Source organism: Ranitomeya imitator, chromosome 5 (genome assembly GCF_032444005.1).
Source record: "Ranitomeya imitator isolate aRanImi1 chromosome 5, aRanImi1.pri, whole genome shotgun sequence".
NCBI classification, from domain to species: domain Eukaryota; kingdom Metazoa; phylum Chordata; class Amphibia; order Anura; family Dendrobatidae; genus Ranitomeya; species Ranitomeya imitator.
Window position 1 is genome coordinate 2,605,699 of NC_091286.1, and position 1,153,433 is coordinate 3,759,131.

Genomic DNA, 1,153,433 nt, shown 5'->3' on the forward strand with positions numbered 1-1,153,433 from the left:
TCCCTCCCTCCTTCCTTCCCTTCCTTCCTCCCTCCATTCCTTCTTCCCTTCCTTCCTTGCCTCATTTCCTCCCTTCCTCTCTCCCTTCCTCCATTCCTCCCTTCCTTCCTCCCTCTCTCCCGTCCATCCCTCCCTTCCTCCATCCCCTCATTCCTCCCTCCCTCCCTTCTTTCCTCCATCCCTTCTTTCCTTCCTTCCTCCCTCTCTCCCTCCCTCCCTTCCTTCTTCCCTTCCTTCTTCCCTCCCTTCCTCCCCTCCTTCCTTCCCTCCCGTCACATTGAGGACATGTGGAGTTCCCGGTAGTGCGGGGTGACGGGACACATCCTCACTGGTGCTTCGCCCTCCACCCCGTGAGCATCACTTGGGATTGGCTGTGTGGGAGGTGTGACACTAGTGGGAAGTTGTGCAGCTGTATGTTTGGGCACAGCCAGTGATCTGGGTGGGGGTGTCAGACATGTCGGGGCAGGGATTGGTCGGACACTGTGTGTTTTCAGTGTGTAATCACTCTGTGCTGACAGTGCAGAACGTGGAGAGTCACTTCCAGGCACATGCTGTATAACGGTGACTGGCATTGATCCCTCAGGTATAACGTGTCGCTAACATCGCAGGTGAAGCAATGGTGGACAGTGTGTATCGCACCCGGTCACTGGGGGTGGCAGCTGAAGGCCTTCCCGACCAGTATGCTGATGGGCGAGCAGCTCGTGTCTGGCATTACTACATTGGAGACAAGAGAGGCCGTACAGATGAATATCGGACCTGGATCCTGAGCCTGCTGCACCAGCATGGCTGCCAGACGGTGCTGGACGTCGCCTGCGGCACTGGGTGAGCACACTGAGACATGGTGACAGGCAAACCTGAAGTGACAGGACGCTCGTAATACATGAAACAGAATATATCAATGAGCCGATGTCCTGACACAAATCTCCAGAGCTACTTACATTACATACATGTCACATACGGTAGTGCACGACATGGCATAACAATCTCCTGGCGTAACAATCTCCTGTCATACAACGCTCTGTCATCCTCTATTATCAGTAACACACTGCTCCATCATCCTGTATTATCAGTAATACACCGCACCGACATCCTGTATTATCAGTAATACACCGCTTCTTCATCCTGTATTATTAGTAATACACTGCTCCTTCATCCTGTATTATCAGTAATACACCGCTCCTTCATCCTGTATTATCAGTAATACACCGCTCCTTCATCCTGTATTATCAGTAATACACTGCTCCTTCATCCTGTATTATCAGTAATACACCGCTCCTTCATCCTGTATTATCAGTAGTACAACACTTCTTCATCTTGTATTATCAGTAATACACCGCTCCTTCATCCTGTATTATCAGTAATACACCGCTCCTTCATCCTGTATTATCAGTAATACACCGCTCCTTCATCCTGTATTATCAGTAATACACTGCTCCTTCATCCTGTACTAACAGTAATACACCGCTCCTTCATCCTGTATTATCAGTAATACACCGCTCCTTCATCCTGTATTATCAGTAATACACCGCTCCTTCATCCTGTATTATCAGTAATACACCGCTCCTTCATCCTGTATTATCAGTAATACACCGCTCCTTCATCCTGTATTATCAGTAATACACCGCTCCGTCATCCTGTATTATCAGTAATACACCGCTCCGTCATCCTGTATTATCAGTAATACACCGCTCCTTCATCCTGTATTATCAGTGATACACCGCTCCTTCATCCTGTATTATCAGTAATACACCGCTCCGTCATCCTGTATTATCAGTAATACACCGCTCCTTCATCCTGTATTATCAGTGATACACCGCTCCTTCATCCTGTATTATCAGTGATACACCGCTCCTTCATCCTGTATTATCAGTGATACACCGCTCCGTCATCCTGTATTATCAGTGATACACCGCTCCTTCATCCTGTATTATCAGTAATACACCGCTCCGTCATCCTGTATTATCAGTAATACACCGCTCCTTCATCCTGTATTATCAGTAATACACCGCTCCTTCATCCTGTATTATCAGTAATACACCGCTCCTTCATCCTGTATTATCAGTAGTACACCGCTCCTTCATCCTGTATTACCAGTAGTATAACACTCCTTCATCCTGTATTATCAGTAATACACCGCTTCTTCATCCTGTATTATCAGTAAAGTCTTCCTCACAGGTCCATTTTTTATGTCGGTGCGCGGTCCATTTTTTAAGGACAGCAAATGCGGACATGCACACACCCATTATGTTCAATCGTGGTGCTAACATGTCAGGGTTTCCAGACAGAATACAATGTAGGAGAACGTGGTCAAATTCTGCGCTGCTGAATCTTGCAGTCCAAAGGTATTATTAAAAAGTGGTCTTTATTCGACACGTTTCTGAGTTTCAAACAATTCCTTCATCAGGTGGTATTTCCTGATGGAGTTCTTTGAAACTCAGAAACCCGTTGAATAAAGACCACTTTTTAATACCTTTGGACTGCAAGATTCAGCAGCGCAGAATTTGACCACGTTCTCCTACGTTGTGTTCTCAATGGCCGGTCCCTCGTGGATCCGTGGATCTGCAGCAGCGAAACTCTCCAATGCTCGTCTGCGAGGTTAAGTGAAAAATGACATTCTTCGGCTTTGACAGGAGTAAGTGAGGGAGCGGGGAGTGAAGAGACTGGACTACGGCCGTTTCGTGCACTAGTGCTTCCATGGACCCGTGGAAGCGCTAGTGCGTGAAACGGCCGTCGTGCAGTCTCTTCACTCCCCGCTCCCTCACTTACTCCTGTCAAAGCCGAAGAATGTCATTTTTCACTTAAGTGTTAAATAAAGGACACGTTTCTAGCTGAAGAAATCGGGTGAGTGCCACATTTCTTTTCTTCGTTTTGTGTGCTATATGGATTGTGGATTTCCTGTGTGTAGCACCACCCTTTTCAGCAGTGAGCCCAGAGTGTCAGATCCGTAGTAGATCAAATTGCTATAGATGGGGGAATTTACCAGCATTCAGTGCTGGTAATACCCGCTGTTCTTTGGAAAGTGGGCTTCGCATGGAATAGCCTTCATTTCTAAGAACAAGAATAGACTGTCGAGTTTCACATTAAAGTTATTTTTTTTCTGGTTATTTTGAGAGTTTAATGTTTAACTTGCTCAAAGGAAGGTCAGGTTTATAGGTTCTCTAATCAGCCAAACTGTTTTCAGCTGTGCTAACATACTTGCACAATGGTATTCTAACCATCCATTAGCCTTCTTACACAGTTAGCAAACACAAAGTGCCATAAGAACACTGGAGTGATGGTTGTTGGAAATGGGCCTCTATACACCTATGAAGATATTGCATTACAAACCAGACGTCTGCAGCTAGAATAGTCATTTACCAAATTAAAAAATGTATTTCTGAATCATTTAATGTTAACTTCACTGGAAAAAAACTGTGCTTTTCTTTCAAAAATAAGGACATTTCTAAGTGACCCTAAACTTTCGAATTTTAGTGTAAACATACAGAAAACCTTAAAATTACCAATTTTATTAGATGTTTTAAAAAAAATCACAAACAACAACTATCAAACATGATTAAAAAATACTAAACCTTAATGAAACACCCTAAAGTGGCTCCTCACCTCTTACTCTGCCTAACAGTGGAGGTTGGCACCCTAGATTATACGAGATGGCGCCCCCGCTCCACGGCGGCTGTCCCTCTATCACCCTAGCAGTTCCTCCCCATATAGGAGATGCAGCCTAATAGCTATAAAGCTCCGTATAACAAAACACACCGCTAATTAGGCCAAAGACCTTGGAGATGAACACATCCAACACAATGCAACGGACCAGTTCATGATAATATAGGATAGCAGCAAGCGGGTCTACTTATCCCCTGCCGGACGCCTTGACGCATTTCCCCATGCGTGGTTCATCAGGAGACCTGGATTATGGACCATATGTGGTCATGGCTGAGATCCATGATGCTGTGATATTTGTTTCCCTTGATTAAGTGAAATATCCCACCACGTAATTGTGACTTCCGGAAGTACATCTATTCATTTTACCCATGGACGCCACTATGTGTCTAGCGGTGTATGAATCAGGTCGCAGGCGGTGGCCGAAAAGTGAACAACATCACTAACTTCTTACGCAACATGTGCTGGCCTCACTGCTTACATCACTTCCGCTGTTGCGCCTCAGCCTCTACTCTCCGGTACTTTTGGTACTTGGAGAGATCGTTATCGCAGTCCACACATGCTTCTTTCTTCCCATATAACCTTATTTATTTATAAATTAAAATTCCTTGAGATTATTGGTTCTTAGCTAAAGATTGGGGCTGATAAACACATCATGAACAAATAATAATCCACCTATATTAAAACAACTAACAACGAAGAAAGGATAACAGAGGTCTGTAAGCTTAATAGTGAGGAGTAAATATGTATAGAACTCCTCCTAGGGTGATAGAGGGGCAGCCGCCGTGGAGCGGGGGCGCCATCTCTTATAATCTAGGGTGCCATCCTCCACTGTTGGGCACAGTAATAGGTGAGGAGCCACTTTAGGGTATTTCATTAGGGTTTAGTATTTTTTGATCATGTTTGATATTTATTTGTTATTTTTAATTTTTTTTAATTTTAAGGTTTTCTGTACGTTTACGATATCAATAAGGACAGCCACACACCTGAGGTCCGGAAGTCAGCCATTGCCAGCTTGAAAAGGGGTAAGCTGACACCCAATGCTCCTGCCATCCGGTCCTCAGAAGGTCTTGCCCCATCTTCCAGCACCCGGCCTGCATCTGACTTCCTCTGGTGCTATACTTGCAACCAAACTGGTGACATCAGCTTCACCTGCCCAGAGAGGAAGGAGAAGAACCCCAAATCTGAGGCCCAGGGTCCTACTGCGGCAGTCCTTTTTGTGGTTGGGGCGGTTGTCAGTGCCCGTGAAAATGGTTACTGTGGGCGACACCATCAGTGTGGGGCTCAAGGACACTGATGCAGAATGAACTCTTATCCACCCTGAATTTGTGTTCCCCGAAGAACTTTTCCCTGGGAAAACCCTGACTGTCAGTGAGTTTGGGGGTGCTCACTGACCTTTACCGATGGCCTGGGTTTTCCTAGACTAAGGTGCCGGGCGGGGGAAGGGGGGGCTGGGTTGAGAAAGCAGGGATGTCCGAGAATCTTCCCACAAATGTTTTATTGAGAACTGATCTGTGACTGTTGGTTGCTCAATACATTCCTGGCAACCCTTCCAGATCTGATACTCCATGTGTTTCAAATGTTGATAATGTGGATGTCAATGTCATGCATGATGATAATGTGTCTCGTGATACAGGAGAACTCAGCTGTCAGGAACCTGAGGTATTTGATCACGCACACTGAGCTCTGCTATGTCCCTTAAAGCTGAGCAGACACACACTGCGGGCCATTCCAAACCCCCCTCTTCACGCTCTGCTTGTGTGTATGTGAATCCTAAGCATTATGTTCGCATTATGTTCTCATACACTTTATGCAGTATTAGCCCTCTGTGTCTGTACTGCTACATACTTAGGCTGATAACTGGTTCATGCAGCTTTACATGAACACCTGAGCCTTACACTATGGCCGGTCCGAATAACTAAAGCAATTGTTACCATCCACCTCTCGTGTCTCCCCTTTTCCTCATAGTTTGTAGCTTGCGAGCAGTAGGGCCCTCATTCCTCTTGGTTTCTATTCTGAACTGTGATTATTGTTATGCTGTAATGTCTATTGTCTGTACAAGTCCCCTCTATAATTTGTAAAGCGCTGCGGAATATGTTGGCGCTATATAAATAAAAATTATTATTATTATATTATAAGCCCCTCCCTGAAGAATTTTTATGGTTCCATGTGGCAGGCAGAGCAGTCTCCCTAAAACTACTCATACCCCCTCCCACATAGTACTAGTTGAAATTGGTGTAGCCACCATGAGATCCTTTGTTCTATTAATGTGATATATAGTGGCACCAATCCGGGCTAGGGATATAAGAATTGTATATTCCGGATGTCCATCGATGGATCTGTCACTCAGCGAAAGCGCTAGCAGCTAAACACAACAAGGGAAAAGCATGGATTTCTCCTTATGCGGTTCATGTAAGTGCACCGTGGGTACACTTAAAAGAATCGCCCCGACGTGGTGCACCTCATGTTGTTCATATACGAGATTCATACAGCGAGATATGCGTAAAAATAGTTTTCATATTCTAAGTAAAGGGGAGGTTTCAGCCCCTAAGTGATGTCACCACAGGGGGAGTGCCTGGGTTTTGGGCTAGGAATACCTTAGTGAGACAGCATTCTTTCAGTGTCTTTATCCAGGGCTAGCTGAGATACAGATGTGTGGCATGCATCTTGATGTATCCCCTCCTACACAACACATGGACTGGCATAAGATAAGATGACATAACGCTATGTAAGTGTTTTCCGCTTTTAATCCTTTTTTATTTGTAATTGTATTGTACATATGATTTGTCTCCTTTATAATATCTTTTTATACTTTGTAAACACTGCCTACCATTTTTGGAGTAAAATATACAATTTACTAGCTTGTCTCTCCTTGTTCTAAACGAACTGTTGCGTCCTCTGAAGTAAATTACGCTACTGATTTGGGATGGCTCCAGGCCCGTTAATCCTTTGAAAAACGGAAGTGGTGGCAGCGACTTTGTCCTGGGCATTTGGGAGGTTTTGTAGCAACGGCGGCTTTGATAATTATTGTTCCCGCCTGCGTGGTAGTAGTTGCATCACCCTCACTGCAGCGTGCCCAATAACCAGTACATAGCAAGCGGCCTTTATGGTGACTAATTATCCTAGGTGCAGTACCCTGACTGACCTGAGGGTAAGGGGGGTGCCAGAGAGCTGCAAGTTCCAAACCAGAACTGGGAAGTGGGATATAGATAAATCCCCTTCAGAAGGAACCATTGGCCACCATGATAGATTGGTGGGATTCGTGACATATTGTTGGCAGCACGATGTGATCCATGACATCAGCCATGTGATGATGCGGGGTGTTGCTGTTGATGATCTCCTTTAAAGGAGCAAGCAACAGTGCTAATCCTAACCCTACAGGAACAGGCATGGGTATCATTAAGCAGGAGGTCCCATGCACTGGATCAGTGACAAGACAGACTGTGACAAGGCCGCTGGAGGTTACCCCATAGTTAACACTGCTCCTGAGGTATAAGGGGAGGCAGGGAAGTTTTTTCCCAAGCCTGTCAGGGTGGTGGGAAAGTGTGTCCCAGAATTTGTCAGGATGGTGAGAAAGTAGTATCCCTGGTCTGTCAGGGTGGTGGGAAAATGTGTCCCACAGCCTGTCAGGATGGTGAGAAAGGGCTTTCTCTGATCAAAGCACTGATAGCAGACCAGTTCGGAGACTGTTCAGTGATGAATATTGGGGTTTGCAATGATTCAATATTTATGGGAGATATTATCAGCGTTGTAGCGAAGGGACAAACAGAATAAATAATAATAATAATAACAGAAGGCATTCACTCACATCAGCGTAGGCTGCCGGGACTCCTCCAACCTAATGACAATGGATGATGCTATCCAGGTCATGACAACAGTATGTGCTGCCTGGGACCTCCAGAGGCAATGATATCTGTAAGTTTGGGGTCTCCTAAAATTGTAACAGACCCAGCACATCCCACAATCTGCTCCTCAATGGGAGGTGTGTGGACGTACCCCGAGCTGTGTTTGGGTCAGTCCTGGAGGGAACAGCTGGCTGCGGGTTCTCGTTTTCCTGAGGGTTCCTCTGCTGAGCGCTCAGTCACTTCTGTGTCATCAGGTTTAGATGTTATGTAATTGTATATATCGGATTGTTTGCTCCATTATGTATCATCTTTGTATATAATTTTATGAGCACTGCCTATCTTTCCAGATTAATGACATTTAATAGCTCTGTTCCTCTCGCTCTATAAACTGCACCCCTGAAGCAATACAGCGCCTGTAATGAGTGTCCAACCGGCCTGTATTAATAATGAGTGCTGGCGCTGGCAGTTACTGGACCAGGGTGTGTATATATATATATATATATATATCTATCTATCTTATATATAATTGCCTAGAATACTACTTCCTGCAATTTGTGCCAACTTCCGTGGCTTTGTCCGGAGCTAATGTCCGGAGCTAATGTCCGGAGCTAAGTGACGTCAACAGTGTCCAGTGTCTGATTGGTTGCCGCCTGCTGCGAGCGACCAATCAGAAACGTGCCGTACTGTGACACACTCCGCCCGCCATTTTGGTGTGATTTTTGAATTTTTACCTCACAGCAAGTTTCTACTGCATGGAGGCGGGCCCAGTGACGTTGCTCTTCAAGCTCCTGCCGAATTTCAAGTATATATGGATTCTAGATTCCCGATTCTTTAGAATCGGGCTGCCATCTAGTCTATTTATATATATATATATGTATATGTAATTGCCCTGACGATTGGAGGCAGCAGAGTTGTGCTCCTCTTACAAACTGGTAACAGAGGTGGGATCTGCATTATTTCCCGGCTGTTATCATTGGCAGGAGACATGACTGTAATATTTCACGCCTCGGGGGGCGAAGATCTCATAGAAGTTGGGAATCTCATCACTTTCTAAGACTAAGTCACATCCTATGGTTTTCTGTTAGGAGTCCCCAGAGGGGAGGTGAAAATGCTAAATGATGACTCCTGTAAGTCCTGGGAGAAGCAGTTGACTGTCGTTCTGCCCGTTACATTGTGGGAGCCGTGGGCGAGGTGCTCCTCTCTTGTGCCCCGCCGGCTCGGGAGAGAAGGTGGGCCTTCTTGCTGGGTGCGTGGACTTGTGCGGTGAGAAGTAACCGATGTTGCCAGGACCCGGTGATTTACAGTCCAATGAGGAAGACCACCAGTCAAAAGTAAACTGAATTAGAATCTTCTTTTGGTTTATTAAGAAAGGAATGGCATAAACCAGTGCAGAGTTCAACAAACTAAACATGGCCGCTCTGGCATAAAGGGAACACAAAAGATAACATATTGAGTGGGGATACTCTGCCAACTTTGCACATTGTCCCTCCTGCAGAGAATGGGGGCCTGTAATTGTTACTGTAGGTGCACTTCCCCTGTGAGAAGATCACATCGTATCATTGTTACATCAGTAATTTGCGTTTTATTGCATGAAATAAGGATGTGCTCGCCGACCGACCAGCAGGAATTCTGGCCCTTACAGACCTGTGCCTATGGTCGGCCCACAATCCGTGATGTGCACATACTGATATCTAACTGTACTTTAACCTGAGACATTTAGCAGACGATTGAGGAGTTCTTGGAGCCACGTCACGGCATTCTCCGATGGGACAGTCCTACTCTACGGTTTTTATATTCGCTGCGCCATTACGGCCTCCTAAATGTATTAAATGTACCTGAAGCGTTTCTGGATCACTCCCATGGCGCCAGAGGGGCGAGCGCAGATGAAGGCCGACCAGCAGGAATTCTGGCTCTTACAGACCTCGCTCATTACCAGAATTAATGGCGCCTGTAGAGAAGACTCCTGTCCACACGCTCAGTCACACTCCAACTAGTCTAGACAGGAATATATAGCCAACACCTCTGCTTCTATTAAAACACATTCTACTCCTCACGATAATCATATATATATTGTAAGATGGCCGCCGGACTAGGCCTTGAGGGGAGATTTGAGTCATCGCGGCTATTAGCTACGGTGATGCGAGCTCGGAGGTATGCTCCAGCACATATAGTGCTGAGAGAGTTATTTGGCCATTCCAGGGCCAGGTTTTATGAGCCATCATAAGAGATGGGTGGGAATGACCGCTCACATCTCTGACCCCAGGGGCGTGGATTGGCAGATAAAATGGAGGCCGAGTCTCTCAGTCAGTGTCTGTGGCTGGAGGTGTGCAGACTAAAGACCCTGACCTGAGCGGGCGGACCCGCAGGACTATATGGACTACTCGGCTCCTGTTTGTTTTACACTTTGTGCCAGAAAAGGACGATCATCTCTTTTTCTATCCAGAGCAGTTTCTGCAGTTTTAATAAACTTACTTGGACTCTTCATGAATCCCGCGTCCTGTGCCGACCTCAGCTGCAGCCGAGTACAGATCCCTACAGTGTATATGTTACCATAGAGTGCCGTGAGTGCAGATCCCTACAGTGTATATGTTACCATAGAGTGCCGTGAGTACAGATCCCTACAGTATATATGTTACCAAAGAGTGCCGTGAGTACAGATCCCTACAGTGTATATGTTACCATAGAGTGCCGTGAGTGCAGATCCCTACAGTATATATGTTACCATAGAGTGCCGTGAGTACAGATCCCTACAGTGTATATGTTACCATAGAGTGCCGTGAGTACAGATCCCTACAGTATATATGTTACCATAGAGTGCCGTGAGTACAGATCCCTACAGTATATATGTTACCATAGAGTGCCGTGAGTACAGATCCCTACAGTGTATATGTTACCATAGAGTGCCGTGAGTGCAGATCCCTACAGTATATGTTACCATAGAGTGCCGTGAGTACAGATCCCTACAGTGTATATGTTACCATAGAGTGCCGTGAGTGCAGATCCCTACAGTATATGTTACCATAGAGTGCCGTGAGTACAGATCCCTACAGTGTATATGTTACCATAGAGTGCCGTGAGTGCAGATCCCTACAGTATATGTTACCATAGAGTGCCGTGAGTACAGATCCCTACAGTATATGTTACCATAGAGTGCCGTGAGTACTGATCCCTACAGTATATATGTTACCATAGAGTGCCGTGAGTGCAGATCCCTACAGTGTCTATGTTACCATAGAGTGCCGTGAGTGCAGATCCCTACAGTATATATGTTACCATAGAGTGCCGTGAGTGCAGATCCCTACAGTGTCTGTTACCATAGAGTGCCGTGAGTGCAGATCCCTACAGTGTCTATGTTACCATAGAGTGCCGTGAGTACAGATCCCTACAGTGTATATGTTACCATAGAGTGCCGTGAGTGCAGATCCCTACAGTGTCTATGTTACCATAGAGTGCCGTGAGTGCAGATCCCTACAGTGTCTATGTTACCATAGAGTGCCGTGAGTGCAGATCCCTACAGTGTCTGTTACCATAGAGTGCCGTGAGTGCAGATCCCTACAGTGTCTGTTACCATAGAGTGCCGTGAGTGCAGATCCCTACAGTGTCTGTTACCATAGCGTGCCGTGAGTACAGATCCCTACAATGTCTGTTACCATAGAGTGCCGTGAGTACAGATCCCTACAGTGTCTATGTTACCATAGAGTGCCGTGAGTGCAGATCCCTACAGTGTATATGTTTCCATAGAGTGCCGTGAGTGCAGATCCCTACAGTATATATGTTACCATAGAGTGCCGTGAGTACAGATCCCTACAGTGTCTATGTTACCATAGAGTGTCGTGAGTACAGATCCTTAGTGTCTATGTTACCATAGAGTGCCGTGAGTGCAGATCCCTACAGTGTATATGTTACCATAGAGTGCCGTGAGTACAGATCCCTACAGTGTCTGTTACCATAGTGTCGTGAGTACAGATCCTTAGTGTCTATGTTACCATAGAGTGCCGTGAGTGCAGATCCCTACAGTGTATATGTTACCATAGAGTGTCGTGAGTACAGATCCTTAGTGTCTGTTACCATAGAGTGCCGTGAGTGCAGATCCCTACAGTGTCTATGTTACCATAGAGTGTCGTGAGTACAGATCCTTAGTGTCTATGTTACCATAGAGTGCCGTGAGTGCAGATCCCTACAGTGTATATGTTACCATAGAGTGCCGTGAGTACAGATCCCTACAGTGTATATGTTACCATAGAGTGCCGTGAGTACAGATCCCTACAGTGTCTATGTTACCATAGAGTGCCGTGAGTGCAGATCCCTACAGTGTATATGTTACCATAGAGTGTCGTGAGTGCAGATCCCTACAGTATATGTTACCATAGAGTGCCGTGAGTACAGATCCCTACAGTGTCTGTTACCATAGAGTGCCGTGAGTACAGATCCCTACAGTGTCTGTTACCATAGAGTGCCGTGAGTACAGATCCCTACAGTGTCTGTTACCATAGAGTGCCGTGAGTACAGATCCCTACAGTGTCTGTTACCATAGAGTGCCGTGAGTGCAGATCCCTACAGTGTCTATGTTACCATAGAGTGCCGTGAGTGCAGATCCCTACAGTGTCTATGTTACCATAGAGTGCCGTGAGTACAGATCCCTACAGTGTCTGTTACCATAGAGTGCCGTGAGTACAGATCCCTACAGTGTCTATGTTACCATAGAGTGCCGTGAGTGCAGATCCCTACAGTGTATATGTTACCATAGAGTGCCCGGTAACTAGGTGGTCTCTAGCGCTCCAGGACTGTAGGAAAGTGGGAAACTGCGTGGTAACGCGGGTGCCCTGTCTAGACTTCTATATTACAGGGTGGGCCATTTATATGGGTACACCTAAATAAAATGGGAATGGTGGGTGATATTAACTTCCTGTTTGTGGCACATTAGTATAAGGGAGGGGAAACCTTTTCAGGATGGGTGGTGACCGTGGCGGCCATTTTGAAGTTGGCCATTTTGGATCCAACTTTATTTTTTCCAATGGGAAGAGGGTCATGTGACATCAAACTTATTGAGAATTTCACCAGAAACACAATGGTGTGCTTGGTTTTAACGAAACTTTATTCTTTCATGAGTTATTTACAAGTTTATGACCACTGATAAAATGTGTTCAAAGTGCTGCCCATTGTGTGGGATTGTCAACGCAACCCTCTTCTCCCACTCATGACACACTGATACCAACACCGCAGAAGAAATGCTAGCACAGGCTTCCAGTATCCGCTGTTTCAGATGCTGCACATCTCGTATCTTCACAGCATAGACAATTGCCTTCAGATGACCCCAACGATAAGTCTAATGGGGTCAGATCGGGAGACCTAGGTGGCCGTTCAACTGGCCCACGACGATCAATCCACTTTCCAGGAAACTGTTCATGCACTGAAGATGGCACGTTCGCGGAGTTTTTCCAGCAAGATGGTGCCCATTATGGGTGTCAGGTCCGAGCATTCCTACATGAACAGTTTCCTGGAAAGTGGATTGGTCGTCGTGGGCCTCTTTTAGTGCTGCCTCCCCCATTGGTGAGTATGACACTATCGGCAGTGACTTTGGCCTTTTGCAGCAGATCCGGCAGTTTTTCCACATCTGCCGCGTAACGGATCACTTACGGCAGCACTGCGTTCGGCCTCATTCATTCCCTATGGGACTGCGGACATGTGCAGCACTTGCGGTTTTGCTGCGATCCGGCAAATGTGGTACTTGCAGCAATGGAAATAACACTGCTAGCAGTGTCTCACCGCAAGAGCAAAACCGCAAGTGCCGCACATGTCCGCAAGTAGCCATCACTACCTGTCCCTGCACCTTGCTAGCTCACCCCTCACTGACCTAAAACTGCACTATAAAGCTTTAGAAAAACAATTTATTAACTGCCATATTCCTCTGATAATGAGGCTCCAGGCTGCGGTGTAGACTGGGACGGGCAGTCTCCGGGTCTCCATCCTCTCACACCCTCAGTCCCGGCCTCACTGCCTGTGCACAGACCTCCCTCCACCAGACCCGGTAATCACCGCTCACAGTGGCATACCGGCAGAGGGGTATCTAGGGTTCTGGCACCAGGGGTAAGAATTCACCAAGGACATATGCGATTTGCACACTAAGGGTACCGTCACACAGTGGCATTTTGATCGCTACGACGGCACGATTTGTGACGTTCCAGCGATATATCCGTGACGTTCCAGCGATCTCGCTGTGTCTGACACGCTCCTGCGATCAGGGACCCCGCTGAGAATCGTACGTCGTAGCAGTTAGTTTGAAACTTTCTTTCGTCGTCTAGTGTCCCGCTGTGGCGGCATGATCGCATGGTGTAACAAAGGTGTGCACGACATTGTATACGATGTGCGCATAGTAACCAACGGCTTCTACATCGCACATACGTCATGAAATTATCGCTCCAGCGTCGTACATTGCAAAGTGTGACAGCAGTCTACGACGCTGGAGCGATATTGTTACGATGCTGGAGCGTCACGGATCGTGCCGTCGTAGCGATCAAAATGCCACTGTGTGACGGTACCCTTAAATAGTCATGTACCCACAAGCTCCTCTCCCTAATGCTCTCAATGATGAGTGAAAAACAAAAGCAGAAGAGAAGCTCGATGTCACAGGACCATAAGTGTGAAAATCGCATATGAGTGAAGTGTCCATGTGACGACTACTGGAACCTGCAGAGCTGAATCCTGACATCGCAGCTTCTGAATTCTCACAACGCATGCACTGCACACTTTTAGGATTCTCCCCTGCCGGTGGACGGACATGTCAGCACAAGTATGTGATTTGTATACGTCTGACCACATTCCGACTAGACGTGCCCGGCCTCACTCAGTTCATTTTCATTGACGGAGGCCACACATGTCTACATGTCAGCACGTGATCGCTGTAGCGTTTCACCCACAACGTGTCTTGGGGGACACTCGCTTGGCAGCAGAATAATCATAGACAGGCGCGTTTTTTTCACATAAATAGTCCATGTGGTTTATTATACTCTCAGCATAAACCACTGTAGGCCATGTTACATATCACAGACCTCACATAGTCCTTTACTTCATCATATACGGCTTTACAAATCATTCATTATTCCAGCCTGTATCTCTCCAGTCGCCGGGTGACTGCACAGTTCAGCAGCTGTCCTATGTTTGCACACAGTTCTTTTCCCCATACCAGGGGTTACCTCTCAGGAGCTCCTGCTCCACAGGTTGACTCCATGTCAGTCCTGGCTTCGCCAGCACAGAAGCCGTCCCAGGCTCTGTAGGTATACGGTCTCTAGGTGCTTCCAGGACGACTCCACTCCCAGGAGCCTCCAACACTAACCATCCAGGACCTACAGCACACGGGCTACTCAGTGCCAAAGACCAACCATGTGCTATTCAGGAATTCCCAGGATTTCCAACACAGGCTTCCAGGACCTTGCACTTGGACCACTCAGATCCAAACACAGCAACCGTGTGATCCACACCCTGGTCACATTACATACCTGTAACCACTCCCCTGGGTGGGTGTGTGTGGCTAGTTTGACCTGCCCATCTCTCATAACTAGCCCTGCCAGTCTCCCATTAGAACTAAACATTTACATGTGGGACTACAGGTCCCAGACCACAACACAACTTTAGACTGACAGAGCAGAGTGTCCTCCTCTTCGACACACGTACCGGCCATCTACAATTCTGCTGGACTTTGTCTCATCCCAATTATGCCTCCAAGTGCATCTTGAAGTGCACACGCAGCGCCCCCTGGCTGTAACATTGGTCACTGCACCACACCGCATTAATGTAAATCCCCAGCACGAGAGAATCCTGACAGCGTGCAGTGCACACTGTGAGTACTCAGAAGTCTGCAGTCACAAAGAATATAAGAATATATTGTCTCATATATTTACCCCCGCACTTTCTATACTGCCTGCTCACCTGACTCCCCATACTGTATCTGCACACATCCCATCACCCTCACTCCCCGTACTCTGTCCACATACATTTTTCACATCGCTACTCATACTGTGTCCGCATACATTCCCCCGTTCGCTCCCCATACTGTCTACACCCATCCCCATACTGTTTCCTCATACATGCCCTCATTCCCCCATACTGTTTCCTCACACATGCCCCCCATTCCCTTGTACTGTTTCCTCCTATATGCCCCCAATCTCCCACTTTGCTCATTTTGTGTCCTCAAATCTCCCCACACATTAAATCTCCCCATCCCCACTAAAAATTTCCACACACACAATGAATAACCCCATCCTCACTCAAATTATCCCCACACATAATAAATCCCCCCATCCCCACTCAAATTGTCCCCTTCCCGTGCACTTAATCTTTGGTGTCTTCAGCTCTACTGGAGCACTTACCACCAGTGTTCGCCTCTGCAGCCCGGGTAAGTGACGTTAGCAGCATGATCACATGATCTGATCACGCTGCTCTCGTTGCTCTGACCCAGCAGTCAGAGCCTCAATTGTACTCACGTCTGTAAGATGCGAGTACAATTGATCCCTCCGCAGGTTGACCCTAGGTCACGACCCTGTGATGTCACAGAACTCCAGCAGCCCCCAGGAGAATGGTAGGGACTAGGTCCTGCTCGTGAGCACCTGTGGCCCTGGCCCCCCGAGGGCTTCTCCACCGCGGGCCGCTGTCTGATATTTCACTGCAGCCACAGCAGAGCCTGGAGGAGGAGGATGGGAGCCGGCTGGTGAACTCTCTGCCCTCAGCCATGGCCAGACGGGGCTCCCTCTTCATTCAGGTAGTGGAAGAACTTACCGGCCAAGGACATGTAAGTAGAGGCACGGAGCAGCTGTCGGCTGGGGAACATGGGCAGCGAAGGAGCGGGCTGTGTCCGGGGTCAGGCTGCAAAGTTCAGTAACAATTGAGGTGGGTGGGAGGGCTGACCGCGCCGGACTTAAAAAAAACAAAAAACCCTTGCTCAGGTGCCGCCCCCCACATCCTGGCACCCTAGGCACGTGCCCTCAAGTGCCTAGTGGCAAATACGGTCCTGGGTGGAGGACTGTGGCTGTAACCATTTCTGCACCAGGTGGAGTAAGTCGAACATCTAGGAATGAGGTGGCTTATGACCGCAATACGCCCAATGAGCGAGCGAATAGCTCAGTTTTCAGTTTCCCATATTCCCTGGCATCTTGGAAGGCCAGGTCATAATTAGCCTTCAGTCTCTCTCGCTCCGCCATAAATGCCTCCACATCATCACCCGGGGTCATTTTCTGCATCGCTCCTCTTACCTGGACCTCTGGGCTGGGTTTCCGGCCTTCCCCGAACCACTGCGGCCAGTAACTCGATCTGCAGTAGCTGGATGTGTAACTTACTCATCTCCTGATGGGCTAGCTGCTGTTGCTGCTGTTGTTACTGCTGCGCGCTCACCAGATGCTTGAGGAGGGCCTCCATTTTGCCTGACGCTGTCCGATGGCTGTGGCCTCCTTTACTCAGGACATGCGGTTTTGACCACGACTGCTACTGGCGTTCCTGGAAAGATGCCCGCATTAGAAACATCACTTGTGGCATCTCACTTACGTGGCGGCACAGAGAGGTAGGAAACATGGAACCACCGTCTCTAAAAGTTCAGGCTGCATAAACCAACCCACGGGAACAAAAACTCCGGCTTTCTAGCCACAACAGGAACAAAACAATGAAAGGAAAACAACAAAGCTGCAGCACAGTCCGTAATGAGCCACAAAGCCTCTGGAGCCTCCTCTCTGCCGGCTAATGCAGACTGGCTGCAGAGCTTGGTGAGGAACGTTCACACCTGCATGTGGCTGCTCTGGGTGTGGCCTGTCTGGGTGTGGCTGGTTTGGGTGTGGCTGCTCTGGGTGTGGCTGCTCTGGGTGTGGCTGCTCTGGGTGTGGCTGCTCTGGGCGTGGCTGCTCTGGGCGTGACTGCTCTGGGCGTGACTGCTCTGCGTGTGGCTGCTCTGGGCGTGGCTGGTCTGGGCGTGACTGCTCTGGGTGTAGCTGCTCTGGGTGTGGCTGGTCTGGGTGTGGCTGCTCTGCGTGTGGCTGCTCTAGGTGTGGCTGCTCTGGGTGTGGCTGCTCTGGGTGTGGCTGCTCTGGGTGTGGCTGCTCTGCATGTGGCTGCTCGGGGTGTGGCTGCTCTGCATGTGGCTGCTCGGGGTGTGGCTGCTCTGCGTGTGGATGCTCTGCATGTGGCTCCGCGGGGTGTGGCTGCTCTGCATGTGGCTGCACGGGTGTGGCTGCTCTGCATGTGGCTCCTCGGGGTGTGGCTGCTCTGCATGTGGCTGCTCTGGGTGTGGCTGCTCTACATGTGGCTGGTCTGGGTGTGGCTGGTCTGGATGTGGCTGCTCTGGGTGTGGCTGCTCTGGGTGTGGCTGCTCTGCATGTGGCTTCTCTGCATGTGGCTCCTCTGGGTATGGCGGCTCTGCATGTGGCTGCTCTGGGTGTGGCTGCTCTGCATGTGGCTGCTCGGGGTGTGGCTGCTCTGAATGTGGATCCTCAGGGTGTGGCTGGTCTGGGTGTGGATGCTCTGCATGTGGCTCCTCGGGGTGTGGCTGCTCTGCATGTGGCTGCTTGGGGTGTGGCTGCTCTGGGTGTGGCTGCTCTGCATGTGGCTCCTCGGGGTGTGGCTGCTCTGCATGTGGCTGCTCGGGGTGTGGCTCCTCTGCATGTGACTGTTCTGCGTGTGGCTGCTCTGCGTGTGGCTGCTCTGGGTGTGGCTGCTCTGGGTGTGGCTGCTCTGGGTGTGGCTGCTCTGCGTGTGGCTGCTGTGCGTGTGGATGCTCTGCGTGTGGCTGCTCGGGGTGTGGCTGCTCTGGGTGTGGATGCTTTGCATGTGGCTGCTCTGGGTGCTGCTGCTCTGCGTGTGGATGCTCTGCATGTGGCTCCTCGGGGTGTGGCTTCTTTGCATGTGGCTGCTCTGGGTGTGGCTGCTCTGGGTGTGGCTGCTCTGCGTGTGGCTGCTCTGGGTGTGGCTGCTCTGCATGTGGCTCCTCGGGGTATGGCTGCTCTGCGTGTGGCTGCTCTGCATGTGGCTCCTCGGGGTGTGGCTGCTCTGCATGTGGCTGCTCGGGGTGTGGCTCCTCTGCATGTGGCTGCTCGGGGTGTGGCTCCTCTGCGTGTGGCTGCTCTGGGTGTGGCTGCTCTGGGTGTGGCTGCTCTGCGTGTGGCTGCTCTGGGTGTGGCTGCTCTGCGTGTGGCTGCTCTGCGTGTGGCTGCTCTGCGTGTGGCTGCTTTGCGTGTGGCTGCTCTGGGTGTGGCTGCTGTGCGTGTGGCTGCTGTGCGTGTGGCTGCTCTGCGTGTGGCTGCTCTGGGTGTGGCTGCTCGGGGTGTGGCTGCTCTGCGTGTGGCTGCTCTGCGTGTGGCTGCTGTGCGTGTGGCTGCTCTGCGTGTGGCTGCTCGGGGTGTGGATGTTCTGCGTGTGGCTGCTCTGTGTGTGGCTGCTCGGTGTGGCTGCTCTGGGTGTGGCTGCTCTGCGTGTGGCTGCTCTGGGGGTGGGTGCTCTGGGTTTGACTGCTCTGCGTGTGGCTGCTCTGCATCTGGCTGATCGGGGTGTGGCTGGTCTGGGTGTGGCTGCTCTGCGTGTGGCTGCTCTGCGTGTGGCTGCTCTGGGTGTGGCTGCTCTGCGTGTGGCTGCTCTGGATGCGGCTGCTCTGCGTGTGGATGTTCTGCATGTGGCTGCTCTGGGTGTGGCTGCTCTGGGTGTGGCTGCTCTGGGTGCGGCTGCTCTGCGTGTGGATGTTCTGCATGTGGCTGCTCTGGGTGTGGCTGCTCTGGGTGCGGCTGCTCTGCGTGTGGCTGCTCTGGGTGTGGCTGCTCTGGGTGCGGCTGCTCTGCGTGTGGATGTTCTGCATGTGGCTCCTCGGGGTGTGGCTGCTCGGGGTGTGGCTGCTCGGGGTGTGGCTGCTCTGGGTGTGGCTGCTCTGCATGTGGCTGCTCTGGGTGTGGCTGCTCTGCATGTGGCTGCTCTGGGTGCGGCTGCTCTGCGTGTGGCTGCTCTGCATGTGGCTGCTCTGGGTGCGGCTGCTCTGCGTGTGGATGTTCTGCATGTGGCTCCTCGGGGTGTGGCTGCTCGGGGTGTGGCTGCTCTGCGTGTGGCTGCTCTGGGTGTGGCTGCTCGGGGTGTGGCTGCTCTGCGTGTGGCTGCTCTGCGTGTGGCTGCTCTGGGTGTGGCTGCTCTGGGTGTGGTTGCGTGGTTCCGCCCTTAAGCCCCGCCTCCTTCCGCATGGGTCCTGCGTCGTCCTGCATACCTATCTTTAACATTGGGTACGCAGGGACATGCGGATCTGTGCAGATGCGGCATTTTGACGTGCCCACTGACTGCACAGGACTGCACAGGAACGCAACATTTTACGTTCCTATGTGGTTGGCGGGCACGTCAAAATGCCACATCCGCACACATCCGCATACAACACATGTCCCTGCGTACCCAATGTTAATGATAGGTATGCAGGACCCATGCGGAAGGAGGCGGGGCTTAAGGGCGGAACCACGCAGCCACATGCAAAGCAGCCACATGCAGAGCAGCCACACGCAGATGTGAACCCGGCCTTACATCACATGATCAGGACCTTGTTAGCAGGATGCAGAGCAAGGGTTAACAAATGTAACCGTGTAATGTAACAAGGGATTAACTCCTCGCAGGGAGACAAATGGTTAAGGGGGAATGTGCAGAATAAGCGCAGAATGAGAACAGTCTTTTTAGAAGGAACTTCTGGTGTCCTTTGTGCTCCTTCATGGCAGATGATCCCGCAGGGAGGTCCTTTACACGAGGCTCCGTCTTCTGGCGCCAGTGGTCGGTGTCCGGTACCTTCCGCTGAGCCCGTACTCCATGAATTACAGGGCCACAGGGTCTCTCCAGTCCATGGTGGATCTGCCGGAGTTTACCGGCCAGGAGGAGCGCAGGTATAAGTCCGGCACCTTCTCTGGGCCCCCGCTGTCCTCACAGTCCTGGAGCGCATGACACCCTGCTTCTTAACCATCCCGCCGGTAGCAGCGCCAGTGCTCAGGAGACGGAGCCCAAACTGACTGCTTCCACGCGCGCTGCTGCTTTGCCACGACCCATGCTTCCGGGTGATGAGATTTGTCCGGTCTCTTATTCTTTCCCCCGGACAACAGAGGAGACAGCGCCGACAGTTCCGGACCTGGCACAGGAGACGCACCCTGCAGCCCGGTCTTCCTCCTTACAATCTCACGCAGGTCTGCCCGGAGATAAAGTGGACCTTCTCCCACCCGCTCTATGAGGGTCCACATAAAACCAGCCCTTTTATGCAACTTAACCCTCTCAACACGTAGTGTGCTGGAGAAAAATGCTCTGGTTTCATATCACTGACGCCGTTAAGCGCAGTGACACATATCTCCCCTCTATCACCCTGCCAGTGACTCCGTCTCAGTATATAGTATATAAAGCCTATAAGCAAAAAGGTAAGTGCAGATTTAATGTTCAATATGAAAACTACACCCCCTGGGGCGTTTCCTATTACTTGTGTGGGAGGGTTGCTGTTGGCATGTAATATAGCTCCCTGAAGAAGCCAAGGGCGAAACGCGTGCTGGAGCCGCTTCCCCTCATCTCTATCCTGTTGTATATGTTTCAGAAAGCTAGCGTGGGGGAGGAATGACTGATGGACTTTTCCCTTACATTTTGCATTTCTATCATGTTTTGTTACTCTATTCTCATTTATGGTGGCTGCTGAACTTCTCAGGAAGTAAATTCTACATTTTTGCTGTTTTCATTATTATTGAAGTGTTTTGCTTATATTTACAGCTTATTATCGAAGGTTGAATCACCTCTTTACTATTGTAGAATGTCTTTATAGAGTCCATTAGGGTTTATATCTACTTGTTTGTACGCTGCTTCCTCTTCTTATTGACCTACTGAGTGACTGCGGAGACTTTGCTATCTAACGCCTTTTTTGATTCCCCAGGTTTTTGCTTAATAATTGGGGCAGAAATGCATGGTTTGTCTCCTGCTTGGATGTGGCACTTAGGTATCGCCTTTCCCCCTTTTTTATTCTTTTTATTTTTTATTTGAATTGGTTTGATGTTTCTATAAACTGTGTAATAAAGGTTGTCATTCTTTTACTTGATACGCTCTAGGGTCCTATTCCTTTTTTGGGGCTATATTTTGTTATGGATGAGCGTCATGGATAGACTGTTTTTTCTTCTGATTACTGGCAAGTAATATATGTGATAGCTTTCTATGTAGCTTGCAAGTTACAGGGTTAAGAGCTATATTTCCAAAGAGTAGGATGTCTAGGTAAGGTATAGTGGTGTTGTCAAAATGAAAGGTAATTGATAAGTTTGACGTAACATGTTTTTGAATTTTGTTGCTGACACCGGAGTCAGCAAAATGTAACCCCTACGTCTGCCCTCTTGGTTCAGTGGCTTCCATCTTGATCAAGTCCTTGCTGCTCCATGTGCCCTCCAGCCTGTTGTACCAAGACCCTGAGACAATGTGTCCACGCTTACCTTTGGCTTCATGAATCCACTTCACCAGCTGACTTTAACACATGGTCTTTTACGGTTTTTAGAGTGGACTCTGAGATGTTGGTGGAAGAAGGATTCTCCGTGGTTAGCGTTGATGCCAGTGATAAAATGTTGAAGTATGCCTTGAAGACTCGATGGAACAGAAGAAAGGAGCCTGCATTTGACAAGTGGGGTGAGGTGCTATTAGGGTTCTCAGTCGCTGTCATAATGATCAGTCGCTGTGTATGAGGGGATGACTGGTGTGGCTGTTACTGCTCATGGAGGGCAAGGTCCCCCAGTAGGAAGAACCCAGAGTGTATGCAAGAGTATGCATGGATAAGTAATAGTAAAATGCTCGGATGCAGTTCCTAATGCTTGAATGCTCATTTTGAGTAACGTGTATAATGGGAAATCTGAAATCTGAGCATTTTTCTGGCAGACCCTACAAATAGGTCTGGGGGCAGTGGAAATATTAAAATGGATGGGAAAAGTGATGAATGGAAGGAGAACCGCGTGGGGATGGCCTCTGGGAGCATCTTAGACTCCCAGATCGTTGCTGAGATGAATGGTGTGACACTTTTATTCCACTTTTAGGACTGTCAGTAAAACATTCCAAATCCACGTGAAATTGCATTTTGCAGGAAAAAAAATGTTAAGAAACATTTATTCCTCTATAATGACTTGTATATAATACAAAATTTAAAAATAATTTAAAAATATGTATAATTTCAGTAAACTAAAATAGATTTTTTTATTAAAATAAAATTGGAAATTTCAGTGTAATTTATGAAGGAATCAAAAACTTACAAAAATTAGGGACTCAGATACACATTGTATTAGATATAAAGGAGATTTTCATATACATTCTGATTAAATTGTCATGTGTACTCCTAGACTCCTAAAGGCTATGCAGTAAGTGTAAATGCTGCCAAAACTTACAAGCAGGGTCATCCATACACCCTTGAAGGCAACAAATGTAGTGCCTCATTCAAATATTGTGAGCAAAGTATGGTTGTAATACTCCTACACTCATAAAGGCTTTTCACAAAGTGCAAAGCAAGGAAAAAATTCTAAGTATGGTCATCCATAGACCCTAGAAGGCAACAACTGGCAGGTTTAATTCAAATATATAACATTGAAAACACTTTATGTGCTGCTATCTTCTGCTGGTGTGTAAAAGTCGAGTCTAAGCCGGGCTTTGTTCTTTGTTATCAGAGTGAGCCTGTGAGCATTTTATGTTGACAGGCAAAAGTGTCTCTCTGTTATGACCACCCTGTGGTGCTAAAAACTCACTCAGACAAGACACAAGCGGCACTGCAGCACAACACCTCCAAGGCATAGAGGGACAGCTCATGCCAGGTGTCCAACTTTGAGACCCAATAGCTGAAGGTTGCAGAGGAATTTTTTTTCTTTTTTTTTTCTCTTTTTAGGAATTGGGGAGTACGTACAATTATTAGGTTCTGTAGAAGGACGTAGATCTGGGTATTTATTATGATGGAATATAGGCTGAACTGGATGGACAAATGTCTTTTTTCGGCCTTACTAACTATGTTACTATGTTACTATGTAGGTTTGGTCAGCCAGGTATTGCTTGACCATCTTTAAAAATGTTTCCTTCCTTGTCAAATATACCTTGTCATCGGGCTCTGGTCGCTGGGCTGGTGTCATGAAATTGGTTCATGCCTTTGACAGTGTACCCCTGCCTTTGCTGTGTGTCTCCCTGGCCTCTCTTCCTTGGTTGAGCAAGGAAGCTTGCCCTGCCACTAGCGGTTTTCAACATAATTGTTATGCTCACAGGGCGTGATCATGTATAGTGGACTCACTAGACCACTGATGGTGCAGTGGTAGCTGTATACCCAATACTCAAGCAACAGGAGAATGAGCTTAAAAAAAACAAAGGTGGCCTAAATACCACAAAACCTGGACCAGAGGGAAGAACAGTACAGACCGTATAGAAGAGAATATGGAATACTGGCTCTGTCGATGGAGAGAATCCCGGGAGCTCTGTGTAATCCCGGAAAGGCTGATCCAGCCGGCAGTGATATGTGGATGGTTCCGTGAGGAGAGGCTTGGTCAGCCTGGAGTGGAAACCAGAGTGTCCAAAAGGATCCATGATAGGGAACTACCAGCAGAGGATTCTGAGAAGACAGAGGTATTAGTATAATGCAAAGCAACAGTCTATAGATCGCAGAGCACAGCAGAGTGTGGCCTGAGCAGGAGGCAACGATCTTACAGAATGAACACGTTGCCCAAGCACCTCCCTTAAGGGGAGGATGCCTTTTATGCACAGAGCATCACAGCACAGACACAGCCCTTCTGGAGGACGTCTGGATAAACCCTCGAGCCAAATTCTCCTTGATGTTATCGGACATGAGTTGAGTGTCAGTGGGAGAAAGAGGGTAGATCCTACCTCGAGGCGGAGTAGATCCAGGGATTAGATTGATGGGACAATCGTAAGGCCTGTGAAGGGGAAGAGTTTTGGCTTCCTTCTTGTCAAATACGTCTGCGAAGGACCAGTAGGCAGAAGCTTACCCGGGTAAAGCTGCAAGAGACCTAGGGTAGAACCAGGCCCTACTGGTTTGAGGCAGTGATAGTGACAGGACTGAACCTATCGAAGAACCTCTCTAGACAACCAATCCAGGACAGGTTCATGGAGGCACAGCCACGGAAGACCTAGTAGAAATGGTGGAGAAAGATTCGGTGTCACATAGAAGGTAAATTTTCTCCCTGTGGAGTGCGCCGATTTGAAGCTCCACCTCTTCGGTGATACCAAGAATGGGATCTTTAATGTGTTTCCCGTCTATGGAGATGATGCGCCGGGACCGCTGCAGAGGAAGTATTGGTATCCCAAACCGCCAGGCCACAGCTTCCTTGATGAAATTTCCACCAGACCCCGAGTCCAGATAGGCCATCTCGGAGAACCACACCTTTCCAAAAATCACCTTTACGGATGTAGGGAGGCCTATCTTACCTGTCCTAGGCGGAAGAGTTTTTCCGGCCTCTCAGTTCCACTGCATTGACCGGGAGCAGAGCGTCCACCATAAAGATGCGGATTCCTAGCGGGCCTCTCCTCCTGATTCCTTTTCACCTTTACGCTGTCAAGCTCCATGTGTTTATCCTCAGAGACCAGAGCAGGACAAGGCAGAAACCGAGGTTTTGGTGAAGAAGATGCTGGACGAGGAAATCGCTTCTTTAGAATCCTCTCTCTGGAGCGCTCCTGGAGATTGAGGTCAATCCGAATGGCGAGGGATATAAGTTCATCCAGGGTTTCGGGTATGTCCCTGACTGCCAATTCGTCTTTGATTCTTCCAGATAATCCTCGCTGGAAGGCTCCAACCAGAGGCTCATTGGTCCACTGGAGCTCTGAAGCCAGGGTGCGGAAACAGATGTCATACTGACTGACAGTGAGAGAGCGATGTTGCAAATTGAAGAGAGACTCCATGGCAGATGTGGCACGACCAGGCTCATCAAATATCTTGTGGAACGTGTCCATGAATTCCTGGAGTTTAGACACGATGGGATCATTCCCCTCCATTAAGGGGTTGAACCTGGCTAAAGCCTCTCCCTCCAGGTGAGAGGCAAGGAAAGCCCCCTTTCCATGTCAGTCGGATTATGCTGAGGCAATAAACGAAAATGCAGCAAGCATTGGTTAAGAAATCCTCTGCACAACTTGGGGTCATCATCATAACGAGGAGGCTTGCAGAGACGAGGACAGGGTCCCGTAGTGGGCACAACTGTCAGATGCTGTACCGGAGGCAGAAGGACTGGAGGGGCAGCAACCATCTGTACCTTAGTTAACCGGTCATCCACAGAGGTCATGTAGTCCAACAAGTGGGTTTGTATCTCACGTTGGCGATTGAGTTCCTGATGGAGCTCTGCTAGCTGGGTCATGTTGGTGGGCTCGGCAGCCTGTAAAGTAGACAGGCGAGTATCCAAGGTTTCCATGAAGGTCACTAGCTGATTCTGGCCCAGATGAAATGCAACCAGCTCTCTCTGAGCTCAGAATGAGGTATCAGTGGAGTCCATGGCCTGGGCAACCTGTTACGCCCACAGAGCATGATGATGTATAGTGGACTCACTAGCCCACTGATGGTGCAGTGGCAGCTGTATACCCGATATTCAAGAGACAGGAGAATGAGCTTCAAAAAACCAAAGATATTTATTAAAGGAAGCTTAACAAAAGATAAAAGGTGCCTGAGGGGAGGACCCTCTGGACCATGACACTGAACCATGTAGTGGAGCACTGGGCAAGGTATACCCCTATACAGGGATTCACGCGTCGCAATACTAGGTGGCCTAAATGCCGCAAAACCCAGACCAGAAGGATGACCCGTCCAGATCATACAGAAGAGACCATGGAATAGTGGCTTTGTAGGTGGAGAGAATCCCAGAAGCTCCGTGTAATCTCGGAAAGGCTGATCCAGCCGGCAGAGGTATCTGGATGGTTCCGTGAGGAGAGGCTTGGTCAGCCTGGAGTGGAAACCGGAGTGTGCAGAAGGATCCAGGATATGGAACTGCCAGCAGAGGATTCTGAGGGGACAGAGTTATTAGCATAATGCAAAGCAACAGTCTTCAGATCGCAGAGCACAGCAGAGTGTGGCCTGAGCAGGAGGCAACAATCCTACAGAATGAACACGTTGCCCATGCACCTCCCTTAAGGGGAGGATGCCTTTTATGTATGGAGCATCACTGCACTGACAGCCCTAATAGAGAACAGGTGCCCTGCTGCTTTAAGTATGTGCAGGGAGCGGGGCGTGCCTCCTAAGAGCATTTTGAGGAGACCTGCCAAGGGGATGCAGGTTCCTAGCAGAGAAAGGAGCCGCCGATCGTCTGGAGCCATGGACAGAGTAAGCAGTACCAGTGGAGCTGCGTGATAGGCGCCATTCTCCCTGCACACCAGAGACCGGGACCTTGGCTGAGGGCATGACAATAATTTCCACAATGGCCTTCTGGTATAGCACCATTTTGGTTTAGGAGTCCTTTCCGCCTCAGGAAGAAGAGATGCAAAGTTCTCCTTGTAGTGTGAGTCTAGCAGGGTGAACAACCAGTACTCTGTTTTTTGTCCAAGATTAATGAAACTGGAAGGTCACAGGAAAGGCAGCGGTACATAAAGTCGGCCATATGCCAATTCTCAACCTCAGCTCATCCAAGTAGGATAGACGGTGTGAAGCTTGTGTTTGTAGTAGCCTCTTTTTCTCTCAGTCAGCTCCTGTTACTCCTCCTCTTCTTCAGTGTCCACCTCCACATTGTTACCTAATCTACTCTGAGCAGTTCAGATGAGGCTGAGCAGTATCTCCCGCTCATGTCTTCCTCCATGTCCACCTGGTCCGCATGCAAAGCTTCATGTTTAATTGTCAGCAGCAACTGTTTAAAGGGAACCTGTCACCTGAATTTGGCAGGCTCTGTTTATGGTCCGATGGGCGGTGTTTTCTGTTCTTTCTTGCACCCCTTCCTTTCCCGCTGGTCGCAATATTGTCTTGAATTTGATTAGGTTTCCTCCGTAGTACACACGTGCGCAATGCAATCTCGCCTTGCGCATGCGCAGTATGCTTTGCCCAAATGCGGGCAAAGCCAAAAAGCATTAGTGCGCATGCGCCGGCGCACTATGCCCCGGAACACAGCAAAATACTTCCGGAACATAGTGCACCGGCGCATGTGCACTAATGCTTTTCGGCTTTGCCCACAGTTGGGCTGTATAACAAATCCTGGTGGATAGCCATGCGGGGGAAAGCTGCCTTGGCACCCGGTTGCTGAGCCACTCCATAAGGTTTCTATCACCCTTTCTCATGCCCAGGCCAGAGTGGGATCCTGGAGCTGAGCTATCCCGAACGTACCATGCAACATTTTCAGCTCGGGGACCTGCCAATACCTCTAGGGGAAACCTATCTGGGTTACACTCTGTCCCTAGGTTGGTGACCCCCCTATGGCAGGTAGCCCTGACTCGAGAGCTTCATGTTCCGCACCTGGAATAACCTTTACCCTAGGAGGGTTAACCCTGGCCTCCCACAGGGACCAGAGTAGGGGCATGTCTCTTCCCAACACAGTCCCGTATGGAATAGTCTTCAGCACTTCTACCACATTTTATTTCTCCACACTGTGTGGAAAAAGTCATCTCTGTGATCGGGTACTCTGAGTTCCCCATGTATACACACCACTCCCACTTTCTGTCCCCAGCAACACGTCACCCATAAAAGTGCAAATTCTGCCTGCTGCACTCTGATGCAAATCCTACCTGCTGCACTCTGATACAAGTTGCCTGCTGCTCCATTCAGTCTGTCCTCTGGGTTCAGCTACTGCGCGTCGGTTGGTCTGTCCTGGAGTGGCATCTGGCGTTCATCGGAAGCCAAGTCTAACCTCACCATCAGAGGCTCTAGTGAAAAGTCAGGTGCTCATGGTGGCAAGACTGGACTTCGGGACCAGTTTAGGGGAAATGGGACTTTTGTCACCCTCACTTCGGAGTACCCCCTCAGTACGGGCTCGGTTCTGATTAGCCCCAACAGATGTCATGGACTTTTATCAGGCTCCTGAGCTGTCGATGCCCAACGTGACAGCTGAAGTGGAGCAGTGTCCCATATAAAGCCACTGAGGACTGTATACCGCTCAATCAGTCCAACCACCTGGTACAGAGTGCCCGGGTCCCCTTGCCCCACCCAACGCTGTGTAATAGAGTGCAGGGTAGAGTATGTCACCACGGAACAGACAGACCAACTGTTGAGGGGGATTTATTAACAGGAGTAAGATTCTCCTCGCAGGGAGTAAACAGGGGGTTAATAGAGATAAAGAAAACTGTAAACAGTTAAGTGGAATGTTCTTGTAACTTATCAGTCCAAGGAGGTCCTGACTGGAGGGTCCTATTCCAACGTGGGTACCGTCACCAGCAGCGCTTGAGATCCTGAAGCCTCTCCTCTGTCTCCTGGGAACTGGAGACTCCGGGGTTAAGTCTTTGCAGTCTTTTCTCCCAGTGCAGCTGGAAGCAGGAAGTAACAGCCACTCTGCTGCAAGTCTCTGTATATTCGCCTGGCAGCCTCTCTCTGCAGCAGCAATGCTACACACACTGAGCAGTTAACTTATCACACTCAGGGGTCCTGGCTTGTCAGTGTGGTCACCGGGGCTGCGCGCTCAGGTCACTGTAAGGGGATACGTCGTCTCGGATTATGGAGGCTTCCAAGTCCACACTCTCACATCCAACCTTCACTACGGCTGGTATCTCAGTCTCAGTGCCCCCATGGGGAGCACTCTCTCTTGGGGAGCGTGGTGCTGCAGCCTGCTTTCTCTCTGGCATGCTGTCCCCTCTGTCTCGCGCGCTCTGCTCTCCCACTCTTTTCTGACCACACCCCTCTCTCTTCCTCTCTGCCCCCAGCAGTCACATGATCATAGTAACATAGTAACATAGTTAGTAAGGCTGAAAAAAGCCATTTGTCCATCCAGTTCAGCCTATATAACATCATAATAAATCCCCAGATCTCCGTCCTTCTTCAGAACCTAATAATTGTATGATACAATATTGTTCTGCTCCAGGAAGACATCCAGGCCTCTCTTGAACCCCTCGACTGAGTTCGCCATCACCCCCTCCTCAGGCAAGCAATTCCAGATTCTCACTGCCCTAACAGTAAAGAATCCTCTTCTATGTTGGTGGAAAAACCTTCTCTCCTCCAGACGCAAAGAATGCCCCCTTGTGCCCGTCACCTTCCTTGGTATAAACAGATCCTCAGCGAGATATTTGTATTGTCCCCTTATATACTTATACATGGTTATTAGATCGCCCCTCAGTCGTCTTTTTTCTAGACTAAATAATCCTAATTTCGCTAATCTATCTGGGTATTGTATTTCTCCCATCCCCTTTATTAATTTTGTTGCCCTCCTTTGTACTCTCTCTAGTTCCATTATATCCTTCCTGAGCACCGGTGCCCAAAACTGGACACAGTACTCCATGTGCGGTCTAACTAGGGATTTGTACAGAGGCAGTATAATGCTCTCATCATGTGTATCCAGACCTCTTTTAATGCACCCCATGATCCTGTTTGCCTTGGCAGCTGCTGCCTGGCACTGGCTGCTCCAGGTAAGTTTATCATTAACTAGGATCCCCAAGTCCTTCTCCCTGTCAGATTTACCCAGTGGTTTCCCATTCAGTGTGTAATGGTGATATTGATTCCTTCTTCCCATGTGTATAACCTTACATTTATCATTGTTAAACCTCATCTGCCACTTCTCGGCCCAAGTTTCCAACTTATCCAGATCCATCTGTAGCAGAATACTATCTTCTCTTGTCCAGGGCAGAAAGTCTTCCCCCCAACAACCCAGCTGTCTGACTAAGTGGTTCCAAGTAAGGAGCAGGGAAAGCAACCTCCTTTCAGCTGTATGGCTGCTGGCAGAGCCCTCACCACCTGGTCGACCACCACCATCTCTACCATTTGGAAGGTTGTTAAGGTCTCAGGCTGAAGCCATTTTTTACCAGCTGCAGCAAGTCATATGCCTGAGACCTGGCAGGGAAAATTCCACAAAAGACCACTGGTACACCTGCTGAGCTTGCACATATGCATTAACCCCAAGTTGGGCAAGGATCTCACCTCTCGGCTTCTCATAGTCCAGTGCATCATCCCGACTGAGGCCCGGGTAGGCCTTCTGGGCACCTTCCGTCAGGAAGAGGTCACCACTTCAGCCCACTGGAACATCGGCAAGCTCTGCTGTTGCGCTCAAACACAGTGAGGAAAGCCTCCAAATCGTCCTCAGGAATCATTTTCCTCAGCGCTGACCAGACTTTTTACCGGGCCTCTGAATGGATCGGCGTCGCTTGTGATGGCTGCAATCTGCTGTAGAATCAGCTCATTAGTTTTCTGCCGCTGCTGATTGTGCTACTGCAATTGGTGCTGCTCCTAATGCCATCGCTGCAGCTCCTGCTGCCATTGCTCTTGTTGTTGCTGCTAAATCTGCAGCCGCAGCTGCTGCGTGAGGGCCAACTGCTTGAATGTTTCCTCCATCTTGTCAGCAGGATTGAGCTATAGCGCTGCAGAGTTAATTACTGACATGCAGAGGCCTTTGGGTATTTCTCAGTTCACACTGACCGCACTCTCCAACCATACTGTATGTAGTGTAGCGGGGTTGGTGCAGTGTGACCACAGCAATGTTCAAAACATAATGTCTTTAATATCCAACGTACTCACAAACGGAAAAGAAATAGTATCCTCCGGATCACAGTCGGGAATCAAGAAAGTCTGTATCTGAGGTCGGCTGCCTTGGGTGACTGCACCACCATGTGACGCTGAGGGGTGCCATGCCTTTTGGCTTCTCTTGGCTCCGTGTTACTTCACACAGGCTGAGCTCTGCAGAGCCACCTGCTCTGCAGTTTGCAAACCAAGAATGACACACTCAACCCTTGGCTGCAAGGTTTTTAAGTGGAATCTGTGGCCACGGGCTAGAAAGACCCAGCCTGGAGGGAGCGAACTGCCCCACTACCATCCTGTAGTATGTACCTTGAACGGAAGCTCTGGCATATCTGTGTCGAGGCTCGGACTGGCCCATAGGGTAACAGGGTAATCCTCCGGTGGGCCCCTGTGCAGATCTGGGCCCCCAACCCCACTGAATGAGCAGTACTTTGCATGATTCAGTTGATCCTGTATAGAAAAAAGCATCATCATTCATTAATCAAACTACCCAGTTTATTATTATATAGAGGTATAGGTAAATTTGTGAACGAGGAAAGTGTAATATTTGTATACAAGTGGGCCTCCAAAGTCAGTGTTACTGGTGGGCCCTTGGCACCCCAGTCCGACTCTGTCTGTGTCAGTCTCCAGAAACCGCTGAACCAAGTTGAGCACGTGGGCCAAGCATGGCATGTGTATGAGCTTTCCAAGCTTCACAGTCGCCACCAGGTTACGCTTATCATAACACATGGCCATGCCTGTTTGGAGATTCAGCGACGAGAGTCACACATCTGTCTGGTCTGCTATTCCTTTCCATAACTCTGTTGCGATGTATGGTTTGTCTCCTAGACAAACTAACTTCAGCAGAGCCTCTTGCTGCTTCTCTGAGGCAGTGCTGCAGAGCTTCCAGCTTCCGGATGATGTGGACAACGTGCCCTGAGATAGCAAATTGGAGATGGAGGATAAGGAGTCGCATGAGGGGGTGCAGGAAACTCTGATTGAAGTAGGACCAGCAATCCTTGGTGTCGTGAGCACATGTGCCATACCAGGTTGTAACTCAGCCCCACACTCCACAATGTTCACCCAGTGTGCCATCAGGGAAATGCAGTGTCACTTGCTACAACCGCTTGTCCATGTGTGGGTCATTAAGTGGACAATGCCAGTAATTGCATTGATATGGGTCGGGGATGTTCCTGGACACATGCTGGTACAAGGCAGGCACACAACACCAAGAGAAAAAGTGGCGGCTGGGGACAAAGTAACAAGGGTCGGCTGCCACCATGAGTCGGTGGAAATTCTCTGTGTCTACAAGCCAAAATGGCAACATTTCCATAGCAAGCAGCCTGAAACTCTGCCTTTTTAGCATTTGGGCCTGTGTGTGGGTGGCTAGGAACTTTCTTTTTCATGGGGTAGGGATTGCTGATTATTGTTCTGGGAATAGGATTTTGAAGTGCCAAATTATGGTGCCTCAGAAAATTGCAGGACAAGAGGCATCTGCGTCACTGTCACGAACAGGGGATTGTTAAGCACCTATAGCACAGGGGAAGAGGCAGTGGTGTCACCCACTGGCACCAGTCGTGGACCCAGGCTTTCGGACCACCAAATCTGGTGCCTAGATGACATGTGACTGATCATGTTGGTGATGTTTAGGTTCTTAATGGTCAGGCCCCCGCTGATCTTGGCATGGCACAGGTTACAAATGGCCATTTTATTTGTCTCAGAATGCTAATTAAAAAGTCCTAAACTGGGGAACATCTAACTCTTTGACAGAGAAATTCCCGAGTTTTGTTGCTTTGTGGAAGTTTCCAGCTTTCTCCCTCTAGTCGCCCCACTGTCTCTTCCTGTCTGTTTCGGTGCTGATGATCTCTCCTCCTCAGCGCTGCTGGCCTTGCTCTGCATGCTAGTTTCTTAGGTTGGGTCAGTAACTTTGTCTTCCACCACCCTATCTTCAAACCCCAACCCCCCCCCCCCCCCCTTCACCCCACTCTTGTACTCCAGACTTTGTGACTTAACAACAAAAAGACTTTGTGGCAATTGTGTCTCAACATTATTCTCCTTAGTCAAAATTTTCCATTCCTCACACTCATCTTCTTGTGGTTGTGGCTACTCTAAGCTTGGTGCATCACTAAACAGCATGTCATCCTGTCCCTCTTTGAGCATGCAGGTTGAGAGGCCACAATCAAGAAATGTTGTTGTAAAGAGCCCCTCAAAGTGTCCTAGCGTGGTAACACTAATCTCCTGTCAGGGTGACGGTTAAGTGATCCAGACTGTAGGCTGGTGAGACTGGACGATGGAAGACTGGGTGGTGCTTCCAAGCCTGCTGGAAGCATTATCTGCTATCCAACCGACCACCTGTTGACACTTCTCTAGCTTCAGAAGTGGTGTATTATGCCTCTCTGCAAAGTGGAACAGGAACCTATGTGTCATGGATGGGCATATTTCTTGTGCTCTAGCAAAGGGCGTAGTCGCACCTGCCCCACATCCTCGGAATCTTGGTGCACCATCATCAGTGCTTCCACTTCCTCGTCCCTTACTGTACGTACACCTTAGACATTTTGTAATTGCTAGGTCTCTTGAAACCAATAACATTGGTCACCTGCAGTAGTCAAAGCATTTTTTTGGGGAGTTTAATACCATCATAATGTAACAGAACCAAAAGTGTATGGACGACAATCAAATTCAATACAGAAAATGTTTTAATGCTTTTGTAGTGTTATATGCCATAGAAATGTACCATAAATGTAATGTAATACTGTATGGGTGAGAAATTTTACCAAGAAAAAATTTTGAACACTTTTTTGGAGTGCTGTATATCACAGAAATGTACCTCAGACCACGTAATACTTTATGGCTGTACAATTTTTTTACTCTTTTTTTCAGTCTTACAGAAATGTTCCCCAGACCACAGAATTGTGCATGGGTGAGAAATGTAATCCAGCAAACTTTTTAGACTCTTTTTTAGAGTGTGAGATATCACAGAAATTTCCCCCAGACCACGTAATACTGTATGGCTGAGAATTGTAACCCTGTAAACCTTTGTAACGCTTTTTTGGAGTGTTAGATCACAAAAATGGACTCCGCACCACAGAATAGGGTATGGGTGAGAAATGTAACCCTGCCAAATGTTTTAACGCTTTTTTAGAGTTTTATATATCAAAATTTTTTACACCAAAACATAAAATAGTATATGGGTAAATAATTTAACTCAGAAAAATGTTCACGTAATACTGGATGGATCAAAATATATTCAATTTTTTCACCTGCTCCCCCCAAAATTTGCATCTATATATTTGGCAATGGACTGCAGAGCCCTAATTCCTGTCTACAGAGTGTACTCAGCCACTTTGCCTGCTCCTGCGACTCTCTCCCTGGGCTATATGCAGATTATATGTGATACAGACGATTAGCCCTTAGCAGTGTGGTCAGTATGACGGCTCAGCTTCAGCTCCAGTATCATCACTACAGACCTCTGGTCCATTATACTGTGCACACACAGACCTGGACAAGCACTCTCTCCCTCCAATATGGACTGTCATAGAGCTGTGCATCAGGGTGCCGAGTGGGGCGCCGCCTGTCCTTTTATATCCCCTGATGATGTCACATAGCCAGCCAATCACAGTAACGCCACAACCAAGATGGCTACGGCACTACAGTGATGCGCAGGCAATCATCGGGGATTTGAGTTTCACATCGAGCACTACCCAATGCTCGCCGAGTAACGAGCACATCCGAGCACCCAGAGACTCCAGTGATGTCTGAGTATTTGTATGTGTGCATTGATAATGGAGGGGATTGTAATTTGTATGGATGACTGATTGATAATGAAGTTATGGTTGATGTTATAGAGCAGAGGTCCCCAACTCCAGTCCTCAAGGCCCACCAACAGGTCATGTTTTCAGGATTTCCTTTGCATTGCACAGGTGATGCAATTATTACCTGGGCAAGACTAAGGAAATCCTGAAAACATGACATGTTGGTGGGCCTTGAGGACTGGAGTTGGGGACCTCTGTTATAGAGGATTGATAATGCAGCACATTGTTATGTGATTGATGAAGTGATATGAATGGATGATTGCTTTTATTTGTATGCATGGATCAATAACGGGGATTTTTACATGGATGGATGGACTGGTGATACAGGGGAATGTTAGATGTGTGGATGATTGATGAATGATGATGTGACTCTACAGCTGATTGCAGGGGATGATATTGGAGGAGTGAAATCTGATGCCGATATTCTGCATATTGCAGTCATTGAGGAAGGTAACTGGCTGTCTCTGGATCAGGACATCCCTCGGCCTGGAATGGGATTTGACGCTGCCATTTGCCTGGGGAATTCATTTGCACATCTTCCAGATTTTAAAGGTAACTTGCCTCGCTAGCCTTACACACACAATGTATAGAGAGGGTGAAGGTTGTCTGGGCCCTACAACGTGACAGGTGAGACTGTGGAGACATCGCGGGGATTATGCCTGACTGCCGTAGAGCGCTTATAAATGCTGCTGCCCGTGCAGGTCTTCATGCATCGCCTGCACCATTTATGACCTCACTCTGCCTCTTGTATTGAGACAAACCAGACAAACAGGAAAGGGGCCCGCGGTAACAATGAATTATCAAAGAGCACAAGGATTCAGGAGCAGTGGTGCCGCCCTGGCCGGCCGGTAGCGGTACTGGGTCACGGCGGTTTCAAGTGCTGGTTGAGTCCGACTGGAGGCGCGCGCCAGTCTGTCAATTAGAGGGTTAATAATATTATTAAAAAAGATTCGCGACCCCAGTTCGGATGTTCGGTCTGATATTGTACCTCTGGTAAATGATTACTTGGGCCCCCAGGGGTCACAGGTAAATAGTTGCTGGATCCATGATCCCTTCCAGCAAGCAAGCAGCTCGAATCCTGTTGAAAACACTCTCTCTTGTGGCCGTGTCCCTGATTCTAAGCGCTGCTCGAGACCCTGACGTCTCTGTGCTCTAGCGACTGATACCCTGCCTTGTGCAGCTTGACCTCTGCCTGCGGACCTCCATGTTCCTACATCTTCACTGCTCAGCACATTGAAGCACCTCACCTCCCCTGAGGGATCGCGCACACTTCCTGCACCTCCCCTCCCCTGAGGGATCGTGCACACTTCCTGCACCTCACCTCCCCTGAGGGATCGTGCACACTTATTGCACCTCACCTCCCCTGAGGGATCGTGCACACTTCCTGCACCTCACCTCCACTGAGGGATCGTGCACACTTCCTGCACCTCACCTCCCCTGAGGAATCGTGCACACTTCCTGCACCTCCCCTCCCCTGAGGGATCGTGCACACTTCCTGCACCTCACCTCCCCTGAGGGATCGTGCACACTTCTTGCACCTCACCTCCCCTGAGGGATCGTGCACACTTCCTGCACCTCCCCTCCCCTGAGGAATCGTGCACACTTCTTGCACCTCACCTCCCCTGAGGAATCGTGCACACTTCCTGCACCTCCCCTCCCCTGAGGGATCGTGCACACTTCTTGCACCTCACCTCCCCTGAGGAATCGTGCACACTTCTTGCACCTCCCCTCCCCTGAGGAATCGTGCACACTTCCTGCACCTCCCCTCCCCTGAGGGATCGTGCACACTTCTTGCACCTCACCTCCCCTGAGGAATCGTGCACACTTCCTGCACCTCCCCTCCCCTGAGGGATCGTGCACACTTCTTGCACCTCACCTCCCCTGAGGAATCGTGCACACTTCTTGCACCTCCCCTCCCCTGAGGGATTGTGCACACTTCCTGCACCTCCCCTCCCCTGAGGGATCGTGCACACTTCCTGCACCTCCCCTCCCCTGAGGGATCGTGCACACTTCCTGCACCTCCCCTCCCCTGAGGGATCGTGCACACTTCCTGCACCTCACCTCCCCTGAGGGATCGTGCACACTTCCTGGTTCCATCAAAAGTGCACAATCTTCCAGAAAAGGATCGGGTAAAATGTGTGGATGCAGAGAAGCCAGCCCTCACCATAGCTGGCTACACATATATAGGTATATCACACACGCAGGCATTTTGTGGTGCTACAGACATGGGCACCACACAGCCACCAGGTAACAGCCAAGCAAGCTCAAAACTCACAGAAAATAGATCAACCAAAACATTCTTTATCAGACGGTCATACCTGGATGTAGTGTCATAATCGGGGTGACCTTCTCAGAACAAGGGTGTCCTTATATAAATATCATGGCCAGATTGTGCTTACACGGCGTGTCTCCACTGGCAACAGATATAGTGCAAAGCTAAAATAAAGACTTATTATTATTATACATTTTTATAGCGCCATTTATTCCATGGCGCTTTACATGTGAATACGGGGCAAATATAGACAAATACAATAAACAAGAATAAAGTAAGGCCGAGACAAATCCCAAGCACTGCACAAGTGATGCTCCACGAAACAAATGCTGCACCACATTGCAAATCCTGATCACCCGACATACCTTGCTCCACTGTACTAATCTGAAACACTACATTCATTGATTGCACAAATCCATGGCAGTGCAATAGTACTCCTCCACTTGGCAAATCGCAAGCAGGGCAAGGGCAGAGACAGACTGCCGTATTCCTCCTGCGAGAATCGCATCGTAAACCTCGTACTGGCTGACGGCTCTCCTGACCTGAGCTCGACAGCTGCATAGTAATCCATCACGCCGTCATGATCAGGGCAGGAGAGGTGCCCTCCAGTCTGTGCAGTGCGATGTAATTCTCGCACGAGAAATACGGCAGTCTGTCTCTGCCCTAATACTGCTTCTCTAAATAACTTCTACATGACTGCGCACATCCCTAACACTGCACAAGTAATGATCCACCTCACAAATCCCGAGCACTGCACAAGTAATGATCCACCTCACAAATCCTGAGCACTGCACAAGTGCTACTCTACTGTGCTAACACTGAGCACTGGGCAAATCCCAACATTGCAAATATTGCTCCACTGAACAAATATTGCTCCACTGAACAAATCCTGAGCACTACACATTTCGGAACACTGTGTGTTGGGTAAAGCAAATAGTGCAAAGAAATGAGACATCTTGCGGAATATGTCTACCACCACCAAAATGACAGAATTACCTATAGACATGGGTTGATCAGTAATGAAATCTACAAATAAATGAGTCCAAGGTCTACTGGGATTCGCCATTGGTTGGAGAGACCCAGACACACGAGTATGAGGGTTTTTTCAACGTGTGCAAACACTGCAGGCAGCTACATACTCCTGAATATGGATCGCCCCATGGGGTCGTGAGATTCTCGGTACCGGGACCTTCGGTCCACAGGGGGATGTCACGGTGGCTGACCCGGTCTGTGGCCCTGGGACGTTTGTATTAAAAGGAAAGGTCTTTAAAGGGATAAAGTTTGTGTTCATGACCACCTGTGGTATTCGGTCAGAGTGACCGACGCTGCTTTAGGGGTCCGCTGGGGTGATGTTATGGCAGCTAGATGGTATATCTTCCCACAGGTGAAGTATATCCCCAGGGCTTTCCGGTGTGTGGATGGTGGATGGTGAGAGACGCAGAGAAGAACGAGGACACAAGGTTGCAGTCTCTTTCCCTTTTTACTGAAGACTTCAGCATCCACAGTCCAGGGTACCAGATCACAGGGCAGGCAGGGTCCGGCCGGTTTGGAGGCAATTCTAGAGTTCCCTTGTCCAGGTGGAAATCAATAGCCTTCCCTTGCGCTGCAGTGGTGTAGTCCTTTACTGCCTATGGCTTCACATAAGGGTCTCACAGATGTGGTGTCTCTCTCTCTGTCCCCCATATAGGACAAAACCCATATGACTAGTGACTTGAGGCGGTTTATAGGGACTGTAGCATGCCTCGGCCTCTGAGGGGTGCTACCGTGCCTCCTGGGTGTAGGTGTGGACAGGTAACCTGCAATTAGCTGTCCTGCTGGTCTCTGAAGTAAAGCATAAAGGTCCTTACTCCCTCGGTGTTCCGGCTACCGGGCTTCTGCACCTTAGAAGGAGGCAGCCTGTGTAGGGCTGGTCCCCTTCTGGTATCCTCTCCTTTGCTCTGACTTCCTTCATGCTCGCTGCAATACAATTCCGTCTTTCAATGTCTCTTTCTGGGAGCTGCAGCTCTGAGGGCATGCACAGCTCCTTTGACCCTCTGTCCTCCTCTGACTCTGGTCTGGAACTCAACTGAGCTCAGCCAGCAACTAACTAACTTTCCCTACAGACTACCAGTTATATATATGGGGAGTGACCTAATAAATAGGAGCAAAAGCTCCCCCTGGTGGTCTAGAGTGTGAAATGTGTTGCATGTTTGTGATACCTGGATGCAGTTATCCTTCTTTGCCTCCAAATGTAGCATCACTCTCCCCGAGAGAAAAGCAATACCACTCTTGGCACTCTCTTGGAATGCAAATGGCACCCCCACTCCACGTCAATTGGCCTGAAGTGTATTTACAATTTATGACTCTTCCATAGCCCACTTAATTGTCAAGAATTCCTGAGAGATATAGGAAAAAGATATCTAATTGATATCATTTTAATTTCTGATGGAATGCCCTGTCAGATACATTTTGGTCCAAAATACTTGCTCCCAAACTCAGCCCCCACCCTTGGGATTCCCCAAGACCAATGTTTTCCTTTAATTAGCCCAAGCAAACAGGCCTTTGGAGCTCTCTCCAGGGGGGCCTGAAAGGCATAGACCCTGTGTCTCCCTGCACCAAGTTCCACAATTATCACGGGGTGTGAACTCTTGTGCAGCTAGGAGCCAATTCAGTGTCCTGGTCATTGCAGTAATGTTATTCTTCCACCAGGGGGAATGATGTTACGTCTGAAGGCAACGAAGGAGATCTTCTGTCCAGGTATCACAACCACAAAACACACTTCACACTCCAGGCCGCCAGAGGGAGCCACGCTTCTATCTACTAGGGCACTCCTCACACTTGGGTAAAACTGGTGGGTTGGTTAGGAAGTTAGTGAGTCAGCCCCGACCAAGTTTGGCAGAGGCTGGTTGGAGTGGGTTCCAGCGAGCTCCAGACTGCGGCCGGCGGAAGGCGAGGGTACACGGAGCTGAAAGAGACATTGAAAGGAATTGTTTTGCAGTTAGTGAGAAACAAAGTCATAGCAAAAGGAGAGGAATATCGGAGGGAGACCAGCTAGAAGCAGGCTGCCTCCTTCTGAAGCGCAGTACCGGTAGCCAGAACACCGAGGGAGTAAGGATCTCTATGCTTTACTTCAGAGACTGCCAGGACAGTTGATTCCACGTTGGCTGCCCGACCATATACTCAGGAGGCATGGTGGAAACTTGTGGGGGCCGGGGCATCTCTAGGGTCCCTATAAAAAGCCTCAGGCCACCAGTCATACTGGTTTGTCCTATCCATCAGAGGGACAGAGAGGAAGAGATTTAACACCTACAATAGTTGTGAGGACCTCACCGAGTTGCTCAGCAGGGAGGAACTACAACACTCAGGCGCTAGAGGAAGGCTATTGAATTCCACCTGGATAAGGGGACTCTGGATTTGCCTTCAGACCGGCCGGACTCTGCCTACCCTGTGGTCCCTACTCTGGACTGTGGATGCTGAAGCCTTCAGTAACGGTAAAGAGACTGCAATCTTGTGTCCTCGTTTTTCACTGCGCCTTACATCATCCACCATCCACCATCTACACTCTGGGAAGCCCTGGGGACATACTTCACCAGTGGGAAGGTATACCATCTAGCTGCCATAACATCACCCCAGTGGACCCCTAAGCAGCGTCGGTCACGCTGACCGAATACCACAGGTGGCGTCACAAACATTATCCCTTAAAAGACCTTTCCCCATCTTATCAACGGACGCCCCCTAGGGCCACGGACCGGGTCAGCCACTGTGACATCCCCGACGAGAACCGAAGGGCCCGGTACCGAGTAACCCCTAGCCCTACACGGGGGGGCTCTCCATGTTTTTCTCCTCCTATATTTGGAGTTGTTGGGTTGTGTCTTTCTCCTCCTATATTTGGAGGTGTTGGGTTGTGTTTTTCTCCTCCTATATTTGGAGGTGTTGGGGGGGGTGTCTTCCCGCTCCTATATTTAGAGGTGTTGGGGTGTGTTTTCTTTCTCTTATATTTGGAGGTGTTGGGGTGTGTCATACTGCCCTACTGTTTGGAGGTGTTGGGTTGTGTCTTTCTCCTCCTATATTTGGAGGTGCTGGGTTGTGTCTTTCTCCTCCTATATTTGGAGGTGCTGGGTTGTGTCTTTCTCCTCCTATATTTGGAGGTGCTGGGTTGTGTCTTTCTCCTCCTATATTTGGAGGTGTTGGGTTGTGTCTTTCTCCTCCTATATTTGGAGGTGCTGGGTTGTGTCTTTCTCCTCCTATATTTGGAGGTGCTGGGTTGTGTTTTCCTCCTCCTATATTTGGAGGTGTTGGGTTGTGTCTTTCTCCTCCTATATTTGGAGGTGTTGGGTTGTGTCTTTCTCCTCCTATATTTGGAGGTGTTGGGTTGTGTCTTTCTCCTCCTATATTTGGAGGTGCTGGGTTGTGTCTTTCTCCTCCTATATTTGGAGGTGCTGGGTTGTGTCTTTCTCCTCCTATATTTGGAGGTGTTGGGTTGTGTCTTTCTCCACCTATATTTGGAGGTGCTGGGTTGTGTCTTTCTCCTATATTTGGAGGTGCTGGGTTGTGTCTTTCTCCTCCTATATTTGGAGGTGTTGGGTTGTGTCTTTCTCCTCCTATATTTGGAGGTGCTGGGTTGTGTCTTTCTCCTCCTATATTTGGAGGTGCTGGGTTGTGTCTTTCTCCTCCTATATTTGGAGGTGTTGGGTTGTGTCTTTCTCCTCCTATATTTGGAGGTGCTGGGTTGTGTCTTTCTCCTCCTATATTTGGAGGTGCTGGGTTGTGTCTTTCTCCTCCTATATTTGGAGGTGTTGGGTTGTGTCTTTCTCCTCCTATATTTGGAGGTGCTGGGTTGTGTCTTTCTCCTCCTATATTTGGAGGTGCTGGGTTGTGTTTTCCTCCTCCTATATTTGGAGGTGTTGGGTTGTGTCATTCTCCTCCTATATTTGGAGGTGTTGGGTTGTGTCTTTCTCCTCCTATATTTGGAGGTGTTGGGTTGTGTCTTTCTCCTCCTATATTTGGAGGTGCTGGGTTGTGTCTTTCTCCTCCTATATTTGGAGGTGTTGGGTTGTGTCTTTCTCCTCCTATATTTGGAGGTGTTGGGTTGTGTCTTTCTCCTCCTATATTTGGAGGTGTTGGGTTGTGTTTTTCTCCTCCTATATTTGGAGGTGCTGGGTTGTGTCTTTCTCCTCCTATATTTGGAGGTGTTGGGTTGTGTCTTTCTCCTCCTATATTTGGAGGTGTTGGGTTGTGTCTTTCTCCTCCTATATTTGGAGGTGTTGGGTTGTGTCTTTCTCCTCCTATATTTGGAGGTGTTGGGTTGTGTCTTTCTCCTCCTATATTTGGAGGTGTTGGGTTGTGTCTTTCTCCTCCTATATTTGGAGGTGTGTTTTCTTTCTCTTATATTTGGAGGTGTTGGGGGGTGTCATACTGCTCTTCGGTTTGGTGCTATTGTGGGTGTTTTCTTTCTCTTATATTTGGAGGTGCTGGGTTGTGTCTTTCTCCTCCTACAGGTCCTTCTCAAAAAATTAGCATATAGTGTTAAATTTCATTATTTCCCATAATGTAATGATTACAATTAAACTTTCATATATTATAGATTCATTATCCACCAACTGAAATTTGTCAGGTCTTTTATTGTTTTAATACTGATGATTTTGGCATACAACTCCTGATAACCCAAAAACCTGTCTCAATAAATTAGCATATCAAGAAAAGGTTCTCTAAACGACCTATTACCCTAATCTTCTGAATCAACTAATTAACTCTAAACACATGCAAAAGATACCTGAGGCTTTTATAAACTCCCTGCCTGGTTCATTACTCAAAACCCCCATCATGGGTAAGACTAGCGACCTGACAGATGTCAAGAAGGCCATCATTGACACCCTCAAGCAAGAGGGTAAGACCCAGAAAGAAATTTCTCAACAAATAGGCTGTTCCCAGAGTGCTGTATCAAGGCACCTCAATGGTAAGTCTGTTGGAAGGAAACAATGTGGCAGAAAACGCTGTACAACGAGAAGAGGAGACCGGACCCTGAGGAAGATTGTGGAGAAGGACCGATTCCAGACCTTGGGGAACCTGAGGAAGCAGTGGACTGAGTCTGGTGTGGAAACATCCAGAGCCACCGTGCACAGGCGTGTGCAGGAAATGGGCTACAGGTGCCGCATTCCCCAGGTAAAGCCACTTTTGAACCATAAACAGCGGCAGAGGCGCCTGACCTGGGCTACAGAGAAGCAGCACTGGACTGTTGCTAAGTGGTCCCAAGTACTTTTTTCTGATGAAAGCAAATTTTGCATGTCATTCGGAAATCAAGGTGCCAGAGTCTGGAGGAAGACTGGGGAGAAGGAAATGCCAAAATGCCTGAAGTCCAGTGTCAAGTACCCACAGTCAGTGATGGTGTGGGGTGCCATGTCAGCTGCTGGTGTTGGTCCACTGTGTTTCATCAAGGGCAGGGTCAATGCAGCTAGCTATCAGGAGATTTTGGAGCACTTCATGCTTCCATCGGCTGAAATGCTTTATGGAGATGAAGATTTCATTTTTCAGCACGACCTGGCACCTGCTCACAGTGCCAAAACCACTGGTAAATGGTTTACTGACCATGGTATTACTGTGCTCAATTGGCCTGCCAACTCTCCTGACCTGAACCCCATAGAGAATCTGTGGGATATTGTGAAGAGAAAGTTGAGAGACGCAAGACCCAACACTCTGGATGAGCTTAAGGCCGCTATTGAAGCATCCTGGGCCTCCATAACATCTCAGCAGTGTCACAGGCTGATTGCCTCCATGCCACGCCGCATTGAAGCAGTCATTTCTGCCAAAGGATTCCCGACCAAGTATTGAGTGCATAACTGAACATTATTATTTGTTGGTTTTTTTGTTTGTTATTAAAAAACACTTTTATTTGATTGGATGGGTGAAATATGCTAATTTATTGAGACAGGTTTTTTGGGTTATCAGGAGTTGTATGCCAAAATCATCAGTATTGAAACAATAAAAGACCTGACAAATTTCAGTTGGTGGATAATGAATCTATAATATATGAAAGTTTAATTGTAATCATTACATTATGGTAAATAATGAAATTTAACACTATATGCTAATTTTTTGAGAAGGACCTGTATATTTGGAGGTGTTGGGTTGTGTCTTTCTCCTATATTTGGAGGTGCTGGGTTGTGTCTTTCTCCTCCTATATTTGGAGGTGCTGGGTTGTGTCTTTCTCCTCCTATATTTGGAGGTGTTGGGTTGTGTCTTTCTCCTCCTATATTTGGAGGTGCTGGGTTGTGTCTTTCTCCTCCTATATTTGGAGGTGCTGGGTTGTGTCTTTCTCCTCCTATATTTGGAGGTGTTGGGTTGTGTCTTTCTCCTCCTATATTTGGAGGTGCTGGGTTGTGTCTTTCTCCTCCTATATTTGGAGGTGCTGGGTTGTGTCTTTCTCCTCCTATATTTGGAGGTGCTGGGTTGTGTCTTTCTCCTCCTATATTTGGAGGTGCTGGGTTGTGTCTTTCTCCTCCTATATTTGGAGGTGCTGGGTTGTGTCTTTCTCCTCCTATATTTGGAGGTGTTGGGTTGTGTCTTTCTCCTCCTATATTTGGAGGTGCTGGGTTGTGTCTTTCTCCTCCTATATTTGGAGGTGTTGGGTTGTGTCTTTCTCCTCCTATATTTGGAGGTGCTGGGTTGTGTCTTTCTCCTCCTATATTTGGAGATGTTGGGTTGTGTCTTTCTCCTATATTTGGAGGTGTGTTTTCTTTCTCTTATATTTGGAGATATTGGGTTGTGTCTTTCTCCTATATTTGGAGGTGTGTTTTCTTTCTCTTATATTTGGAGGTGTTGGGGGGTGTCTTCCCGCTCCTATATTTGGAGGTGCTGGGTTGTGTCTTCTTCCTCTTATATTTGGAGGTGTTGGGTTGTGTCTTTCTCCTCCTATATTTGGAGGTGTTGGGTTGTGTCTTTCTCCTCCTATATTTGGAGGTGTTGGGTTGTGTCTTTCTCCTCCTATATTTGGAGGTGTTGGGTTGTGTCTTTCTCCTCCTATATTTGGAGGTGTGTTTTCTTTCTCTTATATTTGGAGATGTTGGGTTGTGTCTTTCTCCTCCTATATTTGGAGGTGGTGGGGTGTGTCTTTCTCCTATATTTGGAGGTGTGTTTTCTTTCTCTTATATTTGGAGGTGTTGGGGGGTGTCTTCCCGCTCCTATATTTGGAGGTGCTGGGTTGTGTTTTCTTTCTCTTATATTTGGAGGTGCTGGGTTGTGTCTTTCTCCTCCTATATTTGGAGGTGTTGGGTTGTGTTTTTCTCCTCCTATATTTGGAGGTGTTGGGTTGTGTCTTTCTCCTCCTATATTTGGAGGTGTTGGGTTGTGTCTTTCTCCTCCTATATTTGGAGGTGTTGGGTTGTGTCTTTCTCCTCCTATATTTGGAGGTGTTGGGTTGTGTCTTTCTCCTCCTATATTTGGAGGTGTGTTTTCTTTCTCTTATATTTGGAGGTGTGTTTTCTTTCTCTTATATTTGGAGGTGTGTTTTCTTTCTCTTATATTTGGAGGTGTGTTTTCTTTCTCTTATATTTGGAGGTGTTCGGGTGTGTCATACTGCTCTTCTGTTTGGTGCTATTGTGGGTGTCTTCTTCCTCTTATATTTGGAGGTGGTGGGGTGTGTCCTCCTTCTCTTATATTTGGAAGTAGTCTGGGGTGTGTGCATTCCACATGGAAGCTGTGATTGTGTTATCCTGATAAATTTGGTGGTGGTGGTTCCTTTTTCAACTTATATTTAGAGGTGGTGCAGTATTTTCTTGTCATAAATTTGGATGTGGTGTGTGTGTCTGTCTTGCCTTATATTTGGAGGTGGTTGAGGAGGTGTTTTTCATACCTGTTCGGAGGTGGTAGTTGAGGTCTTTACTTTCTTATATTTGGAGGTGCTGAGGTTGCGTTGACTTCCTGCCTTTATATTTGGTACTGGGTGGTGTTTACTTTCTCTTAAATGTGGAGGTGCTGTGGTGTCTTATATTTGGAGGTGGTGTGGGTGCATCTTGTGTCCAGGTGTTTAGCACCCTTATCATACTACTTTATTACCACTTTCATATGCCTTGGTTGTTGAAAAAGAATCTCCAAGTACATCCTGACTCATTGGTTTGGATTTCCTGCCCTCCCTCCAAGCATTTTACGCCACAGATGGGATGGAACTCACTATGGCATGACATCACCCTTTGCTGCGGTTTCATCTTCCATTTATTTGCAATGATTCCTCCACCAGCCATTGTTTATTGTGTATGGTTCATGTCAGATCTCCTAATGATACTAGTAGTAGAAGAGCTCCTAGTACTTTGGCATTAAATTGCTAAGCTCTGCAGCCTGGAGCTTAGCTAACATTTCTATCATCAATGACTGCATCTGGGATAAGTTGATCGTAGAACATGAACCCCTTAATTGCAAACCTTTTCACTGAGCCATAAAGTCACACAATAAAGATATGATGGCCATAAGTATGAGCTTGTCATGGCACAATTGCTATCTAATAACACAGAATCACATCTGGAATATGAAATCACTGTAGGCAAAGCCCAAAAAATCCACTCAGTCCATGTACCTGTAATGTCCTCTTTCAGGGATCCTTCCAACGTCTCTGTGATCCGCTTACAAGCAGCATCTGCCCTCGATAATCCCTTCACAACAATGTCTGCTTTCAGGGATCACGTCACTGCCTCTCACTGCCACACATGACAAGTTCCAGTGAACCTTAAGCATTTCATTGAAATATAAATTATATAAAAAACCAGCGGTCAGAAACCCTGAACTGAGATTTTGCATTGACCACACTGTCGTTTCTCTCCCTTTAGGAGATCAGAGTGACCAGCGATTGGCTCTACGGAACATTGCAGCGATGGTCAAACCAGGAGGTATCCTGATCATCGATCACAGAAATTATGACTACATCCTGAACACTGGCTGTGCCCCTCAAGGAAAGAACATCTACTACAAGGTGAGGTCATTACTGGGCAACGTTTCTCTGGAGCATTTACAGATGATGATGTCTCCATCTATCTCCACAGAGTGACCTGACCCAGGACATCAGCACCTCCGTCCTGTGGGTGAATAATAAACCCCACATGGTGACCTTGGATTATACTGTCCAAGTACCTGCGTCCGGGGAGTCACAGCCAGAAATTAGGTAAAGGTCACGGCCTTCTTTTATTAGTGCGTGACGTGAAATAACCCCATCTATTGGGAAACCTAAAAACTCACCGTCCCAGTAAATCTCTGCAGCCGCATAGCCTCTCCCAGCCCCTGCCCATCACCACCGCTCCAAGCCCCTGCCCATCACCGCCTCTCCCAGCCCCTGCCCATCACCACCGCTCCAAGCCCCTGCCCATCACCGCCTCTCCCAGCCCCTGCCCATCACCACCTCTCTAAGCCCCTGCCCATCACCACCATGTGATCTGGCAGAATGCTCTGCTTGGTCATAGAGGATGGCGCAGCTTTAAACCCTTCACCCCGAAGCTTCTTTTCACCTTCCTACACTTTCACTTATGATTCTTGCACTATTGCTATAGCTGAAGAACAGTTTGGGATTAGTTTTACTCTCCTTAGCAATGTGCTTCTCTGTTTCCTTTTTGACAGCTTTAACCCCTTAACGACCGCTGATACGCCTTTTAACGGCGGTAGTTAAGGGTACTTAAACCACAGCGCCGGGGGTTGCCGAGGCCCCAGAGAACATGAGTCGGGTCAGTTTTTACCGACCCCCAGGTTGTGATTGTCAGTAATTAACCGTTTACCGGCGAACGCAAAAAAAAACCCCAAAACACGATTTTCCATTTAATTTCTCTGACCTCTGATGTGATCGCACATCAGAGGACAGAGAAATGGGGTCCCGATCGCCCCCTGATACTTACCCGTGTCCCCCGCTGGTTTCCCATGGGCGCCGTTTACCGGCGACCGCAAAAAAAAATGCGATGTGTCTGTCATTCTCTGTCCTCTGATGTGATCGCACATCAGAGGACAGAGAAATGGATTCGGGGACCCTGTCATACTGACCGATGTCCCGGGGTCCTACTGCGTCCCCTCCTGGCCTCCGAATTCTTCCTCCGATAAGAAAATGGCGGGCGCATGCACAGTACGCCTGCCGTGATCTGCCGGCTGGCAGAGGAAGATTCTTCCTCTTGTTTCATTTTGGTCACTGTGATAGATCCTATTACAGTGATAAAAAAAAAAAAAAGTAAATAACCCCCCACCCCCCCTTTATCACCCTCTTAGTTAGGAAAAAATAATAAAATTAAAAAATCCAAAAATTCCATTTTCCAATTAGGGTTACAGTTGGGCTAAACTGAGTTGGGGCTAAAGTTAGGGTAAGGGTTGGGATTAGAGTTTGGATTAGGGTTAGGGTTGGCATTAGGGTTAAGGTTAGGATTGGGATTAGGGGTGTATTGGGATCAGGGTTGGGATTAGGGTTAGGTTTGAGGTTAGGGTTGAGATTAGGATTAGGGGTGTGTTTGGTTTAGGGTTTTTATTAGGGCTATGGTTAGGGTTGTGATTAGGATTATGGATTGGGTTGGGATTAGGGTTAGGGGTGTGTTGGGGTAAGGGTTGGAGTTAGAATTGGGGGGTTTCCACTGTTTAGGTACATCAGGGGGCCTCCAAATGCGACAGCCAATTTTGCGCTCAAAAAGTCAAATGGTTCTCCCTTCTGAGCTCTGCCGTGCGCCCAAACAGCGGTTTACCCCCACATATGGGGCCTCGGCCTACTTAGGAATAATTGGACAACAACTTTTGGGGTCCAGTTTCTCCTGTTACTCTTGCAAAAAAAAAATTGGGGGCTAAAAAAATAATTTTTGTGGAAAAAATTATTTTTTATTTTCACGGCTCTGCATCAAACTTCTGTGAAACACTTGGGTGTTCAAAATGCTCACCACATATCTAGATAAGTTCCTTGGGGGGTCTAGTTTCAAAATGGGGTCACTTGTGGGGGGTTTCTACTGTTCAGGTACATCAGGGGTTCTGAAAATGCAGTGTCGGGGTCGTCACGACAATACCCTTCATCCACCAGTCATTCCAAATCAGATTAGGAGCATGTTGGTACCGGATAAGAATGAGTCAGACACAATGCTGGTTCAAACTCATAGCATGCTCGTGTGTCCACACGTAGTGGGAACGTCACAGCAACTGAACTTTATTTCCTAAAACACAATATTACATGATCCATTGGGGGAAGGTGTGCAGAGGGCGGGGATAGGCGGGGGTTAAGCAATGTATCTAGTATTCAGTCCCTCTGGTTGGCCTGACGTCATCTGATGAATCTTTCTTTGTCCACATCTTGTTAAGTTTCGAATTCCAGAAAAATGTTACTTGTCCTTCTGGAATGTGCAACTTGTTCCTTCAGCCTGAAAGTGGGGCAAAGGTGAATACTGGCAGCCATCTTAAATACAGTTAAATTTGCATTTGGCAAGCAAAGGGAAAAACTTATTGTTTCACAGCATAAGAGTATATAAAAGTACAAAAGTGTATAAAGATAAATATATTTTTACCTTGACAATCCCCCCTAAACACTAAGTTTTTCCCTAAAAAGAAAGATCCTTCGAGACTGTCCATGTGATGGGGAAAGGGGAGGTGGATTTCTTCATCCAGACACCTCAGAAGCTCTCCCCTTGTGAGAGGCCTCCAGGCAGCTGAACCCTTCACTAGCTTCACATGGAGTTCTCCCGCTGTCCCTAAACTAAATCTCTTAGCATCATCTGAGAGTAAAGGGGTTTTGTCTATCTTCTTGAGGGGGACATACTTGGGGATCTCCCCTGGATCAGTGCCATCGTACTCTAGTGGGTCTACTTCTTGGTTGAGGAAGGTGCCAGTCGGAGTTGCCTCAGTGATAACCTTTTTATACAGGGGAATAACACAACAGAGGATTATCGATCCAACTACAAGAAAAGCAATCAGTATTAGACAAGCTTGTTGAAGGAATCCTTTGAGCCCACCCAACCAACCGGAAAAGAAAGATGTGTCTACTCCAGCATTAGATTTTAATTCTGCTGCTAACCCATTTATCTTTTTAAGGGCTATCATGGTCTTTCCATTTACCCCAGAGTTCTGAGGGATATAGGTACAACACTCCTCTCCCACCATCCCACAGACTCCTCCTTTCTCAGCCAAGATCATATCAAGGGCTAGTCGGTTTTGGAGGGTCATTCTAGTGTTAGGGCCTAACTCCTCAACTATACCTTGGAAAGCATCACAGGTGAAATTGACAAACCTTTGTTCACTGTAATATATGTAATTGATCCAATCAACATTTTTATTAATCTGCACTTGTGGATTAAAGAAACAAAGCCAGCATAGATCTGGTTCTGGGCTTTAAATTGGTCAGGCACCCCCCTTGGCACTCCAATGCCATCGACATATACCAATGGATCTTCTTCATAACTCATATGGAGCTGATCAAGACTTCTCCTCATTCTGGTATATTCATCAGGTGTCTCTGGATCCCAAGGTAGAATCTTGAACTGCACAGCTGGTTTAACAAGGGTACATTGACCTGTCCAGGCATTAGGCAACCTAGGACGGAGCTTACCATCTCCACATAACCAATAAATGTCGTACATGTACTGTGTATGTTTAGTTAGGAAATCAGTATCCAGGGAACTGTTCTCTTTGCAGAACCCTGTCTCGAAGACCCCTACTGGTGTACCTGTAGTGTCATGGGAATTATAGCAGGTATAATTATCAGCTAATACGGTTATCCCCCCTGGGACCTTTAGTTTGGGTGCTTCATGAATTAGTGGGACATAATCTGAGCAATCAGTGGGCTTTAGACCCTTCAACAGATTCATAACACAGGCAGTGGTATTGTTATCAGGAAAAAACAATGCATATGTGTATAGATGTGTATTCGCTGCAGCACAAGCAATACATCCTACAGAGATATTCTGGACTCTTACATTGTATCTTACCCATTCTAACCATAAATTTGTCCTTGGGGCTGTTTGTGTTTCTATGGAGAAGACTTCTTGCCAACTGAGACCTGGAATGGGGATTACTTCGTTAACTATATTTTGCAAACGTTCACCTGGGCCTGTTTTAGCTGTACTGGTAACGGAGGCCTTGGTTGGTCTGAAGCTAATATCCTGGAGCTGTATATGGCCTAAATTCCCATAGTATCCGATACTATTAAACACATTATGAAAATATCTTCCCAGTACAATTGTTATCTCTGGTAACACATGTATAATACTGGATAATTCCCTCTACCACCCGCTGAGTCTCGGGGCACTTGACTACATCGCAGAAATCAAATCTCCAGATATTTACCAGGGCCGTTAGGTTTACCCAGGGAATAGTGGCACCGGAATTCTTATTTACAATAGGGGCCGGAAAGGTAGGGTCGAGGATGGCCCCCGGCCTCAGGACCAAAAACAACAGCAACATTTTCCTTCGATCACCACTGTGACTAAGCGCTGGTTCGGTCTCTTTTGCAGTGTGAAGCGTAGATCCAGGTGCTCTTTCCTTCAAGTTTTACTGACATAGCTTTTCATGACCATAAAACCACCAGGCTTCAAATTGTGACCAATATTGGTTTCTGCTGAATCTGGAAGGAAAGAAAAAAACTAAAACATAGGTGTTAGCAACATTTTTACTAAGCTGAATAACATATTGAACAGCACGGTCAGTTTCTTCTGACAACTAATGAGACTGGAAATTTGCAACTGAGAACCTAGCACCAAACAATATCTCATATGGGGACAGGCCATGTTTTGCCTTAGGGGTAGTACGAATGTGTAAGAGCCCTGGCCATGGAGCCGTAGTCTCCTGCATCATTTTTGGTCAATTGTCCCTTCAGTGTACCGTTCAGCCTCTTAACTTTCCCACTGGATTGTGGAGAGTATGGAGGGCAACAGTGGATCCAAGCATTGTCAGAACCTCCTGATACACATGAGAAGGAAAGGCCGGGTCTTGGTTACTTTCAGCAACTTCTGGAACACCATATCTGCATATAACTTCCATCACCAGTTTCGTTGCTGTGGTCTTTGCAGTCACGTTGGTAACAGGGAATACTTCTGGCCAACTGGAGAACATGTCGACAACCACCAGACAATATTCATACCTTCCAGACTTAGGCAACGTGATGAGGTCCTGTCGTCCACCTGGAGCTTTTGGAAAGGATAGTCGGGCTTAGCAAGATGCTTCGGGGGTACACGTTGAAGTTGACCGGGTTTGCAGGTCTGACAGATACCTCGATGTGTGGGCCCATGCGCCCACGTGACAATAGCAGGGTACATCCGCTTAGAGAGACACACAAGTTGGCCCTTTTTCCAGCGACCATTGTCCATACGTGCTCCATCAGCTTTCCACTGCTTCACTTCTTTCTTTGGAGACATTCTCTGCATCGTCATTAAGCGGTCTCGCGGGGTCCGACAGAAAACCTCAGTCTGGCATAGATCATCAGGTTCCTGTAGAGTCAGTGTTTCTTGTAACTGTTTACGCTGAGAGCGTGTGGTCACCATAGCTGGTATGGGCGGTTCAACTGGTAGGAAAGCAGCAGCTTTTTGCTTGCATATCTGCAGAGGCGTTACCACCAGTCTGTGGACTGTTTCATAGTACCGTGCTCCTTAACTTTGATAATGGCCACCTGAGTAGGTAATTCGATTGAGTCCATAAGGGTTTAACAGCTTCAGCATTCTTCACTGGGTCCCGGCGGTAGTAACAAATCCTCGATTGGTCCATAGAGCTCCGAAATCATGAGCAATACCAAATGCATACTGTGAGTCCGTGTATATTAGCCCGCCTGTCTTTGGCCAGAGTACATGTAGTAGACAGAGCCTGACGTTCTGCTTCTTGTGCTGACAGGGTGGGAGGGAGTGAGTGCAGCTCCGTGCACTACAGTGTCTTCCGTAGTAACAGCGTATCCAGTGTGGAGTCTGCCAAAATCATCACCATATCTTGAACAGTCTTTCAGGGCCTGGTAGAGAAATTGCATTATGCGGGATGCGTCCGGTATCCACTGACAACAATAAGTACATAGTCCAAGGAAACGCTGGAGCTCAGTCTCATCTTTTGTAGCTGACGGCTATTTTTCTTTCTTCTGTGAGGTGTCTGGCACCCTGAAGGAGACAGTGACCCAAAAATATCACTTGACCAAGGCAGAACCGAAGTTTCAAGGCCGAAACCCGACAGTTCAGATCTGCCAGATACTTGCGAAAACTAACAGTGGCAACAATGGCTTCCTGCTCTGTCTGTGCACACAACAAAAAACAAAAAAAAAAAAAAAAATTACCCACATACTGAAGCAACATGACATAAGGATAATCTAACTGCCAGGGTTAGAGACACTATCCCCCCTATTTTTTTTTTTTTTTTATAACACATCTCATTATACTCATCTGCATAGGGGTTATATAACGTAAGGACCATCTGACCATCATCTTGGCTCACCAACTCTCTAGGTCTGCTCAGGTGCACTTATACGTCCATCATATTGTCTTTGTCTGTATAATGGGAAAGGTTTGTTCTCAGGGTCAGCCAATTATTTTAGCGTAGCTAGCTAGTCAGAGGGCTTCCAGGGATAATACTCCTGTATCTGTCTTACACTACCTGATGTGGTTGGTTCTCTGGTAGTGGGGGTGACTAGATGACCGGTTGGGGGTGACATGACATGCTGGTCTACAGCTCCTTCCCAAAAGGATAACTGTCAGCCTACTCCCAAAGTTAATGTCCCCACTACCCACTATCCTGTGTCAGCTTCTTATATCACTACATCACTACATGTGATCTTATCTGGACAGGAATCAGTGTAATTCACTTAGGTCGAGTTGCAGCACAGTTTATACAAGTATTTCTCCAGTCTGGGTTTGTCTGACCGCGATATTTACAAATCCATCTGTCCTGTCTTGGTCTGAGAATTAACATGGCGAGAGAGATTTCCAGACACAGGGTTAAAATGAATATTGGAGCGTAAGACTGGATTTGTGTAAGGGAGGGGGAGCTGGAGCTGAAGTCTTCTGCTTCTTGGACCACTGATAAGGAAGCGAGCTGCGAGTTGTGTCCTTGAAGCTGCGAGGGGAGGGGGACTAGAGAGCGAGTGAGGATCGCTGCAGCTGCTGATACAGACTGGGTTAAGTTCTTCTGGAAACTTTGGCCCCCCTTTCTCTGGCCGGCAGCACAAAGAGGAGAAGTAAAAAAAAACAATTCGCGCAGGGGTTCACCCCTCCCATTGGGTGTCTCGGAAAACCACACAGAGTGACGAAATACAGCAGTTCTCAGACTCAATTAATTTCTACAAAACCTTCACACAATTCCTATGCCAGAACACCTCAGAAAAACTAATAATTGAGGTATTTTATAGCCAAACACGGGCTCTGCATCCTCTCATCCTCCCTCTCCATCAACCTATTTGCTCGTTCTTTCAACCTCGCGCAACTCGCAGATGAGCTTGCACTTGTTCTAACAGTCCTTCATCTTTCAACATTCTTGACTGCCTTCTTGCCCTCCCGTGACTCTACTATTGTCTTGACTTCCACAGCATCCTCATCTAACTTGTTGGGCACGGACTTCTTCTGCCATAAGAGACGCAACATGACTCACAGAATACTACGCCCTTCTGCAGTAGGCCGCTGACAGCAGTAACAACACTGGTTTCCCAACAAAAAAACACGGAGCCTCGCGTTCGACGTGCTGTCCCTAACCCCATGAACACCAGTGATTAACAGTCTACCCTGTCACGATATTCTAAACGTTGGGAGGCGGTCTCCTAGTGAGAGCCCTCCACAGAAAAACAGGTGGTCCCCTCTCGGGACGTCTTAATTACCTATCTGGACAATATCACAGAGGCTGCGTCTCCTATCCCTTTCTCAGCCGCCCCCAATCCACAAACTTCCTCAATCTTTCACTCTATCACTACTAGGCAACAGTCATGGGTAGGGTGGTTGAATGGAGTACAATGACCGGTGGAGGAGGCGTGGTGTACACGAGGACGCGCAGAGTGCGACGTCTCTCAGTTGCTGGTTCGAAGCGTGGCACGAGATCGCGCTCGGTCTCACCACTCGACCGGTCACACCCCAGACCCAAGGAGACCACAGACTAACCAATAACGGCTGAAACACTAGCAAGTGTGACACATACATAGTATGTGATCTCCACTTACCGTGTTTGGAGGGTGATCAGTCCTCGAGGTCAGCCACTACGGGTGTCGTCCACGGACGTCCAGGTATGGGTCCAGGGGGTCTCGGATCGCGGGCCACGCCCCACGTTGGTTGCGCCAAATTGTCGGGGTCGTCACGACAATACCCTTCATCCACCAGTCATTCCAAATCAGATTAGGAGCATGTTGGTACCGGATAAGAATGAGTCAGACACAATGCTGGTTCAAACTCATTGCACGCTCGTGTGTAACGTCACAGCAACAACTGAACTTTATTTCCTAAAACACAATATTACATGATCCATTGGGGGAAGGTGTGCAGAGGGCGGGGATAGGCGGGGGTTAAGCAATGTATCTAGTATTCAGTCCCTCTGGTTGGCCTGACGTCATCTGATGAATCTTTCTTTGTCCACATCTTGTTAAGTTTCGAATTCCAGAAAAATGTTACTTGTCCTTCTGGAATGTGCAACTTGTTCCTTCAGCCTGAAAGTGGGGCAAAAGTGAATACTGGCAGCCATCTTAAATACAGTTAAATTTGCATTTGGCAAGCAAAGGGAAAAACTTATTGTTTCACAGCATAAGAGTATATAAAAGTACAAAAGTGTATAAAGATAAATATATTTTTACCTTGACAGCAGCATGACGCCTGCAGACCATCCCATCAAAGTCTGCATTCCAAAATGTCACTACTTCCCTTCCGAGCCCCGATGTGTGCCCAAACAGTGGTCCCCCAACATATGGGGTATCAGCGTACTCAGGAGAAATTGGACCCCAAAAGTTGTTGTCCAATTTGTCCTGTTACCCTTGGGAAAATAAAAAATTGGGGGCTAAAAACATTATTTTTGTGGTGTTGTGTATACATGGGGAATTAAAAGACTATCCTACCGCACTACTGGTGATCAACACGCCAGTGGGGAGGCGGTGCTATGAGGTAGGGGTTGTGATTAATTTATATTATGAATTGATACTTGGAAGAGACTTTCCTTTATTTTCTGTACTTTGGTCAATAGTTGTCCCACCCAGTGAACAACTGTCGACACCGGTGGCAGCCAGGTTACATTCTTTGAGCAGGGGGTTGGACCAGATGGCCCAGGAGGTCGCTTCCAACTCTATCATTCTATGATTCTTTGATTCTCCAGGAGTGGGGCATGATCCTGGTGGCCCAGAGGACATGCTGGTGGTAGGGGTATCCTCTCCTTTGGTGGAGGGGGAAATTTCTCCCCTAGAATAGTCTGGAGATGTGGAAGACTTGCCGCCGGGACCTAAACTGTCAGACTTAAATGTATCGGGTGACAATTGTGGTACAGCACAATTCCGAGACCCTACTTTGGCTCAAGCCAGGGGAAATGTACTGTTTATTAATGAGAACCCCAACAGCCTGGGGCAGCCACAGTGTTGTCACGCTTTGAGCTGAACCGAGACCTGTTGTATCAAGTCGAGAAAATAAGTGGGGAAATGGTAGAGCAATTACTGGTACCTCAGGCATATTGTAGGCTGGTAATGGACCTAGCACATGCGCATATACTCTGTGGGCATTTGGGCCAAAAGAAAACCCTAGACCGAATTTTGACGCAGTTTTACTGGCTAGGTGTCCATGAAGAAGTTAAACGGTATTGCAATTCCTGTCCAGTGTGCCAGGTAACCAGTCCCCAGCCACACTTTCGGATATAGAGGTAACTTTTGAAAAAGTGGCCATGGTTCTGGTCAGTCCTGTCAATAAGTCAGCAAGGGGACACCAACAGATCCTGGTAGTTCTAGATTATGCCACCCTATATCTTGAGGCCGTTCCACGGTATTTTTCAACTTTTGACCTCACCAAAGGATACCAGTAGGTGCCCATAACAGAGTCGGCTAAGGAAAAAATGGCCTTTGTGATGCCTGAAGGGCTGTTCCAGTATAAAGTATTACCCTTTGGTTTGCATGGTGCTCCGGTGACATTCCAGCAGTTAATGGATATTCTCCGTTCCCATAGCCATTATGCCTCAGCCTATCTGGATGATATTGTTGTGTACAGTGCAGACTGGGAAAGTCACATACCAAAGGTACAGGCGGTGATAGATTCTCTCCGACAAGCAGGGCTAACTGCCAGCCCAAAAAAAGTTCCATACGGTTGGAAGAAGCTCGGTACTTGGGTTATGTCATTGGGAGAGGAGTCCTCAAACACAAAGTAAACAAAGTGGAGGCAATTCAGAACTGGCCCCATGCTGAGTGACATTTGAATAAAATGACGGTGATCCCAGTCACTGGGGAGTTGTTTTCACCCTCTGCTTGTCTGTAGCTTTGTTGTCCCCAATGTCTGCCCCTTGACCTTGTTGTAATGGACTGCCGTCTTAGAAATGTTAAGGATGGAGGCAACATGATGCTCACGGTGTCCTGCTAGTAAAGCCAGAATTGAGCCTTTCTTTTCCTCACTCAAGACTTTTCTTTAACTCCTTTGGCATGGTTAAAAGTAATTTTTTCATTCCTATTACTTTTGGGATATTACTAGCACTTGTTTTGCCATCCAGCTTGTCCTATTGCAGGAGGATTGTGAACACAAAAGCAGGGTTTTTTTATACTTTCCTTCGTTAAATAAGATTTGGTTCAGGTGATCACCTAATCAGAAGCACATTACTTCTGGTTGGAATTGAACTGACACTGGAATGAAATGGCTGTCAGAGATGTAGAGATGCTGATTTTTATACAACTGTGCAGTGGTCTCTTAATTTTTGCCAGAGCTGTATGCAAACTGGTCCATGATTCCAAGTATGCGGTAAAAAGGTCTGGCACCATAGTAAGAGAAACCTGTCCATATCATGATGCTTCACCACCATGCTTCACGGTCTTCAGCGCATACTGTGGCTTGAATGCAGAGTTTGGGGGTCATCTGATGAACGGTCTGTGGCCCTTGGACGAAAAAAGAACAAATTTAAGTTACAGTTCACAAAATGTTTCTCCATTTCTCTTTAGGCCAGTTGATGTGCTCTTTGGCATCTGTATCCGCTTAGGAGCCGATCATTGGTAACTTGAGACTGATCATTCTGGAGCCGATCATTTTCTGAGCTTTTACCATTCTGGCCATTCTTCCATCCATTATAATGGTCGTCTTCAGTTTTCTTCCTCGTCTCTCTGGTCTGGCTTTCCATTATCAAGCATTGGAGATCATTTTAGCTGAGCGGACGATCATTGTCTGCACTTCTTTATACGTTTTACCGTCTCCAATGAACTTATTAATCACAGTCCGCTGTTCTGAACAATGCCTCGAACAACCCATATTTCTCAGACTTTCCAGGAGAAATGCATGAGCAACATGTCCTGGCTTCACCCTTAATTAAGGGCTACCTGATTCACCCATTTGTCTTCACAGAATGATTGACCTTACTAATTGGACTCCACACTACTATTATTGTGATCACCGCCTTACAATTATTTATTCTAATACACACACTCAGAAACCTGCAGATCATGAATGCGGAGTCTGGGGGTATTCTAAGAATCTACTGCACCAACTGGTAAATTGTGTGACATTCGGTGATATAAATTGTAGCAAAACAGGGATTAATCGGGTTAGTCATATTGTACTGCTATTATTTTGCACTCTACTGTACATGCGCATACAGTTAGGTACAGAGATATTTGGACGGTGACACGAGTTTTGGCATTTTAGCAGAACATATCCCCCATACAGTCCTATCACCAATCTGAGTGTAAAGTGCCAACTCTCAGCTTTAATCTGAGGGATTCACAACCTAATTGGAGGAAGGGTTTAGGAATTATAGTTCTGTAATATGAAGCTGCCTCTTATTAAAGGGACAAAAAGCAAGTGGCCAATTATCTCAAAAGCTCATTGATGGGTGGCATTCGCATTTGGAAGCTGTTCCTGTGAACCCACAACATGCAGACAAAGAAGCTCTCAATGGTAGAGAAAAAGACCATCTTTAGGCTGAAAAAGAGAAGTAATTATTCAGAGAGAGATCGGAAATGTTAGTTGAGGCCAGATCACCAGTTTGTACATTCTGTAAAAAAAAAAAAAAAGTGCACTGGTGAGCTGGGAACTCAGAAGACCTGGATGTTCCCAGAAGACACCAGTGACGGATGATCGTAGAATCCTTCCCATGGTGAAGAAAAACCTCTTCACACCAACCCCCTAAATGAAGAGCACTCCATAGAGTCGGTGTTTTAGTACCTAAGTCCACCATAAACAGGCTTCATGAGATCAAATACAAATAGAGGGGTCACCAAAAGGTGCAAGCCACTAATCAGCTGAAAAATAGAAAGTCCAGATTACACTTTACCAAAAGACCTCTGAAGAAGCTGCGCAGTTCTGGAAAAACAAAACTGAGCTGAACCTGTACTAGAATGATGGGAAGAACGTCTGGAGAAGGCTTGGAGCGGCTCCTGATACTCCACACATCCTCTGTAACACATGGTTGAGGTGGTGTGATGGGGTAGGCATGCATGGCTGCCAATGCTCCGAGTCCCTACTGGTCATTGATGATGTGACTGAAGACAGAAGAAGCTGGATGCATCCCACTGTACAGCTCAATACTTTCTGCTCAGATTCACCCAAATGCAGCAAGGTTGATTGGACGACGCTTCACAGGACAGACTAACAATGACCTAAAACATCCTGTGAAAGCAAAGAAGTGGAATATTCTGCAATGGCAGAGTCCTCACCAGATCTCAGCCCATCGAGCCGCATTGCACAGGTTGAAGACAAAGCTGAAGGCAGAAAGAGCCACAAACAAGTGAGAACTGAAGTCACTGCAGTAAAGGCAGCAAAGCATCATACTGGAGGACACCAGCGATGGTAACTTCCATGGCCTCCAGACTTCAGGCCATCATTGCTTCAATGGATTCACTACAAAGGCGTAAACATGGACATTGTATTTCTGGGAAAGTGGATTTGTCCAATTACTTTTGTGCCCCTGAAATGAGGAGGCTTTGTAGAAAAATGGCTGTAATCCAGTAGTGGCAGACCACGTAACCACAATGGAGCCTGTGGGTTGGGAGGACCCTGTGCCAGCGCCGCCCCTCCATTGCATGGTACTTTACCATTCTATGATTCTATAAAATAGTTTAGAGTTGGAAGGGACCTCCAGAGTCTCATGTCCAACCACCTGCTCAATGCAGGAGTCACTAAATCTCAGACACACCATGTGTAAGAAGAGAGCATGGCACTCACCGTCCCACAAACATCGTCCTTTATTTTGGATACATATACAGTTAAGTCCATATATATTTGGACAGACAACATTTTTCTAATTTTGGTTATAGATATTACCACAATTAATTTTACACAAAACAATTCAGATGCAGTTGAAGTTCAGACTTTCAGCTTTCATTTGAGGGTATCCACATTAAAATTGGATGAAGGGTTTGGGAGTTTCAGCTCCTTAACATGTGCCACCCTGTTTTTAAAGGGACCAAACGTAATTGGACAATTGACTCCAAGGCTATTTCATGGACAGGTGTGGGAAATCCCTTCGTTATGTCATTCTCAATTAAGCAGATAAAAGTCCTGGAGGTGATTTGAGGTGTGGTGCTGCCTTTGGAAGGTTTTGCTGTGAAGAAAACATGCGGTAAAGGAGCTCTCCATGCAGGTGAAACAAGCCATCCTTAAGCTGCGAAAACAGAGAAAACTCATCCGAGAAATTGCTACAATATTAGGAATGGCAACATCTACAGTTTGGTCCATCCTGAGACAGAAAGAAAGCACTGGTGAACTCATCAATGCAAAAAGACCTGGGCGCCCACGGAAGACAACAGTGGTGGATGATCGCAGAATAATCTCCATGGTGAAGAGAAACCCCTTCACAACAGCCGACCAAGTGACCAACACTCTCCAGGAGGTCGGCGCATCAATATCCAAATCTACCATAAAGAGAAGACTGCATGAAAGTAAATACAGAGGGTTCACTGCACGGTGCAGCCACTCATAAGCATCAAGAAGAAAAAGGCTAAAAAACATCTAAAAAAGCCGCACAGTTCTGGAAGAACATTCTATAGACAGATGAAACCAACATCAACCTCTACCAGAATGATGGAAAGAGAAAAGTATGGGGAAGGCGTGGTACAGCTCATGGTCCAAAGCATACCACATCATCTGTAACACCCGGCGGAGGCAGTGTGATGGCGCAGGCATGCATAAACCCGGCGGAGGCAGTGTGATGGCGCGGGCATGCATGGCTGCCGGTGGCACTGGTCACTAGTGTTTATGGATGATGGGACACAGGACAGAAGAATGAATTCGGAGGTCTTCAGAGCCGCCATACTGTGTGCTCAGATCCAGCCACATGCAGCAAAGCTGATTGGTCTTCGTTTCATACTACAGATGGACAATGACCCAAAACATAAAGCCAAAGCAACCCAGGAGTTTATTAAAGGGGCAGCACGGTGGCTCAGTGGTTAGCACTGTATGGTGGCGCAGTGGTTAGCACTGCTGCCTTGCAGCGCTGGAGTCCTGGGTTCAAACCCCACCAAGGACAACATCTGCAAAGAGTTTGTATTTTCTCTCCGTGTTTGCGTGGGTTTCCTCCGGGTACTCCGGTTTCCTCCCACACTCCAAAGACACATACAGATAGGGAATTTAGATTGTGAGCTCCTTCAGGGACAGCAATGATAATGTGTGCAAAACTGTAAAGCGCTGCGGAATATGTTAGCGCTATATAAAAATAAAGATTATTATTCCTGAATGGCCAAGTCAGTCACCTGATCTCAACCCAACTGAGCAGCATTTCACTTGTTAAAGACTAAACTTCAGACAGAAAGGCCAACAAACAAACAGCAACTGAAAACCACCACAGTGAAGGCCGAGCATCAAAAAGGAGGAAACACAGCGTCTGGTGATGTCCATGAGTTCAAGACTTCAGGCAGTTATTGCCAACAAAGGGTTTTCAACCAAGTACTAGAAATGAACATTTTATTTACAATTATTGAATCTGTCCAATTATTTTTGGTCCCTTTATAAACAGGGTGGCACATGTTAAGGAGCTGAAACTCCTAAACCCTTCATCCAATTTTAATGTGGATACCCTCAAATGAAAGCTGAAAGTCTGAACTTCAACTGCATCTGAATTGTTTTGTTTAAAATTCATTGTGGTAATGTCTATAACCAAAATTAGAAAAATGTTGTCTCTGTCCAAATATATATGGACTTAACTGTAAAACACAGCCAGGGAGGCTTTCACGTGGAAATGCACCGGACGATGTCCGATTCGCGCTGGCTTGTGCTTCTACGGGACCTGGACAATGTTTGTGGGACGGTGACTGCCATGCTCTCTTCTTACACATGGTGAATTTGGACATATGCTTGTTTCTCGGCTGATCAGCACCCATGTCCTTGAAGTTGGGCAGCGGTGCCGTTCATCTTCCCCCTTTTTTACACATATCAAATCTTCTCAGACAGATGTCTGTCCAGCCTCTATTTGAAGACTTCCATTGAAGGAGAACTCACCACCTCTCGTGGCCACCTGGTCCTGGCTGCCGATACAGTTGAAAACAATGATGGGAGAGGGAGTGTTCACTGATGCACCCAACTCTGACATCTCAGTTCAGATGGCACGATAACATCACTAGAGCGCCCTGTGTGCTGAGACAGGAGCAGCGAAGGAACGGGGAGTTGTATTTGTTTATTTTATTAGGTGTGGTGCCCATATTAATGTATGGAAGATGCATGCTGAAAAACACAGCTCCATTAAGTAACGAATTAAATATTTCTGTGCTTAAACATAAAACCATTAAGGATATGTTTACATGTTGCATTTTTGCTATGATACTGGGAATAGGGGCAATACTATGATATAGGGGCAGTATTATGATACGGGGGATAGGAGTGGTACTAGGATACAGGGGGGATAGGAGCGGCACTAGGATACAGGGTGGATAGGAGCGGTACTGGGATCCAGGGGGGATAGGAGCGGTACTAGGATTCCTTGGGGGATGGGAGCGGTACTAGGATACAGGGGGGATGGGAGCGGTACTAGGATACAGGGGGGATAGGAGCGGCACTAGGATACAGGGGGGATGGGAGCGGCACTAGGATTCCTTGGGGGATGGGAGCGGTACTAGGATACAGGGGGGATAGGAGCGGTACTAGGATACAGGGGGGATAGGAGCGGTACTAGGATATGATACAGGGGGATTCTGCTCTTGGGTTCCCTCCAGTGGTTGTAGCTGGGAATGCAGTAGTCTCTGAGTCACAGTCCTGGCCATGTGTATCTGCAAATTGCTGTTCTGACTGGGATATTTAAGTGTGCAGGATTCATTAGCCCTTGCCAGTTGTCAATGTTTCTCTGGAAGTGTTGGATCTCAGCCTGGCCTCTCCTGCTTATCTGCCAGTTCAGCAAAGATAAGTGTTTGTTTCTTTTCCTGTGGCACACATGCAGTGTGCTTATTTTAGGGTACTATTCGTTTGTTTTTTCTTTTGTCCAGATTAGACTGTGTTTGTGTTTTCTCGGTCTGATTGGTTTCACTGGAGTTGCAGATATACGCTCCTACATCTTTAGTTAGATGTAGGAGGTTTTTTGTATATTCCGCTGTGGTTTTTTGAAGGGTTTTAATACTGACCGCACAGAACTCTGTCCTATCCTGTCCTATCTAGCTAGAGTGGCCTCCTGTGCTAAATCCTGTTTTTTCTGCCTATGTATGTTTTTTCCTCTCCGACTCACCGCCAATATTTGTCGGGGCTGTCTATCCTTTGGGGATTTTCTCTGAGGCAAGACAGTATTCCGATTTCCATCTTTAGGGATATTTAGACCTCCGGCTGTGACGAGGTGTCTAGGTGTGTTAGGTACACTCCACGGATACTTCTAGTTGCGGTGTTCAGTTTAGGTTTGCGGTCAGTATAGTGGCCACTTTCTCCAGTGAAAGTTCTCATGCAGCTCCAAGGTCACCAGATCATAACAGTACAACTGGCCTATAATGAGTTAAATGCATCTCAGAAGAAGGGAAGAAAGGTCTTGAGCTATTTTTTTTTTCTGCAGTCTACTTTGTCTACTCCTCCCTCTTAATCCCTGGGTGACTGAAGAGCCTTGTGCTAGCATGAATGTTCAGGAATTAGCTTCTCGTGTAGACCAGCTTGCTGCTAGAGTACAGGGTATTTCTGATTACATTGTTCAGACTCCTATTTTAGAACCGAAGATTCCTACTCCTGATTTGTTTTTTGGTGACAGGTCCAAATTTTTGAGTTTTAAAAACAACTGTAAACTGTTTTTTTGCTTTGAGACCTCGATCCTCTGGTGATTCCATTCAACGGGTTAAAATCATCATCTCCCTGCTGCGTGGTGATCCACAGAATTGGGCATTTTCCCTGGAATCTGGGGATCCTGCTTTGCTTAATGTAGACTCCTTCTTTCAGGCGTTAGGATTACTGTATGATGAACCTAATTCGGTGGATCAAGCTGAGAAGACCTTGTTGGCCCTGTCTCAGGGGCAAGAGGCGGCTGAATTGTATTGTCAGAAATCCAGAAAATGGTCTGTGTTGACTAAATGGAATAATGATGCCTTGGCAGCAATTTTCAGAAAGGGTTTTTCTGAATCCGTTAAAGATGTTATGGTGGGGTTTCCCACACCCTCCAATCTGAGTGATTCTATGTCTCTGGCCATTCAGATTGACCGGCCCTTGCGGGAGCGCAGAACAGTGCTCGCTATGGCGTTATCCTCAGAGCAAATTCCTGAGCCTATGCAGTGTGATAGGATTCTGTCTAAAACAGAACGACAAGGTTTCAGACGTCTCAATAGGTTGTGTTATTATTGTGGCGATGCTTCTCATGTAATTTCTGTCTGCCCTAAGCGGACAAAGAGGATCGCCAGTTCAATTACCATCAGTACTGTACAACCTACATTTCTGTTATCTGTGTCCTTGATCTGCTCATTGTCATCATTTTCTGTCTTGGGTTCCCTCCAGTGGTTGTAGCTGGGAATGCAGTAGTCTCTGAGTCACAGTCCTGGCCAGGTGTATCTGCTAATTGCTGTTCTGACTGGGATATTTAAGTGTGCAGGATTCATTAGCCCTTGCCAGTTGTCAATGTTTCTCTGGAAGTGTTGGATCTCAGCCTGGCCTCTCCTGCTTATCTGCCAGTTCAGCAAAGATAAGTGTTTGTTTCTTTTCCTGTGGCACACATGCAGTGTGCTTATTTTCAGTACTATTCTTTGTTTTTTCTTTTGTCCAGATTAGACTGTGTTTGTGTTTTCTCAGTCTGATTGGTTTCACTGGAGTTGCAGATATACGCTCCTACATCTTTAGTTAGATGTAGGAGGTTTTTTGTATATTCCGCTGTGTTTTTTTGAAGGGTTTTAATACTGACCGCACAGAACTCGGTCCTATCCTGTCCTATCTAGTTAGAGTGGCCTCCTGTGCTAAATCCTGTTTTTTCTGCCTGTGTATGTTTTTTCCTCTCCGACTCACCGCCAATATTTGTGGGGGGCTGTCTATCCTTTGGGGATTTTCTCTGAGGCAAGACAGTATTCCGATTTCCATCTTTAGGGATATTTAGTCCTCCAGCTGTGACGAGGTGTCTAGGTGTGTTAGGTACACTCTACGGCTACTTCTAGTTGCGGTGTTCAGTTTATGTTTGCGGTCAGTATAGTGGCCACTTTCTCCAGTGAAAGTTCTCATGCAGCTCCAAGGTCACCGGATCATAACAGGGATGGGAGCGAGGAGCGGCACTAGGATACAGGGGTGATAGGAGCGATACTAGGATACAGGGGGATAGGAGCGGCACTACGATACAGGGGGATAGGAGCGGCACTAGGATACAGGGGGATAGGAGCGGCACTAGGATACAGGGGGATAGGAGCGGTACTAGGACATGGGGAGATGGGAGCTGTACTAGGATATTGGGGGGACAGGAGCGGTACTAGGATATGGGGGATAGGAGCGGCGCTAGGTGTTATGATCTGGTGGCCTAGGAGCAGCATGAGATGGACTCTGGAGAAAGTGGTCCCTGTACTGACCGCAAACCCTGAACCTAGCAGCGCAACTAGAAGTAGCCGTGGGGGGTACCTAACACTCCCTAGACCCCTCGGCACAGCCTAAGATCTAACTACCCCTAAAGACAGAAACAGGAAACCTATCTTGCCTCAGAGAAAATCCCCAAAGGATAGACAGCCCCCCCACAAATATTGACTGTGAGAGGAGAGGGAAATAACATACGCAGATATTAAATCAGATTTTAGCATAGGAGGCCATACTAGCTAAAAAGAAAGAATAGAACAGAGTACTATGCGGTCAGTACAAAAACGCTAGAAAATATCCACAGCAGAAAATACGGATCACTACATCTGACTAAAGACATGGGGGGTATATCTGCATCTCCAGAGAAATATCTAGGCTGCAAAAAATCCTTCACAGACTAAGCTGGACAAAACAAAAACATGAAAATGCAGAACTATAAAGTCCACGGCAGGTGGACAGCAAAAACCAAGCAGGACTTATCTTTGTAGAAAAGCACAGCAAACTGGAGAGACCAGCAGGGAAGTGAATCCTTCCAGAACAATGGACAACTGGCACTGACTAAAGGATCCTGCAAAGCTATATACCCCAGTCAGTTTTGCAATTAGTAGATACACCTGTCCACTCCTGCAGTCCAGGCACAACTGCATTACCCTGTACAACCACCGGAGGGAACCCAAAAGCTGAATTCACAACAGCTAGGATACATAGATGATAGGAGCGGTGCTGCAATACAGGGAGATAGGAGTGATACTACGATAGGAGCAGCACAGATAGACAGGATAAGGGGGTGATGCAGCAGACATACAGGGGATGGGCGAGCAGAGCAGATATTTTTAATGCAGCATAATATAGAGGAATGTGTGACTCTTATATTAGCAGAATGGATGGAGTGGGCTCAGTGAGGGAGATTTGTGCTCTACTGCTGAGGAGAACAAGAAGACCCAGCATGGCATCTCTAAGCCTGAACCAGCAGTGAATTATCAGTGTGCTGACCAATGAAGGTGGAGTTGGCGGGGCAAGGACCGCCCATGAGGAAGCTGCATGACCAGGAAGTGCAGCATGTAAACACATAGATTTGTATTTGACCCAGCTGTGTCTATTTTCATAGAATCCTAGAATGGTAGAGTTGGAAGGGTCCTCCGGGGTCCTCGTGTCTAACCCCATGTTCAATGCAGGAGTTACTAATCCATCCCAGAGAGGTGTCTGTCCAGCCTCTGGGAAGACTTCCATGGAAGGAGAACTCACCACATCTTGTGGCCGCCTGTTCCACGCAATGATCTCCCTCACTGTCAAAAAGTTTTTTCTAATATCTAATCTGTGTCTCCTCCCATTCAGTTTCTTCCATTGTTTCTCGTGTTTCCAGGTGTAAATGAGAATAATGATGATCCCTCTACACTGTGACAGACCCTCAGATTTTTCTGATGTTTGGGTTGCTTGTATGCAGACATAGTTTGTGTCCACACCCTGCTGGCAGTGTACGAGCATCTGCAATCACTGGGCGTGCAGTGATGGGGTGAAGGTTGAGCTGGGTTACCAAGGCACACAATCTGTCAGATTCCTTCACCTGCGGCGGCCACCACAATAAGGCGTCTGTTCACTAACGACTTCCCTCTTTTTTCTCCACAGCAAGTTCCGCCTGTCCTACTACCCCCATCGTCTGGAGTCTTTCACCGCTCTGCTGCATGAGGCCTTTGGAGGTCACTGTGAACACATGGTGTACGGCGATTTTATGCCATATACTGCTGGCCAAGACACAGAGCCCTGTTACTTCATCCACGTCACCAAGAAAGCCACATGAGCAGAAGACACCCAAAGGGGGGAGGAGCCTCATCTATGCTGGATGCCCGAGAGGGGGAGGGGCTCCAAGTACACTTGGAGCCTCAGAGGGGGTGGGGCTTCACCTACACTGGACGCACCAGAGGGGGGTGCTTTACCTATACTGGATGCCCCAGAGGGGGAGGGGTCTCACACTTGAGGCCCCACAGGGGGAGGGGTTTTACCAACATTAAAAGCTCCAGAGAGGAGGGGCTTCACCTACACTGAACGCCATCATTTTGTGGTTTACTGCTGCTTGTGCTGTAATTGGAGATGCTTCTGTATGAATAAATCAGCTGCTATCATCTTCATTCTGTGCAGTGGTCTCCTGCAGTCGACGATGTATGCCAATGGCTGCCATGGGTCATCTCACAGCACATCTATGAACATCACATTATTTATAACATGCAGGAGAAGGAAATGTCTACACCTGAAGAGACGTATTAGCAATTGTCCTACAGGCTGTACTACATAATGCACAAATACGCTGGAAACCGCTGGACCGGAATATTTAGCGTGACTGGACTTTTTTTTTTATATTTAACCATATTTTTACATGGTGATGGGGACACAGTATCTATCAACACTGATAGTGCATCATTAATGTCACGCAGCACCGACTGTGCTGTGACCTGCTGGGGGCTGACACTGACTGTACAGAGTGCTTTTGGGAGCTGACACTGTGCTGTGCGCTGCTGGGGGCTGACAGTGACTATGCTGTGTGCTGCTGGGGTGTCACAAACCAAGACGGTTAAGAACAGTGCATGACAACATACACCAAACAACGGGATGGACTGGGGAGAAGGCCCACACCGTAGGGAACAAGAGATGGGGCACCTCCTGAACTCCAACCTGCGCCTGTCTCTAAACTCCCCTAATGCCCTAAGCGGGTCCTTCCCCCTTCCATATCGTATCTAAACCCGGTTTGTCTCCTCACTATTCCCTGGCTAGTGCACTGGCCGGCAAGGATGCTAGCCTCACTACTGCAGATGGTCAACAACACAGGGAGAGGGATAACAACAAGACAGACAGAAAAGGGGAATTTAACAACTGTCTATCACTGACAGATGATCCGTCATGTGACTTTTTAAAGGATGGTGGAAGTGGTCACTACTCACATCAGCTGACTAGCAACAAAGCAGCTGCTATCAAGGAAACTGACATGTAACCCTTGCTGGCCTGAAAGGAAAAAAGCTACATTTAAATTATAGCGAAGCCAGTGCTAACATGAACCCTTGCTATATACAGAGGGAACCATCACCCTCCTCCTGAGAGGACTCCGAGACTAAGGGTTTACTTGTGGCGAGGGAGGAGTCTTGTCCCTACTCCCTGATAGCACCTTAGCTGCCCCCAGTGGAGAAGGGGTAGGTTTGAGAAGGACGGCAGAGAGTGTAGGTCCCAGGCAGCAGTCCTTACAAGACTGGTCCCAACTCACCACTTCCCCGGACCGCCAATCAATGACTGGATTGTGTCTCTTCAGCCAAGGAAGGCCTAAGAAGATGGGGGTTGGCATACCCTCCAAGATGTAGCACGACAGGGACTCCTCATGAAGTCTCTATACGCAGGTTAATATTATCTATGACTTGGGTCACACTCCCCTAGCTGAGAGTCAATCGCCCGAACAGTAATGGGTCTCACCAGCGTCCTACCGATCAGACCATGGGTCTGAACAATGTGAGAATCTACTAGATTGACTCCAGCTCCACTATCCACAAGCAGCAGTATAGTTTCAGTTACCCCGCCATGCACTTCAGCTGAAATGGTACACAGACATAAAGGTGGAGGAAATGTACACACCCTTGTCGTCTCCCTCCACACGACCAGGAGAATGTGGCTTTTGTGACGGAGTACATACTTTGGAGTGAGCTGGGCAGACATTGACGTAATGATCAGTCAGACCACAGTAGAAACACGTCCCCACTAGTGATGAGTGAGTGTACTCGTGTTACAGAACCCCCAGCACCAAGAATATGTTATGCAGTATATATTATGTATAATAGGTTCCATGTGAAATGCATCAGTCCACAGGCTGCGCCCCTGGTCAACAAGATATTCTCCTTCTGACCTCCCCCACCTTGTAATTCCCACAGTAAATATCAGCAGGCTCCGGCCCCCTGCGGCTATTGTAATGTATGTCTGGCCTGCTTTTTCTATTGGCCTGCCCTGTGTATCTGTGTTATATATTCTGTGTGCTGTGAATAAAGTGTGTTCTTTTAGACTGGAAATACGTGGAGTAGCAGTCAGCTTTTATATGCTCTCACGTAATCAAGGAATTCCAGCCAGCGTCCTTCATTCAGAATCCAGCAAAAGCAGAGTGGACCTCCTGAAACACGGGGGGTGCTGAAAGAGGTACTACAGCACAGTAGACCCCGTTACAACTCGTTGCTTGAATTTTCCCCAGCACGCTCGGGTGTCCTCCGAGTATTTGTGACTGCTCGAAGATTAAGTTTTCATCCCAGCAGCTGAATGATTTACAGTTACTAGCCAGGCTGAGTACATGTGGGGGTTGCCTGGTTGCTAGGGAATCCCCACATGTAATCAAGCAGGCTAGTAGCTGTAAAATATTCAGCTGCCGCGATTAAAAATTAATCTCCGAGCAGTCATAAATACTCGGAGGTCACCCGACTGTGCTCGGGAAAATCCGAGCAATGAGTACACTTGCTCATCACTAGTCCCCATCCCACGGTGAACCACAGGCATCTTAGTTTGAGAGGTGGCTCCTCCCACCTGGATAGGTTCATCCGTCTGCACCAGTGTGTCCTCCTCCCTAGAAAAAACACCACGGGGTAGATTCGGTGTATGTCTCTCCCTGAGACATCTATCCACCCGGAGAGCAAGGGCCATGGCAGCCTTCAATGTCCCAGGAGTATCATACTGTACCAGAATATCCTGAAGCCAAGCTGACAGACCCTGACAGAAATGGATCTTAAGAGCAGGGTCATTACACTGCGTGTCAATGGCCCATCTCTGAAATTCCGAGCAGTACTCCTCAGCTGGCTAGCCCACTGCTTGATTTTATGGAGTCTAGACTCAACCAGGGAGATGCCATCAGGATCCCCATACACGTCAATGCCGCAAAAAAACTCGTCCACCAACCGCAAAGATGGTGAATCAATCGGCAGGGAGAAGACCCAGGATTGGGGATCACCGTTGAAATGGGAGACTATAATCCCCACATGCCATTTCTCACTCCCTGAAGAACGAGAGGGAAGCTGGAAATACAATTTATAGGCATAGACCCTGTGTCCCAGCAATTATCACAGGGGTGTGAACTCTTGTGCAGTTACTAGCCAACTGACTTCCTTTGTTTGATTCAGGCTGCCCTGCAGACATTGTGGCATCACAGATCCCAGCACAAGGCTCTTAGATATTGAATCTGGAAAATGACCTATAATAAAATAATGCAGTATCTCTGAGCATAGCAGAGGACAATCGGAATTTGCATTCCTTTCCCCACAAGCCCATATCGTGCAGCCACCACCAGAACTCTATGTTATTGAGTTATAAAGCATAGCTACCAGGAATTAAATACGTTAGCCGTATTTGGTCTCCTTGCACAGATAAAATCCAGCAGTACCCAGTGGCGCCACCGCTGTTCCATTTAGAGCTTGGGGTGGATAGTTATGGACATCCTCAGGTCCGGCTGGAAAACCATCAGATATGGGAGGAGGGAGGCTGCCCAGCCCAGGGGTTGGCGCAGCGTGTGGGAGGGAGCAGCCTAGCGGATAATAGGCAGCTACTCATTGTGGACTCAGTTTTTCTACTGGCAGGAGGCACGTTAGCCGACGTGGCCACGGAATCATGTAATAAAGAATTGGACCTGTGATCCATCAGCGCCTCCCTGTGGTCACACGGTAATTATCATTTATCTGTACCCTATCCTTGTACCACACTCCTGACTGTATATATATTTTTATGTATTATCCCTGTATCTTTCTAGTGCACCTTTCCGTGATTAATTATAAAATTAATCTTGGGCTGCTCTTTTATGTCAATTCACAAATCCCCACGTCTGTGCGCTCAACTGGTTATTATACACTGCCCGGGTTGGTTTCTGACCCGATATAAGCCTGCTGTTGGACGGGGCTTATATCTAACGAGGAACTGGTGGCAGCATACCGTACTGTGTTAGTGAGGAACTCAGACAGTGACGGCTGGGAGGTCTACATATATATCCCCAACCTGGACTGGTAATGTATATCCCTCCTCACTGGGAGCTCCTCAATAACTCGTACATATAAGGGAAGCCTCTCCGGCAACTATTTGCCCTCAAAGCAGTTCCCTGACTGACCTTGGGTAAGTGGTGGCCCCTAGAGAGCCTATCCCTGCTGGGTCATTCTCTCCCCTCCCCAGAAGTGAGTAAAGTCAACACACCCCTTTCCCTGTATGATCTGTCACAGATTGGTGGCAGTGCGGTGGGATCGAGATAATAGTGTGTGTGGGATCTCTATTCCCAGACACTAAGGACTGACAGCAGTCGCTTTTGCTGCAGGGGTCTTAGACTTGAACACACAAAAGAGCACAGGGGTCTTAGACTGTCTAGTGCTGAGCTGATCTTGAGTGCAAGTACTGTAGGTGTAGATCGGGAGGTGGCAGAACGCCAGGCAGAGCGAAGGTGGCAGAACGCCATGCGACTGCAGAGCGAGAGGCAGCTGAACGCCGTGCAGCTGCAGAGCGACAGGCAGCACAAGCAGAGCGGGAGAACGAGGTGGTGGAACTCTGTGAAGATGCAGAGCGACAGCATCTGCTGGAGTTAGCTCAGCAAGGTTTCCTACTGCCCAACCCAGCACCTTTGGAGCCCCAGACTGCCAAGTTCTGAGCCGATGACTTTTCCTTGTGGGAGTAGGATGGAGACCTGACCTCCTTTCTGCAGGCCTTTAAGTGGACCTGCCGACAGCACCATCTGGCCTCGGATCAGTGGGCCAAGTACCTGACCCCCCCTGTTTGAGTGGTAAGTCCCTGGACATCCTGGGGGACTTACCTACAGGGGTGGAGCAGGACTATGAGAGCATCAGGCCAGCATGTCAACCTCACTCCGGAATCTTACCGCAGGAAGTTCCAGAACCTGGAATAAGGCCCCAAGGACACTTGGCCTGACCACACGCGGGGCCTTCTGGGAGCTGCAGAGCACTGGACCAAGGGTCTGGAACTCCCCACCGGCCAGGAGATACAGGAGGAATTTGTCACAGAGCTATTCTTGTTGAACTGCCCAGAGGACCTCCAGCAATACTTCCGTGACCAGAAGCCAAAGAGGGTCGCTGCTACAGCCGCCCTGACAGACTATGCCAACAACCGGACCCCTGAAGCCAAGTGGGCCGCCTACAGTACCTGGAGAGAGGGTAAGACTCAACCTGCCCCTGTTATCCCAGCCCCTAGGGCTGAGAACATCAGGCGGCTTATTTAAAAGGGAGAAGTATGGAGATGCTCCCTTCATCTAGCGGTCCCCCGGCATGATGGAGGACAGCAGGAGCAGCAGCAGCCACCACCCCAGAAGCAGCAACCTAAGAGGCATGATTCTACGGGCAAACAGAGCGGATGTTCCAGCAGCCATTCCACTCAGCACAGCAGGAGATCGGGCGCAGTGGACAAGTTTCCGTTGTCAAAAAGCCCTTAATGGACCATGTTCCTCCTCAGAACCGGTACCCACGGCTGTGTCCGATTAGTGAATAATCTTTGTGAAGGTTCACCTTGTAATTGGGGTCCCCCTTTTCTTCTCTCTCGTTATTCAGGGAAGGAAAAGAGTGGGAAAAATCAAACACAGAACCCCATGTGTAACAGAGTCGGAGGTTGAAAGTACCTTTAGATCCCTCACGCAAGGGGATAAGGTTAGAGAACAGAAGGCTACCAAGCACCCCCAGTCTGAGTCCTCTAGCTCCGAGGGAAAAGACTCGGATATATCAGACTTTTCCTCATCCTCTGACGATGAAGGGGGGGGCGGCACTGTTTTCCTCTAGAGGAGGAAATCTGGTTAAGGCTGTAAGATCCACTATGGGGTAAGAGACCCTCGGCCCGAAAAAATGGTGCAGGATATTATGTTTTGGGAATTGGCCCAGAAAAAGCAGAGATCATTGCCCTTGAATGAAAAATACACAGGCCCTGATCAAAAAAGAATGGGAGAAACCCGATAGAAAAAATTCTTCAGTTCCATCCCTTAAAAGGAAATACCCCTTCAAGGATTCAGCGTCAGCATCCTGGGATAAAAGCCCCAAAATTAGATGTTGCATTACATATTCCTTCCTTAAAGGTGCATGAGAAACATAGTGGAGTAATCTAGGCCCGCCATAGCAGCTACCTACATGTCTAGATCCCTTATGATCTGGGTGGATCAGCTAGAGAAACAGCTTCGGGAAGAAGTGCCCAGGAATGAAGCACTAGAGTCCATCCCTTTAAAGGGAACCCGTCATCCCCAAAATCGAAGATGAGCTAAGCCCTCTGACATCAGGGGCTTACCTCCAGCATTCTGTAATGCTGGGGATAAGCCCCCGAAGTATCCTGAAACATGAGAAAAAGATGTTAGATTATACTCACCTAGGGGGGCGGTCCGGTCCAATGGGCGTCGCGGTTCGGGGCCTCCCATCTTCTTACGATGACGTCCTCTTCTTGTATTCATGCTACAGCTCCGGCGTACTTTGCTCTGCCCTCAACAGGGCAGACAAAGTACTGCAGTGCGCAGGCGCCGGGAAAGGTCAGAGAGGCCTGGCGCCCTCTCAACAGGGCAAAGTACGCCTGCACCGGAGCCGCAGCATGAAGACAAGTAGAGGACCTCATCCTATGAAGATAGGAGGCCCCGAAGCGGACTGCGACATCTATCCGACCGGACTGCACCGGGACCGCCCCTTTGTGAGTATAATCTAACCTCTTTTATTCATCTTTCAGGATACATCGGGGGCTTATCTACAGCATTACAGAGAGATGATGTCCTCTTGTATTCACGCTGCAGCTTCGGCGCACTTTGTCTGCCCTGTTGAGGGCAGAGCAAAGTACTGCAGTGCGCAGGCCCCGGGCCTCTCTGACCTTTCCCGGCGCCTGCGCACTGCAGTACTTTGCTCTCCCTCAACAGGGCAGACAAAGTTCGCCTGCGCCGGAGCTGCAGCGTGAATACAAGAAGAGGACATCATTGTAAGATGGGAGGCCCCCGACCGGACCGCGATGCCCATCGGACCAGAACCAGACTGGGACCGCCCCTGGGTGAATATAATGTAACCTCTTTTTCTCATCTTTCAGGATACATCGGGGGCTTATCTACAGCATTACAGAATGCTGGAGATAAGCCCCTGATGCTGGTGGGCTTAGCTCACCTTCGAAGAGGGGACGGGAGGAAAAACATTAGACTCGAACAAAGAAGACCCAGGAAAACATACTCAGAAGGGAGGTAAGAACATTTGTTCCAATCTCCTCGCTGTGGATTGTTTTAGAAACCAAAATCCTCTAAACTGCATGCTCGCAAACGCCAGAAGCCTGACAAACAAGATGGAAGAACTAGAAGCAGAAATATCTACAGGTAACTTTGACATAGTGGGAATAACAGAGACATGGTTAGATGAAAGCTATGACTGGGCAGTTAACTTACAGGGTTACAGTCTGTTTAGAAAGGATCGTAAAAATCGGAGAGGAGGAGGGGTTTGTCTATGTAAAGTCTTGTCTAAAGTCCACTTTAAGGGAGGATATTAGCGAAGGAAATGAGGATGTCGAGTCCATATGGGTCGAAATTCATGGAGGGAAAAATGGTAACAAAATTCTCATTGGGGTCTGTTACAAACCCCCAAATATAACAGAAACCATGGAAAGTCTACTTCTAAAGCAGATAAATGAAGCTGCAACCCATAATGAGGTCCTGGTTATGGGGGACTTTAACTATCCGGATATTAACTGGGAAACAGAAACCTGTGAAACCCATAAAGGCAACAGGTTTCTGCTAATAACTAAGAAAAATTATCTTTCACAATTGGTGCAGAATCCGACCAGAGGAGCAGCACTTTTAGACCTAATACTATCTAATAGACCTGACAGAATAACAAATCTGCAGGTGGTCGGGCATCTAGGAAATAGCGACCACAATATTGTACAGTTTCACCTGTCTTTCACTAGGGGGACTTGTCAGGGAGTCACAAAAACATTGAACTTTAGGAAGGCAAAGATTGACCAGCTTAGAGATGCCCTTAATCTGGTAGACTGGGACAATATCCTCAGAAATAAGAATACAGATAATAAATGGGAAATGTTTAAGAACATCCTAAATAGGCAGTGTAAGCGGTTTATACCTTGTGGGAATAAAAGGACTAGAAATAGGAAAAACCCAATGTGGCTAAACAAAGAAGAAAGACAGGCAATTAACAGTAAAAAGAAAGCATTTGCACTACTAAAGCAGGATGGCACCATTGAAGCTCTAAAAAACTATAGGGAGAAAAATACTTTATCTAAAAAACTAATTAAAGCTGCCAAAAAGGAAACAGAGAAGCACATTGCTAAGGAGAGTAAAACTAATCCCAAACTGTTCTTCAACTATATCAATGGTAAAAGAATAAAAACTGAAAATGTAGGCCCCTTAAAAAATAGTGAGGAAAGAATGGTTGTAGATGACGAGGAAAAAGCTAACATATTAAACACCTTCTTCTCCACGGTATTCACGGTGGAAAATGAAATGCTAGGTGAAATCCCAAGAAACAATGAAAACCCTATATTAAGGGTCACCAATCTAACCCAAGAAGAGGTGCGAAACCGGCTAAATAAGATTAAAATAGATAAATCTCCGGGTCCGGATGGCATACACCCACGAGTACTAAGAGAACTAAGTAATGTAATAGATAAACCATTATTTCTTATTTTTAGGGACTCTATAGCGACAGGGTCTGTTCCGCAGGACTGGCGCATAGCAAATGTGGTGCCAATATTCAAAAAGGGCTCTAAAAGTGAACCTGGAAATTATAGGCCAGTAAGTCTAACCTCTATTGTTGGTAAAATATTTGAAGGGTTTCTGAGGGATGTTATTCTGGATTATCTCAATGAGAATAACTGTTTAACTCCATATCAGCATGGGTTTATGAGAAATCGCTCCTGTCACCAATCTAATCAGTTTTTATGAAGAGGTAAGCTATAGACTGGACCACGGTGAGTCATTGGACGTGGTATATCTCGATTTTTCCAAAGCGTTTGATACCGTGCCGCACAAGAGGTTGGTACACAAAATGAGAATGCTTGGTCTGGGGGAAAATGTGTGTAAATGGGTTAGTAACTGGCTTAGTGATAGAAAGCAGAGGGTGGTTATAAATGGTATAGTCTCTAACTGGGTCGCTGTGACCAGTGGGGTACCGCAGGGATCAGTATTGGGACCTGTTCTCTTCAACATATTCATTAATGATCTGGTAGAAGGTTTACACAGTAAAATATCGATATTTGCAGATGATACAAAACTATGTAAAGCAGTTAATACAAGAGAAGATAGTATTCTGCTACAGATGGATCTGGATAAGTTGGAAACTTGGGCTGAAAGGTGGCAGATGAGGTTTAACAATGATAAATGTAAGGTTATACACATGGGAAGAAGGAATCAATATCACCATTACACACTGAACGGGAAACCACTGGGTAAATCTGACAGGGAGAAGGACTTGGGGATCCTAGTTAATGATAAACTTACCTGGAGCAGCCAGTGCCAGGCAGCAGCTGCCAAGGCAAACAGGATCATTGGGTGCATTAAAAGAGGTCTGGATACACATGATGAGAGCATTATACTGCCTCTGTACAAATCCCTAGTTAGACCGCACATGGAGTACTGTGTCCAGTTTTGGGCACCGGTGCTCAGGAAGGATATAATGGAACTAGAGAGAGTACAAAGGAGGGCAACAAAATTAATAAAGGGGATGGGAGATCTACAATACCCAGATAGATTAGCGAAATTAGGATTATTTATTCTAGAAAAAAGACGACCGAGGGGCGAACTAATAACCATGTGTAAGTATATAAGGGGACAATACAAATATCTCGCTGACGATCTGTTTATACCAAGGAAGGTGACGGGCACAAGGGGGCATTCTTTGCGTCTGGAGGAGAGAAGGTTTTTCCACCAACATAGAAGAGGATTCTTTACTGTTAGGGCAGTGAGAATCTGGAATTGCTTGCCTGAGGAGGTGGTGATGGCGAACTCAGTCGAGGGGTTCAAGAGAGGCCTGGATGTCTTCCTGGAGCAGAACAATATTGTATCATACAATTATTAGGTTCTGTAGAAGGACGTAGATCTGGGGATTTATTATGATGGAATATAGGCTGAACTGGATGGACAAATGGCTTTTTTCGGCCTTACTAACTATGTTACTATGATTTTTGGGTTGATAGGTTCCCTTTAAGCTGATATTTCATATAACATAGTGAGTGTTTATCTTTGACTAGTGATGTTTGCTGATATGCTAATTATGCATTGCATTATGGAGCAAGTTTGTTGACTTCCAAAGCAGCAAGGGAAAAACTATGCCAATAGAGTAAATAATCAAGTAATACTACTTGATCTCATCACCATTGTTTCCCTTATCTTGATGCTGAACTGAAGAACACTTGTTAAATCTAAAAATAGGTTACATGCCTCAGTATAAAGAGACTCAGAGAGACACAGAGACAGCTAGAGATTCTGCATAGACATATACATCCAAAGGACCCGAGACAGGACAGCAGCCTGTCTCATGGCACAATCACGAGGGACATGGATCTATCATTCTACAGGAATCCTAGGTGTTTTCAGCTCCGGGTGGAAGAATACAGATCTGCTTCATTGACCATGGATACGTTTGGATAAAGCCAGGATTAGGACTCGGTCGCCTGGCTCCATAGAGATGTTCGGGTAAGCAAGGTTGTGACTCATGTAATCTGGCGTTGTACCTTGTATACTCAATGGACTGTCATCTTCCCATGCATATTGTTAATTCCTCTCTGTGTACCACAGGTGGAGTAGCAACCCTGGGAGCTCTGATGTAACATCTGCCATTATCCCGAAGGGTCAGCGGAAGGGTGAGGCTCTAATGTGCACCATCTTGGGTACTGTAGCGGGACTGTTCTATGTGTTATCTACCTGCTTTGTGGTTCAATAAATATTACCACACTGTTTTACCCTCCCCCGAGTAGCATTATGCCCACATTAAACGGAGAGCGGGCATTCGGCGGGATGATCACTGGTCCATGCGGTTCCAGCTAGTGGACCTGGGAGCCCGCCGACCCCCATATCTCCACAGTCTAATTTCCAGAAATGTTCAAAGATTCTGGCTAGTGGTTCTGCAATTTCCTCTGCTACCTCTTTCAGTACCCAAAGATGTAATTCATCTGGACCAGATTTAAAATCATGGAAATTAGATAAGTGTTCCCTCACCATCTCCAAACAGAAAAGTATCCTATTTTGACCACATGTTTAGCCAGACCCAAATCAACACCCATTTACCATTTCTTTCTCCCCAGACAGAAGTTGTCAGAGGTACAAGCAGAGAGAAATATTCAGCAGACACCCGAGACAGTCAGGACTAGAGATGAGAGGATTGATTCATGGGTCTCTGGGGCAGGGTGTCACGCAAGGTTAGGGAAAGACTAAGTGCAATACAACAGGAAGAGGGTGGGGAAGCCCAAACACTAGGGAAGGGAGAAGTGGACCCTGAGGCAGATCTGACAACTCCCTAACATTCCTAAATAGACTCTGCAACTATCGTCGAACAGGAGTCTAAACCTTGACTGCCTCTAGCAATAGACCCTAGATGGGTGGGGGAATGGGGTGAGCACTAGTCAGCCCCCACTATAATTAAAGACCACACGGGTAAACAAACGAGGGTATACACTTAGCTTAACCCCTGGAGCTTTTTTCGATTTTGCGATTTCGTTTTTCGCTCCCCTCCTTCCCAGAGCCATAACTTTATTTTTCCATTAATATGGTCATGTGAGGGCTTATTTTTTGCGGGGAGAGTTGAACTTTTGAACGACAATATTGGTTTTACCATGGCGTGTACTACAAAACTTGTGTTTTTTTTTTCTCCAAATGCCCCATAGGTCCATTCCGCATAAGAAAGACCAGCCAGCTAATGGAGGCACCCACCCTGTTGTACACCTCTGTGTTGAAGGGACAATGAACCAGGAAGTGGTCCATGCTTTCCAGCATGGTACCACAATGCTTCCGAGGAGAGTTCCTGTCCTCAGAGCTCCTACACTTCAGATTGTCCCTCACGCAGTTTCCCATGGAAGCAGCGCCAAGGCAAGTCCCAAAAATTTGAGGGATAGAATTCAAAAGATGCAAACCCACCCCAATGTCCCGACTTGGGCAATCCCTGAGCGCCAGAGGCCTCTGGAAATGGGTCAACAGAACCCTATTGTCAAGGAGTTTCTTTGGCAGAGTCCCGATCTCCCACATTCCCATACCCCACTGATGAATTACCTTCAGAACCAAGGTAATGTAAACCGGAAGATGTCCATGCGGTGTGCGAAGATCCTTCACTTGCCCTCCTGTCTCCCATTCCTGGACTAAAGGCTAAAACCATTCCCTACAGAAGAATACCCACGGAGGAGCCCTCTCTTTCCAGAGGCTTGCAATATTGAACTTAATGAAAGTATTCACAAGGAATACCACAGGGTTGACCATACCCAACCCTCCTAGTCTCCTCGTACGGTAAGTAACCTCCCTCTTGACCAGGTTCAGTCTATTCCCCCATAACAGTTGGAAGAACAAACTGTAGCCTCGAGTCCAGAGAGGCTCCTGCAAGATGCCCACACTGCCCAGATAAATCAGTAAAGGGAGCAGGTAAGTTTTGATCAGGGTTACCCTTTCCCTTAGGATCAAAGACCAACCCTTCCATTGGTTCACCTGAGTGGCAATCTCTAGCCTGTTGTCCCAATTTTGTTTGGGATAATCCCCCTGGCCAAATTAGATGCCAAGGACATTTGCAGAGACTTTGGGTCATGGAAGGGTGTCCGGGAGATCAAAACAAGGATCTCCTCGTCCCAGCCAGAGACTCTCACACTTATCCCGATTGATCTTGGACCCGGATGCCTGAATAGCGATCTACCTCTGACATCAGTCACCCTGCCTCCTCGTGAGAGGAAACAAAAACAGTAACATCATCGGCATACACCACCACCCTCAGAGTGGCTTCTGGTCCTGCCCGATCCATCCCGATCCCGGCCAACGGTCCACACTCCACCCTCCTAAGAAGTGGGTCAATCGCAAACATGTACAGCAGCGGGCTCAAGAACAACCATGGCGAACACCAGACCCAACCTCAAAAGAGCTGCCAATCCAACCATTCACAAGCGGGAAACTCTCTGCCCCACTGTACAAGGTCTTAAGCCGGACCAGAGTTACTCGTGATTAACCCGATCAAACGCTTTTGCCTGGTCCAGTGATAGCATGTACCCCTTTCAGTGATCAGCTCTATCCTGCTCCACCACCTCTCGGAAACAGAGCACAGCACTAAATGTGCTGCGGCTTAGAACAGAGCAATGCTGGGCCTCCGAAAGGAGTCGGGGTGCAATTTTCACCAGTCGATTAAATAGCACCTTTGCCAGAACCTTCCTGTCTGAATTGAGAAGCACTATGGAAAGCCAGTTCTCAATGCAAGATGGGTCCTACTCCTTACCCTGACAAGATAATCAGGCAGACCTCTTCAATGACTTCGGCAGAGTGCCCGAGCAAAGACACTCATTGAATACCTCAGGCAAGAGGGGAACCAAAGCGTCCTTAAAGGTCTTATAGAATTCAGATGTTAAGCCATCTGGACTAGGCGATTTTTGGGGGGCAAGCCCTTCAATCGCCAACTTAACCTTATCTTCCCTGATCATTTCTGTCAAAACGTCAAGAGAGGGGTCTACCCCTGGTTCGGGGACGGCTTCAGCCAGGAAGGCTGACATTTCATCCCAATGAAGATCCCACATCCCCAAGAGGTGCGAGTAGAAGGATCTGACAACCTCCAGGATCCATGATCTGGATTGCTTCAGGGACCCCGTAGTGTCGACCAGTCCTGTAACTATTTTACTATTCACTGACATCTTGCAGTTTCTGTAAGGGTCGGGCGAGCGGTACTTCCCGTAATCCCTCTCAAAAACCAAAGATGCATGTTTATCGTACTGACACCTCATAAGCAAAGATTTCAATCTGGAGATCTCCTGGCGGCTACCTCCAGTTGAGACAAGATGCTCGAGTTTCCTCCTCAGACCCTGATACAGGTGTTACCTGCTCAGACTCCTGAGGCTCGAGAGCTGGCGGAAGAATCTCGCCACCCTTTCCTTAAACATCTCCCACCACTCTGACTTACTACTACAAAGATCCATTAATGGTACCTGGCCCTGAAGAAATTTCTCAAAGGACTGTCTTATCTCCGCTTCTTCCAAGAGAGACGAATTGAGCCTCCAAAAGCCTCTTCCCATCTGGAGGGTATCAGTAAGATACAGAGAAAGCAAAATTAAAACAGTGGTCGGAGAACTCCACCTCAACAGACACTGCTGAAGAGACAGCTTCCTCCTTTAAATAAAACCTATCTATCCTGGACCTAATAATAATAATCTTTATTTATATAGCGCCAACATATTCCGCAGCGCTTTAGAGTTTAAGTTTCAAACACAAAAGTCATAAGTAACAACGTTAACAATACAATAATTAAAGCAAAATAAGACGACCCTGCTCGTGAGAGCTTACAATCTACAATGAGGAGGGGGAGATGCAAAGTACAGGTGTGTATTTACAATGATGTATTTACAATGATGGTCCAGCCATCTTCAGGGGTTGGGGATAGATGGAGATAGTGAATGACCTACAGTTAGCTCTGTGATAGATGAACCCCTCGTGGCCTGGTGTGTGCCGAATGTGGACATCCACCAGGCGAGCCTCACTAGCTATACTATTAAGGGCGACGTTATCTTAAGTCAGCTTGTCTCTGGAACCTCCTCTATCTCGGGGCCTCGTGGCAGCATTGAAGTCCCCTCCAAAGACAACCTGCCGACTTGTAAAAAAGTAAGGCTTAATCCTCATAAAGGGACACTTCCGGTCCCACTTAGATTGGGGACCATAGATGTCCTCATGAAGGGACAAGAGCTCCAGTTCATTAACATCTAAAATCAGGCACTTCACCTTCATCTTCCTCCTCAGAGGAAGAGATGTTTTCAAGGGCTTGGAACCTGTTAGAAAGACCAACCATAGGGGAGTCAGTTTTTCCTTACTGAGGTACCTTGGTCAGAGCAGATGTTTTATCACCCTTCGTTTTGCTGCCGAGCTTACGCTTGTCCTCTAGCCACTGCCTATTATCCTCATCCATACTTTCATAATGGGAGGATTCGGAGGCAGTGTTTTCCTCCATGCATCCTCCTCACTCTTCATCCAACTCATCATCCCTCGTGGCCTCAAGAGCAAGACTGGCATCCATGACAGGGGCCGCCACAGTAGCCCGGGGCTCTCCCAGTTCCCTATCCTGTCTGCACTTGTCTAGATGCCTCAGCTGGCCAGGTGTCTTTATTGCTTTTCCTCCTTGGCCCCTCACCCCTGCTAGTCCCTTCCACAGCAGAATCAGCCTTACTGCTTTCTCCCACCAGGGTCACGACGGCATTAGCGAAGACAACGGGTGAATGGGTGACCTAAGTCACCACACAGGTGGCAGCAAATATCCACACAGGATGCAGCAAATATGGTCGATATCCCCACACAATGCACATTTCTGCACAGTGCAGTTTGCGCTGAAGTATGTGGGGTAGCTGCACCGGTGACAGAGCATCAGTTGCCCCTGGTTGAAGACCTGGATACAATCCCTACCCAGGAAGGCAGATGGAATGTGGGCAGCCGTACCACCTGAACGCTTGTTTTACCATAAGCGTCCAGGCCCCTGACCAGATACCAAATTCGTGATGGTTTTTCTTTGGCCTCTCCATATCGGCCAAGCCAGGTCATGATGTCATAACAAGAAAGCGACTCGTTACAAGTAATCACGGTCACTTTCTTGACTTGGTTTTGGCGAGACACTGCCTAAATGGCAAAGTCTTGCCAGCCGGGCTCATTTTTGCCAACTCCTAATTCGACCAGAAGAGCTCAAGCCTCTCTGGCCAAACAAAGCGGATATCAAACTCAGGCGTAGAATAGGGATGGATCAAGGTGTAGATGGGATGGATCAAGGTGAATCCCATTCTCAGCAGGAGCTCCACAACCTTTGACCTTGGAGGACATGCATCACTGCCCCTCCACTGAAGACAAACCACATTCCTACGCACACTACCCGGCCCGGCTGTTGGGAGAGGCCACACTGCATACCCCCTCTTTGCTCTCGGCCTCTCTATCCAGAAGGATAGATCAACCTCTCGACCCTCTACCAATAGTGATCTCTCCCCATTTAGAGACTCCAGGAGATGCCGTTGCAACATGCCGTCCCCAGAGCCCGGAGACGAGGACGCCCTATTTCCCCTGGAGGTGACAGCGGCATAACTCCTGACAGGTGCTGCCATCAACGGGGGAAGGGAGGGGGCCAACCGGACTAATGACCACATCCACACCAACAGTATCACTATTACCCACCTCCATAACCCTTCACCCTCCACCAAACCAGCAGTCACACCACTAGACAAAGAATTTTCCTCATCCATTCCCACCACCACATTCACTCCTGCTGGACCAGTGACTACAGGGGATGACATTTTGACCTCAGCAACATCAGGAATAAGGGGCAGAATCTCCATGGAACTGGAGGAGACCTCACCCCTGGTCTTTCTTGTGCCCTCTGCATCATCAGCTGGCAATTTCCACTGTATCACAGTTGATGCCAGATGCCGCTGATCTTTTATATCACCATCCTGTTGACCAGCGGAGCCAACACAGAATAGGACTGGTGGGTGGACTGGAACTCTCAGCCCCGACAACCCCCTCACACTGCCACCTCTTCTCAACTAATTGATCAGCGGCAACAGCATTCAAGGGCGCCAAGGCTACCGGAGCTACCCCTGACACCGGGCCGCTCGGCCCTCCCAATGAGGAGCACACCACAGTATCGTGGCCTGACTGCCCGCCGTCAGCCCACCCTCACTGTCCAGCCTCTCGACTGATGCACCTGCTGCTACGTCCCCGCTACTACAGAGACGGAGCTCTGTGCCTCACTACCGTGCTCTGTAAACTCCCCACGCCTTTGCACCGCATCCACAGCAGAACCAGAGTTGGGCAACAAGGCTTATACAGTGAGCTGACCCTGCAGCCGACTCAGGGGGTACAGGGAGGGGGGCATATACATAGCTTACCGCTTCCTGCAGCTTTGGCTTCGTGGTTTTCTTTGCCTTTTTCTTCTGGCCCCCAGGTGCCTCCTCTGGTAAATCATCACCAAGATGGAAGTTCTGAAGGCACACTAGGGACTCCAGGAGCTTTATCTCCGCCATTAGCGTCCCTCCCTGGCCGCTCTGGTCACTGTCCTTCCCAGAAACCCACTCCCTCCCTGGGTAAGAGAGACAGCAGGTCCCCGGGCGGAGAGCTGGTGGCTCTTTGGAGCTCAGGAGCAGACAGCAGGATCGGTGGTGACCACACCCACAATGAGCAACAGCTGAACAGAGCTGCACTCACTATTCTGCTGGTGCAGTCACTGTGTACACACATTACATTACTGATCCTGAGTTACATCCTGTATTATACCCCAGAGCTGCACTCACTATTCTGCTGGTGCAGTCACTGTGTACATACATTACATTACTGATCCAGAGTTACATCCTGTATTATACCCCAGAGCTGCACTCACTATTCTGCTGGTGCAGTCACTGTGTACATACATTACATTACTGATCCTGAGTTACCTCCTGTATTATACTCCAGAGCTGCACTCACTATTCTGCTGGTGCAGTCACTGTGTACATACATTACTGATCCTGAGTTACCTCCTGTATTATACTTCAGAGCTGCACTCACTATTCTGCTGGTGCAGTCTCTGTGTACATACATTACATTACTGATCCTGAGTTACATCCTGTATTATACCCCAGAGCTGCACTCACTATTCTGCTGGTGCAGTCACTGTGTACATACATTACATTACTGATCCAGAGTTACATCCTGTATTATACCCCAGAGCTGCACTCACTATTCTGGTGGTGCAGTCACTGTGTACATACATTACATTACTGATCCTGAGTTACCTCCTGTATTATACTCCAGAGCTGCACTCACTATTCTGCTGGTGCAGTCACTGTGTACATACATTACATTACTGATCCTGAGTTACATCCTGTATTATACTCCAGAGCTGCACTCACTATTCTGGTGGTGCAGTCACTGTGTACATACATTACATTACTGATCCTGAGTTACCTCCTGTATTATACTCCAGAGCTGCACTCACTATTCTGCTGGTGCAGTCACTGTGTACATACATTACTGATCCTGAGTTACCTCCTGTATTATACTTCAGAGCTGCATTCACTATTCTGCTGGTGCAGTCTCTGTGTACATACATTACATTACTGATCCTGAGTTACATCCTGTATTATACCCCAGAGCTGCACTCACTATTCTGCTGGTGCAGTCACTGTGTACATACATTACATTACTGATCCTGAGTTACATCCTGTATTATACCCCAGAGCTGCACTCACTATTCTGCTGCTGCAGTCACTGTGTACATACATTGCTGATCCTGAGTTACATCCTGTATTATACTCCAGAGCTGCACTCACTATTCTGCTGGTGCAGTCACTGTGTACATACATTACTGATCCTGAGTTACATCCTGTATTATACCCCAGAGCTGCACTCACTATTCTGCTGGTGCAGTCACTGTGTACATACATTACATTACTGATCCTGAGTTACATCCTGTATTATACCCCAGAGCTGCACTCACTATTCTGCTGGTGCAGTCACTGTGTACATACATTACATTACTGATCCTGAGTTACATCCTGTATTATACCCCAGAGCTGCACTCACTATTCTGCTGCTGCAGTCACTGTGTACATACATTGCTGATCCTGAGTTACATCCTGTATTATACTCCAGAGCTGCACTCACTATTCTGCTGGTGCAGTCACTGTGTACATACATTACTGATCCTGACAGGTTGGATGTGAATAGAGTACAAGACAATGTTACATCAGAATAGTGAGTGCAGCTCTGGAGATGACTGGTGTACAAGACAAGACGTAACGAATATGCACATTTCTTTTCTTCTGTGGTTCCAACTTTATTTTTCGAGGGGACACAGCAGACAAGGGGCCAGAGTTTATACACATTACACCCCAGCAGACAAGGAGAAGTGCCGATGGATCCGCTCGTATCGCTGCAGCTCTTTCTGTGACACAGACGGCTGGAGACGCTCCGCTGCTGGCATCAAATGCTCCAAACGAAGGACAAGCTCCGCTGCATCACCACCTGCGGAAAAGATGGATCACAAGTGAAGAGCAGAACAGCTGAAGCCCAGTACGGTCGTATGTGTGTGTATGTATATATATATATATATATATATATATATATATATATATATATATATATATATATATATATATATATATATATATATATATATATATATATATATATATATACATATACACTATGCACAGCAGCGCACCATTATATATACACTATACAGCAGCGCACCACTATATATACACTATATACAGCAGCACACCATTATATATACACTATATACAGCAGCGCACCATTATATATACACTATACAGCAGCGCACCATTATATATACACTATATACAGCAGCGCACCATTATATATACTATATACAGCAGCGCATCATTATATATACTATATACAGCAGCGCACCATTATATATACACTATACAGCAGCGCACCATTATATATACTATATACAGCAGCGCACCATTATATATACACTATATACAGCAGCGCACCATTATATATACTATATACAGCAGCGCACCATTATATATACACTATATACAGCAGCGCACCATTATATATACACTATATACAGCAGCGCACCACTATATATACACTATATACAGCAGCGCACCACTATATATACACTATATACAGCAGCGCACCATTATATATACACTATATACAGCAGCGCACCATTATATACACTATATACAGCAGCGCACCATTATATATACACTATATACAGCAGCTCACCATTATATACACTATATACAGCAGCGCACCATTATATATACTATATACAGCAGCGCACCATTATATATACTATATACAGCAGCGCACCATTATATATACACTATATACAGCAGCGCACCATTATATATACTATATACAGCAGCGCACCATTATATATACTATATACAGCAGCGCACCATTATATATACACTATATACAGCAGCGCACCATTATATATACTATATACAGCAGCGCACCATTATATATACACTATATACAGCAGCGCACCATTATATATACACTATATACAGCAGCGCACCACTATATATACACTATATACAGCAGCGCACCACTATATATACACTATATACAGCAGCGCACCATTATATATACACTATATACAGCAGCGCACCATTATATACACTATATACAGCAGCGCACCATTATATATACACTATATACAGCAGCTCACCATTATATACACTATATACAGCAGCGCACCATTATATATACTATATACAGCAGCGCACCATTATATATACTATATACAGCAGCGCACCATTATATATACACTATATACAGCAGTGCACCATTATATATACTATATACAGCAGCGCACCATTATATATACTATATACAGCAGCGCACCATTATATATACTATAGACATTCACAGACTCTCTCCTACCCCTGTCCTCCATATCTTCACTCCACGACACGACACGGACAGCGCCACCGCGTTCTATAACTCCACCCTCACATCAGCCATAGACTCAGTCGCCCCCCGTCATGCATTGCAAAGTGCGACAAAATAATAGGCAACCCTGGAATAATAATCTCACCAAAAAACTCCGACAAGCATCCAAGGTCGCAGAGCGGCGCTGGGAAAAAAAAAAACACGCCTGCCAGACGACTTCACTGCTTTCAAAAAAGCTACACTTGCCTTCGAACTAGCCCTCACCTCCGCTAAACAGACCTACTTCACTAACCTTGTATCTTCATTATCCTACAACCCAAAACAACTATTCAGCACATTTACCTCCCTCCTCCGCCCACCACTGCCACCTCCAATTACCCTTCATCTCTGTTGATGACTTTGCCACCTACTTCAAAAACAAGATCGATCAAGCAAGGCAAACCCTTACTGTTCCACCACCCCAACCACTCCATATACCAGACCTCTGCCCTTCCCAAATAACCTCCCTCTCCAGCATCACTGAAGGAGAGCTTACTCACCTCCTTTCCAAATCGCACCTCACCACCTGTGCCCTTGACCCCATCCCCTCCCACCTGCTCCCCAACCTCACTAACACGCTCATTCCAGCCCTAACCCATCTCTTCAACCTATCTCTATCTTCTGGTACCTTCCCCTCGGCCTTCAAACATGCCACCATCACACCCATCCTCAAAAAAATTAACCTTGACCCAACTGCTATGCCCAGCTATCGCCCCATATCACTGCTCCTCTTTGCTTCCAAACTCCTTGGGCAGCATGTCCATGCTCAACTTTCCTCCCACCTCTCATCTAACTCTCTCCTTGACAACCTCCAATGTGGCTTCCGCCCCCACCACTCCACCAAAACTGCCCTGACAAAAATTTACTAATGACTTACTCACAGCCAAAGCTATCAGACAGTTCTCCATCCTCCTCCTTCTTGACCTGTCCTCTGCTTTCGAAAGTCGACCACTGCCCACTGCTACAGATTCTTTCTTCCCTTTGCATCATAGACCTCGCCCTGTCCTGGATTGCCTCCTACCTTTCCGACCGCACATTTATTGTTTCCCACACCACCTCCTCATCCCGCCCTCTCTCTGTTGGAGTCCCCCAAGGCTCTGTCCTAGGGCCCCTACTTTTTTCCATCTATACTCTTGGCCTAGGACAACTCAAAGTCCCATGGCTTCCAGTACCACCTGTATGCGGACGACACTCAGATCTATCTCTCTGGCCCAGATGTCACCTCTCTGCTCTCCAGAATCCTGCAGATTGTGAATGTTGAGTCTTGTGATTCTCTTATCTACTGCACCGACTGGTGAATTGTGTGACACGGGGTGATAGGAATTACACCAAAAACACAAATTTATCTGGTTAGTCATATTGGACGGCCAGTATTTTGAACACTACTGTACACCTCCAATTCTAACGTGCGGAATATATATATATATATATATATATATATATATATATATACATACACACACATATATACATACATACACACTGTATATACATACATATACAGTACATATACACACACGTATGGTCATTTTAACTCCACAATAACCACAGAACTACTGGCTGCCACCACCAGTCCTTTATACGGGCTGATTGGATGCCTGGTCTCTGGTAGCGTATGGCTTTGGGGTGCGGTTTACAGAACAAATTAACAGAACTATTGCGTTTTACATTTGATTCAAAAGGACAGAGTGTTTACAAAAAAATAAAAATACAATTTTCCAATGGAGACACAAAAATACAGCATATACAGTTACATAAAATGAAGAGGATAAACAGAAGATTACTAAACCTGTCGTTACAGCAATGGCTTCAGATTTATGGAGGGAGGCACTCCAAGTAATTGGACAGCACCCACAGTGGACAGCTTCCGAGTAGTGACGACGTCCAAAAGTTGGCATTTGCCTTTTATTAGCTTTTAAGCTACAGCCACATCCCCCTTGATGACTCCTTACAGGGTTGGACATGGGAAAATTATGAGATTCCTTACACTGTCGATATCTATGCTCCTGGGAGTCGCAGGTCCTCAATATCGACATCATACTTTTTAATCATGGTTTTATCTTTACATAGAGACCAGGTATAAACAGGTGTAGTCTCGTCTAGAAGGCCCTTATTCAATTGAAGGGATTCTGGTAATCATTCCACGACATGGAACCATGCTATGCATTCGCCACTTCATCCAGTGTCCAAAAATATGAATTTCCTATCTATTGGATCAAGGCACTTCATGCAAACATCTTTTCTTCATTTCCAGTAAGCAGACAAAGAGATACAAGATCTTTACGTTTTTCAAAGTCTTACCTCGATCGTATATCTGCTCCACATTCCTGATGCAGGGTCTCATATCGGTTAGCCATTAGAAGCTTCCTTAGGCTACGTTCACATTTGCGTTGTGTGATGTTGTGTCGGAGACGCAACGCACAACGCAAACAAAAACGCAACAAAACACACACTAAAACGCAGCGTTTTGCGACGCATGCGTCCTTTTTTGCCGAATTTTGGACGCAAAAAAAATGCAACTTGCTGCGTCCTCTGCGCCCTACGCTTGCGGCAAAAAAAAAAAAAAACACATGCGTCGCAAAACGCAGCACAACGCATGTCCATGCGCCCCCCATGTTAAATATAGGGGCGCATGACGCATGCGTCGCCGCGGTTGCGCCCGACGCAACGCAAATGTGAACGTAGCCTTAGTTACCTAATTCTAAAGGAGGGGGTCAGCTGTATAGAGTGAAATTTTAAGACAGCCTCATCTTTTATCATGGATTTTAATTTTGTCTATGACAACCATCACACTGAGGCTGATGAGGAGATGGAGGAGTCTCCAGAGCGGCTACTTGTTACCATCATACTGAGCCGGATGAGAAGACGGAGGAGTCTCCAGAGCGGCTGCTTGTTACCATCATGGCTTATGAGGAGATGGAGGAGTCTCCAGAGCGGCTGCTTGTTACCATCATACTGAGGCTGATGAGGAGATGGAGGAGTCTCCAGAGCGGCTACTTGTTACCATCATACTGAGCCGGATGAGAAGACGGAGGAGTCTCCAGAGCGGCTGCTTGTTACCATCATGGCTTATGAGGAGATGGAGGAGTCTCCAGAGCGGCTACTTGTTACCATCATGGCTTATGAGGAGATGGAGGAGTCTCCAGAGCGGCTACTTGTTACCATCACACTGAGGCTGATGAGGAGATGGAGGAGTCTCCAGAGCGGCTACTTGTTACCATCACACTGAGGCTGATGAGGAGATGGAGGAGTCTCCAGAGCGGCTACTTGTTACCATCACACTGAGGCTGATGAGAAGATGGAGGAGTCTCCAGAGCGGCTACTTGTTACCATCACACTGAGGCTGATGAGGAGATGGAGGAGTCTCCAGAGCGGCTACTTGTTACCATCATACTGAGGCTGATGAGGAGATGGAGGAGTCTCCAGAGCGGCTACTTGTTACCATCATACTGAGGCTGATGAGGAGATGGAGGAGTCTCCAGAGCGGCTACTTGTTACCATCACACTGAGGCTGATGAGGAGATGGAGGAGTCTCCAGAGCGGCTACTTGTTACCATCATACTGAGGCTGATGAGGAGACGGAGGAGTCTCCAGAGCGGCTACTTGTTACCATCACACTGAGGCTGATGAGGAGATGGAGGAGTCTCCAGAGCGGCTACTTGTTACCATCACACTGAGGCTGATGAGGAGATGGAGGAGTCTCCAGAGCGGCTGCTTGTTACCATCACACTGAGGCTGATGAGGAGATGGAGGAGTCTCCAGAGCGGCTACTTGTTACCATCACACTGAGGCTGATGAGGAGATGGAGGAGTCTCCAGAGCGGCTACTTGTTACCATCATACTGAGGCTGATGAGGAGACGGAGGAGTCTCCAGAGCGGCTACTTGTTACCATCACACTGAGGCTGATGAGGAGATGGAGGAGTCTCCAGAGCGGCTACTTGTTACCATCACACTGAGGCTGATGAGGAGATGGAGGAGTCTCCAGAGCGGCTGCTTGTTACCATCACACTGAGGCTGATGAGGAGATGGAGGAGTCTCCAGAGCGGCTGCTTGTTACCATCACACTGAGGCTGATGAGAAGATGGAGGAGTCTTCAGAGCGGCTGCTTGTTACCATCACACTGAGGCTGATGAGGAGATGGAGGAGTCTCCAGAGAAGCTACTTGTTATCATCACACTGAGGCTGATGAGGAGATGGAGGAGTCTCCAGAGCGGCTGCTTGTTACCATCACACTGAGGCTGATGAGCAGACGGAGGAGTCTCCAGAGCGGCTACTTGTTACCATCACACTGAGGCTGATGAGAAGATGGAGGAGTCTCCAGAGCGGCTACTTGTTACCATCATACTGAGGCTGATGAGGAGATGGAGGAGTCTCCAGAGCGGCTACTTGTTACCATCACACTGAGGCTGATGAGGAGATGGAGGAGTCTCCAGAGCGGCTACTTGTTACCATCACACTGAGGCTGATGAGGAGATGGAGGAGTCTTCAGAGCGGCTGCTTGTTACCATCACACTGAGGCTGATGAGGAGATGGAGGAGTCTCCAGAGCGGCTGCTTGTTACCATCACACTGAGGCTGATGAGAAGATGGAGGAGTCTTCAGAGCGGCTGCTTGTTACCATCACACTGAGGCTGATGAGGAGATGGAGGAGTCTCCAGAGAAGCTACTTGTTATCATCACACTGAGGCTGATGAGGAGATGGAGGAGTCTCCAGAGCGGCTGCTTGTTACCATCACACTGAGGCTGATGAGCAGACGGAGGAGTCTCCAGAGCGGCTACTTGTTACCATCACACTGAGGCTGATGAGAAGATGGAGGAGTCTCCAGAGCGGCTACTTGTTACCATCATACTGAGGCTGATGAGGAGATGGAGGAGTCTCCAGAGCGGCTGCTTGTTACCATCATACTGAGGCTGATGAGAAGACGGAGGAGTCTTCAGAGCGGCTACTTGTTACCATCATACTGAGCCTGATGAGGAGATGGAGGAGTCTCCAGAGCGGCTACTTGCTATCATCACACTGAGGCTGATGAGAAGATGGAGGAGTCTTCAGAGCGGCTACTTGTTACCATCACACTGAGGCTGATGAGAAGATGGAGGAGTCTCCAGAGCGGCTACTTGTTACCATCACACTGAGGCTGATGAGGAGATGGAGGAGTCTCCAGAGCGGCTACTTGTTACCATCATACTGAGCCGGATGAGGAGATGGAGGAGTCTCCAGAGCGGGTAATTGTTACCATCACACTGAGGCTGATGAGAAGATGGAGGAGTCTTCAGAGCGGCTGCTTGTTACCATCACACTGAGGCTGATGAGGAGATGGAGGAGTCTTCAGAGCGGCTGCTTGTTACCATCACACTGAGGCTGATGAGAAGATGGAGGAGTCTTCAGAGCGGCTGCTTGTTACCATCATACTGAGGCTGATGAAGAGACGGAGGAGTCTTCAGAGCGGCTGCTTGTTAGAAATCACACTGAGGCTGATGAGAAGATGGAGGAGTCTTCAGAGCGGGTAATTGTTACCATCACACTGAGGCTGATGAGAAGATGGAGGAGTCTCCAGAGCGGCTGCTTGTTACCATCACACTGAGGCTGATGAGAAGATGGAGGAGTCTCCAGAGCGGCTACTTGTTACCATCACACTGAGGCTGATGAGAAGATGGAGGAGTCTCCAGAGCGGCTGCTTGTTGCCATCATACTGAGGCTGATGAAGAGATGGCGGAGTCTCTGGAGCGGCTACTGGCCACCATCTGTGATGAACCCACACCTCGCCTGACGTCACTATTACGTTGGAAGGATCATGTGGTACAGTCGTCGCACTTGCACAAACCTGACATTCAGCACCTCCTGGGGACACGCAAGGGCGGCTTGGTACAGTTTTACACAGACACCTTCTTGTCTACATGGACCCAGGGAGGCACAGGGAGTGAGAGGATATGGCCCACGCAGTGGTTGACGTGGCATCAAACTCGCACTTAACCCTGACAGACTGAGCCCCTTCCGCTAGCACCAGTGAAACAGCACCTGGTTAGCTCGGCAGGACTGCCTCCAGTTCATTATTAGTAAGCCCAGTCCATTAACAGGATTATATTGGACCAGAGACCAGCCCCGGTAGCATAAAAATTTCAGTTGAGAACACAAATGTGTGGATTCATGGATCGAGAGCAGGCCAAGGTTAAATTATACATTTGTCCAAAAGAAAGAAATAGTCCGCACTCACCGTACCAATCTTGATTCTTTATACAAAGCGGATTAAAACATGTCGGCAGGGAGAAGAGGCGGAGACAGAGATAGGATTACGGCTGCTTCACGCTGCAAGCGCTTCCATGGGTTCAAGGTAAGGGAGATATGACGGGGATCCTGCCTAATTAGCCAATCAACCCACCGGACTGGTTCTAAGGTAACCACCTGGTACCACCACCTATACCACGCTCCTCACCTGTGTGAATGTGCAGGCACCACTAAATAATGCAAACGTACCCAAATGTAAAAACCATGTGCATTTAAAACCCTAAATCAAAGTGTGGATTAAACGAAGAATTTAGATCCGGACTTACGGAAACGCAATGGTCTAACTTTAATAAAAAAACTAGACAGAAATATAGTGTTAATTAAAACTGAAATTAAACAGAGGAAACGGGATAAATGTATGCATGACAAAGAGGATCAAGAGGATTTACCATCCTATAATAATAATAATAATAATAAAAAGGAGAAATGTGAACAGGAACAAGAAAGGAATGTAGAGGAATTACTGGACGACCGACTCAGATTCCAGCGCTAATGAGGACATTTAAAAGGTCCCTCTAATCCGGCACCGGCCCCTCTAATCCGGCACTGGCCCCTTTAAAAGCAGAACCAGAAGGGGCGGCAGGAGGCATCGGCCTATTCCAAGACAGCAAACGGAAGCAGGTGTCTTGGAGACACTGAATGAGGATGTAACCGCAAATAAGACGGTCATTAATCTCACAGAGCATCACCTTGACAGGTCCACTGTCTCGGTTTTATCCAAAGGACTGGGTTCTTGTATTCCTGATGATTTTGATTTAATGGATTTAACTGGTAGATATGATCAAAGCCATCAGAAAGATTCATCTACACCAGGGGGGGAATCTTTTTTTCTGCCTAGGGCCATTTGGATATTTCTACCATCCTTCGGGGGCCGTACGAACTTCGCCCACAAAGTCCATCCTGACCCTGGCACTGGTGTCAGGACGTAATCTTGCATTGCATGCCCTTCAGTGTCCAGTAGTGAACACTGTGTGTGCTAACAGGGCTAGAAGAAATTAATGAGCTGGTGGCAATCAAAATACAGCTCCCTGCCCAAGAATGCGGTCCCTGAGAATCTGCTCGGGGGCCTGATAAAAAACCACCGAGGGCCATAAATGGCCCTGGGGCCTGAGGTTCCCCACTCCCGATCTACACCAAGCTTTCTCTAACACTAATGGCAATACGACTCCTTTTGGAGCAGGAGAAGAGCTTTGGTTTCAGGGTGGGAACATCACACTATCCTGCCCTGACCTCAATAATCCAGGATGCTGCCCTCTTACTAAGCATTAGTGAGGAGAAGGCTTACGTGACACCTAAGTCCAGCATACCATGGGATCCATTTAGGGGTGCTAAGTCTACCCACACACCACCCATCTTCCTAGGGAATGTAATGGATATCTTCCATGAACAAGCACTGATGGACATCGAATCCGTGATCTGTCCCAAAATCTTAATACCTGGGAAGGGGAGGCTACTAAACAACTGAGAAGTTGGGATGATATGGTCCTAAGGGATGCGGACAAGGAGGGCAATATTGTCCTGTTGACCAAGGAATTTTACCTCCAGGAGGCTCACAGGCAATTGATAGACACAAACATATTCTCGGGTGCCACAAGACCCCGCTAACAAATCCAAAGGAGCACTACCGTACAATCCTTCCTAAAGCTGCAGATAGACCGGGATGTTCTGTCCAAAAAACAGGCAGAAAAACTCTTCCCAGACATCCCTTCAAAGGCCCACTGGTACTTTATACCGAAAGTACACAAATCACTAATTGCCCCCAGGACGCCCGATAGTCAATGGGATAGGATCTCTCAGGTAACCATTGTCACGGTATATTGACTGGACACTTCGCCCACTGTTGAAGAACATATCCTACTACATAAAGGACAACTTCATACATGTTCTCCAGGGATCTACCTGGCAGGAAGGCTTCTCTTTGGTGTCTATCAACGTGGAGAGCCTTTACACTGGGACACAACGGGAACAGGGTATTGAGGCCGCAGCAGGGAGGTTGTCGAATACGGGTAAAATTCCGGGATAAATGGTATACACAGAACAACGGCACAGCCATCGGCATGCCCATGGCATGTACACTTGCCAACCTATTTCTAGCAGTTTTCGAAGATAAATATGTCTACTCAATAGAAAATCCCTTCTTGAGGTATATCAGGTTGTATATGAGATATGTGGACAAGTTGTTCATAGTCTGAGATGGGAATCAGGAAAATTTCAAAGATTTTGTGTCATATTTAAACTCGATCAATAAGATAAATATGAGGTTCACATCAGTATTTGGGGGCTCAAGCTTGATGTTTCTAGATGTCCAGATACAGATCCACGGGGGCTCCCTGATAACAGAGGTACTGTCGTGATCACACCAGGGGGTCGGTCAGCGGCCGGCACAACAAACACTCAACGGGATGGAAATGGGGAGAGGAAGACCCTACCAATAGGGAAAGAGGGATGGACACCTCCTGCTCCAACCTGAGCCTGTCCCTGCACTCCCCTAATGCCCTAAACAGGTCCTTTCCCCCGCCGCCGTCACGAACCTCAGCCCTCACTGTCACCTCACTCTGCTCTGGCAAGTGCACTGGTCGGCAAGGCCGCTAGCCTCACCACCACAGATGGTACAAACACAGGGGACAGTGAAAAACACGAGACGGACAAGGAATAAACACAATACTTAGCAGATGACACAAACAGGACCCCGAACTCCAGAAGCAGCTGACACCAGAAAGCTGCAACTGCAAGGTTGGTCTCCATAGAGAAACTATGACCGTCAGCTGATGCATCAGGTGACCATTTAAAGGATGGTAGGAGTGGTCACCACCACATCAGCTGACCAACTCTGCCATTGCAGCAGGCTGCCAGAAGGAGAAACTGACATTAACCCCTGCTGGTCCTGAAAGGAAAAAAACAACATTTAAAAACATAGCAGAAGCAGAGCTGCCACGAATCCAAAGCTGGATCCTGACAGGTACACAGGAAACCCTGCTTGTCCAACTCCCTTTTGCGTTAGAGCAGTGCACAGCCGCAGCCCACTAAGAGCCGTGCCGTACAGTCCGGTCCCCAGATTGAGGAGAATCAGTAGCAATGAAGGTTTTCTAGAACAGGCCACCGGCATCAAAGAATAGATGTGTAGAGGTTACCCAGAACCTATAGAGGCTCTCAGCAAGGCTCGTGCGTTCTCGCATAACGAGCTGCTATAAAAAACCCGAAATACAGGAAAAAAGAAGGAGATGAGAGATTTATCTTTAGGTTTGGGCCCATGGACCATCAGATTAGAACAGCCACCAATAAAAACTGGCAGATATAGCAGCCCGGAACCTCGGATCTCCCGGAGAAGGAGCATTAACCTTAAAGAAGCGTCGCTCCAAGATCGCCTCAAGCCAGGATCTAAAGATTGGTTCTCTAACATCAAACCGATGGTGACCCGTGAGTGCGGGCGCCGGACCTTCTGCTCTAGCACCGCACTCCTCATCACACAGAAGGTTCCGGAGCAATAGTTATGCCGCTTACATCATTCTCTGTAGGTCTCTGTTATATTGTGTTATATTGGTCAGACCGCTTTTTATGCGCTTTCGGGAATATTTCAATTCAATCGCATCGGGAAAGGGCTCTATTAGGTTAATACACCATATCCGAGAAGTGCATGCTGGGAACCCTAGAATAATCTGTTTTGCATGCCTTGAAAGGGTTAACTTAACCACTCAGGGAGGAGATCACTATAAACGCTTACTACAAAGAGAAGCTTGTTGGATCCTGCGATCGCGGGCACTGGGCCGACTGGTTGTAATGATAATATTCTTCCTTGGGGTATGTACAATGGTTGCGGGCACGTCTGAATTATTGTGTGGTGTCTGCACATTCAGACAGGTGAAGAGCATGGTATAGGTGGTGGCACCAGGTGATTATCGTAGAACCAGACAGGTGAGGTGGTATAGGTGGTGGCACCAGGTGATTATCGTAGAACCAGACAGGTGAGGTGGTATAGGTGGTGGTACCAGGTGGTATCTTAGAACCAGTCAGGTGAGGTGGTATAGATGGTGGCACCAGGTGATTATCGTAGAACCAGACAGGTGAGGTGGTATAGGTGGTGGTACCAGGTGGTATCTTAGAACCAGTCAGGTGAGGTGGTATAGGTGGTCGTACCAGGTGGTATCTTAGAACCAGTCAGGTGAGGAGCGTGGTATAGGTGGTGGCACCAGGTGGTATCTTAGAACCAGTCAGGTGAGGTGGTATAGGTGGTGGCACCAGGTGATTATCGTAGAACCAGACAGGTGAGGTGGTATAGGTGGTGGCACCAGGTGGTATCTTAGAACCAGTCAGGTGAGGTGGTATAGGTGGTGGTACCAGGTGGTATCTTAGAACCAGTCAGGTGAGGTGGTATAGGTGGTGGCACCAGGTGGTATCTTAGAACCAGTCAGGTGAGGAGCGTGGTATAGGTGGTGGCACCAGGTGGTATCTTAGAACCAGTCAGGTGAGGAGCGTGGTATAGGTCGTGGCACCAGGTGGTTATCTTAGAACCAGTCAGGTGAGGTGGTATAGGTGGTGGTACCAGGTGGTATCTTAGAACCAGTCAGGTGAGGTGGTATAGGCGGTGGTACCAGGTGGTATCTTAGAACCAGTCAGGTGAGGGGGTATAGGTGGTGGTACCAGGTGGTATCTTAGAACCAGTCAGGTGAGGTGGTATAGGTGGTGGTATCAGGTGGTATATTAGAACCAGTCAGGTGAGGTGGTATAGGTGGTGGCACCAGGTGGTATCTTAGAACCAGTCAGGTGAGGTGGTATAGGTGGTGGTACCAGGTGGTATCTTAGAACCAGTCAGGTGAGGTGGTATAGGTGGTGGCACCAGGTGGTATATTAGAACCAGTCAGGTGAGGTGGTATAGGTGGTGGCACCAGGTGGTATCTTAGAACCAGTCAGGTGAGGGGGTATAGGTGGTGGCACCAGGTGGTATCTTAGAACCAGTCAGGTGAGGGGGTATAGGTGGTGGCACCAGGTGGTATCTTAGAACCAGTCAGGTGAGGGGGTATAGGTGGTGGCACCAGGTGGTATCTTAGAACCAGTCAGGTGAGGTGGTGGTACCAGGTGGTATCTTAGAACCAGTCAGGTGAGGTGGTATAGGTGGTGGTACCAGGTGGTATCTTAGAACCAGTCAGGTGAGGTGGTGGTACCAGGTGGTATCTTAGAACCAGTCAGGTGAGGCGGTGTAGGTGGTGGTACCAGGTGGCATCTTAGAACCAGTCAGGTGAGGTGGTATAGGTGGTGGTACCAGGTGGTATCTTAGAACCAGACAGGTGAGGTGGTATAGGTGGTGGTACCAGGTGGTATCTTAGAACCAGTCAGGTGAGGTGGTATAGGTGGTGGCACCAGGTGGTATCTTAGAACCAGTCAGGTGAGGTGGTATAGGTGGTGGCACCAGGTGGTATCTTAGAACCAGTCAGGTGAGGTGGTATAGGTGGTGGCACCAGGTGGTATCTTAGAACCAGTCAGGTGAGGTGGTATAGGTGGTGGCACCAGGTGGTATCTTAGAACCAGTCAGGTGAGGTGGTATAGGTGGTGGCACCAGGTGATTATCGTAGAACCAGTCAGGTGAGGTGGTATAGGTGGTGGCACCAGGTGGTATCTTAGAACCAGACAGGTGAGGTGGTATAGGTGGTGGCACCAGGTGGTTATCTTAGAACCAGTCAGGTGAGGTGGTATAGGTGGTGGCACCAGGTGGTTATCTTAGAACCAGTCAGGTGAGGTGGTATAGGCGGTGGTACCAGGTGGTATCTTAGAACCAGTCAGGTGAGGTGGTACAGGTGGTGGCACCAGGTGGTATCTTAGAACCAGACAGGTGAGGTGGTATAGGCGGTGGTACCAGGTGGTTATCTTAGAACCAGACAGGTGAGGTGGTATAGGCGGTGGTACCAGGTGGTATCTTAGAACCAGTCAGGTGAGGTGGTATAGGTGGTGGCACCAGGTGGTTATCTTAGAACCAGTCAGGTGAGGTGGTATAGGCGGTGGTACCAGGTGGTATCTTAGAACCAGTCAGGTGAGGTGGTATAGGCGGTGGTACCAGGTGGTATCTTAGAACCAGTCAGGTGAGGCGGTGTAGGTGGTGGTACCAGGTGGTATCTTAGAACCAGTCAGGTGAGGTGGTATAGGTAGTGGTACCAGGTGGTATCTTAGAACCAGTCAGGTGAGGTGGTGGTACCAGGTGGTATCTTAGAACCAGTCAGGTGAGGTGGTGGTACCAGGTGGTATCTTAGAACCAGTCAGGTGAGGTGGTGGTACCAGGTGGTATCTTAGAACCAGTCAGGTGAGGTGGTATAGGTGGTGGTACCAGGTGGTATCTTAGAACCAGTCAGGTGAGGTGGTGGTACCAGGTGGTATCTTAGAACCAGTCAGGTGAGGTGGTGGTACCAGGTGGTATCTTAGAACCAGTCAGGTGAGGTGGTGGTACCAGGTGGTATCTTAGAACCAGTCAGGTGAGGTGGTATAGGTGGTGGCACCAGGTGGTATCTTAGAACCAGACAGGTGAGGTGGTATAGGTGGTGGCACCAGGTGGTATCTTAGAACCAGTCAGGTGAGGTGGTATAGGTGGTGGTACCAGGTGGTATCTTAGAACCAGTCAGGTGAGGTGGTGGTACCAGGTGGTATCTTAGAACCAGTCAGGTGAGGCGGTGTAGGTGGTGGTACCAGGTGGCATCTTAGAACCAGTCAGGTGAGGTGGTATAGGTGGTGGTACCAGGTGTTATCTTAGAACCAGTCAGGTGAGGTGGTATAGGTGGTGGTACCAGGTGGTATCTTAGAACCAGTCAGGTGAGGTGGTATAGGTGGTGGTACCAGGTGTTATCTTAGAACCAGTCAGGTGAGGTGGTATAGGTGGTGGTACCAGGTGGTATCTTAGAACCAGACAGGTGAGGTGGTATAGGTGGTGGTACCAGGTGGTATCTTAGAACCAGTCAGGTGAGGTGGTATAGGTGGTGGCACCAGGTGGTATCTTAGAACCAGTCAGGTGAGGTGGTATAGGTGGTGGTACCAGGTGGTATCTTAGAACCAGACAGGTGAGGTGGTATAGGTGGTGGTACCAGGTGGTATCTTAGAACCAGTCAGGTGAGGTGGTATAGGTGGTGGTACCAGGTGGTATCTTAGAACCAGTCAGGTGAGGTGGTGTAGGTGGTGGCACCAGGTGGTATCTTAGAACCAGTCAGGTGAGGTGGTATAGGTGGTGGTACCAGGTGGTATCTTAGAACCAGACAGGTGAGGTGGTATAGGTGGTGGTACCAGGTGGTATCTTAGAACCAGTCAGGTGAGGTGGTGGTACCAGGTGGTATCTTAGAACCAGTCAGGTGAGGTGGTGTAGGTGGTGGCACCAGGTGGTATCTTAGAACCAGACAGGTGAGGTGGTATAGGTGGTGGTACCAGATGGTATATTAGAACCAGACAGGTGAGGTGGTATAGGTGGTGGTACCAGGTGGTATCTTAGAACCAGTCAGGTGAGGTGGTATAGGTGGTGGTACCAGGTGGTATCTTAGAACCAGACAGGTGAGGTGGTATAGGCGGTGGTACCAGGTGGTATCTTAGAACCAGACAGGTGAGGTGGTATAGGTGGTGGCACCAGGTGGTTATCGTAGAACCAGTCAGGTGAGGTGGTATAGGTGGTGGTATCTTAGAACCAGACAGGTGAGGTGGTATAGGTGGTGGTACCAGGTGGTATCTTAGAACCAGTCAGGTGAGGCGGTATAGGCGGTGGTACCAGGTGGTATCTTAGAACCAGACAGGTGAGGTGGTATAGGTGGTGGTACCAGGTGGTATCTTAGAACCAGTCACGTGAGGTGGTATAGGTGGTGGCACCAGGTGGTTATCGTAGAACCAGTCAGGTGAGGTGGTATAGGTGGTGGTATCTTAGAACCAGACAGGTGAGGTGGTATAGGTGGTGGTACCAGGTGGTATCTTAGAACCAGACAGGTGAGGTGGTATAGGTGGTGGTACCAGGTGGTATCTTAGAACCAGACAGGTGAGGTGGTATAGGTGGTGGTACCAGGTGGTATCTTAGAACCAGACAGGTGAGGTGGTATAGGTGGTGGTACCAGGTGGTATCTTAGAACCAGACAGGTGAGGTGGTATAGGCGGTGGTACCAGGTGGTTATCTTAGAACCAGTCAGGTGAGGTGGTGTAGGTGGTGGTACCAGGTGGTATCTTAGAACCAGTCAGGTGAGGTGGTATAGGTGGTGGCACCAGGTGGTATCTTAGAACCAGTCAGGTGAGGTGGTATAGGTGGTGGCACCAGGTGGTATCTTAGAACCAGTCAGGTGAGGTGGTATAGGTGGTGGTACCAGGTGGTATCTTAGAACCAGTCAGGTGAGGTGGTGGTACCAGGTGGTATCTTAGAACCAGTCAGGTGAGGTGGTATAGGTGGTGGTACCAGGTGGTATCTTAGAACCAGTCAGGTGAGGTGGTGGTACCAGGTGGTATCTTAGAACCAGTCAGGTGAGGTGGTATAGGCGGTGGTACCAGGTGGTATCTTAGAACCAGTCAGGTGAGGTGGTATAGGTGGTGGTACCAGGTGGTATCTTAGAACCAGTCAGGTGAGGTGGTGGTACCAGGTGGTATCTTAGAACCAGTCAGGTGAGGTGGTATAGGTGGTGGTACCAGGTGGTATCTTAGAACCAGTCAGGTGAGGTGGTGGTACCAGGTGGTATCTTAGAACCAGTCAGGTGAGGTGGTATAGGCGGTGGTACCAGGTGGTATCTTAGAACCAGTCAGGTGAGGTGGTATAGGTGGTGGCACCAGGTGGTATCTTAGAACCAGACAGGTGAGGTGGTATAGGTGGTGGCACCAGGTGGTATCGTAGAACCAGACAGGTGAGGTGGTGTAGGTGGTGGCACCAGGTGGTATCTTAGAACCAGTCAGGTGAGGTGGTATAGGTGGTGGTACCAGGTGGTATCTTAGAACCAGTCAGGTGAGGTGGTATAGGTGGTGGCACCAGGTGGTATCTTAGAACCAGTCAGGTGAGGTGGTGTAGGTGGTGGCACCAGGTGGTATCTTAGAACCAGTCAGGTGAGGTGGTATAGGTGGTGGTACCAGGTGGTATCTTAGAACCAGACAGGTGAGGTGGTATAGGTGGTGGCACCAGGTGGTATCTTAGAACCAGTCAGGTGAGGTGGTATAGGTGGTGGTACCAGGTGGTATCTTAGAACCAGTCAGGTGAGGTGGTGTAGGTGGTGGCACCAGGTGGTATCTTAGAACCAGTCAGGTGAGGTGGTATAGGTGGTGGCACCAGGTGGTATCTTAGAACCAGTCAGGTGAGGTGGTGTAGGTGGTGGCACCAGGTGGTATCTTAGAACCAGTCAGGTGAGGTGGTATAGGCGGTGGTACCAGGTGGTATCTTAGAACCAGACAGGTGAGGTGGTATAGGTGGTGGCACCAGGTGGTATCGTAGAACCAGACAGGTGAGGTGGTGTAGGTGGTGGCACCAGGTGGTATCTTAGAACCAGTCAGGTGAGGTGGTATAGGTGGTGGTACCAGGTGGTATCTTAGAACCAGTCAGGTGAGGTGGTATAGGTGGTGGCACCAGGTGGTATCTTAGAACCAGTCAGGTGAGGTGGTGTAGGTGGTGGCACCAGGTGGTATCTTAGAACCAGTCAGGTGAGGTGGTATAGGTGGTGGTACCAGGTGGTATCTTAGAACCAGACAGGTGAGGTGGTATAGGTGGTGGCACCAGGTGGTATCTTAGAACCAGTCAGGTGAGGTGGTATAGGTGGTGGTACCAGGTGGTATCTTAGAACCAGTCAGGTGAGGTGGTGTAGGTGGTGGCACCAGGTGGTATCTTAGAACCAGTCAGGTGAGGTGGTATAGGTGGTGGCACCAGGTGGTATCTTAGAACCAGTCAGGTGAGGTGGTGTAGGTGGTGGCACCAGGTGGTATCTTAGAACCAGTCAGGTGAGGTGGTATAGGTGGTGGCACCAGGTGGTTATCTTAGAACCAGACAGGTGAGGTGGTATAGGTGGTGGCACCAGGTGGTATCTTAGAACCAGACAGGTGAGGTGGTATAGGTGGTGGTACCAGGTGGTATCTTAGAACCAGACAGGTGAGGTGGTATAGGTGGTGGTACCAGGTGGTATCTTAGAACCAGACAGGTGAGGTGGTATAGGTGGTGGTACCAGGTGGTATCTTAGAACCAGACAGGTGAGGTGGTATAGGTGGTGGTACCAGGTGGTATCTTAGAACCAGTCAGGTGAGGTGGTATAGGTGGTGGCACCAGGTGGTATCTTAGAACCAGTCAGGTGAGGTGGTATAGGTGGTGGTACCAGGTGGTATCTTAGAACCAGTCAGGTGAGGTGGTGGTACCAGGTGGTATCTTAGAACCAGTCAGGTGAGGCGGTGTAGGTGGTGGTACCAGGTGGCATCTTAGAACCAGTCAGGTGAGGTGGTATAGGTGGTGGTACCAGGTGGTATCTTAGAACCAGTCAGGTGAGGTGGTATAGGTGGTGGCACCAGGTGGTATCTTAGAACCAGTCAGGTGAGGTGGTATAGGTGGTGGCACCAGGTGGTATCTTAGAACCAGTCAGGTGAGGTGGTATAGGTGGTGGCACCAGGTGGTATCTTAGAACCAGTCAGGTGAGGTGGTATAGGTGGTGGCACCAGGTGATTATCGTAGAACCAGTCAGGTGAGGTGGTATAGGTGGTGGTACCAGGTGGCATCTTAGAACCAGTCAGGTGAGGTGGTATAGGTGGTGGTACCAGGTGGTATCTTAGAACCAGTCAGGTGAGGTGGTATAGGTGGTGGTACCAGGTGGTATCTTAGAACCAGTCAGGTGAGGTGGTGGTACCAGGTGGTATCTTAGAACCACACAGGTGAGGAGCGTGGTATAGGTGGTGGTACCAGGTGGTATCTTAGAACCAGACAGGTGAGGTGGTATAGGCGGTGGTACCAGGTGGTATCTTAGAACCAGTCAGGTGAGGTGGTATAGGTGGTGGTACCAGGTGGTATCTTAGAACCAGTCAGGTGAGGTGGTGGTACCAGGTGGTATCTTAGAACCAGTCAGGTGAGGTGGTATAGGTGGTGGCACCAGGTGGTATCTTAGAACCAGTCAGGTGAGGTGGTATAGGCGGTGGTACCAGGTGGTATCTTAGAACCAGACAGGTGAGGTGGTATAGGTGGTGGTACCAGGTGGTATCTTAGAACCAGTCAGGTGAGGTGGTGGTACCAGGTGGTATCTTAGAACCAGTCAGGTGAGGTGGTGGTACCAGGTGGTATCTTAGAACCAGTCAGGTGAGGTGGTGGCACCAGGTGGTACCTTAGAACCAGTCAGGTGAGGTGGTATAGGTGGTGGTACCAGGTGGTATCTTAGAACCAGACAGGTGAGGTGGTATAGGTGGTGGCACCAGGTGGTATCTTAGAACCAGTCAGGTGAGGTGGTGGCACCAGGTGGTATCTTAGAACCAGTCAGGTGAGGTGGTATAGGTGGTGGTACCAGGTGGTATCTTAGAACCAGTCAGGTGAGGTGGTGGTACCAGGTGGTATCTTAGAACCAGTCAGGTGAGGTGGTATAGGCGGTGGTACCAGGTGGTTATCGTAGAACCAGTCAGGTGAGGTGGTATAGGTGGTGGCACCAGGTGGTTATCTTAGAACCAGTCAGGTGAGGTGGTATAGGCGGTGGTACCAGGTGGTATCTTAGAACCAGTCAGGTGAGGTGGTATAGGTGGTGGCACCAGGTGATTATCGTAGAACCAGTCAGGTGAGGTGGTATAGGTGGTGGCACCAGGTGGTATCTTAGAACCAGTCAGGTGAGGTGGTATAGGTGGTGGCACCAGGTGGTATCTTAGAACCAGTCAGGTGAGGTGGTATAGGTGGTGGCACCAGGTGGTATCTTAGAACCAGTCAGGTGATGGGGTATAGGTGGTGGTACCAGGTGGTATCTTAGAACCAGACAGGTGAGGTGGTATAGGTGGTGGCACCAGGTGGTTATCTTAGAACCAGACAGGTGAGGTGGTATAGGTGGTGGCACCAGGTGGTTATCTTAGAACCAGTCAGGTGAGGTGGTATAGGTGGTGGTACCAGGTGGTATCTTAGAACCAGTCAGGTGAGGTGGTATAGGTGGTGGCACCAGGTGGTATCTTAGAACCAGACAGGTGAGGTGGTATAGGTGGTGGCACCAGGTGGTTATCTTAGAACCAGTCAGGTGAGGTGGTATAGGTGGTGGTACCAGGTGGTTATCGTAGAACCAGACAGGTGAGGTGGTATAGGCGGTGGCACCAGGTGGTATCTTAGAACCAGTCAGGTGAGGTGGTATAGGTGGTGGTACCAGGTGGTATCTTAGAACCAGACAGGTGAGGTGGTATAGGTGGTAGCACCAGGTGGTATCATAGAACCAGTCAGGTGAGGTGGTGGTACCAGGTGGTATCTTAGAACCAGTCAGGTGAGGTGGTATAGGTGGTGGTACCAGGTGGTATCTTAGAACCAGTCAGGTGAGGCGGTGGTACCAGGTGGTATCTTAGAACCAGTCAGGTGAGGTGGTATAGGTGGTGGCACCAGGTGGTATCTTAGAACCAGTCAGGTGAGGTGGTATAGGTGGTGGCACCATGTGGTATCTTAGAACCAGTCAGGTGAGGTGGTATAGGTGGTGGCACCAGGTGGTATCTTAGAACCAGACAGGTGAGGTGGTATAGGTGGTGGTACCAGGTGGTATCTTAGAACCAGTCAGGTGAGGTGGTATAGGTGGTGGCACCAGGTGGTATCTTAGAACCAGTCAGGTGAGGTGGTATAGGTGGTGGCACCAGGTGGTATCTTAGAACCAGACAGGTGAGGTGGTATAGGTGGTGGCACCAGGTGGTATCTTAGAACCAGACAGGTGAGGTGGTATAGGTGGTGGTACCAGGTGGTTATCTTAGAACCAGTCAGGTGAGGTGGTATAGGTGGTGGCACCAGGTGGTATCTTAGAACCAGTCAGGTGAGGGGGTATAGGTGGTGGTACCAGGTGGTTATCTTAGAACCAGTCAGGTGAGGTGGTATAGGTGGTGGTACCAGGTGGTATCTTAGAACCAGACAGGTGAGGTGGTATAGGTGGTGGCACCAGGTGGTATCTTAGAACCAGTCAGGTGAGGTGGTATAGGTGGTGGTACCAGGTGGTATCTTAGAACCAGTCAGGTGAGGCGGTGGTACCAGGTGGTATCTTAGAACCAGTCAGGTGAGGTGGTATAGGTGGTGGCACCAGGTGGTATCTTAGAACCAGTCAGGTGAGGTGGTATAGGTGGTGGTACCAGGTGGTTATCGTAGAACCAGACAGGTGAGGTGGTATAGGTGGTGGCACCAGGTGGTATCTTAGAACCAGTCAGGTGAGGTGGTATAGGTGGTGGTACCAGGTGGTTATCGTAGAACCAGTCAGGTGAGGTGGTATAGGTGGTGGTACCAGGTGGTATCTTAGAACCAGACAGGTGAGGTGGTATAGGTGGTGGTACCAGGTGGTATCTTAGAACCAGTCAGGTGAGGCGGTGGTACCAGGTGGTATCTTAGAACCAGTCAGGTGAGGTGGTATAGGTGGTGGCACCAGGTGGTATCTTAGAACCAGTCAGGTAAGGTGGTATAGGTGGTGGTACCAGGTGGTTATCGTAGAACCAGACAGGTGAGGCGGTGGTACCAGGTGGTATCTTAGAACCAGTCAGGTGAGGTGGTATAGGTGGTGGCACCAGGTGGTATCTTAGAACCAGTCAGGTGAGGTGGTATAGGTGGTGGCACCAGGTGGTATCTTAGAACCAGTCAGGTGAGGTGGTATAGGTGGTGGTACCAGGTGGTATCTTAGAACCAGTCAGGTGAGGTGGTGGTACCAGGTGGTATCTTAGAACCAGTCAGGTGAGGTGGTATAGGTGGTGGTACCAGGTGGTATCTTAGAACCAGTCAGGTGAGGTGGTATAGGTGGTGGTACCAGGTGGTATCTTAGAACCAGACAGGTGAGGTGGTATAGGTGGTGGTACCAGGTGGTATCTTAGAACCAGTCAGGTGAGGTGGTATAGGTGGTGGCACCAGGTGGTATCGTAGAACCAGACAGGTGAGGTGGTATAGGTGGTGGCACCAGGTGGTATCTTAGAACCAGACAGGTGATGGGGTATAGGTGGTGGCACCAGGTGGTATCTTAGAACCAGACAGGTGAGGTGGTATAGGTGGTGGCACCAGGTGGTATCTTAGAATTAGTCAGGTGAGGTGGTATAGGTGGTGGTACCAGGTGGTTATCATAGAACCAGACAGGTGAGGTGGTATAGGTGGTGGCACCAGGTGGTATCTTAGAACCAGACAGGTGAGGTGGTATAGGTGGTGGTACCAGGTGGTATCTTAGAACCAGTCAGGTGAGGTGGTATAGGTGGTGGTACCAGGTGGTATCTTAGAACCAGACAGGAGAGGTGGTATAGGTGGTGGTACCAGGTGGTATCTTAGAACCAGTCAGGTGAGGTGGTATAGGTGGTGGTACCAGATGGTATATTAGAACCAGACAGGTGAGGTGGTATAGGTGGTGGTACCAGGTGGTATCTTAGAACCAGACAGGTGAGGTGGTATAGGCGGTGGTACCAGGTGGTATCTTAGAACCAGACAGGTGAGGTGGTATAGGTGGTGGCACCAGGTGGTTATCTTAGAACCAGACAGGAGAGGTGGTATAGGTGGTGGTACCAGGTGGTATCTTAGAACCAGTCAGGTGAGGTGGTATAGGTGGTGGCACCAGGTGGTATCTTAGAACCAGTCAGGTGAGGTGGTATAGGTGGTGGTACCAGATGGTATATTAGAACCAGACAGGTGAGGTGGTATAGGTGGTGGTACCAGGTGGTATCTTAGAACCAGACAGGTGAGGTGGTATAGGCGGTGGTACCAGGTGGTATCTTAGAACCAGACAGGTGAGGTGGTATAGGTGGTGGCACCAGGTGGTTATCTTAGAACCAGTCAGGTGAGGTGGTATAGGTGGTGGTACCAGGTGGTATCTTAGAACCAGTCAGGTGAGGTGGTATAGGTGGTGGTACCAGGTGGTATCTTAGAACCAGTCAGGTGAGGTGGTATAGGTGGTGGCACCAGGTGGTATCTTAGAACCAGTCAGGTGAGGTGGTATAGGTGGTGGCACCAGGTGGTATCTTAGAACCAGTCAGGTGAGGTGGTATAGGTGGTGGTACCAGGTGGTTATCGTAGAACCAGTCAGGTGAGGGGGTATAGGTGGTGGCACCAGGTGGTATCTTAGAACCAGACAGGTGAGGTGGTATAGGTGGTGGTACCAGGTGGTTATCGTAGAACCAGACAGGTGAGGTGGTATAGGCGGTGGCACCAGGTGGTATCTTAGAACCAGTCAGGTGAGGTGGTATAGGTGGTGGCACCAGGTGGTATCTTAGAACCAGACAGGTGAGGTGGTATAGGTGGTGGTACCAGGTGGTATCTTAGAACCAGTCAGGTGAGGTGGTATAGGTGGTGGCACCAGGTGGTATCTTAGAACCAGTCAGGTGAGGTGGTATAGGTGGTGGTACCAGGTGGTATCTTAGAACCAGACAGGTGAGGTGGTATAGGTGGTGGTACCAGGTGGTATCTTAGAACCAGTCAGGTGAGGTGGTATAGGTGGTGGCACCAGGTGGTATCTTAGAACCAGTAAGGTGAGGTGGTATAGGTGGTGGTACCAGGTGGTATCTTAGAACCAGACAGGTGAGGTGGTATAGGTGGTGGTACCAGGTGGTATCTTAGAACCAGTCAGGTGAGGTGGTATAGGTGGTGGTACCAGGTGGTATCTTAGAACCAGTCAGGTGAGGTGGTATAGGTGGTGGTACCAGGTGGTATCTTAGAACCAGTCAGGTGAGGTGGTATAGGCGGTGGCACCAGGTGGTATCTTAGAACCAGTCAGGTGAGGTGGTATAGGTGGTGGTACCAGGTGGTATCTTAGAACCAGTCAGGTGAGGCGGTGGTACCAGGTGGTATCTTAGAACCAGTCAGGTGAGGTGGTATAGGTGGTGGCACCAGGTGGTATCTTAGAACCAGACAGGTGAGGTGGTATAGGTGGTGGCACCAGGTGGTATCTTAGAACCAGTCAGGTGAGGTGGTATAGGTGGTGGCATCAGGTGGTATCTTAGAACCAGACAGGTGAGGTGGTATAGGTGGTGGTACCAGGTGGTTATCGTAGAACCAGACAGGTGAGGTGGTATAGGTGGTGGTACCAGGTGGTATCTTAGAACCAGTCAGGTGAGGTGGTATAGGTGGTGGCATCAGGTGGTATCTTAGAACCAGACAGTTGAGGTGGTATAGGTGGTGGTACCAGGTGGTATCTTAGAACCAGACAGGTGAGGTGGTATAGGTGGTGGTACCAGGTGGTATCTTAGAACCAGTCAGGTGAGGTGGTATAGGTGGTGGCACCAGGTGGTATCTTAGAACCAGACAGGTGAGGTGGTATAGGTGGTGGTACCTTAGAACCAGTCAGGTGAGGTGGTGGTACCAGGTGGTATCTTAGAACCAGACAGTTGAGGTGGTATAGGTGGTGGTACCAGGTGGTATCTTAGAACCAGACAGGTGAGGTGGTATAGGTGGTGGTACCAGGTGGTATCTTAGAACCAGTCAGGTGAGGTGGTATAGGTGGTGGCACCAGGTGGTATCTTAGAACCAGACAGGTGAGGTGGTATAGGTGGTGGTACCTTAGAACCAGTCAGGTGAGGTGGTATAGGTGGTGGCACCAGGTGGTATCTTAGAACCAGTCAGGTGAGGTGGTATAGGTGGTGGTACCAGGTGGTTATCGTAGAACCAGACAGGTGAGGTGGTATAGGTGGTGGCACCAGGTGGTATCTTAGAACCAGACAGGTGAGGTGGTATAGGTGGTGGCACCAGGTGGTATCTTAGAACCAGACAGGTGAGGTGGTATAGGTGGTGGTACCAGGTGGTATCTTAGAACCAGTCAGGTGAGGTGGTATAGGTGGTGGCACCAGGTGGTATCTTAGAACCAGTCAGGTGAGGTGGTATAGGTGGTGGTACCAGGTGGTATCTTAGAACCAGTCAGGTGAGGGGGTATAGGTGGTGGCACCAGGTGGTATCTTAGAACCAGTCAGGTGAGGTGGTATAGGTGGTGGTACCAGGTGGTATCTTAGAACCAGTCAGGTGAGGGGGTATAGGTGGTGGCACCAGGTGGTATCTTAGAACCAGTCAGGTGAGGTGGTATAGGTGGTGGCACCAGGTGGTATCTTAGAACCAGTCAGGTGAGGTGGTATAGGTGGTGGTACCAGGTGGTTATCGTAGAACCAGACAGGTGAGGTGGTATAGGTGGTGGTACCAGGTGGTATCTTAGAACCAGACAGGTGAGGTGGTATAGGTGGTGGCACCAGGTGGTATCTTAGAACCAGTCAGGTGAGGGGGTATAGGTGGTGGCACCAGGTGGTATCTTAGAACCAGACAGGTGAGGTGGTATAGGTGGTGGCACCAGGTGGTATCTTAGAACCAGACAGGTGAGGTGGTATAGGTGGTGGTACCAGATGGTATATTAGAACCAGACAGGTGAGGTGGTATAGGTGGTGGCACCAGGTGATATCTTAGAACCAGTCAGGTGAGGCGGTGGTACCAGGTGGTATCTTAGAACCAGTCAGGTGAGGTGGTATAGGTGGTGGCACCAGGTGGTATCGTAGAACCAGACAGGTGAGGTGGTATAGGTGGTGGCACCAGGTGGTATCTTAGAACCAGTCAGGTGAGGTGGTATAGGTGGTGGCACCAGGTGGTATCTTAGAACCAGTCAGGTGAGGTGGTATAGGCGGTGGTACCAGGTGGTATCTTAGAACCAGACAGGTGAGGTGGTATAGGTGGTGGTACCAGGTGGTATCTTAGAACCAGTCAGGTGAGGTGGTATAGGTGGTGGCACCAGGTGGTTATCGTAGAACCAGTCAGGTGAGGTGGTATAGGTGGTGGTTATCTTAGAACCAGACAGGTGAGGTGGTATAGGTGGTGGTACCAGGTGGTTATCTTAGAACCAGACAGGTGAGGTGGTATAGGTGGTGGCACCAGGTGGTATCTTAGAACCAGTCAGGTGAGGTGGTATAGGTGGTGGCACCAGGTGGTTATCTTAGAACCAGACAGGTGAGGTGGTATAGGTGGGGGTACCAGGTGGTTATCTTAGAACCAGACAGGTGAGGTGGTATAGGTGGTGGCACCAGGTGGTATCTTAGAACCAGTCAGGTGAGGTGGTATAGGTGGTGGCACCAGGTGGTATCTTAGAACCAGTCAGGTGAGGTGGTGTAGGTGGTGGCACCAGGTGGTATCTTAGAACCAGTCAGGTGAGGTGGTATAGGTGGTGGTACCAGGTGGTATCTTAGAACCAGTCAGGTGAGGTGGTATAGGTGGTGGCACCAGGTGGTTATCTTAGAACCAGTCAGGTGAGGTGGTATAGGCGGTGGTACCAGGTGGTATCTTAGAACCAGACAGGTGAGGTGGTATAGGTGGTGGTACCAGGTGGTATCTTAGAACCAGTCAGGTGAGGTGGTATAGGTGGTGGCACCAGGTGGTTATCGTAGAACCAGTCAGGTGAGGTGGTATAGGTGGTGGCACCAGGTGGTATCTTAGAACCAGACAGGTGAGGTGGTATAGGTGGTGGTACCAGGTGGTATCTTAGAACCAGAAAGGTGAGGTGGTATAGGTGGTGGTACCAGGTGGTATCTTAGAACCAGACAGGTGAGGTGGTATAGGTGGTGGTACCAGGTGGTATCTTAGAACCAGACAGGTGAGGTGGTATAGGTGGTGGTACCAGGTGGTATCTTAGAACCAGACAGGTGAGGTGGTATAGGCGGTGGTACCAGGTGGTTATCTTAGAACCAGTCAGGTGAGGTGGTGTAGGTGGTGGTACCAGGTGGTATCTTAGAACCAGTCAGGTGAGGTGGTATAGGTGGTGGCACCAGGTGGTATCTTAGAACCAGTCAGGTGAGGTGGTATAGGTGGTGGCACCAGGTGGTATCTTAGAACCAGTCAGGTGAGGTGGTATAGGTGGTGGTACCAGGTGGTATCTTAGAACCAGTCAGGTGAGGTGGTGGTACCAGGTGGTATCTTAGAACCAGTCAGGTGAGGCGGTGTAGGTGGTGGTACCAGGTGGCATCTTAGAACCAGTCAGGTGAGGTGGTATAGGTGGTGGTACCAGGTGGTATCTTAGAACCAGACAGGTGAGGTGGTATAGGTGGTGGTACCAGGTGGTATCTTAGAACCAGTCAGGTGAGGTGGTATAGGTGGTGGCACCAGGTGGTATCTTAGAACCAGTCAGGTGAGATGGTATAGGTGGTGGCACCAGGTGGTATCTTAGAACCAGTCAGGTGAGGTGGTATAGGTGGTGGCACCAGGTGGTATCTTAGAACCAGTCAGGTGAGGTGGTATAGGTGGTGGCACCAGGTGGTATCTTAGAACCAGTCAGGTGAGGTGGTATAGGTGGTGGCACCAGGTGATTATCGTAGAACCAGTCAGGTGAGGTGGTATAGGTGGTGGTACCAGGTGGTATCTTAGAACCAGTCAGGTGAGGTGGTATAGGTGGTGGTACCAGGTGGTATCTTAGAACCAGTCAGGTGAGGTGGTGGTACCAGGTGGTATCTTAGAACCACACAGGTGAGGAGCGTGGTATAGGTGGTGGTACCAGGTGGTATCTTAGAACCAGACAGGTGAGGTGGTATAGGTGGTGGTACCAGGTGGTATCTTAGAACAAGTCAGGTGAGGTGGTATAGGTGGTGGTACCAGGTGGTATCTTAGAACCAGTCAGGTGAGGTGGTGGTACCAGGTGGTATCTTAGAACCAGTCAGGTGAGGTGGTATAGGTGGTGGCACCAGGTGGTATCTTAGAACCAGTCAGGTGAGGTGGTATAGGCGGTGGTACCAGGTGGTATCTTAGAACCAGACAGGTGAGGTGGTATAGGCGGTGGTACCAGGTGGTTATCGTAGAACCAGTCAGGTGAGGTGGTATAGGTGGTGGCACCAGGTGGTTATCGTAGAACCAGTCAGGTGAGGTGGTATAGGTGGTGGCACCAGGTGGTTATCTTAGAACCAGTCAGGTGAGGTGGTATAGGCGGTGGTACCAGGTGGTATCTTAGAACCAGTCAGGTGAGGTGGTATAGGTGGTGGCACCAGGTGATTATCGTAGAACCAGTCAGGTGAGGTGGTATAGGTGGTGGCACCAGGTGGTATCTTAGAACCAGTCAGGTGAGGTGGTATAGGTGGTGGCACCAGGTGGTATCTTAGAACCAGTCAGGTGAGGTGGTATAGGTGGTGGCACCAGGTGGTATCTTAGAACCAGTCAGGTGATGGGGTATAGGTGGTGGTACCAGGTGGTATCTTAGAACCAGACAGGTGAGGTGGTATAGGTGGTGGTACCAGGTGGTATCTTAGAACCAGACAGGTGAGGTGGTATAGGTGGTGGCACCAGGTGGTTATCTTAGAACCAGTCAGGTGAGGTGGTATAGGTGGTGGTACCAGGTGGTATCTTAGAACCAGTCAGGTGAGGTGGTATAGGTGGTGGCACCAGGTGGTATCTTAGAACCAGACAGGTGAGGTGGTATAGGTGGTGGCACCAGGTGGTATCTTAGAACCAGTCAGGTGAGGTGGTATAGGTGGTGGTACCAGGTGGTTATCGTAGAACCAGACAGGTGAGGTGGTATAGGTGGTGGTACCAGGTGGTATCTTAGAACCAGTCAGGTGAGGTGGTATAGGTGGTGGTACCAGGTGGTTATCGTAGAACCAGACAGGTGAGGTGGTATAGGCGGTGGCACCAGGTGGTATCTTAGAACCAGTCAGGTGAGGTGGTGGTACCAGGTGGTATCTTAGAACCAGTCAGGTGAGGTGGTATAGGTGGTGGCACCAGGTGGTATCTTAGAACCAGTCAGGTGAGGTGGTATAGGTGGTGGCACCAGGTGGTATCTTAGAACCAGACAGGTGAGGTGGTATAGGTGGTAGCACCAGGTGGTATCATAGAACCAGTCAGGTGAGGTGGTGGTACCAGGTGGTATCTTAGAACCAGTCAGGTGAGGTGGTATAGGTGGTGGCACCAGGTGGTATCTTAGAACCAGTCAGGTGAGGTGGTATAGGTGGTGGCACCAGGTGGTATCTTAGAACCAGACAGGTGAGGTGGTATAGGTGGTGGTACCAGGTGGTTATCTTAGAACCAGTCAGGTGAGGTGGTATAGGTGGTGGTACCAGGTGGTATCTTAGAACCAGACAGGTGAGGTGGTATAGGTGGTGGCACCAGGTGGTATCTTAGAACCAGTCAGGTGAGGTGGTATAGGTGGTGGCACCAGGTGGTATCTTAGAACCAGTCAGGTGAGGTGGTATAGGTGGTGGTACCAGGTGGTTATCGTAGAACCAGTCAGGTGAGGTGGTATAGGTGGTGGTACCAGGTGGTTATCGTAGAACCAGACAGGTGAGGTGGTATAGGTGGTGGCACCAGGTGGTATCTTAGAACCAGACAGGTGAGGTGGTATAGGTGGTGGTACCAGGTGGTTATCGTAGAACCAGTCAGGTGAGGTGGTATAGGTGGTGGTACCAGGTGGTATCTTAGAACCAGACAGGTGAGGTGGTATAGGTGGTGGTACCAGGTGGTATCTTAGAACCAGTCAGGTGAGGCGCTGGTACCAGGTGGTATCTTAGAACCAGTCAGGTGAGGTGGTATAGGTGGTGGCACCAGGTGGTATCTTAGAACCAGTCAGGTAAGGTGGTATAGGTGGTGGTACCAGGTGGTTATCGTAGAACCAGACAGGTGAGGCGGTGGTACCAGGTGGTATCTTAGAACCAGTCAGGTGAGGTGGTATAGGTGGTGGCACCAGGTGGTATCTTAGAACCAGTCAGGTGAGGTGGTATAGGTGGTGGCACCAGGTGGTATCTTAGAACCAGTCAGGTGAGGTGGTATAGGTGGTGGCACCAGGTGGTATCTTAGAACCAGTCAGGTGAGGTGGTATAGGTGGTGGTACCAGGTGGTATCTTAGAACCAGTCAGGTGAGGTGGTGGTACCAGGTGGTATCTTAGAACCAGTCAGGTGAGGTGGTATAGGTGGTGGCACCAGGTGGTATCTTAGAACCAGTCAGGTGAGGTGGTATAGGTGGTGGTACCAGGTGGTATCTTAGAACCAGACAGGTGAGGTGGTATAGGTGGTGGTACCAGGTGGTTATCGTAGAACCAGACAGGTGAGGTGGTATAGGTGGTGGCACCAGGTGGTATCTTAGAACCAGACAGGTGATGGGGTATAGGTGGTGGCACCAGGTGGTATCTTAGAACCAGACAGGTGAGGTGGTATAGGTGGTGGCACCAGGTGGTATCTTAGAATTAGTCAGGTGAGGTGGTATAGGTGGTGGTACCAGGTGGTTATCATAGAACCAGACAGGTGAGGTGGTATAGGTGGTGGTACCAGGTGGTATCTTAGAACCAGACAGGAGAGGTGGTATAGGTGGTGGTACCAGGTGGTATCTTAGAACCAGTCAGGTGAGGTGGTATAGGTGGTGGTACCAGATGGTATATTAGAACCAGACAGGTGAGGTGGTATAGGTGGTGGTACCAGGTGGTATCTTAGAACCAGTCAGGTGAGGTGGTGGCACCAGGTGGTATCTTAGAACCAGTCAGGTGAGGTGGTATAGGTGGTGGCACCAGGTGGTATCTTAGAACCAGACAGGTGAGGTGGTATAGGCGGTGGTACCAGGTGGTATCTTAGAACCAGACAGGTGAGGTGGTATAGGTGGTGGCACCAGGTGGTTATCTTAGAACCAGTCAGGTGAGGTGGTATAGGTGGTGGTACCAGGTGGTATCTTAGAACCAGTCAGGTGAGGTGGTATAGGTGGTGGTACCAGGTGGTATCTTAGAACCAGTCAGGTGAGGTGGTGGCACCAGGTGGTATCTTAGAACCAGTCAGGTGAGGTGGTATAGGTGGTGGCACCAGGTGGTATCTTAGAACCAGACAGGTGAGGTGGTATAGGCGGTGGCACCAGGTGGTTATCTTAGAACCAGACAGGTGAGGTGGTATAGGTGGTGGTACCAGGTGGTATCTTAGAACCAGTCAGGTGAGGTGGTATAGGTGGTGGTACCAGGTGGTATCTTAGAACCAGACAGGTGAGGTGGTATAGGTGGTGGCACCAGGTGGTATCTTAGAACCAGACAGGTGAGGTGGTATAGGCGGTGGTACCAGGTGGTATCTTAGAACCAGTCAGGTGAGGCGGTGGTACCAGGTGGTTATCGTAGAACCAGACAAGTGAGGTGGTATAGGTGGTGGCACCAGGTGGTATCTTAGAACCAGACAGGTGAGGTGGTATAGGTGGTGGCACCAGGTGGTATCTTAGAACCAGACAGGTGAGGTGGTATAGGCGGTGGTACCAGGTGGTATCTTAGAACCAGTCAGGTGAGGCGGTGGTACCAGGTGGTTATCGTAGAACCAGACAGGTGAGGTGGTATAGGTGGTGGCACCAGGTGGTATCTTAGAACCAGTCAGGTGAGGTGGTATAGGTGGTGGCACCAGGTGGTATCTTAGAACCAGACAGGTGAGGTGGTATAGGTGGTGGTACCAGGTGGTATCTTAGAACCAGTCAGGTGAGGTGGTATAGGTGGTGGCACCAGGTGGTATCTTAGAACCAGACAGGTGAGGTGGTATAGGTGGTGGTACCAGGTGGTATCTTAGAACCAGTCAGGTGAGGTGGTATAGGTGGTGGCACCAGGTGGTATCTTAGAACCAGTCAGGTGAGGTGGTATAGGTGGTGGTACCAGGTGGTATCTTAGAACCAGTCAGGTGAGGTGGTATAGGTGGTGGCACCAGGTGGTATCTTAGAACCAGTCAGGTGAGGTGGTATAGGTGGTGGTACCAGGTGGTATCTTAGAACCAGACAGGTGAGGTGGTATAGGTGGTGGTACCAGGTGGTATCTTAGAACCAGTCAGGTGAGGTGGTATAGGTGGTGGCACCAGGTGGTATCTTAGAACCAGTCAGGTGAGGTGGTATAGGTGGTGGTACCAGGTGGTATCTTAGAACCAGACAGGTGAGGTGGTATAGGTGGTGGTACCAGGTGGTATCTTAGAACCAGTCAGGTGAGGTGGTATAGGTGGTGGCACCAGGTGGTATCTTAGAACCAGTCAGGTGAGGTGGTATAGGTGGTGGTACCAGGTGGTATCTTAGAACCAGACAGGTGAGGTGGTATAGGTGGTGGTACCAGGTGGTATCTTAGAACCAGTCAGGTGAGGTGGTATAGGTGGTGGTACCAGGTGGTATCTTAGAACCAGTCAGGTGAGGTGGTATAGGTGGTGGTACCAGGTGGTATCTTAGAACCAGACAGGTGAGGTGGTATAGGTGGTGGTACCAGGTGGTATCTTAGAACCAGACAGGTGAGGTGGTGGTACCAGGTGGTATCTTAGAACCAGTCAGGTGAGGTGGTATAGGCGGTGGCACCAGGTGGTATCTTAGAACCAGTCAGGTGAGGTGGTATAGGTGGTGGTACCAGGTGGTATCTTAGAACCAGTCAGGTGAGGCGGTGGTACCAGGTGGTATCTTAGAACCAGTCAGGTGAGGTGGTATAGGTGGTGGCACCAGGTGGTATCTTAGAACCAGACAGGTGAGGTGGTATAGGTGGTGGCACCAGGTGGTATCTTAGAACCAGTCAGGTGAGGTGGTATAGGTGGTGGCATCAGGTGGTATCTTAGAACCAGACAGGTGAGGTGGTATAGGTGGTGGTACCAGGTGGTTATTTTAGAACCAGTCAGGTGAGGTGGTATAGGTGGTGGCACCAGGTGGTATCTTAGAACCAGACAGGTGAGGTGGTATAGGTGGTGGCACCAGGTGGTATCTTAGAACCAGACAGGTGAGGTGGTATAGGTGGTGGTACCAGGTGGTATCTTAGAACCAGACAGGTGAGGTGGTATAGGTGGTGGCACCAGGTGGTATCTTAGAACCAGTCAGGTGAGGGGGTATAGGTGGTGGCACCAGGTGGTATCGTAGAACCAGACAGGTGAGGCGGTGGTACCAGTTGGTATCTTAGAACCAGTCAGGTGAGGGGGTATAGGTGGTGGCACCAGGTGGTATCGTAGAACCAGACAGGTGAGGTGGTGGCACCAGGTGATATCTTAGAACCAGTCAGGTGAGGCGGTGGTACCAGGTGGTATCTTAGAACCAGTCAGGTGAGGTGGTATAGGTGGTGGCACCAGGTGGTATCGTAGAACCAGACAGGTGAGGTGGTATAGGTGGTGGCACCAGGTGGTATCTTAGAACCAGTCAGGTGAGGTGGTATAGGTGGTGGCACCAGGTGGTATCTTAGAACCAGTCAGGTGAGGTGGTATAGGCGGTGGTACCAGGTGGTATCTTAGAACCAGACAGGTGAGGTGGTATAGGTGGTGGTACCAGGTGGTATCTTAGAACCAGTCAGGTGAGGTGGTATAGGTGGTGGCACCAGGTGGTATCTTAGAACCAGTCAGGTGAGGTGGTATAGGTGGTGGTATCTTAGAACCAGACAGGTGAGGAGCGTGGTATAGGTGGTGGTACCAGGTGGTATCTTAGAACCAGTCAGGTGAGGTGGTATAGGTGGTGGTACCAGGTGGTATCTTAGAACCAGACAGGTGAGGTGGTATAGGCGGTGGTACCAGGTGGTATCTTAGAACCAGTCAGGTGAGGTGGTATAGGTGGTGGTACCAGGTGGTATCTTAGAACCAGTCAGGTGAGGTGGTATAGGTGGTGGTACCAGGTGGTTATCTTAGAACCAGACAGGTGAGGTGGTATAGGTGGTGGTACCAGGTGGTATCTTAGAACCAGACAGGTGAGGTGGTATAGGTGGTGGCACCAGGTGGTATCGTAGAACCAGACAGGTGAGGTGGTATAGGTGGTGGCACCAGGTGGTATCTTAGAACCAGTCAGGTGAGGTGGTATAGGTGGTGGCACCAGGTGGTTATCTTAGAACCAGACAGGTGAGGTGGTATAGGTGGTGGTACCAGGTGGTTATCTTAGAACCAGACAGGTGAGGTGGTATAGGTGGTGGCACCAGGTGGTATCTTAGAACCAGTCAGGTGAGGTGGTATAGGTGGTGGCACCAGGTGGTATCTTAGAACCAGTCAGGTGAGGTGGTATAGGTGGTGGCACCAGGTGGTATCTTAGAACCAGTCAGGTGAGGTGGTATAGGTGGTGGCACCAGGTGGTATCTTAGAACCAGTCAGGTGAGGTGGTATAGGTGGTGGCACCAGGTGGTATCTTAGAACCAGTCAGGTGAGGTGGTATAGGTGGTGGTACCAGGTGGTATCTTAGAACCAGTCAGGTGAGGTGGTATAGGTGGTGGCACCAGGTGGTATCTTAGAACCAGTCAGGTGAGGTGGTATAGGTGGTGGCACCAGGTGGTATCGTAGAACCAGACAGGTGAGGTGGTATAGGTGGTGGTACCAGGTGGTTATCGTAGAACCAGTCAGGTGAGGTGGTATAGGTGGTGGTACCAGGTGGTTATCTTAGAACCAGACAGGTGAGGTGGTATAGGTGGTGGTACCAGGTGGTATCGTAGAACCAGTCATGTGAGGTGGTATAGGTGGTGGCACCAGGTGGTATCGTAGAACCAGACAGGTGAGGTGGTATAGGTGGTGGTACCAGGTGGTTATCTTAGAACCAGACAGGTGAGGTGGTATAGGTGGTGGCACCAGGTGGTATCTTAGAACCAGTCAGGTGAGGTGGTATAGGTGGTGGTACCAGGTGGTATCTTAGAACCAGACAGGTGAGGTGGTATAGGTGGTGGCACCAGGTGGTATCTTAGAACCAGTCAGGTGAGGTGGTATAGGCGGTGGTACCAGGTGGTATCGTAGAACCAGACAGGTGAGGTGGTATAGGTGGTGGTACCAGGTGGTATCGTAGAACCAGACAGGTGAGGTGGTATAGGTGGTGGCACCAGGTGGTTATCGTAGAACCAGTCAGGTGAGGTGGTATAGGTGGTGGCACCAGGTGGTATCTTAGAACCAGTCAGGTGAGGTGGTATAGGTGGTGGTACCAGGTGGTATCTTAGAACCAGTCAGGTGAGGTGGTATAGGTGGTGGTACCAGGTGGTATCTTAGAACCAGTCAGGTGAGGTGGTATAGGTGGTGGCACCAGGTGGTATCTTAGAACCAGACAGGTGAGGTGGTATAGGTGGTGGCACCAGGTGGTATCGTAGAACCAGTCAGGTGAGGTGGTATAGGTGGTGGCACCAGGTGGTATCGTAGAACCAGTCAGGTGAGGTGGTATAGGTGGTGGTACCAGGTGGTATCTTAGAACCAGACAGGTGAGGTGGTATAGGTGGTGGTACCAGGTGGTATCGTAGAACCAGACAGGTGAGGTGGTATAGGTGGTGGCACCAGGTGGTTATCTTAGAACCAGTCAGGTGAGGTGGTATAGGTGGTGGCACCAGGTGGTATCGTAGAACCAGTCAGGTGAGGTGGTATAGGTGGTGGTACCAGGTGGTATCTTAGAACCAGACAGGTGAGGTGGTATAGGTGGTGGTACCAGGTGGTATCGTAGAACCAGACAGGTGAGGTGGTATAGGTGGTGGCACCAGGTGGTTATCTTAGAACCAGTCAGGTGAGGTGGTATAGGTGGTGGCACCAGGTGGTATCTTAGAACCAGACAGGTGAGGTGGTATAGGTGGTGGCACCAGGTGGTTATCGTAGAACCAGACAGGTGAGTTCATTGGCTAATTAGGCAGGATCCCCGTCATATCTCCCTTACCTTGAACCCATGGAAGCGTTGCAGCGTGAAGCAGCCGTAATCCTATCTCTGTCTCCGCCTCTTCTCACTGCCGCCATGTTTTAATCCGCTTTGAATAAAGAAGCAAGCGCGGTACGGCGAGTGCGGACTTTACAATCGGGCAAGCACCCAGACCACCGCTGCTGCACCGGACTCCTGAGGAGCTGTCAGCAAGGCACATGGAGACCGGCGTCTCGGCCCTGCTGCCGGGGTTCTCATCCATTGTAAATGATTTATTTATTGGCCTTAACGGCACCATAGACAATACACTATGTACACAATGGTTATACATATATGCAAATTGTGTTAGTACAAGGCATGCAGAAGATACCAGAGGGGCCACCACATGGGAGGCTGGTGGTCCCTCTGTTCCTTGACTTCTACCCACATGATATGTCATTGTGACCTCCGCAATGCTTTACTCGAGCATTCAGCCCTTGCGGTCACTCCCCTCCTGCCCCCTGGGACGGATCTACATCCCCTCCCCTGAAAACTCCAAAACCTAAAGATACGTCCTAACTAGTGATGAGCGAGTCTGCTCGTTGCTTGGGTTTTCCGAGCACCCTCAGGTGCTCCCCGAGTATTTTGGGTGTGTTCGGAGATTATTTTTGTGTCTCTGCAGCTGAATGATTTCCGGCTGCTAGACAGCCTGAATACATGTGGGGATTCCCTAACAAACCGGCAACCCCCACATGTATTCAGGCTGTCTAGCAGCCACAAATCATGCAGCTGTGGCGACTCAAAAATCTCCGAGCACGCCCAAAATACTCGGGGAGCACCCGAGCGTGCTCGGAAAACCAGAGGAACGAGAACTCACTCATCACTAATCATAACGCTTAATGGACTGTCCTAGGGAGGCAGTTTTGGTGCTATTGGAACCAGCCGGGCCCCTGCTATGCGTTGAGACCAAACAAGGTTTTGACAACTGGCTCCTACTACCCACTCTGTCTCCCCACCCTGAGGTCCTAAGAAGGATCGAAACCACGGAAGGCATTCGGCCCATTCAACAGATCTTGAAAAAGTAACCCGTGTGGGGCTAGGACATACAATAAGTCAATATTCTCCTTGTGTCTGAATAAAGCAGTTATACCACATGGGCTCCACAAGAGGTCTTCATGTAGGAGCTATGAAAGTAGTTAGTGAGGATGGACCACCTGATGAGTAAGGTGTCATGTTACAGCCACACCTGCTTTCAGGAGGATTGTAAGCTGACATTAAATCCCCGTTGCCCTTCACACCATCATACGGAGCCTGATGAGCAGATGGAGGAGTCTCCAGAGCGGCTACTTGTTACTATTTTCAGCCATTAAAGGAATAAACCACCGAGAACTCTCAAATTGTAATATTTCTCCGTCTATTGGTTAACATGGTATGAAGATATAATTTTTGCTTGTAAGTGGACACCTGCTGATATCTCCCCAGCCTCAGCACCTGCGCTCACCTTCCTGTAGGTGTCGGACCTGGTCTTTGATGGCGCTCATCATGGCGTCGGCACACAGCGCATAAAGGTCGGCCCCGGTCAGTGCAGCAGGACAGGATTGTAAGACATGAGCGAGGTCCACTGCAGGGTCCAGAGAGAACCTGCCAGAAATTAGGTCATGAGACAAGACCCCCAAATGAGGCATAACCACTGAAAGAGGACCCTAAACCTCCTTCGCAAACAGTGAAAAGACTATTTTATCATCAGGTGGTGTAAGAAGCTCCATGATGGGAGTATTACTCACCGGCGTGTTATGGCTTCCAGGACTCTCAGCTGGGAGTTACGGTTGTCATTTAACCCAACATAGACCAATTTATCAAATCTGGGAGGAAAGTAAGAGATTAGTTCAGGACACCCCTAGATTATACAATAGTACATACCGGTACCGACTGCAGTCTCGGGACACCCCTAGATTATACAATAGTACATACCGGTACCGACTGCAGTCTCGGGACACCCCTAGATTATACAATAGTACATACCGGTACCGACTGCAGTCTCGGGACACCCCTAGATTATACAATAGTACATACCGGTACCGACTGCAGTCTCGGGACACCCCTAGATTATACAATAGTACATACCGGTACCGACTGCAGTCTCGGGACACCCCTAGATTATACAATAGTACATACCGGTACCGACTGCAGTCTCGGGACACCCCTAGATTATACAATAGTACATACCGGTACCGACTGCAGTCTCGGGACACCCCTAGATTATACAGTAGTACATACCGGTACCGACTGCAGTCTCGGGACACCCCTAGATTATACAGTAGTACATACCGGTACCGACTGCAGTCTCGGGACACCCCTAGATTATACAATAGTACATACCGGTACCGACTGCAGTCTCGGGACACCCCTAGATTATACAATAGTACATACCGGTACCGACTGCAGTCTCGGGACACCCCTAGATTATACAATAGTACATACCGGTACCGACTGCAGTCTCGGGACACCCCTAGATTATACAGTAGTACATACCGGTACCGACTGCAGTCTCGGGACACCCCTAGATTATACAGTAGTACATACCGGTACCGACTGCAGTCTCGGGACACCCCTAGATTATACAGTAGTACATACCGGTACCGACTGCAGTCTCGGGACACCCCTAGATTATACAATAGTACAGACCGGTACCGACTGCAGTCTCGGGACACCCCTAGATTATACAATAGTACATACCGGTACCGACTGCAGTCTCGGGACACCCCTAGATTATACAATAGTATACTCTCGCCAGAGGACCCCGAATCAGTACCCCAGTAGAGCCCTCCTCCTTTCCTTTACTGAGATTACCATGAAAAGCACAGATAAGCACAATAATGGCAGTTGCAGAGAACAGAGAAGATTATTAGGTCCTGTAGGAGTCGCGTCTGGGACGTCGGCAGCGCGTCTGGGACGTCGGCAGCATCCTCCGTGCTGCTCGGTGAGGAGGACTCCCTGCAGGATGACACACATTAGGGAGTTACCTTCCAGGGCGAAGCAGAGCCGGGTCCAGCAGATCCGGACGATTCGTGGCTCCGATCACAAACACGTCCCTGGAGGAGTGCAGCCCATCCATCTCTGCCAGCAGCTGGGAGACCACCCTGAAGACAGACAGCGGAGCGGGGTCATTCACATTACACAGCAGAGTGTACGCAACCCTCCCCGCAGTATCACACATTGGGAACGGCACACAACGTTTGGTACATTTACATTATCTGGACACCCCATTCCCTAAACTAATGGGCCCATGTGCAGGCATCACCACCTGACGCACCCGGACAAGTGCCGGGGTCTGGAGTGGGGGAAATCGGATCTCTATGGAGCCCTTGAGTTGAGGGAGCCCGGTGCCAGCGCCCACGAGAGGATCCCTCTGCTTCCTCAGGGCCCTGGCACTTGCAATATTCACCTCTCCCTGTACCTCCGTGTCACAGTTCACGGGGAGGATACACTTATCTTCCCCACCACTCACACCAATTTTTCATGAACTGGGGTTGTTTGGTTGCCCCTGGTTCCTTTCTGAAGGGGATTTCTCTATATCCCAGTTCCGGTTTGGAACTTGCAGCTCTCTGGCGCCCCCTTACCCTCAGGTCAGACAGGGTACTGCACCTAGGATAATTAGTCGCCAGAAAGGCTGCTTTACTTTGTACTGGCTAATGAGCATGCTGCAGCGAGGGGGATATAACTACTCCCACTCAGGCGGGAACAATAATTATCAACGCTGCCGTCGCTAACAAACGCACAAAACAAATCCGCTGCCAACAGCTCCGATTACTTAATTAATACCGGGTCCGGAGCCGACCACAAATTAGTAGTGCAATTCACTTCAGAGAACGTGACAGTACGTTATAGAGCAAGGAGAAACAAAGCTAGTAATTTTATATATTTTACTCCAAAAAAGTAGGCAGTGTTTACAGAAATATAGAAAGATATTATAAAAAAGAAAAGTAGCGTATGTACAGTACAATTACAAATAAAATGGAGTAAGTTGAAAAAAAAAACAATTACATTTCATTCATATCATTTCATCTCATGGCTGACCGTATGCAGTGGAGGAGGGGATCACATCTAGGTGCATTTAACACATGTCTGGCAGCTAGATCCAGGACAAAGACACTGAAGACTGTTGTCTCACTCACTTATCTCCCAGCCTAAAACCAAGGCACTCACCCTGTGGTGACCTCACTCAGAGGCTGAATCCTCTTTTCTTAGAGTTATGACAAACCATTTCTCTACATAACTCGCTGTATGAACCTCGTATGAGAACGACACAATGATCAGGATGTTCACCACGTCACAGGGGTTCTTTTTAGTATAAACACGGCATAGATACATGACCTGCTTATGGAGAAATCCGTTCCTTGCAACTCGTTGGGTTTAGCTCCTAGCGATTTCAATGAGTTAGGCTAGGTTCAGATTGCGTTAGGGCAATCCGTTTAGCGCTAGCGGATTGCGCTAATGCAATGTCTCTTTTGGGGTCGCGTTTAACGTCCCCGCTCTCGCAGATCCCCAATCTGCGAGAGCGGGGAACGGACCTCGGGCGCGCCGCGGACGCTGCAAGCAGCGTCCAAGGCGCGTCAAAAAATACCGACACATCGCTAGCGCATGCCGAAAATGGCACGCACTAGCGATGCGCGTTCCCATTGCTGCCAATGGACTCGCTAACGGACGCGTTGCACGGCGTTAATTTCGCCATGCAACGCTGTTCATTAGCGCGGTCCCATTAACGCAGTGTCAGGTCGGTGCCGTTATACTGATTACACTGATGCCTGTGATCAGGATTGTGCTCAGTGACTACAGACAGTATCAGGTCGGTGCCGTTATACTGATTACACTGATACCTGTGATCAGGATTGTGCTCAGTGACTACAGACAGTATCAGGTCGGTGCCGTTATACTGATTACACTGATACCTGTGATCAGGATTGTGCTCAGTGACTATAGACAGTGTCAGGTCGGTGCCGTTATACTGATTACACTGATACCTGTGATCAGGATTGTGCTCAGTGACTACAGACAGTATCAGGTCGGTGCCGTTATACTGATTACACTGATACCTGTGATCAGGATTGTGCTCAGTGACTACAGACAGTGTCAGGTCGGTGCCCTTATACTGATTACACTGATACCTGTGATCAGGATTGTGCTCAGTGACTACAGGCGGGAGGACTGAGGTGGGACAGTCTGTCCATAAGACAACAATCAGTCGTACACTGCACAAATCTGGCCTTTATGGAAGAGTGGCAAGAAGAAAACCATTTCTCAAAGATATCCATCAAAAGTGTTGTTTAAAGTTTGCAACAAGCCTCCTGGGAGACACCAAACATGTGGAAGAAGGTGCTCTGGTCAGATGAAGCCAAAATCGAACTTTTAGGCAAACGATATGTTTGGCGTAAAGGCAACACAGCTCATCACCCTGAACACACCATCCCCACAGTCAAACATGGTGGTGGCAGCATCATGGTTTGGGCCTGCTTTTCTTCAGCAGGGACAGGGAAGATGGTTAAAATTGATGGGAAGATGGATGGAGCCAAATACAGGACCATTCCTGAAGAAAACCTGTTGGAGTCTGCAAAAGACCTGAGACTGGGACGGAGATTTGTCTTCCAACAAGACAATGATCCCAAACATAAAGCAAAATCTACAATGGAATGGTTCACAAATAAACGTATCCAGGTGATAGAATGGCCGAGTCACAGTCCAGACCTCAATCCAATGGAGAATCTGTGGAAAGAGCTGAAAACTGCTGTTCACAAACGATCTCCATCAAACCTCACTGAGCTCCAGCTGTTTGCCGGGAAGAACGGGCGAGAATTTCAGTCTCTCCATGTACAAAACTGATAGAGACAGAACCCAAGAGACTTGTAATCGCAGCAAAAGGGGCGCAACAAAGTATCAAGTTACAGGGGCCGAATAATATTGCACGCCCCACTGTTCAGTTTTGAATTTCCACAAAAATTTAAAATAACCAATAAATTTCATTCAACTTCACAATTGTGTTCCACTTGTTGTTGATTCTTCACCAAAAATTTACATTTGGTATCTTTATGTTTAAAGCCTGATATGTGGGAAAAGGTGGAAAAGTTCAAGGGGGTTGAATACTTTCGCAAGGCACTGTATCCTCCCTTCACAGCTGATAACAGAGTTGGGTGCAGGATTGAGGGCAGATACATTACCCTCTGCTGTGGACCCCAACACTTCTCTTCTAGTCTGATTTTTTCCTCTTTACGTTTACTGATTAAAGTTATCTTTTATTTTGACAGATGAAGCTTTTCTGAGCGCATTCTGACCAAACGTGGATCTTTTTCTCTAACGTGTCTTTATTGTAGGGGCTCGCCCAACCGCCAAATTCATCTTTTATAAACTATTTGTGCTGGACGGCAATAAAAAATGCCCCCAAGTTTTCTGTTTCCATCTTCACATCCTCCAGGTTTTGGCTCAGGGTCTCCACGTCAGTGGTTTACATGCTTCCTAGTAAGGCCGCTTCCTCATGGGCGGTCCTAGCCCCGCTGCTTCCTCATGGGCGGTCCTAGCCCCACCGCTTCCTCATGGGCGGTCCTAGCCCCGCCCACTCCACCTTCATTGGTCAGCACACTGATAATTCACTGCTGCTTCAGGCTTAGAGATGCCATGCTGGGTCTTGTATGTAATGTAATGTAATAGATAAACCATTATTTCTTATTTTTAGTGACTCTATAGCGACAGGGTCTGTTCCGCAGGACTGGCGCATAGCAAATGTGGTGCCAATATTCAAAAAGGGCTCTAAAAGTGAACCTGGAAATTATAGGCCAGTAAGTCTAACCTCTATTATTGGTAAAATATTTGAAGGGTTTCTGAGGGATGTTATTCTGGATTATCTCAATGAGAATAACTGTTTAACTCCATATCAGCATGGGTTTATGAGAAATCGCTCCTGTCAAACCAATCTAATCAGTTTTTATGAAGAGGTAAGCTATAGGCTGGACCACGGTGAGTCATTGGACGTGGTATATCTCGATTTTTCCAAAGCGTTTGATACCGTGCCGCACAAGAGGTTGGTACACAAAATGAGAATGCTTGGTCTGGGGGAAAATGTGTGTAAATGGGTTAGTAACTGGCTTAGTGATAGAAAGCAGAGGGTGGTTATAAATGGTATAGTCTCTAACTGGGTCGCTGTGACCAGTGGGGACCGCAGGGGTCGGTATTGGGACCTGTTCTCTTCAACATATTCATTAATGATCTGGTAGAAGGTTTACACAGTAAAATATCGATATTTGCAGATGATACAAAACTATGTAAAGCAGTTAATACAAGAGAAAATAGTATTCTGCTACAGATGGATCTGGATAAGTTGGAAACTTGGGCTGAAAGGTGGCAGATGAGGTTTAACAATGATAAATGTAAGGTTATACACATGGGAAGAAGGAATCAATTTCACCATTACACACTGAACGGGAAACCACTGGGTAAATCTGACAGGGAGAAGGACTTGGGGATCCTAGTTAATGATAAACTTACCTGGAGCAGCCAGTGCCAGGCAGCAGCTGCCAAGGCAAACAGGATCATGGGGTGCATTAAAAGAGGTCTGGATACACATGATGAGAGCATTATACTGCCTCTGTACAAATCCCTAGTTAGACCGCACATGGAGTACTGTGTCCAGTTTTGGGCACCGGTGCTCAGGAAGGATATAATGGAACTAGAGAGAGTACAAAGGAGGGCAACAAAATTAATAAAGGGGATGGGAGAACTACAATACCCAGACAGATTAGCGAAATTAGGATTATTTAGTCTAGAAAAAAGACGACTGAGGGGCGATCTAATAACCATGTATAAGTATATAAGGGGACAATACAAATATCTCGCTGAGGATCTGTTTATACCAAGGAAGGTGACGAGCACAAGGGGGCATTCTTTGCGTCTGGAGGAGAGAAGGTTTTTCCACCAACATAGAAGAGGATTCTTTACTGTTAGGGCAGTGAGAATCTGGAATTGCTTGCCTGAGGAGGTGGTGATGGCGAACTCAGTCGAGGGGTTCAAGAGAGGCCTGGATGTCTTCCTGGAGCAGAACAATATTGTATCATACAATTATTGGGTTCTGTAGAAGGACGTAGATCTGGGGATTTATTATGATGGAATATAGGCTGAACTGGATGGACAAATGGCTTTTTTCGGCCTTACTAACTATGTTACTATGTTCTTGTTCTCCTCAGCAGTAGAGCACAAATCTCCCTCACTGAGCCCACTCCATCTATTCTGCTAATATAAGAGTCACACGTTCCTCTATATTATGCTGCATTAAAAATATCTGCTCTGCTCGCCCATCCCCTGTATGTCTGCTGCATCACCCCCTTTATCCTGTCTATCTGTGCTGCTCCTATTGTAGCATCACTCCTATCATCCGTGTATCACAGAATTGCTCCTATTCTCCTGTATCCTAGTACTTCCCGTATCCTAGTACCGCCCCCGTCCCCCCGTATCTTAGTACCGCCCCCGTCTCCCCCGTATCCTAATACCGCCCCCATCTCCCCCGTATCCTAGTACCGCCCCCGTCCCCCCGTATCCTAGTACCGCCCCCGTCTCCCCCGTATCCTAATACCGCCCCCGTCTCCCCCGTATCCTAATACTGCCCCCGTCCCCCCCCGTATCCTAGTACCGCCCCCGTCCCCCGCGTATCGTAGTACCGCCCCCGTCCCCCGTATCCTAGTACCGCCCCCCGTATCCTAGTACCGCCCCCGTCCCCCCGTATCTTAGTACCGCCCCCGTCCCCCCGTATCCTAGTACCGCCCCCGTCCCCCCGTATCCTAGTACCGCCCCCCCGTATCCTAGTACCGCTCCCATCCCCCCGTATCCTAGTACCGCCCCCGTCCCCCCGTATCCTAGTACCGCTCCCATCCCCCCATATCCTAGTACCGCTCCCATCCCCCCGTATCCTAGTACCGCTCCCATCCCCCCGTATCCTAGTACCGCTCCCATCCCCCCGTATCCTAGTACCGCCCCCGTCCCCCCCGTATCCTAGTACAGCCCCCGTCCCCCCGTATCCTAGTACCGCTCCTATCCCCCCATATCCTAGTACCGCACCCGCCCCCCCGTATCCTAGTACCGCCCCCGTCCCCCCGTATCCTAGTACCGCCCCCCCATATCCTAGTACCGCTCCCATCCCCCCGTATCCTAGTACCGCTCCTATCCCCCCATATCCTAGTACCGCACCCGCCCCCCCGTATCCTAGTACAGCCCCCGTCCCCCCGTATCCTAGTACCGCTCCTATCCCCCCATATCCTAGTACCGCACCCGCCCCCCCGTATCCTAGTACCGCCCCCCCATATCCTAGTACCGCTCCCATCCCCCCGTATCCTAGTACCGCTCCTATCCCCCCATATTCTAGTACCGCACCCGTCCCCCCGTATCCTAGTACCGCCCCCCCCGTATCCTAGTACCGCCCCCGTCCCCCCGTATCCTAGTACCGCTCCCATCCCCCCATATCCTAGTACCGCTCCCATCCCCCCGTATCCTAGTACCGCTCCCATCCCCCCGTATCCTAGTACCGCTCCCATCCCCCCGTATCCTAGTACCGCCCCCGTCCCCCCCGTATCCTAGTACAGCCCCCGTCCCCCCGTATCCTAGTACCGCTCCTATCCCCCCATATCCTAGTACCGCACCCGCCCCCCCGTATCCTAGTACCGCCCCCGTCCCCCCGTATCCTAGTACCGCCCCCCCCATATCCTAGTACCGCTCCCATCCCCCCGTATCCTAGTACCGCTCCTATCCCCCCATATCCTAGTACCGCACCCGCCCCCCCGTATCCTAGTACAGCCCCCGTCCCCCCGTATCCTAGTACCGCTCCTATCCCCCCATATCCTAGTACCGCACCCGCCCCCCCGTATCCTAGTACCGCCCCCCCATATCCTAGTACCGCTCCCATCCCCCCGTATCCTAGTACCGCTCCTATCCCCCCATATTCTAGTACCGCACCCGTCCCCCCGTATCCTAGTACCGCCCCCCCGTATCCTAGTACCGCCCCCGTCCCCCCGTATCCTAGTACCGCTCCCATCCCCCCATATCCTAGTACCGCTCCCATCCCCCCGTATCCTAGTACCGCTCCCATCCCCCCGTATCCTAGTACCGCTCCCATCCCCCCGTATCCTAGTACCGCCCCCGTCCCCCCCGTATCCTAGTACAGCCCCCGTCCCCCCGTATCCTAGTACCGCTCCTATCCCCCCATATCCTAGTACCGCACCCGCCCCCCCGTATCCTAGTACCGCCCCCGTCCCCCCGTATCCTAGTACCGCCCCCCCATATCCTAGTACCGCTCCCATCCCCCCGTATCCTAGTACCGCTCCTATCCCCCCATATCCTAGTACCGCACCCGCCCCCCCGTATCCTAGTACAGCCCCCGTCCCCCCGTATCCTAGTACCGCTCCTATCCCCCCATATCCTAGTACCGCACCCGCCCCCCCGTATCCTAGTACCGCCCCCCCATATCCTAGTACCGCTCCCATCCCCCCGTATCCTAGTACCGCTCCTATCCCCCCATATTCTAGTACCGCACCCGTCCCCCCGTATCCTAGTACCGCCCCCCCCGTATCCTAGTACCGCCCCCGTCCCCCCGTATCCTAGTACCGCTCCCATCCCCCCATATCCTAGTACCGCTCCCATCCCCCCGTATCCTAGTACCGCTCCCATCCCCCCGTATCCTAGTACCGCTCCCATCCCCCCGTATCCTAGTACCGCTCCCATCCCCCCGTATCCTAGTACCGCCCCCCCCGTATCCTAGTACCGCCCCCGTCCCCCCGTATCCTAGTACCGCTCCCATCCCCCCGTATCCTAGTACCGCTCCCATCCCCCCGTATCCTAGTACCGCCCCCGTCCCCCCCGTATCCTAGTACAGCCCCCGTCCCCCCGTATCCTAGTACCGCTCCTATCCCCCCATATCCTAGTACCGCACCCGCCCCCCCGTATCCTAGTACCGCCCCCCCGTATCCTAGTACCGCCCCCGTCCCCCCGTATCCTAGTACCGCTCCCGTCCCCCCATATCCCAGTACCGCTCCTATTCACCAGTATCCTAATACTACGAGCACTCCGGAAATGTCCCCAGCCTGTAGGTGGGAGGCGTTCGGTATGTATGGCACCCTCCCCTGTAGAGAGGTGCCTGAGCAACTTCAGGACTTGTGTGTCCCTAAGCTCCCGGCCCGTTGTCAGGTCCCTGCTCCTGAGCCGTCCTGTCTGAACCAGCATCCATACCGCCAGTGATCCTGCTCTGTCTGACAGTCCATACCCGTGTCCCTGAGCCTTGAGGTCAGCTGCTGCTGTACCAGGGACTGCCCTGGAGTGGTACCTAGCGGCACAAGCCTGACCTCACCATCAGAGGCTGTAGTGAAGGTGGTCGCATAGTCACACCCCTCCAGAGTAAGGGGTCCTTGGGGCAGAGGGTCCACACTGTGCGGATACATCTGTAGTACATGTATATTGTGATTAATCCGCCACAGATGTGGAGAGGACAGGAGCGCAGGTCACTGCGGATTCACTGCACAGCCAAGGTCCAAAGTGTTCCTCCTAGAATATAACTGCAATTCCTCATGTTTTGTTAGGAGCTAAAGGGTAACGTGTCTCCTTGAGGAGAGTGGAACACCGGGCCTGGCATGTCAGCGTGAGGAGACTTATAAGCCATGCATGCGCCTCTGGAAGATCTGCAAACTGCCTCTTCAGACAAGAGGACTAGACCTCTAGTGCCACCTACTGGAAGCAGCGAGCCTAAATACGCGCCACAAGGAAAACATCATCCTTTAGGCGAAGTTCACACTTTGCGGATTCCACTGCGGATTTTTCCGCAGCGGAATTCCAAAATCCGCAGTGCAAACCCGTTGCGGTTTTTACTGCGGATTTATCGCGGTTTTTACTGCGGATTCTTATGCGAATTTTCATCTGCAGTTTCCTATTGGAGCAGGTGAAAATCCGCAGAAAAGAAGTGACATGCTGCGGAATGTAATCCGCAGCGTTTCCGCGCGTTTTTTTCTGCAGCATGTGCACAGCGTTTTTTGTTTCCCATAGGTTTACATTGTACTGTAAACTCATGGGAAACTGCTGCGGATCTGCAGCGGTCAAATCCGCAAAGTGTGAACATAGCCTTAGGTCCCAGTCTTAAGCCTCTCATCTGGCCGAATCAGATGTCATCCTTTGCCTTACGACGGGCCGCACCCCGAACTCTGCCTGCAAGCTGCGACTCGGATCTGGCTTTCATCCCAAGTCATATGGCAAGGCTCCTTATGTTAACGTTTAGGATTGTTACTTGCAATAGGCGGCACTAGAGGTCAAGTCTTCTTCTCTGAAGAGGCATCTACACATGGTTTGCGCCACACAGGTTTATTTCCTTTATGTGCATTGGAAGAACACAAAAAAAAAAAAATATATAAAAAGGCAAAGTGGACATAATTTCACAAGACCCCAAAAGGGGTAGGGCAAAATTGTTGGCCCCCTTCCAAAATTGTGGGTACATAACTTTGAAACATGTGATGGTCGTTCACACTCACCTGTGGCAAGTAACAGGTGTGGGCAATATAAACCAGATAGAAGTGGAGAAGTTGACGCAATCTTTGCACTGTGTGTCTGGGTTTGTCACACTAAGCAAGGAGAGCAGAGGAGAAGAGAACTGTCCGAGGACTTGAGAACCAATATAGTTGAGAAATATCAGCAATCTCCTGGTTACAAGGCCATCTCCAGAGATTCTGATGTCCACAGTGCTCAACATAGTCAAGATTTGAGAGTCCTCAGTGGTTGATACCTTTTAATGGCTAACTGAAAAGATGGTAACAGATCTGTTCCCATCTTTTCAGTTAGCCATTAAAAGGTATCAACCACTGAGGACTCAATTCTAAATATTTTTCTATCTACTGGCGAACACGGTACCAAGATATATTTATTTCCTATATCAACATAGTCAAGACATTTACAGCCCAAAGCATTGTCGCTAATTTCCCTGGATGTGGTCGGCAGACAGCTGATGAAAAGTTATAACCTGGAATAGTCCCGTGGCGACAACAGCCGATTACACAGGAGGCAGCAGTGAGTCCGGAGCTAAATCCCACTGATCACCTGTGAAGAGATCTTACAATCCCTGAGATCCAAGCTCCCGGCTGAGAGGTGGAGGAAGAGTCCAAGATCCCGACAGTGGAGGAAGAGTCCAAGATCCCAGCTGAAAGGAGGAAGAAGAGTCCAAGATCCCGGCTGAGAGGTGGAAGAAGAGTCCAAGATCCCGGCTGAGAGGTGGAAGAAGAGTCCAAGAACCCGGCTGAGAGGTGGAAGAAGAAGAGTCCAAGCTCCCAGCTGAGAGGTGGAAGAAGAAGAGTCCAAGATCCCGGCTGAGAGGAGGAAGAAGAAGAGTCCAATCTCCCGGCTGAGAGGTGGAAGGAGAGTCCAAGATCCCGACTGACAGGAGGAGGAAGAAGAGTCCAAGATCCCAGCTGAGAGGAGGAAGGAGAGTCCAAGATCCCGGCTGAGAGGAGGAAGAAGAGTCCAAGATCCCGGCTGAGAGGAGGAAGAGTCCAAGATCCCGGCTGAGAGGAGGAAGAAGAGTCCAAGATCCCGGCTGAGAGGAGAAAGAGTCCAAGATCCCGGCTGAGAGGAGGAAGAAGAGTCCAAGATCCCGGCTGAGAGGAGAAAGAGTCCAAGATCCCGGCTGAGAGGAGGAAGAAGAAGAGTCCAATCTCCCGGCTGAGAGGTGGAAGGAGAGTCCAAGATCCCGACTGACAGGAGGAGGAAGAAGAGTCCAAGATCCCAGCTGAGAGGAGGAAGGAGAGTCCAAGATCCCGGCTGAGAGGAGGAAGAAGAGTCCAAGATCCCGGCTGAGAGGAGGAAGAGTCCAAGATCCCGGCTGAGAGGAGGAAGAAGAGTCCAAGATCCCGGCTGAGAGGAGGAAGAGTCCAAGATCCCGGCTGAGAGGAGGAAGAAGAGTCCAAGATCCCGGCTGAGAGGAGAAAGAGTCCAAGATCCCGGCTGAGAGGAGGAAGAAGAGTCCAAGATCCCGGCTGAGAGGAGGAAGAAGAGTCCAAGATCCCGGCTGAGAGGAGGAAGAAGAGTCCAAGATCCCGGCTGAGAGGAGGAAGAAGAGTCCAAGATCCTGGCTGAGAGGTGGAAGAAGAGCCCAAGATCCCGGCTGAGAGGTGGAAGAAGAGTCCAAGATCCCAGCTGAGAGGAGGAAGAAGAGTCCAAGATCCCGGCTGAGAGGAGGAAGAAGAGCCCAAGATCCCAGCTGAGAGGAGGAAGAAGAGTCCAAGATCCCGACAGAGGTGGAGGAAGAGTCCAAGCTCCCGGCTGAGAGGTTGAAGAAGAGTCCAAGACCCGGCTGAGAGGTGGAAGAAGAGTCCAAGCTCCCGGCTGAGAGGAGGAAGAAGAAGAGTCCAAGATCCCGGCTGAGAGGTGGAAGGAGAGTCCAAGATCCCGACTGACAGGAGGAGGAAGAAGAGTCCAAGATCCCAGCTGAGAGGAGGAAGGAGAGTCCAAGATCCCAGCTGAGAGGAGGAAGAAGAGTCCAAGATCCCAGCTGAGAGGAGGAAGAAGAGTCCAAGATCCCGGCTGAGAGGTGGAAGAAGAGTCCAAGATCCCGGCTGAGAGGTGGAAGAAGAGTCCAAGCTCCCGGCTGAGAGGTGGAAGAAGAGTCCAAGCTCCCGGCTGAGAGGTGGAAGAAGAGTCCAAGATCCCGGCTGAGAGGTGGAAGAAGAGTCCAAGATCCCGGCTGAGAGGTGGAAGAAGAGTCCAAGATCCCGGCTGAGAGGTGGAAGAAGAGTCCAAGATCCCGGCTGAGAGGTGGAAGAAGAGTCCAAGATCCCGGCTGAGAGGTGGAAGAAGAGTCCAAGATCCCGGCTGAGAGGTGGAAGAAGAAGAGTCCAAGATCCCCGGCTGAGAGGAGGAAGAAGAAGAAGAAGAAGAAGAAGAAGAGTCCAAGATCCCGGCTGAGAGGAGGAGGAAGAAGAGTCCAAGATCCCGGCTGAGAGGAGGAGGAAGAAGAGTCCAAGATCCCGGCTGAGAGGAGGAGGAAGAAGAGTCCAAGATCCCGGCTGAGAGGTGGAAGGAGAGTCCAAGAACCCGGCTGAGAGGAGGAAGAAGAGTCCAAGATCCCGGCTGAAAGGTGGAAGGAGAGTCCAAGAACCCGGCTGAGAGGAGGAAGAAGAAGAGTCCAAGAACCCGGCTGAGAGGAGGAAGAAGAGTCCAAGATCCCGGCTGAAAGGTGGAAGGAGAGTCCAAGAACCCGGCTGAGAGGAGGAAGAAGAAGAGTCCAAGAACCCGGCTGAGAGGAGGAAGAAGAGTCCAAGATCTCAGCTGAGAGGAGGAAGAAGAGTCCAAGATCTCAGCTGAGAGGAGGAAGAAGCTTGTGATGGTTATGGGAAGCGACTGCTTGCAGGCATTTATTCCAAAGAGCGTGACCAATTATTATGTGGAGGGCGCCAACAATTGCGTCCGGCCCATTTTGGGGATTGTGTGTGACATTATGTCCACTTTGCCTTTTTTCCTTTTTTGTGCTGTTCCAATGCACAGAAACGAAATAAACCTGAGTGTAAGAAAACATGTGGAATTGTAATTATGTTCTGGGAGAAATCCTTCATTTTCTGGCCATGATTGTATTATACCCGGCATCTGCGGGGTGTGGACTCACCAGCCCACCCTGACAGTCAGCCTGCACAGGTCTGGAGAGGGTCCGGCAGCGGCCCACCGCGCTCATGCCTCGCCTCGTGCGGCCACCAGGACCCTGCACACCCCACCGACCGGATATCAGCCATGAATGTGAAGAACACCAGCACCACGCACAAAGCCGCACAACCCCGACCGGATGGGCAGGCGCCAGCAAAAAGCAAATTACAGCAGAAATATAAAAACGAATCATCAGTGCAGAAATGTATCATTGTGTCACATGGGGACGATTAATACCAGGCAGCAGAGGACGTCTTACCGGTCCATCACTCCGCCAGAGTCTCCGCTCCTTCCACGATTCGGGGCCAAAGAGTCCAACTCATCAAAGAATATAATGCAGGGAGAAGCCGCCTGAGCCCGGGAGAAGACTGCAGAGAGAGGACAATGAGAAAGGACACGGGAGAGGGGGGGCCGGAGAGAGGGGGGGGAGAGGGGGAGGGGGCCCGGGAGAAGACTGCAGAGAGAGGACAATGAGAAAGGACACGGGAGAGGGGGGGCCGGAGAGAGGGGGGGGGAGAGGGGGAGGGGGGGCGGGAGAGGAGGGGGCCCGGGAGAGGACTGCAGAGAGAGGACAATGAGAAAGGACACGGGAGAGGGGGGGCCGGAGAGAGGGGGGGGGAGAGGGGGAGGGGGGGCGGGAGAGGAGGGGGCCCGGGAGAGGACTGCAGAGAGAGGACAATGAGAAAGGACACGGGAGAGGGGGGGCCGGAGAGAGGGGGGGGGGAGAGGGGGAGGGGGGGCGGGAGAGGAGGGGGCCCGGGAGAGGACTGCAGAGAGAGGACAATGAGAAAGGACACGGGAGAGGGGGGGCCGGAGAGAGGGGGGGGGAGCCCGGGAGAGGACTGCAGAGAGAGGACAATGAGAAAGGACACGGGAGAGGGGGGGCCGGGGAGAGGGGGGGCGGGAGAGGAGGGGGCCCGGGAGAAGACTGCAGAGAGAGGACAATGAGAAAGGACACGGGAGAGGGGGGGCCGGAGAGAGGGGAAGGGAGAGGGGGAGGGGGGGCGGGAGAGAGGGGGGGGGAGAGGGGGAGGGGGGGCGGGAGAGGAGGGGGCCCGGGAGAAGACTGCAGAGAGAGGACAATGAGAAAGGACACGGGAGAGGGGGGGCCGGGGAGAGGGGGGGCCGGAGAGAGGGGGGGCGGGAGAGGAGGGGGCCCGGGAGAGGACTGCAGAGAGAGGACAATGAGAAAGGACACGGGAGAGGGGGGGCCGGAGAGAGGGGAGCTGCAGTTGTAGGAACTTTAAGACTCACTATCTCTGACGTTCTCTTCACTTTGTCCTACGTACATGTTAATTAATTCCGGTCCCTTGACACTGCAAAGAAAAATCAGCGATAACACAGACAGACTTGGTGGGTGAGTGTGTGTGGCGGGTGCGGGTGCGTGTGTGGGGGTGTGTGGCCAGTGCGTATGTGTATGGTGTGTGTGTGGCGGGTGCGTGTGTGTGTGTGTGTGTGTGTGGCGGGTGCGTGTGTGGGGGTGTGTGCATGGTGTGTGGCGGGTGCGTGTGTGGGGGTGTGTGCATGGTGTGTGGCCGGTGTGTATGTGTATGGTGTGTGCATGGTGTGTGGCCGGTGTGTATGTGTATGGTGTGTGTGTGTGTGTCGGGTGCGTATGTGTGTATGGTGTGTGTGTGTGTGTGTGTGTGTGTATGTGGCGGGTGCGTGTGTGTGTGTGCATGGTGTGTGGCTGGTGTGTATGTGTATGGTGTGTGTGTGGCGGGTGCGTGTGCGCGTGTGTGTGTAAGCGGCGGGTGCGTGTGTGTGGGGGGTGTGCATGGTGTGTGGCCGGTGTGTGTGTGTATGGTGTGTGGGGGTGTGTGTATGGTGTGTGTGGGGGTGTGCATGGTGTGTGGCCGATGTGTGTGTGTGTATGGTGTGTGTGTGTGGTGGGTGCGTGTGTGGGGGGTGTGCATGGTGTGTGGCCGGTGTGTGTGTGTGTGTATGGTGTGTGTGTGGCGGGTGCGTGTGTGTGTGGCGGGTGCGTGTGTGTGTGTGTGTAGCGGGTGCGTGTGGCGGGTGCGTGTGTGTGTGTGGGGGGGAATGCATGGTGTGTGTGGCGGGTGCGTATGGTGTATGTGTGGCCGGTGTGTGTGCATATGGTAAGTGTGTGTATGGTGTGTATGTGGCGGGTGCGTATGGTGTGTGTGTGTGTGGTGGGTGCGTATGGTGTGTGTGTGTGTGGCGGGTGCGTATAGTGTGTGTGTGTGTATGGTGTGTGTGTGGCGGGTGCGTATGGTGTGTGTGTGTGTATGGTGTGTGTGTGGCGGGTGCGTATAGTGTGTGTGTGTGTATGGTGTGTGTGTGGCGGGTGCGTATGGTGTGTGTGTGTGTGTGTGTGTGTGTGTGTGTGTGTGGCGGGTGTTATACCACAGGAACCTCACGCCCAGCCAGAGACCAGAGCATTACCGATTAGGATGAGCCCGACTCGGCGGCAGCCCCTCGCCCCCCACAGGGGATCACTCCCTACCTGAGGAACGTCATGGCACATTCTGTTGCCACCGCTTTGGCCAGTAAGGTTTTTCCGGTTCCTGGAGGGCCATAAAGCAGAATTCCCGACCTCCTGAGCCCCAGGGACAGCATCTCGGGGTGCTCCAGGGGAAGCTGAACGGTGTCCAAGAGCTGACGCTTCGCATCTTCCAATCCCCCCACATCAGCCCAGTGCACACGGGGAACCTGAGGAGCCAGAGGGGACACGGTTATACGTGAACCGTGGAGACCAGGAACACTGTGTGGGGTCACTGGAAAGGAGGCAAACATTAGGGAGCGCACAACCGCCATCACTTCCCCCTGTACAGTGATACAGAAAGAATCCGAGCAGGAAACCTCGTCACACCAAGGAGCAGCGGCGCCTGCTGGGTCCGGTCAGTCCGACATCTCGTCAGCAGCAAATCGTGCGCTCTGCTGCCAAACATGAGACGGGATGGAGCCTGCAGCTACACCGTGACCCCCCGATATCACACCGTCAGAGGTGGTCTGTACATGGCGGAGCCAGGACAAAGCCATCCAATGGCCACCAGACGGGAGGCGGTGATGTGCTCCATGTATTAGTAAGAGTAGGGATCAGGGGAGCGATGTACTCCATTAGTAAGAATAGGGATCAGGGGTGTAATGTAGTCCATGTATTAGTAGGGATCAGGGGTGTAATATAGTCCATGTATTAGTAGGGATCAGGGGTGTAATGTAGTCCATGTATTAGTAGGGATCAGGGGTGTAATATAGTCCATGTATTAGTAAGAGTAGGAATCAGGGGAGCGATGTAGTCCATGTATTAGTAAGAGTAGGGATCGGGGGTGCAATGTAGTCCATGTATTAGTAGGGATCGGGAGTGTAATGTAGTCCATGTATTAGTAGGGATCGGGGGTGCAATGTAGTCCATGTATTAGTAGGGATCGGGGGTGTAATGTAGTCCATGTATTAGTAGGGATCAGGGGAACAATGTAGTCCATGTATTAGTAAGAGTAGGGATTGGGGGTGCAATGTAGTCCATGTATTAGTAGGGATCGGGGGTGCAATGTAGTCCATGTATTAGTAAGAGTAGGGATCAGGGGTGTAATGTAGTCCATGTATTAGTAGGGATCGGGGGTGCAATGTAGTCCATGTATTGGTAGGGATCGGGGGTGCGATGTAGTCCATGTATTAGTAGGGATCAGGGGTGTAATGTAGTTCATGTATTAGTAAGAGTAGGGATCGGGGGTGCGATGTAGTCCATGTATTAGTAGGGATCAGGGGTGTAATGTAGTCCATGTATTAGTAAGAGTAGGGATCGGGGGTGTGATGTAGTCCATGTATTAGTAGGGATCGGGGGTGTAATGTAGTCCATGTATTAGTAGGGATCGGGGGTGCGATGTAGTCCATGTATTAGTAAGAGTAGGGATCGGGGGTGTGATGTAGTCCATGTATTAGTAGGGATCGGGGGTGTAATGTAGTCCATGTATTAGTAGGGATCGGGGGTGCGATGTAGTCCATGTATTAGTAAGAGTAGGGATCGGGGGTGTAATGTAGTCCATGTATTAGTAAGAGTAGGGATCGGGGGTGTAATGTAGTCCATGTATTAGTAGGGAATCGGGGGAGCGATGTAGTCCATGTATTAGTAGGGATCGGGGGTGCGATGTAGTCCATGTATTAGTAAGAGTAGGGATCGGGGGTGTAATGTAGTCCATGTATTAGTAAGAGTAGGGATCGGGGGTGTAATGTAGTCCATGTATTAGTAGGGATCGGGGGTGTAATGTAGTCCATGTATTAGTAGGGATCGGGGGTGCGATGTAGTCCATGTATTAGTAAGAGTAGGGATCGGGGGTGTAATGTAGTCCATGTATTAGTAAGAGTAGGGATCAGGGGTGTAATGTAGTCCATGTATTAGTAGGGATCGGGGGTGTAATGTAGTCCATGTATTAGTAAGAGTAGGGATCAGGGGTGTAATGTACTCCATGTATTAGTAAGAGTAGGGATCGGGGGTGTAATGTAGTCCATGTATTAGTAGGGATCAGGGGTGTAATGTAGTCCATGTATTAGTAGGGATCGGGGGTGCGATGTAGTCCATGTATTAGTAAGAGTAGGGATCAGGGGTGTAATGTACTCCATGTATTAGTAAGAGTAGGGATCGGGGGTGTAATGTAGTCCATGTATTAGTAGGGATCAGGGGTGTAATGTAGTCCATGTATTAGTAGGGATCGGGGGTGCAATGTAGTCCATGTATTAGTAGGGATTGGGGGTGCAATGTAGTCCATGTATTAGTAAGAGTAGGGATCAGGGGTGTAATGTAGTCCATGTATTAGTAGGGATCGGGGGTGCAATGTAGTCCATGTATTGGTAGGGATCGGGGGTGCGATGTAGTCCATGTATTAGTAGGGATCGGGGGTGTAATGTAGTCCATGTATTAGTAAGAGTAGGGATCGGGGGTGCGATGTAGTCCATGTATTAGTAGGGATCGGGGGTGTAATGTAGTCCATGTATTAGTAAGAGTAGGGATCGGGGGTGCGATGTAGTCCATGTATTAGTAGGGATCGGGGGTGTAATGTAGTCCATGTATTAGTAAGAGTAGGGATCGGGGGTGTAATGTAGTACATGTATTAGTAAGAGTAGGGATCGGGGGTGTAATGTAGTACATGTATTAGTAAGAGTAGGGATCAGGGGTGTAATGTAGTCCATGTATTAGTAAGAGTAGGGATCGGGGGTGTAATGTAGTCCATGTATTAGTAGGGATCAGGGGTGTAATGTAGTCCATGTATTAGTAGGGATCGGGGGTGCGATGTAGTCCATGTATTAGTAAGAGTAGGGATCGGGGGTGTAATGTAGTCCATGTATTAGTAGGGTATCGGGGGAGCGATGTAGTCCATGTATTAGTAAGAGTAGGGATCGGGGGTGTAATGTAGTCCATGTATTAGTAAGAGTAGGGATCGGGGATGCAATGTAGTCCATGTATTAGTAGGGATCGGGGGTGCAATGTAGTCCATGTATTAGTAGGGATCGGGGGTGTAATGTAGTCCATGTATTAGTAGGGATCGGGGGTGTAATGTAGTCCATGTATTAGTAGGGATCGGGGGTGCAATGTAGTCCATGTATTAGTAGGGATCGGGGGTGTAATGTAGTCCATGTATTAGTAGGGATCAGGGGAACAATGTAGTCCATGTATTAGTAAGAGTAGGGATCGGGGGTGCAATGTAGTCCATGTATTAGTAAGAGTAGGGATCGGGGGTGCGATGTAGTCCATGTATTAGTAGGGATCGGGGGTGCAATGTAGTCCATGTATTAGTAGGGATCGGGGGTGTAATGTAGTCCATGTATTAGTAGGGATCGGGGGTGTAATGTAGTCCATGTATTAGTAGGGATCGGGGGTGCAATGTAGTCCATGTATTAGTAGGGATCGGGGGTGTAATGTAGTCCATGTATTAGTAGGGATCGGGGGTGCAATGTAGTCCATGTATTAGTAAGAGTAGGGATCAGGGGTGTAATGTAGTCCATGTATTAGTAGGGATCGGGGGTGCAATGTAGTCCATGTATTGGTAGGGATCGGGGGTGCGATGTAGTCCATGTATTAGTAGGGATCAGGGGTGTAATGTAGTCCATGTATTAGTAAGAGTAGGGATCGGGGGTGTGATGTAGTCCATGTATTAGTAGGGATCGGGGGTGTAATGTAGTCCATGTATTAGTAGGGATCGGGGGTGCGATGTAGTCCATGTATTAGTAAGAGTAGGGATCGGGGGTGTGATGTAGTCCATGTATTAGTAGGGATCGGGGGTGTAATGTAGTCCATGTATTAGTAAGAGTAGGGATCGGGGGTGTAATGTAGTCCATGTATTAGTAAGAGTAGGGATCGGGGGTGTAATGTAGTCCATGTATTAGTAGGGATCGGGGGTGCGATGTAGTCCATGTATTAGTAAGAGTAGGGATCGGGGGTGTAATGTAGTCCATGTATTAGTAAGAGTAGGGATCGGGGGTGTAATGTAGTCCATGTATTAGTAGGGAATCGGGGGAGCGATGTAGTCCATGTATTAGTAGGGATCGGGGGTGCGATGTAGTCCATGTATTAGTAAGAGTAGGGATCGGGGGTGCGATGTAGTCCATGTATTAGTAAGAGTAGGGATCGGGGGTGTAATGTAGTCCATGTATTAGTAGGGATCGGGGGTGCAATGTAGTCCATGTATTAGTAGGGATCGGGGGTGTAATGTAGTCCATGTATTAGTAGGGATCAGGGGAACAATGTAGTCCATGTATTAGTAAGAGTAGGGATCGGGGGTGCAATGTAGTCCATGTATTAGTAGGGATCGGGGGTGCAATGTAGTCCATGTAAGAGTAGGGATCGGGGGTGCAATGTAGTCCATGTATTAGTAGGGATCGGGGGTGCAATGTAGTCCATGTATTAGTAGGGATCGGGGGTGTAATGTAGTCCATGTATTAGTAGGGATCAGGGGAACAATGTAGTCCATGTATTAGTAAGAGTAGGGATCGGGGGTGCAATGTAGTCCATGTATTAGTAGGGATCGGGGGTGCAATGTAGTCCATGTAAGAGTAGGGATCGGGGGTGCAATGTAGTCCATGTATTAGTAGGGATCGGGGGTGCAATGTAGTCCATGTATTAGTAGGGATCGGGGGTGTAATATAGTCCATGTATTAGTAGGGATCGGGGGTGTAATGTAGTCCATGTATTAGTAAGAGTAGGGATCGGGGGTGCAATGTAGTCCATGTATTAGTAGGGATCGGGGGTGTAATGTAGTCCATGTATTAGTAGGGATCAGGGGAACAATGTAGTCCATGTATTAGTAAGAGTAGGGATCGGGGGTGCAATGTAGTCCATGTATTAGTAGGGATCGGGGGTGCAATGTAGTCCATGTATTAGTAAGAGTAGGGATCAGGGGTGTAATGTAGTCCATGTATTAGTAGGGATCGGGGGTGCAATGTAGTCCATGTATTGGTAGGGATCGGGGGTGCGTTGTAGTCCATGTATTAGTAGGGATCAGGGGTGTAATGTAGTCCATGTATTAGTAAGAGTAGGGATCGGGGGTGTGATGTAGTCCATGTATTAGTAGGGATCGGGGGTGTAATGTAGTCCATGTATTAGTAGGGATCGGGGGTGCGATGTAGTCCATGTATTAGTAAGAGTAGGGATCGGGGGTGTGATGTAGTCCATGTATTAGTAGGGATCGGGGGTGTAATGTAGTCCATGTATTAGTAAGAGTAGGGATCGGGGGTGTAATGTAGTCCATGTATTAGTAAGAGTAGGGATCGGGGGTGTAATGTAGTCCATGTATTAGTAGGGATCGGGGGTGCGATGTAGTCCATGTATTAGTAAGAGTAGGGATCGGGGGTGTAATGTAGTCCATGTATTAGTAAGAGTAGGGATCGGGGGTGTAATGTAGTCCATGTATTAGTAGGGAATCGGGGGAGCGATGTAGTCCATGTATTAGTAGGGATCGGGGGTGCGATGTAGTCCATGTATTAGTAAGAGTAGGGATCGGGGGTGCGATGTAGTCCATGTATTAGTAAGAGTAGGGATCGGGGGTGTAATGTAGTCCATGTATTAGTAAGAGTAGGGATCGGGGGTGTAATGTAGTCCATGTATTAGTAAGAGTAGGGATCAGGGGTGTAATGTAGTCCATGTATTAGTAAGAGTAGGGATCAGGGGTGTAATGTAGTCCATGTATTAGTAGGGATCGGGGGTGTAATGTAGTCCATGTATTAGTAGGGATCCGGGGTGCGATGTAGTCCATGTATTAGTAAGAGTAGGGATCGGGGGTGTAATGTAGTCCATGTATTAGTAGGGATCAGGGGTGTAATGTAGTCCATGTATTAGTAAGAGTAGGGATCGGGGGTGTGATGTAGTCCATGTATTAGTAGGGATCGGGGGTGTAATGTAGTCCATGTATTAGTAGGGATCGGGGGTGCGATGTAGTCCATGTATTAGTAAGAGTAGGGATCGGGGGTGTGATGTAGTCCATGTATTAGTAGGGATCGGGGGTGTAATGTAGTCCGTGTATTAGTAGGGAATCGGGGGAGCGATGTAGTCCATGTATTAGTAGGGATCGGGGGTGCGATGTAGTCCATGTATTAGTAAGAGTAGGGATCGGGGGTGTGATGTAGTCCATGTATTAGTAGGGATCGGGGGTGTAATGTAGTCCGTGTATTAGTAGGGATCGGGGGTGCGATGTAGTCCATGTATTAGTAAGAGTAGGGATCGGGGGTGTAATGTAGTCCATGTATTAGTAGGGAATCGGGGGAGCGATGTAGTCCATGTATTAGTAGGGATCGGGGGTGCGATGTAGTCCATGTATTAGTAAGAGTAGGGATCGGGGGTGTAATGTAGTCCATGTATTAGTAAGAGTAGGGATCAGGGGTGTAATGTAGTCCATGTATTAGTAGGGATCGGGGGTGTAATGTAGTCCATGTATTAGTAGGGATCGGGGTGTAATATAGTCCATGTATTAGTAGGGATCGGGGGTGCGATGTAGTCCATGTATTAGTAAGAGTAGGGATCGGGGGTGCAATGTAGTCCATGTATTAGTAAGAGTAGGGATCGGGGGTGTAATGTAGTCCATGTATTAGTAAGAGTAGGGATCGGGGGTGTAATATAGTCCATGTATTAGCAGGGATCGGGGGTGCAATGTAGTCCATGTATTAGTAGGGATTGGGGGTGCAATGTAGTCCATGTATTAGTAAGAGTAGGGATCAGGGGTGTAATGTAGTCCATGTATTGGTAGGGATCGGGGGTGCGATGTAGTCCATGTATTAGTAGGGATCGGGGGTGTAATGTAGTCCATGTATTAGTAGGGATCGGGGTGTAATATAGTCCATGTATTAGTAGGGATCGGGGGTGTAATGTAGTCCATGTATTAGTAAGAGTAGGGATCGGGGGTGTAATGTAGTCCATGTATTAGTAAGAGTAGGGATCGGGGGTGTAATGTAGTCCATGTATTAGTAAGAGTAGAGATCGGGGGTGTAATATAGTCCATGTATTAGTAAGAGTAGGGATCAGGGGTGTAATGTAGTCCATGTATTAGTAGGGAATCGGGGGAGCGATGTAGTCCATGTATTAGTAAGAGTAGGGATCGGGGGTGCAATGTAGTCCATGTATTAGTAGGGATCGGGGGTGCGATGTAGTCCATGTATTAGTAAGAGTAGGGATCGGGGGTGTAATGTAGTCCATGTATTAGTAAGAGTAGAGATCAGGGGTGTAATGTAGTCCATGTATTAGTAGGGATCGGGGGTGCGATGTAGTCCATGTATTAGTAAGAGTAGGGATCGGGGGTGTAATGTAGTCCATGTATTAGTAGGGTATCGGGGGAGCGATGTAGTCCATGTATTAGTAAGAGTAGGGATCGGGGGTGTAATGTAGTCCATGTATTAGTAAGAGTAGGGATCGGGGGTGTAATGTAGTCCATGTATTAGTAGGGATCGGGGGTGCAATGTAGTCCATGTATTAGTAAGAGTAGGGATCGGGGGTGTAATGTAGTCCATGTATTAGTAGGGATCGAGGGTGTAATGTAGTCCATGTATTAGTAAGAGTAGGGATCGGGGTGTAATGTAGTCCATGTATTAGTAAGAGTAGGGATCGGGGGTGTAATGTAGTCCATGTATTAGTAAGAGTAGGGATCGGGGGTGTAATGTAGTCCATGTATTAGTAGGGATCGGGGGTGCGATGTAGTCCATGTATTAGTAAGAGTAGGGATCGGGGGTGTAATGTAGTCCATGTATTAGTAGGGATCGGGGGTGCGATGTAGTCCATGTATTAGTAAGAGTAGGGATCGGGGGTGTAATACAGTCCATGTATTAGTAAGAGTAGGGATCGGGGGTGTAATGTAGTCCATGTATTAGTAAGAGTAGGGATCGGGGGTGTAATGTAGTCCATGTATTAGTAGGGATCTGGGGTGCGATGTAGTCCATGTATTAGTAAGAGTAGGGATCGGGGGTGTAATGTAGTCCATGTATTAGTAGGGATCGGGGGTGCGATGTAGTCCATGTATTAGTAAGAGTAGGGATCGGGGGTGTAATGTAGTCCATGTATTAGTAGGGATCGGGGGTGCGATGTAGTCCATGTATTAGTAAGAGTAGGGATCGGGGGTGTAATGTAGTCCATGTATTAGTAAGAGTAGGGATCGGGGGTGTAATGTAGTCCATGTATTAGTAGGGATCTGGGGTGCGATGTAGTCCATGTATTAGTAAGAGTAGGGATCGGGGGTGTAATGTAGTCCATGTATTAGTAAGAGTAGGGATCGGGGGTGTAATGTAGTCCATGTATTAGTAAGAGTAGGGATCGGGGGTGTAATGTAGTCCATGTATTAGTAGGGATCGGGGGTGCGATGTAGTCCATGTATTAGTAAGAGTAGGGATCGGGGGTGTAATACAGTCCATGTATTAGTAAGAGTAGGGATCGGGGGTGTAATGTAGTCCATGTATTAGTAGGGATCGAGGGTGTAATGTAGTCCATGTATTAGTAAGAGTAGGGATCAGGGGTGCAATGTAGTCCATGTATTAGTAAGAGTAGGGATCGGGGGTGTAATGTAGTCCATGTATTAGTAGGGATCGGGGGTGTAATGTAGTCCATGTATTAGTAGGGATCGGGGGTGTAATGTAGTCCATGTATTAGTAGGGATCGGGGGTGTAATACAGTCCATGTATTAGTAGGGATCAGGGGAACAATGTAGTCCATGTATTAGTAAGAGTAGGGATCGGGGGTGCAATGTAGTCCATGTATTAGTAGGGATCGGGGGTGCAATGTAGTCCATGTAAGAGTAGGGATCGGGGGTGCAATGTAGTCCATGTATTAGTAGGGATCGGGGGTGCAATGTAGTCCATGTATTAGTAGGGATCGGGGGTGTAATGTAGTCCATGTATTAGTAGGGATCGGGGGTGTAATATAGTCCATGTATTAGTAGGGATCGGGGGTGTAATGTAGTCCATGTATTAGTAAGAGTAGGGATCGGGGGTGCAATGTAGTCCATGTATTAGTAGGGATCGGGGGTGTAATGTAGTCCATGTATTAGTAGGGATCAGGGGAACAATGTAGTCCATGTATTAGTAAGAGTAGGGATCGGGGGTGCAATGTAGTCCATGTATTAGTAGGGATCGGGGGTGCAATGTAGTCCATGTATTAGTAAGAGTAGGGATCAGGGGTGTAATGTAGTCCATGTATTAGTAGGGATCGGGGGTGCAATGTAGTCCATGTATTGGTAGGGATCGGGGGTGCGTTGTAGTCCATGTATTAGTAGGGATCAGGGGTGTAATGTAGTCCATGTATTAGTAAGAGTAGGGATCGGGGGTGTGATGTAGTCCATGTATTAGTAGGGATCGGGGGTGTAATGTAGTCCATGTATTAGTAGGGATCGGGGGTGCGATGTAGTCCATGTATTAGTAAGAGTAGGGATCGGGGGTGTGATGTAGTCCATGTATTAGTAGGGATCGGGGGTGTAATGTAGTCCATGTATTAGTAAGAGTAGGGATCGGGGGTGTAATGTAGTCCATGTATTAGTAAGAGTAGGGATCGGGGGTGTAATGTAGTCCATGTATTAGTAGGGATCGGGGGTGCGATGTAGTCCATGTATTAGTAAGAGTAGGGATCGGGGGTGTAATGTAGTCCATGTATTAGTAAGAGTAGGGATCGGGGGTGTAATGTAGTCCATGTATTAGTAGGGAATCGGGGGAGCGATGTAGTCCATGTATTAGTAGGGATCGGGGGTGCGATGTAGTCCATGTATTAGTAAGAGTAGGGATCGGGGGTGCGATGTAGTCCATGTATTAGTAAGAGTAGGGATCGGGGGTGTAATGTAGTCCATGTATTAGTAAGAGTAGGGATCGGGGGTGTAATGTAGTCCATGTATTAGTAAGAGTAGGGATCAGGGGTGTAATGTAGTCCATGTATTAGTAAGAGTAGGGATCAGGGGTGTAATGTAGTCCATGTATTAGTAGGGATCGGGGGTGTAATGTAGTCCATGTATTAGTAGGGATCCGGGGTGCGATGTAGTCCATGTATTAGTAAGAGTAGGGATCGGGGGTGTAATGTAGTCCATGTATTAGTAGGGATCAGGGGTGTAATGTAGTCCATGTATTAGTAAGAGTAGGGATCGGGGGTGTAATGTAGTCCATGTATTAGTAGGGATCGGGGGTGTAATGTAGTCCATGTATTAGTAGGGATCGGGGGTGCGATGTAGTCCATGTATTAGTAAGAGTAGGGATCGGGGGTGTGATGTAGTCCATGTATTAGTAGGGATCGGGGGTGTAATGTAGTCCGTGTATTAGTAGGGATCGGGGGTGCGATGTAGTCCATGTATTAGTAAGAGTAGGGATCGGGGGTGTAATGTAGTCCATGTATTAGTAGGGAATCGGGGGAGCGATGTAGTCCATGTATTAGTAGGGATCGGGGGTGCGATGTAGTCCATGTATTAGTAAGAGTAGGGATCGGGGGTGTAATGTAGTCCATGTATTAGTAAGAGTAGGGATCAGGGGTGTAATGTAGTCCATGTATTAGTAGGGATCGGGGGTGTAATGTAGTCCATGTATTAGTAGGGATCGGGGTGTAATATAGTCCATGTATTAGTAGGGATCGGGGGTGCGATGTAGTCCATGTATTAGTAAGAGTAGGGATCGGGGGTGTAATGTAGTCCATGTATTAGTAAGAGTAGAGATCAGGGGTGTAATGTAGTCCATGTATTAGTAGGGATCGGGGGTGCGATGTAGTCCATGTATTAGTAAGAGTAGGGATCGGGGGTGTAATGTAGTCCATGTATTAGTAGGGTATCGGGGGAGCGATGTAGTCCATGTATTAGTAAGAGTAGGGATCGGGGGTGTAATGTAGTCCATGTATTAGTAAGAGTAGGGATCGGGGGTGTAATGTAGTCCATGTATTAGTAGGGATCGGGGGTGCGATGTAGTCCATGTATTAGTAAGAGTAGGGATCGGGGGTGTAATGTAGTCCATGTATTAGTAGGGATCGGGGGTGCAATGTAGTCCATGTATTAGTAAGAGTAGGGATCGGGGGTGTAATGTAGTCCATGTATTAGTAGGGATCGAGGGTGTAATGTAGTCCATGTATTAGTAAGAGTAGGGATCGGGGGTGTAATATAGTCCATGTATTAGTAAGAGTAGGGATCGGGGGTGTAATGTAGTCCATGTATTAGTAGGGATCGGGGGTGCGATGTAGTCCATGTATTAGTAAGAGTAGGGATCGGGGGTGTAATGTAGTCCATGTATTAGTAGGGATCGAGGGTGTAATGTAGTCCATGTATTAGTAAGAGTAGGGATCGGGGTGTAATGTAGTCCATGTATTAGTAAGAGTAGGGATCGGGGGTGTAATGTAGTCCATGTATTAGTAAGAGTAGGGATCGGGGGTGTAATGTAGTCCATGTATTAGTAGGGATCGGGGGTGCGATGTAGTCCATGTATTAGTAAGAGTAGGGATCGGGGGTGTAATGTAGTCCATGTATTAGTAGGGATCGGGGGTGCGATGTAGTCCATGTATTAGTAAGAGTAGGGATCGGGGGTGTAATACAGTCCATGTATTAGTAAGAGTAGGGATCGGGGGTGTAATGTAGTCCATGTATTAGTAAGAGTAGGGATCGGGGGTGTAATGTAGTCCATGTATTAGTAGGGATCGGGGGTGCGATGTAGTCCATGTATTAGTAAGAGTAGGGATCGGGGGTGTAATGTAGTCCATGTATTAGTAAGAGTAGGGATCGGGGGTGTAATGTAGTCCATGTATTAGTAGGGATCGGGGGTGCGATGTAGTCCATGTATTAGTAAGAGTAGGGATCGGGGGTGTAATGTAGTCCATGTATTAGTAGGGATCGGGGGTGCGATGTAGTCCATGTATTAGTAAGAGTAGGGATCGGGGGTGTAATGTAGTCCATGTATTAGTAAGAGTAGGGATCGGGGGTGTAATGTAGTCCATGTATTAGTAAGAGTAGGGATCGGGGGTGTAATGTAGTCCATGTATTAGTAGGGATCGGGGGTGCGATGTAGTCCATGTATTAGTAAGAGTAGGGATCGGGGGTGTAATACAGTCCATGTATTAGTAAGAGTAGGGATCGGGGGTGTAATGTAGTCCATGTATTAGTAGGGATCGAGGGTGTAATGTAGTCCATGTATTAGTAAGAGTAGGGATCGGGGGTGTAATGTAGTCCATGTATTAGTAGGGATCGGGGGTGTAATGTAGTCCATGTATTAGTAGGGATCGGGGGTGTAATGTAGTCCATGTATTAGTAGGGATCGGGGGTGTAATGTAGTCCATGTATTAGTAAGAGTAGGGATCGGGGGTGTAATGTAGTCCATGTATTAGTAGGGATCGAGGGTGTAATGTAGTCCATGTATTAGTAAGAGTAGGGATCAGGGGTGCAATGTAGTCCATGTATTAGTAAGAGTAGGGATCGGGGGTGTAATGTAGTCCATGTATTAGTAGGGATCGGGGGTGCGATGTAGTCCATGTATTAGTAAGAGTAGGGATCGGGGGTGTAATACAGTCCATGTATTAGTAAGAGTAGGGATCGGGGGTGTAATGTAGTCCATGTATTAGTAGGGATCGAGGGTGTAATGTAGTCCATGTATTAGTAAGAGTAGGGATCGGGGGTGTAATGTAGTCCATGTATTAGTAGGGATCGGGGGTGTAATGTAGTCCATGTATTAGTAGGGATCGGGGGTGTAATGTAGTCCATGTATTAGTAGGGATCGGGGGTGTAATGTAGTCCATGTATTAGTAGGGATCGGGGGTGTAATACAGTCCATGTATTAGTAGGGATCAGGGGTGTAATGTAGTCCATGTATTAGTAAGAGTAGGGATCGGGGGTGTAATGTAGTCCATGTATTAGTAGGGATCGGGGGTGTAATACAGTCCATGTATTAGTAGGGATCGGGGGTGTAATACAGTCCATGTATTAGTAGGGATCAGGGGTGTAATGTAGTCCATGTATTAGTAGGGATCAGGGGTGCGATGTAGTCCATGTATTAGTAAGAGTAGGGATCGGGGGTGTAATGTAGTCCATGTATTAGTAGGGATCAGGGGTGTAATACAGTCCATGTATTAGTAGGGATCGGGGGTGTAATACAGTCCATGTATTAGTAGGGATCAGGGGTGTAATGTAGTCCATGTATTAGTAAGAGTAGGGATCGGGGGTGTAATGTAGTCCATGTATTAGTAGGGATCAGGGGTGTAATACAGTCCATGTATTAGTAAGAGTAGGGATCGGGGGTGTAATGTAGTCCATGTATTAGTAGGGATCAGGGGTGTAATACAGTCCATGTATTAGTAGGGATCGGGGGTGTAATACAGTCCATGTATTAGTAGGGATCAGGGGTGTAATACAGTCCATGTATTAGTAGGGATCAGGGGTGTAATGTAGTCCATGTATTAGTAAGAGTAGGGATCGGGGGTGTAATGTAGTCCATGTATTAGTAGGGATCGGGGGTGTAATACAGTCCATGTATTAGTAGGGATCGGGGGTGTAATACAGTCCATGTATTAGTAGGGATCAGGGGTGTAATGTAGTCCATGTATTAGTAAGAGTAGGGATCAGGGGTGCGATGTAGTCCATGTATTAGTAAGAGTAGGGATCGGGGGTGTAATGTAGTCCATGTATTAGTAGGGATCAGGGGTGTAATACAGTCCATGTATTAGTAAGAGTAGGGATCGGGGGTGTAATGTAGTCCATGTATTAGTAGGGATCAGGGGTGCGATGTAGTCCATGTATTAGTAAGAGTAGGGATCGGGGGTGTAATACAGTCCATGTATTAGTAGGGATCGGGGGTGTAATACAGTCCATGTATTAGTAAGAGTAGGGATCAGGGGTGTAATGTAGTCCATGTATTAGTAAGAGTAGGGATCGGGGGTGTAATACAGTCCATGTATTAGTAGGGATCGGGGGTGTAATACAGTCCATGTATTAGTAGGGATCAGGGGTGTAATGTAGTCCATGTATTAGTAAGAGTAGGGATCGGGGGTGTAATACAGTCCATGTATTAGTAGGGATCAGGGGTGTAATGTAGTCCATGTATTAGTAAGAGTAGGGATCGGGGGTGTAATGTAGTCCATGTATTAGTAAGAGTAGGGATCGGGGGTGTAATACAGTCCATGTATTAGTAGGGATCGGGGGTGTAATACAGTCCATGTATTAGTAGGGATCAGGGGTGTAATGTAGTCCATGTATTAGTAAGAGTAGGGATCGGGGGTGTAATACAGTCCATGTATTAGTAGGGATCAGGGGTGTAATGTAGTCCATGTATTAGTAAGAGTAGGGATCGGGGGTGTAATACAGTCCATGTATTAGTAGGGATCGGGGGTGTAATACAGTCCATGTATTAGTAGGGATCAGGGGTGTAATGTAGTCCATGTATTAGTAAGAGTAGGGATCGGGGGTGTAATACAGTCCATGTATTAGTAGGGATCAGGGGTGTAATGTAGTCCATGTATTAGTAAGAGTAGGGATCGGGGGTGTAATGTAGTCCATGTATTAGTAAGAGTAGGGATCGGGGGTGTAATACAGTCCATGTATTAGTAGGGATCGGGGGTGTAATACAGTCCATGTATTAGTAGGGATCAGGGGTGTAATGTAGTCCATGTATTAGTAAGAGTAGGGATCGGGGGTGTAATACAGTCCATGTATTAGTAGGGATCGGGGGTGTAATGTAGTCCATGTATTAGTAGGGATCGGGGGTGTAATACAGTCCATGTATTAGTAGGGATCGGGGGTGTAATGTAGTCCATGTATTAGTAGGGATCGGGGGTGTAATACAGTCCATGTATTAGTAGGGATCGGGGGTGTAATACAGTCCATGTATTAGTAGGGATCGGGGGTGTAATGTAGTCCATGTATTAGTAGGGATCGGGGGTGTAATACAGTCCATGTATTAGTAGGGATCAGGGGTGTAATGTAGTCCATGTATTAGTAAGAGTAGGGATCGGGGTGTGAAGAGGGTAGACGTGCGAGGGTAGACTGAGCATTTTGACAGCGCTCTGAGAAGTGAGAATCGGCCAATCACCAGGGAAAGGCCCGATTAGGAGGCGGTAACCGCCAGAGTCTTGGCCCCGCCCGGCTGCAGGAAGCCTCTGACAGTGACAGCGGCAGTGTCGGTGTGCTTTTTAGGTACTGCCCCTTTAAAATGCATTTTGGGGGAAACAGACTCAGTTTAAGAGGCTAAAACTAGACTCCCCAGATTCAGGGAAACTTTCCCATCAACCCCTGCAGGTCATCACCAGGCACCATGGGCAGGGCCTGCAGGGAGGGACTCACCTTAGGGGCCCCAATGGCTTTAGAATGAGCCTCCTGCAACTCGGCCAGAGCACGATCCAAGTCCTGAGAGTTCACTGGGAAACCAGCAGCCAACAGGCCGTCCTCCTCCTCCTCCAACAGAACACTGCAGAGGTAACAGGGGACAGAAAGGGTGGAGTCAGCAGAGAAGGGGAGGAGCCAGAGAAACCAGCAGCCAACAGGCCGTCCTCCTCCTCCTCCAACAGAACACTGCAGAGGTAACAGGGGACAGAAAGGGTGGAGTCAGCAGAGAAGGGGAGGAGCCAGAGAAACCAGCAGCCAACAGGCCATCCTCCTCCTCCTCCGACAGAACACTGCAGAGGTAACAGGGGACAGAAAGGGTGGAGTCAGCAGAGAAGGGGAGGAGCCAGAGAAACCAGCAGCCAACAGGCCGTCCTCCTCCTCCTCCAACAGAACACTGCAGAGGTAACAGGGGACAGAAAGGGTGGAGTCAGCAGAGAAGGGGAGGAGCCAGAGAAACCAGCAGCCAACAGGCCGTCCTCCTCCTCCTCCAACAGAACACTGCAGAGGTAACAGGGGACAGAAAGGGTGGAGTCAGCAGAGAAGGGGAGGAGCCAGAGAAACCAGCAGCCAACAGGCCGTCCTCCTCCTCCTCCAACAGAACACTGCAGAGGTAACAGGGGACAGAAAGGGTGGAGTCAGCAGAGAAGGGGAGGAGCCAGAGAAACCAGCAGCCAACAGGCCGTCCTCCTCCTCCTCCAACAGAACACTGCAGAGGTAACAGGGGACAGAAAGGGTGGAGTCAGCAGAGAAGGGGAGGAGCCAGAGAAACCAGCAGCCAACAGGCCATCCTCCTCCTCCTCCGACAGAACACTGCAGAGGTAACAGGGGACAGAAAGGGTGGAGTCAGCAGAGAAGGGGAGGAGCCAGAGAAACCAGCAGCCAACAGGCCGTCCTCCTCCTCCTCCAACAGAACACTGCAGAGGTAACAGGGGACAGAAAGGGTGGAGTCAGCAGAGAAGGGGAGGAGCCAGAGAAACCAGCAGCCAACAGGCCGTCCTCCTCCTCCTCCAACAGAACACTGCAGAGGTAACAGGGGACAGAAAGGGTGGAGTCAGCAGAGAAGGGGAGGAGCCAGAGAAACCAGCAGCCAACAGGCCGTCCTCCTCCTCCTCCAACAGAACACTGCAGAGGTAACAGGGGACAGAAAGGGTGGAGTCAGCAGAGAAGGGGAGGAGCCAGAGAAACCAGCAGCCAACAGGCCGTCCTCCTCCTCCTCCAACAGAACACTGCAGAGGTAACAGGGGACAGAAAGGGTGGAGTCAGCAGAGAAGGGGAGGAGCCAGAGAAACCAGCAGCCAACAGGCCGTCCTCCTCCTCCTCCAACAGAACACTGCAGAGGTAACAGGGGACAGAAAGGGTGGAGTCAGCAGAGAAGGGGAGGAGCCAGAGAAACCAGCAGCCAACAGGCCATCCTCCTCCTCCTCCAACAGAACACTGCAGAGGTAACAGGGGACAGAAAGGGTGGAGTCAGCAGAGAAGGGGAGGAGCCAGAGAAACCAGCAGCCAACAGGCCGTCCTCCTCCTCCTCCGACAGAACACTGCAGAGGTAACAGGGGACAGAAAGGGTGGAGTCAGCAGAGAAGGGGAGGAGCCAGAGAAACCAGCAGCCAACAGGCCGTCCTCCTCCTCCTCCAACAGAACACTGCAGAGGTAACAGGGGACAGAAAGGGTGGAGTCAGCAGAGAAGGGGAGGAGCCAGAGAAACCAGCAGCCAACAGGCCGTCCTCCTCCTCCTCCGACAGAACACTGCAGAGGTAACAGGGGACAGAAAGGGTGGAGTCAGCAGAGAAGGGGAGGAGCCAGAGAAACCAGCAGCCAACAGGCCGTCCTCCTCCTCCTCCAACAGAACACTGCAGAGGTAACAGGGGACAGAAAGGGTGGAGTCAGCAGAGAAGGGGAGGAGCCAGAGAAACCAGCAGCCAACAGGCCGTCCTCCTCCTCCTCCGACAGAACACTGCAGAGGTAACAGGGGACAGAAAGGGTGGAGTCAGCAGAGAAGGGGAGGAGCCAGAGAAACCAGCAGCCAACAGGCCGTCCTCCTCCTCCTCCGACAGAACACTGCAGAGGTAACAGGGGACAGAAAGGGTGGAGTCAGCAGAGAAGGGGAGGAGCCAGAGAAACCAGCAGCCAACAGGCCATCCTCCTCCTCCTCCGACAGAACACTGCAGAGGTAACAGGGGACAGAAAGGGTGGAGTCAGCAGAGAAGGGGAGGAGCCAGAGAAACCAGCAGCCAACAGGCCGTCCTCCTCCTCCTCCGACAGAACACTGCAGAGGTAACAGGGGACAGAAAGGGTGGAGTCAGCAGAGAAGGGGAGGAGCCAGAGAAACCAGCAGCCAACAGGCCGTCCTCCTCCTCCTCCAACAGAACACTGCAGAGGTAACAGGGGACAGAAAGGGTGGAGTCAGCAGAGAAGGGGAGGAGCCAGAGAAACCAGCAGCCAACAGGCCGTCCTCCTCCTCCTCCAACAGAACACTGCAGAGGTAACAGGGGACAGAAAGGGTGGAGTCAGCAGAGAAGGGGAGGAGCCAGAGAAACCAGCAGCCAACAGGCCGTCCTCCTCCTCCTCCAACAGAACACTGCAGAGGTAACAGGGGACAGAAAGGGTGGAGTCAGCAGAGAAGGGGAGGAGCCAGAGAAACCAGCAGCCAACAGGCCGTCCTCCTCCTCCTCCTCCTCCGACAGAACACTGCAGAGGTAACAGGGGACAGAAAGGGTGGAGTCAGCAGAGAAGGGGAGGAGCCAGAGAAACCAGCAGCCAACAGGCCGTCCTCCTCCTCCTCCAACAGAACACTGCAGAGGTAACAGGGGACAGAAAGGGTGGAGTCAGCAGAGAAGGGGAGGAGCCAGAGAAACCAGCAGCCAACAGGCCGTCCTCCTCCTCCTCCGACAGAACACTGCAGAGGTAACAGGGGACAGAAAGGGTGGAGTCAGCAGAGAAGGGGAGGAGCCAGAGAAACCAGCAGCCAACAGGCCATCCTCCTCCTCCTCCGACAGAACACTGCAGAGGTAACGGGACAGAAAGGGTGGAGTCAGCAGAGAAGGGGAGGAGCCAGAGAAACCAGCAGCCAACAGGCCGTCCTCCTCCTCCTCCAACAGAACACTGCAGAGGTAACAGGGGACAGAAAGGGTGGAGTCAGCAGAGAAGGGGAGGAGCCAGAGAAACCAGCAGCCAACAGGCCATCCTCCTCCTCCTCCAACAGAACACTGCAGAGGTAACAGGGGACAGAAAGGGTGGAGTCAGCAGAGAAGGGGAGGAGCCAGAGAAACCAGCAGCCAACAGGCCGTCCTCCTCCTCCTCCTCCGACAGAACACTGCAGAGGTAACAGGGGACAGAAAGGGTGGAGTCAGCAGAGAAGGGGAGGAGCCAGAGAAACCAGCAGCCAACAGGCCGTCCTCCTCCTCCTCCGACAGAACACTGCAGAGGTAACAGGGGACAGAAAGGGTGGAGTCAGAGGAGAATAGGAGGGGCCAGAGAAACCAGCAGCCAACAGGCTGTCCTCCTCCTCCGACAGAACACTGCAGAGGTAACAGGGGACAGAAAGGGTGGAGTCAGCAGAGAAGGGGAGGAGCCAGAGAAACCAGCAGCCAACAGGCCGTCCTCCTCCTCCTCCAACAGAACACTGCAGAGGTAACAGGGGACAGAAAGGGTGGAGTCAGCAGAGAAGGGGAGGAGCCAGAGAAACCAGCAGCCAACAGGCCGTCCTCCTCCTCCTCCGACAGAACACTGCAGAGGTAACAGGGGACAGAAAGGGTGGAGTCAGCAGAGAAGGGGAGGAGCCAGAGAAACCAGCAGCCAACAGGCTGTCCTCCTCCTCCTCCGACAGCACCCTGCAGAGGTAACAGGGGACAGAAAGGGTGGAGTCAGAGGAGAATAGGAGGAGCCAGAGAAACCAGCAGCCAACAGGCTGTCCTCCTCCTCCTCCAACAGAACACTGCAGAGGTAACAGGGGACAGAAAGGGTGGAGTCAGCAGAGAAGGGGAGGGGCCAGAGAAACCAGCAGCCAACAGGCCGTCCTCCTCCTCCTCCAACAGAACACTGCAGAGGTAACAGGGGACAGAAAGGGTGGAGTCAGCAGAGAAGGGGAGGAGCCAGAGAAACCAGCAGCCAACAGGCCGTCCTCCTCCTCCTCCTCCGACAGAACACTGCAGAGGTAACAGGGGACAGAAAGGGTGGAGTCAGCAGAGAAGGGGAGGAGCCAGAGAAACCAGCAGCCAACAGGCCGTCCTCCTCCTCCTCCAACAGAACACTGCAGAGGTAACAGGGGACAGAAAGGGTGGAGTCAGCAGAGAAGGGGAGGAGCCAGAGAAACCAGCAGCCAACAGGCCGTCCTCCTCCTCCTCCGACAGAACACTGCAGAGGTAACAGGGGACAGAAAGGGTGGAGTCAGCAGAGAAGGGGAGGAGCCAGAGAAACCAGCAGCCAACAGGCCGTCCTCCTCCTCCTCCGACAGAACACTGCAGAGGTAACAGGGGACAGAAAGGGTGGAGTCAGCAGAGAAGGGGAGGAGCCAGAGAAACCAGCAGCCAACAGGCTGTCCTCCTCCTCCTCCGACAGCACCCTGCAGAGGTAACAGGGGACAGAAAGGGTGGAGTCAGAGGAGAATAGGAGGAGCCAGAGAAACCAGCAGCCAACAGGCTGTCCTCCTCCTCCTCCAACAGAACACTGCAGAGGTAACAGGGGACAGAAAGGGTGGAGTCAGAGGAGAAGGGGAGGGGCCAGAGAAACCAGCAGCCAACAGGCCGTCCTCCTCCTCCTCCGACAGAACACTGCAGAGGTAACAGGGGACAGAAAGGGTGGAGTCAGAGGAGAATAGGAGGAGCCAGAGAAACCAGCAGCCAACAGGCCGTCCTCCTCCTCCTCCAACAGAACACTGCAGAGGTAACAGGGGACAGAAAGGGTGGAGTCAGCAGAGAAGGGGAGGAGCCAGAGAAACCAGCAGCCAACAGGCCGTCCTCCTCCTCCTCCTCCAACAGAACACTGCAGAGGTAACAGGGGACAGAAAGGGTGGAGTCAGCAGAGAAGGGGAGGAGCCAGAGAAACCAGCAGCCAACAGGCCGTCCTCCTCCTCCTCCAACAGAACACTGCAGAGGTAACAGGGGACAGAAAGGGTGGAGTCAGCAGAGAAGGGGAGGAGCCAGAGAAACCAGCAGCCAACAGGCCGTCCTCCTCCTCCTCCAACAGAACACTGCAGAGGTAACAGGGGACAGAAAGGGTGGAGTCAGCAGAGAAGGGGAGGAGCCAGAGAAACCAGCAGCCAACAGGCCGTCCTCCTCCTCCTCCTCCTCCGACAGAACACTGCAGAGGTAACAGGGGACAGAAACGGTGGAGTCAGCAGAGAAGGGGAGGAGCCAGAGAAACCAGCAGCCAACAGGCCGTCCTCCTCCTCCTCCAACAGAACACTGCAGAGGTAACAGGGGACAGAAAGGGTGGAGTCAGCAGAGAAGGGGAGGAGCCAGAGAAACCAGCAGCCAACAGGCCGTCCTCCTCCTCCTCCGACAGAACACTGCAGAGGTAACAGGGGACAGAAAGGGTGGAGTCAGCAGAGAAGGGGAGGAGCCAGAGAAACCAGCAGCCAACAGGCCATCCTCCTCCTCCTCCGACAGAACACTGCAGAAATAACGGGACAGAAAGGGTGGAGTCAGCAGAGAAGGGGAGGAGCCAGAGAAACCAGCAGCCAACAGGCCGTCCTCCTCCTCCTCCAACAGAACACTGCAGAGGTAACAGGGGACAGAAAGGGTGGAGTCAGCAGAGAAGGGGAGGAGCCAGAGAAACCAGCAGCCAACAGGCCGTCCTCCTCCTCCTCCGACAGAACACTGCAGAGGTAACAGGGGACAGAAAGGGTGGAGTCAGCAGAGAAGGGGAGGAGCCAGAGAAACCAGCAGCCAACAGGCCATCCTCCTCCTCCTCCAACAGAACACTGCAGAGGTAACAGGGGACAGAAAGAGTGGAGTCAGCAGAGAAGGGGAGGAGCCAGAGAAACCAGCAGCCAACAGGCCGTCCTCCTCCTCCTCCTCCGACAGAACACTGCAGAGGTAACAGGGGACAGAAAGGGTGGAGTCAGCAGAGAAGGGGAGGAGCCAGAGAAACCAGCAGCCAACAGGCCGTCCTCCTCCTCCTCCGACAGAACACTGCAGAGGTAACAGGGGACAGAAAGGGTGGAGTCAGAGGAGAATAGGAGGGGCCAGAGAAACCAGCAGCCAACAGGCTGTCCTCCTCCTCCGACAGAACACTGCAGAGGTAACAGGGGACAGAAAGGGTGGAGTCAGCAGAGAAGGGGAGGAGCCAGAGAAACCAGCAGCCAACAGGCCGTCCTCCTCCTCCTCCAACAGAACACTGCAGAGGTAACAGGGGACAGAAAGGGTGGAGTCAGCAGAGAAGGGGAGGAGCCAGAGAAACCAGCAGCCAACAGGCCGTCCTCCTCCTCCTCCGACAGAACACTGCAGAGGTAACAGGGGACAGAAAGGGTGGAGTCAGCAGAGAAGGGGAGGAGCCAGAGAAACCAGCAGCCAACAGGCCGTCCTCCTCCTCCTCCGACAGAACACTACAGAGGTAACAGGGGACAGAAAGGGTGGAGTCAGCAGAGAAGGGGAGGAGCCAGAGAAACCAGCAGCCAACAGGCTGTCCTCCTCCTCCTCCGACAGCACCCTGCAGAGGTAACAGGGGACAGAAAGGGTGGAGTCAGAGGAGAATAGGAGGAGCCAGAGAAACCAGCAGCCAACAGGCCGTCCTCCTCCTCCTCCGACAGAACACTGCAGAGGTAACAGGGGACAGAAAGGGTGGAGTCAGAGGAGAATAGGAGGAGCCAGAGAAACCAGCAGCCAACAGGCCGTCCTCCTCCTCCTCCGACAGAACACTGCAGAGGTAACAGGGGACAGAAAGGGTGGAGTCAGAGGAGAATAGGAGGAGCCAGAGAAACCAGCAGCCAACAGGCCGTCCTCCTCCTCCTCCTCCGACAGAACACTGCAGAGGTAACAGGGGACAGAAAGGGTGGAGTCAGAGGAGAATAGGAGGAGCCAGAGAAACCAGCAGCCAACAGGCCGTCCTCCTCCTCCTCCAACAGAACACTGCAGAGGTAACAGGGGACAGAAAGGGTGGAGTCAGAGGAGAATAGGAGGAGCCAGAGAAACCAGCAGCCAACAGGCCGTCCTCCTCCTCCTCCGACAGAACACTGCAGAGGTAACAGGGGACAGAAAGGGTGGAGTCAGCAGAGAAGGGGAGGAGCCAGAGAAACCAGCAGCCAACAGGCCGTCCTCCTCCTCCTCCAACAGAACACTGCAGAGGTAACAGGGGACAGAAAGGGTGGAGTCAGCAGAGAAGGGGAGGAGCCAGAGAAACCAGCAGCCAACAGGCCGTCCTCCTCCTCCTCCAACAGAACACTGCAGAGGTAACAGGGGACAGAAAGGGTGGAGTCAGCAGAGAAGGGGAGGAGCCAGAGAAACCAGCAGCCAACAGGCCATCCTCCTCCTCCTCCTCCGACAGAACACTGCAGAGGTAACAGGGGACAGAAAGGGTGGAGTCAGCAGAGAAGGGGAGGAGCCAGAGAAACCAGCAGCCAACAGGCCGTCCTCCTCCTCCTCCGACAGAACACTGCAGAGGTAACAGGGGACAGAAAGGGTGGAGTCAGCAGAGAAGGGGAGGAGCCAGAGAAACCAGCAGCCAACAGGCCGTCCTCCTCCTCCTCCTCCGACAGAACACTGCAGAGGTAACAGGGGACAGAAAGGGTGGAGTCAGCAGAGAAGGGGAGGAGCCAGAGAAACCAGCAGCCAACAGGCCGTCCTCCTCCTCCTCCAACAGAACACTGCAGAGGTAACAGGGGACAGAAAGGGTGGAGTCAGCAGAGAAGGGGAGGAGCCAGAGAAACCAGCAGCCAACAGGCCATCCACCTCCTCCTCCTCCGACAGAACACTGCAGAGGTAACAGGGGACAGAAAGGGTGGAGTCAGCAGAGAAGGGGAGGAGCCAGAGAAACCAGCAGCCAACAGGCCGTCCTCCTCCTCCTCCGACAGAACACTGCAGAGGTAACAGGGGACAGAAAGGGTGGAGTCAGCAGAGAAGGGGAGGAGCCAGAGAAACCAGCAGCCAACAGGCCGTCCTCCTCCTCCTCCAACAGAACACTGCAGAGGTAACAGGGGACAGAAAGGGTGGAGTCAGCAGAGAAGGGGAGGAGCCAGAGAAACCAGCAGCCAACAGGCCATCCTCCTCCTCCTCCTCCGACAGAACACTGCAGAGGTAACAGGGGACAGAAAGGGTGGAGTCAGCAGAGAAGGGGAGGAGCCAGAGAAACCAGCAGCCAACAGGCCGTCCTCCTCCTCCTCCGACAGAACACTGCAGAGGTAACAGGGGACAGAAAGGGTGGAGTCAGCAGAGAAGGGGAGGAGCCAGAGAAACCAGCAGCCAACAGGCCGTCCTCCTCCTCCTCCTCCGACAGAACACTGCAGAGGTAACAGGGGACAGAAAGGGTGGAGTCAGCAGAGAAGGGGAGGAGCCAGAGAAACCAGCAGCCAACAGGCCGTCCTCCTCCTCCTCCGACAGAACACTGCAGAGGTAACAGGGGACAGAAAGGGTGGAGTCAGCAGAGAAGGGGAGGAGCCAGAGAAACCAGCAGCCAACAGGCCGTCCTCCTCCTCCTCCTCCTCCGACAGAACACTGCAGAGGTAACAGGGGACAGAAAGGGTGGAGTCAGCAGAGAAGGGGAGGAGCCAGAGAAACCAGCAGCCAACAGGCTGTCCTCCTCCTCCTCCGACAGAACACTGCAGAGGTAACAGGGGACAGAAAGGGTGGAGTCAGCAGAGAAGGGGAGGAGCCAGAGAAACCAGCAGCCAACAGGCCGTCCTCCTCCTCCTCCGACAGAACACTGCAGAGGTAACAGGGGACAGAAAGGGTGGAGTCAGCAGAGAAGGGGAGGAGCCAGAGAAACCAGCAGCCAACAGGCCGTCCTCCTCCTCCTCCGACAGAACACTGCAGAGGTAACAGGGGACAGAAAGGGTGGAGTCAGCAGAGAAGGGGAGGAGCCAGAGAAACCAGCAGCCAACAGGCCGTCCTCCTCCTCCTCCGACAGAACACTGCAGAGGTAACAGGGGACAGAAAGGGTGGAGTCAGAGGAGAATAGGAGGAGCCAGAGAAACCAGCAGCCAACAGGCCGTCCTCCTCCTCCTCCGACAGAACACTGCAGAGGTAACAGGGGACAGAAAGGGTGGAGTCAGCAGAGAAGGGGAGGAGCCAGAGAAACCAGCAGCCAACAGGCCGTCCTCCTCCGACAGAACACTGCAGAGGTAACAGGGGACAGAAAGGGTGGAGTCAGCAGAGAAGGGGAGGAGCCAGAGAAACCAGCAGCCAACAGGCCGTCCTCCTCCTCCTCCTCCGACAGAACACTGCAGAGGTAACAGGGGACAGAAAGGGTGGAGTCAGCAGAGAAGGGGAGGAGCCAGAGAAACCAGCAGCCAACAGGCCGTCCTCCTCCTCCTCCGACAGAACACTGCAGAGGTAACAGGGGACAGAAAGGGTGGAGTCAGCAGAGAAGGGGAGGAGCCAGAGAAACCAGCAGCCAACAGGCCGTCCTCCTCCTCCTCCGACAGAACACTGCAGAGGTAACAGGGGACAGAAAGGGTGGAGTCAGCAGAGAAGGGGAGGAGCCAGAGAAACCAGCAGCCAACAGGCCGTCCTCCTCCTCCTCCGACAGAACACTGCAGAGGTAACAGGGGACAGAAAGGGTGGAGTCAGAGGAGAATAGGAGGAGCCAGAGAAACCAGCAGCCAACAGGCCATCCTCCTCCTCCTCCGACAGAACACTGCAGAGGTAACAGGGGACAGAAAGGGTGGAGTCAGCAGAGAATAGGAGGAGCCAGAGAAACCAGCAGCCAACAGGCTGTCCTCCTCCTCCTCCAACAGAACACTGCAGAGGTAACAGGGGACAGAAAGGGTGGAGTCAGCAGAGAAGGGGAGGAGCCAGAGAAACCAGCAGCCAACAGGCCGTCCTCCTCCTCCTCCAACAGAACACTGCAGAGGTAACAGGGGACAGAAAGGGTGGAGTCAGAGGAGAATAGGAGGAGCCAGAGAAACCAGCAGCCAACAGGCCGTCCTCCTCCTCCTCCTCCGACAGAACACTGCAGAGGTAACAGGGGACAGAAAGGGTGGAGTCAGCAGAGAAGGGGAGGAGCCAGAGAAACCAGCAGCCAACAGGCCGTCCTCCTCCTCCTCCAACAGAACACTGCAGAGGTAACAGGGGACAGAAAGGGTGGAGTCAGCAGAGAAGGGGAGGAGCCAGAGAAACCAGCAGCCAACAGGCCGTCCTCCTCCTCCTCCGACAGCACCCTGCAGCGGTAGCAGAGTGAGGGCAAACAGAAGCAAGGGACAGAAAGGGTGGAGTCAGCAGAGAAGGGGAGGAGCCAGAGAAACCAGCAGCCAATAGGCCGTCATACCACAAAAAGCTACAGCTAGAGGGAGGGCACAGAGCAGGGGGAGAGGGCGGAGATGGGAGTGGGCAGAGCCAAGAAGGGGAGGAGCCAGAGAAAACATTATGCAGTGAGGATGGGAAGGAGGAGCCAGAAGAGGTCCTATAGGAGAAGGTGCCTGATGGGACCAGAACAGAAGTAAAAACAAGAGATGATGAAATCCAGAACAAGGGGAAAGGAGAAGGGACGAACCAGGAACTGCGGATTCTGGTGCAGGAGATGCGTCCAGCTCTTGCCAGCAAAGCACAGAGATCCCCAACCACAAAGCCCTGCGGAGGAGAGAAGGAGAGTCACAGAGAGCCGACCACTACCCGGATCTGCCGGCAGCTGGGATTGTGGGCTGTGGTCACACTACAGCATCAGGTTATCGGTGCCTGCCTCCGCCACCCCAGGCGCCCGCCTCCACCGCTCCAGGCGCCCGCCTTCCCCGCTCCAGGCGCCCGCCTCCCCCGCTCCAGGCGCCCGCCTCCCCCGCTCCAGGCGCCCGCCTCCCCCCGCTCCAGGCGCCCGCCTCCCCCGCTCCAGGCGCCCGCCTCCCCCGCTCCAGGCGCCCGCCTTCCCCGCTCCAGGCGCCCGCCTCCCCCCGCTCCAGGCGCCCGCCTCCCCCCGCTCCAGGCGCCCGCCTCCCCCGCTCCAGGCGCCCGCCTCCACAGCTCCAGGCGCCCGCCTCCACAGCTCCAGGCGCCCGCCTCCCCCCGCTCCAGGCGCCCGCCTCCCCCGCTCCAGGCGCCCGCCTCCCCCGCTCCAGGCGCCCGCCTCCCCCCCGCTCCAGGCGCCCGCCTCCCCCCGCTCCAGGCGCCCACCTCCGCCGCCCCAGGCGCCCGCCTCCCCCCGCTCCAGGCGCCCGCCTCCCCCCGCTCCAGGCGCCCGCCTCCCCCGCTCCAGGCGCCCGCCTCCCCCCGCTCCAGGCGCCCGCCTCCCCCGCTCCAGGCGCCCGCCTCCCCCCGCTCCAGGCGCCCGCCTCCCCCGCTCCAGGCGCCCGCCTCCCCCCGCTCCAGGCGCCCGCCTCCCCCGCTCCAGGCGCCCGCCTCCCCCCGCTCCAGGCGCCCGCCTCCGCCGCCCCAGGCGCCTGTTTGGGGTCACAGTCAGCACAAAACTCACCGCAGTGCTGCTCGCCAGGCGAGCAAGGTCCACATCTCTGCTAAGCGGCAGCGGGGCAGTCAGCACAGTGAGGAGGGACAGGCGCTGCTCTTCTGTGGGGATATTCAGGCAAACCTCATGAAGAAAGCAAGACTGAAGATCCAGAGGAACCTCCTGTGCCCGGGAGGTAGTGGCGACCACCAGGAAGGGCAGCTCTCTGTGGAGACACAGCCGTATGAGGGGTGCTATGAAGATGCAACTCATGATCTGGAATCAGACGTACAGTTTTGAGTGACTTGTCCCATGAAGAAGGCTGCACAGAGCAGAGATGACTCGTGTGTCTTCTCCAGATCCATCTCGGTCCTTCCCCAGCAGATCCAGGTGGCAGAGTAGGAGGACGCAGGCTCCACAATCTTGGGCGCGAGAGAAGACGGAGTGCAGGCGTGCGATGCTGCTGGCGCTGCTGTCCCGGCATAGCTTTGCACACTCAACCTAGAAAGCACATGGAGAGTCTTGTGGACAGGATCGGAGGACGTTTTGGAGAACCTCCGACAGACACCCACCTGGTACAGGTGTAAATTCAGGCGACTACAGGCGGCTCGCAGCACTGTGGTCTTACCACTTCCTTTAGGACCAGTGAGTAGAACACGACCTCCTTCCGCAAGAACATCACTACTGTGAGGGGACGATACTCTGGTAACAGGTTGTAGGGTGGAGGAAAGCGTCACAGCGTACGAGAACTTACGTCCTCTGCAGATGAGGCAGGAGAATCCGACATACGTCATCCACCGTGTGCGAGAGGCCAGCCGGGAACATACTGCTCCAGAACACATGACCGTCACGGGATGGAAAGGAGGGGACAAAGCTACAGACACTGCCCACCTGTGATAGGACACTAAAGGTCAGTGTGAGGAGACACCCGGCATCCGATAGTGGACATCAGTCAGCCAGCTGAGCCGACAGCGTCATACATAGCACCCGCACGTTCTCTGTTTGTTTGTACCTGATAGAGTGTGCTATGAATGCTGTCTGCTACGTAGCCATCACTGCCATGCTCTCCATCAATTTTCTGCACCTTAAAGTAGAGATCAGGAAACCTGGAGGTTGAAACGGCAAATCCGTGCTGTGATGACGAAATTTCCAAAAGAAAATACTAAAAAAGCACCTGAAGTTTTCATACACCTGACAAGCACTCGAGTATCCGGACCCAGGCTTACGTACACCTGACAAACAAGCACTCGAGTACCCAGACCCAGGCTTACACACACCTGACAAACAAGCACTTGGGGACCCAGACCCAGGATTACGTACACCTGACAAACAAGCACTCCAGTACCCGGACCCAGGCTTACGTACACCTGACAAACAAGCACTCGAGAATCCGGACCCAGGCTTTCGTACATCTGACAAAGCAGCACTCGAGAACCTGGACCCAGGCTTACATACATCTGACAAACAAGCACTCGAGAACCTGGACCCAGGCTTACATACATCTGACAAACAAGCACTCGAGAACCCGGACCCAGGCTTACATACATCTGACAAACAAGCACTCGAGAACCCGGACCCAGGCTTACATACACCTGACAAGCACTCGGGGACCCAGGATTACGTACACCTGACAAACAAGCACTCGAGTACCCAGACCCAGGCTTACATACACCTAACAAACAAGAATTTGGGGACCCAGACCCAGGATTACATACACCTGACCAACAAGCACTCCAGTACCCGGACCCAGGCTTACGTACACCTGACAAACAAGCACTTGAGGACCCAGACCCAGGCTTACGTGCACCTGACAAACAAGCACTCGAGTACCCGGACCCAGGCTTAGATACACCTGACAAGCACTCGGGGACCCAGGATTACGTACACCTGACAAACAAGCACTCGAGTACCCAGACCCAGGCTTACATACACCTAACAAACAAGCATTTGGGGACCCAGACCCAGGATTACATACACCTGACAAACAAGCACTCCAGTACCCAGACCCAGGCTTACGTACACCTGACAAACAAGCACTCGAGGACCCAGACCCAGGATTACGTACACCTGACAAACAAGCACTCGAGGACCCAGACCCAGGATTACGTACACCTGACAAACAAGCACTCGAGGACCCAGACCCAGGATTACGTACACCTGACAAACAAGCACTCGAGGACCCAGACCCAGGATTACGTACACCTGACAAACAAGCACTCGAGGACCCAGACCCAGGATTACGTACACCTGACAAACAAGCACTCGAGTACCTGGACCCAGGATTACGTACCAGGGCTGTGGAGTCGGTAGGCTAAATCTCCAACTCCAGCTCCGACTGACACCTCAATTTCCATGACTCCAACTCCCTCCTACATGGCTCATGTTTAGGTTTATGTGACAAATTTACTTTGGTAAAATGGTAACATCAGGCTTTTAATCATTATGATACAATGATCAAACCATGTAGATAGAACACACAATATATTTATTGGAATACAACTTTATAACAAAAGACTTTCATATTTACAATTTATTATACACTCTGCAGTAAGTGGGAAAAAAAAACAGGGTTCAACAAAAACGTACTGAATAGCATTTGTGCATTCTATGAGTTTGTTCTGAGAAATAGTATCGCCTCCATCAGATCCTCCTCCATAGATGACCTCACATCGGACCTAATTATTTTAAGGCTGGACAACGACCTCTCTGCACTAACTTGGGTTGGTGGTAAAGCAGAAACCACATGGGCGACATCTCTAACAATTTCAGGGTGTAAAGGAATTGCCTCGTGCAGTCAGTTTTGATGAACGATTGAACTCTTCTACTTTGAGAGCAAGTGAAAAATGTTGCTGAAATATGGTCTCTGTTTTCTATGGGAGTGGAATCTTTTACCTGCAGTAACGCTTTGCCTGCTCCATGTCGTCCAAATACTTGTCGAAATCAAACTCCTCATCTGATGAGGATGAAGGAACGGCAGCAGCAGCGCTGGCAGGACCCGAGTCCTCTTGCTCTTGGTCGTCCTGTAGCCCACTCATCCTAACTGCTACCTCAATCACAGCTTCTTTTCCTTTAGTAAGCTGTTGATCATCCTGCAATATACAATGACTCGGGTCCACATAAACAGCCGCCAGAAGAATTTTATTTTCTAATAGCAGTGTCTCCGTTTCATTGAAGCAGCAATGCCATCTGCCATTAAACCTCTTATTTGGGACAGGTAAAACAACAAGCTCTTCCACTAAAAATGCCAGGAGGTAAATCCTCAGCTTGTAACTTTTTAGTCACTGTAAATGGGTGATGAAGCAATTCCTTCACTTCAGCCACCTGTGTCCATTCTCCTTCATGTAGTGTTACCTGAGGCCATATCTACAAGGAAGGGTTTCAGCTCAAGCAATCGCTCAATCATTAAATAGGTGCTGCCCCACCGAGTGGCTTGATCCACAATTGCCCCTTTTCCAGCTCGTCTCTTCAAGATGGAATCAATTTTAGGAGTTCTGGCAGCAATAGCCAATTTCCTCACTTTGCTAATCAGAGTTCCAGCATCTCCTTCTTGCAGTCTCTCTCTTATTGTTAGCTGCAGCGTGTGCACAACACAGCGCATGTGATGAATAGGAAAGAGGTGTGAAGCAGCTTCAACAAGATCATCTAATTGTAAAGAATCATTTTGTTGTTCCTCTGTAATAATATCTGTTTATTCCTCCGTTATGGGAACAGGACTGTGGACTTCAATCTCCAACATACTGAATGTGAAATGTTCTTCTATAACCCCTGGCAAAAATGATGTAACCACCGGCCTTGGAGGATGTTCATTCAGTTGTTTAATTTTGTAGAAAAAAAAGCAGATCACAGACGGCACAAAAGTAAAGTCATTTCAAATGGCAATTTTCTGGCTTTAAGAAACACTAAAAGAAATCAAGAACAAACAATGTGGTAGTCAGTAATGGTTACTTTTTTTAACCAAGCATAGGGGAAAAATTATGGAATCACTCAATTATTAGGGAAAAAGTTATGGAATCACCCTGTAAATTTTCATAGACAAAAATAACACCTGCACCAAATTAGATCTGCTCGTTAGTCTGCATCTAAAATACGTAAGCTACTTACCGGTAGCGGTGTTTTTTCAGGAGCCAATGACAGCACCACGAGAGAGGGGGATCCGCCCTTCAGGGACAGGAAACCTACAGACATAAAAGGGTGGTACCTCTCTCTCGCATCAGTTGGTTCCAGAGCATGAGAGGACCCCCTTGGTTAGTAACACAGATACAGCATAAACTATGGTACATTTCACCATGTGAGTAAAAGTAACATTTAAAGGAAAAACGAAAGTGTTGAGCCATCTGAGAAAGAATAGGGTAGGGAATATAAGGGTGCTGTCATTGGCTCCTGAAAAAACACCGCTACCGGTAAGTAGCCTACGTATTTATTCAGTCACCATGACAACACCACGAGAGACTTACAGAGAAGTAAGGAAGATTTAGGGAGGGATAACCGCCTGAAGCACCCTTCTCCCAAACGTGAGGTCGGAGGAGCCACCCAGATCCAATCTATAGTGATTAAGAAAGGTAGATGGAGAAGACCATGTGGCCGCCTTACAAATGTCTTCAATCGACACCTCTGCTCTCTCCGCCCAGGACGTTGCCACGGCTCGAGTGGCGTGAGCTTTTATACCTTCTGGGATCGCCCTGCCACTTGCTGTATAAGCCAGAGAGATCGCCTCCCTGATCCATCTGGCCAGTGTGTTTTTAGATACCCTAAGACCCTTTCTAACTCCTTGGTAAGATATAAATAAGGAGTTATCTTTTTTCCAGGAATTTGTAACAAATATATTTAAGAAGACATCTTCTTACGTCTAAGGAATGAAGTTTATGTTCCCCATCATTAGTGGGATTAGAACAAAATGAAGGTAGGACCACCTCCTGTAATCTGTGAAATTTTGAAGCAACTTTTGGAAGATAAAGGGGGATCAGGGCTCATAATAACTATCCTCCCTAAACTGCATGTATGGAGGTTGTCTAGATAACGCTTGTAGATCACTAACCCTTCTTGCGGACGTGAGTGCTACTAAAGAGGGCTGTTTTTACCGACAGGATTTTTATTGGGCTAGTATCAATAGGTTCAAATGGGGCTTGTGTTAAAGCTGAGAGTACGAGATTTAGGTCCCATGGAACTATCTTTTGTTTAATGACTGGTCTGGATCTAGTAACTGCCTTGAAGAACCTGGATATCCAGTGATTGCTGGCCAAGTTAGAACTGTACAGCGCCCCCAGAGCCGACACCTGAACTCTGAGGGTGCTTGTGGCCAAGCCCATTTCTAGACCCTTTTGTAAGAATTCTAGAATTTGATTAATACAGGGTTTCTGGTCAATTTGTGCTCCCGAAATTGAAAGGAATTTCTTCCAAATCCTGACAAATGTTGGTCGTAGAGGTTTTCCTACTTTTTAGAAGTATATTTACAAGATCTCGAGAAAACCCCTTCCCCCTTAGTAATGACCTCTCAAATTCCATGCTGCTAGGTGTAAATTGGCTACTCATGGATGGAGAATTGGGCCCTGGGAGAGGAGATCTGGTAATTCTGGGAGGATCCATGGCTGGGAAATGGACATCTTCCTCAGCCAAGGAAACTACGACCTCCTGGGCCAGAACGGGGCTATCAGGATTACCCGGGCCCTGTCTTCCCATATTTTCCTCAGAACTATTGGAATTAAGTTTAGAGGGGGAAAGGCATAAGAGAAACTGAAGTGCCATGAGATTAGAAGAGCGTCCACCGCATACGGGTTGTCTCTTGGATTTAAGGAACAGAATTGGTGTAGCTTTTTGTTTCCTCGGTTGGCAAAGATCTATTTCTGGACATCCCATATTTGCACGATCTGATTGAAGATGGTCGGATTTAGTGACCAATCCCCTGTCTGAGTTTGTTGCAGCTTAGATCGTCAGCCATGGTATTGAGCTGTCCCTTTATGTGAAGAGCCGTAAGATAAAGTAGGTGATTCTCTGCCATCTGAAAAATACGATCCGCGACCTCCATTAATGAACCGGACCGCGTACCTCCTTGATGGTTAATATAGGCTGCGGTTACCTGGTTGTCTAAGAAAAGCCTGACGTGTCGACCCTGTAGGGGTATAAGGAAACTAAAGCGCGTTATACCGCTAACAATTCTTTTAGATTGGAAGATGAGTTTTGCTCAGATTGGGACCATAGTCCCTGGACCTAATTATTCTCCAAGTGTGCTCCCCATCCCTTGGGGCTAGCATCTGTAGTTATTATCCTAGTTACATGATTTGCCCAGGGAACCCCCTTACATAAATTTGGTATGTGTGTCCACCAACTTAACGAATGAATAGATTCAATGGACAGTGAAAATTTGCTGTCAAGATGAGCTCCTAGTCGACGAGAATTATGTAGGACATCCCAGTGTAGCGTTCTGGTGTGATACTGAGCCCAGAGAACTGCCGGAATACATGATGCAAGTGAACCCAAAAGTGACATTGCTCCTCTTACGAAGACTAATGGATTGCTAATCATCCTGGTGGCCAGCCGTTGGATACTGTCCACTTTTGAATCTGGCAGGCGACATTCCTGCTGACTAGAGTCTATGATAAGACCCAGAAATTCCTGTGTTTTTAATGGCTGCAAATGAGATTTTTTGAGATGAATGATCCACCCTAATCTGTGCAACGCCGCTATCACCATCCCTAATTGGTCTTTGCAATGTGACTGAATGTCCCACAAATAAATCAATCATCTAGGTAGGGAATTATTAATATGTTCTGTTCATGAAGGTGCGCCATAACCTCTACCATGATCTTAGTAAATACACGGGGTGCAACTGCGACTCCAAAGGGAAGTGCCCGATATTGAAAGTGTTCTACTGTGCCAGCAAGTGAAACCGCCACCCTAAGAAATCGATGATGATCTACGTGTATTGGGACGTAATAATAGGCATCTTTTAGATCTAAGACAACCATGAAGCAATTGTTAAAGAGAAGCTTTATTGCCGTCTTTACAGACTCCATTTTAAAGGACGGAACCAGCAAAAATGTATTCAGGCCTTTTAAGTTGATGATGATACGAAAGGATCCATCAGCTTTTTTGACCAGAAACAAAGGGGAATAGAACCCCTTACCTCTTTCCTCCGCGGGCACTCTAATCAGAACCCTTTTTTGCTGAAGTTCCTGAACTTCCGACTCCAGTGCCAACTGCTCTGTAGAGGAAGAACGGATGGGCGTCAATTTAAATTAGTCCTGAGGAACTTGATGGAACTCGAACCTCAGACCCGCTTCAATAATATTGAGAATCCATGGGCTATTGGTGATTTGTATCCAGGCTGGATGGTAGGCTAAAAGCCTAAAGTCCCGAGAGGAGTTAAACATATATCCTCTACATCTTCTCCTGTTGCGGTCATATCTGGTTGATCTTCTGTGGTTGAACCATCCTCTGCTGTAATCCAGTCTATATAAGGGTCTTCCTAAGAAAGGAAATTGCTTTTTATTATCTCCCGCCTTTTCCAATAGTTCATCCAGAACCGGTCCAAACAAATGAGCACCTTCACAGGGAATGCTACACAGCTTTGATCTGGCCTATAAATCTCCTGGCCAACATTTTATCCACAGCGCTCTCCGGGCCGCGTTAGATAGGGCTGAAGATCTGGCGGCCAGTTTAACAGAATCCGCCGACGCGTCTGAAAAGAAAGCTGCTGCATCCTGAATTATAGGCATGGAAGGTAAGATCTCATTTCTGGGAACCTTATTTTTGAGTTGATCCTCTAGGTGGCCCAACCACACCATTAGCGACCGAGCTGTGCAAGTGGCTGCAATTGCTGGCCTCAGGGATCATGCTGATGTTTCCCAAGCACCTTTCACCCCTTTACCCCCAAGGGTGGTTTGCACGTTAATGACCGGGCCAATTTTTACAATTCTGACCACTGCCCCTTTATGAGGTTATAACTCTGGAGCTTCCATGGATCCCAGTGATTCTGACATTGTTTTCTTGTGACATATTGTACTTCATGATAGTGGTAAAATTTCTTTGATATCACTTGCGTTTATTTGTGCAAAAAATGGAAATTTGGCGAAAATTTTGAAAATTTCGCAATTTTCCAACTTTGAATTTTTATGCAATTAAATCACAGAGTTATGTCACACAAAATACTTAAGTAACATTTCCCACATGTCTACTTTACATCAGCACAATTTTTGAACCCCAATTTTTTTTGTTTGTTAGGGAGTTATAAGGGTTAAAAGTTGACCAGCAATTTCTCATTTTTACAACACCATTTTATTTTAGGGACCACATCTCATTTAAAGTCATTTTGAGGGGTCTATATGATAGAAAATGCCCAAGTGTGACACCATTCTAAAAACTACACCCCTCAAGGTTCTCAAAACCACATTCAAGAAGTTTATTAACCCTTCAGGTGCTTCACAGGAATTTTTGGAATGTTTAAAAAAAAAAATGAACATTTAACTTTTTTTCATAAAAAATTTACTTTAGCTCCAATTTGTTTTATTTTCCCAAGGGTAACAGGAGAAAATTGACCCAAAAGTTGTTGTACAATTTGTCCTGAGTAAGCCGATACCCCATATGTGGGGGTAAACCACTGTTTAGGTGCATGGCAGAGCTCGGAAGGGAAGGAGTGCCGTTTGACTTTTCAATACAAAATTGACTGGAATTGAGATGGGACGCCATGTTGTGTTTGGAGAGCCCCTGATGTGCCTAAACATTGAAACCCCCCACAAGTGACACCATTTTGGAAAGTAGACCCCCTAAGGAACTTATCAAGAGGTGTGGTGAACACTTTCACCCCCCAAGTGCTTCACAGAAGTTCAGAAGTGCTGGTAGAAGGTTTACACAGTAAAATATCGATATTTGCAGATGATACAAAACTATGTAAAGCAGTTAATACAAGAGAAGATAGTATTCTGCTACAGATGGATCTGGATAAGTTGGAAACTTGGGCTGAAAGGTGGCAGATGAGGTTTAACAATGATAAATGTAAGGTTATACACATGGGAAGAAGGAATCAATGTCACCATTACACACTGAACGGGAAACCACTGGGTAAATCTGACAGGGAGAAGGACTTGGGGATCCTAGTTAATGATAAACTTACCTGGAGCAGCCAGTGCCAGGCAGCAGCTGCCAAGGCAAACAGGATCATGGGGTGCATTAAAAGAGGTCTGGATACACAGGATGAGAGCATTATACTGCCTCTGTACAAATCCCTAGTTAGACCGCACATGGAGTACTGTGTCCAGTTTTGGGCACCGGTGCTCAGGAAGGATATAATGGAACTAGAGAGAGTACAAAGGAGGGCAACAAAATTAATAAAGGGGATGGGAGAACTACAATACCCAGATAGATTAGCGAAATTAGGATTATTTAGTCTAGAAAAAAGACGACTGAGGGGCGATCTAATAACCATGTATAAGTATATAAGGGGACAATACAAATATCTCGCTGAGGATCTGTTTATACCAAGGAAGGTGACGGGCACAAGGGGGCATTCTTTGCGTCTGGAGGAGAGAAGGTTTTTCCACCAACATAGAAGAGGATTCTTTACTGTTAGGGCAGTGAGAATCTGGAATTGCTTGCCTGAGGAGGTGGTGATGGCGAACTCAGTCGAGGGGTTCAAGAGAGGCCTGGATGTCTTCCTGGAGCAGAACAATATTGTATCATACAATTATTAGGTTCTGTAGAAGGACGTAGATCTGGGGATTTATTATGATGGAATATAGGCTGAACTGGATGGACAAATGTCTTTTTTCGGCCTTACTAACTATGTTACTATGTTACTATAATGCAGAACCGTAAAAATAAAAAATCATATTTTTTTTCACAAAAATCATCTTTTTGCTCCCAATTTTTTATTTTCCCGTTTGGGCGCATGGGAGAGCTCGGAAGGGAAGGAGCACTGTTTTACTTTTTCAACGCAGAATTGGCTGGAATGGAGATCGGACGACATGTCGTGTGTGGAGAGCTCCTGATGTGCCTAAACAGTGGAAACCCCCCAATTATAACTGAAACCCTAATCCAAACACACCCCTAACCCTAATCCCAACCGTAAATGTAATCCAAACCCTAACCCTAACTTTAGCCCCAACCCTAACTGTAGCCTTAACCCTAGCCCTAACCCTAGCCCTAACGGGAAAATGGAAATAAATACATTTTTTAATTTTTCCCTAACTAAGGGGGTGATGAAGGGGGGTTTGATTTACTTTTATAGCGGGTTTTTTAGCGGATTTTTATGATTGGCAGCCGTCACACACTGAAAGACCCTTTTTATTGCAAAAAATAGTTTTTGCGTTACCACATTTTGAGAGCTATAATTTTTCCATATTTTGGTCCACAAAGTCATGTGAGGTCTTGTTTTTTGCGGGACGAGTTGACGTTTTTATTGGTAACATTTTCGGGCACGTGACATTTTTTGATCGCTTTTTATTCCGATTTTTGTGAGGCAGAATGACCGAAAACCAGCTATTCATGAATTTCTTTTGGGGGGGGCGTTTATACCATTCCGCGTTTGGTAAAATTGATAAAGCAGTTTTATTCTTCGGGTCAGTACGATTATAGCGACACCTCATTTATATCATTTTTTTATGTTTTGGCGCTTTTATACGATGAAAACTATTTTATAGAAAAAATAATTATTTTTGCATCGCTTTATTCTGAGGACTATAATTTTTTTATTTTTTTGCTGATGTTGCTGTATGGCGGCTCGTTTTTTGCGGGACAAGATGACGTTTTTAGCGGTACCATTGTTATTTATATCCGTCTTTTTGATCGCGTGTTATTCCACTTTTTGTTCGGCGGTATGATAAAGCGTTTTTTGCCTCTTTTTTTTTCTTACGGTGTTTACTGAAGGGGTTAACTAGTGGGCCAGTTTTATAGGTCGGGTCGTTACGGACGCGGCGATACTAAATGTGTACTTTTATTTTTTTATTATTTAAAAAGGGTCCTTTAGATTTCCTAAATCCTCAAATGGAAGAGGTTTTTTGCACGCCTTGGCCACTGCTGCATCCAGTTTCGGGGCCTGGTCCCAGGAGGATGATGCTTCTTCCTTGAATGGGTACCTCCTTTTGAACACTGGTGGAAGTGAACCCTTCCTTTCGGGTTCCTTCCATTCCCTTGTAATCAATGTTTTTATCTTATCCCCTACTGGAAAAGACCTTCGGGATTTCCGATCTATACCTTTGAACATTATGTCCTGAATGGAGCATTCTGACTGGGTCTCCTCAATCCCCATTGTGTTGTCGACAGCTTTAACCAGGTGGTCAACCCTATGGAGTGACAGACAGGCCTGACTGGATTCTATGTCCCCTGACGAGGAGGAGGATGATGGGAGGGAATCTGAGCTCCGTTCACCCGAGTCTGAATCTATATCTGAGACTGGGGATGTAACTTGTGGCATCCGTTTTCTGAGACCTGGATTTTACAGAACCTCTGACTTCTTGTCTAACCATCTCTCTTAGTGTAGAAGTAAGGTCAGGGGCCTCCTCCTCAATTAAGTGTTGTATGCAGGATCTACATAATCTCCTTTTATGCCCATCTGTGAGCGGTTCCCCACACTCGGCACTCTATGTTTGACCTTGGTAAAACATTTCCTCCCCTAGTAAGGAGAGAGGGAATATAAGGAGGGATAACAATCCACGTAGATCACTTACCCAGCCCTGCAGCGAGTGGTACCGTAGATGGGGGGGTCCTTCCTAGCCGGTGATTCTTTACGGCTTGAGGACTTGTTCGGCTTTGACTTTTGAGTCTCTTTAGCTCCACCAGCGCGACTACTAGAACGCCGCTGGGAAATCACCAGAGACTCTTCCGAATTTTGAAGCTGCTGCTTGTCCAGCTGCAGAACTCCCTCTGGCGATTCCATCCTAAGAATGGGTCAGGAGCACCTTGCAGCCCTCAAACACTACTTTTAATATGCCCCCAAGGTACCGCCCCCGGATGGGTGTCAGCAGGATCTCCAGGTGGTCTGCCCGGTACCATGAACTGATAGGGTGTGTTATTTCCTTTCAGGGCTGCGCCCTCGTTGCCGAACAGAGGGATCCCCGCCTCTTCCTGGGACCAAGCCCGGCTCGGACGCCGGAGCGCCGATATCGGCCGGAATGGTGCTACTGCGCATGCCCCGCCGCCTAGTCGCATCATCCGGACACGCTCCTTCCGGTCGCAACCGCGGCCCTGCGAGCCGACACGCGACCGAGGACGCCAGCACCGCCCGGACCGACGCACACGCCTTCAGCAGGCTGCGGGCAGACCCCAGAGGTCTCAGCAGGCGCGACCAGCGAGGTAAGACCCCCATGGACCACATCGGAAGCCAGCTCTTTTTACCCAAGGCTGCTTCCTCCTGCTGTCACCGACACCAGTCAGTTCCCCTGCCGTGTGGTGCTTCCAGCATCCCGATCAGGCCGAGGTAGGGGACCCCCGCTACCTGCATCAGTCTGTCAGGAGTGGGATATAATAATCTTTATTTTTTTATTTAATAATAATAATAATAATCTTTATTTTTATATAGTGCTAACATATTCCGCAGCGCTTTACAGTTTTGCACACATTATCATCACTGTCCCCGATGGGGCTCACAATCTAGAATCCCTATCAGTATGTCTTTGGAATGTGGGAGGAAACCGGAGTGCCCAGAGGAAACCCACGCAAACACGGAGAGAACATACAAACTCTTTGCAGATGTTGTCCTGGGTGGGATTAGAACCCAGGACCCCAGCGCTGCAAGGCTTCTGTGCTAACCACTGCGCCACCATGCTGCCCCGGATATCTTCTTATTCTTAGACCTTCTTCTCAAGGCCTGCCTGAAGAGGTTCCCCTGTCAGGGACAGGAAACCAACTGATGCGGGAGAGAGGTACTGCCCTTTTATGTCTGTAGGTTTCCTGTCCCTGAAGGGCGGATGCCCTCTTTCGTGGTGCTGTCATGGCGACTGAATAATAGGAGAGATCACACCTTGGAGAGCTGTTGCACCAAGTGGACTGACATGAATCATGGCTCCAACACGAGAGATGTCAATTGAAACAAAGAAGAGGATTATCAAACTTTTAAAAGAGGGTAAATCATCACAAAATGTTGCAAAAGATGTTGGTTGTTCACAGTCAGCTGTGTCTAAAATCTGGACCAAATACAAACAACATGGGAAGGTTGTTAAAGGCAAACATACTGGTGGACCAAGGAAGACATCAAAGCGTCAAGACCGGAAACTTAAAGCAATATGTCTCCAAAACAGGAAATGCAGAACAAAACAAATGAGGAACGAATGGGAGGAAACTGGAGTCAACGTCTGTGACCGAACTGTAAGAAACCGCCTAAAGGAAATGGGATTTACATACAGAAAAGCTAGACGAAAGCATCATTAACACCTAAACAGAAAAAACAAGGTTACAATGGGCTAAGGAAAAACAATCGTGGACTGTGGATGACTGGATGAAAGTCATATTCAGTGATGAATCGCGAATCTGCATTGGGCAAGGTGATGATGCTGGAACTTCTGTTTGGTGCGGTTCCAATGAGATTTGTAAAGATGACTGCCTGAAGAGAACACGCAAGTTTCCACAGTCATTGATGATATGGGGCTGCATGTCAGGTAAAGGCACTGGGGAGACGGCTGTCATTACATACATTATATATATGCCAGGCCTCGACCAATCAGCGACGGGCACAGCATGGCGACGATGATGTCATAAAGGTTGCCTCGACCAATCAGCGACGGGCACAGTGCCGCGAATTCGCCTCGACCAATCAGCGACGGGCACAGTATCGACGTAGATGTCATCATGGTTGCCATGGCAACAATGATGTCATAAATGTTGCCTCGACCAATCAGCGACGGGCACAGTCTGCCGCGAATTCTGGAATCATCATTGTCCATATACTACGGGGACATGCATATTCTAGAATACCCGATGCGTTAGAATCGGCCACAATCTAGTCTTCAATAAATGCACAAGTTTATGTTGATATTTTGGACACTTTTCTTATCCCATCAATTGAAAGGATGTTTGGGGATGATGAAATAATTTCTCAAGATGATAATGCATCCTGCCATAGAGCAAAAACTGTGCAAACATCCCTGGAAAAAAGACACATAAGGTCAATGTCATGGCTGCAAATAGTCCGGATCTCAATCCAATTGAAAATCTTTGGTGGAAGTTGGAGAAAATGGTCGATGACAAGAATCCAACCTGCAAAGCTGATCTGGGGAGAGCAATCAGAGAAAGATGGAGCAGATTGATGAAGAGTCCTGTGTGACCCTCAATAAGTCCAGGCCTCAGAGACTGCAAGCTGTTAGAAAAGCCAGAGGTGGTGCAACAAAATACTAGTGATGTGTTGGAGGGTTTGTTTTTTTTTTTTCATGATTCCATAATTTTTTCCTCAGAATTGAGTGACTATAATTTTCCCTTATGCTTGGTTAAAGTATCCATTACTGACTACCACATTTTTTGTTCTTGATTTCTTTTAGTGCTTCTTAAAGCCAGATAGTTGTCATTTGAAATGACTTTAGTTTTGTGCCATGTCTGTGATCGGCTTTTTTTCTACAAAATTAAACAACCGAATGAACATCCTCCAAGGCCGGTGATTCTTTAATTGTTGCCAGGGGTTGTAGCTGCTGTTCACCTTCATTATTCTCATTCATCAGTTTAATTGTACTTATCATGTTTGCAGCATTATCAGTTACAATAGCAAGAACCTGTTTTGTTTAGTCCATAATGTTGCAGAACTTTTTCCACTAAGGTCTGGAGAAACTGGCTGCTGTGATGAGCTTTAGTATCTGTTACTGCCAGCGTCTTCGTAACAATTTTTTTTGTTGTCACAAACATATCGAACGTTGATAGCAAAATAGTTCACCTGTGACGTGTGCAGACATCCATTTTAATACAAAGCGTCTCTTGAGAGTCTTTTTAAGATCTTCCTTTTGGTTAAGGGCTTCTTCAATCACTAATTTTCTAATACTTTCTCTGTCAATAGAAACACCAAGTTTGTGGGCCATTTCTCCATTAAGAGCTGTAAAAGCTTGTTGTGCAAATAATGATAATGGTACACAGTCCTTGACACCAAGCTCGATGAGCTGTCTTTCAAACACATCTGCTGTCATTGTTACAGTAACTTTGTCACTTACAAAATATCTTGTAACTGATGTTTGAGACGCTCTTTCCTCCTTTTCCTGGCAGGAAGTTCTGGTCTCTGGTTTCTTGGTGCTGCTGTGATCTTTTTCAATCACAGCTTTGTAAATTTATGGGTGGCAGCATTGTAAATGTCTTCTTAGATTGGAAGCTCTTGAAGGAGCATTTTTATCACATTTGTTTTCATCTGGGTCACATACACTGACACACAAAATGTTTATCTTGACTCATATTGTGAAATGCTAAAATACAGAGGACTTCATAAGATGCTTCTTAGACATTTTGTCATTATGTAAATTCGCTCTCAAAATAATTTTGTCCTGTAAAAAAAATAAATAAAGTATATTGTAATTCTTGCAATAGGGAATCATGCACTATATAATTTGGGATATAAATAAAACAATCTTTGCATAAATCAATAGGACAGATGAGAAGTATAAAGTTTGTAAAATATGTTCGATAGTTTTACGCTGAACTTTCAATGTCAGGCTTGTCTCAGGGTACAGCTCCCTAAATGCTTCACATCATATTTCTTCACAGTCTATGAAGAGGGGAGGAGGGAGGGAGCATGTTCGTGCTGAATCATATTGCAGAAAACACAAATATATATGTTCTCATCAATCCTGTTACTGTATTTCTGAATTTGAGAATTTAGAAAACAGTTTTCCCCTTATATTCTATGTATAGTGTATATAAATCATCAGGACAGCTAATTTTTCCAAATATGAGCTAAGAGGAGAAAATCTAAAACATCGAGAATACACAGACAACATATATTGATTTATGCACAGTTTATTGAAAGTTTAGATATGCTTTAGTAAGTACTTACTTTACTCCTGCTTTCCTGTTCACTCCAGAAGTTCTGAGATGAATGCAGGCATTTCTTCCCTGTGTGTTCATTTTTTCACCTTATCTGTATAGGAGGTTCACTACTTATCGTGAACATAAACTGCAGCACAAATTCATCTCAGCTAAAAGTCTACACCTTAGATCAGGAATATGACAGACATTTATAGGTCATTTTGTAACTTTACCAAATTCTTATGAAAAAAATATTCCCCACAAACTGCATTGAACTACTGTACCCAATTTTTTATATATTTTAGGAGTCAGAGTCGATTCATTTTATACTGATTCCACCATAATGGGTTCAGACTCCGAATCCACGACTCCGACTCCACAGCCCTGTTACGTACACCTGACAAACAAGCACTCGAGTACCCGGACCCAGGCTTACATATGAGCATTAAGTTACCTGTACCCAGGTTTACATACACCTGACAAACAAGCACTCGAGTACCCGGACCCAGGCTTACATATGAGCATTAAGTTACCTGTACCCAGGTTTACATACACCTGACAAACAAGCACTCGAGTACCCGGACCCAGGCTTACATATGAGCATTAAGTTACCTGTACCCAGGTTTACATACACCTGACAAACAAGCACTCGAGTACCCGGACCCAGGCTTACATATGAGCATTAAGTTACCTGTACCCAGGTTTACATACACCTGACAAATGAGCATTCGGGTACCCGGACCCAGGCTTACATACAGCTGACAGTCGAGAACCAAGAGAGACACACCGTTATGGATCAAACATGTTCATACACCTACAAACCTTACTGGCATCTGTGACTTGTTGAACTCAAAATCAGAATGTGAGAAACACGAGACACAAAGGACATCACCGACCTGAACGGCCCTAAAGAAAGGAAGAAATTAGACTTGCAACACAACTGGGAGGGTTGTAAACGAAAAATAAGAAATAATGCTTGCCGTAATACAATATGATGAATATTTCCGTATAGAAGGACAGTGTTCTAGCCTGTAGTCAGAGGCAGGCTTCTAGCCTGGGAAAACAGGCAGGTTTCTTGCCAGGGTCAGGTTCTAGCCTATAAAGTCAGGGTTGTAGCCTGGAGCCAGGGGCAGGCTCCTAGCCCAGAACCAGGTTTCTGCGCTGGAAATAAGGGCAGGGGTCTAATCAGGGGCAAACTTCTAGCCTGGAGCCAAGGGGCAGATTTTAGCCTGACAAAAGGAACTGTTTCTAGCCTAGAGCAAGGATTCTGGCCTGGAGCCAGAAGACAGGCTTGTAACCTTAAAAATGTGGGCAGGCTTCTAACTCAAAATTTGCTTGTGCATATGTATTCACCCCTTTTGCCATGAATGCCCTTAAATTTATTGAGTAAGCAATTCCCTCCATAAGTCCCATGATTAGTGAGAGGACGTCCACCTATCTGCATTCTAAGTGTCATGTCCGTCAGCATATACACACACACAATCTTTTCTAAAAGGCCACAGAGGCTGCAACACCATTAACAAGGGGCACCACTAACCAAATAATAATAATAATAATAATAATAATTTTTATTTATATAGCGCCAACATATTCCGCAGCGCTTTACAAATTATAGAGGGGACTTGTACATACAATAGACATTACAGCATAACAGAAATACAGTTCAAAACAGATACCAAGAGGAGTGAGGGCCCTGCTCGTAAGCTTACAAACTATGAGGAAAAGGGGAGACACGAGAGGTGGATGGTAACAATTGCTATAGTTATTCGGACCAGCCATAGTGTAAGGCTTGGGTGTTCATGTAAAGCTGCATGAACCAGTTAATTAATTTTTTTTTTTTTTTTTAATATAGGCCACACAGGGATCGTTAGGTTAATGCATTGAGGCGGTAGGCCAGTCTGAACAAATGAGTTTTTAGGGCACGCTTAAAACTGTGGGGATTGGGGATTAATCGTATTATCCTAGGTAGTGCATTCCAAAGAATCGGCGCAGCACGTGTAAAGTCTTGGAGACGGGAGTGGGAGGTTCTGATTATTGAGGATGCTAACCTGAGGTCATCAGCGGAGCGGAGGGCACGGGTAGGGTGGTAGACTGAGACCAGAGAGGAGATGTAGGGTGGTGCTGAGCCATGGAGTGCTTTGTGGATGAGGGTAGTAGTTTTGTACTGGATTCTTGAGTGGATGGGTAACCAGTGTAATGACTGGCACAAGGTAGAGGCATCGGTGTAACGGTTGGTGAGGAATATGATCCTGGCAGCAGCATTCAGGACAGATTGGAGCGGGGAGAGTTTGGTAAGAGGGAGGCCGATTAGTAGAGAGTTACAATAGTCCAGACGAGAATGAATAAGTGAAACAGTAAGAGTTTTTGCAGAGTCGAAAGTAAGAAAAGGGCGAATTCTAGAAATGTTTTTGAGATGCAGGTAAGAAGAGCGAGCCAGTGATCGGATGTGGGGGGTGAATGAAAGGTCAGAATCAAGGATGACCCCAAGGCAGCGGGCATGTTGCTTTGGAGTAATGGTGGAACCGCAAACGGAGATGGCAATGTCAGGCAAAGGTAGGTTAGTAGAGGGAGAAAACACGAGGAGTTCAGTTTTTGACAGGTTTAGTTTCAGATAGAGGGAGGACATGATGCTAGAGACAGCGGTAAGACAATCACTGGTGTTTTCTAATAAGGCAGGCGTGAGATCAGGAGAAGAAGTGTATAGTTGGGTGTCGTCAGCATAGAGATGGTACTGGAAGCCAAATCTACTGATTGTTTGTCCAATAGGGGCAGTATACAAAGAGAAGAGGAGGGGGCCTAGGACTGATCCTTGAGGAACCCCAACAGTAAGGGGAAGGTGAGAGGAGGAGGAACCAGCGAAACATACAGTGAAGGATCGGTCAGAGAGATAGGAGGAGAACCAGGAGAGAACGGTGTCCTTGAGGCCGATGGAGCGGAGCATAGTGAGGAGGAGCTGATGATCCACAGTATCAAATGCTGCAGAGAGATCCAAGAGAATTAGCATGGAGTAGTGACCATTAGATTTAGCTGTTAGTAGGTCATTAGAGACTTTAGTGAGGGCAGTTTCAGTAGAGTGTAAAGAGCGGAAACCAGATTGAAGAGGGTCGAGAAGAGAGTTATCTGAGAGATAGCGGGTAAGACGGGAGTGGACCAGGCGTTCGAGGAGTTTAGAGATGAAGGGAAGATTAGAGACAGGTCTATAATTAGCGGCACAGTTTTGGTCGAGGGATGGTTTTTTAAGTAATGGATGTATGATGGCATGCTTAAATGAGGAGGGAAAAATACCGGAAGTGAGGGAAAGGTTGAATATTTTTGTTAGGTGAGAGGTGACAGCCGGAGAAAGGGACTGGAGGAAATGTGACGGAATGGGGTCACTGGTGCAAGTGGTCGGGCGAGAAGATGCAAGGAGCCAAATAACATGAAGACCAATGAGATCTCCAAACACCACCATGAAGAGCAAGGAGATCTCCAAACACCACCATGAAGAGCAAGGAGATCTCCAGACATCACCGTGAAGAGCAAGGAGATCTCCAGACACCACCGTGAAGAGCAAGGAGATCTCCAGACATCACCGTGAAGAGCAAGGAGATCTCCAACCACCACCATGAAGAGCAAGGAGATCTCCAACCACCACCATGAAGAGCAAGGAGATCTCCAGACATCACCGTGAAGAGCAAGGGGATCTCCAAACACCACCGTGAAGAGCAAGGAGATCTCCAGACATCACCGTGAAGAGCAAGGAGATCTCCAGACATCACCGTGAAGAGCAAGGAGATCTGCAGACATCACCATGAAGAGCAAGGAGATCTCCAAACACCACCGTGAAGAGCAAGGAGATCTCCAGACATCACCGTGAAGAGCAAGGAGATCTCCAGACATCACCGTGAAGAGCAAGGAGATCTCCAGACATCACCATGAAGAGCAAGGAGATCTCCAACCACCACCATGAAGAGCAAGGAGATCTCCAGACATCACCGTGAAGAGCAAGGAGATCTCCAACCACCACCATGAAGAGCAAGGAGATCTCCAACCACCACCATGAAGAGCAAGGAGATCTCCAGACATCACCGTGAAGAGCAAGGAGATCTCCAAACACCACCGTGAAGAGCAAGGAGATCTCCAGACATCACCGTGAAGAGCAAGGAGATCTCCAGACATCACCATGAAGAGCAAGGAGATCTCCAACCACCACCGTGAAGAGCAAGGAGATCTCCAACCACCACCATGAAGAGCAAGGAGATCTCCAAACACCACCGTGAAGAGCAAGGAGATCTCCAGACATCACCGTGAAGAGCAAGGAGATCTCCAGACATCACCATGAAGAGCAAGGAGATCTCCAACCACCACCGTGAAGAGCAAGGAGATCTCCAACCACCACCGTGAAGACCAAGGAGATCTACAACAAGTCAGGGACAAAGTTGTTCAGAAGAACATGTCAGGGTTGGGTTAAAAAAAAAAAAATAATAATAATAATCCCCATCTCTGATGATCCCCCGGAGCACCATCAAATTCATTATCATCAAATGGAAAGAACATGGTACCACAACAAGCCTACCAAGAGAGGACACCCAACCAAAACGCTCAGCCCGGGCAAGGAGGGCAATAATCAGAGAGGCAGTAAAGGTAACCCTGAAGGAGCTGCAGAGTCCCCAAGCAGACTGTAGTATCTGTCCATACGACCACAATAAGCCATACAATCCATAGAGGTGGCTTTTATGGAAGAGTGGCCGGAAAAAAAAAAAAAGTCTTTACTTACACACATTTCTGAAGCCAAACCAACAGCTCATCACCCCAAGAACACCATCACCACAGTGAAACATGTTGGTGTCAGCATCATGCTGTGGGGATGTTTTCGTCAGTAGGGACAGGAAAAATGGTCCAAGTTGAGGGGAAGATGGATGGTGCCAAAAACAAGGATATTGAGCTGAACCTGTTTCAGACTGTCAGTGATTTGAGACTTGAACGCAGGTTCTCCTGCCAACAATGGCCCAAAGCCTACTGCTAAAGCAACACTCGAGTGGTGGAAGGGGAAACGTGTAAATGTTCTTGAGCGGCCGAGTCACAGCCCAGACCTTAATCCAATGAAGAATCTGTGGTCAGACTTGAAGATCGCTGTTCACCAGAGGAACCATCTAACTTGAAGGAACTGGAGCCGTTTTGCCTTGAGGAGTAGGCAAAAATCCCAGTGTCCATTTGTGGACAGCTCATAGAGACTTATGCAAAGTGACTTTCAGCTATAATAGCCCAAAAGGAGGCTCCACAAAGTACTGACTTTAGGGGGTGAATAGTTATGCACACTGAAGCTTTCAGTTATTTTGTCCTATTTGATGTTTGCTTAATAAAGAGAAAACCGAATGTTCACAGCTCTTGGCATGTTCTTTAAAATGAAAAAAACAAAACAAAAAGGAAATTACAGGTTGTGAGGTACTAACATGAAAAATGCCAAGGGGGTGGGGTTAAATACTTTTGCAAGCCACTGTACATGTGTGTGAGCTCAGAGGAAAGACTTTACATTGTGGGTATATGACCATTGAAGGAACTGACCTGGGTGTTTGGAAGTGCCGGCACAAGGCTTCCTGAAAAACGGCTTCACTATTGTAAGCTGGAGACTTCACCACACTGACATGAAGCAACGTGGCAACTGGAGGCTCCACGAGAGCAGATCGTCCTTCCCGCGTGGGCTCGGTGTGTAACCGCTGCAATGTCGGGAAGAACAAGATGAGTAACGGTGCGTGGTCCGATGGTCACAGCAGATGATACAGTCAGGAGGCCTCGCGACCTACACAGACCGGAACCATCTAATAATGTCATCACATCCCCTTACTATATACCGTGCCGCCAAGTCTGCTGGGAGAGGACACACCCCATTGTCTGTGTGTCCACCTCACACCCCTGGGTCATGGGGGGCCGGAAGTTTCACACCTCTTTTCACTTGGGCTGTGACTATTTATTTTATTCACTTATATAGCGCCATTAATTCCACAGCTTTACATCGGCACTGTCCCCATTGGGGCCCTCAGTCTAGATCCCCTATCTGTAGGTCTTTGGAGTAACATAGTAACATACATAGTAACATAGTTAGTAAGGCCGAAAAAAGCTATTTGTCCATCCAGTTCAGCCTATATTCCATCATAATAAATCCCCAGATCTACGTCCTTCTACAGAACCTAATTGTATGATACAATATTGTTCTGCTCCAGGAAGACATCCAGGCCTCTCTTGAACCCCTCGACTGAGTTCGCCATCACCACCTCCTCAGGCAAGCAATTCCAGATTCTCACTGCCCTAACAGTAAAGAATCCTCTTCTATGTTGGTGGAAAAACCTTCTCTCCTCCAGACGCAAAGAATGCCCCCTTGTGCCCGTCACCTTCCTTGGTATAAACAGATCCTCAGCGAGATATTTGTATTGTCCCCTTATATACTTATACATGGTTATTAGATCGCCCCTCAGTCGTCTTTTTTCTAGACTAAATAATCCTAATTTCGCTAATCTGGGTATTGTAGTTCTCCCATCTCCTTTATTAATTTTGTTGCCCTCCTTTGTACTCTCTCTAGTTCCATTATATCCTTCCTGAGCACCGGTGCCCAAAACTGGACACAGTACTCCATGTGCGGTCTAACTAGGGATTTGTACAGAGGCAGTATAATGCTCTCATCATGTGTATCCAGACCTCTTTTAATGCACCCCATGATCCTGTTTGCCTTGGCAGCTGCTGCCTGGCACTGGCTGCTCCAGGTAAGTTTATCATTAACTAGGATCCCCAAGTCCTTCTCCCTGTCAGATTTACCCAGTGGTTTCCCGTTCAGTGTGTAATGGTGATATTGATTCCCTCTTCCCATGTGTATAACCTTACATTTATCATTGTTAAACCTCATCTGCCACCTTTCAGCCCAAGTTTCCAACTTATCCAGATCCATCTGTAGCAGAATACTATCTTCTCTTGTATTAACTGCTTTACATAGTTTTGTATCATCTGCAAATATCGATATTTTACTGTGTAAACCTTCTACCAGATCATTAATGAATATGTTGAAGAGAACAGGTCCCAATACTGACCCCTGCGGTACCCCACTGGTCACAGCGACCCAGTTAGAGACTATACCATTTATAACCACCCTCTGCTTTCTATCACTAAGCCAGTTACTAACCCATTTACACACATTTTCCCCCAGACCAAGCATTCTCATTTTGTGTACCAACGTCTTGTGCGGCACGGTATCAAACGCTTTGGAAAAATCGAGATATACCACGTCCAATGACTCACCGTGGTCCAGTCTATAGCTTACCTCTTCATAAATACTGATTAGATTGGTTTGACAGGAGCGATTTCTCATAAACCCATGCTGATATGGAGTTAAACAGTTATTCTCATTGAGATAATCCAGAATAACATCCCTCAGAAACCCTTCAAATATTCTACCAACAATAGAGGTTAGACTTACTGGCCTATAATTTCCAGGGTCACTGTGTGGGAGGAAACCAGAGGAAACCCAAGCAAACTCCTCGCAGACGTTGTTCTTGGTGGGATTAGAACCCAGGACCCCAGTGCTGCAAGACTTCAGTGATAACCACTGAGCCACTTATTGTTTGGAGTTCAAAAGGTAACAAGCGTTCATTCACTGACCAATGTGGTGCTGAACCGGGAGCGGACGCACTGTACCATCCGGGAGCGGGGAAGGGACCTCCAGCGACTGAGGCTGCAGCATAAGGCGAGAAGCCTACTCTCAGCTCATGCTTCACTCTCACTGGGACACTTCTGTCCTCCTCCATTTCGGATGATTCATTTTGGTCCAAGAACTGAAGAGCTGCCTATTCCTTTCTAACGGCGTGTATGTGATGGAACTGATGTTGTGTGAAATATGGCGGATTACTGGCGTTACTGCTGGTTATGGAGAGGAATTAACAGAAGGGGCGTCCGGTAGCCCATTTACTGGAGTGAGTGTTATATAGGGGTGCTGAAGTAGCACGGGGCCCAGAGTTACACACGAGGAAACAAGCTGAGGGAACGTGGGGGGCAAGTATGGAAGCAGAGGGACACAGAAACCACAAAGACAGACAGCAAAGAGCGGTCAGAAAATGTGAAGGCAAGAAGGCCGTAACACTGTGAAAGGAGGCTGAAAAAGGCACGGCGGGCGCAACACTGTGAAAGGAGGCTGAAAAAAGCAAGAAGGCCGTAACACTGTGAAAGGAGGCTGAAAAAGGCACGGCGGCCGTAACACTGTGAAAGGAGGCTGAAAAAGGCACGGCGGGCGCAACACTGTGAAAGGAGGCTGAAAAAAGCAAGAAGGCCGTAACACTGTGAAAGGAGGCTGAAAAAGGCACGGCGGCCGTAACACTGTGAAAGGAGGCTGAAAATAGCAAGGCGGGCGTAACACTGTGAAAGGAGGCTGAAAAAGGCAAGGCGGCCGTAACACTGTGAAAGGAGGCTGAAAAAGGCACGGCGGGCGTAACACTGTGAAAGGAGGCTGAAAAAGGCACGGCGGGCGCAACACTGTGAAAGGAGGCTGAAAAAAGCAAGAAGGCCGTAACACTGTGAAAGGAGGCTGAAAAAGGCACGGCGGGCGTAACACTGTGAAAGGAGGCTGAAAAAGGCACGGCGGCCGTAACACTGTGAAAGGAGGCTGAAAAAAGCAAGGCGGGCGTAACACTGAAAGGAGGCTGAAAAAGGCAAGGCGGCCGTAACACTGTGAAAGGAAGCTGAAAAAGGCAAGAAGGCCATAACACTGTGAAAGGAGGCTGAAAAAGGCACGGCGGCCGTAACACTGTGAAAGGAGGCTGAAAAAGGCACGGCGGGCGCAACACTGTGAAAGGAGGCTGAAAAAAGCAAGAAGGCCGTAACACTGTGAAAGGAGGCTGAAAAAGGCAAGGCGGGCGTAACACTGTGAAAGGAGGCTGAAAAAGGCACGGCGGCCGTAACACTGTGAAAGGAGGCTGAAAAAAGCAAGGCGGGCGTAACACTGAAAGGAGGCTGAAAAAGGCACGGCGGCCGTAACACTGTGAAAGGAGGCTGAAAAAAGCAAGGCGGGCGTAACACTGAAAGGAGGCTGAAAAAGGCACGGCGGCCGTAACACTGTGAAAGGAGGCTGAAAAAAGCAAGAAGGCCGTAACACTGTGAAAGGAGGCTGAAAAAGGCACGGCGGCCGTAACACTGTGAAAGGAGGCTGAAAATAGCAAGGCGGGCGTAACACTGTGAAAGGAGGCTGAAAAAGGCAAAGCGGCCGTAACACTGTGAAAGGAGGCTGAAAAAAGCAAGGCGGGCGTAACACTGTGAAAGGAGGCTGAAAAAGGCAAAGCGGCCGTAACACTGTGAAAGGAGGCTGAAAAAAGCAAGGCGGGCGCAACACTGTGAAAGGAGGCTGAAAAAAGCAAGGCGGGCGTAACACTGTGAAAGGAGGCTGAAAAAGGCAAAGCGGCCGTAACACTGTGAAAGGAGGCTGAAAAAAGCAAGGCGGGCGCAACACTGTGAAAGGAGGCTGAAAAAGGCAAGGCGGCCGTAACACTGTGAAAGGAGGCTGAAAATAGCAAGGCGGGCGCAACACTGAAAGGAGGCTGAAAAAGGCAAAGCGGCCGTAACACTGTGAAAGGAGGCTGAAAAAGGCAAGGCGGGCGTAACACTGTGAAAGGAGGCTGAAAATAGCAAGGCGGGCGTAACACTGTGAAAGGAGGCTGAAAAAGGCAAGGCGGCCGTAACACTGAAAGGAGGCTGAAAAAAACAAGGCGGCCATAACACTGAAAGGAGGCTGAAAAAGGCAAGGCGGCCATAACACTGAAAGGAGGCTGAAAAAAGCAAGGCGGGCGTAACACTGTGAAAGGAGGCTGAAAAAGGCAAGGCGGCCATAACACTGAAAGGAGGCTGAAAAGGGCAAGGCGACCGTAACACTGAAAGGAGGCTGAAAAAGGCAAGAAGGCCATAACCCTGTGAAAGGAGGCTGAAAAAAGCAAGAAGGCCGTAACACTGTGAAAGGAGGCTGAAAAAGGCAAGGCGGCCGTAACACTGTGAAAGGAGGCTGAAAAAAGCAAGGCAGCCGTAACACTGTGAAAGAAGGCTGAAAAAAGCAAGGCGGGCGTAACACTGTGAAAGGAGGCTGAAAAAGGCAAGAAGGCCGTAACACTGTGAAAGGAGGCTGAAAAAAGCAAGGCAGCCGTAACACTGTGAAAAGAGGCTGAAAAAAGCAAGGCAGCCGTAACACTGTGAAAAGAGGCTGAAAAAAGCAAGGCGGGCGTAACACTGTGAAAGGAGGTTGAAAAAGGCAAGGCGGCCGTAACACTGTGAAAGGAAGCTGAAAAAGGCAAGGCGGCCATAACACTGTGAAAGGAGGCTGAAAAAGGCAAGGCGGCCGTAACACTGTGAAAGGAAGCTGAAAAAGGCAAGGCGGCCATAACACTGTGAAAGGAGGCTGAAAAAGGCAAGGCGGCCATAACACTGAAAGGAGGCTGAAAAAAGAAAGGCGGGCGTAACACTGTGAAAGGAGGCTGAAAAAGGCAAGAAGGCCGTAACACTGTGAAAGGAGGCTGAAAAAGGCAAGAAGGCCGTAACACTGTGAAAGGAGGCTGAAAAAAGCAAGGCGGCCATAACACTGAAAGGAGGCTGAAAAAAGAAAGGCGGGCGTAACACTGTGAAAGGAGGCTGAAAAAGGCAAGAAGGCCGTAACACTGTGAAAGGAGGCTGAAAAAGGCAAGAAGGCCGTAACACTGTGAAAGGAGGCTGAAAAAAGCAAGGCGGCCATAACACTGAAAGGAGGCTGAAAAAAGAAAGGCGGGCGTAACACTGTGAAAGGAGGCTGAAAAAGGCACGGCGGCCATAACACTGAAAGGAGGCTGAAAAAAGCAAGGCGGGCGTAACACTGTGAAAGGAGGCTGAAAAAGGCAAGGCGGCCATAACACTGTGAAAGGAGGCTGAAAAAAGCAAGGCGGCCATAACACTGTGAAAGGAGGCTGAAAAAGGCAAGGCGGCCGTAACACTGTGAAAGGAGGCTGAAAGGCAAGAAGGCCGCCTGAAGGGTCTGGTTGTGTCTAAAGAGAATCACACCAAGTACCACCACTCGGCGCTTTACGATGGGACCCATCATCCAACTGCACCTTCGCACATGCTCGTTTCCACTCCGTCTCCACCCGCTCGCCTTTGTGTGACAGCTTTGGCTTCATACGGCCACAGAACGGAGGAGATCGATGGAAACCAAGCAGGTGGGAAGGTGCGGCTGGATGAATGGCCGCCATGATGCTCCGAGCGTCTGGACTTTGTGTGATGGCCCCTCCATTGACGGCTGGTTAGAAGACAATGGCCAATGTTCTCTACGAGATAGGAATAACTTCACCAGACGACAAGCAGTTACAGAACGTTTTCTTCCAGGTGAAGAAATGATGGTTAATGTGCCCCGATGAGGAATCCGTCCCGCAGAACAGCAACAGACCAAATGTAATCTCATCAAATAGAAAATCAAGCTGTAAAGATTCCAGAGGAATCATCATCATCATCATCGATAAAGAGCCTGAAAGAAAAATGTAACTGTTGGGGGACATTCAAGTGTTTCGGAAACTTACTACAATCTGCCTGACCACATCACATCCTAAGACTCCAGGATCTTCTCCGTCATTCAGACCACAGTCTCGGGCAGAGGATCTGTTTTGGAAGACGTGTGATTGGCTGAACGGCGGCGGCAGCTCTACACGGACGGTGCGTTGTCACGATCATGGATGACATCACGTCCTGAGGACTTCACCTGGATCACAACATGCAGCAATCCCTCGTATTCCGGCCATAGTGGAAGATCAGGAACCGCTCGTCTCCACAACTCATGTTTCCCGGAAAGCCAAGGTTGTTCTACTCTGGCAAATTCTCACATCTCTGGCCAACATCTTTGTAAATTGATGGCAAGACCAATAATGATTCCAATCCATTCGTGCCGGATGGGTTTTATGGGCGCCGTGGCGTCCATGACAGAACTTGTCCAATATGTTAAAGGGAAGCTGTAATGTAAAATAACGCTATTTACCTGCAGATGGAGGGTTAATCTACAGCAGCGGTCCCCAACCTGTAGCTCGGGAGCCACATGTGGCTCGCAGTGCCATGAATTGTGGCTCGCGGCTCTCTGCCAGCTCGGTGCATTAGCTGCAGGTCTAGCAAACAGATATGAGGAGAAAATCTAAAAATGATTAATTTTGTGTGTAGCCCTGAACCGAAGAGCTAATCTGATGCACATATATTGGTTTTAGGGGTTTTAGAGATAATTTAAGTATGGGACGTTGGAGACAGGATGACAGCACCTGTCGGATAAGGTGCCTGAAGCTAAATGTGACAGTCTGGATAGGAGAAGACTGAATGGGAGTATTGTGGGGACCGCTGGATCTTGTTATACTGCTTTGGGGTGATTTCTGTGGAAAAGCTTTGGTTATCATTATACCCGTAATGGGGGCTCTGGTTGCCTGTGAGGGGGAGGGAGCAATATGTGGCTCTCTAGGTCAGAAAGGTTGGGGACCACTGATCTACAGGATAATCAAGCTGTCACTCCATGTGGCGCCCGCACCATTAACTATTCCTCCAGGTCACGTTCATGTCAGTTACGGGAGCAGAACCAATGTGGTCAGTCATCGCTCAGTGTATAGAGCGCGGCAGCCGTAACCGCACCTGGCACTGACTGACAGCATGAATGATAAGCTCTGCACCTGAGCCTGCTGTCAGTCAGTGGCGGCACAGTCTCAGTATCTGCTCAGTGTATAAAGCATGACAGCCGTAACCGCACCCGGCACTGACTGACAGCACTAATGATAAGCTCTGCACCTGAGCCTGCTGTCAGTCAGTGGCGGCACAGTCTCAGTATCTGCTCAGTGTATAAAGCATGACAGCCGTAACCGCACCCGGCACTGACTGACAGCACTAATGATAAGCTCTGCACCTGAGCCTGCTGTCAGTCAGTGGCGGCACAGTCTCAGTATCTGCTCAGTGTATAAAGCATGACAGCCGTAACCGCACCCGGCACTGACTGACAGCACTAATGATAAGCTCTGCACCTGAGCCTGCTGTCAGTCAGTGGCGGAACAGTCTCAGTATCCGCTCAGTGTATAGAGCGCAGCAGCCGTAACCGCACCTGGCACTGACTGACAGCACTAATGATAAGCTCTGCACCTGAGCCTGCTGTCAGTCAGTGGCGGCACAGTCTCAGTATCTGCTCAGTGTATAAAGCATGACAGCCGTAACCGCACCCGGCACTGACTGACAGCACTAATGATAAGCTCTGCACCTGAGCCTGCTGTCAGTCAGTGGCGGAACAGTCTCAGTATCAGCTCAGTGTATAGAGCGCAGCAGCCGTAACCGCACCCGGCACTGACTGACAGCACTAATGATAAGCTCTGCACCTGAGCCTGCTGTCAGTCAGTGGCGGAACAGTCTCAGTATCCGCTCAGTGTATAGAGCGCAGCAGCCGTAACCGCACCTGGCACTGACTGACAGCACTAATGATAAGCTCTGCACCTGAGCCTGCTGTCAGTCAGTGGCGGCACAGTCTCAGTATCTGCTCAGTGTATAAAGCATGACAGCCGTAACCGCACCCGGCACTGACTGACAGCACTAATGATAAGCTCTGCACCTGAGCCTGCTGTCAGTCAGTGGCGGAACAGTCTCAGTATCAGCTCAGTGTATAGAGCACAGCAGCCGTAACCGCACCCGGCACTGACTGACAGCACTAATGATAAGCTCTGCACCTGAGCCTGCTGTCAGTCAGTGGCGGCACAGTCTCAGTATCCGCTCAGTGTATAGAGCGCAGCAGCCGTAACCGCACCCGGCACTGACTGACAGCACTAATGATAAGCTCTGCACCTGAGCCTGCTGTCAGTCAGTGGCGGAACAGTCTCAGTATCAGCTCAGTGTATAGAGCGCAGCAGCCGTAACCGCACCTGGCACTGACTGACAGCACTAATGATAAGCTCTGCACCTGAGCCTGCTGTCAGTCAGTGGCGGAACAGTCTCAGTATCAGCTCAGTGTATAGAGCGCAGCAGCCGTAACCGCACCCGGCACTGACTGACAGCACTAATGATAAGCTCTGCACCTGAGCCTGCTGTCAGTCAGTGGCGGAACAGTCTCAGTATCAGCTCAGTGTATAGAGCGCAGCAGCCGTAACCGCACCCGGCACTGACTGACAGCACTAATGATAAGCTCTGCACCTGAGCCTGCTGTCAGTCAGTGGCGGAACAGTCTCAGTATCAGCTCAGTGTATAGAGCGCAGCAGCCGTAACCGCACCTGGCACTGACTGACAGCACTAATGATAAGCTCTGCACCTGAGCCTGCTGTCAGTCAGTGGCGGAACAGTCTCAGTATCAGCTCAGTGTATAGAGCGCAGCAGCCGTAACCGCACCTGGCACTGACTGACAGCACTAATGATAAGCTCTACCGCTGAGCCTGCTGTCAGTCAGTGGCGGAACAGGCGCCAAGGAAGGCAAGCGAGGCGCCAAGGAAGGCAAGCGAGGCGCCAAGGAAGGCAAGCGCGGCGCCAAGGAAGGCAAGCGCGGCGCCAAGGAAGGCAAGCGCGGCGCCAAGGAAGGCAAGCGCGGCGCCAAGGAAGGCAAGCGCGGCGCCAAGGAAGGCAAAATGAGGCGCCAAGGAAGGCAAAACGAGGCGCCAAGGAAGGCAAAACGAGGCGCCAAGGAAGGCAAAACGAGGCGCCAAGGAAGGCAAAACGAGGCGCCAAGGAAGGCAAAACGAGGCGCCAAGGAAGGCAAAACGAGGCGCCAAGGAAGGCAAGCGCGGCGCGTAGCTCCAGACAGCGAGGCGGTGGGAATGTTCTCAGTGAGCCGAGTCCGTCTGGTGTGAACCGTGTCATACACCCAGCGGTTACACCGAGAATTCATCATCATTATCTTCTCTCTCGTCGTTAACCCCTTCTCCCCCAGGGTGGTTTGCACGTTAATGACCGGGCCAATGTTTACACTTCTGACCACTGCCCCTTTATGAGGTTGTAATCTGGAACTTCCATGGATCCCGATGATTTGCAGGATGTTTTTTCGCGACATGTTGGACTTTATGGTAGTGGTGACATTTATTCAGTATAACTTGCATTTGTGAAAAAAAACAGAATTTTATCAAAAATGTCCCAATTTTCCAACTTTGAATTTTCCTGCCCATAAATCACAGATCAGTCACATAAGACACAATATCATTTCCCACATCAGCACAATCTTGGAAACTATTTTTTTCTTAGAAAGTTATAAGGGTTAAAAGACCCCAACATGTGTTGTGTAATGTCCCCTGAGTACGCCGAATGGGGGGGATGGGTTGGGGGGGGTGGAGTGTCGCACCTATTATGTGGGGGGGGGGGGGGGGAACAGTCATGGGGGGTGGAGGGAGGGAAACGTTGCACCTGTCATATGGGGGGAGGGGAACGTCGCACCTGTCATGTGGGGGGGGGGGATGAATGCTGCATCTGTCATGTGGGGGGGCGTTGCACCTGTAATGTGGAGGGGGGGGGGGGGGGAACGTCGCACCTGTCATGTGAAGTGAAGGGGGGGGGGGGGGGAACGTCGCACCTGTCATGTGGAGGAGGGGGAACGTCGCACCAGTCATGTGGAGGGAGGGGGGGAGGGGGAGCGTCGCACCAGTCATGTGGAGGGAGGGGGGGGGGAACGTCGCACATTTCATGTGGAAGGCGGGGGGAACGTCGCACATTTCATGTGGAAGGGGGGGGGGGGGGGAACGTCGCACCAGTCATGAGGGGGGATGAATGCTGCATCTGTCATGTGGAGGTGGAGGTGGGGGGGGAAGAACGTGCTTGGCGAGGTGCCTGTTCCTGCAGACAATGGCCGTGTGTGACCGCAGTGTCTGCCATCTCAGGTCCCCCGTGCCCCCGGTGTGCAGGCGGTGGCCATTCTCACCTGTATCAGGACCTCGGAGACTGCGCCGTTTCCTCTGCTCAGGTTGAAGGCGAGGGTGGCGGAGATGACGGCGTTGCCCGCAGCCTCGGCTCCCGGTGCCAGGCAGGGGCTGCTCAGCAGGTGCTTGTACTTATGTGGATGCCCCAGGCAGAGCTCCGCGGCCACGACCATCGCCAGGTGGCGCCTCCCCACGCCCTGCGCTGACACCCACACCCACTCCCGGTGGTACAAACCCAGGACGCGCAGCTGCCTCTTGCTCACCCACAAGGCGGAGCCCCGATCCACAGGACCCCCAACCTCCTGCAGCCTCCCCGCCCGAACCAGCGACTCCGCATCAATGGGGGCCACACGGAGCCTCACAGGAAGCGGGGCCCGAGCAAAACTGGAGACCAGAGGAGAAAGATCAGAGGGGCCCCCCGAGGCGTCCAGGAAACTGCCCGAAGCACCCCCGGAAGAGGGAACCGCCATGGGCCGCAGACAGGGCCACCGCCCCACCTCCTCTACCAGGGGCCCCCGCCCAACCGCCTCTACCAGGGGCCCCCGCCCAACCGCCTCTACCAGGGGCCCCCGCCCAACCTCCTCTACCAGGGGCCCCCGCCCAACCTCCTCTACCAGGGGCCCCCGCCCAACCGCCTCTACCAGGGGCCCCCGCCCAACCGCCTCTACCAGGGGCCCCCGCCCAACCTCCTCTACCAGGGGCCCCCGCCCAACCGCCTCTACCAGGGGCCCCCGCCCAACCGCCTCTACCAGGGGCCCCCGCCCAACCTCCTCTACCAGGGGCCCCCGCCCAACCTCCTCTACCAGGGGCCCCCGCCCAACCTCCTCTACCAGGGGCCCCCGCCCAACCTCCTCTACCAGGGGCCCCCGCCCAACCTCCTCTACCAGGGGCCCCCGCCCAACCTCCTCTACCAGGGGCCCCCGCCCAACCTCCTCTACCAGGGGCCCCCGCCCAACCGCCTCTACCAGGGGCCCCCGCCCAACCTCCTCTACCAGGGGCCCCCGCCCCACCTCCTCTACCAGGGGCCCCCGCCCAACCTCCTCTACCAGGGGCCCCCGCCCAACCTCCTCTACCAGGGGCCCCCGCCCAACCTCCTCTACCAGGGGCCCCCGCCCAACCGCCTCTACCAGGGGCCCCCGCCCAACCGCCTCTACCAGGGGCCCCCGCCCAACCTCCTCTACCAGGGGCCCCCGCCCAACCTCCTCTACCAGGGGCCCCCGCCCAACCTCCTCTACCAGGGGCCCCCGCCCCACCTCCTCTACCAGGGGCCCCCGCCCAACCTCCTCTACCAGGGGCCCCCGCCCAACCTCCTCTACCAGGGGCCATTGCCTAACCTCCAGGTGCGGTAGTAGGGGCCCCTGCTCCTCTTCCCTCTGGTTCAATGGAGGGCCCCTTCCTGCCCCAGCCTCCATCACTGGGGGGCCCCTTCCTGCCCCAGCCTCCATCACTGGGGGGCCCCTTCCTGCCCCAGCCTCCATCACTGGGGGGCCCCTTCCTGCCCCAGCCTCCATCACTGGGGGGCCCCTTCCTGCCCCAGCCTCCATCACTGGGGGGCCCCTTCCTGCCCCAGCCTCCATCACTGGGGGGCCCCTTCCTGCCCCAGGCTCCATCACTGGGGGGCCCCTTCCTGCCCCAGCCTCCATCACTGGGGGGCCCCTTCCTGCCCCAGGCTCCATCACTGGGGGGCCCCTTCCTGCCCCAGCCTCCAGCACTGGGGGGCCCCTTTCTGCCCCAGGCTCCATCACTGGGGGGCCCCTTCCTGCCTCCATCACTGGGGGGCCCCTTCCTGCCTCCAGTACTGGGGGGCCGTCCCTCGGTACCGCGATGCGGCTGATGCGGGTGTCTGGCCCCAGGATGCCCTGCAGGGTTGGCCGGGTGTCCAGCACCAGCGCTCCGCTGTCCGGCAGCGCCTCTCCCCGGCGGACAAGCAGTGGCCCCCTGGGTGTCGGCGTCCTGCGGCTCTGCACCCCCAAAAGAACCCAATCTAAGGTAGGGGGCGAGCTGAGAAGGAGGCGCCGCGGGGTCAGGGGGCCCCTGGTCCGGAAAAACAGCAGAGAGCCCCCCGGACACCGGGAATCCGCCATACCGGACACTTCCGGGATCAAAGTGCAACCGGCGCAGGCTTATGACGTCACTTCCGCCTCCGGATACGATTACGTGCGTCCTCAATAATGACCGACGAAAGTGACGGCCCAGTGGGCGGGGCTCCGCGGTGATTACGTCACTGTTTTAGGCGTTCCTCGGATCTGCGGGAGTGACCCCGGGAGCGCGCACACCCCTGACCCCGGGAGCGCGCACACCCCTGACCCCGGGAGCGCGCACACCCCTGACCCCGGGAGCGCGCACACCCCTGACCCCGGGGCTCCTCTCATGTAGAGCTTCTGTGTTATTCCAGTATATGGCGGTGGAGGGGCGTGGCTCATGGGCGGAGCAAATCGTTGAATGACGTCCCCCTCTAATTTCACACGCTTGAACGAAAGCTCGACTGTTACCATGGCAACACGTACGCCGGCTGGAACGTCATTCCGCAGCTTAGTGACGTCACACGTTCTACGCCGCTGATAATCCGCTGAAAGGACGAGAGAAGAGGAGAAATGCCGTACAAAGCGAAGAAAGAGAAGGTGAGAGACAGCCGGGGAGAAAAGAGACAGCCGGGGAGAGGGAGAGACAGCCGGGGAGAGGAGAGACAGCCGGGGAGAGGAGAGACAGCCGGGGAGAGAAAGAGACAGCCGGGGAGAGGAAGAGACAGCCGGGGAGAGAAGAGACAGCCGGGGAGAGGAAGAGACAGCCGGGGAGAGGGAGAGACAGCCGGGGAGAGAAGAGACAGCCGGGGAGAGAAAGAGACAGCCGGGGAGAGAAGAGACAGCCGGGGAGAGAAGAGACAGCCGGGGAGAGGGAGAGACAGCCGGGGAGAGGAGAGACAGCCGGGGAGAGGAGAGACAGCCGGGGAGAGGAGAGACAGCCGGGGAGAGGAAGAGACAGCCGGGGAGAAAAGAGACAGCCGGGGAGAGGAAGAGACAGCCGGGGAGAGGGAGAGACAGCCGGGGAGAGGAAGAGACAGCCGGGGAGAGAAAGAGACAGCCGGGGAGAGGAAGAGACAGCCGGGGAGAGGGAGAGACAGCCGGGGAGAGGGAGAGACAGCCGGGGAGAGGAGAGACAGCCGGGGAGAAAAGAGACAGCCGGGGAGAGGGAGAGACAGCCGGGGAGAGGAGAGACAGCCGGGGAGAGGAGAGACAGCCGGGGAGAGGAAGAGACAGCCGGGGAGAAAAGAGACAGCCGGGGAGAGGAAGAGACAGCCGGGGAGAGGGAGAGACAGCCGGGGAGAGGGAGAGACAGCCGGGGAGAGAAAGAGACAGCCGGGGAGAGGAAGAGACAGCCGGGGAGAGGGAGAGACAGCCGGGGAGAGGAAGAGACAGCCGGGGAGAGAAAGAGACAGCCGGGGAGAGGAAGAGACAGCCGGGGAGAGGGAGAGACAGCCGGGGAGAGGGAGAGACAGCCGGGGAGAGGGAGAGACAGCCGGGGAGAGGAAGAGACAGCCGGGGAGAAAAGAGACAGCCGGGGAGAGGGAGAGACAGCCGGGGAGAGGAAGAGACAGCCGGGGAGAGAAGAGACAGCCGGGGAGAGGAAGAGACAGCCGGGGAGAGAAGAGACAGCCGGGGAGAGAAGAGACAGCCGGGGAGAAAAGAGACAGCCGGGGAGAGGAGAGACAGCCGGGGAGAGGAGAGACAGCCGGGGAGAGGAGAGACAGCCGGGGAGAGGGAGAGACAGCCGGGGAGAGGGAGAGACAGCCGGGGAGAGGAGAGACAGCCGGGGAGAGAAGAGACAGCCGGGGAGAGAAAGAGACAGCCGGGGAGAGAAGAGACAGCCGGGGAGAGGGAGAGACAGCCGGGGAGAGGGAGAGACAGCCGGGGAGAGGGAGAGACAGCCGGGGAGAGGGAGAGACAGCCGGGGAGAGGGAGAGACAGCCGGGGAGAGAAAGAGACAGCCGGGGAGAGAAGAGACAGCCGGGGAGAGAAGAGACAGCCGGGGAGAGAAGAGACAGCCGGGGAGAAAAGAGACAGCCGGGGAGAGGAGAGACAGCCGGGGAGAGGGAGAGACAGCCGGGGAGAGGGAGAGACAGCCGGGGAGAGGGAGAGACAGCCGGGGAGAGGAGAGACAGCCGGGGAGAGGAGAGACAGCCGGGGAGAGGGAGAGACAGCCGGGGAGAGGGAGAGACAGCCGGGGAGAGGGAGAGACAGCCGGGGAGAGGAGAGACAGCCGGGGAGAGGGAGAGACAGCCGGGGAGAGAAGAGACAGCCGGGGAGAGAAGAGACAGCCGGGGAGAGAAGAGACAGCCGGGGAGAGGAGAGACAGCCGGGGAGAGAAGAGACAGCCGGGGAGAGGAAGAGACAGCCGGGGAGAGAAGAGACAGCCGGGGAGAGAAAGAGACAGCCGGGGAGAGAAAGAGACAGCCGGGGAGAGAAAGAGACAGCCGGGGAGAGAAGAGACAGCCGGGGAGAGAAGAGACAGCCGGGGAGAGAAGAGACAGCCGGGGAGAGAAGAGACAGCCGGGGAGAGGGAGAGACAGCCGGGGAGAGGAAGAGACAGCCGGGGAGAGGAAGAGACAGCCGGGGAGAAAAGAGACAGCCGGGGAGAGGGAGAGACAGCCGGGGAGAGGGAGAGACAGCCGGGGAGAGGAAGAGACAGCCGGGGAGAGGAAGAGACAGCCGGGGAGAGGGAGAGACAGCCGGGGAGAGGGAGAGACAGCCGGGGAGAGGGAGAGACAGCCGGGGAGAGGAAGAGACAGCCGGGGAGAGGGAGAGACAGCCGGGGAGAAAAGAGACAGCCGGGGAGAGGAAGAGACAGCCGGGGAGAGAAAGAGACAGCCGGGGAGAGGAAGAGACAGCCGGGGAGAAAAGAGACAGCCGGGGAGAGGGAGAGACAGCCGGGGAGAGGAAGAGACAGCCGGGGAGAGGAAGAGACAGCCGGGGAGAGGGAGAGACAGCCGGGGAGAGGGAGAGACAGCCGGGGAGAGGGAGAGACAGCCGGGGAGAGGGAGAGACAGCCGGGGAGAGGGAGAGACAGCCGGGGAGAGGGAGAGACAGCCGGGGAGAGAAGAGACAGCCGGGGAGAGGAAGAGACAGCCGGGGAGAGGAAGAGACAGCCGGGGAGAGGAAGAGACAGCCGGGGAGAAAAGAGACAGCCGGGGAGAGAAGAGACAGCCAGGGAGAGACAGCCGGGGAGAAAAGAGACAGCCGGGGAGAGGAAGAGACAGCTGGGGAGAAAAGAGACAGCCAGGGAGAGACAGCCGGGGAGAAAAGAGACAGCCGGGGAGAGAAGAGACAGCCGGGGAGAGAAGAGACAGCCGGGGAGAGGGAGAGACAGCCGGGGAGAAAAGAGACAGCCGGGGAGAGGAGAGACAGCCGGGGAGAAAAGAGACAGCCGGGGAGAGGAAGAGACAGCCGGGGAGAGGAAGAGACAGCCGGGGAGAGGAAGAGACAGCCGGGGAGAAAAGAGACAGCCGGGGAGAGGGAGAGACAGCCGGGGAGAGGAGAGACAGCCGGGGAGAGGGAGAGGAGAGAGACAGCCGGGGAGAGGAGAGACAGCCGGGGAGAGGGAGAGGAGAGAGACAGCCGGGGAGAGGAGAGACAGCCGGGGAGAGGAGAGACAGCCGGGGAGAGGAAGAGACAGCCGGGGAGAGAAGAGACAGCCGGGGAGAGAAGAGACAGCCGGGGAGAGGGAGAGACAACCGGGGAGAGGAAGAGACAGCCGGGGAGAGGAAGAGACAGCCGGGGAGAGGAAGAGACAGCCGGGGAGAGGAGAGACAGCCGGGGAGAGGAAGAGACAGCCGGGGAGAGAAGAGACAGCCGGGGAGAGGAAGAGACAGCCGGGGAGAGAAGAGACAGCCGGGGAGAGGAAGAGACAGCCGGGGAGAAAAGAGACAGCCGGGGAGAGGAGAGACAGCCGGGGAGAGGAGAGACAGCCGGGGAGAGGGAGAGGAGAGAGACAGCCGGGGAGAGGAGAGACAGCCGGGGAGAGGAAGAGACAGCCGGGGAGAAAAGAGACAGCCGGGGAGAAAAGAGACAGCCGGGGAGAGGAAGAGACAGCCGGGGAGAGGAGAGACAGCCGGGGAGAGGGAGAGGAGAGAGACAGCCGGGAAGAGGAGAGACAGCTGGGGAGAGGAGAGACAGCCGGGGAGAGGAAGAGACAGCCGGGGAGAGGAAGAGACAGCCGGGGAGAGGGAGAGACAGCCGGGGAGAGGGAGAGACAGCCGGGGAGAGGGAGAGACAGCCGGGGAGAGGAAGAGACAGCCGGGGAGAGAAGAGACAGCCGGGGAGAGAAGAGACAGCCGGGGAGAAAAGAGACAGCCGGGGAGAGAAGAGACAGCCGGGGAGAGGGAGAGACAGCCGGGGAGAGGGAGAGACAGCCGGGGAGAGGGAGAGACAGCCGGGGAGAGGGAGAGACAGCCGGGGAGAGGGAGAGACAGCCGGGGAGAGAAAGAGACAGCCGGGGAGAGAAGAGACAGCCGGGGAGAGAAGAGACAGCCGGGGAGAGAAGAGACAGCCGGGGAGAAAAGAGACAGCCGGGGAGAGGAGAGACAGCCGGGGAGAGGGAGAGACAGCCGGGGAGAGGGAGAGACAGCCGGGGAGAGGAGAGACAGCCGGGGAGAGGAGAGACAGCCGGGGAGAAAAGAGACAGCCGGGGAGAGGGAGAGACAGCCGGGGAGAGGGAGAGACAGCCGGGGAGAGGGAGAGACAGCCGGGGAGAGGAGAGACAGCCGGGGAGAGGGAGAGACAGCCGGGGAGAGAAGAGACAGCCGGGGAGAGAAGAGACAGCCGGGGAGAGAAGAGACAGCCGGGGAGAGGAGAGACAGCCGGGGAGAGGAGAGACAGCCGGGGAGAGGAGAGACAGCCGGGGAGAAAAGAGACAGCCGGGGAGAGAAAGAGACAGCCGGGGAGAGAAGAGACAGCCGGGGAGAGAAGAGACAGCCGGGGAGAGAAGAGACAGCCGGGGAGAGGAAGAGACAGCCGGGGAGAGAAGAGACAGCCGGGGAGAGAAAGAGACAGCCGGGGAGAGAAAGAGACAGCCGGGGAGAGAAAGAGACAGCCGGGGAGAGAAGAGACAGCCGGGGAGAGAAGAGACAGCCGGGGAGAGAAGAGACAGCCGGGGAGAGAAGAGACAGCCGGGGAGAGGGAGAGACAGCCGGGGAGAGGAAGAGACAGCCGGGGAGAGGAAGAGACAGCCGGGGAGAAAAGAGACAGCCGGGGAGAGGGAGAGACAGCCGGGGAGAGGGAGAGACAGCCGGGGAGAGGAAGAGACAGCCGGGGAGAGGAAGAGACAGCCGGGGAGAGGGAGAGACAGCCGGGGAGAGGGAGAGACAGCCGGGGAGAGGGAGAGACAGCCGGGGAGAGGAAGAGACAGCCGGGGAGAGGGAGAGACAGCCGGGGAGAAAAGAGACAGCCGGGGAGAGGAAGAGACAGCCGGGGAGAGAAAGAGACAGCCGGGGAGAGGAAGAGACAGCCGGGGAGAAAAGAGACAGCCGGGGAGAGGGAGAGACAGCCGGGGAGAGGAAGAGACAGCCGGGGAGAGGAAGAGACAGCCGGGGAGAGGGAGAGACAGCCGGGGAGAGGGAGAGACAGCCGGGGAGAGGGAGAGACAGCCGGGGAGAGGGAGAGACAGCCGGGGAGAGGGAGAGACAGCCGGGGAGAGGGAGAGACAGCCGGGGAGAGGGAGAGACAGCCGGGGAGAGAAGAGACAGCCGGGGAGAGGAAGAGACAGCCGGGGAGAGAAGAGACAGCCGGGGAGAGAAGAGACAGCCGGGGAGAGAAGAGACAGCCGGGGAGAGAAAGAGACAGCCGGGGAGAGAAAGAGACAGCCGGGGAGAGAAGAGACAGCCGGGGAGAGAAGAGACAGCCGGGGAGAGGAAGAGACAGCCGGGGAGAGAAGAGACAGCCGGGGAGAGGGAGAGACAGCCGGGGAGAGGAAGAGACAGCCGGGGAGAGGAAGAGACAGCCGGGGAGAAAAGAGACAGCCGGGGAGAGGAAGAGACAGCCGGGGAGAAAAGAGACAGCCGGGGAGAAAAGAGACAGCCGGGGAGAGGGAGAGACAGCCGGGGAGAAAAGAGACAGCCGGGGAGAGGAGAGACAGCCAGGGAGAGACAGCCGGGGAGAAAAGAGACAGCCGGGGAGAGAAGAGACAGCCAGGGAGAGACAGCCGGGGAGAAAAGAGACAGCCGGGGAGAGGAAGAGACAGCCGGGGAGAAAAGAGACAGCCGGGGAGAGAAGAGACAGCCGGGGAGAGAAGAGACAGCCGGGGAGAGGGAGAGACAGCCGGGGAGAGGAAGAGACAGCCGGGGAGAGGAAGAGACAGCCGGGGAGAGGAAGAGACAGCCGGGGAGAGGAAGAGACAGCCGGGGAGAGGAAGAGACAGCCGGGGAGAGGAAGAGACAGCCGGGGAGAGGAAGAGACAGCCGGGGAGAGGAAGAGACAGCCGGGGAGAAAAGAGACAGCCGGGGAGAGAAGAGACAGCCAGGGAGAGACAGCCGGGGAGAAAAGAGACAGCCGGGGAGAGGAAGAGACAGCCGGGGAGAAAAGAGACAGCCAGGGAGAGACAGCCGGGGAGAAAAGAGACAGCCGGGGAGAGAAGAGACAGCCGGGGAGAGAAGAGACAGCCGGGGAGAGGGAGAGACAGCCGGGGAGAAAAGAGACAGCCGGGGAGAGGAGAGACAGCCGGGGAGAAAAGAGACAGCCGGGGAGAGGAAGAGACAGCCGGGGAGAGGAAGAGACAGCCGGGGAGAGGAAGAGACAGCCGGGGAGAAAAGAGACAGCCGGGGAGAGGGAGAGACAGCCGGGGAGAGGAGAGACAGCCGGGGAGAGGGAGAGGAGAGAGACAGCCGGGGAGAGGAGAGACAGCCGGGGAGAGGGAGAGGAGAGAGACAGCCGGGGAGAGGAGAGACAGCCGGGGAGAGGAGAGACAGCCGGGGAGAGGAAGAGACAGCCGGGGAGAGAAGAGACAGCCGGGGAGAGAAGAGACAGCCGGGGAGAGGGAGAGACAACCGGGGAGAGGAAGAGACAGCCGGGGAGAGGAAGAGACAGCCGGGGAGAGGAAGAGACAGCCGGGGAGAGGAGAGACAGCCGGGGAGAGGAAGAGACAGCCGGGGAGAGAAGAGACAGCCGGGGAGAGGAAGAGACAGCCGGGGAGAGAAGAGACAGCCGGGGAGAGGAAGAGACAGCCGGGGAGAAAAGAGACAGCCGGGGAGAGGAGAGACAGCCGGGGAGAGGAGAGACAGCCGGGGAGAGGGAGAGGAGAGAGACAGCCGGGGAGAGGAGAGACAGCCGGGGAGAGGAAGAGACAGCCGGGGAGAAAAGAGACAGCCGGGGAGAAAAGAGACAGCCGGGGAGAGGAAGAGACAGCCGGGGAGAGGAGAGACAGCCGGGGAGAGGGAGAGGAGAGAGACAGCCGGGAAGAGGAGAGACAGCTGGGGAGAGGAGAGACAGCCGGGGAGAGGAAGAGACAGCCGGGGAGAGGAAGAGACAGCCGGGGAGAGGGAGAGACAGCCGGGGAGAGGGAGAGACAGCCGGGGAGAGGGAGAGACAGCCGGGGAGAGGAAGAGACAGCCGGGGAGAGGAGAGACAGCCGGGGAGAGGAGAGACAGCCGGGGAGAGGAGAGACAGCCGGGGAGAGGGAGAGGAGAGACAGCCGGGGAGAGGAGAGACAGCCGGGGAGAGGAGAGACAGCCGGGGAGAGGAGAGACAGCCGGGGAGAGGAGAGACAGCCGGGGAGAGAAGAGACAGCCGGGGAGAGGAAGAGACAGCCGGGGAGAGAAGAGACAGCCGGGGAGAGGGAGAGACAACCGGGGAGAGGAAGAAACAGCCGGGGAGAGGGAGAGACAGCCGGGGAGAGGGAGAGACAGCCGGGGAGAGGGAGAGACAGCCGGGGAGAGGAGAGAGACAGCCGGGGAGAGGGAGAGACAGCCGGGGAGAGGAGAGAGACAGCCAAGGAGAGGAGAGAGACAGCCAAGGAGAGGAGAGACAGCCGGGGAGAGGAGAGACAGCCGGGGAGAGGAGAGGGAGAGACAGCCGAGGAGAGGGAGAGACAGACAGCCGAGGAGAGGGAGAGACAGAGGGGTTAGCTGCGGCTGCGCGTGAGGGGTTAGCTGCGGCTGCGCGGGAGAGGGTAGATGCGGCTGCGCGGGAGAGGGTAGATGCGGCTGCGCGGGAGGGGGTAGCTGTGGCTGCGCGGGAGAGTGTAGCTGTGGCTGCGCGGGAGAGTGTAGCTGTGGCTGCGCGGGAGAGTGTAGCTGTGGCTGCGCGGGAGAGTGTAGCTGTGGCTGCGCGGGAGAGTGTAGCTGTGGCTGCGCGGGAGGGGGTAGATGCGGCTGCGCGGGAGAGTGTAGATGCGGCCGCCCGATAGAGGTGCTTTGGACGGAGGCCATTGTGTGATGTGTCCCCTTCTGACTAGGAGCCGGTGAAGGCGCCTGTGGTTCGAGGTGCAGTGAAGAACGGTAAAGATGGAGGAGGAGCTGCTGAGGAGGTGAGTGCTGAGCAGCTTCATCACTTGTTAATTAGATAAGTAATTTCTCGCTGGTGTCGGGGCTGGTCAGGGGGTTGGCGCTGTCTCAGGTTTTGGAGTCAGGGGGCAGCCGCTCTGGCTGGTTGTCTGCGCTGCACCTCAGTGATGTGGAGCATTGGACATTACTTTGTGATGTCATCGTGTGTATAGACTGTGATTGGTTGGGGTCATTATTGGAGACTTCCTCGTGTTGGGCGGGGATCTGGTGTGGAGGTCTTCTGTGGGGGACACTCGCTGTATCATGGAGATCCACCCAGTGATGGAGATGAGCGGAGGAGCCTGCCGTCAGTCACTGTCCACTCTTGGTGCCTCCTGTGCTCCAGAACCTCTAGATTCATTGTGCAGGGTCCGTGCCCCCCGGGATCAGTGATGGTCACTTTTCTCCCTGAGCTTAATTCTTTGGCTCTTATCCCTCTGAAATTCGAGGTGCTGTGTCGGGATCTCGTAGAGGCGACCAGAGAAGGACACTTTACATTAAGGATTAGTTGTGAGAATCTTCTTACAAACGTCTCAGATTCTAATCTCGCCGTCTATATAGAAATAGTTATTTCTGGGTTTATTGTAGAAGTGGATGCGAGGTGATGGCTCCGCTCCCCTCCTCCCTGCGCAGTGACCTCTGTACAGAGCGTACCCATAGAAGTCATAGGTGATGGCTCCGCTCTCCTACTCCCTGCACAGTGACCTCTGTACAGAGCGTACCCATAGAAGCCATAGGTGATGGCTCTGCTCCCCTCCTCCCTGCGCAGTGACCTCTGTACAGAGCGTACCCATAGAAGTCATAGGTGATGGCTCCGCTCCCCTCCTCCCTGCGCAGTGACCTCTGTACAGAGCGTACCCATAGAAGTCATAGGTGATGGCTTCGTTCCCCTTCTCCCTGCGCAGTGACCTCTGTACAGAGCGTACCCATAGAAGTCATAGGTGATGGCTCCGCTCCCCTCCTCCCTGCGCAGTGACCTCTGTACAGAGCGTACCCATAGAAGTCATAGGTGATGGCTCCGTTCCCCTTCTCCCTGCATAGTGACCTCTGTACAGAGCGTACCCATAGAAGTCATAGGTGATGGCTCTGCTCCCCTCCTCCCTGCGCAGTGACCTCTGTACAGAGCGTACCCATAGAAGTCATAGGTGATGGCTCCGCTCCCCTCCTCCCTGCGCAGTGACCTCTGTACAGAGCGTACCCATAGAAGTCATAGGTGATGGCTCCGTTCCCCTTCTCCCTGCATAGTGACCTCTGTACAGAGCGTACCCATAGAAGTCATAGGTGATGGCTCTGCTCCCCTCCTCCCTGCGCAGTGACCTCTGTACAGAGCGTACCCATAGAAGTCATAGGTGATGGCTCCGCTCCCCTCCTCCCTGCACAGTGACCTCTGTACAGAGCGTACCCATAGAAGTCATAGGTGATGGCTCCGTTCCCCTTCTCCCTGCGCAGTGACCTCTGTACAGAACATACCTGTGAAATATGTATTATTTATTATTATAGCGCCATTTATTCCATGGCGCTTTACATGTGAGGAGGGGTATACATAATAAAAACAAGTACAATAATCTTAAACAATACAAGTCACAACTGGTACAGGAGGAGAGAGGACCCTGCCCGCGAGGGCTCACAATCTACAAGGGATGGGTGAGGATACAGGAGGAGAGAGGACCCTGCCCGCGAGGGCTCACAATCTACAAGGGATGGGTGAGGATACAGGAGGAGAGAGGACCCTGCCCACGAGGGCTCACAATCTACAAGGGATGGGTGAGGATACAGGAGGAGAGAGGACCCTGCCCGCGAGGGCTCACAATCTACAAGGGATGGGTGAGGATACAGGAGGAGAGAGGACCCTGCCTGCGGGGGCTCACAATCTACAAGGGATGGGTGAGGATACAGGAGAAGAGAGCACCCTGCCCGCGAGGGCTCACAATCTACAAGGGATGGGTGAGGATACAGGAGGAGAGAGGACCCTGCCTGCGAGGGCTCACAATCTACAAGGGATGGGTGAGCATACAGGAGAAGAGAGGACCCTGCCCGCGAGGGCTCACAATCTACAAGGGATGGGTGAGGATACAGGAGGAGAGAGGACCCTGCCCGCGAGGGCTCACAATCTACAAGGGATGGGTGAGAATACAGGAGGAGAAAGGACCCTGCCCGCGAGGGCTCACAATCTACAAGGGATGGGTGAGGATACAGGAGGAGACAGGACCCTGCCCGCGAGGGCTCACAATCTACAAGGGATGGGTGAGGATACAGGAGGAGAGAGGACCCTGCACACGAGGGCTCACAATCTACATGGGATGGGTGAGGATACAGGAGGAGAGAGGACCCTGCCCGCGAGGGCTCACAATCTACAAGGGATGGGTGAGGATACAGGAGGAGAGAGGACCCTGCACACGAGGGCTCACAATCTACAAGGGATGGGTGAGGATACAGGAGGAGACAGGACCCTGCCCGCGAGGGCTCACAATCTACAAGGGATGGGTGAGGATACAGGAGGAGAGAGGACCCTGCCTGCGAGGGCTCACAATCTACAAGGGATGGGTGAGGATACAGGAGGAGAGAGGACCCTGCACACGAGGGCTCACAATCTACAAGGGATGGGTGAGGATACAGGAGGAGAGAGGACCCTGCACACGAGGGCTCACAATCTACAAGGGATGGGTGAGGATAAAGGAGGAGAGAGGACCCTGCCCGCGAGGGCTCACAATCTACAAGGGATGGGTGAGGATACAGGAGGAGAGAGGACCCTGCCCGCGAGGGCTCACAATCTACAAGGGATGGGTGAGGATACAGGAGGAGAGAGGACCCTGCACACGAGGGCTCACAATCTACAAGGGATGGGTGAGGATACAGGAGGAGAGAGGACCCTGCCCGCGAGGGCTCACAATCTACAAGGGATGGGTGAGGATACAGGAGGAGACAGGACCCTGCCCGCGAGGGCTCACAATCTACAAGGGATGGGTGAGAATACAGGAGGAGAAAGGACCCTGCCCGCGAGGGCTCACAATCTACAAGGGATGGGTGAGAATACAGGAGGAGAGAGGACCCTGCCCGCGAGGGCTCACAATCTACAAGGGATGGGTGAGGATACAGTAGGAGAGAGGACCCTGCCCGCGAGGGCTCACAATCTACAAGGGATGGGTGAGAATACAGTAGGAGAGAGGACCCTGCCCGCGAGGGCTCACAATCTACAAGGGATGGGTGAGGATACAGGAGGAGAGAGGACCCTGCCTGCGAGGGCTCACAATCTACAAGGGATGGGTGAGGATACAGGAGGAGAGAGGACCCTGCACACGAGGGCTCACAATCTACAAGGGATGGGTGAGGATACAGGAGGAGACAGGACCCTGCCCGCGAGGGCTCACAATCTACAAGGGATGGGTGAGAATACAGGAGGAGAGAGGACCCTGCCCGCGAGGGCTCACAATCTACAAGGGATGGGTGAGGATACAGGAGAGAGGACCCTTCCCGCAAGGGCTCACAATCTACAAGGGATGGGTGAGGATACAGGAGGAGAGAGGACCCTGCCCGCGAGGGCTCACAATCTACAAGGGATGGGTGAGGATACAGGAGAGAGGACCCTGCCCGCGAGGGCTCACAATCTACAAGGGATGGGTGAGGATACAGTAGGAGAGAGGACCCTGCCCGCGAGGGATCACAATCTACAAGGGATGGGTGAGGATACAGGAGGAGGAGAGGACCATGCCCGCGAGGACTCACAATCTACAAGGGATGGGTGAGGATACAGTAGGCGAGGGTAGAGCTGGCCGTGCAGTGGTTTGGTCAATCGGTGGTTACTGCAGGTTGTAGGCTTGTCGGAAGAGGTGTGTCTTCAGGTTCTTTTTGAAGGTTTCGATGGTAGGCGAGAGTCTGATGTGTTGTGGTAGAAAGTTCCAGAGTATGGGGGATACGCGAGAGAAATCTTGTATGCGATTGTGAGAAGAGGAGATAAGGTGGGAGTAGAGAAGGAGATCTTGTGAGGATCGGATGTTTCGTGCAGGAAAGTATCGGGAGACGAGGTCACAGATGTATGGAGGAGACAGGTTGTGGATGACTTTGTACGTCATGGTTAGGGTTTTGTACTGGAGTCTCTGGGTAATGGGGAGCCAATGAAGTAATTGACAGAGGGGAGAAGCCGGGGAATAGCGGGGGGACAGGTGGATTAGTCGGGCAGCAGCGTTTAGAATAGATTGGAGGGGTGCGAGAGTGTTGGAGGGGAGGCCACAGAGCAGGAGGTTACAGTAGTCGAGGCGGGAGATGATGAGGGCATGGACTAGGGTTTTTGCAGATTCATGGTTGAGGAATGAACGGATTCGTGAAATAATTGAGTTGAAGTCGGCAGGAAGTGGAAAGGGCTTGGATATGTGGTTTGAAGGAGAGATCAGCGTCAAGGATTACCCCGAGGCAGCGAGCTTGTGGGACCGGGCAGCCATTTACTGTAATGGATAGGTACGTTGGGGGAGTCACGTGAGATGGGGGGAAAGATGATGAATTCTGTTTTGTCTATGTTAAGTTTCAGAAATCTAGCGGAGAAGAAGGATGAAATAGCGGACAGACATTGAGGGATTCTGGTTAGTAGGGAGGTGATATCTGGTCCAGAGATGTAGATCTGTGTGTCATCAGCATAGAGGTGATACTGAAAACCGTGAGATTCTATGAGCTGTCCCAGGCCAAAGGTGTAAATGGAGAAGAGCAGGGGCCCTAGGACTGAACCTTGTGGGACTCTGACAGATAGGGGGCGAGGTGAGGAGGTGGTGTGTGAGTGGGAGACGCTGAATGTCTATGTATAAATATATATGTGTGCAGTGAACTACGTATAGGTTTATTGTGTGACTTAATATGTATTTTCCTGAGACAGCAGACTTCTGTCTCCAATCTCATCAGGGGGTCGTGCTGGGAACCAAGAAGAAACGGAACATTTTACACCTCCTAGCTCTTTGAAGAGAGATGTCACTTACAGCCTGACACTATCTATCTGTGGGAAGCTTTACACAAAGAATCTCAGAGAAAATAATATATTCATTGGGGGTGCGGCCGTGGTCCAATCAAAAACAAGCAATTAGAATATACTTGAGGTGCTGGTCTATAAATATGACCTCCAGGGTAACTCTATAAATTTGACTTGTATACATTCAAAATTGTTCACATGTGACGGCAGCCTGGGAAGATGATGTGTACCACCAACTCCATATTCACCCCCCTTTCCCCCCCCCACCCAAGGGAGCAGACGCAGACTACAAAGTTAGATGATTTCTGTAAGTTTTCTCCTGTTTATTTTATACTGTTTTGCATACCTGCATGTCTTTTTATCATATTTTTGTATCTTTTTCTTTACTGTAAGCACTGTACTTTTTGTATTAAAGCATAAAACTTTAACAGTTGAATCTTGTATGTTCTAAGGCAGGGGTGTCAAACTGCATTCCAAACAGGTCATGTTTTCAGGATTTCCTTGTATTGCGCAGGTGATAATTTAATCACCTGCACAGAATGATTCCAGCACCTTGTGTAATGCAAAGGAAATCTTGAAAACACTCATGGTCTGAGGCCCTCGAGGAATGCAGTTTGACACCCCTGTTCTAAGGAATCCATAGCCTAAGGTGTGTGAGCCTTATGAGTGGTGACAGTATTAGTAGTATTTCCGGGACTCATCGCCCGTGTGTTCGGTGGGTGTGTGGCCTGGGTCGGTGTGTTGTTTATGCTCCCATTACAGTATAGGACAGAGGTTGAATGCTGGACTGAGAATGGGGAGATAGATTAACCCTTGCAGGCACAACCACAAGTCACGTGTGAGAGCGGGCACATGACAAATTAGTGACAGCACGGAGAGGGAACCGTGACCATACCCATAGAAGTCCTAGGTGATGGCTCAGCTCCCCTCCTCCCTCCCTGCAGTGACCACTGTACAGAACATACCCATAGACCCCATTGGTGATGGCTCAGCTCCCCTCCTCCTCCCTGCGCAGTGACTTATATGCAGAACATATCCATAGAAGTCATAGGTGATTGCTCAGCTCCCCTCCTCCCTCCCTGCAGTGACCGCTGTACAGAACATATTCATAGACCCCCATAGGTAACATAGTAACATAGTAACATAGTTAGTAAGGCCGAAAAAAGCCATTTGTCCATCCAGTTCAGCCTATATTCCATCATAATAAATACCCAGATCTACGTCCTTCTACAGAACCTAATAATTGTATGATACAATATTGTTCTGCTCCAGGAAGACATCCAGGCCTCTCTTGAACCCCTCAACTGAGTTCGCCATCACCACCTCTTCAGGCAAGCAATTCCAGATTCTCACTGCCCTAACAGTAAAGAATCCTCTTCTATGTTGGTGGAAAAACCTTCTCTCCTCCAGACGCAAAGAATGCCCCCTTGTGCCCGTCACCTTCCTTGGTATAAACAGATCCTCAGCGAGATATTTGTATTGTCCCCTTATATACTTATACATGGTTATTAGATCGCCCCTCAGTCGTCTTTTTTCTAGACTAAATAAACCTAATTTCGCTAATCTATCTGGGTATTGTAGTTCTCCCATCCCCTTTATTAATTTTGTTGCCCTCCTTTGTACTCTCTCTAGTTCCATTATATCCTTCCTGAGCACCGGTGCCCAAAACTGGACACAGTACTCCATGTGCGGTCTAACTAGGGATTTGTACAGAGGCAGTATAATGCTCTCATCATGTGTATCCAGACCTCTTTTAATGCACCCCATGATCCTGTTTGCCTTGGCAGCTGCTGCCTGGCACTGGCTGCTCCAGGTAAGTTTATCATTAACTAGGATCCCCAAGTCCTTCTCCCTGTCAGATTTACCCAGTGGTTTCCCGTTCAGTGTGTAATGGTGATATTGATTCCTTCTTCCCATGTGTATAACCTTACATTTATCATTGTTAAACCTCATCTGCCACCTTTCAGCCCAAGTTTCCAACTTATCCAGATCCATCTGTAGCAGAATACTATCTTCTCTTGTATTAACTGCTTTACATAGTTTTGTATCATCTGCAAATATCGATATTTTACTGTGTAAACCTTCTACCAGATCATTAATGAATATGTTGAAGAGAACAGGTCCCAATACTGACCCCTGCAGTACCCCACTGGTCACAGCGACCCAGTTAGAGACTATACCATTTATAACCACCCTCTGCTTTCTATCACTAAGCCAGTTACTAACCCATTTACACACATTTTCCCCCAGACCAAGCATTCTCATTTTGTGTACCAACCTCTTGTGCGGCACGGTATCAAACGCTTTGGAAAAATCGAGATATACCACGTCCAATGACTCACCGTGGTCCAGTCTATAGCTTACCTCTTCATAAAAACTGATTAGATTGGTTTGACAGGAGCGATTTCTCATAAACCCATGCTGATATGGAGTTAAACAGTTATTCTCATTGAGATAATCCAGAATAACATCCCTCAGAAACCCTTCAGATATTTTACCAACAATAGAGGTTAGACTTACTGGCCTATAATTTCCAGGTTCACTTTTAGAGCCCTTTTTGAATATTGGCACCACATTTGCTATGCGCCAGTCCTGCGGAACAGACCCTGTCGCTATAGAGTCCCTAAAAATAAGAAATAATGGTTTATCTATTACATTACTTAGTTCTCTTAGTACTCGTGGGTGTATGCCATCCGGACCCGGAGATTTATCTATTTTAATCTTATTTAGCCGGTTTCGCACCTCTTCTTGGGTTAGATTGGTGACCCTTAATATAGGGTTTTCATTGTTTCTTGGGATTTCACCTAGCATTTCATTTTCCACCGTGAATACCGTGGAGAAGAAGGTGTTTAATATGTTAGCTTTTTCCTCGTCATCTACAACCATTCTTTCCTCACTATTTTTTAAGGGGCCTACATTTTCAGTTTTTATTCTTTTACTATTGATATAGTTGAAGAACAGTTTGGGATTAGTTTTACTCTCCTTAGCAATGTGCTTCTCTGTTTCCTTTTTGGCAGCTTTAATTAGTTTTTTAGATAAAGTATTTTTCTCCCTATAGTTTTTTAGAGCTTCAATGGTGCCATCCTGCTTTAGTAGTGCAAATGCTTTCTTTTTACTGTTAATTGCCTGTCTTACTTCTTTGTTTAGCCACATTGGGTTTTTCCTATTTCTAGTCCTTTTATTCCCACAAGGTATAAACCGCTTACACTGCCTATTTAGGATGTTCTTAAACATTTCCCATTTATTATCTGTATTCTCATTTCTGAGGATATTGTCCCAGTCTACCAGATTAAGGGCATCTCTAAGCTGGTCAAACTTTGCCATCCTAAAGTTCAGTGTTTTTGTGACTCCCTGACAAGTCCCCCTAGTGAAAGACAGGTGAAACTGTACAATATTGTGGTCGCTATTTCCTAAATGTCCAACCACCTGCAGATTTGTTATTCTGTCAGGTCTATTAGATAGTATTAGGTCTAAAAGTGCTGCTCCTCTGGTTGGATTCTGCACCAATTGTGAAAGATAATTTTTCTTGGTTATTAGCAGAAACCTGTTGCCTTTATGGGTTTCACAGGTTTCTGTTTCCCAGTTAATATCCGGGTAGTTAAAGTCCCCCATAACCAGGACCTCATTATGGGTTGCAGCTTCATCTATCTGCTTTAGAAGTAGACTTTCCATGCTTTCTGTTATATTTGGGGGTTTGTAACAGACCCCAATGAGAATTTTGTTACCATTTTTCCCTCCATGAATTTCGACCCATATGGACTCGACATCCTCATTCCCTTCGCTAATATCCTCCCTTAAAGTGGACTTTAGACAAGACTTTACATAGAGACAAACCCCTCCTCCTCTCCGATTTTTACGATCCTTTCTAAACAGACTGTAACCCTGTAAGTTAACTGCCCAGTCATAGCTTTCATCTAACCATGTCTCGGTTATTCCCACTATGTCAAAGTTACCTGTAGATATTTCTGCTTCTAGTTCTTCCATCTTGTTTGTCAGGCTTCTGGCGTTTGCGAGCATGCAGTTTAGAGGATTTTGTTTTGTTCCAATCTCCTCGCTGTGGATTGTTCTAGAAATGTTCTTACCTCCCTTCTGAGTATGTTTTCCTGGATCTTCTTTGTTCAAGTCTAATGTTTTTCTTCCCGTTCCCTCTTCTTCTAGTTTAACGCCCTCCTGATGAGTGTAGCGAGTCTTCTGGCGAATGTGTGTTTCCCAGGTTTGTTGAGGTGTAGTCCGTCTCTGGCGAGGAGTCCATCATACCAGTAATTCACACCGTGGTCCAGGAATCCAAATCCTTGTTGTCTGCACCATCGTCTTAGCCAGTTGTTTGCATCAAGGATCCTGTTCCATCTCCTGGTGCCATGCCCGTCTACTGGAAGGATAGAAGAAAAAACTACCTGTGCATCCAGTTCCTTTACTTTCTTCCCCAACTCTTCAAAGTCCTTGCAGATTGTCGGTAGGTCCTTCCTTGCCGTGTCATTGGTGCCAACATGTATCAGAAGAAATGGGTGGACGTCCTTGGAGCTGAAGAGCTTTGGTATCCTATCGGTCACATCCTTGATCATCGCACCTGGAAGGCAGCATACTTCTCTTGCAGTTATGTCCGGTCTGCAGATGGCTGCTTCTGTGCCTCTCAGTAGTGAGTCTCCCACCACCACCACTCTTCGTTGCTTCTTGGCTGTACTTTTTGCTGTCACTTGTTGCTGTGTGCCCTTTTCTTTTTAGCTTGCTGGTATTGCTTCATCCTTAGGTGTGCCATCTTCATCCTCTACAAAGATTTGATATCGGTTCTTCAGTTGTGTGGTTGGTGATTTCTCCATGGTCTTCTTGCTTCTTTTGGTCACATGCTTCCACTCATCTGCTTTTGGAGGTTCTCTGACACTTTTTTCACCTTCTGTGACCAGTAGAGATGCTTCTGTTCTGTCTAGAAAGTCTTCATTCTCTTTGATGAGTTTCAAAGTTGCTATTCTTTCTTCCAGACCCCGCACCTTTTCTTCTAAAAGGGCCACTAGTCTACACTTCTGACAGGTGAAATTGGATTCTTCTTCTGGTCGATCTGTCAACATGTAGCACATGCTGCAGCTCACCATGTAGGTTGTCACATCTGCCATGTTGCTCCTAGATCCTGCTGACTTGCTGTGTGTTTTCCTTCTTGTGTAATCTACTCAGCCAAGCTCTCTTGCAATAATGTCCTACAGGCAAAAATTCTTACGGCGCGCGGTTTGGTGATGCTTTCGAAGCAGCTGGTCCCGGCTGTACCCAACGATCTTCTAGCTTAGGGAGACTTCGCTTCTCCCAGAAGGCACCTGGAATATGCAAATTAGCCTCCTGAAGCTTGAATCCCTGGTTTGGTGATGCTGCGCAGTGACCGCTGTACAGAACATATTCATAGAAATCACAGGTGATGGCTCAGCTGGGGCCTGCAGAGCACGGCAGCAACCGTCCAACATAATTTGGTTGCATAAATCTGCACACCCTCACACTAAGGCCGGTGTCACACTCAGCGTATGAAAATACGGTCCGTTTTTTATGGCCGTAATACGCAGTAATTGTCCCAAAACACTGTCCCGTATTCAATGCGAGGATGCGATTTTTATGCACAAGTTTATCCGTATGGCATCCGTACGGCGACTTTTTTTTCTCGCAGGCTTGCAAAATGGACATATCATGGATCCATCGGCTCAAATATTATTAAAAACATATATACAGTCTGTGTGTGTGTGTGTATATATATATATATATATATATATATATATATATATATATATATATATATATATATATATATATATATATATATATATATTAATCAGTGAGACCTTTTCAGGTCACCACAGATTCGTCCTTCTGGAGACGTTGTTCTTTTAATTATATGGAGGTCGCTCAGGGTTGTTGCGCTGAAAGTGGGGGAAATTCCTCCTCATCTTCAGCTTTTTTAGCTGAAGTTGAGTTTCTGGACGGAAGTTTCTGATGTAAAATTGTCTATTTGTTCTGTCCATAATTTCCTCACCCTTGTCTAAAGCCCCAGTTCCAGCTTCGGAAAGCCATCCCTAGAGCACAATGTTGCCTCCACCATGCCTCACTGTGGGGATGAGGGTCTTCTGGTGATGTGCACTGTAATGAAAACCACTCACGTGAGGAGCCGGGTATACGGATATTCTTACGCCGCCACCAATCTGTGATGGAGCTTACACAGTCGCAGCTCTCTGGCGCTTCCTTACCCTCAGGTCAGTCAGGGAACCTCACCTAGGATAAGTAGTCACCGGAGAGGCTGCCCAGTCACGTACTGGTTATCGGGCACACACTGCAGTGAGGGTGGTATATGTAACGGGGTCTACCAAGCTGGGGTACCTCTTTCAGTACCACCCTGTGTTTCAGGAGGTCCACTCTTCTTTGGCTGGAGTCTGAATGAAGGACGCTGGCTGGAATCGCATGGTTACATAGGGAGCATATAAAAGATCACTGCTTCTCCACGTATTTCCAGTCTGACAACACTTTACTCACAGCACACAGAATATATCACACAGATACACAGGGCAGGCCAATAGAAAAGCGGCAGGCCAGACATTCATTACAATAGTCGCAGGTGGCCGGAGCCTGCTGATATTTACTGTGGGAATTACAAAGGTGGGGGGCGGACAAAAGGGGAATATCGTGTCCCCTCTGCTCAGAGATGCAGCCTGTGGACTGATGCATTTCACATGGAACCTATTATACATAATATATACTGCATAACATATTCTTGGTGCTGGGGTTCTGTAACACGGCTCCCCTTTTCAGCGAAGCGATCGGCATACACAGTCTGATCCTTAACGGATCGGTTTGGGAATGACTGAAGTTTATGGGGTTGGTACAAGTTCCGTTTGTCGACTTAGTCCATCGGCATTACCATTTTGTTTGCCGGGTCTGTAGTGGATGGTGAAGTCCAGAGGTTGTAGGGCTAAACTCCACCGCAGTAATCTGGCGTTGTCTCCGGAGACCCGATTAAGCCAGACTAGGGGATTATGGTCCGTTAGGAGGGAAAACTGTCGTCCATACAAATATGGTTGTAACTTTTTGAGTGCCCATACTACCGCCAGGCACTCCTTCTCGATGGCCGCATAGCTCAATTCATGGGGCAGTAGTTTCCGACTCAGGTGAGCTACCGGGTGTTCTTGGCCGTCCGGCCCGACTTGGCTCAGTACTGCCCCCAATCCAAACATAGAAGCGTCTGTGTGAACCAGGAAACGTTTAGTTGGATCTGGTGCGGCCAATACAGGGGTATTGGTGAGGGCGTCCTTTAGCTGGCGGAAGGCTTCATCACACTCTGGGGTCCAGGTTACCTGGCGGGGTTGGTTCTTATGGGTCAGATCAGTGAGGGGCTTGGCTACGCTGCTGTAATTGGGAACGAATTTCCTGTAATACCCCGCTGTCCCTAGAAACGCCATGACCTGGGTTTTAGTGCGTGGGGTGGGCCATTTGGCTATGGCCTCAATCTTGGCTGGTTCTGGTCTCTGTTTCCCACTTCCCACCCAATGCCCTAAATACTGAACCTCTGCTTTGCCCACGTGACACTTGTTTGGGTTCAGGGTGATTCCAGCCTTGTGGATCCTGTCTAATACTGTCTCTAGGTGATATAGATGCTCTTCCCATGTCGCACTGTCGATGGCGATGTCATCCAGGTAGGCACACGCATAGTCCTGGAGACCATCCAGAAGCGTCAGCCAGCCTCTGGAAGGTCGCCGGGGCAGTCTTCATCCCGAATGGCATAACTCGAAACTGGAATAAGCCAAACGGGGTGACAAATGCCGACTTGGGAATAGCATCAGGACTAAGGGGAATCTGCCAGTAGCCTTTGCATAGATCGATGGTGGTCAAATACTTTGCCCCCGCCAGCCGGTCTAACAAGTCATCCACATGCGGCATGGGATACGCATCCGTCACTGTTTTCTCATTGAGCTTACGATAGTCTGCACAAAACCGTGTAGTCCCATCCTTCTTGGGCACTAACACTACGGGGGATGCCCAGGGACTATCTGACTCTTCAATGACCCCTAAACGCAACATCTCTTGTATCTCTTGTCGCATCCCTTCTCGTACAGACTCAGGGACGCGGAAGGGGGGTTGTCGCAGGGGGGTCTGATCCTGGGTCTCAACCTTGTGTTGTGCCAGGTGAGTGTACCCGGGTTTCCCCGAAAACATCCTCTGTCGCTGCCTCAACAACTCCTCCACCTGCTGTCTCTCCCTGGGACCTAAGTCTTCGCCCCAGAGTACCTGGTCCCATGTTTTAGACTGAGTCCTCTCCCCTAAGACATCAGGCAAGGGAAGTCCGGCTAAATCCTCTGCTTCAGGTGCACAGATGGCCACTACCTCTTCAGGGCGCTCCCGGTAGGGCTTCAGCATATTCACGTGGAACATGCGGATAACCCTGGGGTCGTCACAATCGGCAACATTATTGGTGGTGTCGACTATTTTCCCCACTACCTGGTAGGGCCCCTGCCAAGCAGCTTGGAACTTGTTCTGCCTAGTGGGCTGTAATACCAGGACCTTCTGCCCTATTTCCAAGGTGCGCTCTCTGGCCCTCCGATCGTACCATACGCGCTGGCGCCGCTGGGCCACCTGCATGTTCCCACGTACAGCCTGGGTCAGCTCCTGTAGGCGGTCCGGGAATTCCAGCACATAGGGTACAATAGGTACTCCTTCTATGATGCCCTCCCCTTCCCAGTGTTCTAGCACTAAGTCTAGGGGTCCCCTTACCCGTCTCCCGTATACCAGCTCGAACGGGGAGAACCCCATGGATTCTTGGGGCACCTCTCGATAGGCAAACAGAAGGTGAGGCAAGAATTTCTCCCGGTCCCTGTAGGTCCTGGTAAAAGTCCCAATGAGTTGTTTTACCCGTTAAAGCGTTCACACAACCCATTGGTTTGCGGGTGGTGCGGGGCGCTTCTAATGGACTTTACGCCGCACAGCTTCCACAGTTGGTTGGTCATCTCTGCTGATTGACGCCGAAGTGCCCGGCCAAGGGTATGTCATGAGAGATTCGCAGTAACTCCTGCCTATACTTCTTGGGAACTACCAGCTGTCATTTTATAGTGGGGCTCGTCCCTGTGTGGTGCTGCTCTGTGATCCGGTAGAGGAGTCCCTGCTTCCATATAAACTGTTCCCCTTCCAGTATCCCTCTCCCCTCCTGTGCCTTCCCACGATATCCCTCCAATGAAGGATCCTCAAGTATCTCCCTCTTAAATTCATCTGGGGTGGCCCAAGAAATGTGTCTGGCTATGGGAATACGTGTAGGGCTGGGATGTCTTACCTGGGCCTCCTCTGAGTGTGATTCCGCCTCCGCAGCTCGAGCTCGTCTCCGGGTGGTCACAGGATATGTCTCAGCCAGAGGGGCAACCGAGAGGGCAGACAACATGGGCCCCAAGTCATTTCCCAGCAAAACGTCTGCAGGCAAATCCTCCATCAAGCCGACCTCAACAAGGCCATTCCCGACTCCCCAGTTCAGGTGAATCCTGGCAGTGGGCAGTCGATGTATGGCTCCCCCTGCTACACGGACTGCCACTGTCCGGTCCGTCTTCTCTTGGTCCTGGACGAGATGAGGCTTCACAAGGGTTAAAGTTGCTCTGGAATCTCTTAGTCCCTGCATGCATTTCCCATTAACCCACACGACCTGTCGATGCTGTTGTTGATTATCTGCCCGGGCTGCCTGCACGGGGTCTACTTCATGCAGCACTTCCTCCATGTCTTCCACCCCTTGGTTAGTTGTAGCCCACAATGTCGGGTCATCTTCGCCTTGGTAGCAGTGTACAGCAGCCCGGCTGAAGGTAGCTGTTCCCGCCTTTGGCCACTGGGTATGCTGAGTCCGGTTGGGACATTGTCGTTGCAGGTGGCCCAGCTGACGGCAGGTGTGGCATCGCGCCCCAGGGGAACTGTGGTAGGCCGGGTTTCTAACTGGTCCCCCTACAATCTTCAGTGGTTTGGGTCCCTCCAGGTCCATGGGCGGACCCCTAGTGACCATCTTTGATCCGGACAACTGAGGCCTCCTGGCATCATGATGTTCATCGGCCAGACGAGCGGCTTCCTCAAGAGTCGTTGGCCGCCTGTCCCGAAGCCATTCCTGTGTCTCGGGGGTTAGTCCATTAAAGAATCGTTCTAACAAGAAGAGCTGGAGGACGTCCTCCTTAGTGGTTGCTTGGCTCCCTTGTACCCACTGTAGCAGTGACCGCTGTAATTTACAGGCCCATTCAGCGTGGGTATCGGTTACTCGTTTTATAAGTCCGCGGAACTTTTGGCGGTATGCCTCTTGTGTCAGTGCATACTGGGCCAAGATCACTTCTTTGATCCGCTCATAGTCCATACAGTCCTCATCGGGTACCGTGCGATAGGCGTCCGCTGCCTGGCCTGTCAGCTTGCTGGCCAGAATCTGAACCCGTTCCTCCGGCTTCACGTGATGAAGGGCACACTGCCGCTCAAAGTCCTGCAGAAAGCCAGCAATGTCTTCCTCTGCCTCCCCCAACTGTCGGAAGACATTATACTGGATCCTTTTGTGGCTTACTGTTGAAGGTACCTGGTCGAATGCCAGAGCTCCCCTTGCTCGCTGACTCTCCTCTCTCCGCTCGGCCATCTCCATCTTGGCCAGCTCCACTTTGGTCCGCACTGCCATCTCCATCTTGGCTAGCTCTATCCTGGTCCGCTCGGCCATCTTTTCCTTCAGATCAGTACGCACATCAGCCATCGCTTCTCGTATGATCCCTACTGCAGGGTTTGGGCCATAGAACGCCAGTTTGTTCTTTACCTCCCTCTGGAATTCAGTCTCCTCCACGTTCACATTGGGGGGCGCTGCACTGTCGTGTTCCATGATGGCTGCTATGAAATCCGCTTTTGTTTTGTTGCTGGCGATCAACCCTCGGGCTTACACCAGATCTTTTAATGTATGTATATGTGTATATATATACAGTGGGGCAAAAAAGTATTTAGTCAGTCAGCAATAGTGCAAGTTCCACCACTTAAAAAGATGAGAGGCGTCTGTAATTTACATCATAGGTAGACCTCAACTATGGGAGACAAACTGAGAAAAAAAATCCAGAAAATCACATTGTCTGTTTTTTTAACATTTTATTTGCATATTATGGTGGAAAATAAGTATTTGGTCAGAAATAAACAATCAAGATTTCTGGCTCTCACAGACCTGTAACTTCTTCTTTAAGAGTCTCCTCTTTCCTCCACTCATTACCTGTAGTAATGGCGCCTGTTTAAACTTGTTATCAGTATAAAGACACCTGTGCACACCCTCAAACAGTCTGACTCCAAACTCCACTATGGTGAAGACCAAAGAGCTGTCAAAGGACACCAGAAACAAAATTGTAGCCCTGCACCAGGCTGGGAAGACTGAATCTGCAATAGCCAACCAGCTTGGAGTGAAGAAATCAACAGTGGGAGCAATAATTAGAAAATGGATGACATACAAGACCACTGATAATCTCCCTCGATCTGGGGCTTCACGCAAAATCCCACCCCGTGGGGTCAGAATGATCACAAGAACGGTGAGCAAAAATCCCAGAACCACGCGGGGGGACCTAGTGAATGAACTGCAGAGAGCTGGGACCAATGTAACAAGGCCTACCATAAGTAACACACTACGCCACCATGGACTCAGATCCTGCAGTGCCAGACGTGTCCCACTGCTTAAGCCAGTACATGTCCGGGCCCGTCTGAAGTTTGCTAGAGAGCATTTGGATGATCCAGAGGAGTTTTGGGAGAATGTCCTATGGTCTGATGAAACCAAACTGGAACTGTTTGGTAGAAACACAACTTGTCGTGTTTGGAGGAAAAAGAATACTGAGTTGCATCCATCAAACACCATACCTACTGTAAAGCATGGTGGTGGAAACATCATGCTTTGGGGCTGTTTCTCTGCAAAGGGGCCAGGACGACTGATCCGGGTACATGAAAGAATGAATGGGGCCATGTATCGTGAGATTTTGAGTGCAAACCTCCTTCCATCAGCAAGGGCATTGAAGATGAAACGTGGCTGGGTCTTTCAACATGACAATGATCCAAAGCACACCGCCAGGGCAACGAAGGAGTGGCTTCGTAAGAAGAATTTCAAGGTCCTGGAGTGGCCTAGCCAGTCTCCAGATCTCAACCCTATAGAAAACCTTTGGAGGGAGTTGAAAGTCCGTGTTGCCAAGCGAAAAGCCAAAAACATCACTGCTCTAGAGGAGATCTGCATGGAGGAATGGGCCAACATACCAACAACAGTGTGTGGCAACCTTGTGAAGACTTACAGAAAACGTTTGACCTCTGTCATTGCCAACAAAGGATATATTACAAAGTATTGAGATGAAATTTTGTTTCTGACCAAATACTTATTTTCCACCATAATATGCAAATAAAATGTTAAAAAAACAGACAATGTGATTTTCTGGATTTTTTTTTCTCAGTTTGTCTCCCATAGTTGAGGTCTACCTATGATGTAAATTACAGACGCCTCTCATCTTTTTAAGTGGTGGAACTTGCACTATTGCTGACTGACTAAATACTTTTTTGCCCCACTGTACATATATATATATATATACAGTGGGGCAAAAAAGTATTTAGTCAGTTCATGAGCTGAAGAGCAACTAAACTTCTATGATATTTCATACCATATCGTGACAATAACTGGTTTGCATATTTGTATGTCTCTTTATTACCATATTTTTATATCTTTCTTTGTTATAAGCACTGTACCTTTTATATTAAAGCATAACATGTAATAAGTTGAACCTTGTATGTTCTAAAGAATCCATAGCCTTAAACTGTGTGAGCCCTATGAGTGGTAGACAGTAGTAGTAATATTTCCAGGACTCATCGCCCGTGTGTTTGAGTGGTGGCAGCGTGTATGAGCGGGTGTGTGGCCTGGGTCGGTGTGTGATTTATACTCCCATTACAGCGTAGGACAGAGGTTGAATCATGGACTGAGAGAGGGGGGAGATAGATTAACCTTTGCAGGCGCAACCCCAAGTCACGTGCTGAGAAGCGGGTACGTGACACCCAGTCATAGCCCTGTATACTATGACCCGCTGATGACAGCACCGTCATTCCTGACTACTCTGGTCTGCGCACTGGGTCGAGGTGCTGCTTCCTGTATAGTGCGGGAGGCCGGACAGATTGCCTTAGTAGCTTGTTTGAGTTGACATGTGGTTTGGGCAGTGTGTGATAACGGCAGGATTTTCTCCTGGAGATGGTTCTGGACACATCACAGGCACATGACCAGTAAACGGTGTGTGGCGGTGGTTTGTAGAGGATGCCGGTGCTGCAACAGCTCTTCACTGGATTGTATAGTGGGGAGCAGGTGGGTGGTTGCTGGGTAGATCCTGATGGCTCTTGGTAGTAACGTGATGCATTCATCATGTAGGCTCAGCAAGGGGTGAACAAGCGCCCCAGCCCAAGCGCTCCACCTCCCACTCAGCTGAACAAGATCCAGTATAGCGGTGGAGGGCAAGTGGTGAAGCGGGAGCGAAGGCAAAGTTCATCCAGATTCAGTCTGAGCAAGAACCGAGAACTCCACAAACTTCCCCCACTGAAAGGTAAGACGCCAAGCAATGACCTCACTGTGCTATGGGCAGACCGTGTGTGAGACGCCAAGCAATGACCTCACTGTGCTATGGGCAGACTGTGTGTGAGACGCCAAGCAATAACCTCACTGCTATGGGCAGACTGTGTGTGAGACGCCAAGCAATGACCTCACTGTGCTATGGGCAGACCGTGTGTGAGATGCCAAGCAATGACCTCACTGTGCTATGGGCAGACTGTGTGTGAGACGCCAAGCAATAACCTCACTGCTATGGGCAGACTGTGTGTGAGACGCCAAGCGGTGACCTCACTGTGCTATGGGCAGACTGTGTGTGAGATGCCATGCAATGACCTCACTGTGCTATGTGCAGACTGTGTGTGAGACGCCAAGCAATAACCTCACTGCTATGGGCAGACTGTGTGTGAGACGCCAAGCAATGACCTCACTGTGCTATGGGCAGACCGTGTGTGAGACGCCAAGCAATGACCTCACTGTGCTATGGGCAGACTGTGTGTGAGACGCCAAGCAATAACCTCACTGCTATGGGCAGACTGTGTGTGAGACGCCAAGCAATGACCTCACTGTGCTATGGGCAGACCGTGTGTGAGACGCCAAGCAATGACCTCACTGTGCTATGGGCAGACTGTGTGTGAGACGCCAAGCAATAACCTCACTGCTATGGGCAGACTGTGTGTGAGACGCCAAGCAATAACCTCACTGCTATGGGCAGACCGTGTGTGAGACGCCAAGCAATGACCTCACTGTGCTATGGGCAGACTGCGTGTGAGACGCCAAGCAATAACCTCACTGTGCTATGTGCAGACTGTGTGTGAGACGCCAAGCAATAACCTCACTGTGCTATGTGCAGACTGTGTGTGAGACGCCAAGCAATGACCTCACTGTGCTATGGGCAGACTGTGTGTGAGACGCCAAGCGGTGACCTCACTGTGCTATGGGCAGACTGTGTGTGAGACGCCAAGCGGTGACCTCACTGTGCTATGGGCAGACTGTGTGTGAGACGCCAAGCGGTGACCTCACTGTGCTATGGGCAGACTGTGTGTGAGACACCAAGCGGTGACCTCACTGTGCTATGGGCAGACTGTGTGTGAGACGCCAAGCGGTGACCTCACTGTGCTATGGGCAGACTGTGTGTGAGACGCCAAGCGGTGACCTCACTGTGCTATGGGCAGACTGTGTGTGAGACGCCAAGCGGTGACCTCACTGTGCTATGGGCAGACTGTGTGTGAGACACCAAGCGGTGACCTCACTGTGCTATGGGCAGACCGTGTGTGACGCCAAGCAATGACCTCACTGTGCTATGGGCAGACTGTGTGTGAGACGCCAAGCGGTGACCTCACTGTGCTATGGGCAGACTGTGTGTGAGACGCCAAGCGGTGACCTCACTGTGCTATGGGCAGACTGTGTGTGAGACGCCAAGCAATGACCTCACTGTGCTATGGGCAGACCGTGTGTGAGATGCCATGCAATAACCTCACTGTGCTATGGGCAGACTGTGTGTGAGACGCCAAGCAATAACCTCACTGTGCTATGGGCAGACTGTGTGTGAGACGCCAAGCGGTGACCTCACTGTGCTATGGGCAGACTGTGTGTGAGACACCAAGCGGTGACCTCACTGTGCTATGGGCAGACTGTGTGTGAGACGCAAAGCGGTGACCTCACTGTGCTATGGGCAGACCGTGTGTGAGACACCAAGCAATGACCTCACTGTGCTATGGGCAGACTGTGTGTGAGACGCCAAGCGGTGACCTCACTGTGCTATGGGCAGACTGTGTGTGAGACGCCAAGCAATGACCTCACTGTGCTATGGGGAGACTGTGTGTGAGACACCAAGCGGTGACCTCACTGTGCTATGGGCAGACTGTGTGTGAGACGCCAAGCGGTGACCTCACTGTGCTATGGGCAGACCGTGTGTGAGACGCCAAGCAATAACCTCACTGTGCTATGGGCAGACTGTGTGTGAGACACCAAGCAATGACCTCACTGTGCTATGGGCAGACTGTGTGTGAGACGCCAAGCAATGACCTCACTGTGCTATGGGCAGACTGTGTGTGAGACGCCAAGCAATGACCTCACTGTGCTATGGGCAGACTGTGTGTGAGACACCAAGCGGTGACCTCACTGTGCTATGGGCAGACTGTGTGTGAGACGCCAAGCGGTGACCTCACTGTGCTATGGGCAGACTGTGTGTGAGACACCAAGCAATGACCTCACTGTGCTATGGGCAGACTGTGTGTGAGACACCAAGCGGTGACCTCACTGTGCTATGGGCAGACTGTGTGTGAGACGCCAAGCGGTGACCTCACTGTGCTATGGGCAGACTGTGTGTGAGACGCCAAGCAATGACCTCACTGTGCTATGGGCAGACTGTGTGTGAGACGCCAAGCGGTGACCTCACTGTGCTATGGGCAGACTGTGTGTGAGACACCAAGCGGTGACCTCACTGTGCTATGGGCAGACTGTGTGTGAGACACCAAGCAATGACCTCACTGTGCTATGGGCAGACTGTGTGTGAGACACCAAGCGGTGACCTCACTGTGCTATGGGCAGACTGTGTGTGAGACGCCAAGCGGTGACCTCACTGTGCTATGGGCAGACTGTGTGTGAGACGCCAAGCGGTGACCTCACTGTGCTATGGGGAGACTGTGTGTGAGACGCCAAGCGGTGACCTCACTGTGCTATGGGCAGACTGTGTGTGAGACGCCAAGCGGTGACCTCACTGTGCTATGGGCAGACTGTGTGTGAGACGCCAAGCAATGACCTCACTGTGCTATGGGCAGACTGTGTGTGAGACGCCAAGCGGTGACCTCACTGTGCTATGGGCAGACTGTGTGTGAGACGCCAAGCGGTGACCTCACTGTGCTATGGGGAGACTGTGTGTGAGACGCCAAGCGGTGACCTCACTGTGCTATGGGCAGACCGTGTGTGAGACACCAAGCAATGACATCTCCTCGTAGATGGTAAGCTCTTGTGAGCAGGGACCGCCTTCCACCATCTTTTTATTAGTGCTTTTGCATCCTTTATTCTTCGCATTTGTGTCGGTGCGGCCTCTGCCCGTCGCCCTTGTGTCGGTGCGGCCTCTGCCCATTGTTCTTGTGTCGGTGCGGCCTCTGCCCATCGCCCTTGTGTCGGGGCGGCCTCTGCCCGTCGCCCTTGTGTCGGTGCGGCCTCTGCCCGTCGCCCTTGTCGTTGCGGCCTCTGCCCATCGTTCTTGTGTCGGTGCGGCCTCTGCCCGTCGCCCTTGTGTCGGGACGGCCTCTGCCCGTCGCCCTTGTGTCGGTGTGGCCTCTGCCCGTCGCCCTTGTCGGTGCGGCCTCTGCCCGTCGCCCTTGTCGGTGCGGCCTCTGCCCGTCGCCCTTGTGTCGGGACGGCCTCTGCCCGTCGCCCTTGTGTCGGTGTGGCCTCTGCCCGTCGCCCTTGTGTTGGTGCGGCCTCTGCCCTTCGCCCTTGTCGGGGCGGCCTCTGCCCGTCGCCCTTGTGTCGGGACGGCCTCTGCCCGTCGCCCTTGTGTCGGGACGGCCTCTGCCCGTCGCCCTTGTGTCGGTGTGGCCTCTGCCCGTCGCCCTTGTGTCGGTGTGGCCTCTGCCCGTCGCCCTTGTGTCGGTGCGGCCTCTGCCCGTCGCCCTTGTGTCGGCGCGGCCTCTGGCTGTCAGTCTCGCGTGTCTGTCAGTAGTCTCCAAATCCCTCCTTTTCTTGCAGAGTGCCCTCTGAGTGAAGAGCGCGAGACCCTCCTCGTCCAGAAGATCCGTCAGTGCTGCGTCCTCTTTGATTTTGTGTCTGATCCTCTCAGTGACCTGAAATACAAGGAGGTTAAGCGAGCGGCCCTCAGCGAGATGGTGGAGTACATCACCCACAGTCGCGATGTTCTCACGGACTGCATCTACCCCGAGGCTGTGCACATGGTGAGGGTCCTCCCCGCCAGTCGGCAGCGTAGAGCATGTCAGGAGTGTGGCAGCCAGTGCTCCATGTATCTGTTCTGTATCTCATATGGTGCGTTTTTCAGTTCTCGGTGAATTTGTTCCGGCCGCTTCCACCGTCATCTAACCCCAGCGGAGCAGAATTTGACCCTGAGGAAGATGAGCCGACTCTGGAGGCCGCCTGGCCGCATCTGCAGGTGATGTCGGGGGGTGAGGAGCACGTGTGGGCCACTGGTTGTGGGGTATCGCTCTCCATTGTTGGGTAGGGGTCACCTCTGACCTCGGTTTACGATGTGTCTCACGGCTTCTTTTTCTTCTTCCTTAGCTCGTCTATGAGTTTTTCCTCAGATTTCTCGAGTCTCCGGACTTTCAGCCCAATGTGGCAAAGAAGTACATTGACCAGAAATTTGTGCTATCGGTAAGAAGAGTGTTTTGTGTCCTTGTGTGCGGTGGAGTCCTGTGTGGCTGTGACGTGTGTGCGGTGGGGACCTCCGTGCCTGGTGTGGCTGTGACGTGTGTGCGGTGGAGACCTCTGTGCCTGGTGTGGTTGTGACGTGTGTGCGGTGGGGACCTCCGTGCCTGGTGTGGCTGTGACTGGTGTGCGGTGGGGACCTCTGTGCCTGGTGTGGCTGTGATGTGTGTGCGGTGGAGACCTCTGTGCCTGGTGTGGCTGTGACGTGTGTGCGGTGGAGACCTCCGTGCCTGGTGTGGTTGTGACGTGTGTGCGGTGGAGACCTCCGTGCCTGGTGTGGTTGTGACGTGTGTGCGGTGGAGACCTCCGTGCCTGGTGTGGTTGTGACGTGTGTGCGGTGGGGACCTCCGTGCCTGGTGTGGTTGTGACGTGTGTGCGGTGGGGACCTCTGTGCCTGGTGTGGCTGTGACGTGTGTGCGGTGGGGACCTCTGTGCCTGGTGTGGCTGTGACGTGTGTGCGGTGGGGACCTCTGTGCCTGGTGTGGCTGTGACGTGTGTGCGGTGGGGACCTCCGTGCCTGGTGTGGTTGTGACGTGTGTGCGGTGGGGACCTCCATGGCTGTGACTGGTGTGGCTGTGACGTGTGTGCGGTGGGGACCTCTGTGCCTGGTGTGGCTGTGACGTGTGTGCGGTGGGGACCTCTGTGCCTGGTGTGGCTGTGACGTGTGTGCGGTGGGGACCTCCATGGCTGTGACTGGTGTGGTTGTGACGTGTGTGCGGTGGGGACCTCTGTGCCTGGTGTGGCTGTGACGTGTGTGCGGTGGGGACCTCTGTGCCTGGTGTGGCTGTGACGTGTGTGCGGTGGGGACCTCCATGGCTGTGACGTGTGTGCGGTGGGGACCTCTGTGCCTGGAGTGGCTGTGACGTGTGTGCGGTGAGGACCTCTGTGCCTGGTGTGGCTGTGACGTGTGTGCGGTGGGGACCTCTGTGCCTGGTGTGGCTGTGACGTGTGTGCGGTGGGGACCTCCGTGCCTGGTGTGGCTGTGACGTGTGTGCGGTGGGGACCTCCGTGCCTGGTGTGGTTGTGACGTGTGTGCGGTGGGGACCTCCATGGCTGTGACTGGTGTGGCTGTGACGTGTGTGCGGTGGGGACCTCTGTGCCTGGTGTGGCTGTGACGTGTGTGCGGTGGGGACCTCCATGGCTGTGACTGGTGTGGTTGTGACGTGTGTGCGGTGGGGACCGCTGTGCCTGGTGTGGCTGTGACGTGTGTGCGGTGGGGACCTCTGTGCCTGGTGTGGCTGTGACGTGTGTGCGGTGGGGACCTCTGTGCCTGGTGTGGCTGTGACGTGTGTGCGGTGGGGACCTCTGTGCCTGGTGTGGCTGTGACGTGTGTGCGGTGGGGACCTCCATGGCTGTGACGTGTGTGCGGTGGGGACCTCTGTGCCTGGAGTGGCTGTGACGTGTGTGCGGTGGGGACCTCTGTGCCTGGTGTGGTTGTGACGTGTGTGCGGTGGGGACCTCCGTGCCTGGTGTGGCTGTGACGTGTGTGCGGTGGGGACCTCTGTGCCTGGTGTGGCTGTGACGTGTGTGCGGTGGGTACCTCTGTGCCTGGTGTGGTTGTGACGTGTGCGGTGGGGACCTCCGTGCCTGGTGTGGCTGTGACGTGTGTGCGGTGGGGACCTCTGTGCCTGGTGTGGTTGTGACGTGTGTGCGGTGGGTACCTCTGTGCCTGGTGTGGTTGTGACTGGTGTGCGGTGGGGACCTCCGTGCCTGGTGTGGCTGTGACTGGTGTGCGGTGGGGACCTCTGTGCCTGGTGTGGTTGTGACGTGTGTGCGGTGGGTACCTCTGTGCCTGGTGTGGTTGTGACTGGTGTGCGGTGGGGACCTCCGTGCCTGGTGTGGCTGTGACTGGTGTGCGGTGGGGACCTCTGTGCCTGGTGTGGCTGTGACGTGTGTGCGGTGGGGACCTCTGTGCCTGGTGTGGCTGTGACGTGTGTGCGGTGGGGACCTCTGTGCCTGGTGTGGTTGTGACGTGTGTGCGGTGGGGACCTCTGTGCCTGGTGTGGCTGTGACGTGTGTGCGGTGGGGACCTCCATGGCTGTGACGTGTGTGCGATGGGGACCTCTGTGCCTGGTGTGGTTGTGACGTGTGTGCGGTGGGGACCTCTGTGCCTGGTGTGGCTGTGACGTGTGTGCGGTAAGGACTTCTGTGCCTGGTGTGGCTGTGACGTGTGTGCGGTGGGGACCTCTGTACCTGGTGTGGTTGTGACGTGTGTGCGGTGGAGACCTCTGTGCCTGGTGTGGTTGTGACGTGTGTGCGGTGGGGACCTCTGTGCCTGGTGTGGCTGTGACTGGTGTGCGGTGGGGACCTCTGTGCCTGGTGTGGTTGTGACATGTGTGCGGTAAGGACCTCTGTGCCTGGTGTGGTTGTGACGTGTGTGCGGTGGAGACCTCCGTGCCTGGTGTGGTTGTGACGTGTGCGGTGGAGACCTCCGTGCCTGGTGTGGCTGTGACGTGTGTGCGGTGGGGACCTCTGTGCCTGGTGTGGCTGTGACGTGTGTGCGGTGGGGACCTCTGTGCCTGGTGTGGCTGTGACGTGTGTGCGGTGGGGACCTCTGTGCCTGGTGTGGTTGTGACGTGTGTGCGGTGGGGACCTCCGTGCCTGGTGTGGCTGTGACGTGTGTGCGGTGGGGACCTCTGTGCCTGGTGTGGCTGTGACGTGTGTGCGGTGGGGACCTCTGTGCCTGGTGTGGTTGTGATGTGTGTGCGGTGGGGACCTCCGTGCCTGGTGTGGCTGTGACGTGTGTGCGGTGGGGATCTCTGTGCCTGGTGTGGCTGTGACGTGTGTGCGGTGGGGACCTCTGTGCCTGGTGTGGCTGTGACGTGTGTGCGGTGGGGACCTCTGTGCCTGGTGTGGCTGTGACGTGTGTGCGGTGGGGACCTCTGTGCCTGGTGTGGTTGTGACGTGTGTGCCGTGGGGACCTCCGTGCCTGGTGTGGCTGTGACGTGTGTGCGGTGGGGACCTCTGTGCCTGGTGTGGCTGTGACGTGTGTGCGGTGGGGACCTCTGTGCCTGGTGTGGCTGTGACTGGTGTGCGGTGGGGACCTCTGTGCCAGTTGTGGTTGTGACGTGTGTGCGGTGGGGACCTCTGTGCCTGGTGTGGCTGTGACTGGTGTGCGGTGGGGACCTCTGTGCCTGGTGTGGCTGTGACGTGTGTGCGGTGGGGACCTCTGTGCCTGGTGTGGCTGTGACGTGTGTGCGGTGGGGACCTCTGTGCCTGGTGTGGTTGTGACGTGTGTGCGGTGGGGACCTCTGTGCCTGGTGTGGCTGTGACGTGTGTGCGGTGGGGACCTCTGTGCCTGGTGTGGCTGTGACGTGTGTGCCGTGGGGACCTCTGTGCCTGGTGTGGCTGTGACGTGTGTGCGGTGGGGACCTCTGTGCCTGGTGTGGTTGTGACGTGTGTGCGGTGGGGACCTCTGTGCCTGGTGTGGCTGTGACGTGTGTGCGGTGGGGACCTCTGTGCCTGGTGTGGCTGTGACGTGTGTGCGGTGGGGACCTCTGTGCCTGGTGTGGCTGTGACGTGTGTGCGGTGGGGACCTCCATGGCTGTGACGTGTGTGCGGTGGGGACCTCTGTGCCTGGTGTGGTTGTGACTGGTGTGCGGTGGGGACCTCTGTGCCTGGTGTGGCTGTGACGTGTGTGCGGTGGAGACCTCCGTGCCTGGTGTGGCTGTGACGTGTGTGCGGTGGGGACCTCTGTGCCTGGTGTGGCTGTGACTGGTGTGCGGTGGGGACCTCTGTGCCTGGTGTGGCTGTGACTGGTGTGCGGTGGGGACCTCTGTGCCTGGTGTGGCTGTGACGTGTGTGCGGTGGGGACCTCTGTGCCTGGTGTGGTTGTGACGTGTGTGCGGTGGGGACCTCCGTGCCTGGTGTGGCTGTGACGTGTGTGCGGTGGGGACCTCTGTGCCTGGTGTGGCTGTGACGTGTGTGCGGTGGGGACCTCTGTGCCTGGTGTGGCTGTGACGTGTGTGCGGTGGGGACCTCTGTGCCTGGTGTGGCTGTGACTGGTGTGCGGTGGGGACCTCTGTGCCTGGTGTGGCTGTGACGTGTGTGCGGTGGGGACCTCTGTGCCTGGTGTGGCTGTGACGTGTGTGCGGTGGGGACCTCTGTGCCTGGTGTGGTTGTGACTGGTGTGCGGTGGGGACCTCTGTGCCTGGTGTGGCTGTGACGTGTGTGCGGTGGGGACCTCTGTGCCTGGTGTGGCTGTGACGTGTGTGCGGTGGGGACCTCTGTGCCTGGTGTGGCTGTGACGTGTGTGCGGTGAGGACCTCTGTGCCTGGTGTGGCTGTGACGTGTGTGCGGTGGGGACCTCTGTGCCTGGTGTGGCTGTGACGTGTGTGCGGTGAGGACCTCTGTGCCTGGTGTGGCTGTGACTGGTGTGCGGTGGGGACCTCTGTGCCTGGTGTGGCTGTGACGTGTGTGCGGTGGGGACCTCTGTGCCTGGTGTGGTTGTGACGTGTGTGCGGTGGGGACCTCTGTGCCTGGTGTGGTTGTGACTGGTGTGCGGTGGGGACCTCTGTGCCTGGTGTGGTTGTGACTGGTGTGCGGTGGGGACCTCTGTGCCTGGTGTGGCTGTGACGTGTGTGCGGTGGGGACCTCTGTGCCTGGTGTGGCTGTGACTGGTGTGCCGTGAGGACCTCCGTGCCTGGTGTGGCTGTGACGTGTGTGCGGCGGGGACCTCCGTGCCAGTTGTGGTTGTGACGTGTGTGCGGTGGGGACCTCTGTGCCTGGTGTGGCTGTGACTGGTGTGCGGTGGGGACCTCTGTGCCTGGTGTGGTTGTGACGTGTGTGCGGTGGGGACCTCTGTGCCTGGTGTGGCTGTGACGTGTGTGCGGTGGGGACCTCTGTGCCTGGTGTGGCTGTGACGTGTGTGCCGTGGGGACCTCTGTGCCTGGTGTGGTTGTGACGTGTGTGCGGTGGGGACCTCTGTGCCTGGTGTGGTTGTGACGTGTGTGCGGTGGGGACCTCTGTGCCTGGTGTGGCTGTGACTGGTGTGCGGTGGGGACCTCTGTGCCTGGTGTGGTTGTGACGTGTGTGCGGTGGGGACCTCTGTGCCTGGTGTGGCTGTGACGTGTGTGCGGTGGGGACCTCTGTGCCTGGTGTGGCTGTGACGTGTGTGCCGTGGGGACCTCTGTGCCTGGTGTGGCTGTGACGTGTGTGCGGTGGGGACCTCTGTGCCTGGTGTGGTTGTGACGTGTGTGCGGTGGGGACCTCTGTGCCTGGTGTGGCTGTGACGTGTGTGCGGTGGGGACCTCTGTGCCTGGTGTGGCTGTGACTGGTGTGCGGTGGGGACCTCTGTGCCAGTTGTGGTTGTGACGTGTGTGCGGTGGGGACCTCTGTGCCTGGTGTGGCTGTGACGTGTGTGCGGTGGGGACCTCTGTGCCTGGTGTGGTTGTGACGTGTGTGCGGTGGGGACCTCTGTGCCTGGTGTGGCTGTGACGTGTGTGCGGTGGGGACCTCTGTGCCTGGTGTGGCTGTGACGTGTGTGCCGTGGGGACCTCTGTGCCTGGTGTGGTTGTGACGTGTGTGCGGTGGGGACCTCTGTGCCTGGTGTGGTTGTGACGTGTGTGCGGTGGGGACCTCTGTGCCTGGTGTGGCTGTGACGTGTGTGCGGTGGGGACCTCTGTGCCTGGTGTGGCTGTGACGTGTGTGCGGTGGGGACCTCTGTGCCTGGTGTGGTTGTGACGTGTGTGCGGTGGGGACCTCTGTGCCTGGTGTGGCTGTGACTGGTGTGCGGTGGGGACCTCCGTGCCTGGTGTGGCTGTGACGTGTGTGCGGTGGGGACCTCCGTGCCTGGTGTGGTTGTGACTGGTGTGCGGTGGGGACCTCCGTGCCTGGTGTGGCTGTGACTGGTGTGCGGTGGGGACCTCCGTGCCTGGTGTGGTTGTGACTGGTGTGCGGTGGGGACCTCCGTGCCTGGTGTGGCTGTGACTGGTGTGCGGTGGGGACCTCCGTGCCTGGTGTGGTTGTGACGTGTGTGCGGTGGGGACCTCCGTGCCTGGTGTGGCTGTGACGTGTGTGCGGTGGGGACCTCCGTGCCTGGTGTGGCTGTGACGTGTGTGCGGTGGGGACCTCTGTGCCTGGTGTGGTTGTGACTGGTGTGCGGTGGGGACCTCTGTGCCTGGTGTGGCTGTGACTGGTGTGCGGTGGGGACCTCTGTGCCTGGTGTGGCTGTGACGTGTGTGCGGTGGGGACCTCTGTGCCTGGTGTGGCTGTGACTGGTGTGCGGTGGGGACCTCCGTGCCTGGTGTGGCTGTGACGTGTGTGCGGTGGGGACCTCCGTGCCTGGTGTGGTTGTGACTGGTGTGCGGTGGGGACCTCCGTGCCTGGTGTGGCTGTGACTGGTGTGCGGTGGGGACCTCCGTGCCTGGTGTGGTTGTGACTGGTGTGCGGTGGGGACCTCCGTGCCTGGTGTGGCTGTGACTGGTGTGCGGTGGGGACCTCTGTGCCTGGTGTGGTTGTGACGTGTGTGCGGTGGGGACCTCCGTGCCTGGTGTGGCTGTGACGTGTGTGCGGTGGGGACCTCTGTGCCTGGTGTGGTTGTGACGTGTGTGCGGTGGGGACCTCTGTGCCTGGTGTGGTTGTGACTGGTGTGCGGTGGGGACCTCTGTGCCTGGTGTGGCTGTGACTGGTGTGCGGTGGGGACCTCCGTGCCTGGTGTGGTTGTGACGTGTGTGCGGTGGGGACCTCCGTGCCTGGTGTGGTTGTGACTGGTGTGCGGTGGGGACCTCCGTGCCTGGTGTGGCTGTGACGTGTGTGCGGTGGGGACCTCTGTGCCTGGTGTGGCTGTGACGTGTGTGCGGTGAGGACCTCCGTGCCTGGTGTGGCTGTGACTGGTGTGCGGTGGGTACCTCTGTGCCTGGTGTGGCTTTGACTGGTGTGCGGTGGGGACCTCTGTGCCTGGTGTGGCTGTGACTGGTGTGCGGTGGGGACCTCTGTGCCTGGTGTGGTTGTGACTGGTGTGCGGTGGGTACCTCTGTGCCTGGTGTGGCTGTGACTGGTGTGCGGTGGGGACCTCTGTGCCTGGTGTGGCTGTGACGTGTGTGCGGTGGAGACCTCTGTGACTGGTGTGGCTGTGACGTGTGTGCGGTGGGGACCTCTGTGCCTGGTGTGGCTGTGACTGGTGTGCGGTGGGGACCTCTGTGCCTGGTGTGGCTGTGACGTGTGTGCGGTGGGGACCTCTGTGCCTGGTGTGGCTGTGACGTGTGTGCGGTGGGGACCTCTGTGCCTGGTGTGGTTGTGACGTGTGTGCGGTGGGGACCTCCGTGCCTGGTGTGGTTGTGACTGGTGTGCGGTGGGGACCTCTGTGCCTGGTGTGGCTGTGACTGGTGTGCGGTGGGGACCTCTGTGCCTGGTGTGGCTGTGACGTGTGTGCGGTGGGGACCTCCGTGCCTGGTGTGGCTGTGACTGGTGTGCGGTGGGGACCTCCGTGCCTGGTGTGGCTGTGACTGGTGTGCGGTGGGGACCTCCGTGCCTGGTGTGGCTGTGACGTGTGTGCGGTGGGGACCTCTGTGCCTGGTGTGGTTGTGACGTGTGTGCGGTGGGGACCTCCGTGCCTGGTGTGGTTGTGACTGGTGTGCGGTGGGGACCTCTGTGCCTGGTGTGGCTGTGACGTGTGTGCGGTGGGGACCTCTGTGCCTGGTGTGGTTGTGACGTGTATGCGGTGGGGACCTCTGTGCCTGGTGTGGTTGTGACTGGTGTGCGGTGGGGACCTCTGTGCCTGGTGTGGCTGTGACTGGTGTGCGGTGGGGACCTCTGTGCCTGGTGTGGCTGTGACTGGTGTGCGGTGGGGACCTCTGTGCCTGGTGTGGTTGTGACTGGTGTGCGGTGGGGACCTCTGTGCCTGGTGTGGCTGTGACTGGTGTGCGGTGGGGACCTCTGTGCCTGGTGTGGTTGTGACGTGTGTGCGGTGGGGACCTCCGTGCCTGGTGTGGTTGTGACTGGTGTGCGGTGGGGACCTCCGTGCCTGGTGTGGTTGTGACTGGTGTGCGGTGGGGACCTCCGTGCCTGGTGTGGCTGTGACGTGTGTGCGGTGGGGACCTCCGTGCCTGGTGTGGCTGTGACGTGTGTGCGGTGAGGACCTCCGTGCCTGGTGTGGCTGTGACGTGTGTGCGGTGAGGACCTCCGTGCCTGGTGTGGCTGTGACGTGTGTGCGGTGGGGACCTCTGTGCCTGGTGTGGCTGTGACGTGTGTGCGGTGGGGACCTCTGTGCCTGGTGTGGTTGTGACGTGTGTGCGGTGGAGACCTCCGTGCCTGGTGTGGTTGTGACGTGTGTGCGGTGGGGACCTCCGTGCCTGGTGTGGTTGTGACTGGTGTGCGGTGGGGATCTCCGTGCCTGGTGTGGCTGTGATGTGTGTGCGGTGGGGACCTCTGTGCCTGGTGTGGCTGTGACGTGTGTGCGGTGGGGACCTCTGTGCCTGGTGTGGCTGTGACTGGTGTGCGGTGGGGACCTCTGTGCCTGGTGTGGCTGTGACGTGTGTGCGGTAAGGACCTCTGTGCCTGGTGTGGTTGTGACGTGTGTGCGGTGGGGACCTCTGTGCCTGGTGTGGTTGTGACGTGTGTGCGGTGGGGACCTCTGTGCCTGGTGTGGTTGTGACGTGTGTGCGGTGGGGACCTCTGTGCCTGGTGTGGCTGTGACTGGTGTGCGGTGAGGACCTCTGTGCCTGGTGTGGCTGTGACGTGTGTGCGGTGGGGACCTCTGTGCCTGGTGTGGCTGTGACGTGTGTGCGGTGGGGATCTCTGTGCCTGGTGTGGCTGTGACGTGTGTGCGGTGGGGACCTCTGTGCCTGGTGTGGTTGTGACGTGTGTGCGGTGGGGACCTCCGTGCCTGGTGTGGCTGTGACGTGTGTGCGGTGGGGACCTCTGTGCCTGGTGTGGTTGTGACGTGTGTGCGGTGGGGACCTCTGTGCCTGGTGTGGCTGTGACGTGTGTGCGGTGGGGACCTCTGTGCCTGGTGTGGTTGTGACGTGTGTGCGGTGGGGACCTCTGTGCCTGGTGTGGCTGTGACGTGTGTGCGGTAAGGACCTCTGTGCCTGGTGTGGCTGTGACTTGTGTGCGGTGGGGACCTCTGTGCCTGGTGTGGCTGTGACGTGTGTGCGGTGGGGACCTCTGTGCCTGTTGTGGCTGTGACGTGTGTGCGGTGGGGACCTCCATGGCTGTGACGTGTGTGCGGTGGGCACCTCTGTGCCTGGTGTGGCTGTGACGTGTGTGCGGTGGGGACCTCCATGGCTGTGACGTGTGTGCGGTGGGGACCTCTGTGCCTGGTGTGGCTGTGACGTGTGTGCGGTGGGGACCTCCATGGCTGTGACGTGTGTGCGGTGGGGACCTCCATGGCTGTGACGTGTGTGCGGTGGGGACCTCTGTGCCTGGTGTGGCTGTGACGTTTGTGCGGTGGGGACCTCTGTGCCTGGTGTGGCTGTGACATGTGTGCGGTGGGGACCTCTGTGCCTGGTGTGGCTGTGACATGTGTGCGGTGGGGACCTCTGTGCCTGGTGTGGCTGTGACGTGTGTGCGGTAAGGACCTCTGTGCCTGGTGTGGCTGTGACTGGTGTGCGGTGGGGACCTCTGTGCCTGGTGTGGCTGTGACGTGTGTGCGGTGGGGACCTCTGTGCCTGGTGTGGCTGTGACATGTGTGCGGTGGGTACCTCTGTGCCTGGTGTGGCTGTGACTGGTGTGCGGTGGGGACCTCTGTGCCTGGTGTGGCTGTGACGTGTGTGCGGTGGAGATCTCCGTGCCTGGTGTGGATGTGACGTGTGTGCGGTGGGGACCTCTGTGCCTGGTGTGGCTGTGACGTGTGTGCGGTGGGGACCTCTGTGCCTGGTGTGGTTGTGACGTGTGTGCGGTAAGGACCTCTGTGCCTGGTGTGGCTGTGACGTGTGTGCGGTGGGGACCTCCATGGCTATGACGTGTGTGCGGTGGGGACCTCCATGGCTGTGACGTGTGTGCGATGGGGACCTCTGTGCCTGGTGTGGTTGTGACGTGTGTGCGGTGGGGACCTCTGTGCCTGGTGTGGTTGTGACGTGTGTGCGGTGGGGACCTCTGTGCCTGGTGTGGCTGTGACGTGTGTGCGGTGGGGACCTCTGTGCCTGGTGTGGTTGTGACATGTGTGCGGTAAGGACCTCTGTGCCTGGTGTTGTTGTGACGTGTGTGCGGTGGAGACCTCTGTGCCTGGTGTGGTTGTGACGTGTGTGCGGTGGGGACCTCTGTGCCTGGTGTGGCTGTGACGTGTGTGCAGTGGGGACCTCTGTGCCTGGTGTGGTTGTGACGTGTGTGCGGTGGGGACCTCTGTGCCTGGTGTGGCTGTGACGTGTGTGCGGTGGGGACCTCTGTGCCTGGTGTGGCTGTGACGTGTGTGCGGTGGGGACCTCTGTGCCTGGTGTGGTTGTGACGTGTGTGCGGTGGGGACCTCTGTGCCTGGTGTGGCTGTGACTGGTGTGCGGTGGGGACCTCTGTGCCTGGTGTGGCTGTGACGTGTGTGCGGTGGGGACCTCTGTGCCTGGTGTGGCTGTGACGTGTGTGCGGTGGGGACCTCTGTGCCTGGTGTGGTTGTGACGTGTGTGCGGTGGGGACCTCTGTGCCTGGTGTGGCTGTGACTGGTGTGCGGTGGGGACCTCTGTGCCTGGTGTGGCTGTGACGTGTGTGCGGTGGGGACCTCTGTGCCTGGTGTGGCTGTGACGTGTGTGCGGTGGGGACCTCTGTGCCTGGTGTGGCTGTGACGTGTGTGCGGTGGGGACCTCTGTGCCTGGTGTGGCTGTGACGTGTGTGCGGTGGGGACCTCTGTGCCTGGTGTGGCTGTGACGTGTGTGCGGTGGGGACCTCTGTGCCTGGTGTGGCTGTGACTGGTGTGCGGTGGGGACCTCTGTGCCTGGTGTGGCTGTGACTGGTGTGCGGTGAGGACCTCTGTGCCTGGTGTGGCTGTGACGTGTGTGCGGTGGGGACCTCCGTGCCTGGTGTGGCTGTGACGTGTGTGCGGTGGGGACCTCCGTGCCTGGTGTGGCTGTGACGTGTGTGCGGTGGGGACCTCTGTGCCTGGTGTGGCTGTGACGTGTGTGCGGTGGGGACCTCCGTGCCTGGTGTGGTTGTGACGTGTGTGCGGTGGGGACCTCCGTGCCTGGTGTGGCTGTGACGTGTGTGCGGTGGGGACCTCCGTGCCTGGTGTGGCTGTGACGTGTGTGCGGTGGGGACCTCCGTGCCTGGTGTGGCTGTGACGTGTGTGCGGTGGGGACCTCCGTGCCTGGTGTGGCTGTGACGTGTGTGCGGTGGGGACCTCCGTGCCTGGTGTGGCTGTGACGTGTGTGCGGTGGGGACCTCTGTGCCTGGTGTGGCTGTGACGTGTGTGCGGTGAGGACCTCTGTGCCTGGTGTGGCTGTGACGTGTGTGCGGTGGGGACCTCTGTGCCTGGTGTGGCTGTGACTGGTGTGCGGTGGGGACCTCTGTGCCTGGTGTGGCTGTGACGTGTGTGCGGTGGGGACCTCTGTGCCTGGTGTGGCTGTGACTGGTGTGCGGTGGGGACCTCTGTGCCTGGTGTGGCTGTGACGTGTGTGCGGTGGGGACCTCTGTGCCTGGTGTGGTTGTGACGTGTGTGCGGTGGGGACCTCTGTGCCTGGTGTGGCTGTGACTGGTGTGCGGTGGGTACCTCTGTGCCTGGTGTGGCTGTGACGTGTGTGCGGTGGGGACCTCTGTGCCTGGTGTGGCTGTGACGTGTGTGCGGTGGGGACCTCTGTGCCTGGTGTGGCTGTGACGTGTGTGCGGTGGGGACCTCTGTGCCTGGTGTGGCTGTGACGTGTGTGCGGTGGGGACCTCTGTGCCTGGTGTGGCTGTGACTGGTGTGCGGTGGGGACCTCTGTGCCTGGTGTGGCTGTGACGTGTGTGCGGTGGGGACCTCTGTGCCTGGTGTGGCTGTGACGTGTGTGCGGTGGGGACCTCCGTGCCTGGTGTGGCTGTGACGTGTGTGCGGTGGGGACCTCCGTGCCTGGTGTGGCTGTGACGTGTGTGCGGTGGGGACCTCTGTGCCTGGTGTGGCTGTGACTGGTGTGCGGTGGAGACCTCTGTGACAGGTGTGGCTGTGACGTGTGTGCGGTGGGGACCTCTGTGCCTGGTGTGGCTGTGACGTGTGTGCGGTGGGGACCTCTGTGCCTGGTGTGGCTGTGACGTGTGTGCGGTGGGGACCTCTGTGCCTTGTGTGGCTGTGACGTGTGTGCGGTGGGGACCTCTGTGCCTGGTGTGGCTGTGACGTGTGTGCGGTGGGGACCTCTGTGCCTGGTGTGGCTGTGACGTGTGTGCGGTGGGGACCTCTGTGCCTGGTGTGGCTGTGACGTGTGTGCGGTGGGGATCTCTGTGGCTGTGACGTGTGTGCGGTGGGGACCTCTGTGCCTTGTGTGGCTGTGACGTGTGTGCGGTGGGGACCTCTGTGCCTGGTGTGGCTGTGACGTGTGTGCGGTGGGGACCTCTGTGCCTGGTGTGGCTGTGACGTGTGTGCGGTGGGGACCTCTGTGCCTGGTGTGGCTGTGACGTGTGTGCGGTGGGGATCTCTGTGGCTGTGACGTGTGTGCGGTGGGGACCTCCGTGGCTGTGACGTGTGTGCGGTGGGGACCTCCGTGCCTGGTGTGGCTGTGACGTGTGTGCGGTGGAGACCTCTGTGCCTGGTGTGGTTGTGACGTGTGTGCGGTGGGGACCTCTGTGCCTGGTGTGGCTGTGACGTGTGTGCGGTGGAGACCTCTGTGCCTGGTGTGGTTGTGACGTGTGTGCGGTGGGGACCTCTGTGCCTGGTGTGGCTGTGACGTGTGTGCGGTGGGGACCGCTGTGCCTGGTGTGGCTGTGACGTGTGTGCGGTGGGGACCTCTGTGCCTGGTGTGGCTGTGACGTGTGTGCGGTGGGGACCTCTGTGCCTGGTGTGGTTGTGACGTGTGTGCGGTGGGGACCTCTGTGCCTGGTGTGGCTGTGACGTGTGTGCGGTGGGGACCTCTGTGCCTGGTGTGGCTGTGAGGTGTGTGCGGTGGGGACCTCCGTGCCTGGTGTGGTTTTGACGTGTGTGCCGTGGGGACCTCTGTGCCTGGTGTGGCTGTGACTGGTGTGCGGTGGGGATCTCTGTGCCTGGTGTGGCTGTGACGTGTGTGCGGTGGGGACCTCTGTGCCTGGTGTGGTTGTGACGTGTGTGCGGTGGGGACCTCTGTGCCTGGTGTGGCTGTGACGTGTGTGCGGTGGGGACCTCCGTGCCTGGTGTGGTTTTGACGTGTGTGCCGTGGGGACCTCCGTGCCTGGTGTGGCTGTGACGTGTGTGCGGTGGAGACCTCTGTGCCTGGTGTGGCTGTGACGTGTGTGCGGTGGGGACCTCCATGGCTGTGACTGGTGTGGCTGTGACGTGTGTGCGGTGGGGACCTCTGTGCCTGGTGTGGCTGTGACGTGTGTGCGGTGGGGACCTCTGTGCCTGGTGTGGTTGTGACGTGTGTGCGGTGGGGACCTCTGTGCCTGGTGTGGTTGTGACGTGTGTGCGGTGGGGACCTCTGTGCCTGGTGTGGTTGTGACGTGTGTGCGGTGGGGACCTCTGTGCCTGGTGTGGTTGTGACGTGTGTGCGGTGGGGACCTCTGTGCCTGGTGTGGCTGTGACGTGTGTGCGGTGGGGATCTCCATGGCTGTGACGTGTGTGCGGTGGGGACCTCTGTGCCTGGTGTGGCTGTGACGTGTGTGCGGTGGGGACCTCTGTGCCTGGTGTGGCTGTGACGTGTGTGCGGTGGGGACCTCCGTGCCTGGTGTGGCTGTGACGTGTGTGCGGTGGGGACCTCTGTGCCTGGTGTGGCTGTGACGTGTGTGCGGTGGGGACCTCTGTGCCTGGTGTGGCTGTGACGTGTGTGCGGTGGGGACCTCTGTGCCTGGTGTGGCTGTGACATGTGTGCGGTGGGGACCTCTGTGCCTAGTGTGGCTGTGACGTGTGTGCGGTGGGGACCTCTGTGCCTGGTGTGGCTGTGACGTGTGTGCGGTGGGGACCTCTGTGCCTGGTGTGGCTGTGACGTGTGTGCGGTGGGGACCTCTGTGCCTGGTGTGGCTGTGACGTGTGTGCGGTGGGGACCTCCATGGCTGTGACGTGTGTGCGGTGGGGACCTCCGTGCCTGGTGTGGCTGTGACGTGTGTGCGGTGGGGACCTCTGTGCCTGGTGTGGCTGTGACTGGTGTGCGGTGGGGACCTCTGTGCCTGGTGTGGCTGTGACGTGTGTGCGGTGGGGACCTCTGTGACTGGTGTGGCTGTGACGTGTGTGCGGTGGGGACCTCTGTGCCTGGTGTGGCTGTGACGTGTGTGCGGTGGGGACCTCCATGGCTGTGACGTGTGTGCGGTGGGGACCTCTGTGCCTGGTGTGGCTGTGACGTGTGTGCGGTGGGGACCTCTGTGCCTGGTGTGGCTGTGACGTGTGTGCGGTAAGGACCTCTGTGCCTGGTGTGGCTGTGACGTGTGTGCGGTGGGGACCTCTGTGCCTGGTGTGGTTGTGACGTGTGTGCGGTGGGGACCTCTGTGCCTGGTGTGGCTGTGACGTGTGTGCGGTGGGGACCTCTGTGCCTGGTGTGGCTGTGACGTGTCTGCGGTGGGGACCTCCGTGCCTGGTGTGGCTGTGACGTGTGTGCGGTGGGGACCTCTGTGCCTGGTGTGGCTGTGACGTGTGTGCGGTGGGGACCTCTGTGCCTGGTGTGGCTGTGACGTGTGTGCGGTGGGGACCTCCGTGCCTGGTGTGGTTGTGACTGGTGTGCGGTGGGGACCTCTGTGCCTGGTGTGGCTGTGACGTGTGTGCGGTGGGGACCTCTGTGCCTGGTGTGGCTGTGACGTGTCTGCGGTGGGGACCTCCGTGCCTGGTGTGGCTGTGACGTGTGTGCGGTGGGGACCTCTGTGCCTGGTGTGGCTGTGACGTGTGTGCGGTGGGGACCTCTGTGCCTGGTGTGGCTGTGACGTGTGTGCGGTGGGGACCTCTGTGCCTGGTGTGGCTGTGACGTGTGTGCGGTGGGGACCTCTGTGCCTGGTGTGGTTGTGACTGGTGTGCGGTGGGGACCTCCGTGCCTGGTGTGGCTGTGACGTGTGTGCGGTGGGGACCTCTGTGCCTGGTGTGGCTGTGACGTGTGTGCGGTGGGGACCTCTGTGCCTGGTGTGGCTGTGACGTGTGTGCGGTGGGGACCTCTGTGCCTGGTGTGGTTGTGACGTGTGTGCGGTGGGGACCTCTGTGCCTGGTGTGGTTGTGACTGGTGTGCGGTGGGGACCTCTGTGCCTGGTGTGGCTGTGACGTGTGTGCGGTGGGGACCTCTGTGCCTGGTGTGGCTGTGACTGGTGTGCGGTGGGGACCTCTGTGCCTGGTGTGGTTGTGACTGGTGTGCGGTGGGGACCTCTGTGCCTGGTGTGGCTGTGACGTGTGTGCGGTGGGGACCTCTGTGCCTGGTGTGGTTGTGACTGGTGTGCGGTGGGGACCTCTGTGCCTGGTGTGGCTGTGACGTGTGTGCGGTGGGGACCTCTGTGCCTGGTGTGGTTGTGACTGGTGTGCGGTGGGGACCTCTGTGCCTGGTGTGGCTGTGACGTGTGTGCCGTGGGGACCTCTGTGCCTGGTGTGGCTGTGACGTGTGTGCGGTGGGGACCTCTGTGCCTGGTGTGGCTGTGACTGGTGTGCGGTGGGGACCTCTGTGCCTGGTGTGGCTGTGACGTGTGTGCGGTGGGGACCTCCGTGCCTGGTGTGGTTGTGACTGGTGTGCGGTGGGGACCTCTGTGCCTGGTGTGGTTGTGACGTGTGTGCGGTGGGGACCTCTGTGCCTGGTGTGGTTGTGACTGGTGTGCGGTGGGGACCTCTGTGCCTGGTGTGGCTGTGACGTGTGTGCGGTGGGGACCTCTGTGCCTGGTGTGGTTGTGACTGGTGTGCGGTGGGGACCTCTGTGCCTGGTGTGGCTGTGACGTGTGTGCGGTGGGGACCTCTGTGCCTGGTGTGGTTGTGACTGGTGTGCGGTGGGGACCTCTGTGCCTGGTGTGGTTGTGACGTGTGTGCGGTGGGGACCTCTGTGCCTGGTGTGGCTGTGACGTGTGTGTGGTGGGGACCTCTGTGCCTGGTGTGGCTGTGACGTCTGTGCGGTGGGGACCGCTGTGCCTGGTGTGGCTGTGACGTGTGTGCGGTGGGGACCGCTGTGCCTGGTGTGGCTGTGACGTGTGTGCGGTGGGGACCTCTGTGCCTGGGGTGGCTGTGACGTGTATGCGGTGGGGACCTCTGTGCCTGGTGTGGTTGTGACGTGTGTGCGGTGGGTACCTCTGTGCCTGGTGTGGCTGTGACGTGTGTGCTGTGGGGACCTCTGTGCCTGGTGTGGCTGTGACGTGTGTGCGGTGGGGACCTCTGTGCCTGGTGTGGCTGTGACGTGTGTGCGGTGGGGACCTCCATGGCTGTGACGTGTGTGCGGTGGGGACCTCCGTGCCTGGTGTGGCTGTGACGTGTGTGCGGTGAAGACCTCTGTGCCTGGTGTGGTTGTGACGTGTGTGCGGTGGGGACCTCCATGGCTGTGACGTGTGTGCGGTGGGGACCTCCGTGCCTGGTGTGGCTGTGACGTGTGTGCAGTGGGGACCTCTGTGCCTGGTGTGGCTGTGACGTGTGTGCGGTGGGGACCTCTGTGCCTGGTGTGGCTGTGACGTGTGTGCGGTGGGGACCTCCATGGCTGTGACGTGTGTGCGGTGGGGACCTCTGTGCCTGGTGTGGTTGTGACTGGTGTGCGGTGGGGACCTCTGTGCCTGGTGTGGTTGTGACTGGTGTGCGGTGGGGACCTCTGTGCCTGGTGTGGCTGTGACGTGTGTGCGGTGGGGACCTCCGTGCCTGGTGTGGCTGTGACGTGTGTGCGGTGGGGACCTCTGTGCCTGGTGTGGCTGTGACTGGTGTGCGGTGGGGACCTCTGTGCCTGGTGTGGCTGTGACGTGTGTGCGGTGGGGACCTCTGTGCCTGGTGTGGCTGTGACTGGTGTGCGGTGGGGACCTCTGTGCCTGGTGTGGTTGTGACGTGTGTGCGGTGGGGACCTCCGTGCCTGGTGTGGTTGTGACTGGTGTGCGGTGAGGACCTCCGTGCCTGGTGTGGCTGTGACGTGTGTGCGGTGGGGACCTCTGTGCCTGGTGTGGTTGTGACGTGTGTGCGGTGGGGACCTCCGTGCCTGGTGTGGCTGTGACTGGTGTGCGGTGAGGACCTCCGTGCCTGGTGTGGCTGTGACGTGTGTGCGGTGGGGACCTCCGTGCCTGGTGTGGCTGTGACGTGTGTGCGGTGGGGACCTCCGTGCCTGGTGTGGCTGTGACGTGTGTGCGGTGGGGACCTCCATGGCTGTGACGTGTGTGCGGTGGGGACCTCTGTGCCTGGTGTGGCTGTGACGTGTGTGCGGTGGGGACCTCCATGGCTGTGACGTGTGTGCGGTGGGGACCTCTGTGCCTGGTGTGGTTGTGACGTGTGTGCGGTGGGGACCTCTGTGCCTGGTGTGGCTGTGACGTGTGTGCGGTGGGGACCTCCGTGCCTGGTGTGGCTGTGACGTGTGTGCGGTGGGGACCTCTGTGCCTGGTGTGGCTGTGACGTGTATGCGGTGGGGACCTCCATGGCTGTGACGTGTGTGCGGTGGGGACCTCTGTGCCTGGTGTGGTTGTGACTGGTGTGCGGTGGGGACCTCTGTGCCTGGTGTGGTTGTGACGTGTGTGCGGTGGGGACCTCTGTGCCTGGTGTGGCTGTGAAGTGTGTGCGGTGGGGACCTCTGTGCCTGGTGTGGCTGTGACGTGTGTGCGGTGGGGACCGCTGTGCCTGGTGTGGCTGTGACGTGTGTGCGGTGGGGACCTCTGTGCCTGGTGTGGTTGTGACGTGTGTGCGGTGGGGACCTCTGTGACTGGTGTGGCTGTGACGTGTGTGCTGTGGGGACCTCTGTGCCTGGTGTGGCTGTGACGTGTGTGCGGTGGGGACCTCCGTGACTGGTGTGGCTGTGACGTGTGTGCTGTGGGGACCTCTGTGCCTGGTGTGGTTGTGACTGGTGTGCGGTGGGGACCTCTGTGCCTGGTGTGGCTGTGACTGGTGTGCGGTGGGGACCTCTGTGCCTGGTGTGGCTGTGACGTGTGTGCGGTGGGGACCTCTGTGCCTGGTGTGGCTGTGACGTGTGTGCGGTGGGGACCGCTGTGCCTGGTGTGGCTGTGACGTGTGTGCGGTGGGGACCTCTGTGCCTGGTGTGGCTGTGACGTGTGTGCGGTGGGGACCGCTGTGCCTGGTGTGGCTGTGACGTGTGTGCGGTGGGGACCTCTGTGCCTGGTGTGGCTGTGACGTGTGTGCTGTGGGGACCTCTGTGCCTGGTGTGGCTGTGACTGGTGTGCGGTGGGGACCTCTGTGCCTGGTGTGGCTGTGACGTGTGTGCGGTGGGGACCTCTGTGCCTGGTGTGGCTGTGACGTGTGTGCGGTGGGGACCTCTGTGCCTGGTGTGGCTGTGACGTGTGTGCGGTGGAGACCTCTGTGCCTGGTGTGGCTGTGACGTGTGTGCGGTGGGGACCTCCATGGCTGTGACGTGTGTGCGGTGGGGACCTCCGTGCCTGGTGTGGCTGTGACGTGTGTGCGGTGGAGACCTCTGTGCCTGGTGTGGTTGTGACGTGTGTGCGGTGGGGACCTCCATGGCTGTGACGTGTGTGCGGTGGGGACCTCCGTGCCTGGTGTGGCTGTGACGTGTGTGCGGTGGGGACCTCTGTGCCTGGTGTGGCTGTGACGTGTGTGCGGTGGGGACCTCCATGGCTGTGACGTGTGTGCGGTGGGGATCTCCGTGCCTGGTGTGGCTGTGACGTGTGTGCGGTGGAGACCTCCGTGCCTGGTGTGGCTGTGACGTGTGCGGTGGAGACCTCTGTGCCTGGTGTGGCTGTGACTGGTGTGCGGTGGGGACCTCTGTGTCTGGTGTGGCTGTGACTGATGTGCGGTGGGGACCTCTGTGCCTGGTGTGGCTGTGACGTGTGCGGTGGGGACCTCCGTGCCTGGTGTGGCTGTGACGTGTGTGCGGTGGGGACCTCTGTGTCTGGTGTGGCTGTGACTGGTGTGCGGTGGGGACCTCTGTGCCTGGTGTGGCTGTGACGTGTGCGGTGGGGACCTCCGTGCCTGGTGTGGCTGTGACGTGTGTGCGGTGGGGACCTCTGTGCCTGGTGTGGCTGTGACGTGTGTGCGGTGGGGACCTCCATGGCTGTGACGTGTGTGCGGTGGGGACCTCCATGGCTGTGACGTGTGTGCGGTGGAGACCTCTGTGCCTGGTGTGGCTGTGACGTGTGTGCGGTGGGGACCTCTGTGCCTGGTGTGGCTGTGACGTGTGTGCGGTGGGTACCTCTGTGCCTGGTGTGGTTGTGACGTGTGTGCGGTGGGGACCTCTGTGCCTGGTGTGGCTGTGACGTGTGTGCGGTGGGGACCTCTGTGCCTGGTGTGGTTGTGACGTGTGTGCGGTGGGGACCTCTGTGCCTGGTGTGGCTGTGACTGGTGTGCGGTGGGGACCTCTGTGCCTGGTGTGGCTGTGACTGGTGTGCGGTGGGGACCTCTGTGCCTGGTGTGGCTGTGACGTGTGTGCGGTGGGGACCTCTGTGCCTGGTGTGGCTGTGACTGGTGTGCGGTGGGGACCTCTGTGCCTGGTGTGGTTGTGACGTGTGTGCGGTGGGGACCTCTGTGCCTGGTGTGGTTGTGACGTGTGTGCGGTGGGGACCTCTGTGCCTGGTGTGGCTGTGACGTGTGTGCGGTGGGGACCTCTGTGCCTGGTGTGGCTGTGACGTGTGTGCGGTGGGGACCTCTGTGCCTGGTGTGGCTGTGACGTGTGTGCGGTGGGGACCTCCATGGCTGTGACGTGTGTGCGGTGGGGACCTCTGTGCCTGGTGTGGTTGTGACTGGTGTGCGGTGGGGACCTCTGTGCCTGGTGTGGTTGTGACTGGTGTGCGGTGGGGACCTCTGTGCCTGGTGTGGCTGTGACGTGTGTGCGGTGGGGACCTCTGTGCCTGGTGTGGCTGTGACGTGTGTGCGGTGGGGACCGCTGTGCCTGGTGTGGCTGTGACGTGTGTGCGGTGGGGACCGCTGTGCCTGGTGTGGCTGTGACGTGTGTGCGGTGGGTACCTCTGTGCCTGGTGTGGTTGTGACGTGTGTGCGGTGGGGACCTCTGTGCCTGGTGTGGCTGTGACGTGTGTGCGGTGGGGACCTCTGTGCCTGGTGTGGTTGTGACGTGTGTGCGGTGGGTACCTCTGTGCCTGGGGTGGCTGTGACGTGTGTGCGGTGGGGACCTCTGTGCCTGGTGTGGTTGTGACGTGTGTGCGGTGGGTACCTCTGTGCCTGGTGTGGCTGTGACTGGTGTGCGGTGGGGACCTCTGTGCCTGGTGTGGCTGTGACTGGTGTGCGGTGGGGACCTCTGTGCCTGGTGTGGCTGTGACTGGTGTGCGGTGCGGACCTCTGTGCCTGGTGTGGCTGTGACGTGTGTGCGGTGGGGACCTCTGTGCCTGGTGTGGCTGTGACGTGTGTGCTGTGGGGACCTCTGTGCCTGGTGTGGCTGTGACTGGTGTGCGGTGGGGACCTCCGTGCCTGGTGTGGCTGTGACTGGTGTGCGGTGGGGACCTCTGTGCCTGGTGTGGCTGTGACGTGTGTGCGGTGGGGACCTCCGTGCCTGGTGTGGTTGTGACTGGTGTGCGGTGGGGACCTCCGTGCCTGGTGTGGCTGTGACTGGTGTGCGGTGGGGACCTCCGTGCCTGGTGTGGTTGTGACGTGTGTGCGGTGGGGACCTCCGTGCCTGGTGTGGTTGTGACTGGTGTGCGGTGGGGACCTCTGTGCCTGGTGTGGCTGTGACGTGTGTGCGGTGGGGACCTCTGTGCCTGGTGTGGCTGTGACGTGTCTGCGGTGGGGACCTCCGTGCCTGGTGTGGCTGTGACGTGTGTGCGGTGGGGACCTCTGTGCCTGGTGTGGCTGTGACGTGTGTGCGGTGGGGACCTCCATGGCTGTGACGTGTGTGCGGTGGAGACCTCTGTGCCTGGTGTGGCTGTGACGTGTGTGCGGTGGGGACCTCTGTGCCTGGTGTGGCTGTGACGTGTGTGCGGTGGGGACCTCCATGGCTGTGACGTGTGTGCGGTGGGGACCTCCATGGCTGTGACGTGTGTGCGGTGGGGACCTCTGTGCCTGGTGTGGCTGTGACGTGTGTGCGGTGGGGACCTCTGTGCCTGGTGTGGCTGTGACGTGTGTGCGGTGGGGACCTCTGTGCCTGGTGTGGTTGTGACTGGTGTGCGGTGGGGACCTCCATGGCTGTGACGTGTGTGCGGTGGGGACCTCTGTGCCTGGTGTGGCTGTGACGTGTGTGCGGTAAGGACCTCTGTGCCTGGTGTGGCTGTGACGTGTGTGCGGTGGGGACCTCTGTGCCTGGTGTGGTTGTGACGTGTGTGCGGTGGAGACCTCTGTGCCTGGTGTGGTTGTGACTGGTGTGCGGTGGGGACCTCTGTGCCTGGTGTGGTTGTGACTGGTGTGCGGTGGGGACCTCCATGGCTGTGACGTGTGTGCGGTGGGGACCTCTGTGCCTGGTGTGGCTGTGACGTGTGTGCGGTGGGGACCTCTGTGCCTGGTGTGGTTGTGACTGGTGTGCGGTGGGGACCTCTGTGCCTGGTGTGGCTGTGACGTGTGTGCGGTGGGGACCTCTGTGCCTGGTGTGGCTGTGACTGGTGTGCGGTGGGGACCTCTGTGCCTGGTGTGGCTGTGACGTGTGTGCGGTGGGGACCTCTGTGCCTGGTGTGGCTGTAACGTGTGTGCGGTGGGGACCTCTGTGCCTGGTGTGGCTGTGACGTGTGTGCGGTGGGGACCTCTGTGCCTGGTGTGGCTGTGACGTGTGTGCGGTGGGGACCTCTGTGCCTGGTGTGGCTGTGACGTGTGTGCCGTGGGTACCTCTGTGCCTGGTGTGGCTGTGACGTGTGTGCGGTGGGGACCTCTGTGCCTGGTGTGGCTGTGACGTGTGTGCGGTAAGGACCTCTGTGCCTGGTGTGGCTGTGACGTGTGTGCGGTGGGGACCTCCGTGCCTGGTGTGGCTGTGACGTGTGTGCGGTGGAGACCTCTGTGCCTGGTGTGGTTGTGACGTGTGTGCGGTGGGGACCTCTGTGCCTGGTGTGGCTGTGACGTGTGTGCGGTGGGGACCTCCGTGCCTGGTGTGGCTGTGACGTGTGTGCGGTGGGGACCTCTGTGCCTGGTGTGGCTGTGACGTGTGTGCGGTGGGGACCTCCATGGCTGTGACGTGTGTGCGGTGGGGACCTCTGTGCCTGGTGTGGTTGTGACTGGTGTGCGGTGGGGACCTCTGTGCCTGGTGTGGTTGTGACGTGTGTGTGGTGGGGACCTCTGTGCCTGGTGTTGCTGTGACGTCTGTGCGGTGGGGACCGCTGTGCCTGGTGTGGCTGTGACGTGTGTGCGGTGGGGACCGCTGTGCCTGGTGTGGCTGTGACGTGTGTGCGGTGGGGACCTCTGTGCCTGGGGTGGCTGTGACGTGTGTGCGGTGGGGACCTCTGTGCCTGGTGTGGTTGTGACGTGTGTGCGGTGGGTACCTCTGTGCCTGGTGTGGCTGTGACGTGTGTGCTGTGGGGACCTCTGTGCCTGGTGTGGCTGTGACGTGTGTGCGGTGGGGACCTCCATGGCTGTGACGTGTGTGCGGTGGGGACCTCCGTGCCTGGTGTGGCTGTGACGTGTGTGCGGTGAAGACCTCTGTGCCTGATGTGGTTGTGACGTGTGTGCGGTGGGGACCTCCATGGCTGTGACGTGTGTGCGGTGGGGACCTCCGTGCCTGGTGTGGCTGTGACGTGTGTGCAGTGGGGACCTCTGTGCCTGGTGTGGCTGTGACGTGTGTGCGGTGGGGACCTCTGTGCCTGGTGTGGCTGTGACGTGTGTGCGGTGGGGACCTCCTTGGCTGTGACGTGTGTGCGGTGGGGACCTCTGTGCCTGGTGTGGTTGTGACTGGTGTGCGGTGGGGACCTCTGTGCCTGGTGTGGTTGTGACTGGTGTGCGGTGGGGACCTCTGTGCCTGGTGTGGCTGTGACGTGTGTGCGGTGGGGACCTCCGTGCCTGGTGTGGCTGTGACGTGTGTGCGGTGGGGACCTCTGTGCCTGGTGTGGCTGTGACTGGTGTGCGGTGGGGACCTCTGTGCCTGGTGTGGCTGTGACGTGTGTGCCGTGGGTACCTCTGTGCCTGGTGTGGCTGTGACGTGTGTGCGGTGGGGACCTCTGTGCCTGGTGTGGCTGTGACGTGTGTGCGGTAAGGACCTCTGTGCCTGGTGTGGCTGTGACGTGTGTGCGGTGGGGACCTCTGTGCCTGGTGTGGTTGTGACGTGTGTGCGGTGGGGACCTCCGTGCCTGGTGTGGCTGTGACGTGTGTGCGGTGGAGACCTCTGTGCCTGGTGTGGTTGTGACGTGTGTGCGGTGGGGACCTCTGTGCCTGGTGTGGCTGTGACGTGTGTGCGGTGGGGACCTCCGTGCCTGGTGTGGCTGTGACGTGTGTGCGGTGGGGACCTCTGTGCCTGGTGTGGCTGTGACGTGTGTGCGGTGGGGACCTCCATGGCTGTGACGTGTGTGCGGTGGGGACCTCTGTGCCTGGTGTGGTTGTGACTGGTGTGCGGTGGGGACCTCTGTGCCTGGTGTGGTTGTGACGTGTGTGTGGTGGGGACCTCTGTGCCTGGTGTTGCTGTGACGTCTGTGCGGTGGGGACCGCTGTGCCTGGTGTGGCTGTGACGTGTGTGCGGTGGGGACCGCTGTGCCTGGTGTGGCTGTGACGTGTGTGCGGTGGGGACCTCTGTGCCTGGGGTGGCTGTGACGTGTGTGCGGTGGGGACCTCTGTGCCTGGTGTGGTTGTGACGTGTGTGCGGTGGGTACCTCTGTGCCTGGTGTGGCTGTGACGTGTGTGCTGTGGGGACCTCTGTGCCTGGTGTGGCTGTGACGTGTGTGCGGTGGGGACCTCCATGGCTGTGACGTGTGTGCGGTGGGGACCTCCGTGCCTGGTGTGGCTGTGACGTGTGTGCGGTGAAGACCTCTGTGCCTGGTGTGGTTGTGACGTGTGTGCGGTGGGGACCTCCATGGCTGTGACGTGTGTGCGGTGGGGACCTCCGTGCCTGGTGTGGCTGTGACGTGTGTGCAGTGGGGACCTCTGTGCCTGGTGTGGCTGTGACGTGTGTGCGGTGGGGACCTCTGTGCCTGGTGTGGCTGTGACGTGTGTGCGGTGGGGACCTCCATGGCTGTGACGTGTGTGCGGTGGGGACCTCTGTGCCTGGTGTGGTTGTGACTGGTGTGCGGTGGGGACCTCTGTGCCTGGTGTGGTTGTGACTGGTGTGCGGTGGGGACCTCTGTGCCTGGTGTGGCTGTGACGTGTGTGCGGTGGGGACCTCTGTGCCTGGTGTGGCTGTGACTGGTGTGCGGTGGGGACCTCTGTGCCTGGTGTGGCTGTGACGTGTGTGCGGTGGGGACCTCTGTGCCTGGTGTGGCTGTGACGTGTGTGCGGTGGGGACCTCTGTGCCTGGTGTGGCTGTGACTGGTGTGCGGTGGGGACCTCTGTGCCTGGTGTGGTTGTGACGTGTGTGCGGTGGGGACCTCCGTGCCTGGTGTGGTTGTGACTGGTGTGCGGTGAGGACCTCCGTGCCTGGTGTGGTTGTGACGTGTGTGCGGTGGGGACCTCTGTGCCTGGTGTGGCTGTGACTGGTGTGCGGTGGGGACCTCTGTGCCTGGTGTGGTTGTGACGTGTGTGCGGTGGGGACCTCCGTGCCTGGTGTGGCTGTGACTGGTGTGCGGTGAGGACCTCCGTGCCTGGTCTGGCTGTGACGTGTGTGCGGTGGGGACCTCCGTGCCTGGTGTGGCTGTGACGTGTGTGCGGTGGGGACCTCCGTGCCTGGTGTGGCTGTGACGTGTGTGCGGTGGGGACCTCCATGGCTGTGACGTGTGTGCGGTGGGGACCTCTGTGCCTGGTGTGGCTGTGACGTGTGTGCGGTGGAGACCTCTGTGCCTGGTGTGGTTGTGACGTGTGTGCGGTGGGGACCTCTGTGCCTGGTGTGGCTGTGACGTGTGTGCGGTGGGGACCTCCGTGCCTGGTGTGGCTGTGACGTGTGTGCGGTGGGGACCTCTGTGCCTGGTGTGGCTGTGACGTGTATGCGGTGGGGACCTCCATGGCTGTGACGTGTGTGCGGTGGGGACCTCTGTGCCTGGTGTGGCTGTGACGTGTGTGCGGTGGGGACCTCTGTGCCTGGTGTGGTTGTGACGTGTGTGCGGTGGGGACCTCTGTGACTGGTGTGGCTGTGACGTGTGTGCTGTGGGGACCTCTGTGCCTGGTGTGGCTGTGACGTGTGTGCGGTGGGGACCTCCGTGACTGGTGTGGCTGTGACGTGTGTGCTGTGGGGACCTCTGTGCCTGGTGTGGTTGTGACTGGTGTGCGGTGGGGACCTCTGTGCCTGGTGTGGCTGTGACTGGTGTGCGGTGGGGACCTCTGTGCCTGGTGTGGCTGTGACGTGTGTGCGGTGGGGACCTCTGTGCCTGGTGTGGCTGTGACGTGTGTGCGGTGGGGACCGCTGTGCCTGGTGTGGCTGTGACGTGTGTGCGGTGGGGACCTCTGTGCCTGGTGTGGCTGTGACGTGTGTGCGGTGGGGACCTCTGTGCCTGGTGTGGCTGTGACGTGTGTGCGGTGCGGACCGCTGTGCCTGGTGTGGCTGTGACGTGTGTGCGGTGGGGACCTCTGTGCCTGGTGTGGCTGTGACGTGTGTGCTGTGGGGACCTCTGTGCCTGGTGTGGCTGTGACGTGTGTGCGGTAAGGACCTCTGTGCCTGGTGTGGCTGTGACGTGTGTGCGGTGGGGACCTCTGTGCCTGGTGTGGTTGTGACGTGTGTGCGGTGGGGACCTCCGTGCCTGGTGTGGCTGTGACGTGTGTGCGGTGGAGACCTCTGTGCCTGGTGTGGTTGTGACGTGTGTGCGGTGGGGACCTCTGTGCCTGGTGTGGCTGTGACGTGTGTGCGGTGGGGACCTCCGTGCCTGGTGTGGCTGTGACGTGTGTGCGGTGGGGACCTCTGTGCCTGGTGTGGCTGTGACGTGTGTGCGGTGGGGACCTCCATGGCTGTGACGTGTGTGCGGTGGGGACCTCTGTGCCTGGTGTGGTTGTGACTGGTGTGCGGTGGGGACCTCTGTGCCTGGTGTGGTTGTGACGTGTGTGTGGTGGGGACCTCTGTGCCTGGTGTTGCTGTGACGTCTGTGCGGTGGGGACCGCTGTGCCTGGTGTGGCTGTGACGTGTGTGCGGTGGGGACCGCTGTGCCTGGTGTGGCTGTGACGTGTGTGCGGTGGGGACCTCTGTGCCTGGGGTGGCTGTGACGTGTGTGCGGTGGGGACCTCTGTGCCTGGTGTGGTTGTGACGTGTGTGCGGTGGGTACCTCTGTGCCTGGTGTGGCTGTGACGTGTGTGCTGTGGGGACCTCTGTGCCTGGTGTGGCTGTGACGTGTGTGCGGTGGGGACCTCCATGGCTGTGACGTGTGTGCGGTGGGGACCTCCGTGCCTGGTGTGGCTGTGACGTGTGTGCGGTGAAGACCTCTGTGCCTGGTGTGGTTGTGACGTGTGTGCGGTGGGGACCTCCATGGCTGTGACGTGTGTGCGGTGGGGACCTCCGTGCCTGGTGTGGCTGTGACGTGTGTGCAGTGGGGACCTCTGTGCCTGGTGTGGCTGTGACGTGTGTGCGGTGGGGACCTCTGTGCCTGGTGTGGCTGTGACGTGTGTGCGGTGGGGACCTCCATGGCTGTGACGTGTGTGCGGTGGGGACCTCTGTGCCTGGTGTGGTTGTGACTGGTGTGCGGTGGGGACCTCTGTGCCTGGTGTGGTTGTGACTGGTGTGCGGTGGGGACCTCTGTGCCTGGTGTGGCTGTGACGTGTGTGCGGTGGGGACCTCCGTGCCTGGTGTGGCTGTGACGTGTGTGCGGTGGGGACCTCTGTGCCTGGTGTGGCTGTGACTGGTGTGCGGTGGGGACCTCTGTGCCTGGTGTGGCTGTGACGTGTGTGCGGTGGGGACCTCTGTGCCTGGTGTGGCTGTGACTGGTGTGCGGTGGGGACCTCTGTGCCTGGTGTGGTTGTGACGTGTGTGCGGTGGGGACCTCCGTGCCTGGTGTGGTTGTGACTGGTGTGCGGTGAGGACCTCCGTGCCTGGTGTGGTTGTGACGTGTGTGCGGTGGGGACCTCTGTGCCTGGTGTGGCTGTGACTGGTGTGCGGTGGGGACCTCTGTGCCTGGTGTGGTTGTGACGTGTGTGCGGTGGGGACCTCCGTGCCTGGTGTGGCTGTGACTGGTGTGCGGTGAGGACCTCCGTGCCTGGTCTGGCTGTGACGTGTGTGCGGTGGGGACCTCCGTGCCTGGTGTGGCTGTGACGTGTGTGCGGTGGGGACCTCCGTGCCTGGTGTGGCTGTGACGTGTGTGCGGTGGGGACCTCCATGGCTGTGACGTGTGTGCGGTGGGGACCTCTGTGCCTGGTGTGGCTGTGACGTGTGTGCGGTGGAGACCTCTGTGCCTGGTGTGGTTGTGACGTGTGTGCGGTGGGGACCTCTGTGCCTGGTGTGGCTGTGACGTGTGTGCGGTGGGGACCTCCGTGCCTGGTGTGGCTGTGACGTGTGTGCGGTGGGGACCTCTGTGCCTGGTGTGGCTGTGACGTGTATGCGGTGGGGACCTCCATGGCTGTGACGTGTGTGCGGTGGGGACCTCTGTGCCTGGTGTGGCTGTGACGTGTGTGCGGTGGGGACCTCTGTGCCTGGTGTGGTTGTGACGTGTGTGCGGTGGGGACCTCTGTGACTGGTGTGGCTGTGACGTGTGTGCTGTGGGGACCTCTGTGCCCGGTGTGGCTGTGACGTGTGTGCGGTGGGGACCTCCGTGACTGGTGTGGCTGTGACGTGTGTGCTGTGGGGACCTCTGTGCCTGGTGTGGTTGTGACTGGTGTGCGGTGGGGACCTCTGTGCCTGGTGTGGCTGTGACTGGTGTGCGGTGGGGACCTCTGTGCCTGGTGTGGCTGTGACGTGTGTGCGGTGGGGACCTCTGTGCCTGGTGTGGCTGTGACGTGTGTGCGGTGGGGACCGCTGTGCCTGGTGTGGCTGTGACGTGTGTGCGGTGGGGACCTCTGTGCCTGGTGTGGCTGTGACGTGTGTGCGGTGGGGACCTCTGTGCCTGGTGTGGCTGTGACGTGTGTGCGGTGCGGACCGCTGTGCCTGGTGTGGCTGTGACGGGTGTGCGGTGGGGACCTCTGTGCCTGGTGTGGCTGTGACGTGTGTGCTGTGGGGACCTCTGTGCCTGGTGTGGCTGTGACGTGTGTGCGGTGGGGACCTCTGTGCCTGGTGTGGCTGTGACGTGTGTGCGGTGGAGACCTCTGTGCCTGGTGTGGTTGTGACGTGTGTGCGGTGGGGACCTCCATGGCTGTGACGTGTGTGCGGTGGGGACCTCCGTGCCTGGTGTGGCTGTGACGTGTGTGCGGTGGAGACCTCTGTGCCTGGTGTGGTTGTGACGTGTGTGCGGTGGGGACCTCCATGGCTGTGACGTGTGTGCGGTGGGGACCTCCGTGCCTGGTGTGGCTGTGACGTGTGTGCGGTGGGGACCTCTGTGCCTGGTGTGGCTGTGACGTGTGTGCGGTGGGGACCTCCATGGCTGTGACTTGTGTGCGGTGGGGATCTCCGTGCCTGGTGTGGCTGTGACGTGTGTGCGGTGGAGACCTCCGTGCCTGGTGTGGCTGTGACGTGTGCGGTGGAGACCTCTGTGCCTGGTGTGGCTGTGACTGGTGTGCGGTGGGGACCTCTGTGTCTGGTGTGGCTGTGACTGGTGTGCGGTGGGGACCTCTGTGTCTGGTGTGGCTGTGACTGGTGTGCGGTGGGGACCTCTGTGCCTGGTGTGGCTGTGACGTGTGCGGTGGGGACCTCCGTGCCTGGTGTGGCTGTGACGTGTGTGCGGTGGGGACCTCTGTGCCTGGTGTGGCTGTGACGTGTGTGCGGTGGGGACCTCCATGGCTGTGACGTGTGTGCGGTGGGGACCTCCGTGCCTGGTGTGGCTGTGACGTGTGTGCGGTGGGGACCTCTGTGCCTGGTGTGGTTGTGACGTGTGTGCGGTGGGGACCTCTGTGCCTGGTGTGGCTGTGACTGGTGTGCGGTGGGGACCTCTGTGCCTGGTGTGGCTGTGACTGGTGTGCGGTGGGGACCTCTGTGCCTGGTGTGGCTGTGACGTGTGTGCGGTGGGGACCTCTGTGCCTGGTGTGGCTGTGACTGGTGTGCGGTGGGGACCTCTGTGCCTGGTGTGGTTGTGACGTGTGTGCGGTGGGGACCTCTGTGCCTGGTGTGGTTGTGACGTGTGTGCGGTGGGGACCTCTGTGCCTGGTGTGGTTGTGACGTGTGTGCGGTGGGGACCTCTGTGCCTGGTGTGGCTGTGACGTGTGTGCGGTGGGGACCTCTGTGCCTGGTGTGGCTGTGACGTGTGTGCGGTGGGGACCTCTGTGCCTGGTGTGGCTGTGACGTGTGTGCGGTGGGGACCTCCATGGCTGTGACGTGTGTGCGGTGGGGACCTCTGTGCCTGGTGTGGCTGTGACGTGTGTGCGGTGGGGACCTCTGTGCCTGGTGTGGTTGTGACTGGTGTGCGGTGGGGACCTCTGTGCCTGGTGTGGTTGTGACTGGTGTGCGGTGGGGACCTCTGTGCCTGGTGTGGCTGTGACGTGTGTGCGGTGGGGACCTCTGTGCCTGGTGTGGCTGTGACGTGTGTGCGGTGGGGACCTCTGTGCCTGGTGTGGCTGTGACGTGTGTGCGGTGGGGACCGCTGTGCCTGGTGTGGCTGTGACGTGTGTGCGGTGGGGACCGCTGTGCCTGGTGTGGCTGTGACGTGTGTGCGGTGGGTACCTCTGTGCCTGGTGTGGTTGTGACGTGTGTGCGGTGGGGACCTCTGTGCCTGGTGTGGCTGTGACGTGTGTGCGGTGGGGACCTCTGTGCCTGGTGTGGTTGTGACGTGTGTGCGGTGGGTACCTCTGTGCCTGGGGTGGCTGTGACGTGTGTGCGGTGGGGACCTCTGTGCCTGGTGTGGTTGTGACGTGTGTGCGGTGGGTACCTCTGTGCCTGGTGTGGCTGTGACTGGTGTGCGGTGGGGACCTCTGTGCCTGGTGTGGCTGTGACTGGTGTGCGGTGGGTACCTCTGTGCCTGGGGTGGCTGTGACGTGTGTGCGGTGGGGACCTCTGTGCCTGGTGTGGTTGTGACGTGTGTGCGGTGGGTACCTCTGTGCCTGGTGTGGCTGTGACTGGTGTGCGGTGGGGACCTCTGTGCCTGGTGTGGCTGTGACTGGTGTGCGGTGGGGACCTCTGTGCCTGGTGTGGCTGTGACTGGTGTGCGGTGGGGACCTCTGTGCCTGGTGTGGCTGTGACTGGTGTGCGGTGCGGACCTCTGTGCCTGGTGTGGCTGTGACGTGTGTGCGGTGGGGACCTCTGTGCCTGGTGTGGCTGCGACGTGTGTGCTGTGGGGACCTCTGTGCCTGGTGTGGCTGTGACTGGTGTGCGGTGGGGACCTCCGTGCCTGGTGTGGCTGTGACTGGTGTGCGGTGGGGACCTCTGTGCCTGGTGTGGCTGTGACGTGTGTGCGGTGGGGACCTCCGTGCCTGGTGTGGCTGTGACTGGTGTGCGGTGGGGACCTCCGTGCCTGGTGTGGTTGTGACGTGTGTGCGGTGGGGACCTCCGTGCCTGGTGTGGTTGTGACTGGTGTGCGGTGGGGACCTCTGTGCCTGGTGTGGCTGTGACGTGTGTGCGGTGGGGACCTCTGTGCCTGGTGTGGCTGTGACGTGTCTGCGGTGGGGACCTCCGTGCCTGGTGTGGCTGTGACGTGTGTGCGGTGGGGACCTCTGTGCCTGGTGTGGCTGTGACGTGTGTGCGGTGGGGACCTCCATGGCTGTGACGTGTGTGCGGTGGAGACCTCTGTGCCTGGTGTGGCTGTGACGTGTGTGCGGTGGGGACCTCTGTGCCTGGTGTGGCTGTGACGTGTGTGCGGTGGGGACCTCCATGGCTGTGACGTGTGTGCGGTGGGGACCTCCGTGCCTGGTGTGGCTGTGACGTGTGTGCGGTGGGGATCTCTGTGCCTGGTGTGGCTGTGACGTGTGTGCGGTGGGGACCTCCGTGCCTGGTGTGGATGTGACGTGTGTGCGGTGGGGACCTCCATGGCTGTGACGTGTGTGCGGTGGGTACCTCTGTGCCTGGTGTGGCTGTGACGTGTGTGCGGTGGGGACCTCTGTGCCTGGTGTGGCTGTGACGTGTGTGCGGTGGGGACCTCTGTGCCTGGTGTGGCTGTGACGTGTGTGCGGTGGGGACCTCCATGGCTGTGACGTGTGTGCGGTGGGGACCTCCATGGCTGTGACGTGTGTGCGATGGGGACCTCTGTGCCTGGTGTGGTTGTGACGTGTGTGCGGTGGGGACCTCTGTGCCTGGTGTGGCTGTGACGTGTGTGCGGTAAGGACCTCTGTGCCTGGTGTGGCTGTGACGTGTGTGCGGTAAGGACCTCTGTGCCTGGTGTGGCTGTGACGTGTGTGCGGTGGGGACCGCTGTGCCTGGTGTGGCTGTGACGTGTGTGCGGTGGGGACCTCTGTGCCTGGGGTGGCTGTGACGTGTGTGCGGTGGGGACCTCTGTGCCTGGTGTGGTTGTGACGTGTGTGCGGTGGGTACCTCTGTGCCTGGTGTGGCTGTGACGTGTGTGCTGTGGGGACCTCTGTGCCTGGTGTGGCTGTGACGTGTGTGCGGTGGGGACCTCCATGGCTGTGACGTGTGTGCGGTGGGGACCTCCGTGCCTGGTGTGGCTGTGACGTGTGTGCGGTGAAGACCTCTGTGCCTGGTGTGGTTGTGACGTGTGTGCGGTGGGGACCTCCATGGCTGTGACGTGTGTGCGGTGGGGACCTCCGTGCCTGGTGTGGCTGTGACGTGTGTGCAGTGGGGACCTCTGTGCCTGGTGTGGCTGTGACGTGTGTGCGGTGGGGACCTCTGTGCCTGGTGTGGCTGTGACGTGTGTGCGGTGGGGACCTCCATGGCTGTGACGTGTGTGCGGTGGGGACCTCTGTGCCTGGTGTGGTTGTGACTGGTGTGCGGTGGGGACCTCTGTGCCTGGTGTGGTTGTGACTGGTGTGCGGTGGGGACCTCTGTGCCTGGTGTGGCTGTGACGTGTGTGCGGTGGGGACCTCTGTGCCTGGTGTGGCTGTGACTGGTGTGCGGTGGGGACCTCTGTGCCTGGTGTGGCTGTGACGTGTGTGCGGTGGGGACCTCTGTGCCTGGTGTGGCTGTGACTGGTGTGCGGTGGGGACCTCTGTGCCTGGTGTGGTTGTGACGTGTGTGCGGTGGGGACCTCCGTGCCTGGTGTGGTTGTGACTGGTGTGCGGTGAGGACCTCCGTGCCTGGTGTGGTTGTGACGTGTGTGCGGTGGGGACCTCTGTGCCTGGTGTGGCTGTGACTGGTGTGCGGTGGGGACCTCTGTGCCTGGTGTGGTTGTGACGTGTGTGCGGTGGGGACCTCCGTGCCTGGTGTGGCTGTGACTGGTGTGCGGTGAGGACCTCCGTGCCTGGTCTGGCTGTGACGTGTGTGCGGTGGGGACCTCCGTGCCTGGTGTGGCTGTGACGTGTGTGCGGTGGGGACCTCCGTGCCTGGTGTGGCTGTGACGTGTGTGCGGTGGGGACCTCCATGGCTGTGACGTGTGTGCGGTGGGGACCTCTGTGCCTGGTGTGGCTGTGACGTGTGTGCGGTGGAGACCTCTGTGCCTGGTGTGGTTGTGACGTGTGTGCGGTGGGGACCTCTGTGCCTGGTGTGGCTGTGACGTGTGTGCGGTGGGGACCTCCGTGCCTGGTGTGGCTGTGACGTGTGTGCGGTGGGGACCTCTGTGCCTGGTGTGGCTGTGACGTGTATGCGGTGGGGACCTCCATGGCTGTGACGTGTGTGCGGTGGGGACCTCTGTGCCTGGTGTGGCTGTGACGTGTGTGCGGTGGGGACCTCTGTGCCTGGTGTGGTTGTGACGTGTGTGCGGTGGGGACCTCTGTGACTGGTGTGGCTGTGACGTGTGTGCTGTGGGGACCTCTGTGCCTGGTGTGGCTGTGACGTGTGTGCGGTGGGGACCTCCGTGACTGGTGTGGCTGTGACGTGTGTGCTGTGGGGACCTCTGTGCCTGGTGTGGTTGTGACTGGTGTGCGGTGGGGACCTCTGTGCCTGGTGTGGCTGTGACTGGTGTGCGGTGGGGACCTCTGTGCCTGGTGTGGCTGTGACGTGTGTGCGGTGGGGACCTCTGTGCCTGGTGTGGCTGTGACGTGTGTGCGGTGGGGACCGCTGTGCCTGGTGTGGCTGTGACGTGTGTGCGGTGGGGACCTCTGTGCCTGGTGTGGCTGTGACGTGTGTGCGGTGGGGACCTCTGTGCCTGGTGTGGCTGTGACGTGTGTGCGGTGCGGACCGCTGTGCCTGGTGTGGCTGTGACGTGTGTGCGGTGGGGACCTCTGTGCCTGGTGTGGCTGTGACGTGTGTGCTGTGGGGACCTCTGTGCCTGGTGTGGCTGTGACGTGTGTGCGGTAAGGACCTCTGTGCCTGGTGTGGCTGTGACGTGTGTGCGGTGGGGACCTCTGTGCCTGGTGTGGTTGTGACGTGTGTGCGGTGGGGACCTCCGTGCCTGGTGTGGCTGTGACGTGTGTGCGGTGGAGACCTCTGTGCCTGGTGTGGTTGTGACGTGTGTGCGGTGGGGACCTCTGTGCCTGGTGTGGCTGTGACGTGTGTGCGGTGGGGACCTCCGTGCCTGGTGTGGCTGTGACGTGTGTGCGGTGGGGACCTCTGTGCCTGGTGTGGCTGTGACGTGTGTGCGGTGGGGACCTCCATGGCTGTGACGTGTGTGCGGTGGGGACCTCTGTGCCTGGTGTGGTTGTGACTGGTGTGCGGTGGGGACCTCTGTGCCTGGTGTGGTTGTGACGTGTGTGTGGTGGGGACCTCTGTGCCTGGTGTTGCTGTGACGTCTGTGCGGTGGGGACCGCTGTGCCTGGTGTGGCTGTGACGTGTGTGCGGTGGGGACCGCTGTGCCTGGTGTGGCTGTGACGTGTGTGCGGTGGGGACCTCTGTGCCTGGGGTGGCTGTGACGTGTGTGCGGTGGGGACCTCTGTGCCTGGTGTGGTTGTGACGTGTGTGCGGTGGGTACCTCTGTGCCTGGTGTGGCTGTGACGTGTGTGCTGTGGGGACCTCTGTGCCTGGTGTGGCTGTGACGTGTGTGCGGTGGGGACCTCCATGGCTGTGACGTGTGTGCGGTGGGGACCTCCGTGCCTGGTGTGGCTGTGACGTGTGTGCGGTGAAGACCTCTGTGCCTGGTGTGGTTGTGACGTGTGTGCGGTGGGGACCTCCATGGCTGTGACGTGTGTGCGGTGGGGACCTCCGTGCCTGGTGTGGCTGTGACGTGTGTGCAGTGGGGACCTCTGTGCCTGGTGTGGCTGTGACGTGTGTGCGGTGGGGACCTCTGTGCCTGGTGTGGCTGTGACGTGTGTGCGGTGGGGACCTCCATGGCTGTGACGTGTGTGCGGTGGGGACCTCTGTGCCTGGTGTGGTTGTGACTGGTGTGCGGTGGGGACCTCTGTGCCTGGTGTGGTTGTGACTGGTGTGCGGTGGGGACCTCTGTGCCTGGTGTGGCTGTGACGTGTGTGCGGTGGGGACCTCCGTGCCTGGTGTGGCTGTGACGTGTGTGCGGTGGGGACCTCTGTGCCTGGTGTGGCTGTGACTGGTGTGCGGTGGGGACCTCTGTGCCTGGTGTGGCTGTGACGTGTGTGCGGTGGGGACCTCTGTGCCTGGTGTGGCTGTGACTGGTGTGCGGTGGGGACCTCTGTGCCTGGTGTGGTTGTGACGTGTGTGCGGTGGGGACCTCCGTGCCTGGTGTGGTTGTGACTGGTGTGCGGTGAGGACCTCCGTGCCTGGTGTGGTTGTGACGTGTGTGCGGTGGGGACCTCTGTGCCTGGTGTGGCTGTGACTGGTGTGCGGTGGGGACCTCTGTGCCTGGTGTGGTTGTGACGTGTGTGCGGTGGGGACCTCCGTGCCTGGTGTGGCTGTGACTGGTGTGCGGTGAGGACCTCCGTGCCTGGTCTGGCTGTGACGTGTGTGCGGTGGGGACCTCCGTGCCTGGTGTGGCTGTGACGTGTGTGCGGTGGGGACCTCCGTGCCTGGTGTGGCTGTGACGTGTGTGCGGTGGGGACCTCCATGGCTGTGACGTGTGTGCGGTGGGGACCTCTGTGCCTGGTGTGGCTGTGACGTGTGTGCGGTGGAGACCTCTGTGCCTGGTGTGGTTGTGACGTGTGTGCGGTGGGGACCTCTGTGCCTGGTGTGGCTGTGACGTGTGTGCGGTGGGGACCTCCGTGCCTGGTGTGGCTGTGACGTGTGTGCGGTGGGGACCTCTGTGCCTGGTGTGGCTGTGACGTGTATGCGGTGGGGACCTCCATGGCTGTGACGTGTGTGCGGTGGGGACCTCTGTGCCTGGTGTGGCTGTGACGTGTGTGCGGTGGGGACCTCTGTGCCTGGTGTGGTTGTGACGTGTGTGCGGTGGGGACCTCTGTGACTGGTGTGGCTGTGACGTGTGTGCTGTGGGGACCTCTGTGCCTGGTGTGGCTGTGACGTGTGTGCGGTGGGGACCTCCGTGACTGGTGTGGCTGTGACGTGTGTGCTGTGGGGACCTCTGTGCCTGGTGTGGTTGTGACTGGTGTGCGGTGGGGACCTCTGTGCCTGGTGTGGCTGTGACTGGTGTGCGGTGGGGACCTCTGTGCCTGGTGTGGCTGTGACGTGTGTGCGGTGGGGACCTCTGTGCCTGGTGTGGCTGTGACGTGTGTGCGGTGGGGACCGCTGTGCCTGGTGTGGCTGTGACGTGTGTGCGGTGGGGACCTCTGTGCCTGGTGTGGCTGTGACGTGTGTGCGGTGGGGACCTCTGTGCCTGGTGTGGCTGTGACGTGTGTGCGGTGCGGACCGCTGTGCCTGGTGTGGCTGTGACGGGTGTGCGGTGGGGACCTCTGTGCCTGGTGTGGCTGTGACGTGTGTGCTGTGGGGACCTCTGTGCCTGGTGTGGCTGTGACGTGTGTGCGGTGGGGACCTCTGTGCCTGGTGTGGCTGTGACGTGTGTGCGGTGGAGACCTCTGTGCCTGGTGTGGTTGTGACGTGTGTGCGGTGGGGACCTCCATGGCTGTGACGTGTGTGCGGTGGGGACCTCCGTGCCTGGTGTGGCTGTGACGTGTGTGCGGTGGAGACCTCTGTGCCTGGTGTGGTTGTGACGTGTGTGCGGTGGGGACCTCCATGGCTGTGACGTGTGTGCGGTGGGGACCTCCGTGCCTGGTGTGGCTGTGACGTGTGTGCGGTGGGGACCTCTGTGCCTGGTGTGGCTGTGACGTGTGTGCGGTGGGGACCTCCATGGCTGTGACTTGTGTGCGGTGGGGATCTCCGTGCCTGGTGTGGCTGTGACGTGTGTGCGGTGGAGACCTCCGTGCCTGGTGTGGCTGTGACGTGTGCGGTGGAGACCTCTGTGCCTGGTGTGGCTGTGACTGGTGTGCGGTGGGGACCTCTGTGTCTGGTGTGGCTGTGACTGGTGTGCGGTGGGGACCTCTGTGTCTGGTGTGGCTGTGACTGGTGTGCGGTGGGGACCTCTGTGCCTGGTGTGGCTGTGACGTGTGCGGTGGGGACCTCCGTGCCTGGTGTGGCTGTGACGTGTGTGCGGTGGGGACCTCTGTGCCTGGTGTGGCTGTGACGTGTGTGCGGTGGGGACCTCCATGGCTGTGACGTGTGTGCGGTGGGGACCTCCATGGCTGTGACGTGTGTGCGGTGGGGACCTCTGTGCCTGGTGTGGCTGTGACGTGTGTGCGGTGGGGACCTCTGTGCCTGGTGTGGTTGTGACGTGTGTGCGGTGGGGACCTCTGTGCCTGGTGTGGCTGTGACTGGTGTGCGGTGGGGACCTCTGTGCCTGGTGTGGCTGTGACTGGTGTGCGGTGGGGACCTCTGTGCCTGGTGTGGCTGTGACGTGTGTGCGGTGGGGACCTCTGTGCCTGGTGTGGCTGTGACTGGTGTGCGGTGGGGACCTCTGTGCCTGGTGTGGTTGTGACGTGTGTGCGGTGGGGACCTCTGTGCCTGGTGTGGTTGTGACGTGTGTGCGGTGGGGACCTCTGTGCCTGGTGTGGTTGTGACGTGTGTGCGGTGGGGACCTCTGTGCCTGGTGTGGCTGTGACGTGTGTGCGGTGGGGACCTCTGTGCCTGGTGTGGCTGTGACGTGTGTGCGGTGGGGACCTCTGTGCCTGGTGTGGCTGTGACGTGTGTGCGGTGGGGACCTCCATGGCTGTGACGTGTGTGCGGTGGGGACCTCTGTGCCTGGTGTGGCTGTGACGTGTGTGCGGTGGGGACCTCTGTGCCTGGTGTGGTTGTGACTGGTGTGCGGTGGGGACCTCTGTGCCTGGTGTGGTTGTGACTGGTGTGCGGTGGGGACCTCTGTGCCTGGTGTGGCTGTGACGTGTGTGCGGTGGGGACCTCTGTGCCTGGTGTGGCTGTGACGTGTGTGCGGTGGGGACCTCTGTGCCTGGTGTGGCTGTGACGTGTGTGCGGTGGGGACCGCTGTGCCTGGTGTGGCTGTGACGTGTGTGCGGTGGGGACCGCTGTGCCTGGTGTGGCTGTGACGTGTGTGCGGTGGGTACCTCTGTGCCTGGTGTGGTTGTGACGTGTGTGCGGTGGGGACCTCTGTGCCTGGTGTGGCTGTGACGTGTGTGCGGTGGGGACCTCTGTGCCTGGTGTGGTTGTGACGTGTGTGCGGTGGGTACCTCTGTGCCTGGGGTGGCTGTGACGTGTGTGCGGTGGGGACCTCTGTGCCTGGTGTGGTTGTGACGTGTGTGCGGTGGGTACCTCTGTGCCTGGTGTGGCTGTGACTGGTGTGCGGTGGGGACCTCTGTGCCTGGTGTGGCTGTGACTGGTGTGCGGTGGGTACCTCTGTGCCTGGGGTGGCTGTGACGTGTGTGCGGTGGGGACCTCTGTGCCTGGTGTGGTTGTGACGTGTGTGCGGTGGGTACCTCTGTGCCTGGTGTGGCTGTGACTGGTGTGCGGTGGGGACCTCTGTGCCTGGTGTGGCTGTGACTGGTGTGCGGTGGGGACCTCTGTGCCTGGTGTGGCTGTGACTGGTGTGCGGTGGGGACCTCTGTGCCTGGTGTGGCTGTGACTGGTGTGCGGTGCGGACCTCTGTGCCTGGTGTGGCTGTGACGTGTGTGCGGTGGGGACCTCTGTGCCTGGTGTGGCTGCGACGTGTGTGCTGTGGGGACCTCTGTGCCTGGTGTGGCTGTGACTGGTGTGCGGTGGGGACCTCCGTGCCTGGTGTGGCTGTGACTGGTGTGCGGTGGGGACCTCTGTGCCTGGTGTGGCTGTGACGTGTGTGCGGTGGGGACCTCCGTGCCTGGTGTGGCTGTGACTGGTGTGCGGTGGGGACCTCCGTGCCTGGTGTGGTTGTGACGTGTGTGCGGTGGGGACCTCCGTGCCTGGTGTGGTTGTGACTGGTGTGCGGTGGGGACCTCTGTGCCTGGTGTGGCTGTGACGTGTGTGCGGTGGGGACCTCTGTGCCTGGTGTGGCTGTGACGTGTCTGCGGTGGGGACCTCCGTGCCTGGTGTGGCTGTGACGTGTGTGCGGTGGGGACCTCTGTGCCTGGTGTGGCTGTGACGTGTGTGCGGTGGGGACCTCCATGGCTGTGACGTGTGTGCGGTGGAGACCTCTGTGCCTGGTGTGGCTGTGACGTGTGTGCGGTGGGGACCTCTGTGCCTGGTGTGGCTGTGACGTGTGTGCGGTGGGGACCTCCATGGCTGTGACGTGTGTGCGGTGGGGACCTCCGTGCCTGGTGTGGCTGTGACGTGTGTGCGGTGGGGATCTCTGTGCCTGGTGTGGCTGTGACGTGTGTGCGGTGGGGACCTCCGTGCCTGGTGTGGATGTGACGTGTGTGCGGTGGGGACCTCCATGGCTGTGACGTGTGTGCGGTGGGTACCTCTGTGCCTGGTGTGGCTGTGACGTGTGTGCGGTGGGGACCTCTGTGCCTGGTGTGGCTGTGACGTGTGTGCGGTGGGGACCTCTGTGCCTGGTGTGGCTGTGACGTGTGTGCGGTGGGGACCTCCATGGCTGTGACGTGTGTGCGGTGGGGACCTCCATGGCTGTGACGTGTGTGCGATGGGGACCTCTGTGCCTGGTGTGGTTGTGACGTGTGTGCGGTGGGGACCTCTGTGCCTGGTGTGGCTGTGACGTGTGTGCGGTAAGGACCTCTGTGCCTGGTGTGGCTGTGACGTGTGTGCGGTAAGGACCTCTGTGCCTGGTGTGGCTGTGACGTGTGTGCGGTGGGGACCTCTGTGCCTGGTGTGGCTGTGACTGGTGTGCGGTGGGGACCTCTGTGCCTGGTGTGGTTGTGACGTGTGTGCGGTGGAGACCTCTGTGCCTGGTGTGGTTGTGACGTGTGTGCGGTGGGGACCTCTGTGCCTGGTGTGGCTGTGACGTGTGTGCGGTGGGGACCTCTGTGCCTGGTGTGGTTGTGACGTGTGTGCGGTGGGGACCTCTGTGCCTGGTGTGGTTGTGACGTGTGTGCGGTGGAGACCTGTGCCTGGTGTGGTTGTGACGTGTGTGCGGTGGAGACCTGTGTGCCTGGTGTGGTTGTGACTGGTGTGCGGTGGGGACCTCTGTGCCTGGTGTGGTTGTGACGTGTGTGCGGTGGAGACCTGTGCCTGGTGTGGTTGTGACGTGTGTGCGGTGGGGACCTCTGTGCCTGGTGTGGTTGTGACGTGTGTGCGGTGGAGACCTGTGCCTGGTGTGGTTGTGACGTGTGTGCGGTGGGGACCTCTGTGCCTGGTGTGGTTGTGACGTGTGTGCGGTGGAGACCTGTGCCTGGTGTGGTTGTGACTGGTGTGCGGTGGGGACCTCTGTGCCTGGTGTGGCTGTGACTGGTGTGCGGTGGGGACCTCTGTGCCTGGTGTGGCTGTGACGTGTGTGCGGTAAGGACCTCTGTGCCTGGTGTGGCTGTGACGTGTGTGCGGTAAGGACCTCTGTGCCTGGTGTGGCTGTGACGTGTGTGCGGTGGGGACCTCTGTGCCTGGTGTGGTTGTGACGTGTGTGCGGTGGAGACCTCTGTGCCTGGTGTGGTTGTGACGTGTGTGCGGTGGGGACCTCTGTGCCTGGTGTGGCTGTGACGTGTGTGCGGTGGGGACCTCTGTGCCTGGTGTGGTTGTGACGTGTGTGCGGTGGAGACCTGTGCCTGGTGTGGTTGTGACGTGTGTGCGGTGGGGACCTCTGTGCCTGGTGTGGTTGTGACGTGTGTGCGGTGGAGACCTCCGTGCCTGGTGTGGCTGTGACGTGTGCGGTGGAGACCTCCGTGCCTGGTGTGGCTGTGACGTGTGTGCGGTGGAGACCTCCGTGCCTGGTGTGGCTGTGACGTGTGCGGTGGAGACCTCCGTGCCTGGTGTGGCTGTGACGTGTGTGCGGTGGGGACCTCCGTGCCTGGTGTGGCTGTGACGTGTGCGGTGGAGACCTCCGTGCCTGGTGTGGCTGTGACGTGTGTGCGGTGGGGACCTCTGTGCCTGGTGTGGCTGTGACGTGTGCGGTGGGGACCTCTGTGCCTGGTGTGGCTGTGACGTGTGTGCGGTGGAGACCTCCGTGCCTGGTGTGGCTGTGACGTGTGCGGTGGAGACCTCCGTGCCTGGTGTGGCTGTGACGTGTGTGCGGTGGGGACCTCTGTGCCTGGTGTGGCTGTGACGTGTGTGCGGTGGGGACCTCTGTGCCTGGTGTGATTGTGACGTGTGTGCGGTGGGGACCTCCGTGCCTGGTGTGGCTGTGACGTGTGTGCGGTGGGGACCTCTGTGCCTGGTGTGGCTGTGACGTGTGTGCGGTGGGGACCTCTGTGCCTGGTGTGGCTGTGACGTGTGTGCGGTAAGGACCTCTGTGCCTGGTGTGGCTGTGACGTGTGTGCGGTGGGGACCTCTGTGCCTGGTGTGGTTGTGACGTGTGTGCGGTGGGGATCTCTGTGCCTGGTGTGGCTGTGACATGTGTGCGGTGGGGACCTCTGTGCCTGGTGTGGTTGTGACGTGTGTGCGGTGGGGACCTCCGTGCCTGGTGTGGCTGTGACGTGTGTGCGGTGGGGACCTCTGTGCCTGGTGTGGTTGTGACGTGTGTGCGGTAAGGACCTCTGTGCCTGGTGTGGCTGTGACGTGTGTGCCGTGGGGACCTCTGTGCCTGGTGTGGCTGTGACGTGTGTGCGGTGGGGATCTCTGTGCCTGGTGTGGCTGTGACGTGTGTGCGGTGGGGACCTCTGTGCCTGGTGTGGCTGTGACGTGTGTGCGGTGGGGACCTCTGTGCCTGGTGTGGTTGTGACGTGTGTGCGGTGGGGACCTCTGTGCCTGGTGTGGCTGTGACTTGTGTGCGGTGGGGACCTCCGTGCCTGGTGTGGCTGTGACGTGTGTGCGGTGGGGACCTCTGTGCCTGTTGTGGCTGTGACGTGTGTGCGGTGGGGACCTCCATGGCTGTGACGTGTGTGCGGTGGGCACCTCTGTGCCTGGAGTGGCTGTGACGTGTGTGCGGTGGGGACCTCTGTGCCTGGTGTGGCTGTGACGTGTGTGCGGTGGGGACCTCCATGGCTGTGACGTGTGTGCGGTGGGGACCTCCATGGCTGTGACGTGTGTGCGGTGGGGACCTCTGTGCCTGGTGTGGCTGTGACGTGTGTGCGGTAAGGACCTCTGTGTCTGGTGTGGCTGTGACGTGTGTGCGGTGGGGACCTCCGTGCCTGGTGTGGCTGTGACGTGTGTGCGGTGGGGACCTCTGTGCCTGGTGTGGCTGTGACGTGTGTGCGGTGGGTACCTCTGTGCCTGGTGTGGTTGTGACGTGTGTGCGGTGGGGACCTCTGTGCCTGGTGTGGCTGTGACGTGTGTGCGGTGGAGATCTCCGTGCCTGGTGTGGATGTGACGTGTGTGCGGTGGGGACCTCTGTGCCTGGTGTGGCTGTGACGTGTGTGCGGTGGGGACCTCTGTGCCTGGTGTGGTTGTGACGTGTGTGCGGTGGGGACCTCTGTGCCTGGTGTGGTTGTGACGTGTGTGCGGTGGGGACCTCCGTGCCTGGTGTGGCTGTGACGTGTGTGCGATGGGGACCTCTGTGCCTGGTGTGGTTGTGACGTGTGTGCGGTGGGGACCTCTGTGCCTGGTGTGGTTGTGACGTGTGTGCGGTGGGGACCTCTGTGCCTGGTGTGGCTGTGACGTGTGTGCGGTGGGGACCTCTGTGCCTAGTGTGGTTGTGACGTGTGCGGTAAGGACCTCTGTGCCTGGTGTGGTTGTGACGTGTGTGCGGTGGGGACCTCTGTGCCTGGTGTGGCTGTGACGTGTGTGCGGTAAGGACCTCTGTGCCTGGTGTGGCTGTGACGTGTGTGCGGTAAGGACCTCTGTGCCTGGTGTGGCTGTGACGTGTGTGCGGTGGGGACCTCTGTGCCTGGTGTGGTTGTGACGTGTGTGCGGTGGGGACCTCTGTGCCTGGTGTGGCTGTGACGTGTGTGCGGTGGGGACCTCTGTGCCTGGTGTGGTTGTGACGTGTGTGCGGTAAGGACCTCTGTGCCTGGTGTGGTTGTGACGTGTGTGCGGTGGAGACCTCTGTGCCTGGTGTGGTTGTGACGTGTGTGCGGTGGGGACCTCCGTGCCTGGTGTGGCTGTGACGTGTGTGCGGTGGGGACCTCTGTGCCTGGTGTGGTTGTGACGTGTGTGCGGTGGAGATCTCCGTGCCTGGTGTGGCTGTGACGTGTGCGGTGGAGACCTCCGTGCCTGGTGTGGCTGTGACGTGTGTGCGGTGGAGACCTCCGTGCCTGGTGTGGCTGTGACGTGTGCGGTGGAGACCTCCGTGCCTGGTGTGGCTGTGACGTGTGTGCGGTGGGGACCTCCGTGCCTGGTGTGGCTGTGACGTGTGTGCGGTGGGGATCTCTGTGGCTGTGACGTGTGTGCGGTGGGGACCTCCGTGGCTGTGACGTGTGTGCGGTGGGGACCTCCGTGCCTGGTGTGGCTGTGACGTGTGTGCGGTGGAGACCTCTGTGCCTGGTGTGGTTGTGACGTGTGTGCGGTGGGGACCTCTGTGCCTGGTGTGGTTGTGACGTGTGTGCGGTGGGGACCTCTGTGCCTGGTGTGGCTGTGACGTGTGTGCGGTGGGGACCTCTGTGCCTGGTGTGGCTGTGACGTGTGTGCGGTGGGGACCTCTGTGCCTGGTGTGGCTGTGACGTGTGTGCGGTGGGGACCTCCGTGCCTGGTGTGGCTGTGACGTGTGCGGTGGAGACCTCCGTGCCTGGTGTGGCTGTGACGTGTGTGCGGTGGGGACCTCCGTGCCTGGCGTGGCTGTGACGTGTGTGCGGTGGGGACCTCCGTGCCTTGTGTGGCTGTGACGTGTGTGCGGTGGGGACCTCTGTGCCTGGTGTGGCTGTGACGTGTGTGCGGTGGGGACCTCTGTGCCTGGTGTGGCTGTGACGTGTGTGCGGTGGGGACCTCTGTGCCTGGTGTGGCTGTGACGTGTGCGGTGGAGACCTCCGTGCCTGGTGTGGCTGTGACATGTGTGCGGTGGGGACCTCTGTGCCTGGTGTGGCTGTGACGTGTGTGCGGTGGGGACCTCCGTGCCTGGTGTGGCTGTGACGTGTGTGCCGTGGGGACCTCCGTGCCTGGTGTGGCTGTGACGTGTGCGGTGGAGACCTCCGTGCCTGGTGTGGCTGTGACGTGTGTGCGGTGGGGACCTCCGTGCCTGGTGTGGCTGTGACGTGTGTGCGGTGGGGACCTCCATGGCTGTGACGTGTGTGCGGTGGGGACCTCTGTGCCTGGTGTGGCTGTGACTGGTGTGCGGTGGGGACCTCTGTGCCTGGTGTGGCTGTGACTGGTGTGCGGTGGGGACCTCTGTGCCTGGTGTGGTTGTGACGTGTGTGCGGTGGGGACCTCTGTGCCTGGTGTGGCTGTGACGTGTGTGCGGTGGGGACCTCTGTGCCTGGTGTGGCTGTGACTGGTGTGCGGTGGGGACCTCTGTGCCTGGTGTGGTTGTGACGTGTGTGCGGTGGGGACCTCTGTGCCTGGTGTGGCTGTGACGTGTGTGCGGTGGGGACCTCTGTGCCTGGTGTGGTTGTGACGTGTGTGCGGTGGGGACCTCTGTGCCTGGTGTGGCTGTGACTGGTGTGCGGTGAGGACCTCTGTGCCTGGTGTGGCTGTGACGTGTGTGCGGTGGGGACCTCTGTGCCTGGTGTGGCTGTGACGTGTGTGCGGTGGGGATCTCTGTGGCTGTGACGTGTGTGCGGTGGGGACCTCCGTGGCTGTGACGTGTGTGCGGTGGGGACCTCCGTGCCTGGTGTGGCTGTGACGTGTGTGCGGTGGAGACCTCTGTGCCTGGTGTGGTTGTGACGTGTGTGCGGTGGGGACCTCTGTGCCTGGTGTGGCTGTGACGTGTGTGCGGTGGGGACCGCTGTGCCTGGTGTGGTTGTGACGTGTGTGCGGTGGGGACCTCTGTGCCTGGTGTGGTTGTGACGTGTGTGCGGTGGGGACCTCTGTGCCTGGTGTGGCTGTGACGTGTGTGCGGTGGGGACCGCTGTGCCTGGTGTGGTTGTGACGTGTGTGCGGTGGGGACCTCTGTGCCTGGTGTGGCTGTGACGTGTGTGCGGTGGGGACCTCTGTGCCTGGTGTGGTTGTGACGTGTGTGCGGTGGGGACCTCCATGGCTGTGACGTGTGTGCGGTGGGGACCTCCGTGCCTGGTGTGGCTGTGACGTGTGTGCGGTGGGGACCTCTGTGCCTGGTGTGGCTGTGACGTGTGTGCGGTGGAGACCTCTGTGCCTGGTGTGGTTGTGACGTGTGTGCGGTGGGGACCTCTGTGCCTGGTGTGGCTGTGACGTGTGTGCGGTGGGGACCGCTGTGCCTGGTGTGGTTGTGACGTGTGTGCGGTGGGGACCTCTGTGCCTGGTGTGGCTGTGACGTGTGTGCGGTGGGGACCTCTGTGCCTGGTGTGGCTGTGACGTGTGTGCGGTGGGGACCTCTGTGCCTGGTGTGGTTGTGACGTGTGTGCGGTGGGGACCTCTGTGCCTGGTGTGGCTGTGACGTGTGTGCGGTGGGGACCTCTGTGCCTGGTGTGGCTGTGAGGTGTGTGCGGTGGGGACCTCCGTGCCTGGTGTGGTTTTGACGTGTGTGCCGTGGGGACCTCCGTGCCTGGTGTGGCTGTGACGTGTGTGCGGTGGAGACCTCTGTGCCTGGTGTGGCTGTGACGTGTGTGCGGTGGGGACCTCCATGGCTGTGACTGGTGTGGCTGTGACGTGTGTGCGGTGGGGACCTCTGTGCCTGGTGTGGCTGTGACGTGTGTGCGGTGGGGACCTCCATGGCTGTGCCTGGTGTGGTTGTGACGTGTGTGCGGTGGGGACCTCTGTGCCTGGTGTGGTTGTGACGTGTGTGCGGTGGGGACCTCTGTGCCTGGTGTGGTTGTGACGTGTATGCGGTGGGGACCTCTGTGCCTGGTGTGGCTGTGACTGGTGTGCGGTGAGGACCTCTGTGCCTGGTGTGGTTGTGACGTGTGTGCGGTGGGGACCTCTGTGCCTGGTGTGGCTGTGACGTGTGTGCGGTGGGGACCTCTGTGCCTGGTGTGGCTGTGACATGTGTGCGGTGGGGACCTCTGTGCCTGGTGTGGCTGTGACGTGTGTGCGGTGGGGACCTCTGTGCCTGGTGTGGCTGTGACGTGTGTGCGGTGGGGACCTCTGTGCCTGGTGTGGCTGTGACGTGTGTGCGGTGGGGACCGCTGTGCCTGGTGTGGCTGTGACGTGTGTGCGGTGGGGACCTCCGTGCCTGGTGTGGTTGTGACGTGTGTGCGGTGGGGACCTCTGTGCCTGGTGTGGCTGTGACGTGTGTGCGGTGGGGACCTCCATGGCTGTGACGTGTGTGCGGTGGGGACCTCTGTGCCTGGTGTGGCTGTGACGTGTGTGCGGTGAGGACCTCCGTGCCTGGTGTGGCTGTGACGTGTGTGCGGTGGGGACCTCTGTGCCTGGTGTGGTTGTGACTGGTGTGCGGTGGGGACCTCCATGGCTGTGACGTGTGTGCGGTGGGGACCTCTGTGCCTGGTGTGGCTGTGACGTGTGTGCGGTGGAGACCTCTGTGCCTGGTGTGGTTGTGACGTGTGTGCGGTGGGGACCTCTGTGCCTGGTGTGGTTGTGACTGGTGTGCGGTGGGGACCTCTGTGCCTGGTGTGGCTGTAACGTGTGTGCGGTGGGGACCTCTGTGCCTGGTGTGGCTGTGACTGGTGTGCGGTGGGGACCTCTGTGCCTGGTGTGGCTGTGACGTGTGTGCGGTGGGGACCTCTGTGCCTGGTGTGGCTGTGACGTGTGTGCGGTGGGGACCTCTGTGCCTGGTGTGGCTGTGACGTGTGTGCGGTGGGGACCTCTGTGCCTGGTGTGGCTGTGACGTGTGTGCGGTGGGGACCTCTGTGCCTGGTGTGGCTGTGACGTGTGTGCCGTGGGGACCTCTGTGCCTGGTGTGGCTGTGACGTGTGTGCGGTGGGGACCTCTGTGCCTGGTGTGGCTGTGACGTGTCTGCGGTGGGGACCTCCGTGCCTGGTGTGGCTGTGACGTGTGTGCGGTGGGGACCTCCGTGCCTGGTGTGGCTGTGACGTGTGTGCGGTGGGGACCTCTGTGCCTGGTGTGGTTGTGACTGGTGTGCGGTGGGGACCTCTGTGCCTGGTGTGGCTGTGACGTGTGTGCGGTGGGGACCTCTGTGCCTGGTGTGGCTGTGACGTGTCTGCGGTGGGGACCTCCGTGCCTGGTGTGGCTGTGACGTGTGTGCGGTGGGGACCTCCGTGCCTGGTGTGGCTGTGACGTGTGTGCGGTGGGGACCTCCATGGCTGTGACGTGTGTGCGGTGGGGACCTCTGTGCCTGGTGTGGCTGTGACGTGTGTGCGGTGGGGACCTCTGTGCCTGGTGTGGTTGTGACGTGTGTGCGGTGGAGACCTCCGTGCCTGGTGTGGCTGTGACGTGTGTGCGGTGGGGACCTCTGTGCCTGGTGTGGCTGTGACGTGTGTGCGGTGGGGACCTCTGTGCCTGGTGTGGCTGTGACGTGTGTGCGGTGGGGACCTCTGTGCCTGGTGTGGTTGTGACTGGTGTGCGGTGGGGACCTCCGTGCCTGGTGTGGCTGTGACGTGTGTGCGGTGGGGACCTCTGTGCCTGGTGTGGCTGTGACGTGTGTGCGGTGGGGACCTCTGTGCCTGGTGTGGCTGTGACGTGTGTGCGGTGGGGACCTCTGTGCCTGGTGTGGCTGTGACGTGTGTGCGGTGGGGACCTCTGTGCCTGGTGTGGCTGTGACTGGTGTGCGGTGGGGACCTCTGTGCCTGGTGTGGCTGTGACGTGTGTGCGGTGGGGACCTCCTTGCCTGGTGTGGTTGTGACTGGTGTGCGGTGGGGACCTCTGTGCCTGGTGTGGTTGTGACGTGTGTGCGGTGGGGACCTCTGTGCCTGGTGTGGCTGTGACTGGTGTGCGGTGGGGACCTCTGTGCCTGGTGTGGCTGTGACGTGTGTGCGGTGGGGACCTCCGTGCCTGGTGTGGCTGTGACGTGTGTGCGGTGGGGACCTCCATGGCTGTGACGTGTGTGCGGTGGGGACCTCTGTGCCTGGTGTGGTTGTGACTGGTGTGCGGTGGGGACCTCTGTGCCTGGTGTGGTTGTGACTGGTGTGCGGTGGGGACCTCTGTGCCTGGTGTGGCTGTGACGTGTGTGCGGTGGGGACCTCTGTGCCTGGTGTGGCTGTGACGTCTGTGCGGTGGGGACCGCTGTGCCTGGTGTGGCTGTGACGTGTGTGCGGTGGGGACCGCTGTGCCTGGTGTGGCTGTGACGTGTGTGCGGTGGGGACCGCTGTGCCTGGTGTAGCTGTGACGTGTGTGCGGTGGGGACCGCTGTGCCTGGTGTGGCTGTGACGTGTGTGCGGTGGGGACCTCTGTGCCTGGTGTGGTTGTGACGTGTGTGCGGTGAGTACCTCTGTGCCTGGTGTGGCTGTGACGTGTGTGCTGTGGGGACCTCTGTGCCTGGTGTGGCTGTGACGTGTGTGTGGTGGGGACCTCCGTGCCTGGTGTGGCTGTGACGTGTGTGCGGTGAAGACCTCTGTGCCTGGTGTGGTTGTGACGTGTGTGCGGTGGGGACCTCCATGGCTGTGACGTGTGTGCGGTGGGGACCTCCGTGCCTGGTGTGGCTGTGACGTGTGTGCAGTGGGGACCTCTGTGCCTGGTGTGGCTGTGACGTGTGTGCGGTGGGGACCTCCATGGCTGTGACGTGTGTGCGGTGGGGACCTCCGTGCCTGGTGTGGCTGTGACGTGTGTGCGGTGGAGACCTCTGTGCCTGGTGTGGCTGTGACGTGTGTGCGGTGGGGACCTCCATGGCTGTGACGTGTGTGCGGTGGGGACCTCTGTGCCTGGTGTGGTTGTGACTGGTGTGCGGTGGGGACCTCTGTGCCTGGTGTGGCTGTGACGTGTGTGCGGTGGGGACCTCCGTGCCTGGTGTGGCTGTGACGTGTGTGCGGTGGGGACCTCTGTGCCTGGTGTGGCTGTGACGTGTGTGCGGTGGGGACCTCTGTGCCTGGTGTGGCTGTGACTGGTGTGCGGTGGGGACCTCTGTGCCTGGTGTGGCTGTGACGTGTGTGCGGTGGGGACCTCTGTGCCTGGTGTGGCTGTGACTGGTGTGCGGTGGGGACCTCTGTGCCTGGTGTGGTTGTGACGTGTGTGCGGTGGGGACCTCCGTGCCTGGTGTGGTTGTGACTGGTGTGCGGTGAGGACCTCCGTGCCTGGTGTGGCTGTGACGTGTGTGCGGTGGGGACCTCTGTGCCTGGTGTGGTTGTGACGTGTGTGCGGTGGGGACCTCCTTGCCTGGTGTGGCTGTGACTGGTGTGCGGTGAGGACCTCCGTGCCTGGTGTGGCTGTGACGTGTGTGCGGTGGGGACCTCCGTGCCTGGTGTGGCTGTGACGTGTGTGCGGTGGGGACCTCCGTGCCTGGTGTGGCTGTGACGTGTGTGCGGTGGGGACCTCCATGGCTGTGACGTGTGTGCGGTGGGGACCTCTGTGCCTGGTGTGGCTGTGACGTGTGTGCGGTGGAGACCTCTGTGCCTGGTGTGGTTGTGACGTGTGTGCGGTGGGGACCTCTGTGCCTGGTGTGGCTGTGACGTGTGTGCGGTGGGGACCTCCGTGCCTGGTGTGGCTGTGACGTGTGTGCGGTGGGGACCTCTGTGCCTGGTGTGGCTGTGACGTGTGTGCGGTGGGGACCTCCATGGCTGTGACGTGTGTGCGGTGGGGACCTCTGTGCCTGGTGTGGTTGTGACTGGTGTGCGGTGGGGACCTCTGTGCCTGGTGTGGTTGTGACTGATGTGCGGTGGGGACCTCTGTGCCTGGTGTGGCTGTGAAGTGTGTGCGGTGGGGACCTCTGTGCCTGGTGTGGCTGTGACGTGTGTGCGGTGGGGACCGCTGTGCCTGGTGTGGCTGTGACGTGTGTGCGGTGGGGACCTCTGTGCCTGGTGTGGCTGTGACTGGTGTGCGGTGGAGACCTCCGTGCCTGGTGTGGCTGTGACTGGTGTGCGGTGGGGACCTCTGTGCCTGGTGTGGTTGTGACTGGTGTGCGGTGGGGACCTCTGTGCCTGGTGTGGCTGTGACGTGTGTGCGGTGGGGACCTCTGTGCCTGGTGTGGCTGTGACGTGTGTGCTGTGGGGACCTCTGTGCCTGGTGTGGCTGTGACGTGTGTGCTGTAGGGACCTCTGTGCCTGGTGTGGCTGTGACGTGTGTGCGGTGGGGACCTCCGTGCCTGGTGTGGTTGTGACTGGTGTGCGGTGGGGACCTCTGTGCCTGGTGTGGCTGTGACTGGTGTGCGGTGGGGACCTCTGTGCCTGGTGTGGCTGTGACGTGTGTGCGGTGGGGACCTCCGTGCCTGGTGTGGCTGTGACGTGTGTGCGGTGGGGACCTCTGTGCCTGGTGTGGCTGTGACGTGTGTGCGGTGGAGACCTCTGTGCCTGGTGTGGTTGTGACGTGTGTGCGGTGGGGACCTCCATGGCTGTGACGTGTGTGCGGTGGGGACCTCCGTGCCTGGTGTGGCTGTGACGTGTGTGCGGTGGAGACCTCTGTGCCTGGTGTGGTTGTGACGTGTGTGCGGTGGGGACCTCCATGGCTGTGACGTGTGTGCGGTGGGGACCTCCGTGCCTGGTGTGGCTGTGACGTGTGTGCGGTGGGGACCTCTGTGCCTGGTGTGGCTGTGACGTGTGTGCGGTGGGGACCTCCATGGCTGTGACGTGTGTGCGGTGGGGATCTCCGTGCCTGGTGTGGCTGTGACGTGTGTGCGGTGGGGACCTCTGTGCCTGGTGTGGCTGTGACGTGTGTGCGGTGGGGACCTCTGTGCCTGGTGTGGCTGTGACGTGTGTGCGGTGGAGACCTCCGTGCCTGGTGTGGCTGTGACGTGTGCGGTGGAGACCTCCGTGCCTGGTGTGGCTGTGACGTGTGTGCGGTGGAGACCTCTGTGTCTGGTGTGGCTGTGACGTGTGTGCGGTGGGGACCTCTGTGCCTGGTGTGGCTGTGACGTGTGTGCGGTGGAGACCTCCGTGCCTGGTGTGGCTGTGACGTGTGCGGTGGAGACCTCCGTGCCTGGTGTGGCTGTGACTGGTGTGCGGTGGGGACCTCTGTGTCTGGTGTGGCTGTGACGTGTGTGCGGTGGGGACCTCCGTGCCTGGTGTGGCTGTGACGTGTGTGCGGTGGGGACCTCTGTGCCTGGTGTGGCTGTGACGTGTGTGCGGTGGGGACCTCCATGGCTGTGACGTGTGTGCGGTGAGGACCTCCGTGCCTGGTGTGGCTGTGACTTGTGTGCGGTGGGGACCTCTGTGCCTGGTGTGGCTGTGACTGGTGTGCGGTGGGGACCTCTGTGCCTGGTGTGGCTGTGACGTGTGTGCGGTGGGGACCTCTGTGCCTGGTGTGGTTGTGACGTGTGTGCGGTGGGGACCTCTGTGCCTGGTGTGGCTGTGACTGATGTGCGGTGGGGACCTCTGTGCCTGGTGTGGCTGTGACTGGTGTGCGGTGGGGACCTCTGTGCCTGGTGTGGCTGTGACGTGTGTGCGGTGGGGACCTCTGTGCCTGGTGTGGCTGTGACTGGTGTGCGGTGGGGACCTCTGTGCCTGGTGTGGTTGTGACGTGTGTGCGGTGGGGACCTCTGTGCCTGGTGTGGCTGTGACGTGTGTGCGGTGGGGACCTCTGTGCCTGGTGTGGCTGTGACGTGTGTGCGGTGGGGACCTCTGTGCCTGGTGTGGTTGTGACTGGTGTGCGGTGGGGACCTCTGTGCCTGGTGTGGCTGTGACGTGTGTGCGGTGGGGACCTCTCTGCCTGGTGTGGCTGTGATGTGTGTGCGGTGGGGACCGCTGTGCCTGGTGTGGCTGTGACGTGTGTGCGGTGGGGACCGCTGTGCCTGGTGTGGCTGTGACGTGTGTGCGGTGGGTACCTCTGTGCCTGGTGTGGTTGTGACGTGTGTGCGGTGGGGACCTCTGTGCCTGGTGTGGCTGTGACGTGTGTGCGGTGGGGACCTCTGTGCCTGGTGTGGTTGTGACGTGTGTGCGGTGGGTACCTCTGTGCCTGGGGTGGCTGTGACGTGTGTGCGGTGGGGACCTCTGTGCCTGGTGTGGTTGTGACGTGTGTGCGGTGGGTACCTCTGTGCCTGGTGTGGTTGTGACGTGTGTGCGGTGGGTACCTCTGTGCCTGGTGTGGCTGTGACTGGTGTGCGGTGGGGACCTCTGTGCCTGGTGTGGCTGTGACTGGTGTGCGGTGGGGACCTCTGTGCCTGGTGTGGCTGTGACTGGTGTGCGGTGGGGACCTCTGTGCCTGGTGTGGCTGTGACTGGTGTGCGGTGGGGACCTCTGTGCCTGGTGTGGCTGTGACTGGTGTGCGGTGGGGACCTCTGTGCCTGGTGTGGCTGTGACGTGTGTGCGGTGGGGACCGCTGTGCCTGGTGTGGCTGTGACGTGTGTACGGTGGGGACCTCCGTGCCTGGTGTGGCTGTGACGTGTGTGCGGTGGGGACCTCCGTGCCTGGTGTGGTTGTGACGTGTGTGCGGTGGGGACCTCCATGGCTGTGACGTGTGTGCGGTGGGGACCTCCGTGCCTGGTGTGGCTGTGACGTGTGTGCGGTGGGGACCTCTGTGCCTGGTGTGGTTGTGACGTGTGTGCGGTGGGGACCTCTGTGCCTGGTGTGGCTGTGACGTGTGTGCGGTGGGGACCTCCGTGCCTGGTGTGGCTGTGACGTGTGTGCGGTGGGGACCTCTGTGCCTGGTGTGGCTGTGACTGGTGTGCGGTGGGGACCTCCGTGCCTGGTGTGGCTGTGACGTGTGTGCGGTGGGGACCTCCGTGCCTGGTGTGGCTGTGACGTGTGTGCGGTGGGGACCTCCGTGCCTGGTGTGGCTGTGAGGTGTGTGCGGTGGGGACCTCCGTGCCTGGTGTGGTTGTGACGTGTGTGCCGTGGGGACCTCCGTGCCTGGTGTGGCTGTGACGTGTGTGCGGTGGGGACCTCTGTGCCTGGTGTGGCTGTGAGGTGTGTGCGGTGGGGACCTCCGTGCCTGGTGTGGTTGTGACGTGTGTGCGGTGGGGACCTCTGTGCCTGGTGTGGCTGTGACGTGTGTGCGGTGGGGACCTCTGTGCCTGGTGTGGCTGTGACTGGTGTGCGGTGGGGACCTCTGTGCCTGGTGTGGCTGTGACGTGTGTGCGGTGGGGACCTCTGTGCCTGGTGTGGCTGTGACGTGTGTGCTGTGGGGACCTCTGTGCCTGGTGTGGTTGTGGCTGGTGTGCGGTGGGGACCTCTGTGCCTGGTGTGGCTGTGACGTGTGTGCGGTGGGGACCTCTGTGCCTGTTGTGGCTGTGACTGGTGTGCGGTGAGGACCTCTGTGCCTGGTGTGGTTGTGACGTGTGTGCGGTGGGGACCTCTGTGCCTGGTGTGGCTGTGACTGGTGTGCGGTGGGGACCTCTGTGCCTGGTGTGGCTGTGACGTGTGTGCGGTGGGGACCTCTGTGCCTGGTGTGGTTGTGACGTGTGTGCGGTGGAGACCTCTGTGCCTGGTGTGGCTGTAACTGGTGTGCGGTGGGGACCTCTGTGCCTGGTGTGGCTGTGACTGGTGTGCGGTGGGGACCTCTGTGCCTGGTGTGGCTGTGACTGGTGTGCGGTGAGGACCTCTGTGCCTGGTGTGGTTGTGACGTGTGTGCGGTGGGGACCTCCGTGCCTGGTGTGGCTGTGACGTGTGTGCGGTGGGGACCTCTGTGCCTGGTGTGGTTCTGACGTGTGTGCGGTGGGGACCTCTGTGCCTGGTGTGGCTGTGACTGGTGTGCGGTGAGGACCTCCGTGCCTGGTGTGGCTGTGACGTGTGTGCGGTGGGGACCTCTGTGCCTGGTGTGGCTGTGACGTGTGTGCGGTGGGGACCTCTGTGCCTGGTGTGGCTGTGACGTGTGTGCGGTGGGGACCTCTGTGCCTGGTGTGGCTGTGACGTGTGTGCGGTGGAGACCTCTGTGCCTGGTGTGGTTGTGACGTGTGTGCGGTGGGGACCTCTGTGCCTGGTGTGGCTGTGACTGGTGTGCGGTGGGGACCTCTGTGCCTGGTGTGGCTGTGACGTGTGTGCGGTGGGGACCTCCGTGCCTGGTGTGGCTGTGACGTGTGTGCGGTGGAGACCTCTGTGCCTGGTGTGGTTGTGACGTGTGTGCGGTGGGGACCTCCATGGCTGTGACGTGTGTGCGGTGGGGACCTCCGTGCCTGGTGTGGCTGTGACGTGTGTGCGGTGGGGACCTCTGTGCCTGGTGTGGCTGTGACGTGTGTGCGGTGGGGACCTCCATGGCTGTGACGTGTGTGCGGTGGGGATCTCCGTGCCTGGTGTGGCTGTGACGTGTGTGCGGTGGGGACCTCTGTGCCTGGTGTGGCTGTGACGTGTGTGCGGTGGGGACCTCTGTGCCTGGTGTGGCTGTGACGTGTGTGCGGTGGAGACCTCCGTGCCTGGTGTGGCTGTGACGTGTGCGGTGGAGACCTCCGTGCCTGGTGTGGCTGTGACGTGTGTGCGGTGGAGACCTCTGTGCCTGGTGTGGCTGTGACTGGTGTGCGGTGGGGACCTCTGTGTCTGGTGTGGCTGTGACGTGTGTGCGGTGGGGACCTCCGTGCCTGGTGTGGCTGTGACGTGTGTGCGGTGGGGACCTCTGTGCCTGGTGTGGCTGTGACGTGTGTGCGGTGGGGACCTCCATGGCTGTGACGTGTGTGCGGTGAGGACCTCCGTGCCTGGTGTGGCTGTGACTTGTGTGCGGTGGGGACCTCTGTGCCTGGTGTGGCTGTGACTGGTGTGCGGTGGGGACCTCTGTGCCTGGTGTGGCTGTGACGTGTGTGCGGTGGGGACCTCTGTGCCTGGTGTGGTTGTGACGTGTGTGCGGTGGGGACCTCTGTGCCTGGTGTGGCTGTGACTGATGTGCGGTGGGGACCTCTGTGCCTGGTGTGGCTGTGACTGGTGTGCGGTGGGGACCTCTGTGCCTGGTGTGGCTGTGACGTGTGTGCGGTGGGGACCTCTGTGCCTGGTGTGGCTGTGACTGGTGTGCGGTGGGGACCTCTGTGCCTGGTGTGGTTGTGACGTGTGTGCGGTGGGGACCTCTGTGCCTGGTGTGGCTGTGACGTGTGTGCGGTGGGGACCTCTGTGCCTGGTGTGGCTGTGACGTGTGTGCGGTGGGGACCTCTGTGCCTGGTGTGGTTGTGACTGGTGTGCGGTGGGGACCTCTGTGCCTGGTGTGGTTGTGACTGGTGTGCGGTGGGGACCTCTGTGCCTGGTGTGGCTGTGACGTGTGTGCGGTGGGGACCTCTCTGCCTGGTGTGGCTGTGATGTGTGTGCGGTGGGGACCGCTGTGCCTGGTGTGGCTGTGACGTGTGTGCGGTGGGGACCGCTGTGCCTGGTGTGGCTGTGACGTGTGTGCGGTGGGTACCTCTGTGCCTGGTGTGGTTGTGACGTGTGTGCGGTGGGGACCTCTGTGCCTGGTGTGGCTGTGACGTGTGTGCGGTGGGGACCTCTGTGCCTGGTGTGGTTGTGACGTGTGTGCGGTGGGTACCTCTGTGCCTGGGGTGGCTGTGACGTGTGTGCGGTGGGGACCTCTGTGCCTGGTGTGGTTGTGACGTGTGTGCGGTGGGTACCTCTGTGCCTGGTGTGGTTGTGACGTGTGTGCGGTGGGTACCTCTGTGCCTGGTGTGGCTGTGACTGGTGTGCGGTGGGGACCTCTGTGCCTGGTGTGGCTGTGACTGGTGTGCGGTGGGGACCTCTGTGCCTGGTGTGGCTGTGACTGGTGTGCGGTGGGGACCTCTGTGCCTGGTGTGGCTGTGACTGGTGTGCGGTGGGGACCTCTGTGCCTGGTGTGGCTGTGACTGGTGTGCGGTGGGGACCTCTGTGCCTGGTGTGGCTGTGACGTGTGTGCGGTGGGGACCGCTGTGCCTGGTGTGGCTGTGACGTGTGTACGGTGGGGACCTCCGTGCCTGGTGTGGCTGTGACGTGTGTGCGGTGGGGACCTCCGTGCCTGGTGTGGTTGTGACGTGTGTGCGGTGGGGACCTCCATGGCTGTGACGTGTGTGCGGTGGGGACCTCCGTGCCTGGTGTGGCTGTGACGTGTGTGCGGTGGGGACCTCTGTGCCTGGTGTGGTTGTGACGTGTGTGCGGTGGGGACCTCTGTGCCTGGTGTGGCTGTGACGTGTGTGCGGTGGGGACCTCCGTGCCTGGTGTGGCTGTGACGTGTGTGCGGTGGGGACCTCTGTGCCTGGTGTGGCTGTGACTGGTGTGCGGTGGGGACCTCCGTGCCTGGTGTGGCTGTGACGTGTGTGCGGTGGGGACCTCCGTGCCTGGTGTGGCTGTGAGGTGTGTGCGGTGGGGACCTCCGTGCCTGGTGTGGTTGTGACGTGTGTGCCGTGGGGACCTCCGTGCCTGGTGTGGCTGTGACGTGTGTGCGGTGGGGACCTCTGTGCCTGGTGTGGCTGTGAGGTGTGTGCGGTGGGGACCTCCGTGCCTGGTGTGGTTGTGACGTGTGTGCGGTGGGGACCTCTGTGCCTGGTGTGGCTGTGACGTGTGTGCGGTGGGGACCTCTGTGCCTGGTGTGGCTGTGACTGGTGTGCGGTGGGGACCTCTGTGCCTGGTGTGGCTGTGACGTGTGTGCGGTGGGGACCTCTGTGCCTGGTGTGGCTGTGACGTGTGTGCTGTGGGGACCTCTGTGCCTGGTGTGGTTGTGGCTGGTGTGCGGTGGGGACCTCTGTGCCTGGTGTGGCTGTGACTGGTGTGCGGTGGGGACCTCTGTGCCTGGTGTGGCTGTGACGTGTGTGCGGTGGGGACCTCTGTGCCTGGTGTGGCTGTGACGTGTGTGCGGTGGGGACCTCTGTGCCTGGTGTGGCTGTGACTGGTGTGCGGTGGGGACCTCTGTGCCTGGTGTGGCTGTGACGTGTGTGCGGTGGGGACCTCTGTGCCTGGTGTGGTTGTGACGTGTGTGCGGTGGAGACCTCTGTGCCTGGTGTGGCTGTAACTGGTGTGCGGTGGGGACCTCTGTGCCTGGTGTGGCTGTGACTGGTGTGCGGTGGGGACCTCTGTGCCTGGTGTGGCTGTGACTGGTGTGCGGTGAGGACCTCTGTGCCTGGTGTGGTTGTGACGTGTGTGCGGTGGGGACCTCCGTGCCTGGTGTGGCTGTGACGTGTGTGCGGTGGGGACCTCTGTGCCTGGTGTGGTTCTGACGTGTGTGCGGTGGGGACCTCTGTGCCTGGTGTGGCTGTGACTGGTGTGCGGTGAGGACCTCCGTGCCTGGTGTGGCTGTGACGTGTGTGCGGTGGGGACCTCTGTGCCTGGTGTGGCTGTGACGTGTGTGCGGTGGGGACCTCTGTGCCTGGTGTGGCTGTGACGTGTGTGCGGTGGGGACCTCTGTGCCTGGTGTGGCTGTGACGTGTGTGCGGTGGAGACCTCTGTGCCTGGTGTGGTTGTGACGTGTGTGCGGTGGGGACCTCTGTGCCTGGTGTGACTGTGACTGGTGTGCGGTGGGGACCTCTGTGCCTGGTGTGGCTGTGACGTGTGTGCGGTGGGGACCTCCGTGCCTGGTGTGGTTGTGACTGGTGTGCGGTGGGGACCTCCGTGCCTGGTGTGGCTGTGACTGGTGTGCGGTGAGGACCTCCGTGATGGTGTGGTTGTGACGTGTGTGCGGTGGGTACCTCTGTGCCTGGTGTGGTTGTGACGTGTGTGCGGTGGGTACCTCTGTGCCTGGTGTGGCTGTGACTGGTGTGCGGTGGGGACCTCTGTGCCTGGTGTGGCTGTGACTGGTGTGCGGTGGGGACCTCTGTGCCTGGTGTGGCTGTGACTGGTGTGCGGTGGGGACCTCTGTGCCTGGTGTGGCTGTGACTGGTGTGCGGTGGGGACCTCTGTGCCTGGTGTGGCTGTGACTGGTGTGCGGTGGGGACCTCTGTGCCTGGTGTGGCTGTGACGTGTGTGCGGTGGGGACCGCTGTGCCTGGTGTGGCTGTGACGTGTGTACGGTGGGGACCTCCGTGCCTGGTGTGGCTGTGACGTGTGTGCGGTGGGGACCTCCGTGCCTGGTGTGGTTGTGACGTGTGTGCGGTGGGGACCTCCATGGCTGTGACGTGTGTGCGGTGGGGACCTCCGTGCCTGGTGTGGCTGTGACGTGTGTGCGGTGGGGACCTCTGTGCCTGGTGTGGTTGTGACGTGTGTGCGGTGGGGACCTCTGTGCCTGGTGTGGCTGTGACGTGTGTGCGGTGGGGACCTCCGTGCCTGGTGTGGCTGTGACGTGTGTGCGGTGGGGACCTCTGTGCCTGGTGTGGCTGTGACTGGTGTGCGGTGGGGACCTCCGTGCCTGGTGTGGCTGTGACGTGTGTGCGGTGGGGACCTCCGTGCCTGGTGTGGCTGTGACGTGTGTGCGGTGGGGACCTCCGTGCCTGGTGTGGCTGTGAGGTGTGTGCGGTGGGGACCTCCGTGCCTGGTGTGGTTGTGACGTGTGTGCCGTGGGGACCTCCGTGCCTGGTGTGGCTGTGACGTGTGTGCGGTGGGGACCTCTGTGCCTGGTGTGGCTGTGAGGTGTGTGCGGTGGGGACCTCCGTGCCTGGTGTGGTTGTGACGTGTGTGCGGTGGGGACCTCTGTGCCTGGTGTGGCTGTGACGTGTGTGCGGTGGGGACCTCTGTGCCTGGTGTGGCTGTGACTGGTGTGCGGTGGGGACCTCTGTGCCTGGTGTGGCTGTGACGTGTGTGCGGTGGGGACCTCTGTGCCTGGTGTGGTTGTGGCTGGTGTGCGGTGGGGACCTCTGTGCCTGGTGTGGCTGTGACGTGTGTGCGGTGGGGACCTCTGTGCCTGTTGTGGCTGTGACTGGTGTGCGGTGAGGACCTCTGTGCCTGGTGTGGTTGTGACGTGTGTGCGGTGGGGACCTCTGTGCCTGGTGTGGCTGTGACTGGTGTGCGGTGGGGACCTCTGTGCCTGGTGTGGCTGTGACGTGTGTGCGGTGGGGACCTCTGTGCCTGGTGTGGTTGTGACGTGTGTGCGGTGGAGACCTCTGTGCCTGGTGTGGCTGTGACGTGTGTGCGGTGAGGACCTCTGTGCCTGGTGTGGCTGTAACTGGTGTGCGGTGGGGACCTCTGTGCCTGGTGTGGCTGTGACGTGTGTGCGGTGAGGACCTCTGTGCCTGGTGTGGCTGTAACTGGTGTGCGGTGGGGACCTCTGTGCCTGGTGTGGCTGTGACTGGTGTGCGGTGGGGACCTCTGTGCCTGGTGTGGCTGTGACTGGTGTGCGGTGAGGACCTCTGTGCCTGGTGTGGTTGTGACGTGTGTGCGGTGGGGACCTCCGTGCCTGGTGTGGCTGTGACGTGTGTGCGGTGGGGACCTCTGTGCCTGGTGTGGTTCTGACGTGTGTGCGGTGGGGACCTCTGTGCCTGGTGTGGCTGTGACTGGTGTGCGGTGAGGACCTCCGTGCCTGGTGTGGCTGTGACGTGTGTGCGGTGGGGACCTCTGTGCCTGGTGTGGCTGTGACGTGTGTGCGGTGGGGACCTCTGTGCCTGGTGTGGCTGTGACGTGTGTGCGGTGGGGACCTCTGTGCCTGGTGTGGCTGTGACGTGTGTGCGGTGGAGACCTCTGTGCCTGGTGTGGTTGTGACGTGTGTGCGGTGGGGACCTCTGTGCCTGGTGTGGCTGTGACTGGTGTGCGGTGGGGACCTCTGTGCCTGGTGTGGCTGTGACGTGTGTGCGGTGGGGACCTCCGTGCCTGGTGTGGTTGTGACTGGTGTGCGGTGGGGACCTCCGTGCCTGGTGTGGCTGTGACTGGTGTGCGGTGAGGACCTCCGTGATGGTGTGGCTGTGACGTGTGTGCGGTGGGGACCTCTGTGCCTGGTGTGGCTCTGACGTGTGTGCGGTGGGGACCTCCGTGCCTGGTGTGGCTGTGACTGGTGTGCGGTGGGGACCTCTGTGCCTGGTGTGGCTGTGACGTGTGTGCGGTGGGGACCTCCGTGCCTTGTGTGGCTGTGACTGGTGTGCGGTGGGGACCTCTGTGCCTGGTGTGGCTGTGACGTGTGTGCGGTGGGGACCTCCATGGCTGTGACGTGTGTGCGGTGGGGACCTCCGTGCCTGGTGTGGCTGTGACGTGTGTGCGGTGGGGACCTCTGTGCCTGGTGTGGTTGTGACGTGTGTGCGGTGGGGACCTCTGTGCCTGGTGTGGCTGTGACGTGTGTGCGGTGGGGACCTCCGTGCCTGGTGTGGCTGTGACGTGTGTGCGGTGGGGACCTCTGTGCCTGGTGTGGCTGTGACTGGTGTGCGGTGGGGACCTCCGTGCCTGGTGTGGCTGTGACGTGTGTGCGGTGGGGACCTCCGTGCCTGGTGTGGCTGTGACGTGTGTGCGGTGGGGACCTCCGTGCCTGGTGTGGCTGTGAGGTGTGTGCGGTGGGGACCTCCGTGCCTGGTGTGGTTGTGACGTGTGTGCCGTGGGGACCTCCGTGCCTGGTGTGGCTGTGACGTGTGTGCGGTGGGGACCTCTGTGCCTGGTGTGGCTGTGAGGTGTGTGCGGTGGGGACCTCCGTGCCTGGTGTGGCTGTGACGTGTGTGCGGTGGGGACCTCCGTGCCTGGTGTGGTTGTGACGTGTGTGCGGTGGGGACCTCTGTGCCTGGTGTGGCTGTGACGTGTGTGCGGTGGGGACCTCTGTGCCTGGTGTGGCTGTGACTGGTGTGCGGTGGGGACCTCTGTGCCTGGTGTGGCTGTGACGTGTGTGCTGTGGGGACCTCTGTGCCTGGTGTGGTTGTGGCTGGTGTGCGGTGGGGACCGCTGTGACTGGTGTGCGGTGAGGACCTCTGTGCCTGGTGTGGTTGTGACGTGTGTGCGGTGGGGACCTCTGTGCCTGGTGTGGCTGTGACTGGTGTGCGGTGGGGACCTCTGTGCCTGGTGTGGCTGTGACGTTGTGTGCGGTGGGGACCTCTGTGCCTGGTGTGGTTGTGACGTGTGTGCGGTGGAGACCTCTGTGCCTGGTGTGGCTGTGACTGGTGTGCGGTGGGGACCTCTGTGCCTGGTGTGGCTGTGACTGGTGTGCGGTGGGGACCTCTGTGCCTGGTGTGGCTGTGACTGGTGTGCGGTGAGGACCTCTGTGCCTGGTGTGGTTGTGACGTGTGTGCGGTGGGGACCTCCGTGCCTGGTGTGGCTGTGACGTGTGTGCGGTGGGGACCTCTGTGCCTGGTGTGGTTCTGACGTGTGTGCGGTGGGGACCTCTGTGCCTGGTGTGGCTGTGACGTGTGTGCGGTGGGGACCTCTGTGCCTGGTGTGGCTGTGACGTGTGTGCGGTGAGGACCTCCGTGCCTGGTGTGGCTGTGACGTGTGTGCGGTGGGGACCTCCGTGCCTGGTGTGGCTGTGACGTGTGTGCGGTGAGGACCTCCGTGCCTGGTGTGGCTGTGACGTGTGTGCGGTGGGGACCTCCGTGCCTGGTGTGGCTGTGACGTGTGTGCTGTGGGGACCTCTGTGCCTGGTGTGGCTGTGACGTGTGTGCCGTGGGGACCTCCGTGCCTGGTGTGGCTGTGACGTGTGTGCGGTGGGGACCTCTGTGCCTGGTGTGGTTGTGACGTGTGTGCGGTGGGGACCTCTGTGCCTGGTGTGGTTGTGACGTGTGTGCGGTGGGGACCTCTGTGCCTGGTGTGGCTGTGACTGGTGTGCGTGGGGACCTCTGTGCCTGGTGTGGCTGTGACGTGTGTGCGGTGGGGACCTCTGTGCCTGGTGTGGCTGTGACTGGTGTGCGGTGGGGACCTCTGTGCCTGGTGTGGTTGTGACGTGTGTGCGGTGGGGACCTCCGTGCCTGGTGTGGCTGTGACGTGTGTGCGGTGGGGACCTCCGTGCCTGGTGTGGCTGTGACGTGTGTGCGGTGGGGACCTCCGTGCCTGGTGTGGCTGTGACGTGTGTGCGGTGGGGACCTCCATGCCTGGTGTGGTTGTGACGTGTGTGCGGTGGGGACCTCTGTGCCTGGTGTGGTTGTGACGTGTGTGCGGTGGGGACCTCTGTGCCTGGTGTGGTTGTGACGTGTGTGCGGTGGGGACCTCCGTGCCTGGTGTGGCTGTGACGTGTGTGCGGTGGGGACCTCCGTGCCTGGTGTGGCTGTGACGTGTGTGCGGTGGGGACCTCCGTGCCTGGTGTGGCTGTGACGTGTGTGCGGTGGGGACCTCCATGGCTGTGACGTGTGTGCGATGGGGACCTCTGTGCCTGGTGTCGTTGTGACTGGTGTGCGGTGGAGACCTCTGTGCCTGGTGTGGCTGTGACGTGTGTGCGGTGGGGACCTCTGTGCCTGGTGTGGCTGTGACGTGTGTGCGGTGGAGACCTCTGTGCCTGGTGTGGTTGTGACGTGTGTGCGGTGGAGACCTCTGTGCCTGGTGTGGCTGTGACGTGTGTGCGGTGGGGACCTCTGTGCCTGGTGTGGCTGTGACGTGTGTGCCGTGGGGACCTCCGTGCCTGGTGTGGCTGTGACGTGTGTGCGGTGGGGACCTCTGTGCCTGGTGTGGCTGTGACGTGTGTGCGGTGGAGACCTCTGTGCCTGGTGTGGCTGTGACGTGTGTGCGGTGGGGACCTCCGTGCCTGGTGTGGTTGTGACGTGTGTGCCGTGGGGACCTCTGTGCCTGGTGTGGCTGTGACGTGTGTGCGGTGGGGACCTCTGTGCCTGGTGTGGCTGTGACTGGTGTGCGGTGAGGACCTCCGTGCCTGGTGTGGCTGTGACGTGTGTGCGGTGGGGAGCTCTGTGCCTGGTGTGGCTGTGACTGGTGTGCGGTGGGGACCTCTGTGCCTGGTGTGGCTGTGACGTGTGTGCGGTGGGGACCTCTGTGCCTGGTGTGGTTGTGACGTGTGTGCGGTGGGGACCTCTGTGCTTGGTGTGGCTGTGACGTGTGTGCGGTGGAGACCTCTGTGCCTGGTGTGGTTGTGACGTGTGTGCGGTGGGGACCTCTGTGCCTGGTGTGGCTGTGACTGGTGTGCGGTGGGGACCTCCGTGCCTGGTGTGGCTGTGACGTGTGTGCGGTGGGGACCTCTGTGCCTGGTGTGGCTGTGACTGGTGTGCGGTGGGGACCTCTGTGCCTGGTGTGGTTGTGACGTGTGTGCGGTGGGGACCTCTGTGCCTGGTGTGGCTGTGACGTGTGTGCGGTGGAGACCTCTGTGCCTGGTGTGGTTGTGACGTGTGTGCGGTGGGGACCTCTGTGCCTGGTGTGGCTGTGACTGGTGTGCGGTGGGGACCTCCGTGCCTGGTGTGGCTGTGACTGGTGTGCGGTGGGGACCTCTGTGCCTGGTGTGGCTGTGACTGGTGTGCGGTGGGGACCTCTGTGCCTGGTGTGGTTGTGACGTGTGTGCGGTGGGGACCTCTGTGCCTGGTGTGGCTGTGACTGGTGTGCGGTGGGGACCTCTGTGCCTGGTGTGGCTGTGACGTGTGTGCGGTGGGGACCTCCGTGCCTGGTGTGGTTGTGACTGGTGTGCGGTGGGGACCTCCGTGCCTGGTGTGGCTGTGACTGGTGTGCGGTGAGGACCTCCGTGATGGTGTGGCTGTGACGTGTGTGCGGTGGGGACCTCTGTGCCTGGTGTGGCTCTGACGTGTGTGCGGTGGGGACCTCTGTGCCTGGTGTGGCTGTGACGTGTGTGCGGTGGGGACCTCTGTGCCTGGTGTGGCTGTGACGTGTGTGCGGTGGGGACCTCCGTGCCTGGTGTGGCTGTGACGTGTGTGCGGTGGGGACCTCCGTGCCTGGTGTGGTTGTGACGTGTGTGCGGTGGGGACCTCTGTGCCTGGTGTGGCTGTGACTGGTGTGCGGTGTGGACCTCTGTGCCTGGTGTGGCTGTGACGTGTGTGCGGTGGGGACCTCCGTGCCTGGTGTGGTTGTGACTGGTGTGCGGTGGGGACCTCTGTGCCTGGTGTGGCTGTGACTGGTGTGCGGTGGGGACCTCTGTGCCTGGTGTGGCTGTGACGTGTGTGCGGTGGGGACCTCTCTGCCTGGTGTGGCTGTGACGTGTGTGCGGTGGGGACCGCTGTGCCTGGTGTGGCTGTGACGTGTGTGCGGTGGGGACCTCTCTGCCTGGTGTGGCTGTGACTGGTGTGCGGTGGGGACCTCTGTGCCTGGTGTGGCTGTGACGTGTGTGCGGTGGGGACCTCTGTGCCTGGTGTGGTTGTGACGTGTGTGCGGTGGGGACCTCTGTGCCTGGTGTGGTTGTGACGTGTGTGCGGTGGGGACCTCTGTGCCTGGTGTGGCTGTGACTGGTGTGCGGTGGGGACCTCTGTGCCTGGTGTGGCTGTGACGTGTGTGCGGTGGGGACCTCTGTGCCTGGTGTGGCTGTGACGTGTGTGCGGTGGGGACCTCTGTGCCTGGTGTGGCTGTGACTGGTGTGCGGTGGAGACCTCTGTGCCTGGTGTGGCTGTGACGTGTGTGCGGTGGGGACCTCTGTGCCTGGTGTAGCTGTGACGTGTGTGCGGTGGAGACCTCTGTGCCTGGTGTGGTTGTGACGTGTGTGCGGTGGGGACCTCTGTGCCTGGTGTGGTTGTGACTGGTGTGCGGTGGAGACCTCTGTGCCTGGTGTGGCTGTGACGTGTGTGCGGTGGGGACCTCTGTGCCTGGTGTAGCTGTGACGTGTGTGCGGTGGAGACCTCTGTGCCTGGTGTGGTTGTGACGTGTGTGCGGTGGAGACCTCTGTGCCTGGTGTGGCTGTGACGTGTGTGCGGTGGGGACCTCTGTGCCTGGTGTGGTTGTGACGTGTGTGCGGTGGGGACCTCTGTGCCTGGTGTAGCTGTGACGTGTGTGCGGTGGAGACCTCTGTGCCTGGTGTGGTTGTGACGTGTGTGCGGTGGAGACCTCTGTGCCTGGTGTGGCTGTGACGTGTGTGCGGTGGGGACCTCTGTGCCTGGTGTGGCTGTGACGTGTGTGCGGTGGGGACCTCTGTGCCTGGTGTAGCTGTGACGTGTGTGCGGTGGAGACCTCTGTGCCTGGTGTGGTTGTGACGTGTGTGCGGTGGAGACCTCTGTGCCTGGTGTGGCTGTGACTGGTGTGCGGTGGAGACCTCTGTGCCTGGTGTGGTTGTGACGTGTGTGCGGTGGGGACCTCTGTGCCTGGTGTGGTTGTGACTGGTGTGCGGTGGAGACCTCTGTGCCTGGTGTGGCTGTGACGTGTGTGCGGTGGGGACCTCTGTGCCTGGTGTAGCTGTGACGTGTGTGCGGTGGAGACCTCTGTGCCTGGTGTGGTTGTGACGTGTGTGCGGTGGAGACCTCTGTGCCTGGTGTGGCTGTGACGTGTGTGCGGTGGGGACCTCTGTGCCTGGTGTGGCTGTGACGTGTGTGCCGTGGGGACCTCCGTGCCTGGTGTGGCTGTGACGTGTGTGCGGTGGAGACCTCTGTGCCTGGTGTGGCTGTGACGTGTGTGCGGTGGGGACCTCCGTGCCTGGTGTGGTTGTGACGTGTGTGCCGTGGGGACCTCTGTGCCTGGTGTGGCTGTGACGTGTGTGCGGTGGGGACCTCTGTGCCTGGTGTGGCTGTGACTGGTGTGCGGTGAGGACCTCCGTGCCTGGTGTGGCTGTGACGTGTGTGCGGTGGGGACCTCTGTGCCTGGTGTGGCTGTGACTGGTGTGCGGTGGGGACCTCTGTGCCTGGTGTGGTTGTGACGTGTGTGCGGTGGGGACCTCTGTGCCTGGTGTGGCTGTGACGTGTGTGCGGTGAGGACCTCTGTGCCTGGTGTGGCTGTGACGTGTGTGCGGTGGGGACCTCTGTGCCTGGTGTGGCTGTGACGTGTGTGCGGTGGGGACCTCTGTGCCTGGTGTGGCTGTGACGTGTGTGCGGTGGGGACCTCTGTGCCTGGTGTGGTTGTGACGTGTGTGCGGTGGGGACCTCTGTGCCTGGTGTGGCTGTGACGTGTGTGCGGTGGAGACCTCTGTGCCTGGTGTGGTTGTGACGTGTGTGCGGTGGGGACTGGTGTGCGGTGGGGACCTCTGTGCCTGGTGTGGCTGTGACTGGTGTGCGGTGGGGACCTCTGTGCCTGGTGTGGTTGTGACGTGTGTGCGGTGGGGACCTCTGTGCCTGGTGTGGTTGTGACGTGTGTGCGGTGGGGACCTCTGTGCCTGGTGTGGCTGTGACGTGTGTGCGGTGGGGACCTCTGTGCCTGGTGTGGCTGTGACTGGTGTGCGGTGGGGACCTCTGTGCCTGGTGTGGCTGTGACTGGTGTGCGGTGGGGACCTCTGTGCCTGGTGTGGTTGTGACGTGTGTGCGGTGGGGACCTCTGTGCCTGGTGTGGCTGTGACTGGTGTGCGGTGGGGACCTCTGTGCCTGGTGTGGCTGTGACGTGTGTGCGGTGGGGACCTCCGTGCCTGGTGTGGTTGTGACTGGTGTGCGGTGGGGACCTCCGTGCCTGGTGTGGCTGTGACTGGTGTGCGGTGAGGACCTCCGTGATGGTGTGGCTGTGACGTGTGTGCGGTGGGGACCTCTGTGCCTGGTGTGGCTCTGACGTGTGTGCGGTGGGGACCTCTGTGCCTGGTGTGGCTGTGACGTGTGTGCGGTGGGGACCTCTGTGCCTGGTGTGGCTGTGACGTGTGTGCGGTGGGGACCTCTGTGCCTGGTGTGGCTGTGACGTGTGTGCGGTGGGGACCTCCGTGCCTGGTGTGGCTGTGACGTGTGTGCGGTGGGGACCTCCGTGCCTGGTGTGGTTGTGACGTGTGTGCGGTGGGGACCTCTGTGCCTGGTGTGGCTGTGACTGGTGTGCGGTGGGGACCTCTGTGCCTGGTGTGGCTGTGACGTGTGTGCGGTGGGGACCTCCGTGCCTGGTGTGGTTGTGACTGATGTGCGGTGGGGACCTCTGTGCCTGGTGTGGCTGTGACGTGTGTGCGGTGGGGACCTCCGTGCCTGGTGTGGTTGTGACTGGTGTGCGGTGGGGACCTCCGTGCCTGGTGTGGCTGTGACTGGTGTGCGGTGGGGACCTCCGTGCCTGGTGTGGTTGTGACTGGTGTGCGGTGGGGACCTCTGTGCCTGGTGTGGCTGTGACTGGTGTGCGGTGAGGACCTCTGTGCCTGGTCTGGCTGTGACGTGTGTGCGGTGGGGACCTCTGTGCCTGGTGTGGCTGTGACGTGTGTGCGGTGGAGACCTCCGTGCCTGGTGTGGCTGTGACGTGTGTGCGGTGGAGACCTCCGTGCCTGGTGTGGCTGTGACTGGTGTGCGGTGAGGACCTCCGTGATGGTGTGGCTGTGACGTGTGTGCGGTGGGGACCTCTGTGCCTGGTGTGGCTCTGACGTGTGTGCGGTGGGGACCTCTGTGCCTGGTGTGGCTGTGACGTGTGTGCGGTGGGGACCTCTGTGCCTGGTGTGGCTGTGACGTGTGTGCGGTGGGGACCTCTGTGCCTGGTGTGGCTGTGACGTGTGTGCGGTGGGGACCTCTGTGCCTGGTGTGGCTGTGACTGGTGTGCGGTGGGGACCTCTGTGCCTGGTGTGGCTGTGACGTGTGTGCGGTGGGGACCTCCGTGCCTGGTGTGGTTGTGACTGGTGTGCGGTGGGGACCTCCGTGCCTGGTGTGGCTGTGACTGGTGTGCGGTGGGGACCTCCGTGCCTGGTGTGGTTGTGACTGGTGTGCGGCGGGGACCTCTGTGCCTGGTGTGGCTGTGACTGGTGTGCGGTGAGGACCTCTGTGCCTGGTGTGGTTGTGACGTGTGTGCGGTGGGGACCTCTGTGCCTGGTGTGGCTGTGACTGGTGTGCGGTGAGGACCTCCGTGCCTGGTGTGGCTGTGACGTGTGTGCGGTGGAGACCTCCGTGCCTGGTGTGGCTGTGACGTGTGCGGTGGAGACCTCCGTGCCTGGTGTGGCTGTGACGTGTGTGCGCTGGGGACCTCTGTGCCTGGTGTGGTTGTGACGTGTGTGCGGTGGGGACCTCTGTGCCTGGTGTGGTTGTGACGTGTGTGCGGTGGGGACCTCTGTGCCTGGTGTGGCCGTGACTGGTGTGCGGTGGGGACCTCTGTGCCTGGTGTGGCTGTGACGTGTGTGCGGTGGGGACCTCTGTGCCTGGTGTGGTTGTGACGTGTGTGCGGTGGGGACCTCTGTGCCTGGTGTGGCTGTGACTGGTGTGCGGTGGGGACCTCTGTGCCTGGTGTGGCTGTGACTGGTGTGCGGTGGGGACCTCTGTGCCTGGTGTGGCTGTGACGTGTGTGCGGTGGGGACCTCTGTGCCTGGTGTGGTTGTGACGTGTGTGCGGTGGGGACCTCTGTGCCTGGTGTGGTTGTGACTGGTGTGCGGTGGGGACCTCTGTGCCTGGTGTGGCTGTGACGTGTGTGCGGTGGGGACCTCCGTGCCTGGTGTGGCTGTGACTGGTGTGCGGTGAGGACCTCCGTGCCTGGTGTGGCTGTGACGTGTGTGCGGTGGGGACCTCTAACATAGTAACATAGTAACATAGTTAGTAAGGCCGAAAAAAGACATTTGTCCATCCAGTTCAGCCTATATTCCGTCATAATAAATCCCCAGATCTACGTCCTTCTACAGAACCTAATAATTGTATGATACAATATTGTTCTGCTCCAGGAAGACATCCAGGCCTCTCTTGAACCCCTCGACTGAGTTCGCCATCACCACCTCCTCAGGCAAGCAATTCCAGATTCTCACTGCCCTAACAGTAAAGAATCCTCTTCTATGTTGGTGGAAAAACCTTCTCTCCTCCAGACGCAAAGAATGCCCCCTTGTGCCCGTCACCTTCCTTGGTATAAACAGATCCTCAGCGAGATATTTGTATTGTCCCCTTATATACTTATACATGGTTATTAGATCGCCCCTCAGTCGTCTTTTTTCTAGACTAAATAATCCTAATTTCGCTAATCTATCTGGGTATTGTAGTTCTCCCATCCCCTTTATTAATTTTGTTGCCCTCCTTTGTACTCTCTCTAGTTCCATTATATCCTTCCTGAGCACCGGTGCCCAAAACTGGACACAGTACTCCATGTGCGGTCTAACTAGGGATTTGTACAGAGGCAGTATAATGCTCTCATCATGTGTATCCAGACCTCTTTTAATGCACCCCATGATCCTGTTTGCCTTGGCAGCTGCTGCCTGGCACTGGCTGCTCCAGGTAAGTTTATCATTAACTAGGATCCCCAAGTCCTTCTCCCTGTCAGATTTACCCAGTGGTTTCCCGTTCAGTGTGTAATGGTGATATTGATTCCTTCTTCCCATGTGTATAACCTTACATTTATCATTGTTAAACCTCATCTGCCACCTTTCAGCCCAGGTTTCCAACTTATCCAGATCCATCTGTAGCAGAATACTATCTTCTCTTGTATTAACTGCTTTACATAGTTTTGTATCATCTGCAAATATCGATATTTTACTGTGTAAACCTTCTACCAGATCATTAATGAATATGTTGAAGAGAACAGGTCCCAATACTGACCCCTGCGGTACCCCACTGGTCACAGCGACCCAGTTAGAGACTATACCATTTATAACCACCCTCTGCTTTCTATCACTAAGCCAGTTACTAACCCATTTACACACATTTTCCCCCAGACCAAGCATTCTGTGCCTCCCAGACCTCTGTGCCTGGTGTGGCTGTGACTGGTGTGCGGTGGGGACCTCTGTGCCTGGTGTGGCTGTGACGTGTGTGCGGTGGGGACCTCTGTGCCTGGTGTGGTTGTGACGTGTGTGCGGTGGGGACCTCTGTGCCTGGTGTGGCTGTGACTGGTGTGCGGTGAGGACCTCCGTGCCTGGTGTGGCTGTGACTGGTGTGCGGTGGGGACCTCTGTGCCTGGTGTGGCTGTGACTGGTGTGCGGTGGGGACCTCTGTACCTGGTGTGGCTGTGACTGGTGTGCGGTGGGGACCTCTGTGCCTGGTGTGGTTGTGACGTGTGTGCGGTGGGTACCTCTGTGCCTGGTGTGGTTGTGACGTGTGTGCGGTGGGGACCTCCGTGCCTGGTGTGGCTGTGACGTGTGTGCGGTGGGGACCTCTGTGCCTGGTGTGGCTGTGACGTGTGTGCGGTGGGGACCTCTGTGCCTGGTGTGGCTGTGACGTGTGTGCGGTGAGGACCTCCGTGCCTGGTGTGGCTGTGACTGGTGTGCGGTGGGGACCTCTGTGCCTGGTGTGGCTGTGACGTGTGTGCGGTGGGGACCTCTGTGCCTGGTGTGGCTGTGACTGGTGTGCGGTGGGGACCTCTGTGCCTGGTGTGGCTGTGACGTGTGTGCGGTGGGGACCTCTGTGCCTGGTGTGGTTGTGACGTGTGTGCGGTGGGGACCTCCGTGCCTGGTGTGGCTGTGACGTGTGTGCGGTGGGGACCTCTGTGCCTGGTGTGGCTGTGACGTGTGTACGGTGGGGACCTCCGTGCCTGGTGTGGCTGTGACGTGTGTGCGGTGGGGACCTCTGTGCCTGGTGTGGTTGTGACTGGTGTGCGGTGGGGACCTCTGTGCCTGGTGTGGCTGTGACGTGTGTACGGTGGGGACCTCTGTGCCTGGTGTGGCTGTGACGTGTGTGCGGTGGGGACCTCTGTGCCTGGTGTGGCTGTGACGTGTGTGCGGTGGGGACCTCTGTGCCTGGTGTGGCTGTGACGTGTGTGCGGTGGGGACCTCTGTGCCTGGTGTGGTTGTGACTGGTGTGCGGTGGGGACCTCTGTGCCTCGTGTGGCTGTGACCGGTGTGCCCCTTGTGTGTCTCCTCAGCTCCTGGATCTTTTTGACAGTGAAGACCCCCGAGAGCGAGACTTCCTGAAGACCATTCTGCATCGGATCTACGGGAAGTTCCTGGGGCTGCGGGCCTACATGAGGCGGCACATTAATAACATCTTCTACAGGTGGTCCCTACGTGTAATCATGGCGTCAGCCGCTTTCTGTCCGGCCTCCGGTGACGTCGCCTCCTTTATCTTCTGCTTTTCCTTTTAGGTTTATTTATGAGACCGAACATCACAACGGGATCGCTGAGCTCCTGGAGATCCTGGGCAGGTGGGTGTCTGCTCTGCCATGAGTGGTGCTGGGTGATGGCGTGTGGCATGATGGGGGAGGGTGCTGCAGATGGCGTCACCCTGGTGTCAGTTCATCACCACCACTCTTATATTTCAGTATCATTAATGGTTTCGCGCTTCCCCTGAAGGAAGAGCACAAGATGTTCCTGATCCGAGTCCTCCTCCCTCTACACAAGGCCAAGTCTCTGAGCGTCTACCACCCGCAGGTAACTGTCATGTGCTGAGGGAAGGGGGCTCTACATCATCCAATCATGTGTCCGTCCCTCCAGCCGTGTGTCCTGGTGACCTGTGGCCCCCCATGTCAGATCACCTCCCTGGAAGTACAGCGGTGACCTCCACTTGTCTCTTTTCCTCTCTACAGCTGGCTTACTGTGTGGTGCAGTTCTTGGAGAAGGACAGTACCCTGACCGACCCAGTGAGTATAAGGAATTGCATGTGTATTTTACTGTAGAGCTGCGCCTAGACCACGTCTGTACTGTGCCACTGTGTCTCTGTGCCTAGACCACGTCCGTACTGTGTCTCTGTGCCTAGACCACATCCGTACTGTACCTCTGTGTCTTTGTGCCTGGACTACGTCCGTTCTGTACCGCTGTATCTCTGCGCCTGGACCACGTCCGTACTGTACCTCTCTGTCTTTGTGCCTGGACCACGTCCGTACTGTGCCGCTGTGTCTCTGTGCCTAGACCACGTCCGTACTGTACCGCTGTGTCGCTAAACGACGCATTGCGACGTATTAAAAAAAACGCTAGTGTGAAAGTAGCCTACTGTGCCACTGTAGTGCTGCACGTAGTCCATGTCCGTACTGTGTCTCTGCCCCTTGACCAAGTCTGTACTGTGTCGCTGCGCCTGGACCACGTCCGTACTGTATCACGCCTGGACAACGTCCGTACTGTGCCACTGCGCCTGGACCAAGTCCGTACTGTAGCGCTGCACCTAGTCCACGTCCGTACTGTGTCGCTGCGCCTAGACCACGTCCGTACTGTACCTCTGTGTCTTTGTGCCTGGACCACGTCCGTACTGTACTGCTGTGTCGCTGCGCCTGGACCATGTCCGTACTGTACCGCTGTGTCGCTGCGCCTGGATCACGTCTGTAGTGTGCCGCTGTATCATGCGCCTGGACCACGTCCGTGCTGTACCGCTGTATGGCTGCGCCTGAACCACGTCCGTGCTGTGCCTCTGTGTCTCTGAGCCTCGACCACGTCCGTACTGTACCACTGTGTCGCTGCGCCTGGATCACGTCTGTAGTGTGCCGCTGTATCTCTGCGCCTGGACCACGTCCGTGCTGTACCGCTGTATGGCTGCGCCTGGACCACGTCCGTGCTGTGCCTGGACCATGTCTGTACTGTGCCACTGTAGCGTTGCACGTAGTCCATGTCCGTACTGTGTCGCTGCGCCTTGACCAAGTCCGTACTGTACCGCTGTGTTGCTGCGCCTGGACCACGTCCGTACTGTACCACTGTACCGCTGTATCGCTGCGCCTCGACCACGTCCGTACTGTGTCGCTGCGCCTAGACCACGTCCGTACTGTGCCTCTGTATCTCTGTGCCTGGACCACGTCTGGTACTATGCTGCTGTATCTCTGCGCCTGGACCACGTCTGTACTGTACCGCTGTATCTCTGCGCCTGGACCACGTCCGTGCTGTATCGCAGCGCCTGGACCACGTCCGTACTGTACCGCTGTCTCTGCGCCTGGACCATGTCCGTACTGTGCCGCTGTATCTCTGCGCCTGGTCCACGTCCGTACTGTACCGCTGTCTCAGCGCCTGGACCACGTCTGTACTATGCCGCTGTATCTCTGCGCCTGGACCACGTCCGTACTGTACCGCTGTCTCTGCGCCTGGACCACGTCTGTACTATGCTGCTGTATCTCTGCGCCTGGACCACGTCCATACTGTACCGCTGTCTCTGCGCCTGGACCATGTCCGTACTGTGCCGCTGTATCGCTGCGCATAGTCCACGTCCGTACTGTGCCACTGTCTCTGCGCCTGGACCACGTCCGTACTGTGTCACGGTGTCGCTGCGCATAGTCCACGTCCGTACTGTACCGCTGTGTCGCAGCGCCTGAACCACGTCTGTGCTGCGCCAGCGTAACGCCATATCCAGGTGCACGGTGTACATGACGTGGCACGTGATGGCTCTATGTGCCCCTCAGGTCATCTCTGGACTCCTGCGCTTCTGGCCTCGGACTCACAGCCCCAAAGAGGTGATGTTCCTGAACGAGCTGGAAGAGATTTTAGATGTTATGGAGCCGTCAGAATTTACCAAGATCATGGAGCCTCTGTTCAGGCAGCTGGCGCAGTGCGTGTCCAGCCCCCACTTCCAGGTAGTCGCCTCCTGTACGGACACTCCCTATAGAGGAGCGGTGACCCAGCGATTGGACGGTGATGTCACACTGCGTATGTAGCGGCTCAGGCTGTGATTGGACGGTGATGTCACACTGCGTATGTAGCGGCTCAGGCTGTGATTGGACGGTGATGTCACACTGCGTATGTAGCGGCTCAGGCTGTGATTGGACGGTGATGTCACACTGCGTATGTATCCGCTCAGTCTGTGATTGGACGGTGATGTCACACTGCGTATGTAGCGGCTCAGTCTGTGATTGGACGGTGATGTCACACTGCGTATGTAGCGGCTCAGTCTGTGATTGGACGGTGATGTCACACTGCGTATGTAGCGGCTCAGGCTGTGATTGGACGGTGATGTCACACTGCGTATGTAGCGGCTCAGGCTGTGATTGGACGGTGATGTCACACTGCGTATGTATCCGCTCAGTCTGTGATTGGACGGTGATGTCACACTGCGTATGTAGCGGCTCAGGCTGTGATTGGACGGTGATGTCACACTGTGTATGTAGCGGCTCAGGCTGTGATTGGACGGTGATGTCACACTGTGTATGTATCCGCTCAGTCTGTGATTGGATGGTGATGTCACACTGTGTATGTATCCGCTCAGTCTGTGATTGGATGGTGATGTCACACTGCGTATGTATCCGCTCAGTCTGTGATTGGATGGTGATGTCACACTGTGTATGTATCCGCTCAGTCTGTGATTGGATGGTGATGTCACACTGTGTATGTAGCCGCTCAGTCTGTGATTGGATGGTGATGTCACACTGCGTATGTAGCCGCTCAGGCTGTGATTGGACGGTGATGTCACACTGTGTATGTATCCGCTCAGTCTGTGATTGGACGGTGATGTCACACTGTGTATGTATCCGCTCAGTCTGTGATTGGACGGTGATGTCACACTGCGTATGTAGCGGCTCAGTCTGTGATTGGACGGTGATGTCACACTGTGTATGTATCCGCTCAGTCTGTGATTGGACGGTGATGTCACACTGTGTATGTATCCGCTCAGTCTGTGATTGGACGGTGATGTCACACTGCGTATGTACCGGCTCAGTCTGTGATTGATGGTGATGTCACACTGCGTATGTAGCCGCTCAGGCTGTGATTGGACGGTGATGTCACACTGTGTATGTATCCGCTCAGTCTGTGATTGGATGGTGATGTCACACTGCGTATGTATCCGCTCAGTCTGTGATTGGACGGTGATGTCACACTGCGTATGTAGCCGCTCAGTCTGTGATTGGACGGTGATGTCACACTGCGTATGTATCCGCTCAGTCTGTGATTGGACGGTGATGTCACACTGCGTATGTAGCGGCTCAGTCTGTGATTGGACGGTGATGTCACACTGTGTATGTATCCGCTCAGTCTGTGATTGGACGGTGATGTCACACTGTGTATGTATCCGCTCAGTCTGTGATTGGACGGTGATGTCACACTGCGTATGTACCGGCTCAGTCTGTGATTGATGGTGATGTCACACTGCGTATGTATCCGCTCAGTCTGTGATTGGACGGTGATGTCACACTGTGTATGTATCCGCTCAGTCTGTGATTGGACGGTGATGTCACACTGTGTATGTATCCGCTCAGTCTGTGATTGGATGGTGATGTCACACTGCGTATGTATCCGCTCAGTCTGTGATTGGATGGTGATGTCACACTGCGTATGTAGCCGCTCAGGCTGTGATTGGACGGTGATGTCACACTGTGTATGTATCCGCTCAGTCTGTGATTGGACGGTGATGTCACACTGCGTATGTAGCCGCTCAGTCTGTGATTGGACGGTGATGTCACACTGTGTATGTATCCGCTCAGTCTGTGATTGGACGGTGATGTCACACTGCGTATGTAGCGGCTCAGTCTGTGATTGGACGGTGATGTCACACTGCGTATGTATCCGCTCAGTCTGTGATTGGACGGTGATGTCACACTGCGTATGTACCGGCTCAGTCTGTGATTGGACGGTGATGTCACACTGCGTATGTATCCGCTCAGTCTGTGATTGGATGGTGATGTCACACTGCGTATGTAGCGGCTCAGTCTGTGATTGGACGGTGATGTCACACTGTGTATGTAGCGGCTCAGTCTGTGATTGGATGGTGATGTCACACTGTGTATGTATCCGCTCAGTCTGTGATTGGATGGTGATGTCACACTGTGTATGTATCCGCTCAGTCTGTGATTGGACGGTGATGTCACACTGCGTATGTATCCGCTCAGTCTGTGATTGGACGGTGATGTCACACTGCGTATGTAGCGGCTCAGTCTGTGATTGGACGGTGATGTCACACTGCGTATGTATCCGCTCAGTCTGTGATTGGATGGTGATGTCACACTGCGTATGTAGCGGCTCAGTCTGTGATTGGACGGTGATGTCACACTGCGTATGTAGCGGCTCAGTCTGTGATTGGACGGTGATGTCACACTGTGTATGTAGCCGCTCAGGCTGTGATTGGACGGTGATGTCACACTGTGTATGTAGCCGCTCAGTCTGTGATTGGATGGTGATGTCACACTGCGTATGTAGCGGCTCAGTCTGTGATTGGACGGTGATGTCACACTGTGTATGTAGCCGCTCAGGCTGTGATTGGACGGTGATGTCACACTGTGTATGTAGCCGCTCAGTCTGTGATTGGATGGTGATGTCACACTGCGTATGTAGCGGCTCAGTCTGTGATTGGACGGTGATGTCACACTGTGTATGTAGCCGCTCAGGCTGTGATTGGACGGTGATGTCACACTGCGTATGTATCCGCTCAGTCTGTGATTGGACGGTGATGTCACACTGCGTATGTAGCGGCTCAGTCTGTGATTGGACGGTGATGTCACACTGTGTATGCAGCCGCTCAGGCTGTGATTGGACGGTGATGTCACACTGTGTATGTAGCCGCTCAGTCTGTGATTGGATGGTGATGTCACACTGTGTATGTAGCGGCTCAGTCTGTGATTGGACGGTGATGTCACACTGTGTATGTATCCGCTCAGTCTGTGATTGGACGGTGATGTCACACTGCGTATGTATCCGCTCAGTCTGTGATTGGACGGTGATGTCACACTGCGTATGTATCCGCTCAGTCTGTGATTGGACGGTGATGACACACTGCGTATGTATCCGCTCAGTCTGTGATTGGACGGTGATGTCACACTGCGTATGTATCCGCTCAGTCTGTGATTGGACGGTGATGTCACACTACGTATGTAGCGGCTCAGTCTGTGATTGGACGGTGATGTCACACTGCGTATGTAGCCGCTCAGTCTGTGATTGGACGGTGATGTCACACTGCGTATGTATCTGCTCAGTCTGTGATTGGACGGTGATGTCACACTGTGTATGTAGCGGCTCAGTCTGTGATTGGATGGTGATGTCACACTGTGTATGTAGCGGCTCAGGCTGTGATTGGACGGTGATGTCACACTGTGTATGTAGCGGCTCAGTCTGTGATTGGACGGTGATGTCACACTGTGTATGTAGCGGCTCAGTCTGTGATTGGACGGTGATGTCACACTGCGTATGTAGCGGCTCAGTCTGTGATTGGATGGTGATGTCACACTGCGTATGTATCCGCTCAGTCTGTGATTGGACGGTGATGTCACACTGTGTATGTAGCGGCTCAGTCTGTGATTGGACGGTGATGTCACACTGTGTATGTAGCGGCTCAGTCTGTGATTGGACGGTGATGTCACACTGCGTATGTAGCGGCTCAGTCTGTGATTGGACGGTGATGTCACACTGTGTATGTAGCGGCTCAGTCTGTGATTGGACGGTGATGTCACACTGTGTATGTAGCGGCTCAGTCTGTGATTGGACGGTGATGTCACACTGCGTATGTAGCGGCTCAGTCTGTGATTGGATGGTGATGTCACACTGCGTATGTAGCGGCTCAGGCTGTGATTGGATGGTGATGTCACACTGCGTATGTAGCGGCTCAGTCTGTGATTGGACGGTGATGTCACACTGCGTATGTAGCCGCTCAGTCTGTGATTGGACGGTGATGTCACACTGTGTATGTAGCGGCTCAGGCTGTGATTGGACGGTGATGTCACACTGCGTATGTAGCGGCTCAGGCTGTGATTGGACGGTGATGTCACACTGCGTATGTAGCCGCTCAGGCTGTGATTGGACGGTGATGTCACACTGTGTATGTAGCCGCTCAGGCTGTGATTGGACGGTGATGTCACACTGCGTATGGATCCGCTCAGTCTGTGATTGGATGGTGATGTCACACTGCGTATGTATCCGCTCAGTCTGTGATTGGATGGTGATGTCACACTGCGTATGGATCTGCTCAGTCTGTGATTGGATGGTGATGTCACACTGCGTATGGATCCGCTCAGTCTGTGATTGGATGGTGATGTCACACTGCGTATGGATCCGCTCAGTCTGTGATTGGATGGTGATGTCACACTGTGTATGTAGCGGCTCAGTCTGTGATTGGATGGTGATGTCACACTGCGTATGTATCCGCTCAGTCTGTGATTGGATGGTGATGTCACACTGCGTATGGATCCGCTCAGTCTGTGATTGGATGGTGATGTCACACTGTGTATGGATCCGCTCAGTCTGTGATTGGATGGTGATGTCACACTGCGTATGGATCCGCTCAGTCTGTGATTGGATGGTGATGTCACACTGCGTATGTAGCCGCTCAGTCTGTGATTGGATGGTGATGTCACACTGTGTATGTAGCCGCTCAGTCTTTGATTGGATGGTGATGTCACACTGCGTATGTAGCGGCTCAGTCTGTGATTGGACGGTGATGTCACACTGCGTATGTAGCGGCTCAGTCTGTGATTGGACGGTGATGTCATACTGCGTATGTAGCGGCTCAGTCTGTGATTGGACGGTGATGTCACACTGCGTATGTAGCGGCTCAGTCTGTGATTGGACGGTGATGTCATACTGCGTATGTAGCGGCTCAGTCTGTGATTGGACGGTGATGTCACACTGCGTATGTAGCGGCTCAGTCTGTGATTGGACGGTGATGTCACACTGCGTATGTATCCGCTCAGTCTGTGATTGGACGGTGATGTCACACTGTGTATGTAGCGGCTCAGTCTGTGATTGGATGGTGATGTCACACTGCGTATGTATCCGCTCAGGCTGTGATTGGACGGTGATGTCACACTGCGTATGTATCCGCTCAGTCTGTGATTGGATGGTGATGTCACACTGCGTATGTAGCGGCTCAGTCTGTGATTGGACGGTGATGTCACACTGCGTATGTATCCGCTCAGTATGTGATTGGACGGTGATGTCACACTGTGTATGTAGCGGCTCAGTCTGTGATTGGATGGTGATGTCACACTGCGTATGTATCCGCTCAGTCTGTGATTGGATGGTGATGTCACACTGTGTATGTATCCGCTCAGTATGTGATTGGACGGTGATGTCACACTGCGTATGTAGCGGCTCAGTCTGTGATTGGACGGTGATGTCACACTGTGTATGTAGCGGCTCAGTCTGTGATTGGATGGTGATGTCACACTGCGTATGTATCCGCTCAGGCTGTGATTGGACGGTGATGTCACACTGCGTATGTATCCGCTCAGTCTGTGATTGGATGGTGATGTCACACTGTGTATGTAGCGGCTCAGTCTGTGATTGGACGGTGATGTCACACTGCGTATGTATCCGCTCAGTATGTGATTGGACGGTGATGTCACACTGTGTATGTATCCGCTCAGTATGTGATTGGACGGTGATGTCACACTGCGTATGTATCCGCTCAGTCTGTGATTGGACGGTGATGTCACACTGCGTATGTATCCGCTCAGTCTGTGATTGGACGGTGATGTCACACTGTGTATGTATCCGCTCAGTCTGTGATTGGACGGTGATGTCACACTGCGTATGTATCCGCTCAGTCTGTGATTGGACGGTGATGTCATACTGCGTATGTATCCGCTCAGTCTGTGATTGGACGGTGATGTCACACTGCGTATGTATCCGCTCAGTCTGTGATTGGACGGTGATGTCATACTGCGTATGTATCCGCTCAGTATGTGATTGGACGGTGATGTCACACTGCGTATGTATCCGCTCAGTCTGTGATTGGACGGTGATGTCATACTGCGTATGTATCCGCTCAGTCTGTGATTGGACGGTGATGTCACACTGCGTATGTATCCGCTCAGTCTGTGATTGGACGGTGATGTCATACTGCGTATGTAGCGGCTCAGTCTGTGATTGGACGGTGATGTCATACTGTGTATGTATCCGCTCAGTCTGTGATTGGACGGTGATGTCACACTGCGTATGTATCCGCTCAGTCTGTGATTGGACGGTGATGTCATACTGCGTATGTAGCGGCTCAGTCTGTGATTGGACGGTGATGTCATACTGTGTATGTATCCGCTCAGTCTGTGATTGGACGGTGATGTCACACTGCGTATGTAGCGGCTCAGTCTGTGATTGGATGGTGATGTCACACTGCGTATGTATCCGCTCAGTCTGTGATTGGACGATGATGTCACACTGCGTATGTAGCGGCTCAGTCTGTGATTGGATGGTGATGTCACACTGCGTATGTATCCGCTCAGTCTGTGATTGGACGGTGATGTCATACTGCGTATGTATCCGCTCAGTCTGTGATTGGACGGTGATGTCATACTGCGTATGTATCCGCTCAGTATGTGATTGGACGGTGATGTCACACTGCGTATGTATCCGCTCAGTCTGTGATTGGACGGTGATGTCATACTGCGTATGTATCCGCTCAGTCTGTGATTGGACGGTGATGTCACACTGTGTATGTATCCGCTCAGTCTGTGATTGGATGGTGATGTCACACTGTGTATGTAGCGGCTCAGTCTGTGATTGGACGGTGATGTCACACTGTGTATGTATCCGCTCAGGCTGTGATTGGACGGTGATGTCACACTGTGTATGTAGCAGCTCAGTCTGTGATTGGATGGTGATGTCACACTGTGTATGTATCCGCTCAGTCTGTGATTGGACGGTGATGTCATACTGCGTATGTATCCGCTCAGTCTGTGATTGGACGGTGATGTCACACTGTGTATGTATCCGCTCAGTCTGTGATTGGACGGTGATGTCACACTGCGTATGTATCCGCTCAGTCTGTGATTGGATGGTGATGTCACACTGCGTATGTATCCGCTCAGGCTGTGATTGGACGGTGATGTCACACTGCGTATGTAGCGGCTCAGTCTGTGATTGGATGGTGATGTCACACTGTGTATGTAGCGGCTCAGTCTGTGATTGGACGGTGATGTCACACTGCGTATGTATCCGCTCAGTCTGTGATTGGATGGTGATGTCACACTGCGTATGTATCCGCTCAGGCTGTGATTGGACGGTGATGTCACACTGCGTATGTAGCGGCTCAGTCTGTGATTGGATGGTGATGTCACACTGCGTATGTATCCGCTCAGGCTGTGATTGGACGGTGATGTCACACTGCGTATGTAGCGGCTCAGTCTGTGATTGGATGGTGATGTCACACTGTGTATGTAGCGGCTCAGTCTGTGATTGGACGGTGATGTCACACTGCGTATGTATCCGCTCAGTCTGTGATTGGATGGTGATGTCACACTGCGTATGTATCCGCTCAGGCTGTGATTGGACGGTGATGTCACACTGCGTATGTAGCGGCTCAGTCTGTGATTGGATGGTGATGTCACACTGCGTATGTATCCGCTCAGTCTGTGATTGGACGGTGATGTCACACTGCGTATGTATACGCTCAGTCTGTGATTGGATGGTGATGTCACACTGCGTATGTATACGCTCAGTCTGTGATTGGATGGTGATGTCACACTGCGTATGTATACGCTCAGTCTGTGATTGGATGGTGATGTCACACTGCGTATGTATCCGCTCAGTCTGTGATTGGACGGTGATGTCACACTGTGTATGTAGCCGCTCAGTCTGTGATTGGACGGTGATGTCATACTGCGTATGTATCCGCTCAGTCTGTGATTGGACGGTGATGTCACACTGTGTATGTAGCCGCTCAGTCTGTGATTGGACGGTGATGTCACACTGTGTATGTATCCGCTCAGTCTGTGATTGGACGGTGATGTCACACTGCGTATGTAGCGGCTCAGTCTGTGATTGGATGGTGATGTCACACTGCGTATGTATACGCTCAGTCTGTGATTGGATGGTGATGTCACACTGCGTATGTATACGCTCAGTCTGTGATTGGATGGTGATGTCACACTGCGTATGTATACGCTCAGTCTGTGATTGGATGGTGATGTCACACTGCGTATGTATCCGCTCAGTCTGTGATTGGACGGTGATGTCACACTGTGTATGTAGCCGCTCAGTCTGTGATTGGACGGTGATGTCATACTGCGTATGTATCCGCTCAGTCTGTGATTGGACGGTGATGTCACACTGTGTATGTAGCCGCTCAGTCTGTGATTGGACGGTGATGTCACACTGTGTATGTAGCCGCTCAGTCTGTGATTGGACGGTGATGTCATACTGCGTATGTATCCGCTCAGTCTGTGATTGAACGGTGATGTCACACTGTGTATGTATCCGCTCAGTATGTGATTGGACGGTGATGTCATACTGCGTATGTAGCCGCTCAGTCTGTGATTGGACGGTGATGTCACACTGCGTATGTAGCCGCTTAGTCTGTGATTGGACGGTGATGTCACACTGCGTATGTATCTGCTCAGTCTGTGATTGGACGGTGATGTCACACTGTGTATGTAGCGGCTCAGTCTGTGATTGGACGGTGATGTCACACTGTGTATGTAGCGGCTCAGTCTGTGATTGGATGGTGATGTCACACTGCGTATGTATCCGCTCAGTCTGTGATTGGACGGTGATGTCACACTGCGTATGTAGCCGCTCAGGCTGTGATTGGACGGTGATGTCACACTGCGTATGTATCCGCTCAGTCTGTGATTGGACGGTGATGTCACACTGCGTATGTAGCGGCTCAGTCTGTGATTGGACGGTGATGTCATACTGCGTATGTATCCGCTCAGTCTGTGATTGGATGGTGATGTCACACTGTGTATGTAGCGGCTCAGTCTGTGATTGGATGGTGATGTCACACTGCGTATGTAGCCGCTTAGTCTGTGATTGGACGGTGATGTCACACTGCGTATGTAGCGGCTCAGTCTGTGATTGGATGGTGATGTCACACTGCGTATGTAGCCGCTCAGTCTGTGATTGGATGGTGATGTCACACTGCGTATGTATCCGCTCAGTCTGTGATTGGACGGTGATGTCACACTGCGTATGTAGCCGCTCAGGCTGTGATTGGACGGTGATGTCACACTGCGTATGTAGCGGCTCAGTCTGTGATTGGATGGTGATGTCACACTGCGTATGTATCCGCTCAGTCTGTGATTGGACGGTGATGTCACACTGCGTATGTAGCCGCTCAGGCTGTGATTGGACGGTGATGTCACACTGCGTATGTATCCGCTCAGTCTGTGATTGGATGGTGATGTCACACTGTGTATGTATCCGCTCAGTCTGTGATTGGACGGTGATGTCACACTGCGTATGTAGCCGCTCAGGCTGTGATTGGACGGTGATGTCACACTGCGTATGTATCCGCTCAGTCTGTGATTGGATGGTGATGTCACACTGTGTATGTAGCGGCTCAGTCTGTGATTGGACGGTGATGTCACACTGCGTATGTATCCGCTCAGTCTGTGATTGGACGGTGATGTCACACTGTGTATGTAGCCGCTCAGTCTGTGATTGGACGGTGATGTCACACTGCGTATGTAGCCGCTCAGTCTGTGATTGGACGGTGATGTCACACTGCGTATGTATCCGCTCAGTCTGTGATTGGACGGTGATGTCACACTGCGTATGTAGCCGCTCAGGCTGTGATTGGACGGTGATGTCACACTGCGTATGTAGCGGCTCAGTCTGTGATTGGATGGTGATGTCACACTGCGTATGTATCCGCTCAGTCTGTGATTGGACGGTGATGTCACACTGCGTATGTAGCCGCTCAGGCTGTGATTGGACGGTGATGTCACACTGCGTATGTATCCGCTCAGTCTGTGATTGGATGGTGATGTCACACTGTGTATGTATCCGCTCAGTCTGTGATTGGACGGTGATGTCACACTGCGTATGTAGCCGCTCAGGCTGTGATTGGACGGTGATGTCACACTGCGTATGTATCCGCTCAGTCTGTGATTGGATGGTGATGTCACACTGCGTATGTATCCGCTCAGTCTGTGATTGGACGGTGATGTCACACTGCGTATGTAGCCGCTCAGGCTGTGATTGGACGGTGATGTCACACTGCGTATGTATCCGCTCAGTCTGTGATTGGATGGTGATGTCACACTGCGTATGTATCCGCTCAGTCTGTGATTGGACGGTGATGTCACACTGCGTATGTAGCCGCTCAGGCTGTGATTGGACGGTGATGTCACACTGCGTATGTATCCGCTCAGTCTGTGATTGGATGGTGATGTCACACTGTGTATGTAGCGGCTCAGGCTGTGATTGGATGGTGATGTCACACTGCGTATGTATCCGCTCAGTCTGTGATTGGACGGTGATGTCACACTGCGTATGTAGCGGCTCAGTCTGTGATTGGACGGTGATGTCACACTGTGTATGTATCCGCTCAGTCTGTGATTGGACGGTGATGTCACACTGCGTATGTATCCGCTCAGTCTGTGATTGGATGGTGATGTCACACTGTGTATGTATCCGCTCAGTCTGTGATTGGATGGTGATGTCACACTGCGTATGTATCCGCTCAGTCTGTGATTGGATGGTGATGTCACACTGCGTATGTATCCGCTCAGTCTGTGATTGGACGGTGATGTCACACTGCGTATGTATCGGCTCAGTCTGTGATTGGACGGTGATGTCACACTGCGTATGTAGCGGCTCAGTCTGTGATTGGACGGTGATGTCACACTGCGTATGTAGCGGCTCAGTCTGTGATTGGACGGTGATGTCACACTGTGTATGTATCCGCTCAGTCTGTGATTGGACGGTGATGTCACACTGCGTATGTAGCGGCTCAGTCTGTGATTGGACGGTGATGTCACACTGTGTATGTAGCGGCTCAGTCTGTGATTGGATGGTGATGTCACACTGCGTATGTATCCGCTCAGTCTGTGATTGGACGGTGATGTCACACTGCGTATGTATCCGCTCAGTCTGTGATTGGACGGTGATGTCACACTGCGTATGTAGCGGCTCAGTCTGTGATTGGACGGTGATGTCACACTGTGTATGTATCCGCTCAGTCTGTGATTGGACGGTGATGTCACACTGCGTTTGTAGCGGCTCAGTCTGTGATTGGACGGTGATGTCACAGTGCGTATGTAGCGGCTCAGTCTGTGATTGGACGGTGATGTCACACTGTGTATGTAGCGGCTCAGTCTGTGATTGGATGGTGATGTCACACTGTGTATGTAGCGGCTCAGTCTGTGATTGGACGGTGATGTCACACTGTGTATGTATCCGCTCAGTCTGTGATTGGACGGTGATGTCACACTGCGTATGTAGCGGCTCAGTCTGTGATTGGACGGTGATGTCACACTGTGTATGTATCCGCTCAGTCTGTGATTGGACGGTGATGTCACACTGTGTATGTATACGCTCAGTCTGTGATTGGACGGTGATGTCACACTGTGTACGTAGCGGCTCAGTCTGTGATTGGACGGTGATGTCACACTGCGTATGTTGCGGCTCAGTCTGTGATTGGACGGTGATGTCACACTGTGTACGTAGCGGCTCAGTCTGTGATTGGACGGTGATGTCACACTGCGTATGTATCGGCTCAGTCTGTGATTGGACGGTGATGTCACACTGTGTATGTAGCGGCTCAGTCTGTGATTGGATGGTGATGTCACACTGCGTATGTAGCGGCTCAGTCTGTGATTGGACGGTGATGTCACACTGCGTATGTATCCGCTCAGTCTGTGATTGGACGGTGATGTCACACTGTGTATGTATCCGCTCAGTCTGTGATTGGACGGTGATGTCACACTGTGTATGTATCCGCTCAGTCTGTGATTGGACGGTGATGTCACACTGTGTATGTATCCGCTCAGTCTGTGATTGGACGGTGATGTCACACTGTGTATGTATCCGCTCAGTCTGTGATTGGACGGTGATGTCACACTGCGTATGTATCCGCTCAGTCTGTGATTGGACGGTGATGTCACACTGTGTATGTAGCCGCTCAGTCTGTGATTGGACGGTGATGTCACACTGTGTATGTATCCGCTCAGTCTGTGATTGGACGGTGATGTCACACTGCGTATGTAGCGGCTCAGTCTGTGATTGGACGGTGATGTCACACTGCGTATGTATCCGCTCAGGCTGTGATTGGACGGTGATGTCACACTGTGTACGTAGCGGCTCAGTCTGTGATTGGACGGTGATGTCACACTGCGTATGTATCGGCTCAGTCTGTGATTGGACGGTGATGTCACACTGCGTATGTAGCGGCTCAGTCTGTGATTGGACGGTGATGTCACACTGTGTACGTAGCGGCTCAGTCTGTGATTGTACGGTGATGTCACACTGCGTATGTATCCGCTCAGTCTGTGATTGGACGGTGATGTCACACTGCGTATGTAGCGGCTCAGTCTGTGATTGGACGGTGATGTCACACTGCGTATGTATCCGCTCAGGCTGTGATTGGACGGTGATGTCACACTGTGTATGTAGCGGCTCAGTCTGTGATTGGACTGTGATGTCACACTGCGTATGTATCCGCTCAGTCTGTGATTGGACGGTGATGTCACACTGCGTATGTAGCGGCTCAGTCTGTGATTGGATGGTGATGTCACACTGCGTATGTATCCGCTCAGTCTGTGATTGGACGGTGATGTCACACTGTGTATGTAGCGGCTCAGTCTGTGATTGGACGGTGATGTCACACTGTGTATGTAGCGGCTCAGTCTGTGATTGGACGGTGATGTCACACTGTGTATGTAGCGGCTCAGTCTGTGATTGGACGGTGATGTCACACTGTGTATGTATCCGCTCAGTCTGTGATTGGACGGTGATGTCACACTGTGTATGTAGCGGCTCAGTCTGTGATTGGACTGTGATGTCACACTGCGTATGTACCGGCTCAGTCTGTGATTGGACGGTGATGTCACACTGCGTATGTAGCGGCTCAGTCTGTGATTGGATGGTGATGTCACACTGCGTATGTATCCGCTCAGTCTGTGATTGGACGGTGATGTCACACTGTGTATGTAGCGGCTCAGTCTGTGATTGGACGGTGATGTCACACTGTGTATGTAGCGGCTCAGTCTGTGATTGGACGGTGATGTCACACTGTGTATGTAGCGGCTCAGTCTGTGATTGGACGGTGATGTCACACTGTGTATGTATCCGCTCAGTCTGTGATTGGACGGTGATGTCACACTGTGTATGTAGCGGCTCAGTCTGTGATTGGACGGTGATGTCACACTGTGTATGTATCCGCTCAGTCTGTGATTGGACGGTGATGTCACACTGTGTATGTAGCGGCTCAGTCTGTGATTGGACGGTGATGTCACACTGCGTATGTAGCGGCTCAGTCTGTGATTGGATGGTGATGTCACACTGCGTATGTATGCGCTCAGTCTGTGATTGGATGGTGATGTCACACTGTGTATGTAGCGGCTCAGTCTGTGATTGGACGGTGATGTCACACTGTGTATGTATCCGCTCAGTCTGTGATTGGACGGTGATGTCACACTGCGTATGTAGCGGCTCAGTCTGTGATTGGACGGTGATGTCACACTGTGTATGTATCCGCTCAGTCTGTGATTGGATGGTGATGTCACACTGTGTATGTAGCGGCTCAGTCTGTGATTGGACGGTGATGTCACACTGCGTATGTAGCGGCTCAGTCTGTGATTGGATGGTGATGTCACACTGCGTATGTATCCGCTCAGTCTGTGATTGGATGGTGATGTCACACTGCGTATGTAGCGGCTCAGTCTGTGATTGGACGGTGATGTCACACTGTGTATGTATGCGCTCAGTCTGTGATTGGATGGTGATGTCACACTGCGTATGTAGCGGCTCAGTCTGTGATTGGACGGTGATGTCACACTGCGTATGTAGCGGCTCAGTCTGTGATTGGACGGTGATGTCACACTGTGTATGTAGCGGCTCAGTCTGTGATTGGATGGTGATGTCACACTGCGTATGTATCCGCTCAGTCTGTGATTGGACGGTGATGTCACACTGTGTATGTAGCCGCTCAGTCTGTGATTGGACGGTGATGTCACACTGCGTATGTAGCGGCTCAGTCTGTGATTGGACGGTGATGTCACACTGCGTATGTATACGCTCAGTCTGTGATTGGATGGTGATGTCACACTGCGTATGTATCCGCTCAGTCTGTGATTGGACGGTGATGTCACACTGCGTATGTAGCGGCTCAGTCTGTGATTGGACGGTGATGTCACACTGCGTATGTATACGCTCAGTCTGTGATTGGATGGTGATGTCACACTGCGTATGTAGCGGCTCAGTCTGTGATTGGATGGTGATGTCACACTGCGTATGTAGCGGCTCAGTCTGTGATTGGATGGTGATGTCACACTGTGTATGTATCAGCTCAGTCTGTGATTGGACGGTGATGTCACACTGCGTATGTAGCTGCTCAGTCTGTGATTGGACGGTGATGTCACACTGCGTATGTATCCGCTCAGTCTGTGATTGGACGGTGATGTCACACTGCGTATGTAGCTGCTCAGGCTGTGATTGGACGGTGATGTCACACTGCGTATGTATCCGCTCAGTCTGTGATTGGACGGTGATGTCACACTGCGTATGTAGCGGCTCAGTCTGTGATTGGATGGTGATGTCACACTGCGTATGTATCCGCTCAGTCTGTGATTGGACGGTGATGTCACACTGCGTATGTAGCGGCTCAGTCTGTGATTGGATGGTGATGTCACACTGCGTATGTAGCTGCTCAGGCTGTGATTGGACGGTGATGTCACACTGTGTATGTATACGCTCAGTCTGTGATTGGATGGTGATGTCACACTGCGTATGTATCCGCTCAGTCTGTGATTGGACGGTGATGTCACACTGCGTATGTATACGCTCAGTCTGTGATTGGATGGTGATGTCACACTGCGTATGTAGCGGCTCAGTCTGTGATTGGATGGTGATGTCACACTGCGTATGTATCCGCTCAGTCTGTGATTGGACGGTGATGTCACACTGTGTATGTATCCGCTCAGTCTGTGATTGGATGGTGATGTCACACTGCGTATGTAGCGGCTCAGTCTGTGATTGGATGGTGATGTCACACTGCGTATGTATACGCTCAGTCTGTGATTGGACGGTGATGTCACACTGTGTATGTAGCGGCTCAGTCTGTGATTGGATGGTGATGTCACACTGCGTATGTATCCGCTCAGTCTGTGATTGGACGGTGATGTCACACTGCGTATGTAGCGGCTCAGTCTGTGATTGGATGGTGATGTCACACTGCGTATGTATCCGCTCAGTCTGTGATTGGACGGTGATGTCACACTGTGTATGTATCCGCTCAGTCTGTGATTGGACGGTGATGTCACACTGCGTATGTAGCCGCTCAGGCTGTGATTGGACGGTGATGTTACACTGTGTATGTATCCGCTCAGTCTGTGATTGGACGGTGATGTCACACTGTGTATGTATCCGCTCAGTCTGTGATTGGATGGTGATGTCACACTGCGTATGTAGCGGCTCAGTCTGTGATTGGACGGTGATGTCACACTGTGTATGTATACGCTCAGTCTGTGATTGGACGGTGATGTCACACTGTGTATGTATACGCTCAGTCTGTGATTGGACGGTGATGTCACACTGCGTATGTAGCCGCTCAGGCTGTGATTGGACGGTGATGTCACACTGTGTATGTATCCGCTCAGTCTGTGATTGGATGGTGATGTCACACTGCGTATGTAGCGGCTCAGTCTGTGATTGGACGGTGATGTCACACTGTGTATGTATACGCTCAGTCTGTGATTGGATGGTGATGTCACACTGCGTATGTATCCGCTCAGTCTGTGATTGGACGGTGATGTCACACTGCGTATGTATCCGCTCAGTCTGTGATTGGACGGTGATGTCACACTGCGTATGTAGCGGCTCAGTCTGTGATTGGATGGTGATGTCACACTGCGTATGTATCCGCTCAGTCTGTGATTGGACGGTGATGTCACACTGTGTATGTAGCGGCTCAGTCTGTGATTGGATGGTGATGTCACACTGTGTATGTAGCTGCTCAGGCTGTGATTGGACGGTGATGTCACACTGAGTATGTAGCCGCTCAGTCTGTGATTGGACGGTGATGTCACACTGCGTATGTAGCGGCTCAGTCTGTGATTGGACGGTGATGTCACACTGCGTATGTAGCGGCTCAGTCTGTGATTGGACAGTGATGTCACACTGCGTATGTAGCGGCTCAGTCTGTGATTGGATGGTGATGTCACACTGCGTATGTAGCGGCTCAGTCTGTGATTGGACGGTGATGTCACACTGTGTATGTATCCGCTCAGGCTGTGATTGGATGGTGATGTCACACTGCGTATGTATCCGCTCAGTCTGTGATTGGACGGTGATGTCACACTGCGTATGTATCCGCTCAGTCTGTGATTGGACGGTGATGTCACACTGCGTATGTACCGGCTCAGGCTGTGATTGGACGGTGATGTCACACTGCGTATGTATCCGCTCAGTCTGTGATTGGATGGTGATGTCACACTGCGTATGTAGCGGCTCAGGCTGTGATTGGATGGTGATGTCACACTGCGTATGTAGCGGCTCAGTCTGTGATTGGACGGTGATGTCACACTGTGTATGTAGCCGCTCAGGCTGTGATTGGACGGTGATGTCACACTGCGTATGTATCCGCTCAGTCTGTGATTGGACGGTGATGTCACACTGTGTATGTAGCGGCTCAGTCTGTGATTGGACGGTGATGTCACACTGCGTATGTATCCGCTCAGTCTGTGATTGGACGGTGATGTCACACTGCGTATGTAGCGGCTCAGGCTGTGATTGGACGGTGATGTCACACTGTGTATGTAGCGGCTCAGTCTGTGATTGGACGGTGATGTCACACTGTGTATGTATCCGCTCAGTCTGTGATTGGACGGTGATGTCACACTGCGTATGTATCCGCTCAGGCTGTGATTGGATGGTGATGTCACACTGCGTATGTATCCGCTCAGTCTGTGATTGGACGGTGATGTCACACTGTGTATGTAGCGGCTCAGGCTGTGATTGGACGGTGATGTCACACTGCGTATGTATCCGCTCAGTCTGTGATTGGACGGTGATGTCACACTGTGTATGTAGCGGCTCAGTCTGTGATTGGACGGTGATGTCACACTGCGTATGTATCCGCTCAGTCTGTGATTGGACGGTGATGTCACACTGCGTATGTAGCGGCTCAGGCTGTGATTGGACGGTGATGTCACACTGTGTATGTAGCGGCTCAGTCTGTGATTGGACGGTGATGTCACACTGTGTATGTATCCGCTCAGTCTGTGATTGGACGGTGATGTCACACTGCGTATGTATCCGCTCAGGCTGTGATTGGATGGTGATGTCACACTGCGTATGTATCCGCTCAGTCTGTGATTGGACGGTGATGTCACACTGTGTATGTAGCGGCTCAGGCTGTGATTGGACGGTGATGTCACACTGTGTATGTAGCGGCTCAGTCTGTGATTGGACGGTGATGTCACACTGTGTATGTATCCGCTCAGTCTGTGATTGGACGGTGATGTCACACTGCGTATGTATCCGCTCAGGCTGTGATTGGATGGTGATGTCACACTGCGTATGTATCCGCTCAGTCTGTGATTGGACGGTGATGTCACACTGTGTATGTAGCGGCTCAGGCTGTGATTGATGGTGATGTCACACTGTGTATGTAGCGGCTCAGTCTGTGATTGGACGGTGATGTCATACTGTGTATGTATCCGCTCAGTCTGTGATTGGACGGTGATGTCACACTGCGTATGTATCCGCTCAGTCTGTGATTGGACGGTGATGTCACACTGCGTATGTATCCGCTCAGTCTGTGATTGGATGGTGATGTCACACTGTGTATGTATCCGCTCAGGCTGTGATTGGATGGTGATGTCACACTGCGTATGTATCCGCTCAGGCTGTGATTGGATGGTGATGTCACACTGCGTATGTATCCGCTCAGGCTGTGATTGGACGGTGATGTCACACTGCGTATGTATCCGCTCAGTCTGTGATTGGACGGTGATGTCACACTGCGTATGTATCCGCTCAGTCTGTGATTGGACGGTGATGTCACACTGTGTATGTATCCGCTCAGTCTGTGATTGGATGGTGATGTCACACTGCGTATGTATCCGCTCAGTCTGTGATTGGACGGTGATGTCACACTGCGTATGTATCCGCTCAGTCTGTGATTGGACGGTGATGTCACACTGTGTATGTATCCGCTCAGTCTGTGATTGGACGGTGATGTCACACTGCGTATGTATCCGCTCAGGCTGTGATTGGATGGTGATGTCACACTGCGTATGTATCCGCTCAGTCTGTGATTGGACGGTGATGTCACACTGCGTATGTATCCGCTCAGTCTGTGATTGGACGGTGATGTCACACTGTGTATGTATCCGCTCAGTCTGTGATTGGACGGTGATGTCACACTGCGTATGTATCCGCTCAGGCTGTGATTGGATGGTGATGTCACACTGCGTATGTATCCGCTCAGGCTGTGATTGGATGGTGATGTCACACTGCGTATGTAGCCGCTCAGTCTGTGATTGGATGGTGATGTCACACTGCGTATGTATCCGCTCAGTCTGTGATTGGACGGTGATGTCACACTGCGTATGTATCCGCTCAGTCTGTGATTGGACGGTGATGTCACACTGTGTATGTATCCGCTCAGTCTGTGATTGGATGGTGATGTCACACTGTGTATGTATCCGCTCAGGCTGTGATTGGATGGTGATGTCACACTGTGTATGTATCCGCTCAGTCTGTGATTGGATGGTGATGTCACACTGCATATGTATCCGCTCAGTCTGTGATTGGATGGTGATGTCACACTGCGTATGTAGCGGCTCAGTCTGTGATTGGACGGTGATGTCACACTGTGTATGTAGCGGCTCAGTCTGTGATTGGACGGTGATGTCACACTGTGTATGTATCCGCTCAGGCTGTGATTGGACGGTGATGTCACACTGCGTATGTATCCGCTCAGTCTGTGATTGGACGGTGATGTCACACTGCGTATGTATCCGCTCAGTCTGTGATTGGACGGTGATGTCACACTGCGTATGTATCCGCTCAGTCTGTGATTGGACGGTGATGTCACACTGTGTATGTATCCGCTCAGTCTGTGATTGGACGGTGATGTCACACTGCGTATGTATCCGCTCAGTCTGTGATTGGACGGTGATGTCACACTGTGTATGTATCCGCTCAGGCTGTGATTGGATGGTGATGTCACACTGCGTATGTATCCGCTCAGTCTGTGATTGGACGGTGATGTCACACTGTGTATGTATCCGCTCAGTCTGTGATTGGACGGTGATGTCACACTGCGTATGTATCCGCTCAGTCTGTGATTGGACGGTGATGTCACACTGTGTATGTATCCGCTCAGGCTGTGATTGGATGGTGATGTCACACTGTGTATGTATCCGCTCAGTCTGTGATTGGACGGTGATGTCACACTGCGTATGTATCCGCTCAGTCTGTGATTGGACGGTGATGTCACACTGTGTATGTATCCGCTCAGGCTGTGATTGGATGGTGATGTCACACTGCGTATGTATCCGCTCAGTCTGTGATTGGACGGTGATGTCACACTGTGTATGTATCCGCTCAGTCTGTGATTGGACGGTGATGTCACACTGCGTATGTATCCGCTCAGTCTGTGATTGGACGGTGATGTCACACTGTGTATGTATCCGCTCAGGCTGTGATTGGATGGTGATGTCACACTGTGTATGTATCCGCTCAGTCTGTGATTGGACGGTGATGTCACACTGCGTATGTATCCGCTCAGTCTGTGATTGGACGGTGATGTCACACTGTGTATGTATCCGCTCAGGCTGTGATTGGATGGTGATGTCACACTGCGTATGTATCCGCTCAGTCTGTGATTGGACGGTGATGTCACACTGCGTATGTATCCGCTCAGTCTGTGATTGGACGGTGATGTCACACTGTGTATGTATCCGCTCAGTCTGTGATTGGATGGTGATGTCACACTGTGTATGTATCCGCTCAGGCTGTGATTGGATGGTGATGTCACACTGCGTATGTATCCGCTCAGGCTGTGATTGGATGGTGATGTCACACTGCGTATGTATCCGCTCAGTCTGTGATTGGACGGTGATGTCACACTGCGTATGTATCCGCTCAGTCTGTGATTGGACGGTGATGTCACACTGTGTATGTATCCGCTCAGTCTGTGATTGGATGGTGATGTCACACTGTGTATGTATCCGCTCAGGCTGTGATTGGATGGTGATGTCACACTGCGTATGTATCCGCTCAGTCTGTGATTGGATGGTGATGTCACACTGTGTACGTAGCGGCTCAGTCTGTGATTGGACGGTGATGTCACACTGTATGTATCCGCTCAGTCTGTGATTGGATGGTGATGTCACACTGTGTATGTATCCGCTCAGTCTGTGATTGGACGGTGATGTCACACTGCGTATGTATCCGCTCAGTCTGTGATTGGATGGTGATGTCACACTGTGTACGTAGCGGCTCAGTCTGTGATTGGACGGTGATGTCACACTGTATGTATCCGCTCAGTCTGTGATTGGACGGTGATGTCACACTGTGTATGTATCCGCTCAGTCTGTGATTGGACGGTGATGTCACACTGCGTATGTATCCGCTCAGGCTGTGATTGGATGGTGATGTCACACTGCGTATGTATCCGCTCAGGCTGTGATTGGATGGTGATGTCACACTGCGTATGTATCCGCTCAGTCTGTGATTGGATGGTGATGTCACACTGTGTATGTATCCGCTCAGGCTGTGATTGGATGGTGATGTCACACTGCGTATGTATCCGCTCAGTCTGTGATTGGATGGTGATGTCACACTGTGTACGTAGCGGCTCAGTCTGTGATTGGACGGTGATGTCACACTGTATGTATCCGCTCAGTCTGTGATTGGATGGTGATGTCACACTGTGTATGTAGCGGCTCAGTCTGTGATTGGACGGTGATGTCACACTGTGTATGTATCCGCTCAGTCTGTGATTGGATGGTGATGTCACACTGTGTATGTAGCGGCTCAGTCTGTGATTGGATGGTGATGTCACACTGTATGTAGCGGCTCAGTCTGTGATTGGACGGTGATGTCACACTGCGTATGTATCCGCTCAGTCTGTGATTGGATGGTGATGTCACACTGTGTATGTAGCCGCTCAGGCTGTGATTGGATGGTGATGTCACACTGCGTATGTAGCCGCTCAGTCTGTGATTGGACGGTGATGTCACACTGTGTATGTATCCGCTCAGTCTGTGATTGGACGGTGATGTCACACTGTGTATGTAGCGGCTCAGTCTGTGATTGGACGGTGATGTCACACTGTGTATGTATCCGCTCAGTCTGTGATTGGACGGTGATGTCACACTGCGTATGTAGCGGCTCAGTCTGTGATTGGACGGTGATGTCACACTGCGTATGTAGCCGCTCAGTCTGTGATTGGACGGTGATGTCACACTGCGTATGTATCCGCTCAGTCTGTGATTGGACGGTGATGTCACACTGCGTATGTATCCGCTCAGTCTGTGATTGGGCGGTGATGTCACACTGTGTATGTAGCGGCTCAGTCTGTGATTGGACAGTGATGTCACACTGCGTATGTATCCGCTCAGGCTGTGATTGGACGGTGATGTCACACTGCGTATGTAGCGGCTCAGTCTGTGATTGGACGGTGATGTCACACTGCGTATGTATCCGCTCAGGCTGTGATTGGACGGTGATGTCACACTGCGTATGTAGCGGCTCAGTCTGTGATTGGACGGTGATGTCACACTGCGTATGTATCCGCTCAGTCTGTGATTGGGCGGTGATGTCACACTGTGTATGTAGCGGCTCAGTCTGTGATTGGACAGTGATGTCACACTGCGTATGTATCCGCTCAGGCTGTGATTGGACGGTGATGTCACACTGCGTATGTAGCGGCTCAGTCTGTGATTGGATGGTGATGTCACACTGTGTATGTAGCCGCTCAGTCTGTGATTGGATGGTGATGTCACACTGCGTATGTATCCGCTCAGTCTGTGATTGGACGGTGATGTCACACTGTGTATGTATCCGCTCAGTCTGTGATTGGACTGTGATGTCACACTGCGTATGTATCCGCTCAGTCTGTGATTGGACGGTGATGTCACACTGCGTATGTAGCGGCTCAGTCTGTGATTGGACGGTGATGTCACACTGCGTATGTATCCGCTCAGTCTGTGATTGGACGGTGATGTCACACTGCGTATGTATCCGCTCAGTCTGTGATTGGACGGTGATGTCACACTGCGTATGTATCCGCTCAGTCTGTGATTGGACGGTGATGTCACACTGCGTATGTAGCGGCTCAGTCTGTGATTGGACGGTGATGTCACACTGTGTATGTAGCCGCTCAGTCTGTGATTGGATGGTGATGTCACACTGCGTATGTATCCACTCAGTCTGTGATTGGACGGTGATGTCACACTGTGTATGTATCCACTCAGTCTGTGATTGGACGGTGATGTCACACTGTGTATGTAGCCGCTCAGTCTGTGATTGGACGGTGATGTCACACTGCGTATGTATCCACTCAGTCTGTGATTGGACGGTGATGTCACACTGTGTATGTATCCACTCAGTCTGTGATTGGACGGTGATGTCACACTGTGTATGTAGCCGCTCAGTCTGTGATTGGACGGTGATGTCACACTGCGTATGTAGCCGCTCAGTCTGTGATTGGACGGTGATGTCACACTATGTATGTAGCGGCTCAGTCTGTGATTGGACGGTGATGTCACACTGCGTATGTATCCACTCAGTCTGTGATTGGACGGTGATGTCACACTGCGTATGTATCCGCTCAGTCTGTGATTGGACGGTGATGTCACACTGTGTATGTATCCACTCAGTCTGTGATTGGACGGTGATGTCACACTGTGTATGTAGCCGCTCAGTCTGTGATTGGACGGTGATGTCACACTGCGTATGTATCCGCTCAGTCTGTGATTGGACGGTGATGTCACACTGTGTATGTATCCGCTCAGTCTGTGATTGGACGGTGATGTCACACTGCGTATGTATCCGCTCAGTCTGTGATTGGACGGTGATGTCACACTGCGTATGTAGCGGCTCAGTCTGTGATTGGACGGTGATGTCATACTGTGTATGTATCCGCTCAGTCTGTGATTGGACGGTGATGTCACACTGCGTATGTAGCGGCTCAGTCTGTGATTGGATGGTGATGTCACACTGCGTATGTAGCGGCTCAGTCTGTGATTGGATGGTGATGTCACACTGTGTATGTATCCGCTCAGTCTGTGATTGGACGGGGATGTCACACTGTGTATGTATCCGCTCAGTCTGTGATTGGACGGTGATGTCACACTGCGTATGTAGCCGCTCAGTCTGTGATTGGATGGTGATGTCACACTGCGTATGTAGCCGCTCAGTCTGTGATTGGACGGTGATGTCACACTGCGTATGTAGCCGCTCAGTCTGTGATTGGATGGTGATGTCACACTGCGTATGTATCCGCTCAGTCTGTGATTGGACGGTGATGTCACACTGCGTATGTATCCGCTCAGTCTGTGATTGGACGGTGATGTCACACTGCGTATGTATCCGCTCAGTCTGTGATTGGATGGTGATGTCACACTGTGTATGTAGCGGCTCAGTCTGTGATTGGACGGTGATGTCACGCTGCGTATGTATCCGCTCAGTCTGTGATTGGATGGTGATGTCACACTGTGTATGTATCCGCTCAGTCTGTGATTGGACGGTGATGTCACACTGCGTATGTATCCGCTCAGGCTGTGATTGGACGGTGATGTCACACTGCGTATGTATCCGCTCAATCTGTGATTGGATGGTGATGTCACACTGCGTATGTAGCGGCTCAATCTGTGATTGGATGGTGATGTCACACTGCGTATGTATCCGCTCAGTCTGTGATTGGATGGTGATGTCACACTGCGTATGTATCCGCTCAGTCTGTGATTGGACGGTGATGTCACACTGTGTATGTATCCGCTCAGTCTGTGATTGGATGGTGATGTCACACTGCGTATGTATCCGCTCAGTCTGTGATTGGATGGTGATGTCACACTGCGTATGTATCCGCTCAGTCTGTGATTGGACGGTGATGTCACACTGCGTATGTAGCGGCTCAATCTGTGATTGGATGGTGATGTCACACTGCGTATGTATCCGCTCAGTCTGTGATTGGATGGTGATGTCACACTGCGTATGTATCCGCTCAGTCTGTGATTGGACGGTGATGTCACACTGTGTATGTATCCGCTCAGGCTGTGATTGGACGGTGATGTCACACTGCGTATGTAGCCGCTCAGTCTGTGATTGGACGGTGATGTCACACTGCGTATGTATCCGCTCAGTCTGTGATTGGACGGTGATGTCACACTGCGTATGTAGCGGCTCAGTCTGTGATTGGATGGTGATGTCACACTGCGTATGTAGCGGCTCAGTCTGTGATTGGATGGTGATGTCACACTGCGTATGTAGCGGCTCAGTCTGTGATTGGATGGTGATGTCACACTGTGTATGTAGCGGCTCAGTCTGTGATTGGACGGTGATGTCACACTGTGTATGTATCCGCTCAGTCTGTGATTGATGGTGATGTCACACTGTGTATGTAGCGGCTCAGTCTGTGATTGATGGTGATGTCACACTGTGTATGTATCCGCTCAGTCTGTGATTGGACGGTGATGTCACACTGTGTATGTATCCGCTCAGTCTGTGATTGGATGGTGATGTCACACTGCGTATGTAGCGGCTCAGTCTGTGATTGGATGGTGATGTCACACTGCGTATGTATCCGCTCAGTCTGTGATTGGACGGTGATGTCACACTGTGTATGTAGCTGCTCAGTCTGTGATTGGACGGTGATGTCACACTGTGTATGTATCCGCTCAGTCTGTGATTGGACGGTGATGTCACACTGCGTATGTAGCGGCTCAGTCTGTGATTGGATGGTGATGTCACACTGCGTATGTATCCGCTCAGTCTGTGATTGGACGGTGATGTCACACTGCGTATGTAGCGGCTCAGTCTGTGATTGGATGGTGATGTCACACTGTGTATGTATCCGCTCAGTCTGTGATTGGACGGTGATGTCACACTGCGTATGTATCCGCTCAGTCTGTGATTGGACGGTGATGTCACACTGCGTATGTAGCGGCTCAGTCTGTGATTGGACGGTGATGTCACACTGCGTATGTATCCGCTCAGTCTGTGATTGGACGGTGATGTCACACTGCGTATGTAGCCGCTCAGTCTGTGATTGGACGGTGATGTCACACTGCGTATGTATCCGCTCAGTCTGTGATTGGACGGTGATGTCACACTGCGTATGTAGCGGCTCAGTCTGTGATTGGACGGTGATGTCACACTGCGTATGTATACGCTCAGTCTGTGATTGGACGGTGATGTCACACTGCGTATGTAGCGGCTCAGTCTGTGATTGGACGGTGATGTCACACTGCGTATGTATCCGCTCAGTCTGTGATTGGACGGTGATGTCACACTGCGTATGTAGCCGCTCAGTCTGTGATTGGACGGTGATGTCACACTGCGTATGTATCCGCTCAGTCTGTGATTGGACGGTGATGTCACACTGCGTATGTAGCGGCTCAGTCTGTGATTGGACGGTGATGTCACACTGCGTATGTATCCGCTCAGTCTGTGATTGGATGGTGATGTCACACTGCGTATGTAGCGGCTCAGTCTGTGATTGGACGGTGATGTCACACTGCGTATGTATACGCTCAGTCTGTGATTGGACGGTGATGTCACACTGCGTATGTAGCGGCTCAGTCTGTGATTGGATGGTGATGTCACACTGCGTATGTATCCGCTCAGTCTGTGATTGGACGGTGATGTCACACTGTGTATGTAGCGGCTCAGTCTGTGATTGGACGGTGATGTCACACTGCGTATGTATCCGCTCAGTCTGTGATTGGACGGTGATGTCACACTGTGTATGTAGCGGCTCAGTCTGTGATTGGACGGTGATGTCACACTGTGTATGTAGCGGCTCAGGCTGTGATTGGACGGTGATGTCACACTGTGTATGTAGCGGCTCAGTCTGTGATTGGACGGTGATGTCACACTGTGTATGTATCCGCTCAGTCTGTGATTGGACGGTGATGTCACACTGCGTATGTATCCGCTCAGGCTGTGATTGGATGGTGATGTCACACTGCGTATGTATCCGCTCAGTCTGTGATTGGACGGTGATGTCACACTGTGTATGTAGCGGCTCAGTCTGTGATTGGACGGTGATGTCACACTGTGTATGTAGCCGCTCAGTCTGTGATTGGACGGTGATGTCACACTGCGTATGTATCCGCTCAGTCTGTGATTGGACGGTGATGTCACACTGCGTATGTATCCGCTCAGTCTGTGATTGGACGGTGATGTCACACTGCGTATGTATCCGCTCAGTCTGTGATTGGATGGTGATGTCACACTGTGTATGTATCCGCTCAGGCTGTGATTGGATGGTGATGTCACACTGCGTATGTATCCGCTCAGTCTGTGATTGGACGGTGATGTCACACTGCGTATGTATCCGCTCAGGCTGTGATTGGATGGTGATGTCACACTGCGTATGTATCCGCTCAGGCTGTGATTGGATGGTGATGTCACACTGCGTATGTATCCGCTCAGTCTGTGATTGGATGGTGATGTCACACTGTGTATGTATCCGCTCAGGCTGTGATTGGATGGTGATGTCACACTGCGTATGTATCCGCTCAGTCTGTGATTGGATGGTGATGTCACACTGTGTACGTAGCGGCTCAGTCTGTGATTGGACGGTGATGTCACACTGTATGTATCCGCTCAGTCTGTGATTGGATGGTGATGTCACACTGTGTATGTATCCGCTCAGTCTGTGATTGGACGGTGATGTCACACTGCGTATGTATCCGCTCAGTCTGTGATTGGATGGTGATGTCACACTGTGTACGTAGCGGCTCAGTCTGTGATTGGACGGTGATGTCACACTGTATGTATCCGCTCAGTCTGTGACTGGACGGTGATCGCACACTGCGTATGTATCCGCTCAGGCTGTGATTGGACGGTGATCGCACACTGTGTATGTATCCGCTCAGTCTGTGATTGGATGGTGATGTCACACTGTGTATGTATCCGCTCAGTCTGTGATTGGATGGTGATGTCACACTGCGTATGTATCCGCTCAGTCTGTGATCGGACGGTGATGTCACACTGCGTATGTATCCGCTCAGTCTGTGATTGGATGGTGATGTCACACTGCGTATGTATCCGCTCAGTCTGTGATTGGATGGTGATGTCACACTGCGTATGTATCCGCTCAGGCTGTGATTGGACGGTGATGTCACACTGCGTATGTATCCGCTCAGTCTGTGATCGGACGGTGATGTCACACTGCGTATGTATCCGCTCAGTCTGTGACTGGATGGTGATGTCACACTGCGTATGTAGCGGCTCAGTCTGTGATTGGATGGTGATGTCACACTGCGTATGTATCCGCTCAGTCTGTGATTGGACGGTGATGTCACACTGCGTATGTATCCGCTCAGTCTGTGATTGGATGGTGATGTCACACTGCGTATGTATCCGCTCAGTCTGTGATTGGATGGTGATGTCACACTGCGTATGTATCCGCTCAGTCTGTGATTGGATGGTGATGTCACACTGCGTATGTATCCGCTCAGTCTGTGATTGGACGGTGATGTCACACTGTGTATGTATCCGCTCAGTCTGTGATTGGAGGGTGATGTCACACTGCGTATGTATCCGCTCAGTCTGTGATTGGATGGTGATGTCACACTGCGTATGTATCCGCTCAGTCTGTGATTGGACGGTGATGTCACACTGCGTATGTAGCGGCTCAGTCTGTGATTGGACGGTGATGTCACACTGTGTATGTATCCGCTCAGTCTGTGATTGGATGGTGATGTCACACTGTGTATGTATCCGATCAGTCTGTGATTGGACGGTGATGTCACACTGCGTATGTATCCGCTCAGGCTGTGATTGGATGGTGATGTCACACTGTGTATGTATCCGCTCAGTCTGTGATTGGACGGTGATGTCACACTGCGTATGTAGCGGCTCAGTCTGTGATTGGACGGTGATGTCACACTGCGTATGTATCCGCTCAGTCTGTGATTGGATGGTGATGTCACACTGTGTATGTAGCGTCTCAGTCTGTGATTGGACGGTGATGTCACACTGCGTATGTATCCGCTCAGTCTGTGATTGGACGGTGATGTCACACTGCGTATGTAGCGGCTCAGTCTGTGATTGGATGGTGATGTCACACTGCGTATGTATCCGCTCAGTCTGTGATTGGACGGTGATGTCACACTGCGTATGTATCCGCTCAGTCTGTGATTGGACGGTGATGTCACACTGTGTATGTAGCGGCTCAGGCTGTGATTGGACGGTGATGTCACACTGCGTATGTAGCGGCTCAGTCTGTGATTGGATGGTGATGTCACACTGTGTATGTAGCGGCTCAGTCTGTGATTGGACGGTGATGTCACACTGTGTATGTATCCGCTCAGTCTGTGATTGGACGGTGATGTCACACTGCGTATGTAGCGGCTCTGTCTGTGATTGGATGGTGATGTCACACTGCGTATGTATCCGCTCAGTCTGTGATTGGACGGTGATGTCACACTGCGTATGTAGCGGCTCAGTCTGTGATTGGATGGTGATGTCACACTGCGTATGTATCCGCTCAGTCTGTGATTGGACGGTGATGTCACACTGCGTATGTAGCGGCTCAGTCTGTGATTGGACGGTGATGTCACACTGTGTATGTATCCGCTCAGTCTGTGATTGGACGGTGATGTCACACTGCGTATGTATCCGCTCAGTCTGTGATTGGACGGTGATGTCACACTGCGTATGTATCCGCTCAGTCTGTGATTGGACGGTGATGTCACACTGTGTATGTAGCCGCTCAGTCTGTGATTGGACGGTGATGTCACACTGCGTATGTATCCGCTCAGTCTGTGATTGGACGGTGATGTCACACTGCGTATGTAGCCGCTCAGTCTGTGATTGGACGGTGATGTCACACTGCGTATGTATCCGCTCAGTCTGTGATTGGACGGTGATGTCACACTGTGTATGTAGCGGCTCAGTCTGTGATTGGATGGTGATGTCACACTGCATATGTATCTGCTCAGTCTGTGATTGGACGGTGATGTCACACTGCGTATGTATCCGCTCAGTCTGTGATTGGACGGTGATGTCACACTGCGTATGTAGCGGCTCAGTCTGTGATTGGACGGTGATGTCACACTGCGTATGTAGCGGCTCAGGCTGTGATTGGACGGTGATGTCACACTGTGTATGTATCCGCTCAGTCTGTGATTGGACGGTGATGTCACACTGTGTATGTAGCGGTTCAGTCTGTGATTGGATGGTGATGTCACACTGCGTATGTATCCGCTCAGTCTGTGATTGGACGGTGATGTCACACTGCGTATGTAAGCCAATATCTCACTTTACCTGCTTGTATTGGTTCCTGTGCTGCAGGTGGCTGAGCGAGCGCTTTACTACTGGAATAATGAATATATCCTGAGCCTGATGAGTGACAACGCGGCTCAGATTCTGCCGATCATGTTCCCATCGCTCTACCGCAACTCCAAGAACCACTGGAATAAGTAAGTGGCTTGTGAGCAGCTCTGGGAAAGTCTCTTATCCACTCTCATAAGTTCTGTGTCGGCTGCTGGCTTGTCCTTTGCTGGGATCGGTGGGCCGCCGTTTCATGCTTTGTCGGGATCGGTGGGCCGCCGGTTCGTCCTTGGCTGGGATCGGTGGGCCGCCGTTTCATGCTTTGTCGGGATCAGTGGGCCGCCGTTTCATCCTTTGCTGGGATAGGTGGGCCGCGGTTTCATCCTTTGCTGGGATGGGTGGGCTGCCATTTCATCCTTTGTCGGGATGGGTGGGCTGCCGTTTCATCCTTTGTCGGGATCGGTGGGCCGCCGGTTCGTCCTTTGCTGGGATCGGTGGGCCGCCGGTTCATCCTTTGTCGGGATCGGTGGGCTGCCATTTCATCCTTTGTCGGGATCGGTGGGCCGCCGGTTCCTCCTTTGCTGGGATCGGTGGGCCGCGGTTCCATCCTTTTCTGGGATCGGTGGGCCGCGGTTTCATCCTTTGCTGGGATCGGTGGGCTGCCGTTTCATCCTTTGCTGGGATCGGTGGGCCGCCGGTTCCTCCTTTGCTGGGATTGGTGGGCCGCGGTTCCATCCTTTGCTGGGATCGGTGGGCTGCCATTTCATCCTTTGTCGGGATCGGTGGGCCGCCGTTTCATCCTTTGGTAGGATCGGTGGGCCGCCGTTTCATCCTTTGTCGGTATCGGTGGCAGGGCCGGCTCCAGGTTTTTGAGGGCCCCGGGCGAAAGAGTCTCAGTGGGCCCCCCCTTTAACACATACCCCGATTCATAATCGCATATAAACACAGCCATGTAGTATATAACACTGCCCACGTAGTATATAGCAGCCCACGTAACATATAGCAGCCCACGTAGTATATAGCAGCGCAGCCCACATAGTATAGAGCAGCGCCACTCACTCAGGCACTGATAGGAGCTCCTCCTGAATCTGCCTCATAACTTCAGCAGCACGGCAGCCAGCCAGGGGTGGAGATCAGAGCAGAGAACTGCTCTCTCCCCCCACAAACAATGTCACGCTGGCTGCCTTCTCTTAACCCCTATGTGTGCCTGCCTGGCTGCACTCACTGAGTGAGAAGATGCTTGTGTCAGAGCTGGCACATAGGGGTTAAGAGAACGCAGCCAGCAGTGACTTTGTAGGCGGAGAGAGCATGTTATCTCCTGCTCTGCTCTCCCAGCTGTATCTATCACAGCATGAGTGGGCCCCCCTCTCTCCCCAGGGCCCCGGCATTTGCCCGCTGTGCCGGGTGCTGACGCCGGCCCTGATCGGTGGGCTGCTGTTTCATCCTTTGCTGGGATCGGTGGGCTGCCATTTCATCCTTTGTCGGGATGGGTGGGCCGCCTGTTCGTCCTTTGCTGGGATCGGTGGGCTGCCATTTCATCCTTTGTCGGGATGGGTGGGCCGCCGGTTCGTCCTTTGCTGGGATCAGTGGGCCGCCGGTTCGTCCTTTGTCGGGATCGGTGGGCCGCGGTTTCATCCTTTGCTGGGATCGGTGGGCTGCCATTTCATCCTTTGCCGGGATCGGCGGGCTGCCGTTACATCCTTTGCTGGGATCGGTGGGCCGCCGGTTCGTCCTTTGCTGGGATCAGTGGGCCGCCGGTTCGTCCTTTGTCAGGGTGGTGGTGTTTGGTCGCACTGCTTAGCCATATGACATATTTCCTCTTGCAGGACGATACACGGACTGATCTACAACGCTCTGAAGCTCTTCATGGAGATGAACCAGAAGCTCTTTGATGACTGCACGCAGCAATACAAGGCCGAGAAGCAGAGGTTGGCGACTTTGTTGTGTGACGGGTAGCTCTGGTTATTCGTCGTCCTGTCTTTGGGAAGTGGGAGATGCTGCCATGATGCCAGGGAGTCTTCTGCACAGACCTCTGCTGTCTCCTTCTCTAGGGGGAAGATTAGAGGACGAGAGCGAGCAGAGATGTGGAACCGGATAGAGGAAATGGCGCGGCTAAATCCGCAGGTAGGCCTGTAGGGAGCGCAGCTCTTGGGGCGACATGTAGCTCTGCCGCAGTCTCACACATTTCTCTCTTTCTCTCCGCCGCCTTCCTCAGTACACCATGTTTAATTCTCCTCCTGCTCTCAGCCTGATCTGCTCCATGGAGACAGACACCCCGACCGCAGAGGACATTCAGATCCTAAAGAAGACAATGGAGACTGAGGCCATGCAGGTGACGAATGGCCTCCCCTCCCCTCATGGGCCTGTACCCACTGTCATTGTGCCCACTCATAACCATTTCCCTGGGACCCACCAGGAAGACCTCTCCTGAAAGCCCCAGTCTCTAGAAGGTTTCATCAGCAGATGACTTTGTTACATCTGGTCTCTGATACATTGATTTTTTTTTTTAAACATTTTCTTGACAGTGATCACAATCTTAAAATAAAAATCCTGCAAAATTCACGCTGGAGGAGGAGGAGGTGAGCTGTCACATCCTGTATTGTGAGTGGTGAATCAGTCATTGTATAAAAGGAGGAGGAGGTGAGCTGTCACGTCCTGTAGTGTGAGTCGTGGATCAGTCATTGTATAGGAGGCAGAGGAGGTGAGCTGTCACATCCTCTATTGTGAGTGGTGGATCAGTCATTGTATAGGAGGCGGAGGAGGTGAGCTGTCACATTCTGTATTGTGAGTGGTGGATCGGTCATTGTATAGGAGGTGGAGGAGGTGAGCTGTCACGTCCTGTATTGTGAGTGGTGGATCAGTCATTGTATAAAAGGAGGAGGAGGTGACCTGTCACGTCCTGTATTGTGAGTGGTGGATCGGTCATTGTATAGGAGGCGGAGGAGGTGAGCTGTCGCGTCCTGTATTGTGAGTGGTGGATCAGTCATTGTATAGGAGGCGGAGGAGGTGAGCTGTCACATTCTGTATTGTGAGTGGTGGATCGGTCATTGTATAGGAGGCGGAGGAGGTGAGCTGTCACATCCTGTATTGTGAGTGGTGGATCAGTCATTGTATAAAAGGAGGAGGAGGTGACCTGTCACGTCCTGTATTGTGAGTGGTGGATCGGTCATTGTATACGAGGCGGAGGAGGTGAGCTGTCACATCCTGTATTGTGAGTGGTGGATCAGTCATTGTATAAAAGGAGGAGGAGGTGAGCTGTCACATCCTGTATTGTGAGTGGTGGATCAGTCATTGTATAGGAGGAGGTGAGCTGTCACATCCTCTATTGGGAGTGGTGGATCGGTCATTGTATAGGAGGAGGAGGTGAGCTGTCACATCCTGTATTGTGAGTGGTGGATCAGTAATTGTATAGGAGGAGGAGGTGAGCTGTCACATCCTCTATTGGGAGTGGCGGATCAGTCATTGTGGAGGAGGAGGTGAGCTGTCACATCCTGTATTGTGAGTGGTGGATCAGTAATTCTATAGGAGGAGGAGGTGAGCTGTCACATCCTCTATTGTGAGTGGTGGATTAGTCATTGTATAGGAGGCGGAGGAGGTGAGCTGTCACATCCTGTATTGTGAGTGGTGGATCAGTCATTGTGTAGGAGGAGGAGGTGAGCTGTCACATCCTGTATTGTGAGTGGTGGATCAGTCATTGTGTAGGAGGAGGAGGTGAGCTGTCACATCCTGTATTGTGAGTGGTGGATCAGTCATCGTATAGGAGGAGGAGGTGAGCTGTCACATCCTGTATTGTGAGTGGTGGATCAGTCATCGTATAGGAGGAGGAGGTGAGCTGTCACATCCTGTATTGTGAGTGGTGGATCAGTCATTGTATAGGAGGAGGAGGAGGAGGTGAGCTGTCACATCCTGTATTGTGAGGGGTGGATCAGTCATTGTGGAGGAGGTGAGCTGTCACATCCTGTATTGTGAGTGGTGGATCAGTCATTGTATAGGAGGAGGAGGTGAGCTGTCACATCCTGTATTGTGAGTGGTGGATCAGTCATTGTATAGGAGGAGGAGGAGGAGGTGAGCTGTCACATCCTGTATTGTGAGGGGTGGATCAGTCATTGTGGAGGAGGTGAGCTGTCACATCCTGTATTGTGAGTGGTGGATCAGTCATTGTATAGGAGGAGGAGGTGAGCTGTCACATCCTCTATTGTGAGTGGTGGATCAGTCATTGTAGAGGAGGAGGAGGAGGAGGTGAGCTGTCACATCCTGTATTGTGAGGGGTGGATCAGTCATTGTGGAGGAGGTGAGCTGTCACATCCTGTATTGTGAGTGGTGGATCAGTCATTGTATAGGAGGAGGAGGTGAGCTGTCACATCCTCTATTGTGAGTGGTGGATCAGTCATTGTAGAGGAGGAGGAGGAGGAGGTGAGCTGTCACATCCTCTATTGTGAGTGGTGGATCAGTCATTGTAGAGGAGGAGGAGGAGGAGGTGAGCTGTCACATCCTGTATTGTGAGGGGTGGATCAGTCATTGTGGAGGAGGTGAGCTGTCACATCCTCTATTGTGAGTGGTGGATTAGTCATTGTATAGGAGGCGGAGGAGGTGAGCTGTCACATCCTGTATTGTGAGTGGTGGATCAGTCATTGTGTAGGAGGAGGAGGTGAGCTGTCACATCCTGTATTGTGAGTGGTGGATCAGTCATTGTGTAGGAGGAGGAGGTGAGCTGTCACATCCTGTATTGTGAGTGGTGGATCAGTCATCGTATAGGAGGAGGAGGTGAGCTGTCACATCCTGTATTGTGAGTGGTGGATCAGTCATCGTATAGGAGGAGGAGGTGAGCTGTCACATCCTGTATTGTGAGTGGTGGATCAGTCATTGTATAGGAGGAGGAGGAGGAGGTGAGCTGTCACATCCTGTATTGTGAGGGGTGGATCAGTCATTGTGGAGGAGGTGAGCTGTCACATCCTGTATTGTGAGTGGTGGATCAGTCATTGTATAGGAGGAGGAGGTGAGCTGTCACATCCTGTATTGTGAGTGGTGGATCAGTCATTGTATAGGAGGAGGAGGAGGAGGTGAGCTGTCACATCCTGTATTGTGAGGGGTGGATCAGTCATTGTGGAGGAGGTGAGCTGTCACATCCTGTATTGTGAGTGGTGGATCAGTCATTGTAGAGAAGGAGGAGGTGAGCTGTCACATCCTCTATTGTGAGGGGTGGATCATTCATTGTATAGGAGGAGGTGAGCGGTCACATCCTGTATTGTGAGTGGTGGATCAGTCATTGTGGAGGAGGTGAGCTGTCACATCCTGTATTGTGAGTGGTGGATCAGTCATTGTATAGGAGGCGGAGGAGGTGAGCTGTCACATCCTGTATTGTGAGTGGTGGATCAATCATTGTATAGGAGGAGGAGGTGAGCTGTCACGTCCTGTATTGTGAGGGGTGGATCAGTCATTGTATAGGAGGAGGAGGTGAGCTGTCACGTCCTGTATTGTGAGGGGTGGATCAGTCATTGTGGAGGAGGTGAGCTGTCACATCCTGTATTGTGAGTGGTGGATCAGTCATTGTATAGGAGGAGGAGGTGAGCTGTCACATCCTGTATTGTGAGTGGTGGATCAGTCATTGTATAGGAGGAGGAGGAGGAGGTGAGCTGTCACATCCTGTATTGTGAGGGGTGGATCAGTCATTGTGGAGGAGGTGAGCTGTCACATCCTGTATTGTGAGTGGTGGATCAGTCATTGTATAGGAGGAGGAGGTGAGCTGTCACATCCTCTATTGTGAGTGGTGGATCAGTCATTGTAGAGGAGGAGGAGGTGAGCTGTCACATCCTCTATTGTGAGGGGTGGATCATTCATTGTATAGGAGGAGGTGAGCGGTCACATCCTGTATTGTGAGTGGTGGATCAGTCATTGTGGAGGAGGTGAGCTGTCACATCCTGTATTGTGAGTGGTGGATCAGTCATTGTATAGGAGGCGGAGGAGGTGAGCTGTCACATCCTCGATTGTGAGTGGTGGATCAGTCATTGTATAGGAGGAGGAGGTGAGCTGTCACATCCTGTATTGTGAGTGGTGGATCAGTCATTGTATAGGAGGAGGAGGTGAGCTGTCACATCCTGTATTGTGAGTGGTGGATCAGTCATTGTATAGGAGGAGGTGGTGAGCTGTCACATCCTGTATTGTGAGTGGTGGATCGGTCATTGTATAGGAGGCGGAGGAGGTGAGCTGTCACGTCCTGTATTGTGAGTGGTGGATCAGTCATTGTATAAAAGGAGGAGGAGGTGAGCTGTCACATCCTGTATTGTGAGTGGTGGATCAGTAATTGTATAGGAGGAGGAGGTGAGCTGTCACATCCTCTATTGTGAGTGGTGGATTAGTCATTGTATAGGAGGCGGAGGAGGTGAGCTGTCACATCCTGTATTGTGAGTGGTGGATCAGTCATTGTGTAGGAGGAGGAGGTGATCTGTCACATCCTCTATTGTGAGTGGTGGATCAATCATTGTATAGGAGGAGGAGGTGAGCTGTCACGTCCTGTATTGTGAGGGGTGGATCAGTTATTGTATAGGAGGAGGAGGTGAGCTGTCACATCCTGTATTGTGAGTGGTGGATCAGTCATTGTATAGGAGGCGGAGGAGGTGAGCTGTCACATCCTGTATTGTGAGTGGTGGATCAGTCATTGTGTAGGAGGAGGAGGTGAGCTGTCACATCCTGTATTGTGAGTGGTGGATCAGTCATTGTATAGGAGGAGGAGGTGAGCTGTCACATCCTGTATTGTGAGTGGTGGATCAGTCATTGTATAGGAGGAGGAGGTGAGCTGTCACGTCCTGTATTGTGAGGGGTGGATCAGTCATTGTATAGGAGGAGGAGGTGAGCTGTCACGTCCTGTATTGTGAGTGGTGGATCAGTCATTGTATAGGAGGAGGAGGTGAGCTGTCACATCCTCTATTGTGAGTGGTGGATCAGTCATTGTATAGGAGGAGGAGGAGGAGGTGAGCTGTCACATCCTCTATTGTGAGGGGTGGATCATTCATTGTATAGGAGGAGGTGAGCTGTCACATCCTGTATTGTGAGTGGTGGATCAGTCATTGTGGAGGAGGCGGAGGAGGTGAGCTGTCACATCCTGTATTGTGAGTGGTGGATCAGTCATTGTATAGGAGGCGGAGGAGGTGAGCTGTCACATCCTCTATTGTGAGTGGTGGATCAGTCATTGTATAGGAGGAGGAGGTGAGCTGTCACATCCTGTATTGTGAGTGGTGGATCGGTCATTGTATAGGAGGCGGAGGAGGTGAGCTGTCACGTCCTGTATTGTGAGTGGTGGATCAGTCATTGTATAAAAGGAGGAGGAGGTGAGCTGTCAAATCCTGTATTGTGAGTGGTGGATCGGTCATTGTATAGGAGGCGGAGGAGGTGAGCTGTCACATCCTGTATTGTGAGTGGTGGATCAGTCATTGTATAAAAGGAGGAGGAGGTGAGCTGTCACATCCTGTATTGTGAGTGGTGGATCGGTCATTGTATAGGAGGCGGAGGAGGTGAGCTGTCACGTCCTGTATTGTGAGTGGTGGATCAGTCATTGTATAAAAGGAGGAGGAGGTGAGCTGTCAAATCCTGTATTGTGAGTGGTGGATCGGTCATTGTATAGGAGGCGGAGGAGGTGAGCTGTCACATCCTGTATTGTGAGTGGTGGATCAGTCATTGTATAATAGGAGGAGGTGAGCTGTCACATCCTGTATTGTGAGTGGTGGATCGGTCATTGTATAGGAGGAGGAGGTGAGCTGTCACATCCTGTATTGTGAGTGGTGGATCAGTCATTGTATAGGAGGAGGTGAGCTGTCACATCCTCTATTGGGAGTGGTGGATCGGTCATTGTATAGGAGGAGGAGGTGAGCTGTCACATCCTGTATTGTGAGTGGTGGATCAGTAATTGTATAGGAGGAGGAGGTGAGCTGTCACATCCTCTATTGGGAGTGGCGGATCAGTCATTGTGGAGGAGGAGGTGAGCTGTCACATCCTGTATTGTGAGTGGTGGATCAGTAATTGTATAGGAGGAGGAGGTGAGCTGTCACATCCTCTATTGTGAGTGGTGGATTAGTCATTGTATAGGAGGCGGAGGAGGTGAGCTGTCACATCCTGTATTGTGAGTGGTGGATCAGTCATTGTGTAGGAGGAGGAGGTGAGCTGTCACATCCTGTATTGTGAGTGGTGGATCAGTCATTGTGTAGGAGGAGGAGGTGAGCTGTCACATCCTGTATTGTGAGTGGTGGATCAGTCATTGTATAGGAGGAGGAGGTGAGCTGTCACATCCTGTATTGTGAGTGGTGGATCAGTCATTGTATAGGAGGAGGATGAGGTGATCTGTCACATCCTCTATTGTGAGTGGTGGATCAATCATTGTATAGGAGGAGGAGGTGAGCTGTCACGTCCTGTATTGTGAGGGGTGGATCAGTCATTGTATAGGAGGAGGAGGTGAGCTGTCACGTCCTGTATTGTGAGGGGTGGATCAGTCATTGTGGAGGAGGTGAGCTGTCACATCCTGTATTGTGAGTGGTGGATCAGTCATTGTATAGGAGGAGGAGGTGAGCTGTCACATCCTGTATTGTGAGTGGTGGATCAGTCATTGTATAGGAGGAGGAAGTGAGCTGTCACATCCTGTATTGTGAGTGGTGGATCAGTCATTGTATAGGAGGAGGAGGAGGAGGTGAGCTGTCACATCCTGTATTGTGAGTGGTGGATCAGTCATTGTATAGGAGGAGGAGGAGGAGGTGAGCTGTCACATCCTGTATTGTGAGTGGTGGATCAGTCATTGTATAGGAGGAGGAGGAGGAGGAGGTGAGCTGTCACGTCCTGTATTGTGAGGGGTGGATCAGTCATTGTATAGGAGGAGGAGGTGAGCTGTCACGTCCTGTATTGTGAGGGGTGGATCAGTCATTGTGGAGGAGGTGAGCTGTCACATCCTGTATTGTGAGTGGTGGATCAGTAATTGTATAGGAGGAGGAGGTGAGCTGTCACATCCTCTATTGGGAGTGGCGGATCAGTCATTGTGGAGGAGGAGGTGAGCTGTCACATCCTGTATTGTGAGTGGTGGATCAGTAATTGTATAGGAGGAGGAGGTGAGCTGTCACATCCTCTATTGTGAGTGGTGGATTAGTCATTGTATAGGAGGCGGAGGAGGTGAGCTGTCACATCCTGTATTGTGAGTGGTGGATCAGTCATTGTGTAGGAGGAGGAGGTGAGCTGTCACATCCTGTATTGTGAGTGGTGGATCAGTCGTTGTATAGGAGGAGGAGGTGAGCTGTGACATCAGCTCTTGTGATTGGTGGGTCCTGTGTCATCAGCTGTATACAGAGGTGTCGCCTCTCATTGTAAACCTGTATGTGATGATCTGGCATCTTGCTGTAAAGTGGTTTTGGAAGGACAAAGTATAAATCTCGCAGTGCCCCAGAGTCCAGTGTGAAAATTGCAAGATTCTTCTTTTTACTTTTTTCCAACTTTTTTCCATGTGACAATATTTTCTTCCAAGTAGCAGAAACCCCCGATGTACAGAGCGAGCTTTGTGCTGATGGCTTCTCTCCACGTAGGGTAAGTGGTCAGTCGTGTGAAGGACGGGTCACTCGCCCCAGTCTGAGCAGTGCCCTAGATCTATGGGGCGTACTGTACCAGAAATGCTGGCAGTCCGTGATGCGCAGGCAGGGAGCGTCCGAGGTCACGGAGCGGCATCCGTCACCTGCAGGAGTCCTCGCCCCGGTCCCCACTTGTCTGGATGGAGATTTCTGCCTCCGTCTTTTCTCCAATTCTTACCAGACTGGATGACTGCACAATCCCAGGCACGCACTGGTGTGGGGGAGGGGTGGCTGTGCTGTCACCCAGACTGAGGTTGGCATCACTATTTTATTCCAACCCCTGGCAATGTGCACAGTGTGATGGTGAGGACGGTGGTATAGACTAGTGCAGCAGCTGATCGTCACTGGTGAGGACGGTGGTATAGACTAGTGCAGCAGCTGATCTTCACTGGTGAGGACGGTGGTATAGACTAGTGCAGCAGCTGATCGTCACTCGTGAGGACGGTGGTATAGACTAGTGCAGCAGCTGATCTTCACTCGTGAGGACGGTGGTATAGACTAGTGCAGCAGCTGATCATCACTCGTGAGGACGGTGGTATAGACTAGTGCAGCAGCTGATCATCACTCGTGAGGACGGTGGTATAGACTAGTGCAGCAGCTGATCGTCACTCGTGAGGACGGTGGTATAGACTAGTGCAGCAGCTGATCATCACTCGTGAGGACGGTGGTATAGACTAGTGCAGCAGCTGATCATCACTCGTGAGGACGGTGGTATAGACTAGTGCAGCAGCTGATCGTCACTCGTGAGGACGGTGGTATAGACTAGTGCAGCAGCTGATCATCACTCGTGAGGACGGTGGTATAGACTAGTGCAGCAGCTGATCATCACTCGTGAGGACGGTGGTATAGACTAGTGCAGCAGCTGATCATCACTCGTGAGGACGGTGGTATAGACTAGTGCAGCAGCTGATCGTCTCTGGTTAGGACGGTGGTATAGACTAGTGCAGCAGCTGATCGTCCCTGGTGAGGACGGTGGTATAGACTAGTGCAGCAGCTGATCTTCACTCGTGAGGACGGTGGTATAGACTAGTGCAGCAGCTGATCATCACTCGTGAGGACGGTGGTATAGACTAGTGCAGCAGCTGATCTTCACTCGTGAGGACGGTGGTATAGACTAGTGCAGCAGCTGATCGTCACTCGTGAGGACGGTGGTATAGACTAGTGCAGCAGCTGATCTTCACTCGTGAGGACGGTGGTATAGACTAGTGCAGCAGCTGATCGTCTCTGGTGAGGACGGTGGTATAGACTAGTGCAGCAGCTGATCGTCTCTGGTGAGGACGGTGGTATAGACTAGTGCAGCAGCTGATCTTCACTGGTGAGGACGGTGGTATAGACTAGTGCAGCAGCTGATCTTCACTGGTGAGGACGGTGGTATAGACTAGTGCAGCAGCTGATCTTCACTGGTGAGGACGGTGGTATAGACTAGTGCAGCAGCTGATCGTCTCTGGTGAGGACGGTGGTATAGACTAGTGCAGCAGCTGATCGTCTCTGGTGAGGACGGTGGTATAGACTAGTGCAGCAGCTGATCGTCTCTGGTGAGGACGGAGGTATAGACTAGTGCAGCAGCTGATCGTCACTGGTGAGGACGGAGGTATAGACTAGTGCAGCAGCTGATCGTCTCTGGTTAGGACGGTGGTATAGACTAGTGCAGCAGCTGATCGTCTCTGGTGAGGACGGTGGTATAGACTAGTGCAGCAGCTGATCTTCACTGGTGAGGACGGTGGTATAGACTAGTGCAGCAGCTGATCGTCTCTGGTGAGGACGGTGGTATAGACTAGTGCAGCAGCTGATCGTCTCTGGTGAGGACGGTGGTATAGACTAGTGCAGCAGCTGATCGTCTCTGGTGAGGACGGTGGTATAGACTAGTGCAGCAGCTGATCTTCACTGGTGAGGACGGTGGTATAGACTAGTGCAGCAGCTGATCGTCTCTGGTGAGGACGGAGGTATAGACTAGTGCAGCAGCTGATCGTCACTGGTGAGGACGGAGGTATAGACTAGTGCAGCAGCTGATCGTCTCTGGTTAGGACGGTGGTATAGACTAGTGCAGCAGCTGATCGTCACTGGTGAGGACGGTGGTATAGACTAGTGCAGCAGCTGATCGTCTCTGGTGAGGACGGTGGTATAGAGTAGTGCAGCAGCTGATCGTCACTGGTGAGGACGGTGGTATAAACTAGTGCAGCAGCTGATCGTCACTGGTGAGGACGGTGGTATAAACTAGTGCAGCAGCTGATCGTCTCTGGTGAGGACGGTGGTATAGAGTAGTGCAGCAGCTGATCGTCTCTGGTGAGGACGGTGGTATAGACTAGTGCAGCAGCTGATCGTCTCTGGTGAGGACGGTGGTATAGAGTAGTGCAGCAGCTGATCGTCTCTGGTGAGGACGGTGGTATAGACTAGTGCAGCAGCTGATCGTCCCTGGTGAGGACGGTGGTATAGACTAGTGCAGCAGCTGATCTTCACTGGTGAGGACGGTGGTATAGACTAGTGCAGCAGCTGATCGTCTCTGGTGAGGACGGTGGTATAGACTAGTGCAGCAGCTGATCTTCACTGGTGAGGACGGTGGTATAGACTAGTGCAGCAGCTGATCGTCTCTGGTGAGGACGGTGGTATAGACTAGTGCAGCAGCTGATCGTCTCTGGTGAGGACGGTGGTATAGACTAGTGCAGCAGCTGATCGTCACTGGTGAGGACGGTGGTATAGACTAGTGCAGCAGCTGATCGTCTCTGGTGAGGACGGTGGTATAGACTAGTGCAGCAGCTGATCGTCTCTGGTGAGGACGGTGGTATAGACTAGTGCAGCAGCTGATCGTCACTGGTGAGGACGGTGGTATAGACTAGTGCAGCAGCTGATCGTCACTGGTGAGGACGGAGGTATAGACTAGTGCAGCAGCTGATCGTCACTGGTGAGGACGGTGGTATAGACTAGTGCAGCAGCTGATCGTCACTGGTGAGGACGGTGGTATAGACTAGTGCAGCAGCTGATCGTCACTGGTGAGGACGGTGGTATAGACTAGTGCAGCAGCTGATCGTCACTGGTGAGGACGGTGGTATAGACTAGTGCAGCAGCTGATCGTCTCTGGTGAGGACGGTGGTATAGACTAGTGCAGCAGCTGATCGTCACTGGTGAGGACGGTGGTATAGACTAGTGCAGCAGCTGATCGTCTCTGGTGAGGACGGTGGTATAGACTAGTGCAGCAGCTGATCGTCCCTGGTGAGGACGGTTGTATAGACTAGTGCAGCAGCTGATCGTCACTGGTGAGGACTGAGGTATAGACTAGTGCAGCAGCTGATCGTCACTGGTGAGGACGGAGGTATAGACTAGTGCAGCAGCTGATCGTCACTGGTGAGGACGGTGGTATAGACTAGTGCTGCAGCTGATCGTCCCTGGTGAGGACGGTGGTATAGACTAGTGCAGCAGCTGATCGTCTCTGGTGAGGACGGTGGTATAGACTAGTGCAGCAGCTGATCGTCACTGGTGACGGTGGTATAGACTAGTGCAGCAGCTGATCGTCACTGGTGAGGACGGAGGTATAGACTAGTGCAGCAGCTGATCGTCCCTGGTGAGGACGGTGGTATAGACTAGTGCAGCAGCTGATCGTCACTGGTGAGGACGGTGGTATAGACTAGTGCAGCAGCTGATCGTCCCTGGTGAGGACGGTGGTATAGACTAGTGCAGCAGCTGATCGTCACTGGTGACGGTGGTATAGACTAGTGCAGCAGCTGATCGTCTCTGGTGAGGACGGTGGTATAGACTAGTGCAGCAGCTGATCGTCACTGGTGAGGACGGTGGTATAGACTAGTGCAGCAGCTGATCGTCTCTGGTGAGGACGGTGGTATAGACTAGTGCAGCAGCTGATCGTCACTGGTGAGGACGGTGGTATAGACTAGTGCAGCAGCTGATCGTCCCTGGTGAGGACGGAGGTATAGACTAGTGCAGCAGCTGATCGTCACTGGTGACGGTGGTATAAACTAGTGCAGCAGCTGATCTTCACTGGTGAGGACGGAGGTATAGACTAGTGCAGCAGCTGATCGTCACTGGTGAGGACGGAGGTATAGACTAGTGCAGCAGCTGATCGTCACTGGTGAGGACGGAGGTATAGACTAGTGCAGCAGCTGATCGTCTCTGGTGAGGACGGTGGTATAGACTAGTGCTGCAGCTGATCGTCACTGGTGAGGACGGAGGTATAGACTAGTGCAGCCGCTGATCGTCACTGGTGAGGACGGAGGTATAGACTAGTGCAGCAGCTGATCGTCACTGGTGAGGACGGAGGTATAGACTAGTGCAGCAGCTGATCGTCACTGGTGAGGACGGAGGTATAGACTAGTGCAGCAGCTGATCGTCACTGGTGAGGACGGTGGTATAGACTAGTGCAGCAGCTGATCGTCACTGGTGAGGACGGTGGTATAGACTAGTGCAGCAGCTGATCGTCACTGGTGAGGACGGTGGTATAGACTAGTGCAGCAGCTGATCGTCACTGGTGAGGACGGAGGTATAGACTAGTGCAGCAGCTGATCGTCCCTGGTGAGGACGGAGGTATAGACTAGTGCAGCAGCTGATCGTCACTGGTGAGGACGGAGGTATAGACTAGTGCAGCAGCTGATCGTCCCTGGTGAGGACGGTGGTATAGACTAGTGCTGCAGCTGATCGTCACTGGTGAGGACGGTGGTATAGACTAGTGCAGCAGCTGATCGTCACTGGTGAGGACGGTGGTATAGACTAGTGCAGCAGCTGATCGTCACTGGTGAGGACGGAGGTATAGACTAGTGCAGCAGCTGATCGTCCCTGGTGAGGACGGTGGTATAGACTAGTGCAGCAGCTGATCGTCACTGGTGAGGACGGAGGTATAGACTAGTGCAGCAGCTGATCGTCACTGGTGAGGACGGTGGTATAGACTAGTGCAGCAGCTGATCGTCACTGGTGAGGACGGTGGTATAGACTAGTGCAGCAGCTGATCGTCCCTGGTGAGGACGGTGGTATAGACTAGTGCAGCAGCTGATCGTCACTGGTGAGGACGGAGGTATAGACTAGTGCAGCAGCTGATCGTCCCTGGTGAGGACGGTGGTATAGACTAGTGCAGCAGCTGATCGTCCCTGGTGAGGACGGTGGTATAGACTAGTGCAGCAGCTGATCGTCACTGGTGAGGACGGAGGTATAGACTAGTGCAGCAGCTGATCGTCACTGGTGAGGACGGTGGTATAGACTAGTGCAGCAGCTGATCGTCCCTGGTGAGGACGGTGGTATAGACTAGTGCAGCAGCTGATCGTCACTGGTGAGGACGGAGGTATAGACTAGTGCAGCAGCTGATCGTCACTGGTGAGGACGGTGGTATAGACTAGTGCAGCAGCTGATCGTCCCTGGTGAGGACGGTGGTATAGACTAGTGCAGCAGCTGATCGTCCCTGGTGAGGACGGTGGTATAGACTAGTGCAGCAGCTGATCGTCCCTGGTGAGGACGGTGGTATAGACTAGTGCAGCAGCTGATCGTCACTGGTGAGGACGGAGGTATAGACTAGTGCAGCAGCTGATCGTCACTGGTGAGGACGGTGGTATAGACTAGTGCAGCAGCTGATCGTCACTGGTGAGGACGGTGGTATAGACTAGTGCAGCAGCTGATCGTCCCTGGTGAGGACGGTGGTATAGACTAGTGCAGCAGCTGATCGTCACTGGTGAGGACGGTGGTATAGACTAGTGCAGCAGCTGATCGTCACTGGTGAGGACGGAGGTATAGACTAGTGCAGCAGCTGATCGTCCCTGGTGAGGACGGTGGTATAGACTAGTGCAGCAGCTGATCGTCACTGGTGAGGACGGAGGTATAGACTAGTGCAGCAGCTGATCGTCACTGGTGAGGACGGTGGTATAGACTAGTGCAGCAGCTGATCGTCTCTGGTGAGGACGGTGGTATAGACTAGTGCAGCAGCTGATCTTCACTGGTGAGGACGGTGGTATAGACTAGTGCAGCAGCTGATCGTCCCTGGTGAGGACGGTGGTATAGACTAGTGCAGCAGCTGATCGTCACTGGTGAGGACGGAGGTATAGACTAGTGCAGCAGCTGATCGTCACTGGTGAGGGTTGGAGTCGGCTTTTCCGCTGTAGAATTCCATTTCTCCTTTCTCACCATCGTCTGGATCTTCTTCTTCTCTTCTCCAGGTTCTTCCTCTGCTTTATCTCTTCTTTATACTGTATAGTCTTTTGCGTCTTGAAGACTTCTGGCAGAGTTTTGTCCGGACTCACAAGCTTCTAATAATAAAATGACTTTTCCCCCCTTTTTGCCTTCTTACCAGCATGGCTCATGTCCATATGGTGGACGCTCCAAACTTGCACTCCACCCACCCCCCCCATATACATGGAGCCCCATATACACCCTAATTGCTGTGAGCATGCTCTCATTTATTGTGATCTCTACGTTTGATTTGTGTTTTTTATTAATATGGGAGTCTAATGATGACATGGGCCACTAGACCCTTAAACCTTGGGTGGAAGGCTGAGCTGTAATGTGCACAGAGCCAGTGATCGCTCCTTGTGCAGATGTTACTGGAGCTCGCTGATAATTGCCTTTTATCTTTCTGTTCTTCTTCAGGTGCCACGTGCGTCTCCGCAGGAGCAGATGCTCCTCAGCAAGAAGTCTGAACTTCCGCAGGATATCTACACAATCCGAGCACTGGAATCTCATAAGAGAGCAGAGGAATATTTGACCAGCAGCAAGGAAACCCTCTGACCCTCTGTGATTGAGACTCTGTCATCATTCTGCCCCCCAGGACATTGAGAACGTGGGATCCACCAAATTATCACAAGGAGATGCTCCAGCCTCGTCTGGCAGCACAGAGACCACAGTTGGGAAGATTCATCCATCTTTCACAAACTTTTTATACTTCACGTGTCATCCACACATCACCCCAGGATGTAGGGGCCAAGGGGTAACCCCCATTTTTGGCCTTGCATGAAAGACACTCATCAGAATTCTTCATGGCTGGAGATGTTTCATATGTTCCAGGGAAGCCGTCGGGGTCAGGTTCTTCCTCTGGGTAGAGGTTGCTGTCATACTTCAGCCACAGCTGGGACCTTCTATACTTGGTCTGCTTGAGACCATCCCCAGACTTCAGCCCCCAACCCCTGGCACAATGCTTTTGGTCCTGAATCCATGGAAGTGCTGCTGGTCCATATTTGGTCCAATGCGCAGCCTGTGGTTTATATGTAATGATAGTGGCTCACTATGTCTTAGGAAGGAAGTACTGAATTTTACAAATGCTGATCCTGGACGTGTTTGTCGTTAGACGCAACACCTAGAGACTGCTGTACATGGTCACACACGGCAGCCGGCTGTAGGTTGTGTTTTCAGTCTCCCCATGGAGTTTGGCCCATGGCTCCATGTGTAGATTGGCACACAGGTCTGGTCATATGGTAGCAAATCTATGATGTGAATAGACCAAGCCTGAAAAATATGCTGTCATCACCGATCATAGATGACTGAATGCTACTGTGCAGGGGTCCAGCACAAAGGGAAACTGAAACATGAAATAAAAGGCTCATCCCAAATCATTTGTGCGCCTAGTAATTTTTGCTGGTTAGGAAGACCAGATAAGCAGTAGCTGCCAGGAAGTGAGAGAAGTGGCTTTGATGAGGAAAGGAACCCATGAGGGAGAGAGGTGTCTCTAATGAGTCATTGATGAGGGAAAGAAGCGACTAACAGGAAATCGGTACAAATGATGAAGAGAAACGGGCGCTGAAGACTGAATAAAATTCAACAATGAAGGAGAGAAATGACTCTGGTGAGAAAAGGAACAGTCACCAATGATGGTGAGCAGCGGGCTCTTATGAGCTGAGGATCAGCCACCAATGAAGGCAAGATGCGGGCTCTTATGAGGCTGAGGAACAGCCACCAACGAAGGTGAGAAGCGGGCTCTTATGAGCTGAGGAACAGCCACCAACGAAGGTGAGAAGCGGGCTCTTATGAGGCTGAGGAACAGCCACCAACGAAGGTGAGAAGCGGGCTCTTATGAGCTGAGGAACAGCCACTAACAAAGGTGAGAAGCGGGCTCTTATGAGCTGAGGAACAGCCACCAATGATGGTGAGAAACGGGCTCTTATGAGGCTGAGGAACAGCCACCAACGAAGGTGAGAAGCGGGCTCTTATGAGCTGAGGAACAGCCACCAACGAAGGTGAGAAGCGGGCTCTTATGAGCTGAGGAACAGCCACCAACGAAGGTGAGAAGCGGGCTCTTATGAGCTGAGGAACAGCCACTAACAAAGGTGAGAAGCGGGCTCTTATGAGCTGAGAAACAGCCACCTATGATGGTGAGAAGCGGGCTCTTATGAGCTGAGGAACAGCCACCAATGAAGGCGAGAAGCGGGCTCTCATGAGGCTGAGGAACAGCCACCAACGAAGGTGAGAGGCTGGCTCTTATGAGCTGAGGAACAGTCATCAATGATGGTGAGAAGCAGGCTCTTATGAGCTGACGAACAGCCACCTATGATGGTGAGAAGCTGGCTCTTACGAGCTGAGGAACAGCCACCAATGAAGGCGAGAAACGGTGTTATGGCTGGCAATCAGGCAACACAGCGTGCAGTAATCAGCGCACATACAGAGATCTGGCAATAACCAAAAACAATAGGACGAGCTCTGAGACGTGGAATCTCTGTAGACTGCAGTACCTGATCTATCCTCACACAACTATAAGCAGCAGTGTATTGCGCCTAACAACTACCTATGCAACTCGGCACTGCCTGAGGAGCTGACTAGCCTGAAGATAGAAATACAAGCCTGACTTACCTCAGAGAAATACCCCAAAGGAATAGGCAGCCCCCACATATAATGACTGTTAGCAAGATGAAAAGACAAACGTAGGAATGAAATAGATTCAGCAAAGTGAGGCCCGATATTCTAGACAGAGCGAGGATAGCAAAGAGAACTATGCAGTCTACAAAAAACCCTAAAACGAAAACCACGCAAAGGGGCAAAAAGACCCACCGTGCCGAACTAACAGCACGGCGGAGCACCCCTTTGCTTCTCAGAGCTTCCAGCAAAAGATAATAGCAAGCTGGACAGAAAAAACAGAAAACAAACTAGAAGCACTTATCTAGCAGAGCAGCAGGCCCAAGGAAAGATGCAGTAGCTCAGATCCAACACTGGAACATTGACAAGGAGCAAGGAAGACAGACTCAGGTGGAGCTAAATAGCAAGGCAGCCAACGAGCTCACCAAAACACCTGAGGAAGGAAGCCCAGAGACTGCAATACCACTTGTGACCACAGAAGTGAACTCAGCCACAGAATTCACAACAGTACCCCCCCCTTGAGGAGGGGTCACCGAACCCTCACCAGAACCCCCAGGCCGACCAGGATGAGCCACATGAAAGGCACGAACAAGATCTGGGGCATGGACATCAGAGGCAAAAACCCAGGAATTATCTTCCTGAGCATAACCCTTCCATTTGACCAGATACTGGAGTTTCCGTCTAGAGACACGAGAATCCAAAATCTTCTCCACAATATACTCCAATTCCCCCTCCACCAAAACAGGGGCAGGAGGCTCCACAGATGGAACCATAGGTGCCACGTATCTCCTCAACAACGACCTATGGAATACATTATGTATGGAAAAGGAGTCTGGGAGGGTCAGACGAAAAGACACCGGATTGAGAATCTCAGAAATCCTATACGGACCAATAAAACGAGGTTTAAATTTAGGAGAGGAAACCTTCATAGGAATATGACGAGAAGATAACCAAACCAGATCCCCAACACGAAGTCGGGGTCCCACACGGCGTCTGCGATTAGCGAAAAGCTGAGCCTTCTCCTGGGACAAGGTCAAATTGTCCACTACCTGAGTCCAGATCTGCTGCAACCTGTCCACCACAGAATCCACACCAGGACAGTCCGAAGACTCAACCTGTCCTGAAGAGAAACGAGGATGGAACCCAGAATTGCAGAAAAATGGAGAGACCAAGGTAGCCGAGCTGGCCCGATTATTAAGGGCGAACTCAGCCAACGGCAAAAATGACACCCAATCATCCTGGTCAGCGGAAACAAAACATCTCAGATATGTTTCCAAGGTCTGATTGGTTCGTTCGGTCTGGCCATTAGTCTGAGGATGGAAGGCCGAGGAAAAAGATAGGTCAATGCCCATCCTACCACAAAAGGCTCGCCAGAACCTCGAGACAAACTGGGAACCTCTGTCAGAAACAATATTCTCAGGAATGCCATGTAAACGAACCACATGCTGGAAGAACAAAGGCACCAAATCAGAGGAGGAAGGCAATTTAACCAAGGGCACCAGATGGACCATTTTAGAAAAGCGATCACAGACCACCCAAATGACCGACATTTTTTGAGAAACGGGAAGGTCAGAAATGAAATCCATCGAAATATGTGTCCAAGGCCTCTTCGGGACCGGCAAGGGCAAAAGCAACCCACTGGCACGTGAACAGCAGGGCTTAGCCCTAGCACAAATTCCACAGGACTGCACAAAAGCACGCACATCCCGTGACAGAGATGGCCACCAGAAGGATCTAGCAACCAACTCCCTGGTACCAAAGATTCCTGGATGACCGGCCAGCACCGAACAATGAAGTTCAGAGATAACTTTACTAGTCCACCTATCAGGGACGAACAGTTTCTCGGCCGGACAACGATCAGGTTTATTAGCCTGAAATTTCTGCAACACTCTCCGCAAATCAGGGGAGATGGCAGACACAATGACTCCTTCCTTGAGGATACTCGCCGGCTCAGATAACCCCGGAGAGTCGGGCACAAAACTCCTAGACAGAGCATCCGCCTTCACATTTTTAGAGCCCGGAAGGTATGAAATCACAAAATCAAAACGAGCAAAAAATAACGACCAACGGGCCTGTCTAGGATTCAAGCGCTTGGCAGACTCAAGATAAGTAAGGTTCTTATGATCAGTCAAAACCACCACGCGATGCTTAGCACCCTCAAGCCAATGACGCCACTCCTCGAATGCCCACTTCATGGCCAGCAACTCTCGGTTGCCCACATCATAATTACGCTCAGCAGCAGAAAATTTCCTGGAAAAGAAAGCACATGGTTTGAACACTGAGCAACCAGAACCTCTCTGTGACAAAACCGCCCCTGCACCAATCTCAGAAGCATCAACCTCGACCTGGAACGGAAGAGAAACATCAGGTTGACACAACACAGGGGCACAGCAAAAACGACGCTTCAACTCCTGAAAAGCTTCCACGGCAGCAGAAGACCAATTAACCAAATCAGCACCCTTCTTGGTCAAATCGGTCAATGGTCTGGCAATGCTAGAAAAATTACAGATGAAGCGACGATAAAAATTAGCAAAGCCCAGGAATTTCTGCAGACTTTTTAGAGATGTCGGCTGAGTCCAATCCTGGATGGCCTGAACCTTAACCGGATCCATCTCGATAGTAGAAGGGGAAAAGATGAACCCCAAAAATGAAACTTTCTGCACACCGAAGAGACACTTTGATCCCTTCACGAACAAGGAATTAGCACGCAGTACCTGGAAAACCATTCTGACTTGCTTCACATGAGACTCCCAATCATCTGAGAAGATCAAAATGTCATCCAAGTAAACAATCAAGAATTTATCCAAATACTCACGGAAAATGTCATGCATAAAAGACTGAAAAACAGATGGAGCATTGGCAAGTCCGAACGGCATCACCAGATACTCAAAATGACCCTCGGGCGTATTAAATGCCGTTTTCCATTCATCTCCCTGCCTGATTCTCACCAGATTATACGCACCACGAAGATCAATCTTAGTAAACCAACTAGCCCCCTTAATCCGAGCAAACAAGTCAGAAATCAATGGCAAGGGATACTGAAACTTAACAGTGATCTTATTAAGAAGGCGGTAATCAATACACGGTCTTAGCGAACCATCCTTCTTGGCTACAAAAAAGAACCCTGCTCCCAATGGTGACGACGATGGGCGAATATGTCCCTTCTCCAGGGACTCCTTCACATAACTGCGCATAGCGGTGTGTTCAGGTACGGACAAATTAAATAAACGACCCTTAGGGAATTTACTACCAGGAATCAAATTGATAGCACAATCACAATTCCTATGCGGAGGTAGGGCATCAGACTTGGACTCTTCAAATACATCCTGAAAGTCCGACAAGAACTCTGGGATGTCAGAAGGAATGGATGACGAAATAGACAAAAATGGAACATCACCATGTACTCCCTGACAACCCCAGCTGGTTACCGACATAGAGTTCCAATCCAATACTGGATTATGGGTTTGTAGCCATGGCAACCCCAACACGACCACATCATGCAAATTATGCAGTACCAGAAAGCGAATAACTTCCTGATGTGCAGGAGCCATGCACATGGTCAGCTGGGCCCAGTACTGAGGCTTATTCTTGGCCAAAGGTGTAGCATCAATTCCTCTCAACGGAATAGGACACCGCAAAGGCTCCAAGAAAAATCCACAACGTTTAGCATAATCCAAATCCATCAGATTCAGGGCAGCGCCTGAATCCACAAACGCCATGACAGAATATGATGACAAAGAGCATATTAAGGTAATGGACAAAAGGAATTTGGACTGTACAGTACCAATAACGGCAGAGCTATCGAACCGCCTTGTGCGTTTAGAACAATTAGAAATAGCATGAGTAGAATCACCACAATAGAAACACAGTCTGTTCAGACGTCTGTGTTCGTGCCGTTCTACTTTAGTCATAGTCCTGTCGCACTGCATAGGCTCAGGCTTACTCTCAGACAATACCGCCAGATGGTGCACAGATTTACGCTCGCGCAAGCGACGACCGATCTGAATGGCCAAGGACATAGACTCATTCAAACCAGCAGGCATAGGAAATCCCACCATTACATCCTTAAGAGCTTCAGAGAGACCCTTTCTGAACAAAGCCGCTAGTGCAGATTCATTCCACAGAGTGAGTACTGACCATTTCCTAAATTTCTGACAATATACTTCTACATCATCCAGACCCTGGCATAAAGCCAGCAGATTTTTCTCAGCTTGATCCACTGAATTAGGCTCATCGTAAAGCAATCCCAGCGCCTGGAAAAATGCATCAACATTACTCAATGCAGAATCTCCTGGTGCAAGAGAAAACGCCCAGTCCTGTGGGTCGCCGCGCAAAAAAGAAATAATAATCAAAACCTGTTGAATAGGATTACCAGAAGAATGAGGTTTCAAGGCCAAAAATAGCTTACAATTATTTCTGAAGCTCAGGAACTTAGTTCTGTCACCAAAAAACAAATCAGGAATCGGAATTCTTGGTTCTAGCATCGATTTCTGATCAATAGTATCTTGAATCTTTTGTATATTTACAACGAGATTATCCATTGAGGAGCACAGAGCCTGAATATCCATGTCCACAGCTGTGTCCTGAAGCACTCTAATGTCTAGGGGAAAAAAAAGACTGAAGACAGAGCTAAGAAAAAAAAATGATGTCAGGATTTCTTTTTTCCCTCTATTGGGAATCATTGGTCTGGCTCCTTGTACTGTTATGGCTGGCAATCAGGCAACACAGCGTGCAGTAATCAGCGCACATACAGAGATCTGGCAATAACCAAAAACAATAGGACGAGCTCTGAGACGTGGAATCTCTGTAGACTGCAGTACCTGATCTATCCTCACACAACTATAAGCAGCAGTGGATTGCGCCTAACAACTACCTATGCAACTCGGCACTGCCTGAGGAGCTGACTAGCCTGAAGATAGAAATACAAGCCTGACTTACCTCAGAGAAATACCCCAAAGGAATAGGCAGCCCCCACATATAATGACTGTTAGCAAGATGAAAAGACAAACGTAGGAATGAAATAGATTCAGCAAAGTGAGGCCCGATATTCTAGACAGAGCGAGGATAGCAAAGAGAACTATGCAGTCTACAAAAAACCCTAAAACGAAAACCACGCAAAGGGGCAAAAAGACCCACCGTGCCGAACTAACAGCACGGCGGAGCACCCCTTTGCTTCTCAGAGCTTCCAGCAAAAGATAATAGCAAGCTGGACAGAAAAAACAGAAAACAAACTAGAAGCACTTATCTAGCAGAGCAGCAGGCCCAAGGAAAGATGCAGTAGCTCAGATCCAACACTGGAACATTGACAAGGAGCAAGGAAGACAGACTCAGGTGGAGCTAAATAGCAAGGCAGCCAACGAGCTCACCAAAACACCTGAGGAAGGAAGCCCAGAGACTGCAATACCACTTGTGACCACAGAAGTGAACTCAGCCACAGAATTCACAACAAAACGGGCTCTTATGAGGCTGAGGAACAGCCACCAACGAAGGTGAGAAGCGGGCTCTTATGAGCTGAGGAACAGCCACCAACAAAGGTGAGAAGCGGGCTCTTATGAGCTGAGGAACAGCCACCAACAAAGGTGAGAAGCGGGCTCTCATGAGGCTGAGGAACAGCCACCAACGAAGGTGAGAAGCTGGCTCTTATGAGCTGAGGGACAGCCACCAACGAAGGTGAGAAGCGGGCTCTTATGAGCTGAGAAACAGCCACCTATGATGGTGAGAAGCTGGCTCTTATGAGCTGAGGAACAGCCACCAATGAAGGCGAGAAGCGGGCTCTTATGAGGCTGAGGAACAGCCACCAACGAAGGTGAGAGGCTGGCTCTTATGAGCTGAGGAACAGCCATCAATGATGGTGAGAAGCAGGCTCTTATGAGCTGAGGAACAGCCACCTATGATGGTGAGAAGCTGGCTCTTACGAGCTGAGGAACAGCCACCAATGAAGGCGAGAAGCGGGCTCTTATGAGGCTGAGGAACAGCCACCAACGAAGGTGAGAAGCGGGCTCTTATGAGCTGAGGAACAGCCACCAACGAAGGTGAGAAGCGGGCTTTTATGAGGCTGAGGAACAGCCACCAACGAAGGTGAGAAGCGGGTTCTTATGAGCTGAGGAACAGCCACCAACGAAGGTGAGAAGCGGGCTCTTATGAGCTGAGGAACAGCCACCAACGAAGGTGAGAAGCGGGCTCTTATGAGCTGAGGAACAGCCACCAACGAAGGTGAGAAGCGGGCTCTTATGAGCTGAGGAACAGCCACCAATGATGGTGAGAAGCGGGCTCTTATCAGCTGAGGATCATCCACCAATGATAGTGAGAAGCGGGCTCTTATGAGCCTCAGCCACCAACGAAGGTGAGAAGCGGGCTCTTATGAGCTGAGGAACAGCCACCAACGAAGGTGAGAAGCGGGCTCTTATGAGGCTGAGGAACAGCCACCAACGAAGGTGAGAGGCTGGCTCTTATGAGCTGAGGAACAGCCACCAATGATGGTGAGAAGCGGGCTCTTATGAGCCTCAGCCACCAACGAAGGTGAGAAGCGGGCTCTTATGAGCTGAGGAACAGCCACCAACGAAGGTGAGAAGCGGGCTCTTATGAGCTGAGGAACAGCCACTAACGAAGGTGAGAAGCGGGCTCTTATGAGCTGAGGAACAGCCACCTATGATGGTGAGAAGCTGGCTCTTATGAGCTGAGGAACGGCCACCAATGAAGGCGAGAAGCGGGCTCTTATGAGGCTGAGGAACAGCCACCAACGAAGGTGAGAGGCTGGCTCTTATGAGCTGAGGATCAGCCACCAACGAAGGTGAGAAGCTGGCTCTTATGAGCTGAGGAACAGCCACCTATGATGGTGAGAAGCGGGCTGTTATGAGATGAGGAACAGTCACCAATGATGGTGAGAAGCGGGCTCTTATGAGCCTCAGCCACCAACGAAGGTGAGAAGCGGGCTCTTATGAGCCTCAGCCACCAACAAAGGTTAGAAGCTGGCTCTTATGAGCTGAGGAACAGCCACGAACGAAGGTGAGAGGCTGGCTCTTATGAGCTGAGGAACAGCCACCAATGATGGTGAGAAGCGGGCTCTTATGAGGCTGAGGAACAGCCACCAACGAAGGTGAGAAGCGGGCTCTTATGAGCTGAGGAACAGCCACCAACGAAGGTGAGAAGTGGGCTTTTATGAGGCTGAGGAACAGCCACCAACGAAGGTGAGAAGCGGGCTCTTGTGAGCTGAGGAACAGCCACCAACGAAGGTGAGAAGCGGGCTCTTATGAGCTGAGGAACAGTCACCAATGATGGAGAGAAGCGGGCTCTTATGAGCCTCAGCCACCAACGAAGGTGAGAAGCTGGCTCTTATGAGCTGAGGAACAGCCACGAACGAAGGTGAGAGGCTGGCTCTTATGAGCTGAGGAACAGCCACCAATGATGGTGAGAAGCGGGCTCTTATGAGGCTGAGGAACAGCCACCAACGAAGGTGAGAAGCGGGCTCTTATGAGCTGAGGAACAGTCACCAATGATGGAGAGAAGCGGGCTCTTATGAGCCTCAGCCACCAACGAAGGTGAGAAGCTGGCTCTTATGAGCTGAGGAACAGCCACGAACGAAGGTGAGAGGCTGTCTCTTATGAGCTGAGGAACAGCCACCAATGATGATGAGAAGCGGGCTCTTATGAGGCTGAGGAACAGCCACCAACGAAGGTGAGAAGCGGGCTCTTATGAGCTGAGGAACAGCCACCAACGAAGGTGAGAAGCGGGCTTTTATGAGGCTGAGGAACAGCCACCAACGAAGGTGAGAAGCGGGCTCTTATGAGCTGAGGAACAGCCACCAACGAAGGTGAGAAGCGGGCTGTTATGAGCTGAGGAACAGTCACCAATGATGGAGAGAAGCGGGCTCTTATGAGCCTCAGCCACCAACGAAGGTGAGAAGCTGGCTCTTATGAGCTGAGGAACAGCCACCAACGAAGGTGAGAAGCGGGCTCTTATGAGGCTGAGGAACAGCCACCAACGAAGGTGAGAAGCGGGCTCTTATGAGCTGAGGAACAGCCACCAATGATGGTGAGAAGCGGGCTCTTATCAGCTGAGGATCATCCACCAATGATGGTGAGAAGCGGGCTCTTATGAGCCTCAGCCACCAACGAAGGTGAGAAGCGGGCTCTTATGAGGCTGAGGAACAGCCACGAATGAAGGTGAGAGGCTGGCTCTTATGAGCTGAGGAACAGCCACCAATGATGGTGAGAAGCGGGCTCTTATGAGCTGAGGAACAGTCACCAATGATGGTGAGAAGCGGGCTCTTATGAGGCTGAGGAACAGCCACCAACGAAGGTGAGAGGCTGGCTCTTATGAGCTGAGGAACAGCCACCAATGATGGTGAGAAGCGGGCTCTTATCAGCTGAGGATCATCCACCAATGATGGTGAGAAGCGGGCTCTTATGAGCCTCAGCCACCAACGAAGGTGAGAAGCGGGCTCTTATGAGGCTGAGGAACAGCCACGAACGAAGGTGAGAGGCTGGCTCTTATGAGCTGAGGAACAGCCACCAATGATGGTGAGAAGCAGGCTCTTATGAGCTGAGGAACAGTCACCAATGATGGTGAGAAGCGGGCTCTTATGAGGCTGAGGAACAGCCACCAGTGATGGTGAGAAGCGGGTTCTTATGAGCTGAAGAACAGCCACCAATGATGGTGAGAAGCAGGCTCTTATGAGGCTGAGGATCAGCCATCAATGATGGTGAGGAACGGGCTCTTATGAGCTGAGGCTCAGCTACCAATGATGGTGAGAAACGGGCTCTTATGAGCTGAGGAACAGCCACCAATGATGGTGAGAAGCGGGCTCTTATGAGCTGAGGATCAGCCACCAATGATGGTGAGAAGTGGGCTCTTATGAACTGAGGAACAGCCACCAATAATGGTGAGAAGCTGGCTCTTATGAGCTGAGGAACAGTCATTGATGAGAGAGAAACTGTTCTGAGTGAGACAGTCACCGAGGGAGTGAAGCAGCTCTAATTTAGATGAGGAACATACACGGCCGCCTCTGTAAGCGCTACGTTGTCTGCAGACCTTGAATATGAAAAATGAGCCCACCAGCTGTGACCAGATATATCTTTCTTTGATAGGACCCTAGCCTAATAATCAAACATGCCTCTCCAGGGCTAATAGCCAACCAATTTAAAGGGCAGGTTGTAATTAACCCCCTCATTCCGTTACCATTTTTCGTCTTGTCCTCCCCTTCCAAGAACCATAACTTTTTTTTTTATTTTTCTCTCAACTTGGCCGTATCAGGGCTTGCGTGTTTTCTGTGGAACAAGTTGTACTTTTTGAATTACATCATTCATTTTATCAAGTGATGCACTGGAAAGCAGGAAAAAAAATCCAAATGCATTCAATTTGCAAAAAAAAGTGCGGCTTCATAATTTTTTTATTTATCATGTTCACTATACGGCTAAAGTGACCAGGCAATATGATTCTCCAGCGCAGTACGATAATGCAGATAATATATATATATAATTTTTTTTTATTTGCTAAGTGGTAAAAATAGTGACCATTTTTTGAGACCTGTAACATTTTCATCTTTCAGGATGTGGGGCTGGGTGAGGGCTTATTTCTTTTTGCCCTGAGCTGACATTTTGTGGTAGATGCGATGTTTTAATTGCATTTTATTGCAATGTTGCTGCTGCCAAAAAAAAACACATAATTCTGGTGTTTCAATTAAATTTATCATTACCCCGTTTAGGGGTAATGATAAATTACCCCTATTAAGGGAGGGAAGCGCACTCTGGAGAGAGTGAGGAACAGTCACCGATAAGGGAGGGAAGCGGGCTCTGGAGAGAGTGAGGAACAGTCACCGATAAGTGAGGGAAGCGGGCTCTGATGAGGGTGAGGAACAGTCACCGATAAGGGAGGGAAGCGGGCTCTGGTGAGGGTGAGGAACAGTCACCGATGAGGGAGGGAAGCGGGCTCTGGAGAGGGTGAGGATCAGTCACCGATAAGGGAGGGAAGCGGACTCTGGAGAGAGTAAGGAACAGTCACCGATAAGTGAGGGAAGCGGGCTCTGGTGAGGGTGAGGAACAGTCACCGATGAGGGAGGGAAGCGGACTCTGGAGAGAGTGAGGAACAGTCACCGATAAGGGAGGGAAGCGGGCTCTGGAGAGGGTGAGGATCAGTCACCGATAAGGGAGGGAAGCGGGCTCTGGAGAGGGTGAGGATCAGTCACCGATAAGGGAGGGAAGCGGGCTCTGGAGAGAGTGAGGAACAGTCACCGATAAGGGAGGGAAGTGGGCTCTGGAGAGGGTGAGGATCAGTCACCGATAAGGGAGGGAAGCGGGCTCTGGAGAGAGTGAGGAACAGTCACCGATAAGGGAGGGAAGCGGGCTCTGATGAGGGTGAGGAACAGTCACCGATAAGGGAGGGAAGCGGGCTCTGGAGAGGGTGAGGATCAGTCACCGATAAGGGAGGGAAGCGGGCTCTGGAGAGAGTGAGGAACAGTCACCGATAAGGGAGGGAAGTGGGCTCTGATGGGGATCAGTCACCGATAAGGGAGGGAAGCGGGCTCTGGAGAGTGTGAGGAACAGTCACCGATAAGGGACGGAAGTGGACTCTGATGAAGGTGAGGGACAGTCACCGATAAGGGAGGGAAGTGGACTCTGATGAGGGTGAGGAACAGCCACCAATAAGGGAGGGAAGTGGACTCTGGTGAGGATGAGGAGCAGTCACCGATAAGGGAGGGAAGCGGGCTCTGGAGAGAGTGAGGAACAGTCACCGATAAGGGATGGAAGTGGACTCTGATGAGGGTGAGGATCAGTCACCGATAAGGGAGGGAAGCGGACTATGGTGAGGATGAGGAACAGTCACCGATAAGGGAGGGAAGCGGGCTCTGGAGAGGGTGAGGATCAGTCACCGATAAGGGAGGGAAGCGGGCTCTGGAGAGAGTGAGGAACAGTCACCGATAAGGGAGGGAAGTGGGCTCTGATGGGGATCAGTCACCGATAAGGGAGGGAAGCGGGCTCTGGAGAGTGTGAGGAACAGTCACCGATAAGGGACGGAAGTGGACTCTGATGAAGGTGAGGGACAGTCACCGATAAGGGAGGGAAGCGGGCTCTGATGAGGGTGAGGATCAGTCACCGATAAGGGAGGGAAGCGGACTCTGATGAGGGTGAGGATCAGTCACTGATAAGGGAGGGAAGTGGACTCTGATGAGGGTGAGGAACAGCCACCAATAAGGGAGGGAAGTGGACTCTGGTGAGGATGAGGAACAGTCACCGATAAGGGAGGGAAGCGGACTCTGATGAGGGTGAGGAACAGTCACCGATAAGGGAGGGAAGCGGGCTCTGATGAGGATCGGTCACCGATAAGGGAGGGAAGCGGGTTCTGGAGAGAGTAAGGAACAGTCACCGATAAGTGAGGGAAGCGGGCTCTGGTGAGGATGAGGAACAGTCACCGATAAGGGAGGGAAGTGGACTCTGATGAGGGTGAGGATCAGTCGCCGATAAGGGAGGGAAGCGGACTCTGATGAGGGTGAGGATCAGTCACCGATAAGGGAGGGAAGCGGACTCTGATGAGGGTGAGGATCAGTCACCGATAAGGGAGGGAAGCGGGCTCTGGAGAGAGTGAGGAACAGTCACCAATAAGGGAGGGAAGCGGGCTCTGATGAGGATCAGTCACCGATAAGGGAGGGAAGCGGGCTCTGGAGAGAGTGAGGAACAGTCACCGATAAGGGATGGAAGTGGACTCTGATGAGGGTGAGGATCAGTCACCGATAAGGGAGGGAAGCGGACTATGGTGAGGATGAGGAACAGTCACCGATAAGGGAGGGAAGCGGACTCTGATGAGGATGAGGAACAGTCACCGATAAGAGAGGAAAGCGGACTCTGAGGGTGAGGATCAGTCACCGATAAGGGAGGGAAGCGGACTATGGTGAGGATGAGGAACAGTCACCGATAAGGGAGGGAAGCGGACTCTGATGAGGGTGAGGATCAGTCACCGATAAGGGAGGGAATCGGACTCTGATGAGGGTGAGGAACAGCCACCGATAAGGGAGGGAAGCGGACTCTGGTGAGGATGAGGAACAGTCACAGATAAGGGAGGGAAGCTGACTCTGGTGAGGATGAGGAACAGTCACCGATAAGGGAGGGAAGCTGACTCTGGTGAGGATGAGGAACAGTCACCGATAAGGGAGGGAAGCGGGCTCTGGAGAGGGTGAGGATCAGTCTCCGATAGGGGAGGGAAGCGGGCTCTGGAGAGGGTGAGGATCAGTCACCGATAGGGGAGGGAAGCGGGCTCTGGAGAGAGTGAGGATCAGTCACCGATAAGGGAAGGAAGCAGACTCTGATGAGGGTGAGGATCAGTCACCGATAAGGGAAGGAAGTGGACTCTGATGAGGGTGAGGATCAGTCACCGATAAGGGAGGGAAGCGGACTCTGATGAGGGTGAGGATCAGTCACCGATAAGGGAGGGAAGCGGACTCTGATAAGAACAAAAGGATCAATATTGAAAAATGTAAGAACATTGGCTGTTGCTAACAAGTGAATCCTGGGCCGTATTTATACATATGTGTGAAGTGTCTGGGCTTGACAATTTTTCCTCTAAGATGACGCACAGACTCATTGATAATGTCCTCAAGGTAGGATATGATCGGAGACTAACAGATCTCAATCTTAGATCCGTGACTTTCACATGTGGGAATAATTCATTTTGTGAAACTCTGGGTCTATGTTCTGTCCGAGGAAACCGTTTGTCACATGGACATTCCACACTGTTTGCATTAAGCCTAACTAGACAATGAACACTGATGTTACTGAAACATGAAATTAAAACGTGCAGTAAATTCACAAGGAAGAGAAGTGAGCCCTGAAACCGGGTCAGCAACGGTGAGAAACGGGCACAACTGGAAAGCACACACCTTTCAAGGTTTTCAAGAATTGTACTTCCTTGAGTATCATTCCTGGTCTCCTGTTGTAGGCATTTCTAATACTGAAAATATTTAAAACAATTTATAGGAAATATAAAATACAATCGGGAGCAGTTAAACATTTTGTGGAAAAACATAATTGCAATAAAGGAAAGGGTTAATAAGACTATCAAAGTGGGGATTAAAGGAAAAAGCTGCTGTTACTGGATTCTGAAAGTAAACTCCAAATTTTAAGAGATTTGTTATATTAAATTTCTGATTATTGCAATTATGTGACTGGTATCAAATATACAGAGCCAGTGGGAGGGGAGGGTCACACAGATCCCACCGCTGCCACCAAGTTGTCAAGGAACAGCACTCTGCTGCCTCCATTCGTTAGTTAATTGCATATTGCCAATTATTGGGGAACTCCCAGTGACTGGATAGTAAATGATTTAGATGAAGGAATTGAGGGTACACTGATTAAATTTGCTGATGACACAAAGCTAGGAGGGATAGCTAATACTAGAGAAGAGAGAAGAATCAAAAAGATATAAATAAACTGGAGCAGTGGGCAGCAACTAACAGAATGGTATTTAACATGGAAAAATGCAAAGTACTACATCTGGGCAATAAAAATGAAAAAGCATATACAGAATGGGAGGAATTGGGCTAAGCAACAGCACATGTGAAAAAGACTTGGGTATACTAATAGATCACAGACTGAACATGAGTCAACAGTGTGATGCAGCAACAAAAATGGCAAATGCAATTCTGGGATGTATTAACAGAAGCATACAGTGTAGATCACGTGAAGTCATTATTGCCCTCTGCTCCTCTTTGGTCAGACCTCACCTGGAATAGTGTGTCCAGTTATGGGCTCCACATTTTGAAAAAGACATCAACAAACTGGAGCAAGTTCAGAGAAGAGCGACCAGAATGGTGACTGGTCTGCAAACCATGTCCTATGAGGAACGGTTACAGGATTTGGGAATGTTTAGCTTGCAGAAAAGAAGACTGAGAGGAGACTTAATCGCTGTGTACAAATATCTTAAGGGCTGTCACATTGTAGAAGGATCATTATTATTCTCATTTACACAAGGAAAGACTAGAAGCAATGGGATGAAACTGAATGGGGGGAGACACATTAGATATTAGAAAAAAACTTTTTGACAGTGAGGGTGATCAATGAGTGGAACCGGCTGCCACGAGAGGTGGTGAGTTCTTCAATGGAAGTCTTCAAACAGATCCTGGACAGACATCTGTCTGGGATTATTTAGTGGATCCTGTTTTGAGCAGGGGGTGGGACCAGATGACCCAGGTGGTCCCTTCCAACTCTACCATTCTATGATTCTAAATACACCACTGTCATAGAAAAAATTAAAATGCTTAGAGATGTTAGAGCTTGCAGTCTGTGTGGCTGATCCCCTCCTTTGGAGTTAGCCATTAGGAGTTTCCTTGGTTACCTAAGAGATGTCAGGGGCCCTGCTTCAGGAATAAGGAGCACGTTTAGGACCGAGATAAGACTTTTAAAAATGTAAAGATCTGGAATCTCTTAAACTGTAAAGCGTTGTGGAATATGTTGGTGCTATATAAATAAATATTGTTATTATTGTTATGTCTGCTTACTAGAAATTAAGAAGGGAGGTTTCTATGAACTACGTTGATCCAGTAGATAGGAAAACATGAAGTGGTGAATGCAAAGCATGTTTTCATGTCGCTGAGTATCGGTCCCTTATTCATTTGAAAGGATTCTGGTAGATGAGGCTACACCTGTCATATTTATCATCGTAGAGATCAAATATTACATCTGTGTTGAGCACCTGCGATTCTCCAGAGCAAAGATGTAGTCAATGTAGGGAATGTCAAGATTTTCTGAAACTGAAGCCACATCCCATGTCAAACCCTATAAGGATACACAAAAGATCAAGGGCGTAGCCGTCAAAAGTGCCTCCAGGAAAAAGTCAAATCTATCAAAACAGATCAACCTGAGGCAACAAGTGTCAATAGGATCAACTTTAATTGTGATCGATCATACAGAACAAAAACCGATGTTTCGGCCGTCTGGCCTTTATCAGGGTAATTATCTGTAAGTAAAAATAATATATAACTAAATCATTCAGCTGCGGCAAGAAAAACTAAATCTCCGAGCACTAAAAAATACTTGGAGGACCCCCGAGCGTGCTCGGGAAATCTTGAGTAACGAGTATATTCGCTCATCACTATTGTTTGCCCAATACATTCTTGACAACCTTCCCAGATCCCAGAATGTCATTCATTTCCAAGGTTGATACTATGACTGTTAATGTGATGTACAACCCCTGGCAAAAATTATGGAATCACCGGCCTTAGAGGATGTTCATTCAGTTGTTTAATTTTGTAGAAAATCAGATCACAGACATGGCACAAAACTAAAGTCATTTCAAATGGCAACTTTCTGGCTTTAAGAAGCACTAAAAGAAACGAAGAACAAAAACATGTGGTGAGTAATGGTTACTTTTTTAACCAAGCATAGAGTAAAAATTATGGAGTCACTCAATTCTGAGGAAAAAAATTATGAAATCACCCTGTAAATTTTCATTCCAAAACTAACACCTGCATCAAATTAGATCTGCTCGTTAGTCTGCATCTAAAAAGGAGTGATCACACCTTGGAGAGCTGCTGCACCAAGTGGACTGACATGAATCATGGCTCCAACACAAGAGATGTCAATTGAAACAAAGGAGAGGATTATCAAACGCTTAAAAGAGGGTAAATCATCAGGCAATGTTGCAAAAGATGTTGGTTGTTCAGTCAAAATCTGGACCAAGTACACACAACATGGGAAGGTTGTTAAAGGCAAACATACTGGTAGACCATATGGCAAATGCCAACTTTTGGGCGTCGTCAGTAATTGAAGGCACAGTTCACTGTGGGTGCTGTCTGTTTTCCTGGTGTCTCCCTCTATATATCTGAAGCCATTGCGATGTCGACAGGTTTAGTAACTTTCTTCTGTTTGTCCTCTTTATTTTATTTAACTGTATATGCTCTATTGTTTTGTCCCCTTTGTCAATTTGTGTTTTTTTTTTTTTTCTTAGGTAGTGTTTATAGCGTTTAAATTTTCATAGTTCTGTTACTTTTTTCTGTGAACCGCACCCCGAACCTATACGCTACCAGAAATCAGGTGTCCAGTCAGCCAGGATAAAAAACGACTGGTGGTGGCAGCAAATAGTTCTTGGATTATCGTGGAGTTGGCAATGACCGTACTGAGGTGTATATATATTTGAAACTAGAAGCTTCCATCCACTGTATAAAAATACACATCTGCAGGTTTTTCTCAATATCTGACATGATATCAGAATAGCGAGACCGCTAAGTCATCTGGGTAATTTCGCAATTCATTACTGGTAACGGAAGATGGCGGCAGCCTTGCCGCTCGCGCCCATCGGTGGACGCCGGAAGGTGAGTATATAACCATTTTTTATTTTAATTCTTTTTTTAACAGATATGGTGCACACACTAAAAATAAACTACGTGGGCAGTGTTATATACTACGTGGCTGCTCTGACACGTGGCTGTGCAACATACTACGTGGCTGTGCTATATACCTCGTGGCTGCTATATGCCACGTGGCTGTGCTATATACCACGTGGCCGTGCTATATACCACGTGGCCTGTGTTATATACTACGTGGCTGTACTATATCCTGCACCCCGACATCCTGCGACCGATCAGCGACAGACGCAGTCCAGCTGCGAATTGACACGTGATTTAAACCAAGCTTCGCTGATTGGTCACGCCCGGCTGGCCACGACCAATCAGCGATATTGGCGCAGTATTTAAACACTGCTTCAGTGATTGATAGCTCACGGCCAGCCGCGACCAATCAGCGGTATTTAAACACCGCTTTGGTCATGGCCGGCCGCGACCAATCAGTGACAGGCGCAGTCCGGCCACGAATTGGTGCCAGATTTGAACCACGCTTCGCTGATCGGCCAGCCAGGCGCGGTCAATCAGCGATATTGGCGTGGAATTTAACCCCCACTCACAGCGCGACATACATACATATTCTAGAATACCTGATGCGTTAGAATCGGGCCACCATCTAATTATTAATATTTGCCAAATGCCATAATAATGTTTTAAGGCATTTTTATTACTGCAAAGACTAACGCTTCCATCCACTAAGATTACTATACTTGTAAACAATCCTGGACTGCCCTTATGATGATGTCATGTGTTTTGAAGCTTCTGACACACCTGTGGATGAATTTTAATGCACACATGAAACACACTGCTACTGTGTGTAGCATCATGGGAAAGTCTCAAGAAATCAGCCAAGATATCAGAAAGAGAATTATGGACTTGCACAAGTCTGACTCATCCTTGGGTTCAATTTCAAGATACCTGAAGGTGCCTTGTTCATCTGTACAAACAAGATGGGAATGTCCAGCCATCAATACCGCTCAGGAAGGAGACGGGTTCTGTGTCCCAGAGATGAACTATATAATGGAAATTGAGCGAGTACAATAGAAGGCAACAAAATTAATAAAGGGGATGGGGGAACTACAATACCCAGGGAGATTAGCAAAATTAGGATTATTTAGTCTAGAAAAAAGACGACTGAGGGGCGATCTAATAACCATGTATAAGTATATAAGGGGACAATACAAATATCTCGCTGAGGATCTGTTTATACCAAGGAAGGTGACGGGCACAAGGGGGCATTCTCTGCGTCTGGAGGAGAGAAGGTTTTCCACCAACATAGAAGAGGATTCTTTACTGTTAGGGCAGTGAGAATCTGGAATTTCTTGCCTGAGGAGGTGGTGATGGCGAACTCAGTTGAAAATTGTCTGAAATTGATACTTGGCAAGAGGGGAGCCATCTGTATGACGATTTTAGAGGGCATACTGGGCCATCTGATGAGTTAACCAGGACCCACGTGCCCTTACTGGCGGGATAGCACTTGGATTTTGAATGCGAATGCGCAGAACGTTGCTGCATATGACAAAGTCCTCGTTGATTAAACCGCCTTCCAACACTGTTTTTGACTGCTTCAACAATTCACTAATGTGTAGCGCACCGAAAAAAGCAATAGCGAAGGCTGTGGACGTGAGGATCGCCTCGCCTTGCGACTTGCATGCTGATGGGGATATTGAAATAATGTCATGCAATAATCTTATTGAAATGGGGCGATGACATTACTGACTCGGTTGAAAACGTTTCCAGCCTTTAATGGCTTGTTTGATGAAAAAGAACTTTGTTACAGCCACCCACCCCATTACTTGAAAGAAAAAGGCTAACCCCAATTATTGCCGATGTACCCGACTCCCCTCTTCAAAAGTCCGTTGACACTTTGCATCTCGCTCGGTCGCACTAATTAATGGGGCTATCCTGAATTAGGGAGCACCACTCCTCCCAAGCCTTACCATATACCCGCCAGGTGGCCGGTGTAAAAGAGGCGCAGATTAATGGCATCAGTGATGGGCCACTGTGTCCCACAGGGGTGGAGGACACTGGACACCCGATGGTTGCGCATTGGGGAGGACTCTGAAGGCCTGCCGATCGGAAGATAATAGTGAGTTAACGAGATTATCGTCTACATCTGTCACTAATCTGGCTCGGCACCAGATGTTATGTTTTAGGCATAGTAGTGCTAGCCGGCGTAAGAGCGAATGTGGGCAGTAATGCAGAAGGCCTATGGTTTAAGCTTCTTGCAGTTCTCGGATTTTCATCTGAAATCGAATGTTCACGTTTCTCAACTGTCCCCCATAGCTCCACCAATGATACTATTGCGGAAGTTTCTAACAGGGCTGGATTGCACTCCTAGCCTGATGTAGTCCATAGCTCAGGGCAGCTGCCTTTGCACCATTGATTTTTGTAGATTGCATCAAAACCCTCTTTGTTACGTCCTCCTACCGCGAGCCCTAGCTCCTCGCTTGACATCTCTTTTGCCATGACGCAGGTATGGCCGTTGTAGGCTTGTAGGAATGTTTCCAGACTAGTAAGTCTGCCTTCAACAAATAAGTGAGCCTAATTCTATGGCCAGGCTGGGAAATGCTTTGTTGCCAACGATAATCGGTGAGAGAAGGCTCTGCCTAACGGCATTACCAGCTGGCGAATATCAGCAGACCCAGCACAGACTACATCTGGTGGAAGGTGACCTTTCTTACCTCACAGAACCCTTCCAACATGTGTAGTGTTTTCTGTATTTTTTCCGCAGGTAAGCGAAAAACCATTGCATTGGTGTCTATTTTGATGCCAAGGAAAGGCAATACATTACATGGTCCGACTTTTTCTGGTGATAGCGGAACGCCGAAATGCCGTGATAAGTTTAAATTTTTCTAGTAGGAAGGAGCAAAGTTTTGAATTTTTGGGGCCAACAAACAAAAAATCGTCAAGGGAGTGAATCAGAGAATTGCTGCCTGCTTCATGACGGACTATCCAGTCCAGGAAAGTACTGAGTAGCTCGAAATAGTGACACGAAATGGAACATCCCATGGGCAAGCACATATCAAAATAATAGTGCTGGTCCACCTTGCAGCCTGGTGGAAACCAGGTGCACAGGTTATAGGTGGAATGCTGACTCTGTCTGATTTTGCTAGCTGGGCACCGGGCCCGGCTGTACAGACTAATTCTACTGCCTTGTCAAAGGACGTGTATGTCACAGAAGCTTCTTCTGGGGGGATAGCGTCATTGGGTGTGACAGGTGATGGATCAGATGATATTTTCTGGGTTCCTTTTTCGGAATAATGCCTAAAGGCGAGATTCTGATATTTTGGAAAGGCAACAATTGAAAGGGGCCCACCATTCTACCTACTTTAACCTCCTTTTGGATTTTTTGGTGCAAGATTTCGGAGAATTCACGAGCGGGGAATTTGAAATGGATTAAAAAAAGTATGTTTAGCCAGAGTGTAGTTGCCGTGCCGCTTCTTTATTGGGGTAGAGGTTTAGCCAGGGGCCCATCGTGGTTACACTCACCGGGATCTGCCTTCTAGGCGCTGATTGCTGGACGAGTGCACCTTGAAACTGGGTGTCCCCCCCGCAAGCTGAGCAGTCGTGTCTATATCTGCATGATGCGTGGAAACGGCAGTTTCCCTCGTTAAATAGCCAGCAGGCCCCAGGTTTTCATACAACCACTGATTGCTGATCTGCGGCTGTGGAGTAGTTAGTGGTCGTAGATGAAAAGAGGGGCTGCTTCTGTCACAGCATCAGTCATAACCACACATCTGTAGCTTTTAGGGCCAGCCACCTGTGGAGCTCCACGTCATACCGCCGCCAGGTGGAACCGCCATGGGACTTGTACGAATTATACAGCTCTGGCAAAAATGAAGAGACCACTGCAAAATGTTCAGTTTGTCTGATTGTTCTCTTTATAGGTATATTTTTGAGTAAAATGTAAATTGTTCTTTTATTCTATAAACTTCTGACAACATGTCTCCAAAGTTTCAAGAAATAAATTTTGTATTTTCTGAAAATGAGAAATGGTCAAAATAAAAAAAAATAATGCATTGCTTGCAGACCTCAAATAATGCAAAAAAACGAGTTCATTATCATTTAGAAACAACAATACTAATGTTTTACCTCCAGAAGAGTTCAGAAATCAATATTTTGTGGAATAACCATGATTGTTAATCCCAGCTTTCCTGCGTCTTGGCAGCTTTCCTCCAGTCTCTCACACGGCTCCTGGGTGACCTTATCCCACTCCTGGTACAATAATGTCAGCCGTTCTTCTTTGTTTGATGGCTTGTGACCATCCATCTTCCTCCTGATTACATTCCAGAGGTTTTCAATGGGGTTCAGGTCTGGAGATTGGGCGGCCATGACAGGGATTTCATGTGGTGGTCTCTTAATTTTTGCCAGAGCTGTCTGTTAGGTCTTGATATATGTATAATTTGGAGCAGCATTCCGGATGCTTCTGGCCCATAATACAGCCTAGAACTGCAAACGCCTGTAGCCAGTTATTCATTGTATGGGCTATTTTTGGTTTATTTCTATCAGACAACCGTTCGCTTGTCCTACTTTATCTACGGTCTGTCGGTCTGCTGACAATAACGACCATATGTCAACATAATCATTATTCCATTTTTTATGTCTGGTCTCTTGATCTATGTGTGCCCCTACCAGGCTAATTCCGCAGAAAAACATGACTTTGTGTAAGCTCGCTACCTGAGATGTCGCCTTGTTGTCGGTTGAACCACATGGGCGAGTCAACTGTTAAACTAGTGCCTTAACAGCTGAGGCTAGCTCGCTCCCCCGTGTTATGCACGTTATGTACGGCGGCGTCTTCGTTGGCTTTGGAACACTCACTGTTGTCTGAGGCAGGAGATGTGACTCCGGGTGATGGGGGAACTCCGGATCCCGCTTGGGCAGTGGTCTGGTGGTTGAATTGGCTGGAGGTCCTGGGAGATGGGTCTCTCCGGCTGGTAGCCAAAGATGGAGCACGTGACTGCTGGTGTCTGTCGTGTCCCCGAGCTTGCCTGTCGGGACTATCAGATGTGTCGGACCATTCCGATGTGGATGGATCTGTGGCCGCTCCTATGTGATCTGTCTCCGGTGGTAACGGGAGGAGCGACTGTTAGAGGGAGAACGGGAATGAGGTGGGAATTGTCTGAGGAGGACCTGCGAAGTCTGTTTGCATCTTCTGTTGCTATGGGGTGTGTGTGCCCAGATGTTTTTATTTGTGATAAATGGTTCATTGATTGGCTTATGGGCCATAACACTGTAGTTTCCGGTTGTTAACGTTGTGCTATTTAACGGTTGTTGGGGTGATACCGTGGGGATTGTATGGTTTGACGCGTTTTGAGTGTGGCTGGGAGGTGATACTATATTTACATATTGGGCTGCAATATTATGATCTGTGTATGGGAGGACGGGTGGTAGTGTATAACTTATTAGGTGCTGTTTGGGGAGTTATTGTTAGTGGGGGTTGTGGGTGCATTAATGGTGATTGGTGCTTTTTCACTGTGTGCCGCTGCAGGCTTGCAGTAGCTGGAGGGTGCGCTCAACGGTCAGGTTGTCAGCGCGCTCTGCAGCAGCATTGAGGGACCTCCGCCCTGTCTCCTCGTCCCCCCGTGTAGGCAGTGCGACTGCGCCTGCCGGAGGGACGGTGTTGGCTGGGCAAGTGAAGTCAGACATGACGCTGAGGAGTGGGTGGGACCGTCGATGTGGGAGGAATCCGGACGTGATGTGACTGAATGATCCCGGGTCTGTCCATCTTGGCCAGATGTCTTAAAGCACATGAGGGCGGAGCCACAAGCGGGGCAGTACCGAACCCTGCACGGTATGTGACAAACGATGCCTCGCCGCTGACCCGTAGCCGGTCAGGAGATTGGAAGCACCTAGTGGACGGCCTGCCTCCCCGGGCCGGCGGCACAGTGGCAAGATCATAGGACGAGGACGGCCTGGGTGACGATCAGGTGCTGGTGGGTGGGACCGCTGGGAGTTTAATCGGAGTAGGCTGGGCAGCATGGTGGAGGGAGAGGTCAGGAGTGGATGACGCCTCCAGGAAGAAATGCGACTATTGAAGTGTGCCCGAGGGTACAGACGTTGGGTCAGGAGAGGGCACAGAGAGGTGAGTAATTAGGGCTTGTGCCAGTGCTCACCTTCCTATACTGCTCTCTGCCCCAGGGCCTCCATCAGACATAGCTGCAGGAGGTTTCCGGGTCCTCACAAAAGGGTCAGCCGGGGATAGAGAAAGTCGCTGGGCACCTGAATTTAACCCCTGTAGAGGCTGCTGGATGCCCCTTCCCCTTTATTCCCATTGGTCAGGTGGGCGCCCCAATTAGTGCTTCACCTGGGGAGTGGTGAAAGGGGGCATCTTCCTTATTTACACCGTGCCTGCCATTCAGGTTAAGGGCAATAGCAGCAAACACTAATGAAATGTGTGTAAACCTTTGACTTTGCAGTAAGTAATAAAAATGCCTTAAACATGCGCTCTCTCTCATTACTCTGGCATTGGGCAAATATTAATAATTATGGTAATCCCAATTGGCCTAAAACAGGAAAGGTTTATTTTGATGTCATGTCACAGATTGAGAAAAACCTGCAGATGTGTCTTTATATATAGTGGACGGAGACTTCTGGTTTCAACTGTTCATTTCTCTTTTGTTAATTAACTTTCCGTTTTGTTAATTGATGCAAAATAAACTATTACCATTTTTACATATTAAACCTTCTTATTTGTGGGATCTTTTGCACAGTACTGTTATACAATACAATGTAGTTTATTTGAGCAGAGTTAAATCTCACTGGCTCTGGAGAATTTCTTCTTTAGTGTCCGACGTGCTACATTGATCCTTTCATGGGCAGTCTCCTGTGCTTCTCTTAGGACAAACTACAGCTAAAATAAAAATAATAATTCCTACCCTAATTTCCACCTGGAAGGTGTGGAATGAATTCTGTCATTAATTTCTAATTTCTTCTCCGATCCCTGATAAGGAGTATTTTGCAGCTGGCACTTACATGGCGAGTCTCAGGTACTGCACTTGTACACTTGTGTGAAGTCTTTGCCCCCTTCCCAGTTTCTGATTCTTTTGCTTGTTTGTCGCACTTAAATGTTTCCGATCACCAATAAATATAAATATTAGACAAAGATAACACAAGTAATCACAAAATGCAGTTCATAACTAAAGGTGTTTATTATTAAAGTGAAAAGAAATCCAAACCTCCAGGGCCCTGTGTGAGAAAGTGATTGCCCCTAAACCTAACAACTGGTTGGGCCGCCCTTAGCAGCAACAACTGCAATCAAGCGTTTGCGATAACTGGCAATGAGTCTCTTACAATGCTCTGGAGGAATCTTGGCCGCTCATCTTAGCAGAATTGTTGTATTTCATCCACACTGGAGGTTTCCGAGCATGAACAGCCTTTTTAAGGTCATGCCGCAGTATCTCAATCGGATTAAGGTCAGGATTTTGACTAGGCCACTCCAAAGTCTTAATTTTGCTTTTCTTAAGCCATTCATAGGTGGACTTGCTGGTGTGTTTTGGATCATTGTCCTACAGCATAACCCAAGTGCTCTTCAGCTTGAGGTCACGACTAGATGGCCGGATATTCTGCTTCAGGATTTTCTGGTCGGCAGCAGAATTCAAGGTTTCATTTACCAAGGCAAGTCTTCCAGGTCCTGAAGCAGCGAAACAGCTGCAGACCATCACCCTTCCACCACCATATTTTACTGTTGGAATTATGCTATTTTTCTGAAATGCTGTTACTTCTACACCTGATGTAATGGGACATACACCTTCCAAAAAGTTAAACTTTTGTCTCATTAGTCAACAGAGTATTCTCCTAAAAGTCTTGTGGATCATCAAGATGTTTTCTGGCGAAACTGAGACGAGCCTTTATGTTATTACTCAGCGGTGGTTTTTGTCTTGTAATTCTGCCATGCCGGCCATGTTAACCCAGTCTTTCTTATGGTAGAGTCATGAACACTGACCTTAACAAAGGCAGGTGAGGTCTGCAGTTCTTTGGTTGTTGTTGTGAGGTGATTTGTGACCTCTTGGATGAGTAGTTGATGCGCTCTTGGGGTAATTTTGGACAGTCTGCCATTCCTGGGAAGGTTCACCACTATTCCATGATTTTGTCATTTGTGGATAATGGCTCTCATTGTAGTTCACTGGAGCCCAAAAGCTTTACAAATGGCTTTATATCATTTTCCAGACTGACAGATCTCAGTTACTTATTTTCTCATTTGTTTCAGAATTTCTTTAGATCGCGGCATGATGTCTAGCTTTTCGAGGATTTTTTTACCTACTTCACTTTGTCAGGCAGTTCCTATTTAAGTGATTTCTTGATTGAGAACAGGTGAGGCAGTAATCAGGCCTGAGTGGCTTGGGAATGTGAACTCTGAGTCCCAAAGATGTGATAAGCCACAGTTAATTTGTTGTAGGGGGCAATTACTTTTTCACACAGGCCCCTGTAGGTTTGGATTTCTTTTTCTCATAATAATTAAGGCCTTCATTTATAAACTGTATTTTGTGATTCCTTGTGTTATCTTTATCTAATATTTACAATTGTTTGGTGATTTGAAACATTTTAAGTGTGACAAACATGAAAAAGAGTAATAAATCAGGAAGGGGGCAAACACTTCACACAACTGTACCTGTAACAGAAGAAAGTATGTGAGCTGCCTACAAATGCCTGAATATTACTATCAGCTTCTCCTAAGGACAGGCGAAAAGCTGGATCACGGCTATTTTCAGCAATTACCGGAATGGAATTGGAATCCCCATCTAATTTTGGAACAAAAAGACAAATTAGTAAATTCCACCTTTCTCACAAACTCAATTTCCGAAGTTCACAAACATTTTCAATTTGTTATTCCAAGTTCAGAAATATCTCCCCCACCACAGCGCTTAGAACGAAGATTTAGGTGGGCCCCACACCATATTTGACTCTCGAAGGGACATAACATGGGGGATTACAAAACAGCCATTTGCTTTGTTAAGCTCCCAAAGCAAATTTATCCCACTGTCTGTGGAAGTGACAAGTGCATCCAAACGTTATGGAACCACAGTCCAACATTCAGGAAACTTCGTGCCGCAGGAGCCGTCGTGCGTCATTTTCACCTAGATGGAATTCATGTATATCAGGAGCGAGAAAACTACTGCGTGTCATGGCAGCAGCGGGAGTGAAAGCAATTTTACACACATGGCGTGATCCAACCCTCCCTTGAAGTCTTTTCAAGAAAAATGTCTCCCTTGTTAAAGGATTGGGTGGAAACCTCCTTAGGCCCGTTTCACACGTCCGTTTATTTCCGGTACCAGAAAAACCGGTACCGGATATATCAGTGTCCGTGTAATACTTGCAGCAACCGTGTGCCGCATCAGTACCAAACGGACAGCGGCCGAGGAAGAAGCGCTACAGTAAGCGCTGTTCCCCGGCGGCGGGTGCTGAAGATAGCTCTCATCATTCTACGCTGCTCTGCCGGCAATCAGTGCGAGCAGACACGAATGATGAGTACTATTAGGGTATGTGCATACGTGTCTGTGAGGGCTGCGGATTTTTCCGCAGCGGATTAGATAAATCTGCAGTGCAAAACCGCTGCGGTTTTTCCTGCGGATTTATCGTGGTTTCTATTGCGCATTCCGCTGCGGGTTTACACCTGCAGTTTTCTATTGGAGCAGGTCTAAAACCGCTGCGGAATCCGCACAAAGAATTGACATGCTGCGGAATGTAAACCGCTGCGTTTCCGCTTGATTTTTTTCCGCAGCATGTGCACAGCGGATGGCATTTCCCATAGGTTTACATTGTACTGTAAACGCATGGGAAACCGCTGCGGACCCACAGCTGCGGAAACGCTGCGGATCCACAGCAAAATCCGCAGCGTGTGCACATAGCCTTAAAGTGTGAACGATGAGAGCAGGTGGGGGCTTTTGGGACAATTACTCCCATCATCCGACACTTGCTGCCGCTAATAACAGGTGCAGGTGCAGATGATCGGGGTATTCCACAGCCACCTGCTGCGATCTAACGAAATAAATGAATGAAAAACCCGACCTGGGTTCCCACCTATTTTCTTGAACCAGGAAAAACTCACAGCTGGGGGCTGCAACCCTCAGCTGTCAGCTTCAGCAAGGCTGGTTATCAAGAATAGAGGGGTCCCCACAGTTTTTTTTTTTTTTAATTATTTAAAGGGACACTGTCACCTGAATTTGGAGGGAACAATCTTCAGCCATGGAGGCGGGGTTTTGGGGGTTTTTATTCACCCTTTCCTTACCCGCTGGCTGCATGCTGGCTGCAATATTGGATTGAAGTTCATTGTCTGTCCTCCGTAGTACAAGCCTGCATAAGGTGCAATCTTGCCTTGCGCAGGCGTGTACTATGGAGGACAGAGAATGAACTTCAATCCAATATTGCAGCCAGCATGCAGCCAGCAGGTAAGGAAAGGGTGAATCAAAAACCCCAAAACCCCGCCTCCATGGCTGAAGATTGTTCCCTCCAAATTCAGGTGACAGTGTCCCTTTAAATAATTAAAAATAAAATGGCATGGGGTCAACCAGCCTTGCTAAAGCTCACAGTGTGGGGCTGGTATTCTCAGGCTGGTAAGGGGCCATTGATATAGCCCCCCCAGCCTAAAAACAGCAGACCACAGCTGCCCAGAAAAGGTGCACAGATCAGCTAATTCTGGCACTTTGCCCGGCTCTTCCCACTTGCCCTGTAGCGGTGGCAAGTGAGGTTCATATTTGTGGGGTTGATGTCACCTCTGTAATGTCATCAGTAGTATTGAGCGATACCTTCCGATATCCAGAAGTATCGGTATCTGATTGGATCAGCCGATGTCCAAAGAATATCAAAAGATACCAATGCAAGTTAATGGGACACAAATATCGGAATGTAAATAAGCCCTGTCCTTCTACATCCTGTTCTGGAGGAGGGAAGAGTGTGGGCGGTGCGTGGGCGGACACTGTGCGTGTCTGTGTGTGCGGGCGGGGTCTTACAGACTCTCTCACGGCCCGGCTCGCACCCTCACATGCTCTCTCACAGCCCGGCTCGCACCCTCACATGCTCTCTCACAGCCCGGCTCACACCCTCACATTCTCTCTCACGGCCCGGCTCGCACCCTCACATTATCTCTCACGGCCCGGCTCGCACCCTCACATTATCTCTCACGGCCCGGCTCGCACCCTCAGACTCTCTCATGGCCCGACTCGCATCCTCACAGGCTCTCTTACGGCCCGGCTCGCACCCTCAGACTCTCTCATGGCCCGACTCGCATCCTCACAGGCTCTCTTACGGCCCGGCTCGCACCCTCACAGGCTCTCTCACGTCCCGGCTCGCACCCTCACAGGCTCTCTCTCGGCATGGCTCGCACCCTCACATTCTCTCTCATGGCCCGGCTCGCACCCTCACATTCTCTCTCACGGCCCGGCTTGCATCCTCACAGGCTCTCACGGCCCGGCTCGCACCCTCACATTCTCTCTCACGGCCCGGCTTGCATCCTCACAGGCTCTCACGGCCCGGCTCGCACCCTCACAGGCTCTCTCTCAGCACGGCTCGCACCCTCACAGGCTCTCTCTCGGCATGGCTCGCACCCTCACATTCTCTCTCACGGCCCGGCTCGCACCCTCACATTCTCTCACGGCCTGGCTCGCATCCTCACAGGCTCTCACGGCCCGGCTCGCACCCTCACAGGCTCTCACGGCCCGGCTCGCACCCTCACAGACTCTCTCACGGCCCGGCTCGCACCCTCACAGGCTCACTCACGGCCCGGCTCGCACCCTCACAGGCTCTCTCACGGCACGGCTCGCACCCTCACAGGCTCTCTCACGGCCCGGCTCGCACCCTCACAGGTTCTCTCACGGCCCGGCTCGCAGCCGCACAGACTCTTTCACGGCTCGATTCGCAGTCTCACAGGCTCTCACGGCCCGGCTCGCACCCTCACAGACTCTCTCACGGCCCGGCTTGCACCCTCACAGGCTCTCTCACGGCCCGGCTCGCACCCTCACAGCCCGGCTCGCACCCTCACAGGCTCTCTCACGGCCCGGCTCGCACCCTCACAGGCTCTCTCACAGCCCGGCTCGAAGCCGCACAGGCTCTCTCACGGCCCGGCTCGCACCCTCACAGGCTCTCTCACGGCCCGGCTCGCACCCTCACAGGCTCTCTCACGGCCCGGCTCGCACCCTCACAGGCTCTCTCACGGCCCGGCTCGCACCCTCACAAGCTCTCTCACGGCCCGGCTCGCACCCTCACAGGCTCTCTCACGGCCCGGCTCGCACCCTCACAGGCTCTCTCACGGCCCGGCTCGCACCCTCACACTGTATTCGTATAGGAATGTGACACGTTCACGTTCCTCGTCCAGGTGCAGCCGGGTGTCTGCGCTGATCTTATAAGAGACCGGTCAGGAGCCTGGGGGTGTTATATAGCGAATACTGCAAAGAATAGTGGGAGTTTCCATGTGTATAAATGGGATCAGTGAGCAGCAATACTGTGGATAGTTGTGAGGTCTTGTCTGTGTCCATGATAAAGGATCTGCAACAGCCTGAAGGAAATGGCTTAAGCAAAATGTGGATTTTTACTTTTTTTCTTTTGCGGAGGAAAACAACAGCGTAAAATAAACTCCTTGGGATGATTTTTGCATCTATGAATGACTTTCATTTTGGTAAACCCCGTGCTTCACAGTTCTCTCTCTCACATGCTCAGACATCGCTCTAAACCTTTTACCATAAACTTCTATTTAGGAAAAATAAGACCTGAAATCAGGTGAACAGAAAACACCAATGGGGTGTGAAAGGAGGAGAGGAATCCAACCTCCCTCAGACTCCACAGCATTCCCCAAGTGGAGCAAACATTCCATCTCTCCATGCTGACTGTCTCCACTACTGTTCTGCACCAGGCCCAGCCCCACGACATGTAATCTTCACTTACTAGGACCAGATCCCTGCCACACCCAGATTTCAGGCGTTGAGTGTTGTGAATTCTGTGGCAGAGCTCCCTCCTGTGGTCACAAGTGGTACTTCGGCTGATTCTCTCTGTGAGCTTCCGTTGGTGGAGGAAGGTGGTACTGCGGCTTCTGAGTTTCCTTCCTCGGGTGATGTGGTGAGGTCGTTGGGTGCTGCTCTGTTTGACTCCGCCTGGTGCTTTGATCCTGGCCTCCAGTCAATGTTCTAGTATTGGACCTGTTTCCTCCTGGATCGTTCCTGTGGCCTTCTGCTCTGCATAGCTAAGTTCTGCTTTGCTATTTTGTTTGCTGTTTTTTTCTGTCCAGCTTGTCTATTTGTTTTTTTCCTGCTTGCTGGAAGCTCTGGGACGCAGAGGGTGTACCTCCGTGCCGTTAGTTCGGTACGGAGGGTCTTTTTGCCCCCTTTGCGTGGTTTTGTAGGGTTTTGTGTTGACCGCAAAGTTACCTTTCCTATCCTCGCTCTGTTCAGAAAGTCGGGCCTCACTTTGCTAAATCTATTTCATCTCTACGTTTGTCTTTTCATCTTAACTCACAGTCATTATATGTGGGGGCTGCCTTTTCCTTTGGGGTATTTCTCTGAGGCAAGGTAGGCTTATTTTCTATCTTCAGGCTAGCTAGTTTCTCAGGCTGTGCCGAGTTGCATAGGGAGCGTTAGGCGCAATCCACGGCTGCCTCTAGTGTTGTTGGAGAGGATTAGGGATTGCGGTCAGCAGAGTTCCCACGTCTCAGAGCTCGTTCTATGTTTTTGGGTTATTGTCAGGTCACTGTATGTGCTCTGACCTCTATGTCCATTGTGGTACTGAATTACCTTATCATAACAGTACTGGAGGCCCAAAGTACTAATGATTCTCAATAGAGGGAAAAAAGGAGTTCTGAGACCATTTTTTTTTCTCTGCACTGTGTTTTGCCTTTTTTTCCCCTAGACATTTGGGTGGTTCAGGACACAGGTGTAGCGATGGACATTAAAGGTCTGTCTTCATGTGTGGATCAGCTCACGGCAAGAGTACAAAATATTCAAGACTTTGTGGTTCAGAATTCTATGTTAGAACCGAGAATTCCTATTCCTGATTTGTTTTTTGGAGATAGAACTAAATTTCTGAGTTTCAAAAATAATTGTAAACTATTTCTGGCTTTGAAACCTCGCTCCTCTGGTGACCCAGTTCAACAGGTTAGGATCATTATTTCTTTTTTACGTGGCGACCCTCAGGACTGGGCATTTTCTCTTGCGCCAGGAGATCCTGCATTAAGTAATATCGATGAAAACCAGGGATTCAAGCTTGAGGAGGCTAATTTGCATATTCCAGGTGCCTTCTGGGAAAAGCGAAGAGTCTCCCTAAGCTAGAAGATCGTTGGGTACAGCCGGGACCAGCTGCTTGGAAAGAATCACCAAACCGCGCGCCGTACGACGCGCGAATTTTTGCCTGTAGGACATTATTGCAAGAGAGCTTGGCTGAGTAGATTACACAAGAAGGAAAACACACAGCAAGTCAGCAGGATCTAGGAGCAACATGGCAGATGTGACAACCTACATGGCCAGCTGCAGCATGTGCTACATGTTCACAGATCGACCAGAAGAAGAATCCAATTTCAACTGTCAGAAGTGTAGACTAGTGGCCCTTTTAGAAGAAAAGGTGCGGGGTCTGGAAGAAAGAATAGCAACTTTGAAACTCATCAAAGAGAATGAAGACTTTCTAGACAGAACAGAAGCATCTCTACTGGTCACAGAAGGTGAAAAAAGTGTCAGAGAACCTCCAAAAGCAGATGAGTGGAAGCATGTGACCAAAAGAAGCAAGAAGACCATGGAGAAATCACCAACCAACCGATATCAAATCTTTGTAGAGGATGAAGATGGCACACCTAAGGATGAAGCAATACCAGCAAGCAAAAAAGAAAAGGGCACACAGCAACAAGTGACAGCAAAAAGTACAGCCAAGAAGCAACGAAGAGTGGTGGTGGTGGGAGACTCACTACTGAGAGGCACCGAAGCAGCCATCTGCAGACCGGACATAACTGCAAGAGAAGTATGCTGCCTTCCAGGTGCGATGATCAAGGATGTGACCGATAGGATACCAAAGCTCTTCAGCTCCAAGGACGTCCACCCATTTCTTCTGATACATGTTGGCACCAATGACACGGCAAGGAAGGACCTACCGACAATCTGCAAAGACTTTGAAGAGTTGGGGAAGAAAGTAAAGGAACTGGATGCACAGGTAGTTTTTTCTTCTATCCTTCCAGTAGACGGGCATGGCACCAGGAGATGGAACAGGATCCTTGATGCAAACAACTGGCTAAGACGATGGTGCAGACAACAAGGATTCGGATTCCTGGACCACGGTGTGAATTACTTGTACGATGGACTCCTCGCCAGAGACGGACTACACCTCAACAAACCTGGGAAACGCACATTCGCCAGAAGACTCGCTACACTCATCAGGAGGGCGTTAAACTAGAAGAAGAGGGAACGGGAAGAAAAACATTAGACTTGAACAAAGAAGATCCAGGAAAACATACTCAGAAGGGAGGTAAGAACATTTCTAGAACAATCCACAGCGAGGAGATTGGAACAAAACAAAATCCTCTAAACTGCATGCTCGCAAACGCCAGAAGCCTGACAAACAAGATGGAAGAACTAGAAGCAGAAATATCTACAGGTAACTTTGACATAGTGGGAATAACCGAGACATGGTTAGATGAAAGCTATGACTGGGCAGTTAACTTACAGGGTTACAGTCTGTTTAGAAAGGATCGTAAAAATCGGAGAGGAGGAGGGGTTTGTCTCTATGTAAAGTCTTGTCTAAAGTCCACTTTAAGGGAGGATATTAGCGAAGGAAATGAGGATGTCGAGTCCATATGGGTCGAAATTCATGGAGGGAAAAATGATAACAAAATTCTCATTGGGGTCTGTTACAAACCCCCAAATATAACAGAAACCATGGAAAGTCTACTTCTAAAGCAGATAGATGAAGCTGCAACCCATAATGAGGTCCTGGTTATGGGGGACTTTAACTACCCGGATATTAACTGGGAAACAGAAACCTGTGAAACCCATAAAGGCAACAGGTTTCTGCTAATAACCAAGAAAAATTATCTTTCACAATTGGTGCAGAATCCAACCAGAGGAGCAGCACTTTTAGACCTAATACTATCTAATAGACCTGACAGAATAACAAATCTGCAGGTGGTTGGGCATTTAGGAAATAGCGACCACAATATTGTGCAGTTTCACCTGTCTTTCACTAGGGGGACTTGTCAGGGAGTCACAAAAACACTGAATTTTAGGAAGGCAAAGTTTGACCAGCTTAGAGATGCCCTTAATCTGGTAGACTGGGACAATATCCTCAGAAATAAGAATACAGATAATAAATGGGAAATGTTTAAGAACATCCTAAATAGGCAGTGTAAGCGGTTTATACCTTGTGGGAATAAAAGGACTAGAAATAGGAAAAACCCAATGTGGCTAAACAAAGAAGTAAGACAGGCAATTAACAGTAAAAAGAAAGCATTTGCACTACTAAAGCAGGATGGCACCATTGAAGCTCTAAAAAACTATAGGGAGAAAAATACTTTATCTAAAAAACTAATTAAAGCTGCCAAAAAGGAAACAGAGAAGCACATTGCTAAGGAGAGTAAAACTAATCCCAAACTGTTCTTCAACTATATCAATAGTAAAAGAATAAAAACTGAAAATGTAGGCCCCTTAAAAAATAGTGAGGAAAGAATGGTTGTAGATGACGAAGAAAAAGCTAACATATTAAACACCTTCTTCTCCACGGTATTCACGGTGGAAAATGAAATGCTAGGTGAAATCCCACGAAACAATGAAAACCCTATATTAAGGGTCACCAATCTAACCCAAGAAGAGGTGCGAAACCGGCTAAATAAGATTAAAATAGATAAATCTCCGGGTCCGGATGGCATACACCCACGAGTACTAAGAGAACTAAGTAATGTAATAGATAAACCATTATTTCTTATTTTTACGGACTCTATAGCGACGGGGTCTGTTCCGCAGGACTGGCGCATAGCAAATGTGGTGCCAATATTCAAAAAGGGCTCTAAAAGTGAACCTGGAAATTATAGGCCAGTAAGTCTAACCTCTATTGTTGGTAAAATATTTGAAGGGTTTCTGAGGGATGTTATTCTGGATTATCTCAATGAGAATAACTGTTTAACTCCATATCAGCATGGGTTTATGAGAAATCGCTCCTGTCAAACCAATGTAATCAGTTTTTATGAAGAGGTAAGCTATAGACTGGACCACGGTGAGTCATTGGACGTGGTATATCTCGATTTTTCCAAAGCGTTTGATACCGTGCCGCACAAGAGGTTGGTACACAAAATGAGAATGCTTGGTCTGGGGGAAAATGTGTGTAAATGGGTTAGTAACTGGCTTAGTGATAGAAAGCAGAGGGTGGTTATAAATGGTATAGTCTCTAACTGGGTCGCTGTGACCAGTGGGGTACCGCAGGGGTCAGTATTGGGACCTGTTCTCTTCAACATATTCATTAATGATCTGGTAGAAGGTTTACACAGTAAAATATCGATATTTGCAGATGATACAAAACTATGTAAAGCAGTTAATACAAGAGAAGATCGTATTCTGCTACAGATGGATCTGGATAAGTTGGAAACTTGGGCTGAAAGGTGGCAGATGAGGTTTAACAATGATAAATGTAAGGTTATACACATGGGAAGAAGGAATCAATATCACCATTACACACTGAACGGGAAACCACTGGGTAAATCTGACAGGGAGAAGGACTTGGGGATCCTAGTTAATGATAAACTTACCTGGAGCAGCCAGTGCCAGGCAGCAGCTGCCAAGGCAAACAGGATCATGGGGTGCATTAAAAGAGGTCTGGATACACATGATGAGAGCATTATACTGCCTCTGTACAAATCCCTAGTTAGACCGCACATGGAGTACTGTGTCCAGTTTTGGGCACCGGTGCTCAGGAAGGATATAATGGAACTAGAGAGAGTACAAAGGAGGGCAACAAAATTAATAAAGGGGATGGGAGAACTACAATACCCAGATAGATTAGCGAAATTAGGATTATTTAGTCTAGAAAAAAGACGACTGAGGGGCGATCTAATAACCATGTATAAGTATATAAGGGGACAATACAAATATCTCGCTGAGGATCTGTTTATACCAAGGAAGGTGACGGGCACAAGGGGGCATTCTTTGCGTCTGGAGGAGAGAAGGTTTTTCCACCAACATAGAAGAGGATTCTTTACTGTTAGGGCAGTGAGAATCTGGAATTGCTTGCCTGAGGAGGTGGTGATGGCGAACTCAGTCGAGGGGTTCAAGAGAGGCCTGGATGTCTTCCTGGAGCAGAACAATATTGTATCATACAATTAGGTTCTGTAGAAGGACGTAGATCTGGGGATTTATTATGATGGAATATAGGCTGAACTGGATGGATAAATGTCTTTTTTCGGCCTTACTAACTATGTTACTATGATGCGTTTTTCCTGGCGCTCGGATTGCTGTACGATGAACCTAATTCAGTGGATTAGGCAGAGAAAAATTTGCTGGCTCTGTGTCAGGGTCAGGATGAGATAGAGGTATATTGTCAGAAATTTAGAAAGTGGTCCATACTCACTCAATGGAATGAAGGTGCGCTCGCAGCTATTTTCAGAAAAGGTCTCTCTGAAGCCCTTAAGGATGTCATGGTGGGATTTCACATGCCTGCTGGTCTGAATGAGTCTATGTCTTTGGCCATTCAGATCGGTCGACGCTTGCGTGAGCGTAAATCTGTGCACCATTTGGCGGTATTACCTGAGCTTAAACCTGAGCCTATGCAGTGCGATAGGACTTTGACCAGAGTTGAACGGCAAGAACACAGACGTCAGAATGGGCTGTATTTCTACTGTGGTGATTCCACTCATGCTATTTCTGATTGTCCTAAGCGCACTAAGCGGTTCGCTAGGTCTGCCACCATTGGGACGGTATAGTCAAAATTTCTTTTGTCCGTTACCTTGATCTGCTCTTTGTCATCGTATTCTGTCATGGCATTTGTGGATTCAGGCGCTGCCCTGAATTTGATGGACTTGGAGTATGCTAAGCGTTGTGGCTTTTTCTTAGAGCCCTTGCAGTGTCCTATTCCATTGAGAGGAATTGATGCTACGCCTTTGGCCAAGAATAAGCCTCAATACTGGACCCAGCTGACCATGTGCATGGCTCCTGCACATCAGGAGGTTATTCGCTTTCTGGTGTTGCATAATCTGCATGATGTGGTCGTGTTGGGGTTGCCATGGCTACAAGTCCATAATCCGGTATTGGATTGGAAATCCATGCCTGTGTCCAGCTGGGGTTGTCAGGGGGTACATGGTGATGTCCCATTTCTGACTATTTCGTCATCCACCCCTTCTGAGGTTCCAGAGTTCTTGTCTGATTACCAGGATGTATTTGATGAGCCCAAGTCCGATACCCTACCTCCGCATAGGGATTGTGATTGTGCTATCGATTTGATTCCTGGTAGTAAATTCCCAAAAGGTCGACTGTTTAATTTATCTGTGCCTGAGCACGCCGCTATGCGGAGTTATGTGAAGGAATCCCTGGAGAAGGGGCATATTCGCCCGTCATCGTCACCATTAGGAGCAGGGTTCTTTTTTTGTAGCCAAGAAGGATGGTTCACTGAGACCTTGTATAGATTACCGCCTTCTAAATAAGATCACGGTTAAATTTCAGTACCCCTTGGCGTTGTTATCTGATTTGTTTGCTCGGATTAAGGGGGCTAGTTGGTTCACCAAGATAGATCTTCGTGGTGCGTATAATCTTGTGCGTATTAAGCGAGGCGATGAATGGAAAACTGCATTTAATACGCCCGAGGGCCATTTTGAGTATCTTGTAATGCCATTCGGACTTGCCAATGCTCCATCAGTGTTTCAGTCCTTTATGCATGACATCTTCCGAGAGTACCTGGATAAATTCCTGATTGTATACTTGGATGATATTTTGGTCTTCTCGGATGATTGGGAGTCTCATGTGAAGCAGGTCAGAATGGTGTTTCAGGTCCTTTCGTGCTAATTCTTTGTTTGTGAAGGGATCTAAGTGTCTCTTTGGTGTTCAGAAGGTTTCATTTTTGGGGTTCATCTTTTCCCCTTCTACTGTCGAGATGGACCCTGTTAAGGTCCAAGCCATCCATGATTGGACTCAGCCGACATCTTTGAAAAGTCTGCAAAAGTTCCTGGGCTTTGCTAATTTTTATCGTCGCTTCATCTGCAATTTTTCTAGTATTGCTAAACCATTGACCGATTTGACCAAGAAGGGTGCTGATGTGGTCAATTGGTCTTCTGCTGTGGTGGAAGCTTTTCAAGAGTTGAAGCGTCGTTTTTCTTCTGCCCCTGTGTTGTGTCAACCAGATGTTTCGCTTCCGTTCCAGGTCGAGGTTGATGCTTCTGAGATTGGAGCAGGGGCTGTTTTGTCGCAGAGAAGTTCTGATTGCTCGATGATGAAACCATGCGCCTTCTTTTCCAGGAAGTTTTCGCCTGCTGAGCGAAATTATGATGTGGGCAATCGAGAGTTGCTGGCCATGAAGTGGGCATTCGAGGAGTGGCGTCATTGGCTTGAAGGAGCTAAGCATCGCGTGGTGGTCTTGACTGATCATAAGAACTTGACTTATCTCGAGTCTGCCAAGCGGTTGAATCCTAGACAGGCTCGTTAGTCGCTGTTTTTTGCCCGTTTTGACTTTGTGATTTCGTACCTTCCGGGCTCTAAAAATGTGAAGGCGGATGCTCTGTCTAGGAGTTTTGTGCCCGACTCTCCGGGTTTATCTGAGCCGGCGGGTATCCTCAAAGAGGGAGTAATTGTGAACCTAATTCAGTGGATTAGGCAGAGAAAAATTTGCTGGCTCTGTGTCAGGGTCAGGATGAGATAGAGGTATATTGTCAGAAATTTAGAAAGTGGTCCATACTCACTCAATGGAATGAAGGTGCGCTCGCAGCTATTTTCAGAAAAGGTCTCTCTGAAGCCCTTAAGGATGTCATGGTGGGATTTCACATGCCTGCTGGTCTGAATGAGTCTATGTCTTTGGCCATTCAGATCGGTCGACGCTTGCGTGAGCGTAAATCTGTGCACCATTTGGCGGTATTACCTGAGCTTAAACCTGAGCCTATGCAGTGCGATAGGACTTTGACCAGAGTTGAACGGCAAGAACACAGACGTCAGAATGGGCTGTATTTCTACTGTGGTGATTCCACTCATGCTATTTCTGATTGTCCTAAGCGCACTAAGCGGTTCGCTAGGTCTGCCACCATTGGGACGGTATAGTCAAAATTTCTTTTGTCCGTTACCTTGATCTGCTCTTTGTCATCGTATTCTGTCATGGCATTTGTGGATTCAGGCGCTGCCCTGAATTTGATGGACTTGGAGTATGCTAAGCGTTGTGGCTTTTTCTTAGAGCCCTTGCAGTGTCCTATTCCATTGAGAGGAATTGATGCTACGCCTTTGGCCAAGAATAAGCCTCAATACTGGACCCAGCTGACCATGTGCATGGCTCCTGCACATCAGGAGGTTATTCGCTTTCTGGTGTTGCATAATCTGCATGATGTGGTCGTGTTGGGGTTGCCATGGCTACAAGTCCATAATCCGGTATTGGATTGGAAATCCATGCCTGTGTCCAGCTGGGGTTGTCAGGGGGTACATGGTGATGTCCCATTTCTGACTATTTCGTCATCCACCCCTTCTGAGGTTCCAGAGTTCTTGTCTGATTACCAGGATGTATTTGATGAGCCCAAGTCCGATACCCTACCTCCGCATAGGGATTGTGATTGTGCTATCGATTTGATTCCTGGTAGTAAATTCCCAAAAGGTCGACTGTTTAATTTATCTGTGCCTGAGCACGCCGCTATGCGGAGTTATGTGAAGGAATCCCTGGAGAAGGGGCATATTCGCCCGTCATCGTCACCATTAGGAGCAGGGTTCTTTTTTTGTAGCCAAGAAGGATGGTTCACTGAGACCTTGTATAGATTACCGCCTTCTAAATAAGATCACGGTTAAATTTCAGTACCCCTTGGCGTTGTTATCTGATTTGTTTGCTCGGATTAAGGGGGCTAGTTGGTTCACCAAGATAGATCTTCGTGGTGCGTATAATCTTGTGCGTATTAAGCGAGGCGATGAATGGAAAACTGCATTTAATACGCCCGAGGGCCATTTTGAGTATCTTGTAATGCCATTCGGACTTGCCAATGCTCCATCAGTGTTTCAGTCCTTTATGCATGACATCTTCCGAGAGTACCTGGATAAATTCCTGATTGTATACTTGGATGATATTTTGGTCTTCTCGGATGATTGGGAGTCTCATGTGAAGCAGGTCAGAATGGTGTTTCAGGTCCTTTCGTGCTAATTCTTTGTTTGTGAAGGGATCTAAGTGTCTCTTTGGTGTTCAGAAGGTTTCATTTTTGGGGTTCATCTTTTCCCCTTCTACTGTCGAGATGGACCCTGTTAAGGTCCAAGCCATCCATGATTGGACTCAGCCGACATCTTTGAAAAGTCTGCAAAAGTTCCTGGGCTTTGCTAATTTTTATCGTCGCTTCATCTGCAATTTTTCTAGTATTGCTAAACCATTGACCGATTTGACCAAGAAGGGTGCTGATGTGGTCAATTGGTCTTCTGCTGTGGTGGAAGCTTTTCAAGAGTTGAAGCGTCGTTTTTCTTCTGCCCCTGTGTTGTGTCAACCAGATGTTTCGCTTCCGTTCCAGGTCGAGGTTGATGCTTCTGAGATTGGAGCAGGGGCTGTTTTGTCGCAGAGAAGTTCTGATTGCTCGATGATGAAACCATGCGCCTTCTTTTCCAGGAAGTTTTCGCCTGCTGAGCGAAATTATGATGTGGGCAATCGAGAGTTGCTGGCCATGAAGTGGGCATTCGAGGAGTGGCGTCATTGGCTTGAAGGAGCTAAGCATCGCGTGGTGGTCTTGACTGATCATAAGAACTTGACTTATCTCGAGTCTGCCAAGCGGTTGAATCCTAGACAGGCTCGTTAGTCGCTGTTTTTTGCCCGTTTTGACTTTGTGATTTCGTACCTTCCGGGCTCTAAAAATGTGAAGGCGGATGCTCTGTCTAGGAGTTTTGTGCCCGACTCTCCGGGTTTATCTGAGCCGGCGGGTATCCTCAAAGAGGGAGTAATTGTGTGTCATCTCCCCTGATTTGCGGCGGGTGCTGCAAAAATTTCAGGCTAATAAACCTGATCGTTGCCCAGCGGAGAAACTGTTTGTCCCTGATAGGTGGACGAATAAAGTTATCTCTGAGGTTCATTGTTCGGTGTTGGCTGGTCATCCTGGAATCTTTGGTACCAGAGAGTTAGTGGCTAGATCCTTTTGGTGGCCATCTCTGTCGTGGGATGTGCGTACTTTTGTGCAGTCCTGTGGGATTTGTGCTCGGGCTAAGCCCTGCTGTTCTCGTGCCAGTGGGTTGCTTTTGCCCTTGCTGGTCCCGAAGAGGCCTTGGACACATATCTCTATGGATTTTATTTCAGATCTTCCCGTCTCTCAAAAGATGTCAGTCATTTGGGTGGTCTGTGATCGCTTCTCTAAGATAGTCCATTTGGTACCCTTGTCTAAATTACCTTCCTCCTCTGATTTGGTGCCATTGTTCTTCCAGCATGTGGTTCGTTTACATGGCATTCCAGAGGATATCGTTTCTGACAGAGGTTCCCAGTTTGTTTCGAGGTTTTGGCGAGCCTTTTGTGGTAGGATGGGCATTGACTTGTCTTTTTCCTCGGCTTTCCATCCTCAGACTAATGGCCAGACCGAACGAACCAATCAGACCTTGGAAACATATCTGAGATGCTTTGTTTCTGCTGATCAGGATGACTGGGTGTCCTTTTTGCCTTTGGCTGAGTTCGCCCTTAATAATCGGGCCAGCTCGGCTACCTTGGTTTCGCCGTTTTTCTGCAACTCTGGGTTCCATCCTCGTTTCTCTTCAGGGCAGGTTGAGTCTTCGGACTGTCCTGGTGTGGATACTGTGGTGGACAGGTTGCAGCAGATTTGGACTCATGTAGTGGACAATTTGACCTTGTCCCAGAAGGCTCAACGTTTCGCTAATCGCAGACGCTGTGTGGGTCCCCGACTTCGTGTTGGGGATTTGGTTTGGTTATCTTCTCGTCATATTCCTATGAAGGTTTCCTCTCCTAAGTTTAAACCTCGTTTCATTGGTCCGTATAGGATTTCTGAGGTTCTTAATCCTGTGTCTTTTCGTCTGACCCTTCCAGATTCTTTTTCCATACATAACGTATTCCATAGGTCATTGTTGCGGAGATACGTGGCACCTATGGTTCCATCTGTTGATCCTCCTGCCCCGGTTTTGGTGGAGGGGGGAGTTGGAGTATATTGTGGAGAAGATTTTGGATTCTCGTGTTTCGAGACGGAAACTCCAGTATCTGGTTAAGTGGAAGGGTTATGCTCATGAAGATAATTCCTGGGTCTTTGCCTCTGATGTCCATGCTCCCGATCTTGTTCGTGCCTTTCATATGGCTCATCCTGGTCGTCCTGGGGGCTCTGGTGAGGGTTCGGTGACCCCTCCTCAAGGGGGGGTACTGTTGTGAATTCTGTGGCAGAGCTCCCTCCTGTGGTCACAAGTGGTACTTCGGCTGATTCTCTCTGTGAGCTTCCGTTGGTGGAGGAAGGTGGTACTGCGGCTTCTGAGTTTCCTTCCTCGGGTGATGTGGTGAGGTCGTTGGGTGCTGCTCTATTTAACTCCACCTGGTGCTTTGATCCTGGCCTCCAGTCAATGTTCTAGTATTGGACCTGTTTCCTCCTGGATCGTTCCTGTGGCCTTCTGCTCTGCATAGCTAAGTTCTGCTTTGCTATTTTGTTTGCTGTTTTTTTCTGTCCAGCTTGTCTATTTGTTTTTTCCTGCTTGCTGGAAGCTCTGGGACGCAGAGGGTGTACCTCCGTGCCGTTAGTTCGGTACGGAGGGTCTTTTTGCCCCCTTTGCGTGGTTTTTGTAGGGTTTTGTGTTGACCGCAAAGTTATCTTTCCTATCCTCGCTCTGTTCAGAAAGTCGGGCCTCACTTTGCTAAATCTATTTCATCTCTACGTTTTGTCTTTTCATCTTAACTCACATTCATTATATGTGGGGGCTGCCTTTTCCTTTGGGGTATTTCTCTGAGGCAAGGTAGGCTTATTTTCTATCTTCAGGCTAGCTAGTTTCTCAGGCCGTGCCGAGTTGCATAGGGAGCGTTAGGCGCAATCCACGGCTGCCTTTAGTGTGGTTGGAGAGGATTAGGGATTGCGGTCAGCAGAGTTCCCACGTCTCAGAGCTCGTTCTATGTTTTTGGGTTATTGTCAGGTCACTGTATGTGCTCTGACCTCTATGTCCATTGTGGTACTGAATTACCTTATCATAACAGTTGAGCCGTCATTGGTCAATACATAATCTTCACTTACTAGGATCAGATCCCTGCCACACCCAGATTTCAGGCGTTGAGCCGTCATTGGTCAATACATAATCTTCACTTACTAGGATCAGTTCCCTGCCACGACCAGATTTCAGGCGTTGAGCCGTCATTGGTAGATGAATCTGTGGCCTCTGAATTCTTGCAATTACATTTTTAATATGATATACATGTCAGACTTAACCAATAATCAGGATGGCGGTGTGATGGGAGTAATGTGGAGTCCATAGGTCATAGTGCATTGTCAAAATGTATTTACATGGAAGGATTACACACAGATATATACACAAATTCTGTAAGTAAAGACTTATTTCTTGCTGGGTGGAGACAGCGTAGAGCGAGACTGGATGGTCTGATGAACAAGATGCTCCCAGTCTGCATCTGAAAGCTTCTGAGCCCAAACAGGTACTGAAAGAGATGGAAGCTTCACCGTGGCCATCGTCCTCTTCACCAGCTCCACGTGATCTGCAAACAGTATCAGTCACAATTAACGGAGAACAGGAAATTAAAATCATCCCTTCCTTCCCTCAACCCAAACACCTTATAAACCACCAAAGTGTGAGGGTGAAAACCATATCTGAGCAAATATTGTACAGCACGGACCCTCAGGAATCTTACAGCTATAACATCCTAATACTGACTGTCATAGAAACAAAATAAAAACCATCGAACAACTCCAGCAGGAGAAGGAGCGGACAATCCAAACTGCTTTTGGTAGTAGGACAAGAGCTTACAATTAAAACTCTGAAATAGACCTCACTGGACATTTGGAAAGTGAGGAGATTATGAGTAGCTGGGAAGTGAGAAAAACTCATTAAAATATTTAGTGAAGCTAGGACCCCCTGGTGTGGACAGGTAAATAAAACTGGTATACTTGCTGGGAATAGACATGAAGTCTGGGATCTGTCTATTAAAAGGCGAACAAATACCCTTCACAGAACCAGCTTGTTCAGTTCAAAAGAATGCTTCATACACTTGGGCACCGGTTGAAAGTTATCAATATTGGGTTTTGTGTAGATCCAATATTGATGGGATATAAATTTTCAACTTCAGGACTGATAGGGGAAGAATATGCATATTTGTTCATAACAGTGAGACATGCCAATCAGCCCAAAATCAATAGTGGTGTCACGGGGTTACCGCAACGGAGCAGAGCCAGAAGACCGCAGCATCTGGTGGCTCTTCCTACTCCACCACTGAGAAGAAACACATCTCCCTGTATTAAACGTGTTTATTTCTTTCAGCAGGACAGGGGTTAATCGGCCATGTTGGAAACTCCTGCATTCAGCTGTGCTCGGTTAGCCACTCCTTTCCCCTATAAAATCTGGGCTCGATTACCAAGTCCTTGCCTGAGTTAGCTCTTGCTGCAAGACATAGGAGTGGGAGAAGATGGTTTTATGAAGGAGTGCTGGAGGAATTTATTAGCGACTGCTGCCTGTTTTGAATTCTTGGAAATTCCTTATCCTTTCTTGTTTTGCTTTCTTCCCCCTTTCTACGCACCTTGGTGAATACCTCTGTTATATGTGAGTGTATATTTGGTGTGTGGAGTTTTCACTTTACCCTTGTCTGTGTTACCCTGTCAGGTTGGTGTACAGCTGTGCACAGTAATTCCATCTCTTCCCAGGGTGGGGGAAGGGCTGATCTATGAGATAGGGCAGGGGCCCCAGCGTCTTTGCCATCTGAAGTATCCCGGGGAACAGGGGGAGCTAGTGTTAAGGTAGCTTCACACATAACGATATTGTTAACGATATCGTTGCTTTTTGTGACGTAGCAACGATATCGTTAATGAAATCGTTATGTGTGACAGCGACCAACGATCAGGCCCCTGCTGGGAGATCGTTGGTCGCTGAATAAGGTCCAGAACTTTATTTCATCGCTGGATCTCCTGCTGACATCGCTGGATCGGCGTGTGTGACACCGATCCAGCGATGTCTTCACTGGTAACCAGGGTAAACATCGGGTTACTAAGCGCAGGGCCACGCTTAGTAACCCGATGTTTACCCTGGTTACCATCCTAAAAGTAAAAAAAACAAACACTACATACTTACCTACAGCCGTCTGTCCTCCAGCGCTGTGCTCTGCACTCCTCCTGTACTTGTTGTGAGCGTCGGTCAGCCGGAAAGCAGAGCGGTGACGTCACCACTCTGCTTCCCGGCCGCTGTGCTCACACAGTCAGTACAGGAGGAGAGCAGAGCGCAGCGCTGGAGGACAGACGGCTGTAGGTAAGTATGTAGTGTTTGTTTTTTTTACTTTTAGGATGGTAACCAAGGTAAACATCGGGTTACTAAGCGCGGCTCTGCGCTTAGTTACCCGATGTTTACCCTGGTTACCGGCATCGTTGGTCGCTGGAGAGCTGTCTGTGTGACAGCTCTCCAGCGACCAAACAGCGACGCTGCAGCGATCCGGATCGTTGTCGGTATCGCTGCAGCGTCGCTTAATGTGAAGGGGCCTTTAGGGCCAGGAAAGGTGTCCCTGCTCCCAGGTCACTCGCCAGTCAAATAGTGACAAGTGGCCAGATAGCTGACAATAGCCATGCTTCCTATCTATGAACAGATAAAATCGTGATAGGACTAATCTCTCCAGCGCACACAGCCCCTAGAGCGAAGGTCCACAGCCCTCCTGCATGACCCATGAGTGTATCTGGTGTATTTCCACAGCTGACTGTCAGGGGTCCACAGTTCCTCCCCCTTTTTCTGTTCTCATTTTAGAGCCAGTGTCTGTCCAGGCTACAGTATCTCCCCTATACAGCCTGAGAAGGTTACGAGGGGTCTGTACCTTCAGCATTGCTCAAGTGGGAAGTCACCTGGCACCACACTGATAAATACCTGCATCCATGGGAATAGAGTTCTGTGCGGCTGGGCCATCGTCCTCATCATCACTGTCCACAGGGGGGTCTGGTAGGTGCAGACGCATGGCCTAAAAGAGAGCACATCACTTTCACTGGAGCATTCAGCATGGGGGGACCCAGAGTTACACTGTCGTTCCGCGGAAAGCACTCCTGCTCGTAACAGTGCACACAGACACAACAACAACGGGCCAGCAGCCATATTGTGCTAGCTGCACGCCGCCCCTTTAATGTTGTACAATTCAACAAACCAGCAGCACCTGAGTGAGACACAAAGTGACAGGAGTGACTAGCATCAACAGTCATGAGAAATCGTAAAAAGCAAAAATAATCACCGCGCTGCTCTATATGCATGTGATAACATCAGTGATAGAACTTCTGTGAATATATGGGATATATATAATGAGAGGAACTTAGCGTTGAGCCAAAAATCCGGATTTAATGCAGGGTGCTTCGTCAGGGCTACCCTGACGAAGAGGGCTGGCGTCACCCGAAACGTGTTGGTTAATTGTCCCTCTTGCGCACCTGTCCTTCTGTAATCGGTGACATCACCCCAAAACAACCTAGCGGTCGCCCTCTGCAGGACAGCGGCCATCTCCCCGGACCCGAGGTACATCACACACTTCTCTACACCAGCGTTTAAATCAGTGAGTACCATTAATCCTCAGTCCCTATTAGCTATATACCCACCGTTATAAATCACTATTTCTCCAACTTACTGCTACAGTCTAATGCTCAATAGATCTACATCTATACGAAAGGTACAGTCACACCAGTGAGCATAGTGACCACGGAGTCAGCCTCGAGCGAATAACGATCCTGCTCCATTAAGGGAAATCATCAATCGGAAACTACATCTCCTACCACTACCATCACGAGTAGTGCAGTCTATACACGGACAATCCACGGACTACACCATCAACTATATATCGATACGCATCATCAACTTGTTCCACCATCTATTGTCACCCCAGTAAGTATAATTATAGCATAGCGATCATCATATGTCATCGCTCTGAACCTGCGGCATCACCAAGTCCTGTCAGTGAAATTCTCCTCTATATAGTGGAGGACACATTAACCCTCGGGACTATGAGCACCCTGCACCAAATCTGGATTTCTGGCTCAACAGTACGTGTCTCTCCGTATATAGATCCCATATATTCACACACTCACTTTTCTATCACTGACGTTATCACATGCATATACAGCAGCGCGGTGAGTAGTTTTGCATTTTAGTAGTTCTTGGATTTTAGCAGGTATACACAGATATATATACGGATTATATATATATATATATATATATATATATATATATACACATATACACACATATATGGTATGTATATATCACCAGCAGCAGCTCCTCTCTATATAGATCCTAACCACGTGGAGCGCCAGTGTTTATCCATACTAGTCATGAGAAAGGTTTCTGGTTTTAAGGACAGGCACCTTTAACTCTGGCATGATTACCGGACCCTTGGTCTACATGGGGTCTCGTATCAGACTGATCTATAAATTGCTTTGGAGCAGCAATTATCCTAATGGGATATCTATCTGGGGATCTACGATGCCTTTATGGGTAAATGATGAGCATTTAAAATTCTTCTCTCTAATGACTCTATTACAATTTCACCACCGCTCCCTCGAGGGTCACAGGTAGTGCTGTATTCCCCTTTCTCCCCCTGTAATCTGCAGCTCAATGTGCTGCTACTAATAGTGATGTCAGCGCAGCCGTCCATCAGGACATTGTAGAGCTCTTCATGCTTCCCTCTGCCGACAAGCTTTTTGGAGATAGAAATGTCATTTTCCGGCAGGACTTGGCCCCCGTCCACACTGCAAAAAGCACCAGTGACAATCAAATTCAATCCAGAAAAATGTTGCAACGCTTTTTCTCAGTTTTACAGATCACAGGAATGTTCACAGACCACGTAACACTGTGTCTGACAAATGGATATCTTCGACATTTTTAAAAGCTTTTTAGCAGTTTTAGAGAACACAGAAATATACTCCATGCTATGGAATAATGTATGGCTGAGAAGTGTAGCCCAGGAAAATGTTTCAACGATTTTTGGGTGTGTTATTTAACAAACAAAAGGACTTCAAAGCCCAAAATACACTCCATGGTGCTGTCAGGAGGGACGTCCTGGAAAATGCAGCTATATATTTGGCAATGGACTGCAGAGCCCTAATTCCTGTCTACAGAGTGTACTCAGCCACTCTCCCCACTCCTGCGACTCTCTCCCTGGGCTATATGCAGATTATATGTGATACAGACGATTAGCCCTTAGCAGTGCGGTCAGTATGACGGCTCAACTTCAGCTCCAGTATCATCACTACAGACCTCTGATCCATTATACTGTGCACACACAGACCTGGACAAGCACTCTCTCCTCCAATATGGACTGTCACAGAGCTGTGCATCAGGGTGCCGAGCCGGGCGCCGCCTGTCCTTTTATATCCCCTGATGATGTCACATAGCCAGCCAATCACAGTAACGCCACAACCAAGATGGCTACGGCACTACAGTAACTCACAGGCAATGCCCGCATGCTTATTGGCTACATAACAGGCGCCAAAGATGCGGAGCGTGGCTTCAAGTTTTACATAGAGCACCGCGACACCCCAGGGACGGCCCAGCACCGCGACACCCCAGGGAAGGCCCAGCACCGCGACACCCCAGGGACGGCCCAGCACCGCGACACCCCAGGGACGGCCCAGCACCGCGACACCCCAGGGACGGCCCAGCACCGCGACACCCCAGGGACGGCCCAGCACCGCGACACCCCGGGGACGGCCCAGCACCGCGACACCCCGGGGACGGCCCAGCACCGCGACACCCCAGGGACGGCCCAGCACCGCGACACCCCAGGGATGGCCCAGCACCGCGACACCCCAGGGACGGCCCAGCACCGCGACACCCCAGGGACGGCCCAGCACATTCGCTCCTTCCTACCTGTAATCTCTCCTGCAGGTCAGTTTCGGTCTGCGCTCCATCTTCTGGATCTTGGTTCAGTGGTTGATACTGGTATCCACTTTGTAGCTCTTCATCTTCCTCTTCCTCCCCACCACTCCACTCTATTGGGGGATCCTGCGGTTCCCCGAGATCCTCACTCTGGTTTGGCAAGATTCTCTCTGGACCCATTCTCTGCAAAAATACAAGTCATGTAAGTGAATAAGGAAAACACATAAGACAAGTAGCAAAACCCGAGCAGAGAAAGAAGCCAAAGAACGGGGGAGGTCTATAGGGGACACAGACATCACCATAGCCGGGGGAGCTCTAGAGGGGCGCACAGACACCACCATAGCCGGGGGAGGTCTATAGGGGAACACAGACACCACCATAGCCGGGGGAGGTCTATAGGGGAACACAGACACCACCATAGTCGGGGGAGGTCTATAGGGGACACAGACATCACCATAGCCGGGGGAGGTCTATAGGGGACACAGACATCACCATAGCCGGGGGAGCTCTATAGGGGGACACAGACCCCACCATAGCCGGGGGAGGTCTATAGGGGACACACACACACCGCCATTGCCGGGGGAGGTCTATAGGGGACACACACCGCCATAGCCGGGGGAGGTCTATAGGGGAACACAGACACCACCATAGCCGGGGGAGGTCTATAGGGGAACACAGACATCACCATAGCCGGGGGAGGTCTATAGGGGAACACAGACATCACCATAGCCGGGGGAGGTCTATAGGGGACACACACCGCCATAGCCGGGGGAGGTCTATAGGGGAACACAGACACCACCATAGCCGGGGGAGGTCTATAGGGGAACACAGACATCACCATAGCCGGGGGAGGTCTATAGGGGACACACACCGCCATAGCCGGGGGAGGTCTATAGGGGACACAGACATCACCATAGCCGGGGGAGCTCTATAGGGGGACACACCCCACCATAGCCGGGGGAGGTCTATAGGGGACACACACACCGCCATAGCCGGGGGAGGTCTATAGGGGATACACACACCGCCATAGCCGGGGGAGGTCTATAGGGGATACACACACCGCCATAGCCGGGGGAGGTCTATATTGGACACAGACACCACCATAGCCGGGGCGGTCTATAGGGGACACACACACCGCCATAGCCGGGGGAGGTCTATAGGGGAACACAGACACCACCATAGCCGGGGGAGGTCTATATGGGACACAGACACCACCATAGCCGGGGCGGTCTATATGGGACACAGACACCACCATAGCCGGGGCGGTCTATAGGGGACACACACACCGCCATAGCCGGGGGAGGTCTATAAGGGACACACACACCGCCATAGCCGGGGGAGGTCTATAGGGGAACACAGACACCACCATAGCCGGGGGAGGTCTATAGGGGAACACAGACATCACCATAGCCGGGGGAGGTCTATAGGGGGACACACCCCACCATAGCCGGGGGAGGTCTATAGGGGACACACACCGCCATAGCTGGGGGAGGTCTATAGGGGAACACAGACACCACCATAGCCGGGGGAGGTCTATAGGGGGACACAGACACCACCATAGCCGGGGGAGGTCTATATGGGACACAGACACCACCATAGCCGGGGGAGGTCTATAGCGGACACACACACACACACACACACACACACCGCCATAGCCGGGGGAGGTCTATAGGGGACACACACACCACCATAGCCGGGGGAGGTCTATAGGCGAACACAGACACTACCATAGCCGGGGGAGCTCTATAGGGGGACACAGACACCACCATAGCTGTGGGAGATCTATAGGGGGGACACACACACCGCCATAGCCGGGGGAGGTCTATAGGGGACACACACCGCCATAGCCGGGGGAGGTCTATAGGGGAACACAGACACTACCATAGCCGGGGAGGTCTATAGGGGACACAGACATCACCATAGCCGGGGAGCTCTATAAGGGGACACAGACACCACCATAGCCGTGGGAGATCTATAGGGACACACACACATCACCATAGCCGGGGGAGGTCTATAGGGGGCACAGACACCACCATAGCCGGGAGAGGTCTATAGGGGGACACAGACACCACCATAGCCGGGGGAGGTCTATAGGGGGCACAGACACCACCATAGCCGGGGGAGGTCTATAGGGGAACACAGACACCACCATAGCCGGGGGAGGTCTATAGGGGAACACAGACACCACCATAGCCGGGGGAGGTCTATGGGGGGGCACAGACACCACCATAGGCGGGGGAGGTCTATAGGGGGGCACAGACACCACCATAGCCGGGGGAGGTCTATAGGGGGCACAGACACCACCATAGCCGGGGGAGGTCTATAGGGGGACAGACACCACCATAGCCGGGGAGGTCTATAGGGGGCACACATCACCATAGCCGGGGGAGGTCTATAGGGGGACAGACATCACCATAGCCGGGGGAGGTCTATAGGGGGCACAGACATCACCATAGCCGGGGGAGGTCTATAGGGGGCACAGACACCACCATAGCCGGGGGAGGTCTATAGGGGGACAGACATCACCATAGCCGGGGGAGGTCTATAGGGGACACAGACCTCACCATAGCCGGGGGAGGTCTATAGGGGACACAGACATCACCATAGCCGGGGGAGGTCTATAGGGGGAGCACAGACACCACCATAGCCGGGGGAGGTCTATAGGGGGACAGACATCACCATAGCCGGGGGAGGTCTATAGGGGGCACAGACATCACCATAGCCGGGGGAGGTCTATAGGGGACACAGACATCACCATAGCCGGGGGAGGTCTATAGGGGAACACAGACACCACCATAGCCGGGGAGGTCTATAGGGGGCACACATCACCATAGCCGGGGGAGGTCTATAGGGGGCACAGACATCACCATAGCCGGGGGAGGTCTATAGGGGGCACAGACATCACCATAGCCGGGGGAGGTCTATAGGGGACACAGACATCACCATAGCCGGGGGAGGTCTATAGGGGGAGCACAGACACCACCATAGCCGGGGGATGTCTATAGGGGGAGCACAGACATCACCATAGCCGGGGGAGGTCTATAGGGGGACAGACATCACCATAGCCGGGGGAGGTCTATAGGGGACACAGACACCACCATAGCCGGGGGAGGTCTATAGGGGGAGCACAGGCACCACCATAGCCGGGGGAGGTCTATAGGGGGGCACAGACACCACCATAGCCGGGGGAGGTCTATAGGGGACACACACACCGCCATAGCCGGGGGAGGTCTATAGGGGACACACACACCGCCATAGCCGGGGGAGGTCTATAGGGGACACACACACCGCCATAGCCGGGGGAGGTCTATAGGGGAACACAGACACCACCATAGCCGGGGGAGGTCTATAGGGGGCACAGACACCACCATAGCCGGGGGAGGTCTATAGGGGGAGCACAGACACCACCATAGCCGGGGGAGGTCTATAGGGGGACAGAGATACAAGTAACACTGAGGTTGGACTACCTGCGTTGTGGGAAAGCACCAGACTCCACAAAAGCAGATGCTTCTTTCACTTCCGGCAGAGAGTGGCAGCACAAAACATTTACTTCCGGCAGAGTGTGTCTTTCTATCAGGATTACTTCCGGCAGAGTGTGTCTCTTCAGTATGGTCACTTCCGGCAGAGTGTGTCTCTTCAGCATGGTCACTTCCGGCAGAGTGTGTCTTTCTATCGGGGTCACTTCCGGCAGAGTATGTCTTTCTATCAGGATTACTTCCGGCAGAGTGTGTCTTTCTATCAGGATTACTTCCGACAGAGTGTGTCTTTTCAGCATGGTCACTTCCGGCAGAGTGTGGCTTTCTATCGGGGTCCCTTCCGGCAGAGTGTGGCGGAAGTGGAGGTGAAATAGTCCTGAGCTTCGGCTCGTGCTGTTCCTAGTGAGGTCAGGTGGGTACAGGGAGCCGGCGGGTCAGTGAGAGGGAGATGTCTGCAGTCGGTGCGGGCGCTGGGACATTATTGTGTTGAAACTGTGTGTGTACATCCAGCAATCAGCTAATGACTCCTTCTAGTTCTAGATATAAGGAGGGGGCTCAGCTGATGCTCTGGGGGTCTTCTCTCTCTGTCCCCCCTCTGGGGTGTGTTGGAGGAGGAGGGGGGGCACACCTGATGCTTCGGGAGTTGTCTGTCTACCTTCTTTGGGGTTTAATAAACATTTTATTTCTAGATCGCTCACATATTCCACAACACGAGTCAGATACAGGCGCAGTAAGGGTCCGCAAGGTAAAGTCTATGAGGAAATGGGGGAACACGAGAGGTGGATGGTAAAATGGGCTTATATTGTAGGGTCCGACCATAATATACTAGATAATATCTGCACATAACACTACATGATCTGCTCACCACCAGTGTATATACAGTACAGACATAATATACTAGATAATATCTGCACATAACACTACATGATCCGATCACCACCAGTGTATATACAGTACAGACATAATATACTGGATAATATCTGCACATAACACTACATGATCCGATCACCACCAGTGTATATACAGTACAGACATAATATACTAGATAATATCTGCACATAACACTACATGATCCGATCACCACCAGTGTATATACAGTACAGACATAGTATACTAGATAATATCTGCACATAACACTACATGATCTGCTCACCACCAGTGTATATACAGTACAGACATAGTATACTAGATAATATCTGCACATAACACTACATGATCCGTCACCACCAGTGTATATACAGTACAGACATAATATACTAGATAATATCTGCACATAACACTACATGATCCGTCACCACCAGTGTATATACAGTACAGACATAGTATACTAGATAATATCTGCACATAACACTACATGATCTGCTCACCACCAGTGTATATACAGTACAGACATAATATACTAGATAATATCTGCACATAACACTACATGATCCGTCACCACCAGTGTATATACAGTACAGACATAATATACTAGATAATATCTGCACATAACACTACATGATCCGTCACCACCAGTGTATATACAGTACAGACATAATATACTAGATAATATCTGCACATAACACTACATGATCCGTCACCACCAGTGTATATACAGTACAGACATAATATACTAGATAATATCTGCACATAACACTACATGATCCGTCACCACCAGTGTATATACAGTACAGACATAATATACTAGATAATATCTGCACATAACACTACATGATCTGCTCACCACCAGTGTATATACAGTACAGACATAATATACTAGATAATATCTGCACATAACACTACATGATCCGCTCACCACCAGTGTATATACAGTACAGACATAATATACTAGATAATATCTGCACATAACACTACATGATCCGCTCACCACCAGTGTATATACAGTACAGACATAATATACTGGATAATATCTGCACATAACACTACATGATCCGCTCACCACCAGTGTATATACAGTACAGACATAATATACTAGATAATATCTGCACATAACACTACATGATCCGATCACCACCAGTGTATATACAGTACAGACATAATATACTAGATAATATCTGCACATAACACTACATGATCTGCTCACCACCAGTGTATATACAGTACAGACATAATATACTAGATAATATCTGCACATAACACTACATGATCCGTCACCACCAGTGTATATACAGTACAGACATAATATACTAGATAATATCTGCACATAACACTACATGATCCGTCACCACCAGTGTATATACAGTACAGACATAATATACTAGATAATATCTGCACATAACACTACATGATCCGTCACCACCAGTGTATATACAGTACAGACATAATATACTAGATAATATATGCACATAACACTACATGATCCGTCACCACCAGTGTATATACAGTACAGACATAATATATTAGATAATATCTGCACATAACACTACATGATCCTGTCACCACCAGTGTATATACAGTACAGACATAATATACTAGATAATATCTGCACATAACACTACATGATCCGATCACCACCAGTGTATATACAGTACAGACAATATACTAGATAATATCTGCACATAACACTACATGATCCGTCACCACCAGTGTGTATACAGTACAGACATAATATACTAGATAATATCTGCACATAACACTACATGATCCGATCACCACCAGTGTATATACAGTACAGACATAATATACTAGATAATATCTGCACATAACACTACATGATCCGTCACCACCAGTGTATATACAGTACAGACATAATATACTAGATAATATCTGCACATAACACTACATGATCCGATCACCACCAGTGTATATACAGTACAGACAATATACTAGATAATATCTGCACATAACACTACATGATCAGTCACCACCAGTGTATATACAGTACAGACATAATATACTAGATAATATCTGCACATAACACTACATGATCCGTCACCACCAGTGTATATACAGTACAGACATAATATATGCACATAACACTACATGATCAGTCACCACCAGTGTATATCCAGTACAGACATAATATACTAGATAATATCTGCACATAACACTACATGATCCGTCACCACCAGTGTATATACAGTACAGACATAATATACTAGATAATATCTGCACATAACACTACATGATCCGATCACCACCAGTGTATATACAGTACAGACATAATATACTAGATAATATCTGCACATAACACTACATGATCCGATCACCACCAGTGTATATACAGTACAGACATAGTATACTAGATAATATCTGCACATAACACTACATGATCCGATCACCACCAGTGTATATACAGTACAGACATAGTATACTAGATAATATCTGCATATAACACTACATGATCCGATCACCACCAGTGTATATACAGTACAGACATAATATACTAGATAATATCTGCACATAACACTACATGATCCGTCACCACCAGTGTATATACAGTACAGACATAATACACTAGATAATATCTGCATATAACACTACATGATCCGTTCACCACCAGTGTATATACAGTACAGACATAATATACTAGATAATATCTGCACATAACACTACATGATCCGTCACCACCAGTGTATATACAGTACAGACATAATATACTAGATAATATCTGCACATAACACTACATGATCCGTCACCACCAGTGTATATACAGTAGACATAATATACTAGATAATGTCTGCACATAACACTACATGATCCGTCACCACCAGTGTATATACAGTAGACATAATATACTAGATAATGTCTGCACATAACACTACATGATCCGCTCTGTTATGGCTGGCAATCAGGCAACACAGCGTGCAGTAATCAGCGCACATACAGAGATCTGGCAATAACCAAAAACAATAGGACGAGCTCTGAGACGTGGAATCTCTGTAGACTGCAGTACCTGATCTATCCTCACACAACTATAAGCAGCAGTGGATTGCGCCTATCACTACCTATGCAACTCGGCACTGCCTGAGGAGCTGACTAGCCTGAAGATAGAAATACAAGCCTGACTTACCTCAGAGAAATACCCCAAAGGAATAGGCAGCCCCCCACATATAATGACTGTTAGCAAGATGAAAAGACAAACGTAGGAATGAAATAGATTCAGCAAAGTGAGGCCCGATATTCTAGACAGAGCGAGGATAGCAAAGAGAACTATGCAGTCTACAAAAAACCCTAAAACGAAAACCACGCAAAGGGGCAAAAAGACCCACCGTGCCGAACTAACAGCACGGCGGTGCACCCCTTTGCTTCTCAGAGCTTCCAGCAAAAGTTAATAGCAAGCTGGACAGAAAAAACAGAAAACAAACTAGAAGCACTTATCTAGCAGAGCAGCAGGCCCAAGGAAAGATGCAGTAGCTCAGATCCAACACTGGAACATTGACAAGGAGCAAGGAAGACAGACTCAGGTGGAGCTAAATAGCAAGGCAGCCAACGAGCTCACCAAAACACCTGAGGGAGGAAGCCCAGAGACTGCAATACCACTTGTGACCACAGAAGTGAACTCAGCCACAGAATTCACAACACCGCTCACCACCAGTGTATATACAGTACAGACATAATATACTAGATAATATCTGCACATAACACTACGTGATCCTGTCACCACCAGTGTATATACAGTACAGACATAATATACTAGATAATGTCTGCACATAACACTACATGATCCGTCACCACCAGTGTATATACAGTACAGACATAATATACTAGATAATATCTGCATATAACACTACATGATCCGATCACCACCAGTGTATATACAGTACAGACATAATATACTAGATAATATATGCATATAACACTACATGATCCGTCACCACCAGTGTATATACAGTACAGACATAATATACTAGATAATATCTGCACATAACACTACATGATCCGCTCACCACCAGTGTATATACAGTACAGACATAATATACTAGATAATTTCTGCACATAACACTACATGATCCTGTCACCACCAGTGTATATCCAGTACAGACATAATATACTAGATGTCTGCACATAACACTACATGATCCGTCACCACCAGTGTATATACAGTACAGACATAATATACTAGATAATATCTGCACATAACACTACATGATCCGATCACCACCAGTGTATATACAGTACAGACATAATATACTAGATAATATCTGCACATAACACTACATGATCCGTCACCACCAGTGTATATACAGTACAGACATAGTATACTAGATAATATCTGCACATAACACTACATGATCCGCTCACCACCAGTGTATATACAGTACAGACATAGTATACTAGATAATGTCTGCACATAACACTACATGATCCGTCACCACCAGTGTATATACAGGACAGACATAATATACTAGATAATATCTGCACATAACACTACATGATCCGCTCACCACCAGTGTATATACAGTACAGACATAATATACTAGATAATGTCTGCACATAACACTACATGATCTGCTCACCACCAGTGTATATACAGTACAGACATAATATACTAGATAATATCTGCACATAACACTACATTATCCGATCACCACCAGTGTATATACAGTACAGACATAATATACTAGATAATATCTGCATATAACACTACATGATCCGATCATCACCAGTGTATATACAGTACAGACATAATATACTAGATAATATCTGCACATAACACTACATGATCTGCTCACCACCAGTGTATATACAGGACAGACATAATATACTAGATAATATCTGCACATAACACTACATGATCCGTCACCACCAGTGTATATACAGTACAGACATAGTATACTAGATAATATCTGCACATAACACTACATGATCTTGTCACCACCAGTGTATATACAGTACAGACATAATATACTAGATAATATCTGCACATAACACTACATGATCCGTCACCACCAGTGTATATACAGTACAGACATAATATACTAGATATCTGCACATAACACTACATGATCCGCTCACCACCAGTGTATATACAGTACAGACATAATATACTAGATAATATCTGCATATAACACTACATAATCCGATCACCACCAGTGTATATACAGTACAGACATAATATACTAGATAATATCTGCACATAACACTACATGATCCGTCACCACCAGTGTATATACAGTACAGACATAATATACTAGATAATATCTGCACATAACACTACATGATCCGTCACCACCAGTGTATATACAGTAGACATAATATACTAGATAATGTCTGCACATAACACTACATGATCCGTCACCACCAGTGTATATACAGTACAGACATAATATACTAGATAATATCTGCATATAACACTACATGATCCGATCATCACCAGTGTATATACAGTACAGACATAATATACTAGATAATATCTGCACATAACACTACGTGATCCTGTCACCACCAGTGTATATACAGTACAGACATAATATACTAGATAATGTCTGCACATAACACTACATGATCCGTCACCACCAGTGTATATACAGTACAGACATAATATACTAGATAATATCTGCACATAACACTACATGATCCGATCACCACCAGTATATATACAGTACAGACATAATATACTAGATAATATCTGCACAAAACACTACATGATCAGTCACCACCAGTGTATATACAGTACAGACATAATATACTAGATATCTGCACATAACACTACATGATCCGCTCACCACCAGTGTATATACAGTACAGACATAATATACTAGATAATATCTGCATATAACACTACATAATCCGATCACCACCAGTGTATATACAGTACAGACATAATATACTAGATAATATCTGCACATAACACTACATGATCCGTCACCACCAGTGTATATACAGTACAGACATAATATACTAGATAATATCTGCACATAACACTACATGATCCGTCACCACCAGTGTATATACAGTAGACATAATATACTAGATAATGTCTGCACATAACACTACATGATCCGTCACCACCAGTGTATATACTGTACAGACATAATATGCTAGATAAAGTCTGCACATAACACTACATGATCCGCTCACCACCAGTGTATATACAGTACAGACATAATATACTAGATAATATCTGCACATAACACTACATGATCCGTCACCACCAGTGTATATACAGTACAGACATAATATACTAGATAATATCTGCACATAACACTACATGATCCGTCACCACCAGTGTATATACAGTACAGACATAATATACTAGATAATATCTGCACATAACACTACATGATCTGCTCACCATCAGTGTATATACAGTACAGACATAATATACTAGATAATATCTGCACATAACACTACATGATCCTGTCACCACCAGTGTATATACAGTACAGACATATACTAGATAATATCTGCACATAACACTACGTGATCCTGTCACCACCAGTGTATATACAGTACAGACATAATATACTAGATAATGTCTGCACATAACACTACATGATCCGTCACCACCAGTGTATATACAGTACAGACATAATATACTAGATAATATCTGCACATAACACTACATGATCCGATCACCACCAGTATATATACAGTACAGACATAATATACTAGATAATATCTGCACAAAACACTACATGATCAGTCACCACCAGTGTATATACAGTACAGACATAATATACTAGATAATATCTGCACATAACACTACATGATCCGCTCACCACCAGTGTATATACAGTACAGACATAATATACTAGATATCTGCATATAACACTACATGATCCGATCACCACCAGTGTATATACAGGACAGACATAATATACTAGATAATATCTGCACATAACACTACATGATCTGCTCACCACCAGTGTATATACAGTACAGACATAATATACTAGATAATATCTGCACATAACACTACATTATCCGATCACCACCAGTGTATATACAGTACAGACATAGTATACTAGATAATGTCTGCACATAACACTACATGATCTGCTCACCACCAGTGTATATACAGTACAGACATAATATACTAGATAATATCTGCACATAACACTACATGATCCTGTCACCACCAGTGTATATACAGTACAGACATAATATACTAGATAATATCTGCACATAACACTACATGATCCGCTCACCACCAGTGTATATACAGTACAGACATAATATACTAGATAATATCTGCATATAACACTACATGATCCGATCACCACCAGTGTATATACAGGACAGACATAATATACTAGATAATATCTGCACATAACACTACATGATCCGATCACCACCAGTGTATATACAGTACAGACATAGTATACTAGATAATGTCTGCACATAACACTACATGATCTGCTCACCACCAGTGTATATACAGTACAGACATAATATACTAGATAATATCTGCACATAACACTACATTATCCGATCACCACCAGTGTATATACAGTACAGACATAATATACTAGATAATATCTGCATATAACACTACATGATCCGATCATCACCAGTGTATATACAGTACAGACATAATATACTAGATAATATCTGCACATAACACTACATGATCTGCTCACCACCAGTGTATATACAGTACAGACATAGTATACTAGATAATATCTGCACATAACACTACATGATCTTGTCACCACCAGTGTATATACAGTACAGACATAATATACTAGATAATATCTGCACATAACACTACATGATCCGTCACCACCAGTGTATATACAGTACAGACATAATATACTAGATAATATCTGCATATAACACTACATGATCCGATCACCACCAGTGTATATATAGTACAGACATAATATACTAGATAATATCTGCACATAACACTACATGATCCGATCACCACCAGTGTATATACAGTACAGACATAATATACTAGATAATGTCTGCACATAACACTACATGATCCGATCACCACCAGTGTATATACAGTACAGACATAATATACTAGATAATATCTGCATATAACACTACATGATCCGATCACCACCAGTGTATATACAGTACAGACATAATATACTAGATAATATCTGCACATAACACTACATGATCCGCTCACCACCAGTGTATATACAGTACAGACATAATATACTAGATAATATATGCACATGCAGATGATACAAAACTATGTAAAGCAGTTAATACAAGAGAAGATAGTATTCTGCTACAGATGGATCTGGATAAGTTGGAAACTTGGGCTGAAAGGTGGCAGATGAGGTTTAACAATGATAAATGTAAGGTTATACACATGGGAAGAAGGAATCAATATCACCATTACACACTGAATGGGAAACCACTGGGTAAATCTGACAGGGAGAAGGACTTGGGGATCCTAGTTAATGATAAACTTACCTGGAGCAGCCAGTGCCAGGCAGCAGCTGCCAAGGCAAACAGGATCATGGGGTGCATTAAAAGAGGTCTGGATACACATGATGAGAGCATTATACTGCCTCTGTACAAATCCCTAGTTAGACCGCACATGGAGTACTGTGTCCAGTTTTGGGCACCGGTGCTCAGGAAGGATATAATGGAACTAGAGAGAGTACAAAGGAGGGCAACAAAATTAATAAAGGGGATGGGAGAACTACAATACCCAGATAGATTAGCGAAATTAGGATTATTTAGTCTAGAAAAAAGACGACTGAGGGGCGATCTAATAACCATGTATAAGTATATAAGGGGACAATACAAATATCTCGCTGAGGATCTGTTTATACCAAGGAAGGTGACGGGCACAAGGGGGCATTCTTTGCGTCTGGAGGAGAGAAGGTTTTTCCACCAACATAGAAGAGGATTCTTTACTGTTAGGGCAGTGAGAATCTGGAATTGCTTGCCTGAGGAGGTGGTGATGGCGAACTCAGTCGAGGGGTTCAAGAGAGGCCTGGATGTCTTCCTGGAGCAGAACAATATTGTATCATACAATTATTAGGTTCTGTAGAAGGACGTAGATCTGGGGATTTATTATGATGGAATATAGGCTGAACTGGATGGACAAATGTCTTTTTTCGGCCTTACTAACTATGTTACTATGTTACTATGTTACATAACACTACATGATCCGTCACCACCAGTGTATATACAGTACAGACATAATATACTAGATAATATCTGCACATAACACTACATGATCCGATCACCACCAGTGTATATACAGTACAGACATAATATACTAGATAATATATGCACATAACACTACATGATCCGTCACCACCAGTGTATATACAGTACAGACATAATATACTAGATAATATATGCACATAACACTACATGATCCGTCACCACCAGTGTATATACAGTACAGACATAATATACTAGATAATATCTGCACATAACACTACATGATCCGATCACCACCAGTGTATATACAGTACAGACATAATATACTAGATAATATCTGCACATAACACTACATGATCCGCTCACCACCAGTGTATATACAGTACAGACATAATATACTAGATAATATCTGCACATAACACTACATGATCCTGTCACCACCAGTGTATATCCAGTACAGACATAATATACTAGATGTCTGCACATAACACTACATGATCCGTCACCACCAGTGTATATACAGTACAGACATAATATACTAGATAATATCTGCACATAACACTACATGATCCGATCACCACCAGTGTATATACAGTACAGACATAATATACTAGATAATATCTGCACATAACACTACATGATCCGTCACCACCAGTGTATATACAGTACAGACATAATATACTAGATAATATCTGCACATAACACTACATGATCCGTCACCACCAGTGTATATACAGTACAGACATAGTATACTAGATAATATCTGCACATAACACTACATGATCCGTCACCACCAGTGTATATACAGTACAGACATAGTATACTAGATAATATCTGCACATAACACTACATGATCCGCTCACCACCAGTGTATATACAGTACAGACATAGTATACTAGATAATATCTGCACATAACACTACATGATCCGCTCACCACCAGTGTATATACAGTACAGACATAGTATACTAGATAATATCTGCACATAACACTACATGATCCGCTCACCACCAGTGTATATACAGTACAGACATAGTATACTAGATAATATCTGCACATAACACTACATGATCCGCTCACCACCAGTGTATATACAGTACAGACATAGTATACTAGATAATATCTGCACATAACACTACATGATCCGCTCACCACCAGTGTATATACAGTACAGACATAATATACTAGATAATATCTGCACATAACACTACATGATCAGTCACCACCAGTGTATATACAGTACAGACATAATATACTAGATAATATCTGCACATAACACTACATGATCCGTCACCACCAGTGTATATACAGTACAGACATAATATACTAGATAATATCTGCACATAACACTACATGATCCGTCACCACCAGTGTATATACAGTACAGACATAATATACTAGATAATATCTGCACATAACACTACATGATCCGTCACCACCAGTGTATATACAGGACAGACATAATATACTAGATAATATCTGCACATAACACTACATGATCCGTCACCACCAGTGTATATACAGTACAGACATAATATACTGGATAATATCTGCACATAACACTACATGATCCTGTCACCACCAGTGTACAGGTCCTTCTCAAAAAATTAGCATATAGTGTTAAATTTCATTATTTACCATAATGTAATGATTACAATTAAACTTTCATATATTATAGATTCATTATCCACCAACTGAAATTTGTCAGGTCTTTTATTGTTTTAACACTGATGATTTTGGCATACAACTCCTGATAACCCAAAAAACCTGTCTCAATAAATTAGCATATTTTACCCATCCAATCAAATAAAAGTGTTTTTTAATAACAAACAAAAAAACCATCAAATAATAATGTTCAGTTATGCACTCAATACTTGGTCGGGAATCCTTTGGCAGAAATGACTGCTTCAATGCGGCGTGGCATGGAGGCAATCAGCCGGTGACACTGCTGAGATGTTATGGAGGCCCAGGATGCTTCAATAGCGGCCTTAAGCTCATCCAGAGTGTTGGGTCTTGCGTCTCTAAACTTTCTCTTCACAATATCCCACAGATTCTCTATGGGGTTCAGGTCAGGAGAGTTGGCAGGCCAATTGAGCACAGTAATACCATGGTCAGTAAACCATTTACCAGTGGTTTTGGCACTGTGAGCAGGTGCCAGGTCGTGCTGAAAAATGAAATCTTCATCTCCATAAAGCATTTCAGCCGATGGAAGCATGAAGTGCTCCAAAATCTCCTGATAGCTAGCTGCATTGACCCTGCCCTTGATGAAACACAGTGGACCAACACCAGCAGCTGACATGGCACCCCACACCATCACTGACTGTGGGTACTTGACACTGGACTTCAGGCATTTTGGCATTTCCTTCTCCCCAGTCTTCCTCCAGACTCTGGCACCTTGATTTCCGAATGACATGCAAAATTTGCTTTCATCAGAAAAAAGTACTTGGGACCACTTAGCAACAGTCCAGTGCTGCTTCTCTGTAGCTCAAAAGTGGCTTTACCTGGGGAATGCGGCACCTGTAGCCCATTTCCTGCACACGCCTGTGCACGGTGGCTCTGGATGTTTCCACACCAGACTCAGTCCACTGCTTCCTCAGGTTCCCCAAGGTCTGGAATCGGTCCTTCTCCACAATCTTCCTCAGGGTCCGGTCTCCTCTTCTCGTTGTACAGCGTTTTCTGCCACATTGTTTCCTTCCAACAGACTTACCATTGAGGTGCCTTGATACAGCACTCTGGGAACAGCCTATTTGTTGAGAAATTTCTTTCTGGGTCTTACCCTCTTGCTTGAGGGTGTCAATGATGGCCTTCTTGACATCTGTCAGGTCGCTAGTCTTACCCATGATGGGGGTTTTGAGTAATGAACCAGGCAGGGAGTTTATAAAAGCCTCAGGTATCTTTTGCATGTGTTTAGAGTTAATTAGTTGATTCAGAAGATTAGGGTAATAGGTCGTTTAGAGAACCTTTTCTTGATATGCTAATTTATTGAGACAGGTTTTTTGGGTTATCAGGAGTTGTATGCCAAAATCATCAGTATTAAAACAATAAAAGACCTGACAAATTTCAGTTGGTGGATAATGAATCTATAATATATGAAAGTTTAATTGTAATCATTACATTATGGTAAATAATGAAATTTAACACTATATGCTAATTTTTTGAGAAGGACCTGTATATACAGTACAGACTGTTGTGAATTCTGTGGTCGAGCTCCCTCCTGTGGTCACAAGTGGTACTTCGGCTGATTCTGTCTATGGGCTTCCGTTGGTGGATGTGAGTGGTACTGCGGCTTCTGAGTTTCCTTCCTCAGGTGATGAGGTTAAGTCGTTAGGTGCTGCTTTATTTAACTCCACCTAGTGCTTTGATCCTGGCCTCCAGTCAATGTTCCAGTATTGGTCTGGCTCTCTCCTGGATCGTTCTTGTGGCCTGTCTGCCCTGCATAAGCTAAGTTCTGCTTGTGTTACTTTTGTTGCTATATTTTCTGTCCAGCTTGCTATATTGGTTTTTCTTGCTTGCTGGAAGCTCTGAGACGCAGAGGGAGCACCTCCGTACCGTTAGTCGGTGCGGAGGGTCTTTTTGCCCCTCTGCGTGGTTGTTTGTAGGTTTTTGTGTTGACCGCAAAGCTATCTTTCCTATCCTCGGTCTATTCAGTAAGTCGGGCCTCACTTTGCTAAATCTATTTAATCTCTGTGTTTGTATTTTCATCTTAACTCACAGTCATTATATGTGGGGGGCTGCCTTTTCCTTTGGGGAATTTCTCTGAGGAAACCAAAACAAACAAGGATACCTAAAAAATAACCTTTATTATGAATCACTAAAAAAATACTCTTTTCATAAATAACAAACAAAATACTAGCAAACATATAATTATGTACCTGTAAGGCCCTAGGAGAAGTCTACACTGAGACCTACCTATCAGTGGAGGTTGGCACCCTACGTTTCTGCGGTTGGCGCCCCCACTCCGCGTCGACTAACCCTAGGGAGTCCCTAGAGGACCCTAAATAGGGAATTTCTCTGAGGCAAGGTAGGCTTATTTTTCTATCTTCAGGGCTAGTTAGTTTCTCAGGCTGTGCCGAGTTGCATAGGGAGCGTTAGGCGCAATCCACGGCTACCTCTAGTGTGGTATGATAGGATTAGGGATTGCGGTCAGCAGAGTTCCCACGTCTCAGAGCTCGTCCTATGTTATTAACTATCAGGTCACTTTGTGTGCTCTTAACCACTAGGTCCATTGTGGTTCTGAATCACCTGCTCATAACAGGTAGGCAAATTATTTGTTTGGGTAGAGAGTTCCAGAGTATGGGGGAAGCACGGGAGAAGTCTTGTATGCGGTTGTGGGAAGAAGAGTTAAGAGGGGAGTAGAGGAGGAGATCTTGAGAGGATCAAAGGTTGTGCGTAGGTAAGTAATGACTGGCCCTGGATAGAGGCATCGTTGTAAAGGTTGGAAAGGAATATGATCCTACCTGCTGCATTCAAGATGGATTGGAGAGGGGCGAGTTTAAAGGGAACCTGTCACCCTCAAAATGGAAGATGAGCTAAGCCCACCAGCATCAGGGGCTTATCTACAGCATTCTGTAATGCTGTAGATAAGCCCCCGATGTATCCTGAAAGGTAAGAAAAAGAGGTTAGATTATACTCACCCAGGGGCGGTCCCAGTCCGGTTCTGGTGCGAAGGGCATCGCGGTCCGGTCCAGGGCCTCCCATCTTTATAGGATTATTATTATTATTATTATTATTATTATTATTATACATTTTTATAGTGCCATTTATTCCATGGCGCTTTACATGTGAATACGGGGCAAGTATAGACAAATACATTAAACATGAGCAGATAACAAGGCACACGAGTACATAAGGAGGGAGGACCCTGCCCGCGAGGGCTCACAGTCTGCAGGGGGTGGGTGAGGATACACTAGGAGAGGGAAGAGCTGGCTGTGCGGCTGTTCAGTAGGTTGAGGATCACTGCAGGCTGTAGGCTTGTCGGAAGAGATGAGTCTTCAGGTTCTTTTTGAAGGTTTCTATGGTAGGCGCGAGTCTGATGTGTTGGGGTAGAGAGTTCCAGAGTATGGGCGAAGCACGGGAGAAGTCTTGGATGCGGTTATGGGAAGAAGAGATGAGAGGGGAGTAGAGAAGGAGGTCTTGGGAGGATCGGAGGTTGCGTGTAGGTAAGTACCGGGAGATCATGTCGCAGATGTATGGAGGAGACAGGTTGTGGATGGCTTTGTATGTCAGTGTGAGGGTTTTGAACTGGAGTCTCTGGGCGATAGGAAGCCAGTGAAGGGCTTGACATAGGGGAGAGGCTGGGGAATAGCGGGAGGACAGGTGGATTAGTCGGGCAGCAGAGTGTAGGATGGATTGGAGCGTTGCCAGAGTGCTGGAGGGGAGTCCAGAGAGTAGGAGGTTGCAGTAGTCGAGGCGGGAGATAAGGGCATGCACTAGCGTTTTTGCAGTGTTGCGGTCAAGGAAAGCACGGATCCGGGAAATATTTTTGAGTTTGAGACCACAGGAGGAGGCAAGGGCTTGGATATGTGGCTTGAAAGAGAGTGCAGAGTCGAGGATCACCCCGAGGCAACGGGCGTGTGGGACTGGGGATAGTGAGCAGCCATTGACATTGATGGATAGGTCTGGTGGAGGGGTAGAGTGAGATGGGGGAAAGATGATGAATTCTGTTTTGTCCATGTTCAGTTGTAGAAAGCGAGCAGAAAAGAAGGCTGAAATGGCAGACAGACAGTGCGGGATTTTGGTAAGCAAGGAGAGGTCAGGTCCGGAGAGGTAGATCTGCATGTCATCAGCGTAGAGATGGTACTGCAAACCGTGGGATTCTATGAGCTGTCCCAGGCCGAAAGTGTAGATGGAGAAGAGTAGGGGTCCTAGAACAGAGCCTTGAGGAACACCGACTGACAAGGGGCGAAGTGAGGAGGTGGTGTGGGGGAGGGAGACACTGAATGTTCGGTCTGTCAGATATGACGAGATCCAGGATAGGGCCAAGTCTGTGATGCCAAGGGATGAGAGGATTTGTAGCAAAAGGGAGTGGTCTACAGTGTCAAAGGCAGAAGACAGGTCCAGGAGAAGGAGGACAGAGTAGTGTCGCTTGCTCCTGGCAGTTAGTAGGTCATTGGTGACTTTAGTTAGGGCAGTTTCAGTTGAGTGATGGGAACGGAAGCCTGATTGTAACCAATCAAAGAGGGAGCAGGAGGAGAAGTGGGAGGACAGTTCAAGATGGACGTGTTGCTCCAGCAATTTGGAGGCATAAGGGAGAAGAGATATTGGGCGATAGCTAGACACAGAGGATGGGTCGAGGGAGGGCTTTTTGAGGATGGGTGTGATCTTGGCATGCTTGAAGGATGAGGGAAAGACACCTGTTGTGAGTGAGAGGTTGAAGAGGTGCGTTAGGGTTGGGATGAAGACCGTGGAAAGGTTAGGGATGAGGTGGGATGGGAGCGGGTCAAGCGTGCAGGTGGTGAGGTGTGATCTTGACAGGAGGGTGGAGAGCTGATCTTCTGTCATGGTGGAGAAGCTGGTTTTGGAGGAGCAGGGTTGAGCAGCTAAGAGGGGCAGTGGGCGCTGTGGGCCAAAGCTTTCTATGATCGTATCGATCTTCTGTTTAAAGAAAGAGGCGAAGTCACCAGCAGAAATGAGGGGGGAGGGAGGAGGTGCTGGGGGACGGAGTAGAGAATTGAAAGTGTTGAAAAGCTGTTTAGGGTTGTGGGCCAGGGAGGATATGAGGGATGAGAAGTAAGTTTGTTTTGCGGCAGTGAGCGCAGACTTGAAGCTGGCGAGGGACTGCTTGTATGCAGTGAAGTGGTCGGCAGAGTGGGATCGCTTCCATCTCCGCTCAGCAATCCTGGAAGCCCGTCTCAATTCCTTGGTCAGGCTGGTCAGCCAGGGCTGCCTGTTAATTGTACGAGTTTTACTATGCATGAGCGGGGCGGCCGAATCGAGTGTTGCTGTTATTGTGGTGTTATAAAAAGTGGCAGCAGCATCTGTGTCATGAAGGGAGGCTATGTCTGTGAGAGGGAGAAGGGACCCCGAGAGTGATTGTAAGTTGAGATGTTTGAGATTTCTGCGAGGGAGTTTGTGGAGTGGGGGTTGCACATTAGGAGAGGAGAGGGACGAGAATGTCAGTAGGTTGTGGTCAGACAGGGGGAGGGGTGTGTTAGTGAGATTAGTAAGGGAGCAGAGGCGGGTGAAGATGAGGTCCAGCGTGTGGCCATCTTTGTGAGTGGCCTCAGAGGACCATTGAGTGAGGCCAAAGGAGACAGTCAGTGATAGAAGTTTAGAGGCAGCTGAGGTGGAAGTGTCAATGGGGATATTGAAATCACCCATGATGATAGTGGGGATGTCAACAGAGAGGAAATGAAGTAGCCAGGTGGTGAAGTGGTCGAGAAAGGTGGAGATGGCTAGTTCTGGGGGGCGGTAGATGACAGCCAGCTGGAGGTTGGAGGGGGAGTAGATGCGGACAGAGTGCACCTCAAACGAGGGAAGGGAAGCGGAGGGTGGTAGCGGTAGTGGAGTGAAGGAGCAGGTGTCGGACAGGAGCAAGCCAACTCCTCCACCGCGTTTGTTGCTGGGGCGAGGGGTTTGAGAGAGGTGGAATCCACCATAGGAGAGCGCAGCTGGAGAGGCAGAGTCAGAGAGGGTGAGCCAGGTTTCAGTGAGGCCGAGGAAGGAGAGTTTGTTGGTGATGAAAAGGTCGTGGATAAATGTCAGTTTGTTGCAGATGGAGCGTGCGTTCCATAGTGCTCCAAGTAGGGGGACCGGGGGAGTGGGGGCTGGATGAATGGGTATGATGTTGTCGTGGTTGGGAAAACGTGCGGAGGATCGTGGCAGGGGGTTAGAAACGAGTGTGGGGATGAATTGGGGAGGGCCGGGATTTGGGGATATGTCACCAGCAATGAGGAGTAGCAGACAGAATATTAGAAGGTGGGAGCAGGATAGGACATGATGCGGCCGTGTGTGTCTGGAGAAAAAGGATTGTATGTGGAGGAACAGTTCTGAGGAGGAGGTGAGATGGCTGGGGATTATGGAGGAAGAAATGACTAGTTCCTTACTAGGTGGGGGGATTGCAGGAGATTGTAAGAAGGAAAGTAGTATGGGGGTGAAGGAGAAAAGAAACGGAAACATTGTAGTGGTTAGTATTCTGTTACCTTCCAGTCAATTCCAGTCCAATTCAGTCTAATTCAGAATCATAATTAAAAAGATGTAATTTAAAAGATGGAAGTTAAAAGATGAAATGCAGCAGACTGAGTCTATAGCAGACTCCTGCATGTGAATATATCCAGCCCCCACCCCACAAACTCTCACACCCTCGCAGAAATCTTAAACACCTTGATCTTCACTCACTCTCTGAATCCCTCCTCCCTCTCACAGACATAAGCTCCCTACACAATGCGGATGATGCTGCCGCTCTATATAACACCACAATAGCTGCAGCTTTGGAATCTCTTGCCCCTCTCACACATACCAAAGCTCGCAAAATCAACAGACAACCCTGGCACACCAGCATGACCAAAGAACTGAGGCGAGCTTCCAGAGCTGCTGAGCGCAGATGGAAAAGATCCCACTCCATCGAGCACTTCATCGCATTCAAACAGTCCCTCACTGCTTTCAAAACCATGCTCGCCACAGCAAAACAAACCTACTTCTCATCTCTCATATCCTCCCTGTCTCACAACCCCAAACAGTTATTCAACACCTTCAACTCTCTCCTCCGTCCCCCAGCACCTCCTCCCTCCCCACTCATCTCAGCTGAAGACTTCGCCTCATTTTTCAAGCAGAAAATTGAGAACATCAGAGACAATTTTAGTAAACAACCTCCAGAACCCTTCCTCCCAACTACCCAGCCCTCCACCTCCAAAACCAACTTCTCCACCATTACAGAAGACGGACTCTCCACTCTACTCTCAAGATCGCATCTCACCACCTGTGCACTTGACCCACTCCCATCCCACTTCATCCCAAACCTCACCACAGTCTTCATCCCAACCCTAACCCATCTCTTTAACCTATCACTAACAACTGGCATTTTCCCCTCAAGCTTTAAACATGCCACAATCACACCTATCCTCAAAAAGCCCTCTCTTGACCCATCCTCTGTATCTAGCTATCGCCCTATATCACTTCTCCCCTTTGCCTCAAAACTACTGGAACAACATGTCCATATTGAACTGTCCTCCCATCTATCTTCCTGCTCCTTCTTCGACCGCTTTCAATCAGGCTTCCGGTCACACCACTCCACTGAAACTGCCCTAACTAAGGTCACCAATGACCTATTAACCGCCAAGAGCAAGCGACACTACTCTGTCCTCCTCCTCCTGGACCTGTCCTCTGCCTTTGACACAGTGGACCATTCCCTGCTGCTGCAGACCCTCTCATCCCTTGGCATCACAGAATTGGCCCTATCCTGGATCTCATCATACCTAACTGACCGTACATTCAGCGTCTCCCACTCACACACCACCTCCTCACCTCGCCCCCTATCTGTCGGAGTCCCGCAAGGTTCAGTTCTAGGACCCCTGCTCTTCTCCATCTACACCTTTGGCCTGGGACAGCTCATAGAATCTCACGGCTTTCAGTATCATCTCTATGCTGACGACACACAGATCTACATCTCTGGACCAGATATCACCTCCCTACTAACCAGAATCCCTCAATGTCTGTCTGCTATTTCATCCTTCTTCTCCACTAGATTTCTAAAACTTAACATGGACAAAACAGAATTCATCATCTTTCCCCCATCTCACGCGATCTCCCCAACGAACCTATCCATTACAGTAAACGGCTGCCCACTCTCCCCAGTCCCACAAGCCCGCTGTCTTGGGGTAATCCTTGACACTGATCTCTCCTTTAAACCACATATCCAAACCCTTTCCACTTCCTGCCGCCTCCAACTCAAAAATATTTCACGGATCCGCACATTCCTAAACCAAGAATCTGCAAAAACCCTAGTCCATGCCCTCATCATCTCCCGCCTTGACTACTGTAACCTCCTGCTCTGTGGCCTCCCCTCTAACACTGTTGCACCCCTCCAATCTATTCTAAACTCTGCTGCCCGACTAATCCACCTGTCCCCCCGCTATTCCCCGGCCTCTCCCCTCTGTCAATCCCTGCACTGGCTCCCCATCACCCAGAGACTCCAGTACAAAAGCCTAACCATGACATATAAAGCCATCCACAACCTGTCTCCTCCATACATCTGTGACCTCGTCTCCCGGTACTTTCCTGCACGCAACCTCCGATCCTCACAAGATCTCCTTCTCTACTCCCCTATTATCTCCTCTTCCCACAATCGCATACAAGATTTCTCTCGTGCATCCCCCCTACTCTGGAATGCTCTACCACAACATATCAGACTCTCGCCTACCATCGAAACCTTCAAAAAGAACCTGAAGACCCACCTCTTCCGACAAGCCTACAACCTGCAGTAACCACCGATTGACCAAACCGCTGCACGGCCAGCTCTACCCTCACCTACTGTATCCTCACCCATCCCTTGTAGATTGTGAGCCCTCGCGGGCAGGGTCCTCTCTCCTCCTGTACCAGTTGTGACTTGTATTTTTCAAGATTATTGTACTTGTTTTATTATGTATACCCCTCCTCACATGTAAAGCGCCATGGAATAAATGGCGCTATAATAATAAATAATAATAATAATAATAATATCCCCAGTTAAGGGCAATCAGGTGTGAATGAGGGGGTGGCTGGGTATGGGAGACCGGATGTAGAGAGTTAAGCAAAGGTCATAAAGTGAGGGAGGGGTAAGACTGACCACTCAAAGAGATGCCAGGATCACACAATGAGATACATGAAAACAGGTCATGGAAAACAAGCGGATAGGTAAGAAAGCATACTAAAAGGATTATATGTGCTGCACCAAGACACTCAGATCCAGGGGAAGCATAGAAAAGCCAGTGCAGTATACAGAGACATTCAGAAGCCAGGGAGAGCTGGGGAAAGTCAGTGCATACCATGGAAAATCAATGCAGTATACAGAGACATTCGGGAGCCAGGGAGAGCTGGGTAAAGTCAGTGCATACCATGGAAAATCAATGCAGTATACAGAGACATTCGGGAGCCAGGGAGAGCTGGGTAAAGTCAGTGCATACCATGGAAAATCAATGCAGTATACAGAGACATTCGGGAGCCAGGGAGAGCTGGGTAAATGACGTCTTCTTCTTGTCTTCATGCTGCGGCTCCGGCGCTGGCGTTCTTTGTCTGCCCTGTTGAGGGCAGAGCAAAGTACTGCAGTGCGCAGGCTAGGTAGGTTAGTGGCGAGAGGAAACACAAGGAGTTCAGTGTCAGGTAGAGGGAGGACATAATGTTAAAGCTGTAAGACAATCATTGGTATTTTGTAATGATGCAGGCGTGATATCAGGAGTAGAGGTGTATGATTGGGTGTCATCAGCATAGAGATGGTACTGGAAACCAAATCTACTGATTATAATAGGGGCAGTGTAGAAAAAGAACAAGAGGGGGGCCTAGGACTGATCCTTGAGGAACCCTGACAGTAAGGGGAAGATGAGAGGAGGAGGAGCCTGCAGAAGACACAGTGAAGGATCGGTCAGAGAGGTAGGAGGAGAATCGGGAGAGAGCGGTGTCCTTGAGGACGATGAAGCGGAGCATAGTGAGGAGGAGCTGATGATCCACAGTATCGAATGCTGCAGAGAGATCCAGGAGAATCCGCAGAGAGCAGGATCCATTAGATTTAGCTGTTAGTAGATCATTATTATTTATTTATATAGAACCATTAATTCCATGGTGCTGTACATGAGAAGGGGTTACATCAAAATACAGATATCACTTACAGTAAGATAACAATGACAGACTGGTACAGAGGGGCGAGGACCCTGCCCTTGCGGGCTTACATTCTACAGGATGGTGGGGAAGAAGACAGGAGGTCGGGGGTTGCAGTAGCTCCAATGGTGTTGAGGTGGCCGTGTGGTCTTTACAGGCTGTAGCTTCTTTGAAGAGGTGGGTTTTCAGGCTTCTTTTGAAGGATCCAAAAGTAGTGGATAACCGGATGTGTTGGGGCACTGAATTCCAGAGGATGGGTGATATTCGGGAGAAGTCTTGGAGGCGATTGAGTGAGGAGCGAATAAGCGTGGAGGAAAGGAGGAGGTCTTGGGAGGACTGGAGATTACGTGAGGGAAGATATTGAGAGATTAGTTCGGAAACATATGGAGGGGAAAGGTTATGGATGGCTTTGTAGGTCAGTGTTAGTAGTTTAAACTGGATCCGCTGGGAAATTGGGAGCCAGTGAGGGATTTGCAAAGAGCGGAAGCAGGAGTGTAGTGAGGAGAGATTAATTAGTCAGGCAGCAGAGTTAAGGATGGACTGGAGGGGTGCGAGAGTGTTAGAAGGTAGGCCACAGAGGAGGATGTTGCAGTAGGGAGATGATTAGGGCATGCACGAGCATTTTGGTAGAGTGAAGGTTGAGGAAAGGACGGATTCTGGAAATATTTTTTAGCTGGAGGCGACAGGAGGTGGTGAGAGCTTGGATGTGTGGTTTGAAGGACAGGGTAGAGTCCATGGTTACTCCGAGGCAGCTGATTTTGGGGACAGGGGAAAGTATGATTTCATTTATTTTGATGATAGATCAGGTAGGGAAGATATGTGAGATGGAGGAAAGATAATTAGTTCAGATTTGTCCACATTGAGCTTAAGGAAGCGAGAGGAGAAGGAGGATATGGCTGATAGACACTCTGGGATTCTGGAGAGCAGAGAGGTGACGTCTGGGCCAGAGAAGTAGATCTGAGTGTCATCAGCATATAGATGGTACTGGAAGCCATAGGACCTTATGAGTTGTCCCAGGCAGAGTGTATAGATTGAGAAGAGTAAGGGCCCAAGGACAGAGCCTTGAGGGACACCAACAGAGAGGGGGCGAGATGAGGAGGTAGTATGGGAGTAGGAAACGCTAAATGTGCGGTTGGCAAGGTATGAGGAGATCCAAGGTAGGGTGAGGTCTTTGACACCAAAGGAAGAGAGGATCTGTAGTAGGAGGCAGTGGTCAACTGTGTCGAAGGCAGAGGACAGGTCTAGAAGGAGGAGTATAGGGAATTGTCTGTTAGCTTTGGCTGTAAGTAAGTCGTTAGTAATTTTGGTCAGGGCAGTCTCTGTGGAATGGTGGGGATGGAAGCCAGATTGTACATTGTCTAAGAGAGCGTTAGATACAAAGTGAGAGGAAAGTTCAGCGTGGACGTGCTGCTCAAGGAGTTTGGAAGCAAATGGGAGCAAAGATATGGAGCGATAGCTGCTCATAGCGCTTGGGTCAAGGGAAGGCTTTTTGAGGATAGGTGTGATTGTGGCATGTTTAAATGCAGAGGGGAAGGTACCAGAAGTTAAGGTACCTTCACAATAAACGACGCTGCAGCGATCCAGACAACGATCCGGATCGCTGCAGCGTCGCTGTTTGGTCGCTGGAGAGCTGTCACACAGACAGCTCTCCAGCGACCAACGATGCCGGTAACCAGGGTAAACATCGGGTTACTAAGCGCAGGGCCGCGCTTAGTAACCCGATGTTTACCCTGGATACCATCCTAAAAGTTAAAAAAACAAACAGTACATACTTACCTACCGCTGTCTGTCCTCGGCGCTCTGCTTCTCTGCTCTGGCTGTGAGCACAGCGGCCGGAAAGCAGAGCGGTGACGTCACCGCTCTGCTTTCCGGCCGCTGTGCTCACAGTGAGTGCAGGAAAGCACAGCGCCGGGGACAGACAGCGGTAGGTAAGTATGAAGCGTTTGTTTTTTTAACTTTTAGGATGGTATCCAGGGTAAACATCGGGTTACTAAGCGCGGCCCTGCGCTTAGTAACCCGATGTTTACCCTGGTTACCAGCGAAGACATCGCTGAATCGGTGTCACACACGCCGATTCAGCGATGTCAGCGGGAGAGCCAGCGACCAAAGAAAGGTCTGGCCCTCTAGCCCCGACCAACGACATCACAGCAGGATTCTGATCGCTGCTGCGTGTCAAACTAAACGATATCGCTAGCGAGGACGCTGCAACGTCACGGATCGCTAGCGATATCGTTTAGTGTGAAGGTACCTTTAGTGAAAGGTTGAAGAGATGGGTTAGGGATGGGATTAGTGTGGTGGTGAGGTTGGGGAGGAGGTGGGATAGGATGGGGTCAAGTTTCATAAGTGGTGAGGAGTGATTTGGAGAGAAGATGAGCAAGCTCCTCTTCAGTAATTTTGGAGAGTGAAGTTATGGGGTTTGGGCATTGGTCTGGTATACAAAGGGGTTGTGATGGTTTGACAACAAAAACTTGCCTTGTTTGGTCCATCTTATTTGTGAAGTGCGTGGCAAAGTCTTCGGCAACGATTAGGGAGCTCGGAGGGGGCAGCAGTGGTGGGCGGAGGAGGGAGTTAAGTGTTGAACAACTGTTTGGGGTTGTGGGATAAGGAAGATACAAGGGTTGTGAAGTCGCCTTTTTAGCAGTGGTGAGAGCTGATTTGAATGCGAGTGTTGCTTGTTTGAGTGCAGTGAAATCATCTTGTGAATGTGCTTTCTTCCAACGCCGTTCTGCAATTCTGGATACTTGCCGAAGCTTTTTAGTGATGTTATTGTGCCAGGGTTGTCTATTGGTTCGTCGCACTCTGCTATGCATGACAGGGGCGACTGTGTCAATAGCTGATGCAAGAGTGGCACTGCATAAAGCAATGGCAGTGTCTGTGTCGTGGAGTGAGGATATGGATGCTAGTGGTAGGATAGTCAGTGTGTGGGTGCCTAGGTGTGCGAGGTTCCTGCGTGTGGGGTGCACATGTTGCTGGACATGGGTGACAGGTGAGGAGGACAGGGATGAGAAAGTGAGTAGATGGTGGTCAGATAGAGGGAGAGAGGAGGTTGTGAAGTTAGATAGGGAGCAGAGACCAGGTCTAATGTATGTCCGTCTGTGTGGGTGGCTGCGGAGGACCACTGAGTAAGTCTAAAGGATGAAGTAAGGGACAGGAGTTTGGAGGCTGCTGACTGATGGGTGTCAATGGGGATGTTGAAGTCACCCATGATGATGGTGGGAATGTGAGCAGAGAGAAAGTGAAGGAGCCAGGTGGAGAATTGGTCAATAAAGTCAGTGGTTGGGCCCAGAGGTCGGTATATGACGGCCATTTGGAGGTTGTAGGAGGAGTAGATGCGGACAGAGTGGACTTCAAAAGAAGGGAGTATAAGGTATGGTAGAGGTGGGATTGGGTTAAAGGTACAGTTGGAAGAAAGGAGAAGGCCCACTCCTCCAATGTTTGTTGCCAGGGCGAGGAGTGTGGGTGAAGTGGAGGCCACCGTAACATAGTGCAGCAGGGGAGGCTGTGTCAGAGAGTGTCAGCCATGTTTCGGTGATGCCCAGAAAGAAAAGATTACGAGAGGTAAAGAGGTCGTGAATCACGTGGAGTTTATTGCAGATGGAGCGGGCATTCCATAGTGATCCAGAGAGAGGGTGCAGGGTGGTGGGCGTTATGGGCACGGATTTGAGGTGGGCAAGATTTTGGGTGTTGATATTGGGTTGGGAGCGATGGGAGGAGGTAGTATTGGAAGGTATGAGCTGTGGGGGTCCAGGATTGGGAGATATGTTGCCAGCAGTGAGGAGAAGCAGAGAGACAGAGCAGGTGGGAGAAGGAGAGTGGGCGGCTTGTTTTGTGTTTTATTAGGAGAGATCTGAGGTTGAGGAGCAGGTCAGCAGAGGAGGTCAGATGGGGAGGCAGGAGGGAAGGAGAGATTATTACTTGGTTAGAGGGTGCTGGGGTTTGGGGATAGTGAGGAGGCTGAGGAGTAATGGAGCCAAAACTGTTAGAATGTATGTCAGCATGATGAGAGTAAGTGTGGTGGAAAGGGAAAGAAAAATATCGTTATAAATTATTAGAGACTTTAGTAAGGGCAGGTTCAGTAGCGTGTAAAGAACGATAACAGTATTGTAGAGGGTTAATAAGAGAGTTATCTGAGAGATAGCGGTTTAGATGGGAGTGGACCAAGCGTTCCAAGTGTTTGGAGATGAAGGGAAGATTAGAGACAAATCTCTAGCTATCAGTGCAATGCTGGTCCACGGATGGTTTTTAATTAATGGATGTATGTTGACATGTTTAAATGAGAAGGGAAATATACTAGAGGAGAGGGGAGATTAAATATTTTTGCTAGGTGAGTAGAGACAGTAAGTGCAAGGGACAGGAGGAGATGTGAGGAAATAGGGTAACTTTTGCAAGTAGTAGGATGAGAAGATGCAAGGAGCCTTATCGCTTCTTCTTCCGTGACTGGTTCAAAGACAAAAAAGTGAGCAAGATGCAGTGCAGGAGAGAGGATAGTGCATGATGTTAGGGAATTGGGAGAAAATTTCCTGTTGGATATGGTCAGTTTTTTCTTTGAAATAATTAGCCAGATCATCAGCGCTAAGATTGGTGGTTGGGGCCTGCATTTTTTGAGAAGCGAGAAGTGTCAAGTCGTTTAGGATTCTTGGATAGTGAGGTGATGAGGGCGGTGAAGTTGCATGTTAGAGAGGTGAAGGGCAGAGTTGTATGTTTTAAGCATAAACTTATAATGGATGAAATCTTTGGGCCAATTGGATTTTCTCTACAGACGTTCGGTGCACCTGGAACACTGCTGTAGGAAACGTTTTTGCAGTGTGTGCCAGGGTTGTCGCCTTCTGTGCCGTGTTGTTCTACAGTGCTGTGCAAATTAATTGGGACAAAGCAAAAAAATAAAATGTTATAGTGCCCTGTTGCATACTAATTCTGACCAAGATTTATTTATTATATATTAAAACTGGTTTGAATCACTGACTGGTAACCAACTTACGATTTTACTTAAAAAATGCTCTGTCCCAATTAATTTGCACAGCACTGTATGTATAGGAGGTGCAGCTTCATCCAGGGCACTTTGCAGCGTCTCATTATGTTTCAGTGCAGAACCAGCACATAAGATGGAGGAGATTGGGGCCAATGATGATTACTAATTCTTCATGAGTTTCTGGATGTTTCTATAAGTGTGGAAAGTGAGGATGTCCTGAGCAGGATGACAGTTACTGACAGAGAATGAAAGAAGGTTGTGGTCAGAGAGAGGAGGAGGTGAGTTAGTAAAATCATGCACTGAGCAGAACAGAAACAAAACCATGTCCAGGGAATTTCCATCTTCTTGCATAGGAGAGTTAGCTGTGAGGGGCTGAGAGGAGGTTAGTGATAAAAGTTAGGAGGCAGTTGGGGAGAGCGGATCACCAGTGGGGTTGTTAAACTCCCCCCATGATGAGTGGGGATGTCACAGGATAGAAAGCCAGGTGGCAAAATGATCGAGGAACCAACTGCAGGATGCTGGACTTCGATACACAACCGCCACTCAAATGGAGAAGGGGATATAGAGTCTGACTCTGACAGTGTGCACCTCAAAAGAAGGGAAGATAAGGGGAGATTACTGGGGGAAAACCTGAAAAGTGCATTTTGTTGAAAGGGGCAGACCAACGCCTCCACCTGATCTGTTGTCAGGCCTCAGGGTATGTGAAAAGTTTAGGCCACAATATGGGAGAGCAGCAGCTGTGGTGGTGTCCGATTGCTGGATCCAGGCTACAATAACAAGAAGGTTAGGGGAATTTGAAAGGAAAATGGACAGAAATGTCCAAGAAGGATGGGAGATTTTGCTAAATGAAATTCTCACTGCACAATCGGTAACAATCCTGAAAAGAAGGAAGAATTGGAATCATTTAAAGAGACCAGGGTGAATAAACACAGAACTTATCACTTGTTAAAAAGGAAAAATGTATATCAAATGGAAAGAGGGGGCATATCTAAAGAAGAACATAATGCTGTCTGCAGGGAATGCAGGGCGAGAGTTAGAACAGATAAAGCCAGTAATGAAGTGAGGCTTGTGAGGGAGACCAGAAGCAGCAAAAATAGGATTTTGGAGGTATGTCAAAAGCAAAAGAAAGGACAAAGCTGCTATAGGATTTTTACAGGATGAAAAGGGGTGAAGTGGTCAAAAATGATATTGAGAAGGCGAAACTTTCAAATTCCTATTTTGCATCTGTATTCTCTAACAAAACAAATGTAACATCAACTGATCTTCAAGATGCTATAAAAGGAATAAAAGAATCCACACTATCCATAAACAGAGAGATGGTGAGGGAACACTTAGCTAATTTACATGAATTTGCATCTCCTGGTCCAGATAAATTACATCCCAGGGTACTGAAAGAGTTAGCAGAGGAAATTGCAGAACTACTAGCTAGAATCTTTGAAAAATCCTGGAGAGCAGAAGTCCCAAAAGAGAAAGGCAAATTATGTCCCTATCTTCAAAAAAGGAAAGAAGATGTAGCCAGGAAATTACAGGCCAGTGAGCCTTGCTTCCATACCAGAAATGATCTGTGAACTATTATACAGCATGTATGTAAGTACTTGGATAAGAATACAGTAAATAACCAAATCCAGCATGGGTTTTTATCAAACAAGTCATGCCAGATTAAGCTAAATTCCATCTATGATGGAATCACTGACTGAGTGGATCAGGGAAATGCAGTAGATAAAGTATATCTCGACTTCAGCAAAGCATTTGATAAAGTATCTCATAGTATCATAATTGAAAAAATTACTAAGTATGGGATTGACAAGGCTATGGTTCGGTGGATTCATAAGTGAATCAGTGATCGTACTGAACGAATGGTAATAAATGGTTGCACATCCAATTAGAAAGTGTTACAAGTGGGGTACCACAAGGCTCTGTCCTGGAGCCAGTGTTACGCCTGGCCTCAGTGTTGTTCAACATTTTTATAAATGATCTAGATAAGGGCATTGATAGTAAAGTAATCAAATTTGCAGACGATGCACAGCTAGGAGGGATAGCTAATACTAGAGTAGACAGAAAAAGGATTCAGAAGGCTCTAGATAAGTTTGAACTATGAGCATAGACTAATAAAATGGTATTTAACAGGGAGAAATCCAAGATTCTACATATGGGCAAGAAAAACGAAAATTACATCTACAGGATGGGAGGAATAGAACTAAGCAACAGCACGTGTGAAAAAAGCATAGAGTCTAGATCACGTGAAGTTATTATCCCCTTCTACTCCTCCTTGATCAGGCCTCATTTGGAATACTGTGTCCAGTTCTGGGCACCACATTTTAGAAAAGACATTGAAAAACTGGAGCAAGTTCAGAGAAGAGCTACCAGGATGGTGAGCCGACTGCAAAGTATGTCCTACTAGGAACGGTTAAAGGATCTGGGAATGTTTAGCTTGAAAAAAAAAAAGGATAAGAGGAGGCTTAATAGTGGTCTACAAATATCTGAAGGGCTGTCACAGTGTAGAGGGATCATCATTATTCTCATTTGCACATGGAAACATGAGAAGCAATGGAATGAAACTTAAAGGGAATCTGTCACCTAATTTTTCGCATATAAGCTGCGGCCACCACCATTAGGGGCTTAGCTACTCTATGCTGACGACACACACAGATCTACATCTCTGGACCAGCTATCACCTCCCTACTAACCAGAATCCCTCAATTTCTATCCGCTATTTCATCCTTCTTCTCCGCTAGATTTCTAAAACTTAACATGGACAAAACAGAATTCATCATCTTTCCCCCATCTCACATGAACCCCCAACGAACCTATCCATTACAGTAAACAGCTGCCCACTCTCCCCAGTCCCACAAGCTCGCTGTCTCGGGGTAATCCTTGACACTGATCTCTCATTCAAACCGCATGTCCAAGCCCTTTCCACTTCCTGCCGCCTTCAGCTCAAAAATATTTCATGGATCCGTACATTCCTAAACCAAGAATCTGCAAGAACCCTAGTCCATGCCCTCATCATCTCCTGCCTCAACTACTGTAACGTCCTGCTCTGTGGCCTCCTCTCTAACACTCTCGCACCCCTCCAATCTATTCTAAACCTCTTCCCACAATCGCATACAAGATTTCTCTCGCGTATCCCCCATACTCTGGAACCCTCTACCACAACACATCAGATTCTCGCCTACCATCGAAACCTTCAAAAAGAGCCTGAAGACCCAACTCTTCTGACAAGCCTACAACCTGCAGTAACCACCGATCGACCAAACCGCTGCACGACCAGCTCTATCCTCACCTACTGTATTCTCACCCATCCCTTATAGATTGTGAGCCCTCGCGGGCAGGGTCCTCTCCTCCTGTATCCTCACCCATCCCTTGTAGATTGTGAGCCCTCGCAGGCAGGGTCCTCTCCTCCTGTATCCTCACCCATCCCTTATAGATTGTGAGCCCTCGCGGGCAGGGTCCTCTCCTCCTGTATCCTCACCCATCCCTTGTAGATTGTGAGCCCTGCGGGCAGGGTCCTCTCCTCCTGTATCCTCACCCATCCCTTATAGATTGTGAGCCCTCGCGGGCAGGGTCCTCTCCTCCTGTATCCTCACCCATCCCTTGTAGATTGTGAGCCCTCGCGGGCAGGGTCCTCTCCTCCTGTATCCTCACCCATCCCTTGTAGATTGTGAGCCCTCGCTGGCAGGGTCCTCTCTCCTCCTGTATCCTCGCCCATCCCTTGTAGATTGTGAGCCCTCGCAGGCAGGGTCCTCTCTCCTCCTGTATCCTCGCCCATCCCTTGTAGATTGTGAGCCCTCGCGGGCAGGGTCCTCTCTCCTCCTGGACCAGTCGTGACTTGTATTGTTCAAGATTATTGTACCTGTTTTTATTATGTATACCCCTCCTCACATGTAAAGCGCCATGGAATAAATAATAATAATAGCTACAGCATTCTGTAATGCTGTAGATAAGCCCCCGATGTAACCTGAACGAAAAGAAAAGCAAATTAGATTATACTCACCCAGGGGCGGTTCGGTGCGGTTCAGGTCTGAAGGGTGTCGCAGGTCTTGGTCCGGCGCCTCCCATCTTCATGCAGTGACATCCTCTAACTTTCTTCTGTCGTGGCTCATACGCAGGCATAATTCTCTGCCCTATTGAGGACAGAGCAAAGTACTGCAGTGCACAGGCGCCGAGAAAGGTCACAGAGGCCCAGCACCTGCGCACTGCAGTACTTTACACTCTTCTCAACAGGGCAGAGAATTACGCCTGCGCATGAGCCGCGACAGAAGAAAGGAAGAGGACGTCATCGCATGAAGATGGGAGGCGCCGGACCCAGACCTGCGACACCCTTTGAACCCGAATCGCACCAGAACGCCCCTGGGTGAGTATAATCTAACTTGTTTTTCTTATCTGCAGCTTTACAGAATAAGGCCCCGAAGGCGGTGGCCGCAGCTTATATGCGAAAAATGAGGTGGCAGATTCCCTTTAAAGGGAGAAGACACAGATCAGATATTAGAAAAACCTTTTTGACAGTGAGGGAGATCATTGAGTGGAACAGGCGGCCACGAGAGGTGGTGAGTTCTCCTTCAATGGAAGTCTTCAAACAGAGGCTGGACAGACTTCTGTCTGAGATGGTTTAGTGAATCCTGTATTGAGCAGCGAGTTGGACACAATGAGTCTTGAGGTTCCTTCCAACTTTAACATTCTATGATTCTATGAAAAAGTAATGTATGTAGGAGAGTTAGTTACATGCTGACCGTGCGTTCCAAAGGGCACAACTAAAATAGACAGAAGGCATGCAAGGAATATTAATTAGATTAGCAAGGTTTCTGACTGTAGCAGGGAAGGAGTTAGTCTTATTATAACAATAATGGCCTGGATTAGGCGAGATATGTACTGAGACTAGGAGAAGGAAAATGGAGAGTGAGCAGATGGCTGAGTTATTTGTGAAAGTGTTTCTTATGTTGTATGGTGGGAATTAGGCTACGTTCACACTAGCGTTGTGCGCCGCTGCGTCGGCGGCGCAACGCACAACGCACGCAAAAACGCGGCAAAACGCACGCAAAAACGCTGCGTTTTGCGACTCATGCGTCGGTTTTTGCCGAAAATCGTACGCAAGAAAAATGCAACTTGTTGCGTTTTCTTGGTCCGACGCTTGCGGCAAAAAAGACGCATGCGTCACACAACGCAACAAACAAACGCATGCGTCCCCCATGTTAAGTATAGGGGCGCATGACGCATGCGTCGCCGCTGCGTCGCCGACGCAAACCCGACGCACATTAGCTTAACGCTAATGTGAACGTAGCCATAGTGGTTCAACATTGTGGCGAGAACATGAGAGGCGTACAAAAGACAAGGGAGGAGAAAGGTCTGATATGGATGGAGTGTGTAGTTTGTGAAAGGACTGTAAGTGTAACATACATAGTAACATAGTTAGTAAGGCCGAAAAAAGACATTTGTCCATCCAGTTCAGCCTATATTCCATCATAATAAATCCCCAGATCTACGTCCTTCGACAGAACCTAATAATTGTATGATACAATATTGTTCTGCTCCAGGAAGACATCCAGGCCTCTCTTGAACCCCTCGACTGAGTTCGCCATCACCACCTCCTCAGGCAAGCAATTCCAGATTCTCACTGCCCTAACAGTAAAGAATCCTCTTCTATGTTGGTGGAAAAACCTTCTCTCCTCCAGACGCAAAGAATGCCCCCTTGTGCTCGTCACCTTCCTTGGTATAAACAGATCCTCAGCGAGATATTTGTATTGTCCCCTTATATACTTATACATGGTTATTAGATCGCCCCTCAGTCGTCGTTTTTCTAGACTAAATAATCCTAATTTCGCTAATCTATCTGGGTATTGTAGTTCTCCCATCCCCTTTAATAATTTTGTTGCCCTCCTTTGTACTCTCTCTAGTTCCATTATATCCTTCCTGAGCACCGGTGCCCAAAACTGGACACAGTACTCCATGTGCGGTCTAAGTAGGGATTTGTACAGAGGCAGTATAATGCTCTCATCATGTGTATCCAGACCTCTTTTAATGCACCCCATGATCCTGTTTGCCTTGGCAGCTGCTGCCTGGCACTGGCTGCTCCAGGTAAGTTTATCATTAACTAGGATCCCCAAGTCCTTCTCCCTGTCAGATTTACCCAGTGGTTTCCCATTCAGTGTGTAATGGTGATATTGATTCCTTCTTCCCATGTGTATAACCTTACATTTATCATTGTTAAACCTCATCTGCCACCTTTCAGCCCAAGTTTCCAACTTATCCAGATCCATCTGTAGCAGAATACTATCTTCTCTTGTATTAACTGCTTTACATAGTTTTGTATCATCTGCAAATATCGATATTTTACTGTGTAAACCTTCTACCAGATCATTAATGAATATGTTGAAGAGAACAGGTCCCAATACTGACCCCTGCGGTACCCCACTGGTCACAGCGACCCAGTTAGAGACTATACCATTTATTACCACCCTCTGCTTTCTATCACTAAGCCAGTTACTAACCCATTTACACACATTTTCCCCCAGACCAAGCATTCTCATTTTGTGTACCAACCTCTTGTGCGGCACGGTATCAAACGCTTTGGAAAAATCGAGATATACCACGTCCAATGACTCACCGTGGTCCAGCCTATAGCTTACCTCCTCATAAAAACTGATTAGATTGGTTTGACAGGAGCGATTTCTCATAAACCCATGCTGATATGGAGTTAAACAGTTATTCTCATTGAGATAATCCAGAATAACATCCCTCAGAAACCCTTCAAATATTTTACCAACAATAGAGGTTAGACTTACTGGCCTATAATTTCCAGGTTCACTTTTAGAGCCCTTTTTGAATATTGGCACCACATTTGCTATGCGCCAATCCTGCGGAACAGACCCTGTCGCTATAGAGTCCCTAAAAATAAGAAATAATGGTTTATCTATTACATTACTTAGTTCTCTTAGTACTCGTGGGTGTATGCCATCCGGACCCGGAGATTTATCTATTTTAATCTTATTTAGCCGGTTTCGCACCTCTTCTTGGTTTAGATTGGTGACCCTTAATATAGGGTTTTCATTGTTTCTTGGGATTTCACCTAGCATTTCATTTTCCACCGTGAATACCGTGGAGAAGAAGGTGTTTAATATGTTAGCTTTTTCCTCGTCATCTACAACCATTCTTTCCTCACTATTTTTTAAGGGGCCTACATTTTCAGTTTTTATTCTTTTACTATTGATATAGTTGAAGAACAGTTTGGGATTAGTTTTACTCTCCTTAGCAATGTGCTTCTCTGTTTCCTTTTTGGCAGCTTTAATTAGTTTTTTAGATAAAGTATTTTTCTCCCTATAGTTTTTTAGAGCTTCAATAGTGCCATCCTGCTTTAGTAGTGCAAATGCTTTCTTTTTACTGTTAATTGCCTGTCTTACTTCTTTGTTTAGCCACATTGGGTTTTTCCTATTTCTAGTCCTTTTATTCCCACAAGGTATAAACCGCTTACACTGCCTATTTAGGATGTTCTTAAACATTTCCCATTTATTATCTGTATTCTTATTTCTGAGGATATTGTCCCAGTCTACCAGATTAAGGGCATCTCTAACCTAGTCAAACTTTGCCTTCCTAAAGTTCAGTGTTTTTGTGACTCCCTGACAAGTCCCCCTAGTGAAAGACAGGTGAAACTGCACAATATTGTGGTCGCTATTTCCTAAATGCCCGACCACCTGCAGATTTGTTATTCTGTCAGGTCTATTAGATAGTATTAGGTCTAAAAGTGCTGCTCCTCTGGTTGGATTCTGCACCAATTGTGAAAGATAATTTTTCTTGGTTATTAGCAGAAACCTGTTGCCTTTATGGGTTTCACAGGTTTCTGTTTCCCAGTTAATATCCGGGTAGTTAAAGTCCCCCATAACCAGGACCTCATTATGGGTTGCAGCTTCATCTATCTGCTTTAGAAGTAGACTTTCCATGGTTTCTGTTATATTTGGGGGTTTGTAACAGACCCCAATGAGAATTTTGTTACCATTTTTCCCTCCATGAATTTCGACCCATATGGACTCGACATCCTCATTTCCTTCGCTAATATCCTCCCTTAAAGTGGACTTTAGACAAGACTTTACATAGAGACAAACCCCTCCTCCTCTCCGATTTTTACGATCCTTTCTAAACAGACTGTAACCCTGTAAGTTAACTGCCCAGTCATAGCTTTCATCTAACCATGTCTCTGTTATTCCCACTATGTCAAAGTTACCTGTAGATATTTCTGCTTCTAGTTCTTCCATCTTGTTTGTCAGGCTTCTGGCGTTTGCGAGCATGCAGTTTAGAGGATTTTGTTTTGTTCCAATCTCCTCGCTGTGGATTGTTTTAGAAATATTCTTACCTCCCATCTGAGTATGTTTTCCTGGGTCTTCTTTGTTCAAGTCTAATGTTTTTCTTCCCGTCCCCTCTTCTTCTAGTTGAATTAATGAAGTGTGAGTTATTGCAGCAGCCAGAACATAAATGGTACAAATACTTACGGTGAATACTCTTTGCAAATCAGATGACCCAGAAAGAAGTTTGTTTGAATGTCTTACCTGTCTCCGGCCATGTGTAACTACCCTGCACTCTGAAAAATATGGCACTTGGACAAAATTTGCACGAGTGTCTTCCCCTTGGCTAGGTCTAAATATATAGGGAAGTACAGTGGGTACGGAAAGTATTAAGACCCCTTTAAATTTTTCATTCTTTGTTTCATTGCAGCCATTTGGTAAATTCAAAAATGTTCATTTTTTTCTCATTAATGTTCACTCTGCACCCCATCTTCACTGAAAAAAACAGAAATGTAGAAATTTTTGCAAAGTTATTAAAAAAAGAAAAACTGAAATTTCCCATGGTCATAAGTATTCAGACCCTTTGCTCAGACACTCATATTTAAATCACATGCTGTCCATTTCCTTGTGATCCTCCTTGAGATGGTTCTCCTCCTCCATTGGAGTCCAGCTGTGTGTAATTAAACTGATAGGTCTTGATTTGGAAAGGCACACACCTGTCTATATAAGACCTCACAGCTCACAGTGCATGTCAGACCAAATGAGAATCATGAGGTCAAAGGAACTGGCCAAGGAGCTCAGAGACAGAATTGTGGCAAGGCACAGATCTGGCCAAGGTTACAACAGAATTTCTGCAGGACTCAAGGTTCCTAAGAGCACAGAGGCCTCCATAATCCTTTTTTTTTTTTTTTTTTTTTGTTTAAATAGTTTTTTTATTGAAAGCAAACATGCACAATACAATTTATGCACTGTCCAGTATTTTACAAAAATTTTAACATTTTCCAAACCCCCAACAATCCCAACCATACCCAAACCTCCCCCTCCCCTGACAGCTCCTTCCCAGTTATACTTTTGTTACCAGTATTGATGGTTCCTTGAGCCATTTGACTCACTTATGTTCGCTTGTTCCTCTAGCACTCTCTTCCTTTCAGAGGCTCTCACTCTCCCATTTCCCATAACTACTCATCCCAGCTCGAGCCACGGAGACCACATTTTGTCAAACGTTTCTATTTTCCCACGTCTTTTATAGACCCCCTTTTCCAGATTGAGACCATGTTTAACATAATTCAGGAATTCACCCCTTGTAGGCGGTTCCTCCTTGATCCAGTTCCTTGCTATTACCTTCCTTGCCATGTATAATAGCCTAGCTATTGCTATCTTCCAGATGTTATCCACTCTAATTTCCTCTACATATCCTAGTATACACACTATCGGATCTCTCGGCACTCTGCATTTATACGCCCCTTCCACACGGCTCATTACCACCAACCAGAAAGCAACCAGTCTTGGACATGTCCACATCATGTGGTATATTCCTGCATTCCCAGTCTTACATCTCGGGCATTCAGAGTCAGCACGCAACCCCGCTCTGCACAACACTTCCGGTGATTTATAGACTCTGTGCAAGATGTACAGCTGCGATAGTCTATACGGCTCGCTCAGCGACACTCGTGGAACCGACTCCAACACCGACTCCCAGGTTTCATCCTCCATTGGGCCTAAATCTCTTTCCCATTTCGCTCTCGCTTTTAAAGGGAAGTCTAACAAATATGCATGTAGAAGGTCCTTATAAAGGGTGGTAATGACTCCCCTTGTGGACCCTTCCCCACACACGTATTCCAGAACTATGTCCTCTTGGATCTCAACACCACCGCCCCTGTTTTGAGCTTTAAAAGCATGTTTCATCTGAGCATATTGATACTCTCCAGTCGGTCTCAGTCCAAACTCCCCTTGCAGCTGCGAAAAGGACTTTAATCCTCGTTGTTGAACTATCTGAGCCACCAAGTGGATTCCTTTGGCCCTCCACTCCGTCAGCACTCCAAGGGCCGCAAACTCAACCAAATTATTATTAAACCATATCGGTGTAAATTTAGTCAGCCCCGTAACCCCCCGAATCTGTCGCAGTCTGGTCCATAATTTATATATCAAAAACATAGTTGGGTATAATTTCCCCAATACTCCCAAGGAACCATCCTCCAGACACTGCGCTACCGGTCGTCGGTCTGTCACCCTCTCCATCAAGTGCTGTACCGCACTGGAGGACACCTCCCGTGCCCAGCCTGGGCTGCAAGAAAGTATAACTCAGGATTGGGTAAAGCCAATCCTCCATCTTCCTTGGGTCGCTGAAGCGTCTCCAGGCGAATACGTGGGTACCGCCTCCCCCATATCAGACTTCTAAATAGAGCATTAATCTGCCGGAATTTCCCACGTGGAATCCAAACTGGCGGGTTATGTAGGACGTAGAGTAATTTGGGCATCAGAACCATTTTAATTAGATTAACCCTCCCCACCACCGATAAGTGCAATTTATTCCATGCATCCACTTTTGCTTTAAGGGCGCCCACGAGAGGTGTCAAATTCCTATACAGAAACTCTGTAACTGGCATCGAGATCCATATTCCCAGGTATCTGAAAAGGGATACTACCCTAAGCCGCCCCTCTCCCAATGGCTCACTTCTGCTCTCCTCCACCCCATCCACCTCAAAGAGGACCGATTTATCCCAGTTTATCCTCAATCCCGATAAGTCTCCAAATTTCCCAACGATCTCGATAGCCCCATTCAAGGCTTCATCCGGGTCCGCTAGGAACAGTAGGATGTCGTCTGCATATAACGCAATCTTCTCCTCAACACTCCCATAACTGAACCCAGGGACTTCATCCGACTGTCGGATCTTGGCGGCCAATGGCTCCACAGCTAAGGCAAACAGAAGGGGCGACAGTGGGCAACCCTGCCTCGTACCTCTGGCCAGCTTTATAGGCTGAGAAAGTTCCCCATTCACTCTAATTCTAGCTGTTGGTAGTGAATATAACAGTTGAGTCCACGCCACAAATTGCGGGCCAATACCCATACATTTCAACACCCGCCAGAGATATCCCCACTCCACACTGTCAAACGCCTTATGGGCGTCCAAGGATGCAATAACCCTTCGGCCACAATTGTCAGACTTCAGCTGCAGGTTCATATGCAGCCTCCGCAGATTAACCGCTGTAGATCTGTCAGGCATAAAACCAGACTGATCCGGATGCACAAGGTTAGTAATGACACTAGACAGACGGGTAGCTAACACCTTGGCCAAGAGTTTGACATCAATGGTTAACAGAGAGATTGGCCGATATGACTCAGGCTTCCCCAGATCCTTATCCTCCTTCGGAATAACCACTATAATAGCCTCCCTCATAGATGCTGGGAGATACCCTTTACATCCAGCCTCCTCCAGTACTAACTTTAATCTGGGAATCAGCACTTCCTCCAAACTTTTATAGATTTCGGCTGGTAACCCATCAACCCCAGGTGCCTTCCCATTGGCCATAGACTTCAGCGCCCGACTCAGTTCCTCCTCGGTGATAGGGGCATCGAGGCTCACCCTATCCTCCTCACTCAATTTCGGAAGACCCACACTCTCAAGGAAAGTCTCCGTATCTCCGGCTGACTCATTGACCCTGGAGGAATATAAGTCCGCGTAAAAGTCCGCAAAGACCTTTATAATATCAGGTGTTTCAGATACCCTGCTCCCCCCATCCGAAACCAACGAGTGTACATATGAGGTACTACGCTGAGCCGCGGCTACCACCGATAGCATGTGTCCCACTGTTTCTCCCTCCTGAAAATAAGCCACCCTCTGAAACTCCCGCTTCCTTTCAGCTTTTCCCAGCAGAATCTTTTCCATACAATTTTGCGCTGTTCTCAACCTTTTCTCTGCCTCGGAGGTCCCCAGTACTACCATCTCGTCCTCCGCGGCTTTCAACTCTTCCAATGCCACTCTCTCCGCTTCCCTTGTCCTCCTCTTACACCTACTAATGTCTCTAAAAAGTAGCCCTCTCAGGTACGCTTTCATTGCATCCCAAACAGTTAGAGCATCAGTACTCCCATCATTTAAAGCAAAGAATTCCGTCACCTCCTTCCCTATACCGTCCAAATCAATACTCTGTAACCAGTTAGGATGGATCTTCCATTCTCTCCCGCTTGTAGTCCGTGTCCCCAACAACCTAACCTCCACCTCAATTGGACTATGATCCGAAAGGGCCCTCGGCAGATAACGCACCTCCCCCACCATTGTGTCCAACAGGCGGTTACCCAGTGCCATATCAATTCTGGATAGCGTAGCATGAGCCGGCGAATAGCACGAGTATCCTCTCTCCCCAACATGTCTGACTCTCCATAGATCAATCATGCCTAATTCACGCACATAGGTTCCAAATGTTGTAGTGTGCCCCTCCGACCTATTCTGGGCGTTCTTATTTTTATCCCAAAAGTCATCGCATATATTGTTCAAATCCCCAATAATTAAGAGTGGCAGTGGTTCCCATCGTTCCACCCTCTCCAATACCTCCCTGATCTTCTTACTTGAATATGGAGGTGGAATATACATTGCCGCCACACACAATCTCACTCCATACAATATACATTGTATCACCACATACTGACCCTCAGCATCCACGCATACCTTCACCTCTTCATACTGCACTCCCACCGGCACCAACACTGACACACCCCTTGAGTACGTCGAAAAGGTAGAATGATACCCTTTCTGTATCCATCGTCTATTCAGTACATCCACTTTCTCCCGTATTAAGTGCGTCTCTAGCAGGCATATCATAGAGGCCCGTTGATCCTTCGCATACTGCAAGCTCGCAGCTCTCCTAGACTTATCCGCCAGGCCTCTCACATTCCAGCTCAATATCTTAAAGCGATCCCCTATTATGTGACTCATCATCCTTAGTTATGTCAATACTCCCGGTTCTGAGCTAACTTCCCTCCCCACCCTCACCCCTCCCCCACCTCCCCCACACCCCCCAATATTATACATTCTGCCTCTTATCAAGAGTGGGGCACCATCACCCGTTGCGAACACTCTTGCTAAACCTTCTCTTTCCGCCTCCCGCTACCGTTTATAACAGAATTCGGCGCAATTCTTAGAAGAACAGTATAATTAAACCTGTATTATATTACAACTGCAAGAAACTAAATAAACTTTTTAGTACGCTGCACACCCTTCCTCCCTCATATTTCACCGCCGCACCAGCTCTCCCAGTGCGTTCCCTGAGTAATACCCAACTCCACCCTTCAACCTTCACATTTCAATTACCAGTGTACTGTCAGTCAATCTCTTTTTTTCCCCTTTTTTGAAAGAATTAAGATACCTCCCGACCAACCCGCCCCACATTTTCAATCTCCTTTCCCTTTAAGTTTTTTAGCGTTAAGATCTATCCACTGGGTAGCGTCCTCCGGCGTCTGGAAAAAGTGAATCTTATCCAGCGCTACCACTCTCAGTCGTGCCGGAAACATCATGGAGTATTGCACTCCCAGTTCTCTCAGCCGTCTCTTGATACCCGTGAACATCATCCATTGTTTCTGTACCAGGGCGGAATAGTCAGGGTAAATAGCAATTCTTTGACCTCCAATTGTCAGATCCGTCATGTCTCTAGCCTTCCTCAGGATAATGTCTCTGTCTCTGTAGTTTAGGATTTTGGCAAGCATGGTACGGGGACTTGCTCCAGGGACAGGTGGTTTCGGTGGGACCCTGTGGGCTCTCTCTACCGCAAATACTTTTGTTAGTGCTGCATCACCAAAAGTCTCAAGGAGCCAGCTTTCAATATACTCCGTGGGATTCCTCCCCTCAGTTTTTTCAGGGACACCCACTATGCGAATGTTATTTCTTCTGGACCTATTCTCCAGATCCTCATTTTTTGCAGCCAGCTCCGATATTGTTTGAGCAAACTTCCTCTCCGCTTTCTGCAGCTGCACTATATGGTCTTCTGCCGTGCTCACTCTTTCCTCCACAGCCCCCACACGTTTGTCAATCTTCTGCAGGGCTGCATTTATCTGGGCTGTATCCCCTTTAACCTCCTGTATCTGCTGGGTCAGGGATTGTTTGCAGGATGATACCAGTGCAAAGACATCTCTAAGGGTGGGCTCTGCTCCTGACTCCTTATCTTCAGGTCCCCCTACTACCACCGCCATGTCACCATCCCTGCTCCCCTGTTGTACCTCCTGCTCCTCTGCTGGGCTTTCCTCCTCTCCTTCTGTGTCTGTGTCCACTCCGTCGTCCTCCTCTGCTTTTCCTGTGTTCCCTGCGGCTTCCACTCTAGCAAACTGCTGGAGCTTTGCCGCCGCCGACATTCTCTTCTGGCATGCCGCGTTGTCCTTCTCCGCCTTCTCCCTGGCGTCGGCGCCATCTTGGCCGGTCCCTGCCTCGCCGGCTCCGGCGTCTCTTTGTCTCCTCCTGGTCATGTTCACCGACCTCGGGGCCGCCGCTATTCACCGCCGCACTCCCGGGACTCTCCTGCAGCCGGTAAGCGCTGTGAATCGCCGCTCAGCTGCGGCTTATAAGGATAATATTAACTTTGGCAGCGGGAGCGCTCTGTCACGCGTCCGCTCACATGAACGTTCAGGCCACGCCCCGCCTCCATAATCCTTAAATGGAAGAAGTTTGGGACCACTAGAAGTCTTCCTAGACCTGGCCGTCCAGCCAAACTGAGCAATCGTGGGAGAAGAGCCTTGGTGAGAGGTAAAGAAGAACCCCAAGATCACTGTGTCTGAGCTCCAGAGATGCAGTAGGGAGATGGGAGAAAGTTCCACAAAGTCACCTATCACAGCAGCCTCCACCAGTCAGGCCTTTATGGCACAGTGGCCCGACGGAAGCCTCTCCTCAGTGCAAGACATACGAAAGCCCGCATAGAGTTTACTAAAAAAACACATGTAGGACTCCCAGACTATGAGAAATAAGATTCTCTGGTCTGATGAGACAAAGATAGACCTTATTGTTGATAATTCTAAGCGGTATGTGTGGAGAAAACCAGGCACTGCTCATCACCTGCCCAATACAATCCCTACAATGAAACATGGCGGTGGCAGCATCATGCTATGGGGGTGTTTTTCAGCTGCAGGGACAGGACAACTGGTTGCCACTGAAGGAAACATGAATGTGGCCAAGTACAGAGAGATCCTGGATGAAATCCTCTTCCAGAGTGCTCTGGACCTCAGACTCGGCCGAAGGTTCACCTTCCAACAAGACAATGACCCTAAGCACACAGCTAAAAAAATGGAGGAGCAGCTTCAGGACAATTCTGTGACCATTCTTGACCGACCCAGCCAGAGCCCTGACCTAAACCCAATGGAGCATCTCTGGAGAGACCTGAAAATGGCGTCCACCAACGTTCACTATCCAACCTGACGGAACTGGAGAGGATCTGCAAGGAAGAATGGCCGAGGATCCCCAAATCCAGGGGTGAAAAACTTCTTGTATCTTTCCCAAGAAGACTCACGGCTGTACTAGCTCAAAAGGTGCTTCTCCTCAATACCTAGCAAAGGGGCTGAAGACTTATGACCATGGGAGATTTCAATTTTTCTTTTCTAATAAATTTGCCAAAATTTCTACATTTCAGTTTTTTTTTCAGTCAAGATGAGGTGCAGAGTGTACATTAATGAGAAAAAATTAACTTTTTTGAATTTACTAAATGGCTGCAATGAAACAAAGAGTGAAACATGTAAAGGGATCTGAACACTTTCGTACCCACTGAATGAGGTGCCGTGTACTCGGGGGGTGAATACTTTTGTACCCACTATATGTACTTAGATCTGACACAAATTTTTATTGTTAGTAAATAATCAACTAACTAAAGTCAGCAGGAGACCATAAACTACAGAGACCACAAACAGACTTGCAGGTCGACATGGATCATAAACTGTTAGTGGTGACCTTACAGCATCAAGTATTACACATGGTGAAGGACATGTCTGTCCCAAGGAGTCGCAGAGCTTTCCAGTCATGGTAGTGGAATGGAGGCTTCCCAAGGGTTAACACTCAGTAGATGAGATAAATATATATATACCAATGTGGTTTGTTGTCTTTTCTGTGTTCCCTCTCCCCGGCCCCTGTAACTTTGTGCTTCTCTTCCCGCAGGCTCTGGTGCATTGACACCTCTGCCTCTCTTGTGCCTCGGCATGCATTGGGGGCATGCCTCGATGGACGGTGCACTTAGAGGGGGGACCACGACGGGTGAATCATGCAGCGGTGGCTGTGGGACATCGAGTCTTCTCGTTTGGTGGTTACTGCTCTGGAGAGGACTACGAGACTCTCCGGCAGATCGATGTACATGTCTTCAATGCTGGTAAGAGGAAGTGTACGCAGCTCGGGAGGTGGAGGTTGCAGGTACCGTAACTGTGTCATTGGGTGGGCTCCACTATGGGCACCCAATGGGAGTGGGTGTGGGAGGCTCCTCTGGTGGCATCCGACAGAAGGGAGTTTGTGAGTTTTGTCTGGGGGAACCTGATGTATGGGTCCACCTTCCAATGCGCTTGAGGCCACAGACATCTGGTCTCTCTTCTTACAGTGTCTCTCCGCTGGCGAAAGCTTCCACTGGCCCGATGTTTCCCGTCCAAGGTTCCTTACATGAGATATGGACACACGGCTGTTCTCGTCGATGATCTCATCTACATCTGGGGGGGCCGTAACGACACTGAGGGGGCCTGCAATGTCCTCTATACCTTCCACACAGGTGACAGACCCTCCTCCCAGAACATCCCCGCCCCCCACTGTCTATTCCTGACGCTCAGTCTTGTTACAGGCTCAGAGCAGTGGACGACTCCCTCTGTGAGTGGTCACATCCCCGGGGCCCGGGACGGTCACTCTGCCTGCGTGCTGGACAGGACCATGTATATCTTTGGGGGATTTGAGCAGCTGGTGAGACATCTGTTGTGTATTGAGGGGGGGTTCTCCTAGCTTCTAGAGAAGGACTTGTAGGGTTGCCCATCACCTGTCTCGCCCACATTATTGATTGTCACTGTGGTCAGGCAGCGGCTCTGAGAATTGCATGCCCTTTGTGTCATTATGCTGACTTAACACAGCCGGTCTTGGGCTTTCTCCCGGTGATGGGCACCTTCTGATTATAGGAAAGTAATAATTCTGGAAGTTTACATCTATGGATGAAGGCAAGTGTGATGTAGCCATGAGACTCGGGGACGGCCGCTTGTCTCCTCCGCAGGACATGGTGGTCAGGACTGATCTCTGAAGTCTTCTGATTTTCTTCACAGGCTGACTGCTTCTCCGATGAGATTCACAAACTGGACACCAAATCCATGATGTGGTCTCTGGTGAGAGCCAAGGTGAGAACCCTGCCATTGTTGCCTTATACCAAGCAGGTGTTAGGGTGGAGGGGGAGGGAAGGTGGGGGGGCCTGGAGGAGGGGGAGGTGGCGGCACAAGAACGGTGGGGCATGGAGGAGGGGGAGGCGGCGGCACAAGAACGGTGGGGCCTGGAGGAGGGGGAGGCGGCGGCACAAGAACGGTGGGGCCTGGAGGAGGGGGAGGCGGCGGCACAAGAACGGTGGGGCCTGGAGGAGGGGGAGGCGGCGGCACAAGAACGGTGGGGCCTGGAGGAGGGGGAGGCGGCACAAGAACGGTGGGGCATGGAGGAGGGGGAGGCGGCGGCACAAGAATGGTGGGGCCTGGAGGAGGGGGAGGCGGCGGCACAAGAACGGTGGGGCCTGGAGGAGGGGGAGGCGGCGGCACAAGAACGGTGGGGCCTGGAGGAGGGGGAGGTGGCGGCACAAGAATGGTGGGGCCTGGAGGAGGGGGAGGCGGTGGCACAAGAACGGTGGGGCCTGGAGGAGGGGGAGGCGGCGGCACAAGAACGGTGGGGCCTGGAGAAGGTGGAGGCGGCGGCACAAGCATGGCAGGGCCTGGAGGAGGGTGAGGTGGCAGCGGCACTAGGACTGTGGGGCCCGGAGGAGGCGGCGGCACAAGAACGGTGGGGCCTGGAGGAGGGGGAGGTGGCGGCACAAGAACGGCGGGGCCTGGAGGAGGGGGAGGTGGCGGCACAAGAACGGTGGGGCCTGGAGGAGGGGGAGGCGGCGGCACAAGAACGGTGGGGCCTGGAGGAGGGGGAGGTGGCGGCACAAGATTGGTGGGGCCTGGAGGAGGGGGAGGTGGCGGCACAAGAACGGTGGGGCCTGGAGGAGGGGGAGGCGGCGGCACAAGAACGGTGGGGCCTGGAGAAGGGGGAGGCAGCGGCACAAGCATGGCAGGGCCTGGAGGAGGGTGAGGTGGCAGTGGCACTAGGACTGTGGGGCCCGGAGGAGGGGGAGGCGGCGGCACAAGAACGGTGGGGCCTGGAGGAGGGGGAGGCGGCACAAGAACGGTGGGGCCTGGAGGAGGGGGAGGCGGCGGCACAAGAACGGTGGGGCCTGGAGGAGGGGGAGGCGGTGGTACAAGAACAGTGGGGCCTGGAGAAGGGGGAGGCGGCGGCACAAGCATGGCAGGGCCTGGAGGAGGGGGAGGTGGCAGCGGCACTAGGACTGTGGGGCCCGGAGGAGGCGGCGGCACAAGTACAAGTGCCTATGTATGGGGAGACGAGGCGGACCATAGTCCGATGTGCTTGGTAGTCAAGGCTCCATCATGCTTTTTGTTGTACAAATGTGATGCCATCATCTTACTTGCCCACAGGGTGTGCCAGCTCGCTGGAGAGATTTCCACTCTGCCACAGTCATCGGGAGTAAAATGTTTGTGTTTGGCGGCCGCGCAGATCGATCTGGTCAACACCACTCAAACAATGAAATCTACTGTAACCGAATCCGAGCGTTTGACTTACTAACAGAGACCTGGCTGGATGCCCCACAATGCTCGCCCCCACCCGAGGGGAGGCGCAGCCACTCTGCATGTGAGAGTATGGTATATGGAGGGGGGTCAGTGTGGTGTATGGTGGTCTCGGGGGTATGTGATGTTTATGGTGGGCTGGGTGTATGCTGTGTTATATGGGCTGGGAGGTAACAGAGGGTACATGTATATAGTGGGGCACGTTGTATAGTGGGGGGCACGCGAGGGTGCAGTCTATAGTGGAGGGGGGCATGCGAGGGTGCGGTGTATAGTGGAGGGGGCACGCGAGGGTGCAGTCTACAGTGGAGGGGGGGCACGCGAGGGTGCGTTGTATAGTGGAGGGGGGGCACGCGAAGGTGCGGTGTATAGTGGAGGGGGGGCACGCGAAGGTGCGGTGTATAGTGGAGGGGGACACGTGAGGGTGCAGTGTATAGTGGGGGGAGCTTGTGAGGGTGTGGTGTATAGTGGAGGGGAACAAACAAGGGTGCGGTGTATAGTGGAGGGGGGCATGCGAGGGTGCAGTCTATAGTGGAGGGGGGCGTGCGAGGGTGCGTCATATAGTGGAGGGGGGCAGACGAGGGTGTAGTGTATAGTGGAGTGGGGCACACAAAGGTGCGTTGTATAGTGGAGGGGGGGCACGTGAGGGTACGGCGTATAGTGGAAAGGGGGGCATGCGAGGGTGTGGCGTACAGTGGAAGGGGGGGCACGTGAGGATGCAGTGTATAGTGGAGGGGGGCACGCGAGGGTGTGGCGTATAGTGGAAGGGGGGCACACGAGGGTGCGGCGTATAGTGGAAGGGGGCATGCGAGGGTGCGGCTTATAGTGGAAGGGGGGGCACTTGAGGGTGCGGTGTATAGTGGAGGGGGGCATGCGAGGGTGCGGCGTATAGTGGAAGGGGGGCACTTGAGGGTGCGGTGTATAGTGGAGGGGGCATGTAATGTTTGTGGTGGGGATTGTGAAGCTATGGTGGGCTGGGGGTATGCTGAATATTATGGGCTGGGAGGTATGAGAGGGTACTGTGTATATGGTGGACTAGGGGGTATGTGAGGGTACAGGCGACCACTTATTTGCATATGACCTGTATTGCTGCCTCCGTATTCTGTTGTCACATCTAAAGCTGCCGTCACCTACTGATTGAGCAACTGCTGCAGATTGTAGGCTGTGGACTGTGGATAGGTTACAGTCGGCCAAGAATGCAGTGTAGAGGACACGTGCTCTGGGGGTTGCTGGGGTTTTGTTGGATTGTGGATCTGTGGGTCGCTGGGGTCTCGGTGGAGCCCGGCTCTGTGGGGTCTCGGTGAGGTGCAGCTCTGGGGGTCGCTGGAGTATCAGTGGTTGCAGCTAGTAACGCGGCTATCTTGCAGTCACCTACCGGGGGGAGCTGTATGTGTTTGGTGGCTACAACGCGCGGCTGAACCGTCACTTTCAGGACCTGTGGAGGTACACACCAGGTAGGTGCTGAGTGCTGACTGTCCTGCTGTCGGGATCCCGTGTTTCTATCGTTATGGTCTCTCTCTTTTTAGAGGCCGGCCGTTGGCAACGTGTGGAGGTGCAAGGAAAAGGCCCCTGCGCTCGGCGGCGGCAATGCTGCTGCATCGTGGGAGACAAAATCCTGCTGTTTGGAGGCACCAGGTAAAGGAGGCCGAGGTTGAGGAGTCTCTTAGGTACCAAGATATTCGTACACAAGGAGGGGATTGCGAGAGGGACTTTGGAGGGATCAGTGGTGAAAATTGGGGGATGAGAGTGACTGGAGTGGACATAATTATATTCATACTGCAGTCTGAGCGAGAGACCAGGATGGATGAACACAGAACTTAATCACTTATTATAAAGTAAAAAAGAAATGTATATTAAATGGAAAGAGGGGCATATCTAAAGAAAAGTATCATGCTGTCTGTGGGGAATGCAGGGCGAGACTTAGAAGAGATAAAGCCAGTAATGAAGTGAGGCTTGTGAGGGAGACCAAAAGCAACAAAAAAGGATTTTGGGGTATGTCAAAAGCAAAAGGAAAGTCAAAGATGCTATAGGATTTTTACAGGATGAAACGGGTGAAGTGGTCAGAAATTATGTTGAGCAGGCCGAATTTTGCATCTGTGTTCTCTAAGAAAGCAAATGTAACATCAACTGATCTTCACGGGGCCATTGAAGGAAGATAATGATCCACAATATCCATAAACAGAGAGATGGTGAGGGAACATTGAGCTAATTTACATGAATTTACGTCTCCTGGTCCAGATGAATTACATCCCAGCGTGCTGAAAGAGTTAGAAGAGGAAATTGCAGTACCACTAGCCAGAATCTTTGAAAAATCCTGAAAAACAGGAGAACTCCCAGAAGATTGGAGAAGGGTAAATGTTGTCCTTATCTTCAAAAAAGGAAAGAAGATGGAGCCAGGAAATTACAGGCCAGTGAGCCTTACTTCTATACCAGAAATGATCTGTGAACAAATTTGTTACACACCATGTATGTAAGTACTTGAATAAGTATACAGTAATTAACCAGAGCCAGCATGAGCTTGTAGCAAACAAGTCATGTCTGACTAATCTAATTTCTTTTTATGATGGAATCACTGACTGGGTGGATCAGGGAAATGCGGTATAGTATATCTCGACTTCAGCTATGCATAAAGTATCTCATACTATCCTTATTGAAAAAATTACCAAGTATGGGATTGACAAGGCTACAGTTAGGTGGATACATAACTGTATCAGTGATCGTACTCAAAGACTGGTAATAAATGGTTGCACATCCAATTAGAAAAGTGTTTCAAGTGGGGTACCACAAGGCTCTGTCCTGGAGCCAGTGGTGTTAAACATTTTTATAAATGATCTAGATAAGGGAACCGAATGCAAAGTAATCAAATTTGCAGACTATGCAAAGTCTAGGAGGGATAGCGAACACTAGAGAAGACAGATGATTCAGAAGGATCTAGATAAGTGTCAACAATGGGCAGTGACTATTAGAATGGTATTTAACAGGGATAAATGCAAGATTCTACATATGACCAAAAAAGACGAAAATTACATCTACAGAATGGGAGGAACAGAACGAAGCAACAGCACGTGTGACAAAGACTTGGGTATACTAATAGATCACAGACTGCACATGAGTCAACAGTGTGATGCAGCAGCCAAAAAGGCAAATACAGTTCAAGGATGTATTAAGAGAAGCATAAAGTCTAGATCACATGAAGTCATTATTGCCCTCTACTTCTCCTTGGTCAGACCTCATCTGGAATACTGTGTCCAGTTCTGGGCTCCACATTTAAAAAAAAAAAAAAGAAATTGAAAAACTGGACCAAGTTCAGAGCAGAGCGGCCAGGATGGTGAGTGGACTGCAAGGTATGTCCTACGAGGAACGGTTAAAGCATCTGGGATGTTTAGCTGCAAAAAAGAAGACTAAGAGGAGAGTTAATAGCTGTCTACAAATATCTGAAGGGCTGTCACAATGTAGAGGGATCATCATTATTCTTATTTACACATGGAAACACGAGAAGCAATGGAATGAAACTGAAAGGGAGAAGATACAGATTAGATGTTAGAAAAAACTTTTTGACAGTGAGGGTGATCAATGAGTGGAACAGGCGTCCACGAGAGGTGGTGAGTTCTCCTTCAATGAAAGTCATCAAACAGACTCGACAGACATCTGTCTGAGATGGTTTGTGGATCCTGCAGTGAGTGGGGGGAGGTCCCTTCCAACTCTAGCAACAACAAAAAAAACCTTACACAAGGAGGGGATTGTGAGAGGGGCTTTGGAGGGATCAGTGGTGAGAACTGGAGTGACCGGAGGGGACGTAACAATCAGTAGATTTGGTTTCCAGTACCATCTCTATGCTGACGACACCCAATTATACACTTCTGCTCCCGATATCACGCCGACCTTTTTAGAAAACACCAGTGATTGTCTTACCGCTGTCTCTAACATCATGTCCTCCCTCTATCTGAAACTAAACCTGTCAAAAACTGAACTCCTCGTGTTCTCTCCCTCTACTAACCTACCTTTGCCTGACATTGCCATCTCCGTGTGCGGTTCCACCATTACTCCAAAGCAACATGCCCGCTGCCTTGGGGTCATCCTTGATTCTGACCTTTCATTCACCCCCTACATCCGATCACTGGCTCGCTCTTCTTACCTGCATCTCAAAAACATTTCTAGAATTCGCCCTTTTCTTAATTTCGACTCTGCAAAAACTCTGACTGTTTCACTTATTCATTCTCGTCTGGACTATTGTAACTCTCTACTAATCGGTCTCCCTCTTGCAAAACTCTCCCCGCTCCAATCTGTCCTGAATGCTGCAGCCAGGATCATATTCCTCACCCACCGTTACACCGATGCCTCTACCTTGTGCCAGTCATTACACTGGTTACCCATCCACTCCAGAATCCAGTACAAAACTACTACCCTCATCCACAAAGCACTCCATGGCTCAGCACCACCCTACATCTCCTCCGAGGTCTCAGTCTACCACCCTACCCGTGCCCTCCGCTCCGCTAATGACCTCAGGTTAGCATCCTCAATAATCAGAACCTCCCACTCCCGTCTCCAAGACTTTACACGTGCTGCGCCGATTCTTTGGAATGCACTACCTAGGTTAATACGATTAATCCCCAATCCCCACAGTTTTAAGCGTGCCCTAAAAACTCATTTGTTCAGACTGGCCTACCGCCTCAATGCATTAACCTAACGATCCCTGTGTGGCCTATTTATAATAAAAAAAAAAAAAAAAAAAGGTTCCTCGCATCATGTTCTCATACACTTTATGCAGTATTAGCCCTCTGTGTCTGTACTGCTACATACTTAGGCAGGTAACTGGTTCATGCAGCTTTACATGAACACCTGAGCCTTACACTATAGCTGGTCCGAATAACTAAAGCAATTGTTACCATCCACCTCTCGTGTCTCCCCTTTTCCTCATAGTTTGTAGCTTGCGAGCAGCAGGGCCCTCACTCCTCTTGGTATCTGTTTTGAACTGTATTTCTGTTATGCTGTAATGTCTATTGTATGTACAAGTCCCCTCTATAATTTGTAAAGCGCTGCGGAATATGTTGGCGCTATACAAATAAAATTATTATTATTATTATTATTATTACATTTTATTATATTCCTACTGCAGTCCGTCCCAGGACCAGAACCTCCAGGACGAGTTCTACCTGATGGATCACTCCGACCTCTACATCCTGGACTTCAGTAAGTTGTGGGGGGAGGGTCTGGAGCTTGTAAGTGGAGGTTCTGAGGGGTCTGCAATTGTAGGGGGAGGCTGTGGTGTTGTAGGCAGGGGTTGGGATAGGCAGTGGGCTGCTGTTGGTAGGTGGTTGGGCCTCGTTTCCTGTTGCCACTGCTTTGACCTTGGTCGCATTGGTGGGTGGCGGATGTTTCCAGGGTTAGTAGTCCCACTGCATCGGGGGAGGGTTCAGCCCTTTATTAACCCCATGAGGGGAGCTGACACATTGGTGTACTGGGAATGTGCTCCTGCCGCTCTGGAGGCCAGCCGCTGCCACCCAGCCGGGGCCGCTCATGTCTTCTGTCCATTCCAGGTCCTAGTCTGAAGACGCTGTGTAAGCTGGCCGTGCTGCGGTACAGTCTGGACCAGTCCTGGCTGCCACACGACATCAGGTGCCTGTACTGGGGGGCTCTTAGGACGTGCGGACCCTCGTATTTTCAGACTCCGTAACCTTTGTTCTCTGCTTTGCAGGTGGGAGCTGTCAGCCATGACCACAAACAGCAACATCAGCCGCCCGCTGCTCTCATCTCACGGATAAGACTGCGCCGCACGGAGCGTCTCTAGTGTCGTCTCTGGCGTGTGCGCCGCACGGAGCGTCTCTAGTGTCGTCTCTGGCGTGTGCGCCGCACGGAGTGTCTCTAGTGTCGTCTCTGGCGTGTGCGCCGCACGGAGCGTCTCTAGTGTCGTCTCTGGCGTGTGCGCCGCACGGAGCGTCTCTAGTTTCGTCTCTGGCGTGTGCGCCGCACGGAGCGTCTCTAGTGTCGTCTCTGGCGTGTGCGCCGCACGGAGCGTCTCTAGTGTCGTCTCTGGCGTGTGCGCCGCACGGAGCGTCTCTAGTGTCGTCTCTGGCGTGTGCGCCGCACGGAGCGTCTCTAGTGTCGTCTCTGGCGTGTGCGCCGCACGGAGCGTCTCTAGTGTCGTCTCTGGCGTGTGCGCCGCACGGAGCGTCTCTAGTGTCGTCTCTGGCGTGTGCGCCGCACGGAGCGTTTCTAGTGTCGTCTCTGGCGTGTGCACCGCACGGAGCGTCTCTAGTGTCGTCTCTGGCGTGTGCGCCGCACGGAGCGTCTCTAGTGTCGTCTCTGGCGTGTGCGCCGCACGGAGCGTTTCTAGTGTCGTCTCTGGCGTGTGCGCCGCACGGAGCGTCTCTAGTGTCGTCTCTGGCGTGTGCGCCGCACGGAGCGTTTCTAGTGTCGTCTCTGGCGTGTGCACCGCACGGAGCGTCTCTAGTGTCGTCTCTGGCGTGTGCGCCGCACGGAGCGTCTCTAGTGTCGTCTCTGGCGTGTGCGCCGCACGGAGCGTTTCTAGTGTCGTCTCTGGCGTGTGCGCCGCACGGAGCGTCTCTAGTGTCGTCTCTGGCGTGTGCGACGCATGCGAATCTTATTTCATAAAAAATAAAAAATTATCAACACTCTGCTCCATTCTGCCATATGTGAAAATAGCTGCAGTCCACAATGCAAAACTCACTGGTGAAATCACTACTCAAAAACAGCAGAATAGTTAGTGCAGCTCTGGGGTATAATGCAGGATGTAACTCAGGATCAGTAATGGAATGTATGTACACAGTGACTGCACCAGCAGAATAGTGAGTGCAGCTCTGGGGTATAATACAGGATGTAACTCAGGATCAGTAATGTATGTACACAGTGACTGCACCAGCAGAATAGTGAGTGCAGCTCTGGAGTATAATACAGGATGTAACTCAGGATCAGTAATGTATGTACACAGTGACTGCACCAGCAGAATAGTGAGTGCAGCTCTGGAGTATAATACAGAAGGTAACTCAGGATCAGTAATGTAATGTATGTACACAGTAACATAGTAACATAGTAACATAGTTAGTAAGGCCGAAAAAAGACATTTGTCCATCCAGTTCAGCCTATATTCCATCATAATAAATACCCAGATCTACGTCCTTCTACAGAACCTAATAATTGTATGATACAATATTGTTCTGCTCCAGGAAGACATCCAGGCCTCTCTTGAACCCCTCGACTGAGTTCGCCATCACCACCTCCTCAGGCAAGCAATTCCAGATTCTCACTGCCCTAACAGTAAAGAATCCTCTTCTATGTTGGTGGAAAAACCTTCTCTCCTCCAGACGCAAAGAATCCCCCCTTGTGCCCGTCACCTTCCTTGGTATAAACAGATCCTCAGCGAGATATTTGTATTGTCCCCTTATATACTTATACATGGTTATTAGATCGCCCCTCAGTCGTCTTTTTTCTAGACTAAATAATCCTAATTTCGCTAATCTATCTGGGTATTGTAGTTCTCCCATCCCCTTTATTAATTTTGTTGCCCTCCTTTGTACTCTCTCTAGTTCCATTATATCCTTCCTGAGCACCGGTGCCCAAAACTGGACACAGTACTCCATGTGCGGTCTAACTAGGGATTTGTACAGAGGCAGTATAATGCTCTCATCATGTGTATCCAGACCTCTTTTAATGCACCCCATGATCCTGTTTGCCTTGGCAGCTGCTGCCTGGCACTGGCTGCTCCAGGTAAGTTTATCATTAACTAGGATCCCCAAGTCCTTCTCCCTGTCAGATTTACCCAGTGGTTTCCCGTTCAGTGTGTAATGGTGATATTGATTCCCTCTTCCCATGTGTATAACCTTACATTTATCATTGTTAAACCTCATCTGCCACCTTTCAGCCCAAGTTTCCAACTTATCCAGATCCATCTGTAGCAGAATACTATCTTCTCTTGTATTAACTGCTTTACATAGTTTTGTATCATCTGCAAATATCGATATTTTACTGTGTAAACCTTCTACCAGATCATTAATGAATATGTTGAAGAGAACAGGTCCCAATACTGACCCCTGCGGTACCCCACTGGTCACAGCGACCCAGTTAGAGACTATACCATTTATAACCACCCTCTGCTTTCTATCACTAAGCCAGTTACTAACCCATTTACACACATTTTCCCCCAGACCAAGCATTCTCATTTTGTGTACCAACCTCTTGTGCGGCACGGTATCAAACGCTTTGGAAAAATCGAGATATACCACGTCCAATGACTCACCGTGGTCCAGCCTATAGCTTACCTCTTCATAAAAACTGATTAGATTGGTTTGACAGGAGCGATTTCTCATAAACCCATGCTGATATGGAGTTACACAGTTATTCTCATTGAGATAATCCAGAATAACATCCCTCAGAAACCCTTCAAATATTTTACCAACAATAGAGGTTAGACTTACTGGCCTATAATTTCCAGGTTCACTTTTAGAGCCCTTTTTGAATATTGGCACCACATTTGCTATGCGCCAGTCCTGCGGAACAGACCCTGTCGCTATAGAGTCACTAAAAATAAGAAATAATGGTTTATCTATTACATTACTTAGTTCTCTTAGTACTCGTGGGTGTATGCCATCCGGACCCGGAGATTTATCTATTTTAATCTTATTTAGCCGGTTTCGCACCTCTTCTTGGGTTAGATTGGTGACCCTTAATATAGGGTTTTCATTGTTTCTTGGGATTTCACCTAGCATTTCATTTTCCACCGTGAATACCGTGGAGAAGAAGGTGTTTAATATGTTAGCTTTTTCCTCGTCATCTACAACCATTCTTTCCTCACTATTTTTTAAGGGGCCTACATTTTCAGTTTTTATTCTTTTACTATTGATATAGTTGAAGAACAGTTTGGGATTAGTTTTACTCTCCTTAGCAATGTGCTTCTCTGTTTCCTTTTTGGCAGCTTTAATTAGTTTTTTAGATAAAGTATTTTTCTCCCTATAGTTTTTTAGAGCTTCAATGGTGCCATCCTGCTTTAGTAGTGCAAATGCTTTCTTTTTACTGTTAATTGCCTGTCTTACTTCTTTGTTTAGCCACATTGGGTTTTTCCTATTTCTAGTCCTTTTATTCCCACAAGGTATAAACCGCTTACACTGCCTATTTAGGATGTTCTTAAACATTTCCCATTTATTATCTGTATTCTCATTTCTGAGGATATTGTCCCAGTCTACCAGATTAAGGGCATCTCTAAGCTGTTCAAACTTTGCCTTCCTAAAGTTCAATGTTTTTGTGACTCCCTGACAAGTCCCCCTAGTGAAAGACAGGTGAAACTGCACAATATTGTGGTCGCTATTTCCTAAATGCTGGTGCTGGTGCAGTGACTGCACCAGCAGAATAGTAAGTGCAGCTCTGGAGTATAATACAGGATGTAACTCAGGATCAGTAATGTAATGTATGTACACAGTGACGGCACCAGCAGAATAGTGAGTGCAGCTCTGGGGTATAATGCAGGATGTAACTCAGGATCAGTAATGTATGTACACAGTGACTGCATCAGCAGAATAGTGAGTGCAGCTCTGGAGTATAATACAGGAGGTAACTCAGGATCAGTAATGTAATGTATGTACACAGTGACTGCACCAGCAGAATAGTGAGTGCAGCTCTGGGGTATAATACAGGATGTAACTCAGGATCAGTAATGTATGTACACAGTGACTGCACCAGCAGAATAGAGAGTGCAGCTCTGGAGAATAATACAGGAGGTAACTCAGGATCAGTAATGTAATGTATGTACACAGTGATTGCACCAGCAGAATAGTGAGTGCAGCTCTGGAGAATAATACAGGAGGTAACTCAGGATCAGTAATGTAATGTATGTACACAGTGACTGCACCAGCAGAATAGTGAGTGCAGCTCTGGAGTATAATACAGGATGTAACTCAGGATCAGTAATGTAATGTATGTACACAGTGACTGCACCAGCAGAATAGTGAGTGCAGCTCTGGAGTATAATACAGGAGGTAACTCAGGATCAGTAATGTATGTACACAGTGACTGCATCAGCAGAATAGTGAGTGCAGCTCTGGAGTATAATACAGGATGTAACTCAGGATCAGTAATGTAATGTATGTACACAGTGACTGCACCAGCAGAATAGTGAGTGCAGCTCTGGGGTATAATACAGGAGGTAACTCAGGATCAGTAATGTAATGTATGTACACAGTGACTGCACCAGCAGAATAGTGAGTGCAGCTCTGGGGTATAATACAGGATGTAACTCAGGATCAGTAATGTAATGTATGTACACAGTGACTGCACCAGCAGAATAGTGAGTGCAGCTCTGGAGTATAATACAGGAGGTAACTCAGGATCAGTAATGTATGTACACAGTGACTGCATCAGCAGAATAGTGAGTGCAGCTCTGGAGTATAATACAGGATGTAACTCAGGATCAGTAATGTATGTACACAGTGACTGCATCAGCAGAATAGTGAGTGCAGCTCTGGAGTATAATACAGGAGGTAACTCAGGATCAGTAATGTAATGTATGTACACAGTGACTGCACCAGCAGAATAGTGAGTGCAGCTCTGAGGTATAATACAGGAGGTAACTCAGGATCAGTAATGTATGTACACAGTGACTGCACCAGCAGAATAGTGAGTGCAGCTCTGGAGAATAATACAGAAGGTAACTCAGGATCAGTAATGTATGTACACAGTGACTGCATCAGCAGAATAGTGAGTGCAGCTCTGGAGTATAATACAGGAGGTAACTCAGGATCAGTAATGTAATGTATGTACACAGTGACTGCACCAGCAGAATAGTGAGTGCAGCTCTGGAGAATAATACAGAAGGTAACTCAGGATCAGTAATGTAATGTATGTACACAGTGACTGCATCAGCAGAATAGTGAGTGCAGCTCTGGAGTATAATACAGGAGGTAACTCAGGATCAGTAATGTAATGTATGTACACAGTGACTGCACCAGCAGAATAGTGAGTGCAGCTCTGGGGTATAATACAGGATGTAACTCAGGATCAGTAATGTATGTACACAGTGACTGCACCAGCAGAATAGTGAGTGCAGCTCTGGAGAATAATACAGAAGGTAACTCAGGATCAGTAATGTAATGTATGTACACAGTGACTGCACCAGCAGAATAGTAAGTGCAGTTCTGGAGTATAATACAGGATGTAACTCAGGATCAGTAATGTAATGTATGTACACAGTGACAGCACCAGCAGAATAGTGAGTGCAGCTCTGGAGTATAATACAGAAGGTAACTCAGGATCAGTAATGTAATGTATGTACACAGTGACTGCACCAGCAGAATAGTGAGTGCAGCTCTGGAGTATAATACAGAAGGTAACTCAGGATCAGTAATGTAATGTATGTACACAGTGACTGCACCAGCAGAATAGTGAGTGCAGCTCTGGGGTATAATACAGGATGTAACTCAGGATCAGTAATGTAATGTATGTACACAGTGACTGCACCAGCAGAATAGTGAGTGCAACTCCGGAGTATAATACAGGATGTAACTCAGGATCAGTAATGTAATCTATGTACACAGTGACTGCACCAGCAGAATAGTGAGTGCAGCTCTGGAGTATAATACAGGATGTAACTCAGGATCAGTAATGTATGTACACAGCGACTGCACCAGCAGAATAGTGAGTTCAGCTCTGGAGTATAATACAGGATGTAACTCAGGATCAGTAATGTATGTACACAGTGACAGCACCAGCAGAATAGTGAGTGCAGCTCTGGAGTATAATAAAGATTTACAAAAAATATTTTTTGTAATCATTGCAGATGACTGTCATTTACCTACTTCTCAGCACATGACTTTGGGTTGCCCCTGCAAGGGTTAATCCATCTTCTCTCACTTAGTCCAGCATTCAACCTTCCACCTGTTGGAAGTAGCGATCCTACAAGTCACGATCAACCCTTTAACGAGTCGTGCAATATCACTTAGGATAAAAGCCAAATCAGTATCTCAATTCGCAGACTCGGTGTTTCGGGCTGTTGGCCCTCGTCAGTGCGAAGCATGAGAACTGATTTGGCTAGGTAAGAGGCTCTGGACTGGGGTCTAAGGGGTAAAGTTTCTCCTTATGGAGAGTGACATACCAGCTGGCTTGTCGTTATTTTTTTGAGCAGTGTATTTCACTACAATGACTTTGCACTTTTCTAAATCAGCTTTTTGTCCTGATTTCACAAATGTCTATAGTTTTTCTGTAGCACGTATAGTTTCCACGGAGCAGCATCATTATTATAAGGTATGGGAAGTTTTTGTTGAACCAAAATAATTTCACATGCAAAATAGAAACCAAAATATGAGCAGAAATGAAAAGTGCTTGACATTAGACTGTCGTTGATACGATTTTTCAGGGTTGTCCCTATAAAGCATCCGACAGTAATCTGCCATCATTGAGTCATTCCAAAAATCCTGGTAGCGGTGTTCCATTACTTTAATGTCCTGGTGAAACCGCTCGCCTTGTTCATCGCTTACATCCCTATCATGAACCGGGGTTGTTTGGCTGCCCCCGGTTCTTTTCTGAAGGGGATTTGTCACGAATCCACACCGCTGCCACCAATATGTCAGGATTCACACCGTGACCGTCACCCCTATGTCACAGATCGGGGTGACTTTAGGCCAACAGACGACTATCACATGTGCAAGGGGCTTATCTTAGTTATCCCTCCATTGCTACACTGTGATGAAAAAACACACACAAGGCTATTGACCTCTTGGTTTACAGCAGGGGCTTATTCTAGGTATCCCACTGCTCTTCAATATACCACGAACTGCAGGGATTTATGTATATCCCGCTTTACAGTTCCACTTAACACTTGCAGCTCTCTGGCGCCCCTCTTACCCTCAGGTCAGACTAGGTACTGCACCTGGGGTAATTAGTCGCCAGGAAGGCTGCCTGCTATGTACTGGCTATTGGGCACACTGCAGCGACGCGATTAACTACTCCCGCTCAGGCAGGAACAATAATAGGGGAACAATTTGAAAAAAAAATTCTGTTGAGTTACGTTTTTGAGCTGATTTATACTAAAATTGGCTTGCTGATTCCAAAAACGTAGCCAGTTTTTTTCTAGCACGTCAAGTTTTTCCTACACAACTTACCTGCCAGAGAAGCACAATTGCACTGATATCTGTAATAAGACTTGTTATCTGATTACAATTCGACTCATATAGAGCTACGTGGCAACTTGTAAGAGTAGTCACAACTTTGTCATGCCTATTTCTAAAATATTTCATTTTTGTTCATATTTGTACTATTTAATAAAAAAAAAACACTTTTTAGGTACAGTAGTTTACATAGTTTTGAGAAGACAAAAATCCTATAGTTCAAAAACTTGACGTGATAGAGAAAAACAGAGATCATTTCTGGATTCAGCATCCAAAAATTTATTAAGAACAGTTGTCTGACCTAACTCTTAAAAAATTGTGTTCCCCATTATCAACGCCGCAGTCGCTACAACGACACCCAAAGGCCCCGCACACGATATGCTGCCACCAGCTTCGATTAAACGGGTCTGAAGCTAACCCAAAACAGTAGCGTAATTCCCTTCAGAAGATTTAGGGTACGTTTTAGAGCAGAAGAACGAATCTAGTATATTAAATATTATACTCCATAAAATATTTAAGGCAGTGTTTATAGAAAATATTACAAGGATGTTACAATATGAGACAATTGAAATATGTACAAGGTAATTATAAAATAAAGGGATTAAATGAGAAAATCAACACTTACATGTTCTCAGTTCATGTCAGGCCAAACCATGCTGCAGGCAGACCCCAGATGTCCCAATGCATAGTACAGCCCAGTCCTCAGGCAAAAAAAACTCAGGCTCCAGGCTGGGTTAAGTGTGGGGCTTATATACTCCAGCCTCGTTACCTCACAAAAGGGGTTGGTTTCCTCGGGCCCTCCCATCTCCTTCAAACATACCAAATTTAACACGCTCCAGAACATGCCAGAATCCCAGCACACCCCTCATTCAGCTTATTTTAAAATTGGCTTTCTAAGGAAACCAAATTTGGGCTGGTTGGGACATGCAGTTCCAGAGAAATCCCTACTTTTTTACCAGGTGGAATTAGAGGCTAGTGCTTACAGTGGCGGATAAATCCGTCGATGGAGATTCACAATTTATCCTTATTATTTTTCTAGCCCCAATCGGTGGCCCAATATCTTAAGGTACCTTCACACATAACGATATTGTTAACGATATCGTTGCTTTTTGTGACGTAGCAACGATATCGTTAATAAAATCGTTATGTGTGACAGCGACCAACGATCAGGCCCCTGCTGGGAGATCGTTGGTCGCTGAAGAAAGTCCAGAACTTTATTTCGTCGCTGGACTCCCTGCTGACATCGCTGGATCGGCGTGTGTGACACCGATCCAGCGATGTCTTCACTGGTAACCAGGGTAAACATCGGGTAACTAAGCGCAGGGCCGCGCTTAGTAACCCGATGTTTACCCTGGTTACCATCCTAAAAGTAAAAAAAACAAACACTACATACTTACCTACAGCCGTCTGTCCTCCAGCGCTGTGCTCTGCACTCCTCCTGTACTGGCTGTGAGCGTCGGTCAGCCGGAAAGCAGAGCGGTGACGTCACCGCTCTGCTTTCCGGCCGCTGTGCTCACAGCCAGTACAGGAGAAGTGCAGAGCACAGCGCTGGAGGACAGACAGCGTTAGGTAAGTATGTACTGTTTGTTTTTTTTACTTTTAGGATGGTAACCAGGGTAAACATCGGGTTACTAAGCGCGGCCCTGCGCTTAGTTACCCGATGTTTACCCTGGTTACCAGCATCGTTGGTCGCTGGAGAGCGGTCTGTGTGACAGCTCTCCAGCGACCAAACAGCGACGCTGCAGCGATCCGGATCGTTGTCGGTATCGCCGCAGCGTCGCTTAATGTGAAGGGGCCTTTACTATAACAGAACAAAGAGCCGCATGTCTTATCAGACCAGTTGGAGGGTGCTTTGGGCCTCTACCAGCGCAATAAACCTTCCTGGGTTGGGGGCAGGGCAGGCATTGAGAAGAAAAGCTAAACACAGACACACATAGAAACAAAGAGAGACAGAGAGAGAAGGTGTGGGGGGGGGGTTTAGCCCGCAGCATGGGTCTAACAGGCAAGCTACAAAATCATCACATTTCATACAATATCGTGACAGGATTTATTTATATCCCACTTCCCAGCTCCTGTTTGAAACTCCCAGCTCTCTGGCGCCCTGTTATGATCTGGTGGTTTAGGAACAACATGAGACAAGCTCTGAAGGAGGTGGTATCTGTACTGACCGCAGACCCTGAACCTAGCAGCGCAACTAGAAATAGCCGTGGGGGGTACCTAACGCTCCCTAGACCCCTCGGCACAGCCTAGGATCTAACTTCCGCTAAAGATGGAAACAGGAAACCTATCTTGCCTCAGATAAAATCCCCAAAGGAAAGATAGCCCCCCACAAATATTGACGGTGAGAGGAGGGGAAAATAACATACGCAGAGATGAAATCAGATTTTAGCATAGGAGGCCAGTCTAGCTTTATAGATAGGACAGGAAAGGATACTGTGCGGTCAGTATAAAAACTACAAAACAATCCACACAGAGTTTACAAAATCTCCACACCTGACTAAAGGTGTGGAGGGTAAATCTGCTTCCCAGAGCTTCCAGCTAACAGAAAAAAATCCATAATGACAAGCTGGACAAATATAGAATGCACAGAACAATAAGTCCACAACATGTGGACTGAAATGAGCAAAGCCAGAACTTATCTTTGCAGAACTGGTCAGGAAACCAGGAGAAACCAAGCAGATATGTGAATCCAGCCAGAGAACATTGACAAGTGGCATAGGCTGAAGACTAGAGCCAGGTTAAATAGCAGAGCCAGGAGAGACGATTAGTGAAAGCAGCTGCTAAAGCTAAACCCAAGGAGCGGCAGTTCCACTCAAAACCACCAGAGGGAGCCCAAGGGCAGAATTCACAAAAGTGCCATTTACAACCACCGGAGGGAGCCCAAGAACGGAATTCACAACAGCGCCCCCCTTACCCTCAGGTCAGTCAGGGAACTGCATCTAGGATAATTAGTCACCAGAAAGGCTGCTTGCTATGTACTGGCTATTGGGCACACACTGCAGTGAGGGTGATATAATTATTCCCAGCCGCAGCCAAGCAATATACTTATAAACCCCGTTCTGTTGCTGCCAGCTATACCCAACAAGCTCAGTACAGTCCGCTGCCGCCAGCTCATATTCCTAAATCATTAACAGGTCAGGAGCCAACCCAATTAGTAGCGCAATTTACTTCAGAGGACGTGAAAGTATGTTATAGAGCAAGGAGAAATTAAGCTAGTTATTATATAGATTTTACTCCAAAAGGAAGGCAGTGTTTAGAAAAGTATCAAAAAGATATTATAAAATGAGACAAATATGTATATACAGACGATTACAAAATAAAAAAAGATTAAAGGAAGAAAATAGACTTAAAGTTTTTTCATATCATGGATGACAATGCGGCTGGGGGAGGATATGTCCCAGTGCATCACAGATGTGTCAGCTGGCTTCCTGGGAAAAGACTGACTCATAACTCAGCAGGTTTAAGATATACCCTCTGGTCTTGACACCACTGAGTGGGCTGAGTTATGAAATGCACTTCTCTCTTCTCGGAGGGTCTGAAGCGTACTGAAAACTCCTAACCGTCGTAGCTCGGGGATGGCACCCCATATAGTGACCACAGAACTACCATTCTTCCGGGCATGAGCTGGGTGTTAATTTGAGCCCAAACATGAAGTATCTGTATGACCCGGTTAAGCAGAAATCAGTTTCTCCATTTCTGCTAGGCGCTGCGCTTAGAATACGCACTGGTGTGTAGCCCTATTGTCGCACATCCCAAATATATAACTTTCATATCTGTCACCACCTGAGGTCGAGGTATTCATCATGAATTATTCTCACACAACTCGGGATGCATGGCTGCAAACAAAAGCATTCCTGAGGGAGGGAGGAAGGAGTATAGGATTACACAGAGCTGACAGGCAGTGTGAGGAAGGGGTCAAAAAGCCCACTGCATGTGTCTGGGCCGCATGTAACTTAAACACGCAGGGAGATGCAGCAGAACTCAGTGTGCAATCGAACAATAAGATATTACATCATATTTCCTGACACCTTCCCATTTTTGACTGCGCCACAGAGGCAAGACCTCTCGGTACTCCTCCAAGCGCACCTCAGCAGGTTCACATCGGCGGGACAACCCGTTGGCATTGCCATGCTCACTGCCCGTTTTGTGTTTGATGGTAAAGTCGTACTGCTGGAGGGCAAGGCTCCAGAGTAGCAACCTTCCGTTGGTTCCAGACACGGATTGTAGCCAGCGCGGAGGGTTGTGGTCGGTCACCACAGTGAACCTGCAACAGTACAGGTAGGGCTGCAAATGTTGCAGGACCCAGACCATAGCCAGGTACTCCTTCTCGATGGTGGATAAGACCACTTCCCTTGGCAGAAGCTTCCGGCTCAGGTACAACACGAGGTGCTCTTGGTTCCCCGAGTTGACCTGGCTAAGCATAGCACCAAGGCCAATCTCACTGGCGTCGGTCTGCATCAGGAACGGTTGACTGCTGTTGACTGCTTTTAACACGGGAGAGTTGCACAGTGTTGTTTTCAAAGCCCGGAAAGCCACCTCACAGCCATCCATCCAGTCGACTGTTTGTGGTAGCTTCTTCATGTGAGGTCCATCAAGGGTTTTGCCAGGCTACTATAGTTCTGAACGAAGTGCCTATAGTACCCTGCAGTGCCCAGGAAGGACATCACCTGTTTCTGGGGGTGGGGTCCTGGGGGTGGGCCAGGCCACGATCGCATCCACTTTCCCAGGCTTTGGCCTCATGGAGCCCCTGCCTACCCGGTGCCCCAGGTAGTGGACCTTTCTCATGCCCATCTGGCACTTTCCTGGCTTGATGGTCAGAACTGCTTGGTGAATTTGCCTGACCACCTCCTGGAGGTGTTCCCTGTTGTGAATTCTGTGGCAGAGCTCCCTGTTGTGAATTCTGTGGCTGAATTCACTCCTGTGGTCACAAGTGGTACTGCAGCTTCTGAGCTTCCTCCCTCAGGTGTTCTGGTGAGCTTGTTAACTGCTTCATTACTTAACTCCGCCTGATGCTGCTATCCTTGCTCCTTGTCAATGTTTCAGTGTTGGATCTGAGCTTCTCCTGATTGTTCCTGTGACCTGCTGCTCTGTATAGCTAAGTGCTTTTTGCTTTTTTGTTGCTTTTTTTCTGTCCAGCTTGTCTTTTGTTTTGCTGGAAGCTCTGAGACGCAAAGGGTGTACCGCCGTGCCGTTAGTTCGGCACGGTGGGTTTTTTTTTGCCCCCTTTGCGTGGTTTTGCTTTAGGGTTTTTTGTAGACTGCAAGGTTCGCTTTACTGTCCTCGCTCTGTCCTAGAATATCGGGCCCCACTTTGCTGAATCTATTTCATCCCTACGTTTTGTCTTTTCATCTTACTCACAGTCATTATATGTGGGGGGCTGCCTTTTCCTTTGGGGAATTTCTCTGGGGCAAGTCAGGCCTATTTTTCTATCTTCAGGCTAGCTAGTTTCTTAGGCTGTGCCGAGTTGCCTAGGTAGTTGTTAGGCGCAATCCACAGCCGCTTTTAGTTGTGTTTAGGATAGGATCAGGTGTGCAGTCTACAGAGTTTCCACGTCTCAGAGCTCGTTCTTGTATTTTTGGGTATTTGTCAGATCACTGTGTGCGCTCTGATCGCTAAGCACACTGTGTTTCTGGATTGCCTTCATAACACCTGTCATTAGCAAACATAACAGTACAAGGAGCCCAAACTAATGATTCTCAATAGAGGGAAAGAAAAAGTTCTGACATCATTTTTTTTTTTTTTTTTCTGCTCTGTGTTCACTTTTTTTTTTTTTTCCCCTAGACATTTGGGTGATTCTGGACACAGGTGTGGACATGGATATTCAGGGTCTGTGCTCTTCAATGGATAATCTCGTTATAAATGTACAAAAAATTCAAGATACTATTGATCAGAAATCTATGTTAGAACCAAGAATTCCTATTCCTGATTTGTTTTTTGGAGATAGAACTAAGTTTCTAAGTTTCAAAAATAATTGTAAGCTATTTCTGGCCTTGAAACCTCATTCTTCTGGTAATCCTATTCAACAGGTTTTGATTATTATTTCTTTTTTGCGCGGCGACCCTCAAGACTGGGCATTTTCTCTTGCGCCAGGAGACCCTGCATTGAGTAGTGTCGATGCGTTTTTCCTGGCGCTCGGATTGCTGTACGATGAGCCTAATTCAGTGGATCAGGCTGAGAAAAATTTGCTGGCTTTGTGCCAGGGTCAGGATGATATAGAAGTATATTGTCAGAAATTTAGGAAATGGTCAGTACTCACTCAGTGGAATGAATCTGCGCTGGCAGCTTTGTTCAGAAAGGGTCTCTCTGAGGCTCTTAAGGATGTCATGGTGGGATTTCCTATGCCTGCTGGTTTGAATGAGTCTTTGTCTTTGGCCATTCAGATCGGTCGACGCTTGCGCGAGCGTAAATCTGTGCACCATTTGGCGGTACTGCCTGAGGTTAAACCTGAGCCTATGCAGTGCGATAGGACTATGACTAGAGTTGAACGGCAGGAATACAGACGTCTGAATGGTCTGTGTTTCTACTGTGGTGATTCCACTCATGCTATTTCTGATTGTCCTAAGCGCACTAAGCGGTCCGCTAGGTCTGCCGTCATTGGTACTGTACAGTCCAAATTCCTTCTGTCTATTACCTTGATATGCTCTTTGTCGTCGTTTTCTGTCATGGCGTTTGTGGATTCGGGCACTGCCCTGAATCTGATGGATTTGGATTATGCTAAACGTTGTGGGTTTTTCTTGGAGCCTTTGCGGTGTCCTATTCCATTGAGAGGAATTGATGCTACACCTTTGGCCAAGAATAAACCTCAATACTGGGCCCAGCTGACCATGTGCATGGCTCCTGCACATCAGGAAGTTATTCGCTTTCTGGTGTTGCATAATCTGCATGATGTGGTCGTGTTGGGGTTGCCATGGCTACAAACCCATAATCCAGTATTGGATTGGAATTCCATGTCGGTATCCAGCTGGGGTTGTCAGGGGGTACATGGTGATGTTCCATTTTTGTCGATTTCGTCATCCACCCTTTCTGAGGTCCCAGAGTTCTTGTCTGATTATCAGGATGTATTTGAAGAGCCCAAGTCCGATGCTCTACCTCCGCATAGGGATTGTGATTGTGCTATCAATTTGATTCCTGGTAGTAAATTCCCTAAAGGTCGATTATTTAATTTATCCGTGCCCGAACACGCCGCTATGCGCAGTTATGTGAAGGAATCCCTGGAGAAGGGACATATTCGCCCATCGTCATCACCACTGGGAGCAGGGTTCTTCTTTGTAGCCAAGAAGGATGGTTCGCTGAGACCGTGTATTGATTACCGCCTTCTTAATAAGATCACTGTTAAATTTCAGTATCCCTTGCCATTGTTATCTGACTTGTTTGCTCGGATTAAGGGGGCTAGTTGGTTCACTAAGATAGATCTTCGTGGTGCGTATAATCTGGTGAGAATCAGGCAAGGAGATGAATGGAAAACTGCATTCAATACGCCCGAGGGTCATTTTGAGTATCTAGTGATGCCGTTCGGACTTGCCAATGCTCCATCTGTGTTTCAGTCTTTTATGCATGACATCTTCCGTGAGTATCTGGATAAATTCCTGATTGTTTACTTGGATGACATTTTGATCTTCTCAGATGATTGGGAGTCTCATGTGAAGCAGGTCAGAATGGTTTTTCAGGTCCTGCGTGCTAACTCTTTGTTTGTGAAGGGATCAAAGTGTCTCTTCGGTGTGCAGAAAGTTTCATTTTTGGGGTTCATCTTTACCCCTTCTACTATCGAGATGGATCCAGTTAAGGTCCAAGCCATCCAGGATTGGATTCAGCCGACATCTCTGAAAAGTCTGCAAAAGTTCCTGGGCTTTGCTAATTTTTATCGTCGCTTCATCTGTAATTTTTCTAGCATTGCCAAACCATTGACCGATTTGACCAAGAAGGGTGCTGATTTGGTTAATTGGTCTTCTGCTGCTGTGGAAGCTTTTCAGGAGTTGAAGCGTCGTTTTTGTTCTGCCCCTGTGTTGTGTCAGCCAGATGTTTCTCTTCCGTTCCAGGTCGAGGTTGATGCTTCTGAGATTGGAGCAGGGGCGGTTTTGTCACAGAGAGGTTCTGATTGCTCAGTGATGAAACCATGTGCTTTCTTTTCCAGGAAGTTTTCGCCCGCTGAGCGTAATTATGATGTGGGCAATCGAGAGTTGCTGGCCATGAAGTGGGCATTCGAGGAGTGGCGTCATTGGCTTGAAGGAGCTAAGCATCGCGTGGTGGTATTGACTGATCATAAGAACTTGACTTATCTCGAGTCTGCCAAGCGCTTGAATCCTAGACAGGCCCGTTGGTCGTTGTTTTTTGCCCGCTTCGACTTTGTGATTTCGTACCTTCCGGGCTCTAAAAATGTGAAGGCGGATGCTCTGTCTAGGAGTTTTGTGCCCGACTCTCCGGGTTTATCTGAGCCAGCGGGTATCCTCAAGGAAGGAGTCATTGTGTCTGCCATCTCCCCTGATTTGCGGCGGGTGCTGCAAAAATTTCAGGCGAATAAACCTGATCGTTGTCCAGCAGAGAAACTGTTCGTCCCTGATAGGTGGACTAATAAACTTATCTCTGAACTTCATTGTTCGGTGTTGGCTGGTCATCCTGGAATCTTTGGTACCAGAGAGTTAGTGGCTAGATCCTTCTGGTGGCCATCTCTGTCACGGGATGTACGTACTTTTGTGCAGTCCTGTGGGATTTGTGCTAGGGCTAAGCCCTGCTGTTCTCGTGCCAGTGGGTTGCTTTTGCCCTTGCCGGTCCCAAAGAGGCCTTGGACACATATTTCGATGGATTTCATTTCTGACCTTCCCGTTTCTCAAAAGATGTCAGTCATTTGGGTGGTCTGTGATCGCTTTTCTAAAATGGTCCATCTGGTGCCCTTGGCTAAATTGCCTTCCTCCTCTGATTTGGTACCTTTGTTCTTTCAGCATGTGGTTCGGTTGCATGGCATTCCTGAGAATATTGTTTCTGACAGAGGTTCCCAGTTTGTTTCAAGGTTTTGGCGAGCCTTTTGTGGTAGGATGGGCATTGACCTATCCTTTTCCTCGGCTTTCCATCCTCAGACTAATGGCCAGACCGAACGAACCAATCAGACCTTGGAAACATATCTGAGATGTTTTGTTTCTGCAGACCAGGATGATTGGGTGTCCTTTTTGCCGTTGGCTGAGTTCGCCCTTAATAATCGGGCCAGCTCGGCTACCTTGGTTTCTCCATTTTTTTGCAATTCTGGGTTCCATCCTCGTTTCTCTTCAGGACAGGTTGAGTCTTCGGACTGTCCTGGTGTGGATTCTGTGGTGGATAGGTTGCAGCAGATCTGGACTCAGGTAGTGGACAATTTGATCTTGTCCCAGGAGAAAGCTCAACTTTTCGCTAATCGCAGACGCCGTGTGGGTCCCCGACTTCGTGTTGGGGATCTGGTTTGGTTATCTTCTCGTCATATTCCTATGAAGGTTTCCTCTCCTAAATTTGAACCTCGTTTTATTGGTCCGTATAGGATTTCTGAGGTTCTCAATCCTGTGTCTTTTCGTTTGACCCTCCCAGACTCCTTTTCCATACATAATGTATTCCATAGGTCGTTGTTGCGGAGATACGTGGCACCTATGGTTCCATCTGTTGAGCCTCCTGCCCCGGTTTTGGTGGAGGGGGAATTGGAGTATATTGTGGAGAAGATTTTGGATTCTCGTGTTTCTAGACGGAAACTCCAGTATCTGGTTAAATGGAAGGGTTATGCTCAGGAAGATAATTCCTGGGATTTTGCCTCTGATGTTCATGCTTCCGATCTTGTTCGTGCCTTTCATGCGGCTCATCCTGGTCGGCCTGGGGGCTCTGGTGAGGGTTCGGTGACCCCTCCTCAAGGGGGGGGGTACTGTTGTGAATTCTGTGGCTGAATTCACTCCTGTGGTCACAAGTGGTACTGCAGCTTCTGAGCTTCCTCCCTCAGGTGTTCTGGTGAGCTCGTTAACTGCTTCATTACTTAACTCCGCCTGATGCTGCTATCCTTGCTCCTTGTCAATGTTTCAGTGTTGGATCTGAGCTTCTCCTGATTGTTCCTGTGACCTGCTGCTCTGTATAGCTAAGTGCTTTTTGCTTTTTTGTTGCTTTTTTTCTGTCCAGCTTGTCTTTTGTTTTGCTGGAAGCTCTGAGACGCAAAGGGTGTACCGCCGTGCCGTTAGTTCGGCACGGTGGGTTTTTTTTGCCCCCTTTGCGTGGTTTTGCTTTAGGGTTTTTTGTAGACTGCAAAGTTCGCTTTACTGTCCTCGCTCTGTCCTAGAATATCGGGCCCCACTTTGCTGAATCTATTTCATCCCTACGTTTTGTCTTTTCATCTTACTCACAGTCATTATATGTGGGGGGCTGCCTTTTCCTTTGGGGAATTTCTCTGGGGCAAGTCAGGCCTATTTTTCTATCTTCAGGCTAGCTAGTTTCTTAGGCTGTGCCGAGTTGCCTAGGTAGTTGTTAGGCGCAATCCACAGCCGCTTTTAGTTGTGTTTAGGATATGATCAGGTGTGCAGTCTACAGAGTTTCCACGTCTCAGAGCTCGTTCTTGTATTTTTGGGTATTTGTCAGATCACTGTGTGCGCTCTGATCGCTAAGCACACTGTGTTTCTGGATTGCCTTCATAACACCTGTCATTAGCAAACATAACAGCTCCCTCCTGTGGTCACAAGTGGTACTTCGGCTGATTCTCTCTATGAGCTTCCGTTGGTGGAGGAGAGTGGTACTGCGGCTTCTGAGTTTCCTTCCTCAGGTGATGTGGGGAAGTCGTTAGGTGCTGCTCTATTTAACTCCACCTAGTGCTTTGATCCTGGCCTCCAGTCAATGTTCTAGTATAGGACTTGCTTCCTCCTGGATCGTTCCTGTGGCCTGCTGCTCTGCATAGCTAAGTTCCGCTTTTGTTATTTTGTTTGCTGTTTTTTTCTGTCCAGCTTGCTTATTTGTTTTTCTTGCTTGCTGGAAGCTCTGGGACGCAGAGGGTGTACCTCCGTGCCGTTAGTCGGTACGGAGGGTCTTTTTGCCCCCTTTGCGTGGTTGTTTGTAGGGTTTTGTGTTGACCGCAAAGTTACCTTTCCTATCCTCGCTCTGTTCAGAAAGTCGGGCCTCACTTTGCTAAATCTATTTCATCTCTACGTTTGTCTTTTCATCTTAACTCACAGTCATTATACAGTATGTGGGGGCTGCCTTTTCCTTTGGGGTATTTCTCTGAGGCAAGGTAGGCTTATTTTCTATCTTCAGGCTAGCTAGTTTCTCAGGTTGTGCCGAGTTGCATAGGGAGCGTTAGGCGCAATCCACGGCTGCCTCTAGTGTGGTTGGAGAGGATTAGGGATTGCGGTCAGCAGAGTTCCCACGTCTCAGAGCTCGTCATATGTTTTTGGGTTATTGTCAGGTCACTGTATGTGCTCTGACTTCTATGTCCATTGTGGTACTGAATTACCTTATCATAACAGTTCCCCCCAGGAGAGACAGAAGATGGCAACGTCATAATAATCTTTATTTATATAGCGCCAACATATTCTGCAGCGCTTTACCGTTTAACAGTTTCAAACACAACAGTCATAAGTAACAATGTTAACCATAAAATAATTAAAGCAAAATAAGACGACTATGCTCGTGAGAGCTTACAATCTACAATGAGATACAAAGTACAGGTGTGTATTTACAATGATGTATTTACAATGATGGTCCAGCCATCTTCAGGGGGTGGGGGATAGATGGAAGTAGTGAATGGGTTACACACACAAACATAAAATGACTTTGATTAGGGAACGTGATAGGCCGCTCTGCACAAATGTGTATTGAGGGAGTGCCTAAAACTATGCAAATTGTGGATGGTCCTAATATCTTGGGGTAGAGCATTCCAGAGTATTGGTGCAGCACGGGAGAAGTCTTGGAGTCGGGAGTGGGAGGTACGGATTAGTGCAAAGTCGTTGAAAGTCGTTTGCAGAGTGCAGCGGTCGGTTAGGCCGATAGAAATTAGGGAATATTGGAGGAGATGTAAGGGGGTGCCGCACTGCAGAGAGCTTTGTGGGTGAGAACAAGTGCTTTGAATTGGATTCCATATTGAATGGGCAGCCAGTGTAACGACTGGCGAAGAGCAGACACGTCTGAATACCGATTAGCCAGATGGACAACCCTGGCGGCTGCATTAAGGATAAACTAGAGAGGGGAAAGTCGAGTGAGGGGGAGGGAGGCCAATTAATAGAGCATTGCAGTAGTCCAGGCGGGAGTGGATCAGGGCAACAGTGAGGTTTTTTTTTGTTGTTTCCATGGTGAGAAAAGGGCGGATTCTAGAGATGTTCTTTAGGTGTAAGCAGCACGAGCGGGCAAGAGATTGTATATGGGAGGTGAAGGAGAGATCGGAGACAAACATAACACCAGACAGCGCGCCTGCTGCCGGGGTGTTATTATGGTGCCACCCACAGAGAGGGAAATGTCAGGTTTAGGGAAGTTAGTAGACGGTGGGAGCAGAAGAAGTTTAGTTTTGGAGAGGATAAGTTTCATATAGAGAGCGGACATGATGTTGAGACTGCGGACAGTCACTGGCATTCTGTAGTACAGCGGGGGTAAGGACAGGATGACGCTTATAGTTGTGTGTCATCAGCGTAAAGATGGTACTGAAAGCCAGATCTGCTAATGGTCTGTCCATTTGGGGCCGTGTAGAGAGTGAAGAGGAGGGGGCCAATGACTGAGCCCTGAGGCAGGGCCGGCGTCAGCACGCGGCATACCCGGGCAAGTGCCAGGGCCCTGGCGAGATGGGGAGGCCCATTGACGGTATGACACTGAGGCTCCTGGGGGCCCCCACAGCCGGACTACATCCCCTGTCCCCTGTAATACACAGTACAACTCACAGGACTCGGAGCATATCCCCAGCAGCAGGCGGCACAGAGCTCTAGGAGTTTCACAGCTGCTGGAGAGCCATGACGCATCGCCGTTGATTAGCAGTCTCACCATGGATACGCAAAGTGACTTCCGGTCTGTGTCGTCACTTCCGGATGAGAGTGAGGACGAGAGCTCAGAGCGGTCCGTCCTGCCCTGGGAATCCTCATCGTCCAGTGGCACGCGGGGTCCGACTGTCCAGTGACCAGAGCATGAGCAGCATGAGCAAAGACGTGCAGCAGTGCAGCACCTGTGGGTATCCGTGACGGTGAAAGTGAAGCAGTCTTCCTTCCTGGAGCAAAGGCAGACCTACAGTATGGCATCTAAGTGAGTAATGCCGGGACTTGTAGACTATTGTCTGTATATACTACACTACATGGCTGTACTATATACTAGGTGGGCTGTACTATATACTAGGTGGGCTGTGCTATATACTACATGGACTGTGCTATATACTACGTGGGCTGTGCTATATACTGCGTGGGCTGTGCTATATACTGCGTGGGCTGTGCTATATACTGCGTGGGCTGTGCTATATAGTACGTGGGCTGTGCTATATAGTACGTGGGCTGTGCTATATAGTACGTGGGCTGTGCTATATAGTACGTGGGCTGTGCTATATAGTACGTGGGCTGTGCTATATAGTACGTGGGCTGTGCTATATAGTACGTGGGCTGTGCTATATAGTACGTGGGCTGTGCTATATAGTACGTGGGCTGTGCTATATAGTACGTGGGCTGTGCTATATAGTACGTGGGCTGTGCTATATAGTACGTGGGCTGTGCTATATAGTACGTGGGCTGTGCTATATAGTACGTGGGCTGTGCTATATAGTACGTGGGCTGTGCTATATAGTACGTGGGCTGTGCTATATACTACGTGGGCTGTTATATACTACGTGGCAGGCTGTGCTACATACTACGTGGCCTGTGTTATATATTGCATGGGCAGTGTTATAAACTACATCTCTGTGCTATATACTATGTGGCTGTGCTATATACTACGTGGGCTGCTATATACTACGTGTGCTGTTATATACTACGTGGCAGGGTGTGCTATATACTACGTGGGCTGATACTACGTGGGCTATTAATCTGGCAATGTACTACACCTATATTTCTCTGCTGTATCTGTGCATCATGAATCGTGGTTTGTGTTAAAGGGGGGGCCACTGAGACTTTTTCGCCCGGGGCCCTCAAAAACCTGGAGCCGGCCCTGCCCTGAGGTACCCCGATAGCGAGAGGAAGAGGAGATGAAGTGGAGCCAGCAAACAAAACACTGAAGGAGCGATCAAAAAGGTAGGAAGAGAACCAGGAGAGAGCAGTGTCCTTAATGCCTAGTGACTGGAGCCTAGAGAGTAGGAGAGGGTGGTCAACAGTGTCGAAAGCTGCAGAAAGATCGAGAAGAATGAGCAGAGAGTGGTCACCGTTACATTTTGCTGTCAGAAGGTCATTAGTCACTTTGATGAGTGCAGTTTCTGTTGAATGTAGGGGGCGGAAACTGGACTGTGAAGGGTCTAGGAGGGAATGAGTGGAGAGGTAACGGGTAAGGCGGGAGTAGACTAGGCGCTCCAAGAGTTTAGAGATGAAGGGGAAATTGGAGACTGGTCTGTAGTTATTTGTGCAGGATGGGTCAAGGGCGGGTTTCTTTAGTAATGAAGTAATCAGAGTGTTTGAAGGAGGATGGGAAAATGCCTGAGGACAGGGAGAGATTAAAGATGTGAGTTGTGAGGACTGGAGAGAGAGACTGGAGGAGATGAGAGGGAATGGGGTTAGTAGTGCATGTAGTCGGATGAGAAGAAGAGAGGAGCCTGGAGACTTCTTCTGTGATGGGATCGAATGTGGAGAGTGAGCCAGGGGAAATGCAGGGAGGGATGGATGGCTGAGAGCGGATTTCCTGATGGATATTGTTTATTTTCTCTATAAAGTGGGAGGCCAGGTCATCAGCACAAATGTCTGTGATAGGGGCTTGTGCTTTTGGGCTGAGGAGGGAGTGAAAGGTGTCAAAATGTTTCTTGGGGTTGTTGGGGATAGTGAGGAGATCAGGGTGGTGAAGTAGGTCTGTTTGGTGAGGTGAAGGGCAGTTATAGTTTTTTAACATAAATTTGAAGTGGATGAAGTCTTCTTGTGTGCGAGTTTTCCTCCATGTCATCCAAGTACGCCACTGCGTACTTCTCCAGTCACTCTAGCAGGTGGTTGACTACCCGCTGGAAAGTGGCAGGGGCATTCTTCATGAGGGCATGACTGTGGACTTGTATAGTCTGAAGGGGTGATAAAGGCGGACTTCTCCTGCGCCTCGGGGCTCAGGGGAATCTGCCAGTATCCCCGACTCAGATCCATTATGGACAGATATTTGGCACCAGCAAACCGCTCAAGCAGCTCCTTAATGCTCGGCATTCGGTGCGCATCAGAGGCTGTGATGGCGTTGAGCCCCCTGTAGTCCATGCAGAACTGGGTAGTTTGATCCTTCTTTGGCACGAGGACTACAGGTGAGGCCCACCATTGACTCACCCCCAGTTGTAACATCTCATCGATCTCCTGGTGCATAACCTGCTGCACCTCGTCGGAGATGCGATAGGGTGTTCGCCGTAGTGGGGCATGATACCGGGGGCCACCTCGTGGACTGCTAACTCAGTCCTCCCAGGTCGGTTGGAGAACACAGCCCAGAAGGGTTCCAGCCTGGTTAGCAGTTGTGACTGCTGGGTTGAGGTTAACAAGGCGCTTACCTCCACGTCACCGATGGACCCACCGGCCTTGGCTTGGGCCAGCATGTCCAGGAGGGGGTCTTCCTCCTCGTCTTTGGGCACTCTGCAGACCGGTAGGACATAGGCTTCACGTTCGTGAGGAGCCTTCATCCTCCCCTTCCTCAAGAATTTATATGGGTTTAGCTTTTAACGATTTCAGAGAGTTATAGATCCCTTGATGGACATCCAGAATATATAATTCTTATATCTCTAGCCCAGATCGGTGCCAATAGACATAACTTTTAGAGAACAATAGAATCTCAGGCTTTCTGTACCAGTTTTAACCAGTACCAGGTGGGAGGGGGGAATAAGTAGGGTGGGGAGACCCTGTCCCCGTTGCCAACAGCATCAGACCAACCACCGACCCTCGCCAGTGTTTTTCCTACAAACGGACTGGTCATATCAGTGCCCACTGTCCAGTGAAGCAGAAAACCCCCCCCAGCCAAGGCCCGAGGGCCTAATGCAGCAGTGCTTTTGGTGGGTGGGGCGGTTGGGAGGGTGTGTGACAACGTACAGCACGTCACGGTGGGAGGCCATGTTGCTACAGGCCTCAAGGACTCCGGGGAGGAGGGGTATATATATATATATAATATACAGTAGGAGGAGGAGGAGTGTATATATATCATATACAGGAGGAGGTGTGTATATATATATATATATATAATATACAGGAGGAGGAGGGGTGTATATATATCATACAGGAGGAGGAGGGGTGTATATATATCATATACAGGAGGAGGGGTATATCTATATATATAATTGTCTAAGGGTTTTTCCGTCTGTCTGTCTGTCTGTCCTGGAAATCCCGCGTCTCTGATTGGTCGAGGCCTGGCGGCCTCGACCAATCAGAGACCGGCACAGCATCGACGTAGAAATCCCGCGTCTCTGATTGGTCGAGGCTGCCAGGCCTCGACCAATCAGCAACGGGCACAGCGACGATGATGTCATAAAGGACGTAGACATCCCGCGTCTCTGATTCAGTGACGGGCACAGTATCGACGTAGATGTCATAATGGTTGCCATGGCGACGATGATGTCATAAAGGTTGCCTCGACCAATCAGCGACGGGCACAGTCTGCCGCGAATTCTGGAATCATCATTGTCCATATACTACGGGGACATGCATATTCTAGAATACCCGATGCGTTAGAATCGGGCCACAATCTAGTATATATATATAATATACAGGAGGAGGAGGGGTATATATATCATATACAGGAGGAGGAGGGGTATATATATAATATACAGGAGGAGGAGGGGTATATATAATATACGGGAGGAGGAGGGGTGTATATATATCATATACAGGAGGAGGGGTATATATCTATATATATAATTGTCTAAGGGTTTTTCCGTCTGTCTGTCTTTCTGTCTGTCCTGGAAATCCGGCGTCTCTGATTGGTCGAGGCCGCCAGGCCTCGACCAATCAGCGACGGGCACAGCATGGCGACGATGATGTCATAAAGGCTGCCTCGGCCAATCAGCGACGGGCACAGCATGGCGACAATGATGTCATAAAGGCTGCCTCGGCCAATCAGCGACGGGCACAGTCTGCCGCGAATTCGCCTCGACCAATCAGCGACGGGCACAGTATCCCAGGGGTCCCTGGGTCCCATGTGGGAATACCATATGGCCATGGTCCTGGGGTCATATGCCTCAGGTCGACCATGGCCCATGGTCCATGTTATATGGACCTTACCATGGCATACCCTGCCATGGTATGACCCTGGGCCATGGATCATGGAGGTCTGCATGGGTCATGTGACCGCGACGTCATCATAGGTCCTGCTCACACCAGCCCTGGGACGGGACCGCAAGGTGCCGCTTGCAATGGAGCTATCCCGGGAGCGTGGCGAGGAGCGAGAAAGTGGTCTATAAAAGGCAGTGGTCCCCAACTCCAGTCCTCGAGGGCCGCCAACAGTGCAGGTTTTCAGGATTTCCTTAGTATTGCACAGGGGTTGGAATCATCACCTGTGCAGATGATCACATAACCACCGATGCAATACTAAAGAAATCCTGAAAACCTGCACTGTTGGCGGCCCTCGAGGCCTGGAGTTGGGGACCCCTGGTCTAAGGGGTACTTCTGTCTGTCCTTCTGTCTGTCTGTAACGGTTATTCGTTCGCTGATTGGTCTCGGCAGCTGCCTCTCATGGCTGCCGCGACCAATCAGCGGAGGGGTATATATAATATAGAGGAGGAGGGGTATATATATATAATATACAGGAGGAGGAGGGGTATATATATAATATACAGGAGGAGGAGGGGTATATATATAATATACAGGAGGAGGGGTATATATATAATATACAGGAGGAGGAGGGGTATAAATATAGATTCAAGATTCAAAGAAGCTTTATTGTCAGGACCAAATACACATCAGTTTTGCCAAAGCAAGTGTATAGAGGCAATAGGGATAGGGACTGTGGGGATGTTGAGTAGGAGCTGTGGGGGAGGTGGATGGGGGCAGATCCATTGTGGGGGCTATAGTCCATGGCATAGGGGAGGTGGATGGGGCAGGTCCAGGTTGGGGGCTATAGTCCATGGCATAGGGGAGGTGGATGGGGCAGATCCATTGTGGGGGCTATAGTCCATGGCATAGGGGAGGTGGATGGGGCAGATCCATTGTGGGGGCTATAGTCCATGGCATAGGGGAGGTGGATGGGGCAGATCCATTGTGGGGGCTATAGTCCATGGCATAGGGGAGGTGGATGGGGCAGGTCCAGGGTGGGGGCTATAGTCCATGGCATAGGGGAGGTGGATGGGGTAGGTCCATTGTGGGGGCTATAGTCCGTGGCATAGGGGAGGTGGATGGGGCAGATCCAGGGTGGGGGCTATAGTCCATGGCATAGGGGAGGTGGATGGGGCAGGTCCATTGTGGGGGCTATAGTCCATGGCATAGGGGAGGTGGATGGGGCAGATCCATTGTGGGGGCTATAGTCCATGGCATAGGGGAGGTGGATGGGGCAGGTCCAGGTTGTATAGTCCTGTATATATAATATACAGGAGGAGGGGTATACATAATATACAGGAGGAGGAGGGGTATACATAATATACAGGAGGAGGGGTATATATATAATATACAGGAGGAGGGGTATATATATATAATATACAGGAGGAGGAGGGGTATATATATAATATACAGGAGGAGGGGTATATATATATATAATATACAGGAGGAGGAGGGGTATATATATAATATACAGGAGGAGGGGTATATATAATATACAGGAGGAGGGGTATATATATAATATACAGGAGGAGGGGTATATATATAATATACAGGAGGAGGGGTATACATAATATACAGGAGGAGGAGGGGTATATATATAATATACAGGAGGAGGGGTATATATATAATATACAGGAGGAGGGGTATATATATATATAATATACAGGAGGAGGGGTATATATATATAATATACAGGAGGAGGGGTATACATAATATACAGGAGGAGGAGGGGTATACATAATATACAGGAGGAGGGGTATATATATAATATACAGGAGGAGGGGTATATATATATATATATATATATATATAATATACAGGAGGAGGGGTATATATATAATATACAGGAGGAGGGGTATATATAATATACAGGAGGAGGGGTGTATATATATAATATAAAGGAGGAGGGGTGTATATATATAATATACAGGAGGAGGAGGGGTATATATATAATATACAGGAGGAGGGGTATATATATAATATACAGGAGGAGGGGTATATATATATATATATATATATATATAATATACAGGAGGAGGAGGGGTATATATATATAATATACAGGAGGAGGAGGGGTATATATATATAATATACAGGAGGAGGGGTATATATATAATATACAGGAGGAGGGGTATATATATATAATATACAGGAGGAGGGGTATACATAATATACAGGAGGAGGAGGGGTATATATATAATATACAGGAGGAGGGGTATATATATAATATACAGGAGGAGGAGGGGTATATATATATAATATACAGGAGGAGGGGTGTATATAATATACAGGAGAAGGGGTATATATATAATATACAGGAGGAGGGGTATATATATATATATAATAAACAGGAGGAGGGGTATATATAATATACAGGAGGAGGAGGGGTATAAATATATATAATATACAGGAGGAGGAGGGATATATATATATACAGGAGGAGGAGGGGTATATATATATATATAATATACAGGAGGAGGGGTATATATATAATATACAGGAGGAGGGGTATATATATATATATAATATACAGGAGGAGGGGTATATATATAATATACAGGAGGAGGGGTATATATAATATACAGGAGGAGGGGTATATATATAATATACAGGAGGAGGGGTATATATAATATACAGGAGGGGTGTATATATATAATATACAGGAGGAGGGGTGTATATATATAATATACAGGAGGAGGGGTATATATATAATATAACCATGGTTATATGACATACCATACCATAGGGGCAGACCATGGCAGGGGTATATATGGTTATATATAATACTAGATTGTGGCCCGATTCTAACGCATCGGGTATTCTAGAATATGCATGTCCCCGTAGTATATGGACAATGACGATTCCAGAATTCGCGGCAGATTGTGCCCGTCGCTGATTGGTCGAGGCAACCTTTATGACATCATCGTCGCCATGGCAACCATTATGACATCATCGTCGCTGTGCCCGTTGTTGTGCCTGGCGGCCTCGACCAATCACAGACGCGGGATTTCCAGGACAGACAGACAGAAAGACAGACAGACGGAAAAACCCTTAGGCAATTATATATATAGATAACCATGGGTCCATGGCCGACCTGGCCAGGGCATGCCAGGCCCATGGCATGGTGACCAGGTTGACATGGCCCTGGGTCGACTGTGCCCGTCGCTGATTGGTTGAGGCAACCTTTATGACATCATCGTCGCCATGCTGTGCCCGTCGCCTGGGGGCCTCGACCAATCAGAGACACGGGATTTCTACGTCGATACTGTGCCCGTCGCTGATTGGTCGAGGCAACCTTTATGACATCATCGTCGCCATGGCAACCATTATGACATCATTGTCGCTGTGCCCGTTGCTGATTGGTCGAGGCAACCTTTATGACATCATTGTCGCCATGGCAACCATTATGACATCATCGACCAATCAGAGATGCAGGATGTCTACGTCCTTTATGACATCATCGTCGCTGTGCCGGTCGCTGATTGGTCGAGGCCGCCAGGAGTCAGGCCCACATAGTGACCATGGCAATATATATGCCATGGCATATATATATACCCCTCCTCCTCCTGTATATTATATATATATACCCCTCCTCCTCCTGTATATCTATATATATATAAATGTCTAAGGGTTTTTCCGTCTGTCTGTCTGTCTGTCTGTCTTGGAAATCCCGGCTCTCTGATTGGTCGAGGCTGCCAGGCCTCGACCAATCAGCAACGGGCACAGCGACGATGATGTCATAAAGGTTGCCTCGACCAATCAGCGACGGGCACAGTCTGCTGCGAATTCTGGAATCATCATTGTCCATATACTACGGGGACATGCATATTCTAGAATACCCGATGCGTTAGAATCGGGCCACAATCTAGTATATAATATACAGGAGGAGGAGGGGTATATATATAATATACAGGAGGAGGAGGGGTATATATAATATACAGGAGGAGGAGGGGTATATATATATATATATATATAATATACAGGAGGAGGAGGGGTATATATATATAATACAGGAGGAGGGGTATATATATAATATACAGGAGGAGGAGGGGTGTATATAATATACAGGAGGAGGAGGGGTATATATATAATATAGAGGAGGAGGAGGGGTATATATATATATATAATATACAGGAGGAGGAGGGGTATATATATATAATATACAGGAGGAGGAGGGGTATATATATATAATATACAGGAGGAGGAGGGGTATATATATATAATATACAGGAGGAGGAGGGGTATATATATAATATACAGGAGGAGGAGGGGTATATATATAATATAGAGGAGGAGGAGGGGTATATATATATATATAATATAGAGTAGGAGGAGGGGTATATATATATATAATATACAGGAGGAGGAGGGGTATATATATATAATATACAGGAGGAGGAGGGGTATATATATATAATATACAGGAGGAGGAGGGGTATATATATAATATACAGGAGGAGGAGGGGTATATATATAATATACAGGAGGAGGAGGGGTATATATATAATATAGAGGAGGAGGAGGGGTATATATATAATATAGAGGAGGAGGAGGGGTATATATATAATATACAGGAGGAGGAGGGGTATATATATAATATACAGGAGGAGGAGGGGTATATATATATATAATACAGGAGGAGGGGTATATATATAATATACAGGAGGAGGAGGGGTATATATATAATATAGAGGAGGAGGAGGGGTATATATATATATATAGAGGAGGAGGAGGGGTATATATATATATATAATATACAGGAGGAGGAGGGGTATATATATAATATACAGGAGGAGGAGGGGTGTATATAATATACAGGAGGAGGAGGGGTATATATATATATAATATACAGGAGGAGGAGGGGTATATATATAATATACAGGAGGAGGAGGGGTGTATATAATATACAGGAGGAGGAGGGGTATATATATAATATACAGGAGGAGGGGTATATATATATATATATAATATACAGGAGGAGGGGTATATATATAATATAGAGGAGGAGGAGGGGTATATATATAATATACAGGAGGAGGAGGGGTATATATATAATATACAGGAGGAGGAGGGGTGTATATAATATACAGGAGGAGGAGGGGTATATATATATAATATACAGGAGGAGGGGTATATATATATATAATATACAGGAGGAGGGGTATATATATAATATAGAGGAGGAGGAGGGGTATATATATATATATAATATACAGGAGGAGGAGGGGTATATATATAATATACAGGAGGAGGAGGGGTATATATATAATATAGAGGAGGAGGAGGGGTATATATATAATATACAGGAGGAGGAGGGGTATATATATAATATACAGGAGGAGGAGGGGTATATATATAATATACAGGAGGAGGAGGGGTATATATATAATATACAGGAGGAGGAGGGGTATATATATAATATACAGGAGGAGGAGGGGTATATATATAATATACAGGAGGAGGAGGGGTATATATATAATATAGAGGAGGAGGAGGGGTATATATATAATATACAGGAGGAGGAGGGGTATATATATATAATATAGAGGAGGAGGAGGGGTATATATATATAATATACAGGAGGAGGAGGGGTATATATATATAATATACAGGAGGAGGAGGGGTATATATATATAATATAGAGAAGGAGGAGGGGTATATATATAATATACAGGAGGAGGAGGGGTATATATATATAATATAGAGGAGGAGGAGGGGTATATATATAATATACAGGAGGAGGAGGGGTATATATATATAATATAGAGGAGGAGGAGGGGTATATATATAATATACAGGAGGAGGGGTATATATATATAATATACAGGAGGAGGAGGGGTATATATATATAATATACAGGAGGAGGAGGGGTATATATATAATATACAGGAGGAGGAGGGGTGTATATAATATACAGGAGGAGGAGGGGTATATATATAATATAGAGGAGGAGGAGGGGTATATATATATAATATACAGGAGGAGGAGGGGTATATATATATAATATACAGGAGGAGGAGGGGTATATATATATAATATACAGGAGGAGGGGTATACATAATATACAGGAGGAGGAGGGGTATATATATAATATACAGGAGGAGGAGGGGTATATATATATAATATACAGGAGGAGGAGGGGTATATATATAATATACAGGAGGAGGAGGGGTATATATATAATATACAGGAGGAGGGGTATATATATAATATACAGGAGGAGGAGGGGTATATATATAATATACAGGAGGAGGAGGGGTATATATATAATATACAGGAGGAGGAGGGGTATATATAATATACAGGAGGAGGAGGGGTATATATATAATATACAGGAGGAGGAGGGGTATATATATAATATACAGGAGGAGGAGGGGTATATATAATATACAGGAGGAGGAGGGGTATATATATATAATACAGGAGGAGGTGATATTACGTCACTGTGTAGCTTGTGAGTGACGTCACCACGTCGGATAGTGTCTGTCTGCGCATGTGTAATGTACTTTTCTTCTTCCTAATGACGTATTTGAATCACGTGTCCGGAAGCCGGAAGTAGCAGTGTGTAGTGGAGAGTGAGCCTGAACTGTATGGGCCTTCTCAGAACACGCCCCCGGAAATGACGTCACTCCTGGAGGAGCCCGTACCGTCTATAACATTTACCTACAGTGAGTGCAGCCGTTACCGTGAGAGACCGAGGGAAAACCGACATCTGTGTGATAAGTAAGTGCCCCACCCCGTCCTGTGTGATAAGTAAGTGCCCCCCCTCCGTCCTGTGTGATAAGTAAGTGCCCCCCCCCGTCCTGTGTGATAAGTAAGTGCCCCCCCCGTCCTGTGTGATAAGTAAGTGCCCCCCCTCCGTCCTGTGTGATAAGTAAGTGCCCCCCCCCCGTCCTGTGTGATAAGTAAGTGCCCCCCCTCCGTCCTGTGTGATAAGTAAGTGCCCCCCTCCGTCCTGTGTGATAAGTAAGTGCCCCCCCTCCGTCCTGTGTGATAAGTGCCCCCCCTCCGTCCTGTGTGATAAGTGCCCCCCCCTCCGTCCTGTGTGATAAGTGCCCCCCCTCCGTCCTGTGTGATAAGTAAGTGCCCCACCCCGTCCTGTGTGATAAGTAAGTGCCCCACCCCGTCCTGTGTGATAAGTAAGTGCCCCACCCCGTCCTGTGTGATAAGTAAGTGCCCCACCCCGTCCTGTGTGATAAGTAAGTGCCCCCCTCCGTCCTGTGTGATAAGTAAGTGCCCCCCCTCCGTCCTGTGTGATAAGTAAGTGCCCCCCCTCCGTCCTGTGTGATAAGTAAGTGCCCCCCCTCCGTCCTGTGTGATAAGTAAGTGCCCCCCCTCCGTCCTGTGTGATAAGTAAGTGCCCCCCTCCGTCCTGTGTGATAAGTAAGTGCCCCCCTCAGTCCTGTGTGATAAGTGCCCCCCCTCCGTCCTGTGTGATAAGTAAGTGCCCCCCCACCGTCCCGTGTGATAAGTGCCCCCTCCGTCCTGTGTGATAAGTGCCCCCCCCTCCGTCCTGTGTGATAAGTGCCCCCCCTCCGTCCTGTGTGATAAGTAAGTGCCCCCCCTCCGTCCTGTGTGATAAGTAAGTGCCCCCCTACCGTCCTGTGTGATAAGCCCCCCCCGTCCCGTGTGATAAGTGCCCCCCGTCCCGTGTGATAAGTGCCCCCCCATCCTGTGTGATAAGCCCCCCCCCCATCCCGTGTGATAAGTGCCCCCCCCGTCCCGTGTGATAAGTGCCCCCCTCCGTCCTGTGTGATAAGTAAGTGCCCCCCTCCGTCCTGTGTGATAAGTAAGTGCCCCCCCTCCGTCCTGTGTGATAAGTGCCCCCCTCCGTCCTGTGTGATAAGTAAGTGCCCCCCTCTGTCCTGTGTGATAAGTAAGTGCACCCCTACCGTCCTGTGTGATAAGTAAGTGCCCCCCCTCCATCCTGTGTGATAAGTAAGTGCCCCCCCTCCGTCCTGTGTGATAAGTGCCCCCCACCCAGCGTCCTGTGTGATAAGTAAGTGCCCCCCCGTCCCGTGTGATAAGTGCCCCCCTCCGTCCCGTGTGATAAGTGCCCCCTCCGTCCTGTGTGATAAGTAAGTGCCCCCCTACCGTCCTGTGTGATAAGCTCCCCCCCATCCCGTGTGATAAGTGCCCCCCCCGTCCCGTGTGATAAGTGCCCCCCCGTCCCGTGTGATAAGTGCCCCCCGTCCCGTGTGATAAGCCCCCCCGTCCCGTGTGATAAGCCCCCCCCACCCTGTGTGATAAGTGCCCCCCCGTCCCGTGTGATAAGCCCCCCCCCGTCCCGTGTGATAAGTGCCCCCCCGTCCCGTGTGATAAGTGCCCCCCCTCCGTCCTATGATAAGTAAGTGCCCCCCTCCGTCCTGTGTGATAAGTAAGTGCCCCCCCTCCGTCCTGTGTGATAAGTAAGTGCCCCCCCTCCGTCCTGTGTGATAAGTAAGTGCCCCCCTCCGTCCTGTGTGATAAGTGCACCCCTACCGTCCTGTGTGATAAGTAAGTGCCCCCCCTCCGTCCTGTGTGATAAGTAAGTGCCCCCCCTCCATCCCGTGTGATCAGTAAGTGCCCCCCCTCCGTCCTGTGTGATAAGTGCCCCCCCTCCGTCCCGTGTGATAAGTGCCCCCCCTCCGTCCCGTGTGATAAGTGCCCCCCCCCCGTCCTGTGTGATAAGTGCCCCCCCTCCGTCCTGTGTGATAAGTGCCCCCCCTCCGTCCTGTGTGATAAGTGCCCCCCCTCCGTCCTGTGTGATAAGTAAGTGCCCCCCTACCGTCCTGTGTGATAAGCCCCCCCGTCCTGTGTGATAAGTGCCCCCCGTCCCGTGTGATAAGCCCCCCCCATCCTGTGTGATAAGTGCCCCCCCCGTCCCGTGTGATAAGTGCCCCCCTCCGTCCCGTGTGATAAGTGCCCCCCTCCGTCCCGTGTGATAAGTGCCCCCCTCCGTCCCGTGTGATAAGTGCCCCCCCTCCGTCCCGTGTGATAAGTAAGTGCCCCCCGTCCCGTGTGATAAGTGCCCCCCCGTTCCGTGTGATAAGTGCCCCCCCGTTCCGTGTGATAAGTGCCCCCCCGTCCCGTGTGATAAGTGCCCCCCCCATCCCGTGTGATAAGTGCCCCCCCCCGTCCCGTGTGATAAGTGCCCCCCCCCGTCCCGTGTGATAAGTGCCCCCCCCGTCCTGTGTGATAAGCCCCCCATCCCGTGTGATAAGCCCCCCCCCATCCTGTGTGATAAGTGCCCCCCCGTCCCGTGTGATAAGCCCCCCCCCCGTCCCGTGTGATAAGTGCCCCTCCGTCCTGTGTGATAAGTGCCCCCCCGTCCCGTGTGATAAGCCCCCCCCCGTCCCGTGTGATAAGTGCCCCTCCGTCCTGTGTGATAAGTGCCCCCCCTCCGTCCCGTGTGATAAGTGCCCCCTCCGTCCCGTGTGATAAGTGCCCCCCCCGTCCCGTGTGATAAGTGCCCCCCCCGTCCCGTGTGATAAGTGCCCCCCCCGTCCCGTGTGATAAGTGCCCCCCCCGTCCCGTGTGATAAGTGCCCCCTCCGTCCCGTGTGATAAGTAAGTGCCCCCCTACCGTCCTGTGTGATAAGCCCCCCCATCCTGTGTGATAAGTGCCCCCCGTCCCGTGTGATAAGCCCCCCCCCCATCCTGTGTGATAAGTGCCCCCCCCGTCCCGTGTGATAAGTGCCCCCCTCCGTCCCGTGTGATAAGTGCCCCCCCTCCGTCCTGTGATAAGTAAGTGCCCCCCTCCGTCCTGTGTGATAAGTAAGTGCCCCCCCTCCGTCCTGTGTGATAAGTAAGTGCCCCCCTCCGTCCTGTGTGATAAGTGCACCCCTACCGTCCTGTGTGATAAGTAAGTGCCCCCCCTCCGTCCTGTGTGATAAGTAAGTGCCCCCCCTCCATCCCGTGTGATAAGTAAGTGCCCCCCCTCCGTCCTGTGTGATAAGTAAGAGCCCCCCCTCCGTCCTGTGTGATAAGTAAGTTCCCCCCCTCCGTCCCGTGTGATAAGTGCCCCCCCTCCGTCCCGTGTGATAAGTGCCCCCCCCGTCCCGTGTGATAAGTGCCCCCCCGTCCCGTGTGATAAGTGCCCCCCCCGTCCCGTGTGATAAGTGCCCCCCCGTCCCGTGTGATAAGTGCCCCCCCCTCCGTCCTGTGTGATAAGTGCCCCCCCTCCGTCCTGTGTGATAAGTAAGTGCCCCACCCCGTCCTGTGTGATAAGTAAGTGCCCCACCCCGTCCTGTGTGATAAGTAAGTGCCCCACCCCGTCCTGTGTGATAAGTAAGTGCCCCACCCCGTCCTGTGTGATAAGTAAGTGCCCCCCTCCGTCCTGTGTGATAAGTAAGTGCCCCCCCTCCGTCCTGTGTGATAAGTGCCCCCCCTCCGTCCTGTGTGATAAGTAAGTGCCCCCCCTCCGTCCTGTGTGATAAGTAAGTGCCCCCCCTCCGTCCTGTGTGATAAGTAAGTGCCCCCCCTCCGTCCTGTGTGATAAGTAAGTGCCCCCCTCCGTCCTGTGTGATAAGTAAGTGCCCCCCTCAGTCCTGTGTGATAAGTGCCCCCCCTCCGTCCTGTGTGATAAGTAAGTGCCCCCCCACCGTCCCGTGTGATAAGTGCCCCCTCCGTCCTGTGTGATAAGTGCCCCCCCCTCCGTCCTGTGTGATAAGTGCCCCCCCTCCGTCCTGTGTGATAAGTAAGTGCCCCCCCTCCGTCCTGTGTGATAAGTAAGTGCCCCCCTACCGTCCTGTGTGATAAGCCCCCCCCGTCCCGTGTGATAAGTGCCCCCCGTCCCGTGTGATAAGTGCCCCCCCATCCTGTGTGATAAGCCCCCCCCCCATCCCGTGTGATAAGTGCCCCCCCCGTCCCGTGTGATAAGTGCCCCCCTCCGTCCTGTGTGATAAGTAAGTGCCCCCCTCCGTCCTGTGTGATAAGTAAGTGCCCCCCCTCCGTCCTGTGTGATAAGTGCCCCCCTCCGTCCTGTGTGATAAGTAAGTGCCCCCCTCTGTCCTGTGTGATAAGTAAGTGCACCCCTACCGTCCTGTGTGATAAGTAAGTGCCCCCCCTCCATCCTGTGTGATAAGTAAGTGCCCCCCCTCCGTCCTGTGTGATAAGTGCCCCCCACCCAGCGTCCTGTGTGATAAGTAAGTGCCCCCCCGTCCCGTGTGATAAGTGCCCCCCTCCGTCCCGTGTGATAAGTGCCCCCTCCGTCCTGTGTGATAAGTAAGTGCCCCCCTACCGTCCTGTGTGATAAGCTCCCCCCCATCCCGTGTGATAAGTGCCCCCCCCGTCCCGTGTGATAAGTGCCCCCCCGTCCCGTGTGATAAGTGCCCCCCGTCCCGTGTGATAAGCCCCCCCGTCCCGTGTGATAAGCCCCCCCCACCCTGTGTGATAAGTGCCCCCCCGTCCCGTGTGATAAGCCCCCCCCCGTCCCGTGTGATAAGTGCCCCCCCGTCCCGTGTGATAAGTGCCCCCCCTCCGTCCTATGATAAGTAAGTGCCCCCCTCCGTCCTGTGTGATAAGTAAGTGCCCCCCCTCCGTCCTGTGTGATAAGTAAGTGCCCCCCCTCCGTCCTGTGTGATAAGTAAGTGCCCCCCTCCGTCCTGTGTGATAAGTGCACCCCTACCGTCCTGTGTGATAAGTAAGTGCCCCCCCTCCGTCCTGTGTGATAAGTAAGTGCCCCCCCTCCATCCCGTGTGATAAGTGCCCCCCCTCCGTCCCGTGTGATAAGTGCCCCCCCCCCGTCCTGTGTGATAAGTGCCCCCCCTCCGTCCTGTGTGATAAGTGCCCCCCCTCCGTCCTGTGTGATAAGTGCCCCCCCTCCGTCCTGTGTGATAAGTAAGTGCCCCCCTACCGTCCTGTGTGATAAGCCCCCCCGTCCTGTGTGATAAGTGCCCCCCGTCCCGTGTGATAAGCCCCCCCCATCCTGTGTGATAAGTGCCCCCCCCGTCCCGTGTGATAAGTGCCCCCCTCCGTCCCGTGTGATAAGTGCCCCCCTCCGTCCCGTGTGATAAGTGCCCCCCTCCGTCCCGTGTGATAAGTGCCCCCCCTCCGTCCCGTGTGATAAGTAAGTGCCCCCCGTCCCGTGTGATAAGTGCCCCCCCGTTCCGTGTGATAAGTGCCCCCCCGTCCCGTGTGATAAGTGCCCCCCCCCATCCCGTGTGATAAGTGCCCCCCCCCGTCCCGTGTGATAAGTGCCCCCCCCCGTCCCGTGTGATAAGTGCCCCCCCCGTCCTGTGTGATAAGCCCCCCATCCCGTGTGATAAGCCCCCCCCCATCCTGTGTGATAAGTGCCCCCCCGTCCCGTGTGATAAGCCCCCCCCCGTCCCGTGTGATAAGTGCCCCTCCGTCCTGTGTGATAAGTGCCCCCCCTCCGTCCCGTGTGATAAGTGCCCCCTCCGTCCCGTGTGATAAGTGCCCCCCCCGTCCCGTGTGATAAGTGCCCCCCCCGTCCCGTGTGATAAGTGCCCCCCCCGTCCCGTGTGATAAGTGCCCCCCCCGTCCCGTGTGATAAGTGCCCCCTCCGTCCCGTGTGATAAGTAAGTGCCCCCCTACCGTCCTGTGTGATAAGCCCCCCCATCCTGTGTGATAAGTGCCCCCCGTCCCGTGTGATAAGCCCCCCCCCCATCCTGTGTGATAAGTGCCCCCCCCGTCCCGTGTGATAAGTGCCCCCCTCCGTCCCGTGTGATAAGTGCCCCCCCTCCGTCCTGTGATAAGTAAGTGCCCCCCTCCGTCCTGTGTGATAAGTAAGTGCCCCCCCTCCGTCCTGTGTGATAAGTAAGTGCCCCCCTCCGTCCTGTGTGATAAGTGCACCCCTACCGTCCTGTGTGATAAGTAAGTGCCCCCCCTCCGTCCTGTGTGATAAGTAAGTGCCCCCCCTCCATCCCGTGTGATAAGTAAGTGCCCCCCCTCCGTCCTGTGTGATAAGTAAGAGCCCCCCCTCCGTCCTGTGTGATAAGTAAGTTCCCCCCCTCCGTCCCGTGTGATAAGTGCCCCCCCTCCGTCCCGTGTGATAAGTGCCCCCCCCGTCCCGTGTGATAAGTGCCCCCCCGTCCCGTGTGATAAGTGCCCCCCCCGTCCCGTGTGATAAGTGCCCCCTCCGTCCCGTGTGATAAGTAAGTGCCCCCCCTCCGTCCTGTGTGATAAGTAAGTGCCCCCCCTCCGTCCTGTGTGATAAGTAAGTGCCCCCCTACCGTCCTGTGTGATAAGCCCCCCCATCCTGTGTGATAAGTGCCCCCCCCGTCCCGTGTGATAAGTGCCCCCCTCCGTCCCGTGTGATAAGTGCCCCCCCTCCGTCCTGTGATAAGTAAGTGCCCCCCTCCGTCCTGTGTGATAAGTGCACCCCTACCGTCCTGTGTGATAAGTAAGTGCCCCCCCTCCGTCCTGTGTGATAAGTAAGTGCCCCCCCTCCGTCCTGTGTGATAAGTAAGTGCCCCCCTCCGTCCTGTGTGATAAGTGCACCCCTACCGTCCTGTGTGATAAGTAAGTGCCCCCCCTCCGTCCTGTGTGATAAGTAAGTGCCCCCCCCAGCGTCCTGTGTGATAAGTGCCCCCACCCAGGGTCCTGTGTGATAAGTGCCCCCCACCCAGCGTCCTGTGTGATAAGTGCCCCCCCCAGCGTCCTGTGTGATAAGTGCCCCCCCTCCGTCCTGTGATAAGTAAGTGCCCCCCCTCCGTCCTGTGTGATAAGTAAGTGCCCCCCCTAGCGTCCTGTGTGATAAGTAAGTGCCCCCCCCAGCGTCCTGTGTGATAAGTAAGTGCCCCCCCCCCCAGCGTCCTGTGTGATAGGTGCCCCCACCCAGGGTCCTGTGTGATAAGTGCCCCCCCCCCAGCGTCCTGTGTGATAAGTAAGTGCCCCCCCCCAGCGTCCCTGTCCCGTGAGTTTGCTGTAAGAGTCTGATGGAAATTTGATAACTGTTCCATCAAAATCCGAGAATCCAGAATTATTGGGATATAGTAAAACCGACACCGATATCCGTGATGTAACATAGTAACATAGTTAGTAAGGCCGAAAAAAGACATTTATCCATCCAGTTCAGCCTATATTCCATCATAATAAATCCCCAGATCTACGTCCTTCTACAGAACCTAATAATTGTATGATACAATATTGTTCTGCTCCAGGAAGACATCCAGGCCTCTCTTGAACCCCTCGACTGAGTTCGCCATCACCACCTCCTCAGGCAAGCAATTCCAGATTCTCACTGCCCTAACAGTAAAGAATCCTCTTCTATGTTGGTGGAAAAACCTTCTCTCCTCCAGACGCAAAGAATGCCCCCTTGTGCCCGTCACCTTCCTTGGTATAAACAGATCCTCAGCGAGATATTTGTATTGTCCCCTTATATACTTATACATGGTTATTAGATGTCATCTCTGCCATCCCACCATTACCCTTGGGAAGGGTCGGCCAGTTACAGACCAACTCGTACACAGTTCCGAGCATGCTCCAAGCACTAGTGGACCATGGCTGGACAGCGGGCGCTAGTGGATGGACCGTGGCTGGACAGCGGGCGCTAGTGGATGGACCGTGGCTGGACAGCGGGCGCTAGTGGATGGACCGTGGCTGGACAGCGGGCGCTAGTGGATGGACCGTGGCTGGACAGCGGGCGCTAGTGGATGGACCGTGGCTGGACAGCGGGCGCTAGTGGATGGACCGTGGCTGGACAGCGGGCGCTAGTGGATGGACCGTGGCTGGACAGCGGGCGCTAGTGGATGGACCGTGGCTGGACAGCGGGCGCTAGTGGACAAGCATTTGGCGAATTACAAAACTAAAGGGTCATTTATCTATAGGATCCTGCCATTTTATATAGGAATAAAGAAGAGGGAACTGAGAAGAGTAGATCACATAAGTGACCTCAGGCCAGAGCTGCCCGACCGCGGCATGTGGGGGAGAATCATCGGGGAGGTGGAAGCGCCCGCATCTGCTGGGTCATCAGCTGAAAAAATCCTCCAAAAACAACGGAGGTGGCTACATGGAATGGGTTCTGTCCATCCTGGACTAAGTCTTCGATGCTTAATATCGTACCCTAAGGAAGGTATATAAATGTGTGTAGGGACATATGTCTAGGGATAATGTAACATCTGTCCTGAAGGCAAGTCGCACCTAGGTGTTAATAGGTACTTCCTTGGGACTAGTAGAAATTCTCCAGATCTCACCAGGAGGTCTGGCTAAGGCCAAGAACAAAGGAACACTTGACACCTCTGAGGTCTTGGAGGGGAGATGCTAAATTGCGGCCTGAGGTAATCTATCCATGAGAACCTCTCCACAAGAGAAAATAATATATTCATTGGGGCCGTGGCCCAATCAAACAGGCGGCAGTTATGATATTGGCCTGAGGGGCCGGTCTAGAAACGTGATCTCAGACCAAAGTTATAAATTTAGGCTGCAGACAGAGAATTGGGTTCACATGTGAGGGCAGCCTGAGAAGCTGATGTGTTCCACCAACTCCGGTTCTGTGTAGACTACAGGAAATTAAATGTACTGACTACATGTGAGGTCTACCCCATGCTGAGGATAGATGAGCTGTTAGAGCAGCTAGCTAAAGCATCATACCTTACCATCATGGAACTAAGTAGACATCTGTACCTAAGCAGGAAGGAAACTCCTGCCCAGAGAAGTGGCTTATGCCACCATTGAAAAAGTAAGTTTGGCAATTGTGTGGGCTCTGCAGAAGCTGCAACCATACCTCTATGGGCGCAACTTCACCGTGATCACGGATCATAACCCACTGAGTTGGCTCAACCGAGTAGTTGGGGACAATGGGAAATTGCTTAGATGGAGTTTGATACTTCAGCAATATGATTTCACAATTCAGCATAAGAAGGGAGTTGATCATGGCAATGCCGATGGCCTGTCTCGCCAGGGTGGGGCAGAACCAGATACGTGCTCGGGAGCTGACCTGTAAGTCAACCCCCATGCATGTTCATAAGGAGGGAGGTGTGGTGAAATGTGTGTGTGTGTGTATATATATATATATATATATATATATATATATCTCTGTGTGTAGGGACATATGTCTAGGGTTATATGTGTGACCAGTGATAATGTAACATCTGTCCTGAAGGCAAGTCGCACCTAGGTGTTAATAGGTATTTCCTTGGGAATAGTGGGAGTAGTAGAAATTCTGTCTCCAGATCTCACCAGGAGGTCTAGCTAGGGCCGAAAAGAAAAGCAACATTTGGCACCTTCTAGGTCTTGGAGGGGAGATGCTAAATTGCGGCCTGAGGTAATCTATCCGAGACCCTCTCCACAAGAGAAAATAATATATTCATTGGGGGCGCGTCCGTGGCCCAATCAAACAGGCAGCAGTTATGATATTGGCCTGAGGGGCCAGTCTAGAAACCTGACCTCAGGCCAAAGTTATAAATTTAGGCTGCAGACTGAATTAGGTTCACATGTGAGAGCAGCCTGGGAAGCTGATGTGTTCCACAACTACATTCACCCCCCCCCCCCCCCCTCAGGGAGCAGAAGCAGACTACCAGTTAGATGATTTCTGTAAGTTTTTCTCCTGTTTATTTTGACACGGTTTTGCATAAGTTGTATGTCTTTTATCATATTTTTATACCTTTTTCTTATTGTAAGCATTGAACTTTTAGCTATTAAAGTATAAAACTTTTAACAAGTTGAACCTTGAATGTTCTAAAGAATCCATAGCTTAAAGGAGTGTGAGCCTTATGAGTGATAGACATATTTTTATTAGTATTATTAGTCCGGGACTCATCGCTTGTGTTCGGTGAGTGGTGACAGCGTGTATGAGCGGGTGTGTGGCCTGGGTCGGTGTGTGATTTATGCTCCCATTACAGCATAGGACAGAGGTTGAATGCTGGACTGAGAGTGGGGAGATAGATTAACCCTTGCAGGCACAACCCCCAAGTCACGTGTGTGAGCAGGCACGTGATGAATAAGTGACACCACGGAGAAGGGATCCATGACAGAAGGCTCTTACTCCTAGCTGTGATGTCTACATGGCCAAGATCTGATAATCTGCGCTGAGAGGAATCCGAAGGGCTCATGCCCATGTGTGCAATAAAAGGATCCGATATCAGGACGAAAAAACCGGGCGAGAGTCATACGAGTACAATACATTCGATAGAGAAGAAAAGCCGGCGAGTCATCTGCCGCGTTCAATAAAATCACAGCAGGAGCTGACAGGATACAGTAGAGCAGAATAGGTATAGACACATAGAATAGATAGATATATAGATGGCCGTGACGCACACACATATGCTGTATGTACTTTTGTATAAGCCGAAACTGTGCCACGGAAAACGTATTGACTCGAGTATAAGCCGGGTATGCCTAGCTCCTCATCCCCATCCGTGTCTGCCTGGCTCCTCATCCCCATCCGTGTCTGCCTGGCTCCTCATCCGTATCCGTGTCTTCCTGGTTCCTCATCCCCCATCCGTGTCTGCGTGGCTCCTCATCCCCATCCATGAGGATGCTGGGGAAGTCTGCTCTTGGGTCAGTATCTGGGTTGGAGGTCTCTGTGAGTTGGGTGAGTAGGTTTGATTTTACACTTGTATCCTCATATAGTTTGTTTTACACACACAAACCCAGAGACGTGCTGGAGACCAGTTACAAAAACAGATCTGATGGATAAGACCAGGCCTAGGACAGACAAGATGGCTCCGGTAGTTGACAGCTCCGAAGACTCCAGCAGTCAAGAACATGAGAGATCAGATACTGAGAGCGAGACTGACACAGAGTGGGAACAAGACCCTGCTTCCAGTCAGGCAACAGGTGAGGTGTGCGATGTCCAATCTGGCAAGGGAATGCCATACATATATAATGTGTATCCTGCTCTGAATCCTTCTGTGCAGCTAATGTCTCTGGCCCCTCCACATCCCTCTGTGCAGCTCATCTGTGTTGGGCCCCTCTGCAGCTGATCTGTGTCGGGCTCTGCGTCCCTCTGTGCAGCTGATCTGTGTTGGGCCCCTCTGCATCCCTCTGCAGCTGATGTGTCTCAGGCCCCTCTGCATCACTCTGTGCAGCTGATGTCTCTGGCCCCTCCGCATCCCTTGGTGCAGCTGATCTGTGCGTCTCTATATCCCTCTGTGCAGCTGATCTGTGTCGGGCTCTCTGCGTCCCTCTGTGCAGCTGATCTGTGTCGGGCTCTCTGCGTCCCTCTGTGCAGCTGTTCTGTGTCGGGCTCTCTGCGTCCCTCTGTGCAGCTGTTCTGTGTCGGGCTCTCTGCGTCCCTCTTTGCAGCTGTTCTGTGTCGGGCTCTCTGCGTCCCTCTGTGCAGCTGTTCTGTGTCGGGCTCTCTGCGTCCCTCTTTGCAGCTGTTCTGTGTCGGGCTCTCTGCGTCCCTCTTTGCAGCTGTTCTGTGTCGGGCTCTCTGCGTCCCTCTTTGCAGCTGTTCTGTGTCGGGCTCTCTGCGTCCCTCTTTGCAGCTGTTCTGTGTCGGGCTCTCTGCGTCCCTCTTTGCAGCTGTTCTGTGTCGGGCTCTCTGCGTCCCTCTGTGCAGCTGTTCTGTGTCGGGCTCTCTGCGTCCCTCTGTGCAGCTGTTCTGTGTCGGGCTCTCTGCGTCCCTCTGTGCAGCTGTTCTGTGTTGGGCTCTCTGCGTCACTCTGTGCAGCTGTTCTGTGTCGGGCTCTCTGCGTCCCTCTGTGCAGCTGTTCTGTGTTGGGCTCTCTGCGTCCCTCTGTGCAGCTGTTCTGTGTCGGGCTCTCTGCGTCCCTCTGTGCAGCTGTTCTGTGTCGGGCTCTCTGCGTCCCTCTGTGCAGCTGTTCTGTGTCGGGCTCTCTGCGTCCCTCTGTGCAGCTGTTCTGTGTCGGGCTCTCTGCGTCCCTCTGTGCAGCTGTTCTGTGTCGGGCTCTCTGCGTCCCTCTGCAGCTGTTCTGTGTCGGGCTCTCTGCATCCCTTATTAGTTTTTATTCTCTTCATTGGGGTTTTCTAGTTTTTCTTTTGATGTTTTCATCTTCTCTTCAGACTTTTCTGCAATGTCTTTTGAGGAGATCATTAGTGTAAAGAACAAAATGGGGACTAAAGCTTTCTACAAAGTGGTGCAAGGATCTCGAGAGGGAAAGTCGTCAGCTGATAGCATGAAAGCAGATAAGAGCAGGTAAGTGTCGGGAAGTTAACCCGGTCTTCTACCTGTCTGTAACATTCGAGGTGGTTGCCGCCTTATACTGATTACATTACCGGCTTCAGCCGCTGAGGTCCGGTGGTGACACTATATGTAGGGGTTCTTGCTCTAAACTGCACTGTTATTTCTATGGTTAGGACTTGTGATATTGATATAAATGATGTATTGTGTATCTTATGTTCCTGCTTTCAGACCCTTAGAAATGTCCTCTAAGAAACCAGTCCCTTTTCTGAGGAAGGTGGTCCCGGCCAGGAAAAGGGTAAGAAGTCTTTTGCTATATGCTTAAGTGGGTTTTATCCTTTGTATGATCTACTTGTTAGACGTCTCCCTGACCTCATGCTGGCCTCAGGGTGTTCATCTGTGATCTGAGGAAAGCTCCCACAGGAGAAATAATACATTATTCCACTCCCTCTGAAATGTGGGATGTGTCAGGAATGTGGCCACACTCCTCATATTCACCCTATAAAACATGCTGGTGAAGTCTCGACTCTGCAGTAGATCGGACATTTGTGGACTGTATTAAACTCATTCCTAACCAGGTAGTCTGAGCACAAGATCTGCTTGCTGTGCCGCCCTCTGGACTGACGTCACTGACTTGCCACCTTCTGAACTGACGTTATTGACTTGCCGCCTTCTGGACTGACGTCGTTGACTTGCCGCCTTCTGGACTGACGTCGTTGACTTGCCGCCTTCTGGGCTGACGTCGCTGACTTGCCGCCTTCTGGACTGACGTTGTTGACTTGCCGCCTTCTGGACTGACGTCGTTGACTTGCCGCCTTCTGGACTGACGTCGTTGACTTGCCGCCTTCTGGACTGACGTCGTTGACTTGCCGCCTTCTGGACTGACGTCGTTGACTTGCCGCCTTCTGGACTGACGTCGTTGACTTGCCGCCTTCTGGACTGACGTCGTTGACTTGCCGCCTTCTGGACTGACGTCGTTGACTTGCCGCCTTCTGGACTGACGTCGTTGACTTGCCCCCTTCTGGACCGACGTCGTTGACTTGCCGCCTTCTGGACCGACGTCGTTGACTTGCCGCCTTCTGGACCGACGTCGTTGACTTGCCGCCCTCTGGACCGACGTCGTTGACTTGCCGCCCTCTGGACCGACGTCGTTGACTTGCCGCCTTCTGGACGGACGAACGGACCCCTTGATATGCTACCCCTTGGACTGTTGTGCCACCCTCTGGACCTCTAGAGAACATGTGCTTTTCTTTTTAGATGCAGCGTGATCCTCGATTCGACGACCTCTCTGGAGAATTTAAACCAGATATTTTTGAGAAGACGTACGGGTTCCTGGACGACATCAAGAAGAAGGAGAAGGAGGTGACTTTTTAACATGTAGAAGATAGTGATTAGTCAGGGCCGGGTGTGAGAGGAAAATGCAGATGCAGAAATGCATCTCCCTGAGCAGAGAGCGGGCAGGTCAAGAGTTGTTGCAGCTGCCTGAGACAGGCCAGCATGGGGCTGCTCACTCTGCAAGCGACCCCTTCTTTGGGTGCAAGAGATTTCTGTTTGAGAAGGAGATATTCCTGACATTGATGCAGCATATTCTTCCCATCCACCATGGTTGCAGTTTGGAACATAGAAGCTGAGATGACTGCTCTCTGCTGGTACTGCCACGTGGCTGCGGAAGGCACAGTACAGCCATGAGCGATAAGAAGCTGTCACCTGACAACCAGCATCGTGGCCATATGGTGCCTTGTTGTGCGGGTGTCAATCTTTCCTTTCTTCGCTGATCCTTGTCACTCTTTTCACAGACTTTGGAGAAGAAACTTCAGAAGACTCGTGACCCAGCCTTAAGGGAGCAGCTGACCAAGTTGTTGCTCAGGATGGTAAGGAATATTTTTAGGGGTCGGCGACCAGGAAACCCAAGAGCTAATCTTAAGTGGTGTTTGTGTTCATATTTAGGATCAGCAAGAAAAAGCTGCAAAACAGAAGCAGAGGCTCCGGGAAAAGGAGGCAGAGTTCAAGAGGCAGCAGAGAGAACGCGCCCAGCAGGGAAAGAAGCCACTCTACCTTAAGAAAAGTGAGTGCAGTCACAAAACAATGGCGGTATTATATTACACCAGTATCTAGATTATGCTGCCAGGAGAAACTAATGCTATGTGGAGTCCTACTATTGAGCTGTGTCCCACCTGGGTGACTCCCCGCCTTAAGGTAGGTCGTCTGTAATCATCTGCCCCACATGCCCCCAGCAGCCAGAACCCTCCCATGAGTCTCAGTGCGGGGTAGCTGCAGTTCCCGAGCATGCCGTCCAGAGGAGATGCCCAGGATCTTGGTGCAGCCTTGGCCTATCCTCTGTCCAGCACGGTCACAGGTCTACATGAAACGTGGTTCTTGTGACATCAGCAGGATGGTGCAATACGTGCTGAGAATATACAGTACTGCTCAAAAGTCCACACTGCCCTGTAATACCCTTCTCCTGTCCGCTGCGCCATCCCTTGACTTTAATAACCTGTGTAATACCCTTCTCCTGTCCGCTGCCCCATCACTTGTCTGTCATAACCTGCTCCTGTCTGCTGCTCCGCCCCTTGTTCATAATATCCTTTTGTCTTCTGCTCCGCACCTTGTCTTTAATAACCTGCTTTTATCTGCTGCTCTGCACCTTGTCTGTAATAGCCTACTCCTGTATGCTGCACCGTCCCTTGTCTGTAATGACCTGCTCCTGCCTGCTGCGCAGTCCTTTGACTGTAATCTGCTTCTGTCTGCTGCGCCGTCCCTTGTCTGTAATCTGCTCCTGTCTGCTGCGCAGTCCTTTGACTGTAATCTGCTTCTGTCTGCTGCGCCGTCCCTTGTCTGTAATCTGCTCCTGTCTGCTGCGCAGTCCTTTGACTGTAATCTGCTCCTGCCTGATGCGCCGTCCCTTGTCTGTAATGATCTGCTGCGCCGTCCCTTGTCTGTAATGATCTGCTCCTGTCTGCTGCTCCGCCCCTTGTCCGTAATATCCTTCTCCTGTCTGCTGCTCCGCACCTAGTCTGTAATACCCTTCTGTCTTCTGCTCCTTGTCGTTAATAACCTGCTTTTATCTGAGGGCAGCACGGTGGCGCAGTGGTTAGCACAGCAGCCTTGCAGCGCTGCAGTCCTGGGTTCTAATCCCACCCAGGACAACATCTGCAAAGAGTTTGTATGTTCTCTCCGTGTTTGCGTGGGTTTCCTCCGGGTTCTCCGGTTTCCTCCCACATTCCAAAGACATACCGATAGGGAATTTAGATTGTGAGCCCCATCAGGGACAGAGATGATAATGTGTGCAAAAACTGTAAAGCGCTGCGGAATATGTTAGCGCTATATAAAAATAAAGATTATTATTATTATCTGCTGCTCTGCACCTTGTCTGTAATAGCCTTCTCCTGTATGCTGCACCGCCCCTTGTCTAATTACCTGCTCCTGCCTGCTGTGCCGTCCCTTGTCTGTAATGACCTGCTCCTGTCTGCTGCGCTGTTCCTTGTCTGTAATGATCTGCTCCTGTCTGCTGTGCTGTCCCTTGTCTGTAATCTGCTCCTGCCTGCTGCGCTGTCCCTTGTCTGTAATGATCTGCTCCTGTCTGCTGTGCTGTCCCTTGTATGTAATCTGCTCCTGCCTGCTGCGCTGTCCCTTGTCTGTAATGACCTGCTCCTGTCTGCTGCGCCGTCCCTTGTCTGTAATCTGCTCCTGTCTGCTGCGCTGTCCCTTGTCTGTAATCTGCTCCTGTCTGCTGCGCCGTCCCTTGTCTGTAATATCCTTCTATCTGCTGCGCCGCCCCTTGTCTGTAATCTGCTCCTGCCTGCTGCGCTGTCCCTTGTCTGTAAGGCTACTTTCACACTAGCGTCGTACGTTGCTTGCAACGTTTTTTTGTGCGTCGCGGCCGGAACTCCGCCCCCTCCTCCCCGCCACTCACAATGGGGCAGCGGATGCGTTGTAAAACTGCATCCGCTGCCCCCGTTGTGCTGCTTTGTCACAGGATGCGTCGGTACGACGCATTGGGACTGGCCGACGCTAGTGTGAAAGTAGCCTTATCTGCTCCTGTCTGCTGCGCTTTCCCTTGTCTGTAATGACCTGCTCCTGTCTGCTGCGCTTTCCCTTGTCTGTAATGACCTGCTCCTGTCTGCTGCGCCGCCCCTTGTCTGTAATGACCTGCTCCTGTCTGCTGCGCCGCCCCTTGTCTGTAATGACCTGCTCCTGTCTTCTGAGCCGTCCCTTGTCTGTAATGACCTGCTCCTGTCTGCTGCGCCGCCCCTTGTCTGTAATGACCTGCTCCTGTCTTCTGAACCGTCCCTTGTCTGTAATGACCTGCTCCTGTCTTCTGAACCGTCCCTTGTCTGTAATGACCTGCTCCTGTCTTCTGAGCCGTCCCTTGTCTGTAATGACCTGCTCCTGTCTGCTGCGCCGCCCCTTGTCTGTAATGACCTGCTCCTGTCTTCTGAACCGTCCCTTGTCTGTAATGACCTGCTCCTGTCTGCTGCGCTTTCCCTTGTCTGTAATGACCTGCTCCTGTCTGCTGCGCCGCCCCTTGTCTGTAATGACCTGCTCCTGTCTTCTGAGCCGTCCCTTGTCTGTAATGACCTGCTCCTGTCTGCTGCGCCACCCCTTGTCTGTAATGACCTGCTCCTGCCTGCTGCACCGTCCCTTGTCTGTAATAACCTGCTTTTATCTGCTGTGCCTGCAGGTGACATCCGGAAGCTGCAACTTGTAGACAAATATCAAGAGCTGAAGAAAAAAGGAAAAGTGGAGAATTTCCTGAGTAAGAAGAGAAAGAGAAATTCCATTAAAGACAGAAAACGACTTCCCAGTCAGCAGTAGCCGTGCCGATTAGCTGCTCCTGCGTCCCTCACACATAGTCTCTTCTAGGACATTTATGGCTGTGTACATGAGCAGATGGGGGAGAGTGTCTTCTGATCACTGCATCTCGTGTGATGCTCATCAGGTGTGGAGCCTTCTCAGCTCTGCACATTAAGTGAACCCATATGGATAGGCTGTTGTCTGCTCTGGAGCTGTGCAGGGGCTGGGACTGCGGGCCGGTATGGAGCTGGGCGGGGGGCCGGGGCTGCGGGCCGGTATGGAGCTGGGCGGGGGGCCGGGACTGCGGGCCGGTATGGAGCTGGGCGGGGGGCCGGGACCGCGGGCCGGTATGGAGCTGGGCGGGGGGCCGGGACCGCGGGCCGGTATGGAGCTGGGCGGGGGGCCGGGACCGCGGGCCGGTATGGAGCTGGGCGGGGGGCCGGGACCGCGGGCCGCTATGGAGCTGGGCGGGGAGCCGGGACCGCGGGCCGGTAGAAGCTGGGCGGGGGGCTGCGACCGTGGGCCGGTATGGAGCTGGGCGGGGGGCTGGGACCGTGGGCCGGTACGAAGCTGGGCGGGGGGCTCAGGAGGCTCAGATGAACATACAGCAATAAGATGACATGATGAGAAAATTGCACAGATCCAGAGTGCGTATCTAGGAGATAAGCTGTTCAGAAGGTCATAGATGTTGTGCCAGTCCAGGCATTCAAAGAGGACTTAATTAATAGGAAGGTGCTTGATCTGTGCAGAACAAGACAACCAACAAATAAATGGAAAATAATAATAATAAAACAATAAAGCTGAGAAATATTAAAAGAAAACCATACATGTTAGGGGAAAGAAGTGACACGTGAGATTCATTTAACACATTGGGAGTTCTGGTTCCCAATTCAACAATCCATTTAGTCTTTCTTTGATGCAAAGTTTTTTTGATGTTGCCCCCATGAATGACGTCGATGCCACAGACCATACAGGTCTTGGGATTACTTCCGAGATCGATGACCACAGTCTTCGCTGCATCAATAATAATAATCTGCTCTCTGACTCTCACCCTTGATGTGAGTCTTCTGTAGATCTTCCTGCAGCCGCATGTGGTGCAGTAGACTACGTAGGAGCTGCCCTTTTATATGCATCTTTTACTATTCCCCCTTTCAGAGAATCTATCAGACAGATCCCTTGCCTGTTTTTCAAAATCTGCCTGAGAAGAGCGAATCTGCCTCATCTTGAGGAATTCACCAACGGGGAAGGCCCTGAGGCTATGTGCACACGTTCAGGAATTTTCGCGTTTTTTCGCTATAAAAACGTGATAAAACCTCCCAAAAAATGCTGACATTAAGAATCCTATTATTTTTTGTGCACATGCTGCATTTTTTTTCCGCAGCAGACTCTGATTCCGGAAAAAAAACGCAGCATGCTCATTCTTTGTGCGGAATCGCGGCGATTCCTCACACATAGGAATGCATTGATCCACTTACTTCCCGCATGTGGCTATGTCCACCACGCCGGAAGTAAGCGGATCACGTGCGGATGGTACCCGGGGTGGAGGAGAGTAGTGTCACGATATTGTATGAGATATCATATAAGTTTAGTTTCTCTTGTTAGCCCAAGCTGTGGGCTAAAACCCCCCTTCCCTTTTACTCAGGCAAGAGCTTGCCTTGTCAATGTATGTGGGGGAGTTTTATTGAAGAAAGGTATTTACGACTGGCATAGCTGCAGTGGAAAGTTGTGCTAGCTAAAACCGGTCTGATTTCCTTCTGTAAATGCAAGTCGTCCTTTGTTCCATTATTGTAAGATATTGGGCCAACGATTTAGGCTAGAAAAAGGAAAAGTACATATTGTTAACATTCGTCGGCGGTTCTCTGTCCATCACGAACTGTCGCACCTCAGCTGGGCAAAGATGTAAGAACTGGTCTTTGATCATCAGGTCTCGCAGCTGTGCAAAGGTGGTCACTGACAGTCCTTGGGTCCACTGGTCAAAGTGGGTCCCCAGTCCATGTGCCACATCACTGTAACTGTCGTGTGGGCCACGTTGGAGGTTCCGGAACTTTCTATGGTAAACCTCGGGTGTAAGCTGGTACTTTGTTACCAGGGCCTGCTTGATGGCCTCAGTCACCATCTTGTTCTTGAGGGAGGGCAGCAAACGCCTCCAGAGCTTTGCCTCTCAGCCCTGGGGTCAGGTATCGTGCCCATTCATCTGTAGGCAGCTGGTACTGTCTGCAGGCTTTCTCAAAGGCCCGCAGAAAAGTGTCCAAGTCCCCGTCCTTTTCCATAACAGGAAAGTGATCGGGTCGGGGCTTCGGTATCTGAGTGCTGCTGGGCTCATGGCTCCGGGTGGTGGAGGGCATCTCCCGTTCATGCTCTCGCTGGGCTTCGCTCTCGGCTCTCTCAGCCTCCCGCTTGGCTTGCCGCTCGGCTCGGGCCTCCTGCCAGTACTGCTGAATCAGCTGCCGACGTCCCTCATGGTCGTCAGTGGGGAATTTTTCCAAGGCCGCCTGCAGGTGGGGGTCCAATTCGCCCTGATTACTAATAGTGCTGGCATCCAATGGTTGGACCTCTGCTGCAGCACCATGTTCGCTTGTGCTGGCTTCTGTGGCCACTGGGCTCTGAGAGTGGTCTAGAGTGGCTTCCCATTGCACCAGATCTGCGACCAGTTGGGCTTTGTTTTTGCCTGCAAAGTCAATGTGCTGTGACTTGCATTAGGCAATAAGGATGTCTCTGGTCTGCTGCTTATAAAAGGTTTCTCCCAGCCCAACCATGGTTGCCAAATAAAAGATAGGACAGAAAAACAAAGAGGAAGGGATAATAACCAGTACACACAATTGTCTCAGGACTAATAAACACTGAGTTCGTTCTCCAAACTTATTTGTGCAGAGTTCTCGCAAGAACGTTGCAAGTTTTTAGTGAGAGGAATGATCACTCAAACCACATCACTAATGCTCTAAGATCCCACCGCCTTGCCACCAATTTGTCACAATTCACACCGTGACCGTCACCCCCACGTCACGGGTCGGGGTGACTTTAGGCCAACAGACGGCTATCACATGTGCAGGGGAGCTTATCCTAGTTATCCCTCCACTCCACAATGTGATGAAAAAACACACACAAGGCTATTGACCTCTTAGTTTACAGCAGGGGCTTATTCTAGGTATCACACTTCTCTTCAATATACCACATACTGCAGGGATTTATGTATATCCCGCTTACAGTTCCACTTGAAACTTGCAGCTCTCTGGCGCCCCCTTACTCTCAGGTCAGATTAGGTACTGCACCTGGGGTAATTAGTCGCCAGAAAGGCTGCCTGCTATGTACTTTCTATTGGGCACGCTGCAGGGACGCGATTAACTACTCCCACTCAGGCAGGAACAATAATTATCAACGCCGCAGTTGCTACAACGTCACCCAAAGGCCCGCACACAGTATGCTGCCACCAGCTTCGATTAAACGGGTCCGAAGCTAACCCAAAACAGTAGCGTAATTCCCTTCAGAAGACTCCGGGTACGTTTTAGAGCAGGAAGAACGACTAGTATTAAATATTATACTCCGTCAAAGGTTTAAGGCAGTGTTTATAAAAAGTCATATAAAGATGTTACAATATGAGACAATTGAAAATATGTACAAGGCAATTATAAAAATAACGGGTTAAATGAGAAATCAACACTTACATATGTTCAGAGCATTGCAGGCAACCAAGCTAGTTGGTGGAGTTTCCATCTGTCCCAGTGCATTAGGACTCTGGTTAGGAACAGCTCTTCAAGTCAGGCTCACTTAGGCTCCAGCAGACAGCCTCACTGCCGGGGTCTGGCAAAAACTTATAAACCGCATCCTGTGACATCACCAACAGGGCTGGCATACCCAGACCCTCCTCTCTCTTCAGTTTAACTAAATTTAACCTAAATTTGTCTAATGCCTGTAACTCCGCTACAGAACATGTTATAGTCATAACAAACCCAGCATTCATCTCGTATTACCATTGGCATTCTAATGAGATCAAATATGTCCTATTTGTGATGCATAATTACAGAGAAATCCCTACTTTTTACCTGATGGAGTTAGAAGCTCGTGTTTAGAGTGGCTGACAGAACCGCCGACGAATGTTAACAATATGTACTTTTTCTAGCCTAAATCGTTGGCCCAATATCTTACAATAATGGAACAAAGGACTTCTTGCATTTACAGAAGGGAATCAGACCGGTTTTAGCTAGCACAACTTTCCACTGCAGCTATGCCAGTCGTAAATACCTTTCTTCAATAAAACTCCCCCACATACATTGACAAGGCAAGCTCTTGCCTGAGTGACAGGGAAGGGGGCTTTTACAATATCGTGACAAGGAGACTCTCCTCCAGGCCCTGGGAACCATATAATTGTTTAAAAAAAAAAATTTAAATAATAAATCGTGATATTCTCACGTTCCCGCGTTCCCGGCAGCCTTTCCGCTCCTTGCGATGCTCCCGTTCCCAGTGATGCTTTGTGGCAATGACCTGTGATGACGTGCAGTCTCGCGTGATGCTACGTCATCTGGGGTCATTGCCGTTAGGCATTACTGGGAACGTGAGGAGCGGGAAGACAGCCGGGGACGCCAGAAGGAGAGAATATCATAATTGTTTTATTTATTTTTTAATTATTTTTAACAGATCTTTTTACTATTGACGCTGCATAGGCAGCATCAATAGTAAAAAGTTGGTCACACTTGTCAAACACTATGCTTCACAAGTGTGATCAACATTTCAATCAGTTTTCCAAGCAATTCTACAGATTGCTTGGAAAATGCAAACATTCTGCAAGCTAATTACGCTTGGAAAACACTAGTGTTTAGCGGGAAAACGCATGCCAATTCAGGGAGTTCTGGAATTGCCGTGGAAATTTCTGCAGCAATTCCGGACGTGTGCAGCTAGCCTTATAGTTGACTGATCATGAGCAGATTCTGTGTGCAGTAATGCATTTACCGATTTACTCTTTGTATAGACATCAGTCTGTAGGCGAGATCGTTGGTCTACCTCCATGCTGATGTCAGGCAAGTCTATTATGTTAGGATCATATTTGAATAGAAGTTGGATGTTCTAATGATTCTGATTGAGTTGGTTTATGGACCTCTCCAGCTCCATCACTGAACTTTGCCAAATAATCAACAAATTGTCAATGTTTCTTTGCCAGCACTGCACATGGTGGGCGGCCTGGACCACTGTCGCCAAACAAACCCCACTCCCAGAAACCTAGAAAGAAGTTATCATACGTGGGCACCCAGGCTGTACCCATGGCAGTGCTGCAGATCTGTAAAATAAATGATCTCTAAGGTTATGTGCACACGTAGGAAATGTGGTGCAGAATTTTCTGCACTAAATCTGCATCTCCTGGCAGAATCCGCAGCTGCATTTTTTTATGCAGATTTTACCACTGTGGATTTCTATAATGGAGGGGTGCAGAAACGCTGCAGAACTGCACAAAAGAAGTGACATGCACTTCTTTGAAATCTGCAGCGTTTCACAGCTTGCACAGCTTTTTTTTTCACATTGATTTACATTGTACTGTAAATCACAGTGCAGATCTGCAGCGTTTCTGCTGCAGTTCTGCACTAAATCTGCATCGTGTGCACATACCCTAAAAGCAAAAAACTGTGTGTGTGCTGGACTTACCTACCTGTATATCATGTTCTGTACTATGCTGCTGCTGCCAGTGCACCCATTGTATCCTCCGAGTATTTTTTAGTGCTCCGAGATTTAGTTTTCATCGCCGCAGCTGAATGATTTACAGCTACTAGCCAGCATAAGAACGTGGGGATTCCCTAGCAACCAGGCACATGTACTTATGCTGGCTAACAGATGTAAATCATTCAGCTGAGGCGATGAAAACTAAATCTCCGAGCACAAAACAATACTTGGAGGACCCCGAGCATGCTGGGAAATCTCGAGTAACGAGTATATTCGCTCATCACTAATCATTTGTTTTTACTGTTTTGTATTTGTTTATGGCTGTTTAGAAGTAACAGTTGTAATATTCATTTCCTCATCCGCTGGGATCTGCCATTTTTTATACCTTTAAAAATTACCTTTTATTACACCATTTAAAGCAATCACATGTGACGCTTTACCAGGCAAAGGACTGGATGTCTGACCTAACATGATGAGCTGCTCGTATGCTACCGCGTAACCTCAATAAGTGAGCCTTGCTCACCCTATTAAACCCTAGATTCTTACGTGCCTTGCTGCGGAGGTCGGCACCCCCGCTCACCCTAGAGAATCCCTATAAATCCCTACTCCCCACCGATAAGTTAGAAAGGATTACCTCTAAAGGAGGCAACCTAATTCTACAAGTGACCTCTATAATAGGGGATTGCATCACAAAGGTTAACCTAGCATACATTTGTCCTCGGAGGGGGGGGGTGTATACGGCGCTGTGCTCCTGTACTGGGGTGTATATGGTGTTGTGCTCCTGTACTGGGGTGTATATGGTGTTGTGCTCCTGTACTGGGGGGTATATGGTGTGGTGCTCCTGTACTGGGGTGTACAGTGGGTACGGAAAGTATTCAGATCCCTTTACATTTTTCAGTCTGTTTCATTGCAGCCATTTGGAAAATTGACAAAAGTTCATTTTTCTCTTTAATGTTCACTCTGCACCCCATCTTGAATGGAAAAAACGCAGAAATATAGAAATTTATTCGGACTCCCATGACAGCACTACGCGAGAGGGGATCCGCCCTTAAGGAACAGGAACCCTACAGATACAAAAGGGCGGCACCTCTCCCATGCATCAGTTGGTTTCCTGTTCCTGGAGGGACTGGATCCTACAGAAGATTACTGGCAGGGATTCCAGGCCGGCCGGACCGAATCAGGTAGCGAGGGGGTCTCCTACCTCGGCCGGTGCGGGGTACCTGAAGTAGACACGGTGGCTCTGGCAGGGCTGCACGGCAGTGTCTGATCAGCGTGGAGCGGTCGCCAGGGGGTGTCCTGTCTCCGGAAGCCGGCGCGTGGTATGTATAAATGTTCCCCTCCCTTGCTGCGCTGGGGGGGCTCTGGGGGGTCGGCAGCATTGTGGGGGCGCCCTCGGAGTCTCCTGCATGGTCTCGGTCTGTTCACAGTGCTGACAAGGAAGCGCTGTGGACTAAGGGTGACGTCGGAAGGCGGAGCCAGTGGTGACTTCCGGGTCACGGAGCTTCTGCGCATGCGCAGGGGCTTCAAGATGGCGGCGCCCACCGGGAAATGTGCGCCGATCACCCTCAGGTGTCGGCTGATCCCCTGGGGGGAGAAGAGGGGGGGTAATTGGCTGAAGAGCGCGGCATAATTACGCTGGCCGGAGGAGGGGCTATATGTCGGCTCCAGGTGCGCGTTCCTTGCTCCTGGTCTCCAAACTGAAGATGGAGTCTGATCAGGATCAGCAGCCTCTGCTGCTGGATGAAGTGCCTCAGAAATCCATGTGAGAAAAAGAGCGATGGATCTGGCCGCAGAAGCTCCTTCAGACGGGTCTGGAGCGTCAGCCAGAAAAGATCCCCCTCGTACTTCGGTATCTCTTTGGGTGTGGGCAGCCACTGGTAAGTGATCTTCGAGAAAGTTCACTTAGTGACTAGTGTCCCCTCATATGTTTTGTGCAGGGAAGGAAAAGCGTCGGCAAGGCGAAGCATAGGGAGTGTGCCATCTGCGGGGTTCCCTTGCCTGACTCACACCCTAAAAAACTGTGACCCCTTTATCCAGCAGACGGTGAGGTCCTGGAAGGAGGGGAGGGGGTATAGCATGTAGATCTTACATTCTAGTCTACCTTACTTATCCCCTTAGGTAGCAGAAGAATCCTCTTCTATTGCGGCCAGTCTAAAGGAAATGGTTAGAATGGAGGTCAAGCAGTCCATTAAGAACCTTTCACAGACAGGAGGCTCTAAGCAAAAAACTCAGTGGGCATCTGATTCGTCTGTGGATAAGGACAGGAGCGAGGAATCGGACGATTCAGCAGCATCATCCTCTTCAGAAGAAGACGCTGCTCGGTTTTGCTTACCCTTAGAGAGGATAGACAAATTGATAAAGGCGGTCAGAGGCACAATGGGTATAACGGAACCCAAGCCTCAACTATCTAAAGAACAAATGATGTTCAGTGGATTAGAACAGAAAAAGCGCAGAGTCTTTCCTTTGAATGAGAAGATACAGGAACTTATCAATAGGGAGTGGAGAAAACCGGAGAGAAAAGGCTCCTTACCACCTGCGCAGAAACGTCGGTACCCTTTTGATGACCCAGCAGTGGGTAGCTGGGAGAAGGCCCCAAAGCTGAATGCAGCAATTGCCAAGGTAGCAAAGCGATCCTCTCTCCCGTTTGAGGATATGGGAACGCTTAAAGACCCCCTGGATAGGAAAGTGGATACCTTCCTAAAGGGGACCTGGGAAATAGCAGCTGGCTCCTTAAGACCTGCGGTAGCATCAACCTGCACGGCAAGGTCAATGATGGTCTGGCTGGACCAGTTAGAGACCCAATTAAAACAGGGGGCCTCTAGAGATTCTATACTTTCAGCGTTACCTGTAATCCAGGAGGGGGCGGCTTTTTTATCGGACGCCTCAATTGACTCCGTTAAGTTGGCAGCTAGAGCAGCAGGACTTTCTAATGCTGCAAGGAGAGCCCTATGGTTGAAATGCTGGCCGGGGGATATGCATTCGAAAGCAAAGCTCTGCGCTATCCCTTGTAAAGGCAAGTATTTATTTGGGCCTACCCTGGATGAACTAGAGAAGGCAGGGGATGACAAGAAAAAGTTTCCCAACCTTTTCAATCCATATTGTCGTCCCTTCAACAAAAGAAGGTTCAATCGGGGAGGAAGGCGCACCTTCTCACCGGGTAGAGATCGTCCCAGATGGGAGGATAGGCGAAAACGAGGTACAGGTCTCATGTTTCGCCGTAACCCGACGGAAAACAAAAAACAAGACCAATGACTGGCAATTCCAGTGGGAGGGAGACTGTTGCAATTCTCGGCAGAATGGTCGAAAATCACAAACCGCGTTTGGATAAAAGACACCGTTTCCCATGGTCTCAAGCTTGAATTTGTTCATATTCCACAGGACAAATTCAAGTTAACACCTTGGCACTCATCTCCCACTGAACAATTCGCCTTAGAAGAAGAAGTGAGGACTCTTTGCTCCAAAAATGTTTTGGTAGAAGTGCCGTATTCTCAGGCAGGGAAAGGGTTTTTACTCTCCCCTATTCCTAATCCAAAAGCCGGATAAGTCTTATAGGACCATTATAAACCTTAACCCCTCTGTGACCTTAGACGTACTATCCCGTCGAGGTGCCCTGGGCTTATCTGACCCTGGACGGGATAGTACGTCATAGCCGATCGGCCGCGCTCACGGGGGGAGCGTGGCCGATCGCGGCCGGGTGTCGGCTGCTTATCGCAGCTGACATCCGGCACTATGTGCCAGGAGCGGTCACGGACCGCCCCCGGCACATTAACCCCTGGCACACCGCGATCAAAGATGATCGCGATGTGCCGGCGGTGCAGGGAAGCATCGCGCAGGGAGGGGGCTCCCTGCGGGCTTCCCTGAGACCCCCGGAGCAACGCGATGTGATCGCGTTGCTGCGAGGGTCTCACCTCCCTCCCTGCTCCCTCCAGCCCCGGATCCAAGATGGCCGCGGATCCGGGTCCTGCAGGGAGGGAGGTGGCTTCACAGAGCCTGCTCAGAGCAGGCACTGTGAAGGCTGCAGCGCTGCATGTCAGATCAGTGATCTGACAGAGTGCTGTGCACACTGTCAGATCACTGATCTGTGATGTCCCCCCCTGGGACAAAGTAAAAAAGTAAAAAAAAAAAATTCCAAATGTGTAAAAAAAATAAAAAAAAATATTCCAAAATAATGAAAAAAAAAAAAAATATTATTCCCATAAATACATTTCTTCATCTAAATAAAAAAAAAAAAAACCAATAAAAGTACACATATTTAGTATCGCCGCGTCCGTAACAACCCGACCTATAAAACTGTCCCACTAGTTAACCCCTTCAGTAAACACCGTAAGAAAAAAAAAAAAAAGAGGCAAAAAACGCTTTATTATCATACCGCCGAACAAAAAGTGGAATAACACGCGATCAAAAGGACAGATATAAATAACCATGGTACCGCTGAAAGCGTCATATTGTCCCGCAAAAAAATAAAAAAGTTATAGTCCTGAGAATAAAGCGATGCAAAAATAATTATTTTTTCTGTAAAATAGTTTTTATCGTATAAAAGCGCCAAACCATAAAAAAATGATATAAATGAGGTATCGCTGTAATCGTACTGACCCGAAGAATAAAACTGATTTATCAATTTTACCAAACGCGGAACGGTATAAACGCCTTCCCCAATAGAAATTCATGAATAGCTGGTTTTTGCTCATTTTTCCTCACAAAAATCGGAATAAAAAGCGATCAAAAAATGTCACGTGCCCGAAAATGTTTTCAATAAAAACGTCAACTCGTCCCGCAAAAAACAAGACCTCACATGACTCTGTGGACCAAAATATGGAAAAATTATAGCTCTCAAAATGTGGTATTGCAAAAAATATTTTTTGCAATAAAAAGGGTCTTTCAGTGTGTGACGGCTGCCAATCATAAAAATCCGCTAAAAAACTCGCTATAAAAGTAAATCAAACCCCCCTTCATCACCCCCTTAGTTAGGGAAAAATAAAAAAATTTAAAAAATGTATTTATTTCCATTTTCCCATTAGGGCTAGGGTTAGGGCTAGGGTTAGGGTTGGGGCTACAGTTAGGGTTGGGGCTAAAGTTAGGGTTAGGGTTTAGATTACATTTACAGTTGGGAATAGGGTTGGGATTAGGGTTAGGGGTGTGTCAGGGTAAGAGGTGTGGTTAGGGTTACCGTTGGAATTAGGGTTAGGGGTGTGTTTAGATTTGGGTTTCAGTTATAATTGGGGGGTTTCCACTGTTTCGGCACATCAGGGGCTCTCCAAACACGACATGGCGTCCGATCTCAATTCCAGCCAATTCTGCGTTGAAAAAGTAAAACAGTGCTCCTTCCCTTCCGAGCTCTCCTGTGTGCCCAAACAGGGGTTTACCCCAACATATGGGGTATCAGCGTACTCAGGACAAATTGGACAACAACTTTTGTGGACCAATTTCTCCTGTTACCCTTGGGAAAATACAAAACTGGGGGCTAAAAAATAATTTTTGTGGGAAAACAAAAAGATTTTTTATTTTCACGGCTCTGCGTTATAAACTGTAGTGAAACACTTGGGGGTTCAAAGTTCTCACAACACATCTAGATAAGTTCATTGAGGGGTCTAGTTTCCAATATGGGGTCACTTGTGGGGGGTTTCTACTGTTTAGGTACATTAGGGGCTCTGCAAACGCAATGTGACGCCTGCAGACCAATCCATCTAAGTCTGCATTCCAAATGATGCTCCTTCCCTTCCGAGCCCTCCCATGCGCCCAAACGGTGGTTCCCCCCCACATATCGGGTATCAGCGTACTCAGGACAAATTGGACAACAACATTTAGGGTCCAATTTCTCCTGCTAACCTTGGAAAAATACAAAACTGGGGGCTAAAATATAATTTTTGTGGAAAAAAAAATATTTTTTATTTGCACGGCTCTGCGTTATAAACTGTAGTGAAATACTTGGGGGTTCAAAGCTCTCACAACACATCAAGATGAGTTCCTTAGGGGGTCTACTTTCCAAAATGGTGTCACTTGTGGGGGGTTTCTACTGTTTAGGTACATTAGGGGCTCTGCAAACGCAATGTGACGCCTGCAGACCATTCCATCTAAGTCTGCATTCCAAATGGCGCTCCTTCCCTTCCGAGCCCTCCCATGCGCCCAAACGGTGGTTCCCCCCCACATATGGGGTATCAGCGTACTCAGGACAAATTGGACAACAACTTTTGGGGTCCAATTTCTCCTGTTACCCTAGGGAAAATACAAAACTGGGGGCTAAAATATAATTTTTGTGGGAAAAAAATTTTGTTTTATTTTTATGGCTCTGCATTATAAACTTCTGTGAAGCCCTTGGTGGGTCAAAGTGCTCACCACACATCCAGATAAGTTCCTTAGGGGGTCTACTTTGCAAAATGGTGTCACTTGTGGGGGGTTTCAATGTTTAGGCACATCAGTGGCTCTCCAAACGCAACATGGCGTCCCATCTCAATTCCTGTCAATTTTGCATTGAAAAGTCAAACGGCGCTCCTTCCCTTCTGAGCTCTCCCATGCGCCCAAACAGTGGTTTACTGCCACATATGGGGTATCAGCGTACTCAGGACAAATTGGACAACAACTTTTGAGGTCCAATTTCTTCTCTTACCCTTGGAAAAATAAAAAATTGGGGGCAAAAATATAATTTGTGAAAAAATATGATTTTTTATTTTTACGGTTCTGCATTATAAACTTCTGTGAAGCACTTGGTGGGTCAAAGTGCTCACCACACCTCTAGATAAGTTCCTTAGGGGGTCTACTTTCCAAAATGGTGTCACTTGTGGGGGGTTTCAATGTTTTGGCACATCAGTGGCTCTCCAAACGCAACATGGCGTCCCATCTCAATTTCTGTCAATTTTGCATTGAAAAGTCAAACGGCGCTCCTTCCCTTCCAAGCTCTCCCATGCGCCCAAACAGTGGTTTACTGCCACATATGGGGTATCAGCGTACTCAGGACAAATTGGACAACAACTTTTGGGGTCCATTTTATCCTGTTACCCTTGGTAAAATAAAACAAATTGGAGCTGAAGTAAATTTTTTGTGTAAAAAAGTTAAATGTTCATTTTTATTTAAACATTCCAAAAATTCCTATTAAACACCTGAAGGGTTAATAAACTTCTTGAATGTGGTTTTGAGCACCTTGAGGGGTGCAGTTTTTAGAATGGTGTCACACTTGGGCATTTTCTATCATATAGACCCCTCAAAATGACTTCAAATGAGACGTGGTCCCTAAAAAAAAATGGTGTTGTAAAAATGAGAAATTGCTGGTCAACTTTTAACCCTTATAACTCCCTAACAAAAAAAAAAATTGGTTCCAAAATTATGCTGATGTAAAGGAGACATGTGGGAAATGTTACTTATTAAGTATTTTGTGTGACATATCTCTGTGATTTAATTGCATAAAAATTCAAAGTTTGAAAATTGCGAAATTTTCAAAATTTTCGCCAAATTTCCGTTTTTTTCACAAATAAACGCAGGTACTGTCAAAGAAATTTTACCACTATCATGAAGTACAATATGTCACGAGAAAACAATGTCAGAATCACCAGGATCCGTTGAAGCGTTTCGGAGTTATAGCCTCATAAAGGGACAGTGGTCAGAATTGTAAAAATTGGCCTGGTCATTGACGTGCAAACCACCCTTGGGGGTAAAGGGGTTAAAGGTCTCAATAAGTTTTTGGTAAAACATACCTTCAAAATGGAGTCCATCAATTCGACAATAAAAATGCTTTTCAACAACTGTTTCATGGTGGTAGTGGATTTAAAAGATGCCTACTATCATGTACCCATTCATGCTGATTTCCAACAATACCTGAGGGTAGCAGTACTAATGGGTAGGATTCAACATTTTCAATTCAGGGCACTCCCCTTTGGGATAACCTCGGCACCTAGAGTGTTCACTAAAATAATCGCGGAAATCATGGCACATTTAAGAGAGTCAAATGTCCTTATAATCCCCTACTTAGATGATTTCCTCATTGTAGGGAACTCGGTAGATCACTGTCTGTCACAATGGGAGATTGCTAAAACCAAACTAGAACATTTGGGTTGGATCATAAACTTCAAAAAATCTAAATTACAGCCCCTAAATGTTCAAAAATTTCTGGGATTAATGTTGAATTCAGTGACACAGCAGTGTCTCCTCCCTATAGAGAAAATAGATCTAATTCAGAATTATGTATTAAAAGCAATCAATACACCTTCCATGACACTTAGGCAAGCAATGTCCCTACTTGGGTCGCTTACGTCTTGCATTCCAGCAGTTAAGTGGGCTCAGTTCCACACCAGATCCCTACAAAAAGAAGTCTTGTTCCATGACAGGGCCTTAGGAGGCGCGTTAAATGGGAAATTAACGTTGGGGCCAATAACATTGAATTCCCTTAGGTGGTGGTTAGATATAAGGAATTTATCGGCAGTGGTTCCCTGGATAGTAGATGTGTCCCAGGTGATAACCACGGATGCCAGCTCTTCGGGGTGGGGAGCCTATATGGGGGACATGGTGGTCCACGGACAGTGGGAACCCTTCACAACATTCTCATCCAACCAAAGGGAGTTGTTGGCGGTTGAATTGGCTGTTAAAAAATTCCTCATATATCTGCAGGGCCAGCACGTCAGAATTCTGTCAGACAACAGAGTGTCAGTCGCTTACATAAACCGGCAAGGGGGAACTCGTTCCGAAACATTAATGCAGATCACGGATCGGTTGTTCCAGGTGGCAGAGCTCAATTTTCTATCTTTGACAGCTCTCCACATCAAAGGAAAAGAAAATGTGGCAGCAGATTTTCTCAGCCGAAATGTGTTAAGACAGGGAGAGTGGTCTCTCAACAAGGACATTTTCGATCTTATCGTCCGCAGATGGGGGTCAGCCAGTGGTGGATCTGTTCGCCACCAGGAGCAACAGAAAAGTAAAACTTTTTTGCTCTCTAAATCCCAGGGAGAATCCCTTGGCGGTGGACGCGCTTCTAATAAAATGGGATTTTCCACTGGCTTATGCTTTCCCACCACTGAACCTGATACCTCTAGTGGTGAGGAAAATCAGGGAGGATCGAGCGAAAGTCATCCTTATCGCCCCCTTTTGGCCCAGAAGAACCTGGTTTGCCTGGCTCAAGACAATGTCCGTATCGGTTCCCTGGGTACTGCCAGAGATCCCGAACTTGCTTTCTCAGGGACCGATCTCCCATCCACAAGTGGCAGTGCTCCATTTAACAGCATGGAGTTTGAACGGTCACTATTAGTGGGGAAAGGCTTCTCTCCAAACTTAGTAGAGACACTCCTAAAGAGTAGAAAGCAAATAACTACGAAAATCTACTCTAGGACTTGGAGAAAGTTCTTAACTTGTTCAAAGTTTGATATCCAAGACGGGGTGCCAATACAACAAATCTTAGAGTTCCTACAGAAGGGGTTCGAGTTAAAACTCTCTCCTAGTACCCTTAGAGTACAGGTCTCAGCTTTGGGTGCCCTGTTTTCCTGTAATATAGCTAATAACTACTGGATAGCGAGGTTTATGAAGGCAGTTAGTAGATCTACACCAGTGCATAAAGACAGAACAGTTCCATGGGATTTAAATTTAGTTCTGTCCTCTCTAACTAAACCCCCCTTTGAACCTCTGCAAGAGGCCTCGATCAAAATGTTGACACTTAAGACAGCCTTCCTGATTGCCATAACCTCAGCTCGCAGGATAGAGGATATCCAGGCGCTTTCCAGAGCTCCTCCATACACTGAAATCTTGTCAAAGTAGTCCTTAGACCAGACCCGGCATATCTACCGATGGTGGCGACACGTTTCCATAGATCACAGGAGATAGTTTTGCCATCTTTTATTCCTAATCCCTCTAATCCTAAAGAGCAGAAGCTTCAGACGTTAGATCTCTTCTTCAGTATATTTCAGCTACTGATAATTGGAAGAAAGATGGGGCACTGCTTCTTTCCTTCCAAGGTCCAAGGAAAGGGTTTAGAGTATCAAAATATTCACTGGCTAAATGGATTAGGGAAACTATCTCTCTAGCTTATACAGCAGGCGGGGGGCCAGCTCCGCAGAATCTAAAGGCACATTCCACCCGGGCCATGGCGTCATCCTGGGCGGAAAGATCTGGAGTGTCAGTGGAGCAGATATGTAAGGCGGCCACATGGTCATCCCCTTCCACTTTAAGCACTATCGGTTGGATTTGGGGTCCTCCTCTGATCTCTCCTTTGGGTTAAGGGTGCTACAAACTATAGTCCCTCCCTAAGGTAGCTTACATCTCTGTAAATCTCTCGTAGTGCTGTCATGGGAGTCCGAATAAAGCATTAAGCTACTTACTGGTAGCGGCATTTTTCGGAGGCCCATGACAGCACCCTTAGTTCCCTCCCTATTCACATGGGGGTTGCACTTCCTGATATGTATATAGTGTAATATGTAAATCTCACGTGTGGTGTCTTGTTACAATATAATAGGTTATTTTTTGTTTCAAAATGTATATAATGTATATTTGTGTACCACTAACCGCGGTAGTCCTCTCAGGCTCTGAAATACAACTGATGCATGGGGAGAGGTGCCGCCCTTTTGTATCTGTAGGTTTCCTGTTCCTTAAGGGCGGATCCCCTCTCTCATAGTGCTGTCATGGGCCTCCGAAAAATATCGCTACCAGTAAGTAGCTTAATGCTTTTTGCAAATTTATTAAAAAAGAAAAACAAATATCACATGGTCATAAGTCTTCAGCACCTTTGCTCAGACACTCATCTTTAAGTCACCTGCTGTCCATTTCCTTGTGCTCCTCCTTGAGATGGTTCTACTCCTACATTGGAGTCCAGCTGTGTGTAATTAAACTGATAGGACTTGATTTGGAAAGGCGCTCACCTGTCTCTGAGACCTCACAACTCACAGTGCATGTCAGACCAAATGAGAATCATGAGGCCAAAGGAGCTCAGAGACAGAATTGTGGCAAGGCTCAGATCTGGCCACGGTTGCAACAGAATTTCTGCAGTACTTAAGGTTCCTAAGAGCACAGTGGCCTCCATAATCCTTAAATGGAAGAAGATTGAGACCACCAGAAGTTTTCCTAGACCTGGCCGTCCAGCCAAACTGCGCAATCGTGGGAGAAGAGCCTTGGTAAGAAAGGTAGAGAAGAACCCTAAGATCACTGTGGATGAGCTCCACAGATGTGAGAAAGTTCCACAAAGTCAACTATCACTGCAGCCCTCCCCAGGCACTGCTCATCACCTGCCCAATATAATCCCAACAGTGAAATGTGGTGGCAGCATCATGCTATGGGGGTGTTTTTCAGCTGCAGGGACAGGACGACTGGTTGTCATAGAAGGAAACATGAATGCGACCAAGTACAGAGCTATCCTGGATGAAAACCTCTTCCAGAGTGCTCTGGCCCTCAGACTTGGCCGAAGGTTCATCTTCCAAGAAGACAATGACCCTAAGCACACAGCTAAAATAACAAAGGAGCGGCTTCAGAACAACTCTGTGACCAGTCTTGACCGGCCCAGCCAGAGCCCTGACCTAACCCAACGGAGCATCTCTGGAGAGACCGGAAATTGGCGTCCACCAATGTTCACCATCCAACCTGACAGAACTGGAGAGGATCTGCAAGGAAGAATGGCCGAGGATCCCCAAATCCAGGGGTGAAAAACTTGTTGCATCATTCCCGAGACGACTCATGGCTGTACTAGCTCAAAAGGGGCTTCTCAATACTGAGCGAAGGGTCTGAAGACTTATGACCATAATTTGTAAAGCACTGCAAAATATCTTGGCACTATATAAATAAAAATACTATTATTATGTGAGATTTCAGTTTTTCTTTTATAATAAATTAGTAAAAATGTCTACCGTACATTTCTGTTTTGTTTTTCAGTCAAGATGGGGTGCAGAGTGCACACTGGTAAATTCAAAAATGTTCATTTTTTCTCAAATGGCTGCAATGAAACAAAGAGTGAAAAATTTAAAGGGGTCTGAATACTTTCCGTACCCCCTGTATATACACTGCTCAAAAAATAAAGGGAACATTTAAACAACAGAATCTAATTCCGAGTAAATCAAACTTCTGTGAAATCAGACTGTCCACTTAGGAAGGAACACTGATTGACAATCAATGTCACATACAGTTGTGCAAATGGAAAAGACAACAGATGGAAATTATTGGCAATTATCAGGACGCACTCAATAATGGAGTGGTTCTGCAGGTGGGGACCACAGACCACATCTCGGTACCAATGCTTTCTGGCTGATGTTTTGGTCACTTTTGAATGTTGGTTGTGCTTTCACACTCGTGGTAGCATGAGACGGACTCTACAACCCACACAAGTGGCTCAGGTAGTGCAGCTCCTCCAGGATGGCACATCAATGCGAGCTGTGGCAAGAAGGTTTGTGTCTGTCAGCCTAGTGTCCAGAGGCTGGAGACAGGCCAGTACACCAGGAGAGGTGGAGGGGGGGGGGCATAGGAGGGCAACAACCCAGCAGCAGGACCGCTACCTCAGCCTTTGTGCAAGGAGGAACAGGAGGAGCACTGCCAGAGCCCTGCAAAATGACCTCCAGCAAGCCACAAATGTGCCGCACAAATGGTTAGAAACCGACTCCAAGAGAATGGTCTGAGGGCCCGACGTCCACAAATGGGGGTTGTGCTCACAGCTCAACACCATGCAGGACGCTTGGCATTTGCCACAGAACACCAGGATTGGCAAATTTACCACTGGCGCCCTGTGCTCTTCACAGATGAAAGCAGGTTCACACTGAGCACATGTGACAGACGTGACAGAGTCTGGAGACGCCGTGGAGAGCAATCTGCCTGCAACATCCTTCAGCATGACCGGTTTGGCAGTGGGTCAGTAATGGTGTAGGGTGGCATTTCTTTGGAGGGCCGCACAGCCCTCCATGTGCTCGCCAGAGGTAGCCTGACTTCCATTAGGCACCCAGATGAAATCCTCAGACCACTTGTGAGACCATATGCTGGTGCGGTTGGCCCTGGGTTCCTCCTAATACAGGACAATGCCAAACCTAATGTGGCTGGAGTGTGTCAGCAGTTCCTGCAAGATGAAGGCATTGAAGCTATGGACTGGCCGCCCGTTCCCTAGACCTGAATCTGATTGAACACATCTGGGACATCATGTCTCGCTCCATCCACCAATGTCACGTTGCACCACAAACTGTCCAGGAGATGGTGGATGCTTTAGTCCAGGTCTGGGAGGAGATCCTCAGGAGACCATCCTCCGCCTCATCAGGAGCATGCCCAGGCATTGTAGGGAGATCATGCAGGCACGGGGAGGCCACACACAATACTGAGCATCATTTCCTTCTCATGAGCCATTTCCACTGAAGTTGGATCAGCCTGTAATTTGATTTTCCACTTTGATTTTGAGTATCATTACAAATCCAGACCTCCATGGGATATGCTTTTTGATTTACATAGATAATTGTTATGTTTTATTGTTCTGAACACATTCCACTATGCAATGAATAAAAATTTGCAACTGGAATATTTCATTCAGAGATATGTAGGATGTGGGATTTTAGTGTTCCCTTCATTTTTTTGTGCAGTGTATATTCCATGTGTTGGAATCCGAATACTATACGTTCACTGTTGGTTCCCCAATATCCGACCAAGTAGTGGAAGCAGCCCCGGCCGCATCCATCACTCATCAGTCAACAGAGCAGTTGTCTTGATGACTAGAGGCAACACTTTGTGATAACTTGGTACCAGCGGTGGAAATCTGTGGGATCTCCTGATGGATTTCCTGACTCTCATAGTGACAATCTGGTTTGTTAAAGCTGCCGGTGATGTGGGAAGGTCAATCAGGCAGGTCTAGCAGAATGGGCATTCGGCTGGGTATAACATGGCAGGAGCTCACAAGGGACATTTCTATCTGCAGATGTAAAAACTTCTATATGAGGTAGATGACTTAGATCACTCTTGTAGGTGAGAAGAACTTAATGTCTTCACCCATAGGATATCTGACACTCTCCTTATTTCTTTTTACTTCCACTAATCAAAGCCATTGAGGTGTTATCAATTCTGGTACAGGAGGAAGAGGCGGTGAGCTGTGACAACCCATTGTGAATTATTGAAGCCCTACACGCAGCTCCTGCAGTGTCCATCCAAGGAGCCTGCTCCACACATCTGACTGAAGTTCATGATGTCAGTCTCCTCTCCATCCACCACAGTGTCCACACTCCACTCACTGAGATAATCCGGCTGATCAGCCATTAAGAGCAGATCAGGAGGTGATGTCGGCCAGAAGCATCCCGAGTATCCCACGAAACCAGAGACACAGGCTGGGGACGGCAGTGTCTGTATCATAGTCACATCCTCTGCCCCCTCAGGATTACTCTATAGACTTGAAGGTGCTAAAGGTCAGCCTGCGCTCTGGCACTGGTGCAATGTTACTGCTGATTTTTCGCACTCTGCAGAATTCTGACACTTGGGGGGGGATCGGAGTAATGGTTTCTGCATGTGAAGTCACGGGGCAAAGTGGCGCTGGGAGCAGAGCCTGGAGTTTATAGCACAGAATCCCTGGACTGTTCGCTTTCCTATGAATAACACCATTTTCCAGCTGTCGATTAATACAGGAGAGCACATCGTGAACACCACAGTCACCGGGCATGACGGACGCCTCCCTCCGGAAACCATCAAGAACCTGCAATGTCAAATCATAGATTAGGAACCGACAGGAGAAGCAGTGTGACGTTCAGTATCCACGGTCCACGTCATTGACCCTGACACGTATCCATGACTGGTCAGAGACGTCCTGAATCAGTCAAGTTCATCAAAACCCTCAGTCTGTATCGGTCACATGACACTGGCGTTCGTCACGCTGTGATGGTCGCATGTGTTGTGACCTTTGGGATGTGGGGGTCGCACGTGTGGTGACCATCGGTCTGTGGCGGTCGCACATGTGACACTCGGTCTGTGGCGGTTGCACGTGTGGTGACGCTAGGTCTGTGGGGGTCGCACGTGTAGTGACGCTCGGTCTGTGGTGGTCGCACGTGTAGTGACGCTCAGCCTGTGGGGGTCGCACATGTAGTGACGTTCGGTCTGTGGCCGTCTCACATGTGGTGACCCTCGGTCTGTGGCGGTCGCACGTGTGGTGACCCTCGGTCTGTGGCGGTCGCACGTGTGGTGACCCTCGGTCTGTGGCGGTCTCACGTGTAGTGACGCTCGGTCTGTGGCGGTCGCACGTGTGGTGACACTCAGTCTGTGGCGGTCGCACGTGTGGTGACGCTTGGTCTGTGGCGGTCGCACGTGTGGTGACGCTCGGTCTGTGGCGGACTCACGTGTGGTGACGCTCGGTCTGTGGCGGACTCACGTGTGGTGACCCTCGGTCTGTGGCGGTCGCACGTGTGGTGACGCTCGGTCTGTGGCGGTCTCACATGTGACCCTCGGTCTGTAGCGGTCTCACATGTGGTGACACTCAGTCTGTGGCGGTCGCACGTGTGGTGACGCTCGGTCTGTGGCGGTCGCACGTGTGGTGACGCTCAGTCGGTGGGGGTCGCACGTGTGGTGACGCTCAGTCTGTGGGGGTCGCACGTGTGGTGACCCTCGGTCTGTGGCGGACTCACGTGTGGTGTCGCTCGGTCTGTGGCGGTCGCACGTGTGGTGACGCTCAGTCGGTGGGGGTCGCACGTGTGGTGACGCTCAGTCTGTGGGGGTCGCACGTGTGGTGACGCTCAGTCGGTGGCGATTTCACGTGTGGTGACGCTCGGTCTGTGGCGGTCGCACATGTGGTGACACTCAGTCTGTGGCGGTCGCACGTGTGGTGACGCTCGGTCTGTGGCGGTCGCACGTGTGGTGACCCTCGGTCTGTGGCGGACTCACGTGTGGTGTCGCTCGGTCTGTGGCGGTCGCACGTGTGGTGACCCTCGGTCTGTGGCGGTCGCACGTGTGGTGACGCTCGGTCTGTGGCGGTCTCACATGTGACCCTCGGTCTGTAGCGGTCTCACATGTGGTGACCCTCGGTCTGTGGCGGTCTCACGTGTGGTGAAGCTCGGTCTGTGGCGGTGTCACGTGTGGTGACCCTCGGTCTGTGGTGGTCGCATGTGTGGTGACCCTCGGTCTGTGGCGATTTCACGTGTGGTGACGCTCGGTCTGTGGCAGTCTCACATGTGGTGACCCTCGGTCTGTGGCAGTCTCAGATGTGGTGACGTTCGGTCTGTGGCGGTCGCACGTGTGGTGACCCTCGGTCTGTGGCAGTCTCACATGTGGTGACCCTCGGTCTGTGGCAGTCTCAGATGTGGTGACGTTCGGTCTGTGGCGGTCTCACGTGTGGTGACCCTCGGTCTGTGGCAGTCTCACATGTGGTGACCCTCGGTCTGTGGCGGTCGCACGTGTGGTGACCCTCGGTCTGTGGCGGTCGCACCTGTGGTGACCCTCGGTCTGTGGCGGTCGCACGTGTGGTGACCCTCGGTCTGTGGCGGTCGCACGTGTGGTGACGCTCTGTCTGTGGCGGTCTCACATGTGACCCTCGGTCTGTAGCGGTCGCACGTGTGGTGACCCTCGGTCTGTGGCGGTCGCACGTGTGGTGACGCTCAGTCTGTGGCGGTCTCACATGTGACCCTCGGTCTGTGGCGGTCTCACATGTGGTGACCCTCGGTCTGTAGCGGTCGCACGTGTGATGACCCTCGGTCTGTGGCGGTCTCACGTGTGGTGACCCTCGGTCTGTGGCGGTCTCACGTGTGGTGACCCTCGGTCTGTGGCGGTCTCACGTGTGGTGACGCTCGGTCTGTGGCGGTCGCATGTGTGGTGACGTGTTGGGCACCCTACAGTCTGTTTGGAAGCCATTGTCCTGCAGCAGAAGACTCACCCTGAACAGCAGCCGGTCTATATGGATCTCCCGCTCATCCTTCATGACCCGCCCCAATACACATGACAGCAAATCTCTGCGCTTTTCTAGTGCACAGATGATCTCAGAATTCCTCCTCTCATTCGGTCTAATAGAGAAATCAAGAACTGTCTGTGACTCCGCATGATGCAGGGCGGCTTCATTTACATGCAGACAACCTACAAAAAGAAATCAGACAACAAAATAAATGGCCGCCGACAGAGAGCACACAGAGATCCAGGGCATGGTGCCACAGCACCTCCACAATAATCTGCAGGAGGGAAAAGTCATCTCCATGCGAGATCGACTACTTCAGCAGCCAGAACCTCGTGTATAAATCCTTAGTGACAGCCGATCACTAACATGTCACCTGTCACTGAATGCAAACACCTGATCTGTGACTCTGGAAATCCACTCACGGGAGCCATCTCCCCGGCTTCATTACCCACCTGTGTTCTCGTGATGGGAGAGGACTCCAGCATCGCAGGTCAGGGAGTCTAGTGAGGTGGTGAGAAACGTTCCAGATGTCCCTGTATGCCGCTTTATGTCCTCCATGGAGACCTCCTGCCCATAGACAAGAAATAAAGGTCTGCCTGAAAACACAAGAACCCCTCATCCCGAGGTTGTACAAGCCCAAGATCCCGGGTCCCATGGTCCTTCTATTGGCTACAATCTCACCTGGTGCTGATTGAAGAGCAGTAAGATGAACATCTGTAGAGTGGAGACTCTGAGCGTCAGGTCTCCATATTGTACCTCAGCATTCCCTAACCAAGTCCACTGCAGCCGGCGAGACTGAGCGAGATCTGAGCCCGAACCTGCCTGACCTGAAGAGAACACAAGGCAATGTTCAGCGCACACACTCATAGAAGTCACAGCTGCAGACACCGCGGGGCACTTACTCCTTGTATAGAAGTCAGTGAAGCGCTGTAGCGGAGTCCCAAGATTCTCTGGGAGATACTTAGAGGGATCGGTAAGATAGCAGAGAGGAGATATAGGCCAACATCGAGGTGATAGCACAGAGATCTTGACTTCAGCATCCTCCACACCCTCGACCTGCAGAACAGGGCTCTCCTCCATCTCCTAAACACACAGAAGACACAGTGAGGAGCTACAGTCAAGAAGAACTCACCATCATAGAAGGATCAAAACTACAACTGAGAAGAACCCACCTCCATCAAAGAATGTCCACTACTACAACCAAGGAGAACTTACCACCATCATAAAGAATACCACTGATCAATGACCACCACTACAACCAAGAAGAACCCACTATATTCATAAATTATGTCCCTGATCATAGTGATCACAACTAAAACGAGAAGAACCCACCTGCATAATAGATGATGCCTCTAATCATAGAGTGACCACACAACTGAGAAGAGAACCCACTATTGTCATAAATGAAGTCCCTCCGATAATACAGTGATCACAATGACAACTGAGAACACCCACCATTAACATAGGTGATTCCCCAGATGATACAGTGATCATAAATACAATTGAGAAGAACAATTATCAGAGTATGCCCCTGATTATAGCGTGATTACATCTACAATTAAGAAGAACCCCAGCATTATCATAGAGGGTGCTCCCAATCATAGAGTAACCACAACTACAACAGAGAGGAACACTTCTCCATCATAGATGATGCCCCATTCATAGAGTAATCGCAACTAAAATAGAGAAGAGCGCAGCATTATCATAGATGATACCCCGATCTGTATGGTCACTTCGTCTCACGATCTCCTATTTCCCCTCACCATCTCCTCCTGGTGGTCCTCATTCTCAACTTACCCCATCGTTTTCAGCTCCACATGATCCTCCTCTATACCATTCCACCATACCCCTCACCATTTCCTCTATCTTACCATGTCATGCTCCTTCATCATTTCCTCCCCCTCATCTCCTCACCATGTCCTCCTTGCCTTCTTGTCTTCTTATGTTCTGCATTTACCACTTCAATTCACCATCTCCTTCTCAGCTTCACTCCTACCCATGATGATCTCCTCTTCCTCATCATCGCCACCACATCCTTCAACATGCCCTCCTTCCTATCCTCATTGTCAACCCCCCACCTCTCACCATCTGTCCTTCTGATCCTCCTCCTCACGATTTTCTCCTCATCATCAACTTGTCCTGGTTCTCTTTCTCACGATCTCCTCCTAATGGTCTTCCTCCACAACACCTCTTCATCCAGGTCCTCATCATCATCATCTCATCCTCCTAGTCCTCATTGCCACCTTTGCCTACTTTCCCTCACCATCTCCTCCTGGTTCTTTTCCTCATTTTCCCCAACTTTCCAACACCTTTTTTCTTGCCCACGACTCCCTTCCCCTCACCATCTTCCCCTCCTTCCCATTCTTACGTATCCTCACCACCTCCAAACTATCTATTCCTCCTACTCACTATCTACTCAAAATGGTTCTCCTCCTCCTCACCATCCTTTCCTCACCTCACCATCCCCTCTTTCAAACCATCCTCCCTTACCATCTCCTCCTCATCATCATCACCATCTCCTCCTCCTGAACCTATTGCTTACCATCTCCTCCTCCTCAATCCTCCAACATCTTCTTCTCCTAACCAGGATTTTCTAAACAACATCCCCCCTATTCATCACCATTTCCTCCTCTTTGTCATCATTACCTCTCTCGCCCGCATTAACCCTCTCCCTCACTTTCTGCTCCACCTGGACATTCCCTCAGCATCTTCCCTTACAATCACTATCGCCTTATGTTCTCCTCATCACCATTTTCCCTTTTTCTGACCATCTCCCCTTCCCCTCACCATCTACTCCTACTGGTTCTCCTCATCACCATCATTCCCTCTTGGCTCTCGTCCTCATCAACCCCCACCTCCCCAACCTTTCTCCTCCTGAGTGTTCTCTTCCACACCACTTTCCTCTCTTAACAGTCCTACACCTTACCATCCCCCTTCCCCTCCTTCTTACCATTCCTTCTTTACAATTCATCACATACCATATTCTCCTCCTGGTTTGTCTCCTCACCAATACCTCATCTGCACAATTCCCTCTTTCCCTCACCATCTCCTCTTCCTGGTTCTCTTCATCACCATCTCCTAATCATCCCCATTATAATTTTACCCCTTCCTCCAGCTCCTCCTGATTCTCTTCACCATTTTTGGTCCATCCCTTGCTACTGGTCCTCCTGCTCTTCCTCACCCTCTCCTTCTAACCATGTACTCCTCCTGGTCCTCTAATTTATCACCATGTAATCATCCATACCCACCACTTCCTCAAAGTGTCCTCTTCCTGATCCTCATTGTGGAGAAATATGTATATATATATATATATATATATATATATATATATATATATATATATATATATATATATATATATATATATATATTATATATATGTGTGTGACTAGTGATTTACTCATCCTCTTCCTGCTGGTCCTTCTCATACACCACCTTCTCTTTCTCCTCCTTATAACTACCATCTCTTCCTCACCACCATCTCCTGCTCCAGGTTGTCGTCCTCCTCCTCGTTCTCCTCTGATAGAACTTCTCTATCACGCTCCTGCAGTCGGTAGAAATGTTCCTCCTTCAGTAGATCTTTACCCTCCTGTAAGTTTTTCAGCATCTGCTGTGGGAATCGATTTGGGAAACAAATTCCAATGTGATCAACCACCATGTTCTCCAGCCAGCAGGGTCCATGGGAAAGGAGCCGATCTGCCAGGTAATGCCTGCAATACAAAGCATTATGGGAACCAGGGCCTGGAAACAGCAGCACAGAGGGCGGGGGCACAGAGGGTGGCGGCACAGAGGGCGGGGGGCACAGAGGGCGGGAGGCACAGAGGGCGGGGGGCACAGAGGGCGGGGGGCACAGAGGGTGGCGGCACAGAGGGCATCACAAGGAAACATGGGAATATCCAAACCTGTAAAAATGTTCAAAGGAATTGGCCAGTTCCAGATCAGACAAGAAAAGAATAAAGTCCAGGAATTCCTGCAGCAGCTCCAGGGCCCGAAGATCAGAAGAATCTGCACGAATCGCAGTTATCAGCTGATCTATAAAGCGAGCAAACTGCTCCGTCACCTGCAACATACAAACATCCGGAATATTACAGGGGGCCACACAATATGCAGGGGCCGCACCGCAGACAAGACACCAGAGGAGGCCGCACCGCAGACAAGACACCAGGGGGGCCGCACCACAGACAAGACACCAGAGGAGGCCGCACCACAGACAAGACACCAGAGGGGGCCGCACCACAGACAAGACACCAGAGGAGGCCGCACCACAGACAAGACACCAGGGGGCCGCACCACAGACAAGACACCAGAGGGGCCGCACCACAGACAAGACACCAGAGGGGGCCGCACCACAGACAAGACACCAGAGGGGCCACACCACAGACAAGACACCAGAGGAGGCCGCACCACAGACAAGACACCAGAGGAGGCCGCACCACAGACAAGACACCAGAGGGGGCCGCACCACAGACAAGACACCAGAGGGGCCGCACCACAGACAAGACACCAGAGGAGGCCGCACCACAGACAAGACACCAGAGGGGGCCGCAACACAGACAAGACACCAGAGGAGGCCGCACCACAGACAAAACACCAGAGGGGGCCGCAACACAGACAAGACACCAGAGGAGGCCGCACCACAGACAAAACACCAGAGGGGGCCGCAACACAGACAAGACACCAGAGGGGGCCGCAACACAGACAAGACACCAGAGGGGGCCGCACCACAGACAAGACACCAGAGGAGGCCGCACCACAGACAAGACACCAGAGGAGGCCGCACCACAGACAAGACACCAGAGGAGGCCGCACCGCAGACAAGACACCAGGGGGGCCGAACCACAGACAAGACACCAGAGGAGGCCGCACCACAGACAAGACACCAGAGGAGGCCGCTCCACAGACAAGACACCAGAGGAGGCCGCTCCACAGACAAGACACCAGAGGGGGCCGCACCACAGACAAGACACCAGAGGAGGCCGCACCACAGACAAGACACCAGAGGAGGCCGCACCACAGACAAGACACCAGAGGAGGCCGCACCACAGACAAGACACCAGAGGGGGCCGCACCACAGACAAGACACCAGAGGAGCCGCTCCACAGACAAGACACCAGAGGGGGCCGCACCACAGACAAGACACCAGAGGGAGCCGCACCACAGACAAGACACCAGAGGGGGCCGCACCACAGACAAGACACCAGAGGGGCCACACCACAGACAAGACACAAGAGGGGGCCGCACCACAGACAAGACACCAGAGGGGGCCGCACCACAGACAAGACACCAGAGGAGGCCGCACAACAGACAAGACACCAGAGGGGGCCACACCACAGACAAGACACCAGAGGAGGCCGCACAACAGACAAGACACCAGAGGGGGCCGCACCACAGACAAGACACCAGAGGAGGCCGCACAACAGACAAGACACCAGAGGGGGCCACACCACAGACAAGACACAAGAGGGGGCCGCACCACAGACAAGACACCAGAGGGGGCCGCACCACAGACAAGACACCAGAGGAGGCCGCACAACAGACAAGACACCAGAGGAGGCCACACCACAAACAAGACACCAGAGGAGGCCGCACAACAGACAAGACACCAGAGGGGGCCACACCACAGACAAGACACCAGAGGAGGCCGCACCACAGACAAGACACCAGAGGAGGCCACACCGCAGACAAGACACCAGAGGGGGCCGCACCACAGACAAGACACTAGAGGGGGCCGCACCACAGACAAGACACTAGAGGGGGCCGCACCACAGACAAGACACCAGAGGGGGCCACACCGCAGACAAGACACCAGAGGGGGCCGCACCACAGACAAGACACTAGAGGGGGCCGCACCACAGACAAGACACTAGAGGGGGCCGCACCACAGACAAGACACCAGAGGGGGCCGCACAACAGACAAGACACCAGAGGGGGCCGCACAACAGACAAGAGACCAGAGGGGGCCGCACCACAGACAAGACACCAGAGGGGGCCGCACAACAGACAAGACACCAGAGGGGGCCGCACAACAGACAAGAGACCAGAGGGGGCCGCACCACAGACAAGACACCAGAGGGGGCCGCACCGCAGACAAGACACCAGAGGAGGCCACACCACAGACAAGACACCAGAGGGGGCCGCACCGCAGACAAGACACCAGAGGAGGCCACACCACAGACAAGACACCAGAGGAGGCCGCACCACAGACAAAACACCAGAGGAGGCCGCACCACAGACAAGACACCAGAGGGGGCCGCACCACAGACAAGACACCAGAGGGGCCGCACCACAGACAAGACACCAGAGGGGCCGCACCACAGACAAGACACCAGAGGGGGCCGCACCAGACACCAGAGGGGGCCGCACCACAGACAAGACACCAGAGGGGGCCGCACCACAGACAAGACACCAGTGGAGGCCGCACCACAGACAAGACACCAGAGGAGGCCGCACCACAGACAAGACACCAGAGGGGGCCGCACCACAGACAAGACACCAGAGGGGGCCGCACCACAGACAAGACACCAGTGGAGGCCGCACCAGACACCAGAGGGGGCCGCACCACAGACAAGACACCAGTGGAGGCCGCACCGCAGACAAGACACCAGAGGAGGCCACACCGCAGACAAGACACCAGAGGAGGCCACTCCACAGACAAGACACCAGAGGGGGCCGCACCACAGACAAGACACCAGAGGGGGCCGCACCACAGACAAGACACCAGAGGGGGCCACACCGCAGACAAGACACCAGAGGGGGCCGCACCGCAGACAAGACACCAGAGGGGGCCGCACCACAGACAAGACACCAGAGGGGGCCGCACCACAGGCAAGACACCAGAGGAGGCCACACCACAAACAAGACACCAGAGGAGGCCACACCACAGACAAGACACCAGAGGGGGCCACACCGCAGACAAGACACCAGAGGAGGCCGCACCACAGACAAGACACCAGAGGAGGCCACACCGCAGACAAAACACCAGAGGGGGCCACACCACAGACAAGACACCAGAGGGGGCCACACCGCAGACAAGACACCAGAGGAGGCCGCACCACAGACAAGACACCAGAGGAGGCCACACCGCAGACAAGACACCAGAGGAGGCCGCACCACAGACAAGACACCAGAGGAGGCCACACCGCAGACAAAACACCAGAGGGGGCCACACCACAGACAAGACACCAGAGGGGGCCGCACCACAGACAAGACACCAGAGGAGGCCACACCACAGACAAGACACCAGAGGGGGCCACACCGCAGACAAGACACCAGAGGAGGCCGCACCACAGACAAGACACCAGAGGAGGCCACACCGCAGACAAAACACCAGAGGGGGCCACACCACAGACAAGACACCAGAGGGGGCCGCACCACAGGCAAGACACCAGAGGAGGCCACACCACAAACAAGACACCAGAGGAGGCCACACCACAGACAAGACACCAGAGGGGGCCACACCGCAGACAAGACACCAGAGGAGGCCGCACCACAGACAAGACACCAGAGGAGGCCACACCGCAGACAAAACACCAGAGGGGGCCACACCACAGACAAGACACCAGAGGGGGCCGTACCACAGACAAGACACCAGAGGGGGCCGCACCACAGACAAGACACCAGAGGGGGCCACACCACAGACAAGACACCAGAGGGGGCCGCACAACAGACAAGACACCAGAGGGGGCCGCACCACAGACAAGACACCAGAGGGGGCCACTCCACAGACAAGACACCAGAGGGGGCCGCACCGCAGACAAGACACCAGAGGAGGCCACACCACAGACAAGACACCAGAGGGGGCCGCACCGCAGACAAGACACCAGAGGAGGCCACACCACAGACAAGACACCAGAGGGGGCCGCACCGCAGACAAAACACCAGAGGAGGCCGCACCGCAGACAAGACACCAGAGGAGGCCGCACCGCAGACAAGACACCAGAGGAGGCCACTCCACAGACAAGACACCAGAGGGGGCCGCACCACAGACAAAACACCAGAGGAGGCCGCACCGCAGACAAGACACCAGAGGAGGCCGCACCACAGACAAGACACCAGAGGAGGCCGCACCACAGACAAGACACCAGGGGGGCAGCACCACAGACAAGACACCAGAGGGGGCCGCACCACAGACAAGACACCAGAGGGGGCCGCACCACAGACAAGACACCAGAGGAGGCCGCACCACAGACAAGACACCAGGGGGGCAGCACCACAGACAAGACACCAGAGGGGGCCGCACCACAGACAAGACACCAGAGGGGGCCGCACCACAGACAAGACACCAGAGGAGGCCACACCGCAGACAAGACACCAGAGGGGGCCGCACCGCAGACAAGACACCAGAGGAGGCCACACCGCAGACAAGACACCAGAGGAGGCCACACCACAGACAAGACACCAGAGGGGGCCGCACCACAGACAAGACACCAGAGGAGGCCACACCGCAGACAAGACACCAGAGGAGGCCACACCACAGACAAGACACCAGAGGGGGCCACACCCCAGACAAGACACCAGAGGGGCCACACCACAGACAAGACACCAGAGGGGGCCACACCACAGACAAGACACCAGAGGGGGCCACACCACAGACAAGACACCAGAGGAGGCCACACCGCAGACAAGACACCACAGGAGGCCACACCACAGACAAGACACCAGAGGAGGCCACACCACAGACAAGACACCAGAGGGGGCCACACCACAGACAAGACACCAGAGGAGGCCACACCGCAGACAAGACACCACAGGAGGCCACACCACAGACAAGACACCAGAGGGGGCCACACCACAGACAAGACACCAGAGGGGCCACACCACAGACAAGACACCAGAGGGGGCCACACCACAGACAAGACACCAGAGGGGGCCACACCACAGACAAGACACCAGAGGGGGCCGCACCACAGACAAGACACCAGAGGGGGCCGCACCACAGACAAGACTCCAGAGGAGGCCGCACCACAGACAAGACACCAGAGGGGGCCACACCACAGACAAGACACCAGAGGGGGCCACACCACAGACAAGACACCAGAAGGGGCCACACCACAGACAAAACACCAGAGGGGGCCACACCACAGACAAGACACCAGAGGAGGCCACACCACAGACAAGACACCAGAGGAGGCCGCACCGCAGACAAGACACCAGAGGGGGCCGCACCGCAGACAAGACACCAGAGGAGGCCGCACCGCAGACAAGACACCAGAGGGGCCGCACCACAGACAAGACACCAGAGGGGGCCGCACCAGACACCAGAGGGGGCCGCACCACAGACAAGACACCAGAGGGGGCCGCACCACAGACAAGACACCAGTGGAGGCCGCACCACAGACAAGACACCAGAGGGGGCCACACCACAGACAAGACACCAGTGGAGGCCGCACCACAGACAAGACACCAGAGGGGGCCACACCACAGACAAGACACCAGAGGGGGCCGCACCACAGACAAGACACCAGAGGGGGCCACACCACAGACAAGACACCAGAGGAGGCCACACCACAGACAAGACACCAGAGGGGGCCGCACCACAGACAAGACACCAGAGGGGGCCGCACCACAGACAAGACACCAGTGGAGGCCGCACCGCAAACAAGACACCAGAGGAGGCCACACCACAGACAAGACACCAGTGGAGGCCACACCACAGACAAGACACCAGAGGAGGCCAATCCACAGACAAGACACCAGAGGGGGCCGCACCACAGACAAGACACCAGAGGGGGCCGCACCACAGACAAGACACCAGAGGAGGCCGCACCACAGACAAGACACCAGGGGGGCAGCACCACAGACAAGACACCAGAGGAGGCCACACCGCAGACAAGACACCAGAGGGGGCCGCACCACAGACAAGACACCAGAGGAGGCCACACCGCAGACAAGACACCAGAGGAGGCCACACCACAGACAAGACACCAGAGGGGGCCGCACCACAGACAAGACACCAGAGGAGGCCACACCGCAGACAAGACACCAGAGGAGGCCACACCACAGACAAGACACCAGAGGGGGCCACACCACAGACAAGACACCAGAGGGGCCACACCACAGACAAGACACCAGAGGGGGCCACACCACAGACAAGACACCAGAGGGGGCCACACCACAGACAAGACACCAGAGGGGGCCGCACCACAGACAAGACACCAGAGGGGGCCGCACCACAGACAAGACACCAGAGGAGGCCGCACCACAGACAAGACACCAGAGGGGGCCACACCACAGACAAGACACCAGAGGGGGCCACACCACAGACAAGACACCAGAGGGGGCCACACCACAGACAAGACACCAGAGGGGGCCACACCACAGACAAGACACCAGAGGAGGCCACACCACAGACAAGACACCAGAGGAGGCCGCACCGCAGACAAGACACCAGAGGGGGCCGCACCGCAGACAAGACACCAGAGGAGGCCGCACCGCAGATAAGACACCAGAGGGGGCCGCACCACAGACAAGACACCAGAGGGGCCGCACCACAGACAAGACACCAGAGGGGGCCACACCACAGACAAGACACCAGAGGAGGCCACACCACAGACAAGACACCAGAGGGGGCCGCACCACAGACAAGACACCAGAGGAGGCCACACCACAGACAAGACACCAGAGGGGGCCGCACCACAGACAAGACACCAGAGGGGGCCACACCACAGACAAGACACCAGAGGGGCCACACCACAGACAAGACACCAGGGGGGCCGCACCACAGACAAGACACCAGGGGGGCCGCACCACAGACAAGACCCCAGAGGGGCCACACCACAGACAAGACACCAGGGGGGCCGCACCACAGACAAGACACCAGGGGGGCCGCACCACAGACAAGACACCAGGGGGGCCGCACCACAGACAAGACACCAGAGGGGCCACACCACAGACAAGACACCAGAGGGGCCACACCACAGACAAGACACCAGGGGGGCCGCACCACAGACAAGACACCAGAGGGGGCCACACCACAGACAAGACACCAGAGGGGGCCACACCACAGACAAGACACCAGAGGAGGCCACACCACAGACAAGACACCAGGGGGGCCGCACCACAGACAAGACACCAGAGGGGCCACACCACAGACAAGACACCAGAGGGGGCCACACCACAGACAAGACACCAGAGGAGGCCACACCACAGACAAGACACCAGGGGGGCCGCACCACAGACAAGACACCAGAGGGGCCACACAACAGACAAGACACCAGAGGGGGCCACACCACAGACAGGACACCAGAGGAGGCCACACCACAGACAAGACACCAGAGGAGGCCGCACCACAGACAAGACACCAGAGGAGGCCGCACCACAGACAAGACACCAGAGGGGCCACACCACAGACAAGACACCAGAGGGGGCCACACCACAGACAAGACACCAGAGGAGGCCACACCACAGACAAGACACCAGAGGAGGCCGCACCACAGACAAGACACCAGAGGAGGCCGCACCACAGACAAGACACCAGAGGGGCCACACCACAGACAAGACACCAGAGGGGGCCACACCACAGACAAGACACCAGAGGAGGCCACACCACAGACAAGACACCAGAGGAGGCCGCACCACAGACAAGACACCAGAGGAGGCCGCACCACAGACAAGACACCAGAGGAGGCCACACCACAGACAAGACACCAGAGGGGCCGCACCACAGACAAGACACCAGAGGAGGCCGCACCACAGACAAGACACCAGAGGAGGCCGCACCACAGACAAGACACCAGAGGAGGCCACACCACAGACAAGACACCAGAGGAGGCCGCACCACAGACAAGACACCAGAGGGGCCGCACCACAGACAAGACTAGAGAAGAGGAGGCCACACCACAGACAAGACACCAGAGGAGGCCGCACCACAGACAAGACACCAGAGGAGGCCGCACCACAGACAAGACACCAGAGGAGGCCACACCACAGACAAGACACCAGAGGAGGCCGCACCACAGACAAGACACCAGAGGGGCCGCACCACAGACAAGACTAGAGAAGAGGAGGCCACACCACAGACAAGACACCAGAGGAGGCCGCACCATAGACAAGACACCAGAGGGGGCCGCACCACAGACAAGACACCAGAGGGGGCCACACCACAGACAAGACACCAGAGGGGGCCGCACCGCAGACAAGACACAAGAGGGGGCCGCATCACAGACAAGACACCAGAGGAGGCCGCACCACAGACAAGACACCAGAGGGGCCGCTTCACAGACAAGACACCAGAGGGGGCCGCACCGCAGACAAGACACAAGAGGGGGCCGCACCACAGACAAGACACCAGAGGAGGCCGCACCACAGACAAGACACCAGAGGGGCCGCTTCACAGACAAGACACCAGAGGGGGCCACACCACAGACAAGACACCAGAGGGGGCCGCACCACAGACAAGACACCAGAGGGGGCCGCACCACAGACAAGACACCAGAGGAGGCCGCACCACAGACAAGACACCAGAGGGGCCGCTTCACAGACAAGACACCAGAGGGGGCCGCACCACAGACAAGACACCAGAGGAGGCCGCACCACAGACAAGACACCAGAGGGGCCGCTTCACAGACAAGACACCAGAGGGGGCCGCACCACAGACAAGACACCAGGGGGGGCCGCACCACAGACAAGACACCAGAGGAGGCCGCACCACAGACAAGACACCAGAGGGGGCCGCACCACAGACAAGACACCAGTGGAGGCCGCACCGCAGACAAGACACCAGAGGAGGCCGCACCACAGACAAGACACCAGAGGGGGTCGCACCGCAGACAAGACACCAGAGGAGGCCACACCGCAGACAAGACACCAGAGGGGCCGCTCCACAGACAAGACACAAGAGGGGGCCGCATCACAGACAAGACACCAGAGGGGGCCGCACCACAGACAAGACACCAGAGGAGGCCGCACCACAGACAAAACACCAGAGGGGGTCGCACCGCAGACAAGACACCAGAGGAGGCCGCACCGCAGACAAGACACCAGAGGGGCCGCTCCACAGACAAGACACCAGAGGGGGCCGCACCACAGACAAGACACCAGAGGGGCCGCACCACAGACAAGACACCAGGGGGGCCGCACCACAGACAAGACACCAGAGGGAGCCGCACCACAGACAAGACACCAGAGGGGGCCGCACCGCAGACAAGACACTAGAGGGGGCCGCACCGCAGACAAGACACCAGAGGGGGCCACACCGCAGACAAGACACCAGTGGAGGCCGCACCACAGACAAGACACCAGAGGGGGCCGCACCACAGACAAGACACCAGAGGAGGCCGCACAACAGACAAGACACCAGAGGGGCCGCACCACAGACAAGACACCAGAGGGGGCCGCACCAGACACCAGAGGGGGCCGCACCACAGAGAAGACACCAGAGGGGGCCGCACCACAGACAAGACACCAGTGGAGGCCGCACCACAGACAAGACACCAGAGGGGGCCGCACCACAGACAAGACACCAGAGGGGGCCGCACCACAGACAAGACACCAGAGGGGGCCGCACCACAGACAAGACACCAGTGGAGGCCGCACCGCAAACAAGACACCAGAGGAGGCCACACCGCAGACAAGACACCAGAGGAGGCCAATCCACAGACAAGACACCAGAGGGGGCCGCACCACAGACAAGACACCAGAGGGGGCCGCACCACAGACAAGACACCAGAGGAGGCCGCACCACAGACAAGACACCAGGGGGGCAGCACCACAGACAAGACACCAGAGGAGGCCACACCGCAGACAAGACACCAGAGGGGGCCGCACCACAGACAAGACACCAGAGGAGGCCACACCGCAGACAAGACACCAGAGGAGGCCACACCACAGACAAGACACCAGAGGGGGCCGCACCACAGACAAGACACCAGAGGAGGCCACACAGCAGACAAGACACCAGAGGAGGCCACACCACAGACAAGACACCAGAGGGGGCCACACCACAGACAAGACACCAGAGGGGCCACACCACAGACAAGACACCAGAGGGGGCCACACCACAGACAAGACACCAGAGGGGGCCACACCACAGACAAGACACCAGAGGGGGCCGCACCACAGACAAGACACCAGAGGGGGCCGCACCACAGACAAGACACCAGAGGAGGCCGCACCACAGACAAGACACCAGAGGGGGCCACACCACAGACAAGACACCAGAGGGGGCCACACCACAGACAAGACACCAGAGGGGGCCACACCACAGACAAGACACCAGAGGGGGCCACACCACAGACAAGACACCAGAGGAGGCCACACCACAGACAAGACACCAGAGGAGGCCGCACCGCAGACAAGACACCAGAGGGGGCCGCACCGCAGACAAGACACCAGAGGAGGCCGCACCGCAGATAAGACACCAGAGGGGGCCGCACCACAGACAAGACACCAGAGGGGCCGCACCACAGACAAGACACCAGAGGGGGCCACACCACAGACAAGACACCAGAGGAGGCCACACCACAGACAAGACACCAGAGGGGGCCGCACCACAGACAAGACACCAGAGGAGGCCACACCACAGACAAGACACCAGAGGGGGCCGCACCACAGACAAGACACCAGAGGGGGCCACACCACAGACAAGACACCAGAGGGGCCACACCACAGACAAGACACCAGGGGGGCCGCACCACAGACAAGACACCAGGGGGGCCGCACCACAGACAAGACCCCAGAGGGGCCACACCACAGACAAGACACCAGGGGGGCCGCACCACAGACAAGACACCAGGGGGGCCGCACCACAGACAAGACACCAGGGGGGCCGCACCACAGACAAGACACCAGAGGGGCCACACCACAGACAAGACACCAGAGGGGCCACACCACAGACAAGACACCAGGGGGGCCGCACCACAGACAAGACACCAGAGGGGGCCACACCACAGACAAGACACCAGAGGGGGCCACACCACAGACAAGACACCAGAGGAGGCCACACCACAGACAAGACACCAGGGGGGCCGCACCACAGACAAGACACCAGAGGGGCCACACCACAGACAAGACACCAGAGGGGGCCACACCACAGACAAGACACCAGAGGAGGCCACACCACAGACAAGACACCAGGGGGGCCGCACCACAGACAAGACACCAGAGGGGCCACACAACAGACAAGACACCAGAGGGGGCCACACCACAGACAGGACACCAGAGGAGGCCACACCACAGACAAGACACCAGAGGAGGCCGCACCACAGACAAGACACCAGAGGAGGCCGCACCACAGACAAGACACCAGAGGGGCCACACCACAGACAAGACACCAGAGGGGGCCACACCACAGACAAGACACCAGAGGAGGCCACACCACAGACAAGACACCAGAGGAGGCCGCACCACAGACAAGACACCAGAGGAGGCCGCACCACAGACAAGACACCAGAGGGGCCACACCACAGACAAGACACCAGAGGGGGCCACACCACAGACAAGACACCAGAGGAGGCCACACCACAGACAAGACACCAGAGGAGGCCGCACCACAGACAAGACACCAGAGGAGGCCGCACCACAGACAAGACACCAGAGGAGGCCACACCACAGACAAGACACCAGAGGGGCCGCACCACAGACAAGACACCAGAGGAGGCCGCACCACAGACAAGACACCAGAGGAGGCCGCACCACAGACAAGACACCAGAGGAGGCCACACCACAGACAAGACACCAGAGGAGGCCGCACCACAGACAAGACACCAGAGGGGCCGCACCACAGACAAGACTAGAGAAGAGGAGGCCACACCACAGACAAGACACCAGAGGAGGCCGCACCACAGACAAGACACCAGAGGAGGCCGCACCACAGACAAGACACCAGAGGAGGCCACACCACAGACAAGACACCAGAGGAGGCCGCACCACAGACAAGACACCAGAGGGGCCGCACCACAGACAAGACTAGAGAAGAGGAGGCCACACCACAGACAAGACACCAGAGGAGGCCGCACCATAGACAAGACACCAGAGGGGGCCGCACCACAGACAAGACACCAGAGGGGGCCACACCACAGACAAGACACCAGAGGGGGCCGCACCGCAGACAAGACACAAGAGGGGGCCGCATCACAGACAAGACACCAGAGGAGGCCGCACCACAGACAAGACACCAGAGGGGCCGCTTCACAGACAAGACACCAGAGGGGGCCGCACCGCAGACAAGACACAAGAGGGGGCCGCACCACAGACAAGACACCAGAGGAGGCCGCACCACAGACAAGACACCAGAGGGGCCGCTTCACAGACAAGACACCAGAGGGGGCCACACCACAGACAAGACACCAGAGGGGGCCGCACCACAGACAAGACACCAGAGGGGGCCGCACCACAGACAAGACACCAGAGGAGGCCGCACCACAGACAAGACACCAGAGGGGCCGCTTCACAGACAAGACACCAGAGGGGGCCGCACCACAGACAAGACACCAGAGGAGGCCGCACCACAGACAAGACACCAGAGGGGCCGCTTCACAGACAAGACACCAGAGGGGGCCGCACCACAGACAAGACACCAGGGGGGGCCGCACCACAGACAAGACACCAGAGGAGGCCGCACCACAGACAAGACACCAGAGGGGGCCGCACCACAGACAAGACACCAGTGGAGGCCGCACCGCAGACAAGACACCAGAGGAGGCCGCACCACAGACAAGACACCAGAGGGGGTCGCACCGCAGACAAGACACCAGAGGAGGCCACACCGCAGACAAGACACCAGAGGGGCCGCTCCACAGACAAGACACAAGAGGGGGCCGCATCACAGACAAGACACCAGAGGGGGCCGCACCACAGACAAGACACCAGAGGAGGCCGCACCACAGACAAAACACCAGAGGGGGTCGCACCGCAGACAAGACACCAGAGGAGGCCGCACCGCAGACAAGACACCAGAGGGGCCGCTCCACAGACAAGACACCAGAGGGGGCCGCACCACAGACAAGACACCAGAGGGGCCGCACCACAGACAAGACACCAGGGGGGCCGCACCACAGACAAGACACCAGAGGGAGCCGCACCACAGACAAGACACCAGAGGGGGCCGCACCGCAGACAAGACACTAGAGGGGGCCGCACCGCAGACAAGACACCAGAGGGGGCCACACCGCAGACAAGACACCAGTGGAGGCCGCACCACAGACAAGACACCAGAGGGGGCCGCACCACAGACAAGACACCAGAGGAGGCCGCACAACAGACAAGACACCAGAGGGGCCGCACCACAGACAAGACACCAGAGGGGGCCGCACCAGACACCAGAGGGGGCCGCACCACAGAGAAGACACCAGAGGGGGCCGCACCACAGACAAGACACCAGTGGAGGCCGCACCACAGACAAGACACCAGAGGGGGCCGCACCACAGACAAGACACCAGAGGGGGCCGCACCACAGACAAGACACCAGAGGGGGCCGCACCACAGACAAGACACCAGTGGAGGCCGCACCAGACACCAGAGGGGGCCGCACCACAGACAAGACACCAGTGGAGGCCGCACCGCAGACAAGACACCAGAGGAGGCCACAACGCAGACAAGACACCAGAGGAGGCCACTCCACAGACAAGACACCAGAGGGGGCCGCACCACAGACAAGACACCAGAGGGGGCCGCACCACAGACAAGACACCAGAGGAGCCGCACCACAGACAAGACACCAGAGGAGGCCACACCGCAGACAAGACACCAGAGGAGGCCGCACCACAGACAAGACACCAGAGGAGGCCGCACCACAGACAAGACACCAGGGGGGCAGCACCACAGACAAGACACCAGAGGGGGCCGCACCACAGACAAGACACCAGAGGGGGCCGCACCACAGACAAGACACCAGAGGAGGCCACACCACAGACAAGACACCAGAGGAGGCCGCACCACAGACAAGACACCAGAGGGGGCCGCACCGCAGACAAGACACCAGAGGAGGCCGCACCGCAGACAAGACACCAGAGGGGGCCGCACCACAGACAAGACACCAGAGGGGCCGCACCAGACACCAGAGGGGGCCGCACCACAGACAAGACACCAGAGGGAGCCGCACCACAGACAAGACACCAGAGGGGCCACACCACAGACAAGACACCAGAGGAGGCCGCACCACAGACAAGACACCAGAGGAGGCCACACCACAGACAAGACACCAGAGGAGGCCGCACCACAGACAAGACACCAGAGGGGCCACACCACAGACAAGACACCAGAGGGGGCCACACCACATACAAGACACCAGAGGAGGCGACACCACAGACAAGACACCAGAGGAGGCCGCACCACAGACAAGACACCAGAGGGGCCACACCACAGACAAGACACCAGAGGGGGCCACACCACAGACAAGACACCAGAGGAGGCCACACCACAGACAAGACACCAGAGGAGGCCGCACCACAGACAAGACACCAGAGGAGGCCACACCGCAGACAAGACACCAGAGGGGGCCGCACCCCAGACAAGACACCAGAGGGGGCCGCACCACAGACAAGACACCAGAGGGGGCCGCACCACAGACAAGACACCAGAGGGGGCCGCACCACAGACAAGACACCAGAGGGGGCCGCACCACAGACAAGACACCAGAGGAGGCCGCACCGCAGACAAGACACCAGAGGGGGCCGCACCAGACACCAGAGGAGGCCGCACCACAGACAAGACACCAGAGGGGGCCGCACCACAGACAAGACACCAGTGGAGGCCGCACCGCAGACAAGACACCAGAGGAGGCCGCACCACAGACAAGATACCAGAGGAGGCCGCACCACAGACAAGACACCAGAGGGGCCACACCACAGACAAGACACCAGAGGGGCCGCACCGCAGACAAGACACCAGAGGAGGCCGCACCACAGACAAGATACCAGAGGAGGCCGCACCACAGACAAGACACCAGAGGGGCCGCTTCACAGACAAGACACCAGAGGGGGCCACACCACAGACAAGACACCAGAGGGGGCCGCACCACAGACAAGACACCAGAGGGGGCCGCACCACAGACAAGACACCAGAGGAGGCCGCACCACAGACAAGACACCAGAGGGGCCGCTTCACAGACAAGACACCAGAGGGGGCCGCACCACAGACAAGACACCAGAGGAGGCCGCACCACAGACAAGACACCAGAGGGGCCGCTTCACAGACAAGACACCAGAGGGGGCCGCACCACAGACAAGACACCAGGGGGGGCCGCACCACAGACAAGACACCAGAGGAGGCCGCACCACAGACAAGACACCAGAGGGGGCCGCACCACAGACAAGACACCAGTGGAGGCCGCACCGCAGACAAGACACCAGAGGAGGCCGCACCACAGACAAGACACCAGAGGGGGTCGCACCGCAGACAAGACACCAGAGGAGGCCACACCGCAGACAAGAGACCAGAGGGGCCGCTCCACAGACAAGACACAAGAGGGGGCCGCATCACAGACAAGACACCAGAGGGGGCCGCACCACAGACAAGACACCAGAGGAGGCCGCACCACAGACAAAACACCAGAGGGGGTCGCACCGCAGACAAGACACCAGAGGAGGCCGCACCGCAGACAAGACACCAGAGGGGCCGCTCCACAGACAAGACACCAGAGGGGGCCGCACCACAGACAAGACACCAGAGGGGCCGCACCACAGACAAGACACCAGGGGGGCCGCACCACAGACAAGACACCAGAGGGAGCCGCACCACAGACAAGACACCAGAGGGGGCCGCACCGCAGACAAGACACCAGAGGGGGCCGCACCGCAGACAAGACACCAGAGGGGGCCACACCGCAGACAAGACACCAGAGGAGGCCGCACCACAGACAAGACACCAGAGGGGCCGCTTCACAGACAAGACACCAGAGGGGGCCACACCACAGACAAGACACCAGAGGAGGCCGCACCACAGACAAGACACAAGAGGGGGCCACACCGCAGACAAGACACCAGAGGGGGCCGCACCGCAGACAAGACACAAGAGGGGGCCGCACCACAGACAAGACACCAGAGGAGGCCGCACCACAGACAAGACACCAGAGGAGGCCACACCATACACCAGAGGGGGCCGCACCACAGACAAGACACCAGAGGAGGCCGCACCACAGACAAGACACCAGAGGAGGCCACACCACAGACAAGACACCAGAGGGGGCCGCACCGCAGACAAGACACCAGAGGAGGCCACACCACAGACAAGACACCAGAGGAGGCCGCACCACAGACAAAACACCAGAGGAGGCCGCACCACAGACAAGACACCAGAGGGGGCCGCACCACAGACAAGACACCAGAGGGGCCGCACCACAGACAAGACACCAGAGGGGCCGCACCACAGACAAGACACCAGAGGGGGCCGCACCAGACACCAGAGGGGGCCGCACCACAGAGAAGACACCAGAGGGGGCCGCACCACAGACAAGACACCAGTGGAGGCCGCACCACAGACAAGACACCAGAGGGGGCCGCACCACAGACAAGACACCAGAGGAGGCCGCACAACAGACAAGACACCAGAGGGGCCGCACCACAGACAAGACACCAGAGGGGGCCGCACCAGACACCAGAGGGGGCCGCACCACAGAGAAGACACCAGAGGGGGCCGCACCACAGACAAGACACCAGTGGAGGCCGCACCACAGACAAGACACCAGAGGGGGCCGCACCACAGACAAGACACCAGAGGGGGCCGCACCACAGACAAGACACCAGAGGGGGCCGCACCACAGACAAGACACCAGTGGAGGCCGCACCAGACACCAGAGGGGGCCGCACCACAGACAAGACACCAGTGGAGGCCGCACCGCAGACAAGACACCAGAGGAGGCCACAACGCAGACAAGACACCAGAGGAGGCCACTCCACAGACAAGACACCAGAGGGGGCCGCACCACAGACAAGACACCAGAGGGGGCCGCACCACAGACAAGACAACAGAGGAGCCGCACCACAGACAAGACACCAGAGGAGGCCACACCGCAGACAAGACACCAGAGGAGGCCGCACCACAGACAAGACACCAGAGGAGGCCGCACCACAGACAAGACACCAGGGGGGCAGCACCACAGACAAGACACCAGAGGGGGCCGCACCACAGACAAGACACCAGAGGGGGCCGCACCACAGACAAGACACCAGAGGAGGCCACACCACAGACAAGACACCAGAGGAGGCCGCACCACAGACAAGACACCAGAGGGGGCCGCACCGCAGACAAGACACCAGAGGAGGCCGCACCGCAGACAAGACACCAGAGGGGGCCGCACCACAGACAAGACACCAGAGGGGCCGCACCAGACACCAGAGGGGGCCGCACCACAGACAAGACACCAGAGGGAGCCGCACCACAGACAAGACACCAGAGGGGCCACACCACAGACAAGACACCAGAGGAGGCCGCACCACAGACAAGACACCAGAGGAGGCCACACCACAGACAAGACACCAGAGGAGGCCGCACCACAGACAAGACACCAGAGGGGCCACACCACAGACAAGACACCAGAGGGGGCCACACCACAGACAAGACACCAGAGGAGGCCGCACCACAGACAAGACACCAGAGGAGGCCACACCACAGACAAGACACCAGAGGAGGCCGCACCACAGACAAGACACCAGAGGGGCCACACCACAGACAAGACACCAGAGGGGGCCACACCACAGACAAGACACCAGAGGAGGCCACACCGCAGACAAGACACCAGAGGAGGCCACACCACAGACAAGACACCAGAGGAGGCCGCACCACAGACAAGACACCAGAGGGGGACGCACCACAGACAAGACACCAGAGGAGGCCACACCACAGACAAGACACCAGAGGAGGCCGCACCACAGACAAGACACCAGAGGAGGCCGCACCACAGACAAGACACCAGAGGAGGCCACACCACAGACAAGACACCAGAGGGGGCCGCACCACAGACAAGACACCAGAGGAGGCCACACCACAGACAAGACACCAGAGGAGGCCGCACCACAGACAAGACACCAGAGGGGCCACACCACAGACAAGACACCAGAGGGGGCCACACCACAGACAAGACACCAGAGGCACCACAGACAAGACACCAGAGGAGGCCACACCACAGACAAGACACCAGAGGGGCCGCACCACAGACAAGACACCAGAGGAGGCCACACCACAGACAAGACACCAGAGGAGGCCGCACCACAGACAAGACACCAGAGGAGGCCGCACCACAGACAAGACACCAGAGGAGGCCACACCACAGACAAGACACCAGAGGAGGCCAAACCACAGACAAGACACCAGAGGAGGCCGCACCACAGACAAGACACCAGAGGAGGCCACACCGCAGACAAGACACCAGAGGGGGCCGCACCCCAGACAAGACACCAGAGGGGGCCGCACCATAGACAAGACACCAGAGGGGGCCGCACCACAGACAAGACACCAGAGGGGGCCGCACCACAGACAAGACACCAGAGGGGGCCGCACCACAGACAAGACACCAGAGGAGGCCGCACCGCAGACAAGACACCAGAGGGGGTCGCACCGCAGACAAGACACCAGAGGAGGCCACACCGCAGACAAGACACCAGAGGGGCCGCTCCACAGACAAGACACAAGAGGGGGCCGCATCACAGACAAGACACCAGAGGGGGCCGCACCACAGACAAGACACCAGAGGAGGCCGCACCACAGACAAAACACCAGAGGGGGTCGCACCGCAGACAAGACACCAGAGGAGGCCGCACCGCAGACAAGACACCAGAGGGGCCGCTCCACAGACAAGACACCAGAGGGGGCCGCACCACAGACAAGACACCAGAGGGGCCGCACCACAGACAAGACACCAGGGGGGCCGCACCACAGACAAGACACCAGAGGGAGCCGCACCACAGACAAGACACCAGAGGGGGCCGCACCGCAGACAAGACACTAGAGGGGGCCGCACCGCAGACAAGACACCAGAGGGGGCCACACCGCAGACAAGACACCAGTGGAGGCCGCACCACAGACAAGACACCAGAGGGGGCCGCACCACAGACAAGACACCAGAGGAGGCCGCACAACAGACAAGACACCAGAGGGGCCGCACCACAGACAAGACACCAGAGGGGGCCGCACCAGACACCAGAGGGGGCCGCACCACAGAGAAGACACCAGAGGGGGCCGCACCACAGACAAGACACCAGTGGAGGCCGCACCACAGACAAGACACCAGAGGGGGCCGCACCACAGACAAGACACCAGAGGGGGCCGCACCACAGACAAGACACCAGAGGGGGCCGCACCACAGACAAGACACCAGTGGAGGCCGCACCAGACACCAGAGGGGGCCGCACCACAGACAAGACACCAGTGGAGGCCGCACCGCAGACAAGACACCAGAGGAGGCCACAACGCAGACAAGACACCAGAGGAGGCCACTCCACAGACAAGACACCAGAGGGGGCCGCACCACAGACAAGACACCAGAGGGGGCCGCACCACAGACAAGACACCAGAGGAGCCGCACCACAGACAAGACACCAGAGGAGGCCACACCGCAGACAAGACACCAGAGGAGGCCGCACCACAGACAAGACACCAGAGGAGGCCGCACCACAGACAAGACACCAGGGGGGCAGCACCACAGACAAGACACCAGAGGGGGCCGCACCACAGACAAGACACCAGAGGGGGCCGCACCACAGACAAGACACCAGAGGAGGCCACACCACAGACAAGACACCAGAGGAGGCCGCACCACAGACAAGACACCAGAGGGGGCCGCACCGCAGACAAGACACCAGAGGAGGCCGCACCGCAGACAAGACACCAGAGGGGGCCGCACCACAGACAAGACACCAGAGGGGCCGCACCAGACACCAGAGGGGGCCGCACCACAGACAAGACACCAGAGGGAGCCGCACCACAGACAAGACACCAGAGGGGCCACACCACAGACAAGACACCAGAGGAGGCCGCACCACAGACAAGACACCAGAGGAGGCCACACCACAGACAAGACACCAGAGGAGGCCGCACCACAGACAAGACACCAGAGGGGCCACACCACAGACAAGACACCAGAGGGGGCCACACCACATACAAGACACCAGAGGAGGCGACACCACAGACAAGACACCAGAGGAGGCCGCACCACAGACAAGACACCAGAGGGGCCACACCACAGACAAGACACCAGAGGGGGCCACACCACAGACAAGACACCAGAGGAGGCCACACCACAGACAAGACACCAGAGGAGGCCGCACCACAGACAAGACACCAGAGGAGGCCACACCGCAGACAAGACACCAGAGGGGGCCGCACCCCAGACAAGACACCAGAGGGGGCCGCACCACAGACAAGACACCAGAGGGGGCCGCACCACAGACAAGACACCAGAGGGGGCCGCACCACAGACAAGACACCAGAGGGGGCCGCACCACAGACAAGACACCAGAGGAGGCCGCACCGCAGACAAGACACCAGAGGGGGCCGCACCAGACACCAGAGGAGGCCGCACCACAGACAAGACACCAGAGGGGGCCGCACCACAGACAAGACACCAGTGGAGGCCGCACCGCAGACAAGACACCAGAGGAGGCCGCACCACAGACAAGATACCAGAGGAGGCCGCACCACAGACAAGACACCAGAGGGGCCACACCACAGACAAGACACCAGAGGGGCCGCACCGCAGACAAGACACCAGAGGAGGCCGCACCACAGACAAGATACCAGAGGAGGCCGCACCACAGACAAAGACACCAGAGGGGCCGCTTCACAGACAAGACACCAGAGGGGGCCACACCACAGACAAGACACCAGAGGGGGCCGCACCACAGACAAGACACCAGAGGGGGCCGCACCACAGACAAGACACCAGAGGAGGCCGCACCACAGACAAGACACCAGAGGGGCCGCTTCACAGACAAGACACCAGAGGGGGCCGCACCACAGACAAGACACCAGAGGAGGCCGCACCACAGACAAGACACCAGAGGGGCCGCTTCACAGACAAGACACCAGAGGGGGCCGCACCACAGACAAGACACCAGGGGGGGCCGCACCACAGACAAGACACCAGAGGAGGCCGCACCACAGACAAGACACCAGAGGGGGCCGCACCACAGACAAGACACCAGTGGAGGCCGCACCGCAGACAAGACACCAGAGGAGGCCGCACCACAGACAAGACACCAGAGGGGGTCGCACCGCAGACAAGACACCAGAGGAGGCCACACCGCAGACAAGAGACCAGAGGGGCCGCTCCACAGACAAGACACAAGAGGGGGCCGCATCACAGACAAGACACCAGAGGGGGCCGCACCACAGACAAGACACCAGAGGAGGCCGCACCACAGACAAAACACCAGAGGGGGTCGCACCGCAGACAAGACACCAGAGGAGGCCGCACCGCAGACAAGACACCAGAGGGGCCGCTCCACAGACAAGACACCAGAGGGGGCCGCACCACAGACAAGACACCAGAGGGGCCGCACCACAGACAAGACACCAGGGGGGCCGCACCACAGACAAGACACCAGAGGGAGCCGCACCACAGACAAGACACCAGAGGGGGCCGCACCGCAGACAAGACACCAGAGGGGGCCGCACCGCAGACAAGACACCAGAGGGGGCCACACCGCAGACAAGACACCAGAGGAGGCCGCACCACAGACAAGACACCAGAGGGGCCGCTTCACAGACAAGACACCAGAGGGGGCCACACCACAGACAAGACACCAGAGGAGGCCGCACCACAGACAAGACACAAGAGGGGGCCACACCGCAGACAAGACACCAGAGGGGGCCGCACCGCAGACAAGACACAAGAGGGGGCCGCACCACAGACAAGACACCAGAGGAGGCCGCACCACAGACAAGACACCAGAGGAGGCCACACCATACACCAGAGGGGGCCGCACCACAGACAAGACACCAGAGGAGGCCGCACCACAGACAAGACACCAGAGGAGGCCACACCACAGACAAGACACCAGAGGGGGCCGCACCGCAGACAAGACACCAGAGGAGGCCACACCACAGACAAGACACCAGAGGAGGCCGCACCACAGACAAAACACCAGAGGAGGCCGCACCACAGACAAGACACCAGAGGGGGCCGCACCACAGACAAGACACCAGAGGGGCCGCACCACAGACAAGACACCAGAGGGGCCGCACCACAGACAAGACACCAGAGGGGGCCGCACCAGACACCAGAGGGGGCCGCACCACAGAGAAGACACCAGAGGGGGCCGCACCACAGACAAGACACCAGTGGAGGCCGCACCACAGACAAGACACCAGAGGGGGCCGCACCACAGACAAGACACCAGAGGAGGCCGCACAACAGACAAGACACCAGAGGGGCCGCACCACAGACAAGACACCAGAGGGGGCCGCACCAGACACCAGAGGGGGCCGCACCACAGAGAAGACACCAGAGGGGGCCGCACCACAGACAAGACACCAGTGGAGGCCGCACCACAGACAAGACACCAGAGGGGGCCGCACCACAGACAAGACACCAGAGGGGGCCGCACCACAGACAAGACACCAGAGGGGGCCGCACCACAGACAAGACACCAGTGGAGGCCGCACCAGACACCAGAGGGGGCCGCACCACAGACAAGACACCAGTGGAGGCCGCACCGCAGACAAGACACCAGAGGAGGCCACAACGCAGACAAGACACCAGAGGAGGCCACTCCACAGACAAGACACCAGAGGGGGCCGCACCACAGACAAGACACCAGAGGGGGCCGCACCACAGACAAGACAACAGAGGAGCCGCACCACAGACAAGACACCAGAGGAGGCCACACCGCAGACAAGACACCAGAGGAGGCCGCACCACAGACAAGACACCAGAGGAGGCCGCACCACAGACAAGACACCAGGGGGGCAGCACCACAGACAAGACACCAGAGGGGGCCGCACCACAGACAAGACACCAGAGGGGGCCGCACCACAGACAAGACACCAGAGGAGGCCACACCACAGACAAGACACCAGAGGAGGCCGCACCACAGACAAGACACCAGAGGGGGCCGCACCGCAGACAAGACACCAGAGGAGGCCGCACCGCAGACAAGACACCAGAGGGGGCCGCACCACAGACAAGACACCAGAGGGGCCGCACCAGACACCAGAGGGGGCCGCACCACAGACAAGACACCAGAGGGAGCCGCACCACAGACAAGACACCAGAGGGGCCACACCACAGACAAGACACCAGAGGAGGCCGCACCACAGACAAGACACCAGAGGAGGCCACACCACAGACAAGACACCAGAGGAGGCCGCACCACAGACAAGACACCAGAGGGGCCACACCACAGACAAGACACCAGAGGGGGCCACACCACAGACAAGACACCAGAGGAGGCCGCACCACAGACAAGACACCAGAGGAGGCCACACCACAGACAAGACACCAGAGGAGGCCGCACCACAGACAAGACACCAGAGGGGCCACACCACAGACAAGACACCAGAGGGGGCCACACCACAGACAAGACACCAGAGGAGGCCACACCGCAGACAAGACACCAGAGGAGGCCACACCACAGACAAGACACCAGAGGAGGCCGCACCACAGACAAGACACCAGAGGGGGACGCACCACAGACAAGACACCAGAGGAGGCCACACCACAGACAAGACACCAGAGGAGGCCGCACCACAGACAAGACACCAGAGGAGGCCGCACCACAGACAAGACACCAGAGGAGGCCACACCACAGACAAGACACCAGAGGGGGCCGCACCACAGACAAGACACCAGAGGAGGCCACACCACAGACAAGACACCAGAGGAGGCCGCACCACAGACAAGACACCAGAGGGGCCACACCACAGACAAGACACCAGAGGGGGCCACACCACAGACAAGACACCAGAGGCACCACAGACAAGACACCAGAGGAGGCCACACCACAGACAAGACACCAGAGGGGCCGCACCACAGACAAGACACCAGAGGAGGCCACACCACAGACAAGACACCAGAGGAGGCCGCACCACAGACAAGACACCAGAGGAGGCCGCACCACAGACAAGACACCAGAGGAGGCCACACCACAGACAAGACACCAGAGGAGGCCAAACCACAGACAAGACACCAGAGGAGGCCGCACCACAGACAAGACACCAGAGGAGGCCACACCGCAGACAAGACACCAGAGGGGGCCGCACCCCAGACAAGACACCAGAGGGGGCCGCACCATAGACAAGACACCAGAGGGGGCCGCACCACAGACAAGACACCAGAGGGGGCCGCACCACAGACAAGACACCAGAGGGGGCCGCACCACAGACAAGACACCAGAGGAGGCCGCACCGCAGACAAGACACCAGAGGGGGCCGCACCAGACACCAGAGGAGGCCGCACCACAGACAAGACACCAGAGGGGGCCGCACCACAGACAAGACACCAGTGGAGGCCGCACCGCAGACAAGACACCAGAGGAGGCCGCACCACAGACAAGATACCAGAGGAGGCCGCACCACAGACAAGACACCAGAGGGGCCACACCGCAGACAAGACACCAGAGGAGGCCGCACCGCAGACAAGACACCAGAGGGGGCCGCACCAGACACCAGAGGAGGCCGCACCACAGACAAGACACCAGAGGGGGCCGCACCACAGACAAGACACCAGTGGAGGCCGCACCGCAGACAAGACACCAGAGGAGGCCGCACCACAGACAAGATACCAGAGGAGGCCGCACCACAGACAAGACACCAGAGGGGCCGCACCGCAGACAAGACACCAGAGGAGGCCGCACCACAGACAAGATACCAGAGGAGGCCGCACCACAGACAAGACACCAGAGGGGGCCGCACCACAGACAAGACACCAGAGGAGGCCGCACCGCAGACAAGACACCAGAGGGGGCCGCACCAGACACCAGAGGAGGCCGCACCACAGACAAGACACCAGAGGGGGCCGCACCACAGACAAGACACCAGTGGAGGCCGCACCGCAGACAAGACACCAGAGGAGGCCGCACCACAGACAAGACACCAGAGGGGGCCACACCGCAGACAAGACACCAGAGGGGCCACACCACAGACAAGACACCAGAGGAGGCCGCACCACAGACAAGACACCAGAGGGGGCCACACCACAGACAAGACACCAGAGGGGGCCACACCACAGACAAGACACCAGAGGGGGCCACACCACAGACAAGACACCAGAGGGGGCCGAACCACAGACAAGACACCAGAGGGGCCGCACCAGACACCAGAGGGGGCCGCACCAGACACCAGAGGGGCCGCACCAGACACCAGAGGAGGCCGCACCACAGACAAGACACCAGAGGGGGCCGCACCACAGACAAGACACCAGAGGGGGCCGCACCAGACACCAGAGGGGCCGCACCAGTCACCAGAGGAGGCCGCACCGCAGACAAGACACCAGAGGGGGCCGCACCACAGACAAGACACCAGAGGGGGCCGCACCACAGACAAGACACCAGAGGGGCCGCACCAGACACCAGAGGGGGCCGCACCACAGACAAGACACCAGAGGGGGCCGCACCACAGACAAGACACCAGAGGGGGCCGCACCACAGACAAGACACCAGAGGAGGCCGCACCGCAGACAAGACACCAGAGGGGGCCGCACCAGACACCAGAGGGGGCCGCACCGCAGACAAGACACCAGAGGGGGCCGCACCACAGACAAGACACCAGAGGGGGCCGCACCACAGACAAGACACCAGAGGAGGCCGCACCGCAGACAAGACACCAGAGGGGGCCGCACCAGACACCAGAGGGGCCACACCACAGACAAGACACCAGAGGGGGCCACACCACAGACAAGACACCAGAGGAGGCCAAACCACAGACAAGACACCAGAGGAGGCCACACCGCAGACAAGACACCAGAGGGGGCCGCACCACAGACAAGACACCAGAGGGGGCCGCACCACAGACAAGACACCAGAGGAGGCCGAACCACAGACAAGACACCAGAGGAGGCCACACCACAGACAAGACACCAGAGGAGGCCGCACCACAGACAAGACACCAGAGGAGGCCACACCACAGACAAGACACCAGAGGGGGCCGCACCACAGACAAGACACCAGAGGGAGCCGCACCACAGACAAGACACCAGAGGGGGCCGCACCACAGACAAGACACCAGAGGGGGCCGCACCACAGACAAGACACCAGAGGAGGCCGAACCACAGACAAGACACCAGAGGAGGCCGCACCACAGACAAGACACCAGAGGAGGCCACACCGCAGACAAGACACCAGAGGGGGCCGCACCACAGACAAGACACCAGAGGAGGCCGCACCACAGACAAGACACCAGAGGAGGCCACACCGCAGACAAGACACCAGAGGGGGCCGCACCACAGACAAGACACCAGAGGGGGCCGCACCACAGACAAGACACCAGAGGGGGCCGCACCACAGACAAGACACCAGAGGGGGCCGCACCACAGACAAGACACCAGAGGGGGCCGCACCACAGACAAGACACCAGATGAGGCCACACCGCAGACAAGACACCAGAGGGGGCCGCACCACAGACAAGACACCAGAGGGGGCCGCACCACAGACAAGACACCAGAGGGGGCCGCACCACAGACAAGACACCAGAGGGGGCCGCACCACAGACAAGACACCAGAGGAGGCCACACCACAGACAAGACACCAGAGGAGGCCACACCAGACAAGACACCAGAGGAGGCCGCACCACAGACAAGACACCAGAGGAGGCCACACCAGACAAGACACCAGAGGGGGCCGCACCACAGACAAGACACCAGAGGAGGCCGCACCACAGACAAGACACCAGAGGAGGCAACACCGCAGACAAGACACCAGAGGGGGCCGCACCACAGACAAGACACCAGAGGGGGCCGCACCACAGACAAGACACCAGAGGGGGCCGCACCACAGACAAGACACCAGAGTAGGCCGCACCACAGACAAGACACCAGAGGGGGCCGCACCACAGACAAGACACCAGAGGGGGCCGCACCACAGACAAGACACCAGAGGGGGCCGCACCGCAGACAAGACACCAGAGGGGGCCGCACCAGACACCAGAGGGGGCCGCACCAGACACCAGAGGGAGCCGCACCACAGACAAGACACCAGAGGGGGCCGCACCACAGACAAGACACCAGAGGGGGCCGCACCACAGACAAGACACCAGAGGGGGCCGCACCACAGACAAGACACCAGAGGAGGCCGCACCGCAGACAAGACACCAGAGGGGGCCGCACCAGACACCAGAGGGGGCCGCACCACAGACAAGACACCAGAGGGGCCACACCACAGACAAGACACCAGAGGAGGCCGCACCGCAGACAAGACACCAGAGGGGGCCGCACCACAGACAAGACACCAGAGGAGGCCGCACCACAGACAAGACACCAGAGGGGGCCGCACCAGACACCAGGGGGGCCGCACCACAGACAAGACACCAGAGGGGGCCACACCACAGACAAGACACCAGAGGGGGCCACACCACAGACAAGACACCAGGGGGGCCGCACCACAGACAAGACACCAGAGGAGGCCGCACCACAGACAAGACACCAGAGGAGGCCGCACCACAGACAAGACACCAGAGGGGGCCGCACCAGACACCAGAGGGGGCCGCACCACAGACAAGACACCAGAGGGGGCCGCACCACAGACAAGACACCAGAGGGGGCCGCACCACAGACAAGACACCAGAGGAGGCCGCACCACAGACAAGACACCAGAGGGGGCCGCACCACAGACAAGACACCAGAGGGGCCGCACCACAGACAAGACACCAGAGGGGCCGCACCACAGACAAGACACCAGAGGAGGCCGCACCACAGACAAGACACCAGAGGGGGCCGCACCACAGACAAGACACCAGAGGGGGCCGCACCACAGACAAGACACCAGAGGGGGCCGCACCACAGACAAGACACCAGAGGGGGCCGCACCACAAACAAGACACCAGAGGGGGCCGCACCACAGACAAGACACCAGAGGGGGCCGCACCACAGACAAGACACCAGAGGGGGCCGCACCACAGACAAGACACCAGAGGGGGCCGCACCACAGACAAGACACCAGAGGGGGCCGCACCACAGACAAGACACCAGAGGGGGCCGCACCACAAACAAGACACCAGAGGGGGCCGCACCACAGACAAGACACCAGAGGGGGCTGCACCACAGACAAGACACCAGAGGGGGCCGCACCACAGACAAGACACCAGAGGGGGCCGCACCACAGACAAGACACCAGAGGGGGCCGCACCAGACACCAGAGGGGGCCGCACCACAGACAAGACACCAGAGGAGGCCACACCGCAGACAAGACACCAGAGGGGGCCGCACCACAGACAAGACACCAGAGGGGGCCGCACCACAGACAAGACACCAGAGGGGGCCACACCACAGACAAGACACCAGAGGGGGCCGCACCACAGACAAGACACCAGAGGAGGCCGCACCACAGACAAGACACCAGAGGGGGCCGCACCAGACACCAGAGGGGGCCGCACCACAGACAAGACACCAGTGGAGGCCGCACCGCAGACAAGACACCAGAGGGGGCCGCACCACAGACAAGACACCAGAGGGGGCCGCACCACAGACAAGACACCAGAGGAGGCCGCACCACAGACAAGACACCAGAGGAGGCCGCACCGCAGACAAGACACCAGAGGAGGCCACACCACAGACAAGACACCAGAGGAGGCCACACCACAGACAAGACACCAGAGGGGGCCGCACCACAGACAAGACACCAGAGTAGGCCGCACCACAGACAAGACACCAGAGGGGGCCGCACCACAGACAAGACACCAGAGGGGGCCACACCACAGACAAGACACCAGAGGGGGCCGCACCACAGACAAGACACCAGAGGGGCCACACCACAGACAAGACACCAGAGGGGGCCGCACCACAGACAAGACACCAGAGGGGCCGCTTCACAGACAAGACACCAGAGGGGGCCGCACCACAGACAAGACACCAGGGGGGGCCGCACCACAGACAAGACACCAGAGGAGGCCGCACCACAGACAAGACACCAGAGGGGGCCGCACCACAGACAAGACACCAGTGGAGGCCGCACCGCAGACAAGACACCAGAGGAGGCCGCACCACAGACAAGACACCAGAGGGGGTCGCACCGCAGACAAGACACCAGAGGAGGCCACACCGCAGACAAGACACCAGAGGGGCCGCTCCACAGACAAGACACAAGAGGGGGCCGCATCACAGACAAGACACCAGAGGGGGCCGCACCACAGACAAGACACCAGAGGAGGCCGCACCACAGACAAAACACCAGAGGGGGTCGCACCGCAGACAAGACACCAGAGGAGGCCGCACCGCAGACAAGACACCAGAGGGGCCGCTCCACAGACAAGACACCAGAGGGGGCCGCACCACAGACAAGACACCAGAGGGGCCGCACCACAGACAAGACACCAGGGGGGCCGCACCACAGACAAGACACCAGAGGGAGCCGCACCACAGACAAGACACCAGAGGGGGCCGCACCGCAGACAAGACACCAGAGGGGGCCGCACCGCAGACAAGACACCAGAGGGGGCCACACCGCAGACAAGACACCAGAGGAGGCCGCACCACAGACAAGACACCAGAGGGGCCGCTTCACAGACAAGACACCAGAGGGGGCCACACCACAGACAAGACACCAGAGGAGGCCGCACCACAGACAAGACACAAGAGGGGGCCACACCGCAGACAAGACACCAGAGGGGGCCGCACCGCAGACAAGACACAAGAGGGGGCCGCACCACAGACAAGACACCAGAGGAGGCCGCACCACAGACAAGACACCAGAGGAGGCCACACCACAGACAAGACATCAGAGGGAGCCGCACCACAGACAAGACACCAGAGGAGGCCGCACCACAGACAAGACACCAGAGGAGGCCACACCACAGACAAGACACCAGAGGGGGCCGCACCGCAGACAAGACACCAGAGGAGGCCACACCACAGACAAGACACCAGAGGAGGCCGCACCACAGACAAAACACCAGAGGAGGCCGCACCACAGACAAGACACCAGAGGGGGCCGCACCACAGACAAGACACCAGAGGGGTCGCACCACAGACAAGACACCAGAGGGGCCGCACCACAGACAAGACACCAGAGGGGGCCGCACCAGACACCAGAGGGGGCCGCACCACAGAGAAGACACCAGAGGGGGCCGCACCACAGACAAGACACCAGTGGAGGCCGCACCACAGACAAGACACCAGAGGGGGCCGCACCACAGACAAGACACCAGAGGAGGCCGCACAACAGACAAGACACCAGAGGGGCCGCACCACAGACAAGACACCAGAGGGGGCCGCACCAGACACCAGAGGGGGCCGCACCACAGAGAAGACACCAGAGGGGGCCGCACCACAGACAAGACACCAGTGGAGGCCGCACCACAGACAAGACACCAGAGGGGCCGCACCACAGACAAGACACCAGGGGGGCCGCACCACAGACAAGACACCAGAGGGAGCCGCACCACAGACAAGACACCAGAGGGGGCCGCACCGCAGACAAGACACCAGAGGGGGCCGCACCGCAGACAAGACACCAGAGGGGGCCACACCGCAGACAAGACACCAGAGGAGGCCGCACCACAGACAAGACACCAGAGGGGCCGCTTCACAGACAAGACACCAGAGGGGGCCACACCACAGACAAGACACCAGAGGAGGCCGCACCACAGACAAGACACAAGAGGGGGCCACACCGCAGACAAGACACCAGAGGGGGCCGCACCGCAGACAAGACACAAGAGGGGGCCGCACCACAGACAAGACACCAGAGGAGGCCGCACCACAGACAAGACACCAGAGGAGGCCACACCACAGACAAGACATCAGAGGGAGCCGCACCACAGACAAGACACCAGAGGAGGCCGCACCACAGACAAGACACCAGAGGAGGCCACACCACAGACAAGACACCAGAGGGGGCCGCACCGCAGACAAGACACCAGAGGAGGCCACACCACAGACAAGACACCAGAGGAGGCCGCACCACAGACAAAACACCAGAGGAGGCCGCACCACAGACAAGACACCAGAGGGGGCCGCACCACAGACAAGACACCAGAGGGGCCGCACCACAGACAAGACACCAGAGGGGCCGCACCACAGACAAGACACCAGAGGGGGCCGCACCAGACACCAGAGGGGGCCGCACCACAGAGAAGACACCAGAGGGGGCCGCACCACAGACAAGACACCAGTGGAGGCCGCACCACAGACAAGACACCAGAGGGGGCCGCACCACAGACAAGACACCAGAGGAGGCCGCACAACAGACAAGACACCAGAGGGGCCGCACCACAGACAAGACACCAGAGGGGGCCGCACCAGACACCAGAGGGGGCCGCACCACAGAGAAGACACCAGAGGGGGCCGCACCACAGACAAGACACCAGTGGAGGCCGCACCACAGACAAGACACCAGAGGGGGCCGCACCACAGACAAGACACCAGAGGGGGCCGCACCACAGACAAGACACCAGAGGGGGCCGCACCACAGACAAGACACCAGTGGAGGCCGCACCAGACACCAGAGGGGGCCGCACCACAGACAAGACACCAGTGGAGGCCGCACCGCAGACAAGACACCAGAGGAGGCCACAACGCAGACAAGACACCAGAGGAGGCCACTCCACAGACAAGACACCAGAGGGGGCCGCACCACAGACAAGACACCAGAGGGGGCCGCACCACAGACAAGACACCAGAGGAGCCGCACCACAGACAAGACACCAGAGGAGGCCACACCGCAGACAAGACACCAGAGGAGGCCGCACCACAGACAAGACACCAGAGGAGGCCGCACCACAGACAAGACACCAGGGGGGCAGCACCACAGACAAGACACCAGAGGGGGCCGCACCACAGACAAGACACCAGAGGGGGCCGCACCACAGACAAGACACCAGAGGAGGCCACACCACAGACAAGACACCAGAGGAGGCCGCACCACAGACAAGACACCAGAGGGGGCCGCACCGCAGACAAGACACCAGAGGAGGCCGCACCGCAGACAAGACACCAGAGGGGGCCGCACCACAGACAAGACACCAGAGGGGCCGCACCAGACACCAGAGGGGGCCGCACCACAGACAAGACACCAGAGGGAGCCGCACCACAGACAAGACACCAGAGGGGCCACACCACAGACAAGACACCAGAGGAGGCCGCACCACAGACAAGACACCAGAGGAGGCCACACCACAGACAAGACACCAGAGGAGGCCGCACCACAGACAAGACACCAGAGGGGCCACACCACAGACAAGACACCAGAGGAGGCCGCTCCACAGACAAGACACCAGAGGGGGCCGCAACACAGACAAGTCACCAGAGGAGGCCGCACCACAGACAAGACACCAGAGGAGGCCGCACCACAGACAAGACACCAGAGGGGCCACACCACAGACAAGACACCAGAGGGGGCCACACCACAGACAAGACACCAGAGGAGGCCACACCACAGACAAGACACCAGAGGAGGCCGCACCACAGACAAGACACCAGAGGAGGCCGCACCACAGACAAGACACCAGAGGAGGCCACACCACAGACAAGACACCAGAGGAGGCCAAACCACAGACAAGACACCAGAGGAGGCCGCACCACAGACAAGACACCAGAGGAGGCCACACCGCAGACAAGACACCAGAGGGGGCCGCACCCCAGACAAGACACCAGAGGGGGCCGCACCACAGACAAGACACCAGAGGGGGCCGCACCACAGACAAGACACCAGAGGGGGCCGCACCACAGACAAGACACCAGAGGGGGCCGCACCACAGACAAGACACCAGAGGAGGCCGCACCGCAGACAAGACACCAGAGGGGGCCGCACCAGACACCAGAGGAGGCCGCACCACAGACAAGACACCAGAGGGGGCCGCACCACAGACAAGACACCAGTGGAGGCCGCACCGCAGACAAGACACCAGAGGAGGCCGCACCACAGACAAGATACCAGAGGAGGCCGCACCACAGACAAGACACCAGAGGGGCCACACCACAGACAAGACACCAGAGGGGCCGCACCGCAGACAAGACACCAGAGGAGGCCGCACCACAGACAAGATACCAGAGGGGGCCACACCACAGACAAGACACCAGAGGGGGCCGCACCACAGACAAGACACCAGAGGGGGCCGCACCACAGACAAGACACCAGAGGAGGCCGCACCACAGACAAGACACCAGAGGGGCCGCTTCACAGACAAGACACCAGAGGGGGCCGCACCACAGACAAGACACCAGAGGAGGCCGCACCACAGACAAGACACCAGAGGGGCCGCTTCACAGACAAGACACCAGAGGGGGCCGCACCACAGACAAGACACCAGAGGAGGCCGCACCACAGACAAGACACCAGAGGAGGCCGCACCACAGACAAGACACCAGAGGAGGCCGCACCACAGACAAGACACCAGAGGAGGCCGCACCACAGACAAGACACCAGAGGGGGCCGCACCACAGACAAGACACCAGTGGAGGCCGCACCGCAGACAAGACACCAGAGGAGGCCGCACCACAGACAAGACACCAGAGGGGGTCGCACCGCAGACAAGACACCAGAGGAGGCCACACCGCAGACAAGACACCAGAGGGGCCGCTCCACAGACAAGACACAAGAGGGGGCCGCATCACAGACAACACACCAGAGGGGGCCGCACCACAGACAAGACACCAGAGGAGGCCGCACCACAGACAAAACACCAGAGGGGGTCGCACCGCAGACAAGACACCAGAGGAGGCCGCACCGCAGACAAGACACCAGAGGGGCCGCTCCACAGACAAGACACCAGAGGGGGCCGCACCACAGACAAGACACCAGAGGGGCCGCACCACAGACAAGACACCAGGGGGGCCGCACCACAGACAAGACACCAGAGGGAGCCGCACCACAGACAAGACACCAGAGGGGGCCGCACCGCAGACAAGACACCAGAGGGGGCCGCACCGCAGACAAGACACCAGAGGGGGCCACACCGCAGACAAGACACCAGAGGAGGCCGCACCACAGACAAGACACCAGAGGGGCCGCTTCACAGACAAGACACCAGAGGGGGCCACACCACAGACAAGACACCAGAGGAGGCCGCACCACAGACAAGACACAAGAGGGGGCCACACCGCAGACAAGACACCAGAGGGGGCCGCACCGCAGACAAGACACAAGAGGGGGCCGCACCACAGACAAGACACCAGAGGAGGCCGCACCACAGACAAGACACCAGAGGAGGCCACACCAGACACCAGAGGGGGCCGCACCACAGACAAGACACCAGAGGAGGCCGCACCACAGACAAGACACCAGAGGAGGCCACACCACAGACAAGACACCAGAGGGGGCCGCACCGCAGACAAGACACCAGAGGAGGCCACACCACAGACAAGACACCAGAGGAGGCCGCACCACAGACAAAACACCAGAGGAGGCCGCACCACAGACAAGACACCAGAGGGGGCCGCACCACAGACAAGACACCAGAGGGGCCGCACCACAGACAAGACACCAGAGGGGCCGCACCACAGACAAGACACCAGAGGGGGCCGCACCAGACACCAGAGGGGGCCGCACCACAGAGAAGACACCAGAGGGGGCCGCACCACAGACAAGACACCAGTGGAGGCCGCACCACAGACAAGACACCAGAGGGGGCCGCACCACAGACAAGACACCAGAGGAGGCCGCACAACAGACAAGACACCAGAGGGGCCGCACCACAGACAAGACACCAGAGGGGGCCGCACCAGACACCAGAGGGGGCCGCACCACAGAGAAGACACCAGAGGGGGCCGCACCACAGACAAGACACCAGTGGAGGCCGCACCACAGACAAGACACCAGAGGGGGCCGCACCACAGACAAGACACCAGAGGGGGCCGCACCACAGACAAGACACCAGAGGGGGCCGCACCACAGACAAGTTACCAGTGGAGGCCGCACCAGACACCATAGGGGGCCGCATCACAGACAAGACACCAGTGGAGGCCGCACCGCAGACAAGACACCAGAGGAGGCCACAACGCAGACAAGACACCAGAGGAGGCCACTCCACAGACAAGACACCAGAGGGGGCCGCACCACAGACAAGACACCAGAGGGGGCCGCACCACAGACAAGACACCAGAGGAGCCGCACCACAGACAAGACACCAGAGGAGGCCACACCGCAGACAAGACACCAGAGGAGGCCGCACCACAGACAAGACACCAGAGGAGGCCGCACCACAGACAAGACACCAGGGGGGCAGCACCACAGACAAGACACCAGAGGGGGCCGCACCACAGACAAGACACCAGAGGGGGCCGCACCACAGACAAGACACCAGAGGAGGCCACACCACAGACAAGACACCAGAGGAGGCCGCACCACAGACAAGACACCAGAGGGGGCCGCACCGCAGACAAGACACCAGAGGAGGCCGCACCGCAGACAAGACACCAGAGGGGGCCGCACCACAGACAAGACACCAGAGGGGCCGCACCAGACACCAGAGGGGGCCGCACCACAGACAAGACACCAGAGGGAGCCGCACCACAGACAAGACACCAGAGGGGCCACACCACAGACAAGACACCAGAGGAGGCCGCACCACAGACAAGACACCAGAGGAGGCCACACCACAGACAAGACACCAGAGGAGGCCGCACCACAGACAAGACACCAGAGGGGGCCACACCACAGACAAGACACCAGAGGAGGCCGCACCACAGACAAGACACCAGAGGATGCCACACCACAGACAAGACACCAGAGGAGGCCGCACCACAGACAAGACACCAGAGGGGCCACACCACAGACAAGACACCAGAGGGGGCCACACCACAGACAAGACACCAGAGGGGCCACACCGCAGACAAGACACCAGAGGAGGCCACACCACAGACAAGACACCAGAGGAGGCCGCACCACAGACAAGACACCAGAGGGGGCCGCACCACAGACAAGACACCAGAGGAGGCCACACCACAGACAAGACACCAGAGGAGGCCGCACCACAGACAAGACACCAGAGGAGGCCACACCACAGACAAGACACCAGAGGGGGCCGCACCACAGACAAGACACCAGAGGAGGCCACACCACAGACAAGACACCAGAGGAGGCCGCACCACAGACAAGACACCAGAGGGGCCACACCACAGACAAGACACCAGAGGGGGCCACACCACAGACAAGACACCAGAGGAGGCCACACCACAGACAAGACACCAGAGGAGGCTGCACCACAGACAAGACACCAGAGGGGCCGCACCACAGACAAGACACCAGAGGAGGCAACACCACAGACAAGACACCAGAGGAGGCCGCACCACAGACAAGACACCAGAGGAGGCCGCACCACAGACAAGACACCAGAGGAGGCCACACCACAGACAAGACACCAGAGGAGGCCAAACCACAGACAAGACACCAGAGGAGGCCGCACCACAGACAAGACACCAGAGGAGGCCACACCGCAGACAAGACACCAGAGGGGGCCGCACCCCAGACAAGACACCAGAGGGGGCCGCACCACAGACAAGACACCAGAGGGGGCCGCACCACAGACAAGACACCAGAGGGGGCCGCACCACAGACAAGACACCAGAGGGGGCCGCACCACAGACAAGACACCAGAGGAGGCCGCACCGCAGACAAGACACCAGAGGGGGCCGCACCAGACACCAGAGGAGGCCGCACCACAGACAAGACACCAGAGGGGGCCGCACCACAGACAAGACACCAGAGGAGGCCACACCACAGACAAGACACCAGAGGAGGCCGCACCACAGACAAGACACCAGAGGGGCCGCACCAGACACCAGAGGGGGCCGCACCACAGACAAGACACCAGAGGGAGCCGCACCACAGACAAGACACCAGAGGGGCCACACCACAGACAAGACACCAGAGGAGGCCGCACCACAGACAAGACACCAGAGGAGGCCACACCACAGACAAGACACCAGAGGAGGCCGCACCACAGACAAGACACCAGAGGGGCCACACCACAGACAAGACACCAGAGGGGGCCACACCACAGACAAGACACCAGAGGAGGCCGCACCACAGACAAGACACCAGAGGATGCCACACCACAGACAAGACACCAGAGGGGGCCGCACCACAGAGAAGACACCAGAGGGGGCCGCACCACAGACAAGACACCAGTGGAGGCCGCACCACAGACAAGACACCAGAGGGGGCCGCACCACAGACAAGACACCAGAGGAGGCCGCACAACAGACAAGACACCAGAGGGGCCGCACCACAGACAAGACACCAGAGGGGGCCGCACCAGACACCAGAGGGGGCCGCACCACAGAGAAGACACCAGAGGGGGCCGCACCACAGACAAGACACCAGTGGAGGCCGCACCACAGACAAGACACCAGAGGGGGCCGCACCACAGACAAGACACCAGAGGGGGCCGCACCACAGACAAGACACCAGAGGGGGCCGCACCACAGACAAGACACCAGTGGAGGCCGCACCAGACACCAGAGGGGGCCGCACCACAGACAAGACACCAGTGGAGGCCGCACCGCAGACAAGACACCAGAGGAGGCCACAACGCAGACAAGACACCAGAGGAGGCCACTCCACAGACAAGACACCAGAGGGGGCCGCACCACAGACAAGACACCAGAGGGGGCCGCACCACAGACAAGACACCAGAGGAGCCGCACCACAGACAAGACACCAGAGGAGGCCACACCGCAGACAAGACACCAGAGGAGGCCGCACCACAGACAAGACACCAGAGGAGGCCGCACCACAGACAAGACACCAGGGGGGCAGCACCACAGACAAGACACCAGAGGGGGCCGCACCACAGACAAGACACCAGAGGGGGCCGCACCACAGACAAGACACCAGAGGAGGCCACACCACAGACAAGACACCAGAGGAGGCCGCACCACAGACAAGACACCAGAGGGGGCCGCACCGCAGACAAGACACCAGAGGAGGCCGCACCGCAGACAAGACACCAGAGGGGGCCGCACCACAGACAAGACACCAGAGGGGCCGCACCAGACACCAGAGGGGGCCGCACCACAGACAAGACACCAGAGGGAGCCGCACCACAGACAAGACACCAGAGGGGCCACACCACAGACAAGACACCAGAGGAGGCCGCACCACAGACAAGACACCAGAGGAGGCCACACCACAGACAAGACACCAGAGGAGGCCGCACCACAGACAAGACACCAGAGGGGCCACACCACAGACAAGACACCAGAGGGGGCCACACCACAGACAAGACACCAGAGGAGGCCGCACCACAGACAAGACACCAGAGGATGCCGCACCACAGACAAGACACCAGAGGAGGCCGCACCACAGACAAGACACCAGAGGGGCCACACCACAGACAAGACACCAGAGGAGGCCGCACCACAGACGAGACACCAGAGGGGCCGCACCACAGACAAGACACCAGAGGGGCCACACCGCAGACAAGACACCAGAGGAGGCCGCACCACAGACGAGACACCAGAGGGGGCCACACCACAGACAAGACACCAGAGGGGCCACACCGCAGACAAGACACCAGAGGAGGCCACACCACAGACAAGACACCAGAGGAGGCCGCACCACAGACAAGACACCAGAGGGGGCCGCACCACAGACAAGACACCAGAGGAGGCCCCACCACAGACAAGACACCAGAGGAGGCCGCACCACAGACAAGACACCAGAGGAGGCCACACCACAGACAAGACACCAGAGGGGGCCGCACCACAGACAAGACACCAGAGGAGGCCACACCACAGACAAGACACCAGAGGAGGCCGCACCACAGACAAGACACCAGAGGGGCCACACCACAGACAAGACACCAGAGGGGGCCACACCACAGACAAGACACCAGAGGAGGCCACACCACAGACAAGACACCAGAGGAGGCCGCACCACAGACAAGACACCAGAGGGGCCGCACCACAGACAAGACACCAGAGGAGGCAACACCACAGACAAGACACCAGAGGAGGCCGCACCACAGACAAGACACCAGAGGAGGCCGCACCACAGACAAGACACCAGAGGAGGCCACACCACAGACAAGACACCAGAGGAGGCCAAACCACAGACAAGACACCAGAGGAGGCCGCACCACAGACAAGACACCAGAGGAGGCCACACCGCAGACAAGACACCAGAGGGGGCCGCACCCCAGACAAGACACCAGAGGGGGCCGCACCACAGACAAGACACCAGAGGGGGCCGCACCACAGACAAGACACCAGAGGGGGCCGCACCACAGACAAGACACCAGAGGGGGCCGCACCCCAGACAAGACACCAGAGGGGGCCGCACCACAGACAAGACACCAGAGGGGGCCGCACCACAGACAAGACACCAGAGGGGGCCGCACCACAGACAAGACACCAGAGGGGGCCGCACCACAGACAAGACACCAGAGGAGGCCGCACCGCAGACAAGACACCAGAGGGGGCCGCACCAGACACCAGAGGAGGCCGCACCACAGACAAGACACCAGAGGGGGCCGCACCACAGACAAGACACCAGTGGAGGCCGCACCGCAGACAAGACACCAGAGGAGGCCGCACCACAGACAAGATACCAGAGGAGGCCGCACCACAGACAAGACACCAGAGGGGCCACACCACAGACAAGACACCAGAGGGGCCGCACCGCAGACAAGACACCAGAGGAGGCCGCACCACAGACAAGATACCAGAGGAGGCCGCACCACAGACAAGACACCAGAGGGGGCCGCACCACAGACAAGACACCAGAGGAGGCCGCACCGCAGACAAGACACCAGAGGGGGCCGCACCAGACACCAGAGGAGGCCGCACCACAGACAAGACACCAGAGGGGGCCGCACCACAGACAAGACACCAGTGGAGGCCGCACCGCAGACAAGACACCAGAGGAGGCCGCACCACAGACAAGACACCAGAGGGGGCCACACCGCAGACAAGACACCAGAGGGGCCACACCACAGACAAGACACCAGAGGAGGCCGCACCACAGACAAGACACCAGAGGGGGCCACACCACAGACAAGACACCAGAGGGGGCCACACCACAGACAAGACACCAGAGGGGGCCACACCACAGACAAGACACCAGAGGGGGCCGAACCACAGACAAGACACCAGAGGGGGCCACACCAGACAAGACACCAGAGGGGCCGCACCAGACACCAGAGGGGGCCGCACCAGACACCAGAGGGGCCGCACCAGACACCAGAGGAGGCCGCACCACAGACAAGACACCAGAGGGGGCCGCACCACAGACAAGACACCAGAGGGGGCCGCACCAGACACCAGAGGGGCCGCACCAGACACCAGAGGAGGCCGCACCACAGACAAGACACCAGAGGAGGCCACACCACAGACAAGACACCAGAGGAGGCCGCACCACAGACAAGACACCAGAGGGGCCGCACCAGACACCAGAGGGGGCCGCACCACAGACAAGACACCAGAGGGAGCCGCACCACAGACAAGACACCAGAGGGGCCTTACCACAGACAAGACACCAGAGGAGGCCGCACCACAGACAAGACACCAGAGGAGGCCACACCACAGACAAGACACCAGAGGAGGCCGCACCACAGACAAGACACCAGAGGGGCCACACCACAGACAAGACACCAGAGGGGGCCACACCACAGACAAGACACCAGAGGAGGCCGCACCACAGACAAGACACCAGAGGATGCCACACCACAGACAAGACACCAGAGGGGGCCGCACCACAGAGAAGACACCAGAGGGGGCCGCACCACAGACAAGACACCAGTGGAGGCCGCACCACAGACAAGACACCAGAGGGGGCCGCACCACAGACAAGACACCAGAGGAGGCCGCACAACAGACAAGACACCAGAGGGGCCGCACCACAGACAAGACACCAGAGGGGGCCGCACCAGACACCAGAGGGGGCCGCACCACAGAGAAGACACCAGAGGGGGCCGCACCACAGACAAGACACCAGTGGAGGCCGCACCACAGACAAGACACCAGAGGGGGCCGCACCACAGACAAGACACCAGAGGGGGCCGCACCACAGACAAGACACCAGAGGGGGCCGCACCACAGACAAGACACCAGTGGAGGCCGCACCAGACACCAGAGGGGGCCGCACCACAGACAAGACACCAGTGGAGGCCGCACCGCAGACAAGACACCAGAGGAGGCCACAACGCAGACAAGACACCAGAGGAGGCCACTCCACAGACAAGACACCAGAGGGGGCCGCACCACAGACAAGACACCAGAGGGGGCCGCACCACAGACAAGACACCAGAGGAGCCGCACCACAGACAAGACACCAGAGGAGGCCACACCGCAGACAAGACACCAGAGGAGGCCGCACCACAGACAAGACACCAGAGGAGGCCGCACCACAGACAAGACACCAGGGGGGCAGCACCACAGACAAGACACCAGAGGGGGCCGCACCACAGACAAGACACCAGAGGGGGCCGCACCACAGACAAGACACCAGAGGAGGCCACACCACAGACAAGACACCAGAGGAGGCCGCACCACAGACAAGACACCAGAGGGGGCCGCACCGCAGACAAGACACCAGAGGAGGCCGCACCGCAGACAAGACACCAGAGGGGGCCGCACCACAGACAAGACACCAGAGGGGCCGCACCAGACACCAGAGGGGGCCGCACCACAGACAAGACACCAGAGGGAGCCGCACCACAGACAAGACACCAGAGGGGCCACACCACAGACAAGACACCAGAGGAGGCCGCACCACAGACAAGACACCAGAGGAGGCCACACCACAGACAAGACACCAGAGGAGGCCGCACCACAGACAAGACACCAGAGGGGCCACACCACAGACAAGACACCAGAGGGGGCCACACCACAGACAAGACACCAGAGGAGGCCGCACCACAGACAAGACACCAGAGGATGCCGCACCACAGACAAGACACCAGAGGGGGCCGCACCACAGAGAAGACACCAGAGGGGGCCGCACCACAGACAAGACACCAGTGGAGGCCGCACCACAGACAAGACACCAGAGGGGCCACACCACAGACAAGACACCAGAGGGGGCCACACCACAGACAAGACACCAGAGGGGCCACACCACAGACAAGACACCAGAGGGGGCCACACCACAGACAAGACACCAGAGGGGCCACACCGCAGACAAGACACCAGAGGAGGCCACACCACAGACAAGACACCAGAGGAGGCCGCACCACAGACAAGACACCAGAGGGGGCCGCACCACAGACAAGACACCAGAGGAGGCCACACCACAGACAAGACACCAGAGGAGGCCGCACCACAGACAAGACACCAGAGGAGGCCACACCACAGACAAGACACCAGAGGGGGCCGCACCACAGACAAGACACCAGAGGAGGCCACACCACAGACAAGACACCAGAGGAGGCCGCACCACAGACAAGACACCAGAGGGGCCACACCACAGACAAGACACCAGAGGGGGCCACACCACAGACAAGACACCAGAGGAGGCCACACCACAGACAAGACACCAGAGGAGGCCGCACCACAGACAAGACACCAGAGGGGCCGCACCACAGACAAGACACCAGAGGAGGCAACACCACAGACAAGACACCAGAGGAGGCCGCACCACAGACAAGACACCAGAGGAGGCCGCACCACAGACAAGACACCAGAGGAGGCCACACCACAGACAAGACACCAGAGGAGGCCAAACCACAGACAAGACACCAGAGGAGGCCGCACCACAGACAAGACACCAGAGGAGGCCACACCGCAGACAAGACACCAGAGGGGGCCGCACCCCAGACAAGACACCAGAGGGGGCCGCACCACAGACAAGACACCAGAGGGGGCCGTACCACAGACAAGACACCAGAGGGGGCCGCACCACAGACAAGACACCAGAGGGGGCCGCACCCCAGACAAGACACCAGAGGGGGCCGCACCACAGACAAGACACCAGAGGGGGCCGCACCACAGACAAGACACCAGAGGGGGCCGCACCACAGACAAGACACCAGAGGGGGCCGCACCACAGACAAGACACCAGAGGAGGCCGCACCGCAGACAAGACACCAGAGGGGGCCGCACCAGACACCAGAGGAGGCCGCACCACAGACAAGACACCAGAGGGGGCCGCACCACAGACAAGACACCAGTGGAGGCCGCACCGCAGACAAGACACCAGAGGAGGCCGCACCACAGACAAGATACCAGAGGAGGCCGCACCACAGACAAGACACCAGAGGGGCCACACCACAGACAAGACACCAGAGGAGGCCGCACCACAGACAAGACACCAGAGGAGGCCGCACCACAGACAAGACACCAGAGGAGGCCACACCACAGACAAGACACCAGAGGAGGCCAAACCACAGACAAGACACCAGAGGAGGCCGCACCACAGACAAGACACCAGAGGAGGCCACACCGCAGACAAGACACCAGAGGGGGCCGCACCCCAGACAAGACACCAGAGGGGGCCGCACCACAGACAAGACACCAGAGGGGGCCGCACCACAGACAAGACACCAGAGGGGGCCGCACCACAGACAAGACACCAGAGGGGGCCGCACCCCAGACAAGACACCAGAGGAGGCCGCACCGCAGACAAGACACCAGAGGGGGCCGCACCACAGACAAGACACCAGAGGGGGCCGCACCACAAACAAGACACCAGAGGAGGCCACACCACAGACAAGACACCAGAGGAGGCCGCACCCCAGACAAGACACCAGAGGGGGCCGCACCACAGACAAGACACCAGAGGGGGCCGCACCACAGACAAGACACCAGAGGGGGCCGCACCACAGACAAGACACCAGAGGGGGCCGCACCACAGACAAGACACCAGAGGAGGCCGCACCGCAGACAAGACACCAGAGGGGGCCGCACCAGACACCAGAGGAGGCCGCACCACAGACAAGACACCAGAGGGGGCCGCACCACAGACAAGACACCAGTGGAGGCCGCACCGCAGACAAGACACCAGAGGAGGCCGCACCACAGACAAGATACCAGAGGAGGCCGCACCACAGACAAGACACCAGAGGGGCCACACCACAGACAAGACACCAGAGGGGCCGCACCGCAGACAAGACACCAGAGGAGGCCGCACCACAGACAAGATACCAGAGGAGGGCGCACCACAGACAAGACACCAGAGGGGGCCGCACCACAGACAAGACACCAGAGGAGGCCGCACCGCAGACAAGACACCAGAGGGGGCCGCACCAGACACCAGAGGAGGCCGCACCACAGACAAGACACCAGAGGGGGCCGCACCACAGACAAGACACCAGTGGAGGCCGCACCGCAGACAAGACACCAGAGGAGGCCGCACCACAGACAAGACACCAGAGGGGGCCACACCGCAGACAAGACACCAGAGGGGCCACACCACAGACAAGACACCAGAGGAGGCCGCACCACAGACAAGACACCAGAGGGGGCCACACCACAGACAAGACACCAGAGGGGGCCACACCACAGACAAGACACCAGAGGGGGCCACACCACAGACAAGACACCAGAGGGGGCCGAACCACAGACAAGACACCAGAGGGGGCCACACCAGACAAGACACCAGAGGGGCCGCACCAGACACCAGAGGGGGCCGCACCAGACACCAGAGGGGCCGCACCAGACACCAGAGGAGGCCGCACCACAGACAAGACACCAGAGGGGGCCGCACCACAGACAAGACACCAGAGGGGGCCGCACCAGACACCAGAGGGGCCGCACCAGTCACCAGAGGAGGCCGCACCGCAGACAAGACACCAGAGGGGGCCGCACCACAGACAAGACACCAGAGGGGGCCGCACCACAGACAAGACACCAGAGGGGCCGCACCAGACACCAGAGGGGGCCGCACCACAGACAAGACACCAGAGGGGGCCGCACCACAGACAAGACACCAGAGGGGGCCGCACCACAGACAAGACACCAGAGGAGGCCGCACCGCAGACAAGACACCAGAGGGGGCCGCACCAGACACCAGAGGGGGCCGCACCGCAGACAAGACACCAGAGGGGGCCGCACCACAGACAAGACACCAGAGGGGGCCGCACCACAGACAAGACACCAGAGGAGGCCGCACCGCAGACAAGACACCAGAGGGGGCCGCACCAGACACCAGAGGGGCCACACCACAGACAAGACACCAGAGGGGGCCACACCACAGACAAGACACCAGAGGAGGCCACACCGCAGACAAGACACCAGAGGGGGCCGCACCACAGACAAGACACCAGAGGAGGCCGCACCACAGACAAGACACCAGAGGGGGCCGCACCACAGACAAGACACCAGAGGGGGCCGCACCAGACACCAGAGGGGCCGCACCAGTCACCAGAGGAGGCCGCACCGCAGACAAGACACCAGAGGGGGCCGCACCACAGACAAGACACCAGAGGGGGCCGCACCACAGACAAGACACCAGAGGGGCCGCACCAGACACCAGAGGGGGCCGCACCACAGACAAGACACCAGAGGGGGCCGCACCACAGACAAGACACCAGAGGGGGCCGCACCACAGACAAGACACCAGAGGAGGCCGCACCGCAGACAAGACACCAGAGGGGGCCGCACCAGACACCAGAGGGGGCCGCACCGCAGACAAGACACCAGAGGGGGCCGCACCACAGACAAGACACCAGAGGGGGCCGCACCACAGACAAGACACCAGAGGAGGCCGCACCGCAGACAAGACACCAGAGGGGGCCGCACCAGACACCAGAGGGGCCACACCACAGACAAGACACCAGAGGGGGCCACACCACAGACAAGACACCAGAGGAGGCCACACCGCAGACAAGACACCAGAGGGGGCCGCACCACAGACAAGACACCAGAGGGGGCCGCACCACAGACAAGACACCAGAGGAGGCCGAACCACAGACAAGACACCAGAGGAGGCCACACCACAGACAAGACACCAGAGGAGGCCGCACCACAGACAAGACACCAGAGGAGGCCACACCACAGACAAGACACCAGAGGGGGCCGCACCACAGACAAGACACCAGAGGGGGCCGCACCACAGACAAGACACCAGAGGGGGCCGCACCACAGACAAGACACCAGAGGGGGCCGCACCACAGACAAGACACCAGAGGAGGCCACACCGCAGACAAGACACCAGAGGGGGCCGCACCACAGACAAGACACCAGAGGAGGCCGCACCACAGACAAGACACCAGAGGAGGCCACACCGCAGACAAGACACCAGAGGGGGCCGCACCACAGACAAGACACCAGAGGGGGCCGCACCACAGACAAGACACCAGAGGGGGCCGCACCACAGACAAGACACCAGAGGGGGCCGCACCACAGACAAGACACCAGAGGGGGCCGCACCACAGACAAGACACCAGAGGAGGCCACACCGCAGACAAGACACCAGAGGGGGCCGCACCACAGACAAGACACCAGAGGGGGCCGCACCACAGACAAGACACCAGAGGGGGCCGCACCACAGACAAGACACCAGAGGGGGCCGCACCACAGACAAGACACCAGAGGAGGCCACACCACAGACAAGACACCAGAGGAGGCCGCACCACAGACAAGACACCAGAGGAGGCCACACCAGACAAGACACCAGAGGGGGCCGCACCACAGACAAGACACCAGAGGAGGCCGCACCACAGACAAGACACCAGAGGAGGCCACACCGCAGACAAGACACCAGAGGGGGCCGCACCACAGACAAGACACCAGAGGGGGCCGCACCACAGACAAGACACCAGAGGGGGCCGCACCACAGACAAGACACCAGAGTAGGCCGCACCACAGACAAGACACCAGAGGAGGCCGCACCAGACACCAGAGGGGGCCGCACCACAGACAAGACACCAGAGGGGGCCGCACCACAGACAAGACACCAGAGGGGGCCGCACCACAGACAAGACACCAGAGTAGGCCGCACCACAGACAAGACACCAGAGGGGGCCGCACCACAGACAAGACACCAGAGGGGGCCGCACCACAGACAAGACACCAGAGTAGGCCGCACCACAGACAAGACACCAGAGGAGGCCGCACCACAGACAAGACACCAGAGGGGGCCGCACCACAGACAAGACACCAGAGGGGGCCGCACCACAGACAAGACACCAGAGTAGGCCGCACCACAGACAAGACACCAGAGGGGGCCGCACCACAGACAAGACACCAGAGGGGGCCGCACCACAGACAAGACACCAGAGGGGGCCGCACCGCAGACAAGACACCAGAGGGGGCCGCACCAGACACCAGAGGGGGCCGCACCAGACACCAGAGGGGGCCGCACCACAGACAAGACACCAGAGGGGGCCGCACCACAGACAAGACACCAGAGGGGGCCGCACCACAGACAAGACACCAGAGGGGGCCGCACCACAGACAAGACACCAGAGGGGGCCGCACCACAGACAAGACACCAGAGGAGGCCGCACCGCAGACAAGACACCAGAGGGGGCCGCACCAGACACCAGAGGGGCCACACCACAGACAAGACACCAGAGGGGGCCACACCACAGACAAGACACCAGAGGAGGCCACACCGCAGACAAGACACCAGAGGGGGCCGCACCACAGACAAGACACCAGAGGGGGCCGCACCACAGACAAGACACCAGAGGAGGCCGAACCACAGACAAGACACCAGAGGAGGCCACACCACAGACAAGACACCAGAGGAGGCCGCACCACAGACAAGACACCAGAGGAGGCCACACCACAGACAAGACACCAGAGGGGGCCGCACCACAGACAAGACACCAGAGGGGGCCGCACCACAGACAAGACACCAGAGGGGGCCGCACCACAGACAAGACACCAGAGGGGGCCGCACCACAGACAAGACACCAGAGGAGGCCACACCGCAGACAAGACACCAGAGGGGGCCGCACCACAGACAAGACACCAGAGGAGGCCGCACCACAGACAAGACACCAGAGGAGGCCACACCGCAGACAAGACACCAGAGGGGGCCGCACCACAGACAAGACACCAGAGGGGGCCGCACCACAGACAAGACACCAGAGGGGGCCGCACCACAGACAAGACACCAGAGGGGGCCGCACCACAGACAAGACACCAGAGGGGGCCGCACCACAGACAAGACACCAGAGGAGGCCACACCGCAGACAAGACACCAGAGGGGGCCGCACCACAGACAAGACACCAGAGGGGGCCGCACCACAGACAAGACACCAGAGGGGGCCGCACCACAGACAAGACACCAGAGGGGGCCGCACCACAGACAAGACACCAGAGGAGGCCACACCACAGACAAGACACCAGAGGAGGCCGCACCACAGACAAGACACCAGAGGAGGCCACACCAGACAAGACACCAGAGGGGGCCGCACCACAGACAAGACACCAGAGGAGGCCGCACCACAGACAAGACACCAGAGGAGGCCACACCGCAGACAAGACACCAGAGGGGGCCGCACCACAGACAAGACACCAGAGGGGGCCGCACCACAGACAAGACACCAGAGGGGGCCGCACCACAGACAAGACACCAGAGTAGGCCGCACCACAGACAAGACACCAGAGGAGGCCGCACCAGACACCAGAGGGGGCCGCACCACAGACAAGACACCAGAGGGGGCCGCACCACAGACAAGACACCAGAGGGGGCCGCACCACAGACAAGACACCAGAGTAGGCCGCACCACAGACAAGACACCAGAGGGGGCCGCACCACAGACAAGACACCAGAGGGGGCCGCACCACAGACAAGACACCAGAGTAGGCCGCACCACAGACAAGACACCAGAGGAGGCCGCACCACAGACAAGACACCAGAGGGGGCCGCACCACAGACAAGACACCAGAGGGGGCCGCACCACAGACAAGACACCAGAGTAGGCCGCACCACAGACAAGACACCAGAGGGGGCCGCACCACAGACAAGACACCAGAGGGGGCCGCACCACAGACAAGACACCAGAGGGGGCCGCACCGCAGACAAGACACCAGAGGGGGCCGCACCAGACACCAGAGGGGGCCGCACCAGACACCAGAGGGGGCCGCACCACAGACAAGACACCAGAGGGGGCCGCACCACAGACAAGACACCAGAGGGGGCCGCACCACAGACAAGACACCAGAGGGGGCCGCACCACAGACAAGACACCAGAGGAGGCCGCACCGCAGACAAGACACCAGAGGGGGCCGCACCAGACACCAGAGGGGGCCGCACCACAGACAAGACACCAGAGGGGGCCGCACCAGACACCAGGGGGGCCGCACCACAGACAAGACACCAGAGGGGGCCACACCACAGACAAGACACCAGAGGGGGCCACACCACAGACAAGACACCAGGGGGGCCGCACCACAGACAAGACACCAGAGGAGGCCGCACCACAGACAAGACACCAGAGGAGGCCGCACCACAGACAAGACACCAGAGGGGGCCGCACCAGACACCAGAGGGGGCCGCACCACAGACAAGACACCAGAGGGGGCCGCACCACAGACAAGACACCAGAGGGGGCCGCACCACAGACAAGACACCAGAGGAGGCCGCACCACAGACAAGACACCAGAGGGGGCCGCACCACAGACAAGACACCAGAGGGGCCGCACCACAGACAAGACACCAGAGGGGCCGCACCACAGACAAGACACCAGAGGAGGCCGCACCACAGACAAGACACCAGAGGGGGCCGCACCACAGACAAGACACCAGAGGGGGCCGCACCACAGACAAGACACCAGAGGGGGCCGCACCACAGACAAGACACCAGAGGGGGCCGCACCACAAACAAGACACCAGAGGGGGCCGCACCACAGACAAGACACCAGAGGGGGCCGCACCACAGACAAGACACCAGAGGAGGCCGCACCACAGACAAGACACCAGAGGGGGCCGCACCACAGACAAGACACCAGAGGGGGCCGCACCACAGACAAGACACCAGAGGGGGCCGCACCACAGACAAGACACCAGAGGAGGCCGCACCACAGACAAGACACCAGAGGGGGCCGCACCACAGACAAGACACCAGAGGAGGCCACACCACAGACAAGACACCAGAGGGGGCCGCACCACAGACAAGACACCAGAGGAGGCCGCACCACAGACAAGACACCAGAGGGGGCCGCACCACAGACAAGACACCAGAGGGGGCCGCACCACAGACAAGACACCAGAGGGGGCCGCACCACAAACAAGACACCAGAGGGGGCCGCACCACAGACAAGACACCAGAGGGGGCTGCACCACAGACAAGACACCAGAGGGGGCCGCACCACAGACAAGACACCAGAGGGGGCCGCACCACAGACAAGACACCAGAGGGGGCCGCACCGCAGACAAGACACCAGAGGGGGCCGCACCAGACACCAGAGGGGGCCGCACCACAGACAAGACACCAGAGGAGGCCACACCGCAGACAAGACACCAGAGGGGGCCGCACCACAGACAAGACACCAGAGGGGGCCGCACCACAGACAAGACACCAGAGGGGGCCACACCACAGACAAGACACCAGAGGGGGCCGCACCACAGACAAGACACCAGAGGAGGCCGCACCACAGACAAGACACCAGAGGGGGCCGCACCAGACACCAGAGGGGGCCGCACCACAGACAAGACACCAGTGGAGGCCGCACCGCAGACAAGACACCAGAGGGGGCCGCACCACAGACAAGACACCAGAGGGGGCCGCACCACAGACAAGACACCAGAGGAGGCCGCACCACAGACAAGACACCAGAGGAGGCCGCACCGCAGACAAGACACCAGAGGGGGCCGCACCACAGACAAGACACCAGAGTAGGCCGCACCACAGACAAGACACCAGAGGGGGCCGCACCACAGACAAGACACCAGAGGGGGCCGCACCACAGACAAGACACCAGAGGGGGCCGCACCACAGACAAGACACCAGAGGGGCCACACCACAGACAAGACACCAGAGGGTGCCACACCACAGACAAGACACCAGAGGGGGCCGCACCACAGACAAGACACCAGAGGGTGCCACACCACAGACAAGACACCAGAGGGTGCCACACCACAGACAAGACACCAGAGGAGGCCGAACCACAGACAAGACACAAGAGGGGGCCGCACCACAGACAAGACACCAGAGGGTGCCACACCACAGACAAGACACCAGAGGGGGCCGCACCACAGACAAGACACCAGAGGGTGCCACACCACAGACAAGACACCAGAGGGGGCCGCACCACAGACAAGACACCAGAGGGGGCCGCACCACAGACAAGACACCAGAGGGTGCCACACCACAGACAAGACACCAGAGGGGGCCGCACCACAGACAAGACACCAGAGGGTGCCACACCACAGACAAGACACCAGAGGGGCCACACCACAGACAAGACACCAGAGGGTGCCACACCACAGACAAGACACCAGAGGGGCCACACCACAGACAAGACACCAGAGGGTGCCACACCACAGACAAGACACCAGAGGGGGCCGCACCACAGACAAGACACCAGAGGGTGCCACACCACAGACAAGACACCAGAGGGTGCCACACCACAGACAAGACACCAGAGGAGGCCGAACCACAGACAAGACACAAGAGGGGGCCGCACCACAGACAAGACACCAGAGGAGGCCACACCACAGACAAGACACCAGAGGGGGCCGCACCAGACACCAGAGGGGCCGCACCAGACACCAGAGGAGGCCGCACCACAGACAAGACACCAGAGGGGGCCGCACCACAGACAAGACACCAGAGGGGGCCGCACCACAGACAAGACACCAGAGGGGGCCGCACCACAGACAAGACACCAGAGGGGGCCGCACCACAGACAAGACACCAGAGGAGGCCGCACCACAGACAAGACACCAGAGGGGGCCACACCACAGACAAGACACCAGAGGGGGCCGCACCACAGACAAGACACCAGAGGGGGCCGCACCACAGACAAGACACCAGAGGGGGCCGCACCACAGACAAGACACCAGAGGGGGCCGCACCACAGACAAGACACCAGAGGGGGCCGCACCACAGACAAGACACCAGAGGAGGCCGCACCACAGACAAGACACCAGAGGAGGCCGCACCACAGACAAGACACCAGAGGAGGCCACACCACAGACAAGACACCAGAGGAGGCCACACCACAGACAAGACACCAGAGGGGGCCACACCACAGACAAGACACCAGAGGGGCCGCACCAGACACCAGAGGGGCCGCACCAGACACCAGAGGAGGCCGCACCGCAGACAAGACACCAGAGGGGGCCGCACCACAGACAAGACACCAGAGGGGCCGCACCAGACACCAGAGGGGGCCGCACCACAGACAAGACACCAGAGGAGGCCACACCGCAGACAAGACACCAGAGGGGGCCGCACCACAGACAAGACACCAGAGGGGCCACACCACAGACAAGACACCAGAGGAGGCCACACCACAGACAAGACACCAGAGGAGGCCACACCACAGACAAGACACCAGAGGGGGCCGCACCACAGACAAGACACCAGAGGGGCCACACCACAGACAAGACACCAGAGGGGGCCGCACCACAGACAAGACACCAGAGGGAGCCGCACCACAGACAAGACACCAGAGGGGGCCGCACCACAGACAAGACACCAGAGGAGGCCACACCACAGACAAGACACCAGAGGAGGCCGCACCACAGACAAGACACCAGAGGAGGCCGCACCACAGACAAGACACCAGAGGGGGCCGCACCACAGACAAGACACCAGAGGGGGCCGCACCACAGACAAGACACCAGAGGGGGCCGCACCACAGACAAGACACCAGAGGGGGCCGCACCACAGACAAGACACCAGAGGAGGCCGCACCACAGACAAGACACCAGAGGAGGCCGCACCACAGACAAGACACCAGAGGAGGCCGCACCACAGACAAGACACCAGAGGGGCCGCACCACAGACAAGACACCAGAGGGGGCCGCACCACAGACAAGACACCAGAGGGGGCCGCACCACAGACAAGACACCAGAGGAGGCCGCACCACAGACAAGACACCAGAGGGGCCGCACCACAGACAAGACACCAGAGGAGGCCGCACCAGACACCAGAGGGGGCCGCACCACAGACAAGACACCAGAGGGGGCCGCACCACAGACAAGACACCAGAGGGGCCGCACCAGACACCAGAGGGGGCCGCACCACAGACAAGACACCAGAGGGAGCCGCACCACAGACAAGACACCAGAGGAGGCCACACCACAGACAAGACACCAGAGGGGGCCACACCAGACAAGACACCAGAGGGGCCGCACCAGACACCAGAGGGGGCAGCACCAGACACCAGAGGGGCCGCACCAGACACCAGAGGAGGCCGCACCGCAGACAAGACACCAGAGGGGGCCGCACCATAGACAAGACACCAGAGGGGCCGCACCAGACACCAGAGGGGGCCGCACCACAGACAAGACACCAGAGGGGGCCGCACCACAGACAAGACACCAGAGGGGCCACACCACAGACAAGACACCAGAGGGGGCCACACCACAGACAAGACACCAGAGGGGGCCGCACCACAGACAAGACACCAGAGGGGCCACACCACAGACAAGACACCAGAGGGGGCCACACCACAGACAAGACACCAGAGGAGGCCGCACCACAGACAAGACACCAGAGGGGGCCGCACCACAGACAAGACACCAGAGGGGGCCGCACCACAGACAAGACACCAGAGGGGCCACACCACAGACAAGACACCAGAGGGGGCCACACCACAGACAAGACACCAGAGGGGGCCGCACCACAGACAAGACACCAGAGGGGGCCGCACCACAGACAAGACACCAGAGGGGGCCGCACCACAGACAAGACACCAGAGGGGGCCGCACCACAGACAAAACACCAGAGGAGGCCGCACCACAGACAAGACACCAGAGGGGGCCGCACCACAGACAAGACACCAGAGGAGGCCGCACCGCAGACAAGACACCAGAGGGGGCCGCACCAGACACCAGAGGGGGCCGCACCACAGACAAGACACCAGAGGAGGCCGAACCACAGACAAGACACCAGAGGGGGCCGCACCACAGACAAGACACCAGAGGGGCCACACCACAGACAAGACACCAGAGGGGGCCACACCACAGACAAGACACCAGAGGGGGCCGCACCACAGACAAGACACCAGAGGGGCCACACCACAGACAAGACACCAGAGGGGGCCACACCACAGACAAGACACCAGAGGAGGCCACACCACAGACAAGACACCAGAGGGGGCCGCACCACAGACAAGACACCAGAGGGGGCCGCACCACAGACAAGACACCAGAGGGGGCCGCACCACAGACAAGACACCAGAGGGGGCCGCACCACAGACAAGACACCAGAGGAGGCTGCATCACAGACAAGACACCAGAGGAGGCCGAACCACAGACAAGACACCAGAGGAGGCCGCACCACAGACAAGACACCAGAGGAGGCCACACCACAGACAAGACACCAGAGGGGGCCGCACCACAGACAAGACACCAGAGGGGGCCGCACCACAGACAAGACACCAGAGGAGGCCGCACCACAGACAAGACACCAGAGGAGGCCGCACCACAGACAAGACACCAGAGGGGGCCGCACCACAGACAAGACACCAGAGGGGGCCGCACCACAGACAAGACACCAGAGGGGGCCACACCACAGACAAGACACCAGAGGGGGCCGCACCACAGACAAGACACCAGAGGAGGCCGCACCACAGACAAGACACCAGAGGAGGCCGCATCACAGACAAGACACCAGAGGAGGCCGCACCACAGACAAGACACCAGAGGGGGCCGCACCACAGACAAGACACCAGAGGGGGCCACACCACAGACAAGACACCAGAGGAGGCCGCACCACAGACAAGACACCAGAGGAGGCCACACCACAGACAAGACACCAGAGGAGGCCACACCACAGACAAGACACCAGAGGAGGCCGCACCACAGACAAGACACCAGAGGAGGCCACACCACAGACAAGACACCAGAGGAGGCCACACCACAGACAAGACACCAGAGGAGGCCGCACCACAGACAAGACACCAGAGGAGGCCGCACCACAGACAAGACACCAGAGGAGGCCACACCGCAGACAAGACACCAGAGGGGGCCGCACCACAGACAAGACACCAGAGGGGGCCGCACCACAGACAAGACACCAGAGGGGGCCGCACCACAGACAAGACACCAGAGGGGGCCGCACCACAGACAAGACACCAGAGGAGGCCGCACCGCAGACAAGACACCAGAGGGGGCCGCACCAGACACCAGAGGGGGCCGCACCACAGACAAGACACCAGAGGGGGCCGCACCACAGACAAGACACCAGTGGAGGCCGCACCGCAGACAAGACACCAGAGGAGGCCACACCACAGAAAAGACACCAGAGGGGGCCACACCAGACAAGACACCAGAGGGGCCGCACCAGACACCAGAGGGGGCCGCACCAGACACCAGAGGGGGCCGCACCAGACACCAGAGGAGGCCGCACCACAGACAAGACACCAGAGGGGGCCGCACCACAGACAAGACACCAGAGGAGGCCGCACCACAGACAAGACACCAGAGGGGCCGCACCACAGACAAGACACCAGAGGGGGCCGCACCACAGACAAGACACCAGAGGGGCCACACCACAGACAAGACACCAGAGGGGGACGCACCAGACACCAGAGGGGGCCACACCACAGACAAGACACCAGAGGGGGCCGCACCACAGACAAGACACCAGAGGGGCCACACCACAGACAAGACACCAGAGGGGGACGCACCAGACACCAGAGGAGGCCGCACCACAGACAAGACACCAGAGGGGCCGCACCGCAGACAGACTCACGTGTAGCGCAGTCAGGAATGACAGCTGTAACATCCCTTCACAGAAGCCTTGGCGCAGAGATAGTAAGAACCGCGTCTGCTGCCCAAACATCTCATCCATGGCGAGTCTGAGAGCCCGGTACATGGAGCAGATCCGGGGAGCCAGATCCACATTATTCCAGTTCATCTCCAGAAAGCGCTGCACCTGGAGGACATAACGGGAATTACACCCAATAACAGTGGAGGGGTCCGTCCCAGACAACTCCAGAGCAGTCGCTACCTGCTTCCGGACCACTTCTTGCCAGCACTGGGCAATTCCCGCCATACTGCTCCATCCAGAACCGGAGGGTCTCACAGGAGTACTAAGGGTGTCCCGACTCTTCCCATCTGAGGAGAGAAGCAAACGTCACACCATAGACCCCTCCCCACCTAAAACACAGGGTCCCGTCCGGTGAAGGGAGAAGACACTCACTGGTCTTACTGGGGGGCTTCAATTCGGCAGTGTCCTGAGGGCTGGTGTCCACATGGACCAGGAGGTGAGTGAGCCTGCGGACCTGAGAGTTGAAGATTGAGGTTTGGGCCTTGGGTCTTCGCGCCCCCTGAATGTTCTCCAGGTAACGAGTAAGAAGCCAACTGAGGGGGCTCACAGCTCCGGAGTCTGGAAGAAGATTGCAGGTTGACCTCCCGCCCAGCAGGTAAGCAGAACATGGGGGTCCGGGAGGTTCTTACCTGAGGTTGTGATGCTCCTCACCAGGGGAGATATCAGTGCCTCCCAACAGGTGCGGCCCAGAGCCTGCGCAGCCTCATCGTCCGTCAGGAACCGATCTGCAAACTCCTGTTCATGTGACAAGGCGCGGTTCAACCTGCAACGAGACGACCCAGTGACAGAGGAAAGACCACCAGGGATGACGGTGTCTGCTCCCACCTGGTGCTACCTGCTGAACAGCTGAAGTAAGCGCTCCTTCTTCTCACAGATCTCCTGCCCCCAGCTGTGAGCTCGGCTGGTGTAGAAGAGGAACGTTCTCCGGCACAGCTGTTCCTTAAACACCGGCCAGAACGTCGGCTTCGGCCCCAGAACCTCCAGACCGCGGACCCTTGTGTCAATACCACCCTGCAGAAAGACTGCGCTACATGAATGTGGTGGGAGGCTGAGCACAGCAGCAGCCTCATGTAAATGCAGCAGCCCCACGCCAGCGCAGCAGCAACCCCACACCACAGCAGTAGCGCCATGCCAACGCAGCAGCCCCACGCCAGCGCAGCAGCATCTACACGCCAGCGCAGCAGCAATATTCTTACACCGGCCCAGCAGCAGCATTCACACACCAGCGCAGCAGCAGCATTCGCACGCCAGCGCAGCAGCAGCATTCGCACGCCAGCGCAGCAGCAGCATTCGCACGCCAGCGCAGCAGCAGCATTCCCACACCAGCACAGCAGCAGCATTCGCACACCAGCGCAGCAGCAGCATTCGCACACCAGCGCAGCAGCAGCACCCCAACACAGCAGCTCCGGGGCTGCACATTACCTGCTGACACCGCTTGATCTTCACCTGAAGCACCGGCCAGAAACGTGTGGCGTTCTCCAGGAGCACGACGCGGGAGGTGGAACTAGAGATGTTCACCTGATCATGAACAGATAGAAAAATAACAGCACATGAACAACAGAAAGCAATGATGACCTCTGACCCCAGGGGTACCCCCCCAGTACAGCAATAAGGACCACAGTGACAACCAGCACATAGTGCCACATGATATAAATCTGGGGGGTCCGCAGCCAGAGACGCCGTATTGTGTGGACATGACTGACCGCGTTCAGCTCCGTGCTGATATTGGACGCGTTCTCTCCACCCATAACGAGCACCCGGGCCGGCATGTAACTGGAGTCCTCACTGGCCACGACCATCAGCAACTGCCTGCAGGGGGCGCACAGACCTGTGTTATATACATGTATCCAGAGTGCAGGTCCCCGCCCCACGCCAAGCGCCACATCTCACCGGATCACCACTCCGCGGTGCATGAAGATGTTGATATAATGGGAGCCGGTGCTCCCACTCGATTCCCAGTACGACTTGGGGTTCCCGTCCGTTAGTTTGTTGGCACGATGTGGGTTTGAGGACACTTCCATCTTCGTCCAACATTTGTCTTCTTTCTGCCCAGCCCAGGACTCTGCAGGTACAGAGAATTTAGTGTAGCTTCTGGGGAAAGAGGAGTTCTGCTCTGCAGTAACATAATGCAGCACAGATTGCAGACAAATGGTACTGAACAATGGACCCTTCACAAGAGCTTACAATCTATGAGGGATCGGGGGAATACTACATGAAGAGCTGCTGGCATTCTACGGCTCCACCATCCTTTGTAATAAATAGGGCAGGACACGAAGCTCTGCAGTCACCCATGGGTGCGAGGGGGAAACTGATGGGGAAAGAGGAACTGAGCAAAACGTAACTGTCACGATATTCTATGAAATATAATATGATTTTGTAGCTGCGGGCTAACCATCCCTTCCCCCCTTCTCTCTCTGGCTCCCTTTGTTTCTGAATGTGTGTGTAGAAGAGCTTCTATGGCTTCTTGCTGCATTCCTGACTTTCAGCTCCCAAATCCCTCATGCCCCTCCTATAGGAATTTTTACGATCGGTATAGATGCATAGACAGTTGTACCAGCTTAAACTGGTTGGATCTCCCTTGTAAACTATGAAGCCTTTTGTCCAAAAATAGCAAGATATTGGGCCAACGATTTAGGCTAGGAAAATAATGAGTACATATTGCTAAAGTCCATCGGCGCATCTATCCATCACTGTAAGCAGGAACCTCCAAGTCCAACAGGGACATAGTACGGATTTCTCTGGAACTGAGTGTCCCTACTAGCCTGACTTTAGTATCTATAGAGAGCATATCTTAATACAAGATGAATGCTGGGTGTGTTATGATCCTGACATGTTCTGTAGCGGAGTTTCAGGCATTAAACAAACTTGTGTTAAATCTAGTAAGACTGAAGAGATAGGAGGGTCTGGGTAAGCCAACGCTGTTGGTGATGTCACGGGCTGCGGTTTATAAGTTTCTGCCAGACCCCCAGCAGTTAGTTTTGACCTGAGGAGCCTGACTGCCAGTCCTGATGTATTGGGACATATGGGAACTAGCCTGGTTGCCTGCAATGTCCTGAACACATGTAAGTGTTAATTTCTCATTTAACCCCTGTTATTTTTATAATTACTTTGTACATATTCTCAATTGCCTCATATTGTAACATCTTTTATAGCTTTTCATAAACACTGCCTAATTTTAATGGAGTAAAATATTTAAAATACTAGATTTGTTCTTCCTGTTCTAAAATGTACCCTAAGTCTTCTGAAGGGAATTACGCTACTGTTTTGGGTTGGCTTCAGACCCGTTTAATCGAAGCTGGTGGCAGCATACCTTTGTACTGGGTAGTTGGGAGTCATTGTAGCGACTGCGGCGTTGATAATTATTGTTCCTGCCTGAGTGGGAGTAGTTATCGTGTCACTGCAGCGTGCCCAATAGCCAGTACATGGCAGGCAGCCTTTCTGGTGACTAATTACCCTAGCTGCAGTATCTAATCTGACCTGAGAGTAAGGGGGGCACCAGAGAGCTGCAAGTTTCAAGTGGAACTGTAAGTGGGATATACATAAATCCCTGCAGTTTGTGGTATATTGAAGAGCAGTGGGATACCTAGAATAAGCCCCTGCTGTAAACTAAGAGGTCAATAGCCTTGTGTGTGTTTCCATCACATTGTAGCAGTAGAGGGATAAATAAGATAAGCCCCCCCTGCACATGTGATAGCCGTCTGTTGGCCTAAAGTCACCCCGATCTGTGACGTGGGGGTGACGGTCACGGTGTGAATCGTGACAGATTGGTGGCAGCGGTGTGGATTCGTGACAGTAACAGACCGAAATGCTGCTACAATCGGCTGCTGCAAAACATACTGCATGTTCTTAGGAGATAAAACTATGGACACTGAGAAGTAACATGATAGAAAGGGTCCTCCCGAGGAATGGTGCAGGACCATCAGGACTGCCAGGCTCAGTACACTGAGAAGATCGCCCTAATGCTGCCATTACATTCACTTTTACACAGGAACAAATGATCAACTTTATACAAATACTGCAGAGGTTTAAAATGTTCCTCCTATTGGAAAACAAAACCTAATGGGGCAACGGTGGGAAATCAGGTTGTCATGTCTCGATACAGCAAATGTAATGTCAGCAGCGCATCCCTGCTGGTGATCATCACAAGTGACTGACCCTACGAGGCTGGAAGACAGAAGAGGAGGAGATGTAGGGTGGTGCAACACTGTGGAGAGGATGGGTAGGCGGTAGACAGAGATGAGAAGGAGATGTAGGGTGGTGTAGCACTGTGAAGACTATGGGTAGGTGGTATACAGATGAAGACGAGATGTAGGGTGGTGTAGCACTGTGTAGAGGATGGGTAGGTGGTAGAAACATGAGGAGGAGATGTTGGGCAGTGCAGCACTGTGGAGCAGACGGGTAGGTGGTAGACAGAGATGAGGAGGAGATGCAGGGTGGTGCAGCACTGTGGAGAGGACGGGTAGGTGGTAGAAACATGAGGAGGAGATGTTGGGCAGTGCAGCACTGTGGAGCGGATGGGTAGGTGGTAGACAGAGATGAGGAGGAGATGCAGGGTGGTGCAGCACTGTGGAGAGGACGGGTAGGTGGGAGACAGATGAGGAGGAGCCGCAGAGCAGTGCAGCACTGTGGAGAGGACAGGTAGGTGGGAGACAGATGAAGAGCCGCAGAGCGGTGCAGCACTGTGGAGAGGACAGGTAGGCGGTAGACAGAGATGAGGAGGAGATGTAGGGTGGTGCAGCACTATGAAGAGGACGGGTAGGTGGTAGACAGAGATGAGATGTAGAGCAGTGCAGCACTGTGGAGAGGACGGGTATGTGGTAGACAAGAAATGAGGAGGAGATGTAGGGCGGTGCACACTGTGGAGAAAACAGGTAGGTGGTAGACAGAGATGAGGAGGAGATGTTGGGCGTTGCGGCACTATGGAGAGGACGGGTAGGTGGTAGACAGATGAGGAGGAAATGTAGGGTGGTGTAGCACTGTGGAGAAGATGATTAGGTGGTATACAGATGAGGAGGATATGTAGGGTGGTGTAGCACTGTGGAGAGGATAGGTAGGTGGTATACAGATGAGGAGGAGATGTAGGGTGGTGCAGCACCGTGTAGAGGATGGGTAGGTGGTAGACAGAGATGAGGAGGAGATGTTGGGCGGTTCAGCACTGTGGAGAGGACGAGTAGGCAGTATACAGAGATGAGGAGGAGATGTAGGGTGGTGTAGCACTGTGGAGAGGATAGGTAGGTGGTATACAGATGAGGAGGAGATGTAGGGCAGTGCAGCACTGTGAAGCGGACGGGTAGGTGGTAGACAGAGATGAGGAGGAGCCGTAGAGCGGTGCAGCACTGTGGAGAGGACGGGTAGATGGTAGACAGAGATGAGGAGTAGATGTAGAGTGATGCAGCACTGTGGAGTGGAGGGGTAGGTGGTAGACAGATGAGGAGGAGATGTAGGGCAGTGCAGCACTGTGGATCGGACAGGTAGGTGGTAGACAGAGACAAGTAGGAGATGTAGGATGGTGCAGCACTGTGAAGAGGACGGGTAGGTGGTAGACAGAGATGAGGAGATGTAGAGCGGTGCAGCACTGAGGAGAGGACGGGTATGTGGTAGACAAGAAATGAGGAGGAGATGTAGGGCGGTGCACACTGTGGAGAAAACAGGTAGGTGGTAGACAGATGAGGAGGAGATTTAGGGTAGTGCAGCACTGTTTAGAGGACAGGTAGAGTGGAAGACAGATGAAGAGGAGATGCAGGGCAGTGCAGCACTGTAGAGAGAATGGGTAGAGGGTGATAGACAGATGAGGAGGAGATGTAATGCGGTGCAGCACTGTGGAGAGGATGGATAGGGTGGTAGACAGATGAGGTGGAGATGTAGGACGGTGCAGCACTGTGGAGAGGAAGGGTACGTGGTAGATAGAGATGAGGAGAAGTAGGGTGGTGCAGTACTGTGGAGAGTACGGGTAGGTGGTGGACAGAGATGAAAAAGGCGATGTAAGGCGGTGCAACAATGTTGAGGGACGGGTAGGTGGTAGACAGATGAGGAGGAGCTAGGAGGCTCTGTCCTGCTCCTTTGCGGCCCCATAACCCAAAGTGTTCTCAGAGCAGGCCACGTACCCTCAAGTGTCCTCAGTGTAGGCCCCGCACCTCCAAGAGTCCTCAGTGTAGGCCCCATACCCCCAAGTGTCCTCAGTGTAGGCCACATATCCCCAAGTGTCCTCAGTATAGGCCCTGCACCTTCATCCTCAGTGCAGGCCCCACACCTCCAAGTGTCTTCAGCGCAGGCCACGTCCCTCCAAGAATCTTCAGCGCAGGCTGCGTACCCCCAAGTGTTCTCAGTGTAGGTCGCAAACCCCCAAGTGTCCTCAGTATAGGCCACATATCCCCAAGTGTCCTCTGTGTAGGCCAGATACCCTCAATTGTCCTCAGTGTAGGCCCTGTACTCCCAAATGTCCTCAGTGTAGGTCACATACCCCCAAGTGTACTCAGTGTAGGCAGCATACCGTCAAGTGTCCTCAGTGTAGGCCCTGCACCCCCAAGTGTCCTCAGTGTAGGCCACATACCCCCAAGTGTCCTCAGTGTAGGCCACATACCCTCAATTGTCCTCAGTGTAGACTCCCAAGTGTCCTCAGTGTAGGCCCTGCACATGCAAGTGTCCTCAGTGTAGGCCCTGCATCCCCAAGTGTCCTCTGTGCAGGCCCAGCACCTCCAAGTGTCTTCAGCGCAAGCCATGTAGCTCCAAGTGTCTTCAGCGAAGGCCGCGCACCCCCAAGTGTCCTCAGTGTAGGCCGCGAACCCCCAAGTGTTCTCACTGTAGACCCCTGTTCCCCCAAGTGTCCTCAGTATAGGCCCTGCACCTTCAAGTGTCCTCAGTGCAGGCCCCACACCTCCAAGTGTCTTCAGCGCAGGCTGTGTACCTCCAAGTGTCTTCAGCGCAGGCCACGTACCTCCAAGTGTCTTCAGCGCAGGCTGCATACCCCCAAGTGTCCTCAGTGTAGGTTGCAAACCCTCAAGTGTCCTCAGTGGTGGCCCTGTACCCCCATGTGTCCGCAGTGCAGGCCCCGTACCCCCAAGTGTCCTCGGTGTAGGCCCCTGTACCCCCAAGTGTCCTCAGTGTTGGCCCAGTACCCCCAAGTGTCCTCAGTGCAGGCCCCGTATCCCCAAATGTCCTCAGTGTAGGCCCCGTACCCCCAAGTGTCCTCAGTGTAGGCCATGCACCTCCAAGTGTCCTCAGTGTAGGCCATGCACCTCCAAATGTCCTCAGCGCAGGACCCACACTTCCAAGTGTCCTCAGTGTAGGCCACATACCCCCAAGTGTTCTCAGTGTAGGCCCAACACCTCTAAGTGTCTTCAGTGTAGGCCCAGTACCCCCAAGTGTCCTCAGTGTAGGCCCGTACTCCAAGTGTTCTCAGTGTAGGCCCAACACCTCTAAGTGTCCTCAGTGTAGGCCCAGTACCCCCAAGTGTCCTCAGTGTAGGCACCTGTACCCCCAAGTGTCCTCAGTGTAGGCCCCCGTACACCCAAGTGTCCTAAGTGTAGGCCCAGTACCCCCAAGTGTCCTCAGTGCAGGAAGCATACCCCCCAAGTGTCCTCAGTGTAGACCCCTTACTCCCAAGTGTCCTCAGTGCAGGCCGTGTACCCCCAAGTGTTCTCAGTGTAGGCCCCACACCACCCAAGTGTCTTCAGTGCAGACCCAGTACCCCCAAGGGTCCTCAGTGCAGGAAGTGTACCCCCAAGTGTCCTCAGTTTAGGCGCTGTACCCCAAAGTGTCCTCAGTGCAGACCCAGTACCCCCAAGGGTCCTCAGTACAGGAAGCGTACCCTCAAGTGTCCTCAGTGTAGATCCCGTACCCCCAAGTGTCCTCAGTGCAGACCAAGTACCCCTGTCATGATAATGTAAAAATGTCATATTGTGAGTTAAGTTCCAGAAGGTTCCATGGCAGACACATGCTGTGGGCCATTCCGACCCCCCCTCTTCTCACTCTGCCTGCTGCCTGTATGCGTGTGAATCCTAAACCCCTCATTTCACCCCTCCCACAAGAATTTATATGGTTCTATGCTGCGGGCAGACCAGTCTCCCTAAACTACTCATTCCCTCCTCCCGCATAATACCGTCAGGGTTTGGTATAGCCACTTCCAGACTGCATGGGTCTCTTTGTTCTATTAAAGGGATATATATTGGCACTGATCCGGGCTAGAGATATGAGAATTATATATTCCGGATGTCCATCGATAGATCTATAACCCCCTGAAACCGCTAGAAGCTAAACCCAACGAGTGCAAAGCGTGGATTTCTCCGTAAGCGGTTCAGGTATTTACTCTGTGTTTATACTTAAAAGAATCCCCATGATGTGGGGCCAATTCTGATCATCGTGTCTTTCGCATACGAGATCCATACAGCGAGCTAGGCATAAAAATAGTTTTCATAATTCTAAGTAAAGGAGAGGTTTCAGCCCCTCAGTGAGGTCACCACAGGGTGAGGGCTTTGGTTTTAGGCTAGGAAAAAACTGTGTGAAGCAGGGGTCTTCAGTGTCTTTTGACTGGGGTCTAGCTGCTGTACAGATGTGTGTGCATCCTTCACAGCACACAGCCAGCAATGATGATGCAATAACAAACTGTCGCGTTCTCTGAAGTGAATTACGCCATTGATTTGGGTTGGCTCCGGACCCGTTAATACTTGGAAAATAGGAGCTGGTGGCAGCAGAATTTGTCCTGTGTGTTTGGGAGGCTTTGTAGTGACGGCGGCGTTGATAATTATTGTTCCCGCCTGAGTGGGAGTAGTTAAATCGCCCTCGTAATTACCCTGGGTGCAGTACCCTGACTGACCTGAGGGTAAGGTAGGCGCCAGAGAGCTGCAAGTTCCAAACCGGAATTAGGAAGTGGTATGTGGATAAATCCCCTTCAGAAGGAACCAGGGGCAACCAAACAACCCCGGTTTGTGACAAATTGGTGTGAGTGGTAGGGATGATAAAGGTATTTTCCCTGTGAACCGTGACAGATTGGTGGGATCCCTGACATATCCGGTGGGATTTGTGACAACTCCCAAGGGTTCTCAGTGTAGGTCCCGTACCCCAAAGGGTCCTCAGTGCAGGAAGCGCACCCCCAAGTGTCCTCTGTGTATGCCCCCTACCCCTATGTGTCCTCAGTGGGTGTGAAGAAACACTCACTGGCACAAAACAAGCCTAGGCATAAATTCAGAATCAGCATGAAAAAGGAACTAGCTGGCCGAGCTCTCGGGTTTTGATGGACTGTGCAGTTTACTCCTGATATGTAAGCCTCCAGTGATGTCTTATTGATGCTGCACTCACTTTCATGCTTTTGTAACACAGGCAGGCCTTTCATGTTAAATGAGGCAGGACAATGATCGGTGGTGATCTATAAACAAGACCACATGGATCAGAACTCACCATGGCCAAGTGATCTCAGAAACACTGTGAAGAATGGGACTCTGATCTGCTGATGACGGCGCCGCTGATCATCGATCTCCTCCAGAATCATCTGATTGAAGAAGAAAAACAGTTACTGCTAACGACACTGAGGACCTGGAATATGGGGCAAACGCGATGGACTCAGGACGCCTTCCAGCTGAAGGGCCCAGCAGGGGCAGATCCTCAGCCAGTTGTTTTTTCTTGTGAGGAGGTCAGAAGCTCTTCAGTCTGGTCACTGTGTCACATGCAGGCACGTGGAGTAGTGAGGTAGTCACCTTATTCCACAGGTCAGTGATCCTCACCTGGAGGCAGGATGTCAAGACACTGCTGGATATCATCTTGGACACCCTGGCAGGCTCCTCATAGCTCTTCAGAAGGGCTTGTAGATCTGCTGCCACCTGGAAGTCGGAGCCATGTCTCTCCATCACCATCTTCAGAGCCTCACCGGCGTTCAGGCAGCACATAAGAGTGGCGCAATCCTTACTGAGCGATGCCAAACTGAGCAGGAAGTGTGCCACCTCCTGGACAAACTGTGACATCAGGGAAGGAGAAGGTTAATGCTACAACACACCCATGTAAAAAAGGTGCAGCGCCTCCATGGCCCAAGCCTTGTACTACACAACACTGTGTGTCATTCCCACCTCCTTCTCGCTGCAGTGTGTGGTCAGGGCACAGACACTCGGACGGATGCTCTGGTGCCAGGGAAACAGCTCCTCACCAGATAAACGAAGAAGCCCCTGCAGGATCCTGGAACCAGAAATGATGGCGGAAGTGAAGAGCCAAACACTATGGAGAGGCCCATAATATCTATTTATATAATTGTCTTGTAATGTTTTTATTTCCTGTTCCGTCCAGATGTCACCATATCCCAGAATTCCAAGCGGAGAAGTTCACCGACCGCCTTATTGGGACACCCAAGTGATGGGTGTCTCAATATGGAAACTGCTGCTGGTACCAACCTATTGCGTGGTACCACCAGCGGAACACCGTCACACCACACACTCTATACGCCGTACGCACCACACACACACACACACACTCTCACACTCACGCAGCCTCTTGCGCGGTACCACCAGTGGAACACCGTTGCGAACACGCTGCCGTCGGATCAGCCGAATGATTCACCGACTGCCGCCATCTTTGTGCAGGAGGAGCACATGAGCAGTTTTAATGTGACCGCCGCTATCTGTGTGCACAAAGATGGCGGCGGTCTGATTTACTGCGCCTGCGCGAAGTGTCTACAGGCAGAGAAAGCCGGTCACATTAAAGGGGTTTCCCATGAACAAAAGTTCATTTTAAAAATTGACTGTATCTGACCATGTACGGAGCATACCACATCTCCTGGGCAGGGGAGGAAGCAAAAGACAATACTGACATTACAGCAGGGGATCACAGTGGATTTATTCTGTGAGGTAAAATATTTCACTGACTGTTTTAAAAAATATTTTACCTCACAAAATGTCTCCTCTGTGATCCCCTGCTGTAATGTCAGTATTGTCTTTTGCTTCCTCCCCTGCCCAGGAGATGTGGTATGTTCGGTACATGGTTAGACACAGACAATTTTTAAAATTAACTTTTGTTCGTGGGAAAACCCCTTTAAAATGCAAATATCAACGCCAACATCGCTCCTCCTAAAAAGTACGCCAATGACAATGAAAGGAAAACAGCAAAGGCACAACCTCGAAGACAACAAAGGGCAAATGAGACTCTTGAAGAGCAACAGCATCTCTGGGACAAAAACAATGCACATAAGTATAGGCGTCAAGCACATGAGTCCCCTGATGTAAAAGTCATTAGATTATCACAGGATGCAATTAGGCAACAACAGCGCCGCATGCCAGCCCCCATCATGACATTACTGCCCTCCCGATGAGATAGCATCGGGTTTCCATCTAGTACAGAGGACACTGTCCTATAAAGAGGCCACACCCACCTTTAGCTTCTATATAGATGAGCTGCCTTCGTACAGAGTACAACTGTATAACGATGCACACCCATCTGCTGAGCCATGCACAAGGTCCGCCATATACAGACCCATGGCCTCCCTTCACAATAACATGTGGGGTCCGAACCTCCTTCCATAACAAACGTGGCCATAGTTAGTAACATAGTAACATAGTAACATAGTTAGTAAGGCCGAAAAAAGACATTTGTCCATCCATTTCAGCCTATATTCCATCATAATAAATCCCCAGATCTACGTCCTTCTACAGAACCTAATTGTATGATACAATATTGTTCTGCTCCAGGAAGACATCCAGGCCTCTCTTGAACCCCTCGACTGAGTTCGTCATCACCACCTCCTCAGGCAAGCAATTCCAGATTCTCACTGCCCTAACAGTAAAGAATCCTCTTCTATGTTGGTGGAAAAACCTTCTCTCCTCCAGACGCAAAGAATGCCCCCTTGTGCCCGTCACCTTCCTTGGTATAAACAGATCCTCAGCGAGATATTTGTATTGTCCCCTTATATACTTATACATGGTTATTAGATCGCCCCTCAGTCGTCTTTTTTCTAGACTAAATAATCCTAATTTCGCTAATCTATCTGGGTATTGTAGTTCTCCCATCCCCTTTATTAATTTTGTTGCCCTCCTTTGTACTCTCTCTAGTTCCATTATATCCTTCCTGAGCACCGGTGCCCAAAACTGGACACAGTACTCCATGTGCGGTCTAACTAGGGATTTGTACAGAGGCAGTATAATGCTCTCATCATGTGTATCCAGACCTCTTTTAATGCACCCCATGATCCTGTTTGCCTTGGCAGCTGCTGCCTGGCACTGGCTGCTCCAGGTAAGTTTATCATTAACTAGGATCCCCAAGTCCTTCTCCCTGTCAGATTTACCCAGTGGTTTCCCGTTCAGTGTGTAATGGTGATATTGATTCCTTCTTCCCATGTGTATAACCTTACATTTATCATTGTTAAACCTCATCTGCCACCTTTCAGCCCAAGTTTCCAACTTATCCAGATCCATCTGTAGCAGAATACTATCTTCTCTTGTATTAACTGCTTTACATAGTTTTGTATCATCTGCAAATATCGATATTTTACTGTGTAAACCTTCTACCAGATCATTAATGAATATGTTGAAGAGAACAGGTCCCAATACTGACCCCTGCGGTACCCCACTGGTCACAGCGACCCAGTTAGAGACTATACCATTTATAACCACCCTCTGCTTTCTATCACTAAGCCAGTTACTAACCCATTTACACACATTTTCCCCCAGACCAAGCATTCTCATTTTGTGTACCAACCTCTTGTGCGGCACGGTATCAAACGCTTTGGAAAAATCGAGATATACCACGTCCAATGACTCACCGTGGTCCAGCCTATAGCTTACCTCTTCATACAAACTGATTAGATTGTAAATCACCCCCAACACTGTACCATAAGGCCCCGGATTGCCTCCAGAGCCCCGCACGGAACTCCGGCTCGCCTCCACCGTGCCACAGCTTGCCTACACTGTGCAACATGGGCCCAGATCGCCTCCAGAGCACCACACGGGACGCCATGTCGCCCCCTCGGCGCCACACAGGGACTCAGCTTGCATCTTCGGAGCCACAGTACCTGTACACACAGAGCTGCAACTCCTGCTCACTCCAGAGCTGCTCGAGGCTGGAGAGAAGCTGCAGGAAGAAGTCGGTGTCTGTGAGGAGCTGGGAGACATCACAAGGCAGAGAGGAGGTGTCACCACAGACACAGCGCTCCAGCGACGGCAGCAACTCCCGGCACAGACGCACGTCCTTCAGACTGTGGAGCAGAGACGCCACATCCATGTCTGGAAGAGGCAAAACTTGGCCAATCTCTGAAAGAAGCAAAAACACAACAGAGACTAAGTATCCAAGGGGCACGAGAGGAGGCACAGGAGGAGAAAGACGTGCGGAACACTAGGAGGAGAACGAGGTGACGAATGGGAGGAGGACACCAACGAGGCGACGAATGGTAGAAGGAAGCCAACGAGGTGAGGAACGGGAGGAGGCCAAAGAGGCGAGGAACGGGAGGAGGCCAACGAGGCGAGGAACGGGAGGAGGAGGCCAACGAGGTGACGAACGGGAGGAGGAGGCTAACGTGGCAAGGAACGGGAGGAGGAGGCCAACGAGGCGAGGAACGGGAGGAGGAGGCCAACGAGGTGAGGAACGGGAGGAGGAGGCTAACGTGACAAGGAATGGGAGGAGGACACCAACGAGGCGACGAATGGCAGAAGGAAGCCAACGAGGTGAGGAACAGGAGGAGGCCAAAGAGGCAAGGAACGGGAGGAGGCTAACGAGGCGAGGAACGGGAGGAGGAGGCCAACGAAGTGAGGAACGGGAGGAGGCCAAAGAGGCGAGGAACGGGAGGAGGAGGCCAACGAGGTGAGGAACGGGAGGAGGCCAAAGAGGCGAGGAACGGGAGGAGGAGGCCAACGAGGCGAGGAACGGGAGGAGGAGGCCAACGAGGTGACGAACGGGAGGAGGAGGCTAACGTGGCAAGGAACGGGAGGAGGAGGCCAACGAGGCGAGGAACGGGAGGAGGAGACCAACAAGGCGACGAATGGCAGAAGGAAGCCAACGAGGTGAGGAACGGGAGGAGGCCAAAGAGGCGAGGAATGGGAGAAGGAAGCCAACGAGGTGAGGAACGGGAGGAGGAGGCCAATGAGGTGACGAACGGGAGGAGGAGGCTAACATGGCAAGGAACGGGAGGAGGAGGCCAACGAGGCGAGGAACGGGAGGAGGAGGCCAATGAGGTGAGGAACGGGAGGAGGAGGCTAACGTGGCAAGGAATGGGAGGAGGACAGCAACGAGGCGACGAATGGCAGAAGGAAGCCAACGAGGTGAGGAACGGGAGGAGGCCAAAGAGGCAAGGAACGGGAGGAGGCCAACGAGGCGAGAAACGGGAGGAGGAGGCCAACGAGGTGAGGAACGGGAGGAGGAGGCCAACGAGGTGAGGAACGGGAGGAGGCCAAAGAGGCGAGGAACGGGAGGAGGAGGCCAACGAGGCTACGAATGGCAGAAGGAAGCCAACGAGGTGAGGAACGGGAGGAGGCCAACGAGGCGAGGAACGGGAGGAGGAGGCCAACGAGGTGACGAACGGGAGGAAGAGGCTAACGTGGCAAGGAACGGGAGGAGGAGGCCAACGTGGTGAGGAATGGGAGGAAGAGGTCAACAAGGCGACGAACGGGAGGAGGACAATGAGGCGACAAACGGGAGGAGGACAACGAGGCGACAAATGAGTGGAGGACAACGAGGTGAGGAACGGGAGGAGGCCAAAGAGGCGATGAACGGGAGGAGGCGGCCAATGAGGCGACGAACGGGAGGAGGAGACCAACAAGGCGACGAATGGGAGAAGGAAGCCAACGAGGTGAGGAACGGGAGGAGGCAAAAGAGGCGAGGAACGGGAGGAGGCCAATGAGGCAAGGAACGGGAGGAGGAGGCCAACGAGGCGACGAACGGGAGGAGGAGGCCAACGTGGCAAGGAACGGGAGTAGGAGGCCAACGTGGTGAGGAATGGGAGGAAGAGGCCAACAAGGCGACGAACGGGAGGAGGAGGACAATGAGGCGACAAACGGGAGGAGAACAACGATGCGACAAATGGGAGGAGGAGGCCAATGAGGCGAGGAACGGGAGGAGGCCAACGAGGCGAAGAACGGGAGGAGGAGGCCAATGAGGCGACGAACGGGAGGAGGAGGCCAACGTGGCGAGGAATGGGAGGAAGAGGCCAACAAGGTGACGAACAGGAGGAGGAGGACAATGAGGAGACAAATGGGAGGAGAACAACGATGCGACAAATGGGAGGAGGACAACGAGGCGACGAATGGGAGGAGGAGGATAATTAGGCCATGAACAAGGAAGGAGGTGATTAACAGGAGAATGAGAAAGACGGACAGGAGAAGAGGAAAATGTGATAAATAGGAGGAGAAAGGTGATGAAGAGGAGGAGAAAGTCATGCTGAAGTGGAAGAGAAAGAGATGATGAAGAGGAGGAGAAAGAGGCCATGAAGAGGGGGAGAAAAAGGATATGAAAAAAAAATCAGAGGGGGAGGACATAAAATCAGAGGAAGAGACAAAATCAGAGGGGAGGACATAAAATCAGAGGGGAGGACATAAAATCAGAGGGGAGGACATAAAATCAGAGGGGAGGACATAAAATTAGAGGAGGAGACATAAAATCAGAGGAAGGACATAAAATCAGAGGGGAGGACATACAGTCAAAGGGGAAGGGCATAAAATCAGAAGGGAAGGACATGAAAGCAGAGGGGAGGATACAAAATCAGAAGAGGAGGACATAAAATCAGAGGGGAGGACATAAAATCAGAGGAGGAGGACATAAAATCAGAGGGGAGGACACAAAATCAGAGGAGGAGGACATAACTAGCAGCTGGGTCTTGATACAGTGATCCCTTACTGTGTGGAAGAGATGGAAACTTATGTAAAATTGTGTCTCATACTTCCTGAGCAGAATTGTTAATATGATGGCAATCAGAGGAATACACAATATACCACGAGCAGATGACAGGTTCAATATATGCTAGTGTCACGATAATGTGATTATGTCATGTTTGAGTATCTACCTAAAAGTACATTGGCTTTTCAGACACACGCTGTGGGTCTTTCCGACCCCCCTCTTCCCACTCTGCTTGAGTGTGTAATCCAAAACCCCTCATTCCCCCCCCTCAAGAATTTTTATGGCTTCAAAGTGAGAGTACAAGTAGAAGCACATGAAAAGAAAAAAAAAACAGGTTTCTTTGACTTTGCAAATGTAAATATCATAGCACCGATTAATGATAGAAGTGGGACAAATACATTTTTTACATGGACTGTGGTAGAACTATCAGCCAGTGAGTTTTCTAGGTTCCAGAACCAGCACAATTGAGAAATGGATTACTATGGAACTGGGTCACCCAGCCACCGTATACTTAAACGAATCCCTATGGCACGCTGAGCATAACGACACGGGTGTCATCTTTCTACGAGGTTCCTACGGCAAGATATGTGGGATAATTATTTTTCATAATGCTAAGACAGGGGAGTATCCAGTCTCTAAGTGAGGTCACCACAGGGGGAGGGCTTTGGTTTTAGGCTAGGAAATAACTGAGGGAAGCAGCAGTCTTCACGTGTCTTTGTCTGGGGTCTAGCTGCTGGTTATGCATCTGGATATATGTTCGCCCTTCCCCTCAGCACACGGTCAGACATAAGATAAGATGACATAAAGAAATGTAGGTGATTTTTCAACGTTAATCCCATTTTATTTGTAATTGTATTGTACATACGATAATTGTCTTCATTATAATATCCTTTTTATACTTCTGTAAACACTGCCTACCTTTTTTGGAGTAAAATATATAATTACTAGCTAGTCTCTCCTTGCTCTATAACGTACGGTCACATCCTCTGAGGTGAATTACCCTTCTAATCTGGGTTGGCTCCGGACCCGTTAATAATTAAGGAATCGGAGCTGGTGGCAGCAGAATTTGTCCCGTGCAATTGGGAGGCTTTGTAGCGACCGTCGGCATTGATAATTATTGTTCCTGCCTGAGTGGGAGTAGTTACATCGCCCTCGCTGCAGCGTGCCCAATAGCCAGTACATAGCAGGCAGCCTTTCTGGTGACTAATTATCCTAGGTGCAGTACCGTGTCTGACCTGAGGGTAAGGGGGGGTGGGGGGGGCGCCAGAGAGCTGCAAGTTCCAAACCGGAAGTGGGATATAGATAAATCCCCTTCAGAAAGAATCAGGGGCAACCAGACAAATTGGTGTGAGTGTTGAGGATGATAAAGGTATCCTCCCCGTGAACCGTGACATATTGGTGGCAGCGTGGTGGGATTCCTGACAGCTGGTCTGATATATTAGACCTCACAGGCCCATAATCACACGAGCAGCACAGTAGTGTATATAACACAAGTGCTTGCAAATGATGAGAATCATATGAACAGGGGCCACCGATCGCCTGAAATCGCCATGTTCATATCTAAAGCACATGAAATAGACCAAGAATCCAGCGCCATAATCAGTAGAGCCCAACGCTACATAAACAGCGATAATTAGAGGGTTTCCTGAGGCACTGACTGAGTGCTCTCCCTGTGTATTGTGACCTGTAGCGCCACTTATGGACAGCTGCCGCGGAGCGGGGGTGCCACTTCTCGCTTATCATGGTGCTCACCTCCGCTGCTAGGCAGGTATTAGGGTAGGGGGGACCTAGGACCAAAATTGGGTTTGCATCAATATTTATTATTGTGTGTGGTTTGTCCTTTTTTGATATATCAAATACAATTACAATTTTTAAGGTATTTTATGCTTTTTCCTACTCAGATACACAAATACTCGTCCACAATCGCCACAAATATGTGACACTTGCACCAGCGTTTGATGCGGTTTCCTGATAATTGCCGCCGCCGCCGCTGATTCTTCTCTTTCTCCTCCACAATGGTATTATTAGTCCTCTCTAATCAGATGTTTCTTACTTCTCCTCCTTTTTTCACAATGCTTTCATGGATTTATCATCTTTAATGGGGTTTTGGTCTTTCTGTCTTTTCATTATGATCTCTGTATGTCGTCTACTTTTTAAGAAGAGTTTGGTAAGAACTTCAAATGGGCAATAAAGCTACGATTAAATACTACCACAGCGTGTAGAGAGTACTTCTCCAGCAGCATGGACAACTAGAAACAGCCATATCCTCTTACTCTTCAATAGATCAGGAGGGACAGGTGATGGTGAAGAGGAGGAAAAACAGGAGGAAAAGTAGATGAAGAAAGCCGTGAAAAGGAGGAAGGAGAAGTGATGGACTAAAAGAAGAGGAAGAAAATGCAATGAATGGATGGGGGACCAGCAAGAGGCAACAATCAAGAGAAAGAGGTGAAGATGAGGAGAAAGAGATAATTATCAGGAAAAGGAAATGATGACCACAAAGAGCAGGATGTGCTGGAAAATCCTGACAAAGAGGCAAGGTAGGTGGAAACACAGGAGAAGCAGCAGGAGGAACAGTCATAGCAGGAAAAGCAGGGACAGGCAAAGGTTAAAGCACCAGGCGAGGAGGCAACAGGTAAGATGTGAGAGGAGTCCGAAGAGGAGGCAGCAATGGAGGTAAAGGACATCAGAAGGTGATGAGCAGTAGAAAGTGGCACAGGACACGGCGGGGAACATCCGGTGGCATTCCTACCTTCGGTATCGGGGAGGCTCTTCTCCTGGCTGCTCTTCAGGAAGATGTCCAGGCGGCTGAACATGGAGTTGCTGTCTCCAGTGACGCTCTGAAGGACGGCAGGCAGCTCTCCCCTGGACAGCTGCTCGGACAGAGCTTCATGGTTCTCGGTTAACATTCGGATGACAAGAAGTCCATTGTAAACGGCGGTGAAGCACCTGAAAGGCAGAAGGTGGCGATGAGATAGGTGAGGCAGAGCTCAGTAGTGATAGGGTCGCTGATCTGAATTTACCCCTCTTTGCCCTGCAGCTTGCAGATGGCCCCCGGGATCGCCCTCAGTAGACTGGTGGAGCTCACACTTGCAGCTGAACCGATGCTGGAGAAGATTTCCTTCATCATCTGGGCATCTCCGGGATTCAGGTTGTAGCGGCGGGCGCTTCCTCGCAGGTCACAGCCCCCCACCCCAGTCAGCACCTTCAGGACCTGTCAGGGAAGGAGTGCAGGTTGGAGGATGGCAGCCACACACAGCTGGGAACGGACGGTGGGGCAGGTACTCACCGCCAGCCCAATGTGCTGAATGGCAAGCGAGGACTGGTGCTCCTGCATACAGCCCAGCACCGCCCGCACCCCGCCCTCTGTGGCAAACAGCACCCGCCAGTCATACTTGGACAAGATCACATAAGTCAGCTGCAGGCAGGAGACCACCACAAGCTTCTCCTTCATCTGAGATGCCAACATCTCCACCAAGCCTTTCACCATCTTCTCACTAAAAGTTAAATAGAAGGACGCCATCATCCTGGACTCCATTAGCTCCTTCCACCACGGACAATTGTCATTATTGCGCTTTAGTTTTTTCCTTCTCTCCAAAGAGCCATAACGTCTATACTTTCTGCTTGTTTTTGTGGGACGAGTCGTAGTCTTGAAAGACTCCATTCAATTTACTGCATGATCTCTGGAAAATGAGACTTCGTGGAGTTTTTTGGGCTTTGTGTGCTCAGCGTTCATTAGGATTCTCAGCGTTAACGCCGCTATGTGATGGATGGTTTTCTCATGGCGACTCCCAGCATTTCTGGTGCTTGGATTTTTTTTTCCCTTAGAGTATTTACCAATTATTTTTTCCTTAATCTCTTTATTTTTACATTGGGAAAGGGGGGAACCCATCCTTTGATGGTCCTTGGCTGCCATAGAAACTCATAAGTACCCCATAAGACTGAGAGCAGGAAATTGGGGCTAGCTCGACTGTCACTGCTAAAAAAAGGTGCCCGATGTGTAACACAGCTCCTAAGATTGATGCCGACCTGTGCCACACATGTATGGGAGATGCCAGCAAGGGGTTAATGCAGAAAGCTTAATGCTAATTAATATGTCAGTACACACCGAAACCAAGCAAACATCAGCTGACTTGTGCTGCGTTACATGGTCTTACTTTAGTGTGGAGTCTCCTGCAGCGCTCCCGCTCTCCTCATCTCCCGGCCTCCGCTGCATCGTGGTCTGGTCAGAATCCTTCCATTTATGCTTCAAGGCATCAAAGCGGACATTACATTCAAGAGCCCGGCAGCTCTCCAGCGACCTTGTAATCTCCACCTTCTCCTCACTGTTGGCTCCTAAAAAAAGGGGAATGAGACCATCAAGTTATAGCTGGGAGGGACACTGGAGGATGAGGAGGCAGTGATGGAAAACATCACACTAAAGGGGGAGTAGGAGGAAGCACAGGAAGAGGATAAGGAGGAGGTACCAAAGGGTGAGGAGGAGATGCCAGTGGGCAGGGAGGCGGCACCAGAGGCGTCTTCATTTAAAGATGAAGACGAGGCACAAGAGGACAAGAAGGAGGCACTAGAGGGTGACAAGGAGGCACCAGAGGGCAAGAAGGCAGCACCAGTGGGTAAAGCGGTGGCACCAGGTGGGGAGGAGGCATCATCTGATGGTGAAGAGGAGACACCAGAGGGCGAGAAGGAGGCACAAAAGGGCAGGTAGGTGGCACCAGAGGGTGAAGATTATGCACCAGAGGGCAAGAAGGAGGGATAAGAGGGTGACAAGGAGGCACCAAAGGCAAGGACACAGCGTCAGAGGGTGAAGAGGTGACACCAGATGTTGAGGAGGCATAATCTGATGGTGAAGATGAGGCACCAGAGGGAAGAAGAAGGCACAAGAGGGCAAAAAAGTGTCAACAGAGGGTGAGGTGTAGGCGCCAGAGTGTGAAGCGGAGGAGGCAGCAGAGGGTGAAGAGATGGTGCCTGGTCCACTCCCGTCTTACCCGCTATCTCTCAGATAATTCTCTTCTCAACCCTCTTCAACCCGGTTTCCGCTCTTTACACTCTACTGAAACTGCCCTCACTAAAGTCTCTAATGACCTACTAACAGCTAAATCTAATGGTCACTACTCAATGCGAATTCTCTTGGATCTCTCCGCAGCATTCGACATTGTGGATGATCAGATCCTCCTCACTATGCTCCGCTCCATCGGCCTCAAGGACACCGTTCTCTCCTGGTTCTCCTCCTATCTCTCTGACCGATCCTTCACTGTATGTTTTGCTGGTTCCTCCTCCTCTCACCTTCCCCTTACTGTTGGGGTTCCTCAAGGATCAGTCCTAGGCCCCCTCCTCTTCTCTTTGTATACTGCCCCTATAGGACAATCAGTAGATTTGGTTTCCAGTACCATCTCTATGCTGATGACACCCAATTATACACCTCTTCTCCTGATATCAAGCCTGCCGCCTTAGAAAACACCAGTGATTGTCTTACCGCTGTCTCTAACATCATGTCCTCCCTCTATCTGAAACTAAACCTGTCAAAAACTGAACTCCTCGTGTTCTCTCCCTCTACTAACCTACCTTTGCCTGACATTGCCATCTCCGTGTGCAGTTCCACCATTACTCCAAAGCAACATGCCCGCTGCCTTGGGGTCATCCTTGATTCTGACCTTTCATTCACCCCCCACATCCGATCACTGGCTCGCTCTTCTTATCTGCATCTGAAAAACATTTCTAGAATTCGCCCTTTTCTTACTTTCGACTCTGCAAAAACTCTTACTGTTTCACTTATTCATTCTCGTCTGGACTATTGTAATTCTCTACTAATCGGCCTCCCTCTTACCAAACTCTCCCCGCTCCAATCTGTCCTGAATGCTGCTGCCAGGATCATATTCCTCACCAACCGTTACACCGATGCCTCTACCCTGTGCCAGTCATTACACTGGCTACCCATCCACTCCAGAATCCAGTACAAAACTACTACCCTCATCCACAAAGCACTCCATGGCTCAGCACCACCCTACATCTCCTCCCTGGTCTCAGCCTACCACCCTACCCGTGCCCTCCATGGCTCAGCACCACCCTACATCTCCTCTCTGGTCTCAGTCTACCACCCTACCCGTGCCCTCCGCTCCGCTAATGACCTCAGGTTAGCATCCTCAATAATCAGAACCTCCCACTCCCATCTCCAAGATGTTTCACATGCTGCACCAATTCTTTGGAATGCACTACCCAGGTTAATACGATTAATCCCCAATCCCCACAGTTTTAAGCGTACCCTAAAAACGCATTTGTTCAGACTGGCCTACCGCCTCAACGCAGTAATTTAACTATCATTGTGTGGCCCATTAAAAAAAAAACCACAATCAGGTTCCTCACATCATGTTCTCATACACTTTATGCAGTTATTAGCCCTCTGTGTCTGTACTGCTACATACTTAGGCTGATAACTGGTTCATGCAGCTTTACATGAACACCCGAGCCTTACACTATAGCTGGTCCGAATAACTAAAGCAATTGTTACCATCCACCTCTCGTGTCTCCCCTTTTCCTCATAGTTTGTAGCTTGCGAGCAGCAGGGCCCTCACTCCTCCTGTATCTATTCTGAACTGTGATTTCTGTTATGCTGTAATGTCTATTGTCTGTACAAGTCCCCTCTATAATTTGTAAAGCGCTGCGGAATATGTTGGCGCTATATAAGTAAAATTATTATTATTATATTATTATTATTATTATTAAAGGGTGAAAAGGTTGCACCAGAGGGTGAAGAAGTGGCACCAGAGAGTAATGAGAAGGCGCCAGAGGGTAAGAAGACCCTGCGTTGAGGATGAGGAGGTGGCGCCAAAAGGTGAAGAGGAGAGATCAGAGGGCGAGGAAGCAGCATTACAGTGTGAGGAGGAGCACAAAAGGGTGAGGAGGCAGCACAAGAGGGCGCAGAGCCAGCACTGCAGGGCAAGGAGGCGGCACCAGAGGGCAAGGAGAGGGCACCAGAGGATAAAAAGGCAGCCCCAGAGGGTAAGAAAACTGCACTAGAGGGCGAGGAGGCCTTACCAGAGGAAAAGGTGGATTGTGAGGAGGTAAAGGGCACAGGATGAGAAGGAAGAGACATGAGAACAGACCTAGCTCAAGCGAATCTGGAAACAAAAGGTAACCTAGGCATCAAAAGTAAATAACTATCTGAACCCCTGCAGCCACCACACACTGACACTGCATGAGATGTGCAGCCTCAACTAGATGAGATGTGCAGCCACCACACACTGACACTACATGAGGTGTGCAGCTACAACTAGACGAGATGTACAGCCACCACACACTGACACTACATGAGGTGTGCAGCCTCAACTAGACGAGATGTGCAGCCACCACACACTGACACTACATGAGGTGTGCAGCCACAACTAGACGAGATGTGCAGCCACAACACACTGACACTACATGAGGTGTGCAGCTACAACTAGACGAGATGTGCAGCCACCACACACTGACACTACATGAGGTGTGCAGCCACCACACACTGACACTACATGAGGTGTGCAGCCACAACTAGACGAGATGTACAGCCACCACACACTGACACTACATGAGATGTGCAGCCACAACTAGACGAGATGTGCAGCCACCACACACTGACACTACATGAGATGTGCAGCCTCAACTAGACGAGATGTACAGCCACCACACACTGACACTACATGAGATGTGCAGCTACAACTAGACGAGATGTACAGCCACCACACACTGACACTACATGAGATGTGCAGCCTCAACTAGACGAGATGTGCAGTCACCACACACTGACACTACATGAGATGTGCAGCCTCAACTAGACGAGATGTACAGCCACCACACACTGACACTACATGAGGTGTGCAGCAGCAACTAGACGAGATGTACAGCCACCACACACTGACACTACATGAGATGTGCAGCCTCAACTAGACGAGATGTACAGCCACCACACACTGACACTACATGAGGTGTGCAGCTACAACTAGACGAGATGTACAGCCACCACACACTGACACTACATGAGATGTGCAGCCTCAACTAGACGAGATGTACAGCCACCACACACTGACACTACATGAGGTGTGCAGCAGCAACTAGACGAGATGTGCAGCCACCACACACTGACACTACATGAGGTGTGCAGCTACAACTAGACGAGATGTACAGCCACCACACACTGACACTACATGAGGTGTGCAGCTACAACTAGACGAGATGCACAGCCACCACACACTGACACTACATGAGGTGTGCAGCTACAACTAGACGAGATGTACAGCCACCACACACTGACACTACATGAGGTGTGCAGCCTCAACTAGACGAGATGTACAGCCACCACACACTGACACTACATGAGGTGTGCAGCCTCAACTAGACGAGATGTACAGCCACCACACACTGACACTACATGAGGTGTGCAGCCTCAACTAGACGAGATGTACAGCCACCACAGACTGACACTACATGAGGTGTGCAGCTACAACTAGACGAGATGTACAGCCACCACACACTGACACTACATGAGGTGTGCAGCCTCAACTAGACGAGATGTACAGCCACCACAGACTGACACTACATGAGGTGTGCAGCTACAACTAGACGAGATGTACAGCCACCACACACTGACACTACATGAGGTGTGCAGCTACAACTAGACGAGATGTGCAGCCACCACACACTGACACTACATGAGGTGTGCAGCCTCAACTAGATGAGATGTGCAGCCACCACACACTGACACTACATGAGGTGTGCAGCCACCACACACTGACACTGCATGAGGTGTGCAGCTACAACTAGACGAGATGTACAGCCACCACACACTGACACTACATGAGGTGTGCAGCCTCAACTAGACGAGATGTGCAGCCACCACACACTGACACTACATGAGGTGTGCAGCCACAACTAGACGAGATGTACAGCCACCACACACTGACACTACATGAGGTGTGCAGCTACAACTAGACGAGATGCACAGCCACCACACACTGACACTACATGAGGTGTGCAGCTACAACTAGACGAGATGCACAGCCACCACACACTGACACTACATGAGGTGTGCAGCTACAACTAGACGAGATGTACAGCCACCACACACTGACACTACATGAGGTGTGCAGCTACAACTAGACGAGATGCACAGCCACCACACACTGACACTACATGAAGTGTGCAGCTACAACTAGACGAGATGTACAGCCACCACACACTGACACTACATGAGGTGTGCAGCCTCAACTAGACGAGATGTACAGCCACCACACACTGACACTACATGAGGTGTGCAGCCTCAACTAGACGAGATGTACAGCCACCACACACTGACACTACATGAGGTGTGCAGCCTCAACTAGACGAGATGTACAGCCACCACACACTGACACTACATGAGGTGTGCAGCTACAACTAGACGAGATGTGCAGCCACCACACACTGACACTACATGAGGTGTGCAGCCTCAACTAGATGAGATGTGCAGCCACCACACACTGACACTACATGAGGTGTGCAGCCACCACACACTGACACTGCATGAGGTGTGCAGCTACAACTAGATGAGATGTGCAGCCTCCACACACTGACACTACATGAGGTGTGCAGCCTCAACTAGACGAGATGTACAGCCACCACACACTGACACTACATGAGGTGTGCAGCCATAACTAGATGAGATGTGCAGCCACCACACACTGACACTACATGAGGTGTGCAGCTACAACTAGATGAGATGTGCAGCCTCCACACACTGACACTACATGAGATGTGCAGCCTCAACTAGATGAGATGTGCAGCCACCACACACTGACACTACATGAGGTATGCAGCCTCAACTAGATGAGATGTGCAGCCACCACACACTGACACTACATGAAGTGTGCAGCTACAACTAGACAAGATGTGCAGTCACCACACACTGACACTACATGAGGTGTGCAGCCTCAACTAGACGAGATGTGCAGCCACCACACACTGACACTACATGAGGTGTGCAGCCACAACTAGACGAGATGTGCAGCCACCACACACTGACACTACATGAGGTGTGCAGCCTCAACTAGACGAGATGTGCAGCCACCACACACTGACACTACATGAGGTGTGCAGCCACCACACACTGACACTACATGAGGTGTGCAGCTACAACTAGATGAGATGTGCAGCCTCCACACACTGACACTACATGAGATGTGCAGCCTCAACTAGATGAGATGTGCAGCCACCACACACTGACACTACATGAGGTATGCAGCCTCAACTAGATGAGATGTGCAGCCACCACACACTGACACTACATGAAGTGTGCAGCTACAACTAGACAAGATGTGCAGCCACCACACACTGACACTACATGAGGTGTGCAGCCTCAACCAGACGAGATGTGCAGCCACCACACACTGACACTACATGAGGTGTGCAGCCACAACCAGACGAGATGTGCAGTCACCACACACTGACACTACATGAGGTGTGCAGCTACAACTAGACGAGATGTGCAGCCACCACACACTGACACTGCATGAGGTGTGCAGCCTCAACTAGATGAGATGTGCAGAAATCACACACTGACACTACATGAGGTGTGCAGCCACAACCAGACGAGATGTGCAGCCACCACACACTGACACTACATGAGGTGTGCAGCTACAACTAGACGAGATGTACAGCCACCACACACTGACACTACATGAGATGTGCAGCCTCAACTAGATGAGATGTGCAGCCACCACACACTGACACTACATGAGATGTGCAGCCACAACTAGACGAGATGTGCAGCCACAACACACTGACACTACATGAGGTGTGCAGCTACAACTAGACGAGATGCACAGCCACCACACACTGACACTACATGAGGTGTGCAGCTACAACTAGACGAGATGTACAGCCACCACACACTGACACTACATGAGGTGTGCAGCCTCAACTAGACGAGATGTACAGCCACCACACACTGACACTACATGAGGTGTGCAGCCTCAACTAGACGAGATGTACAGCCACCACAGACTGACACTACATGAGGTGTGCAGCTACAACTAGACGAGATGTACAGCCACCACACACTGACACTACATGAGGTGTGCAGCCTCAACTAGACGAGATGTACAGCCACCACACACTGACACTACATGAGGTGTGCAGCCTCAACTAGATGAGATGTGCAGCCACCACACACTGACACTACATGAGGTGTGCAGCCACCACACACTGACACTGCATGAGGTGTGCAGCTACAACTAGATGAGATGTGCAGCCTCCACACACTGACACTACATGAGGTGTGCAGCCTCAACTAGACGAGATGTACAGCCACCACACACTGACACTACATGAGGTGTGCAGCCATAACTAGATGAGATGTGCAGCCACCACACACTGACACTACATGAGGTGTGCAGCCACCACACACTGACACTGCATGAGGTGTGCAGCTACAACTAGATGAGATGTGCAGCCTCCACACACTGACACTACATGAGATGTGCAGCCTCAACTAGATGAGATGTGCAGCCACCACACACTGACACTACATGAGGTATGCAGCCTCAACTAGATGAGATGTGCAGCCACCACACACTGACACTACATGAGGTGTGCAGCCTCAACTAGACGAGATGTGCAGCCACCACACACTGACACTACATGAGGTGTGCAGCCACAACTAGACGAGATGTGCAGCCACCACACACTGACACTACATGAGGTGTGCAGCCTCAACTAGACGAGATGTGCAGCCACCACACACTGACACTACATGAGGTGTGCAGCCACAACCAGACGAGATGTGCAGTCACCACACACTGACACTACATGAGGTGTGCAGCCTCAACCAGACGAGATGTGCAGCCACCACACACTGACACTACATGAGGTGTGCAGCCACAACCAGACGAGATGTGCAGCCACCACACACTGACACTACATGAGGTGTGCAGCTACAACTAGACGAGATGTGCAGCCACCACACACTGACACTGCATGAGGTGTGCAGCCTCAACTAGATGAGATGTGCAGCCACCACACACTGACACTACATGAGGTGTGCAGCCTCAACTAGATGAGATGTGCAGAAATCACACACTGACACTACATGAGGTGTGCAGCCACAACCAGACGAGATGTGCAGCCACCACACACTGAAACTACATGAGGTGTGCAGCTACAACTAGATGAGATGTACAGCCACCACACACTGACACTACATGAGATGTGCAGCCTCAACTAGATGAGATGTGCAGCCACCACACACTGACACTACATGAGGTGTGCAGCTACAACTAGACGAGATGTACAGCCACCACACACTGACACTACATGAGATGTGCAGCCTCAACTAGATGAGATGTGCAGCCACCACACACTGACACTACATGAGATGTGCAGCCTCAACTAGATGAGATGTGCAGCCACCACACACTGACACTACATGAAGTGTGCAGCTACAACTAGACAAGATGTGCAGTCACCACACACTGACACTACATGAGGTGTGCAGCTACAACCAGACGAGATGTGCAGCCACCACACACTGACACTACATGAGGTGTGCAGCCTCAACTAGACGAGATGTGCAGCCACCACACACTGACACTACATGAGGTGTGCAGCCACAACCAGACGAGATGTGCAGTCACCACACACTGACACTACATGAGGTGTGCAGCCTCAACCAGACGAGATGTGCAGCCACCACACACTGACACTACATGAGGTGTGCAGCCACAACCAGACGAGATGTGCAGTCACCACACACTGACACTACATGAGGTGTGCAGCCTCAACTAGACGAGATGTGCAGCCACCACACACTGACACTGCATGAGGTGTGCAGCCTCAACTAGATGAGATGTGCAGAAATCACACACTGACACTACATGAGGTGTGCAGCCACAACCAGACGAGATGTGCAGCCACCACACACTGACACTACATGAGGTGTGCAGCCACAACCAGACGAGATGTGCAGCCACCACACACTGACACTACATGAGGTGTGCAGCCACAACTAGACGAGATGTGCAGCCACCACACACTGACACTACATGAGATGTGCAGCCTCAACTAGATGAGATGTGCAGCCACCACACACTGACACTGCATGAGGTGTGCAGCTACAACTAGACGAGATGTACAGCCACCACACACTGACACTACATGAGGTGTGCAGCCACAACTAGATGAGATGTGCAGTCACCACACACTGACACTACATGAGGTGTGCAGCCACCACACACTGACACTACATGAGGTGTGCAGCCACCACACACTGACACTACATGAGGTGTGCAGCCTCAACTAGATGAGATGTGCAGCCACCACACACTGACACTACATAAGGTGTGCAGCCACAACTAGACGAGATGTGCAGCCTCCACACTGACACTACATGAGATGTGCAGCCTCAACTAGATGAGATGTGCAGTCACCACACACTGACACTACATGAGGTGTGAAGCTACAACTAGACGAGATGTGCAGCCACCACACACTGACACTGCATGAGGTGTGCAGCCTCAACTAGATGAGATGTGCAGAAATCACACACTGACACTACATGAGGTGTGCAGCCACAACCAGACGAGATGTGCAGCCACCACACACTGACACTACATGAGGTGTGCAGCTACAACTAGACGAGATGTGCAGCCACCACACACTGACACTACATGAGATGTGCAGCCTCAACTAGATGAGATGTGCAGCCACCACACACTGACACTACATGAGGTGTGCAGCCACAACTAGATGAGATGTGCAGTCACCACACACTGACACTGCATGAGATGTGCAGCCACAACTAGACGAGATGTGCAGCCACCACACACTGACACTACATGAGGTGTGAAGCCTCAACTAGACGAGATGTACAGCCACCACACACTGACACTACATGAGGTGTGCAGCCACCACACACTGACACTACATGAGATGTGCAGCCTCAACTAGATGAGATGTGCAGCCAGCACACACTGACACTGCATGAGGTGTGCAGCTACAACTAGACGAGATGTGCAGCCACCACACACTGACACTACATGAGGTGTGCAGCTACAACTAGACGAGATGTGCAGCCACCACACACTGACACTACATGAGGTGTGCAGCCTCAACCAGACGAGATGTGCAGCCACCACACACTGACACTACATGAGATGTGCAGCCTCAACTAGATGAGATGTGCAGCCACCACACACTGACACTACATGAGATGTGCAGCCACAACTAGACGAGATGTGCAGCCACCACACACTGACACTACATGAGGTGTGCAGCCTCAACTAGGCGAGATGTGCAGCCACCACACACTGACACTACATGAGGTGTGCAGCCTCAACTAGGCGAGATGTACAGCCACCACACACTGACACTACATGAGGTGTGCAGCCTCAACTAGGCGAGATGTGCAGCCACCACACACTGACACTACATGAGATGTGCAGCCACAACTAGACGAGATGTGCAGCCACCACACACTGACACTACATGAGGTGTGCAGCCACAACTAGACGAGATGTGCAGCCACCACACACTGACACTACATAAGATGTGCAGCCACAACTAGACGAGATGTGCAGCCACCACACACTGACACTACATGAGATGTGCAGCCTCAACTAGATGAGATGTGCAGCCACCACACACTGACACTACATGAGATGTGCAGCCACAACTAGACGAGATGTGCAGCCACCACACACTGACACTACATGAGGTGTGCAGCCTCAACTAGGCGAGATGTGCAGCCACCACACACTGACACTACATGAGGTGTGCAGCCTCAACTAGGCGAGATGTACAGCCACCACACACTGACACTACATGAGGTGTGCAGCCTCAACTAGGCGAGATGTGCAGCCACCACACACTGACACTACATGAGATGTGCAGCCACAACTAGACGAGATGTGCAGCCACCACACACTGACACTACATGAGATGTGCAGCCACAACTAGATGAGATGTGCAGCCACCACACACTGACACTACATGAGGTGTGCAGCTACAACTAGACGAGATGTGCAGCCACCACACACTGACACTGCATGAGATGTGCAGCCTCAACTAGACGAGATGTGCAGCCACCACACACTGACACTACATGAGGTGTGCAGCCTCAACTAGGCGAGATGTGCAGCCACCACACACTGACACTACATGAGGTGTGCAGCCACAACTAGATGAGATGTGCAGCCACCACACACTGACACTACATGAGGTGTGCAGCTACAACTAGACGAGATGTGCAGCCACCACACACTGACACTGCATGAGATGTGCAGCCTCAACTAGACGAGATGTGCAGCCACCACACACTGACACTACATGAGGTGTGCAGCCTCAACTAGATGAGATGTGCAGCCACCACACACTGACACTACATGAGGTGTGCAGCTACAACTAGACGAGATGTGCAGCCACCACACACTGACACTGCATGAGATGTGCAGCCTCAACTAGACGAGATGTGCAGCCACCACACACTGACACTACATGAGGTGTGCAGCCTCAACCAGACGAGATGTGCAGCCACCACACACTGACACTACATGAGGTGTGCAGCCACAACCAGACGAGATGTGCAGTCACCACACACTGACACTACATGAGGTGTGCAGCCACAACCAGACGAGATGTGCAGCCACCACACACTGACACTACATGAGGTGTGCAGCCACAACCAGACGAGATGTGCAGTCACCACACACTGACACTACATGAGGTGTGCAGCCTCAACCAGACGAGATGTGCAGCCACCACACACTGACACTACATGAGGTGTGCAGCCACAACCAGACGAGATGTGCAGCCACCACACACTGACACTGCATGAGGTGTGCAGCCACAACTAGATGAGATGTGCAGAAATCACACACTGACACTGCATGAGGTGTGCAGCCTCAACTAGATGAGATGTGCAGAAATCACACACTGACACTACATGAGGTGTGCAGCTACAACTAGACGAGATGTACAGCCACCACACACTGACACTACATGAGGTGTGCAGCCTCAACCAGACGAGATGTGCAGCCACCACACACTGACACTACATGAAGTGTGCAGCCTCAACTAGATGAGATGTGCAGAAATCACACACTGACACTGCATGAGGTGTGCAGCCTCAACTAGATGAGATGTGCAGAAATCACACACTGACACTACATGAGGTGTGCAGCCACAACCAGACGAGATGTGCAGCCACCACACACTGACACTGCATGAGGTGTGCAGCCACAACTAGACGAGATGTGCAGCCACCACACACTGACACTACATGAGGTGTGCAGCCTCAACTAGACGAGATGTACAGCCACCACACACTGACACTACATGAGGTGTGCAGCCTCAACTAGATGAGATGTGCAGCCACCACACACTGACACTACATGAGGTGTGCAGCCTCAACCAGACGAGATGTGCAGCCACCACACACTGACACTACATGAGGTGTGCAGCCACAACCAGACGAGATGTGCAGTCACCACACACTGACACTACATGAGGTGTGCAGCCTCAACCAGACGAGATGTGCAGCCACCACACACTGACACTACATGAGGTGTGCAGCCACAACCAGACGAGATGTGCAGTCACCACACACTGACACTACATGAGGTGTGCAGCCACAACCAGACGAGATGTGCAGCCACCACACACTGACACTACATGAGGTGTGCAGCTACAACTAGACGAGATGTGCAGCCACCACACACTGACACTGCATGAGGTGTGCAGCCTCAACTAGATGAGATGTGCAGAAATCACACACTGACACTACATGAGGTGTGCAGCCACAACCAGACGAGATGTGCAGCCACCACACACTGACACTACATGAGGTGTGCAGCTACAACTAGACGAGATGTACAGCCACCACACACTGACACTACATGAGATGTGCAGCCTCAACTAGATGAGATGTGCAGCCACCACACACTGACACTACATAAGATGTGCAGCCACAACTAGACAAGATGTGCAGTCACCACACACTGACACTACATGAGGTGTGCAGCTACAACCAGACGAGATGTGCAGCCACCACACACTGACACTACATGAGGTGTGCAGCCTCAACTAGACGAGATGTGCAGCCACCACACACTGACACTACATGAGGTGTGCAGCCACAACTAGACGAGATGTGCAGCCACCACACACTGACACTACATGAGGTGTGCAGCCTCAACTAGACGAGATGTGCAGCCACCACACACTGACACTACATGAGGTGTGCAGCCACAACTAGACGAGATGTGCAGCCACCACACACTGACACTACATGAGGTGTGCAGCCACAACCAGACGAGATGTGCAGCCACCACACACTGACACTACATGAGGTGTGCAGCTACAACTAGACGAGATGTGCAGCCACCACACACTGACACTGCATGAGGTGTGCAGCCTCAACTAGATGAGATGTGCAGAAATCACACACTGACACTACATGAGGTGTGCAGCCACAACCAGACGAGATGTGCAGCCACCACACACTGACACTACATGAGGTGTGCAGCCTCAACTAGATGAGATGTGCAGCCACCACACACTGACACTGCATGAGGTGTGCAGCTACAACTAGACGAGATGTACAGCCACCACACACTGACACTACATGAGGTGTGCAGCCACAACTAGATGAGATGTGCAGTCACCACACACTGACACTACATGAGGTGTGCAGCCACAACCAGACGAGATGTGCAGCCACCACACACTGACACTACATGAGGTGTGCAGCTACAACTAGACGAGATGTACAGCCACCACACACTGACACTACATGAGGTGTGCAGCCACAACTAGATGAGATGTGCAGCCACCACACACTGACACTACATGAGGTGTGCAGCCACCACACACTGACACTACATGAGGTGTGCAGCCACAACTAGACGAGATGTGCAGCCTCCACACTGACACTACATGAGATGTGCAGCCTCAACTAGATGAGATGTGCAGTCACCAGACACTGACACTACATGAGGTGTGAAGCTACAACTAGACGAGATGTGCAGCCACCACACACTGACACTGCATGAGGTGTGCAGCCTCAACTAGATGAGATGTGCAGAAATCACACACTGACACTATATGAGGTGTGCAGCCTCAACTAGACGAGATGTGCAGCCACCACACACTGACACTACATGAGGTGTGCAGCCACAACTAGACGAGATGTGCAGCCACCACACACTGACACTACATGAGGTGTGCAGCCACAACCAGACGAGATGTGCAGCCACCACACACTGACACTACATGAGGTGTGCAGCTACAACTAGACGAGATGTGCAGCCACCACACACTGACACTGCATGAGGTGTGCAGCCTCAACTAGATGAGATGTGCAGAAATCACACACTGACACTACATGAGGTGTGCAGCCACAACCAGACGAGATGTGCAGCCACCACACACTGACACTACATGAGGTGTGCAGCCTCAACTAGATGAGATGTGCAGCCACCACACATTGACACTGCATGAGGTGTGCAGCTACAACTAGACGAGATGTACAGCCACCACACACTGACACTACATGAGGTGTGCAGCCTCAACTAGATGAGATGTGCAGCCACCACACACTGACACTGCATGAGGTGTGCAGCTACAACTAGACGAGATGTACAGCCACCACACACTGACACTACATGAGGTGTGCAGCCACAACTAGATGAGATGTGCAGTCACCACACACTGACACTGCATGAGATGTGCAGCCTCAACTAGATGAGATGTGCAGCCACCACACACTGACACTGCATGAGGTGTGCAGCTACAACTAGACGAGATGTACAGCCACCACACACTGACACTACATGAGGTGTGCAGCCACAACTAGATGAGATGTGCAGTCACCACACACTGACACTACATGAGGTGTGCAGCCACAACCAGACGAGATGTGCAGCCACCACACACTGACACTACATGAGATGTGCAGCCTCAACTAGATGAGATGTACAGCCACCACACACTGACACTACATGAGGTGTGCAGCTACAACTAGACGAGATGTGCAGCCACCACACACTGACACTACATGAGATGTGCAGCCTCAACTAGATGAGATGTGCAGCCACCACACACTGACACTACATGAGGTGTGCAGCCACAACTAGATGAGATGTGCAGTCACCACACACTGACACTACATGAGGTGTGCAGCCACCACACACTGACACTGCATGAGATGTGCAGCCACAACTAGACGAGATGTGCAGCCACCACACACTGACACTACATGAGGTGTGAAGCCTCAACTAGACGAGATGTACAGCCACCACACACTGACACTACATGAGGTGTGCAGCCACCACACACTGACACTACATGAGGTGTGCAGCCACAACTAGACGAGATGTGCAGCCACCACACACTGACACTACATGAGATGTGCAGCCTCAACTAGATGAGATGTGCAGCCTCCACACACTGACACTACATGAGATGTGCAGCCTCAACTAGATGAGATGTGCAGCCACCACACACTGACACTGCATGAGGTGTGCAGCTACAACTAGACGAGATGTACAGCCACCACACACTGACTCTACATGAGATGTGCAGCCTCAACTAGATGAGATGTGCAGCCTGCACACACTGACACTGCATGAGGTGTGCAGCTACAACTAGACGAGATGTGCAGCCACCACACACTGACACTACATGAGGTGTGCAGCTACAACTAGACGAGATGTGCAGCCACCACACACTGACACTACATGAGGTGTGCAGCCTCAACTAGATGAGATGTGCAGCCACCACACACTGACACTACATGAGATGTGCAGCCACAACTAGACGAGATGTGCAGCCACCACACACTGACACTACATGAGGTGTGCAGCCTCAACTAGGCGAGATGTGCAGCCACCACACACTGACACTACATGAGGTGTGCAGCCTCAACTAGACGAGATGTGCAGCCACCACACACTGACACTACATGAGGTGTGCAGCCACCACACACTGACACTACATGAGATGTGCAGCCACAACTAGACGAGATGTGCAGCCACCACACACTGACACTACATGAGGTGTGCAGCCACAACTAGACGAGATGTGCAGCCACCACACACTGACACTACATGAGATGTGCAGCCACAACTAGACGAGATGTGCAGCCACCACACACTGACACTACATGAGGTGTGCAGCCTCAACTAGGCGAGATGTGCAGCCACCACACACTGACACTACATGAGGTGTGCAGCCACCACACACTGACACTACATGAGATGTGCAGCCACAACTAGACGAGATGTGCAGCCTCCACACTGACACTACATGAGATGTGCAGCCTCAACTAGACGAGATGTGCAGCCACCACACACTGACACTACATGAGGTGTGCAGCTACAACTAGACGAGATGTGCAGCCACCACACACTGACACTGCATGAGATGTGCAGCCTCAACTAGACGAGATGTGCAGCCACCACACACTGACACTACATGAGGTGTGCAGCCTCAACTAGACGAGATGTGCAGCCACCACACACTGACACTACCAGGGATTCAAGCTTCAGGAGGCTAATTTGCATATTCCAGGTGCCTTCTGGGAGAAGCGAAGTCTCCCTAAGCTAGAAGATCGTTGGGTACAGCCGGGACCAGCTGCTTCGAAAGCATCACCAAACCAGGGATTCAAGCTTCAGGAGGCTAATTTGCATATTCCAGGTGCCTTCTGGGAGAAGCGAAGTCTCCCTAAGCTAGAAGATCGTTGGGTACAGCCGGGACCAGCTGCTTCGAAAGCATCACCAAACCAGGGATTCAAGCTTCAGGAGGCTAATTTGCATATTCCAGGTGCCTTCTGGGAGAAGCGAAGTCTCCCTAAGCTAGAAGATCGTTGGGTACAGCCGGGACCAGCTGCTTCGAAAGCATCACCAAACCAGGGATTCAAGCTTCAGGAGGCTAATTTGCATATTCCAGGTGCCTTCTGGGAGAAGCGAAGTCTCCCTAAGCTAGAAGATCGTTGGGTACAGCCGGGACCAGCTGCTTCGAAAGCATCACCAAACCAGGGATTCAAGCTTCAGGAGGCTAATTTGCATATTCCAGGTGCCTTCTGGGAGAAGCGAAGTCTCCCTAAGCTAGAAGATCGTTGGGTACAGCCGGGACCAGCTGCTTCGAAAGCATCACCAAACCAGGGATTCAAGCTTCAGGAGGCTAATTTGCATATTCCAGGTGCCTTCTGGGAGAAGCGAAGTCTCCCTAAGCTAGAAGATCGTTGGGTACAGCCGGGACCAGCTGCTTCGAAAGCATCACCAAACCAGGGATTCAAGCTTCAGGAGGCTAATTTGCATATTCCAGGTGCCTTCTGGGAGAAGCGAAGTCTCCCTAAGCTAGAAGATCGTTGGGTACAGCCGGGACCAGCTGCTTCGAAAGCATCACCAAACCAGGGATTCAAGCTTCAGGAGGCTAATTTGCATATTCCAGGTGCCTTCTGGGAGAAGCGAAGTCTCCCTAAGCTAGAAGATCGTTGGGTACAGCCGGGACCAGCTGCTTCGAAAGCATCACCAAACCAGGGATTCAAGCTTCAGGAGGCTAATTTGCATATTCCAGGTGCCTTCTGGGAGAAGCGAAGTCTCCCTAAGCTAGAAGATCGTTGGGTACAGCCGGGACCAGCTGCTTCGAAAGCATCACCAAACCAGGGATTCAAGCTTCAGGAGGCTAATTTGCATATTCCAGGTGCCTTCTGGGAGAAGCGAAGTCTCCCTAAGCTAGAAGATCGTTGGGTACAGCCGGGACCAGCTGCTTCGAAAGCATCACCAAACCAGGGATTCAAGCTTCAGGAGGCTAATTTGCATATTCCAGGTGCCTTCTGGGAGAAGCGAAGTCTCCCTAAGCTAGAAGATCGTTGGGTACAGCCGGGACCAGCTGCTTCGAAAGCATCACCAAACCAGGGATTCAAGCTTCAGGAGGCTAATTTGCATATTCCAGGTGCCTTCTGGGAGAAGCGAAGTCTCCCTAAGCTAGAAGATCGTTGGGTACAGCCGGGACCAGCTGCTTCGAAAGCATCACCAAACCAGGGATTCAAGCTTCAGGAGGCTAATTTGCATATTCCAGGTGCCTTCTGGGAGAAGCGAAGTCTCCCTAAGCTAGAAGATCGTTGGGTACAGCCGGGACCAGCTGCTTCGAAAGCATCACCAAACCAGGGATTCAAGCTTCAGGAGGCTAATTTGCATATTCCAGGTGCCTTCTGGGAGAAGCGAAGTCTCCCTAAGCTAGAAGATCGTTGGGTACAGCCGGGACCAGCTGCTTCGAAAGCATCACCAAACCAGGGATTCAAGCTTCAGGAGGCTAATTTGCATATTCCAGGTGCCTTCTGGGAGAAGCGAAGTCTCCCTAAGCTAGAAGATCGTTGGGTACAGCCGGGACCAGCTGCTTCGAAAGCATCACCAAACCAGGGATTCAAGCTTCAGGAGGCTAATTTGCATATTCCAGGTGCCTTCTGGGAGAAGCGAAGTCTCCCTAAGCTAGAAGATCGTTGGGTACAGCCGGGACCAGCTGCTTCGAAAGCATCACCAAACCAGGGATTCAAGCTTCAGGAGGCTAATTTGCATATTCCAGGTGCCTTCTGGGAGAAGCGAAGTCTCCCTAAGCTAGAAGATCGTTGGGTACAGCCGGGACCAGCTGCTTCGAAAGCATCACCAAACCAGGGATTCAAGCTTCAGGAGGCTAATTTGCATAATTCAGGTGCCTTCTGGGAGAAGCGAAGTCTCCCTAAGCTAGAAGATCGTTGGGTACAGCCGGGACCAGCTGCTTCGAAAGCATCACCAAACCAGGGATTCAAGCTTCTGGAGGCTAATTTGCATATTCCAGGTGCCTTCTGGGAGAAGAATTTTTGCCTGTAGGACATTATTGCAAGAGAGCTTGGCTGAGTAGATTACACAAGAAGGAAAACACACAGCAAGTCAGCAGGATCTAGGAGCAACATGGCAGATGTGACAACCTACATGGTGAGCTGCAGCATGTGCTACATGTTCACAGATCGACCAGAAGAAGAATCCAATTTCACCTGTCAGAAGTGTAGACTAGTGGCCCTTTTAGAAGAAAAGGTGCGGGGTCTGGAAGAAAGAATAGCAACTTTGAAACTCATCAAAGAGAATGAAGACTTTCTAGACAGAACAGAAGCATCTCTACTGGTCACAGAAGGTGCAAAAAGTGTCAGAGAACCTCCAAAAGCAGATGAGTGGAAGCATGTGACCAAAAGAAGCAAGAAGACCATGGAGAAATCACCAACCACACAACTGAAGAACCGATATCAAATCTTTGTAGAGGATGAAGATGGCACACCTAAGAATGAAGCAATACCAGCAAGCAAAAAAGAAAAGGGCACACAGCAACAAGTGACAGCAAAAAGTACAGCCAAGAAGCAACGAAGAGTGGTGGTGGTGGGAGACTCACTACTGAGAGGCACCGAAGCAGCCATCTGCAGACCGGACATAACTGCAAGAGAAGTATGCTGCCTTCCAGGTGCGATGATCAAGGATGTGACCGATAGGATACCAAAGCTCTTCAGCTCCAAGGACGTCCACCCATTTCTTCTGATACATGTTGGCACCAATGACACGGCAAGGAAGGACCTACCGACAATCTGCAAGGACTTTGAAGAGTTGGGGAAGAAAGTAAAGGAACTGGATGCACAGGTAGTTTTTTCTTCTATCCTTCCAGTAGACGGGCATGGCACCAGGAGATGGAACAGGATCCTTGATGCAAACAACTGGCTAAGACGATGGTGCAGACAACAAGGATTTGGATTCCTGGACCACGGTGTGAATTACTGGTATGATGGACTCCTCGCCAGAGACGGACTACACCTCAACAAACCTGGGAAACACACATTCGCCAGAAGACTCGCTACACTCATCAGGAGGGCGTTAAACTAGAAGAAGAGGGGACGGGAAGAAAAACATTAGACTCGAACAAAGACGACCCAGGAAAACATACTCAGAAGGGAGGTAAGAACATTTCTAAAACAATCCACAGTGAGGAGATTGGAACAAAACAAAATCCTCTAAACTGCATGCTCGCAAACGCCAGAAGCCTGACAAACAAGATGGAAGAACTAGAAGCAGAAATATCTACAGGTAACTTTGACATAGTGGGAATAACCGAGACATGGTTAGATGAAAGCTATGACTGGGCAGTTAACTTACAGGGTTACAGTCTGTTTAGAAAGGATCGTAAAAATCAGAGAGGAGGAGGGGTTTGTCTCTATGTAAAGTCTTGTCTAAAGTCCACTTTAAGGGAGGATATTAGCGAAGGGAATGAGGATGTCGAGTCCATATGGGTTGAAATTCATGGAGGGAAAAATGGTAACAAAATTCTCATTGGGGTCTGTTACAAACCCCCAAATATAACAGAAAGCATGGAAAGTCTACTTCTAAAGCAGATAGATGAAGCTGCAACCCATAATGAGGTCCTGGTTATGGGGGACTTTAACTACCCGGATATTAACTGGGAAACAGAAACCTGTGAAACCCATAAAGGCAACAGGTTTCTGCTAATAACCAAGAAAAATTATCTTTCACAATTGGTGCAGAATCCAACCAGAGGAGCAGCACTTTTAGACCTAATACTATCTAATAGACCTGACAGAATAACAAATCTGCAGGTGGTTGGGCATTTAGGAAATAGCGACCACAATATTGTGCAGTTTCACCTGTCTTTCACTAGGGGGACTTGTCAGGGAGTCACAAAAACATTGAACTTTAGGAAGGCAAAGTTTGAACAGCTTAGAGATGCCCTTAATCTGGTAGACTGGGACAATATCCTCAGAAATGAGAATACAGATAATAAATGGGAAATGTTTAAGAACATCCTAAATAGGCAGTGTAAGCGGTTTATACCTTGTGGGAATAAAAGGACTAGAAATAGGAAAAACCCAATGTGGCTAAACAAAGAAGTAAGACAGGCAATTAACAGTAAAAAGAAAGCATTTGCACTACTAAAGCAGGATGGCACCATTGAAGCTCTAAAAAACTATAGGGAGAAAAATACTTTATCTAAAAAACTAATTAAAGCTGCCAAAAAGGAAACAGAGAAGCACATTGCTAAGGAGAGTAAAACTAATCCCAAACTGTTCTTCAACTATATCAATAGTAAAAGAATAAAAACTGAAAATGTAGGCCCCTTAAAAAATAGTGAGGAAAGAATGGTTGTAGATGACGAGGAAAAAGCTAACATATTAAACACCTTCTTCTCCACGGTATTCACGGTGGAAAATGAAATGCTAGGTGAAATCCCAAGAAACAATGAAAACCCTATATTAAGGGTCACCAATCTAACCCAAGAAGAGGTGCGAAACCGGCTAAATAAGATTAAAATAGATAAATCTCCGGGTCCGGATGGCATACACCCACGAGTACTAAGAGAACTAAGTAATGTAATAGATAAACCATTATTTCTTATTTTTAGTGACTCTATAGCGACAGGGTCTGTTCCGCAGGACTGGCGCATAGCAAATGTGGTGCCAATATTCAAAAAGGGCTCTAAAAGTGAACCTGGAAATTATAGGCCAGTAAGTCTAACCTCTATTGTTGGTAAAATATTTGAAGGGTTTCTGAGGGATGTTATTCTGGATTATCTCAATGAGAATAACTGTTTAACTCCATATCAGCATGGGTTTATGAGAAATCGCTCCTGTCAAACCAATCTAATCAGTTTTTATGAAGAGGTAAGCTATAGACTGGACCACGGTGAGTCATTGGACGTGGTATATCTCGATTTTTCCAAAGCGTTTGATACCGTGCCGCACAAGAGGTTGGTACACAAAATGAGAATGCTTGGTCTGGGGGAAAATGTGTGTAAATGGGTTAGTAACTGGCTTAGTGATAGAAAGCAGAGGGTGGTTATAAATGGTATAGTCTCTAACTGGGTCGCTGTGACCAGTGGGGTACCGCAGGGGTCAGTATTGGGACCTGTTCTCTTCAACATATTCATTAATGATCTGGTAGAAGGTTTACACAGTAAAATATCGATATTTGCAGATGATACAAAACTATGTAAAGCAGTTAATACAAGAGAAGATAGTATTCTGCTACAGATGGATCTGGATAAGTTGGAAACTTGGGCTGAAAGGTGGCAGATGAGGTTTAACAATGATAAATGTAAGGTTATACACATGGGAAGAGGGAATCAATTTCACCATTACACACTGAACGGGAAACCACTGGGTAAATCTGACAGGGAGAAGGACTTGGGGATCCTAGTTAATGATAAACTTACCTGGAGCAGCCAGTGCCAGGCAGCAGCTGCCAAGGCAAACAGGATCATGGGGTGCATTAAAAGAGGTCTGGATACACATGATGAGAGCATTATACTGCCTCTGTACAAATCCCTAGTTAGACCGCACATGGAGTACTGTGTCCAGTTTTGGGCACCGGTGCTCAGGAAGGATATAATGGAACTAGAGAGAGTACAAAGGAGGGCAACAAAATTAATAAAGGGAATGGGAGAACTACAATACCCAGATAGATTAGCGAAATTAGGATTATTTAGTCTAGAAAAAAGACGACTGAGGGGCGATCTAATAACCATGTATAAGTATATAAGGGGACAATACAAATATCTCGCTGAGGATCTGTTTATACCAAGGAAGGTGACGGGCACAAGGGGGCATTCTTTGCGTCTGGAGGAGAGAAGGTTTTTCCACCAACATAGAAGAGGATTCTTTACTGTTAGGGCAGTGAGAATCTGGAATTGCTTGCCTGAGGAGGTGGTGATGGCGAACTCAGTCGAGGGGTTCAAGAGAGGCCTGGATGTCTTCCTGGAGCAGAACAATATTGTATCATACAATTATTAGGTTCTGTAGAAGGACGTAGATCTGGGGATTTATTATGATGGAATATAGGCTGAACTGGATGGACAAATGTCTTTTTTTCGGCCTTACTAACTATGTTACTATGTTACATGAGGTGTGCAGCCTCAACTAGATGAGATGTGCAGCCACCACACACTGACACTACATGAGGTGTGCAGCTACAACTAGATGAGATGTGCAGCCACCACACACTGACACTGCATGAGATGTGCAGCCTCAACTAGACGAGATGTGCAGCCACCACACACTGACACTACATGAGGTGTGCAGCCTCAACTAGATGAGATGTGCAGCCACCACACACTGACACTACATGAGGTGTGCAGCTACAACTAGACGAGATGTGCAGCCACCACACACTGACACTGCATGAGATGTGCAGCCTCAACTAGACGAGATGTGCAGCCACCACACACTGACACTACATGAGGTGTGCAGCCTCAACTAGACGAGATGTGCAGCCACCACACACTGACACTACATGAGGTGTGCAGCCTCAACTAGATGAGATGTGCAGAAATCACACACTGACACTGCATGAGGTGTGCAGCTACAACTAGACGAGATGTACAGCCACCACACACTGACACTACATGAGGTGTGCAGCCTCAACTAGATGAGATGTGCAGAAATCACACACTGACACTACATGAGGTGTGCAGCCACAACCAGACGAGATGTGCAGTCACCACACACTGACACTGCATGAGGTGTGCAGCCACAACTAGACGAGATGTGCAGCCACCACACACTGACACTACATGAGGTGTGCAGCCTCAACTAGACGAGATGTACAGCCACCACACACTGACACTACATGAGGTGTGCAGCCTCAACTAGATGAGATGTGCAGCCACCACACACTGACACTACATGAGGTGTGCAGCCTCAACCAGACGAGATGTGCAGCCACCACACACTGACACTACATGAGGTGTGCAGCCACAACCAGACGAGATGTGCAGCCACCACACACTGACACTACATGAGGTGTGCAGCCACAACCAGACGAGATGTGCAGCCACCACACACTGACACTACATGAGGTGTGAAGCTACAACTAGACGAGATGTGCAGCCACGACACACGGACACTGCATGAGGTGTGCAGCCTCAACTAGATGAGATGTGCAGAAATCACACACTGACACTACATGAGGTGTGAAGCCACAACCAGACGAGATGTGCAGCCACCACACACTGACACTGCATGAGGTGTGCAGCTACAACTAGACGAGATGTACAGCCACCACACACTGACACTACATGAGATGTGCAGCCTCAACTAGATGAGATGTACAGCCACCACACACTGACACTACATGAGGTGTGCAGCCTCAACCAGACGAGATGTGCAGCCACCACACACTGACACTACATGAGGTGTGCAGCCACAACCAGACGAGATGTGCAGTCACCACACACTGACACTACATGAGGTGTGCAGCTACAACTAGACGAGATGTGCAGCCACCACACACTGACACTGCATGAGGTGTGCAGCCTCAACTAGATGAGATGTGCAGAAATCACACACTGACACTACATGAGGTGTGCAGCCACAACCAGACGAGATGTGCAGCCACCACACACTGACACTACATGAGGTGTGCAGCTACAACTAGACGAGATGTACAGCCACCACACACTGACACTACATGAGATGTGCAGCCTCAACTAGATGAGATGTGCAGCCACCACACACTGACACTACATGAAGTGTGCAGCTACAACTAGACAAGATGTGCAGTCACCACACACTGACACTACATGAGGTGTGCAGCTACAACCAGACGAGATGTGCAGCCACCACACACTGACACTACATGAGGTGTGCAGCCTCAACTAGACGAGATGTGCAGCCACCACACACTGACACTACATGAGGTGTGCAGCCACAACCAGACGAGATATGCAGTCACCACACACTGACACTACATGAGGTGTGCAGCCTCAACCAGACGAGATGTGCAGCCACCACACACTGACACTACATGAGGTGTGCAGCCACAACCAGACGAGATGTGCAGTCACCACACACTGACACTACATGAGGTGTGCAGCCACAACCAGACGAGATGTGCAGCCACCACAGACTGACACTACATGAGGTGTGCAGCTACAACTAGACGAGATGTGCAGCCACCACACACTGACACTGCATGAGGTGTGCAGCCTCAACTAGATGAGATGTGCAGAAATCACACACTGACACTACATGAGGTGTGCAGCCACAACCAGACGAGATGTGCAGCCACCACACACTGACACTACATGAGGTGTGCAGCTACAACTAGACGAGATGTACAGCCACCACACACTGACACTACATGAGATGTGCAGCCTCAACTAGATGAGATGTGCAGCCACCACACACTGACACTGCATGAGGTGTGCAGCTACAACTAGACGAGATGTACAGCCACCACACACTGACACTACATGAGGTGTGCAGCCACAACTAGATGAGATGTGCAGTCACCACACACTGACACTACATGAGGTGTGCAGCCACCACACACTGACACTACATGAGGTGTGCAGCCACCACACACTGACACTACATGAGGTGTGCAGCCTCAACTAGATGAGATGTGCAGCCACCACACACTGACACTACATGAGGTGTGCAGCCACAACTAGACGAGATGTGCAGCCTCCACACTGACACTACATGAGATGTGCAGCCTCAACTAGATGAGATGTGCAGTCACCACACACTGACACTGCATGAGGTGTGCAGCCTCAACTAGATGAGATGTGCAGAAATCACACACTGACACTACATGAGATGTGCAGCCTCAACTAGATGAGATGTACAGCCACCACACACTGACACTACATGAGGTGTGCAGCTACAACTAGACGAGATGTGCAGCCACCACACACTGACACTACATGAGATGTGCAGCCTCAACTAGATGAGATGTGCAGCCACCACACACTGACACTACATGAGGTGTGCAGCCACAACTAGATGAGATGTGCAGTCACCACACACTGACACTACATGAGGTGTGAAGCCTCAACTAGACGAGATGTACAGCCACCACACACTGACACTACATGAGGTGTGCAGCCACCACACACTGACACTACATGAGGTGTGCAGCCACAACTAGACGAGATGTGCAGCCACCACACACTGACACTACATGAGATGTGCAGCCTCAACTAGATGAGATGTGCAGCCTCCACACACTGACACTACATGAGATGTGCAGCCTCAACTAGATGAGATGTGCAGCCAGCACACACTGACACTACATGAGATGTGCAGCCTCAACTAGATGAGATGTGCAGCCACCACACACTGACACTGCATGAGGTGTGCAGCTACAACTAGACGAGATGTGCAGCCACCACACACTGACACTACATGAGGTGTGCAGCTACAACTAGACGAGATGTGCAGCCACCACACACTGACACTACATGAGGTGTGCAGCCTCAACCAGACGAGATGTGCAGCCACCACACACTGACACTACATGAGATGTGCAGCCTCAACTAGATGAGATGTGCAGCCACCACACACTGACACTACATGAGATGTGCAGCCACAACTAGACGAGATGTGCAGCCACCACACACTGACACTACATGAGGTGTGCAGCCTCAACTAGGCGAGATGTGCAGCCACCACACACTGACACTACATGAGATGTGCAGCCACAACTAGACGAGATGTGCAGCCACCACACACTGACACTACATGAGGTGTGCAGCCACAACTAGACGAGATGTGCAGCCACCACACACTGACACTACATGAGATGTGCAGCCACAACTAGACGAGATGTGCAGCCACCACACACTGACACTACATGAGGTGTGCAGCCACCACACACTGACACTACATGAGATGTGCAGCCTCAAATAGACGAGATGTGCAGCCACCACACACTGACACTACATGAGGTGTGCAGCCTCAACTAGGCGAGATGTGCAGCCACCACACACTGACACTACATGAGGTGTGCAGCCACCACACACTGACACTACATGAGATGTGCAGCCTCAAATAGACGAGATGTGCAGCCACCACACACTGACACTACATGAGGTGTGCAGCCACAACTAGATGAGATGTGCAGCCACCACACACTGACACTACATGAGGTGTGCAGCTACAACTAGACGAGATGTGCAGCCACCACACACTGACACTGCATGAGATGTGCAGCCTCAACTAGACGAGATGAGCAGCCACCACACACTGACACTACATGAGGTGTGCAGCCTCAACTAGATGAGATGTGCAGCCACCACACACTGACACTACATGAGGTGTGCAGCTACAACTAGACGAGATGTGCAGCCACCACACACTGACACTGCATGAGATGTGCAGCCTCAACTAGACGAGATGTGCAGCCACCACACACTGACACTACATGAGGTGTGCAGCCTCAACTAGACGAGATGTGCAGCCACCACACACTGACACTACATGAGGTGTGCAGCCACAACCAGACGAGATGTGCAGTCACCACACACTGACACTACATGAGGTGTGCAGCCACAACCAGACGAGATGTGCAGCCACCACACACTGACACTGCATGAGGTGTGCAGCCACAACTAGATGAGATGTGCAGAAATCACACACTGACACTGCATGAGGTGTGCAGCCTCAACTAGATGAGATGTGCAGAAATCACACACTGACACTACATGAGGTGTGCAGCTACAACTAGACGAGATGTACAGCCACCACACACTGACACTACATGAGGTGTGCAGCCTCAACTAGATGAGATGTGCAGAAATCACACACTGACACTACATGAGGTGTGCAGCCACAACCAGACGAGATGTGCAGCCACCACACACTGACACTACATGAGGTGTGCAGCCTCAACTAGATGAGATGTGCAGAAATCACACACTGACACTACATGAGGTGTGCAGCTACAACTAGACGAGATGTACAGCCACCACACACTGACACTACATGAGGTGTGCAGCCTCAACTAGATGAGATGTGCAGCCACCACACACGGACACTGCATGAGGTGTGCAGCTACAACTAGACGAGATGTACAGCCACCACACACTGACACTACATGAGGTGTGCAGCCACAACTAGATGAGATGTGCAGTCACCACACACTGACACTACATGAGGTGTGCAGCCTCAACTAGATGAGATGTGCAGCCACCACACACTGACACTGCATGAGATGTGCAGCCTCAACTAGATGAGATGTGCAGCCACCACACACTGACACTGCATGAGGTGTGCAGCTACAACTAGACGAGATGTACAGCCACCACACACTGACACTACATGAGGTGTGCAGCCACAACTAGATGAGATGTGCAGTCACCACACACTGACACTACATGAGGTGTGCAGCCACAACCAGACGAGATGTACAGCCACCACACACTGACACTACATGAGGTGTGCAGCTACAACTAGACGAGATGTACAGCCACCACACACTGACACTACATGAGATGTGCAGCCTCAACTAGACGAGATGTACAGCCACCACACACTGACACTACATGAGATGTGCAGCCTCAACTAGATGAGATGTGCAGCCAGCACACACTGACACTACATGAGATGTGCAGCCTCAACTAGATGAGATGTGCAGCCACCACACACTGACACTGCATGAGGTGTGCAGCTACAACTAGACGAGATGTGCAGCCACCACACACTGACACTACATGAGGTGTGCAGCTACAACTAGACGAGATGTGCAGCCACCACACACTGACACTACATGAGGTGTGCAGCCTCAACCAGACGAGATGTGCAGCCACCACACACTGACACTACATGAGATGTGCAGCCTCAACTAGATGAGATGTGCAGCCACCACACACTGACACTACATGAGATGTGCAGCCACAACTAGACGAGATGTGCAGCCACCACACACTGACACTACATGAGGTGTGCAGCCTCAACTAGGCGAGATGTGCAGCCACCACACACTGACACTACATGAGGTGTGCAGCCACCATACACTGACACTACATGAGATGTGCAGCCACAACTAGACGAGATGTGCAGCCACCACACACTGACACTACATGAGGTGTGCAGCCACAACTAGACGAGATGTGCAGCCACCACACACTGACACTACATGAGATGTGCAGCCACAACTAGACGAGATGTGCAGCCACCACACACTGACACTACATGAGGTGTGCAGCCTCAACTAGGCGAGATGTGCAGCCACCACACACTGACACTACATGAGGTGTGCAGCCACCACACACTGACACTACATGAGATGTGCAGCCACAACTAGACGAGATGTGCAGCCTCCACACTGACACTACATGAGATGTGCAGCCTCAAATAGACGAGATGTGCAGCCACCACACACTGACACTACATGAGGTGTGCAGCCACAACTAGATGAGATGTGCAGCCACCACACACCGACACTACATGAGGTGTGCAGCTACAACTAGACGAGATGTGCAGCCACCACACACTGACACTGCATGAGATGTGCAGCCTCAACTAGACGAGATGTGCAGCCACCACACACTGACACTACATGAGGTGTGCAGCCTCAACTAGATGAGATGTGCAGCCACCACACACTGACACTACATGAGGTGTGCAGCTACAACTAGACGAGATGTGCAGCCACCACACACTGACACTGCATGAGATGTGCAGCCTCAACTAGACGAGATGTTCAGCCACCACACACTGACACTACATGAGGTGTGCAGCCTCAACTAGACGAGATGTGCAGCCACCACACACTGACACTACATGAGGTGTGCAGCTACAACTAGACGAGATGTGCAGCCACCACACACTGACACTACATGAGGTGTGCAGCCACAACCAGACGAGATGTGCAGTCACCACACACTGACACTACATGAGGTGTGCAGCCTCAACCAGACGAGATGTGCAGCCACCACACACTGACACTACATGAGGTGTGCAGCCACAACCAGACGAGATGTGCAGTCACCACACACTGACACTACATGAGGTGTGCAGCCACAACCAGACGAGATGTGCAGCCACCACACACTGACACTGCATGAGGTGTGCAGCCACAACTAGATGAGATGTGCAGAAATCACACACTGACACTGCATGAGGTGTGCAGCCTCAACTAGATGAGATGTGCAGAAATCACACACTGACACTACATGAGGTGTGCAGCTACAACTAGACGAGATGTGCAGCCACCACACACTGACACTACATGAGGTGTGCAGCCTCAACTAGATGAGATGTGCAGAAATCACACACTGACACTACATGAGGTGTGCAGCCACAACCAGACGAGATGTGCAGCCACCACACACTGACACTACATGAGGTGTGCAGCCTCAACTAGATGAGATGTGCAGAAATCACACACTGACACTGCATGAGGTGTGCAGCCTCAACTAGATGAGATGTGCAGAAATCACACACTGACACTACATGAGGTGTGCAGCTACAACTAGACGAGATGTACAGCCACCACACACTGACACTACATGAGGTGTGCAGCCTCAACTAGATGAGATGTTCAGAAATCACACACTGACACTACATGAGGTGTGCAGCCACAACCAGACGAGATGTGCAGCCACCACACACTGACACTGCATGAGGTGTGCAGCCACAACTAGACGAGATGTGCAGCCACCACACACTGACACTACATGAGGTGTGCAGCCTCAACTAGACGAGATGTACAGCCACCACACACTGACACTACATGAGGTGTGCAGCCACCACACACTGACACTACATGAGGTGTGCAGCCTCAACTAGATGAGATGTGCAGCCACCACACACTGACACTACATGAGGTGTGCAGCCTCAACCAGACGAGATGTGCAGCCACCACACACTGACACTACATGAGGTGTGCAGCCACAACCAGACGAGATGTGCAGTCACCACACACTGACACTACATGAGGTGTGCAGCCACAACCAGACGAGATGTGCAGCCACCACACACTGACACTACATGAGGTGTGCAGCTACAACTAGACGAGATGTGCAGCCACCACACACTGACACTGCATGAGGTGTGCAGCCTCAACTAGATGAGATGTGCAGAAATCACACACTGACACTACATGAGGTGTGCAGCCACAACCAGACGAGATGTGCAGCCACCACACACTGACACTACATGAGGTGTGCAGCTACAACTAGACGAGATGTACAGCCACCACACACTGACACTACATGAGATGTGCAGCCTCAACTAGATGAGATGTGCAGCCACCACACACTGACACTACATAAGATGTGCAGCCACAACTAGACAAGATGTGCAGTCACCACACACTGACACTACATGAGGTGTGCAGCTACAACCAGACGAGATGTGCAGCCACCACACACTGACACTACATGAGGTGTGCAGCCTCAACTAGACGAGATGTGCAGCCACCACACACTGACACTACATGAGGTGTGCAGCCTCAACTAGACGAGATGTGCAGCCACCACACACTGACACTACATGAGGTGTGCAGCCACAACCAGACGAGATGTGCAGTCACCACACACTGACACTACATGAGGTGTGCAGCCTCAACCAGACGAGATGTGCAGCCACCACACACTGACACTACATGAGGTGTGCAGCCACAACCAGACGAGATGTGCAGCCACCACACACTGACACTACATGAGGTGTGCAGCTACAACTAGACGAGATGTGCAGCCACCACACACTGACACTGCATGAGGTGTGCAGCCTCAACTAGATGAGATGTGCAGAAATCACACACTGACACTACATGAGGTGTGCAGCCACAACCAGACGAGATGTGCAGCCACCACACACTGACACTACATGAGGTGTGCAGCCTCAACTAGATGAGATGTGCAGCCACCACACACTGACACTGCATGAGGTGTGCAGCTACAACTAGACGAGATGTACAGCCACCACACACTGACACTACATGAGGTGTGCAGCCACAACTAGATGAGATGTGCAGTCACCACACACTGACACTACATGAGGTGTGCAGCCTCAACTAGATGAGATGTGCAGCCACCACACACTGACACTGCATGAGGTGTGCAGCTACAACTAGACGAGATGTACAGCCACCACACACTGACACTACATGAGGTGTGCAGCCACAACCAGATGAGATGTGCAGTCACCACACACTGACACTACATGAGGTGTGCAGCCTCAACTAGACGAGATGTGCAGCCTCCACACTTACACTACATGAGATGTGCAGCCTCAACTAGATGAGATGTGCAGCCACCACACACTGACACTGCATGAGGTGTGCAGCTACAACCAGACGAGATGTGCAGCCACCACACACTGACACTACATGAGGTGTGCAGCTACAACTAGACGAGATGTGCAGCCACCACACACTGACACTACATGAGGTGTGCAGCCACCACACACTGACACTACATGAGGTGTGCAGCTACAACCAGACGAGATGTGCAGCCACCACACACTGACACTACATGAGGTGTGCAGCTACAACTAGACGAGATGTGCAGCCACCACACACTGACACTACATGAGGTGTGCAGCTACAACTAGATGAGATGTGCAGCCACCACACACTGACACTACATGAGGTGTGCAGCCACCACACACTGACACTACATGAGGTGTGCAGCCTCAACTAGATGAGATGTGCAGCCACCACACACTGACACTACATGAGGTGTGCAGCCACAAATAGACGAGATGTGCAGCCTCCACACTTACACTACATGAGATGTGCAGCCTCAACTAGATGAGATGTGCAGTCACCACACACTGACACTACATGAGGTGTGAAGCTACAACTAGACGAGATGTGCAGCCACCACACACTGACACTGCATGAGGTGTGCAGCCTCAACTAGATGAGATGTGCAGAAATCACACACTGACACTATATGAGGTGTGCAGCTACAACTAGACGAGATGTGCAGCCACCACACACTGACACTACATGAGATGTGCAGCCTCAACTAGATGAGATGTGCAGCCACCACACACTGACACTACATGAGGTGTGCAGCCACAACTAGATGAGATGTGCAGTCACCACACACTGACACTACATGAGGTGTGCAGCCACCACACACTGACACTGCATGAGATGTGCAGCCACAACTAGACGAGATGTGCAGCCACCACACACTGACACTACATGAGGTGTGAAGCCTCAACTAGACGAGATGTACAGCCACCACACACTGACACTACATGAGGTGTGCAGCCACCACACACTGACACTACATGAGGTGTGCAGCCACAACTAGACGAGATGTGCAGCCACCACACACTGACACTACATGAGATGTGTAGCCTCAACTAGATGAGATGTGCAGCCTCCACACACTGACACTACATGAGATGTGCAGCCTCAACTAGATGAGATGTGCAGCCACCACACACTGACACTGCATGAGGTGTGCAGCTACAACTAGACGAGATGTACAGCCTCCACACACTGACACTACATGAGGTGTGCAGCCTCAACTAGATGAGATGTGCAGCCAGCACACACTGACACTGCATGAGGTGTGCAGCTACAACTAGACGAGATGTGCAGCCACCACACACTGACACTACATGAGGTGTGCAGCTACAACTAGACGAGATGTGCAGCCACCACACACTGACACTACATGAGGTGTGCAGCCTCAACCAGACGAGATGTGCAGCCACCACACACTGACACTACATGAGATGTGCAGCCTCAACTAGATGAGATGTGCAGCCACCACACACTGACACTACATGAGATGTGCAGCCACAACTAGACGAGATGTGCAGCCACCACACACTGACACTACATGAGGTGTGCAGCCTCAACTAGGCGAGATGTGCAGCCACCACACACTGACACTACATGAGGTGTGCAGCCACAACTAGACGAGATGTGCAGCCACCACACACTGACACTACATGAGGTGTGCAGCCTCAACTAGGCGAGATGTGCAGCCACCACACACTGACACTACATGAGGTGTGCAGCCACCACACACTGACACTACATGAGATGTGCAGCCACAACTAGACGAGATGTGCAGCCACCACACACTGACACTACATGAGGTGTGCAGCCACAACTAGACGAGATGTGCAGCCACCACACACTGACACTACATGAGATGTGCAGCCACAACTAGACGAGATGTGCAGCCACCACACACTGACACTACATGAGGTGTGCAGCCTCAACTAGGCGAGATGTGCAGCCACCACACACTGACACTACATGAGGTGTGCAGCCACCACACACTGACACTACATGAGATGTGCAGCCTCAACTAGACGAGATGTGCAGCCACCACACACTGACACTACATGAGGTGTGCAGCTACAACTAGACGAGATGTGCAGCCACCACACACTGACACTGCATGAGATGTGCAGCCTCAACTAGACGAGATGTGCAGCCACCACACACTGACACTACATGAGGTGTGCAGCCTCAACTAGATGAGATGTGCAGCCACCACACACTGACACTACATGAGGTGTGCAGCCTCAACTAGATGAGATGTGCAGCCACCACACACTGACACTACATGAGGTGTGCAGCTACAACTAGATGAGATGTGCAGCCACCACACACTGACAATACATGAGGTGTGCAGCTACAACTAGACGAGATGTGCAGCCACCACACACTGACACTGCATGAGATGTGCAGCCTCAACTAGACGAGATGTGCAGCCACCACACACTGACACTACATGAGGTGTGCAGCCTCAACTAGACGAGATGTGCAGCCACCACACACTGACACTACATGAGGTGTGCAGCCTCAACTAGATGAGATGTGCAGCCACCACACACTGACACTACATGAGGTGTGCAGCTACAACTAGATGAGATGTGCAGCCACCACACACTGACACTGCATGAGATGTGCAGCCTCAACTAGACGAGATGTGCAGCCACCACACACTGACACTACATGAGGTGTGCAGCCACAACCAGACGAGATGTGCAGTCACCACACACTGACACTACATGAGGTGTGCAGCCTCAACCAGACGAGATGTGCAGCCACCACACACTGACACTACATGAGGTGTGCAGCCACAACCAGACGAGATGTGCAGTCACCACACACTGACACTACATGAGGTGTGCAGCCACAACCAGACGAGATGTGCAGCCACCACACACTGACACTACATGAGGTGTGCAGCCTCAACTAGATGAGATGTGCAGAAATCACACACTGACACTGCATGAGGTGTGCAGCCTCAACTAGATGAGATGTGCAGAAATCACACACTGACACTACATGAGGTGTGCAGCCACAACCAGACGAGATGTGCAGCCACCACACACTGACACTGCATGAGGTGTGCAGCCACAACTAGACGAGATGTGCAGCCACCACACACTGACACTACATGAGGTGTGCAGCCTCAACTAGACGAGATGTACAGCCACCACACACTGACACTACATGAGGTGTGCAGCCACCACACACTGACACTACATGAGGTGTGCAGCCTCAACTAGATGAGATGTGCAGCCACCACACACTGACACTACATGAGGTGTGCAGCCTCAACCAGACGAGATGTGCAGCCACCACACACTGACACTACATGAGGTGTGCAGCCACAACCAGACGAGATGTGCAGCCACCACACACTGACACTACATGAGGTGTGAAGCTACAACTAGACGAGATGTGCAGCCACGACACACTGACACTGCATGAGGTGTGCAGCCTCAACTAGATGAGATGTGCAGAAATCACACACTGACACTACATGAGGTGTGCAGCTACAACTAGACGAGATGTGCAGCCACCACACACTGACACTACATGAGGTGTGCAGCCACCACACACTGACACTACATGAGATGTGCAGCCACAACTAGACGAGATGTGCAGCCACCACACACTGACACTACATGAGGTGTGCAGCCTCAACTAGGCGAGATGTGCAGCCACCACACACTGACACTACATGAGGTGTGCAGCCTCAACTAGGCGAGATGTGCAGCCACCACACACTGACACTACATGAGATGTGCAGCCACAACTAGACGAGATGTGCAGCCTCCACACTGACACTACATGAGATGTGCAGCCTCAACTAGGCGAGATGTGCAGCCACCACACACTGACACTACATGAGGTGTGCAGCCACCACACACTGACACTACATGAGATGTGCAGCCACAACTAGACGAGATGTGCAGCCACCACACACTGACACTACATGAGGTGTGCAGCCTCAACTAGGCGAGATGTGCAGCCACCACACACTGACACTACATGAGGTGTGCAGCCACCACACACTGACACTACATGAGATGTGCAGCCACAACTAGACGAGATGTGCAGCCACCACACACTGACACTACATGAGGTGTGCAGCCTCAACTAGGCGAGATGTGCAGCCACCACACACTGACACTACATGAGGTGTGCAGCCACCACACACTGACACTACATGAGATGTGCAGCCACAACTAGACGAGATGTGCAGCCTCCACACTGACACTACATGAGGTGTGCAGCCACAACTAGATGAGATGTGCAGCCACCACACACTGACACTACATGAGGTGTGCAGCTACAACTAGACGAGATGTGCAGCCACCACACACTGACACTGCATGAGATGTGCAGCCTCAACTAGACGAGATGTGCAGCCACCACACACTGACACTACATGAGGTGTGCAGCCTCAACTAGACGAGATGTGCAGCCACCACACACTGACACTACATGGGGTGTGCAGCCTCAACTAGATGAGATGTGCAGCCACCACACACTGACACTACATGAGGTGTGCAGCTACAACTAGATGAGATGTGCAGCCACCACACACTGACACTGCATGAGATGTGCAGCCTCAACTAGACGAGATGTGCAGCCACCACACACTGACACTACATGAGGTGTGCAGCCTCAACTAGATGAGATGTGCAGCCACCACACACTGACACTACATGAGCTGTGCAGCTACAACTAGACGAGATGTGCAGCCACCACACACTGACACTGCATGAGATGTGCAGCCTCAAATAGACGAGATGTGCAGCCACCACACACTGACACTACATGAGGTGTGCAGCCTCAACTAGACGAGATGTGCAGCCACCACACACTGACACTACATGAGGTGTGCAGCCACAACCAGACGAGATGTGCAGTCACCACACACTGACACTACATGAGGTGTGCAGCCTCAACCAGACGAGATGTGCAGCCACCACACACTGACACTACATGAGGTGTGCAGCCACAACCAGACGAGATGTGCAGCCACCACACACTGACACTACATGAGGTGTGCAGCCTCAACTAGATGAGATGTGCAGCCACCACACACTGACACTGCATGAGGTGTGCAGCCTCAACTAGATGAGATGTGCAGAAATCACACACTGACACTACATGAGGTGTGCAGCTACAACTAGACGAGATGTACAGCCACCACACACTGACACTACATGAGGTGTGCAGCCACAACCAGACGAGATGTGCAGCCACCACACACTGACACTGCATGAGGTGTGCAGCCACAACTAGATGAGATGTGCAGCCACCACACACTGACACTACATGAGGTGTGCAGCCTCAACTAGACGAGATGTACAGCCACCACACACTGACACTACATGAGGTGTGCAGCCACCACACACTGACACTACATGAGGTGTGCAGCCTCAACTAGATGAGATGTGCAGCCACCACACACTGACACTACATGAGGTGTGCAGCCTCAACCAGACGAGATGTGCAGCCACCACACACTGACACTACATGAGGTGTGCAGCCACAACCAGACGAGATGTGCAGCCACCACACACTGACACTACATGAGGTGTGAAGCTACAACTAGACGAGATGTGCAGCCACGACACACTGACACTGCATGAGGTGTGCAGCCTCAACTAGATGAGATGTGCAGAAATCACACACTGACACTACATGAGGTGTGCAGCCTCAACTAGACGAGATGTGCAGCCACCACACACTGACACTACATGAGATGTGCAGCCTCAACTAGATGAGATGTGCAGCCACCACACACTGACACTACATGAGATGTGCAGCCTCAACTAGATGAGATGTGCAGCCACCACACACTGACACTACATGAGGTGTGCAGCCACAACTAGATGAGATGTGCAGCCACCACACACTGACACTGCATGAGATGTGCAGCCACAACTAGACGAGATGTGCAGCCACCACACACTGACACTACATGAGGTGTGAAGCCTCAACTAGACGAGATGTACAGCCACCACACACTGACACTACATGAGGTGTGAAGCCTCAACTAGACGAGATGTACAGCCACCACACACTGACACTACATGAGGTGTGCAGCCACCACACACTGACACTACATGAGATGTGCAGCCTCAACTAGATGAGATGTGCAGTCACCACACACTGACACTACATGAGGTGTGCAGCTACAACTAGACGAGATGTGCAGCCACCACACACTGACACTACATGAGGTATGCAGCCACCACACACTGACACTGCATGAGATGTGCAGCCACAACTAGACGAGATGTGCAGCCACCACACACTGACACTACATGAGATGTGCAGCCACAACTAGACGAGATGTACAGCCACCACACACTGACACTACATGAGATGTGCAGCCTCAACTAGATGAGATGTGCAGCCACCACACACTGACACTGCATGAGGTGTGCAGCTACAACTAGACGAGATGTGCAGCCACCACACACTGACACTGCATGAGGTGTGCAGCCTCAACTAGATGAGATGTGCAGCCACCACACACTGACACTACATGAGATGTGCAGCCACAACTAGACGAGATGTGCAGCCACCACACACTGACACTACATGAGATGTGCAGCCACAACTAGACGAGATGTGCAGCCACCACACACTGACACTACATGAGGTGTGCAGCCACCACACACTGACACTACATGAGATGTGCAGTCACAACTAGACGAGATGTGCAGCCTCCACACTGACACTACATGAGATGTGCAGCCTCAACTAGACGAGATGTGCAGCCACCACACACTGACACTACATGAGGTGTGCAGCCTCAACTAGATGAGATGTGCAGCCACCACACACTGACACTACATGAGGTGTGCAGCTACAACTAGACGAGATGTGCAGCCACCACACACTGACACTGCATGAGATGTGCAGCCTCAACTAGACGAGATGTGCAGCCACCACACACTGACACTACATGAGGTGTGCAGCTACAACTAGACGAGATGTGCAGCCACCACACACTGACACTACATAAGATGTGCAGCCACCACACACTGACACTGCATGAGATGTGCAGCCACCACACACTGACACTACATGAGATGTGCAGCCTCAACTAGACGAGATGTGCAGTCACCACACACTGACACTACATGAGGTGTGCAGCTACAACCAGACGAGATGTGCAGCCACCACACACTGACACTACATGAGGTGTGCAGCCACAACTAGACGAGATGTGCAGCCACCACACACTGACACTACATGAGGTATGCAGCTACAACTAGACGAGATGTGCAGCCACCACACACTGACACTACATGAGATGTGCAGCCACAACTAGACGAGATGTGCAGCCACCACACACTGACACTACATGAGGTGTGCAGCCTCAACTAGAAGAGATGTGCAGCCACCACACACTGACACTACATGAGGTGTGCAGCCACAACCAGACGAGATGTGCAGTCACCACACACTGACACTACATGAGGTGTGCAGCCTCAACCAGACGAGATGTGCAGCCACCACACACTGACACTACATGAGGTGTGCAGCCTCAACTAGAAGAGATGTGCAGCCACCACACACTGACACTACATGAGGTGTGCAGCCTCAACTAGAAGAGATGTGCAGCCACCACACACTGACACTACATGAGGTGTGCAGCCACTACCAGACGAGATGTGCAGCCACCACACACTGACACTACATGAGGTGTGCAGCCTCAACTAGAAGAGATGTGCAGCCACCACACACTGACACTACATGAGGTGTGCAGCCACAACCAGACGAGATGTGCAGTCACCACACACTGACACTACATGAGATGTGCAGCCTCAACCAGACGAGATGTGCAGCCACCACACACTGACACTACATGAGGTGTGCAGCCTCAACCAGACGAGATGTGCAGCCACCACACACTGACACTACATGAGGTGTGCAGCCACAACCAGACGAGATGTGCAGTCACCACACACTGACACTACATGAGGTGTGCAGCCACAACCAGACGAGATGTGCAGCCACCACACACTGACACTACATGAGGTGTGCAGCCACAACTAGACGAGATGTGCAGCCACCACACACTGACACTGCATGAGGTGTGCAGCCTCAACTAGATGAGATGTGCAGAAACCACACACTGACACTACATGAGGTGTGCAGCCACAACCAGACGAGATGTGCAGCCACCACACACTGACACTGCATGAGGTGTGCAGCCTCAACTAGATGAGATGTGCAGACACCACACACTGACACTACATGAGGTGTGCAGCCACAACCAGACGAGATGTGCAGCCACCACACACTGACACTACATGAGGTGTGAAGCCACAACCAGACGAGATGTGCAGTCACCACACAATGACACTACATGAGGTGTGCAGCCACAACCAGACGAGATATGCAGCCACCACACACTGGCACTACATGAGATGTGCAGCCACAACTAGATGAGATGTGCAGCCACCACACACTGACACTACATGAGATGTGCAGCCACAACTAGACGAGATGTGCAGCCACCACACACTGACACTACATGAAGTGTGCAGCCTCAACTAGACGAGATGTGCAGCCATCACACACTGACACTACATGAGGTGTGCAGCCACAACCAGACGAGATGTGCAGTCACCACACACTGACACTACATGAGGTGTGCAGCCACAACTAGACGAGATGTGCAGCCACCACACACTGACACTACATAAGATGTGCAGCCACAACTAGACGAGATGTGCAGCCACCACAAACTGACACTACATGAGGTGTGCAGCCACAACTAGACGAGATGTGCAGCCTCCACACACTGACACATGAGATGTGCAGCCTCAACTAGACGAGATGTGCAGTCACCACACACTGACACTACATGAGGTGTGCAGCCACTACCAGACGAGATGTGCAGTCACCACACACTGACACATGAGATGTGCAGCCTCAACTAGACGAGATGTGCAGTCACCACACACTGACACATGAGATGTGCAGCCTCAACTAGACGAGATGTGCAGTCACCACACACTGACACATGAGATGTGCAGCCACAACTAGACGAGATGTGCAGCCACCACACACTGACACTACATAAGATGTGCAGCCACAACTAGACGAGATGTGCAGCCACCACACACTGACACTACATGAGGTGTGCAGCCACAACTAGACGAGATGTGCAGCCACCACAAACTGACACTACATGAGGTGTGCAGCCACAACTAGACGAGATGTGCAGCCACCACACACTGACACTACATGAGGTGTGCAGCCTCAACCAGACGAGATGTGCAGCCACCACACACTGACACTACATGAGGTGTGCAGCCACAACCAGACGAGATGTGCAGTCACCACACACTGACACTACATGAGGTGTGCAGCCACAACCAGACGAGATGTGCAGCCACCACACACTGACACTACATGAGGTGTGCAGCCACAACTAGACGAGATGTGCAGCCACCACACACTGACACTGCATGAGGTGTGCAGCCTCAACTAGATGAGATGTGCAGAAACCACACACTGACACTACATGAGGTGTGCAGCCACAACCAGACGAGATGTGCAGCCACCACACACTGACACTGCATGAGGTGTGCAGCCTCAACTAGATGAGATGTGCAGACACCACACACTGACACTACATGAGGTGTGCAGCCACAACCAGACGAGATGTGCAGCCACCACACACTGACACTACATGAGGTGTGAAGCCACAACCAGACGAGATGTGCAGTCACCACACAATGACACTACATGAGGTGTGCAGCCACAACCAGACGAGATATGCAGCCACCACACACTGGCACTACATGAGATGTGCAGCCACAACTAGATGAGATGTGCAGCCACCACACACTGACACTACATGAGATGTGCAGCCACAACTAGACGAGATGTGCAGCCACCACACACTGACACTACATGAAGTGTGCAGCCTCAACTAGACGAGATGTGCAGCCATCACACACTGACACTACATGAGGTGTGCAGCCACAACCAGACGAGATGTGCAGCCACCACACACTGACACTACATGAGGTGTGCAGCCACAACTAGACGAGATGTGCAGCCACCACACACTGACACTACATAAGATGTGCAGCCACAACTAGACGAGATGTGCAGCCACCACAAACTGACACTACATGAGGTGTGCAGCCACAACTAGACGAGATGTGCAGCCACCACACACTGACACTACATAAGATGTGCAGCCACAACTAGACGAGATGTGCAGTCACCACACACTGACACATGAGATGTGCAGCCTCAACTAGACGAGATGTGCAGTCACCACACACTGACACATGAGATGTGCAGCCTCAACTAGACGAGATGTGCAGTCACCACACACTGACACTACATGAGGTGTGCAGCTACAACCAGACGAGATGTGCAGCCACCACACACTGACACTACATGAGGTGTGCAGCCACAACCAGACGAGATGTGCAGCCACCACACACTGACACTACATAAGATGTGCAGCCACAACTAGACGAGATGTGCAGCCACCACACACTGACACTACATAAGATGTGCAGCCACAACTAGACGAGATGTGCAGCCACCACACACTGACACTACATGAGGTGTGCAGCCACAACCAGACGAGATGTGCAGCCACCACAAACTGACACTACATGAGGTGTGCAGCCACAACTAGACGAGATGTGCAGCCACCACACACTGACACTACATGAGGTGTGCAGCCACTACCAGACGAGATGTGCAGTCACCACACACTGACACATGAGGTGTCCAGCCACAACTAGACGAGATGTGCAGCCTCCACACACTGACACTACATGAGGTGTGCAGCCACAACTAGACGAGATGTGCAGCCTCCACACACTGACACTACATGAGGTGTGCAGCCACAACTAGACGAGATGTGCAGTCACCACACACTGACACATGAGATGTGCAGCCTCAACTAGACGAGATGTGCAGTCACCACACACTGACACATGAGATGTGCAGCCACAACTAGACGAGATGTGCAGCCACCACACACTGACACTACATAAGATGTGCAGCCACAACTAGACGAGATGTGCAGCCACCACACACTGACACTACATGAGGTGTGCAGCCACAACCAGACGAGATGTGCAGCCACCACAAACTGACACTACATGAGGTGTGCAGCCACAACTAGACGAGATGTGCAGCCACCACACACTGACACTACATGAGGTGTGCAGCCACTACCAGACGAGATGTGCAGTCACCACACACTGACACATGAGGTGTCCAGCCACAACTAGACGAGATGTGCAGCCTCCACACACTGACACTACATGAGGTGTCCAGCCACAACTAGACGAGATGTGCAGCCTCCACACACTGACACTACATGAGGTGTGCAGCCACAACTAGACGAGATGTGCAGCCTCCACACACTGACACTACATGAGATGTGCAGCCACAACTAGACGAGATGTGCAGCCTCCACACACTGACACTACATGAGATGTGCAGCCACAACTAGACGAGATGTGCAGCCTCCACACACTGACACTACATGAGGTATGCAGCCACAACTAGATGAGATGTGCAGCCTCCACACACTGACACTACATGAGGTGTGCAGCCTCAACTAGACGAGATGTGCAGCCACCACACACTGACACTACATGAGGTGTGCAGCCACAACCAGACGAGATGTGCAGTCACCACACACTGACACTACATGAGGTGTGCAGCCACAACTAGACGAGATGTGCAGCCACCACACACTGACACTACATGAGGTGTGCAGCTACAACCAGACGAGATGTGCAGCCACCACACACTGACACTACATGAGGTGTGCAGCCTCAACTAGACGAGATGTGCAGCCTCCACACACTGACACTACATGAGGTGTGCAGCCACAACTAGACGAGATGTGCAGCCACCACACACTGACACTACATGAGGTGTGCAGCCTCAACTAGACGAGATGTGCAGCCACCACACACTGACACTACATGAGGTGTGCAGCCTCAACTAGACGAGATGTGCAGCCACCACACACTGACACTACATGAGATGTGCAGCCACAACTAGACGAGATGTGCAGCCACCACACACTGACACTACATGAGGTGTGCAGCCTCAACTAGGCGAGATGTGCAGCCACCACACACTGACACTACATGAGGTGTGCAGCCACCACACACTGACACTACATGAGATGTGCAGCCACAACTAGACGAGATGTGCAGCCTCCACACTGACACTACATGAGATGTGCAGCCTCAACTAGACGAGATGTGCAGCCACCACACACTGTCACTACATGAGGTGTGCAGTCTCAACCAGACGAGATGTGCAGCCACCACACACTGACACTACATGAGGTGTGCAGCCTCAACTAGATGAGATGTGCAGCCACCACACACTGACACTACATGAGGTGTGCAGCTACAACTAGACGAGATGTGCAGCCACCACACACTGACACTACATGAGGTGTGCAGCCTCAACTAGACGAGATGTGCAGCCACCACACACTGACACTACATGAGGTGCGCAGCTACAACTAGACGAGATGTGCAGCCACCACACACTGACACTACATAAGATGTGCAGCCACCACACACTGACACTACATGAGGTGTGCAGCCTCAACTAGACGAGATGTGCAGTCACCACACACTGACACTACATGAGGTGTGCAGCTACAACCAGACGAGATGTGCAGCCACCACACACTGACACTACAGGAGGTGTGCAGCCACAACTAGACGAGATGTGCAGCCACCACACACTGACACTACATGAGGTGTGCAGCTACAACTAGACGAGATGTGCAGCCACCACACACTGACACTACATGAGGTGTGCAGCCTCAACTAGACGAGATGTGCAGCCACCACACACTGACACTACATGAGGTGTGCAGCCACAACCAGACGAGATGTGCAGTCACCACACACTGACACTACATGAGGTGTGCAGCCTCAACCAGACGAGATGTGCAGTCATCACACACTGACACTACATGAGGTGTGCAGCCTCAACCAGACGAGATGTGCAGCCACCACACACTGACACTACATGAGGTGTGCAGCCTCAACCAGACGAGATGTGCAGCCACCACACACTGACACTACATGAGGTGTGCAGCCACAACCAGACGAGATGTGCAGTCACCACACACTGACACTACATGAGGTGTGCAGCCACAACCAGACGAGATGTGCAGCCACCACACACTGACACTACATGAGGTGTGCAGCTACAACTAGACGAGATGTGCAGCCACCACACACTGACACTGCATAAGGTGTGCAGCCTCAACTAGATGAGATGTGCAGAAACCACACACTGACACTACATGAGGTGTGCAGCCACAACCAGACGAGATGTGCAGCCACCACACACTGACACTGCATGAGGTGTGCAGCCTCAACTAGATGAGATGTGCAGACACCACACACTGACACTACATGAGGTGTGCAGCCACAACCAGACGAGATGTGCAGCCACCACACACTGACACTACATGAGGTGTGCAGCCACAACCAGACGAGATGTGCAGTCACCACACAATGACACTACATAAGATGTGCAGCCACAACTAGACGAGATGTGCAGCCACCACACACTGACACTACATAAGATGTGCAGCCACAACTAGACGAGATGTGCAGCCACCACACACTGACACTACATGAGGTGTGCAGCCACTACCAGACGAGATGTGCAGTCACCACACACTGACACATGAGATGTGCAGCCTCAACTAGACGAGATGTGCAGTCACCACACACTGACACATGAGGTGTCCAGCCACAACTAGACGAGATGTGCAGTCACCACACACTGACACATGAGGTGTGCAGCCACAACCAGACGAGATGTGCAGTCACCACACACTGACACTACATGAGGTGTGCAGCCACAACTAGACGAGATGTGCAGCCACCACACACTGACACTACATGAGGTGTGCAGCTACAACCAGACGAGATGTGCAGCCACCACACACTGACACTACATGAGGTGTGCAGCCTCAACTAGACGAGATGTGCAGCCTCCACACACTGACACTACATGAGGTGTGCAGCCACAACTAGACGAGATGTGCAGCCACCACACACTGACACTACATGAGGTGTGCAGCCTCAACTAGACGAGATGTGCAGCCTCCACACACTGACACTACATGAGGTGTGCAGCCACAACTAGACGAGATGTGCAGTCACCACACACTGACACTACATGAGGTGTGCAGCCACTACCAGACGAGATGTGCAGCCTCCACACACTGACACTACATGAGGTGTGCAGCCTCAACTAGATGAGATGTGCAGACACCACACACTGACACTGCATGAGGTGTGCAGCCTCAACTAGATGAGATGTGCAGACACCACACACTGACACTACATGAGGTGTGCAGCCACAACCAGACGAGATGTGCAGCCACCACACACTGACACTACATGAGGTGTGCAGCTACAACTAGACGAGATGTGCAGCCACCACACACTGACACTACATGAGGTGTGCAGCCACAACCAGACGAGATGTGCAGCCACCACACACTGACACTACATGAGGTGTGCAGCCTCAACCAGACGAGATGTGCAGCCACCACACACTGACACTACATGAGGTGTGCAGCCACAACTAGATGAGATGTGCAGAAATCACACACTGACACTACATGAGGTGTGCAGCCTCAACTAGACGAGATGTGCAGTCACCACACACTGACACTACATGAGGTGTGCAGCCACAACCAGACGAGATGTGCAGCCACCACACACTGACACTACATGAGGTGTGCAGGTACAACTAGACGAGATGTGCAGCCACCACACACTGACACTGCATGAGGTGTGCAGCCTCAACTAGATGAGATGTGCAGAAACCACACACTGACACTACATGAGGTGTGCAGCCACAACCAGACGAGATGTGCAGCCACCACACACTGACACTACATGAGGTGTGCAGCCACAACTAGACGAGATGTGCAGCCACCACACACTGACACTACATGAGGTGTGCAGCCACAACTAGACGAGATGTGCAGCCACCACACACTGACACTACATAAGATGTGCAGCCACAACTAGACGAGATGTGCAGCCACCACACACTGACACTACATGAGGTGTGCAGCCACTACCAGACGAGATGTGCAGCCTCCACACACTGACACTACATGAGGTGTGCAGCCACAACTAGAAGAGATGTGCAGCCTCCACACACTGACACTACATGAGGTGTGCAGCCACAACTAGATGAGATGTGCAGTCACCACACACTGACACTACATGAGGTGTGCAGCCTCAACTAGACGAGATGTGCAGTCACCACACACTGACACTACATGAGGTGTGCAGCCACAACTAGACGAGATGTGCAGCCACCACACACTGACACTACATGAGGTGTGCAGCCACAACCAGACGAGATGTGCAGTCACCACACACTGACACTACATGAGGTGTGCAGCCACAACTAGACGAGATGTGCAGCCACCACACACTGACACTACATGAGGTGTGCAGCTACAACCAGACGAGATGTGCAGCCACCACACACTGACACTACATGAGGTGTGCAGCCTCAACTAGACGAGATGTGCAGCCTCCACACACTGACACTACATGAGGTGTGCAGCCACAACTAGACGAGATGTGCAGACACCACACACTGACACTACATGAGGTGTGCAGCCACTACCAGACGAGATGTGCAGCCACCACACACTGACAAACCATGAGGTGTGCAGCCTCAACTAGATGAGATGTGCAGACACCACACACTGACACTACATGAGGTGTGCAGCCACAACCAGACGAGATGTGCAGCCACCACACACTGACACTACATGAGGTGTGCAGCCACTACCAGACGAGATGTGCAGCCTCCACACACTGACACTACATGACGTGTGCAGCCACAACTAGACGAGATGTGCAGCCACCACACACTGACACTACATGAGATGTGCAGCCACAACTAGACGAGATGTGCAGCCTCCACACACTGACACTACATGAGGTGTGCAGCCACAACTAGACGAGATGTGCAGCCACCACACACTGACACTACATGAGGTGTGCAGCTACAACCAGACGAGATGTGCAGCCACCACACACTGACACTACATGAGGTGTGCAGCCTCAACTAGACGAGATGTGCAGCCTCCACACACTGACACTACATGAGGTGTGCAGCCACAACTAGACGAGATGTGCAGACACCACACACTGACACTACATGAGGTGTGCAGCCACTACCAGACGAGATGTGCAGCCACCACACACTGACACTACATGAGGTGTGCAGCCTCAACTAGACGAGATGTGCAGCCACCACACACTGACACTACATGAGGTGTGCAGCCTCAACTAGATGAGATGTGCAGACACCACACACTGACACTACATGAGGTGTGCAGCCACAACCAGACGAGATGTGCAGCCACCACACACTGACACTACATGAGGTGTGCAGCCACTACCAGACGAGATGTGCAGCCTCCACACACTGACACTACATGACGTGTGCAGCCACAACTAGACGAGATGTGCAGCCACCACACACTGACACTACATGAGATGTGCAGCCACAACTAGACGAGATGTGCAGCCTCCACACACTGACACTACATGAGGTGTGCAGCTACAACTAGACGAGATGTGCAGCCACCACACACTGACACTACATGAGGTGTGCAGCTACAACCAGACGAGATGTGCAGCCACCACACACTGACACTACATGAGGTGTGCAGCCTCAACTAGACGAGATGTGCAGCCTCCACACACTGACACTACATGAGGTGTGCAGCCACAATTAGACGAGATGTGCAGTCACCACACACTGACACTACATGAGGTGTGCAGCCACTACCAGACGAGATGTGCAGCCTCCACACACTGACACTACATGACGTGTGCAGCCACAACTAGACGAGATGTGCAGCCACCACACACTGACACTACATGAGATGTGCAGCCACAACTAGACGAGATGTGCAGCCTCCACACACTGACACTACATGAGGTGTGCAGCCTCAACTAGATGAGATGTGCAGACACCACACACTGACACTGCATGAGGTGTGCAGCCTCAACTAGATGAGATGTGCAGACACCACACACTGACACTACATGAGGTGTGCAGCCACAACCAGACGAGATGTGCAGCCACCACACACTGACACTACATGAGGTGTGCAGCCTCAACTAGACGAGATGTGCAGTCACCACACACTGACACTACATGAGGTGTGCAGCTACAACCAGACGAGATGTGCAGCCACCACACACTGACACTACATGAGGTGTGCAGCCACAACTAGACGAGATGTGCAGCCACCACACACTGACACTGCATGAGGTGTGCAGCCTCAACTAGATGAGATGTGCAGAAACCACACACTGACACTACATGAGGTGTGCAGCCACAACCAGACGAGATGTGCAGCCACCACACACTGACACTGCATGAGGTGTGCAGCCTCAACTAGATGAGATGTGCAGACACCACACACTGACACTACATGAGGTGTGCAGCCACAACTAGACGAGATGTGCAGCCACCACACACTGACACTACATGAGGTGTGCAGCCACAACCAGACGAGATGTGCAGTCACCACACACTGACACTACATGAGGTGTGCAGCCACAACTAGACGAGATGTGCAGCCACCACACACTGACACTACATGAGGTGTGCAGCCACAACTAGACGAGATGTGCAGCCACCACACACTGACACTACATGAGGTGTGCAGCCACAACCAGACGAGATGTGCAGTCACCACACACTGACACTACATGAGGTGTGCAGCCTCAACCAGACGAGATGTGCAGTCACCACACACTGACACTACATGAGGTGTGCAGCCTCAACCAGACGAGATGTGCAGCCACCATACACTGACACTACATGAGGTGTGCAGCCTCAACCAGACGAGATGTGCAGCCACCACACACTGACACTACATGAGGTGTGCAGCCACAACCAGACGAGATGTGCAGTCACCACACACTGACACTACATGAGGTGTGCAGCCACAACCAGACGAGATGTGCAGCCAACACACACTGACACTACATGAGGTGTGCAGCTACAACTAGACGAGATGTGCAGCCACCACACACTGACACTGCATGAGGTGTGCAGCCTCAACTAGATGACATGTGCAGAAACCACACACTGACACTACATGAGGTGTGCAGCCACAACCAGACGAGATGTGCAGCCACCACACACTGACACTGCATGAGGTGTGCAGCCTCAACTAGATGAGATGTGCAGACACCACACACTGACACTACATGAGGTGTGCAGCCACAACCAGACGAGATGTGCAGCCACCACACACTGACACTACATGAGGTGTGCAGCCACAACTAGACGACATGTGCAGCCACCACACAATGACACTACATGAGGTGTGCAGCCACAACTAGACGAGATGTGCAGCCACCACACACTGACACTACATGAGGTGTGCAGCCACAACTAGACGAGATGTGCAGACACCACACACTGACACTACATGAGTTGTGCAGCCACAACCAGACGAGATGTGCAGCCACCACACACTGACACTACATGAGGTGTGCAGCCACAACTAGACGACATGTGCAGCCACCACACAATGACACTACATGAGGTGTGCTGCCACAACTAGACGAGATGTGCAGCCACCACACACTGACACTACATGAGGTGTGCAGCCACAACTAGACGAGATGTGCAGCCACCACACACTGACACTACATGAGGTGTGCAGCCACAACTAGACGAGATGTGCAGCCACCACACACTGACCCTACATGAGGTGTGCAGCCACTACCAGACGAGATGTGCAGCCTCCACACACTGACACTACATGAGGTGTGCAGCCACAACTAGACGAGATGTGCAGCCTCCACACACTGACACTATATGAGATGTGCAGCCACAACTAGACGAGATGTGCAGCCACCACACACTGACACTACATAAGATGTGCAGCCACAACTAGACGAGATGTGCAGCCACCACACACTGACACTACATGAGGTGTGCAGCCACTACCAGACGAGATGTGCAGCCTCCACACACTGACACTACATGAGGTGTGCAGCCACAACTAGACGAGATGTGCAGCCTCCACACACTGACACTACATGAGATGTGCAGCCACAACCAGACGAGATGTGCAGCCTCCACACACTGACACTACATGAGGTGTGCAGCCACAACTAGACGAGATGTGCAGCCTCCACACACTGACACTACATGAGATGTGCAGCCACAACCAGACGAGATGTGCAGCCACCACACACTGACACTACATGAGGTGTGCAGCCACAACTAGACGAGATGTGCAGCCACCACACACTGACACTACATGAGGTGTGCAGCCACAACTAGACGAGATGTGCAGCCACCACACACTGACACTACATGAGGTGTGCAGCCACTACCAGACGAGATGTGCAGCCTCCACACACTGACACTACATGAGGTGTGCAGCCACAACTAGACGAGATGTGCAGCCTCCACACACTGACACTACATGAGATGTGCAGCCACAACTAGACGAGATGTGCAGCCACCACACACTGACACTACATAAGATTTGCAGCCACAACTAGACGAGATGTGCAGCCACCACACACTGACACTACATGAGGTGTGCAGCCACTACCAGACGAGATGTGCAGCCTCCACACACTGACACTACATGAGGTGTGCAGCCACAACTAGACGAGATGTGCAGCCTCCACACACTGACACTACATGAGATGTGCAGCCACAACTAGACGAGATGTGCAGCCACCACACACTGACACTACATAAGATGTGCAGCCACAACTAGACGAGATGTGCAGCCACCACACACTGACACTACATGAGGTGTGCAGCCACTACCAGACGAGATGTGCAGCCTCCACACACTGACACTACATGAGGTGTGCAGCCACAACTAGACGAGATGTGCAGCCTCCACACACTGACACTACATGAGATGTGCAGCCACAACCAGACGAGATGTGCAGCCTCCACACACTGACACTACATGAGGTGTGCAGCCAAAACTAGATGAGATGTGCAGCCACCACACACTGACACTACATGAGATGTGCAGCCACAACCAGACGAGATGTGCAGTCAGCACACACTGACACTACATGAGGTGTGCAGCCACAACTAGACGAGATGTGCAGCCACCACACACTGACACTACATGAGGTGTGCAGCTACAACCAGACGAGATGTGCAGCCACCACACACTGACACTACATGAGGTGTGCAGCCTCAACTAGACGAGATGTGCAGCCTCCACACACTGACACTACATGAGGTGTGCAGCCACAACTAGACGAGATGTGCAGCCTCCACACACTGACACTACATGACGTGTGCAGCCACAACTAGACGAGATGTGCAGCCACCACACACTGACACTACATGAGATGTGCAGCCACAACTAGACGAGATGTGCAGCCACCACACACTGACACTACATGAGGTGTGCAGCTACAACTAGACGAGATGTGCAGACACCACACACTGACACTACATGAGGTGTGCAGCCTCAACTAGATGAGATGTGCAGACACCACACACTGACACTGCATGAGGTGTGCAGCCTCAACTAGATGAGATGTGAAGACACCACACACTGACACTACATGAGGTGTGCAGCCACAACCAGACGAGATGTGCAGCCACCACACACTGACACTACATGAGGTGTGCAGCCACAACCAGACGAGAAATGCAGTCACCACACAATGACACTACATGAGATGTGCAGCCACAACTAGACGAGATGTGCAGCCACCACACACTGACACTACATAAGATGTGCAGCCACAACTAGACGAGATGTGCAGCCACCACACACTGACACTACATGAGGTGTGCAGCCACTACCAGACGAGATGTGCAGCCTCCACACACTGACACTACATGAGGTGTGCAGCCACAACTAGACGAGATGTGCAGCCACCACACACTGACACTACATGAGATGTGCAGCCACAACTAGACGAGAGGTGCAGCCTCCACACACTGACACTACATGAGATGTGCAGCCACAACTAGACGAGATGTGCAGCCTCCACACACTGACACTACATGAGGTGTGCAGCCACAACTAGATGAGATGTGCAGACACCACACACTGACACTACATGAGGTGTGCAGCCACAGCCAGACGAGATGTGCAGTCACCACACACTGACACTACATGAGGTGTGCAGCCACAACTAGACGAGATGTGCAGCCACCACACACTGACACTACATGAGGTGTGCAGCTACAACCAGACGAGATGTGCAGCCACCACACACTGACACTACATGAGGTGTGCAGCCTCAACTAGACGAGATGTGCAGCCTCCACACACTGACACTACATGAGGTGTGCAGCCACAACTAGACGAGATGTGCAGCCACCACACACTGACACTACATGAGGTGTGCAGCCTCAACTGGACGAGATGTGCAGCCACCACACACTGACACTACATGAGGTGTGCAGCCACAACTAGACGAGATGTGCAGCCACCACACACTGACACTACATGAGGTGTGCAGCCTCAACTAGACGAGATGTGCAGCCACCACACACTGACACTACATGACGTGTGCAGCCACAACTAGACGAGATGTGCAGCCACCACACACTGACACTACATGAGATGTGCAGCCACAACCAGACGAGATGTGCAGCCTCCACACACTGACACTACATGAGGTGTGCAGCCTCAACTAGACGAGATGTGCAGCCTCCACACACTGACACTACATGAGATGTGCAGCTACAACTAGATGAGATGTGCAGCCACCACACACTGACACTACATGAGGTGTGCAGCTACAACTAGATGAGATGTGCAGCCACCACACACTGACTCTGCATGAGGTGTGCAGCTACAACTAGATGAGATGTGCAGCCACCACACACTGACACTGCATGAGGTGTGCAGCCTCAACTAGACGAGATGTGCCGCCACCACACACTGACACTACATGATTGTGCAGCCACCACACACTGACACTACATGAGGTGTGCAGCCTTAACTAGACGAGATGTGCAGTCACCACACACTGACACTGCATGAGGTGTGCAGCCTTAACTAGATGAGATGTGCAGTCACCACACACTGACACTACATGAGATGTGCAGCCTTAACTAGACGAGATGTGCAGTCACCACACACTGACACTACATGAGATGTGCAGCCACAACTAGACGAGATGTGCAGCCACCACACACTGACACTACATGAGTTGTGCAGCCACTACCAGACGAGATGTGCAGCCACCACACACTGACACTACATAAGATGTGCAGCCACAACTAGACGAGATGTGCAGCCACCACACACTGACACTACATGAGGTGTGCAGCCACAACTAGACGAGATGTACAGCCACCACACACTGACACTACATGAGGTGTGCAGCCACAACTAGACGAGATGTACAGCCACCACACACTGACACTACATAAGATGTGCAGCCACAACTAGACGAGATGTGCAGCCACCACACACTGACACTACATGAGGTGTGCAGCCACAACTAGACGAGATGTGCAGCCACCACACACTGACACTACATAAGATGTGCAGCCACAACTAGACGAGATGTGCAGCCACCACACACTGACACTACATGAGGTGTGCAGCCACAACTAGACGAGATGTACAGCCACCACACACTGACACTACATGAGATGTGCAGCCACAACTAGACGAGATGTGCAGTCACCACACACTGACACTACATGAGATGTGCAGCCACAACTAGACGAGATGTGCAGCCACCACACACTGACACTACATAAGATGTGCAGCCACAACTAGACGAGATGTGCAGTCACCACACACTGACACTACATGAGGTGTGCAGCCACAACTAGACGAGATGTGCAGTCACCACACACTGACACTACATGAGGTGTGCAGCTACAACTAGACGAGATGTGCAGCCACCACACACTGACACTACATGAGGTGTGCAGCCACAACTAGACGAGATGTGCAGTCACCACACACTGACACTACATGAGGTGTGCAGCCACAACTAGACGAGATGTGCAGCCACCACACACTGACACTGCATGAGGTGTGCAGCCTCAACTAGACGAGATGTGCAGCCACCACACACTGACACTACATGAGGTGTGCAGCCACAACTAGATGAGATGTGCAGTCACCACACACTGACACTACATGAGGTGTGCAGCCACAACTAGACGAGATGTGCAGCCACCACACACTGACACTGCATGAGGTGTGCAGCCTCAACTAGACGAGATGTGCAGCCACCACACACTGACACTACATGAGATGTGCAGCCACAACCAGACAAGATGTGCAGCCACCACACACTGACACTACATGAGGTGTGCAGCAGCAACTAGACGAGATATGCAGTCACCACGCACTGACACATGAGATGTGCAGCCTCAACTAGACGAGATGTGCAGTCACCACACACTGACACATGAGGTGTGCAGCCTCAACTAGACGAGATGTGTAGCCACCACACACTGACACTACATGAGGTCTGCAGCCACTACTAGACGAGATGTGTAGCCACCACACACTGACACTACATGAGGTGTGCAGCCACAACTGGACGAGATGTGCAGCCTCCACACACTGACACTACATGAGGTGTGCAGCCTCAACTAGACGAGATGTGCAGCCACCACACACTGACACTACATGAGGTCTGCAGCCACTACTAGACGAGATGTGTAGCCACCACACACTGACACTACATGAGGTGTGCAGCCACAATTGGACGAGATGTGCAGCCTCCACACACTGACACTACATGAGGTGTGCAGCCTCAACTAGACGAGATGTGCAGCCACCACACACTGACACTACATGAGGTGTGCAGCCACAACTAGACGAGATGTGCAGCCACCACACACTGACACTACATGAGATGTGCAGCTACAACTAGACGAGATGTGCAGCCACCACACACTGACACTACATGAGGTGTGCAGCCACAACTAGACGAGATGTGCAGCTACCACACACTGACACTACATGAGATGTGCAGCCTCAACTAGACGAGATGTGCAGCCTCCACACACTGACACTACATGAGATGTGCAGCCACCACACACTGACACTACATGAGATGTGCAGCCACAACTAGATGAGATGTGCAGCCACCACACACTGACACTACATGAGATGTGCAGCCACAACTAGACGAGATGTGCAGCCACCACACACTGACACTACATGAGGTGTGCAGCCACAACTAGACGAGATGTGCAGCTACCACACACTGACACTACATGAGATGTGCAGCTACAACTAGACGAGATGTGCAGCTACCACACACTGACACTACATGAGATGTGCAGCTACAACTAGACGAGATGTGCAGCCACCACACACTGACACTACATGAGATGTGCAGCTACAACTAGACGAGATGTGCAGCCACCACACACTGACACTACATGAGGTGTGCAGCCACAACTAGACGAGATGTGCAGCTACCACACACTGACACTACATGAGATGTGCAGCCTCAACTAGACGAGATGTGCAGCCTCCACACACTGACACTACATGAGATGTGCAGCCACCACACACTGACACTACATGAGATGTGCAGCCACAACTAGATGAGATGTGCAGCCACCACACACTGACACTACATGAGGTGTGCAGCCTCAATCAGACGAGATGTGCAGCTACCACACACTGACACTACATGAGATGTGCAGCCTCAACTAGACGAGATGTGCAGCCTCCACACACTGACACTACATGAGGTGTGCAGCCTCAACTAGACGAGATGTGCAGCCTCCACACACTGACACTACATGAGATGTGCAGCCTCAACTAGACGAGATGTGCAGCCTCCACACACTGACACTACATGAGGTGTGCAGCCTCAACTAGACGAGATGTGCAGACTCCACACACTGACACTACATGAGATGTGCAGCCACCACACACTGACACTACATGAGATGTGCAGCCACCACACACTGACACTACATGAGGTGTGCAGCCACAACCAGACGAGATGTGCAGCCACCACACACTGACACTACATGAGGTGTGCAGCCACAACCAGACGAGATGTGCAGCCACCACACACTGACACTACATGAGGTGTGCAGCCTCAACTAGACGAGATGTGCAGCCACCACACACCGACACTACATGAGGTGTGCAGCCACAACTAGACGAGATGTGCAGCCACCACACACTGACACTACATGAGGTGTGCAGCCACTACCAGACGAGATGTGCAGCCACCACACACTGACACTACATGAGGTGTGCAGCCACAACTAGACGAGATGTGCAGCTACCACACACTGACACTACATGAGATGTGCAGCCTCAACTAGACGAGATGTGCAGCCTCCACACACTGACACTACATGAGGTGTGCAGCCTCAACTAGACGAGATGTGCAGCCTCCACACACTGACACTACATGAGATGTGCAGCCACCACACACTGACACTACATGAGATGTGCAGCCTCAACTAGACGAGATGTGCAGCCTCCACACACTGACACTACATGAGGTGTGCAGCCTCAACTAGACGAGATGTGCAGACTCCACACACTGACACTACATGAGATGTGCAGCCACCACACACTGACACTACATGAGATGTGCAGCCACCACACACTGACACTACATGAGGTGTGCAGCCACAACTAGACGAGATGTGCAGCCACCACACACTGGCACTACATGAGATGTGCAGCCACAACTAGACGAGATGTGCAGCCACCACACACTGACACTACATGAGATGTGCAGCCACAACTAGACGAGATGTGCAGCCACCACACACTGACACTACATGAGGTGTGCAGCCTCAACTAGACGAGATGTGCAGCCATCACACACTGACACTACATGAGGTGTGCAGCCACAACCAGACGAGATGTGCAGCCACCACACACTGACACTACATGAGGTGTGCAGCCACAACCAGACGAGATATGCAGCCACCACACACTGGCACTACATGAGATGTGCAGCCACAACTAGACGAGATGTGCAGCCACCACACACTGACACTACATGAGATGTGCAGCCACAACTAGACGAGATGTGCAGCCACCACACACTGACACTACATGAGGTGTGCAGCCTCAACTAGACGAGATGTGCAGCCATCACACACTGACACTACATGAGGTGTGCAGCCACAACCAGACGAGATGTGCAGCCACCACACACTGACACTACATGAGATGTGCAGCCACAACTAGACGAGATGTGCAGCCACCACACACTGACACTACATGAGGTGTGCAGCTACAACCAGACGAGATATGCAGCCACCACACACTGGCACTACATGAGATGTGCAGCCACAACTAGACGAGATGTGCAGCCACCACACACTGACACTACATGAGATGTGCAGCCTCAACTAGACGAGATGTGCAGCCATCACACACTGACACTACATGAGGTGTGCAGCCACAACCAGACGAGATGTGCAGCCACCACACACTGGCACTACATGAGATGTGCAGCCACAACTAGACGAGATGTGCAGCCATCACACACTGACACTACATGAGGTGTGCAGCCACAACCAGACGAGATGTGCAGCCACCACACACTGACACTACATGAGGTGTGCAGCCTCAACTAGACGAGATGTGCAGCCATCACACACTGACACTACATGAGGTGTGCAGCCACAACCAGACGAGATGTGCAGCCACCACACACTGACACTACATGAGATGTGCAGCCACAACTAGACGAGATGTGCTGCCACCACACACTGACACTACATGAGGTGTGCAGCCACAACTAGACGAGATGTGCAGCCACCACACACTAACACTACATGAGGTATGCAGCCACAACCAGACGAGATGTGCAGCCACCACACACTGACACTACATGAGGTGTGCAGCCACAACTAGACGAGATGTGCAGCCACCACACACTGACACTACATGAGGTGTGCAGCCACAACCAGACGAGATGTGCAGCCACCACACACTGACACTACATAAGATGTGCAGCCACAACTAGACGAGATGTGCAGCCACCACACACTGACACTACATGAGGTGTGCAGCTACAACTAGACGAGATGTGCAGCCACCACACACTGACACTACATGAGGTGTGCAGCCACAACCAGACGAGATGTGCAGCCACCACACACTGACACTACATAAGATGTGCAGCCACAACTAGACGAGATGTGCAGCCACCACACACTGACACTACATGAGGTGTGCAGCCACAACCAGACGAGATGTGCAGTCACCACACACTGACACTACATGAGGTGTGCAGCTACAACCAGACGAGATGTGCAGCCACCACACACTGACACTACATGAGATGTGCAGCCACTACCAGACGAGATGTGCAGCCACCACACACTGACACTACATGAGGTGTGCAGCTACAACTAGATGAGATGTGCAGCCACCACACACTGACACTACATGAGGTGTGCAGCCACAACTAGACGAGATGTGCAGCCACCACACACTGACACTACATGAGGTGTGCAGCCACAACTAGACGAGATGTGCAGCCACCACACACTGACACTACATGAGGTGTGCAGCCACAACCAGACGAGATGTGCAGCCACCACACACTGACACTACATAAGATGTGCAGCCACAACTAGACGAGATGTGCAGCCACCACACACTGACACTACATGAGGTGTGCAGCTACAACTAGACGAGATGTGCAGCCACCACACACTGACACTACATGAGGTGTGCAGCCACAACCAGACGAGATGTGCAGTCACCACACACTGACACTACATGAGGTGTGCAGCCACAACTAGACGAGATGTGCAGCCACCACACACTGACACTACATGAGGTGTGCAGCTACAACCAAACGAGATGTGCAGCCACCACACACTGACACTACATGAGGTGTGCAGCCGCAACTAGACGAGATGTGCAGCCACCACACACTGACACTACATCAGGTGTGCAGCTACAACTAGATGAGATGTGCAGACACCACACACTGACACTACATGAGGTGTGCAGCTACAACTAGACGAGATGTGCAGCCACCACACACACACTACATGAGGTGTGCAGCCACAACCAGACGAGATGTGCAGTCACCACACACTGACACTACATGAGGTGTGCAGCCACAACTAGACGAGATGTGCAGCCACCACACACTGACACTACATGAGGTGTGCAGCCACCACACACTGACACTACATGAGGTGTGCAGCTACAACTAGACGAGATGTGCAGCCACCACACACTGACACTACATGAGGTGTGCAGCCACAACCAGACGAGATGTGCAGCCACCACACACTGACACTACATGAGATGTGCAGCCACAACTAGACGAGATGTGCAGCCACCACACACTGACACTACATGAGATGTGCAGCCACAACTAGACGAGATGTGCAGCCACCACACACTGACACTACATGAGGTGTGCAGCCTCAACTAGACGAGATGTGCAGCCATCACACACTGACACTACATGAGGTGTGCAGCCACAACCAGACGAGATGTGCAGCCACCACACACTGACACTACATGAGATGTGCAGCCACAACTAGACGAGATGTGCAGCCATCACACACTGACACTACATGAGGTGTGCAGCCACAACCAGACGAGATATGCAGCCACCACACACTGGCACTACATGAGATGTGCAGCCACAACTAGACGAGATGTGCAGCCACCACACACTGACACTACATGAGATGTGCAGCCACAACTAGACGAGATGTGCAGCCACCACACACTGACACTACATGAGGTGTGCAGCCTCAACCAGACGAGATGTGCAGCCACCACACACTGACACTACATGAGGTGTGCAGCCACAACTAGACGAGATGTGCAGCCACCACACAGTGACACTGCATGAGGTGTGCAGCCTCAACTAGACGAGATGTGCAGTCACCACACACTGACACTACATGAGGTGTGCAGCCACAACGAGACGAGATGTGCAGCCACCACACACCGACACTACATGAGGTGTGCAGCCACAACTAGACGAGATGTGCAGCAACCACACACTGACACTACATGAGGTGTGCAGCCACAACTAGACGAGATGTGCAGCCACCACACACTGACACTACATGAGGTGTGCAGCCACAACCAGACGAGATGTGCAGCCACCACACACTGACACTACATGAGATGTGCAGCTACAACTAGACGAGATGTGCAGTCACCACACACTGACACATGAGATGTGCAGCCACAACTAGATGAGATGTGCAGCCACCACACACTGACACTACATGAGATGTGCAGCCACAACTAGACGAGATGTGCAGCCCCCACACACTGACACTACATGAGGTGTGCAGCCACAACCAGACGAGATGTGCAGCCACCACACACTGACACTACATGAGGTGTGCAGCCACAACTAGACGAGATGTGCAGCCACCACACACCGACACTACATGAGGTGTGCAGCCACAACTAGACGAGATGTGCAGCCACCACACACTGACACTACATGAGGTGTGCAGCCACTACCAGACGAGATGTGCAGCCACCACACACTGACACTACATGAGGTGTGCAGCCACAACTAGACGAGATGTGCAGCCACCACACACCGACACTACATGAGGTGTGCAGCCACAACTAGACGAGATGTGCAGCCACCACACACTGACACTACATGAGGTGTGCAGCCACTACCAGACGAGATGTGCAGCCACCACACACTGACACTACATGAGATGTGCAGCCTCAACTAGACGAGATGTGTAGCCTCCACACACTGACACTACATGAGGTGTGCAGCCTCAACTAGACGAGATGTGCAGCCTCCACACACTGACACTACATGAGATGTGCAGCCACCACACACTGACACTACATGAGGTGTGCAGCCACAACTAGACGAGATGTGCAGCCACCACACACTGACACTACATGAGATGTGCAGCCTCAACTAGACGAGATGTGCAGCCTCCACACACTGACACTACATGAGATGTGCAGCCACCACACACTGACACTACATGAGATGTGCAGCCTCAACTAGACGAGATGTGCAGCCTCCACACACTGACACTACATGAGGTGTGCAGCCACAACCAGACGAGATGTGCAGTCACCACACACTGACACTACATGAGGTGTGCAGCCACAACTAGACGAGATGTGCAGCCACCACACACTGACACTACATGAGGTGTGCAGCCACCACACACTGACACTACATGAGGTGTGCAGCTACAACTAGACGAGATGTGCAGCCACCACACACTGACACTACATGAGGTGTGCAGCCACAACCAGACGAGATGTGCAGCCACCACACACTGACACTACATGAGATGTGCAGCCACAACTAGACGAGATGTGCAGCCACCACACACTGACACTACATGAGATGTGCAGCCACAACTAGACGAGATGTGCAGCCACCACACACTGACACTACATGAGGTGTGCAGCCTCAACTAGACGAGATGTGCAGCCATCACACACTGACACTACATGAGGTGTGCAGCCACAACCAGACGAGATGTGCAGCCACCACACACTGACACTACATGAGATGTGCAGCCACAACTAGACGAGATGTGCAGCCATCACACACTGACACTACATGAGGTGTGCAGCCACAACCAGACGAGATATGCAGCCACCACACACTGGCACTACATGAGATGTGCAGCCACAACTAGACGAGATGTGCAGCCACCACACACTGACACTACATGAGATGTGCAGCCACAACTAGACGAGATGTGCAGCCACCACACACTGACACTACATGAGGTGTGCAGCCTCAACCAGACGAGATGTGCAGCCACCACACACTGACACTACATGAGGTGTGCAGCCACAACCAGACGAGATGTGCAGCCACCACACACTGACACTACATGAGGTGTGCAGCCGCAACTAGACGAGATGTGCAGCCACCACACAGTGACACTGCATGAGGTGTGCAGCCTCAACTAGACGAGATGTGCAGTCACCACACATTGACACTACATGAGGTGTGCAGCCACAACGAGACGAGATGTGCAGCCACCACACACCGACACTACATGAGGTGTGCAGCCACAACTAGACGAGATGTGCAGCAACCACACACTGACACTACATGAGGTGTGCAGCCACAACTAGACGAGATGTGCAGCCACCACACACTGACACTACATGAGGTGTGCAGCCACAACCAGACGAGATGTGCAGCCACCACACACTGACACTACATGAGATGTGCAGCTACAACTAGACGAGATGTGCAGTCACCACACACTGACACATGAGATGTGCAGCCACAACTAGATGAGATGTGCAGCCACCACACACTGACACTACATGAGATGTGCAGCCACAACTAGACGAGATGTGCAGCCCCCACACACTGACACTACATGAGGTGTGCAGCCACAACCAGACGAGATGTGCAGCCACCACACACTGACACTACATGAGGTGTGCAGCCACAACTAGACGAGATGTGCAGCCACCACACACTGACACTACATGAGGTGTGCAGCCACAACTAGACGAGATGTGCAGCCACCACACACTGACACTACATGAGGTGTGCAGCCACTACCAGACGAGATGTGCAGCCACCACACACTGACACTACATGAGATGTGCAGCCTCAACTAGACGAGATGTGCAGCCTCCACACACTGACACTACATGAGGTGTGCAGCCTCAACTAGACGAGATGTGCAGCCTCCACACACTGACACTACATGAGATGTGCAGCCACCACACACTGACACTACATGAGGTGTGCAGCCACAACTAGACGAGATGTGCAGCCACCACACACTGACACTACATGAGATGTGCAGCCTCAACTAGACGAGATGTGCAGCCTCCACACACTGACACTACATGAGATGTGCAGCCACCACACACTGACACTACATGAGATGTGCAGCCTCAACTAGACGAGATGTGCAGCCTCCACACACTGACACTACATGAGGTGTGCAGCCTCAACTAGACGAGATGTGCAGACTCCACACACTGACACTACATGAGATGTGCAGCCACCACACACTGACACTACATGAGATGTGCAGCCACCACACACTGACACTACATGAGGTGTGCAGCCACAACCAGACGAGATGTGCAGCCACCACACACTGACACTACATGAGATGTGCAGCCACAACTAGACGAGATGTGCAGCCACCACACACTGACACTACATGAGGTGTGCAGCCACAACCAGACGAGATGTACAGCCACCACACACTGACACTACATGAGATGTGCAGCCACAACTAGACGAGATGTGCAGCCACCACACACTGACACTACATGAGATGTGCAGCCTCAACTAGACGAGATGTACAGCCACCACACACTGACACTACATGAGATGTGCAGCCACTACCAGACGAGATGTGCAGTCACCACACACTGACACTACATGAGGTGTGCAGCCACAACTAGACGAGATGTGCAGCCACCACACACTGACACTACATGAGGTGTGCAGCTACAACTAGATGAGATGTGCAGCCACCACACACTGACACTACATGAGATGTGCAGCCACAACTAGACGAGATGTGCAGCCACCACACACTGACACTACATGAGGTGTGCAGCCACAACTAGACGAGATGTGCAGCCACCACACACTGACACTACATGAGGTGTGCAGCCACAACTAGACGAGATGTGCAGCCACCACACACTGACACTACATGAGGTGTGCAGCCACAACCAGACGAGATGTGCAGCCACCACACACTGACACTACATAAGATGTGCAGCCACAACTAGACGAGATGTGCAGCCACCACACACTGACACTACATGAGGTGTGCAGCTACAACTAGACGAGATGTGCAGCCACCACACACTGACACTACATGAGGTGTGCAGCCACAACCAGACGAGATGTGCAGTCACCACACACTGACACTACATGAGGTGTGCAGCCACAACTAGACGAGATGTGCAGCCACCACACACTGACACTACATGAGGTGTGCAGCTACAACCAGACGAGATGTGCAGCCACCACACACTGACACTACATGAGGTGTGCAGCCGCAACTAGAAGAGATGTGCAGCCACCACACACTGACACTACATCAGGTGTGCAGCTACAACTAGATGAGATGTGCAGACACCACACACTGACACTACATGAGGTGTGCAGCTACAACTAGACGAGATGTGCAGCCACCACACACTGACACTACATGAGGTGTGCAGCCACAACCAGACGAGATGTGCAGTCACCACACACTGACACTACATGAGGCGTGCAGCCACAACTAGACGAGATGTGCAGCCACCACACACTGACACTACATGAGGTGTGCAGCCACCACACACTGACACTACATGAGGTGTGCAGCTACAACTAGACGAGATGTGCAGCCACCACACACTGACACTACATGAGGTGTGCAGCCACAACCAGACGAGATGTGCAGCCACCACACACTGACACTACATGAGATGTGCAGCCACAACTAGACGAGATGTGCAGCCACCACACACTGACACTACATGAGATGTGCAGCCACAACTAGACGAGATGTGCAGCCACCACACACTGACACTACATGAGGTGTGCAGCCTCAACTAGACGAGATGTGCAGCCATCACACACTGACACTACATGAGGTGTGCAGCCACAACCAGACGAGATGTGCAGCCACCACACACTGACACTACATGAGGTGTGCAGCCACAACTAGACGAGATGTGCAGCCATCACACACTGACACTACATGAGGTGTGCAGCCACAACCAGACGAGATATGCAGCCACCACACACTGGCACTACATGAGATGTGCAGCCACAACTAGACGAGATGTGCAGCCACCACACACTGACACTACATGAGATGTGCAGCCACAACTAGACGAGATGTGCAGCCACCACACACTGACACTACATGAGGTGTGCAGCCTCAACCAGACGAGATGTGCAGCCACCACACACTGACACTACATGAGGTGTGCAGCCACAACCAGACGAGATGTGCAGCCACCACACACTGACACTACATGAGGTGTGCAGCCGCAACTAGACGAGATGTGCAGCCACCACACAGTGACACTGCATGAGGTGTGCAGCCTCAACTAGACGAGATGTGCAGTCACCACACACTGACACTACATGAGGTGTGCAGCCACAACGAGACGAGATGTGCAGCCACCACACACCGACACTACATGAGGTGTGCAGCCACAACTAGACGAGATGTGCAGCAACCACACACTGACACTACATGAGGTGTGCAGCCACAACTAGACGAGATGTGCAGCCACCACACACTGACACTACATGAGGTGTGCAGCCACAACCAGACGAGATGTGCAGCCACCACACACTGACACTACATGAGATGTGCAGCTACAACTAGACGAGATGTGCAGTCACCACACACTGACACATGAGATGTGCAGCCACAACTAGATGAGATGTGCAGCCACCACACACTGACACTACATGAGATGTGCAGCCACAACTAGACGAGATGTGCAGCCCCCACACACTGACACTACATGAGGTGTGCAGCCACAACCAGACGAGATGTGCAGCCACCACACACTGACACTACATGAGGTGTGCAGCCACAACTAGACGAGATGTGCAGCCACCACACACCGACACTACATGAGGTGTGCAGCCACAACTAGACGAGATGTGCAGCCACCACACGCTGACACTACATGAGGTGTGCAGCCACTACCAGACGAGATGTGCAGCCACCACACACTGACACTACATGAGGTGTGCAGCCACAACTAGACGAGATGTGCAGCCACCACACACTGACACTACATGAGGTGTGCAGCCACTACCAGACGAGATGTGCAGCCACCACACACTGACACTACATGAGATGTGCAGCCTCAACTAGACGAGATGTGCAGCCTCCACACACTGACACTACATGAGGTGTGCAGCCTCAACTAGACGAGATGTGCAGCCTCCACACACTGACACTACATGAGATGTGCAGCCACCACACACTGACACTACATGAGGTGTGCAGCCACAACTAGACGAGATGTGCAGCCACCACACACTGACACTACATGAGATGTGCAGCCTCAACTAGACGAGATGTGCAGCCTCCACACACTGACACTACATGAGATGTGCAGCCACCACACACTGACACTACATGAGATGTGCAGCCTCAACTAGACGAGATGTGCAGCCTCCACACACTGACACTACATGAGGTGTGCAGCCTCAACTAGACGAGATGTGCAGACTCCACACACTGACACTACATGAGATGTGCAGCCACCACACACTGACACTACATGAGATGTGCAGCCACCACACACTGACACTACATGAGGTGTGCAGCCACAACCAGACGAGATGTGCAGCCACCACACACTGACACTACATGAGATGTGCAGCCACAACTAGACGAGATGTGCAGCCACCACACACTGACACTACATGAGGTGTGCAGCCACAACCAGACGAGATGTACAGCCACCACACACTGACACTACATGAGATGTGCAGCCACAACTAGACGAGATGTGCAGCCACCACACACTGACACTACATGAGATGTGCAGCCTCAACTAGACGAGATGTGCAGCCATCACACACTGACAATACATGAGGTGTGCAGCCACAACCAGACGAGATATGCAGCCACCACACACTGGCACTACATGAGATGTGCAGCCACAACTAGACGAGATGTGCAGCCACCACACACTGACACTACATGAGGTGTGCAGCCTCAACTAGACGAGATGTGCAGCCATCACACACTGACACTACATGAGGTGTGCAGCCACAACCAGACGAGATGTGCAGCCACCACACACTGACACTACATGAGGTGTGCAGCCACAACTAGACAAGATGTGCAGCCACCACACACTGACACTACATGAGGTGTGCAGCCTCAACTAGACGAGATGTGCAGCCATCACACACTGACACTACATGAGGTGTGTAGCCACAACTAGACGAGATGTGCAGCCACCACACACTGACACTACATGAGATGTGCAGCCACAACCAGACGAGATGTGCAGCCACCACACACTGACACTACATAAGATGTGCAGCCACAACTAGACGAGATGTGCAGCCACCACACACTGACACTACATGAGGTGTGCAGCTACAACTAGACGAGATGTGCAGCCACCACACACTGACACTACATGAGGTGTGCAGCTACAACTAGATGAGATGTGCAGCCACCACACACTGACACTACATGAGGTGTGCAGCCACAACCAGACGAGATGTGCAGCCACCACACACTAACACTACATGAGGTGTGCAGCCGCAACTAGACGAGATGTGCAGCCACCACACACTGACACTACATGAGGTGTGCAGCTACAACCAGACGAGATGTGCAGCCACCACACACTGACACTACATGAGGTGTGCAGCCACAACTAGACGAGATGTGCAGCCACCACACACTGACACTACATGAGGTGTGCAGCCACAACCAGACGAGATGTGCAGCCACCACACACTGACACTACATGAGGTGTGCAGCCGCAACTAGACGAGATGTGCAGCCACCACACACTGACACTACATGAGGTGTGCAGCTACAACTAGATGAGATGTGCAGCCACCACACACTGACACTACATGAGGTGTGCAGCCACAACTAGACGAGATGTGCAGCCACCACACACTGACACTACATGAGGTGTGCAGCCACCACACACTGACACTACATGAGGTGTGCAGCCTCAACTAGACGAGATATGCAGCCACCACACACTGACACTACATAAGATGTGCAGCCACAACTAGACGAGATGTGCAGCCACCACACACTGACACTACATGAGGTGTGCAGCTACAACTAGACGAGATGTGCAGCCACCACACACTGACACTACATGAGGTGTGCAGTCACAACCAGACGAGATGTGCAGCCACCACACACTGACACTACATAAGATGTGCAGCCACAACTAGACGAGATGTGCAGCCACCACACACTGACACTACATGAGGTGTGCAGCCACCACTCACAGACACTACATCACTACATGAGATGTGCAGCCACCACACACTGACACTACGAGATGTGCAGCCACAACTAGTCGAGATGTGCAGCCACCACACACTGACACTACATAAGATGTGCAGCCACAACCAGACGAGATGTGCAGCCACCACACACTGACACTACATGAGGTGTGCAGCCACAACCAGACGAGATGTGCAGCCACCACACACTGACACTACATGAGATGTGCAGCCACAACCAGACAAGATGTGCAGCCACCACACACTGACACTACATGAGGTGTGCAGCCTCAACTAGACGAGATGTGCAGCCACCACACACTGACACTACATGAGGTGTGCAGCCACAACCAGACGAGATGTGCAGCCACCACACACTGACACTACATAACATGTGCAGCCACAACTAGACGAGATGTGCAGCCACCACACACTGACACTACATAAGGTGTGCAGCCTCAACTAGACGAGATGTGCAGCCACCACACTCTGACACTACATGAGGTGTGCAGCCACAACCAGACGAGATGTGCAGCCACCACACACTGACACTACATGAGGTGTGCAGCCACAACTAGACGAGATGTGCAGCCACCACACACTGACACTACATGAGGTGTGCAGCCACCACTCACAGACACTACATCACTACATGAGGTGTGCAGCCACCACACAGACACTACATAAGATGTGCAGCCACAACTAGATAAGATGTGCAGCCACCACACACTGACACTACATGAGATGTGTAGCCACAACTAGTCGAGATGTGCAGTCACCACACACTGACACTACATGAGGTGTGCAGCCACAACTAGACGAGATGTGCAGCCACCACACACTGACACTACATGAGGTGTGCAGCCTCAACTAGACGAGATGTGCAGTCACCACACACTGACACTACATGAGGTGTGCAGCTACAACTAGACGAGATGTGCAGCCACCACACAGACACTACATGAGGTGTGCAGCCACAACTAGACGAGATGTGCAGCCACCACACACTGACACTACATGAGGTGTGCAGCCACAACTAGACGAGATGTGCAGCCACCACACACTGACACTACATGAGGTGTGCAGCCACCACTCACAGACACTACATCACTACATGAGGTGTGCAGCCACCACACAGACACTACATAAGATGTGCAGCCACAACTAGATGAGATGTGCAGCCACCACACACTGACACTACATGAGATGTGCAGCCACAACTAGATGAGATGTGCAGCCACCACACACTGACACTACATGAGGTGTGCAGCCTCAACTAGACGAGATGTGCAGTCACCACACACTGACACTACATGAGGTGTGCAGCTACAACTAGACGAGATGTGCAGCCACCACACAGACACTACATGAGGTGTGCAGCCACAACTAGACGAGATGTGCAGCCACCACACACTTACACTACATGAGGTGTGCAGCCACCACATCACTACATGAGGTGTGCAGCCACCACACACTGACACTACATGAGGTGTGCAGCTATAACTAGACGAGATGTGCAGCCTCCCCACACTGACACTGCATAAGGTGTGCAGCTATAACTAGACGAGATGTGCAGCCTCCACACACTGACACTACATGAGGTGTGCAGCCACCACACACTGACACTACATGAGGTGTGCAGCTATAACTAGACGAGATGTGCAGCCTCCACACACTGACACTACATGAGGTGTGCAGCCACCACTCACAGACACTACATCACTACATGAGGTGTGCAGCCACCACACAGACACTACATAAGATGTGCAGCCACAACTAGATGAGATGTGCAGCCACCACACACTGACACTACATGAGATGTGCAGCCACAACTAGATGAGATGTGCAGCCACCACACACTGACACTACATGAGGTGTGCAGCCTCAACTAGACGAGATGTGCAGTCACCACACACTGACACTACATGAGGTGTGCAGCCTCAACTAGACGAGATGTGCAGCCACCACACAGACACTACATGAGGTGTGCAGCCACAACTAGATGAGATGTGCAGCCACCACACACTGACACTACATGAGGTGTGCAGCCACCACATCACTACATGAGGTGTGCAGCCACCACACACTGACACTACATGAGGTGTGCAGCTATAACTAGACGAGATGTGCAGCCTCCACACACTGACACTACATGAGGTGTGCAGCCACCACACACTGACACTACATGAGGTGTGCAGCTATAACTAGACGAGATGTGCAGCCTCCACACACTGACACTACATGAGGTGTGCAGCCACCACTCACAGACACTACATCACTACATGAGGTGTGCAGCCACCACACAGACATGTCTAGCTAGGTGTAATGACTATGTCCTCCTGTGGACTCTCACCTGCCATGCTCTCCTCATCAGATGACAGTTGTAGTCCTTCCAGTAGCAGCAGAGTGTTCAGGATCTGGAGGTCAGACTTTCCATCCTCTGTCTCTGCAGGATTCTGGGCGCCAGCTGTGAATGAGGGGCTCATCCTCACATCTCCTTCCATGACACCAGGATGGGCTCCAGGTCTGCTTGGTTCTGGTGATGCTGCAATTGTACAGAATCGGGTGTAGAGATGCGAGTTCTGCAGGTCAAGGAGGAGGCGGCTAGGACTGTGATCACACAGGAGCCGGACTACTTCCTGCGCTGTACTTGTAGTGATCGTCATCTGGAGGAGAGCGAGAAGATCCTGCATCAGAAGGAAAAGAATGGGGTGATGACAGGAGATGGAGGGTGCTCAGGTAACACACACTGATGCCCCAAACCAGGCTGTTTAAATGCTTTAGGTGCTTTTATTCCTTCTTATATTTTAGTAATTCATTGATCCAAGAAAGGACTAATAGCTAAAATGTATAGAATTAGTGTCCAAAATAATGTGCACAGTGTCAGAGTAGTTCTCTAGTAAATGCTGCATTAATGTCCTGATGATTAGTATCCCGGGCACAAACAGAGCCGACCTTCATTTATCCAGGTGCTGACGGAATCACTGATGTGCTGAAACACAAATCTCCTCCAATGTCAGGAGCCCGTTCACGCATATGCAGCCACTGAGCCAAAGTGTCACGCTGTGACTGTATTCAGAAAGCTGTCCCTAGAACTGGGACCCTAACTATCCATGTCCCAGGGGTACTCTTGAAGGTAGAGAGGCCCGAGTCTCCGACCTTACTATGCTCCTGTTATACCCTGATTTGTCCCCTCCCTCACCACATGAGGCATGGGACAGAAATGCACGGTAAAGAAGACACAAAGACAAAACAGGGATAACAGAAAACCTCTAGCATACAAAAGCATTAATCAACAATAGGAAGGAGGATAAGGACAGGAAGGAATAAACTAAATGGGAACAGGGACCAGGAGATAAACAAACACGTACTACAGGAAACCACAAAACACTACTACAACAACTCTATTCCAACCACTTAGTTTTAGCACACAGCACAGGAAGACAAATCTTTCACTGGCAGGGACAAGTGGGTCAGATCAGTTTAAATAGTAACATAGCAACAGTTAGCGAGGCTGAAAAAAGCCATTTGTCCATCCAGTTCAGCCTATATTCCGTCACAATAAATCCCCAGATCTACATCCTTCTAAAGAACCTAATAACTGTAAGATACAATATTGTTACTCTCCAGGAAGACGTCCAGGCCTCTCTTGAACCCCTCTAATAATAATAATCTTTATTTTTATATAGCGCTAACATATTCCGCAGCGCTTTACAGGTTGCACACATTATCGTTGCTGTCCGCGTTGGGGCTCACAATCTAAATTCCCTATCAGTATGTCTTTGGAATGTGGGAGGAAACCGGAGAACCCGGAGGAAACCCATGCAAACTCGGAGAGAACATACAAACTCTTTGCAGATGTTGTCCTTAGTGGGGCTTGAACCCAGGACTCCAGCGCTGCAAGGCTGCTGTGCTATCCACTGAGCCACCGTGCTGCCATACCTTTACTGAGTTCGCCATCACCACCTCTTCAGGCGAGGAATTCCAGATTCTCACTGCCCTAACAGTAAAGAATCTTCTATGTTGGTGGAAAAAGCTTCTCTCCTCCAGACTCAAAGAATGCCCCCTTGTGCCCGTCACCTTCCTTGGTATAAACAGATCCTCAGCAAGATATTTGTATTGTCCCCTTATATACTTATACATGGTTATTAGATCGCCCCTCATGGTTATTAGTCGTCTTTTTTCTAGACTGAATAATTGTGCTAATCTCTCTGGGTATTGTAGTTCCCCATACCCTTTATTAATGTCGTTGCGCTCCTTTGTACTCGCTCTAGTTCCATTATATCCTTCCTGAGCACCGATGCCCAAAACTGGACACAGTACTCCATGTGTGGTCTAACTAGGGATTTGTACAGAGGCAGTATAATGCTCTCATCATGTGTATCCAGACCTCTTTTAATGCACCCCATGATCCTGTTTGCCTTGGCAGCTGCTGCCTGGCACTGGCTGCTCCAGGTAAGTTTATCATTAACTAGGATCCCCAAGTCCTTCTCCCTGTCAGATTTACCCAGTGGTTTCCCGTTCAGTGTGTAATGGTGATATTGATTCCTTCTTCCCATGTGTATAACCTTACATTTATCATTGTTAAACCTCATCTGCCACCTTTCAGCCCAAGTTTCCAACTTATCCAGATCCATCTGTAGCAGAATACTATCTTCTCTTGTATTAACTGCTTTACATAGTTTTGTATCATCTGCAAATATCGATATTTTACTGTGTAAACCTTCTATCAGATCATTAATGAATATGTTGAAGAGAAGAGGTCCCAATACCGACCCCTGCGGTACCCCACTGGTCACAGCGACCCAGTTAGAGACTATACCATTTATAACCACCCTCTGCTTTCTATCACTAAGCCAGTTACTAACCCATTTACACACAATTTCCCCCAGACCAAGCATTCTCATTTTGTGTACCAACCTCTTGTGCGGCACGGTATCAAACGCTTTGGCAAAATCGAGATATACCACGTCCAATGACTCACCGTGGTCCAGCCTATAGCTTACCTCTTCATAAAAACTGATTAGATTGGTTTGACAGGAGCAATTTCTCATAAACCCATGCTGATATGGAGTTAAACAGTTATTCTCATTGAGATAATCCAGAATAACATCCCTCAGAAACCATTCAAATATTTTACCAACAATAGAGGTTAGACTTACTGGCCGATAATTTCCAGGTTCACTTTTAGAGCCCTTTTTGAATATTGGCACCACATTTGCTATGCGCCAGTCCTGCGGAACAGACCCCATCGCTATAGAGTCCCTAAATATCTATATATATAATTGTCTAAGGGTTTTTCCGTCAGTCTGTCTGTCTGTCTGTCCTGGAAATCCCGCGTCTCTGATTGGTCGAAGCCGCAAGGCCTCGACCAATCAGCGATGGGCACAGCGACGATGATGTCATAAAGGACGTAGACATCCCGCGTCTCTGATTGGTCGAGGCCGCCAGGCACAGCGACGATTATGTCATAATGGTTGCCATGGCAACAATGATGTCATAAAGGTTGCCTCGACCAATCAGCAACGGGCACAGCGACGATGATGTCATAATGGTTGCCATGGCGACGATGATGTCATAAAGGTTGCCTCGATCAATCAGCGACGGGCACAGTCTGCCGCGAATTCTGGAATCATCATTGTTCATATACTACGGGGACATGCATATTCTAGAATACCCGATGCGTTAGAATCGGGCCACAATCTAGTAAGAAATAATGGTTTATCTATTACATTACTTAGTTCTCTTAGTACTCGTGGGTGTATGCCATCCGGACCCGGAGATTTATCTATTTTAATCTTATTTAGCCGGTTTCGCACCTCTTCTTGGGTTAGATTGGTGACCCTTAATATAGGGTTTTCATTGTTTCTTGGGATTTCACCTAGCATTTCATTTTCCACCGTGAATACCGTGGAGAAGAAGGTGTTTAATATGTTAGCTTTTTCCTCGTCATCTACAACCATTCTTTCCTACACGTTCACTTATGATTCTTTCACTATTGATATAGTGGAAGAACAGTTTGCGATTAGTTTTACTCTTAGCAATGTGCTTCTCTGTTTCCTTTAATTAGTTTTTTAGATAAAGTATTTTTCTCCCTATAGTTTTTTAGAGCTTCAATGGTGCCATCCTGCTTTAGTAGTGCAAATGCTTTCTTTTTACTGTTAATTGCCTGTCTTACTTCTTTGTTTAGCCACATTGGGTTTTTCCTATTTCTAGTCCTTTTATTCCCACAAGGTATAATCCGCTTACACTGCCTATTTAGGATGTTCTTAAGGTACCGTCACACATAACAATGTCGTTAACGATATCGTTGCTTTTTGTGACGTAGCAACGATATCGTTAACGAAATCGTTATGCGTGACAGCGACCAACGATCAGGCCCCTGCTGGGAGATCGTTGGTCGCTGGGGAAAGTCCAGAACTTTATTTCGTCGCTGGATCTCCCGCTGACATCGCTGAATCAGTGTGTGTGACGCCGATTCAGCGATGTCTTCACTGGTAACCAGGATAAACATCGGGTTACTAAGCGCAGGGCCGCGCTTAGTAACCCGATGTTTACCCTGGTTACCATTGTAAAAGTAAAAAAAAAACACTACATACTTACATTCCTGTCACGTTCCTCAGCATCAGCTTCCCTGCGTCCCCCAGTGTCAGCGCCGGCCGGCCGTAATGCACAGCGGTGACGTCTCTGCTTTCCGGCCGGCGCTTACACAGTGCAGGGAAGCTGACGCTGGGGGACGCGACAGGAATGTAAGTATGTAGTGTTTTTTTTTTACATTTACAATGGTACCCAGGGTAAACATCGGGTTACTAAGCGCGGCCCTGCGCTTAGTAACCTGATGTTTACCCTGGTTACCCGGGGACTTCGGGGTCGTTGGTCGCTGGAGAGCTGTCTGTGTGACAGCTCTCCAGCGACCAAACAGCGACGCTGCAGCGATCGGCATCGTTGTCGGTATCGCTGCAGCGTCGCTGAGTGTGAAGGTACCTTTAAACATTTTCCATTTAATATCTGTATTCTTATTTCTGAGGATATTGTCCCAGTCTACCAGATTAAGGGCATCCTAAAGTTCAGTGTTTTTGTGACTCCCTACAAGTCCCCCTAGTGAAAGACAGGTGAAACTGTACAATATTGTGGTCGCTATTTCCTAGATGCAGATTTGTTGTTCTGTTTATTAGACAGTATTAGGTGTAAAAGTGCTGCTCCTCTGGTTGGATTCTGCACCAATTGTGAAAGATAATTTTTCTTGGTTATTAGCAGAAACCTGTTGCCTTTATGGGTTTCACAGGTTTCTGTTTCCCAGTTAATATCCGGGTAGTTAAAGTCCCCCATAACCAGGACCTCATTGTGAGTTGCAGCTTCATCTATCTGCTTTAGAAGTAGACTTTCCATGATTTCTGTTATATTTGGGGGTTTGTAACAGACCCCAATGAGAATTTTGTTACCATTTTTCCCTCCATGAATTTCGACCCATATGGACTCGACATCCTCATTTCCTTCGCTAATATCCTCCCTTAAAGTGGACTTTAGACAAGACTTTACATAGAGACAAACCCCTCCTCCTCTCCGATTTTTACGATCCTTTCTAAACAGACTGTAACCCTGTAAGTTAACTGCCCAGTCATAGCTTTCATCTAACCATGTCTCGGTTATTCCCACTATGTCAAAGTTACCTGTAGATATTTCTGCTTCTAGTTCTTCCATCTTGATTGTCAGGCTTCTGGCGTTTGCGAGCATGCAGTTTAGAGGATTTTGTTTTGTTCCTCCTCCCTGTGGATTGTTTTAGAAATGTTCTTACCTCCCTTCTGAGTATGTTGTCTTGGGTCTTCTTTGCTGCACCTCACATCCTTCATCAGTATATTTTCTGGCTTCATGTTCGAGTCTAACGATTTTCTTTCTGTCCCCTCTTCTTCTAGTTTAACGCTCTCCTGATGAGTGTAGCGAGTCTTCTGACGAATGTGTGTTTCCCAGGTTTGTTGAGGTGTAGTCCGTCTCTGGCGAGGAGTCCATCGTACAAGTAATTCACACCGTGGTCCAGGAATCTGAATCCTTGTTGTCTGCACCATAGTCTTAGCCAGTTGTTCACATCAAGGATCTCGTTCCATCTCCTGGTGCCATGCCAAATAGGAGGAGGTAATGACCGGATCATAAACAGCTGAAATGGAGCTGCGTGTTTGTGGCCAGCATGGATTGAGTTTGTTCTGGTGCTAAAGAGGTCCCGTTGTTAACCTATTTAGCACCAGAAGAAACTAAATCCATTCAATATGGGACACAAATCACACTATCTCTAAAGAAGACCTGCGATTCATTACCCAACGTGACTGTCTAACTCCAGGTTTTCCATGGGGACAAGACACACTTCTGACAGTACTTCCCCTCCCTTTCTATGCGGAGCCACTGGACCCTCAGGACTGCATTTATCCGGATGGACCGTATGAAAGGACCAAATTAGTTTACTGTCATTAACCTCAGATGCCGGTACCCACATCCTCAGGACTATACCCTTTCCAGTGCACCAAGTATTCTTGCCACCTGAAACTCCAATTTACCGTCAACAATAATCAATGGCGATGGCAGTGAGGGGGATGGCTCCACAGACGCTACATATTTTTTTCAGAAATGACCTATGGAAAATGTTCTGGATTTTAAGCGTTAGAGAAAGCTCAAGACAAAAGGCCACAGTTAATTACGGTGACCACCTTGTAAGGACCAATGAACCTAGGACCTAATTTCCAGGAAGGAATTTTCAGATTAATATTTCTTGTAGACAGCGATACTAAATCATTCACACCCAGGTCCAGACCTGACAAACGTTTCTTATCAGTCTTGTGTTTCTATCTGTCCCCTCTGATCTTTAAGCTGTTCTGAATCCCTTGCCATACAGATGAGAGTGATGAAGAGAATCGTTCCTCCCTAGGAACCTCTGAAGACCAATCCTTACTGAAGGTAAAGACCTGCCGATGGAAGCCATATGCACCAAAAAAAGGGTGACTTATCAGTGGACTCACTGCATTGATTGTTTTAGGCAAACTCAGCGAATGGTAGAAAAGATGAGCAATCCCCCTGGTTATCTGACATAAAACACCCGAGGTTTGTCTTCAGACTTTGGTTTAGATGTTCAGTCTGACCATTAGCTTGAGGATGAAACACCGAAGAAAAGGATAGATGCATCCAAATGCAGAGACTAAAATGCCCTCCAGAATTTAGATACAAACTGGGTCCCCCAATCTGACACCATATCGGAGGGACCCCATGATGCTTCACGATATCAGTGACAAACACTTGAGCCAGTGTCTTGGCATTAGGGAGAGCAGGTAAAGCAATAAATTGAACCATTTTACTGAACCTATCCACCATAAGTAAGATAACAGTATTACCAAAGGAGGAAGGGAGATCTGTAAAAAAAAAAAAAAACATGGATAAATGTGTCCATGGCTAGTCAGGTATGGTTAGTGGTAGAAGACGCCCAAACGGATGAGTATGCAGGGTCTTAGAATGCACACAAACATTACAGGAAGATGCAAAGTTGACTACATTACGATGTAACCTTGGCCACCAAACACGATGAGAAAGGAGGTCCGAGGTTGCTTTACTACCTGGATGACTAGTGAGAGACGAGCTATGATTTGCCCCGAAAACTTAAGATGCAGATGCAATGGTACAAATAGTTTCCCTGAAGGACAAGCAGGGGCGTCCCCATGAGCCTTCAATACCTCTCTCTCCAGCTGAGAACACACAGCAGAGACGACCACCCCTTCTTGTAAAATAGGGACAGAGTCATAAGAAAAACTACATCCAGGGAAACTGAGACAAATCATCAGCTTTGACGTTCTTAATCCCAGGAATGTAAGTGACAATAAGATTAAACCTGGTAAAGAACGAAGACCATCTAGCTTGTCTAGGATTAAGACGTTTAGTGGATTCGAGATACAACAGATTTTTATGATCAGTAATGACAGTGACAGGGGGACTGCCCCTACAAAAAGTGACGCCACTCCTCAAAAGCCAACTTAAGCTTTTTTTTGGAAGTGCATTGAACAACAGCAAGGTGGATTGCAGCAGAGGGGAAAAAGAAAAAAAAATCTATAAATCTTCAGCTTAGCGAGAGTGAGCGAGCTGAGTGTGACCTGAGCGTAAGTGTGAACGGCGGTAAGTGTGAACGGCGGTAAGTGTGAACGGCGGTAAGTGTGAACGGCGGTAAGTGTGAACGGCGGTAAGTGTGAACGGCGGTAAGTGTGACTTGTGATTCAGTGACTTTGGAGTCAGGGAGTTTCCAAGGGAGGAATTACTGAATTATTGTCTGTGTTTTATTAATACTTTGCATTGATTTTTTAATGTTTCTGTCTGGTGCAATCTCCATTAGGAAATGTGCTCCACTCTTGTTAATGCCTCCAGTGCACATCTTGCCACATGTATGCAGTCCTTGAGCAGCCGATCGAGGGTGCACACTGCTGTGCGAGATGTGAGCACGTTGTGCATTTGGAAGCCCAGATTCTGAATCTAAATGTGCAGCTGGCAACACTGAGATCCATAGACAATATGGAGAGGAGTCTTCTGCTCACGGAGCAGACGCTCAATGGGATAGATGAGGGGGGGATGGTAGGATGGAGCTGCAGGATGGTGAAGCAGCAAGCTGGGTGACAGGAAGCCGGGTAGAGGGAAGAGTGCCAGGGAGGCTAGTCCTGATCTGTTGGCAGATGAGGGGGGTGCCAGTACAGGAGTAGCACTGCTGCAGCCAGGCATGTCCTCTGAAAGCCAGAGGAGTGACTGCTCCAGTAAGGAGGGAAATAGCAGGGCAGGCCAGACAGGTGCTGGTAGTGGGGGTCTCCATTATTAGGGGAACAGATAGGGCAATCTGTCACAAAGACAAGGATCGTCGGACGGTGTGCTGCCTACCTGGCGCTCGAGGCATGCTGTGATTTCACTCACAAGTGTAATACGGACGAGAAAAAAACAGATGATAGGAGCTGCCCCATAGATTAACATTGGTCTGAGTGCTGTGCGATTTTTTTATTTTTCTCCGCTCTACAGAACAAACTGTCGCGTTCTTTCGATCTGATCGCAATGAAGGAGAGTGAGCTGGAGAGACTGACCAAAGAAGTGGCCACCAGGGAGGAAGAACTCCAGAAGGGGAAGTGCCACGCAAACAGCCTCACAAGGGAGGTCGACATCTTGAAAAACCGCTCTGACTCTCAGGATGAGAAGATCAAATGCTATATCCAAGGAGGTGAGACTTCGCTCTTCCAGTGCCTGGTAGAGGAACCAGAGGACGTGCGGGAAGCCTGTGCCAGCGAGGCTGTGCATGAGGCATTTAGAAAGGCGGTGGAAGCATAGAGTGTAAACTGGGCACCAGAGTCTAAGCAGTTCGTTATACTGTCGACTAGGGAAGTCACGGTGAAGCGGGTGGCTATCCTGAGTGACATGCACCTACACTGTCTTCTCATGAAACAGAGGATCTTGATGAGGAATGAGGAAGCCACCCGACATCTGAAGAATGCAAAGAAAGCTCAAGGTCGATTGGAATTACACCATGTTCCAAATTATTATGCAAATTACATCTTTCTCTGATTTTCCTAAATGGTTGGTGCAAATGACAGTCAGTCTAATAAAAGTCATCACCCGTTAGATTATACATCGAATTTTATTGAAGAAACCTCCCAATGATAACAGTATAATCTCCAAAATGAATAAAATCCCACAATGCACTGTTCCAAATTATTAGGCGCAGTAGAATTTCTAAGCATTTGATATGTTTTACAGAACTGAAAAGTCTCATTTGTGGAATTTGCAGCATTAGGAAGTCACATTCACTGAAAAAAAAAGGCTATTTAACTCCAAAACATCCTAACAGGCCAAGTTACATGTAACATAGGAGCCTTCTTTGCTGTCACCTTCACAATTCTTGCCTCCATTGAACTTGTGAGTTTTTGGAGAGTTTCTGCTTGTATTTCTTCCCTCCCAGAGCTGCTGTTTTGATGTGAACGGCCTCCCACCCTCATAGATCTTGTGCTGGATGATTCTCCAAAGGTTCTCTATAGGGTTGAGGTCAGGGGAAGATGGCGGCCGCACCATGAGTTTATCTCCTTTTATGCCCATAGCAGCCAATGACTCAGAGGTTGCTTTGCAGCATGAGATGTTGCATTGTCAGCATGAAGATGATTTTGCTCCTGAAGGCACGTTTCTACTTTTTAGACCATGTTAGAAAGTTGTCAGTCAGAAACTCTATATACTTTGCAAAGGTCATTTTCACACCTTTGGGAACCTTAAAGGGCCCTACCAGCTGTTTCCCCATGATTCCAGCCCAAAACATGACTCCTCTACCTCCTTGCTGACGTCGCTGCCTTGTTGGGACATGGTGGCCATCCACCAACCATCCAGGGTTGCTCGACACTCATCAGTAAACAAGACTGTGTGAAAATGAGTCTTCATGTATGTCTGGGCCCACTGCAACTTTTTCTGCTTGTGAACACTGTTTAGGGGTGGCTGAATAGTAGGTTTATGCACCACAGCAAGCCTTTGAAGGATCCTACACCTTGTGGTTCGAGGGACTCCAGAGGCACCAGCAGCTTCAAATAACGGTTTGCTGCTTTGTAATGGTATTTAGGCAGCTGCTCTCTTAATCCAATTAATTTGTCTGGCAGAAACCTTCCTCATTATGCCTTTATCTGCATGAACTCTGTCTGTGCTCTGTTTCAGTCACAAACCTCTTCACAGTATGATGATCACTCTTAAGTTTTCGTGAAATATCTAATGTTTTCATGTCTTGTCCAAGGCATTGCACTATTTAACGCTCTTCAGCAGAGGAGAGATTATTTTTATTTCCCATATTGCTTGAAACCTGTGGCCTGCTTAATAATGTGGAACATCATTTTTAAGTAGTTTTCCTTTAATCAGAATCACCTGGAAAACTAATTATCACGTGTTTAAGATTGATTTCAGTGATCCATTGAGCCCTGAGACACAATACCATCCACAAGTGTATTTGAAAAACAAAAAATTAAATCTTTATGACACTTAAATCAAATTTGCATAATAATTTGGAACACAGTGTAGTGGAGGACAGCGTCCCAGAAATCTGATGAGAAATATCATTGGGAGACTTGGAAAAGTAATGGAGGAGATTGTAGTTAAGTCGGGTGTGGCGAGTGTGAGGATTACGGCTGATGACGAAGCCCAGGTAGCTGGTGAAGATGGGATGGTTCCAGTCTTCGTTGTCGGATCAATGGAGAGCCGTAACAATATCCGAGTACTCCTTGAATATCGCTTGGCATACTTAAGAGAGGTAGAGCAGCTAAGACTTGACAAGCGGCCGATCAAAAAAGAGCTGCAAAAAATTCAAAGAAGATAGCGGCCACTTTCAACCCGAGGTCTAGAGAGACGAAGGGGTTCCCTAAAAGATGGAAGAGTTAGAAGTAGTGACTCCTCTGTCAGCTCAGGGCTGAGTGCCCTAGCCAGGAGACTCCGTAGCGGTCGTGGGAACAGAGAGTCATGCCAGACAGAAGGAATGGGGCCAAGGGAATCGCAACACCGTACTGACCGCAGGGGATGGGGGTGGTCCGACAACAGGGCAACCCTATCAAAGGAGGGGACGGAGTCAGATAACCTACTGTTCCAAGTTCAATGACTAAGCCCGATTTTGATAGACGGGTTTACTTCCAAAGGCGACCGAGAAGGGTCTCAAGTCAGGTAAGGGAAGGTGCCAAGCCCCATGGCTTTAGGCAGAGGGGGGGAGGTATGTAAGGAGGCTAATGGCCGCGTAATCAATGAGAGGTATGTGTCACAGGGATGGCTGCTCCCTGTGATGTAACAAGGAGTATTTTCCTTTAGTGCGCGTAAGCACTATGATGTTGTTTAGTGCACCTGGGTCTGAGTTGCGGATAGCTATGAGAAATGGTCGGGTCTGGCTACCCACATACCTCACCTGTGGGTGTGTCTACGGCCTACATAATGAAAGCTGTTGTTTGGCACAAAGTCTGTGTGTTGGGAGGGAGAAGGCCTTCTGTGTGTGTGGCTCCAAACCGAGGCTGAGTACTGGACATTATTCCAGCTTGCGTGCCCACAGGCCTGGAGGAGCAGAGCTCTGCTTTTCACTTTTGTACTTTGTTTTGTCTGATCTAAAAGCTGTTTACTTTCTGTTTTTGCTTCTGGGTTTATGAAGCAATAAACCCACATGAACTTTTAAAGGAACAAGCCTCCTGTTTTCCTCCCATTGCACCCAAGTGAGTACAACCCCTACACATTATATATGGTGCATTGTATTTTATACGGCTTCTGATGTATAATAGAGTATGTCATAGAAAATATTAAAAATCCCCGAGGTCCCTCATATCCTCCCTCCCTTTTTTCTTTCATCTACCAGTTGTCTTGAGGAGACAAAAGATGGATTAATTTATGTAAAATGGCAGTGATAGAGATGTGAAGCAGATTAATTAAAATGTGAGGATTCCTCTTTAGACCCAGGTAACTGAAGAGGATGTGTATTGTCCCCAGATAGAGACAGGAAAAGTCATTAGGTTTTAAGGGGATCAAAGAACATCTGACACCATTTCCAACTAGCCATGGTCACGACAGTACAATAAGAGGGCAGACAAACAGACATTGAGTTCCCATGAGAAAATATGGAATTTTGGATTTTTTACACATCCAATATTAATGGGATATGCATTGTTGGCACCAGGATAACTAGGCAAAAATACCCATATTTTTCTCATAATTATAACCCCCACCAAAAGGCCCCAAATCCATAGGGGTCATATAACCACCAGCAGCTAGGCCATGTTTTTCCTGATAGAAAAGGTGACAACATGCTCAACCTTCTGTGATCGTTATTACATAAATTGGGATTTCCTAAAATTATGAAGGGCTGAGTCCAGCCCACAACCGGGCCCTAGTGAGGTCATCACAGTGGGGTGTGTGGGTGGGACTCAGGGTCTGATAAAAGATCAATCCCAATTATCAGCAGTGTTCGCACAAGAGAGTTACATATCGTGTATGCAGGGGCCCTGTTTATCGACAGACCAATCAAATCGCTCTTGATATAGAAGGGTTACTATTATTGCTAGAATGTGTTTAGTCATGATGCAGTAGTCTGGTAGTCTCCTCTTCAAGGAGACTATACTTCTTATCATATATGTTCTCAATAGTCAGCCACAACATGTTCTGGGTATGTGGAAAATAAAGGTTAGCATGACCCAGGGTAACAGTGGGGGCTACATGAGTTACATTTGTTGTAAATGGTATAAAATTCTGCCTTGCTCCATTACATCAGATAAAGTGACTTTTCTCACAGAACATGTGTGCAGTTTCCTTTTTCTCCAAGCGCGCTTGAAAATTACGGGTGTAACCTCCTGATTTGGCCTCACTGGTGATCTGGCATGTCTGATATTGGGTCAGAACGCAAACAGCTACAACAGTTTTGGCGCCCGAACGGGGACCGTGGTAACCAGCCTATTCAGAATCCGTATGTGGGAGCTTCCTGGGAGATTGGACATGCAAAACACAGCTGCAGCAAGGTGAGAAATTTTATTCTTACACACTGTTTAACTTGCAATCTCTCTGGGTCTCTCCATATCTCTGTGTAAAGGCTGCGAACATGGTTCAAAGAACCTACATCACCAGTGAGTTTTGTGCTTTGTCTGTTTATGTCCGGATGAGAGTTGAATAATAGAGTAATAAGATAATAATTGTCATCTGTAATATTTGTCAATATACTAATTGGTTGTATAATGCAGAGCTGGGACAGACTCTGCGCAGTTTTGTTGTTTTGTGAGCTTCCTATAATGCTCCATATATAATCAGCCCCATATATGATGCTCCATTGTATGATCGGCCCCTATAATGTTCCATATATAATGGCCCCATATTTGATGCTCTAGTGTATGATGGGCTCCATATTTCATGCTTGAGTGTATAATGGGCCCCATATATGATGCTCCAGAGTATAATGGACCCCATATATGATGCTCCAGTGTATAATCAGACCCACATATAATGTTCCATATATGATGGGCCCAATATATGATGCTCCTGTGCATAATGGGCCCCCATACATGGTGCTCTAACCATCAAAAAAAAGAAAAAATGAAATACTCATCTCTCATCGCTGGTCACTGCTCTGCCCTGAACTCCTCAGCGTCACTGTCCTCCGGCTCTCTGCACTGTGACTGCTCAGGCAGAGAGGGCACCGATGTGACGTCATCATACCCTGTGACCTGAATGTCAAAGTCAGGAGACGCGGAAGACACTGCAGCAATGGAGATGGGAGAGGCAAGTATCACAAGTGCCGGGGCCCAGAACAGGCGGGGGCCCACCAGTAGGTGCCGGCACAGACATTGGGCCCCCATAGGCCAATGTCCCTGACAGCGAGCGGGCCCCCTCACCTGCTTAGGGCCCTGGCACTTGCCCGGGTACGCCGGGTGCGGCGTTAGACCCAGTGATTAGAGGGACTCCTATGTGTGTCCATGCTGTAAGAGCTGCTGTATTACTGCTAGGCATGTGAGCTCACACTGACTTTTTCCTTTGACAATTTACACCTCACATGACATTAATGCCATACTCTCACAAGTTCAACCAAAACACCTGTCTATGGCCAGACAGCTCAGATTTGAATGTGCTCTAATACTAATTCCTGAATACGTCACCCTCAAAAGATATAATGTTCTGAATCCAGCCACTCATCTGCGTGTGGATTCAGAAAAGGGGGAATTGTTGACAGCGTTGGCAGGTGAGGAAGAGTACTTTGACATGACGCAAGAACATGACTACATAGGAACTGATGAGTCAGAAGACAGTGGGTTTTACACATGAAAAAAAAAACCTGATCCTAATGCAGATTTTGAGGTTTTTATTTTTGTAGATGGCTCCAGATAGTACCAGGATGGGAGATTCTACACTGGATATGCAGTAGTATCCTCACATGAGGTAATCCGAGCTGAACCACTCCCTCCTCACATGAGGTAATCCGAGCTGCACCACTCCCTCCTCACATGAGGTAATCCGAGCTGCACCACTCCCTCCTCACATGAGGTAATCCGAGCTGCACCACTCCCTCCTCACATGAGGTAATCCGAGCTGAACCACTCCCTCCTCACATGAGGTAATCCGAGCTGAACCACTCCCTCCTCACATGAGGTAATCCGAGCTGAACCACTCCCTCCTCACATGAGGTAATCCGAGCTGCACCACTCCCTCCTCACATGAGGTAATCCGAGCTGCACCACGCCCTCCTCACATGAGGTAATCCGAGCTGAACCACTCCCTCCTCACATGAGGTAATCCGAGCGGAACCACTCCCTCCTCACATGAGGTAAAACGAGCTGAACCACTCGCACCTCACATGAGATAATCCAAGCTGAACCACTCCCTCCTCACATGAGGTAATCCGAGATGCACCACTTCCTCCTCACATGAGGTAATCCGAGCTGCACCACTCCCTCCTCACATGAGGTAATCCGAGCGGAACCACTCCCTCCTCACATGAGGTAATCCGAGCTGAACCACTCGCACCGGACATGAGGTAATCTGAGCTGAACCACTCGCACCTGACATGAGGTAATCCAAGCTGAACCACTCCCACCTCACATGAGGTAATCCGAGCTGAACCACTCCCTCCTCACATGAGGTAATCCGAGCTGAACCACTCCCTCCTCACATGAGGTAATCCAAGCTGAACCACTCCCTCACATGAGGTAATCCAAGCTGCACCCCTCCCTCACATGAGGTAATCCGAGCTGCACCCCTCCCTCACATGAGGTAATCCGAGCTGCACCCCTCCCTCACATGAGGTAATCCGAGCTGCACCAGTCCCTCCTCAAATGAGGTAATCAGAGCTGCACCACACCCTCCTCACATGAGGTAATCTGAGCTGAACCATTCTCTCCTCACATGAGGTAATTTGAGCTGAACCGCTCCCTCCTCACATGAGGTAATCCGAGCTGAACCACTCCCTCCTCACATGAGGTAATCCGAGCTGAACAGCTCCCTCCTCACATGAGGTAATCCGAGCTGAACCACTCCCTCCTCACATGAGGCAATCCGAGCTGAACAGCTCCCTCATCACATGAGGTAATCAGAGCTGCACCACTCCCTCCTCACATGAGGTAATCCGAGCTGCACCACTTCCTCCTCATATGAGGTAATCCGAGCTGAACCACTCCCTCCTGACATGAGGTAATCCGAACTGCACCACTCCTTCCTCACATGAGGTAATCTGAGCTGAACCACTCCCTCCTCACATGAGGTAATTCGAGCTGCACCACTCCCTCCTCACATGAGTTAATCCGAGCGGAACCACTCCCTCCTCACATGAGGTAATACAAGCTGAACCACTCCCTCCTCACATGACGTAATCCGAGCTGAACAGCTCCCTCATCACATGAGGTAATCCGAGCTGCACCACTCCCTCCTCACATGAGGTAATCCGAGCTGCACCACTCCCTCCTCACATGAGGTAATCCGCGCTGAACCACTCCCTCCTCACATGAGGTAATCTGAGCTGCACCACTCCCTCCTCACATGAGGTAATACGAGCTGAACCACTCTCACCTCACATGAGGTAATCCGAGCTGAACCGCTTCCTCCTCACATGAGTGAATCCTCTCTGCACCACTCCCTCCTCACATGAGGCAATCCGAGCTGAACAGCTCCCTCATCACATGAGGTAATCAGAGCTGCACCACTCCCTCCTCACATGAGGTAATCCGAGCTGCACCACTTCCTCCTCATATGAGGTAATCCGAGCTGAACCACTCCCTCCTGACATGAGGTAATCCGAGCTGCACCACTCCTTCCTCACATGAGGTAATCTGAGCTGAACCACTCCCTCCTCACATGAGGTAATTCGAGCTGCACCACTCCCTCCTCACATGAGTTAATCCGAGCGGAACCACTCCCTCCTCACATGAGGTAATACAAGCTGAACCACTCCCTCCTCACATGACGTAATCCGAGCTGAACAGCTCCCTCATCACATGAGGTAATCCGAGCTGCACCACTCCCTCCTCACATGAGGTAATCCGAGCTGCACCACTCCCTCCTCACATGAGGTAATCCGCGCTGAACCACTCCCTCCTCACATGAGGTAATCTGAGCTGCACCACTCCCTCCTCACATGAGGTAATACGAGCTGAACCACTCTCACCTCACATGAGGTAATCCGAGCTGAACCGCTTCCTCCTCACATGAGTGAATCCTCTCTGCACCACTCCCTCCTCACATGAGGTAATCTGAGCTGCACCACTCCCTCCTCACATGAGGTAATACGAGCTGAACCACTCGCACCTCACATGAGGTAATCCGAGCTGAACCGCTTCCTCCTCACATGAGTGAATCCTCTCTGCACCACTCCCTCCTCACATGAGGTAATCTGAGCTGCACCACTCCCTCCTCACATGAGGTAATCTGAGCTGCACCACTCTCTCCTCACATGAGGTAATACGAGCTGAACCACTCCCTCCTCACATGAGGTAATCCGAGCTGCACCACTCCCTCCTCACATGAGGTAATCCGAGCTGAACCACTCCCTCCTCACATGAGGTAATCCGAGCTGAACCACTCCCTCCTCACATGAGGTAATCTGAGCTGAACCACTCCCTCCTCACATGTCGGTGCAGGAGGCAGAGTTCAAGACAACTCCCTAAGAAAGCGACACTCAGGCCTCTCTACCCATTTCAGAGACTGCAGACTGGCTACATACAGCTACCCAGGTAGGAGTGTGTGAAAAATGTCCTAGTATGTGTAGATCTCTTCTCTGGTTGGCTGGAAGCCTATCCGGTAAAATGTGCAAATGCTAAAGTGACTGCAGACAAACTGATGAAAGAACTGATCTGCAGGTATGGTGTCCCAGAAACCATAGAAAGCGATAGGGGTACCCACTTCACGGGAGAAATAATGAGGGAAGTCATGCAGGCCCTGGGAATACAGCAAGCATATCATGCACCATATAGACCACAAAGCAGTGGGAAAGTGGAAAGACTAAATGGGACACAAACTGAAAATTCAGAAGGCCATGGCAGACACAGGAAATAACTGGGTAGAGTGCTTGCCTCTTGCACTCTTTTCGGTCAGACAAACTCTAAATAGAAAGACAGGCTTGTCTCCTTTTGAAGTCCTGTTTGGTAGTGCACCAAAGACTGATCTGTACTTCCTACAGGTGCTACAAATACAACACGGTGCTATGACAGCCTATGTCCAGGCCTTGCAGAAAAGACAATGTGGTGCATAGACATGTGTTTTCATCCATTCCAGATCCTAATGCCAGTGCAGACATGAATCAGCTGAATCCAGGTGATTGATTGGTCATACACAGACACGTGAGAAGAAGCCTAGATCCACGGTTTGATGGCCCGCTTTAAAGTCCAGGTGACCAAATTCACCTCCGTGAAATTTGGGGGAAAGTCCACCTGGATCCATGCCAGTCACTGAAAAAAGTTCTTTTCACCAGCAGAATGACTGATCTTCTAATCACCTTGCTGGCAGTGGCAGGATTATTGCACTCTACTGAGACACTGGATAAAGCTTTAAAGTTTGTTGACAGGGACAACACACTTATTCAACATCATGCTCTTCTTATAAAGGACGTGGAAGGACAAAAACCGAAAGACTGTTGGATCTATACACACAGCCCAGTATCTGCAAGGACTATGCTGTACTTAGCCTTACCCCTGGAGTCAAGGAAGGTATTGACCCCTTTCTGCCATTGGACGTACTATCCCATCCATGTTACCTGGGACTTAATTCCCATGGACAGGATAGTACGTCATACGCAATCAGCCACGCTCACGGGGGGAGAGCGGCCAGGTGTCAGCTGATTAATACTGCCGGCATCAGGCACTATGTGCCAGGAGCGGTCACGGACCGCTCCCAACGCTTTAACCCCCTAAACACTGTGATCAAACATGATCGCAGCATTCTGGTGGCATAGGGAAGCATCGCGCAGGGAGGGGGCTCCCTGCGTGCTTCCCTGAGACCCTCAGAACAACGCGATGTGATAGTGTTGTTCCGAGGGTCTCTTCCTGTCTCCTCCCTGCAGGCCCCTGGATCCAGGATGGCCACGGGGCTCCTTCCGTGTCCTGCAGGGAGGTGGCTTGTCAGTGCCTGCTGAGAGCAGGCGCCGGCAAGCCTCCTGCACTGCCTGTCAGATAGCTGATCTGACACAGCGCTCTGCAAAGTCTCAGATCAACGATCTGACACTATAGTGTGAAGTCCCACCCTGGAACAATGTAAATAAGAAAAAAAAAAATTAACATGTAGAAAAATATATTTTTAAAAAATCCTAAATAAAGAAAAACAAATTATTTAAAAAAAAAAAAAAATTCTTTATGTAAATATAAAAAAACAATAAAAGTACACATATTTAGAATCGCTGCGTCCGTAACGACCCGACCTATAAAACTGTCCCACTAGCTAACCCCTTCAGTGAACACTGTAAAAAAAAAAAACGAGGCAAAAAACAATGCTTTATGATCATACCACTGAACAAAAAGTGGAATAACACGCGATCAAAAAGACGGATATAGAGGGGGGCGTGGCCTGACCGCTAATGGAGCAGGTCGCATAGCGCGGGAGCTCCGCTGCCAGATAGAACCAAGCGGCACATAACGACTCACCCACGGCCCTTCTGGTCCTGCTGCTGCCCGCTCCAGTCCCTCACCCGCCGGTGAGTACATGGGGAAAACGAAGGCTGACTCCCGGGACCCCGCCAGGCGCATTGTGGATTTTTTTGCCGCCTCTCCCCAGCAGCGCCAGAAATCCAAGATGGTGCCGCTGTCACCCAGATCTTCCCGCTCAGCGCGGCGGGGCTCACAATCGTCCTCCTCAAGCGCGGCTGCAGCTGACTCCGCCGATGCTCCGATCACAGCGTCCCTGATGAGGGACATGCTGGAAGACCTCCGCACTTCCTTGCAGGAAAATATGCGCGCCATGCTGGCAGACCTTAAAGGGGAGGTGGAGGAGCTGGGAGGTCGCACAGATCACTTAGAGCAAAAAATGACAGAGCTTGTGGCCTCGCACAATGAGCTATGGGATGCTCATGAAGAATTATCTTCTCTTGCCACTAAAATGTACTCTAAAACTTTGGATTTGGAGGACAGATCTAGAAGAAACAATGTTAAGCTCAGAGGCATTGATGAAACAGTGTCCTCAGAAGACCTTAGATCCTTCTTACAAGATTTTATACTTGTAGTCCTCCCTAATGCAACTAAAGAGGGAATTATTATTGATCGCATCCACCGGATCCCCAAGCCCTCAGGACTAGGACCCTCCGTTCCCAGAGATGTGCTGGCTCGTATACATTTCTTCATCATGAAGGAGGAATTTTTACAGGCACTAAGGGGCAAACCAACACTCCCGGAACGGTTTGCCAACATCTCCGTCTTCCCAGACCTGTCCCCCGGAACTCTGGCTCAACGTAAAGCCTTCTTGCCTTATACCACAGCCCTGAGAGAAAACGGCATTTTATATCGTTGGGGCTTTCCCACCAAACTCTGCATCCGCAGAGATGGCTCAGTCACCACGTGCTCAAGCCCTGCTCAAGCTGCGAAGACCCTAACCCAGTGGGGACTGAATCTCCCCATCCCTCCGCCTTCTTCCTCGGCTACTCCTGGGCCCGGAGGCGCCAAACCGGGAAGACGCCGGATCATCCCTGACTGGAAGGTTGCCTGACTCCACAATCAATGGTTCCTGGCTGGAATTCTTTTTTCCTTTTCCCGCATAACTTTTGTTTTTCTTTTTTCCTCCCAATAATAGAGTAATAAGATAATAATTGTCATCTGTAATATTTGTCAATATACTAATTGGTTGTATAATGCAGAGCTGGGACAGACTCTGCGCAGTTTTGTTGTTTTGTGAGCTTCCTATAATGCTCCATATATAATCAGCCCCATATATGATGCTCCATTGTATGATCGGCCCCTATAATGTTCCATATATAATGGCCCCATATTTGATGCTCTAGTGTATGATGGGCTCCATATTTCATGCTTGAGTGTATAATGGGCCCCATATATGATGCTCCAGAGTATAATGGGCCCCATATATGATGCTCCAGTGTATAATCAGACCCACATATAATGTTCCATATATGATGGGCCCAATATATGATGCTCCTGTGCATAATGGGCCCCCATACATGGTGCTCTAACCATCAAAAAAAAGAAAAAAATGAAATAATCATCTCTCATCGCTGGTCACTGCTCTGCCCTGAACTCCTCAGCGTCGCTGTCCTCCGGCTCTCTGCACTGTGACTGCTCAGGCAGAGAGGGCACCGATGTGACGTCATCATACCCTGTGACCTGAATGTCAAAGTCAGGAGACACGGAAGACGCTGCAGCAATGGAGATGGGAGAGGCAAGTATCACAAGTGCCGGGGCCCAGAACAGGCGGGGGCCCACCAGTAGGTGCCGGCACAGACATTGGGCCCCCATAGGCCAATGTCCCTGACAGCGAGCGGGCCCCCTCACCTGCTTAGGGCCCTGGCACTTGCCCGGGTACGCCGGGTGCGGCGTTAGACCCAGTGATTAGAGGGACTCCTATGTGTGTCCATGCTGTAAGAGCTGCTGTATTACTGCTAGGCATGTGAGCTCACACTGACTTTTTCCTTTGACAATTTACACCTCACATGACATTAATGCCATACTCTCACAAGTTCAACCAAAACACCTGTCTATGGCCAGACAGCTCAGATTTGAATGTGCTCTAATACTAATTCCTGAATACGTCACCCTCAAAAGATATAATGTTCTGAATCCAGCCACTCATCTGCGTGTGGATTCAGAAAAGGGGGAATTGTTGACAGCGTTGGCAGGTGAGGAAGAGTACTTTGACATGACGCAAGAACATGACTACATAGGAACTGATGAGTCAGAAGACAGTGGGTTTTACACATGAAAAAAAAAACCTGATCCTAATGCAGATTTTGAGGTTTTTATTTTTGTAGATGGCTCCAGATAGTACCAGGATGGGAGATTCTACACTGGATATGCAGTAGTATCCTCACATGAGGTAATCCGAGCTGAACAGCTCCCTCATCACATGAGGTAATCCGAGCTGCACCACTCCCTCCTCACATGAGGTAATCCGAGCTGCACCACTCCCTCCTCACATGAGGTAATCCGAGCTGAACCACTCCCTCCTCACATGAGGTAATCCGAGCTGAACCACTCCCTCCTCACATGAGGTAATCCGAGCTGAACCACTCCCTCCTCACATGAGGTAATCCGAGCTGCACCACTCCCTCCTCACATGAGGTAATCCGAGCTGCACCACTCCCTCCTCACATGAGGTAATCCGAGCTGAACCACTCCCTCCTCACATGAGGTAATCCGAGCTGCACCACGCCCTCCTCACATGAGGTAATCCGAGCTGAACCACTCCCTCCTCACATGAGGTAATCCGAGCTGCACCACTCCCTCCTCACATGAAGTAATCTGAGCTGCACCACTCCCTCCTCACATGAGGTAATCCAAGCTGCACCACTCCCTCCTCACATGAGGTAATCCGAGCTGCACCACTCCCTCCTCACATGAGGTAATCCGAGCTGCACCACTCCCTCCTCACATGAGGTAATCCGAGCTGCACCACTCCCTCCTCACATGAGTTAATCCGAGCGGAACCACTCCCTCCTCACATGAGGTAATCCGAGCTGAACCACTCGCACCTGACATGAGGTAATCCGAGCTGAACCACTCGCACCTGACATGAGGTAATCCAAGCTGAACCACTCCCACCTCACATGAGGTAATCCGAGCTGAACCACTCCCTCCTCACATGAGGTAATCCGAGCTGAACCACTCCCTCCTCACATGAGGTAATCCAAGCTGAACCACTCCCTCACATGAGGTAATCCGAGCTGCACCAGTCCCTCCTCAAATGAGGTAATCAGAGCTGCACCACACCCTCCTCACATGAGGTAATCTGAGCTGAACCACTCCCTCCTCACATGAGGCAATCCGAGCTGAACAGCTCCCTCATCACATGAGGTAATCAGAGCTGCACCACTCCCTCCTCACATGAGGTAATCCGAGCTGCACCACTTCCTCCTCATATGAGGTAATCCGAGCTGAACCATTCCCTCCTGACATGAGGTAATCCGAGCTGCACCACTCCTTCCTCACATGAGGTAATCTGAGCTGAACCACTCCCTCCTCACATGAGGTAATTCGAGCTGCACCACTCCCTCCTCACATGAGTTAATCCGAGCGGAACCACTCCCTCCTCACATGAGGTAATACAAGCTGAACCACTCCCTCCTCACATGACGTAATCCGAGCTGAACAGCTCCCTCATCACATGAGGTAATCCGAGCTGCACCACTCCCTCCTCACATGAGGTAATCCGAGCTGCACCACTCCCTCCTCACATGAGGTAATCCGCGCTGAACCACTCCCTCCTCACATGAGGTAATCTGAGCTGCACCACTCCCTCCTCACATGAGGTAATACGAGCTGAACCACTCTCACCTCACATGAGGTAATCCGAGCTGAACCGCTTCCTCCTCACATGAGTGAATCCTCTCTGCACCACTCCCTCCTCACATGAGGTAATCCGAGCTGAACCACTCCCTCCTCACATGAGGTAATCCGAGCTGAACAGCTCCCTCCTCACATGAGGTAATCCGAGCTGAACCACTCCCTCCTCACATGAGGCAATCCGAGCTGAACAGCTCCCTCATCACATGAGGTAATCAGAGCTGCACCACTCCCTCCTCACATGAGGTAATCCGAGCTGCACCACTTCCTCCTCATATGATGTAATCCGAGCTGAACCACTCCCTCCTGACATGAGGTAATCCGAGCTGCACCACTCCTTCCTCACATGAGGTAATCTGAGCTGAACCACTCCCTCCTCACATGAGGTAATTCGAGCTGCACCACTCCCTCCTCACATGAGTTAATCCGAGCGGAACCACTCCCTCCTCACATGAGGTAATACAAGCTGAACCACTCCCTCCTCACATGACGTAATCCGAGCTGAACAGCTCCCTCATCACATGAGGTAATCCGAGCTGCACCACTCCCTCCTCACATGAGGTAATCCGAGCTGCACCACTCCCTCCTCACATGAGGTAATCCGCGCTGAACCACTCCCTCCTCACATGAGGTAATCTGAGCTGCACCACTCCCTCCTCACATGAGGTAATACGAGCTGAACCACTCTCACCTCACATGAGGTAATCCGAGCTGAACCGCTTCCTCCTCACATGAGTGAATCCTCTCTGCACCACTCCCTCCTCACATGAGGTAATCTGAGCTGCACCACTCCCTCCTCACATGAGGTAATACGAGCTGAACCACTCGCACCTCACATGAGGTAATCCGAGCTGAACCGCTTCCTCCTCACATGAGTGAATCCTCTCTGCACCACTCCCTCCTCCCATGAGGTAATCTGAGCTGCACCACTCCCTCCTCACATGAGGTAATACGAGCTGAACCACTCGCACCTCACATGAGGTAATCCGAGCTGAACCGCTTCCTCCTCACATGAGTGAATCCTCTCTGCACCACTCCCTCCTCACATGAGGTAATCTGAGCTGCACCACTCTCTCCTCACATGAGGTAATACGAGCTGAACCACTCCCTCCTCACATGAGGTAATCCGAGCTGCACCACTCCCTCCTCACATGAGGTAATCCGAGCTGCACCACTCCCTCCTCACATGAGGTAATCTGAGCTGAACCACTCCCTCCTCACATGAGGTAATCTGAGCTGAACCACTCCCTCCTCACATGAGGTAATCTGAGCTGAACCACTCCCTCCTCACATGAGGTAATCTGAGCTGAACCACTCCCTCCTCACATGAGGTAATCTGAGCTGAACCACTCCCTCCTCACATGAGGTAATCTGAGCTGAACAGCTCCCTCATCACATGAGGTAATCCGAGCTGCACCACTCCCTCCTCACATGAGGTAATCCGAGCTGCACCACTCCCTCCTCACATGAGGTAATCCGCGCTGAACCACTCCCTCCTCACATGAGGTAATCTGAGCTGCACCACTCCCTCCTCACATGAGGTAATACGAGCTGAACCACTCTCACCTCACATGAGGTAATCCGAGCTGAACCGCTTCCTCCTCACATGAGTGAATCCTCTCTGCACCACTCCCTCCTCACATGAGGTAATCCGAGCTGAACCACTCCCTCCTCACATGAGGTAATCCGAGCTGAACAGCTCCCTCCTCACATGAGGTAATCCGAGCTGAACCACTCCCTCCTCACATGAGGCAATCCGAGCTGAACAGCTCCCTCATCACATGAGGTAATCAGAGCTGCACCACTCCCTCCTCACATGAGGTAATCCGAGCTGCACCACTTCCTCCTCATATGAGGTAATCCGAGCTGAACCACTCCCTCCTGACATGAGGTAATCCGAGCTGCACCACTCCTTCCTCACATGAGGTAATCTGAGCTGAACCACTCCCTCCTCACATGAGGTAATTCGAGCTGCACCACTCCCTCCTCACATGAGTTAATCCGAGCGGAACCACTCCCTCCTCACATGAGGTAATACAAGCTGAACCACTCCCTCCTCACATGACGTAATCCGAGCTGAACAGCTCCCTCATCACATGAGGTAATCCGAGCTGCACCACTCCCTCCTCACATGAGGTAATCCGAGCTGCACCACTCCCTCCTCACATGAGGTAATCCGCGCTGAACCACTCCCTCCTCACATGAGGTAATCTGAGCTGCACCACTCCCTCCTCACATGAGGTAATACGAGCTGAACCACTCTCACCTCACATGAGGTAATCTGAGCTGAACCGCTTCCTCCTCACATGAGTGAATCCTCTCTGCACCACTCCCTCCTCACATGAGGTAATCTGAGCTGCACCACTCCCTCCTCACATGAGGTAATACGAACTGAACCACTCGCACCTCACATGAGGTAATCCGAGCTGAACCGCTTCCTCCTCACATGAGTGAATCCTCTCTGCACCACTCCCTCCTCCCATGAGGTAATCTGAGCTGCACCACTCCCTCCTCACATGAGGAAAATACGAGCTGAACCACTCGCACCTCACATGAGGTAATCCGAGCTGAACCGCTTCCTCCTCACATGAGTGAATCCTCTCTGCACCACTCCCTCCTCACATGAGGTAATCTGAGCTGCACCACTCTCTCCTCACATGAGGTAATACGAGCTGAACCACTCCCTCCTCACATGAGGTAATCCGAGCGGAACCACTCCCTCCTCACATGAGGTAATACGAGCTGAACCACTCCCTCCTCACATAAGGTAATCTGAGCTGAACCACTCCCTCCTCACATGAGGTAATCCGAGCTGCACCACGCCCTCCTCACATGAGGTAATCCGAGCTGAACCACTCCCTCCTCACATGAGGTAATCCGAGCTGCACCACTCCCTCCTCACATGAAGTAATCTGAGCTGCACCACTCCCTCCTCACATGAGGTAATCCAAGCTGCACCACTCCCTCCTCACATGAGGTAATCCGAGCTGCACCACTCCCTCCTCACATGAGGTAATCCGAGCTGCACCACTCCCTCCTCACATGAGGTAATCCGAGCTGCACCACTCTCACCTCACATGAGGTAATCTGAGCTGAACCGCTTCCTCCTCACATGAGTGAATCCTCTCTGCACCACTCCCTCCTCACATGAGGTAATCTGAGCTGCACCACTCCCTCCTCACATGAGGTAATACGAACTGAACCACTCGCACCTCACATGAGGTAATCCGAGCTGAACCGCTTCCTCCTCACATGAGTGAATCCTCTCTGCACCACTCCCTCCTCCCATGAGGTAATCTGAGCTGCACCACTCCCTCCTCACATGAGGAAAATACGAGCTGAACCACTCGCACCTCACATGAGGTAATCCGAGCTGAACCGCTTCCTCCTCACATGAGTGAATCCTCTCTGCACCACTCCCTCCTCACATGAGGTAATCTGAGCTGCACCACTCTCTCCTCACATGAGGTAATACGAGCTGAACCACTCCCTCCTCACATGAGGTAATCCGAGCGGAACCACTCCCTCCTCACATGAGGTAATACGAGCTGAACCACTCCCTCCTCACATAAGGTAATCTGAGCTGAACCACTCCCTCCTCACATGAGGTAATCCGAGCTGCACCACGCCCTCCTCACATGAGGTAATCCGAGCTGAACCACTCCCTCCTCACATGAGGTAATCCGAGCTGCACCACTCCCTCCTCACATGAAGTAATCTGAGCTGCACCACTCCCTCCTCACATGAGGTAATCCAAGCTGCACCACTCCCTCCTCACATGAGGTAATCCGAGCTGCACCACTCCCTCCTCACATGAGGTAATCCGAGCTGCACCACTCCCTCCTCACATGAGGTAATCCGAGCTGCACCACTCCCTCCTCACATGAGTTAATCCGAGCGGAACCACTCCCTCCTCACATGAGGTAATCCGAGCTGAACCACTCGCACCTGACATGAGGTAATCCGAGCTGAACCACTCGCACCTGACATGAGGTAATCCAAGCTGAACCACTCCCACCTCACATGAGGTAATCCGAGCTGAACCACTCCCTCCTCACATGAGGTAATCCGAGCTGAACCACTCCCTCCTCACATGAGGTAATCCAAGCTGAACCACTCCCTCACATGAGGTAATCCGAGCTGCACCAGTCCCTCCTCAAATGAGGTAATCAGAGCTGCACCACACCCTCCTCACATGAGGTAATCTGAGCTGAACCACTCCCTCCTCACATGAGGCAATCCGAGCTGAACAGCTCCCTCATCACATGAGGTAATCAGAGCTGCACCACTCCCTCCTCACATGAGGTAATCCGAGCTGCACCACTTCCTCCTCATATGAGGTAATCCGAGCTGAACCATTCCCTCCTGACATGAGGTAATCCGAGCTGCACCACTCCTTCCTCACATGAGGTAATCTGAGCTGAACCACTCCCTCCTCACATGAGGTAATTCGAGCTGCACCACTCCCTCCTCACATGAGTTAATCCGAGCGGAACCACTCCCTCCTCACATGAGGTAATACAAGCTGAACCACTCCCTCCTCACATGACGTAATCCGAGCTGAACAGCTCCCTCATCACATGAGGTAATCCGAGCTGCACCACTCCCTCCTCACATGAGGTAATCCGAGCTGCACCACTCCCTCCTCACATGAGGTAATCCGCGCTGAACCACTCCCTCCTCACATGAGGTAATCTGAGCTGCACCACTCCCTCCTCACATGAGGTAATACGAGCTGAACCACTCTCACCTCACATGAGGTAATCCGAGCTGAACCGCTTCCTCCTCACATGAGTGAATCCTCTCTGCACCACTCCCTCCTCACATGAGGTAATCCGAGCTGAACCACTCCCTCCTCACATGAGGTAATCCGAGCTGAACAGCTCCCTCCTCACATGAGGTAATCCGAGCTGAACCACTCCCTCCTCACATGAGGCAATCCGAGCTGAACAGCTCCCTCATCACATGAGGTAATCAGAGCTGCACCACTCCCTCCTCACATGAGGTAATCCGAGCTGCACCACTTCCTCCTCATATGAGGTAATCCGAGCTGAACCACTCCCTCCTGACATGAGGTAATCCGAGCTGCACCACTCCTTCCTCACATGAGGTAATCTGAGCTGAACCACTCCCTCCTCACATGAGGTAATTCGAGCTGCACCACTCCCTCCTCACATGAGTTAATCCGAGCGGAACCACTCCCTCCTCACATGAGGTAATACAAGCTGAACCACTCCCTCCTCACATGACGTAATCCGAGCTGAACAGCTCCCTCATCACATGAGGTAATCCGAGCTGCACCACTCCCTCCTCACATGAGGTAATCCGAGCTGCACCACTCCCTCCTCACATGAGGTAATCCGCGCTGAACCACTCCCTCCTCACATGAGGTAATCTGAGCTGCACCACTCCCTCCTCACATGAGGTAATACGAGCTGAACCACTCTCACCTCACATGAGGTAATCCGAGCTGAACCGCTTCCTCCTCACATGAGTGAATCCTCTCTGCACCACTCCCTCCTCACATGAGGTAATCTGAGCTGCACCACTCCCTCCTCACATGAGGTAATACGAGCTGAACCACTCGCACCTCACATGAGGTAATCCGAGCTGAACCGCTTCCTCCTCACATGAGTGAATCCTCTCTGCACCACTCCCTCCTCCCATGAGGTAATCTGAGCTGCACCACTCCCTCCTCACATGAGGTAATACGAGCTGAACCACTCGCACCTCACATGAGGTAATCCGAGCTGAACCGCTTCCTCCTCACATGAGTGAATCCTCTCTGCACCACTCCCTCCTCACATGAGGTAATCTGAGCTGCACCACTCTCTCCTCACATGAGGTAATACGAGCTGAACCACTCCCTCCTCACATGAGGTAATCCGAGCTGCACCACTCCCTCCTCACATGAGGTAATCCGAGCTGCACCACTCCCTCCTCACATGAGGTAATCTGAGCTGAACCACTCCCTCCTCACATGAGGTAATCTGAGCTGAACCACTCCCTCCTCACATGAGGTAATCTGAGCTGAACCACTCCCTCCTCACATGAGGTAATCTGAGCTGAACCACTCCCTCCTCACATGAGGTAATCTGAGCTGAACCACTCCCTCCTCACATGAGGTAATCTGAGCTGAACAGCTCCCTCATCACATGAGGTAATCCGAGCTGCACCACTCCCTCCTCACATGAGGTAATCCGAGCTGCACCACTCCCTCCTCACATGAGGTAATCCGCGCTGAACCACTCCCTCCTCACATGAGGTAATCTGAGCTGCACCACTCCCTCCTCACATGAGGTAATACGAGCTGAACCACTCTCACCTCACATGAGGTAATCCGAGCTGAACCGCTTCCTCCTCACATGAGTGAATCCTCTCTGCACCACTCCCTCCTCACATGAGGTAATCCGAGCTGAACCACTCCCTCCTCACATGAGGTAATCCGAGCTGAACAGCTCCCTCCTCACATGAGGTAATCCGAGCTGAACCACTCCCTCCTCACATGAGGCAATCCGAGCTGAACAGCTCCCTCATCACATGAGGTAATCAGAGCTGCACCACTCCCTCCTCACATGAGGTAATCCGAGCTGCACCACTTCCTCCTCATATGAGGTAATCCGAGCTGAACCACTCCCTCCTGACATGAGGTAATCCGAGCTGCACCACTCCTTCCTCACATGAGGTAATCTGAGCTGAACCACTCCCTCCTCACATGAGGTAATTCGAGCTGCACCACTCCCTCCTCACATGAGTTAATCCGAGCGGAACCACTCCCTCCTCACATGAGGTAATACAAGCTGAACCACTCCCTCCTCACATGACGTAATCCGAGCTGAACAGCTCCCTCATCACATGAGGTAATCCGAGCTGCACCACTCCCTCCTCACATGAGGTAATCCGAGCTGCACCACTCCCTCCTCACATGAGGTAATCCGCGCTGAACCACTCCCTCCTCACATGAGGTAATCTGAGCTGCACCACTCCCTCCTCACATGAGGTAATACGAGCTGAACCACTCTCACCTCACATGAGGTAATCTGAGCTGAACCGCTTCCTCCTCACATGAGTGAATCCTCTCTGCACCACTCCCTCCTCACATGAGGTAATCTGAGCTGCACCACTCCCTCCTCACATGAGGTAATACGAGCTGAACCACTCGCACCTCACATGAGGTAATCCGAGCTGAACCGCTTCCTCCTCACATGAGTGAATCCTCTCTGCACCACTCCCTCCTCCCATGAGGTAATCTGAGCTGCACCACTCCCTCCTCACATGAGGTAATACGAGCTGAACCACTCGCACCTCACATGAGGTAATCCGAGCTGAACCGCTTCCTCCTCACATGAGTGAATCCTCTCTGCACCACTCCCTCCTCACATGAGGTAATCTGAGCTGCACCACTCTCTCCTCACATGAGGTAATACGAGCTGAACCACTCCCTCCTCACATGAGGTAATCCGAGCGGAACCACTCCCTCCTCACATGAGGTAATACGAGCTGAACCACTCCCTCCTCACATAAGGTAATCTGAGCTGAACCACTCCCTCCTCACATGAGGTAATCTGAGCTGAACCACTCCCTCCTCACATGAGGTAATCTGAGCTGAACCACTCCCTCCTCACATGAGGTAATCTGAGCTGAACCACTCCCTCCTCACATGAGGTAATCCGAGCTGCACCACTCTCTCCTCACATGAGGTAATCCAAGCTGCACCACTCCCTCCTCACAAGGTAATCCGAGCTGCACCACTCCCTCCTCACATGTCGGTGCAGGAGGCAGAGTTCAAGACAACTCCCTAAGAAAGCGACACTCAGGCCTCTCTACCCATTTCAGAGACTGCAGACTGGCTACATACAGCTACCCAGGTAGGAGTGTGTGAAAAATGTCCTAGTATGTGTAGATCTCTTCTCTGGTTGGCTGGAAGCCTATCCGGTAAAATGTGCAAATGCTAAAGTGACTGCAGACAAACTGATGAAAGAACTGATCTGCAGGTATGGTGTCCCAGAAACCATAGAAAGCGATAGGGGTACCCACTTCACGGGAGAAATAATGAGGGAAGTCATGCAGGCCCTGGGAATACAGCAAGCATATCATGCACCATATAGACCACAAAGCAGTGGGAAAGTGGAAAGACTAAATGGGACACAAACTGAAAATTCAGAAGGCCATGGCAGACACAGGAAAGAACTGGGTAGAGTGCTTGCCTCTTGCACTCTTTTCGGTCAGACAAACTCTAAATAGAAAGACAGGCTTGTCTCCTTTTGAAGTCCTGTTTGGTAGTGCACCAAAGACTGATCTGTACTTCCTACAGGTGCTACAAATACAACACGGTGCTATGACAGCCTATGTCCAGGCCTTGCAGAAAAGACAATGTGGTGCATAGACATGTGTTTTCATCCATTCCAGATCCTAATGCCAGTGCAGACATGAATCAGCTGAATCCAGGTGATTGATTGGTCATACACAGACACGTGAGAAGGAGCCTAGATCCACGGTTTGATGGCCCGCTTTAAAGTCCAGGTGACCAAATTCACCTCCGTGAAATTTGAGGGAAAGTCCACCTGGATCCATGCCAGTCACTGAAAAAAGTTCTTTTCACCAGCAGAATGACTGATCTTCTAATCACCTTGCTGGCAGTGGCAGGATTATTGCACTCTACTGAGACACTGGATAAAGCTTTAAAGTTTGTTGACAGGGACAACACACTTATTCAACATCATGCTCTTCTTATAAAGGACGTGGAAGGACAAAAACCGAAAGACTGTTGGATCTATACACACAGCCCAGTATCTGCAAGGACTATGCTGTACTTAGCCTTACCCCTGGAGTCAAGGAAGGTATTGACCCCTTTCTGCCATTGGACGTACTATCCCATCCATGTTACCTGGGACTTAATTCCCATGGACAGGATAGTACGTCATACGCAATCAGCCACGCTCACGGGGGGAGAGCGGCCAGGTGTCAGCTGATTAATACTGCCGGCATCAGGCACTATGTGCCAGGAGCGGTCACGGACCGCTCCCAACGCTTTAACCCCCTAAACACTGTGATCAAACATGATCGCAGCATTCTGGTGGCATAGGGAAGCATCGCGCAGGGAGGGGGCTCCCTGCGTGCTTCCCTGAGACCCTCAGAACAACGCGATGTGATAGTGTTGTTCCGAGGGTCTCTTCCTGTCTCCTCCCTGCAGGCCCCTGGATCCAGGATGGCCACGGGGCTCCTTCCGTGTCCTGCAGGGAGGTGGCTTGTCAGTGCCTGCTGAGAGCAGGCGCCGGCAAGCCTCCTGCACTGCCTGTCAGATAGCTGATCTGACACAGCGCTCTGCAAAGTCTCAGATCAACGATCTGACACTATAGTGTGAAGTCCCACCCTGGAACAATGTAAATAAGAAAAAAAAAATTAACATGTGGAAAAATATATTTTTAAAAAATCCTAAATAAAGAAAAACAAATTATTTAAAAAAAAAAAAAATTCTTTATGTAAATATAAAAAAACAATAAAAGTACACATATTTAGAATCGCTGCGTCCGTAACGACCCGACCTATAAAACTGTCCCACTAACTAACCCCTTCAGTGAACACTGTAAAAAAAAAAAACAAGGCAAAAAACAATGCTTTATGATCATACCACTTAACAAAAAGTGGAATAACACGCGATCAAAAAGACGGATATAGAGGGGGGCGTGGCCTGACCGCTAATGGAGCAGGTCGCATAGCGCGGGAGCTCCGCTGCCAGATAGAACCAAGCGGCACATAACGACTCACCCACGGCCCTTCCGGTCCTGCTGCTGCCCGCTCCAGTCCCTCACCCGCCGGTGAGTACATGGGGAAAACGAAGGCTGACTCCCGGGACCCCGCCAGGCGCATTGTGGATTTTTTTGCCGCCTCTCCCCAGCAGCGCCAGAAATCCAAGATGGTGCCGCTGTCACCCAGATCTTCCCGCTCAGCGCGGCGGGGCTCACAATCGTCCTCCTTAAGCGCGGCTGCAGCTGACTCCGCCGATGCTCCGATCACAGCGTCCCTGATGAGGGACATGCTGGGAGACCTCCGCACTTCCTTGCAGGAAAATATGCGCGCCATGCTGGCAGACCTTAAAGGGGAGGTGGAGGAGCTGGGAGGTCGCACAGATCACTTAGAGCAAAAAATGACAGAGCTTGTGGCCTCGCACAATGAGCTATGGGATGCTCATGAAGAATTATCTTCTCTTGCCACTAAAATGTACTCTAAAACTTTGGATTTGGAGGACAGATCTAGAAGAAACAATGTTAAGCTCAGAGGCATTGATGAAACAGTGTCCTCAGAAGACCTTAGATCCTTCTTACAAGATTTTATACTTGCAGTCCTCCCTAATGCAACTAAAGAGGGAATTATTATTGATCGCATCCACCGGATCCCCAAGCCCTCAGGACTAGGACCCTCCGTTCCCAGAGATGTGCTGGCTCGTATACATTTCTTCATCATGAAGGAGGAATTTTTACAGGCACTAAGGGGCAAACCAACACTCCCGGAACGGTTTGCCAACACCTCCGTCTTCCCAGACCTGTCCCCCGGAACTCTGGCTCAACGTAAAGCCTTCTTGCCTTATACCACAGCCCTGAGAGAAAACGGCATTTTATATCGTTGGGGCTTTCCCACCAAACTCTGCATCCGCAGAGATGGCTCAGTCACCACGTGCTCAAGCCCTGCTCAAGCTGCGAAGACCCTAACCCAGTGGGGACTGAATCTCCCCATCCCTCCGCCTTCTTCCTCGGCTACTCCTGGGCCCGGAGGCGCCAAACCGGGAAGACGCCGGATCATCCCTGACTGGAAGGTTGCCTGACTCCACAATCAATGGTTCCTGGCTGGAATTCTATTTTCCTTTTCCCGCATAACTTTTGTTTTTCTTTTTTCCTCCCAATTTCTTATCTTTCTTTTTTTTTTTTCTTTTTGCCTCCCATCCCCCTTTTAAACTTTTTTCACTACCGAGAGTAGTTTTCTGCTGGGACTGCCTCAGCGTTTTGCCCCACAGGTGGATTGTTTGCAGATTTTCACCTTCGGATTCAGGTTTTGCCTGAATGGACTTTCATGTTCTGATGTTTACCCTGTTATTCCTCCCTTCCCTCTTTTCCTCCCTACCCACCCTCACCCCACCATCCTATTTGCTGGTAAACCTGGTTGGTCCGCTTTGCTGTCATAAGATCACACCTCTCGCCAGAGTACAAGACATAATCAGTACCCCTTTTGATTTTGATAATGAGTATCTCACTCCGTTCTATTAATGTCAACGGCCTTAACTCTCCTGGGAAGAGGTCGCTGGTTTGGTGCCAACTTTCTAAAACCCGCCACGACATCATATGCATTCAAGAAACCCACTTGCTTGAGTGCGACAACTTTAGAATGCACTCAGGCCTATTTCCACATCAATTCTTTGCTAACAATCAATCTAAAAAAGCTGGAGTTGCCGTCTTTTTCAGCAAAGCGAACTCTTTCCAATTGATCAAATCTGTAGCTGACCCTATGGGCAGATTCCTTATAGTACTATGTCTAATTAACAACTCCCCCTACACTATTGCCTCAGTCTATGCCCCCAACTTCGGTCAAATCAAATTTCTAACGGCATTCTTTCAGACACTGAATGGCTTTAACCACGGTTATAAGTTAATCGCAGGTGACTTTAACATCCCTGTATCTAAAAACCTGGACTGCTCGTCCGCCTCAATATCCAGGGGCGAAGCCGCTCAACTCATTAGCACCTCTAATCTACATGATGTATGGAGATACTTCCACTGCAACGAACGCGACTATACATTCTGGTCTCCCAGGCATAGTTCTTATAGCAGAATTGATTACATTTTGGTAGACGATGTAGCCCTTCCCCAATGTATCTCTGCGGAAATAGGCAATATCACTTGGTCCGACCACGCGCCTGTCTCGATCTCCCTGAGTGACTCCATGGCAATTAGAGCACCTTCACAGTGGCGGCTCAATGAGCTTCTCCTAAACGATCAATCGAATTCACAAGTAATAGAGGCATCCTTAAAGGAGTTTTTCTCCTTAAATGACTCTGCGGAAATACGCGATGACTCTCTCTGGTTTGCTCACAAGGCGGTGATCCGTGGACACTTTATTAAAATGGCTACTCTTGCTAAACGGAAATATAATACGAGTCTACATGCGGCCCTGAATAAGATAGGCCTCCTAGAGGCCCAGCATAAGCTACTTCCATCTCCACAATTGTTCTCAGACCTCTCTACGGCCCGTCTTCACCTCCGCCAACTGCTTCTCAGTAAAACGGAACATGCACTCAGGAAATCTAAAGCCAAATTCTACTCAATGGGTGATCGGGCGGGTGCGTTGCTGGCCAAGCGTGTTAAAAAGAAGGAGGTTCAGTCTAAGATACATTACAGAGATCAGATGGTTCCCGTATCTATAATCCTATCCATATAGCAGAGGAATTCGCATCATACTACTCCTCCCTGTATAATCTTAAATCAGATCCCAATATTCCACAACCTTCCCAGTCCTCCATAGCCTCTTTTTTGGACCAAGCGAACCTTCCCTCAGTTACTTCAGATCAACTATCCTTTCTTAATGCCCCGATTGTGCCCTCTGAAATAGCTCAAATCATTAAGGAGGCAAAGAAACGCTCGGCCCCTGGTCCGGATGGTTTCTCCCTTCCCTATTACGCTCAATTCCTCCCAACTCTGTCCCCTTATCTCCTACGCCTTTTTAATCATTGGCTTTCTACAGGCGACATCAAAAGCGAAGGCCTGGAAGCCTCTATTGCTACCCTTCCTAAACCGGGGAAACCTTCGATCTCTCCAGGGAATTTCCGCCCTATAGCTCTTTTAAATTGTGACGTTAAAATCTATGCCAAGATATGGGCTAATAGGCTAATGTCGATCCTTCCCTCCCTGGTCCATCCAGACCAGGTTGGGTTTGTCCCGGGAAGACAGACTAGAGACGGCACGAGGCGCTTGATTGATCTGCTGGATGTGGTGGAGAGGGGGAGTCTTCCTTGTGTGTTCCTATCCCTTGACGCAGAAAAAGCGTTCGACAGAGTGCACTGGGGGTATATTGAATTTACCCTTCAAAAATTCGGCCTATCGGGCCAAATTATTAGAGCCATTATGGCTCTTTATTCTAATCCTTGTGCCTCTGTCCGATCAGCTGGTTTTAAATCTAGAACCTTTCCTATCTCTAATGGCACTCGTCAGGGCTGTCCTCTCTCCCCCATCATCTTTGCTCTCATCATGGAACCTCTCGCCGCTATTGTGAGACAGTGTCCGGAAGTGCGGGGAATAAGGGTGGGAGACCATGAACATAAAATTGGTCTATATGCAGATGACGTGGTCCTGACCTGCTCTGCCCCCCTTGACTCCCTTAACGCGATCTCCAATATCCTTACCCAATTCGCTGCTGCCTCATATTATAAACTAAACTTATCCAAGTCTACAATCTTCCCTCTGTTCCTCCCACTTTCTCTCCATCGGCACATCCAATCTAAATTTCCTTTTATCTGGTCTCCCCTCGGGTTTACCTATATAGGTATTCAAATAACGCACACCAACAACATCGTACGTGTTAATTGTGACACGTCCCTCTCAGAGGTTAAAAAAGAGATAGACCAACTTTCTAATTCTCATTTGTCCTGGATGGCTAGAATTCAAACCTGTAAAATGCTAATCCTTCCTAAACTCATTTACCTTTTCAGATGCCTCCCCCTCATTATCCCATCTAAATATATCTCAGCATTCCAATCATTGATTGATCGATTCATTTGGAACGGTAAACCCCATAGAATTAAACGTTCACTGATGTCACTCCCATACTCGCTAGGGGGTCTTGGAGCCCCCCAAATTCAATCGTACCATAAAGCCGCACTCCTAGAACCCCTCAAAATTTGGTGGGAGGGTAGCTCTTCGCTCAGGTGGTTTAGCATCGGATCAAATTTTGCTCCTGGTCGGTCCCTTAAAAATTTGCTGGAACTTGGTTTGCTCCGCTCTATTCCTCGTAGCTCCTTCCTTAAATCAATGCACTCCGCTACAAAATTTGGTTGGAATCTTGTCCCACTCACCTCTCAATTCTGTCCCATTATCTATCCCTCCATGCCCTTGAATCTGCTATTGATGGTTTGTCTCTCTCTGCCTGGAGGGAATGTGGGATTCTCTGGATCCGGGATCTATACGATTCCAATGGCTTGATCCCATTTCCGGAGCTAGCTACTCGATACTCTCTATCTGGTAGGTGCTTCTACCAATATTTTCAATTGCGCAGCTTCTTGAAAGGCTCCAGTCTATTCGAGGCGCTCACCTCCACCCCGGCAGAGGAAACTCCAATCCAAAGATTTTTCAGGCCAAATACCCTGGTGCCCCATGGTATCTCAATTATTTACAAAGCTCTTCTGTCTCACGACATAGCGGATAAACTCCCTTTTATGTCCTCTTGGGAGTCTGCCCTTTCATTTTCGGCTTCCCCGGATGACTGGCATTTTGCTATGATACACACATCCAAATTCTCCTCTTGTATCGGACACCTAGAACAAATCAAAAAAATACACCTCCAGTGGTACCTTACTCCTATCAAATTGGCCAAATTTTACCTCTCTTCCTCCCCCCAGTGTTGGAAAGGTTGTAACTCCAATGGTTCCCTAGCTCACGTCTGGTGGGATTGTCCGCGTCTTCAAGTGTTTTGGCGTCAGGTCGAATCCACTTTATCAGAGGTCATCCATCTTCCTTTCGACTTAACTGGCCCATTAACTGTTTTGGGGATTTCGCTTTTGTCCCTCCCCAAACCCCTCCAACCTATAATCTCTAACATCCTTATTGCAGCGAGATACTGTATCACAAAATATTGGAAATCCCTTATAGTTCCCTCCAAAACTGAACTAAAACCTACACTTAAGCTATGAACTGATCACTGCTGGCTCCCTCTCCAAAAAGAATAAGGTCCTCACCTGGTGGGACCCTTGGATTACCTCTCCTCTGATGTCATTACCCAGCGCTCTCCTGCCTAGGCCTTCAAGTTAGAAGTATTGCCTTATGTTTAATGCTGTTTATAATAATGTACTCATGCGAATCTCAGGTATTACTATTGTTACCACACTTCTGTAAATTATCAATGGTGGTATTCCCCTCTTAATTCCCCTTTCCCTGTTTTTCTCTATGTTATAATTGTAAAGCTTTTCTACAATAAAAATTTGATTGGTTAAAAAAAAAAAAAGACGGATATAAATAACCATGGTACCGCTGAAAACGTCATCTTCTCCCGCAAAAGACGACGTGCCATACAACGTCATCAAAGAAAAAATTTAAAGCCCTCAGAATAAAGCGATGCAAAAATAATTATTTTTTTTATAAAATAGTTTTTATCATATAAAAGCGCTAAAACATAAAAAATGATATAAATGAGGTATCGCTGTAATCGTACTGACCCGAAGAATAAAACTGATTTATCAATTTTACCAAACGTGGAATGGTATAAATGCCTCCCCCAAAAGAAATTCATGAATAGCTGTTTTTTGGTCATTCTGCCTCACAAAAATCATAATAAATCGTGATAAAAAATTGTCAAGTGCCCGAAAATGTTATCAATAAAAACGTCAACTCGTCCCGCAAAAAACAAGACATCACATGACTCTGTGGACCAAAATATGAAAAAATTATAGCTCTCAAAGTGCAAAGACTATTTTTTGCAATAAAAAGCGTCTTTTGTGTGCGACGGCTGCCAATCATAAAAACCCGCTATAAATAGTAAATCAAACCCCCCTTCATCACCCCCTTAGATGGGGAAAAATAATATAATAAAAAAATGTATTTATTTCTATTTTCTCATTAGGGTTAGGGCTAAAGTTAGGGTTAGGATTACATTTACGTTTGGGATTAGGGTTATGGCTGGGATTAGGGTTAGGGGTGTGTTTGGATTAGGGTTTCAGTTAGAATTGGGGGTTTGCACTGTTTAGGCACATCAGTGCTCTCCAAACACGACATGGCGTCCGATCTCAATTTCAGCCAATTCTGCGTTGAAAAAGTAAAACAGTGCTTCTTCACTTCCGAGCTCTCCCGTGTGCCCAAACAAGAGTTTACCCCAATATATGGGGTATCCTGGTATTCAGGAGAAATTGCACAACAAATTTTGGCGTCTATTTTCTCCTGTTACCCTTGGGAAAATAAAACAAATTGGAGCTGAAGTAAATTTTTTGTGAAATGTTCATTTTTTTTTAAACATTCCAAAAATTCCTGTGAAACACCTGAAGGGTTAATAAACTTCTTGAATGTGGTTTTGAGCACCTTGAGGGGTGTAGTTTTTAGAATGGTGTCACACTTGGGTATTTTCTATCATATAGACCCCTCAAAATGACTTCAAATTAGATGTGGTCCCTAAAAAAAAAATGGTGTTGTAAAAATGAGAAATTGCTGGTCAACTTTTAACCCTTATAACTCCCTAACAAAAAAAAATTTTGGTTCCAAAATTGTGCTGATGTAAAGTAGACATGTGGGAAATGTTACTTACTAAGTATTTTGTGTGACGTGTGATTTAAGGGCATAAAAATTCAAAGTTGGAAAACTGCGAAATTTTCCACAAATTTCCGTTTTTTTTCACAAATAAATAAATACAAGTTATATCAAAGAAATGTTACCACTATCATGAAGTACAATATGTCACGAGAAAACAATGTCAGAATCGCCAAGATCCGTTGAAGCTCCAGAGTTATAACCTCATAAATGGACAGTGGTCAGAATTGTAAAAATTGTCCGGGTCATTAACGTGCAAACCACCCTGGGGGTAACGGGGTTAACAGCACCCCGCACACACAAGGAGACTTGGACTCAGATTTTCTAGGTTTCTTGAGGGTCTTAATGAGACTAATACATTACAGAGACTCCTTTTTATATCCAGCCAACTGGCTTAGTGGCCTAGCGGGATGGATTTTTGGGGGGGCATTTTACAGACTTGCATACAAATTTTAATGTTTTGTTTATTGAATAATGTCTGTGTAAGGAAGGAATCTGAGGCTGAGCCTTCCATAGAGTATCATAGACCCCGGATAACCACACTGAGGGTGGGTGGGGGAAGCAGGTAGGAAGCCCCCTTGTGGGTACTAGACCCATGAGACAGCAGCTCCTTTGTGGACATCAGCTGACCCTGTGGCAGAGGTTATACCATTTACAAAAGGGGGAGATTGATATAGAAGGGTTAATGTTTTGCCTTTAATTTGCCTTTTGCCTTTAATTGCTAGAATTGTTAGAATGTATTCTTGTGACGCTGTAGTCTGATGGTCTCCTCTTCAAGGACACTATACTTCTTATCATATATGTTGTCAATAGTCAGCCACAACATGTTCTGGGTACGTGGAAACTAAAGGTCAGCATGACCCGGGGTAACAGGGGAAATAAAGGTCAGCATGACCCGGGGTAACGGGGGAAATAAAGGTCAGCATGACCCGGGGTAACGGGGGAAATAAAGGTCAGTATGACCCGGGGTAACGGGGGGGCAATAAAGGTCAGTATGACCCGGGGTAACGGGGGGGGGAAATAAAGGTCAGCATGACCCGGGGTAACGGGGGGAAATAAAGGTCAGCATGACCCGAGGTAACAGGGGGAAATAAAGGTCAGCATGACCCGAGGTAACAGGGGAAATAAAGGTCAGTATGACCCGGGGTAACGGGGGAAATAAAGGTCAGCATGACCCGGGGTAATGGGGGAAATAAAGGTAAGCATGACCCGGGGTAACGGGGGGAATAAAGGTCAGTATGATCCGGGGTAACGGGGGAAATAAAGGTCAGCATGACCCGGGGTAACGGGGGAAATAAAGGTCAGCATGACCCGGGGTAATGGGGGAAATAAAGGTCAGTATGACCCGGGGTAACAGGGCGCAGTAAAGGTCAGTATGACCCGGGGTAACGGGGGGAAATAAAGGTCAGCATGACCCGGGGTAACAGGGGGAATAAAGGTCAGCATGACCCGAGGTAACGGGGGAAATAAAGGTCAGTATGACCCGAGGTAACGGGGGAAATAAAGGTCAGCATGACCCGAGGTAACGGAAGAAATAAAGGTCAGTATGACCCGGGGTAATGGGGGAAATAAAGGTCAGTATGACCCGGGGTAACGGGGGAAATAAAGGTCAGCATGACCCGGGGTAACGGGGGAAATAAAGGTCAGCATGACCCGGGGTAACGGGGGAAATAAAGGTCAGCATGACCCGAGGTAACGGGGGAAATAAAGGTTAGCATGACCCGAGGTAACGGGGGAAATAAAGGTCAGCATGACCCGAGGTAACGGGGGAAATAAAGGTTAGCATGACCCGAGGTAACGGGGGAAATAAAGGTCAGCATGACCCGAGGTAACGGGGGAAATAAAGGTCAGCATGACCCGAGGTAACGGAAGAAATAAAGGTCAGTATGACCCGGGGTAATGGGGGAAATAAAGGTCAGTATGACCCGGGGTAACGGGGGAAATAAAGGTCAGCATGACCCGGGGTAACGGGGGAAATAAAGGTCAGCATGACCCGAGGTAACGGGGGAAATAAAGGTTAGCATGACCCGAGGTAACGGGGGAAATAAAGGTCAGCATGACCCGAGGTAACGGGGGAAATAAAGGTCAGCATGACCCGAGGTAACGGAAGAAATAAAGGTCAGTATGACCCAGGGTAACGGGGGAAATAAAGGTCAGTATGACCCGGGGTAACGGGGGAAATAAAGGTCAGCATGACCCGGGGTAACGGGGGAAATAAAGGTCAGCATGACCCGAGGTAACGGGGGAAATAAAGGTTAGCATGACCCGAGGTAACGGGGGGAATAAAGGTTAGCATGACCCGAGGTAACGGGGGAAATAAAGGTCAGCATGACCTGAGGTAACGGGGGAAATAAAGGTTAGCATGACCCTGGGTAACAGGGGGAAATAAAGGTCAGCATGACCCGGGGTAACGGGGGGAATAAAAGGGCAGCATGACCCGGGGTAATGGGGGGGGGGGAATAAAGATCAGCATGACCCGGGGTAACGGGGGGAATAAAACGTCAGCATGACCCGGGGTAACGGGGGGGGGGGAATAAAGGTCAGCATGACCCGAGGTAACGGGGGAAATAAAGGTCAGCATGACTCGAGGTAACGGGGGAAATAAAGGTCAGCATAACCCGAGGTTACGGGGGAAATAAAGGTTAGCATGACCCTGGGTAACAGGGGGAAATAAAGGTCAGCATGACTCGGGGTAACGGGGGGGAATAAAGGTCAGCATGACCCGGGGTAACGGGGGGAATAAAAGGGCAGCATGACCCGGGGTAAGGGGGGGGAATAAAGATCAGCATGACCCGGGGTAACGGGGGGAATAAAAGGTCAGCATGACCCGGGGTAACGGGGGGGGGGGGGGAATAAAGGTCAGCATGACCCGAGGTAACGGGGGAAATAAAGGTCAGCATAACTTGGGGTAATGGGGGAAATAAAGGTTAGCATGACCCGGGGTAACGGGGGAAATAAAGGTCAGCATGACCCGGGGTAACGGGGGAAATAAAGGTCAGCATGACCCGAGGTAATGGGGGAAATAAAGGTCAGCATGACCCGGGGTAACGGGGGAAATAAAGGTCAGTATGACCCGAGGTAACGGGGAAATAAAGGTTAGCATGACCCTGGGTAACAAGGGGAAATAAAGGTCAGCATGACCCGGGGTAACGGGGGGGGGAATAAAGGTCAGCATGACCAGGGGTAACGGGGGGAATAAAAGGTCAGCATGACCCGGGGTAACAGGGGGGGAATAAAGATCAGCATGACCCGGGGTAACGGGGGGAATAAAAGGTCAGCATGACCTGGGGTAACGGGGGGGGGGGAATAAAGGTCAGCATGACCCGGGGTAACAGTGGGGGCTACATGAGTTACCGTATTTTTCGCTTTATAAGACGCACCTGATTATAAGACGCATCCCCAAATTTGGTGAAAAAAAATATTTTTGTTAAATGGGGGTCTGTCTTATAATGCCAGTGTCCGTCTTACAAATCATATATATGTCCCTCATCCTGGTATCTATATAACCCCCATCCTGGCACAAGTCCCCCCTGTGCTGCTGGCACATGGCCCCACTGTGATGCTGGCACACTGGCATATTGTCCCCTGCGCTGGCACAATGTCACTCTGGGCTGCTGGCACATTGCCCCCCCTGTGTTGCTGGCACATTGCATTGCTCCCCTGTGCTGTTAGCACATTGCCCCCTGTGCTGCTGGCAAATAGCCCCCCCATCCCATCCTGAATATTGCCCCCCCCCCGGTCACTATATGCCCCCCTGCTAGCACGCACGCATGATAAAATAACAAATACGTAACTCACCTTCCGATGATGGCTCCGTGCTCCTCGGTTGCACGTCCTGTTTCCCGGGAATCGGATCATGTGACCTGGGCACACAGTGATGACATCACTGTGCTGTGCCAATCACATGATCGGATATCGGCACTGACACAGGAAGAGCCACGCGGGAGCAGAGAGCACGGAGCCATCATCGGAAGGGGAGCTTGTTTGTTTCGGAAGTGTTTATTTTATCATGTGCGTGCCAGCAGGGGGAATATAGCGACCGGGGGGAGCATATCCTTGATGGGAGGGGCGGAGTGCAGGCACATGCAATATGCGCTGCTCCCCTGTCAACCAACTTTGCTCGCTTCAGCACTGAGGTGATGGGCAGCGGGTGCAGTGAATATTACATGAGGCTAATGAGCGGACCTCCCCCTGTCTCTGCAGCCCGCAGCCAGCCCCCTGACACCACTACAGAGCCGCCCCCCTCCTCTACAGCACAGCACACATTCAGATGGTAAGACGCACTCCCCACTTTACCCCAAAATTTGGGGGAACAAAAGTGCGTCTTATAATCCGAAAAATACGATACATCAGTTGTAAATGGTATAAAATTCTGCCTCTTGCTCGATTACATGAGATAAAGGAAACTGCACACATTCTGTGAGCAAAGTCACTTTGTCTCCAAGCGCTTGTCAATGACGGGCGTAACCTCCAGATTTGGCCTCACTGGTGATCTGTCATGTCTGACATTGGGTCAGAACGCACACAGCTGCGCGATCTCCTTCAGCTACACTGAACCGTCTCTGAGATCGGTGTAGTAAGTTCTTCTGTTAATCCCTTTTATTTTCTGTACCTGTTTATGCTGTATTGTATTGTCCCCTTGTAAAATCTGTTGTATATAAACACTGCCTCCCTTTGGATTAAATATAAAATGTAATAGTTCTGTTCCTTCTGTTCTGTAACTTACGCCTCAAAGCCATAACTACCGTAATGGTGTCTAATCGACCGCAAACAGAGTGGTGGTGATCAGTGATTCCGGAATGATCAGTGACCCCAGAACAATCAGTGACCCTGGAATAATCAGTGACCCCGGAAGGATCAGCGATTCCGGAATAAACAGTGAACCTGGAATAATCAGTGACCCCGGAATAATCAGTGACCCTGGAATAATCAGTGACCCTGGAATGATCAGTGACCCCAGAACAATCAGTGACCCCGGAATGATCAGTGACCCCGGAATAATCAGTGACCCTGGAATAATCAGTAACCCCGGAATGATCAGTGACCCCAGAACAATCAGTGACCCCGGAATAATCAGTGATTCCAGAATAAACAGTGACCCCGGAATAATCAGTAACCCCGGAATAATCAGTGACCCCGGAATAATCAGTGACCCCGGAATAATCAGTGACCCTGGAATAATCAGTGACCCCAGAATGTAAGTGACCCCGGAATAATCAGTGACCCTGGAATAATCAGTGACCCTGGAATAATCAGTGACCCTGGAATAATCAGTGACCCCAGAATGTAAGTGACCCCAGAATGATCAGTGACCCCAGAATAATCAGTGACCCCAGAATAATCAGTAACTCCAGAACAATCAGTGACCCCAGTATGATCAGTGACCCCGGAATGATCGGTGACTCCAGAACAATCAGTGACCCCGGAATGATCGGTGACTCCAGAACAATCAGTGACCCCGGAATGATCAGTGATCCAGAATGATGAGTGACCCCGGAATGATCAGTGATCCAGAATGATGAGTGACCCTGGAATGATCAGTGACCCCGGAATGATCAGTGACCATGGAATAATCAGTAACTCCAGAACAATTAGTGACCCCGGAATGATCAGTGATTCCGCAATGATCAGTGACCCTAGAAGAATCAGTGACCCCGGCATGATCAGTGACCCCGGAATGATCAGTGACCCCGGAATGATCAATGACCCCGGAATGATCAGTGACCCCAGAATAATCAGTGACCCCGGAATAATCAGCAACTCCAGAACAATCAGTGATTCCAGAATGATCAGTGACCCCGGAATGATCAGTGATCCAGAACAATCAGTGACCCCAGAATGATCAGTGATCCAGAACAATCAGTGACCCCAGAATGATCAGTGATCCAGAACAATCAGTGACCCCAGAATGATCAGTGACCCCAGAATAATCAGTGACCCCGGAATAATCAGTAACCCCGGAATGATCAGTGACCCCAGAACGATCAGTGACCCCAGAATGATCAGTGACACCAGAATAATCAGTGACCCCAGAATAATCAGTAACTCCAGAACAATCAGTGATTCCAGAATGATGAGTGACCCCAGAATGATCAGTGACCCCGGAATGATCAGTGATTCCGCAATGATCAGTGATTCCGCAATGATCAGTGATTCCGCAATGATCAGTGACCCCAGAATGATCAGTGACCCCAGAATGATAAGTGATTCCGCAATGATCAGTGACCCCAGAATGATCAGTGACCCTGGAATGATCAGTGACCCTGGAATGATCAGTGACCCTGGAATGATCAGAGACCCCGGAATAATCAGTGACCCCGGAATAATCAGTAACTCCAGAACAATCAGTAATTCCAGAATGATGAGTGACCCCGGAATGATCAGTGACCCCGGAATGATCAGTGATTCCGCAATGATCAGTGATTCCGCAATGATCAGTGATTCCGCAATGATCAGTGACCCCAGAAGAATCAGTGACCCCGGAATGATCAGTGACCCCAGAATGATAAGTGATTCCGCAATGATCAGTGACCCCAGAATGATCAGTGACCCTGGAATGATCAGTGACCCAGGAATGATCAGAGACCCCGGAATGATCAGTGACCCCAGAATGATCAGTGACCCCGGAATAATCAGTGATTCCAGAATAAACAGTGACCCCGGAATAATCAGTAACCCCGGAATAATCAGTGACCCCGGAATAATCAGTGACCCCGGAATAATCAGTGACCCTGGAATAATCAGTGACCCCAGAATGTAAGTGACCCCGGAATAATCAGTGACCCTGGAATAATCAGTGACCCTGGAATAATCAGTGACCCCAGAATGTAAGTGACCCCAGAATGATCAGTGACCCCAGAATAATCAGTAACTCCAGAACAATCAGTGACCCCAGTATGATCAGTGACCCCGGAATGATCGGTGACTCCAGAACAATCAGTGACCCCGGAATGATCGGTGACTCCAGAACAATCAGTGACCCCGGAATGATCAGTGATCCAGAATGATGAGTTACCCCGGAATGATCAGTGATCCAGAATGATGAGTGACCCTGGAATGATCAGTGACCCCGGAATGATCAGTGACCATGGAATAATCAGTAACTCCAGAACAATTAGTGACCCCGGAATGATCAGTGATTCCGCAATGATCAGTGACCCTAGAAGAATCAGTGACCCCGGCATGATCAGTGACCCCGGAATGATCAATGACCCCGGAATGATCAGTGACCCCAGAATAATCAGTGACCCCGGAATAATCAGCAACTCCAGAACAATCAGTGATTCCAGAATGATCAGTGACCCCGGAATGATCAGTGATCCAGAACAATCAGTGACCCCAGAATGATCAGTGATCCAGAACAATCAGTGACCCCAGAATGATCAGTGATCCAGAACAATCAGTGACCCCAGAATGATCAGTGACCCCGGAATAATCAGTGACCCCGGAATGATCAGTGACCCCAGAATAATCAGTGACCCCGGAATAATCAGTAACCCCGGAATGATCAGTGACCCCAGAACGATCAGTGACCCCAGAATGATCAGTGACCCCAGAATAATCAGTGACCCCAGAATAATCAGTAACTCCAGAACAATCAGTGATTCCAGAATGATGAGTGACCCCGGAATGATCAGTGACCCCGGAATGATCAGTGATTCCGCAATGATCAGTGATTCCGCAATGATCAGTGATTCCGCAATGATCAGTGACCCCAGAATGATCAGTGACCCCAGAATGATAAGTGATTCCGCAATGATCAGTGACCCCAGAATGATCAGTGACCCTGGAATGATCAGTGACCCTGGAATGATCAGAGACCCCGGAATAATCAGTGACCCCGGAATAATCAGTAACTCCAGAACAATCAGTGATTCCAGAATGATGAGTGACCCCGGAATGATCAGTGACCCCGGAATGATCAGTGATTCCGCAATGATCAGTGATTCCGCAATGATCAGTGATTCCGCAATGATCAGTGACCCCAGAAGAATCAGTGACCCCGGAATGATCAGTGACCCCAGAATGATAAGTGATTCCGCAATGATCAGTGACCCCAGAATGATCAGTGACCCTGGAATGATCAGTGACCCAGGAATGATCAGAGACCCCGGAATGATCAGTGACCCCAGAATGATCAGTGACCCCAGAAGAATCAGTGACCCCGGAATGATCGGTGACTCCAGAACAATCAGTGACCTCGGAATGATCAGTGATTCCACAATGATCAGTGACCCCAGAATGATCAGTGACCCCGGAATAATCAGTAACTCCAGAACAATCAGTGACCCCGAAATGATCAATTACCCCGGAATGATCAGTGACCCCAGAATGATTAGTGATTCCAGAATGATCAGTGACCCTGGCATGATAAGTGACCCCGGAATGATCAGTCACCCCAGAAGAATCAGTGACCCCGGAATGATCGGTGACTCCAGAACAATCAGTGACCTCGGAATGATCAGTGACCCCAGAATGATCAGTGATTCCGCAATGATCAGTGACCCCAGAATGATCCGTGACCCCGGAATAATCAGTAACTCCAGAACAATCAGTGACCCCGGAATGATCAGTGACTCCAGAACAATCAGTGACCCCAGAATGATCAGTGATTCCGCAATGATCACTGACCCCGGAATGATCAGTGACCCCGGAATGATCAATGACCCCGGAATGATTAGTGATTCCAGAATGATAAGTGACCCCGGAATGATCAGTGACCCCGGAATGATCAGTGACCCTGGAATGATCAGTGACCTCGGAATGATCAGTGATTCCAGAATGATCAGTGACCCCGGTATGATCAGGGATTCCGGAATGATAAGTGACCCCGGAATGATCAGTGACCCCGGAATGATCTGTGATTCCAGAATGATCAGTGACCCCGGAAAAATCAGTGACCCCGGAATAATCAGTAACCCCGGAATAATCAGTGACCCCGGATTGATCAGTGACCCCGGAATAATCAGTGACCCCGGAATAATCAGTAACCCCGGAACGATCAGTGACCCCGGAATAATCAGTGACTCCGGAACAATTAGTTATTCCGTAATAATTAGTGACCTCGGAATAATCAGTGACCCCGGAATAATCAGTGACCCCAGAATAATCAGTGACCCCGGAATGATCGGTGTCTCCAGAAGGATCAGTGACCCCGGAATGATCAGTGATTCCAGAATGATCAGTGACCCCGGAAGGATCAGTGATTCCGGAATGATCAGTGATTCCGGAATGATCAGTGACCCCGGAATGATCAGTGACCCCGGAATGATCAGTGACCCTGGAATGATCAGTGACCCCGGAATGATCAGTGATTCCAGAATGATCAGTGACCCCGGTATGGTCAGTGATTCCGGAATGATAAGTGACCCCGGAATGATCAGTGACCCCGGAATGATCTGTGATTCCGGAATGATCAGTGACCCCGGAAAAATCAGTGACCCCGGAATAATCAGTAACCCCGGAATAATCAGTGACCCCGGATTGATCAGTGACCCCGGAATAATCAGTAACCCCGGAACGATCAGTGACCCCGGAATAATCAGTGACTCCGGAACAATCAGTTATTCCGTAATAATTAGTGACCCCGGAATAATCAGTGACCCCAGAATAATCAGTGACCCCGGAATGATCGGTGTCTCCAGAAGGATCAGTGACCCCGGAATGATCAGTGATTCCAGAATGATCAGTGACCCCGGAAGGATCAGTGATTCCGGAATGATCAGTAATTCCGGAATGATCAGTGACCCCGGAAGGATCAGTGACCCCGGAATCATCAGTGATTCCAGAATGATCAGTGACCCCGGAATGATCAGTGACCCCGAAATGATCAGTGACCCCGAAATGATCAGTGATTCCAGAATGATCAGTGACCCCGGAAGGATCAGTGACCCCGGAATGATCAGTGATTCCAGAATGATCAGTGACCCCGGAAGGATCAGTGATTCCAGAATGATCAGTGACCCCAGAAGGATCCGTGATTCCGGAATGATCAGTGACCCCGGAATGATCAGTGATTCGAGAATGATCAGGGACCCCGGAATGATCAGTGACCCCGGAATGATCAGTGATTCCAGAAGGATCAGTGACCCCGGATTGATCAGTGACCCCGGAATGATCAGTGATTCCAGAAGGATCAGTGACCCAAGAACGATCAGTGATTCCGGAATGATCAGTGACCCCAGAATGATCAGTGACCCCGGAATAATCAGTGTTGTCCTGACTCCTCGGCACTTGTTTCTTTGTAGTTGTTATCCCAGTGACAGTCCCATTATTCTCATTTTATGTAACAACCTTTTGTGCAGCCCCTTATCTAATATATAATTGCCTAGAATACTACTTCCTGCAATTTGTGCCAACTTCCTGTCCGGAGCTAATGTCCGGAGCTAATGTCCGGAGCTAATGTCCGGAGATAAGTGACGTCAACAGTGTCCAGTGTCTGATTGGTTGCCGCCTGCTGCGAGCGACCAATCAGAAACGTGCCGTACTGTGACACACTCCGCCCGCCATTTTGGTGTGATTTTTGAATTTTTACCTCACAGCAAGTTTCTACTGCGTGGAGGCGGGCCCAGTGACGTTGCTCTTCAAGCTCCTGCCGAATTTCGTCAAAAAAATGATAATACCATTTACCAAAACTATATATATTTAGTTGTGAAGTGGTTCAGTGACATTTTCACACCAATTTTGAACTTTTGTTTGGTGTTTTCTCCATATACTGCCTATTATTTTTGTTCTTTCTTACTATTATTTATTAATTGTATTATTCTTACATTTGAATAAATAAAGTATATATGGATTCTAGACTCCCGATTCTTTAGAATCGGGCTGCCATCTAGTAAAATTTATAAAATAACATCCCATATCCTGTGTGCGCCCCATAATCTGCAGCTCAGCAGCCTGCACACACCCCACCATCTGCAGCCTGCACACACCCCACCATCTGCAGCCTGCACACACCCCGCCATCTGCAGCTCAGCAGCCTGCACACACCCCGTCATCTGCAGCTCAGCAGCCTGCACACACCCCGTCATCTGCAGCTCAGCAGCCTGCACACACCCTGTCATCTGCAGCTCAGCAGCCTGCACACACCCCGCCATCTGCAGCTCAGCAGCCTGTACACACCCCATCATCTGCAGCCTGCACACACCCCGCCATCTGCAGCTCAGCAGCCTGCACACACCCCGTCATCTGCAGCTCAGCAGCCTGCACACACCCCGTCATGTGCAGCTCAGCAGCCTGCACAGACCCCGTCATCTGCAGCTCAGCAGCCTGCACACACCCCGTCATCTGCAGCTCAGCAGCCTGCGCACACCCTGTCATCTGCAGCTCAGCAGCCTGCACACACCCCGTCATCTGCAGATCAGCAGCCTGCGCACACCCAGTCATCTGCAGCTCAGCAGCCTGCACACACCCCGTCATCTGCAGCTCAGCAGCCTGCACACATCCCGTCAGCTGCAGCTCAGCAGCCTGAAAAACACCCCCGTCATCTGCAGCTCAGCAGCCTGCACACACCCCGTCATCTGCAGCTCAGCAGCCTGCACACACCCCACCATCTGCAGCTCAGCAGCCTGCACACACCCCGCCATCTGCAGCTCATTGTCAGGAATCCCTGACCGCTGCCACCAATTTGTCACGATACACACCGTGACCGTCACCCCTACGTCACGGGTCGGGGTGACTTTAGGCCAACAGACGGCTATCACATGTGCAGGGGGGCTTATCTTAGTTATCCCTCCACTCCACAATGTGATGAAAAAAACACACATGATGCTATTGACCTCTTAGTTTACAGCAGGGGCTTATTCTAGGTATCCCACTGCTCTGCAATATACCACGAACTGCAGGGATTTATGTATATCCCGCTTACAGTTCCACTCAACACTTGCAGCTCTCTGGCGCCCCCCTTACTCTCAGGTCAGATGTGGTACTGCACCTGGGGTAATTAGTCGCCAGAAAGGCTGCCTGCTATGTACTGGCTATTGGGCACACCGCAGCGACGCGATAAACTACTTCCACTCAGGCAGGAACAATAATTATCAACACCGCAGTCGCTACAACATCACCCAAAAGTCGGCACACGGTCGCTGCCACCAGCTTCGATTAAACGGGTCCGAAGCTAACCCAAAAACAACAGTAGCGTAATTCCCTTCAGAAGACTTAGGGTACGTTTTTAGAGCATGGAGAAAGAACTGGCATGAAATAATATACCCCACAAAATTTAGGCAGTGCTTTATCAAAATATTTTACAAAGACGTTACAAATGAGACAATTGCAAATATGTACAAGGTAATTATAAAAAAAAACAAGGATTACATGAGAATAACACTTACATGTGTTCAAAGCATTGCAGGCAACCAGGCTAGTGAAGTTTCCATACGTCCCAGCTCATTGGACGTGCTCAGGGCTCTCCAGGAGAAAAGACAAGAAGCCTGAGCTGGGGATCTGGGCAGACAGTTATAGCTTCAGCCTGTAACATCCCAGAAAGGGGTTGGATCACCTCGTCCCTCCTACCTCTTCAGTTAACTAATTTTACCCTAACATATATCTAATTTCTATAACTCCGCTACAAAACATGTCATAGTCATAACAAACCCAGCATTCATCTCGGATTAACGTGGGCATTCTAATGAGATCAAATATGTCCTATCTGGGATACATATTTACAGAGAAATCCCTACTTCTTTACCAGATGGAGTTAGAAGCCCGTGTTTCGAGGGATGGGTAGATCCACCGAGGGAGACTAAGAATATATATTTTCGTGTTCTTAACGTAAACGGTTTGCGTAATATCTTACAAAAACAAAACAAAGAACTTCCATGAATTCTAGAGACTTAGAATCCAGTTCTAGCCGGTCACTTTCCACTGCAGGGATGTCGTAAATACCTTTGCTCTCTGAGCTAGAGGTAATAAACTCTTCTTCCCCCATCCCTTGGAAAGGAAGCTCTTGGCTGAGTGAAAGGGAAGGGGGGGGGGGGGGCTTTTTAGCCCACAGCCTGCTAACAAGAGAAACTACTTATATGATATTTCATACCATATCGTGACACTCATCAGCCTGAAAAACACCCCCGTCATCTGCAGTTCAGCAGCCTGCGCACACCCCATCATCCACAGCTCAGCAGCCTGCACACACCCCGCCATCTGCAGCTCAGTAGCCTGCGCACACCCCGTCATCTGCAGCTCAGCAGCCTGCGCACACCCCGCCATCTGCAGCTCAGCAGCCTGCGCACACCCTGTCATCTGCAGCTCATCAGCCTGCAAACACCCCGTCATCTGCAGATCAGCAGCCTGCACACACACCGTCATCTGCAGCTCAGCAGCCTGCACACACCCCGTCATCTGCAGCTCAGCAGCCTGCACACACCCTATCATCTGCAGCTCAGCAGCCTGCACACACCCCGTCATCTGCAGCTCAGCAGCCTGCGCACGCCCTGTCATCTGCAGCTCATCAGCCTGAAAAACACCCCCGCCATCTGCAGCTCAGCAGCCTGCACACACCCCGTCATCTGCAGCTCAGCGGCCTGCGCACACCCCGTCATCTGCAGCTCAGCAGCCTGCACACACCCCGTCATCTGCAGCTCAGCAGCCTGCACACACCCTATCATCTGCAGCTCAGCAGCCTGCACACACCCCGTCATCTGCAGCTCAGCAGCCTGCGCACGCCCTGTCATCTGCAGCTCATCAGCCTGAAAAACACCCCCGCCATCTGCAGCTCAGCAGCCTGCACACACCCCGTCATCTGCAGCTCAGCAGCCTGCACACACCCCGTCATCTGCAGCTCAGCAGCCTGCACACACCTGTCATCTGCAGCTCAGCAGCCTGCACACACCCCGTCATCTGCAGCTCAGCGGCCTGCACTGTTGTGAATTCTGTGATCAAGCTCCCTCCTGTGGTCACGAGTGGTACTGCGGCTTCTGAGTTTCCTTCCTCAGGTGATGAGGTTAAGTCGTTAGGTGCTGCTCTATTTAACTCCACCTAGTGCTTTGATCCTGGCCTCCAGTCAATGTTCTAGTATTGGTCTTGCTTCCTCCTGGATCGTTCCTGTGGCCTGTCTGCTCAGCATAAGCTAAGTTCTGCTTGTGTTACTTTTGTTGCTATATCTTCTGTCCAGCTTGCTTTTTTGGTTTTGCTTGCTTGCTGGAAGCTCTGAGACGCAGAGGGAGCACCTCCGTACCGTTAGTCGGTGCGGAGGGTCTTTTTGCCCCTCTGCGTGGTTGTTTGTAGGTTTTTGTGTTGACCGCAAAGCTATCTTTCCTATCCTCGGTCTATTCAGTAAGTCGGGCCTCACTTTGCTAAATCTATTTCATCTCTACGTTTGTATTTTCATCTTAACTCACAGTCATTATATGTGGGGGGCTGCCTTTTCCTTTGGGGAATTTCTCTGAGGCAAGGTAGGCTTATTTTTCTATCTTCAGGCTAGCTAGTTTCTCAGGCTGTGCCGAGTTGCATAGGGAGCGATAGGCGCAATCCACGGCTACCTCTAGTGTGGTTTGATAGGTTTAGGAATTGCGGTCAGCAGAGTTCCCACGTCTCAGAGCTCGTCCTATGTTTTGTGGTTTTTGTCAGGTCACTTGTGTGCTCTGAACTTCAAGGTCCATTGTGGTTCTGAATTACCTATTCATAACAGTACTGGAGGCCAGAAGTACTATGCTTCTCAATAGAGGGAAAAAAGAAGTTCTGAGACCATTTTTTTTTCTTTGCACTGTGTTTTGCCTTTTTTTTCCCCTAGACATTTGGGTGGTTCAGGACACAGGTGTGGTGATGGACATTAAAGGTCTGTCTTCATGTGTGGATCTTCTCACTGCAAGAGTACAAAATATTCAAGACTTTGTGGCTCAGAATTCTATGTTAGAACCAAGAATTCATATTCCTGATTTGTTTTCTGGAGATAGAGCTAAATTTCTGAGTTTCAAAAATAATTGCAAACTGTTTCTGGCGTTGAAACCTCGCTCCTCTGGTGACCCAGTTCAACAAGTTAAGATCATTATTTCTTTATTACGTGGCAACCCTCAAGACTGGGCATTTTCCCTTGCGCCAGGAGATCCTGCATTATGTAATATTGATGCGTTTTTTCTGGCGCTCGGATTACTGTACAATGAACCTAATTCAGTGGATCAGGCAGAGAAAAATTTGCTGGCTCTGTGTCAGAGTCAGGATGAGATAGAGATTTATTGTCAGAAGTTTAGAAAGTGGTCTGTGCTCACTCAATGGAATGAATGTGCTTTGGCAGCAATCTTCAGAAAGGGTCTCTCTGAAGCCCTTAAGGATGTCATGGTGGGATTTCCTATGCCTGCTGGTCTGAATGAGTCTATGTCTTTGGCCATTCAGATCGGTCTACGCTTGCGTGAGCGTAAATCTGTGCACCATTTGGCGGTATTATCTGAGCATAAACCTGAGCCTATGCAGTGCGATAGGACTTTGACCAGAGCTGAACGGCAAGAACACAGACGTCAGAATGGGCTGTGTTTCTACTGTGGTGATTCCACTCATGCTATCTCCAATTGTCCTAAGCGCACTAAGCGGTTCGCTAAGTCTGCCACCATTGGTACGGTACAGTCGAAATTTCTTTTGTCCGTTACTTTGATCTGCTCTTTGTCTTCCTATTCTGTCATGGCATTTGTGGATTCAGGCGCTGCCCTGAATTTGATGGACTTGGAGTATGCTAGGCGTTGTGGGTTTTTCTTGGAGCCCTTGCAGTGTCTTATTCCATTGAGAGGAATTGATGCTACGCCTTTGGCCAAGAATAAGCCTCAGTATTGGACCCAGCTGACCATGTGCATGGCTCCTGCGCACCAGGAGGATATTCGCTTTCTGGTGTTGCAAAATCTGCGTGATGTGGTCGTGTTGGGGTTGCCATGGCTACAAGTCCATAACCCAGTATTAGATTGGAAATCAATGTCTGTGTCCAGCTGGGGTTGTCAGGGGGTACATGGTGATGTTCCATTTCTGTCTATCTCATCATCCACCCCTTCTGAGGTCCCAGAGTTCTTGTCTGATTACCGGGATGTATTCGATGAGCCCAAGTCCAATGCCCTACCTCCGCATAGGGATTTGTTATGATCTGGTAATTCAGTACCACAATGGACATAGAAGTCAGAGCACATACAGTGACCTGACAATAACCCAAAAATATAGAACGAGCTCTGAGACGTGGAAACTCTGCTGACCGCAATCCCTAATCCTCTCCAACCACACTAGAGGCAGCCGTGGATTGCGCCTAACGCTCCCTATGCAACTCGGCACAGCCTGAGAAACTAGCTAGCCTGAAGATAGAAAATAAGCCTACCTTGCCTCAGAGAAATACCCCAAAGGAAAAGGCAGCCCCCACATATAATGACTGTGAGTTAAGATGAAAAGACAAACGTAGAGATGAAATAGATTTAGCAAAGTGAGGCCCGACTTTCTGAACACAGCGAGGATAGGAAAGGTAACTTTGCGGTCAACACAAAACCCTACAAACAACCACGCAAAGGGGGCAAAAAGATCCTCCGTACCGAACTAACGGCACGGAGGTACACCCTCTGCGTCCCAGAGCTTCCAGCAAGCAAGAAAAAACAAATAAGCAATGCTGGACAGAAAAAACAGCAAACAAAATAGCAAAGCAGAACTTAGCTATGCAGAGCAGCAGGCCACAGGAACGATCCAGGAGGAGAAAGTCCAATACTAGAACATTGACTGGAGGCCAGGATCAAAGCACTAGGTGGAGTTAAATAGAGCAGCACCTAACGACTTCACCACATCACCTGAGGAAGGAAACTCAGAAGCCGCAGTACCACTCTCCTCCACCAACGGAAGCTCACAGAGAGAATCAGCCGAAGTACCACTTGTGACCACAGGAGGGAGCTCTGCCACAGAATTCACAACAGGGATTGTGATTGTGCTATCGAGTTGATTCCTGGTAGTAAGTTTCCTAAGGGTCGACTGTTAAATTTATCAGTACCTGAGCACGCCGCTATGCGGAGTTACGTAAAAGAATCCTTGGAGAAGGGTCATATTCGGCCGTCGTCATCGCCATTGGGAGCAGGGTTTTTTTTTTGTGGCCAAGAAGGATGGTTCGCTGAGACCTTGTATTGATTACCGCCTTCTAAATAAAATCATGGTCAAATTTCAGTACCCCTTGCCGCTGCTATCTGATTTGTTTGCTCGGATTAAGGGGGCTAGTTGGTTCACCAAGATAGATCTTCGTGGTGCATATAATCTTGTGCGTATTAAACGGGGCGATGAATGGAAAACTGCATTTAATACACCCGAGGGCCATTTTGAGTACCTAGTTATGCCATTCGGACTTGCCAATGCTCCATCAGTATTTCAGTCCTTTATGCATGACATCTTCCGAGAGTACCTGGATAAATTCCTGATTGTATACTTGGATGATATTTTGGTCTTCTCGGATGATTGGGAGTCTCATGTGAAGCAGGTCAGAATGGTGTTCCAGGTCCTGCGTGCTAATTCTTTGTTTGTGAAGGGGTCAAAGTGTCTCTTTGGTGTTCAGAAGGTTTCATTTTTTCCCCTTCTACCATCGAGATGGACCCTGTTAAGGTCCAGGCCATTTATGATTGGACTCAGCCGACATCTCTGAAGAGTCTGCAAAAGTTCCTTGGCTTTGCTAATTTTTATCGTCGCTTCATCTGTAATTTTTCTAGTATTGCTAAACCATTGACCGATTTGACCAAGAAGGGTGCTGATGTGGTCAATTGGTCTTTGGCTGCTGTGGAAGCTTTTCAAGAGTTAAAGCGTCGTTTTTCTTCTGCCCCTGTGTTGTGTCAACCAGATGTTTCGCTTCCGTTCCAGGTTGAGGTTGATGCTTCTGAAATTGGAGCGGGGGCTGTTTTGTCGCAAAGAGGTGCTGATTGCTCGGTGATGAAGCCATGCGCCTTCTTTTCCAGGAAGTTTTCGCCTGCTGAGCGAAATTATGATGTTGGCAATCGAGAGTTGCTGGCCATGAAGTGGGCATTCGAGGAGTGGCGTCATTGGCTTGAAGGAGCTAAGCATCGCGTGGTGGTCTTGACTGATCACAAGAACTTGACTTATCTCGAGTCTGCCAAACGGTTGAATCCTAGACAGGCTCGTTGGTCGCTGTTTTTCTCCCGTTTTGACTTTGTGGTTTCGTACCTTCCGGGCTCTAAAAATGTGAAGGCGGATGCCCTGTCTAGGAGTTTTGTGCCCAACTCTCCGGGTTTGCCTGAGCCGGCGGGTATTCTCAAAGAGGGAGTAATTGTGTCTGCCATTTCCCCTGATTCGCGGCGGGTGCTGCAAAAATTTCAGGCTAATAAACCTGATCGTTGCCCAGCGGAGAAACTGTTTGTCCCTGATAAATGGACGAGTAGAGTTATCTCTGAGGTTCATTGTTCGGTGTTGGCTGGTCATCCTGGAATCTTTGGTACCAGAGATTTGGTGGCTAGATCCTTTTGGTGGCCGTCTCTGTCGCGGGATGTGCGTTCTTTTGTGCAGTCCTGTGGGATTTGTGCTCGGGCTAAGCCCTGCTGTTCTCGTGCCAGTGGGTTGCTTTTGCCCTTGCCGATCCCGAAGAGGCCTTGGACACATATCTCTATGGATTTTATTTCGGATCTCCCCGTCTCTCAAAAAATGTCGGTCATTTGGGTAGTTTGTGATCGCTTCTCTAAGATGATCCATTTGGTACCCTTGTCTAAATTACCTTCCTCCTCTGATTTGGTGCCATTGTTCTTCCAGCATGTGGTTCGTTTACATGGCATTCCAGAGAACATCGTTTCTGACAGAGGTTCCCAGTTTGTTTCAAGGTTTTGGCGAGCCTTTTGTGCTAGGATGGGCATTGATTTGTCTTTTTCCTCGGCTTTCGATCCTCAGACAAATGGCCAGACTGAACGAACCAATCAGACCTTGGAAACATATCTGAGATGTTTTGTTTCTGCTGATCAGGATGATTGGGTGTCCATTTTGCCGTTGGCTGAGTTCGCTCTTAATAATCGGGCCAGCTCGGCTACCTTGGTTTCACCGTTTGTCTGCAATTCTGGGTTCCATCCTCGTTTCTCTTCAGGGCAGGTTGAGTCTTCGGACTGTCCTGGTGTGGATACGGTGGTGGACAGGTTGCAGCGGATTTGGTCTCATGTAGTGGACAATTTGACCTTGTCCCAGGAGAAGGCTCAACGTTTCGCTAATCTCAGACGCTGTGTGGGTCCCCGACTTCTTGTTGGGGATTTGGTTTGGTTGTCATCTCGTTATATTCCTATGAAAGTTTCCTCTCCTAAGTTTAAGCCTCGTTTCATTGGTCCGTATAGGATTTCTGAGGTTCTTAATCCTGTGTCTTTTCATTTGACCCTTCCAGATTCTTTTTCCATCCATAACGTATTCCATAGGTCATTGTTGCGGAGATACGTGGCGCCTGTGGTTCCATCTGTTGATCCTCCTGCCCCAGTTTTGGTGGAGGGGGAGTTGGAGTATATAGTGGAGAAGATTTTGGATTCTCGTGTTTCGAGACGGAAACTCCAGTATCTGGTTAAGTGGAAGGGTTATGGTCAGGAAGATAATTCCTGGGTCTTTGCCTCTGATGTCCATACTGCCGATCTTGTTCGTGCCTTTCATATGGCTCATCCTGGTCGGCCTGGGGGCTCTGGTGAGGGTTCGGTGACCCCTCCTCAAGGGGGGGTACTGTTGTGAATTCTGTGATCAAGCTCCCTCCTGTGGTCACGAGTGGTACTGCGGCTTCTGAGTTTCCTTCCTCAGGTGATGAGGTTAAGTCGTTAGGTGCTGCTCTATTTAACTCCACCTAGTGCTTTGATCCTGGCCTCCAGTCAATGTTCTAGTATTGGTCTTGCTTCCTCCTGGATCGTTCCTGTGGCCTGTCTGCTCAGCATAAGCTAAGTTCTGCTTGTGTTACTTTTGTTGCTATATTTTCTGTCCAGCTTGCTTTTTTGGTTTTGCTTGCTTGCTGGAAGCTCTGAGACGCAGAGGGAGCACCTCCGTACCGTTAGTCGGTGCGGAGGGTTTTTTTGCCCCTCTGCGTGGTTGTTTGTAGGTTTTTGTGTTGACCGCAAAGCTATCTTTCCTATCCTCGGTCTATTCAGTAAGTCGGGCCTCACTTTGCTAAATCTATTTCATCTCTGTGTTTGTATTTTCATCTTAACTCACAGTCATTATATGTGGGGGGCTGCCTTTTCCTTTGGGGAATTTCTCTGAGGCAAGGTAGGCTTATTTTTCTATCTTCAGGCTAGCTAGTTTCTCAGGCTGTGCCGAGTTGCATAGGGAGCGTTAGGCGCAATCCACGGCTACCTCTAGTGTGGTTTGATAGGTTTAGGAATTGCGGTCAGCAGAGTTCCCACGTCTCAGAGCTCGTCCTATGTTTTGTGGTTTTTGTCAGGTCACTTGTGTGCTCTGAACTTCAAGGTCCATTGTGGTTCTGAATTACCTATTCATAACACTGCACACACCCCGTCATCTGCAGCTCAGCAGCCTGCACACAACCCGCCATCTGCAGCTCAGCAGCCTGCACACACCCCACCATCTGCAGCTCAGTAGCCTGCGCACACCCTGTCATCTGCAGCTCAGCAGCCTGCGCACACCCCGCCATCTGCAGCTCAGCAGCCTGCGCACACCCTGTCATCTGCAGCTCATCAGCCTGCACACACCCCGTCATCTGCAGATCAGCAGCCTGCACACACCCCGTCATCTGCAGCTCAGCAGCCTGCACACACCCTATCATCTGCAGCTTAGCTGCCTGCACACACCCCGTCATCTGCAGCTCAGCAGCCTGCGCACACCCTGTCATCTGCAGCTCATCAGCCTGAAAAACACCCCCGCCATCTGCAGCTCAGCAGCCTGCACACACCCCGTCATCTGCAGCTCAGCGGCCTGCGCACACCCCGTCATCTGCAGCTCAGCAGCCTGCACACACCCAGTCATCTGCAGCTCAGCAGCCTGCACACACCTGTCATCTGCAGCTCAGCAGCCTGCACACACCCCGTCATCTGCAGCTCAGCGGCCTGCACACACCCCGTCATCTGCAGCTCAGCAGCCTGCACACAACCCGCCATCTGCAGCTCAGCATCCTGCACACACCCCGTCATCTGCAGCTCAGCAGCCTGCACACACCCCGTCATCTGCAGCTCAGCAGCCTGCACACACCCCGCCATCTGCAGCTCAGCAGCCTGCACACACCCCGTCATCTGCAGCTCAGCAGCCTGCACACACCCCGCCATCTGCAGCTCAGCAGCCTGCGCACACCCTGTCATCGGCAGCTCATCAGCCTGAAAAACACCCTTGTCATCTGCAGCTCAGCAGCCTGCACATACCCCGTCATATGCAGTTCAGCAGCGTGCGCACAACCCATCATCCACAGCTCAGCAGCCTGCGCACACTCCGTCATCTGCAGCTCAGCAGCCTGCACACACCCCATCTTCTGCAGCTCAGCAGCCTGCACACACCCCGCCATCTGCAGCTCAGCAGCCTGCGCACATCCCGTCATCTGCAGCTCAGCAGCCTGCACACACCCCATCTGCAGCTCATCAGCCTGAAAAACACTCCCGTCATCTGCAGCTCAGCAGCCTGCACACACGCCGTCTTCTGCAGCTCAGCAGCCTGCACACAACCCGCCATCTGCGGCTCAGCAGCCTGCACACACCCCGTCATCTTCAGCTCAGCAGCCTGCACACACCCAGTCATCTGCAGCTCAGCAGCCTGCACACACCCAGTCATCTGCAGCTCAGCAGCCTGCACACACCCTGTCATCTGCAGCTCATCAGCCTGAAAAACACCCCCGTCATCTGCAGTTCAGCAGCCTGCACACACCCCGTCATCTGCAGCTCAGCAGCCTGTGCACACCCCATCATCCACAGCTCAGCAGCCTGCACACAACCCATCTGCAGCTCAGCAGCCTGCACACACCCCGTCATCTGCAGCTCAGTAGCCTGCACACACCCTATCATCTGCAGCTCAGCAGCCTGCACATACCCTGCCATCTGCAGCTCAGCAGCCTGCGCACACCCTGTCATCTGCAGCTCATCAGCCTGAAAAACACCGCCGTCATCTGCAGCTCAGCAGCCTGCACACACCCAGTCATCTGCAGCTCAGCGGCCTGCACACACCCCGCCATCTGCAGCTTAGTGGCCTGTGTACACTCCATCATCCGCAGCTCAGGGACTGCGCACACCCCGTCGTCCACAACTCTTTGGCCTGCGCACACCCAGTCATCCACAGCTTACCGGTTTCTGCACACCTGGTCTGACAGCCTCCAACACTCTCTCCTGGTCCTCGCAGTTCAGTTGTCTGATGAAAAAGAGCAGTTCCCACCAGTCAGCATGTGAGATGCAGCCAGTACTTGACACAGGGTCCACTGGGGTCTCTGCAAGGAGACAAAGCAGTTGCATGGCTTAAACCACACAGCAGGTCACAGGAACAGTGAGGGGGACCCTTCAGCAGTTTGTATACTGGCCACAAGAAGGACCAGCAGCTGCAGAGCTGAGGAAAACGTTGCTGTTATCTTACAATTCTTCTCTCCATTGTAGGGACATTCACTTGCAAAATTGAGGTTAGAATTTATGATAAGATCTCCTCTAACACTGCAGTTGTATCTCACCCTTCTCCCACACTAACTGCAGGGGGATGAGATATGGAAGTGTTTATAATGATACATAACTCAGCTCTGCTGTATCTGCACACAAAGCTGCAGCAATCAGTGAAGAGCGGGGGAGTGGTCCTTTCTCTCCTGCATGACACCTGCTACCTATGATTGGTCAACCATATGCAGGGGAAGATGTACACTCCCCCAGAGAAGAATCTATGGTAACGCCCCCTTGTCTTATGTAAATTATTACCTAAACTTTACAAGAGAGAAATTAAAAATAAAAAGGATGATGTCCTCAGCTCTGCAGCTGCTGGTCCAACATGGGGCCAGTGCGACAGGGTAAAACTGGTGAATGGTTCTCTATGTGGAGACCACCTCTGTGATAGTGGTGATGGTGGCACTCAGCTGTCCTGGGGCACAGAATGACAATGCTGCCCAGTGTCTTCATCTGCACTCACCTGCTACATTATTAGTGACCCCCATATTCTTCTTGCCCCACTTCAGGACTTGATGCACGTCAACCTTGAAGGAAAGACAACACATGACAAAATGCCCATGTACTTGCCTACTCCCCCATGGGCTGGGCACCTAACGCCATGTGAGTGGACCGTGGGTGATTGAGGAGGCCGCGGATCTTCAGTGAGACGCAAAGAGCAATGCAGAGCAAACAACACCCACCTGCCCTGGGGGCATCTCCTGCCCACGCTGCCAGAAGGTGCCCTTATCCCCCACATGAATCTCACGAGGAACCTGGATCATGCGCTCCTCCATCCCCTGCTGCAGAGTGTGACGTGTGTGCACCATGTCCTCACATGTGCTGGAAACGTGTGTCCCGGGGGTACTTGACTGCCGCTGCACACCGAATCCACGCCAACACACAGATGGATGCCCCTCCGTCCTGTAGCCCATGACCCGCACCAGCTCGCAGATCAGGCTGCCCATCGCCATGCAGAAGTCAAACTGGCGCTGGAGGTGGTCTGTCTCCTCACGGTCCGGCCGGTCACTGCTCAATTGGTCCAACAAAGATGTCACACACAGGTAACGTTTCACCAATGAGAAGAGCTGCTTCCCCGGGATCTGCCGAAAAAAGACCAACCAATCACAGAACCATAACACCCCAGAACATCCAAGGGTCCACATTGGAACCCCAACTGCTACACCAACCAATCCCCTCTCAGACACCGCACCAAAAAGCCTCTGATCGTGGAGGACGGGGAGAAAACACATCAGTCTTCACCCCAGCAAGATCTACAGTCTCCTCTCCCTGCAGGACACCACCAGCCTCCCCTCCTCTACCCTCTGGAGGACACCCATAGCCTTCTCTCCTCTCTGGAGGACACCTACAGCTTCCCCTCCTCTCCTCTCTGGAGGACAGCCACAGCCTCCACTCCCCTTTGGAGGACACCAGCAGCCTCCCTTCCTCTACCCTCTGGAGGACACCTGCAGTCTCCCTTTCTCTCCCACTCTGGAAAGGCAGCCTCCCTTCCTCTCCCCTCTGGAGGACACCAGCAGCCTCCCTTCCTCTCTCCTCTGGAGGACACCTGATGCCTTTCTCTCCCCCCTGGAGAACACCAACAGCCTCCCATCCTCTCCCCTCTGGAGGACATCTGCAGCCTCCCCTCCCCTCTGGGGAACATCTGCAGCCTCCCTTCCTCTCCCCTCTGGAGGGCACCTGATGCCTCCCTTCCTCTCCCCTCTGGAGAACACCAGGAGAATCCCATCCTCTCCCCTCTGGAGGACACCTGCAGCCTCCCTTCCTCTCCCCTCTGGAGGACACCAGCAACCTCCCTTCCTCTCCCCTCTGGAGAACACATTGTCATGATATGTACTTTTGCCCTGTCCTGTATTTGAATAATATGCCATTTGATGTATGTAACTATTCTCTGGTTTCTATTAGCTGTAATTTATGTATTTTCTTGTGCTGGGAGTTCACCTGTAACAATATGTCTCCTTTCCCCAATACTTGCAGCCCTAAGCTATAATGTAATTATACATGTCCCCATGTATAAGTATATAAGGGGACAATACAAATATCTCGCTGAGGATCTGTTTATACCAAGGAAGGTGACGGGCACAAGGGGGCATTCTTTGCGTCTGGAGGAGAGAAGGTTTTTCCACCAACATAGAAGAGGATTCTTTACTGTTAGGGCAGTGAGAATCTGGAATTGCTTGCCTAAGGAGGTGGTGATGGCGAACTCAGTCGAGGGGTTCAAGAGAGGCCTGGATGTCTTCCTGGAGCAGAACAATATTGTATCATACAATTATTAGGTTCTGTAGAAGGACGTAGATCTGGGGATTTATTATGATGGAATATAGGCTGAACTGGATGGACAAATGTCTTTTTTCGGCCTTACTAACTATGTTACTATGTTACTATGTTACTATGTAATTAAGCTTTGTCAACATCACTAGTGAAGAATAGCCATTCTTCCTCACAGCAGGTGGCTAGTCAAATGTACATACTACATAGACTACTTGGAGCCCACCAGTCTAGAATCTTCTGGTGGACCCAACCATTGAATAGAAGGTGTGACCCCTACCCCTTCATGGGCGGATCCCAGGAGCTCAGACAATCCATTCTTATTTGAGATCAGATGTGAGTTGATCCTTGAAGGAGAAGGAGTGGGGATTCTTAGCTGAGGCAAGGCCCCACGCCCATCTGTGACTGCGGAAGCGAACGGGGCGAGACTTGAGCTGAGGACATATCTCGTTGTTCGTGAGATTGTTTTGGGATCCCTTGGACTAATTGTGGACTATTGCTTTGTTACCTGGCACAAGGATTATCGGGAGGTGCCCCCGAATATGATCCCTTGGACTAATTGTGGACTATTGCTTTGTTACCTGGCACAAGGATTATCGGGAGGTGCCCCAGAATATGATCCCTTGGACTAATTGTGGACTATTGCTTTGTTACCTGGCACAAGGATTATCGGGAGGTGCCCCCGAATCTGTTCCGTTGGACTAATTGTGGACTCTGTAGATCTACCTGCATGTGTTGTTCCAGCGTTCTTGATAATAAATCTGTAGAATCATCCCTCGGCCTTTTGTCCCTTCTTGCTCTGCCGTACACCCCGTCACAAACTGGTAGGCAGCAGAGGGATCAGAGCAGAAGGAATGAAGGACGCTCTGGTCTGCGACCCTGTTCTGGCTGCTCCAGACTACAAGAGGAGATTCATTGTGCAGACCAACGCCTCTGCTTATGGACTGGGAGCTGTACTCAGCCAGGTGAATGCAGCTGGGGACGAGCACCCCATTGCCTACCTCAGCCGGAAATTGCTGGACCGAGAAGAGGCCTATGCAACTGTTGAAAAAGAATGTCTGGCTGTAGTGTGGGCCCTCAGGAAACTAAGACCGTATCTGTATGGACGAGAATTCACTGTGGTTACTGATCACAATCCTCTCATCTGGCTGAACAGAGTCTCTGGGGACAATGGATGCTTACTACGATGGAGCCTGGCTCTGCAGCCCCATAACTTTACCATACAGTATAGAAGAGGCAGCCAACACCAAAATGCAGATGGACTGTCCAGGCAAGAGGAGCCCTGAGTCCGGTCAGCCAAGCCTGTGTGTACTTAACCAGCGACCTGTAGAGGTCCCTAGTTCGTACACAAATTGGGAGGGGAAGGGATTGTCATGATATGTACTTTTGCCCTGTCCTGTATTTGAATAATATGCCATTTGATGTATGTAACTGTTCTCTGGTTTCTATTAGCTGTAATGTATGTATTTTCTTACCCGCCTACCCCCTCTGGAAGTCACCTGCAGCCTCCCCTCCTCTCCCCTCTGGAGGACACCTCATGCATCCCTTCCTCTTCCCTCTGGAGGGCACCTGATGCCTCCCTTCCTCTCTGGAGGGCACCAGCAGCCTCCCTTCCTCACCGCTCTGGAGAACACCTGATGCCTCCCATCCTCTCCCCTCTGGAGGACACCAGCAGCCTCCCATCCTCTCCCCTCTGGAGCACATCTGCAGCCTCCCTTCCTCACCGCTCTGGAGAACACCTGATGCCTCCCATCCTCTCCCCTCTGGAGGACACCAGCAGCCTCCCATCCTCTCCCCTCTGGAGCACATCTGCAGCCTCCCTTCCTCTCCCCTCTGGAGGACACTAGCAGCCTCCACTCCTCTCTGGAAGTCACCCGCAGCCTCCCTTCCTCTCACCTCTGGAGGACACCAGCTGTCTTTCTTCTTATCCCCTCTGGAGAACACCTGATGCCTCCCTTCTTCTCCCCTCTGGAGGACACCAGCAGCCTCCCTTCCTCTCCTCTGGAGGACACCAGCAGCCTCCCTTCCTCTCCTCTGGAGGACACCAGCAGCCTCCCTTCCTCTCCCCTCTGGAGGACACCAGCAGCCTCCCCTCCTCTCCCCTCTGGAGGACACCAGCAGCCTCCCTTCCTCTCCCCTCTGGAGGACACCAGCAGCCTCCCTTCCTCTCCCCTCTGGAGGACACCAGCAGCCTCCCCTCCTCTCCCCTCTGGAGGACACCAGCAGCCTCCCTTCCTCTCCCCTCTGGAGGACACCAGCAGCCTCCCTTCCTCTCCCCATTGGAGGACACCAGCAGCCTCCCATCCTCTCCCCTCTGGAGGACACCAGCAGCCTCCCTTCCTCTCCCCTCTGGAGGACACCAGCAGCCTCCCTTCCTCTCCCCTCTGGAGGACACCAGCAGCCTCCCTTCCTCTCCCCTCTGGAGGACACCAGCAGCCTCCCTTCCTCTCCCCTCTGGAGGACACCAGCAGCCTCCCTTCCTCTCCGCTCTGGAGGACACCAGCAGCCTCCCTTCCTCTCCCCATTGGAGGACACCAGCAGCCTCCCTTCCTCTCCCCTCTGGAGGACACCAGCAGCCTCCCTTCCTCTCCCCTCTGGAGGACACCAGCAGCCTCCCTTCCTCTCCCCTCTGGAGGACACCAGCAGCCTCCCTTCCTCTCCCCTCTGGAGGACACCAGCAGCCTCCCTTCCTCTCCCCTCTGGAGGACACCAGCAGCCTCCCTTCCTCTCCCCTCTGCAGGACACCAGCAGCCTCCCATCCTCTCCCCTCTGCAGGACACCAGCAGCCTCCCTTCCTCTCCCCTCTGGAGGACACCAGCAGCCTCCCATCCTCTCCCCTCTGCAGGACACCAGCAGCCTCCCTTCCTCTCCCCTCTGGAGGACACCAGCAGCCTCCCATCCTCTCCCCTCTGCAGGACACCAGCAGCCTCCCTTCCTCTCCCCTCTGGAGGACACCAGCAGCCTCCCATCCTCTCCCCTCTGCAGGACACCAGCAGCCTCCCTTCCTCTCCCCTCTGGAGGACACCAGCAGCCTCCCTTCCTCTCCCCTCTTGAGGACACCAGCAGCCTCCCTTCCTCTCCGCTCTGGAGGACACCAGCAGACTCCCATCCTCTTTCCTCTGGAGGACACCAGCAGCCTCCCTTCCTCTCCCCTCTGGAGGACACCAGCAGCCTCCCCTCCTCTCCCCTCTGGAGGACACCAGCAGCCTCCCTTCCTCTCCCCTCTGGAGGACACCAGCAGCCTCCCTTCCTCTCCCCTCTGGAGGACACCAGCAGCCTCCCCTCCTCTCCCCTCTGGAGGACACCAGCAGCCTCCCTTCCTCTCCCCTCTGGAGGACACCAGCAGCCTCCCTTCCTCTCCCCATTGGAGGACACCAGCAGCCTCCCATCCTCTCCCCTCTGGAGGACACCAGCAGCCTCCCTTCCTCTCCCCTCTGGAGGACACCAGCAGCCTCCCTTCCTCTCCCCTCTGGAGGACACCAGCAGCCTCCCTTCCTCTCCCCTCTGGAGGACACCAGCAGCCTCCCTTCCTCTCCGCTCTGGAGGACACCAGCAGCCTCCCTTCCTCTCCCCATTGGAGGACACCAGCAGCCTCCCTTCCTCTCCCCTCTGGAGGACACCAGCAGCCTCCCTTCCTCTCCCCTCTGGAGGACACCAGCAGCCTCCCTTCCTCTCCCCTCTGGAGGACACCAGCAGCCTCCCTTCCTCTCCCCTCTGGAGGACACCAGCAGCCTCCCTTCCTCTCCCCTCTGGAGGACACCAGCAGCCTCCCTTCCTCTCCCCTCTGGAGGACACCAGCAGCCTCCCTTCCTCTCCCCTCTGCAGGACACCAGCAGCCTCCCATCCTCTCCCCTCTGCAGGACACCAGCAGCCTCCCTTCCTCTCCCCTCTGGAGGACACCAGCAGCCTCCCATCCTCTCCCCTCTGCAGGACACCAGCAGCCTCCCTTCCTCTCCCCTCTGGAGGACACCAGCAGCCTCCCATCCTCTCCCCTCTGCAGGACACCAGCAGCCTCCCTTCCTCTCCCCTCTGGAGGACACCAGCAGCCTCCCATCCTCTCCCCTCTGCAGGACACCAGCAGCCTCCCTTCCTCTCCCCTCTGGAGGACACCAGCAGCCTCCCTTCCTCTCCCCTCTTGAGGACACCAGCAGCCTCCCTTCCTCTCCGCTCTGGAGGACACCAGCAGACTCCCATCCTCTTTCCTCTGGAGGACACCAGCAGCCTCCCTTCCTCTCCGCTCTGGAGGACACCAGCAGCCTCCCTTCCTCTCCCCTCTGGAGGACACCAGCAGCCTCCCTTCCTCTCCCCTCTGGAGGACACCAGCAGCCTCCCTTCCTCTCCCCTCTGGAGGACACCAGCAGCCTCCCTTCCTCTCCCCTCTGGAGGACACCAGCAGCCTCCCTTCCTCTCCCCTCTGGAGGACACCAGCAGCCTCCCTTCCTCTCCCCTCTGGAGGACACCAGCAGCCTCCCTTCCTCTCCCCTCTGGAGGACACCAGCAGCCTCCCTTCCTCTCCCCTCTGGAGGACACCAGCAGCCTCCCTTCCTCTCCCCTCTGGAGGACACCAGCAGCCTCCCTTCCTCTCCCCTCTGGAGGACACCAGCAGCCTCCCTTCCTCTCCCCTTTGGAGGACACCAGCAGCCTCCCATCCTCTCCCCTCTGGATGTGAAGATACAGGTCGGAGTCGGATGGGACAGATCGGCTCTCTAGGTGCGGTGTTTCTTCGAGGACCTGTTGTGGGGTCAGGACTACTGGGGGCAAGGAGGTTCTTTATGATGGGCGTCAGGTGGGATAATCGCGCCCCATCATCTCCGTCTTCCCGTGTGACGCCTACACTCACCTGAGGGAGGTGGATGCCATCAAAGGAGATGCAATGTTCCTCCGAGCTGGTGGTCTCCGCGAAGAGCTGCAGCAGTGTGAAGCGAGACTCGAAATCCATGTGTTGCTCGATGCCGTCCTGCTGACTGAGGGACAACAAGACGTGGGCGCGACTTCCTGCAAAACACACAGAAGCAGCCGTCATGGCGGGCGCCGCCCGGAACCACAGGGCACAGTGCCGGAGCAATGCCCTGAGTCGCCAGATCTGTCTACGTGGCTCTATGGCTGCACGACGGCTCACACAGGGTGGTGGCCCGGCTCAGACCATCTACCTGTCGTTCACCCATGGTGGTAGTCTGGCCTCACCTGCATCGTGTGACGCCAGTGCGCGCAACATCTTGCCGACATTCTTGCGGATCTGCTTTTCCGGGTTGCACAGCATTTTCATCAGCAGGTCCAGTGCTCCCGTCTCCTTGAAGACCCCGGCCAGCGAGCCGATGCTGGCGTAAGCGCTCAGCACGTGGATGGTGTTGAGGATGGAGGAGTCGGGACCACAGCTGTGCGACATCTGACGGGCGGCTCTCTGCACCAGCATCCGAACGTCTTCTGACATTTCCTGCAGGGCGCCCTCGTCTGGTGCCCCGGGGCTCTTCTCCTCCGGCACTCCGGGCCCCTCCAGCTTCCGTTTCCTCAGCAGGGTTGGGCAGTTGCTGTACACTTCCTCGGCGGACATCCACATGAGGATGTTGGAGGACTTGTTCTCCGCTTGTGAGGTGGCTCCACTGCTGCCGGACCCCAACTCCTCCGTGCTGTGCACCGCCCATCGGATCAGATATTCCACATGACCGTCTACGCTCCACCGCTGCCGCAACAGCTCCTCCGGCTGCGCCTGAAGCTTCGGGGCCAACTGGACCAGGAGATTGCCGTTCCTCCGCTCCCCCACCAACATGGCCGACACTACACACAGTGGAAAGGAGCAAGATCAAACTTGGGCAATGTCCCATCACTCATCCTTCTACCTGCCCTGTATGTAATAACTGCAGTATTATAAACAGTGCCCCCTGTACACACACTGCTCAAAAAAATAACGGGAACGCTTAAACAACAGAATATAACTCCAAGTGAATCAAACTTCTGTGAAATCAGACTGTCCACTTAGGAAGCAACACTGATTGACAATTAATTTCACATGCTGTTGTGCAAATTGAATAGAAAACAGATGGAAATTATTGGCAATTATCAAGACCCCCTCAATAATGGAATGGTTCTGCAGGTGGGGACCACAGACCACTTCTCAGTACCAATGCTTTCTGGCTGATGTTTTGGTCACTTTTGAATGTTGGTTGTGCTTTCACACTCGTGGTAGCATGAGATGGACTCTACAACCCACACAAGTGGTTCAGGTAGTGCAGCTCATCCAGGATGGCACATCAATGCGAGCTGTGGCAAGGTTTGCTGTGTCTGTCAGCGTAGTGTCCAGAGGCTGGAGGCACTACCAGGAGACAGGCCAGTACACCAGGAGACGTGGAGGGGGCCATAGGAGGGCAACAACCCAGCAGCAGGACCGCTACCTCAGCCTTTGAGCAAGGAGGAACAGGAGGAGCCCTGCCAGAGCCCTGAAAAATGACCTCCAGCAGGCCACAAATGTGCATGTGTCTGCACAAACGGTTAGAAACCGACTCCATGAGGATGGCCTGAGTGCCCGATGTCCACAGATGGGGGTTGTGCTCACAGCCCAACACCGTGCAGGATGCTTGGCATTTGCCACAGAACACCAGGATTGGCAAATTCACCACTGGCGCCCTGTGCTCTTCACAGATGAAAGCAGGTTCACACTGAGCACATGTGACAGACGTGACAGAGTCTGGAGACACCGTGGAGAGCGATCTGCTGCCTGCAATATCCTTCAGCATGACCGGTTTGACAGTGGGTCAGTAATGGTGTGGGGTGGCAATTCTTTGGAGGGCCGCACAGCCCTCCATGTGCTCACCAGAGGTATCCTGACTGCCATTAGGTACCGAGATGAGATCCTCAGACCCCTTGTGAGACCATATTCTGGTGCGGTTGGCCCTAGGTTCCTCCTAATGCAGGACAATGCCAGACCTCATGTGGCTGGAGTGTGTCAGCAGTTCCTGCACGATGAAGGCATTGAAGCTATGGACTGGCCCGCCCGTTCCCCAGACCTGAATCCGATTGAGCACATCTGGGACATCATGTCTCACACCATCCACCAGCGTCACGTTGCACCACAGACTGTCCAGGAGTTGGCGGATGCTTTAGTCGAGGTCTGGGAGGAGATCCCTCAGGAGACCATCCGCCGCCTCATCAGGAGCATGCCCAGGCATTGTAGGGAGGTCATACAGGCACGTGGAGGCCGCACACAATGCTGAGCATCATTTCCTTGTCTTGAGGCATTTCCACTGAAGTTGGACCAGCCTGTGACTTAATTTTCCACTTTGATTTTGATCATCATTCTAAATCCAGACCTCCATGGGATATTAGTTGTGATTTACGTTGATCATTTTTAGGTTTTATTGTTCTCAACACATTCCACTATGCAATGAATAAAGATTTACAACTGGAATATTTCATTCAGTGATATCTAGGATGTGGGATTTTAGTGTTCCCTTTATTTTTTTCAGCAGTGTATATACAGGGGGCACTGGTTATAATACCACAGTTATTACATACAGGGTATATTATACATATAGGGGGCACTGGTTATAATACGGCAGTTATTACACAGGGTATATTATATATACAGGGGGCACTGGTTATAATACTGCAGTTATTACATATAGGGTATATTATACATATAGGGGCACTGGTTATAATACTGCAGTTATTACACAGGGTATATTATGTATATACAGGGGGAACTGGTTATAATACTGCAGTTATTACATACAGGGTATATTATATATATAGAGGAGGCACTGGTTATAATACTGCAGTTATTACATATAGGGTACATTATACATATAGGGGGCACTGGTTATAATACTGCAGTTATTACACAAGGTATATTATATATACAGGGGGCACTGGTTATAATACTGCAGTTATTACATATAGGGTATATTATACATATAGGGGGCACTGGTTATAATACGGCAGTTATTACACAGGGTATATTATATATACAGGGGGCACTGGTTATAATACTGCAGTTATTACATATAGGGTATATTATACATATAGGGGGCACTGGTTATAATACGGCAGTTATTACACAGGGTATATTATATATACAGGGGGCACTGGTTATAATACTGCAGTTATTACATATAGGGTATATTATACATATAGGGGGCACTGGTTATAATACTGCAGTTATTACACAGGGTATATTATGTATATACAGGGGGAACTGGTTATAATACTGCAGTTATTACATACAGGGTATATTATATATATAGAGGAGGCACTGGTTATAATACTGCAGTTATTACATATAGGGTACATTATACATATAGGGGGCACTGGTTATAATACTGCAGTTATTACACAGGGTATATTATATATACAGGGGGCACTGGTTATAATACTGCAGTTATTACATATAGGGTATATTATACATATAGGGGGCACTGGTTATAATACTGCAGTTATTACACAGGGTATATTATATATACAGGGGGCACTGGTTATAATACTGCAGTTATTACACGGTATATTATGTATATACAGGGGGAACTGGTTATAATACTGCAGTTATTACATACAGGGTATATTATATATATACAGGGGGCACTGGTTATAATACTGCAGTTATTACATACAGGGTATATTATATATATACAGGGGCACTGGTTATAATACTGCAGTTATTACATACAGGGTATATTATATATATACAGGGGGCACTGGTTATAATACTGCAGTTATTACATACAGGGTATATTATATATATACAGGGGGCACTGGTTATAATACTGCAGTTATTACATACAGGGTATATTATATATATACAGGGGGCACTGGTTATAATACTGCAGTTATTACATACAGGGTATATTATGTATATACAGGGGGAACTGGTTATAATACTGCAGTTATTACATACAGGGTATATTATATATATACAGGGGGCACTGGTTATAATACTGCAGTTATTACATACAGGGTATATTATATATATACAGGGGGCACTGGTTATAATACTGCAGTTATTACATACAGGGTATATTATGTATATACAGGGGGAACTGGTTATAATACTGCAGTTATTACATACAGGGTATATTATATATATACAGGGGGCACTGGTTATAATACTGCAGTTATTACATACAGGGTATATTATATATATACAGGGGCACTGGTTATAATACTGCAGTTATTACATACAGGGTATATTATATATATACAGGGAGCACTGTCCAACCCACCCGGTAGACCCATAGTATCAGGGTGTGGTGGACTGAATGAACCGGTCTGTAAATTCCTGGATTATTATTTGAAGCCCTGTGTAGAGGAATTACCCTCCTATGTAAGAGATTCTGCAGATGTTCTTCAGAGATTACAAGGGATCACATTGGAACCAGATATGTTTCTTATTACTGGAGATGTAGAATCTCTTTACACCTGCATAAAGCATGAACAGGGAATCAAACAAAGGCATTGATGGTGAACTATTATGCTTACTATTGGAATTGTTGGAACATGCATTGACCCATAACTATTTTACGTTCAAGGACAGATACTATGTACAGCAACGAGGCGTGGCTATGGGGGCGGCTTTTGCGCCCTCATATGCCAACCTCTTTATGGGTCAATGGGAACGTGAACATATGTTGCCATACCTGAATGATGTTCAAGGTCCCTCTGTGGTGAGTTGGATGCGCTTCATCGATGACCTGTTGTTTATTTGGCAGGGGGAGAGAAAGGAGCTGGACAAATTTCTTATGCATCTGAATGACAACGATTGGAATGTAAAGCTGACCTTTAACCCCTTCATGACCCAGCCTATTTTGACCTTAATGACCTGGCCGTTTTTTGCAATTCTGACCAGTGTCCCTTTATGAGGTAATAACTCAGGAACGCTTCAACGGATCCTAGCGGTTCTGAGATTGTTTTTTCGTGACATATTGGGCTTCATGTTAGTGGTAAATTTAGGTCAATAAATTCTGCGTTTATTTGTGATAAAAACGGAAATTTGGCGAAAATTTTGAAAATTTCGCAATTTTCACATTTTGAATTTTTATTCTGTTAAACCAGAGAGTTATGTGACACAAAATAGTTAATAAATAACATTTCCCACATGTCTACTTTACACCAGCACAATTTTGGAAACAAAATTTTTTTTTGCTAGGAAGTTATAAGAGTTAAAATTTGACCAGCGATTTCTCATTTTTACAACGAAATTTACAAAACCATTTTTTTTAGGGACCACCTCACATTTGAAGTCAGTTTGAGGGGTCTATATGGCTGAAAATACCCAAAAGTGACACCATTCTAAAAACTACACCCCTCAAGGTACTCAAAACCACATTCAAGAAGTTTATTAACCCTTCAGGTGCTTCACAGCAGCAGAAGCAACATGGAAGGAAAAAATGAACATTTAACTTTTTAGTCACAAAAATTATCTTTTAGCAACATTTTTTTTATTTTCCCAATGGTACAAGGAGAAACTGAACCACGAAAGTTGTTGTCCAATTTGTCCTGAGTACGCTGATACCTCATATGTGGGGGTAAACCACTGTTTGGGCGCACGGCAGGGCTTGGAAGGGAAGGAGCGCCATTTGACTTTTTGAATGAAAAATTGGCTCCACTCTTTAGCGGACACCATGTCACGTTTGGAGAGCCCCCGTGTGCCTAAAAATTGGAGCTCCCCCACACGTGACCCCATTTTGGAAACTAGACGCCCCAAGGAACTTATCTAGATGCATAGTGAGAACTTTGAACCCCCGGGGGCTTCACAAATTGATCCGTAAAAATGAAAAAGTACTTTTTTTTCACAAAAAAATTCTTTTAGCCTCAATTTTTTTCATTTTCACATGGGTAACAGGATAAAATGGATCCTAAAATGTGTTTGGCAATTTCTCCTGAGTACACCGATACCTCACATGTGGGGGTAAACCACTGTTTGGGCACATGGTAAGGTTCGGAAGGGAAGGAGCGCCATTTGACTTTTTGAATGGAAAATTATCTCCATCGTTAGCGGACACCATGTCGTGTTTGGAGAGCCCCCGTGTGCCTAAACATTGGAGCTCCCCCACAAATGACCCCATTTTGGAAACTAGACCCCCCAAGGAACTTATCTAGATGCATATTGAGCACTTTAAACCCTCAGGTGCTTCACAAATTGATCTGTAAAAATGAAAAAGTACTTTTTTTTTCACAAAAAAATTCTTTTCGCCTCAGTTTTTCATTTTCACATGGGCAATAGGATAAAATGAATCCTAAAATTTGTTGGGCAATTTCTCCCGAGTACGCCGATACCTCATATGTGGGGGTAAACCACTGTTTGGGCACACGGCAGGGCTCGGAAGGGAAGGCGCGCCATTTGACTTTTTGAATGGAAAATTAGCTCCAATTGTTAGCGGACACCATGTCGCGTTTAGAGAGCTCCTGTGTGCCTATGCATTGGAGCTCCCCCACAAGTGACCCCATTTTGGAAACTAGACCCCCCAAGGAACTTATCTAGATGCATATTGAGCACTTTAAACCCCCAGGTGCTTCACAGAAGTTTATAATGCAGAGCCATGAAAATAAAAAATAATTTTTCTTTCCTCAAAAATGATTTTTAGCCTGGAATTTCCTATTTTGCCAAGGGTAATAGGAGAAATTGGACCGCAAATGTTGTTGTCCAGTTTGTCCTGAGTACGCTGATACCCCATATGTGGGGGTAAACCACTGTTTGGGCGCACGGCAGGGCTCGGAAGGGAAGGCACGCCAATTGGCTTTTTAAATGGAAAATTAGCTCCAATCATTAGCGGACACCATGTCACGTTTGGAGAGCCCCTGTGTGCCTAAACATTGGAGATCCCCCACATATGACCCCATTTTGGAAACTAGACCCCCAAAGGAACTAATCTAGATGTGTGGTGAGGACTTTGAACTTCCAAGTGCTTCACAGAAGTTTATAACGCAGAGCCATGAAAATAAAATAAAAATTTTATTTTCTCTAAAATGATTTTTTAGCCTGCAATTTATTATTTTCCCAAGGGTAAAAGGAGAAATTTGACCCCAAAAGTTGTTGTACAGTTTCTCCTGAGTACGCTGATACCCCATATGTGGGGGTAAACCACAGTTTGGGCACATGTCGGGGCTCGGAAGTCAAGTAGTGACATTTTGAAATGCAGACTTTGATGGAATGCTCTGCGGGCGTTACGTTGCGTTTGCAGAGCCCCTGATGTGGCTAAACAGTAGAAACCCCCCACAAGTGACCCCATTTTAGAAACTAGACCCCGAAAGGAACTTATCTAGATATGTGGTGAGCACTTTGAACCCCCAAGTGCTTCACAGACGTTTACAACGCAGAGCCGTGAAAATAAAAAATCATTTTTCTTTCCTCAAAAATGATGTTTTAGCAAGCAATTTTTTATTTTCTCAAGGGTAACAGGAGAAATTGGACCCCAGTAATTGTTGCCCAGTTTGTCCTGAGTACGCTGATACCCCATATGTGGGGGTAAACCACTGTTTGGGCACATGTCGGGGCTCGGAAGTCAAGTAGTGACGTTTTGAAATGCAGACTTTGATGGAATGGTCTGCGGGCGTCACGTTGCGTTTGCAGAGCCCCTGGTGTGCCTAAACAGTAGAAACCCCCCACAAGTGACCCCATTTTGGAAACTAGACCCCCCAAGGAACTTATCTAGATATGTGGTGAGCACTTTGAACCCCCAAGTGCTTCACAGACGTTTACAACGCAGAGCCGTGAAAATAAAAAATCATTTTTCTTTCCTCAAAAATGATGTTTTAGCAAGCAATTTTTTATTTTCTCAAGGGTAACAGGAGAAATTGGACCCCAGTAATTGTTGCCCAGTTTGTCCTGAGTACGCTGATACCCCATATGTGGGGGTAAACCACTGTTTGGGCACATGTCGGGGCTCGGAAGTCAAGTAGTGACGTTTTGAAATGCAGACTTTGATGGAATGGTCTGCGGGCGTCACGTTGCGTTTGCAGAGCCCCTGGTGTGCCTAAACAGTAGAAACCCCCCACAAGTGACCCCATTTTGGAAACTAGACCCCCCAAGGAACTTATCTAGATATGTGGTGAGCACTTTGAACCCCCAAGTGCTTCACAGACGTTTACAACGCAGAGCCGTGAAAATAAAAAATCATTTTTCTTTCCTCAAAAATGATGTTTTAGCAAGCAATTTTTTATTTTCTCAAGGGTAACAGGAGAAATTGGACCCCAGTAATTGTTGCCCAGTTTGTCCTGAGTACGCTGATACCCCATATGTGGGGGTAAACCACTGTTTGGGCACATGTCGGGGCTCGGAAGTCAAGTAGTGACGTTTTGAAATGCAGACTTTGATGGAATGGTCTGCGGGCGTCACGTTGCGTTTGCAGAGCCCCTGGTGTGCCTAAACAGTAGAAACCCCCCACAAGTGCCCCCATTTTGGAAACTAGACCCCCCAAGGAACTTATCTAGATATGTGGTGAGCACTTTGAACCCCCAAGTGCTTCACAGACGTTTACAACGCAGAGCCGTGAAAATAAAAAATCATTTTACTTTCCTCAAAAATGATGTTTTAGCAAGCAATTTTTTATTTTCTCAAGGGTAACAGGAGAAATTGGACCCCAGTAATTGTTGCCCAGTTTGTCCTGAGTACACTGATACCCCATATGTGGGGGTAAACCACTGTTTGGGCACACGTCGGGGCTCGGAAGGGAAGGAGCACCATTTGACTTTTTGAATAAAAGATTGGCTGGAATCAATGGTGGCGCCATGTTGCGTTTGGAGACCCCCTGATGTGCCTAAACAGTGGAAACCCCTCAATTCTAACGCCAACACACCCCTAACCCTTATCCCAACTGTAGCCGTAACCCTAACCACAACCCTAACCGCAACACACCCCTAACCACAACCCTAACCCCAACACACCCCTAACCCTAACCACAACCCTAATTCCAACCCAACCCTAACCCTAAGGCTATGTACCCACGTTGCGGATTCGTGTGAGATTTTTCCGCACCATTTTTGAAAAATCCGCGGGTAAAAGGCACTGCGTTTTACCTGCGGATTTACTGCGGATTTCACCTGCGGATTCCTATTGAGGAATAGGTGTAAAACGCTGCGGAATCCGCACAAAGAATTGACATGCTGCGGAAAATACAACGCAGCGTTTCCGTGCGGTATTTTCCGCACCATGGGCACAGCGGATTTGGTTTTCCATAGGTTTACATGGTACTGTAAACCTGATGGAACACTGCTGCGAATCCGCAGCGGCCAATCCGCTGCAGATCCGCAGCCAAATCCGCACCGTGTGCACATAGCCTAATTCTAAAGGCATGTGCACACGCTTCGGAAAACGCTGCGGATCCGCAGCAGTTTCCCATGAGTTTACAGTTCAATGTAAACCTATGGGAAACAAAAATCGCTGTACACATGCTGCGGAAAAACTGCACGGAAACGCAGCGGTTTACATTCCGCAGCATGTCACTTCTTTCTGCGGATTCCACAGCGGTTTTACAACTGCTCCAATAGAAAATCGCAGTTGTAAAACCGCAGTGAAATGCGCAGAAAAACCGCGGTAAATCTGCCATAAATCCGCAGCGGTTTAGCACTGCGGATTTATCAAATCCGCTGCGGAAAAATCCGCAGAGGACCAGAATACGTGTGCACATACCGAAACCCTAACCCTACCCCTAACCCTAACCCTAACCCTACCCCTACCCCTACCCCTACCCCTAACCCTACCCCTACCCCTACCCCTACCCCTAACCCTACCCCTAACCCTAACCCTAACCCTAGTTCTAACTCCAACCTTAGTGAAAAAAAAAAAATTTTTTTATTTTATTATTGTCCCTATCTATGGGGGACAAATGGGGGGGGGTCATTTACTGTTTTTTTATTTTGACCACTGTGATAGATTATATCACAGTGATCAAAATTCACATTGGAACGAATCTGCCGGCCGGCAGATTCGGCGGGCGCACTGCGCATGCGCCCGCCATTTTGGAACATGGCGGCGCTCGGGGAAGAAGACGGACGGGACCCCGCCAGGATCGGTAAGTATAAGGGGGGGAGATCAGGGCACAGGGGGGGGAGATCAGGGCACGGGGGGGCGTCGGAGCACGGGGGGGGAGGGATCGGAGCATGGGGGAGAGTGATCGGTGTGCGGGCGGGTGGATCGGTGTGCAGGGGGGGTGGATCGGTGTGCAGGGGGGGTGGTTCGGAGCACGGGGGGGGGATCGGAGTGCGGGGGGGTTTGATTGGAGCGCGGGGGGTGTGACTGGAGCACGGGGGGAGCGGACAGGAGGACGGGGGAGCGGAGCACAGGACGGAGGGGAGCGGGCCACAGATCGGAGGGCTGGGGGGGCGATCGGAGGGGTGGGGTGGGTGCACATTAGTATTTCCAGCCATGGCCGATGATATTGCAGCATCGGCCATGGCTGGATTGTAATATTTCACCATTTTTTTAGGTGAAATATTACAAATCGCTCTGATTGGCAGTTTCACTTTCAACAGCCAATCAGAGCGATCGTAGCCACGAGGGGGTGAAGCCACCCCCCCTGGGCTAAACTACCACTCCCCCTGTCCCTGCAGATCGGGTGAAATGGGAGTTAACCCTTTCACCGGATCTGCAGGGACGCGATCTTTCTGTGACACAGCATATGCGTCACAGGTCGGATTGGCACCGACTTTCATGACGCATACGCTGTGTCACAGGTCGGGAAGGGGTTAAAGTTACCACCAACAAGATGGATTTCTTGGATTTACAACGAACGGTGGACCAGATGGGTTGCATTCACAGTACAATTTTCCGGAAAGAAACGAGTACTAATTCTGTGTTACATGCGAAGTCAGCACATCCGGGACACACTATTAGGGCGATTCCAAAGGGCCAGTTTATTCGCGCTAAAAGAATCTGTGATACTGATAAAGAATTTGAGGCACAGGCCCGAGATATGACCTGTAGATTTTTGGATCGAGGATATAAATTTGAGGACATCAATAGAGGTTATCAACGAGCCAAAGAATTGGATCGAAATCTGTTATTACAGAATAAAGTCACAAAAAAAGAAGATTCTCGATTGCGAATAATCACGAATTACCATGGGAGATGGAATGATATGAACAGTATTTTTAATCAGTTCTGGCCAATTCTTAAACAGGATCCAAGTCTTGCAAAATTTGTAGAGGATCGGCCACTGGTTGTGGCAAGGAGAAGTAGAACTATTGGTGAGACTATCACACATAGCCACTATGTAGCACCTAAATCCAGCTTCATCTTTGACTCAAGAGGACCCAAATGGGGATCACGTGCATGTGGCACAATTCTACTAAAACACGGGATTTCAAAATTGTTCACCCGATTAACTGGATAGATTAGCGAAATTAGGATTATTTAGTCTAGAAAAAAGACGACTGAGGGGCGATCTAATAACCATGTATAAGTATATAAGGGGACAATACAAATATCTCGCTGAGGATCTGTTTATACCAAGGAAGGTGACGGGCACAAGGGGGCATTCTTTGCGTCTGGAGGAGAGAAGGTTTTTCCACCAACATAGAAGAGGATTCTTTACTGTTAGGGCAGTGAGAATCTGGAATTGCTTGCCTGAGGAGGTGGTGATGGTGAACTCAGTCGAGGGGTTCAAGAGAGGCCTGGATGTCTTCCTGGAGCAGAACAATATTGTATCATACAATTATTAGGTTCTGTAGAAGGACGTAGATCTGGGGATTTATTATGATGGAATATAGGCTGAACTGGATGGACAAATGGCTTTTTTCGGCCTTACTAACTATGTTACTATGTTACTATGTAACTGCAGAACTATGTCAGTTATATACTATTTGACCTGCCCATGTGGGCTGATTTATGTGGGACTTACGTCAAGACAACTTCGGGTGCGAATATTAGAACATGTAAGAGACATTAGATCCGCGAGACTCTTGGACTCGGAAAATTTGCAGAAGGAGGACTTTGTGAAATTAAAAACGATACCAGCTCATTATCGAGAATTCCATCCTTCCGGTCCGATTGAACTCCAAGTAAGAGGTATTGATGTAGTTCATTTGGGCATCCGTGGGGGCAATATCATGAAAAGACTAGCCCAAAAGGAATGTCGTTGGATCACCAATTTGAGAACAGTGAAGCCACACGGTCTTAATGACCAGTGGGGCTTTTCTAGTTTTCTGTAATAATCTCCTGTTTCCTTCTCCCTCTGATCTCTGCGCTGTCGTCTGCCTGATTTTAATTCTATTTTGTTTTTATCCAAACGTTTTTAATTTTTGTTTTTGTCCTGCATGTATATATTTCTTCTATATAGGGTGGCAATTGCTGGCTGATCGTTATATGAGATCTGAATTGTTATGGCTATGATCGTAATTATTTTTGTTTTTTCATTATTTTTAGAACTGTGATATGTCTGTAATATATGGATACGCACCGGGATGGGTTGGCAAAGTGAGAGAACAGACAAAGCATTCCTGGAGGAAATTCCGGATTTCAACACGAATAGTGCATATTTATGCACAGTATCTCAAAATGGGACTATTGTTTGTTTCATAGTATATATTTTTATACTTTTATATTTTTCATAATTCTTTGCACGTATTCTTTTGTTGTTTTTGTAATTCCCAACCGGATGACATTTTGGTGGAAAAGAATATATTTATTCTTTTCATATGCACATCTCAATCTCACTTGTTTTTGTGCCATATTTATTATTATTTTTTTGTGTATGCATGTGGTGCATGTATACAGTATACATTTAGATTTATAAATGAGTATTACAATATAATTTATTTATTTTTTCACTTGTATTATTTGATGGGTCTAGTATTTCCCCTTGTAATGCATGTCTTATGTTACAACTGTTCATATATACTATATATCATATAGATTTCTCTAAAAAACATATGATCTATAACTTGCCTGGTTTACTCCATTGAATTTGTGTGATGCCGGTGCGCGTTTTCTGCCCCCGCTGCGTTTATGCCCCGTTGTGTTTCCCTGCGTGGCGCTGCGGAGAATGCTTAGGCGTTTTTCTGGGGCGCCGCCGTGGGTTTTACACTGTGGGTCGTGGGCGCTGCGGTGGTGTTTGGGGCGTTATCTGGTTACCACACTTTCCGGTATTTTACATCACTTGATTAATATCTGGACCCTTGTTGCCCTTGTAGCTGCCCTATTCTATCATGGCGGTTTTGGTACTTGTGCGCATCTCTGTGGCTGGGGGGACGCCCCTGGTTGCGTGATCCGCTTGCGGCGTCGCGGGCGGCGCTTTGGCGCCTCCCTGTGACGTTGCCGCGGGTCGTGTGCCGGGGGTGCCTTCACTTTTGTCGCATGAGATGCGCCGCCTCCGGTATCATCAGCCAAAATTCTTTGCTCTCACTTTTGCCCAGCACCTATATGGCGGTCGTGGCGCTTGTGCGCATCCTCTGTGTACTGGGCGGGCGGGTCCTGTCACGTGATCCGCTTGTGACGTTGCTGGCGGCGCTCAGGCGCTTTCCTGTGACGTTGCCGCGGCCCATGTGCCAGGGACGCTAACGCTGCAGTGACGGGGGATGCGCCGCCTTTAGTGCCATGATTGGCCTAAACTTTAGTGGGCAACACATAAAAAGCTGACAGCATAGCCATCCTATACCACTCCCTGAGGAAGCGACGTGCTGCGAAACGCGCGTTGGAGTGCGGGGTTGAGGCACAGGCACATCATGAGCACTGGTAAGGCCAGCCACATTTATAATGCACCTTAGTTTTTTTGTACTTTATAGATACTAATATATGGAGAAGCTATAGGTATTATACCTTATATAGTCACTACTATTGCTATCAGCATCATGCACAGTGCACTTTGCTATACATCTTTCTCTATTTGATAGTGGTTCTTTGCCGTGTCTCATACATACCTGTTGAGCAAAAAAAGAAAGGACATAATATTACTATACTTTATATACACTGTTATCAGTGGTCCTTATATAGAAACTTTTATATGTGTATTTTTGTGCCTCCTCCGACTGTCTGTGTTATTGTTTGTTAGTGTCTTTATATTTAATAAAATATTATGTTTTATCATATTTTCTTTGTGTTATTGGTTAGATTTTCAAGTAGTTTGGAGCAGAACAATATTGTATCATACAATTATTAGGTTCTGTAGAAGGACGTAGATCTGGGGATTTATTATGATGGAATATAGGCTGAACTGGATGGACAAATGTCTTTTTTCGGCCTTACTAACTATGTTACTATGTTACTATGTTTGTTTTGGTTACATGTTCATGTGTCTACTTGAAACAAAAGAGAAAATTGGGTCGAAACTCTCTCCTTGGTTTTTTGGTAAAATATATACAGGGGGCACTGGTTATAAAACTGCGGTTATTACACACAGGGTATATTATATATACACAGGGGGAACTGGTTATAATACTGCAGTTATTACATACAGGGTATATTATATATATACAGGGGGCACTGGTTATAATACTGCAGTTATTACACACAGGGTATATTATATATATACAGGGGGCACTGGTTATAATACTGCAGTTTTTACACACAGGTTATATTATATATATACAGGGGGCACTGGTTATAATACTGCAGTTATTACACACAGGGTATATTATATATATACAGGGAGCACTGGTTATAATACTGCAGTTATTACATACAGGGTATATTATATATATACAGGGGGCACTGGTTATAATACTGCAGTTATTACATACAGGGTATATTATATATATACAGGGGGCACTGGTTATAATACTGCAGTTATTACATACAGGGTATATTATATATATACAGGGAGCACTGGTTATAATACTGCAGTTATTACATACAGGGTATATTATATATATACAGGGGGCACTGGTTATAATACTGCAGTTATTACATACAGGGTATATTATATATATACAGGGAGCACTGGTTATAATACTGCAGTTATTACATACAGGGTATATTATATATATACAGGGGGCACTGGTTATAATACTGCAGTTATTACATACAGGGTATATTATATATATACAGGGGGCACTGGTTATAATACTGCAGTTATTACATACAGGGTATATTATATATATACAGGGGGCACTGGTTATAAAACTGCGGTTATTACATACAGGGTATATTATATATATACAGGGAGCACTGGTTATAATACTGCAGTTATTACACACAGGGTATATTATATATATACAGGGGGCACTGGTTATAAAACTGCGGTTATTACATACAGGGTATATTATATATATACAGGGAGCACTGGTTATAATACTGCGGTTATTACATACAGGGTATATTATATATATACAGGGGGCACTGGTTATAATACTGCGGTTATTACATACAGGGTATATTATATATATACAGGGGGCACTGGTTATAATACTGCGGTTATTACATACAGGGTATATTATATATATACAGGGGGCACTGGTTATAATACTGCAGTTATTACATACAGGGTATATTATATATACACAGAGGGAACTGGTTATAATACTGCAGTTATTACATACATGGTATATTATATATACACAGGGGGCACTGGTTATAAAACTGCGGTTATTACATACAGGGTATATTATATATATACAGGGAGCACTGGTTATAATACTGCAGTTATTACACACAGGGTATATTATATATATACAGGGGGCACTGGTTATAATACTGCAGTTATTACATACAGGGTATATTATATATATACAGGGGGCACTGGTTATAATACTGCGGTTATTACATACAGGGTATATTATATATATACAGGGGGCACTGGTTATAATACTGCAGTTATTACATACAGGGTATATTATATATATACAGGGGGCACTGGTTATAATACTGCAGTTATTACATACAGGGTATATTATATATATACAGGGAGCACTGGTTATAATACTGCAGTTATTACATACAGGGTATATTATATATATACAGGGGGCACTGGTTATAATACTGCAGTTATTACATACAGGGTATATTATATATATACAGGGGGCACTGGTTATAATACTGCAGTTATTACATACAGGGTATATTATATATATACAGGGGGCACTGGTTATAAAACTGCGGTTATTACATACAGGGTATATTATATATATACAGGGAGCACTGGTTATAATACTGCAGTTATTACACACAGGGTATATTATATATATACAGGGGGCACTGGTTATAAAACTGCGGTTATTACATACAGGGTATATTATATATATACAGGGAGCACTGGTTATAATACTGCAGTTATTACATACAGGGTATATTATATATATACAGGGAGCACTGGTTATAATACTGCGGTTATTACATACAGGGTATATTATATATACACAGGGGGAACTGGTTATAATACTGCAGTTATTACATACATGGTATATTATATATACACAGGGGGCACTGGTTATAAAACTGCGGTTATTACATACAGGGTATATTATATATATACAGGGAGCACTGGTTATAATACTGCAGTTATTACACACAGGGTATATTATATATATACAGGGGGCACTGGTTATAATACTGCAGTTATTACACACAGGGTATATTATATATATACAGGGGGCACTGGTTATAAAACTGCGGTTATTACATACAGGGTATATTATATATATACAGGGGGCACTGGTTATAATACTGCAGTTATTACATACAGGGTATATTATATATATACAGGGGGCACTGGTTATAATACTGCAGTTATTACATACAGGGTATATTATATATATACAGGGAGCACTGGTTATAATACTGCAGTTATTACATACAGGGTATATTATATATATACAGGGGGCACTGGTTATAATACTGCAGTTATTACATACAGGGTATATTATATATATACAGGGGGCACTGGTTATAAAACTGCGGTTATTACATACAGGGTATATTATATATATACAGGGAGCACTGGTTATAATACTGCAGTTATTACACACAGGGTATATTATATATATACAGGGGGCACTGGTTATAAAACTGCGGTTATTACATACAGGGTATATTATATATATACAGGGAGCACTGGTTATAATACTGCAGTTATTACATACAGGGTATATTATATATATACAGGGAGCACTGGTTATAATACTGCGGTTATTACATACAGGGTATATTATATATATACAGGGGGCACTGGTTATAATACTGCAGTTATTACATACAGGGTATATTATATATATACAGGGAGCACTGGTTATAATACTGCAGTTATTACATACAGGGTATATTATATATATACAGGGGGCACTGGTTATAATACTGCAGTTATTACATACAGGGTATATTATATATATACAGGGGGCACTGGTTATAATACTGCAGTTATTACACACAGGGTATATTATATATATACAGGGGGCACTGGTTATAATACTGCAGTTATTACATACAGGGTATATTATATATATACAGGGGGCACTGGTTATAATACTGCAGTTATTACACACAGGGTATATTATATATATACAGGGGGCACTGGTTATAATACTGCAGTTATTACATACAGGGTATATTATATATACACAGGGGGCACTGGTTATAATACTGCAGTTATTACACACAGGGTATATTATATATATACAGGGGGCACTGGTTATAATACTGCAGTTATTACATACAGGGTATATTATATATATACAGGGGGCACTGGTTATAATACTGCAGTTATTACATACAGGGTATATTATATATATACAGGGGGCACTGGTTATAATACTGCAGTTATTACATACAGGGTATATTATATATATACAGGGGGCACTGGTTATAATACTGCAGTTATTACATACAGGGTATATTATATATATACAGGGGGCACTGGTTATAATACTGCAGTTATTACATACAGGGTATATTATATATATACAGGGGGCACTGGTTATAATACTGCAGTTATTACACACAGGGTATATTATATATATACAGGGGGCACTGGTTATAATACTGCAGTTATTACACACAGGGTATATTATATATATACAGGGGGCACTGGTTATAATACTGCAGTTATTACATACAGGGTATATTATATATATACAGGGGGCACTGGTTATAATACTGCAGTTATTACACACAGGGTATATTATATATATACAGGGGGCACTGGTTATAATACTGCAGTTATTACACACAGGGTATATTATATATATACAGGGGGCACTGGTTATAATACTGCTGTTATTACACACAGGGTATATTATATATATACAGGGGGCACTGGTTATAATACTGCTGTTATTATACACAGGGTATATTATATATATACAGGGGGCACTGGTTATAATACTGCAGTTATTACATACAGGGTATATTATATATACACAGGGGGCACTGGTTATAATACTGCAGTTATTACACACAGGGTATATTATATATATACAGGGGGCACTGGTTATAATACTGCAGTTATTACATACAGGGTATATTATATATACACAGGGGGCACTGGTTATAATACTGCAGTTATTACATACAGGGTATATTATATATACACAGGGGGCACTGGTTATAATACTGCCGTTATTATACACAGGGTATATTATATATATACAGGGGGCACTGGTTATAATACTGCAGTTATTACATACAGGGTATATTATATATATACAGGGGGCACTGGTTATAATACTGCAGTTATTACATACAGGGTATATTATATATATACAGGAGGCACTGGTTATAATACTGCAGTTATTACATACAGGGTATATTATATATATACAGGAGGCACTGGTTATAATACTGCAGTTATTACATACAGGGTATATTATATATATACAGGAGGCACTGGTTATAATACTGCAGTTATTACATACAGGGTATATTATATATATACAGGGAGCACTGGTTATAATACTGCAGTTATTACATACAGGGTATATTATATATATACAGGGGGCACTGGTTATAATACTGCAGTTATTACACACAGGGTATATTATATATATACAGGAGGCACTGGTTATAATACTGCAGTTATTACATACAGGGTATATTATATATATACAGGAGGCACTGGTTATAATACTGCAGTTATTACATACAGGGTATATTATATATATACAGGGGGCACTGGTTATAATACTGCAGTTATTACACACAGGGTATATTATATATATACAGGAGGCACTGGTTATAATACTGCAGTTATTACATACAGGGTATATTATATATATACAGGGGGCACTGGTTATAATACTGCAGTTATTACACACAGGGTATATTATATATATACAGGGGGCACTGGTTATAATACTGCCGTTATTACATACAGGGTATATTATATATATACAGGGGGCACTGGTTATAATACTGCAGTTATTACATACAGGGTATATTATATATATACAGGGGGCACTGGTTATAATACTGCAGTTATTACATACAGGGTATATTATATATATACAGGGGGAACTGGTTATAATACTGCAGTTATTACACAGGGTATATTATATATATACAGGGGGCACTGGTTATAATACTGCAGTTATTACATACAGGGTATATTATATATATACAGGGGGAACTGGTTATAATACTGCAGTTATTACATACAGGGTATATTATATATATACAGGGGGCACTGGTTATAATACTGCAGTTATTACATACATGGTATATTATATATATACAGGGGGCACTGGTTATAATACTGCAGTTATTACATACAGGGTATATTATGTATATACAGGGGGCACTGGTTATAATACTGCAGTTATTACACAGGGTATATTATATATATACAGGGGGCACTGGTTATAATACTGCAGTTATTACATACAGGGTATATTATATATATACAGGGGGCACTGGTTATAATACTGCAGTTATTACATACAGGGTATATTATATATATACAGGGGGCACTGGTTATAATACTGCAGTTATTACACACAGGGTATATTATATATATACAGGGGGCACTGGTTATAATACTGCAGTTATTACATACAGGGTATATTATATATATACAGGGGGCACTGGTTATAATACTGCAGTTATTACATACAGGGTATCTATATATATAATTGTCTAAGGGTTTTTCCGTCTGTCTGTCTGTCTGTCTGTCCTGGAAATCCCGGCTCTCTGATTGGTCGAGGCCGCCACTTCTGTATTGATCAGTCCTCCTGACACTTCTATATTGATCAGTCCTCCTGATACCTCTATATTGATCAGTCCTCCTGACACTTCTGTATTGATCAGTCCTCCTGATACCTCTGTATTGATCAGTCCTCCTGACACCTCTGTATTGATCAGTCCTCCTGATACCTCTATATTGATCAGTCCTCCTGACACTTCTATATTGATCAGTCCTCCTGATACCTCTATATTGATCAGTCCTCCTGACACTTCTATATTGATCAGTCCTCCTGACACTTCTATATTGATCAGTCCTCCTGACACTTCTATATTGATCAGTCCTCCTGACACTTCTATATTGATCAGTCCTCCTGACACTTCTATATTGATCAGTCCTCCTGATACCTCTATATTGATCAGTCCTCCTGACACTTCTATATTGATCAGTCCTCCTGACACTTCTATATTGATCAGTCCTCCTGATACCTCTATATTGATCAGTCCTCCTGACACTTCTATATTGATCAGTCCTCCTGACACTTCTATATTGATCAGTCCTCCTGACACTTCTATATTGATCAGTCCTCCTGACACTTCTATATTGATCAGTCCTCCTGACACTTCTATATTGATCAGTCCTCCTGACACCTCTATATTGATCAGTCCTCCTGACACTTCTATATTGATCAGTCCTCCTGACACTTCTATATTGATCAGTCCTCCTGACACTTCTATATTGATCAGTCCTCCTGACACTTCTATATTGATCAGTCCTCCTGACACTTCTATATTGATCAGTCTTCCTGACACTTCTATATTGATCAGTCTTCCTGACACTTCTATATTGATCAGTCCTCCTGACACTTCTATATTGATCAGTCCTCCTGATACCTCTATATTGATCAGTCTTCCTGACACTTCTATATTGATCAGTCCTCCTGACACTTCTATATTGATCAGTCCTCCTGATACCTCTGTATTGATCAGTCCTCCTGACACCTCTGTATTGATCAGTCCTCCTGATACCTCTATATTGATCAGTCCTCCTGACACTTCTATATTGATCAGTCCTCCTGATACCTCTATATTGATCAGTCCTCCTGACACTTCTATATTGATCAGTCCTCCTGACACTTCTATATTGATCAGTCCTCCTGACACTTCTATATTGATCAGTCCTCCTGATACCTCTATATTGATCAGTCCTCCTGACACTTCTATATTGATCAGTCCTCCTGACACTTCTATATTGATCAGTCCTCCTGACACCTCTATATTGATCAGTCCTCCTGACACTTCTATATTGATCAGTCCTCCTGATACCTCTATATTGATCAGTCCTCCTGACATTCTATATTGATCAGTCCTCCTGATACCTCTATATTGATCAGTCCTCCTGATACCTCTATATTGATCAGTCCTCCTGTCACTTCTATATTGATCAGTCCTCCTGACACCTCTATATTGATCAGTCCTCCTGACACTTCTATATTGATCAGTCCTCCTGATACCTCTATATTGATCAGTCCTCCTGACACTTCTATATTGATCAGTCCTCCTGACACTTCTATATTGATCAGTCCTCCTGACACTTCTATATTGATCAGTCCTCCTGATACCTCTGTATTGATCAGTCCTCCTGACACTTCTATATTGATCAGTCCTCCTGATACCTCTATATTGATCAGTCCTCCTGACACTTCTATATTGATCAGTCCTCCTGACACTTCTATATTGATCAGTCCTCCTGACACTTCTATATTGATCAGTCCTCCTGATACCTCTATATTGATCAGTCCTCCTGACACTTCTATATTGATCAGTCCTCCTGACACTTCTATATTGATCAGTCCTCCTGACACCTCTATATTGATCAGTCCTCCTGATACCTCTATATTGATCAGTCCTCCTGATACCTCTATATTGATCAGTCCTCCTGACACTTCTATATTGATCAGTCCTCCTGACACCTCTATATTGATCAGTCCTCCTGACACCTCTATATTGATCAGTCCTCCTGATACCTCTATATTGATCAGTCCTCCTGACATTCTATATTGATCAGTCCTCCTGACATTCTATATTGATCAGTCCTCCTGATACCTCTATATTGATCAGTCCTCCTGATACCTCTATAGTCTCTATACCTCTATAGATCAGTCCTGCAGGCCCCGTCAGGCCCCTGTCAGGAGGACTGATCAATATAGAAGTGTCAGGAGGACTGATCAATATAGAAGTGTCAGGAGGACTGATCAATATAGAGGTATCAGGAGGACTGATCAATATAGAGGTATCAGGAGGACTGATCAATATAGAGGTATCAGGAGGACTGATCAATATAGAGGTGTCAGGAGGACTGATCAATATAGAAGTATCAGGAGGACTGATCAATATAGAGGTATCAGGAGGACTGATCAATATAGAGGTGTCAGGAGGACTGATCAATATAGAAGTGTCAGGAGGACTGAGTCTGTCTGTCTGTCCTGGAAATCCCGCGTCTCTGATTGGTCGAGGCCGCCAGGCCTCGACCAATCAGCAACGGGCACAGCGACGATGATGTCATAATGGTTGCCATGGTGACGATGATGTCATAAAGGTTGCCTCGACCAATCAGCAACGGGCACAGTCTGCCGCGAATTCTGGAATCATCATTGTCCATATATTACAGGGACATGCATATTCTAGAATACCCGATGCGTTAGAATCGGGCCACAATCTAGTATTATATATATACAGGGGGCACTGGTTATAATACTGCAGTTATTACATACAGGGTATATTATATATATACAGGGGGCACTGGTTATAATACTGCAGTTATTACATACAGGGTATATTATATATATACAGGGGGCACTGGTTATAATACTGCAGTTATTACATACAGGGTATATTATATATATACAGGGGGCACTGGTTATAATACTGCAGTTATTACACAGGGTATATTATATATATATATACAGGGGGCACTGGTTATAATACTGCAGTTATTACACACAGGGTATATTATATATATACAGGGGGCACTGGTTATAATACTGCAGTTATTACACACAGGGTATATTATATATATACAGAGGGCACTGGTTATAATACTGCAGTTATTACACACAGGGTATATTATATATATACAGGGAGCACTGGTTATAATACTGCAGTTATTACATACAGGGTATATTATATATATACAGGGGGCACTGGTTATAATACTGCAGTTATTACATACAGGGTATATTATATATATATACAGGGGGCACTGGTTATAATACTGCAGTTATTACATACAGGGTATATTATATATATACAGGGGGCACTGGTTATAATACTGCAGTTATTACATACATGGTATATTATATATATACAGGGGGCACTGGTTATAATACTGCAGTTATTACATACAGGGTATATTATATATATACAGGGGGCACTGGTTATAATACTGCAGTTATTACATACATGGTATATTATATATATATACGGGGTACTTTGCGCCCTCTTGTGGACATTTGCAGTAGGGCGCACAGTACAGGTAGGCGGACACTGACCTCTGCTGGTGGCGGCCGGTACTGATTCTCCGCTGCTCGCGGTCCAGGGAATCTCCGGTTTCTGAGCTCCGGTGAATTGAGGTGAAAATAGCCAGGAAGGGACGGACGTGTGACGTCACCGGGTCATGTGACCGAGGGTTGTCACGTTACTCAGAGAGTGAGCGGCGGTGCGCGGTCACGTGTCTAATGGGAAAGTGAGAGAGGAGAGTGCGCGTGTGATAGAGGGGAGGGGAGAAGTGAGCGGGGGGAGGGGAGAAATGTGCGGGGGGAGGGGAGAAGTGTGCGGGGGAGGGGAGAAGTGTGCGGGGGGAGGGGAGAAGTGTGCGGGGGGGGGGAGAAGTGTGCGGGGGGAGGGGAGAAGTGTGCGGGGGAGGAGAGAAGTGAGCGGGGGAGGGGAGAAGTGTGCGGGGGGAGGGGAGAAGTGTGCGGGGGAGGGGAGAAGTGTGCGGAGGGAGGGGAGAAGTGAGCGGGGGAGGGGAGAAGTGTGCGGGGGGAGGGGAGAAGTGAGCGGGGGAGGGGAGAAGTGTGCGGAGGGAGGGGAGAAGTGAGCGGGGGAGGGGAGAAGTGTGCGGGGGGAGGGGAGAAGTGTGCGGGGGGAGGGGAGAAGTGTGCGGGGGACGGGAGAAGTGTGCGGGGGGAGGGGAGAAGTGTGCGGGGGACGGGAGAAGTGTGCGGGGGGAGGGGAGAAGTGTGCGGGGGAGGGGAGAAGTGTGCGGGGGGAGGGGAGAAGTGTGCGGGGGGAGGGGAGAAGTGTGCGGGGGGAGGGGAAAAGTGTGCGGGGGAGGGGAGAAGTGTGCGGGGGGAGGGAAGAAGTGTGCGGGGGAGGGGAGAAGTGAGCGGGGGAGGGGAGAAGTGAGCGGGAGAGGGGAGAAGTGTGCGGGGGAGGGGAGAAGTGAGCGGGGGAGGGGAGAAGTGTGCGAGGGAGGGGAGAAGTGTGCGGGGGAGGGGAGAAGTGAGCGGGGAGGGGAGAAGTGTGGGGGGAGGGGAGAAGTGAGCGGGGGGAGGGGAGATGTGTGCGGGGGAGGGAAGGTCCATGCTCTTCCTGTAATTCTGCCCTTGGTGTCCTCCCGCTTTGCCGTCAGTGTCCGGTTTGCTGGACATTGTTACATTCTGCAGGTTCCTTTTTCTATCTCATGTAAGGTCTGATCAGACAAAATAAAATGACCTTGACCATTGTACTCATTTAAATAACAATTTTATTAGAAAAATAATTCTTGTGAAAACAGTGTATGTCTATTAGGAAAAAAGGGTACTGGACCATACAAAAGAGGGAAATAACTGCCATAGGCTAAACCAAAACAGTGGAGCGACATAAGATAGAGGTATGGTATAAATACCAAAAAGGTGCGTCCCATATATACATAACAGCCCTTATATATAATACATGTGAGGAGAAAACCTTCTGTTCAAAATGTAGTCATAGTGTCTACACTGTCATGAGGTAAGCTACGCTGGTCCTCTAATACAGCACATGATTCTCTACAGAATGAACATGTGTTATACAGGGATGTGGATAGATGCCTCGGCGACCCTCTGCCCCGACGCGCGTTTCGCACTGCTTCTTCGGGAGGCGTGTCAGGGCAGGGGGTTAGCCGATTTAAATATGGTAGGCAAAATGTTGATTGGATCTGGGGCTCACCGTTAACTCAAATCAGGTGGATAGTAATGACGTCACTATTCGCGCCGTTACCTAAGTGCCAAATCTCGGCGTGTCAGTGTGCGACTATCGGAAGTCCCAAACAGGAAACTCCCATGTTGCTACAGTGTACGGACACCGGAAGTTTCGCTACAATGACGGTGGTGTACGGACCTGCGGAGGCTCTAATGGACGGACTCTGCATAGTGGGATGGGCACATCGGCGCCTGCGTAGATCTGCGTAGACCTGCAGTCAGTGGAAGATCGAATCGCAGTCCTGGGGTCAGAAGCAGCAGGTCGTCCGTAACTACGACTATGCTATTTCGTTCCCCTGTTGACCGCTCGCCGTTCATCCCAGGTCCGCAGTCCGCGCAGGCGCACCACCCAAATAGGGAAAGCTGAATACAAAAGGGGATCAGAATCTAACGAAATAAACGACCTGATTGCTGAATTGTCGTGTAAACGTGACCTGACCTGTGAGAAACCAATTATATATCACAAGTGGCACCACCCCAAATTGGACAGTAATAGAAAGTGAAGTGGGTTACTAATATATATGTGTACAATTGGCACGCGTACGTATGTCTATATACATGAATTGATAAGAAATATCATATATGATGAGGTTTAACAATGATAAATGTAAGGTTATACACATGGGAAGAGGGAATCAATATCACCATTACACACTGAACGGGAAACCACTGGGTAAATCTGACAGGGAGAAGGACTTGGGGATCCTAGTTAATGATAAACTTACCTGGAGCAGCCAGTGCCAGGCAGCAGCTGCCAAGGCAAACAGGATCATGGGGTGCATTAAAAGAGGTCTGGATACACATGATGAGAGCATTATACTGCCTCTGTACAAATCCCTAGTTAGACCGCACATGGAGTACTGTGTCCAGTTTTGGGCACCGGTGCTCAGGAAGGATATAATGGAACTAGAGAGAGTACAAAGGAGGGCAACAAAATTAATAAAGGGGATGGGAGAACTACAATACCCAGATAGATTAGCGAAATTAGGATTATTTAGTCTAGAAAAAAGACGACTGAGGGGTGATCTAATAACCATGTATAAGTATATAAGGGGACAATACAAATATCTCGCTGAGGATCTGTTTATACCAAGGAAGGTGACGGGCACAAGGGGGCATTCTTTGCGTCTGGAGGAGAGAAGGTTTTTCCACCAACATAGAAGAGGATTCTTTACTGTTAGGGCAGTGAGAATCTGGAATTGCTTGCCTGAGGAGGTGGTGATGGCGAACTCAGTCGAGGGGTTCAAGAGAGGCCTGGATGTCTTCCTGGAGCAGAACAATATTGTATCATAGAATTATTAGGTTCTGTAGAAGGACGTAGATCTGGGGATTTATTATGATGGAATATAGGCTGAACTGGATGGACAAATGTCTTTTTTCGGCCTTACTAGCTATGTTACTATGTATGTTACTATGTTACTATGTTACTAAATATCATAATGTGCAGATAATATTTACGTCATCCATAAAACTGGGTGATGTGCTATTCAATACGGAAATAATAATAATGTCCTGATATGTGCCCTATAATAGCAGCATTATGGTATAAATGTGGCTATTAGGTGTCTAAGTGCATAAATAAACCTAATATGTGTATATATATATATATATATATATATACCTAGACGTTATGCTCTATATTAGTTCTTCTGTGTTTTAAAACAATACCCCATATGAATAAAAGGGGTGTATAGAAACCCCGTACATAAACATGCCCCCTATAGATAAACAGCATTAAATAATATCTATATATACCGTACATACAGGCCCACCCCTAATACATTATCCTATACTTCACGGAATAATTTCAGAACCACCGTGATCTCCAGAATTTACATATTCATAATGATTTCTTCTTTTTTTCTTCCTTTTTCCTGTCTTCCTGGAAGGTTTCGATGTTATTGTAGTCCTCCGGGATCTGATCGCATTCCATCCACTCAGGAGAAGCCGATGCCCAGTTGATCATACACAGGTAAGTAAATCTACTATAAAAATGCATAAAACAAAAATCAATAAAAAAACAACCAACATACAAACAACAATTTGTTTAAAACGAGAGTTTTCATGGTATCTCTCATTGAGCATGTGTGACCCCCTGCCACACTCCTACCTCACCGGATCAAATGTCATTCTACAAAATGCACCAAAGCCGAAGCTTTCATTCAGGCCCTCGGGACCACTGTTCCCAGTCTGTAAATCCACTGGCATTCTTTTTTAGCCAATCTCTTACCTACAGTGGGGCAAAAAAGTATTTAGTCAGTCAGCAATAGTGCAAGTTCTACCACTTAAAAAGATGAGAGGCGTCTGTAATTTACATCATAGGTAGACCTCAACTATGGGAGACAAACTGAGAAAAAAAAATCCAGAAAATCACATTGTCTGTCTTTTTAACATTTTATTTGCATATTATGGTGGAAAATAAGTATTTGGTCAGAAACAAAATTTCATCTCAATACTTTGTAATATATCCTTTGTTGGCAATGACAGAGGTCAAACGTTTTCTGTAAGTCTTCACAAGGTTGCCACACACTGTTGTTGGTATCTTGGCCCATTCCTCCATGCAGATCTCCTCTAGAGCAGTGATGTTTTTGGCTTTTCGCTTGGCAACACGGACTTTCAACTCCCTCCAAAGGTTTTCTATAGGGTTGAGATCTGGAGACTGGCTAGGCCACTCCAGGACCTTGAAATGCTTCTTACGAAGCCACTCCTTCGTTGCCCTGGCGGTGTGCTTTGGATCATTGTCATGTTGAAAGACCCAGCCACGTTTCATCTTCAATGCCCTTGCTGATGGAAGGAGGTTTGCACTCAAAATCTCACGATACATGGCCCCATTCATTCTTTCATGTACCTGGATCAGTCGTCCTGGCCCCTTTGCAGAGAAACAGCCCCAAAGCATGATGTTTCTACCACCATGCTTTACAGTAGGTATGGTGTTTGATGGATGCAACTCAGTATTCTTTTTCCTCCAAACACGACAAGTTGTGTTTCTACCAAACAGTTCCAGTTTGGTTTCATCAGACCATAGGGCATTCTCCCAAAACTCCTCTGGATCATCCAAATGCTCTCTAGCAAACTTCAGACGGGCCCGGACATGTACTGGCTTAAGCAGTGGGACACTTCTGGCACTGCAGGATCTGAGTCCATGGTGGCGTAGTGTGTTACTTATGGTAGGCCTTGTTACATTGGTCCCAGCTCTCTGCAGTTCATTCACTAGGTCCCCCCGCATGGTTCTGGGATTTTTGCTTGTCATTCTGACCCCACGGGGTGGGATTTTGCGTGGAGCCCCAGATCGAGGGAGATTATCAGTGGTCTTGTATGTCTTCCATTTTCTAATTATTGCTCCCACTGTTGATTTCTTCACTCCAAGCTGGTTGGCTATTGCAGATTCAGTCTTCCCAGCCTGGTGCAGGGCTACAATTTTGTTTCTGGTGTCCTTTGACAGCTCTTTGGTCTTCACCATAGTGGAGTTTGGAGTCAGACTGTTTGAGGGTGTGCACAGGTGTCTTTTTATACTGATAACAAGTTTAAACAGGTGCCATTACTACAGGTAATGAGTGGAGGAAAGAGGAGACTCTTAAAGAAGAAGTTACAGGTCTGTGAGAGCCAGAAATCTGGATTGTTTGTTTCTGACCAAATACTTATTTTCCACCATAATATGCAAATAAATTGTTAAAAAACAGACAATGTGATTTTCTGGATTTTTTTTCTCAGTTTGTCTCCCATAGTTGAGGTCTACCTATGATGTAAATTACAGACGCCTCTCATCTTTTTAAGTGGTGGAACTTGCACTATTGCTGACTGACTAAATACTTTTTTGCCCCACTGTATGTCTCCCCCTCTACATCCCAAGTCCAACATGTCGATCCCTTTGACAGAGAGCAGTCTGGAATTACATTGATGGTGACGCTTACAGTGTCTGGGAAGGGTCTTCAATGCGGTGTCATCAAGGACTGTTTTAGCTTTATCAATGTCCAGGCAGTGCTCACGAACCCTGGTTTTAAGCTCTCGACTGGTCATTCCCATATAAATTTTGCCACGTGGGCATGGGGCATAATAAATGATGCCTTTTGATGAGCATGTAATACTCGCTCTGATTTCATAAGTTCTTGTACCTTCCTGATTTTTACTTTTCTTCATGTTGGCGCAGCCTTTACATCTTCCGCATGGATAGAACCCTTCCTAGTTGTATTTCTTTTTTCCCTAGTTGTTTTTTTGGGGTCGTATGTCCTGTGCACCAACATATCTCGTAAGCTAGGGGCTCTTTTCGCTACAGGAGAAGGACATTTGGGAAGAATTTTCTTGAGGATCGGATCTGTGAATAATATATTCCAATGTTTCTGGACAATATTACGTAATTTGTACCATTCATTACTGTAATTAGTAGTGAATCTTACCTGATTGTCCTGTTCTTTTCTCATTGGGATAGGTTGATTTTTGTGTAGCAGTTGTTGTCTGGGGGTGTTTTTTGCTCTCCAATATCCCTTTTGAATAATCCGTCGATTATCTCCTCTGTCCTGAAATCGCTCCCTTAAGGCGCGTGATTGTGCTTCACACTGTGTTTCCTCAGAGCAAATTCTCTTGACGCGTAGAAACTGCCCGCTAGGTATACTGTTAGTGGTGGATTTAGGATGTAATGAGGATGCATGTGACAGCGAATTTGTTGTGAATAAATGTCCATCGGGCAATGTTGTAATGTAAAGGTCCAGAAAGTCAATCTCTTGTCCATATTTATATGTTAATTTGATGTTTTTATCATTCTGATTTAATCTATTCATGAGAGTATTGAGTTCTTCTACCGGTCCCTCCCAGATGAACAGAATGTCATCGATGAAGCAAATCCAATTATGGATTCGCTCCATTCCCTGAATCTCACATTCCTGAAATATTGACCACTCTCACGCTCCCATGAACAAATTTGCGTACGAGGGGCACATGAGGCCCCCATCGCCGTACCCTGTAATTGTAGGTAGATTTTCCCTGCAAATGTGAAGACATTATGTAAATCTAAGTAAAGTGAGGATAAACTCTGATATGTCCCTCTCCATATTACTATGTATAAGATATTTCTCCACCGCCTGTAGGCCGTCTGAGTGTCTAATACATGACTACAAAGCCTCAACATCTGACGTAACCAGGACCATGTTGTCTGTGAGTTGAATGTTTTCTAAATGCCCTAAGGCGGCTGTGGTGTCCTTAATGTATGAAGGAAGCTGTACTATTAGGGGCTTGAGATAATGCTCAACTACATCACATATTATTTCACATAGCCCCGCACTGGCTGCCACTATGGGTCTTCCGGGTGGGTCGATGGAATTTTTGTGGACCTTGGGTACCAAATAAAGAGTTGCCAGTCTTGGATGTAACTTCATATATGGAGCCACGAAGGGTCAATAGCCAGGGTCTCTGGTGACCTTCTCTTTGTGTTCCTTAAGAATTTCCCTCTTGGTCAGACAGAAATGGGAGACGGAGATTGGTGCCATCACAGACAAGTGGGCTTCGGTGCTGGAATACATACCCAGTCTTTTGCTTAGTGAGCCCAAACGACTTTACCAGTTCTATGTCATTCACAGTCGACAAGTCACCTGAAATGATGTTTAGAACAGGTCTTAGAAATGATTGTGGATCTCCGAGGTGCGCCCAACAGGAGGCAGGAATATTGCACGTTATGGTCATGCCCGTGTCCACGCTCATATCGGGGAGCAGCCTATGGGTGCGCGGTGACTGGTAATCCTCTCACATGCATACTGGGATATGTAGATGAACTGGGTACTGTTGAGACTGGAAAACTAAGGCTCTATTACTATACATGGCTAGAAAACTGATTGATAAAAACTGGATTTCTGCAACTCCCCCGACAGGCAGAGAGTTTATTAATCAAGTGGAGTTCCTCATATCATTGAAAAAAATCTAAGTTACTTATCTTAATGGGATTTTACAGAGCCCATGACAGCACCACCTGAGAGAGGATATCCGCCCACCAGGACTGGAAACCTACTGAATAAAAAGTCAGCACCGCTCCTCCGCATCCGTTTGGTTTCAGAGCACGAGAGGACCTCCAGTTAGTAGCATAACCATCACCAAATACATTTCTCTTAAAACCCTTAATAGTGCAAACCACAAATGAAAAAGCGGGGGAGGGAATCTGTGTCATGGGCTCTGTAAAATCCCGTTAACTGTAAGTAACTTAGATTTTTTCCCCTTTTCCCGCCTGAGAGATTTGTATAGATTAAAGCAACCTAGGGAGGGATCACCACTTGCAATACTTTCCTCTCGAAGGACAGATCAATAGAGGAGGACAGTTTGAGACAATAGTGTCTATAGAAGGTAGAAGGGGAAGACCGTGTGGCTGCCTTACATATTTTGTCGATGGATACCTCCACTCTCAGCCCAGAAGGTCACCACAGGAATGGGCTTTCAGATTTCCAGGAACTGGTGTACTGCTAGAGGTGTGGGCAAAGCTAATGGCGTCTCTTATCCATCTAGCTATGGTCCCCCTTGTAACACTACACCCTTCCCTGCTTCTCTGGAATGATACGAATAAGGTCTCATCCTTTCTACATTGCCTAGTTCTGTCTAGGTACTGTATCAGGGGCCTCCTGACCAGGGCCGGCTCCAGGTTTTCATGGGCCCTGGGCGAAAGAGTCCCGGTGGGCCCCTTTAACACATACCACAATTCATAAAGCACCGATACGGCAGTGAAATATAGGTATAGTACAATGCCAAAGATTTCACTTACTTCTTACATTACATGAGTGATATCTATTGTACATTGTACATTAGCTCAGAAACCGGACAGTATAGTCCTCTATACAGAATAATGAGCCCCATATATTGCTCCAAACAGAATAATGAGCCCCATATATTGCCCCATACAGTATAATGGGCCCATATAGTGCTCCATACAGTATAATTGGCACCACATAGTCCTCTATACAGTATAATGAGCCCCATATATTGCTCCAAACAGAATAATGAGCCCCATATAATGCCCCATACAGTATATGATGGGCCCCATCTATTGCTCCATATATAATGGACCTCATATAATGCTCCATACAATATATGATCGGCCCCATACAGTATACTGAGTCCCATATATTGCTCCATACAGAATGGGCCCCACATGATGCTCCATACAGAATGGGCCCATATAATACTCCTTACAGAATGGGTACCATATAATGCTCCAAAAATAATTGACCCCATAAGATGCTCCATGTATAATGGGCCCCATATAATGCTCCATATATAATTGGCCATATAAAATGCTCCATATATAATTAGTCCCATAAGATGCATCATATATTATTGGCCCCATATAGTGCTCCATATGTAATTGGCCCCATATACTGCTCCATATTGAATTGGCCCCATAAGATGCTCCATATTAAATTGGCCCCATATAATGCTCCCTATAGAACTGGCTTCATAAGATGCTCCATATAGAATTAGCCCCATATAATGCTCCATATATGGCCCCTTCTGATGGTCCCCATATATTGCTCCAAATATTAAAAAAAAAAATGAAATACTCACCTCTCGTTGCTTGTCGCTGCTCTGGACTCCTCACCGTCGGCGTCTTCCTGCTCTCTGTGCAGAGGGCGCTCACTGGTGACATCATCGCACCCTCTGACCTGAACATCACAGTCAGAGGGTGGAAGACGCTGCAGCGCTGGAACCGGGAGAGGTAAGTATTGCAAGTGCCGGGGCCCGAAGCAGGCGGGGGGTCCACTTGCGGGGGCCAGCACTTTAGCGTGCCAGTGTCCCCGACGGTGAGTGGGCCCCCTGCCTGCTCAGGGCCCTGACACTTCCCCGGGTGCTGACGCCAAACCCTGCTCCTGACGTCTAATGTGTGAAGCCTCTGTTCTTCTGCAGTCTTTGGCTCACTATAGAAGGAGGGAAGAACTACCTACTGACTCCTATGAAACCTGGAGGCCACTTTGGGGAGATAAGATGAATCTGGCCTCAACTCCACCCTATCATCTAATACCTGCATGAAAGGATGATTAATGGATAAGGCCTGCAAATAACTAACCCTACGCGTCAATGTTAGGACTACCAGAATTAAAGTTTTTAGTGCTAGTATCTTATCTGGCACCTCATGTATGGGTATAAAGGGTGATTTTGTTAAGGCTTCCAAGACCAAGTTTAAATCCCAGGGAGGCATTTTTGGGGCTGGTACAGGCCTAGATCTCTGGCATGCTTTAATGAACCTGACCACCCACCTATCAGCTGCCAGGTTATTGTTGTAAAGGGCCGCTAAGGTGGATACCTGCACCTTAACGGTGCTGGTTGCCAGGCCCATCTCCATACCCCTCTGAAGGAATTCTAGGATCTGATTGGGACCGTACACCCAACAGACTGCCTTGAGAAAGACAAAAATTCTGCCCATATTCTACCATAAAACCTAGTTGTTATTGGCTTTCTACTCTGCATCAGAGTAGCTACCAAGGCCGGAGAAAAACCTCTTTGTATTAGCAGCACCCTCTCAAAATCCAGGCCATCAAATGAAGACCTGATTTCTGAGGATGTGACACTGGGTCCTGCCGGAGGAGACCTGGAACATCCGGGAGAATCCAGGGATCTGCCAAGGACATGCTCCTCATCCAAGAGAACCACGGTCTCTTGGGCCAGAAAGGAGCAATGAGGATGATATCCGCCGCCGCCTCCTCCCAAATCTTCCTCAGCACTGCCGGGATCAACATTAATGGGAGAAATGCATAGGCAAGTTGAAAAATCGCAAGGGATCTGTAGTGTTTCTACCGCGTATGGCCTCTCTCTTGGGTTCAGGGAACAGAAGCTCTTTGTTTTCTTGTTCTTTCTGTTGGCAAATAGAGCTCTCTCTGACTTCCCCCAAAGATTCACAACCTGCTGAAAGATAGATGTGTGACGCCCAAGAGACCGGGATACCCAGCACCGGACCAATGGGGTCTGTCTCTTGAGGGGGATGTCACGGGTGGCTTGACCCGGTGCTGTGGCCTCAGGCAATGCACAGTGTAAGGGGTATCATGAGGGGACAGGCACTTACTTGATCAGCAGCAGGTTCTCCCAGCGGTGACGATCTCGATCCTGGATAGATGGCTATTGTCCAAATGAAAGACTGAGGCACTGAAACGTTTAACCAGTTTACTTTAACATAAAAGGATTTACAACCAGTCCTGTCACCGGAGTCTGTATGGGAACTCTGAGTTACTTTGACCCTGCCGGGGTCTTCGCCTCTTATTGTGCGCAATTTCTGTGTGGCCCTGCTGCTGTATGTGAACTGGCTGCCGGCCCAATCTGTCCCCTCTGGGCCCTGGTTCGACGGGCAACCCGAGTCCTTTTATCGGCTTACCCCCTCCAGGAGTACCGCTGAACTCTGTGTCTGTTGCTGCATCCGACCCTAGTGAAGCTGATATCACCTCACGTTTTTCCGGTTGCTGTATTATATATAATGAATACAGCCACGGATCCGGTATCCGTCCTTGCGCCTGTTCTGGGTAGTGATTAATGCTACCCGGTTCTCACAATGTCCTTTTTCTCTGTCCCTTTTCTCCTCAGGCCGGTGATTTAGGGCCTGGAAACCGTCATAGGGCTGTTAGAAATTCAGCTGTATGACCTCTCACTATCAGCTCCTTAGCCCAACTGCCATTTCTTCTCTCAGACCAGAATGGATCAAGGGGAGTCTCTGGAGCTCCCCCTTCTGGCCGGAGGTGGTAGTGCAGTCTTGCTAATTTAGTATTTGTATTTACTGTCAGTAACTATTTTTGTGGCAAATACCCCTAGGGGTGCCACAGATGGATCTAGCTCCCATTCCACCTGTCAAGGTTGTCCGGCTGAGGAAGTCTGCTTCCTCTTTCTCTTTCCCCTTTATGTGTAGAGCCGATATCTGTAGCTGATGCTCCTACACCTGGAGAATCTCTTTAGCTAGTCGTATTAGGGGTCAGGATCTTGGGCCCCCTTGGTGATTGATATAGGCAACTGAGGTTCGATTGTCCAACAGTATTCGAACATGGCTCCACTCTAAACGGGGAAGGAACTCTATGACTGTGTTCTGTATTGCTAGTAGTTCCCTGTAGTTTGAGGAACTGTCTGCTTCTGACCAGATCCCTTGTATTATATGGTCTCTGAGATGCGCCTTCCATCCTTCCGCGCTTGCGTCTGTCACTATCACATCTGATATTGGGAGGAACCATGGGACGCCACGCGATAGATTCCCTGGATCCAGCCACCAGACAAGGGAGTCTACTGTTTCCTGGGAAAGCATAATCCTCCCTTCCAGATGAGTAGCCAGCCTCTTTTTCCCTTCTAGGACATCCAGCTGAAAAGCCCTGGCATGACATTGGGCCCACTGTACTGCTGGAATGCATGATGTCATTGACCCTAAAAGAGACAGGGCCTTCCTCAGGGTCATGATCGGGTTGGACAAAACTGCTGACACTAGGGCTATCTTCTTGTCCTCTTTTTCCTCTGGTAAGATACAGATTTGTTTTTCAGAGTCTAAAACAAGTCCTAAGAAGGATTGAACCTTCAGGGGCTGCAGCCTTGATTTTTCAATATTTATCATGCAACCAAGATTGGACATGAGGTTTTGGATGTAATTTAGCGGAGCACTGCATTCGCGTTCTGTCCTGCTGATCACTAAAAAAATTGCCCAAATATGGCACTACCAGTACATTCTTTTCCCCTAAGTGTGCCATTACCTCCAGAACAATTTTGGTAAAGATTCTTGGGGCCATGGACAGAAAGAAGGGCAGCTCTCTGTACTGGAAATGTCTGAGTTGTCCTCTTACAAACACCGCTACCCTTAAGGTACCGTTACACTAAACGATTTACCAACGATCACGACCAGTGATACGACCTGGCCATGATCGTTGGTAAATCGTTGTGTGGTTGCTGGGGAGCTGTCACACAGACAGCTCTCTCCAGCGACCAACGATCAGGGGAAAGACTTCGGCATCGTTGAAACTGTCTTCAACGATGCCGAAGTCCCCGGGTAACCAGGGTAAACATCGGGTTACTAAGTGCAGGGCCGCGCTTAGTAACCTGATATTTACCCTGGTTACCATTGTAAAAGTTAAAGAAAAAAAAAACACTACAGACTTACATTCCGATGTCTGTCACGTCCCCCGCCGCCGTCAGCTTCTCGCACTGTGTAAGCGCCGGCCGTAAAGCAGAGTGTTGACGTCACCGCTGTGCTCTGCTTTACGGCCGGCCGGCGCTGACAGTCAGTGCGGGAAGATGACGCCGGGGGGCGTGACAGACACCGGAATGTAAGTCTGTAGTGTTTTTTTTTTTAACTTTTACAATGGTAACCAGGGTAAATATCGGGTTACTGAATTTTCTGAAACCGTCCCCCCTCCCTTAAAGCCTCTATAAACAAGAATAGGGCAATAGCATACATTGCTTAGATAATAAAGCCACATCCCCCTGGAATCAGTTCCTCTCCATCCAGGGTTTCCAAAGTGTTTCAAAGGTTTTCTCACTTTTCCTTTTTTCATAAATACCCTTTTCCATATTAATAACCATATCAGACGGTCTATAAAGTTCCTGCAGTCGGCGGTCCCGCACTCAACCACTGCCTGGCAATTGGCTTTCGCGCAGCATACAATAATCTAGCGATGGCCACTTTATGATGATTTGGAACTCGGATCTCTTCCACATAACCCACAATATATATCACTGGATCGCTTGCGATTGTACAGCCATACGATTTCCCAATTGCGTCTCCCACATCCAACCAGTATGAATTCAATCTTGTACATTGCCATAACATATGCAGAATCCCGGCCCCCTCGGACTGGCACCTAGGACCCTCGGAGGTCTGTCTCAGCCCTGCCTTCTACAGCCTATCTGGAGTTCTATATACTCTGTGAAGCACATATAATTGCGAACGTCTACCCGGCTCACTTAATGATAACTGGGGAATATGCTCCATGATATCCTCCCATTTATCCTCCTCCGTCCTTCCCAGCTCTTCCTCCCATTTCTCTTTGGCCTTACTAGGGAATCTATGAAGAAAGGTATATAACAAATCCCTATAAATATCCGAGACTACCCCTTTCGTTCCTCCCGTTGCACAGACATAGTCTCCCATGCCTACTTTAAGAAGATTTCAGCCTTCTTGTCTAAAGGATCTCTTAGAGGCCCCAGGTCTTTAAAAGGCAACATGAATTTTTTAACCAATTTAGCCACTGCGACGTCAATCTTTATGGTTTTTGTCCGTATGCCTGCCTCTTCAAAAAGATATCTCCTTTACGAAGATGATGGTATTGGCCATTTCCTTTCTGGCTTCTTCCATTCCTTGTTGATGAGCGTCTTGATGTTCTCATTAACCAGAAAGGAACGTCTCTTCCTCTGACCTAAGCCCCCCAAAGATAATGTCCTGAACTGACTTGGTGGACTTAGGATCTGAGATGCCCATAGTGGACCTTATGGCTCTAACCAGCTTGTCAGTATCCTCCACTGGGAAGCAGGGCCTACCCCCTGTATCCTCAGAGAAGGACGACTCCGGGTCCGAACTCTCTCCTCCAAGCTCCACTGATCTCTCAGACTCTGAATTCAGTGGTTCTGGTTTCCCCTTCCCTCTTTGCCCCATCAGATCCTTTAAAGGGAACCTGTCACCTGAATTTGGCGGGACCAGTTTTGGGTCATATGGGCGGAGTTTTCAGGTGTTTGATTCACCCTTTCCTTACCCGCTGGCTGCATGCTGGCCGCAATATTGGATTGAAGTTCATTCTCTGTCCTCCGTAGTACACGCCTGTGCAAGGTAATCTTGCTTTGCGCAGGCGTGTACTACGGAGGACAGAGGATGAACTTCAATCCAATATTTCGGCCAGCATGCAGCCAGCGGGTAAGGAAAGGGTGAATCAAACACCTGAAAACTCCGCCCATATGACCCAAAACTGGTCCCGCCAAATTCAGGTGACAGGTTCCCTTTAAGGAGTCCTGGACCTCTGATCTGATGATGGGCTTAAGATCCATAGCAAACCCCGGTGTCTCCTCTGCATACACCCAGGGCAGAGCCTCTAATGATAAGAGCTCGGTAGATCTCCCTTGCACAGGGCGTAGTCCCTATTTTGTTTGGAACTTCGCTTTAGGGGTCTACCCTATTAAGGGTACATAGAGAAGGGGGGCTGTTTTAGTATAATGTACATTCACGTAGCTCACTCACCATTCAGCTGATTAATGTACGGTACCGGAGATGGAGGCTGAGCTGGTTCCGAAGAACATCTCCCCCTGGCAGTGGACTCGTGACCTGCCCTACTCTTCAGGCTGGTCCTGCTGCCTGTATGACTGCCATTGCACCCATCACAAAGCTGCTGATGGTGCTGGAGGGGCTCCTGCATTGCTTGTAGTAGAGATGGTGGCATTGGTGGCAGCTGCTGCTGTGGCTCCTCCATGCTTGCAAGCTGAAAGAAAAGCCACCATCTTTCTGGGCACTCCCCTTTAAATATTGGGTGGCCTTGCCTCCTCCGTCTCTTGCGGTTTTAAACCCGGCAGGCTATGTGCAGGGGGTCCCCAAGCCCTGCACACGCGCAGACTCGGATGGCCACTGATGTCTCCGGCGTGCTACGATAGGGGGGAGCACTGGATCCCCTCCTGCGACCCATGCATGCCCAGAACCCCCCAGCACGCTACGTCAGCAAGAAGCGCCGGACCTCATCCTGCGTCCCGCTTGTGCAGACCCAGGCGACCTGCTCGGCTTCAGGTCACACCGGCTCCCTCTGCGTCCCCGGCCATTTGTAGCCTGGAAGTGCGTCCCTGTGCACATCGCTGGACGCTCCTGCAATCCTCAGCGCTCATCGCTGGACGCTCCTACAATCCTTAGTGCTCATCGCTGGACGCTCCAACAATCCTCAGCGCTCATCGATGGACGCTCCTGCAATCCTCAGCGCTCATCGCTGGACGCTCCTGCATTCCTTAGTGCTCATCGCTGGACGCTCCTACAATCCTTAGTGCTCATCGCTGGACGCTCCAACAATCCTCAGCGCTCATCGATGGACGCTCCTGCAATCCTCAGCGCTCATCGCTGGACGCTCCAACAATCCTCAGCGCTCATCGATGGACGCTCCTGCAATCCTCAGCGCTCATCGATGGACGCTCCTGCAATCCTCAGCGCTCATCGCTGGATGCTCCAACAATCCTCAGCGCTCATCGCTGGACGCTCCTACAATCCTTAGTGCTCATCGCTGGACGCTCCTACAATCCTTAGTGCTCATCGCTGGACGCTCCTACAATCCTTAGTGCTCATCGCTGGACGCTCCTGCAATCCTTAGTGCTCATCGCTGGACGCTCCAACAATCCTCAGCGCTCATCGATGGACGCTCCTGCAATCCTCAGCGCTCATCGCTGGACGCTCCTACAATCCTCAGCGCTCATCGATGGACGCTCCTGCAATCCTCAGCGCTCATCGATGGACGCTCCTGCAATCCTCAGCGCTCATCGCTGGACGCTCCAACAATCCTCAGCGCTCATCGATGGACGCTCCTACAATCCTCAGCGCTCATCGCTGGACGCTCCTGCAATCCTCAGTGCTCATCGCTGGACGCTCCTGCATTCCTTAGTGCTCATCGCTGGACGCTCCAACAATCCTCAGCGCTCATCGATGGACGCTCCAACAATCCTCAGCGCTCATCGCTGGACGCTCCTGCAATCCTCAGCGCTCATCGCTGGACGCTCCTGCATTCCTTAGTGCTCATCGATGGACGCTCCTGCAATCCTCAGCGCTCATCGCTGGACGCTCCTACAATCCTTAGTGCTCATCGCTGGACGCTCCTACAATCCTCAGTGCTCATCGCTGGACGCTCCTACAATCCTTAGTGCTCATCGCTGGACGCTCCTACAATCCTTAGTGCTCATCGCTGGACGCTCCTACAATCCTCAGTGCTCATCGCTGGACGCTCCTACAATCCTTAGTGCTCATCGATGGACGCTCCTACAATCCTCAGCGCTCATCGATGGACGCTCCTACAATCCTCAGCGCTCATCGCTGGACGCTCCTACAATCCTCAGCGCTCATCGATGGACGCTCCTACAATCCTTAGTGCTCATCGCTGGATGCTCCAACAATCCTCAGCGCTCATCGATGGACGCTCCTACAATCCTCAGCGCTCATCGCTGGACGCTCCTACAATCCTCAGTGCTCATCGCTGGACGCTCCTACAATCCTCAGTGCTCATCGCTGGACGCTCCTACAATCCTCAGCGCTCATCGATGGACGCTCCTACAATCCTCAGCGCTCATCGCTGGACGCTCCTACAATCCTTAGTGCTCATCGCTGGACGCTCCTGCAATCCTCAGTGCTCATCGCTGGACGCTCCTACAATCCTCAGCGCTCATCGCTGGACGCTCCTACAATCCTCAGTGCTCATCGCTGGACGCTCCTACAATCCTCAGTGCTCATCGCTGGACGCTCCTACAATCCTCAGCGCTCATCGATGGACGCTCCTACAATCCTCAGCGCTCATCGCTGGACGCTCCTACAATCCTTAGTGCTCATCGCTGGACGCTCCTACAATCCTCAGTGCTCATCGCTGGACGCTCCTGCAATCCTCAGTGCTCATCGCTGGACGCTCCTACAATCCTTAGTGCTCATCGATGGACGCTCCTACAATCCTCAGTGCTCATCGCTGGACGCTCCTACAATCCTTAGTGCTCATCGATGGACGCTCCTACAATCCTTAGTGCTCATCGATGGACGCTCCTACAATCCTTAGTGCTCATCGATGGACGCTCCTACAATCCTCAGCGCTCATCGCTGGACGCTCCTGCAATCCTCAGCGCTCATCGCTGGACGCTCCTACAATCCTTAGTGCTCATCGATGGACGCTCCTACAATCCTTAGTGCTCATCGATGGACGCTCCTACAATCCTCAGTGCTCATCGCTGGACGCTCCTACAATCCTTAGTGCTCATCGATGGACGCTCCTACAATCCTTAGTGCTCATCGATGGACGCTCCTACAATCCTTAGTGCTCATCGATGGACGCTCCTACAATCCTCAGCGCTCATCGCTGGACGCTCCTACAATCCTTAGTGCTCATCGATGGACGCTCCTACAATCCTTAGTGCTCATCGCTGGATGCTCCAACAATCCTCAGCGCTCATCGCTGGACGCTCCTGCATTCCTTAGTGCTCATCGATGGACGCTCCTGCATTCCTTAGTGCTCATCGATGGACGCTCCTGCAATCCTTAGTGCTCATCGCTGGATGCTCCAACAATCCTCAGCGCTCATCGCTGGACGCTCCTACAATCCTTAGTGCTCATCGCTGGACGCTCCTACAATCCTCAGCGCTCATCGCTGGATGCTCCAACAATCCTCAGCGCTCATCGCTGGACGCTCCAACAATCCTCAGCGCTCATCGCTGGACGCTCCAACAATCCTCAGCGCTCATCGCTGGACGCTCCTGCATTCCTTAGTGCTCATCGCTGGACGCTCCAACAATCCTCAGCGCTCATCGATGGACGCTCCTGCAATCCTCAGCGCTCATCGCTGGACGCTCCTGCAATCCTTAGTGCTCATCGATGGACGCTCCTACAATCCTTAGTGCTCATCGCTGGATGCTCCAACAATCCTCAGCGCTCATCGCTGGACGCTCCTACAATCCTTAGTGCTCATCGCTGGACGCTCCTACAATCCTCAGCGCTCATCGCTGGATGCTCCAACAATCCTCAGCGCTCATCGCTGGACGCTCCAACAATCCTCAGCGCTCATCGCTGGACGCTCCAACAATCCTCAGCGCTCATCGCTGGACGCTCCTGCATTCCTTAGTGCTCATCGCTGGACGCTCCAACAATCCTCAGCGCTCATCGATGGACGCTCCTGCAATCCTCAGCGCTCATCGCTGGACGCTCCTGCAATCCTCAGCGCTCATCGCTGGATGCTCCAACAATCCTCAGCGCTCATCGCTGGACGCTCCAACAATCCTCAGCGCTCATCGATGGACGCTCCTGCAATCCTCAGCGCTCATCGCTGGACGCTCCTGCAATCCTCAGCGCTCATCGCTGGATGCTCCAACAATCCTCAGCGCTCATCGCTGGACGCTCCTACAATCCTCAGCGCTCATCGCTGGACGCTCCTGCATTCCTTAGTGCTCATCGATGGACGCTCCTACAATCCTCAGTGCTCATCGATGGACGCTCCTGCAATCCTTAGTGCTCATCGCTGGACGCTCCTACAATCCTCAGCGCTCATCGCTGGACGCTCCAACAATCCTCAGCGCTCATCGCTGGACGCTCCAACAATCCTCAGCGCTCATCGCTGGACGCTCCTGCAATCCTCAGCGCTCATCGCTGGACGCTCCTACAATCCTCAGCGCTCATCGCTGGACGCTCCTACAATCCTCAGCGCTCATCGCTGGACGCTCCTACAATCCTCAGCGCTCATCGCTGGACGCTCCTACAATCCTCAGCGCTCATCGCTGGACGCTCCTACAATCCTCAGCGCTCATCGCTGGACGCTCCTACAATCCTCAGCGCTCATCGATGGATGCTCCTACAATCCTCAGCGCTCATCGCTGGACGCTCCTACAATCCTCAGCGCTCATCGCTGGACGCTCCTACAATCCTCAGCGCTCATCGCTGGACGCTCCTACAATCCTCAGCGCTCATCGCTGGACGCTCCTACAATCCTCAGCGCTCATCGCTGGACGCTCCTACAATCCTCAGCGCTCATCGATGGACGCTCCTACAATCCTCAGCGCTCATCGCTGGACGCTCCTGCAATCCTCAGCGCTCATCGCTGGACGCTCCTGCATTCCTCAGCGCTCATCGCTGGACGCTCCTACAATCCTCAGCGCTCATCGCTGGACGCTCCTACAATCCTCAGCGCTCATCGCTGGACGCTCCTACAATCCTCAGCGCTCATCGCTGGACGCTCCTACAATCCTCAGCGCTCATCGCTGGACGCTCCTACAATCCTCAGCGCTCATCGCTGGACGCTCCTACAATCCTCAGCGCTCATCGATGGACGCTCCTACAATCCTCAGCGCTCATCGATGGACGCTCCTACAATCCTCAGCGCTCATCGCTGGACGCTCCTACAATCCTCAGCGCTCATCGATGGACGCTCCTACAATCCTCAGCGCTCATCGCTGGACGCTCCTGCAATCCTCAGCGCTCATCGCTGGACGCTCCTACAATCCTCAGCGCTCATCACTGGACGCTCCTGCAATCCTCAGTGCTCATCGATGGACGCTCCTACAATCCTCAGCGCTCATCGCTGGACGCTCCTACAATCCTCAGCGCTCATCGCTGGACGCTCCTACAATCCTCAGCGCTCATCGCTGGACGCTCCTGCAATCCTCAGTGCTCATCGATGGACGCTCCTACAATCCTCAGCGCTCATCGCTGGACGCTCCTACAATCCTCAGCGCTCATCGATGGACGCTCCTACAATCCTCAGCGCTCATCGCTGGACGCTCCTACAATCCTCAGCGCTCATCGATGGATGCTCCTACAATCCTCAGTGCTCATCGATGGACGCTCCTGCAATCCTTAGTGCTCATCGCTGGACGCTCCTACAATCCTCAGCGCTCATCGCTGGACGCTCCTACAATCCTCAGCGCTCATCGCTGGACGCTCCTACAATCCTCAGCGCTCATCGATGGACGCTCCTACAATCCTCAGCGCTCATCGCTGGACGCTCCTACAATCCTCAGCGCTCATCGATGGATGCTCCTACAATCCTCAGTGCTCATCGATGGACGCTCCTACAATCCTTAGTGCTCATCGCTGGTCGCTCCTACAATCCTCAGCGCTCATCGATGGACGCTCCTACAATCCTCAGTGCTCATCGATGGACGCTCCTACAATCCTTAGTGCTCATCGCTGGTCGCTCCTGCAATCCTCAGCGCTCATCGCTGGTCGCTCCTGCAATCCTCAGCGCTCATCGCTGGACGCTCCTACAATCCTCAGCGCTCATCGCTGGACGCTCCTGCAATCCTCAGCGCTCATCGCTGGACGCTCCTACAATCCTCAGCGCTCATCGCTGGACGCTCCTACAATCCTCAGCGCTCATCGATGGACGCTCCTACAATCCTCAGCGCTCATCGCTGGACGCTCCTACAATCCTCAGCGCTCATCGATGGACGCTCCTACAATCCTCAGCGCTCATCGCTGGACGCTCCTACAATCCTCAGTGCTCATCGCTGGACGCTCCTACAATCCTCAGTGCTCATCGCTGGACGCTCCTGCATTCCTTAGTGCTCATCGCTGGACGCTCCTGCAATCCTCAGTGCTCATCGCTGGACGCTCCTACAATCCTTAGTGCTCATCGCTGGACGCTCCTACAATCCTTAGTGCTCATCGCTGGACGCTCCTGCAATCCTTAGTGCTCATCGATGGACGCTCCTACAATCCTCAGTGCTCATCGATGGACGCTCCTGCAATCCTCAGTGCTCATCGATGGACGCTCCTGCAATCCTTAGTGCTCATCGCTGGACGCTCCTACAATCCTCAGTGCTCATCGATGGACGCTCCTGCAATCCTCAGCGCTCATCGATGGACGCTCCTGCAATCCTCAGCGCTCATCGATGGACGCTCCTGCAATCCTCAGCGCTCATCGCTGGACGCTCCTACAATCCTCAGTGCTCATCGATGGACGCTCCTACAATCCTCAGTGCTCATCGATGGACGCTCCTGCAATCCTTAGTGCTCATCGCTGGACGCTCCTACAATCCTCAGTGCTCATCGATGGACGCTCCTGCAATCCTCAGCGCTCATCGCTGGACGCTCCAACAATCCTCAGCGCTCATCGATGGACGCTCCTACAATCCTCAGTGCTCATCGATGGACGCTCCTACAATCCTCAGTGCTCATCGATGGACGCTCCTGCAATCCTTAGTGCTCATCGCTGGACGCTCCTACAATCCTCAGTGCTCATCGATGGACGCTCCTGCAATCCTCAGCGCTCATCGCTGGACGCTCCAACAATCCTCAGCGCTCATCGATGGACGCTCCTACAATCCTCAGTGCTCATCGATGGACGCTCCTGCAATCCTTAGTGCTCATCGCTGGACGCTCCTACAATCCTTAGTGCTCATCGCTGGACGCTCCTGCATTCCTTAGTGCTCATCGCTGGACGCTCCTGCAATCCTCAGTGCTCATCGCTGGACGCTCCTGCATTCCTTAGTGCTCATCGCTGGACGCTCCTGCAATCCTCAGCGCTCATCGCTGGACGCTCCTACAATCCTTAGTGCTCATCGCTGGATGCTCCAACAATCCTCAGCGCTCATCGCTGGACGCTCCTGCATTCCTTAGTGCTCATCGATGGACGCTCCTACAATCCTCAGTGCTCATCGATGGACGCTCCTACAATCCTCAGTGCTCATCGATGGACGCTCCTGCAATCCTCAGCGCTCATCGCTGGACGCTCCTACAATCCTCAGCGCTCATCGCTGGACGCTCCTGCAATCCTCAGCGCTCATCGCTGGACGCTCCTACAATCCTCAGTGCTCATCGCTGGACGCTCCTGCAATCCTCAGTGCTCATCGCTGGACGCTCCTACAATCCTTAGTGCTCATCGCTGGACGCTCCTACAATCCTTAGTGCTCATCGCTGGACGCTCCTGCAATCCTTAGTGCTCATCGATGGACGCTCCTGCAATCCTTAGTGCTCATCGCTGGACGCTCCTACAATCCTCAGTGCTCATCGATGGACGCTCCTACAATCCTCAGTGCTCATCGATGGACGCTCCTGCAATCCTTAGTGCTCATCGCTGGACGCTCCTACAATCCTCAGTGCTCATCGATGGACGCTCCTGCAATCCTCAGCGCTCATCGCTGGACGCTCCAACAATCCTCAGCGCTCATCGATGGACGCTCCTACAATCCTCAGTGCTCATCGATGGACGCTCCTACAATCCTCAGTGCTCATCGATGGACGCTCCTGCAATCCTTAGTGCTCATCGCTGGACGCTCCTACAATCCTCAGTGCTCATCGATGGACGCTCCTGCAATCCTCAGCGCTCATCGCTGGACGCTCCAACAATCCTCAGCGCTCATCGATGGACGCTCCTACAATCCTCAGTGCTCATCGATGGACGCTCCTGCAATCCTTAGTGCTCATCGCTGGACGCTCCTACAATCCTTAGTGCTCATCGCTGGACGCTCCTGCATTCCTTAGTGCTCATCGCTGGACGCTCCTGCAATCCTCAGTGCTCATCGCTGGACGCTCCTGCAATCCTCAGCGCTCATCGATGGACGCTCCTACAATCCTCAGTGCTCATCGCTGGACGCTCCAACAATCCTCAGCGCTCATCGATGGACGCTCCTACAATCCTCAGCGCTCATCGCTGGACGCTCCTGCAATCCTCAGTGCTCATCGCTGGACGCTCCTGCAATCCTCAGTGCTCATCGATGGATGCTCCTGCAATCCTCAGTGCTCATCGCTGGACGCTCCAACAATCCTCAGCGCTCATCGCTGGACGCTCCTGCAATCCTCAGTGCTCATCGATGGACGCTCCTGCAATCCTCAGTGCACATCGCTGGACGCTCCTACAATCCTCAGTGCTCATCGCTGGACGCTCCTGCAATCCTCAGCGCTCATCGCTGGACGCTCCTACAATCCTCAGCGCTCATCGCTGGACGCTCCTACAATCCTCAGCGCTCATCGATGGACGCTCCTACAATCATCAGTGCACATCGCTGGACGCTCCTACAATCCTTAGTGCACATCGCTGGACGCTCCTACAATTCTCAGCGCTCATCGCTGGACGCTCCTACAATCCTCAGCGCTCATCGATGGACGCTCCTGCAATCCTCAGTGCACATCGCTGGATGCTCCTACAATCCTCAGCGCTCATCGCTGGACGCTCCTACAATCCTTAGTGCTCATCGCTGGACGCTCCTACAATCCTCAGCGCTCATCGCTGGACGCTCCTGCATTCCTCAGCGCTCATCGCTGGACGCTCCTACAATCCTCAGCGCTCATCGCTGGACGCTCCTACAATCCTTAGTGCTCATCGCTGGACGCTCCAACAATCCTCAGCGCTCATCGCTGGACGCTCCTACAATCCTCAGTGCTCATCGCTGGACGCTCCTGCAATCCTCAGTGCTCATCGCTGGACGCTCCTGCAATCCTCAGCGCTCATCGCTGGACGCTCCTGCATTCCTTAGTGCACATCGCTGGACGCTCCAACAATCCTCAGCGCTCATCGCTGGACGCTCCTACAATCCTCAGTGCTCATCGCTGGACGCTCCTGCAATCCTCAGTGCTCATCGCTGGACGCTCCTGCAATCCTCAGCGCTCATCGCTGGACGCTCCTGCATTCCTTAGTGCTCATCGCTGGACGCTCCTGCAATCCTCAGCGCTCATCGCTGGACGCTCCTGCATTCCTTAGTGCTCATCGATGGACGCTCCTGCAATCCTCAGCGCTCATCGCTGGACGCTCCTACAATCCTCAGTGCTCATCGCTGGACGCTCCTACAATCCTCAGCGCTCATCGCTGGACGCTCCTACAATCCTCAGTGCTCATCGCTGGACGCTCCTACAATCCTCAGCGCTCATCGATGGACGCTCCTACAATCCTCAGCGCTCATCGCTGGACGCTCCTACAATCCTCAGTGCTCATCGCTGGACGCTCCTACATTCCTCAGCGCTCATCGCTGGACGCTCCTACAATCCTCAGTGCTCATCGCTGGACGCTCCTACAATCCTCAGTGCTCATCGCTGGACGCTCCTGCAATCCTCAGCGCTCATCGCTGGACGCTCCTACAATCCTCAGTGCTCATCGCTGGACGCTCCTACAATCCTCAGTGCTCATCGCTGGACGCTCCTGCAATCCTCAGCGCTCATCGATGGACGCTCCTACAATCCTCAGTGCTCATCGCTGGACGCTCTTGCAATCCTCAGTGCACATCGCTGGACGCTCCTGCAATCCTCAGTGCTCATCGATGGACGCTCCTACAATCCTCAGCGCTCATCGCTGGACGCTCCTACAATCCTCAGCGCTCATCGATGGACGCTCCTACAATCCTCAGCGCTCATCGATGGACGCTCCTACAATCCTCAGTGCTCATCGCTGGACGCTCTTGCAATCCTCAGTGCACATCGCTGGACGCTCTTGCAATCCTCAGCACGCGCAGACCCAGGACCCGTGCAGGCAAGAGACATTTACACGCCTGCATGGCGTCGCACCAACCTCCCCGGTCGGCGTTACCGCACCTGAGGACGGCATCCTGAATTCCCGGACACCCTCCCGGGTAAGTGTACCACTTGCTTCTGTAGGCTCCCATGAGGACAGGAAACCAAACTGAGGCGGAGGAGAGGTACCACCTTTTGTAATCAGGTTTCCTGTCCTAGTGGGCGGATACTCTCTCTCAAGTGGTGCTGTCACGGGAGAAGGGATAAAGGGGTATATCACAAAAGCGACAGAAGTAAATATTTTGATAAATGATTAGGTCCCTGGCTCGGAGGTAACCAGTGATCAGCCTCGATAGGATCAGTTGCTATGGAATCATGACGCATTGCATTCACAGATGCCAATCGGCCGTGTGCCTCTCCACTGGACTGGTTTTGACCAGCCTGATTATTTATATAGAACCATTGATTCCATGGTGCTGTACATGAGAAGGGGTTACATCAAAATACAGATATCACTTACAGTAAACTAACAATGACCGACTGGTACAGAGGGGCGAGGACCCTGCCCTGGGGGGCTTACATTCTACAGGATGGTGGGGAAAGAGACAGGAGGTCGGGGGTTGCAGTAGCTCCAATGGTGTTGAGGTGGCCGTGTGGTCATTACAGGCTGTAGCTTCTTTGAAGAGATGGGTTTTCAAGGTTGCGTTTGAAGGATCCAGATGTAGTGGATAACCGGATGTGTTGGGCACAGAATTCCAGAGGATGGGGGATACTCAGGAGAAGTCTTGGAGGCGGTTGGATGAGGAACGAATAAGTGTGGAGGAAAGAAAAAGGTCTTGGGAGGACCGGAGATTACGTGAGGGAAGATATCGGGAGATTAGTTCAGAGATATGTGGAGGAGACAGGTTATGGATGGCTTTGTAGGTCAGTATTAGCAATGTGAACTGGATACGCTGAGGGAATGGGAGCCAGTGAAGAGATTTGCAGGAGTGTAGCGAGGAGAGATATTAATTAGTCGGACAGCAGAGTTAAGGATGGACTGGAGGGGTGTGAGAGTGTTAGAAGGTAGGCCAAAGAGGAGGATGTTGCAGTAGTCAAGGCGGGAGATGATTAAGGCATGCAGAAGCATTTTGGTAGAGGGTTGAGGAAAGGACGGATTCTGGAAATAGGGGTTATTTATATCCTCTACCCCCTCCCGAGTCAGACACTTATCCACATCAAGGCGAGCGCCAGTGTGTTTTATCTTTTTTTATTGTATTCTGGAAATATTTTTGAGCTGGAGGCGACAGGAGGTGGCGAGAGCTTGGATGTGCAGTTTGAAGGACAGGGCAGAGTCAAGGGTTACTCTGAGGCAGCGGATGTTGGGGACAGGGGAGTGTGAATTCATTTATTGTGATAGATAGATCAGGTAGGGAAGATATGTGAGATGGAGGAAAGATAATGAGTTCAGATTTGTCCACATTGAGTTTGAGGAAACGAGAGGAGGAGGATATGGCTGATAGACACTCTGGGATTCTGGACAGCAGAGAGGTGACGTCTGGGCCAGAGAGGTAGATCTGAGTGTCATCGGCATAAAGGTGGTACTGGAAGCCGTGAGACTTTTAGTTGTCCCAGGCAGAGTGTATAGATTGAGAAGAGTAGAGGTCCTAGAACAGACAAAGAAAAAACAAGCCAGCTCAGCAGTAACGACCGCATGTGCCCGGAACTCCGCTGCGGACAGTAGATAAAGTATAAAAAAAAGTATAGTTCCAGCTTCATAAAAATAACTATCTTTTATTTCCAATATTAAAAAGCATAATGTACATGGCCTCTGTGCCTCGGTCGGCATATACCATAGGGAGCATGTACACCATGTACATTATGCTTTTTAATATTGGAAATAAAAGATAGTTATTTTTATGGAGCTGGAACTATACTTTTTTTTTTGTCCTAGGACAGAGCCTTGGGGGACTCCAACAGAGAGGGGGCGAGATGAAGAGGTAGTATGGAAGTAGGAAACGCTAAATGTGCGGTTGGCAAGGTATGAGGAGATCCAAGATAGGGCGAGGTCTTTGACACCAAAGGAACAGAGGATCTGTAGTAGGAGGCAGTGGTCAACTGTGTTGAAGGCAGAGGACAGGTCTAGAAGGAGGAGTATAGAGAATTGTCTGTTAGCTTTGGCTGTAAGTCGTTAGTAATTTTGGTCAGGGCAGTCTCAGTGGAATGGTGGGGACGGAAGCCAGATTGTACGTTGTCTAAGAGAGAGTTAGATGCAAAGTGAGAGGAAAGTTCAGCATGGACGTGCTGCTCAAGTTTGGAAGCAAAGAGGAGCAGTGATATGGGGCGATAGCTGGATATAGCGCTCGGGTCAAGGGAAGGCTTTTTGAGGATAGGTGTGATTGTGGCATGTTTGAAGGCAGAAGGGAAGGTACCAGAAGTTAGTGAAAGGGTGAAGAGATGGGTTAGGGATGGGATTAGTGTGGTGGTGAGGTTGGGGAGGAGATGGGATGGGGTAAAGTGCACAAGTGGTGAGGTGTGATTTGGAGAGATGAGCACGCTGTCCTTCGGTGATTTTGGAGAGGGAAGTTATGGGGTTAGGGCATTGGTCTGGTATACACAGGGGTTATGGTGGTCGGACAACAAAAACTTTAATGCTTTTTCTTCCAATGCCGTTCTGCAGTTCTGGATACTTGCTGAAGCTTTTTAGTGATGTTATTGTGCCAGGGTTGTCTATTGATTCGTCGCACTCTGCTATGCATGACAGCGGTGACCGAGTCCATGGCTGATGCCAGAGTGGCATTGTAGAAACTAGTGTGTGTCGTGCAGTGAAGATATAGAGGACAACGGTAGAATAGAGTCAGAGAGTGTCTAGGTGTGTGAGGTTCCTGCGTGGGTACGCATGGTGCTGGACATGGGTGACAGGTGAGGAGGACAGGGATGAGAAAGTGAGTAGATGGTGGTCAGATAGAGGGGAGGTGGTGAAGTTACATAGAGAGCAGAGACAGGTGAAGACCAGGTCTAATATGTGTCCGTCTGTGTGGGTGGCTGAGGAGGACCACTGAGTAAGTCCAAAGGATGAAATAAGGAACAGGAGTTTGGAGGCTGCTGACTGGTGGGGGTCAATGGGGATGTTGAAGTCACCCATGATGATGTTGGGAATGTCAGCAGAGAGAAAGTGAAGGAGCCAGGTGGAGAATTGGTCAATAAGGGCAGTGGTCGGAGTAGGTGCGGACAGAGTGGACTTCAACAGAGGGGGGTAGAGGTGGGATTGGGTTAAAGGTACAGTTGGAAGAAAGGAGAAGGCCCGCTCCTCCACCATGTTTGTTGCCAAGGCGAGGAGTGTGGGTGAAGTGGAGGCCACCGTAACATAGTGCAGCGGGGGAGGATGTGTCAGAGGGTGTCAGCCATGTTTTGGTGATACCCAGAAACAAAAGATTATGAGAGATAAAGAGGTCGTGAATCACGTGGAGTTTATTGCAGATGGAGCAGGCATTTCATAGTGATCCAGAGAGGGTGCAGGGGGTGGGCGTCATGGTCATGGAATTGAGGTGGGCAAGACTTCGGGTGTTTATATTGGGTTGGGAGGGGCAATAAGAACCAGTCAGTAATAAGAGGTTCACTTATTTTATTCCACATCACTGCCCTCTACCGAGCAGGTACAGGTGGCGCCAATCTGCCAGACAGGAATCTGCGTGGTGACCCAGCACTGGTGGATGCAATACAGGTGAGCTACGGCCACCGCCGGCATTCAGTCCGCAGGGCGGCCACCCCCGGTGGTGGGAGAGTCAGATAATGGGGCCGCTGTCCCCGACAGGAGCACAGTCACACAATGGGATGGGTCAGTCGGCGGCGTTGTCAGGTGGTGAGTCCCTGCAGGGGTCAGGCCCGGGGTGCTGGTATGGCACTTGGCAGCTTCACGTAGCTCTTGAGGGCGGGCAGTGGTTTGATCTTGCGTCCGGCCCAGCCACCCTTCCTTTTCCAGAGTCCACTGGACGGTCTGATTCCCAGCCAGCGGTTACGCCCAGCTTTACCGATCACCCGCTTGTTGTGGTCGATGTTGGAGACGCGCCCTACGGTGGCCACGCAGGTTTCTAGCACCTGTGTAGGAGAGAAGGGTCAGACAGCAGTAAGCAGCGTTACGGGGTGGAGGTCTTGCACGCTCACCTGCACTTGTCTCTTGGAGGGCAGCTGCACAATGGCGGTTCCATTGACCTTCCTCAGCAACACCCCGCACGTCCCTGTGAGAGGAGAGCGACACGTCAGACCTGGCAGAAGCCTCTTCCCCCACGAGGTAGGCACCAGACTCACCAGCAGCTCTGATGAACTCCGCACCTTTCCCAGGCATCACCTCCAAGCAATTAACCAGGGTGCCGACCGGCAGCGCCCCGAGCGGGTGAGCGTCGCCCTCCTGCGCAGATACTGATGAATGAACAAAAGGTTACCATGATTGTGGCATCCACACCCCCGTCCCCTCCCAGGATCGTACCCGCCATGCGCCCAATGTGCCCTGATGATGAGATCAGATCTCCGGCCTTCATGTTCTCTGTAGCAATGATCCAACGTTTCCGCCTCCCACCTGCAACCAAAGCGATGTCCGCCGACCTGCAGAGAACAAGAGACCGGAACCCTGACCTACAGATATTAAGGTGGGGGGGTACATGATCTGTCACCAGAAACCACAAGGCCCAGGGGTGACCAGAATGTGCACAGAAGAGACGCAGGAGGGCTACTGGTGACGTTACCTGCACGGGTCATAGCGAACCTCCACCACAGTCTCCTGGAAAGACACGTTTTCAAGTCCTGGCTCATAACGCAGTCTCTGAAAATCAATCATCCGGAAAAGCTGCTTATGCCCCCCGCCAATGCCACGCACACGGATACGACCTGTGAGATACCAGCACAATGAGCCCCCCTTATCCGAGCAGCTGGACCAGAGAGGGAGCGAGGGAGGGGAGCAGCCACACCAGAGAGGGAGCGAGGGAGGGGAGCAGCCACACCAGAGAGGGAGCGAGGGAGGGGAGCAGCCACACCAGAGAGGGAGCGAGGGAGGGGAGCAGCCACACCAGAGAGGGAGCGAGGGAGGGGAGCAGCCACACCAGAGAGGGAGAGAGCGAGGGGAGCAGCCACACCAGAGGGGGAGGGAGCAAGCCACACCAGAGGGGGAGGGAGAGAGGGGAGCAGCCACACCAGAGAGGGAGCGAGGGAGGGGAGCAGCCACACCCGAGAGGGAGCGAGGGAGGGGAGCAGCCACACCCGAGAGGGAGGGGAGCAGCCACACCAGAGAGGGAGAGAGCGAGGGGAGCAGCTGGACCAGAGAGGGAGCGAGGGAGGGGAGCAGCCACACCAGAGAGGGAGCGAGGGAGGGGAGCAGCCATACCAGAGAGGGAGCGAGGGAGGGGAGCAGCCACACCAGAGAGGGAGCGAGGGAGGGGAGCAGCCACACCAGAGGGGGAGAGAGCGAGAGGAGCAGCCACACCCGAGAGGGAGGGGAGCAGCCACACCAGAGAGGGAACGAGGGAGGGGAGCAGCCACGCCAGAGAGGGAGCGAGGGAGGGGAGCAGCCACACCAGAGAGGGAGCGAGGGAGGGGAGCAGCCACACCAGAGAGGGAGCGAGGGAGGGGAGCAGCCACACCAGAGAGGGAGAGAGCGAGGGGAGCAGCTGGACCAGAGAGGGAGCGAGGGAGGGGAGCAGCCACACCAGAGAGGGAGCGAGAAAGGGGAGCAGCCACACCAGAGGGGGAGAGAGCGAGAGGAGCAGCCACACCCGAGAGGGAAGGGAGCAGCCACACCAGAGGGGGAGGGAGCGAGCCACACCAGAGGGGGAGGGAGAGAGGGGAGCAGCCACACCAGAGAGGGAGCGAGGGAGGGGAGCAGCCACACCAGAGAGGGAGAGAGCGAGGGGAGCAGCTGGACCAGAGAGGGAGGGAGTGAGCCACACCAGAGGGGGAGGGAGAGAGGGGAGCAGCCACACCCGAGAGGGAGGGGAGCAGCCACACCAGAGAGGGAGCGAGGGAGGGGAGCAGCCACACCAGAGAGGGAGCGAGGGAGGGGAGCAGCCACACCAGAGAGGGAGCGAGGGAGGGGAGCAGCCACACCAGAGAGGGAGCGAGGGAGGGGAGCAGCCACACCAGAGAGGGAGCGAGGGAGGGGAGCAGCCACACCAGAGGGGGAGAGAGCGAGAGGAGCAGCCACACCCGAGAGGGAGGGGAGCAGCCACACCAGAGAGGGAGCGAGGGAGGGGAGCAGCCACACCAGAGAGGGAGAGAGCGAGGGGAGCAGCCACACCAGAGAGGGAGCGAGGGAGGGGAGCAGCCACACCAGAGAGGGAGCGAGGGAGGGGAGCAGCCACACCAGAGAGGGAGCGAGGGAGGGGAGCAGCCACACCAGAGAGGGAGCGAGGGAGGGGAGCAGCCACACCAGAGAGGGAGAGAGCGAGGGGAGCAGCTGGACCAGAGAGGGAGGGAGTGAGCCACACCAGAGGGGGAGGGAGAGAGGGGAGCAGCCACACCAGAGGGGGAGGGAGAGAGGGGAGCAGCCACACCAGAGAGGGAGAGAGCGAGGGGAGCAGCTGGACCAGAGAGGGAGCGAGGGAGGGGAGCAGCCACACCAGAGAGGGAGGGGAGCAGCCACACCAGAGAGGGAGGGGAGCAGCCACACCAGAGAGGGAGCGAGGGAGGGGAGCAGCCATACCAGAGAGGGAGCGAGGGAGGGGAGCAGCCACACCAGAGGGGGAGAGAGCGAGAAGAGCAGCCACACCCGAGAGGGAGGGGAGCAGCCACACCAGAGAGGGAGCGAGGGAGGGGAGCAGCCACACCAGAGAGGGAGAGAGCGAGGGGAGCAGCCACACCAGAGAGGGAGCGAGGGAGGGGAGCAGCCACACCAGAGAGGGAGCGAGGGAGGGGAGCAGCCACACCAGAGAGGGAGCGAGGGAGGGGAGCAGCCACACCAGAGAGGGAGCGAGGGAGGGGAGCAGCCTCACCAGAGAGGGAGCGAGGGAGGGGAGCAGCCACACCAGAGAGGGAGAGAGCGAGGGGAGCAGCCACACCAGAGAGGGAGAGAGCGAGGGGAGCAGCTGGACCAGAGAGGGAGGGAGTGAGCCACACCAGAGGGGGAGGGAGAGAGGGGAGCAGCCACACCCGAGAGGGAGGGGAGCAGCCACACCAGAGAGGGAGAGAGCGAGGGGAGCAGCTGGACCAGAGAGGGAGGGAGTGAGCCACACCAGAGGGGGAGGGAGAGAGGGGAGCAGCCACACCCGAGAGGGAGGGGAGCAGCCACACCAGAGAGGGAGCGAGGGAGGGGAGCAGCCGGACCAGAGAGGGAGCGAGGGAGGGGAGCAGCCACACCAGAGAGGGAGCGAGGGAGGGGAGCAGCCACACCAGAGAGGGAGCGAGGGAGGGGAGCAGCCACACCAGAGAGGGAGCGAGGGAGGGGAGCAGCCACACCAGAGAGGGAGCGAGGGAGGGGAGCAGCCACACCAGAGAGGGAGCGAGGGAGGGGAGCAGCCACACCAGAGAGGGAGCGAGGGAGGGGAGCAGCCACACCAGAGAGGGAGCGAGGGAGGGGAGCAGCCACACCAGAGAGGGAGCGAGGGAGGGGAGCAGCCACACCAGAGAGGGAGCGAGGGAGGGGAGCAGCCACACCAGAGGGGGAGAGAGCGAGGGGAGCAGCCACACCCGAGAGGGAGGGGAGCAGCCACACCAGAGAGGGAGCGAGGGAGGGGAGCAGCCACACCAGAGAGGGAGCGAGGGAGGGGAGCAGCCACACCAGAGAGGGAGAGAGCGAGGGGAGCAGCCACACCAGAGAGGGAGCGAGGGAGGGGAGCAGCCACACCAGAGAGGGAGCGAGGGAGGGGAGCAGCCACACCAGAGAGGGAGCGAGGGAGGGGAGCAGCCATACCAGAGAGGGTGCTAGGGAGGGGAGCAGCCATACCAGAGAGGGAGCGAGGGAGGGGAGCAGCCACACCAGAGAGGGAGCGAGGGAGGGGAGCAGCCACACCAGAGAGGGAGCGAGGGAGGGGAGCAGCCACACCAGAGAGGGAGCGAGGGAGGAGAGCAGCCACACCAGAGAGGGAGCGAGGGAGGGGAGCAGCCACACCAGAGAGGGAGCGAGGGAGGGGAGCAGCCACACCAGAGAGGGAGCGAGGGAGGGGAGCAGCCACACCAGAGAAGGAGCGAGGGAGGGGAGCAGCCACACCAGAGAGGGAGAGAGCGAGGGGAGCAGCTGGACCAGAGAGGGAGGGAGCGAGCCACACCAGAGGGGGAGGGAGAGAGGGGAGCAGCCACACCCGAGAGGGAGGGGAGCAGCCACACCAGAGAGGGAGAGAGCGAGGGGAGCAGCTGGACCAGAGAGGGAGCGAGGGAGGGGAGCAGCCACACCAGAGAGGGAGGGGAGCAGCCACACCAGAGAGGGAGCGAGGGAGGGGAGCAGCCATACCAGAGAGGGAGCGAGGGAGGGGAGCAGCCACACCAGAGGGGGAGAGAGCGAGAGGAGCAGCCACACCCGAGAGGGAGGGGAGCAGCCACACCAGAGAGGGAGCGAGGGAGGGGAGCAGCTGGACCAGAGAGGGAGCGAGGGAGGGGAGCAGCCACACCAGAGAGGGAGCGAGGGAGGGGAGCAGCCACACCAGAGAGGGAGCGAGGGAGGGGAGCAGCCACACCAGAGAGGGAGCGAGGGAGGGGAGCAGCCATACCAGAGAGGGAGAGAGCGAGGGGAGCAGCTGGACCAGAGAGGGAGGGAGCGAGCCACACCAGAGGGGGAGGGAGAGAGGGGAGCAGCCACACCCGAGAGGGAGGGGAGCAGCCACACCAGAGAGGGAGAGAGCGAGGGGAGCAGCTGGACCAGAGAGGGAGCGAGGGAGGGGAGCAGCCACACCAGAGAGGGAGGGGAGCAGCCACACCAGAGAGGGAGCGAGGGAGGGGAGCAGCCATACCAGAGAGGGAGCGAGGGAGGGGAGCAGCCACACCAGAGGGGGAGAGAGCGAGAGGAGCAGCCACACCCGAGAGGGAGGGGAGCAGCCACACCAGAGAGGGAGCGAGGGAGGGGAGCAGCTGGACCAGAGAGGGAGCGAGGGAGGGGAGCAGCCACACCAGAGAGGGAGCGAGGGAGGGGAGCAGCCACACCAGAGAGGGAGCGAGGGAGGGGAGCAGCCATACCAGAGAGGGTGCTAGGGAGGGGAGCAGCCATACCAGAGAGGGAGCGAGGGAGGGGAGCAGCCACACCAGAGAGGGAGCGAGGGAGGGGAGCAGCCACACCAGAGAGGGAGCGAGGGAGGGGAGCAGCCACACCAGAGAGGGAGCGAGGGAGGGGAGCAGCCACACCAGAGAGGGAGCGAGGGAGGGGAGCAGCCACACCAGAGAAGGAGCGAGGGAGGGGAGCAGCCACACCAGAGAGGGAGCGAGGGAGGGGAGCAGCCACACCAGAGGGGGAGAGAGCGAGAGGAGCAGCCACACCCGAGAGGGAGGGGAGCAGCCACACCAGAGAGGGAGCGAGGGAGGGGAGCAGCCACACCAGAGAGGGAGAGAGCGAGGGGAGCAGCCACACCAGAGAGGGAGCGAGGGAGGGGAGCAGCCACACCAGAGAGGGAGCGAGGGAGGGGAGCAGCCACACCAGAGAGGGAGCGAGGGAGGGGAGCAGCCACACCAGAGAGGGAGAGAGCGAGGGGAGCAGCTGGACCAGAGAGGGAGGGAGCGAGCCACACCAGAGGGGGAGGGAGAGAGGGGAGCAGCCACACCCGAGAGGGAGGGGAGCAGCCACACCAGAGAGGGAGAGAGCGAGGGGAGCAGCTGGACCAGAGAGTGAGCGAGGGAGGGGAGCAGCCACACCAGAGAGGGAGGGGAGCAGCCACACCAGAGAGGGAGCGAGGGAGGGGAGCAGCCATACCAGAGAGGGAGCGAGGGAGGGGAGCAGCCACACCAGAGGGGGAGAGAGCGAGAGGAGCAGCCACACCCGAGAGGGAGGGGAGCAGCCACACCAGAGAGGGAGCGAGGGAGGGGAGCAGCTGGACTAGAGAGGGAGCGAGGGAGGGGAGCAGCCACACCAGAGAGGGAGCGAGGGAGGGGAGCAGCCACACCAGAGAGGGAGCGAGGGAGGGGAGCAGCCACACCAGAGAGGGAGCGAGGGAGGGGAGCAGCCATACCAGAGAGGGTGCTAGGGAGGGGAGCAGCCATACCAGAGAGGGAGCGAGGGAGGGGAGCAGCCACACCAGAGAGGGAGCGAGGGAGGGGAGCAGCCACACCAGAGAGGGAGCGAGGGAGGGGAGCAGCCACACCAGAGAGGGAGAGAGTGAGGGGAGCAGCTGGACCAGAGAGGGAGGGAGCGAGCCACACCAGAGAGGAAGGGAGAGAGGGGAGCAGCCACACCAGAGGGGGAGGGAGAGAGGGGAGCAGCCACACCCGAGAGGGAGAACGAGCGAGCCACACCAGAGGGGGAGCGAGGGAGGGGAGCAGCCACACCAAAGAGGGAGAGAGCGAGGGGAGCAGCCACACCAGAGGGGGAGGGAGAGAGGGGAGCAGCCACACCAGAGGGAGAGGGAGAGAGGGGAGCAGCCACACCAGAGGGGGAGAGAGCGAGGGGAGCAGCCACACCCGAGAGGGAGAACGAGCGAGCCACACCAGAGAAGGAGCAAGCGAGGGGAGCAGCCACACCAGATGGGGAGCGAGCCACACCAGAGAGGGAGCGAGGGAGGGGAGCAGCTGGACCAGAGAGGGTGCTAGGGAGGGGAGCAGCCATACCAGAGAGGGAGCGAGGGAGGGGAGCAGCCACACCAGAGAGGGAGCGAGGGAGGGGAGCAGCCACACCAGAGAGGGAGCGAGGGAGGGGAGCAGCCACACCAGAGAGGGAGCGAGGGAGGAGAGCAGCCACACCAGAGAGGGAGCGAGGGAGGGGAGCAGCCACACCAGAGAGGGAGCGAGGGAGGGGAGCAGCCACACCAGAGAGGGAGCGAGGGAGGGGAGCAGCCACACCAGAGAGGGAGCGAGGGAGGGGAGCAGCCACACCAGAGAGGGAGCGAGGGAGGGGAGCAGCCACACCAGAGAGGGAGCGAGGGAGGGGAGCAGCCACACCAGAGGGGGAGAGAGCGAGAGGAGCAGCCACACCCGAGAGGGAGGGGAGCAGCCACACCAGAGAGGGAGCGAGGGAGGGGAGCAGCCACACCAGAGAGGGAGAGAGCGAGGGGAGCAGCCACACCAGAGAGGGAGAGAGCGAGGGGAGCAGCCACACCAGAGAGGGAGCGAGGGAGGGGAGCAGCCACACCAGAGAGGGAGAGAGCGAGGGGAGCAGCTGGACCAGAGAGGGAGGGAGCGAGCCACACCAGAGGGGGAGGGAGAGAGGGGAGCAGCCACACCCGAGAGGGAGGGGAGCAGCCACACCAGAGAGGGAGCGAGGGAGGGGAGCAGCCATACCAGAGAGGGAGCGAGGGAGGGGAGCAGCCACACCAGAGGGGGAGAGAGCGAGAGGAGCAGCCACACCCGAGAGGGAGGGGAGCAGCCACACCAGAGAGGGAGCGAGGGAGGGGAGCAGCTGGACCAGAGAGGGAGCGAGGGAGGGGAGCAGCCACACCAGAGAGGGAGCGAGGGAGGGGAGCAGCCACACCAGAGAGGGAGCGAGGGAGGAGAGCAGCCATACCAGAGAGGGTGCTAGGGAGGGGAGCAGCCACACCAGAGAGGGAGCGAGGGAGGGGAGCAGCCACACCAGAGAGGGAGCGAGGGAGGGGAGCAGCCACACCAGAGAGGGAGCGAGGGAGGGGAGCAGCCACACCAGAGAGGGAGAGAGTGAGGGGAGCAGCTGGACCAGAGAGGGAGGGAGCGAGCCACACCAGAGAGGGAGGGAGAGAGGGGAGCAGCCACACCAGAGGGGGAGGGAGAGAGGGGAGCAGCCACACCCGAGAGGGAGAACGAGCGAGCCACACCAGAGAGGGAGCGAGGGAGGGGAGCAGCCACACCAGAGAGGGAGAGAGCGAGGGGAGCAGCCACACCAGAGGGGGAGGGAGAGAGGGGAGCAGCCACACCAGAGGGGGAGGGAGAGAGGGGAGCAGCCACACCAGAGGGGGAGAGAGCGAGGGGAGCAGCCACACCCGAGAGGGAGAACGAGCGAGCCACACCAGAGAAGGAGCAAGCGAGGGGAGCAGCCACACCAGATGGGGAGCGAGCCACACCAGAGAGGGAGCGAGGGAGGGGAGCAGCCACACCAGAGAGGGAGCGAGGGGAGCAGCTGGACCAGAGAGGGAGCGAGGGAGGGGAGCAGCCACACCAGAGAGGGAGCGAGGGAGGGGAGCAGCCACACCAGAGAGGGAGCGAGGGAGGGGAGCAGCCACACCAGAGAGGGAGCGAGGGAGGGGAGCAGCCATACCAGAGAGGGAGCGAGGGAGGGGAGCAGCCACACCAGAGAGGGAGAGAGCGAGGGGAGCAGCTGGACCAGAGAGGGAGGGAGCGAGCCACACCAGAGGGGGAGGGAGAGAGGGGAGCAGCCACACCCGAGAGGGAGGGGAGCAGCCACACCAGAGAGGGAGCGAGGGAGGGGAGTAGCTGGACCAGAGAGGGAGCGAGGGAGGGGAGCAGCTGGACCAGAGAGGGAGCGAGGGAGGGGAGCAGCTGGACCAGAGAGGGAGCGAGGGAGGGGAGCAGCCACACCAGAGAGGGAGCGAGGGAGGGAAGCAGCCACACCAGAGAGGGAGCGAGGGAGGGGAGCAGCCACACCAGAGGGGGAGAGAGCGAGAGGAGCAGCCACACCCGAGAGGGAGGGGAGCAGCCACACCAGAGAGGGAGGGGAGCAGCCACACCAGAGAGGGAGGGGAGCAGCCACACCAGAGAGGGAGGGGAGCAGCCACACCAGAGAGGGAGGGGAGCAGCCACACCAGAGAGGGAGGGGAGCAGCCACACCAGAGAGGGAGGGGAGCAGCCACACCAGAGAGGGAGGGGAGCAGCCACACCAGAGAGGGAGAGAGCGAGGGGAGCAGCCACACCAGAGAGGGAGCGAGGGAGGGGAGCAGCCACACCAGAGAGGGAGCGAGGGAGGGGAGCAGCCACACCAGAGAGGGAGAGAGCGAGGGGAGCAGCCACACCAGAGAGGGAGGGAGCGAGCCACACCAGAGGGGGAGGGAGAGAGGGGAGCAGCCACACCCGAGAGGGAGGGGAGCAGCCACACCAGAGGGGGAAAGAGCGAGAGGAGCAGCCACACCAGAGAGGGAGAGAGCGAGGGGAGCAGCTGGACCAGAGAGGGAGCGAGGGAGGGGAGCAGCCACACCAGAGAGGGAGCGAGGGAGGGGAGCAGCCACACCAGAGAGGGAGCGAGGGAGGGGAGCAGCCACACCTGAGAGGGAGCGAGGGAGGGGAGCAGCCACACCAGAGGGGGAGAGAGCGAGAGGAGCAGCCACACCAGAGAGGGAGGGGAGCAGCCACACCAGAGAGGGAGCGAGGGAGGGGAGCAGCCACACCAGAGAGGGAGAGAGCGAGGGGAGCAGCTGGACCAGAGAGGGAGCGAGGGAGGGGAGCAGCCACACCAGAGAGGGAGCGAGGGAGGGGAGCAGCCACACCAGAGAGGGAGCGAGGGAGGGGAGCAGCCATACCAGAGAGGGAGCGAGGGAGGGGAGCAGCCACACCAGAGGGGGAGAGAGCGAGAGGAGCAGCCACACCAGAGAGGGAGAGAGCGAGGGGAGCAGCTGGACCAGAGAGGGAGCGAGGGAGGGGAGCAGCCACACCAGAGAGGGAGCGAGGGAGGGGAGCAGCCATACCAGAGAGGGAGCGAGGGAGGGGAGCAGCCACACCAGAGAGGGAGCGAGGGAGGGGAGCAGCCATACCAGAGAGGGAGCGAGGGAGGGGAGCAGCCACACCAGAGAGGGAGTGAGGGAGGGGAGCAGCCACACCAGAGAGGGAGCGAGGGAGGGGAGCAGCCACACCAGAGAGGGCAGGAGAAGGTAGCGAAGGGAGAGTCAGAGAGAAGTGGGAGGCAAGTGACGTCATAGCCAGAGCAGAACAGGGCACATGGGGCTGTGAGGGTCTCCGTACACAGACATGACACCGTTACACACCGGTCTGGTCTCGGCCGCCGGTTTTCCTCTTCCCTATGGCGTTGACGGTGTACTTAGTGGGCGGCTTCCATATCTCTATCCCATTGAGGTGCGCTGTGGTGAGGAGACCTCTAGAGGGCAGCAGTGAGGAAGCAGCAGCCTAAGGAAGAGAAGACCCTCATACATACACAGCACTAGCCACAAAAGAGCAGCCTGAGGGGGGGGGCACTCAGACCCCGGCGAGGGAGAGGGGGGGGGCACTCAGACCCCGGCGAGGGAGAGGGGGGGGGCACTCAGACCCCGGCGAGGGAGAGGGGGGGGGCACTCAGACCCCGGCGAGGGAGAGGGGGGGGGGGGGCACTCAGACCCCGGCGAGGGAGAGGGGGGGGGGCACTCAGACCCCGGCGAGGGAGAGGGGGGGGGGCACTCAGACCCCGGCGAGGGAGAGGGGGGGGCACTCAGACCCGGGAGGGGGGGGGGGCACTCAGACCCCGGCGAGGGAGGGGGGGGCACTCAGACCCGGGAGGGGGGGGGGCACTCAGACCCCGGCGAGGGAGGGGGGGGCACTCAGACCCGGGAGGGGGGGGGCACTCAGACCCCGGCGAGGGAGGGAGGGGGGGGCACTCAGACCCCGGCGAGGGAGGGGGGGGGGCACTCAGACCCAGGAGGGGGGGGGGCACTCAGATCCCGGCGAGGGAGAGGGGGGGGGCACTCAGACCCCGGCGAGGGAGAGGGGGGGGGGCACTCAGACCCCGGCGAGGGAGAGGGGGGGGGCACTCAGACCCCGGCGAGGGAGAGGGGGGGGGGGGCACTCAGACCCCGGCGAGGGAGAGGGGGGGGGGCACTCAGACCCCGGCGAGGGAGAGGGGGGGGGGCACTCAGACCCCGGCGAGGGAGAGGGGGGGGGCACTCAGACCCGGGAGGGGGGGGGGCACTCAGACCCCGGCGAGGGAGGGGGGGGCACTCAGACCCGGGAGGGGGGGGGGCACTCAGACCCCGGCGAGGGAGGGGGGGGGCACTCAGACCCGGGAGGGGGGGGGGGCACTCAGACCCCGGCGAGGGAGGGAGGGGGGGGCACTCAGACCCCGGCGAGGGAGGGGGGGGGCACTCAGACCCAGGAGGGGGGGGCACTCAGATCCCGGCGAGGGAGGGGGGGGGGCACTCAGACCCCGGCGAGGGAGGGGGGGGGGGCACTCAGACCCCGGCGAGGGAGGGGGGGGGGGCACTCAGACCCCGGCGAGGGAGGGGGGGGCACTCAGACCCGGGAGGGGGGGCACTCAGACCCGGGAGGGGGGGCACTCAGACCCGGGAGGGGGGGCACTCAGACCCGGGAGGGGGGGGGCACTCAGATCCCGGCGAGGGAGGGGGGGGGCACTCAGATCCCGGCGAGGGAGGGGGGGGCACTCAGATCCCGGCGAGGGAGGGGGGGGGGCACTCAGACCCCGGCGAGGGAGGGGGGGGGCACTCAGACCCCGGCGAGGGAGGGGGGGGCACTCAGACCCCGGCGAGGGAGGGGGGGGCACTCAGACCCCGGCGAGGGAGGGGGGGCACTCAGACCCCGGCGAGGGAGGGGGGGGGCACTCAGACCCCGGCGAGGGAGGGGGGGCACTCAGACCCGGGAGGGGGGGGGGCACTCAGACCCCGGCGAGGGAGGGGGGGGCACTCAGACCCGGGAGGGGGGGGGGCACTCAGATCCCGGCGAGGGAGGGGGGGGCACTCAGACCCCGGCGAGGGAGGGGGGGGCACTCAGACCCCGGCGAGGGAGGGGGGGGGGCACTCAGACCCCGGCGAGGGAGGGGGGGGGGCACTCAGACCCCGGCGAGGGAGGGGGGGGGGGCACTCAGACCCCGGCGAGGGAGGGGGGGGCACTCAGACCCCGGCGAGGGAGGGGGGGGGGCACTCAGACCCCGGCGAGGGAGGGGGGGGGGCACTCAGACCCCGGCGAGGGAGGGGGGGGCACTCAGACCCCGGCGAGGGAGGGGGGGGGGCACTCAGACCCCGGCGAGGGAGGGGGGGGGCACTCAGACCCCGGCGAGGGAGGGGGGGGGCACTCAGACCCCGGCGAGGGAGGGGGGGGCACTCAGACCCCGGCGAGGGAGGGGGGGGGCACTCAGACCCCGGCGAGGGAGGGGGGGGCACTCAGACCCGGGAGGGGGGCACTCAGACCCCGGCGAGGGAGGGGGGGGGCACTCAGACCCGGGAGGGGGGGGGGCACTCAGACCCGGGAGGGGGGGGGCACTCAGACCCCGGCGAGGGAGGGGGGGGGGCACTCAGACCCGGGAGGGGGGGGCACTCAGATCCCGGCGAGGGAGGGGGGGGGGGCACTCAGACCCCGGCGAGGGAGGGGGGGGGCACTCAGACCCCGGCGAGGGAGGGGGGGGGCACTCAGATCCCGGCGAGGGAGGGGGGGGGGCACTCAGACCCGGGAGGGGGGGGGGCACTCAGACCCCGGCGAGGGAGGGGGGGGGGCACTCAGACCCGGGAGGGGGGGGCACTCAGACCCCGGCGAGGGAGGGGGGGGGGCACTCAGACCCGGGAGGGGGGGGCACTCAGATCCCGGCGAGGGAGGGGGGGGGGGCACTCAGACCCGGGAGGGGGGGGCACTCAGACCCCGGCGAGGGAGGGGGGGGGGCACTCAGACCCGGGAGGGGGGGGCACTCAGACCCCGGCGAGGGAGGGGGGGGGGCACTCAGACCCGGGAGGGGGGGGCACTCAGATCCCGGCGAGGGAGGGGGGGGGGCACTCAGACCCGGGAGGGGGGGGCACTCAGACCCCGGCGAGGGAGGGGGGGGGGCACTCAGACCCGGGAGGGGGGGGGGCACTCAGACCCGGGAGGGGGGGGCACTCAGATCCCGGCGAGGGAGGGGGGGGGGCACTCAGACCCGGGAGGGGGGGGCACTCAGACCCCGGCGAGGGAGGGGGGGGGGCACTCAGACCCGGGAGGGGGGGGGGCACTCAGATCCCGGCGAGGGAGGGGGGGGGCACTCAGACCCGGGAGGGGGGGGCACTCAGACCCCGGCGAGGGAGGGGGGGGGACGCACCTGGAGGTGGGGGGCTCCGCTGCAGCTCAGTGAGAGGCTGCGGAGGACGCGGGTCAGGCCGCTGAGCGCCATCACTGGAGAGGGGAGACGAGCACTGGCCAATCACAGCGGCCCGGGTCTCCGCATTGGTCGAGCGCGAGGCCGGCAGACGCTAGGTGGCATGTCATTTCCGGGGGCGTGTCATCGTGGGGGCGGCGTGCCATGCTGGGCGTGTCATCATGGGGGAGGGGGGGGGGTGCCACCGTGGGGGCGTGTCGTCGGGGGGCGTGCCATCGTGGGGGCGTGTCATCGTGGAGGCGGCGTGCCATGCTAGGCGTGTCATCGTAGGGGCGTGTCATCGGGGGAGGGGGGAGGGCGTGCCATCGTGGGGGGCGTGTCATCGTGGGGGCGGTGTGCCATGCTGGGCGTGTCATCGTAGGGGCGTGTCATCGTGGGGGCGTGTCATTGTGGGGGCGTGTCATCGTGGGGGCGTGTCATCGTGGGGGCGTGCTCTGACCCCGTACAGTGAAGGCTGAAACATAAATATCAGGAGACGAAGAGAAAAGGCGGAGCCAGAACCACGACAACATGGCGGCGAGCGATTGTCACACGTAGGGCCGTGACGTCAGGTCGCTGCGAGCACGTGACAAGGCGCGTCACAACACGGCAGAGCTGGGGAGCGAACCCGGAAGGAGGCGCAGCACGGCCCCGACAAGTGCGAGTGAGCAGACGGACTGTGTGTACTGCGCCCAGCGGCTACTGTGCGGTAAGTGCCAGGTGCAGTGTGTGTTCCCTCCGCCATGTATATTGCCTCGTGTATATCTGTCTGGACAAGCGCAGTGTGCGGGGACGGTGCGGGGCGGGCAGTGCGGTTCATGGGGAGGATTCCTGTATCATCTGCACCGCTGACACCAATTTGTCATGAACTGGGGGTGTCTGGTTGCCCCCTGGTTCATTCTGAAGGGGGTTTATCTATATCCCACTTCCGGTTTGGTACTTGCAGCTCTCTGGCGCCCCCTTACCCTCAGGTGAGATTAGGTACTGCACCTAGGATAATTAGTCGCCAGACAGACTGCCTGCTATGTACTGGCTAATGGGCTCTACAGCGAGGGCGAAATAACTGCTCCCACTCAGGCAGGAGTAATAATTATCAACACCGCCATCATTACAAAACCTCCCAATCGCACAAGACAAATCCGCTGCCTCCAGCTCCAATTTCTTAATTATTAACAGGTCCGGAGCCAACCCAGATTACTAGCGTAATTCACTTCAGAGCACGTAACCGTACGTTATAGAGCAAGGAGAGACAAAGCTAGTAATTTTATGTTACTCCAAAATAGGTAGGCAGTGTTTACAGAGGTATAAAAAGATATTATAAAGAAGACAAAGATCATATGTACAATACAATTACAAATAAAATGGGATTAAATGGGATTAAAGTTGAAAAGAACACTTACATTTCATTATGTCATATTATTATTTATTGTTTTAGCGCCATTTATTCCATGGCGCTTTATATGTGAGGAGGGGTATACATAATAAAAACAAGTACAATAATCTTTAACTCTACAAGTCACACAGGTACAGGAGGAGTGAGGACCCTGCACACGAGGGCTCACAATCTACAAGGGATGGGTGAGTATACAGGAGGAGAGAGGACCCTGCCCGCGAGGGCTCACAATCTACAAGGGATGGGTGAGGATACAGGAGGAGAGAGGACCCTGCCCGCGAGGGCTCACAATCTACAAGGTATGGGTGAGGATACAGGAGGAGAGAGGACCCTGCACACGAGGGCTCACAATCTACAAGGGATGGGTGAGGATACATGAGGAGAGAGGACCCTGCCTGCGAGGGCTCACAATCTACAAGGGATGGGTGAGGATACAGGAGGAGAGAGGACCCTGCACACGAGGGCTCACAATCTACAAGGGATGGGTGAGGATACATGAGGAGAGAGGACCCTGCCTGCGAGGGCTCACAATCTACAAGGGATGGGTGAGAATACAGGAGGAGAGAGGACCCTGCCCGCGAGGGCTCACAATCTACAAGGGATGGGTGAGGATACAGGAGAGAGGACCCTGCCCGCGAGGGCTCACAATCTACAAGGGATGGGTGAGAATACAGGAGAAGAGAGGACCCTGCCCGCGAGGGCTCACAATCTACAGGAGGAGAGAGGACCCTGCCCGCGAGGGCTCACAATCTACAGGAGGAGAGAGGACCCTGCCCGCGAAGGCTCACAGTCTACAAGGGATGGGTGAGGATACAGGAGGAGAGAGGACCCTGCCCGCGAGGGCTCACAATCTACAGGAGGAGAGAGGACCCTGCCCGCGAGGGCTCACAATCTACAGGAGGAGAGAGGACCCTGCCCGCGAGGGCTCACAATCCTCAAGGGATGGGTGAGGATACAGGAGGAGAGAGGACCCTGCCCACGAGGGCTCGCAATCTACAAGGGATAGGTGAGGATACAGGAGGAGAGAGGACCCTGCCCGCGAGGGCTCAGTCTACAAGGGATGGGTGAGGATACAGGAGGAGAGGACCCTGCCCGCGAGGGCTCACAATCTACAAGGGATGGGTGAGAATACAGGAGGGGAGAGGACCCTGCCCGCGAGGGCTCACAATCTACAAGGGATGGGTGAGAATACAGTAGGAGAGAAGACCCTGCCCGCGAGGGCTCACAATCTACAAGGGATGGGTGAGAATACAGGAGAAGAGAGGACCCTGCCCGCGAGGGCTCACAATCTACAGGAGGAGAGAGGACCCTGCCCGCGAAGGCTCACAATCTGCAAGGGATGGGTGAGGATACAGGAGGAGAGAGGACCCTGCCCGCGAGGGCTCACAATCTACAGGAGGAGAGAGGACCCTGCCCGCGAGGGCTCACAATCTACAGGAAGAGAGGACCCTGCCCGCGAAGGCTCACAATCTACAAGGGATGGGTGAGTGTTGTGAATTTTGTTATCGAACTCCCTCCTGTGGTCACGAATGGTACTTCGGCGAGTTCTGTCCATGGACTCCCTCTGGTGGCTGTGAGTGAAGCTGCTGCTTCTGAGGTTCCTTCCACAGGTGATCTAGGTTATTCTTAGGCTGGCTTCTCTATTTAACTCCACTCAGATCGTTACTCCATGCCAGCTGTCAATGTTCCTGTGCTGGTTCAGTTCGCTCTTGGATCTTTCTGGTGGCCTGTCTCTTCCTGCAAGAAGCTAAGTCCCCGATTGTTATTTTCTGTTCATTGTTTCCTTGTCCAGCTTGCTTTCATGATTTTGCTTTGCTAGCTGGAAGCTCTGGGATGCAGAGTGGCACCTCCGCACCGTGAGTCGGTGCGGAGGTCTTTTTGCACACTCTGCGTGGTCTTTTGTAGTTTTTTGTGCTGACCGCAAAGATACCTTTCTTATCCTCGGTCTGTTTAGTTAGTCTGGCCTCCCTTTGCTATAACCTGTTTCATTTCTGTGTTTGTGACTTTCATCTTAAAGGGACACTGTCACCTGAATTTGGAGGGAACAATCTTCAGCCATGGAGGCGGGGTTTTTGGGTTTTTGATTCACCCTTTCCTTACCCGCTGGCTGCATGCTGGCTGCAATATTGGATTGAAGTTCATTCTCTGTCCTCCATAGTACACGCCTGCGCAAGGCAAGATTGCACCTTGCGCAGGCGTGTACTATGGAGGACAGAGAATGAACTTCAATCCAATATTGCAGCCAGCATGCAGCCAGCGGGTAAGGAAAGGGTGAATCAAAACCCCGCCTCCATGGCTGAAGATTGTTCCCTCCAAATTCAGGTGACAGTGTCCCTTTAACTCACAGTCAATATATGTGGGGGGCTGCCTTTTCCTTTGGGGAAATTTCTCTGAGGCAAGGTAGGCTTTATTTTCTATCTCTAGGGCTAGTTAGTTCTTAGGCTGTGTCGAGGCGTCTAGGGAGAGTCAGGAACGCTCCACGGCTATTTCTAGTTCTGTGATAGGAATAGGGGTTGCGGTCAGCAGAGTTCCCACATCCCAGAGCTTGTCCTGTGTGAGTTTAACTATCCGGTCATACCGGGTGCTCCTAACCACCAGGTCCATAACAGTACAGCTGGCCCAAAAGTATTAATGCATCTCAATAGAGGGATAAGAGAAGTTCCGAGACCATTTTTTTTTCTTTGCACTGTGTTTTGTCTTTCTTTTCCCCTTTACCTCTGGGTGGTTCAGGACACAGGTGTAAACATGGACATTCAAGGTCTGTCCTCTTGGATGGATAATCTCACTGCAAGGGTACAAAACATTCAAGATTTTGTGGTTTAGAATCCGATGTTGGAGCCTAGAATTCATAGTAACATAGTAACATAGTTAGTAAGGCCGAAAAAAGACATTTGTCCATCCAGTTCAGCCTATATTCCATCATAATAAATCCCCAGATCTACGTCCTTCTACAGAACCTAATAATTGTATGATACAATATTGTTCTGCTCCAGGAAGACATCCAGGCCTCTCTTGAACCCCTCGACTGAGTTCGCCATCACCACCTCCTCAGGCAAGCAATTCCAGATTCTCACTGCCCTAACAGTAAAGAATCCTCTTCTATGTTGGTGGAAAAACCTTCTCTCCTCCAGACGCAAAGAATGCCCCCTTGTGCCCGTCACCTTCCTTGGTATAAACAGATCCTCAGCGAGATATTTGTATTGTCCCCTTATATACTTATACATGGTTATTAGATCGCCCCTCAGTCGTCTTTTTTCTAGACTAAATAATCCTAATTTCGCTAATCTATCTGGGTATTGTAGTTCTCCCATCCCCTTTATTAATTTTGTTGCCCTCCTTTGTACTCTCTCTAGTTCCATTATATCCTTCCTGAGCACCGGTGCCCAAAACTGGACACAGTACTCCATGTGCGGTCTAACTAGGGATTTGTACAGAGGCAGTATAATGCTCTCATCATGTGTATCCAGACCTCTTTTAATGCACCCCATGATCCTGTTTGCCTTGGCAGCTGCTGCCTGGCACTGGCTGCTCCAGGTAAGTTTATCATTAACTAGGATCCCCAAGTCCGTCTCCCTGTCAGATTTACCCAGTGGTTTCCCGTTCAGTGTGTAATGGTGATATTGATTCCCTCTTCCCATGTGTATAACCTTACATTTATCATTGTTAAACCTCATCTGCCACCTTTCAGCCCAAGTTTCCAACTTATCCAGATCCATCTGTAGCAGAATACTATCTTCTCTTGTATTAACTGCTTTACATAGTTTTGTATCATCTGCAAATATCGATATTTTACTGTGTAAACCTTCTACCAGATCATTAATGAATATGTTGAAGAGAACAGGTCCCAATACTGACCCCTGCGGTACCCCACTGGTCACAGCGACCCAGTTAGAGACTATACCATTTATAACCACCCTCTGCTTTCTATCACTAAGCCAGTTACTAACCCATTTACACACATTTTCCCCCAGACCAAGCATTCTCATTTTGTGTACCAAAATGAATAAATTCCTATTCCTGATTTATTTTCTGGGAATAGATCTAAGTTTTTGAATTTCAAAAATAATTGTAAACTGTTTCTAGCTTTGAAACCCCGCTCCTCTGGTGACCCCGTTCAACAAGTAAAAATCATTATTTCTTTGTTGCGTGGCGACCCTCAAGACTGGGCATTTTCCCTTGTGCCAGGAGATCCTGCATTGCGTGATGTTGATGCGTTTTTTCTGGCGCTTGGATTGCTTTATGATGAACCAAATTCAGTGGATCAGGCAGAGAAAATCTTGCTGGCTTTGTGTCAGGGTCAGGATGAAGCGGAGGTGTACTGTGAGAAGTTTAGAAAGTGGTCTGTGCTTACTCAGTGGAATGAATGTGCCCTGGCGGCAATTTTCAGAAAGGGTCTTTCGGAAACCCTTAAGGATACTATGGTGGGATTTCCCACGCCTGCTGGTCTGAATGAGTCTATGTCCTTGGCCATTCAGATCGATCGGTGCTTGCGTGAGCGCAAAGCTGTGCACCATCTGGCGGTACTCTCTGAGCATAGGCCTGAGCCTATGCAGTGTGATAGGACTTTGACCAGAGCTGAACGGCAAGAACACAGACGTCGGAATGGGCTGTGTTTTTACTGTGGTGATTCCACTCATGCTATCTCCGATTGTCCTAAGCGCACTAAGCGGTTCGCTAGGTCTGCCACCATTGGTACGGTACAGTCTAAATTTCTTTTGTCCGTTACTCTGATTTGCTCTCTGTCGTCATATTCTGTTATGGCATTTGTGGATTCAGGCGCTGCCCTGAATTTGATGGACTTGGAGTTTGCCAGGTGCTGTGGTTTTTCCTTGGAGCCCTTGCAGCATCCTATTCCATTGAGAGGAATTGATGCTACGCCTTTGGCCAAGAATAAACCTCAGTACTGGACTCATTTGACCATGTGCATGGCTCCTGCACATCAGGAGGATATTCGCTTTTTGGTGTTGCATAATCTGCATGATGTGGTCGTTTTGGGGTTGCCATGGCTACAGGTCCATAATCCAGTATTGGATTGGAAATCTATGTCTGTGTCTGGCTGGGGTTGTCAGGGAGTACATGGTGATGTTCCATTGCTGTCAATTTCGTCTTCCATTCCTTCTGAAGTCCCTGAGTTTTTGTGGGATTACCGGGATGTATTTGATGAGCCCAGATCCGGTGCCCTACCTCCTCATAGGGATTGTGATTGTGCTATTGATTTGATTCCTGGTAGTAAGTTTCCTAAGGGTCGACTGTTCAATTTATCTGTGCCAGAACTCGCCGCTATGCGGAGTTATATAAAGGAGTCCTTGGAGAAAGGGCATATTCGCCCGTCATCATCACCGTTGGGAGCAGGGTTCTTTTTTGTGGCCAAGAAGGATGGTTCTTTGAGACCTTGTATTGATTACCGCCTTCTTAATAAGATCACGGTCAAATTTCAGTACCCTTTGCCACTACTGTCTGATTTGTTTGCTCGGATTAAGGGGGCTAGTTGGTTCACCAAGATAGATCTCCGAGGGGCGTATAATCTTGTGCGAATTAAACAGGGCGATGAATGGAAAACAGCATGGTACCGAGGGCCATTTTGAGTACCTGGTGATGCCATTCGGGCTTTCTAATGCTCCATCTGTGTTTCAGTCCTTTATGCATGACATCTTCCGAGAGTACCTGGATAAATTCATGATTGTATATTTGGATGATATTTTGGTCTTTTCGGATGATTGGGAATCTCATGTGAAGCAGGTCAGAATGGTGTTCCAGGTCCTTCGTGCGAATTCCTTGTTTGTGAAGGGGTCTAAATGTCTCTTTGGGGTTCAGAAGGTTTCATTTTTGGGTTTCATTTTTTCCCCTTCTACTATCGAGATGGACCCTGTTAAAGTTCAGGCCATTTATGATTGGACTCAGCCTACATCTGTGAAGAGCCTGCAAAAGTTCCTGGGCTTTGCTAATTTTTATCGTCGCTTCATCGCTAATTTTTCTAGTGTTGTTAAACCGTTGACTGATTTGACCAAGAAAGATGCTGATGTGGTCAATTGGTCTTCTGCAGCTGTGGAAGCTTTTCAGGAGTTGAAGCGTCGTTTTTCTACTGCCCCTGTGTTGTGCCAGCCAGATGTTTCGCTCCCGTTTCAGGTCGAGGTTGATGCTTCTGAGATTGGAGCAGGGGCTGTTTTGTCTCAAAGAAGTTCTGATGGCTCAGTGATGAAACCATGTGCTTTCTTTTCTAGAAAGTTCTCGCCTGCTGAGCGCAATTATGATGTTGGCAATCGAGAGTTGTTGGCTATGAAGTGGGCATTCGAGGAGTGGCGACATTGGCTTGAAGGAGCCAAGCATCGCGTGGTGGTCTTGACGGTTCACAAGAATTTGACTCATCTCGAGTCTGCCAAACGGTTGAATCCTAGACAGGCTCGATGGTCGCTGTTTTTCTCCCGTTTCAATTTTGTGGTTTCATACCTTCCGGGCTCTAAGAATGTGAAGGCTGATGCCCTTTCAAGGAGCTTTGTGCCTGACTCTCCGGATGTTCCTGAGCCGGCTGGTATTCTCAATGAGGGGGTAATTTTGTCTGCCATCTCCCCTGATTTGCGGCTGGTGCCTCAGAAGTTTCAGGCTGATAGACCTGACCGTTGTCCAGCGGAGAAACTGTTTGTCCCTGATAGATGGACTAGTAGAGTTATCTCTGAGGTTCATTGTTGGGTGTTGGCTGGGCATCCTGGAATCTTTGGTACTAGAGATTTGGTGGCTAGATCCTTTTGGTGGCCTTCCTTGTCACGGGATGTGCGTTCTTTTGTGCAGTCCTGTGGGACTTGTGCTCGGGCTAAGCCCTGCTGTTCTCGTGCCAGTGGGTTGCTTTTGCCCTTGCCGGTCCCGAAGAGGCCCTGGACGCATATTTCCATGGATTTTATTTCAGATCTCCCCGTCTCTCAAAGGATGTCGGTCATCTGGGTGGTTTGTGATCGCTTCTCTAAGATGGTCCATTTGGTACCCTTGTCTAAATTGCCTTCCTCCTCCGATTTGGTGCCATTGTTTTTCCAGCATGTGGTTCGTTTGCATGGCATTCCGGAGAACATCGTCTCGGACAGAGGTTCCCAGTTTGTTTCAAGGTTTTGGCGGTCCTTTTGTGCTAAGATGGGCATTAATTTGTCTTTTTCTTCGGCTTTCCATCCTCAGACAAATGGCCAAACCGAACGAACCAATCAGACTTTGGAAACGTATCTGAGATGTTTTGTTTCTGCTGATCAGGATGATTGGGTGTCCTTCTTGCCTTTGGCTGAGTTCGCTCTTAATAATCGGGCCAGCTCGGCTACTTTGGTTTCGCCTTTTTTCTTTAATTCTGGTTTCCATCCTCGTTTCTCTTCAGGGCAGGTTGAGCCTTCGGACTGTCCTGGTGTGGATACGGTGGTGGACAGGTTGCAGCAAATTTGGACTCACGTAGTGGACAATTTGACATTGTCCCAGGAGAAGGCTCAACGTTTCGCTAACCGCCGTCGCTGTGTTGGTCCCCGGCTTCGTGTTGGGGATTTGGTTTGGTTGTCGTCTCGTTATGTTCCTATGAAGGTTTCCTCTCCTAAATTTTAGCCTCGTTTCATTGGCCCTTATAAGATTTCTGAGGTTCTCAATCCTGTGTCATTTCGTTTGGCCCTTCCAGCTTCTTTTGCCATCCATAATGTGTTCCATAGGTCGTTGTTGCGGAGATACGTGGCGCCTATGGTTCCCTCCGTTGACCCCCCTGCCCCGGTGTTGGTCGAGGGGGAGTTGGAGTATGTGGTGGAGAAGATTTTGGATTCTCGTATTTTGAGACGGAAACTCCAGTACCTGGTCAAGTGGAAGGGTTATGGTCAGGAAGATAATTCCTGGGTTGTTGCCTCTGATGTTCATGCTGCCGATCTAGTTCGTGCCTTTCATTTGGCTCATCCTGATCGGCCTGGGGGTTCTGGTGAGGGTTCGGTGACCCCTCCTCAAGGGGGGGGTACTGTTGTGAATTCTGTTATCGAACTCCCTCCTGTGGTCACGAATGGTACTTCGGCGAGTTCTGTCCATGGACTCCCTCTGGTGGCTGTGAGTGGAGTTGCTGGTTCTGAGGTTCCTTCCACAGGTGATCTAGGTTATTCTTAGGCTGGCTTCTCTATTTAACTCCACTCAGATCGTTACTCCATGCCAGCTGTCAATGTTCCTGTGCTGGTTCAGTTCGCTCTTGGATCTTTCTGGTGGCCTGTCTCTTCCTGCAAGAAGCTAAGTCCCCGATTGTTATTTTCTGTTCATTGTTCTCTTGTCCAGCTTGCTTTCATGATTTTGCTTTGCTAGCTGGAAGCTCTGGGATGCAGAGTGGCACCTCCGCACCGTGAGTCAGTGCGGTGGGGTCTTTTTGCACACTCTGCGTGGTCTTTTGTAGTTTTTTGTGCTGACCGCAAAGATACCTTTCCTATCCTCGGTCTGTTTAGTTAGTCTGGCCTCCCTTTGCTATAACCTGTTTCATTTCTGTGTTTGTGACTTTCATCTTAACTCACAGTCAATATATGTGGGGGGCTGCCTTTTCCTTTGGGGAAATTTCTCTGAGGCAAGGTAGGCTTTATTTTCTATCTCTAGGGCTAGCTAGTTCTTAGGCTGTGTCGAGGCGTCTAGGCCATGTCAGGTACGCTCCACGGCTATTTCTAGTTGTGTGATAGGATTAGGGATTGCGGTCAGCAGAGTTCCCACTTCCCAGAGCTTGTCCTGTATCGGTTTAACCATCAGGTCATTTTGGGTGCTCCTAACCACCAGGTCCATAACAGGTGAGGATAGAGTAGGTGAGGATAGAGCTGGTCATGCAGTGGTTTGGTCGATCGGTGGTTACTGCAGGTTGTAGGCTTGTCGGAAGAGGTCGGTCTTCAGGTTCTTTTTGAAGGTTTCGATGGTAGGTGAGAGTCTGATGTGTTGTGGTAGAGAGTTCCAGAGTAGGGGTGATGCGCGAGAGAAATCTTTTATGCGATTGTGGGAAGAGGAGATAAGAGGGGAGTAGAGAAGGAGATCTTGTGAGGATCGGAGGTTGCGTGTTGGTTTATACCTTTAGACGAGGTCACAGATGTATGGAGGAGACAGGTTGTTGATGGCTTTGTTGTTGTGAATTCTGTGGTTGAGTTCACTTCTGTGGTCACAAGTGGTATTGCAGTCTCTGGGCTTCCTCCCTCAGGTGTTCTGGTGAGCTCGTTGGCTGCCTTGCTATTTAGCTCCACCTGAGTCTGTCTTCCTTGCTCCTTGTCAATGTTCCAGTGTTGGATCTGAGCTACTGCATCTTTCCTTGGGCCTGCTGTTCTGCTAGATAAGTGCTTCTAGTTTGTTTTCTGTTTTTTCTGTCCAGCTTGCTATTAACTTTTGCTGGAAGCTCTGAGAAGCAAAGGGGTGCACCGCCGTGCTGTTAGTTCGGCACGGTGGGTCTTTTTGCCCCTTTGCGTGGTTTTCGTTTTAGGGTTTTTTGTAGACTGCATAGTTCTCTTTGCTATCCTCGCTCTGTCTAGAATATCGGGCCTCACTTTGCTGAATCTATTTCATTCCTACGTTTGTCTTTTCATCTTGCTAACAGTCATTATATGTGGGGGGCTGCCTATTCCTTTGGGGTATTTCTCTGAGGTAAGTCAGGCTTGTATTTCTATCTTCAGGCTAGTCAGCTCCTCAGGCAGTGCCAAGTTGCATAGGTAGTGATAGGCGCAATCCACTGCTGCTTATAGTTGTGTGAGGATAGATCAGGTACTGCAGTCTACAGAGATTCCACGTCTCAGAGCTCGTCCTATTGTTTTTGGTTATTGCCAGATCTCTGTATGTGCGCTGATTACTGCACGCTGTGTTGCCTGATTGCCAGCCATAACACTTTGTATATCATGGTTAGGGTTTTGTAGTGGAGTCTCTGGGTAATGGGGAGCCAGTGAAGGGATTGACAGAGGGGAGAGGCCGGGGAATAGTGGGGGGACAGGTGGATTAGTCAAGCAGCAGAGTTTAGAATAGTTTTGGAGGGGTGCGAGAATGTTCGAGGGGAGGCCACAAAGCAGGAGGTTGCAGTAGTCAAGGCGAGAGATGATGAGGGCATGGACTAGGGTTTTTGCAGATTCTTGGTTGAGGAATGAACGGATTCGTGAAATATTTTTGAGTTGAAGTCGGCAGGAAGTGGAAAGGGCTTGGATATGTGGTTTGAAGGAGAGATCACTGTCAAGGATTACCCCGAGACAGCGAGCTTGTGGGACTGGGGAGAGTGGGCAGCCGTTTACTGTAATGGATAGATTCATTGGGGGGGGGGGTTGCGTGAGATGGGGGAAAGATGATGAATTCTGTTTTGTCCATGTTAAGTTTCAGAAATCTAGCGGAGAAGAAGGATGAAATAGTGGACAGACATTGAGGGATTCTGGTTAGTAGGGAGGTGATATCTGGTCCAGAGATGTAGATCTGTGTGTCGTCAGCATAGAGGTGATACTGAAAACCGTGAGATTCTATGGGCTGTCCCAGGCCAAAGGTGTAAATGGAGAAGAGCAGGGGCCCTAGGACTGAACCTTGTGGGACTCCGACAGATAGGGGGCGAGGTGAGGAGGTGGTGTGTGAGTGGGAGATGCTGAATGTCCGGTCAGTTAGGTATGATGAGATCCAGGATAGGGCCAAGTCTGTGATGCCAAGGGATGAGAGGGTCTGTAGTAATAGGGAATGGTCCACTGTGTCAAAGGCAGAGGCCAGGTCCAGGAGGAGGAGGACAGAGTAGTGTCGCTTGCTCTTGGCGGTTAAGAGGTCATTGGTGACCTTAGTTAGGGCAGTTTCAGTGGAGTGGTGTGACCGGAAGCCAGATTGTAAGCGGTCAAAGAGGGAGCAAGAAGAGAGATGGGAGGACAGTTCAAGATGGACGTGTTGTTCCAGTAGTTTGGAGGCATAGGGGAGAAGTGAGATAGGGCGATAGCTAGATACAGAGGATGGGTCAAGAGAGGGCTTTTTGAGGATAGGTGTGATGGAGGCATGTTTAAAGCTTGAGGGGGAAAACACCAGTTGCAAGTGATAGGTTGAAGAGATGGGTTATGGTTGGGATAAAGACTGGTGAGGTTTGGGATGAGGTGGGATGGGATCGGGGCAAGTGCACAGGTGGTGAGATGTGATCTTGAGAGTAGAGTGGAGAGTCGATCTTCTGTAATGGTGGAGAAGTTGGTTTTCAAGGTGGAGGGCTGGGAAGTCGGGAGGAAGGGCTCTGGGGGTTGTCGACTAAAACTGTCTCATGTTATCAATCTTCTGCTTGAAAAATGATGCAAAGTCTTCAGCTGAGATGAGTCGGGAGGGAGGAGGTGCTGGGGGACGGAAGAGAGAATTGAAGGTGTTGAATAACTGTTTAGGGTTGTGAGACAGGGAGGATATGAGAGATGAGAAGTAGGTTTGTTTAGCTGTGGCGAGTGTGGCCTTGAAAGTAGTAAGAGACTGATTGAATGCGATGAAGTGCTCGTTGGAGTGGGATCTTTTCCATCTGCCCTCAGCAGCCCTGGAAGCTCGCCTCAGTTCTTGGGTCAGGCTGGTGTGCCAGGGCTGTCTGTTGATTTTGTGAGCTTTGGTATGTGTAAGTGGGGCAGCAGATTCCAAAGCTGCAGCTATTGTGGTATTATATGGATGTATATAGATATAGGTGTCATATCATCTCCAGGAGGGGCGAGCATGTATCCAGATGCATCAACCCTGTCTGGCAGCTAGACCCCGGACAAAAGACACACTCAGAACTCAGCAGGGTTAAGATATGCCCTCTGATTGTGACATCACGGAGTGGGCTGGGTTATGAAATTACCTCCTCTTTTTCCCCCCTCTTTTTCCCCCCCTCTTTTTCCCCCCTCTTTTTCCCCCTTCTTTTTCCCCCCTTTTTTTTCCCCTCTTTTTTTTTTCCCCTCTTTTTTTTTTTTTCCCTCTTTTTTTTTTTTTTCCCTCTTTTTTTTTCCCCTCTTTTTTTTTTCCCTCTTTTTTTTTTCCCTCTTTTTTTTTTCCCCTCCCATTTTTATACATATCTCGCTGTATGAACCTCGTATACGGACGACACAATGATCAGGAGGTGCACCACGTCGGGGGAATTCTTCTAAGTGTAAACACGGCGTAGTTACATGACCCCTTTATGGAGACACCCGCTCCTTGCACTCGTTGGGTTTAGCTCCTAGCGATTTCCGTGAGCTATGGATCTCTCAATGGAAATCCGGAATGTATAATCCTTATATCTCTAGCTCTGATCAATGCCAATACATATAACTTTAACAGGACAATAGAAGCCCATGGCTTTCTGTACCAGTTTTAGCCACTATCAGATGGGAGGGGGGAATGAGGAGTGTAGGGAGACCTGCCTGCAGCTCAAAGCCTTAAAAATTCTTGAGGGAGGGGAAAAATGTATAGGATTACACACACAGGGAGGGAGGGAGAAAGAGTGGCTTAGAATTCCAGCCTTGTGTTGGCAGGCAGAGGAAACTGCAGCTGAGAGCTCTGTATGTGTAAGTGAAGTAACCAGAGCTTTCCTATTTCCTGACAGTGAGTATGGTTGCCGGGTGCAGTGACGGTCTGGGGCTGGCAGTGTGTAGGGGTGCAGGGTGCAGTGACGTCTGGGACTGGCAGTGTGTACGGGTGCAGGGTGCAGTGACGGTCTGGGGCTGGCAGTGTGTAGGGGTGCAGGGTGCAGTGACGTCTGGGACTGACAGTGTGTACGGGTGCAGAGACGGTCTGGGGCTGGCAGTGTGTAGGGGTGCAGTGACGGTCTGGGGCTGGCAGTGTGCATGGGTGTAGGGTGCAGTGACGGTCTGGGGCTGGCAGTGTGTAGGGGTGTAGGGTGCAGTGACGGTCTGGGGCTGGCAGTGTGTATGGGTGCAGTGACGGTCTGGGGCTGGCAGTGTGTAGGGGTTCAGGGTGCAGTGATGGTCTGGGGCTGTCCATGTGTATGGGTGCAGTGATGGTCTGGGCCTGGCTGTGTACGGGTGCAGGGTGCAGTGACGGTCTGGGGCTGGCAGTGTGTACGGGTGCAGTGACGGTCTGGGGCTGTCAGTGTGTATGGGTGCAGGGTGCAGTGACGGTCTGGGGCTGGCAGTGTGTACGGGTGCAGGGTGCAGTGACGGTCTGGGGCTGGCAGTGTGTACGGGTGCAGTGTGCAGTGACGGTCTGGGGCTGGCAGTGTGTATGGGTGCAGGGTGCAGTGACGGTCTGGGGCTGGCAGTGTGTAGGGGTGTAGGGTGCAGTCACGGTCTGGGGCTGGCAGTGTGTATAGGTGCAGGGTGCAGTGACGGTCTGGGGCTGGCAGTGTGTAGGGGTGGAGGGTGCAGTGACGGTCTGGGGCTGGTAGTGTGTATGGGTGCAGGGTGCAGTGACGGTCTGGGGCTGGCAGTGTGTAGGGGTGTAGGGTGCAGTCACGGTCTGGGGCTGGCAGTGTGTATGGGTGCAGGGTGCAGTGACGGTCTGGGGCTGGCAGTGTGTAGGGGTGTAGGGTGCAGTGACGGTCTGGGGCTGGCAGTGTGTATGGGTGCATTGACGGTCTGGGGCTGGCAGTGTGTATGGGTGCAGGGTGCAGTGATGGTCTGGGGCTGGCAGTGTGTATGGGTGCAGGGTGCAGTGATGATCTGGGGCTGGCAGTGTGTACGGGTTCAGGGTGCAGTGATGGTCTGGGGCTGTCAGTGTGTATGGGTGCAGGGTGCAGTGACGGTCTGGGGCTGGCAGTGTGTACGGGTGCAGTGACGGTCCGTGGCTGGCAGTGTGTACGGGTGCAGGGTGCAGTGACGGTCTGGGGCTGGCAGTGTGTATGGGTGCAGGGTGCAGTGACGGTCTGGGGCTGGCAGTGTGTACGGGTGCAGGGTGCAGTGACGGTCTGGGGCTGGCAGTGTGTACAGGTGCAGGGTGCAGTGACGGTCTGGGGCTGGCAGTGTGTACGGGTGCAGTGACTGTCTGGGGCTGGCTGTTTGCAGGGTGCAGTGACAGTCTGGGGCTGGCAGTGTGTATGGGTGCAGGGTGCAGTGACGGTCTGGGGCTGGCAGTGTGTACGGGTGCAGGGTGCAGTGACGGTCTGGGGCTGGCAGTGTGTACGGGTGCAGTGACGGTCTGGGGCTGGCAGTGTGTATGGGTTCAGGGTGCAGTGACGGTCTGAGGCTGGCAGTGTGTACGGGTGCAGTGACGGTCTGGGGCTGGCAGTTTGCAGGGTGCAGTGACGGTCTGGGGCTGGCAGTGTGTACAGGTGCAGGGTGCAGTGACGGTCTGGGGCTGGCAGTGTGTACAGGTGCAGGGTGCAGTGACGGTCTGGGGCTGGCAGTGTGTAGGGGTGCAGGGTGCAGTGACGGTCTGGGGCTGGCAGTGTGTACGGGTGCAGTGACGGTCTGGGGCTGGCAGTGTGTACGGGTGCAGTGACGGTCTGGGGCTGGCAGTGTGTACGGGTGCAGTGACGGTCTGGGGCTGGCAGTGTGTACGGGTGCAGGGTGCAGTGACGGTCTGGGGCTGGCAGTGTACGGGTGCAGGGTGCAGTGACGGTCTGGGGCTGGCAGTGTGTATGGGTGCAGTGACGGTCTGGGGCTGGCAGTTTGCAGGGTGCAGTGACAGTCTGGGGCTGGCAGTGTGTATGGGTGCAGGGTGCAGTGACGGTCTGGGGCTGGCAGTGTGTACGGGTGCAGTGACGGTCTGGGGCTGGCAGTGTGTACGGGTGCAGGGTGCAGTGACGGTCTGGGGCTGGCAGTGTGTACGGGTGCAGTGACGGTCTGGGGCTGGCAGTGTGTACGGGTGCAGTGACGGTCTGGGGCTGGCAGTGTGTACGGGTGCAGTGACGGTCTGGGGCTGGCAGTGTGTACGGGTGCAGTGACGGTCTGGGGCTGGCAGTGTGTACGGGTGCAGGGTGCAGTGACGGTCGGGCTGGCAGTGTGCAGGGTTCAGTGACGGTCTGGGGCTGGCAGGGTGCAGTGACGGTCTGGGGCTGGCAGTGTGCAGGGTGCAGTGACGGTCTGGGGCTGGCAGTGTGCAGTGACGGTCTGGGGCTGGCAGTGTGCAGGGTGCAGTGACGGTCTGGGGCTGGCAGTGTGCAGGGTTCAGTGACGGTCTGGGGCTGGCAGTGTGCAGGGTTCAGTGACGGTCTGGGGCTGGCAGTGTGCAGGGTGCAGTGACGGTCTGGGGCTGGCAGTGTGCAGGGTGTAGTGACGGTCTGGGGCTGGCAGGGTGCAGTGACGGTCTGGGGCTGGCAGTGTGCAGGGTTCAGTGACTGTCTGGGGCTGGCAGTGTGCAGGGTTCAGTGACGTCTGGGGCTGGCAGTGTGCAGGGTGTAGTGACGGTCTGGGGCTGGCAGGCTGCAGTGACGGTCTGGGGCTGGCAGGGTGCAGTGACGGTCTGGGGCTGGCAGTGTGCAGGGTGCAGTGACGGTCTGGGGCTGGCAGTGTGTACGGGTGCAGTGACGGTCTGGGGCTGGCAGTGTGCAGGGTGCAGTGACGGTCTGGGGCTGGCAGTGTGCAGGGTTCAGTGACGGTCTGGGGCTGGCAGTGTGCAGGGTTCAGTGACGGTCTGGGGCTGGCAGGGTTCAGTGACGGTCTGGGGCTGGCAGTGTGCAGGGTGTAGTGACGGTCTGGGGCTGGCAGGGTGCAGTGACGGTCTGGGGCTGGCAGGGTGCAGTGACGGTCTGGGGCTGGCAGTGTGCAGGGTGCAGTGACGGTCTGGGGCTGGCAGTGTGCAGGGTGCAGTGACGGTCTGGGGCTGGCAGTGTGTACGGGTGCAGTGACGGTCTGGGGCTGGCAGTGTGTACGGGTGCAGGGTGCAGTGACGGTCTGGGGCTGGCAGTGTGTACGGGTGCAGTGACGGTCTGGGGCTGGCAGTGTGTACGGGTGCAGTGACGGTCTGGGGCTGGCAGTGTGTACGGGTGCAGTGACGGTCTGGGGCTGGCAGTGTGTACGGGTGCAGTGACGGTCTGGGGCTGGCAGTGTGTACGGGTGCAGGGTGCAGTGACGGTCGGGCTGGCAGTGTGCAGGGTGCAGTGACGGTCTGGGGCTGGCAGTGTGCAGGGTGCAGTGACGGTCTGGGGCTGGCAGTGTGCAGTGACGGTCTGGGGCTGGCAGTGTGCAGGGTGCAGTGACGGTCTGGGGCTGGCAGTGTGCAGGGTTCAGTGACGGTCTGGGGCTGGCAGTGTGCAGGGTTCAGTGACGGTCTGGGGCTGGCAGTGTGCAGGGTGCAGTGACGGTCTGGGGCTGGCAGTGTGCAGGGTGTAGTGACGGTCTGGGGCTGGCAGGGTGCAGTGACGGTCTGGGGCTGGCAGGGTGCAGTGACGGTCTGGGGCTGGCAGTGTGCAGGATGCAGTGACGGTCTGGGGCTGGCAGTGTGTACGGGTGCAGTGACGGTCTGGGGCTGGCAGTGTGTACGGGTGCAGTGACGGTCTGGGGCTGGCAGTGTGTACGGGTGCAGTGACGGTCTGGGGCTGGCAGTGTGTACGGGTGCAGTGACGGTCTGGGGCTGGCAGTGTGTACGGGTGCAGGGTGCAGTGACGGTCTGGGGCTGGCAGTGTGCAGGGTGCAGTGACGGGCTGGGGCTGGCAGTGTGCAGGGTGCAGTGACGGGCTGGGGCTGGCAGTGTGCAGGGTGCAGTGACGGTCTGGGGCTGGCAGTGTGCAGGGTGCAGTGACGGTCTGGGGCTGGCAGTGTGCAGGGTTCAGTGACGGTCTGGGGCTGGCAGTGTGCAGGGTGCAGTGACGGTCTGGGGCTGGCAGTGTGCAGGGTGCAGTGACGGTCTGGGGCTGGCAGTGTGCAGGGTGCAGTGACGGTCTGGGGCTGGCAGTGTGCAGGGTGCAGTGACGGTCTGGGGCTGGCAGTGTGCAGGGTGCAGTGACGGTCTGGGGCTGGCAGGGTGCAGTGACGGTCTGGGGCTGGCAGTGTGCAGGGTGCAGTGACGGTCTGGGGCTGGCAGTGTGCAGGGTGTAGTGACGGTCTGGGGCTGGCAGGGTGCAGTGACGGTCTGGGGCTGGCAGGGTGCAGTGACGGTCTGGGGCTGGCAGTGTGCAGGGTGCAGTGACGGTCTGGGGCTGGCAGTGTGTACGGGTGCAGTGACGGTCTGGGGCTGGCAGTGTGCAGGGTGCAGTGACGGTCTGGGGCTGGCAGTGTGCAGGGTTCAGTGACGGTCTGGGGCTGGCAGTGTGCAGGGTTCAGTGACGGTCTGGGGCTGGCAGTGTGCAGGGTTCAGTGACGGTCTGGGGCTGGCAGTGTGCAGGGTTCAGTGACGGTCTGGGGCTGGCAGTGTGCAGGGTGTAGTGACGGTCTGGGGCTGGCAGGGTGCAGTGACGGTCTGGGGCTGGCAGTGTGCAGGGTGCAGTGACGGTCTGGGGCTGGCAGTGTGCAGGGTGCAGTGACGGTCTGGGGCTGGCAGTGTGTACGGGTGCAGTGACGGTCTGGGGCTGGCAGTGTGTACGGGTGCAGTGACGGTCTGGGGCTGGCAGTGTGTACGGGTGCAGTGACGGTCTGGGGCTGGCAGTGTGTACGGGTGCAGTGACGGTCTGGGGCTGGCAGTGTGTACGGGTGCAGTGACGGTCTGGGGCTGGCAGTGTGTACGGGTGCAGTGATGGTCTGGGGCTGGCAGTGTGCAGGGTGCAGTGACGGGCTGGGGCTGGCAGTGTGTACGGGTGCAGTGACGGTCTGGGGCTGGCAGTGTGTACGGGTGCAGTGACGGTCTGGGGCTGGCAGTGTGTACGGGTGCAGTGACGGTCTGGGGCTGGCAGTGTGTACGGGTGCAGTGACGGTCTGGGGCTGGCAGTGTGTACGGGTGCAGTGACGGTCTGGGGCTGGCAGTGTGTACGGGTGCAGTGACGGTCTGGGGCTGGCAGTGTGTACGGGTGCAGTGACGGTCTGGGGCTGGCAGTGTGTACGGGTGCAGTGACGGTCTGGGGCTGGCAGTGTGTACGGGTGCAGTGATGGTCTGGGGCTGGCAGTGTGCAGGGTGCAGTGACGGGCTGGGGCTGGCAGTGTGTACGGGTGCAGTGACGGTCTGGGGCTGGCAGTGTGTACGGGTGCAGGGTGCAGTGATGGTCTGGGGCTGGCAGTGTGCAGGGTGCAGTGACGGTCTGGGGCTGGCAGTGTGCAGGGTGCAGTGACGGGCTGGGGCTGGCAGTGTGCAGGGTGCAGTGACGGTCTGGGGCTGGCAGTGTGCAGGGTGCAGTGACGGTCTGGGGCTGGCAGTGTGCAGGGTGCAGTGACGGTCTGGGGCTGGCAGGGTGCAGTGACGGTCTGGGGCTGGCAGTGTGTAGTGACGGTCTGGGGCTGGCAGTGTGCAGGGTGCAGTGACGGTCTGGGGCTGGCAGGGTGTAGTGACGGTCTGGGGCTGGCAGGGTGCAGTGACGGTCTGGGGCTGGCAGTGTGCAGGGTGTAGTGACGGACTGGGGCTGGCAGTGTGCAGGGTGTAGTGACGGTCTGGGGCTGGCAGTGTGCAGGGTGCAGTGACGGTCTGTGGCTGGCAGTGTGCAGGGTGTAGTGACGGTCTGGGGCTGGCAGGGTGCAGTGACGGTCTGGGGCTGGCAGGGTGCAGGGTGCAGTGACGGTCTGGGGCTGGCAGTGTGCAGGGTGTAGTGACGGTCTGGGGCTGGCAGTGTGCAGGGTGCAGTGACGGTCTGGGGCTGGCAGTGTGCAGGGTGCAGTGACGGGCTGGCAGTGTGCAGGGTGCAGTGACGGTCTGGGGCTGGCAGTGTGCAGGGTGCAGTGACGGTCTGGGGCTGGCAGTGTGCAGGGTGCAGTGACGGTCTGGGGCTGGCAGTGTGCAGGGTGCAGTGACGGTCTGGGGCTGGCAGTGTGCAGGGTGCAGTGACGGTCTGGGGCTGGCAGTGTGCAGGGTGCAGTGACGGTCTGGGGCTGGCAGTGTGCAGGGTGCAGTGACGGGCTGGCAGTGTGCAGGGTGCAGTGACGGTCTGGGGCTGGCAGTGTGCAGGGTGCAGTGACGGTCTGGGGCTGGCAGGGTGCTGTGACGGTCTGGGGCTGGCAGTGTGCAGGGTGCAGTGACGGGCTGGGGCTGGCAGTGTGCAGGGTGCAGTGACGGTCTGGGGCTGGCAGGGTGCAGTGACGGTCTGGGGCTGGCAGTGTGCAGGGTGCAGTGACGGTCTGGGGCTGGCAGTGTGCAGGGTTCAGTGACGGTCTGGGGCTGGCAGTGTGCAGGGTTCAGTGACGGTCTGGGGCTGGCAGTGTGCAGGGTTCAGTGACGGTCTGGGGCTGGCAGTGTGCAGGGTTCAGTGACGGTCTGGGGCTGGCAGTGTGCAGGGTGCAGTGACGGTCTGGGGCTGGCAGTGTGCAGGGTGCAGTGACGGTCTGGGGCTGGCAGTGTGTACGGGTGCAGTGACGGTCTGGGGCTGGCAGTGTGTACGGGTGCAGTGACGGTCTGGGGCTGGCAGTGTGCAGGGTTCAGTGACGGTCTGGGGCTGGCAGTGTGTACGGGTGCAGTGACGGTCTGGGGCTGGCAGTGTGTACGGGTGCAGTGACGGTCTGGGGCTGGCAGTGTGTACGGGTGCAGTGACGGTCTGGGGCTGGCAGTGTGTACGGGTGCAGTGACGGTCTGGGGCTGGCAGTGTGTACGGGTGCAGGGTGCAGTGATGGTCTGGGGCTGGCAGTGTGCAGGGTGCAGTGACGGGCTGGGGCTGGCAGTGTGCAGGGTGCAGTGACGGGCTGGGGCTGGCAGTGTGCAGGGTGCAGTGACGGTCTGGGGCTGGCAGGGTGCAGTAACGGTCTGGGGCTGGCAGTGTGCAGGGTTCAGTGACGGTCTGGGGCTGGCAGTGTGCAGGGTGCAGTGACGGTCTGGGGCTGGCAGGGTGCAGTGACGGTCTGGGGCTGGCAGTGTGCAGGGTGTAGTGACGGTCTGGGGCTGGCAGTGTGCAGGGTGCAGTGACGGTCTGGGGCTGGCAGGGTGCAGGGTGTAGTGACGGTCTGGGGCTGGCAGTGTGCAGGGTGTAGTGACGGTCTGGGGCTGGCAGTGTGCAGGGTGTAGTGACGGTCTGGGGCTGGCAGTGTGCAGGGTGCAGTGACGGTCTGGGGCTGGCAGTGTGCAGGGTGTAGTGACGGTCTGGGGCTGGCAGTGTGCAGGGTGCAGTGACGGTCTGGGGCTGGCAGGGTGCAGGGTGTAGTGACGGTCTGGGGCTGGCAGGGTGCAGGGTGCAGTGATGGTCTGGGGCTGGCAGTGTGCAGGGTGCAGTGACGGGCTGGGGCTGGCAGTGTGCAGGGTGCAGTGACGGGCTGGGGCTGGCAGTGTGCAGGGTGCAGTAACATAGTAACATAGTAACATAGTTAGTAAGGCCGAAAAAAGACATTTGTCCATCCAGTTCAGCCTATATTCCATCATAATAAATACCCAGATCTACGTCCTTCTACAGAACCTAATAATTGTATGATACAATATTGTTCTGCTCCAGGAAGACATCCAGGCCTCTCTTGAACCCCTCGACTGAGTTCGCCATCACCACCTCCTCAGGCAAGCAATTCCAGATTCTCACTGCCCTAACAGTAAAGAATCCTCTTCTATGTTGGTGGAAAAACCTTCTCTCCTCCAGACGCAAAGAATGCCCCCTTGTGCCCGTCACCTTCCTTGGTATAAACAGATCCTCAGCGAGATATTTGTATTGTCCCCTTATATACTTATACATGGTTATTAGATCGCCCCTCAGTCGTCTTTTTTCTAGACTAAATAATCCTAATTTCGCTAATCTATCTGGGTATTGTAGTTCTCCCATCCCCTTTATTAATTTTGTTGCCCTCCTTTGTACTCTCTCTAGTTCCATTATATCCTTCCTGAGCACCGGTGCCCAAAACTGGACACAGTACTCCATGTGCGGTCTAACTAGGGATTTGTACAGAGGCAGTATAATGCTCTCATCATGTGTATCCAGACCTCTTTTAATGCACCCCATGATCCTGTTTGCCTTGGCAGCTGCTGCCTGGCACTGGCTGCTCCAGGTAAGTTTATCATTAACTAGGATCCCCAAGTCCTTCTCCCTGTCAGATTTACCCAGTGGTTTCCCGTTCAGTGTGTAATGGTGATATTGATTCCCTCTTCCGATGTGTATAACCTTACATTTATCATTGTTAAACCTCATCTGCCACCTTTCAGCCCAAGTTTCCAACTTATCCAGATCCATCTGTAGCAGAATACTATCTTCTCTTGTATTAACTGCTTTACATAGTTTTGTATCATCTGCAAATATCGATATTTTACTGTGTAAACCTTCTACCAGATCATTAATGAATATGTTGAAGAGAACAGGTCCCATTACTGACCCCTGCGGTACCCCACTGGTCACAGCGACCCAGTTAGAGACTATACCATTTATAACCACCCTCTGCTTTCTATCACTAAGCCAGTTACTAACCCATTTACACACATTTTCCCCCAGACCAAGCATTCTCATTTTGTGTACCAACCTCTTGTGCGGCACGGTATCAAACGCTTTGGAAAAATCGAGATATACCACGTCCAATGACTCACCGTGGTCCAGCCTATAGCTTACCTCTTCATAAAAACTGATTAGATTGGTTTGACAGGAGCGATTTCTCATAAACCCATGCTGATATGGAGTTAAACAGTTATTCTCATTGAGATAATCCAGAATAACATCCCTCAGAAACCCTTCAAATATTTTACCAACAATAGAGGTTAGACTTACTGGCCTATAATTTCCAGGTTCACTTTTAGAGCCCTTTTTGAATATTGGCACCACATTTGCTATGCGCCAGTCCTGCGGAACAGACCCTGTTGCTATAGAGTCACTAAAAATAAGAAATAATGGTTTATCTATTACATTACTTAGTTCTCTTAGTACTCGTGGGTGTATGCCATCCGGACCCGGAGATTTATCTATTTTAATCTTATTTAGCCGGTTTCGCACCTCTTCTTGGGTTAGATTGGTGACCCTTAATATAGGGTTTTCATTGTTTCTTGGGATTTCACCTAGCATTTCATTTTCGGTCTGGGGCTGGCAGTGTGCAGGGTGCAGTGACGGTCTGGGGCTGGCAGTGTGCAGGGTGCAGTGACGGGCTGGGGCTGGCAGTGTGCAGGGTGCAGTGACGGGCTGGCAGTGTGCAGGGTGCAGTGACGGGCTGGGGCTGGCAGTGTGCAGGGTGCAGTGACGGGCTGGCAGTGTGCAGGGTGCAGTGACGGTCTGGGGCTGGCAGTGTGCAGGGTTCAGTGACGGTCTGGGGCTGGCAGTGTGCAGGGTGCAGTGACGGTCTGGGGCTGGCAGGGTGCAGTGACGGTCTGGGGCTGGCAGTGTGTAGTGACGGTCTGGGGCTGGCAGTGTGCAGGGTGCAGTGACGGTCTGGGGCTGGCAGGGTGCAGGGTGTAGTGACGGTCTGGGGCTGGCAGGGTGCAGTGACGGTCTGGGGCTGGCAGTGTGCAGGGTGTAGTGACGGTCTGGGGCTGGCAGTGTGCAGGGTGCAGTGACGGGCTGGGGCTGGCAGTGTGCAGGGTGCAGTGACGGTCTGGGGCTGGCAGGGTGCAGTGACGGTCTGGGGCTGGCAGTGTGCAGGGTGCAGTGACGGTCTGGGGCTGGCAGGGTGCAGTGACGGTCTGGGGCTGGCAGGGTGCAGTGACGGTCTGGGGCTGGCAGTGTGCAGGGTGCAGTGACGGTCTGGGGCTGGCAGTGTGCAGGGTGCAGTGACGGTCTGGGGCTGGCAGTGTGTACGGGTGCAGTGACGGTCTGGGGCTGGCAGTGTGTACGGGTGCAGTGATGGTCTGGGGCTGGCAGTGTGCAGGGTTCAGTGACGGTCTGGGGCTGGCAGTGTGTACGGGTGCAGTGACGGTCTGGGGCTGGCAGTGTGTACGGGTGCAGTGACGGTCTGGGGCTGGCAGTGTGTACGGGTGCAGTGACGGTCTGGGGCTGGCAGTGTGTACGGGTGCAGTGACGGTCTGGGGCTGGCAGTGTGTACGGGTGCAGGGTGCAGTGATGGTCTGGGGCTGGCAGTGTGCAGGGTGCAGTGACGGGCTGGGGCTGGCAGTGTGCAGGGTGCAGTGACGGGCTGGGGCTGGCAGTGTGCAGGGTGCAGTGACGGTCTGGGGCTGGCAGTGTGCAGGGTGCAGTGACGGTCTGGGGCTGGCAGTGTGCAGGGTTCAGTGACGGTCTGGGGCTGGCAGTGTGCAGGGTGCAGTGACGGTCTGGGGCTGGCAGGGTGCAGTGACGGTCTGGGGCTGGCAGTGTGCAGGGTGTAGTGACGGTCTGGGGCTGGCAGTGTGCAGGGTGCAGTGACGGTCTGGGGCTGGCAGGGTGCAGGGTGTAGTGACGGTCTGGGGCTGGCAGTGTGCAGGGTGTAGTGACGGTCTGGGGCTGGCAGTGTGCAGGGTGCAGTGACGGTCTGGGGCTGGCAGTGTGCAGGGTGCAGTGACGGTCTGGGGCTGGCAGTGTGCAGGGTGTAGTGACGGTCTGGGGCTGGCAGGGTGCAGGGTGCAGTGACGGGCTGGGGCTGGCAGTGTGCAGTGACGGTCTGGGGCTGGCAGGGTGCAGTGACGGTCTGGGGCTGGCAGTGTGCAGGGTGCAGTGACGGTCTGGGGCTGGCAGTGTGCAGGGTGCAGTGACGGTCTGGGGCTGGCAGTGTGCAGGGTGCAGTGACGGTCTGGGGCTGGCAGTGTGTACGGGTGCAGTGACGGTCTGGGGCTAGCAGTGTGTACGGGTGCAGTGATGGTCTGGGGCTAGCAGTGTGTACGGGTGCAGTGACGGTCTGGGGCTGGCAGTGTGTACGGGTGCAGTGACGGTCTGGGGCTGGCAGTGTGTACGGGTGCAGTGACGGTCTGGGGCTGGCAGTGTGTACGGGTGCAGGGTGCAGTGATGGTCTGGGGCTGGCAGTGTGTACGGGTGCAGGGTGCAGTGACGGGCTGGGGCTGGCAGTGTGCAGGGTGCAGTGACGGGCTGGGGCTGTCAGTGTGCAGGGTGCAGTGACGGGCTGGGGCTGGCAGTGTGCAGGGTGCAGTGACGGTCTGGGGCTGGCAGTGTGCAGGGTTCAGTGACGGTCTGGGGCTGGCAGTGTGCAGGGTGCAGTGACGGTCTGGGGCTGGCAGGGTGCAGTGACGGTCTGGGGCTGGCAGTGTGCAGGGTGTAGTGACGGTCTGGGGCTGGCAGTGTGCAGGGTGCAGTGACGGTCTGGGGCTGGCAGTGTGCAGGGTGCAGTGACGGTCTGGGGCTGGCAGGGTGCAGTGATGGGCTGGGGCTGGCAGTGTGCAGGGTGCAGTGACGGTCTGGGGCTGGCAGTGTGCAGGGTGCAGTGATGGGCTGGGGCTGGCAGTGTGCAGGGTGCAGTGACGGTCTGGGGCTGGCAGTGTGCAGGGTGCAGTGACGGGCTGGGGCTGGCAGTGTGCAGGGTGCAGTGACGGTCTGGGGCTGGCAGTGTGCAGGGTGCAGTGACGGTCTGGGGCTGGCAGGGTGCAGTGACGGTCTGGGGCTGGCAGTGTGCAGGGTGCAGTGACGGTCTGGGGCTGGCAGTGTGCAGGGTGCAGTGACGGTCTGGGGCTGGCAGGGTGCAGTGACGGTCTGGGGCTGGCAGTGTGCAGGGTGCAGTGACGGTCTGGGGCTGGCAGTGTGCAGGGTGCAGTGACGGTCTGGGGCTGGCAGTGTGCAGGGTGCAGTGACGGTCTGGGGCTGGCAGGGTGCAGTGACGGGCTGGCAGTGTGCAGGGTGCAGTGACGGTCTGGGGCTGGCAGTGTGCAGGGTGCAGTGACGGGCTGGCAGTGTGCAGGGTGCAGTGACGGTCTGGGGCTGGCAGTGTGCAGGGTGCAGTGACGGTCTGGGGCTGGCAGTGTGCAGGGTGCAGTGACGGGCTGGGGCTGGCAGTGTGCATGGTGCAGTGACGGGCTGGGGCTGGCAGTGTGCAGGGTGCAGTGACGGGCTGGCAGTGTGCAGGGTGCAGTGACGGTCTGGGGCTGGCAGGGTGCAGTGACGGTCTGGGGCTGGCAGTGTGCAGGGTGCAGTGACGGTCTGGGGCTGGCAGTGTGCAGGGTGCAGTGACGGTCTGGGGCTGGCAGTGTGCAGGGTGCAGTGACGGTCTGGGGCTGGCAGTGTGCAGGGTGCAGTGACGGTCTGGGGCTGGCAGGGTGCAGTGACGGGCTGGCAGTGTGCAGGGTGCAGTGACGGTCTGGGGCTGGCAGTGTGCAGGGTGCAGTGACGGGCTGGCAGTGTGCAGGGTGCAGTGACGGTCTGGGGCTGGCAGTGTGCAGGGTGCAGTGACGGTCTGGGGCTGGCAGTGTGCAGGGTGCAGTGACGGGCTGGGGCTGGCAGTGTGCATGGTGCAGTGACGGGCTGGGGCTGGCAGTGTGCAGGGTGCAGTGACGGGCTGGCAGTGTGCAGGGTGCAGTGACGGTCTGGGGCTGGCAGTGTGCAGGGTGCAGTGACGGTCTGGGGCTGGCAGTGTGCAGGGTGCAGTGACGGTCTGGGGCTGGCAGTGTGCAGGGTGCAGTGACGGTCTGGGGCTGGCAGTGTGCAGGGTGCAGTGACGGGCTGGGGCTGGCAGTGTGCAGGGTGCAGTGACGGTCTGGGGCTGGCAGTGTGCAGGGTGCAGTGACGGTCTGGGGCTGGCAGGGTGCAGTGACGGTCTGGGGCTGGGAGTGTGCAGGGTGCAGTGACGGTCTGGGGCTGGCAGTGTGCAGGGTGCAGTGACGGTCTGGGGCTGGCAGTGTGCAGGGTGCAGTGACGGTCTGGGGCTGGCAGTGTGCAGGGTGCAGTGACGGTCTGGGGCTGGCAGGGTGCAGTGACGGTCTGGGGCTGGGAGTGTGCAGGGTGCAGTGACGGTCTGGGGCTGGCAGTGTGCAGGGTGCAGTGACGGTCTGGGGCTGGCAGGGTGCAGTGACGGTCTGGGGCTGGGAGTGTGCAGGGTGCAGTGACGGTCTGGGGCTGGCAGTGTGCAGGGTGCAGTGACGGTCTGGGGCTGGCAGGGTGCAGTGACGGTCTGGGGCTGGCAGTGTGCAGGGTGCAGTGACGGTCTGGGGCTGGCAGTGTGCAGGGTGCAGTGACGGTCTGGGGCTGGCAGTGTGCAGGGTGCAGTGACGGTCTGGGGCTGGCAGGGTGCAGTGACGGTCTGGGGCTGGCAGTGTGCAGGGTGCAGTGACGGTCTGGGGCTGGCAGTGTGCAGGGTGCAGTGACGGTCTGGGGCTGGCAGGGTGCAGTGACGGTCTGGGGCTGGCAGTGTGCAGGGTGCAGTGACGGTCTGGGGCTGGCAGTGTGCAGGGTGCAGTGACGGTCTGGGGCTGGCAGTGTGCAGTGACGGTCTGGGTCTAGCTCTGTGCTATGGGCAGACCTCTGGCTGCAGTGGGTGGGGCGGTGACTGCACAGGAAGCTGCGGAGGAGGGGAGGTGTCCTTCCTGCGTTGCTCCTCTCCTCACTGCTCAGGTGGTCTTTGCAGTGACTGTGGCCCCCCTACCGGGGCTTGTAGAAGCCCACCTGTGTAGCCCCCGCAGTCCTGGTGTGAGGTGAGTGCGAGCAGTGACACGTGTCAGGGAGGACGCTGCAGCCGGCTGCAATCACTGGAGGGACCGGCTCCTGCAGGGGGAGGGGGCTGGCTGGTGGTCATAGGTGATGGCATGCTGTAGAGGGGCTCCGCTGATGGTGGTCCTCAATGATGTGATGGTTGGAGGGATGATGGTGGTGGTAGTTCTTCCTACTTTCTGTATTTTCTGTATCTGATCAGTATCTCAGAGGCCTGATTCTGGCTGTAATTGTTCGGGGGTCCGGGTTTTGAGTGAGTCCTGTGCATTTGTGTCTCAGGACCTGTCACTGATGATGCCCCTGTTTCTGTGTCTCAGGACCTGTCACTGATGATGCCCCTGTTTCTGTGTCTCAGGACCTGTCACTGATGATGCCCCCGTTTCTCTGTCTCAGGACCTGTCACTGATGATGCCCCCGTTTCTCTGTCTCAGGACCTGTCACTGATGATGCCCCTGTTTCTGTGTCTCAGGACCTGTCACTGATGATGCCCCCTGTTTCTCTGTCTCAGGACCTGTCACTGATGATGCCCCCGTTTCTGTGTCTCAGGACCTGTCACTGATGATGCCCCCTGTTTCTGTGTCTCAGGACCTGTCACTGATGATGCCCCTGTTTCTGTGTCTCAGGACCTGTCACTGATGATGCCCCCGTTTCTGTGTCTCAGGACCTGTCACTGATGATGCCCCCTGTTTCTGTGTCTCAGGACCTGTCACTGATGATGCCCCTGTTTCTGTGTCTCAGGACCTGTCACTGATGATGCCCCCCGTTTCTCTGTCTCAGGACCTGTCACTGATGATGCCCCCCGTTTCTGTGTCTCAGGACCTGTCACTGATGATGCCCCCGTTTCTGTGTCTCAGGACCTGTCACTGATGATGCCCCCTGTTTCTCTGTCTCAGGACCTGTCACTGATGATGCCCCTGTTTCTGTGTCTCAGGACCTGTCACTGATGATGTCCCCGTTTCTCTGTCTCAGGACCTGTCACTGATGATGCCCCCGTTTCTCTGTCTCAGGACCTGTCACTGATGATGTCCCCTGTTTCTGTGTCTCAGGACCTGTCACTGATGATGCCCCCGTTTCTGTGTCTCAGGACCTGTCACTGATGATGCCCCCTGTTTCTCTGTCTCAGGACCTGTCACTGATGATGTCCCCGTTTCTCTGTCTCAGGACCTGTCACTGATGATGTCCCCTGTTTCTGTGTCTCAGGACCTGTCACTGATGATGCCCCCCGTTTCTGTGTCTCGGGACCTGTCACTGATGATGCCCCCGTTTCTGTGTCTCCGGACCTGTCACTGATGATGCCCCCCGTTTCTCTGTCTCAGGACCTGTCACTGATGATGCCCCCGTTTCTGTGTCTCAGGACCTGTCACTGATGATGCCCCCGTTTCTGTGTCTCGGGACCTGTCACTGATGATGCCCCCGTTTCTGTGTCTCAGGACCTGTCACTGATGATGCCCCCGTTTCTGTGTCTCGGGACCTGTCACTGATGATGTCCCCGTTTCTCTGTCTCAGGACCTGTCACTGATGATGCCTCCGTTTCTGTGTCTCGGGACCTGTCACTGATGATGCCCCCTGTTTCTGTGTCTCAGGACCTGTCACTGATGATGCCCCCCGTTTCTGTGTCTCAGGACCTGTCACTGATGATGCCCCCCCCCCCCGTTTCTCTGTCTCAGGACCTGTCACTGATGATGCCCCCGTTTCTCTGTCTCAGGACCTGTCACTGATGATGCCCCCGTTTCTCTGTCTCAGGACCTGTCACTGATGATGCCCCCTGTTTCTGTGTCTCAGGACCTGTCACTGATGATGCCCCCGTTTCTGTGTCTCGGGACCTGTCACTGATGATGTCCCCGTTTCTCTGTCTCAGGACCTGTCACTGATGATGCCTCCGTTTCTGTGTCTCAGGACCTGTCACTGATGATGCCCCCTGTTTCTGTGTCTCAGGACCTGTCACTGATGATGCCCCCCGTTTCTGTGTCTCAGGACCTGTCACTGATGATGCCCCCGTTTCTGTGTCTCAGGACCTGTCACTGATGATGCCCCCGTTTCTCTGTCTCAGGACCTGTCACTGATGATGCCTCCGTTTCTGTGTCTCGGGACCTGTCACTGATGATGCCCCCTGTTTCTGTGTCTCAGGACCTGTCACTGATGATGCCCCCCGTTTCTGTGTCTCGGGACCTGTCACTGATGATGCCCCCCGTTTCTCTGTCTCAGGACCTGTCACTGATGATGCCCCCTGTTTCTGTGTCTCAGGACCTGTCACTGATGATGCCCCCGTTTCTGTGTCTCGGGACCTGTCACTGATGATGTCCCCGTTTCTCTGTCTCAGGACCTGTCACTGATGATGCCTCCGTTTCTGTGTCTCAGGACCTGTCACTGATGATGCCCCCTGTTTCTGTGTCTCAGGACCTGTCACTGATGATGCCCCCCGTTTCTGTGTCTCAGGACCTGTCACTGATGATGCCCCCGTTTCTGTGTCTCAGGACCTGTCACTGATGATGCCCCCGTTTCTCTGTCTCAGGACCTGTCACTGATGATGTCCCTGTTTCTGTGTCTCAGGACCTGTCACTGATGATGCCCCCGTTTCTCTGTCTCAGGACCTGTCACTGATGATGTCCCCTGTTTCTGTGTCTCAGGACCTGTCACTGATGATGCCCCCTGTTTCTCTGTCTCAGGACCTGTCACTGATGATGTCCCCTGTTTCTGTGTCTCAGGACCTGTCACTGATGATGCCCCCTGTTTCTCTGTCTCAGGACCTGTCACTGATGATGCCTCCCGTTTCTCTCTCTCAGGACCTGTCACTGATGATGCCCCCGTTTCTCTGTCTCAGGACCTGTCACTGATGATGCCCCCGTTTCTCTGTCTCAGGACCTGTCACTGATGATGCCCCCCTGTTTCTCTGTCTCAGGACCTGTCACTGATGATGCCCCCGTTTCTGTGTCTCAGGACCTGTCACTGATGATGCCTCCCGTTTCTCTGTCTCAGGACCTGTCACTGATGATGCCCCCGTTTCTGTGTCTCAGGACCTGTCACTGATGATGCCTCCCGTTTCTCTGTCTCAGGACCTGTCACTGATGATGCCCCCCGTTTCTGTGTCTCAGGACCTGTCACTGATGATGCCCCCGTTTCTGTGTCTCAGGACCTGTCACTGATGATGCCCCCGTTTCTCTGTCTCAGGACCTGTCACTGATGATGTCCCCGTTTCTCTGTCTCAGGACCTGTCACTGATGATGCCCCCCCCGTTTCTGTGTCTCAGGACCTGTCACTGATGATGCCCCTGTTTCTGTGTCTCAGGACCTGTCACTGATGATGCCCCCGTTTCTCTGTCTCAGGACCTGTCACTGATGATGCCCCCCGTTTCTGTGTCTCAGGACCTGTCACTGATGATGCCTCCCGTTTCTCTGTCTCAGGACCTGTCACTGATGATGCCCCCCGTTTCTCTGTCTCAGGACCTGTCACTGATGATGCCCCCGTTTCTGTGTCTCAGGACCTGTCACTGATGATGTCCCCTGTTTCTGTGTCTCAGGACCTGTCACTGATGATGCCCCCCGTTTCTCTGTCTCAGGACCTGTCACTGATGATGCCCCCCCCGTTTCTGTGTCTCAGGACCTGTCACTGATGATGCCCCCGTTTCTGTGTCTCAGGACCTGTCACTGATGATGTCCCCCGTTTCTCTGTCTCGGGACCTGTCACTGATGATGCCCCCGTTTCTGTGTCTCAGGACCTGTCACTGATGATGCCCCCGTTTCTCTGTCTCAGGACCTGTCACTGATGATGTCCCCGTTTCTCTGTCTCAGGACCTGTCACTGATGATGCCCCCCCCGTTTCTGTGTCTCAGGACCTGTCACTGATGATGCCCCTGTTTCTGTGTCTCAGGACCTGTCACTGATGATGCCCCCGTTTCTCTGTCTCAGGACCTGTCACTGATGATGCCCCCCGTTTCTGTGTCTCAGGACCTGTCACTGATGATGCCTCCCGTTTCTCTGTCTCAGGACCTGTCACTGATGATGCCCCCCGTTTCTCTGTCTCAGGACCTGTCACTGATGATGTCCCCTGTTTCTGTGTCTCAGGACCTGTCACTGATGATGCCCCCCGTTTCTCTGTCTCAGGACCTGTCACTGATGATGCCCCCCCCGTTTCTGTGTCTCAGGACCTGTCACTGATGATGCCCCCGTTTCTGTGTCTCAGGACCTGTCACTGATGATGCCCCCTGTTTCTCTGTCTCAGGACCTGTCACTGATGATGCCTCCCGTTTCTCTCTCTCAGGACCTGTCACTGATGATGCCCCCGTTTCTCTGTCTCAGGACCTGTCACTGATGATGCCCCCGTTTCTCTGTCTCAGGACCTGTCACTGATGATGCCCCCCTGTTTCTCTGTCTCAGGACCTGTCACTGATGATGCCCCCGTTTCTTTGTCTCAGGACCTGTCACTGATGATGCCCCCGTTTCTGTGTCTCAGGACCTGTCACTGATGATGCCTCCCGTTTCTCTGTCTCAGGACCTGTCACTGATGATGCCCCCGTTTCTGTGTCTCAGGACCTGTCACTGATGATGCCTCCCGTTTCTCTGTCTCAGGACCTGTCACTGATGATGCCCCCCGTTTCTGTGTCTCAGGACCTGTCACTGATGATGCCCCCGTTTCTGTGTCTCAGGACCTGTCACTGATGATGCCCCCGTTTCTCTGTCTCAGGACCTGTCACTGATGATGTCCCCGTTTCTCTGTCTCAGGACCTGTCACTGATGATGCCCCCCCCGTTTCTGTGTCTCAGGACCTGTCACTGATGATGCCCCTGTTTCTGTGTCTCAGGACCTGTCACTGATGATGCCCCCGTTTCTCTGTCTCAGGACCTGTCACTGATGATGCCCCCCGTTTCTGTGTCTCAGGACCTGTCACTGATGATGCCTCCCGTTTCTCTGTCTCAGGACCTGTCACTGATGATGCCCCCCGTTTCTCTGTCTCAGGACCTGTCACTGATGATGTCCCCTGTTTCTGTGTCTCAGGACCTGTCACTGATGATGCCCCCCGTTTCTCTGTCTCAGGACCTGTCACTGATGATGCCCCCCCCGTTTCTGTGTCTCAGGACCTGTCACTGATGATGCCCCCGTTTCTGTGTCTCAGGACCTGTCACTGATGATGTCCCCCGTTTCTCTGTCTCAGGACCTGTCACTGATGATGCCCCCCCCGTTTCTGTGTCTCAGGACCTGTCACTGATGATGCCCCCGTTTCTGTGTCTCAGGACCTGTCACTGATGATGCCCCTGTTTCTCTGTCTCGGGACCTGTCACTGATGATGCCCCCGTTTCTCTGTCTCAGGACCTGTCACTGATGATGCCCCCGTTTCTGTGTCTCAGGACCTGTCACTGATGATGCCCCCTGTTTCTGTGTCTCAGGACCTGTCACTGATGATGCCCCCTGTTTCTGTGTCTCAGGACCTGTCACTGATGATGCCCCCCGTTTCTGTGTCTCAGGACCTGTCACTGATGATGCCCCTGTTTCTTTGTCTCAGGACCTGTCACTGATGATGCCCCCGTTTCTGTGTCTCAGGACCTGTCACTGATGATGTCCCCGTTTCTGTGTCTCAGGACCTGTCACTGATGATGTCCCCCGTTTCTCTGTCTCGGGACCTGTCACTGATGATGCCCCCTGTTTCTCTGTCTCAGGACCTGTCACTGATGATGCCCCCGTTTCTCTGTCTCAGGACCTGTCACTGATGATGCCCCCGTTTCTGTGTCTCAGGACCTGTCACTGATGATGCCCCCGTTTCTGTGTCTCAGGACCTGTCACTGATGATGCCCCCTGTTTCTGTGTCTCAGGACCTGTCACTGATGATGCCCCCCGTTTCTGTGTCTCCGGACCTGTCACTGATGATGCCCCCGTTTCGGTGTCTCAGGACCTGTCACTGATGATGCCCCCTGTTTCTGTGTCTCAGGACCTGTCACTGATGATGCCCCCTGTTTCTGTGTCTCAGGACCTGTCACTGATGATGTCCCCGTTTCTGTGTCTCAGGACCTGTCACTGATGATGTCCCCGTTTCTCTGTCTCGGGACCTGTCACTGATGATGCCCCCTGTTTCTCTGTCTCAGGACCTGTCACTGATGATGCCCCCGTTTCTCTGTCTCAGGACCTGTCACTGATGATGCCCCCCGTTTCTGTGTCTCAGGACCTGTCACTGATGATGCCCCCGTTTCTCTCTCTCAGGACCTGTCACTGATGATGCCCCCGTTTCTGTGTCTCAGGACCTGTCACTGATGATGCCCCTGTTTCTGTGTCTCAGGACCTGTCACTGATGATGCCCCCTGTTTCTGTGTCTCAGGACCTGTCACTGATGATGCCCCCTGTTTCTCTGTCTCAGGACCTGTCACTGATGATGCCCCCTGTTTCTCTGTCTCAGGACCTGTCACTGATGATGCCCCCGTTTCTCTGTCTCCGGACCTGTCACTGATGATGCCCCCGTTTCTGTGTCTCGGGACCTGTCACTGATGATGCCCCCGTTTCTGTGTCTCAGGACCTGTCACTGATGATGCCCCCTGTTTCTCTGTCTCAGGACCTGTCACTGATGATGCCCCCGTTTCTCTGTCTCAGGACCTGTCACTGATGATGCCCCCGTTTCTGTGTCTCAGGACCTGTCACTGATGATGCCCCCTGTTTCTGTGTCTCAGGACCTGTCACTGATGATGCCCCCTGTTTCTGTGTCTCAGGACCTGTCACTGATGATGCCCCCCGTTTCTGTGTCTCAGGACCTGTCACTGATGATGCCCCCCGTTTCTGTGTCTCAGGACCTGTCACTGATGATGCCCCTGTTTCTTTGTCTCAGGACCTGTCACTGATGATGCCCCCGTTTCTGTGTCTCAGGACCTGTCACTGATGATGCCCCCTGTTTCTGTGTCTCAGGACCTGTCACTGATGATGCCCCCTGTTTCTGTGTCTCAGGACCTGTCACTGATGATGCCCCCCGTTTCTGTGTCTCAGGACCTGTCACTGATGATGTCCCCGTTTCTCTGTCTCAGGACCTGTCACTGATGATGCCCCCGTTTCTCTGTCTCAGGACCTGTCACTGATGATGCCCCCCGTTTCTCTGTCTCAGGACCTGTCACTGATGATGCCCCCGTTTCTCTGTCTCAGGACCTGTCACTGATGATGCCCCCGTTTCTGTGTCTCAGGACCTGTCACTGATGATGCCCCCCGTTTCTCTGTCTCAGGACCTGTCACTGATGATGCCCCCGTTTCTCTGTCTCAGGACCTGTCACTGATGATGCCCCCCGTTTCTCTGTCTCAGGACCTGTCACTGATGATGCCCCCCGTTTCTCTGTCTCAGGACCTGTCACTGATGATGCCCCCGTTTCTCTGTCTCAGGACCTGTCACTGATGATGCCCCCGTTTCTGTGTCTCAGGACCTGTCACTGATGATGCCCCCGTTTCTGTGTCTCAGGACCTGTCACTGATGATGCCCCCGTTTCTCTGTCTCAGGACCTGTCACTGATGATGCCCCCTGTTTCTGTGTCTCAGGACCTGTCACTGATGATGCCCCCCGTTTCTGTGTCTCAGGACCTGTCACTGATGATGCCCCCCGTTTCTGTGTCTCCGGACCTGTCACTGATGATGCCCCCGTTTCGGTGTCTCAGGACCTGTCACTGATGATGCCCCCTGTTTCTGTGTCTCAGGACCTGTCACTGATGATGCCCCCTGTTTCTGTGTCTCAGGACCTGTCACTGATGATGTCCCCGTTTCTCTGTCTCAGGACCTGTCACTGATGATGTCCCCGTTTCTCTGTCTCGGGACCTGTCACTGATGATGCCCCCTGTTTCTCTGTCTCAGGACCTGTCACTGATGATGCCCCCGTTTCTCTGTCTCAGGACCTGTCACTGATGATGCCCCCCGTTTCTGTGTCTCAGGACCTGTCACTGATGATGCCCCCGTTTCTCTCTCTCAGGACCTGTCACTGATGATGTCCCCGTTTCTCTGTCTCGGGACCTGTCACTGATGATGCCCCTGTTTCTCTGTCTCAGGACCTGTCACTGATGATGCCCCCGTTTCTCTGTCTCAGGACCTGTCACTGATGATGCCCCCTGTTTCTGTGTCTCAGGACCTGTCACTGATGATGCCCCCGTTTCTGTGTCTCAGGACCTGTCACTGATGATGCCCCCGTTTCTCTGTCTCAGGACCTGTCACTGATGATGCCCCTGTTTCTGTGTCTCAGGACCTGTCACTGATGATGCCCCCGTTTCTGTGTCTCAGGACCTGTCACTGATGATGCCCCCGTTTCTCTGTCTCAGGACCTGTCACTGATGATGCCCCCGTTTCTCTGTCTCAGGACCTGTCACTGATGATGCCCCCTGTTTCTGTGTCTCAGGACCTGTCACTGATGATGCCCCCCGTTTCTCTGTCTCAGGACCTGTCACTGATGATGCCCCCCGTTTCTCTGTCTCAGGACCTGTCACTGATGATGCCCCTGTTTCTCTGTCTCAGGACCTGTCACTGATGATGCCCCCGTTTCTCTGTCTCAGGACCTGTCACTGATGATGCCCCCGTTTCTCTGTCTCAGGACCTGTCACTGATGATGCCCCCTGTTTCTCTGTCTCAGGACCTGTCACTGATGATCCCCCCGTTTCTCTGTCTCAGGACCTGTCACTGATGATGCCCCTGTTTCTCTGTCTCAGGACCTGTCACTGATGATGCCCCCTGTTTCTCTGTCTCAGGACCTGTCACTGATGATGCCCCCGTTTCTCTGTCTCAGGACCTGTCACTGATGATGCCCCTGTTTCTCTGTCTCAGGACCTGTCACTGATGATGCCCCCCGTTTCTCTGTCTCAGGACCTGTCACTGATGATGCCCCCGTTTCTCTGTCTCAGGACCTGTCACTGATGATGCCCCCTGTTTCTCTGTCTCAGGACCTGTCACTGATGATCCCCCCGTTTCTGTGTCTCAGGACCTGTCACTGATGATGCCCCCCGTTTCTGTGTCTCAGGACCTGTCACTGATGATGCCCCCCCCGTTTCTGTGTCTCAGGACCTGTCACTGATGATGCCCCCGTTTCTGTGTCTCAGGACCTGTCACTGATGATGCCTCCCGTTTCTCTGTCTCAGGACCTGTCACTGATGATGCCCCCGTTTCTGTGTCTCAGGACCTGTCACTGATGATGCCCCCCCCGTTTCTGTGTCTCAGGACCTGTCACTGATGATGCCCCCCCCCGTTTCTGTGTCTCGGGACCTGTCACTGATGATGTCCCCCGTTTCTGTGTCTCGGGACCTGTCACTGATGATGTCCCCGTTTCTCTGTCTCAGGACCTGTCACTGATGATGCCCCCCCCCGTTTCTGTGTCTCGGGACCTGTCACTGATGATGTCCCCCGTTTCTGTGTCTCGGGACCTGTCACTGATGATGCCCCCCGTTTCTCTGTCTCAGGACCTGTCACTGATGATGTCCCCGTTTCTCTGTCTCAGGACCTGTCACTGATGATGTCCCCGTTTCTCTGTCTCAGGACCTGTCACTGATGATGCCCCTGTTTCTCTGTCTCAGGACCTGTCACTGATGATGCCCCCCCCCGTTTCTGTGTCTCGGGACCTGTCACTGATGATGCCCCCTGTTTCTCTGTCTCAGGACCTGTCACTGATGATGCCCCCGTTTCTCTGTCTCAGGACCTGTCACTGATGATGCCCCCGTTTCTCTGTCTCAGGACCTGTCACTGATGATGCCCCCCGTTTCTGTGTCTCAGGACCTGTCACTGATGATGCCCCCCGTTTCTGTGTCTCAGGACCTGTCACTGATGATGCCCCCCGTTTCTGTGTCTCAGGACCTGTCACTGATGATGCCCCCTGTTTCTGTGTCTCAGGACCTGTCACTGATGATGTCCCCGTTTCTGTGTCTCAGGACCTGTCACTGATGATGCCCCCGTTTCTCTGTCTCAGGACCTGTCACTGATGATGTCCCCGTTTCTGTGTCTCAGGACCTGTCACTGATGATGTCCCCCGTTTCTGTGTCTCGGGACCTGTCACTGATGATGTCCCCCGTTTCTCTGTCTCAGGACCTGTCACTGATGATGTCCCTGTTTCTGTGTCTCAGGACCTGTCACTGATGATGTCCCCGTTTCTGTGTCTCAGGACCTGTCACTGATGATGCCCCCCCCGTTTCTGTGTCTCAGGACCTGTCACTGATGATGCCCCCGTTTCTGTGTCTCAGGACCTGTCACTGATGATGCCCCCCCCGTTTCTGTGTCTCAGGACCTGTCACTGATGATGCCCCCGTTTCTGTGTCTCAGGACCTGTCACTGATGATGCCCCCTGTTTCTCTGTCTCAGGACCTGTCACTGATGATGCCCCCGTTTCGGTGTCTCAGGACCTGTCACTGATGATGTCCCCGTTTCTGTGTCTCAGGACCTGTCACTGATGATGTCCCTGTTTCTGTGTCTCAGGACCTGTCACTGATGATGCCCCCCCCGTTTCTGTGTCTCAGGACCTGTCACTGATGATGCCCCCGTTTCTGTGTCTCAGGACCTGTCACTGATGATGCCCCCCCCGTTTCTGTGTCTCAGGACCTGTCACTGATGATGCCCCCCCCGTTTCTGTGTCTCAGGACCTGTCACTGATGATGCCCCCTGTTTCTCTGTCTCAGGACCTGTCACTGATGATGCCCCCGTTTCTGTGTCTCAGGACCTGTCACTGATGATGCCCCCGTTTCTCTGTCTCAGGACCTGTCACTGATGATGCCCCCGTTTCTGTGTCTCAGGACCTGTCACTGATGATGCCCCCCGTTTCTGTGTCTCAGGACCTGTCACTGATGATGCCTCCTGTTTCTGTGTCTCGGGACCTGTCACTGATGATGCCCCCGTTTCGGTGTCTCAGGACCTGTCACTGATGATGCCCCCCGTTTCTCTGTCTCAGGACCTGTCACTGATGATGCCCCCCGTTTCTGTGTCTCAGGACCTGTCACTGATGATGCCCCCGTTTCGGTGTCTCAGGACCTGTCACTGATGATGCCCCTGTTTCTCTGTCTCAGGACCTGTCACTGATGATGCCCCCCGTTTCTCTGTCTCAGGACCTGTCACTGATGATGCCCCCTGTTTCTCTGTCTCAGGACCTGTCACTGATGATGCCCCCCCCCCGTTTCTGTGTCTCAGGACCTGTCACTGATGATGCCCCCCGTTTCTCTGTCTCAGGACCTGTCACTGATGATGCCCCCGTTTCGGTGTCTCAGGACCTGTCACTGATGATGCCCCCCGTTTCTCTGTCTCAGGACCTGTCACTGATGATGCCCCCGTTTCTCTGTCTCAGGACCTGTCACTGATGATGCCCCCCGTTTCTGTGTCTCGGGACCTGTCACTGATGATGCCCCCGTTTCTGTGTCTCCGGACCTGTCACTGATGATGCCCCCGTTTCTCTGTCTCAGGACCTGTCACTGATGATGCCTCCTGTTTCTGTGTCTCAGGACCTGTCACTGATGATGCCCCCGTTTCTGTGTCTCCGGACCTGTCACTGATGATGCCCCCGTTTCTGTGTCTCGGGACCTGTCACTGATGATGCCCCCGTTTCTGTGTCTCGGGACCTGTCACTGATGATGCCCCCCGTTTCTGTGTCTCGGGACCTGTCACTGATGATGCCCCCGTTTCTGTGTCTCCGGACCTGTCACTGATGATGCCCCCCGTTTCTCTGTCTCAGGACCTGTCACTGATGATGCCTCCTGTTTCTGTGTCTCAGGACCTGTCACTGATGATGCCCCCGTTTCTGTGTCTCCGGACCTGTCACTGATGATGCCCCCGTTTCTGTGTCTCCGGACCTGTCACTGATGATGTCCCCCGTTTCTCTGTCTCAGGACCTGTCACTGATGATGCCCCCGTTTCTGTGTCTCCGGACCTGTCACTGATGATGTCCCCCGTTTCTCTGTCTCAGGACCTGTCACTGATGATGCCCCCTGTTTCTGTGTCTCAGGACCTGTCACTGATGATGCCTCCTGTTTCTGTGTCTCAGGACCTGTCACTGATGATGCCCCCGTTTCTGTGTCTCCGGACCTGTCACTGATGATGCCCCCGTTTCTGTGTCTCCGGACCTGTCACTGATGATGTCCCCCGTTTCTCTGTCTCAGGACCTGTCACTGATGATGCCCCCGTTTCTCTGTCTCAGGACCTGTCACTGATGATGCCCCCCGTTTCTGTGTCTCAGGACCTGTCACTGATGATGCCTCCTGTTTCTGTGTCTCAGGACCTGTCACTGATGATGCCCCCCGTTTCTCTGTCTCAGGACCTGTCACTGATGATGTCCCTGTTTCTCTGTCTCGGGACCTGTCACTGATGATGCCTCCTGTTTCTCTGTCTCAGGACCTGTCACTGATGATGCCCCCCGTTTCTCTGTCTCAGGACCTGTCACTGATGATGCCCCTGTTTCTGTGTCTCAGGACCTGTCACTGATGATGCCCCCCCCGTTTCTGTGTCTCAGGACCTGTCACTGATGATGCCCCCGTTTCTCTGTCTCAGGACCTGTCACTGATGATGCCCCCGTTTCTCTGTCTCAGGACCTGTCACTGATGATGCCCCCCGTTTCTCTCTCTCAGGACCTGTCACTGATGATGCCCCCGTTTCTGTGTCTCAGGACCTGTCACTGATGATGCCCCCCGTTTCTGTGTCTCAGGACCTGTCACTGATGATGCCCCCCGTTTCTGTGTCTCAGGACCTGTCACTGATGATGCCTCCCGTTTCTGTGTCTCAGGACCTGTCACTGATGATGCCTCCCGTTTCTGTGTCTCGGGACCTGTCACTGATGATGCCTCCCGTTTCTGTGTCTCGGGACCTGTCACTGATGATGCCCCCGTTTCTCTGTCTCAGGACCTGTCACTGATGATGCCCCCCGTTTCTCTCTCTCAGGACCTGTCACTGATGATGCCCCCGTTTCTGTGTCTCGGGACCTGTCACTGATGATGCCCCCGTTTCTCTGTCTCGGGACCTGTCACTGATGATGCCCCCCGTTTCTCTCTCTCAGGACCTGTCACTGATGATGCCCCCTGTTTCTGTGTCTCAGGACCTGTCACTGATGATGTCCCTGTTTCTGTGTCTCGGGACCTGTCACTGATGATGCCCCCGTTTCTCTGTCTCGGGACCTGTCACTGATGATGCCCCCTGTTTCTCTGTCTCAGGACCTGTCACTGATGATGCCCCCCGTTTCTGTGTCTCAGGACCTGTCACTGATGATGCCCCCCGTTTCTCTGTCTCAGGACCTGTCACTGATGATGCCCCCGTTTCTGTGTCTCAGGACCTGTCACTGATGATGCCCCCCCCCGTTTCTGTGTCTCAGGACCTGTCACTGATGATGCCCCCGTTTCTCTGTCTCAGGACCTGTCACTGATGATGCCCCCGTTTCTGTGTCTCAGGACCTGTCACTGATGATGCCCCCGTTTCTCTGTCTCAGGACCTGTCACTGATGATGCCCCCGTTTCTGTGTCTCAGGACCTGTCACTGATGATGCCCCCGTTTCTGTGTCTCAGGACCTGTCACTGATGATGCCCCCGTTTCTGTGTCTCAGGACCTGTCACTGATGATGCCCCCCGTTTCTCTGTCTCAGGACCTGTCACTGATGATGCCCCCGTTTCTGTGTCTCAGGACCTGTCACTGATGATGCCCCCCCCCGTTTCTGTGTCTCAGGACCTGTCACTGATGATGCCCCCGTTTCTCTGTCTCAGGACCTGTCACTGATGATGCCCCCGTTTCTGTGTCTCAGGACCTGTCACTGATGATGTCCCCCGTTTCTGTGTCTCAGGACCTGTCACTGATGATGCCTCCCGTTTCTCTGTCTCAGGACCTGTCACTGATGATGCCCCCTGTTTCTGTGTCTCAGGACCTGTCACTGATGATGCCCCCCGTTTCTGTGTCTCAGGACCTGTCACTGATGATGCCCCCTGTTTCTGTGTCTCAGGACCTGTCACTGATGATGCCCCCCGTTTCTGTGTCTCAGGACCTGTCACTGATGATGCCCCCCGTTTCTCTGTCTCAGGACCTGTCACTGATGATGCCCCCCGTTTCTGTGTCTCAGGACCTGTCACTGATGATGCCCCCGTTTCTGTGTCTCAGGACCTGTCACTGATGATGCCCCCTGTTTCTGTGTCTCAGGACCTGTCACTGATGATGCCCCCGTTTCTCTGTCTCAGGACCTGTCACTGATGATGCCTCCGTTTCTGTGTCTCAGGACCTGTCACTGATGATGCCCCCTGTTTCTGTGTCTCGGGACCTGTCACTGATGATGCCCCCCGTTTCTCTGTCTCAGGACCTGTCACTGATGATGCCCCCTGTTTCTGTGTCTCAGGACCTGTCACTGATGATGCCCCCTGTTTCTCTGTCTCAGGACCTGTCACTGATGATGCCCCCTGTTTCTGTGTCTCAGGACCTGTCACTGATGATGCCCCCTGTTTCTCTGTCTCAGGACCTGTCACTGATGATGCCCCCCGTTTCTGTGTCTCAGGACCTGTCACTGATGATGCCCCCCCCCCGTTTCTGTGTCTCAGGACCTGTCACTGATGATGCCCCCCGTTTCTCTGTCTCAGGACCTGTCACTGATGATGCCCCCTGTTTCTCTGTCTCAGGACCTGTCACTGATGATGCCCCCCGTTTCTCTGTCTCAGGACCTGTCACTGATGATGCCCCTGTTTCTGTGTCTCAGGACCTGTCACTGATGATGCCCCCCCCGTTTCTGTGTCTCAGGACCTGTCACTGATGATGCCCCTGTTTCTGTGTCTCAGGACCTGTCACTGATGATGCCCCCGTTTCTCTGTCTCAGGACCTGTCACTGATGATGCCCCCGTTTCTCTGTCTCAGGACCTGTCACTGATGATGCCCCCGTTTCTGTGTCTCAGGACCTGTCACTGATGATGCCCCCCGTTTCTGTGTCTCAGGACCTGTCACTGATGATGCCCCCGTTTCTCTGTCTCAGGACCTGTCACTGATGATGTCCCTGTTTCTCTGTCTCGGGACCTGTCACTGATGATGCCTCCCGTTTCTCTGTCTCAGGACCTGTCACTGATGATGCCCCCCGTTTCTCTGTCTCAGGACCTGTCACTGATGATGTCCCCCGTTTCTGTGTCTCAGGACCTGTCACTGATGATGCCTCCGTTTCTGTGTCTCAGGACCTGTCACTGATGATGCCCCCGTTTCTCTGTCTCAGGACCTGTCACTGATGATGCCCCCCGTTTCTGTGTCTCAGGACCTGTCACTGATGATGCCCCCGTTTCTGTGTCTCAGGACCTGTCACTGATGATGCCCCCCCCGTTTCTGTGTCTCCGGACCTGTCACTGATGATGCCTCCCGTTTCTCTGTCTCAGGACCTGTCACTGATGATGCCCCCCGTTTCTGTGTCTCAGGACCTGTCACTGATGATGCCCCCATTTCTGTGTCTCAGGACCTGTCACTGATGATGCCCCCCCCGTTTCGGTGTCTCAGGACCTGTCACTGATGATGCCCCCATTTCTGTGTCTCAGGACCTGTCACTGATGATGCCCCCCGTTTCTGTGTCTCAGGACCTGTCACTGATGATGCCCCCCGCTTCTGTGTCTCAGGACCTGTCACTGATGATGCCCCCGTTTCTCTGTCTCAGGACCTGTCACTGATGATGCCCCCGTTTCTCTGTCTCAGGACCTGTCACTGATGATGCCCCCCGTTTCTCTGTCTCAGGACCTGTCACTGATGATGCCGCCCGTTTCTGTGTCTCAGGACCTGTCACTGATGATGCCCCCCCTGTTTCTCTGTCTCAGGACCTGTCACTGATGATGCCCCCGTTTCTGTTTTTCAGGGCATGTCAGTGATGATGTACCCTCGGGAGGAGAAGTTGGACAAGTTGTCCCAGGAGGAGATCATCTCGAACACTAAGCTGGTGATGCAGGGGCTGGAGGCGCTGCGCAATGAGCACAACTCCATCCTCCACAGCCTCCTGGAGACCATTAAGTGTCTGAAGAAAGATGAGGAGGCCAACCTGGTACATGAGAAGTCCGGCCTGCTCCGCAAGTCTGTGGAGATGATTGAACTGGGTCTGGGGGAGGCACAGGTGAGACCAGGAAATTCTAGAGCCGTGGGGGGAGAGGAGGAAGAGCAGCCGAGGACGTGGTGGTGGGCGAGAGGGTTTCTAGATGAGGCTTGCAAGATCGGGTTGGTGACTTGAAAGGGTGTTGATGCTCGAAAAGGGGATGTTCACCCTGAGAGTATGGGTAAGGGGGGTTGATGGCCACGCCGGGTGTAACATGGGGTGGTCTTAGATGTGAGACAAGGGGGCGAGGGAGTCTTACATACCCATTTAAGAAGTGAAGCTCGGGAGTCTTAGATGTTTGATAAAGAGATGTATGGGGTGTAGATGGGCATGAAGATGGGGGAGGTTAGATGGGTACGCAGGATGAGGAGATGGAGGGAGAGGTTAGAGGAGCACCTCGTATGACAACATGGTGGAGGGGTTAGATGAGCACCTCGTATGACAACATGGTGGAGGGGATAGATGAGCACCTCAGATGACAACATGGTGGAGGGGATAGATGAGCACTTCGTATGACAACATGGTGGAGGGGTTAGATGAGCACCTCGTATGACAACATGGTGGAGGGGATAGATGAGCACCTCAGATGACAAGATGGTGGAGGGGTTAGATGAGCACCTCGGATGACAACGTGATGGAGGGGTTAGGTGAGCACCTCGTATGACAACATGGTGGAGGGGATAGATGAGCACCTCAGATGACAACATGGTGGAGGGGATAGATGAGCACTTCGTATTACAACATGGTGGAGGGGTTAGATGAGCACCTCGTATGACAACATGGTGGAGGGGATAGATGAGCACCTCAGATGACAAGATGGGGAGGGGTTAGATGAGCACCTCGGATGACAACATGATGGAGGGGTTAGGTGAGCACCTCGTATGACAACATGGTGGAGGGGTTAGATGAGCACCTCGTATGACAAGATGGGGAGGGGTTAGATGAGAACCTCGTATGGCAACATGGTGGAGGGGTTAGATGAGCACCTCGTATGACAACATGGTGGAGGGGTTAGATGAGCACCTCAGATGACAAGATGATGGAGGGGTTAGATGAGCACATGGGATGGCGAGATGGGGAGGGGTTATATGGGCACGTGGGATGACAAGATGGTGGAGGGGTTAGATGAGCACCTCGGATGACAAGATGGTGGAGAGGTTAGATGAGCACGTGGGATGGCGAGATGGTGGAGGGGTTAGATGAGCACCTAGTATGACAACATGGTGAAGGGGTTAGATGAGCACCTCGTATGACAACATGGTGGAGAGGTTAAATGAGCACCTCGGATGACAAGATGGTGGAGGGGTTAGATGAGCACCTCGGATGACAACATCATGGAGGGGATAGATGAGCACCTCAGATGACAAGATGGGGAGGGGTTAGATGAGCACCTCGGATGACAACATGATGGAGGGGTTAGGTGAGCACCTCGTATGGCAACATGGTGGAGGGGATAGATGAGCACCTCGTATGACAACATGGTGGAGGGGTTAGATGAGCACCTCGTATGACAAGATGGGGAGGGGTTAGATGAGAACCTCGTATGGCAACATGGTGGAGGGGTTAGATGAGCACCTCGTATGACAAGATGGGGAGGGGTTAGATGAGAACCTCGTATGGCAACATGGTGGAGGGGTTAGATGAGCACCTCGTATGACAACATGGTGAAGGGGTTAGATGAGCACCTCGTATGACAAGATGGGGAGGGGTTAGATGAGAACCTCGTATGACAACATGATGGAGGGGTTAGATGAGCACCTTGTATGACAACATGGTGGAGGGGATAGATGAGCACCTTGTATGACAACATGGTGGAGGGGTTAGGTGAGCACCTCGTATGACAACATGGTGAAGGGGTTAGATGAGCACCTCGTATGACAACATGGTGGAGAGGTTAAATGAGCACCTCGGATGACAAGATGGTGGAGAGGTTAGATGAGCACCTCGGATGACAACATGATGGAGGGGATAGATGAGCACCTCGGATGACAAGATGGGGAGGGGTTAGATGAGCACCTCAGATGACAAGATGGTGGAGGGGTTAGATGAGCACCTCGGATGACAAGATGGTGGAGGGGATAGATGAGCACCTTGGATGACAACATGGTGGAGGGGATAGATGAGCACCTCGGATGATAACATGGTGGAGGGGATAGATGAGCACCTCGGATGACAACATGGTGGAGGGGATAGATGAGCACCCTGGATGACAAGATGGTGGAGGGGTTAGATGAGCACCTCGGATGACAACATGGTGGAGGGGATAGATGAGCACCTCGGATGACAACATGGTGGAGGGGTTAGATGAGCACGTGGGATGGCGAGATGGGGAGGGGTTAGATGGGCACGTGGGATGACGAGATGGGGAGGGGTTATATGGGCACGTGGGATGACAAGATGGTGGAGGGGTTAGATGAGCACCTCGGATGACAAGATGGTGGAGAGGTTAAATGAGCACCTCGGATGACAACATGATGGAGGGGATAGATGAGCACCTCGGATGACAAGATGGGGAGGGGTTAGATGAGCACCTCGGATGACAAGATGGGGAGGGGTTAGATGAGCACCTCGGATGACAAGATGGGGTAGGGGTTAGATGGGCACGTGGGATGGCGAGATGGGGAGGGGTTAGATGAGCACATAGGACGACGAGATGGGGAGGGGTTAGATGGGCACGCGGGATGACTAGATGGGGAGGGGTTAGATGAGCACATAGGACGACGAGATGGGGAGGGGTTAGATGGGCACGTGGGATGACGAGATGGGGAGGGGTTAGATGAGCACATAGGATGACGAGATGGGGAGGGGTTAGATGGGCACATAGGACGACGAGATGGGGAGGGGTTAGATGGGCACATAGGACGACGAGATGGGGAGGGGTTAGATGGGGACATAGGACGACGAGATGGGGAGGGGTTAGATGGGCACATAGGACGACGAGATGGGGAGGGGTTAGATGGGCACATAGGACGATGAGATGGGGAGGGGTTAGATGGGCACATAGGACGATGAGATGGGGAGGGGGTAGATGAGCACATAGGACGACGAGATGGGGAGGGGTTAGATGGGCACGCGGGATGACTAGATGGGGAGGGGTTAGATGAGCACATGGGACGATGAGATGGGGAGGGGTTAGATGGGCACATAGGACGACGAGATGGGGAGGGGTTAGATGGGCATGTGGGATGACAAGATGGGGGAGGGGTTAGATGGGCACATAGGACGATGAGATGGGGAGGGGTTAGATGGGCACATAGAACGATGAGATGGGGAGGGGTTAGATGAGCACATAGGACGACGAGATGGGGAGGGGTTAGATGGGCACATAGGACGATGAGATGGGGAGGGGTTAGATGGGCACGTGGGATGATGAGATGGGGAGGGGTTAGATGAGCACATAGGACGACGAGATGGGGAGGGGTTAGATTAGCACATAGGACGATGAGATGGGGAGGGGTTAGATGGGCACATAGAACGACGAGATGGGGAGGGGTTAGATGGGCACATAGAACGATGAGATGGGGAGGGGTTAGATGAGCACATACGACGATGAGATGGGGAGGGGTTAGATGAGCACATAGGACGATGAGATGGGGAGGGGTTAGATGGGCACATAGAACGATGAGATGGGGAGGGGTTAGATGAGCACATAGGACGACGAGATGAGGAGGGGTTGCATGGACCGAGGAGATTGTTTGTGGCTGACTTGGTGCAGGTATGTCGGTGGTCGGTGTGAGGAGTGGTTACATATGGAGACCACCCCCGGCGCGGATAGTCTATGTCTTTGGGGCATCTCTGTGCTGGAGGCAGATCTCAGGTGTTCCTATTGGCCACCATCGTAGTCATACTGGTAACAGCAGTGGTGGAGGCTCAGCCTCCCTCGTCGCTGGCACAGGGCCTTCTAGAATAGGGATTATCTAATGGGATTGCTGTTGACCCCTGTGGGCTGACGCCGGTGACAGGTGAGTTGACACTCTACCTTTTTGCAGCTGATGATGGCTTTATCCAATCACCTGACTGCAGTGGAGTCGGAGAAGCAGAAGCTGCGGGCGCAGGTGAGGAGACTTTGCCAAGAGAACCAGTGGCTGCGGGACGAGCTGGCGAATACTCAGCAGAAGCTTCAGCACAGCGAGCAGAACGTGGCGCAGCTGGAGGAGGAGAAGAAACACCTGGAGTTCATGAACCAGCTCAAGAAATATGATGAGGACGTGTCGCCCACGGTAAGTGTCCACTACAGCCACAGTCCAGGGCACCAACACCGCATAAAGCTAGCCCGGGGACATCGTCTCCTGACATGAGCTCTGTCCGCAGGAGGAGAAGGAAGGAGACTCCAATAAAGAGAATCTGGATGAGCTGTTCCCTAACGAGGAGGAAGAGTCGGGACAAGGCAGTGAGTATGAGACCCCTCCTAGCATTTTCTTCATCACACGGACTTGGTGCAATGACCGGTGCCATGGATCCCATTACACGTGATGAGAGACCCGATTGTTCTGAAACCGTTTATCAATCTGTGGCATAGTGCTCCCACAACATTGCCTCTGTATGGGGGGCTCGGGGGAGGACACGTGGATGGTGAGGACCTCTCTATGATCAGTATTCGGGGAGGACACATGGATGGTGAGGACCTCTCTATGATCAGTATTAGAGGAGGCTCAGGGAGGACACGTGGATGGTGAGGATCTCTCTATGATCAGTGTATGGGGAGGACACGTGGATGGTGAGGACCTCTCTATGATCAGTGTATGGGGAGGCTCGGGGAGGACACGTGGATGGTGAGGACCTCTCTATGATCAGTATATGGGGAGGCTCGGGGAGGACACGTGGATGGTGAGGACCTCTCTATGATCAGTGTATGGGGAGGCTCGGGGAGGACACGTGGATGGTGAGGACCTCTCTATGATCAGTATTCGGGGAGGCTCAGGAAGGACACGTGGATGGTGAGGACCTCTCTATGATCAGTATTCGGGGAGGCTCAGGGAGGACACGTGGATGGTGAGGATCTCTCTATGATCAGTGTATGGGGAGGACACGTGGATGGTGAGGACCTCTCTATGATCAGTGTATGGGGGGCTCGGGGGAGGACACGTGGATGATGAGGTCCTCTCTATGATCAGTATTAGGGGAGGCTCAGGGAGGACACGTGGATGATGAGGTCCTCTCTATGATCAGTGTATGGGGAGGCTCGGGGAGGACACGTGGATGGTGAGGACCTCTCTATGATCAGTATATGGGGAGGCTCGGGGGAGGACACGTGGATGATGAGGTCCTCTCTATGATCAGTATTAGGGGAGGCTCAGGGAGGACACGTGGATGATGAGGTCCTCTCTATGATAGGTATTAGGGGAGGCTCTGGGAGGACACGTGGATGGAGAGGATCTCTCTATGATCAGTATTAGGGGAGGCTCGGGGAGGACACGTGGATGGTGAGGACCTCTCTGTGATCAGTGTATGGGGAGGCTCGGGGGAGGACACGTGGATGGTGAGGACCTCTCTATGATCAGTGTATGGGGAGGCTCGGGGAGGACACGTGGATGGTGAGGACCTCTCTATGATCAGTATATGGGGAGGCTCGGGGGAGGACACGTGGATGATGAGGTCCTCTCTATGATAGGTATTAGGGGAGGCTCGGGGAGGACACGTGGATGGAGAGGATCTCTCTATGATCAGTATTAGGGGAGGCTCGGGGAGGACACGTGGATGGTGAGGACCTCTCTGTGATCAGTGTATGGGGAGGCTCGGGGGAGGACACGTGGATGGTGAGGACCTCTCTATGATCAGTGTATGGGGAGGCTCGGGGGAGGACACGTGAATGGTGAGGACCTCTCTATGATCAGTGTATGGGGAGGCTCAGGGGAGGACACGTGGATGGTGAGGACCTCTCTATGATCAGTGTATGGGGAGGCTCAGGGAGGACACGTGGATGGTGAGGACCTCTCTATGATCAGTGTATGGGGGAGGCTCGGGGAGGACACGTGGATGGTGAGGACCGCTCTATGATCAGTATTCGGGGAGGCTCGGGGAGGACACGTGGATGGTGAGGACCTCTCTATGATCAGTATTTGGGGAGGCTCAGGGAGGATACGTGGATGATGAGGTCCTCTCTATGATCAGTATTAGGGGAGGCTCAGGGAGGACACGTGGATGATGAGGTCCTCTCTATGATCAGTGTATGGGGAGGCTCGGGGAGGACACGTGGATGGTGAGGACCTCTCTATGATCAGTGTATGGGGAGGCTCGGGGAGGACACGTGGATGGTGAGGACCTCTCTACGATCAGTGTATGGGGAGGCTCGGGGAGGACACGTGGATGGTGAGAACCTCTCTATGATCAGTATTAGGGGAGGCTCGGGGAGGACACGTGGATGGTGAGGATCTCTCTATGATCAGTATTAGGGGAGGCTCGGGGAGGACACGTGGATGGTGAGGACCTCTCTATGATCAGTATATGGGGAGGCTCGGGGAGGACACGTGGATGGTGAGGACCTCTTTATGATCAGTATTAGGGGAGGCTCGGGGAGGACACGTGGATGGTGAGGACCTCTCTATGATCAGTATTAGGGGAGGCTCGGGGAGGACACGTGGATGATGAGGACCTCTCTATGATCAGTATATGGGGAGGCTCGGGGGAGGACACGTGGATGGTTAGGACCTCTCTATGATCAGTGTATGAGATGCTCGGGGAAGGACACGTGGATGGTTAGGACCTCTCTATGATCAGTGTATGAGATGCTCGGGGGAGGACACGTGGATGGTGAGGACCTCTCTATGATCAGTATTAGGGGAGGCTCGGGGAGGACACGTGGATGGTGAGGACCTCTCTGTGATCAGTGTATGGGGAGGCTCGGGGGAGGACACGTGGATGGTGAGGACCTCTCTATGATCAGTGTATGGGGAGGCTCGGGGGAGGACACGTGAATGGTGAGGACCTCTCTATGATCAGTGTATGGGGAGGCTCAGGGGAGGACACGTGGATGGTGAGGACCTCTCTATGATCAGTGTATGGGGGGCTCAGGGAGGACACGTGGATGGTGAGGATCTCTATGATCAGTGTATGGGGAGGCTCAGGGAGGACACGTGGATGGTGAGGACCTCTCTATGATCAGTATTCGGGGAGGCTGGGGGAGGACACGTGGATGGTGAGGACCTCTCTGTGATCAGTGTATGGGGAGGCTCGGGGGAGGACACGTGGATGGTGAGGACCTCTCTGTGATCAGTGTATGGGGAGGCTCGGGGGAGGACACGTGGATGGTGAGGACCTCTCTATGATCAGTATTAGGGGAGGCTCGGGGAGGACACGTGGATGGTGAGGACCTCTCTATGATCAGTGTATGGGGAGGCTCGGGGGAGGACACGTGGATGGTGAGGACCTCTCTATGATCAGTGTATGGGGAGGCTCGGGGAGGACACGTGGATGGTGAGGATTTCTCTATGATCAGTGTATGGGGAGGCTCAGGGAGGACACGTGGATGCTCAGGACCTCTCTATGATCAGTGTATGGGGAGGCTCGGGGAGGACACGTGGATGGTGAGGACCTCTCTATGATCAGTGCATGGGGAGGCTCGGGGGAGGACACGTTAATGGTGAGGACCTCTCTACGATCAGTGTATGGGGAGGCTCGGGGAGGACACGTGGATGGTGAGAACCTCTCTATGATCAGTATTAGGGGAGGCTCGGGGAGGACACGTGGATGGTGAGGACCTCTCTATGATCAGTATTAGGGGAGGCTCGGGGAGGACACGTGGATGGTGAGGACCTCTCTATGATCAGTATATGGGGAGGCTCAGGGAAGGACACGTGGATGGTGAGGACTTCTCTATGATCAGGGTTAGGGGAGGCTCGGGGAGGACACGTGGATGGTGAGGACCTCTCTATGATCAGTATTAGGGGAGGCTCGGGGGAGGACACGTGGATGGTGAGGACCTCTCTATGATCAGTGTATGGGGAGGCTCGGGGAGCACACGTGGATGGTGAGGACCTCTCTATGATCAGTATTCGGGGAGGCTCCGGGGAGGACACTTGGATGGTGAGGACCTCTCTATGATCAGTATTCAGGGAAGCTCGGGGGAGGACACGTGGATGGTGAGGATCTCTCTATAATCAGTATTTGTGGAGGCTCGGGGAGGACACGTGGATGATGAGGACCTCTCTATGATCAGTGAATGGGGAGGCTCGGGGGAGGACACGTGGATGGTGAGGACCTCTCTATGATCAGTATTAGGGGAGGCTCGGGGAGGACACGTGGATGGTGAGGACCTCTCTATGATCAGTGTATGGGGAGGCTTGGGGGAGGACACGTGGATGGTGAGGACCTCTCTATGATCAGTGAATGGGGAGGCTCGGGGGAGGACACGTGGATGGTGAGGACCTCTCTATGATCAGTGTATGGGGAGGCTCGGGGGAGGACACGTGGATGGTGAGGACCTCTCTGATCAGTATATGGGGAGGCTCGGGGGAGGACACGTGGATGGTGAGGACCTCTCTATGATCCGTATTAGGGGAGGTTCGGGGAGGACACGTGGATGCTGAGGACCTCTGTTATGTAGGCAATCCAGTGACACAGTGTGCCAGCAATCAGAGCACATACATTGATCTGACAATAACCCAAAAACAATAGAACGAGCTCTGAGACGTGGAATCTCTGTAGACCGCAATACCTGAACCTATCCTAAACACAACTAAAGGCAGCTGTGGATTGCGCCTGTCACTACCTATGCAACTCGGCACAGCCTGAGGAGCTGACTAGCCTGAAGATAGAAAAACAAGCCTGACTTGCCTCAGAGAAATACCCAAAAGGAAAAGGCAGCCCCCCACATATAATGACTGTTAGCAAGATGAAAAGACAAACGTAGGGATGAAATAGATTCAGCAAAGTGAGGTCCGATATTCTAGATAGAGCGAGGATAGCAAAGAGAACTTTGCACTCTACAAAAAACCCTAAAGCAAAAACCACGCAAAGGGGGCAAAAAGACCCACCGTGCCGAACTAACGGCACGGCGGTACACCCTTTGCGTCTCAGAGCTTCCAGCAAAACGAAAAGACAAGCTGGACAGAAAAAATAGCAACAAAAGCAAAGAAGCACTTATCTAAGCAGAGCAGCAGGCCACAGGAAAGATCCAGAAGCTCAGGTCCAACACTGGAACATTGACAAGGAGCAAGGAAGACAGAATCAGGTGGAGTTAAATAACTAAGCAGCCAACGAGCTCACCAGAACACCTGAGGGAGGAAGCTCAGAAGCTGCAGTACCACTTGTGACCACAGGAGTGAATTCAGCCACAGAATTCACAACAGTACCCCCCCCTTGAGGAGGGGTCACCGAACCCTCACCAGAGCCCCCAGGCCGACCAGGATGAGCCACATGAAAGGCACGAACAAGATCTGGAGCATGGACATCAGAGGCAAAAACCCAGGAATTATCTTCCTGAGCATAACCCTGCCATTTAACCAGATACTGGAGTTTCCGTCTAGAAACACGAGAATCCAAAATTTTCTCCACAATATACTCCAATTCCCCCTCCACCAAAACCGGGGCAGGAGGCTCAACAGATGGAACCATAGGTGCCACGTATCTCCGCAACAACGTCCTATGGAATACATTATGTATGGAAAAGGAGTCTGGGAGGGTCAGACGAAAAGACACAGGATTGAGAATCTCAGAAATCCTATACGGACCAATAAAACGAGGTTTAAATTTAGGAGAGGAAACCTTCATAGGAATATGACGAGAAGATAACCAAACCAGATCCCCAACACGAAGTCGGGGACCCACACGGCGTCTGCGATTAGCAAAAAGTTGAGCCTTCTCCTGGGACAAGGTCAAATTGTCCACTACCTGAGTCCAGATCTGCTGCAACCTGTCCACCACAGAATCCACACCAGGACAGTCCGAAGACTCAACCTGTCCTGAAGAGAAACGAGGATGGAACCCAGAATTGCAGAAAAATGGAGAAACCAAGGTAGCCGAGCTGGCCCGTTTATTAAGGGCGAACTCAGCCAACGGCAAAAAGGACACCCAATCATCCTGGTCTGCAGAAACAAAACATCTCAGATATGTCTCCAAGGTCTGATTGGTTCGTTCGGTCTGGCCATTAGTCTGAGGATGGAAAGCCGAGGAAAAAGACAGGTCAATGCCCATCCTACCACAAAAGGCTCGCCAAAACCTCGAAACAAACTGGGAACCTCTGTCAGAAACAATATTCTCAGGAATGCCATGCAAACGAACCACATGCTGGAAGAACAAAGGCACCAAATCAGAGGAGGAAGGCAATTTAACCAAGGGCACCAGATGGACCATTTTAGAAAAGCGATCACAGACCACCCAAATGACTGACATCTTTTGAGAAACGGGAAGGTCAGAAATGAAATCCATCGAAATACAGTGGGGCAAAAAAGTATTTAGTCAGTCAGCAATAGTGCAAGTTCCACCACTTAAAAAGATGAGAGGCGTCTGTAATTTACATCATAGGTAGACCTCAACTATGGGAGACAAACTGAGAAAAAAAAATCCAGAAAATCACATTGTCTGTTTTTTTAACATTTTATTTGCATATTATGGTGGAAAATAAGTATTTGGTCAGAAACAAACAATCAAGATTTCTGGCTCTCACAGACCTGTAACTTCTTCTTTAAGAGTCTCCTCTTTCCTCCACTCATTACCTGTAGTAATGGCACCTGTTTAAACTTGCTATCAGTATAAAAAGACACCTGTGCACACCCTCAAACAGTCTGACTCCAAACTCCACTATGGTGAAGACCAAAGAGCTGTCAAAGGACACCAGAAACAAAATTGTAGCCCTGCACCAGGCTGGGAAGACTGAATCTGCAATAGCCAACCAGCTTGGAGTGAAGAAATCAACAGTGGGAGCAATAATTAGAAAATGGAAGACATACAAGACCACTGATAATCTCCCTCGATCTGGGGCTCCACGCAAAATCCCACCCCGTGGGGTCAGAATGATCACAAGAACGGTGAGCAAAAATCCCAGAACCACGCGGGGGGACCTAGTGAATGAACTGCAGAGAGCTGGGACCAATGTAACAAGGCCTACCATAAGTAACACACTACGCCACCATGGACTCAGATCCTGCAGTGCCAGACGTGTCCCACTGCTTAAGCCACTACATGTCCGGGCCCGTCTGAAGTTTGCTAGAGAGCATTTGGATGATCCAGAGGAGTTTTGGGAGAATGTCCTATGGTCTGATGAAACCAAACTGGAACTGTTTGGTAGAAACACAACTTGTCGTGTTTGGAGGAAAAAGAATACTGAGTTGCATCCATCATACACCATACCTACTGTAAAGCATGGTGGTGGAAACATCATGCTTTGGGACTGTTTCTCTGCAGAGGGGCCAGGATGACTGATCCAGGTACATGAAAGAATGAATGGGGCCATGTATCGTGAGATTTTGAGTGCAAACCTCCTTCCATCAGCAAGGGCATTGAAGATGAAACGTGGCTGGGTCTTTCAACATGACAATGATCCAAAGCACACCGCCAGAGCAACGAAGGAGTGGCTTCGTAAGAAGCATTTCAAGGTCCTGGAGTGGCCTAGCCAGTCTCCAGATCTCAACCCTATAGAAAACCTTTGGAGGGAGTTGAAAGTCCGTGTTGCCAAGTGAAAAGCCAAAAACATCACTGCTCTAGAGGAGATCTGCATGGAGGAATGGGCCAACATACCAACAACAGTGTGTGGCAACCTTGTGAAGACTTACAGAAAACGTTTGACCTCTGTCATTGCCAACAAAGGATATATTACAAAGTATTGAGATGAAATTTTGTTTCTGACCAAATACTTATTTTCCCCAATAATATGCAAATAAAATGTTAAAAAAACAGACAATGTGATTTTCTGGATTTTTTTTTCTCAGTTTGTCTCCCATAGTTGAGGTCTAACTATGATGTAAATTACAGACGCCTCTCATCTTTTTAAGTGGTGGAACTTGCACTATTGCTGACTGACTAAATACTTTTTTGCCCCACTGTATGTGTCCAAGGCCTCTTTGGGACCGGCAAGGGCAAAAGCAACCCACTGGCACGTGAACAGCAGGGCTTAGCCCTAGCACAAATCCCACAGGACTGCACAAAAGTACGTACATCCCGTGACAGAGATGGCCACCAGAAGGATCTAGCCACTAACTCTCTGGTACCAAAGATTCCAGGATGACCAGCCAACACCGAACAATGAAGTTCAGAGATAACTTTAGTAGTCCACCTATCAGGGACGAACAGTTTCTCCGCCGGACAACGATCAGGTTTATTCGCCTGAAATTTTTGCAACACTCGCCGCAAATCAGGGGAGATGGCAGACACAATGACTCCTTCCTTGAGGATACTCGCCGGCTCAGATGAACCCGGAGAGTCGGGCACAAAACTCCTAGACAGAGCATCCGCCTTCACATTTTTAGAGCCCGGAAGGTACGAAATCACAAAATCGAAGCGGGCAAAAAATAACGACCAACGGGCCTGTCTAGGATTCAAGCGCTTGGCAGACTCGAGATAAGTAAGGTTCTTATGATCAGTCAATACCACCACGCGATGCTTAGCTCCTTCAAGCCAATGACGCCATTCCTCGAATGCCCACTTCATGGCCAGCAACTCTCGGTTGCCCACATCATAATTACGCTCAGCAGCCGAAAACTTCCTGGAAAAGAAAGCACATGGTTTCAACACTGAGCAACCAGAACCTCTCTGTGACAAAACCGCCCCTGCTCCAATCTCAGAAGCATCAACCTCGACCTGGAACGGAAGAGAAACATCTGGTTGACACAACACAGGGGCAGAACAAAAACGATGCTTCAACTCCTGAAAAGCTTCCACAGCAGCAGAAGACCAATTAACCAAATCAGCACCCTTCTTGGTCAAATCGGTCAATGGTTTGGCAATGCTAGAAAAATTACAGATGAAGCGACGATAAAAATTAGCAAAGCCCAGGAACTTTTGCAGACTTTTCAGAGATGTCGGCTGAGTCCAATCATGGATGGCTTGGACCTTAACCGGATCCATCTCGATAGTAGAAGGGGAAAAGATGAACCCCAAAAATGAAACTTTCTGCACACCGAAGAGACACTTTGATCCCTTCACAAACAAAGAATTAGCACGCAGGACCTGGAAAACCATTCTGACCTGCTTCACATGAGAGTCCCAATCATCTGAGAAGATCAAAATGTCATCCATTTAAACAATCAGGAATTTATCCAGATACTCACGGAAGATGTCATGCATAAAAGACTGAAACACAGATGGAGCATTGGCAAGTCCGAACGGCATCACTAGATACTCAAAATGACCCTCGGGCGTATTAAATGCCGTTTTCCATTCATCTCCTTGCCTGATTCTCACCAGATTATACGCACCACGAAGATCTATCTTAGTGAACCAACTAGCCCCCTTAATCCGAGCAAACAAGTCAGATAACAATGGCAAGGGATACTGAAATTTAACAGTGATCTTATTAAGAAGGCGGTAATCAATACACGGTCTCAGCGAACCATCCTTCTTGGCTACAAAGAAGAACCCTGCTCCCAGTGGTGATGACGATGGGCGAATATGTCCCTTCTCCAGGGATTCCTTCACATAACTGCGCATAGCGGCGTGTTCGGGCACGGATAAATTAAATAATCGACCTTTTGGGAATTTACTACCAGGAATCAAATTGATAGCACAATCACAATCCCTATGCGGAGGTAGGGCATCGGACTTGGGCTCTTCAAATACATCCTGATAATCAGACAAGAACTCTGGGACCTCAGAAGGAGTGGATGACGAAATAGACAAAAATGGAACATCACCATGTACCCCCTGACAACCCCAGCTGGATACCGACATAGAGTTCCAATCCAATACTGGATTATGGGTTTGTAGCCATGGCAACCCCAACACGACCACATCATGCAGATTATGTAGCACCAGAAAGCGAATAACTTCCTGATGTGCAGGAACCATGCACATGGTCAGCTGGGTCCAGTACTGAGGTTTATTCTTGGCCAAAGGTGTAGCATCAATTCCTCTCAACGGAATAGGACACCGCAAAGGCTCCAGGAAAAACCCACAACGTTTAGCATAATCCAAATCCATCAGATTCAGGGCAGTGCCTGAATCCACAAACGCCATGACAGAATACGATGACAAAGAGCATATCAAGGTAATGGACAGAAGGAATTTGGATTGTACAGTACCAATGACGGCAGACCTATCGAACCGCTTAGTGCGCTTAGGACAATCAGAAATAGCATGAGTGGAATCACCACAGTAGAAACACAGACCATTCAGACGTCTGTGTTCTTGCCGTTCAACTCTGGTCATAGTCCTATCGCACTGCATAGGCTCAGGTTTAATCTTAGACAATAACGCCAAATGGTGCACAGATTTACGCTCGCGCAAGCGTCGACCGATCTGAATGGCCAAAGACATAGACTCATTCAAACCAGCAGGCATAGGAAAACCCACCATGACATCCTTAAGAGCCTCAGAGAGACCCTTTCTGAACAAAGCTGCCAGCGCAGATTCATTCCACAGAGTGAGTACTGACCACTTCCTAAATTTCTGACAATATACTTCTATATCATCCTGACCCTGGCACAAAGCCAGCAAATTTTTCTCAGCCTGATCCACTGAATTAGGCTCATCGTAAAGCAATCCGAGCGCCAGGAAAAACGCATTGACATTACTCAATGCAGGGTCTCCTGGCGCAAGAGAAAATGCCCAGTCCTGAGGGTCGCCGCGCAAAAAAGAAATAATAATCAAAACCTGTTGAATAGGATTACCAGAAGAATGAGGTTTCAAGGCCAGAAATAGCTTACAATTATTTTTGAAATTAAGAAACTTAGTTCTATCACCAAAAAACAAATCAGGAATAGGAATTCTTGGTTCTAACATGGATTTCTGATCAATAGTATCTTGAATCCTTTGTACATTTGTAACGAGATTATCCATTCAAGAGCACAGACCCTGAATATCCATGTCCACACCTGTGTCCCGAAACACCCAAATGTCTAGGGGAAAAAAAAAACTGGACACAGAGCTGAGAAAAAAAAATGATGTCAGAACTTCTTTTTTCCCTCTATTGAGAATCATTAGGTTGGCTCCTTGTACTGTTATGTAGGCAATCCAGTGACACAGTGTGCCAGCAATCAGAGCACATACAGTGATCTGACAATAACCCAAAAACAATAGAACGAGCTCTGAGACGTGGAATCTCTGTAGACCGCAATACCTGAACCTATCCTAAACACAACTAAAGGCAGCTGTGGATTGCGCCTGTCACTACCTATGCAACTCGGCACAGCCTGAGGAGCTGACTAGCCTGAAGATAGAAATACAAGCCTGACTTGCCTCAGAGAAATACCCCAAAGGAAAAGGCAGCCCCCCACATATAATGACTGTTAGCAAGATGAAAAGACAAAACGTAGGGATGAAATAGATTCAGCAAAGTGAGGCCCGATATTCTAGATAGAGCGAGGATAGCAAAGAGAACTTTGCAGTCTACAAAAAACCCTAAAGCAAAAACCACGCAAAGGGGGCAAAAAGACCCACCGTGCCGAACTAACGGCACGGCGGTACACCCTTTGCGTCTCAGAGCTTCCAGCAAAACGAAAAGACAAGCTGGACAGAAAAAATAGCAACAAAAGCAAAGAAGCACTTATCTAAGCAGAGCAGCAGGCCACAGGAAAGATCCAGAAGCTCAGGTCCAACACTGGAACATTGACAAGGAGCAAGGAAGACAGAATCAGGTGGAGTTAAATAACAAAGCAGCCAACGAGCTCACCAGAACACCTGAGGGAGGAAGCTCAGAAGCTGCAGTACCACTTGTGACCACAGGAGTGAATTCAGCCACAGAATTTACAACAGACCTCTCTATGATCAGTATTAGGGGAGGCTCGGGGGAGTGTTGTGAATTCTGTGATCAAGCTCCCTCCTGTGGTCACAAGTGGTACTGCGGCTTCTGAGTTTTCTTCCTCAGGTGATGAGGTTAAGTCTTTAGGTGCTGCTCTATTTAACTCCACCTAGTGCTTTGCTCCTGGCCTCCAGTCAATGTTCTAGTATTGGTCTTGCTTCCTCCTGGATCGTTCCTGTGGCCTGTCTGCTCAGCATAAGCTAAGTTCTGCTTGTGTTACTTTTGTTGCTATATTTTCTGTCCAGCTTGCTTTAATTTGTTTTTCTGGCTTGCTGGAAGCTCTGAGACGCAGAGGGAGCACCTCCGTACCGTTAGTCGGTGCGGAGGGTCTTTTTGCCCCTCTGCGTGGTTGTTTGTAGGTTTTTGTGTTGACCGCAAAGCTATCTTTCCTATCCTCGGTCTATTCAGTAAGTCGGGCCTCACTTTGCTAAATCTATTTCATTTCTGTGTTTGTATTTCATCTTAACTCACAGTCATTATATGTGGGGGGCTGCCTTTTCCTTTGGGGAATTTCTCTGAGGCAAGGTAGGCTTATTTTTCTATCTTCAGGTTAGCTAGTTTCTCAGGCCGTGCCGAGTTGCATAGGGAGCGTTAGGCGCAATCCACGGCTGCCTTTAGTGTGGTTGGAGAGGATTAGGGATTGCGGTCAGCAGAATTCCCACGTCTCAGAGCTCGTCCTTTGTTTTTGGTAATTGTCAGGTCACTTTGTGTGCTCTGAACTTCAAGGTCCATTGTGGTTCTGAATTACCTATTCATAACAGGGGAGGACACGTGGATGGTGAGGACCTCTCTATGATCAGTATTAGGGGAGGCTCGGGGGAGGACACGTGGATGGTGAGGACCTCTCTATGATCAGTATTAGGGGAGGCTCGGGGAGGACACGTGGATGGTGAGGACCTCTCTCTGATCAGTATATGGGGAGGCTCGGGGAGGACACGTGGATGGTGAGGACCTCTCTATGATCAGTGTATGGGGAGGCTCGGGGAGGACACGTGGATGGTGAGGACCTCTCTATGATCAGTATTAGGGGAGGCTCGGGGAGGACACGTGGATGGTGAGGACCTCTCTATGATCAGTATTAGAGGAGGCTCGGGGAGGACACGTGGATGGTGAGGACCTCTTTATGATCAGTGTATGAGGAGGCTCGGGGGAGGACACGTGGATGGTGAGGACCTCTCTATGATCAGTGTATGGGGAGGCTCGGGGGAGGACACGTGGATGGTGAGGACCTCTCTATGATCAGTATTGGGGGAGGCTCGGGGAGGACACATGGATGGTGAGGACCTCTCTATGATCAGTATTCGGGGAGGCTCGGGGGAGGACACGTGGATGGTGAGGACCTCTGTATGATCAGTATTAGGGGAGGCTCGGGGAGGACACGTGGATGGTGAGGACCTCTCTATGATCAGTATTAGGGGAGGCTCAGGGAGGACACGTGGATGGTGAGGACCTCTGTATGATCAGTATTAGGGGAGGCTCGGGGAGAACACGTGGATGGTGAGGACCTCTCTATGATCAGTATTAGGGGAGGCTCGGGGAGGACCCGTGGATGGTGAGGACCTCTCTATGATCAGTATTAGGGGAGGCTCAGGGAGGACACGTGGATGGTGAGGATCTCTCTATGATCAGTGTATGGGGAGGCTCGGGGAGGACACGTGGATGGTGAGGACCTCTCTATGATCAGTGTATGGGGAGGCTTGGGGGAGGACACGTGGATGGTGAGGACCTCTCTATGATAAGTATTAGGGGAGGCTCGGGGGAGGACACGTGGATGGTGAGGACCTCTCTGATCAGTATATGGGGAGGCTCGGGGAGGACACGTGGATGGTGAGGACCTCTCTACGATCAGTGTATGGGGAGGCTCGGGGAGGACACGTGGATGGTGAGGACCTCTCTATGATCAGTATTAGGGGAGGCTCAGGGAGGACACGTGGATGGTGAGGACCTCTCTATGATCAGTATTAGGGGAGGCTCGGGGGAGGACACGTGGATGGTGAGGACCTCTCTATGATCAGTATTAGGGGAGGCTCGGGGGAAGACACGTGGATGGTGAGGACCTCTCTATGATCAGTATTAGGGGAGGCTCGGGGGAGGACACGTGGATGGTGAGGACCTCTTTATGATCAGTGTATGAGGAGGCTCGGGGGAGGACACGTGGATGGTGAGGACCTCTCTATGATCAGTGTATGGGGAGGCTCGGGGCAGGACACGTGGATGGTGAGGACCTCTCTATGATCAGTATTAGGCGAGGCTCGGGGAGGACACGTGGATGGTGAGGACCTCTCTATGATCAGTATTAGGGGAGGCTCGGGGAGGACACGTGGATGGTGAGGACCTCTCTATGATCAGTGTATGGGGAGGCTCGGGGGAGGACACGTGAATGGTGAGGACCTCTCTATGATCAGTATATGGGGAGGCTCGGGGGAGGACACGTGGATGGTGAGGACCTCTCTATGATCAGTGTATGGGGAGGCTCGGGGAGGACACGTGGATGGTGAGGACCTCTCTATGATCAGTATTAGGGGAGGCTCGGGGAGGACACGTGGATGGTGAGGACCTCTCTATGATCAGTATTAGGGGAGGCTCGGGGAGGACACGTGGATGGTGAGGACCTCTCTATGATCAGTATTAGGTGAGGCTCGGGGAGGACACGTGGATGGTGAGGACCTCTTTATGATCAGTATTAGGGGAGGCTCGGGGGAGGACACGTGGATGGTGAGGACCTCTCTGATCAGTATTAGGGGAGGCTCGGGGGAGGACACGTGGATGGTGAGGACCTCTCTATGATCAGTATTCGGGGAGGCTCGGGGGAGGACACGTGGATGGTGAGGACCTCTCTATGATCAGTATTCGGGGAGGCTCGGGGGAGGACACGTGGATGGTGAGGACCTCTCTATGATCAGTATTTGTGGAGGCTCGGGGAGGACACGTGGATGGTGAGGACCTCTCTATGATCAGTATTAGGGGAGGCTCGGGGAGGACACGTGGATGGTGAGGACCTCTTTATGATCAGTATTAGGGGAGGCTCGGGGGAGGACACGTGGATGGTGAGGACCTCTCTATGATCAGTATATGGGGAGGCTCGGGGAGGACACGTGGATGGTGAGGACCTCTATGATCAGTATTAGGGGAGGCTCGGGGGAGGACACGTGGATGGTGAGGACCTCTCTATGATCAGTGTATGGGGAGGCTCGGGGAGGACACGTGGATGGTGAGGACCTCTCTATGATCAGTATTCTGGGAGACTCGGTGGAGGACATTTGATGGTTAGAACCTCTCTATGATCAGTATTCTGGGAGACTCGGGGGAGGACACGTGGATGGTGAGGACCTCTCTATGATCAGTATATGGGGAGACTCTGAAGGACACGTGGGTGGTTACAACCTCCTCTTTATGATGGGGAGTCTTGGAGGACATGTAGATTTTAGGACGCCGCTTGCCTATGATCAGTGTGAGACTCTCGGACGTTGTTTCCGTCTGCTTAGTGTCGCACCAGCACAGTGCAGCCGCTGCAGCTGCCCAGCAGGGCGGATACGAGATCCCGGCACGACTCCGCACACTGCACAATCTCGTCATCCAGTACGCATCTCAAGGCCGGTACGAAGTGGCAGTGCCGCTCTGCAAACAGGCACTGGAGGATCTGGAGAAAACTTCTGGGCACGACCATCCGGACGTGGCCACCATGTTAAACATCCTAGCACTTGTGTACAGAGACCAGAACAAGTACAAGGAAGCTGCTCATCTTCTAAATGATGCCCTTTCCATCAGAGAGAAGACCCTGGGCAAAGACCACCCAGCAGTAAGTGTGCAACGATCATGACGCAGGCATGTGGTGTACAAAGCTGATTGTGCTGTGTTACAGGTAGCCGCCACGCTCAATAACCTGGCAGTGCTGTACGGAAAAAGAGGGAAATACCGCGAGGCAGAACCTCTGTGCAAGAGAGCGCTGGAGATCCGGGAGAAGGTAACGGTTCATCTTCCCGCTCCTCCACTCTATTGCCTTCATCCTCCTGCTCCTCCGCTCTATTGCCTTCCTCCTCATCCTCCGTTCTATTGTCTCCCTCTTCATCCTCCTGCTCCTCCGCTCTATTGCCTTCCTTCTCCTCCTTCTCTTTGGTCTCCCTCTTCATCCTCCTCATCCTCCGCTCTATTGCTTTCCTCATCCTCCATCCTCTTTTTGTCTCCTTCTTCATCTTCCTCCTCCTCCGCTCTATTGTCTCCCTCCTCACCTCCTGCTCCTCCGCTCTATTTCCTTCCTCCTCCGCTCTATTGCCTTCCTCCACCTCCTCCTCCTCTGCTCTATTGTCTCCCTCCTCCTCAATCCTCCTCCGCTCTATTGTCTCCCTCCTCATCGATCCTCCTCCGCTCTATTGTCTCACTCCTCATCCTCCTATTCCTCCGCTCTATTGTTTCCCTCTTCATCCTCCTGCTCTTCTGCTCTATTGCCTTCCTCCTCCTCATCCACTCTATTGCCTTCCTCCTCCTCCTCCGCTCTATTGTCTCCCTCCTCATCCTCCTGCTCCTCTGCTCTATTGCCTTCCTCCTCATCCACTCTATTGCCTTCCTCCTCCTCCTCCTCCGCTCTATTGTCTCCCTCCTCATCCTCCTGCTCCTCCACTCTATTGCCTTCCTCCTCCTCCGCTCTATTGTCTCCCTCCTTATCCTCCTGCTCCTCCACTCTATTGCCTTCCTCCTCCTCCGCTCTATTGACTCCCTCCTCATCGATCCTCCTCCGCTCTATTGTCTCCCTCTTCATCCTCCTGCTCCTCTGCTCTATTGCCTTCCTCCTCCTCATCCACTCTATTGCCTTCCTCCTTCTCCTCCGCTCTATTGTCTCCCTCCTTATCCTCCTGCTCCTCCACTCTATTGCCTTCCTCCTCCTCCTCCGCTCTGTTGCCTTCCTCCTCCTCCTCCGCTCTATTGTCTCCCTCCTCATCCTCCTGCTCCTCCACTCTATTGCCTTCCTCCTCCTCCTACTCCTCCGCTCTATTGTCTCCCTCCTCATCCTCCTGCTCCTCCGCTCTATTGTCTCCCTCCTCCTCCTCCTCCTCCTGCTCCTCCACTCTATTGCCTTCCTCCTCCTCCTCCGCTCTATTGTCTCCCTCCTCCTCCTCCGCTCTATTGTCTCCCTCCTCATCCTCCGCTCTATTGTCTCCCTCCTCATCCTCCTGCTCCTCCACTCTATTGCCTTCCTCCTCCTCCTCCTCCTCCGCTCTATTGTCTCCCTCCTCCTCCTCCTCCGCTCTATTGCCTTCCTCCTCCTCCTCCTCCTCCTCCTGCTCCTCCACTCTATTGCCTTCCTCCTCCGCTCTATTGTCTCCCTCCTCCTCCTCCTCCACTCTATTGCCTTCCTCCTCCTCCTCCGCTCTATTGTCTCCCTCCTCCTCCTCCGCTCTGTTGCCTTCCTCCTCCTCCGCTCTATTGTCTCCCTCCTCATCCTCCTGCTCCTCCACTCTATTGCCTTCCTCCTCCTCCTCCTCCTCCTCCTCCTCCTCCTCCGCTCTATTGTCTCCCTCCTCCTCCGCTCTGTTGCCTTCCTCCTCCTCCTCCACTCTATTGTCTCCCTCCTCCTCCTCCTCCGCTCTATTGTCTCCCTCCTCATCCTCCTGCTCCTCCACTCTATTGCCTTCCTCCTCCTCCTCCGCTCTATTGTCTCCCTCCTCATCCTCCTCCGCTCTATTGTCTCCCTCCTCCTCCTCCTCCTCCGCTCTATTGTCTCCCTCCTCATCCTCCTCCTCCTCCGCTCTATTGTCTCCCTCCTCCTCCTCCTCCTCCGCTCTATTGTCTCCCTCCTCATCCTCCTGCTCCTCCTCCGCTCTATTGCCTTCCTCCTCCTCCTCCTCCGCTCTATTGTCTCCCTCCTCCTCCTCCTCCGCTCTGTTGCCTTCCTCCTCCTCCTCCGCTCTATTGTCTCCCTCCTCCTCCTCCTCCTCCTCCTCCTCCTCCTCCTCCGCTCTATTGTCTCCCTCCTCCTCCTCCTCCTCCTCCTCCTCCGCTCTATTGTCTCCCTCCTCCTCCGCTCTATTGTCTCCCTCCTCATGCTCCTCCTCCTCCGCTCTATTGTCTCCCTCCTCCTCCTCCTCCGCTCTATTGTCTCCCTCCTCATCCTCCTGCTCCTCCTCCGCTCTAGTGCCTTCCTCCTCCTCCTCCTCCGCTCTGTTGCCTTCCTCCTCCTCCTCCGCTCTATTGTCTCCCTCCTCCTCCTCCTCCTCCTCCTCCGCTCTATTGTCTCCCTCCTCCTCCTCCTCCTCCTCCGCTCTATTGTCTCCCTCCTCCTCCGCTCTATTGTCTCCCTCCTCCTCCTCCTCCGCTCTATTGTCTTCCTCCTCCTCCACTCTGTTGCCTTCCTCCTCCTCCACTCTGTTGCCTTCCTCCTCCTCCTCCTCCTCCTCCGTTCTGTTGTCTCCCTCCTCCTCCTCCTCATGCTCCTCCTCCTCCGCTCTATTGTCTCCCTCCTCATGCTCCTCCTCCTCCGCTCTATTGTCTCCCTCCTCATCCTCCTGCTCCTCCTCCGCTCTAGTGCCTTCCTCCTCCTCCTCCTCCGCTCTGTTGCCTTCCTCCTCCTCCTCCGCTCTATTGTCTCCCTCCTCCTCCTCCTCCTCCTCCTCCGCTCTATTGTCTCCCTCCTCCTCCTCCTCCGCTCTATTGTCTCCCTCCTCCTCCTCCTCCGCTCTATTGTCTTCCTCCTCCTCCTCCACTCTGTTGCCTTCCTCCTCCTCCTCCTCCGTTCTGTTGTCTCCCTCCTCCTCCTCCTCCTCCTCCTCCGTTCTGTTGTCTCCCTCCTCCTCCTCCTCCTTCTCCTCCTCCTCCTCCGCTCTATTGTCTCCCTCCTCCTCCTCCTCCTCCACTCTGTTGCCTTCCTCCTCCTCCACAGCTCTGTTGCCTTCCTCCTCCTCCGCTCTATTGTCTCCCTCCTCATTGTTCCTGTTTCCTCCATGTTTGTTCGTGGCCCCATGCTCCTGATAGTGATCCTCTGATCTTTCTGCTCAGGTCCTCGGGAAGGATCATCCTGATGTGGCAAAGCAACTGAATAACTTGGCACTTCTCTGCCAAAACCAGGGGAAATACGATGAAGTTGAATATTACTACTGTCGAGCTCTTGAAATCTACCAAGCGCGGCTAGGACCTGATGACCCAAACGTTGCCAAAACCAAAAACAACCTGGTATGGAGGAGGCTTGTGGCTCATGTGTTTGTGGAAGGGCGAAGCCCAGTAAAGGCAGTAATGACGACGTGGGGCTGCTGGCACGAGGCCTTTCAGAAGAAGTGGGGGAAGCGCTAGTGCAAGGACATTTAGAAGTGGTGGTCCTGTGCGGGAGAAGATGAGAGGTGCACTGTTTGGCCCAACCGCGTGCGTGCATGGCGACGACTACGACAGGGGTGAAAGGGTCTCAGGATTTACGCTTGAACATGGCGGTCGATGATCTGGTCTCTTCTCTTCTCCAGGCCTCATGTTACCTGAAACAAGGTAAATACAAGGCAGCCGAGCAGCTGTACAAGGACATCCTGACACAGGCCCACGTCAAGGAGTTCGGCTCTGTGGATGGTGAGTTCTGTACTTCAGGAGCTGACATTATCGAGGTTTCCCCCACTCCTCACGTTTGTGCATTTTGTGTCCACAGATGACCACAAGCCCATCTGGATGCATGCTGAGGAGCGGGAGGAGATGAGCAAGGTCAGGACATATGTCTTCCTTAGTCTAAAAGGTGTGGGAGATCTGAGCTTTACTGCGGAGGCAGTATCTGCAGGAGAGGGTGGGTGGGTCGGCGGGCAGAGTTTGGTCCCAAGGGTGTGGATGAGCTGAAGCGCATTGTGGAAGCTGGACCCAAGCGAGGGGGCGGACTGAGCTGTTTCGGCAGACCATGGACCCGAGGGAGGCAGGTGGACTAAGCCGGTTTAGCATAGCCTGGACCTGAGGGACGGGACGGACTGAGCTTTTCTTCTAGACCATGGACGGGAGAGAGGTGGGCGGACTGACCTGTTCTTCTAGACCAGTGTTTCCCAAACTCCAGTCCTCACGGACCCCACAGGTCATGTTCTCAGGATTTCCTTAGTATTTCACAGGTGGTGGAAGTTTCATCAAGCCCTCAGGAATTCTCTCACCTGTGCAACACTATGGAAATCCTGAAAACATGACCTGTGGGGTCCATGAGGACTGGAGTTAGGGAAACACTGTTCTAGACTCTAGACCCGAGGGGGCAGACAGACTGAGCCTTTCTGGCATAGCCTGGACCTGAGGGATCAGATGGACTGAGCTGTTCTTGTAGACCCGAGGGGGCGGTCAGTCTGAGCCTTTCTGGCATAACCTGGACCTGAGGGACATGGTGCACTGGGCTGTTCTTGTAGACCCTAGACCCGAGGGGGCGGTCAGACCGAGCCTTTCTGGCATAACCTGGACCCGAGGGACATGGTGCACTGAGCTGTTCTTGTAGACCCTAGACCCGAGGGGGTGGGCGGACCGAGCCGTTCTGGCATAGTCTGGACCTGAGAGACATAGTGCACTGGACTGTTCTTGTAGACCCTAGACCCGAGGGGGTGGGCGGACCGAGCCATTCTGGCATAGTCTGGACCTGAGAGACATAGTGCACTGGACTGTTCTTGTAGACCCTAGACCCGAGGGGGTGGGCGGACCGAGCCATTCTGGCATAGTCTGGACCTGAGAGACATGGTGCACTGGGCTGTTCTTGTAGACCCTAGACCCGAGGGGGTGGGCGGACCGAGCCGTTCTTGCATAGTCTGGACCTGAGAGACATGGTGCACTGGGCTGTTCTTGTAGACCCTAGACCCGAGGGGGTGGGCGGACCGAGCCTTTCTTGCATAGTCTGGACCTGAGAGACATGGTGCACTGGGCTGTTCTTGTAGACCCTAGACCCGAGGGGGTGGGCGGACCGAGCCGTTCTTGCATAGTCTGGACCTGAGAGACATGGTGCACTGGGCTGTTCTTGTAGACCCTAGACCCGAGGGGGTGGGCGGACCGAGCCTTTCTTGCATAGTCTGGACCTGAGAGACATGGTGCACTGGGCTGTTCTTGTAGACCCTAGACCCGAGGGGGTGGGCGGACCGAGCCTTTCTTGCATAGTCTGGACCTGAGAGACATGGTGCACTGGGCTGTTCTTGTAGACCCTAGACCCGAGGGGGTGGGCGGACCGAGCCGTTCTTGCATAGTCTGGACCTGAGGTACTGGGCGGACTGAGCTGTTCTAGACCCTAGACCTGAGGGGGCGGACAGACCGAGCCGTTCTGGCATAGTCTGGACCTGAGAGACATGGTGCACTGGGCTGTTCTTGTAGACACTAGACCCGAGGGGGTGGGCGGACCGAGCCGTTCTTGCATAGTCTGGACCTGAGGGACTGGGCGGACTGAGCTGTTCTAGACCCTAGACCTGAGGGAGCGGACAGACTGAGCCTTTCTGGCATAGTCTGGACCTGACGGACATGGTGCACTGAGCTGTTCTTGTAGACCCTAGACCCGAGGGGGGTGGGCGGACTGAGCCGTTCTAGCACAGCGTCGACCTGAGGGACTGGGCGGACTGAGCTGTTCTTGTAGACCCTGGATCTGAGGGGGCGTGCGGGCCGAGGCGCAGTGTTGTACATGGTGTGTAACTTGCCCCTATGTCTGCGGTCCTGCCATGTTCAGCACTGGCTACTCATTGCTGCTCTGTTTTCTTCATCTTGAGATCCTCTTTGTCTCCGCAGACTCCGAACAATGATGGGACCCCATACTCAGAGTATGGGGGCTGGTACAAGGCCTGTCGGGTGAACAGGTTGGTGCCCCCTTCTGTCTCCTGGGTGGTGTGGAGTCTTGTGGGCCATTTCACACTCACTGATTATATTTAACATTCAGTCCCACAGTAAACACGACCCTCCGAAACCTGGGCGCCCTGTACCGAAGGCAGGGCAAACTGGAGGCTGCCGAAACTCTGGAGGAGTGCGCCATACGGTCACGTAAACAGGTGAGAGCCACAAACCAGGGTTATAGATGAGGAGTCCACTGCCACTACTCCACCCTATGCATTCTCCTTGTATACTCAGGTATACAGGACCCTTCTCTCTATACATGGAGGTATACGGCTCCCTTCTCCTACATGGAGGTATACGGCTCCCTTCTCCTTGTTTATGGAGGTATACGGCTCCCTTCTCCTTGTTTATGGAGGTATACGGCTCACTTCTCCTACATGGAGGTATACGGCTCCCTTCTCCTTGTTTATGAAGGTATACGGCTCACTTCTCCTACATGGAGGTATACGGCTCCCTTCTCCTTCTGCATGGAGGTATACAGCTCACTACTTCTTGTGCATGGAGGTACGCGACTCCTTGTACGTGGAGGTATACAGGTCCCTTCTCCTTCTTCATGGAGGTATACGGCTTAGTCATCTTAGCCATCTTTTTTTTCTTTTAGGGACTGGATCCCGTCAACCAGACAAAAGTTGCCCAACTTTTAAAAGATGGTGAGAGCCTGGATCAGAGGAAGAAAGGACGGGACGGTGCCCGGAGTAGTGTCAAGTATGAGAGTGGCACAGAGGGCACAGAAGAAGTGAGTATGGGCGGCGTGGAGTGGAGTGGGGTAAGTACACGTCTGCCATCATGACCTCAAGGAGCGTGGTGATCATTTAAAAGGAAGCCCTGCTGCCCCCTATTACAGGACCCGATCCCTGTATTGCACCCTATTACAGGACCCGATCCCTGTACAGCCCCCTATTACAGGACCCGATCCCTGTACAGCCCCCTATTACAGGACCCGATCCCTGTACAGCCCCCTATTACAGGACCCGATCCCTGTTCAGCCCCCTATTACAGGACCCGATCCCTGTATTGCACCCTATTACAGGACCCGATCTCTGTATCGCCCCCCTATTACAGGACCCGATCCCTGTACAGCCCCCTATTATAGGACCCGATCTCTGTACAGCCCCCTATTGCAGGACCCGATGCCTGTACCGCCCCTATTGCAGGACCCGATCCCTGTACAGCCCCCTATCACAGGACCCGATCCCTATACCGCCCTCTATTACAGGACTTGATCTCTGTACTGCACCCCATTACAGGACCAGATCCTTGTACCGCCCCCTATTACAGGACCTGATCTCTGTACCGCCCCCTATTACAGGACCCGATCCTTGTACCGCTTCCTATTACAGGACCCGATCCCTGTACAGCCCCCTATTTCAGAACATGATCTCTGTACCGCCCCCCATTACAGGACCCGATCCCTGTACCGCCCCCTATTACAGGACCTGATCTCTGTACCGCCCCCCTATTACAGGACCCGATACCTGTACAGCCCCCTATTACAGGACCTGATCTCTGTACCGCCCCCTATTACAGGACCTGATCTCTGTACCGCCCCCTATTACAGGACCCGATCCTTGTACCGCTTCCTATTACAGGGCCCGATACCTGTACTGCCCCCTATTACAGGACCTGCTCTCTATACCACCCCCTATTACAGGACCTGATCTCTGTACCGCCCCCTATTACAGGATCTGATCTCTGTACCGCCCCCTATTACAGGATCTGATCTCTGTACCGCCCCCTATTACAGGATCTGATCTCTGTACCGCTTCCTATTACAGGACCCGATACCTGTACTGCCCCCTATTACAGGACCTGATCTCTGTACCGCCCCCCTTTTACGCTACCTGATCCCCATACTTCTCCCTATTACTTGACCCATTCTTGTACCCCCTCTCTGTTATAGGACCCAATCCCTTACCAGCCCCCTATTATGGGACCCTTTACCCCTACCACTACCCATCCCCCTCCCTATTATAGGACCCGATCCCCCTATTATGGGACCAAACCCCCTACTGCCCCCTTACTATGGGACCCTATCCCCCTAACGCCCCCCTCCCTATTATGGGACCCGATCCCCCTATTACGGGACCCGATCCTACATTTCGGGACCCTATCCCCCTACCGCCCCCTTATTACGGGACCTGGTCACCCCACAACCCCACCTTCCTATTAAGGAACCCGATGCCCCTATTACGGGACCCCATGCCTCTACCGCCCCCTGCAGTCCGTACAGGGTTATCACACAGATGATGGTTGCTCTTTCATGGAGAATCTACAAATAAGAGCCGGCACATACAGGACATGCATGATCCTCCAGGCGTGCCCGTACAGTGTGACGGCTCCTGTTAGGGGGCAGCAGCGTGCTTGTTATCACATGGTCAGACCGCCATTGTCCCTTTTTCATGGCAGCTGATGGTCACCTCTCATGACTGCATGCATCTGTCTTGTGAGCCACCCTCGCCCCATAACCTGTCCTGCATGTCGCCCACCCTATCATAACACCACTGACTCCAGTCTGCGCTCTGCATTTCGTGCGGGTAACATGTTGATGACGTGCTGTGAGAGTCCGTGGCTGAGTGTCTTGTGTCCTGGGCGATGTTTTTGGACGTCTGACAGTGCTGTATATTGTGGAGGAGCGTCCAGAGTCTTTGCCAGCCGCAGTTGTCAGCATATCCGTAAACGGTGAGCGGACGGACTGTGATGGATAACGGCCTGCACCCCTGCTAGTGGGGATGTCCGCCATATATATCTCGCCACCGTTCTTCACACGACAACGCTGTCCTGGCACTGTAATAACCATGAGCGCGCGTGTATACAGAGATATTTGGACGGTGACACAAGTTTTGGCATTTTAGCCGTTTACCAGAACATATCTCTGAGCTAGTCCTATCATCAATCTGGCTGCAAAGTGCCGAAAACTCTGCTTTAATCTGAGGGATTCACATCCTAATTGGAGGAAGGGTTTCGGAATTACTGCTGTGAAATATGGATCTACTTCTTTATTAAAGGGACCAAATGTAATTGAACAATTATCTCCTAAGCTCATTAGTGTGCGGCATGGGCTTTTCCCTCGTTAATCCATCATTAATGAAGCAGGTAAAAGGGCTGGAGTTGATTCCAGGTGCAGCATTTGCATTTGGAAGCTGTGGCTGTGAACCCACAACATGCAAAGTATCAATTGTAGAGAAGCAGACCATCATTGGGCTGAAAAAGAGAAGAAATCCATCAGCGAGTGCAGAAATGTTAGGAGCGGCCAGCTCACCAGTTTGTACATTTTGCAAAAAAAGAGCACCCTGGTGAGAATCGTAGAATGTCAGAGTTGGAAGGGACCTGCAGGGTTGTTGAGTCCAAGTCCCTGCTCGATGCAGCAGTCACTAAATCATCTCAGACAGATGTCTGTCCAGCCTCTGTGTGAAGACTTCCATTGAAGGAGAACTCACCACCTCGTGGCAGCCTGTTCCACTCATTGATCACCCTCACTGTCAAAAAGTTTTTTTCTAATATCTAATGTGTCTCCACCCATTCAGTTTCATCCCATTGCTTCTAGTCTTTCCTTGTGCAAATGAGAATAATAATGATCCTTCTACAATGTGACAGACCTTCAGATATTTGTAGACCACTGTTAAGTCTTCTCTTATTATTCCTTTTTTGTAAGCTAAACATTCCCAGATCCTTTCACTTTTCCTCGGTTCCTCATTGTCTTTTTTTTAAAATGTGGAGCGCAGAACTGGACACAGTATCCAGATGAGGTCTGACCAAGGAGTAGAGGGGGACAATTACTTCATGCGATCTAGACTCTATGCTTCTCCTAATACATCCTAGAACTATATTTGCCTTTTTTGCTGTTGCATCACACTGTTGACTCATGTGCAGTCTGTGATCTATTAGTATACCCAAGTCTTTACATGTGCTGTTGCTTAGTTCTATTGCTCCCATTCTGTAGGTGTAATTTTCATTTTTTTTTTTGGCTCAGATGTAGAATCTTGCATTTCTCCCTGTTAAATACTATTCTATTAGGGTACCGTCACACAGTGGCATTTTGATCGCTACGACGGCACGATCCGTGACGCTCCAGCATCGTAACAATATCGCTCCAGCGTCGTAGACTGCTGTCACACTTTGCAATGTACGACGCTGGAGCGATAATTTCATGACGTACAGTGGGGCAAAAAAGTATTTAGTCAGTCAGCAATAGTGCAAGTTCCACCACTTAAAAAGATGAGAGGCGTCTGTAATTTACATGATAGGTAGACCTCAACTATGGGAGACAAACTGAGAAAAAAAAATCCAGAAAATCACTGTCTGTCTTTTTAACATTTTATTTGCATATTATGGTGGAAAATAAGTATTTGGTCAGAAACAAAATTTCATCTCAATACTTTGTAATATATCCTTTGTTGGCAATGACAGAGGTCAAACGTTTTCTGTAAGTCTTCACAAGGTTGCCACACACTGTTGTTGGTATGTTGGCTCATTCCTCCATGCAGATCTCCTTTAGAGCAGTGATGTTTTTGGCTTTTCGCTTGGCAACACGGACTTTCAACTCCCTCCAAAGGTTTTCTATAGGGTTGAGATCTGGAGACTGGCTAGGCCACTCCAGGACCTTTAAATGCTTCTTATGAAGCCACTCCTTCGTTGCCCTGGCGGTGTGCTTTGCATCATTGTCATGTTGAAAGACCCAGCCACGTTTCATCTTCAATGCCCTTGCTGATGGAAGGAGGTTTGCACTCAAAATCTCACGATACATGGCCCCATTCATTCTTTCATGTACCCGGATCAGTCGTCCTGGCCCCTTTGCAGAGAAACAGCCCCAAAGCATGATGTTTCCACCACCATGCTTTACAGTAGGTATTGTGTTTGATGGATGCAACTCAGTATTCTTTTTCCTCCAAACACGACAAGTTGTGTTTCTACCAAACAGTTCCAGTTTGGTTTCATCAGACCATAGGACATTCTCCCAAAACTCCTCTGGATCATCCAAATGCTCTCTAGCAAACTTCAGACGGGCCCGGACATGTACTGGCTTAAGCAGTGGGACACGTCTGGCACTGCAGGATCTGAGTCCATGGTGGCGTAGTGTGTTACTTATGGTAGGCCTTGTTACATTGGTCCCAGCTCTCTGCAGTTCATTCACTTGGTCCCCCCGCGTGGTTCTGGGATTTTTGCTCACCGTTCTTGTGATCTTTCTGGGATTTTGCGTGGAGCCCCAGATCGAGGGAGATTATCAGTGGTCTTGTATGTCTTCCATTTTCTAATTATTGCTCCCACTGTTGATTTCTTCACTCCAAGCTGGTTGGCTATTGCAGATTCAGTCTTCCCAGCCTGGTGCAGGGCTACAATTTTGTTTCTGGTGTCCTTTGACAGCTCTTTGGTCTTCACCATAGTGGAGTTTGGAGTCAGACTGTTTGAGGGTGTGCACAGGTGTCTTTTTATACTGATAACAAGTGTAAACAGGTGCCATTACTACAGGTAATGAGTGGAGGAAAGAGGAGACTCTTAAAGAAGAAGTTACAGGTCTGTGAGAGCCAGAAATCTTGATTGTTTGTTTCTGACCAAATACTTATTTTCCACCATAATATGCAAAAAAAAATGATAAAAAAACAGACAATGTGATTTTCTGGATTTTTTTTTCTCAGTTTGTCTCCCATAGCTGAGGTCTACCTATGATGTAAATTACAGACGCCTCTCATCTTTTTAAGTGGTGGAACTTGCACTATTGCTGACTGATTAAATACTTTTTTGCCCCACTGTATGTGCGATGTAGAAGCCGTAGGTTACTATGCGCACATCGTATACAATATCGTGCACACCTTTGTTACACCATGCGATCATGCCGCCACAGCGGGACACTAGACGACGAAAGAAAGTTTCAAACGATCTGCTACGACATACGATTCTCAGCGGGGTCCCTGATCGCAGGAGCGTGTCAGACACTGCGAGATCGTAACTATATCGCTGGAACGTCACGAAGCGTGCCGTCGTAGCGATCAAAATGCCACTGTGTGACGGTACCCTTAGTCGCTGCCCATTGTTCAAGCTTATCTAGATCCTTCTGAATCCTTTGTCTTCTCTAGTGTTTGCTATCCCTCCTAGCTTGCATCGTTTAAATTTGATTAGTTTACCTTCAGTTTTCTTATCTAGATCATTTATAAAAAATGGTGAACACCCGGGCCAGGACAGAGCCTTGTGGAACCCCACTTGAAGCACTGTTCCTATTGGATGTGCAACCATTTATTACCACTCTTTGAGTACGATCACTGATCCAGTTATGAATCCACCTAACCGTAGCGTTGTCAATCCCATACTTGGTCATTTTTCCAATAAGGATAGTATGAGATACTTTATCAAATGCTTTGCTGAAGTCGAGATGTACTATTGTTGAGGGAGGATCTAAGGTGATCCTTCACGGTTAACTCAGTGATTTCCAAATTAATCTACAGGGCGTTGCCGGCAACTGAAAATGACCAGACAGAGATGAATGTCTCTGTTTGGGGAGGATCAAGCAGATCTCTGGGCCCCCCCGTTTATTGTCTGACTTTTCATAGTCATAGAAATTATACTTCAACCAATCAGCATAAGAACACGTTCACGGTTCTTAACCTATAATAATGCAGGAACAGTCTGTACGTCAAAGTCTCGTAGAACAATACACCCTCAGTCTCATGTTCTGCCCAGGTTGCAACAATCAAGGTCTCATCAAGGTCTCATAACAGCTGTAAATTTTAGCCTACTAACAAAATTTATATTCAAAACAACAAAATGGAGTCGAAAAGCACAAAATGGAGAATCCTTCTTAATATGTTCCTTCACACTATATCTACCGCATTTCCATGATCCACCCAGTCAGTAATTCCATCATAGAAAGAAATTAGATTAGTCAGACATGACTGGTTTGCTACAAGCCCATGCTGACTCTGGTTAATTACTGTATTCTTATCTAAGTACTTACATACATGGTGTATAATAATTTGTTCACAGATCATTTCTGGTATAGAAGTAAGGCTCACTGGCCTGTGATTTCCTGGCTCCATCTTCTTTCCTTTTTTTGAAAATAGGGACAACATTTGCCATTCTCCAATCTTCTGGGACTTCTGTTCTCCAGGATTTTTCAAAGATCCTGGCAAGTGGTACTGCAGTTTCCTCTGCTAACTCTTTCAGTACCCTGGGATGTAATTCATCTGGACCAGGAGACGTAAATTCATTTAAATTAGCTCAATGTTCCCTCATTAGCTCTCTGGTTATGGATAGTGTGGATTATTATCTTCCTTCGATGGCCCCGTGAAGATCAGTTGATGTTACATTTGTTTTCTTAGAGAACACAGATGCAAAATAGGAATTTAAAAATTTGGCTTCTCAACATCATTTTTGACCACTTCACCCGTTTCATCCTGTAAAAATCCTATAGCATGTTTGACTTTTCTTTTTCCTTTGACATACCCCCAAAATCCTTTTTGTTGCTTTTGGTCTTCCTCACAAGCCTGACTTGATTACTGGCTTTGTCTCTTCTCTTTCCCTGCATTCCCTACAAACAACATTATATTCTTCTTTAGATATGCCTCCTCTTTCTATTTAATATACATTTTCTTTTTACCTTTTTAACAAGTGATAAGTCCTGTGTTCATTCATCCTGGTCTCTTTAAATGCTTCCAAATTCTTCCTTTTTTTCGGAAATGTTACCGATTGTGTGGTGAGAATTTTATTTAGCAAAATCTCCCATCCTTCTTGGACATTTCTTTCCTTTAGAATGTTCGGCCATTGGACCTTTCCTACAATCTTTCTTTCTGAGTCCATTAAAATCTTCCTTTCTGAAGTCCAACCTTAAAGTGTGAGTGGTCGCTGCTCTTCCTCCTATTGTAATCCAAAATTCGAGGATGGCATGATTGCTGCATCCTAAATTCCCAGCCACATTTACTTCCTCAGCCATTTCTTCCCTGTTGGTAAGAATTGGGTCCTAGATTGCAGATCCTCTTGTTCTCATCCACGTTTTGAAAGATAAAGTTGTCAGCAAGAGAAGATAAGAATTTTCTGGACACATTACTTTTGCTTGAGAAATATTCCCAACAAATCTTGAATACTTCCCATAGTGAAGAACAACATCCACATGAGTGAAGACTCTTCAGAAAGATGATGTCTCAGTATCTAATTCCACCATAATGAGAAGACGTCCTAAGATGAAATACAGAGGGGTTACCCCAAGGTGCAAACCATTATTCAGCTGAAAAATAAGCCAAATTAGACATTGCCAAAATACATCTACCGTCCAGCTCTGGGAAAGCAAAACCAAGATCATCCTGTTCCAGAATGATTGCAAGAAGAAAGTCTGGAGAAGGCTTGGATGGGCTCCTGATCCTCGGCACGGGCATTCATGGCTGACTATTGCACTGGGACACTGGTGGTTATTGATGTGACTGAAGTTTGGAGCAGCCGGATGAATCCTGTGTGTACAGGGCAAGACTTTCTGCTCAAATTTACCAAATGAAGCAAGGCTTATTGGACGAATCTTCACAGGACAGACGGACAATGATTCAAAACATCTCACAAAAGCAAAGAAGTGGAATATTCTGCAGTGGCCGAGTCCTCACCAGATCTCAGCCCATCGAGCCTCATTTCATTGGCTGGAGACAAAGCTGAAGGCAGAAAGAGCCATAAAAAAGCGAAAACTGAAGTTACTGCAGTAAAGGCGGCAAAGCATCATACTGGAGGACACCAGCGATGGTGACGTTCATGGTTGCCTCAATCCAGAGGACACTAGCGATGGTGACGTCCATGGTTGCCTCAATCCAGAGGACACTAGCGATGGTGAAGTCAATAGCCTCCAGACTTCAGGCCGTCATTGCTGCAAAGGATTCTCTACAAAGGGTTAAACATGGACATTTTATTTATGGGAAAGTATTAAGTCTTTTATATAGCGTTAACAAAAAAAAAGTGAATTTGTCCAATTGCTTCTGAACTCCTGAAATGAGGAGGATTTGTAGGAAAATGGCTGCAATTCCTAAACGTTTCACGGTAGATTTCTGTTCAATCCTTTTAATTAAACCTGAAAGTCTCCACTTCAATTGTAAAATAGCTAAATAGCGGCCTGCAGAGCTGAACTCATGATGATTCATCACAGAACAAAGATCTCTTGACCTAACTTTGTGTGTACATGTGTATGTCCTGTGTATTTATATACGGTAATTTCATCCATGTTGTGGTCAGCGTGTGACTGGTGAGAGCATCACTGAGGTTTCTTGTAGTTCCTGGATGCAAATTCTCAATTCTGATACATTGGGGAAGTGTTGAGGACGTATTTGACCTATGTGAGCCTTGTGCGGACGACTCTGTTGAAGTGACGGTCGTCTGTGATGCCTTGGTATATTGGGGGCTCGTCTGTGATGCCTTGGTATATTGGAGGCTCGTCTGGGATGCCTTGGTATATTGGAGGCTCGTCTGGGATGCCTTGGTATATTGGAGGCTCGTCTGGGATGCCTTGGTATATTGGACGCTTGTCTGTGATGCCTTGGTATATTGGAGGCTCGTCTGGGATGCCTTGGTATATTGGAGGCTCGTCTGTGATGCCTTGGTATATTGGGGGCTCGTCTGTGATGCCTTGGTATATTGGGGGCTCGTATGTGATGCCTTGGTATATTGGAGGCTCGTCTGGGATGCCTTGGTATATTGGAGGCTCGTCTGGGATGCCTTGGTATATTGGACGCTTGTCTGTGATGCCTTGGTATATTGGGGGATCGTATGTGATGCCTTGGTATTTTGGGGGCTCGTCTGGGATGCCTTGGTATATTGGAGGCTCGTCTGGGATGCCTTGGTATATTGGGGGCTCGTCTGGGATGCCTTGGTATATTGGAGGCTCGTCTTTGGTGCCTTGGTATATTGGAGGCTCGTCTGGGATGCCTTGGTATATTGGACGCTTGTCTGTGATGCCTTGGTATATTGGGGGATCGTATGTGATGCCTTGGTATTTTGGGGGCTCGTCTGGGATGCCTTGGTATATTGGAGGCTCGTCTGGGATGCCTTGGTATATTGGGGGCTCGTCTGGGATGCCTTGGTATATTGGAGGCTCATCTGTGATGTCTTGGTATATTGGGGTCTCGTATGTGATGCCTTGGTATATTGGAGGCACGTCTGTGATGCCTTGGTATATTGGAGGCTCGTCTGTGATGCCTTGGTATATTGGGGGCTCGTCTGGGATGCCTTGGTATATTGGGGGCTCGTCTGGGATGCCTTGGTATATTGGAGGCTCGTCTGGGATGCCTTGGTATATTGGAGGCTCGTCTGGGATGCCTTGGTATATTGGACGCTCGTCTGTGATGCCTTGGTATATTAGAGGCTCGTCTGTGATGCCTTGGTATATTGGAGGCTCGTCTGGGATGCCTTGGTATATTGGAGGCTCGTCTGGGATGCCTTGGTATATTGGGGGCTCGTCTGTGATGCCTTGGTATATTGGGGGCTCGTCTGTGATGCCTTGGTATATTGGGGGCTCGTATGTGATGCCTTGGTATATTGGAGGCTCGTCTGGGATGCCTTGGTATATTGGAGGCTCGTCTGGGATGCCTTGGTATATTGGACGCTTGTCTGTGATGCCTTGGTTTATTGGGGGATCGTATGTGATGCCTTGGTATATTGGGGGCTCGTCTGGGATGCCTTGGTATATTGGGGGCTCGTCTGGGATGCCTTGGTATATTGGAGGCTCGTCTGTGATGCCTTGGTATATTGGAGGCTCGTCTGTGATGCCTTGGTATATTGGAGGCTCGTCTGGGATGCCTTGGTATATTGGACGCTTGTCTGTGATGCCTTGGTATATTGGAGGCTCGTCTGGGATGCCTTGGTATATTGGGGGCTCGTCTGGGATGCCTTGGTATATTGGAGGCTCGTCTGGGATGCCTTGGTATATTGGAGGCTCGTCTGGGATGCCTTGGTATATTGGGGGCTCGTCTGTGATGCCTTGGTATATTGGACGCTTGTCTGTGATGCCTTGGTATATTGGGGGATCGTATGTGATGCCTTGGTATATTGGGGGCTCGTCTGGGATGCCTTGGTATATTGGGGGCTCGTCTGGGATGCCTTGGTATATTGGAGGCTCGTCTGTGATGCCTTGGTATATTGGAGGCTCGTCTGTGATGCCTTGGTATATTGGAGGCTCGTCTGGGATGCCTTGGTATATTGGACGCTTGTCTGTGATGCCTTGGTATATTGGAGGCTCGTCTGTGATGCCTTGGTATATTGGGGGCTCGTCTGGGATGCCTTGGTATATTGGAGGCTCGTCTGTGGTGCCTTGGTATATTGGAGGCTCGTCTGGGATGCCTTGGTATATTGGAGGCTCTTCTGTGATGTCTTGGTATATTGGGGTCTCGTATGTGATGCCTTGGTATATTGGAGGCACGTCTGTGATGCCTTGGTATATTGGAGGCTCGTCTGTGATGCCTTGGTATATTGGGGGCTCGTCTGGGATGCCTTGGTATATTGGGGGCTCGTCTGGGATGCCTTGGTATATTGGAGGCTCGTCTGGGATGCCTTGGTATATTGGACGCTCGTCTGTGATGCCTTGGTATATTGGAGGCTCGTCTGGGATGCCTTGGTATATTGGAGGCTCGTCTGTGATGCCTTGGTATATTGGAGGCTCGTCTGTGATGCCTTGGTATATTGGAGGCTCGTCTGTGATGCCTTGGTATATTGGGGGCTCGTCTGGGATGCCTTGGTATATTGGAGGCTCGTCTGGGATGCCTTGGTATATTGGAGGCTCGTCTGGGATGCCTTGGTATATTGGAGGCTCGTCTGTGATGCCTTGGTATATTGGAGGCTCGTCTGTGATGCCTTGGTATATTGGAGGCTCGTCTGTGATGCCTTGGTATATTGGAGGCTCGTCTGGGATACCTTGGTATATTGGACGCTCGTCTGTGATGCCTTGGTATATTGGAGGCTCGTCTGGGATGCCTTGGTATATTGGGGGCTCGTCTGGGATGCCTTGGTATATTGGAGGCTCGTCTGGGATGCCTTGGTATATTGGAGGCTCGTCTGGGATGCCTTGGTATATTGGAGGCTCGTCTGGGATGCCTTGGTATATTGGACGCTCGTCTGTGATGCCTTGGTATATTGGAGGCTCGTCTGTGATGCCTTGGTATATTGGAGGCTCGTCTGTGATGCCTTGGTATATTGGAGGCTCGTCTGGGATACCTTGGTATATTGGACGCTCGTCTGTGATGCCTTGGTATATTGGAGGCTCGTCTGTGATGCCTTGGTATATTGGAGGCGCGTCTGTGATGCCTTGGTATATTGGGGGATCGTCTGTGATGCCTTGGTATATTGGAGGCTCGTATGTGGTGCCTTGGTATATTGGAGGCTCGTCTGTGATGTCTTGGTATAATATATATTTTTTTTCCCCTACATATTGGGGGTTCGTGTAGGACATTGCTTTCAGATATCACCGTCTTGGGCTCCGTAAATCGGGGGGTAAGATTTCCTGTGGACATAACCCGTCCGCTCCGCACACTGGCATTGGCCATTTCTAGCTCTACATTCTTACCAGATATATGACGAGTGATTCGGTAATGGCTCCTTCTTTTACCATCTGGCAACTTGCTGTCACATACGAGAAGGAAGCTGATAATCTAGAACAGAACCTGAGAAGGACGGAGTCCTCAGACTTGAAGTCGGGGAGGATGGAGTCGCCACACTGGCTGAATGCTCACAATTCATACAGTGTGCGATTTCTTCTCCCTGTATCCAAGCTGTGTGCGATTGTGGGTTGTGATGACGCTTCCATGGAGGGGGCAGTGATCGCAGCCGTGACCGTAGCTCTTGCCCCCCGGTGATATGTTGCGTATCTCAACATGCACTTGGGATTCTCAAACGAAGTGTCATCAAAAAGGAAGAAAGGATGGGGAGATAGAAAAGCAGTGGATTGTGAGGGAAGGATGCAAGTATATTAGGAACCGATTAGATTATGGCACTAAATAGATCGGGAGTCAGATGAAAATAACATTGGCTCTCAGACCCCCCCCCCTCCCATTTACAGCAGATAAAGATACAGACAAGTAAAAAAATATTGACGTCTTGCATATAAATGTTGGTCCTGCACATCAGCTTGGAGGAATTGTCGCCTATTCCTCCTTACAAAACCGCTTCAACCCTTTCTCCTCTCGCTTCCTAAAGCTCAATGTGGACAAAACTGAACTCCTCTTTCCCAACTAACTCCCCTACCAGACCTAGCTATCACAGTAATGACCTCCCGCTTCCCCTGTATCGGATGTCCACTGCCTCGGAGTAACCCTCGACTCTGCCCTGTCCTTCACAGTAAACATCCAAGCCCCGACCTCCTGTCACCTCCAACTCAAAAACATTTCCAGAATCCATCCTTTCCTTAACCCTGAATTTACAAAAATGTTCGTTCCCTTCTCTCCCGTCTCGACGAATGCAATATCCTTTGTGGCCTCCCTGCTAACACTCTGCACCTCTCCAGTCCGTCCATAACTCTGCTGCCCGACTAATCCACCTCTCTCTTCGCTACTCATCCTCTTCTCTCCTTTGCAAATCCCATCATTCGCTCCCAATCCTCCAACATATCCAGTTCATGCTACGAATACTGAACTGCAAAGCCTATATCTCCAAACTAATCTCCCGATGTCTTCCCAAACATGATTTCTGGTCCTCCCAAGACCTTCACACCAATATGTTCCTCAACCAATTGCTTCCAAGACTTCTCCTCTGGAATTCTGTTCCCCAACACATCCAATTATTTGCCACAATAATAACCTTGAGATGGAACTAGAAAGCCCATCACTACAGGGAAGCTTCTGCCTTCATTGACCCCCGCTGCCGCCTCACCACCACCAGGAGCTGCCACCTCACCACCACTGGAGTCGTTGCAACCCTTTGAGCCACAGTTTCCTCCTTACTACCCTGTATATTGTACGTCCTCTCCAGTCTGTACCCGTCTGTCAGCTTACTTTGTGTATGTAACCCTTTCGTCATGGGACGTGGCTGGATGTGAAGCTGAGCAGACGCAGCTTTCGTTGGCCAGGAGAAGATCCGGTACCCAGCACGGCAAAGCAAGGAAGAGGTCAGCCATAACAGGCAGGCTGGAGGGTTTCAAGCCAGCAACATGTAGTGCCAAAAATGACGACTGAAATTATGTTCGGTGAGGGGAGGGAACAACAATTACAGTATCCCACCATCTGGGAGACCCCAGGGGAAAGAGCTGCCTAAAGATGTGAGGGTCAGGAGCTGAACACCAGGACACTTCACATCAAACAGTGATTGCTCCACAGAAACAACCGGAAGAACCAGAGAAAACACTTAATTTCCTAACAGACTACCTGCGGTGTTATTCCCAGAGTCTGACCAGCCAGACTTGCATATAGAACACATAATTTCCCTAAACCTAAAAGTGTCCCAGTCTCTGCACCCTGAGGAGTGACGATTACACTTCTATCGCTTTTAGGAGCAGGTACTCAAAACATCATTGTCTCTGGGACACAACAACTCTCTGCCACACGCTTCCCACCGCCTCACCTGTGCCTACACCTCCTCACCTGTGCCTACACCGCCCCGCCTGTGCTTACATGGCCTCACCTGTGCCTACACCGCCTCGCCTGTGCCTACACCGCCTCGCCTGTGCCTACACCGCCTCGCCAGTGCCTACACCGCCTCGCCTGTGCCTACACCTCCTCACCTGTGCCTACACCGCCCCGCCTGTGCTTACATGGCCTCACCTGTGCCTACACCGCCTCGCCTGTGCCTACACCGCCTCGCCTGTGCCTACACCGCCTCGCCTGTGCCTACACCGCCTCGCCTGTGCCTACACCGCCTCGCCTGTGCCTACACCGCCCCGCCTGTGCTTACATGGCCTCACCTGTGTCTACACCGCCTCACCTGTGCCTACACCTCCTCACCTGTGCCTACACCGCCCCGCCTGTGCTTACACCGCCTCACCTGTGCCTACACCGCCTCACCTGTGCCTACACCGCCCCACCTGTGCCTACACCGCCTCACCTGTGCCTACACCACCCCACCTGTGCCTACACCGCCTCACCTGTGCCTACACCGCCTCACCTGTGCCTACACCTCCTCACCTGTGCCTACACCGCCCCGCCTGTGCTTACACGGCCTCACCTGTGCCTACACCGCCTCGCCTGTGCCTACACCGCCTCGCCTGTGCCTACACCGCCTCACCTGTGCCTACACCGCCTCGCCTGTGCCTACACCGCCTCACCTGTGCCTACACCGCCTCCCTGTGCCTACACCGCCTCCCTGTGCCTACACCGCCTCACCTGTGCCTACACCGCCTCACCTGTGCCTATACCGCCTCACCTGTCCGTGTTAATCTCCAACACAGGGTAAGAGTCATCTCCGACTCAATCAGATAAACCATCTCACCCATGGAGCGAGTAGCACAAGATGGGGATGTCCGCACTCTTCTGAAGAGGAAAGATTTATGGATTTATTGTCCACCGACACCAAAAACAGATTTACTGATGAGTTTCCAACAAACAAATGTCCTTCCTGTAAATGTTCGATTTGTCCGAAGGCGGAGACAGTGACGCCAGTGCTGATTGGACGCCATGCATCACATGTCACAGCAACTGCGCGAGAGCATTGGGAGAGCGCGTGCCGACACGGGAGGGGAGCGTAAGCATGGGAGGGGAGCGTAGGCTTATTACTTTATCACAGCCAAACATTTGATCAAGAAGGGGCTGTCCTGCTAGTGGAGAACCCCTTTAACCATGAACAGAACAGGCCATAAATCCTGAGAGATTATCTGCAGACGAAGTGAACGCTAAAAGACGAGATTAAAGCAACAAGAAATACACGATCTCTGATATAATTGTGGCGATTGAACAATTTCAGGAACGGCTAAATCCTTAATGTAGATGGCATAACCCCAATGAGGGGCCAATAACGGGGTCCTTCATAAAAATCACCGATGGTGAATATGTATAGAGAGCGGAAGGAAAACCGCGGAAAATCCCAGTGTGTGTGTAAGTCAGTGACCCCTTGTAATCAAAGGGAGCGAACAGTGTCGACAGCATCCAATGCACACAGTGGCGTGGTAAAGTTTGTGAGCAGTGAAGCAGGTTCAGGATGAAATGATGTAAAAGGCCCAAAGTTACAGAGGACCCATTCCCTGTGTATGTTGGGCAGTATATATAATATATACAGGAGTGTTCACTAACACGAGAGAATCCCAAACCTTTCTCCTCCTTTTATCTCCAGCATTGGGCACGTCGCTCGCGGTTTCCAAATTCACAACACGGAGAAATGTAGATAATGTATAACTACTTCACAGACAATAGCAGAAAATGACCATCGTCCGTTCTGATAATCCGCAGCGTCTGCATTTGTCTTTACTACTGTTCTTTATGAGGATTTATCCTTCCTGGGAATCACTGACCTGATATTTCCTTGTTACCGGCCTCCGTATATGTAGCATGGAATGAGGTGGGGGAGATACAAAGCACAGGTGTGTATTTACAATGATGTATTTACAATGAGTGTCCGGCCATCTTCAGGGGGTGGGGGATAGATGGAGATAGTGAATGGGTTACACACACACACAAACATAAAATGACTTTGATTAGTGAATGTGATAGGCCGCTCTGAACAAATGTGTTTTGAGGGAGCGCCTAAAACTATGCAAATTGTGGATGGTCCTAATATCTTGGGGTAGAGCATTCCAGAGGATTGGCGCAGCGCGGGAGAAGTCTTGGAGTCGGGAGTGGGAGGTACGGATTAGTGCAGAGGTTAGTCGAAGGTCATTTGCAGAGCGCAGCGGTCGGTTAGGCCGATAGACAGAAATGAGGGAGATGTATGGGGGGCCGCACTGTGGAGAGCTTTGTGGTGAGAACAAGTACTTTGAATTGTATCCTGTAATGAATGGGCAGCCAGTGTAACGACTGGCGAAGAGCGGATGCATCCGAGTAACGATTAGCCAGATGGACGACCCTGGCTGCTGCATTAAGGATGGACTGGAGAGGGGAAAGTCGAGTGAGGGGGAGGCCAATTAATAGAGCGTTGCAGTAGTCCAGGCGGGAGTGGATCCGGGCGACAGTGAGGGTTTTAGCTGTCTCCATGGTGAGAAAAGGGCGGATTCTAGAGATGTTCTTTAGGTGTAAGCGGCACGAGCGGCCAAGAGATTGTATTTGGGAGGTGAAGGAGAGATCGGAGTCAAACATAACACCCAGACAGCGCGCCTGCTGCCGGGGTGTTATTATGGTGCCACCCACGGAGAGAGAAATGTCAGATTTAGGGAGGTTAGTAGAAGGCGGGAGCAGAAGAAGTTCAGTTTTGGAGAGGTTGAGTTTCAGATAGAGAGCAGACATGATGTCAGAGACTGCGGACAGACGGTCAGTGGCGTTCTGTAGTACAGCGGGGGTAAGGTCAGGGGATGAAGAGTATAGTTGTGTGTCATCAGCGTAAAGATGGTACTGAAAGCCAAATCTGCTGATGGTCTGTCCAATTGGGGCCGTGTAGAGAGAGAAGAGAAGGGGGCCAAGGACTGAGCCCTGGGGTACCCCGACAGTGAGAGGAAGAGGAGAGGAAGTGGAGCCGGAGAACAGAACACTGAAGGAGCGGTCAGAAAGATAGGAGGAGAACCAGGAGAGAGCAGTGTCCTTAATGCCAAGTGACTGGAGGGTGGTCAACAGTGTCGAAAGCTGCAGAAAGGTCGAGGAGAATGAGCAGAGAGTGGTCACCGTTACGTTTTGCTGTCAGAAGGTCATTGGTCACCTTGATGAGTGCAGTTTCTGTCGAATGTAGGGGGCAAGCAGAGGTCTATAGCAGTAAAGTTGTTGCAGGATAACAGGGAAGCAGATGATAGCAGAGGTCTGTACCAGTATTTGGACACTACTGTGTAGTAAGTTTTTACATTTTAAAAATTACACAAAGGAATATAGGCTGATGCAATAGTTTGGGCACCCTGCATGGTTAGTACCTAGTAGCGCCCCCTTTTTGCAAGTATCGCAGTTTGTAAACCATTTTTGTAGCCAGAGAAGAGTCTTTCTATTCTTCTTTGATGGATTTCCTCCATTCTTCCTTGGAGAATTCCTCCAGTTCTGTGAGATTCCTTGGTCGTTTTGCTTCCTCTGCTATTTTGATTTGCCTCTTGAACAATCCTGAAAGCAGCTCTCTGAAATGTTGCTTGATCTTCCAGACCTTATCTTGGCCTCCACTGTTCCTGGTAACTGCCATTTCTTACATACATTTCGTACTGAGCACAGGGCAACTTCTTATATCCTTCTCCTGCTTTGTGGGCCTCCGCCATTTTCATTTCCAGAGTGCTCGGCAGCTGCTTGAAAGACCCCATGGCACAAGGTTAGATAAGGCCGGGTTTTTATAAAGCTGGAAACTTGCATCACCCGGCTTTTCCTAATGATGATAGTGAACGACCCATAACCCTAAAAAGCTATTTAAGTTCCGAGCCCAGAAATCTCCAAGGGTTCACAAACTTGTGCATGACACCATTCTTTTTCCCCATTCTTTTTTGTAATGGAGATATATATATATATATATATATATATATATATATATATACACACAGTGGGGCAAAAAAGTATTTAGTCAGTCAGCAATAGTGCAAGTTCCACCACTTAAAAAGATGAGAGGTGTCTGTAATTTACATCATAGGTAGACCTCAACTATGGGAGACAAACTGAGAAAATAAAATCCAGAAAATCACTGTCTGTTTTTTTAACATTTTATTTGCATATTATGGTGGAAAATAAGTATTTGGTCAGAAAGAAAATTTCATCTCAATACTTTGTAATATATCCTTTGTTGGTAATGACAGAGGTCAAACGTTTTCTGTAAGTCTTCACAAGGTTGCCACACACTGTTGTTGGTATGTTGGCCCATTCCTCCATGCAGATCTCCTCTAGAGCAGTGATGTTTTTGGCTTTTTGCTTGGCAACACGGACTTTCAACTCCCTCCAAAGGTTTTCTATAGGGTTGAGATCTGGAGACTGGCTAGGCCACTCCAGGACCTTGAAATGCTTCTTACGAAGCCACTCCTTCGTTGCCCTGGCGGTGTGCTTTGGATCATTGTCATGTTGAAAGACCCAGCCACGTTTCATCTTCAATGCCCTTGCTGATGGAAGGAGGTTTGCACTCAGAATCTCACGATACATGGCCCCATTCATTCTTTCATGTACCCGGATCAGTCATCCTGGCCCCTTTGCAGAGAAACAGCCCCAAAGCATGATGTTTCCACCACCATGCTTTACAGTAGGTATGGTGTTTGATGGATGCAACTCAGTATTCTTTTTCCTCCAAACACGACAAATTGTGTTTCTACCAAACAGTTCCAGTTTGGTTTCATCAGACCATAGGACATTCTCCCAAAACTCCTCTGGATCATCCAAATGCTCTCTAGCAAACTTCAGACGGGCCCGGACATGTACTGGCTTAAGCAGTGGGACACATCTGGCACTGCAGGATCTGAGTTCATGGTGGCGTAGTGTGTTACTTATGGTAGGCCTTGTTACATTGGTCCCAGCTCTCTGCAGTTCATTCACTAGGTCCCCCCGCGTGGTTCTGAGATTTTTGCTCACCGTTCTTGTGATCATTCTGACCCCACGGGGTGGGATTTTGCGTGGAGCCCCAGATCGAGGGAGATTATCAGTGGTCTTGTATGTCTTCCATTTTCTAATTATTGCTCCCACTGTTGATTTCTTCACTCCAAGCTGGTTGGCTATTGCAGATTCAGTCTTCCCAGCCTGGTGCAGGGCTACAATTTTGTTTCTGGTGTCCTTTGACAGCTCTTTGGTCTTCACCATAGTGGAGTTTGGAGTCAGACTGTTTGAGGGTGTGCACAGGTGTCTTTTTATACTGATAACAAGTTTAAACAGGTGCCATTACTACAGGTAATGAGTGGAGGAAAGAGGAGACTCTTAAAGAAGAAGTTACAGGTCGGTGAGAGCCAGAAATCTTGATTGTTTGTTTCTGACCAAATACTTATTTTCCACCATAATATGCAAATAAAATGTTAAAAAAACAGACAATGTGATTTTCTGGATTTTTTTTTCTCAGTTTGTCTCCCATAGTTGAGGTCTACCTATGATGTAAATTACAGACGCCTCTCATCTTTTTAAGTGGTGGAACTTGCACTATTGCTGACTGACTAAATACTTTTTTGCCCCACTGTATATATATATATATATATACTAGATTGTGGCCCGATTCTAACGCATCGGTATTCTAGAATAAGCATGTCCCCGTAGTATATGGACAATGATGATTCCAGAATTCGCGGCAGACTGTGCCCGTCGCTGATTGGTCGAGGCAACCTTTATGACATCATAATCGCCATGGCAACCATTATGACATGTACGTCGATACTGTGCCCGTCGCTGATTGGTTGAGGCGAATTCGCGGCAGACTGTGCCCGTCGCTGATTGGTCGAGGCAACCTTTATGACATCATCGTCGCCATGCTGTGCCCGTCGCTGATTGGTCGAGGCCTGGCGGCCTCGACCAATCAGAGACGCGGGATTTCTACGTCGATACTGTGCCCGTTGCTGATTGGTCGAGGCAATCAGAGACGCGGGATTTCCAGGACAGACAGACAGACAGACGGAAAAACCCTTAGACAATTATATATATACTAGATTGTGGCCCGATTCTAACGCATCGGGTATTCTAGAATATGCATGTCCCCGTAGTATATGGACAATGATGATTCCAGAATTCGCGGCAGACTGTGCCCATCGCTGATTGGTCGAGGCAACCTTTATGACATCATCGTCGCCATGGCAACCATTATGACATCTACGTCGATACTGTGCCCGTCGCTGAATCAGAAACGTGAGATGTCTACGTCCTTTATGACATCATCGTCACTGTGCCCGTTGCTGATTGGTCGAGGCCTGGCGGCCTCGACCAATCAGAGATGCAGGATGTCTACGTCCTTTATGACATCATCGTTGCTGTGCCCGTCGCTGATTGGTCGAGGCCTGGCGGCCTCGACCAATCAGAGGCGTGGGATTTCCAGGACAGACAGAAAGACAGACAGACAGACGGACGGAAAAAACCCTTAGACAATTATATATATAGATATAGATATAGATATCTATCTATCTATCTATAAATATATATACTAGATTGTGGCCCGATTCTAACGCATCGGGTATTCTAGAATATGTATGTCCCCGTAGTATATGGACAATGATGATTCCAGAATTCGCAGCAGACTGTGCCCGTCGCTGATTGGTCGAGGCAACCTTTATGACATCATCATCGCCATGGCAACCATTATGACATGTACGTCGATACTGTGCCCGTCGCTGATTGGTTGAGGCGAATTCGCGGCAGACTGTGCCCGTCGCTGATTGGTCGAGGCAATCAGAGACGCGGGATTTCCAGGACAGACAGACAGACAGACAGAAAAAACCTTAGACAATTATATATATACTAGATTGTGGCCCGATTCAAACGCATCGGGTATTCTAGAATATGCATGTCCCTGTAATATATGGACAATGATGATTCCAGAATTCGCGGCAGACTGTGCCCGTCGCTGATTGGTCGAGGCAACCTTTATGACATCATCGTCGCCATGGCAACCATTATGACATCTACGTCGATACTGTGCCCGTCGCTGATTGGTCAAGGTGAATTTGCGGCAGACTGTGCCCGTCGCTGATTGGTCGAGGCAACCTTTATGACATCATCGTCGCCATGCTGTGCCCGTCTCTGATTGGTTGAGGCCTGGCGGCCTCGACCAATCAGAGACGCGGGATTTCCAGGACAGACAGACAGAAAAACCCTTAGACAATTATATATATAGATATATATTGTTGTACCTAAAATACTAAGGAAATGTGTCATCTGTAACTTTAGGCCTCTTAGGTCATTTCGTCTTCAGCTTGCTTCACTGTTCACAATCACGGTCATTTTGACCAGTGGTGCACACACTTTTCCATGCCATTGTATGTAGTGAATAGATGGTTCAATAAACCGGTGTCAGTAGAAGAACACACAAAGCAAACACATAATTGCATTGATCGCTGCCCCATAAATGTCCACTGCACCTAGTCTGGAGCACGGCAACTGCCTAAAACCTGAAGAAGCCGTGACCCTCGCCCCTCATCTGCGGAGCCCAGTGATGCCGTCATCTGTCTTGTTTCACATTTAACCCCATATTGAAAATCCAGAAAGCCTCTCTACAAAACAGCTTCTTACGGTGGTCTCCTGGTCTAGTGGGCATGTTAACCTTTTCAGTGCCTTACAGTGAGAGGCCGGAGCTGTCCCATCTGTGAAGTGCAATGAGCGTGCTGATGTGTGGGGAGCACCTTGTGCAGATTTTCTGGGACTGGTGGTGCGTCCTATAAAATGACGAGCATAAGTGATGAGGAAATCACAAGTGTGGTGTTATTAGTGTGGAGAAGGACACCGATAGATCTCACCGCTGCCAACAATCTGTCAGCAGAACCCCCAGCGCTGTGGTGTGGGGAAGCAAACCTCCAAATGCCTCAGCTTCTCTCCATTATACTATAATCAGTATATTTACATAGAACATAAATCTGTTTATTGGAATACAACATAAAAGTGTAATAGTAACTACACAGCACACCGTGCAGGACGTGGGGAGCATCTGATGATTAGTGCTGGAGAACAAGCTCTCTGCAGTAACTTGTGCTGGTGGTAAAGTGGTGACCACACGGGAACATGTCTACCAACGTCCAGGGATAGAGCAGTTACCTCGTCCACAGTCCGGGGATAGAGGAATTGCCTCGTGCACAGTCCGGGGATAGAGGAATTGCCTCGTGCACAGTCGAGGGGGGGATAGAGGAATTGCCTCGTGCACAGTCGAGGGGGGGGATAGAGGAATTGCCTCGTGCACAGTCCGGGGATAGAGGAATTGCCTCGTGCACAGTCCGGGGATAGAGGAATTGCCTCGTGCACAGTCCAGATATAGAGGAATTGCCTCGTGCACAGTCCGGGGATAGAGGAATTGCCTCGTGCACAGTTGGGGGGGATAGAGGAATTGCCTCGTGCACAGTTGGGGGGGATAGAGGAATTGCCTCGTGCACAGTTGGGGGGGATAGAGGAATTGCCTCGTGCACAGTTGGGGGATAGAGGAATTGCCTCGTGCACAGTCGAGGGGGGGATAGAGGAATTGCCTCGTGCACAGTTGGGGGGATAGAGGAATTGCCTCTTGCACAGTTGGGGGATAGAGGAATTGCCTCGTGTACAGTCGAGGGGGGGATAGAGGAATTGCCTCGTGCACAGTTGGGGGGGATAGAGGAATTGCCTCGTGCACAGTTGGGGGATAGAGGAATTGCCTCGCGCACAGTCGAGGGGGGGATAGAGGAATTGCCTCGTGCACAGTCCGGGGATAGAGGAATTGCCTCGTGCACAGTTGGGGAGGGGGGGGATAGAGGAATTGCCTCGTGCACAGTTGGGGAGGGGGGGATAGAGGAATTGCCTCGTGCACAGTCCAGGCATAGAGGAATTGCCTTGTGCACAGTCCGGGGATAGAGGAATTGCCTCGTGCACAGTTGGGGGGGATAGAGGAATTGCCTCGTGCACAGTTGGGGGATAGAGGAATTGCCTTGTGCACAGTCAAGGGGGGGATAGAGGAATTGCCTCGTGCACAGTTGGGGGGGATAGAGGAATTGCCTCGTGCACAGTTGGGGGATAGAGGAATTGCCTCGCGCACAGTCGAGGGGGGGATAGAGGAAATGCCTCGTGCACAGTCCGGGGATAGAGGAATTGCCTCGTGCACAGTTGGGGAGGGGGGGGGGATAGAGGAATTGCCTCGTGCACAGTTGGGGAGGGGGGGGATAGAGGGATTGCCTCGTGCACAGTCGAGGGGGGGATAGAGGAATTGCCTCGTGCACAGTCCGGGGATAGAGGAATTGCCTCGTGCACAGTCCGGGGATAGAGGAATTGCCTCGTGCACAGTCCGGGGATAGAGGAATTGCCTCGTGCACAGTCCAGGGATAGAGGAATTGCCTCGTGCACAGTTGGGGAGGGGGGGATAGAGGAATTGCCTCGTGCATAGTCCAGGGATAGAGGAATTGCCTCGTGCACAGTCCGGGGATAGAGGAATTGCCTCGTGCACAGTTGGGGGGGATAGAGGAATTGCCTCGTGCACAGTTGAGGGATAGAGGAATTGCCTCGTGCACAGTCGAGGGGGGATAGAGGAATTGCCTCGTGCACAGTTGGGGGGGATAGAGGAATTGCCTCGTGCACAGTTGGGGGATAGAGGAATTGCCTCGCGCACAGTCGAGGGGGGGATAGAGGAATTGCCTCGTGCACAGTCCGGGGATAGAGGAATTGCCTCGTGCACAGTTGGGGAGGGGGGGGGATAGAGGAATTGCCTCGTGCACAGTTGGGGAGGGGGGGATAGAGGGATTGCCTCGTGCACAGTCCGGGGATTGCCTCGTGCACAGTTGGGGGGGGGGGGGGATAGAGGAATTGCCTCGTGCACAGTCGAGGGGGGGGATAGAGGAATTGCCTCGTGCACAGTCCGGGGATAGAGGAATTGCCTCCTACACAGTCCAGATATAGAGGAATTGCCTCGTGCACAGTCCGGGGATAGAGGAATTGCCTCGTGCACAGTTGGGGGGGATAGAGGAATTGCCTCGTGCACAGTTGGGGGGGATAGAGGAATTGCCTCGTGCACAGTTGGGGGGGGATAGAGGAATTGCCTCGTGCACAGTTGGGGGGGATAGAGGAATTGCCTCGTGCACAGTTGGGGGATAGAGGAATTGCCTCGTGCACAGTCGAGGGGGGGATAGAGGAATTGCCTCGTGCACAGTTGGGGGGGATAGAGGAATTGCCTCGTGCACAGTTGGGGGATAGAGGAATTGCCTCGTGCACAGTCGAGGGGGGGATAGAGGAATTGCCTCGTGCACAGTCCGGGGATAGAGGAATTGCCTCGTGCACAGTTGGGGAGGGGGGGGATAGAGGAATTGCCTCGTGCACAGTTGGGGAGGGGGGGGATAGAGGGATTGCCTCGTGCACAGTCCGGGGATTGCCTCGTGCACAGTTGGGGGGGGGGGGGATAGAGGAATTGCCTCGTGCACAGTCGAGGGGGGGGATAGAGGAATTGCCTCGTGCACAGTCCAGGGATAGAGGAATTGCCTCGTGCACAGTTGGGGGGGGGGGGAGGGGGATAGAGGAATTGCCTCGTGCACAGTTGGGGGGGGGGGGATAGAGGAATTGCCTCGTGCACAGTCCGGGGATAGAGGAATTGCCTCGTGCACAGTTTGGGGGGGGGGATAGAGGAATTGCCTCGTGCACAGTCCGGGGATAGAGGAATTGCCTCGTGCACAGTTGGGGGGGGGGGGGATAGAGGAATTGCCTCGTGCACAGTTGGGGGGGGTGGGGGATAGAGGAATTGCCTCGTGCACAGTCCGGGGATAGAGGAATTGCCTCGTGCACAGTTGGGGGGGGGGGGATAGAGGAATTGCCTCGTGCACAGTTGGGGGGGGGGATAGAGGAATTGCCTCGTGCACAGTCGAGGGGGGGGATAGAGGAATTGCCTCGTGCACAGTCCGGGGATAGAGGAATTGCCTCGTGCACAGTTGGGGGGGGGGGGGGATAGAGGAATTGCCTCGTGCACAGTTGGGGGGGGGGGGATAGAGGAATTGCCTCATGCACAGTCGAGGGGGGGGATAGAGGAATTGCCTCGCGCACAGTCCGGGGATAGAGGAATTGCCTCGTGCACAGTTGGGGGGGGGGGATAGAGGAATTGCCTCGTGCACAGTCCGGGGATAGAGGAATTGCCTCGTGCACAGTCCGGGGATAGAGGAATTGCCTCGTGCACAGTCCAGATATAGAGGAATTGCCTCGTGCATAGTCCGGGGATAGAGGAATTGCCTCGTGCACAGTCCAGGGATAGAGGAATTGCCTCGTGCACAGTCCGGGGATAGAGGAATTGCCTCGTGCACAGTCCGGGGATAGAGGAATTGCCTCGTGCACAGTCCAGATATAGAGGAATTGCCTCGTGCATAGTCCGGGGATAGAGGAATTGCCTCGTGCACAGTCCAGGGATAGAGGAATTGCCTCGTGCACAGTCCGGGGATAGAGGAATTGCCTCGTGCACAGTTGGGGGGGATAGAGGAATTGCCTCGTGCACAGTCCGGGGATAGAGGAATTGCCTCGTGCACAGTTGGGGGGGATAGAGGAATTGCCTCGTGCACAGTTGGGGGGATAGAGGAATTGCCTCGTGCACAGTTGGGGAGGATAGAGGAATTGGAGGTCTGGAGACTGGCTAGGCCACTCCGAAACCTTGAAATGCTTGTTATGGAGCCACTCCTTAGTTACCTTTGCTGTGCGTTTTGGGTCATTGTCATTCTGGAAGACCAAGCCATGACCCATATTCAATGGGCTTACTGAGGGAAGGAGGTTGTTGGCCAAAATCTCGTGACACATTACCCCAACCATCCTCCCTTCAACACAGTGCAGTTGTGCTGTCCCCTTTGTAGATAAGCACCCCCCATGGTATAATGTGTTCCCCACCATGTTTCACGGTTGGGACGGTGTTCTTGGTGTTGTTCTCCTCTTTCTTCTTCCTGCAAACACGGCAAGTGGAGTGGATACCAAAAAGTTGTATTTTGGTCCCATCTGACCACATGACCTTCTCCCATTCCTCCTCTGGATCATCCAGATTGTGACTGACAAACTTCATACGGCCTGGACATGTGCTGGTGTGAGCAGGGGGACCTTGTGTGCCCTGTAGATTTTAATTCATGACGATCTAGTGTTACTAACGGTAATGTTTGAGACTGTGGTTCCAGCTCTCTTCAGGTCATTGCCCAGGTCCTCCCGTGGTATTCTGGGCTTATTCCTGACCTTTCTCAGAATCATCTTTACCCCACAAGGCGAGATCTTGCATGGAGCTCCAGACCAAGGAAGATTTGACTGTCATCTTGTGTTTCTTCCATTTTCTATCAGTTGTGCCAACAGTTGTCTTCTCACTAAGCTGCTTGCCTACTGTCCTGTAGCCCATCCCAGCCTTGTGCAGGTCTACACATTTGTGTCCTTAGACAGCTCTTTGGTCTTGGCCGTGGTGGAGAGGTTGGAGTGTGATTGAGTGTGTGGACAGGTGTCTTTTATACAGGCAACGATTTCAAACCGGTGCAATTAATCCAGGTAATGGGTGCAGAGTAGGAGGCTTCTTAAAGAAAACGAACAGGTCTGTGAGAGCAGAATTCTTGCTGGTTGGTCAGTGATCAAATACTTATTTCATGCAAATAATGTAAAATGTATACAAATGTGATTTTCTGGATTTTAAGTTTCTATCTCACAGTTCTAGGGGGTGAAACTTGCAAAATGGCAGTGTATCAAATACTGATTTTCCCCACCGGTACGGTCACTGCCAGCTCCACAATAACAAGAAAACCACTAGCTGCCACCACCAGTCGTTCATACGGGCTGATTGGACACACGTTACTGGTAGCATATGGCTTCGGGGGTGGTTTACAGACCAAGAGGATCTGCAATATTATATATTTTTTTTTTTATCTCATTTTTATTGACATTTTTGAAAAATAGACAGAGATTAGTCTGGTCTTTACAAAATCATGGGGTCCTCAACTTCCAGAATATCTTCGCCCCTATGTGGGAGACATTACTGTCATGTTTCCGGTCACAATTTTATCTGTCCTTAGAGATTAAATATGCGTTACGTTTACAACAATTCCGAAAATGTCTCTTATCTGTTATATCTATGCAGCTAAAAAAAACCTCAATTCATAATTTGCAAAGGCGGACAAAGGATTTTAAAGTAATCTGCTTTAATCTACTTTAAAGTAATTCTCTTTAATTACCTGTTCACAGCAGAAGGTCCCCTTGCATTGGGGTTATTTAGAGGTCTAAGCTTTGTTTCAGTATTGACCATCAATTATGAAATGGCTTATAGATTTTACGATTACATCTATGACATAGAAAAGATTTAGGGGTGTACATACTTTGTGTTCACACTCTTGAGTGTTTGTCTTTGACCCATGTGGATGACTTAGTTTTTGTACTAGGCTTGGGTACAGGCTGTTTCCCAATGTTTTAGCTCTGCCATATACTCATATCAATCTTTTTCAATGTGGGATCCTGCAAAAAAAAATTCAGCAGGAATCTCTGAATACACCCTGGAGGAATCTGCATTACACCTGTACGAGGATGCGACCTCTCGTTTTTCCACATGACGTTTATTTTAATACTTTAAAAGGGATTGTCGTTATTAACTGATATTTTTCGCTCGGTTTTTGGACCTTGTGGGATCATTTACTGTGTCTCCTTATTTGGTCCTGCTGCTTATTTTTTGGAATCATACAATGTCTCACTTGAACAATTCCCTTTAATTCGAGTTTCATCTCCCACTGGGATGTTCTTCATGACATGATTTGTATGAGAGGAAGTAGCATGAAGAGTAGTGCCATTATCCGCTGTGCTTCACGGAAGGACGTAGTTGTGATAGACTGGGAATAAATCCAGAAAGGTGATCTCGAGGGACGCTGGGCAAATGTGAATGAGAAATTACGGCCATTAGAACTGAAATAAGGATTAATGTCTGGTGTGGTCGCCTTCCAGATATTGAGCAAGTCATCGATGTATCGACCATACCAGACAATGTCACACAGCATGGAGTTGTCCATGGTGTGGTCGCCTTCCAGATATTGAGCAAGTCATCGATGTATCGACCATACCAGACAATGTCACACAACATGGAGTTGTCCATGGTGTGGTCGCCTTCCAGATATTGAGCAAGTCATCGATGTATCGACCATACCAGACAATTTCACACAACGTGGAGTTGTCCATGGTGTGGTCGCCGTCTAGATATGGAGCAAGTCATCGATGTATCAACCATACCAGACAATGTCACGCAACATGGAGTTGTCCATGCTGTGCAAATATTTACCAGGTCTTGTAGATGCTGGTGATGGATGGGGAGAATTTGGCTCATCCATGCACAGAATATCTGAAGATACAATTCTGAGTCAAAAGAAAATTGTGTGAATGAAAACCTGACTGCAATCTTAATAAAATCTCGGAGACCAGGTCAGTGTTTGTGTACAAAACCCATTCTATATATTATGAAGCCAAATCATGGATGTAGTGGTATATAGTGAGCTGACATCAGCGATTCCCATCTTAATGTCCTGGAAGTGCCCCCAGGCTGTTATTTACCGTGCCTAAAGCCTCTCGTCACCCGCGAGGTTACTCGTGTCATGTAGGGTCAGACTTCAGCGTGGCCAGTGGCCTTTCATTCTTTTGATGTTGACAAATTTCTCTGTCCAGGATTCAAACCATGCCGCCCTCATCCGCATGGCTGATAACTACAGCTTTCATATCTTTTTACCCCTTCACCACCTTGACACTGATGAGTGTCATTAGTGACGCGCTTCCAGTGCGAGCATGTTAAATACCACTGTCAGAGGTTGACTGTGGCTTTTAACATGTTAACAGCCGCTGGTGGATCACAATTCCACCCAGAGTTGTTAAGGTCACATGTCAGGTGATGAAATCAGCTGCCATGTGCCGGAAAAAGTTGCAGGCTCAGTGTCGGAGCCTGCAGCAAGCAGAGAGAGCCCACCTTAGATATAACTATACGTCTAAGTTTGGAAAGGGGTTGTCTACTACTAGGACAACGCCTTCTTCAACTAAATAAAATAATAAACCTTATACTCCCGTGCCGGCGTCGCTCTCGGGGCTGTGATTTGGTGTTGCAACGCTTGTTGCCTGGTGCACAATCAGTGGTGGCATCGCTGTCGCCACCTTCGGACACACTGAACATTAAGAGGAAGGTCGGGCTGCAGCTGATCTCTGACTGCCTCTTCATGTTCAGTTCGTATGAAGGTGGAGACAATGACGCCAGTGCTGATTGTGCGCCGGGCACCACGTGTCACCACAACCGCGTCACAATGAGTGCTGACACCGTATGGGAGGGGAGGATAGGCTTTATTATTATGTCGGAGCCGAGCATTTAGTTTAAGAAGGGGCTGTCCTAGTAGTGGAGAACCGTTTTAAGGTCCTACACCACTTCTCTTTCTGCCTTGTTAAGCTTTTGTGCTTTTACATTGTTTTTTGTTTCCCGTCGTGCACAGAATAACAATTGTTAATCGGCCAACACATAAAATCTATTAAGGCACGGAGGTCTAGAGTTGATAGGATAAAAGTCGCGATTCTTCACAATCCAGGTAGATAAATTATTAGTCATCCTTAGTTGGAAGAACGATGATGTTGCCTGCTTGACGTATCCGCTTGATCAACTGGCAGATTAGCGGTAGCAACCAGTTCAGAAAAGAGAAAATGACGGTTTTGTTGAGAATGGTCATAACAAGCAAAGCGCGGGAGCGGAAACATCCCGTAAGCAGAGTCTCTGGTAAATCCCAGTCCGCGCTCTCAATAAATCCAACACCTCAGCACAAAGTGACCACATATAGAAATGTTAAATATTACAATCTAAAGGTGAATTACTCAGTGTAACAAACATATATTCTAAGTACCACAATATTTCCACGAGGAACCAAAAAAATTCAAATCCAGAGCAGCTGGACATGTATGCAAACAAGTCCCCACCACAGTGGTGGCCACAAAGGACCAACACACAACGTCCAACAATGGTCAGTCAGCCTTACAGGGTCCAAATAAGGGAAAATACCGAACTGGTGGAGAATTACTCCTGTATTGTATTTTACTAGTGACAGAAGATGGAGAGAAAAGTAATGGAACAGCCTCACCAGTCTGTCGTATCCAGGAGGGAAGTTCCCACTCATCAGTCACTTCTGCAAGGACTCGTTTGTACCTCCGCACGGGGCTAGGGGTCTGAATAAGGCCCTCTACGACTGTATGTCCCCATTATCCCCAAAGACTCCCACCATGGCGGTCCACAGCTCGGTTACAAGCATATATATAAAACACAAACTCCCATGAGAAGTAGTGAGTACATATGATAAAGCAACAACAAGCGTACAGTGAAGATCCCAAAAAGGGCAGAAGGACACCAAGATATGGGCAACAATGTGCATGGAGACACTACAAGCAGATGGTATGATGACGAATACCAGTAGGGAGCATGCGTCAAGAATACATGAGCCCATGCAAAGCAAGCAGTATATTACTGATGGAGACCTAGAGGCAAAGACCTACAGAAATGGTGAAAAAACTCCGACCGTAGAATGGCAGAAACCTAAAGGGTCAAGAAAAGAGAACAAATAAGGGTATGAAATGGTTACCCATAATGGATGTATCAGAATGCCTCCTCCTGTACCCAACACGCGTTTCGCATAGGCTTCCTCTGAAGATTCTCTATATTAATGGGGATAAAGTCCCTGCTCTGGGACCACCACCAAATGACAAAGGTCAGGCCCCCACAATTATATAAGTGATTGCCTATCCTGCAGATGCATAATAACTTCTGTTCAGTGAACAATCCCTTTATCTTTGTAGGGTGCTATAACCAACTGGACCATGGCAGATCCAGAAACTACATCTGGTCATGTAAAGGATGTCAATAATGCCTTCTATAGCTTGGTCTCCTCACAAGAGGGGATAGACTGTATAGGGAAGGGGTGACGGTTGTGGGGGGTTGGTGTCATCACACGGAGCATAGAACGTTTAAAGGTGGGCCTTCACATATGGGGGGCTCTGTAGAGTTCATGTAGTCCTAGGATGGCGGTACAGTGGATATGTAAAGTCTACAACCCCCTGTTAAAATGTCAGGATTTTGTAAAATAAATCCTGCTTAAGAAAAATCCTTTCAGAACTTTTTCCACCTTTTTAATGTCAACCATAATCTGTACAGCTCCATTGAAAAACAAGCTGAAATATTTATGTAAAAGCATGTGGTTCCATAATCATAGGAAGGAAGTTGCTTGTGGAGGGTGAAGGCGTCGTAGGATGGCGACTGCTTGTGGACGGTGAAGGCGTTGTAGGATGGCAGCTGCTTGTGGAGGGTGAAGGCATTGTAGGATGGCGGCTGCTTGTGGAGGGTGAAGGCGTTGTAGGATGGCGGCTGCTTGTGGATGGTGAAGGCGTCTTAGGATGGCGACTGCTTGTGGACGGTGAAGGCGTTGTAGGATGGCAGCTGCTTGTGGACAGTGAAGGCGTCGTAGGATGGCAGCTGCTTGTGGAGGGTGAAGGCGTTGTAGGATGGCGGCTGCTTGTGGATGGTGAGGGCGTCGTAGGATGGCGACTGCTTGTGGACAGTGAAGGCGTTGTAGCATGGCGGCTGCTTGTGGACAGTGAAGGCGTCGTAGGATGGCGACTGCTTGTGGAGGGTGAAGGCGTTGTAGGATGGCGGCTGCTTGTGGACAGTGAAGGCGTCGTAGGATGGCGGCTGCTTGTGGACAGTGAAGGCGTCGTAGGATGGCGGCTGCTTGTAGACAGTGAAGGCTTTGTAGGATGGCGGCTGCTTGTGGACAATGAAGGCGTCGTAGGATGGTGGCTGCTTGTGGACAGTGAAGGCGTCGTAGGATGGCGGCTGCTTGTGGGCAGTGAAGGCGTCGTAGGATGGCGGCTGCTTGTGGACAGTGAAGGCGTCGTAGGATGGCGGCTGCTTGTGGACAGTGAAGGCTTTGTAGGATGGCGGCTGCTTGTAGACAGTGAAGGCTTTGTAGGATGGCGGCTGCTTGTGGACAATGAAGGCGTCGTAGGATGGTGGCTGCTTGTGGACAGTGAAGGCGTCGTAGGATGGCGGCTGCTTGTGGGCAGTGAAGGCGTCGTAGGATGGCGGCTGCTTGTGGACAGTGAAGGCGTCGTAGGATGGCGGCTGCTTGTGGAAGGCATAGGATGGCGATTGCAGACGTGGAAGGCGACTCCTTGTGGACATGGAAGGCATCATAGGATGGCGGCTGCTTGTGGACGGGGAGAGCGTCATAGGATGGCGACTGCTTGTGGATGGGGAAGGCGTCATAGGATGGCGGCTGCTTGTGGACGGGGAGAGCGTCATAGGATGGCGACTGCTTGTGGATGGGGAAGGCGTCATAGGATGGCGGCTGCTTGTGAACGATGAAGGCGTCGTAGGATGGTGGCTGCTTGTAGACAGTGAAGGCGTTGTAGGATGGCGGCTACTTGTGGACCGGGAAAGCGTCATAGGATGGCGACTGCTTGTGGATGGGGAAGGCGTCGTAGGATGGCGGCTGCTTGTAGACGGGGAAGGTGGCATAAGATGGTGACTGCTTGTGGACGGGGAACGCGTAGGATGGTGACTGGTTGTGGACAAGGAAGGCGCCATAGGATGGTGGATGCTTGTGGACGGGGAAGGCGTCATAGAATGGCGGCTGCTTGTGGACGGGGAAGGCATAGGATGGCGACTGCTTGTGGGTAATGAAGGCGTCGTAGGATGGCGGCTGCTTGTGGACGTGGAAGGCGTAGGATGGTGACTGGTTGTGGACGGGGAAGGCGTTGTAGGATGTAGGCTGCTTGTAGACTGGGAAGGTGGCATAAGATGGCGGCTGCTTGTAGACTGGGAAGGTGGCATAAGATGGCGGCTGCTTGTGGACGTGGAAGGCGTAGGATGGTGACTGGTTGTGGACGGGGAAGGCGTTGTAGGATGTAGGCTGCTTGTAGACTGGGAAGGTGGCATAAGATGGCGGCTGCTTGTAGACTGGGAAGGTGGCATAAGATGGCGGCTGCTTGTAGACGGGGAAGGTGGCATAAGATGGCGACTGCTTGTGGATGGGGAAGGCGTTATAGGATGGCAAAACCTTGTAGACAGTGAAGGCGTCGTAGGATGGCTGCTTGTGGACTGCAAAGAGGTAGGATAGTGGCTGCTCGTAGAGGGTAGCTCAATGCTACAATGGTAGCATAGAATAAGACTTGTTAATCCATTCTACTAGGATGCTCGGATTTTTTAGGAGTTCAGTTTTGAAATCGTCCACCTCTGATGTAAGTCAATGGGTTTCTGAAATCCATGTGGATTTTTGTCTGCACCACAGAGGAAAATCGTCTCAATAAGTAGCATGGTAAATATTCGTGTTGTATTCCATATGGAATAGATCATTTCTCTTATTTTATCCTGCAGCAGCAAAATGAGTGTGAATTATGGATATTCACCATGGATGCAGGTTTCTTCTCCATAGGCAGCAAAGCAACCCCAAAGCATCTGTGACTCTCCACCATATTTGACTGTAGGTACTGGGTTCTTTCCTTTGTAGCTATGCGTCATTCCGTTTTCTGTAAACATTTGATTGTTTTATCAAAAAGCTCTGTTTTGTCTCCTCTGTGCACAAAACGCTTTCCCAGAAGGATTTTAGTTACTAGCAAACATTTTGGCAAACTGCAGTCAAGTTTTTTTATGTTTCTGTGTCAGCAGTGGGGTCCTCAAGGGTCTCCTGCCATAGCGTTTCATTCAAATGTCGACAGTTTGCTCTGACACTGATGCCCTGAGCCTGCAGGTCAGCTTGGATTTCTTTTGAACTTTATTGTGGCTGCTTATCCACTATCCAGACTATACTGCATTGCAACCTTTCATCAATTTTTTGTGCTGTCCAGGGAGATTAGGTACAGTGCCATGAGTTGTAAACTTCTTATCTTGCCCACCGTGAACATCAAGAGCTCTGGAGATGGACTTGTAACCTCGAGATTGTTTATATTGTTCCTCATATGGTTCTCTTCTCTTCTTTTTCCATGCTTAGTGTGGCACACACAGTGCAGAGACTGAGGCAACTTTTCCCTATTTTATCTTGTTTTAAGTAGTCATTTTCATGTTGTCCACTGTTACAAAGCGCTGCGGAATATGTTGGCGCTATATAAATAAAAATTATTATTATTATTATTATTATTACTTGCCACAGGTGAGTGTGAACAAGCATTACATGCTTGAAACAAACTTGTTTATGACAGGACATGGGTTGTGTAGAGAGCCATAGACAGTATTCACTATAATTCATGCCTATCTGGTGGGTGGCAATGCTTCAGCTGATGCCAGTAATGGTTTTATCCATATACTGTGAACGATGTAGAACAAGATCCAATGGTCCATGGACGGGACCCTGATACTCTCCGGTGAATGGAGATGTGGACATTCCCATTCACTTCTCCATTGACGGTGGAGCGTGATGGTACCCTGTTCTCAATATGGATGCAAACTTCATTGGTGGGACCCTCATCTACATAACTACTCTGGCATTTTTTGTGGATATGTACAAGATGAAAATACCCCTTTTAAAATGAGAACATGTAATTTTAGTCTTGCGGTGGCCTGTGGTTGAGTGTCCATTGGGTGAATGTCTTAATGATGGTGGTGATGTGTATTTATAGTAATGTGTAGTTTTGGAGACCCCTAACCTCTCTTGTGATCCTCCTCATGTTCAGCCTAATCCTGCAGTATGAAGCCTGTGCCTTGTAACCCACCACTCCCTGCCTTCGGACATTACCCCTACTTTTGAACATTTGCTGCTGCATGTTTCCTCCCCTTAACTCTCCTCACCTTTTCTGATATGTAACTGTGTCACCTCTCTGATATCTTGTTGATCACTCCTGCACCTTCTGTCTGACATGTCTCGTCAAACCTTCCCCCCCTTCCCACTGATGTGTCCTATTGACTGCCTTGCTCTGATATCTGGATGACAGCCCCTCCACCCACTTCCCTGTGAGGTTTCATCGAGCCTCTCTTGCTTGTCTACTGATGTCTCAGCTTTATTGACCACTCTGCTCTCTCTGAAATGTCTTTTTGACTGACCCTTCCCCCACCCCCTTCTTTCCTCATCTTATTGAGCCTGTCCTGTTCTATGACACGTTTCGTCAAGCCTATCCTCCCATTTCTCTGACATTGCTCATTCAGACTGTCACCGCCCCACCCCTCCCCCCCATTCCTTTGAAGTGGCTGTCTTCCCCTTACATCTCATCGAGCTTGTCCGCTCCAACATGTCTCCATGGACCTGTCCTCCCTTTCTGATGTCTCGTCGAGCCTGTCCCCCCATTCCTCTGACATTGCTCGTTTAGTCCCTCCCCATTCCTTTAACATAGCTGTCAATCCTCTGACATGTCCCATCAAGCCTGTCCCCACCGATTACTCCGGCGCATCTCATGAAACCTGTCCCCCCATTCCATTAACATGTCTTGTTGAGCCTGTCCCCCCCCTTCCTCTGATGTGTCAGGTTGATCCCGTTGCCCCCCCATTGCTCTAGCGTGTTTTGTCGAGCCTCCCCCCCCCCCCATTCCTCAGATGTCGTCGAGCCTTTCCCCCCTTTTCCTATGACGTGGCTCGTCGAGCATGTCCCCTTCCCCCCATTCCTCTGACCTTGCTCGTCAAGCCTTTCCCCTGCCCATTCCTCTGCTGTGCTTGTCCCCACCCCCACCACCCCCATATGCCTTTGGTGCATCTTTCTGGGCACCTTCCCCATTCCTTTGACAGATCTTGTCTAACCTGTCTCCCTTATTCCTCTGTTGCGACATCTCATCGAGCCTGCCCCCCCCCCCCCCCCATTCCACTGACACCTCTCGTCTACCCTGTCCCCCGTTCCTCTGACACGTCTTGTCAAGCCTGCCCCCCCATACCTCTGATACGTCTTATCGAGCCGGTCGCCCCATTCCTCAGACTGTCTTTCCCCCAATTCCTCTGACGTGTCTTTCCCCCAATTCCTCTGACTCGGCGAACCAGTCCCCCTCTGTTCCACTGACGCATCTCGTCAAGCCTGTCCCCTCATTCCTCTGAAATGTCTCGTCTACCCTGTCCCCCCCCACCTCGTTCCTTTGACATGTCTTGTCGAGCATGTTCCCCTCCATTCCTCTGACACATCTTGTCGAGCCTGTCTTCCCCCAATTCTTAATTGTCTTGCCAAGCCTGTCCCCCCAACCATTCCGCTGATATATCTAGTTTAGCCTGTCCCCCCCCCCCATATGCCTCTATCGTCAAGTCTTCCCCCTCCATTCCTCTGACGTTTCTCATCGAACCTGTCCAACCCACCCCCCATTCCTCTGCCCATCCCACCATTCATTTGACATGTCTCGTCAAGCTTGTTCTCACCGTTCCTCTGGTGTGTACCCCTATTCCTCCTTACATTTTTCATTGATCCTGTCCCCGCCCCGTTTCCCCCCCCCCCCCCCCCCCCCCACGCACACAATTCCTGAGCCGTGTTTCGTCCTCGTCGGGCTTGTTCCCCCTCCATATGCCTCTGGCGCTTCTCAATGAGCCTGTCCACCTCTTCCACCCCCCACACACACAAACACATTCTTTTGACACATCTTGTCAAGCCTGCTCACCTCCATTTCTCTGATGCAGCTTCCCATCCAGCCCGTCCCGTTCCTCCCCCATTCCTGTGACACGTCTCGTCAAGCATGTCCCAGATATCTCTGATCTAGCCTATCCTCCCTTCATTCTTTTGCCCCGTCTTGTCGAGCCTGTCCTCCCCATTCCTCTGACGTCTCTCGTCGATCCTGTCCCCCTCCCCCCCCATTCCTCTGGCGCTTCCCATCGAGCCTGTCCCCCCATTCCTCTGATTCGGTGTCCCATTGAGCTTGCCTTCTGCATTATTCTGACAGTTCTTGTCGAGCATGTCCCCCCGAGTCCACTCGCACGTCTCGTCAAGCCCCCCTTCCCGATTCATCTGACGTGCCTTGTGGAGCTTGCCCCCCCATTTCTCTGCCACATGTCATTGAGCCGGTTTCCCCTGTTCATCGGACGTGTCTTGTCAAGCCTGCTCCCCCAATTCTACTGATGTGTCTCATCAAGCCTGTCCCCCCTCCCCATTCGTTTGATTTCTCGTTGAACATGTCCCCCCCCCAATTCTTTTGACGTTGCTCCTCGTGCCTGTCCACCCATTACTCTGATGTGTCTCGTGGAGCCTGTTCTCCCCATTCCTCTGATGCGGCATCCCATCGAGCCTGCCCTCCCCCATTCCTCTATCACGTCTTGTCGAGAATGTCCCCCGAGTCCTCTCACACGTCTCGTCAAGCCTGTTCACCCCCCCCCACCCCCCCCGATGCCTCTGATTCATCTCGTTAAGCTTGTCACCTCATTCCTTTGAAATGACTCATCTACCCTGGCCCCCCATTCCTCTGACACGTCTTGTTGAGCCTGTCCCCCCTCCATTCCTCTGACACGTCTTGTTGAGCCTGTCCCCCCCCCCCCATTCCTCTGACACGTCTTGTTGAGCCTGTCCCCCCCCATTCCTCTGACACGTCTTGTCGAACCGGTCCCTCCCCCCCCCCCCCCCCCCATTCCTCTGACACGGCTTGTTGAGTCTGTCCTTCCCCTTCCCCCCATTCCTGTGACTTGTTTCGTCGAGCCTGTCCCAGATTACTCTGATGCGTCTCGTCGAGCCTGCTTACCCCCATTCTTCTGAAACCTCTCACTTAACCTGTCCCCCCCATTCTTCTGACATGTCTTGTCGAGCTTGTCCTCCCCATTACTCTTACATGTCTTGTCAAGCCTGTCTATCCCTCATTACAATGACCCATCTAGTTGAGCCTGTCTACCCTGCTTTCCTCTGACTTCTTTCGTCGAGCATGCCCCCCCTTCCTCTGACATATATCCCCCCATTTCTCTGACCCGTCTCATCGAGCCTGTCCCCTCATTCTTCTGACGCATCTTGTCTACCCCCATTACTCTTGACACGTCTTGTCAAGCCTATCTCACATTTCTCTGACACGTTTTGATGAGCATGTCCCCCCATTTCCGACATTTCTCGTCGAGCCTGTCCCCTCATTCCTCCGACATGTCCACCTATTTCTGACGCGTCAAGTCGGACCTTCCCATTACTCTGACACATCTTGTCTACCTTCCATTACTCTGACACGTTTTGTCCAACCTGTCTTCCCCCATTCCTCTGAATTCTTTTGTCGAGCCTATCCCTCATACCTCTGACATGTCCCCCCATTCCTTTGACAAGTCTTGTCGAGCTTGTCCCCTCAATTCCTCTGAAATGTCTCGACTAGCCTGTCCCTCCCTATTCATTTGACGCGTCTCGTCGAGCCTGTCTATCCCCCATTCCTATGATGCATCTCATCTGCCCTGTCCCCCCCATATCTCTTACACGTCTCGTCAAGCCTGTCTACCCCCCCATTCCTCTGGCGTCCCCCCTCATTCCTCTGGCGTCCCCCTCATTCATCTGACGTTCACCCTATTCATCTGACGCATCTTGTCAAGCCTGTCCCCCCCATTCCTCTGATGCATCTTGTCAAGCCTGTCCCCCATTCCTCTGATGCATCTTGTCAAACTTGTCCCCCCCATTCCTCTGTATCTTGTCAAGCCTGTTCCCCCCCATTCCTCTGTATCATGTCAAGCCTGTTCCCCCCATTCCTCTGACTCTTGTCAAGCCTTTTACCCCCATTCCTCTGATGCATTTTGTCAAGCCTGTCCCCCCCAATCCTCTGACACATCTTGTCAAGCATGTCCCCCCATTCCTCTGACACATCTTGTCAAGCATGTCCCCCCATTCCTCTGATGCATCTTGTCAAGCCTGTCCCCCCATTCCTCTGATGCGTCTTTTCAAGCCTGTCCCCCCATTCCTCTGATGCATCTTGTCAAGCCTTTTTCCCCATTCCTCTGATGCATTTTGTCAAGCCTGTCCCCCCATTCCTCTGATGCATTTTGTCAAGCCTGTCCCCCCATTCCTCTGATGCATTTTGTCAAGCCTGTCCCCCCATTCCTCTGACGCATTTTGTCAAGCCTTTTACCCCATTCCTCTGTTCCATTTTGTCAAGCCTGTCCCCCTATTCCTCTGATGCATTTTGTCAAGCCTGATCCCCCCACCTCTGACTTGTATCCTATCTGACTTGTTTGTGTGCTCTCGGCCTCGTCCTTTTGTTTGCAGTCCCGGTTATTTCTGCTTCCATGTTTCCTCCTGACCATTATCTGCCAGTGTCTATGGTATGCCTATGGTTCTATGTAGCCAGGACAGGTATCGCCTTCGCCGATGCTCCTCTCACTACTGGCATGATGGTGGAATGTGCTTCAGCCTCTTCATGTATTTGGGGTCTTTCAGCTTCTTAACTTCGGTTATCTGTTCATTAAGACATATAGATTTCCCCCTCGAGCCAGTAATGATCTCCAGTGCTGACTCTGAAGATTGCTGATCTGTGTGTTAGGTAAGGAATCCGCAGTGACCATCAGGTCCGGTGTAGATTTCCAGTTAGTCACCCATATATCTATAATTACCCCATATACTGCTTGGTCCTTCCCTCTGTGCTTCTGCTAGGGTTGGGGCTTGTCCAGCTCAGTTACTGTAAGATCTTCTGTTTTCTGTACTTTTTAGGCTTAATTACTGGGACACATCCACCCTTCCATCCACCCATCCCCAACAGACGGGCCGCAGTCATATGCTGAGGACAGAACCAGGCTCTGTCCGCACCTCCATCATCACCGTGAGATACAATCTCCCCCAAGAAACATCACTAAAATTGTGACAGCGAAGCTTAAAACCATCGCCATGATTGTCGTCATACGGCTCTAATCCACATGGACAAACCTTCCCTAACGCAGCGGCCAATCTGCTCCAGACTCTTCGGGGGTCTCTGGTGCCTTTTGGGTTTATGGGCCAGTGGATAAATAACTGCAGCCTCAGACATCAGACCAGGCCGTGCTGCCCCTGGGTATCACTGGGGCTCAGTGTTACTCTGTAATGTGCTGTTCAGCCGTTGTCCACACACTTAAGCTTGAATTCTAGCGAAATATTTCTCTGATATATGTGTAGCCGGGGACGCCACTCAGGTTTTTTCAGTGTTGTGGTCAATGGGTCTGCTCCCTGCATCACACACAGCTGGTCGGGGTCCGCTTAGTGTCCATCTTGTGATGTCCTCCATGGCTGTAGTCTAGGTTGAGCAGATCTTCCATGTTTTCACCCTTCTTTTTCTGGCTGGTGAACTTTCCAGGGTCCTGTAGTCAGATGGAGTATTAGCAGATAGGCGATAAATGGACAGTTCTAGGTCTGCCGGCAACGAGCATGTGACATACGGAGATGAGCATGTGGATAAGTTACTTGTGAACACCGGATGTCAGAGTTCCTGCGGTGGAGTATGGCCGCGCCAGAGACTGCATTGTGTGAGCCAGCCGCTAGCCCTTGTACACACTCTTCAGCTTCATGGTCCAAGTCCTGTGTTTTCTGAGTACAAGAAAAAAAAAACCTGAAAAACTGCTTTGTGTGACCCAGCTGTAATGTGCAGGTACAGTAGTGTTCAAAATATTAGCCGTCCAATATGACTAACCAGATGAATCGCTGTTTTTGGCGTAAATTATATCCCCACGTGTTGCACAGTTTACCAGTCGGTGCAGTAGATAAGAAAACCACCAGACTCAACGTTCACGATCTGCCACCAGACTCAACGTTCACGATCTGCAGGTTTCTGTATTAGAATAATTGACAGGGCGGTGATCACAGTAATATCAGTGTGGAGATCAATCAGTGAGGTCCATCATTCTGTGACGACACGGGGTGAATCAGGTGGCCCTTATCTAAGGGAGAAGACAGGACACGTCCTACATGCATTTCTCCTGGAAAGCCTGAGAAATATGGGTCGTTGGGACCTTGTTCAGAAGAACAGCGGACTGTGATTAATAAGTTGATTGGAGAAGGTAAAATTTATAAAGAAGTGCAGACAATGATCGGCCGTTCAGCTGAAATGATCTCCAATGCTTTGGTTTGGTTTCCATTATAGAGAGACAAGGAAGAAAACGGAAGACGACCATTATAATGGATGGAAGAATGGCCAGAATGGGAAAGGCTCCGCCAATGATCAGCTCCAGAATGATCACAATCTCACGATACCAATGATCGGCTCCAGGATGATCACAGACAATCTCACGTTACCAATGATCGGCTCCAGGATGATCATAGTCTCATGTTACCAATGATCGGCTCCAGGATGATCACAGTCTCACGTTACCAATGATCGGTTTCAGGATGATCAGAGTCTCACGTTACCAATGATCGGCTTCAGGATGATCACAGTCTCACGTTACCAATGATCGGCTGCAGGATGATCACAGACAGTCTCACGTTGCCAATGATCGACTCCAGGATGATCACAGACAGTCTCACGTTACCAATGATCGGCTCCAGGATGATCACAGTCTCATGTTACCAATGATCGGCTCCAGGATGATCACAGTCTCACGTTACCAATGATCGGCTTCAGGATGATCAGAGTCTCACGTTACCAATGATCGGCTTCAGGATGATCACAGTCTCACGTTACCAATGATCGGCTCCAGGATGATCACAGTCTCACGTTACCAATGATCGACTCCAGGATGATCACAGACAGTCTCATGTTACCAATGATCGGCTCCAGGATGATCACAGTCTCACGTTACCAATGATCGGCTCCAGGATGATCACAGACAGTCTCACGTTACCAATGATCGGCTCCAGGATGATCACAGACAGTCTCATGTTACCAATGATCGGCTCCAGGATGATCACAGTCTCACGTTACCAATGATCGGCTCCAGGATGATCACAGTCAGTCTCACGTTACCAGTGATCGGCTCCAGGATGATCACAGTCTCACGTTACCAATGATCGGCTCCGGGATGATCACAGTCTCACGTTACCAATGATCGGCTCCGGGATGATCACAGTCAGTCTCACGTTACCAGTGATCGGCTCCAGGATGATCACAGTCTCACGTTACCAGTGATCGGCTCCGGGATGATCACAGTCTCACGTTACCAATGATCGGCTCCAGGATGATCACAGACAGTCTCACGTTACCAATGATCGGCTGCAGGATGATCACAGTCTCATGTTACCAATGATCGGCTCCAGGATGATCACAGACAGTCTCACGTTACCAATGATCGGCTCCAGGATGATCACAGACAGTCTCACGTTACCAATGATCGGCTCCAGTATGATCACAGACAGTCTCACGTTACCAATGATCGGCTCCAGGGTGATCACAGTCTCACGTTACCAATGATCGGCTCCAGGATGATCACAGTCTCACGTTACCAATGATCGGCTCCAGGATGATCACAGTCTCACGTTACCAATGATCGGCTGCAGGATGATCACAGACAGTCTCACGTTACCAATGATCAGCTCCAGGATGATCACAGTCTCACATTACCAATGATCAGCTGCAGGATGATCACAGACAGTCTCATGTTACCAATGATCGGCTTCAGGATGATCACAGTCTCACGTTACCAGTGATCGGCTCCAGGATGATTACAGTCTCACGTTACCAATGATCGGCTCCAGGATGATCACAGTCTCACGTTACCAATGATCGGCTGCAGGATGATCACAGACAGTCTCACGTTACCAATGATCAGCTCCAGGATGATCACAGTCTCACGTTACCAATGATCGGCTGCAGGATGATCACAGACAGTCTCATGTTACCAATGATCGGCTCCAGGATGATCACAGTCTCACGTTACCAATGATCGGCTGCAGGATGATCACAGACAGTCTCACGTTACCAAAGATCAGCTCCAGGATGATCACAGTCTCACGTTACCAATGATCAGCTGCAGGATGATCACAGACAGTCTCATGTTACCAATGATCGGCTTCAGGATGATCACAGTCTCACGTTACCAGTGATCGGCTCCAGGATGATCACAGTCTCACGTTACCAATGATCGGCTGCAGGATGATCACAGACAGTCTCATGTTACCAATGATCGGCTCCAGGATGATCACAGTCTCACGTTACTAATGATCGGCTTCAGGATGATCACAGTCTCACGTTACCAATGATCGGTTACAGGATGATCACAGACAGTCTCACGATACCAATGATCGGCTCCAGGATGATCACAGTTTCACGTTACCAATGATCGGCTCCAGGATGATCACACACAGTCTCACGTTACCAATGATCGGCTCCAGGATGATCACAGTCTCACGTTACTAATGATCGGCTTCAGGATGATCACAGTCTCACGTTACCAATGATCGGTTACAGGATGATCACAGTCTCACGTTACCAATGATCGGCTCCAGGATGATCACAGTCTCACGTTACCAATGATCGGCTCCAGGATGATCACAGACAGTCTCACGTTACCAATGATCAGCTCCAGGATGATCACAGTCTCACGTTACCAATAATCGGCTGCAGGATGATCACAGACAGTCTCACGTTACCAATGATCGGCTCCAGGATGATCACAGTCTCACATTACCAATGATCGGCTGCAGGATGATCACAGACAGTCTCACGTTACCAATGATCAGCTCCAGGATGATCACAGTCTCACGTTACCAATGATCGGCTGCAGGATGATCACAGACAGTCTCATGTTACCAATGATCGGCTCCAGGATGATCACAGTCTCACGTTACCAATGATCGGCTGCAGGATGATCACAGTCTCACGTTACCAATGATCGGCTCCAGGATGATCACAGACAGTCTCACGTTACCAATGATCGGCTCCAGGATGATCACAGTCTCACGTTACTAATGATCAGCTTCAGGATGATCACAGTCTCACGTTACCAGTGATCGGCTCCAGGATGATCACAGTCTCACGTTACCAATGATCGGCTCCAGGATGATCACAGTCTCACGTTACCAATGATCGGCTGCAGGATGATCACAGACAGTCTCACCTTACCAATGATCAGCTCCAGGATGATCACAGTCTCACGTTACCAATGATCGGCTGCAGGATGATCACAGACAGTCTCACGTTACCAATGATCGGCTCCAGGATGATCACAGTCTCACATTACCAATGATCGGCTGCAGGATGATCACAGACAGTCTCACGTTACCAATGATCAGCTCCAGGATGATCACAGTCTCACGTTACCAATGATCGGCTGCAGGATGATCACAGACAGTCTCATGTTACCAATGATCGGCTCCAGGATGATCACAGTCTCACGTTACCAATGATCGGCTGCAGGATGATCACAGTCTCATGTTACCAATGATCGGCTCCAGGATGATCACAGACAGTCTCACGTTACCAATGATCGGCTCCAGGATGATCACAGTCTCACGTTACTAATGATCGGCTTCAGGATGATCACAGTCTCACGTTACCAGTGATCGGCTCCAGGATGATCACAGTCTCACGTTACCAATGATCGGCTGCAGGATGATCACAGTCTCACGTTACCAATGATCGGCTCCAGGATGATCACAGACAGTCTCACGTTACCAATGATCGGCTCCAGGATGATCACAGTCTCACGTTACTAATGATCGGCTTCAGGATGATCACAGTCTCACGTTACCAGTGATCGGCTCCAGGATGATCACAGTCTCACGTTACCAATGATCGGCTGCAGGACGATCACAGACAGTCTCACGTTACCAATGATCAGCTCCAGGATGATCACAGTCTCACGTTACCAATGATCGGCTGCAGGATGATCACAGACAGTCTCACGTTACCAATGATCGGCTCCAGGATGATCACAGTCTCACGTTACCAATGATCGGCTGCAGGATGATCACAGACAGTCTCACGTTACCAATGATCAGCTCCAGGATGATCACAGTCTCACGTTACCAATGATCGGCTGCAGGATGATCACAGACAGTCTCATGTTACCAATGATCGGCTCCAGGATGATCACAGTCTCACGTTACCAATGATCGGCTGCAGGATGATCACAGTCTCACGTTAACAATGATCGGCTCCAGGATGATCACAGACAGTCTCACGTTACCAATGATCGGCTCAAGGATGATCACAGTCTCACGTTACTAATGATCGGCTTCAGGATGATCACAGTCTCACGTTACCAGTGATCGGCTCCAGGATGATCACAGTCTCATGTTACCAATGATCGGCTGCAGGATGATCACAGACAGTCTCATGTTACCAATGATCGGCTCCAGGATGATCACAGTCTCACGTTACTAATGATCGGCTTCAGGATGATCACAGTCTCACGTTACTAATGATCGGTTACAGGATGATCACAGACAGTCTCACGATACCAATGATCGGCTCCAGGATGATCACAGTCTCACGTTACCAATGATCGGCTCCAGGATGATCACACACAGTCTCACGTTACCAATGATCGGCTCCAGGATGATCACAGTCTCACGTTACTAATGATCGGCTTCAGGATGATCACAGTCTCACGTTACCAATGATCGGTTACAGGATGATCACACACAGTCTCACGTTACCAATGATCGGCTCCAGGATGATCACAGTCTCATGTTACCAATGATCGGCTTCAGGATGATCACAGTCTCACGTTACTAATGATCGGCTTCAGGATGATCACAGTCTCACGTTACCAGTGATCGGCTCCAGGATGATCACAGTCTCACGTTACCAGTGATCGGCTCCAGGATGATCACAGACCGTCTCATGTTACCAATGATCGGCTCCAGGATGATCACAGTCTCACGTTACTAATGATCGGCTTCAGGATGATCACAGACAGTCTCACGTTACCAATGATCGGCTGCAGGATGATCACAGACAGTCTCATGTTACCAATGATCGGCTCCAGGATGATCACAGTCTCACGTTACTAATGATCGGCTTCAGGATGATCACAGTCTCACGTTACCAATGATCGGCTCCAGGATGATCACAGACAGTCTCACGTTACCAATGATCGGCTCCAGGATGATCACAGTCTCATGTTACCAATGATCGGCTCCAGGATGATCACAGTCTCACGTTACTAATGATCGGCTTCAGGATGATCACAGTCTCACGTTACCAATGATCGGCTGCAGGATGATCACACACAGTCTCACGTTACCAATGATCGGCTGCAGGATGATCACAGACAGTCTCACGTTACCAATGATCGGCTGCAGGATGATCACAGTCTCACGTTACCTGTGAGGACTGACAATTAGAAGATGCCTGTGTGACGCTAATCTCTTACCAATAAGTCCCCTCAAAATCCCACTGATAAAAAAGACATGTACTGAAGAGGATACAATCTGCCAAAGATCACATCAACCGGCCTAAAGAGAAATGGAGAAACATTTTGTGGACTGAAGTATGTAAAATAGTTGTTTTTGGTTCCAAGGGCCGCAGTTTATCAGACGACCCCCCAAACTGTGCAATCAAGCTACAGTGCCCTCTGCACACAGTGAAGCATGGTGGTGAAGCATCATGATATGGGCAGGTTTCTCTTACTATGGTGCTGGACCTATTTACTGCACACCAAGGATCATGGGCCAGTTTATATATATTACAATACTTGAAGAAGTCATGTTTCCTTACGCTGAAGAGGATGTGCCCTTGAAATGGGGATTTCACCAAGACAACAACAATAACCACAGCAGTAAACAAGAAAAATCTTGGTTCCAGTCCAAAAAAATTGAGGTTATGGAGTGGCCAGCCTGATAGGACACTTGTGGGGGGGACATCAGAAATGCCGTTTCTGAGGCAAAGCCAACAAATGCCAAAAAAAATAGTGGATTGTAGCCCAAGCATCCTGGAGTTACAGGTGACCGGGGCAGAAGGTGGTGACTCAATGCTACATAGACGGGAGGCCGGTAATTAGGAAATATCAGGTCAGTGATTCCCAGGAAGGATAAATCCTCATAAAGAACAGTAGTAAAGACAAATGCAGACGCTGCTGATCAGAACGGACGATGGTCATTTTCTGCTATTGTCTGTGAAGTAGTTATACATTATCTACAGTTCTCAGTGTTGTGAATTAGGACACAGCGAGCGACGTGCCCAATGCTGGAGATAAAAGGAGGAGAAAGGTTTGGGATTCACTCTGATTTTTGTGAACACACGGCTGTTATTTTGAAAACTACTGTATTAGATGAAGTGACCTAAAATCACCAGTCACATGGGAAATGTTGCCTCCAGCTGGTCATGGACTATGCTCTGGGCTGACTCCTCATGTCACTGAAGTCTCACGGTTCATCGAATCGATGCCCAAACAAGGCCTGATGTGAATTGTTCTCTGGTCATGGCCAAAACATGAGAAAATTAGGCAGCATTCCCTGAACATCAGAGATGTTCCCATGCTCATTGTCCGGGTCTACCTCTGATGGCTGTCGTCACCCGATAGGAGTGGCCAAATTTTCATCCATGAAGAGGGTCACCGAGCTTTTGTGCCCACCGGTATCCCGTTCCCAGGCTATATACTATGCCCACCATTATCCCACATCCAGGCTCTAGGCTGCACCTGCCATTATCCCGCTCCCAGGCTGTAAGCCGCACCTGCCATTATCCCGCTCCCAGGCTGTAAGCCGCACCTGCCATTATCCCGCTCCCAGGCTGTAGGCCACACTCGCCATTATCCCACTCCCAAGCTGTAGGCCGCCCCTGCCATTATCCCGCTCCCAGGCTGTAGGCCGCCCCTGCCATTATCCCGGACCCAGGCTGTAGGCCACACTCGCCATTATCCCGCTCCCAGGCTGTAGGCCGCACCTGCCATTATCCCACTCCCAGGCTGTAGGCCGCACCTGCCATTATCCCACTCCCAGGCTGTAGGCCGCACCTGCCATTATCCCACTCCCAGGCTGTAGGCCGCGCCTGCCATTATCCCACTCCTAAGCTGTAGGCCGCGCCTGCCATTATCCCACTCCTAAGCTGTAGGCCGCGCATGCCATTATCCCGCTCCCAGGCTGTAGGCCGTGCCTGCCATTATCCCGCTCCCAGGCTGTAGGCCACACTCGCCATTATCCCGGACCCAGGCTGTAGGCCGTGCCTGCCATTATCCCGCTCCCAGGCTGTAGGCCACACTCGCCATTATCCCGGACCCAGGCTGTAGGCCGTGCCTGCCATTATCCCGCTCCCAGGCTGTAGGCCACACTCGCCATTATCCCGGACCCAGGCTATAGGCCACACCCGCTGTTATCCCTGTCCTTTCTCCTTGACTTCAGTGCCTTATTAATTGTTTCGCTGTTTCATGCTATATGTAGTGTGTTGTGCTGTCCCTTGTATCTCAGAGTAAGTTCACCAGGACCGCTAACTGAGAAGAGTGATGTAGCTCCCTTCCACTTGTCCCCTTCTCCCTGTACGTTTTTTTATGTTTTGAATGCGCCCTGTGTATTCTAGACTCGCCTCCTATCCTTGCATGTTCTCATGCTTCTCTCCTGCTCTGTGTTAAGTTCTACACTTGGCACCTTCATTCTGCCATCATCTTCTTCTCCTGTAGACTCCTTGTGCTTCCTTTACTTACTGTCCCTGTCTTCTGCGCTCTCCGTCCTTGTCTTCTGCGCTCTCCGTCCTTGTCTTCTGAGCCCTCTGCCCCGTCTTCCGGCCCCTTCTTCTGCTCTCTCCGCCTCCATCTGCCACACCTTCTGCCCCCGTCTTCCTTGCCCTTTGGCCCCTTCTGCGCTCTCTGCCCCCATCTTCCGCGCCCTCCGCCCCCCTCTGCCCTCAAGATACCCCATGCTTGAGCTCTATGTCTCTCCAGCAGCAGCATATTTCTGGTAGCTTGAGGAAGATGTAAGTTATTAGCGATTTGTTTTCCTTCATGGTTTGATGGCATTTACATCAATAAAGTACAATGGCTCAGCAGCTAACGTCAGAGACTGGATGTGATGAGTGGACGAGGACCATGCAGAATCCAGCAGTTCTTCGGGGTCATAAATTAGAATCTAAACTGGAAAGATGCTTTCATTAATGAAGTTATTTTTCCTGGTCACACTTGTGTCCTTTGTAGATGCCCTTAGCTTGCTCTTTGGTGAGGAACACTTCTTTTCTGGATTCTCATTAGTTGAGCATTTCCCTCCCTGTTTTCCCCGATCGTCTAACATTCCCAATTGGGATGTGATAGGGGTTGCGGACGTATCTGTAGCACAGAACATATGGACCCTCCTCAGTAATCCATGATGATGGAGTGGCCACATGTTCATCTGCAACACAGAAAACCTGATTGTGAATCTCTGGCCACAGTACGGGCCGGAAACCTCTATGGAAGGTAGAAGAATTCTTCTGTGTATTGTAGGCTTATCGCTAGGATTTTGTCATCACTTCTGATCGGTGGTCGTCTGACGTCTGAAGCTCCCACCGATCCTAAGAATAATGGCGATGGTCTAGCACCTTAACACCATGTGCCAGGAACCCTCCAAGTAAAGTGACACAAGGTTTCAAGATCGGAATAGTCTAATGGATGTGTTTTATTCCCAAGAATGCGAAGGAGAACAGAAGTCCTGATGACCTGCAGCAGTGGGCCGGGACTGTTAGCCCCTCATTGCCCGTGGATATGATGGGGGTCCTGATGACCTGCAGCAGTGAGCCGGGACTGTTAGCCCCTCATTGCCCGTGGATATGATGGGGGTCCTGATGACCTGCAGCAGTGGGCCGGGACTGTTAGCCCCTCATTGCCCGTGGATATGATGGGGGTCCTGATGACCTGCAGCAGTGGGCCGGGACTGTTAGCCCCTCATTGCCCGTGGATATGATGGGGGTCCTGATGACCTGCAGCAGTGGGCCGGGACTGTTAGCCCCTCATTGCCCGTGAATATGATGGGGGTCCTGATGACCTGCAGCAGTGATCCGCGACTTTTAGCCCCTCATTGCCCGTGAATATGATGGGGGTCCTGATGACCTGCAGCAGTGATCCGGGACTGTTAGCCCCTCATTGCCCGTGGATATGATGGGGGTCCTGATGACCTGCAGCAGTGAGCCGGGACTGTTAGCCCCTCATTGCCCGTGAATATGATGGGGGTCCTGATGACCTGCAGCAGTGAGCCAGGACTGTTAGCCCCTCATTGCCCGTGAATATGATGGGGGTCCTGATGACCTGCAGCAGTGAGCCGGGACTGTTAGCCCCTCATTGCCCGTGGATATGATGGGGGTCCTGATGACCTGCAGCAGTGATCCGGGACTGTTAGCCCCTCATTGCCCGTGGATATGATGGGGGTCCTGATGACCTGCAGCAGTGATCCGGGACTGTTAGCCCCTCATTGCCCGAGGATATGATGGGGGTCCTGATGACCTGCAGCAGTGGGCCGGGACTGTTAGCCCCTCATTGCCCGTGGATATGATGGGGGTCCTGATGACCTGCAGCAGTGAGCCAGGACTGTTAGCCCCTCATTGCCCGTGAATATGATGGGGGTCCTGATGACCTGCAGCAGTGAGCCGGGACTGTTAGCCCCTCATTGCCCGTGGATATGATGGGGGTCCTGATGACCTGCAGCAGTGATCCGGGACTGTTAGCCCCTCATTGCCCGTGGATATGATGGGGGTCCTGATGACCTGCAGCAGTGATCCGGGACTGTTAGCCCCTCATTGCCCGAGGATATGATGGGGGTCCTGATGACCTGCAGCAGTGAGCCGGGACTGTTAGCCCCTCATTGCCCGTGAATATGATGGGGGTCCTGATGACCTGCAGCAGTGAGCCGGGACTGTTAGCCCCTCATTGCCCGAGGATATGATGGGGGTCCTGATGACCTGCAGCAGTGATTCGGGACTGTTAGCCCCTCATTGCCCGTGGATATGATGGGGGTCCTGATGACCTGCAGCAGTGAGCCGGGACTGTTAGCCCCTCATTGCCCGTGGATATGATGGGGGTCCTGATGACCTGCAGCAGTGATCCGGGACTGTTAGCCCCTCATTGCCCGAGGATATGATGGGGGTCCTGATGACCTGCAGCAGTGAGCCGGGACTGTAAGCCCCTCATTGCCCGTGGATATGATGGGGGTCCTGATGACCTGCAGCAGTGGGCCGGGACTGTTAGCCCCTCATTGCCCGTGAATATGATGGGGGTCATGATAATCTGAAGCAGTGTGCTGGGACTGTTAGTCCCTTGGAGGAATGGACCATGGTCTTTACCACCAGTGATTGTTTAAAGCTGCAGAGGAAATGATAAATTGTTCATGATCCTCATATCTACTTGTCTTCATGTGCACGATTATCAGGACGGCCATCTTAATCTAAGCAGTAACGTCAGAAAGCGGATCATTGACTTCCATGAATGATTGTTTGCATGCTGTGGGTCACTTTACAAAGTTAGGCAAGTTGTGAGCTGTGACCATCACCTGCCAACTGCTATCATTGACCTCTGTGAGAGAGTGCTGTGTGCATGCTGTGTGTCACTGCGCAGGACGGACCATGGTCATGTAGTCACTTATAGGACTGAGCATGCTCTGTGACATGTGCAGAGGTTACTGAGCAGAGAGGGAATGAAAGCGGGCAGTGTCCATCGCATTGAATTCTATGGGAGTTCTGTGCATGCTCTGTCATCTGTGCAGGGAGTGCAGAGTTCTGTCCACCATCTCCTGTAATGGTGGAGCCTGTGTGGTAGCAGACCTTGTAACCCAGCCCTCTTATAGAAATGAGATGGCGGCGAAGAGAAAGTGCAGAAATTGTGACAGAAACACTGAGTAATAATGTGACGTTATCATGGCCCGTCCTCACCAGGGGGCACCATCTATGCAAATAATAAATGATAAAAATGTTCTGAGTGTTGGTGCTTCCTCTGTGATTGGCCCAAGAAACGTCTCTCAAAAAAGAGACCGCAGAATGACCAGACGGCAGAGATACACGGGGTGTCACGTGTGATGTTACAGGATGGCAGAGATACGCGGGGTGTCACGTGCGATGTTACAGGATGGCAGAGATACGCGGGGTGTCACGTGCGATGTTACAGGATGGCAGAGATACGCGGGGTGTCACGTGTGATGTTACAGGATGGCAGAGATACAAGGGGTGTCACGTGTGATGTTACAGGATGGCAGAGATACACGGGGTGTCACGTGTGATGTTACAGGATGGCAGAGATACGCGGGGTGTCACGTGTGATGTTACAGGATGGCAGAGATACACGGGGTGTCACGTGTGATGTTACAGGATGGCAGAGATACACGGGGTGTCACGTGTGATGTTACAGGATGGCAGAGATACGCGGGGTGTCACGTGTGATGTTACAGGATGGCAGAGATACACGGGGTGTCACGTGTGATGTTACAGGACGGCAGCGATACACGGGGTGTTAGACGTGTGATGTTACAGGATGGCAGAGATACACGGGGTGTCACATGTGATGTTACAGGATGGCAGAGATACGCGGGGTGTTAGACGTGTGATGTTACAGGATGGCAGAGATACAAGGGGTGTCACATGTGATGTTACAGGATGGCAGAGATACGCGGGGTGTCACGTGTGATGTTACAGGATGGCAGAGATACGCGGGGTGTCACGTGTGATGTTACAGGATGGCAGAGATACACGGGGTGTCACGTGTGATGTTACAGGATGGCAGAGATACACGGGGTGTCACGTGTGATGTTACAGGATGGCAGAGATACACGGGGTGTCACGTGTGATGTTACAGGATGGCAGAGATACGCGGGGTGTCACGTGTGATGTTACAGGATGGCAGAGATACACGGGGTGTCACGTGTGATGTTACAGGATGGCAGAGATACGCGGGGTGTCACGTGTGATGTTACAGGATGGCAGAGATACACGGGGTGTCACGTGTGATGTTACAGGATGGCAGAGATACACGGGGTGTCACGTGTGATGTTACAGGATGGCAGAGATACGCGGGGTGTCACGTGTGATGTTACAGGATGGCAGAGATACACGGGGTGTCACGTGTGATGTTACAGGACGGCAGCGATACACGGGGTGTTAGACGTGTGATGTTACAGGATGGCAGAGATACACGGGGTGTCACATGTGATGTTACAGGATGGCAGAGATACGCGGGGTGTTAGACGTGTGATGTTACAGGATGGCAGAGATACAAGGGGTGTCACATGTGATGTTACAGGATGGCAGAGATACGCGGGGTGTTAGACGTGTGATGTTACAGGATGGCAGAGATACAAGGGGTGTCACATGTGATGTTACAGGATGGCAGAGATACGCGGGGTGTCACGTGTGATGTTACAGGACGGCAGAGATACGCGGGGTGTCACGTGTGATGTTACAGGACGGCAGAGATACAAGGGGTGTCACGTGTGATGTTACAGGATGGCAGAGATACGCGGGGTGTCACGTGTGATGTTACAGGACGGCAGAGATACAAGGGGTGTCACGTGTGATGTTACAGGATGGCAGAGATACACGGGGTGTCACGTGTGATGTTACAGGATGGCAGAGATACGTGGGGTGTCACGTGTGATGTTACAGGACGGCAGAGATACGCGGGGTGTCACGTGTGATGTTACAGGATGGCAGAGATACGTGGAGTGTCAAGTGTGATGTTACAGGATGGCAGAGATACGCGGGGTGTCACGTGTGATGTTACAGGACGGCAGAGATACAAGGGGTGTCACGTGTGATGTTACAGGATGGCAGAGATACGCGGGGTGTCACGTGTGATGTTACAGGACGGCAGAGATACAAGGGGTGTCACGTGTGATGTTACAGGATGGCAGAGATACACGGGGTGTTAGACGTGTGATGTTACAGGATGGCAGAGATACACGGGGTGTCACGTGTGATGTTACAGGACGGCAGAGATACGCGGGGTGTCACGTGTGATGTTACAGGATGGCAGAGATACACGGGGTGTCACGTGTGATGTTACAGGACGGCAGAGATACGCGGGGTGTCACGTGTGATGTTACAGGACGGCAGAGATACAAGGGGTGTCACGTGTGATGTTACAGGATGGCAGAGATACACGGGGTGTCACGTGTGATGTTACAGGATGGCAGAGATACGCGGGGTGTCACGTGTGATGTTACAGGACGGCAGAGATACAAGGGGTGTCACGTGTGATGTTACAGGATGGCAGAGATACACGGGGTGTCACGTGTGATGTTACAGGATGGCAGAGATACGCGGGGTGTCACGTGTGATGTTACAGGACGGCAGAGATACGCGGGGTGTCACGTGTGATGTTACAGGATGGCAGAGATACAAGGGGTGTCACGTGTGATGTTACAGGATGGCAGAGATACACGGGGTGTCACGTGTGATGTTACAGGATGGCAGAGATACAAGGGGTGTCACGTGTGATGTTACAGGATGGCAGAGATACACGGGGTGTCACGTGTGATGTTACAGGACGGCAGAGATACAAGGGGTGTCACGTGTGATGTTACAGGACGGCAGAGATACAAGGGGTGTCACGTGTGATGTTACAGGATGGCAGAGATACACGGGGTGTCACGTGTGATGTTACAGGACGGCAGAGATACAAGGGGTGTTAGACGTGTGATGTTACAGGACGGCAGAGATACGCGGGGTGTCACGTGTGATGTTACAGGATGGCAGAGATACGCGGGGTGTCACGTGTGATGTTACAGGACGGCAGAGATACAAGGGGTGTTAGACGTGTGATGTTACAGGACGGCAGAGATACGCGGGGTGTCACGTGTGATGTTACAGGATGGCAGAGATACGCGGGGTGTCACGTGTGATGTTACAGGACGGCAGAGATACAAGGGGTGTTAGACGTGTGATGTTACAGGACGGCAGAGATACGCGGGGTGTCACGTGTGATGTTACAGGATGGCAGAGATACACGGGGTGTCACATGTGATGTTACAGGATGGCAGAGATACGCGGGGTGTTAGACGTGTGATGTTACAGGATGGCAGAGATACAAGGGGTGTCACATGTGATGTTACAGGATGGCAGAGATACGCGGGGTGTTAGACGTGTGATGTTACAGGATGGCAGAGATACAAGGGGTGTCACATGTGATGTTACAGGATGGCAGAGATACACGGGGTGTTAGACGTGTGATGTTACAGGATGGCAGAGATACGCGGGGTGTCACGTGTGATGTTACAGGACGGCAGAGATACGCGGGGTGTCACGTGTGATGTTACAGGATGGCAGAGATACACGGGGTGTCACGTGTGATGTTACAGGACGGCAGAGATACGCGGGGTGTCACGTGTGATGTTACAGGACGGCAGAGATACACGGGGTGTCACGTGTGATGTTACAGGATGGCAGAGATACGTGGGGTGTCACGTGTGATGTTACAGGATGGCAGAGATACAAGGGGTGTTAGACGTGTGATGTTACAGGACGGCAGAGATACGCGGGGTGTCACGTGTGATGTTACAGGATGGCAGAGATACGCGGGGTGTCACGTGTGATGTTACAGGACGGCAGAGATACGCGGGGTGTCACGTGTGATGTTACAGGATGGCAGAGATACACGGGGTGTCACGTGTGATGTTACAGGACGGCAGAGATACGCGGGGTGTCACGTGTGATGTTACAGGACGGCAGAGATAAACGGGGTGTTAGACGTGTGATGTTACAGGACGGCAGAGATACGCGGGGTGTTAGACGTGTGATGTTACGGGATGGCAGAGATACAAGGGGTGTTAGACGTGTGATGTTACAGGACGGCAGAGATACGCGGGGTGTCACGTGTGATGTTACAGGATGGCAGAGATACGCAGGGTGTCACGTGTGATGTTACAGGACGGCAGAGATACGCGGGGTGTCACGTGTGATGTTACAGGACGGCAGAGATACGCGGGGTGTCACGTGTGATGTTACAGGATGGCAGAGATACACGGGGTGTCACGTGTGATGTTACAGGACGGCAGAGATACGCGGGGTGTTAGACGTGTGATGTTACAGGATGGCAGAGATACGCGGGGTGTCACGTGTGATGTTACAGGATGGCAGAGATACAAGGGGTGTTAGACGTGTGATGTTACAGGACGGCAGAGATACAAGGGGTGTCACATGTGATGTTACAGGATGGCAGAGATACGCGGGGTGTCACGTGTGATGTTACAGGACGGCAGAGATACGCGGGGTGTCACGTGTGATGTTACAGGATGGCAGAGATACACGGGGTGTCACGTGTGATGTTACAGGAAGGCAGAGATACGCGGGATGTCACGTGTGATGTTACAGGACGGCAGAGATACGCGGGGTGTCACGTGTGATGTTACAGGACGGCAGAGATAAACGGGGTGTTAGACGTGTGATGTTACAGGACGGCAGAGATAAACGGGGTGTTAGACGTGTGATGTTACAGGATGGCAGAGATACACGGGGTGTCACATGTGATGTTACAGGATGGCAGAGATACGCGGGGTGTCACGTGTGATGTTACAGGACGGCAGAGATACGCGGGGTGTCACGTGTGATGTTACAGGACGGCAGAGATACGCGGGGTGTCACGTGTGATGTTACAGGACGGCAGAGATACGCGGGGTGTCACGTGTGATGTTACAGGATGGCAGAGATACGCGGGGTGTCACGTGTGATGTTACAGGACGGCAGAGATGCACGGGGTGTTTGACGTGTGATGTTACAGGATGGCAGAGATACGCGGGGTGTCACGTGTGATGTTACAGGACGGCAGAGATGCACGGGGTGTTTGACGTGTGATGTTACAGGATGGCAGAGATACGTGGGGTGTCACGTGTGATGTTACAGGATGGCAGAGATACGCGGGGTGTCACGTGTGATGTTACAGGATGGCGGAGATACGCGGGGTGTCACGTGTGATGTTACAGGATGGCGGAGATACGCGGGGTGTCACGTGTGGTGTTACAGGATGGCAGAGATACGTGGGGTGTCACGTGTGATGTTACAGGATGGCGGAGATACGCGGGGTGTCACGTGTGATGTTACAGGATGGCGGAGATACGCGGGGTGTCACGTGTGGTGTTACAGGATGGCAGAGATACGCGGGGTGTCACGTGTGATGTTACAGGATGGCAGAGATACGCGGAGTGTCACGTGTGATGTTACAGGATGGCAGAGATACGCGGGGTGTCACGTGTGATGTTACAGGACGGCAGAGATACGCGGGGTGTCACGTGTGATGTTACAGGATGGCAGAGATACGCGGGGTATCACGTGTGATGTTACAGGACGGCAGAGATACGCGGGGTGTCAATGTGATGTTACAGGACGGCAGAGATACGCGGGGTGTCACGTGTGATGTTACAGGATGGCAGAGATACGCGGGGTGTCACGTGTGATGTTATAGGACGGCAGAGATACGCGGGGTGTAACGTGTGATGTTACAGGACGGCAGAGATACGCGGGGTGTCACGTGTGATGTTACAGGACGGCAGAGATACGCGGGGTGTCACGTGTGATGTTACAGGATGGCAGAGATACGCGGGGTGTCACGTGTGATGTTACAGGACGGCAGAGATACGCGGGGTATCACGTGTGATGTTACAGGACGGCAGAGATACACGGGGTGTTAGACGTGTGATGTTACAGGATGGCAGAGATACGCGGGGTGTCACGTGTGATGTTACAGGACGGCAGAGATACGCGGGGTGTCAATGTGATGTTACAAGACGGCAGAGATACGCGGGGTGTCACGTGTGATGTTACAGGATGGCAGAGATACGCGGGGTATCACGTGTGATGTTACAGGACGGCAGAGATACGCGGGGTGTCAATGTGATGTTACAGGACGGCAGAGATACACGGGGTGTCACGTGTGATGTTACAGGATGGCAGAGATACGCGGGGTGTCACGTGTGATGTTATAGGACGGCAGAGATACGCGGGGTGTAACGTGTGATGTTACAGGACGGCAGAGATACGCGGGGTGTCAATGTGATGTTACAGGACGGCAGAGATACGCGGGGTGTCACGTGTGATGTTACAGGACGGCAGAGATACGCGGGGTGTCACGTGTGATGTTACAGGATGGCAGAGATACGCGGGGTGTCACGTGTGATGTTACAGGATGGCAGAGATACGCGGGGTGTCACGTGTGATGTTACAGGACGGCAGAGATACGCGGGGTGTCACGTGTGATGTTACAGGACGGCAGAGATACACGGGGTGTTAGACGTGTGATGTTACAGGATGGCAGAGATACGCGGGGTGTCACGTGTGATGTTACAGGACGGCAGAGATACGCGGGGTGTCAATGTGATGTTACAAGACGGCAGAGATACGCGGGGTGTCACGTGTGATGTTACAGGATGGCAGAGATACGCGGGGTATCACGTGTGATGTTACAGGACGGCAGAGATACGCGGGGTGTCAATGTGATGTTACAGGACGGCAGAGATACACGGGGTGTCACGTGTGATGTTACAGGATGGCAGAGATACGCGGGGTGTCACGTGTGATGTTATAGGACGGCAGAGATACGCGGGGTGTAACGTGTGATGTTACAGGACGGCAGAGATACGCGGGGTGTCAATGTGATGTTACAGGACGGCAGAGATACGCGGGGTGTCACGTGTGATGTTACAGGACGGCAGAGATACGCGGGGTGTCACGTGTGATGTTACAGGATGGCAGAGATACGCGGGGTGTCACGTGTGATGTTACAGGATGGCAGAGATACGCGGGGTGTCACGTGTGATGTTACAGGACGGCAGAGATACGCATGGTGTCAATGTGTTATTACAGGATGGAAGAGATATGTGGCGTGTTATATGTATGATGTTACAGGACAGCAGTGATACGTGACATGTCGGATGTGTGATGTTACAGGACGGCAGCAATACATGTGGTGTCAGATGGGTGATGTTAAATGGCGGCAGTGATTCGTGTGGTGTCAGATGTGTAATCTTACAGGACGGCAGCGATATGTAGGTGTGGAGACACGGGTGTCCTAGTCCACTAGCTGAAACCACATTGACCAGGAATCATCCCAGTGAATGCCCCCTCTCCTTTTACCATGTGCGTAATACTCGGACATCACAGGGTGAGGGTAAAACATTTTGGCAATACTTTATTGAACCACAACACATACAGATAACACATAGAACAGTCCCAGCAAATACCCCAAGATGGTGCAAATTAGTCTCACCCTTCCGCTGTCTTGCGGCTGTGACTTCAGAGCTTCCAGGGTCGACTACCCCACCTGTGGCACGCACACAGAGAGGAGGTAACCACAAGCTTAGGAAGATGATAATCCATTCAGGTACAAGGCCAGGTGACCGGAGGGTTACAACCTGGCTTCTCCAAACACCTCCATGGAGCCAGGCGACAGGTAGGTTACATTCCTGACTTTCCCAAACGTATCCATGGGGTTCATGTGACTGGTGGGTCCAAATCTTGATTACCCCAAAGTGTCCATCGGTTCAGTGATGGCGATGGAGCAGATCTGTTTTCTTTCATCCGGCGCCCTGGTTTCCTAACCTGGCATCCAGTAAAATGTCAAATCTGTGTCCATCGTGATGGAGCCATGGTCAGGCAGCTATGTGTAGAGTGGTCCTGGCTGTGGTTTTGTCAAGAGTCGCTGGATGTCTTGGATGATTTGGATATTTGGATGTCTCATGTTGCAGAGGTGCTTATTCCCTTTTTTTATAGTTCACAACTGTTGTCCTTAAAGCCAACAACCAGAGGGCAAGAGGGAGATGAAATGAGGTTGACTCACATTGTTTGACCATCTAATCTATTTCCATAGTTTTTATGCCTCTGTTTTGCAAGTCAAAAAGTTAGCTGGCCTGGAGAACATGTAATCAATGTATCAGCAACTATCATTGTTCAATTGCCCTGCGTTTCTGTCATCCAGGATAACAGCACAATATATTACAACAAATGTCAATTTACAAGTCAATATTACAGGCGTATGCAAACAAAAGTCTGTGTTTTCTTGACCAACCTAAGAACAAACACAGAAATTCAAAAGTCAACATGTGGATAAGTCTATTCTTCTGGATAATTAAGATTAAATGCTGTGTCGTCATAGCGGGATGTCAGATGTGTGATGTGTGTGGGGTCAGACGTGTGATGTTACAGAATGGCAGCGATACGTGTGGGGTCAGATGTGTGATGTTACAGGATGGCATCGATACGTGTGGTGTCAGATGTGTGATGTTACAGGACGGCAGCGATACGTGTGGTGTCAGATGTGTGATGTTACAGCACGGCAGCGATACTTGTGGTGTCAGATGTGTGATGTTACAGGATGGCAGAGATACGCGGGGTGTCAGATGTGTGATGTTACAGGACGGCAGCGATACGTGTGGTGTCATGTGTGATGTTACAGTACGGCAGCGATACGTGTGGTGTCAGATGTGTGATGTTACAGGATGGCAGCGATACGTGTGGTGTCAGATGTGTGATGTTACAGGACGGCAGCGATACGTGTGGTGTCAGATGTGTGATGTTACAAGACGGCAGCGATATGTGTGGTGTCAGATGTGTGATGTTACAGGATGGCAGCGATACGTGTGGTGTCAGATGTGTGATGTTACAGGACGGCAGCGATACGTGTGGTGTCAGATGTGTGATGTTACAGGACGGCAGCGATACGTGTGGTGTCAGATGTGTGATGTTACAGGACGGCAGCGATACGTGTGGTGTGAGATGTGTGATGTTACAGGACGGCATCGATACGTGTGGTGTCAGATGTGTGATGTTACAGGACGGCAGAGATACGTGTGGTGTCAGATGTGTGATGTTACAAGACGGCAGCGATACGTGTGGTGTCAAATGTGTGATGTTATAGGACGGCATCGATACGTGTGGTGTCAGATGTGTGATGTTAAAGGACGGCAGCGATACGTGTGGTGTCAGATGTGTGATGTTAAAGGACGGCAGCGATACGTGTGGTGTCAGATGTGTGATGTTACAGGACGGCAGCGATACGTGTGGTGTCAGATGTGTGATGTTACAGCACGGCAGCGATACGTGTGGTGTCAGATGTGTGATGTTACAGGATGGCAGAGATACGTGTGGTGTCAGATGTGTGATGTTACAGGACGTCAGCGATACGTATGGTGTCAGATGTGTGATGTTACAGGACAGCAGCGATACGTGTGGTGTCATGTGTGATGTTACAGCACGGCAGCGATACGTGTGGTGTCAGATGTGTGATGTTACAGGATGGCAGAGAAACGCGGGGTGTCACATGTGTGATGTTACAGGACGGCAGCGATACGTGTGGTGTCAGATGTGTGATGTTACAGGACGGCAGCGATACGTGTGGTGTCAGATGTGTGATGTTACAGGACGGCAGCGATAAGTGTGGTGTCAGATGTGTGATGTTACAGGACGGCAGCGATACGTGTGGTGTGAGATGTGTGATGTTACAGGACGGCAGAGATACGTGTGGTGTCAGATGTGTGATGTTACAAGACGGCAGCGATACGTGTGGTGTCAAATGTGTGATGTTATAGGACGGCATCGATACGTGTGGTGTCAGATGTGTGATGTTAAAGGACGGCAGCGATACGTGTGGTGTCAGATGTGTGATGTTACAGGACGGCAGCGATACGTGTGGTGTCAGATGTGTGATGTTACAGCACGGCAGCGATACGTGTGGTGTCAGATGTGTGATGTTACAGGATGGCAGAGATACGTGTGGTGTCAGATGTGTGATGTTACAGGACGTCAGCGATACGTATGGTGTCAGATGTGTGATGTTACAGGACAGCAGCGATACGTGTGGTGTCATGTGTGATGTTACAGCACGGCAGCGATACGTGTGGTGTCAGATGTGTGATGTTACAGGATGGCAGAGAAACGCGGGGTGTCACATGTGTGATGTTACAGGACGGCAGCGATACGTGTGGTGTCATATGTGTGATTTTACAGGACGGCAGCGATACGTGTGGTGTCAGATGTGTGATGTTACAGCACGGCAGCGAGATGTGTGGTGTCAGATGTGTGATTTTACAAGACGGCAGCGATACATGTGTCAGATGTGTGATGTTACAGCACGGCAGCGATACGTGTGGTGTCATGTGTGATGTTACAGCACGGCAGCGATACTTGTGGTGTCAGATGTGTAATGTTACAGGATGGCAGAGATATGTGGGGTGTCAGATGTGTGATGTTAGAGGACGGAAGCGATACGTGTGGTGTCAGATGTGTGATGTTACAGGACGGCAACGATACGTGTGGTGTCAGATGTGTGATGTTACAGGACGTCAGCGATACTTGTGGTGTCAGATGTGTGATGTTACAGGACGGCAGCGATACATGTGGTGTCAGATGTGTGATGTTACAGCACGGCAGCGATACATGTGGTGTCAGATGTGTGATGTTACAGGACGGCAGCGATACGTGTGGTGTCAGATGTGTGATGTTACAGGACGACAGCGATACTTGTGGTGTCAGATGTGTGATGTTACAGGACGTCAGCGATACTTGTGGTGTCAGATGTGTGATGTTACAGCACGGCAGCGATACGTGTGGTGTCAGATGTGTGATGTTACAGGACGGCAGCGATACATGTGGTGTCAGATGTGTGATGTTACAGCACGGCAGCGATACATGTGGTGTCAGATGTGTGATGTTACAGGACGGCAGCGATACATGTGGTGTCAGATGTGTGATGTTACAGGACGGCAGCGATACATGTGGTGTCAGATGTGTGATGTTACAGCACGGCAGCGATACATGTGTCAGATGTGTGATGTTACAGCACGGCAGCGATACTTGTGGTGTCAGATGTGTGATGTTACAGGACGTCAGCGATACTTGTGGTGTCAGATGTGTGATGTTACAGCACGGCAGCGATACGTGTGGTGTCAGATGTGTGATGTTACAGGACGGCAGCGATACATGTGGTGTCAGATGTGTGATGTTACAGCACGGCAGCGATACATGTGGTGTCAGATGTGTGATGTTACAGGACGGCAGCGATACGTGTGGTGTCAGATGTGTGATGTTACAGGACGGCAGCGATACTTGTGGTGTCAGATGTGTGATGTTACAGTACGGCAGCGATACGTGTGGTGTCAGATGTGTGATGTTACAGTACGGCAGCGATACGTGTGGTGTCAGATGTGTGATGTTACAGCACGGCAGCGATATGTGTGGTGTCAGATGTGTGATTTTACAAGACGGCAGCGATACATGTGTCAGATGTGTGATGTTACAGCACGGCAGCGATACGTGTGGTGTCAGATGTGTAATGTTACAGGATGGCAGAGATATGTGGGGTGTCAGATGTGTGATGTTAGAGGACGGAAGCGATACGTGTGGTGTCAGATGTGTGATGTTACAGGACGGCAACGATACGTGTGGTGTCATGTGTGATTTTACAGGACGGCAGCGATACGTGTGGTGTCAGATGTGTGATGTTACAGCACGGCAGCGATATGTGTGGTGTCAGATGTGTGATTTTACAAGACGGCAGCGATACATGTGTCAGATGTGTGATGTTACAGCACGGCAGCGATACGTGTGGTGTCAGATGTGTGATGTTACAGCACGGCAGCGATACTTGTGGTGTCAGATGTGTAATGTTACAGGATGGCAGAGATATGTGGGGTGTCAGATGTGTGATGTTAGAGGACGGAAGCGATACGTGTGGTGTCAGATGTGTGATGTTACAGGACGGCAACGATACGTGTGGTGTCAGATGTGTGATGTTACAGGACGTCAGCGATACTTCTGGTGTCAGATGTGTGATGTTACAGCACGGCAGCGATACGTGTGGTGTCAGATGTGTGATGTTACAGGACGGCAGCGATACATGTGGTGTCAGATGTGTGATGTTACAGCACGGCAGCGATACTTGTGGTGTCAGATGTGTGATGTTACAGCACGGCAGCGATACGTGTGGTGTCAGATGTGTGATGTTACAGCATGGCAGCGATACGTGTGGTGTCAGATGTGTGATGTTACAGGACGGCATCGATACATGTGGTGTCAGATGTGTGATGTTACAGGACGGCATCGATACATGTGGTGTCAGATGTGTGATGTTACAGCACGGCAGCGATACGTGTGGTGTCAGATGTGTGATGTTACAGGACGGCAGCGATACGTGTGGTGTCAGATGTGTGATGTTACAGGACGGCAGCGATACGTGTGGGGTCAGATGTGTGATGTTACAAGATGGCAGCGATACGTGTGGTGTCAGATGTGTGATGTTACAGCATGGCAGCGATACGTGTGGGGTCAGATGTGTGATGTTACAAGATGGCAGTGATACGTGTGGTGTCAGATGTGTGATGTTACAGCACGGCAGCGATACGTGTGGTGTCAGATGTGTGATGTTACAGGACGGCAGCGATACGTGTGGTGTCAGATGTGTGATGTTACAGGACGGCATCGATACGTGTGGTGTTGGATGTGTGATGTTACAGGACGGCATCGATACGTGTGGTGTCATGTGTGATGTTACAGGACGGCAGTGATACGTGTGGTGTCAGATGTGTGATGTTACAGGACGGCATCGATACGTGTGGTGTCATTTGTGATGTTACAGCATGGCAGCGATACGTGTGGTGTCATGTGTGATGTTACAGGACGGCAGCGATACGTGTGGTGTCAGATGTGTGATGTTACAGCACGGCAGCGATACGTGTGGTGTCATGTGTGATGTTACAGCACGGCAGCGATACGTGTGGTGTCATGTGTGATGTTACAGGACGGCAGCGATACGTGTGGTGTCAGATGTGTGATGTTACAGCACGGCAGCGATACGTGTGGTGTCAGATGTGTGATGTTACAGGACGGCATCGATACATGTGGTGTCAGATGTGTGATGTTACAGGACGGCATCGATACATGTGGTGTCAGATGTGTGATGTTACAGCACGGCAGCGATACGTGTGGTGTCAGATGTGTGATGTTACAGGACGGCAGCGATACGTGTGGTGTCAGATGTGTGATGTTACAGGACGGCAGCGATACGTGTGGGGTCAGATGTGTGATGTTACAAGATGGCAGCGATACGTGTGGTGTCAGATGTGTGATGTTACAGCATGGCAGCGATACGTGTGGGGTCAGATGTGTGATGTTACAAGATGGCAGTGATACGTGTGGTGTCAGATGTGTGATGTTACAGCACGGCAGCGATACGTGTGGTGTCAGATGTGTGATGTTACAGGACGGCAGCGATACGTGTGGTGTCAGATGTGTGATGTTACAGGACGGCATCGATACGTGTGGTGTTGGATGTGTGATGTTACAGGACGGCATCGATACGTGTGGTGTCATGTGTGATGTTACAGGACGGCAGCGATACGTGTGGTGTCAGATGTGTGATGTTACAGGACGGCATCGATACGTGTGGTGTCATTTGTGATGTTACAGCATGGCAGCGATACGTGTGGTGTCATGTGTGATGTTACAGGACGGCAGCGATACGTGTGGTGTCAGATGTGTGATGTTACAGCACGGCAGCGATACGTGTGGTGTCATGTGTGATGTTACAGCACGGCAGCGATACGTGTGGTGTCATGTGTGATGTTACAGGACGGCAGCGATACGTGTGGTGTCAGATGTGTGATGTTACAGCACGGCAGCGATACGTGTGGTGTCATGTGTGATGTTACAGCACGGCAGCGATACGTGTGGTGTCATGTGTGATGTTACAGGACGGCAGCGATACGTGTGGTGTCATGTGTGATGTTACAGCACGGCAGCGATACGTGTGGTGTCAGATGTGTGATGTTACAGGACGGCAGCGATACGTGTGGTGTCATGTGTGATGTTACAGCACGGCAGCGATACGTGTGGTGTCATGTGTGATGTTACAGCACGGCAGCGATACGTGTGGTGTCATGTGTGATGTTACAGGACGGCAGCGATACGTGTGGTGTCAGATGTGTGATGTTACAGGACGGCAGCGATACGTGTGGTGTCATGTGTGATGTAACAGCACGGCAGCGATACGTGTGGTGTCATGTGTGATGTTACAGGACGGCAGCGATACGTGTGGTGTCATGTGTGATGTTACAGCACGGCAGCGATACGTGTGGTGTCATGTGTGATGTTACAGGACGGCAGCGATACGTGTGGTGTCATGTGTGATGTTACAGCACGGCAGCGATACGTGTGGTGTCAGATGTGTGATGTTACAGCACGGCAGCGATACGTGTGGTGTCAATGTGTTTTTCTTACAGGATGGCAGCGATACGTGTGGTGTCATGTGTGATGTTACAGGACGGCAGCGATACGTGTGGTGTCATGTGTGATGTTACAGCACGGCAGCGATACGTGTGGTGTCAATGTGTTTTTCTTACAGCACGGCAGCGATACGTGTGGTGTCATGTGTGATGTTACAGGACGGCAGCGATACGTGTGGTGTCATGTGTGATGTTACAGCACGGCAGCGATACGTGTGGTGTCATGTGTGATGTTACAGGACGGCAGCGATACGTGTGGTGTCAGATGTGTGATGTTACAGCACGGCAGCGATACGTGTGGTGTCAATGTGTTTTTCTTACAGCACGGCAGCGATATGTGTGGTGTCATGTGTGATGTTACAGGACGGCAGCGATACGTGTGGTGTCATGTGTGATGTTACAGCACGGCAGCGATACGTGTGGTGTCAATGTGTTTTTCTTACAGCACGGCAGCGATATGTGTGGTGTCATGTGTGATGTTACAGGACGGCAGCGATACGTGTGGTGTCATGTGTGATGTTACAGCACGGCAGCGATACGTGTGGTGTCGTGTGTGATGTTACAGCACGGCAGCGATACGTGTGGTGTCATGTGTGATGTTACAGCACGGCAGCGATACGTGTGGTGTCATGTGTGATGTTACAGCACGGCAGCGATACGTGTGGTGTCATGTGTGATGTTACAGCACGGCAGCGATACGTGTGGTGTCATGTGTGATGTTACAGCACGGCAGCGATACGTGTGGTGTCATGTGTGATGTTACAGCACGGCAGCGATACGTGTGGTGTCAATGTGTTTTTCTTACAGGATGGCAGTGGAACGCTCCGACGCTCTGGGTCTCTCGGTAAGATCCGTGATGTCTTACGGAGGAGCAGTGAAATGTTGGTGAAGAAGCTACAAGGGACGACTCCTCCGGAACCAAGAAACACAAAGTAATTACCACATCACAATGTGATACAAAGCCATTGTGAGGAAGGATCGAGGTGGGAGAGCCACGCGCAGCACACTTGGTGTCATGTGCTCAATGCCACCCACTCTGGGATCCAAACCGCACAATTAGTACCTTGTTCTCTATACTATGCGCACTGTTCACTTTGTACCACTGCCACGAGCTCTGCATGCTCCGTATCACCCCTTCTGCTCGCTTAGTACCACGTGCTCACAGGTATAGCACCATCTGTACATCGCGCACAGTGTCAGGGATCCGGGATATATGTCAGGACTTTTCTAATCCCACGATTCCGTAATATCACAGGCCGGGAAGGTCACGAGTACTACCTGCTGTGATTTTTGGAGTGAACAGCTCTCTGCTATCATCCGGACAATTAAACGATTGGCCGACGATCAACGGAGAAGGTCGCGGCCTGTTCGCACCACTAGGCCGGCTGTTAGAATATTACCCGTGAACGAGCGGCGTATACACCTCCGGATTCCAACACATGGAATATGTGTCCGCACTGCGATCACGGTTACCTCTGACAACCCCAGACTATTCACCGCCACCACTAATCTGTTTCGGTCGAATGGACACCATTACGGTAGTTATGGCTTTGAGGAGTAAGTTTGAGAACAGAAGGAACAGAACTATTACATTTATATTTAATCCAAAGGGAGGCAGTGTTTATGAAAAATATACAACAGATTTTACAAGGGGACAATACAATACAACATAAACAGGTACAGAAAATAAAAGGGATTAACAGAAGAACTTACTACACCGATCGCAGAGACGGTTGTTTAGCCAAAGGAGAGCACTTCGATTTGGCCATCAGGACGGGGACCCTACATACATGGGATGTGTAACTCTCGTGTACAAACACTGATGACACTTGGGATTGATCTTTTATCAGATGCTGAGTCCCACCCACACCCCTCTACAATGACCTCACAAGGGCCCGGTGGGGTCCGGACTCAGCCCGTCATAATGGTATTCAATCCCAATTTGTATAATAACTCCTCGTAAGATGACCGCAGAAGTGTGTGACCCATGTCACCTTTTGTATCGGGATTTTAGCTACGCTTAGAGACCAAACATGGCTTATCTGCTGGTGGTTCTATGGCCTCTATAGGTTTGGGGCCTTTTGGTGGGGTTATGATTATGGGAAAATATGTGTATGATTGCCTAGTTATCCCGGTGCTGACAATATACGTCTCATTAATATCAGATGGATAGACATTCCGATATTCCATATTTTCTCTCGGTTACGTGGTGTCTCTGTCTCATTGTAAGGCTATGTGCACACATCAGGATTTCTGGCAGAAATTTTCCTGACAAAAACCGGACATTTCTGCCAGAAATCCGCATGCGTTTTTTTCGCGGTTTTGATGCGTTTTTTTTTTTTTTTCCGTTTTTTCCAAATGCATAGAATAGCGGGAAAAACGTGAAAAAAACCCTGCAAAATTAATGAACATGCTGCTTTTTTTTTTACCGCGATGCGTTTTTTTCGTGGAAAAAAACGCATCATGTGCACAAAAATTGCAGAATGCATTCTAAATGATAGGATGCATATGTCTGCGGTTTCTAATGTGGTTTTATCGCGGAAAAAAACGCAAAAAACCTGAACGTGTGCACATAGCCTAAATGGTGTGAGATCTTCTTTTGATCCTCTTGGATCCTAATTACCTTTTCCTGTCTCTCTCTCTGTGGGGACAATAGACTTTCTTTGAAGTTACCTGGACATAAACAGAAGTACTTGCATTTTATTCAGTCTGCTTCATGTAGCTGTGTCACTGCTATTTTGCATAAAGACAGGTGTGACACGGCTCCTCATGACAACTGGTACATGAAAAAGAAGGAAAGGGGGGACATGAGGGGCCTAAGGAATTTTTAATATTTTCTATGACACACAGGTATAGTAACACGTGCATGTCACACACAGGTATAGTAACACGTGCACATCACACAGGTATAGTGCCACGTGCACATTATGCACAGGTATAGTAACACGTGCACATCACCACATGCACATCACACAGATATAGTACCACGTGCACATCATGCACATGTATAGTAACACGTGTAGATCACACAGGTATAGTACCACGTGCACATCATGCACATGTATAGTAACATGTGCACATCACCACATGCACATCACACAGATATAGTACCACGTGCACATCATGCACAGGTATAGTAACACGTGTAGATCACACACAGGCATAGTACCACGTGCACATCACACAGATACAGTACCACGTGCACATCATGCACAGGTATAGTAACACGTGCACATCACCACATGCACATCACACAGATATAGTACCACGTGCACATCATGCACAGGTATAGTAACATGTGTAGATCACACACAGGCATAGTACCACATGCACATCACACAGATACAGTACCACGTGCACATCACACAGATACAGTACCACGTGCACATCATGCACAGGTATAGTAACACGTGCACATCACCACATGCACATCACACAGATATAGTACCACGTGTAGATCACACACAGGCATAGTACCACATGCACATCAGACAGATATAGTACCACGTGCACATCATGCACAGGTACAGTAACACGTGTAGATCACACACAGGCATAGTACCACATGCACATCACACAGGTATAGTACCACGTGCACATCACCACATGCACATCACACAGATATAGTACCACGTGCACATCACACAGGTATAGTACCACGTGCACATCATGCACAGGTATAGTAACATGTTTAGATCACACACAAGCATAGTACCACATGCACATCATGCACAGGTATAGTAACATGTTTAGATCGCACACAGGCATAGTACCACATGCACATCATGCACAGGTATAGTAACATGTTTAGATCACACACAGGCATAGTACCACATGCACATCACACGTATAGTAACACGTGCACATCACCACATGCACATCACAGATATAGAACCACGTGCACATCATGCACAGGTACAGTAACACGTGTAGATCACACACAGGCATAGTACCACATGCACATCACACAGGTATAGTAACACATGCACATCACCACATGCACATCACACAGATATAGTAACACATGCACATCGCACAGATATAGTACCACGTGCACATCATGCACAGGTATATTAACACGTGTAGATCACACAGATATAGTACCACGTGCACATCATGCACCAGTATAGTAACACGTGTAGATCACACACAGGCATAGTACCACATGCACATCACACAGGTATAGTACCACGTGCACATCACACAGATATAGTACCATGTGCACATCATGCACAGGTATAGTAACATGTTTAGATCACACACAGGGATAGTACCACATGCACATCACACAGATACAGTACCACGTGCACATCATGCACAGGTATAGTAACACGTGCACATCACCACATGCACATCACACAGATATAGTACCACGTGCACATCATGCACAGGTATAGTAACATGTTTAGATCACACACAGGCATAGTACCACATGCACATCACACAGATACAATACCACGTGCACATCATGCACAGGTATACTAACACGTGCACATCACCACATGCACATCACACAGATATAGTACCACGTGCACATCATGCACAGGTATAGTAACACGTGCACATCACCACATGCACATCACACAGATATAGTACCACGTGCACATCATGCACAGGTACAGTAACACGTGTAGATCACACACAGGCATAGTACCACATGCACATCACACAGGTATAATACCACATGCACATCATGCACAGGTATAGTAACACGTGTAGATCACACACAGGCATAGTACCACATGCACATCACACAGGTATAGTACCACGTGCACATCACACAGATATAGTACCACGTGCACATCACACAGGTATAGTACCACGTGCACATCACCACATTCACATCATGCACAGGTATAGTAACATGTTTAGATCACACACAGGCATAGTACCACATGCACATCACACAGGTATAGTAACACGTGCACATCACCACATGCACATCACAGATATAGAACCACGTGCACATCATACACAGGTACAGTAACACGTGTAGATCACACACAGGCATAGTACCACATGCACATCACCACATGCACATCACACAGATATAGTAACACATGCACATCACACAGATACAGTACCACGTGCACATCACACAGGTATAGTACCACGTGCACATCACCACATGCACATCATGCACAGGTATAGTAACATGTTTAGATCACACACAGGCATAGTACCACATGCACATCACACAGGTATAGTACCACGTGCACATCACCACATGCACATCATGCACAGGTATAGTAACATGTTTAGATCACACACAGATATAGTACCACATGCACATCACACAGGTATAGTAACACGTGCACATCACCACATGCACATCACAGATATAGAACCACGTGCACATCATGCACAGGTACAGTAACACGTGTAGATCACACACAGGCATAGTACCACATGCACATCACCACATGCACATCACACAGATATAGTAACACATGCACATCACACAGATACAGTACCACGTGCACATCACACAGGTATAGTACCACGTGCACATCACCACATGCACATCATGCACAGGTATAGTAACATGTTTAGATCACACACAGGCATAGTACCACATGCACATCACACAGGTATAGTACCACGTGCACATCACCACATGCACATCATGCACAGGTATAGTAACATGTTTAGATCACACACAGATATAGTACCACATGCACATCACACAGGTATAGTAACACGTGCACATCACCACATGCACATCACAGATATAGAACCACGTGCACATCATGCACAGGTACAGTAACACGTGTAGATCACACACAGGCATAGTACCACATGCACATCACCACATGCACATCACACAGATATAGTAACACATGCACATCACACAGATATAGTACCACGTGCACATCATGCACAGGTATATTAACACGTGTAGATCACACACAAGCATAGTACCACATGCACATCACACAGATATAGTACCACGTGCACATCATGCACAGGTATATTAACATGTGTAGATCACACACAGGCATAGTTTTACATGCACATCACACAGATATAGTACCATGTGCACATCATGCACCAGTATAGTAACACGTGTAGATCACACACAGGCATAGTACCACATGCACATCACACAGGTATAGTACCACGTGCACATCACACAGATATAGTACCTTGTGCACATCATGCACAGGTATAGTAACATGTTTAGATCACACACATGCATAGTACCACATGCACATCACACAGATATTGTAACACGTGTACATCATGCAAAGGTATAGTAACACGTGTAGATCACACACAGGCATAGTACCACATGCACATCACACAGATATAGTACCACGTGCACATCACCACATGCACATCACACAGGTATAGTACCACGTGCACATCATGCACAGGTACAGTAACATGCGCAGATCACACACAGGCAGGGCACTGCAGAATATACTCTGCTCAGTTGTTGCTTTCGGTCTCAGATCTCCTTTTTTCTCTTGCAGTATGAAGCGCGCCGCCTCCCTGAACTATCTCAACAAATCCAGTGACGAGACTTTCCACGTAAGTAGTGTCCTGTGGTGTCTCCTCAGTGTCCCACCATGTCTGCTACCAGAGCGCACGTCAGATCTGATTTCTGGACTTTCGTTTGTGAGAGACGTGATAAATCTTCTTTTTGTTTTCAGGTCTCTCAGAATCTTCTCTCTGAATCCCGAGGATTGAGCGCCAGTAACATAGATCTGTCATCGCACAGCTAATGCTGAGGACCAGACACCCCCAGAATACAGAACATGTTGCTCTCACCCAGTCTGTAATATAGTCCGAAAATAAAAGCCCCCAATGACATGGATGAATACAGATCAGATTATAGCATTTAGCTGACTGCGGAGGTTTATAGCCCCCAAAGGCAGAGGCCTCCTGACCCAGTGACCCCACAATCACTCCAGCTCCTGCAAATAATCACACCACTACAATTCTAATCATCCTGTCCTAATGTAATGAACCAGGACAGCTGGCCTAATGGACATGCTCTCTAAGAATATATCACAGCTTTATGCTGCAGCCCCCAAATGAAGCCATATAATAGTGTAGTGACACTGCTGCATGCATCACCCTCATCACAGAATAAATCTACTGACCTACGTCACTGCCCCATCATCACAGATTAACACTACTCCATTACAGTACCATTCATCATGAAATAGCGGTACTCCCATAACACTACCCCATTACTGTACCCCATCATCATGGAATAATACTACCCCCATTACTGTACCCCATCATCATGGAATAATACTACCCCCATTACTGTACCCCATCATCATGGAATAATACTATCCCCATTACTTTACCCTATCATCTTGCATTAACACTACTCATTACTGTACCCTATCATCATGGAATAACATTACCCCATTACTGTACCCCATCATCATGGAATAATATCCCCATTACTTTACTCTATCATCTTGCATTAACACTACTCTCATTACTGTGCCCTATCACAGAATAACACTACCCCCATTATTGTACCCAATCATAATGGAATAGCGCTACGCCCATTACCGTGCCCTATCATCATGGAATAACCCTACTCCCATTACTGTTCCCTATCATCATAGAATAACACTACCTCATTACCTTTTCATCATGGAATAATAATACCCCAATACTCAACCCTATCATGCTGCATTAACACTACTTCCATTATTGTACCCTATCATCATGGAATAACACTACTCCCATTACTGTGCCTTATCATCACAGAATAACACTACCCCCATCACTGTACCCTAGCATCACACAATAACACTACCCCATCACTGTGCCTTATCACAGAATAACAATACCCCATCACTGTGACTAGCATCCTAGAATAACACTACCCCATCACAGAATAACATTACCCCATTACTGTGGAATATCGTAACAGAATAGATCTACTGCCCCATCACTGTGCCCTATCACAACAGAATAACACAACCCCGTCATTGTGCCCGATTATCACAGAATAACACTACTGATATTACTGTGCCCTCACGGAATAACACTACTCCAATAACTACCCTATCATCACAGAATAACAACTCCATTACTGTACCGTATCGTCATGAAATAACACTACACCCATTACTGCTCCCTATCATCATGGACTAACACTATCCCCAATACTGTTCCCTTTCATTATGGAATAGCACTACCCCCATTACTGTGCCCTATCATCATGAAATAAAACTACACCCATTACTGCTCCCTATCATCATGGACTAACACTATCCCCAATACTGTTCCCTTTCATTATGGAATAGCACTACCCCCATTACTGTGCCCTATCATCATGAAATAACACTACACCCATTACTGCTCCCTATCATCATGGACTAACACTATCCCCAATACTGTTCCCTTTCATTATGGAATAGCACTACCCCCATTACTGGGCCCTATCATCATGAAATAAAACTACACCCATTACTGCTCCCTATCATCATGGACTAAAGGTACCGTCACATTAAGCAACTTACCAACGAGAACGACAACAATCCGTGACGTTGCAGCGTCCTGGATTGCGATCTCGTTGTGTTTGAAAGGCAGCAGCGATCAGGATCCCGCTGTGACATCGCTGGTCGTCAGGTCGGCGTGATTCGTCCTGTTTGACAGCAAAAGTAACGATGCCTGCAATGTTTTTCCATGGAGCGAACAACCAGCGAGAACGATAAGTACGTCACTGGATCGCTCCTGCATCGTTCTGGAGTTGCCGTGTTTGACGTCTCCTAGCGACCTAAACAGCGACGCTGCAGCGATCGGCATCGTTGTCTATATCGCTGCAGCGTCGCTTAATGTGACGGTACCTTAACACTATCCCCAATACTGTTCCCTTTCATTATGGAATAGCACTACCCCCATTACTGTGCCCTATCATCATAGAATAACACTACCCCTATTACTGTGCCCTATCATCATGGAATAAAACTACCCCTATATCATCATGGAATAAAACTACCCCTATTACTGTGCCCTATCATCATAGAATAACACTACCCCTATTACTGTGCCCTATCATCATGGAATAAAACTACCCCTATATCATCATGGAATAAAACTACCCCTATTACTGTGCTCTATCATCATAGAATAACACCACCCCTATTACTGTGCCCTATCATCATAGAATAACACTACCCCATTACTGCTCCCTATCATCATAGAATAACACTACCCCATTACTGTGCCCTATCATCATAGAATAACACTACCCCATTACTGCTCCCTATCATCATAGAATAACACTACCCCATTACTGTGCCCTATCATCATAGAATAACACTACCCCTATTACTGTGCCCTATCATCATAGAATAACACTACCCCATTACTGCTCCCTATCATCATAGAATAACACTACCCCTATTACTGTGCCCTATCATCATAGAATAACACTACCCCATTACTGTGCCCTATCATCATAGAATAACACTACCCCATTACTGCTCCCTATCATCATAGAATAACACTACCCCATTACTGTGCCCTATCATCATAGAATAACACTACCCCATTACTGCTCCCTATCATCATAGAATAACACTACCCCATTACTGTGCCCTATCATCATAGAATAACACTACCCCATTACTGCTCCCTATCATCATAGAATAACACTACCCCATTACTGTGCCCTATCATCATAGAATAACACTACCCCATTACTGCTCCCTATCATCATAGAATAACACTACCCCTATTACTGTGCCCTATCATCATAGAATAACACTACCCCATTACTGTGCCCTATCATCATAGAATAACACTACCCGCATTACTGTGCCCTATCATCATGGAACAACACTACCCCATTACTGTGCCCTATCATCATAGAATAACACTACCCCATTACTGCTCCCTATCATCATAGAATAACACTACCCCATTACTGTGCCCTATCATCATAGAATAACACTACCCCATTACTGTACCCTATCATCATAGAATAACACTACCCCATTACTGTGCCCTATCATCATAGAATAACACCACCCCTATTACTGTACCCGATCATCATAGAATAACACTACCCGCATTACTGTGCCCTATCATCATAGAATAACACTACCCCATTACTGTGCCCTATCATCATAGAATAACACTACCCCAGTACTGTACCCGATCATCATAGAATAACACTACCCGCATTACTGTGCCCTATCATCATAGAATAACACTACCCCATTACTGTGCCCTATCATCATAGAATAACACTACCCCATTACTGCTCCCTATCATCATAGAATAACACTACCCCATTACTGTGCCCTATCATCATAGAATAACACTACCCCATTACTGCTCCCTATCATCATAGAATAACACTACCCCATTACTGCTCCCTATCATCATAGAATAACACTACCCCTATTACTGTGCCCTATCATCATAGAATAACACTACCCGCACTACTGTGCTCTATCATCATAGAATAACACTACCCCTATTACTGTGCCCTATCATCATAGAATAACACTACCCGCACTACTGTGCTCTATCATCATAGAATAACACTACCCCATTACTGTGCCCTATCATCATAGAATAACACTACCCGCACTACTGTGCCCTATCATCATAGAATAACACTACCCCATTACTGCTCCCTATCATCATAGAATAACACTACCCCATTACTGTGCCCTATCATCATAGAATAACACTACCCCATTACTGTACCCTATCATCATAGAATAACACTACCCCATTACTGTGCCCTATCATCATAGAATAACACCACCCCTATTACTGTACCCGATCATCATAGAATAACACTACCCGCATTACTGTGCCCTATCATCATAGAATAACACTACCCCATTACTGTGCCCTATCATCATAGAATAACACTACCCCAGTACTGTACCCGATCATCATAGAATAACACTACCCGCATTACTGTGCCCTATCATCATAGAATAACACTACCCCATTACTGTGCCCTATCATCATAGAATAACACTACCCCATTACTGCTCCCTATCATCATAGAATAACACTACCCCATTACTGTGCCCTATCATCATAGAATAACACTACCCCATTACTGCTCCCTATCATCATAGAATAACACTACCCCATTACTGCTCCCTATCATCATAGAATAACACTACCCCTATTACTGTGCCCTATCATCATAGAATAACACTACCCGCACTACTGTGCTCTATCATCATAGAATAACACTACCCCTATTACTGTGCCCTATCATCATAGAATAACACTACCCGCACTACTGTGCTCTATCATCATAGAATAACACTACCCCATTACTGTGCCCTATCATCATAGAATAACACTACCCCATTACTGTACCCTATCATCATAGAATAACACTACCCCATTACTGTGCCCTATCATCATAGAATAACACTACCCCTATTACTGTGCCCTATCATCATAGAATAACACTACCCGCACTACTGTGCTCTATCATCATAGAATAACACTACCCCATTACTGTGCCCTATCATCATAGAATAACACTACCCCATTACTGCTCCCTATCATCATAGAATAACACTACCCCATTACTGCTCCCTATCATCATAGAATAACACTACCCCATTACTGTGCCCTATCATCATAGAATAACACTACCCCATTACTGCTCCCTATCATCATAGAATAACACTACCCCATTACTGCTCCCTATCATCATAGAATAACACTACCCCTATTACTGTGCCCTATCATCATAGAATAACACTACCCGCACTACTGTGCTCTATCATCATAGAATAACACTACCCCTATTACTGTGCCCTATCATCATAGAATAACACTACCCGCACTACTGTGCTCTATCATCATAGAATAACACTACCCCATTACTGTGCCCTATCATCATAGAATAACACTACCCCATTACTGTACCCTATCATCATAGAATAACACTACCCCATTACTGTGCCCTATCATCATAGAATAACACTACCCCTATTACTGTGCCCTATCATCATAGAATAACACTACCCGCACTACTGTGCTCTATCATCATAGAATAACACTACCCCATTACTGTGCCCTATCATCATAGAATAACACTACCCCATTACTGTACCCTATCATCATAGAATAACACTACCCCATTACTGTACCCTATCATCATAGAATAACACCACCCCTATTACTGTACCCGATCATCATAGAATAACACTACCCGCATTACTGCTCCCTATCATCATAGAATAACACTACCCCATTACTGTGCCCTATCATCATAGAATAACACTACCCCATTACTGCTCCCTATCATCATAGAATAACACTACTGCCTCCATCACTATGGCCTATGATACAAAAGTAACACAAACTCCTATAATCATTCCCTAAATAACCAGACCGCAGCTTTCTTTTTCTGCCTTTGAGGAAGTTCCCATACTACAGCCGCCATCACAGCACCCTTTGCTCTTCATACCGCCATTGGAGTGTGAGCTTATGGGTAGGTTTTCTTGAGTAGGTTTTCTTGGGTATGTTTCAGTGGAGAGCTCCTCTTATTAGATGGCTGTGCACCAGGGGGAAGGATCATCAGGATGGATGAATCTCCAGTGCCACTTGGTGGAGGGATTTTTATTTCTTCTCGGTCGTGGAGAATTTGTCCTGAAATCTGATCTGTTGGTTTAAATAGCACTTTATTAATTGATACTCCACCCTGTTGTTGACCTCTCATTGTTTGCTGCACTCCCATCATGATGCATGGTCCTATCATCTTTATGCATGAAACTTCAGGCTTCTGTGGCCATCAGAGGCACCTTCAGGATGTGACTCCTGGACCTGCGCTGCAATAATTCTCTGATTACTGACAGCTCGGCTCCTTTTGCTTTGTCTCTGCCCCTGCCTACTGTTCCCAGCTTTTCCCAGACGAGTCACTCTATTAAGTGCTTCTCTTGCTGTAATGCTGGGGGTTTTGTTGCCTCCCCCCCCCCCCCCCCCCTTCATGTGATGCAATTTGGATTTTATCTCAGGAAAATAAAATACTTCGAAACCTGTTTATTGGTGCCTAATTATTATCTTTTGATTGGGACCCTCTGTCACATGGTTAACTTGATGACAGAGGAGCCAGAAGACTGCAGCGTCTGATTTCTCCCACTCCTGCATTGATTAGAAGCACTTCACCTTCATATTAAACAGTGCAGGTTTCTTTTAGCAGTGCAAGGGTTAATCTCCTCAGTTGAGAGGTCCTGGAAGCTTTCCTGCATTAAAGGGACACTGTCACCTGAATTTGGAGGGAACAATCTTCAGCCATGGAGGCGGGGTTTTTGATTCACCCTTTCCTTACCCGCTGGCTGCATGCTGGCTGCAATATTGGATTGAAGTTCATTGTCTGTCCTCCGTAGTAGATGCCTGCACAAGGCAATCTTGCCTTGCGTAGGCGTGTACTATGGAGGACAGAGAATGAACTTCAATCCAATATTGCAGCCAGCATGCAGCCAGCGGGTAAGGAAAGGGTGAATCAAAAACCCCAAAACCCCGCCTCCATGGCTGAAGATTGTTCCCTCCAAATTCAGGTGACAGTGTCCCTTTAAGGCTCTCAGCTGTGCACCGTTAGCCACTCCCATCTCCTATATAAACTGGGCCCTGGCTAGCATTTATTGTCAGAGATAGCTTATGCTGCATGGTTGGAGCTTGTTAGTGGTTATTGGAGAAGGCATTTGGTGGATTTATCTGTGACTGTTGCTAGGTTTTGAGTGTGGGATAATTCCCTTTCTTCTCCTGCTTTTGTTTAACCCCATCCACCACTGCCCGATACATTCTTCTGTTGTCTGTCAGTATATTTGTATAATAGGTATTTTCCTTTATACCGGTTCATATTACCTTGTTAGTCAGGTTGATGTACTACGGTACACTACTACTTCCTTCTTCCCTGGGTGGGGGAAGGGTACACACTGAGGGCTGATTCAGGAGCCATAGCAAGGTACATGGCCCCGGCATCTCCACCATCAGAAGTAATCCGGGGGAACAGGAAGAGCTAGAGTGCCCTTAGCATTAGGGACAGGGAAGGAAGCCCTGGTCCTGGGACACACAACAACAGAGTCGTAGCATTAGATCTGACCAAAACCGTTTTTTGATGCATTATGGATCCTATCACTGCTCTGACAGGGCAACTGCGGCAGCTCAGCCTGGTGGTGGCAGATCTACGCACTGTCGTTTTGCCACACCCTAACACATCAGGTTTGAAGACCATGACTCCTAGGAAACCCTTTGTGGAGCCTAAGATGGCTTTGCCTGACAGGTTCTCTGGGGATGTGACAAGTTCGTTGTTTTCAGGGAGGCCTGTAAACTGTACTTCAGATTATGTCCTTGTGCCTCAGGAACAGAGGAGCAAAGTGTGGCAACCTCTCTCGTTCAGGGTGACCCCTAAGCATGTTAATCTCTCCTAACTGACTGCCAGTTGCTCCAGACAGTGGAGGAATTTTTTCTGGCACCGGGTCATATATATGACGACCCCAACAGCATCTCCCTGGCTGAGTCTTCGCTATGTCAGCTTCAGCAGGCAGACCGGCTGGTGGAGTATTGCTCCGAGTTTTGGAGTTGGTCCATGGACAGTAAGTGGAACGGCCCCGCTTTCCGTAGCCAGATCTGTCAAAGACTATCAGTGAAGGATGCCTTAATTCTGTATGAGCAGGGCCGCCATGAGGGCATTACTGCCCTGACTGGCGGATAGGGGCCCGCTGAGCAGAGGGGGCACACATCAGGCCCAGGTCAGAATTGCTAATCTTCTGGGCCTGGCAGATGCCTGTTGGGCTGGCTTTTCTGTACTACAAAGTGGGCTGCCGGCCCTTTAAAACACCTTCCTAGAGGCCCTGTGTGCGTGCACTCTGTCGCTTGCACACGCTGACAAGGGCCGCGGCGGCACTTGACAGTATGTGCTCGCCACCGCAGCCCTTGTCAGCGCGTGCAATCATGAGCGTGACCAGTAACCAGTTTGAAAAGGTCCGCCGCGGCACGCGCAGGGCTCTTCTGTCTGATGCTGGCCAGTACCAGCGTTGGAGCATCTGTTTCGTTTCCTGAGCTACTCACCACCAGTCCCAGCCAGGGATCCGCTCCTCAACACGGCCGACGGTGGTTCCATCTCATCTCTTCATCCTCCCCCATCTCAGGGACCTGGGTGAGTTCCAATATGGAAACTTTGTTTTATGTATGTACAGCACTATCACCTGTATACTGACTGCTGTTTATACATTATATAGGTGATACTGCGACTCTGCTGTATATACACACGTGGTCAAAATTGTTGATACCCCTTGTTTAATGATAGAAAAACTTGAATCTCACAAAAGTAATAATAAATAATAGATCTATGAAAATGAACAAATGAAAGTCAGACATTGCTTTTCAGCCATGCTTCCACAGAATTAATAAAATAAACCTCATGAAATTGGCCTGGACAGAAATGATGGTTCCTTAACTTTAATATTTTGTTGCACAACCTTTTGAGGCAATCACTGCAATCAAACGATTCCTGTAACTCAGAGACTTCTGCGCCTCTCGACAGGTATTTTGGCCGCTCCTCAAGAGCAAAGTGCTCCAGTTGTCTCATGTTTGAAGGTTGCCTTTCCCAGACCACATGTTTCAGCTCTTTCCAAAGATGCTCAATAGGATGTAGGTCAGGGCTCATAGAAGGCCATATAACTTTTACCTGTAACATGTTTGTGTATAATTTTCTTTCTAATCTCCTGAGACAACTCTTTCCTTCGCTTCCTCTGGTCCATGTTGAGTGTGATACTACACACCATGTCACCACACAGCACGGTGATATCTGTAGCCCTATAAACCGGCCACTCACTGACTCCAGGATTGTAGACCCCTGTGATGAGGGGACACACCGCGATGTAACATGTCACCAAACAGCACAGTGATATCTGTAGCCCTATATACCGGCCACGCACTGACTCCAGGATTGTAGACCCCTGTGATGAGGGGACACACCGCGATCTAACATGTCACCAAACAGCACAGTGATATCTGTAGCCCTATATACCGGCCACGCACTGACTCCAGGATTGTAGACCCCTGTGATGAGGGGACACACCGCGATGTAACATGTCACCAAACAGCACAGTGATATCTGTAGCCCTATATACCGGTCACTCACTGACTCCAGGATTGTAGACCCCTGTGATGAGTGGACACACCGTGATCTAACATGTCACCACACAGCACAGTGATATCTGTAGCCCTATATACCGGCCACGCACTGACTCCAGGATTGTAGACCCCTGTGATGAGTGGACACACCGTGATCTAACATGTCACCACACAGCACAGTGATATCTGTAGCCCTATATACCGGCCACGCACTGACTCCAGGATTGTAGACCCCTGTGATGAATGGACACACCGTGATCTAACATGTCACCAAACAGCACAGTGATATCTGTAGCCCTATATACCGGCCACGCACTGACTCCAGGATTGTAGACCCCTGTGATGAGTGGACACACCGCGATCTAACATGTCACCACACAGCACAGTGATATCTGTAGCCCTATATACCGGCCACGCACTGACTCCAGGATTGTAGACCCCTGTGATGAATGGACACACCGTGATCTAACATGTCACCACACAGCACAGTGATATCTGTAGCCCTATATACCGGCCACGCACTGACTCCAGGATTGTAGACCCCTGTGATGAATGGACACACCGTGATCTAACATGTCACCACACAGCACAGTGATATCTGTAGCCCTATATACCGGCCACGCACTGACTCCAGGATTGTAGACCCCTGTGATGAGGGGACACACCGCGATCTAACATGTCACCACACAGCACAGTGATATCTGTAGCCCTATATACCGGCCACGCACTGACTCCAGGATTGTAGACCCCTGTGATGAGGGGACACACCGCGATGTAACATGTCACCAAACAGCACAGTGATATCTGTAGCCCTATATACTGGTCACTCACTGACTCCAGGATTGTAGACCCCTGTGATGAGTGGACACACCGTGATCTAACATGTCACCACACAGCACAGTGATATCTGTAGCCCTATATACCGGCCACTCACTGACTCCAGGATTGTAGACCCCTGTGATGAGTGGACACACCGTGATCTAACATGTCACCACACAGCACGGTGATATCTGTAGCCCTATATACCGGCCACGCACTGACTCCAGGATTGTAGACCCGTGATGAGTGGACACACCGCGATCTAACATGTCACCACACAGCACAGTGATATCTGTAGCCCTATATACCGGCCACGCACTGACTCCAGGATTGTAGACCCCTGTGATGAGAGGACACACCGCGATCTAACATGTCACCACACAGCACAGTGATATCTGTAGCCCTATATACCGGCCATGCACTGACTCCAGGATTGTAGACCCCTGTGATGAGGGGACACACCGAGATCTAACATGTCACCACACAGCACAGTGATATCTGTAGCCCTATATACCGGCCACACACTGACTCCAGGATTGTAGACCCCTGTGATGAGGGGACACACCGCGATCTAACATGTCACCACACAGCACGGTGATATCTGTAGCCCTATATACCGACCACACACTGACTCCAGGATTGTAGACCCCTGTGATGAGTGGACACACCGCGATCTAACATGTCACCACACAGCACAGTGATATCTGTAGCCCTATATATCGGCCACGTACTGACTCCAGGATTGTAGACCCCTGTGATGAGGGGACACACCGCGATCTAACATGTCACCACACAGCACAGTGATATCTGTAGCCCTATATACCGGCCACGTACTGACTCCAGGATTGTAGACCCCTGTGATGAGGGGACACACCGCGATCTAACATGTCACCACACAGCACAGTGATATCTGTAGCCCTATATACCAGCCACGTACTGACTCCAGGATTGTAGACCCCTGTGATGAGGGGACACACCGCGATCTAACATGTCACCACACAGCACAGTGATATCTGTAGCCCTATATACCCGCCATGCACTGACTCCAGGATTGTAGACCCCTGTGATGAGAGGACACACCGCGATCTAACATGTCACCACAGAGCACAGTGATATCTGTAGCCCTATATACCGGCCACGCACTGACTCCAGGATTGTAGACCCCTGTGATGAGGGGACACACCGCGATCTAACATGTCATTACACAGCACGGTGATATCTGTAGCCCTATATACCGGCCACGCACTGACTCCAGGATTGTAGACCCCTGTGATGAGGGGACACACCGCGATCTAACCTGTCACCACACAGCACGGTGATATCTGTAGCCCTATATACCGGGCACACACTGACTCCAGGATTGTAGACCCCTGTGATGAGGGGACACACCGCGATCTAACCTGTCACCACACAGCACGGTGATATCTGTAGCCCTATATACCGGGCACACACTGACTCCAGGATTGTAGACCCCTGTGATGAGGGGACACACCGCGATCTAACATGTCACCACACAGCACAGTGATATCTGTAGCCCTATATACCGGCCACGCACTGACTCCAGGATTGTAGACCCCTGTGATGAGGGGACACACCGCGATCTAACATGTCACCACACAGCACAGTGATATCTGTAGCCCTATATACCGGCCACGCACTGACTCCAGGATTGTAGACCCCTGTGATGAGGGGACACACCGCGATCTAACATGTCACCACACAGCACAGTGATATCTGTAGCCCTATATACCGGCCACACCCTGACTCCAGGATTGTAGACCCCTGTGATGAGGGGACACACCGCGATCTAACATGTCATTACACAGCACAGTGATATCTGTAGCCCTATATACCGGCCACGCACTGACTCCAGGATTGTAGACCCCTGTGATGAGTGGACACACCGCGATCTAACCTGTCACCACACAGCACGGTGATATCTGTAGCCCTATATACCGGCCACGCACTGACTCCAGGATTGTAGACCCCTGTGAGTGGACACACCGTGATCTAACATGTCACCACACAGCACAGTGATATCTGTAGCCCTATATACCGGCCACACCCTGACTCCAGGATTGTAGACCCCTGTGATGAGGGGACACACCGTGATCTAACATGTCACCACACAGCACGGTGATATCTGTAGCCCTATATACCGGCCACGCACTGACTCCAGGATTGTAGACCCCTGTGATGAGGGGACACACCGCGATCTAACATGTCACCACACAGCACGGTGATATCTGTAGCCCTATATACCGGCCACGTACTGACTCCAGGATTGTAGACCCCTGTGATGAGGGGACACACCGCGATCTAACATGTCACCACACAGCACGGTGATATCTGTAGCCATATATACCGGCCACGCACTGACTCCAGGATTGTAGGCCCCTGTGATGAGTGGACACACCGCGATCTAACATGTCACCACACAGCACAGTGATATCTGTAGCCCTATATACCGGCCACGCACTGACTCCAGGATTGTAGACCCCTGTGATGAGTGGACACACCGCGATCTAACATGTCACCACACAGCACGGTGATATCTGTAGCCCTATATACCGGCCACGCACTGACTCCAGGATTGTAGACCCCTGTGATGAGGGGACACACCGCGATCTAACATGTCACCACACATCACAGTGATATCTGTAGCCCTATATACCGGCCACGCACTGACTCCAGGATTGTAGACCCCTGTGATGACTGGACACACCGCGATCTAACATGTCACCACACAGCACAGTGATATCTGTAGCCCTATATACCGACCACGCACTGACTCCAGGATTGCAGACCCCTGTGATGAGGGGACACACCGCGATCTAACATGTCATTACACAGCACAGTGATATCTGTAGCCCTATATACCGGCCACGCACTGACTCCAGGATTGTAGACCCCTGTGATGACTGGACACACCGTGATCTAACATGTCACCACACAGCACAGTGATATCTGTAGCCCTATATACCGACCACGCACTGACTCCAGGATTGTAGACCCCTGTGATGAGGGGACACACCGCGATCTAACATGTCATTACACAGCACAGTGATATCTGTAGCCCTATATACCGGCCACGCACTGACTCCAGGATTGTAGACCCCTGTGATGAGTGGACACACCGTGATCTAACCTGTCACCACACAGCACGGTGATATCTGTAGCCCTATATACCGGGCACACACTGACTCCAGGATTGTAGACCCCTGTGATGAGGGGACACACCGCGATCTAACATGTCATTACACAGCACGGTGATATCTGTAGCCCTATATACCGGCCACGTACTGACTCCAGGATTGTAGACCCCTGTGATGAGGGGACACACCGCGATCTAACATGTCACCACACAGCACGGTGATATCTGTAGCCATATATACCGGCCACACACTGACTCCAGGATTGTAGACCCCTGTGATGAGTGGATACACCGCGATCTAACATGTCACCACACAGCACAGTGATATCTGTAGCCATATATACCGGCCACACACTGACTCCAGGATTGTAGACCCCTGTGATGAGGGGACACACCGCGATCTAACATGTCACCACACAGCACGGTGATATCTGTAGCCATATATACCGGCCACACACTGACTCCAGGATTGTAGACCCCTGTGATGAGAGGACACACCGCGATCTAACATGTCACCACACAGCACAGTGATATCTGTAGCCCTATATACCGGCCACGCACTGACTCCAGGATTGTAGACCCCTGTGATGAGGGGACACACCGCGATCTAACATGTCACCACACAGCACAGTGATATCTGTAGCCCTATATACCGGCCACGCACTGACTCCAGGATTGTAGACCCCTGTGATGAGGGGACACACCGCGATCTAACATGTCACCACACAGCACAGTGATATCTGTAGCCCTATATACCGGCCACGCACTGACTCCAGGATTGTAGACCACTGTGATGAGTGGACACACCGTGATCTAACATGTCACCACACAGCACGGTGATATCTGTAGCCCTATATACCGGCCACACACTGACTCCAGGATTGTAGACCCCTGTGATGAGTGGACACACCGCGATCTAACATGTCACCACACAGCACGGTGATATCTGTAGCCCTATATACCGGCCACGCACTGACTCCAGGATTGTAGACCCCTGTGATGAGTGGACACACCGCGATGTAACATGTCACCACACAGCACGGTGATATCTGTAGCCCTATATACCGGCCACACACTGACTCCAGGATTGTAGACCCCTGTGATGAGTGGACACACCGCGATCTAACATGTCACCACACAGCACGGTGATATCTGTAGCCCTATATACCGGCCACGCACTGACTCCAGAATTGTAGACCCCTGTGATGAGGGGACACACCGCGATCTAACATGTCACCACACAGCACAGTGATATCTGTAGCCCTATATACCGGCCACACACTGACTCCAGGATTGTAGACCCCTGTGATGAGGGGACACACCGCGATCTAACATGTCACCACACAGCACAGTGATATCTGTAGCCCTATATACCGGCCACGCACTGACTCCAGGATTGTAGACCCCTGTGATGAGGGGACACACCGCGATCTAACATGTCACCACACAGCACAGTGATATCTGTAGCCCTATATACCGGCCACGCACTGACTCCAGGATTGTAGACCCCTGTGATGAGGGGACACACCGCGATCTAACATGTCACCACAGAGCACAGTGATATCTGTAGCCCTATATACCGGCCACGCACTGACTCCAGGATTGTAGACCCCTGTGATGAGGGGACACACCGTGATCTAACATGTCACCACACAGCACAGTGATATCTGTAGCCCTATATACCGGCCACACACTGACTCCAGGATTGTAGACCCCTGTGATGAGAGGACACACCGTGATCTAACATGTCACCACACAGCACGGTGATATCTGTAGCCCTATATACCAGCCACACACTGACTCCAGGATTGTAGACCCCTGTGATGAGGGGACACACCGCGATCTAACATGTCACCACACAGCACGGTGATATCTGTAGCCCTATATACCAGCCACACACTGACTCCAGGATTGTAGACCCCTGTGATGAGAGGACACACCGTGATCTAACATGTCACCACACAGCACGGTGATATCTGTAGCCCTATATACCAGCCACGCACTGACTCCAGGATTGTAGACCCCTGTGATGAGGGGACACACCACGATCTAACATGTCACCACACAGCACAGTGATATCTATAGCCCTATATACCGGCCACGCACTGACTCCAGGATTGTAGACCCCTGTGATGAGGGGACACACCGTGATCTAACATGTCACCACACAGCACAGTGATATCTGTAGCCCTATATACCAGCCACGTACTGACTCCAGGATTGTAGACCCCTGTGATGAGGGGACACACCGTGATCTAACATGTCACCACACAGCACAGTGATATCTGTAGCCCTATATACCAGCCACGTACTGACTCCAGGATTGTAGACTCCTGTGATGAGAGGACACACTGCGATCTAACATGTCACCACACAGCACAGTGATATCTGTAGCCCTATATACCGGCCACACACTGACTCCAGGATTGTAGACCCCTGTGATGAGTGGACACACTGCGATCTAACATGTCACCACACAGCACAGTGATATCTGTAGCCCTATATACCGGCCACGCACTGACTCCAGGATTGTAGACTCCTGTGATGAGAGGACACACTGCGATCTAACATGTCACCACACAGCACAGTGATATCTGTAGCCCTATATACCGGCCACGCACTGACTCCAGGATTGTAGACCCCTGTGATGAGTGGACACACCGCGATCTAACATGTCACCACACAGCACGGTGATATCTGTAGCCCTATATATCGGCCACGCACTGACTCCAGGATTGTAGACCCCTGTGATGAGTGGACACACCGCGATCTAACATGTCACCACACAGCACGGTGATATCTGTAGCCCTATATACCGGCCACACACTGACTCCAGGATTGTAGACTCCTGTGATGAGAGGACACACTGCGATCTAACATGTCACCACACAGCACAGTGATATCTGTAGCCCTATATACCGGCCACGCACTGACTCCAGGATTGTAGACCCCTGTGATGAGTGGACACACCGTGATCTAACATGTCACCACACAGCACGGTGATATCTGTAGCCCTATATATCGGCCACGCACTGACTCCAGGATTGTAGACCCCTGTGATGAGTGGACACACCGCGATCTAACATGTCACCACACAGCACGGTGATATCTGTAGCCCTATATATCGGCCACGCACTGACTCCAGGATTGTAGACCCCTGTGAGTGGACACACCGTGATCTAACATGTCACCACACAGCACGGTGATATCTGTAGCCCTATATACCGGCCACGCACTGACTCCAGGATTGTAGACCCCTGTGATGAGTGGACACACCGCGATGTAACAAGTCACCACACAGCACGGTGATATCTGTAGCCCTATATACCGGTCACGCACTGACTCCAGGATTGTAGACCCCTGTGAGTGGACACACCGTGATCTAACATGTCACCACACAGCACAGTGATATCTGTAGCCCTATATACCGGCCACACACTGACTCCAGGATTGTAGACCCCTGTGATGAGTGGACACACCGCGATCTAACATGTCACCACACAGCACAGTGATATCTGTAGCCCTATATACCGGCCACGCACTGACTCCAGGATTGTAGACCCCTGTGAGTGGACACACCGTGATCTAACATGTCACCACACAGCACGGTGATATCTGTAGCCCTATATACCGGCCACGCACTGACTCCAGGATTGTAGACCCCTGTGATGAGTGGACACACCGCGATCTAACATGTCACCACACAGCACAGTGATATCTGTAGCCCTATATACCGGCCACACACTGACTCCAGGATTGTTGACCCCTGTGATGAGTGGACACACCACGATCTAACATGTCACCACACAGCACAGTGATATCTGTAGCCCTATATACCGGCCACGTACTGACTCCAGGATTGTAGACCCCTGTGATGAGGGAACACACCGCGATCTAACATGTCACCACACAGCACAGTGATATCTGTAGCCCTATATACCGACCACGCACTGACTCCAGGATTGTAGACCCCTGTGATGAATGGACACACCGCGATCTAACATGTCACCACACAGCACGGTGATATCTGTAGCCCTATATACCGGCCACGCACTGACTCCAGGATTGTAGACCCCTGTGATGAGTGGACACACCACGATCTAACATGTCACCACACAGCACAGTGATATCTGTAGCCCTATATACCGGCCACGTACTGACTCCAGGATTGTAGACCCCTGTGATGAGTGGACACACCGTGATCTAACATGTCACCACACAGCACAGTGATATCTGTAGCCCTATATACCGGCCACGCACTGACTCCAGGATTGTAGACCCCTGTGATGATAGTTAGTGGGCACACCGAGATCTAACATGTCCCTTTTGTCACATTGTTTTCAGGGGTCCCATCATTGCTGTCCAGGCTGATTTCATGAGTTTTGTTTTTTTTAATTCTGTCGAAGCATGACTGAAAAGCAATGTTTGACTTTCATTTCTTCATCTTCATAGATCTTTTATTTATTATTACTTTTGTCAGATTCAAGTTATTTCTGTGACCATTGTTGGTCTTCTGTCATTAAACAAGGGTACCAACAATTTTGACCACGTGTGTACATATCAGGGCTGTGGAGTCGGTAACCAAAACTCCAACTCAATTCCCATGACACCAACTCCGACTCCCTCATACATGGCACGTGTTTAAGATTAAGTGCTAAATTTACTGTAGTAAAATGGTAACATCAGGCTTTTAATCATTATGACACAATAATCAAGCCATTTCGATAGAACATAAAATATATTTATTAGAAAACTTTAGAGCAAAAAACTTTTGCATATTTACAATTTATTATACACTCTGCAGTAGGTGGAAAAAAAAATCTTCAACAAAAACGTACTGAATAACATTTGTGCAGTCTGAATTTGTTGTGAGAAATAGTATCGCCTCCATCAGATCCTCCTCCATAGAGGACCTCACATCTCACCTAATTATTTTAAGGCTGGAGAACGACCTCTCTGCACTAACTTGGGTTGGTGGTAAAGCAGTAACCACATGGGCGACATCTCTAACAATTTCAGGGTATAAAGGAATTGCCTCGTGCAGTCAGTTTTGATGAACGATTCTTTGAGAGCAAGTGAAAAATGTTGCTCAAATATGGTCACTGTTTTCTATGGGAGTGTAATCTTTTCCCTGCAGTAACGCTTTGCCTGCTCCATGTCGTCCAAATACTTGTCGAAATCAAACTCATCTGATGAGTATTGAAGGAATGGCAGCAGCAGCGCTGGCAGGACCCGAGTCCTCTTGCTCTTGGTCGTCCTGTAGCCACTCATCCTAACTGCTACCTCAAGCTGAGCTTATTTTCCTTTAGTAAGCTGTTGATCATCCAGCAATATACAATAACTCAGGTCCAAATAAACAGCTGTCAGAAGAATTTTATTTTCTAATAGCAGTGTCTCTCTCCGTTTCATTGAAGCAGCAATGCCATCTGCCATTAAACCTCCTCTTTGGGACAGACAAAACAAGCTCTTCCACTAAAAATGCCAGGAGGTAAATCCTCAGCTTGTAACTATTTAGTCACTGTACATGGGTGATGAAGCGATTCCTTCAATTCAGCCACCTGTGTCCATTCTCCTTCATGTAGTGTTACCTGAGGCCATATCTACAAGGAAAGGTTTCAGCTCAAGCAATCGCTCAATCATTAAATAGGTGCTGCCCCACCAAGTGGCTTGATCCACAATTGCCCCTTTTCCAGCTCGTCTCTTCAAGATGGAATCAATTTTAGGAGTTCTGGCAGCAATAGCCAATTTCCTCACTCTGCTAATCAGAGTTCCAGCATCTCCTTCTTGCAGAATCTCTCTTATTGCCAGCTGCAGCGTGTGTACAACATAGCGCATGTGATGAATAGAAAAGAGGTAACATAGTAACATAGTAACATAGTTAGTAAGGCCGAAAAAAGACATTTGTCCATCCAGTTCAGCCTATATTCCATCATAATAAATACCCAGATCTACGTCCTTCTACAGAACCTAATAATTGTATGATACAATATTGTTCTGCTCCAGGAAGACATCCAGGCCTCTCTTGAACCCCTCGACTGAGTTCGCCATCACCACCTCCTCAGGCAAGCAATTCCAGATTCTCACTGCCCTAACAGTAAAGAATCCTCTTCTATGTTGGTGGAAAAACCTTCTCTTCTCCAGACGCAAAGAATGCCCCCTTGTGCCCGTCACCTTCCTTGGTATAAACAGATCCTCAGCGAGATATTTGTATTGTCCCCTTATATACTTATACATGGTTATTAGATCGCCCCTCAGTCGTCTTTTTTCTAGACTAAATAATCCTAATTTCGCTAATCTATCTGGGTATTGTAGTTCTCCCATCCCCTTTATTAATTTTGTTGCCCTCCTTTGTACTCTCTCTAGTTCCATTATATCCTTCCTGAGCACCGGTGCCCAAAACTGGACACAGTACTCCATGTGCGGTCTAACTAGGGATTTGTACAGAGGCAGTATAATGCTCTCATCATGTGTATCCAGACCTCTTTTAATGCACCCCATGATCCTGTTTGCCTTGGCAGCTGCTGCCTGGCACTGGCTGCTCCAGGTAAGTTTATCATTAACTAGGATCCCCAAGTCCTTCTCCCTGTCAGATTTACCCAGTGGTTTCCCGTTCAGTGTGTAATGGTGATATTGATTCCTTCTTCCCATGTGTATAACCTTAGCAGCTTCAACAAGTTCATCTAATTGTAAAGAATCATTTTGTTGTTCTTCTGTAATAATATCTGTTTATTCTTCCGTTATGGGAACAGGACTGTGGCCTTCCATCTCCAACATACTGAATGTGAAATGTTCTTCTAGCTGCTGTTCACCTTCATTATTCTCATTCGTCAGTTTAATTGTACTTGTCATGTTTGAAGCATTATCCATTACAATAGCAAAAACCTGTTCTTTTTGAGTTCATAATCTTGCAGAACTTTTTCCACTAAGGTCTGGAGAAACTGGCTGCTGTGATGAGCTTTAGTATTTTTTACTTCCAGCGTCTTAGTAACATTTTTTTGTTGTTACAAACATATCGAACGTTGATAGCAAAATAGTTCACCTGTGACGTGTGCAGACATCCATTTTAAGAAATACAAAGCGTCACGAGAGTCTTTTTAAGATCTTCCTTTTGGTTAAGGGCTTCTTCAATCACTAATTTTCTAATACTTTCTCTTTCCAGGGAAACACCAGGTTTGCGGCCATTGCTCCATTAAGAGCTGTAAAAGCTGGTCGGACAAATAATAACGGTACACAGTCCTTCACAACAAGCTCGATCAGCTATCTTTTAAACACATCTGATGTAATTGTAAGTTTGAAATTCAAGGGAAAAGAAAGCGGTCACTATGGAGCGCTGTGAGGGTCACAGTTAAAATTTAAGGCAAAAGGTCCACCACAGCTCCAGCCATTAACCTTCTAGGATACAAAATGCAGTAAAGAATAGTAATAACTATCCTAGGAGCGCTGGAAATGAGACCAAAGCAAGGATTTTAGTGTTGAGCCGCAACGCGTTTCAACGGTTAAACCGTCTTCATCAGGTGGAAGTTTTGTTGTGGTTCAACACTAAAATCCTTGTTTGGTCTCATTTCCAGCGCTCCTAGGACAGTTATTACTATTCTTTACTGTGTCATTGTAACTTTGTCACTTACAAAATATCTTGTAACTGACATATGAGACGCTCTCTCCTCCTCCTTTGCCTGGCGGGAAGTGCTGGGCTCTGGTTTCTTGGTGCTGCTGTGATCTTTTTCAGTCACAGCTTAGTAAACTTCTAGGTGGCAGCACTGTAAATGTCTTTTTAGATTGGAAGCTCTGGAAGGAATATTTTACCACTGCCTGAGTATGCACTGATATTGGATCACAGCATTTGTTTTCATCTGGGTCACTTATACACTGACACACAAAATGTTTATTATCTTGAGTCACTGTGAAATGCCCAAATAAAGCAGACTTCATAAGATGCTTCTTAGACGTTTTGTAAATTATGTAAATTCACTCTCAAAATAATTTTGTCCTGTCAATAAAATAAAGTATATTGTAATTCTTGCAAGAATAGGGAATCATGCACTGTATAATTTGTGATTGTTTTATTTCTATCTTTGCATAAATAAATAGGACAGATAAGCATATAGTAAAATGTGTTGTTAAATAACTTTACGCTGAACTTTCAATGTCAAGGCTTGTCTCAGGGTACAGCTCACTAAATGCTTCACATCATATTTCTTCAGTCTATGATGAGGGGAGGATGGAGGGAGCATGTTTGTGCTGAATCATTTTGCAGAACACACACAAATGTATATGTTCTCATTGATCCTGTTACTATATTTCCAAATTTGAGAAGTTAGAAAACATTTTCCCCCCTTATATTCTATGTATAGTGTATATGAGAGTAGCTAATTTCTCCAAACATGAGCCAAGAGGAAAAAGAAACTAAAACAAAAAGGATAGACACAACATATACTGGACTATTGATTTTTGCACAGTTTATTAAAAGCTTAGATGTGCTTTAGGAAGTACTTACCTTCTTTAATCCTGCTTTCCTTTTGACTCCAGAAATTCTGAGATGAATGCAGGCATTCCTTCCCTGTGTTTATTTTTTCCCCTTATCTGTAGAGGAGGAGCCTCACTACTTATCATAAACAACAACTGCAGCACAGATTCATCTCAGCTAAAAGTCTAGATCTTAGGAATATACCCTGTGTTCCAAGAAGTGTCACAAAAATATATTTAAAACACACTCATTTTATTTACAAATTAGTTAAAATACAGACGTACACATAAACATACAATAAGGTGCCTCTATACAACCAACAAAAATAAATAAATGCGGTCAGCAAGAGCAGGACACTTGATTTCAGAGCAAGACTGTGGCTGGTTCTAAAATTATCAGGTCATGCATATAATCCATTGCAGTTTAACCACTGCATATGTCCCAATCACAAAAAATAGTTAAGGGTACTCTAACTTGTCACATATATATCGCATTTTTCAAATACCAATTGTGTTTTAGCTGCAGCCACTACCATACAATATTATCCGTTGTTTATAATCTAATGATAACAACATTTGCACAATCCAGGCATGTTCAGTGATATGCCCTGTGCCTTGCACATATTACCTGCTCCGTGTCTCTCCCAACGTGCTCAGCCGAATGGCGTGCTGTGATCATTAGATTACAAACAACGGATAATATTGTATGGTAGTGGCTGCAGCTAAAACCCAATTGGTATTTGAAAAATGCGATATATATGAGACACGTTAGAGTACCCTTAACTATTTTTTGTGATTGGGACATATGCAGTGGTTAAACTGCAATGGATTATATGCATGACCTGATAATTTTAGAACCAGCCACACTCCTAGTCTTGCTCTGAAATCAAAAGTGTCCTGCTCTTGCTGACCGCATTTATTTTTGTTAGGGTACTTTCACACTAGCGTTTTTTGTAAATCCGTCACAATGCGTCGTTTTGCAGAAAAAATGCATCCTGCAAAAGTGCTTGCAGGATGCGTTTTTTCCCCATAGACTTCTATTGGCGACGCATTTGCGACGGATTTGCACACTTCGCATCCGTCTTGCGACGGATGCGTCGTGCTTTGGCGGACCGTCGGGAAAAAAAAAACCCTACATGTAACGTTTTTTTCTCCCGACAGACCGCTTTTTCCAACCGCGCATGCGCGGCCGGAACTCCGCCCCCACCTCCCCGCACCTTACAATGGGGCAGCGGATGCGCCGGAAAAATGCATCCGCTGCACCCATTGTGCAAAGCGTTAAACGCTAGCGTCGGAATCTCTCCCCGACGCATTGCGACGGGGATATTCCGATGCTAGTGTGAAAGAAGCCTTAGTTATATAGAGGCACCTTATTGTATGTTTATGTGTACGTCTGTATTTTAACTAATTTGTAAATAAATTGTGTTTTAAATATATTTTTGTGACACTTCTTGGAACACAGGGTATTTATTTGTGTTCTCAGTATGTTCTAGAGTTACATGAAGTGTTGCCTATGCCCTTTTGGGGAATATGGGTTTGGGCGTTATGCTTACACCTTAGGAATATGACAGACATTTATAGGACATTTCGTAACTTTTCCAAATTCTTATAAAAAAAATATTCCCCACACACTGCATTGAACTAGCTCACTACAGGCAGAATACGGATCCGCCGGGAATAAAGGGAACACCTCGCTACAGACAGAATACGGATCCGCCGGGAATAAAGGGAACAGCTCGCTACAGGCAGAATACGGATCCGCTGGGAATAAAGGGAACAGCTCACTACAGGCAGAATACGGATCCGCCGGGACTAAAGGGAACAGCTCGCTACAGGCAGAATACGGATCCGCCGGGAATAAAAGGAACAGCTCACTACAGGCAGAATACGGATCCGCCAGGAATAAAGGGAACAGCTCACTACAGGCAGAATACGGATCCGCCGGGACTAAAGGGAACAGCTCGCTACAGGCAGAATACGGATCCGCCGGGAATAAAGGGAACAGCTCGCTACAGGCAGAATACGGATCCGCCGGGAATAAAAGGAACAGCTCACTACAGGCAGAATACGGATCCGCCTGGAATAACAGCAACAGCTCACTACAGGCAGAATACAGATCCGCCGGGAATAAAGGGAACAGCTCGCTACAGGCAGAATACGGATCCGCCGGGAATAAAAGGAACAGCTCACTACAGGCGGAATACAGATCCGCCGGGAATAAAGGGAACAGCTCGCTACAGCCAGAATACGGATCCGCCGGGAATAAAGGGAACAGCTCACTACAGACAGAATACGGATCCGCCGGGAATAAAAGGAACAGCTCACTACAGGCGGAATACAGATCCGCCGGGAATAAAGGGAACAGCTCGCTACAGCCAGAATACGGATCCGCCTGGAATAACAGCAACAGCTCACTACAGGCAGAATACAGATCCGCCGGGAATAAAGGGAACAGCTCGCTACAGGCAGAATACGGATCCGCCGGGAATAAAGGGAACAGCTCACTACAGACAGAATACGGATCCGCCGGGAATAAAGGGAACAGCTCGCTACAGGCAGAATACGGATCCGCCGGGAATAAAGGGAACAGCTCACTACAGGCGGAATACAGATCCGCCGGGAATAAAGGGAACAGCTCGCTACAGCCAGAATACGGATCCGCCTGGAATAACAGCAACAGCTCACTACAGGCAGAATACAGATCCGCCGGGAATAAAGGGAACAGCTCGCTACAGGCAGAATACGGATCCGCCGGGAATAAAGGGAACAGCTCACTACAGACAGAATACGGATCCGCCGGGAATAAAGGGAACAGCTCGCTACAGGCAGAATACGGATCCGCCGGGAATAAAGGGAACAGCTCACTACAGACAGAATACGGATCCGCCGGGAATAAAGGGAACAGCTCGCTACAGGCAGAATACGGATCCGCCTGGAATAAAGGGAACAGCTCACTACAGACAGAATACGGATCCGCTGGGAATAAAGGGAACAGCTCACTACAGACAGAATACGGATCCGCCGGGAATAAAGGGAACAGCTCACCACAGGCAGAATACGGATCCGCCGGGAATAAAGGGAACAGCTCCCTACAGACAGAATACGGATCCGCCGGGAATAAAGGGAACAGCTCACTACAGGCAGAATACAGATCCGCCGGGAATAAAGGGAACAGCTCACTACAGGCAGAATACGGATCCACCGGGAATAAAGGGAACAGCTCACTACAGACAGAATACGGATCCGCCGGGAATAAAGGGAACAGCTCACTACAGGCAGAATACAGATCCGCCGGGAATAAAGGGAACAGCTCACTACAGGCAGAATACGGATCCGCCGGGAATAAAGGGAACAGCTCCCTACAGACAGAATACGGATCCGCCGGGAATAAAGGGAACAGCTCCCTACAGGCAGAATACGGATCCGCCGGGAATAAAGGGAACAGCTCACTACAGACAGAATACGGATCCACCGGGAATAAAGGGAACAGCTCACTACAGGCAGAATACGGATCCACCGGGAATAAAGGGAACAGCTCACTACAGACAGAATACGGATCCGCCGGGAATAAAGGGAACAGCTCACCACAGGCAGAATACGGATCCGCCAGGAATAAAGGGAACAGCTCACTACAGGCAGAATACGGATCCGCCGGGACTAAAGGGAACAGCTCGCTACAGGCAGAATACGGATCCGCCGGGAATAAAGAGAACAGCTCACTACAGGCAGAATACGGATCCGCCGGGAATAAAGGGAACAGCTCACTACAGACAGAATACGGATCCACCGGGAATAAAGGGAACAGCTCACTACAGGCAGAATACGGATCCACCGGGAATAAAGGGAACAGCTCACTACAGACAGAATACGGATCCACCGGGAATAAAGGGAACAGCTCACTACAGGCAGAATACGGATCCACCGGGAATAAAGGGAACAGCTCACCACAGACAGAATACGGATCCGCCGGGAATAAAGGGAACAGCTCACCACAGGCAGAATACGGATCCGCCAGGAATAAAGGGAACAGCTCACTACAGGCAGAATACGGATCCGCCGGGACTAAAGGGAACAGCTCGCTACAGGCAGAATACGGATCCGCCGGGAATAAAGAGAACAGCTCACTACAGGCAGAATACGGATCCGCCGGGAATAAAAGGAACACCTCGCTACAGACAGAATACGGATCCGCCAGGAATAAAGGGAACAGCTCACTACAGGCAGAATACGGATCCGCCGGGAATAAAGGGAACACCTCGCTACAGACAGAATACGGATCCGCTGGGAATAAAGGGAACAGCTCACTACAGGCAGAATACGGATCCGCCGGGACTAAAGGGAACAGCTCGCTACAGGCAGAATACGGATCCGCCGGGAATAAAAGGAACAGCTCACTACAGGCAGAATACGGATCCGCCAGGAATAAAGGGAACAGCTCACTACAGGCAGAATACGGATCCGCCGGGACTAAAGGGAACAGCTCGCTACAGGCAGAATACGGATCCGCCGGGAATAAAAGGAACAGCTCACTACAGGCAGAATACGGATCCGCCTGGAATAACAGCAACAGCTCACTACAGGCAGAATACAGATCCGCCGGGAATAAAGGGAACAGCTCGCTACAGGCAGAATACGGATCCGCCGGGAATAAAAGGAACAGCTCACTACAGGCGGAATACAGATCCGCCGGGAATAAAGGGAACAGCTCGCTACAGCCAGAATACGGATCCGCCGGGAATAACAGCAACAGCTCACTACAGGCAGAATACAGATCCGCCGGGAATAAAGGGAACAGCTCGCTACAGGCAGAATACGGATCCGCCGGGAATAAAGGGAACAGCTCGCTACAGGCAGAATACGGATCCGCCGGGAATAAAAGGAACAGCTCACTACAGGCGGAATACAGATCCGCCGGGAATAAAGGGAACAGCTCGCTACAGCCAGAATACGGATCCGCCGGGAATAACAGCAACAGCTCACTACAGGCAGAATACAGATCCGCCGGGAATAAAGGGAACAGCTCGCTACAGGCAGAATACGGATCCGCCGGGAATAAAGGGAACAGCTCACTACAGACAGAATACGGATCCGCCGGGAATAAAAGGAACAGCTCACTACAGGCGGAATACAGATCCGCCGGGAATAAAGGGAACAGCTCGCTACAGCCAGAATACGGATCCGCCTGGAATAACAGCAACAGCTCGCTACAGACAGAATACGGATCCGCCGGGAATAAAGGGAACAGCTCGCTACAGGCAGAATACGGATCCGCCGGGAATAAAGGGAACAGCTCACTACAGACAGAATACGGATCCGCCGGGAATAAAGGGAACAGCTCGCTACAGGCAGAATACGGATCCGCCGGGAATAAAGGGAACAGCTCACTACAGGCAGAATACAGATCCGCCGGGAATAAAGGGAACAGCTCGCTACAGGCAGAATACGGATCCGCCGGGAATAAAGGGAACAGCTCACTACAGACAGAATACGGATCCGCCGGGAATAAAGGGAACAGCTCGCTACAGGCAGAATACGGATCCGCCGGGAATAAAGGGAACAGCTCGCTACAGACAGAATACGGATCCGCCGGGAATAAAGGGAACAGCTCGCTACAGGCAGAATACGGATCCGCCTGGAATAAAGGGAACAGCTCACTACAGGCAGAATACGGATCCGCCTGGAATAACAGCAAAAGCTCACTACAGGCAGAATACAGATCCGCCGGGAATAAAGGGAACAGCTCGCTACAGGCAGAATACGGATCCGCCGGGAATAAAGGGAACAGCTCACTACAGGCGGAATACGGATCCGCCGGGAATAAAGGGAACAGCTCACTACAGACAGAATACGGATCCGCCGGGAATAAAGGGAACAGCTCGCTAGACAGAATACGGATCCGCCGGGAATAAAGGGAACAGCTCACTACAGACAGAATACGGATCCGCCGGGAATAAAAGGAACAGCTCACTACAGGCGGAATACGGATCCGCCGGGAATAAAGGGAACAGCTCACTACAGACAGAATACGGATCCGCCGGGAATAAAGGGAACAGCTCACTACAGACAGAATACGGATCCGCCGGGAATAAAGGGAACAGCTCGCTACAGACAGAATACGGATCCGCTGGGAATAAAGGGAACAGCTCACTACAGACAGAATACGGATCCGCTGGGAATAAAGGGAACAGCTCACTACAGGCAGAATACGGATCCGCCGGGAATAAAGGGAACAGCTCACTACAGGCAGAATACGGATCCGCCGGGAATAAAGGGAACAGCTCGCTACAGGCAGAATACGGATCCGCCTGAATAAAGGGAACAGCTCACTACAGGCAGAATACGGATCCGCCGGGAATAAAGGGAACAGCTCACTACAGGCAGAATACGGATCCGCCGGGAATAAAGGGAACAGCTCACTACAGGCAGAATACGGATCCGCCGGGAATAAAGGGAACAGCTCGCTACAGACAGAATACGGATCCGCTGGGAATAAAGGGAACAGCTCACTACAGGCAGAATACAGATCCGCGAGGAATAAAGGGAACAGCTCAATACAGGCAGAATATGGATCCACCGGGAATAAAGGGAACAGCTCACTACAGGCAGAATACGGATCCGCTGGGAATAAAGGGAACAGCTCACTACAGGCAGAATACGGATCCGCTGGGAATAAAGGGAACAGCTCGCTACAGGCAGAATACGGATCCGCCGGGAATAAAGGGAACAGCTCACTACAGACAGAATACGGATCCGCCGGGAATAAAGGGAACAGCTCGCTACAGGCAGAATACGGATCCGCCGGGAATAAAGGGAACAGCTCGCTACAGGCAGAATACGGATCCGCCGGGAATAAAGGGAACAGCTCACTACAGACAGAATACGGATCCGCCGGGAATAAAGGGAACAGCTCGCTACAGGCAGAATACGGATCCGCCGGGAATAAAGGGAACAGCTCGCTACAGGCAGAATACGGATCCGCCGGGAATAAAGGGAACAGCTCGCTACAGGCAGAATACGGATCCGCCGGGAATAAAGGGAACAGCTCACTACAGACAGAATACGGATCCGCCGGGAATAAAGGGAACAGCTCGCTACAGGCAGAATACGGATCCGCCGGGAATAAAGGGAACAGCTCGCTACAGGCAGAATACGGATCCGCCGGGAATAAAGGGAACAGCTCACTACAGACAGAATACGGATCCGCCGGGAATAAAGGGAACAGCTCGCTACAGGCAGAATACGGATCCGCCGGGAATAAAGGGAACAGCTCACTACAGACAGAATACGGATCCGCCGGGAATAAAGGGAACAGCTCACTACAGACAGAATACGGATCCGCCGGGAATAAAGGGAACAGCTCACTACAGGCAGAATACGGATCCGCCGGGAATAAAGGGAACAGCTCGCTACAGGCAGAATACGGATCCGCCGGGAATAAAGGGAACAGATTACTACAGGCAGAATACGGATCCGCCGGGAATAAAGGGAACAGCTCACTACAGACAGAATACGGATCCGCCGGGAATAAAGGGAACAGCTCGCTACAGGCAGAATACGGATCCGCCGGGAATAAAGGGAACAGATTACTACAGGCAGAATACGGATCCGCCGGGAATAAAGGGAACAGCTCACTACAGACAGAATACGGATCCGCCGGGAATAAAGGGAACAGCTCGCTACAGGCAGAATACGGATCCGCCGGGAATAAAGGGAACAGATTACTACAGGCAGAATACGGATCCGCCGGGAATAAAGGGAACAGCTCACTACAGACAGAATACGGATCCGCCGGGAATAAAGGGAACAGCTCGCTACAGGCAGAATACGGATCCGCCGGGAATAAAGGGAACAGCTCACTACAGGCAGAATACGGATCCGCCGGGAATAAAGGGAACAGCTCGCTACAGGCAGAATACGGATCCGCCGGGAATAAAGGGAACAGATTACTACAGGCAGAATACGGATCCGCCGGGAATAAAGGGAACAGCTCACTACAGACAGAATACGGATCCGCCGGGAATAAAGGGAACAGCTCACTACAGACAGAATACGGATCCGCCGGGAATAAAGGGAACAGCTCACTACAGGCAGAATACGGATCCGCCGGGAATAAAGGGAACAGCTCACTACAGACAGAATACGGATCCGCCGGGAATAAAGGGAACAGCTCGCTACAGGCAGAATACGGATCCGCCGGGAATAAAGGGAACAGCTCACTACAGACAGAATACGGATCCGCCGGGAATAAAGGGAACAGCTCACTACAGGCAGAATACGGATCCGCCGGGAATAAAGGGAACAGCTCGCTACAGGCAGAATACGGATCCCCCGGGAATAAAGGGAACAGCTCACTACAGACAGAATACGGATCCGCCGGGAATAAAGGGAACAGATTACTACAGGCAGAATACGGATCCGCCGGGAATAAAGGGAACAGCTCACTACAGACAGAATACGGATCCGCCGGGAATAAAGGGAACAGCTCGCTACAGGCAGAATACGGATCCGCCGGGAATAAAGGGAACAGCTCGCTACAGGCAGAATACGGATCCGCCGGGAATAAAGGGAACAGCTCGCTACAGGCAGAATACGGATCCGCCGGGAATAAAGGGAACAGCTCACTACAGACAGAATACGGATCCGCGATCTTCCACCATGTAATTGTCTGAGGGACTGAGCGCGCTCCTGAATGCGCCGCCTTCGTTTCCCTGATCAACCAATCAGGCTGCAGCTCCCAGTGACTGACACTCCCCTGACACGCCCACTACACGTTGAAGTATAAAGTAAAACCTCGCGCCCGGCCGCCATCACTCCGTCTCCTGCTGTTCTCCTGCTCAGTTCCCAGAATCCACTGCGGCCGTCGCCTGTACACTTCCTGTTCCTGTTTATGTGGGAGAGCGCGCAGGCTGATGACGTCATGCAGCGTCTCAGCGGAAGAACACGCCCCTTTCAGCGATAGCAGGGGATTGTGGGAGAAGGAGATCGGGCCGGGAGCCATGACAGACGCCGCCGAGATGTGCTGAGGTGTGGACGAAGCCGCCATGAGCCCGAGCGCCGCCCTGTGCCTGCTGCTGAGCGGTGAGACCCCGGGACACTGGAGGGAAGGACGGACGGAGCTCCCGGGGAGAGGGAGGATGGAGAGGACGGAGTGCTCGTAATGGAGGACGGAAGGGGAGAGAGATGGAAGAGGATAGAGGAGGAGGAGAGGAGATTGAAGAGGGGAGAAGAGAGGTGGAAAGAAGGGAGATGGAGGAGGAGAGAGAAGAGATGGAGAGAAGGAATGGAGGAGGAGGAGAAGAGTTTGTGGAGAGATGGAAGAGGGGAGAAGAGATGAGGAGAAATGATGGAGGAGGAGAGAGAAGAGTTTGGGGAGAGATATGGAGGAGGAGATAGAAGGAATGGAGAAGAGATGGAGGAGGAGAGATGGAGAGGAGAGAAGAGATGGAAGAAAGAAAAGAGAGATGGAGGAGGAAGGAGCGGGGAGGATGAGATGGAGGAGGAAGGAGCGGGGAGGATGAGATGGAGGAGGAAGGAGCTCATGGCCTTTCTCAGTTGCAGCAGGTGGTTCTTGTTTCTGGTGACCTGCCTGTCCGCTCCTCACATCTGTTTGTGTTTCTTCTGGGCCCTAGTTCTCGGTCTTATCCCGGTGGCACCGTGTGGTGTTACCGGGGCCCCGTGCTCTGACTGGCTGGCGATGACTTCTGTGGTGCATTGATGCCATATTGGTGGCAGGTTTCGGCTTCTCTAGCTCTGTTCTACATGACCAGTAGGATAGTGGTCACGTTGCTGGTTTTATCTGCTGGTATTTGTAGTGTTGATATTTTGATGGCGGTGGTGCACGCTTTCCAACTTCTCACTTTTGGCCGTATTTGGGTGGTTTAGTTACAGACTTCTTCTGCGGAGCTCCATCTGGTGCCCATGTTCCCGGCTGCTGGCACTGCCTGCAGTTGGCGCCCACGTTCCTGGCTGCTGGCACTGCCTGTGGTTGGTGCCCACGTTCCTGGCTGCTGGCACTGCCTGCAGTTGGTGCCCACGTTCCTGGCTGCTGGCACTGCCTGCGGTTGGTGCCCACGTTCCTGGCTGCTGGCACTGCCTGCTGTTGGTGCCCACGTTCCTGGCTGCTGGCACTGCCTGCAGTTGGCGCCCACGTTCCTGGCTGCTGGCACTGCCTGTGGTTGTCGCCCACATTCCCGGCTGCTGGCACTGCCTGCAGTTGGTGCCCACGTTCCCGGCTGCTGGCACTGCCTGCAGTTGGTGCCCACGTTCCCGGCTGCTGGCACTGCCTGCAGTTGGCGCCCACGTTCCTGGCTGCTGGCACTGCCTGCGGTTGTTGCCCACGTTCCTGGCTGCTGGCACTGCCTGTGGTTGGTTGGTTCTTGCTATCAGTTATCTGTTTTTTCAGCTGTCAGCACCAGTGGCGCCATTGTCTTCATCAAGCAGCCATCTTCCCAGGATGCTTTGCACGGCCGCAGTGCTTTCCTGCGCTGTGAGGTGGAGGGCGCCTCCAGGGTGCAGTTTGAGTGGTTGCAGAACGGGCTTCCTGTGAAAGACACGGAGCGGCGCTTTCATGAGGCGGGAAGTCTGACTATTACCGCTGTGGACCGGAGACGGGACGCAGGAAGCTTCCAGTGTGTGGTGAGGGACCTGGACACTGGCGAGGAGGGGCGCAGCGCCAACGCCTCCTTCAATATTAAGTGTAAGTGGCTGGTGGGTGCTGAGAGTCCTGTGGGGCGGAAGCGAGAGCTCATGTGTTCACATTGCAGGGATAGAGAGTGGTCCGGTGTCCCTGCAGAGTCCGGCCAGCGTCAGTGACATCCAGAGTCAGTCCCCGGTCACTCTGCGCTGCCACATCGATGGACACCCCAGGTCAGATCCTGCCCCCTTCATTTCTCCCATCACCTCTTCCTGCGCTGTCGTCCTCTCATCCGCTGTTATTTCTAGACCCATCTGTCAATGGTTCAGAGACGGAACCTCGATGGAGAGCGGCCACAGCTACAGCATCAACAGCAAAGAGCGGACGCTGACGATCCGGAGCGCCGGCCCCGACCACAGCGCCGAGTATTACTGCTGTGCACACAACGCGGCGGGAGACGTCTGCAGCAACCGCAACTTCACCCTCAGCATCATCGGTGTGGTGGGCTCCTGTGTGTGGTGGGGGGTCCTGTGTGTGCTGGGGCTACTGTGTGTGACGGGTGTAGTACGGTGGTCATGTGTGTGACGGGTGTAGTACGGGGGTCCTGTGTGTGACGGGTGTAGTACGGGGGTCCTGTGTGTGGCGGGTGTAGTACGGTGGCCATGTGTGTGACGGGTGTAGTACGGGGGTCCTGGGTGTGACGGGTGTAGTACGGGGGTCCTGTCTGTGACGGGTGTAGTACGGGGGTCCTGTGTGTGACGGGTGTAGTACGGAGGTCCTGTGTGTGGCGGGTGTAGTACGGTGGTCATGTGTGTGACGGGTGTAGTACGGGGGTCCTGGGTGTGACGGGTGTAGTACGGGGGTCCTGGGTGTGACGGGTGTAGTACGGGGGTCCTGGGTGTGACGGGTGTAGTACGGGGGTCCTGGGTGTGACGGGTGTAGTACGGGGGTCCTGGGTGTGACGGGTGTAGTACGGGGGTCCTGTGTGTGACGGGTGTAGTACGGGGGTCCTGTGTGTGACGGGTGTAGTACGGGGGTCCTGGGTGTGACGGGTGTAGTACGGGGGTCCTGGGTGTGATGGGTGTAGTACGGGGGTCCTGGGTGTGACGGGTGTAGTACGGGGGTCCTGGGTGTGACGGGTGTAGTACGGGGGTCCTGGGTGTGACGGGTGTAGTACGGGGGTCCTGGGTGTGACGGGTGGAGTACGGGAGTCCTGGGTGTGACGGGTGGAGTACGGGGGTCCTGGGTGTGACGGGTGGAGTACGGGGGTCCTGGGTGTGACGGGTGGAGTACGGGGGTCCTGGGTGTGACGGGTGGAGTACGGGGGTCCTGGGTGTGACGGGTGGAGTACGGGGGTCCTGGGTGTGACGGGTGTAGTACGGGGGTCCTGGGTGTGACGGGTGGAGTACGGGGGTCCTGTGTGTGACGGGTGGAGTACGGGGGTTCTGTGTGTGACGGGTGTAGTAGGGGGTTCTGTGTGTGACGGGTGTAGTACGGGGGTCCTGTGTGTGACGGGTGTCTTAGGGGGTCCTGTGTTTGGCGGGTGTAGTAGGGGGTTCTGTGTGTGACGGGTGTAGTACGGGGGGTCCTGTGTTTGGCGGGTGTAGTACGGGGGGTCCTGTGTGTGACGGGTGTAGTAGGGGGTTCTGTGTGTGACGGGTGTAGTAGGGGGTTCTGTGTGTGACGGGTGTAGTAGGGGGGTCCTGTGTTTGGCGGGTGTAGTACGTGGGTCTTGTGATGTGGTGTCAGACGTTGTCCTCTATTTGCTCCCGTAGATGAGAGTTTTCCGCAGGTGGAGGTTGGACCTGAGGATCAGATTGTGATGGAGAATGAGGACGCCATTTTCCACTGCCGATTCTCCGCCGTCCCACCACCAACTCTTGAGTGGTTTTTTAGAGATACTCCACTGAGTAACAAGTCCCGGTGAGCGACGGCAGGGGACGTCTTACACTGGTGGAGGCCAGGCGGTGTGGGGGCAGTGACACGTTACACTGGTGGAGGCCGGGTGGTGGAGGCTTCAGTCTCCCGTCTTTACTGGTGAATGTTTTGCGCCTCCTTCCTGCAGGATTACAGTTTTCCAGAATGGCTCTTTGCTCATCACCTCCGTGAGACAGCGCAATAACGGGACTTATCGCTGTGTGGGCACTGGACTGAGGGGGACGCAGGTGGTCCTCAAGGCCACTCTTAGCTTGGCAGGTGAGATTTGAGTGTCAGCTCTGTGGGCGCTCGTCAGCCTTTCTGACGTCTTACATTTTCCACAGAGATAGACGAGATGCCACCATTCTACCCGCGGGTCCTGATCGCAGACACTATACAGCGTATCACGTGTGATCGGCCACGAGGCCAGCCGCTGCCCACTGTGTGGTGGACAAGGAGCGGACAGCGAATACCAGCACAGGGCCGGGTGCACCAGGACGCCAACGATTTAGTCTTCAGTCCCATAAGTGAGATGGACGCAGGAACGTACAGCTGCCAGGCCTCCAACACAGCGGGGAAGCGCAAACAGGACATACAGGTCACCGTGGCGAGTAAGTCTCATGACCCGGTCCTATTACTCCTCGCTCACCTCCGCTTCTCGCTGGCCCCTCTTTCTTCATCCTCTCGCTCGTTTCCCCCCTCTTTCGCCTCTCGGTCACCCTCCTTCCGCCTCTCGCTCTCCCCCTCCTTCCGCCTCTCGCTCTCCCCCTCCTTCCGCCTCTCGCTCTCCCCCTCCTTCCGCCTCTCGCTCTCCCCCTCCTTCCGCCTCTCGCTCTCCCCCTCCTTCCGCCTCTCGCTCTCCCCCTCCTTCCGCCTCTCGCTCGCCCCCTCCTTCCGCCTCTCGCTCGCCCCCTCCTTCCGCCTCTCGCTCGCCCCCTCCTTCCGCCTCTCGCTCGCCCCCTCCTTCCGCCTCTCGCTCGCCCCCTCCTTCCGCCTCTCGCTCGCCCCCTCCTTCCGCCTCTCGCTCGCCCCCTCCTTCCGCCTCTCGCTCGCCCCCTCCTTCCGCCTCTCGCTCGCCCCCTCCTTCCGCCTCTCGCTCGCCCCCCTCCTTCCGCCTCTCGCTCGCCCCCCTCCTTCCGCCTCTCGCTCGCCCCCTCCTTCCGCCTCTCGCTCGCCCCCTCCTTCCGCCTCTCGCTCGCCCCCTCTTTCCGCCTCTCGCTCGCCCCCTCTTTCCGCCTCTCGCTCGCCCCCTCTTTCCGCCGCTCGCTCGCCCCCTCCTTCCGCCGCTCGCTCGCCCCCTCCTTCCGCCGCTCGCTCGCCCCCTCCTTCCGCCGCTCGTTCGCCCCCTCCTTCCGCCGCTCGTTCGCCCCCTCCTCCCGCCGCTCGTTCGCCCCCTCCTCCCTCGCACGTTCCTCCCACATTTCACTCTGTCTCTCTCATACTCTCTTCCTGCCCCTTGCTCACCACCTTCTCCCTCTGCTCGCGCTCTTTCTCATCACCTCTTCCCTCGCTCTCTCTAGTCAGTCCTCTTCCCACCCCTCTTGCTTTCTCTCTCATTACCTCCTCCCACCCCTCGCGCTCTCGTCACCTCCTCCCGCCCCTCGCTTACACACTCTCATCATCTCCTTCCCTCGCTGTCTCTCTCATCCCCTCCTGTCGGTCGCCCTCTCTCGTCACCTTCTCGTGCCCCTTGTTCTCTCGTCATCTTCTCGTGCCCCTCGCTCTGTTGTCAGCCTCCTCCCACCACTTTCTCTCGTCACCTCCTCCCGCCCTTCACTCTCTTGTCAGCTCCTCACACCCCTTGCTCGCTCTGTTGTCGCCTCCTCCCATCCCTCGATTGTGCTCTCGTTACCTCCTCCTGCCCTTCGCTCACGCTTTCTCTTGTCACCATCTGCCCCTCGCTTGCTCTCTAGTCACCTCCTCTCGCCCCTCGCTCTCTCTCGTTATCTCATCCCTTTCCTTGCTCTCTCGTCCCCTCCTGTCGCTCACCCTCTCTCGTGCCCCTCGCTGTCTCTCGTCACCTCCTCCCACCTCTCGCTCTCTCTCGTCACCTCCTTCTGCCCCTCGCTCTCTCTGTTGTCACCTCCTCCCATCCCTCGATCACGCTCTCGTTACCTCCTCCTGCCCCTCACTCACTGTGAAGGATTACCCCTTCCTCCCACGTCACCAATCCGTGACGTCACTACACAGGCCCAGCTCTCCGGCGCCCCCTTTGTCTCTCAGGTCAGTCAGGGAACTGCACCTAGAGCAAATGGCCGCCGGGGAGACTGCCCTGTTACCCACACTGGGTATTCTAAGATTCACAATCAGAGTAAAAGGATCAGCCCAAAATTAATTTATGATTTAATTGCCTTAAGGGTGCACTAGATAATTACAAGAAATATACAGTCAAAATATATCAAGAATTAGTCAGAGTACAATATAACAACAATAATACAAGGCTTAAAGGTATAAAGCTGGAGGTCAATTTACCAGGTTGAAGGTCGCTTGTGGAAGCCGGGGGGGGCGCAGCATTCCGCAGGTCCAAAACTTAGTTGCCGGGCAGCCCCCAGAAAGCGTGTGCTTGCTCCCCTCTGGCTGGCATACCCGGTTCCTTAAGATATCAGCATGATCTTCTTCTGTGGAGTGAGAGTCCCCCAGAGACCTCAGCTTCTTAAACCTGGCTGAGCCCCCCCGCCTGCAGCTGGGTGGGCTTAGCAATCTCCACCCCCTCTGCCTCCCTGCAAGATTTATTCCAATATCTAATAAATGGGATAACTTCTCTCAGGATGATCGGATCAGCACACGGGCAGTACCAGCGCCTGTGGTTTGTTCTGCCGGTCGTACTGGGATCAAACCTGGACCCATTCGGTCCCTGTGGGAGGCTGATCCCTATATCTCGGGTTTCAGACCTTCCACCGCCACGGGAGTTGCACTGTTGGATGCACAATTTCTTTAGGGCAAGGAGAATATTTTTTTATGAGCCTGTACCTCGGACGATGCGTCCATAATTCACAATTCCATGTTGGAGACGGTTCGACTGGGCTGCCATAATAGATGTGTATCCAGTGGCCACTTGGCATGCGTGTTTTAATTAAGCCCCCAAGCATTTCCAAGCCCCCTGGTGGCGTGGTTTCCTCACAGCTTTGAAATACTATCTACAGTTTACACTGAGCTCAGCCCGTTAGCATACTAATAGGAACTCTATTCATTAGCAAAGGTGGGGGCCAGGAGCACTCCTGTGACCAGGAGACAAAATGGAGTCACACCAATCTGATAGCATGCCTGTCCAAAGATGGCGGCTGTTCCCTCATCACACTCACGCTTTCTCTTGTCACCTTCTGCCCTTCGCTCGTTCTCTCTAGTCACCTCCTCCCGCCCCTCGCTCACACACTCTCATCATCTCCCCCCGCCGCTCTCTCGTTAGCTCATCCCTTCCCTTGCTCTCTCATCCCCTCCTGTCGCTCACACCCTCTCGTCACCTTCTCGTGCCCCTTGCTCTCTTGTCACCTCTTCCCACCTCTCGCTCTCTCTCGTCACTTCCTCCCACCTCTCACTCTCTCTCGTCTCCTCTTTCCACCTCTCACTCTCTCTCGTCTCCTCTTTCCACCTCTCACTCTCTCTCGTCACCTCCTCCCACCTCTCGCTCTCTCTCGTCACCTCCTCCCACCTCTCGCTCTCTCTCGTCACTTCCTCCCACCTCTCACTCTCTCTCGTCTCCTCTTCCCACCTCTCTCTCTCTCGTCTCCTCTTTCCACCTCTCGCTCTCTCTCGTCATCTCCTCCCACCTCTCACTCTCTCTCGTCACCTCCTCCCACCTCTCGCTCTCTCTCGTCACCTTCTCGTGCCCCTTGCTCTCTCGTCACCTCCTCCCACCTCTCACTCTCTCTCGTCACTTCCTCCCACCTCTCACTCTCTCTCGTCACCTCCTCCCACCTCTCGCTCTCTCTCGTCACCTCCTCCCACCTCTCACTCTCTCTCGTCACTTCCTCCCACCTCTCACTCTCTCTCGTCACCTCCTCCCACCTCTCTCTCGTCACCTCCTCCCACCTCTCGCTCTCTCTCGTCACCTCCTCCCACCTCTCACTCTCTCTCGTCACTTCCTCCCACCTCTCACTCTCTCTCGTCACCTCCTCCCACCTCTCACTCTCTCTCGTCACCTCCTCCCACCTCTCGCTCTCTCTCGTCACCTTCTCGTGCCCCTTGCTCTCTTGTCACCTCTTCCCACCTCTCGCTCTCTCTCGTCACTTCCTCCCACCTCTCACTCTCTCTCGTCTCCTCTTTCCACCTCTCACTCTCTCTCGTCTCCTCTTTCCACCTCTCACTCTCTCTCGTCACCTCCTCCCACCTCTCGCTCTCTCTCGTCACCTCCTCCCACCTCTCGCTCTCTCTCGTCACTTCCTCCCACCTCTCACTCTCTCTCGTCTCCTCTTCCCACCTCTCTCTCTCTCGTCTCCTCTTTCCACCTCTCGCTCTCTCTCGTCACTTCCTCCCACCTCTCGCTCTCTCTCGTCACCTGCTCCCACCTCTCGCTCTCTCTCGTCACCTCCTCCCACCTCTCGCTCTCTCTCGTCACCTCCTCCCGCCTCTCGTCGCCTCTTCCCGCCTCTCGCTCTCTCTCGTCACTTCCTCCCACCTCTCGCTCTCTCTCGCCACCTCCTCCCACCTCTCGCTCTCTCTCGTCTCCTCTTCCCACCTCTCTCTCTCTCGTCTCCTCTTTCCACCTCTCGCTCTCTCTCGTCACTTCCTCCCACCTCTCGCTCTCTCTCGTCACCTGCTCCCACCTCTCGCTCTCTCTCGTCACCTCCTCCCACCTCTCGCTCTCTCTCGTCACCTCCTCCCGCCTCTCGTCGCCTCTTCCCGCCTCTCGCTCTCTCTCGTCACTTCCTCCCACCTCTCGCTCTCTCTCGCCACCTCCTCCCACCTCTCGCTCTCTCTCGTCACCTCCTCCCGCCTCTCGTCGCCTCTTCCCGCCTCTCGCTCTCTCTCGTCACTTCCTCCCACCTCTCGCTCTCTCTCGCCACCTCCTCCCACCTCTCGCTCTCTCTCGTCACCTCCTCCCGCCTCTCGTCGCCTCTTCCCGCCTCTCGCTCTCTCTCGTCACTTCCTCCCACCTCCCTCTCTCTCTCCCCCTCTCCCTCCCTCCCCTTGCTCGCTCTTATCAGCTCCTGTTCCCCTCGCTCTCGTTTTTCGGCCTCTCACTCTTCCTCCCATCATCTAGCGCCTCCACAGTGGGTGGAGAGGCCTCGGGACACAGGGATGGATGAGGGGCGGTCTGGATATCTTCACTGTCTTAGCCGAGCTTCCCTGGAGCCGAGTGTCTCCTGGTACCGTAATGGAATCCCCATCTTCGGGGAGGTGAGTGTCTGGATCTCATTTGTGGCCCTCACTGGTCATCTGCGTCACCTGAATCGGTCAGTGCTTACTTTCATGGCCCCTTTTCACAGGACTCTCGTTACGAGGTCTTCCAGAACGGGACTCTGAAGATTGTGAACGTGGAGGTTTATGACGGCACGGTCTACACCTGTATGAGCAGCACGCCTGCGGGCAGCATAGAGGCGCAGGCGCGGGTCCTGGTGCAGGGTGAGCGAGTGCTTGTCTCTGCCATGCCATTCTGACGGCCATCATGCTGGAGGTTCTTCAACTTATGTCCTTTGTGCTGCAGAGAATTTAAAGTTCACCCCTCCCCCCCAACCCCAGCAGTGTATGGAGCTGGACAGAGAGGCCACGGTGCACTGCTCCGCCACTGGCCGCGAGAAGCCCACCATACAGTGGTTGAAGGCAGGTCAGTACAAGTCCCAGCATGCACCTGAGCCCATGCTGGGATATGTGGTGTGAGTGCAGGGCTCGGGCCGTGGTGCATGCTGGGACATGTGTGGGTGCAGGGCTCAGGCCGGGGTGCATGCTGGGACATGTGGTGTGGGTGCAGGGCTTGGGCCGTGGTGCATGCTGGGACATGTGGTGTGGGTGCAGGGCTCGCGCCGTGGTGCATGCTGGGACATGTGGTGTGGATGCAGGGCTCGCGCCGTGGTGCATGCTGGGACATGTGGTGTGGGTGCAGGGCTTGGGCTGTGGTGCATGCTGGGACATGTGGTGTGGGTGCAGGGCTTGGGCCGTGGTGCATGCTGGGACATGTGTGGGTGCAGGGCTCGAGCCGTGGAACATGCTGGGACATGTGGTGTGGGTGCAGGGCTCGCGCCGTGGTGCATGCTGGGACATGTGGTGTGGGTGCAGGGCTCAGGCCGGGGTGCATGCTGGGACATGTGGTGTGGGTGCAGGGCTCGCGCCGTGGTGCATGCTGGGACATGTGGTGTGGGTGCAGGGCTCGGGCCGTGGTGCATGCTGGGACATGTGGTGTGGGTGCAGGGCTTGGGCTGTGGTGCATGCTGGGACATGTGGTGTGGGTGCAGGGCTCGAGCCGTGGTGCATGCTGGGACATGTGGTGTGGGTGCAGGGCTCGAGCCGTGGAGCATGCTGGGACATGTGTGCGTGCAGGGCTCGGGCCGTGGAGCATGCTGGGACATGTGGTGTGGGTGCAGGGCTCGCGCCGTGGTGCATGCTAGGACATGTGGTGTGGGTGCAGGGCTCGAGCCGTGGTGCATGCTGGGACATGTGGTGTGGGTGCAGGGCTCGGGCCGTGGTGCATGCTGGGACATGTGTGCGTGCAGGGCTCGGGCCGTGGAGCATGCTGGGACATGTGGTGTGGGTGCAGGGCTTGGGCCGTGGTGCATGCTGGGACATGTGGTGTGGGTGCAGGGCTTGGGCCGTGGTGCATGCTGGGACATGTGTGGGTGCAGGGCTCGGGCCGTGGAGCATGCTGGGACATGTGGTGTGGGTGCAGGGCTCGCGCCGTGGTGCATGCTGGGACATGTGGTGTGGGTGCAGGGCTCGGGCCGTGGTGCATGCTGGGACATGTGGTGTGGGTGCAGGGCTCGAGCCGTGGAGCATGCTGGGACATGTGTGGGTGCAGGGCTCGAGCCGTGGAGCATGCTGGGACATGTGGTGTGGGTGCAGGGCTCGGGCCGTGGTGCATGCTGGGACATGTGGTGTGGGTGCAGGGCTCGGGCCGTGGTGCATGCTGGGACGTGTGGGTGCAGGGCTCGGGCCGTGGTGCATGCTGGGACGTGTGGGTGCAGGGCCGTGGCTGGTGGTGGTGATTGACTGTTCTCTCCCGTTCTCCGCTGACAGATGGCAGCGCTCTTCCGTCTCACGTGGACTCGCAGTCCGGGCACCTGCACTTCCAGCGCGTCAGCCGCAGCGATGCCGGGAATTACACGTGTGCTGCCTCCAACAGCCAGCAGGGGCAGATAAGGGCGTCTGTGCATCTGATGGTGGCAGGTGGGTCCGTGAGCGTCAGTGATGCCCCCAGCTCCCAGGTCAGGGTGGGTGTAATCTCCTGTCCTCTGCTCCAGTCTACATCAGCTTCACGGTGGTGCCTGAGAACACCACGGTCTACCAGGGGCACACGGCCACGCTGCACTGCCAGGCGGCAGGACACCCCACCCCACACGTGCAGTGGAGAGGACGGGACGGCATGCTGGAGGCCACCAAGTCTCATCACCGGTACGCCCCAGGGTATGCGCTCCGCGGAGGCGGGTCCTAACGGCTGCATATGGCCGCGTCTTCTCACTCCCCATTCCTTCCTTCTTTCACAGGATTCAGCTGATGCCCAACGGTTCCCTGGTGATCTACCAGGTGTCCAGCGAAGACTCGGGGAAGTTCACCTGCATCGCCGGAAACGTCTGCAACATCAAGCACCGCGACGCCTTCCTCTACGTAGTGGGTGAGTCCATGAGGGGGAAGGGCAAGAATGCACATGGCCGCTGATGGGGAGGAGCCGCTGGTGGGGAGGAGCCACCAATGGTGAGGAGCCGCTGGTGGGGAGGAGCCACCAATGGTGAGGAGCCACGAGTGGGAAGGAGCCACCAATGGGGAGGAGCCGCTGGTGGGGAGGAGCCGCTGGTGGGGAGGAGCCACCAATGGTGAGGAGCCGCTGGTGGGGAGGAGCCACCAATGGTGAGGAGCCACGAGTGGGAAGGAGCCACCAATGGGGAGGAGCCGCTGGTGGGGAGGAGCCACCAATGGGGAGGAGCCGCTGGTGGGGAGGAGCCACCAATGGTGGGGAGGAGCCGCTGGTGGGGAGGAGCCACCAATGCGGAGGAGCCACCCAGGGCTGAGCTTTGCTATAAGGCTGCGGTGAGTCTGTGACTAAATGCGACCCAAGAGTCACTGATCATGGCAGCTGGACGTGAGCGCCATCATCATCCTGGGTACAAGGGAAGGAGGCAGAAAGGATTCAACCAAGATCTCCTAAAACGTATCTGCAGAGATCACTTAGCTTCTCTACATAAATCAGGTTTTGGGAATAGATCCCAGAGCCTCTACATAAATCAGGTATTGGGAATAGATCCCAGAGCCTTTACATAAATCAGATATTGGGACTAGATCCCAGAGCCTCTTTACATAAATCAGGTTTTGGGAATAGATCCCAGAACCTCTCTACATAAATCAGGTATTGGGAATAGATCCCAGAGCCTCTCTACATAAATCAGGTATTGGGAATAGATCCCAGACCTTCTCTACATAAATCAGGTATTGGGAATAGATCCCAGAGCCTCTACATAAATCAGGTATTGGGAATAGATCCCAGAGCCTCTACATAAATCAGGTATTGGGAATAGATCCCAGAGCCTCTCTACATAAATCAGGTATTGGGAATAGATCCCAGACCTTCTCTACATAAATCAGGTATTGGGAATAGATCCCAGAGCCTCTCTACATAAATCAGTTAGAGAATCGATCCCAGCGCCTCTCTACATAAATCAGGTATTGGGAATAGATCCCAGCGCCTCTCTACATAAATCAGGTATTGGGAATAGATCCCAGACCTTCTCTACATAAATCAGGTATTGGGAATAGATCCCAGAGCCTCTCTACATAAATCAGGTATTGGGAATAGATCCCAGAGCCTCTCTGCATAAATCAGGTATTGGGAATAGATCCCAGACCTTCTCTACATAAATCAGGTATTGGGAATAGATCCCAGAGCCTCTCTACATAAATCAGGTATTGGGAATAGATCCCAGAGCCTCTCTACATAAATCAGGTATTGGGAATAGATCCCAGACCTTCTCTACATAAATCAGGTATTGGGAATAGATCCCAGACCTTCTCTACATAAATCAGGTATTGGGAATAGATCCCAGACCTTCTCTACATAAATCAGGTATTGGGAATAGATCCCAGAGCCTCTCTACATAAATCAGGTATTGGGAATAGATCCCAGAGCCTCTCTACATAAATCAGGTATTGGGAATAGATCCCAGAGCCTCTCTACATAAATCAGGTATTGGGAATAGATCCCAGACCTTCTCTACATAAATCAGGTATTGGGAATAGATCCCAGAGCCTCTCTACATAAATCAGTTAGAGAATCGATCCCAGCGCCTCTCTACATAAATCAGGTATTGGGAATAGATCCCAGACCTTCTCTACATAAATCAGGTATTGGGAATAGATCCCAGACCTTCTCTACATAAATCAGGTATTAGGAATAGATCCCAGAGCCTCTCTACATAAATCAGTTAGAGAATCGATCCCAGAGCCTCTCTACATAAATCGGGTATTGGGAATAGATCCCAGAGCCTCTCTACATAAATCGGGTATTGGGAATAGATCCCAGAGCCTCTCTACATAAATCAGTTAGAGAATCGATCCCAGAGCCTCTCTACATAAATCGGGTATTGGGAATAGATCCCAGAGCCTCTCTACATAAATCAGGTATTGGGAATAGATCCCAGACCTTCTCTACATAAATCAGGTATTGGGACTTTATCCCAGAGCCTCTCTACATAAATCAGATATTGGGAATAGATCCCAGAGCCTCTCTACATATATCAGGTATTGGGAATAGATCCCAGAGCCTCTACATAAATCAGATATTGGGACTAGATCCCAGAGCCTCTACATAAATCAGTTATGAAGAATCGATCCCAGAGCCTCTCTACATAAATCGTATTGGGAATAGATCCCAGCGCCTCTCTACATAAATCAGGTATTGGGAATCGATCCCAAAGCCTCTCTACATAAATCAGATATTGGGACTAGATCCCAGAGCCTCTCTACATAAATCAGTTATGGAGAATAGATCCCAGAGCCTCTCTACATAAATCAGTTATGGAGAATCGATCCCAGAGCCTCTCTACATAAATCAGTTATGGAGTATAGATCCCAGAGCCTCTCTACATAAATCAGTTATGGAGAATCGATCCCAGAGCCTCTCTACATAAATCAGGTATTTGGAATAGATCCAAGAGCCTCTGCATAAATCAGGTATTGGGAATAGATCCCAGAGCCTCTCTACATAAATCAGGTACTGGGAATAGATTCCAGAGCCTCACTACATAAATCAGGTATTGGGAATAGATCCCAGAGCCTCTCTACATAAATCAGGTATTGGGAATAGATCCCAGAGCCTCTCTACATAAATCAGATGTTGGGACTAGATCCCAGAGCCTCTCTACATAAATCAGTTATGGAGAATCGATCCCAGAGCCTCTCTACATAAATCAGTTATGGAGAATCGATCCCAGAGCCTCTCTACATCAGTTATGGAGAATCGATCCTTCCTCCTTTATATCATGATTCTCAGACATTTTGTTCCAGATAAACCCATGAGGTCAGATCCTGACACCAGCACTCCATACAAGATGATCCAGACCATCGGGTTGTCAGTGGGCGCGGCGGTGGCGTACATCATCATCGTCCTTGGGCTCATGTTCTACTGCAAGAAACGTCGGAAATCAAAACGACTGAGCAAGAATGAGGGCGAGGAGCCAGAGATGGAGTGCCTGAACGGTGAGGGGACGGGATAGGGTTAATCCTATTCCTTTCAGCGTCACTGAATGGTGCTGATGGTTTTCTTTTCCTCAGGGGGCGCTACACTACAGAACGGGCAAATGACTGCAGAGATCCAGGAGGAACTTCCACTGACCACCCTGGGGAACAAGAGAATGAGCTGTGGAGACAAGATCAACTTCCCACGCTCCAACCTGCACGCCATCACCACTTTGGGTAAGAGCCGCCCCGGCCCACATTCGGGTTTGGCCCCTTTCCTGATCACTGAGCTCGGCCTCGTCTTCTTCACTGTAGGTCGCGGTGAATTTGGAGAAGTTTTCTTGGCAAAGGCTCAAGGCATCGACTCTGGCTCCAAAGATGCAGTAGTTGTGGTGAAGGCCTTGCAGACACGTGATGAGCAGCTACAGATGGACTTCAGGCGGGAGCTGGACATGTTCTCCAAACTCAGTCACAATAACGTGGTGCGACTACTCGGTCAGTGCCGCGAGGCTGAACCACACTACATGGTCCTGGAGTATGTGGACCTGGTGAGTCCTGAATTGTAAGGGATTGAGGCTGAGCTGGGATTTTGTGGCCCTCCTTATCAGCACACACCAACCCCATGAGATGCCGGTGAATCATTGCATCTCATCTTCTCTATTTTAGGGCGACCTGAAACAATTTCTTAGAATCTCCAAGAGCAAAGATGAGAAGATGAAGCCTCTGAGCACAAAGCAGAAGGCAAGACATTGGGATGATGGAGGGAGAATTGGGGAGGTGATATTCTATTGGTCCCGAGGCTTCTGCGGTGTGCTCTGTATGGTGCGGTCATTGCCATTATGGCGACTGTCTGAATGCCGCCCTACCATTGTCTTCTCTCTTCTAGGTGGCACTGTGCTCTCAGGTGGCTCTGGGAATGGAGCATCTCTCCAATCATCGCTTTGTGCATAAGGACCTGGCAGCTCGGAACTGTCTAGTGAGCGCCCAGCGGGTGATCAAGGTGTCTGCCCTGGGGCTGAACAAAGACGTCTATAACAGGTGACTGCGAGCGAGGGGACATCTGTCCTCCGTACACAAACACGTCTGGCAGTAGATGGGGGTCAACATTTGTATAAAGTATATTGGAGATGTATGGATCACTAGATCTTCTAGTGGGCGGAGGATCCCTGGTCTTACAGTAGAGGGTTACCACTTCTCACGGGCAGAGGATCCCTGGTCTTATAGTAGACAGTCCCTGCTTCTTGTGGGTAGAGAATCCCTGGTCTTATAGTAGACAGTCCCTGCTTCTTGTGGGTGGAGGATCCCTGGTCTTATAGTAGAATGTTGCTGCTTCTAGTGGGTGTAGGATCCCTGATCTTACAGTAAAGGGTTACCACTTCTCACGGGCAGAGGATCCCTGGTCTTACAGTAGAGGGTTACCACTTCTCACGGGCAGAGGATCCCTGGTCTTATAGTAGACAGTCCCTGCTTCTTGTGGGTAGAGAATCCCTGGTCTTATAGTAGACAGTCCCTGCTTCTTGTGGGTAGAGAATCCCTGGTCTTATAGTAGACAGTCCCTGCTTCTTGTGGGTGGAGGATCCCTGGTCTTATAGTAGAATGTTGCTGCTTCTAGTGGGTGTAGGATCCCTGATCTTACAGTAAAGGGTTACCACTTCTCACGGGCAGAGGATCCCTGGTCTTACAGTAAAGGGTTACCACTTCTCACGGGCAGAGGATCCCTGGTCTTATAGTAGAATGTTGCTGCTTCTTGTGGGTGGAGGATCCCTGGTCTTATAGTAGAATGTTGCTGCTTCTCGTGGGTGGAGGATCCCTGGTCTTATAGTAGAATGTTGCTGCTTCTTGTGGGTGGAGGATCCCTGGTCTTATAGTAGAATGTTTCTGCTTCTTGTGGGTGGAGGATCCCTGATCTTATAGTAGAATGTTGCTGCTTCTTGTGGGTGGAGGATCCCTGATCTTACAGTAGAATGTTGCTGCTTCTTGTGGGTGGAGGATCCCTGATCTTATAGTAGAATGTTGCTGCTTCTTGTGGGTGGAGGATCCCTGATCTTATAGTAGAATGTTGCTGCTTCTCGTGGGTGGAGGATCCCTGATCTTATAGTAGAATGTTGCTGCTTCTTGTGGGTGGAGGATCCCTGATCTTATAGTAGAATGTTGCTGCTTCTCGTGGGTGGAGGATCCCTGATCTTATAGTAGAATGTTGCTGCTTCTTGTGGGTGGAGGATCCCTGGTCTTATAGTAGAATGTTTCTGCTTCTTGTGGGTGGAGGATCCCTGATCTTACAGTAGAATGTTGCTGCTTCTCGTGGGCAGAGGACCCCTGGTCTTATAGTAGAATGTTGCTGCTTCTTGTGGATGGAGGATCCCTGGTCTTATAGTAGAATGTTGCTGCTTCTCGTGGGCAGAGGATCCCTGGTCTTATAGTAGAATGTTGCTGCTTCTTGTGGGTGGAGGATCCCTGGTCTTATAGTAGAATGTTGCTGCTTCTTGTGGGCGGAGGATCCCTGGTCTTATAGTAGAATGTTGCTGCTTCTTGTGGGCGGAGGATCCCTGGTCTTATAGTAGAATGTTGCTGCTTCTTGTGGATGGAGGATCCCTGGTCTTATAGTAGAATGTTGCTGCTTCTCGTGGGTGGAGGATCCCTGGTCTTATAGTAGAATGTTGCTGCTTCTTGTGGATGGAGGATCCCTGATCTTATAGTAGAATGTTGCTGCTTCTCGTGGGTGGAGGATCCCTGATCTTATAGTAGAATGTTGCTGCTTCTTGTGGATGGAGGATCCCTGATCTTGCAGTAGAATGTTGCTGCTTCTCGTGGGTGGAGGATCCCTGATCTTACAGTAGACAGTTGCCACTTTTTCATGGACAGTCGATCCCTGTTCTTTCAGTAGTAAATGGATGGCTCCTTTCATGTGTGCTGGATGCCTGGGTGTCTCTTCCTGGTAGGCGGTGGAGCCCTGGTCTTATATTGGACTGTTGCAGCTTTTTGTGGTTGGTGGATCCCTGATCTTACAGTAGATCAGAAGTCCCCAAGCTGTGGATGGAGAGCCACATGTGGCTCGCAGTCCTGTGATTTGTGACATGCCTGGTCCACGTCTAGCTAACAGTTCTGAAGAACGAGACTTGAGATGGTGACTTCTGGACTATCACTACACAAGCGCAGATCAGGGTGTGCGTGGTCGGGCCCTCGGGATAACGTAATGTAGGAATCTGGAGATCGGATGTTATTACCTGTCTGACGAGGTGATTGAAGCTGGGTGAGGTAGTGTGATGGAAGTGATAGATGCAAGAATAGTAAATCAGTGTAAGGTGAGAACCCCTGGATGTAAGTACTCCGCGCAGCGCGACTTCTGTGAGGAAGCGTTGGCTGATTGGTAATGGCTACTTGGAGGGGTGCCTGAGCAGGATGTCACTATTCTGGGGGGCCGGGCGGATGTCTGCATGTGGCTCACAAGGTAAGAAAGGTTGGGGAACTCTGCATGTGACAGTCGCCTCTTCTCATGGACTTCATGTGAATCTCTGGTCTTACAGCAGTCGGCCATCTCTTCTCGTTCGCAATGGATCCCTGCTTTTATGGTCGATGGCCATCTCTTCTCATGGGTAGTGGATCCCTGCTTTTATGGTCGATGGCCATCTCTTCTCATGGGTAGTGGATCCCTGCTTATACAGTAGACAGCGGCGTCCTCTTATAGACACCAGAACCCGTGTCTTACAGTAGTCGGCTGCCTCTTGTACTGGTCATCATATCATTGGTCTTACAGTAGATGGTTGCTTCCTCTAGTAGTGGGTGGTGGATCCCTGATCTTGCAGCAGATGGTCGCTGCTTCTCGAGGGTGATGAATCCCTGGTCTTGGTACATGGTTGCCTTCTCTTGTGGGTGGATTTCTGGTCTTACGTGATGATGGTTGCCTCTTCACATACAGCCATGGCCTAAAGTGATGGCACCCTTGACATTGTTCTAGAAAATTAGGTATTTCTCCCAGAAAATATTGCAGTTCCACATGTTTTGTTTTATATGTTATTTCCTTTGTGTGTATTGGAAGAACACAAAAAAAAATCTGAGAAAAAATTGCAAATTGGACATCATTTCACACAGAACCCTATAAATTTGCCTGAAAAAATTGTTGGCAGCCTCAACTTAATGTTTAGTTGCACGCTTTTTGGAATAAATAACTGCAGTCAATCACTTCCTATAACCATCCACAAGCCTCTTCCACCTCTTTGTAAGAAAAGTCATCCAAGATCCCAGCAAACTGCTCACTGTCCTTCATATTGTAAAGTCGCCTCCTCCCAACAGCGATTGTAAGATTTCTGCACAAGTGATCAATGTGATTTAGATCCGTACTCATTACTGCCACTTCAGGACTCTCCAGCACTTGGTTTTCTCCCGTTTCTGGTGGCTTCTTGATGTATGTTTGGGGTCATTGTCCTGCTGGAAGACCCATGACCTAGGACGCAGACCCAGCTGCCTGACCCCGGACACGACATTGCCACCCAAAATCCTTTGGTAATCTTCAGATTTCATGAAGCGTTCCACACAGTCAAGGCACCAAGGGACAGAGGCAGCCAAACAACCACAAAAAAATCTGTGAGCCTCCACCATATCTGACTGTAGGTACTGTGTTCTTTTCTTTGTAGGGCTCATTCAGTCTTCGGTAAATAGTAAAATTGTGTTCAACTTGAAATAAAAGTTCCCATCGTACTTTGAATCGATACATACCTGTCTTCATCATAGTGAGTGTCATGTCCATAGCTTCTGACACACAGCAAACATCCAAAGAAAAATAAAGGAGGATAGGCACAGCCAAACAAAATCTTCCCGCTCTATAGCTAAGGGCGCAGTAGACGCCAGAAATGTTACCATCACCATGTGGAACCGTTTAACCTTATGGACATAAAGCTTGAAGATTTTATTTAGACTTGCCTATCCTCCTCTATTTTTATTTTTACAGTACAATGATGAGCTTTACCAAGAAGCTCTGTGTTAGTCTCGTCTGTCCTCAGGACGCTTTCCCAGAAGGATTTTGGCTTACTCACGTACATTTTGGCAAACTGCAGTCTAGCTTTTTTATGTCTCTTGTTAGCAGTGGGGTCCTCTGATGTCTCCTGCCATAGCGTTTAATTTGATTCACATGTGTACAGATAGTTCGCACTAACACTGATGCACCCTGAACCTGCAGGACAGCTTGAATTTACTTGGAACTTGATTGGGGCTGTTTATCCGCCATCCGGTATTATGATTCCTGGAGTGGACCCACTGGATTGCGATGATGACTGATCCCAGGCGAGCTGGCCAGGTGGAACCGACCCCTATACAGGGACCTTTAGGGACAAGCCTAGGAAGGAGGTACACCGGAATAGCTTGTGCCAGAGGGGCGGCTCGAGGACAAACGGGAAGAATCAGGGTACCCGCCAAAAACAAGACGGGAAGAGCAGCCACAGAAAGACCTGGGAGTCAGGACACGGCAGGGTTCACACAGAGGGTACTGGATCCTGGACGGAACAGATCATGCACTGGAAGTGTACATGAACGGAGCAGAGCACGCACTGGAAGCGTGCAGGGACAGAGCAGAGCACGCACTGGAAGCGTGCAGGGACAGAGCAGAGCACGCACTGGAAGCGTGCAGGGACAGAGCCTAGCATGCACTGGAAGCGTGCAGGGGCAGAGCACGCACTGGAAGCGTGCAGGGGCAGAGCAGAGCACGCACTGGAAGCGTACAGGGACAGAGCAGAGCAGACACTGGAAGCGTACATGGATAGAGCAGAGCACGCACTGGAAGCGTGCAGGGACAGAGCAGAGCACGCACTGGAAGCGTGCAGGGACAGAGCAGAGCACGCACTGGAAGCGTGCAGGGACAGAGCAGAGCACGCACTGGAAGCGTGCAGGGACAGAGCAGAGCACGCACTGGAAGCGTGCAGGGACAGAGCAGAGCACGCACTGGAAGCGTGCAGGGGCAGAGCACGCACTGGAAGCGTGCAGGGACAGAGCAAATTACAAGGACAGAATAGCAGTGAAGGTACCTGGGGGAACAGTACCCTGAGAGGTATGGGGACCTGACATACTGAAACCTAAGAGGACCTGGAGGAGGCACAGAAAGGCACAATAATAGGCACTTCCTCTAGAAGAAAGCGACCTGATATACCCGAAGGCCGCTGCCCAGGCAGGACAGCGCTTCCAGGTCAGTAAAACCAGGCATCATAAAGAAGCTGGGAGTGCGCGTGACGTAAGCGGTCTAGCACGTATGCGTGGGGAGCAGGATCCCCAGCCAGGCTGAGGACACGGAAGAGCAGGCGGTACGCGGCGAGGGACCCAGGAAGCAAGGTGAGTGTCACCGGGAGCAGTAACATCCGGACTGTCCTGCCTGTACAACCTTGCATCAATTTTTCTTTTCCATCCATGCTGCAGTGCCATGGGTTCTTGGTTATGTTGCACACCGTGGACAAAGAAACTTCAAGATCTCTGGAGATTGACTTACAACATTCAGATTGTTGATATTTTTCAACAATTTTGGTTCTCAAGTCCTGAGACAATTTTTTTTGCCTCTTTCTGTTTTCCTTGCTTAGTGTGGCACACACCGATACATAATGGAAAGTTTGAGGCAACTTCTACACTTTTTATCTGGTTTCAGGTGTGATTTTCATGTTGCCTACACCTGTTACTTGTCACAGGTGAGTGTGAACGAGCATCACATGCTGGAAACAAAGTTGTTTGTCCACAATTTTGGAAAGGTGCCAACAATTTTGTCCTGCCCATTTTGGGGGCTGTCACGGATCCCACCGCTGCCACCAATTGTCACAAATCCCTCAGTGCTGCCGCTATTTTGTCACATAGCTGCCCTGAGCACGCAACTTGGGGTTGCGCCTACAAGGGTTAATCCATCTCCCCTCTCTGTCCAGCATTCAACCTGTGTCCTATTCTGTAATGGAAGCATAAATCACACACCCGCTCATACGCGCTGCCACCACTCACCGAACACACGGGCGATGAGTCCTGGAAATATTACTAATACTGTCCACCACTCATAGGGCTCACACAGTTTAAGGCTATGTATTCTTTAGAGCATGCAAGGTTCAACGTGTTAAAGTTTTAAGCTTTAATACAAAAAAGATACAGTTCTTATAATAAAAAAGGTATAAAAATATGATAATAAAGGAACATACAAATATGCATCAACAGTTCTAAAATAAAGGGAGAAACTTACAGTAATATTGAACTTTGCAGTCTGGTACTCTGTCCCTGAGGGAGGGAGAAATATGGAATGGCTCAGATCAGCTTTCCAGGCTGCCCCCACATGTGAACAACTTTGTATAGGTCAAATTTCTAGACCAGCCTCTCATGTTAATATTATAATTGCTTGTTTTTGATTGGATCTTGGCTACTCCCCCAATGAATATATTATTTTCCTCTGAACACTCTCACAAAAGGTTCTCACAGATATATAGTGTCAGGCTGTAATTGACATCTCTCTTCAAAAGAGCTGAAGGTGTGAAGCGTTTCCTCTCCTTCCTGGTTCTTAGGAGGCCCCTGGGCGAGAGTGAAGACAGGAGACTGCTTTCTCAGGATAATACGTATTAACACCTTGGTGAGACCTGCAGCCATCAGGACAGATGTTAAATTACTGCTGGTTACACATATAAAACTATACATATTTCACCACATCTCCCTCCTTATGAACGTGCATGGGGGTTGACTTACAGGTCAGCTCCCGAGCACGTATCTGGTTCCGCCCCACCTTGGTGAGACAGGCCATCAGCATTGCCACGATCAACTCCCTTCTTGTGCTGAATTGTGAAATCATATTGCTGAAGTATCAAACTCCATCTAAGCAATTTCCCATTGTCCCCAACTACTCGGTTGAGCCAACTCAATGGGTTATGATCTGTGATCACGGTGACGTTGCGCCCATAGAGAGATGGTTGCAGCTTCTGCAGAGCCCACACAATTGCCAAACATTCTTTTTCAATGGTGGCATAAGCCACTTCTCTGGGCACGAGTTTTCTGCTTGGGTACAGAATTGGGTGTTCCTCTCCTTGTTGGTTCACCTGGCTGAGAACTGCACCTAGCCCATAGGTGCTGGCATCTGTCTGCACTACAAACCGGCGAGTGAAATCTGGAGCCTGCAGGACGGGTGAACTAACCAATGCCGACTTTAGGGCAGAAAATGATTCCTCACACTGAGGACTCCAGGAGACCATTATGGGAAGTCTCTTCCTGGTCAGATCAGTTAACGGTTTGGCCAGAGCACTGTAGTTTGGTACAAACCTCCTATAGTAGCCAGCCGTACCCAGGAAGGACAGTACCTGCTTCTTGGTTTGTGGGGTGGCCCAGGCTGTAATGGCTTCTACCTTCCCTGGCTCAGGTTTTAGCAGTCCTCCCCCCACCCGGTGTCCTAGGTATTGAACTTCCCGCATGGCTACCTGACACTTTCCTGGCTTAACAGTAAGACCTGCAGTTTTAAGGTTCTGCAAAACCTGAGACAGATGTACGAGGTGTTCCTCCCAAGAATCACTAAAGATGGCTATATCATCAAGATAAGCGACAGCAAAACAATCACATCCTTCCAATAAGTGATTGACCAACCTCTGGAAGGTGGCAGGGGCATTCTTCATACCAAAGGGCATCACCAGAAACTCAAACAGCCCGAATGGTGTTATAAAGGCCGACCTCTCCTGAGCTTCTCTGGTCAGGGGTATCTGCCACTATCCCCTACTCAGGTCCATGATGGCGAGGTATGATGCTTTAGCTAGCTGCTCTAACAGCTCATCTATCCTCAGCATGGGGTAGACCTCACATGTAGTCAGTACATTTAATTTCCTGTAGTCTACACAGAACCGGGTAGTACGGTCCTTTTTTGGGACAAGAACCACAGGCGAGGCCCAGGCACTCTGGGATTTTTGTATCACCTTGAGTTTCAGCATCTCCTCTACCTGTTCCCTCATGTGTGCCTTCACCTCTGCTGACACACGGTATGCCGACTGCCGTACTGGGGGATTAGTACCAGTGTCCACATGGTGAACTGCTAAGTGTGTCCTCCCAGGCTCCCCTGTGAAGACTTCGGTGAACTCGCTGAGCGCCCCCATCAGCTCAGACCTCTGACTGTGGGATAGCTCAGGGTTAAACTCTGCTGACTCCAGGGACTCCATGTACTGAGTCCCGGCCCCCACAGCCAGTAACAGATCAGCCTCCCCCTCTTCAGGCAGGCTACAGACAGGTAAGACACAGGCCTCCCTGGCATGATGAGCCTTCAGCATATTTACATGAAACACTTTCTGACGCTTTGCATGCTCAACTAGTGTCACCACATAATTACCATCATTCAGCCGCTTATATACAGTATATGGTCCCTCCCATGCGGCCTGCAATTTATTCTGTAACATAGGGACCAACACCCAAACCTTCTGCCCCTCCTCGTAGGCCCTCAGTCTGGCATTATGGTCGTACCAGACCTTCTGGTTGGTTTGGGCCTGGGTCACGTTCTCATGGACCAGGTTGCTCAGTTTTTGCATTCTCTCTCTGAGCCGCAGTACATATTCGACCACTGAGACTCCAGTAGTTCTGGGGTCGTCCTCTCAACAGTCCTTAATCAAATCCAGTGGCCTCCTGACCCTCCTCCCATAGACCAGTTCAAAGGGGGAGAATCCAGTAGACGCCTGGGGTAGCTCTCTGTAGGCAAACAGCAGATGGGGGAGATACCGCTCCCAGTCTCCCTTCAGTCTCCACCAGCATTCTGAGCATTTGCTTTAATGTTCCATTGAAGCGCTCGCAGAGTCCGTTGGTTTGGGGATGACAGGCGCTGGCCACAACATGCTGTACTTGTATTCTTTCACAGGGGCTTTCCATCAGATCAGACATCAACTGGGTTCCCTGATCGGTCAACATTTCCCTGGGGAAACCCACACGAGAGAACACAGTCAGTAAAGCATCCGCCACTTTGTCTGCTGGGATGGAGGATAGTGCCACAGCTTCCGGGTATCGTGTAGCATAGTCCACCACTGTGAGGATGTACTTTTTGCCAGATCTGCTAGGGATGGCAAGTGGCCCTATGATATCCACAGCCACTCGCTGGAAAGGTTCATCGATCACAGGCAGTGGTATCAATGGAGTTTTCTGTATATTCCCGGACTTCCCAGCTCTCTGACAAACTACACATGATCGACAGTAATTGGCAATATCTGTCCCCATCTTGGGCCAATAGAAGTTATGTGTCAGGCGAGCTTTAGTCTTTTATATTCCAAGATGTCCGGCCAAAGGAATTTCATTGGGCAATTCTCAATAATTGTTCCCTAAATGGATAAGGGACGATCAGCCGCCGTTCATAGTCCCAAGATTCTGTAGTATCCGTGGGGATAGTCTCTGTATACAGTCTGCCCTGGTCGCAGTATACTCTCTCTTTGTCAGAAGCAGCAGGGGGTCGGTGTGCAAGACATCTGAGCTCCTCCAGACTGACATCTGTCTGCAGGGCCTCCTGCAAGCTCTGACGGTCGGCTTGCAGGCCCTGGCCTAGTGTGACTGCCAGGCTCTAGTTTGAAGCTGAGTTTTCAGTGTCTGTTATCAGGGACCTCAGTGGGTCTGCCATGTATGGAGGCTTCGGGACCACAGTATGGGCCTCCTGGAAGCTCTGACGGTCAGCCTGCAGGCCCCGGCCTAGTGTGACTGCCAGGCTCTAGTCTGAAGCTGAATCTTCAGTGTCTGTTATCAGGGACCTTGGTGGGTCTGCCATGTGAGGAGGCTCCGAGACCACAGTATGGGCCTTCTGTTCTGGCAGTTCTGTCTGAGACTCATCCTCTAATCTCTGGGCCTGAGTCTGAGCGGCAGCCTGACTCCGGGTCACGGCTGCCGCATATTTACAGTCCTGTGCAATGGGACATTTTCCCTCCTCGCATGGAATCTCAGGTGGGTCACTTTCTTCCACCTTCTCTGCATCATTTACTTGCAAGGGAGGAACATAGTGGGACACCATCCTCCCCAGGTCCGTGCCTAGCAATACATTGGTGGGAATAGCCTCTGATACTCCCACTTCTCTCAGTCCTTTCCCTGCTCCCCAGTCCAGGTACACACGGGCCATGGGCACGGCAGGGCTGACCCCTCCAATCCCGGTTATAGACATAGTCTTTCCTGGTATGATATCGGCAGGGGTTATCATGGCTGGACGCACCAGGGTCACCTCTGCCCCAGTGTCTCTGAGACCAATGGTGACTTTATTGCCAACAGTGATAGATTGACAGTTCTCATTAGCCCTCACATCAGAGCCGGCTACAAAGAGGACAGACGGTGGGGGCACAGTCGGCTTTGTGGTTGTGGCTGGACTTTTCTCCCTATTAGGGCAGACAGCGCTAACATGTCCCACTTTGTTGCAGGAGAAGCACCGGCGTGCTTCGCCTAGAGAATGTCTTCCCCTGGGACCCATAGAAGGTGGGCTTGGACAGCACTGGTGATCGTCCGGCAGAGGGAGAAGGGTCCCCGTTTGGCTTACCTCCCCTCCAGCTGAATCCCGATGGCTTCTGCACCTCAGGCATCCTGTTAGCCACATAGCTGTCCGCAATCCTTGCAGCCTGATCCACAGTTTGTGGCTCCCGATCACACACAAATTGTCGTACATCCGTGGGGCACATGTGAAGAAATTGATCCTTGACCATAAGATCCGTTAAGTCCTCAAAACTGTTGACAGAAAGTCCCCTGATCCATTGGTGGAACGTGGTCCTCAAGGTGCTCACAACATCTGCATAGCTGTCAGTTGATCCACGTTGTAGGTTCCGGAACTTTCTCCGATACACTTCTGGTGTCAGGTTGTATTTCCTGATCAGGGCCTCTTTTATGGCCTCATAGTTCGCATCTAGCTCTGGTGGGAGGCCAGCAAAAACTTCCAGGGCTTTGCTTCTCAACCCTGGGGTTAGATACTGCACCCACTGCTCACGGGGTAGATGGTACTGCCTGCAGGTTTTTTCAAATCCCCGCAGGAATGTATCTAAGTCTTCTCCATCACAAGAAAGTTTTCAAGACGTGGTCTCCTTGGATTTATGTCCTGGGAGGGGGTTATCTGAGGACTGATACCCCGCTCTAGTTGAGCCATCTGAAGCTGGAAAGCTCTCTCCTCCCGGCGTTCTGCAGCCTCTCTCTCAGCCCGGTCCCAGCGTTCTGCAGCCTCTCTCTCGGCCCGGTCCCGGCGCTCTGCAGCCTGTCTGTACTGTAGAATAAGCTGCATGCGCAGATTGGGAGGTCAGATTTGTAGACCAACCCCTCAAGCTGATATTCTAATTGCTTGTTTTTGATTGGACCACGGCCGCGCCCCCAATGAATATATTATTTTCTCGGATATTCTTTGTGTAAAGCTTCCGACAGATAGATAGTGTCAGGCTGTAATCAACATCTCTCTTCAAAGAGCTAGAAGGTGTCAAATGTTCCCTTTCTTCTTGGTTCCCAGCACGACCCCCTGGTGAGATCGGAGACATTACTGCCTTCCCAAGACATGTGTGTTGTGACCTCCTGTGAGAGCTGCAGCCTTCAGTACAGATGTTAAATTACTGCTAGTCACACAATAGACCAAAAGTTTGGACACACCTTCTCATTTAAAGATTTTTCTGTGTTTTCATGACTCTGAAAATTGTACATTCACACTGAAGGCATCAAAACTATGAATTGACATGTGGAATTATATACTTAACAAAAAAGTGTGAAACAACTGAAAATATGTCTTATAATCTAGGTTCTTCAAAGTAGCCACCTTTTGCTTTGATGACTGCTTTACACACTCTTGGCATTCTCTTGATGAGCTTCAAGAGGTCGTCACCAGGAATGGTCTTCCAACAATCTTGAAGGAGTTCCCATGATGCTTAGCACTTGTTGGCCCTTTTGCCTTCACTCTGCGGTCCAGCTCACCCCAAACCATCTCGATTGGGTTCAGGTCTGGTGACTGTGGAGGCCAGGTCATCTGGCGTAGCCCCCCATCACTCTCCTTCTTGGTCAAATACCCCTTACACATCCTGGAGGTGTTTGGGGTCATTGTTCTGTTGAAAAATAAATGATGGTCCAACTAAACGCAAACCGGATGGAAGAGCATGCCGCTGCAAGATGCTGTGGTAGACCTGCTGGTTCAGAATGCCTTCAGTATTGAATAAATCCCCAACAGTGTCACCAGCAAAGCCCCCCACACCATCACACCTCCTCCTCCTCCATGCTTCACGGTGGGAACCAGGCAAGTAGAGTCCATCCGTTCACCTTTTCTGCGTCGCTCAAAGACACGCTGGTTGGAACCAAAGATCTCAAATTTGGACTCATCAGACCAAAGCACAGATTTCCACTGGTCTAATGTCCATTCCTTGTGTTCTTTCGCCCAAACAAGTCTCTTCTGCTTGTTGCCTGTCCTTAGCAGTGGTTTCCTAGCAGCTATTTTACCATGAAGGCCTGCTGCACAAAGTCTCCTCGTAACAGTTGTTGTAGAGATGTGTCTGCTGCTAGAACTCTGTGTGGCATTGACCTGGTCTCTAATCTGAGCTGCTGGTAACCTGTGATTTCTGAGGCTGGTGACTCGGATAAACTTATCCTCAGAAGCAGAGGTGACTCTTGGTCTTCCTTTCCTCGGCCGGTCCTCATGTGAGCCAGTTTCTTTGTAGCGCTTGATAGTTTTTGCCACTGCACTTGGGGACATTTTCAAAGTTTTCCTAATTTTTCAGACAGACTGACCTTCATTTCTTAAAGTAATGATGGCCACTCATTTTTCTTTACTTGGAATTTGCATTATGGCAAGAAAAAAGCAGCTAACAGTCTATTCAGTAGGACTATCAGCTGTGTATCCACCAGACTTCTGCTCAACACAACTGATGGTCCCAAAACCATTTATAAGGCAAGAAATCCCACTTATTAAACCTGACAGGGCACACCTGTGAAGTGAAAACCATTCCCGGTGACTACCTCTTGAAGCTCATCAAGAGAATGCCAAGAGTGTGCAAAGCAGTCATCAAAGCAAAAGGTGGCTACTTTGAAGAACCTAGAATATAAGACAGAATTTCTGTTGTTTCACACTTTTTGTTAAGTATATAATTCCACACGTGTTAATTCATAGTTTTGATGCCTTCAGTGTGAATGTACAATTTTCATAGTCATGAAAATACAGAAAAATCTTTAAATGAGAAGGTGTGTCCAAACTTATGGTCTGTACTGTATATCCCCACTTCAATAGAAAAAAATGGCAGCACTGCTGTTTGGCTAGACTCTTAGATCACAGGTGTTGTTGTCATACACAGGCTGTATCACTGGATTCCGGGTGCTTGTCCAGAAAACATCACAATTGTTGTCTGGAAAAAGAAAAAATGGATAGCACTCACCGATCCTTAAAACTTCACGCTTTATTCAAACAATTAAAACGTCATGGCCAGGAGAATGGGTTACAGGAATGTGCGAGCCAGTGCTGACGACGGCCGTTTCGCGCTACACAGCGCTTCCACGGGTCAGTGTCCTGTAACCCATTCTCCTGGCCATGACGTTTTAATCGTCTGAATAAAGCGTGAAGTTTTAATGATCGGTGAGTGCTATCCATTTTTTCTTTTTCCATACAACATTATATATATATATACATTATATATATTTCACCACAGTCATCTATTCTCAAGCGTGATGTTAGATGCTCACCTCTTTTCCGTGGGTGGGAGATCCCTGTTCTTACAGTAGATGGTCGTCGTCTTTTGTGGACGGTGGATTCCTGATCCTACAATAGATACTTGCCGCCTCCTTTAGTGGGTGCTGATCTCTTGCACTCTGACCAGTAATGTCACTTTTCCGCCATGTAAGATCCCCAGTGAAAGTTATTATATTATTATTATTTATTATTATAGCGCCATTTATTCCATGTTGCAATAGTAGACACGGCACTCAGGGCTTCTTGGAGGTGCACAAGTTAGGTATCCAACCCGTCAAATATAAGCAATAAATTACTTGGCACTCAGGAGAACTTGTTGCAAGATAAGAAGTAAATATTTCATTTATTTAGTGCATCCAGTTCCAAATTAAACGTTTTCGGTCTTATCACAAGACCTTCATCAGAAATAGTTTTTGAATACTGTAATACATACGTAAAAAAACAAAAGAGAATACTTTTAGAAAATTCATATGATGCACAGAACAAATACAGGTATAATACATTTTGCTCGGAAAAATCAATAAAATACATCACTAGTTATATGGCAGACAACAGCTGTGGCGGTCGAAAGGATCCGGCCTGGTGTTCCGTGAGTCGTGAGCCACGTTCAGGAGATGCTATAGACTGTGAACCAATTTAGGAAAATAGTGAAGGTATTAAGTCCTATCGAGGGACTAGACAAGAAGGATGCCCATTGACCACCCCAAAGGATACAGAGTGTGAGGTGACCTCCCAAGACGCGGGGTCACAGGGCTAAGGTGCAAGGTAAAGTGCCTAAAAACATAAAAACACGAACATATGAGTATACACACTAATGCCATTGTGCAAGAATCATGTGGTATGTCTGCCGAAAACGTTTAATTTGGAACTGGATGCACTAAATAAATGAAATATTTACTTCTTATCTTGCAACAAGTTCTCCTGAGTGCCAAGTAATTTATTGCCATTTATTCCATGGCGCTTTACATGTGAGGAGGGGTATACATAATAAAACAGTACAATAATCTTGAACAATACAAGTCACAACTGGTACAGGAGGAATGAGGACCCTGCCCGCGAGGGCTCACAATCTACAAGGGATGGGTGAGGATACAGTAGGTAGGGTAGAGCTGGCCGTGCAGCGGTTTGGTCAATCAGTGGTTACTGCAGGTTGTAGGCTTGTCGGAAGAGGTGGGTCTTCAGGTTCTTTTTGAAGGTTTCGATGGTAGGTGAGAGTCTGATGTGTTGGGGTAGAGAGTTCCAGAGTAGGGGGGATACGCGAGAGAAATCTTGTATACGATTGTGGGAAGAGGAGATAAGAGGGGAGTAGAGAAGGAGATCTTGTGAGGATCTGAGGTTGCGGGTAGGTAAGTACCGGGAGACAAGGTCACAGATGTATGGAGGAGACAGGTTGTGGATGGCTTTGTACGTCATGGTTAGGCTTTTGTACTGGAGTCTCTGGGCAATGGGGAGCCAATGAAGTAATTGACAGAGGGGAGAAGCCGGGGAATAGCGGGGGGACAGGTGGATTAGTCGGGCAGCAGAGTTTAGAATAGATTGGAGGGGTGCGAGAGTGTTAGAGGGGAGGCCACAGAGCAGGAGGTTGCAGTAGTCGAGGCGGGAGATGATGAGGGCATGGACTAGGGTCTTTGCAGATTCTTGGTTTAGGAATGTTTAGGAATATTTTTGAGTTGGAGGCGGTAGGAAGTGGAAAGGGCTTGGATATGTGGTTTAAAGGAGAGATCAGTGTCAAGGATTACCCCGAGACAGCGAGCTTGTGGGACTGGGGAGAGTGGGCAGCCGTTTACTGTAATGGATAGGTTCGTTGGGGAGGTCGTGTGAGATGGGGGAAAGATGATGAATTCTGTTTTGTCCATGTTAAGTTTCAGAAATCTAGCGGAGAAGAAGGATGAAATAGCGGACAGACATTGAGGGATTCTGGTTAGTAGGGAGGTGATATCTGGTCCAGAGATGTAGATCTGTGTGTCATCAGCATAGAGGTGATACTGAAAGCCATGAGATTCTATGGGCTGTCCCAGGCCAAAGGTGTAAATGGAGAAGAGCAGGGGTCCTAGAACTGAACCTTGCGGGACTCTGACAGATAGGGGGCGAGGTGAGGAGGTGGTGTGTGAGTGGGAGACGCTGAATGTACGGTCAGTTAGGTATGATGAGATCCAGGATAGGGCCAAAGTTGATGTCTATTAGGGTGAGTGACGTCTTCTTTGCTTTTTGTCTTACAGTGAATATTACCACCTGCGCCAGGCCTGGGTTCCGCTACGCTGGATGCCTCCGGAAGCTGTGCAGGATGACGACTTCTCCACAAAATCTGACGTCTGGTCTTTTGGGGTCTTAATGTGGGAGGTCTTCACTTTGGGAGAGTTGCCTTACATGGACATGGCAGATGACGAAGTGCTTGCTGGTAGGTGACTCCCTGTCTGGGATTTGGGGTCTGGGTGTCCATCCATCTGCCTCTTTTGGTTCACCATGGTCTTTGTGGCAGGTTTACAGGATGGATCCCTAAAGCCGTCGGCTCCTGAGAACTGCTCCTCACGTTACTACAAACTGATGCAGCGCTGCTGGGCCTCCAGCCCCAAAGATCGCCCCTCATTCAGCGACGTCGCAAACACGCTGGGAGACTCTCCTTCAGACAGCAAGATGTGAGGCTGCAGAGGGAGAGCGGTGACCAAGGACAAGCACAGAATCTGCCTCAGGGAGGGCGAGCACCGGCGGCCGGACACTACACTGCAGCCGTCCCAGCTGTGTCTGCTGCTGACATTATGGACCTCAGTGGGGAGGGGGCTTCGCACAATTCAGCCGCCATCGTCCTCCGCTCCCATCCTCAATGTACATACATCAGTCACTAATGTTACATGTCTCCTAGGAACATATTTATTCACAGATTAATGTTTAATCTTATATGTCGGTACGAGCTGAAGCCACCTCAGGGCGCCGGGTGCCAAATCTGACTTGTGGACCTTGTGCCACAGCAACCTCCAGAACTTGTCCGTCGTTGATGTCTCTCCAGGCTCCGGGGACGCTGACTATCAGTATTTCAAATTCGCATGCTGCATATAAGACTACAGAATTAAGTGCCTCTGGGCCTCAGCACATGGGTGGTATCAGTACAGGCAGTCTGCGAACATGCCAGGTCCTTCAGGATGCAGGACTGAGATGGACATAGCCTTAATCTACCCATGTGACACGACCCACAACAATTGGAAAGAGCAGAGGGATTTGCTGCCAGGTAAACACTCGTTTGACTGGTGCTGAGGGTCCTTTGATCTGAGATGAGGGGCCACTTAGATGTCACATGCACAAGTACATAGCGATTATATTACCGCTGACCGCCTAGACATGCCCCATGGGTTCAGCCAAGTTTCCTCGTGTTGTCACGGTGGAGAGGAGACCACACCATTGCCAGACTCCTTTCGTCTCTCCTCCCGATACCTTGATCCTCCTTTCTTGCATTTTTTTTTTGTTTCCCTCTTTTGGGACCTCTTTGGCAGCTGCTAATTTCTCCTAAGAACTAAGGGATTGGCTGCTGAAATTTACCTTGCCCAATGTTTCTATCATGAGAGCTGAAAGGCCTCCAGACCGGCACACTTTTCTTCAAGAAAGCCTGACATATGACATTTGCTCCCAATCCTCGGTCACTGGCTGTATGATCTCAGCCCCGGTATACTTGACTGTCAGATGCTGCAAAGAAAAACATTATTTAACAACTGCGGGGGGCCGAGCCGGAGACTAGGCAGACAGGTGAGGTCCCCTATGCCGTCTCACCGGTTGGCCTGAATTAACAGGTCTCCGCCTTTGTGGCATATACACTGTCTTGGGAAGTATTCACCACTCTTGGCATGTTTCATGTTTTGCTACCTCCCAACCTGGAATTTCACAGTTTTTTTGGTTTTTTTTGCAGGTTTGCTTCAGTTCATGTAAAAAATATACCAACAACTGTGAAGGTTTGGTTTTATTTTTATTGTGAAGCAAACAACAAACAGGACAAAATAACTGAAAACTTCAATGTGCATAACTATTCACCCCCCAAAAGTCAGTACTTTGTAGAGCCTCCTTTTGCGGCTGTTACAGCTGTAAGTCACTTTGCTTAAGTCTCTGTTCTGGCTTCTGGGATTTTTGCCAATTCTTCAAGGCAAAATTGCTCCAGCTCCTTCACGTTTGATAGCTTCCTCTGGTGAACAGCGATCTTCACGTCTGACCACAGATTCTCCATTGGATGTTGTTGCTTTAGCAGTAGGCTTTGGGTCATTGCCTTGTTGGAAAGTGAACCTCCATCCAAGTCTCAAATCACTGACAGTCTGAAACAGGTTCAGCTCAATAAAATCCCTGTATTTTGCACCATCCATCTTCCCCTCGACTCCCCTGACGAAAACATCCCTAGAGCATGATGCTACCACCACAATGTTTCTCTGTGGGGATGGTGTTCCTAGGTGATGAGTTGTGTTGATTTGGCACCAAACATGGTAACCAAAAACTTCAGTTTTGGTCTCTTCTGACCACAGCACCTGCTTCCATACATTTGAGGAGTCTCCCACATGTCTTTTTGGCAAACTCAAAACGAGCCTTACAATTTTTGTCTGTAAGTAAAGTTTTTTTCTGGGAACTCTACCATAAAGGCCACCTCTATGGATTGTATGGAGTATCTGTCCATTCGCCCACAATAAGCTAGTCTATGCTTGGGGACTCTGCAGCTCCTTCAAGTTTACATTTGCTGACTTTCTGATTAATGCCCTCCTTGACCGTGCTCTTAGTTTTAGTGGGCAGTTTGGTGACAGGTTTGTTGTGGTACCATGTTCTTTCCAGTTGTTGATAATGGATTTGATGTTGCTCCAGGGAATCATCAGAGATTGGGAGATATTTTTTATAACCCAACCCTGACTTGTACTTCTCAACAGCTTTGTCCCTGACTTGTTTGGAGATCTCTTTTGGTCTTCATGGTGGTGTTTGGAGATCTCCTTGGTCTTCAAGGTGATTTTTGGAGATCTCCTTGGTCTTCATGGTGGTGTTTGGAGATCTCATTGGTCTTCATGGTGATGTTTGGGAATCTTCTTGGTCTACATGGTGATTTTTGGAGATCTCCTTGGTCTTCATGGTGGTGTTTGGAGATCTCCTTGGTCTTCATGGTGGTGTTTGGAGATCTCCTTGGTCTACATGGTGATTTTTGGAGATCTCCTTGGTCTTCATGGTGATTTTTGGAGATCTCCTTGGTCTTCATGGTGGTGTTTGGAGATCTCCTTGGTCTTCATGGTGATTTTTGGAGATCTCCTTGGTCTTCATGGTGGTGTTTGGAGATCTCCTTGGTCTTCATGGTGGTGTTTGGAGATCTCCTTGGTCTACATGGTGATTTTTGGAGATCTCCTTGGTCTTCATGGTGATGTTTGGGCATCTCTTTGGTCTTCATGGTGGTGTTTGGTTAGTGTTGTTAACTTTGTTAATGGTGTTGCATCCTCTATGGCCTTTCAGAAAAGATAGTGTATATACTGACGGACATGACACTTTGATTGCACACAGGGGGACCTACTGTCACTAAACATGAGACTTATGAAAGGAATTTCTTGCACCCGAAATTTTTGGGGGCTTCTTCGCAAAAGGGGTGAATACATATGCACTTTAATGTAATTTCTGCCTATATTTTTTCACTTCACCAACTTAGACAATGTGCTGATGCATCACACACAAATCAGATGACAAAAAAATTTAAACACAGGCTGCAATGTAAAAATCGGCAAAAAGCAAAAGGGGTGAAAATTTTCGCAAGCCACTATAGGGGAGACCTGTCAATCCAGCAGGCGGGGACACCACCTATCTGACTGGTCTCCAGCGCAGCTCAGTCCTCGGTGGTTACTAAAGGATATTTTTCTCTGAAACGCATCCAGAGTCAGTCATACCAGGCTGAGATCATACTGCCAATGCCTGATACATGGAGCAGGTAGCAGGTATTGTTTCACATGGTCATTTTAAATATTTGAGGGTCTCAAGTAGAGACCCACAGACTTGGTCAGTAGTGAAGGACCTTTTGCATGGGATGTTTGTAATGAACCAATGCGTCTAGAGTGTGGGAAAATGCCAAGAGACGATCAGTCCTGGATTTAGGTCAATCCACCACTAGTGAAGGTTTTTTAGGGGCCATAACATAAACTCTGAGTCACCACCAGTCTAAGCTCATGGTCAGTGCTGAGGGACCACCAGTCAGGACTCAAGCTCAATTTGGGGACCACCAGTCTAAGCTCATGGTCAGTGCTGAGGAGCCTGGGGTTTGTCCATCTTCTGATTTGACCCTGTTGTAGCCCGAGGCCGGCTTGTCCGTTGTTTTTTTTTTTTTTTTGCTTGTTTTGTGTTGTTTTTGTAGTGTATTTTCCGCACGGCATCTTCCATGTAACCTGCACCTCACACTAAGTGCCTGTGTAATGAAGGATTCCTCGGCCGATTAGAAGTCTGCCTTACTACGTTCAGCGCAGGACCCGCTCTTCTTTTATAAAGTTTTTTTACAGATTCGTTTTTTTTATATTGGTTACTGATAGTAGATTTGCTGTTAATATTTTTGGGCCTTTTTTTTGCTCATTTTGCAGTTTTTTTTATTTGATGTTTTTTCTTAACCTGTTGCACCTGAGATAATAAAGGTCTTTTTATACAAGATCTCGGCCTCTACTTCCTGGGACCGAGGTATTACTCGTGGATTCCTTTACTGGTATCCTGTGGAAAATCGTGGAGATGTTATGTTATTGGGGTGCTGACCCCGCGGTCAGGAAGGGTTACTCTAGGGGGATTAGCTTTGTGAATTCTTCTATCCGTGCCCAATGTTCCATCTATTTCGCCTTTATTTTTGGTGTCCCTGATAGAAGTGTTTGGTCTGTCATTAATTAGGGACAGACTACATGTGAACGAGCACCAACCATGCTCTATCTGGCGACCAACTGAGGAGATGAGGCAGAGTTGTGGAGAAGGGATGTACGGATTACATCTATAGAACAGTCTCATCTATAGATACAGGAGTGTTCACAAACACGAGAGAATCCCAAACCTTTCTCCTCCTTTTATCTCCAGCATTGGGCACGTCGCTCGCTGTGTCCTAATTCACAACACGGAGAAATGTAGATAATGTATAACTACTTCACAGACAATAGCAGAAAATGACCATCGTCCGTTCTGATAATCCGCAGCGTCTGCATTTGTCTTTACTACTGTTCTTTATGAGGATTTATCCTTCCTGGGAATCACTGACCTGATATTTCCTTGTTACCGGCCTCCCGTCTATGTAGCATGGAGTCATCACCTTCTGCCCCGGTCACCTGTTACTCCATCTTCAGCGTAAGGAAACATGACCTCTTCAAGTATTGTAATATATATAAACTGGTCCATGATCCCTGGTGTGCGGTAAATAGGTCCAGCACCATAGTAAGAGAAACCTGCCCATATCATGATGCTTCGCCACCAAGCTTCACTGTGTGCAGAGGGCACTGTGGCTTGATTGCACAGTTTGGGGGGTCGTCTGATGAACTGCAGCCCTTGGCCCATATAACCCCCCCCCCCCCCCCCCCCCCCTTCCCCCCTTAAAAAAAAATTTTTATTTTCATCAGGCCACAAAATGTTTCTCCATTTCTCTTTAGGCCAGTAGATGTGTTCTTTGGCAGATTGTATCCTCTGCAGTATGTCTTTATCAGTTGGACTTTGCAGGGACTTCTTGGTAAGAGATTAGCGTCACACAGGCGTCTTCCACCTGTCACAGGTAACGTGAGACTGTGATGATCCTGGAGCCGATCATTGGTAACGTGAGACTGATCATCCTGGAGCCGATCATTGGTAACGTGAGACTGTGATGATCCTGGAGCCGATCATTGGTAACGTGAGACTGTGATGATCCTGGAGCCGATCATTGGTAACGTGAGACTGTGATCATCCTGGAGCCGATCATTGGTAACATGAGACTGTGATCATCCTGGAGCCGATCATTGGTAACGTGAGATTGTGATCATCCTGGAGCCGATCATTGGTAACGTGAGACTGTGATCATCCTGGAGCCGATCATTGGTAACGTGAGACTGTGATCATCCTGGAGCCGATCATTGGTAACATGAGACTGTGATCATCCTGGAGCCGATCATTGGTAACGTGAGACTGTGATCATCCTGGAGCCGATCATTGGTAACATGAGACTGTGATCATCCTGGAGCCGATCATTGGTAACGTGAGATTGTGATCATCCTGGAGCCGATCATTGGTAACGTGAGATTGTGATCATCCTGGAGCCGATCATTGGTAACGTGAGACTGTGATCATCCTGGAGCCGATCATTGGTAACGTGAGACTGTGATCATCCTGGAGCCGATCATTGGTAACGTGAGATTGTGATCATCCTGGAGCCGATCATTGGTAACGTGAGACTGTCTGTGATCATCCTGGAGCCGATCATTGGTAACGTGAGACTGTGATCATCCTGGAGTCGATCATTGGTAACGTTAGACAGTTTATGATCATCCTGGAGCCAATCATTGGTATCGTGAGACTGTCTGTGATCATCCTGGAGCTGATGATTGGTAACGTGAGACTGTCTGTGATCATCCTGGAGCCGATCATTGGTAACGTGAGACTGTCTGTGATCATCCTGGAGCTGATGATTGGTAACGTGAGACTGTCTGTGATCATCCTGGAGCCGATCATTGGTAACGTGAGACTGTGTGATCATCCTGGAGCCGATCATTGGTAACGTGAGACTGTGTGATCATCCTGGAGCCGATCATTGGTAACGTGAGACTGTGATCATCCTAGAGCCGATCATTGGTAACGTGAGACTGTGATCATCCTGGAGCCGATCATTGGTAACGTGAGACTGTGTGTGATCATCCTGGAGCCGATCATTGGTAACGTGAGATTGTGATCATCCTGGAGCCGATCATTGGTAACGTGAGACTGTCTGTGATCATCCTGGAGCTGATCATTGGTAACGTGAGACTGTGATCATCCTGGAGCCGATCATTGGTAACGTGAGACTGTCTGTGATCATCCTGGAGCCGATCATTGGTAACGTGAGACTGTGATCATCCTGGAGCCGATCATTGGTAACGTGAGACTGTCTGTGATCATCCTGGAGCCGATCACTGGTAACGTGAGACTGTGATCATCCTGGAGCCGATCATTGGTAACGTGAGATTGTGATCATCCTGGAGCCGATCATTGGTAACGTGAGACTGTGATCATCCTGGAGCCGATCATTGGTAACGTGAGACTGTGATCATCCTGGAGCCGATCATTGGTATCGTGAGACTGTCTGTGATCATCCTGGAGCCGATCACTGGTAACGTGAGACTGTGATCATCCTGGAGCCAATCATTGGTAACGTTAGACAGTTTATGATCATCCTGGAGCCGATCATTGGTATCGTGAGACTGTCTGTGATCATCCTGGAGCTGATGATTGGTAACGTGAGACTGTGATCATCCTGGAGCTGATGATTGGTAACGTGAGACTGTCTGTGATCATCCTGGAGCCGATCATTGGTAACGTTAGACAGTTTATGATCATCCTGGAGCCAATCATTGGTAACGTGAGACTGTGATCATCCTGGAGCCGATCATTGGTAACGTGAGACTGTCTGTGATCATCCTAGAGCCGATCATTGGTAACGTGAGACTGTGATCATCCTGGAGCCGATCATTGGTAACGTGAGACTGTGTGTGATCATCCTGGAGCCGATCATTGGTAACGTGAGACTGTGATCATCCTGGAGCCGATCATTGGTATCGTGAGACTGTCTGTGATCATCCTGGAGCCGATCATTGGTAACGTGAGACTGTGATCATCCTGGAGCCGATCATTGGTAACGTGAGACTGTCTGTGATCATCCTGGAGCCGATCATTGGTAACGTGAGACCGTGATCATCCTGGAGCTGATGATTGGTAACGTGAAACTGTCTGTGATCATCCTGGAGCCGATCATTGGTAACGTTAGACAGTTTATGATCATCCTGGAGCCAATCATTGGTAACGTGAGACTGTCTGTGATCATCCTGGAGCCGATCATTGGTAACGTGAGACCGTGATCATCCTGGAGCTGATGATTGGTAACGTGAAACTGTCTGTGATCATCCTGGAGCCGATCATTGGTAACGTTAGACAGTTTATGATCATCCTGGAGCCGATCATTGGTAACGTGAGACTGATCATCCTGGAGCCGATCATTGGTAACGTGAGACAGTCTATGATCATCCTGGAGCCGATCATTGGTAACGTGAGACTGTGTGATCATCCTGGAGCCGATCATTGGTAACGTGAGACTGATCATCCTGGAGCCGATTATTGGTAACGTGAGACTGATCATCCTGGAGCCGATCATTGGTAACGTGAGACAGTCTATGATCATCCTGGAGCCGATCATTGGTAACGTGAGACTGTGTGATCATCCTGGAGCCGATCATTGGTAACGTGAGACTGATCATCCTGGAGCCGATCATTGGTAACGTGAGACTGTCTGTGATCATCCTGGAGCCGATCATTGGTAATGTGATACTGTCTATGACCATCCTGGAGCCGGTCATTGGTAACGTGAGACTGTGATCATCCTGGAGCCGATCATTGGTAACGTGAGACTGTGATCATCCTGGAGCCGATCATTGGTAACGTGAGACTGATCATCCTGGAGCCAATAATTGGTAACGTGAGACTGATCATCCTGGAGCCAATAATTGGTAACGTGAGACTGTGATCATCCTGGAGCCGATCATTGGTAACGTGAGACTGTGATCATCCTGGAGCCGATCATTGGTAATGTGATACTGTCTATGACCATCCTGGAGCCGATCATTGGTAACGTGAAACTGTGATCATCCTGGAGCCGATCATTGGTAACGTGAGACTGTGATCATCCTGGAGCCGATCATTGGTAACGTGAGACTGTGATCATCATGGAGCCGATCATTGGCTGATTCTTTCCCATTCTGGCTATTCTTCCATCCATTAGAATGGTTGTCTTCCGCTTTGTTGCGCGTCTCTCTGGTTTGGTTTCCATTATAAATTATTGGAGAGCATTGTAGCTGATCCACCGATCATTGTCTGCACTTCTTTATAAGTTTTACCTTCTACAATTGTAGTGAAATATGTATAAATATATATGAGTGCAGTGAACTCTGTATAGGTTTATTGTGTGACTAGTAATAATGTAACATCTGTCCTGAAGGCTGCAGGTCTCACCCAGGTGTTAATATGTGTGAAGAAAACTGGTTCCTCCTATATCACCAATCCGTGACAGGCACAGCTCTCCGGCGCCCCCTTTGTCTCTCAGGTCAATAAGGGAACTGCACCTAGAGCAAACGGCCGCCGGGGAGACTGCCCTGTTACCCACGCTGGGTATTCTGAGATTCGCAATCAGAATAAAAGGATCAGCCCAAAATTAATTTATGGTTTAAATGCCTTAAGGGTGCACTAGATAATTACAAGAAATATACAGTAAGAATATACCAAGAGTTACAGTCAGAGTAAAACATACCAATAATAGTGCAAGGCTTAGAGGTACAAAGCTGGAGGTCAATTTACCAGGTTAAAGGTCGCTTGTGGAGGCTGGGGAGCTCTGCTTTCTAGTTGCCGGGCAACCCCCAAAAGGCATGTGCTTGTTCCCCTCTGGCTGGCATATGCCCTGTTCCTTATTTCTTCATCATCTTCTGTTGTGTCTGTCTCTCCATGTGTCCTCAGCTCCTAAGCCTTTTGTGTCCCTCCTCCTGTACCTGTGTGGGCTAACAATCTCCACCCTTCAGCTTCCCTGCAGAATCTATTCCCAATACCTAATAAATGGAATAACTTCTTTCAGGATGATCGGATCAGTACACGGGTGGTACCAGCGCATGTGGTTTGTCCTGCCGGTCATACAGGGATCAAACCTGGACCCATTCGATTGCTGTGGGAGACTGATCTCTATATCTCAGGTTCCAGAACTCTCACTGACCGGGAGTTGCACTGTCAGATGCGCAATTTCTTTAGGGCTATGATGATGTTTTCTATGAGCCTGTACCTCGGACGATGCATCCATAATTAATAATTTCATGTTGTAGACGGATAATAGGTTGTTGTTGTTGTAGACACAATAGATGTGTCCTCCAGTAGCCATCTGACATATATGCTTTAATTGAGAACCCAGGCACCTCCATGCCCCCTGCTGGCATGGCTTCCTCATTCAAGCTTCGAAGTGCCATCTGCCTGCTACACTGGTTTCAGTCCATTACCATACTAAAGGGTCTTTATTCAAGTAGGGAAAAGGTGGGGACCAGGAGTGCTCATGTCCCTGCAGACGTGTGACCAGGTGAATTCTGATATGAGACAAAATGGAGTCAGGCTTATCTCTGATAGGAGGCCAACATTATGCCCCATATCCAAGATGGCAGCTGCTCCCTCTTCACAATATGTATTTTCCTGAGACAGCAGATTCTGTCTCCAATCTCACCAGGGGGTCATGCTGTGAATAAAGAAAAAAGGGAACATTTGACACTTAGCTCTTTGAAGTGATATGTCAATTGCAGCCTGACACTATCTATCTGTGGGAAGCTCTACCCAATGAATCTCAGAGAAAATAATATATTCGTTGGGGGCGCGGCCGTGGTCCAATCAAAAACTAGCAATTAGAATATCAACTTGAGGGGCTGGTCTAGAAATCTGTCCTCCAGGGTTACTCTATAAATTTGGTTTGTATACATTCAAAATTGTTCACATGTGAGGGCAGCCTAGGAAGGTGATGTGAACTAGTCTATATTCATCCTACTGTCAGGGAGCAGAAGCAGACTACAAGTTAGCTATTTATGTAAGTTTTCCCCTGTTTATTTTATAATGTTTTGCATATTTGTATGTCTTTTTATTACCATATTTTTGTACTGTAAGCACTGAACCGTTTTTGTATTAAAGCATAAAACTTTAACAGTTGAACCATTTATGTTCTAAAGAATCCATAGCCTAAGGTGTGAGAGCCTCGGTGAGTGGTGGCAGCGTGTATGAGCAGGTGTGTGGCCTGGGTCGGTGTGTGATTTATGCTCCCATTACAGCATAGGACAGAGATTGAATGCTGGTATCCAAAAAGATTTCGTCCGGCCGCACCCTACAACAATACCGTCTCTATGGACATCAGGGTGCACGTCCTCACCAGGGGGTCCATCCCAGAAAGAGAATCCAAATATAAATGAAAAAGAGGACAGCGCCACACCAGGAAGTGAAAAAGCAGCTCACATTTAATTCTGCCTTCTGCGGCAACGTTTCGGTCAGAAGACCTTTGTCAAGCACAGTACAGCAGCAATCCAACCACCATTATACATCCTTAAACCCACCCATTAATTAGCTGACAGCCAATAGGGATCATATAATAAAGTAGAAAAAACATACACCAATATAACCCACATAAACACAAGTAAAAACAAACACATGAATAGCAATCTATACAGATCAACAACTAGCATAGCATAATCACCCCTGATCGCTTTTATTCATATAATATCGCTCGAAAAGCAGCATAATGTTCCCAACACATAAAATGTAAACAGACCACATCCTCCTATCCGGGCATTGCGTCTATAGTTGTCATAGCACCGCAGGTCTGCCCATGGGACACGCAGCCCAATCCGGACACAGTGTTGGTCCCATGTGACCGCAACTTACCCAGCAGGCAACGCTCCTCATTACACAGACCTACAGGTGCTGTTCCAACCGCACAAGTCCCCGGAAAGAGATTGAATGCTGGACTGAGAGTGGGGAGAGAGATTAACCCTTGCAGGCACAACCCAAGTCACGTGCTGAGAGCAGTTACGTGACAAATTAGTTACACCACGGAGGAGAGATCTGTGACAATTGGTGGCAGAGCGGTGGGATAGAATTATTTCTATTAGAGCATTAGTGCATGGTTTAAGCAACTATTCTCTGTACTAAAGAATTGGTATCCTTGCGAGGAGTGCACCAGTTCTACAAGGTTCAACTCAGTGCTTACTTAGACATACTTGCAAACAGTTTCCCCTCAGTACAAGAAGCAGATTGTGGTGAAATATGTGCATATATCTATATGTGTGTAGTGACATATGTCTAGGGTTATATGTGTGACTAGTGATAATGTAACATCTGTCCTGAAGGCAAGTCGCACCTAGGTGTTAATATGTACTTCCTTGGGACTAGTAGAAATTGTGTCTCCATATCTCACCAGGATGTTTAGCTAGGGCCAAGAAGAAGATAACATTTTGCACATCCTAGGTCTTGGAGGGGAGATGTTAATTGTGGCCTGGGGGTACCTATTCCTGAGAAGCTTTTCACAAGTGTCTCAAGAGAAAGCCAGCAATTATGATATTAACCTCAGGGGCCGGTCTAGAAACCTTACCTCCAGACCAAAGCTATAAATTAGACCAAAGTTATAAATTTAGGCTGCAGACAGAGAATTGTGTTCACATGATGGGGGCAGCCTGAGAAGCTGGTGTGATCCAATCTACATTCGTCCTACCCTCAGGGAGCAGAAAGCAACTACCAGTTAGATAATTTCTGTAAGTTCTCTTTATTTTATACTGTTTTGCATAAGTTGTATGTCTTTTTATTATCAGATTTTTATACCCTTTTCTTATTGTAAGCACTGACCCTTTTGTTATTAAAGTATAAAACTTTAACAAGTTGAACCTTGAATGTTCTAAAAGAATCCATAGCCTAAGGTATGTGAGCCTTATGAGTGATAGACATCACTAGTATTAATAGTCTGGGACTCATCACCCGTGTATTCGGTGAGTGGTGGCAGCACGTATGAGCGGGTGTGTGGCCTGGGTCGGTGTGTGATTTATGCTCCCATTACAGCATAGGACAGAGGTTGAATGCTGGACTGAGAGAGGGGAGATAGATAACCCTTGCAGGCACAACCCCAAGTCATGTGTGAGAGCGGACACGTGACGAATAAGTGACACCACGGAGAAGGGATCCGTGACAATTGGTGGCAGAGCGACGGGAAAGAATTATTTCTATCAGAACATTAGTGCGTGGTTTCAGCAATTATTCCCTGCACTAAAGAATTGGTATCCTTGCGAGGAGTGCACCAGTTCTACAAGGTTCAACTCAGTGCTTACCTAGACATACGTGCAAACAGTTTCCCCTCCCCGTTTTTCTTTTCTATCTTTTATTTGGCAGAAGCTGTTCATCGATATGGCAGCCCAGTAGAAGAAGTTGAGCAAAGAAGCTCGGACCGACCTCTGTGAGCAGAGAGGAATAGAGACAGCCGACAGATCCAGGGAGCTGCTGATACGCGCCTTGGTCGAGCAGGACATAGAGCAAAGTCTGGAACATCTGGGCAAGGAGAGAGCCCACCTCATAGAGAGCCAGCAATGCCAGCTCTTGCACCGGAGATGTTTGATGGAAGTGTCAGCAATGCCAGTGCTGAGGAGCCTATGGACTGTACTTTGCAAATTGACTTACAACGGCTGGGAACAAGTGATCCCAATCTGCGCATGCAGCTAATTCTACAGCAAGACAGACTGAGAGAGAGGCTGCAGAACGCCGGGACCGACAGGCTGAGAGAGGCTGCAGAACGCCAGGAGGACAGAGCGTTCCAGCTTCAGATGACTTAAATAGAGCGGGGTATCAGTCCTCAGATAACCCCCTCCCAGGACATAAATCCAAGGAGACCATATTTCAAAAACTTCCCTGTGATGGAGAAGGATACGGACTTAGATACTTTCCTTTGGGGGTTTGAAAAAACCTGCAGGCAGTACCATCTACCCGTGAGCAGTGGGCACAGTAACCCCAGGGTTGAGAGGCAAAGCCCTGGAAGTTTTTGCTGGCCTCCCACCAGAGCTAGATGCGAACTATGAGGCCATAAAAGAGGCCCTGATCAGGAAATACAACCTGACACCACAAGTGTATCGGAGAAAATTCCGGAACCTACAACGCGGATCAACTGACAGCAATGTGGATGTTGTGAGCACCTTGAGGACCACGTTCCACCAATGGATTAGGGGAACATCTGTTAACAGTTTTGAGGACTTAACGGATCTTATGGTCAAGGATAAATTTCTTCACATGTGCCCCACGGATGTACGACAATTTGTGTGCGATTGGGAGCCACAAACTATGGATCAGGCTGCAAGGATTACAGACTGCTATGTGGCTAACAGGATGCCTGAGGTGCAGAAGCCATCGGGATCTAGCTGGAGGGGAGGTAAGCCAAACGGGGACCCTTCTCCCTCTGCCGGCCGATCACCAGTGCTGTCCAAGCCCACCTTCTATGGGGCCCCGGGGAATAGACATTCTCTAGGCGATGCACGCCGGTGCTTCTCCTGCAATAAAGTGGGACATGTTAGCGCTGTCTGCCCTGATAGGGAGAAATGCCCAACTACCACCACAAAGCCGTCTGTGCCTCCACCGTCTGTCCTCTTTGTAGCCAGCTCTGATGCAAGGGCTAATGAGAACTCTCAATCTGTCACTGTTGGCAATAAAGTCACCATTGGTCTCAGAGACACTGAGGTGACCTTGGTGCGTCCAGCCATGATAACCCCTGCCGATATCATACCAGGAAAGACTATGTCTATAACCGGGATTGGAGGGGTCAGTCCTGCCGTGCCCATGGCCCGTGTGTACCTGGCTGGGGAGCAGGGAAGGGACTGAGGGAAGTGGGAGTATCAGAGGCTATTCCCACCAATGTGTTGCTAGGCACGGACCTGGGGAGGATGGTGTCCCACTATGTTCCTCCATTGCAAGTAAATGCTACAGAGAAGGAGGAAGCAAGTGACCTACCTGATATCCCGTGTGTCACGGATCCCTTACTCCATGGTGTAACTAATTTCTGACGTAAGCGCTCTCAGCACGTGACTTGGGTTGTGCCTGCAAGGGTTAATCTATCTCTCCACCCTCAGCCCAGCATTCAGCCTCTGTCCTATGCTGTAATGGGAGCATAAATCACACACCGACCCAGGCCATACACGCTGCCACCACTCACCGAATACACGGGCGATGAGTCCCGGAAATATTAATACTAATTATGTCTACCACTCATAAGGCCCACATACCTTAGGCTTTGGATTCTTTTAGAACATTCAAGGTTCAACTTGTTAAACTTTTATACTTTAATGCAAAAAAGGCTCAGTGCTTACAGTAAGAAAAAGTTATAAAAATATGATAATAAAAAGACATACAACTTATGCAAAACAGTATAAAATAACAGGAGAAAACTTACAGAAATCATCTAACTTGGTAGTCTGCTTTCTGCTCCCTGAGGGTAGGATGAATGTAGATTGGATCACTCCAGCACGGCCGCCCCCATTATGTGAACACGTTTCTCTGTATACAGGTCTAATTTATAGCTTTGGTCTGGAGGTCAGGTTTCTAGACCAGCCCCTCAGGTTAATATCATAATTGCTTGGTTTTTGATTAGACCACGGCCGCGCCTCCCAATGAATAAATTATTTTCTCTTGAGATCCTTTGTGTAAAAGCTCCCACAGAGATACTATCAGGCTGTAATTAACATCTCTCTTCCAAGAGCTAGGAGGTGACAAATGTTACAATTCTTCTTGGCTTCCAGCAGGACCCTTGGTGAGAATGGAGACAGAATTCTACTTGTCCCAGGAAAATACATATTAACACCTGGGTGCGAACCTGCAGCCTTCAAGATTGCAGCCTGCAGATTGTAACGTTTAATTTGAAGGGTTGAACAAAAATATCTGATAGAAAATGTAGGAATTGTACACATTTCTTTACAAACACTCCACATTTTAGGAGGTCAAAAGTAATTGGACAAATAAACATAACCCAAACAAAATATTTTTATTTTCAATATTTTGTTGCAAATCCTTTGGAGGCAATCACTGCTTTAAGTCTGGAACCCATGGACATCACCAAACGCTGGGTTTCCTCCTTCTTAATGCTTTGCCAGGCCTTTACAGCCGCAGCCTTCAGGTCTTGCTTGTTTGTGGGTCTTTCCGTCTTAAGTCTGGATTTGAGCAAGTGAAATGCATGCTCAATTGGGTTTAGATCTGGAGATTGACTTGGCCATTGCAGAATGTTCCACTTTTTGGCACTCATGAACTCCTGGGTAGCTTTGGCTGTATGCTTGGGGTCATTGTCCATCTGTACTATGAAGCGCCGTCCAATCAACTTTGCAGCATTTGGCTGAATCTGGGCTGAAAGTATATCCCAGTACACTTCAGAATTCATCCGGCTACTCTTGTCTGCTCTTATGTCATCAATAAACACAAGTGACCCAGTGCCATTGAAAGCCATGCATGCCCATGCCATCACGTTGCCTCCACCATGTTTTACAGAGGATGTGGTGTGCCTTGGATCATGTGCCGTTCCCTTTCTTCTCCAAACTTTTTTCTTCCCATCATTCTGGTACAGGTTGATCTTTGTCTCATCTGTCCATAGAATACTTTTCCAGAACTGAGCTGGCTTCTTGAGGTGTTTTTCTGCAAATTTAACTCTGGCCTGTCTATTTTTGGTATTGATGAATGGTTTGCATCTAGATGTGAACCCTTTGTATTTACTGTCATGGAGTCTTCTCTTTACTGTTGACTTAGAGACAGATACACCTACTTCACTGAGAGTGTTCTGGACTTCAGTTGATGTTGTGAACGGGTTCTTCTTCACCAAATTAAGTATGCGGCGATCATCCACCACTGTTGTCATCCGTGGACGCCCAGGCATTTTTGAGTTCCCAAGCTCACCAGTCAATTCCTTTTTTCTCAGAATGTACCCAACTGTTGATTTTGCTACTCCAAGCATGTCTGCTATCTTTCTGATGGATTTTTTCTTTTTTTTCAGCCTCAGGATGTTCTGCTTCACCTCAATTGAGAGTTCCTTTGACCGCATGTTGTCTGCTCACAGCAACAGCTTCCAAATGCAAAACCACACACCTGGAATCCACCCCTGACCTTTTAACTACTTAATTGATTACAGGTTAATGAGGGAGACGCCTTCAGAGTTAATTGCAGCCCTTAGAGTCCATTGTCCAATTACTTTTGGTCCCTTGAAAAAGAGGACGCTATGCATTACAGAGCTATGATTCCTAAACCCTTTCTCCGATTTGGATGTGGAAACTATCATATTGCAGCTGGGAGTGTGCACTTTCAGCCCATATTATATATATAATTGTATTTCTGAACATGTTTTTGTAAACAGCTAAAATAACAAAACTTGTGTCACTGTCCAAATATTTCTGGCCCTAACTGTATATATATTTCACCACATCTCCCTACTTATGAACGGGTTTGGGGGTTGACTTACAGTTCAGCTCCCGAGCACGTATCTGGTTCTGCCCCACCTTGGCGAGATAGGCCATCAGCATTGCCATGATCGACTCCCTTCTTATGCTGAATTGCGAAATCATATTGTTGTAATATCAGACTCCATCTAAGAAATTTCCCGTTGTCCCCAACTACTCTGTTGAGCCAACTCAATGGGTTATGATCTGTGATCACGGTGAAGTTGCGCCCATAGAGGTATGGTTGCAGCTTCTGCAGAGCCCACACACTGGCCAAACATTCCTTTTCAATGGTGGCATAAGCCACTTCTCTGGTCAGGGGTATCTGCCAATATTCCCTACTCAGGTCCATGATGGTGAAGTTTGATGCTTTAGCTAGCTGCTCTAACAGCTTGTCTATCCTCCGCATGGGGTAGACCACACATGTAGTCAGTACATTCAGTTTCCTGTCGTCTACACAGAACCGGGTAGTATGGTCATTTTTGGGGACAAGAACCACAGGCGAGGCCCAGGCACTCTGGAATTTTTGTATCACCTTGAGTTTCAGCATCTCCTCTACCTGTTCTCTCATGTGTGCCTTCACCTCTGCTGACACACGGTGTGCAGACTGCCGTACTGGGGGATTAGTACCAGTGTCCACATGGTGAACTGCTAAGTGTGTCCTCCCAGGTTCCCCTGTGAAGACTTCGGTGAACTCGCTGAGCGCCCCCATCAGCTTAGACCTCTGACTGTGGGATAGCTCAGGGTTAAACTCTGCTGACTCCAGGGACTCCATGTACTGAGTCCCGGCCTCCACATCCAGTAACAGATCAGCCTCCCCCTCTTCAGGCCGGCCACAGACAGGTAAGACACAGGTCTCCCTGTCATGATGAGCCTTCAACATATTTACATGAAACACTTCCTGACGCTTTGCATGCTCATCTAGTGTCACCACATAATTAACATCATTCAGCCGCTTATGTACAGTATATGGTCCCTCCCATGTGGCCTGCAATTTATTCTGTACCATAGGGACCAACACCCAAACCTTCTGCCCTTCCTCGTAGGCCCTCAGTCTGGCATTATGGTCGTACCAGACCTTCTGGTTGGTTTGGGCCTGGGTCACGTTCTCATGGACCAGGTTGCTCAGTTTCTGCATTCTCTCTCTGAGCCGCAGTACATATTTGACCACTGAGACTCCAGTAGTTCTGGGGTCGTCCTCCCAACAGTCCTTATTCAAATCAAGTGGCCCCCTGACCCTCCTCCCATAAACCAGTTCAAATCCAGTAGACGCCTGGGGTACCTCTCTGTAGGCAAACAGCAGTCTCTCCCTTCAGTCTCCACCAGCATTTTGAGCATTTGCTTTAATGTTCCGTTAAAACGCTCACAGAGTCTGTTGGTTTGAGGATGATAGGCGCTGGCCACAAAATGCTGTACTTGTATTCTTTCACAGAGGCTTTCCATCAGCTCGGACATGAACTGGGTTCCCCGATCGGTTAACCTTTTTTCTGGGGAAACCCACACGAGAGAACACAGTCAGTAAAGCATCCGCCAGTTTGTCTGCTCGGATGGAGGACAGTTCCACAGCTTCCGGGTATCGTGTAGCATAGTCCACCACTGTGAGGATGTACTTTTTGCCAGAGCTGCTAGGGATTGCAAGGGGCCCTATGATATCCACAGCCACTCGCTGGAAAGGCTCATCGATCACAGGCAGTGGTATCAATGGAGCTTTCTGTCTATTCCCGGACTTCCCAACTCTCTAACAAACTACGCACGATCGGCAGTGTGGTGAAATATGTGTATATATTTCTATATGTGTGTAGTGGCATATGTCTAGGGTTATATGTGTGACTAGTGATAATGTAACATGAACAAGTGAAGGACAGCATCCACATTTTTGCTGTGCTGTCAGCTATCTTCTGATACAGTCATGGCCAAAAGTATTGACACCCCTGCAATTCTGTCAGATAATACACGCTTTCTTCCTGAAAATGATTGCAAACACAAATTCTTTGGTATTATTATCTTCATTTAATTTGTCTTAAATGAAAAAACACAAAAGAGAATGAAACAAAAAGCAAAACATTGATCATTTCACACAAAACTCCAAAAATGGGCCAGACAAAAGTATTGGCACCCTCAGCCTAATACTTGGTTGCACAACCTTTAGCCAAAATAACTGCGACCAACCGCTTCCGGTAACCATCAATGAGTTTCTTACAATGCTCTGCTGGAATTTTAGACCATTCTTCTTTGGCAAACTGCTCCAGGTCTCTGATATTTGAAGGGTGCCTTCTCCAAACTTCCATTTTTTGATCTCTCCACAGGTGTTCTATGGGATTCAGGTCTGGACTCATTTCTGGCCACCTTAGAAGTCTCCAGTGCTTTCTCTCAAACCATTTTCTAGTGCTTTTTGAAGTGTGTTTTGGGTCATTGTCCTGCTGGAAGACCCGTGACCTCTGAGGGAGACCCAGCTTTCTCACACTGAGCCCTACATTATGCTGCAAAATTTGTTGGTAGTCTTCAGACTTCATAATGCCATGCACACGGTCAAGCAGTCCAGTGGCAGAGGCAGCAAAGCAACCCCAAAACATCAGGGAACCTCCGCCATGTTTGACTGTAGGGACCGTGTTCTTTTCTTTGAATGCCTCTTTTTTTCTCCTGTAAACTCTGTTGATGCCTTTGCCCAAAAAGCTCTACTTTTGTCTCATCTGACCAGAGAACATTCTTCCAAAACGTTTTAGGCTTTTTCAGGTAAGTTTTGGCAAACTCCAGCCTGGCTTTTTTATGTCTCGGGGTAAGAAGTGGGGTCTTCCTGGGTCTCCTACCATGCAGTCCCTTTTCATTCAGACGCCGACGGATAGTACGGGTTGACACTGTTGTACCCTTGGACTGCAGGGCAGCTTGAACTTGTTTAGATGTTAGTCGAGGTTCTTTATCCAACATCCGCACAATCTTGCGTTGAAATCTCTTGTCAATTTTTTTTTTACGTCCACATCTAGGGAGGTTAGCCACAGTGCCACGGGCTTTACACTTCTTGATGACACTGCGCACGGTAGACACAGGAACATTCAGGTCTTTGGAGATGGACTTGCAGCCTTGAGATTGCTCTCAAGTCCTCAGACAGTTCTTTGGTCTTCTTTCTTTTCTCCATGCTCAATGTGGTGCACACAAGGACACTGGACAGCGGTTGGGTCAGTTTTAATCCATGTCAACTGGCTGCAAGTGTGATTTAGTTATTGCCAACACCTGTTAGGTGCCACAGGTAAGTTACAGGTGCTGTTAATTACACAAATTAGAGAAGCCTCACATGATTTTTCTAACAGTGCCAATACTTTTGTCCACCCCCTTTTTTATGTTTGGTGTGGAATTATATCCAATTTGGCTTTTAGGACAATTCTTTTTGTGTTATTTTTTTTTTTCATTTAAGACAAATTAATTTGTGTTTGCAATCATTTTCAGGAAGAAAATGAGTATTATCTGACAGAATTGCAGGGGTGTCAATACTTTTGGCCATGACTGTATATAGTGATAATGTAACATCTGTCCTGAAGGCAAGTCACACCTAGGTGTTAATAGGTACTTCCTTGGGACTAGTAAAAATTGTCTCCATATCTCACCAGTAGTACTGTTATGATCAGGTGGCCTTGGAGCAGCATGAAATGACCTTCGCTGGAGCAGTGGTAACTTTACTGACCACAAACCCTGATCCTATCACCGCAACTAGAAGTAGCCGTGGGGTGTGCCTAAGCAGACCTAGACACCTCGACACAGCCGGAGGACTAAATATCCCTAAAGATGGAAATAGGAAAACTCTCTTGCCTCAGAGTAGATCCCCAAAGGATAGGTAGCCCCCCACAAATAATGACTGTGAGTAGGAGAGGAAAAGACACACGCAGACAGAAAACAGGAATAAGCAAAGGAGGCCACTTCTACCTAGATAGGAAAGGATAGTACAGGATACTATGCGGTCAGCATAAAACACTACAAAATATCCACCGCAGAAAAATACAAAAACTCCACCACCTAACTAAAGATGTGGAGAGTATATCTGCGACTCCAGCGAGTCCAACTAGACTCAGAAAAACATCAGGCACAGTCTAGCAGGAACAAAATAGAAACAAGATAAGCACAGAAAATAAACACACAGCATTGTGTCTAAAAAATGAAGCAAACATTTACTGTATCTTAGCTGAATTGGCAGCAAGCAGGGAAGGCCAGGCAGAGGACCAACACTTCCAAAGGAACATTGACTACTGGCAAGGACTATGAGTCCTGCACAGCTAAATACCCCAGTCAGAATTGCAATTAGCAGAAACACCTGTCCAAGACTGCTGCTCAGGAATAACTGCATTACCATCACCAACCACCGGAGGGCGCCCAAGTGCAGAATTCACAACAGTACCCCCCTTGAGGAGGGGTCACCGAACCCTCACCAGAACCCCCAGGCCGGTCAGGACGAGCAAGATGAAAGGCAAGAACCAAATCAGCGGCATGGACATCAGAGGCTGAAACCCAAGAATTATCCTCCGGGCCATAACCCTTCCATTTGACAAGGTACTGAAGCTTCCTGTTGTGATAGGCAATTCAGTATCACAATGGACATAGCGGTCAGAGCACATACAGTGATCTGACAATAACCCAAAATAATAGAACGAGCTCTGAGATGTGGGAACTCTGCAGACCGCAATTCCTAATCCTCTCCAAACAACACTAGAAGCAGCCGCGGATTGCGCCTAACTCTACCTATGCAACTCGGCACAGCCTGAGAAACTAACTAGCCTGAAGATAGAAAATAAGCCTACCTTGCCTCAGAGAAATACCCCAAAGGAAAAGGCAGCCCCCCACATATAATGACTGTGAGTTAAGATGAAAAGACAAACGTAGGGATGAAATAGATTCAGCAAAGTGAGGCCCGACTTTCTTAACAGAGCGAGGATAGGAAAGATAACTTTGCGGTTTACACAAAACCCTAAATAAAACCACGCAAAGGGGGCAAAAAGACCCTCCGTACCGAACTAACGGCACGGAGGTACACCCTTTGCGTCCCAGAGCTTCCAGCAAAACAATTAGACAAGCTGGACAGAAAAAAATAGCAAACAAATAGCAAAGAAGAACTTAGCTATGCAGAGCAGCAGGCCACAGGAATGATCCAGGGAAAAACAAGTCCAACACTGGAACATTGACAGGAAGCATGGATCAAAGCATTAGGTGGAGTTAAGTAGAGAAGCACCTAACGACCTCACCAGATCACCTGAGGGAGGAAACTCAGAAGCCGCAGTACCACTTTCCTCCACAAACGGAAGCTCCCAGAGAGAATCAGCCGAAGTACCACTTGTGACCACAGGAGGGAGCTCTGCCACAGAATTCACAACAGTACCCCCCCCTTGAGGAGGGGTCACCGAACCCTCACCAGAGCCCCCAGGCCGACCAGGATGAGCCACATGAAAGGCACGAACAAGATTGGGAGCATGGACATCAGAGGCAAAAACCCAGGAATTATCTTCCTGAGCATAACCCTTCCATTTAACCAGATACTGGAGTTTCCGTCTAGAAACACGAGAATCCAAAATCTTCTCCACAATATACTCCAATTCCCCCTCCACCAAAACCGGGGCAGGAGGGTCAACAGATGGAACCATAGGTGCCACGTATCTCCGCAACAATGACCTATGGAATACGTTATGTATGGAAAAAGAATCTGGGAGGGTCAGACGAAAAGACACAGGATTAAGAACCTCAGAAATCCTATACGGACCAATGAAACGAGGTTTAAACTTAGGAGAGGAAACCTTCATAGGAATATGACGAGAAGATAACCAAACCAGATCCCCAACACGAAGTCGGGGACCCACACGGCGTCTGCGATTAGCGAAACGTTGAGCCCTCTCCTGGGACAAGGTCAAATTGTCCACTACATGAGTCCAAATCTGCTGCAACCTGTCCACCACAGTATCCACACCAGGACAGTCCGAAGACTCAACCTGTCCTGAAGAGAAACGAGGATGGAAACCAGAATTGCAGAAAAATGGCGAAACCAAGGTAGCCGAGCTGGCCCGATTATTAAGGGCGAACTCAGCCAAAGGCAAAAAGGACACCCAGTCATCCTGATCGGCAGAAACAAAGCATCTCAGATAGGTTTCCAAGGTCTGATTGGTTCGTTCGGTCTGGCCATTAGTCTGAGGATGGAAAGCCGAGGAAAAAGACAAGTCAATGCACATCCTACCACAAAAGGCTCGCCAAAACCTCGAAACAAACTGGGAACCTCTGTCAGAAACGATATTCTCTGGAATGCCATGTAAACGAACCACATGCTGGAAGAACAATGGCACCAAATCAGAGGAGGAAGGCAATTTAGACAAGGGTACCAGATGGACCATCTTAGAAAAGCGATCACAGACCACCCAAATGACTGACATCTTTTGAGAAACGGGAAGATCTGAAATAAAATCCATAGAGATATGTGTCCAAGGCCTCTTCGGGACCGGCAAGGGCAAAAGCAACCCACTGGCACGAGAACAGCAGGGCTTAGCCCGAGCACAAATCCCACAGGACTGCACAAAAGTACGCACATCCCGTGACAGAGATGGCCACCAAAAGGATCTAGCCACTAACTCTCTGGTACCAAAGATTCCAGGATGACCAGCCAACACCGAACAATGAACCTCAGAGATAACTTTATTCGTCCACCTATCAGGGACAAACAGTTTCTCCGCTGGACAATGATCAGGTTTACTAGCCTGAAATTTTTGCAGCACCCGCCGCAAATCAGGGGAGATGGCAGACACAATTACTCCTTCCTTGAGGATACCCGCCGGCTCAGATAAACCCGGAGAGTCGGGCACAAAACTCCTAGACAGAGCATCTGCCTTTACATTTTTAGAGCCCGGAAGGTACGAAATCACAAAGTCAAAACGGGCAAAAAACAATGACCAACGAGCCTGTCTAGGATTCAAACGCTTAGCAGACTCGAGATAAGTCAAGTTCTTATGATCAGTCAATACCACCACGCGATGCTTAGCTCCTTCAAGCCAATGACGCCACTCCTCGAATGCCCACTTCATGGCCAGCAACTCATGGTTGCCCACATCATAATTTCGCTCAGCAGGCGAAAACTTCCTGGAAAAAAAAGCGCATGGTTTCATCACTGAGCAATCAGAACCTCTCTGCGACAAAACAGCCCCTGCTCCAATCTCAGAAGCATCAACCTCGACCTGGAACGGAAGAGAAACATCTGGTTGACACAACACAGGGGCAGAAGAAAAACGACGCTTCAACTCCTGAAAAGCTTCCACAGCAGCAGAAGACCAATTGACCAAATCAGCACCCTTCTTGGTCAAATCGGTCAATGGTTTGGCAATACTAGAAAAATTGCAGATGAAGCGACGATAAAAATTAGCAAAGCCCAGGAACTTTTGCAGACTTTTCAGAGATGTCGGCTGAGTCCAATCATGGATGGCTTGGACCTTAACAGGATCCATCTCGATAGTAGAAGGGGAAAAGATGAACCCCAAAAATGAAACCTTCTGCACACCAAAGAGACACTTTGATCCCTTCACAAACAAAGAATTAGCACGCAGGACCTGGAACACCATTCTGACCTGCTTCACATGAGACTCCTGTTATGGCTGGCAATCAGGCAACACAGCGTGCAGTAATCAGCGCACATACAGAGATCTGGCAATAACCAAAAACAATAGGACGAGCTCTGAGACGTGGAATCTCTGTAGACTGCAGTACCTGATCTATCCTCACACAACTGGAAGCAGCAGTGGATTGCGCCTATCACTACCTATGCAACTCGGCACTGCCTGAGGAGCTGACTAGCCTGAAGATAGAAATACAAGCCTGACTTACCTCAGAGAAATACCCCAAAGGAATAGGCAGCCCCCACATATAATGACTGTTAGCAAGATGAAAAGACAAACGTAGGAATGAAATAGATTCAGCAAAGTGAGGCCCGATATTCTAGACAGAGCGAGGATAGCAAAGAGAACTATGCAGTCTACAAAAAACCCTAAAACGAAAACCACGCAAAGGGGCAAAAAGACCCACCGTGCCGAACTAACAGCACGGCGGTGCACCCCTCTGCTTCTCAGAGCTTCCAGGAAAAGACAATAGAAAGCTGGACAGAAAAAAACAGAAAACAAACTAGAAGCACTTATCTAGCAGAGCAGCAGGCCCAAGGAAAGATGCAGTAGCTCAGATCCAACACTGGAACATTGACAAGGAGCAAGGAAGACAGACTCAGGTGGAGCTAAATAGCAAGGCAGCCAACGAGCTCACCAAAACACCTGAGGGAGGAAGCCCAGAGACTGCAATACCACTTGTGACCACAGAAGTGAACTCAGCCACAGAATTCACAACAGTACCCCCCCCTTGAGGAGGGGTCACCGAACCCTCACCAGAACCCCCAGGCCGACCAGGATGAGCCACATGAAAGGCACGAACAAGATCTGGGGCATGGACATCAGAGGCAAAAACCCAGGAATTATCTTCCTGAGCATAACCCTTCCATTTGACCAGATACTGGAGTTTCCGTCTAGAGACACGAGAATCCAAAATCTTCTCCACAATATACTCCAATTCCCCCTCCACCAAAACAGGGGCAGGAGGCTCCACAGATGGAACCATAGGTGCCACGTATCTCCTCAACAACGACCTATGGAATACATTATGTATGGAAAAGGAGTCTGGGAGGGTCAGACGAAAAGACACCGGATTGAGAATCTCAGAAATCCTATACGGACCAACAAAACGAGGTTTAAATTTAGGAGAGGAAACCTTCATAGGAATATGACGAGAAGATAACCAAACCAAATCCCCAACACGAAGTCGGGGTCCCACACGGCGTCTGCGATTAGCGAAAAGCTGAGCCTTCTCCTGGGACAAGGTCAAATTGTCCACTACCTGAGTCCAGATCTGCTGCAACCTGTCCACCACAGAATCCACACCAGGACAGTCCGAAGACTCAACCTGTCCTGAAGAGAAACGAGGATGGAACCCAGAATTGCAGAAAAATGGAGAGACCAAGGTAGCCGAGCTGGCCCGATTATTAAGGGCGAACTCAGCCAACGGCAAAAAGGACACCCAATCATCCTGGTCAGCGGAAACAAAACATCTCAGATATGTTTCCAAGGTCTGATTGGTTCGTTCGGTCTGGCCATTAGTCTGAGGATGGAAGGCCGAGGAGAAAGATAGGTCAATGCCCATCCTACCACAAAAGGCTCGCCAGAACCTCGAGACAAACTGGGAACCTCTGTCAGAAACAATATTCTCAGGAATGCCATGTAAACGAACCACATGCTGGAAGAACAAAGGCACCAAATCAGAGGAGGAAGGCAATTTAACCAAGGGCACCAGATGGACCATTTTAGAAAAGCGATCACAGACCACCCAAATGACCGACATTTTTTGAGAAACGGGAAGGTCAGAAATGAAATCCATCGAAATATGTGTCCAAGGCCTCTTCGGGACCGGCAAGGGCAAAAGCAACCCACTGGCACGTGAACAGCAGGGCTTAGCCCTAGCACAAATTCCACAGGACTGCACAAAAGCACGCACATCCCGTGACAGAGATGGCCACCAGAAGGATCTAGCAACCAACTCCCTGGTACCAAAGATTCCTGGATGACCGGCCAGCACCGAACAATGAAGTTCAGAGATAACTTTACTAGTCCACCTATCAGGGACGAACAGTTTCTCGGCCGGACAACGATCAGGTTTATTAGCCTGAAATTTCTGCAACACTCTCCGCAAATCAGGGGAGATGGCAGACACAATGACTCCTTCCTTGAGGATACTCGCCGGCTCAGATAACCCCGGAGAGTCGGGCACAAAACTCCTAGACAGAGCATCCGCCTTCACATTTTTAGAGCCCGGAAGGTATGAAATCACAAAATCAAAACGAGCAAAAAATAACGACCAACGGGCCTGTCTAGGATTCAAGCGCTTGGCAGACTCGAGATAAGTCAAGTTCTTATGATCAGTCAATACCACCACGCGATGCTTAGCACCCTCAAGCCAATGACGCCACTCCTCGAATGCCCACTTCATGGCCAGCAACTCTCGGTTGCCCACATCATAATTACGCTCAGCAGCAGAAAATTTCCTGGAAAAGAAAGCACATGGTTTGAACACTGAGCAACCAGAACCTCTCTGTGACAAAACCGCCCCTGCACCAATCTCAGAAGCATCAACCTCGACCTGGAACGGAAGAGAAACATCAGGTTGACACAACACAGGGGCACAGCAAAAACGACGCTTCAACTCCTGAAAAGCTTCCACGGCAGCAGAAGACCAATTAACCAAATCAGCACCCTTCTTGGTCAAATCGGTCAATGGTCTGGCAATGCTAGAAAAATTACAGATGAAGCGACGATAAAAATTAGCAAAGCCCAGGAATTTCTGCAGACTTTTTAGAGATGTCGGCTGAGTCCAATCCTGGATGGCCTGAACCTTAACCGGATCCATCTCGATAGTAGAAGGGGAAAAGATGAACCCCAAAAATGAAACTTTCAGCACACCGAAGAGACACTTTGATCCCTTCACGAACAAGGAATTAGCACGCAGTACCTGGAAAACCATTCTGACCTGCTTCACATGAGACTCCCAATCATCAGAGAAGATCAAAATGTCATCCAAGTAAACAATCAAGAATTTATCCAGATACTCACGGAAAATGTCATGCATAAAAGACTGAAAAACAGATGGAGCATTGGCAAGTCCGAACGGCATCACCAGATACTCAAAATGACCCTCGGGCGTATTAAATGCCGTTTTCCATTCATCTCCCTGCCTGATTCTCACCAGATTATACGCACCACGAAGATCAATCTTAGTAAACCAACTAGCCCCCTTAATCCGAGCAAACAAGTCAGAAATCAATGGCAAGGGATACTGAAACTTAACAGTGATCTTATTAAGAAGGCGGTAATCAATACACGGTCTTAGCGAACCATCCTTCTTGGCTACAAAAAAGAACCCTGCTCCCAATGGTGACGACGATGGGCGAATATGTCCCTTCTCCAGGGACTCCTTCACATAACTGCGCATAGCGGTGTGTTCAGGTACGGACAAATTAAATAAACGACCCTTAGGGAATTTACTACCAGGAATCAAATCGATAGCACAATCACAATTCCTATGCGGAGGTAGGGCATCAGACTTGGACTCTTCAAATACATCCTGAAAGTCCGACAAGAACTCTGGGATGTCAGAAGGAATGGATGACGAAATAGACAAAAATGGAACATCACCATGTACTCCCTGACAACCCCAGCTGGTTACCGACATAGAGTTCCAATCCAATACTGGATTATGGGTTTGTAGCCATGGCAACCCCAACACGACCACATCATGCAAATTATGCAGTACCAGAAAGCGAATAACTTCCTGATGTGCAGGAGCCATGCACATGGTCAGCTGGGCCCAGTACTGAGGCTTATTCTTGGCCAAAGGTGTAGCATCAATTCCTCTCAACGGAATAGGACACCGCAAAGGCTCCAAGAAAAATCCACAACGTTTAGCATAATCCAAATCCATCAGATTCAGGGCAGCGCCTGAATCCACAAACGCCATGACAGAATACGATGACAAAGAGCACATTAAGGTAATGGACAAAAGGAATTTGGACTGTACAGTACCAATAACGGCAGAGCTATCGAACCGCCTAGTGCGTTTAGGACAATTAGAAATAGCATGAGTAGAATCACCACAATAGAAACACAGTCCGTTCAGACGTCTGTGTTCGTGCCGTTCTACTCTAGTCATAGTCCTGTCGCACTGCATAGGCCCAGGTTTACTCTCAGGCAGTACCGCCAGATGGTGCACAGATTTACGCTCGCGCAAGCGACGACCGATCCGAATGGCCAAGGACATAGACTCATTCAAACCAGCAGGCATAGGAAATCCCACCATTACATCCTTAAGAGCTTCAGAGAGACCCTTTCTGAACAAAGCTGCTAGTGCAGATTCATTCCACAGAGTGAGTACTGACCACTTCCTAAATTTCTGACAATATACTTCTACATCATCCTGACCCTGGCATAAAGCCAGCAGATTTTTCTCAGCTTGATCCACTGAATTAGGCTCATCGTACAGCAATCCGAGCGCCAGGAAAAATGCATCAACATTACTCAATGCAGAATCTCCTGGTGCAAGAGAAAACGCCCAGTCCTGTGGGTCGCCGCGCAAAAAAGAAATAATAATCAAAACCTGTTGAATAGGATTACCAGAAGAATGAGGTTTCAAGGCCAAAAATAGCTTACAATTATTTCTGAAGCTCAGGAATTTAGTTCTGTCACCAAAAAACAAATCAGGAATCGGAATTCTTGGTTCTAGCATCGATTTCTGATCAATAGTATCTTGAATCTTTTGTACATTTACAACGAGATTATCCATTGAGGAGCACAGAGCCTGAATATCCATGTCCACAGCTGTGTCCTGAAGCACTCTAATGTCTAGGGGAAAAAAAAGACTGAAGACAGAGCTAAGAAAAAAAAATGATGTCAGGATTTCTTTTTTCCCTCTATTGGGAATCATTGGTGGGCTCCTTGTACTGTTATGGCTGGCAATCAGGCAACACAGCGTGCAGTAATCAGCGCACATACAGAGATCTGGCAATAACCAAAAACAATAGGACGAGCTCTGAGACGTGGAATCTCTGTAGACTGCAGTACCTGATCTATCCTCACACAACTGGAAGCAGCAGTGGATTGCGCCTATCACTACCTATGCAACTCGGCACTGCCTGAGGAGCTGACTAGCCTGAAGATAGAAATACAAGCCTGACTTACCTCAGAGAAATACCCCAAAGGAATAGGCAGCCCCCACATATAATGACTGTTAGCAAGATGAAAAGACAAACGTAGGAATGAAATAGATTCAGCAAAGTGAGGCCCGATATTCTAGACAGAGCGAGGATAGCAAAGAGAACTATGCAGTCTACAAAAAACCCTAAAACGAAAACCACGCAAAGGGGCAAAAAGACCCACCGTGCCGAACTAACAGCACGGCGGTGCACCCCTCTGCTTCTCAGAGCTTCCAGGAAAAGACAATAGAAAGCTGGACAGAAAAAAACAGAAAACAAACTAGAAGCACTTATCTAGCAGAGCAGCAGGCCCAAGGAAAGATGCAGTAGCTCAGATCCAACACTGGAACATTGACAAGGAGCAAGGAAGACAGACTCAGGTGGAGCTAAATAGCAAGGCAGCCAACGAGCTCACCAAAACACCTGAGGGAGGAAGCCCAGAGACTGCAATACCACTTGTGACCACAGAAGTGAACTCAGCCACAGAATTCACAACAGACTCCCAATCATCTGAGAAGATCAAAATGTCATCCAAGTACACAATCAGGAATTTATCCAGGTACTCTCGGAAGATGTCATGCATAAAGGACTGAAACACTGATGGAGCATTGGCAAGTCCGAATGGCATCACTAGAAACTCAAAATGACCCTCGGGCGTATTAAATGCAGTTTTCCATTCATCGCCTCGCCTGATTCGCACCAGATTATACGCACCACGAAGTTCTATCTTGTTGAACCAACTAGCCCCCTTAATCCGAGCAAACAAATCAGATAACAATGGCAAGGGGTACTGAAATTTAACAGTGATCTTATTAAGAAGGCGGTAATCTATACAAGGTCTCAGTGAACCATCCTTCTTGGCTACAAAAAAAAACCCTGCTCCTAATGGCGACGATGACGGGCGAATATGCCCCTTCTCCAGGGATTCCTTCACATAACTGCGCATAGCGGTGTGCTCAGGCACGGATAAATTAAACAGTCGACCTTTTGGGAATTTACTACCAGGAATCAAATTGATAGCACAATCACAATCCCTATGCGGAGGTAGGGCATCGGACTTGGGCTCATCAAATACATCCCGGTAATCAGACAAGAACTCTGGAACCTCAGAAGGGGTGGATGACGAAATTGACAGAAATGGAACATCACCATGTACCCCCTGACAACCCCAGCTGGACACCGACATGGATTTCCAATCCAATACTGGATTATGGGCTTGTAGCCATGGCAACCCCAACACGACCACATCATGCAGATTATGCAACACCAGAAAGCGAATAACCTCCTGATGTGCAGGAGCCATGCACATGGTCAGCTGGGTCCAGTATTGAGGCTTATTCTTGGCCAAAGGCGTAGCATCAATTCCTCTCAATGGAATAGGACACTGCAAGGGCTCCAAGAAAAACCCACAACGCTTAGCATATTCCAAGTCCATCAAATTCAGGGCAGCGCCTGAATTCTCAAACGCCATGACAGAATACGATGACAAAGAGCAGATCAAGGTAACGGACAGAAGAAATTTTGACTGTACTGTACCAATGGTGGCAGACCTAGCGAACCGCTTAGTGCGCTTAGGACAATCAGAGATAACATGAGTGGAATCACCACAGTAGAAACACAGCCCATTCAGACGTCTGTGTTCTTGCCGTTCAACTCTGGTCATAGTCCTATCGCACTGCATAGGCTCAGGTTTAATCTCAGGTAATACCGCCAAATGGTGCACAGATTTACGCTCGCGAAAGCGTCGACCGATCTGAATGGCCAAAGACATAGACTCATTCAAACCAGCAGGCATAGGAAATCCCACCATGACATCCTTAAGGGCTTCAGAGAGACCCTTTCTGAATATAGCTGCCAGCGCAGATTCATTCCATTGAGTGAGCACGGACCACTTTCTAAATTTCTGACAATATACCTCTATCTCATCCTGAGCCTGACAAAGAGCCAGCAAATTTTTTTCTGCCTGATCCACTGAATTAGGCTCATCGTACAGCAATCCAAGCGCCAGGAAAAACGCATCGATATTACTTAATGCAGGATCTCCTGACGCAAGAGAAAATGCCCAGTCCTGAGGGTCGCCACGCAAAAAAAGAAATGACGATCCTAACCTGTTGAACTGGGTCACCAGAGGAGCGAGGTTTCTAAGCCAGAAATAGTTTACAATTATTTTTGAAACTCAGAAATTTAGTTCTATCTCCAAAAAACAAATCTGGAATAGGAATTCTCGGTTCTAACAAAGAATTCTGAACCACAAAAGCTTGAATATTTTGAACTCTTGCCGTGAGCTGATCCACACATGAAGACAGACCTTTAATGTCCATTGCTACACCTGTGTCCTGAACCACCCAAATGTCTAGGGGAAAAAAAGACAAAACACAGTGCAAAGAAAAAAAAAATGGTCTCAGAACTTATTTTTTCCCTCTATTGAGAATCATTAGCACTTTAGGCTTCCTGTACTGTTGTGATAGGCAATTCAGTATCACAATGGACATAGCGGTCAGAGCACATACAGTGATCTGACAATAACCCAAAATAATAGAACGAGCTCTGAGACGTGGGAACTCTGCAGACCGCAATTCCTAATCCTCTCCAACCACACTAGAGGCAGCCATGGATTGCGCCTAACTCTACCTATGCAACTCGGCACAGCCTGAGAAACTAACTAGCCTGAAGATAGATAATAAGCCTACCTTGCCTCAGAGAAATACCCCAAAGGAAAAGGCAGCCCTCCACGTATAATGACTGTGAGTTAAGATGAAAAGACAAAAGTAGGGATGAAATAGATTCAGCAAAGTGAGGCCCGACTTTCTTAACAGAGCGAGGATAGGAAAGATAACTTTGCGGTCTAGCCAAAACCCTAAATAAAACCACGCAAAGGGGGCAAAAAGACCCTCCGTACCGAACTAACGGCACGGAGGTACACCCTTTGCGTCCCAGAGCTTCCAGCAAAACAATTAGACAAGCTGGACAGAAAAAATAGCAAACAAATAGCAAAGAAGAACTTAGCTATGCAGAGCAGCAGGCCACAGTAATGAACCAGGGAAAAACAAGTCCAACACTTGAACATTGACAGGAAGCATGGATCAAAGCATTAGGTGGAGTTAAGTAGAGAAGCACCTAACGACCTCACCAGATCACCTGAGGGAGGAAATTCAGAAGCCGCAGTACCACTTTCCTCCACAAACGGAAGCTCCCAGAGAGAATCAGCCGAAGTACCACTTGTGACCACAGGAGGGAGCTCTGCCACAGAATTCACAACAGCTTCCGCCTCGAAAAACGAGAATCCAAAATCTTCTCAACCACATATTCCAACTCCCCATCGACCAACACAGGGGCCGGAGGATCAACAGAGGGAACAACGGGCTCCACATATTTCCGCAACAAAGATCTATGGAAGACATTATGGATAGCAAAAGAGACCGGAAGCGCCAGACGAAAAGATACCGGATTAATAATCTCAGAAATCCTATAAGGACCAATAAACCGAGGCTTAAACTTAGGAGAAGAAACCTTCATAGGAACATGACGGGAAGATAACCAAACCAGATCCCCAACCTGAAGCCGGGAACCAACACACCGACGACGATTAGCAAAACGTTGAGCCTCCTCCTGAGACGACACCATATTGTCCACCACCTGAGCCCAAATCTGCTGCAACCTGTCAACCACAGAATCCACACCAGGAAAGTCAGAAGACTCAACCTGCCCAGAAGAAAAACGAGGATGAAAACCAAAATTACAAAAAAAAAGGCGAAACCAAAGTAGCCGAACTAACCCGATTATTAAGAGCAAACTCGGCCAATGGCAAAAAAGCCACCCAATCATCCTGATCAGCAGACACAAAGCATCTCAAATAAGTCTCCAAAGTCTGATTAGTACGCTCGGTCTGGCCATTTGTCTGCACCAAATGAACCATCTTAGAGAATCGGTCACAAACAACCCAGATAACAGAGATCCTCTGGGAAACAGAAAGATCGGAAATAAAATCCATAGAAATATGCGTCCAGGACCTCTCAGGGACCGGCAATGGCAAAAGCAACCCACTAGCACGGGTGTTGTGAATTCTGCTTTTGGGCTCCCTCCGGTGGTTGTAGAGGGTAATGCAATTGTGCCTGGACTGCAGGATTGGACAGGTGTATCTACTAATTGCAAAACTAACTGGGGTATATAGCTTTGCAGGACTCTTTAGTCCCTGCCAGTTGTCCATTGTTTTTGGAGGATTCACTTCCCTGCTGGTCTCTCCAGTTTGCTGTGCTTTTCTACAAAGATAAGTCCTGGCTTTGTTTTTGCTGTCCACCTGCTTGTGGACCTTATAGTTCTGTGCATATTCATGTTTTTGTCTTGTCCAGCTTTGTCTGTGAAGGATTTTTTGCAGCCAAGCTGTGTCTCTGGAGATGCAGATATACCCCCCATGTCTTTAGTCAGATGTGGTGATTCGTATTTTCTGTGGTGGATATTTTCTAGTGTTTTTATACTGACTGCATAGTACTCTGTTCTATTCTTTCTTTTTAGCTAGTATGGCCTCCTATGCTAAAATCTGATTTCATATCTGCGTATGTTATTTCCCTCTCCTCTCACAGTCAATATTTGTGGGGGGCTATCTATCCTTTGGGGATTTTCTCTGAGGCAAGATAGGTTTCCTGTTTCTGTCTTTAGGGGAAGTTAGATCTTAGGCTGTGCCGAGGGGTCTAGTGAGTGTTAGGTACCCCCCACGGCTACTTTTAGTTGTGCTGCTAGGTTCAGGGTTTGCAGTCAGTACAGGGACCACCTTCTCCAGAGTCCGTCTCATGCTGCTCCTAGGCCACCAGATCATAACAGTACAACTGGCCAAAAATGAGTTAATTGCATCTCAGAAGAAGGGAGGGAAGCTTTTGAGCCATTTTTTTTCCTTAGCCTGTTTGGTATTTTCCTCCCTCTTTATATCTGGGTGGCTGTTATGAACTGGTGATTCAGAAACACAATGGACCTGGTGGTTAAGAGCACACAAAGTGACCTGATAGTTACTAATAACATAGGACGAGCTCTGAGACGTGGGAACTCTGCTGACCGCAATCCCTAATCCTATCACACCACACTAGAGGTAGCCGTGGAGTGCTCCTGACCAGACCTAGGCGCCTCGGGCACAGCCTGAGAAACTAGCTAGACCTGAAGATAGGAAAATAAGCCTACCTTGCCTCAGAGAAATTCCCCAAAGGAAAAGGCAGCCCCCCACATATAATGACTGTGAGTAAAGATGAAAATACAAACACAGAGATGAAATAGATTTTAGCAAAGTAAGGTCCGACTTACTGAATAGACCGAGGATAGGAAAGATAGCTTTGCGGTCAGCACAAAAACCTACAAACAACCACGCAGAGGGCGCAAAAAGACCCTCCGCACCGACTAACGGTACGGAGGTGCTTCCTCTGCGTCCCAGAGCTTCCAGCAAGCAAGAAAAACCAATATAGCAAGCTGGACAGAAAAAATAGCAAACAAAAATAACACAAGCAGAACTTAGCTTATGCAGGGCAGACAGGCCACAAGAACGATCCAGGAGAGAGCAAGACCAATACTGGAACATTGACTGGAGGCCAGGAACAAAGAACTAGGTGGAGTTAAATAGAGCAGCACCTAACGACTTAACCTCGTCACCTGAGGAAGGAAACTCAGAAGCCGCAGCCCCACTCACATCCACCAGAGGAAGCTCACAGACAGAACCAGCCGAAGTACCACTCATGACCACAGGAGGGAGCTTGACCACAGAATTCACAACAGTACCCCCCCCTTGAGGAGGGGTCACCGAACCCTCACCAGAGCCCCCAGGCCGACCAGGATGAGCCAAATGAAAGGCACGAACCAGATCGGCAGCATGAACATCAGAGGCAAAGACCCAGGAATTATCTTCCTGACCATAACCCTTCCACTTAACCAGGTACTGGAGTTTCCGTCTCAAAATACGAGAATCCAAAATCTTCTCCACTATATACTCCAACTCCCCCTCAACCAAAACCGGGGCAGGAGGATCAACGGATGGAACCACAGGTGCCACGTATCTCCGCAACAATGACCTATGGAATACGTTATGGATGGAAAAAGAAGCTGGAAGGGTCAAACGAAAAGACACATGATTAAGAACCTCAGAAATCCTATACGGACCAATGAAACGAGGCTTAAACTTAGGAGAGGAAACTTTCATAGGAATATAACGAGATGACAACCAAACCAAATCCCCAACACGAAGTCGGGGACCCACACAGCGCCTGCAGTTAGCGAAACGTTGAGCCTTCTCCTGGGACAATGTCAAATTGTCCACTACGTGAGTCCAAATCTGCTGCAACCTATCCACCACAGTATCCACACCAGGACAGTCTGAAGACTCAACCTGCCCTGAAGAGAAACGAGGATGGAAACCAGAATTGCAGAAAAACGGCAAAACCAAAGTAGCTGAGCTGGCCCGATTATTAAGGGCGAACTCAGCCAAAGACAAAAAGGACACCAAATCATCCTGATCAGCAGAAACAAAACATCTCAGATATGTTTCCAAGGTCTGATTGGTTCGTTCAGTCTGGCCATTTGTCTGAGGATGGAACGCCGAGGAAAAAGACAAATCAATGCCCATCCTAGCACAAAAGGCTCGCCAAAACCTCGAAACAAACTGGGAACCTCTGTCAGAAACGATGTTCTCCGGAATGCCATGCAAACAAACCACATGCTGGAAGAACAATGGCACCAAATCAGAAGAGGAAGGCAATTTAGACAAGGGTACCAAATGGACCATCTTAGAGAAGCGATCACAAACCACCCAAATGACTGACATTTTTTGAGAGACGGGGAGATCCGAAATAAAATCCATAGAGATATGTGTCCAGGGCCTCTTCGGGACTGGCAAGGGCAAAAGCAACCCACTGGCACGAGAACAGCAGGGCTTAGCCCGAGCACAAATCCCACAGGACTGCACAAACGAACGCACATCCCGCGACAGAGACGGCCATCAAAACGATCTAGCCACCAAATCTCTGGTACCAAAGATTCCAGGATGACCAGCCAACACCGAACAATGAACCTCAGAGATAACTCTACTCGTCCATTTATCAGGGACAAACAGTCTCTCCGCTGGGCAACGGTCAGGTCTATTAGCCTGAAATTTTTGCAGCACCCGCCGCAAATCAGGGGAGATGGCAGACAAAATTACCCCCTCTTTGAGAATACCCGCCGGCTCAGGCAAACCCGGAGAGTCGGGCACAAAACTCCTAGACAGGGCATCCGCCTTCACATTTTTAGAGCCCGGAAGGTACGAAACCACAAAGTCAAAACGGGAGAAAAACAGCGACCAACGAGCCTGTCTAGGATTCAACCGTTTGGCAGACTCGAGATAAGTAAAGTTCTTGTGATCAGTCAAGACCACCACGCGATGCTTGGCTCCTTCAAGCCAATGACGCCACTCCTCGAATGCCCACTTCATGGCCAGCAACTCTCGATTGCCAACATCATAATTACGCTTAGTGCGCTTAGGACAATCGGAGATAGCATGAGTGGAATCACCACAGTAGAAACACAGCCCATTCTGACGTCTTTGTTCTTGCCGTTCAGCTATGGTCAAAGTCCTATCGCACTGCATAGGCTCAGGTTTATGCTCAGATAATACCGCCAAATGGTGCACAGTTTTACGCTCACGCAAGCGTCGACCGATCTGAATGGCCAAAGACATAGACTCATTCAGACCAGCAGGCATAGGAAATCCAACCATGACATCCTTAAGGGCTTCAGAGAGACCCTTTCTGAAAATAGCTGCCAGCGCACATTCATTCCATTGAGTGAGCACAGACCACTTCCTAAACTTCTGACAATATATCTCTACCTCATCCTGACCCTGACACAGAGCCAGCAAATTTTTCTCTGCCTGATCCACTGAATTAGGTTCATCATAAAGCAATCCGAGCGCCAGAAAAAAATCGCATCAATATCACATAATGCAGGATCTCCTGGCGCAAGGGAAAATGCCCAGTCTTGAGGGTTGCCACGTAATAAAGAAATAATGATCTTAACTTGTTGAACTGGATCACCAGAGGAGTGGGGTTTCAAAGCCAGAAATAGTTTGCAATTATATTTGAAATTCAGAAACTTAGCTCTATCTCCAGAAAATAAATCAGGAATAGGAATTCTAGGTTCTAACATAGATTTCTGAACCACAATGTCTTGAATTTTTTGTACTCTTGCAGTGAGATGATCCACACAAGAAGACAGACCTTTAATGTCCATCACTACACCTGTGTCCTGAACCACCCAAATGTCTAGGGGAAAGGAAAGACAAAACACAGTGCAAAGAAAAAAAAATGGTCTCAGAACTTCTCCTTTCCCTCTATTGAGAAGCATTAGTACTTTGGGCCTCCAGTACTGTTATGAACTGGTGATTCAGAAACACAATGGACCTGGTGGTTAAGAGCACACAAAGTGACCTGATAGTTACTAATAACATAGGACGAGCTCTGAGACGTTGGAACTCTGCTGACCGCAATCCCTAATCCTATCACACCACACTAGAGGTAGCCGTGGAGCGCTCCTGACCAGACCTAGGCGCCTCGGGCACAGCCTGAGAAACTAGCTAGACCTGAAGATAGAAAAATAAGCCTACCTTGCCTCAGAGAAATTCCCCAAAGGAAAAGGCAGCCCCCCACATATAATGACTGTGAGTAAAGATGAAAATACAAACACAGAGATGAAATAGATTTTAGCAAAGTGAGGCCCGACTTACTGAATAGACCGAGGATAGGAAAGATAGCTTTGCGGTCAGCACAAAAACCTACAAACAACCACGCAGAGGGCGCAAAAAGACCCTCCGCACCGACTAACGGTACGGAGGTGCTTCCTCTGCGTCCCAGAGCTTCCAGCAAGCAAGAAAAACCAATATAGCAAGCTGGACAGAAAAAATAGCAAACAAAAGTAGCACAAGCAGAACTTAGCTTATGCAGGGCAGACAGGCCACAAGAACGATCCAGGAGAGAGCAAGACCAATACTGGAACATTGACTGGAGGCCAGGAACAAAGAACTAGGTGGAGTTAAATAGAGCAGCACCTAACGACTTAACCTCGTCACCTGAGGAAGGAAACTCAGAAGCCGCAGCCCCACTCACATCCACCAGAGGAAGCTCACAGACAGAACCAGCCGAAGTACCACTCATGACCACAGGAGGGAGCTTGACCACAGAATTCACAACAGGTGGCTATGGAATCTAGTATTAACGTGAATGTTCAGGAGTTAGTTTCTCGTGTGGATCAGCTTGCTGCTAGGGTACAGGGTATTTCAGATTTTATTGTTCAGGCTCCTGCCTTAGAACCTAAGATTCCCACCCCTGATTTATTCTTTGGTGACAGATCCAAATTTTTGAGTTTCAAAAATAACTGTAAACTGTTTTTTTTTGCATTAAGACCCCGGTCTTCTGGTGATCCTATTCAGCAGGTTAAAATCATCATATCTCTGCTGCATGGTGACCCACAGGATTGGGCATTTTCCCTGGAAACTGGCAATCCTGCCTTGCTTAATGTTGATTCGTTCTTTCAGGCATTGGGGTTGTTGTATGATGAGCCTAATTCTGTGGATCAGGCTGAGAAAATCTTGTTGGCTCTGTGTCAAGGTCAATAAGCGGCAGAATCGTATTGCCAGAAATTTAGAAAATGGTCTGTACTGACTAAATGGAATGAGGATGCCTTGGTGGCAATTTTCAGAAAGGGTCTTTCTGAATCCGTTAAAGATGTTATGGTGGGGTTCCCCACGCCTGCTGGTCTGAGTGATTCTATGTCTCTGGCCATTCAGATTGATCAGCGCTTGCGCGAGCGCAGAGTTGTGCACACTGTGGCGTTGTCCTCTGAGCGGAGCCCTGAGCCTATGCAGTGTGATAGGATTTTGTCTAAAGCTGAACGTCAAACATTCAGGCGTCAGGATAGGTTGTGTTTTTACTGCGGCGATTCTGCTCATGTTATTTCTGATTGCACTAAGCATCCAAAGAGAATCGCTAGTTCTGTTGCCATCAGTACTATACAACCTAAATTTCTTTTATCTGTGACCTTGATCTGCTCATTATCATCATTTTCTGTCATGTCATTTGTGGATTCAGGCGCCGCTCTGAACTTAATGGACTTAGAATTTGCCAGACGTTGTGGCTTCCCCTTGCAGCCTTTGCAGAACCCTATTCCTTTGAGGGGCATTGATGCTACACCCTTGGCTAAAAATAAACCTCAGTTTTGGACACAGCTGACCATGCGCATGGCGCCAGCCCATCAGGAAGATTGTCATTTTCTGGTGTTGCATAATTTGCATGATGATATTGTGCTGGGTTTTCCATGGTTGCAGCTACATAATCCGGTGTTAGATTGGAAATCCATGTCTGTGACTAGTTGGGGTTGTCAGGGGGTTCATGATCATGTTCCTTTGATGTCAATTTCCTCTTCCCCCGCTTCTGAAATTCCTGAGGTTTTGTCAGACTTCCAGGATGTATTCGATGAGCCCAAATCCAGTTCCCTTCCACCGCATAGGGACTGTGATTGTGCTATTGACTTGATTCCAGGTTGTAAGTTCCCTAAGGGCTGACTTTTCAACCTGTCTGTGCCTGAACATACCGCCATGCGGAGCTATATTAAGGAGTCTTTGGAGAAAGGGCATATTCGGCCATCTTCTTCACCGTTGGGAGCGGGGTTCTTTTTTGTTGCCAAGAAGGATGTCTCCTTGAGACCCTGTATTGATTATCGCCTCTTGAATAAGATCACGGTCAAATTTCAATACCCCTTGCCTTTGCTTACTGATTTGTTTGCTAGGATTAAGGGGGCTAGCTGGTTTACTAAGATTGACCTTCGAGGGGCATATAATCTTATTCGTATTAAGCAGGGTGACGAATGGAAAACTGCATTTAATACGCCCGAAGGCCATTTTGAATACCTTGTGATGCCATTCGGACTCTCTAATGCCCCATCTGTGTTCCAATCCTTCATGCATGATATCTTTCGGAGTTATCTTGATAAATTCATGGTTGTATATTTGGATGATATTTTTATTTTTTCCAATGATTGGGAGTTTCATGTGAAACAGGTCAGGATGGTATTTCGGATCCTCTGTAATAATGCTTTATTTGTGAAGGGGTCAAAGTGCCTCTTTGGAGTGCAGAAGGTTTCTTTTTTGGGTTTCATTTTTTCTCCCTCATCTATAGAAATGGATCCGGTTAAGGTTCAGGCCATTCATGATTGGATTCAGCCCACATCTGTGAAGAGCCTTCAGAAATTCTTGGGCTTTGCTAATTTTTATCGTCGTTTCATTGCCAACTTCTCCAGTGTGGTTAAACCTCTGACCGATTTGACCAAGAAAGGCGCTGATGTGATGAATTGGTCCTCCGCGGCTGTTTCTGCCTTTCAGGAGCTTAAATGCCGATTTACTTCTGCAGCTGTGTTGCGTCAGCCAGATGTTTCTCTTCCATTTCAGGTTGAGGTTGACGCGTCTGAGATTGGGGCAGGGGCCGTTTTGTCTCAGAGGAATTCTGATGGTTCCTTGATGGAACCGTGTGCCTTCTTTTCTCGGAAGTTTTCGCCTTCGGAACGCAATTATGATGTCGGCAATCGGGAGTTGTTGGCTATGAAGTGGGCATTTGAGGAGTGGCGACATTGGCTTGAGGGGGCCAAGCACCGTATTGTGGTCCTGACCGATCATAAGAATCTGATTTACCTCGAGTCTGCCAAACGGCTGAATCCTAGACAGGCTCGATGGTCCCTGTTTTTCTCCCATTTTGATTTTGTGGTCTCTTACATTCCTGGTTCTAAGAATGTTAAGGCTGATGCCCTCTCTAGGAGTTTTTTTCCTGATTCCCCTGGGGTTCTTGAGCCGGTCGGCATTTTGAAGGAAGGGGTGATTTTTCTGCCATCTCCCCTGATTTGCAACGGGTTCTTCAGGAATTTCAGGCTAATAAACCTGACCGCTGTCCTGTGGGGAAACTGTTTGTTCATGATAGATGGACTAGTAAAGTGATTTCTGAGGTTCATTGTTCTGTGTTGGCTGGCCATCCTGGGATTTTTGGTACCAGAGATTTGGCTAGTAGGTCCTTTTGGTGGCCTTCTTTGTCGCGGGATGTGCGTTCTTTTGTGCAGTCCTGTGGGATTTGTGCGCGGGCTAAGCCTTGCTGTTCCCGCGCTAATGGGTTGCTTTTGCCATTACCGGTCCCCGAGAGGCCCTGGACACATATTTCTATGGATTTTATTTCCGATCTTCCTGTTTCCCAAAGAATGTCGGTTATCTGGGTTGTCTGTGACCGATTTTCTAAGATGGTTCATTTGGTGCCTTTGCCTAAATTGCCTTCTTCTTCTGATTTGGTTCCATTGTTTTTTTCAGCATGTGGTCCGTTTGCATGGTATTCCGGAGAATATTGTGTCCGACAGAGGTTCCCAGTTTGTCTCTAGGTTTTGGCGGGCCTTTTGTGCCAAGCTGGGCATTGATTTGTATTTTTCTTCTGCATTTCATCCTCAGACAAATGGCCAGACTGAGCGAACTAATCAGACCTTGGAGACCTATTTGAGATGCTTTGTGTCTGCTGATCAGGATGATTGGGTGGCTTTTTTGCCATTGGCCGAGTTTGCCCTTAATAATCGGGCTAATTCGGCTACTTTGGTTTCGCCTTTTTTTTGTAATTTTGGTTTTCATCTTCGTTTTTCTTCTGGGCATGTTGAGTCTTCTGACCTTCCTGGTGTGGATTCTGTGGTCGACAGGTTGCAGCAGATTTGGGCTTATGTGGTGGACAATTTGGTGCTGTCACAGGAGGAGGCTCAACGTTTTGCTAATCGTCGTCGGTGTGTTGGTTCCCGGCTTCGGGTTGGGGATCTGGTTTGGTTATCTTCCCGTCATGTTCCTATGAAGGTTTCTTTCCCTAAGTTTAAGCCTCGATTTATTGGTCCTTATAGGATTTCTGAGATTATTAATCCGGTGTCCTTTCGCCTGGCGCTTCCGGCCTCTTTTGCTATTCATAATGTCTTCCATAGATCTTTGTTGCGGAAATATGTGGAGCCCGTTGTTCCCTCTGTTGATTCTCCGGCCCCTGTATTGGTCGATGGGGAGTTGGAATATGTTGTTGAGAAGATTTTGGATTCTCGTTTTTCAAGGCGGAAGCTTCAGTACCTTGTCAAGTGGAAGGGTTATGGCCAGGAGGATAATTCTTGGGTTTCTGCCTCTGATGTCTGTTATGATCTGGTGGCCTAGGAGCAGCATGAGACGGACTCTGGAGAAGGTGGTCCCTGTACTGACCGCAAACCCTGAACCTAGCAGCGCAACTAGAAGTAGCCGTGGGGGGTACCTAACACTCACTAGACCCCTCGGCACAGCCTAAGATCTAACTACCCCTAAAGACAGAAACAGGAAACCTATCTTGCCTCAGAGAAAATCCCCAAAGGATAGATAGCCCCCCACAAATATTGACTGTGAGAGCAGAGGGAAATAACATACGCAGATATGAAATCTGATTTTAGCATAGGAGGCCATACTAGCTAAAAAGAAAGACTAGAACAGAGTACTATGCGGTCAGTATAAAAACACTAGAAAATAGCCACCACAGAAAATACGAATCACCACATCTGACTAAAGACATGGGGGGTATATCTGCATCTCCAGAGACACAGCTTGGCTGCAAAAAATCCTTCACAGACAAAGCTGGACAAGACAAAAGCATGAATATGCACAGAACTATAAGGTCCACAGCAGGTGGACAGCAAAAACAAAGCCAGGACTTATCTTTGTAGAAAAGCACAGCAAACTGGAGAGACCAGCAGGGAAGTGAATCCTCCAAAAACAATGGACAACTGGCAGGGACTAAAGAGTCCTGCAAAGCTATATAACCCAGTCAGTTTTGCAATTAGAAGATACACCTGTCCAATCATGCAGTCCAGGCACAGCTGCATTACCCTCTACAACTACCGGAGGGAGCCCAAAAGCAGAATTCACAACAGTACCCCCCCTTGAGGAGGGGTCACCGAACCCTCACCAGAGCGCCCAGGCCGATCAGGATGAGCCCGATGAAAGGCACGAACCAAATCAACGGCATGGACATCTGTTGTGAATTCAGCTTTTGGGCTCCCTCCGGTGGTTGTAGAGGGTAATGCAGTTGTGCCTGGACTGCAGGAGTGGACAGGTGTATCTACTAATTGCAAAACTGACTGGGGTATATAGATTTGCAGGATCCTTTAGTCAGTGCCAGTTGTCCATTGTTCTGGAAGGATTCACTTCCCTGCTGGTCTCTCCAGTTTGCTGTGCTTTTCTACAAAGATAAGTCCTGGCTTTGTTTTTGCTGTCCACCTGCTGTGGACCTTATAGTTCTGTGCATATTCATGTTTTTGTCTTGTCCAGCTTTGTCTGTGAAGGATTTTTTGCAGCCAAGCTGTGTCTCTGGAGATGCAGATATACCCCCCATGTCTTTAGTCAGATGTGGTGATTCGTATTTTCTGTGGTGGTTATTTTCTAGTGTTTTTATACTGACTGCATAGTACTCTGTTCTATTCTTTCTTTTTAGCTAGTATGGCCTCCTATGCTAAAATCTGATTTCATATCTGCGTATGTTATTTCCCTCTCCTCTCACAGTCAATATTTGTGGGGGGCTATCTATCCTTTGGGGATTTTCTCTGAGGCAAGATATGTTTCCTGTTTCTGTCTTTAGGGGAAGTTAGATCTTAGGCTGTGCCGAGGGGTCTAGTGAGTGTTAGGTACCCCCCACGGCTACTTCTAGTTGCGCTGCTAGGTTCAGGGTTTGCAGTCAGTACAGGGACCACCTTCTCCAGAGTCCGTCTCATGCTGCTCCTAGGCCACCAGATCATAACAGTACAACTGGCCAACAATGAGTTAATTGCATCTCAGAAGAAGGGAGGGAAGCTTTTGAGCCATTTTTTTTCCTTAGCCTGTTTGGTATTTTCCTCCCTCTTTATATCTGGGTGGCTGTTATGAACTGGTGATTCAGAAACACAATGGACCTGGTGGTTAAGAGCACACAAAGTGACCTGATAGTTACTAATAACATAGGACGAGCTCTGAGACGTGGGAACTCTGCTGACCGCAATCCCTAATCCTATCACACCACACTAGAGGTAGCCGTGGAGTGCTCCTGACCAGACCTAGGCGCCTCGGGCACAGCCTGAGAAACTAGCTAGACCTGAAGATAGGAAAATAAGCCTACCTTGCCTCAGAGAAATTCCCCAAAGGAAAAGGCAGCCCCCCACATATAATGACTGTGAGTAAAGATGAAAATACAAACACAGAGATGAAATAGATTTTAGCAAAGTAAGGTCCGACTTACTGAATAGACCGAGGATAGGAAAGATAGCTTTGCGGTCAGCACAAAAACCTACAAACAACCACGCAGAGGGCGCAAAAAGACCCTCCGCACCGACTAACGGTACGGAGGTGCTTCCTCTGCGTCCCAGAGCTTCCAGCAAGCAAGAAAAACCAATATAGCAAGCTGGACAGAAAAAATAGCAAACAAAAATAACACAAGCAGAACTTAGCTTATGCAGGGCAGACAGGCCACAAGAACGATCCAGGAGAGAGCAAGACCAATACTGGAACATTGACTGGAGGCCAGGAACAAAGAACTAGGTGGAGTTAAATAGAGCAGCACCTAACGACTTAACCTCGTCACCTGAGGAAGGAAACTCAGAAGCCGCAGCCCCACTCACATCCACCAGAGGAAGCTCACAGACAGAACCAGCCGAAGTACCACTCATGACCACAGGAGGGAGCTTGACCACAGAATTCACAACAGTACCCCCCCCTTGAGGAGGGGTCACCGAACCCTCACCAGAGCCCCCAGGCCGACCAGGATGAGCCAAATGAAAGGCACGAACCAGATCGGCAGCATGAACATCAGAGGCAAAGACCCAGGAATTATCTTCCTGACCATAACCCTTCCACTTAACCAGGTACTGGAGTTTCCGTCTCAAAATACGAGAATCCAAAATCTTCTCCACTATATACTCCAACTCCCCCTCAACCAAAACCGGGGCAGGAGGATCAACGGATGGAACCACAGGTGCCACGTATCTCCGCAACAATGACCTATGGAATACGTTATGGATGGAAAAAGAAGCTGGAAGGGTCAAACGAAAAGACACATGATTAAGAACCTCAGAAATCCTATACGGACCAATGAAACGAGGCTTAAACTTAGGAGAGGAAACTTTCATAGGAATATAACGAGATGACAACCAAACCAAATCCCCAACACGAAGTCGGGGACCCACACAGCGCCTGCAGTTAGCGAAACGTTGAGCCTTCTCCTGGGACAATGTCAAATTGTCCACTACGTGAGTCCAAATCTGCTGCAACCTATCCACCACAGTATCCACACCAGGACAGTCTGAAGACTCAACCTGCCCTGAAGAGAAACGAGGATGGAAACCAGAATTGCAGAAAAACGGCAAAACCAAAGTAGCTGAGCTGGCCCGATTATTAAGGGCGAACTCAGCCAAAGACAAAAAGGACACCAAATCATCCTGATCAGCAGAAACAAAACATCTCAGATATGTTTCCAAGGTCTGATTGGTTCGTTCAGTCTGGCCATTTGTCTGAGGATGGAACGCCGAGGAAAAAGACAAATCAATGCCCATCCTAGCACAAAAGGCTCGCCAAAACCTCAAAACAAACTGGGAACCTCTGTCAGAAACGATGTTCTCCGGAATGCCATGCAAACAAACCACATGCTGGAAGAACAATGGCACCAAATCAGAAGAGGAAGGCAATTTAGACAAGGGTACCAAATGGACCATCTTAGAGAAGCGATCACAAACCACCCAAATGACTGACATTTTTTGAGAGACGGGGAGATCCGAAATAAAATCCATAGAGATATGTGTCCAGGGCCTCTTCGGGACTGGCAAGGGCAAAAGCAACCCACTGGCACGAGAACAGCAGGGCTTAGCCCGAGCACAAATCCCACAGGACTGCACAAACGAACGCACATCCCGCGACAGAGACGGCCATCAAAACGATCTAGCCACCAAATCTCTGGTACCAAAGATTCCAGGATGACCAGCCAACACCGAACAATGAACCTCAGAGATAACTCTACTCGTCCATTTATCAGGGACAAACAGTCTCTCCGCTGGGCAACGGTCAGGTCTATTAGCCTGAAATTTTTGCAGCACCCGCCGCAAATCAGGGGAGATGGCAGACAAAATTACCCCCTCTTTGAGAATACCCGCCGGCTCAGGCAAACCCGGAGAGTCGGGCACAAAACTCCTAGACAGGGCATCCGCCTTCACATTTTTAGAGCCCGGAAGGTACGAAACCACAAAGTCAAAACGGGAGAAAAACAGCGACCAACGAGCCTGTCTAGGATTCAACCGTTTGGCAGACTCGAGATAAGTAAAGTTCTTGTGATCAGTCAAGACCACCACGCGATGCTTGGCTCCTTCAAGCCAATGACGCCACTCCTCGAATGCCCACTTCATGGCCAGCAACTCTCGATTGCCAACATCATAATTACGCTTAGTGCGCTTAGGACAATCGGAGATAGCATGAGTGGAATCACCACAGTAGAAACACAGCCCATTCTGACGTCTTTGTTCTTGCCGTTCAGCTATGGTCAAAGTCCTATCGCACTGCATAGGCTCAGGTTTATGCTCAGATAATACCGCCAAATGGTGCACAGTTTTACGCTCACGCAAGCGTCGACCGATCTGAATGGCCAAAGACATAGACTCATTCAGACCAGCAGGCATAGGAAATCCAACCATGACATCCTTAAGGGCTTCAGAGAGACCCTTTCTGAAAATAGCTGCCAGCGCACATTCATTCCATTGAGTGAGCACAGACCACTTCCTAAACTTCTGACAATATATCTCTACCTCATCCTGACCCTGACACAGAGCCAGCAAATTTTTCTCTGCCTGATCCACTGAATTAGGTTCATCATAAAGCAATCCGAGCGCCAGAAAAAAATCGCATCAATATCACATAATGCAGGATCTCCTGGCGCAAGGGAAAATGCCCAGTCTTGAGGGTTGCCACGTAATAAAGAAATAATGATCTTAACTTGTTGAACTGGATCACCAGAGGAGCGGGGTTTCAAAGCCAGAAATAGTTTGCAATTATTTTTGAAATTCAGAAACTTAGCTCTATCTCCAGAAAATAAATCAGGAATAGGAATTCTAGGTTCTAACATAGATTTCTGAACCACAATGTCTTGAATTTTTTGTACTCTTGCAGTGAGATGATCCACACAAGAAGACAGACCTTTAATGTCCATCACTACACCTGTGTCCTGAACCACCCAAATGTCTAGGGGAAAGGAAAGACAAAACACAGTGCAAAGAAAAAAAAATGGTCTCAGAACTTCTCCTTTCCCTCTATTGAGAAGCATTAGTACTTTGGGCCTCCAGTACTGTTATGAACTGGTGATTCAGAAACACAATGGACCTGGTGGTTAAGAGCACACAAAGTGACCTGATAGTTACTAATAACATAGGACGAGCTCTGAGACGTTGGAACTCTGCTGACCGCAATCCCTAATCCTATCACACCACACTAGAGGTAGCCGTGGAGCGCTCCTGACCAGACCTAGGCGCCTCGGGCACAGCCTGAGAAACTAGCTAGACCTGAAGATAGAAAAATAAGCCTACCTTGCCTCAGAGAAATTCCCCAAAGGAAAAGGCAGCCCCCCACATATAATGACTTTGAGTAAAGATGAAAATACAAACACAGAGATGAAATAGATTTTAGCAAAGTGAGGCCCGACTTACTGAATAGACCGAGGATAGGAAAGATAGCTTTGCGGTCAGCACAAAAACCTACAAACAACCACGCAGAGGGCGCAAAAAGACCCTCCGCACCGACTAACGGTACGGAGGTGCTTCCTCTGCGTCCCAGAGCTTCCAGCAAGCAAGAAAAACCAATATAGCAAGCTGGACAGAAAAAATAGCAAACAAAAGTAGCACAAGCAGAACTTAGCTTATGCAGGGCAGACAGGCCACAAGAACGATCCAGGAGAGAGCAGGACCAATACTGGAACATTGACTGGAGGCCAGGAACAAAGAACTAGGTGGAGTTAAATAGAGCAGCACCTAACGACTTAACCTCGTCACCTGAGGAAGGAAACTCAGAAGCCGCAGCCCCACTCACATCCACCAGAGGAAGCTCACAGACAGAACCAGCCGAAGTACCACTCATGACCACAGGAGGGAGCTTGACCACAGAATTCACAACAGGTGGCTATGGAATCTAGTATTAACGTGAATGTTCAGGAGTTAGTTTCTCGTGTGGATCAGCTTGCTGCTAGGGTACAGGGTATTTCAGATTTTATTGTTCAGGCTCCTGCCTTAGAACCTAAGATTCCCACCCCTGATTTATTCTTTGGTGACAGATCCAAATTTTTGAGTTTCAAAAATAACTGTAAACTGTTTTTTTTTGCATTAAGACCCCGGTCTTCTGGTGATCCTATTCAGCAGGTTAAAATCATCATATCTCTGCTGCATGGTGACCCACAGGATTGGGCATTTTCCCTGGAAACTGGCAATCCTGCCTTGCTTAATGTTGATTCGTTCTTTCAGGCATTGGGGTTGTTGTATGATGAGCCTAATTCTGTGGATCAGGCTGAGAAAATCTTGTTGGCTCTGTGTCAAGGTCAATAAGCGGCAGAATCGTATTGCCAGAAATTTAGAAAATGGTCTGTACTGACTAAATGGAATGAGGATGCCTTGGTGGCAATTTTCAGAAAGGGTCTTTCTGAATCCGTTAAAGATGTTATGGTGGGGTTCCCCACGCCTGCTGGTCTGAGTGATTCTATGTCCCTGGCCATTCAGATTGATCAGCGCTTGCGCGAGCGCAGAGTTGTGCACACTGTGGCGTTGTCCTCTGAGCGGAGCCCTGAGCCTATGCAGTGTGATAGGATTTTGTCTAAAGCTGAACGTCAAACATTCAGGCGTCAGGATAGGTTGTGTTTTTACTGCGGCGATTCTGCTCATGTTATTTCTGATTGCACTAAGCATCCAAAGAGAATCGCTAGTTCTGTTGCCATCAGTACTATACAACCTAAATTTCTTTTATCTGTGACCTTGATCTGCTCATTATCATCATTTTCTGTCATGTCATTTGTGGATTCAGGCGCCGCTCTGAACTTAATGGACTTAGAATTTGCCAGACGTTGTGGCTTCCCCTTGCAGCCTTTGCAGAACCCTATTCCTTTGAGGGGCATTGATGCTACACCCTTGGCTAAAAATAAACCTCAGTTTTGGACACAGCTGACCATGCGCATGGCGCCAGCCCATCAGGAAGATTGTCATTTTCTGGTGTTGCATAATTTGCATGATGATATTGTGCTGGGTTTTCCATGGTTGCAGCTACATAATCCGGTGTTAGATTGGAAATCCATGTCTGTGACTAGTTGGGGTTGTCAGGGGGTTCATGATCATGTTCCTTTGATGTCAATTTCCTCTTCCCCCGCTTCTGAAATTCCTGAGGTTTTGTCAGACTTCCAGGATGTATTCGATGAGCCCAAATCCAGTTCCCTTCCACCGCATAGGGACTGTGATTGTGCTATTGACTTGATTCCAGGTTGTAAGTTCCCTAAGGGCTGACTTTTCAACCTGTCTGTGCCTGAACATACCGCCATGCGGAGCTATATTAAGGAGTCTTTGGAGAAAGGGCATATTCGGCCATCTTCTTCACCGTTGGGAGCGGGGTTCTTTTTTGTTGCCAAGAAGGATGTCTCCTTGAGACCCTGTATTGATTATCGCCTCTTGAATAAGATCACGGTCAAATTTCAATACCCCTTGCCTTTGCTTACTGATTTGTTTGCTAGGATTAAGGGGGCTAGCTGGTTTACTAAGATTGACCTTCGAGGGGCATATAATCTTATTCGTATTAAGCAGGGTGACGAATGGAAAACTGCATTTAATACGCCCGAAGGCCATTTTGAATACCTTGTGATGCCATTCGGACTCTCTAATGCCCCATCTGTGTTCCAATCCTTCATGCATGATATCTTTCGGAGTTATCTTGATAAATTCATGGTTGTATATTTGGATGATATTTTTATTTTTTCCAATGATTGGGAGTTTCATGTGAAACAGGTCAGGATGGTATTTCGGATCCTCTGTAATAATGCTTTATTTGTGAAGGGGTCAAAGTGCCTCTTTGGAGTGCAGAAGGTTTCTTTTTTGGGTTTCATTTTTTCTCCCTCATCTATAGAAATGGATCCGGTTAAGGTTCAGGCCATTCATGATTGGATTCAGCCCACATCTGTGAAGAGCCTTCAGAAATTCTTGGGCTTTGCTAATTTTTATCGTCGTTTCATTGCCAACTTCTCCAGTGTGGTTAAACCTCTGACCGATTTGACCAAGAAAGGCGCTGATGTGATGAATTGGTCCTCCGCGGCTGTTTCTGCCTTTCAGGAGCTTAAATGCCGATTTACTTCTGCAGCTGTGTTGCGTCAGCCAGATGTTTCTCTTCCATTTCAGGTTGAGGTTGACGCGTCTGAGATTGGGGCAGGGGCCGTTTTGTCTCAGAGGAATTCTGATGGTTCCTTGATGGAACCGTGTGCCTTCTTTTCTCGGAAGTTTTCGCCTGCGGAATGCAATTATGATGTCGGCAATTGGGAGTTGTTGGCTATGAAGTGGGCATTTGAGGAGTGGCGACATTGGCTTGAGGGGGCCAAGCACCGTATTGTGGTCCTGACCGATCATAAGAATCTGATTTACCTCGAGTCTGCCAAACGGCTGAATCCTAGACAGGCTCGATGGTCCCTGTTTTTCTCCCGTTTTGATTTTGTGGTCTCTTACATTCCTGGTTCTAAGAATGTTAAGGCTGATGCCCTCTCTAGGAGTTTTTTTCCTGATTCCCCTGGGGTTCTTGAGCCGGTCGGCATTTTGAAGGAAGGGGTGATTTTTCTGCCATCTCCCCTGATTTGCAACGGGTTCTTCAGGAATTTCAGGCTAATAAACCTGACCGCTGTCCTGTGGGGAAACTGTTTGTTCATGATAGATGGACTAGTAAAGTGATTTCTGAGGTTCATTGTTCTGTGTTGGCTGGCCATCCTGGGATTTTTGGTACCAGAGATTTGGCTAGTAGGTCCTTTTGGTGGCCTTCTTTGTCGCGGGATGTGCGTTCTTTTGTGCAGTCCTGTGGGATTTGTGCGCGGGCTAAGCCTTGCTGTTCCCGCGCTAATGGGTTGCTTTTGCCATTACCGGTCCCCGAGAGGCCCTGGACACATATTTCTATGGATTTTATTTCCGATCTTCCTGTTTCCCAAAGAATGTCGGTTATCTGGGTTGTCTGTGACCGATTTTCTAAGATGGTTCATTTGGTGCCTTTGCCTAAATTGCCTTCTTCTTCTGATTTGGTTCCATTGTTTTTTTCAGCATGTGGTCCGTTTGCATGGTATTCCGGAGAATATTGTGTCCGACAGAGGTTCCCAGTTTGTCTCTAGGTTTTGGCGGGCCTTTTGTGCCAAGCTGGGCATTGATTTGTATTTTTCTTCTGCATTTCATCCTCAGACAAATGGCCAGACTGAGCGAACTAATCAGACCTTGGAGACCTATTTGAGATGCTTTGTGTCTGCTGATCAGGATGATTGGGTGGCTTTTTTGCCATTGGCCGAGTTTGCCCTTAATAATCGGGCTAATTCGGCTACTTTGGTTTCGCCTTTTTTTTGTAATTTTGGTTTTCATCTTCGTTTTTCTTCTGGGCATGTTGAGTCTTCTGACCTTCCTGGTGTGGATTCTGTGGTCGACAGGTTGCAGCAGATTTGGGCTTATGTGGTGGACAATTTGGTGCTGTCACAGGAGGAGGCTCAACGTTTTGCTAATCGTCGTCGGTGTGTTGGTTCCCGGCTTCGGGTTGGGGATCTGGTTTGGTTATCTTCCCGTCATGTTCCTATGAAGGTTTCTTTCCCTAAGTTTAAGCCTCGATTTATTGGTCCTTATAGGATTTCTGAGATTATTAATCCGGTGTCCTTTCGCCTGGCGCTTCCGGCCTCTTTTGCTATTCATAATGTCTTCCATAGATCTTTGTTGCGGAAATATGTGGAGCCCGTTGTTCCCTCTGTTGATTCTCCGGCCCCTGTATTGGTCGATGGGGAGTTGGAATATGTTGTTGAGAAGATTTTGGATTCTCGTTTTTCAAGGCGGAAGCTTCAGTACCTTGTCAAGTGGAAGGGTTATGGCCAGGAGGATAATTCTTGGGTTTCTGCCTCTGATGTCTGTTATGATCTGGTGGCCTAGGAGCAGCATGAGACGGACTCTGGAGAAGGTGGTCCCTGTACTGACCGCAAACCCTGAACCTAGCAGCGCAACTAGAAGTAGCCGTGGGGGGTACCTAACACTCACTAGACCCCTCGGCACAGCCTAAGATCTAACTACCCCTAAAGACAGAAACAGGAAACCTATCTTGCCTCAGAGAAAATCCCCAAAGGATAGATAGCCCCCCACAAATATTGACTGTGAGAGCAGAGGGAAATAACATACGCAGATATGAAATCTGATTTTAGCATAGGAGGCCATACTAGCTAAAAAGAAAGACTAGAACAGAGTACTATGCGGTCAGTATAAAAACACTAGAAAATAGCCACCACAGAAAATACGAATCACCACATCTGACTAAAGACATGGGGGGTATATCTGCATCTCCAGAGACACAGCTTGGCTGCAAAAAATCCTTCACAGACAAAGCTGGACAAGACAAAAGCATGAATATGCACAGAACTATAAGGTCCACAGCAGGTGGACAGCAAAAACAAAGCCAGGACTTATCTTTGTAGAAAAGCACAGCAAACTGGAGAGACCAGCAGGGAAGTGAATCCTCCAAAATCAATGGACAACTGGCAGGGACTAAAGAGTCCTGCAAAGCTATATAACCCAGTCAGTTTTGCAATTAGAAGATACACCTGTCCAATCATGCAGTCCAGGCACAGCTGCATTACCCTCTACAACTACCGGAGGGAGCCCAAAAGCAGAATTCACAACAGTACCCCCCCTTGAGGAGGGGTCACCGAACCCTCACCAGAGCGCCCAGGCCGATCAGGATGAGCCCGATGAAAGGCACGAACCAAATCAACGGCATGGACATCTGTTGTGAATTCAGCTTTTGGGCTCCCTCCGGTGGTTGTAGAGGGTAATGCAGTTGTGCCTGGACTGCAGGAGTGGACAGGTGTATCTACTAATTGCAAAACTGACTGGGGTATATAGATTTGCAGGATCCTTTAGTCAGTGCCAGTTGTCCATTGTTCTGGAAGGATTCACTTCCCTGCTGGTCTCTCCAGTTTGCTGTGCTTTTCTACAAAGATAAGTCCTGGCTTTGTTTTTGCTGTCCACCTGCTGTGGACCTTATAGTTCTGTGCATATTCATGTTTTTGTCTTGTCCAGCTTTGTCTGTGAAGGATTTTTTGCAGCCAAGCTGTGTCTCTGGAGATGCAGATATACCCCCCATGTCTTTAGTCAGATGTGGTGATTCGTATTTTCTGTGGTGGTTATTTTCTAGTGTTTTTATACTGACTGCATAGTACTCTGTTCTATTCTTTCTTTTTAGCTAGTATGGCCTCCTATGCTAAAATCTGATTTCATATCTGCGTATGTTATTTCCCTCTCCTCTCACAGTCAATATTTGTGGGGGGCTATCTATCCTTTGGGGATTTTCTCTGAGGCAAGATATGTTTCCTGTTTCTGTCTTTAGGGGAAGTTAGATCTTAGGCTGTGCCGAGGGGTCTAGTGAGTGTTAGGTACCCCCCACGGCTACTTCTAGTTGCGCTGCTAGGTTCAGGGTTTGCAGTCAGTACAGGGACCACCTTCTCCAGAGTCCGTCTCATGCTGCTCCTAGGCCACCAGATCATAACAGTACAACTGGCCAACAATGAGTTAATTGCATCTCAGAAGAAGGGAGGGAAGCTTTTGAGCCATTTTTTTTCCTTAGCCTGTTTGGTATTTTCCTCCCTCTTTATATCTGGGTGGCTGTTATGAACTGGTGATTCAGAAACACAATGGACCTGGTGGTTAAGAGCACACAAAGTGACCTGATAGTTACTAATAACATAGGACGAGCTCTGAGACGTGGGAACTCTGCTGACCGCAATCCCTAATCCTATCACACCACACTAGAGGTAGCCGTTGAGCGCTCCTGACCAGACCTAGGCGCATCGGGCACAGCCTGAGAAACTAGCTAGACCTGAAGATAGGAAAATAAGCCTACCTTGCCTCAGAGAAATTCCCCAAAGGAAAAGGCAGCCCCCCACATATAATGACTGTGAGTAAAGATGAAAATACAAACACAGAGATGAAATAGATTTTAGCAAAGTGAGGTCCGACTTACTGAATAGACCGAGGATAGGAAAGATAGCTTTGCGGTCAGCACAAAAACCTACAAACAACCACGCAGAGGGCGCAAAAAGACCCTCCGCACCGACTAACGGTACGGAGGTGCTTCCTCTGCGTCCCAGAGCTTCCAGCAAGCAAGAAAAACCAATATAGCAAGCTGGACAGAAAAAATAGCAAACAAAAATAACACAAGCAGAACTTAGCTTATGCAGGGCAGACAGGCCACAAGAACGATCCAGGAGAGAGCAAGACCAATACTGGAACATTGACTGGAGGCCAGGAACAAAGAACTAGGTGGAGTTAAATAGAGCAGCACCTAACGACTTAACCTCGTCACCTGAGGAAGGAAACTCAGAAGCCGCAGCCCCACTCACATCCACCAGAAGAAGCTCACAGACAGAACCAGCCGAAGTACCACTCATGACCACAGGAGGGAGCTTGACCACAGAATTCACAACAGGTGGCTACGGAATCTAGTATTAACGTGAATGTTCAGGAGTTAGTTTCTCGTGTGGATCAGCTTGCTGCTAGGGTACAGGGTATTTCAGATTTTATTGTTCAGGCTCCTGCCTTAGAACCTAAGATTCCCACCCCTGATTTATTCTTTGGTGACAGATCCAAATTTTTGAGTTTCAAAAATAACTGTAAACTGTTTTTTTTGCATTAAGACCCCGGTCTTCTGGTGATCCTATTCAGCAGGTTAAAATCATCATATCTCTGCTGCATGGTGACCCACAGGATTGGGCATTTTCCCTGGAAACTGGCAATCCTGCCTTGCTTAATGTTGATTCGTTTTTTCAGGCATTGGGGTTGTTGTATGATGAGCCTAATTCTGTGGATCAGGCTGAGAAAATCTTGTTGGCTCTGTGTCAAGGTCAAGAAGCGGCAGAATCATATTGCCAGAAATTTAGAAAATGGTCTGTACTGACTAAATGGAATGAGGATGCCTTGGCGGCAATTTTCAGAAAGGGTCTTTCTGAATCCGTTAAAGATGTTATGGTGGGGTTCCCCACGCCTGCTGGTCTGAGTGATTCTATGTCTCTGGCCATTCAGATTGATCAGCGCTTGCGCGAGCGCAGAGTTGTGCACACTGTGGCGTTGTCCTCTGAGCGGAGCCCTGAGCCTATGCAGTGTGATAGGATTTTGTCTAAAGCTGAACGTCAAACATTCAGGCGTCAGGATAGGTTGTGTTTTTACTGCGGCGATTCTGCTCATGTTATTTCTGATTGCCCTAAGCATCCAAAGAGAATCGCTAGTTCTGTTGCCATCAGTACTATACAACCTAAATTTCTGTTATCTGTGACCTTGATCTGCTCATTATCATCATTTTCTGTCATGTCATTTGTGGATTCAGGCGCCGCTCTGAACTTAATGGACTTAGAATTTGCCAGACGTTGTGGCTTCCCCTTGCAGCCTTTGCAGAACCCTATTCCTTTGAGGAGCATTGATGCTACACCCTTGGCTAAAAATAAACCTCAGTTTTGGACACAGCTGACCATGCGCATGGCGCCAGCCCATCAGGAAGATTGTCATTTTCTGGTGTTGCATAATTTGCATGATGATATTGTGCTGGGTTTTCCATGGTTGCAGCTACATAATCCGGTGTTAGATTGGAAATCCATGTCTGTGACTAGTTGGGGTTGTCAGGGGGTTCATGATCATGTTCCTTTGATGTCAATTTCCTCTTCCCCCGCTTCTGAAATTCCTGAGTTTTTGTCAGACTTCCAGGATGTATTCGATGAGCCCAAATCCAGTTGCCTTCCACCGCATAGGGACTGTGATTGTGCTATTGACTTGATTCCAGGTTGTAAGTTCCCTAAGGGCTGACTTTTCAACCTGTCTGTGCCTGAACATACCGCCATGCGGAGCTATATTAAGGAGTCTTTGGAGAAAGGGCATATTCGGCCATCTTCTTCACCGTTGGGAGCGGGGTTCTTTTTTGTTGCCAAGAAGGATGTCTCCTTGAGACCCTGTATTGATTATCGCCTCTTGAATAAGATCACGGTCAAATTTCAATACCCCTTGCCTTTGCTTACTGATTTGTTTGCTAGGATTAAGGGGGCTAGCTGGTTTACTAAGATTGACCTTCGAGGGGCATATAATCTTATTCGTATTAAGCAGGGTGACGAATGGAAAACTGCATTTAATACGCCCGAAGGCCATTTTGAATACCTTGTGATGCCATTCGGACTCTCTAATGCCCCATCTGTGTTCCAATCCTTCATGCATGATATCTTTCAGAGTTATCTTGATAAATTCATGGTTGTATATTTGGATGATATTTTGATTTTTTCCAATGATTGGGAGTCTCATGTGAAACAGGTCAGGATGGTATTTCAGATCCTCTGTAATAATGCTTTATTTGTGAAGGGGTCAAAGTGCCTCTTTGGAGTGCAGAAGGTTTCTTTTTTGGGTTTCATTTTTTCTCCCTCATCTATAGAAATGGATCCGGTTAAGGTTCAGGCCATTCATGATTGGATTCAGCCCACATCTGTGAAGAGCCTTCAGAAATTCTTGGGCTTTGCTAATTTTTATCGTCGTTTCATTGCCAACTTCTCCAGTGTGGTTAAACCTCTGACCGATTTGACCAAGAAAGGCGCTGATGTGATGAATTGGTCCTCCGCGGCTGTTTCTGCCTTTCAGGAGCTTAAACGCCGATTTACTTCTGCCCCTGTGTTGCGTCAGCCAGATGTTTCTCTTCCATTTCAGGTTGAGGTTGACGCGTCTGAGATTGGGGCAGGGGCCGTTTTGTCTCAGAGGAATTCTGATGGTTCCTTGATGAAACCGTGTGCCTTCTTTTCTCGGAAGTTTTCGCCTGCGGAACGCAATTATGATGTCGGCAATCGGGAGTTGTTGGCTATGAAGTGGGCATTTGAGGAGTGGTGACATTGGCTTGAGGGGGCCAAGCACCGTATTGTGGTCCTCGAGTCTGCCAAACGGCTGAATCCTAGACAGGCTCGATGGTCCCTGTTTTTCTCCCGTTTTGATTTTGTGGTCTCTTACATTCCTGGTTCTAAGAATGTTAAGGCTGATGCCCTCTCTAGGAGTTTTTTTCCTGATTCCCCTGGGGTTCTTGAGCCGGTCGGCATTTTGAAGGAAGGGGTGATTTTTCTGCCATCTCCCCTGATTTGCAACGGGTTCTTCAGGAATTTCAGGCTAATAAACCTGACCGCTGTCCTGTGGGGAAACTGTTTGTTCATGATAGATGGACTAGTAAAGTGATTTCTGAGGTTCATTGTTCTGTGTTGGCTGGCCATCCTGGGATTTTTGGTACCAGAGATTTGGTTAGTAGGTCCTTTTGGTGGCCTTCTTTGTCGCGGGATGTGCGTTCTTTTGTGCAGTCCTGTGGGATTTGTGCGCGGGCTAAGCCTTGCTGTTCCCGCGCTAATGGGTTGCTTTTGCCATTACCAGTCCCCGAGAGGCCCTGGACACATATTTCTATGGATTTTATTTCCGATCTTCCTGTTTCCCAAAGAATGTCGGTTATCTGGGTTGTCTGTGACCAATTTTCTAAGATGGTTCATTTGGTGCCTTTGCCTAAATTGCCTTCTTCTTCTGATTTGGTTCCGTTGTTTTTTTCAGCATGTGGTCCGTTTGCATGGTATTCCGGAGAATATTGTGTCCGACAGAGGTTCCCAGTTTGTCTCTAGGTTTTGGCGGGCCTTTTGTGCCAAGCTGGGCATTGATTTGTATTTTTCTTCTGCATTTCATCCTCAGACAAATGGCCAGACTGAGCGAACTAATCAGACCTTGGAGACCTATTTGAGATGCTTTGTGTCTGCTGATCAGGATGATTGGGTGGCTTTTTTGCCATTGGCCGAGTTTGCCCTTAATAATCGGGCTAATTCGGCTACTTTGGTTTCGCCTTTTTTTTGTAATTTTGGTTTTCATCTTCGTTTTTCTTCTGGGCATGTTGAGTCTTCTGACCTTCCTGGTGTGGATTCTGTGGTCGACAGGTTGCAGCAGATTTGGGCTTATGTGGTGGACAATTTGGTGCTGTCACAGGAGGAGGCTCAACGTTTTGCTAATCGTCGTCGGTGTGTTGGTTCCCGGCTTCGGGTTGGGGATCTGGTTTGGTTATCTTCCCGTCATGTTCCTATGAAGGTTTCTTTCCCTAAGTTTAAGCCTCGATTTATTGGTCCTTATAGGATTTCTGAGATTATTAATCCGGTGTCCTTTCGCCTGGCGCTTCCGGCCTCTTTTGCTATTCATAATGTCTTCCATAGATCTTTGTTGCGGAAATATGTGGAGCCCGTTGTTCCCTCTGTTGATTCTCCGGCCCCTGTATTGGTCGATGGGGAGTTGGAATATGTTGTTGAGAAGATTTTGGATTCTCCTTTTTCAAGGCGGAAGCTTCAGTACCTTGTCAAGTGGAAGGGTTATGGCCAGGAGGATAATTCTTGGGTTTCTGCCTCTGATGTCTGTTATGATCTGGTGGCCTAGGAGCAGCATGAGACGGACTCTGGAGAAGGTGGTCCCTGTACTGACCGCAAACCCTGAACCTAGCAGCGCAACTAGAAGTAGCCGTGGGGGGTACCTAACACTCACTAGACCCCTCGGCACAGCCTAAGATCTAACTACCCCTAAAGACAGAAACAGGAAACCTATCTTGCCTCAGAGAAAATCCCCAAAGGATAGATAGCCCCCCACAAATATTGACTGTGAGAGCAGAGGGAAATAACATACGCAGATATGAAATCTGATTTTAGCATAGGAGGCCATACTAGCTAAAAAGGAAGAATAGAACAGAGTACTATGCGGTCAGTATAAAAACACTAGAAAATAGCCACCACAGAAAATACGAATCACCACATCTGACTAAAGACATGGGGGGTATATCTGCATCTCCAGAGACACAGCTTGGCTGCAAAAAATCCTTCACAGACAAAGCTGGACAAGACAAAAGCATGAATATGCACAGAACTATAAGGTCCACAGCAGGTGGACAGCAAAAACAAAGCCAGGACTTATCTTTGTAGAAAAGCACAGCAAACTGGAGAGACCAGCAGGGAAGTGAATCCTCCAAAAACAATGAACAACTGGCAGGGACTAAAGAGTCCTGCAAAGCTATATAACCCAGTCAGTTTTGCAATTAGAAGATACACCTGTCCAATCATGCAGTCCAGGCACAGCTGCATTACCCTCTACAACTACCGGAGGGAGCCCAAAAGCAGAATTCACAACAGTACCCCCCCTTGAGGAGGGGTCACCGAACCCTCACCAGAGCGCCCAGGCCGATCAGGATGAGCCCGATGAAAGGCACGAACCAAATCAACGGCATGGACATCTGTTGTGAATTCAGCTTTTGGGCTCCCTCCGGTGGTTGTAGAGGGTAATGCAGTTGTGCCTGGACTGCAGGAGTGGACAGGTGTATCTACTAATTGCAAAACTGACTGGGGTATATAGATTTGCAGGATCCTTTAGTCAGTGCCAGTTGTCCATTGTTCTGGAAGGATTCACTTCCCTGCTGGTCTCTCCAGTTTGCTGTGCTTTTCTACAAAGATAAGTCCTGGCTTTGTTTTTGCTGTCCACCTGCTGTGGACCTTATAGTTCTGTGCATATTCATGTTTTTGTCTTGTCCAGCTTTGTCTGTGAAGGATTTTTTGCAGCCAAGCTGTGTCTCTGGAGATGCAGATATACCCCCCATGTCTTTAGTCAGATGTGGTGATTCGTATTTTCTGTGGTGGTTATTTTCTAGTGTTTTTATACTGACTGCATAGTACTCTGTTCTATTCTTTCTTTTTAGCTAGTATGGCCTCCTATGCTAAAATCTGATTTCATATCTGCGTATGTTATTTCCCTCCCCTCTCACAGTCAATATTTGTGGGGGCTATCTATCCTTTGGGGATTTTCTCTGAGGCAAGATATGTTTCCTGTTTCTGTCTTTAGGGGAAGTTAGATCTTAGGCTGTGCCGAGGGGTCTAGTGAGTGTTAGGTACCCCCCACGGCTACTTCTAGTTGCGCTGCTAGGTTCAGGGTTTGCAGTCAGTACAGGGACCACCTTCTCCAGAGTCCGTCTCATGCTGCTCCTAGGCCACCAGATCATAACAGTACAACTGGCCAACAATGAGTTAATTGCATCTCAGAAGAAGGGAGGGAAGCTTTTGAGCCATTTTTTTTCCTTAGCCTGTTTGGTATTTTCCTCCCTCTTTATATCTGGGTGGCTGTTATGAACTGGTGATTCAGAAACACAATGGACCTGGTGGTTAAGAGCACACAAAGTGACCTGATAGTTACTAATAACATAGGACGAGCTCTGAGACGTGGGAACTCTGCTGACCGCAATCCCTAATCCTATCACACCACACTAGAGGTAGCCGTTGAGCGCTCCTGACCAGACCTAGGCACCTCGGGCACAGCCTGAGAAACTAGCTAGACCTGAAGATAGGAAAATAAGCCTACCTTGCCTCAGAGAAATTCCCCAAAGGAAAAGGCAGCCCCCCACATATAATGACTGTGAGTAAAGATGAAAATACAAACACAGAGATGAAATAGATTTCAGCAAAGTGAGGTCCGACTTACTGAATAGACCGAGGATAGGAAAGATAGCTTTGCGGTCAGCACAAAAACCTACAAACAACCACGCAGAGGGCGCAAAAAGACCCTCCGCACCGACTAACGGTACGGAGGTGCTTCCTCTGCGTCCCAGAGCTTCCAGCAAGCAAGAAAAACCAATATAGCAAGCTGGACAGAAAAAATAGCAAACAAAAATAACACAAGCAGAACTTAGCTTATGCAGGGCAGACAGGCCACAAGAACGATCCAGGAGAGAGCAAGACCAATACTGGAACATTGACTGGAGGCCAGGAACAAAGAACTAGGTGGAGTTAAATAGAGCAGCACCTAACGACTTAACCTCGTCACCTGAGGAAGGAAACTCAGAAGCCGCAGCCCCACTCACATCCACCAGAAGAAGCTCACAGACAGAACCAGCCGAAGTACCACTCATGACCACAGGAGGGAGCTTGACCACAGAATTCACAACAGGTGGCTACGGAATCTAGTATTAACGTGAATGTTCAGGAGTTAGTTTCTCGTGTGGATCAGCTTGCTGCTAGGGTACAGGGTATTTCAGATTTTATTGTTCAGGCTCCTGCCTTAGAACCTAAGATTCCCACCCCTGATTTATTCTTTGGTGACAGATCCAAATTTTTGAGTTTCAAAAATAACTGTAAACTGTTTTTTTTGCATTAAGACCCCGGTCTTCTGGTGATCCTATGCAGCAGGTTAAAATCATCATATCTCTGCTGCATGGTGACCCACAGGATTGGGCATTTTCCATGGAAACTGGCAATCCTGCCTTGCTTAATGTTGATTCGTTCTTTCAGGCATTGGGGTTGTTGTATGATGAGCCTAATTCTGTGGATCAGGCTGAGAAAATCTTGTTGGCTCTGTGTCAAGGTCAAGAAGCGGCAGAATCGTATTGCCAGAAATTTAGAAAATGGTCTGTACTGACTAAATGGAATGAGGATGCCTTGGTGGCAATTTTCAGAAAGGGTCTTTCTGAATCCGTTAAAGATGTTATGGTGTGGTTCCCCACGCCTGCTGGTCTGAGTGATTCTATGTCTCTGACCATTCAGATTGATCAGCGCTTGCGCGAGCGCAGAGTTGTGCACACTGTGGCGTTGTCCTCTGAGCGGAGCCCTGAGCCTATGCAGTGTGATAGGATTTTGTCTAAAGCTGAACGTCAAACATTCAGGCGTCAGGATAGGTTGTGTTTTTACTGCGGCGATTCTGCTCATGTTATTTCTGATTGCCCTAAGCATCCAAAGAGAATCGCTAGTTCTGTTGCCATCAGTACTATACAACCTAAATTTCTGTTATCTGTGACCTTGATCTGCTCATTATCATCATTTTCTGTCATGTCATTTGTGGATTCAGGCGCCGCTCTGAACTTAATGGACTTAGAATTTGCCAGACGTTGTGGTTTCCCCTTGCAGCCTTTGCAGAACCCTATTCCTTTGAGGGGCATTGATGCTACACCCTTGGCTAAAAATAAACCTCAGTTTTGGACACAGCTGACCATGCGCATGGCGCCAGCCCATCAGGAAGATTGTCATTTTCTGGTGTTGCATAATTTGCATGATGATATTGTGCTGGGTTTTCCATGGTTGCAGCTACATAATCCTGTGTTGGATTGGAAATCCATGTCTGTGACTAGTTGGGGTTGTCAGGGGGTTCATGATCATGTTCCTTTGATGTCAATTTCCTCTTCCCCCGCTTCTGAAATTCCTGAGTTTTTGTCAGACTTCCAGGATGTATTCGATGAGCCCAAATCCAGTTCCCTTCCACCGCATAGGGACTGTGATTGTGCTATTGACTTGATTCCAGGTTGTAAGTTCCCTAAGGGCTGACTTTTCAACCTGTCTGTGCCTGAACATACCGCCATGCGGAGCTATATTAAGGAGTCTTTGGAGAAAGGGCATATTCGGCCATCTTCTTCACCGTTGGGAGCGGGGTTCTTTTTTGTTGCCAAGAAGGATGTCTCCTTGAGACCCTGTATTGATTATCGCCTCTTGAATAAGATCACGGTCAAATTTCAATACCCCTTGCCTTTGCTTACTGATTTGTTTGCTAGGATTAAGGGGGCTAGCTGGTTTACTAAGATTGACCTTCGAGGGGCATATAATCTTATTCGTATTAAGCAGGGTGACGAATGGAAAACTGCATTTAATACGCCCGAAGGCCATTTTGAATACCTTGTGATGCCATTCGGACTCTCTAATGCCCCATCTGTGTTCCAATCCTTCATGCATGATATCTTTCAGAGTTATCTTGATAAATTCATGGTTGTATATTTGGATGATATTTTGATTTTTTCCAATGATTGGGAGTCTCATGTGAAACAGGTCAGGATGGTATTTCAGATCCTCTGTAATAATGCTTTATTTGTGAAGGGGTCAAAGTGCCTCTTTGGAGTGCAGAAGGTTTCTTTTTTGGGTTTCATTTTTTCTCCCTCATCTATAGAAATGGATCCGGTTAAGGTTCAGGCCATTCATGATTGGATTCAGCCCACATCTGTGAAGAGCCTTCAGAAATTCTTGGGCTTTGCTAATTTTTATCGTCGTTTCATTGCCAACTTCTCCAGTGTGGTTAAACCTCTGACCGATTTGACCAAGAAAGGCGCTGATGTGATGAATTGGTCCTCCGCGGCTGTTTCTGCCTTTCAGGAGCTTAAACGCCGATTTACTTCTGCCCCTGTGTTGCGTCAGCCAGATGTTTCTCTTCCATTTCAGGTTGAGGTTGACGCGTCTGAGATTGGGGCAGGGGCCGTTTTGTCTCAGAGGAATTCTGATGGTTCCTTGATGAAACCGTGTGCCTTCTTTTCTCGGAAGTTTTCGCCTGCGGAACGCAATTATGATGTCGGCAATCGGGAGTTGTTGGCTATGAAGTGGGCATTTGAGGGGTGGCGACATTGGCTTGAGGGGGCCAAGCACCGTATTGTGGTCCTCGAGTCTGCCAAACGGCTGAATCCTAGACAGGCTCGATGGTCCCTGTTTTTCTCCCGTTTTGATTTTGTGGTCTCTTACATTCCTGGTTCTAAGAATGTTAAGGCTGATGCCCTCTCTAGGAGTTTTTTTCCTGATTCCCCTGGGGTTCTTGAGCCGGTCGGCATTTTGAAGGAAGGGGTGATTTTTCTGCCATCTCCCCTGATTTGCAACGGGTTCTTCAGGAATTTCAGGCTAATAAACCTGACCGCTGTCCTGTGGGGAAACTGTTTGTTCATGATAGATGGACTAGTAAAGTGATTTCTGAGGTTCATTGTTCTGTGTTGGCTGGCCATCCTGGGATTTTTGGTACCAGAGATTTGGTTAGTAGGTCCTTTTGGTGGCCTTCTTTGTCGCGGGATGTGCGTTCTTTTGTGCAGTCCTGTGGGATTTGTGCGCGGGCTAAGCCTTGCTGTTCCCGCGCTAATGGGTTGCTTTTGCCATTACCAGTCCCCGAGAGGCCCTGGACACATATTTCTATGGATTTTATTTCCGATCTTCCTGTTTCCCAAAGAATGTCGGTTATCTGGGTTGTCTGTGACCAATTTTCTAAGATGGTTCATTTGGTGCCTTTGCCTAAATTGCCTTCTTCTTCTGATTTGGTTCCGTTGTTTTTTTCAGCATGTGGTCCGTTTGCATGGTATTCCGGAGAATATTGTGTCTGACAGAGGTTCCCAGTTTGTCTCTAGGTTTTGGCGGGCCTTTTGTGCCAAGCTGGGCATTGATTTGTATTTTTCTTCTGCATTTCATCCTCAGACAAATGGCCAGACTGAGCGAACTAATCAGACCTTGGAGACCTATTTGAGATGCTTTGTGTCTGCTGATCAGGATGATTGGGTGGCTTTTTTGCCATTGGCCGAGTTTGCCCTTAATAATCGGGCTAATTCGGCTACTTTGGTTTCGCCTTTTTTTTGTAATTTTGGTTTTCATCTTCGTTTTTCTTCTGGGCATGTTGAGTCTTCTGACCTTCCTGGTGTGGATTCTGTGGTCGACAGGTTGCAGCAGATTTGGGCTTATGTGGTGGACAATTTGGTGCTGTCACAGGAGGAGGCTCAACGTTTTGCTAATCGTCGTCGGTGTGTTGGTTCCCGGCTTCGGGTTGGGGATCTGGTTTGGTTATCTTCCCGTCATGTTCCTATGAAGGTTTCTTTCCCTAAGTTTAAGCCTCGATTTATTGGTCCTTATAGGATTTCTGAGATTATTAATCCGGTGTCCTTTCGCCTGGCGCTTCCGGCCTCTTTTGCTATTCATAATGTCTTCCATAGATCTTTGTTGCGGAAATATGTGGAGCCCGTTGTTCCCTCTGTTGATTCTCCGGCCCCTGTATTGGTCGATGGGGAGTTGGAATATGTTGTTGAGAAGATTTTGGATTCTCCTTTTTCAAGGCGGAAGCTTCAGTACCTTGTCAAGTGGAAGGGTTATGGCCAGGAGGATAATTCTTGGGTTTCTGCCTCTGATGTCTGTTATGATCTGGTGGCCTAGGAGCAGCATGAGACGGACTCTGGAGAAGGTGGTCCCTGTACTGACCGCAAACCCTGAACCTAGCAGCGCAACTAGAAGTAGCCGTGGGGGGTACCTAACACTCACTAGACCCCTCGGCACAGCCTAAGATCTAACTACCCCTAAAGACAGAAACAGGAAACCTATCTTGCCTCAGAGAAAATCCCCAAAGGATAGATAGCCCCCCACAAATATTGACTGTGAGAGCAGAGGGAAATAACATACGCAGATATGAAATCTGATTTTAGCATAGGAGGCCATACTAGCTAAAAAGGAAGAATAGAACAGAGTACTATGCGGTCAGTATAAAAACACTAGAAAATAGCCACCACAGAAAATACGAATCACCACATCTGACTAAAGACATGGGGGGTATATCTGCATCTCCAGAGACACAGCTTGGCTGCAAAAAATCCTTCACAGACAAAGCTGGACAAGACAAAAGCATGAATATGCACAGAACTATAAGGTCCACAGCAGGTGGACAGCAAAAACAAAGCCAGGACTTATCTTTGTAGAAAAGCACAGCAAACTGGAGAGACCAGCAGGGAAGTGAATCCTCCAAAAACAATGGACAACTGGCAGGGACTAAAGAGTCCTGCAAAGCTATATAACCCAGTCAGTTTTGCAATTAGAAGATACACCTGTCCAATCATGCAGTCCAGGCACAGCTGCATTACCCTCTACAACTACCGGAGGGAGCCCAAAAGCAGAATTCACAACAGTACCCCCCCTTGAGGAGGGGTCACCGAACCCTCACCAGAGCACCCAGGCCGATCAGGATGAGCCCGATGAAAGGCACGAACCAAATCAACGGCATGGACATCTGTTGTGAATTCAGCTTTTGGGCTCCCTCCGGTGGTTGTAGAGGGTAATGCAGTTGTGCCTGGACTGCAGGAGTGGACAGGTGTATCTACTAATTGCAAAACTGACTGGGGTATATAGATTTGCAGGATCCTTTAGTCAGTGCCAGTTGTCCATTGTTCTGGAAGGATTCACTTCCCTGCTGGTCTCTCCAGTTTGCTGTGCTTTTCTACAAAGATAAGTCCTGGCTTTGTTTTTGCTGTCCACCTGCTGTGGACCTTATAGTTCTGTGCATATTCATGTTTTTGTCTTGTCCAGCTTTGTCTGTGAAGGATTTTTTGCAGCCAAGCTGTGTCTCTGGAGATGCAGATATACCCCCCATGTCTTTAGTCAGATGTGGTGATTCGTATTTTCTGTGGTGGTTATTTTCTAGTGTTTTTATACTGACTGCATAGTACTCTGTTCTATTCTTTCTTTTTAGCTAGTATGGCCTCCTATGCTAAAATCTGATTTCATATCTGCGTATGTTATTTCCCTCCCCTCTCACAGTCAATATTTGTGGGGGCTATCTATCCTTTGGGGATTTTCTCTGAGGCAAGATATGTTTCCTGTTTCTGTCTTTAGGGGAAGTTAGATCTTAGGCTGTGCCGAGGGGTCTAGTGAGTGTTAGGTACCCCCCACGGCTACTTCTAGTTGCGCTGCTAGGTTCAGGGTTTGCAGTCAGTACAGGGACCACCTTCTCCAGAGTCCGTCTCATGCTGCTCCTAGGCCACCAGATCATAACAGTACAACTGGCCAACAATGAGTTAATTGCATCTCAGAAGAAGGGAGGGAAGCTTTTGAGCCATTTTTTTTCCTTAGCCTGTTTGGTATTTTCCTCCCTCTTTATATCTGGGTGGCTGTTATGAACTGGTGATTCAGAAACACAATGGACCTGGTGGTTAAGAGCACACAAAGTGACCTGATAGTTACTAATAACATAGGACGAGCTCTGAGACGTGGGAACTCTGCTGACCGCAATCCCTAATCCTATCACACCACACTAGAGGTAGCCGTTGAGCGCTCCTGACCAGACCTAGGCGCATCGGGCACAGCCTGAGAAACTAGCTAGACCTGAAGATAGGAAAATAAGCCTACCTTGCCTCAGAGAAATTCCCCAAAGGAAAAGGCAGCCCCCCACATATAATGACTGTGAGTAAAGATGAAAATACAAACACAGAGATGAAATAGATTTTAGCAAAGTGAGGTCCGACTTACTGAATAGACCGAGGATAGGAAAGATAGCTTTGCGGTCAGCACAAAAACCTACAAACAACCACGCAGAGGGCGCAAAAAGACCCTCCGCACCGACTAACGGTACGGAGGTGCTTCCTCTGCGTCCCAGAGCTTCCAGCAAGCAAGAAAAACCAATATAGCAAGCTGGACAGAAAAAATAGCAAACAAAAATAACACAAGCAGAACTTAGCTTATGCAGGGCAGACAGGCCACAAGAACGATCCAGGAGAGAGCAAGACCAATACTGGAACATTGACTGGAGGCCAGGAACAAAGAACTAGGTGGAGTTAAATAGAGCAGCACCTAACGACTTAACCTCGTCACCTGAGGAAGGAAACTCAGAAGCCGCAGCCCCACTCACATCCACCAGAAGAAGCTCACAGACAGAACCAGCCGAAGTACCACTCATGACCACAGGAGGGAGCTTGACCACAGAATTCACAACAGGTGGCTACGGAATCTAGTATTAACGTGAATGTTCAGGAGTTAGTTTCTCGTGTGGATCAGCTTGCTGCTAGGGTACAGGGTATTTCAGATTTTATTGTTCAGGCTCCTGCCTTAGAACCTAAGATTCCCACCCCTGATTTATTCTTTGGTGACAGATCCAAATTTTTGAGTTTCAAAAATAACTGTAAACTGTTTTTTTTGCATTAAGACCCCGGTCTTCTGGTGATCCTATTCAGCAGGTTAAAATCATCATATCTCTGCTGCATGGTGACCCACAGGATTGGGCATTTTCCCTGGAAACTGGCAATCCTGCCTTGCTTAATGTTGATTCGTTTTTTCAGGCATTGGGGTTGTTGTATGATGAGCCTAATTCTGTGGATCAGGCTGAGAAAATCTTGTTGGCTCTGTGTCAAGGTCAAGAAGCGGCAGAATCGTATTGCCAGAAATTTAGAAAATGGTCTGTACTGACTAAATGGAATGAGGATGCCTTGGCGGCAATTTTCAGAAAGGGTCTTTCTGAATCCGTTAAAGATGTTATGGTGGGGTTCCCCACGCCTGCTGGTCTGAGTGATTCTATGTCTCTGGCCATTCAGATTGATCAGCGCTTGCGCGAGCGCAGAGTTGTGCACACTGTGGCGTTGTCCTCTGAGCGGAGCCCTGAGCCTATGCAGTGTGATAGGATTTTGTCTAAAGCTGAACGTCAAACATTCAGGCGTCAGGATAGGTTGTGTTTTTACTGCGGCGATTCTGCTCATGTTATTTCTGATTGCCCTAAGCATCCAAAGAGAATCGCTAGTTCTGTTGCCATCAGTACTATACAACCTAAATTTCTGTTATCTGTGACCTTGATCTGCTCATTATCATCATTTTCTGTCATGTCATTTGTGGATTCAGGCGCCGCTCTGAACTTAATGGACTTAGAATTTGCCAGACGTTGTGGCTTCCCCTTGCAGCCTTTGCAGAACCCTATTCCTTTGAGGAGCATTGATGCTACACCCTTGGCTAAAAATAAACCTCAGTTTTGGACACAGCTGACCATGCGCATGGCGCCAGCCCATCAGGAAGATTGTCATTTTCTGGTGTTGCATAATTTGCATGATGATATTGTGCTGGGTTTTCCATGGTTGCAGCTACATAATCCGGTGTTAGATTGGAAATCCATGTCTGTGACTAGTTGGGGTTGTCAGGGGGTTCATGATCATGTTCCTTTGATGTCAATTTCCTCTTCCCCCGCTTCTGAAATTCCTGAGTTTTTGTCAGACTTCCAGGATGTATTCGATGAGCCCAAATCCAGTTGCCTTCCACCGCATAGGGACTGTGATTGTGCTATTGACTTGATTCCAGGTTGTAAGTTCCCTAAGGGCTGACTTTTCAACCTGTCTGTGCCTGAACATACCGCCATGCGGAGCTATATTAAGGAGTCTTTGGAGAAAGGGCATATTCGGCCATCTTCTTCACCGTTGGGAGCGGGGTTCTTTTTTGTTGCCAAGAAGGATGTCTCCTTGAGACCCTGTATTGATTATCGCCTCTTGAATAAGATCACGGTCAAATTTCAATACCCCTTGCCTTTGCTTACTGATTTGTTTGCTAGGATTAAGGGGGCTAGCTGGTTTACTAAGATTGACCTTCGAGGGGCATATAATCTTATTCGTATTAAGCAGGGTGACGAATGGAAAACTGCATTTAATACGCCCGAAGGCCATTTTGAATACCTTGTGATGCCATTCGGACTCTCTAATGCCCCATCTGTGTTCCAATCCTTCATGCATGATATCTTTCAGAGTTATCTTGATAAATTCATGGTTGTATATTTGGATGATATTTTGATTTTTTCCAATGATTGGGAGTCTCATGTGAAACAGGTCAGGATGGTATTTCAGATCCTCTGTAATAATGCTTTATTTGTGAAGGGGTCAAAGTGCCTCTTTGGAGTGCAGAAGGTTTCTTTTTTGGGTTTCATTTTTTCTCCCTCATCTATAGAAATGGATCCGGTTAAGGTTCAGGCCATTCATGATTGGATTCAGCCCACATCTGTGAAGAGCCTTCAGAAATTCTTGGGCTTTGCTAATTTTTATCGTCGTTTCATTGCCAACTTCTCCAGTGTGGTTAAACCTCTGACCGATTTGACCAAGAAAGGCGCTGATGTGATGAATTGGTCCTCCGCGGCTGTTTCTGCCTTTCAGGAGCTTAAACGCCGATTTACTTCTGCCCCTGTGTTGCGTCAGCCAGATGTTTCTCTTCCATTTCAGGTTGAGGTTGACGCGTCTGAGATTGGGGCAGGGGCCGTTTTGTCTCAGAGGAATTCTGATGGTTCCTTGATGAAACCGTGTGCCTTCTTTTCTCGGAAGTTTTCGCCTGCGGAACGCAATTATGATGTCGGCAATCGGGAGTTGTTGGCTATGAAGTGGGCATTTGAGGAGTGGTGACATTGGCTTGAGGGGGCCAAGCACCGTATTGTGGTCCTCGAGTCTGCCAAACGGCTGAATCCTAGACAGGCTCGATGGTCCCTGTTTTTCTCCCGTTTTGATTTTGTGGTCTCTTACATTCCTGGTTCTAAGAATGTTAAGGCTGATGCCCTCTCTAGGAGTTTTTTTCCTGATTCCCCTGGGGTTCTTGAGCCGGTCGGCATTTTGAAGGAAGGGGTGATTTTTCTGCCATCTCCCCTGATTTGCAACGGGTTCTTCAGGAATTTCAGGCTAATAAACCTGACCGCTGTCCTGTGGGGAAACTGTTTGTTCATGATAGATGGACTAGTAAAGTGATTTCTGAGGTTCATTGTTCTGTGTTGGCTGGCCATCCTGGGATTTTTGGTACCAGAGATTTGGTTAGTAGGTCCTTTTGGTGGCCTTCTTTGTCGCGGGATGTGCGTTCTTTTGTGCAGTCCTGTGGGATTTGTGCGCGGGCTAAGCCTTGCTGTTCCCGCGCTAATGGGTTGCTTTTGCCATTACCAGTCCCCGAGAGGCCCTGGACACATATTTCTATGGATTTTATTTCCGATCTTCCTGTTTCCCAAAGAATGTCGGTTATCTGGGTTGTCTGTGACCAATTTTCTAAGATGGTTCATTTGGTGCCTTTGCCTAAATTGCCTTCTTCTTCTGATTTGGTTCCGTTGTTTTTTTCAGCATGTGGTCCGTTTGCATGGTATTCCGGAGAATATTGTGTCCGACAGAGGTTCCCAGTTTGTCTCTAGGTTTTGGCGGGCCTTTTGTGCCAAGCTGGGCATTGATTTGTATTTTTCTTCTGCATTTCATCCTCAGACAAATGGCCAGACTGAGCGAACTAATCAGACCTTGGAGACCTATTTGAGATGCTTTGTGTCTGCTGATCAGGATGATTGGGTGGCTTTTTTGCCATTGGCCGAGTTTGCCCTTAATAATCGGGCTAATTCGGCTACTTTGGTTTCGCCTTTTTTTTGTAATTTTGGTTTTCATCTTCGTTTTTCTTCTGGGCATGTTGAGTCTTCTGACCTTCCTGGTGTGGATTCTGTGGTCGACAGGTTGCAGCAGATTTGGGCTTATGTGGTGGACAATTTGGTGCTGTCACAGGAGGAGGCTCAACGTTTTGCTAATCGTCGTCGGTGTGTTGGTTCCCGGCTTCGGGTTGGGGATCTGGTTTGGTTATCTTCCCGTCATGTTCCTATGAAGGTTTCTTTCCCTAAGTTTAAGCCTCGATTTATTGGTCCTTATAGGATTTCTGAGATTATTAATCCGGTGTCCTTTCGCCTGGCGCTTCCGGCCTCTTTTGCTATTCATAATGTCTTCCATAGATCTTTGTTGCGGAAATATGTGGAGCCCGTTGTTCCCTCTGTTGATTCTCCGGCCCCTGTATTGGTCGATGGGGAGTTGGAATATGTTGTTGAGAAGATTTTGGATTCTCCTTTTTCAAGGCGGAAGCTTCAGTACCTTGTCAAGTGGAAGGGTTATGGCCAGGAGGATAATTCTTGGGTTTCTGCCTCTGATGTCTGTTATGATCTGGTGGCCTAGGAGCAGCATGAGACGGACTCTGGAGAAGGTGGTCCCTGTACTGACCGCAAACCCTGAACCTAGCAGCGCAACTAGAAGTAGCCGTGGGGGGTACCTAACACTCACTAGACCCCTCGGCACAGCCTAAGATCTAACTACCCCTAAAGACAGAAACAGGAAACCTATCTTGCCTCAGAGAAAATCCCCAAAGGATAGATAGCCCCCCACAAATATTGACTGTGAGAGCAGAGGGAAATAACATACGCAGATATGAAATCTGATTTTAGCATAGGAGGCCATACTAGCTAAAAAGGAAGAATAGAACAGAGTACTATGCGGTCAGTATAAAAACACTAGAAAATAGCCACCACAGAAAATACGAATCACCACATCTGACTAAAGACATGGGGGGTATATCTGCATCTCCAGAGACACAGCTTGGCTGCAAAAAATCCTTCACAGACAAAGCTGGACAAGACAAAAGCATGAATATGCACAGAACTATAAGGTCCACAGCAGGTGGACAGCAAAAACAAAGCCAGGACTTATCTTTGTAGAAAAGCACAGCAAACTGGAGAGACCAGCAGGGAAGTGAATCCTCCAAAAACAATGAACAACTGGCAGGGACTAAAGAGTCCTGCAAAGCTATATAACCCAGTCAGTTTTGCAATTAGAAGATACACCTGTCCAATCATGCAGTCCAGGCACAGCTGCATTACCCTCTACAACTACCGGAGGGAGCCCAAAAGCAGAATTCACAACAGTACCCCCCCTTGAGGAGGGGTCACCGAACCCTCACCAGAGCGCCCAGGCCGATCAGGATGAGCCCGATGAAAGGCACGAACCAAATCAACGGCATGGACATCTGTTGTGAATTCAGCTTTTGGGCTCCCTCCGGTGGTTGTAGAGGGTAATGCAGTTGTGCCTGGACTGCAGGAGTGGACAGGTGTATCTACTAATTGCAAAACTGACTGGGGTATATAGATTTGCAGGATCCTTTAGTCAGTGCCAGTTGTCCATTGTTCTGGAAGGATTCACTTCCCTGCTGGTCTCTCCAGTTTGCTGTGCTTTTCTACAAAGATAAGTCCTGGCTTTGTTTTTGCTGTCCACCTGCTGTGGACCTTATAGTTCTGTGCATATTCATGTTTTTGTCTTGTCCAGCTTTGTCTGTGAAGGATTTTTTGCAGCCAAGCTGTGTCTCTGGAGATGCAGATATACCCCCCATGTCTTTAGTCAGATGTGGTGATTCGTATTTTCTGTGGTGGTTATTTTCTAGTGTTTTTATACTGACTGCATAGTACTCTGTTCTATTCTTTCTTTTTAGCTAGTATGGCCTCCTATGCTAAAATCTGATTTCATATCTGCGTATGTTATTTCCCTCCCCTCTCACAGTCAATATTTGTGGGGGCTATCTATCCTTTGGGGATTTTCTCTGAGGCAAGATATGTTTCCTGTTTCTGTCTTTAGGGGAAGTTAGATCTTAGGCTGTGCCGAGGGGTCTAGTGAGTGTTAGGTACCCCCCACGGCTACTTCTAGTTGCGCTGCTAGGTTCAGGGTTTGCAGTCAGTACAGGGACCACCTTCTCCAGAGTCCGTCTCATGCTGCTCCTAGGCCACCAGATCATAACAGTACAACTGGCCAACAATGAGTTAATTGCATCTCAGAAGAAGGGAGGGAAGCTTTTGAGCCATTTTTTTTCCTTAGCCTGTTTGGTATTTTCCTCCCTCTTTATATCTGGGTGGCTGTTATGAACTGGTGATTCAGAAACACAATGGACCTGGTGGTTAAGAGCACACAAAGTGACCTGATAGTTACTAATAACATAGGACGAGCTCTGAGACGTGGGAACTCTGCTGACCGCAATCCCTAATCCTATCACACCACACTAGAGGTAGCCGTTGAGCGCTCCTGACCAGACCTAGGCACCTCGGGCACAGCCTGAGAAACTAGCTAGACCTGAAGATAGGAAAATAAGCCTACCTTGCCTCAGAGAAATTCCCCAAAGGAAAAGGCAGCCCCCCACATATAATGACTGTGAGTAAAGATGAAAATACAAACACAGAGATGAAATAGATTTCAGCAAAGTGAGGTCCGACTTACTGAATAGACCGAGGATAGGAAAGATAGCTTTGCGGTCAGCACAAAAACCTACAAACAACCACGCAGAGGGCGCAAAAAGACCCTCCGCACCGACTAACGGTACGGAGGTGCTTCCTCTGCGTCCCAGAGCTTCCAGCAAGCAAGAAAAACCAATATAGCAAGCTGGACAGAAAAAATAGCAAACAAAAATAACACAAGCAGAACTTAGCTTATGCAGGGCAGACAGGCCACAAGAACGATCCAGGAGAGAGCAAGACCAATACTGGAACATTGACTGGAGGCCAGGAACAAAGAACTAGGTGGAGTTAAATAGAGCAGCACCTAACGACTTAACCTCGTCACCTGAGGAAGGAAACTCAGAAGCCGCAGCCCCACTCACATCCACCAGAAGAAGCTCACAGACAGAACCAGCCGAAGTACCACTCATGACCACAGGAGGGAGCTTGACCACAGAATTCACAACAGGTGGCTACGGAATCTAGTATTAACGTGAATGTTCAGGAGTTAGTTTCTCGTGTGGATCAGCTTGCTGCTAGGGTACAGGGTATTTCAGATTTTATTGTTCAGGCTCCTGCCTTAGAACCTAAGATTCCCACCCCTGATTTATTCTTTGGTGACAGATCCAAATTTTTGAGTTTCAAAAATAACTGTAAACTGTTTTTTTTGCATTAAGACCCCGGTCTTCTGGTGATCCTATGCAGCAGGTTAAAATCATCATATCTCTGCTGCATGGTGACCCACAGGATTGGGCATTTTCCATGGAAACTGGCAATCCTGCCTTGCTTAATGTTGATTCGTTCTTTCAGGCATTGGGGTTGTTGTATGATGAGCCTAATTCTGTGGATCAGGCTGAGAAAATCTTGTTGGCTCTGTGTCAAGGTCAAGAAGCGGCAGAATCGTATTGCCAGAAATTTAGAAAATGGTCTGTACTGACTAAATGGAATGAGGATGCCTTGGTGGCAATTTTCAGAAAGGGTCTTTCTGAATCCGTTAAAGATGTTATGGTGTGGTTCCCCACGCCTGCTGGTCTGAGTGATTCTATGTCTCTGACCATTCAGATTGATCAGCGCTTGCGCGAGCGCAGAGTTGTGCACACTGTGGCGTTGTCCTCTGAGCGGAGCCCTGAGCCTATGCAGTGTGATAGGATTTTGTCTAAAGCTGAACGTCAAACATTCAGGCGTCAGGATAGGTTGTGTTTTTACTGCGGCGATTCTGCTCATGTTATTTCTGATTGCCCTAAGCATCCAAAGAGAATCGCTAGTTCTGTTGCCATCAGTACTATACAACCTAAATTTCTGTTATCTGTGACCTTGATCTGCTCATTATCATCATTTTCTGTCATGTCATTTGTGGATTCAGGCGCCGCTCTGAACTTAATGGACTTAGAATTTGCCAGACGTTGTGGTTTCCCCTTGCAGCCTTTGCAGAACCCTATTCCTTTGAGGGGCATTGATGCTACACCCTTGGCTAAAAATAAACCTCAGTTTTGGACACAGCTGACCATGCGCATGGCGCCAGCCCATCAGGAAGATTGTCATTTTCTGGTGTTGCATAATTTGCATGATGATATTGTGCTGGGTTTTCCATGGTTGCAGCTACATAATCCTGTGTTGGATTGGAAATCCATGTCTGTGACTAGTTGGGGTTGTCAGGGGGTTCATGATCATGTTCCTTTGATGTCAATTTCCTCTTCCCCTGCTTCTGAAATTCCTGAGTTTTTGTCAGACTTCCAGGATGTATTCGATGAGCCCAAATCCAGTTCCCTTCCACCGCATAGGGACTGTGATTGTGCTATTGACTTGATTCCAGGTTGTAAGTTCCCTAAGGGCTGACTTTTCAACCTGTCTGTGCCTGAACATACCGCCATGCGGAGCTATATTAAGGAGTCTTTGGAGAAAGGGCATATTCGGCCATCTTCTTCACCGTTGGGAGCGGGGTTCTTTTTTGTTGCCAAGAAGGATGTCTCCTTGAGACCCTGTATTGATTATCGCCTCTTGAATAAGATCACGGTCAAATTTCAATACCCCTTGCCTTTGCTTACTGATTTGTTTGCTAGGATTAAGGGGGCTAGCTGGTTTACTAAGATTGACCTTCGAGGGGCATATAATCTTATTCGTATTAAGCAGGGTGACGAATGGAAAACTGCATTTAATACGCCCGAAGGCCATTTTGAATACCTTGTGATGCCATTCGGACTCTCTAATGCCCCATCTGTGTTCCAATCCTTCATGCATGATATCTTTCAGAGTTATCTTGATAAATTCATGGTTGTATATTTGGATGATATTTTGATTTTTTCCAATGATTGGGAGTCTCATGTGAAACAGGTCAGGATGGTATTTCAGATCCTCTGTAATAATGCTTTATTTGTGAAGGGGTCAAAGTGCCTCTTTGGAGTGCAGAAGGTTTCTTTTTTGGGTTTCATTTTTTCTCCCTCATCTATAGAAATGGATCCGGTTAAGGTTCAGGCCATTCATGATTGGATTCAGCCCACATCTGTGAAGAGCCTTCAGAAATTCTTGGGCTTTGCTAATTTTTATCGTCGTTTCATTGCCAACTTCTCCAGTGTGGTTAAACCTCTGACCGATTTGACCAAGAAAGGCGCTGATGTGATGAATTGGTCCTCCGCGGCTGTTTCTGCCTTTCAGGAGCTTAAACGCCGATTTACTTCTGCCCCTGTGTTGCGTCAGCCAGATGTTTCTCTTCCATTTCAGGTTGAGGTTGACGCGTCTGAGATTGGGGCAGGGGCCGTTTTGTCTCAGAGGAATTCTGATGGTTCCTTGATGAAACCGTGTGCCTTCTTTTCTCGGAAGTTTTCGCCTGCGGAACGCAATTATGATGTCGGCAATCGGGAGTTGTTGGCTATGAAGTGGGCATTTGAGGGGTGGCGACATTGGCTTGAGGGGGCCAAGCACCGTATTGTGGTCCTCGAGTCTGCCAAACGGCTGAATCCTAGACAGGCTCGATGGTCCCTGTTTTTCTCCCGTTTTGATTTTGTGGTCTCTTACATTCCTGGTTCTAAGAATGTTAAGGCTGATGCCCTCTCTAGGAGTTTTTTTCCTGATTCCCCTGGGGTTCTTGAGCCGGTCGGCATTTTGAAGGAAGGGGTGATTTTTCTGCCATCTCCCCTGATTTGCAACGGGTTCTTCAGGAATTTCAGGCTAATAAACCTGACCGCTGTCCTGTGGGGAAACTGTTTGTTCATGATAGATGGACTAGTAAAGTGATTTCTGAGGTTCATTGTTCTGTGTTGGCTGGCCATCCTGGGATTTTTGGTACCAGAGATTTGGTTAGTAGGTCCTTTTGGTGGCCTTCTTTGTCGCGGGATGTGCGTTCTTTTGTGCAGTCCTGTGGGATTTGTGCGCGGGCTAAGCCTTGCTGTTCCCGCGCTAATGGGTTGCTTTTGCCATTACCAGTCCCCGAGAGGCCCTGGACACATATTTCTATGGATTTTATTTCCGATCTTCCTGTTTCCCAAAGAATGTCGGTTATCTGGGTTGTCTGTGACCAATTTTCTAAGATGGTTCATTTGGTGCCTTTGCCTAAATTGCCTTCTTCTTCTGATTTGGTTCCGTTGTTTTTTTCAGCATGTGGTCCGTTTGCATGGTATTCCGGAGAATATTGTGTCTGACAGAGGTTCCCAGTTTGTCTCTAGGTTTTGGCGGGCCTTTTGTGCCAAGCTGGGCATTGATTTGTATTTTTCTTCTGCATTTCATCCTCAGACAAATGGCCAGACTGAGCGAACTAATCAGACCTTGGAGACCTATTTGAGATGCTTTGTGTCTGCTGATCAGGATGATTGGGTGGCTTTTTTGCCATTGGCCGAGTTTGCCCTTAATAATCGGGCTAATTCGGCTACTTTGGTTTCGCCTTTTTTTTGTAATTTTGGTTTTCATCTTCGTTTTTCTTCTGGGCATGTTGAGTCTTCTGACCTTCCTGGTGTGGATTCTGTGGTCGACAGGTTGCAGCAGATTTGGGCTTATGTGGTGGACAATTTGGTGCTGTCACAGGAGGAGGCTCAACGTTTTGCTAATCGTCGTCGGTGTGTTGGTTCCCGGCTTCGGGTTGGGGATCTGGTTTGGTTATCTTCCCGTCATGTTCCTATGAAGGTTTCTTTCCCTAAGTTTAAGCCTCGATTTATTGGTCCTTATAGGATTTCTGAGATTATTAATCCGGTGTCCTTTCGCCTGGCGCTTCCGGCCTCTTTTGCTATTCATAATGTCTTCCATAGATCTTTGTTGCGGAAATATGTGGAGCCCGTTGTTCCCTCTGTTGATTCTCCGGCCCCTGTATTGGTCGATGGGGAGTTGGAATATGTTGTTGAGAAGATTTTGGATTCTCCTTTTTCAAGGCGGAAGCTTCAGTACCTTGTCAAGTGGAAGGGTTATGGCCAGGAGGATAATTCTTGGGTTTCTGCCTCTGATGTCTGTTATGATCTGGTGGCCTAGGAGCAGCATGAGACGGACTCTGGAGAAGGTGGTCCCTGTACTGACCGCAAACCCTGAACCTAGCAGCGCAACTAGAAGTAGCCGTGGGGGGTACCTAACACTCACTAGACCCCTCGGCACAGCCTAAGATCTAACTACCCCTAAAGACAGAAACAGGAAACCTATCTTGCCTCAGAGAAAATCCCCAAAGGATAGATAGCCCCCCACAAATATTGACTGTGAGAGCAGAGGGAAATAACATACGCAGATATGAAATCTGATTTTAGCATAGGAGGCCATACTAGCTAAAAAGGAAGAATAGAACAGAGTACTATGCGGTCAGTATAAAAACACTAGAAAATAGCCACCACAGAAAATACGAATCACCACATCTGACTAAAGACATGGGGGGTATATCTGCATCTCCAGAGACACAGCTTGGCTGCAAAAAATCCTTCACAGACAAAGCTGGACAAGACAAAAGCATGAATATGCACAGAACTATAAGGTCCACAGCAGGTGGACAGCAAAAACAAAGCCAGGACTTATCTTTGTAGAAAAGCACAGCAAACTGGAGAGACCAGCAGGGAAGTGAATCCTCCAAAAACAATGGACAACTGGCAGGGACTAAAGAGTCCTGCAAAGCTATATAACCCAGTCAGTTTTGCAATTAGAAGATACACCTGTCCAATCATGCAGTCCAGGCACAGCTGCATTACCCTCTACAACTACCGGAGGGAGCCCAAAAGCAGAATTCACAACAGTACCCCCCCTTGAGGAGGGGTCACCGAACCCTCACCAGAGCACCCAGGCCGATCAGGATGAGCCCGATGAAAGGCACGAACCAAATCAACGGCATGGACATCTGTTGTGAATTCAGCTTTTGGGCTCCCTCCGGTGGTTGTAGAGGGTAATGCAGTTGTGCCTGGACTGCAGGAGTGGACAGGTGTATCTACTAATTGCAAAACTGACTGGGGTATATAGATTTGCAGGATCCTTTAGTCAGTGCCAGTTGTCCATTGTTCTGGAAGGATTCACTTCCCTGCTGGTCTCTCCAGTTTGCTGTGCTTTTCTACAAAGATAAGTCCTGGCTTTGTTTTTGCTGTCCACCTGCTGTGGACCTTATAGTTCTGTGCATATTCATGTTTTTGTCTTGTCCAGCTTTGTCTGTGAAGGATTTTTTGCAGCCAAGCTGTGTCTCTGGAGATGCAGATATACCCCCCATGTCTTTAGTCAGATGTGGTGATTCGTATTTTCTGTGGTGGTTATTTTCTAGTGTTTTTATACTGACTGCATAGTACTCTGTTCTATTCTTTCTTTTTAGCTAGTATGGCCTCCTATGCTAAAATCTGATTTCATATCTGCGTATGTTATTTCCCTCCCCTCTCACAGTCAATATTTGTGGGGGCTATCTATCCTTTGGGGATTTTCTCTGAGGCAAGATATGTTTCCTGTTTCTGTCTTTAGGGGAAGTTAGATCTTAGGCTGTGCCGAGGGGTCTAGTGAGTGTTAGGTACCCCCCACGGCTACTTCTAGTTGCGCTGCTAGGTTCAGGGTTTGCAGTCAGTACAGGGACCACCTTCTCCAGAGTCCGTCTCATGCTGCTCCTAGGCCACCAGATCATAACAGTACAACTGGCCAACAATGAGTTAATTGCATCTCAGAAGAAGGGAGGGAAGCTTTTGAGCCATTTTTTTTCCTTAGCCTGTTTGGTATTTTCCTCCCTCTTTATATCTGGGTGGCTGTTATGAACTGGTGATTCAGAAACACAATGGACCTGGTGGTTAAGAGCACACAAAGTGACCTGATAGTTACTAATAACATAGGACGAGCTCTGAGACGTGGGAACTCTGCTGACCGCAATCCCTAATCCTATCACACCACACTAGAGGTAGCCGTTGAGCGCTCCTGACCAGACCTAGGCGCCTCGGGCACAGCCTGAGAAACTAGCTAGACCTGAAGATAGGAAAATAAGCCTACCTTGCCTCAGAGAAATTCCCCAAAGGAAAAGGCAGCCCCCCACATATAATGACTGTGAGTAAAGATGAAAATACAAACACAGAGATTAAATAGATTTTAGCAAAGTGAGGTCCGACTTACTGAATAGACCGAGGATAGGAAAGATAGCTTTGCGGTCAGCACAAAAACCTACAAACAACCACGCAGAGGGCGCAAAAAGACCCTCCGCACCGACTAACGGTACGGAGGTGCTTCCTCTGCGTCCCAGAGCTTCCAGCAAGCAAGAAAAACCAATATAGCAAGCTGGACAGAAAAAATAGCAAACAAAAATAACACAAGCAGAACTTAGCTTATGCAGGGCAGACAGGCCACAAGAACGATCCAGGAGAGAGCAAGACCAATACTGGAACATTGACTGGAGGCCAGGAACAAAGAACTAGGTGGCGTTAAATAGAGCAGCACCTAACGACTTAACCTCGTCACCTGAGGAAGGAAACTCAGAAGCCGCAGCCCCACTCACATCCACCAGAAGAAGCTCACAGACAGAACCAGCCGAAGTACCACTCATGACCACAGGAGGGAGCTTGACCACAGAATTCACAACAGGTGGCTACGGAATCTAGTATTAACGTGAATGTTCAGGAGTTAGTTTCTCGTGTGGATCAGCTTGCTGCTAGGGTACAGGGTATTTCAGATTTTATTGTTCAGGCTCCTGCCTTAGAACCTAAGATTCCCACCCCTGATTTATTCTTTGGTGACAGATCCAAATTTTTGAGTTTCAAAAATAACTGTAAACTGTTTTTTTTGCATTAAGACCCCGGTCTTCTGGTGATCCTATTCAGCAGGTTAAAATCATCATATCTCTGCTGCATGGTGACCCACAGGATTGGGCATTTTCCATGGAAACTGGCAATCCTGCCTTGCTTAATGTTGATTCGTTCTTTCAGGCATTGGGGTTGTTGTATGATGAGCCTAATTCTGTGGATCAGGCTGAGAAAATCTTGTTGGCTCTGTGTCAAGGTCAAGAAGCGGCAGAATCGTATTGCCAGAAATTTAGAAAATGGTCTGTACTGACTAAATGGAATGAGGATGCCTTGGTGGCAATTTTCAGAAAGGGTCTTTCTGAATCCGTTAAAGATGTTATGGTGTGGTTCCCCACGCCTGCTGGTCTGAGTGATTCTATGTCTCTGGCCATTCAGATTGATCAGCGCTTGCGCGAGCGCAGAGTTGTGCACACTGTGGCGTTGTCCTCTGAGCGGAGCCCTGAGCCTATGCAGTGTGATAGGATTTTGTCTAAAGCTGAACGTCAAACATTCAGGCGTCAGGATAGGTTGTGTTTTTACTGCGGCGATTCTGCTCATGTTATTTCTGATTGCCCTAAGCATCCAAAGAGAATCGCTAGTTCTGTTGCCATCAGTACTATACAACCTAAATTTCTGTTATCTGTGACCTTGATCTGCTCATTATCATCATTTTCTGTCATGTCATTTGTGGATTCAGGCGCCGCTCTGAACTTAATGGACTTAGAATTTGCCAGACGTTGTGGTTTCCCCTTGCAGCCTTTGCAGAACCCTATTCCTTTGAGGGGCATTGATGCTACACCCTTGGCTAAAAATAAACCTCAGTTTTGGACACAGCTGACCATGCGCATGGCGCCAGCCCATCAGGAAGATTGTCATTTTCTGGTGTTGCATAATTTGCATGATGATATTGTGCTGGGTTTTCCATGGTTGCAGCTACATAATCCTGTGTTGGATTGGAAATCCATGTCTGTGACTAGTTGGGGTTGTCAGGGGGTTCATGATCATGTTCCTTTGATGTCAATTTCCTCTTCCCCCGCTTCTGAAATTCCTGAGTTTTTGTCAGACTTCCAGGATGTATTCGATGAGCCCAAATCCAGTTCCCTTCCACCGCATAGGGACTGTGATTGTGCTATTGACTTGATTCCAGGTTGTAAGTTCCCTAAGGGCTGACTTTTCAACCTGTCTGTGCCTGAACATACCGCCATGCGGAGCTATATTAAGGAGTCTTTGGAGAAAGGGCATATTCGGCCATCTTCTTCACCGTTGGGAGCGGGGTTCTTTTTTGTTGCCAAGAAGGATGTCTCCTTGAGACCCTGTATTGATTATCGCCTCTTGAATAAGATCACGGTCAAATTTCAATACCCCTTGCCTTTGCTTACTGATTTGTTTGCTAGGATTAAGGGGGCTAGCTGGTTTACTAAGATTGACCTTCGAGGGGCATATAATCTTATTCGTATTAAGCAGGGTGACGAATGGAAAACTGCATTTAATACGCCCGAAGGCCATTTTGAATACCTTGTGATGCCATTCGGACTCTCTAATGCCCCATCTGTGTTCCAATCCTTCATGCATGATATCTTTCAGAGTTATCTTGATAAATTCATGGTTGTATATTTGGATGATATTTTGATTTTTTCCAATGATTGGGAGTCTCATGTGAAACAGGTCAGGATGGTATTTCAGATCCTCCGTAATAATGCTTTATTTGTGAAGGGGTCAAAGTGCCTCTTTGGAGTGCAGAAGGTTTCTTTTTTGGGTTTCATTTTTTCTCCCTCATCTATAGAAATGGATCCGGTTAAGGTTCAGGCCATTCATGATTGGATTCAGCCCACATCTGTGAAGAGCCTTCAGAAATTCTTGGGCTTTGCTAATTTTTATCGTCGTTTCATTGCCAACTTCTCCAGTGTGGTTAAACCTCTGACCGATTTGACCAAGAAAGGCGCTGATGTGATGAATTGGTCCTCCGCGGCTGTTTCTGCCTTTCAGGAGCTTAAACGCCGATTTACTTCTGCCCCTGTGTTGCGTCAGCCAGATGTTTCTCTTCCATTTCAGGTTGAGGTTGACGCGTCTGAGATTGGGGCAGGGGCCGTTTTGTCTCAGAGGAATTCTGATGGTTCCTTGATGAAACCGTGTGCCTTCTTTTCTCGGAAGTTTTCGCCTGCGGAACGCAATTATGATGTCGGCAATCGGGAGTTGTTGGCTATGAAGTGGGCATTTGAGGAGTGGCGACATTGGCTTGAGGGGGCCAAGCACCGTATTGTGGTCCTGACCGATCATAAGAATCTGATTTACCTCGAGTCTGCCAAACGGCTGAATCCTAGACAGGCTCGATGGTCCCTGTTTTTCTCCCGTTTTGATTTTGTGGTCTCTTACATTCCTGGTTCTAAGAATGTTAAGGCTGATGCCCTCTCTAGGAGTTTTTTTCCTGATTCCCCTGGGGTTCTTGAGCCGGTCGGCATTTTGAAGGAAGGGGTGATTTTTCTGCCATCTCCCCTGATTTGCAACGGGTTCTTCAGGAATTTCAGGCTAATAAACCTGACCGCTGTCCTGTGGGGAAACTGTTTGTTCATGATAGATGGACTAGTAAAGTGATTTCTGAGGTTCATTGTTCTGTGTTGGCTGGCCATCCTGGGATTTTTGGTACCAGAGATTTGGTTAGTAGGTCCTTTTGGTGGCCTTCTTTGTCGCGGGATGTGCGTTCTTTTGTGCAGTCCTGTGGGATTTGTGCGCGGGCTAAGCCTTGCTGTTCCCGCGCTAATGGGTTGCTTTTGCCATTACCAGTCCCCGAGAGGCCCTGGACACATATTTCTATGGATTTTATTTCCGATCTTCCTGTTTCCCAAAGAATGTCGGTTATCTGGGTTGTCTGTGACCGATTTTCTAAGATGGTTCATTTGGTGCCTTTGCCTAAATTGCCTTCTTCTTCTGATTTGGTTCAGTTGTTTTTTTCAGCAAGTGGTCCGTTTGCATGGTATTCTGGAGAATATTGTGTCCGACAGAGGTTCCCAGTTTGTCTCTAGGTTTTGGCGGGCCTTTTGTGCCAAGCTGGGCATTGATTTGTATTTTTCTTCTGCATTTCATCCTCAGACAAATGGCCAGACTGAGCGAACTAATCAGACCTTGGAGACCTATTTGAGATGCTTTGTGTCTGCTGATCAGGATGATTGGGTGGCTTTTTTGCCATTGGCCGAGTTTGCCCTTAATAATCGGGCTAGTTCGGCTACTTTGGTTTCGCCTTTTTTTTGTAATTTTGGTTTTCATCTTCGTTTTTCTTCTGGGCATGTTGAGTCTTCTGACCTTCCTGGTGTGGATTCTGTGGTCGACAGGTTGCAGCAGATTTGGGCTTATGTGGTGGACAATTTGGTGCTGTCACAGGAGGAGGCTCAACGTTTTGCTAATCGTCGTCGGTGTGTTGGTTCCCGGCTTCGGGTTGGGGATCTGGTTTGGTTATCTTCCCGTCATGTTCCTATGAAGGTTTCTTCTCCTAAGTTTAAGCCTCGATTTATTGGTCGTTATAGGATTTCTGAGATTATTAATCCGGTGTCCTTTCGCCTGGCGCTTCCGGCCTCTTTTGCTATTCATAATGTCTTCCATAGATCTTTGTTGCGGAAATATGTGGAGCCCGTTGTTCCCTCTGTTGATTCTCCGGCCCCTGTATTGGTCGATGGGGAGTTGGAATATGTTGTTGAGAAGATTTTGGATTCTCCTTTTTCAAGGCGGAAGCTTCAGTACCTTGTCAAGTGGAAGGGTTATGGCCAGGAGGATAATTCTTGGGTTTCTGCCTCTGATGTCTGTTATGATCTGGTGGCCTAGGAGCAGCATGAGACGGACTCTGGAGAAGGTGGTCCCTGTACTGACCGCAAACCCTGAACCTAGCAGCGCAACTAGAAGTAGCCGTGGGGGGTACCTAACACTCACTAGACCCCTCGGCACAGCCTAAGATCTAACTACCCCTAAAGACAGAAACAGGAAACCTATCTTGCCTCAGAGAAAATCCCCAAAGGATAGATAGCCCCCCACAAATATTGACTGTGAGAGCAGAGGGAAATAACATACGCAGATATGAAATCTGATTTTAGCATAGGAGGCCATACTAGCTAAAAAGGAAGAATAGAACAGAGTACTATGCGGTCAGTATAAAAACACTAGAAAATAGCCACCACAGAAAATACGAATCACCACATCTGACTAAAGACATGGGGGGTATATCTGCATCTCCAGAGACACAGCTTGGCTGCAAAAAATCCTTCACAGACAAAGCTGGACAAGACAAAAGCATGAATATGCACAGAACTATAAGGTCCACAGCAGGTGGACAGCAAAAACAAAGCCAGGACTTATCTTTGTAGAAAAGCACAGCAAACTGGAGAGACCAGCAGGGAAGTGAATCCTCCAAAAACAATGGACAACTGGCAGGGACTAAAGAGTCCTGCAAAGCTATATAACCCAGTCAGTTTTGCAATTAGAAGATACACCTGTCCAATCATGCAGTCCAGGCACAGCTGCATTACCCTCTACAACTACCGGAGGGAGCCCAAAAGCAGAATTCACAACAGTACCCCCCCTTGAGGAGGGGTCACCGAACCCTCACCAGAGCGCCCAGGCCGATCAGGATGAGCCCGATGAAAGGCACGAACCAAATCAACGGCATGGACATCTGTTGTGAATTCAGCTTTTGGGCTCCCTCCGGTGGTTGTAGAGGGTAATGCAGTTGTGCCTGGACTGCAGGAGTGGAAAGGTGTATCTACTAATTGCAAAACTGACTGGGGTATATAGATTTGCAGGATCCTTTAGTCAGTGCCAGTTGTCCATTGTTCTGGAAGGATTCACTTCCCTGCTGGTCTCTCCAGTTTGCTGTGCTTTTCTACAAAGATAAGTCCTGGCTTTGTTTTTGCTGTCCACCTGCTGTGGACCTTATAGTTCTGTGCATATTCATGTTTTTGTCTTGTCCAGCTTTGTCTGTGAAGGATTTTTTGCAGCCAAGCTGTGTCTCTGGAGATGCAGATATACCCCCCATGTCTTTAGTCAGCGCCCTTCTTCGTCAAATTAGTCAAGGGTTTAACCACGCTGGAAAAATTAGCAATGAAACGGCGATAAAAATTAGCAAACCTAAAAATTTCTGAAGGCTCTTCACGGATGTGGGCTGAATCCAATCATGAATGGCCTGAACCTTAACTGGATCCATCTATAGACAAGGGAGAAAAAATAAAGCCCAAAAAGCTGCACCCCAAAAAGACACTTAGACCCTTTCACAAACAAGGCATTGTCACGAAGGATCTGAAATACCATCCTGACCTGCTGCACATGAGACTCCCAATCATCGGAAAAAATCAAAATATCATCCAAATATACAATCAGGAATTTATCAAGATAATCCCGGAAGATATCATGCATGAAGGACTGAAAAACAGATGGAGCATTAGAGAGTCCGAATGGCATCACAAGGTATTCAAAATGGCCCTCGGGCGTGTTAAACGCAGTTTTCCATTCATCACCCTGCTTAATACGAACAAGATTATATGCCCCTCGAAGGTCAATCTTGGTAAACCAACTAGCTCCCTTAATCCTAGCAAACAAATCGGTAAGCAAAGGTAAAGGATATTGAAACTTGACCGTGATCTTCTTCAAGAGGCGATAATCAATACAGGGTCTTAAGGAACCATCTTTTTTAGCAACAAAAAAGAACCCCGCTCCCAACGGTGAAGAAGATGGCCGAATATGCCCTTTCTCCAAAGACTCCTTAATGTAGCTCCGCATGGCGGTATGTTCAGGTACAGACAGGTTGAAAAGTCGGCCCTTAGGAAACTTACAGCCTGGAATCAAGTCAATAGCACAATCGCAGTCCCTGTGCGGTGGAAGGAAACTGGACTTGGGCTCATCGAATACATCCTGAAAATCAGACAAAAACTCTGGAATTTCAGAAGAGGGAGAAGGGGCGATAGACATCAGAGGAACATCATTATGAACCCCCTGACAACCCCAACTAGTCACAGACATGGACTTCCAATCCAAAACAGGATTATGTACTTGCAACCATGGAAAACCCAGCACAATAGCATCATGTAAGTTATGCAACACCAGAAATCGACAATCTTCCTGATGGGCTGGCGCCATGCGCATGGTCACCTGTGTCCAAAACTGGGGCTTATTTTTAGCCAAGGGTGTAGCATCAATGCCCCTTAAAGGAATAGGGTTCTGCAAAGGCTGCAAGGGAAAACCACAACGCCTGGAAAACTCAAAGTCCATTAAGTTCAAGGCAGCGCCTGAATCCACAAATGCCATGACAGAAAATGATGACAATGAACAGATCAAGGACACAGATAACAGAAATGTAGGTTGTACAGTACTGATGGTAAATGAACTGGCGATCCTCTTGGTCCGCTTAGGGCAGACAGAAATGACATGGGAAGCGTCGCCACAATAATAACACAACCTATTTTGACGTCTGAAACCTTGTCGTTCCGTTCTAGACAGAATCCTATCACACTGCATTGGCTCAGGAATTTGCTCTGAGGATAACGCCATAGCGCGCACAGTTCTGCGCTCCCGCAAGCGGCGATCAATCTGAATGGCCAGAGACATAGAATCACTCAGATTGGAGGGTGTGAGAAACCCCACCATAACATCTTTAACGGATTTAGAAAGACCCTTTCTGAAAATTGCCGCCAAAGCATCATTATTCCATTTAGTCAATACAGACCATTTTCTGAATTTCTGACAATACAGTTCTGCCGCCTCTTGACCCTGAGACAGGGCCAACAAGGTCTTCTCAGCTTGATCCACCGAATTAGGTTCATCATACAGTAATCCTAACGCCTGAAAGAAAGAGTCTACATTAAGCAAAGCAGGATCCCCAGATTCCAGGGAAAATGCCCAATCCTGTGGATCACCACCCAGCAGGGAAATGATGATTTTAACTTGTTGAATGGAATCACCGGAGGATCGAGGTTTCAATGCAAAAAACAGTTTACATTTGTTTTTAAAACTCAAAAATTTGGACCTTTCACCAAAAAACAAATCAGGAGTAGGTATCTTCGGTTCTAAAGCAGGAGTCTGAACAATGTAATCAGAAATACCCTGTACTCTAGCAGCAAGCTGGTCTACACTAGAAGCTAATTCCTGAACATTCATGCTAGCACAAGGCTCTTCAGCCACCCAGAGATAAAGAGGGAGGAGAAGACAAAACAGACTGGAGAAAAAAAAATGGCTCAAGATCTTTCCTCCCTTCTTCTGAGATGCAATTAACTCATTGTTGGCCAGTAGTACTGTTATGATCAGGTGGCCTTGGAGCAGCATGAAATGACCTTCGCTGGAGCAGTGGTAACTTTACTGACCGCAAACCCTGATCCTATCACCGCAACTAGAAGTAGCCGTGGGGTGTGCCTAACCAGACCTAGACACCTCGACACAGCCTAAGGACTAAATATCCCTAAAGTTGGAAATAGGAAAACTCTCTTGCCTCAGAGTAGATCCCCAAAGGATAGGTAGCCCCCCACAAATAATGACTGTGAGTAGGAGAGGAAAAGACACACGCAGACAGAAAACAGGGATAAGCAAAGGAGGCCACTTCTACCTAGATAGGAAAGGATAGTACAGGATACTATGCGGTCAGCATAAAAAACTACAAAATATCCACAGCAGAAAAATACAAAAACTCCACCACCTAACTAAAGATGTGGAGAGTATATCTGCGACTCCAGCGAATCCAACTAGACTGAGAAAAACATCAGGCACAGTCTAGCAGGAACAAAATAGAAACAAGATAAGCACAGAAAATAAACACACAGCAGTGTGTCTAAAAAATGAAGCAAACACTTATCTTAGCTGAATTGGCAGCAAGCAGGAGAGGCCAGGCAGAGGACCAACACTTCCAAAGGAACATTGACTACTGGCAAGGACTAATGAGTCCTGCACAGCTAAATACCCCAGTCAGAATTGCAATTAGCAGAAACACCTGTCCAAGACTGCTGCTCAGGAATAACTGCATTACCATCAACAACCACCGGAGGGAGCCCAAGAGCAGAATTCACAACAGAGGTCTAGCTAAGGCCAAGAAGAAAAGAACACTTGACACCCACTAGGGTTTGGAGGGGAGATGCTAATTGTGGCCTGAGGTTAGCTATTCCTGGGAACCATCTTACAACTGTCTTCAGTGGAAAATAATATATATTCATTAGTAGAGCGGCCATGCCCAATCAAACAGACCGCAATTATGATATTAACCTGGGGGGCCGGTCTAGAAACCTGACCTCAGACCAAAGTTATAAATTTAGGCTGCAGACAGAGAATGGTGTTCACATTATGGGGGCAGCCTGAGAAGCTGGTGTGATCCAATCTACATCGTCCTACCGTCAGGGAGCAGAAAGCAACTACCAGTTAGATAATTTCTGTAAGTGTCTCCTGTTTATTTTGACACTCTTTAGCGTAAGTTGTATGTCTTTTTATTATCATAGTTTTATACCTTTTTCTTGTAAGCATTGAACCTTTTGTTATTAAAGTATAAAACTTTAAAAAGTTGACCCTTGAATGTTCTAAAAGAATCCATAGCCTAAGGTGTGTGAGCCTTATGAGTGATAGACATATTTTTATTAGTATTGTTAGTTCCGGGACTCATCGCCCGTGTATTCGATGAGTGGTGGCAGCATGTATGAGCGGGTGTATGGACTGGGTCGGTGTGTGATTTATGCTCTCATTACAGCATAGGACAGAGGTTGAATGCTGGACTGAGAGTGGTAGATAGATTAACCCTTGCAGTCACAACCCCAAGTCACATGTGAGATCGGGCACGTGATGAATAAGTGACACCACGGAGAAGGGATCCGTGACAGACAGTAATTGGCAATGTCTGTCCCCATCTTGGGCCAATAGAAGTTATGTGTCAGGCGAGCTTTAGTCTTTTGGATTCCAAGGTGTCCGGCCAAAGGAATTTCATGGGCAATTCTCAGTAATTGTTCCATAAATGGATAAGGGACGATTGGCGACCTTTCAGAGTCCCAAGATTCTGTAGTATCCGTGGGGATATTCTCTGTATACAGTCTGCCCTGGTCCCAGTGTACTCTCTCTTTGCCAGAAGCAGCAGAGGGTTGGTCAGCAAGACATCTGAGCTCCTCCAGACTGACATCTGTCTGCAGGGCCTCCTGGAAGCTCTGACGGTCAGCCTGCAGGCCCTGGCCTAGTGTGCCTGCCAGGCCCTGGTCTGAAGCTGAGTCCTCAGTGTCTTATCAGGGACCTTGTTGGGTCTACCATGTAAGGAGGCTCTGGGACCACAGTATGGGCCCCCTGTGCTGGAAGTTCTGTCTGAGACTCATCCTCTAATCTCTGGGCCTGAGTCGCAGCATGACTCCGGGTCACAGCTGCCACATAATTACAGTCCTGTGCATTGGGACATGTTCCCTCCTCACACGGGTTCTCAGGTGGGTCACTTTCTTCCACCTTCTCTGTATCATTTATTTGCAAGGGAGGAACATAGTGGGACACCATCCTCCCTAGGTCCGTGCCTAGCAACACATTGGTGGGAATAGCGTCTGATACTCCCACTTCTCTCAGTCCTTTCCCTGCTTCTCAGTCCAGGTACACACGGGCCATGGGCTCGGAAGGGTTGACTCTCCAATCTCGGTTATAGACATATTCTTTCCTGGTATATCGGCAGGGGTTATCATGGCTGGACGCACCAAGGTCACCTCTGCCCCAGTGTCTCTGAGACCAATGGTGACTTTATTGCCAACATTGACAGTTCTCATTAGCCCTCGCATCAGAGCCGGCCACAAAGAAGACAGATGGTGGGGGCACAGACAGCTTTGTGGTGGTAGTTGGGCGTTTCTCCCTATCAGGGCAGACAGCGCTAATATGTCCCACTTTGTTGCAGGAGAAGCACTGGTGTGCATCACCTAAAGAAGGTCTATTCCCTGGGGCCCCATAGAAGGTGGGATTGGACAGCACTGGTGATCGGACGGCAGAGGGAGAAGGGTCCCCATTTGGCTTACCTCCCCTCCAGCTGAATCCCGATGGCTTCTGCACCTCAGGCATCCTGTTAGCCACATAGCAGTCCGCAATCCTTGCAGCCTGATCCATGGGGCACATGTGAAGAAATAGATCCTTTACCATAAGATCCAATAAGTCCTCAAAACCTTTAACAGAAAGTTCCCTGATCCATTGGTGGAACGTGGTCCTCAAGTTGCTCACAACATCTGCGTAGCTGTCAGTTGATCCACAATATAGGTTCCGGAACTTTCTCCAATACACTTCTGGTGTTAGGTTGTATTTCCTGATCAGGGCCTCTATTATGGCCTCATAGTTCGCATCTAGCTCTGGTGGGAGGCCAGCAAAAACTTCCAGGGCTTTGCATCTCAACCTTGGGGTTAGATCCTGTGCCCAATGCTCACGGGGTAGATGGTATTGCCTGCAGGTTTTTTCAAACCCCCAAAGGAAAGTATCTAAGTCCGTATCCTTCTTCATCACAGGGAAGTTTTCCAGATGTGGTCTCCTTGGATTTATGTCCTGGGAGGGGGTTATCAGAGGACTGATACGTCGCTCTATTTGAGCCATCTGAACCTGGAAAGCTCTGTCCTCCTGGCGGTCTGCAGCCTATCTCTCCTCCAGGTCCAGGCGTTCTGCAGCCTCTCTCTCAGCCCAGTCCCGGCATTCTGCAGCCTCTCTCTCAGCCTGTCAGTCCCGACATTCTGCAGCCACTCTCTCAGCCTGTCGGTGCTGTAGAATATGCTGCATGTGCAGATTGAGATCACTTGTTCCCAGCCGTTGTAAGTCCATTTGTAAAGTACAGTCCATAGGCTCCTCAGCACTGTCATTTCCATCAGGTATCTCTGGTGCAAGAGCTGGTATTGCTGGGTCTCTCTGAGGTGGACTCTCTCCTTGCCCAGATGTTCCAGCACTTTGCTCTATGTCCTGCTCGACCAAGTCGCGTATCAGCAGCTCCCTGGACTTGTCGGCCGTCTCTATTCCTCTCTGCTCACAGAGGTCGGTCAGAGCTTCTTTGCTCTGCTTCTTGTACTGGGCTGCCATATAGATGAACAGCCTTTGCCAAATAAAAGATAGAAAAACGGGGAGGGGAAACTGTTTGCAAGTATGTCTAAGTAAGCACTGAGTTGAACCTTGTAGAACTGGTGCACTCCTCGCAAGGATACCAATTCTTTTGTACAGGGAATAATTGCTTAAACCATGCACTAATGCTCAAATAGAAATAATTCTATGCCGTCTCTCTGCCACCAATTGTCACGGATCCCTCCTCCATGGTGTAACTAATTCGTCACGTAATTGCTCTCAGCACGTTACTTGGGTTGTGCCTGCAAGGGTTATCTATCTCCCCACTCTCAATCCAGCATTCAACCTCTGTCCTATGCTGTCATGGGAGCATAAATCACACACCGACCCACGCCACACACCCGCTCATACACCTGCCACCACTCACCGAATACAGGGGCGATGAGTCCCGGAAATATTAATACTAATAATGTCTACCACTCATAAGGCTCACATACCTTAGGCTTTGGATTCTTTTAGAACATTCAAGGTTCAACTTGTTAAACTTTTATACTTTAATACAAAAAAGGTTCAGTGCTTACAGTAAGAAAAAGTTATAAAAATATGATAATAAAAAGACATACAACTTATGTAAAACAGTATAAAATAACAGGAGAAAACTTACAAAAATCGTCTAACTTGGTAGTCTGCTTTCTGCACCCTGAGGGTAGGATGAATGTAGATTGGATCACACCAGCTCGGCCGCCCCCATTATGTGAACACGTTCCTCTGTATACAGGTCTAATTTATAGTTAAGGTCTGGAGGTCAGGTTTCTAGACCAGCCCCTCAGGTTAATATCATAATTGCTTGGTTTTTGATTGGACCACGGCCGCGCCTTCCACTGAATATATTATTTTCTCTTGAGATCCTTTGTGTAAAAGCTCACACAGAGATACTATCAGGCTGTAATTAACATCTCTCTTCCAAGAGCTAGGAGGTGACAAATGTTACCTTTCTTCTAGGCTTCCAGCAAGACCCCCAGGTGAATTGTTGACAGAATTCTACTTGTCCCAGGAAAATGCATATTAACACTTGGGTGTGAACCTGCAGCCTTCAGGACAGATGTTCCTAGCCACACAATACCTATTCATAAGGTCACTGCACATATATATATATATATATATAAACACGCACTTATTTCACATCGGACTGTAGATATAGGACGCTCCCCCACTCCCTGTACAGAGACTGACGCGCCCCCACTCTCTCTAGAGACCGACGCGCCCCCACTTTCTATAGAGATCGATGAGCCCCCTCTTCCTAGAGATCGATACGCCCTACTCTCTAGAGACTGATGTACCTCTCTTCAGAGACTGATGTGCCCCCACTCTCTCTAGAGACCGATGTCCTCCCAACTCTTCATAGACTGATGCGCCCCCTCTTCCTATAGAGATTGCTGCGCCCAAACTCTTCGGAGACTGATGTGCCCCCTTCCTAGAGATTAATGCGCCCCCACTTGAGTGTTCAGCAGAGTAATCATCCTGCTGAGCCCTATAATCTCATCCTGCGTGATACCCTCTCATCTGTGAAGGGTCATATACGAGGGCCGGTATGCGCCCAGCAGGATGTGTATAGAGCCATACTGAACCCTCTGGAGAGCGCAGTTATGACAGCTGCGATTATATTGCAGAATAAAAGAGAGTGTGGACTAGGTTAAGCTTTTTGACCAAGTCAGATTCTAGGAAACCTGACATGGACTCTTATTTTTGGAGACCTTATAGGATTGGTAGTGGGGCGGATCTCTCCCTCCACTCTGGGTTTTGTGAGCCTCATGTCCACGATTCTCACGTGAACTGTTTAGGTTTGGGTTGATCAGGATCTCTGAGCAGGACATGTCTGAACACCGGCCAGAGAAGGCCACACCGTTGATGCACCCATGAGTGATATGGTGGGGCAGTCGTCCACGGGTTTGATACGGGCTGTTATGGACGGACCCGGCTGTGGAGGACGTTTGCCTTTATTTTGTGAATTTTGAAAATAAAGATGTTTAAGTTGGTCTTTCTTGGGCCAGTGCGTCATGGACACGGAATCGCTGCCTTACACATTGCAGAGCGAGATACAGTCCACGTCTCTAATCCTATCATGTGACTCTGTGCTGCCATCCGTCCTCGGTGCCAGCATCTCCGCACTCACCAATGTTGGCGCTGCTCTGTGATCTGACACGTAATCCAAATGCCCAGAAGGGGAGGAGCCATAAGACTCAGAGGATCCCACCCACATTTACTGCAGTCGTAAGGCAAGGTAGCAGGTAGGGTTGAGCGAAACGGATCGTTCATTTTCAAAAGGAGAGAGAGAGAGAGATTCCCATTGACTTTTCATTGGGTTTCGTGTTTCGGTCGATCCTCGACTTTTCGCCATAATCGGCCGATTTCACTCGACTCGACTTTTGAGATAGTCGGGTTTCGCGAAAACCCACTCGACCCTAAAAAAGTCAAGGTCGCTCAACCCTAGTGGCAGGTATTTCTGGCAAATGTCAGCAGCTGCTCCCCCTGTTGTTTACAAGTGGAAAATGGCAAAAGTTTTTAAACGATTTTACACATTCTAAACTTGGAAAGAAAACAAAAAACATTCATTCTTTACATTTTATCAATTGTTGAAAAAAAAAGTTTGATGGCCTTTTCCCTTAGTTGGTCTTTTTCCTCATCTCTCACTATCCTCAGCTTCTTTACTCCTTGTGAATCACTGCTCTGTGCAAGTATGAATCTGGATATCTCAATATAGCACAACCTGTAAATGAGTACACCCCTGGTGTCAGGGCGGTCTTGGCCCAGGCATTGGCGGCACAGAGCTGACGAGAGACAAGAAATGTGCACAAAATGATACATTTATTTATGGAAAGTTTTTTTTGTTTTTGTTTATTTTCTATAAAAGGATTTTTCTTATTCCTCCTATGTACAATCTTGTGTTTTACTCCACAAACTTCTCCCAGAAAAATAAACCGCACACAAGCACAACAAAAAGAGAAACTCAAGAGTAATAACCGAGAAGCCGGAGAAGTGAAGACACAATGTTGCGCTCCCCACAAGGGACCTGCAGCAGCAAAAATACCACTACCCTCCTCCCTGCCCTGATCCTCTGAAGATGCCGGGTGTACGCCCGACAACCATGGGTACCTACAATCCCAATAACCTCCTGTGACCCTGGGTCCCAGAGCCGAGCCCCGCAGCCAGAGCCGAGCCCAGCAGCCAGAGCCGAGCCCAGCAGCCAGAGCCGAGCCCCGCAGCCAGAGCCGAGCCCCGCAGCCAGAGCCGAGCCCAGCAGCCAGAGCCGAGCCCAGCAGCCAGAGCCGAACCCCACAGCCGGTCTACTTAGCAAGGGCTGGGCCCCATCCCAATGTCAGACACATTCCTAATGATTGTTCAGGGACATGTAGGACGCCTCCGCTCTGCCCTTTACTTGAAACGCACCTGGGCTCAGGCTGACCCTTGTAATGTAGAGACCCATGCGGGCAGCAACCACAAGGAGATAAAGGGAGAAATTGGTGGAGCTCCCATTCAGCTTCACCCGGAGACCTGCCATGATCGCAAGGGGCAATTGCCATGTGAGAAAGCCAGAAGCCAAAAAGGAAAACATCTTTGCTATTCTGTAACCGCATGCACTGGTTATGGCCTCCCTAGACCGTGGCACGTGGGCTCCTCTCTAGGCTATGATCCCAGGGGTCCGTTCCAGGCTGATTCTGGTAATGACCTGAGTTTTAACATTTTCATAACCAAAAATCATCCAAAACAGGAGTAAAGACACTAAACTCTGCAGTTCACCCACCAATGACCACAGCGCTGCAGTAGCCACCATTGAGGCTGCATGCAAAACCTAAGTGCACTTATCAGGCGCCCAAGCATCACGTCCACTGCCACGTTCCCTGCTTTCACCCGATGGACCGGGATTAATGGAACTTGGTACTTAGGCTAGTGCTTACACTATGCTTACTCCATGTCCTGCCCTCAGCATGGCCGAGGACCCAACGCTGCTGAGCACCTTCGTGTGGCCGAGGACCCGACGCTGCCAAGAGCCTCCGTGTGGCCGAGGACCCGACAATGCAGAGTCTCCGTGTGGCCAAGGACCAAACGCTGCCGAGAGCCTCCGTGTAGCCGAGGACCAGACGCTGCCAAGAGCCTCCGTGTGGCCGAGGGACCAGACGCTGCCAAGAGCCTCCGTGGGGCCGAGGACCCGACGCTGCCGAGAGCCGCCATGTGGCCGAGGACCCGACGCTGCAGAGAGCCTCCGTGAAGCCGAGGACCCGACGCTGCAGTGAGCCTCCGTGTGGCCGAGGACCCGACGATGCAGAGAGCCGCCGTGTGGCCGAGGACCCGACGATGCAGAGAGCCGCCGTGTGGCCGAGGACCCGACGATGCAGTCTCCGTGTGGCCGAGGACCCGACGCGGCCGAGAGCCTTCGTGGGGCCGAGGACCAGACGCTGCCGTGAGCCTCCGTGTGGCCGAGGACCCGACGATGCAGACAGCCGCCGTGTGGCCGAGGACCCGACGATGCAGTCTCCGTGTGGCCGAGGACCCGATGCTGCCGAGAGCCTCCGTGTGGCCAAGAGCCTCCATCCCATCCCTTCTATGCTGGTGTTCCAAGTCTCTGATATTCTCATCAAATTTGGCAGAAGTGGGGACCTGCTGGAGCCCACAGTGTGGCCCACCCACACCAGAGCCAGGTTTACTAGTGCTCGCTCTACCTTAAGATCAACTGCTATCACCTCAAATGAGGTGAAAAACATTGAGAAAGTGATCGCTGGACCCTAAACGGAAATGCAGAATAATCAGGAGCACATGGAATAATGAGACACTTCAGTCGCCACTGAGGATCTTTGAAGACCCCCGCCCCGGACTCTCAGATCCAATCTCCGAGTCAGATCACGACTGCAATTTGCGGAGGAGGCAGAAAACCTTTAGGGTATGTGCACACGCCAGGATTTCTTGCAGAAATTTTCCTGAAAAAAACGGACATTTCTGCCAGAAATCCGCATGCGTTTTTTGTGTTTTTTCCCAAATGCATAGAATAGCGGGAAAAATGCAGAAAATCCGCAAAATTAATGAACATGCTGCTTTTTTTTTTTTAAACCGCGATGCGTTTTTTTTCGAGGAAAAAACGCATCATGTGCACAAAACATGCAGAATGCATTCTAAATGATAGGATGCATAATGTATGCGTTTTTAATGAGTTTTTATAGCGTTTTTACCGCGAAAAAAACCTGAACGTGTGCACATAGCCTCATACTTCCCCCTCAGCACTAGACGTATGCAGGGCCCATGTCAGACGCACCGACACTGCTACGTGCAGCAGGACTGGGCGGCCACAATCATACAGATCTACAGCACATCAACACCGGCTGGAGAAGCAGGGGCCCCGCACCACACAACCCACTACAGGGCAGGGGCCCCGCGCCACACAGCCCACACCTCACAACCCACTACAGGGCAGGGGCCCCGCACCACACAGCCCACACCTCACAACCCACTACAGGGCAGGGGCCCCGCACCACACCTGTTTAATACCACCAAGACTTCTCGCGAGGGAAATCTGCTGCAGATGAAATAAAACCAGCAGAACCATGAACACGGCGGCTCCGAGCCGACACCTCAAGGAGGTCACAGTTGGACGACGGCACCATCTGCACGTGTAGAAGCCCCGGCCTCCCGGCAGCTCCAGCGCCCGAGATGGAAGGGCGACCAGGGCCCACATGGACAGGCTGCTGGAAAGAGCGGAGAACCCCACCTGGCAGTGCCCAGAATTACAGTACACGTGATCAGAAAGGCTAAGAAATACTGATGGGTGCTAGAACGCAACTCCTGCAGTGCCACAACCTCAGAGAAGTAAGGGTTAACCCGCTCCAGCACCGCTCGGCTGGCACCAGGGGAGGCTGCTACTCTGGGAAGGGTTAAATGATCACCGATCACACGTTTTATATATTTTTTTTCTTTTGATATAAAAGCAGATACAAATTATCCCACGAACGCCAGCCAGAGACATCACCAGCCAGCACCCAAGTCCCCTGCCCTCCGCACACAGGCCGGACCCCGAACCGCCCCCGACATGTCCCTTGCCCTCCGCTCGCAGGCCGGACCTCGAACCGCCCCCTGCCCTCCGCACGCAGGCCGGACCCCGAACCGCCCCCGACATATCCCCTGCCCTCCGCACGGAGGCCGGACCCCGAACCGCCCCCCACGTCCCCTGCCCTCCGCACGGAGGCTGGACCTCGAACCGCACCCCATACAGGCCGGACCCCGAACAGCCCCCGAGCGCAGGCCCCCCAACATGTCCCCTGCCCTCCGCACACAGGCCGGACCCCGAACCGCCCCGACATGTCCCCTGCCCTCCGCACACAGGCCGGACCCCGAACCGCCCCCCACATGTCCCCTGCCCTCCGCACACAGGCCGGACCCCGACCCGCCCCCCACATGTCCCCTGCCCTCCGCACACAGGCCGGACCCCGGACCGCCCCATACATGGCCCCTGCCCTCCGCACACAGGCCGGACCGCCCCCGAGCGCAGACCCCCCTCCCACATGTCCCCTGCCCTCCGCACACAGGCCAGACCCCGAACCGCTCCCGAGTGCAGGCCCCCCCACATGTCCCCTGCCCTCCGCACGCAGGCCGGACCCCGAACCGCCCCCGAGCGCAGGCTCCCCACATGTTTCCTGCCCTCCGCACACAGGCTGGACCCCCCCGCAAAAAAAGGCCCTGAGCATAGGCCCCACATGTCCCCTGCCCTCCACACGCAGACACATGGACACCCCTGCCCACACATCCTTTACCCTCCGCAGAGGCCGGACCCCACACTGCGCTCTTTAGCCTCTGAGCGCAGGCCAGACGCCATAAAATACTGAGGATTTAGGAAAATAAAACAATGTGTCTTCATTCCCTTGATTAAATTCTTTGTCTTTGGCCGGTGTGAGACGGACCCCCGCCCCTGTATAACAGCATCAGAGTGAGCCTGTCCTCCCATCACATTAAGTGCAAATCTCGCTCAACCAAGGGGCCACAACATGGGCCCCAGATCTGAGGAGGAACACACTGCACCCCGGTCCAGAACACAAAAGTCGTCCGTGGGGGAAAAAAACAATATCAAACAACAAGTGAAAGGCATCAATAATAAATAAGTGGTGCAGCAGTCTCCTGTGCAGCAGTCTCCTGTGCAGCAGTCTGTCGGGCAACAGTCTCCTGTGCAGCAGTCTGTCGGGCAGCAGTCCCCTGTGCAGCAGTCTGTCGGGCAGCAGTCTCCTGTGCAGCAGTCTGTCGGGCAGCAGTCCCCTGTGCAGCAGTCTGTCGGGCAGCAGTCTCCTGTGCAGCAGTCTGTCGGCAGCGGCCGTCACTCGTTCTTGCTGTTGTGCGACGTCTCCAGATTCACCACTTGGAGCTCGGTCAGGTTACTGCTGCTGCCGGACTGCTGCCCAATCAACGCCATCTGGTGGACAAAACAAAAACTACAGGTCAGACGCAGCACTCAGCAAGCGGCTCTAGGGGGCAGCACAAGGCAGCAGACCAACCTGATGAAGCGACACGGCAGAGACGGGAATCTGGACAGTGCCGGACGGCGCTGTGAGGAAAACCTGCTGTACGCCACCTATGGAGAAAGGAGAGTCAGGGGCACGCATGCACAACAAGACCCAGCAGAGCGGGTAACACCCATCACACGGTCAGTCCACCTTACCCTGGTCCTGCGAGTGGGACACCTGCATCGGGGGGCCCGAGGAGAAGGCATTGAGCACTGCCAGGCTCCCATCTGCCAATCCCTGAGTGGGAGCATACATGACGGCGTGCGGGCTGGGGTACATCATGTGGCCGCCGACAGTGGTGGGCACGGAGGAGGTCATGATAGCAGCAGGGAGGGTCACTGACGGAGGAGACACGGCGTGAGATCAGAGGCCATGGTGTCGCCCACAGACCACCAAATGCCCATAGACCACCACCCACCCACTGACGACCACCCGCCCACCATCCACAGTCCACTCATCCAGACCACCACCCGCCCAACATCCACAGACCACTCATCCAGACCACCACCCGCCCACCATCCAGACCACCCGCCCACCATACAGACCACTGCCTGCCTACCATCCAGACTGCCACTCGTCCACAGATCACCACCCGCCCACTGACAACACGCCCACCACCCACAGACCACTACTCGTCCACAGACCACCACCCACCATCCACAGAACACACATCCACTGCCCCCCACCATACAGACCACGACCCGCTGTTCACCTGTCCCACTGGATGACGTCTGCACCAGGTCAGAGCCGCTGTCGCTGGACGGGGACGCCTGGGTGGCGGGGTGCACCTGGATGGCCTGCACCGGCACCTGCTGGGCGACGGCGCCCCCTGCTGTAGAGGAGAGTTCATCACCTGATGTCCCCGATTACAGGGTTAGGGGGTGAGGGCAGAAGACTTACCAGACATCAGTGTGAAGCCGGTGGGGAGCTGCATGAGACCCCCAGAGCTCATGGCCCCACCCTCCGTCTTCAGGATTGTCCCGTTGGCGCTGGTGACAGGTGCCAGGTAGTTGGTGATGGGGAAGGAGTGGCCGCTGGTGACCTGCATGGAGGTGGAGGTGGTGGGGGCCGTCTGGATGCTGGAAGTGCCGGGAAGGTTGGACACGGTGAACGCCGGCTTCAGAGAGTCCTGGGGGAGAGAAGCAGGATTATAAACACTGTCCTGTGCAGGGGAGGCGAGCTGTGCCATCTATTACTGTGCAGGGGAGGCGAGCTGTGCCATCTATTACTGTGCAGGGGAGGCGAGCTGTGCCATCTATTACTGTGCAGGGGAGGCGGGCTGTGCCATCTATTACTGTTCATTAGAGGTGAGCTGTGCTGTCTATTACTGTGCAGTAGAGGTGAGCTGTGTCATCTATTATTGTGCAGAGGAGGCGGGCTGTGCCATCTATTATTGTGCAGGAGACGCGCTGTGCCATCTATTACTGTGCAGTAGAGGTGAGCTGTGTCATCTATAACTGTGCAGTAGAGGTGAGCCGTTTCATCTATTACTGTGCAGAGGAGGCGGGCTGTGCCATCTATTATTGTGCAGGAGACGAGCAGTGCCATCTATAACTTCAGAGAGAAGGCGCTCTGTGACATCTAATACTGTGCAGAGGAGGTGAACCATGTCATATATATCTGCAGAGAGGAGTTGAGCTGTGACATCTAACATTGTGCAGAGTGGTGAGCTGTGCTATTACTGTGCAGAGGAGCTGAGCTGTGCCATCTATTATTGTGCAGAGGAGGTGAGCTGTGCCATCTATTACTGTGCAGAGGTCACTGTGAAGGGGTGAGCTGTCATCTGTTGCCCAGAAGTCACTGTGCAGGGAGGGGATGAGCTTTGACATCTATTGTGCAGAGGTCACTGAGTAGGGGGGTGGGGGGGCTGTGAAATGTATTATGGCGCACACACCATGTGTGTACACCATATGATCTTTTTGAGGACGGTCCTTTCCTACTGTGCCCCCGATTCGTTCATCCTTTGGGATCGTGTGTAGTCATTAACAATTGAAGTTACGTGACAGGCCCATCTTCTGGAGGGTAGATTACTTTTCCATGGTCTATCTGGATCCCTCGACCTCGCTACTGGCACATCCTCGCTCTCCTTATGCCTCATTGTGAAGTATTTGTGGAATGAGATCCGCTCCGACTGCTTGTACGACGTAACAAATCAAACAACGTCCAAACAAACTAAATGGCACAGCAAGCACTAAACAACAAGTAGCCAAACTATTGTAAAAAGTTCACCCAAACGCTCCCCCTGCCCCTGTGACTTTTGCACTATAATGTATGTCCTTCTGGGGGGCGTGAAGCAGCTCAGGGTGAAACGCGCGTCGGGTAAGGGGGAACGTCCGGGCTACCAACCCTCACTACCTCTGTGGTCCTCGAGTCAACGTATTGTAACCTTTCATTGTTTAAAGGGACACTGTCACCTGAATTTGGAGGGAACAATCTTCAGCCATGGAGGCGGGGTTTTTGGGTGTTTGATTCACCCTTTCCTTACCCGCTGGCTGCATGCTGGCTGCAATATTGGATTGAAGTTCATTCTCTGTCCTCCGTAGTACATGCCTGCACAAGGCAATCTTGCACAGCGCAGGCGTGTATTATGGAGGACAGAGAATGAACTTCAATCCAATATTGCAGCCAGCATGCAGCCAGCGGGTAAGGAAAGGGTGGATCAAACACCTGAAAACCCCGCCTCCATGGCTGAAGATTGTTCCCTCCAAATTCAGGTGACAGTGTCCCTTTAAGCTGCACCATATTTACGCTGTTGGCGGGGGTCAGTTTGGCCTCTCTTTGTATCTATAAAAGGGATGCTAGAGGCACTCTGTTACTTTATTTACCCTTTTTATGTTGTTCTCTGGGCCACACTTGTTTCACGCCTTATTTCACAGTGCCCTTGTCCCGACACAACTTTTTTTCACTATTTATTATTTTGATACCTGTACGTACTATTCTTATTTAGGACATCCACGCCATTTAGGGCTTATTATGTATGTTCTTCACGTAGTTTTTATTATTTTATTGGTTGCATAGTGCTAGCGTTCCCCCTCCTAGGTATTTTGTGTATGACTGATCTGTGTCTTAAGATTTTATATTTTTTATGCAATATTCAATAAAATATTACGTTTTATCCAGGGCTGTGGAGTCGGTAGGTTAAATCTCCGACTCCAAATCCTAAATTCCCATGACTCAGACTCCCTCCTACATGGTTCATGTTTAAGATAAATTGATAAATTTACTGTAGTAAAATGGTAACATCAGGCTTTTAATCATTATGACATAATAATAAAACCATTTAGATAGAACATAAAAATATTTATTGCACAACAACTTTAGAGCAAAAAAACCTTTCATATTTACAATTTATTATACACTCTGCAGTGCCAAGGACAAAAACGTACTGAATAACATTTGTGCATTCTATGAGTTTGTTCTGAGAAATAGTATCGCCTCCATCAGATCCTCCTCCATAGATGACCTGACATCTGACCTAATTATTTTAAGGCTGGAGAACGACCTCTCTGCACTAACTTGGGTTGGTGACAAAGCAGTGACCACATGGGCGACATCTCTAACAATTTCAGGGTATAAAAGGAATTGCCTCGTGCAGTCAGTTTTGATGAACGATTGAACTCTTCTACTTCTTTGAGAGCAAGTGAAAAATGTTGCTGAAATATGGTCACTGTTTTCTATGGGAGTGGAATCTTTTACCTGCAGTAACGCTTTGCCTGCTCCATGTCGTCCAAATACTTGTCGAAATCAAACTCCTCATATGATGAAGATGAAGGAACGACAGCAGCAGCGCTGGCAGGACCCGAGTCCTCTTGCTCTTGGCCGTCCTGTAGCCACTCATCCTAACTGCTACCTCAAGCTGAGCTTCTTTTCCTTTAGTAAGCTGTTGATCATCCTGCAATATACAATGACTCGGGTCCACATAAACAGCCGCCAGAAGAATTTTATTTTCTGATAGCAGTGTCTCCGTTTCATTGAAGCAGCAATGCCACCTGCCATTAAACCTCTTATTTGGGACAGGGAAAACAACAAGTTCTTCCACTAAAAATGTCAGGAGTTAAATCCTCAGCTTCTAACTTTTTAGTCACTGTAAATGGGTGATGAAGCAATTCCTTCACTTCAGCCACCTGTGTCCATTCTCCTTCATGTAGTGTTACCTGAGGGTTGGCCATATCTACTAGGAAGGGTTTCAGCTCAAGCAATCGCTCAATCATTAAATAGGCGCTGCCCCACCGAGTGGCTTGATCAACAATTGCCCCTTTTCCAGCACGTCTCTTCAAGATGGAATCAATTTTAGGGGTTCTGGCAGCAATAGCCAATTTCCTCACTCTGCTAATCAGAGTTCCAGCATCTCCTTCTTGCAGACTCTCTTATTGCCAGCTGCAGCGTGTGCACAACACAGCGCATGTGATGAATAGGAAAGAGGTGTGAAGCAGCTTCAACAAGATCATCTAATTGTAAAGAATCATTTTGTTGTTCTTCTGTAATAATATCTGTTTATTCCTCCGTTATGGGAACAGGACTGTGGCCTTCAATCTCCAACATACTTCATGTGAAATGTTCTTCTAGCTGCTGTTCACCTTCATTATTCTCGTTCATCAGTTTAATTGTACTTGTCATGTTTGAAGCATTATCAGTTACAATAGCAAGAACCTGTTCTTTTTTTAGTTCATAATCATGCAGAACTTTTTCCACTAAGGTCTGGAGAAACTGGCTGCTGTGATGAGCTTTAGTATCTGTTACTGGCAGTGTCTTAGTAACAATTTTTTGTTGTTGTCACAAACATATCGAACGTTGATAGCAAAATAGTTCACTCTGTGACATGTGCAGGCATCCATTTTAAGAAACACAAAGCGTCTTGAGAGTCTAAGATCTTCCTTTTGGTTAAGGGCTTCTTCAATCACTGATTTTCTACTGCTTTCTCTCTCCAGAAAAGCACCAAGTTTGTGGGCCATTTCTCCATTAAGAGCTGTAAAATATTGTCGTGCAAATAATGATAATGGTACACAGTCCTTCACAACAAGCTCAATGAGCTGTCTTTTAAACACATCTTCTGTCATTGTTACAGTAACTTTGTCACTTACAAAATATCTTGTAACTGACGTTTGAGACGCTCTTTCTTCCTCCTTTGCCTGGCGGAAAGTGCTGTCTCTGGTTTCTTGGTGCTGCTGTGATCTTTTTTAATCACAGCTTTGTAAACTTCTGGGTGGCAGTGTTGTAAATGTCTTCTTAGATTGGAAGCTCTTGAAGGAGCATTTTTATCACTGCCTGACTATGCACGGATTTTGGCATCATAGCATTTGTTTTCATCTAGGTCACTTATACACTAACACACAAAATGTTTATTATCTTGAGTCACTGTGAAATGCTAAAATACAGAGGACTTCATAAGATGCTTCTTAGACATTTTGTAATTATGTAAATTCGCTCTCAAAATAATTTTGTCCTGTAAAAAAATATATAAAGTATATTGTAATTCTTGCAATAGGGAATCATGCACTGTATAATTTGGGATATAAATAAAACAATCTTTGCATAAATCAATAGGACAGATGAGAAGTATAAAGTTTGTAAAATATGTTAGATAGCTTTTATGCTGAACTTTCAATGTCAGGCTTGTCTCGGTACAGCTCCCTAAATCCTTCACATCACATTTCTTCACAGTCTATGAAGAGGGGAGGAGGGAGGGAGCATGTTCGTGCTGAATTATATTGCAGAACACACAAATATATATGTTCTCATCAATCCTGTTACTGTATTTCTGAATTTGAGATGTTAGACAACAGTTTTTCCCCTTATATTCTATGTATAGTGTATACAAGTCATCAGGACAGCTAATTTCTCCAAACATGAGCCAAGAGGAAAAAACAAACTAAAACATCCAGAATACAGAGACAACATAAATGGGACTATTGATTTATGCACAGTTTATTGAAAGTTTAGATATGCTTTAAGAAGTACTTACCTTAATTCTGCTTTACTGTTCACTACAGAAGTTCTGAGATGAATGCAGGCATTCCTTCCCTGTGTGTCTATATTTTCCCCTTATCGGTAGAGGAGGAGCCTCACTACTTATCATGAACATAAACTGCAGCACAGATTCATCTCAGCTAAAAGTCTAGACCTTAGGCCGGGATCACACAGCGAGATACGGCCGAGTCTCGCAGATTAAAACCCAGCTCTGGCACCGGCACTCTAGAGATCAGGAATAGGAGAGCCATTTATAGGACATTTTGTAGCTTTACCAAATTCTTATGAAAAAAATATTCCCCACAAACTGCATTGAACTACTGTACCCAATTTATCATATATTTTAGGAGATGGAGCCGGTCCATTTTATACTGACTCAGACTAACTCCACCAAAAAGGGCTCAATCTTTGACTCCACTGACGTGGTTTTATCTATGGATCTCTTTCTTGGGCCAATTTTTTTTTACAAACGTTTGTCTACTTGTTGCTTTACGACGTGCTGGTCCATGGGGTGCATGATCCAGCCCTGGTCAGTCGGTAATCGCCCTCCGTCGATATACAATCTGTATAGGACTCCAACGCCTCTCTGGATTGTTTCTATTACCATGTATCCTCCCAAATGGTTTACTAACAATATGGTAGATATTCTGCCTATGCACAACATCCCGGATTTGGGCCACAATTCCTTTGGGTTGTCTCTGGGTCTCACAATAAGTTGGTAACTGCTCACACTCATGGACTTCTTCTCATTCATCACCATTAACCCTAGATGCTACTAGAACCTCCCCCCTATCCATTCAGGCCAGAATCACACAAGCGGATCACATCGGACTGTCGGCTCCGCTGCGATCGTGGTCCATGCTCGGATTGTGAGGCATCAGATAATCGCAGCGCAGCTGCGGAGGAGACCAAAGGTTGTATTTCTCCATCTCCGTTGCCGTCGTCCGAGGGAATCACACTGCAGTTGGGTGACGGAGTGCACTGCGAGGTTTAGGGGCCCACAGATTTACATGGAGCCTGCAATCTGAATTACAGATTCACAAGCAGAATTACAGATCGCAGCATAATCGGCATGAGAAAATAATGGCGGACGTGAGCGGCCCCAGAGGTAACATTCAGCCGAGTGCAATATTATCGGATTGTACTAGTCCGCTTACATTGTAAGTGATCGAGCCCTCGCCCCGACGTCATGTGCCGTACACCATTTACAACACGATCTGGTGCCCAATATACCCACAGCAGCTATAATGGCGTCTCCAATTATAATAATTATTGGATCACTTCCCCCTTTCCATCTACAGTGTCAATCTCGCCTCCAGCCACCATGTAGTCATCGTTGTGCTCACCTATACCATCTATAATATCGCCTCCAGCCACCATGGCGCGGGGTCTCTCCCGTACTCCCCAATGATCCCCCCTCGGCACCTGATACGCGCGGGGTCTCTCCCGTACTCCCCAATGATCCCCCCTCGGCACCTGATGCGCGCGGGGTCTCTCCCGTACTCCCCAATGATCCCCCTCGGCACCTTATACGCGCGGGGTCTCTCCCGTACTCCCCAATGATCCCCCTCGGCACCTTATACGCGCGGGGTCTCTCCAGTACTCCCCAATGATCCCCCTCGGCACCTTATACGCGCGGGGTCTCTCCCGTACTCCCCAATGATCCCCCTCGGCACCTTATACGTGCGGGGTCTCTCCCGTACTCCCCAATGATCCCCCCTCGGCACCTGATACGCGCGGGGTCTCTCCCGTACTCCCCAATGATCCCCCTCGACACCTTATACGCACGGGGTCTCTCCCGGACTCCCCAATGATCCCCCTCGGCACCTTATACGCGCGGGGTCTCTCCCGGACTCCCCAATAATCCCCCTCGGCACCTTATACGCATGGGGTCTTTCCCGCACTCCCCAATGATCCCACTTGGCACCTTATACGCACGGGGTCTTTCCCGTACTCCCCAATGATCCCCCTCGGCACGTTATACGCACGGGGTCTTTCCCGTACTCCCCAACGATACACCTCGGCACCTTATACGCGTGGGGTCTCTCCCGTCCGTACTCCCCAACTATCCCCCTCGGCATCTTATACGTGCGGGGTCTCTCCCGTACTCCCCAACGATCCCCCTCGGCACCTTATACGCACGGGGTCTCTCCCCAATGATCCCCCTCAGCACCTTATACGCGCGGGGTCTCTCCCGTACTCCCCAACGATCCCCCTCGGCACCTTATACGCACGGGGTCTTTCCCGCACTCCCCAATGAACCCCCTCAGAACCTTTCTGGGTGCCAGTAGGTATTGATCGGTCTTTATGCCATGGTATGGACTACGCCAACTCTCCACCTCTTGATCTGTGTGGTACATCGCCACCTCTTCTTCACACGCTCTAGGCGGATATCGCACCTCGCGCCCCTGTGATGAGAGGCCGGGCACACTGTACCAGGAGAATAATCGGTGATGTATGAACGCGGCCGCTGTGCTGCCATTCACAAGACCTGTTTCCCATTACGGCTGGCTCTAATCATTGGCGCATCGTTACATTATTACGGTGTGTTTGGCATTGGCTTTAGATGTTGATGTTTCTCAATAAACTTTTTGTACGTTACTCACATTGGGGCTCGGTCAGGTCTATCTCTAGACTTTTTGCCGTCTGGTTTTCTACAAGATGCAGCACCCCATTACTGACACTTGACTAATGGGGCGCCTGCTTCTTTATATACGGGAAGGGGTGAGCTGCCAGGAGGAGGGGATGAGACAAGAGCACTGGGAGGGAGAGTGCCGACAGTGCAGGGGTACGCCTAGGCTTTATCATCATCGGTACTGAACATTTTGATCAAGAATACTCCACAGTCAGGACAAACCCTTTAAAAAAACAAATAAATGAACGACATTGAAAAGCTGGAGCAAGTTCAGAGAAGAGCGACCAGGATGGTGAGCGGACTGCAAAGTATGTCCTACGAGGAACGGGATCTGGGAAGGTTTAGCTTGTAATAAAGAAGGCCAAGAGGAGGCTTAATAGCCGTCTACAAATATCTGAGGGTCTGTCACAGTGTAGAGGGATTATCATTTGCACATGGAAACACGAGAAGCAATGGAACGAAACTGAAAGGGAGAAGACAGATTAGATATTAGAAAAAAACTTTTTGACAGTTCGGGTGATCAATGAGTGGAACAGGCGGCCACGAGTGGTGGTGAGTTCTCCTTCAATGGAAGTCTTCAAAGGCTGGACAGACACCTGTCTGAGCTGATAATTTAGTGACTCCTGCATTGAGCCGGGGGTTGGACTCTATGACCCTGGAGGTCCCTTCCAACTCTAACAAACGAAAAAGAAGTGCCCCAAAGTGCACAGCCCCCCCAACACACACGTGTATGGCTACAAACCCAGTAAGAGCCAGGGAAGGACCCCACAATGATGGGTGTAATGGCAGGAGAGGACCACTACCAGCTCTCACCTGAAAAAAGCCAGAAGGAGCGGCGAGAGGACTGTACAGGACCCCGGGCAGCGAGGCTGGAGCCCCCCAGGGAATACAAGCAGCGTGTGGAGGAGAACACCCATCAGGAACACAGCAGGTTTTGACTATTGCTGCCCCAACCTCTCGGAGGAGCAGACATTTTGGTTTTGGGCACTTCCAGCAGCTGGAGGTGTGGGGCCTTTGTTTGATTAGTGCCCAGGAAGCCCACCACAGCCCACCCTCACCAGTCACATGATCCAACAAGGTCACACGTCTCACAAACTAAAAATAGAGGAGCAAAGCAGCAGCAGGAATACGGGGGACACACGTCGTCCGGGCAAGGGGGGCACATACTGCTAGGTCTGCTGGGCACTGGGGGAGGGGCATCCCTGCAGGCTCCTCCCACAATCTGGGTACACACATTCATACCCTTCCTGTCAAGAGGATGATACCAGAGAACAGTCGCACCATTCTCCAGTGTTGTAATAGGGAATACACACAGCGCCCCCCGCAGCAATAACAGCATCTGGGGGGGGTAAAGTCAGGGCATCAGCAGGCACCACCTGACTCCCCACACCAGCATACGAACCCCCCGCAGCCCTGCCATTGCCCCCAGGCTCAGCGGTGGCAGCGTGGTGCTCAGAATGGGCAGTGGATGTGGGGGGGTGTGGTACATAGGATGGGCAATGGATTCGATGCGGGGGGAGTGCGGTGGTCAGTGAATGTGGGGGGAGTGCGGTGGTCAGTGTATGCGGGGGGAGTGCGGTGGTCAGTGTATGCGGGGGGAGTGCGGTGGTCAGTGTATGTGGGGGGTGTATATGGAGTTCGGGGTGCGCAGTGGATGCGGGGGGTGTATAAGGTGCTCGGGGTGCGCAGTGGATGGGGGGGTGTATATGGTGCTCGGGGTGCGCAGTGGATGTGATGCAGGTGGGGGTGCTCCTCGGGGTGCGCAGTGGATGCGGGGGGTGTATATGGTACTCGGGGTGCGCAGTGGATGCGGGGGGGTGTATATGGTGCTTGGGGTGCGCAGTGGATGGGGGGGTGTATATGGAGTTCGGGGTGCGCAGTGGATGCGGGGGGGTGTATATGGTGCTCGGGGTGCGCAGTGGATGCGGGGGGGTGTATATGGAGTTCGGGGTGCGCAGTGGATGTGATGCAGGTGGGGGTGCTTCTCGGGGTGTGCAGTGGATGCGGGGGGTGTATATGGAATTCGGGGTGTGCAGTGGATGCGGGGGGGGGGGGGTGTATTAAGTGCTCGGGGTGCGCAGTGGATGCGGGGGGTGTATTAAGTGCTCGGGGTGCGCAGTGGATGTGATGCAGGTGGGGGTGCTCCTCGGGGTGTGCAGTGGATGCGGGGGGGGGGGTGTATATGGAGTTCGGGGTGCGCAGTGGATGTGGGGGGTGTATATGGAGATCGGGGTGCGCAGTGGATGCGGGGGGGGTGTATATGGAGATCGGGGTGCGCAGTGGATGTGATGCAGGGGGTGTGCGGTGCTTGGGGTGCGCAATGGATGGGGGGTGTATATGGAGTTCGGGGTGCGCAGTGGATGCGGGGGGGTGTATATGGTGCTCGGGGTGCGCAGTGGATGCGGGGGGTATATGGTGCTCGGGGTGCGCAGTGGATGCGGGGGGGGGGGGGTGTATAAGGTGCTCGGGGTGTGCAGTGGATGTGATGCAGGTGGGGGTGCTCCTCGGGGTGCGCAGTGGATGCGGGGGGTGTATATGGTGCTCGGGGTGCGCAGTGGATGCGGGGGGTATATGGTGCTCGGGGTGCGCAGTGGATGCGGGGGGGGGGGTGTATATGGTGCTCGGGGTGTGCAGTGGATGTGATGCAGGGGTGCGCAGTGGATGGGGGGGTATATGGTGCTCGGGGTGCGCAGTGGATGTGATGCAGGTGGGGGTGCTCCTCGGGGTGCGCAGTGGATGCGGGGGGTGTATATGGTGCTCGGGGTGCGCAGTGGATGCGGGGGGGGGGGGTGTATATGGTGCTCGGGGTGCGCAGTGGATGCGGGGGGTGTATTAAGTGCTCGGCGTGCGCAGTGGATGTGATGCAGGTGGGGGTGCTCCTCGGGGTGTGCAGTGGATGCGGGGGGGTGTATATGGAGATCGGGGTGCGCAGTGGATGCGGGGGGGTGTATATGGTGCTCGGGGTGCGCAGTGGATGCGGGGGGTGTATATGGAATTCGGGGTGCGCAGTGGATGCGGGGGGGTGTATTAAGTGCTCGGTGTGCGCAGTGGATGTGATGCAGGTGGGGGTGCTCCTCGGGGTGTGCAGTGGATGCGGGGGGGGGGGTGTATATGGAGATCGGGGTGCGCAGTGGATGCGGGGGGGTGTATATGGAGATCGGGGTGCGCAGTGGATGCAGGGGGTGTATATGGAGTTCGGGGTGCGCAGTGGATGTGATGCAGGTGGGGGTGCTCCTCGGGGTGCGCAGTGGATGCGGGGGGGTGTATATGGAATTCGGGGTGCGCAGTGGATGCGGGGGGGTGTATTAAGTGCTCGGGGTGCGCAGTGGATGTGATGCAGGTGGGGGTGCTCCTCGGGGTGTGCAGTGGATGCGGGGGGGTGTATATGGAGTTCGGAGTGCGCAGTGGATGCGGGGGGGTGTATATGGAGATCGGGGTGCGCAGTGGATGCGGGGGGGTGTATATGGAGATCGGGGTGCGCAGTGGATGCGGGGGGGTGTATATGGAGATCGGGGTGCGCAGTGGATGCGGGGGCGTGTATATGGAGTTCGGGGTGCGCAGTGGATGTGGGGGGTGTATATGGAGATTGGGGTGCGCAGTGGATGTGGGGGGTGTATATGGAGATCGGGGTGCGCAGTGGATGTGGGGGGTGTATATGGAGATCGGGGTGCACAGTGGATGTGGGGGGTGTATATGGAATTCGGGGTGCGCAGTGGATGCGGGGGGGTGTATATGGAGATCGGGGTGCGCAGTGGATGCGGGGGGGGTGTATATGGAGTTCGGGGTGCGCAGTGGATGTGATGCAGGTGGGGGTGCTCCTCGGGGTGCGCAGTGGATGCGGGGGGGGGGGTGTATATGGAATTCGGGGTGCGCAGTGGATGCGGGGGGGTGTATTAAGTGCTCGGGGTGCGCAGTGGATGTGATGCAGGTGGGGGTGCTCCTCGGGGTGTGCAGTGGATGCGGGGGGGGGGGGGGTGTATATGGAGATCGGGGTGCGCAGTGGATGCGGGGGGTGTATATGGAATTCGGGGTGCGCAGTGGATGCGGGGGGTGTATATGGAATTCGGGGTGCGCAGTGGATGCGGGGGGTGTATAAAGTGCTCGGGGTGCGCAGTGGATGTGAGGCAGGTGGGGGTGCTCCTCGGGGTGCGCAGTGGATGCGGGGGGGGGTGTATATGGAATTCGGGGTGCGCAGTGGATGCAGGGGGGTGTATATGGAATTCGGGGTGCGCAGTGGATGCGGGGGGGTGTATATGGAATTCGGGGTGCGCAGTGGATGCGGGGGGGGTGTATATGGAATTCGGGGTGCGCAGTGGATGCGGGGGGTGTATATGGAATTCGGGGTGCGCAGTGGATGCGGGGGGTGTATAAAGTGCTCGGGGTGCGCAGTGGATGTGAGGCAGGTGGGGGTGCTCCTCGGGGTGGGCAGTGGATGCGGGGGGGGGGTGTATATGGAATTCGGGGTGCGCAGTGGATGCGGGGGGGGGGTGTATATGGAATTCGGGGTGCGCAGTGGTGTATATGGAATTCGGGGTGCGCAGTGGATGCGGGGGGTGTATAAAGTGCTCGGGGTGCGCAGTGGATGTGAGGCAGGTGGGGGTGCTCCTCGGGGTGGGCAGCAGTGCGTGTTTGCGGACAGCCTGCAGACCCTCCCCCTCCCATACAGAGACAGCTGCGTCTTATAAGGAATGCGGGGGTCCTGCCAGCAGCGCTCGGCCGCTCCTTATAAGGCCACGAGGAAGAATCACAATTTTATCAATGAGAAGTGAGAGAGACGGAGCGCAGCTGTGCCCGACAGGACGGGGAGGACCACCTGTCCCTTGTCTGTCCCTGCACCATTCTTCACCAGTCACATGGAGGGGGAGGGGAGGCCGCTGACCACCGGACGGCCCTCATTACTCACAACTTCCTGGGCAGACCCCACTAAACCTTGTCTACATTATGGCTAAGCACATGCCTGTCCTCTCTGTTATCAGCCGGCCTGGAGGAAGCTACAGGGTCATCTCAGGTCACCACTGAATACCTATTTCTTAAGACCCCCAGTGATAATGCACATCCCACCACCTGGAACCACAGAGTGCTGCCCCCCCACCCGCAGGTCACATGATCAGACCCTGCCCCGCAGCGAGGGGCTATTATTGCACGGACACTGCCCAGTGGGCGAATCAGATGATCGGGACGTCAGCTCCTGCAGCCGGCACACGGAGGCCAGACCCATGACAGAAGAGTCTGCACCAGTCACCTGTGAGGTCAGGGGACCCTGAGGAACGCAAGATGGACCTCGAGAAGAGTCGCTGCCAAGACGACAGACCAGGTGCCGCAGGAGATCCCGAGGGCGAGCTGGGCCCGACCCTAAACCGGAGGACAAACGAGCCCAATTTACACAGTAGCAATTATGCTAGGGGCCGAGAGAGCAGCGGCCAAACCGGGGGCCGAGGGAGCAGCGGCCAAACCAGGGGCCAATTACAGAACCAAGATAGCGGCAGCCAAAGCGGGGGCTGAGGGAGCAGCGGCCAAAGCGGGGGCCAATTACAGGACCGAGAGAGCAGCAGCCAAACCGGGGGCCGAGGGAGCAGCAGCCTAAGCAGGGGCCGAGGGAGCAGAGAACAAACCAAGGACCAATAACAGGACTAAGGGAGCAGCGGCCAAACCGAGGGCCGAGAGAGCAGCGGCCAAACCGAGGGCCGAGAGAGCAGCGGCCAAACCGAGGGCCGAGAGAGCAGCGGCCAAACCGAGGGCCGAGAGAGCAGCAGCCAAAGCAGGGGCCGAGGGAGCAGAGGACAAACCAAGGACCAATTACAGGACTAAGGGAGCAGCAGCCAAATCGGGGACCGAGGGAGCAGCAGCCAAAGCAGGGGCCGAGGGAGCAGAGAACAAACCAAGGACCAATTACAGGACTAAGGGAGCAGCGGCCAAACCGAGGGCCGAGAGAGCTGCGGCCAAACCGAGGGCCGAGAGAGCTGCGGCCAAACCGAGGGCCGAGAGAGCTGCGGCCAAACCGAGGGCCGAGAGAGCTGCGGCCAAACCGAGGGCCGAGAGAGCTGCGGCCAAACCGAGGGCCGAGAGAGCTGCGGCCAAACCGAGGGCCGAGAGAGCTGCGGCCAAACCGAGGGCCGAGAGAGCTGCGGCCAAAGCAGGGACCAATTACAGGACTGAGGGAGCAGCAGCCAAACCGGGGGCCCAACGACACAACCGAGGGAGCAGCAGCCAAACCGGGGGCCCAACGACACAACCGAGGGAGCGGCAGCCAAACCGGGGGCCGAGGGAGCAGCGCGAATCAGAAGTCAAAGCAGTAACAAGGCCAGACTGCAGCAAGTCACATGGCAGCGGCCCGCCGACAGGTCTCGCCACACAGCGGGGGCACAACATTCTCCCCCTCCAAATAATGGGTGGCATGCAGGGATACCGCCTCCATCAGGCTGACTGATGCGTCACGTGAGCACTTACCTTAGTTTCTCCACTGCTGTCGGATTCAGACACCTGGTAGGTGAGGTCGGTCTCCTCGAACCCTGTGGCGCTCATCCGTTGGTCAGTGGAGGGGTCCGAGCGAGGGGGGGAGTCCGGAGAGTTCAGACAAGTCTGTATTAATGCTTTCCCCGTCTCGCTGGTTATCATTGGCTGGAGCTTTCTTGTAGCAAAGGTGTAGACGTGTCCGGTCTCACTGGCCACCAGCAGCAGGACCTGCGTCCCAGTCAGTGTGGACAACTCATACGCCTGCAGGGAGAAGGAATGGGTTAATGAAGGACCATAAACCAAGCTGCCTGGGAGAAGACTGAAATGCCCCCTCTACCCACACCAAAAACTGCAGACCCCCAGGGCCATTTGCTCCAAGAAGTACTGACCAGGAGTGGAGAACAAATAATGACCCATCTCAGCACCTGCAGTCAGGCTGACCAGCTCAGGACATGGGGTCCCAGCTCCTCCACCCAGCTGTTCTCACCTTACAGCTGCATCTGTCTCATCTCAGGGGTCTCCTCTCCCCCAGGAGACCAGCCACCGAAAACACAGTAATTAAAGGGACAAGAAACTTCAGTGTGAAGGTTATAAATGGTCAGCAGATTTATGGGTGCAAGGACAGACCACCCACACAGGACAGCGGCCCACTACAGGGATCCCCCGTCCGGGACAGCCGCTCACTACCCTGCAGGGATTGCTTACTGCACGCTAGCTCATCACTAATCTGCATAATTACTCGAGACCAAACGGGCAACTTAGAAAACCGTCACCTAGAGGACAGGCCTAGAATGGAGGTCACTAGTCAGGGCCTCTCCAAAAGGTTCGCTTGGAGGACAGGTCACTCCTCATTTGGTTGGACGGAGGGGTCCAGGCTCCATACACCAGGAAGACCCTTGTAGTCGGAATAGTGATGTCTCGGCCACAGAGAGGCCGTCCCTGCGCTCAGCCCAACGACTCACACTCGGACGTCAGTCACGGTTCCGATGGTGTACAGGAGTCTGTGGATTAAGTCCGCGCTGCCACAACGACCCGGATTCAAATAGAATAAAAAACTCTGGTGGTTTATTCAACGCGTTTCAAGGTCTATCCGACCCCTTCATCAGGAAAATACCACAAAGACAACTTGCTGGAATTAATCCACGAACTATCCGTTACGTCGTCTCTGAGAAGCATGTGCGTATCGGGATCAGCAGCAGCCAGTACGCACAGCAGCAGCCAGTACGCACAGCAGCAGCCAGTACGCACAGCAGCAGCCAGTACGCACAGCAGCAGCCAGTACGCACAGCAGCAGCCAGTACGCACATGCTTCTGGTTCATGCCATCAGCTCCCTGCTAAAAAAAAACCGCAGGTAATCTGAAGAGAAGATCCTATAAGCGCCTTATCTCTCCCTAATTTACTAACGGTTCCAACAGCAGGAGACATTCTTGTGGACCGAACCGGTACGCTGCTTCATTGTATTCACTTTCTGAAGCCACAACGTGTCACATGACCAAAAGTGTCTGGAGTCCTAGCTGTGCCAGCAAGACCCTGCGCCCAAAAGACAGAGCTGGATGGGGTCATGCCCCCCAAAACCCAAAGCCAAGCAGATACACCATCTCCCCAAATCCAAAGCTGCTGCCCTGTGGGCACAAAGTGGACGTCTCCCCAACCTCCCCTCACCTTCTTCCTCTTGCTGAACGTCGTGTACCTCCGCCGCCCCCTCCCGGACCCCCGATCACCCCTAAGAGCCTCCGCCGCCCCCCGGTCACCCCTCGGACCCTCTGCTGCCCCCTCCTGAACCCCCGGTCACCCTTAAGACCCTCCGCCGCTCCCCCGGTCGCCCCTCGGACCCTCCGCTGCCCTCTCCCGAACCCCCGGTCGCCCCTCCGCCGCGCCCTCCCGGACCCCCGGTCACCCCTCGGACCCTCACCTTCTTCATGATGCCCGTCTTCCTCTTGCTGAACATCGTGTACCTCCGCCGCCCCCCCCAGTCACCCCTCGGACCCTCCGCCGTCCCCTCCCGGACCCCCCTCACCTTCATGATGCCCATCTTCCTCTTGCTGAACGTCGTGTACGTCCGCCTCCCCCCAGTCACCCCTCGGACTCTCCGCCGCCCCCTCACCTTCTTCATGATGCCCATCTTCCTCTTGCTGAACGTCGTGTACCTCCGCCGCCCCCCCAGTCACCCCTCGGACCCTCCGCCGCCCCCTCACCTTCATGATGCCTGTCTTCCTCTTGCTGAACGTCGTGTACCTCCGCCGCCCCCCCAGTCACCCCTCGGACTCTCCGCCGCCCCCTCACCTTCATGATGCCTGTCTTCCTCTTGTTGAACGTCGTGTACCTCCGCCGCCCCCCCCGGTCACCCCTCGGACCCTCCGCCGCCCTCTCCCGGACCCCCGGTCACCCCTCGGACCCTCCGCCGCCCCCTCCCCTTCTTCATGATGCCCATCTTCCTCTTGCTGAACGTCATGTACCTCCGCCTCCCCCCCAGTCACCCCTCGGACTCTCCGCCGCCCCCTCACCTTCTTCATGATGCCCATCTTCCTCTTGCTGAACGTCGTGTACCTCCGCCTCCCCCCCAGTCACCCCTCGGACCCTCCGCCGCCCCCTCCCGGACCCCCGGTCACCCCTCACCTTCATGATGCCCATCTTCCTCTTGCTGAACGTCGTGTACCTCCGCCTCCCCCCCAGTCACCCCTCGGACTCTCCGCCGCCCCCTCACCTTCTTCATGATGCCCATCTTCCTCTTGCTGAACGTCGTGTACCTCCGCCGCCCCCCCAGTCACCCCTCAGACTCCCCGCCGCCCCCTCCCGGACCCCCGGTCGCCCCTCGGACCCTCCGCCGCCCCCTCCCGGACCCCCGGTCACCCCTCGGACCCCCGGTCACCTTCTTCATGATGCCCGTCTTCCAATTGCTGAACGTCGTGTACCTCCGCCGCCCCCCCCGGTCACCCCTCGGACCCTCCGCCGCCCCCTCCCGGACCCCCCTCACCTTCTTCATGATGCCCGTCTTCCTCTTGCTGAACGTCGTGTACCTCCGCCGCCCCCTCCCGGACCCCCAGTCGCCTCTCGGACCCCCGGTCACCCCTCACCTTCTTCATGATGCCCGTCTTCCTCTTGCTGAACGTCGTGTACCTCCGCCGCCCTCTCCCGGACCCCCGGTCACCCCTCGGACCCCCGGTCACCCCTCACCTTCTTCATGATGCCCGTCTTCCTCTTGCTGAACGTCGTGTACCTCCGCCGCCCCCCCGGTCACCCCTCGGACCCTCCGCCGCCTCCTCCCGGACCCCCGGTCGCCCCTCGGACCCTCCGCCGCCCCCTCCCGGACCCCCGGTCGCCCCTCGGACCCCCGGTCACCCCTCACCTTCTTCATGATGCCCGTCTTCCTCTTGCTGAACGTCGTGTACCTCCGCCGCCCTCTCCCGGACCCCCGGTCACCCCTCGGACCCTCCGCCGCCTCCTCCCGGACCCCCGGTCGCCCCTCGGACCCTCCGCCGCCCCCTCCCGGACCCCCGGTCGCCCCTCGGACCCCCGGTCACCCCTCACCTTCTTCATGATGCCCGTCTTCCTCTTGCTGAACGTCGTGTACCTCCGCCGCCCTCTCCCGGACCCCCGGTCACCCCTCGGACCCTCCGCCGCCCCCTCCCGGACCCCCGGTCGCCTCTCGGACCCTCCGCCGCCCCCTCCCGGACCCCCGGTCACCCCTCGGACCCTCCGCCGCCCCCTCCCGGACCCCCGGTCGCCCCTCACCTTCTTCATGATGCCCGTCCTCCTCTTGCTGAACGTCGTGTACCTCCGCCGCCCCCCCGGTCACCCCTCGGACCCTCCGCCGCCTCCTCCCGGACCCCCGGTCGCCCCTCGGACCCTCCGCCGCCCCCTCCCGGACCCCCGGTCGCCCCTCGGACCCCCGGTCACCCCTCACCTTCTTCATGATGCCCGTCTTCCTCTTGCTGAACGTCGTGTACCTCCGCCGCCCTCTCCCGGACCCCCGGTCACCCCTCGGACCCTCCGCCGCCTCCTCCCGGACCCCCGGTCGCCCCTCGGACCCTCCGCCGCCCCCTCCCGGACCCCCGGTCGCCCCTCGGACCCCCGGTCACCCCTCACCTTCTTCATGATGCCCGTCTTCCTCTTGCTGAACGTCGTGTACCTCCGCCGCCCCCCCGGTCACCCCTCGGACCCTCCGCCGCCTCCTCCCGGACCCCCGGTCGCCCCTCGGACCCTCCGCCGCCCCCTCCCGGACCCCCGGTCGCCCCTCGGACCCCCGGTCACCCCTCACCTTCTTCATGATGCCCGTCTTCCTCTTGCTGAACGTCGTGTACCTCCGCCGCCCTCTCCCGGACCCCCGGTCACCCCTCGGACCCTCCGCCGCCTCCTCCCGGACCCCCGGTCGCCCCTCGGACCCTCCGCCGCCCCCTCCCGGACCCCCGGTCACCCCTCACCTTCTTCATGATGCCCGTCTTCCTCTTGCTGAACGTCGTGTACCTCCGCCGCCCTCTCCCGGACCCCCGGTCACCCCTCGGACCCTCCGCCGCCCCCTCCCGGACCCCCGGTCGCCTCTCGGACCCTCCGCCGCCCCCTCCCGGACCCCCGGTCACCCCTCGGACCCTCCGCCGCCCCCTCCCGGACCCCCGGTCGCCCCTCACCTTCTTCATGATGCCCGTCTTCCTCTTGCTGAACGTCGTGTACCTCCGCAGCTTGTTATCGATGAACTCCATCTTGATCTTGACGCGGCCCCGCGTCTTCTTGCCCGGTTTGGCCCCGGACACTCCTCCGCTGGCCCCCGGGTACCCTCCAGCCGCTGCCCCGGGGCCCCCCGGCTCCGGGACCCCCAGCTCCAGCTCCGTCAGTCCGCGCTTCATGCCCCGGGACACGGCCGGAGCCTCGTCGTCCTCCCCGGAGTCGGAGGTGGCCTCACTGCCGCTGTACACGGCGCCGCCCGAGGCCACCTCATAGCGCGGAGCCCCCTGCGGCCTCCCCCGGCCCGGAGAGCCTCCGTTCCCGGCCCTGCGCGGCAGAGCCATCCCGGGGTTTCGGCCTAGAGTGGAGCCGTTCCCCGGGGAGGCCCCGGCCTGGCTGGGCAGCATGTCCCGCTCACCGACAGCAGCGGCCGGTGCCTGCGCCCATCAATGCCAGGAGTGCGCCTCCGCCGTCCCGGGCTCTGCAGCTCCCGGCTTCCCCGCGAAACCGCGCCGCGACCAATCACAGGCGGCGCCGCACACTGGCTGCAGATCCCTGCGCCGCGCACGGGACTATTTCCCCTTGCAATAAAGCAGCGGCCGCGGCGCACGAATTCCAAGCCGAATAACAGAACTATTTTCAGCCATATAAAGCGAATCAATGTTTCCTTTTATGGAAAAGCATTTCCTTATATGGTGAGTCACCGCGCGGCACGCTGATTGGCTGGAGAACGGACACAGCAGGCTATTGATTGGATGACGGACCGATGGGGGCGGGCACATAGATGTCAGGCATGACGTCAGAGAGCAGCGGACGACGAATGTTACAGGGGTCCGTCCGACCCGAGGAGGGAAACGTCACAGGGGTCCGATCCGAGGGGAAAAATGTTACAGGGGTCCAACCCGAGGGGAAAAATGTTACAGGGGTCCGACCCGAGGAGGGAAACGTCACAGGGGTCCGATCCGAGGGGAAAAATGTTACAGGGGTCCAACCCGAGGAGAAAAATGTTACAGGGGTCCGATCCGAGGGGAAAAACGTCACAGGGGTCCGACCCGAGGAGGAAAAATGTCACAGGGGTCGGATCCGAGGGGAAAAATGTCACAGGGGTCCAACCCGAGGGGAAAAATGTCACAGGGGTCCGATCCGAGGGGAAAAACGTCACAGGGGTCGGATCCGAGGGGAAAAACGTCACAGGGGTCCAACCCGAGGGGAAAAATGTCACAGGGGTCCGATCCGAGGGGAAAAACGTCACAGGGGTCCTATCCGAGGGGAAAAATGTCACAGGGGTCCGATCCGAGGGGAAAAACGTCACAGGGGTCGGATCCGAGGGGAAAAACGTCACAGGGGTCCAACCCGAGGGGAAAAATGTCACAGGGGTCCGATCCGAGGGGAAAAACGTCACAGGGGTCGGATCCGAGGGGAAAAACGTCACAGGGGTCCAACCCGAGGGGAAAAATGTCACAGGGGTCCGATCCGAGGGGAAAAACGTCACAGGGGTCCTATCCGAGGGGAAAAACGTCACAGGGGTCCGACCCGAGGAGGAAAAATGTCACAGGGGTCGGATCCGAGGGGAAAAATGTCACAGGGGTCCAACCCGAGGGGAAAAATGTCACAGGGGTCCGATCCGAGGGGAAAAACGTCACAGGGGTCCTATCCGAGGGGAAAAATGTCACAGGGGTCCTATCCGAGGGGGAAAATGTTACAGGGGTCCGACCCGAGGAGGAAAAATGTCACAGGGGTCGGATCCGAGGGGATAAACGTCACAGGGGTCCGATCCGAGGGGAAAAATGTTACAGGGGTCCGACCCGAGGAGGAAAAATGTTACAGGGGTCCGATCCGAGGGGATAAACGTCACAGGGGTCCGATCCGAGGGGAAAAATGTCACAGGGGTCCGACCCGAGGGGAAAAATGTCACAGGGGTCCGATCCGAGGGGAAAAACGTCACAGGGGTCCTATCCGAGGGGAAAAATGTCACAGGGATCCTATCCGAGGGGAAAAATGTCACAGGGGTCCGACCCGAGGAGGAAAAATGTCACAGGGGTCCGATCCGAGGGGAAAAATGTCACAGAGGTCCGATCCGAGGGGAAAAATGTTACAGGGGTCCGATCCGAGGAGAAAAACGTCACAGGGGTCCGATCCGAGGAGAAAAATGTCACAGGGGTCCGATCCGAGTAGAAAAACGTCACAGGGGTCCGATCCGAGGAGGGAAACGTCACAGGGGTCCGACCCGAGGGGGGAAACGTCACAGGGGTCCGATCCGAGGGGAAAAATGTTACAGGGGTCCAACCCGAGGGGAAAAATGTCACAGAGGTCCGATCCGAGGAGAAAAACGTCACAGGGGTCCAATCCGAGGGGAAAAATGTCACAGGGGTCCGACCCGAGGGGGAAAACGTCACAGGGGTCCGATCCGAGGGGAAAAATGTCACAGGGGTCCGACCCAAGGAGGAAGCGACACAGGGGTCCGACCCGAGGGGAAAAATGTCACAGGGGTCCGATCCGAGGAGAAGAACGTCACAAGGGTCCGATCCGAGGAGAAAAACGTCACAGAGGTCCGACCCAAGGAGGAAGCGACACAGGGGTCCGACCCGAGGGGAAAAATGTCACAGGGGTCCGATCCGAGGGGAAAAATGTTACAGGGGTCCAACCCGAGGAGGAAAAATGTCACAGAGGTCCGATCCGAGGGGAAAAATGTTACAGGGGTCCGATCCGAGGAGAAAAACGTCACAGGGGTCCGATCCGAGGAGAAAAACGTCACAGGGGTCCGACCCCAGGGAGAAAACGTCACAGGGGTCCGATCAGAGGGGAAAAATGTTACAGGGGTCCAACCCGAGGGGGAAAATGTCACAGGGGTCCGATCCGAGGAGAAAAACGTCACAGGGGTCCGATCGAGGAGAAAAACGTCACAGGGGTCCAACCCGAGGGGAAAAATGTTACAGGGGTCCAACCCGAGGGGAAAAATGTCACAGGGGTCCGATCCGAGGGGAAAAATGTCACAGGGGTCCGATCCGAGGAGAAAAACGTCACAGGGGTCCAACCCGAGGGGAAAAATGTCACAGGGGTCCGATCCGAGGAGAAAAACGTCACAGGGGTCCGACACGAGGAGGAAAAATGTCACAGGGGTCCGATCCGAGGGGAAAAACGTCACAGGGGTCCTATCCGAGGGGAAAAATGTTACAGGGGTCTGATGCGAGGGGAAAAATGTTACAGGGGTCCGACCGAGGGGAAAAATGTTACAGGGGTCTGATGCGAGGGGAAAAATGTTACAGGGGTCCGACCCGAGGGGAAAAACGTCACAGGGGTCCGACCCGAAGGGAAAAATGTTACAGAGGTCCGATCCGAGGGGGGAAAACGTCACAGGGGTCCGACCCAAGAGGAAAAAGCATCACAGGGGTCCAACCAGAGGAGGAAAGCGTCACAGGGGTCCGACCCGAGGAGGAAAACGTCACAGGGGTCCGACCCGAGGAGGAAAATGTCACAGGGGTCCGACCCGAGGGGGGAAACATCACAGGGGTCCGATCCGAGGGGAAAAATGTTACAGGGGTCCAACCCGAGGGGAAAAATGTCACAGGGGTCCAACCCAAGGAGGAAAACGTCACAGGGGTCCGACCCGAGGAGGAAGCGACACAGGGGTCCGACCCGAGGGGAAAAATGTCACAGGGGTCCGACCCGAGGAGGAAAACGTCACAGGGGTCCGACCCAAGGGGAAAAGTGTCACAGGGGTCCGACCCGAGGAGGAAGCGACACAGGGATCCGACCCAAGGGGAAAAGCGTCACAGGGGTCCGACCCGAGGAGGAAACGACACAGGGGTCCGACCCGAGGGGAAAAATGTCACAGGGGTCTGACCCGAGGGGGGGAAACGTCACAGGGGTCCGATCCGAGGGGAAAAATGTTACAGGGGTCCAATCCAAGGGGAAAAATGTTACAGGGGTCCGATACGAGGGTAAAAATGTTACAGGGGTCCGATCCGAGTGGGGAAACGTCACAGGGGTCCGACCCGAGGGGAAAACGTCACAGGGGTCCGACCCGAGGTGGAAACAACACAGGGGTCCGACCCGAGGTGAAAAGCGTCACAGGGGTCCGACACAAGGAGGAAAACATCACAGGGGTCTGACCCGAGGAGGAAAACGTCACAGGGGTCTGACCCGAGGGGGGAAACGACACAGTGGTCCGATCCAAGGGGAAAAATGTTACAGGGGTCCGATACGAGGGTAAAAATGTTACAGGGGTCCGATCCGAGTGGGGAAACGTCACAGGGGTCCGACCCGAGGGGAAAACGTCACAGGGGTCCGACCCGAGGAGGAAACAACACAGGGGTCCGACCCGAGGTGAAAAGCGTCACAGGGGTCCGACCCAAGGAGGAAAACATCACAGGGGTCTGACCCGAGGAGGAAAACGTCACAGGGGTCCGACCCGAGGAGGAAACGACACAGGGGTCCGAACCGAGGGGAAAAGCATCAAAGGGGTCCGACCCGAGGAGGAAAACATCACAGGGGTCCGACCAGAGGAGAAAAGCATCACAGGGGTCCAACCCGAGGAGAAAAGCGTCACAGGGGTCCGACCCAAGGAGGAAACGACACAGGGGTCCGACCCGAGGGGGGAAACGTCACAGGGTTAATCTATCTCCCCACTCTCAGTCCAGCATTCAACCTCTGTCCTATGCTGTAATGAGAGCATAAATCACACACCGACCCAGGCCACACACCCGCTCATACACGCTGCCACCACTCACCGAATACACGGGAGATGAGTCCCAGAAATAATACTAATAAAAATATGTCTATCACTCATAAGGCTCACACACCTTAGGCTATGGATTCTTTTAGAACATTCAAGGTTCAACTTGTTAAAAGTTTTATACTTTAATACTTTACTATATACTTTAGTATATACTTTTTATACTTTAATAACAAAAGGGTCAATGCTTACAATAAGAAAAGGTATACAAATATGATAATTAAAAGACATACAACTTATGCAAAACAGTATCAAAATAAACAGGAGAAAACTTACAGAAAATCATCTAACTGGTAGTTGCTTCTGCTCCCTGAGGGTAGGAAGAATGTAGATTGGATCACACCAGCTTCTCAGGCTGCCCCCATCTTGTGAACACAATTCTCTGTCGGCAGCCTAAATTTATAACTTTGATCTGAGGTCAGGTTTCTAGACCGACCCCTCAGGTTAATATCTTAATTGCGGGCTGTTTGATTTGCCACGGCCGCTCTACTAATGAATATATTATTTTCTCTTTTGAGACACTTGTGAAAATGTTCTCAGGAATAGATCACCTCAGGCCGCAATTAGCATCTCCCCTCCAAGACCTAGGAGGTGCCAAATGTTACCTTCTTCTTGGCTCTAGCTAGACCTCCTGGTGAGATATGGAGACAGAATTTCTACTAGTCCCAAGGAAGTACCTATTAACACCTAGGTGCGACTTGCCTTCAGGACAGATGTTACATTATCACTAGTCACACATATAACCCTAGACATATGTCACTACACATGGATAGATATATATACACATATTCCACCACACCGTTATCGGTAAGAACAATATTTTTCTCTGATGCCCATGAAGGCACCACAGAGAGAATTGCAGAGATTGTACATTTAGGGAGGGACCACCGCTTCCTGAACCCTTTTACCGAAGGTAAGGTCCGAAGAGGAGATAAGGTCCAATCTATAGTGCTTATAGAATGTAGATGGTGAAGACCAGGTAGCAGCTCTACATATCTGATCGATTGAAGCTCCGCCCAAGAGGTTGTTACTGCTCTCGTTGAGTGCGCTTTGACATTTCCCGGGACGGGTACCCCACTTGAAGAGTATGACAGGCTGATGGCGTCCGTGATCCATCTTGCCAGAGGTCCCTTGGAGGCTTTCTTCCCCTTCCAGGGACCCTGAAAGCATACAAAAAGAGAGCCATCCTCCCTACTCTCTCTGGTGGCTTCTATGTAATGCATCAGACAGCTTCTTCTATTTACCCTCACCAGGAATTACTTTATCTTCAATGGGAAGTACTTCCACCAGCTAAGGGGTACGGCTATGGGGAGCCTCCTACGTATGCCAACCTATTCCTGGGCTGGTGGGAGGAAACCTATATATTTCCTGAGGAGGAGAAGTGGTGGCAGCCCTATATCTGCCTCTGGGCCAGATACATTGATGATATCTTGGTTCTGTGGTCTGACCCAGAGGCAGGCTTCAGCCATTTCTTGGAAGAGATTAATGTGATCAATATCGGCATGAGATTCACATCTGAATGTCAGGAACAAAGCATCGCTTTCTTAGAACTCATGATTACAAAGAGCCGTGGGGGGTGGAGGGTATCAGTACTCATACTTACTGTAAACCTACTGCGACAAACAGTTTTCTACAGTGGCAGAGTCATCACCCTGTACCCCTTAAGCGTGGTATACCTACGGGGCAGTTTCTGCGCATTAGAAGAAATTGCTCTGATACTGATGTGTTCAAACAGCAGGCCAGAGATCTGCATCATAGATTTAAAGAGAGAGGCTACCCCACTGATGTCCTGGTCAAATCGTATAATGAGGCACTTAGGGAGGATAGATCTGCACTCCTTAGAGAAACAACCGCCTCAAGGGATGCCTCGGGCTTAGTTAGACTTAACGGGACCTATAACAGCCAATCTGACAGGGTGTATCAAATTTTGTTGGCGGATCCAGGCCTAAAGGATGTTATTTCACCAACACCCAGCATTACATATAGAAGGGGGAGATCAATTGGCGATAGGATGGTGCATAGTCTCTATCAAAAGCCTCAAAGAGCAGGTACATGGCTAGATAGAAAACCGATTCGATTCTTCAGATGCGGAAACTGCTCTAGATGTCAGTATGTATCACAGTGCAAGTGGTTTACCAGCGCGGCTAATGGAAAACAATTTTATATCAGGGATTTTGGAAACTAGGTCTGTGGGGGTGGTTTTTAAAGCTATCCGTTCATGCCCGCTGGACTACGTTGGAAAAACTAGCAGGGAGCTTAGAATCAGGATTGGCGAGCACTTGGGGGACATTAGAAACAAGAGGGTCACCCCGATCGCTCCTCACATGAACCAAGTACATGGGGGATGCTTGGAGGAGATCTCCTTCTGTATGACTGAATTAGTGAAACCAAGAGGAGGAGACTTTGATAAAGCTATTCTGAAGACAGAATGGATTTTTAGGTTACGATCAGTGTCACCGCGGGGGTTGAATGAAACCCTCACATATACATGTTTTCTGTAAAAACCGCTATACACTATGCCCTCGTTTACATCTTGGATCGACTGTATTCTCCTTTCTGTTCTATAGGGTTGATGATTTGGGACCTGGACGTGAAACCCATTTCCTGATCTTGATGTTATATCAAGTTTCAATTATGACTTTAGAATCTGTTCTATTTTTTATTCCCCATTATTCTGTTAAGTTTCAGATACAAAATGTCGGCAAAAATTTTTTTTATTCGTGGTGGGAGTACGGTGAGGCCTCTATGTACAGTGTATGCCATCTTAAATTTAATTCTGAACACTGTACTGTGTTTGCTGCTATGTAATAAGATACACAATGAATTGTATTAGGCTGCACATAATAATGTAGTGCGCAACTGGGTAATTAATTGGTATATATCCATGTGGGTATCTAAATATATTGCTGTATTAGCAACTAATAATGGGTATTATGTGGTATACTTTCATCTACACTCTTTCAATGTTTGTTGACACTTAATTTGTACCATTTTTTGGTTCTCTGTGTATTGCGCCGGCACCCTCAGATAGGGCGCTGTGTTCCTTTGGCCGTTTAACATTAACAGTCTCCAGCGCGTGCGCAGGATATTCCTGTGGTAAGCGATTTGTGATCAGCGCTGTGGGACTCAGCGCATGCGCAAGACGCTTCTTGAGGCAATTGATGCATGTTCAGCGCTAGAGCGCTCATTCAGCCTCTGGAAACAGGAAGCGCCGTCTCAATTGTCGGCGTAATTGCGCTATATGGCTTGCGTCCCTAGCTGGAACGCACACTTAGGTATCTGTTCCTTATTTATTGATCAGTGATCCTGCATGGCCGCGCCACTTGGGGATGGGCGTGGATATATGGACTTTTCTTTATGATTATATGAGTCAATTGAGGGACTCTATCACTATAATAACTGGTGCATTCTGGGAATAGGGGCGCGCCTCCAATTGGTGGCTGTGATTGGCTCCTGGAGTCCATTTTGGATTATTTAAACTGGCCCCAGATAGGTCTATACAGGTCTGTCTCTCAATCGTGACACCTGCATCTATGGAGAAGCTGGTTCCATATTTCGCCTCCTGATGAACCGTATGACGGGGAAACGTGGCGAGGCTGTGGCGGGAAGCTAAGTTCTTTTTGGGATAACACCCAGATATGCTTTTTTCAATTGTCCTTCAGATCTGTTTATCTTTATGGCATAATGCGAATCATGATGGACAGGTGATTATTGTTTGAACCAGGCTGTTGAACCTATTATCTGTTGGGTTGATGACTCCTCCCGGTGGGGTATAGGTCTTGTTAAAATTGTTTAGTAGCCATAAAATTATTTTATGTATATTTATATTGTTGGATTTTAATCCATTTTGTGGCTATATTTTTTGAGAGGCTAGCACCCCATTGGATGAGGGTAATTTTTGGTACAATGACCTTTTAGTAATAAGCACTTTCCCTTTATCTTTTTATACTGCTTTTTGTTTTCCTATCTATAGCACGGCAGGACTAAATCAGGGCTAGTCGGGGACAGCCGCCATTGAGTGGGGGCGCCAAAAAACGTTTCTATCAGGGTGCCAACCTCCACTGCTAGGAAGGGACAGCAGTTTAGTATAGGGAAATTACTAGGTTATTGTTAAAGATCTTATTCTATTCATTGTCTTCACAGGGATAAGGTGTTCTTTTTTAATATAATTTAAATTAAAGTTTTTGCTTTTTAAGGGATTACATGTTCCACACTATGTAATGTAATACGTGCAGAGGTGAGAGCGTAAAGCAGGGATGTTTTAAGGGATACGATTTTTAATGGGACATCCGTTAAGGGTTCAAAGGGAGGTTTAGTCAAGGCTTTAAGGACTAAATTTAAAGCCCACTGAGGGATAATTTTTACAGGAAGAGGTCTTGATCTACCGGCTGCCTTGATGAACCTGGAAACCCACCGATTCCCCGCCAAATCATAGTTGAATAAAGCTCCCAAAGCTGCTACATGGACTTTTATGGTACTTGTGGCCAGACCAATCTCTAAACCGTTTTGCAGGAATTCTAGTATGGCCTTAAGAGGGACTCCCTCATCTATTTTGGAGCCCGAGGATGAAAGGAATTTGTTCAATATTTTCCTGTATTGTTTGGTTGTAACGGGTTTCCTACTTTGTAGTAGTGTAGATACCAGCCCTGGAGAAAAACCTGTTTTCTAGTAGCTCCCTTTCAAATGCCAGGCTGTCAAGTGTAAACTTGCAACCTGCGGATGATGAACTGGGCCCTGGGAGAGGAGGTTTGGGAGGTCCGGGAGTACCCATGGGGGACATTTTCATCATCCAAGAAAACCAAGGCCTCTTTGGCCAGAATAGGGCTATTAAGATTACGTGAGCCCCGTCCTCCCGAATCTTCCTCAGCACTGCCGGAATCAGAGCAATTGGGGGAAAGACATATGCTAGATGGTGGTGTCAGGGAATCAGGAACGCATCTAGTGATACAGGGCTCCCCAATGGTGTTATTGAGCAAAAGGTGTCCACTTTTTTGTTCAGATTGTTCGAGAAGAGGTCTATGCTCGGAACCCCCCATTTTTCTGAGATCTGGGTGAACACTGATTGATTTAACTCCCATTCCCCTTGCTTCAGGCGGGAATGACTCAGGAAATCCGCTCTGTAATTGTCCACCCCCTTCATATGAAGGCCTGATAAAGATTGAAGGTTGCCCTCCACTATATGGAAGATCGATTTGGTTACCTCCATCAGACTCTGAGAACGGGTAGCCCCTTGGTGATTCAGGTATGCTATCACTACTCTGTTGTCCGACATAGTTCTGACATGGTGGGACTGAAGGGGATCCAGGAACTCCAATAGTGCAAACTTGACTGCCAGCAGTTCCTTCATGTTGGAGGATACTTTTTTTGGATTTGGCGGCCAAGTCCCCTGAGCTAAAAGGTCGTTCAGGTGTGCCCCCCACCCACTGGGTCTCGCGTCTGTTGTTACTATTTTTGAGACCGGAGTTACCCACAGGACTCCTCGAGAAAGATCGTTTTGCGATGTCCACCAAATCTAGTGACAGAATCGTGTTTGGAGATAAACTGAACCGACTTTCTAAATTCCCTTTTAGAGAGACTTCTTCTGACAAAATTTGCCATTGAACGTCCCTCGAATGGAGTTGAGCCCATTGGACTGCAGGGATGCTGGCCGTCATAGATCCCAAGAGGGACATAGCTTGGCGGAGGGTTATGGAGGGGAGATCTCGCATTCTGGATACTAGTCCCATAATGTTTTAGACTTTTCCTGCTGGAAGGCGGCATTCTAGTTTTATAGAGTCCAAAGTAAAACCCAGATATTCTTGGATTTGGCACGGTAACAACCTGGATTTTTTAAAGTTCACCAACCAGCCCAGGTTTACTAATGAGCGCATGATTGTCTCTAGCTGAGTTCTGCAGTGTTTGGGAGAGGAGCCGATTACCAAGAAGTCGTCGAGGTATGGCACTATCAGGGTGTCTTGTTCTCTCAGGTGGGCCATTACCTCTGCAACTAATTTTGTGAAGATTCGTGGGGCTATGGCCAGCCCTAAGGGGAGAGCTGAGAACTGAAAATAGTATATCACCCCCCTGATGTAAACTGCTATCCTGAGGAATTTTTGGTGATCTTTGTGGATAGGGACGAGATAGTAGGCGTCCTTCAGATCCAGGACTGCCATGAAACACAGTGGTAACAGCATTTTTATTGACATTTTTATTGTTTCCATTTTGAATGACTGGACTTATAGAAATTTGTTTAGAATTTTCAAATTTATGATAGTTCTGAATGTCCCGTCTGTTTTTTTCCTCAGGACCAGAGGGGAGTAATATCCCTGCCATTTTTCTTGTGGAGGAACTTCCAGGAGAACCCCTTTGCTCACTAGTCCAATGACTTATTTTTTTAATGCTAGTTGCTCCTCCCCCGAAGACCTCAGTGATGTCATCATAAAGGAGGGACGAGTAGGTTTGAGAAATTTTAGTTTTAGTCCTGATTTTATGTTCAAAATCCAAGGACTGCTGGTAATTTTCTCCCAGGCCGAGAGAAAGAGGGACAGTCTTCCCCCCACCTGGGGCAATACTTCATTGGGTAGGCTTTTTGTTGTCATTAGAGCTCTTATTGAATATGAATCCCTTGTTCTTTTTTCTCTTATCTTCCCACTTGTCTTGGTTTTTTCCCGGCTTCCTTCGGAAGAACCTCTTGCTCGGAAAGGGCCTCCTGTACAAAGGGAAACCAAGGGAGGGGAATGATTTCTTTTTATCTCCCGCCTTCTCTAAGATATTGTCTAAAGTGGGCCCGAATAAGAATTCTCCCTCACAGGGGATGGTACATAACTTAGACTTTGTTTGGAGATCCCCTGGCCAACACTTTAGCCAAAGGGCTCGTCTTGCGGCATTAGAAAATGCTGCTGACATAGCAGATAGTCTGATTCAATCCGCGGTGGCATCTGCTAAGAAGGCGGCAGCTCCACGCATTACTGGCAAGGTGTTTAAGATTGAGTCACGACATGACCTGTCCTTATGCTGGATTTCTAATTGGTCTAACCAGACCATTAGGGAACGGGACGTGCATGCGGCAGCAACCGCCGGTTTTAGCCCTCCACCAGTGCCTCCCATGAGCTTTTGAGGAAAGCATCTGCCTTTTTGTCCATTGGATCTTTCAAGACCCCCATGTCGTAAAATGGAAGGGCATACTTTTTAGATGCCTTAGCGATGGCAAGATCCAGCTTAGGTGCCTTTTCCCAAAAGGAACAAGATTGGTCATCAAACGGATACTTTCTTTTTGGCATAAGTAATGCCTTTCTTGTAGGTTTTTTCCATTCCTTTTTAATTAAAGCTAGGATTTTCTCATTGAGAGGAAAGGCCCTTCTCTTTTTTGGGGGTCGAGACCTCCAAACATTTTGTCTTGTACCGATCTTTTTGGATGAGGGTCTGTTAACCCCATAGTGCTCCCTAGCAGTGCAACTAGAAGTAGCCGTGGGGGGTACCTAACACTCCCTAGACCCCTCGGCACAGCCTCAGAACTAACTTCCCCTAAAGACAGAAACAGGAAACCTATCTTTCCTCAGAGAAAATCCCCAAAGGATAGATAGCCCCCCACAAATACTGACTGTGAGAGGAGAGGGAAATAACATACTCAGATATGAAATCAGATTTTAGCATAGGAGGCCACACTAGCTAAAAAGAAAGAAAAGAACAGAGTACTATGCGGTCAGTATAAAAACACTAGAAAATATCCACCACAGAAAATACTAAACACCACATCTGACTAAAGACATGGGTGTTATATCTGCATCTCCAGAGACACAGCTTGGCTGCAAAAAATCCTTCACAGACAAAGCTGGACAAGACAAAAACATGAATATGCACAGAACTATAAGGTCCACAGCAGGTGGACAGCAAAAACAAAGCCAGGACTTATCTTTGTAGAAAAGCACAGCAAACTGGAGAGAGCAGCAGGGAAGTGAATCCTCCAAAAACAATGGACAACTGGCAGGGACTAAAGAGTCCTGCAAAGCTATATACCCCCGTCAGTTTTGCAATTAGTAGATACACCTGTCCAATCCTGCAGTCCAGGCACAACTGCATTACCCTCTACAACCACGGGAGGGAGCCCAAAAGCTGAATTCACAACAGTACCCCCCCCCCCCCTTGAGGAGGGGTCACCGAACCCTCACCAGAGCCCCCAGGCCGATCAGGATGAGCCCGATGAAAGGTACGAACCAAATCAGCGGCATGGACATCAGAGGCAGAAACCGAAGAATTATCCTCCTGGCCATAACCCTTCCATTTGACAAGGTACTGAAGCTTCCGCCTCGAAAAACGAGAATCCAAAATCTTTTCAACAACATATTCCAACTCCCCATCGACCAATACAGGGGCCGGAGGATCAACAGAGGGAACAACGGGCTCCACATATTTCCGCAACAAAGATCTATGGAAGACATTATGAATAGCAAAAGAGGCCGGAAGCGCCAGGCGAAAGGACACCGGATTAATAATCTCAGAAATCCTATAAGGACCAATAAATCAAGGCTTAAACTTAGGGGAAGAAACCTTCATAGGAACATGACGGGAAGATAACCAAACCAGATCCCCAACCCGAAGCCGGGAACCAACACACCGACGACGGTTAGCAAAACGTTGAGCCTCCTCCTGAGACAGCACCAAATTGTCCACCACATGAGCCCAAATCTGCTGCAACCTGTCGACCACAGAATCCACACCAGGAAGGTCAGAAGGCTCAACCTGCCCAGAAGAAAAACGAGGATGAAAACCAAAATTACAAAAAAAAAGGCGAAACCAAAGTAGCCGAACTAGCCCGATTATTAAGGGCAAACTCGGCCAATGGCAAAAAAGTCACCCAATCATCCTGATCAGCAGACACAAAGCATCTCAAATAGGTCTCCAAGGTCTGATTAGTTCGCTCAGTCTGGCCATTTGTCTGAGGATGAAATGCAGAAGAAAAATACAAATCAATGCCCAGCTTGGCACAAAAGGCCCGCCAAAACCTAGAAACAAACTGGGAACCTCTGTCGGACACAATATTCTCCGGAATACCATGCAAACGTACCACATGCTGAAAAAACAACGGAACCAAATCCGAAGAAGAAGGCAATTTAGGCAAAGGCACCAAATGAACCATCTTAGAAAATCGGTCACAGACAACCCAGATAACCGACATTCTTTGGGAAACAGGAAGATCGGAAATAAAATCCATAGAAATATGTGTCCAGGGCCTCTCGGGGACCGGTAATGGCAAAAGCAACCCACTAGCGCGGGAACAGCAAGGCTTAGCCCGCGCACAAATCCCACAGGACTGCACAAAACAACGCACATCCCCCAACAAAGAAGGCCACCAAAAGGACCTACCAACCAAATCTCTGGTACCAAAAATCCCAGGATGGCCAGCCAACACAGAACAATGAACCTCATAAATCACTGTACTAGTCCATCTATCAGGAACAAACAGTTTCCCCACTGGACAGCGGTCAGGTTTATTAGCCTGAAATTCCTGAAGAACCCGTCGTAAATCAGGGGAGATGGCAGAAAGAATCACCCCTTCCTTCAGAATGCCGACCGGCTCAAGAACGTCAGGGGAATCAGGAAAAAAACTCCTAGAGAGGGCATCCGCCTTAACATTCTTAGTACCAGGAATGTACGAGACCACAAAATCAAAACGGGAGAAAAACTGGGACCATCGAGCCTGTCTAGGATTCAGCCGTTTGGCAGACTCGAGGTAAATCAGATTCTTATGATCGGTCAAGACCACAATACGGTGCTTGGCCCCCTCAAGCCAATGTCGCCACTCCTCAAATGCCCACTTCATAGCCAACAACTCCCGATTGCCGACATCATAATTGCGTTCCGCAGGCGAAAACTTCCGAGAAAAGAAGGCACACGGTTTCATCAAGGAACCATCAGAATTCCTCTGAGACAAAACGGCCCCTGCCCCAATCTCAGACGCGTCAACCTCAACCTGAAGTGGAAGAGAAACATCTGGCTGACGCAACACAGGGGCAGAAGTAAATCGGCGTTTAAGCTCCTGTATGGCAGAAACAGCCACGGAGGACCAATTCGTCACATCAGCGCCTTTCTTTGCCAAATCGGTCAGAGGTTTAACCACACTGGAGAAGTTGGCAATGAAACGACGATAAAAATTAGCAAAGCCCAAGAATTTCTGAAGGCTCTTCACAGATGTGGGCTGAATCCAATCATGAATGGCCTGAACCTTAACCGGATCCATTTCTATAGATGAGGGAGAAAAAATGAAACCAAAAAAAGAAACCTTCTGCACTCCAAAGAGGCACTTTGACCCCTTCACAAATAAAGCATTATTACGGAGGATCTGAAATACCATCCTGACCTGTTTCACATGAGACTCCCAATCATTGGAAAAAATCAAAATATCATCCAAATATACAACCATGAATTTATCAAGATAACTCCGAAAGATATCATGCATGAAGGATTAGAACACAGATGGGGCATTAGAGAGTCCGAATGGCATCACAAGGTATTCAAAATGGCCTTTGGGCGTATTAAATGCAGTTTTCCATTCGTCACCCTGCTTAATACAAATAAGATTATATGCCCCTCGAAGGTCAATCTTAGTAAACCAGCTAGCCCCCTTAATCCTAGCAAACAAATCAGTAAGCAAGGGCAAAGGGTATTGAAATTTGACCGTGATTTTATTCAAGAGGTGATAATCAATACAGGGTCTCAAGGAGCCATCCTTCTTGGCAACAAAAAAGAACCCCGCTCCCAACGGTGAAGAAGATGGCCGAATATGCCCCTTCTCCAAAGACTCCTTAATATAGCTCCACATGGCGGTATGTTCTGGCACAGACAGGTTGAAAAGTCGGCCCTTAGGGAACTTACAACCTGGAATCAAGTCAATAGCACAATCACAGTCCCTATGCGGTGGAAGGGAACTGGATTTGGGCTCATCGAATACATCCTGGAAGTCTGACAAAAACTCAGGAATTTCAGAAGAGGGGGAAGAGG

The 1,153,433-nt window shown here is 51.5% G+C and overlaps 10 protein-coding genes and 1 long non-coding RNA gene across 20 annotated transcripts; 5 read left to right on the plus strand and 6 right to left on the minus strand.

The window, feature by feature from the left end:
* The first annotated feature begins 289 nt into the window (after nucleotides 1-289).
* On the plus strand, nucleotides 290-68,299 carry GNMT (glycine N-methyltransferase). Its single transcript, XM_069768196.1, has 6 exons — nucleotides 290-822; nucleotides 22,003-22,130; nucleotides 35,328-35,441; nucleotides 46,956-47,098; nucleotides 47,169-47,287; nucleotides 67,800-68,299. The coding sequence occupies exons 1-6, from the start codon at nucleotides 617-619 to the stop codon at nucleotides 67,969-67,971; spliced, it is 882 nt and encodes a 293-aa protein (XP_069624297.1). The 5' UTR covers nucleotides 290-616; the 3' UTR covers nucleotides 67,972-68,299.
* An 18,811-nt stretch (nucleotides 68,300-87,110) lies between these two features.
* On the minus strand, nucleotides 87,111-200,004 carry PEX6 (peroxisomal biogenesis factor 6). 2 transcript variants are annotated; one of them, XM_069768198.1, is made up of 17 exons: nucleotides 199,405-200,004; nucleotides 189,084-189,235; nucleotides 184,362-184,445; nucleotides 168,631-168,724; nucleotides 168,373-168,509; nucleotides 168,191-168,299; nucleotides 167,911-168,119; nucleotides 167,649-167,844; nucleotides 166,740-166,816; nucleotides 156,054-156,177; nucleotides 140,813-141,018; nucleotides 139,597-139,658; nucleotides 138,602-138,710; nucleotides 125,670-125,786; nucleotides 124,431-124,508; nucleotides 124,148-124,287; nucleotides 87,111-87,327 (listed from the first exon to the last, which is right to left on the minus strand). In XM_069768198.1, exons 1-17 carry the CDS (start codon nucleotides 199,870-199,872, stop codon nucleotides 87,188-87,190), a joined length of 2,502 nt encoding a protein of 833 aa, XP_069624299.1. In that variant the 5' UTR covers nucleotides 199,873-200,004; the 3' UTR covers nucleotides 87,111-87,187. The 2 variants fall into 2 exon arrangements, with proteins under 2 accessions (XP_069624299.1, XP_069624298.1); XM_069768197.1 differs by having other exon boundaries at nucleotides 168,191-168,302.
* A 1,892-nt stretch (nucleotides 200,005-201,896) lies between these two features.
* On the plus strand, nucleotides 201,897-352,422 carry PPP2R5D (protein phosphatase 2 regulatory subunit B'delta). 2 transcript variants are annotated; one of them, XM_069768199.1, is made up of 16 exons: nucleotides 201,897-202,023; nucleotides 209,843-209,914; nucleotides 228,257-228,428; nucleotides 232,133-232,335; nucleotides 232,437-232,547; nucleotides 232,676-232,768; nucleotides 302,933-303,063; nucleotides 303,152-303,211; nucleotides 303,329-303,437; nucleotides 303,593-303,646; nucleotides 305,384-305,554; nucleotides 335,319-335,446; nucleotides 337,124-337,225; nucleotides 337,349-337,421; nucleotides 337,513-337,629; nucleotides 351,467-352,422. In XM_069768199.1, the coding sequence occupies exons 1-16, from the start codon at nucleotides 201,997-201,999 to the stop codon at nucleotides 351,602-351,604; spliced, it is 1,761 nt and encodes a 586-aa protein (XP_069624300.1). In that variant the 5' UTR covers nucleotides 201,897-201,996; the 3' UTR covers nucleotides 351,605-352,422. The 2 variants fall into 2 exon arrangements, with proteins under 2 accessions (XP_069624300.1, XP_069624302.1); XM_069768201.1 differs by lacking the exon at nucleotides 337,513-337,629.
* A 43,103-nt stretch (nucleotides 352,423-395,525) lies between these two features.
* Nucleotides 395,526-404,704, minus strand: MEA1 (male-enhanced antigen 1). Its single transcript, XM_069768202.1, has 4 exons — nucleotides 404,572-404,704; nucleotides 401,096-401,287; nucleotides 398,120-398,210; nucleotides 395,526-395,759 (listed from the first exon to the last, which is right to left on the minus strand). The coding sequence occupies exons 2-4, from the start codon at nucleotides 401,282-401,284 to the stop codon at nucleotides 395,602-395,604; spliced, it is 438 nt and encodes a 145-aa protein (XP_069624303.1). The 5' UTR covers nucleotides 401,285-401,287; nucleotides 404,572-404,704; the 3' UTR covers nucleotides 395,526-395,601.
* A 166-nt stretch (nucleotides 404,705-404,870) lies between these two features.
* Nucleotides 404,871-504,887, plus strand: LOC138681014 (kelch domain-containing protein 3-like). The gene is made up of 15 exons (XM_069768203.1): nucleotides 404,871-404,992; nucleotides 447,755-447,962; nucleotides 448,185-448,349; nucleotides 448,419-448,534; nucleotides 448,885-448,956; nucleotides 450,295-450,508; nucleotides 451,809-451,895; nucleotides 451,968-452,076; nucleotides 455,558-455,631; nucleotides 499,816-499,948; nucleotides 500,165-500,231; nucleotides 501,191-501,295; nucleotides 501,730-501,804; nucleotides 501,881-501,998; nucleotides 504,615-504,887. Exons 2-15 carry the CDS (start codon nucleotides 447,809-447,811, stop codon nucleotides 504,746-504,748), a joined length of 1,623 nt encoding a protein of 540 aa, XP_069624304.1. The 5' UTR covers nucleotides 404,871-404,992; nucleotides 447,755-447,808; the 3' UTR covers nucleotides 504,749-504,887.
* Nucleotides 504,888-518,163: 13,276 nt separating this feature from the next.
* Nucleotides 518,164-771,271, minus strand: LOC138681015 (cullin-9-like). The gene is made up of 30 exons (XM_069768204.1): nucleotides 771,200-771,271; nucleotides 747,809-748,399; nucleotides 747,465-747,619; nucleotides 741,043-741,441; nucleotides 740,823-740,886; nucleotides 740,003-740,142; nucleotides 678,228-678,561; nucleotides 606,963-607,140; nucleotides 606,095-606,302; nucleotides 605,829-606,019; nucleotides 605,558-605,754; nucleotides 599,996-600,233; nucleotides 597,069-597,174; nucleotides 596,730-596,957; nucleotides 596,407-596,497; nucleotides 588,904-589,075; nucleotides 588,717-588,822; nucleotides 588,436-588,531; nucleotides 587,849-588,024; nucleotides 587,643-587,776; nucleotides 587,386-587,571; nucleotides 587,194-587,300; nucleotides 586,936-587,118; nucleotides 531,062-531,219; nucleotides 530,635-530,869; nucleotides 528,062-528,242; nucleotides 527,841-527,986; nucleotides 527,612-527,726; nucleotides 527,145-527,341; nucleotides 518,164-524,981 (listed from the first exon to the last, which is right to left on the minus strand). Exons 2-30 carry the CDS (start codon nucleotides 748,389-748,391, stop codon nucleotides 524,670-524,672), a joined length of 5,616 nt encoding a protein of 1,871 aa, XP_069624305.1. The 5' UTR covers nucleotides 748,392-748,399; nucleotides 771,200-771,271; the 3' UTR covers nucleotides 518,164-524,669.
* Nucleotides 771,272-799,522: 28,251 nt separating this feature from the next.
* Nucleotides 799,523-813,149, minus strand: MRPL2 (mitochondrial ribosomal protein L2). The gene is made up of 7 exons (XM_069768205.1): nucleotides 812,959-813,149; nucleotides 809,939-810,077; nucleotides 800,657-800,798; nucleotides 800,401-800,516; nucleotides 800,223-800,333; nucleotides 800,079-800,152; nucleotides 799,523-800,012 (listed from the first exon to the last, which is right to left on the minus strand). The coding sequence occupies exons 1-7, from the start codon at nucleotides 813,028-813,030 to the stop codon at nucleotides 799,794-799,796; spliced, it is 873 nt and encodes a 290-aa protein (XP_069624306.1). The 5' UTR covers nucleotides 813,031-813,149; the 3' UTR covers nucleotides 799,523-799,793.
* Nucleotides 813,150-813,480: 331 nt separating this feature from the next.
* On the plus strand, nucleotides 813,481-955,768 carry KLC4 (kinesin light chain 4). 6 transcript variants are annotated; one of them, XM_069768206.1, is made up of 15 exons: nucleotides 813,481-813,703; nucleotides 856,524-856,775; nucleotides 860,744-860,974; nucleotides 861,066-861,144; nucleotides 876,129-876,442; nucleotides 876,506-876,607; nucleotides 879,634-879,807; nucleotides 880,089-880,188; nucleotides 880,265-880,317; nucleotides 882,337-882,404; nucleotides 882,485-882,593; nucleotides 883,040-883,204; nucleotides 949,721-949,845; nucleotides 955,390-955,447; nucleotides 955,570-955,768. In XM_069768206.1, the coding sequence occupies exons 2-15, from the start codon at nucleotides 856,527-856,529 to the stop codon at nucleotides 955,639-955,641; spliced, it is 1,899 nt and encodes a 632-aa protein (XP_069624307.1). In that variant the 5' UTR covers nucleotides 813,481-813,703; nucleotides 856,524-856,526; the 3' UTR covers nucleotides 955,642-955,768. The 6 variants fall into 6 exon arrangements, with proteins under 6 accessions (XP_069624307.1, XP_069624309.1, XP_069624311.1 ...); XM_069768208.1 differs by having other exon boundaries at nucleotides 813,591-813,703; nucleotides 883,040-883,174; XM_069768207.1 differs by lacking the exon at nucleotides 813,481-813,703 and adding an exon at nucleotides 840,636-840,757.
* Nucleotides 955,769-986,389: 30,621 nt separating this feature from the next.
* On the plus strand, nucleotides 986,390-1,022,077 carry PTK7 (protein tyrosine kinase 7 (inactive)). Its single transcript, XM_069768213.1, has 20 exons — nucleotides 986,390-986,534; nucleotides 987,859-988,152; nucleotides 988,220-988,322; nucleotides 988,398-988,585; nucleotides 989,865-990,012; nucleotides 990,155-990,285; nucleotides 990,351-990,617; nucleotides 995,207-995,343; nucleotides 995,433-995,568; nucleotides 995,651-995,770; nucleotides 997,174-997,323; nucleotides 997,398-997,548; nucleotides 997,641-997,768; nucleotides 1,000,651-1,000,842; nucleotides 1,000,918-1,001,058; nucleotides 1,001,137-1,001,369; nucleotides 1,001,488-1,001,562; nucleotides 1,001,708-1,001,859; nucleotides 1,017,667-1,017,845; nucleotides 1,017,927-1,022,077. The coding sequence occupies exons 1-20, from the start codon at nucleotides 986,498-986,500 to the stop codon at nucleotides 1,018,085-1,018,087; spliced, it is 3,123 nt and encodes a 1,040-aa protein (XP_069624314.1). The 5' UTR covers nucleotides 986,390-986,497; the 3' UTR covers nucleotides 1,018,088-1,022,077.
* A 91,237-nt stretch (nucleotides 1,022,078-1,113,314) lies between these two features.
* On the minus strand, nucleotides 1,113,315-1,116,900 carry LOC138681019 (uncharacterized). Its single transcript, XR_011321874.1, has 2 exons — nucleotides 1,115,958-1,116,900; nucleotides 1,113,315-1,115,910 (listed from the first exon to the last, which is right to left on the minus strand). It is a non-coding gene; the product is annotated as an uncharacterized lncRNA (long non-coding RNA).
* Nucleotides 1,116,901-1,117,077: 177 nt separating this feature from the next.
* Nucleotides 1,117,078-1,138,271, minus strand: SRF (serum response factor). 3 transcript variants are annotated; one of them, XM_069768215.1, is made up of 7 exons: nucleotides 1,137,688-1,138,271; nucleotides 1,133,056-1,133,322; nucleotides 1,118,907-1,119,135; nucleotides 1,118,719-1,118,835; nucleotides 1,118,162-1,118,344; nucleotides 1,117,998-1,118,074; nucleotides 1,117,078-1,117,915 (listed from the first exon to the last, which is right to left on the minus strand). In XM_069768215.1, the coding sequence occupies exons 1-7, from the start codon at nucleotides 1,138,126-1,138,128 to the stop codon at nucleotides 1,117,820-1,117,822; spliced, it is 1,410 nt and encodes a 469-aa protein (XP_069624316.1). In that variant the 5' UTR covers nucleotides 1,138,129-1,138,271; the 3' UTR covers nucleotides 1,117,078-1,117,819. The 3 variants fall into 3 exon arrangements, with proteins under 3 accessions (XP_069624316.1, XP_069624315.1, XP_069624317.1); XM_069768214.1 differs by having other exon boundaries at nucleotides 1,118,719-1,118,838; nucleotides 1,137,688-1,138,270; XM_069768216.1 differs by lacking the exon at nucleotides 1,137,688-1,138,271 and adding an exon at nucleotides 1,134,975-1,135,020 and having other exon boundaries at nucleotides 1,118,719-1,118,838.
* Between the last annotated feature and the right edge of the window lie 15,162 nt (nucleotides 1,138,272-1,153,433).

Bases quoted from the DNA above. Each gene is read 5' to 3' on its own strand.
- PPP2R5D (XM_069768199.1), top strand. From the start codon at position 201,997: ATGCCGTACAAAGCGAAGAAAGAGAAG. The intron at 303,212-303,328 runs GTGGGTGTCTGC...CTTATATTTCAG, and splicing joins CTCCTGGAGATCCTGGGCAG to TATCATTAATGGTTTCGCGC. The intron at 337,630-351,466 runs GTGACGAATGGC...GTTCTTCTTCAG, and splicing joins TGGAGACTGAGGCCATGCAG to GTGCCACGTGCGTCTCCGCA.
- LOC138681015 (XM_069768204.1), bottom strand. From the start codon at position 748,391: ATGTTGGTGGGGGAGCGGAGGAACGGCAATCTCCTGGTCCAGTTGGCC. The intron at 747,620-747,808 runs GTGAGGCCAGAC...TGTGTTTTGCAG, and splicing joins ACTGGCGTCACACGATGCAG to GAAGTCGCGCCCACGTCTTG. The intron at 587,301-587,385 runs GTGAGTGTCTTC...TTCTCTCCTCAG, and splicing joins GAAGCCCCCCAGTAAGACCA to ATGGGAAGAGTCGGGACACC.
- MRPL2 (XM_069768205.1), bottom strand. From the start codon at position 813,030: ATGGCGCTCAGCGGCCTGACCCGCGTCCTCCGCAGCCTCTCACTGAGC. The intron at 810,078-812,958 runs GTGCGTCCCCCC...TCTCTTCCTTAG, and splicing joins GCGGAGCCCCCCACCTCCAG to GCTGCTGCTTCCTCACTGCT. The intron at 800,153-800,222 runs GTGAGTCTGGTG...CTCCTCTCACAG, and splicing joins GGAGTTCATCAGAGCTGCTG to GGACGTGCGGGGTGTTGCTG.
- LOC138681014 (XM_069768203.1), top strand. From the start codon at position 447,809: ATGCCTCGATGGACGGTGCACTTAGAGGGGGGACCACGACGGGTGAAT. The intron at 452,077-455,557 runs GTAAAGGAGGCC...TTCCTACTGCAG, and splicing joins CTGCTGTTTGGAGGCACCAG to TCCGTCCCAGGACCAGAACC. The intron at 501,999-504,614 runs GTGAGTGCAGTC...CTGTGCCTGCAG, and splicing joins GCCACTCTACCTTAAGAAAA to GTGACATCCGGAAGCTGCAA.
- MEA1 (XM_069768202.1), bottom strand. From the start codon at position 401,284: ATGGGTCCAGAGAGAATCTTGCCAAACCAGAGTGAGGATCTCGGGGAA. The intron at 398,211-401,095 runs GTAGGAAGGAGC...GCTCTCTTTTAG, and splicing joins ACCTGCAGGAGAGATTACAG to GCCATGCGTCTGCACCTACC. The intron at 395,760-398,119 runs GTATTTATCAGT...TACTGTTTGCAG, and splicing joins CTCTATTCCCATGGATGCAG to ATCACGTGGAGCTGGTGAAG.
- GNMT (XM_069768196.1), top strand. From the start codon at position 617: ATGGTGGACAGTGTGTATCGCACCCGGTCACTGGGGGTGGCAGCTGAA. The intron at 47,099-47,168 runs GTGAGGTCATTA...CTATCTCCACAG, and splicing joins GAAAGAACATCTACTACAAG to AGTGACCTGACCCAGGACAT. The intron at 47,288-67,799 runs GTAAAGGTCACG...TTTTCTCCACAG, and splicing joins GAGTCACAGCCAGAAATTAG to CAAGTTCCGCCTGTCCTACT.
- PTK7 (XM_069768213.1), top strand. From the start codon at position 986,498: ATGAGCCCGAGCGCCGCCCTGTGCCTGCTGCTGAGCG. The intron at 988,153-988,219 runs GTAAGTGGCTGG...TTCACATTGCAG, and splicing joins CGCCTCCTTCAATATTAAGT to GGATAGAGAGTGGTCCGGTG. The intron at 997,549-997,640 runs GTACGCCCCAGG...CTTCTTTCACAG, and splicing joins GCCACCAAGTCTCATCACCG to GATTCAGCTGATGCCCAACG.
- KLC4 (XM_069768206.1), top strand. From the start codon at position 856,527: ATGTCAGTGATGATGTACCCTCGGGAGGAGAAGTTGGACAAGTTGTCC. The intron at 876,443-876,505 runs GTAAGTGTGCAA...GCTGTGTTACAG, and splicing joins TGGGCAAAGACCACCCAGCA to GTAGCCGCCACGCTCAATAA. The intron at 880,318-882,336 runs GTCAGGACATAT...TTGTCTCCGCAG, and splicing joins AGCGGGAGGAGATGAGCAAG to ACTCCGAACAATGATGGGAC.
- SRF (XM_069768214.1), bottom strand. From the start codon at position 1,138,128: ATGCTGCCCAGCCAGGCCGGGGCCTCCCCGGGGAACGGCTCCACTCTA. The intron at 1,118,839-1,118,906 runs GTAAGTCTTCTG...TCTCCTCTACAG, and splicing joins CGGCTTCACACTGATGTCTG to CAGGGGGCGCCGTCGCCCAG. The intron at 1,117,916-1,117,997 runs GTTGGTCTGCTG...TTTGTCCACCAG, and splicing joins CTGCCGTGTCGCTTCATCAG to ATGGCGTTGATTGGGCAGCA.
- PEX6 (XM_069768197.1), bottom strand. From the start codon at position 199,872: ATGGCGGTTCCCTCTTCCGGGGGTGCTTCGGGCAGTTTCCTGGACGCC. The intron at 156,178-166,739 runs GTTCGTCCCTTC...TTACCTCTGCAG, and splicing joins ACCAGAATCCGCAGTTCCTG to TGTTCTGTTGGAGGAGGAGG. The intron at 141,019-156,053 runs GTGAGTCCCTCC...CTGGCTCCTCAG, and splicing joins AAGCCATTGGGGCCCCTAAG to GTTCCCCGTGTGCACTGGGC.